This window comes from Stegostoma tigrinum, chromosome 35 (assembly GCF_030684315.1).
Source record: "Stegostoma tigrinum isolate sSteTig4 chromosome 35, sSteTig4.hap1, whole genome shotgun sequence".
In the NCBI taxonomy this organism is placed as follows: domain Eukaryota; kingdom Metazoa; phylum Chordata; class Chondrichthyes; order Orectolobiformes; family Stegostomatidae; genus Stegostoma; species Stegostoma tigrinum.
The window spans coordinates 21,151,693-22,291,646 of NC_081388.1; the positions used below are offsets into that span (position 1 = coordinate 21,151,693).

General features: G+C 42.6%; 12 protein-coding genes across 39 annotated transcripts in view; 9 read left to right on the top strand and 3 right to left on the bottom strand.

Annotated features, from left to right (window-relative positions):
• LOC125447541 (asialoglycoprotein receptor 1-like) overlaps positions 1-12,806 on the top strand; it is a 14,499-nt gene extending 1,693 nt beyond the window's left edge. For 2 of the 3 annotated variants that reach the window (XM_048522011.2, XM_048522013.2), the window contains 7 exons: positions 2,014-2,115; positions 2,425-2,499; positions 4,722-4,793; positions 7,625-7,702; positions 8,683-8,834; positions 10,781-10,893; positions 12,291-12,806. In XM_048522011.2, the coding sequence (XP_048377968.1) occupies positions 2,014-2,115; positions 2,425-2,499; positions 4,722-4,793; positions 7,625-7,702; positions 8,683-8,834; positions 10,781-10,893; positions 12,291-12,471 (773 nt within the window). In that variant the 3' untranslated portion in view covers positions 12,472-12,806. The remainder of the gene's footprint in view (positions 1-2,013; positions 2,116-2,424; positions 2,500-4,721; positions 4,794-7,624; positions 7,703-8,682; positions 8,835-10,780; positions 10,894-12,290) is intronic. The other variant, XM_048522012.2, reaches the window with a different exon arrangement.
• An 8,799-nt stretch (positions 12,807-21,605) lies between these two features.
• dnase2 (deoxyribonuclease II, lysosomal) lies at positions 21,606-41,970 on the top strand. 11 transcript variants are annotated; one of them, XM_048522112.2, is made up of 8 exons: positions 21,606-22,067; positions 24,004-24,092; positions 30,575-30,687; positions 34,115-34,280; positions 35,900-35,975; positions 37,648-37,809; positions 38,666-38,863; positions 40,039-41,970. In XM_048522112.2, the coding sequence occupies exons 3-8, from the start codon at positions 30,575-30,577 to the stop codon at positions 40,395-40,397; spliced, it is 1,074 nt and encodes a 357-aa protein (XP_048378069.1). In that variant the 5' UTR covers positions 21,606-22,067; positions 24,004-24,092; the 3' UTR covers positions 40,398-41,970. The 11 variants fall into 11 exon arrangements, with proteins under 11 accessions (XP_048378069.1, XP_048378074.1, XP_048378076.1 ...); XM_048522117.2 differs by having other exon boundaries at positions 24,004-24,067; XM_048522114.2 differs by lacking the exon at positions 21,606-22,067 and adding an exon at positions 23,711-23,900.
• Positions 41,971-44,091: 2,121 nt separating this feature from the next.
• On the top strand, positions 44,092-74,379 carry dcaf15 (DDB1 and CUL4 associated factor 15). Of its 2 annotated transcripts, XM_048522014.2 has the most exons (13): positions 44,092-44,194; positions 52,614-52,711; positions 54,342-54,486; positions 56,616-56,722; positions 57,513-57,649; positions 57,745-57,915; positions 59,306-60,139; positions 62,390-62,478; positions 64,960-65,088; positions 65,893-65,975; positions 72,482-72,586; positions 72,769-72,884; positions 73,616-74,379. In XM_048522014.2, the coding sequence occupies exons 1-13, from the start codon at positions 44,120-44,122 to the stop codon at positions 73,669-73,671; spliced, it is 2,145 nt and encodes a 714-aa protein (XP_048377971.2). In that variant the 5' UTR covers positions 44,092-44,119; the 3' UTR covers positions 73,672-74,379. The 2 variants fall into 2 exon arrangements, 1 of the variants encoding a protein (XP_048377971.2); XR_007246566.2 differs by lacking the exon at positions 73,616-74,379 and having other exon boundaries at positions 44,106-44,194; positions 72,510-72,586; positions 72,769-72,880.
• A 9,668-nt stretch (positions 74,380-84,047) lies between these two features.
• Positions 84,048-91,468, top strand: clpp (caseinolytic mitochondrial matrix peptidase proteolytic subunit). Its single transcript, XM_048521928.2, has 7 exons — positions 84,048-84,725; positions 86,138-86,239; positions 86,920-86,991; positions 87,093-87,189; positions 88,255-88,442; positions 89,609-89,714; positions 91,194-91,468. The coding sequence occupies exons 1-7, from the start codon at positions 84,705-84,707 to the stop codon at positions 91,352-91,354; spliced, it is 747 nt and encodes a 248-aa protein (XP_048377885.1). The 5' UTR covers positions 84,048-84,704; the 3' UTR covers positions 91,355-91,468.
• Positions 91,469-99,623: 8,155 nt separating this feature from the next.
• On the top strand, positions 99,624-118,974 carry LOC125447598 (afadin- and alpha-actinin-binding protein-like). Its single transcript, XM_059639980.1, has 14 exons — positions 99,624-99,692; positions 100,250-100,419; positions 101,648-101,860; positions 102,897-103,007; positions 103,810-103,945; positions 105,880-105,955; positions 110,497-110,668; positions 112,235-112,349; positions 112,901-113,037; positions 113,701-113,862; positions 113,992-114,109; positions 117,414-117,581; positions 118,120-118,135; positions 118,459-118,974. Exons 1-14 carry the CDS (start codon positions 99,644-99,646, stop codon positions 118,634-118,636), a joined length of 1,821 nt encoding a protein of 606 aa, XP_059495963.1. The 5' UTR covers positions 99,624-99,643; the 3' UTR covers positions 118,637-118,974.
• Positions 118,975-122,442: 3,468 nt separating this feature from the next.
• On the top strand, positions 122,443-152,168 carry man2b1 (mannosidase, alpha, class 2B, member 1). 3 transcript variants are annotated; one of them, XM_048521769.2, is made up of 24 exons: positions 122,443-122,565; positions 126,829-126,931; positions 128,766-128,939; positions 129,616-129,809; positions 130,405-130,537; positions 131,391-131,536; positions 133,238-133,354; positions 133,946-134,028; positions 135,740-135,860; positions 136,720-136,798; positions 137,364-137,473; positions 138,611-138,718; positions 138,933-139,049; positions 139,699-139,905; positions 140,715-140,812; positions 141,783-141,900; positions 142,407-142,525; positions 143,198-143,299; positions 144,912-144,999; positions 146,073-146,153; positions 148,097-148,333; positions 149,157-149,306; positions 150,479-150,581; positions 151,403-152,168. In XM_048521769.2, exons 1-24 carry the CDS (start codon positions 122,467-122,469, stop codon positions 151,510-151,512), a joined length of 2,997 nt encoding a protein of 998 aa, XP_048377726.1. In that variant the 5' UTR covers positions 122,443-122,466; the 3' UTR covers positions 151,513-152,168. The 3 variants fall into 3 exon arrangements, with proteins under 3 accessions (XP_048377726.1, XP_048377727.1, XP_048377729.1); XM_048521770.2 differs by having other exon boundaries at positions 130,447-130,537; XM_048521772.2 differs by lacking the exon at positions 126,829-126,931 and having other exon boundaries at positions 122,450-122,565.
• Positions 152,169-152,295: 127 nt separating this feature from the next.
• On the bottom strand, positions 152,296-180,006 carry trmt1 (tRNA methyltransferase 1). Of its 5 annotated transcripts, none has more exons than XM_048521774.2 (17): positions 179,890-180,006; positions 176,195-176,586; positions 175,178-175,233; positions 174,935-175,068; positions 170,673-170,860; positions 169,543-169,658; positions 168,954-169,066; positions 168,723-168,871; positions 167,930-168,013; positions 163,689-163,758; positions 158,544-158,678; positions 157,447-157,532; positions 156,463-156,571; positions 155,730-155,806; positions 153,671-153,790; positions 153,015-153,129; positions 152,296-152,493 (listed from the first exon to the last, which is right to left on the bottom strand). In XM_048521774.2, the coding sequence occupies exons 2-17, from the start codon at positions 176,554-176,556 to the stop codon at positions 152,431-152,433; spliced, it is 1,977 nt and encodes a 658-aa protein (XP_048377731.1). In that variant the 5' UTR covers positions 176,557-176,586; positions 179,890-180,006; the 3' UTR covers positions 152,296-152,430. The 5 variants fall into 5 exon arrangements, with proteins under 5 accessions (XP_048377731.1, XP_048377732.1, XP_048377730.1 ...); XM_048521775.2 differs by having other exon boundaries at positions 179,950-180,003; XM_048521773.2 differs by having other exon boundaries at positions 179,885-179,998.
• Positions 180,007-180,066: 60 nt separating this feature from the next.
• Positions 180,067-207,232, top strand: nacc1b (nucleus accumbens associated 1, BEN and BTB (POZ) domain containing b). 6 transcript variants are annotated; one of them, XM_048521995.2, is made up of 8 exons: positions 180,087-180,178; positions 185,380-185,454; positions 185,795-186,017; positions 188,751-189,614; positions 195,096-195,272; positions 195,959-196,064; positions 196,703-196,800; positions 199,966-207,232. In XM_048521995.2, exons 4-8 carry the CDS (start codon positions 188,780-188,782, stop codon positions 200,229-200,231), a joined length of 1,482 nt encoding a protein of 493 aa, XP_048377952.1. In that variant the 5' UTR covers positions 180,087-180,178; positions 185,380-185,454; positions 185,795-186,017; positions 188,751-188,779; the 3' UTR covers positions 200,232-207,232. The 6 variants fall into 6 exon arrangements, with proteins under 6 accessions (XP_048377957.1, XP_048377952.1, XP_048377953.1 ...); XM_048521996.2 differs by having other exon boundaries at positions 188,754-189,614; XM_048521998.2 differs by having other exon boundaries at positions 185,795-185,851.
• Positions 207,233-210,404: 3,172 nt separating this feature from the next.
• LOC125447416 (syntaxin-6-like) lies at positions 210,405-227,008 on the bottom strand. The gene is made up of 8 exons (XM_059640026.1): positions 226,849-227,008; positions 225,029-225,198; positions 222,975-223,069; positions 220,679-220,741; positions 219,350-219,466; positions 216,117-216,223; positions 212,675-212,769; positions 210,405-212,193 (listed from the first exon to the last, which is right to left on the bottom strand). Exons 1-8 carry the CDS (start codon positions 226,881-226,883, stop codon positions 212,117-212,119), a joined length of 759 nt encoding a protein of 252 aa, XP_059496009.1. The 5' UTR covers positions 226,884-227,008; the 3' UTR covers positions 210,405-212,116.
• An 8,155-nt stretch (positions 227,009-235,163) lies between these two features.
• Positions 235,164-236,511, top strand: LOC125447438 (immediate early response gene 2 protein-like). The gene has a single exon (XM_048521768.2). The coding sequence runs from the start codon at positions 235,391-235,393 to the stop codon at positions 236,069-236,071; it is 681 nt and encodes a 226-aa protein (XP_048377725.2). The 5' UTR covers positions 235,164-235,390; the 3' UTR covers positions 236,072-236,511.
• Positions 236,512-286,432: 49,921 nt separating this feature from the next.
• On the bottom strand, positions 286,433-892,898 carry LOC125447460 (voltage-dependent P/Q-type calcium channel subunit alpha-1A-like). 4 transcript variants are annotated; one of them, XM_048521818.2, is made up of 46 exons: positions 892,189-892,898; positions 828,240-828,345; positions 825,309-825,448; positions 666,254-666,345; positions 665,408-665,557; positions 656,521-656,708; positions 592,342-592,445; positions 580,704-580,819; positions 578,603-578,659; positions 570,209-570,298; positions 565,041-565,250; positions 563,668-563,780; positions 562,716-562,828; positions 559,503-559,634; positions 555,638-555,710; positions 555,030-555,147; positions 548,654-548,721; positions 547,948-548,054; positions 525,615-526,502; positions 522,674-523,149; positions 518,029-518,167; positions 514,395-514,524; positions 507,773-507,832; positions 502,614-502,720; positions 482,276-482,372; positions 481,811-481,971; positions 465,211-465,351; positions 459,259-459,460; positions 456,218-456,382; positions 448,818-448,928; positions 448,077-448,160; positions 433,538-433,654; positions 432,259-432,324; positions 421,080-421,177; positions 420,303-420,453; positions 412,008-412,135; positions 378,256-378,352; positions 370,224-370,329; positions 369,472-369,579; positions 368,028-368,128; positions 348,058-348,167; positions 344,087-344,222; positions 333,050-333,163; positions 312,893-313,085; positions 310,306-310,532; positions 286,433-287,695 (listed from the first exon to the last, which is right to left on the bottom strand). In XM_048521818.2, exons 1-46 carry the CDS (start codon positions 892,446-892,448, stop codon positions 287,075-287,077), a joined length of 7,371 nt encoding a protein of 2,456 aa, XP_048377775.2. In that variant the 5' UTR covers positions 892,449-892,898; the 3' UTR covers positions 286,433-287,074. The 4 variants fall into 4 exon arrangements, with proteins under 4 accessions (XP_048377775.2, XP_059495792.1, XP_059495791.1 ...); XM_059639809.1 differs by lacking the exons at positions 286,433-287,695; positions 378,256-378,352; positions 892,189-892,898 and adding exons at positions 377,720-377,816; positions 535,998-536,063 and having other exon boundaries at positions 306,902-310,532; positions 828,240-828,340; XM_059639808.1 differs by lacking the exons at positions 286,433-287,695; positions 378,256-378,352; positions 892,189-892,898 and adding exons at positions 377,720-377,816; positions 535,998-536,063 and having other exon boundaries at positions 306,902-310,547; positions 828,240-828,340.
• A 229,070-nt stretch (positions 892,899-1,121,968) lies between these two features.
• On the top strand, positions 1,121,969-1,138,203 carry LOC125447534 (surfeit locus protein 4-like). Its single transcript, XM_048522005.2, has 6 exons — positions 1,121,969-1,122,087; positions 1,125,475-1,125,661; positions 1,131,064-1,131,140; positions 1,132,171-1,132,214; positions 1,134,225-1,134,411; positions 1,136,200-1,138,203. The coding sequence occupies exons 1-6, from the start codon at positions 1,122,037-1,122,039 to the stop codon at positions 1,136,464-1,136,466; spliced, it is 813 nt and encodes a 270-aa protein (XP_048377962.1). The 5' UTR covers positions 1,121,969-1,122,036; the 3' UTR covers positions 1,136,467-1,138,203.
• The last annotated feature ends 1,751 nt before the right edge of the window (positions 1,138,204-1,139,954 follow it).

The following is a 1,139,954-nucleotide window of genomic DNA, read 5'->3' on the forward strand; positions in this document are numbered from 1 at the left end:
TTCGTTATCAGCTCAGTATTTGCTGCATCTCTTAGTATCTGCCTGTTTGCTTCCTTATCTCTGCTAACCACACTCTTATATAACCAGCACCTCCTTCATCGCGGTCAAATTCTCAAAAGCTTCTTGGCACTGAACTATGTAATGGAGAGGGTCAGTCAGCTGAGTGACAGCTTGGTTACAGATTCATTCTCAAGGCAACACATTAAATTAGGAGAGAGTGCTAAGGGAAGCAGAGACAGATTTACAAAGCAGAGTGCAGACCAAAGAGCTGAAGAAGGCATGGAATTCAATCATGGAGTGAACATGTACCAAGATACCCGCATGGGCCCAAGCTATGCCTGCCTCTCTGTAGGTTACGTGGAACAGTCCCTCTTCCACACCTACACAGGCCCCAAACCCCACCTCTTCCTCCGTTACATTGATGACTGTATCGGCGCTGCCTCTTGTTCCCCAGAGGAGCTTGAACAGTTCATCCACTTCACCAACAACTTCCACCCCAACCTTCACCTGGACCATCTTCAACACATCCCTCACCTTCCTGGACCTCTCAGTCTCCATCTCAGGCAACCAGCTAGAAACTGATGTCCATTTCAAGCTCACCGACTCCACAGCTACTGAGAACACACCTCCTGCCACCCACCCTCCTGCAAAAATTCCATCCCCTATTCCCAATTCCTCCGCCTCCGCCGCATCTGCTCCCACGATGAGGCATTCCACTCCCGCACATCCCAGATGTCCTCGGTCTTCAAGAGCCACAACATCCCCCCCGCAGTGGTCGAGAATGCCCTTGACCGCATCTCCCGTATTTCCCGCAACACATCCCTCACACCTCGCCCCCGCCACAACCGCCCTAAGAGAATCCCCCTCGTCCTCACACACCACCACACCAACATCCGGATACAACGCATCATCCTCCGACACTTCCACCATCTACAATCCGACCCTACCACTAAAGACATTCTTCCATCCCCACCCTTGTCTGCCTTCTGGAGAGACCACTATCTCCGGGACTCCCTTGTCTGCTCCACTCTACCCTCCAACCCCACCACACCCGGCACCTTCCCCTGCAACCGCAGGAAATGCTACACTTGCCCCCACACCTCCTCCCTCACCGCCATACCAGACCCCAAAATGATATTTCACATCGAGCAGATGTTCATCTGCACATCTGCCAATGTGGTATACTGCATTCGCTGTACACGGTGTGGCTTCCTCTACATTGGGGGAACCAAGCAGAGGCTTGGGGACCGCTTTGCAGAACACCTCCGTTCGGTTCGCAATAAACAACTGCACCTCCCAGTCGCAAACCATTTCAGCTCCCCCTCCCATTCCTCAGATAACATGTCCATCCTGGGCCTCCTGCAGTGCCATAAGGGTGCCACCCGAAGGTTGCAGGAACAGCAACTCATATTCCGCTTGGGAACCCTGCAGCCCAATAGTATCAATGTGGACTTCACTAACTTCAAAATCTCCCCCTCCCCCACTGTATCCCAAAACCAGCCCAGTTCGTCCCCTCCCCCCACTGCACCACACAACCAGCCCAGCTCTTCCCCTCCCCCCACTGCATCCCAAAACCAGTCCAACCTGTCTCTGCCTCCCTAACCTGTTCTTCCTCTCATCCATCCCTTCCTCCCACCCCAAGACGCACCCCCATCTACCTACTAACCTCATCCCACCTCCTTGACCTGTCTGTCCTCCCCGTACTGACCTATCCCCTCCCTACCTCCCCACCCCTACTGTCCTCTCCACCTATCTTCTCCTCTATCCATCTTCAGTCCGCCTCCCCCTCTCTCCTTATTTATTTCAGATCCCTCTCCCCATCCCCCTCTCTGATGAAGGGTCTAGGCCCGAAATGTCAGCTTTTGTGCTCCTGAGATGCTGCTTGGCCTGCTGTGTTCATCCAGCTTCACACTTTGTTAATTTGGCATCAGTCATGTCTATACTCTTTATTTTGAAGATTTTAATATGGTTCAATACAATATCCTAACCAGTTTCCTGATTGAATTATCTCAGGCAATGCATTCAAATCAATCTCCTCTGGAAAAGTACTCATGTTCCTCAACTTCATCGTTCTGGGCCTCATCCTTATGGTCCTGGTCACTGCAGTTATTAAATGTGAGTAATTTTACACTTTGGTGTCCATATTGAAATTATTTTAATTCATTCCTGGGATGTGTGCAGGCTAGTGTTTATTGTCTGTGACTCAGTGCCCTTGAGAGGGTAGCAATAGAGGGTTTTGTTTCTCAAATCTTGTGGTGACAGTGGGCTTCTGGCGGTTTCAGACTGTGACAGATCTAAACCTGTCGATCATTCTGACCTTTTTGAGGGTAACGTCGAAGGGTTTGTTGCTGTTAATTTGATTTAAGAGAATTTCATTTCCAATCTCCTAGCCCCAAATTCACTTTGCATCTAAATTCTTCTCAGGGTCACAGATGAATAGCAGAGTGAAGGAGCTTCCACCACAAGCCCAGACTCAAATTTCACAAGCACTGACAAACGGTAAGTTGAGCATCGGTGGAAAAATGTCATTGTGAGTTTGTCAGTGAAATTAGTGTCATTGTGAATCCATTAGTGAAATCAGTGTTATTGCAAATTCATCAGTGAAATCAGCTTCATTGTGAATTCAGCAATGCAATCAGTGTCATTGCTAATTCATCACTGCAATTTCATTGTGGATTCATCTGTGAAATCATTATTACTGCAAATTCATCAGAGAAATCAATTACATTGTGAATTCACCAGTGAAATCAATTTCATTGCAAATTCATGAGTGTCCTTACAAATTCATCAGTTGAATAAATGTCATTATGAATTCTTCAGTGAATTAAGTGCCATTATGAATTTATTATCAGTTGAATCAACATGATTGTAAATTCACCTGTGGAATCAGTAGATTGTGAATTCACCTGTCAGATCAGTATCACTAGAAGAATTCCATCCGTACCTGCCCTAGTGTCCCAATCTCCAGTAAAGGCAAATCATTGGAATCTCAGTCACATTGCAACTTATTATTTAGCTATTCTAACAATATTTGGAATTTTTTGCAGGAAACGCTGATATGGATGTATTTATTTGTCCTGAATTAGCCCAAACAGGATACCTATTTTCCTTGTTTATTTTCATCAGCTGGATTCAGTGGGCACTGTGAGTTAAAGGGAATTATACTCTCGGTCTCGATATGGAGCATGTGTGAAAGGAGCTCAGTAACATCAGATGTGGAGCCTGAGTGTATAGAGCTCCAGATCAGATGTCACCTCTCACCCACCTCTGTGTATAATCATGTTTGATGAAGCCTACTGCAGTTCAGTCAGTGGTATGTGGCTCTCACAAGGCTGCAGCTCCAGTAACCCCACAGGGTAGGATTAGAGGACAAATCAGGTTTCTGTTCCCCACTAGGCCAGGCAGGATCAGAGGAGCAGGAAAGCTGACATTTCGGGTTTGGTTGGGACCTAAAACATCAACGTTCCTGCCCCTCTGGTGCTGCCTGGCCTGCTGTGTTCCTCCAGATCCACACAGTGTGTTCCCTCTGACTCCAGCATCAGCAGTTCTTGCTGTCTCTGTTCCCCAGCAGCTGCGATGAAACAAGATGGAGTTTTACTCATTCTTAACTCCTTCACTAGTTCACAAACAAACCAAGTTTATTCCGCAGGTTGTTACAGTGGGATTTGAACTCAAACACTGACTCGACCTGATGCCAAGGCTCCCAAGTGGCTGTGACAGTAACATTTCTCAGTAATTGTGCAATACCTTTATGTCCGAGTGCTTCAGTGCACCGAAGGTGGATGGGAACCAAATACTGGAACCCAGGGGAACAAATTCAATGAAGATTTAAAGGTGCACAGCATACCTGTGGAAGGCAGACAGGGATTGGAGATTTGGGTATCGTAACAGAAGAGAGAGACACAAAGGGATTCTGGGTGGTCTACAAGCATTTGTCATCTCAATGCTCCTCCAGTTCTGGCCTCTTACACTCCACCATTGACAATATAGATCAAGGCGGTAAACCTCTAAGCTTTTCTCCTTGAAGCTCTCTCCCCCTCACTAACTTGCTCTCCCCCTTCAGGATACTGTTTCAAACCCGCCAGCTCTGAGCTGGCTGTCCTCATTTACTGGAAGTAGCTCAGTGTCACATGATGCTGAGTAAAAGTTAAAGCAGACGCTGGAAATCAGAAAGAGACACAGACAACGCCAGGGAAAGTCAGCAGGTCTGGCAGCATCTGTGGAGACAGAGAAAAATAGTAAATGTTCCGTGTCTGGTACAATTCCCCCTCAACACTTTGGCAGACTCGAAACATTAACCCTGTCTCTCTCTCCGCAGACAGTGGTAAAACACTCCTGTGAAGTGCCCTTGAGGTGTTTCACTGCGTGAAAGGTGCTAGCTCAGGGCAGTGGTTATTGCCTTATGTTCTTATATGCCTTTCCTGTATCGACCTCCTTCCCCTTTATTTCTGGGGATTTCTTCAACAACTGATGGCTGGGAGCTGCCTTAAACTCCTGCACTTCCTGTATAACCCCCTACAGAACCAATTACAAGCTACACAGTGAGTCCATTTGTCCGACTTCCTCCAAATCGCAACATCAATTCACATTCTTCTGGTCATGTAGCTTTTCCAGGGAGGTGCTGGGATTCATTCTCCCCACTCCTGCTACTGGAAACTCACAGCTACTGTGGGCTAAATTCTTGCCTCAGCTCGAATTTTAAATTGTTTCTTGCATTTCAGTTTCGGAAAACTCAGACCTGAAAGATTTCAAGCAGCAAGTCCAGGATCAAGTGACACAGATGAGTGAAGGAGGTAAGTGGGATAGTATTGAATCAATGGAAGGGCAGAGTTCCAGATACCCAGCAAGGATTCAGGCATGGATGTCTCTGTCCCCTCATCTTTACAGTTCCCCCTGACTGAGTGAATGGGAGCTACTCCAATTCAGTCATAGAACAGAGAAGTGCACAGTGCAGGAACAGGCCCTTCGGCCCACCATGTCTGTGTTGACCAAACCATCCGAGATGTTAATCCCTAAAGCTGAGCAACAACCAAGTTTTCAATTGCAAATCACCTTTCAGTTACACAACAGGGCTTCAGTGGAGTCTGAGGTGTGCTTGAGCCGGGCTCCAAGTGAATGTAATTCTTATTGGAGTGAGGGCCAGACCCCTGCAGGTGTCAGCAGCTCCCAACATTCCCCCTCGCCGGAGGTCTGAGAGAGTCAGCTCAACCCCAATGGAGGAGGAATATCATCAGAAAGAGAGGCAGATCAAGGGAAAGAGGGGGAAGAGAATAGAGGGTGAAGTAAAGAGAAAGAGAGATGGGAGAAACAAAGAGAGAGGGAAAGGGAGAGAGGGGGAGGAAAACTGAGAGAGAGGGAAAGGGAGAGAGGGGGAGGAAAACTGAGAGAGAGGGAAAGGGAGAGAGGGGGAGGAAAACTGAGAGAGAGGGAAAGGAACAGAGGAAAGGACCAGTCTGTTATATCTGACCTCAGCAAATCCCTTACTAAAGTCCATGTAGACAACATCCACTGTGCTACCCACATCCATCCTCTTTGTTATTCCTCAAAATATTCTTTCAAATTAGTAAATTACAACCTTCCCCAAACAATGGCATGCAGCCTCTCCCTGATTAATCCATGCCTTTTTAATGACAGTTTATTTTGTCCTGCACAGTTGATCTGGACACGTTTCTCCACCAGTGACAGTCAGACCCACCAGCCGATAGTCATTTGGCTTATTCCCCACCCTGTCTTTAACCAACGCCACATTCATATTTCCCCAGCCCACTGGGAGCTCAAGTGAAGATTGGAAAACGATCTTCAGAGCGTCTACTATTTCGTCCCTGTCCTCCTTTAACCGCCAGGATACAATTCTGCCAGTCTGGGAAATATATCTGCCTTACTGATGGTCATTTCCTCCCAGATTCCCCTTGCCGTTCTGCTTATTGTATTTAATGTGTCACACTCCTCCTGTTAAATGGGATGGTCTGCATTGTTTCCCCAACCCACACTCCGCTCCCACTTCATGACGACAGAGTCAAAATATTCATGAAGAACCTACTCCCCGTCTTTTGCATCTCGCACAAGTTCTCCTGGACATCCCTTAGCCATTGCTTTGCTTTTAATGCACTGAATAAACACCTTTGCATTTTCTTTGATTTTACCATCTGATATTTTCTGATATCCTCTTTTTTACTTTCCAAATTTCCTTTTAATCTACTCACCACTGCGCCGTATATACTCTTCTGGGACTTCTGAAGATTTAAGTTTTTTTTGAGATTGTTATAATCTCAATTTTTCTTCTTCACTTTGTGTGCTTCTGGAATCTCCTATTGCCAGGTCTGAGCTTGTCCTTCCCGAATCCACCATCACCTTCCCACCTCACCGCCGACCTCAGTTAAACCCTTCCCCGCAGCGTGAGCACATCTCCCTGTGAGAACACCCAATCCAGTCCTGCTCACATATAGGTTTCTGGCCACATTCCTGGATCCCTCTGGTCCCTCTCCATTCCTTGATTGCACATGGAGCTAGGAATTATCCAGAAATGAGTATTTTAAGTATTGTACTTTTCAACCTCCGACCTGGTTCCCTGAATCTTATTTCAGGGCCTCTTGCCCTTTTCTGCATAAGTCATTGAGACCAATGTTTGACATTGGCCCCTGGCTGTTCAGAATGTCCTACAGCTGCTCAGTGACATCCTTAATCCTGACAGGATGCACACCACCCTGGAGTCATGTCTTTTCCCACAGAAACACGCCTAAATCCGAAATCCCCTTTCAAAACTCCGCTTCATTCTTCTATCTTCTCTTGTCTACAGCAGAGCAGCTTGGCTCTGCTTGCACACCTCTGGGGAACCAAATCCCTCACCACTATCCCAAAGCCATTTAGTATGTTGGACCCCAGGGGACTTCTGAATGAACTGCCTCGTTCTCTTGGACTTGCTGAGTGGTCAGCCTGTTCCTCTCTGCAACCACAATCCTAGCCTACTAGGAGACCATCTGTCTGAATGTGCTTTCCACATGGCTCTCAGGCTGCTGGGGAAATCCACAGGGACTCCAGCTGCTGCTGGCAATCTGAAAGCCGGGTCTCAGGCTGCTGCATCTGCTGACACGTCCTGAAAGCATAGTTACCTGATACATTCTTAACTTGTACATTTGACAGAGCACAATTTCCACGAGACCAAACTGTCCTGTCATACCTTACCATCCTTCAGCAGTGCAAATTTATTTTACTCTGATTTACTTATATAAACTTTATTTTATTTTGTGTGTCTGTGAGTATGAGATTTATTATGTGTGTGTGTGTGTGAGTGAGATTAGTGTGCATCAGAGTGTGTGTTTGTGAATTTATGTGTGTCTATGTATTTGTGCATGAGTGTGTGTGTGTGCATATGTGTAATTGTGTGTGTATGAGTGTGTCTTTGTGTGTCTGTCTATGTGTGTGTATGTACCAGTGTGTGTGTCTGTGTGTATGTGTAATTGTGTGAGTGTGTGTGTGAGTGTGTGTGTGCGAGTGAGTGTGTGAGAGTGACAGTATGTGAGTGCGTGTGCATGAGTGCCTGTGTGTGCGTGTGTGAGAGAGTGTGTGTGTTACTGTGTATTTATCACACCTTTTTATTGATTCTGGATTTCCTTCTGCTGTTCAGTTTTGACAGAGTTTTTGCAGAAGATCGAAAACTTCATGAACACATTATCCATGAAAATCAAAATGTTACCTGAACCTGGTGAGTTTTGAAGTTGTGACTTTAATTAAAGTCAGTGTATGTTTCTATGAATCACAGAGATTAAATAATAAGCAAACAAATAGAAAATGCTGGAGAAACTCAGCAGGTCTGGGCAGCATCTATGGAGAGAGAAACAGAGGTAATTCAAGTCCAGTGACCCTTCATCAAAACACATCCATCCCAGAAGCTGTCAGGCCTGCTGAGTTTCTCCAGCAACTCCCATTTGTGTTGCAGATTTCCAGCATCCACAGTTCTTTGTTTTAATCTGAGTATGATGTGGAGATGCCAGTGTTGTGTTGTGTCAGTTTTGACCATTTCGAATAGTGAGCGATCTGGTCAAATGAACAGAGTGTGTGTGTGTGTGTGTGTGTGTGTGTGTGTGTGTGTGTGTGTGTGTGTGGGGGGGGGGGGGGAGAGAGAGAGCGAGAGAGAGTGTGTGTGTGGTGGGGTTGGGGTGGGTGGTAGGCTGTCCATTCTGATGAACACCTCTGCACCCTCTCTGATTTGTGACCCATGGTGCTGTGTGCTATCCTGACATCAGGAGGCCCTGTTTTCATACAGCCCTCCAGGACTGGAACCAGGCAGCAGATTGGTGGCCAAGGTATGAAACTGCACAAAGAGCAACTGATCTAAGCACTTAAAAGACAAGAATGAAGCCAAGCCAGTAACTCACTGTTGTAAGAATAGGAGCTAATGTTTTCATTGGTCTTGGCTCATGACCCAGGTTGCCCAAAGGGATGGCTGTTAATGCTTATAGAAACGGGGAATCCACAACTAAAAGGAAAGCATTAAAATGTCTTGAATCCCTCTTAAACTAAAAACTGTGGTTCAACAAACATCCTTTACTTACGTGTTCATTTCATACAATTCTCATTACTCTGTCAACTGGTTCTCTCAGTGTTGGTAATTCAGTGTGAAATTGGTCATGATCGATGGGCTGAATGTATAATTCTATGTCTTACCTCCTAAATCTCTTACAGCATGCCAGAAACCTCAGTGCCCACAGCATTGGATATATTTCAATGAGAGCTGTTACCTCTTTTCAACGAAAAGAAACACGTGGACCTCCAGCAAGATGTACTGCTCCCTGCAACAGTCCTACCTTGTGAGCATTAACACAGCTCACGAGCAGGTGAAATTACATTTACATGTCGAGCACTGGTTCGAGACTGGCTTGCAAAGATTTTCCCCATGTAAAGCGGGCCAAATTTTGTTCAGCAAACCTATCAGAAGAATCAGAGAATCCCTGCAGTGCAGATGGAGGCTGTTCAGCCCAGCAGGTCTGTTCTGACCCTCTGAAGAGCATCCCACCCAGATCCCCTCCCCCACACTATCAATAGCTAATGCACCTAGCCTCCACATCCCCGGACACTACAGGGCAATTTAGCATGGCCAATCCACCTAATTTGCACAGTCAGTCATAGAGTCAGACAGCACAGAAATAGATCTTCCAGTCTAATTCGTCCATGCTGACCGTGTTCCCAAACTAATCGAGTCCCATTTGTGAGTAGTTGGCCCATATCCCCCCAGACCTTTACTCCATACCTTTTCTATTCATTAACTTCTCTAAATGTATTTTAATCATTGTACTTGCACCTGCATCTACCACTTCTCTGGCTATTCATTCCACAATCTCTGGGTAAAAGAATTGCTCCTCCTGTCCTTTTTAAATCCTTCTCCTCTCACCTTAAAACTGTGGTCTGGAACTCCCCACCCTAGGGAAATGACCTTTGCTATCCACCTTACCTATGCCCCTCACCCTTTTATAAACCTCTATAAGGTCACCCCTCAACCTCCTATGGTCCAGTGAGAAAGGTTCCAGCTGATCCAGCCTAATTTTATAACGTCAACCCTCCATTCACAGCCACATCTGGGAAATCTTTTCTGAATCCTCTCCAGTTTAATAATATCCCTTCCTATAACAGGGTGACAAACACAGCACACAGTGCTCCAGAAGAGGCCTCACTAATATCTTGTACAACCTCAACATGATGTCCCAACTCCTAAACTCAAAGGTCTGGCGAAAGTGAAAGAAGGCAGGTGCGCTCGACACATTCTTAACCACCCTGCCTACACGAGATGCAAATTTTAAAGAACGATGTACCTGAACCCTGAGGTCTCTCTGTTGTACAACACTCCCCAGGGCCGTACCCTTAACTGTATAAATCCTGCCCTTGTTTGTATTGCCAAAATAAAATACCTCGTATTTATCCAAATAAAACTCCCTCAGCCAGTCCTCAGCCCATTGATCAAGATCTCTTCTGTAATCTTAGATAACCTTCTTCACTGTCCACTAACCACCAATTTTGCTGTCATCTTTGGGCTGTGGGAGGAAACCGGAGGAAACCCACACAGACATGGGGAGAATGTGCAAACTCCATAAGCACCCGTGGGTGGAATTGAACCCGGCTCCCTGGTGCTGTGAGGCTGCAGTGCTAACCACTGAGCCACCCTATTGAACATGGGAGGTGAATGGAGTCCTGGTGCAGGCCAGCTCTGGGCAGACAGAATGATGAAGCAGATTGAGGAGGTGAAGAGCGTTCTCCTGTTCCTGTGTGGCTCTGCCTGAGGTCGCTGTGTAGGTGCGATCAGGGCAATGTGAGATTGTAAAGGACGAGCAGACCTGGCTGTAGGATTGCGTGGGCCTATTTCAAAGCCAGATCCAGTTTCTTTTCTGAGGAATCTCAGAATTCCATCGTGTGGCACCCTTGAAGATCCTAGCCTTTCACAGACACAACACTGCTCAGAGCCAATCACAATGCATAGATTTTCATTATCTGATTGGATGATTTTTGACTTTCAGTCAAAACTCCTTATGTCCTGTAATTTTGCCACTCAGAAACAAATATATCCAAGGAGAATTGTTGTTGAAAATACTAGTTTGGTTAACCATCTCACAACCTACTATTGTTCACAGTGTCAGGGAGATTAATCTTCAATTCCGCTGGTCACCAGGGATATCCCGGAGTGCTGGTAATCTGAGAGTTAATCCTGCAGTGAGACCTCCACTGCAGAAATATAATGCAGCAAATATCTTCCGGCCTGTGAATATACTCTTTCTGTTTTCTTTACTTGCAGCATTTTGTCACAGTAGAAAGTGACTCCAAAGAATACTGGATTGGCCTGGCTGACCATAAAATCGAGAACAACTGGCAATGGGAAGATGGCACAGATTACGAGACAAATCAAAAGTAAATTCATGAAAGGTTTACAAAATGTTAATGTTGGAGGGTGGCTGCCTGATTAAGTTAGAAGGCCTCATTCATTCACCTAAGGACTTTAGAGGAAAATGCCTTCACCCCAAGAGTGGTGAGCCTGTGGAATTCTCTGTCACGGAAAGCCTTTGAGGTCAAAAACATTGCATCATTTCAAGGAGTTAGATGCCGTCTCAAGGCTAAAGGAACAAAAGGTTATGAAGGAGAAAGGAGGAACAGGGGACTAAGTTGGATGAACAGCCACAATCCTATTGAATAGTGGAACAGGATCGAAGGGCCTACTCCTGCACCTGTTCTTTCTGTTTCTCTGTCTATTTCATCAAAAGTAAATAGTTTAATATTCAAACGTGGTTCCAATATCATCAGTGTGAAGATTCCTGGAGCTGAATGTTGTTTGAAGTAATTAATATTTTGTCACAATGGAATGGAAGCTTGTGTAACAGCTGTCAGAAACTGCCTGATTATCATTTGGGATCATTTTGGGGATATGAGTCTCATCTTTTAATAACAAATTCTGGTGGAGCTCCTTCATCGAACTTCATTAAATGAAATCCAATTTTTTAAAAAATCCTCTCTAATATGGAGAGAAAGCCTGCTCAGGCCAGAACCCTTGTCCCTGATTTCTGTGTGGCCTCGCTCTGTGACTGGGACAACCTCTGTCTTTATTGTGAAGGTTTCCAATGTCTCCCTCGGGTCACCCCAGCCCCTGCCTCGGTTCAAACAGGACTTGGCACACTTCCCAGTCCGATGCCATAGCACAGATTTGTCACTGCCAATGGGCCCCATAGGAATAAAGGAGACTTCTGCAGTTGGTCATACGCATGTGCTTCCAGCTGGTCATTTAGAGAATTAGAGGCTCAGGACAGGGCTGGGGGGAGGTTTGTGGAACTGTGGTAAAAGACTGAAGGTCGCATATGTCCTATGGACCTGTCAGGTGCTAGCTGCAAATTACCCCTCCCACATGTCAAGTAGAAACTATTCAGGTGGTTCACTGTTTAGCGCACCAGGGACCCAGGTTCGATTCCAGCCTCGGTCGACTGTCTGTGCGGAGTTTGCACGTTCTCGCTGTGTCTGCGTGGGTTTCCTCCGGGTGCTCCAGTTTCCTCCCACAGTCTAAAGATGTGCAGGCTAGGTGTATTAGCTGTGGGAAATTGCCCATATAGTGTCCAGGGATGTATAAATTAGGTTAGTTAGCCACAGGAAATACAGGGATAGGGTAGCGGTCTGGATGGGATGCTCTTCAGAGGATTGGTGCAAACTTGCTGGGCTAAATGGCCTCTTTCTGCACTGTAGGGGCTCTAGGCTAATATTACTTCTTTTGTAATCCCCGTATACCAGTCTTGCGATCACTTTTTATGTTTTTATGTTTAAAGGTTTTGGTCTGAAGGAGAACCCAATGATGCTGGTAATCAAGAGGATTGTGCCCACATGAATGTATACGGGCTATGGAATGACAATGTGTGCTCTTCAAAATTCTTCTTCATCTGCGAGAAAAGAACCAAGCCAGACAATCTTCCTGACGGGCATCACAATAATACAGACAACACTCTCTGACCAGTTAGCGAGCCGTGCACAACTCTCCTCAATGTGCCAAGTCACCCACATTTGTCCAGCGTTACAACAGCAGTGACATTTCATAAGTAACAATCAGCTTGCGGGTGTGAAAAATGCTATGGAAATGGCAAGTCTTCCTAACCTCAATTCCATGTAAGCGCTGTCACACTGTGTATTAATGCAACAGTAGCCAGTGAGGTGCTTTCTATATCACAAACTGTTTGCAGGCTGTCTGCTTTCACAATATGTTTATCTCACAGTTGAATGGATAATTCATTTTGTTTTGCTTTCTCTACCGTAACTGATTTATTCTTGTTGTATTTCCACTCAGTTAAGTCAACTCATTAAATTTGTGAGATTATAATTAATTCTAAGGTATAATTCTTCTTTAAGACTGGGTTAGTTTGTGCTTGTGTGTGAGAGAGTGTATTTGTGTGAGTATGGCCACATCGAAGAGTGTGAGTAAGTGTGAGAATGATTATGAGACTGTGTGTGTGAGTGCAAGAGACCATTTATGAGTATGAGAGAGTGTGAGTATGAGAGGGTGTGTGAGTATGAGAATATGTGTGTGAGTGAGTATGAGCGAGCGTGAGAGTTTGTGTATGAGCGTGTGAGTGTGTTTGTATGAGCGTGTGAGTGTGTGTATGAGCGTGTGAGTGTGTTTGTATGAGCATGAGAGTGTGCGTGTATGAGCGTGAGAGTGTGTGAGTGTGAGAGTGTATGTGAGAGTGTGTGTATGATTGTGAGAGTGTGTGTGCCTGAGTGTGAGTGTGAGTGCGAGTGTGAGTTAATGGGTTCCGACTAATTTCCTTTCTGATTCCTTCAAACTCTAGTTAACTCTTTCACTTCAGTTTGAGTCAAGGTGATCAGATTGCACAGGTGGAGAATTAATTTAACATCCTAATAAGAGTGTCTGAGATACCGAACCGATGACACATCAAACCAAGGATGATGGAAATTACGTTTTTTGCCACTTTCCTGTTGTTTAATTTGGGCACCTGAGGACGGAGAAATTTAAACATCCTCTCCCTCCAACACTTGACTTCCACCAGTGCCTCGATCCACTCTGTCCCAGCCTGTGTCCTGGAAAAGCAGGAATAGGAAAGCTGGAGTATGTTTGGAACCTTGCACGGTCAGACTTGCAGACTGCAGAATCTGCAATAAAGCTGTAACAACTGCACATATTTTTTAAAGCCTGAATGAAGGAAAAATCAATGGGATTCAAGGGTAAACAGTTGTGGAGACTTGACTGGATTAGACTGAAATAAAATGTGTTTGAGTGAACGATCAGGAGTTTCTTTTGTAGGTGACCCCAAGTTTCCCCTGAGACAAATTTTCAATCAATACCTTCAATCTTCATCAGTAAATATCCTTGTTGTTACCTGTTCTATACAAAGCCTTCAGTCTCTCCATCAAGGTTTGGTTGAAATAGGTTTGGGTGTCACTGGCAAGATCAGAATTTATGGCCAATCCCTAATGCCCCAGAGGAGGTACTGGTGAGCTTCTTGAACTGCCGGAGGCCTCCGGGATAGAGGGACAACCACAGTGCCATCAGCAGAGCAATTCCGGGATGGAGCACTGAAGTAACACTAATATGGCCCCAAGCCAATGCAGGAGTTCTGCCCTCCTGCTGGATCTTACCTTGTGTCCCTGCCCTTTACAGACCTCCCTCCTCTCATTGATAGCCATCCAGTCAGATGTACTGGCCCCAACAGGAGCCCACAGACTAGCTTTTGTCCAGGACTTGGAACCCTGTACTGCTTCTTGCCCCTCGAGCTGTGTATCTGTGTCAGTGACGTACTTGTCAGTTTGAGACACTGAGCCTATTCATGATAAATGAGCCATCAAGGTGGAAGTCTCTGCATTGATTAGGCAGCAGTTGGGGCTTTTTATGCTATTCTGGTCACCACATCACAGGAAGGGCAAAATTTCTCGGGAGAGAGAGAGTACAGAGGAGATTAACAAGGATGTTGCCAAACCTGAAATTTGCAGGAAAGATTGTGTAGTCTCGGGTAGTTTTCCAAAATACACAGTTGGTTTATTCAGCTAGTACAGACTTGATGGTCCAAATGGCCTCCTTTGATGCTAGATGTTCTATTTCATTTCTGAAATGTTTGCATTAATTTTGTGCAGCTTAGGCAATTAGATCATTATTGACACTTTCTTTCTTCAGTCAAACTTATATCAAATCACAAACATCTGTGTCAGCTTTTCTAGCAAGTGTTTCAATTCTGCAAAAGTGGGCTTGGCTGGGTGAGTCACATTTGGATTTTAGGAACTGCTCTTAATCTTCAATAATGCAGACAATATAAAGTTACCCAACCCGTTATCTGCTCCCTGCAAAGCTGAGCACCACTTTCTACGTTGTCTTCCAGAATGATTGCAGATGAAAAGTATGATGATTTTGAGAACTTCGATCTAGATCACAATCAAAAACAGCAATGAGGCCAGCAAAATCCAGGTAGATTTTGATACAGGAATTGGAGGTGTAAGGTGTGATATTGGTGTTGTCAGAGAGGACATTATTCCAGAGTTATAGAGTCATACAGTGGTACTGTGGTTAGACTAATGTCTATGCCAACCATAATCCCAAACTAAACAAATTCCACATACCTGCTTTTGGCCCATGTCCCTCCAAACCATTCCTATTCATGAACTTATCCAAACATCTTTTACACATTGTAACTGTACCTGCATCCACCACTTCTGGTACGCTTGCCTTTATTGGTCAGCGTGTCGAGTACATGAGTTGGGAAGTCATGATGTGGCTGTACAGGACATTGGTTAAACCACTATCGGAAGACTGCGTGCAATTCTGGTCTCCTTGATACAGGAAGGGTGTTATGAAAATTGAAAGGCTGCAGAAAAGATTTACAAGGATATTGCCGGGGTTGGCGGGTTTGAGCTGTAGGGAGCAGCTGAATAGGCTGGGGTTATTTTCCTTGGAGCACCAGAGGCTGAGGGGTGACCTTAGAGAGGTTTATAAAATCATGAGGGGCATGGATAGGGTAAATAGAAAAGGTCTTTCACCAGGGTAGGAGAGTCCAGAACTAGAGGGGCATAGGTTTAAGGTCACAGTAGGAAGATATAAAAGGGACCTGAGGGGCAACTTCTTTTCACAGAGGGTGGTGCGTGTATGGAATGAGCTGCCAGAGGAAGTGGTGGAGGCTGGTACAATTACAACATTTAAAAGGGATCTGGATGGGTACATGAATAGAAAGGGTTTAGAGGGATAGGACAAAATGTTGGCAAATGGGACTAGATTTATTTAGGGTATCTGGTCAGCATGAGCGAGTTGGGCCGAAGGCTCTGTTTCGATGCGGTATGACTCTATGACAGTGGCAGTTCATTCCACACACGAGCCATTCTCTGTGTAAAATAAAAGTTACCCCTCATGCCTTTTTTTAAACCTTTCTCCTCCCACCTTAAAAATATGCCCCCCACTGATGAATTCTCCCAACCGAGGGAAAAAATCTTTGTCGTCCACCTTATCCATGCCCCTCATGATTTTATAAACCTCCATAAAGCCACTCCTCAACCTCCTATGCTCCGGTGAAAAAATTCCCAGATGTTCCAGTCTATTTTTATAACTCAAACCCTCTAGTCCTGGCAACATCCTGGTAAATCTTTTCTGACCCCTCCCCTGTTTAATAACATCGTTCATGTAACAGGGCGACCACACCTGGACGCAGTATTCCAGAAGAGGCCTCACTAATGTCCTCTACAACTTCAACATAACATCCCAACTGCTATCCTCAAAGATATGAGCAATGCAGGCGAGCGTGCTAAATGCCTTTTTAGCCATCCTGTCTACATGTGACACAAGCTTCAAAGAATTATGAACCTGAGTGCCTCCGTGTCTCTATTCTACAACATTATCTAGGGTCCTACCATTAATTGTATAAATCCTTCCCTTTTTTGTTTTACGAAAATGCAATACCCTCTATTTATCCAAATTAAACTCCTTTAGCCACTTGTCAGCCAATTGATCTTAGATAACCTTCTTCACTGTCCACTCTAGCACCAACTTTGGTGTCATCCACAACTTACTAACTCTGATCCTATATTGTCCTCCAAATCATTTATATCAATGACAAACAAAAGTGGACCCAGCACTGATCCTTGTGGCAGACCGCTGGTCACAGGCTTCCAGTCTGAGAAACAATGCTCTACCACCACCCTCTGCTCCCTAACATAAAGCCAATTTTGCATCCAGTTGGAAAACTCTCCCTGCCTTTGAATGCACAACTCATAAGTGTTACTAACAGGAACTTTCTGCTGGCTGGTTTGGAACGGGAGAGAATCACTGATCTTTGCAGACTGTGCTGTTATTTATGATACCAAGCAATGTTTGTTGAATCTCTTAACAACTCACTGTTTGCCCCCTTATGCCTTACGCTTTGTGCAACAACAACCTCTTTCTACCCGCCATCCCTAGTGCAGGAGACCATCACAAGGCCCTTCACAGGAGTATTATGAAACAACCGAGCCACACTGGGGCTTACCACTCGATACAGTATGGAGCTGGAGGAGCACAGCAGGTCAGGCAGCATCAGAGGAGCAGGAGAGTTGACGTTTTGGGCCTAGATCCTTCATCAACTCTGACTCCAGCATCTGCAGATCTTGTCATCTCCGAAGGAATTATCAAGAGAGGTGATTCAGAAACATAAACAGAAATTGTTGAAAAAGCTCAGCAGGTCTGGCACGCATCTGCTCAGAGTTAACGTTTCAGGTTGAGTACCCTTCCTCAGAACTGATGGCAAGTAGGAAAAAAGTTGGTTGCCATGCAGAAGATAGCGTGGGAGGAGGGGTAATGAGTAAAGGAGAGGTGGAGATGGAGCCCCAAAAGAGAGAGGAACAGTTGGACAGGCAAAGAAGATAACAATCAGCCTGGGAGAATAATGGGGGCTAGTAGTGGGGTAAAATGAGTAGTGAATAATAGTAGACTATGTGATAACGAGGCCTGGTGTGTGGGTGTCAGGGTAAGGGCATGGGAGAAGGTGCGTCAAGCACTAAAATTGTTAAACTTGATATTAAGGCTGTAGAGTTCTCAAGTGGAAAATGAGGTTCTGTTCTTCGAGCGGATAATGAGATGACCCAGAGCTTGGTCAGAGCGCGGGGTCTTAAGGATTCGCAAATCAGCAGAAAACAGGTGGAGGGCAGGGATTGCAGAGTTTAGGCCCAGGCAGCTGAACAACACAGGCACTGAGAATAAAGTCTATGTGCTGAGCACAGCAAAATCAGAAATGATCTCAGCAGATCTTAGTGTCGGAGGAAGCTGCAGAGCTAAGTATGTGCTAATCCATGAAAGCACTTGAAAACCAGGAAGGGAACATTCATTATAAAAAAGTGTGAAGCTGGGTGAACACAGCAGGCCAAGCAGCATCTCAGGAGCACAAAAGCTGACATTTTGGGCCAAGACCCTTCATCAGAGAACATTCATTTTCTAAACAAAGCAAACCTTGCAAGAACAAAGTATATTTGATTGTGGTTTTAGTGCTAAGCATCCCATTGTAACCCATCAGTAAGAGTAAGAGCTGCTGTGAGTTTGCAGATTCTGGTTACGCTGCTCGCCCAGGCTGTGAGAACTGGACCCAGTTAGCCGCTCACGGGCTGTGGTTTCAGGACTCAGCCCAGGGGCCTGAGCATTTCATTGAACCTAATCACCAGCTACAAATCTCAGGCTTCTCTTTAAACTGAGGGCCTCTTCCACCCTCCCAAGGAGATTAAAAGACCCCCAAAGTATTTTGAGAAAGGTATGAGCTTCCAGAGTGTCCTGCCCAATATTTAACACTTAAAACAGGTTACCTCCTTCTAATCTTGTGTTGTGTGCGTGTGTGTGATCTTCCTGCAATCAATTGGCTGCTGAGTTTCCTTCGTCAGTGCTGTGCCTATACTTCAGAGTTGTTCATTGGCTGTAAAGTGTTTTGGGATGAGGATGTGGAAGGCCCTATGGAAACCCATGCTTTCTTTTGTATGTATTGAGTCAGTGTGAGGGTGGAGGGTTTGGTATTAACTTTTGCAAGGGGTTGGTTTTGAAGAATCAATGAAAAGTGAGTTAATTTGACAACAATTATATTTACACATCATGCTAAAGGATTTTTCCCTGTCTAATCCACCATGCTAACCTAGTATCCTGTTTGAAATTTTTCAGCTTGTCGATTCAAATCAATCTTCTTTGGAAAGTGGTGTGTGTACCCAATCTTCATCAAGTTGGCTGGTTTCTTTGTTCTTCTGCTGACTGAAATTACTAAATGTGAGTAATTTTACATGTCACATCAACAAAGTTATTTTTAAAAATTCATTCTCAGAAGGTGCAAACCAGACACCCATACATTTCCTGGTAATAATTTCATCCAGTTTTTCAACTAGTCTCTGGGTGAGGGCCCCCAATAAGTTCCAGTTCCGGGCAGGTTACCTCAAATTGTTCAGCTCCTTTAGCAGGAAGGATGGATTGGGTCCCCTTCTTTATCTACCTAACCTCCCCCACCCCCCCACCCCCCCCCCCCCCCACCTTAGTTGGTCACAAAAAGGGTATTTTAGAAAGAGCGCCTCCATTTGGATACCCTTCTCCTAGACCAGTTTAAAAAGGAAGCAATTCAGCAGGTTGATTTAGGCTAACGAAAGAGTCAATTTATTAGTTACAAAACGTCAAAATAACACAAAACACATGCAAATAGTTCAGGAATAAGAAATAAGTTTAAATAAATTGTTAGTCAAAAAGCTGCAGGTCAGTTTCTGAGTCATTCAGTTGGACTAGCCAGTAGAATATTGAAGCCAGTATATTAGATGATACCAGTACAGCTGATGACGGGATCTAAGCAATCTCTAGCAAGATCATTGACTTTGTAGATTAGTTCAAATTATTTTGTCCTGTTTCCTTTCAATAATGGGTTGCTGGCAACATTCAAAACTTTCACCTTTCTTTACCTGTGGTGCAGGGGTGTTTAATAGTCCTTTTCAAGCTGTACCCTTCATGGCACAGGAGGCAACACACTGCATTGCTTTCAGGCTATGTTTGATGTGGCCAATCGTAACAAGTGATGCTTCACACTGTCTCTGGGACAGTTTTACTGCGAAACTGCAGAAGGCAGCAAATGTGACAGTATGTGGCAGGTTTAGAGATTTTAATGTGACTACATCCAAAAATTGCAAGTCCTGCTTACTGACAGCATGAAGGACCTTGTACAAACACAACCACACTCCAAGACAGATTACAGAGGTGTTTGTTGGAGTTATGTAGGGGTGGTGACCAGTCTAAGGGTATACACAATAGGATTTGTTTCCATGGCTCATTGCGCCCCCTATCTATGGGGATGTATAAAGGCGATGTATTGTTATCCTTATTTTATGCGTCTCTGGCTCTACACAGCTTAGATTTTCAGAATGTCATTCGATGTCAAATTATCTGCCCTAATGACACAGCCAGCAAATTGTCATCAGGAAACCTCTCTAGATTGGATAATATCAGAAATCTGAATACTTCACCTGGAAGACAACATGTTTAAAAAAAAATGAAACTGTCTGGTGTCTGCCAGAATAAAGTAAAACAAATCTCACATACTTAATGTTTATGTGATTTACTTACATAAATACATCTATCAGATTATACTTGTGCGTGAATCCACAAGTGTAGTTTAGTTGTAGTTATAAATAATTACATTTTCAGAGCCAAGGGTAGGGGAGTAGGACTGGGTGATTTTCTGTTCAAGACAGCTAGCATAAACATGATGAGCCAAATGCCCTCCGCCGCACTGTAACATTCTATAATTCCATGTCCACAGTTGTGCTAAATGATGGTTTTGCTCATTATCTCAAACCACCACTTTAATTGAGGAATTCCCGCTGCTTTTTGATAGGAAAAGAGACTTAAGTAACAAAGTAGAATATTTCCCACCAATATTTCCTGCTTTTGTAATGACTCAGTGTGATAAAGTCTTATCATATATGATTATTGTTTAGGAATTTGAATTTTAAAGTAGAGTTAATGGAGATTTTAGTTTGAATTCTGTGGAGGTAACTTATTTCTTTAAGAGATCAGAAAGTCATTTTTGAACAGAGAATTCAAACATTGTTTCCACGAATGCCAATGACTTAAGCTAAATTACTAGATAGACTGCCCGGGCAGTTAATGAGTGAAACATTTATGAAGTTGAAATTTAATAGCATACAGAAAGGTACGCAGGACCCACAATCAGATGTCAACCGGGCATAGCCTGGGGTTCTGAGTCCCTCGACCAGAGAGATTACTGCTGCACCACTGCCTCTCCCAGTAGCATACCTGCACTATGAGGTCTTTTCATCAATCTAATGTCCCAAAGGGTGGCATTATTTGTCACAATTTGAAAGGTTCATTGCTAAAACTGTGATTTTGGCAAACTTCACTCACAATCTCTCAATTGATAACTAACTTTGCACTTAAAATCTTGCTGATTTTGCAGGGTCAGAGACCAATAAGAGAATGGAGGAGTTTCCAGCACAAGTCCAGATGTAAGTTTCTCATGCGATGAGTAACGGTGAATGCAAGCATCAGTGGAGTGAATTCACCAGTGAAATTCATTGTGAGATCATCAGTGAAATCAGTGTTACTTTGAATTTAACAGTGAAATCAGTGTCATTGTGAATTTATCAGTGGAATCAGTGCCACTGTGAATTCATCAGTGAAGTCTGTACCCCATTGTGAATTTATCAGTGGAATCAGTATCACCATGAATTCATTAGTGGCAATCAGCAATACTATGAATTCATTAGTGAAATCAATGTCAATTTGAAATCATCAGTGGAATCAATGTTGCTGTGAATTCATCAGTGGAATCACTGTCATTGTGAATTAATCACTGAAGTCAACATCATTCTGAAATGATCAGTGGAACCAATGTAATTGAAGGGTTTCATCTGTACGTGCCCTAGTGTCACAGTCACCAGTAAAGTACAAATCATCAGAATCTTGATCACATTGCATCTAATTATTCAGTCTCTACCACAATTTTTAATGTATTTTTAGAAAACACTGATATTTATTGCTAATTCTGAAACACCCGAGTTGTTTGTGGGTTTCCTCATTTGTTTTTATACAGCTGAAGTTGCTACATCATTAGGCATTAACACCACAGTGTGGGTCAGGTTTCTGTTCCTCAGCAGCTTTGATGAAGCAAGCTGGAGATTTGCCTGTTTCTAACTTCTTCACTGGTTCACAAATAACCCGACTGAATCCTGTCATCCTGGTGGTGTGGCAGCATCAAACATTCACTCAACCTGAAGCCAAGGTTTCTGAGTGCTGCAGCTGTAACCCGGTTCAGTAATTGTGCAATATCTTTATGTCCGACGGTTTCAGTGTGCTGAACATGGATGGGAACCAGACACCGAAACCCAGGGGAACAGACACAATGAAGAATTAAAGACGGAGAGTACACACATGGAGGGCAACATGAAATCTTCCAACCTGACTCTTAAACTTGGAGACTTCACAAACTACAACACATGTGCTAGAGCGAAAACTAATCTCCTAAAGACTTCATTTTTCTGAACTGCATTTCTGACTAAATTAAGGTAGTGACCTTGGTGTGCTTCATGTGCGTCTTATAAAAGTCGACAGTGTAAGTTTTTAATCAATTCACCTAAAAAGTATTGTGTTTGTCACTTACATGCAAAGTTTTCTTGAAAATGTTGCGGTTAGCTTACCATTTCCGAATAACTTTCTGATTTTTTTATACCCAGCGGAAACCAAAATCCATTTGCCTTGCTCTTAAAAATCCAAATTCCCGAATGATAATAACATAATGTACATTTTTGTCATTCTGTATTCAGAAAAGTTTTGTAAAGCTTCACTCCTAACACCTGTAATTAGATTCCCTACAGTGTGGGACAGGCTCTTCGGCCCAACAAGTCCACACCACCCCTTGAAGCATCCCACCCAGACCCATGCCCCTATAACCCACACACCCCTGAACACTACAGGTAATTTCCCATGGCTGATCCACCTAGTCTGCACAGCTTTGGACTGTTGTAGGAAACCGGAGCACCCGGAGGAAACCCACGCAGACACGGGGAGAATGTGTAAACTCCACACAGTCGTGCGAGGCTGGAATTGAACCCGGGTCCCTGGCACTGTGAAGCTGCAGTGCTAACCACTGAATCACTGTGCCACTCTAATGTAAAATGTTTGAATGAAATAAAGTTTAGAACACCTTTGTGTATCTTTTGTTGCTTTTATTCATTAATGGAATTAGGACATTGCTGGCCAGGCAGCATTTATTGTCCATTCCTAATTGCCCAGAGGGCAGTTTAGAGTCACCTTTATTGCTGCAGGTCTGGAGTCACATGTAGGGCCAGACCAGGTAAGGATGGGAGTTTAATTCCCTAAAGGACATTAGTGAACCAGATGGTTTTTTTCCCTGACAATCAACAATGAACTCACAGTCATCATTAGATTCTTAATTCCAGGCATTTTCATTGAATTCAAATTCCACCATCTGCCATGGTAGGGTTTGAACCTCGGTTCCCAGAATGTGATCTGGGTCTCTGGATTAACAGTCCAGCAATAATACCACTAGGCCATTGCCTCTGTCATAGAGTTAGAATGTTTGAACAAATCACTGACTGTGCTGCTGTACCTGATATGTTGAATGGAATATTCTACTGTTGGCAATGATCTATCGTGGAATCGGAGAGTTTTCAGTTGGCTTTGCAGGTTCCTTGCAGTCTGGGCTGTCTCCTAAACATCTGCTGATTAAATGCACCATGTTCGTAACCTTTGCAGAGCCTGTCCCTCGGACTGAGCAAACGTTTGCGCTTTCAGAGCGAATCTGGATGCTTGAACGGTGTGAGTTCACCTCCAGTATCTGTCCTGTACCTGTCCAGTAGGTGGTGCTGTCGCCTAAGTCAGATGGTTACAGGTTTGAGCCTTATCCAGGGACAAAGCTGACACTGTAGTGCAGTGCTGGGGCAGTGCTGCTTTGTCAGAGGCGCTGTCTCTCAGATGAAATGGTACACCAAGGCAACTTCCTGTCCTCTTGCCTCAATGTTAAAGACACTATTTCAAAGAAGAACTGGGGCAGGAAAGTTCCCCACTGCTGTCACAGCCAACAATTATCCCCTGAACAACATCAGACAACCAGTGACCTGTACATTGGTGTGTGGGGGAGCTTGCTCTTCACAACTTGGCTGCAGTGTTTGTGGAATAATAAAATTCATGCAACTTGTGATGATGTAACTGATCACATGACTCTGATATCGGGAAGAGAGAACTGGTCCAGATTGAGAGGGAGGTTTTAGACACTGCAATGGAGAGTTATGTTTGAGAACTGGGACAGCACAGTCTGGAGCTGGAGGAACACAGCAGGCCAGGCAGCATCAGAGGAGCAGGAAAGCTGACGTTTCGGGTCTGGACTCCATTCATGCCTGTTTGGAGGAGTCCAAATCTTTCTGCTGTAATCAGTAACTTGCACATCATCACAATTGACAGAGGATAATTTTTTAATTATGGGAAGTGAAACTTTGTTTAGCCTCATACTGACATATCCTTTCTGCCAGCCCTTTCAGTTCAGAAGCTGAGCCGACCAGGAGGACGGTGTGTCAACGAAGCACTTTTACGGAAGTGAGTTTGCTCGCTGAGCTAGAAGGTTTGTTTTCAGACGTTTCGTCACCATTCTAGGACTTTTATTTTCTCAGAGTTAACCTTTCAGGCCTGGTGACCTTTCCTCAGAACTGGACCCAAAACATTAACTCTGAATTTTTTCTTCACAGATAATGCATTACCTGCTGAGCTTTTCCAGCAACTTCTGTTTTTGTTCCTGATTCCCAGTTTTTTGGGTTTGTTTTTAGTTTTGTTTTCTCATTGTGTGAATATCTGACACTTTGTGAAGCCACACCTTTCGAGACTCAGAGTGAAACAGGCTTCTGGTATTTCAACTTGTTTAAATTGCTCCCAATTCTATCTCAGTAACACGCAGTGCTCTGCAGAGATTCATCCGTTCCAAGCAGAGAAGTGAGTACGAAACATTGTTTCATGCATGGAGAAAGCTGGAGAAATCCCTCAAACAGGGATCTAACTTGTCTTGTTGATTTGATTTATGCTGCTATTTGGTTCAATTCCAACTTCCCCACTAGAGTATAAAATGGACTCTTCCAAACAGAAGTGAATGTAACCCCCCTGCCTTGTGACACACTGTGAAGTATTTAAGAGAAAGGGTTTGCACTGGGTGCTAACTTTCTGATGATGAATGCATTTTAACTTGTGCTGAAGGCTCAGGCTCAGGCTCAGGCTCAGCTGTGAAAACACAAGTCAGACGCTGAGTACATGAGGGCTGGAACTAAAGTTCAGAGACAACGACTGAGGGAGAGGGAGATCACAGGGACCTGGTAATCCAACTGCGACAGAGAAACTGTGTGTGTGTCTTTGTACTGTCAATTATATTCCAGGATTCAGTGTCCTGCTCCTGCCCCACCGAACTCATCTCCACCTATCTGGACTCCATTTTCTCCCCTTTGGTCCAGGAACTCCCCACCTATGACCGTGACACCACCCACGCCCTCCACCTCCTCCAGGACTTCCAATTCCCTGGCCCCCAACACCTCATATTCACCATGGACGTCCAGTCCCTGTACACCTGCATTCCGCATGGAGATGGCCTCAAGGCCCTCCGCTTCTTCCTGTCCCGCAGGCCCGACCAGGCCCCCTCCACCGACACTCTCATCCGCCTAGCGGAACTCGTCCTCACACTCAACAACTTCTCTTTTGACTCCTCCCACTTCCTACAGACTAAGGGGGTGGCCATGGGCACCCGCATGGGCCCCAGCTATGCCTGCCTCTTTGTAGGTTACGTGGAACAGTCCATCTTCCGCACCTACACAGGCCCCAAACCCCACCTCTTCCTCCGGTACATTGATGACTGTATCGGCGCCGCCTCTTGCTCCCCAGAGGAGCTCGAACAGTTCATCCACTTCACCAACACCTTCCACCCCAACCTTCAGTTCACCTGGGCCATCTCCAGCACATCCCTCACCTTCCTGGACCTCTCAGTCTCCATCTCAGGCAACCAGCTTGTAACTGATGTCCATTTCAAGCCCACCGACTCCCACAGCTACCTAGAATACACCTCCTCCCACCCACCCTCCTGCAAAAATTCCATCCCCTATTCCCAATTCCTCCGCCTCCGCCGCATCTGCTCCCACGATAAGACATTCCACTCCCGCACATCCCAAATGTCCAAGTTCTTTAAGGACCGCAACTTCCCCCCCACGATGATTGAGAACGCCCTTGACCGCGTCTCCCGCATTTCCCGCGACACATCCCTCACACCCCGCCCCCGCCACAACCGCCCCAAGAGGATCCCCCTCGTTCTCACACACCACCCTACCAACCTCCGGATACAACGCATTATCCTCCGACACTTCCGCCATTTACAATCCGACCCCACCACCCAAGACATTTTTCCATCCCCACCCCTGTCTGCTTTCCGGAGAGACCACTCTCTCCGTGACTCCCTTGTTCGCTCCACACTGCCCTCCAACCCCACCACACCCGGCACCTTTCCCTGCAACCGCAGGAAATGCTACACTTGTCCCCACACCTCCTCCCTCACCCCCATCCCAGGCCCCAAGATGACATTCCACATTAAGCAGAGGTTCACCTGCACATCTGCCAATGTGGTGTACTGCATCCACTGTACCCGGTGCGGCTTTCTCTACATTGGGAAAACCAAGCGGAGGCTTGGGGACCGCTTTGCAGAACACCTCCGCTCAGTTCGCAACAAACAACTGCACCTCCCATTCGCAAACCATTTCCACTCCCCCTCCCATTCTCTTGATGACATGTCCATCATGGGCCTCCTGCACTGCCACAATGATGCCACCCGAAGGTTGCAGGAACAGCAACTCATATTCCGCCTGGGAACCCTGCAGCCATATGGTATCAATGTGGACTTCACCAGTTTCAAAATCTCCCCTTCCCCCACTGCATCCCTAAACCAGCCCAGTTCATCCCCTCCCCCCACTGCACCACACAACCAGCCCAGCTCTTCCCCACCACCCACTGCATCCCAAAACCAGTCCAACCTGTCTCTGCCTCCCTAACCGGTTCTTCCTCTCACCCATCCCTTCCTCCCACCCCAAGCCGCACCCCCAGCTACCTACTAACCTCATCCCACCTCCTTGACCTGTCCGTCTTCCCTGGACTGACCTATCCCCTCCCTACCTCCCCACCTACACCCTCTCCACCTATCTTCTTTACTCTCCATCTTCGGTCCGCCTCCCCCTCTCTCCCTATTTATTCCAGTTCCCTCCCCCCATCCCCCTCTCTGATGAAGGGTCTAGGCCCGAAACGTCAGCTTTTGTGCTCCTGAGATGCTGCTTGGCCTGCTGTGTTCATCCAGCCTCACATTTTATTATCTTGGAATCTCCAGCATCTGCAGTTCCCATTATCTCTTCAGTTGTGGACTATTTGTTTCTCTCCCCGTGTGGAATGCAATCTGACCTCTTAGTGGAGACTGCCCCCTTAGTGTTCCTGCTGTCCAATTGTACAGTCTCCTATCACCCCATCCACCTTTCTATTTCCGTTTAAAATGAACTTGCACGCTTTGATTACAATTTTGACCTGACAGGACTGCCTTTTCTTTAACCTGCAGCATTTGTACCTGGTACTGAGCAAATATATCGTTCTTTATAGAGAGGAGGAGAAGTGTTTATTGAGGCATCAGAGTGGGAAGGAAAACTCTAGTTATGTACCTCATGTCTGTCCATAGCTTTAGTTCGGTAAGTCAGTGCTGGACATTTATCTAGTTTAGTCCATCAAACAGAGATAATGGGAACTGCAGATGTTGGAGAATCCAAGATAACAAAGTGTGAAGCTGGATGAACACAGCAGGCCCAGCAGCATCTCAGGAGCACAAAAGCTGACGTTTCGGGCCTAGACCCTTCATCAGAGAGGGGGATGGGGAGAGGGTTCTATCAAACAGTTGAGCTTCCTGTGTGCATCCAGTTTATCTACCTTAGATTCCAGCATCTGCAGGGTCTTTTGGTCTCTAGTCTAGAGATTGTCACAGCTACAGATGCTAATGAGTTGATAGGGCTTTGCTAGCACTTTTTCAAAAGTATACGAGGTTGGGTAAATCTGCTGACAATCTTGTGCCTGTCCTGCTGTACTTCCTAGATAACAAAGTGTGAAGCTGGATGAACACAGCAGGCCAAGCAGCATCTCAGGAGCACAAAAGCTGACGTTTCGGGCCTAGACCCTTCATCAGAGAGGGGGATGGGGAGAGGGTTCTGGAGTAAATAGGGAGAGAGGGGGAGGCGGACCGAAGATGGAGAGAAAAGAAGATAGGTGGAGAGGAGAGTAGGGGTGGGGAGGTAGGGAGGGGATAGGTCAGTCCAGGGAAGACGGACAGGTCAAGGAGGCGGGATGAGGTTAGTAGGTAGGAGATGGAGGTGCGGCTTGGGGTGGGAGGAAGGGATGGGTGAGAGGAAGAACAGGTTAGGGAGGCGGGGACAGGCTGGGCTGGTTTTGGGATGCAGTGGGTGGAGGGGATGAACTGGGCTGGTTTTGGGATGCAGTGGGGGAAGGGGAGATTTTGAAGTTAGTGAAGTCAACATTGATACCATTGGGCTTCAGGGTTCCCAAGCGGAATATGAGTTGCTGTTCCTGCAACCTTCAGGTGGCATCATTGTGGCACTGCAGGAGGCCCAAGCCACACCGCGTACAATGGATACAGTATACCACATTGGCAGATGTGCAGGTGAACCTCTGCTTAATATGGAAAGTGATCTTGGGGCCTGGGATGGGGATGAGGGAGGAGGTGTGGGGGCAAGTGTAGCACTTCCTGCGGTTGCAGGGGAAGGTGCCGGGTGTGGTGGGGTTGGAGGGCAGTGTGGAGCGGACAGGGGAGTCACGGAGAGAGTGATCTCTCCAGAAGGCAGACAAGGGTGGGATGGAAAAATGTCTTGGGTGGTGGGGTCGGATTGTAGATGGCGCAAGTGTCGGAGGATGATGCGTTGTATCCGGAGGTTGGTGGGGTGGTATGTGAGAATGAGGAGGATCCTCTTAGGGCGGTTGTGGCGGGGGCGGGGTGTGAGGGATGTGTTGCTGGAAATACGGGAGTCGCGGTCAAGGGCGTTCTCGATCACTGTGGGGGGAAAGTTGCGGTCCTTGAAGAACGTGGACATCTGGGATGTGCGGGAGTGGAATGCGTCATTGTGGGAGCAGATGCGGCGGAGGCGGAGGAATTGAGAATAGGGGATGGAATTTTTGCAGGAGGGTGGGTGGGAGGAGGTGTATTCTAGGTAGTTGTGGGAGTCGGTGGGCTTGAAATGGACATCAGTTTCTAGCTGGTTACCTGAGATGGAGACTGAGAGTTCCAGGAAGGTGAGGGATGTGTTGGAGATGGCCCAGGTGAACTTGAGGTTGGGGTGGAAGTTGTCGGTGAAGTGGATGAACTGTTCAAGCTCCTCTTGGGAGCAAGAGGCGGCGCCGATACAGTCATCAATGTAACGGAGGAAGAGGTGGGGTTTGGGGCCAGTGTAGGTGCGGAAGAGGGACTGTTCCACGTAACCTACAAAAAGGCAGGTATCGCTTGGGCCCATGCGGGTGCCCATGGCCACCCGCTTTGTCTGTAGGAAGTGGGAGGAATCGAAAGAGAAGTTGTTGAGGGTGAGGACGAGTTCGGCTAGGCAGATGAGAGTGTCGGTGGAGGGGAACTGGTCGAGCCTGCGGGACAGGAAGAAGTGGAGGGCCTTGAGGCCATCAGCATGAGGAATGCAGGTGTATGGGGACTGGACGTCCATGGTGAAAATGATGTGTTGGGGGCCAGGGAATTGGAAGTTTTGGAGGGCGTGGGTGGTGTCACGGATGTAGGTAGGGAGTTCCTGGACCAAAGGGGAGGAAATGGAGTCCAGATAGGTGGAAATGAGTTTGGTGGGGCAGGAACAGGCTGAGACAATGGGCCAACCAGGGCAGGCAGGTTTGTGGATTTTGGGAAGGAGATAGAACGGGCCGTGGTGGGTTGGGGAACAATAAGGTTGGAGGCTGTGGGTGGGAGGTCCCCTGAGGTGATGAGGTCATGGATGGCATTGGAGATGATGGTTTGGTGCTTGGGGGTGGGGTCATGATCAAGGGGGCGGTAGGAGGAGGTGTCGGAGAGTTGGCGTTTGGCCTCGGCGATGTAGAGGTCAGTACGCCATACTACCACTACGCCTCCCTTGTCTGCAGGTTTGCTGGTGAGGTGGGTTCTTCCTCTCACCCATCCCTTCCTCCCACCCCAAGCTGCACCTCCATTTCCTACCTACTAACCTCATCCCGCCTCCTTGACCTGTCCGTCTTCCCTGGACTGACCTATCCCCTCCCCACCTCCCCACCTATACGCTCCTCTCCACCTATCTTCTTTTCTCTCCATCTTCAGTCCGCCTCCCCCTCTCTCCCTATTTATTCCAGAACCCTCTCCCCATCCCCCTCTCTGATGAAGGGTCTAGGCCTGAAACGTCAGCTTTTGTGCTCCTGAGATGCTGCTTGGCCTGCTGTGTTCATCCAGCTCCACACTTTGTTGTCTTGGATTCTCCACCATCTGCAGTTCCCATTATCTCTGATCACAATTACCTCCTGTACTTCCTGTTGTCCCTATCCTGTTTTGAGCAGTGAGTAACCACCACGTTGTGGTGTGGGGCTGGAGTCACATATACACTGAGATCAGGCGAGAGCAGCAGTTTCTGTGCCTAAAGGACATTGCTAAATAGATTCAGCAATTTGTGATATGTACACTGTCACTTCCAGCTCCACCAGCTTTTTGTTTCCAGATTGATTATTTATCTTCAAATAACCAAAGAGGTTAGCATTCTTCCACACTTTTTTGGATGTTAACATAGTTAGTGCCTTGCTGCAGTAGAATAAGATTTTACTAACATTGAAAAGAGTGGGGAACCAGAAAGCGATTTAGATCATGCTAACCCCAGATATCAAGGAACCACAGCTAAGGGGGGAAAGGGAGCGTTGATGGAGTAGGATGAATTTATTGGAGGTTGCTGCAACGATTGTTGAGTTTTGCCACAGTGAGCACCATGAATATTGATTGGAGGAGGAAATTCCAGCATGTTATTCTTGGATATTCTTGTTTTTCAGATGGCCAACTCCATTTACTGGTCTGTACTTGCTTGTCTGGCTGTTACCTGCTCTGTATATTTTGCTGCCTCTGACATTTCCTGTTACGATGATGATGGGCAGCCAGTTGACTGGTAGGTTAAAGCATTTTGTTCTCCCCATCAATAACTTGTTCAAATAAGCGCCAGGAAAACAGGAGAAAGTGACCTTTCTGCTCAGCACAGCAGAGAGGAACAGGTTCTGGCCTTGAAACTTTAACTCTTTCTTTCTCTCCACAGATGCTGCCAAACCTCCTGCGTTTCTGTTTCTGTTTCAGGAGAATGCCATTTGATTGTGTAGATCAGATAGCTCTATGGGGTTCACGGAACCCTAGAATCCCTACATTGTGGGAGGAAGTAATTTGGCCCATTGAGTCTGCACTGCCCCTCTGAAGAGCATCCCGTCCTGAGCTAGCTCCCTACCGTATCCCGTAACCCCACATCTACCTTGCCTAACCCCCTGCTAGCTTACATATCCCTGAACAGTATGGACAATTTCCCATGGCCAATCCACCTAACTGTGCGTCTTTGGACTGTGGGAGGAAACCGGAGCACCCGGAGGAAACCCACGCAGACACAGGGAGAATGTGCAAACTCCACACAGTTGCCCGAGGCTGGAATTGAACCCAGGTCCAGGGCACTGTGAGGAAGCAGTGCTAACCACTGAGCCACTGTGCCATCCAAAGGGGGATCAGCAGTTTATGATAGCTCAGATAGAAACAGAATAAATAGAGACCACATACAACGTGGTGACTAGAGAGATGGGGGTGTAGTGTAATGTCACTGGACGAGTCATTGAGAATGCAGGCTAATGCTCTGGGGATATGGGTTCAGATGGTAGAAGACAAACTTTCCAGTCTTTGTGAATATCCCTGTGTGTAAACAGTGAGAATGCTAGCCATACCCATGGACTGTGGTGACCAGCGGCATTGCCAAGATGGTGAAAGGTGATTGGTGGGACAGAGGTTCCACGTCTGTCTGTCACCTTACCCTCCCTGTCTCTAGTTACAACCCGTGCCTTGGCATTGCTGATAGGCAAAGAGAAACAGTGTTTAACGATGCTGCCAATAGCCAGGTAGCACTGGGAAATGACGACAGGCGTGGATTGGGACACAGCTGTTAACACAAACTGTCACAGTAACAGTGGAATAAAAACTGAGCAAACTGTGGATGCTGTAAATCAGGATCAAAAACAAAGTGGCTGGAAATTTCCAGAACTGTTCTGAGAAAGGGTCACCGGACCTGAAACATTAACTCTGTTTTTTTTCCTTCACAGATGCTGCCAGACCCGCTGAGTTTGTCCAGCAACTTTGCTTTTGTTCCAGAGTAACAGCAGAACTTGGCGAAAGCAGAAGTTCCACACTGAAGCTACATTTTGTCTCCTCACTGAGTGGTAGCAGGTCATCTCCAAGCACAGAGATAACAAAGTGTGAAGCTGGATGAACACAGCAGGCCAAGCAGCACCCCAGAAGCACAAAAGCTGACGTTTCGGCCTAGACCCTGGTGCTTGGCCTGCTGTGTTCATCCAGCTCCACACTTTGTTATCTCGGATTCTCCAGCATCTGCAGTTCCCATTATCTCTGTTTCCAAGCACTGACCACTTCCTCCTCTTCTTCCACCTCATTGAGGTTTCTGACTTTCAGTGACGTCAGCTCCATGTTCACATGTGACCGTTTCACTCGGTAACCGATTTGACATAATCTTGTTTTGTTGTTCAGTGGAGAAATGTTTTCTGGCAGTGTAGCAAAGAAGAGGGCTAACCTCATCCAGGTTTACAAAGCCATGAAGTGCATGGGTAAAATGGATGGCAGGTGTCTCTTCCCCTGGGTGGGGGTTTCAACACCAAGCAGCACATTTTTAAGGAGAGAGGGTTAAGATTTAAAGAAGTCAGAGGGGCAACATTTTTTTTTCAACACAGAACAGTGTGTGTGTGGAATGAACTTCCAGAGGAACTGGTGGACATGGGTACGGTTACATCATTGAAAAGACATTTGGATAGATACATAAATAGGAAACATTTGGACGGACGTGGGCCAAACACAGGTAGGTGGGACTAGTTTAGTTTCGGATTATGGTCAGCATGGATTCATTGGACTGTTTCCATGCTGTATTTTTTTTTAAGCAAATCCCCTCGAATTTGAGACTTAAATTGTCAGCAATTGTGTTTTGTCCTGCTGACTGGTGTGTTGGCTCAGATCCACCAATCTTTTCATGAAACTCATCCGTCAATATGTGGGTTTATTAACATAGAAATGCCGTGATCTTGTCTTTGTGAACCTGCTAACCAATGATAGTGACTCAGTGACATTTTTCACATTGTTTGTAATTATTATTTCCATCAGGGACAATTGAAGAGATGCTAAACGCCCAGCCAACACACCCAATACTTGGTCTATACTAGTCAGAATTAACTCTACCACAATTGTGACTTTAATTTCTGGAGTCTCTGCATTGGTTGTGAGCACAGACACAGTAGTAACTGATCCCAAGTGGGACTTTGATACCCTCTGCCCCGAGGATATGACACAGAATTAGCCTTTGCAAAGCTGCTTTACTGTCTCTGTACAGTGTCTTTCTGTTCCCACTGTGAATGTAGTCATATTCTGCACAATAGAAACTATGGTAATAAATATTACTCCAATGAAGCTTCCCTTTCTCAGAAAGATTGTCAATTTTTTTACCTGTTTTTGTGAGGTGTGATCCTGTGTTAGGATTTTTAAAAACAGATGGGTGTCTCTGTCAAGACCAGTATTTATTGCCTGTCCCTTGATGCCCCTGGAGAAGGTGATGTTGAGCTGCCTACTTGAAACAGCTGCAGTCCATGTGCTACAGGTTGACCTGCAATGCCCTTAAAGGAGGGAGTTCCAGGCCTATGACCCAGCGACCAGTCAGGATGGTATGTGGCTTGGAGGTGAACTTGCAGGGGTCGGTGGTTTTCCCATTTACCTGCTGCCCCTTGTCCTTCTGGATGGAAGTGGTATCAGTGTGGAAGGTGCTGTTTGAGGATCTTCAGTGAAATTCTGCAGTGCACCTTGTAGATAGTAGCTGCAGTGTGTACTGAGTGTCGGTGGTGGAGGATGTTGACTGGTGAATGGGATGCTGATCAAGCAGACTGCTTTGTCCTGGATAATAAAATGTGAGGCTGGATGAACACAGCAGGCCAAGCAGCATCTCAGGAGCAAAAAGCTGATGTTTCGGGCCTAGACCCTTCATCAGAGAGGGGGATGGGGTGAGGGTTCTGGAATAAATAGGGAGAGAGGGAGAGGCGGACCGAAGATGGAGAGAAAAGAAGATAGGTGGAGAGGAGAGTATAGGTGGGGAGGTAGGGAGGGGATAGGTCAGTCCAGGGAAGACGGACAGGTCAAGGAGGTGGGATGAGGTGGGTTGTGAGCTCCTCCTTATTGGGAATGCTGGAGTGATGCAGAGTTCCTTCTCTTCAAGCACACGCCACCTTTGATGTTAACGTTTGTCTCCTTACTCTCCGACCCTCCCTCTCCCCACCCACCCACCCATCTGCTTTCAGGTTCATTGTTTACAAGTTACCCAAACATGTCGGTAAAACAGGTTTACAATACATGTACATGGACTCCTCAAGCAATGGCTGGAGAACTGGGAATCGATTGATTAATGACACAGACCGAGCTGTGGGAGGGACTCTACAGCAGCTCTATGAGAAATCTAAACAGCAGGTAATTCAAGCATTGTTTTGGTTGTTTGACTGTAAGGGTTGGGGCAGTGTAACACATTTGCACTCAAATGTTAACCAGCCCAGGGAACTGAATTCTGATATTTTTCACGGTGGATTTGAGAATCGTTTGCATTTACATAGCACATCACCTCCACTGTCTCCATAAGACCATTGGACATAGGAATGGAAGTAAGGCCATTCGGCCCATCCAGTCCACTCCACTATTTAATCATGGCTGATGGGCATTTCAACTCCACTTACCCGCACTCTCCCCCAGCCCTTAATTCCTTGCAAGATCAAGAATTTATCAATCTCTGCGCTCTGTGGCAGTGAATTCCACAGGCCCAGCACTCTCTGGCTGAAGAAATGTCTCCCCATTTCCGTTCTAAATTGACCCCCTCTAATTCTAAGGCTGTGCCCACGGGTCTTAGTCTCCCCGCCTAACGGAAACAACTTCCCAGCATCCACCCTTTCTAAGCCATAAGTGTCTCGAAGCACTTCACAGCCAGTGAGGTACGTTTTGGTGTGTAGCCACTGAAGTAATAAAAGGAACGTGACAGTTAATTTGTGCACAGCAAGCTCCCGCAAACATCAATCTGATAATGATCAGATAATCAGTTTTTATAGGATTAAAAGTGTTCAGATCTGAGCAAGATCGCCCCTCCTCTTCAATGAAATAATGGCCTTTTGATCTTTTATCAACTCCATGCAAGAGGAAGGAATGGTTTAATTAAAAATGGTACACATTTGAAGATTTGTCCATATCTCAGGCCGGTCTGGTGTAATGCTCCATAAGGTCAACCAATCACTGAAGTCTAATTTATTGGTCAGTGCATTGAGTATAGGAGGACGTGTTGCAGCTTTACAGGACATTGGTTAGGCCATTTTGGACAACTGCATTCAATTCTGGTCTCCCTGCGATAGGAAGGGCGTTATGAAACTTGAAAGGATTCAGAAAGGACATACAAGGATGTTGCCAGGGTTGGAGTGTTTGAGCTACAGGGAGAGGCTGAATAGGCTGGAGCTATTTTCCCTGGAGCACCAGAGGCTGAGGGGTGACCTTACAGAGGTTTATAAAATCGTGAGGGGCATGGATAGGGTAAATAGACAAGGTCTTTTCCCCAGGGTGGGGGAGTCCAAACCTGAGGGGCATAGGTTTAAGGTGAGAGAGGAACGATTTAAAAGGGACCTAAGGGGCAACTTTTTCACACAGAGGGTGGTAGGTATTTGGAAATGAGCTGCCAGAGGAAGTGGTGGAGGCCGGTACAGTTACAACATGTAAAAGGCATCTGGATGGGTACATGAATAGGAAGGGATTAGAGGGATATGGGCCAAACGCTGGCGAATGGGACTAGATTAATTTAAGATATCTGGTCGGCATGTACAAGTTGGACTGAAGGGTCTGTACTGTGCAACTCTATGGCTCTGGTCCCCCCAGACATTCTCCATTTGTGGTCAAACATCAGTGCTTAAATAATTATTCCATGGGACGTCGATGTCATTGGCAAGAAATATGCTTACACATAACATAAAATACAATCAAAATCCATTTCAGTGTTGAAATTTGGAATTGCTAAGGAGGGATTGCTATTTTCATTATCCTCTGCTTTGTTTTTCCAGAGGGACCAAGTGGCATATGTCCTCTACAACGACCAGGTCAATGCCACCCTGACCAGTTATGGTGGACATACAAAAGGTAATGAACAATGCGTGGATTGTGGAGCTTCCTCTCAAGCTCCAGGCCAGAAGCAATGCTCTGACAGCTATGGCAAGGGCTTGTTTTTTCCTGCCTCCACTCTGCATCATTATGTATCCGCATGGAATTTGTGACTAAATCAATGTTTTCTCGAGCCTGCTGTTTACCATCCCTTGTTTCCATCCCTGATTAAGGCTGAAAAATACATCCATGGTTTTGTTACCTCTGAGCTTGACTGCTAAAGGACTCCTTGGCCACCTCTGGAATTCCGCAGTCCAAACCCATGACCACTTCCATCTCGAAGGTCAAGGGGCAGCAGATACATGGGAACACCACCCCCTGCAAGTTCACCTCCAAGCCACACACTACCCTGAGTTAGAAACATAGAACATAGAACAGTACAGCACAGAACAGGCCCTTCAGCCCACAATGTTGTGCCGACCATTGATCCTCATGTATGCACCCTCAAATTTCTGTGACCATATACATGTCCAGCAGTCTCTTAAATGACCCCAATGACCTTGCTTCCACAACTGCTGCTGGCAACGCATTCCATGCTCTCACAACTCTCTGCGTAAAGAACCTGCCTCTGACATCCCCTCGATACTTTCCACCAACCAGCTTAAAACTATGACCCCTCGTGCTAGCCATTTCTGCCCTGGGAAATAGTCTCTGGCTATCAACTCTATCTATGCCTCTCATTATCTTGTATACCTCAATTAGGTCCCCTCTCCTCCTCCTTTTCTCCAATGAAAAGAGACCGAGCTCAGTCAACCTCTCTTCATAAGATAAGCCCTCCAGTCCAGGCAGCATCCTGGTAAACCTCCTCTGAACCCTCTCCAAAGCATCCACATCTTTCCTATAATAGGGCGCCCAGAACTGGACACATATCGCTGTTTCTTCAGTGTTGCTGGATCAAAATCTTGGAATTCTCCCCCAATGGGCATTGTTGGTCAGCCAACAGCAGGTGGACTGCAGCAGGTCAAAAAGGCAGCTCATCCCCACCTTCTCAAGAGTAACCAGGGACAGGCAATAAATGCTGGGCCCAGACAGTGGTGCCCACATCCCACAAACAAATTTTTAAAAAATGTACCCATTGTCTTCATCCATCTTTCAGTCTGTTCAGCCAATCTGATATTCAGTGTTCAGATTTCTACATGGTCCTCCTTCCTCTGTCGATCTCTCAATCTGCTCCTCCAGCTCTACAACCCTCTACAATCACAACATTCTTTCGGTTCTTGTGCAGCATGTTCATTTTTCTACCTTGATCCACGACCAGACAGAAACAGAAATTGCCGGAGACACTCAGTAAGTCTGGCCACAGCTGTGGAGGGAGAGTCCTGAATAAAGAAATAGATATATATGTTGACCTTCAGAACAGGTCATTGGACACAAAACATTAACTCTGTGTCTCTCTCTCGCCACAGATGCAGCCAGATCTACTGAGTTTCTCCAGCAATTTCTTCTGTTTTTGTTTGTTTCAGTGCCCAATACAGTTTGATGCTCCTCTGCCATGTCCAGGGGCATTTGACTCTCTCAAGGTTGCTGCTGTATTCTGTACTTTTTCAGTCTTCCCTTGCCTTTGAGCCAAGACTAGAGTAATTCATGCAGTGTCAGTTGGACTGTATGAGCACTAGAAGTGTGTACTGATTAGTGCACTCTTTATTCTCAGGAATTGTCCTTTTGGATGACGTACGAGGCTTCTGGTTGGTTCACAGCACTCCGTTCTTCCCACCCAGAACTGACCAATCCTACAAGTGGCCACACAACGGAAAGAAAAACGGGCAATCTTTCCTGTGTGTTACCTACCGATATGACCAGTTTAAGGACATTGGTGAGAGAATTACTCAGCAGACGTTGCTGCTTTCCCTTCAAGATAATGTAAAGCTCCCTTGTTTGTGACTGTTAGCGATGGCACAGACTGGCATGGCTCCTCAAAACTGTCAATTTGCTCGTTGACCTGGGTTGTGCTGTACTGGAAATAGGTCAGTCAAACTCCTGGGTTATCTCTTCCTTTTTTTAAGTGGTTGGTTTGCTCAGTTGGCTGGTGATGCCAACAGTGTGGGCTGAATTCGCACACAGGCTGAGGTTACCAGAAATGACACCCCATGTCGACCTAACCCCTCACCTGGGGCACAGTGACCTCCGGGTTAAACGCCCACCAGTCGCCTCTCCCCTGTTACTGAGCAGCCCTATTGTCTGACAGGACTATAGTAACTTCACTTTTTTAAATTATTTTTTATACAAAGTATTCAGTCTAGATTCTTAACCAATTTCATTGGGCGCAGTTTAGCCCAAGAGGCCTGGGAACAGGGGATCTCCTGACCCTGTAGTGACAGGATCCTGCTGATGCTCCTGAGGATAATTGGTGAATGCGTTTTCAGAGAGAAAGGTGAGAATGTGGAACCATTGGTCACAGAGTGCTCAAGGTATAGGGCTGTAGGCATGTTTAGGAGGAAGCTGGATAAACACATGAGGGAGAAAGGGTGAGAAGGATAAGCTGATGGGTGTTCGAAGTGGGGTGGGTGGTGCTCATGTGGAGTGTGGGCTGAACGGACTGTCCATGTGGATACAGACTCAGGAGCTGGCACCTAATTCCTGTGAAATATCAACCTTCCCAACCTGAGGGAAAAAGAAAATGTTCTGAATCTGAATTGGGCTTAAATTTCTTTTTTACAAAATCCTTGCAGGTACACAGTTATTGTACAACAACCCTCATGTCTACGATCATTCGATCCCGCCCTCTTTCGCCAAAGACCTGGTCAACCTCAACAAGGCAGCGACTGGCGAAAGGCTGGAGAGGCCCCCCTGGCAGAGTAAGGTCATTCTCTCGTCAGCAGCTGGGAAACTCTTCACCAGTTTTGCAAAGAGCAGAAAATTTGGAGATGGTATGGTACTCGTCACTGTCTCTCTCTCTTTCTCCTTGATTTTCCTATTCTGCCCTCTCTCTGAAATAATCTTGGGCATTGGCTGCATACCCAACTGTTCTAGGAACTTGCTGTTTAAACCTGTCCCGTTCCTTTAGAAGTCGATTCAATAGACATCTTCGTATGCTGGCTGGATGTAAATGAAATGTGTGGGGCGGTGGGAGCAGAGTAATGGTGTGGTCTGATAGGAGACAACGTAGGGGTGTTGGCTGTTCAAGTTCCAACTGAATCTATGGCCACCACCTCCCTCAGCCTGCATGTTCCATATCCCAATAACCCGCTCAGCCTACAGAAGGGAAAAAGACTCGCTTTCCTGCTCCTCTGATGCTGCCTGACCCTGCTGTGTTCATCCAGCTCTACGCCTTGTTATCTCAGATTCTCCAGCATCTGCAGTTCCTACTGCCCCTTTGTCTTTGCTCTGTTCTTTTGCGCACCACCTTTTGATTAGTGCTGCTCTCTGCACCTTCCTGTCAATGGAAACAATTTTCCTTCTATCTAATCTAGTAAACTTCTGTATAATTTTTGAACATTTCGATTTAAACGTCCTCTTTGACCATGTGCGCCTTATGGAGAGCTCTCAATGCTGATGCACATAACACAGCAGCGCCCTGCAAAGTGTCGCCAGATGAGCTGGTGGAAGCAGATACAACAGCAGCATTCGAGAAGCACTGTTCCTGTGCTGTATTGTTCTTTGTTCTTTGTATAATTGAATGTAACTGGGGAGTTTTCCAACAGTTCTAACACGAGCTATTTAATTCCAGTTTCCTCTTTGCATCCTTCAGGTCTAGACACTAAGTCTAACCCTGATTAGAGGCTGGCAGGAAATATTGTATGCAATTTTGTAGAATGTGCAGCATAGAAACAGTCCATTCAGCCCATTGGATCCATACAAGTGCATGTGTGAGCCCTGACCACCCTTACTCCATCTCACTCTATCAACATACCCATCCATTTCTTTATCCAGTATTCATCCAGCTCCCTTTCAATAGATTTGTTATTTATTTCAACCACATTCTCACCGTTCACTTTCTTTCTCCTGCTTCGATTAGTAAATGACTGTTGTATATCGAGGGCCTGATTGGAAGAGGTAGAGATCTCATTGTTGACTGCTTCATGAACATTTCCTTGTATTGCAGATTTATACTCTGGCTGGGTGGCAGGCTCCTTTCAGAGTGATCTGTTGGTTCAGACCTGGCCAAACTCCGCGCACACTCTCCCATCCAACTGCACCATGCCGTACTCAGTGTACAATGTGAAGGTCATTACATTCAGCACGTACACTAGCTTCGAAAGCAGCATGGATCATTCCAAATGGTGTGTGACAAGGCCAGGCTCAGGTGTGAAGTGGACCTGCATCGGCGATATCAACAGAGACCAGGCGCAGGAGCACAGGGGCGGTGGAACTGTCTGCACTGATGATCCAGTCGTCTGGGATTCTTTCTCGAGCCTGGTCACGTCCTGTGAGTTCTGTGCGTGCACTTGCAGTGAGAAGTAAAGCAGGGACATGTGGGCTGGGGCTCGGACTGTGGCTTGAGAGTAAATACACAATTGTTCATTTTTACTTTGCTTTTGCAAGTCTGAGTTTACGATACTGTTTGTAGATCAGTCCATAGAGAGAACTTGCTGCCTTCTCACCCAGCCAGCTTCAGATCCAGGCCTTGTCCAAGATCCCCCACAAGCAGGCAATCATCTCTCAATCTTTCTTTCAGTTCAAAGTCTCGAATATGATACAAATCAAGCTCTGTCCTACACTCTGCAGTGGCTGGAAGGATCGTGTGGCCACTATTTTAACGGAGAGTGGGAGATCACCCCCAGTGCTCCGGCCAATATTTATCCCTTGATCAAGCTGAACCAAATTATCCAATCATTGTTGGTTGTAAGAGCTTGCTGAGCACAAATCTGCTGCCAGGTTTCTCATGTTATAACATTATAACATTTTAAGGTCACGCGGCATGTTCTAGAAATGCAAGTCATCTCTCTCATTACCTGGTTCCGGTTAGTATTCTCCTGTTTCCTTTTTCCAACTTTTGAGCTTTGAAGTGAAACACACACATCTGGCTAAAGGATTGCACGGGCTCACATCTCCCAGCTGCAGGAGAGTGTCCAGAGGGGATACTGATCCAATCAAACTTGGTACGAATTCTGCTCTTACCAACTAGTATCTTCCTCCACTAAAAATGTGACACCACAAAGCCCCACAGCTCCATGTCTATTCCCTTGCAGACATAGAAACATAAAAGGAATTGCAGAGCAGAGCACCCAAGTCACTCAGCAGCAAGTTCTGGTGTGCCTCTCTCTTGTTTGTCCTTGCTTTGCTTTGAGATCGCTGGCTTTTCTGTTTGAGTGCAATACTGATGCTGGAAACTCTACAACAGTTAACATACTTTCATATTCCCAAAGCCTGTCTACCATCCACAAGGCACGTCAGGAATGTGATGGAATACTCCCCACTTTCTGCAGCTCTGACAACACTCGAGACGCTTGACACCATCCATGACAGAGCAGTATGTTTGATTGGCACCACAGCCATGAGCATCGACTCCCACCATCCTGATGCTCAGTAGCAGCAGTGTGTACTATCTATAAGATGCACTGCAGAAACTCACCAAAGATCCTCAGACAGCTCCTTCCAAACCTGCGACCTGTACAACCTGGAAGGGCAAGGGTAGCAGACATGTGGGAACACCACCCCCTGCAAGTTCCCCTCCAAGCCACTCACCATCCTGACTTGGAAACATATCACCTTTTCTTCAATGTTGCTGGGTCAAAATCCTGGATCTGCCTGACCAACAGCATTGTGGGCCAAGTTACAGCCCATGGACTGCAGCTGTTCAAGAAGGCAGCTCACCCCCATCTTCTCCATAGGAGTTAGCCATGTGCAATAAATGCTGGCCTAGCCAATGAGGCTCACATTCCATTAAATAATTTTTACAAGTAGATTTATTGGATGTTGTTGTCCACATGCAGGCTACAGTAAACTGTTTAAATTATAGCATTGGCTCTCCTGAATCATCAATAAATTAAACACTGACTTTGTTACATAACAGAATAAATCCTTTTTAACCTGATGTTTCTACCCTGGTTTTACCGTCTATTAACTAAGTTTCGAATGTACTGCAGTATTGATGCATATAGCACGTACAAGGCACATGCAGGAAATCCTACAATCACACAGTACATAAGGAGGCTATTCAGCCCATTGTGCCTTGTGCTGGCTCTTTGAAAGTCCTCTCCCTATAGACTGACTTCCCCTGCAATTTCCACTGTTCTTGCTGCCCTGGCAAGTGTTCCTGTTTCCAGTACCACTCAATTCCCTTTTCAAAAAGATATTCCTTAACTTCCTCCACTACGGTGGCATTTTGGTAATGTCACTGGGCTGGTGAGCCAGACCTCCCAAACTAATGTTCTGAAGACGTAGGTTCAAATCTCACTACGGCAGATGGTGATTCAATAAACTCTGGAATTTTAAAACAAAACATGTCATAATTGTCAATTCTGGTAAAATCTCATCTGGGTCACTAATGTCCTTCAGGGAAAGAAGTGTGCCAACCTGGCCAACTCTGGTCTACGTGTGAGCTTAGACCCACACAATGTAGTTGACTCCTAATGACCCTGGATGTGGCCCTGGCAAGCCATTCAGGTCAAGGGACAATTCGGGATGAGCCAGTGACACCATGAGCAAAATCCTTAAAAACTTATTTCGGGCCACACTTTCCTCATTGAGCGAGAAAAGACTTTCTCACCTCGTCACTCCATTCTAAGATTATAAAGAGATCTTGATCAATTGGGCCAATGGGCTGAGGAGTGATGGATGAAGGGTAACTCTTTGAAGTTTGTGTCATAAGAAGGCATTTGGCACGATTGCCTTCATTGTTCAGTCCTTTGAGCATAGGAGTTGGGACATCACATTGACGTTGTATAGGATGCTGATGAGGCCTCTTCTGGAATTTGGGGGCAGTCTGAGAGTGAAGTGGGAGGGGGTTAGGGGGTGTCTAAAGAGTGACGTGGGAGGGGGCTGGGAGGGTGTCTGAAGAGTGAAGTGGGAGGGTGTTGGGAGTGTCTGAAGAGTGAAGAGGGAGGGGGTTGGGGGTGTGTGAGGGTGAAGTGGGAGGGGGTCAGGGAGTGTCTGAAGTTGAAGTGGGAGGAGTTTGGGGGGAATGTGTGTGAGGGTGAAGTGTGAAGAGATTTGGGGGGAGTCTGAGAGTAAAGTGTGAGGGGATGGGGCAGTCTAAGCATGAAGTTGCATGGTTTGGGGGTGTCTGAGGGTGAAGTGGGAGGGTTTGGTGTTGTCTGAGGGTGAAGTGGGAGGGTTTGGCATTGTCTGAGGGTGAAGTGGGAGGGTGTTAGGGGCCGTCTGAGGGTGTTAGGGGGAGTCTGAGGGTAAAGTGGGAGGTGTTGGGGGGAGTCTGAGGGTAAAGTGGGATGGGTTTGGGAGGTATCTGAAGGGTGAAGTGGGAGGGGGTTGGGGTGAGTCTGAGAATAAAGTGTGAGGGGATGGGGCAGCCTGAGGGTGAAGTGGGAGGGTTTGGGAGTGTCTGAGGGTGAAGTGGGAGGGGTTAGGGATGCCTGAGGGTGAAGTGGGAGGGGGATGGGGGCTGTCTGAGGGTAAAGTGGGAGGGGTTTGGGAGGTATCTGAAGGGTGAAGTGGGAGGGGGTTAGGGGGTGTCTGAGGGTAAAGTGGGAGGGATTTGGGGGGAACGTGTGTGAGAGTGAAGTGTGAAGGGATTTGGGGGGAGTCTGAGAGTGAAGTGTGGGGGGGATGGGGCTGTCTGAGGGTGAAGTGGGTGGGGGTTGGGGGGAGTCTGAGGGTAAAGTGGGAGGGGTTTGGGAGGTATCGGAAGGGTGAAGTTGGAGGGGGTTAGGGGGTGTCTGAGGGTAAAGTGGGAGGAATTTGGGAGGTATCTGAAGGGTGAAGTGGGAGGGGGTTAGGCGGTGTCTGAAGGGTGAAGTGGGAGGGGTTTGGAGGGTGTCTAAGGGTGAAATGGGAGGCGCTGGGGGGGGGAAGGGAGAGAGAGGGTGCAGTGCGCCAACGGTCCTCCAGAGGGCGCTGTCCTAGCAACGGGGCTGCGCTGCCTCTCAACCGAACTCCCTGGCGACCGCTGTGATGGACATGAGGAATCAACCAATGAGCGGCCGGACCGTGGGCGACGTTGACCAATGAGAATCGGGATCTTGCCGAGCCCAGCAGGTTGGGTTGCGTGGGGGAGGGGAAAGAAAATGGCGCCGAGCTGGAACAAGCGCCCGACTGCGAGGAAGAAAAGCAATGTCCTGAGGAATTTATCCCGGCTGAAGGTACTGGAATGGGGCAGCAAGACAGGCTCAGTTAACAATAAATGTGCCTTTTTCTGGGTGAATCCCTCCCTCGGTAAGACGGGGGGGAGGTGGGGAAAGAGGTAGAAATAGCCCCAACCAGTCCCTCTCACCCACACAGCAACATCCTCAAATAAAAATCACCAAAATGGAATAATTAATCACTTTGTCTTGACCAGGGCTGATGATAATGCTTTTTTTTTATTGCAGTCGGGTGCAAATCTTGTAGAGCACCCGTAAACTGTGGTCACCCTCATCATGTTATATTAAATTGGCCCAATTCATTTCAACTGCAAATCAGTGCCCCTCATGCCCTTTAAATATTTCTCCTCTCACCTTAAAAATATGCCACCTCGTTTTGAACCCCCCCCCCCATCCTAAGGAAAAGATCCTTGTGATTCATCTTGCCTCTGCACCTCATGTTTTATCAACCTCCATAAGGTCACCCCTCAACCTCCTACGCTCCATTAAAAATAGTCACAGCCTTTCCAGTCTAACTTCATTTTTCAAATTCTCCTTTCCCAGCAAAGTCTTGGTAGATCATTTCTGAAGCAATGTCTTGGTAAATCATTTCTGAACCCTGTCTAGTTTACTAATATCCTTCCTATTAATGGAGTGAACAGAACGCCACATAATGTTTCAGAAGAGACCTCCAGCTCCTATAATCAAAGTTTTGTGCATTGAAGGCAATTGTGGTAAACATCTTCTTAACTACTGTGTCAACCTGTGATGCAAATTTCAAAGAATTATGCACCTAGCCTGGGACTTTCAGTTCTTCAACACTACCCAGAGCCCTACCATTAATCATTATAGGTCCTGTTGTTGTTTGTATTATTAAAATGCAATACCACACATTTATCCAAATTAAACTCTGTCTGCCACTCTTTAGCCCAATGACCCAATTGACCAAGATCTCTTTGTAATATTCGATAACCTTCTTCACTGTTCACTATACCAACAGTATTGGTGTCTACAAATTTACTAACCATGCTTCCTGTATTCTCATTCCAAATTGTTTATGTAAGTGACTAACGGAAGTGGACCCTGTACCGATCCTTGTAGAACACTGCTGGTTGCAACCTCTAGTCTGAAAAACAACCCTCCACCGTCATGTTGTCTCTTACCATAAAGCAAATTTTGTATCCAGTTGGCAAGCTCACCCTTAATCTCATATGATCTAACTTTACTAATTTGTCTTCCATGCAGAACCTTGTCAAAGGCTTTTCTAAAGTCCAAGTAAACAACGTCAAACGGCCTGCCTTTATCAATCTTTTCCGTTACTTCATTTAAAAACTCAATCAAGTTAGTGAGACGTGGGATCATTGAGTGGCAAAAATAGCCTCGTTATTGAGCATCTGCAGTGGCATAGTTCAACAATGAAAATCCAAAGTTCCATTTAGAGTAGCATCTTATATACACAGTTTTTACATACATTAAATTTTTAGCACTATGGTGTCACATAGTTGTATTGTTGTACCCAAGTTTGCGTGACATCCGACCTGGGGGAGCAGGTGATAGTTTAAGCACTTGCTAAAAGTGACTGTTACTCCTGATGGGATTAGAAGGTCCATTCAGTCTGAGTTTGCATAATTAAGAGGTGTTAGTCCTTTTGTCTTTAAAGTTAGTCTTGTCCTTTCTGTCATAGCTACAATGTTCCACCTCCACATTCCCATGCATGCCCTGTCCTTTCACAAACTTCAGTGTGTTTAATCATTCAGAATTTTTAAAAAATCATGGGATGTGTGTATTGCTGGATTTAGCATCTATCACTAATTTCCCTTTAGGACATTGGTAGTAAACTGCTACAGTTCATCTGTTGGTGTGTACAGAATGCTGTTATGAAGGAAGTTCCAGGATTTTGACCAATGTCAGTGAATATTTGTGATATATCTCTACGTTAGGAGGGTGTGTGGCCTGAAGGGGCTATTGCAGGTGGTGGTGTTCCCCTGTGTCCACTGCCCTTGTTCTCCTTTGAGATAGTAGAAGTGTGGGTTTGGAAGATACTCTTGAAGGTGCCTTCTTGAGTTGCTGCAGTGCATCTTGTAGATGGTGCACATTGCTGTCACTATGCATTGGTGGTGGTTGGTGCTTTGTCCTGGATGCTGTTGACCTCTTGAGTGTTGGAGCTGCAATCAGCCAGGAAGTGGAGAGAATATTTCATCATACTCCTGACTTGTGCTTTGTTGCAGATAGGCAGGAAGTGAATTACTCATTGCAGAATCCTTAGCCTGTGACCTGCAGTCGTAGTCACTGTATTTATATGGCTGCTGCAATTCTGGTCAGTGGAAATCTCAAAGATGCTTATGGTGGGGGATTTCATTGATTTACAATGCTATTGAATGTTGAGTGTCGATGTTTAAATTCTTTCTTGGGGACGGTCATTGTTTGGCACATTTGTGGCATGAATGTTACTTCCTACTTACCAGTTCATTCTGAGTGCTGTCCAAGACTTTGAGTTTGGCCGTGGACTGTTTTGGTATCTGAGGAGTTGCATCACATAGTACTGCTCACTGTCTGTCTGTGACAGTACTGTGCATTTAAGAGACATGATCTGATCCGTTTTGCATGCAGAGCTGGTTTGTCACAGTGGTGCCGAGATGTTTTCTCCCATCAGGCAGTTTGTAAACAGCTTTGGGTTTCTCCGAGTGTGTTTTTTTAGGCTCACATAAGAGGGCTTTGACATTGCTTTCACATGATTTGTTTTGTTAGCTGCTAGAGGGGATGTTAGAGTTCTCTCTGGTGCTTGATTGAAGATTTAGGCAGAGCTTTCCTCTTAGAAATCGAAAGAGGCAGATTGTTTTGTTCAGTGATAACAAGGTGTAGAGCTAGATGAACGCAGCAGGCCAAGCAGCATCTTAGGAGCAGGAACGCTGACGTTTCAGGCCTAGACCATTCATGATGAAGGGCCTAGGCTCGAAACGTCAGCTTTCCTGCTCCTAAGATGCTGCTTGGCCTGCTGTGTTCATCCAGCTCCACGCCTTGTTATCTTGGATTCTCCAGCATCTGCAGTTCCTATTATCTCTGATATTGTTCTGTTCAGTGTTTCCTTCTGCTGCACTGGAGAGAGATAGCATTTCAGAAAACTGTTTTACTGCATTGCACTTTGCCAAAGGGTGTGTTTGTGGGATGCTGCCTATGTTGGAACAATTGACGATTAGTAGTTGAATAATGCATTATCTTGTTCAGTATGTCAACAAAGTAAAATTGTACCTGTTCTTTGTTGCATTTTAATTGCGTTGTAAGAATAAAGTGTGAATTCATTAAAACTGGACCAATCGAATCAAATCTGGAACAGAGTGCCTTACACTTGCGTTTGAAATAAAATAAAAGTTAGGATGTAGGCTATCTCCAGAATATATTTTGGGGGAAGCCTGTCTGGCCTCTAACATATGTCTGTCCCTATTCCTGACTTCTTAATGGAAGGAAAGTCATAAGGCAACTGAAAATATTTGGCTTAGGATGCTACCCTTCAGAACTTGTGCAGGCATGCCCTGGGACTCTGAGGTCATTGACCTCCATCAACCACAGCCACCTTCCCTTGTTAGGTTTGATTCCAACAATTGGAGAATGCCCCCTCCAATTACAGATGTACCATAGAAAGCATTCTCTCTGGGTGCATTACAGCTTGGTATGGCAATTGCTCTGCCCAGGACTGTAAGAAACAATAGAAAGTTGTGTGCACAGCCCAGACCATCTTGAAAGCCAGCTTCCCATCTGTGGATTCCATTTACATTTCTTGTTGCTGCAGAAAGGCTGCTAGCATTATCAAAAGGCTTCTCCCACCTTGGTAATACTGTCCTGTGACGACTTCTGTCAAGCAGAAGATACAGGAGCTTGAGCACTCACCAACAGGTTCAAGAACAGCTTCTTCTGTCCTGTTGATAGACTGCTGAATGGGCCTGTCTAATTTCACATCTAATGTTGACCTTGCTTTTGTGCACCTCCTCTACAATTGTCAACTCATAAGCCTCGCTCTGTCTATGTCCTTGTTTTGTTATGATCTGTCTGTATTGTTCATAAAAGCAAAACTTTTCACTGCGCTTAGGTACATGTGGCTACAATAAACCATATCAAAATCAAGCCAGTTTCCATTGATGCCAAGCTTAAAGGCATGCTCTGTCAAATGTTGCCTGGATGACAAGCCAGTCACACATATCACCTCTTAAGTTCAGCTCGTTTATTCATGTTTAGGCCAAGGTGGTTATGAGGCCGGGAGCATGAACGTAAATGAGTAGGTTATTGCAGGATGAATGCTGCTTAATAGCACTGTTGATGACCACTGGTACCACTTTGTTGATTGACGGTAGATTGACAGGGTGACACTTGGCTGGATTGTATTCAGAATCTGAAGAACGATTTGGCTCATATCAGTCAGTGCAAGGCATTTCAACTCAACTCCACATGGAGTAACTGAAACATTAACGTATGTCTATAGAAATAGAAAATGGTAAACACCTGAGGAACAAAAGAATATGCTGATGAGCTGAGATGAGGTTTCTGTGAAGCATGGGCATTGATGTGGGCCAAACAGCCTGTTTCTGTGCTGTAGACTGTCATAAATAGAGTGTCTTTGAACTGCAGCAAAGAAAATTGATTCTGTATCATGACTAGAATATGCCTTAAGTATTTCCAGCGCACTGTACCTGTAAGCAGCAGTAAGAGGAGGTGCTATAAATAAGTTAATTAATAATCCTGTGATCATTGCCTCATCATATCCTCTTCAGCGTGTCTCCATTGGTCGGAGTCTGGACTGGAAAGTATTTTTTGGATCAGGTCATAACTACACAATTTAAATTGGCTAATAATACTTAGTGGTACAACTAAGAGAGTGACACACTGTCAAAGTGCCATCTTGACGGGACATGTTGAACCCAGGCCTTGCTTGCTGATTCGTGCTGATGCTACAGTACAAACAGGAGATGCTCTCATCATACAAATGTTTTTCCCTTGGCCTGTGCCACGTATATTTGAGTCACAGTTAATGGGATGTTGAATTTGTAGAATGTTTTCTGCATTTGCCTGTGCACATCAAAAATGAAATCACTGTGTAACCTGCTACAGCCACGCAAGTGTTCGGCACTAAATGGTGCAATGGATGAGATAATAGTGGTTCACTTCTGGAACCCGGGTTTTAAGTCCATTCTTTTTCAAAATGAGTTTGGGTAGTTTTTGAGTGAAAAGTCTTGGTGGTGTGTCCCCTCCCCACTCTGGATTTAAGTCCCATTTCAAGATAGACGATCAAGGAATGTGTACTCATAACGTGGCCAAACTGGTTGACTTTCGATCTGTAAATCCTTCTAACACATGGCATGTATTAGGGGTGGAGTTTCCTGGTCACCCAGGTGCTGCAAAGAAATTGGAGGCTCTACCATCACCAGCCGTAGCTGTTAAATGCTGTTTGCATGTAAAAGTGTTTGTAGAATCTGGCTGTGTGCCCATATTGGTTTCTGTTTCCTAATGCAGTGATTATATTTAAAAATAACTGCGTTGGTTGTGAAATGCTTTGGGTTATCCCAGTAGTTGTGAAATACAGTATAGAAATGCCCTGCAGAAATTCACCAAGGCTCCTTTAATGATATCTTTTAAACCCACAACGTCGAGGAGCCAGAAGGACTTGGGCAGCAGATGCACGGTGCTCTACCACCTGCAAGTATCTGCCACTGCAACCCCTCAAAAAAAACACTCACTATCTCTTGGAAATATCTTGCCCTTTCTTCTTCTTCGTTGAATCAAATGTCCCTCCAGCCAAGGACTGCAGCAGTTTGAGAAAGCAGCTTGCAACTTCTGAAAGGCACCTAGGGCTATGCAATAGAGGTTTTCCCAGCCAGTGACACCCTCATTTATTCTCTGAATAAATTGTAAAAAAGAGAAATGTGGACTAGGGTCTAGGCCCGAAACGTCAGCTTTTGTGCTCCTGAGATGCTGCTTGGCCTGCTGTGTTCATCCAGCCTCACATTTTATTATCTTATATGTGGACTTGCCTTATCTTTTTATTTTCCCATCCAGTCATCTTACTGATGGTTTTCTCTCGATTACCAGTTGGTTTAAATTTTAATAACTGCAGAACTTTAAACTGTCAAAAGCAAGTTTAGCTTAATAAAAATATTTTTAAAATTAGCAAACTTCTCCAGACCTATTTGAGCGTGAGGAGTTGCAATTTAGGTGCCATTCATGTCGGACATGATTTGCTCCAAGTCTTTTTCTATTCTGATAAATGCATCATTGGCTTCTGTTGATTCTGAATGCAGGTTTTAATGAACACATGTGCTATGAAGATACTTGTTTCGTAACCAGGAATTATATATTATAGTACTGACTTTGCAGCAGGGAATTACTCGTGACATTATCAGGATGCTGTAGAGGCTCGTACTTGCGCTGATTAAATTTATTAATTAAAAGCTGAGCTTAGGAGTTCCATCAAGTTAGTTTGGTCTGATAGAATCTTCTTGATCATTTCTGTTTTCTCCTGTTTGACCTAGAGTACATTGTGGGAGGCTAGGGAAGAAATTGCAGAGATTTTTGCTTCACCTTTAGCCACCGGTGAAGTTCTGGAGGATGGCTAATGTTGTTCCATTGTTTAAGAAATGTAGCAAAGACAAGCCAGGGAAGTACAGGCCAGTGAGCCTGACATCAGTGGCAGGCAAGTTTTTGGAGAGGATACTGAGGGACACATCAACCAACATTTGGATAGTCAAGGTCTGATTAGAGGTAGTCAGCATGGATTTGTGTGTGGGAAGTCATGTCTGACAAATCTTCGTTTTTCAAAGGGATAACCAAGAGGATAGATGAGGGTAGGGCAGTAGATGTTCTCTATATGGACTTTAGTAAGGCTTTTGACAAGGTTCCACACGGCAGGCTAGTCATGAAGGTTAGGTCACGTGGGATCCAGGGAGAGCTGGTTAATTGGATTCAAAATTAACTTGATGGTAGGAGGCAGAGGGTGATGGTTGAAGGTTGTATCTCGGCCTCAAGACCTGTGACTAATGGTGTGCCACAGGTGTTGGTGCTGGGACCTTTGTTCTTTGTGATTTACATAAATGATCTGGGTGTGAATGTATTAGGCATGATTAGTAAGTTTGTGGATGATACAAAATTAGGAGGTATCGTTGATCGTGAGGAAGGTCATAAAAAAATTACAGAAGGATGTTGATCACATGGAGAAGTGGGCTGAGGATTGACAAATGCAATTCCATACAGATAAGTGTGAGGTATTGCATTTTGGGAAGTCAAACCAAGGTAGGACTTGTACAGTAAATGCTAAGGTTCTGAGAAGTGTTGTGACCTAGGTGTACAAATACATAGTTCATTGGAAGCTGCCTCACAGGTAGACACGGTGGTGAAAAAGGTGTTTAGCATACTGGCCTTCGTCGGTCAGGGCGCTGAGTATAGGAGTTGAACATTATGTTACAGTTGTATAAGTCTTTGGTGAGGCTGCATTTGGAGTATTGTGTAAAGTTTTGGTCACCCTGTTATAGGAATGCCATAGTTAAATTGGGAAGTGTGCAAAGAAGATTTATGAGGACATTACCAGTAGGCATGAGCTATAGGGAGAGGTTGACCAGGATAGGACTTTAATCCTTAGAATGTAGGAGAATGATGGGTGACATTATTGAAGTGTATAAGCTCACGAAGGACTTCGATAGGACGAATGATGTAGTTGTTTTCCCAGAGATGGGGGATTGAGCATAAGTTTAAGGTTAGAGGGGATAGATTTAAGAAGAACCTGAGCAGCAACTGCTTCAAGCAGAGAGTGGTACTGATATGGAATGGGCTGCCAGAGAAAGTGGTTAAGGCAGATGCAATAGCAACATCTAAAAACATTTGGATAGGCACATGGATTTGAAGGGTTTAGAGGGATATAGACCAAATGCCTGCAATTGGAACTAGCTGAGTGGGCACCATGGTCAGCATGAGACAACAAGGTGTAGAGCTGGATGAACACAGCAGGCCAAGCAGCACCTTAGGAGCAGGAAAGCTGACATTTCGGGCCTAGACCCTTCATCAGAAATTCTAAGATGCTGCTTGGCCTGCTGTGTTCATCCAGCTCTACGCCTTGTTGTCTCAGATTCTCCAGCATCTGCAGTTCCTAATATCTCTGATACCATAGTCAGCATGGACCAGTTTGAGCTGAAGGCCCTGTTTCCATGCTGTGTTACTTTGACTCTTTGACTCGAATAGGGCAGTGACGTGATGAGGAATGAGTGGACATTGGGTTCCCAGTCCCAGTTTAACTTACGTTTTCTTTTACCCAGCAGCTTGTTATCCAGTTGGGTGAGGTGAAGGACTGTGTGAAATCACAGGTAGAATATCAAGCCATTTGAACCCAGTCCTTGTCCAAAGGCATACTGATTGTCATGTTCTAATGACAACAAATAGATGTACCATTTTCTTTCTTTGACAGATAACTGGCCAATTCTCGCACCGAATGTTCCAAAATTTGCCTCCCATTCTTTGTGTTCCCCTGAAGAATATTGTGGATGATGATTTTTTACTAGCTGGGTATGTAAGCTATTTGCTAAGATATTTTCATTTAAGCTATTCAAACCTTTCTTATGTGTGTAAGAAGAGTTTGTGTCATTCATTGACTTGATTTGACTTGAGGAGAATGCAAGGCCCCAGGCTCTTGTCATTATTCTGTGAGATACCAATGTATTCATCTGCAACATTGTACCGTTCTATGCAGGCACTAACCCTTAATTTTAAACAGGCTTCTGCCCACGGAGAAATGATTTTTCGGAACAAATGAATTTGTTTTGCTCTAGAATCTCATGGCATAGTGAATAGCCCCAGGCAACATATGGAGATTGAACAAACTCTCCAGTATTTGGATCTTAACATCAATTTCTTTAATTGTCTGTCTCTGTGGTACAAAGGTTTCTGAACTGAATAGCTTTCTCTTACTGGGTGCTCCATTAAAATTGCAGACTGTTTCATAATGGTAACACGTAATGTTCCAATTTCAGATTTCACCTCAAATCTGTACAAAACTGCACGTGCGGTGTCAGTGACAGACAACACTTCAGCATGTAGTTTCTCTCACTGTGTTTATGGCAGGGCTACAATCTCCTGGGAGCTTATTGCACATTCTCAGGACTGTTGGATTTGAACTTTGACCACCTAATTATGCAACTTAACTCAGTTACTTGTATGTAAGTAGATATGTTTGAATTTAGCTGGTGGGTAAGTGAGAAAACAGGGAGGCTATTCAGCCCCTCAAACCTATTCTGCTATTCCTTATATAATGGTTGACCTGATCAAGCGAGCCTCACATATCAGGAAGATGCCACTTTCAATTCCTGGTCTGTGCTGAGTGAGCTGATCTTGGGTGGGCAGAAGTACTTAAGCTGGAATAGAGTTCAGGTCCCTGATATTAGACAGAGAAAAATAATTATTTTTCCAAATGTACAATACAATGACTACTATAGGATGTAGCTGGACTTTACACTGAATGAAGATAAGGCCAATTTCAGTACGGTGGCACAGTGATTAGCACTGCTGCCTCAGCACCAGGACTCTAGGCTCGATTCCAGCCTTGGGCGACTTTGTGTGGCGTTTACATATTCTCCCCGTGGGTTCCCTCCAGGTTCTCCAGTTTCCTCCCATAGTTCAAAGATGTGCAGGCTAGGTGGATTGGCCATGCTAAATCGCCTGTAGTATTCAGGAAGGTGTAGATTAGTTGAGTTATAGGGGTGGGTGGGATGCTCTGAGGTTTGGTGTGGACTTGTTGGGCCGAAGGGCCTGTTTCACACTGTAGGGATTCTATTTATATATATATATATATATATGTATATTTATATATACGCACACACTCAAAATAATTCAATGAAACTTGTCAAGTAAAGGTGAATGGAGAAAGTGTGTTCCTCCCTGCAACTCATGAGAAAAGCAGTCAAAGGTCGACTGTGTGGAGCTGTACCTGAGCAAACAACCAATGCCTTCAGGTGAGGTAGAGGCACACCCAATAATTGGTGCTAGAATTTAACAAGCAGATTTCGTAAATGTCTGAATATTTTCTTGGACTTCACATGCCTGAAAATCTCTTCTCTATTAATCAGGAATTGTAACGTTCGTTTGTATTTTGTTTAGTTTAATCTATCTCCATGTCCCTTTTCTCCTTCCCATACCTCAGTCACATATTCCTTGGCTTTACAAAATGTGGTCGGTATGTGCTGTCCTACACTCGGGATGTACCAGAGCAGGATATTGACGAATTACCATACTATGTGTATTACTTGTACTGGTGGAAGTTCAACATTCATGACAAGTTGAAAAAGGTGTGTAACAAAGGTTTCCTTGTAAATAAAGTGCTCTAACCTCCAGTGCTGAACTGTATTGATATTGTCCATTTTCTATATCTCCTAGTCTTGTGTTAATCAATTTTAGCTTCTCAATAATGACTTAGCGTGTCATTAAAATATTAGAAGTTCGAGATGTTTCACAAGCAAATATCAAACAAGCTTGACACTAAATCACCTAAGAAGCTATTAATAGAAATGAAGAAGTTTGGCTAAAAGAGAATATCTTCAAAAACAGGAAGGAAAAAGAGAGAGAGATTTGAGGGTCAGATGGGGCGTAAAGAGAATAAAAGATTCCTGTTACTTTTTAAATAAATCAATATTTAACATTAACAAGACATGCAAAATGACAACCTACTATGTTTCTTTGTATCACCGCTTATCAAAGTTTCAGATGTTCTTTTTCTAGTATACATAACAGCACTTTATAAAGAAACGAACAAACCCTAATACAATTAGGTAGATGACTGCTGTTATCCACCCGTTTCAGTTTGGAAATGCTTTCTCTGGCGTTGCTTTAACTTGTCTTGTTGGTTGGCCGGAGGGCATCAAGACTTCCTGATCACATGGGCTTCTGTTCCTGGTGGTATTCCCGGTTTGTGCAATCAATTTTGTCCTTGTTAAACTATGCTCTCTGACTTGCATTCTGTCGCATTTTGGATTGCTACTATTTGATCATCCTTCTTATTAATAACATTTCTTTCTTATCTTCATAATCTCTTTGAAAGGGCATGTTCACTACTGCTCCCAGTGTTTGAGCTTACAATGCATTTCTTGCCTTCCAACTTTGTACTTCATGTTTGCAATCCACGGATGTAACCTCCTGCCCTCATCCAACTTGTATATTTTTCAGTGGCTATTTCTGCTCTTGTACTAGTCACATTTCCCCATTGACTACCTCCTTCTGATAAACATTTGACTTTAGTAGTTAATTTAGGCAGTTGTCCTTTGGGACCAATGGCCTCGTTAATGATCTGAACAGAACTGTCTGCCTTTGGACAGTCATTTGCAGCAGTTTGATCCATTTGGTGTGCAGTCATCAGCTGAGAGAGGTAGTTGTTGCCTCATTGTTTTCTAAAACTCCTTCAGATTCTGAAAATCTGCAACCCATACCAAGCAATACTGAAGAGTGTAACTGAATGGTCTGATTCGCAGGCTGTACAGTCTTTTTTTTGCCTTTACCAAAAACCTACAGAGCTCTCCATTCTTTAAGACCCTCTCCTGTATAATAAACCTTATCTCCCTGGTTGAAGCTGGTTTCTGATAGCCTTTCTTTCTGTCTTAGTGTGCCAAATTCTTTGAGACTTCAGCTTCAATGAAAGCCTTTCTATCTGCATACAGTGCATTCAAACACTCCATAAAAATCAATCTACTTTCAGAACCTTCCCAAGCTGGGGATTGATCACTTTTTGCTGAGGGAATTTCAGTATTCCTGCCAAAAAGTAACTGATATAGACTGTATCCTGGAACCATCTACAGCAAATTCTTAGCATTGATTGACAGCTGACACTAGTGCAGCTTATAGCTTATAGTTTGGCTGATCTGCCAAATTTTAACCATTTATTACTGTGTAGTTCCTTTCACATATCCCATTGCTGAAAGGGCTTTCTCCTGCTGTAGTCAGAACTATTATGTTCATATTTGCGCACACATTTCCTAGTTTGTGCATTAGCAATCTCCTGTCCCTCATTGTTGGTATGAAATTTTGTTGATGGTCCAAGCCAAATCGCCATTTGCTTTTTCAGTACCATAACCAAGTTATTTTCCCATCTTTACTCTGTATTATTGTTGGAAAAACAACACCTGGTTGCCAGATTTTCAAAATGTAAAATGAAATTTTTTTTTTCATCTCATGCCGCTAAATTCATAACAGCTACCTCTTTAAAATCATGTTACTAGGAGCAGACTTACTATTGGTCATGATATTTCTTGCATAAATCACACACATCGCATCTTGTCCATGAGCTTATCCTGCCCATGTCCCTGTGCGTATGTGCTTGCTATGTTTAACTGCATATTCAGTTTAGAAACATAGACACCATTCTGGAGTACTCAACTGTGCAAGAAACACAAATATTTTAAAAATAATTTTTGTTGTTGAACTTTAGGTGAGGCAAGTGCACCTTTTCAAAGATCAGGAAGTGTACAGCGATTTGTATCTCACAGTGTGTGAATGGCCAAGCGACCCCTCAAAGCTTATCGTATTTGGGTTCAAGTGAGTATTCATGGCAACATTTAGGAGGTCCTTCAGCCTGTCCAGCTTGACCTGTTATTCAGTTAGATCCTGGCTAATTTGTATTCACTCTGTCTACCTGTCTTGATTGAATGTTCCACGCCTACTAGAAAATTATCACTCTCTCTACTTTTAAAATTTCAATTGACCCTCCAGTTGTGACAGCTTTCTAGGTGGGAGCAAGTTCCAGATTCCCACGACTATCTGTGTGAATTGACCTTACGCAGAACAGCCTAGCTCAGATTTTAAGGTGGTGCCTCCTTGTTATGGGCTTAATTAACCTAGCCATGTTCTCATTCTGATGAATCTCAGCCCTCTGCATCACCTTCAAGGTCAATGTATCTTTCCTGAGGTATGGTACTTGGACCTGACTGCATTTTCAGTGGAAATGATATTTGTGCAGTTGATGTTCCTACTTTGACACTGATGCATTTAATGCTATTTAAAGGAGGGAGTTACTGCTGTGCCCTAGTCAATTTTCTTCCTAAAACAACGTATCCAAGACAGATTAACCCGTTGTTTCCTTTTTGTGGAATCCTGTTGATCTGGGATATTTTGTACAGTTTACCTTTTTCTCCTTTTCTGTTTTATCCTTTACCATAGAATTCCAGACAACTGTGGCTGACTGATTTGTTTGTTATGAGTGCTAGGTGTAGGGTCAGGAGGAGTATGGCTGGAGTCTTTGTCCTTCCTCCAGCAATTTTTTCTAATGTACCATATAATGTTTCCATCTCATTATATGAAAACAAAATTTGGTTTCCTTTTAATCTAGCATCCGTTCAGTGAATGATCTGCTGATAAACATGGTGATGAGTGATGAGAACGATCGAGATATTTATATTACAACAGTTGCTACACCGCCACTTGCATTCTGTCCTGACTGCAAGGACATGGCTTTGCTTAATGCAGGTATGCAGAAAGTCTTTTTCCTCCCAATAGGATACCTGTTAAAGCTATGTTACGTTACTTTGCCCAAACCTAACATGTTATTACGTGTTTTACAGATGAGCAGAATGCCTATTGTCTACAGCATGGCTTCATGCTTCACACAAAGTACCAAGTGGTGTATCCCTTCCCCACATTTCAGCCTGCCTTTCAGCTCAAGAAAGATGGAGTGGTGTTACTCAACACCAGCTACTCTCTGGTGGCTTGTGCTATATCTGTAAACACAACAGGTATGCCATAATTGTTCATTTAGGAAATAAACAGTATGTATGAATGAGCTAGTTACAGGTACAGAAGAGGTTCCAAGTTATTTCCATTCAGGCAGAAATATTCCTCTCCGTTCTTTGAAGCAGCCAGTTGGTTTCTATTTGCACTGCTGTTTCTGGGCATCTCCTTAAGGGTCGGCTGTGACTCATTGCCAATGCTCAATGATCATAGGATCAAATCCCATCCCTGAGACCTGAGTGTGTTTTGTCAGTTTTATCACGTTGCTGTTTGTGGGAGCTCACTCTGCGCAAACATCCTGCTATACTTCCTACAGTAGAATAGCAATGGCAACTGAAAAGGACTTCAGTGGCTCTAGGACATTTTGTGATGTCCTAAGCTTGTGATAAGTATGCTATAAATGCAAAGATTTTTGCTTTTTATCATGAGAGTGACAATCACATTTTTTAAATGTACAAATACATCTGTGCTATACTCCATCAGTACTTCGTAAAATTTCTTTATGGTCACTCTTAGAATCTGGGTGTAAATACCATCTGTGTCATTTTGGACATTGTAACTGTCCCCAGTCATGTTCTTACTCTGGTCCATCCACAGGGGATGGTATGGTGTCTCAGTGGTTAGCACTGTTGCCTCACAGTGCCAGGGCCCTGGGTACGATTCCAGCCTCAGGTGACTGTTTGTGTGGAGTTTGCACATTCTCCACGTGTTTGGGTAGGTTTTCACTGGGTGCTCCGGCTTCCTCCCACAGTCCAAAGGTATGCAGGTCAGGATGGATTGGCCATGCTAAATTGCCCATAGTGTCTAGGGATGCATAGGTTAGATAAATTTGCCATGGGACATGCAGAGTTACAGGGATACAGAAGGTGGATAGGGTTAGGGTTAGGTCTGGGTGGGATGCTCTTCTGAGGGTCAGTGTGAACCTTTTGGGCCAAATGGCCTCTTTCCACACTGTAGGGATTGTGTAATTGTAGGATTCTATGATTCATATGCATCAAATTCCATCAGAGTCATTGGCTTTCCCCTGTCTAACCTGTGGCCACTGTGATTGATTGTCATGCCTTAGTTGCCATATCCAGCTGAAGTCATGTAACTCAGCAATGTTGGTAAAATTTACCCGATTGATGAAAATAACAGGAAGCAAAAGACCCTTTGTCCCATCAAGTCTGCTTTATATTCTGGCTGAAATGCCACAACAAAATGCTTCTTATCCTTTTAGCCATTGGTAGAGGCAAAATAATCAGAGGGAAACACAGGATTACAGAGGTACCTGTTTGGTGATTGGTTCCAGTTCAAGAGATCACCTGTGTTTTTATAGCAAAGTTTATGCACCACTTTAACCGGATGTTCACTTCAGATTTATTTGACAACGGTTCTTGGTTTTCTGTGTTTCAGATGAGAAAAGGCAGATTCTGTACAGTAAGAGTAATGAAAACACTGCACCTCCACATCATTCTGAGCTAGATCCTAGTCTTATGTTGCCAATAATGGATGGTGTCATGTCAAATTATCATCAGTGTAAAGGTATAAATCATCCTTCATCCAGTGACGGAGGGCCAGACTGCATCCTTCGCAAAGCTGACCCTAATAGCTGTGTGCGCACTGAATACTGTCCTGAGGAAATGCTGAGCTGGGAATTGAAAAGCTCGAAGCATGGCGAACTGGCAGCATGTAATGCTTCCCACAGTGACCGATCCTCTGCCGCCGGTAAAGCGAAGGAGTTTGCAGCTGACATTTTTAGGCGAGCCAGAGCTGCCACGAGCACCGTGGAGGCACTGGATAGTTTAAGCCAAGCTGAGTCCAAACCAAGGGAAGGTGTTCTACAAGGGATAACCACAGATGACTGTCACAGGGTCCTTAATACGCAGAGAAATGAGATGTCCGATTTCACCCTCTCCTCTTGTTCTTCCAAAGCAAAGTCAGAGATTCAGTGTTCCGGTTGTGTTGCAGACACCTCTGACTCTGCTTTGAACTCTGAACATTCACATTCACAACTACTAGGCTGTGCTTCTATTACACAAGGGAATCCTGCACTGGGTAATGGTGTATTGTCTGCTGCTGAACTGAAGACTGAAATGGCAAGTGAGTTGATTCAGTGTGAGTCAGGTACAATGAACAATACTACCAGCCAACACCATGAAACTGCACAAACAGAGCCTGGGTACGTGAACTATATAAAGCTGCATTATGTTTTGGAGCCTTCTGGCATGGCTGCAGATGATGATGATGGTGAGTTAACTGGGAGTGCTAAGATATTATTTATGTCTCACTATTTTTGTTTGTCAGGAAACGGTTTGCCTTATTAATTTGCAATAACCGTCAGTCTTCCCTGCTTTCCTTGTCAGAACACCTATGTGAGAATTTTCCCTAGTGGTGTGCTCGGTGTCTCAAAATGATGAGTCAACAGAGAACCTGCTCCCAGTTCTTTGCCCATGACACTCTGGCATTGGTATTGGGTGGTGCTTGAAATCAACAAGGTTGCCTTTTTGGTAATTGTGAGCTCTAATACAAACAACTCCCAATTCTTTCATTTGAATATGGCCATGGTTTAGTGAGTGCCACTCCTTCCTGAATCAGAATGCAGTGTGTCGAAGTCTCACTCCAGAATCTTGAGCACACACTTCACAGCATGGTACTGCAGTCATCCCTTATTGTCAGACGTGCTGCCCTTCAAATGAGACAGTTAACCAAGATCAGTTCTGCATGTTTAGGGGATCCTACAGCACTCCCACTCAGTAAAGCTGAGGACTGCCCTGTCACTTCATGATGGAACTTCTTGAGTCTGATCTAAACAGAATCTGGCCAATCAGCTCCTGGAGTTTGAGATCTTACGATGTGTAGGTCAATGACCATGTTTGCCTACAGCAGTAATTGCCAGTAAAGTTCTTCATTCACAAAGAATCCGAATGGAATAAGAAAAGTTTCTTTTTTACAGGGGTTGGGTAAACCACACTTTTGCAGATCCGGTTGCTGGTTAAATCCTTCAGCTGAATTCCCACTCTGCAAAGTCTAGCATCCTCTGTCATTAAATGCCAACATTCCAGACCCCAGAGATAGTAAGAACTACAAATGCTGGAGTCAGAGATAACAGAGTGGAGCTGGAGGAACACAGCAGGCTAGGCAGCATTAGAGGAGCAGGAAAGTTGAGCTTTTCTGAATAAGGGTCCCTACCCAAAACGTCAACTTTCCTGCTCCTCTGATGCTGCCTGGCCTGCTGTGTTCCTCCAGCTCCGCATAACATTCCAAATCTGTTCTCTTTTACTGTTTTCGTTTGAAATCCTGTAGTTTTTGTGTTGATTGAGGTGCTGAAGATTGGGACATGTCAGTGACCAAAGGACAACTTCAAGTAATTGCAGAATCATTAAGCAATGCTTTCTCTAACTTCTGTCGTGAGCGGCCAGCTTTTTACACTGCATGGTCCCATACCCATGTGTGCCCTTTAAAGGGAATGTTACTTGTGTGCAGCCTGCATGTTGCCGACATAGCATGTTGTCAGTTACTGTATGCTTAAGCAGCTCAGAATGACTGTTGCTGAGCAACATGTTGGAAGCAGAACAAAAACACTCCTACTGCAGCAGTAGCTTGTTGAGTTAGGGACAGTTCTGTGCCTATCAAGAACTGTGGTGAGATACACTAAACCCACTTAACAATCACTGACCACTTTTCCTGAGCAGTGGTTGGAATTTAACTGCAGCCTGCACTTGAAAAGCTAGAATTTATACCCTCTCTTTCATTTGCAACAATCAATGCACAGACATCATTAGACTGTTACTTCCAGATTTTTATTGAATTCAAATTCCACCATCTGCCATAGTGGGATTCGAACCCAGGTCCCCAGAACGTTATCTGGGTCTCTGGATTAACTACCCAGGGATAATACCACTAGACTATTGTCTTCCCTAATAATTTGCTCAGCTACAGTTGGGTGGGAACACAGTGCGTTTCTGTTCAGTTTTAGTTTTAAGTAACTTCCCCCTCCCTTAAATATTAAACATATCCACACTGAGAGTAATGTGCATCAAAATTACCATTTAGTTCCACTTCCACTTTACTGAAGCAGTGAAAGGGTAAACTTTGCAAGCTTACCATCTGTTAATGACAGTGATTTTCACTTCCATCTTCAAGCTGCCTGAGCAGCACGTTCTTACTAGTGTCTGTTCTTTTATACCCATCACAGTATAGCACTGACAGTGCATTCGGCTAGCTTCTGCTGTTGGCTGATCTTCCATATTATGATACTGATGCAATAAGTAGGTGTAACTTAGCTCGTTTGCATTATTGTGTCATTAATATGCACACAGCTTTAAATCAATGGATTAAATTGAGGAATTGTGGCCCCGTTTATGTGAAGAAAAGGTTCACCTAATTGTGTGATTTGAGGATCTCGAAGGATTTGTTTAATCTTGCAACTGTTAATAATATGTTTGCTATCAGAGGAACTTGTTGATGGGAGACTAAAACAGATTTTGTTTTTCACAGGATATGATGATAAGATTTCACTGCATTTTGTCGTGACTGACTTGAGGGGAAGGAATCTGAAACCTGTTAAAGAAAGTGCTTTGTGTCAGGTAACTTAATCAAAGTACAACATAATCCTTGCCTGAGTATAAAGGGTACAGGACCACTAGAGCAGTACCTTGCTAAGTGGTGAACAACCACAAGTTCTAATTGTAGGTACTGTCCAGCAACCTGATGTATTGTCACAATGATGATAACAATGGGATCTGTAATACTGAAATGTAAACGAGCCCAGCAGTGAAAGTTTTCAAGATTTCAGTCTTGCAAATCTGTTTGAAGATGGTCGTTTGCCTTATCAACAGTGAGATAGTGGTCCTTTGTTCATCTGTGGTCCTGATGGGAATAATTTGAATTGTTGTTGAGATGAGAAGTGTGTGATTAATGTAAGTAGATTTTGTTTAGTGTTTTTTTGGATTTTAAAATAATAGCGTACAGATGGGTTAAAATTTTGTGGACTTTCTTTAAAGTAATAACTACGTCAGATGGTCCTCAGGATCAGTGACTTAATCCAATATGAGGAGAGAATAGGAACCTCTTTGGAGTGTTAATGAAAAAATTGTTTCTGCTGTTGTCATTTACAACATTGACAGTGAAGACCAATAGCTTGTTTTTGCGTCAGAATAATCAAGGATTGGTTGCATTTCAAAAACCCAGAGATTGAAAGCTTTCTAGACAGCTCAGTGGAAACCAGACCGGAGACAGAAGCAAAAATAGTTTTCATTTACATTGAGAGATAATGGGAACTGCAGATGCTGGAGAATCCAAGATGACAAAGTGTGAAGCTGGATGAACACAGCCGTTCGTCCTCAGTCAAGGGGAGGTCTGGGGGGATGATGATGTTGTTGCAGGACTCGGTCTGGCTGTCTTCTCTGGGGTTGCTGGCTGTGGAGGCTGTGGGCGGGGTTCTGTTGGCGGCGGGTACATTGTGGGGAAGGTGCAGGGACAGGCTCGGGATTTGGGAGCTGGAGGAATCCTTTTTAAGGTGGCAGGAGCCAGTGAGTTTGTTGTACTTACGATTTTTGGTGTCCAGTAAAGCTGAGCAGAACTGGGTGTTCAGTCTGGATCCTGCGGAGGATGAAAAACAGGAGAGGTCCTTTGCAGGTCTAGGAGAGGGAGGCTCTGAGCTGGGGCAGGTTGGATTGCAGTGCCTGGAGATGCTGGCGCATGGCTGCGAGTGTCTGTTTCAGGACTTGCAGGGAGAAATGTTGCTGAAGGGTCCCAATGTTCTGGATGTGGAGGTGGTCATGGTTGGGGCAAAATTGGGAAGGCTTGAATGTAGACTGTAGTCTGTTGGGGATGAGCCGGTTCCGTAGGCAGGTGCTGAGGAAGTTGCCTAGGGCTGTGGTACCTGATTTGCTTCAGGACATGGTCGAGCAGTTTCAAGGCTGAAGAGATTACAAGAGAGGTGCAGTGGGCGAGAGATTCCCTGAGGTTGGACCGGAGGGAGGAGGGTAACTTCTTCAGGTTAGGCACAGTCCTAAGCAAGGGGCTCACCTTTGTCCCCCTCCACCCACACATCAATAATAGCAGTCACGTTTGGACATGTAGCAGTTTTTCCGTCGCCTTCGCCTCCACTCTCCTCTCCACCTATGTTCTCCTCATCCATCTTTGGTCCGCCTCCCCCTCTCTCCCTATTTATTTCAGAACCCTCTCCCTATCCCCCTCTCTGATGAAGGATCTAGGCCCGAAACATCAGCTTTTGTGCTCCTGAGATGCTGCTTGGCCTGCTGTGTTCATCCAGCTCTACACTTTGTTATCTTTGTTTACGTTGAACTAGAGTTTTGATATAGTGGGGTAATTTCTCCAGATTTGAGTCTCTGTAATGGATTATGTTGGTAAACAGCATAAATCTTTTCTTTGCTGGTTATTTTAGGACTTTTCTAACTGCGTACTGTAGCTAGATAGCTTAGTTTGTTTTCTTTTGTAAATTTCTGAAGTATCAGCATTCTGTACTTAATAACAATATTGCACTGTAACATGCACAGCTCTAAACTAGATTGTCTTTACTACTGGCAGTTTCTGGATGTCAGTATTATGGTCACAAGTTTTTATTCCCGTCTTGGTGAAAGATAGCTGAGGGCATTCTTGGCTGGGTTGAGTTTGTGCTTTAAAAAATGGTAAATATGCTGGGTCAGTGGACTCATTATTGTGAATAATTAAATTGTGTTTCATTGAACTTGTAAGTCTTTACAGATATGTCTATGGCTATTAGTGTAGGATTGGAATTATCAGCATGTATCTCTTGTGCTCAAGTCTTGGGAGTGGAACGTGAACCCATGGGCTGTCCAGTGAGGCGCAGCTATTGCAGTCTGGCATGAGTATGTTTTTGTGTGTGTTGCCCTCACTAACTGCATAATCACAGCTGCCCTCCTGTGAGGGGAGAGTGGGATGGATTCATATCTACCTCTTTACATTTCCATGAGAGCGATCTCTTTAATGAGACACGTGGCTAAGACCGATACATGACTATCTTGTGCTTGGCCTTTCTTTGTTCCCTAGCAACCCATCTCCTATATCTTGTGAATTTCCAGGGCAAGTACCTCACTGTGGAGCAGCTGACACTCGATTTTGAATATGTCATTAATGAGATTATAAGGAATGATGCATCCTGGTCAAAGCGATACTGTTCCTTTAGTGACTATGATATTGTCATTCTAGAGGTAAGTGAATTTAGACTGGTTGGGCAGTGTGTTTTGGGATAGCCTGGAATGGGATGGGGGTTAGGACATGGCGTCACGGTAATTCTTCATGTGCTGAGTTTATGGATTGACGGACAGACTTTGGGGGTAACTTGGTCTGTTACTGTAATATATCTAAATTTTGACGAAACTAGACCCTGGATGGATGTCTTCCAGTGCAATAAATTTGAAAAGATGTCAAGGCTCAATAAGTTTGCGTTTTGAGGACTGTAGTGTTACTGATCATTAGTTTGATTTTAGTACAGCAGATGTTGGAAACTCATAAGGTCAAATTTTTCTTCAAGACCTAGCATTTCCTTTGTCTTGTTTTTAAGCAGCAACCTTGCCCCCAACCACACAGATGCACACACCACACAGACGCGCGCACACATTCTAAGGGCTAGTCTGAGTGCACAGGAATGTCTCAGATTCCAGTTCATCCCTCATAGAGGAGGTGAGTGGCTGATTTCTGCTAACCTGTACTCAGGGACTTCAGGAGCTCAACTTAAGAACACAAACTTTTACAGGGATAGATGATACTTTTGCCTAATTACCTAGCTGCTTACCACAGATCCTCCTCCTTCACTTTGTCCCTTTTCTATTAAATGGACACCTTTTGGACACCTTTTATACTGACTTCGTAAAAGGTTGTCTGTGGCATATTGGACAGGTTTGCCCATAGATCCAACTGATTATAGACTAAGTGCAGTGCACTGAATTCTGGCTTCCTTGGATTTTCGGACTGTCATTAACATTAGTATGATAGTGATCTATTTCTGTTTCAAGGTGTGCCCTATAACCAACCATGTCATAATTAACATAGGACTGCTACTTTTGGCATACCCTTCCGATGAAGAAGGACAAATAAGGTAAGGGAAAGTAACTTTCAGTGTACGTGCTATTCAGTTATGAAACAATGTAGATTTGTTGGACTTGCATTATAGATTTCATTTCCATGGGAAATCTGAAATGTTGTTCCAGTCAGGGGTTCCAAGTGTAAGCTTGCACATTTACTTTCCAGCTGTGGGATTGATCCAGTCCAGGCTGATGCTTTGTTACTTCTAAAGGTGGAATTTGCAATGAGTTTTTACTTCTTGCCCATACTTATAGAGTTATAATCTCTATTAAGCATCAGTTGACATTAACTTGTCTGTCTGACATGTGGGTGACTGGGATCAGAAATAGAAGTGCTGAGAAACTGCTGTAGGAGCTTCTACTCTGATATTGGGCTTAAATACCTTATTCGGAGAGAGCTGAGCAACTCCACTCAAACACTGCTTGTGTTGTAAATGACCTAACAATTAATTTCCTTGTGTAACAGAATCTAATGCTATGAAGAGACAAAAAAACATCAAAAATTGTGTACCTAGTGCACTTCAGTTCACTGAGGGTAGTGTTATGGAGACTGCCAGACCCTGCCACGTTCCCTGCGGAAAACTCTGACAAATCAAAGTCTACAAGCCGCAGTCAGTGAGGATAGGTAACTGCAGCTCCTCCTTAATAACATGCAACACTGGAACCCCACCAAGGATGCATCCTCAGCCTCCTACTGTATTCCATTTACACCTACGACAGTGCTGCCATCTACAAGCTCACTGATGACACCACTGTTTTGGGACAGATATACAACAAGGACGAGCCAAACTACAGAAGGGAGATAGAGGGCCTGGTGACGTGCAGTGAAAACAATCTGTGTCTCAATGTTGGTAAAACGGTAGAACTGATCATTGACTTCAGAAAGAAAGGAGGAGAACATGCCCCCGACTACACCATAGGAACTAAGGTTGAGAGAGTGAAGAGCATCATGTTCCTCAGTGATGACAATAGACAACCTATCCTGGACTTACCATATAAATGTGACAGTCAAGAAGGCACAACAGCACCTCCTTCCTTAGGCAACTCAGGAAATTCGGCATGTCTGTAAGGTCCTTCACCAGCTCCAACAGATGCACCATTGAAAGCATACTGCCTGAGTGCACACGGCCTGGTATGGCAACTGCTCTGCCCAGGACTGTAAGAAACTACAGAAGGTGGTGTGCACAGCCCTGACCACCATGGAAGCCAACCTTCCATCCATGACTCTATTTACATGGCTCAAATGTCCTGAAATACTGCCAACGTTATCAAAGACCCATCACGCCCCAGTAATGATCTCCTACAGTGTCTTCGGTCAGGAAGAAGGTACAGAAGCCCGCCCAAGCAGGTTCAGGGGAGGTGATGGCCTAGTGGTATTCTCGCTGGACTGTTAATCCAGAGACCCAGATAATGTTCTGGGGTCCCGAGTTCAAACTGCTGTCAATCTCAGTCAATTCAATTCATAGAATCACGTAGTGCAGATGTAGCTTTCAGTCCATCGAATCTGCACCAACATGACAAACACCTTCAAAGTAATCCCATTTACCAGCAATTGGCCTGGAGCCTTGAATGTTATGACATGCAATGACATGAATCCGTCTGATTCACTAATGTCCTTAAGGGAAGGAAACTGCCATGACTGATGAATGGACTGTGTCGCCTCAAATAATGCTGATCTTGCTAACGTTGATCTCGCCTAGTGCACACCCTGTGCAGTGTTGTTCGTGTGCCTCTAAGTCTTTTTGATCTGTACATCCTTTGCTTACTATGATCTTCCTTTACTGCTCATAAATGAAGCTTTTCACTGTTTTTCAGTACATATGACAAATCAATCAATCAAAGTCTTACAGGAGGGATGTGATTGCACTGGAAAGGATACAGAGGAGATTTACCAGGATGCTGCCTGGGATGGAAAATTCTAAGTTATGATGAAAGGTTGGATCAGCTTGAGTTGATTTCATTGGAGCACAGCAAGTTCTGGGGCAATCTGGTTGATGTGTACAAAATTGAAGGGCATAGACAGAGCAGATAAGGAGCAGCTGTTCCCCTTAGTTGAAGGGTCAATCATGAGGGGAGACAGGTTCCAAGTGCGGGGCAGGATGATTAGGGCAGATGTGAGGAAGACCTTTTTTTACCCAGAGGGTGGTGACGGCCTGGAATGTGCTGCCTGGGAGGGTGGTAGAGGCAAATTACCTCACATCCTTTGAGGGTACCTGGATGAGCACTTGGCATGTCATAACATTCAAGGCTCCAGGCCAAGTGCTGGTAAATGGGATTATGTTGAAGGTGTTTATGTCGGTGCAGATTCGATGGACTGAAGGGCTACATCTGCACTGCATGATTCTCTGAATTGAATTGACTGAGATTGACAGCAGTTCCTGCTGCATCCCTATACCAATTGTAGTCTAATCAGTCAGTATCCTCTTCTCATGCAATATAGTGTTCCGTTTCAAAGTTTGGTTTTCTTGCAACCCAGTCTTAATGAGTGCAAGTTAAAAATCTTCAACTTTGCAAGCTAACATTTCTCAATGCAGTGCTTAGTGGTGAGAGATGTTCTGATCTTCAGCATAAACAGTCATAGAGTCATACAGGATGGAAGCAGACCTTTCAGTCTAACTTGTCCACCTAACTAGACATTCCAATCTCACCTAAAAATTTGCCAGCATGTGGCCCTTATCTCTCTTTAAACCTTTCCTGTTCATATACTTATCCAGAAACCTCTTAAATGTCAAAATTGTACCAGACTCCTCCATTTCCTGTGGCAGCTCATTCCATTCATGCACCAGCCTCTGCGTGAAAATGTAGATCCGTTTTAAATCTTTCCCCTCTCACCTTAAACCTGTGCCCTCTGGTTTTGGACATCCCCACCCTAGGAAAAAGACCATGGCTAATCACCCTCATGATTGTGTAAACCTCTACAAAATCAACTCGGCCTCTGAAACTCCAGGGAAAAAAGCCTCCACCTATTCAGCCTCTTTCTGTAGCTCAAACCACTCATCAGGACAATTTGTAATGAAGCAACATCTATACTTGTATGAAAGGGGAATGCTAATTGTTTGACAAGAGGACTGTCGAGGATTCTGACTGGTAGAGGTATTGATGTGAAGAATTTCACCACTTAACGATGACTGAGTGTTAACTGCCAAGTTTGGTTGAAATTTTGTACTAGGAATGTGGATTCCAGTTGTTCAAGACTTTGCTCTAAGAAATGGAACAGGAAATTACTGCCTGTTATTTTGTTGGAACATCTTAGCAGTGACAAACACTTAGGTTACTATTGCATTGTAGGGACATAACAGAGTTAGCTTCACCCATTGTTCAATACTTTGAGATGTCTTAACCTTCCAGTGAAATAGGAAGTAGAATTTCAGGACCAAAGCTGATGGCCCTTAGGCCCAATTCATTTATAAACTTGCATGATATACAGCAAGAATAAAGCAATCTCCATAGCCATTATCTTGCAAGATGGCTTTGATGAACCCTATTTTGATATCATGCTTGTACAGTGAACAAATGGCTTTAGCTCTGTTTACAAGGTTGCTGCTAAGGTCAGTCTTTATACCATATGGGACTGTAGGAATGCCAAGGTATATATTGTCTTGTAAATGTAGGTTTGCAGTGGATAGTAATAGAGAAGTCCTTGGCTGATTTCTGAACAAGGACATCCATGAAAAGGAGATCATTTGACTTCCATTTCATACGGCACATTTGTTCAGAAGTTGGAACGTATTAAGCCATGTAAGGTCTTACACACATCTGTGGATTCAAATATGGTGAACATATAATCGTATCAGAAGTATGTTGGGGGACGATGAGTGTCACACCATTGAAGATTCATTTCTGACCCATACCAAAGATCCCTACAAGAGCTCGGAAGGCAGAGATCATAATCCTATCTGTTTGGGCACGTGGTAGGGGTAACATTATCATTGACTGTTGCATGCTCCATGGCAACTCCTCTATCAGTCTACTCGCTAACAGATTAACTGCTCTGATTATAAATGTTATTTTCTGTTTACATTGATATTTCTTGCACTCGCTCTGATCAATGCAAGAGGAAAAGTTTGGGGGTTAAAAAAAGTGCCTTTTTTTTCGGTATTAGTCTAGCTGTGTGCTACAAAATGACTATTTGTTACAGATATAGTTAGGTATGCAAAGCCATGAAAGGACACAAAAACAGATGGAAAATTTTAATTTTAAGGCATTGCTTGACTGGGAGCCACCGTAGGTCAGTGAACACAGAGCTGATCAGTGAGCAGGACCAAACTAGGATATGGCAGCTGAGGGTTGGCTGAGCTTCAGTTTATGAAGATTGTAAGTGAGAGAGAGAGATAAAGACCAAGAGAGCATAGGTGGTCATGGGTGAAACTGGTTCCCGATGTTCTTCCTTTGGTCAATACTGAGATACTCAGATAGTTAAGTCAAACATCTGGGAAACGTTTCAGGTAAATTGAAATATATTGACCCTGTATGAAAGTTGCATTGGACACCACATGAATATCCAATTTGAACATGCAAATTATTCAAAAACAAACAGAGAAGACAATTTTGTATAATGAATGTCCAAACTGAATTAGTGCAAACACAGTTATGCCCTTACTCTTCAGAATAATTTGACCAGAATGCAAACACCCTCCATAGTCTGCAGTATGGAAACTTCGGGCGAAAGCCTCATGCGCTGTTAAGAACTACCTACATAAACAAACACGCAAAGGAATACGGATTAAATTAAGGCAAAACATGACTTGCAGATTTCCCCATTCTGGTTTCTTGTTTTAAAAAAATAAGTTTTGAGTGCATTTAGCATGTCCACGGTATAAAGCACATTTCAATGTTATGCTTTTGCCTCAAGTGTCTATCTGGGGATGTACATCAATGTAAATGTAAACCTGATGTGAGTGTTTGTGTGTGTATGTAGACGTATTCATGCAGGCCTGTGTGGGCACTGCTGCAGATCACTGTCAGTAATGCAGTGTGCCATCTGCACTTGTTAGCATGGCACATACTGTGTCTAGAAAAATTTGAAGTTTAAATTTTGAGAGCAGTGGAGTTAGGTATGATTCAAGTTTAGATTAGATTAGATTCCCTACAGTGTGGAAACAGGCCCTTCGGCCCAACAAGCCCACACCGCCCCTTGAAGCATCCCACCCAGACCCATTCCCCTATAGCCCACACACCCCTGAACGCTACGGGCAATTTAGCATGGCCGATCCACCTAGCCTATCGTAGGAAATCAGTACAGAAGATCCACTGTCTCCAGTATTGCAGACTACAGGAATTGAGATATTGCTGTGCTCTAAACACAAGCACAACAACTTGCAATTGGAATTCACCTTTAACTTAAAGTGTTCCAATGCAGTTTTCAGAAGCTTTACCAAACAAAATTTGACACCAAGCAGAAAGAGATTCATTATGAGAGCTTTGCAAAACTTTTTTTTGTCAAAGAACTGAGTTTTAATAAGTGTCTTTGGAGATGGACAAGCTGAGAACGAATTCATCCCCAGGGACTCTGAATCACAGCTTCCCCTGGTGTGGAGTGATATCAGTTGGGATGCACAGGAGCCAGGACTGCAGTGTAGAGATCTTAAAAGTTATATGGCTGGAGAGCCTACAGATCTGAGGTTGTGTATTAAGTACGCCTGAGAAAATTTCATCTTCTGCACAAAATTGCAGCTCTTCAGTCATATGAGAATGGATGGGTGTGTTGTGATTTATTTTAGCTACTAGATGATAGTAGAGTCACTGCATTCTGGAGCAATTGACAGCACGGTGGCTCAGTGGTTAGCACTGCTGCCTAACAGCACCAGGGATCTGGGTTCGATTCCACCCCTCGGCGACTGTCTGTGTGGAGTTTGCACATTCTCTCCGTGCCTTTGTGGGTTTCCTCTGGGTGCTTCCGTTTCCTCCCACAGTTCAAAGATGTGCAGGCTAGGTGGATTGGCCATGCTAAATTGCCCGTAGTATTCAGGGGTGTGTAGATTAGGTGGGCTATAGGGGTATGGGTCTGGATGGGGGCCTGTTTCACACTTGGGATTCTATGGAGAAAAAAAAACTCATTTGACCCATGAAACCTATTTCTTTCGTGGATCATGCTTCCATTTCAACAGCTGAAGGAAAGGAAATAATTCCCTAGGCCTCAAAAAATATTGAGCAGAATATTTTAACACAGACAGAGGCCATTTGGCTCATTGTGTCTGTGTCAGCTGTTTGAAAGCTACCCAATTAGTTCTACTCCTGTGTTCATTCCTACAGGCCCTTTAGTTGTCTCTCCTTTTATGTATATATCCTCTCCTCTTGGTTAAAATTTATTATTAGAATTCCAACACAAACACAAGGAGCGAGTTCCAGAACTCTAATCTGAAATCATTTATTCTGGCTAGCTACCTCTTTGCAGTTCTCTCAATATGTTCCCGTTCGCACTCCCACTGCTCCAGTTTTGAGTGTCTCCAAAACAATCCTGTGTTGGTAAACTGAATGTGTATCTGTGAAATATTATCAAACTCTGTCACTGATTTTTCAGACCTAAGACCTATCATACTTCTTTGAAGGGCACGTGGAATCTAAACACTGGTATATTTGCAACTATGGGAGTTGGTGACTTAACTGCAGTGCAGGGGCAAACAAGGTAAGTTACGTAGTGAATTTTATTCAATAACACTTCAGAGTGAAAATTTAGATTAATGTGTATCTCTCTCTCTCTCTCTCTCTCTCTCTCACACGCACACTCCTCCCTCCTCCCACTCCCACCCCGCTTCACCGCCCCCATTCCTCATCACCACCCTAAACCCCGGCAATCCTTTTATATAGTGGCAGTGTTTGGAGTACCTTCCGGAAAAGCTGTGTTGATATAGCAATGCGATGGCTGGTCCCTGAAAGCACCTTTCGCAATGTTAACAGAATGACAAATGAAGCCCTGCATAAAGGTTTGTTTTAGTGCCATGAGCATGTGTGCCCTAGTCTATGTGTAAACTTACTGCAGTGCAGCGATGCATGTGATCTAACCAGGGACCATTTGCAAACTGCTTTCTCCAGTTCACTAAGCAAGCACACAGTTGCGAGACTCCCATGGCCTCTATTGCTTGGTTGAAGGATGTTGCCTGAACTACCAGTTAAGACCATTCTCTTTTTGATTCTACAGACCGAAGAAGTTGAAAGAGTGTTGGTAGGGGTGAAAGAGTTAAAAACAGAATTGAATTCTGAGCATGTCACTTTCATTTTGCTCATCGTTTGAGAAGCACCTGGCCTACAATAAAACAGAGTCCTTTGTTGGGATTCTCTGGTATATATCTGAGCCTTGTCACTCTGCTGCAGTCAATTCTGATACACCAGAGCCAGCTGCTCCCAGTCAAGGATAATCCAGTTAGTGATCTTGGACAAAAAGCTAGTGAGCAACATAGCAGGGTTTGAGTAGGCCCACCCCAGCTGAGTTTCCTTCCCACGATTCTGCATTCAGGCTATGTGTTAAATCTTCAAATCCATTGTCACAAGGAGGGGTGAGAATGGATGGACAGACAATCATTCTACACTTCAAAATGTCAGAGGCCTGGTAAACCACTCCGAGTTAGTGACTCATCTCTTTATTTACGGATCTGCATTGAAATCCCAGCCTGTACAACACAGTAAACATTCAATGTCGATGTTGACTTCTCTCTAGGCCGCTCGCTGAAACGCTTGGCAGACAGTGGTCGCAGCATGTGGATTGTCCTGTAGTGGTGACAATTACAGCCATCCATTTCACCAACAATTATTTAGAAGGGAGCAAAGAAGAGCCCGGATTTTCAGAACAAAGTCAGCCACAAATTGGTGGTTTGAGAAGTTTCATATTTTTAAAGCAGCTACCTCTTATTCCATTTTTTTTTTTCTTCAGTCATTCCTTCTCAGGCCCAAAGATGAGGCCAGGCTCTTGGAGGTTATAAAACACATGAACTTTGTAAAAGTTAAAGTATCTTCCAAGTGTGTGCAAGATATTCAATATTTTGGGGTTTTTGAGGGTGATACATATCTCACAACTACTGCCATCCCACCCCCATACCAAAGTGTTGATGTCTGCATTACCTCAGCATGTAATTTCGAATTTTGTTAGTTTGTATTATGTCAAAGTCTTTGAGAGACTCCAGGCCGTTTAACTGAAGTGTTCATTTTTTAAAAAATGTAGTTTATCATATTTAACACTATTTAGGATCTAATTTGAAAATGCAAAGAGCTGGTTGTATTCCTTCCTTAAATCCTTCCAGTTCATTTTTTTTTCTGACCAGGATCAGTATCTGTCACTGGAGGGCATGTGAACTCTGCACAGTGAGGTGAACATTCCCTGAGTAAAATAACCCTATGGAATTCTTGATTTGGCAGGATCCCGGGTACTGAGTTGTATAACAATTTCATGTTAAGCTGTTGCAGAGTGTAATGTGTTCCTCCCCTGTGAACTTCAATAAAATATAATGAAGTTTAGTGTGAGTGGTGTATTTTTTTTTGAGATAGATCAGTCATGATCACTGTTGTAAGTAGTGGTCTGACTAAACATACCATGTGCTAATGATATGTGTTTCAATGTATCTGTAGCCTGGCCATTACCTGCTGGTCGGTTTGATGTTTGTGCTCTTGATGAGCCTTCCTTCACCCCTCTACAGTTCAGTCAGTAACATGTCCTTTTATTCCTTTTGCCGTTGTGCTTCTGGAGCTTTCTCTTATTCGCCTCAACTATTCTGTGTGCTATTGAAATCCACATTTTCACTTCTATCTGTGTAATAGTTTTAGTGACTAGTTTACATTTTATAGCCCACCTCTGGTCTCACCTAGTGGAAAACATCTCCATGTCAAACCTAATAATTCCCTTGATTTTAAAAAATGTAATTAGGTCACCTCTTGGTTTGTTTTGTACAGCAGCATTTCTCAAACTGGGATCTAATCCCATGGAGCCCCAGGAGAGGCTTTCTGGTTACTCTATGGAACAGTCAACAAGGACGTAATGAATGACAACACAGTGTGGTGCAGGAGGAACACAGCAGGCTTGGCAGCATCAGAAGAGCAGGAAAGTTGACATTTTGGGTTAGGACCCTTCTCCAGATGACAGCTGGAGGAGTGCCAAGTGCAAGGCAGAAGGTGGGGATAGAGTACTCCTGTTACAAACTGAGTGACAGGCCCTCTTGTCTTGGAGGTGCACTCGGAGAAGCAGGAAGATCACCTGAATGACGATAACAAAGTGTGAAGCTGGATGAACACAGCAGGCCAAGCAGCATCTCAGGAGCACAAAAGCTGACATTTCAGGCCTAGACCCTTCATCAGAGAGGGGGATGGGGAGAGGGTTCTGGAATAAATAGGGAGAGAGGGGGAGGCAGACCGAAGATGGAGAGAAAAGAAAATAGGTGGAGAGCAGAGTATAGGTAGGGAGGAAATAGGTCAGTCCAGGGAAGACTGACAGGTCAAGGAGGCAGGATGAGGTTAGTAGGTAGGAAATGGAGGTGCAGTTTGAGGTGGGAGGAAGGGATGGGTGAGAGGAAGAACAGGTTAGGGAGGCGGAGACAGGCTGGGCTAGTTTCAGGATGCAGTGGGGGAAGGGGAGATTTTGAAGCTTGTGAAGTCCACACTGATACCAATGGGCAGCAGGGTTCCCAAGCGGAATATGAGTTGCTGTTCCTGCAGCCTTCAGGTGGCATCATTGTGGCACTGCAGGAGGCCCATAATGAACGTCGTCTGAGGAATGGGAGGGTGAATTAAAATAGTTTGTGACTGGGAGGTGCAATTGTTTATTGCGAACCGAGCGGAGGTGTTCTGCAAAGTGGTCACCAAGCCTCCGCTTGGTTTCCCCAATGTAGAGGAAGTCACACGGGGTACAATGGATACAGTATACCACATTGGCGGATGTGCAGGTGAACATCTGCTTAACATGGAAAGTCATCTTGGGACCTGGGACGGGGATGAGGGAGGAGGTGTGGGGGCAAGTGTAACTCTTTCTGCAGTTGCAGGGGAAGGTGCCGGGTGTGGTGGGGTTGGAGGGTAGTGTGGAGCGGACAAGGGTGTCACGGAGAGAGTGGTCTCTCCGGAAGGCAGACAAGGGTGGGGATGGAAAAATGTCTTGGGTGGTGGGGTCAGATTGTAGATGGCGCAAGTGTCAGAGGATGATGCATTGTATCTGGAAGTTGGTGGGGTGGTATGTGAGAACGAGGGGGCTCCCTCTACATTGGGAAAACCAAGCAGAGGCTTGGGGACCGCTTTGCAGAACACCTCCGCTTGGTTCGCAATAAACAACTGCACCTCCCAGTTGCGACTCCCATTCCTCAGACGACATGTCCATCACGGGCCTCCTGCAGTGCCACCATGATGCCACCCGAAGGTTGCAGGAACAGCAACTCATATTCCGCTTGGGAACCCTGCAGCCCAATGGTATCAGTGTTGACTTCACAAGCTTCAAAATCTCCCCTTGCCCCACTGCATCCCGAAACCAGCCCAGTTCTTTCCCTCCCCCCACTGCATCCCAAAACCAGCCCAGCCTGTCTCCGCCTCCCTAACCTGTTCTTCCCCTCACCCATCCCTTCCTCCCACCTCAAGCCGCACCTCCGTTTCCTACCTACTACCTCATCCCGCCTCCTTGACCTGTCCGACTTCCCTGGACTGACCTATCTCCTCCCTACCTCCCCACCTATACTCTCCTTTCCACCTATCTTTTTTCTTCATCTTCGGACCGCCTCCCCCTCTCTCCCTATTTATTCCAGAACCCTCACCCCATCCCCCTCTCTGATGAAGGGTTTAGGCCCGAAACGTCAGCTTTTGTGCTCCTGAGATGCTGCTTGGCCTGCTGTGTTCATCCAGCTTCACACTTTGTTATCTTGGATTCTCCAGCATCAGCAGTTCCCATTATTTCAGATCACCTGAATGAGCAGACTCATTCTAGTATATCTGCTTTCATTAGCAGAACTTTGAGAACGTGCTGTGGTGTTGTCTGTGTTCAACTGTTAATCACTGACACTGAGCATAAAGAAACACAAAATAATGGTTGAAAAATAAAATTAATGTATTAGTCTTACAAGGGTTGTAAGATTAGGAGATGAGATTTTCTGTTCGCGAAGTTCCATATGACCAGGAGAGAACCACTGGTTAAAATCTGCTCACCAAATTAAATCACTACTAAGTGCTGGAGAAGCTCCATAGGTCTGTGGTGAGAAAACTAGTTAAGAGACTCTTGCAAGAGTTGTATTAGTCTGGAAATGTTAACTCTTGTTTCTCTTCCCACAGATGTAGTGAGACCTACTATTTCTCCAGTACTGTGTTTTATTTCAGCTTTCCAGAAACTTCACTAGAAGAGGAAAAAAAAACTATAAATTCATTGACCAAAAGATAAAAAGTAATTAAGTGTGTATAAGTGGCTTTACAATGCTTGTGACATGATCAAACTAAGTAAGTCGCTTTATATTGGAGGAAATCTCAATGTTGTAATGTCAGGAGCCATTTAATTCTGTTTCCGTTACCAGTTAAATAGTGGAAAGCTGGTGGGGAGAAACAATTAAGCACACACTTCTTTGGAATGCAAGTAAAAAGCTTTAAGATTATAGATTAGATCATTTTCTAGTGAACTGTCAGCTCTTTGACTAAAGTTTAAGAAGTCATACGCAGTATAAAGAACTTTATCCATGTCTTATGAAAGGATAAAGGGAATAAAATAAATAAACTCTAGGTGCAGATTTAAGGTAATTGGCAAAAGAACTGCAAGTAAGATGAAGAGAATTTATTTATTTAGTGAGTAATGTGATCTGGAAAGCATTGGGAAATAGACAGTAGTACCTTCCAAAGAGATTTGAAGAAGTACATTTTTAAAAAAGTTGCAGGGCTAGAGAGAAAGAGAAAGAGCAAGGGAGTGGGGCCAAGTAGACAAAACATAGATTAAGCAGGCAAAGGCTTGATGGACCAAATGGCATCCTGCTATCCTTAATGACAGGATGGTTAAAAAGGTGTTTGGCATGGTTGCCTTCATTGCTCAGTCCTTTAAGTATAGGAGTTTGATGTTATATTGAGGTTGTACGGGACATAGGTGAGACCTCTTCTGGAATACTGTGCCCAGTTCTGGTTGCCCACTTGTAGGAAGGATGTTATCAAGCTGGGAAGGCTTCAGAAGAAATTTACCTGGATGTTGCCGAGTTGATTGGATGATTTCCTACAGTGTGGAAACAGGCCCTACAGCCCAACAAGTCCACACCGCCCCTTGAAGCATCCCAGCCAGATCCATCCCCCTATAACCTACACACCCCTGAACACTATGGGCAATTTAGCATGGCCAATCCACCTAGCCTGCACATCTTTGGACTGCGGGAGGAAACTGGAGCACCCGGAGGAAACCCATGCAGACACGGAGAGAATGGGCAACTATCTGTGTGGAGTTTGCACGAGGATGGAATCAAACCTGGGTCCCTGGCGCTGGGAGGCTGCAGTGCTAACCACTGAGCCACCGTGCCACCCATATGGAGTATGGAAGATTTGACTTATAAAGGCTGGATAGGCTGGGACTTTTTTCACTGGATCATAGGAGGTTGAGAGGTGACTTGATAGAAGTTTAGAAAATAATGAGAGGTGTGGATAGAGTTGATGGTAGTTGTCTTTTTCCTAAGATGGGGAATTTCAAGACTGGGGGCACATTTTAAAATCTCTTCCCTCTCATCTTAAAAAAGACATGAAGCAACTTTTTTACACAGTGATTTGCGTTTGGAATGAACTTCCTGAGGAAGTGGTGATGCAAGTGTACCAAATCCATTGGTTCTCCCTCATCTGTTCTATGAATTTCATTATCAAAAACTCCAGTTTGTCTAACACAGTTTCCATTTAATAAATCCATGTTGACTTTGTGTAATCCCTTCGGCATTTATTAAGCATCCTGTAATCACAGTCTTTATAACAGACTCAGCATTTTTGCTTCTGTTTATGTTTATGAAACAGTTTGTAATTCCTGGTTTTCCCACGTCCTCTTCCTTGTCAAATTTCCCACTCTACTGTCTGCCGGGAATCACAGTGTTGCAGATTCTACAGAATTTTGCAAGATGACTACCAACACATCCACTGTGTGCACAGCCACCTCTTTTTAGCAGCTTGGAATTTAGGTTATAGGGCCTTGGGGATTTATCAGCTTTCAGTTCCATTCATTTCTTCAGCAATAATTTCTTTCAGTTCCTCCTTCCCAAAGGAACTTTGTTTTTCTACCATTCCTGAAGTTAGTTCAGACTTTACAGAAGACACAAATAAACTACTGCTATCAGTTCTGAAACATTTCTCCCTCCACATGCTGCCAGACCTGCTGAGCTCACTAGCAATTTCTGTTCTTATTTCAAATAGTTGTTTAATTGTTTTGCCATTACCTTGTTTTCCCATTATCAGTTCTCCTGTTTCAGATTTTAAGGGGCCTTTCATTTGTCTTCACCCTTTACAGAATTGAGGTATACAAGATAATGAGAGGCGTAGATAGAGTTGATAGCCAGAGACTATTTCCCAGGGCAGAAATGGCTAACACGAGGGGTCATAGTTTTAAGCTGGTTGGTGGAAAGTATAGAGGGGATGTCAGAGGCAGGTTCTTTACATAGAGAGTTGTGAGAGCATGGAATACATTGCCAGCAGCAGTTGTGGAAGCAAGGTCATTGGGGACATTTAAGAGACTGCTGGACATGCATATGGTCACAGAAATTTGAGGGTGCATACATGAGGATCAATGGTCGGCACAACATCGTGGGCTGAAGGGCCTGTTCTGTGCTGTACTGTTCTATGTTCTATGTTTACAGAATTGTGGCATCTCTTGCAGTCTGCTTATAAGTTCCTTGCAAGCCCACTTTCATTCTGGATTATTCCCCTTGTTAACTGCTTGGTCCTTCCTTGTTGAATTCTAAAATGCTCCCAATCCTCAGGCTTGCTACTTTTTCTGGTGATCTTATTTGACTCCTTTTTGATCTGACCAGCATTTAATATAATCCCAGCATCACCCTTCTGATCTTCTTTGGATCAGCTAATAAAGGTTAATAAAATCTCATATGCCTTGTTAACCATCTTACGCACACCAAGGTCCCTCTGAACCTCAGTACTTCCCAGGGTCCCACCATTCATCCTTGCTTTTTTAGTCTTCTCAAAATGTATCACCACCAATTTATCAGAATTAAACTCGATTTGCTATTTATCTGACCAGCCTGTCAATGTTGTCCTCTAGTCTAAGACATTCCTCCTTGCGATTTACCACACCACAAATTAGGTTTAACTTACTTGTTAAACCTCCTAACTTCATGGGTAGATCATTAACGTACACAACAAATAGAAAGGGATCCAGCACTGAACCCTGTGGCAAACCATTGGACAAAGTCACAAAAACAACCATTGCTATCTGCCCTATGCCACCTGCATTAAGCCAGTTTTGTACCCAATTTTGCCAAACTGCCGTGGTCTTAACTTCATGGTCAGTCTCCCATGCAACAACTTGTCAAACACCTAACTGAAGTCCAAGTTGACTATACTGCACTCTCCTTACCTACACACCGAATCACCTCCCTCAAAAAAATTCACATTTGTTAGACACAATCTCTCCATAACAAAGCCACACTGACTATTCTTGATTAATCCTTGCCTCTCCAAGTGAATATTAATTCTATCTCTCAGAATTGCTTCCAATGGTTACTCTATCACAGATGTTCGACTTGTTAGCCTGTAGTTTCCTACTTTCCTCCTTGCATAATGGTACCACATTAACTGTCCTCCAGTCCTCTGACACCCCTCCTGTGGCCAAAGGGAATTTGAAATTTAATGTCAGGCCATTTCAAATACCTCCCTCACCTTCACTGCAGCCTGGGATTCATCTCAGATTGTGTAGCATTTTCTAATTTTAAGTCTGCTGAAACCATGAATAACTCTTCCCTCTGAATGCTATTTGTTCAAGTTTATTACTGTTCCCCTCTCTGATGCCTAGACTTACATTTTCCTTCCCCACAGTGAATACAGATGAAGAGTACTCATTCAAAACCCCGTCCCTGTCTTCTGGCCCCACACACAGATTGCCACTTTGGTCCATAATGGATACTACTGTTTCCTTGGTTATCCACTTGTACTTAATACAATTACAAAATGTCTACAGATTTTGGTTAATTTACATACAAGTGTTTATTCGTGCCCCCTTTCACTCTTCTCACTATTTTTTCCTCATGTGGAGGCTTTGGAGAAGGTGCAAAAATGGTTTACTAGAATGTTGTCTGGATTGGAGTGTATCAGTTTTCAGGAAAGGATGGATAAACTTGGAGTGATTTCACTAGAGCTTCAGAAGCTGGGGGGGGTGATGATAGATATAGAGGATAGTCAAAGTCTTTCCCAGGATGGAAATTTCAAACATGGGTTCAAGATAAGGTGGGGGAGCAGGAACTTAAAATGAGATATGTGGGACAGGTTTGTCTTTAACAGAGAGGATATTAATTTCCTGGAACACACTGCTAAGGAAGATGGTAGAAGCAGATACAACCACAATGGTTTAAGAGGCATTTAGATACATGAACAGCACACAATAGAGGGGTAAAGACCATGTGCAGGCAGATGGGATTAGTTTAGAGTGTTGTTGTGTTGACCCAGATATGATGAGCTGAAGGGTCTGTTCCTGAGCCGTACTGTTCAATGTTATAATCCTGTGCAGTTTCTATGGTCCTTTAGGACTTCTGCTGTTTACAGCCCTCCATAACTACCAGAAGCTTCCCCTTCTATTCTTTATCTAATCTTTGATATCCAGGGTTCTGTGGACTTGTTAGTCGCACCCTTTATCTTTACAGGAACATGTTGGCCCTGCACTCTCACTATTGCCTTTTTCATTCACTGCCACTGATCCTATGTAGATTTTCTAACAAGTAGCTGCTCCCAGTCCACTTTGGCCGGATCATATCTTACTGTAATACACCATTATTGCTAATGATAGTGAGCACACAGTCAGACACTGGGCATCTTTGTTTCACAGAGTCAGCAGTAACCTGTAACCACAGTGTAGAAACAATCATAAAAATCACAAAATGGAGGCCATTCGGCTTGTTTTACTCCTACTTTACTCCCTTGTTTTACTGCTGTCCCTCCTTCCCTCCCCACCTCATCTATCCTGTCTCCTAATCCTTCCATCGGTTTATCCTTCCGTTTTACCTTTCTGCTATCCACTCTCTTTTTACCCCTCCCCCTCACTTTACCCCCTTTTCACCCCTTGCCCCTCCAGTGTCCCAGCATCCACTGCACTGTGGGAGTGAATTCCACCGACTCTCAAACATTTGACAGAAGTCACTTCTCCTCGTCTCTATTTTAAATCTGCTACCCCTTATCCGAAAACAATGACCTCTCTTTCCAGATTATGCCAGATGAGGACACATCCTCTCTACAACTACTTTGTCAATCTCTTTTGGCATCTTCTCAATTAGATCTCCACTCATTCTTCCAAACTCCAGTGAGTGTAGGCCTAAACTGCTTAATCTCTCTTCATAAAACAAACTCCTCATCTCTGGAGTCAATCCACTGAACCACCAGTGAACTGTAACTGAACGTTTTTTTATTATATAACAATTGGAAAAAAAGAGGTTTTGAAAAGTGCTGAATGAATGCAAGTGGTTTTGTTCTGTTCTGAGAAAATATATAGTTTTACTTTACAATGACACTAGAATGGTGTTGGGCCATTAGAAAAGCAGTGTTTATGTCTGCTTGCACCATCTGCTTAAGGGTTAAATGTCCAGCCTATGGAGAGACATGACATGTACAAGGGTATGAAATATGGTGGCTTTGATACTATATCAGGGGTGGCATGGTGGCTCAGACCTTAGCACTGCTGCCTCACAGTGCTAGGGGCCTGGATTCAATTCCACCCTTGGGCAAATGTCTGTGTGGAGTTTCAGATTCTTCCCCTGTCTGTATGGTTTCCTTCCACAATCCAAACATGTGCAGGTTAGGTGAATTGGCCATTCTAAATTGCCCATAGTGTCTAGGGATGTGTAGGTGAGGTGGGGTTAACCATGGGAAATGCAAGGTTACGGGATAGCGGGATGGGTCTGGGTGTATTGCTCTTTGGAGGGTTGGTGTGGACTTGCTGGGCCAAATGGCCTGTTTCCACAGTGTAGGGATTCTATGATTAGCAACCCAGAGGTTATAAACTGAAACCCCACTATGAAAATGAATTCAATGAACTTGTGATTTAAGGGTTGGCACTAGAAAATGACCATGTAAGCTGACGATTGGTGTAAAAACCCAGCTGGTTTACTGTCATTCTTCAGGGAGGGGAAACTTACCAGTACCCCAGTGGTGCTGGCCACATGACAAGATTGTTTTCTGGTACCTCTGGGACAATATTGGGCAATGAATGTTCCCTGATCAAACAAATTTGCTAAGACTTCATGGACAGGTAACAGAGCTTGTGATAAACTGTACACTTCACATCAACTCCCTGACTCAGAACAAGAGCAGTGTATTTATAACGGGAACAGCATCACCTTCAATGATCTTCTAGGTCACATGCCAATTAAACCTCAAGGTATCGGCCATTACTTCACCTTTGCTGGGTTAACATCCTGGACCTCCCTCCTATACAGCATTTTCTGAGTACATCCACCATCTTGGATAGCACAGTTCAAGGAGAACATGCATTGTCACATCCCCAGGGGCAACTATCCAAGACAGAAAATTAGTAAAACTTGTGAATGACAAATACTGGTCTGACTCACCTTGTATGCTTCAAAATTGAGCTGTAGTATGACCAGTATGTTAATTCCCAAGTATGACTGATTTTTTTTGTGGACTTGCCCTCCGGGTAGGATGGATCATATCTTCTGGCTATACTTAACACCCCATTCCCATACTGAATAACAAAAATTCTTGAATGAGGGCCCATCTTTATGCATTCATTAGAACTTTGCAGTGATTAGTAGCTTTTTATTATTCATTCATGGGATACGGAAGATATATTTCCAAAACATGATGGTGAATGGCTTAGATAATAAAATGTGAGGCTGGATGAACGCAGCAGGCCAAGCAGCATCTCAGGAGCACAAAAGCTGACGTTTGCTGCCATCATCTTACTTCAGCCATCCAGCTGGCAGCTCAGAGTACCGCCCTCGGCGAGAACAGAATTAAAGACCAGCTCCTTTCAGTTGTGAAGAAAAGTCATGTCGGACTCGAAACGTTAACTCTGTTTCTGTCTCTCTCTGGAGATGCTGCCAGACCTGCTGAGTTCCTCCAGCACTTTGTTTTTTTTTCCTTCACAGTGTTACCCTCGGTGGTCCATCAGAATAAAACATCCAGTTCATAGAGCTTTATTTCTCAAAGGATTAAGCTGTGGTCAAGGCAGCACACCTGTTCACCTGAAACTTTCTCTCTCTCTGATGTTAGCAGACCAGCTGACTGTTCCCATAAGGATCTGTTCCTGTTTCAGGTTCCCAACATCCATAATATTTCGATTTAGTACTGAGCCCCGGATTTGTTGTGCACTCTGCACCTGCAGTTTTCTGGTTTTATAAAGGCCCAGCTGCTGGTTCATGCTGATGTTTGAATGGTCTTCGGTACATTCTCTGAGCTTTCTGTGCTAATTTAATGTTGGCTAAACTCCTGCACTACCCGCCCACAAAAAAAAACCCCGGCTGGGGAACAGGGGGTTTAAGGGGCCGTTCCCGGACGCGGCGGAATTCCAGGCCGAGGCGGCGAGGAGCCAACTGGGCCGCGTTGCCGTGGCGAAGAAGCTTCCGGTTCAGGGAGGACATCCGGGTCGGAGGTCAGGGAAAGGCAAGATGTTGCTGCAGAGACTGAAGGTGCTGTGTGTGAGTGTGAGTGTGAGTGTGTGTAGAAAAAGGGGGGGTGGGGGGGGATGTGTGAACTGATGGAAGGTGTCACTATCACTTGTATCAGGTAGCACCTATTTGGTGATATCCAGTTTGGGTTCTGCCAGGGCCACTCAGCTCCTGACCTCATTACAGCCTCGGTTCAAACATGGACAGAAGAGCTGAATTCCAGAGGGGAGGTGAGAGTGACAGCCCTTGATATCAAGGCTGCATTCAACTGGGTGGGGCATCAAGGAGCCCTGACAAAACTGGAATCAATGGTATCAGGGAGCAAACTCTCCAGTGGTTGGAGTCATACCTGACGCATAGGAAGATGGTCGTGGTTGTTGGAGGTCAGTCATCCCACATCCAGGACATCTCTGCAGGAGTTCCTCAGGGTAGTGTCCTTGGCCCAACCATCTTCAGCTGCTTCATCAATGACCTTCCTTCTTTCAGCAGATTCTGAAATGGGGATGTTTACCGATGATTGCACAATGTTCAAACCGTTCTCAACTTTCCAGATATTGAAGCAGTCCATGCAACAAGATCTGGACAATAGATAATAAAGTGTGGAGCTGGATGAACACAGCAGGCCAAGCAGCATCTCGGGAGCACGAAAGCTGACATTTCGGGCCTAGAGCCTTTATCAGAGAGGGGGATGCGGAGAGGGTTCTGGAATAAATAGGGAGAGAGGGGGAGGCAGACCGAAGATGGAGAGAAAAGAAGATAGGTGGAGAGGAGAGTATAGGTGGGGAGGTAGGGAGGGGCTAGGTCAGTCCAGGGAAGACGGACAGCTCAAGGAGGTGGGATGAGGTTAGTAGGTAGGAAATGGAGGTGGGGCTTAAGGAGGGAGGAAGGGATAGGTGAGAGGAAGAACCGGTTAGGGAGGCAGAGACAGGCTGGGCTGGTTATGCAGGTTTGGGCTTACAAATAGTAAATAACGTTCACATCACACAAATGCCAGGTTATGACCATCTCCAATAAGAGACAGTCTAATCATCACCCTTGACATTCAATGGTGTTACCATCATTTAATCTACCACTATTAACATCCTGGGGATTACTATTGACCAGAAAGTTTTAGACCAGAGTGCATAGTCTCAGAAGAACTACTTTAAGAACTACTTTACACGGTCACTACTTTAAGACTGAGATGTGGAATTTCTTCTCTGAGTGTTGAGAGCCTTCAGAACTTCTTACCACAGAGAGCTGTAGGGGCAAAATTATTGTGTATGTTTCAGGCTGAGAGATTTTTGATGAGTTGGGGAATTAAAGGATGGGAAAACAGACATGAGAAATGTTGGATCAGCTATGATCCTGTTGAATGACAGAGCAGGGTCGGGGGCCAAGCAACCGACTCCTGTTCCTATTTCTTATCGCCTCTGTATCTATTTATTAATCAGGTGTTGGTGCGGCATTCTGGTCAGCTGGTGACAGAATGCAGGAAGGTTCATCGGACATCACGCTGTAGCCAGCCATTAATACCCATAGTCATCGAGCAGACAGTAAGTGCTTCAGTGGATTAGTGCTTTCTTATTGATCCTGTGGGTTCCAGTGTTGGAATCAGTGGTACCACATTCTGATCCTGTCTGTCCCCAGGGTTAGCTATCCTTTTTGTAGTCACAGAGTCATACAGCATGGAAACAGACCTTCAGTCCAACCAGTCCATGCTGACTGTAATTCCAAACTAAACTCGTCCACTTGCCTGCTCCTGGCCCACGTCCCTCCAAAGCTTTCCTATTATCAAAATGCCTTTTAACTGTTGTAACTGTACCTGTATCCCCACTTCCTCTGGAAATTCATTCCACTCAGGAACCACTGTTTGCTTAAAACAAAAAAAAATTGCCCCCATGTCTTTTTAAAATCTTTTTGTTTTTATGAATACTCTGTTTTCTTTGTCATGCTAGTAGTCTGGTGATCCAGTACATATGTCTCAGCCACTCAAACCACCCAATTGCTCATTTGAAATCTAGCCTCACAAAGCGTTCTGGCTAACTTGCGTGAACTGCCTGTTTTGCATCCTGCAAGATAAGGTTCACAATGATTTTTTCATTTTGTCTGTCTCTCTATTCCACCTGCCCCAAGCAGTCGTCTTGTTACCACTGTGTTTCCATCCAACCTTCTCTCAGATACACAGCCACTTTTCTACTCAAATGAGTTTTACATGATGCTTTTTCTTTTTCAGGGCCGTGGGGAGAGAGCTTACGATATCTACTCAAGACTCTTGAGGGAAAGAATTATTTGTGTCATGGGACCCGTGAGTCTATATCGCTTCTAATACCTCACCTTTTCACCCCCCACCCCGCGCTGTGACAGCCTTACTTATTTTAAATAATTCTGTCTGTCTCTCTCTCACAGATAGATGACAATGTTGCCAGCCTAGTGATTGCTCAGCTCTTGTTCCTTCAGTCAGAGAGTAACAAGAAGCCGATCCACATGTACATCAACAGTCCAGGTGAACTCTGGTTTCTTGGTCTCTCTCTCTCTGTGGTGCCTCTGAAATATAACAGTGTCAATGCTTTAAAGGTTTGCGTCCAGTTGAGGAGAGGAGTGTTGCTCAGGCCTTGCTCCTGTCACTTGTCCATGTTCATTTACATTCCAATCAAATGTCACCAGCAAGGGAGAAGTAGAGACTGGGATTCAAACCACATTTCACTGTGTCCTTGTATCCATGACTGTTGAATGAAGTTGCAGTTTTATAATTCTAGAGGTACTGCTACTGCCTTTGATTTCACATGTGAAATTGTCACTTACAGTTGACCCCTGGCATGTTTTTGGCTGTGACTGAATGAATAGTGCTTACCTGTTTGAGTCAGGTCATTCAGTTCACCCCAGGGTCCTGAGCACAAAGCCCAGGCTGAGCTGAAATGTCAGGGATGTCATCTGTTGGATGAGATATTAAACCCTTTTGATTTGGGGTGGATGTCAGGCATCCCAAGGTATCATACCAAGATGAGCAGGGGAGTTCTCCCTGGTTACTCGAGCAATGTTTGCTCCTCAAGCTACACCACCAGAACAAATATCCTGCTCATTATCACATCACTGTGTATGGGAGCTTGTTGTGTGCATATTTTCAACATTCACAACCATGATTCAAAAGTATCTCATTGTCTCCAAAGTGCTTTTGGAACACCCGAGGTGTGTAAAGGCGCTACAGAAATGCAAGGTTTCCCCTTTATTGGGAGTTGCAGCAGCCCTTGTTCCTGCATTTGGATTTACTTAAAAAGGTTTGGGGTTCTGGGAGTGAGGTGGCAAAGGATTATGTAACTGGGGAGTAACACCAGCAGCCTGTGTAGAAAAGTGGGAGGGGAAGGCTGAGGAAAGAGGACAGTCTGCAGAAAGCAAGAAGAGGAATTTGATTTCGATGCCTTAAGGATACAGCGCAAAGTGGGGTGCACCCAATAATCTGAGTCTAGTAGGCTGTAGCAATGCTTCCTCATGGGCTGTTGGCATCAGTGCTCTTCCCCATGATTCTTTGTGAGCTGTTCAGTGACTGCATTTCCTTTTCACCCCCATGTAGGTGGTGTGGTGACCGCTGGCCTGGCTATTTATGACACCATGCAGTACATCCTGAACCCCATCTCCACCTGGTGCGTAGGCCAGGCAGCCAGCATGGGTTCCTTGCTTCTAGCTGCAGGCTGCCCAGGCATGAGGCACTCCCTGCCTAATGCACGTGTCATGATTCACCAACCCTCGGGAGGGGCATCTGTAAGTACTGACTGTTCTCAGCTCTGCTTTGTGTCAGCTTCTGATCATACTCCCACATATCCCTGAAAGTACCAGTCTCACTGAAAGGAAGGGTGTTGCTTTGGTTTGATATTCTTAAACGACTGCCAAATTGCAAAATGGTGACAGTATGGAACGAGGCCATTCAGCCCATTGTGTCTGCACCAGCTCTTCAAACAAGCATCATGACATTGCACCATTCTCCTGCCTTTTCTCTGTAACCCTGAATGTCAGTTCCATTCAAATAGTCATCTGCTGCCTTGCTGATTGCCTCGCTTGTGCCTGCCTCCACCATATTTCCAGGCAGCATTCCCGGCTCAAACCACAATGTGTGAAAATGTTAGTTTGTTTTCTCACATTGCATCTGTTTCTTTTGTAAATCTCTTTTAAATCTGAGGCTCCTCATTGTCACTCCTTTCGAGAGCAGAAATAGTTCTTCCTGATCTACTTCGTCCAGATCCGTCATGATTTTGAAAACTTCTGTAAAATCCCTCTTTGCCCTGCCCCGTCCATGGAAAACAGTCCAAAACTCTCCAATCTCCCTTCGTTCCTGAACCATTCTCATGAACCTTGCCTGCGCTCTGTCCAAAGTGTTCACATCCTTCCTATACTTGGCCAGCTCCGTTAGCTGGATGATGGTCTACAATGCAGATGGATGCCAACAGTGTGGGTTCAATTACCACTCCAGCTGAGGCTACTGTGATGGACTCACCTTCTTAGCTTCTCCCCTTGCCTATGGTGTGGTGACCGTCAGGTTAAACCATCGTCAGTCACCTCTCTCTGATGAGAGAGCGGTCCTCTGGGACTGTGGCAGTTTTACCTTTTACCCCAAAATATACACAATACTCCAGTGTTTTGTACAAGTTCAGTGTAGTCTCCCTGCTCTCTGTTTCAATGTGGCAGCATCCTGGACAAATGCAAGTGTTTCTCTTTCCTTGCTTGCATGCTGTTTCTCAAAGTTTAGTATTTCTGGAGCAATGTTCATTTTACTGAGGCTGGTGATGAGCATGATGTTGGCTTGGAGTGGCGGAGGGATAGAGTGGCAAGGCCGTGCCAGAGGGTGGGGAGATGGGTTCTGAGGGAATAGTGAGGGAGCGTTGACTTTCAGTAAAAGATCTGACCTGTGTTTCTGATGTTTTCACCCACAGGGTCAGGCAACTGACATTGCTATACAGGCAGAGGAGATTCTCAAAATCAAAAGACAGATCAATCACATTTATGCCAAACACACTAAGCAGGGGCTGTCAGTCATTGGTAAGTGTTTGATGCAGCTGTGATTTCACCTCCCAGTCAGTGTTGCATTGTCAGTAACTGGTGGAATAAACTCATTCTGTTCCTAACCAGGTGGCTTTGTTCCAAGTTAGGGTGGTGTGTGATACAGATTGTACAGAAATTGCCAGAGAAACTCAGCAGGTCTGGCAGCGTCTGTGGAGAGAAAGCAGAGTTAATGTTTGGGTCAAATGACCCTTCTTTGGGTGGGTGCTTTTGGTGCCCAGGCAATTTGCTTGTTGCCACCAAATGGATTTCATAGAATCCCTCCAGTGCAGAAAAAGGCCATTCAGCCCATTAAATCTGCACCAGTCCTCCGCCCAAATCCACTCCAGCTGTAACTCCATGTGCAATTTTTACTGTTGCCTAACCCACCCAGCCTGCACATCCGTGGGCACTACGCAGCAATTTAACATGACCAGTCCACCCTAGCCTGCACATCTCTGGACTGTGGACAGAAATCAGAGCACCCAGAGGAAACCCACGCAGACATAGGGAGAATGTGCAGACTCTGTACAGACTGTTGCCTGATGCTGGAATCGAAGCCGGATCCCTTGCGCTGGGAGGCTGCAATGCTGCCCGTTTCAAAGAGCAATGGGCTTGCAGCAGTCTAGAAAATCACTTCCCGAATGTTTTTCCCACTTTGGCCCCCATTGTGAAGCTTCAAAATTGCTGTGGCCCCAAAGTGAGAGTTGGGTCGAGGGTTCGACCTGTGAGGATAAGGAGGGAGCTTAGGGTAAAGAGTTGAAACTGCAGGGTGTTTTTATGAGCAGACATCTTTTCACAGCCTGTATTGTAGCAGAAATCAGATCTCAAAGATCTGTCCATTAGGCCACACCTACCATTAGAAAAAAATGGAAGGATTTAAAGGGGCCATTCCTTCATTCACATTCAGTGTAAAGTCCATGCAAGCTTCATGCAGCCAATACTGTCTTTCTGACCCCATTGGGGTCATGACCTAAGTTTAGGAAGGCTTGCTGAAGAGGATTCGGGGTGAAACTCGGCAGTTCTGGCAGTATCTGTGGAGAGAGAAGCAGAGACTGAATGTTGTGGGTCCCGTGACTCTTCAGAGCTGCAGGACTCTGGGCATATGTGCTGGTGTGGCTTGTTGAGGAACTGGTGTGATTCTCACATCAATAACAGGCATTTGAGCTGCTTTCCCATCCACAAGTGGCTCATGAAGATTTGCAGCGGCTTAATTAGTCTCCTGTTGGGTTTAATATGAGACTAGGATCAAGTTGAATAAGCATTGACATGCCTGAAATCCTCGTCACTGTTAAAACAGTTTGGATGGTATCTTTGTAATTGCTGCCTTGCTGATGGTAAACAGGAAGCGTGGTTTGTCTGGGTGAGGGTGGGGTGGTAGGTTTGGGGATAGCGAGGGTGGAATGTGAGCTGGTTGCTGGACGTGTTGGAGGTCGCCCGACTGCTGTTCGATTCTGTGGTGATTGTGGTGTTTTGCAGAAGCAGCCATGGAGCGGGACCGGTACATGAGCCCAGTGGAAGCTCAGGAGTTCGGGATTATTGACAAGGTCCTGGTTCACCCTCCGCAGGACGGGGAAGATGAGCCACAACTTGTGCATAAGGACAACACGAGGGCGTCATCAGGCTCGCCCGAGCCCTGAACTGTGTGGCCCACCAGCCCGATCATTAATCTGATCTCTCTGCACCACTGGACTGCTGTGTCAACCTCATCCATTCACTCAGTCAAATATTTGTATTAAAGATTTGTAGCTAAACTTGTCGAACCTTGTGCTGCTTTCCTTTGACTGCGGCCCCATCAGGCCAGTGTGATAGCCATGGAAGATGCTGCAGTCGCTGTCTGCTATCCTGGTCCCCAGACAACGACGCTAACACAGATCATAATCACATTACTGCTTGTGGGAGCTTGCTGTGTTAAAATTGGCTGCTGCATTAGCTACATGTTCAAAGTGCAATTACTGTTGTAAAATACTTCATTTGCTGCATTGTGTTATAATGAAACAGACTGTACAAATTTGAGGCTTTATTTGGTTAGATTTTATATCCTGTCTCAATGCCTCCTGAACAATAGGGTTACACTGATCTTTTGAGACCAGGTTGGATGTCTACAGAATACTGCCATCACTGTAGGAAAACTGTAATGGTACTTACTGCCCTTAAACACTGGAGGGTGGAATAAACACCAATGTGTGTTTATAATTGCATCTTTTATACAGTTACAGAAGAGGAGACAGTGCAGTAGTGGTGGTAATGTTACTGCTCAGAGACCATAATGTGGCGATTTGTGAAGTTTTCATTGTATTCGCTTGAGTACGGGTGACAGTAAAGCCAATTCAGAAAGGCCCAGGCTAATACTCTGGGAACGCACAACACCTGGTGGAATTTGAACTCTTACTAAAATGTGGGATGTAAAGTCAGTCATCGATGATGGGGATTTTGATCAATCATTGATCGTTGTGAAAATCCAGTGTTCACTAATCCTGTTGAAGAAAGGAAATCTGACATCCTTGCCTAGTCTGATCGATATGTGACAACAGACCCACAGCAAGATGGTTAATTTTTAAGTGCCTTCTGAAATCAGTCCGAGAGCAATTCAGGATGGATAACAAATGTGGGCCTTTGCCAGTAATCCCCACACCTCATGAAAGAACAGAGATGACAGAGAAACACACCAAACAGGGTTTGACATTGAGCCACATGAAGAGATTCTGTCATGGATGGGGTGCTCACATCGTTTGGAGAATCAAAAACCAAGCCAAACCCTGAAAACTGTTATAAGAAAGTGTAGAGCTGGATGAACACAGCAGGCTAAGCAGCATCACAGGAGCAGGAACGTTGACATTTCAAGCCTAGACCCTCCCTGAAAACTGTTGCTCTCTCTTTATTGATCCTGGCTGTTTTCAGATTTTTGTTTCCATTTCAGTTGTTTCAACATCTGTGGGTTTTTAAAAGTTGGTCTTAGAGGGAGGTAGACTAGCAGAGGAGATGTTTACTGAGGCAGTCCAGAGCTTTGTACTGAGGCAGCTGAAGGCACACCTGCTGATGGTGTAACGATTAAAGTCAGGGATGCACATGATGTGAGAATCAGTGGTGTGTGGAGATTTCAGAGTTTTTATCCACTCCCACCCACTTTCTCACGTCTCAGTCTCCAGCCCTGATGGATGTGAATGCACAGGACTTACATCAGGGAAGGTGGTAAAAGACAGGGAGGTGTGGCTTTGTTAGTCAAGGACAGTATAACAGTAGCTGAAAGAACTTTTGATGAGGATTCGTCTACTGAGGTGGTATGGGCTGAGGTCAGAAACTGGAGAGGAGACGTAACATTGCTGGGAGTTTTTTTATAGGCCTCCACAAAGTGGAGGAGAGGATTGGCAAAACTATTCTGGGCCGGAGTGAAAGGAACAGGGTGGTCAGAATGGGAGACTGTAACTTACCTAACGTTGACTGGAAATGCTATAACTCTAGTACATCGGATGGATCAGTTTTTGTCCAATATGTGCAGGAGGGTTTCCTGACTCAATATGCCGAAGGGCCGACAAGAGGGGAGGCCACACTGGATCTAGTACTTGGTAATGAACCAGGCCAGGTGTTTGATTTAGTGGTAGGTGAGCACTTTGGAGAGAGTGACCATAATTTGGTTATGTTTAGTCTAGCGATGGAAAGGGATAGGAAGATAACAGGGCAAGAGTTATAGATGGGGGAAGGGCAATTATAATGCGATTAGGCAAGACTTAGGTGGCGTAGAATGGGTTAGCAAAATGCAGGGGATGGGGACAATTGGAATGTGGAGCTGGTTTAAGGAACAGATATTGCGTGTCCTCAATAGGTATGTCCCTGTCAGGCAGGGAGGAAGTGATAAGGTAAGGGAACTGTTGTTTACTAAAGAAATTGTATCTCTTATTAAGAGGAAGAGGGAGGCTTATGTGACGATGAGACAAGATGGTTCAGATGAGGCGATGGACAGTTACAGATTAACTAGGAAGGATTTAAAGAGAGAGTTAAGAAGAGCAAGGAGGGGACATGTGCAGACATTAGCAGGTAGAATAAAGGAGAACCCTAAAGCTTGCTATAGGTATGTGAGGAATAAGAGGATAACTAGGTTAGGAATAGGGCCAGTCAAAGACAGAAATGGGAAGTTGTGTGTGGACACTGTGGAGATTGGAGAGGTGCTAAATGATTATTTCTCATCTGTTTTCACTGAGGAACAGGAGAATATTGTAGAGGAGACGACTGAGTTACAGGCTGCTAGAATTGAAAGGATTAAGGTTAGTAAGGAGGAGGTGTTATCAATTCTAGAAGGTGTGAAGGGAGATAAATCCCCTGGGCTGGATGGGATTTTTCAGAGGATTCTCTGGGAAGCTAGGAAGAGGTGATGGAGCCTTTGGCCTTGATCTTTGAGTCCTCGTTGTCTACAGGTTTAGTACCAGAGGACTGGAGGATTGGAAATGTTGTGCTCTGGTTCAAGAAGGGCAGTAGAGATAACCCAGGTAATTATAGACCAGTGAGCCTTACGTCTGTTGTAGGAACAGTTCTGGAAAGGATTATAAGAGATAGGATTTATAATCATCCAGCAAGCAACAATTTTATTGGAGATAGTCAGCATGGATTTGTCAAGGGCAGGTCGTGTCTCACAAACCTCACTGAGTTTTTTGAGAAGGTGACCAAGCATGTGGATGAGGGTAGGGCAGTTGACGTGGTGTACATGGACTTCAGTAAAGCCTTTGATAAGGTTCCACATGGTAGGCGGTGCAGCTAGAGGTGGGAGGAAGGGATAGGTGAGAGCAAGAACAGGTTAGGGAGGTGGGGACAAGCCAGGCTGGTTTTGTGATGCATTGGGGGGAGGGGACGAGCTGGGCTGGTTTTGGGATGCAGTGGGGGAAGGGGATATTTTGAAGCTTGTGAAGTCCACATTGATACCATTGGGCTGCAGGGTTCCCAAGCGGAATATGAGTTGCTGTTCCTGCAACCTTCGGGTGGCATCATTGTGGCACTGCAGGAGGCCCATAATAGACATGTCGTCTAAGGAGTGGGAGGGGGAGTTAAAATGGTTCGCGTCTGGGAGTGCAGTTGTTTATTGCGAACTGAGCGGAGGTGTTCTGCAAAGTGGTCCCCAAGCCTCCGCTTGGTTTCCCCAATGTAGAGGAAGCCACACCGGGTACAGTGGATACAGTATACTACATTGGCAGATGTGCAGGTGAACCTCTGCTTAATATGGAAAGTCATCTTGGGGCCTGGGATGGCGGTGAGGGAGGAGGTGTGGGGGCAAGTGTAGCACTTCCTGTGGTTGCAGGGGAAGGTGCCGGGTGTGGTGGGGTTGGAGGGCAGTGTGGAGCGAACAAGGGAGTCACGGAGAGAGTGGTCTCTCTGGAAGGCAGACAAGGGTGGGGATGGAAAAATGTCTTGGGTGGTGGGGTTGGATTGTAGATGGCGGAAGTGTCGGAAGATGATGCATTGTATCCGGAGGTTGGTGGGGTGGTATGTGAGAACGAGGGGGATCCTCTTGGGGCTGTTGTGGCGGGGGCGGGGTGTGAGGGATGTGTTGCGGGAAATGCAGGAGACGCGATCAAGGGTGTTCTCGTCCACTGCGGGGGGAAAGTTGCGGCCCTTGAAGAACATGGACGTCTGGGATGTGCGGGAGTGGAATGCCTCATCCTGGGAGCAGATGCGGCAGAGGCGGAGGAATTGGGAATAGGGGATGGAATTTTTGCTGGAGGGTGGGTGGGAGGAGGTGTATTCTAGGTAGCTGTGGGAGTCGGTGGGCTTGAAATGGACATCGGTTTCTAGCTGGTTACCTGAGATGGAGACTGAGAGGTCCAGGAAGGTGAGGGATGTGTTGGAGATGGCCCAGGTGAACTTGAGGTTGGGGTGGAAGGTGTTGGTGAAGTGGATGAACTGTTCAAGCTCCTCTGGGGAGCAAGAGGCGGCGCTGATACAGTCATCAATGTAACGGAGGAAGAGGTGGGTTTGGGGCCTGTGTAGGTGCAGAAGAGGGACTGTTCCACATAATGTACAAAGAGGCAGACATAGCTTGGGCCCATGTGGGTACCCATGGCCACCCCCTATGTCTGTAGGAAGTGGGAGGAATCGAAAGAGAAGTTGTTGAGGGTGAGGACGAGTTCGGCTAGGCGGATGAGGGTGTCGGTGGAGGGTGGCTGGTCGAGCCTGCGGGACAGGAAGATGCAGAGGGCCTTGAGGCCATCTGCATGAGGAATACAAGTGTATAGGGACTGGACATCCATGGTGAAAATGAGGTGTTGGGGGCCAGGGAATTGGAAGTTCTGGAGGAGGTGGAGGGCGTGGGTGGTGTCACGGACATCGGTGGGGAGTTCCTGGACCAAAGAGGAGAAAATGGAGTCCAGATAGGTGGAGATGAGTTCGGTGGGGCAGGAACAGGCTGAGACAGTTACAGTATGTTGGGTTTTATTGGTAGAGGGATTGAGTTCCGGAGCCGTGATGTCATGTTGCAACTGTACAAAACGCTAGTGCGGCCTCACCTGGAATATTGTGTACAGTTCTGGTCGCCCCATTACAGGGAGGATGTGGAAGCATTGGAAAAGGTGCAGAGGAGACTTACCAGGATGTTGCCTGGTCTGGAGCACAGACCCTATGAAGAAAGGCTGAGGGACTTGGGTTTGTTCTCATTGGAGAGAAGGAGGCTAAGAGGGGATTTAATAGAGACAGACAAGATGATCAGAGGATTAGATAGGGTGGACAGTGAGAGTCTTTTTCCGAGGATGATGACTTCAGCTTGTACGAGGGGCATAGCTACAAATTGAGGGGTGATAGATTTAAGACAGATATCTTAGTCAGGTTCTTTACTCAGAGAGGGTACGGGCGTGGAACACCCTGCCTGCCAATGTAGTTAACTCAGCCACATTAGGGGTATTTAAACAGTCCTTGGATTACCACATGGATGATGACGGGATAGTGTAGGGGGCGGGGTTTAGATTATTTCACAGGTCGGTGCAACATCGAGGGCCGAAGGGCCTGTTCTGCGCTGTATTGTTCTATGTAATACAACTGTTTAACTCTGATTGCAAAGCCTGCTGAAATATTGAGTTATATTAAAGGAAAACAGTGGATTACTGGTAACATTGCTGTGCAGGGGTCCAGGCTATTGCTGAAGACATAGATTCAAGTTCCACCTCAGCAACTGGAATGTGAAATTTAAAGCTAGTCTCAGTTAATGGTACTGCCCCTCAATGGTATTGTACTGAGCAGATGCCAGAGTGGAAAGGGTTACATTACAAGGCCAGGCTGCACCAGTTCAACTTATGTTACCTTGAGTGGGGAGCTGGTGGCCAAGTGGTGGTATCACTGGGATGTTAATCTAGAGACCCAGGAGACTTTCTGGGGACCTGAGTTTGAATCCTGCCATGGCAGAGCGTGGGATTTGAATTCAATAAAAATCTGGAATTGAGTCTAATGATGACCATGAATCCATTGTTGATTGTCTGGAAAACTCTGATTCATAACGTCCTTTAAGGAAGGAAACTGCCATCCTTACCTTGTCTGGACTGTGTGTAACTCTTAACTGCCTCATGGGCAATAAATGCTAGCCTAGATAGTGATGCCCTCATCCCTTGAATGAATATATAAAAAGAGTATAGAGGATATAATTACTTGGTTAAGATTCATAAAGGAGTTGATAGGTAGGCAGAAATGAACAATTAATTCTGCCGTCTTCTGCTCTGGTGAGACCAAATAGGTGACCAGTTTGTGGAACATCTTGCTTTCTCTGTAAGGATGACCCGACCTTCCAGTTGCTTGATATTTCAATACACCATCATGCTGTCATGCTAATGTTTCTGTTCTTAGCCTGTTGCAGTGTTTCAGTGAAGCCTAATGTAGCCTTCCTTTTAAATTCACTTGTGGGGCGTGGATGTCACTGGCTGTGCCAGCATTTATTGCCTGTAATTGCCCCTTGAGAAGATGGTGGTGAGCTGTTTTTTTGAACTGCTGCGGCCCATGTGCTGTAGGTTGAGACACAATGCCCTCAAGGAGGGAATTCCAGGATTTTGACCCAGTGACAGTGAAGGAGCAGCAATATATTTCCAAGTCAGGATGGTGTGTAGCTCGGAGGTGAACTAGCAGGCGGTGGTGTTCCCATGTATCTGATGTCCTTGTCCTTCTAGATGGAAATGGTCGTGGATTTGGAAGTTGTTGTCTAAGGATCTTTCTGCGGTATATCTTGTAGATGGTACACACTGCTGCTACTGAGCATCAGGGGTGAAGGGTGTTTAATCTGCTTAGTTACAGTTGCAGGATTCAGCAAGTGAAGGGCAAGTTCACTATCCTCCATCCAGTTTGATGTCTTCAAGCTGACCTATTTTCTGCTGTCTACTCCTGCCACTAACATCTATTTGTCATCCTGCTATTCATCCTCGAGTACCATTAGCTCAGTGCACCCTCACTATCTGTTCCATTTGCTCCTCCTCCCATTATGTTAACAGAATAAAAAACATTATTTGCAGCTCCCTTTAGTTCTGAAAGAATTAAATGTTAACTATTTCTCTCTCCACAGATGCTGCCAGGCCTGCTGAGATTCTCCAGCACTTTGTGGGTATTTATTCTGGCAGGAAAGTTCCGAACAAAGGGAAATTAAAGTCGGACAGACTACAAAAAGAGAAAGAAAGCAAAACTGCACTGGAAGACAGAGGAAACAGACAGGAAAAATAATTTTCAAAAATGTTTCTCCTCATTTTTCCTCAATGAGTTATTAGCTTCAGATAGCTCTATATTGCCTTGAAAGGTATGAGATAAATACAAGTCTTATTTCTTTGCTAACAGTAAGAAGTTTGTCTGGAATCAGTGATATGGTCCAGCCTGTTGCTGACTTAGTGCATGCCTAGGCTCTCTATGGTCAATGGCTCTCCATGGTCTGTGTTTCCTGCGTAGTCAGTGTTATTACACAGTCAATGTTACTCCAAGGTCAATAACACTCCATGGTAAATGACCTTCCGTTGTCAGTGTTACTCTATCATAGGTCACACCACACCAGGTTAAAATCCAACAAGTTCATTTGAAATCACAAGCTTTTGGAGTGCTGCTTCACCTGACGATTTCAAATCAGCCTGTTGGATTATAACCTGGTGTGGTGTGATTTATGACTTTGCCCACCTCAGTGCAACGCCAGCACCTTCATTTCAAGAGTTACTGTGTGGCAAATGACACTCCGTGGTCAGTGTTTATTCATAATGTGCAGATGCACTGGGGTGGACAGCAAGGTCACGTGACACCAGGTTATAGTCCAATAGGTTTATTTGAAATCACAAACTTTGGGGGCGCTGCCCCTTTGTCAGGTGTCGTGTGGCCTCTAACAGTGTTGCTGCATGCTCAAGGCCCCTGTAGCTACAGGAGCCAAAGTGACTGCAGGGATGGTGTTCGGGAAAACTCCAACTCCCAGAATGCACGTGGCTATCTGCGCACGCCCAGTACGATCTGACTGTCCGGTTGGCTAGAGTCTCTCCACGTGCGGCCGCTGATTGGACGGCGGTCAAATGGGGTGTGGCTGTTGTGGAGGGAGATTTAAAAGCCGGGACTGGCGCTGGTTCCGGGAGCGGTCCCGGTGCGGAGGTAAGAACTGGGGAGGGAGGCTCGGCTCGGGTTAAACGGTCAGGGGACCGCATGAAATGTTGGAAGTGAATGAATGCAACACTAACACAGTTGGTCAATGGTCTATTTTTGCTGAATGCTGAGCCTCCTCCTTGCACCTCAGCAACAGCCACTTGCTGGAGGTACCAGGGAGAAATGGTGAACTGCAGCCCTCTGTTTCAGAAGCGTGTTATTTTTATTAATATAAACGTCCTAGGTAACTTTTGCATGCCTCTACCTTTTATAATGACCTTCTAGCTATCCTATCCCAATGTTGCCACAATAATCATTCAATAAGTATTACTCTTTCTCAGGGAAGATTCGTACCAATTGGAAAGATGGGTGACTGGAAGGTCTCGTCTATAGTTGAAGTAGGAAATTCCCCAGGTGAGTTTTTGTCCAATCCATGGTGTTTAAAAAGACTTACATTTGTAGAACTACTTTCATAATCTCCTCAGGGTTTTCCAAAGTGTTTCACAGCTAATGGAAGACTTCTAGATCAGTGTTTCTTTTTGTTATAATGTGGGGAACACTGCAGCTAACTAATGTACTGCAACCTCCCACAATTAGTCACTGATTGTTCTGTTGCGAGTGAGTTTCTACTTCTACTCTTTAGAGCAGTGTTCATGCTGTGAAGATACTAGTATCCCTGGTTGGTAGAGGTGACAGACTGGAAAAAGATCAGTCAGGATTTGAGCATCAGTTGGCAAAACTTGCCCAAAAATAAACAACCGGGGCCTCAATGAGACAATGCATATTGCACTCCTCGGTTTAGAATACTTCCCTCTCTTGGTTAACTCTTGTGTCACCAAATCTGCAGACCTGCCTCCTTTTATTTTGTCTCAGTCTGACTGTAAAGTCAGTCAAGACTTTAATTGGGGCTGTTTTGACTAAGTGGAGCTATTGGCCCTCCTAACCTCTTTCAACAACAAATCTGTCCACAGATGCAAAGAGTTTCATCCTGAGACCTGCTTCTCTATCTGCTTCACCGTTCTCCCCTGCCAGCACCATAACTCTGCACTGTTCTCCAGTGCTGCCACTTCCAAACCTGTTCAATCAAAATGCATTCTGCTGGGGGGATAATGTTGAGGAATGCATCTCGTACCTAAGCAAGGTAGGCTAAAGTATGACTGATTTTTGTGGAAATACAGATGCTGTGGTCTTTAGAATTGTGAAATACTACCACCTACTATTATAACTATACCAAGAAGTCACTGCTGTGATCCTGGCTACCACAGACTTAAACAAAAACAAGGATATTAAAAATTTTACCCGCAATAAAATGCATCCCAGGACTTGATCTTTATTCCCTTTTGCTGCTAATCTTGCCTCCGGATTGGTTGGTTGTCACTCAGCGTAAATAATGTGTATTCCTTTTGGAGATCCAGTTGGTATCCATTGGTAAGTGGGCTCTAATCGGAGTGCTTTCATGTGACTGGAAGCTGTTTGATAACAGTCACAAAATGACCACATTATGACCCATTGTCCTCCGTTTCTCTCCTTCTCTCTTTCTCCCCCCCCCCCCCCCCCCCCCCCCCCCCCCCCCGCCAACCCCGAAATGGCTATTTCATTGTCTTCCTCATCAGACTGTAATTACACAGAAAGGTCTAGGCCCGAAACATCAGCTTTCCATCTCCTCTGCTGCTTGGCCTGCTGTGTTCATCCGGCTCTACACATTGTTATCTCAGACTGTAATTACCCCTGCTAAAGGACGAGAGCCCAAGACTCTGGCTTACAATTGGCTGTGCACCATCACCGTTTCAGAGACCATCTTCCCAATTCCCATTCAGACACGTGGATCTTGGCGATTATCCGATGTGACGTTTTATATTCGTGCTCCAAAAGGCATGAGTGTTGTTTCTGCCTCCTGTGTGTTCTGCTGAAAAGGCTACTGGGGAAGCCACCTCCATGATAGATCAGTATTTTCTGCCTTGATATTAAATGTGTGCTACTTTGATCAGTGGATTGACCAGCCTGTTTAAATGCCTGTTACTGTAGGCATGATGAGCCAAATGGCCTCTTCCGTCCCTTTTTGTTTAATTTTCTGTTTCTAAATGTCCTTGTTTTATTTATTTGTAACCTGAAATGTCATGCTTTTGTTTTCTGTATTCTGGGTATCTTGTATTCTAACGGTCCACTTTCATATTTGGAGTCAAGGCAGCTCCCACAGCACTTCCCTTTTAATACTTGTAAAGTTACCTGGTTAATGCTTGTGTTGATTATTTGTTCACAGTATCTTTTCAGTATATCTGGATCTGCATATTGTTTTAGCCATTCCCCAATCTCTTTGGGTTTAAGGAGTTGGTTTTGACCAAGTGTTGACTATCTCCTAAATATTTCAGGAACTGAATAAACTGGGTCTTCCTGCTTTGTTCGACGATAGTTTTGAGGAGAATCCATCTTCAAGCTTTAGCCTTGTCTCTCTAATAAATGGTGTGTATGGCCTGCTGCATCTCTACCGGAAAAATGCAACAAAAGTAGATGGGCTAGAAATGGAACGTTTAAAGTCTTTCAGTGAGCAGGATTGTCTGAAAAACAGCCAGTTTAAACTGCAGGTGAGTTGCACTGGAAGGAACTGGTAATAAAATTAAATTAAATGTCTGAGCAGTTTTATTGTTGCGTAATAAATGGAGTGGCTAATGGTTAACTGTAAACTAAAATGTGAGCATTTATGCCCTGTCCTCAAAGCAACTGCAAGGGATCTGCCGTTCATCAGCCAAGTGCCTCTGCTGTGCTCCTCTATCTAAAGGAGAGATGTGAGCACAAAAAAAGACTAAGAGCAGGATGAGGAATTTCAGCCTCTTGAGCCTCTCTGCCACTTAATACAATCGTGGCTGATCTTATCTTGGCCTCAACTTCTGCTCACTCTCCATAGCCCTCTAAACCCATTACTAACTTAAAATCTGTCAAATTTCCCACTTATTTATAACTCTGGGGTGGTGAATTCTTCTGCAGATTCTCACGACAGTTTGGTTTAACTGGTATGAAGGGGAATCTTGGTAAATTGTCCTTCTCGATTCTGGCATAGGCATCCATTGTTTTCACCCAAGTAATGCAAATATTCTCCTAGAATGAGGATTCAGCCCATCCAGCCTGTTGAATTTTTATTAAAGGAAATAGCAGTGAAGTGAATTTCTGGCTGTTGATCAGCAGCTTTGCGTTCTTTTGAGAGGTCCTTGTTCTCCATGCCTTATACCAGCAGGAGGATTAGTAAGTCAACACTTGATGGACATAACTGGAGAAATGAGGAAATTTGATGCATAACAAAGAAAGAGACAACAACACTTTAGTAATATCACTTAAAGTGGATGATAGATGGTTAGTTGTTGCTTGGAGGGGACTAGGTGAGGAAATGGCTGATTTTGATTATAATTGGATGCTGTTGATCTAAGGACAGATGGGAGATGGCTAACTGCCAAACTTCTGAGAAGACACTGAACGAAGGAGTTGTTTTGTTTTCATTTCTACCAGCACTGGCTTTGTAATTGGGGGAAAACGGCTTGTTTGAAGGGATAGTGGGTGAAGTAACTCTCTGAAATTCTGTCCTTCAAACTCCTTACTGATGGTTTGGTTGCTTGTACTTTCCAACAGGAGCAGGTGGCAGCATTGGAGCAGGAAATTGCTACTTTGGCAACAAAGGAGCAGCAAAGACAGAAGAGCATCAGGAGTTTGAATAACCAGCTGAAGAGCCAGAAGGAGGAGGTGAGATTGACTGACTGTCAGTGTAACTTCAGACCTGTGATCTAACCAGCCTCTAATTCCTAATTCCTGCTCTGTGTGACCAGAGATGAGTAAAGGTGGCATTTGGTGTTTTGTCTTGTTGGGCAGAGTAATTCACTTCTAAAGGACTAGACCCAGTAAGTGAGGTTAGGAGAGGTGACTGGTGTTTAGCCACAGTGGTAGGATGAATGGCATGACTTCGTCATCAGGAATGTTCTCTCTTCTCTCTTTCTCCCCCCCACCCCCCCCCCCCCCCAAACCTTTGTTATTAGCAATTGCTTAGTGAATACAGTCATAATTGCAAGATCTGTGTTGTTAGCTGGGCTCAGCTCTGATGAAAAAGCTGCATAGTTGCTGTCTGTGCCTGAGACCAAAGATGCATTGGGTGAGTGTCTGTTCTTGACTGTGTTGTTTGGTGATTTTTATTGGGTAAGTACAGGGCCTCTCTGCTCCTGGCTAGCCCCAGCCACGTTCAATCTCCAGAAACCTGGCTGACGTGCAACAAGTTGATCTGCAACCTGGAAACTTTTTTTTGAGGAAACAACAGTAAACTGTATTGATGCAGTAAATCATCCCAAGGTGCTCCTCACCACATCATTGAATAAAATTTAATACCACCTTTCTTCCCACCCTGGCCCTCCCCTGCCCAAAAAAAATTCAGACTGTTGACCAAGGAGCTCCTTTCTTTTTTAAGGAAGGGAATTCTGGAATTTGGGGGTCTTTTGCACCTCTAGACATTGACCTAGTAAATTGTGGGTTAGTCACACTGCCATCTCTCTTTCAGATAGCGAAGTTACAGAGTGTTATTACAAGTCGGGCAGCACAGTACCTTCATGACTTGAAGAGGAAGGAGCAGGAACTGAACAAACTGAAGGAGAAGATGAATCACCATCTGACAGACAAAAAGGATAAGAGAATTGGTAACTTTTTTGTTCTATGATTTTTGGGGTGGGTGTGGTTAGTGAAGTGCAAAACACTAATTCGAGGCACTGTGAACAGCTTCCCATTTGAGAGTCCGCAATGTGTCTTGCTAGTCAGATTCAGTAATGGAACTGTGCAAAAGTAATTTTGTTGCCCAAGTGCTCTTAGAGGGTAAATGTTTCCCACCAGTTGCACAACCAAAGTTCCTGGTTGTGGAAGGCAACGTGCTGTGTGTACTATTTTTGGGTGTCAGTTGTAGTGGCAGTTCTGAAACCTGTCCATTACTTTATTCGTGTACTTGAATGAATTGCCCAATAGGGTGCATGCTGGGAATGAGTTAAAATCAATCTGGGGAACTCTATTCCAATTGTGTGGCAAGGAAGTGAGTCAGGTTGATTCTGCTTTATCCTTTTTGTTAAAATAATTAGTTACCCTGTTCTGTTTTTTTTTAGATAGGCTCTGATTTCAGTTTGTAGCTTCAGTTGACTGTCTGTCTTTTTTTAAAACCTTAAACAAAAAAAATCAGACTTGAATCTTTAAGTATTGGCAATTGTGTTGTTTCTGCTTTATTGTAGGGGAGCTACAAAATGGCACTGGCTCAGTGGCTAGCACTGCTGCCTCGCAGTGCCAGGCTTGATTTCACCCCCCTGGCATCTGTCTGGCATTTCCTTGCACAGTCCAAAGATGTGTGGGTTAGGTGGATGGGAAAAGGTAGAGGAATGGATCTGGGTGGGATGCCCTTCAGAAGGTCAATGTGGACTTGTCGGGCTGAATGGCCTGTTTCCTGCACGGCAGGGATGCTATGATGCACGAACCTAACCTAACTGCTCTAGGTAGTGGAATTATTGTTTTTCGCCTGGTGAGACAACATGAATAGCAGCATGACAGACAGGGAATCCTATGAAATACAGTTTTATAGTCTATTTTATTTAAATCATTTGTAGGACATTGAGTTGGCCCAGCTAGTGATGTTATTGCTGATGCCTAGTTGCCCTTGAGGGTGGTAGTGAGCTGCCTTTTTTGAACTGTTAGTCTGTCTGCTGTGGGTCAACGCATAATGCCCTTAGGGAGGGAATCAAGGATTCCAACAGTGACTGTCTAAGAATGGTGATGTATTTCCAAGCCTGGTTGTAAGAGTGCAGAGGGCGGTGTTCCCATCTATCTGCTGCCCTTGACCGACTCGATGGAAATGGTTGTACGTTTGGAATGTGCTGTCTGAGGGTCTTTGGTGGATTCCTGCAGTGCATCTTGTTAATAGTAGCAGCAGTGTATACTGCGTGTTGCTGGTGGAGGGAGTGGCTGTTTTACCGATTGCGGTGCCAGTCCAGCAGCTGCCTTGTCCTGGATGGTGTCAAGCTTCTGGTGGTGTTGGAGCTGTACCAGATGAGGCCAGTTCAGAATATTCCATCACACTCCTGACTTGTAGGTGGCACACTGGCTTTGGGGAGTCAGGAGGTGACTTAGTCATTGCCTGCACTTGTAGCTTCTGTGTTTGAGTTCAGTGTTTGGTCGCCCCAAGGATGTTGATAGTGGGGATTCAGTGATGGTAACACCATTGGAATGTCAAGGGGCAGTGATTAGTTTTCCTGTATTGGAAATGGTTATTGCCTGGTATTTCTGTGGCACAAATGTTATTTGTACATCCTATTGTCCTGTATGATGCCCTAACAAAAAATGTTTTTAAAAGCCTAGGGCAGTTAGACTGGAGTGGGAGAGACTTGGCAAATTCTACTGCCACTTCCACACTTTGGGTTTGTTTTCAATTAGAAGCTGAACACTTGTATCTTCAGGGAGCTGGGTTGTAATATTTTGGTTTTATGGGGCCTTGGAGTTTAGACTGTACATCCCACTTTGTTTGAAACAGCCTGCCAGTTGGCAGCACCGCAATTCTAAATGCCACTAATTATACCCCTTGTTCTCCAATGTTGTGAAGCTATAGATATCCTGAATCACATTGGACGAGCTGATGGAAAACGTCCCTTGTGGAGAACAGGGAAGACTGAATCAAGGTGGGATTATGTCTCTGCACGGTCAAACCAAAAACCTGGATTAGACCCTGTCTTCCTGACTAAACCTCTCCAATAACTGACTCCTATGCCTAGGGGTGAGGCACGGTGAACGGCTTCCCATTGTGAGTCTGCAGTGTGTCTTGCCAGTTAGATTTGGTAATGGAACTGTGCAAAAGTAATTTTGTGTTGTCCAAGTGAAGATCGATCTTGATCACTCAGCTGAGGTGTGACAGATGAAGTTTAACTTGGATAAACACGAGATGTTGCATTTTGGTAAGATGAACAGGGGCAGGACTTTTGCACAGGTAATGTTAGGGCCATGAGCAGTATTGCCAAATAAACCTATGGGTTCAGGTATATGGTTCCTTTGAAAGCTGTATCGCAGGTAGACAGGATAGTTGAAGGTGTCTTGCATGCTTGCCAGTACAGGACATTGGTGAGGCCTGTTCTGGACCCCCTGCTCTAGGAATGATGATATTAAATTGGAGGGGTTTCAGAAAAGATGTACTGGGATGTTGCAAGGAATGGAGCATTTGAGTTGTAAGTAAAAGCTGGAAAGGATGGGACTCTTCACTGGAATGTAGCAGATTGAGAGGTGACCTTTGTAGAGATTTATAAAATCCTGACCAGTATAGATGGGATGAATGGCCAATGTGGTTTTTTTCCCTAAAGTAGGAGTTCAGAACTACAGGGCATATTATTTTTAAGGTGAGAGGAGGAAGATTTAAAAGGGACTCGAGGGGAAACTATTTCAGAGGACAGTTTGTATGTGGGGTGAACAACCAGAGGAAGTGGTAGATGCAAATACAGTTACAACAGAGGATGTGGGCTGAATGCAAGCAAGTGGGATAGGTTAGTTTTAGAAACTTGGTCAGTATGGATAAGTTGGACGGTTTGGGGTTTTGGTTTGGGCTTTTGGTTACATAGAACATAGAACATAGAAAAGTACAGCACAGTACAGGCCCTTCAGCCCATGATGTTGTGCTGTGGATTAATCCTAATCCAAAAATGAAATAACCTAACCTACATTCCCCTCAATTCACTGCTGTCCACGTGCATGTCCAGCAGTCGCTTAAACGTCACTAATGACTCTGCTTCCACGACTACCCCGGCAAACTATTCCATGTGCTTACAACGCTCTGGGTGAAGAACCTCCCTCTGACGTCTCCTCTATACCTTCCTCCTAACACCTTAAAACTATGACCCCTCGTGGCAGTCAATCCTGCCCTGGGGAAAACTCTCTGGCTATCGACTTTATCCATGCCTCTCATTACCTTTGTACACCTCGATCCGGTCACCTCTCTTCCTCCTTCTCTCCAGAGAAAAGTCTGAACTCAGTCAACCTCTCCTTGTAAGACAAGCCCTGCCCTCTAGTCCAGGCAGCATCCTGGTAAACCTCCTTTGCACCCTCTCCAAACCCTCCACATCTTTCCTATAATAGGGGGACCAGAACTGGACACAATATTCCAAGTGTGGTCTCACCAGGGTTTTGTAGAGCTGCATCATAACCTCGCCTCTCTCAAACTCTATCCCCGTGTTAATGAAAGCCAAAACACTATATGCTTTAACAACCTTTATCCACTTGGGTGGCAACTTTGAGGGAGCTATGCACTTGAACACCAAGATCCTGCTGTTTGTCCACACTGCCGAGAATCCTGCCTTTAATCCTATATTCAGCATTTAAGTTTGACCTTCCAAAATGCATGACTTTGCATTTATCCAGGCTGAACGCCATCTGCCATTTCTCAGCCCAGCTCTGCATACTGTCAACAGGTCAGTGAGTAACTTAACATCTTGCTGGCTATGTTGCCTCAACTCAGATTTTAAATGAATTCTTGCTTGGGCCAAAGGGCCTGTCTCCACGCTGTAGGACTCCATGACTCCTGACCGCAAATCAGGTATATGATAAAATACTGAAATGTGAGGCTGGATGAACACAGCAGGCCCAGCAGCATCTCAGGAGCACAAAAGCTGACGTTTCGGGCCTAGACCCTTCATCAGAGAGGGGGATGGGGAGAGGGAACTGGAATAAATAGGGAGAGAGGGGGAGGTGGACTGAAGATGGAGAGAAAAGAAGATAGGTGGAGAGGAGAGTATAGGTAGGGAGGGGATAGGTCAGTCCCTCACCCCACCCCCCGTCTCTGATGAAGGGTCTAGGCCCGAAACGTCAGCTTTTGTGCTCCTGAGATGCTGCTGGGCCTGCTGTGTTCATCCAGCCTCACATTTCATTATCTTGGATTCTCCAGCATCTGCCGTTCCCATTATCACCAATCATATGAGAAAATACTCCCCATTTGCATGAATGTTGTTCAAGCTGCATTCATTCAAGAAACCTGGCGCACTCCAGGACACAGCCACTTGATTATTTCACATTGCATCCTTTCCCAACACTGACGCTCAGTCGTAGCAGACTATGCCATCTACAAGATGTATTCTAAAAGTTCACTTCGGCTCCTTGGACTTCACTACCCAAACCCACAACCAATGCCGTCTAGAAAGAAAAAGCAGCCTGGTTGATTGATGTTGCATCCATAAGCATTCACTCCCTCCTCAACACTGAGGCACCAAGGCTGCTTAATCAGTACCTTCCAAACCCATTACCACTACTATCCAGAAGTACATAGCAGCAGGTGCTTGAGAATACTACCACTTGCAGGTTTCTTTCTAATTTATTCACCTCCTGGAGAAGGAAATTTTGTTTTTTGTTAATTCATGGGCTATACATATGGCTGGGCCAGTGTTTATTGCCCTTTCAACGAGCTCAAAATTGTCAAACATGTTTACATAATTCGTTCAACAAATCCCTGATTAATTTGTGTCTCTCTTCAATTTCAGATATATTCTGTCCCTTTAAAATTATTTCTAATAACTTTCCCACAACTGAAATTGACTGGCCTGTCACTTCCTGGTATATCCCTTTCTCCCTTTTTTAATAATTGGACAACGTTTAACTGCCCTCCAATCTGCTGGCACCTTACCTGTTGGCAGATGATTAAAATACTGCCCTGAAACCTGATTCAGGAACCCTAAACCTTTCCTCCCTCAGCAAACCTGAAACAAATCTCAACTGGGCCTGTCAATTTATCTACTTCTAAGGCCACCCAACTCAATAACACCACCTCTCTTTGAAATATTGAAAGAAATTAGCACACAGTCCTCCACATGCAGCATCTTCCATTGCGAATATCGGCATAAAATACTAATTGGCAACTGTGTCATGTTCTGTGTCCATGTACAATTGACCTCTACGGCCCCAGTTGAAGAGGGAGATATCAAAGAGGCCAGGACAAAGCTGGAAAAGCTCAGGTACTGCTTGCAGATACAAACACTTACCAACAGGTGGCAATAGACCAATACTGCAGCTAGATAATAGGATCACCCAGACGCTGACGAGACTAATGAATTCAGGACAGATAACCAAGATTGGGTACGTGAGAATGAAACCACAACTTCTGCAGATGCCTACTTAATAGACAGCACCAAGAGGACACAGTGTGCCCTGCTACACTGCCCTGCCTTAAGAACATATTGGAACTGAGGCACTAGGAATGAGCCACGAGCCACTAGCCCACAACCACTCTATGACAAAAATTCACCAAGGATTAAAAGACCCCATTCCCACAACATGCAGAATGAATGTGGTTTACAAAATACCGTGCAATGACTGCCATAAACACTACATTAGACAGGAAGGAAACTAGCCATTAGAATACATGAACATCAGCTAGCTGCAAAATGGTACTACAAACTCTCCTTAATATCCGTCCACTCAGACAATGAAGACCATTGGTTTAACTGGGACAAGGTAACCATAGTAGCCCAGGCCAAACATAGCCACACTCTGGGATTCCTAGAGGCACGGATCTTGACCCCGTAATGCAATCAACAAAGGCAGAATTGGGCACAATCTATAAACCCGTACAGATCACCGTTACTCACCGTAATGGACTAGACAGTATAAATTCCATGCGGAATAGAATAGCATCGCTTTGTCAGAGGCCTCCCTGATGTTACCAGCACGGTGACGAAGTGCCTGAACGAAAACAAGCCAGCTCGGCAAGTAAGTCAACAACGTCACAGTTTAATCACTTTATACAAGTTAATGATTGCAGAGGGAACAACTGAGATGCTGGGACAACAGTGTGGAGCTGGAGGAACACAGCAATTCAGGCAGCATTAGAGGAGCAGGAAGGTTGGTGTTTTTGGTGGGGACTATCCCCGAGGACTTGATGCTATTAGCTTTTAATGGAGCTGAATGTTCGTAATTCCGAGCGGCCAGAATCAGCTTGTCATTGATCAATCTTTAGTCATGAGCTATTTGAAAATTAGTGAGATTTCATCAAGTGAAGGGGCTGTGCTCCCAAAGCTTGTGTTTTCAAATAAACCTATTGGACTATTGTGTGTGATTTCTGACCTTATCCACCCCAGTCCAACACTGGCACTTCCACATCATGGATCTTGGTAATAGATGAAAAGGAGTTGGTTTTCTGGATATCATCTGAATGCATGGTTTTCAACTCCATGTTTGCTCTCTGCTGCAGGAGAGAAGAGGAAATGTACAAAGTGCTTGCAACAAACTATGATGCTCAGATCCAGGAGTTGGTGTTTGACAATGCAGAGCTGATGAGAGTTCTGAACCAAATGAAGAGAGAGATTAGTGGGTTTCTTAGTCTGGACAAACTCTGTCAAGCCAATTCTTCTCCATCGCTTGTGGTGAGTATGTGGCTTTCTGTTGAAAGTAAGTGGTTCTCCTGATTTTTCATTAATTGGTTTTAATTGGGTCCTGCTTTGCTGAGCTGGATTGGAGGCATTTCAGATTGAGGTGATGGAATCTTCCTAGTTCATGTACATGGTGAAATACTTGATCCATAACCTAACAATGGCATTTGATTTGACTGTTTGTTTATAATTGAGAGTTTGAAATGGAGATCATATTCCTGCATCTCACTGCCTTTTGATCTTTTTGCCCTCTGCTGAAGAGGAAAGTCTTCTTCTAATTGTTGGCATTAAATCCAAATTCGAAGACCCTCCTGTGATACTGTTATTTTAAAATAAGAAAAAAGGACTGACACTTCTGTGCAGCACTGAGGAACTATTGTACTGTTTCTGTAAGTCTTAATATCTTGATATTAAACTGCTATCCTGACTGAGGTGAATGTAATGGATTATAGGACAAGATGTCTTAAACTGGGGAGCTTGTTTTGTGACCAATCCTTTTAACTAGTGACACAAGCAGAATGTGGCACCTCATTGATAGGACCTTGCAGTGAGGACACTAGCTGCTGTATAATCAAAGTGATGAGGCTTCAAAACTAGGTCACACCTGTGAAGCTCATCTGAAGGCCTGAAAATGGATTTAAAAGCAAAATGCCGCTGATCGTAGAGATTTTAGAAACAGAAAATGCCAGAAATAGTTGGCATGTCAGGCAGCATCTGAAAGGTGAATCATTTTAACGTCTCATGTTTGTGACTTTTTTTCACCTTTTTATCCTTAGAGCTGTTTTGAAAGATCATCAAACAAGAAACTTGCTTTCTCATGAGTATTGCTAGACTGAATGAATTCATGTTCTTTTGTATTCACATTGTTAATGCTATTGTATTTGTTAAACAATTCTTTTAGTTCTTTTATCATGCAATTATCAGCAACATTGCAAGTGACCTTCAACAGTTTGATGTTCTTGGACTGTTGATTCTGCACTCTACTGCTGTCAGCAGTGTTCACACAAATCAAACTAAGTGAGACAAAACTAAATGTGCGGGTGCCAGAGATCTGAAAATTACAAACAAATAAAATTGTTGGAGAAACTCAGCAGTTCTGGTGGCATCTCTAGTGAGAAAGAGACATGGGTTTAAGGTGAGAGGGGAAAGACTTAAAAGGGATGTAAGGGGCAACTTTTTCATGCAGGGAATGGTGCATGTATGGAATGAGCTGCCAGAGGAAGTGGTGGAGGCCGGTACAATTACAACATTTAAAAGGCATCTGGGTGGGTACATGAATAAGTAGGGTTTGGGGGCTATGGGCCAAACGCTGAAAAATGGGACTGCACGAATTTAGGATATCTGCTCAATATGGATGAGTTGGTCTGAAGAGTCTGTTTCCATGTTGCACAGTTCTGACTCCATGACTGTGTTTAGCATTTTAGGTCAGATCTGACTTTTCTAAACATTTCGTTCAAAAGAAGTTGCAGCCCAAGTCTAAATTACTGTTATTTATGCCTTGCTTTTTCTTGATTTTCTTTTAAAAGGTACTTAGTTTGTGTTGACTTCTTTTGAAAATAGGAGGAAGAAACTAGTGTCAATGAGTCCCAGGAAGCAACAAGAGGGCACCTTACGGACTGTGTTCAAAAGCAGTGGAAAACCTTAAAGGATCACATGGCAAAACTCGGAGTTGTGGGTAAAGTAAATGGCACCTTGTGTCTCTGTGGCAGCTGCACTGGGTGGGTGGGACGGTGAGGAGAGTAATTGTGGCCAGTTCTGGGCACTGCACCAGATTGGTGAGGTTATGACTGTTGCCTCCTTTTGAGGGGTCTGGAAAGAGTAAGTGGGGGAGATATCCAAAGATTTACTGACCCTGGGGAGAAATTTCTCCCACCTATCTTGATGGGAGGCCTGCTGCTTTTGAACCCTTTCTGTTGTGTGCCCCCAGTAACAAGAAAAAGACGTTACTGGAGAAACTCCAGTAGGTCTGGCAGCACGTGTGGAATGATAAACTGCGTTCACGTTTTGAGCCCAGTGACCCTTCTTCAGAATTAGTCACTGGACTCCAATGTTAACTCCGCTTCCTCTCTACAGATGCTGCCAAACTTGAGTTTCTCCAGTATTTTTGTTTCTGTTTTTGATCTTCAGCATCCACAGTCCCTTGCTTTACTTTAGTGACCTGTTTGTGTGGTGTTGACTCATTTGAGTGTATTAAACGAGGCCAATAAATCTGTTTTTCCCCATCAGCTATGCAGACTACTCCAGTGGTTGGGAAGAATGACCATGTTGTCAGCATAACTGACCATGATAAGGAAATAGCCAAACTGAAGCTGGAGCTTGAACAGAGTAAGGAAATTATCTATGCACAGCAGTGTCTTCTCGAGGTAAGAAATCCTTGGGAAAGCAGCTTTTTTTTAAATTAAACGTGGTCTTTAATACTTTCAGCTACAATGTTCTCTAAGGAGCACCACTTCAAATGTGCATAAATTTTATATGTTGCTATTCACTCTTGCTGTTTTCCTCTATCTTCCTTTTTTAGTTCTTGCTATACACCCAGCAAATGTTCAATAGGATTACTTGGTAGTAAGCCATCCTTTTTATTTAACCACAGTTTTTTTCAATCACTTTATAGCTGAAAGAGTTTGAGCTTCAAGCTTTCAGGTTGATTCAAAAGGCTGTTGCTGAGATGTTCCTGCTCACGTACCATGTGAAGGAGTGTTTGTTTTCTCGAGGGGGAACAGGCACTGCTGGTATGGCTCAAGTATTTGAGCTGTTCTTGTTGGGTCTGGCACTAGAGTAAGACTAGTCTGGCTTAAGCCTTTTTTTCCCCTCTCTGGCCAAAATGAAGTGAAATTGGAGTGAAATTGACATTGCAAGTTCTGCTCCTGTTGCTATATCTTTATAAAGAGGAATATCTGTTCTAGCTTGTCAGATATGAAACCCTTTATTAAGGGATCTCCCAGAGGTTTCTTATACTTAGATGAAAATAGCAGAGTTTTGCATCTTCCTTTTTAAGCAAAAACTCCTTCTGTGCTCTTGTATTCCAGGACCAGTTGGCCATTCAGAAAGAAGATCTGGCCCGAGGATCTGATTTACTGGAGGAAGAGGAATGGTTCCACAAAGAACGGCAATTGTTTGAGGAGCAGAGAAAGAACTTCGAGATGGAGAGGCAGAGGTTCACTGAAGCAGCAATTCGACTGGGTCAGGAGGTGGGCAGAGAACCTACTGGTGGATTGGGATGTAAAGAGCTTGGTTGTTATTTAAATGGAAAAGCCAGAAATCACTCCAACAACCTCTGCCATAAATCGCCTCTCTGTTTTTAAATTTTATCGGTTTAGAGGAAACAGTTTGAGGAGGAACGAGCACTATACTTGAAGGAACAGTTCTTGAAGCTGACTCCGTTTCGGGATCCAAGGACAAAACCCAAGAGGAAACCGCGGACTTCCTTTGTGGCCAGTAAGGGCTACCTTTTTCTTAAAGTTTGCCAAATGATGATTGCTGAGAAACCGCTAGTTACACTCAGTTCTGTTTCAGTACGTGTGTTTTAACTGTGTGCTTAGGAGTTCTAAGATTCTGAATGTATGTTTGCTTTCTACGAAAAACCAGTGAACTTGGACAGGGTGTTTTAATTCAAAGTAAGGGCTGTGCAGAGCAGCTTGGAGAATTCTTAACATTTTTCTTGCTAACTTCTTTTAAGAATTGCGGTGTCTAAAATTAAACTAGACTTTTTAGGAATTTTAAGAGCAGTTGGCCATCTAGCCCATTTTGGATCAGTGATAATGGGAACTGCAGATGCTGGAGAATCCAAGATAATAAAATGTGAGGCTGGATGAACACAGCAGGCCAAGCAGCATCTCAGGAGCACAAAAGCTGACGTTTCGGGCCTCGACCCTTCATCAGAGAGGGGGATGGGGTGAGGGTTCTGGAATAAATAGGGAGAGAGGGGGAGGCGGACCGAAGATGGAGAGAAAAGAAGATAGCTAGGGAGGGGATAGGTCAGTCCAGGGAAGACGGACAGGTCAAGGAGGTGGGATGAGGTTAGTAGGTAGGAGATGGAGGTGCAGCTTGGGGTGGGAGGAAGAGATGGGTGAGAGGAAGAACAGGTTAGGGAGGCAGAGACAGGTTGGACTGGTTTTGGGATGCAGTGGGTGGAGGGGAAGAGCTGGGCTGGTTGTGTGGTGCAGTGTGGGGAGGGGACGAACTGGGCTGGTTTTGGGATGCAGTGGGGGAAGGGGAGATTTTGAAACTGGTGAAGTCCACATTGATACCATTAGGCTGCAGGGTTCCCAAGCGGAATATGAGTTGCTGTTCCTGCAACCTTCGGGTGGCATCATTGTGGCACTGCAGGAGGCCCATGATGGACGTGTCATCTAAAGAACGGGAGGGAGGAATGAAAATGGTTTGCGACTGGGAGGTGCAGTTGCTTATTGCAAACCGAGCGGAGATGTTCTGCAAAGCAGTCCCCAAGCCTCCGCTTGGTTTCCCCAATGTAGAGGAAGCCACACCGGGTACAGTGGATGCAGTATACCACATTGGCAGATGTGCTTAAAGTGGAAAGTCATCTTGGGGCCTGGGATAGGGGTGAGGGACGAGGTGTGGGGGCAAGTGTAGCATTTCCTACGGTTGCAGGGGAAGGTGCCGGGTGTGGTGGGGTTGGAGGGGAGTGTGGAGCGAACAAGGGAGTCACGGAGAGAGTGGTCTCTCCGGAAAGCAGACAGGGGTGGGGATGGTAAAATATCTTGGGTGGTGGGGTCCGATGGCAGATCCGACCCTACAGATCTGCCAATGTGGTATACTGCATCCACTGTACCTGCTGTGGCTTCCTCTAGATTGGGGAAACCAAGCGGAGGCTTGGGGACCGCTTTGCAGAACACCTCCGCTCGGTTCGCAATAAACAACTGCACCTCCCAGTCGCAAACTATTTTCATTCCTCCCTCCCATTCTTTAGATGACATGTCCATCATGGGCCTCCTGCAGTGCCACAATGATGCCACCCGAAGGTTGCAGGAACAGCAACTCATATTCCGCTTGGGAACCCTGCAGCCTAATGGTATCAATGTGGACTTCACCAGTTTCAAAATCTCCCCTTCCCCTACCGCATCCCAAAACTAGCCCAGTTCGTCCCCTCCCCCCACTGCACCACACAACCAGCCCAGCTCTTCCCCTCCACCCACTGCATCCCAAAACCAGTCCAACCTGTCTCTGCCTCCCTAACCGGTTCTTCCTCTCACCCATCCCTTCCTCCCACCCCAAGCCGCACCTCCATCTCCTACCTACTAACCTCATCCCACCTCCTTGACCTGTCCGTCTTCCCTGGACTGGCCTATCCCCTCCCTACCTCCCCACCTATACTCTCCTCTCCACCTATCTTCTTTACTCTCCATCTTCGGTCCGCCTCCCCCTCTCTCCCTATTTATTCCAGAACCCTCACCCCATCCCCCTCTCTGATGAAGGGTCTAGGCCCGAAACGTCAGCTTTTGTGCTCCTGAGATGCTGCTGGGCCTGCTGTGTTCATCCAGCCTCACGTTTTATTATCTTAGCCCATTTTGGACAATGGCTGAGCTGTATCTCTACTTTTTTGTTTATTTCCATAACGTTTTTGATTTTTCTGCACCTACAAAAATCTGTGCCTGTTTTGAGGTCTTCAACTGAGCACGCTCTCCCCCCCCCCACCCCACCCTGGCCGTCTCAACTTTTTTACGGATAGAGTACAGGTTTTGCTGCTTGAAAGAAGTGTTTTATAGTCCTGCCATCTTTCTACTACAAACCATAACAGTTTCAACTCTTTACTTAAAAGCAAGTCAATGCTAGGCGTCTTTCAGCTTTAAATCTCTCTCATCTTGCCCTGATCGGGAAAAGTCTGCTCCTGTTCCAGATGGAATTGAAAGGAAGTTTTTTAAAGGGGCTATAGCCTTGACACCATTTTGTCTGCCAATACTTTTAGCCTCTCCCTTCAATGGGGTGATCAATCATAGAACAGAACAGGCCCTTCAGCCCACAACGTTGTGCCGACCATTGATCTTCATGTATGCACCCTCAAATTTCTGTGACCATATGCGTGTCCAGCAGTCTCTTAAATGTCCCCGATGACCTTGCTTCCACAACTGCTGCTGGCAACGCATTCCATGCTCTCACAACTCTGTGTAAAGAACCCCCCTCTGACATCCCCTCTATACTTTCCACCAACCAGCTTAAAACTATGACCCCTCGTGTTAGCCATTTCTGCCCTGGGAAATAGTCTCTGGCTATCAACTCTATCTATGCCTCTCATTATCTTGTATACCTCAATTAGGTCCCCTCTTCTCCTCCTTTTCTCTTAAGATCAGGAGATGAGGTGCCCATTGGATCAAATCCTCCTGATGTGATAGAGAAGGGAATTCCCTCTGATCTGAGTACTATAAAGGAGTGACTTTTGGAATGAATGGGATTGCATTTTACTGTTCTGAAACCTTTAAACTTGGATTATTTGTAAACTTAGTTTTGGCTCATTCCCTTTTTTCTTTTTAAGAAACACATCTGCAGCAGGCTTGCGCTTCTGTGAAAAGCTATTTTTTAAAAGAAAAATTCTATATCTAGCCAGATTTCAGCCTGAGTTCTGACTTGTCCAATGATAACATCAGTTGGGATCAGAACAGCAGGAAAGTGAGTAGGTAATGTGAATCCTAGTTTGCAGTGACATGGGATCAGACGAGGTTATGCAAGACCCTCCTGCCTAGATGTGGGTTTACTAATTAACCTTTTTTTAACTTCATTTCTCTAGGCCCAGACCAAGAAAATCTGTCTCCGCACTTACCCACTCAAAAGATAAGCATGGCCAGGCGAAGTCAGCGTGCTTCAATGCACATTCCAAGCCCATCGTTCAAATGTACAAAGCTCCGGCGACACTCTCTGCCTGCAGCCCATGAGATGTACGAGGCTCTCCATAGAGGCTTACAAAATTCTAACAGGACTGACAGGGTAGATGCAGGGAGAGTGTTCCCAACGGCAGATGTGCACTGAACTAGGAGGGATCACAGGATGAAGATTTGGGGTGGATGATTTATGTCACAGATTGGGTGAAGAAATGTCTCCCCAAGAGTGGTGAGCCTGTGGGATTCATTCCCACAGGAAGTAGTTGGTGGCAAACAATTGAATGTATTCAAGAAGCGCTAGATATAGCACTTGGGGCAAATGGGATCAAAGGTTATGGGGAGAAAGTGGGATTAAGCTATTGAGTTGGACGATCAGCCGTGGTCATGAAGAATGGAGAACAGGCTCTAAGGGCTGAATGGCCTCCTGCTATGTTCCTGTGTTTCCAGAACAGCGAGGAATGCTGGAGGTGACAATTATCTGAAACTGTTCAGAGGGGTACTTTTTTTTTTAAAAAAAAATTCTTTCAACAAAGTTGATGGAACATCAGTGGCTTTAGGTGAGAGGATGTGGTGGGATTTGGGGTGAGAAATGCAGTGCGAAGTATATGTTCCCAGTTCCTCAGCAGAGATCGTGTTACTTACAAACCCTGACCTTTTTGGGAGTGCGCTGTATTCATCTTCCCTTGTGCATTTGGATTCAGAACCTCTGTTCTGTGTTAATCCAGAATTGGACTGTCTCTATGATGGCCAGTTCATTATGGCTGACTGCACACACCAGCATTCCTTTTTTTTTTTAAGAAACATACCACATGTATTTTTGTCATCACAGCCTACCCCGAATTCCATTCTTAATCTGCAAAGCTTTTTTTCTTCATCTGAGGGGAAGCAAGGGTGGGTAAGTTTTTAGCTGAATCTTGATGTATAAGGAGAGTTTTGTTTTTATCTTTCCCACAGCTTCAGACCTGCCCCAACTGAGCAGCTTAAAGGACCTAGCAGCATGAGAGAGAGCCCATCCAACCAGCGAGACTCAGCAACCCAAACCAGGACTGGCCTCAGGTGGATCGGCACTGGTTTCTTTCTGAATGAACACGATGATTCTTTGTGTTGTGGACACTTGTGCTCACCAATCTAATGCCACATCCCCACTGTAGCTCAAGGGTTGACTTGGGTCCTTTCTTTTAACGTGAGTAGTGATCATACTGGTCAGCATTCACTCAAATCATGTTTCCACAGCCATAGTTCTTCCAAACTTAAGGAAAGATGAAACCAGTTTGCTTCCATATGACTCCTCTTTGACTCGATGCTGAAACTGAGTGGGACTTAAATGCCACAAATTACACATTGCTGCTGGACTCTGGAGCAAACTCCTGAATTTGAATGTCACCTATTTCGGTCCCAGTAGAGAATAATTGAAAGGCAGGTGGTGTTGGTAACACTCATGTATCCATTCCACTGCTCTGTACAAAGCCAAGTGAGTTTTAAATTAAACTAAGTCAGTGTAATTTTTAGTAAACTATTTTTTTGAGATGTCTTTTTGGAGGATTTGCAAATAGTTCATAGTCTTAGTGTTTGTTGACTTGTGTATATTTAATAAATTTTCTGGAGTTCACTTGCACAAAGCGGTCATTTTTTTTTAAAGAAAGTGCTTTTCATGCAGGTTATGGGGATGCAAGATGCAAATCCTAAACACCTCAACCTAAACCACAGAGAGGCGGCTTGTTCCCTAATCTCTTCTGGCAGACAACACCACTGACTTCACCTTCTATTTGGATACTTGAGTAATTTAGGCTTGGCCCAGATCTACTTCGTCATAGAGCCATTCAGCATGGAAACAGACCTTCAGTCCACCCAGTCCCTGCTGACCACGTTCCCCGACTGAACTAGTCCCACCGGCCTACGCTTAACCCATATCCCTCCTAAGCCTTTCCTATTCATGTACTTAGCTAAATATCTTTTCAAACATTGTAACCATACCTGCATGTAAAGTGAGAACATGCCTGAGTTTGGGGAGGTAGTTGGAAGTGGAGTTCTGAGTATGTAGATTCTGATCCTGGACATTTTACAACTGAATCACAGTGCAGAAAGAGGCCATGGATTCAATGGGCCAAATGGCCAACCTTCTGAAGATTATCCCACCCAGATCCACCAATCTCAGCCTCATGTTATTAGTGTTGAATAGACAGCACATTGCAGTACTTGAGCAGTGATGTGAGGTGCTATATTTTGGAAAGGTAAATCAGGCCAGGTCTTGTACAGTTAATGAAACCATAAGACATAGGAATGGAAGTAAGGCCATTTGGCTCATCGTGTCCACTCTGCCATTTAATCATGGCTGATGGGCATTTCAACTCCACTTCCCTGCACTCTTCCCGTAGCCTTTAATTCCTTGTGAGATCAAGAATTTATCAATCTCTGTCTTGAAGACATTTAACATCCCGGTCTCTAATTCTAAGGCTGTGCCCATGGGTCCTAGTCTCCCTGCCTAATGGACACAACTTCCCAGCGTCCACCCTTTCTAAGCCGTGCATTATCTTGTAAGTTTCTATCAGATCTCCCCTCAACCTTCTAAACTCTAATGAATACAATCCCAGGATCCTCAGCCGTTTGTCATATGTTAGGCCTACCATTCCAGGGATCATCCATGTGAATCTCCGCTGGACACGCTCCAGGGCTAGTATGTCCTTCCTGAGGTGTGGGGCCCAAAGTTGGACACAGTATTCTAAATGGGGCCGAACTAGAGCTTTATAAAGTCTCAGATGCACATCGCTGCTTTTATATTCCAACCCTCTTGAGATTAACGACAACATTACATTTGCTTTCTTAATCACAGACTCTACCTGCAAGTTAACTTTTAGAGAATCCTGAACTAGCACTCCCAGATCCCTTTGTACTTCGGCTTTATGCATGGTGAGGTCCTGAGGAGTGTTGCTGAATGAAGAGACCTGGAGTGTGGGTTCATAGTTCCTTGAAAACGGAGTTGCAGGTAGACAGAGTAGTGAAGGTGGCTTTTGGGATGCCTGCATTTTATTGGTCAATGCATGGAGTGTAGAAGTTGGGAGGTCATGCTGTGACTGTACAGGACATCGGTTAGGCCACTTTTGGAATACAGCGTGCAGTTCTGGTCTCCCTCCTATAGGAAGAATGTTGTAAAACCAGAAAGGATTCAGAAACGATTTACAAGGATGCTGCCAGGGTGAGAGTTGGAGCTATTGGGAGAGACTGAATAGGCTGGGGCTATTTTCCCTGCAGCATCAAATGTTTGTGAGAGCGTTGTGTGAAAACTGACTGCTTTCTATATCACAACAGTGACTGTGTTTTGGATAACAGCGTGAAGCTGGAAGAACACAACAAGCCAGGCAGCAGAGGAGCAGGAAAGTCCCTTCTGACCTGAAATATCAACTTTCCTGCTCCTCTGCTGCCTGGCCTGCTGTGTTCTTCCAGCTCCACCCACTGTTGTCTCTGACTCCAGCATCTGCTGTTCTTGCTATCTCTGAGTTTGGAATGTGCTAAACTTGTGAAGGAGAACACCTTCCTTTTGATATGCATCAGGGCAAATGTTTACATCTAGATTGTCATTCTGTCTAAAACACGTGTTCCCAGTACAGGCCTGCCTTTTTGCTAAACTGCTGCAGTCGAAATTCCTGGCTGCAATCACTCGTAACCTCATGCCCACTTTTGCAGAAGTTTAGGGTAGCTCGGGAGAACTGTTCTTAATTTTTAAGGTTGTGTAGAACACTTCCTAACACAGTAGTCAAGCACAGTAGCATGGATGCATTGCAGGGGAAGCTGGGTGTAAAGGACTGAATTGATTTTAGATGTTAGAGATGAATGCAAATGGGTCTTTACTCTTAGCATTATGATGTAGAGTGAACCCATTCAGTCCATTGTGTATGTGTGCCAGATCTCTAAATGAACACTGACTTGGTGCTATTTTTCCTCTGGGGACCGTGCCCATTTGTCTATTTTGAATAATCATCACCTACTGTCACAGATCCAGCCAGCACATGCCTGACCTGAATGATGTCCTACGTGAAAACGTTTCCCACCGTTTGTTTATCACTTTAGCAAATTACTTTAAATTTGTGCCTCCTCATTCTTCACCCCTTCTACCAGCAGGAATAGTTTCTCCCTGTCTGTTCTATCCAGTCCACTCAACATAGAAAGGAGGAAGCACAGCATTTGCTGAAGTTTTCAAAGGCAAATAGCCCCAGCTTCTTCAACACACCAAGTTTCGAGGAAGTGTGTGCGGACCTGAAATGCAAACTCTGCTTTCACTCCACGGATACCGCCGGACCTGCTGAGCTTGTCTGGCAACTTCTATTTTCGTTCCTAACATAGAACATTACAGCACGGTACAGGCCCTTCGGCCCTCGATGTTGTGCCGACCTGTCATACCGATCTGAAGCCTATCTAACCTACATTATTCCATGTACGTCCATATGCTTATCCAATGATGACTTAAATGTACCTAAAGTTGGCGACTCTACTACCGTTGCAGGCAAAGCGTTCCATTCCCTTACTACTCTCTGAGTAAAGAAACTACCTCTGACATCTGTCCTATATCATTCACCCCTCAATTTAAAGCTATGCCCCCTCGTGCTCGCCATCACCATCCTTTAATCTACGTTCAGAACTGAAACTGGTCACTCCCGCAAAACTCTTCTGCACACTCTCTCGCCAAGGCATTCACATCCTCCTTGCGGTGTGGGCCCTAGAAGCCTGTGCACAATCCTGCGGCCAGCTCTAACAGAGCGCTGTCCAGGCTCAGCATGAATCCGATGGGCCGAACGGCCGCATACTGGGTAACGCGTGCCTTCAGCGGAACAGTATTGTGACGCGTGCTGCCCGTTGTGACGTGGCTGGAGCTGGCTTTGGGGCGGGGCTTCTAGCTGGGCGCCGGTCAGCTGACCCGCATGTAGCCAGTTCGAATCACGTGGGCCGCTGATCACATGATCTGCCCTGATGGCTAAGCAGCTGGCGCTGAGCTTGCTGCTCTCTGTTTGCCCCTTCATTCTCAGACCCGGGGCAAATGGGGGGCCGGCGGGGAAGTGCGGATACCAGGTGAGTTAGACACTAACTGGAGCAAAGGTTCAGTCTTGTCCCTGTGCTCACCGTTAATGAGATCGGAGTAAAAACATAGCGCCAAAGAGAGTAACAGAAAAGCAGTCATATTCTGACTAAGTGTTTTTTGCACCAGTGATCGATTCCGAGAACAGTGTTTGTGAGCTGGGCCAACTACTTTCAAGTTACTTAACTGAGCAAAAGCCTTACTGGGATTGAAACCTTGACTCCGTCTCTCTGCCCAGATGTGCTGCCGGAGGTCTCCTGCAGTTAATGGTAGAGTCCTGGGGAGCGTTGCTGAACAAAGATCGCGGTGTGCAGGTTCATAGTTGCTGGAAAGTGGAATCGCAGGCAAACAGGGCGATGAAGGTGGCGTTTGGTCAGTGCATTGAGTATAGGAGTTGGGAGGTCATGTTGTGGCTGTACAGGACATTGGTGACGCTGCTTTTGGAATACTGTGTATGGTTCTGGTCACTCTGCTATAGGAAAGATGTTTTTAAACTTGAGAAAGTGCAGAAAAGATTCACAAGAACATTGCCAGGGTAGGAGGGTTCGAGCTATGGTGAGAGGCTAAATAGGCTGAGGCTGTTTTCCCTGAAGCGTTGGAGGCTGAAGGGTTATCTTGTAGAGGTTTATAAAATCACGAGGGCCTCGGATAGGGTAAATAGGCAAGGTCTTTTTTCTGGGATTGTGTGTGTGTTGGGGGGTTGGTGGGGGAGGTAAAGAAGGATTTAACACGGATCCATGGGACAGCTGGAGGGTAGTGCGTGTAATGAGCTGTCAGAGGAAGTGTTGGAAGCTGGTACAATTATGACATTTTAATGGAACCTGGATGGGTTTATGAATAGGAAGAGTTTAGAGGGATATGGGCCAAATGGAACCAGATCAGACTGGGGTATCTGGATGATGTGGAGGGGTTGACCTAAGGATCTGTTTCTGTGCTGTAAATCTCTCACAGTGGCTCTCTGACCTGCTGAGTTTCTCCAACGTTCTGTATGTTTTGTATCCTAGTCTGTGGGCTGTTGATGGTTAACCAGTATCTGTTTTAATAAAATCCCTGTAAAACCCCTCCTTTCAGGCCCAGCTGTGTGTGTGTCTTTGCATCACCCTCCCGCTCATTTCATTCTAATAGCAACAGCATTTCTCTTTTTTTTTCTAAAGACCTGTACAATATTAGTACCCTGTACAGTGACATTTTTCTTAAAGAATGAAGACCAGAAAGTGCTAGAGAAATTCAGTAGCTGTGGAGAGAGAGAGAGTTAATGTTAACAGGACTCTTCAAAAGTAGCCAGTTTTTGTTTTTGGATTCCTGGCATCACAGTGCTTTGTTTTCATGTTGGGTCATGCTTGAATTTGCTTTTGGAGACAGAAGGACCGCGTATGAATCCTCTCCTGGCAATCCCCCTCCTCAAAAAAAAAAACTGTTATAGTGCTTGAGCTTGATACACATATAGCTCCCAGCCCTGATCTGTAATTTACTTTGGGTCTCAAAAAAGTTAAACTTGCTTGATGTTAGGAGAGAACTTTTTTGCTAAATAATTAAGAGTGACGTACCCTCCCCCCCCCCCCCCCCCTCAACCACATGCTCTCTTCCTTCCCCGACCCCATTCTGCCTTTCTCTCTCAGGTCTAATGGCACTATTTGAGAAGGAACAGGTTCTGTTTATTATTTACTCGTTGATCAATGTGACTGTAAATTGATCATCTGATCTGTATCACTGAGCTGTTGTGTTGACTACACTGAGCTGCGGGCATTTGGTGGCTCTAAAGAATTTTGGAAGACCTGAATTTATAAATAATGTAAGATTCTGTGGTAAAGCAGGAATGTAGAGTTAAAGTTTAAGACAGATGAGCCGTGATCTTACTGAATGGCAGAGCGGGCTCAGCAGGCTGAGTGGTCTCTGCTTGTTCCTCATTTTATATGTTTGCATGAAAGATACAAAACAAATACAAGTTCTCCCGAATGAAAGCAAATTTTGATTTAAAGAAATTGCTGACTGCTTTTGCTTATAAATATTTTAATGTTGCTTTTTGATCCTTTTCCCTCCGTCCCAGCTCCCCGGTCAGCTCATTTTGAAATACAGCAGGTCAGCTCTGTTCGGTAGATTAGCACATGCCCAGTAATAGGAGCCATGTGGCCTTCAGGGTGTTGTGAGGGCCGAATGACTTTGCTGTTGAGACCTTCAGTCTCAGGCACTTCTCCCACGTGTCTGACTCAGGTAGCTAGTTAAAGATTTCCTGAGATGCTACTTGGCCTGCTGTGTTCACCCAGCTCCACACTTTGTTATCTAAAGTTTTATCTTGTTGTCTCAGTGGATGGGTGCTGTGACTGACATGTACAGACCAGAGCATCTCCAGCTATCTGCTGACTATGGTATTGTTGGGAACTCTGTAATGCCCGTGGTCCATACTGTTCTTTGGTTTTAATACATAACAAAGTGCAGTTCTTGCAAATAACTGACTCCACTTTCACAAACACAGGCAGTGTATTGTCTAGATTCTTGTGCTGCAAGGTCACATCATACTCACTACCTTTCCTGTGTTATATCCGGTGACAAATGTTCAGAAACGGTTGTGTGGAATCTAGAGTACTTTAGAATACTGGGAAGTTGTGGAAGGCAGTTTGCAATTTCAAGCCTCTTCATTTCTCAATTTGACACAGTCTGGCCGTGAAACAATAGATAAATTAAATGTGCTGGAGATCTGTAGCCATCGCTCACAGATTGAGAGATTATTGTTTGTGATATTTCACAAGATAGCTCATTCTTGCCCTGTGTGCTTAACACAGTCTAACTAATTTCTTCCTTGCTGTTGTTGAATCTGTCACTTGTTTAATTTGTCTTTGTATGCTCACCCCACAGCGAGTTGAATTGTATTTGGTGCCTTTCTCTTCTTTGTAATCGCCAGACTAAGATTTGAATTTCAGCAACAACATTTAAAATCAATAAATAAATGGAAAAAGCCTTGACTTTTTAAATTTGTTTTCATGTTTGCGTTACATTAAGGGATAAGAGCGAAGGGGACCTATTGGTTAGGATAGTGGAACATTTCTGAGCCTAACCAGTTATTTAATAGTTCAGCATGACCCCTGCTCCAGTTTGTTGTTCTGGTTTTGCCCTTAAACCTATCCTCCTGTTTTGCAACAGGAAATTGCAGGATCACAGGGTATACTGAAATTTTTTTTTGATCTCTCTACTTCCCTATCCCAGGGCATGAAGAAAGAAAGGGTCATGTTTCTAAAGCCAATCAAAAAGCTGCAGATGCTAGAGATCTGAGACAAAAACAGAAATTGCTGGGGAGACTCAGCAGGTCTGTCAGCGTCTGTGCTAAGAAAGAAGGGTTAATGTTTTGTGTCTCGCGACTAGAACTCCTGGACTCTTCCCAGAACCACTGCCAGACCTGCTGAGTTTCCCCAGCAATTTGAGTTTGTTTCAGGTTTCTAAAGTGCTGAGTTGCAGACTTGCTCACCGAGCCGGTGTTTGATTACAGACGTTTTGTCACACTTCAAACACACCAGCTCAGCGAGCAGGTCTACAACCTCATCCACAACCTGAGCTATAAATCTTCTCAAAAACTTTTTCCAAAGTGCTTTCTGTTCTCTCAACCTCTCACAAGGCATTTTGAGCTTGACACTGTTATAAAAAAGGACAACATTAAAACACATAGTCAAAGCAAGGGCTTTCAACAGCAAGATGAAGGAGGAAAGAGGCGGGGTGGGAGAGGGTTAGTGAGACAACTCCAGAACTTAGGACCCAGGCGGCTAATGACACACAACCTTAGTTTGTGGTAACGAATTAAATGAGGGTGCACAGGAGGCAAATTTGGAAGGCTGTAGAACAGGAGGAAATCACAGAGATTGCAAAGTGAGAGTAATGAAGGAGCTTGGAAATACACAGAAGTATTTTAAAACGGAGGTGTTATTGGAATTGGAGGTGCGGTGAGCACAGTGTACGCTTTAGCAACAAGTTAATCAGCGAATGGCACTTGGTGTGAGTTAAGATACAGACAGCAGCTCAAGTGGTTTCCCCCAGGTTTTGGACATGGATTGAACGATTGGGGAGGCGAGGTAAACAGACCCAGCTTTGCCTTCACAGGGCTGATGCTGCGCTATTATGTTCTATTGGTTTCCCAGTGAGGGCCCATGAGCACAGTCTGTGGGATCCAGGGTACAGCGGCTGAGAGAACCTGCCCAGGATTCTCAATCAGTGGAAATTGTTTGATTTTTAAAAAAATATTAACCTGATTTCACTTTCTTCTTCACAAGGCCTGCCCTGCTGTCAAGCCCGGGATGCTGAATGTTCACCTGGTCCCTCACACTCATGATGATGTGGGGTGGCTTAAGACAGTGGATCAGTATTATTATGGAGGTGAATATCCTTCTCGTGTTTGTTTGACTATGGGGTAGCAGCTGTGCTCATGCCTTCAGTGCAGTACGGAGTCAGCCTTGCATTGTTAGAAATGGTGACTTTCAAGTTTAATGATGATATTGAAAGAAAAAGTAGGATTCTCTCAGCAATGCTGATGGGACGAATACATTGACCATTGAGCGCAACTGCTCACCAGTCGTAATATCATATAAATATTTTCATTCAATCACCAAACTAGTCAAACAGTCCCATCTTTTAAACACTATCCAGAATAAAAGACAGTAGCCATAATGTAGAGGTGCCGGTATGGGACTGGGATGGATAAAGTTAGGGGTCAAACGACACCAGGTTATAGCCTGACAGGTTTATTTGAAATCGCAGGTTTTCAAAGCCCTGGTGAAGGTGCAGCGTTTCAAAAGCTTGTGATTACAAATAAATCTTTTGGACTATTACCTGGTGTTGTTTGACTTCTGACAGAATAAAAGAGACCTCCCCTGTCCTGTCTGCTCATAAACCTCAAATAACTAATGACTTCTATTCCTACAGGATAACATTTTAGCACAGTCCAGAATTCGAACTCCCAAACACAGACAAACCCACACACAATCCAAAAGACAATTGACTCTTCAGAGATGATGCTTTAGAAAGAAAGGGCAAAAAGGAAAAACACCCTTATTGGGCAAGGATATGAAAACAAAGGACAGCATTTATTGTCCAGCGAGTTTTATTTTGTTGGTGAAGTCCACTTGCCAACAGCCACAGACTGCTGAAAGATCATCAGTTCAGAATGAAATCAAGCTGTAAGCAAGTCTTGGAAAGTGGCCACGGTCCAGCTTGTCAGCGTCTATAATATAGTCAGAAATGCTGAACTTTGAAAATCTCAACAGGCTCACAAACACTTCCTTTAAGAGATGGAGACTTGCAGTTCCTGACATTTCCATTAGTACTGACCCTCTAGATCTATGAACGCTGAAAATCAGCCCAGAAAGGGTTGCAGGGAAACCATTAGCACACAGCCTTCCTCCACCCCCCCCCCCATTGTCTTTTCAAAGCCAAGATTTCCAGCAACTAAGGGCCATAAACCCATTGTTTATCCTGTCTCCCTAACAGCTTTGGATGTCTTTTCACCACAGTTACCTGGTGTTCTGTAAGCAACATAGAAACCACCGCACACATGAAACTGTTAACCTCATTTTCCAAGAAAACATGGCTCAAAACCCTTTTTAATCCAGAAAATGCCCAAACACTACTTTATCTCCAGTTTTTGCATACTCCATAACTATGATTCCCAACACTTGGCTGATATTTCTCCCTCATGCAATAGTTTAGTAGATTAGCGATCAGTTACTAACCTGTGGTTAGTGTTACACCCTGAGATCATTAGACCCTGGTGGAGTGCAGTGAGGAAGAAGTTTGTTCTTAAAGAGTGGGGGGGAATTGCTCCCTTACAAAATGTGACAAAGGGAGCTCTCGAGACCGCAATCCTCCTTGTGTGAGGGGATCGAGGAATGTGGAAGATGATCAGGTTAATTTATTGTAAATTCAAATTAACTATGATTTAATGAACAGGTTAAAGGGGCTGACTGGCCTCCAACCTCGACATAGTCTGTGTGTGTGTGAGTGAGCGCACGTGTGTGCGTGCTCCTTTCTGCCTGACGTGTGGAGTTTGCCAAGATGCTTCATGAAGTAACAAGTTGTAGAGCTGGATGAATACGGCAGGCCAAGCAGCATCAGAGGATCAGGAAGGCTTACGTTTCGGGTCTAGACCCTTCTTCAGAAATTCAGAATCCTACGATCTCTGCTTCATGAGGTCCTTGCTGTTTTCTCCATTCAGGGAGGACTGACACACAGCGTGCTGGAGTACAGTACATCCTGGACTCTGTGATCCCACAGCTGCAGGCCGACCCGAGTAAGAGATTTATTTACGTGGAGGTTGCTTTTTTCTATCGCTGGTGGAGACAGCAGACTGACCGGATGAAGGCGGTGGTGAAACAGCTGGTGGATGAAGGTAATGTGGAACGTTTGAGCCATCCACACTCTGAGAAGCGGTGCTGGGGCAGGTCAAGGGGACTGGGGCATTGATGGGTTCACTTGGCCTCTCCAAGTTAACCTGTAGACAGATTGCACGTGCTCAGTATTTCTGATGAGCGGCTCCACCTGACGTGCCGAAGGGACTCTGACTTGACTGAAACAAACAAATTCTCACGTTTGAGAGGGATAGTAGATTCTCCAGCATCTGCAGTTCCTGAGATAACAAGGTGTGGAGGTGGATGAACACAGCAGGCCAAGCAGCACCTTAGGATCAGGAAGGCTGATGCCACAGCCCCTCCCAGTCAACTTCCTGTGTTCTGTAAAATGAAAAGGGCTGCAGTGTCAGGACACGAGGGTATGGCTGTGATCCTACAATAGGTCATGGTGCGGTCATTTAGTACTGGGATTGTGAGACCTCTCTCTTGTATGGCTAGACCCCCTCCTGCCCCAATTGTTCTGAGTGTGAGTCCCCCTGATAAAGGCTACCATCTAGTTACCAGTCCAACAAAATAACTAAGTACGTACGGGCTGGAAGTTGGACCTGGGGCTCTCTGAATAATTGAATGTGAGGTGCCCTGCGGTGACTGGACTGAAGGAAAAGGAAGCTGTGGGACGTTTCCCAGTTCTAAGCTGAGGCAGTCTTGTTCCTGCAGGTAGGCTGGAGTTTGTTAATGGAGGCTGGTGTATGAATGACGAGGCCACCACTCACTACAGCTCCGTCATTGATCAAATGACCCTGGGCTTCCAGTTTCTGAACGACACATTTGGAGAGTGCGGCCGACCCCGTGTGGCTTGGCACATCGACCCGTTCGGGCACTCCCGAGAGCAGGCATCCCTCTTCGCCCAGGTAAGAGAGATAGTCGTTTCATCTCCGTGTCTGCAAACTGTGGGCCCTCTCCCTATGTTCGATCTGCCTGTTACCACTGTCAATGGCTGTGTCAACGTTTTCTCTTTTAATTATTTGAACCATCACGATGTATGTGCAACTTCTGACCACGAGCTGGTTGTGTAGAATGCCCAGTGCGGCCCCCGTGTTCTGTCAGCGGGTAGGGGGTGGGTTGTTGCTAGCTCAGGCAGTCTGTCGCTAACCTCAACATTGCTACTGGGTTTGGTAATTCACTCATTGGGGAGCTGGAGACGCCGGTGAGAGACAAATGTCAAAACAGAGGGAAGAGGGATGGGTGTCCCTAATGTACCTGGCAAGTGATTATCCACTTCACAGCACCAGGTCTGAGGGCAACTGTTGATCAATCTCTACAAGACATGCTTGGAAAGTGCAGTTAATGACCTGGAGTATTGTTAACAGCATTAGCCACACACTCACTGACATCTCCCCCCCTCCCCCAGGGCAAGCCTCACACTCACTGACATCCCCCGCCCCAGGGTGAGCCACACACTCGCTGAAGTACCCCCCAGGGTGAGTTTTGTTGTTCTGTTTGCAGATGGGCTTTGATGGCTTTTTCTTTGGCCGCCTTGATTATCAGGACAAGCAAAACCGAGAAAGTGAGAGGGAAATGGAGCAAGTGTGGAGAGCCAGTGCGAACCTGCCAGAACCCAGCGCCAATCTGTTCACAGGTCAGTCACAGTGTTTACTGATTGTTTCATTCTTACCTTCAGCTTCAGAATCCCTCGTTTGTACAAAGTGCTGAATTAAAAGTGGTTTCTTACAACAATTTGTGCAGGAATGTCCTTGCACAGGACAAACCTGGTTCTGGGAACGACCATAAATGCAGCTCATTGTGAGTGGGCAAGTGATGGAGAAGTACAGGTCTTTGGAATGTAAATGAAAGCTGTGGGTTTGCCAGGTCACATCAGGGAATAGAAAGTAAAGGAAAGTGGTGGTTGGATAGCAGGGATTATCATGGTTATGTTGTTGGGTGACCAATCCAGAGAATTGAGATAATGACGTCAACTCAAGTTGAATCAGTCTGAAATATAAGGGCTAGAATCATACACTGACATAATAGTCATTAAAATCCTCTCTGCGTCACTTAAAACGGAAGGGAATCTGCTGTCCTCACCTGGTCCTGGTCTACGTGTGACTCCAGGCCCACGGCAATGACTCTGAACTGCCCTGTAAAATGGCCAAGCTCACCCTGAGGGCATTTGGGGACAAGTAATAAATGCTGGCCTTGCCTGTGTCACTCACGTCCTGTGAGGGGGGGGGCGGGGGAAACAAAATGGGTGTTGGAATGTGGGGACGGAAGCAGATTAAGTCCAGGAGGAAGATGATAGAGGAAGGTTACAGTAAAATCCGTTGCCTGTTCTGATTGAGGTTCCCAATAAAGAATGAGCTCTGCCTGATGTGGGGAGAAAGGATAGAACTGAGCATTGTCTTTGTTAACATCAGCCCCTGCTCCGCACTGATCCCTCGGCTTTTCTCTGGGGTCACGCTGTCCTATGCTAATGCTTCCCACGTCTTTCCCAGGTGTTCTTCCCAATGGATATAACCCTCCCAGAATGCTCTGCTGGGATGTGCTTTGCTCCGATGAGCCCATCAAAGACGACACAAATTTGGATGAGTACAACGTGGATCTAATTGTTAATTATTTCAACCAGACTGCCCACAAGCAGGTGAGTGTTGCTGCTGCTACCACGCTGACCCGGGGCTTTGGAGCCTCCAACTACAGCACCCATCCAGAAACACACCGATTCTTTCCCCACGTAGCTGGGATACCTCGGGCAGGGCCGCTGCTCCACGTGGCTCAGTCGCCCATTGGGATGTGGTGGCCATGTCAATGGGGATGTCATTCTGACATGAGCTGGTGGAGGAGTTACACTGTACCGGGTAACGGCACTCAGTGAGATATGCCAGAGGGTGAAGAGCAAGTTTACAGCATTACGGAGAGTGAGAGACTTACTCCATGCAGAGGACAGGCTAGGACGCTCAGGCCTCAGAATGGTAGCAGCCTGATAGTGCAGTGCAGCCTTTTGAGTGGGAGTGTAGAGACGCAAACCCCAAAGAGAACTAAGAGAGGACAGAATCCATGGACGGCCAAGCAGGGAGTGAGAGTCTGTGGGAGAAACACAGTCTATGCACCTTGCTACAACAGCACCAGGTGTCGTCACCATGGAGCTCTCTCTGAAGTGGACGCCAGCTGAAAAGACCAGCTGTATGTTCAGGAGGGGATGGGCTCCTGCTGTAGCCAGTTGGCCCGGAGTGTGAGCACAAAGCCAGCTCCTCACCTGGAGATTTCCTGGGAGAGTGTTTGCCACCACTTCCCTGATGGACAACAGTGCCATAGACTTCACTCGCCCATTCCGTACAGTTCACCCCCAGGAGACCGGCACAGTTAGCCCACCTTCCTGGACATCAGCTCCGCAACTGAATCACCCTTGCCTGTGTCTGTAAAGTCTTCGCCCACATTCCCTAAGGTTGGGGGGAGGGGCCGAGATGGATTTTGAATGAATGACCTCTCTCTAGGTAATGTTGCTCTGGGTACAGAAGCTGAGGAAGGTTAACTGTCCAGCAGTGGGGAAACTCTGGCTCCTGTTAGAGGGCGATAGAGCAGGATTTAAATAACAACATATCACAATTCATTTCACTGACACTGCGTCTTGACCAAGGACACAGAGCTCCCAGTTGACCAGCCTGTGATCCCACATTGTACACATATTGCTGCATGGTCTCTCCAGCATCTCTCTTAGCAATGGTAGCTGCGTTACACCAGATGCAGGGACCATTCTGCCCACTGAGCTGTTTGGGAGAACTATCTGATGGGATCCTCTTCCTTTTTCCACCTCTCTCCAAAGCCCAGCATTTTAAAAAAAAATTGGGAATTTATCCAATTCCTTTTTGAAAGTGATTATTGAATCTGCTCCTTTTTAGGCAGCGTATTCCAGCTGACAGCAGTTCCCTGTGCTAAACAAACTCTTTAATCTGTCTCGTCGGTCCTGACCCCTCTGCTACTGTGAACATTTCTGCTCATTTCATCTTGCCATAACATAAAATACTTTTGTGTGATTAATGAATCTCTTGTCAACCCTCTCTGTTCTAAGGAGGACAGTGCCAGCTGGTCCATTATGTTTGTACAAATGATAGTCCCTTACTCCTGGTACCAGTGCAGTAATTCTCCTATGAATCTTTCCCCAATGTCTACCCAACACTGGACGCAAGGCCAAGCCAGTGATCTGTAAAGATTTATTGTGCTTGTTGTTGTTAAATGCTGCATTATAAATTCTGGAGTGTTTGGGGCACTTCTAATTTAGTTAGAGGCTGTGTCAGCACCATTGTGAGTGAGTGTTTAACGAAGCCTGCATCTCCTTTTCTTTGAGGCAAAGCATTACAGAACCGAACACATCATCATGACCATGGGATCGGACTTCCACTTTCAAGATGCAAACATGTGGTACAAGAATCTGGACAAGCTCATCAAATATGTGAATGCTGCGGTAATGTCGCCCAAACTCGTGTCTGCTCGCTGTGTAGCGGTGGTGAATGATATTGCGGGTGTTGTGTACACACACACACACACACACACACACACACACACACACACACACACACACACACACACACACACACACACACACACACACACACCATGTGACGGCCCCCGGGTAGTATCTCCTGGCTGTGGATACGCACCAGCGGTTAGCATGCATCATTTGTCAGCTGTTGGATGGCAGTATGGCAGCTCCCTCAATTCCCTTGTCCCGTCAGCATTATCCCTGACCAGGTGCCTGAAGCAGGTCACTCACTCATGGTCACAGTGCTGCCTGTGGGATCTTGCTGTGCATACATCAGTGCTGTCTCTCCCACAATGCAGCAGGGATGTGACAGACACTGTGTATGAATGTCAGTTTTGCCAGACCAGAGGTGGTTACTCTGGTAATACCCTCCTTCAGCTAATGAACCCCCTGGTGGTTTTGAAAAACCCGGGTCCACAAAATGCTAACCAGTGGGCAAAACCCGATTTTTTTTTTTTTTTTTTTTTGGAAGCTGACAACATTAACCAAAAGCTCTTGTTTGTTTCTGAACAGCAAAAAACTGGGAATAACGTCAATGTGCTGTACTCCACACCGTCCTGCTACCTGTATCAGTTAAACAGGGCTAACCTGACCTGGTGAGTCTCAAACTTTGTGCCTGCAGCCTCCCCTCTGTTGCCTGAGAGCACTGATTCTAACTAACGCACTGTCTCTCGGGTAACAGCATTAATAGGAATACAGGCTCTGTTAAACAAGATCAGGGTCTGTCTTCAGGTAGTGTTGGAGAAACTCAGCAGGTCTGACAGCATCTGTGGGGAGAGAGACAAGCGTTAATGCTTCTGAAGAAGACTTAAAACATTAACTCTGTATCTGCCTGACCCGCTGTGTTTCTCGAAATATTCACAAACTAATTTCCAATTTGAATCAGCCTAGACGGTCAGCAAAATCTCGTAGTATTCCATAACTAAAACTGATATCACACTGAATATGGTTAGTGAGTTTGTGAATGACAGCAAGATTGGTCGTATTATGGACAATGAGGAAGGTTATCTAATATTACAAAGAGATCTTGATCACTTGGGTTAATGAGCTGAAAAGTTTTAAATGGGTAAATTTGGATAAATGTGAGGTATTGCGTTTTTGTAGAACAAACAAGAGCAGGACTTGTACATTTAATATAGAGCCTTAGATAGTGTTGTACAACAGAGAGACCTAGGGTTCAGGTACATAATTCTTTGAAGAGATGCAGACAGGGGGGTTAAGAAGGTGTTTAGCGCGCTTGCCTTCATTGCTCAGACTTTTGAGTACTGCAGTTGGGAGAATATGTTGAGGTTGTTCTAGTCTCCCTGCTATAGGAAGGATGTTATTAAGCTGGAGAGGGTTCAGAAGAGTTTTACCAAGATGTTGCCAGGAACAGAGGGTGTGAGTTATAAGGACAGGCTGGGACTTTTCTCACTGGAGTGTAGGAGGCTGAGGGGTGACCTTATAGAAGTTTATAAAACCATGAGGGGTACAGATAAGGTGAATGGCAGGAATCTTTTCCCTAGGGTGGGGGCGGGGGGATTTAAAGACTAGAGGGCATATCTGTAAGGTGAGAGGAGAAAGATTTAAAAAAAAAAACAAGAGGCAATTTTTTAAACACCGTGTGGTTTGAGAGTGGAATGGCCTTCCAGAGGGAGTGGTGGATGTGGGGACAGTGTTTAAAAGACATTTGGACAAATTCATGAAATAGGAAAGGTTTGGAGGAACGTGGGCCAGGAGCAGGCAGGTGGGACTGGTTTAGTTTGGGACTATGGTCGGTGTGGACTGGTTAGACTGAAGGGCCTGTTTCTGTGCTGTATGACCCTATGACTTTGTGAGTATATCTGTTGTAAGTGTAAAAGTAAGCTTGCCACAGCCCAGGGGCCAATAGGCGAGTTCTCTTGTTTGAGAAATGACTGGTGGGGGTTTAAACTGAGGGTCACTGTACCTTGGACGAGGGGGGACATTGAGAAGGAATGTCCTTCATGGTAACTTTAGCTGGTATGGGAATCAATCCCTCGCTGTTGGCATCGTGCTGCATTCCAAACCAGGTGTCCAGCCAACTGAGCAAACTGAACCCTAACTGCAAATAACTGCTTTTCCAATAATAACACGTTCTTCCTGTCAGAGCCTCATTATGGTTACCAAACTGAATATTCCTCACTCACTGTAAGCTCTGCCATTGGGAATTCAGCTACTTCTACACAAAATTATTTTAAGAATCAGTTCAAATATTATTAAATGCAAGCCCTGAGCTAAGGCCACCGTTTTGCGTGTGTCAGCAATGTGGAAGCAGTTGTGTAACTGTATGCTTTTCCCATTTGATAGGTCGGTGAAATCCGATGATTTTTTCCCATATGCGGACGGACCCCATCAGTTCTGGACGGGTTACTTCACCAGTCGGCCAGCTTTAAAACGGTACGAGAGGCTGAGTAACAACTTCCTACAGGTGAGGCCCGCTTTGCAAAGAGAGACAGAACGGGAGGGGCATCGGTGTTGGTGGGGGTGGGGGGTGGGGGGAGCACAGTGCTCTTAATATAACCTCTCAAATCCTGACAAAGCAGGCCAGCTTGTTGTCAGCAGGATAGTCCCTGGGGACGGGGTGGGGACCTGGAGTCACTTTCTGATGTTGGGAGGGCGGGGTAAGACTGTTTCGGACCTGGGGAGGAGCTCAGGCAGCAATGACCCTGTGGAACTCGACGTCACAGAAAGGAGTGGCGGACAAATCGCTGAATATGAAAGGGATCAGTTTCCAGAAGTGAAAGGTGGGGAGGTGATGGCCTAGTGGTATTATCACTGGGCTGTTCATCAAGAGACATAATTAAATGTTTTGGGAACCTGGGTTCGAGTTCTGCCATGGCAAATGATGGAATATGAATTCAATTTTTTTTAAAAGTCAAAATTGAGAGTCTAATGATGTCCATGAATCCATTGTCGATTGTTGGAAAAACCCATCTCGTTCACTCATGTCCTTTAGGGACGGAAACTGCCATCCTTACCTGGTCTGGCCTACACGTGACTCCAGACCCACAGCAATGTGGCTGACTGTTAACTGCCCTCTGGGTAATTAGGGATGGGCAATAAATGCTGCCCCAGCCAGTGACGCCCTTATCCCGTGAATGAATAAATAAAAAAGATGTGGAGGGATATGGGGAGAAAGCAGGAATGTGACTTGGAGATTGAGGAACGGCCCTGACTCTCTCATGACCTGGAATTGATGAAGGAGAGCTTGTGGATCGTGAGCGAGTCGTGAGGCTTTGTGTAGTCATTGCCACGTTCCTGTTTCTCGACATCTGCTTCCTTTCTAGGTCTGCAACCAGCTGGAGGTTCTGGCAGCTTCTGAGTCTCGCAGTGGTCCTTTTGGTGTTGGAGACAGCTCAGTGCTGAGTGAGTCCTCTCCTCGCGCCCCCACCCCGGCAGCAAAACGCGAGATTACAGCAGTAGGCACAGGCGATGTGTTCCTCAGCTGTCTCCTCCTGCACAGAGTACACTCTTGGGTGTTATTACAAACAGTGCCTCCATTCCACTTCAATCTCCACATCCAATTCCTGGTCACGGCAAAGAGTTCCCTCTGTGGGTGAGGACTGTGCTGTGGTTAATACCCAACGTGTGGATTTTCAAATGAGTGCAAGTGTCTGTGGAGCTGTGATTTTGCACTGGAGGCGATTTGCACCAGAGCTTCTATAATCGGTTTTGATTTTTTTTTGGGCAAATTACACCAAAAGCATCAATGTGATTAAGAAGCAGCTCCTGATTTTAGTCATGTCTTTATAATGTTTCCTATAAGAAAGAGAGTGCTCAGTCTCAGTGAGATCCTGAGCCAGAGGTGGCTGTGATCTCTAGGACAGTTTATTAACCGTTACTCTGTGTAGCGTTCTTTGCTGCCTCTGTCTCGGGTTTAAGAATGTCTGTTTTGAGAGTGTGGCAGTAATGAGGCGTGTTTTATACTTAGGGAAGGCTATGGCAGTGGCCCAGCATCACGATGCTGTTTCTGGGACAGAGAAGCAACACGTGGCAAATGATTACGCCAAGAGGTTGGCCAAAGGCTGGGATCAGTGTGAGGTAAGAGCAGATCTGACCATCCACAGCTTCGATGGGGAAGCCGAGGGCCATGAGGCGAGGCTGATGGGGGAAGGCCGCTGGCTGCATTTCAGTCAGCTGACGCCCAGGTTGGTTTTCGGATGCCTACAGCCAGGCAAGGAGCATTAGAGGCACGAGTCCTACAGCCCACAGAGCTTGCTCTGCTGTTTCCTAGAATAGGAGCTGGTTTCGGACAATACACTGGCTCAGTGGTTTGCACTGCTGCCCACAGCGCCCTGGACATGGGTTCGATTCCAGCCTCAGGTGACTGGCTGTGTGGGGTTTGCACATTCTCCCTGTGTCTGCATGGGATTTCTCCGGATGCTCCAGTTTCCTCCCACAGTCCAGAGATGTGCAGTTTAGGTGGATTGGCCATGGGAAATTGCCCGTAGTGTTTGGGGATGTGTAGATTGGGATGGTTCTGCGTGGAATGCTCTGAGTATCAGTGTGGAATTGGGGGCTGAAGAGCCTGTTTCCACACTGTAGGGATTTTATGATATTCTACTTCATTTTCATTCCCGCAGTTCGAGGTGCCCCACAGCCTGTCGATCTCAGTCTTGCATGTGCTCGCTGACTGTTCAACATACTCCAGAGCCGAGAATTCCAACAAAATTTTGAATAGTGGGCTGTCATTCCAAGACAATAAGGAAGGACCTGAGAGAAGGCAACTCGATAGTTCCGAGGATGTGGAGTCGGGCGCTGGGGGGGAGATGTATAGACTTGAGTTTGACACAATAAAGACATAGAGAGCCAAAAGCCGAAGGTGCTGGAAAGGTTCAGCAGGTCTGGCAGCATCTGTGCAGAAAAGTCGGAGTTAACGTCTCAGATCCAGTGACATTTACACCATGTAATGGGCACATTCCACACCAGGCCACACTGAACAGCTATGATCAGGAACGTTGCCTTCAAGGTGAAGGGCTTTGCTGTTGAAGGTTAGTCCAGTGTTTGTTTTAGGAAGGGTCACCAGACCCGAAACGTTAACTCTATTTATTCCTTCACAGATGCTGCCAGACCTGCTGAGCTTTTCCAGCAAACTTCTGTTTTTTTTTCCTGATTTACAGCATCCTCAGTTCTTTTGGAATTTTGCTTGTTTTAGTCTTTGCTTTCTTGCGTTTGCAGGTATTGGTCAGCAACGCTCTAGCGAGTCTCAGCGGAATGAAACAGCATTTCATTTTCTGTGACAAACTCAACATCAGTGTCTGCCCTGGCATTGAAGAACTGAATGAAGTGAGTAATCGAAGGTCAATGTTCACTCCCTCCCTTCCCAAACCGTCCAGTCTCCCTACCAGCCCTCGTCCATCATACCTTCGGACCTCAGTAAATGTCATTTATATTTCAGTAACAGTTCCGGCCTTGCTGTGCTTTTTATTTACTGGCTGTTGTTGCTGGTGGTTTGGCAGGATGGAAAATTGCTGATCCCCTGCTATGTCTCTATCTGCAGTTTACAGTTACTGTGTACAACCCCTTGGCCAGAGCAGTGAGTGTGTACGTGAGAATCCCAGTCAATGGCACTGACTATACAGTTTATGACTCCAAAGCAAGTTTGGTACCAAGCCAGGTAACCAAAATCTTCAAACAAACTTTTTTTTAGTAACTACGTGGATATGTCTGAAGACTTATAAGTGTAATGCATGCTGTTGTCAGTCATTTACTCTGAAGCTGCAGGCTTCGATTTGCAACATGTAACAATGTTTGTTATAAAGTAAATAGAATGTACAAGCCTGGAATGAATTGATAACCTCTCTCTTTCTGCATCTCCGTCTCTCTGATGCTGTCTTTCCCTGTCCCCTTTCCTGTGTCTCTAAACCTCTCTAACTTTAACACACCTTTTTTCTCCTGTGTCGCTCTCTCTGTCTCTTTTTCTCTGTCTCTTTTTCTCTGTCTCTTTTTCTCTGTCTCGTCTCCCTCCGTCTCGTCTCCCTCCGTCTCGTCTCCCTCCGTCTCGTCTCCCTCCGTCTCGTCTCCCTCCGTCTCGTCTCCCTCCGTCTCGTCTCCCTCCGTCTCGTCTCCCTCCGTCTCGTCTCCCTCCGTCTCGTCTCCCTCCGTCTCGTCTCCCTCCGTCTCGTCTCCCTCCGTCTCGTCTCCCTCCGTCTCGTCTCCCTCCGTCTCGTCTCCCTCCGTCTCGTCTCCCTCCGTCTCGTCTCCCTCCGTCTCGTCTCCCTCCGTCTCGTCTCCCTCCGTCTCGTCTCCCTGTCTCTGTGTCTCAGGTGGTTGCTGTATCGAACTTTACGAAGGTTCTGAGGAAAGACCATGGCTACGCAGTTAATGAGCTGGTGTTCCAGGTCAGGTCACCAGCACTGGGCTTTAGCAGGTACAGTGTGTCCAGGAAGCTGGGTAGCCCCGTGCTCAGCACACTGACCAGTTCAGCAAGCAAACAGCAGCATCAGAGAACAGGCCTCACCATTGAAAACGAGGTAAGCACTCGTAATGCTGCTGTTACCTGCCTAGAGTTTGATACGGGGGTGCAGTTACCCGGGAAGGGGTATGTGCCCCTACGCTTTACCAGTGAGAGCGCACAGGATATTTCCCGTCAGACCCAAATGGCCCAAGAAGAGGCCATTCAGCACACTGTGCCCATTGCTAACTGTTTGGGAGAGCTCTCTGACAGAGTCCCACATTTCATGCTTGTAATGTTCCCTTTATAATGTGCTCAATCTGCACATTTCAGATTAACATCACTTGCTTCTCAGAAATGATCCATAGCAACTGCTTCCCCCCCGCCAAGGATATTACAGTGAATATTTTGTGCTTCATTGGACAGCTGCGCATGTACATTTGACAGTGCGGGTAAGGCTTGAGCTCAGGCTAAGGACTCCACCCCTACCCCACTTGGCAAACCCCAAACCAGGCAGCAAACAGCCAGCCCCATGGTCTGTGGCTGAGTCTCAAACCACCAGTTTGCATCTTTTTGGAAAGCTGGGGAAAATTTTCCCATTCCAGCCCACTGGAGAGTCTGCCTGTTTGTGTGAGAGGTGGTGTAGGGAGGAGAGAGCGCCTGCCTGTCCATGATTCCTGTGTAGTTGAATAGCCTCACTCCCCAAGCAGGTGAACTCCTTCCCTGCTGCTGTTGCTGGGCACTTCCAACCTGGGAGACCCTGCCCCTCCACCTGGTTTCTCGATAGGAGTCAACCATTAAAATTCCATCGCCAACCCTGAAGGGTTTAATAATGTAATCCAGGCACCAATACTGCTCTGCTGATTCGCTGTCATGTCTTACACACAGCACATCCGAGTGCTGTTTGATGCAGACACTGGTCTCATCAGTGGGATTGAGAATCTGCTCAAGAACTTGTCTCTACCGGTTTCTCAGAGTTTCCACTGGTGAGTAACTTCCTACCGTGTCTCTCTGTGTATCAGTTAATGTGATATCGCTAATCCGCCTTCGGATCCTCCACTCTGCTGTGATTGTGCCTTTGGGAAGCACAGAAAGGTCCTTCGGCCCATTCAGTTCCTGTTGATCACTGTGGGGTTTGTAACACAGCTAGATTATCTCTACATTTATTCACTTAATTCACTGCTCGCACTCCCTGTGAGTGTTTAGTTGGACAGCAGGTGTATATGGTTATGGCTCAGTGGTCAGACACACCTCATGGTGTGGTACTGAGTCACACAGGAGACAGGCCCCATTTCTCAACTGGCATGGCGCAAAGGTCCCTGTGACCTCCCGAATAGCAGTGACTTTATAGAGGTTTATAAAATCATGAGGCGCATGGACAGGGTGAATAGACAAGGTCCTTTGCCTGGGCATTGACTACAAAACTAGAGGGGCATATGTTTAAGGTGAGAGGGGAAAGATTTAAAAGGGACCCAAGGGGCAACTTTTTCACACAGAGGGTGGTGCGTGTGGGGAATGAGCTGCCAGAGGAAGTGGTGGAGGCTGGTACAATTACAGCATTTAAAAAGTGTCTGGATGGGTACGTGAATAGGAAGGGTTTAGAGGGATATGGGCCAAATGCTGGCAGATGGGAATGGGTCAGACTGGGATGTCTGATCAGCATGGACTGGTTGGACCGAAGGGTCTGTTTCTACGCTGTATGACTCTATGAAAGTCTCTGGGGCTGTGGAGGCGATAATTCCAATACAGTTCCACTTTCTGATTGTCTGCTGAACGTGCTGGTGTCAGCTGAGGGCAGAATCGGTCTGAGCTGTGAGCACTCCATAGCCAAACAGCCTGTCACTACTCACTGTCCAGACTGTGGCAGGACCCAGTGGCATTGCCTTCGGGCAAGCTGTTACTTTCTGAAGTGTTTGTAACTGTCCCTGAATCTGTGTTGTGAATGGGATTGAGCAGGTACAGCGCCAGCACGGGGGACAAGGAGAGCAGCCAAGCGTCTGGAGCTTATATATTCAGACCGAAACAAGATCATCCTTTCCCAATGGCCAAGAACGTGAAGACTTACACAGTCCAGGTGAGGAGTGTAAGACCATTCGTTCAGTTTTTATTGCAAAATACAAGTGCCATATTTTGAGCATTGTGGCTACCTGATAGCCAATTGGCTAAGCCCAAAAGGTTTCTCATACGAGGAAACACCCATACAGGGATGTTAGTGTTGAGGACATGTTTATCCAGCAGCCCAGAGCAGCTGATGGAATTAAGTAAAATTACTGTCTGTAATGTTGACTGCAAAACTCATCGATTGTCATACAAACCCATCTGGGTCACTATTGTCCTTTAGGGAAGGAAATGTGCCATCCTCATCCTAGTCCGGCCTCCAGACCCACAGCAATGTGGCTGACTTTTAACTCTGCTCTCAAATGGTCTCATCAACGATTTAGGAGCAATTAGGGGCATGTCAGAGCGTAAAGCATGTGTGGTAGTCCTGCTCACTGATTTGGGAAATGGGTTAGTGTGAGAGATTACTCAGGATGGGATGTCGCTGCTTTATTAACTTGTTCTCTTTTATCTGTTCTGCAGACGGATTTGTTTCAAGAGGTTTATCAAAACTTTTCAAAGTGGTGCTCCCAAGTTGTTCGGCTATACAAAGACCAGCAGTTTGTTGAACTTGAGTGGACTGTGGGGCCAATTCCAGTCAGGTAAATATCTGACACACTGATATCCTGCTAGTAACAGCCTGGGCTTGGGGCAGGGAGAGGGACGGATCTGGGAAACAGAGCGTAGGGACCTGTCTGTTGCCGATCTGTCAGTGTGTGCGCCGTTCAGGATTCACAGCACAGTCCATCTTTAAACGCAGCGCTCCTGGGGAAAGTGTTGGAGGACCTCAGCAGAAATTCACAGCTCTATTCCTTACTCTGTGGGTTCAGTGTGGGCTTAATTTCAACAAGGAGAACTCTCACTGGAAAATATAAGATTCTTAGGCAGCTTGAGAGGGTAAATGTGAAGAGTTTGTTTCCCTTTCTGGAAGAGTTTAGGACCAAACAGCAGAACCTCGAAGTAAGGGATTGCACATTTTAAGACTGAGATAAGGAGGAATTTCTTCTCTGAGGGCAGTGAATCTGTGGAATTCTTTATCACAGGAGGGTTGTTGAGACTGGGTCATTAAATATATCAAGACTGAGAGAGACAGATATTTAATCAGTTAGGGGGATCGAGGGTAATGGAGAAAAGGTGGGAAAGTGGAGTTGAGGATTATCAGATTAGCTCTGACCTCATTGAATGGTGGAGCAGACTCGATGGGCTGAATGGCCTCCTGCTGCTCGTACATGTTGTGGTCTAATTCTGTTTCCCTTCTTTCTCTGAAACGTTAGTGACAGAATCGGCAAGGAAGTTATCACCCGCTTTGACACACCATTAAAAACTGAGGGGATTTTCTACACTGATTCCAATGGCAGGGAGATCCTCAAGAGAAGGTGAGATTGGAAATCACAGATGGAATCAGTTGCCTGTAAAACTGTAGTCACTGGGTCCAGCCACCAGCTGATGCTGTTGTAGAGAGACCATAGCCAGTTCACCTAAAGAGCTGCATTTATATACAACCGTTGCTGACTTTACAACATCCCAAACTGCTTTACAAAGCCGTGAGTACTTGTGAAATGATATTGCAATGCATGTGAAACATGGCCACCAGTTTGTGCACAGCAAGCTCCCACAAACAGGGATGAGAAAAGGAGGTGATGGCATACTGGTATTGTCACTGGACTTAATCCAGAGACCCAGGGAATGAGCAGGGAAGCCTGGTTCGAATCCCACCATGGCAGATAAATTCAATAAAAGTCTGGAATTAAAAATCTTGTTGTTGGGAAAAGCCCATCTGGTTCACTAATCCCCTTTTAGGGAAGGAAACTGCTGTCCTTACCTGGTTTACACGTGACTCCAGACCCACAGCGATTTGGTTGAGTTTGAGCAATTAGAGATAGGTAGTAAATGCTGACCCAGCCAGCAATGTCCACATCCTGTGAATGATTTTTTTTTAGAAAAGAGGAAATGTTGGTTCTGCAGTGAATTCTGGCCCCCGGAGAGAGCAGTAATGCTACAGGATCTTTTACACTTTGGACAGAGAGAGCAGCACGGCTGTCAGTTTACAATCTTCTTTACAGCCCAGTGCTCGGATGGCCAGCCTGGGTTCAGAGGACAGAGGCTATCGCTGAGTCACAGCTGATCACGTGTGAGAAGTGAAATCTCACGTCCTACCGTATTCAGCCATCAGTATCACATTCCACATGGGATCTGCTACAGAGCTACCCGAGATAGGACAATTCGAGTTACTCAATGGCAGCCAAAGAATAGGGATAACTAACTATCTTCTGTTTGGGGCCAGTATATTACTAATCATCCAAAACACTCTGTACTACAATCGTGCTGTCCCTACCTCTGGACCAGGAAACCCAGGTTCAAGTCCCATCTGTTCCAGGCAAGTCATAACATTACTGCAGCGTAGGGGGCTGAGGGGTGACCTTTGTAGAGGTTTAGAAGATCTTGAGGGGTTTGGATAGGGTGCATGACAATGGTCTTTTCTTCAGGCGGCAGAGTTCAAAACTAAGGGCTGCTTTTTAGGGTGAGGAGAAAGTTTAAAAAAGACACGAGCGTCAGTTTTGCTTTGCAGAGAGTGTTTCTTGTGTGGAATGAACTCAGAGGACATGGTGGATGGGGGTATGGGTGCAATGTTTAAACAACATTTAGACAGGTTTATGAAAAGGAAAGATTTGGAGGGACGTGGGCCAGGAGCGAGCAGACGGGACTAGTTTAGATTGGGACTAATTTTGGCACGGACTGGTTTCACCAAAGGGTCTCTGTGTGTTGAATGATTCTGAACAGAATGATTAGAAATTAGTATTTCTGATTATCTAAAAGGCTTTGTGGTGCAGTGGTAGTGTATGTACCTCTGGACTAGAGGGACCTAGGTTCAAGTCCCACCTGCTCCAGGCATGTGTACTGACACCTGTGAACAGATTGACTGGAAGGGGAGAGAGCTTGTTTAATCTATGTACTGTTCCGCATTCTAACATGTCCTTGTGCTCCAAGGAGAGATTACCGGCCGACGTGGCAACTCAATCAAACCGAGCCTGTTGCTGGAAACTACTACCCCGTGAACAGCCGTATCTACATGAAGGTGAAAACTGTGTGGTATTTAACTGTGTTTAATCCCAAAGTCTCTCTCTCTCGATCCTCTGCTCCCTTTCCCCACCCCAACCCCGATCGTCTCTTCATCACCCTCCCCAACCCCCAAAAAACACACCATTTATAGTGATAATGAGGTGTAGAGCCGGATGAACGCAGCAGGAAAGCTGGCATTTTGGGTCTGGACCTTCTTCAGAAATGGCGGGGGCGAAGGGGAATGGGGCTCTGAAATAAATAGGGAGATTGGGGGAGGTGGATAGAGAAGCAGATAAGTGGAGAGAAGATGGACAGCTCAAGGAGCTGGGGATGGAGCCAGTAAAGGGGAGTGTAGAAAGTGAGTTGGGATGGGGGCTGGTCAGTGAGGAGGGAAGGGCAGGTAGTTGGGAGAAAAGGTGGGAACGAACTGGGCTGGCCTTGGGATGAGGTCGGGGAAGGGGAGATTTTGACGCTTGTGAAGTCCACGTTGATACCATTGGGCTGCAGGGTTCCCAAGTGGAATTCTGAGGTGCAGTTTCTGTGTCGCATCGTTTTGACACTGGACGCGGCCAAGGATGGACATGTCGTCCAGGGAGTGGCAGGGGGAGTTGAAGTGGTTCGTGACTGTGAGGTGTTGTCATTTGTCACGAACCGAGCGTAGGTGTTTCGCAAAGCAGTCTCCAAACCCGCTGTATTCATCCAACTGTACACCTTGTTATTTCAGACTTCAGACATCGGCTGTTCCTGCTATCTTTGAGTGACCATTTATAGTGAAGCAGAGTTTTTAACTCACTCCCTTTGTTGGGATAGAGTTCATGAGCACTGGAGATAAACTGTGCAGTGGGACTGTTTCTATATCCATAAGGCATCAACCAACTATTCCACCACTGGGTGCATCACTTCCAGCAGTGGATCTGCCTTCGCTGCAGCTGTACACACACATTGCTGCAGTAAGAGAGACTGGAGGAGGCACATTTTGACCTAAATAGTCTCACTCCTGCCCTCGCAGCACCTGGGACATGCTGGTTTCAACGGCCAACGGCATCAGAGACACTCAGCTTTGAAATACTGGAACCCTTTCTGTTTCAGGACAGCAAGATACAGTTGACCTTGCTGACCGATCGATCACACGGAGGAAGCAGCAGCAACGATGGTTCTTTGGAGCTCATGGTACATCTCTCCAGTTATTCTCCTTGTGGGATGGGCTGTGGGAGGGAGAGAGTATGTGAAATTGACAAAGAAAGCAAAGATGGAATTGTGAGCAATGGCTATAGTCACAGGCGCCAGAGGATTAGATAGGGTGGATAGGGAGAGCCTTTTTCCTAGGATGGTGACGGCGAGCTCAAGGGGGCATAGCTTTAAATTGAGGGGTGAAAGATACAGGACAGACGTCAGAGGTAGTTTCTTTACTCAGAGAGTAGTAAGGGAATGGAATGCCCTGCCTGCAACAGCAGTAGACTTGCCAACTTTAAGGGCATTTAAATGGTCATTGGATAAACGTATGGATGATAATGGAATAGTTTCACAGGTCGGTGCAACATTGAGGACCAAAGGGCCTGTACTGTGCTGTAATGTTCTATGATCTATGATCCATTCTGTGGTGAATTCAGTAATGTAATTTATCCCTGTGACAGAAGCTGTGTTATTTATATATATTTAATATATTTAATTTAGGGACTATATATTTTATATATATATTTAATTTAGGGACTGGAATTTGAACTAGTGGGTTTTGAAACATGAGGGTTGGTCTGTCTATGAAGGGATTTAATAATTAGTGTGTAAATATTTCTGTAGTTGTGATTTATTTTAACAAACTGTATGAGAGACACACTGACTTCCTGGTGAGTAATGGGTTTGGTTTTCATTGGGTGAGTTTTCTGAACAAACATTAGGTTTCTATTAGAAGACTGTGATTGTGGAAGTGTATGTTGGCTTGTGGGAAAACCTTAGAGGTTGAAGGACGCCATTTTGGATTGAGCAGTTTTGCAGAAGTCTTGGCTGTAGCTGGATATATAAAATATTTGCTCCTGAAGAAAGGAAATAGTTTTAGAAATTATTACGTCAGTGTAAGGAGTTGAATCTAAACCTTCCAGCCTAAGAATGTTCGTTAAAACACCAAAGAGATTATTTGAAGCTGAGAAAGTCTAAGTTCCATTGTATGATGGTTTAAAGATGAGGTTACTAGATTAGTCATTTAAGTAGTTGAGCATCTTTAATACAGAGGTTCCTGTTTACTAAGGGGATCAAAGGTTATGGGGAGAAGGCAGGAGCTTGATGTTGAGAAACACGTGAGCCATAACAGAATGGCAGAACAGGTACAATGAGCCAAATGGCCTGATTTTGCTCCTATATCTTGTGGTTTTCGTATGAGAAATTGAAGTCACTGTTCAGCTAAGTCCTATTGATGTTTTAGAGAAGGGAATTCTCTCTAGTTTTGAAACTTTTAAGTTTGTATTATGTGTATATAGTTTGGTTTGTTCCATTTTATCTTTCTTTGTGTAACAAACTTCTGTTTTATTGTTAAGTCCAAATATGTAGCACAGCACGTTTGTGTTTCAGTGAAAGACCGACTAATTAAAACTTATACATTTTCTCAAGCCAGATTTTAGTTTGGGATCTGATTTGTGCATGAATAGCATCAGCTAGGATTAGGACAATCCCTGCAGGGAGGTGCAGTGGATCACTGAACTGTCTTTTTAAGCGAGAGGTGCTGGGTTTCAGTCCCACTCCAGGATCTGAAGACGAACGAAGGTATGCTCAAAGCAGATGAACTGGTTGGGTACCAATTTGCAAATTCTTCCAGCACGTTACTGATGACAGATGCTAAGATCTAGGAGAGATTCCCAGTCAATTGTGATTGGGGGAAAAAAGGTTGAAGTTTCTTCCAGAGCTGCATGTAAATGTGTGTAGGCAGCTGCCTGGACTCCTTGTGAGGTCTGGTTGTGGATTAGATTAGGTCCTGACAATACTGGGGGAAGAGGGGGATTTGATCTAGCTCCAGCTGTGCTGGGTTTGGTAAGAGTCAGCCTGGCCTGAATGGAGCGAACGACGGCCCAGCAATCAGCCCCAGACTCCCACATTGCTGACGCTCTGTGCATTCGTTGCAACAGGTTCATCGGAGACTGCTCCATGACGATAACCGAGGGGTCGGGGAAGCTCTGTCTGAGCCGGGTTATGACGGCACTGGGCTGGTCGTGCGAGGGAAGCACCTTGTCTTTCTTGACACAGTCAGTGCCTCTGCTGAACTCCACAGGCTGCAGGCACAGGCAGAGTACATGGCTCCGTGGACGGTGATAGGCCAGGGCCAAGGGACAGCCTACACCTCCCGTCCGAAACACGTCGCAGAGGTAATCCAGCTCCAGGTTTGTTCTGGGGTAATGGGAACTGCAGATGCTGGAGAATCCAAGATAACAAAGTGTGAAGCTGGATGAACACAGCAGGCCAAGCAGCATCTCAGGAGCACAAAAGCTGACGTTTCGGGCCTAGGCCTAGGCCCGAAACGTCAGCTTTTGTGCTCCTGAGATGCTGCTTGGCCTGCTGTGTTCATCCAGCTTCACACTTTGTTATCCAGGTTTGTTCTGGGTGGCTGGGAAAGGGAAGCTCAGGCAGTAGGGAGTTAGAGCAGTGTCCCTTTCGACATCACGGTCTGCGTCCGGACTACTCGTGAGGAACACCACAGGAGAGATGCTAGTTCCTCTGCCATGTTGATCGTAATCTTCCTGTTAATACCAGGCTGCCTCAGCTGGACCCAAGGTCGACATTAATACATACGAGCAATTCGAAAGAACGCTGTGGAAGAGAGAGATGAGAGAGCCATGACCTGACTCTTTCATTATCCCAACCCAATGAGACCCTTTCAGGAAACTTTTTTAACATGGAGCAGCTGGTTCTACTCGAGAAACCAGGTGTAGGATTTAAATACAAAGAGTCATTAATAAACTCAATGGGTAATTCAGGAAAAACCATCTTCAGCCAGACAGTTTGAAATTGAATATCTCATGGCACGACAGAGGAAAATGGCATTAAATATGTCTCCATGTTTAAAATATCAGGGAGAAAAGTAGTATTGTTGGAGAAGAGGCCTCATGTTGCAATGTTGTACTTTTGACACAATTTCATTATTTTCTCTGCCCTTTGTGTGACTTTTGCTTGTTTTCCGAACATTTCCAGTTCTCAGCCCTGAAGAAGGAGCTACCCCCTAACCTCCATCTCCTAACCCTGGCTCAGTGGGATTCCCAGTCCTTCCTCATCCGGCTGGAACACCAGTTTGAAATGGGGGAGAGCAGTGTCTACTCAAAACCGGTCACTGTGGATCTAGCCGTAAGTTCTCTCTTTCTGGTTTCGGTAGTGAGTAGGGGACAAGACGATGGAGAACCATTGCCATGAACTAACTTGTAGTTCAAATAGTCTCTCTCTGCCAGGAATGAAAGGGAGAGTCTGATAGGATCATAAACTGGGTTTTCCACTACGCCTATTCTGTACAATGGTATACAGGGTTAGAGATGGGACGTGTAAAAGGAACTGAAGCGTTCAATCAGCAATGATCATGTTGAATGAATGAGCTTTGTTGTCACATTGCACTTGAATGCATGTGAAAAGCTTGCAATGTTGCTGCTTATAACACCGTCTTAGATACAAGGTTGAAAGAGTCAAATCCAACGCAAGAACAAAAAAGGAGAAAGTACTTCACGTGCAGTCCTTTCACCCTAGTCCATGCCAGCATCTAGCCTCCAGACCTGCACTGCGTTTCAAAACCCAAGGCCCTGCCTCTTGTCCAGAAGGGCCTTCCTCCCTGCTACAGCCTCCAGTCTGGGACGCTCTTCCCCATTCCCTTCTGAGTAAGCTTAAAAAGAGAAGCAAGAGAACGGACAGTGCAGAGGTGGTCCAGCTGGAGCATCTTACACTGCTGCAATCTTGGAAGATAATGAAGGCAGGGCAGGTTTGAAAGGCTGGCCCAAACCCCAGCCTGAGCAGATGAGTGATGGAGCAAGGACTGAGGACATGAATCTACATGCTGGGAGGTTTTTGAGCTGTGCACTGCAGGTTGGGAAGCTGAGAGTTATGGAACATATTTCTCTTGAGTCTGTGACTCATTCATTGTTTGAATGGTCTGTAAACCCCTGGCTAGTGAGATACCAAGCCTGATGGATATGTGTACACACACACCTCCTAGATGTCAACACTATAAGATTTCATTCTCAGCTAGAAGGAGGTAGGTATTGAGTAGTCAGGATCCCTGACCTGTCACTTGATAACCACATGTAACTCCTCAGAGCAAAGGCATCGTCTAAATTTTTGCTGATGCCAAGGGTAATCAAATATCCCAGTGCATTTACTTAACAGCCTGAGACTAACTGCTTGGGAGAAGGGTCAGGGGCTGTCGAACATCTCATAGCTGGAGCCCAGCAAGCGAGGAGGATTGACAAACTGGGGAAAGTTCCTGTTGTGTACCAGTAGCCTTACCCTGGATTTCTGTCTGCTTCTCCCTTCAGAATTTATTTTCAGCTTTTAAGATCACTTCTGTCGAGGAAATGTCTCTGGGTTTCAACCAGCGCAAACAGGATGTGTCCAGACTCCGCTGGAAGACCAGACCAGGTCGGTCATGCAGCTTAAGGGTCATGTGTTGGCCCTACTTTCTCAGTCTGAAATGTGTTCTCCCTGTGGTTGGGGAATTAAATATCAGAGCCTAAACATTAAAAATTAAATTAGCAAACACTTCTACATAAAAGGATGGAAGTAGTTTAGAACTGTTCACAGATAGAAAGTGATGTTTACTAATCTAATTTCTAATTAACTATTAACTTCTGTTGACCAAGGGTGTGAAAGAATAGGGTAGAGAGCTAGGTAGATGGAGTTAGGTCACATGCTCTCTCTGTCAAACAGGCTGAAGAGTTCACTGTTTCAGAAATAGTAGGAACTGCAGACACTGGAGAATCTGAGACAACAAAGTGCAGAGCTGGATGAACACAGCAGGCCAAGCAGCATCAGAGGAGCAGAAAGGCTGACGTTTCAGGTCTAGAGATTTTCCGAAGAAGGGTCTAGACCCAAAAAAGTCAGCCTTCCTGCTCATCTGATGCTGCTTGGCCTGCTGTGTTCATCCAGCTCTACACCTTGTTATCTGAAGACTTCACTGCGTGACTTCTGGTGTGGAATATAAAAGTGTTAGAGTAGTTGGGTTGAATAGCCTGAGTACTACAGGCAGAAATAGCTTAAGGATCTCAGCAGGTGCAAATGGAGTTAACACTGAGTTCACGTATGAGTTCAATATGATTCTTCACAACGAATGTTTTCTGTTTCTCACTCTACAGATGTTGCCAGACCTGCTGAGTTTCTCCAGCATTTTCCTTTGCTTTGACTTGTTTCCTTGCTGTATGTTCTAGCTGATATTTCTGATGGTCTCTTACTATCATTTTCAGAAGGGGGACATTTCAAGTCAGTTTCCAGCCAGAAGGATAGCTCGGAGTACGCAGTGGTCCTCAATCCGATGGAGATCCGCACGTTCCGTGTTCACGTCAAGTACCTGTAACTACCCTAGACTGGGAGGAGCGAGGACTGCTGGAACACTGTGAATGAGCCAGTCAAGCACATGGACATTCCAAGCTTGTCCACACTGGTTTTATCAGGGACAATGTTGTTGTCAGTTTTGAGTCTGCTGTTTTTACACTTCACTGGATGATGCCTTAACGTGACAACACTTTTCATTTTTATGCTGACTTCACTTAAGTGCCTGGTCACACGTAGAAGTTTATCCACATTTATACTTTATGGAACAGTGTTCTGTCAGATTGACTGCAGGTCACTGTTCCATGAAAGTGAAGGAAACTTTCTCCCACCCCCTCCTACTTGGCCATGTCTCTGATGCCTGTACCCAGGTCCCATGCATACCAACAGCCAGAAATCAATCCTGTAACTGAGAACATCCCCCCACTTAAATTGGCAACTTTTAGAAGTATCTGTTAAAGCCATAAGCATCCCTCCCTGAATAAAAAGCCCTGATTCAGCACTAGGTGAAGGACTACAGTAAGTTTCTATATTAATGCTTTTGTGAAATGACACATGAATGGAAGCTTTTTAAAAAAATCTTTAACAATATTATTTTAAAAACTTATTGTATTGTCAATTTCAATCTGAAATTGTCTCTGGTGAAACACCTTCTGGGGCAAATGAAACATTACCACTGCATCACAAGAGCACATTGAACATCAGTTTAATGATATATCTGAATGGAGTTCAGGTAAGAGCAGACCACTGCTTAAATGAAACAAACTGCAATCCAACACATTAGAGAAAGGACATTGGACAAGTGAGCTTCTTTAAAAAATTCAGTTTAATTATGGAACATGCATGTCAAATGCTACACTTTATATTGGGATCCTGCCATCATGCTCCAGTGGGTTGTTATTTGCAATCTGACAGGTGACACAGAAAATTGCACCTCTGACGCTTATTGGTCACTTCTCTTTGTGGTTGCTTCCTGGTGACACTCCTCTCCAGAGGTACAGTCTCCCTAAAAGAGAGATCAGCGAAACAGATCAACCCCTCAGCAATTCATAATGCAGCACTGAGAAACCTTCAATCTGAAGCAGTAGACTTAACTGTCACTCAAAATCAGGTGTTGTAAGTCATTTGTGGAGCAAGTCTTACAACCTCTTGGTGGTCCTTCTCCACTGCCCTAGGCTACTTCCAGCAAGATTTCACCAGCGGCTGTTGTCTGGCTCAATGCTCTCATCGATTTAGGAATGTCATTTTAAAATGGATTCAGTCTCAAAATCTACATGAATTAGTGTCCCTCCCAGAACACAGCAATGAACTAGCCACTCCCTACAGGATTGTAGGATGAACCCCAGGTACACAATACAAACACACAGTGGAACGTTCACTTTGTGCGATCAATGCCAAAGCAGGCAACTGATCCACTAAACACTGCATGCCTGTTGTAAACCTTTCAGCAGACACCTGCTCTTGTATTAGCTCCAATCACCTGTGTTCATATCTAACCAAATCACATCACCACCAGCTGCTGCTCACCTCTCGGAATATTTTACAGGGGATAGTCTTCCCAGAATCTGGATCGCACAGTTTCAGCTTCCGTTTATTCTGCAGCCGTTTTCTTTTCTCTTCCAAAGTTTGGGAAATTCCTCCACTAGGAGACACAAAGCAGCAACTCTTCAACATATCCATTCCCCTCCTTCAGAACCTCAAGCTACTTTATTAGACCCTCAAAAAGCCTGCTGAGAAACACTGCACCTACCAACAGAAAGCAGAAGGACTGTTCACTTTGCAATTTGTTCAGTCAACCTGTGAACCATTGTTGCAAAAATCAGAAAGAGACAGGAATAACACTGGCTCAGGAGGTGTACCAGAGTCAGTGCATAGTCTGTGCCTGCAGCAGGACTGACAGGTGTTGAGGAAGTGGACTATGCTAATAGGACATGGGTGGAGAAAGCAAGACCCTGTTCACCTTACACATGCGTTTGATTGTGTAAAGCAGCTCCTAGCCTCTCTTTCCCTCCTCCTTCCCCCCCCCATCCCCCCACCACCTGCACCCTGACAGCAAGCTCTCACATGTGGCATCAGGCTGACTGGCAGCAAAATAGGCCACTTGCTCCAGGTTTTAAACTGACTGACCGACCCTAAACACAGCCCCTTCCAGCCATGGTGCCTGTTACCAGCTAGAAGCTTACCCAATTTTAGCCCTTGCCTTTGGTCCCCAGTTGGCTTCCGGGTTTTCCTGGAATCTTTTTAGGCCTTGCTTTCTAGATTTGGGATTTGCATCTTCCCGGATATCAAAGCAAGCCTGCAGACTGAGAAACACAAGGCTTGGGTAAGCTCGATTGCAGTGGAGAGAAGAGAAAAAAAAATGTAAGTCAATGTTACAACAACACAAACATATTCTGAAGGAATTGTGCACAACTGACAAGGCTATACATTGAAAAAAAGTTTTTTTTTTAAAAAGCCAGATTAAAAAATAAAGTTAGAGAATGAAACATACATACATAATTCTACCTCGAGAGTAACTAGGACACTCCTTGGCTAGAGAACACAAGGGAGAATCAACTTTGGAACTGAAAAACTAAACCAACCACCCACCCCCCCCCATCCTAGTAACCAGATGGCATGATGTTAACATCATTGGACTGGAAATCTAGAGGCTCAGGCTAATATTCTGGGTTCTGACACAGGTTCAAATCCAACAATAAAAAGCCTCAGTAATTATGATGAAACTACTTGATTAACACACAAACCCATCATTTACAGAAGGAAATCTGCTGTCCTTGCCCAATATGGGACGACAGGGGACTCTAGATCGACAGTAATGTGGTTGACTCCTAACTACCCTTTGAAATGGCTACGTGTGCCTCAGTTCAAGAGCAGTTAGGGATGGGCAACAAATGCTAGTCTTCACAGCAAGCCCATGAATGAATAATGAAATAATAAGAGTTACTGATTACATTCACCTCAAGGAGTTGACAAGGAGGCTTGTATGTGAGTTGTGGGGTAGTCACCCATTTCCCAAATTGCTGATATCTCAATGCTGTCTTCTGGAAGAAATTTTACATAATGAAAGGAATCAAAAAACCCGTTCCACAGACTCCTAGCTTGTAGGAACTGCTTCAGCAGTGGGACAGTGTTCCCAGAGAACACACTGAAAAACTTTGGCATAAAATTTTCTAATCAACCTGTTCAGAGATGCTATTATATGTGGAGTAGGTGGGACTTTAAAATCCAGTCCTCCTGACACAGAGGTAGGAATACTACCATTGCACAAGAAGCCCTCCCTAAAATGGTTTTAAACAGTGATCTCCCAGGACAGGAGCAGGAGGCAATGGAAGGTAGAACGTAGAGGAAGTGGTTCTCAGAAGTCACACTCCACAAGGTGTTCAGATTTAATTGCAGTTGGATCCACACATCAGGAGGTTGATTGTGTTGACAAGGGCAGGAGGGAATAGAACTAATATTGGATCATAGAATATAAAAAAAAGGGCCAAAGATCAGTCTGCAGTCATTTCTTGTAGCCCACTTGAAAAACCTAGAAAAAAAAGCTAAGGCCCAAACGTGGCCATTCAGTCCATGATATCTTGCTCTTTCCTATTTCTCCACACTTCTCCCACCTTTAAAGAATTTATCCAATTCCTTTTTGAAACGATTATTGAATGTTTCCACTGTCCTATCAGATAGCAGTGCATTCCAGACCACAACTCACTAATAAAATCAGTGTCCCCATTCTGATTTTACAAGAGGGACAGGCTCAGCATTTCAATAACCTGCACATATTAAAATAAAACGAGCAGTGACTACAGGGAAAACCATACCAATGCAGCCCACTCAGAGGTAAGTGATGAGCAAGAGAAAAGCTACACCTTGAGAGAGCTCACCGAACATGTGTCACTGAAACTCGGGCAAAGCTTCGTTTATCTGTGAACAGAAACACAGGTAGGGCACCGATAACTGCCTCTGCCATGCTTCATGTCAGAGCTAGACATCAAACACAGGGAGCATCTGCAAATGGGGCTAATGTCATGTCTGTGTTTGATCCAATAGTCACACATTCTCTTAATGAACCACAACAGATACAGGAAGAAATTTATTGTGCCCTCACACAGGCCAGCCCAGGCAATTTCCAACAACCCTATCCTCACCCAAATACAGCATCAACTAATTCTGTCCAAAGCAAGCCTAGGAGTTTTGTGATCTGTAAAAATCCAGGCCCACACAGGTGCAACTACACATTCACCAACTTACACAGGCTCTTTGCTGAGGATTCGAAAGGCAGGGCAGCTTTCAGACAGTTTCTCTCGCTTCACTGGGTGGATTTTCTCCTGCAGCAGAAACACAGCTCGCTTTAGACAGGGTTACAGGAATGATAAGCCAGACCTCAGGGTTAAGTTATGAAAGATTCTGCAAATCAACTCAGTTTTCTCTAGAATTTAAAATGGTTAAAGGGTGATCTGAGTGAAGCTTTCAAGATATTAGCAGGAAGTGACTGGGTAGACAAACTATTTCCACTGACTGGAGATTCTAGAAGTAAGGGCACTCTGAGAATGAGGGTCAGTGTGTAGGAGAGATGTTAGGAAGCACTTCAATACAAAAGGGTGGGGTGGGGGTTTCGAACTCTCTTCCACAAACGGTAGTGGATGCTAGATCAATTGTTAAAATTTTAAATCAGAGGGTTTTTTTTTCCCCTAACTCCACATACCTAGCTTTGCCTAGCAAGGTATTCTGGAATATGGGCCAGAGGCAGGAATATGGAGTTAGGCCACAGCTCAGCCATGATCTCATTGTACGATTGAAGAGGCTCAAGGGGCTGAATGGCCTACTCTGTCCTTACGTACCTCCAACCACAGGTAACACTGCCACCTTCAGAATGAGTGCACAAAGCTTTGTGCTCTCATATTTTCAGGCCTTGGCAGAGCATTAATTTTCATTTAACCATGGATAATAATGTTACTCAAACATCCACAGAATCAAAACGTACCCAGCACCTCATGATATCCCAGATCGCTGAAGGTGGTGCATCAGTTTTAACAGCCTTTTGGGAAGCATGTGAGAGAGACACTCGATAACCAGCGTGCAGCAAGGCAGACCTAATAGGAGGTGGAGGAGGAAAAAGATTAGAATCATTTCTGTATGCAATTCCATTCAGCACAGCCTTTAGTTTTTAATGGGGAAAGAAGTTTGGAGATCAGTTCATTCTCAGCTAAAAATGAAAAACTCATTCCAATCAAAACCAGACTGTCTCAGGACATGGACAGCACAGGGTTAGGATACAGAGTAAAGCTCCTTCTACACACTGTCCCAATAAGCTGTAGCCTCAAGCAGCACTCCTTACATGCCTACCCTTGTTGTCCTTTCCAAAACACCAACCCATGCTTGTATGTGTCACATTAAGCAAATACCAACATGCATTCCGAGGCAGGTTAGTACTCTGCTCCTGGCAAAGTAGGGAAAAAAAAAGTCTTTTCTACATTGGTCAGCCAGACAGCTCTGGATTGGAACCCAGGAGCTATAATACACAACCGGGTAAATCCCTTTCAGCTGCGAGCACCTACCCTCCTAAATCACACGCTTCTGTTAAAATATCAAATCATCCCATACAATCCTTTCTCCAATAATATTCCTGCTGGAGAGTTACAACCAGCTCAATAACCCATCTAACCCCGTGGCAGAATACTTTCTATAGGAAGTACAATCATGGATATAGGAAGAACATCATGGATTGCTCAGCCCACTGGGACTGGGAGTTTGCCATTCCCCACCAAGAGCTGCTCATCTCTAAGCATTATAAAATTACCACAACCGTAATGCAGGAATTACCAACTTTCATGAGTTTTTTGCCTTTTAATTAAAAAAAGGCAAGGTTTACCTCTTCAACAGGGAGAGGGTGTGTTAGGGGTTAATTTATAAATCTCCAACATCCTGGTCCATGATTCATGCCAGAGGAGAGGGCTAATGATCCTACCTCATCTGTAGGAGCGATGGGGTGTTACAGCGGATGATACTGCTCAGGTGGTCCATGGTGTAGTATAAAGGGCAGTCTGGCAACTCCTGGTAAAGAGAAACCAAATTTCAAGAGACGTTTAAAATGCACCGATGGCTTACGAGCAAATAATATTCCCTCCACATTTGGGGAAAGGTAAACATAAGAGCACTTCAGTCAACATAATAACCTCGAGAGAAACTCCAGGCAGACAGGAGAGGCCAAAGGCTTTAAGATTAGGGCTTAACAGAGGAGGCAGAGATACAAAAAGGGTTTAAGAAAACTCAAAGCATAGGGTCTAAGTGACTGAAGACAACTGCCAGTGCAGGGTCAAAAGGGTAGAGACGGGGTGTGTTCAAGAGGTCACAGAATCCAAGGAAGGTTGCTGGGGCGGGGATGTGTGTACAGAGATATGGGGCATGTGGGAATTTAAACACCAGAAGAATGGCACTTGGAGGTGTGGAGGGACCAGAATCCAAATGTAGTTCAGCAAGGGTAAGGATGAAGTGTACACAGCGTGAGGAAGCAGTGGCAGTAGATAACATCTTGGGAGGTGGAAGTACATGATCTTTGTGAAGAAGGTATCAAGATGTGTGATCAGGGATATATAGGACACTGAGGTTGCAGCCTAAGAGAGGGAGAAGGAAATGGGAGGGTTGGGAGTTTAATGGAGACTCAAACCAAGTGTTATTACCCAATCTCTTTTTTTTTGCTCCCTTTTGTCCCAGTGTTCAAGAAATGTCTGTGTTTCTCTAACCTGTGCTCCCCATTCCCAGGGCCCCAGGTGTTGTTGAAACAGAGTTGACAGTTTGTTCTGAATTACTGATTGGAATGGGCTATGTGGAACAAAGAGAAGTTGGACAAGGGGCAGGTCAGAGGGAATTCACTTCATAAAAATGGCTGCCTTACTTGCCTCGTCCAACAGTGGAACGGTCAGTGACCTTCCAGAGTAATTCAACTTAATCCCAAAGTCTTCATTCCTCCAGCATGGAATCATCTACCCATACAGTGCACTCAGATTTCTCTCCCCGCCACGATCCTTTCCCCTCAGCAAGGAAGGAAACTTTCCAGGAGCTCACCTCCTTGGCCATGCTGAGGATACCCAGGATCCTATCAGACGTCTTGAACCGCTTCGGGTTGTGTTCAACTGATTTGAGAACTCTCTCTACAAAGTCTTGGTCGTGGATTTGCTCAGCCCAGATTGGGCCACCAAGCTGAAACCAGAACAGGAACATCATTGTGTACTCTCTCTCACACCAGGCACCACCCCAGCCCCTCCCATTGGGAGCACACACCTTTACACACTGCTGTCTCATTCAGTGCCACACCCTCCCACCCCCAGCAGCTCATTTAGGGTTTGATTCGAAAGGTGTCAGTGCCATGCTTCAGAAAAGTCAGAGTCAGTGACTATTCAGCAGTACAGTGCACTTCATTGCCAAAAGGCAGAGAGGGAGGTGACAATGCAGAACTCACTTCCACAGGAAGTGACTACATTTAAGCAGAAACTTGACTTACAGACAAGGAGAAAGAAGGACACAAATTCGGGAGGACACTCAAATGGAGCTAAAACACCAGCACGAACTGGTAGGGCCGAGTGGTCTGTTTGTGTTGTATGGCCGTTGTAATCTTGTATCACCTTAATTTACTGCTATCGAGAATATGCCATATTCTCTCCTAGCTGTTTTATCCTCAAACTAATTAGTTTTAAACTGAAAGGCATTAGTGAACCAGATGAGATAACACGGTGTACAGCTGGATGAACACAGCAGGTCAAGCAACAGAGGAACAGAAAAGCTGACGTTTCAGGTCTGGCTCCTTCTTCAGAAATGGGAGAGGGGAAGGGGATTCTGAGCGACAATGAGGCAGATGGAAGGTGGATAAAAAAGCAGATAGATGGAGAGGAGACACAGGTCAAGTAGGCAGAGATGAGACTGGTAGGTAGGAGGTGAGAGGAGCAGACAGGTGGGAGATAAAAGACAGACAGGTCAAAGAGGTGGGGACAAGCTGGACTGGTTTTGGGATGAGGTCAGGGGAGGGGGAGATTTTGAAGCTGGTGAAGTCCACGTTGAGGCCATTGGGCGACAGGGTTCCCTAAGTGGAATATGAGGTGCTGTTCCTGCAACCTTCGGGTGGCATCATTGTGGTACTGGAGAAGGCCCAGGATGAACACGTTGTCCAAGGAGTGGGAGGGGGAAGCAGAAGTGGTTTGCGACTGGGAGGTGCAGTCGTTTGTCACAAACCGAACGTAGGTGTTCCGCAAAAGCGGTCTGCAAGCCACCATTTGGTCTCACCAATGTAGAGGAGGCCATGTCGGGAATAGCAGGTACAATATACTACATTTTAGCAGATGTGCAGGTGAATATCTGTTTATGAGGAAGGTTCTCTTGGGGCCTGGGACGGGGGTTGGGGGGGGTGGGAGGAAGAGAGCTGTAGGGGGAGGTGTAGCAGCTCCTGCGGTTGCAGTGAAAATTGCCGCGGATGGTGGGGAGCGTGGAGCGAACAAGGGAGTCATGGAGAGAACAATTGCTCCGGAAGGCACATGAGCGTGGGGAGCGAAAAATGTCCTTGTTAGTGGGGTCAGATTGCAAGGTGACAGAGGATGATGGGTTGGAATCTGGAGGTTGGTGGAGTGGTATGAGAGGACAAGGTGGATTCTGTCTTTGTTGTTATTGCGGGGTGGGGGTGTGAGGACAGAGGAGTGTGAGAGAGAGATGCAGTCAAGGGAGGGGAAGTTGCAGTCCTTGAAAAAACGAGGACGAGGACATCTGGAATGTCCAGGAGTGGGATGCCTCATCTCTGGAGCAGATGCAGAGGAAGTGAAGGAATGGGGGATGGCCTTTTTGCAGGAAGGTGGGTAAGAGGAGGTGTATTCTAGGTAGCTGTGGGAAATCAGTAGGCTTGAAATGGATAACAAAGCGTGGAGCTGGATGAACACAGCAGGCCAAGCAGCATCTTAGGAGCACAAAAGCTGACGTTTCAGACCTAGACCCTTCATCAAAAAAGGGGGGGGATGGGGAGAGGGTTCTGGAATAAATAGGGAGGTGGACCGAAGATGGATAGAGAAGAAGATAGGTGGAGAGGAGAGGTGGGGAGGTAGGGAGGAGATAGGTCAGTCCGGGGAGGACGGACGGACAGGCCAGGCCAAGGGGTTGGGATGAGGTTAGTAGGTGGGAAATGGAGGTGCAGCTTGAGGTGTGAGGAGGGGATAGGTGAGAGGAAGAACAGGTTAGGGAGGCGAGGACGAGTTGGCTTGGTTTTGGGATGCAGTGGTGTGGGGGGTGGGGGGGGGGGGGGAGAGAGAGAGTAGATTTTGAAGCTTCAGAAATCCACATTGATACTATTGGGCTACAGGGTTCACAAGTGGAATATGAGTTGCTGTTCCTGCAACCTTCAGGTGGCATCATTATGGCACTGCAGGAGGCCCAGTTTGGACATGTCGTCTAAGGAATGGGAGGGGGAGTTGAAATGGTTCACGAATGGGAGGTGCAGTTGTTTAGTGCAAACCGAGCGGAGGTGTTCTGCAAAGCAGTCCCCAAGCCTCCGCTTGGTTTCCCCAACGTACAGGAAGCCACACCGTGTACAGTGGATGCAGTATACCACATTGGCAGATGTGCAGGTGAACATCTGCTTGATGTGGAAAGTCATCTTGCGGCCTGGGATGGGGGTGAGGAAGGTGGTGTGGGGGCGAGTGTAGCACTTCCTGTGGTTACAGAGGAAGGTGCCGGGTGTGGTGGGGTTGGAGGGGAGTGTGGAGCGGACAAGGGTGTCACGGAGAGAGTGGTCTCTCCGGAAGGCAGACAAGGGTGGGGATGGAAAAATGTCTTGGGTGGTGGGGTCGGATTGTAGATGGCGGAAGTGTTGGAGAATGATGCGCTGTATCCAGAGGTTGGTGGGGTGGTGTGAGGACGAGGGGGATTCTCTTAGGGTGGTTATTGTGGGGGCGGGGTGTGAGGGATGAGTTGCAGGAAATGCAGTAGACTCTGTTGAGGGCGTTCTCAACCACTGCGCGGGGGGAGGGGGGTGGGGGAGGCGGTTACAGTCCTTGAACAATGCCACCTGAAGGCTGCAGGAACAGCAACTCATATTCCGCTTGGGAACCCTGCAGCCCAATGGTATCAATGTGGACTTCACCAGCTTCAAAATCTCCCCTTCCCCCACTGCATCCCAAAACCAGCCCAGCTCATCCTCGCCTCCCTAACCTGTTCTTCCTCTCACCCATCCCCTCCTCCCACCTCAAGCCGCACCTCCATTTCCTACCTACTAACCTCATCCCAATCCCTTGGCCTGTCCGTCCGCCCCGGACTGACCTGTCCCCTCCCTACCTATACTCTCCTTTCCACGTATCTTCTCCTCTATCTTCAGTCCACCTCCCCCTCTCTCCCTATTTATTTCAGAATCCTCTCCCCATCCCCCTTTTCTGATGAAGGGTCTCGGCCCGAAACGTCAGCTTTTGTGCTCCTGAGATGCTGCTTGGCCTGCTGTGTTCATCCAGCCTCACACTTTGTTATCTTGGAATCTCCAGCATCTGCAGTTCCCATTGTCTCTAGGCTTGAAATGAATAATTGGTTTCCAGGTAGATGCCAGAGATGGAGACAGAGGGGTCCAGGAAGGAGAGAGAGGTAGAGATGGTCCAGGGGAGCTCAAGGTTGGGATGGAAGGTGTTAGTAAAGTGGATGAACTGTTCAAGCTCCTCATGGGAGCACAAGGCAGTGCACGGGCCCAAGCTATGCTTGCCTCTTGGTAGGATATGTGGAACAGTCCCTTTTTCTGCAGCTACACTGGCCCCATCCCTCTCCTCCTCCTCCTCTGTTGTATCGGGGACTGTATTGGTGCCGCCTCGTGCTCACCACTGTTACTCCCTTCACCGCTCCACACTCTCCTACGCCTCCCCCATCAGCCCTATTCCAGGCCAAGAAAACCTTCCTCAAAACCTGCACATCTGCTAATGTGGTAAACTGTATCCGCTGTTCACGACATGGCCTCCTCTACATTGGTGAGACCAAATGGAGGCTTGGAGACCACTTTGCAGAACACCTATGCTCAGTTCATGACAAACGACAACACATCCCAGGATGACACATCCATCCTGGGCCTCCTGCAGTGCCACAACGATGCCACCCAAAGGGTGCAGGAACAGCACCTCATATTCCAGTTGAGAACTCTGTGGCCCAAATGGTATCAATGTGGACTTCACAAGCTTCAAAATAACCCTTCTCCCAACCGCATCCCAAAACCAGCCCAGCTCATTCCTGCATCCTTGACCTGTCCATCTTCCCTCCACCTTCTATCATCACCTCCCCCTCTCCCGCTCTTATTTCAGAGTCCCCTTCCCCTCCATTCTGAAGAAGGGTCCAGACCCGAAACGTCATCTTCCCTGCTTCTCTGATGCTGCCTGGCCTGCTGTGTTCATCCAGCTCTACACCTCGTTATCTCAGACTCCAGCATCAGCAGTTCCTACTATCTCTAAGTCTGTGAACCAGATGAGTTTTGACATTTAATACTTTGATCCATTGTCTCCACTAATAACACTATTTTTCAATTCAAGTATTATTTTAGCAAACCAAGTTTAAATCCCACCAGAGATTTGAACACAGGTCCCTAAAACATTACCCAGGCCTCTGAATGACCGGCTCATAGGCACTACTCCCCCTTTCTGACGCTTGAAATGTTTTGACATGTCAAAAGACACTATATAAATGCAAATTGTGATCCAAACCTTCCGGTCTTTGCATAAAAGCAGAACGTCAGAAAACTAACAATAATCAGACATTGCTAGAAAAACTCAGGTCTGGCAGTGAGCAGAGGAAAAATTGGAGTATACATTTGGGGTCCAGTGACCCTTCTTCAGAACTGAAAAAAATTAACATCAGTTTTACTCTGTTTTGAAATGAGCGATTCTCCTTTAAATGAATGAAGGCCTTCATGTGACTACAGTGCGCTTGTACCATGAGATAACAAGGTGTAGAGCTGGATGAACACAGCAGGCCAAGCAGCATCGGAGAAGCAGGAAGGCTGATGTTTCGGGCCTGGACCCTTCTTCAGAAAAGGACATTTCTGAAGAGTCTAGGCCAGTGTTCCTGCTTGGCCTGTGTTCATCCAGCTCTACACCTTGTTATCTCAGATTCTCCAGCATCTGCAGTTCCTACTATCTCTGAAGCGCTTGGACCATGACAGTATTAAGGAAAAATAAAAAGCAAATGCCATATATAAGGGCGCTGTCTTACCAGATGCCTCTGGTAGCAATGCTCACACTCTGCTCCCACGGGTGGTCCTGAGCTCGCTGTGTATTTGTAGCTGGATAAGAACAATATTATCCCAGGTTACTACTAGAAAAGAAAGATTTTTGGAATTATAGAGGGCTTTCACAACTTCAGGACGTCCCAAAGCATTGTGCAGCCACTGCAGTACTTTTGAAAATAAGTCACTGTTGTGATGTCGGAAATTCAATAACAAATTTGTACACACCATACTCCTGTAAATAAAAACAGAAGCCGCTGGAAAAGTTCAGCAGGTCTGGCAGCATTACCAAAGAGAAAGGCAGCGGAATTGACAATCCTTCCTCAGAATGGATGGTAACGGAAGACATCGGTTTATATGCAGAAACTAGGGAGGGAGATGGGCTAGGGAGTAAACAATAGAACAGAGCCTTAAGAGCAGTTGGATAGACAAAAGGAATTGATAACGATCTGGTTAGAAGGGTGTAAAATTGTATCAGAGATAGTAGGAACTGCAGATGTTGGAGAATCCAAGATAACAAAAGTGTGAAGTTGGATGAACACAGCAGGCCAAGCAGCATCTCAGGAGCACAAAAGCTGACGTTTCGGGCCTAGGCCCTTCATCAGAGAGCTCTGATGAAGGGTCTAGGCCTGAAACGTCAGCTTTTGTGTTCCTGAGATGCTGCTTGGCCTGCTGTGTTCATCCAGCTCCACACTTTGTTATCTTGGTTCGAAGGGTGAATAGCTGTTAATGGGGACTATTAGTGACTGACAATAGCTAGTGTGTAATGGCAGGCTATGGTGATAACAAGACCTGGTGGGTGGGGTAGGGGGCTGGGACATGGGAGCGTTTAGGTCCTAAAATTTATTGAAATTGATATTGAGTCCAGAGGGCTGCAGGGTCCCCAAGCAGAAAGTGAAGTGTTGTTCTTCCAGCTTGCGTTGAGCTTTGCTAGTACACTGCAGCAAGCCAGAGACGGATACTGGCAAGGGAGCAGGACGGTGTGTTCAAGTAATTTCAGAGATAGTAAGAACTGCAGATGCTGGAGAATGAGATAACAAGGTGTGGAGCTGGATGAACAGAGCAGGCCAAGCAGCAGAGGAGCAGGAAGGCTGATGTTTCAGGCTTCAACCCTGGCCCAAGACGTCAGCCTTCCTGCTCCTCTGATGCTGCTTGGCCTGCTGTGTTCACCTAGCTCCACAACTTGTCATCTCTGGTGTGTTAAAGTGGCAGGCAACTGGAAGCTCAGGATCTTCTTCTGCAAGCAGAATGTAGATGTTCGGAAAAGCAGTGACCCAGCCTATGCTTCATTTCCCTAATGTAGAGGGCACCACATTGTGAGGAGTGAATGCAGTAGGCTAGATTGTGGGAAGTGCAAGTAAATTGTTGCTTCACTTGGAGTCCAGTTGCCTGCCACTTTAACACACCACCCTGTTCCCTGGCCAACATCTTTGTCTCTGGCTTGCTGCAGTGTTCCAGTGAAGTCAATACAAGCTGGAAGAACAACACTTCATTTTCTGCTTGGGGACCCTGCAGCCCTTTGGACTCGATATCGAGTCCAATAATTTTAGGGCATAAACTCTCCCATGTCCCAGCCCTGCACCCAGGCCTTGATATCACATAGCCTGCCATTACACACTACCTGTTGTTAGTCACTAACAGTCCCCATTAACAGCTATTCACATTTCTAGCCAAAGCTAGAGATAGTTATCAACTCCTTTGTCTATCCAACTGCTCTTCTCTGTCTCTTCAGGCTCAATCCTTACATTTACTCCCTAACCCATCCCTCTCAGTTTTCTGCATATGAACTGACATTTTCCCAGCTACCATCAGACACTGCCAGACCTGCTGAGCTTTCCTAGCAAATTCTGTTTTTGTTCCTGATTTATAGCTTCCACAGTTCTTCCCATGTTTATGGGAACCAAATCAAAAAATCTTTTCACAAACGTACAAACTGCCTCAGTGATGCTGAAATAAATATTACACAAGAGACGCTGGAGAACTGTGCTGCTGTTTAAAATAATACCACAGGATGATAGTTTAATGGTTCGTGTGACATTTCACCTCCATCAGTTCAACACGAGGAACATCAGGATCATTTTGTGCTTCTTCTCTGGGAGCTGGACACGTACACGTAATGTTCTAACTCAGAGGCAAGTGTCACCCACTGGGCCACATGTGAACTGAACATCAGCACTATAGCAAGGCACGAAGGGTTCGTTTGATTGGGCAACTTTTCCCTCTTTCAGGAATAATTCCTTTATGGGAAAGTGGTCAAGGACAGCACCTTTCTACTTATTCAGCATCCCTTCTACTTTCCCTCAGTACCAGACTTGGAATATTGTGTCCAGTTCCAGTCGCCCTATTATAGGAAAGATGTGGAGGCTTTGGAGAGGGTGCAAAGGAGGTTTACCAGGATGCTGCCTGGACTGGAGGGCTTGTCTTACGAGGAGAGGTTGACTGAGCTCGGACTTTTCTCTCTGGAGAGGAGGAGGAAGAGAGGTGGCCTGATCGAGGTGTACAAGGTAATGAGAGGCATGGATAGAGTTGATAGCCAGAGACCTTTCCCCAGGGCAGGATTGACTGCCAGGTGGGGTTGTAGTTTTAAGGTATTAGGAGGAAGGTATAGTGGAGACGTCAGAGGGAGGTTCTTCACTCAGAGAGTTGTGAGCGCATGGAATAGTTTACCAGTGGCAGTCGTGGAAGCAGAGTCATTAGTGACGTTTAAGCGACTGCTGGACGTGCACATGGACAGCAGTGAATTGAGGGGAACGTAGGTTAGGTTATTTTAATTTTGGATTAGGATTATTCCGCGGCACAACATCATGGGCTGAAGGGCCTGTACTGTGCTGTACTGTTCTATGTTCTATCCGCAACAGATGGACTAATTCAGTATGAGAATGAATGATGCACTCACTCAAATTTCTCCATTATTTTTCAGAATCTCACAGAGGGTCTTAAACTAAACCAGAGAAAGGACTGATATGGGCGACGCTGGGATCTTGGGAGACCTGATGGGTCATCCACTCAGCATTTCTGGCTGAAGGTGGATAATTATATATAAAAAAACAACAACACATTATAACAAAGTGTGAAGCTGGATGAACACAGCAGGCCAAGCAGCATCTCAGGAGCACAAAAGCTCACGTTTCAGGCCCAGACCCTTCATCAGAGAGGGGGATGGGGAGAGGGAGGGAGGCGGACCGAAGATGGAGAGAAAAGAAGATAGGTGGAGAGGAGAGTACAGGTAGGGAGGTAGGGAGGGGATAGGTCAGTCCAGGGAAGACGGACAGGTCACGGAGGTGAGGGGGGGTAGGGGGTGGAGGTTAGTAGGTAGGAAATGGAGGTGCGGCTTGAGGTGGGAGGAAGGGATGGGTGAGAGGAAGAACAGGTTAGGGAGGCGGGGACGAACTGGGCTGGTTTTGGGATGCAGTGGGGGAAGGGGAGATTTTGAAACTTGTGAAGTCCACATTGATACCAATGGGCTGCAGAGTTCCCAAGCGGAATATGAGTTGCTGTTCCTGCAACCTTCGGGTGGCATTATTGTGGCACTGCAGGAGGCCAGGATGGACATGTTGTCTGAGGAATGGGACGGGGAGTTAAAATGGTTCGCGACTGGGAGGTGCAGTTGTTTATTGTGAACCAAGCGGAGGTGTTCTGCAAAGCGGTCCCCAAGCCTCCATTTGGTTTTTCCAATGTACAGGAAGCCACACCGGGTGCAGTGGATATAGTATACCACATTGGCAGATGCGCAGGTGAACATCTGCTTGATGTGGAAAGTCATCTTGGGGCCTGGGATGAGGGTGAGGGAGGAGGTGTGGGGGCAAGTGTAGCACTTCCTGTGGTTGCAGGGGAAGGTGTCGGGTGTGGTGGGGTTGGAGGGCAGTGTGGAGCGAACAAGGGAGACATGGAGAGAGTGGTCTCTCTGGAAGGCAGACAAGGGTGGGGATGGAAAAATGTCTTGGGTGGTGGGGTTGGATTGTAGATGGTCTGGACCAACAACACATTGAGTGGCTGAGGGACAAATATCGGTCAGGACTCTGAAGGAGAACTCACTTCTGATTCTTTAGATAATGCCTTGGGATTTTTTTGTTTTTAAGAGCCTCCAAGCGGTCTCTCTTAGCTAGGCTGAATAAGCCGCAAGGGTGCAGCTCAGAGTATCCTGGGACACAGCTATAGTCAAGAGGTCAGCGAGAGAGAAAGAAATGGGCAATGCTGTATACTTACAAGAGGAGAAACAGTCACCTACTTGTTACCGTGGCTGATCATTTTGCCCATCCTCTGAATGTGGAAGGTACCGCAGCCCACACAGTGATATATCAGAGCCTGTTTACTGAAACAGAAAAACAACTGTCAGGCACACAGCAGCTGAGAGACCCCCCCCCCCCCGCTGCTCAAAACTAATCAACATCAATAATCTCCCCCAGAAAGCACCAACTGGAGAAGAGCTAGGTTAGGAAATGCTGATCATAAAAAAGTCAATAGCAATAATACAGCTAACAGACAATTATAACGGCTTTATTGTTCTGGGGCAGTGAAGAGATCAGGACGAAGCCACCGTTATCACCAGCCTCAGTCCAGATGTTTTTGTAGTAGCTTTGGGTGAAGAAAGCCATTTCTCCAATGTGTCCCTCATTTCCTGAAGGACAGATTTGTACTGACCAAGCTCCTGCCTCCTGGTTTGGGCGTGGCAGTAGCTGTGTGTAAATCTGACACTGACCTACTAGCATGAACACAGGGCAGAGGGCAGGGGCAGGAGTCAGTGTTGACAGTCCCAACCCTCACACTTGCGTGTGAGAGGAGACCCCAGCACTCAGAGCTGGAACCGCTGCTTGGACAGCATACAAAGAGAAGCCTGTGACTGTAAGACAAACCCAGGACAGTCTGCTTCATGTGGATGACAGCGCATTTAAAAGCAAACAAACAGTTTAACTGGCTCCAAGTGAGCAGTAGAGGTTAGAAACTCAATTCAATTGACCAGTCTTTCCCGGTTGTGTAGTCCCTGTAAACAGACCGACTAGGCCTCACCCAGGCGACTGTACCTGGCAGATGCTTTCACCTTAGCTTGTCCTGTGAAGACCTGGACAAACACTCTAATGTAAAAGTCCACACTGACAGAGAGGAGAGGAACAATGTATCGCTGGTAGCAGTTTGCACGAAGATCCAAATTGTGTAGGATGATGCGCAAAGCCTGTGGGGAGTAGAAGAACAGGAGGTGACAGAGAAGAAACAACACATCAACCAGGAGAGCTTCGGAATCAACAGCAACTCACCATTTCATGACAGAACTTTGACTTCAGTGACATGGCTCCATACTTGCTGTAACAGGTCTCCCCACTGTTCCCAGCCATTACTGCCATATCAGTACATGTCACACAGAGAAGCCCTTAAAAAGAAACAAACAAACAACAGATGAATGATTTTTTTTTTGACTCCACTGTAATCAGGTGCATCCCCTGAACTCCAGTGAGAATAGCAAACATCTATAGTTCTATCCTTAGACAGTGAGTTGGCAGAACATGAAATGCTCCCAGTGCCAGACAGAGATTCTTTCCAAAGGGGAGCAATGCTGCCTGAAAATTCTTTGATGCATCAGGCTCTCCAACCAGCGACAGTATCCAGGTGATAGCAATCCCTCCTGCAGGTCAGCACAGACTGGAACAAGCACCCGCTCACGCTCCTAGGACAATGACAACCTTCTACAGGATGTTATCCACGAGCTGCAGAACCAGCCCAGGACATATTTCACCCACAATGCCCCACATCCACACTACCCTGGAAGGGTGGCCCCAGAAAGCCAAGGACCAGCTCTGGATGGTCACAGGAATCTCGAGAGGCAAACAACCTGTGCTCAGCCCTCACCTCCTTCACTCACTGCTTGAACAGCTGCATCGATGAACTGCGACGGGCTTCCATATGGATCCAGGTCAATCACATCAAACCGGTCCTGCCTCCTCCTGGACCCGTACATGAGCATGCTGCAGAGAGACAGAGAGTCAGAGACAAAAACCTCCCCCATCTCTTTGGGGAGTATTGCCTACAGTCAGGCAAACAATTGTTACCTTAAAGACTGAAATAGAAATAAAAACAGCAGATGGATAAAGTACAAGAGTCAACCAGCACAGAATCCAAACATAAATTTGCAAAAAAGGTGAAGCAATAATCCTCAGGACCATTTTCAAATTAAATTGTTGAAAACCTGTCACCAGTTGGATATCCCCATTCTGTACTAACGATTAAAATATCCTCTCCCTGGCCCTCGAGAGGCTGAGGCAAGTCACCCAAGTCTAGAGGGGACAGGTTCAGAATGAACTTGAGCACCTGGTCCAGAATAATAGCCCAGTGGCAGAAGGGATGGCTTGCAGTGAAGAGTGGCATATTTAGACTGAGCAGTTGAACAAAAACATTGCTGCCCTGGGCAGAGGTAAAAGACAATTCTGAAAAGGAGCAGGAGAGCTCTGCCCAGCATTCAGGGTCAACACACATCCGTCAAAAATCAATAGCATTAAGACATCATTGCGCCAGTCTGTGGGATTTTGCAGTGTGTAAATGGACCACTGCCTTTCCTAGGAGGCCCTTGTGACAAAGTGGCAGTGTCCCTACCTCTGAGCCAGGAGATGTGGGTCACGTCCCACCTGCTCCAAAAGTGTGTAATAAATAACTCTGAACAGGTTGATTTGGGGGAAAAGAGAGACCCCCTTTCACAACTACTTCATCAATTGTAAAGTGCTTTAGAATGTCACATCATCATGATAGAGGCCGCAGAAATCCAAATGCTTTCCTTAACCCGTGTCTGACTTTAGCCAGGAACGGGGTGGAAACGGAAGACAGAGTTACAGAGTCAAAAAGTCGACAGAGTAAAAGGCCCTTCGGCCCATTGAGTCTGTGCCAGTCAAATAACCTGTTCTAAACTCATTTTCCTGCACCCTGTCTGGTATGCCTTTTACTTTATTCCTTAACAAGTCTGTCTTTAAGAAAAAACACACCAATACCTTGCATCTGCCAAGCTGGCCGTTACTAAGTGCTGCACTCCATTCAGCTCAATATTTCTCTTCATTAGCGTCACCGCTTTCTCGGAAAAGTCATTTGCCACAATACTGTGAATTCCAGGAACTTCCTTGGCGAATCGGATTGAGCGAAGTCCAGATGCTGCTAATCCCTCTAGAACTCGAATCCCATCCTGCACACAGTAATCAGACTCAATAAACAGAGGTTCCATCAGGGAGTACACGCCGGAGACACTTCAAAACAGACTCACACAGCAAGGTTCTCAAGGGCACCAGCTCGTAATCTAAACAGACATCGCCCCCTGTCTCACTTCAGTGAGCACACTCTAAATTCCATGCAGTCAAAAGCTCTTCCTGCCTCCCATTCACACTTGCCCTTATTCAGGAGACCAATGATTACGCAACTGCTCTACTCTGCAAAGCTGCAATTTGGTCTCTCCTGCAGTCCTGCTGCTCCACCCCACCCCGAGCAGATCCTCAGGGCCACTTCACTCCTACGTCGTCTACTTGTTGCCATAGCCCTCGCAATGAAAAACATAAAATGAAGTGTTCAGCTCAGCAGAGGTGTTGCTCTGACCCAAGGACAGGAGGTGACCGTCCCTGCTGTCCCAAACTGACAGCAATCACCAACCAGAATCCGTTTTCAGCAGCAAGCATTGTGAATACTGAGAAACAATACTCTCCCCACCTATCTTCTTTACTCTCCATCTTCGGTCCGCCTCCCCCTCTCTCCCTATTTATTCCAGTTCCCTCACCCCATCCCCCTCTCTGATGAAGGGTCTAGGCCCGAAACGTCAGCTTTTGTGCTCCTGAGATGCTGCTTGGCCTGCTGTGTTCATCCAGCCTCACATTTTATTATCTTGGAATTCTCCAGCATCTGCAGTTCCCATTACCCCTGGGTTACTTACTGCTTCCCTCCTATCCAAGCACAAAGGCCGCTGAAGCAAATTACAGCCTCTTCCAAACCCACAACAAAGTTAAATTAAACTAATATGTAAATGTACACAGATAGAAATCAGTTAATTGGTTGTGTTGGAAGTTAGAACTGAGCAGGGAAGTATCTTAAGCTACGTTTAGCCACAGAGACTAAAGATCAAATCACAGACCTCCTGCTCTGGGCCAGGTAGGTTTTGATTCCACTCCCCACCATCTCCCCCCCCCCCCCCCCCCCCCCCCCCCCCCAAACCTACAGCAATGAGCAGGATACCTATTAACTTCATGTTGAATTACTTGTTCCACTCTCTATGAGCTCCAATACGTCTAGTATCCAACCAGAATGAATTATTTCATTTTATATCTGACACACATCACTTCCCCTTCCCACAGCATTGCAAAGAAAGTCCCAGGGTCCTGCAGTATTTACAGCAACTCCATTTTAGAATGCTTTCCTGTAACTGGGACTGAAACAAAGAACTGCCTAATAAGGAGGTAGGTCCAAGATTCAAGACGATCTTAAAAAAAATCAGGAAGTTCTAAATTGGAGCAAGGCCAATTTTGATGGGATTAGGCAAGAACCTTCAGAGGTTAATTGGGGACAGGCATTTGCAGGTAAGAGGACGGGTGGAAAGTGGGAAGCCTTCAAAAATCAAATAACAAGAGTCCAGAGATAGTATGTTCCTGTAAGTGTGAAGGGTAAGGCTGGTAGGTGTAGTAATGCTGGATGACTGGCGAATGAGGTTTTGGTCAAGAGTAAGAAGGACGCATATGTCAGGTAAAGCCAACAGAGATCGCATGAATCCCTAGAAGAGTAGAAAGGCAGTAGGAGTATACTTTAGAGGGAAATCGAGAGGGCAAAGCAAAAAAAGGAACGAGATAGTTTTGGCGATTGGGGTTAAGGTGAATTTGCTCAGAGATGAGTAAGGGTGTGGAATGCCCTGCCTGCAACAGTAGTAGACTCACCAACTTTAAGGGCATTTTAATGGTCATTAGATAAACATATGGATGATAATGGAATAGTGTAGGTTAGATGGGCTTCAGATTTGTTTCACAGGTCGGCGCAACATTGAGGGCCAAAGGGCCTGTACTGCACTGTAACGTTCTATGTTCTATGTATAAATACATGAGACACAAGAGAGTACTAGGGAGAGAATCAGGCCCCTTAAAAGATCAACCACGGGAAGTGGGTAAGATATTAAAATGCATATTTTACATTAATGTTTACTGTGGAGAAGGATATAGAAGATATAGAATGTGGGGAAATAAATAGCCACATCTTGAAAAGTATCCATATTAGAGGTAGCGCTGCTGGACACCTTAAAATGTATAAAGGTGGATAAGTCTCTGGACCAGATCAGGTGTACCACAGAACGTAGCTTTACCCTGGGAAGTGAGAAGAGATTGCTGGGATCCTTGCTGAGATATTTGTATCGATAGCCACAGGTGTGGTGGCAGAAGACTGGAGAGTGACCAATGTGGTACCATTATTTAAGAAAGGTGGGAAGAAAAAACCAGGGAACTACAGATCAGTCAGCCTGACATTGGTGATGGGCAAGTTGTTGGAGGGAATGGATTTACATGAATTTGGAAAGGCAAGGACTGAATAGGGATAATCAACATGGTTTCCCACACACACAAAGCCATGTCTCACTAACTTGATAGTGTGTTTTTTTTAAAAAGTGACAAAGAGGATTGATGAAAGCAGAGTGGTAGATGTTGCTTATATGGACTTCAGCAAGGCATTCAACAAGGTTCTGCATGGTATTCTAGTTAGCAAGATTAGTTCACATGGAGTATAGGGAGAACTAGCCAAATGGATACAAAACTGGCTCAAAGCAGACGTGGGGGAGGGGTGGGAATTGCTTTACAGACTGGAGACTTGTGCGCTGTTGGTTTTGGTAATGGGTCCACTGCTTTTTGGTCATCTATACAAATGATTTGGATGCAAACAAAGTAGTAATTAGTAAATTTGCAGATGACACCAAAATTAGATTTAGTGGACAGTGAAGGAGGTTACCTCAGATGGGCCAAGGAGTGGCAGATGGAGTTTAATTTAGATAAATGGGAGGTGCTGCATTTTGGAAAGGCTATTCAGGCCAGGACTAGTGCACTTAATGGTAAGTTCCTGGGGAGTGTTGCTGAACAAAGAGACCTTGCAGCAGAGGTTCATTGTTCCTTGAAAGCAGAGTCAAAAGTGTACAGGATATCGATTAGGCCACTTTTAGGATAGTGCATTCAGTTCTGGTCTCCCTGCTTTAGGGAAGAATGTTGTGAAACTTGAAAGAGCTCAGAAAAGATTTACAAGGATGTTGCCAGCGTTGGAAGATCTGAGCTGTAGGGAGAAGCTGAATAGACTGTTTTCCCTGGAGTGTTGGAGGCTGAGAGGCGACCCTATGGAGGTTTATAAAATCATGAGGGGCATGGATAGGGTAAATACTCAAGGTCTTTTTCCCCACGGTGGCACGAGTCCAAAACTAGAGGGTATAGGTTTATCGTGAGGAGGGGAAAGATATACAAGGGGATTTAAGGGGCAACTTTTTCATGCAGAGGGTGGTGCGTGAATGAACAAGCTGCCAGAAGAGGTTGTAAATTGTACCAGCTTCCATCACATTTAAAAGGCGTCTGGATGGGTATATGAATAAGGGTTGAGGGATATGGGCCAAAAATGCTGGAAAATGGGACTAGATTAATTTAGGATGTCTGGTTGGCATGGACGAGTTGGATCGAAAGGTCTGTTTCTGTGCTGTACATCTCTATGGCTAAGCTTTTGGATAGAAGCATGGGTGTGTGTAGCACAGTGGTCACATCATTGGATAAATAATCCAGAACCCAGGGACATGGGTTGAAATTGCTCCAGGAGAACTTGGAACAAAAATCCAGTCACAGTTATGGTGATTGTGGAACTGACGGATTTTTGTAAAAAGCACAGATTCAGGCACCAAACATAGAATCCCTGCAGGGCAGAGAAAGGCCATTCAGCCTATCAAGTCTGCACCCACCCTCCACCCTAGCCTCACATTTCCCCACAGATCACCCACTGAGCCTGCACATCCCTGGACACTATGGGCAATTTACAATGGCCAATCCACCTTAACCTGCACATCTTTGGGCTCCAGGAGAGATTTCAGACAAACCCATCTTATGTGACCGACAGCCCTCTGAAATGCCCAATCAAATCACTCGGCTGTAGTCAGGGTGATAACTCACCACCACCTTCTCAGGGGCAGTTGGAGATGGACAGTAAACACTGGGCCTCAGCCGTATGGCTCACCCAGAATGGAACGAGCCAGGCGAATCGACAATTGCCTCACCTCACATTTCTCCCCGACAGTGGCAGTTCTCTTTAACACCGAAGCATCTCCTGATCCTGATGCAATTCCAGCAGTTGCGTTCTCCATCAAGTTGACAACGATTTTCTGCCTTTCCTCCTCTCCAGGGATTCGCACTGTGCGAAATATTCCAAGGATGGTTAGTTCTGTACTGTCATGTGCACCACCGCGGCCCCCCCCCCCCACCCCAACCCACCGTTAAAGACAGGCCAAACACCCACTGACCTTTAATCCCCTTGGACAGCAGCTGCTGTTGGGCAAACTCTGTCATGACAGCACACCTGAGGGAGAGAGGGACAGACAGACAGACAAAGACAGAAGCAGTTACTGCCTGGTGGCCTTAATACCCTCCCATATCCAATCCCACAAACCACTAAAAGATTTCCTTCCCAACTCAAGGCTATGAATCCTGTTGGGGGAAACAAGTGAGCTAATGTAGTTTGCCACTGTAAAACATCACCCAACCCTTTAACTGCCAAAGCACATGCACTCTGGGGATCCTGAGCTCACCTTGCCTCACTGTCCCTCACTCAACTTCAATGCTTTCAATCAAATTCCTGAGTAGTCTCATTTCAAACTCACAGGTGATTCAGTTCACAGCCTATTGCTACCTAAAATCCCATTACACATTAAATCAAACTTGTTGCGGTACTCCGCAATAACGAGACAGCCATGAGGGCAAAACGTCAGTGTGCCTCTGGCTCCCGACACACTGGCTCTAAGATAAGGTTGGGGCATCATCCTTGAATGACTTTCACAGGCAGCAGTGTACAGCTTTCCTCCTGAACCATAACACCACACCCACCCCCCTCACTCCCAGGATTAGGGAAGCTCACAAAATCCCATAAAAAGGCATTCGATGTAAACTTGTGAGCCGACAGTCTGAATGTTGTTTCATTCATACAAACAGGCAACTTTTTGAAATACCTTTGGCTAAACTGGTTTGAGAGTTTGATGAAGGGGCAATATCAAGTTACAACTGGGATCAGAAATTATACTGGCCAGAACACACACCAGCTGTTTGCAATACGACAGCAATTATGATGCACTCCTGAATCTTTCAAAACTGTCAGTCGCTCTAATATTTGTTTCTAGTGTTATTAGAGCTTGATATTGTTTTTCCAAAAGCACAAAACATGAACTACAGCAAACAAATATCTAACTACATTCCATCAGAATCATTTAAAGGTCTGAGATCAAGACATGCTCCATGTTAACATGCCCACAACAGCAGGTGCTTACGTGAGGTCACGGTTAAACTCTTGCACAGGGTTATAAAACACTTCATTCACACTGGGGAAGATAATTTTCGCCTTCCCCTCATTTATAACAGTCTCTGTGTGCGTCGCTCCTGGAGGAGTTGTGCTATTTGGTAAACAGTCTTCAGCAGCCTCCAAAAGGCTGATGTTTTGACACTGCCCACTGCCATTGCTGGTACACATCGGGTTCAGCTCCGCGTGCCGTTCCTCTCCCGTTTCCATCATGGAGCTGCTCCCTTCAGTTACATGTAACAGAGACTCTGTCTGCACTGCTCTCCTTATCACCATCCAAGTGACATTCAAAGTGCGGGGAACAAAGTATCTGAGCGCTCTGTTTACCAGCATTCAGCAACTAGCTAAGCTGTGGTTTTAACTCTGTGGGGGGAGAAAAAAAGCAAAAGATAATGAGAGGATAACATACTGTAGAAGATAACATTGTGTATTCCAATTAAAAGGCTAGAATGCAGGTACAAGCAATTAGGAAAGCTAATATTGTTTATGGTGGAGGAGAATTAAGTACAAAATAGGATGGTTAAGCTTCAGTTAACTAGGACATGGCAACACCACTGCAGGAGTACTGCGCGCAGTAATAGTCTCTATTTAACATATAACGCAGGAGCAAGAGTAGATCATTCGGCCCTTCGAACCTGCTGCACCATTCATTATGATATTGGCTGATCATCCATCTCAATAGCCCGCTCCTGCTCTGCTCTCCCCACCCCCACCCCCACAAAATGCTATATCCAACTCCTTGAAATCATACAATATTTGACTGCTTTCTGTGGTAGCAACTTCCAAAGGCGATCAGTCTCTGGGTGAAGAAATCTATCCTCTTCTCAATCCTAAATGGTTTAACACATATTGTTATATTGAGGAGCTCTGGTTCTGGACTCACTTGCCATTAGGAACATCCTCCCCGCATCCGACCCCGTTAGAATTTAATCAGCTTCTATCAAATATACATCCTTCTTCCTAACTCCAGCAAATATAATTTTAACTGATTCAACCTCTCCTCACATCAGTCCCAACATCCCAGGAGTCAGTCTGGTAAACTTTTGTTGCACTGCCTCTATGGCAAGAGCATCCTTTCTCAGAAAAGGGGATGAAAATATCATAATACTCTAGGTGGTGGTCTCACCAAGGTTCTGTAAAATTGCAGTTAGACATCCCTGCTCCTGTTTCTGAATCCTGTGTTGAGCACATACCATTTGCTTTTTTTACCACCTGCTGTACTAGCATGCTTCCTTTCAATGGCTAGTATATAGGGCACTCAGGTGTTGTTGCATAGTTCCCTCTCTCAATTTATGGTCAGATAATAAACTGCCTTCCTGTTGTGCTAGCAAACTGGATAGCCTATTTATCCAGATTATTATCCATCTGCCCACTCACTAAGTATTGAAGCTTCTCTATATCCTCCTTACAGCTCACCGTCCGACCCATGATTTATATCATTTGCAAATTTGGAGATATTGCATTTAGTCCTCTTATCTTGAGGTGGCACGGTGGTTCAGTGGTTAGCACTGCAGCCTCACAGCACCAGGGACCCGGGTTTGATTCCTGCCTCAGGTGACCGTGTGGAGCTTGCACGTTCTCCGTGTCTGCGTGGGTTTCCTCCGGGTGCTGTGGTTTCCTCCCACAGTCCAAAGATGTGCAGGCTAGGTGGATTGGCCATGCTAAATTGCCCATAGTGTTCAGGGGTGTGTGGGTTTTAGTGGGGTGGGTCTGGGTGGGATGCTTCAAGGGGCAGTGTGGACTTGTTGGGCCGAAGGGCCTGTTTCCACACTGTAGGGAATCTAATCTAAACCATTAATTAGTCGTGAATAGCTGGGTTCCAAGCACCAATCCCTCCAGTACCCCATTGGTCACTATACTAATGGCAGGCAAAGGAATAATGTAAATGTGTGGAAGCAGTTCAGAGAAGGTTCACTTGACCTAGAAGGATCAGTGGTCTTATGGAGGAAAGGTAAGACAGACTAGGCTTGTATCTGCTAAGAGTAAGAAGTGACATGATTAAAACAAGATCATGAGGAGTCTTGAAATGTTAGTTGTGGAGAGAAATGTTCATTCTGCACAGAAAGAGTTATTGTTTAAAAACATAATGCATCACCCATTCAAGACAAAGGATTTTTTTAATGTGAAAAGAGAGAGAGGGTTGCGTACCTTTCCAACTCTTCCTCAAAGGCTTTGGAGATGGATAGATTCTTGATAAGCCGGGGTGAAAGGTTATCAGATCAGACATTACCTTATTGATGGGCAGAACAGACTCAAGGAGCTGAGTGGCCTACTACTGCTCCTAACTCACAATCACGTGATAAATATTAGCTAGGACAGCTGAGAACTTCCCTGCTTCAGACAGTGGCCATCAGATATTTTGCATCTCTCCAACAGTAATAGGCACTGTTTAACATCTGATCCAATTGCAGAGGTTTAACATTTCAGAGGCATGTGAAAAATTAACACTAACCCAAACAGTGGTTATATGTTGCTATGTCATCAGAACACAAGAATTGTTTCTGTCACAACACACTCCTGCAATTTGCCTTGATTAGGAGCATCAATTAAAGGTTACTTGAATATGGAGTATGATAGGAAAGTTATTGCAGATAGGCAGAAGGCTGGCTGCATGTTTATATGTGATGTCATTCAGTGGGAGCAGCTTGATGTTAAATAGCCTAAGGAGGGTGGCTACTAAAAATATAGGATAGCAATTCAGGATAGAAATAGAGAGCACGTGGAGAAGATAACATCTGAAAAGGAGACCGATAGGCCAGGTGCAACATAGAAGCTGTAGCAGAATGGCACAATGACAGAAAGAAAGAATGGAGATTTAAGCAGAGAAGTTCAGGAAACAAGGGGTGTTGGGAAGCAAAGAAATTTGTCACTGTTGCACAATTTTAAAAGAAATAATAAAAGCTTTTGCAATGGAATGTTAGAAGCAACATTTATTGTCAAGGACTTAGATACATTTAAAGTCAGTCACAACTGAACACACAACTTCCTTTGCGAAGACTAGGAACTTTCAAGAGATGATCCTCCCCGTAACTTTGATTCGCCAGTAGAATCAATGAGATCTAGAAGATGGCTGAGGGGCTGAACACAATCCCACCTCCCCTACAAAGACTCAGTCAGTTTGAGTAGCACATGTGGAGAGAGCGAGCCAGGGCGAAGGGAGAGAAAACACGGAATTAGTATTTGGAGCTCAATATGACTTTTCCTCCAAATGAGAATGGTAGGATAAACTGAATGGAATAGAGGAGACAAAAAAACAGAAACTGCTGGAAAAGCTCAGCAGGTCTGGCAGGAACTGTGAAGAGAAGTCAGAGTTGACGTTTTGGGTCAAGTGACCTTCCACTGAAGGACAGCAGTTTGAAGATGCTTCTCTGGGCCTGAAATGTGAACTCTGATTTCTCTCCACACAGGCTATTGCCAGGCCTGCTGAACTCTTCCAGCAAATTCTGTTTTTGTTTCTGATTTTGCAGCATCCACCGTTCTTCCGGTTTTTAAATACAGAACGAGACCATTCGGCCCATTATGCCTTGGTAGGACCACCCAATTCATCTGATTCACCCGGTCCCCTACTCCCTCCCCTTGGGTAAGGGGCGAAGGAGGTGAATGCAAAGGAAGAAAAAAAATGCGAACAAAATACGAAAACACAAGCAGGAAAAGTATGTACTTCACCGACACGGAGAATCCAACACGAACGAAAGTTATTAAGAAAGTAGGTGCTTTGAGAATTACTCTCAGCATAAGAAGCAGCGTCAGGGCCTCGTGAGCGGCGCCATGTTGATAAGGGCAGCAGGGGCATGATGGGAAGGGGTCAGGTGGCGGTGGATCGGTGCGCGGCTAAGGGGGCCTGGAGGACTTCTGGAGGAGGGGGTGAACTCCGATCGGTGCGCTCAGTGCTCGGTTGCTAGGCGCTGGCTGTCCTGACAATGAATGGCTGCTGCAAGCATTGAGAGACACTGGGGTGAGTTTGTGAGCTTCCAGCACAGGCTTTGGCCTCCAGGCTGCACCAGTCATTCCTTAAAGCCTCCCCGCTTGTTATCAGCTTTGACAGACCCTGGAGGGGGTTGTGTAATCTTTTATTTTGTGCTCTCTCTTCCCCATTCCCCCTGATTTAATGCCCCTTTTGTGTGTATGTGTATGAGAGAGAGAGATTTGGGGAGAGGATTGTAGACCGTGGGGGGATGGGATGGGATGGGATGGGATGGGATGGGGGCGGTGGGAAAAACTGCAAAACTTTGTTTTAAAAATAAAAACCTGCTGCAAACTGCCCGAGCTGCACTTCCCAAATACTTCCAGAACTTAGATAGCAACCCCTCAACAACACTACCCCCTCCTCCTCACCCCTCCCCTCTCACCCACCTCACCCCTCCCCTCTTGTGCCTCCTCTCCATCAGTGATTTTCAATCAGTGAAAAAGTGACGGTGAGCAAACTTGTTTTTGTTTTTTTTTCACCTGTTGGGATATGAACCCCCTTTCTTTGAGAATTGAGTGATTTGTGGAGTAACTGGAAAGAATCAAAACACTAATGGACACTGAGTGTTTTGAGGGGGTTGTCCATTATGTGTATTCTGCAAGCTTAGTCAAAATAAGACAGGACCAAGTTGTTTATGATACGTCTGCTGAGCGAGTTCAATTGCATGCTGAGTTTTACATTACAGTTCTGCAATCTTGAAAACATCTTGATAAAGTTTTTTTTATAGTTTTACAATTATGAGTCAGTCAAAATCAGATTGTTTTAACTCCGAAGGGAAGGATTTTTGAAATTAAGTTTTGTTTAAAAATGGAAACCCATGTTTCAATTTCTGGGATTGTTGTAACTGTTCTGAGAGAAAGGAAAATAAGTTTGTGTGTTACAGTGCATCTCCAAAAAGTCCTTTTTAAACCTAGCCCAGTACAACAGGTTCAAAGTCTGTGTTGCAGTCTGTAATCGGCCTGGGAAGTCTCCATTCAGCTATTTATGGCCATGGGCACACTTTAGTAGCCTGCTGCTAAGTTGGAAGCATGGTTCGATGAAACCATTGGCTGGAGATGCTGAAGAGATCCATCATGCTGTTGGGACGTAAGACACCTACCTTTCCCCTGCAGCAGGCTGACCTGAGTGAGCATAGTACTGCCACTGGATACCAGATCTGCTTACCCAGCATGAAAACCAATGACTTTATATGCTTAAGTTCAGAAAAATAGAAAACTTCAGTCTACTGCTTGTGAGTGACATGATAGTTATTTTACCTTGGTACAGTTGCATTTAGTAATTATGTTGCGCTTTACAATGCTGCTTTCAATTTCCTTCTGAATTGGTCTCTATAACAGAGCAGGCAGACTATCTAATGCATCTGTGTTCAATTTTCTTGTCATTCTGAAATTGTTTTTGAACTGTAGAATGTCTATAATCTTTGGTTTGTCTTTATCCGTTTCTACTGACATTTCTCCAAATTCCTCACCCTTCCCCACTCGACACTTTTAAAGGCCACAACTCATGCAATAGGGTTCAACTGCACTGTCGTTGATCTTTCACTGGCTGTGAGGATGGTGAATGTCATCAGGCTATTCAGGGAATGAGGGAAACTGAGCCAAGTCTGATTTGTGTTGTACCAAAGCTCCAAATGTAGTGGGTAGTGAGCAGGAACTTCTGTCTAGACCAATGTCCACGCCACTGTGTTTAGACAAGCTCACAGTACTACTGCCAGCAAAACCTGAGATCTTCCTGCTCTGTGCAGCTCAGTTACAAGCTGAGCTGTTGCTTTGTCCAACTCGAGCATTGAGGCGCCACGTTGACATTTAGAAACTGGTCAAAATGACTTTTGACCTGGTTTGATCTGGACCAGTGACCTGGGGCTTGCACTTCACAATGAATCAGATTCATGAAAACCCTTCACTGGTTCTAGCTGCACTTGTGTTATGCCTACAAACTCTGCAGTTTGTGTGAATAAATTAATAGAGCACTATAACTCCATGTTACTGGGCACTAACACTTCGGATTAGATTCTGAAGCAAGTTTGTGATTATTGTTCTGTAACTGCAAATTTAGGGTACGACTTTGATCAGGAATTTAGTTTCATGTTTCTGATCTGATAGGTTGAACTTTTCTCACCTGTAGCCTCCCCTCTCTCTCTCGCTAAATTGTGACTTTCCAATCTTTGTTCATAGTGCACAGATTTTATTCTTTTGAACACAAGAATGACCTTGCCTTTACACCCCTGCAGCTTCCCCTCTGAAGAGTTATCCAGACTCCGAACGTTAACGTGCTGTCTCTCCGTGGATGCTGCCTGACCCACTGCAATTTCCAGCACTTGTTGTTTCCAGTACAGATTCCAGCATCTGCACCAATTTCCTCCTATTCCGTGTACAACCTCCTATTTTAAATGCTTCTTTCTCAAGACTCTGAAATAAAGACATCCTCCAGCTGCAATTCTTCACTTCCTCCTTTAAACACCAAGCTGATTTAACTCTTATTACCACCTAATTGGTCTTTTCTTCTGCTCCTTTGAACCCAGTGAAACATTTGCATTTTTTTGTTAACCACAAGACATGCCGAAGTATTTTTATGAAGCGTAGCCACTTGTTGTAATGTGGGAAACACGGCAGCCTTATTAGCTCATTGCAAGATCCCACAAACAATGGTGTGTTGCCTATTGAGCAATTAACATTGGTTGGGGTATTGAGGATAACTCATTCGCCATTCTTTGAATTTTGCCATTTGATCTTTTGCATCCTGAGAAGAAAGTTGGGGCCTCAGTACAACTTCTCATCTGAAATTCTACCTCTGACTGTGTAGTGCCCCCACAGTACTTCACAAGTGTGAATCTGGAGTAGGGCTCTGCAGTCGTCTTAATGGAAACAGGTTTTGAACCCAGAAATGTGCCTTCTGTGAGGAGAGCCACGGTGGGGTAGAGAGCTTAGATTATGCTGCTGATGTTATAGTGCCACTCCTTGCTTGCTCCATCCCTTGTCCATTGTTTGGGGGTGGAGTTGCTGAGTGAGACCACATACTCCCCCACTGACAGAAGATTGGGTAAATCAAACAGAAAGAGAGAGACCAGGATTTAATTTTTGCAGGTTCCCAAGAGGCAAAAGGTGGGGTTTGTTAATGCCCTTCCCATTCTCGGGTGATGAAGAAAGAGTCAAATTGTTGATCACCTGATGGAGAGGCGAGATGAGAGACCTGATCACAAAGAGACTTCAGCAGACTTCATTAATTAGACCTTCAGTCACGTGTCCTAACCTGTCCCTTTGGCATCACGTCCATTCTCTGTACCACTTCCACAGAGCCTCTTGGGTTGAAGTTACTGCATCTACATGTTGTTCTTCCAATCCTTGCCCATGATGGACAGTGTTAAAGCGATGTCCCTGGATCGACTGAGATGGCGAAGATTATATTCTGTCTGAGATTTTGGTGTCCTAAGTTGCATCTGAAGAACTTTTATAATATTTCCACTCTATCTGTGAGAAAACACTGCAATAAAATTATGAAGTTTTTACATCCAGCTGAATGAGACAGTAGTTTATGCTGATCATCGCTTTACTAGACTGTTACCTACAAAGACAGGTTGTTTGATGAGGAAAGTTTGGACAGGCTGGGCTTGTACCCATTGGAGTTGCCTTGAAGTGCCTTAGTTGAAACATCTGAGATCCTAAGAGGTCTTGAATGGGTGGATCCACCCATGTTGACGCATCAGTCAAGAAAGCACAACAATGTCTCGACTTCGTCAGGAAGCTAAGGAAATTCGGCTATGTCCATAAGGGCTCCTACTAATTTTATAGATGCACCAAAGAAAGTATCCTGTCTGGATGCAGCACAATATGGTGTGGCAACTGGTTTTCTCAACACCACAAGAAACTATAGACACAGCCCAGTTCATCACACAAACCAGCCTCCCATCATTGACTCCATCTATACTTCCCACTGTCTCGGGAAAGTACCCAACTTAATCAAAGACCCCTCCCACCCTGGTTATACTCTCTTCCACCCTCTTCCATTAGGGAGAAGATATAAACGTTTGAATACACGGACGAACAGATTCAAGAACAGCTTCTTCCCCGCTGTTATCAGACTTTTGAATGGACCTCTCCAATGTTAATTCTGATCTCCCCTCTCCCCTCTCCCTCCGGCAGTAACACTGTTATCTGCACTCTTATTCTGTTACCCTGATGCACTCGATCTGTTGTATAGCATGCAAAACAACACTTTTCACTGTATGTGTGACAGCAATAAAATCAATCAATCTTATGAGTGAATCCAGAACTAAGAGTCACTACTTAAGAAAAGGTCATTGCCTGTTTAAAACAGATGAGTGAGAGTCTCTTGAACTTTCTTCCTGAAAAGTTGATGAAAGCTGAGTCCTTGAATATTTTTGAAGGCAGAGGTGAAGAGATTCTTGTTAAACAAAAGGGGTGAAAGGTTATTGGGAGTAAGTGGCCTTGTGGATTTGAGGTTACAGTCGTGATCTTGGGGAATGGTGAAGCAGCCTGAGTGGCTGAATGAACTACTTCTCTCCTGATTATTATATTCGTATATAACACCAACAATGAAGTCTGTTGTCAGTGGTGAGAAAAAATTGAAATAATCCTTCATTATGCTTATCAGCACTGCGTTAAAGGTTATGGGCTTCATTCTGATTTCTGTAGCACTTGGTATATTAATATGCAGGTGGCAGGCACTGCATTGGATGTGAACAATTAAATAGCTTTGTGATTAACAGTGTTTCTTTTTAACTGCCATGTTTTAATTCCCTCATGAGTTTTGAATCAAAATAAACTCCAACCTTACGGGGTCCTGTGGCACAGTAATAGTGTCTCTATCTCTGGGTCAAAGTTTCAAGTCCCAGCTGTGCCAGCAGTGTGTTCTCCCATTTCCAAACGGGTTGATTCAAACAAAATGAAAATCTCCAAACATCGCGTGAATCTTTTAATATCAGATTTCAAATCCTATTTCAAAATCTTTCATGGAAACACACCTGAGAGTGAGGACTTTGAATCTACTGTGAGCTACCTCACTGCTTTGGAGGAACAGGCAGTCAGTTTGATTTTGTAGCCACAAGGTTACATTTGGATCAAAGCAAAGGAAGGACCATCAAATGTTGAGATCATTTTAAAAAAAAGTCAATAACTTGATATACCTGAAAAAGACACATTTAGTTGACCTTGTCTTCTTGCACTCATCAGGACAATTTGCAAGAAAACCAATTCAAGGGAGAAACCGCCATTTACACTACATAAAGGGCGAGTGCTATTTGGTTGGTAAGTGAACTCTTATTAGTTGAAGCCTTGCACCCATTAATGATGATCGACAGTTAACAGCCAGACTTTGTTGATATATTAACACAGGCAGGTTGACTGTAACTGCGCGAGGCATTGCCCTGAGAAGTGAACCTAGTGAATGGCTATCGCCTTTTTGTTGAGTCGACTAGAACGCCATGTGTGTACATGTTCTTCCTGCCTGCAGAATACAGAGTCCTGCGTGTTTATATATCCATTGAAAATAGAGGGCAGCTATTCAATTTCCCCTTGAGCTTGTATTCTTGTGAACTGCCCTGATGAGTGCGTGACAAAAAGCTTTGACAAAATTTGTCTTTTTCAGCAATATACAAGTTCTATGCTACGAAACGACCAGTTCAAAACTTACTTTCTCTGCAAGGTGAGACTGCTTTTTCCCAAACATTTACCTGACCTGAGGGCAAAGACTAGATTCATGCTAACCTCAATATCCAAATATTAAAAGAAATTAAATCTGTTACTGGACCAGCAATCTTAAAACCTGGACTAATATTCTGAGACCGTGAGCTGCAATCCCATCACGGCAGGTGAGAATTTGAGTTCATTTTCTTAAGTGAAAGTAACCTGTTATATAAAGGTGGCATGCAGGCGTGGGATTGTTGTAATAACCCAGTTGGTTCACTAATGTCTTCTTACCCACCCTGGTGTATATGTGACTCCAGTCCCATGTCAACATCCTTTGCTAACCAGGTAAGCTGGAAATTCAGAGATTGGAGTTGATTGATAAATGTCAATCTTACCAACAATGCCCTACAAATCATTTAAACATTCCAAAGACAGGATATCTTTTCTTTTAAACAAGTTGACAGGATAATTGAACAGGAGGCTTCATCGTTGTTACAAGCTGTGCTTCAGTTCTGGAACAAGATGGAAATGAAACTGCAACCGCACATGGTGTGCCATTACTCTGTAATGCTGCCAGCAGTGCCACCCAATTTCAGTGTTCTCACAGGCAGAGGCTGGTACTGAAGTCTGCAAGACTTCGCAGTGAATGTCTAACCTTCATGAAGTGACCACCACTGATACCACCACCTCAAAAAAATGTCTGTCTGGAAGTGCAAAATCGGTCACTTTGAGACAAGCTGAATGATCAGGCTGGAGTGATCTGTGAATAAGGCTTGAAGTCTGAAAATAGTTATTGGAAAGAAATGTAAGGAGAAAATTACTGCAGGTGCTGGAATCTGTACTGAAAACAACAATACTGGAAATACAGCCTTGACTCAATGTTAGCTTGCTCTCTCTCCATGGATGCTGCCTGACCTGCTGTGATTTCCAGCATTTTTTTGTTTCCAGTATTAGAAAGAGATGTTTGTTTCCTGCATCAGGTTAGATGTGAGCTCTGAGGAAGAAACCTCCCAGAGATGGGGAAATTGGTTCCTGCCGCTGAGCAATGCGTAGCAATCCTGTTGCAGAAAATGAGTACGAGGTCAGACCTGCTCCTGAAACCAACAGAGTCCCTCCATAAAGAACATGCAGATTTGCATTCACGTGGTGCCTTGTTCTCAGGCCATCAGAATTTACAACCAATGTGGTTACCTGTTTTTTGCAATACAGTGTTGCGACATAGGAAAGCAAAGCCGGCAACTTCCTCTCGAGATTCCGCAAATAGCAGTGAGTTAAATCTCCAGTTTCAGTGGTTTGTGATGTTGACTTGTGAAGGAATATTGGCGAGGGCACTGGGAGAACTTGAGTTTAAAAGATATGGGGGACTGTACATCCGGAGGAAAGAACAGGGTTTTTGTTCATCTTTTTTTCCAGGATGTGGCTGGTGATTGTAAAGCCTTTATTTAAAACAGAGCCACGTGTTCCGGCACAGTGAGACCACCCAAACAGTAATATGATATTAACCAGTTCATATGTTTTTCAGTGATAGTGATTGTGGGTAGACAGGGCTCTCACCTGTCACCTCTGACAGTGTGGCACCCCATACAGAAAGATTGGCTATTGATAAGTTGAGTGATCGGCAAGAATCTGTCAGATCGTGTATAACGTGGGAAAATGTGAGGTTGTTCACTTTGGCAAGAAGAATAAAAATGCAGAGTGAGAGTTAATTGGAGAATGAAACTCAGGCGCAGAGGGATTTGTTCTTGTGCACAAGTCACACAACGTTAGTATGCAGTTACAACATGTGATTTAGAGGCGAATGAAATGCTATCATTTATTCTGAAAGGAATTAAATATGAAAGTAAGGATGTTATTCTTCAGTTATACAGGGCATTGGTCAGACCAGATCCCTCACTTCGGGCAGTTTTAGTCTCTTTATTTAAGAGAGAATATAAATAACTTGGAGGTGGTGCAAAGGAGCTTTACTAGATTGATACTCCAGATGATCGGTTGGACAGACTGGGTTTGCTTCCACTGGAGTTTCAAAGAGTAAGGCATGACTTGGTTGAAATGTGTAAGATCATGACAAGGTGGACTTGGAAAGGATGTTTCTTGTTGCGAGTCAGTCCTGAATTAGGGTGCACTGTATAAAACTAGGAGTCACCCTTTGAGATATTCAGAGAATTTCTTTTCTCTCAAGTATTGTCTGACTTTGGAACTCTCTGCCTCATAAGGTGGTGGAGATGGGGTCATTGAATATTTTTAAGACAGAGATGGATAAATTCTTGTTGAGCATGAGAAACCAGGGCTAAATGGGGTTGATGAGAATACAAACAGACTGGTCATGATCTTATTGACTGGCAGAACAGGTTCGAGGGGCCAAATTATCTATCTGTGCTCCTATTTCGTACATTTTGTTTTCTTTATTCATTCCCGGGATGAGGGCTTCGCTGGCTAGGCAGCATTTATTGCCTATCTCTAGTTTAAAGTCAACCACATTGCTGTGATCTGGAGTTACATGTAGGCCAAACCAGGTAAGGATGGCAGATTTCCATCCCTAAAGGGCAACAGTGAACCAGATGGGCTTTTCCAACAAATTACAATGGATTCATATTCATCATTAGATTCTTAATTCCAGATATTAATTGAATTTAAATTCCACCATCTGCCATGGCGGGATTTGAACTCGAGTTCCCAGAACATTACCTGGGTCTCTGGATTAACAGTCCAGTGATAATAGCACTAGGCCATTGCCTCCCCAATACGTACTGCAAAAAGTGGGTCAGCCTAGCTTCAGTGCTCAAGCCTCCTCTTTTCAAGGTAAACCCCACAACCATTTAGCCCTGAGGTGAGAGTGCATCTATTGAGTTTTGCAGGTGAAATGCTACATGTTAAATGTATTAATGCTAATGCTGCCGTCTCCTCGTCTATCCTAGCAGATACTGCAGTGTGCTGAGTGGACACCATGGCTCAGACCCTGCAAATGGAGATTCCGAACTTTGGGAATAATATCCTGGAATCTCTGAATGACCAGCGACTCCAGGGCTTGTACTGTGATGTTTCCATCGTCGTCAAAGGACAGGCTTTCAAGGCACATCGTGCAGTCCTGGCAGCAAGCAGTAGCTACTTCCGTGACCTGTTCAGCTCCAACAACTGCACGAGCTTCGAGCTTCCCACAGCTGTCCAACCACAGTCTTTCCAGCAGATCCTGGCATTCTGTTACACCGGCAGACTCAGCATGAACATGGGTGACCAGTTCCTCCTGATGTATACAGCCGGCTTCCTCCAGATCCAGCAGATAATGGACCAGGAGACCGAGTTCTGCCTGAAGGTCAGCTCACCGCGGTGTGACTCGCAGGGCCTCCACACAGAGGAGACACCCTCGGAGCCCCCAAGTCCTGCCCAGGCCTCGCGCTCACTGGCAGCCACCCCTCTCTCGCTGGTGTCGCGTGTCAAAACGGAGCAAGCTGACTTGGACACTGTGCAGTTCACCCCCATCGGCAAGCGTCTGTGGGAGAGTGGCCAGCGGGAAGGGAATGGGGGGGCAGCCTCCAAACTGGCTCGGGTTTCCCACGGTGCCCCTGCGAGCCGGCACCAGGTATGTGCAGCGGGAGCACAGGGCAGCTCAGACCGCACCAGTCCTGGCATGTCCAGTGCGTATACCAGTGACAGTCCCAACTCCTACCAGAATGAAGAGGATGAGGAAGAAGAAGCTTGTGGTGAGGATATGACAGAGGAGCACTACAGGCAGATCTGTAACATGTACACTATGTACAGCATGATGAATTTTGGGCCACCAGGTAAGCCAGCTCCATATCAGTACAACATCCAAATGGGTAATTTACAGTGGCAGCATTTATCAGGAGCATTGTTTTCCATGTCATTTCCCAGAATTTGAATCTCTTGCATTGTCTGCCACCGGACAGGCCAAACGCAAAGACTCAGGATTTCCTATGTCGTCAGAAAGGTGTTTGTTCCTATTGCCCAGTGCTGAACTAGGTCACGGTATGCTCTGAGGAAGGGTCACCGGACCCGAAACGTTAACTCTGTTTTCTTCTTCACGGATGCTGCCAGACCTGCTGAGCTTTTCCAGCAACTTTGTTTTTGCGCGGTATGTTACTGCCTAACGTGAGCAGTTTGACATGGTGGGGGAGCATTTGGGTGAACATGTGCAGGGTGTCGATCTAACTAGAGCCATCAGTGAGACAGAAAACTAAGACAACTTCCTCTATGAATAACATTTATTGATTATTCAGTCTTACAGCTCCTTCCACCCTACTGTATTTTTACGGGAGCTCCCTGTATTCATAGATTTCGTTTGAATCGACATGTTTAGAGATGGAAGACACGGCTCTGGAGCAGGTGGGGCTTGAACTCAAGCCTCCCAATTCAGGGTAGGGACATTACCACTGTGCCACCAGAGGTCCCTACCATCCATATATTGTACTCAAAACAATTAATGGCTAGCACCTGTTTCTCCTAGCCGTAAACAAAGGCATCAACAAACTCAACAATTTTATTAACCAGACATTAACAATTTCCTTCACAGATGCTTCCAGACCTGCTGAGCATTTCCAGCAACTTTGTTTTTGTTCCTGATTTACAGCATCCGCAGTTCCTTTGGGTTTTTATCAAAAATGAGAGTTTTGGTACACATGCAACGGGGAGGATTCTTATGGTGGCGTCCTTACCTCTGGATCAGGAGGCCTGGAATCCAGTCCCATCTGCTCCAGCAATATTTGTAACACATCTGGACAGGTTGATTAGAAAATATGAGATGGGGCCTGTTTGGAGACATTGCAGATAGATGCCTCGAGTAATATATTCACATCGGTTAATTCAGAACTGTTACCTGTTCCATGACTCGGTACACTGCGGTATGAAGACATTCTCTATGTCAGAGATGTCAGTAGAGGAAAAAAAAATCAGCTTCTTAGGTGCCTGCACTCCTTCAAAAATACCTTTTTAAAAAGAAGTTGCATTTATGTAGTGTCTCTCACATTCTCAATTCCTGCAATTTGTGCTCAGATTTCTAGGATGGGGAGGATTTTAAATTAGTGCATTATTATTGAAGTAGAGAGAGATTGCAGAACTCTGAGGTACTGAGGAATCTGGCTGTTCCGGCACATGAATTACAACAGATAGATGCAGCAAGTTGGGAAGAAGGAACATGAAACATTGTAGGAGAATGGAATATAAAAGCAGAGATGTTTGACAGCTCAAAAGGGTATTGGTGAGACCACATCTGGGGTACTGTGTACAGTTTTGGACATCTTATTTAATAAAGGACATAAACGTGTTCGAAGCAGCTCAGAGAAAGCTCACATGACTGATTCCTGGGATTAACTATTACCTTGTGAGAAATGGTTGGACATGCTGGGCCTGTTTCTGTTGGAGTTTAGAGAAATGAAATCCTAATGAGGCAAACAACATCCTGTAGAGACTGGCAGGCTGGATGATGAAAGGTTGTTTCAGGACAGACTTGAACTGGGGTGGTGGGGGGGGCATCAATTTTTTTTTAAAGAAAGTGCATCTTTCATTTGGATCTATGGAACTTTTCTCCCCAGAAAGCAGTGGAGACAGTCACTGAATATTGTGCCTTAAATATATACTTGACTAACAAAGAACTCCGAGCTTATTAGGGTGGGTGAGTTGTGAAGTTGAGGTGGCAGTGAAACCTGTGGTATAGCACTGATATTTTACTGACCATAGACAACCCATTTTTGCCTTTTGCTGGACAGTCTTCCATCGAAGTCAATATGTTACCCTGACATTACGAGCTTTTATTTTCCTTAACAATAATTGTGGCACCTTGTCCATGTGTACTGGAAGTCTTAAGTGCAGTACGTCTAGCAGTTCCCCTTTATCCACAGTTATTATTTCTTCAAAAAACTGCAATAACTTGATTAAACATGATCTCCCCTTCCGAAAACCATGTTGACCCTAACTGATTATCTTGCCTTTTTTCGAAATGACCTGCTATAATGTCTTTCGGTAATAGCTTCCAATATTTTCCCTATGACAGATGTTAATCTAACTGGCCTGTCATTTCTAGCTTTCCATCTCCCACTCTTTACAAATAAAGGAGTTTACATTCACTGTTTTCCAATATAATGGAAACTTTCCTGAATCTAGGGAATCTTGGAGAGTCAAAACCAACACATCAGCTAACTCACTAGCCAGTTCTTTTCAGACACTATAACAGTCCATTGGGATCAAGGAACTGGTCAGTCTCTGGCTCAGTACCACTTCCCTGGTTATTGTAATTTTCTTCAATATTTCCCTCCCTTCCATTTCCTGATTTATCTATTTCTGGGATGCTACTTGTATCCATTATAGTGCAGACTGATGCAAAATACCTGTTCGATTCATCTACCATCTCCATCTGCCATTTTCCATTATTAATTCCTGCAACTCACTTTCTCTCAGACCGACAGTCACTTTTGTTTCTCTTTTAAAGATCTATAGAAACTTTTACTTCTATCTACTTTTCTCTTGTACTTTCATTTCTTCCCTATTAATCTTTTAACCATTTTTGGGGTTTTTAACGTTCTCTTCAGTCTTCTGACCTGCCACCTATTTTTGCACGGTTATGTGCTTTTACCTTAAGTTTGATATTAACTTTATCTTTTTTTGGTTTACCATTATGGTCGGTCTTCCCCTCTTTCTCATTGTAATGTATCTATTCTGTATATTTTGAAATACCCCTTAAATGTCTACATCTCCACTAACCTGTTGCCAGTTCACTTGGGTAGCTCTGCTTTCATGATCTGCTAATTGCTTTATTTAAGTTTAAAATATTAGTCTTGGACCCAAACTCCTCTCCCATAAACTGAATGTGAAACTCCATCATATTATGATCACTGCTACCTAGGGGCATATTCACAATGAGATCATTAATTCATTCTCTTTTGTTACTCAATAACCAGGTCTAGAATAGCCTGTTCTCTGGTTGGCTCCAGAATGTTCTATTTGAAGAAATTATTGTAAAAACATTCTCTGAACTCATCTTGTTATCTTCGCTCGCCTGATTTTGCCGGTCTGTTTATAGAATCCCCCTTGATTATTGTTGTACATTTCTGATGAGCTTCCATCGTTCCTTCCTTTAGCTGAGTCGCGCCATGGGGGTGCTTTGAGGGGCACTGTAAGATTTGCATGAGTCATTTCTTTCCTTTATCGCTTCTCATCTGTTCCCAAGCCCCTCCTTACGTTCTGGTTGCCTGAACTTGGGTCATTGTTCTCGATTGTGGTAATAACGTCATTAACTAACAGAGCCTCACCTGTACTTTTTCCTAGTTTCCTGTTCTTCCTCATTGTCAGTTTATCATTCAATTTCAGGGTCCCAATCCATGTCATCCTGCAGCCATGTCTCTCTGACTGCTATCAGGTTGTATTTACTAAATTTTGTTTTGTGCCATCAGTTCACATGTTTCACTTTAAATGTGTTGTGCATTCAGGCACAGGATCTTTAGTTTTATTGTTTTATTATTTTTGTAGCCTATAGCCTTATCTGTAGATTTACCCTTAAATTTGTACTATCTGTCAGTATCTTAATTTTTCATATTAATGCTTTCTCCATTAGCCGTATATATACTCTTTGATTTATCTATTTTTCCAAATTTGATCCCTCAAACTCACTATTTAGTTAAAAGCTTCCCTAGTTAGGCAGCTCACCAGAACGCTGTCCCAGCATGTTTCAGGTATAGACTGTCCCACTGTACAGCTCCCTCTCTCCCCAGTGCTTAATGCCAGAACCCCCAAAACTACACCTCCCTTTGTGCCACACATTCATCTATCTTATCTCATTTATCAAATGCCAATTTGTGCATGGCTCAAATAATAATGCAGAGATTCATATCTTTGAGGTTTTGCTTCTTAATTTGGTACTTGGCTCCTCATACTAACTATGCAGAACCTGTTTCTCTGTCCAGATTATGTTATTGGTATCTACATAGTCAACACTGACTGAATCCTACCCTTCCCACTGAAAGATCTACACAGGTTTGGTGAAGAAGTCCCAAACCCTGGCACCAAGCAGGCAATACGACCATCTGGAGTTTCATGCCTTGCTGCAGAGAGTAATGTCAATCCATGCAATGCACCATGCCCTACAGCCATTGCATTCATTTTTTTCTCCCTTCACACAAACGATATCCTCTACCACAGTAACAAGGTGTGGAGCTGGATGAACACAGCAGGCCAAGCAGCATCTCGGGAGCACAAAAGCTGATGTTTCAGGCCTAGACCCTTCTGCAGTTCCCATTATCTCTAATCCTCTACCACAGTGCCATGTCTATTTAGTTCAAATGGCCTGCAGCCCCAACTCTCATCCAAACTTGCTGAAAGAGTCTCGAACTGTTGGACAATTCCAAAGGCTCAGCCTCCTGCCTCATGGTCCCTATTGCTGCCTGAGTCTCTTTCACTCCCTTTCATTACCACTAATCAAATCAGAAGACCGAATCCTAAGAAATGTGGCTGCTCTTGGTGCAACATACCCACTCCCTGATATGCCATAGCATCTAAATGCGGGTCTCCAGCTCAATGCTGAGTTAGACTGCAAACACTTATGTTTTACATTGGATCACGCTGGCATTAAGGAATTCTCAAATGTTACAAGCATGACATGTTACCTGTCCTGATACCTTTAATGTGTTTTAATTAGATCCTTAATTGTTTCATTCAATGATTTAATTTCCTTTTTAAAACCATTAATAACCTTACCATCAGTTCCTAAACTATTTATAAACAATAAATATAAAATAGACCTTAACCATTTACCAGCTACTCACCAAACAGCTAACTTCTCCCCCTGTAGCAGAGTAAGATGCAATTCCCACCAGGTGAGAAAGTTAGAAAGAACAAAGGCTCAGCACCTTCCCCTTCTCACTTATTCACCCAACTCTCAGCGATTTGTTTAAAGTTTCACTGAGATGCTTTATGTGATCTGAGTAACCTTGGTTCCAAAGGTAGAAAACATAATTTAAGCTAATTGCCTAACTTCAGCTGCTGTCTGCATTTTCCTGCTTAAGCCTAGATTAAATTAAGCAGTAAATTTCAGTGAAATACAAACAAACCTGGATGTTTAGAAAGATTCTCCTTACTCTTTCAGTTCCCAGCACACTGTTCAGTGTCACTCTCGATGTGACATTGACAGTGTGAGTTGAAGATGGGGGTGAAGGAAAGACGCTGAGTTGGACTAGTTGTGGAAATCTGCCTGGTTCCATGCAATATGTCCTTTATAATGTCATCACCAGACTCATTTGTTTGTTTCTTTTTGCCAGCAACTGAGCGGGTTGATGCCCTGCCTGATCACTTGACCACAGATGCCCGTTCCAGGGTGCGGATGAGGAGAGACCTGGCGGCCTTGCCAGCTGAGCTGATCACCCAGATTGGTAACCGATGTCACCCCAAGCTTTACGCAGAGGGGGATCCCACTGAAAAGCTGGAACTTGTTACAGGTACTGCCCACATTTCAGAGTTTCTATTTTGTTTTCATTCATTGATAGAATATTGCCGCTTGCTGGTTAAATCAATGTGTATTGCATATCCGTAATTGCTTTGAGAATGTGGTGGTGAGCTGCCGCCTTGATCACAGCAGTTCTTCAGTCTGACAATGCCTTGGGGAAGGGCATTCTAAGATTTGACCCAGTGATGATGAAGGAACAGCGATATAATTCTGGCACAGGATGGTGTATGACTTGGAGGGGAACTTGTAGGAGGGGCTGTTTCCGTACGTCTTCTGCCTTTGTCCGTCCAGGCTGTAGAGATTGCAGGTTTGGAGGTTAGTGCATGCATCTTGTAGATGGTACACATTGCAGCTACTGTGTGTGCACTCATCAGGGAAGCGCATGTTGAAGATGGTGGTTGTGGTGACAATCAAGTGGCTGCTTTGTCCTCATTGGCATCAAGCTTCTCGAGTGTTGTTGGGGCTGCACACATCCAGGCAAGTGGGGAGTATTCCATTACACCCCTGACTTATGTATTGTGGATGATGGACAGGCTTTGGGGAGGTAGGGGTCAGATGTCTATTTCATGTTTTGTCAGGCCACCCCCCTCCTTAGCTGCTCCACCACTGACCAGCACTCCTGTTTGCATCTGTTCATGAAGAATGGCCTCTTGAGTTTGATTTGTTATATTTTTACAGGAACTAGTGTCTTTATCACTCGAGCCCAATTAATGAACTGCCACGTCTGTGCAGGAACACGTCACAAAGTCCTCCTTCGAAGGCTGCTGGCATCCTTCTTTGACCGGTAAGAAGCAAAGTGAAATTTCCAGCAGAAAATTGTTGGAGAGGCTTAGTAAGTCCGGCAGGCTGCACTGATAGAGGGACAGAGTGAGCGAGTTTATGTTTCAGAGCTTTCAGCAAAACTGGGAAGATGTTAAAGCTTTTAAGCCAGCGAAAATGGGAGTCAGGGAAAAGCAACAGACCAGGGTCTGTGATCAGCTGGAGGACAAGAATGATCAAATGAGAAAAGAGGCTAAATAAATACAGAGGGAAGTGTTGCGATATTTGTTGAGAGAGAAAGAGGCCAAGGATGAGATGAGATGGTTCCCGATGACACTGAAAGTGCTGTTCTGCACAGTATTACTCTGCTTATTCTTCTCCATTAAGTTCTGTACTTTGCACTTAGTGGTCAGGGGCTAGGAGAAGATGCCCTAATGGTTGAACAGCCTGATGATACTGGTGAGAGAAGGCAAAGGAGGACAGAGTGGGAAATAAAGTTGTAACTTCAATTTCATTCTTTGAAAGCTTTGTAAAATCAGGCATCAGATAGAAGGAAGTCTATTCTAAAGAATCAGCTTTGAGTAGGAGATGTTTGCAGGATGATATTCTGTGGGATTATTTTGAATGGGATACATTTTGTGCTTATGCCCTCTCCTGCCTCAGGAACACACTGGCAAATAGCTGTGGCACTGGGATTCGCTCGTCCACAAATGACCCAAGCAGGAAACCTTTGGATAGTCGGGTCCTTAATGCCGTGAAAAGTGAGTATAGTGGACCTGCACTCTCAGGTCAGCCCTTGAGTCTTTTTATAAGTATTCTGTAGACACTGTAAAACTCTGCCCCTCTACCTGACCAATGTATGAACAAACATATGAACAGATTCAAGAACAGCTTCCACCGTTATCTGGCTTTTGAACGAATCTCTTAAATATTAATTCTGATTGCTCTCTCTGCAGCTGTAACTCTGTATTCTGCACCCTATTCTGCTACCCTGATGCATTTTATATGTGCCATCTGCCTGTATAGCACACGAAGCAACACTTTTCACTACAACTTGATACATGTGACAACAATCAATCAAATCAATATCTGAGGCTAAAGCAGTCCACTCACAACCTTTGTGTCTTATTTGACGTTCCTTCCTGATTTTTGACCACTCTTCACCAAAACCACTTAATTTCCACCTTCGTAATGTTGCCCAACTGTCTCTGCATCAGCTGGTCTACTGCTGACTCCTTCATCCATTCCTTTGTTACATCCATGCTGAACTATTCCTGCTCCGGCAATATCTCAACTTTAAGATTTTCAACACTGTTAACATTTCCCTCCTTGGTCTCACCCTTCTCTATCTCTACGTCCTCCTCCAGCTCAACAACCCTCCGGAAATTCTGCACTCTGGCCTCTTTCCGCCTTCACCTCAGCCCTCTGCCTCCACCTAGGGTATTTTTGCAATGATCATTCCCAGTACCTTGTTGTAATTCCCACCTCTGTCATTATGTAGTACTGACAGTGGGTTGTTTTGGGTAGCTTGCTGCTACTAATTCCCCCTTGATCTTTGCCTTGCTTTGAGCTATTCGTGATTAATGATGGAGGATGCACAACAGTAAAGGAACAACCGAAGATGTTCTGTGCCATATTTTGTAAGAAGTCCAGGAATCAATCTGCAGAACTCATAATGTTATCAACAGACTGTTTACAGCTACATCAGTGTAGCTCCGCACCCCGCCAATCCCTGCCCTCACTTTCTCCCTAGACCCAAGATACTTGCCTTCAATGCTGCCCCATCCTACCCCTGACCATCCCTCACCTTCTCCCAGTCTGGCTCCATAGTCCCAGCCTTCCCCACCTTGGGAGCTATGCTTCAGCTGTTGACTAAGGTTTTTGTCATCAGGACTAAAGTTTCCATCTTGGCTTGTCATAAGCTTCTGTCTGTTTATGTGAACTGTGTTGGAATGTTTTCTATTGTAATAAGTCTGATATTAATGGAATTTAGTGTAGTTAAAAATCACCAGATGTTCTGAAAGGACATTCATTCTTTGCCCTCAGTCCTGTGGTACCTGAGAATTCTGTAGACTGTTGTTGACGATGTTTCCCTCTGGAAGATTTCCTGTTTCTCCCAACAAGGGAAATGCCTGATCACAACTGTGCTGCCTCCCATGGCATCTTTGCTGAGGAGAGGAGCTCACGCTGTGCTGGGAGAACATCATAATCTCCATGGGGTAGTGCAATATCAAGCACCCCATCTGCCAGTAAATCAGAGGCTGTTCGTAAAGGGTCACTGGCCCATTACATATAGTGTTTATAAAATGCAGCTGTCTGCTGAAGTAGCCCAACATAGCCGAGCTGTGGAGGGGCTGCTAGAATTGAGCTTTGCAGTGATACTTACTGTTGTCAAATAGGCTGCCAACACTCACTGCTTTGTCTCACACAAAAGAAATGACCATTAGAGTGAAGTGCCAGGGTTTTACAGTTGACCACAGCAAGGTATCAGCATGTTGTGCTTGAGGAGAGGGGAGAGAAAGTGCATGTTTAATTTCTTTTAGAAAATTAAAACAACAAAATTTGATTTGGAATTGCCATTCAAATCCACAACAACGTGCCTTACCATGTTCAGAGCTGCCAGTCATTTGTACAGACGTGGCCAGGACTAATTAGTTTTGTGTGTGTTTTTATTCAGAAATTGCTTAATTGTGCCCCATTTGTCTTGTAGTTCCCACTCTCATCTGTTACTGCAGCAGGTTAAGTGGAGCTACCCAGCCGAATGTCACACCAGCTGTCCTCTTTTTTTTATTTTACTTGCTGATCTGGTATATTCTGGAAAATGAACTTGCTGTATCAACCATGAAATTAAATGATCAACAAGGCATTTATTCAAATTAATTCTTTCTCACAAATTTGGGACTGTTTCCTTCTATTATCAGCAGTGCTTTCTGGCTGCCCAGTGTACTGCAATATGAACACAAATTTCTAATTGAGTACGTTCCCTTTCACTTATGTAAATTGAAGTAGATTCTGGGTGAGTGTTACTTGACAAATCCACAGCTGTGTTTATATAGTGAGTTTCACATGAATTGTCCCTCGGGATCAGAGAAAACTGGACATTGAGCTGAAGAAGTTTATTAGGATGGGTTGCTAAAGATTTGATTAGGGAGAAAGACTTTAATGGAGACAGTGAAGGAGGAGGGGTAGAATTGAACAATCCATCAGAATAATAAGACAAAAATTTAGTCCAATCCTGTAATCAGCATGGCATGGTAAATATTTGCAGGTGATGTTTACTAAGTCCACTCAGGATCCTATGGGTAGTGACAACCAGTGAATATTAATTGCTATATTAATAGACCACCCTGGGGTGGAATTGAACTTAAAAAATCTACGGGACCAGTCCCTCATGGTTACTACAAATCCGTAACCTGGTAATTAGCTGGCATTTCAGTTTCTGATCTGTGTAGAGAGATCACTAATAAGGTAGCTAAAGATTAGACTGAATCTGTTTGGGATTACCTTTACAAACACACTTGCCTGGCCTCTCACTAGGAAGTAAAGTCACCATAGTCCTACCAGACCATAGGTCTGCTCTCTCATTATAGAGGGACAGCTGGGGGTGGTTTAACCTGAGGGTCACCACACCTCGGGTGAGGAGAAAGAGAGTCTTTCCCGGCAATCAGCTGCTGTGGGAATTGAACCCACACTGTTGGCATCAGTTTACATCACAAACCAACTGTCCAGCCAACCGAGCTCACACTGAATACTAGAGGAGAGCCCAGGAGTTTATTGCATACCCCAATTTGCCTCAGTCTTTTGAAGAAGAGAACACTGGGAATAGATGAAACGAAACTGTAGTATTGAATTGTTCACCTGAGTGAATGAGACAGCTGTAACTCTGGTATTATTCTCTCCAACTCAACCCAACCCAACCTCTGCAGTCTACTGCCAGAATTTCGCCCCCAACTTTAAAGAGAGTGAGATGAATGCCATTGCGGCAGACATGTGCACCAACGCTCGCCGGGTGGTCCGTAAGAGCTGGATTCCCAAACCGAAGCTGCTGATGGTAGATGGAGATGCTTACCACTCCTTTATCTCGGACACTACAGGCGTCAACCTCGATTCAGACGTACTGAGTGCAGAACAAGCCTTCGACACTGCTAGTCATGATGGAGAGGCAGGGTCTTCCCTGGAATCTGCTCCATAATGGAAGGAAGGGTCAAAATCCAGGGTTCAGTCTAGAATGACCCACAAGTTCCAGAACACACACAAACTTGACCATCTTGTGCACACAAATACTGTTTAGAGGTACAGATACAAAAAAACTATTTATTCTGCATTGGTGAGCACTACGATATGAAAGAATCTGTCTGTGCAGCAGTGGGCTTGTTGGGGGGTGCAGTTAGGGGTTGGGGATGATTGTAAAGAGTTAGGGATTGCATAGGCCATAGGCTGTGGGTAACTAGGGCAGATATTAAATTAATGTGCCAACTGTCCGAGGACTCGGCCTAGATTGAACCCTGAACACTTGCAGCCTAGATTAATCAGTTAGGTTTGACCAGCCTATCTGAAATGGAGACTGTTACATTTCTAACTCCCAAAATGATTTCCTTCATTCCTGACCATCCTTCCCTCTGTGTCTAAAATCTTGAAAATGATACCATTCTGTTTTCGCTGGGGAGTGTGTGGGAGGGACGTGAAACCTGGAGTTGACACAAGGTTTGTATCTCTCTCTGAGCATCTGGCTTTTTGTTTCACTATATCAACACTACAATATTATTTAATAATTGTCATATAAGCTACAGTTTGAAGGTTTTTATTACCTGCTCTTTTTAACCGCAATAATGTTAAACCTTTTGAGGACTGTTGGTAGTGCTGCTTACTAGAAACAGTCTGTGCTGATGTATAAGGGCAGATTTCACTCAGAGATTGTTCCCAGTTTACTGAAATTGCTGCAGCTGGGAGTTTGGGTTGCAATAATTATTTCATTGATTTTTCTCTGCTAAATTGTGTGGTTTGACTTTACTACTGTATCTCTGTAGCTTTTTAACCTTGGGTTCCAAGTGACTGAACTTAACCAGAAACCAAATTTTAAAACAAACCTAAAATAAAACAAAGAACTTAAAATGCTGGAGATCTGAAACGAATAAAAAAAAGAAGGAATTGCTGGAGAAACTCAGCAGGTCTGGCAGTATCTATGGAAAGAGAAAGCAGAATTTAATGTTTTGATTCCAGTGTTAAACTTTCTTCAAAACTCTTCTTCAAACAAAACCTACATACTTATCTCATCTTGTCATAACAAATCCACTGAATCCAGTCTAAATCCTCTCGCTGCTGTGTTTGTCCCTCATACAGCCCATTAGACATAAAATGAATGTAATGAAAAAACAATGAAATTTTCTGGAAGACAAAAAAAAACTGAAGACAAAATCCAGAGCCTTGAAAGCACACCTTTCAGTCATGGAAACCTGTCCAGTGAATCTCAGACCTCATGTACGTTACCTGCCTTACCTTCTCTGTGATACAATTCATAGATAGGAGCAGGAATAGGCCATTCAATACGATCATCACTGAGCTCACTACACTAACACCAGCCTCAACCACCGACTCATTATCCCTTGATCCCTTTAGCCACAATTTCTGATGCTCAGACTTGCTTTTTTTCAGAAGAGTGTAGTATCACCCAAATACACACACCCTCAGAGGCACTCTCACATACTGGCGCACTCTCTCTTACACACACCCCACACCCCATACCCCACAGAGCACAAGTACAGACATGCACACATATGCATGCTCACACTTAGTATATGTGCAGTAAACACAATGGAAATTTTACATTCATGACAACAAAGCTCTCCCTGAAAATGATGGATGGTTTTCCATCTCCTTGAAAGATGTGCTTGATTATTGCCACATCCCGCTGTTTTCCTGTAGGCCTGCAGCTCTCTCATTTTCAAATGTAACATTTCCAATTGAAAGTTGCTATTGAATTCGCTTCTGCAACTCTCTCAAGAGTATTCCAGATCATGGTAACTGTGTAAAACCTATTCTCCTTCTCGCAGCTTCTTTTGCTAATGAAATCTGTGTCTTGCAGTTACTGACCTACCTGCCAGTAGATACTGACTTTTCCTATTTACTCTTTCGGAACCACTCATTGCTCTGCCTCTTTCTTGAAACAGCCTTCTCTTCTGTAACTAATTGGAAGTTGATAATGTGTGGCTTTGTTGTATAATTTGTAGGGGATGGGTGAGTCTGGGGATTTAGTGATTTGGTTAGTTAGGTACTAGCCTTTATGGGGATCTATGTTGAGACCAGTGGGATGGTTTGAAATAAAGTCATTCTAGCCTCAATGACCCACAGCTAAAAAACTGTTCCTAGTTTAGCACTAGAGAGGGAAATTAATACACACCACACTGGTACAGTGAAGGTGATATGTTACTGTGTGGGAGGGGTCTACACTGCATCAGATAGTACTGTACCTGACCAGAGGATCTTGATGCTAAAGGCACATGATTCACCCTTCACCTAGATCAATACAAAATTAACAAAATGAATTAAGTGTTATTGACTCAAATGGGTTATCAAAACCACCAGTGTGAAGTACTGTACAGGACAGGCTCAAAGTTGTCTTAACAGTGTGAAATACCATACAGGACTAACTTCTTGAGATTGTCCAGAGCTTAACATAGTGCAGCTCATCAGTGTGTCTCAACTCTAAATAAGGCATCATATATATTTTAAAAAGTATTAAAGTAGCAATCACTTTATTTAATTCATTGGATGTGCTGAGGTGTCAGCTGTGGTCATATCCAGTTTTGCAAGAGGAAGGGATGGTGGAAAATGCACATTTAGGTAGGGAAAGTTCTCGAAAATATCATACCTTTTGTTTTTAAAGTAGTGTTAGGTAATTGGTTTGCTACTGAAACCAGATAGCCTTTTTAGCCCTTAAAGGCAGCTCTCTGCTTTTCTTTTGCCATTAATAGGTTTGCATAAACAGAAGGCAGTTGTCAGTGTAGTTACCCTGGCTACCTGTGCCCTCAGACTTCCTTCTCTTAATGAGATAATACCAATGCTAGTGGGCACAGTGTAGGGTCCATAGTGGAGACCAGCTTCAGTGTATATCATCTGGTTTCTACTTGATCTTTTCAATGTTGGGGTCTGTGTTTAATCAGAATATGAATTATATAGTTGCCAACTACAGGTCAGTGTCACCAATTCCTGTATTAGATGTTGCTCATCTGAACAGTGTGGATAAAAAGAAATTGGCGTTTAAAGTGATCACACATGATAAGGTGTAGTCAGAAGTACTAGGGATGGGGAGGAAAAATTGGTACAGTTGAAAATTACTCTCCAGTGAATACCTCCCAGCCCAATATTCAGTATTGAGGGTTTGATTGTAATGATTCAAGTTACCATTGGACGGTTTAGGCTGAAGTCAAGCGCTGTAACAACATTATTATGGAGATAAGACTGTCCACATCCTGCTAATATCATTTTATCATTAGTGCCAGCAATGCCTTGGGTATTCCATTGTCAAATATACTCTGTCTCAATAGCATGTTCCTTGATGGATTCCTGTTTTAATTCTGGTTTCTAAAAGAATGAATGGTCCCATTAAGAAAATTCTCCAGTCAGTAAATCCTGCCTCGTCTCTCCACCACTCCTGATTTTTTTTAAAGACCCTTCCTCAAACTGTTCTGGAGTGTTTTGAAAATCCAATTAAAAGCCAAGGAATTTGAGATTGTTGTCCTAGTCAGCAGTCGGATCATTTTAGTTTTATGATTTTAAAGGAAAATTTACAGTTGGGACACTTTAAAACTGAGAAAAGGACCAAAATAACACAGCCTTGTACCATTGATAAGACTTCACTCAATTCATTCAAGCTTGCAAAAGGCTGTCCTCTCCCAGCCTTCACCAGGTACCTTGTGGCTCCCTTGACAGGATCAGCTGTTCAGTACCTCAGCTCAGTAGTGATTCTTACACATGAATGTAAAGAGGAACATACAAATTAGGAGGAAGAGTAGGCCATTCAGCCCCTCGATCCATCGTTTGATAAGATCACGACCGATCTGACTGTGTCCTCAATTCTGTTTTCCTGCTGACCTGAATATGCTTAGATTCCCTTATTAATCAAGAATCTATCTACCTCTGCCTTAGACAATATCCACCGACCCTGCCTCCACTGATTTCTGGGATAGAGAGTTCCACAGACTCTCAAATTTCTGCGAGAAATTTAAGACATCTCAGTCTTAAATAGGAGATTCCTTATTTTTAAAACATGGCCTTTTTTTGTGGTCTGTCACACAATGAGAAACATCCTTTCAGAATGTACTCTGTAAAGTGGCCTCACAATTTTCTATGTTTCGGTAAGATCGTCTCTCATTTGTCCAAACTCGGGCCTATCCCATCCAACCTTTCATTATAAGATCGCCCAGTGTATCTTCATGTGTCAGCTTAGATAATGTGCAGTTCTGTCTGTTTAACTATGGGGTGCATCACTGCCAAATTAAATGCTGGCCTTAGCTGACCCTGCCATCGAGTAGTTCCCTGTTAGCGATGAGGGACAGGCACATGGCTTTCCCGTTAGACTGAAAGAACATAAGAAATACAAGTTGACTATTCGGCCCCCAAGCCTGTACTACCATTCATTAAGATCGTGGCTCATCTTAAATTGCGCTGCCACTTTCCTGTCTGATCTCCATATCCCCTAGAGCCCAAAAGACCTGTTGATATCATTCCTGCCTTCTGGGATAGAAAATTCCAAAGATTCACAATCTGAGTGAAGAAATTTCTCTTTATCCCAGTTTAATGATCAACATCTCATCCTGTGACATTGCCCTGATTTCTAGATCCTCCAGCCAGTGGAAAGCATCTCTCCTATCTCCCTGACAAACCCCTGCATTCCTCCTAATGCCAGTCGATATCCTAACCCTAACCCATTCTGCTCAACCTCTTTGCATAAGACAACCCTGTCATTCTAGGACTTCATCTAATGAAACTTGGATGTTCTAAGGCGCATTTATCTGTCCTTGGATTGGGTGAGCAAAACTACACCCAGTACTCCAACAATGACAGCAAGAAACAAAATCATAAGTTGCTGGCAAAGTTCAGCAGGTCTGCCAGCATCTGTGGAGAGAAATCAGAGTTAATGTTTCGGGTCGAGTGACCCTCCCTCAGAATTACAGCAAGACTCCTTCACCGTTTATTCCAGCCTCTGTCGCTGAAGGCCAACATCTCACCTCTTGCCTTGCAGTTGCTGGCTGTACCTGCATGCTAGCTTTCTATGTTACTCCTACAAGAACGCCCAGTCCAATCCTATTTCATGGAGTTGCTGTGGCCAGCTGTTGTATGGAACGTAAAGCCACATCTTCCCAAACAAAAGGGAATAAGAATGTGTCTGATTTATTTGGTCACTATTAACCATTGGCTGATTGTGGGAAACGGAAGTCCCTTTATATGTTTTAGATAAGACCCATTGGGTTTGCAAGTTTTTCAGAAAAGTGATAGAACTATGGAACTGAACAAAAGAAATTCTAGAATTGCGACAGAAATGGAACCTGGCATAATTTGGTCACCACTGGGGAGTTTTACAATTAACGTTTAATACCCCTTGTATTAAGAAAGTGGGGTGGGGCAGGCACAAGGATTCCATGTCTTTCAGCTGTTCACTGTAAGCCCATGTGCATATGTGTGTAGACACGTGCATGTGTTTATCCACATGTGTTGGGGAGGAAAGGATGGCAGCCATTCCCTGACGTCAGGTCACCTGCTGGTACTCATTGTCCACACTCAGTCCTGAGGAGAACCCACTTGGGTACCATGTCAATCACCTGGAAAACCAAGCAGGAACATGTTGGGGAGAGGAGTGGGCTGGTGGAAGGGAAGGAAGAGCAGGATTGATGTGGAGTGGAGGCTATCAGACCTTCCTTGTATGTATCAGACACTTGGTATTTCAGCTATAGATCTGAAAAGCACATTTAGAGGGAGCGTGCGATCTAAAAATTAAATCAGCCTGTAAGTGATTTCTAATGTCTATTAGAATAGCTACTGTGTTTAGATTCTGTCAGCAGGCTGTATAACCTTTATTGACTTTCTGAAGCTTCTATTTGGTAAATGTCCAAAACGTGGCTCGGTTGTTAGCACTGCTGCCTCACGGCGCCAGGGACTCTATTTGATTCCACCCTCGGGTGAATGTCTGTGTGGAGTTTGCACATTCTCCGCCTGTCTGCATGGGTTTCCTCCCACAGTCCGAAGATGTGTAGGATAGGTGGACTGGCCGTGCTAAATTGCCCATTGTGCCCCGGGATATGCAGGCTGGGTGGGCTAGCCATGGGAAATGCAGGGTTACAAGGATAGGGTAGGGTAGGGAGGTGCATCTGGGTGAGATGCTCTTCAGGGGGTCGGTGTGGACTTGTTGAACCTCTTTTGGTAACGTAGGAATTCTGTGATTGTTAGAGGAGGGTTCACGTTCAAGACAGGGGACTATATGAGGCCAGCTACAATCGCTGAGACTTGGACCCTGTTCCTTACCTTCTGCTGGTCTGTGTAAGACATGGATTCCCTGGTGTGGGGATTCAGACCCAGTCTGTGCAACCCCCTTCCCTTACCCACAGTACTGCCTCACTGAAACGACATGGAGAGGTATCTGTTCAAATCCCACTTGGACAAGTGGAACAGAAGTTTCTTCCATCCGCCTATTAGCATTTGCAGACCAAAAGTGCACTTAGTTTGATGACGAGAGCATACACTCTGGTTGAGGAAATATAATCGGGACTGAATATGAGGAGCTTCATGTAGTCTGTAGCCAGTGTATCGCAACCTGGGAGTGCTTGGTGCTAACATCATAAGAAGAAAGGGGATTAAAAATTGGCTAAACATCCCTCACCTGAATAAAATAGCATTTCTTGTAAAGAATAGCAGTTGATGGTTGGAGAGAGAACTGTCATACAATCAGAGTTAACTAGCTTGGTTACTGTGTTCAGTTGACTCCCGGTGATCTGGTTCTCTGGGATTTTACACAGGTAACAAAGTGAAAGATTAAAGTTAGACATATCACTGATGAAGGATGTCTTTACAGAAAAAGACCACATCAATTGATTTATGATGAATACTTGAAAAGATTAACTAAATATCAATGATGGACAAAAACAGAAATTGCTGGATGAGCTCAGCAGGTCTGGCAGCATCTGTGGAGAGAAATCAGAATTTGGGTCACGCTACCCAAAACATTAACTCTGATTTCTCGCCACAGATGCTGCCAGACCTACTGAGCTTATCCAGCAATTTCAGATTTACAGCATCTGCGGTTCTTTTTGGTTTTTATAATGACATTGTGTTTAAAATGATTTATACTGTTACAGCCCAAATTCCAGAGGCCTTTTATAGAAAATAATCTAAAAAGAAGTATTACTGTGCAAATGATTACTGACTGCTGCACTGACAGTAAAATGTGAGAACCCATAACTGGGGAGTACTGTGGGTTTGGGTAAGGAATTATGTAGAATGGGAGGTGAATTAATAAACCCACATTTCTAATGAACTGAATAGGAATTGGTTTGCTCCAATGGAGTTCTGTACAGTGGAAGCTGAAGACAAATTGACTTCACTGTATTACTGAGGGCAGGGCTAAATGTGTACCTATTTGGAAAACTGTCGCCTTACAATATGCCACAGCCCCATTGAACATGAGTTCTTTAGGAGCACAACTTAGCTTGTTCCATCACCACCACAGACGATTGTGTTTTAGAATATGTATCGACACTCAGGATGTTATGATCCAGTCACTGACAGAATGACTTGTTAGAGGCATTGGAGAGAACATAATACAGGAGAAATAGGCTCAAAAATTGCATATTTTAACTACTTCTCAAAGTAGAAAGGATAGCTTTAATACAACGTTTCCAAGTGTCTAATTTCAAAAGTTGCTCCATTTACAAATGATAGTTTGAACCCCAGGATTCCGGGTAAAGAGTAAGGTGACAAGCTGTGTCCCCTACCTTACTGAGGATGGGCTCCAGGGTTGAAGGGGAATGTGTTAAATGGATTTGCCAATGTTCATTTTGGTCTCTCAATAAGATCCATGTCCCTTCTAGTCATCTAGAGCTTCTCACACCTGCCAAGGGTGTCCTAAAGTGATGACTGCACTTTTACCTGTAATCTGTGAGGAAAGGATTTTTTTTTAGCTTAAGAAAAGTAATTTAAGAAAAAACATTTTTAGGGTAATGTGTATATATAGTTCTTATTTTGGCTTAACTATTGTCGATTTAAATTTAGTTTAAAGTGGGGGTAGGATGGAGAAGATCAAGTCCAGAGTCATTGCTGATGGCTGCTTGTTGCTGTTGCCTTACATGTATATCAGTGTCATCTGTATGTAGTTTATGTGATCATCATTTTTAATATCATAGCAGTTTTGTACAAAATACTTGAGCATAAATGTTTTTCCAGCTACTGCTTATATTGACCAATACTTGTAAAGTTTATGTATCACATAGCCTGTGACTATTAAAAAGACAAGTTTTTTTTTCCTATCTGGTTTAGTTATTTACCATTTCAACTATACGTGACAGTTGGTGACAAGTGAATGACTGAACACTGGAATTACACATTACAATCACTGTTGGTACTATCTCCATAATGGGTAATACCACTACTCAAATTGCAGAGTGAAAGATCTCACTAGATCCCTTAAAAACTTTTGAATTTTCCATGAATGTAAAGTTTTTTTTTTGGGTGTATAAAGTCACCACAGTCCTACTGGAGAATACAGCTCATTAGAGAATAAGGACTGTTGGTGGTTTAACCCAAAAGGTCACCAAGTTTTCAGGTAAGGGGAAAGGTTAAGAAGCAGAGTCCTTCACGGTGACCTCAGCTGGTGCAGGAATTGGACCCACGCAGTTAGCGTTACACTACTTTGCAAACCAGCCAACTCAGCTAACCAATCGCGAATAGACTGGCGAATCACAAAACAGCAGGACATCCTCTGAATATATGAATTAGATGCAAGGGGCAAGTTATATGGAGCCTTGAACCTGCTCCACCACTCAGTCAGATCGTAGCTGATCAGATTGTGACCTCAACTCCATAAAGCCACTGGTCCTGGTCTCCCTCACCTCACCAACTCAGTTTAAGATTGGTCGTTCCCAAGTTGGGGACAAGGCACTGTCACAAAGTCAAATAGTGTGCTGTCCTGGGTAGAGAACCAATTTTAAAAGGCCTCAATCAGATCCTAAAACACTGGCTTCTGGCATATGGCGATAAAGGGACAGTATGAATAAAAAAATCTGCTATTTATTGCAATTGTTTTGATACCCACAAATCTCAAAAAACAATTACACCTTTTGTAGTAACTTCATGTTTAAACCCATGAGCATCAAACTACGGAAAATATTGTGAAGGCAAATTAAATAAAAAATTTTTACACATGCTACAGTGCATTCCAAATGGTACAAAAATAAACATACTAAATTATTTGCCATTTCTGCACAGTGACAGAATGTCCCAAGTTTGGGCCATTTGCTCTGATTTGATGGTTTATGGAAAGAGTTGAACAAAGCTCACTACCAAACTGGGGCATGAAGATTGGATACTAGACGATGGTTGCTGCTTGTGGATTCAATGTCTTTAGGACTCAGCAGAGAGAGAACTGACAAACATAGAAAATAGGAGAAGGCCATTCAGCCCATCAATACTGCTCCGCGATTTGATGTGACCATAACTGATCCTCTATCATAATGCCATACCACCACTCCCAACACCTTTAACCCATAGAAATTTATTTCTTTCTCAGACTTAAGTCAGTGACTCGGCCTCCTGTGACCCACCCTCCCTCCCTCTCACCCCCGCCTCCTTGACCTGACAGCCTGTCCATCTTCTCTCCCACCTATCCACTCCTCCCACCTCACTGACCAATCCCCACCAGCCCACCTACCTTGCACAGCCCCACCCCTCCTCAATTTATTTCAGAGCTCCCTTCCTCCTCCCCCATTTCTGAACATCTACTTTCCTGCTCCTCTAATGCTGCCTGGCTCGCTGTGTTCCTCCAGCTCCACACCGTTATCTTGGACTCCAGCATCGGCAGTTCTTGCTATCTCCGCTGTGACACTGCTCTTGCTCCAGGAAAGTAACACAATTAATAGAAATGGAGCTGTCACACAGAAAAGCTACATCTGCTGTCAAACAAACTGGCAAGATTTAGAAACAATGTGTCAGGAGGAAACGAGATGGTGGTATGGATACATTGAAGAGGAAGCTAGTGAATGCAGGAAGGAGAAAGAGCAATGTGTTGATAGGATGAGCAGGTACTTGTGTGAAGCAGAAACATTAGCACAGACCTCTCCGGCTTAAAAAATACCACAACAGAACAAGTGGGAGGCAGTGATCTTTTTAAATGTCTATTTTATTACAAATACTTTTCTACACAGTTTCAACTCTCTTCATTGTCACATTTTAATATGAAAGTGTTATACTGTAATTATCAAACAATAGCAGAGATATCCCTGCTGGAGCTACACATTCCTCCTCACCATTACTTCCTGATATTTAAACATCACCCCTCTTCCCAGTGAAAAATCAGTACCTTAAGTGTAAACACAGAAATGCAAGTTCATGTACTATTTTTTTGAACTATTGGTTTCTGCACTCTGTACCTCAAATAAGATAACTGTCAGCAGCTAGAAAAGAACAGAATTCATTGCGTAAAGCACGTTTGAGATTTGTCCACACTCTGCAAAAGTTCTTCTTCCACTACCTTACCAAAATTTATTTCTGGAGTATGGCAATCCTCAAATTGTGATGGCCCAGTGCATGAACGAGAAAGGCAATCAGCCTGGGAACATGCCAATCTCTGGTTGTTAAGTCAAATCCAATCACTCATGAACTGGCACGGGCAGCTGGTGCTGGAATACTCACAGGATTAGGCATAAACCCAACATCCTCCACCCAATACCATCTAGGACAGGAGGAATTTGTATCAATGCACTCCCTCCACCACAGGCACTTGAGACTGTGACATGTACTGTCTATGGGGGTGCACTGAAGTAACTTGCTAAGATTACATCGTATGCATTTCACCTCCTCCCCAGTGACAACTGACAATAAAAGTAGCAATGTATTGGGGAAACCAGCCTGTCAAATCTTGCTCAAAAACACACTCCCATCTTGATCGGGACATACATTTCATTGCTGGAAATGATCAAAATTTAAAATAACTAAGAAAAAGCTCTGAAATAAAAGTTTTGGAAAGGGATGAGAGTGCTGCCTGAGCCTCAGTGAAACTTGCAATGATGATGCAACCTTTATTTCTGGTCCATTCTATAACAGAAGATTGCTCCTTTAGAATTGGTGCGAAGGGAATGTTAATGTCCACCTGAGAATTTGGAGAGTCACCCTGGATTGTGTGTTTGGGTTTCTGGGGTGAGACTTGAATCCATGGTCTCCTGATTAAGAATGGTGATGCACAGTGCCCGCAAGGACAAAAGGGTTCTGGTACATTTCCTCCAAGAGGAGTCAGACTGCAGTATTTCTTTCACAGGAGTTGCTGAGAGTTACCGAAACTCCAACCTGTTTGGAATACCTGCTCAAAGCCCAGAAAATCCCTCATCACCTCCATTCTTCAGCTGAAAGATTACCTTCCCTATTAATGACACAATGCTTTAGCAGTCATACATCTGAACTGACAGTCGATATGTGTCCGTCAGTGGAGGGAAGCTGAGTTTGTGGTTAACTCTTATTCATAAGCCATGAAGCTGCAGGTTATGTTTTGTTCCTAATCTAAAGTAACTACTTAGTATCCACTATTAACATCCTAATAAGTTCAAGCTAACCCATTCCAAACATTAAAAAAAACAGTATTTTACATTCTTCCTGCACCACATATGTGCGGCAGGTTCAGCCATATTGGATACAGCCCAGAGGTCCAATAAAAAAGCTCAGAAAAAGTAAGTTTGGCCATTTGGAGAACTCTGCCCCAGATCTAAATGGAGTTCCACGGAACTCGCTGCTGCTGCTGATGTCTCCAATGGCGATAACTCCCGTTGCTGATTACCCCCGGCAACCCGAGTGGTTCACAGTTCAACGTCTCAGGGTCAAAGGTCACAGGGTGAATAATAATATGAGCACCACGACCAGGATGATGAGGAGAACAACAATCATACACCACTGATGCCGAGCTACCGAACAAACACAGTCACCGTTAAGAGTCAGGACAGAGGCAAAATTCAAAATTATTTCACGATTCAGAGGGTGAGCCTAATGCACTTATACAACGCCTCAGACACAGCTAAATGGGCCAAAGTCTGAACCATGCAAAGGGAGGTATTTGCACAGGGGAGCAAAAGCTCAGACATGCAGGTAGGTTTTAAGGATCATCTTAAAAGTAGAGCGAGGGGTTTACGGAGGGAATGCCAGTGTTTAGGGACCAGGCACCGGGCTGCCAGGTGTGGAACAGTGATAATTAAGGAGAAGTGAAATAGGTGTGAGAACAGTAAGGAAATGGGGTGAGCTGCCAGTTTAAACAAGAAGAAAACACCGCAACAGGCATAAACAGCCGAATGCTCACTTGACGGGGTGGGGGGTGTTCAGATGTTGAAGGGGTGAGGCCCTGGTGGGGGTGGGGCATCAAGGAGTGGGTGGTACTGCTGGGAAACTTACCACTGGTCATGTGAGAAACTTTGGCCAATTTTTTCATTGTGCTGTCGAGCCGGGAGTGGCTGCCATCAAGCTCATGGGAAAATTCATCGAGCATCCTGCAAAAGGCAAATCAACCAGGTGAGAGAGCAGCAAGATGGCCTTTCCCTTCAGCAGAGTGAACCTGTGGCACAGACTACTGTCTCATACAATATTATTCAAAATTGACCACGACGTTGCCGGGAATGCAGGGTTTGGCTTAAAAAGAGAGGCTGGTTAGTTTGGTGTTTATTTTTCCCCCACTGGAGGTTGAAGGGTGGCCTTATACAGGTTTATAAAATCACGAGGGCAATAAACAGCGCACACGACAAGGGTCTTTTCCACATCAAAACTAGGGGTCCTGTGTTTAAGGTGAGAGCTGAAAGATTTAAAAAAGAAACAAGGGGCAGCTTTTGTTTCTTTCTTGACACACAGACTGGTTTGTGTGTGCAATGAACTGCCAGAGGAAGTGGTGGATGCAGATACGGTTACAATAATTAAAAGACATTTGGATAAGTGCATCAATACGAAAGGTTTGGAGGGATATAGGCCAGGAGCAGGCAGGAATAATTTAGCTTGGGATTATGTTAGGCATGGGCTGGTTGGACCAAAGCGTCTATTTCCATGCTGATAAAATGTGAGGCTGGATGAACACAGCAGGCCAAGCAGCATCTCAGGAGCACAAAAGCTGACGTTTCGGGCCTAGACCCTTCATCAGAGAGGGGGATGGGGTGAGGGAACTGGAATAAATAGGGAGACAGGGGGAGGCGGACCCTCCCCCTCTCTCCCTATTTATTCCAGTTCCCTCTCCCCATCCCCCTCTCTGATGAAGGGTCTAGGCCCGAAACGTCAGCTTTTGTGCTCCTGAGATGCTGCTTGGCCTGCTGTGTTCATCCAGCCTCACATTTTATCATCTTGGAATTCTCCAGCATCTGCAGTTCCCATTATCTCTGATACTATTTCCATGCTGTATGACTCTATGACATCAATTCAGGAAGTCCCTTCGAGCGGCACAGGGCTGGGTTGAAATTCAGCAGGTACGCACTTGGACATGGTGAATCCTGGGCTTGCGCTGATCAGCCAGCAAGGATGGGAAAAGTTAGTTTGTCTGTTTCCTCCACCCCCTGCCCCGGTTTTTGGTTTGATATTTTGATCTGTATTTTCAGCTCTCCCAGAACGTGGTTTGGAGTGGGATGAGAAGTATATTTTTTGGAAGGAGCTGTCCCCTCTCGTGGGAAGAGTGTAGAACCAGGGGGTCACTATTTAAAATCAAGGGTTGGCCATTCAAATCAAAGATGAGGCAACAATTTTTCCATCCCCTGAGGGTTTTGAGTCTTTGTAAATCTCTTCTCAAGAAGCTGGTGGGAGCAGGGTGCTTGAATATTTTGATGGCAAAGAGTTTCTTGTTAAGTAAGGGGGAACGGTGCAAAGTTACCTGGGGTCGGCAGGTTTGAAGTTACAAACGGATCAGCCGTGATCTTTTGGAATAGTCAAGCAGCCTTGAGGGGCTGAATGGCCTCCTCTGGCACCCTATTTGTATGATTACCAGGAGGATGCTTTTTCTGATTAAGTACAAAATGATCCCTCAATATTGATTGCAGGGTAGCAGGTTGCTGGAGGTGGTAACAGGATAATAAACATCTCGGAGCTAATAGAGAGCAGCTGTTTCATTGCAGCTCAATCGCTGGGTAAATATTTTGGATTGTGGCACGGTTCCCATTAAACTCAACACAGGGGGGGGTGCAGTGACTTCAAGAAGTGGGGGTGGAAATGGCCAGTCACTCTGCGCAGTTTAATTGTCCCCACTTGGACACACTGTGACACACATCTGGCATGGGTAAGACTTGGAACCTGGATCTTCTAGCTCAGAGGTAGGGACACTGTCAGCCCACCACATGAATGAGCGTAAACTGGGAACAAAATCAAAAATTGCTGGAAAAGCTCAGCAGGTCTGGCAGTGTCTGTGGAGCGAAATCAGAGTTTGGGTTGAGTGACCCTTCCCTCAGAACTGGGATGTGAGATCACTTCCCTGCCCACATGACCCCTCCCGCCCCACCTGCAGCACGGCCAGATTCAAACCCAAATTATTCATTTCTCTCTCAGTTTCCAGAGATTCTCAAGGTTTTCAATATCATCCCACACCAAAATCCGCCAGGAGTACCTCCAACCACGGGTACACATACAAGCTTATCCCCGTGAGAGTCAAATGGTGAAATACCTTCTCCCTGATCTACTCATATCTCACACCAATTTCGACAACACTGTTCACAACCTCAATACAAATGTTTTACAGCCCAGAAACAAAAAAAATCACTTTGGAAATGCAGTCACTGTTTCTGTGTGAATCACAGTGACAGGTATCCATCAATGGTCAGCGACAATGAGCAAATGATCAATTTCAGGGCACCAGGCACAGGTTAGGACACTGTAAGATCATGTGTCAATTATTAAGGTCCACTGTCAGGGGAGGGTGTCATCTGGTCTGCTTGAAACTGGTTGGTGTTCCAGAGCAAGGAACTGACCCTGGCCAAGTGTCGCTGCCTGGCACGTCCCAAGGTCCATGACTGTGTGCTGGGGAACACACTAAAGCTTGAGACACGTTGCCCCCAAGGTGCAGTGGGGAAAGACCGCTGTCTGAGATCTTTCTACCAAAGTACAATGTGGGTCCGTTCAGTTAGCAGACCCTGCCAGTACCTCTAACGCTTATAAATACAGTCTTGTATGCGTAAGAAATGCCTTGGATTTGTTTGTGCTCTAAATGCAAAGACAATACAGAATCAAAACACTCTCGTGATTATCTAGGTATATAAAGGTTTTTTTATGAATAAAGTATATTCTTGAAATAAAACAAGTAGGACCTCAGTTTAACTTTGCATCAAAAGTATAGAATCTCCTTGCAGCATCACAAAGTCATACAGCATTGAAGTGGCCATTCTGCCCATCGAGTCCGCACCAACATGTCTAAGTTAGTCAGTCCCACTTTCTAGCACTTGGCCCATTGCCTTGAATGCTATGACACTTCAAACGCTCATGCAGGTACTTTTTAAAAGGTTGTGATGTTTCCCACCTCCATTACCCTCCCTGGCAGTACATTCCAGATTCCCCACCACCCTCTGGGTGAACAATCTTTTCCTTAACTCCCCTCAAAACCCCTTGTTATTGACGGCTTGACTCAGGGAAACAGCTGCTTTGCATCCACTCTGTCCATGCCCCTCCTGATCTTATACGCCTCGATCAGGTTCCCTCCCCTCTCCTCAAAAAGTACCGCACCCTCTCGTACATCCTTCAGAGCTCCATCTGCTCAGATATCCTCCCTCCCCACTCTCAGGGGGTGCAGAGCTCCCTCTGTACATTACTGGAAGGGTGCTGGTAAGTGATCAGCTGTTCTGGTCTGACTTTGATTTATTAAGGAATGGAATCGACTTACACCGCCTGTTCCTCCAACTCATCGCCAATCCGTGTTGACATGCTCTTTAGGACCGCACTGCTCCCCAGGACCAGCTCCAGTTGGTCATCTTGCTGTTCCATTATCAGCTGCACAGATACCAGGGGGAAGAGTTACCTCAGTGCACACCCTGCCCTTCAGAAACAGAAAGATCTCCTCCTGTATGTGCTTCACACCAGAGCAAGTTAAAATACTAAATAGTTGAAATTTAGGTAAACGAGAATGTATTTCCCATCCCTAATTACCCCTCAGAACATGGCGGAGGGAGCTGAACCACTGCTTTCCCTGGGGTGCAGGGGGCACACAATGCTGTCAGCAATGGGGCTCAGGGATTGGAAGGGATGACAATATACTCCCAAGTCAGAATGGGTGTAGGGTTTGGAGGGAACTGCAGGGATTGGTGTTCCCATGTATCTGCTGCCCTTGTCCTTCAGGACGGAAGTGGCCATGGGTTTAGAAGGTGCTATCAGAGCAGCTTTGCTGAATTTCTGCTGTGTATGTTGTACATGGTCCACATTGCCGATACAGTAGTGGCGGAGATGGCCACTGAGGGGTAGGGCTGTGATGTAGTGAGTCGCTGCCAGTCACAGTCTGGGTCCTGGATTTAATACATGCACTGGGTACTTCACAGTAACACAGTACCATGCTCGAGATCCAGCCCCTCGACAGAAACCGTGAATCTCTACAAAACAATAGTGGTCTCATGCAGCTCTCACATGAGTGCAGATAACCCAGTTTCAGCCTCAATTATATACAAAACCCTCAACCTTGTCTTCAATTCCACTTCATCTGCTACCTCTCCCGGCCCCTGCTACACCTCCCCACTTCCTCCAGCCCCGAGGTCCCTTCCCCAACTCTGTCACCTCCTCCGGCACCTACACCCCCTCCCCAACCTCCCCCCGTCCCCTACACCCCTTCGCCACCTCTGTCTCCTCCTCCGGCACCTATGCCGCTTCCCCACCTCTGCTACCTCCTCCAACCTGTACGCTCCTCCCTACCCCTGTCACCTCCTCCAACCTGTACACTCCCCCAATTCCTTTCGCCTCCTCCAACCTGTACATTCCTCCCTATTCCTGTCGCCTCCTCCAACCTGTACACTCCTCCAACCTGTACACTCCTCCCTGTCCCTGTCGCCTCCTCCAACCTGTACACTCCTCCCTGTCCCTGTCGCCTCCTCCAACCTGTACACTCCACCCTGTCCCTGTCGCCTCTTCCAACCTGTCCACTCCTCCCTATTGCCGTCACCTCCTCCAACCTGTACACTCCTCCCTATCCCTGTCACCTCCTCCAACCTGTACACTCCTCCCTGTCCCTGTCACCTCCTCCAACCTGTACACTCCTCCCTATCCCTGTCACCTCCTCCAACCTGTACACTCCTCCCTGTCCCTGTCGCCTCCTCCAACCTGTACACTCCTCCCTATCCCTGTCATTTCCTCCAACCTGTACACTCCTCCCTATCCCTGTCACCTCCTCCAACCTGTACACTCCTCCCTATTGCCGTCACCTCCTCCAACCTGTACACTCCTCCCTATCCCTGTCACCTCCTCCAACCTGTACACTCCTCCCTGTCCCTGTCACCTCCTCCAACCTGTACACTCCTCCCTATCCCTGTCACCTCCTCCAACCTGTACACTCCTCCCTGTCCCTGTCGCCTCCTCCAACCTGTACACTCCTCCCTATCCCTGTCATTTCCTCCAACCTGTACACTCCTCCCTATCCCTGTCACCTCCTCCAACCTGTACACTCCTCCCTATTGCCGTCACCTCCTCCAACCTGTACACTCCTCCCTATCCCTGTCACCTCCTCCAACCTGTACACTCCTCCCTGTCCCTGTCGCCTCCTCCAACCTCTACACTCCTCCCTGTCCCTGTCGCCTCCTCCAACCTGTACACTCCTCCCTGTCCCTGTCGCCTCCTCCAACCTGTACACTCCTCCCTGTCCCTGTCGCCTCCTCCAACCTGTACACTCCTCCCTGTCCCTGTCACCTCCTCCAACCTGTACACTCCTCCCTATCCCTGTCACCTCCTCCAACCTGTACACTCCCCCCATTCCTTTCGCCTCCTCCAACCTGTACACTCCTCCCTATTCCTGTCGCCTCCTCCAACCTGTACACTCCTCCCTGTCCCTGTCACCTCCTCCAACCTGTACACTCCTCCCTATCCCTGTCACCTCCTCCAACCTGTACACTCCTCCCTATCCCTGTCGCCTCCTCCAACCTGTACACTCCTCCCTATCCCTGTCGCCTCCTCCAACCTGTACACTCCTCCCTATCCCTGTCACCTCCTCCAACCTTTACACTCCCCCCATTCCTTTCGCCTCCTCCAGCCTGTACACTCCTCCCTATCCCTGTCACCTCCTCCAACCTTTACACTCCCCCCATTCCTTTCGCCTTCTCCAACCTGTACACTCCTCCCTATCCCTGTCACCTCCTCCAACCTGTACACTCCTCCCTATCCCTGTCACCTCCTCCAACCTGTACACTCCTCCCTATCCCTGTCACCTCCTCCAACCTGTACACTCCTCCCTATCCCTGTCACCTCCTCCAACCCGTACACTCCCCCCATTCCTTTCGCCTCCTCCAACCTCTACACTCCTTCCTATTTTTGTTGCCTCCTCTAACCTGTACACTCCTCTCTATCCCTGTCACCTCCTCCAACCCGTACACTCCTCTCTATCCCTGTCACCTCCTCCAACCCGTACACTCCCCCCATTCCTTTCGCCTCCTCCAACCTCTACACTCCTTCCTATTTTTGTTGCCTCCTCCAACCTGTACACTCCTCTCTATCCCTGTCACCTCCTCCAACCCGTACACTCCTCTCTATCCCTGTCACCTCCTCCAACCTGTACTCTCCTCCCTATCCCTGTCACCTCCTCCAACCTGTACACTCCTCCCTATTCCTGTCAGCTCCTCCAGTGCCTATCTGTCTGCTTGGAGATGCTGCCTGGGAATTTAGTTCCTTTTAGTCATTAGCTTCATATTTCCTCATGTGGCTGTCCCTGTTGGATATGCCCCCAGCAAATCACTTTGGTATGTTTTGCTATGTTTGAGCTGACTTGTATCAAAGGTGTTGCCATCTCCCTTATATCAGTTAATTCTAAACTGTGAAGCTTCCCTTGCCATCACACACAGGCTTTTAATTCAATCCTCTCTCGAGGTGTTGGGGTTATCCTGCACTGAATAACCGAGGGTGTGTGACTCCTGTCTGAGGACGTACCCGCTGCTGGGCCATACGCTCCTCGATGTACTGGTAGTTGGTATTCTCCAGCTCCTGGTCTAGGTGCCTATATCTGTCCATGGGCTTGTGCTGACCTTCCGTGCCTCCAAGCAGACCCTACAATAACACCAAGAATTGGTCAGTTCCTTGCCTTGCCCTGCTGCAGTGTCACACGTAAAGTGATGCTCGTTACAGTCCGAGAGCTCAGCGATTCATTCTAAAATAAATACCACAGGGTGTGCATTACCCGTCTCATTAGCAATTCTTCACACCAAACCAAGGTCAATGTCCAAGGAAAACCAGAGCTTTCCCTCATGGTTTTGATATTCTTAAAAAGCACATCCTCCTTATTCAAATAATCAGATTGAAAATCAGGGAGGAAGCCACTCTACCCACTGTGCTTGTGCCAGCTCATTGAAGGATTTATCCCACCCTCATATCGATTTCCCCAGTTCCCTTTTGAAAGTAACAGGGTGGCGGGAACTTCACAGTGACTCGCTGCACAAAAAAACATTTCTCTTCTCCCTCTGGAGCTTTTGCTAATTGTTTTAAATTGGTCTCCTCTGGTTAAAGCTGCCCTCCCAGCAGAAACAGCTTCTTTTCGTTCGCTCCATGAAATCCTTCACGGTTTTGGGCACCTCCATTAAATCTCAGAGCAGAATAATCCCAGTCTCATCCTCCGCCAAACAGTTTAACACAACATTCCCTCCCTGTGCTGTCACTGACACAGTTTCCAGTTATTTGCTGGTTGAATATTTTTAGTCAAAAGAAAAGGTTTTGTATTCCAGAGCTGGCCATGGTTCAGAGGGTGATTACTCAGTAGAATATCTGTGCTCACTAACTCTGTCAAACCCCAGGCTGTGTGGCAGACACTGGACTGGAAACTCCACTAGAATTCCCATTAGTCTCCGCTATCTAGATCCAGGACAAAATAACCAAGGCCGAGGCTAGGTCCAGGAGCCTGCGTCAGTGGTTCGAAACACCTTTATGGAGGTAAGGCTTAGACTTTAAAATCTGGATGTTTTTCTTAACTTTTGGTTTTCTTTTGTTTTTGCTTATTTCTTTTCAAAACTCTGATTCTGTAACCAAGGTGGTGCTGGAAAATGGTACCTTTGTACACTTTTCGCTGTACTCATCTATATTGCTACAGAATTAGATTTTATTTGTCATGCATTCCCCATGTCAATAAAATCTAATTGTAATTCTCCATGACGCACAAAGACAGTGAAAGGTTTGAGTGCACGCGGTATCTCAGTTCGCACAGTGACAGCAGAGTGTGCTGCCGAGCACGGACTGGGCAGAGAAAGTAAAATTCAAATAACCACTCACCTGTTGGTTTCTCCTTTCTCCAAATGCCACAGCAGAAGGACTTGTAATGTGATCTTTCATTTCCTGGTAATGTGAAGCAAAAGTGTGATACAAACTAACAAACTTCTATAGGTATGTGAGGAATAAGAGGATGACAGGGTAGCAATGGGACCAGTCAAAGACAGAAGTGGGAAGTTGTGTGTGGACCCTGTGGAGATTGGAGAGGTGCTAAATGATTACTTCTCATCTGTTTTCACTGAGGAACAGGAGAATATTGTAGAGGAGATGACTGAGTCACGGGCTGCTAGAATTGAAAGGATTGAGGTTAGTAAGGAGGAGGTGTTATCAATTCTAGAAGGCAAGAAGGTAGATAAATCCCCTGGGCTGGATGGGATTTTTCCGAGGATTGTCTGGGAAGCTAGGGAAGAGGTGGCAGAGCCTTTGGCCTTGATCTTTGAGTCATCATTGTCTACAGGTTTAGTACCAGAGGACTGGAGGATTGGCAATGTTGTGCTCTTGTTCAAGAAGGGCAGTAGAGATGACCCAGGTAATTATAGACCAGTGAGCCTTACGTCTGTTGTAGGAACAGTTCTGGAAAGGATTACAAGAGATAGGATATATAATCATCCAGCAAGCAACAATTTTATTGGAGATAGTCAGCATGGATTTGTCAAGGGCAGGTCATGTCTCACAAACCTCACTGAGTTTTTTGAGAAGGTGACCAAGCATGTGGATGAGGGTAGGGCAGTTGACGTGGTGTACATGGACTTCAGTAAAGCCTTCGATAAGGTTCCACATGGTAGGCTATTGGAGAAAATACAGAGGCACGGGATTGAGAGAGATTTAACAGTTTGGATTAGAAACTGGCTTTCTGTAAGAAGGCAACGAGTGGTGGTTGATGGAAAATATTCAGCCTGGAGTCCGGTTACTAGTGGTGTGCCTCAAGGATCTGTTTTAGGACCAGTGCTGTTTGTCATTTTTATAAATGACTTAGATGCAGGCATAGGTGGATGGGTTAGTAAGTTTACAGATGACACTAAAGACAGTGGAATAGTGGACAGTGTGGAAGAATGTTGCAGGTTGCAGGGAGACTTGGATAAACTGCAGAATTGGGCTGAAAGGTGGCAAATGGAGGTTAATGCGGATAAATGTGAGGTGGTTCACTTTGGGAAGAATAATAGGAAGGCAGAATATCGGGTCAATGGTAAGATTCTTGGTAGTGTGGATGTGCAGAGGGATCTTGGTGTCCATGTACATAGATCCCTGAAAGTTGCCACCCAGGTTGATAGTGCTGTTAAGAAGGCATACGATGTGTTAGGTTTTTTTGGTAGAGGGATTGAGTTCCAGAACCGTGATGTCATGCTGCAACTGTACAAAACGCTAGTGCAGCCTCACTTGGAATATTGTGTACAGTTCTGGTCGCCCCATTACCGGGAGGATGTGGAAGCATTGGAAAAGGTTCAGAGGAGATTTACCCGGATGTTGCCTGGTCTGGAGCACAGGCCCTATGAAGAAAGGCTGAGGGACTTGGGTCTGTTGTCATTGGAGAGAAGGAGGCTAAGAGGGGATTTAATAGAGACATACAAGATGATCAGAGGATTAGATAGGGTGGACAGTGACAGTCTTTTTCCGAGGATGATGACTTCAGCTTGTACAAGGGGGCATAGCTACAAATTGAGGGGCGATAGATTTAAGACAGATGTCAGAGGCAGGTTCTTTACTCAGAGAGTGGTAAGAGCGTGGAACGCCCTGCCTGCCAATGTAGTTAACTCAGCCACATTAGGGGCATTTAAACAGTCCTTGGATAAGCATATGGATAATGATGGGATAGTGAAGGGGGAGGGGCTTAGATTAGTTCACAGGCCGGCGCAACATCGAGGGCCGAAGGGCCTGTTCTGCGCTGTACTGTTCTATGTTCTATGTAAACACTGAGCAGCCCCAGCAGTAATTCTAATTCAAGGGTCTTGCAGTTTACAGAGCTGGCAATGAAGGTTAAAACCGTGGGTTCAATTCCTAATGGTTCATACATTGTAGAATGTATCCTGCTCCCAAATGTAATTCCTATTGGTTTTGACTGTGATCTTCAGCCACATTGGGCCTGATTTAGCCTGACAATATTCATCACCGAGAGCTGAAAGGGTGAGGAGAGGGGAGCTTGAGACAACAGGACTGTTCCCACATCAAGCTCCTGACTCACAGTAATGTTATTAACTCACTGCCTGAAAGGGCATTGGCAGCAGATTCAATGACAATGATCAAAGTCTAAGCAGATAAATACTGTGATGTGGGGTGTGTTCAGCTGTGCACATGTCGCTACCTTCACAGTTTGTCTCATTCTGACAACAAACGCTTTCCTCTCTTGCAGTTCTGTGGTCTCAATCTTGAACTTCCGAGGATTTGATTCCACAATGCGTTTGCAATAGTTAAGGAACAAGGAGGCAAAAGCTTGTTTCTCTTATCTTTAACTGCAATCAGGAAACCACGAGAAGGACAATTTGCTCTAAGACACAGAGTAAACTTTAAGAACCTATTGAAAAATGTAAATCCAACTAAATTACAACAAAATAGAAAGGGACAAGCTAAAACAAAGAATCTAAAATGGGATTGAAACTATTTTAATCACAATTTAATATAAATAAAACTTCACAGCAGTTACTGAAATCCTGAAGTCTGATCTTGCAGAATTCATTACACACCAGGTTTTAAAATCATTGGCAAAAAAACTCAAAGATGAGACACGGAGAATTTTGTTTTGCAATCTGAGATTTACCACGATCTGGAACACGCGGCCTGTAAAAGTGGTAGAAGCTGGTTCCATCAGTAACTTTGAAAAGGACTTGCACAGATTCTCAAGGACGGAGAATTTACAAAGTTCCAGGCAAAACAAAGAATGATTTTTCAAAAAGCCAGCACAGCACGATGGGTTGAAGAGCCTCCTGTACTCGTTCCATAAACCAACTCAGCAGAAAACGGGCCAAAACTTACATATGTTTCTGAGGAATGGGACACATCAGAGCAACATTGCAGAATGCTGCACTATGTGAAACAGGACCTCATTTTACGTTAGATACTTTTGGCTCTTCAGTGACACTTTAATCTCATAGCCGAACACACTATATAAAGTGTATTTGATATATACACACATATGAATAATTATAGATACATGCATACAAACCGTTCAGCATCTATTTAGCCTGGTGTGTTTGTTTTTTGACTGCTTCCCTGATGTTAATTTTTAGAGACTTGCTGCCTTTCTCCTGATCACCTCACAGCTTGCTGAGCCAGCTCCTGCTCCCAGTTTATTTATGTCACAAAATATTGACCCACATTGAGTATGGGAGTTAGGAAGTCATGTTACACCTGCACAGGACGTTGGTTTGGCTACTTTTGGAGTATTGTCTGCAATTCTGATCTCCCTCCTATAGGGAGGATGTTGTGAAACGTGAAAGGGTTCAGAAAAGATTTATAAGGGTGTTACCAGGTTGGAGGGAGTCCACAGCTGGAGGGCATAGGTTTAAGGTGAGAGAAGGAAGATATAAAAGGGACCTAAGGGGCAACATTTTCACACAGAAGGTGATGTGTGTATGGAACGAGCTGCCAGAGGAAGTGGTGGAGGCTGGTACAGTTACAACTTTTAAAAGGCATCTGGATGGGCACATGAATAGGAAGGGTTTAGAGGGATATGGGCCAAATGCTGGCAAACGGGATTAGATTTATATAGGATATCTGGTCAGTGTGGGGGCTGAGTTGGACTGAAGGGTCTGTACCATGCTGTATATCTCTATGACTCTGGATATCTCCATATATCTCCTCAAACTCAAGGGGCAACCGCTGCCTTACTGCGTGTGGTGAACATGGCATTGAGGGGGGTGGTGGTGGGGGTTAGGTTTCCCGCTAAGCTTGCCCAGATTAAAAAAAAAGCAAGGTGGCCCTGATAAACTAGATCCTTGGCCCATCAGCATTACTTCCAGTTTTAGCCAGGGGTCAGGCTCAACTGTGATGCCTACAGTTGTTGAGTTGCATGCTGAGCTCCCTGCACACCTGACAGGTAAGCGGCACCCAGGGAACTGTTACCCAGTTAGGGATAGCATGATCTGGAAAAGAGGGCAAAAGACTGCTTTAATCAATATTTTTCTAATCAACCTGCTTAAGATGTTGATACTCCCCACAAGTGGAGCAGGTGGGACTTGAGCCCAGACCTCCAAGCTCAAAGGTAGGGATGCTACCACTGTGCCTGAATTGCCCTTAAGACAGACAGTTTTAAAATGCATGGCACCATAAGAGGGGTTGGGGAGTGAGAGGGAAAGAGGGGCAAAGGGGGGCAGGGAGGTGTTGTGGGAGGGTTGCAGGGCTCCTGCTACTGGAGGATATCGATCGTCTCGTCCAGGTCCTCCAGATCCCACTCGATACTGCGCAGACTGTTACGGAGCTCATTAGTCGTCCAGTCATATTCTTCCTTGCTGACAGCCTGTTTATCCTGCAGTAATTCCCACCATCGCTGGTACAGTCCCCGTGCTGTGTTCACTGCCTTCTGAACCTCTCTGTAATCAAAGGAAGACATCTCAGGATCAGCTCATCTTGGGGGTTGGGGTGGGGGGGGGGGAACGGGGGCTTTCACCAGCACCTTATGGTTCCCGTTGAAAGCGTATTCACCGTTGTACTGCTGGTTTGCACACAGCAAGGTCCCCCAAGCTGCAGTGTGACCATCTCCCAGTTTCCTGCTCCTCAGTTGCCATTTGAGGGTTGAATGAGCAATACACCTGCTTTCCTTCAAAAGCGCCAGGGATCTTTTACATCTGCCTGCGCAGCCAGGCAGGGTCTCAGTTTAAAAACAGAACCCTAACTGCTCACCCCAGCAACGGGGAATCCCTTCAGGCCTGACACTGGAATCAGATACACAGACAGCCCAGGCTCAGGACAGAGCTCTCGAGCCCACACCACAAGGACCCAGGGAGCAACAGTACAGTGGGGAGCTCATTCCACACTCTTTACCCACCAACACCCTGAGCTGCCACCACAAGACCCCCTCCAGCCTAACCCCACCTTCTGCTTCATTACACCCAGACACCAGCTCCACTACCTGCTTCTCCCATCACCCCCCTTTCCCCATCCACTACCTGATTCTCCCTCTCCCTCTGTCCCTGCACACACAGCACCCAGAGCGGGCAGGGGCATGGGGTTCCGGGTAAGTGAACCAGGAGCAGCCCAAGCCTGGTAACGCTGCACATTGTGAAACATCTGCTAAAACCAGCCATAAATCCTTTCCCACTATTCATTCCCCACCCCGGCCCCCAAGGGGTTAAGTGGCCTCGGTCAGTGACCCTCTCACAGCTCCCCCACCAACCCCCACATGTGGCTGGGAGGCAGGAGAATACGTGGTTTCTGTGAAGTTTTGTCCCATTTCGAATGGTTCAAAGAACGATCCTTCCCGATATACCATCAAATCATAATATTGCACAGATAAAGCCACACTCCACCCAGGGCACTGGGCAACGGGAGCACTCGACTGAGATATTTAACATCCGGAAGGCATTGTTTATTTACTCTATCAATCTGTCTCCAACTCTCACTAAACAAATTAAAACGATTGGCAAAAGAACCAGCGGTGATGTAAGGACGACAGAGCAGTCAGAATTTACAACACTGCCTGATAGGATATAGGCTGCTCAACAGAAGCAGGATCAGGATTGTCTTTTCCAAGGAGCCTGTGCAGACTCCAATGGGCCGAACGGCCTCCCTCTGTGCTATAATATCCTATGGCTGTATAACAGAACACATTCTGTAGCCTGGAAAGCGTTTTGGGACCAAGGGGACGTGGATAGCAATAGAAACAGAAACACAACTCTATTCTGCTCCACCTCTTGGGGCTTTCCCGAGACCGACCCATAGGCAAATTCTTGTCCCCTCACAAGCCGAGGCTTGTCTCGGATGTGGGGAGTTTTTGTTTCAAGTCTGTACGTGATCCCCACCCAGGGCGGGGGTCTTCTTCGCTCCCATCTGAACCTGGCAAAAAGCCCTGAGCCCAGTGAGGGAGAGAGGGGAGAGAGGGGAGGGGGCGCCAGCTCCCGGGGAATGGGAGTCAATAGGGTCAGAAAGTTTCTGCAAAACTCAGTAGGAAAGAGAGCGCTGGTCACTGCCCCCCACCCCGGGCCCTGAGAAACACGAGCTCCCAATGAGACAGGGCTACTCACCCTCTCACCAATACAAACGGATCCTCCAGTGTCATCCCTGTCCCTGCTCAGCGCCAGCTCCCAAACGGAGAGAGAGGACCAGCCCCAACAGCACCCGGGCTACTCTCCCTCATCACATGATGAGGAACTCGACTTCAGCACAAAACAAGATCAGCTGCTCCAAAGAAAAGCAACTCCTCGGTAAGGAACAGCTCCTGCGTGCGGTGCTGGTGGGTCGCTGCTGAGTTTTGTGACTGCTTTGAGGCAGTAACAGAGTTACATTGCAGCTGTAGCGACTGATGAAGGAGGTAAACTGTCCCAGGAATAGAAACATAGGTACAAACTGCAACAAAGAATCAGAAACAAACACACTGCAGCCGAAACATTAACTCTGCCTTCTCTCTACACAGATGCTGTCAGACCTGCTGAGCTTCTCCAGCAATTTCTGACTTCCAGAGTTCTTCGGTATTTTGTTGAATGCTGGAGCGACTCAGCAGGTCTATGAAGAGAGACACAATTAACGTTTCGAAGCTCCTTCTTCAGAACTGATAGCAGCTAGGAACGGTAATATTTAATCTGATGTTGGGGAGGAGAGAAGAAACAGGAATATTTTGCTGCCCTCTATACAGGACCCTGGTGAGACCACATCTGGAGTACTGTGCACAAATGTGTTCTACTCATTTAAGAATGTAAAACGATTAGAAGTAGTTTAGAGAGAGAGCCACTGTGTTCGAAACAGTAACTCTGCTTTCTCACGACAGATGTTGCCGGACCTGCTGAGTTTCTCCAACAATTTGTGTTTATTTCAGAATAGGTTGATGGGATTGTTTCCAGGGAAATTCCTCTTCTGAAGGAAGGTTTGTTTGAGTATCAGATTGAAATATTTCAGTCCTTGAGGCTAGCCACCGAAAGGATGTCACCTCCCAGGAAGAAAGGGGATTTGGTTTAAAAATAAGAAACTATTCCATTCAAGAAGGAGATTAGGAGAATTATTTTCAGAGGATCATGACTCTTTGCAACTTATTCCACAGGAAGTGGTGGAGACAGAGCTAATGAATATTTTTAGTGGCAGGAGTAGATGACTAGGAGGAGTGGGTAGTCAAAAGTTAAGGATTTATTGAGGGTAGATAGGGCAGTGGAGTTCCGGCCAAGGTCAGAGAAGCTATGATCTTATTGAATGCCCTGCTCCAATTCCTAACACATACGTTCATATATAATGTTCTGGCCAATATTTATCTCTGAACCAACTGGGTACCTGATCATTATCTCATGTTTGTGGGAGATCTCCTACACCACAACAGTAACTACTGTTAAAGAATCTCATTGGTTGGAAAGCACTTGGAGATGATCTGAGCTTAGGAAAGATACTATAGAAGTACAAGCTGTTTCATCCAAATGAGAAGTGGAGATGAACTTTAAAGGATTTGTATTGAATTGGAGAGCTTGGCCCAACTGAGCAGCTCCTCCTCTTATACTATAAGCTGTTTCCTCAGTGATTGCAGGGATTTTTCTCTTCAGTATTTGACCATCAAATCCACATATCATGATATCTAAAGGGTTTCCTGCCATCAATCCTAAGGATACCAGCAGTCTTACTTTCTCCATTTATTTGGTCAGACCACTTTGAGAATACTGCATTCTGTTCTGATCTCCCTGTTAAACAAAGGATGATGTTAAACTTCCAAAGGCTGCATAAAAGATTTACAAGGATGTTGCTGGGCCTGGAGGGTTTGAGCTATAGGGAGAGGCTGAATAGACTGGGGCTATTTTCCCTGGAGCATTGGAGGCTGAGGGGAGTGACCTTACAGATGTTTATAAAATCATGAGGGGCGTAGATAGGGTGAATAGTCAAGGTCTTTTCCCCAGGGTAGGGGAGTCCAAAACTAGAGGGGCATAGGTTTAAGGTGAGAGAGGAAAGATTTAAAAGGGACCTAAAGAGCAACTTTTTCATGGAGAGGGTGGTGCGTGAATGGAAAGAGATGCAGGAGGTAGTGGCATTTTAAAGGCATCTGGATGGGTACATGTGTGGGAAAGGTTTAGAGGGAATTGGGCCAAATGCTGGAAAATGGGACTAGATTAATTTAGGATATCTGGTCGGCATGGAAGAGTTGGACTGCAGGGTCTGTTTCCATCCTGTGTGTCTTAAGTAATAATATCAGAGATAATGGGAACCACAGATGCTGGAAAATCCAAGATATCAAAGTGCGAAGCTGGATGAACACAGCAGGCCAAGCAGCATCTCAGAAGCACAAAAGCTGACGTTTCAGGCCTAAACCCTTCATCATCCTCTCTGATGAAGGGTCTAGGCCCGAACCATCAGCTTTTGTGCTCCTGAGATGCTGCTTGGCCTGCTGTGTTCATCCAGCTTCACACTTTGTTATCTTAAGTAATAATATAACCGTTCACTATCTCCGACATTAACAATTTGGCCAACTTGCTGATCTTAATATATGGAACCACAGGAGATGAGTGAGATACTGAATGAGTATAATGCGTCAGAATTTACTATGGAGAAGGATAGAAAATCCAGAGAACTTGGGTAAATAGTGATATCTTAAAAAGTGTCCATATTACAGAGGAGGAGGTGTGGACATCTTAAAATGCACAAACGTGGATAAATCCCCAAGACCTTGAGCTTTGTGGGAAGCTAGGGAAATGATTGCTGGGCCCCCTTGCTGAGATATTTGTATCAGCGATAGCCACAGCTGAGTTGCCAGAAGAGTAGCAGGTGACCAATGTGGTGCCATTATTTAAGGAAGGTGGTAAGAATAAACCAGGGAACTACAGACTGGTGAGCCTGACGTCAGTGGTGGGCAAGTTGTTGGAAGAGATTTTGTGGGACAGGATTTACATATTTTTGGAAAGGCAAGGACTGATCAGGGATAGTCAACGTGGCTTTGTGCGTGAGAAATCGTGTCTCACTGACTTGGGTTTTTTCAAGAAGTGGTGAAGAGGATTGATGAAGGCATGGTGGCGGACTGGTCCATATGGACTTCAGTAAGGTGTTTGACAAGGTTCCGCATGGTTGAGTGGATAACAAGGTTAGATCACATGGAATACAGACAGGACCAGCCATTTGGATACAAAATTGGCTCGAAGGTTGGAGACAGAGGGTGGTGGTGGAGGGTTGCTTTTCAGACTGGGGGCCTGTGACTAGCAAGTGCCATAAGGATATGTGCTGGGTCCACTGCTTTTCATCATCTATGCAAATGATTTGGACGTGGAGGTATGGTTAGTAAGTTTGCAGAAATTGGACGTGTAGCGGACGGAGAAGGAGGTTTCCTCAGAGTACAATGGGACCTCAATCAGATGGGCCAATGGCCAAGGAGTGGTAGATGGAGTTCAATTAGATAAATGCAAGGTGCTGCATTTTGGAAAGGCAAATCAGGACTTCGACACTTCATGGTCAGTTCCTGGGGAGTGTTGCTGAACAAGGAGACCTCTGCAGGTTCAGAGTTTCTTGACAGTGGAGTCACAGGTAGACAGGGTGGTGAAGAGGGGTTTGATATGCTTGCATTTATTGTTCCGTGCATCAGGTATAGGAGCTAGGACGTCATTATGCGGCTGTTCAGGACATTGGTAAGACCATTTTTGGAATACTGTGTTCAGTTCTGGTCTCCTTGCCATAGGAAGGATGTTGAAACTAGAAAGGGTTCAGAAAAGATTTACAAGGATGTTGCCAGCGCTGGGGGCTTTGAGGTATAGGGAGAGGCTGGATAGACTGGAGCTATTTTCCCTGGAGCATTGAAGGCTGAGGGGTGCCCTTTAGAAATTGATAAAATCACGAGAGGCATGGATAAGAAGAATAGTCAAGGTCTTTTCCCTGGGGTGGGGGAGTCCAAAAACTAGAGAGCATAGGTTTAAGGTGAGGGGGGGGAAGAAAAGATATAAAAGGGACCTAAGGGGCAATTCTTTCACAGATGGTGGTGCGTGTACGGAATGAGTCTTCAGAGGAAGTGGTGGTGGCTGGTATTTTATAAATTTTAAAAGGGCATCTGGATGGGTGTGTGAGCAGGAAGAGTTTGGAGGGATACGAGTTAAATACTGGCAAATGGGACTTGATTAACTTAGGATATCTGGTCAGCATGAATGAGTTGGACTGAACAGTCTGTTTCCATGCTGTACATCTTTATGACCGTAATTAATAACATGATTGTTTACTATCTCAGACATTAACACTTTTCCATTGATGACCATGCCTTCAGCTTCCTATTCCTTAAGCTCTCTTGTTCCCAAACTGCTGCTTCCTCTCAGAACAAGTTCAGAAGAGGCAGTAGTCATATCGTATCATTGGACTAATAATCTGCTGGCACAGGCTAATGCTCTGGGGATTTTTTCCTTATCAACCTGTTCAGAGATGGTGAGACAGCCCTACAGCAAGTGGGACCTGAATCCAGGCATCCTTGCTCAAAGGTAATGCTCTGGCACAAGGGTTCAAACTGAATCCAACAGCTGGAGGAATTTAAATTTAATTAACACATCTGGAATTGAAAATGAGTCCAACTGAAATGATCACCAATTGTCATTTAAATAAAAACATCTGGTTCACCAACTTCCTTTGGGAGGGAAGTCTGCCAATCCTATCTAGTCTGACCTAAATGTGACTCCAAACGGCAATGTGGTTAATTTTTAACTGCTCCAAAAGTGGCTGAGCAAGTCATTCAAGGGCAATTAGGGATGGGCAACAAATGCTGACCTTGCTGGTGATTCCCACATCGCGTGAAATAACAAAAAAATGCTTTTGGTCATCTATGCGGTTTCGATGGATTTTTGATAGCATTACTGTGAAAAGTCTTGGATAATTTCCTGTCTAAACACACATCATTACCTTTACTTAGAACCTCCTTTTGTGTTAAATAGAATTCTGGAATTTTTATGATGTTTTGGGATGGAATGCAGCAATACTGTCCGTTTGCAAATGGCCAAATGACTTAGGATAAACTGCCTTTTTTATAATTTAGGTTGAAGGATTTTTCCAGAACTTCCCAGTCCTGTCCACTTCTCTATGAAAACTGAATGATTAGGTTTTATCCTGGAATCACTATATTTATTCAAAGTTTTGGCAAAGATCTGTAGCTGGGGTTGTGGGTGGGGTTGTTGACTTGCTCACTGAGCTGGCTTGTTCTCGTTAAGACGTTTAGTCACCATGCTAGCTGACATTATCAGTAGATGTCCGATGAAGCGATGTTATTCTTCTCGGCTTGGAATTTATACTGTCCGGTCCATTAGGGTGAGTACTGTCATTTCTGGTTTTTATCTGTATGGGTTAGTATATGGTGTCCAATTCTATATGTTTGATGATTACAACAGGAGGACACAGCACACCCTAACACACTGGCCACACTGCCCTACATCAAGAACGTATCGGAACTGACAGCAAGACTCCTAGGAATCATGAAGACCCACAAACCCATAGCCATTCTATGACAAGGATTAAAGACCCCATTCCCACAATGTGGTTCACAAAATACCATGCAACAACTTCCATAAACATTACATCGGACAGACAGGAAGGAAACTAGCCATCAGAATACATGAACCTCAGTTAGCAGCAAAACAGCACGACAAACTCTCCTTTAATATCCGTACACTCAGACAATGAAGGCTATCTGCTTAATTGGGACAAGGTAACCATAGTAGCCCAAGCCAAACATAGGCATGCATGAGAATTCCTAGGGCAAACCCGTACAGATCAAAGATGAAAATTACACTATTTATCATAACGGACTGGACAGTATCAATTCCAAGCAGAGTAGAATAACATCACTTTGTCGCAGGCTCCATTGATGGTGTCCATAAGACATAGGAGTGGAAGTAAGGCCATTCGGCCCATTGAGTCCACTCCACTTAGTCATGGCTGATGGGCATTTCAACTCCACTTCCCTGCACTCTCCCCGTAGCCCTTAATTCCTTGTGAGATCAAGAATTTATCAATCTCTGTCTTGAAGACATTTAACATCCCAGCCTCCACTGCACTCCGTGGCAATGAATTCCACAGGCCCACCACTCTCTGGCTGAAGAAATGTCTCCTCGTTTCCGTTTTAAATTTATCCCCTCTAATTCTAAGGCTGTGCCCACGGGCCCTCGTCTCCCCACCTAACAGAGACAACTTCCCAGCGTCCACCCTTTCTAAGCTATGCATTATCTTGTAAGTTTCTATTAGATCTCCCCTCAACCTTCTATACGCTAATGAATACAATCCCAGGATCCTCAGCCGTTCATCATACATTAAACCTACCATTCCAGGGATCATCCGTGTGAATCTCCACTGGACACACCCCAGCGCCAGTATGTCCTTCCTGAGGTGTGGGGCCCAAAATTGGATACAGTATTCTACATGGGGCCTAACTAGAGCTTTATAAAGCCTCAGAAGCACATCGCTGCTTTTACCTGGCATGGTGATGAAACGTCTGAATAAGAACAAGCCACCTCAGTGAGCAAGTCAATAATCACACTTTTTTTTAAACTTGAAATATAGATTGGAAAATAAAATTTTGGAATGCTTTGTTTTAGCGAGTAAAACAACTTTGTTTTACAGCTCAGTAAAAATGGGACTTTGTGGTGTTCTCTCATTGACTTTTGGAAGGAGCTGGAGCTGTTATTTTTGAGTGACTAGCTGGCTCCTGGTGCCTTTGGCTTGGGGGGGAAAAAGGAACTGGCCAGCAACAGCTTTTGGATGGATTATGAGTGGCAAGTTTTGCCCCAGAACTGAGAGTAAAGGACGACTGGCACTCTGAGTCATACAGCACAGAAACAGACCCTTGGTCCATCTAGTCCATGCCAATCTAATCTATTCCCACCTACCTGCACTCAGCTCATACCCCTCCAAACATTTCTTCTTCATGTACTTATCTAAATGTCTTATAAACATTGTAACTGTACCCACATCCAGCACCTCCTCTGGCAGTTCATTTCACACATGAACTACTCAGACCTCCAAAATCCTATAAGCCAAGCCAGATCTCCTGCTGTATTCCTAAATGAGGGAAAGAAAACCAAAAGACTAAAGAAGGGGAAATAAAAACCTGAACTCTCTCAAGACCTGGGTCCGACCAACCATCCACCAAACTGAGAATTGCTGGGTCAATAACATAACAGTATTGCCAAAAATAAACTGAGAATTAAGGTCCTCATAAAGATCTGTAGCTTGGGTTATCGGTGAGGCTGTTGACTTGCTTGTTGAGCTGGCTGGTTATAGTTCAGACGTTTCATCACCACACTAGGTAACATCATTAGACCGGCCTCTTCGCAAATAGGACAGATAAGACAAATGAGTCAAGAAGGCAGAGAACTCTCTGAAGGGTCTAGACCCGAAATGTCAGCTTTTGTGCTCCTGAGATGTTGCTTGGCCTACTGTGTTCATCCAGCTCCACACTGGTCGATGTGTTCTTTTATTTAAAACTGTGGATTTAATTCTCATTTTCAATGGAATTTTCAGCAGACTTATCCTGATTTTCAATTGTATTTTCTCAGACAATAACTGAAATCCTGTGCTGTTAAATTTTAGACCCTGGGAGGTTTTAGCTGTCAGTTGACCTAACCCTTCCTTCTTCAGGCACAGCTCAAAGGTCTCTTCATGGACAGACAATCCACACAGACACATCCTGAGGTAAAATACAGCTGTGGCCATTGAGGAAGGGTTTGTGACACCACCTTCACTCTTAAAGATCAGTTAACAGTTTGGAAGGACATCTATTTTACTGCCAATTCACAGCATCCCACCGATTGTCAAATCCGAGGGCATCCCAAGTTAAATTCTGTTACGGTCCTATTCTGTATTCCTGTTCCTGGCAAGTCAGCCCAGTGGCATGTTTGACTCCTGCCTGGTCACTCAAACCTTGCTTTGCCACTGAGGAAAAAGTGTTTTAAACCTTTATCTGAAGCAGTGCGTTTAAAAATTACAGGAGGTGGTGGTGATATTGCGTGTGTTTTAACGCCGCCCCTCTCAATCCTTCCATCGGTGGGAATCTTTTTTCAAACATCCTCAGTGTTGGGTGTCATAGCTGGCCCGGGATTCCCCACTTAAATCCCAACATCCTGATAATGCGGAAGACAGTTTCAGTTCAGTTAACTGGGCGTGACTTTCTCTCTCGATACGACGGTGAGGACAGAGAAGCCGGGAGTTTCCAACAAGTTGCCAAATATGGACCCGGAAACTGACAATTTCTCATTTCACGCCTCTTCGGCCCCCCCCCAAACCCCCTGAAAATGACGAGGCACCATCCGGCGGGACCATATATGGACCGAGGGCGGATTTAAAAGGGGGGGGGGGCGAGGGAGAGGGGTGTAAAGTGATGTGGGGGAGTTGGTTGGCGCTCTGCCCGGTGTGTGGGGTGGGGGAAGAGGAAGAGGAAGGAGTAGGACTGATGTTAGAGGCGGAGCGGTGTCTGAGTGATGCTTTATAAAACTCCCCAGGAGCAGAGAGCGCGGACTGTAGCAGCTGCACCGAGCCGAGACGGAGCCTTACAGCTCGGATTTGGAAGCAGCTTTCTCTGCCTCCACGCCACCCCCCAACCCCCCCAAACCACACATCACCCACCGCCCCTCCCCCCCAAGCACCACGATGGACCTGAAGGTGGAAGCCCAGCGGGTGATGGCCGTGGCCCTGGGTAAGATGTACAACTCCCGGCTCCAGAGGGGAGGCGTCCGGCTGCACAGGAGCCTCCTACTGTCGCTGGTGCTGCGCAGCGCCCGGGACATCTACCTCAACGTGCGGGCCGAGCAGCAGCAGCAGGCCGGGGTCATGGAGGTGGAACTCCGGCCTGAAGAGGGGCAGAGAGGAGCCCGCCCGGGAGCGAGTCCCGCAGTAGCGGCGCCGGAGGAGAGCGCCCGGGGCCGGCCTCGGGAATGTATCCATTGCGGCGGAGACAGTGTATCGGGTCCCGGAAGCGGCGGGCTCTCGGTGGGCCCGCCTCCGTGCCCCGGGCAGCGGCCTTTGGGGATAGTAAGGAGCGCGGGGCAGGAGGCGGACAGGAGCCGAAAGCGGAGGAAAGCCTGGGAGGAGGAGGAGGACAGGGATTCCGGGTGCCTGCCTGTGAAGAGAGCCCGTCTGGAGAACGGCGAGTGCCGGAGGCCGGCGGAAACCTCCAGCGTCCCCGGCCTGGTGGTCGGCGCGCTCGGCTCCGGCTTCAGCAACATCCTCGGTAACTGCCCCGGGGAGCAGCCGGTGTCCCCGGGCCATATCCGCAGGAACAGAGCGCTGAGTGAGTTAAACAGCTGGCCCCGGGCCATCGTGGCGTATTGAAGCGGCGAGGATCTCCATATTGCAGGAGACACGCTTTGGAAACGGACCGAGAAATGGATTTTCGGGGGTGGGGTGGGGGGTTTGGATCGCTCCCTTCCCACCCGTTGGATCCGGCATGGAGAGGCTGGTTTGCTGAGAGAGAGAGAGCGGGACCCTGGGCCGAAGCCAGAGAGGCACCCCCAGGCTGCCGAGCTTCCTGAAGCCGGAGCCAAGCCCCGGGCAGTGACGAGGCGATTAACATCATTAGTTTCACAACAGGATCTCAAGTTTCCTGCTTCAGCTTACAGATTGGAACTGAAACTCAGCCAGGAACTGAGCGCAATCCCCCCGGCAGTTTTCACCCACACCGGGAGGAATTGCACACCAACAGACTGTGTGCACTTTTTATTTCGGTAAATCAAAGCTATTGTCTTGTTTCAGAAATAAGTTTTATATGGAACCTAATGTATTTATAATTTTTTTGAACTTTTTAAATAAAACAATAAAAAGAAACTAATTCTGATTGGTTCTCCTTGTGATGGATCTGAGTAAAGTTTATAATTAATGTACATTTACAATCTTTCTGGGCTAAGCGCCTTATTTGTGTGTGAGTCGTTCACTGGGTTGGAGATTGGGAAAGGCTTCAATCACTGAATTGCTGCGTTTAGGTTAGGGCAACATGCCTGAATATCCGCTTTGCCCAAACCATATTTTCGAAACCGGAATCTCTCCCATTTTCTCCAGCTGGCTTTTATGAAGGGGTTATAATGGCATTACAACTCTGCAGGTTAGTATTCGACCTGACCATGAATATTGCTCCCTTGATCTTCAGAACCTGACTGGGACTCGAACACGTAACTCCCTGCTCAGGAGCAGGGTAGCTCCCTCTGCACCACATGACCTCACCCGTAGCACCTTAAGGCCTCTGAAGGGGTGATTTTTTTTTTCCCCCTGAAGTGTGCTGTTCTAGAATGTGGCACTCGATGTGCATGCAAAAACCTCCCACGATCAGCCATAACCGGATAGTCTGTGTTAAATGATTTTTGAGGGATAACTATGGGTCAGGGCCCTGCTTTATAACTAGTATTCAGGAATGTGTGTGGGTGGGGCGAAATGGTGTATCTGCATGTTATTTGCAAGGCTGTACCTCTGACAGTGCAGCACTCCCACAGTACTTGTATAATGTAGCATCCTTCCAGAGAGCAGAACACTGGACTCTGATGTGAGGAGGTGGTTGAGAGGCTTGAAGGATATTCCTGTGAAAACCACTTCAGGATTGGAAGGAAAACCTCCATGGGTCAGTGAAGCTGATGGATTCTTCATGAGTCATTATTCTCTGTGGTTGGTGATTCTATTGTAAGTCAGCTGCTATTAAACATCTCTGTCACCTACTCCAATATGAAGAAGGAAAGGCAGATATTGATGTGGGCGCAAAGACCATAGATAGCATTGCCTGACACCAGAACTAATCTCATTATCACAGATAACAAAGTGTAGAGCTGGATGAACACCGCAGGCCAGGCAGCATCAGCGGAGCTGGAAGGCTGACGTTCCTCCCTCCCTGCTCCTCAGATGCTGCTTGGCCTGCTGTGTTCATCCGGTTCTACACCTCGTAACCTCATTATCTGATCTAATGAGGTTACGAGGTGTAGAACCGGATGAACACAGCAGGCCAAGCAGCATCTGAGCCATAACATCCAGTGAGGATTCAGAAGTTCACTGATCTTTATAAATCTCAATTCAGATAAATTGTACAAGACAGTAATTTGTCTAATTTTAGCAAACTTCAATTTTTTTTAGCAATGACTTTTCAAAGAAAATTCACTGGTAGTTTAGTTCATTTAAAAGCCAAATGTTTTTGGGAATATTGGAAAATCTGAAGTTAAAAGCAGAAAATGCCGGAGAAACTCAGCAGGTCTGGCAGCATCTGTAGATAGAGAGAAAGAAAATGTTAACATTTCAATTCTGGTTATGGTTCCTCTTTAGAATAATGTTTGTATTTCAATTTTCTTTTTCCAAAGCCTGATACAGTCAGTGACAGGTAGCCTGGGATAATAGTCTGTCTCTTTGTTTAAACTGTAATCTCTGAACAGTTCTTTGCCTGATGAGAGACCTAGCCACTTAGATTTTGTCTCTAGCCCCAGCACAGGAATACTGGAGCGGTGTGAATTATGAAGTCAACATTCAATGTTATTTCACATGCCCTCCACCTTCTGCTCCTATTCTTTTTGGGTTTTGAAAGCACTAACCAAATATTTTATGATTTCTCATTCACTCCTGTTTAATGTCTACGATTTTAACAGCTGGAAACAGGCGAGGAGCCCTGATGCCTCTCGGGTGTATAAGTAGGTTAGACAGTAGTTTTGAAAAGAGAATTGGATATCTACAGGAAAATGAGTTAACGTTTGAGTTGTGAGGGAAAGGGGACCAATTGGGCCTTTCAAAGGGCTATTTAAAAAGAGAGGATGTCGCTGAATAAGACTGTTGAGTTAAGTTAATTATCCCTGCTTTCTGGTGCCTGTTCAGTTTCTCTGCGTTGACTTTGGGCCAATATTGAATCCAGAAGCAGAATCCATCAGCTGACAAGAAGCTGGTGTGTAAGAAATGGAGTTGGTACGTTGGGGTAAATGGGTCTTGCATGTTAAACCTGACTCTCAAATTGTCAATGTCAAAATACTTACATTTGCTTCAGACTGGCCTCATCAACAATATTGTAGTTATTTTAACTTGAGGTTTTTAAGTTAAAATAACATTGATATTGTTTATATGAGACATGTTGATATGGGTATGAGAGGAAGTAGAGCTCTGAACATTTTCTACTGACCCCATTTCCAGGATTGAAAATCATTGCAGCTTCTTGGTGAGAACCAAGATTGGGGATTGGAGAGGCTGGAGAAGTGAAACAGCCAGGAGAATTGGTCATGTGGCAGCCATTGCTCCCTCAGATTCCCAACCCCAACATTTCATCTCATAAGCTCAGACAGGATCCCAACTCCCTCTTTTCTCCCTGCTCCTCATTCCCAAGCCCCAGCCCTTTGGGATCACCTGGGAGAAATAGGCTTCTCATTGGGAACTGAAGCTGTATCCACCTGCTGAATGGGAGAAGATGGAATGACATCAGGGTGTATTTTGCTGATGTGTGAATGTTGATGATGGTGTAGGGAGTTTCTGAGAGAGGAGACAGAGTATGAGTCTCAGACTATTTGTTATTTTGCTTAATTGTTGCAGTTTCCAGCATTTTGGAGTTGCTCCAGCACGCAACAGTTTGGCTGGGGTGGTGTGACAATAATTTGTACATGATCCCATCACTGCACAGGCAATTTGGCCCAACAGATCCCCGCTGGTGTTTGTGTTGCAAATCTGCCTTAACTCTCACTCTAACTATGTATTCTTCCATTCCTGTTATTCATTCATCAACACTAAACCTCTCCATCTCAATGATGACAATTGTGGGCTCAGCTTGCCCATGTCAAATTTCAACCTGATAACAACCAGTGGATTTCACTGGCATATTTAATGTGGGTGAAATGCTTTGTGTCAGCTGTGGGCATTCAAGCAGAGAGAATGAGAATAAAAACTGTTGTGTCCTTGATACTGATGAGGAGGGCAGCAAACAGTTAAACATTGAAAATTGGTAAGTTGCAGGAAATGAGGAAATCAGCTGAAACAATGTGGCCTCAGTCACTTGTGCTTAATAGGATCTGGTAAAAATAACCTCTGGAGGGCAAAGGTCAGGCTCAGATATTCACCCATTTGAGGTAGCTTCCAGTGTATAGTGAGGCAGGTGAGACTGCGTTGGTGCTGGCTGGGCTGTATTGGTGAGGGTTAGAGCATAATTGTGAAGGGTGGGGGTGGTCACGGGGGTTATGCTGTAATGTTGATACTTTGACTGTCAATAGGTTAATGGTGAGGATTAGCATGTAATGTATTACAATCCCAACCAGGCTGCCAAATGAATGTTAGGTTGCGGTTATGGGCCAGGAACACTTATTTTTAAGTTGACAAGTGCAAAATCCTGGGAACTTACTGAGACGACAAAAGACACAAGAATCCACTGGTTTAAAAAAATACCAATAAATGTTACTATACAGTGTTAGAACAATAATACAAGCTACAACACATGGACAGCTAATTTCTGACACCCTGAAGGCATGTAACTCATACTGGAATAGACTAATTGAACAGTCCACAGTGTACATCAAACTGCAGTGTAATCAGGGCTGAGGCTGCATATTTCTCAGCATTTCCCCAAAATGTCAACACCATGGTAGTTCATCAAATCTTTTTAAACATCACAAGGAATTATGGTTCTTCAATTTTGTTAATCCAGCTTTGAAACTCCCTAATGAAGGTCGCATGGTCCAAGTACTGCCTGAATAGCTGGTCCTGTTTGGTCACTTTCCTTTCCTGACCCTGTGCTCCTAAGGCCTCTGAAACCCTACTCCAATACTCATTCACAAACATAACACCAGCTCTTCACCTGACAGCTCACTTCACCTAGTCAGTCCTGTCCGTGGGATTTTCAGCTGTTTGGGAGCTTAAATATAGCTTGTGGACTTTACAACTGCCACTGTTCATGGTCGTTGTGTAATGGGTTCATCGCTAAGAGTTACTCAGTGGAGAAATGCCATGTTGTTTCACTGTTGACTGTTAAATTTCCGGTATTGCTCTAACAGAGTTCACAGAGGTCAGTCATTGGCTGGTGGACTTTCAGCACATCAGTCTGGGCACTGTGCCAAGCAGGTCTCAAGGAGAGGGTAAAAATCAAGCCTGACCTTTATTCACTCGCTGGGTACACAGCGCTGAAACCTCTTGTACAGAACTCTTTGCATTTGATTGTCCACTTGCTAATCCTTCTATTGTTCTTAACAATTCTGTGTCGCTGCAGTAGAGAGGGAGTTGTGTATGGATGGGGCACGTTTTGCAGGGAGCCTTAGTCAGTGATACCAGTTCGCATAAATCTCTGGAGAAGTGGGGAGGCTCTCAAAGTAGAATAGCCAAAGACATTCACTTCCCTGATGCTCACATACACCACCTGCTTATCAGAAGGTCCCCTGTGTCTGTGAAAACAGAACCAAAATAACTTGGTGGGTTTGACAGAGGATGGGAACAGTACTGGTGTCACATTGAACAATGAAGGAGGACTGGTCCTATAGAACAAGAAACATTGTGCGTGACATGCTATAATGTAACATTTTTGATGCAATCTACAGTTAATGTAGGCTTTGACTTTAAGGCCACTGTTCCTGATAAGTTGACCTGTTAAAACTAGTTTGGACCTAAATGCATTTCTTCCCTAATCTTTGGGAATAGTTATTATAAACATCGTAAAATCAAGAAGAATTATGCATGTGCAATGTTACTAAAGTTTTATTCTCCAAAACAATGCTCGCAATATATGCATGCAGCTATTTAATTAAAGATTTCTATTTATATAGCTCATCTCATGACCCAGGATGTAATGTAGTGTGTCATGGTCAGTTACATACTTTAGAAGTGCAGTCACTGTTGCAAAATAAGAAATAAAAGTGTTAGTCATGAAGCAGGATTTTCAAAAAAAGTTCTTTTGTGAGATGTGGGTGTTGCTGATTAGGCAAACATTTATTCCCTGTCCATAGCTGTGTTTGAGATGATTGTAGTGAGCTACTGAAGTTGTGGGGCTGTGGTTACATCTACACTGGCATTAGAGATGGGGTTTCAGGATTCTGACCCAGTGACAGTGAGGGAACACTGACATATTTCCAAGTCAGGGTGGTGAATGGCTCAGAAGTTTTGTGCAGGGGTGTTCCATGTGTCTGCTGCCCTTGTCCTTCTAAATGGAAGTGGTCATGGGTTTGGAAGGTGCTGTGTAAGGAGCTTCGGTGAATCTCTGCAGTGCATCTTGTAGATAGTACACACTGCTGTTACTGAGCAATGGAGGTGGTGCCATTCAAGCGGCTGCTTTGTCCTGGATGGAGTCAAGCTTCTTGAGTGTTGTTGGGGGCTGCACCCATCTAGGCAAGTGGGGAGTATCCCATCACACTCCTGACTTGTGCATCAAGGTCCATGGGGAGGCCTGAGGGAACGTTGACCATGTCCAGTACCTCGGGAGGGTCCTGTCGGTGTAAGCAGTTATTGATGAAGAGATCCCGCACTACCCCCAGTGTGCTAGCACAGCCTTAGGCCGCCAGAGGAAAAGGCTGTTCAACAACAACACCATCAGATCCAACACCGAGCTCATGGTTTACAGAGCTGTGGGGGGGTCCCTGCCCTCCTACATGGCTCTGAGCCTGTCTACAGCAGACACCCCAAGGACCTGGAGCGATACCACCAGCACTGCCTGTGCAAGCTCCTGCAAATCCAACACCAGCGTCTTCCACCAGGGCCAACACCCCCAGCATCGAGGCACTGACCCCCACCCCAGCCCTTCATCGGCCACGGTGGGCCGGGTACGTACTGACACGAGGCTCCCTGAGCAGCTGCCCTACCCCCAGCTCTGAAACAACAGGCAAGCCCCAGGTGGATAGAGGAAGCACTACAGGGATACCCACAAGGCCTCACTGGTGCAGTGCAGCATTCCCAAAGACACCTGGGAATCACTGGCCCAAGACCATCCAAAGTCGAGGAGAAGCATTTGGGAAGGCGTCGAGCACCTCAAGACTTGATGTTGGATAGAAGTGGAAACCAGGCAAAAACAGAAAAAGGAACGCAGTGCCACATGAACACCCCACCCACCCCCTTCCCACAACCACCTTCTGCCCCAGGGGTAACAGAGCCTGTGGTAGCCACGTCATTCTGTACAGCCACTTGCAGACTCACCCTGAGAGTGGAAGAGAGCCATCCTCAGGGACTGCTGCTGACGATGATGATGCAAGCTGGAATGTGGATGAACAAGTTAGGACTTCACCCTGAATCAGACAATGCCTTCAACTGAGAGTGAGGAGCCCACCCCTACACTCACCAATGACTAAGCACTGAAGTTATTCACTGGGATGGTATAGAACTGCAGTGTCACAAAGGGCACTCGCTACAGGGATTAGAAAATAAAAAGACCAACACACAAGGGAGGTGAATCTCCCACTGAAACCAAGCCGTGGGACCCCAGTCTCTTGCAGCGTTTCTTAATTCGTGTTGGATTGTGTTTAAGATGTGGTCCTTGCCATCACACACTCTCTCACCACTGTTCCAGGTCCTTGGGGTGTCTGCTGTAGACAGGCTCAGAGCCATGTAGGAGGGCAGGGACCCCCCCCACAGCTCTGTAAACCATGAGCTCGGTGTTGGATCTGATGGTGTTGTTGTTGAACAGCCTTTTCCTCTGGCGGCCTAAGGCTGTGCTAGCACACTGAGGGTAGTGCAGGATCTCTTCATCAATAACTGCTTACACCGACAGGACAACACCAACACCAAAAACTAAACACTGACATTTTGACAGTATCCTTCCAACGTCTCAGAGCAGCCCAATGAAGTTTAGAAAATAAAATAGATTTGAAATGTAGCCACGTGCTGTGGATCAGTTGTGGCACATTAACAACAACTTTACTTTTCAGACCGTGAGTTCAAATCCCACTCCAGGTCCCAAGCATCACAATCGAGCTGACCCAAATGTATTAATAAGGCCTGAGAGGCATCCCGAGGAAACATTAAACTGGGCTCCATCGGCTCTGATGGATGTGTTAAAAAAAAACTGGAGGTACAGTGGGGAATTAGTCTTGAAATCCTGGCCAATTTCCCTCGGTCAACAGCACAAAAACAAATTACCTAGTCATTAACTGCATCATCTCACTGCTGGTGGGATCTTGCTATGCACAGAATTGGCTGCCAGGTTCCCTAAATAGACACTGCACTTCAAAAGTACATAGTTAGCTGTATTGTGCCCAGTGGAGTTGCGAACAGAGCTATAGTCCATGCATGTATTTATTTCGTTTGTTATAAGAGATGCAGACATTTGTGTTTTGTAAAAGTTTAAGACAGAAACCATGTTGTAAAGTGAGTTAAAATGAATTTCCTTGGAAGCAGGAAATCTGTCAGGACCTGTCCAGACTCTTCAAGACTCCCATCCACACCCAGCAATCTGTCAGAGCCACCAGGACAATCTATTATCTGCAGCTCGGTTTCTGTGAGGGACTGCGCGCGCGTGTGTGTGTGTGTGTGTATGTGTGTGTGTGTGTGTGTGTGTGTGTGTGTGTGTGTGTGTGTGCACATCTGGTGCCAGAAGACTGGAGGGTGGCTAAATGTGGTGCCACTGTTTAAGAAATGTGGGAAGGAAAAGCCCAGGGAACTATAGACCGGTGAGCCTGACATCAGTGGTGGGCAAGGTGGATGGAATCCTGAGGGGCAGGATTTATGTGCATTTGGAAAGGCAAGGATTGATTAACGATAGTCAACATCGCTTTGTGCGTGGGAATTCATGTCCCACTAACTTGATTGAGTATTTTTGAAGAGGTGACAAAGATATTGATGAAGGCAGAGCAATACAAGTTGCCCATGTTAACTTCAGTAAAGCGTTCAACAAGGTTCTGCATGATAGACTGGCTAGTAAGGTAAAACAGGGAGGAGCTAGCCAATTGGATGCAAAATCGGCTTAAAGGTAGGAGACAGACCACGGTAGTGAAGGGATGTTGTTTTGGACTGGAGGCCTGTGACCCATTGTGTGCTGCAAGAATCAGTGCTGGGTCCGCTCCTTTCATCATTTATATGAATGATAACGATGTGAATAAAGGAGGTCTGGTTTGCAGATGACACCAAAGTTGGAGATGTAGTGGACAGTGAAGAAGGTTACATCAGGGTACAATGGGATCTTGATCAGATGGGCCAAGGGGCTGAGAAGTGGCAGATGGAGTTTAATTTAGATAAATTTGAGGTGCTGCCTTTTTATAAGGCAGGACTTGCCCAGTAAATGGCAGGCTCCTGGGAAGTATTACTGAACAAAGAGGGCTAGGGAGTGCAGGCCCATAGTTCTATGAAAGTGGAGTCACCTATAGAAGGGGTGGTGAAGAAGGTGTTTGGTATACTGGCCTTCATTGGTTGTAATATGTTCAAAGATGTGCAGGTTAGGGTAGATTGGCCACACTAAATTGCCCCTAATTTTCAGGGATGTACGGGTTAGGTGGGTTAGCCATGGGAAATGCAGGGTTACAGGATTTGTGTATGTCTGAGTGGGATGCCGTTCAGAGGGTCAGTATGGATCAAATGGGACAAATGACCTGATTCCACACTGTAGGGTTTCTACGATTGAGTGTAGGAGTTGGGACGTCATGTTGCTGCTGCACAGCACATTGGTTCGGCCTCTTTTGGAATACTGCGTGTCGTTCTGCTACACGAAAGATGTTGTTAAACTTGAAAAGGTTCAGAAAAGATTTAAAAATAGACCCAGCCTATCAGGCCTCTCAGGGCCTAGAGGGTCCTCCAGGGAGAGGGTGAATATGCTGGGGATATTTTCCCTGGAGCAGAAGCGGAGGGGTGACCTTATCGAGGTTTATAGAACTATGAGGGGCTTGGATAGGGTGAATGGCCAAGGTCTTTTCCCTAGGGTGGGGGGGATCCAAAACTAGAGGGGCATAGGTTTAAGGTGAGAGGGGAAAGATTTAAAAGGGACCTGAGGGGTAATCTTTTCATGCAGAGGGTGGTGCGTGTATGGAATGAGCTGCCAGAGGAAGTGGTGGAGGCTGGTACAGTTACAGCATTGAAAAGGCATCTGGATGGTTATGTGAATAGGAAGGGTTTAGAGGGATATGGGCCAGATGCTGGCAAACGGGACTAGGTCAGATTGGAATGTTTGCTCGGTGCAGAGGAGTTGGAATGAAGGGCCTGTTCCACGCTTTCTGACTGTGCAGGGCACGGTTTGTTGTGTGTACCTGTGTCTGTGTGTGGCTGTTTGTGTGTTGTTCCAGGCTCCTGGGTAAATCCAGCTGAGGACCGATTGGCAGCTGAGAGGGAATGTTACTTGGTTGTTATGGTAACACCCTGGTTCTTGATTCCCTGGCATGTCTGTGCCGTCAACTGAGTGCTGACACCGTGCCAGATCCACAGAGACTCCTTAGACTGAGTGCTGTCACAGGACTCACCCTGCCGGCCCCCTTTTTGAATTGTTAGCACTGTGTTCTGATGAGAAATCAGCCCCAGAACAGATGGGCACTGTACTGCAGATGCTGGTATTTAACAAAGCTGGAGTACAGCACAGCAGCAGCATGTCCAAGCCACCCTCCGTGGCACACAATCCATCTTCAACATGGAGTGACTGCCCCTTATTCCATCTGGGTCAAAATGTTGGAACTCTCCCACCATGTGGACTATAGCACTTCGATAGGATATCTCACAGACAGGACACTTTCAGGGACAAACAGGCTAGGTGGTTAAATAAAACCTGGCTTTGATATGGAGAATGAAGTCAAATTTAAACAGGTCATTGAAAGATCGTACAGGAGCAAATTAGTGCAGATGCTGGAATCTGAACTATAGCCAACAAATGCTGGAGACCACAGCTGGTCAGGCAGCATTGATGGAAGGAAATCAAGCTAACGTTTCGAGTTTAGATGACTCTTCACTTCAGCCCTAATGGAGATTTGAAATGTGAACTTGCTTTCTGTCCATGGACAGTGCCTGTCCCGCTGTAATTACCAGTATTTTTTTGTTTTCAGTTCATTTAAAGATCTCCTCGCTGAAATACTGGCCTCCCATCCTGATGATGCTGAAATGCTGTTTAGAGTGCTAAGGGTGGCTGAGTGGAATACAGAACAAACTAACTTTATTTCTCCCTTCCTTGGAGAAGGCATCCTGTTGCCAGGGCAATTTCAGAGCTCAGATATATTCCTCAAGGTTCTGCTTGCATGGGACAGTGGCAGTGTCCCTGCCTCCAGGCCAGGATGTGCAGGTTCAAGTCCCATCTTCTCCAAAGGGGTGTAATAACATCTCTGAATGGGTTGATTAGAAGATATTGTCTTCGAGATTTGAGGATCCAGTGTTGATTTCTCCTGGGGTGGGAAGCCCAGGTTTTTTTAAGATTAGATTCCCTACAGTGTGGAAACAGGCCCTCGGCCCAACATTTTTTATAAATGACCTGGATGAGGGCGTAGAAGGATGGGTTAGTAAATTTGCAGACGACACTAAGGTCGGTGGAGTTGTGGATAGTGACGAAGGATGCTGTAGGTTACAGAGAGACATAGATAAGCTGCAGAGCTGGGCTGAGAGGTGGCAAATGGAGTTTAATGCAGACAAGTGTGAGGTGATGCACTTTGGGAGGAGTAACCGGAAGGCAAAGTACAGGGCTAATGGTAAGATTCTTAGTAGTGTAGATGAGCAGAGAGATCTCGGTGTCCATGTACACAGATCCTTGAAAGTTGCCACCCAGGTTGACAGGGCTGTTAAGAAGGCATACAGTGTTTTAGCTTTTATTAATAGAGGGATCGAGTTCCGGAACCAAGAGGTTATGGTGAAGCTGTACAAAAGTCTGGTGCGGCCGCACTTGGAGTATTGTGTACAGTTCTGGTCACCGCATTATAAGAAGGATGTGGAAGCTTTGGAAAGGGTGCAGAGGAGATTTACTAGGATGTTGCCTGGTATGGAAGGAAGGTCTTATGAGGAAAGGCTGAGGGACTTGAGGCTGTTTTCATTAGAGAGAAGAAGGTTGAGAGGTGACTTAATTAAAACATATAAAATAATCAGAGGGTTAGATAGGGTGGATAGGGAGAGCCTTTTTCCTAGGATGGTGACGGCGAGCACGAGGGGGCATAGCTTTAAATTGAGGGGTGAAAGATATAGGACAGATGTCAGAGGTAGTTTCTTTGCTCAGAGAGTAGTAAGGGAATGGAATGCTTTGCCTGCAACGGTAGTAGATTCGCCAACTTTAGGTACATTTAAGTCATCATTGGTAAGCGTATGGACGTACATGGAATAGTGTAGGTTAGATGGGCTTGAGATCGGTATGACAGGTCGGCACAACATCGAGGGCCGAAGGGCCTGTACTGTGCTGTAATGTTCTATGTTCTAAGTCCACACCATCCCTTGCAGCATCCCACCCAGACCAATCCCCTATAACCCTCACACCCCTGAACACTACGGCCAATTTAGCATGGCCAATCCACCTAGCCTGCACACCTTTGGACTGTGGGAGGAAATCGGAGCACCTGGAGGAAACCCACGCAGACACAGGGAGAATGTGCAAACTCCACACAGACAGTCGCCCGAGGTTGGAATTGAACCTGGGTCCCTGGCACTGTGAGGCTGCAGTCCTAATCACTGCACCACCGTGTCACCCCAAGTCCCTCTCTGAATCACGTTGATTCAAAAGATATTCCCAAAGATTCCAGCTGACTTTCTGCCTGCAGGCAGTGCACTGTGTCAAACAGCTCGGACTCCACGCTGCCCCTATCTGATCTTTAATAAATCAAAGGCAAAATTGTCGTGTCATTGGAGACACTGCTGAGATTTCCTAGAATTACACATGGAGCAGCTGGGACTGGCGTCTTTTGGATGCAGATATACTCAAACTAACTCAGAGGTAGGGACATTACCACTGCACCATGTGGATCCTTGTTTAGGCCAGCAGCGAGGAAGAGGAAATCAGTAAAACAGTGCAAATCAGGCTGTGTGTAACCATTTTATTCTTCACTTGCCATTTTTAACAGAAAGATACCTTTGTAGGTAAAGGGGAGCACCTGGAGCAAGTTTGCAGCTGAAGCAGACCAACCAGGAAAACACATGGGCCATAAAGTGTGGAGCTGGATGAACACAGCAGGCCAAACAGCATCTTGCCGCTTGCCTGCTGCATTCATCCAGCTCCACACTTTATTATCTCGGATTCTCCAGCATCTGCAGTTCCCATTATCTCTCAAACACATGGGTAACCTGGTTTAAAATGACTTTGAGACAAATTCCACCAAACTGTGTCAGTGGTGTTCATTGGTCAGTCACTTCATTCATTTATCAGCATTTGGATGTTTAAATAATTGTTAAAATATCTCCGTAAGACCTGTGTCCATTTCAGAGGCTTCCTGCTGAATCAACCTAATCTGAGTGGGCTGTGACTCCTTTTGTGGGTGGGGACTGATCCCAGCAAATTGAATCCTAGATCAGTGTGAAAGATTGAGTGGGTGTGAAGGAGCTGGAGCAAAAACGAAGAAAAATTTGCATTTATACAGTGCCTTCCATGACCATCAGAAATCTTAAAAGTATTTTACAGCCAATGGCGTATTTTTGAAGATGACTATTGTAATGTAGGAAACATGGCAGCCAACTTCTACACAGCAAGCCCCCACAAACAGGAATGGGAAAACGGGCAGGGAATCTTAATTCTTTTTTCGTTCACTGAAGCGTAAGTGTTAGTGGGGACACGGAATAATCCTTTTGTTTTTCTTTCAAAATGGTGCCACCCGGGGTTTTGGTTCACCCACTCCCCAGAAAGACATTGCAGCATTCCCTCAGCGTTGGACTGGGATAGTCAGCATGGAGCATTGTGTCTGAAGAGGGACTTGAACCTGTAACTTTGAGAGTCAGGGGCGAGTGCTACCAGCGGAGGTCACTAATGTCATCGGTTCACCCTGTAGCATTGAACACAAAAAGCAAACAAAACCCCTCTCACTGATGTTGTATTTAACGTTCCCTTAACCAACAAGGGTTGTATATTCATGTATTAAATTTGAACCTTGGGCTGTTTTTTATTCTCTTTTGCTATCTTTCCTCCCCCACTCCCCAACCCTGGTCCAATCCACCTCATTCCCCATGTCCCTGTTATTGTTAATTATTTCGTTAAAAAAAGACTTGAACTGGACGAAGACAAAGAGACCTGAGCATGCAGGTTCATAGTTCCTTGAAAGTGGACAGTGAAGGCGTATAGGATAGTGAAAAAGGCATTTGATATGCTTGCCTTTATTGATCAGGAATTGGGAGGCCATGTTGCAGCTGTATATCAGTTAGGCCACTTTTCGAATACTGCATGCAATTCTGATCTCCCTGCTATTGGAGGGATGTTTTGAAACTTTAAAGGGTTCAGAAGAGATTTGTAAGGATGTTGCCAGGGTTGGAGGGTTTGAGCTTTAGGGGAGTTTGACTAGGCCTTGGCTTTTTTCCCTGGAGCATTGGAGGCTGAGGGGTGATCTTATAGCGGTTTATAAAATCATGAGGAGCGCAGATAGAGTGCATAGCCAAGGTCTGGATGGGTATGTGAATAGGAAGGGTTTAGAGGGAAATGGGGTAAATGCTGGCAAATGGGGCAAGATTAATTTAGGATATCTGGTCAGCATGGATGAGTTGGACTGAAAGGTTTTTTCCATGCTGTATGACTCGATGACTCTGAGAGTCGGCACCATATTAGTTGAAGCTTCTGTCACTTGGGTTCATGCAGCCAGCAGTATGTGCGTGGATAGCCATCATTGTCCCTGTAGGTGCTGTCTCCACAATCCAATGAAAGTGATAAGAGTTTCCTCTTCAGCTTGTCAGTAAATGGAAGGAGATTGTGTAGTTTATGAGCAAGTAAGCTCAAGTTGATCCACCCCCACCCTTCCTCTGAGAGCTGGGTGTTACCTCAAACTTCCTGTTCAGTTAATGTCTCCCTTATACTGCATGAGACAGGGCAGGATCCGAAAGCAGACTGGTGGGCAGCTGTGCTTTCACTGCTATGGGTCTTCAATGAGGCAAACCAGTGCCTAGGTTATGGGAAAGACAGACGTCTGTCTCTGCAGCATCTCTCCTGACCTGGGGTGTCCCAGAGCAAGTTAGATCTGATTAAGCACTTTTCTGCTTTAATGTGGAGTCACTGCTGTGCTGTAGGAGCTGTAGCAGTGAGCTAGTGCATAGCAGCTCCCTAAGAGGACAGATTGTCCTTCAGGCTGAAAAATAACATCACTGGCCAGTACAGCTCTCGCTCACTGCTTCATTAAGGATAGATTTCTGGGCTCAAATTGCTGGAGTGGAATTTTAGCTGACAACCTGACTCAGAGCAAGCCTGCCCCTACCTGAGTCACTGCTGTTTACTTACTCATTTGCAGGATGTGGGTGTTGCTGGCTGGGCCCAGCATTTCTTACCAGTCCCTGGCCACCCTGGAGAAGGTGGTGATGAGCTGCCTCCGTGAAACACTATCTGCCACGTGCAGTCCACAGTCTGCTAGAGGCAGACCTCCAGGATTTCAGGCAACGTTATGAGCAGGTTATTCAATTCTTTTTGAATTGGAAGGAAAGGCTTACTTGCTGAAATTTGTTTCTTTATCTGTTTGATTTTTCATTCCTGATGGTGTGCAGTGAATGAACTGCACGCAATCTGAAACAATCTTTATTCCCATTGCAAGAAACCTAGGAAATGCTGCATCTCAGTCTTTATGTACGACATGCTGTTGCTCCATATTTATTAAGGTAAACCAACTTTCCAGAGAATTGGCACCACGTTTTCCTGTGAATATCTGCGTCCCTGGAGCTCATATCAATGGGAGTCCTCAGTCTTGCTTAGCTCCTTTTGGGGCTATCTAGTACTATTGACATCAGACATGGGCTGACGTTATCTCTCCAAATAGGATTTCAATGTATTGGCGAGAAAACCCAGGCTACTGGGCTCTGTGGATGGGAAAATGCGCAATCTGTTGCAGAGAGATGTAAAGCACAAGGAGTGGGACTTCTGACACCCTCCGTGTTGTGTTTGTTCTTTCAAATGTCTGTTCATTGGTGCCATAAGCATGTTATCTCCCAGCCCGCCAGCCTTCTGCTAATGGAAGAGAGCTCATAGATATAGAATCCCTACAGTGTGGAAACAGGCCCTTCGGCCCAACAAGTCCACACCACACCTCAGAGCATCCCACCTAGACCCATCCCCCTCTAACCCACCTAATCAACACCTCCCTGAACACTATGGGCAGTTTTGCATGGCCAATCCACCTACCCTGCACACCTTTGGACTGTGGGAGAAAACCGGAGCACCCGGAGGAAACCCATGCAGACACGGGGAGAATGAGCAATCTCCACACAGACAGTCATCCCAGGCTGGAATCGAACTCTCATGGTGTGTGTTAGGCCATTACCCGTGGACCATGTGTGTTAACGAGCAAAGGTGTATTGATGTAGAGCTTTCAGGTGTTCCCACCTGTTTGACAGACAATAAAGTGTGGTCACTATCACATTATCACATATCCAACAACAGCTAAAAGGTCCCCAATAGCTTATGCAATGAATTCTGTTCCTGTGCACAGAACACAACACTGCGTATAGCTGGGATTTTGGGAAAAAATCCTTTGCAAAATTTAAATCAAGGAGTAATGCCCTTTCTTTAACAACTGCTTGGCAATCTGCTTTGTGTTGCAATTTGAAAACAGCATCTCTTGACAGCGCTCCCTCGGCACTGACCCTCCAACTGTGAGGCACTCCCTCAGCACTGACCCTCCGACAGCGCCCGCTCCCTCAGCACTGACCCTCTGACAGTGCGGAACTCCCTCAGCACTGACCCTCCGACAGTGCGGCGCTCCCTCAGCACTGACTGTCCGACAGCGCGGCACTCCCTCAGCGCTGACGCTCTGACAGTGCCCACTCCCTCAGCACTGACCCTCTGACAGTGCCCACTCCCTCAGAACTGACCCTCCAACAGTGCGGCACTCCCTCAGCACTGACCCTCCGACAGTGCGGCACTCCCTCAGCACTGACCCTCCGACAGTGCGGAACTCCCTCAGCACTGACCCTCCGACAGTGCGGAACTCCCTCAGCACTGACCCTCCAACAGTGCGGCACTCCCTCAGCACTGACCCTCCGACAGTGTGGCACTCCGTCAGCACTGACCCTCCGACAGCGCGGCGCTCCCTCAACACTGACCCTCGGACAGTGCGGCACTCCCTCAACACTGACCCTCCGACAGTGCGGCGCTCCCTCAACACTGACCCTCGGACAGTGCGGCGCTCCCTCAACACTGACCCTACAGTGTGGCGCTCCCTCAGCACTGACCCTCCAACCGCACGGTGCTCCCTCAGCACTTACCCTCCGACAGTGCCCACTCCCTTAGCACTGACCCTCCGACATTGCCCACTCCCTCAGCACTGACCCTCCGACAGTGCCCACTCCCTCAGCACTGACCCTCCAACTGTGCAGCACTCCCTCAGCACTGACCCTCCGACAGCTTGGCACTCCCTCAGCACTGACCCTCTGACAGTGCGGCGCTCCCTCAGCACTGACCCTCCGACAATGCGGCGCTCCCTCAGCACTGACCCTCCGACAGTGCCCGATCCCTCAGCACCGACCCTCCGACAGTGCCCACTCCCCCAGCACTGACCCTCCGACAGCGCCCACTCCCTCAGCACTGACCCTCCAACTGTGCAGCACTCCCTCAGCACTGACCCTCTGACAGTGCCCGCTCCCTCTGCACTGACCCTCCGACATTGCCCACTCCCCCAGCACTGACCCTCCGACAGTGCCCACTCCCTCAGCACTGACCCTCCAACTGTGCAGCACTCCCTCAGCACTGACCCTCCATCTGTGCCCACTCCCTCAGCACATACTCCGACAGTATCCACTCCACTCCCTCAGCACTGGCCCTCTGACTGTGCCCGCTCCCTCTGCACTGACCCTCCGACATTGCCCACTCCCCCAGCACTGACCCTCCAACAGTGCCCACTCCCCCAGCACTGACCCTCCGACAGTGCCCACTCCCTCAGCACTGACACTCGGTCAGTGCCCACTCCCTCAGCACTGACCCTCCGACAGCGTGCACTCCCTCAGCACTGACCCTCCGACAGTGCCCACTCCCTCAGCACTGACCCTCTGACAGTGCCCACTCCCTCAGCACTGACCCTCCGACAGTGCCCACTCCCTTAGCACTGACCCTCCGACAGTGTCCGCTCCCTCAGCACTGACCCGCCGACAGTGCCCACTCCCTCAGCACTGACCCTCTGACAGTGCCCACTCCCTCAGCACTGACCCTCCGACAGTGCCCACTCCCTCAGTATTGACCCTCCGACAGTGCCCGCTCCCTCAGCACTGACCCTCCATCTGTGCCCACTCCCTCAGCACATACTCCTGACAGTACCCACTCCACTCCCTCAGCACTGACCCTCTGACAGTGCCCGCTCCCTCTGCACTGACCCTCCGACATTGCCAACTCCCCCAGCACTGACTCTCCGACAGTGCGGCGCTCCCTCAGCATTGACCCTCCGACAGTGCCCGCTCCCTCAGCACTGACCCTCCGACAGCTCCCACTCCCTCAGCACTGACCCTCCAACTGTGCAGCACTCCCTCAGCACTGACCCTCCGACAGTGCCCGCTCCCTCAGCACTGACCCTCCGACAGTGCCCACTCCCCCAGCACTGACCCTCGGACAGTGCCCACTCCCTCAGCACTTACCCTCGGACAGTGCCCACTCCCCCAGCACTGACCCGCCGACAGCGCCGACTCCCTCCGCACTGACCCTCCGACAGTGCTCACTCCCCCAGCACTGACCCTCCGACAGTGCACACTCTCTCGGCACTGACCCTCCGACAGTGCCCACTCGCTCTGCACTGACCCTCGGACAGTGCCCACTCCACCCAGCACTGACCCTCCGACAGTGCCCACTCTCTCGGCACTGACCCTCCGACAGTGCCCGGACCCTCAGCACTGACCCTCCGACAGTGCCGGCTCCCTCAGCACTGACCCTCCGACAGTGCCTGCTCCCTCAGCACTGACCCTCCGACAGTGCCCGCTCCCTCAGCACTGACCCTCAGACAGTTTCCACTCCCTCAGCACTGACCGTCTGACAGTGCCCGCTCCCTCAGCACTGACCATCCGACAGTGCCCGCTCCCTCTGACTAGCCCATCAGAGGGTTACAGTTGTAGCAGGGCTATGTGACTGAACTAATGTTTGAATTATTGAGAGCAGTTGCAGAAAGACACCATTCGGCCCATTGTGTCCATGTTGGTTCTAATCTATAAGAAAGACTCAGGATAACCCAGTGGCTACCTTTTCCAGGAGTATTCAAGAGTCCCAGACCAGTGATCATGGTGCCCAAAAAGAAATTAAATTCAAATAATTTAATGACATAGATTTGAACGCTAGTCTGACTGTTGGCGCCATAACTGTGGTAAATCCTTGACATAAAATCTCATTCGGTTCGCTCATGTCCTTTTGGGAAGTAAACTGCCAGCCTTACCTGGTCTGGCCTATACATGACTCCAGACCCACACAGCAATGGGGTTGTCTCCGACCCACCCTCTGAAATGGCCCAGTGAACCTCTCAGTTGCCATCAGCAAATGGCTCACTGCAGCGTGTTTCAGTGAAATGAGGGATGAACAGTAAGTGGTAGGTCTGGCCAGAGACCCCCACATCCTGCGAATTCATAATGAAGAAGAATGTACTGTAGGCTAACGATGAGGACAGGTCTCCATTCTGTCACTGTACCTGTGCCTTCCCTGTGTCCCACAAGCTTTCCCGTTGTGGTGGAAGTTTTGGTTCGGTTTCCCTGATGTCTCCTGAGGTTTGAAATTGGGATCCATCAAAGTGTGCTCCAGTGCCCTGGGGGGAGGAGAGAGCAGGAAATCCTGGCGGGCAGTCAGTAGATTACATCTTCTCTTCCTTTAGCACTTGACATGAAACACAAGCCCACACGTGGACTGGTTTCCACTCATTGTCTTCAAAAAATGCACAAACTGATGAGATCACTCAGGCTCTCCTGGGTTTGTGTTCCTGAGTCAGGCCCACAGACTTCCCTTGCTGGATGCTAGGAGTAATTTTGGATCGAACTGGAGGGAGGGGAGAGGAAGTGAGCAGGCTGTGTGGATTGTTGCTGAGGCCCCGTTTATAAGACAGGAATTCTGGAAGGACTGAGCAAGGAATGCTGCCAGCGCATCAGGAGCCTTGTTTATTCCACCTTTGGAACTGGGTGGAGGTTATTTTTGTCAAAGTGATGAAGTCTGTGCCTAAAGACTGGCTAAGATAAAGTTCTGGAACGGAGAAAGTCTATGAGAATCAGCAAGGACACAGTCCCTTGGCTGTTTCCAGTAGGCTGTCAGGATCAGTGACTTGCTTTCGTACCTGAGCAGGATATCTTCATAGCTTCACTGTAACAATGGAAGGGAAAGCTGGGGGGAATAAAATTATCTCACCCTCAGTGACCCTCTCTATTAAACCTGTACATACTGCCTATGAGTCTGCTTGTGTCTGAACACTGCACATTGACAGGTTATGATTCACTTACATCTGGTTTGTATGACTCATGGGTCTATCCATCAGTATGGCACATACTGGCCGAAATCCTGCTCGTTCTCCCATGCTCAGTTTGTGCGTCTCTCACTGTGTACACTGTGGAAAAGCCGAGTCATGTTCAGCCACTGCTGTGTATTTCATGATAGTTCCCAAACACCCACCCAGTGAGTCATGTGAGTGTCACATTCAGTTGGAACACACAGCACTGACAGGTGGCACTGTATTGGAGAGAAGGGCCCGCTGGGGCCCAATGTGTGATTCTGACAGTTTCAGAGGGCATTACGGTGTCGTCTCCCACCGGGAACTGGGATGAGCTACCACACGCTGTCCCCTGCAGAAGGCTCATCTTATCCAGTAGCAGTTCACACAACAGAGCTTTCAGAAGATATCCTTCTGTAAATGATTGAAGTAACAGAAACTGAACTGAAATCCCTTTTGCTTTGAGACTTTTGAGGCCGATAAAGAATTTGGAAATAATTAATTTAGAAATTAGCTCAGTGTTGTCCTGGGCTTGGGCAAAATCATACGGAGGGCAGAATTTGCTAGAGTTTGATTCCAGGAGGAGGTGGTGTTGAGGTTCCCTTCCCCCTCGGACTTATTTTACTGTTTGTAAATGTAGATTAAAAATGAAGGACCTTAAATGCTTTTGTTCCTGAATATTTCAGTGTGAGTGGCTGTCTGCCTGCTCACTGTGTGCAAAATGTATCCCTTTGACTTTTTGCCTGAGTAGGCAGCAGAGGGGATACCATTCCTGAGAAATCACGAGGCAGCTTTCCTCCTGTTCCTTCACACACAGCGTGAAATCCAGGCCACAGTATTCGAACAAGCATCAACTTCATTCCTGAGTAAGTCATAGAGTAACAGATGTGAGAAATTGCTGCCATGATTCTGTGCTTCTTTGGAGCTCTTTGCAAACACAGACAGACACAAATGCACACACAGGGCATAAATACACACAGCAACAGGGACACACACACACACACACACACACACACACACACGGACACAAATGTGCAGAAATGAGTCAGCTGTGACTGTTGCATACGGATGGTTAATACTGCTCTGGGTTTGCACAATCTTGCTACGCAGAGTAAGAACAGAAACAGAAAATGTTAAGATAGCTTGACTCTCACCAGACTGGGAAGTTTCACTTGGGTTGGGGTGTGGGCAGTGGCTGGCTACTGTGGAATGGTGCAGCAAAAGCCCCTGGTAATGGGGGAAAGCAGCGGTGAGTCGGATTAGAATTGGCTCAGTAACGGGAGACAAAGGATGATGAAGAAGGGTCTAGGCCCCGAAACGTCAGCTTTCCTGCTCCTCTGACGCTGCTTGGCGTGCTGTGTGCATCCAGTTCCACACTTTGTTATCTCATGATGGTAGATGGATGTTTTTGGAAACGGAGAGTGGTTTGTAATGGTGTCCTGTGGCTCGATGTTGGGGCGTTTGCTGCCTGTGGTATCAGTTAATGACTTACACTGGTAGGAATGATCGGAAACTTTACAGATAACACAAAAACCTGGCCGGGTCATTGATGATCAAGGGAATAGTTGTCAATTTCAGGAACATTTCAGTGATTTGGTTAAGTGAGAGAGAAAAAGAGAAACGCAATTGCAGCTGGGGAGGGCGAACAAAGCAAAGGATTCGCCAATAAACAGGAAGGTATTGAGGAGAGGAGATGGCGAGAGACCTTGGACTAGAGGTCCTGGAAAGAGGCAGGACATGGAGAGAGGGTGTTTAAAAAGGCATATGAATGCTTTCCATCATTAGGGGAGGTGTTGAATATAAAAGCAGGGTGTACAGGAACTATATAAGACATTGGTTAGGCCACAGCTGGAGTTATGCGCACAGTTCTGGGCACTACATTATCAGAAGGGCATGACGACAGCACTGTGAAATTCACAAGGATGTTTCCAGCTCTTGGAATTTGCAGCTATGAAGAAAGATTGGATAGGCTAAGGTTGTTTTCATTAGAGCAGAGGATGCTGAGGGGTGATCTAATGAAGGTGTACAAAACAATGAGGGATTTTGGGGGGGGAGTGGACGGGATCATAGAATGCTTAGTGTGGAAACAGGCCATTAGGCTCAAGGGCTCCGCACTGACCCTCCAAAGAGCATGCCACTCAGATCCACCATCCCTGAACCTTATTCCTGTAACCATGCATTTCCCAAGGCCAGTCCACCTAACCTGCACATCTTTGGACTATGGGAGGAAACCGGAGCACCCGGAGGAAACCCATGCAGACATGGGGAGAATGTGCAAACTCCACACAGACAGTCGTCCGAGGGTGGAATCGAACCCGGGTCCCTGGCGCTGGGAGGCTGCAGTGTTAACCACTGAGCCACCGTACTGAAATATCAATTTTGCCAAGTGGGGAAGTCAGTTATCAGGGGCACAGATTGAAAGAGATCAGTGAATGGATTAGAGGGGACACGAGGAAAATCCTTCCGTCCCCTCAGAGGGTGGTGAGTGTGTGGAATTCTCTGCCCAATTTGAGCAGGGGGAGGCGGTGAATTAGAAACTCATGAAAAAGAACCTGGTTTTACACCTGGAGTGCTGTAATGTGCAAGGCCACGGACGAGAGGCTAGGAGCTGTGAGTGTATTGGCTCGGAAACACCTGGGCTGAATGGTCTCTTAATGTGCTGTGATTTCTCTCTGGTTCTGTGGGAAGTGGCCTGTTGCCTTTAAACTTTCGTGGGTTAAAGATTGTTTTTTATGCCACTCCCCCTGAAGGTGCTGGCCAACGTTTGACATCGTATAACTAAGAATTATTATTACTGTCCCATGAACTGCCTTTTCCCCATCTTTGTTCATCAGAGTTAGTTTACAGTTCTCTCACACGAGCGCGTAATGTGCACACATTCACTGTTGGGGCAGAACCAAGGACAGTCACTCACTGATACTCCTCTATACCTCCTCTATGTATTAGTTCATGGGGCATGGTGTCTCTGGCTGGCCAGCTTTTACTAATTGCCCTGGAGAAGGTGTGATAAGCTGCTTTCTTTCATCACTGCAGTTGTTCAGTTTAGGTACATTCACAGTGCTGTCAGAGAGGGATTTTAACCAGAGGCAGTGAAGGAATGCTGATATATTTTCAAGTCAGGATGGTGTGTGGCTTGGAGGAAAAGTTGCAGGTGATAGTGCGAATCCCATGTGTCTGCTGCCCTTGTTGTTTTATGTGGCAGAAATTCTGTGTTCAGAAGCCGTCTAAGGAGCCTTGGTAGGTGTATCTACCTGTAGATGGTACAGACTGCTGCTGCTGAGTGTCAGCGGTGGAGGAGGTGAATGATTGTGGATGAGGGCGGTTTGTGTGTGGAATGAACTGTCAGGGGAAGTGGTAGATACAGGTACAGTTACAGCATTTAAAGGACATTCAGACAGAAACATGAATAGGAAAGATTTAGAGGGATATGGGCCAAATGCTTTGTCCTGGATGGTGTCAAGCTTCTTGAGTGTTGTTGGGGCTGCCCCCATCCAGGCAAGTGGGGAGTATCCCATCACACTCCTGACTTGTGCCTTGGTGGACAGGCTCTGGGGAGTTGGGAGTTGAGTTCTTTATCAGTCTCAGGATTTGGGGTTCAATCCAAAAAAACAACACCTTGCTTCCCTCTCGTAGCCAGGTGAAGTTACAGCAATATGATGAGCAAGTAAAGCCCTGCTCTCTCATTGCATAGAGCTTCATCCTGAGGGTCACCATGTCTTATGTGAGGGGAGAGGTTGAGAAAGAGGGTCCCTCACGGTAACCTCAGCTGGTGATAGGAATTGAACCTAAACTGTTTGCATCACTCTGCATCACAATCCAGCCGTGCAGCCAACTGCACTGTAATTCAGTGGCAGCTGGGGATCTTGAAGAAAACTTGTTCTAAGGCAGCAGAGAGGCACAGTATACATTCTGAACCCTGCCCCTCCATCCCAGTCTGTGTTCACAAATGCTGCCCACACTCACTTTGGGATGAACCTTATTCTTTAGTTCAGTGCGAATTGCATTGAGGTATTTTTGGGGGATATTTCTGCTGCAAGGCTGAGTGAGTGTTCTCGCCTGATTCCCTGCCCACTCTGCCTCAGCCTGTGAAAGATCAGCATCCCTTGTGCTCGCACCATTGTTGGAGAGGCTGCTGTGTACCTGAACAAGGGTTGTCCCCTCAGCAGCAACAATAATAAGATGGTGTTGGGGTAGTACATCGGCAATGGGTGGAGGGTTAGTTGGTTAATAGAAGACAGAGTTGGGATAAAGGGACATTTTTAATATGGTAACCTGTAACTAGTGAAGTGCATTAGGGATCAGTGCTGGGGCCACAGTTGTTGACAATAGATGTCAGTGACCTGAGGGAAGTGAATGACCCAGTGCCAAGTTTGCAAATGGCACAAAAATCGATAGAAAGACAAGTGGTGAGGCTGACTCAAGGAGTCTGCGGAGAGATAGAGACAAGTTAAAGCGAATGAGTGAAAACTTGGCAGATGGAATAAAATGTAAGAAAATAGAGTCATAGAGTCATACAGCACAGAAACAGACCCTTCAGTTCAACGCTATGCTAACAAAGTTACCCAAACTAAACGAGTCCCACTTGCCTGCATTTGGCACATATCCCTCTAAACCTTTCCTATTCATGTTTCTGTCTGAATGTCCTTTAAATGTTGTAGCTGTACCTGTATCTACCACTTCCCCTGACAGTTCATTCCACAAACGAACCACCCTCTGTGTGAAAAAAGTTGCCCCTCAGGTCCCTTTTAACTCTTTCCTCGAGCACCTTAAACCTATGCCCTCTAGTTTTGAACTCCCGACCTGAAGAAAAGATCTTTTCTATTTAACTTATTTATACCTCTCATGATTTTATAAACCTCTAAAATGTCACCCACTCAACCCCCTGTGCTTCAGTGCAAGAAGTCCCAGGTAATCCTTATGACTCAAACCCTCCAGTCCCAGCAACATCCTGGTAAATCTTTCCTGAACCCTCTCCAATTTAATAAGATATTTCCTAAAACAGGGCAACCAGAACTGGACACAGTATCCATAAGGATCTCACCAATGTCCTGAACAACCTCAACATGACTTTGCATCTTCTATACTCAATGGTCTCAGCATATTAAATGCCCCTTTAACCACACTGTCTACCTGTGACACAAATTTCAAAGAACAATGTACCTGAACTCCAAGATCTCTCTGTTCAACAACACTATTCAGGGCCCAACACTCTCAGGGCAGGGACAGCACAGGGTTAGACACAGAGTAAAGCTTCCTCTACACTGTCCCCGATCAAACACTCCCAGTACAGGGACAGCATGGGGTTAGATACAGGGTAAAGCTCTCTCTACATTGTCCCCCATCAAACACTCTCCAGGGACAGCATGGGGTTAGATACAAGTAAAGCTCTCTCTAGCCCTGAATAGTGTTGAATTGTATAAGTCCATTGCTCATTTTACCAGAATGGAATACATTACATTTATCCAAATTTATCTCCATCTGCCATTCCTTTTCCCATTGACTCAATTGATCAATATCCCTTTGTACTCTGAGACAACTTCTTTCACTATCTATCAAGGCACTAATTTTGGTGTCATCTGCAAACTTACTAACCGTGCCTCCTACATCCTTATTTAGAGTGCTCCAATGTGGCTGAGCGATGACAGCTGCCAGGGTAGTGGGCACTTATCTCCAAGAAGTGGTGACGGTGATGGGAGATCACCGGACAATTGCTTGAAGCAATGTTTGCTGACAGCTATAACTGCACACGTTAATCCGGAAACACAACACGCTACACCTTTAGGAAAACTTCCTCTACACTATCCCCCATCAAACTCTCCCAGGGCAGGGACAGCACAGGGTTAGACGCAGAGTAAAGCTTCCTCTACACTGTCCCCCATCAAACACTCCCAGTACAGGGACAGCATGGGGTTAGATACAGGGTAAAGCTCTATCTACATTGTCCCCCATCAAACATTCTCCAGGGACAGCATGGGGTTAGATACAAGTAAAGCTCTCTCTATACTCTCCCCCCTCCAACAAACACTCCCAGGACAGGGGCAGCATGGGGTTAGATACAGAGTAAAGCCCTCTCTACACTGTCCCATCAAACACGCATAAGACAGGGACAACACAGGGCTAGACGCAGAGTAAAGCTCCCTCTACACTGTCCCCCATCTAACACTCACAGGGACAGCACAGGATTAGATACAGGGTAAAGCTCTCTACATTGTCCCCCATCAAACACTCCCCAGGGACAGCACGGGGTTAGATACAAAGCTCTCTCTACACTGTCCCCCCTCCAACAAACACTCCCAGGGCAGGGGCAGTATGGGGTTAGATGCAGAGTAATGCTCACACTACACTGTCCTCCATCAGACACTCCCAGGACAGGGGCAGCATGGGTTTAGATGCAGAGTAAAGCTCCCTCTACACTGTCCCCATCAAACACTCCCATGATAGGGACAGCACACACCATTCAAGACCCATGGCATCATCATGTAGAATTTACATGTGGCTTCATACACACTGTGCACACAGAGGAACATACACACTTCTGAAACAGAGGTCAGTAATGGGGAGTGAGGAAGGTGGGGGCCAACTCCCCCCTCCTCACCAAATACATCCTGGGTCCCAGACCATTCTGCCCCTACCCCTTCTTCTATCCCAGGACCCAGGCTGTGTCCCCTCAGTGCTGTTTAAATGCAGATTTACTGCTGTCAGCAAAGTTAGAAATCACACGACACCATGTTATAGTCCAAAAGGTTTATTTGAAAACACAAGCTTTTTGAGCCTTGCTCCTTCTTCAGATGTCAGTGAGGTGGTATCAGACACAGAATTCATAAGTAAATGATCGAAGGTTCACATCACCGATGAGGATGTATTAAGTAAACCCAAGATGCTGTTAAATTTTTAATCAGTTAGGTTTTAATTGATTAATATGTATATGTAAATCCTGAATTCCTCTCAAGTTATGGTCCTGAGAGAATGACGGGATTTATCAGTGTAAAGAAGGGGTGACATTTTAGGTCAGGCAATGCATGTGAGCTATGAGGCCTTGCTTACAACCTGTTTGTGTTTTGGTTTGGAGTCAGACTGGTTTTATTTCTAAAGTAGGAATTTATAAAATGCTACGTTGACTCACTCAGTGGAAGCCCTTATGTTGGTTAATTCTACAAAGTGTCTTACAGCTCTGTCAGTGCCACCTGTGGACACCCCCCACTACTGAGGGTGGTGGGGTGGGGAGAAACACGGAGTTCTTCCTGAATCCTACTGCCAAGGCTGCAGTAGTGACATGTCATCAGGACATGTCAAAGAACCGGTGTGACCTGGCACAGATCGCTCATCAGTCTCCTCCTGATGTGCTTGCAGGGGCATGACTGAGAGATCCCACACAGGTGCCCCATCCTGCTCTGGCACAGAGGTTCAAAGCTGCAGCCACCTTCTCGGGTGGTTTCCCACACACCTGCAGCCCTCACGCCCCCCTCTGATGTTACTTTGCCACAATATCGCAGGACAGACCGAGCCTGCTTTTGGCATGGCACCTCACTCATCCCCATGAAGCACAGGTGCAAAAACCTCAGCTTCCTGTGGATTCCACACATCCTGTAGCTGTAACCTGTCCCCAGACTGTGGGCTGCTCACCCTCTGCAGGAGTACATTGCTGCCCCTGGGGTTGTCACTGACCCTGAGATCACCTTCACCTCTGACAGAGCCCAGCCAAAGTGATCCATATGTCACCAGCAGCCGAGAGCAAGGCTCTTGCTGGAAACAAAAACCTTCACAAAAAGTGAGCAGCAAGAGGTTCTTTGATCTCAGACAGTGAGGTGTACTGTGCCCTCATAACAAGGGTTATTGACTCCTTCACTCACCTACCTTTGATTGAGGCTTTGCAGTAACTTGGTGAAGAACCCACACCAATGTTATGACAAGCACATCGCAGTGAGAAGGAACACTTTGCAACTCCCCAAGACCCCTACTCCAGACCCACATCAAACATACAACGTCTCATTGCATTTCATACAGACCGATGTGACAGATGTATGTTACAGGGTCTCCCACCGCATTCGCAGATATCCTTCAGCCTTCTGCGATGTCATTCTCTAACGTCAGAATCACTTGAGATTCCCAAGTTCAATTTGCAAGCACCATTGGCATGTATCAAATCGCCTGAGACCAGCCTCTGACCCCTAACCACGTTCACTCACTCTGAATGCTTTGCACATGAGCAGAGAAATGTTTACAAATGAAATGTCGGATTCGATGGGCCGAATGGCCTCATTTCCACTCCTATGTCTTATGGTCTTACATCTTATGGTCTTAAGTTGTGCGCATTTGTCCCTGCAATGTCATACCGTGCTTTCACCCATCAAACTGACAGAGTCTACCCACTCTGCGCATTGTCCCAGCCATTTTCCAATGCGTTTCACACCTAGAGAACAGCAAGCGGTAGCAGGGAATGCAGCTTGAAGAGCACCTCATCAGTCCCGGCCCTGCCTGGTCACAGGTAACCCCACCACCATCAACACCTCACATCTATGTCTCCTTTTACAGGTGTGGTGATGGTCCAGTGGTATTGTCACTGGACAATTAATCTGGGCCTATTAAGGCTGTAGACACCTGGGTTCAAATCTCACCACAGCAGATGGTGGAATTTGAATTGAACTTAAAAAGTCTGGAATTAAGAGTCTAATGATGACCATGAATCCATCGTTGGGGGAGAAACCCATCTGGTTCACTAATGACCCTTGGGGAAGGAAACTGCCATCCTTACCTGGTCTGGTCTACATGTGACTCCAGACTCACAGCAATGTAGTTGGCTCTTAACTGGCCTTGGCGCAATTAGGACTGGGCAATAAACACTGGCCCAATAAGTGATGCCCTCATATCTTGAACAAATAAAAAATATTACTTTGCATTACCCCAAAAGCCCGTTTCCATCCAACCACACTCCCCCACACACAATTTGGAGACCCATCACATTGAACTGTATGAACAGCTGTCCTCCCTGCCCCCACCCTCCAACTTTGCACCTTAATAATGCCCACCCTGGTCAGTTATGCTTCCTCCATGGAGACCATTGCCAATAACTCCCACAGCCTACCATATGAATGATACCATTCCATTCTAAGCTTGAGAACTTAATCATCATCCTTGTCCTTTCCCTGATACCAGGGAAGATGGCACAACTATTTCTGTTGGTGCAGTTGGGAGAGGTGTTCTGGGTGAATGAGTAAGCAGTGCAGAGGGCATGCCAGGGTTAGTGGTATCTCAGGTTGGCGCAAGGGAGTGGAGAAGATGTTACAGCAATAATGGGAGTGGTAGAGTGTGATGTGGCAGGGATGCCATTCTTGAGGCATGAATTTAAACAGCTATGTGGAATGTATTCCAAGTTTGTTCTCATACCTAGATTTCAGCAAGGGCAAATGGAGAGTTAGCAGGGGCAGATACCATTCTGTCATTTCCCTTTTCTGAGGAGAAACATAGCAGTGATGAGAGTTTGGACCAGTTTCCCCTGTGTAGTCAGTATATTGTCCAGCAAGGCAGGATAGCCTCTTGGCTGTATGTTCTTTTAAAATTATCCAGTTCCATGAAATGGTGATCCTGTCTGGTGCCCTGTGTATTCCTATGTTTCTGTGCAGCCTTTGTGCATTTGTAAAATGATTTTTAGATTTTGGAGTAGCCCAAACCACAGTTTGTGTACTGTAACCATGACCCCAGCTGAAACATTCCAGCTTGGCAATTGTTTAATCTGAGTCTAATTCTACCCCTGCCTTGACTGAAACTCCAATGTACCACATGATGTTCAGGATGTATCTCCAAATTCTCACATAAACATTGCCACATCATTATCACTAATTGGATTATCGTACTCAAGCAGTTATATGAAAATGAAAGACGGAAAATGGAAGTAGGAACAAAGATGACTACATTTTTACACCTTCTCAGAATGTCAACAGTCCTTCACACAGGACTGCGGTTACAAGCAGTGTATTTAGGAAAATCTATTTTGTTTCCCCAACAGTTGCAAATGGCCAGCTGATATGTTATGGTTGATGAAAGTCTAGGAAACTAAAACTGCACAATCTTCCTCACGTGAAAGATAGGTGGTTACAATTTTCGCTCACCACCTCATGAGAAAGCCAGTACCTGCACCCCTCAAACCCTCGTAATAATATCTCAGCAGAAATTCCCAAACCAGGCCCAGTCCTACAGTGATTTTGCACTCAGGTGAACTGAATTGAATCTAGTTGCTGAGGAGTATCCATGCAGGGTGTCATTTGGTGGAAGCAAAGCTGTTTTTGATGGCAACTTTTCCAAAGCTGGGTGAATCATAGAAAGATATTTGGTTTCTGCCTCCAGCGTATGTTTTCAATACTTGCTTTTTTTTGCATGATGAATTAAGTTCAGATCTGAGCGATTTGGCTAAATTTTATAGGCGATGTAAGTGAGTCTGAAAAGCAGATACCGGAGACACAATTTCCTAAACCATACTGTGGTGTGTCTATGGTTGTAGTGATATACTTTCAGTACCCCACCCTATGATCTGGAGGATTCACCTAGTACAACCAACAGATCTGAAGTAGCGGAATGCTGTCGCTGACACTTTTAGAGAGATAAAATTAAGAGAGAGAGAAAGGAAGCTGAATGAAATAATTACACCCATTGCAGACAGTTCACATGTGCATACTCTCTGATTTATTCAGGTTTGGTAAGGAAGGTTCTGTTTGGGATTACAAAATGCACTGGTAGAAACAGCACTGATAGTCCAAAGCCAAAGTATTACATTATCAGGCAGCTTTATCCTGTCACTGTTTGTTAGACTTTGTTACTCAGGTATATCTGGTGAAGGATTCGACCATCTTGATAACAGCATGTATATAAATATCTCAAACAAACTTCCATTAATTACCAAATTTGTTAAAAATAGAGGAAAGAACACACTGCCCTAAAAACATCTATAATCCTGAAGATGACATTTACCCATATATTGGCATGCACATTGCACATGCAGATTTTTTAAAACTTTTAGTACTCTTGTTAATCCACGGCTCCTACTGTATGTATGTCTGCATGTTCTGCAATCAATTGAAGATGCACTGAGTGCGATAGTGGAGTGGAGCACGAGAGGCCCCTGATTAAAGTGAGTTCAGCCCTGAAGCCTTTAGAGATGCACTTCAGATGTTGAGTGGAGAAAATGAAACAAGCTTAAAATGCATTTTAAAAATCTCATGCATTTTTCAAAATGTTCTTAAATAATTTTAAAACTTAGTCTATTATAGTCTTCTGAATGAAACAGAATATTTGAAAAAAAAGTAAATTAAATATTTGGTATATTTCATATATTTGAGCCCTACTTTTTCATTACTAAACCCAAGATGGAATAAAAACCAAATTTCTGGTCAGTGGTGTGTGAACAAGGGCACACTATATATTTTTAAAATCCTTTTCCTTGGTGGGGATGGGGGGATATGCACACATATTCAAATTTAAGCATTTCACTATGAAGATAAAATTTCATCCCCTAAAGATAAAATAATCAAATGCTTTGTATGACACATATTGGCAAATGCAAAGATTGTGAGTAAATTACATATTTTATGTTTCGTTCCTCTTCCCCTCATTCCAATCTCCTGTTCTGTGCAGCAAGGAAAGTGCTAACAAGAAACTATGATGGTTATTCTTTGTTACAAATTAACTGATTTGAATGAAAATGTCTCAAAGTCAGCATCTATTTGGGCAATTATTATTCTTTCAGTGACAATGCCTTCCTAATTCTGGTAAATCAGCCAGAGTTCCAGTTGGAACCTCCCTTTTAGGGGTCCACCATGACAATTGACAAGGCTGTTACAGAATGAAACAAGCACTTAGCCCAACATGTCTGATCTTCCTGTAACCCTGCATTTCCTTTTTTCACAGATAACAGTTTCATTCTATTTCAAATGTCCTGACTGGACCTGTCTCGCTTCACCACACCCCCGGGTACAGCATTCCAGATCTTGACTACTTGCTGTGTGAAAATGATTTTCCTCAGGTCTTTTACTTGTTTTGACAATTAACATAAATATACACCCTCTTGCTCTTGCTCCCTTCAGGAGAGGGAACAGGTTCTTATGATACACATCAGCCAGTATTTGGATTTGTTAAAGATAGCTGCATTTGAGGATATCTGGTTGCCTCACAGCTCCATATTTAAGAGGGTTTTAGATATGGACAGAACTGAAACCCAAAACATCTGAGGCAGAAATGATGTTTTTAAACAACGGCATCTCAGGTTCCTCCTTATTTCAGAACATCCTTCATTGTGCATTGTCATATAAACATGTATTTATATTACTTTACTTTCAAAACCAGATTTCTACTGATGTCCATAATTTTGGAACAAGTAGGTGCTTTAGCGAAGATACATTAACAATGTGAAAACAATTGGAATAAGCAACAATCTGCTGTTATACAGTATTCATGTATATCATGATGTATCAGATACATTTTTCTGCAGTTAGGAGGGAAGGAAGGCAATGGGCATTGAATGTGGTAAAAGGTACATGGGGAGTGACTGAGTGCTGAAATTCAACCTTCTAATTTCAGCCTCAAGAAATGGGTTTAATAAATACCAAACTTTGAGGGAAAAGGGTTAAGAAAATACCCTTTCTCCCGTGTTTAGTGGAAATCAAGTGGTTTCAGATATTCTGAATTTAGATTGTGGTGGACTGAACCTGCAGAAGCTGCATTTAATAGGATAATTCCTAAAAAAATTATTCTGCTGTTACAGAACAGCCTTTGCACAAATTTAAGTCATAAATATTCAAAAATCTATCATTAGGAAATTTTAATTTGAAAACCTTCAGCAAAGCCAAGTTTTCTAATTCTGTCTTATTAATGATACTTTTAGAAACTTGCAGGGTATTTAGTTTTGAGGATATTATCTACAAAGAAAATAAAACATTTTGAGAAGAACACGTCTGATCTATCAAATCCTTTTAAACGCTTCTATCAACTATTTACCAGTGGGTATCTGAGTCCTACAAATGAATAATAAATAAAAGACCAAAAGATACGTGGATGCTGTAAATCAGAAACAAAAACAGAAATTGCTGGAAAAGCTCAGTGGGTCTGGCAGCGTCTGAGGAGAGAGAAAGCAGATGCTGCCAGACCTGCAGAGCTTCTCTAGCAGTTTCTGTTTTTGTTTCAAATGAATAATGAAACTATCGAGACAATTGAGTGAAAGTAAATAGTGGAAGGAAGTAGTGCTTGCATTTGTAGTATTGAGTGTAATTCAGAGTCTTTTCCAGAAAGGAAGCAGGGATATGAGAAGGCCATTACATTGAGCTTTCCCAAGTGCCCAGTTGCAGAGCTGCAAACAGCCTTAATCAGGACTGACCTGATTTATATAATATTTTGTAACAAGGGCAGGCTGAGAAACAGTAGACAATGAAGTGGAATGCATAGGAAGAACCCATTACATTTCTAATAACAGTTAGACAGCATCTGATCAAAGAACCTCTTTTATTCTTCTGATTTCATGGATTAACCATTTTTTCCCAAAACATCACTGACATTATTATGATATTTGAGGTAGACTGCCCCATTACCTTGAATCTGGTTTTAACTTATACTGTAAGGTAATTTCTATCTTAAATTGGCTGACGTGTGGGAATGAATTATACAAACTCTGGCAAATGGTAGCTCATCTGAAAGCCATTTTTGTTGCTATAAATTTTGTGCTTATCAAAATGAAGAAAATTTACCTTTTTGGAACTGAACACATGTCATCATGGTCAGTCAGGCAAAATCAGGCCATTACGAATGGATTCAAGTTTGACTCTGGACATTGAGTATCAACATCATGACCGATGAACATAATCTTCCCCAATCGCTATTCCGCTATCTGGTTCTGCATGCTTCAGAGCTTAAATCAATAGTCATGCTCAGAACCCCTCTGGTTTTGCCTCTTGATAGTCCAAGTCCAGGTCTGTTGTCCATGCTACATTCAGTTGACTGAGCACAAGTCAGGATGGATGATGAAATCTGGGACCTTATGCCTTCCTTGGCTCTTTACATTAGGTAGGGTATGAACCAACTGTGTGTGTGTAACATTCCAAGGTTAAATGGTTCAAAGTGATTATATAAATATACAGTTAAGACTTTTGCTCTAAGTGGATTCTGGATTGCCAGTGACAATTATACTACATTATTTCATAACTTGGAAAAATGGTGGGGATGGGAATATGAGTGCAGGCTCATTGCTGCAAGGAATGTTTGACAAGTCATACTGACATTTTGGGTGGTCTTTTCTAAAGAGTTGTGTCAAAGGGAATCATGTCACATTCCTTTACTACACAGTTTCTTTTGCTGGTTTCCTGGACATTTCCTGTCAGCTTTTGGGACCTTTCCAGTATAGCCTAATAAGCAATTGATTAAGAAGTCCAGAGACAGCGAAAAGGTTTTTCATGATCCTTTTGACAAGAGCAAAGCAATGCAAAAGAGGAGCAGCCTTTTCTTTTGGTTTTGCATTCCATCTCCTTCCCTGTAAGCCCTGGCCCCCCTCTCTCACTGAATATACCTGTTACAGCTGTGTTCCATGGGGGCAGGGTGGGTGAAGTCGGTCTTTGGAAACACACGTAAGCATTGCCAGCTGGTTTTATGCTTGGTTAATTGAAAACAAGATGGTGGAAAATACACACCCAATACTAACTTCAACATCAAAACATTCCAAAACATGAGGTTCTCAGTCTATGACTCTGCACTATACTAATATCATAAACTTTCATTTTATTCACAATTATCACACAAAGTGAGTATGCATTCAAGACAAAGCTGAAGCTATTTGAACAGGAAATGTTACGGTGCTCTGATCAACAAGCTATGCATTTCCTGTTTCAGTATTAAAGGATAAGTTTTTTTTAAGTGGACAAGACATTGAGTTCTAAATGTGGTATTAACTTTAAACTGCTGCATAAATACATATCTCTAAGTATGCTGTGGACCATAATTTGAATAATTAATTGTTGAAAAATATTTAAAGTGCAAATAAAACATATTTAAAATTAAGTTATAATTTAGAATCAGTATGTTAGCTAAAAGGTAAATTTTCCAAAACAGCCATTACCCACTTACATGACCCTAACTTCCTATGATAAACCTGGGATTTGGATTCCCCTCCGACTATCCAGCTTTACTGAACATGCTTGTTCTTTTCTGGGATCCCACCCAGCATCCAGTATATCACCCAAATGATCCCAGTTATAAAGTTCAGCATTCTGTTGTCCCATGAAGAGTATTACTGTGATGCCACATCTCAGTCCCTGTCCAGAGCAGTGGTATTTCACTAAGAGCATGCACATGGCTTTTCTAACTTTACCTCCCTCAGTGTTTATTGACTGACACTGGCGCATGCAGTCTAAATGTGAGCAATCTGAGGATCTCTTTATCCTTGAGATTTCTGAATGTAATAGTGTGTTGGAAGAGTGAGATTATGGACTGGAACATGTTTACACTATAACTTTAGTGTTACTGTTTATAGGGAGCTAGGACTAAACATGATTTCAGAGACAAAAAAACACCCTGAAGGAGGAGAATCAGGAATTGTGGATATTGATATCACATAGAGAAAAATAGAGGCGTTGGAAATGTCCAAATGTCATTTTAAAACTAACAGGAGTTAATTTAGACACTTAGTGTGCAGATGCGAGGAATAAGTTTGATTTTGTCACCTGGCATACATATGTACAAATTAGGATAAATTTATTTTAACAGAAATCTAGCAGCAAATATCTTGCAATGCTACAAATTAATTCAATTTTCTTGTTCAATTTCATCCAATCAGCTGTCATTTTAAAAATGTGCTTAATTTCTTAGTGGCAGGCAGACAGCATACCATTTATTCAATCACCACTGACCAGTATCCCTATTGACAGAGCAGAGAGAAAGCTTTACTGGCTTCAGGATGTACCCAGTTGCAGACTGTAAGCAACATAAAAAGTGGGGTTGAGGAAATAGCAAAGAGGGAGGGCAGTGCCAGAAGCCATGCTACTTCACACCATGCAGAATACAGTCACCACTATCCCAAAATTGCCTCTTTCATTTGCAGAGTTGTACACCTTGTAATCTCTGCTTCAAAACAAGCAAATACTGTTGGATAAATACCAAGGGGAGGAATGGCAGTTTATGGAATTGCATAGTCCACTGGAATGTGTTCCCAGTTATTTTTTTGTGGGTTGTTTATCACTGAAGTAATACTGATCTGTTAGAAACAAAACATGCACATAACAAGCAACTGGAAACGACTCCAAACTTCCAGCAAACATCAGGTACAACAAGTTTCATTCAACAGCACTGGAAACCTGACAACGAGTCTCCAATTGACACATACATTTGTTAATTGGACTGGTATCCATTAGAGCAGGTTCATGATTGTGCCACCTGGGGTGTCTTGTGGGGAATGGTTCATCAATTTATCACTAATCCAGCTTTATTTCAGTGGGGTAACACACTGATCTTGCCATAAAACTTAGTCATAAGTAACACTCCCCTTTTTAAATAAAATTATATTTTGGCTACAAAAAGTTGCTCCTTGTATACTTAAGGACATCACAAATGTGCATAACATTGTCACTTATAGATGGAATGATAGGGTAAAAATTTGGATCTCTGCTTATATTGGAGGCAAGAGGAAAAAGCAAATAATTATTTCAAATTACAAATTTAAAATTAACATTGACGAATGAATAAAGGCAAAAGATAATGTTGAACCATGTTGACAGTTGCCCTGGACTTTTTTGGAAAATGTGACTTGTAAAATGTGAGTTCTTTGCTGACACTGCGGCCACAATTTACTGATTCATGATGATTCTTGGATAGCCTCTAGCTGTAAACTAGAGATAAGATATCATCAGTCTGCAAGATCCAGGCAGCAACATCACTCTCTTGCTCTTGAAATCAACGTACAGTACTTTAGATACCGAAACAACAGTTGGTCGCCAGATGAAACTAAGAGCTACTGGTTTCTACAATTTCACATCAACAGGCTGTGCCTGGATAGAGCCTGTAATGTTGGAGTTCAATTTGACAGAAGTTACCGTTATATAAATTTTACAAGACAATATTCTCTTTCCCAGCTTCCATGAATACATAAGCACTATTAAAAGTCAAGGATATTTCCATTAATACACCATCCTTTCCTGGTGTTTGCTTTTACACTATACATAACTTTAGTGCTCGTGGAAACTTGATACTAGGAGCTACAAATGACTGAAAATAACTCCTCTCAAATTCTGCACTTACAAGAAAATAGGAGAATGAAGTTGACGGGATAAGGATCACTTGCAATTATTGAGTGTCCACCTTTTTCAGCTCTCGCCACAAAATAACAACAAACGTAACCCATCCTACTGCTAGATTCCTTGAGAATATTAGTCCATTATCAGTCTAAGTAAATTGCAAAGGACTCAAATCCATAGATCCAGATCCAGGAACCAAATCACAGAGCCAGTTGGTCACTGAATTCTGCCAGCTTAACAAGTAAATTGCATTTCATTAACCAAAATTTGTTTCCATCAGTTGTAGTGACACAGTAACCATGCCAATTTAAAAACTGCCTGAGTATCTGTACGCAAAGTTAAGAAAAATCATTACAAAGTGAGGAATATATCAACCATGGTATTGCTCACAGGGTGGAATCTGGAGCAGGGACTCAACACTTCGGCGTAAAGCTGGAATCACATGTTCAACCTGATCTTTCTCTAAAAGGCCACAGCTCAGCTATCTGCTACATGAGAGCAGTCTAAGAGAGGGCACAGGCAAATTGCTAAAAGAAAACTTTTGCCAAATTGGTAATTATTCATAAGCTCTCCTTTGCTTAGTTTGGGGAGAGGCCAGATTAACAAAATTAGAAAAACCAGCATTAAAAAAACAGTATTTCTTTTTATTTCACACCGCTTTGACTTTTTGAATTAGTTTACAATGGGTACAGGGTGCACTTCTGCAAGAAGAATTTTCATGAGATTGAATGTATGTCAGAATTTAATTTCAACATCATGACTGAAGACATTCACATTACAGTAAGACAAATAACCCTGGCTAGGAAAGACAATACCATCTCCCATGTAAATAATGCCATTTCCTGAGAAGCCTGTCTGTATTGCAGAGGGTGGAGTGGAGACATGGAGCATTGAGATAAATAGGAAGGAGAGGTAGGCAGAGCTTCTTTTTAATAAAAACTTAGGGCTAAAAAACACTTTGATACATTTAGATTTTACTTTATCCTAGAAACTAGAGATTTAGACTGACCTTCAGTAAAAGTTCAGGAGAGAATTTCATGCACAGGCTTTTTCTGTTGAATTGTACAGTGTACTCATCCAGTAGCTAACAGCTCTAACTACTGAGAAGCTTACAGCCTTTTGCACTAAATTATATTCCATTCAATTTGTTCTCTCCCTGTGCCGAAGGTGCCAATTCATACTGTTATTTAGTTTCATAGGCACTGGCAGTTTAATAGTATCTTCACCAAGTGATTAGTTTTCATTGAATTGAGTCTACAGTGAGTGGGCATAGACTGGGCTTTAGAGAGGTTTGCACAGCTGGTCTTAAACAATGTTTTTCACTATACTTCTATACACACATACACAAACTACAACGGGATAGCTATCAAGAATGGAACCACAGCCAATTTCTTTTTGCTGATTTTCAGCCAGGGGTCCAATGGTTTCAGAACTACCATATTATCCACTGTTTGGGTCAGCTAACTACGGGAAGATTGGGGAAAGAAATTAGTTTTATTTTGGTCTGCACCAGTGCTACACTGGACATAATACTTCCTCACCATATCTACCTTGACCCCCAGCAAATCTGTTTTTGTCACTATTTAAGTTAGAGTACAAGGTCACTGACTTACTCACTATTCTACACAGAGGGAGGTGACTGATAAAATAATTAGTGTTAACTATCTCTGTCTGCACGTAGTCTATTGATGTATGCGTAGTGTTGCAGATACCTATCACCTCATGATACACATAATTTACAGCAAGAAGAAATCCATGAATTACTCCAGGCGTTTGGCCTTGTTGCCTGAGTAAGACCATGCAGTTCGGGAATTGTATATTGGTGCTGCAATGCACAGAGTCACAGGGCACAGGATAAGGGAGTTCCATTGGTCTTGGGGGAAGATAAAAAACATGTATCCAAGCACTCCCCAGATAACTGGAGAGGCCACCTTGCAGCAACCTATTTATGCTAAATTTCACTCCGTTCTCAACTACTCAATTTACTGCCGAAGAGAATGTCTGAGATAAAATAAATATTCTTCCCCTTCAGTTAACAAAATTAATATATTAGAACAGGCATTTATTAATGTATTATCACCACAATAACAACTGGTTATTGAAGTGGGACCTATCAGTGAGGGCAAACAGTAAACACATTCACTTCAGCAAAGAGCATTCACAGTTTAGGGGTATGTAGCCTCAGAAACAGTTGCTTTTCAGTGGGTGAATTAAAAGCTGCATGCATGAAAACTTATGGATTCAAGGTCATCTCACTCCGACAGGCTGTTGCAAACCAAAGTCTGTGACAGAAACACAAAGCACAAGGCCTTGTATTATTCCTAAATCTGCAAAGACATCTGTCATTGAGAATCTTACAGCTTTGTTTATATATATGTAGCAAAATTTACATAATATAATCAAATTTCAGCTGCAACAGAATGAAATTGATGTTGTTAACAGTTTGATTTTTCTTCTCCAGTAATTTGCCTTCTAACAGAAGAAATTTAAGCATGGGGAAACATTTATTTAAAATAAAACAAAAAATCTTATTGGTGAAGGATGAAACCTCTTATTGTGCCAATTCTCATATCTCTGCTCCTCTACTGAAGGAACTGACTGCTGGTTTAAAACTCAGTGGATGTCAGTCACCTTGAGGAATCCAAATGGTGCTGCAGGCTATCTGGTTGTGGGAGGTATCGCACTCGAGCACAATCCTCTCATCTTCAGGAGTCAGTTTCTGGCGCAGTGATGTAATCTGGGCTAGATTACCCTTTCTTCAACCATAGACAATAAGGCCAATTATAACATCTCAGCTGTCAGCCTGACTAATCATATATCTCAGTATGCACTGGTGTATGGAACCTGGCACTGTTCCAAATTGTAAGGCTCAGCTCCTCACCGAGTCTCCAGAGAACCATCACTAAATGGTCACACGTACTGAATGAATGAACTCAGTCATTCAGACTGCGGGAAGTGATAACTGTACATGTCAAATCTGGGCTCAGTGTCACATTCTGGAGTCACAAAATTGCATAATTATTCTAAATTGTCTAAACTCAGTGCAATATCTGACCTACTTGTATTTATGATTTAGTGATATCATGTTAAGATAGTAAAAATAAAAGATAATCTTGGAATATCACACTTGAAATTAAGTAATGATGGGTTGAAAAAAGGTCACTTCATTGGTGAACTGGGGTTAATACAAGAGATGAGACCACAACTTACATCTATTAGGCAAGAATTATCTCCTTTAATGTTGTTTTAACATTTTTGTGCTGTTTGAGGTAATGGATATTAGCACTGAAGACAGATAGGGACACTGCTGAACTTTTCAATCAGTGTCAATATCAAGAAAATCCAGTTTAATGCACAATAGATGCAGAATACAACTAAGGGAGTTTGGTTCTTTATAGTATTGTATACTAGTAATGAATACAATCTTTGAATAAGATTATAATGATTATATAATAGTAGAAGTTTAGGTCTGCAGTAATGAGAAATTGATTTCAGACATTCTGCAAACCTCAATTCACTGAGCAGATCAAGAAGACTTTTAACCACTTAGACTGGGCTACGTTTAGATTTTGGTCCCAAAGATTAAAGGGCACTGTTCTGAATTCCTGTTGGCTGTGCCACTCAGTCTAGCAAAGTGAAAGGGGAACTAGTATATTTTGACTCTCACAGCATAGTTTAGTGTATAAGGCAGCCACTCAGCAGTGTAACAGTTAGTGAAGCATCACTGAGAATACATAGAGCAGGGAGCCTGTACTTAAACCACGGTTCAATCCTGAACCTTTTTGACTTATTGAACCATTTACACAGTCAGTGTTCAGATTTTCTGTAACAACAACATTCTACAGTGACAAATAATTAGACGCTATCTTCATTAACATAAATAATATTTAAAACGAGAGACTGTGAAAAGAGCATCACACACAAACGCTCAGTACAATCACAGTTCTTTATAGCAGCAGAATCTGTTGTCCTTGTTGAGTTGATTCTCCAGCTGAAATTAATTTTCACTAGGAATACTGCTGATGTGATGATGTGTTTGCATTGTAGGGTTGGCGTTGAACCTTATTAACACCTCTTCATTGACTTACAGAAAACATTGGAGGAAAACATGAACGAAAAGCCTTTACAGTTAATGGAGGTGCAGCAGTGGACGCATGCAGGGAAGTAATAGCAAAATGCAACAAACTTGGACTGGCCTAATCACCTGTTGGTGAAGCAGGTAATTTAAAATCTTCCATTTCAGCAAAACACATGTTCATCCACTGGTACTCAAAGGCAGAATATGTGAATTCTATTTCATCACGATACACTTACATGACGCATGTAACCGTTCCACATTTGCATATTAGGCTTGCAACAATCCCTTCCCTAGCCACTGCATCATGTATTCCAGCAGCATCTGTCAGCATTCAGTAGATGTCACATTACTGAAAATGCAATTAGATATTTTGACATAAATGTATCAGTATTTCCAATCAATTAAGAGTGTTAAAAATGTATCTTTGTTCCACGCCACCGAGATACTCGCACGAAACACTATTGCTTATTTTTCATTTAGGGCGCAGTCCATCTAGAACAATGCCTGAGGTATGATGTATTGACATAGAATCAAATAATTTCTATCTATAAATCTAGAATTGACTTGCTGTTTCAGCAAACATTTAACACACTCACATAACATCATTTTAAAAGTGTTAACATGACCATCAAAATAGTTGGCAAGGCAAGATCACATAAAAGCATTAAGTGCTTCGATAGCAATATTGTCATTAGTCATTTCCAGGCTTGTTTTTGAAAGAATCCCTCAGTGCATCAGACATAGTGTTATAAAAAATGCCCACTTATCTTAGTAGTACATACTTTCCATTCTTTCTTCAACAGTACATTGGTTGAGCAGAGAGGTGACAGAGATCAATGAAAATGTTATCAGATAACAAAAGGCATATTTTTGAAATTCTCCCTTCTTTATCCTAACTCCAATGATGTGTTCCAGCCTTTTGAACGGTTCTACTGATAATTCCCTTCACAGATGCAGCTACCTATAAATTTACTGACGGTTACTGTCACATATTAATCCACAAAAAACCTGTCTTTCAGTAAGCAAAGTTTGGTCAATTATGAAATCAAATAGTAATTTAAATACTTCACAATATGCATGACCAGGGCAGAAAGTCATCCTGCCTTTAATTCTTTGACTTAGAAAAGTGCCTAATTTTAATTTGTCCTTGCATTGGTATTGGCTCAGTTTGTGTGTCATCGGTTTGCTACTTTTTGATCGTGGTTAAGTGTTTGCCGGTGATGAGGTTGGTAAAGTGATTTTAAATTTTGTAAAATTGTATCACCAGTTATTGAAATATATATTCATTAAATATAGTTCATTTTCACAGCTACTGTAAACTACTGTATTAATTCCCCTAGTAAATCATGATACTTTTCAGTATGAAGATAGGAGTTGACACAAATCCAACGTGTTTCCTTTGTCCCAAGATACAACTGATTTTGGGACATTTGTTTTAACTACATCATCCGTATTTCTATATGTTTGGAGGGTTCCAAAAGAATAGTTTTAACTTCCTTGTATGTAGGGAAACCCATGATTGATATTTATGTGTTGGGGAGGGACATGCTGGAGAGCAATGGGTCAAATAATCAATATTGTGTCAAGTGCTCAGCAGAGATAAATTCTGATTGTTCTTGTACTGTTAGTACAAGATTTGTTACTAGGAAAAAAACTAAAATACTCCAGATGCTGCAAATCTGAAATAAACACAGAAAATGCTGGGCAAACTCAGCAGGTCAGGCAGCATTTGTGGAGAGAGAGAAACAGAGTTAAGGTTTCAAGTCCAAAGGCTCTTCTTTGGAACTTGCATTAATTCTGTTTCTCTCTGCATGTGGCAGATTTGTTGAATTTTCCCAGCACTTTCTGTACTTTTGTTTTTAATACCAGCTCTAAGAAACTTGACTGCAACTGGACAAATTCATTCAACATCTGGGCCATGCCAGTTTTCATATAGATGAGACATCCATCACATCAATCTGAGAAAGAGCCTACAGGAGAAAAAGCCAGAGTTATCTTTCTAACCCATATCGGCTAGTGTGTACAGTGTTGGCTGAAACATACTTTGGGCTTTTTGTCAAGTATGTAGTTTCAACGCTCATTTGTGCAGTTTTAAGTCTGAATTTCACTCAGGTATTTACTAAGCACACCTGACACATTTATGTTTGCAAGAAAAAAATAACACCTTGAAGCACATATCTACAGGATGAGCAGGTAAACACCAGAGGAGCTTATTGGATTCAACACATAAGTACAAGGCATAGGACTTTCTCCAGAATCCTCCTACATGTATGTTTATGACCAACTAGCCTACTCCACAGTGCCTGACTCTCCCGGCTCATTACTGGCAGAAACTATAAAATCAAAAGCAACGCTAGCCATGATCTCGACTGCGTTTACTTATGGGTGCAATTTGACAGCTAAAACATGTTGGAAGACAAAAGATAATCCCCAAAGGAGAAGAGGATGAACAGAGCTTTGCAAGACAATTTGGTTAGTCTCCCTTAGCCTCTTAATCACCTCATGTTGATTAATATAAAACTACATTACGATAAGTCAGCTGATAATTAGGAGGATTAGTAGATGGTGTGAAGAGCAGAGTGTTTAAAAAATCTGAGGTCCAGGAACATATTTGTGACTGAAACTATTCGGGGAAATTGATGGTTCTATTTATAACTTTCACATTGTGCAACCAGAATGTTTGATTTCTCAGTTTAAAACAAAACCTTTGTGTAATAAGTTCAATTCACCTGGACTTGATAACAAACTCAAGATCCTTTGTACTATTTCCTTTGATCATGCTTATTAATGACAACACGACAGACAGATACAAAATATTTGTTAAATGTGTGTTCACAATGGAAGCTACCAGGCTATGACTAGTTAAATGCTACAAAGATCAGTGTGTTTATTAATTAGACAAAGAGACAGAATAATAAATCTAAGTTCATTGACAATTCCAAGTTAGATGGGATGCTACAAAGAGTCCACACTGAGACACAGACTGGACAAGTGAGCCGGGCACAAAATGACAGATGAAGTATAACGCAGGGAAATGCAAGGCTATTTAATGTGGTTATTAGAATAGAAAAGCACATTTTTGACCAGTGTAAATTTGTAAATGTTAATGTTCAGACAAACTTAGGTATATTCATACAAGGAACATGTAAAGTTAGAATGCAGGCACAGCAGGGGATTAGGAAAGCAAGTGGTATGGTGGCCTTTATTGCAAGGGGATTGGCCGAATAAAAAGAGTCTTACTACAGTTATACACGCAGTGTGTCTTTTTGGAAAGACATACCTACATGGACGCAGTGTAGCGAAGATTCATTAGGTTGATGAAGGGTGAAAGGGTGGTCCTACAGTGATAGGTGGCATAAATTCTGTTTATACTCTCTGGAGTTTAGAAGAATGAGGGGTGACATCATTAAAACATTCAAGATTAGGAAGGGGGCTTGACAGGATGAATACTGAGAGCTGTTCCCCCCATTGGGGAATCTGGAATAAGTGGGCACAGTTGAGGGTAGCAAATCGAGCATTCAGGACTGAGGAGAAATTTCTTCACTCAAATGGTTGTAAATCTTTGGAGCTTTCTATCTAGGAGTGTTGTGGAGGTGCCAAAGTAAACAGATGTTTGGTTTTTCAGGAATCATGAAATATGGGGAGGAGGCATGAAGTGGAGCTGAAACCTTGTAATGACCAGTCATGACTGTATGGTTCAATGGACTGAATGGTCTATATATTCATCAATGTAGTAATCCCAGTACACCATTATTGAAACAGTGCTAAAATAGCACATTTCAATAGGTTTATAAAGGCCTTTGAGGAATTACTTCTCCACTAGTATTCGATATATAAATTATTTATTCATAACATTGAAGAATGCCATCAAAACATTATTTGTCTCTCTCTCCTTTCCCCCAGAAAGCTGGGATCCCCATTTACTGAACAGTGGGTGAAAAGTTTCTGGTCAGTAGTTCATTTAGTTGCAGCAAAGTCTGTTGTGATGGACAATTTGTGTAACAAGCTCACACCTCAATTTATAATGTGGGTGTATCCCGAATCACCCACACCCGCTAAGAATTTCCATATGACACCTCAGCATTCTTCAAATGAAAAACTACAACCAATGTTTATCTATTACTGATCTGAAACTTGTGTTTAGACCTTAACTAAATGATAATTACTTCAAAATCTCAGCCAGGTTTTCTGAGTTATGATCGACATTAATGCCCCTTTGCTATTTAAAAAAAATCCACATTTTCAGTGTACCTCAGGCTTTGAGTTGCTGTGTATGTATGTTATTTTCAGTGGAGGTGGCTGACCAGATATTCAAAGAAAGGATTTTGAACCACTGACAACAGTAATATGCCCCAGGTAGTTTCACATCTACGGCAATCTGGTCATTACATTTGTCTTAGTCAATGGTAATATGTTTGACCATTATTACAGGAGATATGGTGGTGTGTAACAGTGTTTGTTTGCAAGCAGGAGATGCATTTGAGATTGGAAGTATTCATGAGGGAATGAAGTTTGGGTTGTGCTGGTATTTACATTTTCAGACAATCCCATCATGAGAGGATGCTAAGCAGAAGATGGGTTCCTCCTCATTTATGGGGACAGGAGAGTTTAAGTCAAAGTCTTTACTGCTTTATTACAACTCCAGGATTATCACAAAACAGCAATACCAGAATCTGTAAATAGGTTCCACCTTTTTCCTTCCTTTGCCTGAGAAATACAAGTGATACAAGGATACTTTACAGAAGTAGGAAGAGGGGAAATATAAAATAACTTGCCCAGAGAAAACAAAAATTAAATCAGGACTGAATCTTTCTGTCAGCGAAACAGTCACTGAGATACATTTAATTCACAGGAGATATATAAATTGTTTTACTATATATGTTTCTGCAGTATGAGTGCTACTGAGAGAAATTCAGTAGACTAAAGCATTTTCTGCCTGGCAACATCCTGTTCAACAAAATATCTCCCCCCCACCCCGCATAGTGAAAGCCCATTACAATAAATATTGCCAAACAACCTAGACACTGGGTAGGAATTTGTTGCAAGGCTAATTGCATCCACATAGTAACATTCATTAAATATTGGCAAAATAATACAAGAAATGTATTTCAAAACAAAAACAGAAGACAATATTCATCAATCTCTTACAAACTAACCCATTGTCCAAAAATACATATAACATCGGAAATATAAGCACAAGCCCATTAAGCTGACAGTTTCCTTGAAAACAGTAAAATATAAAGCTTTTTTTGTGTAAAGTTTCTTTTTGTTGCCCTTGTGCTGGTGTCTAGATGGATAATTGATTTGATTTTTGGAATAAGTTTTAAGATGGCAGCAATAATATTTGTCCTCCATAAGGGACTAAACTACAGAACCAGTTTTACAGCACACCTTTCAAGATCATTCTCTGAAATGATAGAAAAGTATATTTACTAGCATGCTGTACCCACCTCATCATGTAAACTCATCTCATTTGAAAGAATGAAGACAAAACTGAACCAAAACTGAAAAATGGACAGCCTGATAATGAAACAAGTCTCAGTTCAACACTCGCTTTGAACTCTGCCGTTCTGTCAGACAGTTGAAAAACAATGACAATTAATTTTTAACTGCTTGACTTGGAAATACTTCCCTCTTTTATTTGTATTGGATTTTGAAAAGTAATTTGTGATTGGTTAGTCTTTTGCATCATTCACACGACTGAGATTTTTCTGACGGCTTAATATTTTTAGCAAAAGAATAGTGATAAAGGTATAAAAATAAGATTGCTTGTTGTAGTTGTCACACAGTCTTCACTAAATCTGTTACTGGCCAAAGGTAGCTTTCCTTTTGCTTTTCTCACATTGTAATAAGGATATTCCTAGTAGCTCCCACAGCACTGGAATATTTCATGGACAACATTCTCAGCTGCAATTCCTGCTGAAGGCACTAGAAGGTGTCTCCTTGTGTATGTGTCCTTCTGAGGCAGTCTCAACAATGTGAAACCAGAAGCTGGGAGCCGAGAGGTACATGTCTGGTTGGTACATCTTTGGAGTGCACCGTCCTTCAGAAAATTGCACCATATGAGACAGGATAATGGGATAACCAGCCGAATCTAAACTCCACCATGTTTAGCTTCAACAAGAGCATTTACATTCACTCTTGCACTCGAGTATATAAACAACAAAACTTTACACAAAAAGGTCAGGACACGATCTGGCAGCCAAGTGGATCAGGATGACAACAATGTCACAGCCGAAGCTGGAGAACAGAATGCAGTCAAAACTATACGAGATCACCTCCATTACAATTTGACATTTGGATGTTTTGTAATTCTCTTTTTCCTGTTCTACCCCTTTTACATCTCGGGTGTCAGTAAAATTACTGTTTGCCCCTGTAGTGTCTTACAAGGTGTTTTATATTAATAAATATTCTTCATACATAAATATATGTATCTATATATTTATATATTTCCCAGAAATTTATAAGCTCTATCCTTTGGAACTATATTAACTATAAATTCACATAATTATCTTATTCTAAGAGATCCATTAAAGTATTTACAATAAGGAGGATGCATAGCCTTAGCAAACTTTTTACACAAAAATGTGTTCATTATTAAGTATCCTGTTGCTGTTTAAATGATCCTGCATTCCCATATTAGAAGTTTTCCCAGTATTTTTATGCCCTTTCAGACATGCTGAGAACATGCTGATATTTTACCAAGATGCTGGGGAGCCTAGGAGGTATGATACTCCCTCACTGTATATGGACTCTGTGAACAACATACCTACGCATAGCATCACAGAAATCAAAATGGACTTAAGACCACAGCTTTAATCCCCCTTTGACAGACACATTTGGCTAGTGCACATTTCTGCTGTAAGCACAGTTAGTGCTTTGTATATTTTAAGGCTTGCGCATTTTGCAAATGCTCACCTGAGGGCAGTATTGCACTGGGGTTGAGTGCTGAAGGAGCTCTGCGGGTTCTACACCTTAGGCCATCATCTGCGATATTCTGCAGCCACACTTTCAGAAATATGAACCAGTAAAAGTATTTAGACATGCATCATAAGCCTAATTCTCCTTGTTTCTTTGCCTTCTACCTCTGGACCTTCTACATGTTTGCCATATCTTGGAAACTTAGCCGGAATGAATCAGGCTCAGTAGCAAAGTGAAACCAAACCTGATTTTTCTAGGCTTAATGGGGAAAGGAAAATGGAAAGTAAGCTGAAGCCCACACTCCAGAAAAGTCAGCCTGTGCACATGGGATGTAGGCAGCAATGGATACCATCTCGGTACTACCAGCAATTCCGTACACTAGCAAAATGGCTGCATACCTACTAATTCAGATAGGGAAAAGTGAGATTCTCATTATACTTGTGATAATGGGAACTGCAGATGCTGGAGAATCCAAGATAATAAAGTGTGAAGCTGGATGAACACAGCAGGCCAAGCAGCATCTCAGGAGCACAAAAGCTGACGTTTCGGGCCTAGACCCTTCATCACCCTTCGTCTAGGCCCGAAACGTCAGCTTTTGTGCTCCTGAGATGCTGCTTGGCCTGCTGTGTTCATCCAGCTTCACACTTTGTTCTCATCATACTTGTTCTGTTTTGTCTTACATCTTTTGCATGTTTATTGCATTTTGCATCACACTCCTCCTTAGAATATTTGCCAGAGCCAACAACATGCTGTGTGATTACAGGAGAATATCTCTCACAAAATTCACTGACAGATCCAGCATCTGGGGTGAAATAGAGGAGAATGGCTTTTCTCTTCAGAAACAGGTTTTCTGAAAAGAAACTGCAGTTGGAACTTACTTTTCTAAGTTTCATGCATATTATCCAATGCTTTTTTTCTCCTTTTGGTAACTCTGACTGTTGTGAAACAACAATAAACTTTGTTATGTTAAAGCATCAAGGCTCTCAAACATCAAACTTCTCATCTTCTTTGTTGTGATATTTTACAAGTTCTTAAAATGTAACCCCAATAAATCTCATCTTGATTCTAATGCTACCAACGTATGCAGCATCTGGGACAGACCATTTCTGTCTGCAGTTGAGGGCAACTCAATTAATCTGTTGCTATCTGGTGAAAATAAACAGCAACTTCAAAAACAAGGTCAACATGTCCTGGGCAGATGGGCATTGAGTGAAAGCAAGTTAAGGAAATAAAAGGATTATACAATCTGGTTGGTTGTTGGATGTTGCTACATATTCAATAGTGGCCAGTATTTGAGAGAATTTGAGCTTATTGAAAATTGGACACCAATGTAGGATTTAAACTAATTCAAAACCCGAGACTTGCTTATTGTTAAAATTGGTTAAATAGAACTTAACCTTTTAAATAGAAGCATTTTCTTACCCAGTGTTGCTTAAAAGAGGCATTAGCAATTACACAGCTTTTAATGAACTTGCAGCAAACTAAAATCAGAATTTGCATAATCATTTCCCCACCTTCCCATCGCACTATGTTTGCTAAGGATTTAGCAATATTTGGAGATGCTGGACACTGAGTAAAGCAAGCAGAATCTGCACAATGTTGAATTAAAAAGGAAATTCAGGGAAAGAAAGTGAGTTTGAAAAGTTTACAAACAATCCTAATAGATTGAACCACAAATACACAGGAGGTAGAGTTACACACAAAGCATGCACTCCGTTTTGTGTTGGGCTGGTATATTTTGCTTGCTCCCATGTTCATTGTAATTGCTTTACACAAAATGATTCACCTTCCTCTGATCCTCTCATCAACCCACAGCCCCTGGTGAGGACCAAATGTATGTCCAAACTTATTCAATTCACAGGCTTGAAAAAGCAGAATTACAAATTAAATGGAAATGATCTCACAATAGTTTAAAAAATTAATGATTATCTGGCAACTTTCTCCCCAACCATCCCCATCTTACATGCCTCTCCTCCCCTCCCTCACACCTCCCCCCCGACCCCTCCATTCCCTCCCCTGTACGTACGCAAAATCAAAGTGCTCTTGAATGGGACATGCTCTTTCCATAGTGTGAGAGCTTCATGAGGATTCCATGCTGTGACAGTCTGTTCTGATGAGGCAAGAAGGCACACAACAGAACTTCCAAGCTGGTAGATGGAATTCTTATTTTTCTCTTCTTATTTGTCATTGCTTAGAGCCCACTCCTCAGAAATGACATTAGTTTCGCAGGCATTCAGATGAATTTATGTGATTGAATATGTTGTGCACTGGATAACCTTCATTCCCCCATACAATATCAATATATATTAACAGGTAACAGATGATAAAACTCATCAATGAAACCCAACAGTCTCCAAAAGTCCTCTTAGGATTTTGTTTCCTTCTTTTTTCCTCTCCTTATTTATGTTAGAGACAGCTAAACCTGTTATAGGGACCCACGTGAGTCCTAGTTTCTTGCTATGTCCCCATTTTGATTTATTTTTACACATGCTCCAAACTCCCACCCAATAAAGATTAGTTTAAAACTTTTTTTTTCATTTTTTTTCCTTTCTCCCATTTTTTATGTTTTTTTTTTCAAACTTTTTTTTAGAAGGCTACAGCTCCTCAGGTCTTAAGAGGCCCAGAGAGTCCCCCTGACGTGCTTGGCAATGTAAGATGAGTGTTGGGGCTAGCACCAGTCATCCTCATCAGTTTCACTGTAGGGTTCATGCATTCCTTTTCTTCTGCCAGGTCCTTTTGTTTTCGTCCCCCCGAGATTGTGATAGTACCCATTTGGTACTCGTCGCCCATGCCGTGAAGGGGACCCAGAGGATGATGTCACCCGAGAAGTCCTGGGCGACCTTCCGGAACTTGTTGCAATGGCAGCCTCGAAGGTCAGAGTTTCCTCGCTTGGCACATCATAGTCAGGGCTGCAGTAATAGTTATCATTGTGAGATCCCAGGTAAGGCTCAGATACATGGGAGCTGGGAGTGGACCAGCGGCTGCTGCTTTGGCGATTCAGTCGAGAGGATTCGTTACGGGGGATGGTGCTTCGCTCCATTGCGGGAGACCTGCTGCTGCTCTGCCGCTCCCCTCTCTGATGCTCTGGGGGCGGTGGTGAGTACCTGCGTGGCACGGGGGTTGGTATTCTGCCCTGCTGTGATGTATTCGTGGCTTTTCGGACCACAGGGGAGTAGGTGACATGCGGCCTAGGTGTGGAGGGAGTCTGGGGAAGTTGCCTGCGTCCGCGCCTTGGTGTGCTGGTGCCAGAAGTGGAAGGTACTGGACTCCCACTCACAGAACTACTGCCCTACATGAAAATTGAAACAAAGCAAATCAAAAAATAAAAAACCAGGAGAAAAAACACAGACAGAAAAACATTGAAGAAAGCAAAGAGATAACAAAAGGAAAAAAGGGAAGCAACGACCACAGAACAAAAAGCCAAAAGAAAGTAAAAAGAGAAAGTGACGTCTGTAAGTCAAGGGGTTTAAGAGAGCAGCTATGTCCTTTAGTTTAAAAGGGTTTAAAACCATATCGTTAGGCCATACACATTAAACTGTTTGGAATCTATCCAGAGAAAATGGGAAATACTATGAATGCTGGAAATCCTAAATCTAAGCAGGAGAAGGTTATGCTATGGATATGATTGTAGCTGAAAGAAAAGATGGATTAATTTTTTTTGGGAGGTTGGAAGTCTGACCCAAGTTGAAACTGGAAAAATCGGATGTTCTTCTTTTTACCTCTGAATTAGTGTATGTCAGACCTTTAAAAATGGGTAAACTAACCCCAACTAGGAAGCTCCCATTCCTTCTGGAAAAGCTAACTTAGCGAACTCTTCAGGTACTGACTGAGCCGGTGTGCATTTCTAGCGTTTTCATTCTTATTTCAACCAGATTTGTCAGGGAAAATCTTGCTAGGTATGTTTCCTGGTGTTGAGAATATCAGAGTGTAAAAGAAGTCAATTCTAACAATGGAAGACATTGTATGGGTTACATGCTGTAACCTGCCTGAATTTCTGACATTGAACATAACAAGCTATCTAGCGTACCCGACCAAGCCCAACAAAGTCTCCCTATTCAATCAAAATCCACTTTAGACCAATCCGAGGCACTTCCTCTCACTGTACGATATAAGTTTGTTCCTGAACCAGGCAAACTTCATTTGGTGTCAATCCTATAAGAAAATAACAAATTTTAATGAGAGCCATAGTGCAGTTGTTTTTTTGGTTAATTAAATATATTTTCACCAATGTGACCGACCTATAAGCATACTTGTGAGAATTACTGTCAATTTTACCCCAAATACAATGGATAGAATAAATGAAAATCTCAAAATAAAAAATATAAAATTTAGGATATGATTAAAATAAGGCTCAAATATAAAAAGACCTGGTGATGTAGGTCTGATACATGTGCTTTAGCTATTGGACTGTTGTGTTTTTTTTTATCAATCTTTTCTTTCTCATTCATGATGGTACTTCCTAGGGTACAGTTTCCTTGAGGCTGTCAGCACATCAAATGCTCATTCTTCATATCTGAGAGTGAACAGTAAGCTTAGACAGGCTATGTGATGTCATAAGACCATAAAATATAGGAGCAAGGTAAGGTCATTTGGCCGATCATGTCTGCATGGCCATTCGATCATGGCTGATATGTTTCTCAACCCCATTCTCCTGCTTTCTCCCTGTAACCCTTGATCTCATTTCTAATCAAGAACTTATATATCTCTGTCATAAATACACTCAATAACTTGTTTTCCACATACTTCTGTGGTGTGGAGTTCCACAGATTCACCATTCTCCAGCTGGAGAAATTCCTTGGGTCCTAGACTCTTATACTGGTGGAAATATCTTCTCCACCTCCACTCTACCCAGGCCTCTCAGTATTCTGCAAATTTCACTGAGAGCATTCTCATTATTGTAAACTCCATTGAGTACAGACCCAGAGTTGTCAACCAATCCTTATATGACAAGCCTTTTATCCCTGGGATCATTCTAGTAAACCTCCTCTGGAATCTATCCAAGGCCAGCACATCCTTCCTTAGATATGGGCCCAAAACTGCTCACAATATTCAAAATGCCATCTGACCAGAGCCTTATACAGCCTCAGTAGTACAAACTTGCTCTTGTATTCTAACCCTTTCAACATGAGTGCTAATATTACATTTACCTTCGTAACTGCCAACTGAGGCTGTACATTAACCTTAACAGAATCCTGAACTAGGATTCCCATATTCCTTTGTGGTTCAGATTTCTGAAGTCTTGCCCATTTAGAAAATAGTCTATGCCTCTATTCTTCCTATCAAAGTGCATAAATTAGCACTTTCCTACATTGTATTGTATCTGCCAATTCTTTGCCCAATTTCCTAGTCTAAATCCTTCTGCCTCCCCATGTCTTCAACACTACCTTTTCCTCCAATATCTTTGTGTAATTTGCAAATTTAGCAACAACGCTGACTGGTCCTTCATCCAGAACATTAATATACAATGTGAATAGTTGTGGTCCCAGCACTAGCCCCTGCGGAACTCTACTCGTCACCAGTTGTCATCCTGAAAAAGGCACCTCTATCTCTATTCTCTGTCTTCTGCCAGTCAGTCAATCCTCTATCCATGGCAGTACCTTGCCCCTAACATCATGGGCCATTGTCATATTTAGCAGTCTAACTAGGCCGTCATGAGGCATTTCAGCTGAAGAAAATCCTATCCTCATGCAGTATTTACTTACACATAAACAGTTTACAATGGGAAGTTTTTGGATAATTATTACCTGTGATAAACCTGAGATATGGAAGGCGATGACCTAGTGGTATTATCGCTGGACTGTTAATCCAGAGACCCAGATAATCTTCTGAAGACCTGGGTTCAAATCCTGCCATGGCAGATGGTGGAATTTGAATCTAACAATGATCACGAACCCATTGATGATTGGCAGGAAAAACCCATCGGGTTCGCTAATGTCTTATAGGGAAGGAAACTGCCATCCTTACCTGGTCTGGCCTACATGTGACTGCAGACCCACAGCAATGTGAATGACTTTTAACTGCCCTCTGGGCAATTAGAGATGGGCAATAAATGCTGCCCAGCCAGCAACGCCTTCATCTCAAGAATGAATAAAGAAAAAAAATCCTCCACTCCCTAGCACAGGAGAGCTGAAATGGATTGTAACTCTCTCCTGCCACCTGATCTTTGATCTGTTGTTTTGCATAGATGAGGAACATATACAAAATAAATTATTTTAATGAATTGTCCCTGGATATTATGATATAGCTTCAGATAGAGCACCAAGCTTACAGCTCTGGTAGTACAGCACAGAGGTGTTCTGTTTGCCTGCAGAGTTTTGGAAGTTGTAGATCAATAGTTTTGATTTTCTATGTACGGTGACTCTGTTGGATTGCCTCAGCTGTCAGATGATGGGAAGCTAAAGACAACTTGCTTTCTCAAATGGAACTGAAGAATGTAAAATAATAAATAATACAGAAAACATAAACCTCAAACTTCAAGTTAAACTTATTAGAAGAGGGGAGGTGGGCAGAGTTTGAAAAGAAGAATAAAACTGTTATCTCAAAGTTCTTCACATAAAAGTGAAATGGACGTCTAGGCACTGTAATGGAGATGATTATTGTTTAAGAATATGCAGACAGTATGAAGGTGAACAATAGATTTGTTTTGAGTGATGCAGTAAGACGATCCAAAATGGCTTCAACATCTGTACCTTACATTAGGTCCCAGGTGAGGAACAGTCATAAGAGGGAGGAAAAAGGCAAAAATTAAGGGAGGGAAGGAACAATGAAGTTTTACTGTTCTACAATTTTCCTATCTCAGGTGTGATGTTCCGAAGGTACCAAATGAACACCACACTATTATCTGAGAGACCTTACAAAGCAGGAAGCATCTCCTACGTACCGGTTAATGGGATACCTTGACTCAGGAATGTGTGTTCAGGTTGTTTGGTTATAGAATTGAAAGAAGATAAAACACATTATGGGATTTCTTTAATTGTGAGTCAGTGCTGGGGAGCAAAATATATAACTTTTTTGTTCTAATGTGTTAGCTTCAAACACTAACAAACCAAGTTCCAAAGGGGTAGGAGACCTGGGGTAAGGCAGTGTAATCAGAAGCATGGATTGTACTTGTTTACATCTAATTGGTCCCATAATGTATGCAACTTCCAGAATTAGCATAGTGGATGAAAAGCCTTTTAGATCAAGAACGTGAAACAACACACAGTACCACATCATGTAGAGAGGATTAAACCCGACCAGAATTACTGCGTATTAAACCATGACTCAACCAATTCAGATTCATCCATGTTGTCTACAGATTATTTCAATTTCTGTCCATTATTGAAGATTTTTAATGTCTTAACAATGATAACCCCTACAAGGATCTTGGCAAATAACTAATGTGGTTGACTCTTAACTGCCCTCTGGGCAATTAGTGATGGACAATAAAAGCTGCCCAGCCAGCAATGCCCTCATCCCCTTAATGGATCAAGAAAAAAAAATCAAGCTTGTTGTGTACAAGAGCCCTTTGTAAAAGGCATCAGCCTGTCAAACTGGACCTCATTACCTGAGTTCTTTACAAAGCAGAACCAGGGATGAGGTCTCATGTCACTGTGGTAGTGTCCCTGCCTCTGAGCGAGTAGACCCCCAATTTAAGTCCCACTTGCATCAGAGGGGCACAGTAATATCTTTGAACAGGTTGCTTAAAAAAAGCAGACCCAGGGAGGGTCTCTTGTGGTGCAGTGATAGTGTCCCTTTGTCTGAACCTGGAACACAGAGTTCAAGTCCCATCTGGTCCAGAGGTGTGTCATAATTGCTGTGGGTCAGGTTCATTAGAAACTAAAAGAAAGCAGACTTAGGAATAGATCTGCAGAACTGATTGTTGTAGGCTGGGACCAGCCCATATATGCCACGAGTAGTGGCTATAATCTAGTGTTCAACAATAAACAATGTTTCTTACCCGTTGGGCGTCACGAGTTATTACTTTGTTATAGCTGATTTTGGAGGTGCACAGCACAATAATGTTTGTGGAGCGTCAACACTGTAACTCCTCTCAATCGTATAGTGTCCTACATGATATTCTTCCCAATACAATTCAAGTTTTGAACAAATTTACTTGATTTACACAGCATTGTTAAACTGAAGAACCAACAAATTTAAGTTTCAGATTGGTAAAACATTGCCCATTACCTGGTGCTTTCCAAAGATCTGGACCAACCTACTATATACCTCCAGCATTTTGTGTTTATCTTTCAGAGTTTCCACATCTCTGTACAGTAAATTTTGTTTGGATTTTTCTTAGTTTAAACCCCATACCAGATAATAATTAAGAAGTGATGAGTGTGCAACATGCGGCCATTGTCAAAAAGACAAACTCATCTCTTAGTTCTCCAAGCTATCTGATCTCAGCCCAGGTGTTGCTAAGAAAATTTACCTCAGTGTCTCCAGGGCTAAGACAGGAATAAATTAATCCCATCTGTTGTTCCTGATCACCACTTTGGAATGTATTTTGTATGAAAAGATAGCTAGTGAAAGATGAACCATGCTTGGTCATTGCATAGCCTCCACATTTCTTCAGGGGAAACTAAAGAAACGTTAGCATTAAAAGGGGAGAGGGTGAGGAATTGATGGAAGCAAATTTATGTTTTTCTGGCAAGTGACCTGGTCCTCATCAGGGAATGAAAGCACCAACCAACAGGCTGCCTTGTTATTAGGTACTGTGAATGCCACGGGGTGTCAGTAATTGACAGCTGCTTAAGAATGGCAGCTAAGAGGATACGGCCATTTCACCCTCCAATCCTGATCCCAGTCCTTCCGTTTAGCTCCCATTAGGGCATAGATTGATTGGGTGAAGGGGAGATTTATGTATATATCTCTTCATGGTTCCATACTTTGGTGCCTGTATTCAATGTGTGTGTGAGCTCCTTCAAAGCTGAAGTGGTCTAGTGGGGAGGAAGATAGTCACCTTTCTGGCCTAACTGGAAGAGTATTGTTGAGTAAACAATATGAAGATTATTGCATTACTGTAACTAATTATGATTACATGATGTGACCCTGATACTCCAAAGATTGTTATGATTATCCCCAACCTGGTCTCCTACCAGCTCCTTCTTGACTCTGACCAAGACCCTGTGACGTTACCACAGTGGATGATGCTTACAGCACAAATATTAATCTTTTCTGATTCAAATACAATAGCTTCCTCCAGTTCTTTTTTCTTTGCACTATTATTATACTTTTTTCTATATACTTACATTAATTACTACCACTCTCTCCAATGTGCAGGTTTTACTGTTCTCCCTGAAAGAGTTCATTTTAAATGTGCAAAAATGGTAGTGCATTGAACAGAAGGTAGTTGACTCCGGCTGTCTTCTTAATGGTCTGAAGTCTGTCGTTCTCTCTTGAACTGGAAGGTCGATAATCTCTTGTATGTGTTTCAAGGAGGACCTTAGTAATGTATGCATTTTTTTACAGTTGCTGGTGTGGCCCTGCTATAGGTGGGTTTTTTTCCCTTTGTTCTTGGATGTTTGCTTGTTCTTGTCTCTTCTCAATGGTGCCCTCCTGTAGTTTATGCACCAAATCTTCAATTTGCATTAGAATTTGGTCCTCATTCCATCTGTAGATTTGTATTAAAGTGCGTGGATTTACTACAACGTCTTGAGCTTTCTCATTCCCTGACAGTGATTCAATTATTGGCGAAACAAGCTTGTTCATCTCCTCAGTTCTTTACTTGGAAATGCATTCTTGATGCTGTTGTATTCTTATTATTGTTGGGATTTTTTGTTTGCATGGTGAGGGGGGACATTTTGCTTGACCTGATTTTTTTCTTAATCAACTCAAAGCTAGACTTGAATTTAGAATTCATAGTTGATCATTGTTGTATGTGGCAATTTGACTCAATTAAATTGCAGATGCTTCTGTGCCTGTGTTTAACAGCACATCTCTGAAGTGATGTAGATATTACCTCTTTGTATGAACTTTGTTTTGAATTCACTTCAATTTTGATAGCAGTGGAAAAAATCTCACCAACCACTATAGTTACAACTTTCCATTCTCAGTTACAATTTGAAACTTTTCTTTTATTGTGACTGACCTCTGGAGATTTTGTTGTTTTTAAAGGCTTTTCTAAAGGTTTTTATGCGAGCTTATAAAGCCTACCAAAATTTTCCACTGCTTTTCCTTGGCTTTTTTTGGTTAAATTCTTCCTTTTAAATGAGATTGATGTCAATATCTGCCCGACTACACAGGAATGAGAATTCTTAGCTGTGAATTACATGTTTTTTAGCATTTGGTGTCCCCTATGTTGGAGAGGTGCTTGTAGCAGACCTTTAACACTAAATGCAGTGCCTCTTGGCCCATGTGAGACCATGCTGTTGAGCACCTGATGGCTGTAGGCAGGGTTTTGTCAGTCAAAGTTCATTATCTAGTAATATCACGATACTTGCTCAAGTGTCTAAGTTGAAATTTGTGAACTGCCTATGGATATAAATGTTTGCATGCCAAAATGTTTCACTTTAGTCATTGATATCCCTGAGGAACACTTTATTTTTATCTTCCATTGTCCTACTTAACTTTCTGTGCAAGTAGTTCTTCAGCCTTTTGCTTTTCTTGGTTGTGTTAGGCTTCACTGTATTTGTTGAAAGGGATCTACCTTCTCACAGTATAAGCATTCAGTTTTACAAGCTAGGCTCTGTTTGCATTTATAAAGTTTCTTTGCCTGACAGCATTGTGTCATGGTCAGGGGGCATAAAGAAAAGCCCCAAAGGCAACAGTGGTTCTTACTACATTTTCATTATTTTTGAAATTTTCATTTCAAATTTGTTCCTTTAAAAAACACTGACAAAATAGCTCGACTCATAAGTGGCCAAAACTAATGACATGATCGTAATTTCTGAACCCCTTCATTGTATAGACATCCCAGTTAAAGCCGACAGAATGTCTTGATGAAGGGTCTAGGCCCGAAATGTCGACTCTTCTGCTCCCCAGTGCTGGCTGGCCTGCTGTGTTCCTCCAGCTCCACAGTGAATTGACTCTGGCTCTGGCATCTGCACTTCTTGTAATCTCCAAGCTGACAGAAAGACTTGGTGTCATGGATCAGACTAAACCCCTTCAAAATATATTAGCTAGCCTAGATCCTAACTTTTCTTACTTTAAAGGTAAGTGTAAGGTGTTGCATTCCAGATGCAATTCGTTTGGTCAAACTACTCAACTTTAAGCAAAATACACTTTATTTTTAGACTACTGTTAAAATACAGATAAAATTAAATAAAAGGAAACAATTGGCTTAACTGTAACTCTATTAAAACGCTTAACAAAAATATATATTAACTACTACTAATTAACTGTTCCAACTCTGTCTCAACCTTTCTTCATTAAAAAAAAGGACAAAATGCACCTCTTAGAGCCACAGTATTGTCACATTGGAGAAAAGCCATCTGCTTCCAGCCAGCTTCTGATAAAAGAAACATCAAGATGCATTCCACAAAAATTGGTAAAATTACCTCATTATCTGTCAATGGAAATTTTGATGTGAGGTGAAGCTACAAAGTTTACATAATGACCTTCCACTAGGATGTGCCATTAGCATCTGAAATGTTTATCCTTGAGAGATGACTGAAACATCAGCTTATTGAATTGCTTAAATATGCCATTCTGGGATTCAAAATCAATTGCTGCTTGGCCTTGACAAGGAGAGGACTCCTGGCTGAGTTGACAGCCTACCTCAGAGCCTGAATCTCTGGCTCCAAGTTGCTGGCTGGACAGAAGCCAACTTTGCCTCCGACTGGGAAAACTACTGGGCGTAGCTAACCGAGGCAGCTATTATTGGACATTGACCTCGTGAAAGTTGTAACTCACATGAATTGATTATTTAATTCCTGTGGATTTAGCAAACCTTGTTGTTTGTAACCTATCCCCTATGGTCTTCTGATCACCTGTGATTGTGCGCGTGTGTGTGTATGTGTGTGTAAGGAATAGCGATGCCATTCCGCTGTCTTTTAAAAGTTTTATTACTAAATCTTTCTTCTGATTTTGTCTTAAAGGAGTTTGTTGTGAGAATTTATTTCAAAGATTGGGAAATGAAAGCCATGGTTTAGGGAACATCCTCAACCTACATCAGTAAGGGATTGGAATGAACAGGGAAAGGAACAAATCAAAAAATACTTTCCTGATTCAGGCTTAAGATAGGAAAATCATTATGGAATTTCCACAATTTCCATTGTCTGTGACAGTTGGCAAGGGCCTATATTGTCTGGAATCTGTCCGACCAACCACATTGGCTTATTAAGTGTGTCTTTTTTTGGTTTAGCCTCAAGAAATGAATAGATTCCACAGATTATATTGTATCAGAGATAATAGGAACTGCAGATGCTGGAGAATCCGAGATAACAAAGTGTGAAGCTGGATGAACACAGCAGGCCAAGCAGCATCTCAGGAGCACAAAAGTTGACATTTCAGGCCGAAGCCCTTCATCAGAAAAGGGGGATGGGGAGAGGGGTCTGAAATAAATAGGGAGAGAGGGGGAGGCGGGTCGAAGATGGATAGAGGAGAAGATAGGTGGAGAGGAGGCAGACAAGTTAAAGAGGCAGGGATGGAGCCAGTAAAGGTGAGAGTAGGCGGGGAGGTAGGGAGAGGATAGGTCAGTCCGGGGAGGACAGACAGGTCAAGGGGGTGGGATGAGGTTAGTAGGTAGGAAATAGAGGTGCGGCTTGAGGTGGGAGGAGGGGATAGGTGAGAGGAAGAACAGATTAGGGAGGCCGGGACAAGCTGGGCTGGTTTTGGGATGCAGTGGGGGAAGGGGAAATTTTGAAGCTTGTGAAGTCCACATTGATACCATTGGGCTGCAGGGTTCCCAAGCGGAATATTAGTTGCTCTTCCTGCAACATTCGGGTGGCATCGTTGTGGCACTGCAGGAGGCCCAGGATGGACAGGTCGTCTAAGGAATGCGAGGAGGAGTTGAAATGGTTTGCGACTGGGAGGTGCAGTTGTTTATTGCGAACCGAGCGTAGGTGTTCTGCAAAGCGGACTCCAAGCCTCTGCTTGGAATGTAGAGGTAGCCACAACGGGTACAGCGGATGCAGTATACCACATATCCCCCTATCTGGACTCCATTTTCTCCCCCTTGGTCCAAGAACTCCCTCCCTACGTCTGTGACACCACCCACGCCCTCCATCTCCTCCAGAACTTCCAATTCCCCAGTCCCTAACACCTCATTTTCACCATGGACATCCAGTCCTTATACATCTGCATTCTCCATGGGCCTTCTTCAAAGGCCCTCAGCTTCTTCCTGTCCCGCAGACCCGACCAGTCCCCCTCCACCAACACCCTCATCCGACTAGCTGAAGTCATTCTCACCCTCAACAAATTCTCTTTCGATTCCTCCCACTTCCTACAGACAAAGGGGGTGGCCATGGGTACCCGCATGGGCCCAAGCTATGCCTGCCTCTTTGTAGGTTACATGGAACAGTCCCTCTTCTGTACCTACACTGGCCCTAAACCCCACCTCTTCCTCCGTTACATTGATGACTGTATTGGCGCTGCCTCGTGCTCCCAAGAGAAGCTCGAACAGTTCATCCACTTCACCAACACCTTCCATCCCAACCTTAAGTTCACCTGGGCCATCTCCAACACGTCCCTCACCTTCCTGGGCCTCTCTGTCTCCATCTCAGGCAACCACCTAGAAACCAATACCCATTTCAAGACCACCGACTCCCACAGCTACCTAGAATACACCTCCTCCCACCCACCTTCCTGCAAAAATTCCATCCCCTATTACCAATTCCTTCACCTCCGCCACATCTGCTCCCAGGATGAGGCATTCTACTCCTGTACATCCCAGATGTCCTTGTTCTTCAAGGACCGCAACGTCCCCCCCGCAGTGGTCGAGAATGCCCTTGACCGTGTCTCCAGCATTTCCCGCAACACATCCCTCACACCCTATCCCCACAATAACCGCCAAAAGAGAATCCCCCTTGTTCTCACATACCGCCCCACCAACCTCTGGATACAACGCATCATCCTCTGACAGTTCCGCCATCTGCAATCCGACTCCACCACCCAAGACATTTTTCCATCCCCACCCTTGTCTGCCTTCCAGAGAGACCAACCTCTCCAGGACTCCCTTGTCTGGTCCACACTCCCCTCCAACCCCACTACACCCGGCACCATCCCCTGCAACCGCAGGAAGTACTACACCTGCCCCCATACCTCTTCCCTCACCCCCATCCCAGGCCTCAAGATGACTTTCCACATCGAGCAGATGTTCACCTACACATCTGCCAATGTGGTATACTGCATCCACTGTACACAGTGTGGTTTCCTCTACACTGGGGAAACCAAGCAGAGGTTTGGGAACCGCTTTGCAGAACACCTCCGCTCGGTTCGCAATAAACAACTGCACCTCCCAGTCGTGAACCATTTCAACTCCCCATTGCATTTCTTAGATGACATGTCCATCCTGGGCCTCCTGAAGTACCATAACTATGCCACATGAAGGTTGTAGGAACAGTAACTCATATTCCGCTTGGGAACCCTGCAGCCCAATGGTATCAATATGGATTTCACAAGCTTCAAAATCTACCCCACCCAATGCATCCCAAAACTAGCCCAGCTCGTCCCCACCTCCCTAACCTGTTCTTCCTCTCACCTATCCCCTCCTCCCACCTCAAGCCGCACCCCCATTTCCTACCTACTAACCTCATCCCGCCCCCTTGACCTGTCTGTCCTCCCTGGACTGACCTATCCCCTCCCTACCTCCCCACCTGTACTCTCCTCTACAGGCTCCATCCCCACCCCTTTAACTTGTCTGCCTCCTCTCCACCTATCTTCTCCTCTATCCATCTTCGATCTGCCTCCCGTGCTCTCCCTATTTATTTCAGAACCCTCTCCCCATCCCCTTTTTCTGTTGGAGGGTCTAGGCCCAAAACGTCAGCCTTTGTGCTCCTAAGATGCTGCTTGGCCTGCTGTGTTCATCCAGCTCTACGCTTTGTAATCTTAGATTCCACAGATCTCTTGTGCGAAGTTAGAAAATTTTCCTCTTAGGATTCATCTGGTTTGCTTCTGCATTTTTGCTTTAAGTGGCTTGGCTAGCAATTTCCACATCTCTTTGCTTCTGGAATATATGGGATTTCTATCGTTTCCTTGTTATTTTTGTTTTTTCCAGCACTGTCTCACAGCATCCACGCTACGGGGGCGTCCATGCTTTGGTGATGATACAAAATTAGAGTTGCATTTTGATTTTAAATGGCTACCCTTTTAGCATGAGTGATGTTATTGTTTGAAGTTTTATGTTTTGTAACAGGGTGCTTTGGCTTTAATCTTCAATTTCCATTTGGCTCAGTAGCTCAACTTGGAATTCAAGACTGCTCCAGCACATAAAAACCAAAAGAACTGCAGTTGCTGTAAATCAGGAACAAAAAGTGAAGTTGCTGGGAAAGCTCAGCAGATCTGGCAGCATCCGTGAAGAAAAAAATCAGAGTTAACGTTTCAGGTCCGATGACATTCCTCAGAATAGATGGTGACTGGGAAAATGTGAGTTAACAAGGTGTAGAGCTGGATGAACACAGCAGGCCAAGCAGCATCAGAGGAGCAGGGAAGATGACGTTTCAGGCCTAGACCCAAGCGGCTGTTTGGCCTGCTGTGTTCATCCAGCTTTACACCTGCTTATCTCGGATTCTCCAGCATCTGCAGTTCCTACCATCTCTGTAATTGGGAAAATGTCAGTTTATATGCAGAAAATACGGAGGGGGATGAGGTAGGGAGTAAACAATAGAATAAAGGATAGAGCTCGAAGAGAGAAGAGCAGTTGGATAGTCAAAGGAATTGATAACGATCTGGCTAGAAGGGTGAATAGCTGTTAATGGGGACTGTTAGTGACAGACAACAGGTAGTGTGTAATTGAAGGCTATGTGGTGACAAAGCCTGGCGTGTGGAGTGGGGAGCTGGGACATGGGAGAGTTTAGGCCCTAAAATTATTGAACTCTATATTGATTCCAAAGCGCTGCAGGGTCCCCAAGCGGAAAGTGACGTGTTGTTCCTCCAGCTTGTGTTGAGCATCACTGGAACACTGCAGCAAGCCAGAGACAGAGATGTTGGTCAGGGAACAGGATGGTGTGTTAAAGTGGCAGGCAACTGGAAGCTCCGGGTCTTTTCTGCGAGCAGAATGTAGGCATTCTGTGAAGCGGTCACCCAGACTTCACTTAGATTCCTCAGTGAAGAGGAGACCACACTGTGAGCAGCGAATGGAGTGGACTAGATTTTGGGAAGTGCAGGTAAAGTGCTGCTTCACCTGGAAGGTATGTTTGAGCCCTTGGATACTGGGGAGGGACGTGGTAAATGGGCAGGTGTGGTACCTTTGCCAGTTGCAGGGGAACGTGCCGTGGGGCTGTGGGGAGGTGTTGGTACTGAAGGAAGAGTGGACCAAGGTGTCCCGGAAGGAATGGTCCCTGAGGGAGGCGGACGAGGGAGTCAGTGGGTTTATAATGATATCGGTAGCCAGACTATCCACAAAAATGGAAACAGAAATGTTGAGGAAGGGAAGGGAAGGGATAGACCTGATGAAAGTGAGGGCAGGGTGAGAACTGGAAGCAAAATCAATGAATTTTTCCGATTACAGATTACAGAGGCAAGCAGGTCCGATTATATCATTGATATCTTGGAAAAAGAGTTGTGGGTGACGGCTGTAATAAGGAATGTACCACTTATTCCACAAAGAGACAGGAATTACTAGGGCCCATGTGGATACCCATGGCCACCCCTCTGACCTGAAGAAAATGAGAGGAGTTAAAACAGAAGTTGTTGAGGGTGAGGACAAGCGGAGGAGGGTAGTGGTGGGTGGGGGTGGTTCAGGTCTTTGCTCCAGGAAGAAGTGGAGACCCCTAAGTTCATCCTGGTGGGGAATGGATGTGTAAAGGGATTGTTCATCCATGGTAAAGAGGAGGTGGCTGGAGCCTGCCAACTAAAAATTTTGATATCCAAGTTGGAGCTGGATGAACACAGCAGGCCAAGCAACATCTTAGGAGCACAAAAGCTGACATTTTGAGCCTAGACCCTTTTCTGATGAATGGTCTAGGCCCGAAATGTCAGCTTTTGTGCTCCTAAGATGCTGCTTGGCCTGCTGTGTTCATCCAGCTCCACACTTTGTTATCTCAGATTCTCCAGCGCCTGCAGTTCCCACTATCTCTGATAAAAATTTTGATCGGTTGGATTTGGTGAGGGGAGCAGTGCCATACAGTGTCACATGCACACTCTTAACCTTTCTCTCCAACAGCATCAAAACACACTGGCTCTGGACTGTACCACTCCGCAGTACCTCTTCATCCTTCAGCTCATTTGCTGTCTAACAAGAAACATTTTCTTTTCCTTTCAGTCATCAAGGTCCACAAGATGCAACAATTCAAAAATACCCATGGCCCACTGGAACCTTCCTCTCCTTCCCTTCCCTCTGAGTCCATCTCCTGTCGGGTATTCACCGTCCCTTCTAACTGAATGTTTAGTATTTGGTAAAGGTCTCAGTCCATGCCCATTCCTTTCAACAAGAGTCCTCTCTCTGTCCCACAGACCCCTTTCCCCAGTTCCAACACTCTTCCGCTACCCAGACCTCTCCCTCCGGCCTTTTACCTGCACTCGATCTGTTCATTGAGAACTGTTGACATGATATTGGTCGCCTCAATTTCTCTGCCTCCCCACCTCACCATATCCAACCTGTCTCCCTCCAAACTGACTGCTCTCCATGCACCTGATGTGGTTATTAAGCCTGCCGATAAGGGAGGTGCTGTTTTAGTCTGGCATACTGAACCACACGTTGCAGAGGCTGAGCACCAGCTCTCATACCTCCTCCTACCTTCCCCTACACCATGACCCCACCATGATGCATCAGGCCATTGTATCACTAACTTTATTTCGTCTGGTGACTTTCAATAATTTTAGGGTCTAAACTCTCCCATGTCCCAGCCTCCCACTCCACACACCAGGCTTTGTCGCCACACAGCCTGCCATTACACGCTACCTGTTGTCAGTCACTAACAGTCTCCATTAACATCTATTCACCCTTTTAGCCAGATCGTTACCAATTCCTTTGTCTTCCAACTGCTCTTCTCTCTCTTTGAACTGGAAACCACTGTTTCCAAGCTGGCAGTCCCAGAACACCGCACAGCTCACTTCTACCTCCTCCCAAAAACCCACAAAGAGGACTGTCTGGGCAGACCCATTGTTTCAGCCTGCTCCTGTCCCACAGAACTCATCTCTTCCTACCTTGAGTCAGTCCTTTCTCCCCGGTCCAGTCCCTGCTCACGAACATCTGTGACTCCTCTGATGCTTTATGCCAGTTTCACAACATCCAGTTTGCAGGCTCCAGCCACCTCCTCTTTACCATGGACATGCAATCCCTTTATACATCCACCTCCCATCAGGATGGTCTTAGGGCTCTCTGCTTCTTCCTGGGGCAAAGACCTGAATCATCCCCACCTACCACCATGACCTGCCTCCGCTTAGCCAAACTCATCCTCACCCTCAAGAATTTCTCTTTTAACTCCTCTCATCTTTTTCAGGTATGGTCCCAGTAATGCCTGTCTCTTTGTGGAATAAGTGGAATATTCCTTGTTCCAGTCCCATTCCAGGCCCCACCCACAACTCTTTCTCTAGTATATCAATGATATCATTGGTGTTGAATGCCTCTCTTATGCAGAATTGAAAAAAATCATCAGTTTTGCATCCAATTTCTACTCTGCCTTCACTTTCACCTGGTCTGTCTCTGACTTCTCTCTTCCCTTCCTCGACAACTCTGTTTCCATTTCTGGGGATAGCCTGGCCACTAATATCCACGATAACACTATACACCACTGACTCCCACAGCTATCTCACACCTTGCTTACTGTTAAGACTCCATCCCATTCTCTCTGTTCCTCCATTTCCGTCGCAAATGTTCAGATGAGGCCAATTTTGACAAAGGAGCCTCCAAAAGGTCCACCTTCTTCCTGAACTGAGGATTCCCCAGCACCGTTGTTGACAGGGCCTTCAACCAGGCTCAACCCATCTCATGCACTTCTGCCCTCAGCCCTTCTCTTCCCTCCCCTAACAGCAACAGGGTTCCTCTTGACCTTACTTACCATCCCACCACCATCCACATCCAAAAGATCATCAGACGCCATTTACGCCACCTCCAGTGAGATGCCACCTCCAGGCACAAGTACTGGATAGGTTTGTCCCACTGAGACAAGGAAGGGGTGGTCAGGTGAAGGAAACTTGGATGACAAGTTATGTGGGACATCGAGTCAAGAGGAAAAAGGAAGCTTACTTAAGGTTGAGGAAGCAAAGATCTGACAGGGCTGTAGAGAGCTACAAGGTAGCCAGGAAGGAACTGAAGAATGGACTCAGGAGAGTGAAAAGGGGGTATGAAAAAGCCGTGGCAGGTAGGATCAATGAAAACCCCAAGGTGTTCTATGCTTATGTGAGGAACAACAGGATGGCCAGAGAGGGGGTACGTGCTGATCAGGGATAGGAGAAGGAACTTGTGCGCAGAGTCGAAGGAAGTAGGGGAGGTCGTTACTGAATTCTTTGCTTCAGTATTCACCAGTGAGAGGGACCTTAATGTGTGTGAGGATAGCATGAAACAGACTGATATGTTCGACTGGTTTGATGTTAGGAAGGAGGATGTGCTAGAAATTTTGAAAAACATGAGGATAGATAAGTCCCCTGGGCCAGATAGGATATGCCCAAGGTTTCTATGGGAAGTGAGGGAAGGGATTGCTGCCTCTTTGGTGATGATCTTTGCATTCTCACTGTCTACTGAAGTAGTACCAGATGATTGGAGAGTGGCAGATGTTATTCCCTTGTTCAAGGAAGAAAATAGGGATAATCCTGGAAATTACAGACCAGTCAGTCTTACTTCTCTGGTGGGCAAATTATTGGAGAGGATTCCGAGAGTTAGTATTTATGATTATTTGGAAAAGCACAGTTTGATTAGATATAGTCAGCATGGCTTTGTGAGGGGCAGGTCATGCCTCAGAAGCCTTAGTGAATGCTTTGAGGATGTGATAAAATACATCGATGAAGGTAGAGCAGTGGATGTGGTGTATATGGATTTTAGCAAGGCACTTGATAAGGTTCCACATGGTTGGCTCACTCAGAAAGTAAGGAGGCATGCGATTCAGGGAAATTTGGCTGTCTGGACACAGAATTAGCTATCCAATGGAAGACAGAGGGTGGTAGAAGATGGGAAGTATTCAGCCTGGAGCTCGGTGACCAGTGGTGTTCCGCACTGGTGGGATCTGTTCCGGGACCTCTGCTCTTTGTGATCTTTATAAATGACTTAGATGAGGAAGTGGAAGGGTTGGTTAGTAAGTTTGCTGATGACACCAAGGTTGGTGGAGTTGTGGACAGCGTGGAGGGCTGTTGTAAGTTGTAACAGGACAATGACAGGCTGCAGAGGTCAGCAATGAAGTGGCAGATAGAATTCAACCCAGAAAAGTGTGAAGTGATTCATTTTGGAAGGTTGAATTTGAATGCAGAATACAGAATTAATGGCAGGATTCTCGGCAGCATGGAGAGACAGAGGGATCTTGGCGTCCACGTCCATAGATCCCTCAAAGTTGCCACCCAAGTTGAAAGGGTGTTAAGAAGGCTTATGGTATGTTGGTTTTCATTGGCAGGGGAATTGAGTTTAAGAGCCATGAGGTTATTGCTGAAGCTCTATAAAACTTGCAATATTGTGTTCAGTTCTGCTCGCCTTGTTATAGGAAAGATGTGGGAGCTATACAGAGGGTGCAGAGGAGATTTACCAGGATGCTGCCTGGACTGGAGGGCAGGTCTTTTCAGGGAGCTAGGGCTTTGCTCTTTGGAGTGAAGAAGGATGAGAGGTGACTTGATAGAGGTGTAGAAGATGATGAGAGGCATAGATAGACTGGATAGTCAGAGACCTTTGCCCAGGGTGAAAATGACTATTACGAGCGGGCATAATTTTAAGGTGATTAGAGGAAGGTACAGGGAGATGCCAGAGGTCGGTTCTTCACACAGAGAGTGGGTGGGTGTGTGGAATGCGCTGCCGGCAGTGGTAGTGGAGTCAGATACTTTAAGGACCCTTGGATAGGCACATGAATGATAGTGGAATGTAAGGTATGCAGGGTATTTGATTTTAGAGTAGGATAATAGGTCGGCATGACATCATGGGCTGAAGGGTTCTATTGTGCTATACTGTTCTATGTTCTATTTTCCTGTCCCCTCCTTTGTCCACCTCTTCCAGGAACCATTCCTTCTGGGACAACCTGGTCCACTCTTTTTCACTCCCATCAGCAGCACACCCCACCCCCCACTGCTCCGCAGCACCTCCCCTGCAACTGGTGAAGGTACAACATTTGCCCATTTACCTCCTCCCTCCCTTTGCTGCTCACAACGTGGTCTCCTCTACATTGGGGAAATGAAGTGTAGTCTGAGCGACCACTTTGCAGAAATCTACATTCTGCTCACAAAAAAGACCCTGAGCTTCCAGTTGCCTGCCACTTTAACACAACACCCTGTTCCCTGGCCACCATCTCTGTCTCTGGCTTGCTGCAGTGTCCCAGTGATGCTCAACACAGGCTGGAAGAACAACACCTCATTTTTTGCTTGGGGACCCTGCAGCCCTTTGGACTCAATATAAAGATCAATAATTTTAGGGCCTAAGCTCTCCCATGTCCCAGCCCCCTACCCCACACATCAGGCCTTGTTATCACACAGCCTGCCATTACACACTAGCTTTTTTCAGTCACTAACAGTCCCCATTAACAGCTATTCACCCCTTAAGCCAGATGGTTATCAATTCCTTTGTCTATCCAACTGCTGTTCTCTCCGGGCTCAATCCTTTATCCTATTGTTTACTCCCTACCCCATCTCCCTCCTTATTTTCTGCATATAAACGGACATTTTCCCAGCTATTGCCAGGTCTGAGGAAAGAACTCAGAAAGTTCTGAGACCCCAAACATTAACTCTGATTTTTTCTCCATAGATGCTGCCAGACCTGCTGAGCTTTTCCAGCAACTTCTGTCTTTGTTCTTTCTCCAGAACATGACAGCCTTGTGAAGTAATCTGTACCCAAACCTTGGAGTTAGAGGTTTCTTCTGTTCCTGTATGTTGTTCATCAGATTTGAAATCTGTGTGCTTCTCTGAAATAGTCTTTTGTGTCTACAGTTTCCATGAAGTTGCTGTCATTACCAATCAGCACCATCTGCTTGTCTTGAAATCTTCGGAGCCACCTGTGTGTTTTCTCTTATGATTTTTTTGTTGAAGGCCTGAAGTCTAATTTCTCTAATTTGATACCATTGAGAAATAGTGCTTGTCATTACTGCCCACTCAGTTGTGGAAGTGAACCAACGCTGTCACCATATCGCAATGCACCTTGTTGTATGTAGTTTCCTTCGCTTTACTGTGGATAAGGATAGCCACCTTTCTGTTCTAACTAAAAGAGTCTTGTTGAGTAATCAAGAGGAAGTTTATTGCATTACTGCAACTATTTATAAAGTACATGAACCAGATCTACATTACTACAGAGACTGTTAGAATAGCCTCAATTTTGTTTCCGACAAGCTCCCTCTTTCCTCTTACCAAGTCCCCATGATTGTTTCACAGTGGGTGGTGCTTACTGTGCTCTTCCATGCATTAGCTCTTCCAGACCCATACATAACTCAATATAATACAACACCTGAACCTTTTCACTTCCTTGAATACTGTAACCATTAACTTCTTTTCAGAGCAAGTTATCAAACAGTGTTAAGGCAATTAACTAAAAATATTCAATGGTATGATTCGTTGGATTTGTTATTGTACATCCATTTAATTCAGTCAAATTTAGTTCCCATATTCTTTTCACAGTGGTGTTAACCTGTTTGACACCCTCACTAAAATGTTGGGGAGAATAGTTGGACATGACCATGCTTAGCACCCATCCGGAAACATTGTGCCAGCCATTTTTATCCTTAGCTGATATTAATTGCGTATAGCGTACCTTGATAGATGCATCAAGAAGTAACAATAAACTCTTGGATTGCTATTATAATTGGGGATATCTCTATCTCCTTAGAAAGCCAAATTTGTTCGTCCTTTGTCAACTTATTGTGAAAAGTGTAGCCTTAATTCATATCGTGGTTCATCACAACTGTTAGGAAAACAAAGTGTTGATGTATGATGATTAACTAGAAAATGCAATGGCAGTTTGTAAGGCCCAAAGAAAGACTATTATTAGTTATAAATCTACATGAACATCAGAAGTAGCAGTCATCTTCTACATTTGAGTCTGTTACATTCCAAAGAACAAGTGAAAAGCAATCTTACAGAATAAATACTCAAATAATTCACATTCTCCTACTGTTTATTTTTCTCCTAATCTCTTCTTCTCAATTTTCTGTCCTTTCAGGGTGAAGTGAATTCAAACTTTTAGAATCATTAATGTTTTCTATCATTTTAAGCATTTTGGTGTCTACTGTTCAAAGTTGTCGTCTTTGTCTTGTTTATTTTGGAAGTGAATATAAAGTACAAAAACTGCCCCGACTATCTAAACAGCAATTCTAAAAGATTAATTATCAGACAAGCATTTGGGCAACACCTGAAGATTTACAGATTTGGGTCACAGATTCCACCCTATAAACATCTGAAATGTTTTGATCCGAAGCAAGGGAGAGGACAGCATATGAATGCAATTGTGCAGGTATCATTCAGAAGAAGAGCATCCAAATCCACAAAAACCTCTAAAGTTTGTTGTGTTTAAAAGTTTTGGGGAAGAACTCCAGGTAATTATGGTTTAGGTAAAATCCTTCTCCTTACAGAGTATTTCAATGGAGTGTGGGAAGGGAGGGAATTGTAAATAAACAAAACATATCCTCCAAAGTGCAAATGTTTTGTGAAACATCTATTGCCCAAAACATTTAACTTGTATGGCCTAACAGCCTTTCAGAAAAGCAGAAGGCAGAAGGGAGACAGCATTCTTGGTATAACTTATTGGATTTCAATAAAAAAGGAAATGAATAATCATACATTCCAGCCACATCACTGCAAACTTTGGAGTTCAGTAAATTCAAAAGAGGCATAATGTGTTAGAATTTCCTGAATCATGTCCATGAAATCCAACAAATTCTTTTTTAGGTGACCAGCTCTTACTTAAAGTGGCTTGCTTCTTCCCAATGATTCCTAGAGAGGACTCCTCATCAGTACACATGCCTCCTGTGTCCATCCACCAAACAATTGGCTAGCAAGAGTAATGTTGCAAATTGGGGAAGTAGAAAGGAGGAAGGTTACGCAGGTAAAAGTTTTTGATTGGACCTGATCAGTGTTTGCCTTCCCAGCATAAAATCACTGTTTTGTGCAAGTTTTTCTTAGCCCAGATGATGAGTGTTAGTAGGTACTTAACCATGAGCACATTAGAATTGAGCCTCACCATGTTCTCACTGAGTGATGATGCTGCAGTGATTAGATTCCAACGGACAGTGATCAGGAGTAGGAACCTAGGATAATCATTTTGTCTAAGTCGTCTGCAGCTAAATATAAATCCATGGTATCAAGCTGGCTGAGTCAGCTAACCCATCACAAACTGATCCAATGTGGAACCAGCGTATAGAATCTTGAAATGATAGGCATTTACATGCAATGGATGGATAGTTATTGAAATATCTTACCCTGAAATCTTTTCTCCGTTGGGAATTTTATTGTATAAGTTGCTGCCCACTGTTTCTTGTTCAATTCCACTCGCTAATGACAGGTGCATTTTATTTGTTTATTACCTCAAAATTGTCTTAAGTTATTCACAAGATTCACTGCTCATTTAGTCTTGGAATTGGCTTGGATAGTAACTGTATAATGACAGTCCCTCTAACTGATAAGTGAGATAAGATCCAATACTCATATCAAGAATAAATCAGTAATTTAGAATCTTCCTGTTTCGCTAATCGATTATCTCTGATTTACAGATGCTTTCTCCAACAGATGTACTTAACATTGTATAGGAAACATTCAGGATAGAAGTATATTCTAAATTTATTGAAGAGTCCTGAGTGCATTCTTAAACATCATGTTGCAAATAATGAACACACTAAGCTGTAGTTTGACAGCGATTGAAATCCTTGGACTAAAGAAATTCTCCTCTCAGTGTCTCATTAAAAGAAAATCTGCAATTAGTAAGTACGTGGGACTAGGGTTAATTGTTAATTGCAAAAAATAAGTTGTGTTCCTTAACTAATGCAGATGGGACAAAACGTGATTCATTGAAGTAGCTGGAGGCGGAGAATTGAAATGGGTGGAAATAGGGTTGTGATTACTGTAGATTGGGGCTGGGTTTTGTGATTGCGATTAAATTGGGGCTAGATTTGTGAAACCAGGAAATTGGGTTCTGGGACTGTAATTTCAATTGATTGGGTTGGTCTTATGAATACAGTAGATTAGTGTTGACATTGTGATTATACAGGGTTGACATAGCAATTACAGGAGATTGAGGTTGGGATGTTGAGTGCAAGAGATTGGGTTTAAGGTAAATGTGATTACAGGAGATTGGGAGATATGATTACAGATGGTTTGTACTGGCATTGTGAATATAGGACTTGGGTTTGGGTTTTGATTACAGGAGATTGAGATCGGAGTTTTGAATTCAGTAGGCTGGGGTTTGGGCTGTGGTCACGGGAGGCTGGGGTTTGGGCAGTGAATATAGTCAAGGTGGGTTTCTGATTGGAGTTGCTATTGTGGTGGCCAGAAGTCCCAGTTGTGCTTACACTAGATTGCAGTTGGGGTGAAATTTGCAGTCCATTGTGACTGGAATCATTAACAACACTCTAGACTTTCACTAATGATATCATTTTGCAAAGGTTTTTCAATTAAATTGTTAAGTAGCTTTTTCATATTGCCAGAGTTGCATGCAGGATATATGAAGGTTCATTCTGTTTGCAAGGTCTGTGAACCCTGCAGACCCACCTGTCTATGAGGGACACACTCGCGACCCGCACTGGGCGATCGGGACCATCGCCTGTCCCTCGATCGAGGTCTGCTGTACTCATGCCGCTCCTGGGAGTAGCGTTCCTTGTCTGATGATGTGTGGTGATGGTGATGCTTCCTATCTTTGGGTCTTCCTCGCTCACGATCTTTCTCCTTTGGAGGAAGGTCGCCTGATTGTGTTGTGGTACTGAGGTCTGTTCCAAGCCCTATATCAATAAAAGCTGATCATTTAGGCAAAGAAAAAGAAATCGAAAAATGTTTAGAAAGACGAGCTTGCATTTTTACAGTACCTATAATTTCTCTCAGAATTGTTTGTACATATTTCACAAAAAAGAAGTCATTATGAAGACTGTTGGCATATTTGAAAAAAGCCATCATTTTTTATACCAATTTCCTAAGATATGCTTCTCTCTGTTTAATTTTCAGGTACTGTGGAAATCCTGGCATGTTGCATAAATTAAAACAAAGTCACAGGATAATCGCTATTGCCATGTATAATTTGTTTTTGTGATAGAGAACACAGAACGCTGATTGAATACAAACTCGTGAAATAAACAATAGGGTTGATATGAAAATAACTGATAATGTTGCCACCTGCAATACCTGATTTTTCAATGTAACACTGTGAACATTGTACATCCAGAATAGATTGATGTCCAAAGGGAAGGTGATTGAAGTGCTGCTTTTTGCAAAATTAAACGTTTGTCATTTGTTTGATATTTAAGTGCACTTCAAACTGCCTAATGATTAAAGCGTCTCACCTGGTCTGGGTAGATCCATCAGTATGGAAGCTTAATGTTGCAACATTCATAACTTTGAATGCAAGACATTCAAATTGCAGATAGATAGAATTCTCCGACAACATCATTTGCAAAACTGAATTGGCAAAGATGGTTCGCTTTGAATTTGATCCTTGTACTTATGCAGGAATCTATACAGTATTGACAAAACATCTTAGATTTGCTCCTTTTGCAAACCTGTCTTTCTCAGCTGCATCATCCCCCCTTATGTGAACCCTTAAAAAGATTCTCATTCTTACAACTTTGTGACATCTCTTTGCTCTTGGCATTTCTTTGTGAAAACTGTTCTTACTGGTTGCAGGTCACTGATAACTGATCAGGCCTATCTGTAAACCAACTTCTCCCACAGTGGGTGCAAGTTAAGGTCACTGCTGGGGACAATTAGATCTATTCCTTTCCTCATTTTCTTTATCATGATGGCTTGTCACTCAATCTTAAAGGTGGCTGTTGCATTCAGTTTGGTGGTCTATATTCTTCTGATGATGTAGGGCATCAGTTTTCTCCTAAACTGATTTTTAGCTTACTCTGGGGATTAGCATTTAAATGAACATATCAAGAAAGAATAATGAAAGAAAGCACAGTTAACAACCCTTCCCCCAACACCACAAAATGCAGACTACCAAACAAAAGTTGGCTAAAACAATGAAAGTAATGCTACAAGTTTTATAACAGAGATGGAGTATACTGGTATCTGTGAGGAATGGATAAGGAATTTCAAGATTTTAAGAGAAGCAGAAGACTACTTAAATCAATTATGGTCAACTACTTTAAGTTATCAGTCCCACTTTTCCCTAAACCCTTATTTTCTTGAGGAGCATATTAAACTCTCTTGATCTTATACAATTTTGTTTCAAAGCTTTTTCTTGAGTAGTAAGTCTCTGTATTATCCACTGATCTGTTAGCATTTTTCATTTTTAAACAATATTCCTTGAATTCTGACCCTTTTGTCTTTATGTTTAACTTGTTTAAGTCAACTGCATCACCCTCACTTTGATTTACTTATCATTAGGCTTTTGAAAATCTAATTTCCAACATAAAATTTTTCATGTGCATTTAGGTGTACAGAAAGAGACATTGGTGAAGGTGTGACAAATAAGCAAATATTATGGAGTTTTATGGAATACAGCAAGTGGTTCTTCAGAATTTGGGATCACTGAATTTCTCATATGAATTAAGGTAGGCAAAATATACTCTGTTGCAGGTTATATTCCAAAACCTTCTGTATCTGTTCTCCACTGTTTTAATTTGCCCACTTCTTTTTTCCCAAGCAACATTGGGATAGGATTCTATGGCTTTCAGGTATCATTTAGGTCCTCACCTAAATGAGAATCCTTCACAATGAATGTCAAAAAGCTATTAAATCCCAGTGGCAATGATATCCAAACCCAACCTTGTCATAAACCAACACACACACAACTTTGTCAACACGTAATGGTCAGAAGCTAAATTTCTGACTGTATTTTTACCCTTTCCAGCTGGTGGCCTTGATTCTGCGCTTGTTAACTACAGTTAACTCAACACAGACCAAGAATGGCCTTGAATCATGCTGGGTCTGTACGGCTTAGCACTTCACTAGTTGATAGTGTCATCACCATATACTCCTATAAATTTTAATGTGGCTGAGGCATGAAATTAATTGCAATGGAACTATTACATAATCCCTGATGTATCGATAAGTCAAGTGTATAGGCTATTTCTCTCCAAGAATATTTTTCTACACTGTGGAAATTTTGCTGTTGCTTTCCAATTGAATGATAAATGCTTACCTGTGTCAGCATCTGTATATCGGCTCTGTGACCTTTCAGTAGTCCTATGACCCCTTTCTCTCCGACGATGGGATCTTTGTGTCTCCTCTGGGATGACCCGCTCTAGAGAATAGTCATCCAGACGCATGCCTTTGGAGCGCTGATGACCCAATGTTGATGCTGATCTCTTAATTGGGCTTGTATCTTCAATAGTCTGTGACACCAAAGAAAATCCAGATTACTTAAAATAACCATACTGACATCATTAAAAGAGTCATGAAGTGAGAGTGAAGAACTCAGCATGTGAAAAAAACAATAGGATTGTATGGAAATGCACAGCACTGTGTGTGGGGGTGGGGGGGGGGGTGGTGCTGCCTTATTATTTATATACCTGCTGAACCTACCTTTCCAATATCTTTGCACTATCCTGCATACAAAATCTTACTTTCTTTCACCATGTTTTTAAAACACTTGTGTCAGCTTTTTTACATTATAATTCCTATTCCACATTTTTAAGGAGATCTGCCTATGTAAACCTGTCGCACTAGAATTGCATATAAAGGCAAAATATTGTGGATGCTAGAAATCTGAAACAAATAGAGCTGCTGAAAAAACTCAGCAGATCTGGCAGCATCTGTAGGGACAGGTACAAAGTTAATGTTGTGCATCTTGTATGGCTGTTCTTTAGACCTGCTGAGTTTCTATAGCATTCTCTGTGTTTGTAACACTAGAATTAAAAACTCCTTCCAGTGTGATAGTACTGTGCCTCTACACAGGCAGTCTTCATTATAAATTTGGACACAGTCATTTACTATGGCAGAATTGACAGTAAGTATGATAAATAGATTATATTGTTAATTATATTGAAGATACATTAATATATACACACATCATTCCAATACGGTCCATGCAACTTTGTGTATATGTAGATATATATACAGATACATTGTACATACACCATCTGTACAATTACAGTCTTAATATATGTATAAGTACGTGTAATATGTATACAACCTAGAAACAGCTGACAGAATGCATACTCTACCTATAAATACAGCTGCTTTGCACACAGGATACAAGATATCTGTATGTACAGTACATAAACAAACTATAAACTGGTAAAATAAAAAAGCAATGATTTTAACCTAACTCAGCAAGCAGAAATTCTGCAGGAAGGCTGTTCTACAGCACATCTGACATTGACTTCAGCAGAGTTTAAAATTAGGTGCAGTATAAAATTAATGTTGCATATTGTCCTACCAATTCCCTAGGTTAGAATATAATTGTCATCAAAGTCTATAGCAGAATTATATTTTGCTCAGATTTTCTGTCAATATTAGAATTAACTTAACAGAAAACTTAGATGTCACATTTCAGTTTACTGTTTGTCATGAGCAGTATGTGGTTAGTTTTTTCTACATATACTTTATGCATATTGGTTATAGATCTATTCATGCATTAGATATATGGTGACCAAAAAAAACTATAGATATATACCTACATATATAGTATGTCATACATACGTAAAGAATTCTGTCTACAAATATTTAGAAGCTATCTGTACATATTTTCATATACTATGTACAGACACACAGCCTTTAAGTATAGTATACACGTTCTCACTGCTCAATAGCATCAGTGTCTTGTGTTCCTGCTACCCAAAAGCAATGGGGGAGAAAATGGCCTGGTGGTATTATCGCTGGAGTCTTAACCAGAGACTAGACAACATTCTGGGGACCCAGGTTCGAATCCCACCACGGCAGATGGTGGAATTTAAATTCAATAAAATATCTGGAATTAAAAATCTAATGTTGACCCTGAGACCATTGTCAATTGTCAGGGGAAAAACTCATCTGGTTTACTAATGTGCTTTAGGGAAGGAAACTGCTATCCTTACTAAAATAATAAAGTGTGAAGCTGGATGAACACAGCAGGCCAAGCAGCATCTCAGGAGCACCAAAGCTGACATTTCGGGCCTAGACCCTTCATCAGAGAGGGGGATGGGGAGAGGGTTCTGGAATAAATAGGGACACAGGGGGAGGCGGACCAAAGATGGAGAGAAAAGAAGATAGGTGGAGAGGAGAGTATAGTTGGGGAGGTAGGGAGGGGATAGGTCAGTCCAGGGAAGACGGACAGGTCAAGGAGGTGGGGTGAGGTTAGTAGGTAGGAGATGGAGGTGCGGCTTGGGGTGGGAGGAAGGGATGGGTGAGAGGAAGAACAGGTTAGGGAGGCAGAGACAGGCTGGGCTGGTTTTGGGATGCACTGGGGGGAGGGGATGAGCTGGGCTGGTTGTGCGATGCAGTGGGGCAAGGGGACGAACTGGGCTGGTCTGGTCTACATGTAACTCCAGATCCACAGCAATGTGATTGCCTCTTAACTGGCCTCTGGGCAATTAGGGATGGGCAATAAATGCTGCCTTGCCAGCGATGCCCTCATCCCATGAATGAATAAATAAAAAACAGTAGTGTTTTTGTGTTTCCGCTCCTTAATTGTAGAAATGTTAATGTATTTGTATTGCCCAAGGGCAGAAGTGCTAGTGTGTTCCCACAGCTCAGTAGCAGGAGCATTTCTGTGTTCCCACAGCTCATTAACAGGAGTGCTAGTGTATTCTCACTGCTTAATAGCAGGAATATTTGTGTGTTCCCATTGCTGAATGGAAAGGCCATTGCAGGACTGCTTTCCTCTCCCATTCTTACCTTTTCCTTTTGAGGTGCAGTAACAAGTCATGATCATTGCATTTGTGAAAAGAACATTCTGACATTGTTAGCTGTTTCAAAATCAACAGGGTCCCAAATCAACAATCCCTTTTGAATTTCGTGATAGACTGGTATAAAGAGTGCAATATATTTGCACGGATTCTTAAACATAGAAAAATGGGACAGGTTCCTTACACCATGACAATAACAAAGGAGCCGATACAATTAATGCGGGATTTGTATTTGATGTTTCTGGACATGTAACAGTTCTGGACATGTAACAGGAATACAGATACTGAGCAATTGAGCTCTCAATACATTTGTTATTTTGGCTATTACCATTAGATTACAGATCAGTATATTTTGCATTGTGTTTACTTTGATGCCGGGAACATTGTTCTGAGACTGAACACACAGGGCTGGAAGATGTGAGGTGTGATTGAATGCTCATCCAATCTTGCCTTTCGATTGTCAGGCCACATGTGCATCAGCTGCTAGCATTTTCTAAGTACTGATGGACAGCTTGCTGCCTTGGGTGGATGAGAAACTCAATGGAACATTTGTTAAGGGCAGGCCCGTACCAAGGGTTTATGTAGAGGGTTGGGCCAATCGAGGGGAGGAAATTTAATGGTAAGGCACATAGAGATATACCTAAAAAGTACTAAATGATTATTTTTTGTTCTCAGATCTGTTTCTAATGATATCTTTAAGGCACATCCTTTGTGACTATTTCTAGCTGTACATGCAGAATCCTGGTACTAGGAGGATCCACATTCAATAACTGGTCCAGAAGTCAAAGCACTGGATTGAATGACACTAAAATGGCATTGGAGTACTAATGACTTCATAAAACCTCAAGTTAGATTAAATACTGTGATTTTTGTCAGATCTTGATATCAGTCTATCATGATCATACAAATTAAACTTTGTTTCCTCGGTAAAACTGCTTTTTCTTACACCAAAGCTATTTGTCAAACAGTTAAAGACTGTGCCACATGCTGGCACAGTGTTTTAAGAGATACGTCATGCGTAAACATTCTAGCAAGTCCTCAGGAACATGCAATCCATCAGTTGATTTTTCAGCTGTCCACAATCTCCTGAAACAAAATTAAATCAAGCTTTAAAACGCCTAATAGAATACAATGTCCTTGACATGCATGCTACTGAAAGGGCCGTTCAGTTGTCAGTGTGTTTATAAAGGGATTAAACAACAGAACTCTGATGGTTCATTGATAACTTTGTCTGGTGTGGTACTGAATCTTGACACCAGGAAGGATCAAGACAAAGTAATTGGTCATTAGTTATTTTAGCCAGTGAAGCTGAACAATTAACCTCAGGCACATGGAACTGCCATAGGGTAGATGCAATTCCCGAGGCAAAGGTGAGAGGCTAACAGAGTCTGTGTCTGCAACGTGATTTGGTTGTGGGCATTTTGTGGAAACCAGAGGGGAGAAGGATGGGTTGCCAAGTCCTAGTGCTATATTTTATATGAAGCACCGTTTGCTGCTTTTGTGGCTGCAGAATGTCAATCCAGATGGACAAAAGTCGGGCGGGGGGGAGGAGTAATTAAAAGCACACAATCTCCTGCCTGAATACAACACCTGCCGTTGTGAATAAAATGACATCTTGTGCTTCAAAAGTCACACAAATGTTAAACATATCAGTTGGTAAAAGCATCCTGGAGAATAATTTCTAGAAATCAAATTGGTTACATAATATTATGTGTGAGGTGATGCACTTTGGTAGGAATAACCAGAAGGCAAAGTACAGGGCTAATGGTAAGATTCTTAGTAGTGTAGATGAGCAGAGAGATCTCGGTGTCCATGTACACGGATCCTTGAAAGTTGCCACCCAGGTTGACAGGGCTGTTAAGAAGGCATACAGTGTTTTAGCTTTTATTAGTAGAGGGATCGAATTCCGGAACCAAGAGGTTATGGTGAAGCTGTACAAAACTCTGGTGCAGCCGCACTTGGAGTATTGTGTACAGTTCTGGTCACCGCATTATAAGAAGGATGTGGAAGCTTTGGAAAGGGTGCAGAGGAGATTTACTAGGATGTTGCCTGGTATGGAGGGAAGGTCTTACGAGGAAAGGCTGAGGGACTTGAGGCTGTTTTCATTAGAGAGAAGAAGGTTGAGAGGTGACTTAATTGAAACATATAAAATAATCAGAGGGTTAGATAGGGTGGATAGGGAGAGCCTTTTTCCTAGGATGGTGACGGCGAGCACGAGGGGGCATAGCTTTAAATTGAGGGGTGAAAGATATAGGACAGATGTCAGAGGTAGTTTCTTCACTCAGAGAGTACTAAGGTAATGGAATGCTTTGCCTGAAACGGTAGTAGATTCGCCAACTTTAGGTACATTTAAGTTGTCATTGGTAAGCGTATGGATGTACATGGAATAGTGTAGGTTAGATGGGCTTCAGATCGGTATGACGGGTTGGCATAACATCGAGGGCCGAAGGGCCTGTACTGTGCTGTAATGTTCTATGTTCTATAATATTACAGATTTAAGGGCCATCTTTTCATGAAGAAAATGCTTGACAAATTTCATTTTTTCATGAACAGCTATGTGATTCATTTGTCAGATTTTCTGTCATAAGTGTTCCACAGGGCTCTGTCCTTGGGCCTCTACTGTTTGTAATTTTTATTAATGACTTGGATGAGGGGATTGAAGGATGGGTCAGCAAGTTTGCAGACGACACAAAGGTCGGAGGTGTCGTTGACACTGTAGAGGGCTGTTGTAGGCTGCAGCGGGACATTGACAGGATGCAGAGATGGGCTGAGAGGTGGCAGATGGAGTTCAACCTGGATAAATGCGAGGTGATGCATTTTGGAAGGTCGAATTTGAAAGCTGAGTACAGGATTAAGGATAGGATTCTTGGCAGCGTGGAGGAACAGAGGGATCTTGGTGTGCAGATACATAGATCCCTTAAAATGGCCACCCAAGTGGACAGGGTTGTTGGTGTTTTGGCTTTCATTAACAGGGGGATTGAGTTTAAGAGTCGTGAGATCTTGTTGCAGCTCTATAAAACTTTGGTTAGACCGCACTTGGAATACTGCGTCCAGTTCTGGGCGCCCTATTATAGGAAAGATGTGGATGCTTTGGAGAGGGTTCAGAGGAGGTTTACCAGGATGCTGCCTGGACTGGAGGGCTTATCTTATGAAGAGAGGTTGACTGAGCTCGGTCTCTTTTCATTGGAGAAAAGGAGGAGGAGAGGGGACCTAATTGAGGTATACAAGATAATGAGAGGCATAGATAGAGTTGATAGCCAGAGACTATTTCCCAGGGCAGAAATGGCTAGCACGAGGGGTCATAGTTTTAAGCTGGTTGGTGGAAAGTATAGAGGGGATGTCAGAGGCAGGTTCTTTACGCAGAGAGTTGTGAGAGCATGGAATGCGTTGCCAGCAGCAGTTGTGGAAGCAAGGTCATTGGGGTCATTTAAGAGACTGCTGGACATGTATATGGTCACAGAAATTTGAGGGTGCATACATGAGGATCAATGGTCGGCACAACATTGTGGGCTGAAGGGCCTGTTCTGTGCTGTACTGTTCTATGTTCTATGTTCTATGTTCTAATTATACATTTCAAAGTAACATATAATTTTTTGAATTTTGCAATCAATTGTTTGAGGAAAAATATTGATAACCTTCCCCCCAATTTAGATATTGTCCCTTGAACAACTGAACAGTCCCTTTAAGGGAGACAATAGCAAGTTCCACATTTGGCAAAATGAAACTTAGAGACAGATAAGAGTAATCAAAACATAAGAGAAGAGAGACTAAGACAGGGTACATACACTGAGATTATTTCCGCGGTTCCGCACTTTTCTCCTCTGTTAACAGTCATAAGACAGGGTGCATACCGAGAAGAGTGGAAAGAAAACATGACAAATAGGGGACAAAGAGGGGAGGAGACAGAGACAAGACAGAGGTGACAGGAAATGGTAGCAAGAATACCCCACATCCAAAACAAAAGGGAGACAAAAAACACAAACAAGGCACCACAGGGTATGGAATGACACAAACAAAGACAATGGAGTTTTGTAAAAATAATATAGTTATATTTTGAAAAACAAAACAAATGAAAGAAGAGAAGAAAGGGAAAGAAGGAAAGAAGCACAAAATGTAACAGTTATACAATTAGCAGGCAGAAAGAGCAGAATAGAAAACACTTGGCTGTTTAATATTCATTAAAGAAAGGTGGTTAGGCCAGACCAACAGGATTTCTTCAAGATGAAAGAGTGATTGGTTTTGGGGAGGGGTCAGAATTAATAAATATTTCAGAATTTGTATTCCACAGTAACACACGTCCTGCAGTTTAAGGAACAGAAAAATCTTTACTGTTCACTTTGCTGGATAATTTCCAATTATTTCATACATAATTTCCTCTCCCTAATCTTTTCCACTGTCAAATTGCTTTAGTTACCTCTTTTCACAGCACTGGCTTCTAACTCTGCCTCAGCAGGCAGTCTGTTCCATTTAGGAAGGAACTGTAGGTTGTTAGAGCTCGCACATGTCAAATGCACACAGCAGGCTCAAAGGGCTAATTACACCTTTCGGTGCCTAGGATAGGATAACCTGCCCAATGGAAACAAAGGTCTTTTCAGGTTGACACCTGTTTCATACATTTTATTATTCTCTTTATTGACATAATTGCCTTAATTCTCACTGATTGGGCTAAGTTAAAATTGAGACAGTATGTCAGAACTGGATATAGGACAGATATGGGGATGCAGCATGACATTCTTTGCGTTAATGTAAAACTTTGCTTTCCACAATATAGATTTTCTGGGTAAGAATGACAAAGTACCAACTATTGTTGAATTCCGGATACTGATGTGGAGTCATTTAAAAATAGCTTTGAAATTTCAGCAAGCTAACTTCAGGTGCTACAGAAGACTCCTCTCCTGTCATTAGAGGTGTACTTAACCAGGTTTCAGAGGTGAGATAAACTTTTCGCAGGAATACTGAATAATGAGATAATCCTGACTGATGTCTTCCTCATAACCTAGGGATTCTGAGGGTAATTACACTGTTTCCGCCACTAGAATGAAATCACTAATGGTACAGAATAGAGATTGACTCAGGTCTTCTTGGTCAACGTAGATTGGTGACAGACTAAACAGTTTATTTATGAACAAATCCAAAGCTCTAATGTAATTTATTTAACTTATTGTCAATGTATTTGCAGTCCATCTTCTGGTAAAGTAGAAGGGAAACAAATGTGTTCCTAGCCTCTGCCAACTTGTTCTTGAACAGGTGATGGGCAGTAGTTATAGAACTGTCACACAGTTACAGATCCTTTGCTCACCACAATACATAGCAACGGGTAGGATTTTCATTGTGTCTGCTATTGTGCAGATTGTCCATGTCCATGTACCTACACATATACTAGTTACTAATTAGCTAACTGATCTGAGATTGGAACCCCAGATCCCTTCATCGTTAGATACTAAAAATACCTTCTTTGTGCATATATATAGGGGTAGGATCAGTATTTGTTGTAATCTTGTATGATTAAGATATGTTTCAGAGATAGTAGGAACTGCAGATGCTGGAGAACCTGAGACATGTGCTTCCTTTTGAATTTGTTTATGGCTTTTGGGTTTATATGTGGCTAGAAACAGTTAAATTGTTCGTTCACAGGATGTTGTTGGGTTTGATGCATCAGTGCACCAATTCACTGACTGTTGTTGAGATGTAGAATATGTGGCTAATGCCTGTCAACTGAAGCTTTTTCCATACAATTTGCAAAAATAAGCCCTGATGGTTGGCATCAAATGTTTTGATAAGCATCTCATTTCTGACGCGGGTGGAGAGGTTCAGTTTATGGCATATAATAAATCATCAATATGAGAATGTGTGGCTAGAGACCCTACAAAAATCTTAAACTTTCCTTCAGAATTGGTGAAGAACTCCCTTCATAAAAGCACGGTGAGTGTCCCTACACCTCAAGCACTGCAGCAGGGCAGTCCAGGATGGCCGATAAGTGCTGGCATAGCAAGTGACATCAACATTCCATAAACAAAAAGAATAAAATTAAGAACAAGAGATAGTAGGAACTGCCGATGCTGGAGAATCTGAGATAACACGGTGTGAAGCTGGATGAACACAGCAGGCCAAGCAGCATCAGAGGAGCAGGAAAGCTTGACTTTTTGGGTCAGGTCCCTTCTTCAGAAAATATTAAGAACAATCCTGACTTAGTAGAAAATCTGGATAACAGTTTTTATCTTTCTACTGGACTACTGATTAAAGACATTGAGCATGACAAAGACAATAAAAAAATCAAGTTTCAATCTAAAAATGGTGCCTGATTCATACAGCACCTACTTCCAGCTCTATGAAATTATCTGTTTTTGTCTCTATCCATTCAACGTACAGCTGAATCTCATCCATCTCCAGACTACTATTCCAATATTCCCACAGTCAATCTCTGTTCCAGACTGTCACACTAGGTCATTTTGCTAAATTTATTCAAACAGCATTACACAATATTGACAAAGCAGCTTTCAATATTAAGCAATGCTATTTATGCAAGTCATCATTGTGAAAGTCATAAATAAAAATCTTTCTGGTCACTGCAAGCAGATCCATTAATCCAAGTTATCTATTTAATTGTATTTTCATATTGTATCTTCATAAAGCTTGATACTCATTCAAGGAGTTTCAAAATATGTAAGCAGCATTATTTTGCAGTGGTTAACTCTTTGACCACATGAATTATGAGTGTAAAATAGAATCTAATTTCATCTGAAATTAAAATATGGATTGAAATGTACATTTCTTCAGGCTTTTTTTAAGAAACAGGTGGCACTCTCTGCTCATAAGGCTAGCAGCTTGATCTCAGTTTCTCAGATTTTACAAAAATTCATATATTGATAGAATCCTTAGTATTGGCATTATAGTGTCCCCAGTGTTACAACAGAGACCGATTCGTTCACAGGATGTCTGTCAACTGAAGCTTTTTCCATACAATTTGCAAAAATAAGCCCTGATGGTTGGCATCAAATGTTTTGATAAGCATCTCATTTCTGACGCGGGTGAGGTATACAAGATAATGAGAGGCATAGATAGAGTCGATAGCCAGAGACTATTTCCCAGGGCAGAAATGGCTAGCACGAGGGGTCATAGTTTTAAGCTGGTTGGTGGAAAGTATAGAGGGGATGTCAGAGGCAGGTTCTTTACGCAGAGAGTTGTGAGAGCATGGAATGCGTTGCCAGCAGCAGTTGTGGAAGCAAGGTCATTGGGGTCATTTAAGAGACTGCTGGACATGCATATGGTCACAGAAATTTGAGGGTGCATCCATGAGGATCAATGGTCGGCACAACATTGTGGGCTGAAGGGCCTGTTCTGTGCTGTACTGTTCAAAAAAAAAGAGACTGGTGGAGTATACTGTTGCTCTAGTCTCACTACTCCATGGGTCACAGCACATAATATAAATATTTATTCCAGTTACTAAGATGACTAATTATATTCTTATCCATATTAGATTGCAAACAAGAAGATTGATCAACCAGGGGTTTCTTAATATACAACTATTTGTTTGTTATCAAACTAAACATATTCAAAGGAGATGCAACAATTGGTTAACATATTCAATCAATAATGTGGAAGACTAATTGCTTTTCTCTCCAGATATTCTCAAAATGCACCTGCAAACGTTCACACAGTTCTGGAAAAAAGCAGAAGAAAAATTCCCTGCAGATATTGGCTTTCTGAAGAAAACATATTGTGAAGGAACTATTTTCGAAAGCAAAAGTGTAAAATGTAGAATGCTCTGGAATTTGTTGCGCTGAGGTTCTGACATCTGTGGTCATCACTAATCATGCATGTTAGTATCTGGAGTCCTGCAGATACAGCTTGAATAGTTATACAGGAGAGTGGTTAACAGAGAATCTGGAATCAGGGAGTCACTATTTAAATATCAGAGCTCATCCATTAATATAAATAGAGAATAGTTGATTTTTTTTCCTTTCAAAGAGTCATGAGTCTTTGGAACTCTCTACCTGAAAAGGGAGTAAGAGCAGAGTCCCTGAATACCTTTAAGGTAGTTAGTCTTGTTTTGCAAGGGTGAAAGGTTTGGGGTGGGTAGAAATGCAGATTTGAGTTTATAATCAGATCCCCTATGATCCTATTGAATGATGGGACAAACACAAGGGGCTGAACGGCCAAGCCTTGGTCTTAATTAACATATTCATAAAATATACAATGTCAAGGTGTTTCTTTCATCACTCTTTCAGAAGAACAAATAGGTTTCATATTGAACTCAACAAATGGGTCTTCTTTTCGGAAATAGGAGTGATCAGCTGAGCAGCTTGTTCTCAGCAGGCATTTCTCCAACTGAACAAGAAAAAAACAAGCACATCTCCAAGCCAGTCACTATTCTAAACAGCCCCAGCAGGGGCATCAAAGCAAGCAGGTATTACCAGTCATGTAATTTCTAAGAAACTTTGTTTAAAAAAAGTTCAATGTCCAATGTAACCTTTTAATTACCTCTTCTAAATAAAAACCTTCCATGTGTTTCCACAAAACCTAAAATAAATCAGCTTTTTCCAGTATCCTTCGAAAATTGAGTGGTCCAAGCATCTTTGAAACATCAACAAGACTCCACGGTTTGCCATGAAACAACCTCAAACCCAGGGTCATGAAAAGTAGTAGGGGAAACCAAAGGTAGCACTGACTGCCATAGCAGAATGATAAAACATCTTCCTGAAACACAGGAACTCCTTATTGTTGGAACAATGAGATCCACGAAGAACTTGGGTCATTAAGTCACTGCTTCATTGAGTCAAACAATAAACAATACAATTAAGAATTTCTTCAAAAACTGATTTAGAAAAATATGTGGGGATCTTGGAATGTTGTGGGTTTAGAAAGAATCGGACTATAACTATTTATCCAGGGTACGGCTCCATGACATTTTCTATTAGTAAAGTCAAGGGGCGATGATTAGATTCTCTCTTTTTGGAGATAGTCATTGCTTGGCACTTGTGTAGCACAAATATGACTTGGCAGTTATCACCTTAAGCCTGAATATTGTCCAGTGCTTGCTGCATATGTACATAGACTACTTCAGTATATGAGGAATCACAAATGGTGCTGAATACTGACCTGAGGAAATCCTGCACTAATGTCCTGCGGCTGTGACAATTGATTTCCCACAGCCATCTTCCTTCATACTAGATTTGACTCCAACTGGCAGAGAAGTTCCCCCCAATTCCCACTGACTCTGGTTTTACTTGTGTTTCTGGATGCAATATTGGGTCAAATGCTGCCTTGACGTCAAAGTCAGTCACTCACACTGACCTCTCCTGTAAGGCTCTTTTGACCATGTTCAGACCCATGCTATAATGAGGTTAGTTGATGATAACTAAATTGACTGGTAGTGCAGTAATTGACTGCGTTGGATTTGTCCTACTTTTTTGCACAAATCAACATTGTCAGGTAGGTGCCAGTATCGTCAATATAATAAAATAGCTTGGCAGTGGTAGTGAGTAATACTGGAGCACAACTCTTCATTATTATTACTGGATGCTATCAGGGTCCTTGCAGTCTTTGTAGTGTCCAGTGTCTTCAGGTGTTTCTTATTATCATGTAGAATGAATCACATTGGTTGAAGCTTGGATGTTGAGGATCTCAGGAGGAGATCAAGATGAACCATCCACCTGCTATCTCTGGCTTAAGATGAATGCAAATGCATTCCTCTTGCACTGATATGTGGAGTTCTTCCATTGTTAAGGATGGTGATATTTGCAGAGCCTTCACCTCCGGTTAAGTGTTTAATTGTTCACCAATTGCCCCTGATTTCAGTGGCTTGCTATGTCATTTCAGAGGGCACTTAAGAGCCAAGGAGTTAAATGTAGCCATACCAGATAAGGTAGGCAGAATTTTTCCTGAAGGATAGTGGTGAACCAGCTTTTATGACAATTGTTACATGGTTGCCATCGGGCTAACTTTTAATTTCAAATTTTTAATTAATTCAAATGTTATAATTTACTATGGTGGAATTCAAACCTATGTCCCCAGAACATTAGCTTGATGTTCTAGATTCCTAGACTGCTGACATTGCGTTTAGGCCACTGCCTCCCCTTGAGGGTAGTAACTTAAGTATGTCTCCTGGCTCCAGTACAGATGAAAAATCACAAACGGAGTAGGCACAAATATTGCCAGAAATTATGAACATTTTGGGCATTTTCTGTTTTCAGGCTACATTGTACATTCCACTATACAATTTAAATGAGGAGTTAATACAAGTATTAAACTTCTCATTCAAGCCCAGAGCATATTTTGGACAGTGGCTGGGGGTATTCGAAAATCAATCTGAATGAAATTACCAATATAACAAGGTGTAGAGCTGGATGAACACAGCAGGCCAAGCAGCATCAGAGGAGCTGGAAGGCTGACGTTTCGGGCCTAGTACCTTCTTCAGAAATGGACGTCATCCATGGTTGCTCCAACAGTGGCTACATGGCCAATGGCGGTGGCACATTGTGGGGAAGGTCCTAGGTAGGGTTGGGGTTTTGGGGGGGGGTGGAGGAAGCCCGCTTTGGGTGGCAGGCACCAGTAATTTTACTGTACTTACAGTTTTTAGTATCCAATAAAACTGAGTAGAATTGTGAGCTCAGGTTGTGGATCCTACAAAGAATAAAAAAACAGAAGCGGTCCTCTCCAGTTCTGGGAGAGGGAGGCTCTGAGCTGGGGTAGGCTTGATTGTAGTGCCTGGAGATGCCGGCGCATTGCTGAGAGTGTGTTTTTCAGGAGTCACAGGGAGAAACACTTCTGAAGAATCTCAATGTTCTGAATGTAAACATTGTCACGGTTGGGGCCAAATTGGGAAGGCCTAAATGTGGACTGTAGTCCTTTGGGGATGATCCGGTTCCATAGGCAGGTACTAAGAAAGGTAATGTGGCTATAGTACCTGGTTTGCTTCAGGACGTGGTCGAGCAGTTTCAAGGCCGAAGAGATTACGAGAGGGTTGCAGCGGGAGAGAGATCCACTCAAGTCTTTCCAGAGGGTTGAGGATAACTTCTTCAAGGTCGGCATCCTTCGAAGAGGCTTCGCAGTGAGGTTAAAATTGTTTCAGAGATAGTAGGAACCGCAGATCCTGGAGAATCTGAGATAACATGGTGTAGAGCTGGATGAACACAGCAGGCCAAGCAGCATCAGAGGAGCAGGAAAGCTGTTGTCACTTTCTGAAGAAGAGTCTAGGCCTGTTCAGTTTTACTAGGCACAGCATGCTCTAATTGGTTGAATGAATGTGGGCTGGACTAGGGAGTGTCACCATGCTACTTTAGCCAGGGCTTTTTAAAACAGTGTCTGTCCCCTTAAATTTTGTAAATACGGATGTAAAATATTCATTAGTGAGTAAAATATAGAGCAGGATATGGAGAGAATTAATTAGAATGGACGAATGAGAGAGAAAGATGAAGAGAATTTTTGTGAATAGAAAGCAGGAAAAGAAGACCAAGAGAAAGGGCGAACCTATAGAGATGGTGAAAATAAATGTAAGGTTAGGCACCTGAAGGAAAAAAGGGGTGAGAGGAAAACTTCAAAGCTAGAGAAGAGTTCATTTTGTTCTTTTCAGCCTAGCTAAAATCCACATTTAATATACTTCACAGCTTTCTTTTAATCTGAAGGATATTTTCAATTCTCAAATCTATCAGTCATCTTTACTGCTCAGATCATAATATCTGCATCTGATCAGGCACAGTTAGAAAGTTAGTTTGAATTAAGAATCATAACTATTATGACAGAATGCGTCTGTCTCCTCTTCTGGAGTGTATTTGATGGGTCAATGATTGAACTGACTGATTTACCAAATTTCAATTTTTATCATACTTATTTTCAAGTTTTTTTTCTTCATAAGGGCAAGCATCAATATACTTAGCAATTATTTCCTGTCAGAAGCACTGGTATTACTGCATCAATACATGGTTGAATGACTATTTGGAAGCATTATTTTAAGAAATGAAGAGTGCCCAAGTTAGCAGTTGAGCAATATATTTTAAGAATAAATTTCACAATCTATAAGTTGTACCACCAAATGTCTACAATTAAACAAGAAAAGCCCTTGCCAGAAGCTACTTGCAGGATATCATGGAACTTAGAGCCTGATTCTAACCCACTCACAGCCCATTCACTGACAGATTTAAAATTAGGCCATAAATTTTATTTTCAACTGGCAAATAACAAAACAGAATAATCTTAATTTCGTACAAACCTCATGGTTAAAAAAAATGCACTAATGCAAACCACATATGCAGAAAGTTTGTGTTTAGCTGCAGTCATCAGGCAACATAAATAATAGCTTGAATCAAAATAATGAGAATACAAAACCTTGAATGATAAGGCCCAGTCATTTCCAAAATGGATGTGAAAGAATTTCAAAGCAACAAAGATTTTTGTTCAGAGTTAGTAGGAACTGCCGATGCTGGAGAATCTGAGACAACAAGGTGTAGAGCTGGATGAACACAGCAGGCCAAGCAGCATCGAGGAGCAGGAAAGCTGACGTTTCGGGCCTAGACCCTTCTTCAGAAATTGCCGTCAGCCTTCCTGCTCCTCTGATGCTGCTTGGCCTGCTGTGTTCATCCAGCTCTACACCTTGTTATCTCAGATTCTCCGGCATCTGCAGTTCCTACTATCTCTGAAACAATTCCATGATTTTGGAATTGAGAGTTCATTGTGGCTTGTAACAACAAAGATAGTGTCTTCAAGTTATTATCACCACACATAATAGTGTATTTTAGATTGGAATATTTGCAGAAGAGGCAATCATGCTACATATATATTTTCATATACTTTTAAGAATTAGAAGAATATCTCAGTTTAATATTTGGTCTTTACTCATACAACTGGTTTTAATCAAGAAGATGCAGGGGATCAAAAAACTGGTTTTAGTGTCTTTGAGGATAGGAAGTCAAAAATTAATTTAGCCAGTTTCTACACACAATCACAGCCTAGTAGTCAACTGACAGTCGGTCTGCATTCTTGGGACTTCCAAAGGTGGAACAGGTAGAATCATCTGACTCAGTGACACTTGTAGAAATCTACAAAGAATAAGGAACAGTACATCACAGGAGTAGGCCCTTAGGCCCAACACTAGATGCCTTTCTAAACTAAAAACATTTTGCATCTATGTGGTCTGTTTCCCTCCATTCCTTGTTATTGATATATCTGTCAAGATCCCTCTTAAATTTTGCTAATCTATCCACCTGCACCATCTCCTTTGGCAGCACATTCAAGGTACTTACCACCCTCTGAGTTTAATAAAAAACTGCCTTTTTTTCTGATGAAGGGTCTAGGCCCGAAACGTCAGCTTTTGTGCTCCTGAGATGCTGCTTGGCCTGCTGTGTTCATCCAGCCTCACACTTTATTATCCTGAATTCTCCAGCACCTGCAGTTCCCATTATGTCTCCTCTCCATCTCCTTTAAACTTACCTCTTTTTATCTTAAACTTATGTCCCCAAGCAACTGACATTTCTACCCTGCGATAAAGACTCCACCTATCCATTCTAATCATGCCTCTCATAATTTTCTAAACTCCCATAGGTCACACCTCATCCTTTGACATTCAAGTGAAAACAAGCTAAATTTATGCACTCTTTCCTCATAGCTAATGCCCTGCAAGCCAGGCAACATCTACGGAAACCATTTCTGTACCCTCTCCAAAGCCTCCACATCCTTCTGTTAATGTGGCAACCAGAACAATACACACTATTCCAAATGTGGCCTAACTGAAGTTATATACAGCTGCAAACTGACTTGCCAATTTTTAAACTCCATGCCCTGACCAATGAAGGCAAGCATGCTATATGCATTCTTAACCACCTTATCCACTTGTGTTGCCACTTTCAGGGAACGGTGGAACTATAAATCGAGATGCCTCTGTATGCTGATGCTACTAAAAGTTCTACTATTTACTATTTACTTTCATCTTGCATTAGTTCTTCCATAATGGATCAATTCACATTTGCTTAGATTAAACTTCATCTGCCATTTCTCCACCCGTCTCCAGCCTATCTATATTCTGCTGTATTCTCTAGCAAATCTCCTCACTGTCTGCAGCTCCCCAATCTTTGTGTCATCCATAAACTTACTAATCAGTCCACCTACATCTTCCTCCAAACCAATTATAGATATTACAAACAACAGAAGTCCCTGCACTGAAGTGTGCAGAACAGAACTGGTCACAGATTTCCAGTCAGAAAAATACCCTTCCACTGCTATACTCTGTCTTCTATAGAATCATACAGCATGGAAACAGACATTTTCGTCCAACCAGTCCATGGTGAACATAATCCAAAATTAAATTAGTCCTTCCTTCCTGCTCCTCGCCCATATCCATCCAAACGTCTGTTAAATGTTGTAATTGTACCCATATCCACCACTTCCTCATTCCACATGTGAACCACCCTGTGTAAAAATCTGCCTTATGGCTTTTTAAAAACTCTCTCCACTTACTTTAAAAATGTGCCCCCTAGTCTTGAAATTCCCCATCTTAGACCATAAGACATAGGAGTGGAAGTAAGGCCATTCGGCCCACCAAGTCCACTCCGCCATTTAAATCATGGCTGATGGGCATTTCAACACCACTTCCCTGCACTCTCCCCGTAGCCCTTGATTCCTTTTGAGATCAAGAATTTGTTGATCTCTGCCTTGAAGGCATCCAACGTCCCGGCCTCCACTGCACTCCGTGGCAATGAATTCCACAAGCCCACCACTCTCTGGCTGAAGAAATGTCATCTCATTTCAGTTTTAAATTTACGCCCTCTAATTTTAAGGGGGTAAATCTCATCTTAGAGAATTTCATCCTATAACAAGGTGACCAGAACTGGGCACAATATTCCAGAACAGACCTCACCAATGTCCTGTATAACGTCAACATAATGTACCAACTCCTATACTCAAAGCAACGAAGGCAAGTGTGCCTTCATTTAACCATCCTGTCTGTATGTGACGCAAACTTTTGTACCTGAACTACCTCCCTCTGTTCTATAACACTACCCAAGGGCTTATCATTAATTGTATAAGCCCTACCCTTGCTTGTTGCACCAAAATGCAATATCTTGTATTTATCCAGACTAAACTCTATCTGCCATTTTTCAGTCCTTTGATCCATTTGATCAAGCTCTCTTTGTAATCTTAGAAAACCTTCTTCACTGTGTACAATGCCACCAATTTTGATGTAATCTGCAAACTTACTAACCACACCTCCATATTCTCATCCAAACCATTTATATAAATGATAAACAAAAGAGGGCCCAGAAACGATCCCTTTGGAACACTGCTGGTCACAGGCCTCCAGACTGAAAAGCAACCCTCCGCCACCACTCTCTGTCCCCTGCCATTAAGCCAATTATGTATCCAATTGGCAAGCTCACTCTGAATGCCATGTGACCTAGCTTCACTAATTAGTCTACCATGTGGAACCTTGTCAAAGGCTTTACTAAAATCCAAATAAATGACGCCCACTGCCCTGCCCTCATCAACCATTTTGGTAACTTTCTCAAAAAAACTCTGTCAAGCTTGTGGGACATGATTTTCCTCATACAAAACCAGGCTGACTTTCTCGAATCAAATGTTGCCTCTGTAAATGTTAATAGATCCTATCTTTTATAAACACTTTCAACAATTTACCCATAACCGAGTTCAGACTCAGAGGTCTATAGTACCCCGGTTTTCCCTTACAACCTTTCTTAAACAAAGGTACAATCTTGGCCACCCTCCAGTCATCAGGCACCTCACCTGTAGTTATAGATGACGCAAATATTTCTGCAAGGGGTCTTGCAATTTCCTCTCTTACTTCCCATAACATTCTGGGATACATTAGATCAGGTCCCCAAGATTTATCCACCTTTATAGTCTCTAAGATCTCCTGAATTTCCTCTTCTGTAATGTGAACTGTTTGTAAAACATTCAGTTCTGTACCCATCTTAACAACTCACTGTGGATCCCATGTGACTTCACCTTTTGTATCAGCCTGCCAATGAGAAACCTTGTCAAAGGTCTTGCTAAAGTCCAAATAGAAGACACGTACCACCCAGCCCTCATCAATCATTTTTTCCACTTCTTCAGTAAACTCAGTAAAGGTCATAAGACATAACCTTCTCCACATAAAACCATGCTGGATGTTGCTAATAAATCCATATTTTTCCAAATTGACTAAACTGGATAAATTTTTAAATATTTTCTCTCCCACACCAAATCAACTAGAAACAAGCTCAATTCTGACGATTTTTACAACCCTAGCATCAGAGAGAAATTTAATGTAAAGTCTTGAAATAATAAGTAATTCTATGTAAGTGGTGTGTTCTCTGTTGGTTAATTTAACAGAGGCATGCATAGGCATTTTCTTGAAAACAGAAAAGTACAAACTCATTCCTTCATTAATATCACAAACTGATTTTTCTGAGTTCAATTAATTTTCAGCGTTTTCAGGAGTGGGGTAAGAGATAAGTAACTGTTAAATCATTGCTTCAATAATTTCTCAGTCGAATATCTTTGTTTTCACAATGCTTTCAACAATTTTCTGTTTGTAGTATTGTGTCAATGTAATTTCGTCAGCAAAACTTGATTTGAAGATCCATGGTGAACATCATGATAACAGCCTTCATTGTGTTAATTATGTTCAAGATCTTAGAGATCCACTATCATCCACTAAGAGGAAAGTGTATGGCATCGATAATCAAAAGCATTGCTGCAGCATTACTAAATGAGATGCTATCCCTTTCAAGGGATGCTTGAATTATGGTGGAGAACTTTAAAAAAAGAAAATTGAAAACATGCAGATGAAAAAGCCCATAATTCCTGTTATAAAAACAATGATCTCAATTTAACTCTTTCAGTGCTGCATCACAAAGAATTAACATTTTCTTCGTTCAGGATTATTTTTATGTTTGTTAGGAATCATGTTTGAAACCTCACCTTGTCTTTCCTTAAATCTAGCTTAATGGCTTAGGTTTTATAAAGGCTGAAAGATATAGGTTCTCTGATTGATAAAAATAGCACTTCAACACAGATTCAGGCAAAAAATATTCATTCCTCTTACAGACAGGACCTACTTAATAACATCCTACTAACAGCACACAAATGTGGTGCACAATGTGAGAGCTGCACAACATTTTAAATAATCTTCAAGAACAAAATACTCACATCAGACTTTGAATGAAAGCCATGTCTTTGAAAGTTGTACATTAGATGTCTCTTCATTAAACAGATTGCTAATTAACACAGGGATTTCTAGCTTGAAACATAGAAGTTTCTAATGTTAATTCCCATTTAAACATTTTATTTGTTACTAGTTTACCTTTCTTTAAACTAATTTAAATATGTAATTCATTTGGGTGTGTTTATAATTTAATGATTTCCACTGTGATGCTTTTAGATGAGAACTCATTGAATACATTGGCACTGGTTGCATTGAAAGAGTTAAAAAGAATGGAACATGACACAGGATGCAGCAGAGTACATCTCACTGAGCTCACTTGGTTTTCTGCAGGTAGCCGTGGCATGGAGGCTGCTCGACTGTGGCCTTCCATCGGGAGGTAATGGTCGCTGTCCGAGTAGCCGTCCCTCCCCATTTCTTGCATCTCCACAGCCTGCAATACAAAGCCAAATTTGGGGGGGTATTAAAGGGGGAGGAAACGTCAGCCTTAGCTGGAATTGAGTGAGCTGGAAGGCTCCTCATACTAGTACTACTCCTCGTACTATTCCTGAGCAAAATTCTGTAAGGTGTAAACCCTGCTACATGCTCAATGAGTTGACATAAACAAATATCAAACAAAAGGGGACTTATTAGAACTTGGAAGTTGCATACACTAGAGAATTAATCTATACACTAAATGATTTGTCTTTGCATTTTCAGGATGTAGGCAACACTGGCAATGGTAAATTTATTGCCAATTCACAGCTGACCTGAGAAGGTGAGCGTTGATGGTTTTTTTGAACTGCTGCACTCTATAAGGTGGCGATGCTTTTAGGTAGTGAGTTACAGGATTAACCACTTGGTCTCATAACTCAGATCTAGGTCTTTACATTTTCATTAGCTTTGTGAATATTTTCCTCATTTCTGTCCTTGGGACCATCAAACAGTTTCAGATCAGGAAAAGTGCAGCCTAAATACAGATGCAATCAATGAAGATTCATAGTACAGTACTATGGTTTGAAAAATTAAGTTCTAAAATGGAAGAGAATTGATTTTAATCATCATTTCAGTAAAGATCCTAATTTTTCTAAAGAGGTCAGAAAATCATTTTTGAATAATTAATAAAACAGCATTTCAAATAAATCATGTGACTCTAGATAAATGAACAGCAAGCCACCTAGGCAGATCATTGCTAGGGTATTTGATGTGAGCTTTACAAAAAGAAGGAGCAGAAGGTTGAGACACAGGCTCATTCAGACTGAATGAAAACCAAAGAACTGCGGATGCTGTAAATCAGGAACAAAAACAAAGTTGCTGGAAAAGCTCAGCAGATCTGGCAGCATCTGTGAAGGGAAAAAACAGAGTTAATCTTTTGGGTCCGGTAATCCTTCCTTAGAACACATTCAGTCTGAAACTGGTTCATTCGGAGACAAGAGGTTTTTAGAAGCAGAGGGGCTCTTTTTAGCAGTCCAAGCATCAGTACTGGGGAGAAGTACTAAGTTGCCCAGCAAAAAGGTGTCCAATGACACAAGGAAACAGAGATAGAAACATCCAGAAGGTCGGTGAGTTAGTCTATCTCTAACCGTGTGGGTACAAGAGAGTGGAAGCTGAAATGCTAAGCCAGTCAGAAGGCCAGCCAGAAAACTGTTTGAAGCTCAGTACAGGGAAAATTCAGGGTATGTACTCCCAAGGTGCTTTGAAGTCAGTAAGAAGAAAGTGAAAGCTCCAGAAACAAATAACAGCCATGCCAGCTAAACAAGAAGCTTTATGTGGTGGGAGGGGTGCCTGTCCTCTGAGGTCTGAGTATATGTAAGTCTGCCAGAGTGATATTCATAATAAGACGTCTTCAAATAGATCTTGTATATAGTGTAACACAGTTCATGTTTTACTTTTGTGTAATAAATTTTTATGCTCATTTATAAAAAGTAGATTGGAAGATTCTTGTGAATAGTTTCAATGCTGATCTCACAGCAAACAAAAACAAAAACAAAACTTATGGTCCAACAAACCTGGTCTCACCCAGGAATCCAAACTGGTCACTATTATCATCAGCCAGGATCATAACACAAAGTAATGTTGTCAGAACATTGGATTATAACCCCAAATTACTCATGGATACATCAAATTTTAAACACAACATTTTTAAAAACAGGATATATTGTCAAATGATGACTGTAATTTCAGTGGCCGTCTGGCAAAGCTCTGTCTGAGCCCATGGCATGAGCCACCTTTAGAGTGTGAGGGAAATTTTAAACTGAGAGGTCAAAAAAGAAGTGGTAAGGAGGAATTGACTACCCCAATCCCTCTGCAGAAAGCCATCTCCTGCAGATTATGATCCAAACTGCAGACATATTTAAATTTTATTCTTCTAGGAGTATACAAAAAAGGGTGAAGAACCAACTGCAATCCATGGTATGCATGTTTTAGACTGACAATGTACCGGTGTGGTTTACTGTGCTGTGAATTCACAGTTTGAAGACGCCATTAGACCAATACTGTGTGGAAGATAAAGAAAGATGTTCTCTTCCTATAAATCCTGGAAGCCAGGCAAGCCATTGAAGTAACCATCAGGGAAGAAATAGCCTAAAACCTGCCAGCAAACTGCACAGCCAGGAGTCTTGAAATCAACCGCTTCACTACTGACTTCATCATTATTAGAATCATCCAAATTATCAGCCACAACATTCCCCCATCTTTTTCTACACAGAACCCAAAGGATAACTTGCATATCTTTTGAATTGTTATCTTGATACACAATTCCCATTTATAATCTGCAAGTATGTATGTCAAGTTTAAATATCTTTTCACACATTTAATAGATAATATACCTGCACATTTTTTAACTCAAGAAAGGTTAACGGGACTCCTTTTAAAGTAGACTGGATTGGGAAAAGGTATCAATAAGGGAAGGGATCCTTTTAAAATTAACCTGTTGAGATCACCTGAGGAGTGGGTGAATTCAGAAATGGAGTTAGTTATTCCCTTCTTACGCAGAAGCACACACATTAGGGGGAACCCCATCTGGAATTGTAAAGATTGCTCGGTGGCCGGTCATATTCATGTTCCATCTGCTGTATGAGAAAAATGTTTTCTAATCTCTACTGGTGCCAAATAGACATTTCCTTCTTCACTATGCTTCACAAAAATGCCATTTTGGTGCCAATTTTAATATTTAGGAATTATGAGTAGAACTGTGGCCACTTAACTAGGTGGCTAACGTGTGGATCTGTTTAATGATAACAGAAAAGGGTTCAACCCATTCTGGTTAAGGAAGATTCAGGGCTTTCTTCCTCCAACCAGCCACAGTGAAAAAAAAGGCATCTTTTCATTTTTAATAAATAATTGCTAAGGGCCCACGAGGGGAATCAAATCCTGGAGCAGAGGCCGGTGCGAGGTAACAGTCCCAGAGAAAACTTACCTTGGAGCAGCTGAGAACCAGTGCGGAGTGAACTGGAGGCTTAGAGCTGCATGGTTATTGGACTGGGGCCTGGCTTGGGTGGTCAGACCACGAGTAGAAGCCCCTGCGCTTAGCTACTGAAATGTAATGTTTATGTGTAATTTGTTTATTTGACTGTAATGACTATCCTTTCCACCATGTCTCATTTCTGCAAAGTAATGCAACTACATTTCATTTTCATGATAACAAAGTGTGGAGCTGGATGAACACAGCAGGCCAAGCAGCATCTCAGGAGCACAAAAGCTGACGTTCGGGCCTAGCCCCTTCATCAGAGACGGGGATGGGGAGAGGGTTCTGGAATAAATAGGGAGAGAGGGGGAGGCGGACCGAAGATGGAGAGAAAAGAAGATAGGTGGAGAGGAGAGTATAGGTGGGGAGGTAGGGAGGGGATAGGTCAGTCCAGGGAAGACGGACAGGTCCAGGAGGTGGGATGAAGTTACTAGGTAGGAAATGGAGGTGCGGTTTGAGGTGGGAGGAAGGGATCGGTGAGAGGAAGAACCGGTTAGGGAGGCAGAGACAGGCAGGGCTGGTTTTGGAATGCAGTGGTGGGAGGGGACGAACTGGGCTGGTTTTGGGATGTGGTGGGGGAAGGGGAGATTTTGAAGCTGGTGAAGTCCACACTGATACCATTGGGCTGCAGGGTTCCCAAGCGGAATATGAGTTGCTGTTCCTGCAACCTTCGGGTGGCATCCTTGTGGCACTGCAGGAGGCCCGTGATGGACATGTCGTCTGAAGAATGGGAGGGGGAGTTAAAATGGTTCCCCGCGCAGTGGTCGAGCACACCCTTGACTGTGTCTCCTGCATTTCCCGCAACACATCCCTCACACCCCGCCACAACCGCCCTAAGAGAATCCCCCTCATTCTCACACACCACCCCACCAACCTCCGGATACAACGCATCATCCTCCGACACTTCCGCCATCTACAATCCGACCCCACCACCCAAGACATTTTTCCATCCCCACCCTTGTCTGCCTTCCAGAGAGACCACTCTCTCCGTGACTCCCATGTCAGCTCCACACTCCCCTCCAACCCCACCACACCCGGCACCTTCCCCTGCAACCGCAGGAAGTGCTACACTTGCCCCCACACCTCCTCCCTCACCCCCATCCCTGGCCCCAAGATGACTTTCTACATTAAGCAGAGGTTCACCTGCACATCTGCCAATGTGGTATACTGCATCCACTGTACACGGTGTGGCTTCCTGTACGTTGGGGAAACCAAGCGGAGGCTTGGGGACCGCTTTGCAGAACACCTCCGCTCGGTTCGCAATAAACAACTGCACCTCCCAGTCGTGAACCATTTTAACTCCCCCTCCTATTCTTCAGACAACATGTCCATCATGGACCTCCTGCAGTGTCACAATGATGCCACCCGAAGGTTGCAGGAACAGCAACTCATATTCCGCTTGGGAACCCTGCAGCCCAATGGTATCAATGTGGACTTCACCAGCTTCAAAATCTCCCCTTCCCCCACCGCATCCCTAAACCAGCCCAGTTCGTCCCCTCCCCCCACTGCACCACACAACTAGCCCAGCTCTTCCCCTCCACCCACTGCATCCCAAAACCAGCCCAGCCTGTCTCTGCCTCCCTAACCTGTTCTTCCTCTCACCCATCCCTTCCTCCCATCTCAAGCCACACCTCCATTTGCTACCTACTAACCTCATCCCATCTCCTTGACCTGTCTGTCTTCCCTGGACTGACCTATCCCCTCCCTACCTCCACACCTATACTCTCCTCTCCACCTATCTTCTTTTCTCTCCATCTTCAGTCCGCCTCCCCCTCTCTCCCTATTTATTCCAGAGCCCTCTCCCCATCCCCCTCTCTGATGAAGGGTCTAGGCCTGAAATGTCAGCTTTTGTGCTCCTGAGATGCTGCTTGGCCTGCTGTGTTCAACCAGCTCCACACTTTGTTATCTTGGATTCTCCAGCATCTGCAGTTCCCATTATCTCTGATACCTTTTATTTTCATTCCTCTTTTTATAGCCAAAATTTGTACCAAGGTACTTGTACGTACGATGGTGCCATAACAGGTAACATTGTAAAGCTTTTCACTGTATTTCTGTACATCTGTACTTGAGTACACATGAAATTCAAGGATATTCTAATTCTACGAGGCGTCTGGTCAGATAGATGAATAGACAGGGAATAGAGAGAAGTGGACCCCGTAGATGCAGGGAGTTTTTGGTTTGGAAAGGCATCATGTGTCAGTGCAGGCATGGTGGGTTGAAGGGCCTGTTCCTTGGCTGGAATGTACTTTGGTCTTTGTGATAATTTGCTTTTAAGGTTAAATGTTTAGCTTCTAAGTACCAATGTGAAGTGTGACAGTATTGTCAAAGTAGTCAGTTAATTGGTTTTGTGAGAAGAATTTATAAACAAGTATACACAGATGAATACTTTTGGTTTTGTACTGGTGAGCAGAACCTATCTCCTACTAAGCACCAAGACAGATGTCAATCTCTCTTGTGGCAATGTAGCTATTCAATCATAGGACTTCGGGTAGTATAAGTACTGCCCTTGGACTGTAACTGAAGTCACATTAACATTGACATACAACAAGCAGATTAGATTTCTAGAGTACCTCACCTCATTGTTGTAATCTGAAAGCACTTCACAGAACAAATTGCTTTGAGACTTGTTAAAAAATATTCATTCAAGGGATGAGGGTGTTATTGGGTAATCCAACATTTATTGCCCATCCCTGCGAGGAGTTAAGGATCAACCACATTGCCGTGAGTCTGGAGTTACATGTAAGCAGACCAGGTAAGGATGTCAGTTTCCTTCCCTGAACCAGAAGGGTTTTTCTGACAATTAGCAATGGATTCATGGTCATCATTAGACTCTTAATTCTGATTTTTATTGAATTCAAATTCCACCATCTGCCATAGTGAAATTTGAACCCAGGTCCCCAGAACATTATACCTAGGTCCCTGGATTAACAGCTCAGCAATAATACCACAATGCCATTGCCTCCCTTTATTATGTAATTTTGTATTCTTATATGAGCTTTGTAACATAGGTGACACAGAGAACAACGGTAACCTAGGAATAAGTACAAGTTAGAATTGAACTGGATGGTGTAAGTGGCACAGTTACCACTGAAGATTGTGAGAACAATACCCATGTGGTGAGATTAAAGGTCTTGAAATCACAACACGGCATGACTTATTCTTGTGATGTAGTCTCATTTAGTAATTTTTGGGGTGAATTTCATTGAGTTCTAGGTCTACTTTTGAATGGCAGCACTTACATGGACATTTGTTGAGAAACAATTTGTTGACCGTTCCTGTCGCTAGCGTATAGCATTCTGTCTGCGGTATGAGGTGGTAGGTGTAGGAATTCTTTGGTGGCGTTCCGGATTATTTGGTCCAGCTTTATAAGAGTAGTCTGTGATGCTTCTGTCAGGATCAGATGGAAGTACAATCTGGGGATGACATGTACCTTTAGGATCTCCAACCGTTGTCATGGTTGGAGAGGTGCTGCCTGTATTCCTTTAACCCAGGACTTAAGCTTCTCCTCCCACTCCCCTTCTGCCACACCTGCCCATGGATCGATGCGGGCACCCAGGTATTTACTGTGTCGCCTGGGGGTATGTAGGCTATGGATTCGTCCCGTAGCTTCCAGTTTGCGAAGTGATTGTACAAGAAGGTTTTCCTTTTAAAAGTGAAGTGGAATCCCTTCGTCTTCGCTGTGTTAATACTGAGGCCTGTATGGTCACAGTATGCCTGGAGCAGCTTCAGGTTCCTAGCCATACCAGTGTGTGAGTCGCTTAGAAGGGCGATGTCATCCACGAAGGCCAAAGTCGAGCAGTTGACTCTTCTGCCGCCCAGGGGCATGGAGACCCCTGACTTGGCCCTCTCCAGAGAGCACACCAACGGATCCAAAGCAATGTTAAATAGTATTGGTGAGAGTGGGTCGCCCTACTTTACGCCCCTCTCAATGGTTATTGGGGTGGTAGAGTTACCGTTCCCTTCCACCACTGTTGTGTTGCCAGTGTATAGGTCTTCATTGAGACTTACAAAGGCTTTGGGTAGTTGCATTCTTTGCAGAGATTTGATCAATAGTTTGTGCCCAACCGAGTCGAACGCTTTCGCTAGATCAACAAAGACAACTGCGAGGTCCTTACGATTGTATTTTGCTCTCTTGATGATATTTTCGAGGATAACAATGTTTTCATTGCATCTGGGAGTGGCTGCTAGAAACCCTTTTTGCCTGGGGCCTATTTTGACTGTTTCACTCAGGCGTTTTGCCATTATTTTCGTGAACAGCCGGAGTAGCATTGGACCGATGGTTATTGGTTGCCAGTTATCAATGCTTTTCAAGCGTTCCTTATCCTCGCACTTAGGAATCAGGACTGTTCGACTCTTTTTTAGTGAATCGGGGATCGTGCTTGACTTTAGCCATAAGGAGAAGAGGTGGGGTAGACGAGTTTCCTCCTCCTCATGGAGTGTTCTTATGTCCTGCAGTTTCAGGCCATCTGGTCCAGCGGCACTATTCTCGTCTATCCCCTTGATGGCCGCCTCGACCTCCTCTACCTCGTTGGGTTTCATCAAGGACCCGTCATCGACTTTGCCTGTGTATGGGGCATACTTATTGATGTTCGATTTCTTGTTTGGTGCAGACAGTTTCTCACGGAAGCATGTCTCCAATTCCTCTTTTGAGAGAGGACAAGCGGATGAGGTCGGCGCCCCCATGATCTCGTGAGCTAGCTGACTCCGGTTGGTTTTGTAAAGCCGCTGTGTTGCTCTAAACAGCGCCTTACCTGCTGCCCACTGTTTTTTGGCTCCGGTATTGCTACCGGGTTTTTTGTCTTTCTTGGCCCGATCTTTTTGAGGCCTCTTGTTTTTGTCCTGTCTTTTCCTACTATTCATTAGTAGGTCGGTAATGCTTTCCACTAGTCCGATTCCGAGGGCAAGTGTGTCCGAGTCATTCCTCACGCTCAAGAGCTCCTCAGCTTGTGTAAGCTGGTCATCTACGTCCCGATGTTTAGGGATCGAAGCCGGTGTTTTTCGACTGGCTCTTTGGCATTGGGCTTGATCATCGGAATTCTCCTGGACACTCTCTGCCTCAGAATCGTGTGAGTCAATTGTTGGCTCGCAAGTGGTCTGGACCTCCGTCGGGGTGTTTGCCAGGAGCCTGAGATTGTCTGAGATTTGCTTTGGTGTTTTAGTTTTAAGGATGCTTGCGATGGATTTGTTTATAAATTTGCATCCTGCAAATCTCGCCTCCAGTTCCCTCAGGAGTGCCACCTCCTCCTGTGACCATACGCAGTAGCTTCTCCCAGGTTTGCCCTTGACTTTGGGTGCCGGTTTGAGGCGTTTGTCATTCCGTAGAACCGGGTGCCTGCCTCTCGTGTTGACCAAGGCCTGACTGTGTTGAAAACCGTTGATCACACGCGCTGCATGCAAAGTCCCCGGTTGGGGGTTGTTTTGTTCCTTTGTATTTGGGATAATGGCAGGCTATTGAATGGTATTCCCCTGCCTTATCGCAGCGTGAACATTTTGTTCGGCTGTTCTTTATTCCGTGCACTTCAGTCATATGGATCTTGAACAGGCTCACCGTGGGGAAGAGGGTGTTGCAGTCCTTGCAGAACAGCCCATCGACGGGATAGTGGATGATTACCTCCGAGATGGACATTCCGTCACATACTGGCTCGATTACGACTCCTTCCAAGAAGGCAGTTGCATCAGCTGTTTCATCGCCAGTCTCATTTATGGTATTTTCGTCTGCGCCCTGCTTCGTGTCTCGATAACTTTTATTGTAGAAGGTTTGGGTGATTATGCTTATCTCAACCGCAGGGTGGGCAGCCCTTGTGGTGCCTTCTACAACATTATCTATGTCATCCGTTACAGGGTGAGCCAGCCCCCTGGGAGGGGTGACCAGTCTCAGCTCCGTGTAAGGCAGGAGGTAATGTCTCAAGGTCGCTGTCTCGGTCTGGACCGAGATGGACCTTATTGCGGGTTTTAAACATGTACAACCTAATGACTTATCACAGTTCGTGGTTGTAGACGAGGCTACGGGGGGGGGGGTTGTTTATCCGGGACGCTCCCCAGCTGGACTGCTCCAGAGACACTGGAAAAATCATACTGGTTTTTTGAGGATTGGTCTGCGCAGACCACGGCCGTCTCGTACTTTTTCTGGTCGTTTGGTCACCCAGCAGCCAGGACTGATGGGCTTACCGGCAGGGCCAATGGGGAGGCACGACATGCACTATGCGCCAAAAATACGTCAAAACGTCATAGTGGGCAACTATGCGATCTCATAAGAGAGTTATAGTTACTCCCTGTGTTCATCCAGCCTCACATTTTATTATCTTGTTGCTATCAGGGATTCCTTCACCAGTATATGAGATTGATATTGTAGTGATTGTAACAAGATCAGTCAGCTCGACATCATAGGATAGCAGTTCCCTGATTCAGGGCTGTTAATCTGATCCAATCAGGGAGACATGGTTGACATAACGGGATGAAAGTCAAGGATACTGATCTCCTGCAATGCCTGACTCAGTGAGAGGCAGTACTATTGTCAAAGGCTGCCGTTAGAGGCGCTATTTCAGATATATCATATGATGTTATTTATTTCCTAGAATATAGTACAACACCACAACCGGAAGTTAAACAGTTTATAATTATGCAATTTCCATTATAAAGCGCACTTAGGAGTTTATAATGAACAAAGGACATGTAGATTTTTAACTTCTCATAGAAGTATATTTTTGTACACCATTCATTTTCTGTAAGAATCACATTTGCTGTAATACATTATTTGCAATGCTCCATATAAAACAGTATCATGTGACTAACTATGAGCAACACCATGGGTAATCTGTCTGTGGTATATTAACATAAAATATATCGCGTTTATGACACACTGCTGAAAAGTCTGAAAGACTAATCTGTGGCATAGTGCTTTAATTTGCACAGAATGATGTATCGCTGTGCTCCTTTATGCCAGACATGCTGATTGTCACTCGTGTACCTTAGTCATCTGCTCTCCTGCGTTCTAGCTGATGGTGGCAATGAACCAAATAAACTTATAGATTGTCAACTATATGAGTGTTATCCTGATCAGCACTTTTGCCTCAAATAAAACCAGCATAAAAGAGGCATCCTGTTGCTTGTATAAAGCAGTGTTCATACTTGTCTACACAATAACAATCACTATATTTCAAAGTAAACCACTTTAAATGATACATTCTAATTAGATGTTATGAGGCATTAAATAAATGCCCTTCCTTTTATGAAGTACAAATACTCTGCAGAGTTTTAGAGGGAATTTCTTCATTTCTTATCATCAAATGAGAATGTCTAATTACACAAACTAACAGTGTTTTAACGATGATGATGACTAATGATATTTCAAGTCTCAAATTGATAAAATCTCCCTATTTGCATGACAGTCATAGAAAGAGCCCAGAGTGATATAAGTCATACAAAAAGTACAGAAACCACAGTCTCGCTGTTGAATGACAGTGCAGGGAGTGGACAGCACATAATTACTGTGTATCTCAGCTGAGCAATGGTTTTATTTGTTACAGTTAAATAAGGCGTGAAAAATAATAAAGAAACAAATAGTTGAGAAAGATATAAATATTTGTTGGGCATTCAAAAGTCCTTGAACAGAGTTCTGTATATTAGAAGGCTCCAGACTGTTGAACCTGATGTAAGGTTATAAATGGTCTGCAGGGAAAGAGGAACATGATATAATAGGTATATACAGCTGTAGAAGCCAGTGTTTTCTGATTCTGCCAATAAAATGCATTGAAACTATTGTGAATGTACCAGTCTCAAACTAGTAGATTTCAGTAAAGGTGTGACCAGCAAATTTAGCCAGGATTGAAATACATAATTACAAAAATGAAATCATTCGAATGTTTTGATACCAAGCAATAACACTGTGAGATGTGTTTTGCTGATTTATACCTGGGAGCTTGGTCGAGTGTCTTCCATTTCTTCTGACCGACCTCTTTCAGGACTCCAAGCCCCTGTCTTCTGAAACATTTTTTGGGCTCGGTCTGTGACCCAAGATTGACTCTCCTTCATAATCCCATCTTGTGCACTTTGGGAAGAGAAATTGTGTTTTAAAAAGAACATTAATAAAGAAAAAACACAGAATTCAATACTTGGAAGAATATAAGAGATATCATCTGTCCAGTCACATACGAAAGACCTTCAAGCAACAGGTTTTTGCCCCTCCAGTAATGCTAAAACTAATTGGGGATGAGATTCTTATTGAAACAGTAATTGAAAGAGGAATTTCACTTGTGCGTGAGGTTTTGCAGTGAAACTACTAGTGCATTGAGAGTGTCCGGAAAGAGGAACATTTCAGGGAAATTCCTAATTCATCTTGCATCAGGTGTTTTTAATATATGAAGCTTTCCTGCTTCACTGACTTTGCTTCAGGGCAATGATTTATTTCCTGTGGATTCATTAAGGTATGGGATATCAATATTGAGCAGAGTAACATTCAGGTTAACTTTGCAACTAAGATGAATGTAACAAAGTACTTTTTTTAAAATGGTGAAAATCTGGAAAAAAACAGGAACAGTAGGAAGTCCTCGAAACTAGAAAATCATAAATCATTAGAAAGTCATGACAAGACAAAGAGATAATCAAAAGGCTAATTAATGTAATATTGGTGATTGAATGAGACTCACAGGCTTCTTGTTTTCTTGTTTCTTGCTTTCTTATTTTCTTAGGAAAAGTGTGGATGTACTTATCTCCCATTCCCTTTTGGTCTCTCTTAAAAGTTTTACCTATTCTTATTTGAAACCAGTCATTGCAAATGGCTTAGGGCATTGTGGAAGAACAGCAAACCTCACTTTTGTTGCCTTCTCATAAAGGCATTATTCAAAAGGTGAAACCAGGCACAAAGTGGATCACAGTTAGAAACTGTATCATTTCATTTTGGTAAGTCTTCATTATTTCAAAATACTATACTCTCTATGGAAACTTCTTTCTTCCACCCTTCTGCCTCCAAAACTGTCTTGCCTGATTACTTGTGCAGGTTTTGTTGGCTCAGGACCTCAGGGCAATGACAATTTTTTGCCATATTGCCCAAATGACTGATCTCTGTGCATGAGAATGGACAGTGTCAAAAGACTTGCTGCCTGTTGCACGTTTAAGATGCACTATGTCTTCACCTGACATTCACACTCAAATATTCACCTTCAACACTGGTGCACCATGGTTGCAGCACAAACATCTGCATGATACACTTTATAAACTTAACAAGGCTTCAGCAGCACCATCCAATTCCACAATCAAACTACAGTAGTTCAAGACAGCAGCTCATCCCCATCTTATCAAGGGCAATTAGGGATGGGAATAAATGCTGGCCTTGCCAGCAAGTCTCCACTCCATGAGTCAGTGAGGGCTCCATTCCATGAGTGTATTAAAAAGTGAAGTTTTCAGTAGGGTGTTGTTGAACAGCAATCTGAAACAAAAACCTCGTCTGGTATAAGCTCTGCCCACCTGGGAGCACCACAGTCCAACAACAGAAATCTGCAAACCAAAATGTAAAGTGGGCAATAGCCAATGTCATTTTGATTGCGATTCATAGATCAGTGTGATCCAAACTCCTTTTTTGAAATCTCTGTTGAGTAAAAATGGTACTTAAGAAGCTGTTTACAGCATGTCACCATAATGCATGAATGTCATTAAACACTGCAACAGGTGGAATTACTTCTACAATGCTACAACCACAGTGCAAGTTTATTACTTGGCATGTGCAACATTGAATTTAATGTCAATGTTAAGCAATTATGTTGACAACACCTTAATGTTCATTCTGTTAACAGCATTTTGAGTAGCAGTTATTTTTAATAAGCCTTATAAGGGAAGCTATCACCTTAATTTCTCACACAAGAATTACTGTGAATCACAACCTTGTTCATTCAATAAAGTAGTTCACTGCATCCTGTTATTACAGTTTATTATTAGATGAATTTCATTACATTATGTGTTAATAATCAAACCATTGTTTTAAATATGCAAGTATTTGGAGAAAAAAACAGGAAGATAGTGGAACTGTCTACTTCATGGAGTGGTTGAGGTGAATAATGTAAATTAACTTGAGGGAAACTCACACATTCATATGACAGAGAAAGAAACAGAAGCATATGCTCATGGAAAGAGCCCAGCATACAGCGTAGAAACCAGCATAGAACAGATGAGTTGTCTCTAAGCTATACATTTTCTGCTACTATTTAGGAGTATCCACTCCTGTTATTTCAACCAGAAATACAGGATTTGTTTTATTTGTTAATGGGCTGTGGGTGTCACTGACTAGGCTAGCATTTATTGTCCATCCCTATTGCCAAGAGGTCAGCTTACAGTCAATCACATTGCTGTAGCCTGGAGTCACATGTCAGTCAGAGCAGGTGATGATGGCAGATTTTCTTTCCTAAGGGTTATCAATGAACTAGATGAGTTCTTATGATCGCTGACTGTCATTGCATGAGGCCAGCTTTTTATTCCAGATTTTTATTAAATTCAAATTTCAGCACCTGCCATGATGGGATTTGAACCCGTGCCCCCATAAAATTAGTCTTGTGTTTTTGATTACTAGTTCAGTGATGTCATCACTATGCCATTGCCTCCCCTGAATTTGAATACAGTTGCTGCATTATCAACAGATAAAATTTGTCTCTCAAGTTCAACCAGGAAGTAGTAATCACAGAACCAACTAGCAAAATTGTGTATAAAATGATTGAGAGAAGAATTACATGGAGTTGCAGAGAAATTTGTTTCATTTTGAGTGAATGCTGGTCTGGAACTCACTGCCAAAGAGCATGGAGAGACAGAAACTCTCATCACATTTGAAAATGACACTTGGGTATGCATTTGAAGTGCTGTAGCTTGCAGTCTGTGGAATAGGATCTGGAAAGTAGGATTAGGTGGGAAAGCACTTTCCCATTATCACAGGCACAATGATCAGAGTGGCCTTCTTCTGTACCATAAATTGCCATGATGCTAACCAGGCCCTTGAGTATATATTACAACACTAACTAGGGACTGAATTTAAATCCCAGTTCAGAGATTCAGTTATAAATACAATCCTTACTAAGTAGGGTCTACCAATACCAACGAGGAAATGAAAATTCAAATCACAGCTCCAACTATCAGAGCCAGATACAATTCACAGTTTTGACTAATTCTGAAATATACACAAGTGTAGGATGACGGGTAGGATTTCCTTTCATGTACGGACCAATTTGTTTCTTAGAAGTTCAGGTAAATGATAATATCAATCAAATCAAAGGTGATTGAACGGAGTCAGGCCATCCCATTCTCTTAACTCTGAGAATAGTTTTTAATCCAGTAGGATGAGGTGGAAAAAGAAAAATGAACAGGAGTAAATTACAGACCTAAAAAGTGAAGAATTAAACATGTACTTCTGTGCATCATCCTGATCAATATTAAGTCAGTAATAAAAACAGACAGTGCTGGAGAAACTCAGCAGGTCTGGCAACATTAATGGAGAGAGAAACAGAATTAGTGGAAATTCTGAAGAAGTCATTTTCAGACTCGAAACATTAAGTATGTTTCTCTCTCTACAGATGCTGCCAGAATTGTTGAGTTTCTCCAGCAAAGTTTTTTTATTCCAGATCTCCAGTGTCACAGTTCTTTATTTTAGTAAGGCAGGAGATTGTACAAAGTTAAAATACAATTACAAATTGTACAATTGGCCAAATGGCCTTGTTTTGTGATTCTGTGATTAGCACTAAACCAGTTTTGTTATGCATAACTGTTCTGAAGGGTCTTGGTTAAAAGTTTGCATTCCATCCACTGTACCATTGTTAGTTTTATTTCATACCAATGTGATCATTGGAACATGTTAGATAAAGTGAATTAACTGCTTTATGTGAACATTCATCAGCATTGGAACTTACAGGCCATTTCCAGATATGTGCTGGGGATCTGGTAAGGTATTCTGCCCTGGGTCCATTTCCTGCGTAGGCGAAGGTGGCTCCATACGCTGAAACAGTAATGGCGTTCGGTTCTGTGTGAGATATAACATGGCCTAGGGCTGGCATCAGACAGACTTATGGGAATGAAGATACAAGATTCAGAATGTTATGATGCCAAGCGAAGATTCATTTACCTCCCAGGTCACTCTTGATTCTGGAAAAGGGGGGTCATTTAACACTGTAGCTCAAACAACTAATCTGCATTGCAGATACCACAAAGAAAAACATAAGAAATAGGAACAGGAATAGGCCATTTGGCCCCTCAAGCCTGCCCTGCCATTCAGCAAGATCATGCCTGATCTGCCCCAGACCTCAACTCCTCTTTTGTGCCAGCTCAGCATAGCTGTCAACTCCTTGATATTTCAAAAATCTATCTACCTGCTCTTTAAATACTTAGAGTGATTTAGACTTCACAACTCTCTGGATATAGAATTTTAAACATCTACTACCCTCCAGAAGAAGAAATTCCTTTGAATCTCAGTTTAAGATGAGTATTTTCTTATTCTGTCACTATGTCCCCTAGTTTGAGATTTCCCCACTAATGGAAACCACATTCCCAACGTCTAGCCTGTTGAGCCCGCTCAGGATCTTGTACTTTCAATCGATCACCTCTCACTCTTCTACATTCTAAGGAATAAAAGTCTAGCCTGTTTAACCATTCTTCATAAAGTCAATGCTTTTGTCCCAGGAATTTGCCCATTGAATCTCTTTTGAACAGCCTCTATTACCAGAATATTCTTTTTAAATACGAGGCCCAGAACTATAGCAGTAAAAATTATTGTTGGTGCTGCATAAACAATCAGGAAATAGATAATGTACAGTTACAATATTTTCAAAATGGAGTATAAAATTAGTGTTTTTATTTCAGGTATTGACCCGAAGATTGTTGCAAGTTTCAGGTGAGGAGGTATGGGTGCTACAGTAGATCTTTGTATGTCCTAGAGTAGGGAAGGAAAGTACAATCGGACAGGGTTTACCAATGGCAGTTCAGTGATTCTACATGCAAAGCGTGCCTATGTGATGGGTGACCAGTTCAGTCTCAAAAATGATACAGTTGAACAGCTTTCTGGTACGTATCTCTTAAGTTTTCACATTAAAAGGGTCATGTGGACAAGATTATCAGATGCTGTTCATTGAATCATGTCTTGAGTGTGATTTGCTGCTTTTAAGAAATTCAGAGAAAAAAATTCCTCATCACATGCACAAGTTGTGAACTTACTAAATACATATTACAGGTTATGGAAATGAAATTGTAACCAGACAAGATCACATAAGTTTCAACAGACTTTAGAAAAATGCTCAGGTGCTATGGTGAAGCATCAGCCAACAGCCCAACAAAGGTTTCGGACTTTTATGTCTCTGGTCTTCTATACAGTCATGGGGAGGAACTGAAGAGGTCAGACCTTTCTTTTCAAAGTGATGGAAAGGCGTTTACAGTCACTGTTGTAAATTCCCAATAATCTGCTTCAGAAAGCAGATATCAAACAATACTCCCAATCACTGATGCCACATGGCAGAGATGGACAAAGGAGTTCTAGGGAAAATATATCCAAAAAAAGAACATCTGTATCTCCTTCTCAAAATTTCAGCCACTGCAAAACAAAACTGACATCCCAAAGAGAGAAAAACTACATTTTCATTCGATTGAAAATATAGTTAAGTATTAGACTATACTTCCATCTAGATTACAGCTTGTATTTATATACCTTTAACATAATAAAAACACCCTGTGGTGATTCAAAGGAACATTATAAAACAAAATATGGCATAACATGACACCATGCTAAATAAGGAGACAAGGTTAAGTTATCAAGAACTTGGTCTAAGAGGTTGGTTTTAAGGACTGTCTTAAAGGATATAATGAAAAGTGACATAGTGAAAAGTGAAAAGTTGAAGAGGCGTAGAGAGGGAATTCCCTTGGGAACTAATGGTACAGCCACAATGGAAATAGTCAGGTGGTTAGAATTAGGAGGGCTATGGAGCTGGAGGAGATGAAAAAGATAGGGAAGTTGGAGGTTATGGAAAGATCTAAGTTCAAGGATGAGAAGTTTGAAACTAAAACATTGCTTGATTAGTGCAATTATAGATCATAGAACAACAGACATGACAGGTACATGGGACTTGATTTGAGTTAATTGGGGAACAGAGTTTTGGGAGAACAAAACATGGGAGACCAGTCAGGAATGCAATGGAACAGTTGAGCCAAGAAATAACCCAGATAGGAATAAGGATTTCAGGAGATGATCTCAAAAGGGGCAAAGTCAGTAAATTTTACAGAGGTGGAAATAAGTGTATTAGTGATATTGTGAATATCTTTCTGTCATTCTCAGGGTCAAATCTGACACTACTTTTGTGAGTAGCCTGCTTTACTCTGAGACTATTGCCAAGGAAATCAATGGAGTTATTAGTTACTGAATGGATTTTGGAGTGGGGACCAAAAACACTAACTTGTCTTCCTAATATTAAATTGGAGGAAATTTCTACTCTTCCAGTATTGAAGATTGTTGGTCATTAGCAGTTCCGATAATTTAATAGCAATAAAGGTGTCAAGAGAGATGAGAGGTGAGGTAGAGCTGGGTTTCGTCAATATATATGTGAAAATTAACACTTTGCTTTCGGATGATGCCCCCAAGGAACACCATGTCAATAAGAAATATGAAAGTTAGATTCTTGGGATAAATCAGAAGTAATGGTACAGGATCAAAAACAGAAGCCATTGTAATTGATATTCTGGCCACGAGGAGATAGCTAACAGTTGAAACAGGTGATAGCTTCCCACCCTGTGGGATAACATTGACAGGCGTTGCAGGTCAATTATGTTAAAGGCTGCAGGTAGTTTGAGAAGGAAGAAGAAGGATATTTACTTCTGTCACAGTCAGATAGTAAATCATTTTTGCCAGTAGTGAAAACCTGATTGGAAGGAATCAAACATAAGATTTTTGAATTGATGCATACTACTTATTTGATGCATACACGAACACATGAATTAGGAGCAGGGGTTCACCCAGCCTTGAGAGCCTGCTCTGCCACTTGATAAGATCATACCCAATCATGGCCTCAACTCTACTTTTCTGTTTATCCTCTATTACTTCTGACTTCGTTGTCTAACTCTGACTTTAAAATATTCTATAAAACTGCATCTACTGCTTGCAGGAGAAGAGGATTCTACAGACTAACATTCCCCGAGATAAAAAATAGTCTTCATGTCTATCTAAAATGGGAGACTGTCATTTTTAAACTGTATCCCCCAGTGCTGTTTTCTCCCACAAGAGAAAACATCCTTGCAAATCCACCCTGTAAAAACTCCTCAGGATGTTATATTTCAATAAGATCACCTCTTGTTCTTTTAAAGTCCAATGGACATAGGCCCAACTTGTACAATCTTTCCTCATAAGATAAAACTTTCATCCCAAGAATTAGTGAAGTGATTTTCTTTTCTGAACTGTTTTTAATGCAATTATATGCTTCCTTAAGTAAGGAGGCACATTGTACGTCGTGTTCCAGATGAGGCAAACCAGAACCCTGTACAATTTAATAAAGCTTCCCTAGTTTTCTATTCTATTACCCTTGCAATAAATGCCAACAAACCACTTGCCTTCCTAATCAGTTGCTGTATCTGTTATTTTGTGATTCTCAGAAGATGAGACCCAGATCCATCTGTTACAGAATTCTGCAATATCTCTCTATTTGAGTAATATATTGGTTTTCCATTCTTCCCCATAAAGTAGATAAATTCACATTATATGGCATCTGCTAAAGTTTTACTTTGGGATGCGATTATGTATAAGAGTGATAAAAATGTTTAACAATGATCAACAGAAGGTATATTGTCATGGTTTAATTTCCTTGGTAAACTACACTGTGGTTGGAACATGTGGTAATAAGTACCGGCCACATTGACCGTCTCACTCTCCTGTAGAGGGACAGTCCCTCTTTCCAACACCTCAGTTTCACTCTTCCTATTAGGTGAATGCAGTGTAGCATTTGCAGAACAGGGTCCATTAGCAGGCCAAAACTCACTGGTGAAGGATTTATAATGGTCAAGCAAAGATAAAATGGGGAAAAATAATCTGACACTCAGAAATCTTGCATATACTCTTGAGACTTATTATTCATCTTAGACTATCAGAGACTCCACACAAAGTTAACTGAACTTAAGATTAAAACAAAATGCATCTGTGCATAACTGCACATCTCGGTTCAAGGATTCAATGTTGAATGACCCTCCTAAGTAAATGAATGTTATCTGAACCAAAAGCATTGATTAGAAAAATGCAAAAAGAAATCATGCAGATAATTAGCATCCTTTTGGTGATTTCAAGGCAAGATGCAGAAATGAAATCCGGGGTAAACCTTTCTCCAGCATTTTGGAAGACATTTAGTTTCAGGATCTCATTTTATTGACCTGTGCAGATTGGGAAAAGCAGAGCAAATCTACAAATTTTTCCAGTCTTGTCAATGTGGCAGGAAACGACTTGCCATCAAAGGGACCTCTCTCCTCCAAAGTCCTCTCAGCAATCTGCAATTGGTACTTGGTGACAGCATTAATACCCTGTACAAAGACATCTCCAACAGATGGACAGCTTAGATCAAAAATTCACATTTACTTTATTCTTTTGAACAGTCCACTCCAAAAACTAGCTTATTTTGAAGAAGATTGTTTTGCAAGTTCTAGAAATTTCAATCCTTGACAAACAATTTCTTCCTTACTTTTTCAGGTCAGAAAGTGCTCCAAATGTTGTCAAGATTGGGTTATAATTAACCAAACATAGTACAAGCCATTCTAGCCTTGTAATATCTTAAGCACAGGATACCTCTTTTAATGGGATTTGTTAAAGCAAATGGTACATGGCAAAGGCTTGAAACAGTATCAGTTAAACTTATCCATCCTATTACTCCATTTTTCTCACCAAGGTACTAACTCATGCTAGGTGTTCTGGCATACCACAAGCATCTTAGCTCTTCTTAACTGTGTAAGACTGGGAAGTAGATCAGCAGGCTATACATGTGTATAAGCATTCCACAATGCTTAAACCTTTTCGTATTGAATTCTGACACAAAGCCTCTGAAAAGTAAGAACTGGAGTTTGGGATGAGAATGGCAGCAGGCTGACAGAACTTTTCCATCTGTAACCAAGGTATGCTGGAAATAACAAGTCCATCAAAACCTCCAATTGAACTCACTCGGCTAAGATCAAATGTAGATTATCCGAGCACCAGTAATCCACAAGTTATCACAAATGTGAACTATGATCAATTCAATCAGTGGGATTTCAGATAGTTACCACATCAACATCAAAAAAAAATCCACGCTAGGTTTTATCAATAAACATGAAACAATGTATTTATTGTAACAAACCTATTGATAACAAGTGGGAAAAATGGATGAATTACTGATATGCAAACTTAAACCTGTTCCTCTTTAAATCCAAACATATACACATTTAATCATGAATAGAATCAGAATTGGCTTTATTGTCGCATGTATTCACAAGTACACTGAAAAGCTTCCAAGTCACCATTTACAGTGCCATCCTAGGTGCCAAGGTACCTCGGTACAGGTAGTTAAGTACTAACATTTAGGGAAAAGAATTGGAAAAATAAAAAAAAGGCCAGCAATAAATTAGAAAAACAGAGAAATAATAGTTCATCATAATAGCCTTTCCAACCCAGACTGCACTGGACTTTACCTCATAGCTGGAGTCAAACCCATGCTAAGAATAGGTTCATTCTGAGGCCGGCAGTTTGAGTCCGCGCTGAGGCCGGGTGTTCGAGTCCGCGCTGAGGCCCGGAGTTTGATTCCGCGCCGAGGCCGGGAGTTTGAGTCCGTGCCGAGGCCCGGAGTTTGATTCCGCGCTGAGGCCGGGAGTTCGAGTCGTGGCTGAGGCTGGGAGTTTGATTCTGCGCTGAGGCCGGGAGTTTGAGTCGTGGCTGAGGCCGGGAGGCCGGGTCCGCACCGAGGCCGGGAGTTTGTGTCCATGCCGAGGCCGGGAGTTCGAGTCCACGCTGAGGCCGGGAGTTTGATTCTGCGCTGAGGCCGGGAGTTCAAGTTGTGGCTGAGGCCGGGAGGCCGGGTCCGCGCCGAGGCCGGGAGTTTGTGTCCACGCCGAGGCCGGGAGTTTGATTCCGCGCTGAGGCCGGGAGTTCGAGTCGTGGCTGAGGCTGGAAGTTTGATTCTGCGCTGAGGCCGGGGATTTGAGTCGTGGCTGAGGCTGGGAGGCCGAAGCCGTGCCGAGGCCGGGAGTTTGATTCCGTGCTGAGGCCGGGAGTTTGTGTCCATGCTGACGCTAAGATCTACACTGGCTTTCACCCACAATGCAGATACCGTCCGAGGTTGGGAGGTAAAATGAAAAGGAAAAAATGTTGTGAAAAGAAAGAGGAGAAAAAAGTATCAGATGGAGCAAACGTGCTCTGGCTCAGGAGTCCTATTGCACCACCATCATGGAAGCACCAGGTTGAACAGATAGACAAGACAGACAAGATCATTTTACAGGAATATTGTGGGTAGAAAATAGAGGCAAAATGAACAAAGTCTGTGATCAATAGTCCAAACAATAAATGGAAACGAGTTGACTTTCTCTCAGTTATTTCAGGTTTTACAGGTGATGATATTGCATTTTTCTTGACTATGGTGAGCCTCAATTTGGTAGCCAGTTCATAGAACAATAGAATCCCCACAGTGTAGAAACAGGCCATTTGGCCTAACAATTCCACACAGCCCCTCCAAAAAGCCTTCCTCCCAGACCCATCCTCCTACCCTACTTCTCCCAATCTAATCCACCTCATCTGGCATGGCCTATCCACCTAATCTACACATCTTTGGACTGTGCGAGGAAACTGGTGCACGCGGAGGAAACCCAGGCAGACATGGGGAGAACGTGCAAACTCCACACAGACAGCCCAAGGCTGGATTCAAACCCAGGTCCCCGGTGCTGTGAGGCAGCAGTGCTAAACACTGAGCCACCATGCTGCCCAACAAGTAGGACCTAGTTCCTGGGTTAAGTTAGAAGTTATTCTTTGCAGGGCCTTCAAGTATTGTTTTATTTCTGATCTCTCCAGGATGAGAAAGAGTGCGACAGAGAGAGAGAGAGAGAGAGAGAGAGAGAGAGAGAGAGAGAGAATCAGAGAGATGCAGGGCCCACTGTTGGTTTCGCTCAGTTCTGTGGTAAAGCTGCTACTTAAAACCAATCTCTGAGATGTTGCTGAGCAGTTTTTTTTAAACCAAAAGGCATCAGATGCTAGTTTGTCTCACACAAATAACAAAAACAGCTTTGAAAATTGTGTAACCAATAAATGAAGAGCACAGTCCACTTTTGCTAAAATAATTGGTTCTTTCTCTGCAACACACAGTCCAAATTTCCATTTTCTAATTTATATTTCAAATAAAATACATGTGGTCCTTACATGATGCTTTCTACTGTACATTATTCAATAACACAGCAATTAATGCATTTAACTGTGTGATATACTATAAGACAGTGTCTAGCATCATCATAAGAAGAATCAATGATCCTGCTCTTTCTTGCAGATTCATGGCAAGAGGAAGCTACCATAAGACACTGCTTAAATAATGATACCTCAACGTATTCTGTAGCAATATAACAAGATCAAGATTTATACATGGAGGCAGTGAGTGAAAGATCAAAACAGAAAAATCTCCAATACTACTTAAAAGTTTTGAGCAGTTTGCAGATCACAATAAAGCAGAAATGTGAAGAATTAACACCAAGAGTTTTATGAACTATTATACTAGATGTGACTTTGTTGCAAAACTAAACAATGAGCAAGACAGTACAATACAATATGCAATGGGTGGTTGTGAAAATGATATTGTAGTCAAGCGAGGGATTGATGAAAAGAGAGCTACTTCCCAGGAAGTAAGAAAAACACTCAATGGCTATTTCAGTCTGTGAAAGAATACCACTGTTGACCAGGTTGAATGTAACAAGAGTATCCAATGGCAATGGGCAAGTATTGAGGCTTCAAATAACAATTTGTACAACAGAAAATTATAGTATGGCAGCTTAAAAAAATGTAATCATGGCAGAATAGTTGTCAGAGTCTGAGATGAAGCATTGACCATTTGTAGTCAAGGATAATCTAACCTTAACAAAGACAATTCAACTGAGGAGACGAGCTATGGTCAGAAAACTAAATTGTTTTTGAAACAGTTCAGAAGAAAAGTCATGGGATTCAAAAGGCCAACTCTGTTTCTTTTGCCATACGTGCTGCCACACCTGCTGAGTTTCACGAGAATTTTCTGTTTTATTTCAGATCTCCAGCGTTTATAGCTTTTGCTTTCATTTCTGTCTTCCCAAAGGTACAAATCAGGAGTGTGATGGAATACTCCCTTCTTGCCTGAAAGGGTGTGGTTCCAACAACACACAAGAAGCTTGTCACCATTCAGGACAAAGCAGCCCACTGATAGGCACCCCTGCCACTACCTTCAATATTCACCACCTTCACCACTAATGCACAGGGGTATCAGTGTGTACAATTTACAAGATGCACTACAGTAACTCTCCACGGCTCTTTAGAAAGCACTTTCTAAATTGGTGACCCCTACTACCTAGAAGGACAAGGGCAGCAGATGCTTGGGAACACCATCAACTGCAAGGTCCCAGCCAAGCCACTCACCAGCCCAAGTTGGGATTGTATCACCATCCCTCCACAATGGCTGCGCCAAAATCCCAGAACTCCTTTCTTAACACCACTGTGGATTCTCAAGGACTGGGTGGATTGGCCATGCTAAATTTCCCATAGTGTCCAGGGATGTGCAGGCTAAGTAGATTAGCCATGGGAAACGCAGGGTTACTGGGAAGGGGTTGCGGTGGTCTGGGTGAGATGCTCTTTGGAAGGTGGTATGGACTCAATGACCTGCTTGTACACTGTAGGGATTCTATGACTTGCACCAGTTCAGGAAAACAGTTTGCCACCACCTTCCCGAGAGCACTCAGCAATGGGAAATAAATGTGATGTCCATTTTCCATAATTGGATTAAAAAAACAGTTTGCCATGCATCCTGTTCAGCGATAGAGGTATGCAGTGATTAAGAGAAAAGTATTATTTTTGGAGATAGTAGGAGCTGCAGATACTGGAGGATCTGAGATAACAAGGTGTACAGCTGGTTGAACACAGCAGGCCAAGCAGCATCAGAGGAGCAGGAAGGCAGACATTTTGGGCCTAGACCCTTCTTCAGAAATCATTTCTAGGCCTGAAATGTCAGCCTTCCTGCTCTAGGATTACTTTCGGTATGCCTTGTGAGGACTTTGCAGCTTATGTTCTTTTAATTGCTTCAAAATAGATTCAAACTACAAATCCTTAGAGACACCCTTAAATTCTGGAAGATAGCAAAAATGCCACAATAAATACAATGATTCGAACAGGAGAAAGTATCTGCTGTGTTCTATATTCTTCTGGCAAGACCTGAACAACAGATGTAGTTTAGTTGAAGTGGTGGAAAATGGCACATCAATAACAACCATAATTCCACCAGCAATAGCTGAGCAACAGAATGAAATCAGAAATGCTCAGAATCTGATGAAAAATGTGATTATGCCAGAGGTTTCTGCCTCAAAGCATGGCAATTTGCATATCACGCAATCCCATTCTGAGACAGTACTGTGAACAGAGAGGATACTCCGGTAAGGTGAATGATTTATACATTTACTGGTCATTCAAAGAATCCTCAGACTTTAGACTGCAACAATTGTACATTTGGACATCAAAGAATGTTGAAGCAGGGTAAGATATTGTTTGATGGCTGGGTCTCTCATAACCATTGGAAAAGAGGATACAAAAATGACATGCTATTCATCATCAGGAGAGAAGGTAACTGTTGATTTCATATTATTTTCCATCAGAACCATGAAAATGTCTAGGGACAGGCCTCTTCAGATGGTAAAATGTTCTTATTTGTAGTAGGCTACTACTCCAGATGGATAGAAGTCAAGTATTTGCAGGATCGCACTTCTGAAACAGTCATTATATCACTGATGGAGATATTGCAACTCATGGAATCCCAGATCTTGTAATCTGAATGGACGACAGCTTGTCTATTGAGTACTTTGAAGAGTTCACAATGTCATGGAGTGTACCATACTTACTGATCACCAAGATCACCAAGCCAATGGTGAAGCTGAAAGGGGACAGTGACAGTATTGCTGAGAAATGATGACATTCAACTTCTACTTTTTGACCTGTTGTTCACCTGCAGACCAAAATAGCTAACCTCTGTGTGATCTCTTCATGGAAAAAAAATCGGGAACTCACTTCCCTACTCTCGCACATACATTCTTGAAACATGTACAACATGATGACTTGTAAAAAGTAAGCAAGAAAGAGGATGAGTGCAATTTCAATCAGATTTAGAACTATGACAAATGTCACAAGGCCTGCAACATGGCAGATCTCCAACGAGGAGTGCCAGTTTGGATTCGAGACTAAGCTCATTGAGGACAAATGGTGGAAGAGACACCACATATTCAGATTTCAAAATAAAAATAGCACAGTAAGACAGCACAGATGTCCACTAGCTTCTACGCAGATGTAACCTTCCACACGGTTGAAGCAACATCAGAAGTCAACAGACTGGGGATGCTGAGTTAATTGACTGCCCCAGATGACAGTCTATTGCTGAACCAGAGACATCTGTCAATTCTCCTGCCCAGCAGAGAAGAAACTGAGAACACACTTAGGTAATAAAATGTGAGGCTGGATGAACACAACAGGCCAAGCAGCATCTCAGGAGCACAAAAGCTGACGTTGCGGGCCTAGACCCTTCATCAGAGAGGGGGATGGGGTGAGGGTTCTGGAATAAATAGGGAGAGAGGGGGAGGCGGACTGAAGATGGAGAGAAAAGAAGATAGGTGGAGAGGAGAGTATAGGTGGGGAGGTAGGGAGGGGATAGGTCAGTCCATGGAAGACGGACAGGTCAAGGAGGTGGGATGAGGTTAGTAGGTAGGAGATGGAGATGTGGCTTGGGGTGGGAGGAAGGGATGGGTGAGAGGAAGAACAGGTTAGGGAGGCAGAGACAGGTTGGACTGGTTTTGGGATGCAGTGGGTGGAGGGGAAGAGCTGGGCTGGTTGTGTGGTGCGGTGGGGGGAGGGGACGAACTGGGCTGGTTTTGGGATGCAGTGGGGGAAGGGGAGATTTTGAAGCTGGTGAAGTCCACATTGATACCATTGGGCTGCAGGGTTCCCAAGCGGAATATGAGTTGCTGTTCCTGCAACCTTCGGGTGGCATCATTGTGGCACTGCAGGAGGCCCATGATGGACATGTCATCTAGAGAATGGGAGGGGGAGTGGAAATGGTTTGCGACTGGGAGGTGCAGTTGTTTATTGCGAACCGAGCGTAGGTGTTCTGCAAAGCGGTCCCCAAGCCTCCGCTTGGTTTCTCCAATGTAGAGGAAGCCACACCGGGTACAGTGGATGCAGTATACCACATTGGCAGATGTGCAGGTGAACCTCTGTGCGTAATATGGAAAGTCATCTTGGGGCCTGGGATAGGGGTGAGGGAGGAGGTGTGGGGGCAACACACTTAGGTAGACCAGAGAAACAATCACAAATGGAAGTAAGAGATTTGGAGGGAGATATAATATAATGGATAGATTCAAGACTTAAGGAAAAATGTATAACGGATTATGTCTGCCTATAATACACCAATGAGGCAATATACATCATTATAGGAAGTGATGAAATGTCACTTGATCTTACTCCCTGTTACAGTTTGGTCTGGCCCTGTTGTATGTTGTCTTATAAACAACTACACAAAGGACAAGGCTGCTTCTTTTAAAGTACTTTAATATGGAACTATTTTCTCCAGATTCACTTCTAAATCTTCTTAAGTTGCTTTCTAGATTTGGCAAAAATTGACAACCCTCGAATTATGACAGGCCCGGAATCACTATTTGTGGATGAACTGCTCCACGATACTTACCAAGGGTGATAATCTGAACGTGGTTGCCTAATGACAGGGGATTGATAATGAAAGCAAATTTTGAAAAATAAAATGTGTTATGTGGAGAACAGAGAAACAGCTCAGGAGAGTTTGAATGGAATGATTTATTTCTATATCTAAGAAAATAGACTTTATATACAAATCTCATTATCAGAATAGGCAATGACTATCACAAGGAGTGTCCATTCTTTATTAACAAGGTTGATCTACCTTTTTCAACACAATATATTAACTAAAACAGACAAATCTAAAAAAGCTGCATCACTGCTGTTAGGTGAAACTTTCCTGTCCTTCTGCAGGTAATGGGACGACCCCAAGACTGGCAATCAGTGTCCCCTACAGGAGCAAGCCAGTTGAGGATTACTATGGAGGCAGTCAGCATCGCTGAGAGAAGTAGACGAGAAAAGGACCCTGTCGGAACTAGTCAGAGACAGATGTAGATTCATTATAGCTGATTGGAATCGGTTGTTGCACTATTATATAGAAAGAAGCTAGCTGTTTCACGGTTAGTCTTTTTTATTCTTAAATTTTAACACAGTATACAACTTGGCAGCAATGTTAATAAAATATATAAAAGGCAAAGTAAGTACTGTTTATTTCCAAAATTCTCTCGAGTCAGGAGCATTTCCATTGGACTGGAAAAGAACAAATATACTCTGTTCAAAAAAGGCTGTTGGACGTAAACAGGAAGCTATAGGCCAATTAACTTGATCTCTGTCATGAGGAAGGGACCAGAATTTTATATAAAATAATTATATTTGGGCACTTAGAAAAAAATCTTAGTTGGGAAGAATCAGATTGACTTCATCAAAGAGAAAACATGTTTGAACAATTTATTGTTGCTCTTTGAAGGAGTAATATGATTGTTGATAAAGGGGAGTCTGGAAATGTACTATACTTGAATTTTCAGACGGCATTTGATAAGATGGTACATGGATGGTTATTGCGGAAATTTAAAGCTTATGATGTATGGAGTAACAAAGATATAAAACTGCCTGGCTGGCACAAACCGGAGAGAATGTATGTCTTCAGCAGCGTTCCCTCTAATTTTCCTGCTGGCTGCATGGGCCTCGGAGGACTGTCTGTGACAGTGACTTTGAGACCTGGCAATCAATGCTATAATTGGCATGCTGATCTTGATAATTGTGTGTGGAGACTTGCAGCTGAGAGAGAATGTTGGGGTCTTCAGTATTATTGCTGGAATGTTGTCTGGGTCCAACAGCCATTGCAGTACCCAGTGCTGTCAGCCATTTCTTGAAATACATGTGGTGTGAATCAAGTTGGCTGAAGACCAGCATCTGTGATGCTGGGGACCTCTGGTGAAGACTGAGTCAAATCATCTGTTTGGCATTATTGGCTGAAAGTTGTTGCAAATGCTTCAGCTTTATCTTTTGCACTTATATGCTGGGATTCTCAATTACTGGTATAATAACAATCCTACTACCAATACCATCATATGGCCCTCATCAGTCCTCTTTGTCACTTCCTCAGAAAACTCAAGTTCATTGTTTTCAATAAAGAACTACCACAGGATAATTAGAAATGAGTATGTGACTAGACTACATATGCTTTATTCAAATCTCAGCTATTCTGGTAATGTGTAACAATTCATTTGATAGTTTCATTTTTAATTTAATGTTTCACTGTTAATGTTAATAAAAACTTACATTCTCTGATTTCGCTCCTGTATTCCTGAAGGTTCCCAGTTACTCTTTTATATCTTGTTAATTGCATTGTTCCTTTGCTCTTAAATGGTTATTTTTCAACGTGAACCTCAGCAGCCAGTGATGGCAAGATATTTGATTGGGCAGTGTATGATAATCATGGCCCATTATCCTTATTCAAGTACCTAAAATCATGTATTTCCAGGAGAATTCTATGGACAGTTACAAGAGAGAACTCTAACAGACTTGCTCCACCCCTCTCAAAACAATTAATTTTGAGCAGAATGGGACTTTGCTTCACTACACAATGTATTCTGTTTTCATGTGATTTATTATGGAACTTGCCCCTGCTCTCACCTATTCTTTGGAGATGGCTTTCCATCTTGTATGACCGTGGTTTGTTCTGTAGTAGTCAATACCCTGTTAAGCATTGATTGGTGTGGCACAGGAGCTCTTACATTACAGTGTCTGCTACAGAAAACAACAAGAAGATGCATGATTTGCTCGCCTCTGTTTTCTCTGAGCTCTCTTTGTCAGCTGAGTTTTCATTTTGGCTTGCCAATTCCAATGCTTCTCCAAACAGTTATCTTCCAAAGGTCAAGATCATCTGACTGTCTCCTAGTTGTCATTATCAATGTCACTCAACTTCATACCTCATTTACGAGTATCCTTGTAGTGAAGGTATGAATGACTAGGAGGTTGTCACCACAAGGCCAATAGACAATACAGAGGATCTTGGGGTATATAGCCATCATCTATCTGATATGCATTATAATTTGTGATTCTTGTCAATAGCATTGAACACATCACATCAAGGGCGGACAGTACAAAATTATTGTCTATTTTGGAATGGATATCTATTTTTTTCTCCTATTTCCATCAGGATCCTGAGATGTATTCCATTGATTTGTTGCATTTTGTCATCTGTCATCTTAGTTACCTCTCCTATAACTTTATCTTATTAGCTAGTAAGCAATTCAAGAATGATATTCTTCCTAATATTCTCCTCAGCAAACACTACTTGCCAAATTTTGTGTATCCTCTAGAGCCTCACCATCCTGTCAAGGATAGCAACTCACATTCAATAAAGAAATAACAAGGTGTGGAGCTGGATGAACACAGCAGGTCAAGCAGCATCAGAGGAGCAGGATGACTGACGTTTCGGGCTTAGACCCTTCTTCAGAAGAGTTAATCCAGCTCTACACCTTGTTATCTCAGATTCTCTAGCATCTGCAGTTCCTACTATCTCACATTCAATAAAGACATTTTTCCTGGTATGTTTGCAGACAACTTTACAGAATTTTAAAATTCTTAATAATTATCTTCTTATATTCACTCTTTGCTTTTCTTATCCTTCCTTCTCTCCTTACTTTCTGGTATTCTGCATTATTTTATGATTTTATTTATTTAGGGAGTGTACACTTCACTGGTCAGACCAACATTTACAGCCCATCTGTAGCTATTCTTGAGAAGATGGTGGTAAGCCGCCTTCTTGAACCTTGCATTCCATGTGGTATCAATAGTCCTACAATTCCTGCAGGGAGGGAGTTCCAGGATTTTGCCCCAGCAACACTTAAGGAACAGCACTATATTTCCTTGTGAGGATGGTGAGTGGCTTGCCATAGGGAGTTGGAGATGGCGGTGTTCCCATGTAATTACTGACCTTGTCCTTCTAGATAGTAGAAGATGTGGGTTTGGAAGGAAACTTGGTGAATTTCTACAGTGCATCTTATAAATGGTACACACTGCTGACTGTGCTTCAGCAATGGATGGTTTGGTGCCAATCAAGAGGGTTGCTTTGTCCTGTTTGCTGTCGAGCTTCTTGAGGATTGTTGGAACTGTACTCATTCAGACAAGTGGAAAATATTCTGCCACATTCTTGACTTGTGCCTTGTAGATGGTGGACAGACTCTGGTGAGTCAGGACGTAAATTGCTTGTAGCAGAATTTGTAGGCTCTAAATTGCTCTTGCATTTATTTGGTGCTTACATGGCTAGTCCAGGTCAGTTTCTGGGTCAACAGTAAGCGTCCAGATGTTGAGAGTGGGGAATTCAGTGATGCTAATGACATTGTGTGTGAAGGGATGATAGCTAGATTTTCTCTTGTTAGAGACGGTCATTGCCTGGCACTTGTTTAGCATGACTGTTGCTTGCAATTTTTCAGCCCAAGCCTGGATATCATCCAGATTTTGTCGCATTTAGACATGGCTGCTTCTGTATCTGAGGAGGTGCAAATGAATTTGAATTTTGTTCAATTAGCAGCAAGTATCCCTACTTCTGACCTTATGGCAAGATCATTGATGAACGATTGAAAATGGCTGGGCTTAGGCCATGTCCCTGAGGAACGACCAGGTACAGTGAAAGAGTCTTTACCCCTGGACCAGGAGGCCCAGCTTCCAGTCCCAACTGCTTCAGAAGTGTGTAATAGCATCTCTGAATAGGTTGACTGGAAAAATAGTTAAATTTTAAAATAACATAACCCTGAGGAACTACTGGGCTGTTGAGTTGCAGTGGTAATATCACTGCATCTGAGCTAGGAGACGTGATTCAAGTCCCAATTGCTTCAGGGGTGTGTAATAATGTCTCTGAACAGGTTGATCAGAAAAAATCTACCCAAGGAACTCCTGCAGAAATGTCGTGGGTCTAAGATAACTGACCGCCAACAATCAGAATCATTTTCCCATGGGCTACACTGACTCCATGAGTGGAGTGTTTTTTTCCCTTGATTCCCATTGACTCTAATTATGCTAGGGTCTATCACGCTACAGCCATTCAAATGTGGCCTTAATATTAAGGGAATAAATAGTTATATTTCACTGTCAGTTTAAAAACTTATTTATTTACCTACAATACTCTGAATTGCAGATTCTTTAACGGTGTAAATTTATACTGAAGTTGGATCCCACATTTTTCTCATTTGCTTGATTTATCTTGTTGCTCATTAATCACAATGTTTTTACCCCTGCAGGCATGCAAATAAACTGCCTGAGGAAGGAATCTATTTACTCCTATATATATTTTTAGTTTTGTCTTTTTGATCCTACTTGCTCCTTCTTAAAAATGTGTAATGCACGAACTATAAACTGACTGAAACTTGCTGAGAATAAATGGATTTGGATAGATCTCAAGAAGAAGAGATGGCGTGTGGATGTTATTCAGCTCGATGTTGTATGTAGGAACCAGTATTTGGAACAGATCATGCAATTAAAATAGTTCAGTGTTTAGTTCAGGGCAGCCACCATGAGAATGACACATCTCCTACTCAATTCTAAGAAACAACTTCCTTCTCATCATACCCTTTTTCATCTCTTTATCATTTCTATTATGAGGAACATTGCTCCTTTGAACTTCCTTCTGTTACAAAATAAAAGTATATAAAGAAATAAATATCTGTATCATAAATAATATTGCTTAACTGACTGTTCATGAACAAAGATAGTGTTCTGATCTACAGCCTAATTTGTAACTGCTGCAAGGTGGCCCTACCGTTGATCCAGGAGATAATGGTTCAAGTCCTACCTTCTCCAGAGATATGTATTACATCTCTGAACAGGTTGGTTAGAAAAATCTGTAACTGCCACAACTATACTTTTCCAAAATGTAGATCCCTAAAGGTTCAAATCTCTACCTATGTTTTAGCTGCAGAATGCCCATACTTAGAGAATAGCAATATCTTGACTTACTGACAGTTTGTAAGTTCATTACTATACGAACCATAATTAAGCATGTATCCTTGACATAACAAACATCATTTGATAAGGTTCCCCATGCTAGGCTCATTCAGAAGGTCAGGAGGAATGGGATACAGGGGAACTTAGCTGTCTGGATACGGAATTGGCTGGCCAACAGAAGGCAGCGAGTGGTAGTAGAAGGAAAATATTCTGCCTGGAAGTCAGTGGTGAGTGGTGTTCCACGGGGCTCTGTCCTTGCGCCTCTACTGTTTGTAATTTTTATTAATGACTTGGATGAGGGGATTGAAGGATGGGTCAGCAGGTTTCCAGACGACACAAAGGTTGGAGGTGTCATTGACAGTATAGAGGGCTGTTGTAGGCTGCAGCAGGACATTGACAGGATGCAGAGATGGGCTGAGAGGTGGCAGATGGAGTTCAACCTGGATAAATGCGAGGTGATGCATTTTGGAAGGTCGAATTTGAAAGCTGAGTACAGGATTAAGGATAGGATTCTTGGCAGTGTGGAGGAACAGAGGGATCTTGGTGTGCAGATACATAGATCCCTTAAAATGGCCACCCAAGTGGACAGGGTTGTTAAGAAAGCATATGGTGTTTTGGCTTTCATTAGCAGGGGGATTGAGTTTAAGAGTCGTGAGCTCTTGTTGCAGCTCTATAAAACTTTGGTTAGACCGCACTTGGAATACTGCGTCCAGTTCTGGTCGCCCTATTATAGGAAAGATGTGGATGCTTTGGAGAGGGTTCAGAGGAAGTTTACCAGGATGCTGCCTGGACTGGAGGGCTTATCTTATGAAGAGAGGTTGACTGAGCTCGGACTTTTATCATTGGAGAAAAGGAGGAGGAGAGGGGACCTAATTGAGGTATACAAGATAATGAGAGGCATAGATAGAGTTGATAGCCAGAGACTATTTCCCAGGGCAGAAATGGCTAACACGAGGGATCATAGTTTTAAGCTGGTTGGAGGAAAGTATAGAGGGGATGTCAGAGGGGGGTTCTTTACACAGAGAGTTGTGAGAGCATGGAATGCGTTGCTAGCAGCAGTTGTGGAAGCAAGGTCATTGGGGACATTTAAGAGACTGCTGGACATGCATATGGTCACAGAAATTTGAGGGTGCATACATGAGGATCAATGGTCGGCACAACATTGTGGGCTGAAGGGCCTGTTCTGTGCTGTACTGTTCTCTGTTCTATGTTCTATCATGTCTCAAAGTGTCAAAATTTTGCAAAAAAATGTTCTTCTACCCTGAACTCTCAAGGGAAAACTGGCAGTATCTAATGTACTTTCATCAACAATTAGCCTCTAACTAACCACAGGATGTGTCTAATAATACCACCACTTCCAAAGGAATTACCTAAGTAATGATCAAGTGCAGCTTCACCTGAGCAGCTAAACATTGCAACTGGGTTCTGCCTCCTGACATCATTGCAGATGAACTACTTTACATAAATGCTAGTATATTTATGATTTGCATGGTCATTTGTTTTAATGTACTTTTGAATACAATTAACATTTTCTGGATTGAACACATTTCTGAAACCTAATATATCTGGTTATAGCATTGGCCATGGATGCCAATATAAACATCATACACCAGTTACTGAATACTGTTCAGTGTCATGCATATGGACAATTTGAGGATATAATGTATTCAAAACAAAATAAAAGGGACCAGATGCACTTTAAAGCAAGAGAGAAATCGATGAGAAGCACATAGGAAAACCAAACAAAAAATTGATATTCCTGAACAAATAGATTGAGTGAACAACAAAGATTAATAAATTTTAGATATCCAACAGGTTCAACCAAACTAAACAGTAAACTTCTCCCATCAAAAGGGGCATCACTTTGCATAAAAAGACTTGGTAAACTTTTTCTAATTTTGTTGGTAGAACAGATCATCATATTCTTCAGCTCCTCCAGAAAGCAATTATATAGTACAAGTGCTTTATCGTTAACATTTTGGGTACTTTTTTCTATATATATGAATAATAAAATTTTAACAAGTTTTTAATGAAGAAGTGAAAACAGGTATCCATAATTTTAGGGAACTCCTGTAAGAGTATTTGAAGGGGCATTCAAGCTTTGATTCTCTTACTCTCAATAAATCTCAAGTTGTTGATGCTAACTGATCTTGTGTTTTGCTTTAGTATTTATCAAAGAGGAAATAGTGCAACAGTGCTAGGAATGGCCCTTTCCAAACTTCCAGGCCCAAAAAATTCCAACAGGACAAACCGGCAAGAAAGAAGTATATGCACATTGAAACATCGTTCATGAGGCTGTACTGCTCAGACTTACCAGCCATTAGCCAAGGCTTGTATACCCCAGATTCGCTGAGATCAAAAATAAGTAACCAAGTTGTGAGATCAGTCCTGTTAAAAATATTCCAAACCCTATCAGTAACATCTAAAGTAGAACAGCATGGATGGGAATGTGTAAAAAGCATACAACAAGCAAAATTGGAAGCACAGCAAATTAAGGAAAGCTATTTGTCTTTCTCTGCATGATTCTTTCTCAGTTTCTTTTTTTTTTGGATAGCATGAGATTATCTGCGATTCAATGACTTCTCTCCACGATGCTAGTACCTGCTCCTCACGGAGTAGCTGGAGCTTTTTGGCTTTGCTTTGTCGATAGTATTCCATGATCATCATAGCTGCGTAGATCTTGCCCACGGTAAGGTCAGTTGCTGCAGGCAGGAGGTTAGAAGTCAAAAGAAGAGGATTTAGAAAACTGAAACAGAGAGCTGCACTTACATGGTTCAATTTCCAATCTCCCCCTGCATTCCTCTCCTAAACATCCAGTAAATTTTCATCACACTACTTGCAAATATTCAAAAATCTGTTAACTTTCACATATTCTCATTGAGGAAGATGAAAACATTTGATGACTGACTTCACCATCTTTTTACTGAGGGGATTCCACAGGAAGATTCATAACCATCTGTTTCTGTAGCACTTCATTTATAAAGAGAAGAAAAGAATTTAAAAATACAAGAGGGCAATATTATTTTTGTAGCTAATGAGTTATGAACAGAAGCTAAAGTTGATAGTTAGCGAGTCATCTGATGACTAATGGTCAGTTAGGATTAAAAGATGGTGTCTGAACCCTGAATGATAATAAATAATATTATAAGGAATCTGGAATGATGATGGCGTTGATGACAAATGGAGCGCAGGAATCTTAAATAAACTTGTTCCTGGATTCCTAGCTTTGGTGTCATGTTCCAACTGTCAGAAAGCAGCTGATTCTGCTCTACACAAGAATTTCACAAATGAAAAATACTGGTTTTACAGTATGAACTGTTTGGCCACTAAGAAATAAGAAAGTCCATACATCAAGAATGACCAACAATACCAAAAACCACATTTAGCTGTGCTGTTAGTGTTAACAGGGTGGTGGTCAGCTCTGCAGAGCTGAATGTCTGTCTGCAGGTGGGGGAGGGAGATATGAAATTAGGAAATTCAGATTATCATAGCTCCTTCCCAATAATGTCACTCACACATGTAGTATTGACAGTGACTCGATAGGAACCTGTCCTTCAGGTGGTATGCCATGAAGAAATACAAAATAGGCTAGGGATTTTTCCTTGGAGCAGTGATGCTGAGGGCGAACCTGACTGAAATTACAAAATTATGACAGGCATAGATAGGGTAGATAGGAAGGGGCTTTTCCTTTTAATGGAAACATAGTTAATGAGGAAGCACGGAATGAAGGTCAGGGGCAGGAAGTTCAGAGAGGATTTAAGAACTTTTTTCACTCAGAGTGTGGTAAGTAACTGGAAACCGCTGCCTAAAAAGATGGTAAAGGCAGGAATATCATAACCTTTATGTAGTATTAGATGAATACATGAAAAATCATAGAATACAAGGTAATGTGCCAAGTGCTATGAAATGGGATTAGATAGTAGGCTTGATGCCCAGTGTAGACCTGATGGGCTGAAAGGCCTCTTCCTGTTATTATAATCTACGACTCAATGTGTAAAGAACTGATGACGAAGAAAAGGAAAGTTATAATGAGATCTGCACTTACATTTGTGGGGCGTGACCAGTAGATCTATTGTCTTCTGTGAGAGGTTAGGCCAGATAGACATCATCTCTTTCCTCAACTCTCGGTCCATTTGGTGTTTATCAGCCCCTCCTAAGAAATAGAATTGGTATAACATTTGGGATAGATTTTAAATAGGCTGCAATTATTGCAAAAATGTCTTTATGGGCATCCACAATGGAATAAGGCTCACTGTACCACATGCACAAACCTCTTTGTCACATTCAAATAGTACAGGTTGGAAGGTTTTCCTGTGTTATCCGGTTGTCTACAACTCAGCAAAGTAGTCATGGTATATAACTGAAACTTTTTTTTATTGCGTGGATGTATGATGGAATCAGGTTCAATAAAAGTAGTCAAGAAGGAATTATACAATTATTTAAAAAGAAACAATAAAGCAGGGCTACAGGGAAAAGGCAGGAGAATGCTTGGAGGTATTGCGCAGCCTTCTGCTCTACAACAATTTTGTGATTCTGAGGTGAGAATGAGGCAGTTGATACAATAAAATTATGCAGTGCTGAAACCTCCAAATAAATGTCGGGATACATCCATCTTTCACGTTTTAAGTATTGTGGAATAATTACACAATACAGATAGAGCAGTCGGTAGATTTTTGGGTGCCTATGCACAAAACTTATAACATGTAAAAATCATCACAAACATTTTTTTTCATGTACAGTGGTAGTCATTAGCCCAGCCAATATGGGTACGGCAGTTAAATAAAACTCACACAATACCTTTTGCTATTTTGATATCCAAGGCTGTCCTAATAAGTGCCATAAGTGTTGAGTTGAAGTGCACACTGTTGTCTTCAGCAACTGGTAAATCCATTCGCAGAAGCCTCTGTAGGGAACCAATCACAACAAACCTAGCCCAAAGCACTGTTGCTGTTTGGCTGAGTTACCACAAATCACTTGGAGGTTCCTTTCATTTTAGTCTAAACATCGTCAAATAATTCATTCCATTTGTGTACAATTGTAAATACATAGATCATCATCGCAATTTAACATGGTGCACACAAATATTCCGTGGAACAACACACAATGCAATGGTCATTCCCAGTTCCACTTGAGGTACTGACATCCAGTTAACAAACACAAGTGATGCAGATGCATGCAGCATGCAAAGGTACCCCACAGGACAAGCAGTGCAGTCAAGTTGACACAGAAGCTTCCAAGGAAAAGACACTGGATTTCATTCACAGCTACGCTTTAATAGGCTACTGCTTAAAATCTGCTCTCTCAATGCAATGGAGCATTATTCAAGGATAAGTAACAGCAGCATTCAGAGGTTTTTGAGTGAATGAGAAATGGACAGGTGTAGTACATTTAATGCGATTAAAGCTGGAGACTATGAAATGAATCAACATTATTTTTCAGGGAAGTGCAATGAGAGTAATAGGGCCGAAAGAAAGCGAAAGATAACTGAGAGAGGAAGATAGGCAAAGATAGCATGAGATGCTTGGGTGAGGGTGGGGAGAGGGAATCATACAGTGGGATAGTTGAAACATGAGCAAGTTATTAGGGGAACTGTCCAGAAAACAAGTTGTGCTTAATTTAAGGAAGAATGGAACTCATTTAAGCAAAACATGTTCTCACTCCAGATGTTGTAAAGTCATTAGACTTCTACTTTGTTGAGTTAGTGACATACTTCTATTGCTACACACTGATAAATGGCATTGTGGGCCTTTGAACATGAAGTCTGGACAGGGAATTATTGCTTCTCAGATGGTCTCCAGGTGTCTGTCAGTAGTTGCACTGGGTCCTCAGGATTGTGCCATTATTTCATTATTTGTAAAGGGTCTCATCCAAGCTGATCTGTCTATTTGTAGACAAGTGAAACACTCTGCAGGAACTCAAGCCCTGAACATGGTAGTGTTAACTTTTAATTCAGGACTACGATCCCAAACAACATTTTGACTGAGAAGACTACTCCGTGAAATGACTGGACTGAGAAGATCATTCTCAGGAATGACTGGACTCGGTACAAATCAGAGTGACAGAAAGGACACAAGGTTACATCAACAGGCAGCTCCTTCAGTTTATCAAGGATAGATCATTAGATTCTTTCTTGATGAAGATAATAATTGCCTGGTATTTGCAAGTTATGAATGTTACTAGTCGTTTATTAGTCCAAACCTGAATGGTTTCCAAGTTTTGCTGCACGTGGATATGGATGGCTTCAGTATCTTAGGAGTCGTGAATGGTACTGAACATTATGCAATCATCAGTAAATATCCTCACTTCGTAACCTTATGATGGAGGGATGGTGATTCAGCAGGCAGCTGAGGGTTCTTGGGCCTATGACTTTATACTGAGGAATTCATCATTAGTTATAAATAAATGGGTGAACTTTAGAGTTTAACAGGCCAAACAAAAGATGCATATGTTTCACTAAATGGAACCTGAAAGAATGGCTTTGAAGATTAGGCAGCATCAAGACACATCCTTCCCATCAGCACAGAAACTTCTAGACAAATAGCAGTGCTTGGCAGGACAGGAAATGTCAGAAAAGAGGACATCAAAAAAAGCCCACGGATATAATAAGATAATCACAAAGGAAAATGTAAACATGGGGAGGTAAGAGGTTAAAGTTCATGTCTTTTTAATTCCTTCTGTTTTTAAAAAGATTTCCAGAGTCTGGTGGTGGTAGAGCAAGGTTGAAATTTGATTTGTATTTTATGGTGTTTTTTGTGCAAACAGAATGACAAGGCCAGTTCCTTTCAATGGAGATTTTGCAAGCTAGTCGATTTATGAATGTCTCATTCTGGGTAATTTATTTTTTGTTATCCTTAGTTTTATCTCTCACTCTAGATCTGCTTTAGTTTTACAAAAAAAGGTCTACTTCCATATGTGCTATCAAAGCCAAGGCATCTGTGGTCTAAATGGCGGAGATATATAAAGGAATAACATATAATCAATTAACCAATGGAGGGGAACTCTGCTTTTTGGCAGGGAACACAACAAGTTTTGGAAAGGGATGATCGTAACATTACTATAAATATAACATATCTATACTGTGTTTTATGTTTATTTGAGACTGCTAGAGTAAGGTGTGGAATCACCAGAGACTGATTCATGAAATATTTATTAATTAATTTATATTATTCAACTATGGAAACTTTTAACGTACTGTATTAACTGAACTGCTTATTTTTGAGGTCATGTACAAAATCTACACATAAGGTATGGTACATAGGGCAGTGGAAAGCTTAACAGTAAATGGGGAGGGAAAAGATTTAAACTTGCACCACCCAGGGAAGATCAGGAAGGAAAGGACAGTTCTAATGGGGAAAGAAACAAGATCAGCCGCTACTGCTTATCAACAAACTTTTGATTTGAACACTGGCCTTGAGAGGACAAACGGTAGGAATGACTCTTGAGGGAGGGAGAGTGAAACAGGGAATGCTGTGAGCCCAAGCCCACTCACACTTCCTCAGGCTGCAGAATCCCAGGTGCAATAAACCAGATAAGAGGCATGAGGAAACAGGGAGGCCATGTAGGGAAGGGAACAAATTATCCAATTAGCGAAAATAATTTTTAAAAAAAGCCTATTTAATTATTTACAGTATTCAGTTGGAACCATTGACCCCTCCCTTCAAATTCCTTTTTAATTTATTCCTCAAAAAAACCTCTCAATGTGGTAGGTCCAAACAGTCCAAAGTACAGATGTCAACATCCTGACAGCCTGTGTCTGATGTCCACTTAGTAAGTCCCATTTCTGATATCCCAAAGAATGTAAATCCACCTCGCAGCCTTTCAAAGGACAATCAACATAGCACAGATGATACGTCAGCAACAGTAAGGCCACGTGACTTATTCCTAGGATTGCCCAGCTGTAATACATGTGTTGACTGACATCCCTTAGGTAATGTCCAGTATATCTGGGAGGGAAACAGTAAAGCAAGAATTCAGTCAGAAAATTTTTACTGTTTCACATGATGAGGGACATTATGTGAGCAGCAATCAGACCTTATTTCCTGTTCAGCCAGATAATATAAAATGGACTGGAACATTACTACAAACAAATAGTTGTTAATTAGTGTCAAACTTCATGTCTCCTTGGAACGTTCAAATGGTTTGGCAAAGTGTTGCAGTGGATATCTGTAATAGCAAGAGACTCTCAACCCCAATCAGTAAATAAGCTTGTCAGGATCAAAATTTTCGGATTTATCTTGAGTGATCAACTGACGGTGGAGTGAGTGGGTGGGGTTGAGTTTGGAACAGTGGCCAGTTGCTTATGGAGCAGATTTGATATTACTGTTATTAATCTAAATAAAGTTGTGGAACCTGCTCAAGTTTCTTCCTGAAACAGCTTAGCTTGATTAGATTACCTACAGTGTGGAAACAGGCCCTTCGGCCCAACAAGTCTACACCGCCCCTTGGAGCACCCCACCAAGACCCATCCCCCTATAACCCACACACCCCTGAACACTACAGGCAATTTAGCATGGCCAATCCACCTAGCCTGCACATCTTTGGGCTGTGGGAGGAAACCGGAGCACCCGGAGAAAACCCACAAAGACATGGGGAGAATGTGCAAACTCCGCACAGACAGTTACCCGAGCCTGGAATCGAACCCGGGACCATGGCACTGTGAGGGTGCAGTGCTAACCACTGAGCCACCGTCAGTTGATCACTCAGGATAAATCCGAAAATGCTCATTCTCAAGGTCTCAAATGAGCCCAAACTGAGCTCTGTATTCCACTTGGTTTTATTGTTATTTGTTATCTCCTCTGCTATCAGTCATGTCCCTATCTACTTCATCTTTCCTACTTAGGAAACTCTTCGTTCTGCACTTCTCCAAAGTAAGACATAATTTATTCTGGATTCTTTCTGGCCAATTAAGAAAGGTTATTTTTACTCAAAATATGCAACAACGGTCTGTAAAAATACATTTGGCCTGGGTTTTTTTATGATCCTCTTATTCAAAACACTTGTTTATAAATAAGTAGGATGCAATTCATATTGTAATTAATTCAATCATATTAGAAAATCAGCAAATATATCCTCTTTGAGAAATCTATTCTGCTAAGATTCATGCATATTAAATTTAACTTTGCTTAGGTTCTCCTTTTAGAAAGCTGAACTGTATTAGCTCAAAATCTCTGACCCTATACTCCTGGGTCACGATTGGCTCAGGGTAAAATGTTGTGAGCCACAGGATTAATTGGTTCAAGAAAAGTGCACGGTATTCACCATTGTCACCTCATTACCAAATGCAATGCTGAATTAGTTCACTGACACAAGTTGTAGAAATATGCTCAGCCCTTGAACTTGTGACAAAATCAATGCCCAACATTCTTGGCATTGAGTGCTGAAAATACGAGTGACATTGGTTAGCGGGCAAATGAAGGATCCACAGCAATGGAAGATAAAGCTATAGGATAGTATTTTCCTTTGAAAACACTCTTTCCATTGACCTATGAATCCAAGTGGAAAACATTCCCTGGTTTTCACATCTTCAAAGCGATAAAAAATAAAGAAGTAGCTCTGGATTCCAACTCTGGGGGTATCCCAAGGCACAGCAGGCCATAGGCTCAGAAAACATGGAGCAATAGGGAGCCATGTGCAACAGAACCTGGGGCTTCAAGTGGCCATAATGAGTATCAATGCCGCAAACGAAGTATCTGTATTTTATTTAGTTGGTTAGTTGGAAAGTATATAATTTTAAATAGCAATATTGATTTTCACATCCATTCTTTGTTGTCTGATAACTGAGTACATATGTCACTTTGAGGTGAGGATTGAGCAAAAAATGTTGAAGTGGGGAAAGAATAGGAAGCAGAAAAGAGAGATTATCCATGGGCTGGAAAGAAAGGTTCTGCATGGGCTGGAAAAGAGAGGTGGCATGTAAACTGGATAATGTGGGTTTCAGTGGGGGGACCATGCCTCAGATAGGTGCACTGATATGCCAACATTTCAAGTTTTAGGATTTCTGTTCTTCTCCATTGGAAACACCCCACCACAACCAAGCACGGGACAGAATAGGTCCCATCATCACAACAAAGGTAATTGATTATTTTGCAAGCAAGAATATAAATCAAATCAGTCTTAGCATTAAATATGGTGCAACATAGATATTTTTCTGGGAAGCCTCATTTAAAACCACTAAACAAATTTGGTGAAGAGAGTACAGTTCAGTATTGGAACATCTCAAGGGCACTCCACTTTGCTCACTTTCTAATGATTTTCCATTAATGTTGGCACATCTTTACAATGCAGCATGCAGAATAGTGAGGGAAGAAAAAGAGGAAGAGAGAAAAACACAAATGATTAACCATGTGTATTATGTAGGAATAAGGGACCAATACAGGTTAGAACTGCATTGACAGGAAGAAAATAGGTAAAAGGTGGAAAAGTTAGTAACAGTTAAACGGTCAGAGTTGAACTTAAAAATTAGAACTATTTAACGCTTTAAAAATTCTATTCTTTAACCTGAAAACCTGAAGATAAATTGAATTTGCCCTTTCTGAAACACAGAATAATCATGCAACCCACAGGAAGGGGAGTGTGCTTATTGTAAAACAACTTTTCTACATTGAAGTTCTTTTAAAAATTGATTGATGTCAATAAAAGTTATATTTTTGCATTTGATTTCATTTGGTTTCACCATGCTAAGGAAGGATGAATACAAACTCTGGTTTGCATTCAAATTACAAAATTATCAGTGATAGAGTGGGTGATAGTTTGATGAGGCAATTCTGTCCAATACTCAGATCTCACAGCTTCTCAGGATCTCACTTCTCCTAACTGTCTACGGGAGGGTTGTTCTGGACATTGTATGTGGAAACTCTCTAAATGCATGTAAGGTTTCTCTCATTCCTAGTGAGATTTGTGCACATGCTAAATGAAGATTCACTGTTGGGGAAATTTGCCATGCAGACTAATGGGAAGAATTTGAGGACCTCTGCCTTTTATTGTGATTCTATATGTAGCAAAACAGAATAATCTGTTTCAGGGCATTTTGATTTGTAATTTGAATATCATAACTAGCCTAAAAGGATACTGCTGATATACTTAAAAGACCCAATGAATAAATGCACAAACTATTGTAATAATGAATCGCAAAGACCAGCAAGGTCTCAAGTTCCATCCATGGTTTGTGTTGCGTCAGTTAATCTCAGACAAGATGGTGGACAGATTTAATATCCTTGGAAAAAGCCAAGATTGTCATATTTGATCTCTACTCAATGACTAAGGTGTAAATGGCAACTGCGACAGGGTCAGGTGGCTAATAGAACCTCTCACCACCTCATGGTTCAAATAACATGTCAACATTTCTTATCGAGGTTTACCTACAAAGATGATGAACCATGTGGAGTGACAGAGTGGTTGTATTTGTAAAACCCATATGTAGGTGTTGGAGCCACCAATACAGATGAGAAAATTGAACTAAGGAAATAAAGGACCTACATTCATCGTAGTTAACTGCTGTGAAAGTAGGATAAGTTGATTTTGGATAAAGCCAACTTGAGTGGTTACAGAATAGACTATCTTGTTGGGGGTGGGAGGTGGAGATTACACATCTTAGTTTCTTCCCTAGAAGTGAATTCACTTCAGGACCTTTTTATGGAATAGATGCATATAAATTGAGATCCTATTATGGACCATCAAATCTCAAGTAGAATGATACCTCCTTCTTTTCTCTTCCATGCAAACACACTCACTAGCTCATCATAAAGGAGACCAGCAGATTAGCAAGGGGTCTATACGTTGCTGAATTATCAGGAGAACTAACATGCAGTGAACATCTGAAGCTGATGTAAAGAGAATAAAAAATGCAAACTACGAATAAAATCAGGAGAAAGAATTCAAGAGGGTCTGGCCCTGTGAAGTGTAGTGAATCCTTTTTTGATAGCAATATTTGTACATTCTAAAGGTAGGTGAAGGGATTTGATGTAGCTTAATATCACAACTAAAATCAAGTTGTTTGCTCAATTTTGAAAAATCGTTTGTTGGCTCAAATACTGCAAGTAGGCAGAAACACAAATTTGCCACTATGTTTTCAATTAAGAGAAAGTAATTGATTTAAGGAAATAAATTAAATCCTCCTCAATGAAAGTGATGTCTGCTTTTCAGATAAATATTTCATCAACTAACAGTTAGATCATATTTATTGTCAACCCTTTCAGACTCCTCCCACTTCTTTTGGACTGCACGATCCCTAAACCTAACAGTTCAAAGGTCACAGATTTTCTCCAACACACTGAACACTAAGGACACATTTCTACCTTATAAGCAACTCGCGCAGGGCATTTCTTCCCCAGGCCTAAGGGCGGAGACATGTGTCTCAACATCTCATACATATCAGTGTAACTGATGCGGCCACTTTGTAGCAGAAATGAGGCAAAAAGATGTATCCAAGACGAACGAAAACAAAAATGGAAGGAGACAAACAAAACAAAAAAATTACAAGGTTATTCTTTATGGGTCTGTCAATTGCAGAAAATCATCCAATATCTATGCAATGTTGAAATATTGCATAGAAGTACAGAGAACATTTTCTTTCCTCTGCCTGTTTTGAGATGCCAGTCTTTGTCAATGCAGTTTCTGTCCCTACAGTAATGAACACTAGTATACCCAAGATGCCGAGTGGTATTGATTACGACAAGCAGCAATGGCTGAGGTTGAGATTGGTCAGTGCATTTCCATGCTATTTTCTCTAGGTGACTGCATTTTCCTGCACATTCTACTTCAAGAAATGCAAAAAAAGAGAAAGCACACTCATTCATTGATGCTTAGGTTGGTAGGTTAGTTGAAGTCAAACCTTGCAGGCCACCCTATGAGGACATTTCTTGCCTAAGCCCAGAGGGGGTGAGATAACACGCAATAAACTGTACATATCCTTATAATGAATTCGACCGCTGGAAAAAGAATACAATAAGTTAGTGAAAACAAAGCTCTAAGGTCAAAACAGAGCAGAACTTAACAAACTAACACATAGGAACTTAATTTAAAACAGTACAAAGCACAGCATGTCAAAAGCATTCAGAATCTAATCAGCTGGTTTATGTTGTTTAAAGATCGTGTCAACACACATGTAAAGTCCGTCTTATAAAGAGTTCTATTCTTTCAGTTCATAACTAGAATATAGAACACTTATACAATCCAGGTTTTCTCTAATGTCGAGGTATTTGTTAAGAGGTTTTACAATGAATTTTTGTTAGCAGTAAAGTAACCATTAGCATGAAAGGGCAGGATCTTCATGTTTTCACAGTAAGCCCATGAAAATGCGAGTTTCCAGGATGGAAACTTTGCTAAAGTGAGAAAGCCTATGGTTCTTTCAGCAATTGGGCAGCGTATTGGCTGTCGAAAGGACTTCTGATGGAGTTAGGAACATTGGACCAAGAAGTCCTGACCACCTAGAGCTCCTGGCACATTTAATTTGTGCAAATTAAGGTCCTCAATTGGCAGTAGGATGATAAGGTCAAACTTGGGGTCTTCCCACCCAAAACCTAATTAGGACAAATTTGGGAAAGTGACTGGGTGCTAGTCTGCAATCACCCTGTCTAATGAAGTTCACTAGCTGTCTCCAGGCCTACCAGTTCCAGGCTGGGAAGATTGCTCCCAAAGTCTTGACTCCATTTCTCACTGCCATTGTCCAGTTTTGTATTACGGATTAGATAGCAAAGCAAAATAAATGTAAGTAGAGATAACCCTGAATATGTACAACATACAGTTTCTACAAAGGAAAACTATATAGATTCACACAGCACAGAAACAGACTCTCCACTCCAACTCACCTATGTTGACTAAGTATCCCGAACTAAACTAGTTCCATTTGCCTGTATTTGGCCCACATCCCATCATGTACCTATCCAAATGCCTTTTAAATGTTGTGAAAAGAGATAGGTTTTAAGCAAGATCTAAGAAGAAGAGAGGAGGGGAGAGGACGAAGTGTGTTGGAGGGAATTCCAGAGATTAGTGGATAAGCAGTGTGAGGCACAACTACAAATGAAGATCAATGAAAATCAAGACAGAGTAAAAGACTAGAATCAAAGGGTGCAAAGACTGCAAACTGCACAGCTGGAAAGGCATATAGAGACAGTCAGACAGCAAGACCAAATATGAATTCTAAGGAAAGGAGGAGCTAATGGTAATGCATGAACAAAGGGGAATGTGAGAACATGGGTTTATGTGAGTTAGAACACAGAAAGCAGAAGCATGAATAAATTCAAGCTTAAAACATGCAAGTTGCAAGGCTGGCAAAGGTAATACTGGAATCAGAGATGTTGGTATTACCAGGTGAGCTGAGGTGTGGTGAAGAAAAGTGACATTATGGAGTAGAAGGTAAATAGTTACATCATTGAGATGGATATGGAGTTGACGGCTCAGCTCGATCTAGCATAGGCCACTAAGGCTATGAACAGTCTCATTCGGTCTCAAACAGTGGTCAGGAAAAGTAGTGGAAATTGAGGTTTAGAGTCAGGACTTGAGATGGAGGGTGAAAACTGTGTCTTGTTTCTCTCAATAAGACAACAAGACCATAAAATTTAGCAGCGGAATTAGGCCATTTAGCCCATCAAGTCTGCTCTGCCATTTGATCATGACTGATATGTTTCACAACCCCATTCTCCCCACAACCCTTGATCTCCATACAAGGCAAGAATTTATCTCTGCCTTAAATACACTTCATGATGCAATAATACCACAATAATTGATAACTGTAAAGACCTCAGTGATTAGAATTTCTTTTAGGGGATTAAAGTTTGTGGTTAATCTGACAGTAATTTTGCTTTAAGAATCTGTGTCATCCCACAAAGTGAAGCCACCTCAAAAGTGCCTGATGTACATGAAAATAGAATTTTTATTTTAACAACATGGAAAAGACATGAGTTCCAACAAGTCAGATTCCTTTTCATGGCTGACTTATTATATATTATGGAAATTTAGACATTTTACAACATTTGTAGAAGTTGACAGTTTCAAATCAACATGTTCACACGTGTCACTGATTCAACTGAACCAAAAACACTTTTGAAAGTTTACAATCCAAAGTACAGACTAAATAAAACTCTCTCCTGTAAAGTGCTCAAGAAAACTGCAAATCTAATTTCAGGTCTCCTGCTAAGTAAATCCTGATTGCTGACTTTGCATTGCTGTACTGTCATCATTAGACAATGGAACTATGTATCTCCAATAAAAATAAATACATCCTGCAAATCCTGTAAATCTAGAGAATTCAGGAAGTTCTTTCTATTTCATGTTGGATCAAGACTCAACCCTGTGGTGCTGCTGGAATCAGACAGCATCAGTCAGACCCAGCACTAGCCCAGCAAAGCCTTCAGTGTGAGCCTTAATGATGTTTGGGGGTATGTCTTTCTTTACTGTCTGTTATCAGTTATTATTAGTTTGTAAGGTCTTCTTACAAGTTAAGTTGAAGCCCAGGGTAGGGGCCAAGGGCAAAAGAGTGACTTCACAGGTAAATAGTAGTTTCATTTTTTAAATTTATTCATTTTATGGGCATCACTGGCTAAGCCAGTATTTATTGCCCATCCTTAATTGCCCTTGAGAAGGTGGTGGGGAGCTGCCTTCTTAAGCCGCTGCAGTCTACCTGCTGTGGGCTGACCCACAATGCCATGAGGGAGGGAATTTCAGGATTTTGAGCTAACTACCTGCAGGAATGGTGATATATTTCTGAGTCAGCATGGTCAGTGGCTTGAAGGGGAATTGAAGGTGGTGGTGTTCCCATATATCTGCTGCCCTTGTCCTTCTGGATGGAAGCAGTTGTGGGTTTGGAAGGTGCTGTCGAAGGATCTTTGGTGAATTTCTGAAGTGCATATTGTAGATAGTACACACTGCTGCTACTGAGCATTGGTGGTGGAGGGAGTGGATGCTTGTGGATGTGGTGCCAATCGAACAGGTTGCTTTGTCCTGGATGGTGTTAAGCTTCTTGAGTGTTATTGGGGCTGCACTCATCCGGGCAAGTGGGGAGTATTTCATCACACTCCTGACTTGTGCCTTGTGGATGGTGGACAGGCTTTGAGGAGTCAGGAAGGTGAGTTACTCGCCACAGTATTCCCAGCCTTTGATCTGCTTTTGTAGCTACTGCATTTATGTGGTGAGTCCAGTTGAGCTACTGGTCAATGATAACTTCCAGGATCTTGATAATGGGGGAATTCAGTGATAGTAACAATATTGAATGGCAAGGGGTGGTAGGCAGATTGTCTCTTGCTGGTGATGGTCATAGCCTGGCATTTGTGTGGCATGAATGTTACTTGCCACTTGTCAGCCCAAGCCTGGATATTGTCCAGATCTAGTTGCATTTGAACACAGACTGCTTCAGTATCTGAGGAGTCATGAATGATGCTGAACATTGTAAACATCCCCACTCCTGACCTTACAATGGAGGGAAGGTGATCGATGAAGCAGCTGAAGATAGTTCTCCTGCAAAGATGTCCTGGAGCTGAGGAAGACCTCCAACAACCTTGACAATCTTCTTGTGTGTCAGGTATGACTCTAAATAATCGAGAGTTTTCCCCCAATGTCAATTGATTACAGTTTTGCTAGGGCTCCATGATGCCACACTCAGTTGAACGCAGCCTTGATGTCAAGGGCTGTCACTCTTGCCTCACCTCTGGAATTCAGCTCTTTGGTCCATGTTTGAGCCAAGGCTATAATGAGGTCAGGAACTCAGTGACCCTGGTGGAACCCAAACTGGGCATCACTGAGCAGGTGTGGCTTGATAGCTCTGTAAAGGATACCTTCCATAACTTTATTGATGACCGATAGTAGACTAATGGGGCAGTAACTGACCTGGTTGGATTTGTCCTTTTTTTATGTGAAGGACATAACTTGTGCAATTTTCCACATTGTCAGGCAGATGCCAGTGTTGTAACTGTACTAGAACAGCTTGGCTAAAGGAGCGGCAGGTTTTGGAGCTCAAATCTTCGATACTACTGCTGAAATGTTGTCACGGCCCGCAGCCTTTTCAGTATCCAACGTCCCCAACCATTTCTTGATATCACATGGAATGAATCAAATTGACTGAAGACTGGTATCTGTAATGCTGGGGACCACTGAAGACCCAAAAGATCATTCACACGGCTCTTCTGGCTGAAGATTGCACTAATGTGCGAGGCTCTTCCATCATTTAGGATGGAGATATTTATGGAGCCTCCTACTCTAATGAGCTGTTTAATCATCCACCACTATTTGCAACTGGATGTGGCAGGTCTGCAGAGCTTAGATCTTCTCTGCTGGTTGTGGGATTGCTTAGCTCTGTCTATCCTTTGCTGCTTATGTTCTTTGGCAAGCAAGTAGTCCTGTTTGGTGGTTACTCTAGGTTGATGCCTCATCTTCAGGTAAGTCTGGTGCTGCTCCTGGCATGCCCTCTGCGCTCTTGATTGAATCAGGGTTGGGCAGCACAGTGGCTTAGTGGTTAGCACTGCTGTCTCACAGCGCAAGGGACCCGGGTTCGATTCCACCATCGCTGACTATCTGTGTGGAATTTGTATATTCTCCCCGTGTTTGCGTGGGTTTCCTCCAGATGCTGAGGTTTCCTTCCACAGAACAGGTTAAATGGATTGGCTGTGCTAAATTGCCTGTAATGTCCAGGGGTGTGATCAGAGATAATGGGAACTGCAGATGCTGGAGAATCCAAGATAACAAAGTGTGAAGCTGGATGAACACAGCAGGCCGAGCAGCATCTCAGCAGCACAAAAGCTGATGTTTCGAGCCTACCAAAATGAATATTTCCAGATATGTAGAGGAAAGGATAGCAAAGATGAGAATAGTTCCAGATATGTAGAGGAAAGAGTAGCAAAGATGAGAATAGTTCCAGATATGTGGAGGAAAGGATAGCAAAGATGATTCTCGATAGCAGTGAGAGAGACAGGGTAGTTGTCATGGGGGACTTCAACTTTCCAAATATTGACTGGGAACACTATAGTTCGAGTACTATAGATGGGTCAGTTTTTGTCCAGTGTGTGCAGGAGGGCTTCCTGACACAGTATGTAGATAGGCCAACAAGAGGCAAAGCCACATTCGATTTGATACTGGCTAATGAGCCTGGCCAGGTGTTAGATTTGAAAGTAGGTGAGCACTTTGGTAATAGCGATCACAATTCTGTTATGTTTACTTTAGTGACGGAAAGGGATAGGTGTATACCACTGGGCAAGAGTTATAGCTGGGGGAAAGGCAATTACAATGAGATCAGGTAAGATTTCAGGAGCATAGGATGGGGAAGGAAACTACAGGGGATGGGCACATTAGAAATGTGGAGCTTATTCAAGGAAAAGCTCCTGTGTGTCCTAGATATGTATGTACCTGTCAAGCAGGGAGGAAGCTATAGAGCGCGGGAGCTGTGGTTTACGAAGGAAGTGGAATCTCTGGTCAACAGGAAGAAGAAGGCTTATGTTAGGATGAGATGAGAAGGCTCCATTAGGGCGCTTGAGGGCTACGAGGTAGCCAGGAAAGACCTAAAGACAGAGCTTAGAAGAGCCAGGAGGAGACATGAGTTGTTGGTGGATAGGATCAGGGTAAACCCTAAGGCTTTCTATAGGTATTTAAGGAATAAAAGAATGACGAAAATAAGATTAGGGCCAATCAAGGAGAGTAGTGGGAAGTTGTGGGTGGAGTCAGAGGAGGTAGGGGAAGCACTAAATGAATATTTTTCGACAGTATTCACTCTAGAAAACGACAATGTTGTCGAGGAGAATACTGAGATACAGGCTACTAGACTAGGTGGGATTGAGGTTCACAAGGAAGAGGTATTAGAAATCCTCCAGAGTGTGAAGATAGATAAGTCCTCTGGGCCGGATGGGATTTATCCTAGGATCCTCCAGGAAGCCAGGGAGGAGATTGCCGAGTCTTTGGCATTGATCTTTAACTCGTCATTATCTACAGGAATAGTGCCAGACGACTGGAGGATAGCAAATGTGATTCCCCTGTTCAAGAAGGGGAGTAGAGACAACCCTGGTAATTATAGACCAGTGAGCCTTACCTCAGTTGTTGGTAAAGTGTTGGAAAAGGTTATAAGGGATAGGATTTATAATCATCTAGAAAAGAATAAATTGATTAGGGATAGTCAGCACGGTTTTGTGAAGGGAAGGTCGTGCCTCACAAACCTTATTGAGTTCTTTGAGAAGGTGACCAAACAGGTAGATGAGAGTAAACTGGTTGATGTGGTGTATATGGATTTCAGCAAGGTGGTCGATAAGGTTCCCCACAGTAGGCTATTGTACAAAATGCGGTGGAATGGGATTATGGGAGATATAGCAGTTTGGATCGGAAACTGGCTTGCTGAAAGAAGACAGAGGGTGGTAGTTGATGGGAAATGTTCATCCTGGAGACCAGTGACTAGTGGTGTACCGCAAGGGTCGGTGTTGGGTCCACTGCTGTTTGTCATTTTTATAAATGACCTGGATGAGGGCCTAGAAGGATGGGTTAGTAAATTTGCAGACGACACTAAGGTCGGTGGAGTTGTGGTTAGTGACGAAGGATGCTGTAGGTTACAGAGAGACATAGATAAGCTGCAGAGCTGGGCTGAGAGGTGGCAAATGGAGTTTAATGCAGACAAGTGTGAGGTGATGCACTTTGGGAGGAGTAACCGGAAGGCAAAGTACAGGGCTAATGATAAGATTCTTAGTAGTGTAGATGAGCAGAGAGATCTCGGTGTCCATGTACACAGATCCTTGAAAGTTGCCACCCAGGTTGACAGGCATGTTAAGAAGGCATACAGTGTTTTAGCTTTTATTAATAGAGGGATCGAATTCCGGAACCAAGAGGTTATGCTGCAGCTGTACAAAATCCTGGTGCGGCCGCACTTGAACTGCGTACAGTTCTGGTCACCGGATTATAAGAAGGATGTGGAAGCTTTGGAAAGGGTGCAGAGGAGATTTACTAGGATGTTGCCTGGTATGGAGGGAAGGTCTTACGAGGAAAGGCTGAGGGACTTGAGGCTGTTTTCATTAGAGAGAAGAAGGTTGAGAGGTGACTTAATTGAGACATATAAAATAATCAGAGGGTTAGATAGAGTGGATAGGGAGAGGCTTTTTTCTAGGATGGTGATGGCGAGCACGAGGGGGCATAGCTTTAAATTGTGGGGTGAAAGATATAGGACAGATGTCAGAGGTAGTTTCTTTACTCAGAGAGTAGTAAGGGAATGGAATGCTTTGCCTGCAACGGTAGTAGATTCGCCAACTTTAGGTACATTTAAGTCATCATTGGATAAGCATATGGACGTACATGGAATAGTGTAGATGGGCTTCAGATCGGTATGACAGGTCGGCACAACATCGAGGGCTGAAGGGCCTGTACTGTGCTGTAATGTTCTATGTTCACACTTTGTTATCTTGGTGCGGGGGGTGGTTCAATTGCTTGGAAAATTATGGAAATTGTCAATTGGAGGGTCAGTGTGGGGGTTGCGTGAGAGTTTAACCTCTGCTTAAGCTTCCAGAACAAATAATAGGACAGCAAGTACAGAAAGGGTCAAAAAATCTAACTTCAGGCACAGGAAATAACGGCACAACTATGAGAAAGGGGGCAGTCAATGCAAAGCTGAGGGTTTTGTACTTAAAATGGACATAGTATATTAAACAAGGTAAATGAGCTTGTCGCTCAAATTGAAATTGGCATGTACCATTGCAGGTAAAGCATTCCATTCCCTTACTACTCTCTGAGTAAAGAAACTACCTCTGACATCTGTCCTATATCTTTCACCCCACAATTTAAAGCTATGCCCCCTCGTGCTCGCCATCACCATCCTAGGAAAAAGGCTCTCCCTATCCACCCTATCTAACCCTCTGATTATTTTATATGTCTCAATTAAGTCACCTCTCAACCTTCTTCTCTCTAATGAAAACAGCCTCAAGTCCCTCAGCCTTTCCTCGTAAGACCTTCCCTCCATACCAGGCAACATCCTAGTAAATCTCCTCTGCACCCTTTCCAAAGCTTCCACATCCTTCTTATAATCCGGTGACCAGAACTGTACGCAGTTCAAGTGCGGCCGCACCAGGATTTTGTACAGCTGCAGCATAACCTCTTGGTTCCGGAATTCGATCCCTCTATTAATAAAAGCTAAAACACTGTATGCCTTCTTAACAGCCCTGTCAACCTGGGTGGCAACTTTCAAGGATCTGTGTACATGGACACCGAGATCTCTCTGCTCATCTACACTACTAAGAATCTTACCATTAGCCCTGTACTTTGCCTTCCGGTTACTCCTCCCAAAGTGCATCACCTCACACTTGTCTGCATTAAACTCCATTTGCCACCTCTCAGCCCAGCTCTGCAGCTTATCTATGTCTCTCTGCAACCTACAGCATCTTTTGTCACCATCCACAACTCCACTGACCTTAGTGTCATCTGCAAATTTACTAATCCATCCTTCTAGGTCCTCATCCAGGTCATTTATAAAAATGACAAACAGCAGTGGACCCAACATCGACCCTTGCGGTACACCACTAGTCACTGGTCTCCAGGATGAACATTTCCCATCAACTACCACCATTCTGTCTTCTTTCAGCAAGCCAACTTCCGATCCAAACTGCTATATCTCCCATAATCCCATTCCACCGCATTTTGTACAATAGCCTACTGTGGGGAACCTTATCGACCACCTTGCTGAAATCCATATACACCACATCAACCAGTTTACTCTCATTTACCTGTTTGGTCACCTTCTCAAAGAACTCAATAAGGTTTGTGAGGCATGACCTTCCCTTCACAAAACCGTGCTGACTATCCCTAATCAATTTATTCTTTTCTAGATGATTATAAATTCTATCTCTTCTAGCCTTTTCCAACACTTTACCAGCAACTGAGGTAAGGCTCACTGGTCTATAATTACCAGGGTCTTAGGTTGGAGTCAGACTGGTTTTATTTCTAAAGTAGAAATTTATAAAACATCATATTGACTGACTGTCCATAAATCGACTGCATTTTGAACAAATTAAGATGTATCTGCAAATACAAATTCACCCCACAGATTCACATATGTGTGTATAGGTGTGTGTGTGCATGTGTGAGTGAGGGCAGGGAGAGGGAGGGAGAGCGAGGGGGAGAGAGAGTGCTTGTGTGTGTGCGTGCGTGTGTGTGAGAGAGGGGTGGGGAAGAGAGAACGTGTATGTACGTGTGAGGTGGGGAATGCAGGGTGTGCGTGTGGAAGGGGGGGACAGTGTGTGTGGGAGAGGGGAGAGTGTGTGTATGTTTGGTGGGGGAGAAGCAGGGGAGAGAGAAAGTGTGAGAGAGAGACAGTGGGTAAGTGTATGAGTGAGCGTGCATGGGTGCATGTGTGGGAGAGAGAGAGAGAGAGAGAGAGAGAGAGAAAGAGAGTGTCTGTTCATGTATCCATGTGTGTGTGCGTTTGTGTAAGTGAGTGTATGTATGTATGAGTGTGTGAGAGTGTACAGTGTGGTGGGGTCACCTCTAGTGTGACATGAACCTAAGATCTTGATTGAGGCTGTCCTCATGGGTACCGAACTTGGTTATTAGCCTCTGTTTGGCGACTCTGCATTATTGAGTATCCCAAAGTCTGCCTTGGAGGAAGTTTACTGAAAGATCTGAGGCCGAATGTCCTTGAGATGACTGAAGTGATCCCCCACGTGGAGGGAACATTTCTGTTGGCTGATTGTTGTGCAGTGTCCATTCATCTGTTGTCATAGCGTCTGCATGGTCTCACCAATATACCATGCCTCAGGGCATCCTTGCCTGCAGCGTATCAGATAGACGATGTTGCCTGAGTCACATGAGTATTTGCTGTGCACACGGTGGGTGGCATTCCCACGTATGATGGTAGTGTCCGTGCTGATGATCAGACACATCTTGCAGAGGCTACCATAACAGGGTTGTGTGGTGTTGTGGTCAATGTTGTCCTGAAGGCTGGGTAGTTTGCTGCGAACAATGGTCTGGTTAAGGTTTGGCAGTTGTTTGAAGTTGAGAAGTGGAGGTGTGGGGAAGATCTTGGCGAGGAGCTGATCGTCATGTTGAAGGCTGCAAAGACCATGGCATAGTTTGTCCACTCAGGGGAAGTACTGGACTACGAAGGGTACCCTATCGGACATATCTTTTGTCTGTCTTCTGAGGAAGCCATTACAGTTTTTCACTATAGCACATTGGAACTGGTGATCAATGAGTTTGGCATTGTATCCTGTTCCTATGAGGGTGTTCTTCAACACCTTCAGGTGTCTGTCTCACTCCTCCTCATTCAAACACATTCTGTGTATGCGTAGGACTTGTTTGTAGGGGATGGCTGTTTTAATATAATTTGGGGGGAAGCTTGATAAGTGCAGCATCGTGAAGTTATCCGTAGGCTTGCAGTAGAATGATGTACTGAGGTGTCTGTCCCTGAAGGAGATGCCTGTTCCCAAGAATGAGACAGATTCTAAAGAGTAGTCTGCAGTTCTTTCAGAGATTTCTTGCCATGAGTCCAAAGCAAGAAAATGTCCTCAGTGTGACAGGTGTAGAGTATTGGTCGGAGGTTCTGTACAGCAAAGAAGTGTTGTTCGAATCTGGGCATGAAAATGTTGACATATTGAGGAACAAATCTGGTCCCCATACCCGAGATAACAAGGTGTAGAGTTAGATGAACACAGCAGCCAAGCAGCATCATAGGAACAGGAAAACTAATGTTTCTGGCCTCGACCCTTCTTCAGAAATGGTCTCCATACCTGTTTTGTGTCTGGATGAAGAACTGGTTGTTGAAGGTGAAGATGTTGTGGTTGAGGAAGAAGCGGATGAGGTATAGGATGGTGTCTGGAAATTGTCAGTTGGTGGTATTCAGTACTGACGGTGTTGCGGCAACGCTGTCATCATGTAGATGATATTGGTGTAGAGTGTCAAAACGTCTGTTGTAATGCAGCAAACTACCCAGCCTTCAGGACAACATCGATCACAACACTATACAACCCTGTCATGGTAAGTTCTGCAAAACATGTCACATCTTCGACACGACCAACACACGAGGAAACATCACCCACTATGTGCACAGCAAATTGTCATGTGATTTGGCCAATACCACTGATCTGATACGCTGCAGGAAAGGATGCACCAAGGCATGGTACATCGGCAAAACCATGCAGATGTTACAACAATGTTTGAATGGACACAACACAACAACCGCCAGACAGGATTGTTCCCTCCGAGTGGGGGACCACTACAGCGGTCGAGGGCATTTGGCCTCAGATCTTCGAGTAAATGTCCAAGGCGGACTCCGGGATACACAACAACGTTGAATCGCCGAGCAGAGGCTAATAACCAAGTTCGGTCCCCATGAGGAAATCCTCAACTGGGATCTTGGGTTCATGTCGCACTGCATGCGAACCCACCACACGAATACACAGGCGCACACGCACACACACTCTCTCTCTCCCTACCCCCCCACACACACAAATAACCTCTCAGTCTCTTCCCCCTCTCACACACACACTCTCTGCCACACACACACACACACACACACACACACACACTCTCTGCCACACACACACACACACACACACACTCTCTGCCACACACACACACACACACACACACACACTCTCTGCCACACACACACACACACACACACTCTCTGCCACACACACACACACACATATACACACACACACACACACACACTCTCTGCCACACACACACACACACACACACACTCTCTGCCACACACACACACTCTCCCCCTCTAACACACACACTCTCTTCCCCCCTCCACACACACACTCTTTCCCCCATTCTCTCTCACACCTACACACACACACACACTCTCCCCCGTCTAACACACATACTCTCTCTCTCCTCCCTCCAAAAACACACTCTTTCTACCCCTTTCAAACACACACAGTCACAACCCCTTCACACATACACATACACACTCCTTCATCCCAACTTCCACACATACTCTCTTCTCACCCCTACACACAGACACACATACACACCCACATTCTCTACCCCCAACACACACATACTCTCCCCTCTCACATACACGCACACACACACATATATACATGGTGTCCCCCCTCACCCATTCTCTCCATTCTCTCTCTCTCTCACTCACTCACTCTCACACACTCACACACACACACACACACACACAGAGACTGCTCTCCTCCCCACACACACACTCTCCATTCTCTCTCTCTCACACACACACACACACACACACACACACACACACACACACACACACAATCTCTCCCTCCCTCACATATACAACCACTCTTTCCCCCCACCCTCTCACACACTCTCTCTCTGCCCTCACAGACGCACATTCCATTTCCTCTTTGCACACACACACACTCTCTCCCCCCAATACACACTCTCACACTCCTCACACACACTCTCTCCCCTCTCACGCACACGCACGCACACACACACATATCTACATGGTGTCTCCCCTCACCCACACACTCTCTCTATACCCACACCCGAACACACACTCACATGCTGTCTCCTCTCCCCTCACACAAACGCAGACACACAAACACACTCACTCCCAACCCCCCTCACACACTCTCTCTCTACACCCTCCACACACACTCCCTCTCCCCACCCCCTACACACACACTCCCTCGCTCTACACCCTCCACACACACACACACACACACACACACACACACACACACACACACACACACACACACACACTCCCTCTCTCCATCTCCTCTACACATACTCCCTCTCCCCAAACCCCCAACACACACACACAGACACTCTCCCCTCCACACACACAAACACACACACACACACACACACACATATCTACATGGTGTCTCCCCTCACCCACACACTCTCTCTATACCCACACCCGAACACACACTCACATGCTGTCTCCTATCCCCTCACACAAACGCAGACACACAAACACACTCACTCCCAACCCCCCTCACACACTCTCTCTCTACACCCTCCACACACACTCCCTCTCCCCACCCCCTACACACACACTCCCTCGCTCTACACCCTCCACACACACACACACACACACACACACTCCCTCTCTCCATCTCCTCTACACATACTCCCTCTCCCCAAACCCCCAACACACACACACAGACACTCTCCCCTCCACACACACATACTCTTCCACACTCTCCCCTCCACACACACACACTCCCCTCCACACACACTCTCTCTTCCACACACACTCTCTCTCTCTCCCCTCCACACACACACACTCTCCCCGCTAAACACGCACACTCTCTTCCACACTCTCCCCTCCACACACACACTCTCTCTCTCTCCTCCACACACACACACACACACACACACACACACACTCTCTCCCCTCCACACACACACACACACTCTCTCTCTCTCCCCTCCACAGACACACACACTCATCGCTACACACACACTCTCCCCCCTACACACACACTCTCTTCCACACTCCCCCCGACACACAGACACTCCCCCCTACACACACACACTCCCCCCTACACACACTCTCCCCCCCTACACACACATACTCTCCCCCCTACACACACACACACCCTACCCCCTACACACACACACCCTACCCCCTACACACACACACACTGCCCCCTACACACACACTGCCCCCTACACACACACTCTCCCTCCTACACACACACACCCTACCCCCTACACACACACTCCCCCCACACACACACACACACACCCTACCCCCTACACACACACACACTCCACCCTACACACACACTCCCCCCTACACACACACACACCCTACCCCCTACACACACATACACACACACACACACACACACACACTCCACCCTACACACACACTCTCCCCCCTACACACACACACACCCTACCCCCTACACACACACACACTCCACCCTACACACACACTCCCCCCTACACACACACACACCCTACCCCCTACACACACACACCCTACCCCCTACACACACACACACACACTCCCCCCTACACACACACACACTCCCCCCTACACACACACACTCCCCCTACACACACACACTCTCCCCCCTACACACACACACACACCCTACCCCCTACACACACACACCCTACCCCCTACACACACACACACTGCCCCCTACACACACACACACTGCCCCCTACACACACACTGCCCCCTACACACACACTCTCCCTCCTACACACACACACCCTACCCCCTACACACACACTCCCCCCACACACACACACACACACCCTACCCCCTACACACACACACACTCCACCCTACACACACACTCCCCCCTACACACACACACACCCTACCCCCTACACACACATACACACACACACACACACACACACACTCCACCCTACACACACACTCTCCCCCTACACACACACACACCCTACCCCCTACACACACACACACTCCACCCTACACACACACTCCCCCCTACACACACACACACCCTACCCCCTACACACACACACCCTAACCCCTACACACACACACACACTCCCCCCTACACACACACACACTCCCCCCTACACACACACACTCCCCCTACACACACACACCCTACCCCCTACACACACACACACTCCCCCCTACACATAGACACCCTTCCCCCTACACACAGAAACACACACACACACACACTCCCCCCTATACACACACACACCCTCCCCCCTATACACACACACACACACACCCTACACGCACACACACACTCCCCCTACACACACACACAGTCCCCCTACACACACACACACTCCCCCCTACACACACACACACTCCCCCCTACACACAAACACTCCCCCTATACACACACACACACCCTCCCCCCTATACACACACACACCCCCTCCCCACTACACACACACACACACTGCCGCCTACACACACACTACCCCCTACACACACACTCCCCCTACACACACACACACACTCCCCCTACACACACACACACTCCCCCCTACACACACACACTCCCCCTACACACACACACCCTACACCTACACACACACTCACTCCCCCCTACACACACACACACACTCCCCCCTACACACAGACACACGCACACACACACACACACACACACACGCACACTCCCCCCTACACACAGACACCCTTCCCCCTACGCACAGACACACACACACACACACACTCCCCCCTGTACACACAGACACCCTCCCCCCTATACACACACACACACCCTCCCCACTACACACACACACACACACACACACACACACACACACACACTGCCGCCTACACACACACTCCACCCTACACACACACTCCCCCCTACACACACACTCTCTCCCTCCTACACACACACTCTCCCCCTACACACACAGACCCTACCCCCTACACACACACACACTCCCCCTACACACACACACACACACACACTCCCCCTACACACACACACTCCCCCTACACACACACCCTACACCCTACACACACACACACACTCCTCCCCACACACAGACACCCTTCCCCCTACACACAGACACACACACACAGACACACACTCTCCCCTATACACACACACACACACCCCCCATACACACACACACACATACACACCCTCCCCCCTACACACACACACACTGCCCCCTACACACACACCCCCCCTACACACACACTCTCTCCCTCCTACACACACACTCTCCCCCCTACACACACACACACTCTGCCCCCTACAAACACACACACACACACACACACACACACTCCCCCCTACACACACACCCTACCCCCTACACACACACACACTCTCCCCTACACACACACTCACTCCTCCCTACACACACACACACTCTCCCCTACACACACACACACTCCCCCCTACACACACACTCTCCCCCCTACACACACACACACACACACACTCCCCCCTACACACACACTCCTCCCTACACACACACTCCCTCCCCCCTACACACACACACACTCCCCCCTACACACACACTCCCCCCTACACACACACACCCTACACCCTACACACACTCCCCCTACACACACACACCCTACACCCTACACACACTCCCCCCTACACACACACTCTCCCCCCTACACACACACTCCCCCCCTACACACATACTCTCCCCCCTACACACACACACACTCCCCCCTACACACACACACACTCCCCCCTACACACACACACACTCCCCCCTACACACATACACACACACACACACTCTCCCCTACACACACACTCACTCCCCCCTACACACACACACCCCGTACACACACACACACCCTACACCCTACACACACTCCCCCCTACACACACACACCCTACACCCTACACACACTCCCCCCTACACACACACTCTCCCCCCTACACACACACTCCCCCCCTACACACACACTCTCCCCCCTACACACACACTCCCCCCCTACACACATACTCTCCCCCCTACACACACACACACTCCCCCCTACACAAACACACACTCCCCCATACACACACACACACACACTCCCCCCTACACACATACACACACACACACACTCTCCCCTACACACACACTCACTCCCCCCTACACACACACACCCCGTACACACACACACACCCTACCCCCTACACACACTCCCCCCTACACACACACTCTCCCCCCTACACACACACACACCCTACCCCCTACACGCACACACACCCCACCGCCTACACACACACAAACACACACACACACTCCCTGTACACACACACACACCCTCCCCCCTACACACACACACACACACTCTACACCCCTACATACACACACACATACACATTCTACACCCGTACACACACACACACACACTCTGCCCCCTACACACACACACACACTCCACCCTACACACACACACTCCCCCCTACACACACACACACTCTCCCCCCTACACACACACACACACACACACACACACTCCCCCTACACACACACACCCACACACTCCCCCCTACACACCCACACACTCCCCCCTACACACACACTCCCCCCTACACACACACACCCTACCCCCTACACACACTCCCCCCTACACACACTCCCCCCTACACACACACTCTCCCCCCTACACACACACTCTCCCCCCTACACACAACCTCTCCCCCCTACACACACACTCCCCTCCACACACACTCTCTCTTCCACACACACTCTCTCTCTCTCCCCTCCACACACACACACTCTCCCCGCTAAACACGCACACTCTCTTCCACACTCTCCCCTCCACACACACACACTCCCCTCCACACACACTCTCTCTTCCACACACACTCTCTCTCTCTCCCCTCCACACACACACACTCTCCCCGCTAAACACGCACACTCTCTTCCACACTCTCCCCTCCACACACACACTCTCTCTCTCTCCTCCACACACACACACACACACACACACACACACTCTCTCCCCTCCACACACACACACACACTCTCTCTCTCTCCCCTCCACAGACACACACACTCATCGCTACACACACACTCTCCCCCCTACACACACACACACACACTCTCTTCCACACTCCCCCCGACACACAGACACTCCCCCCTACACACACACACTCCCCCCTACACACACTCTCCCCCCCTACACACACATACTCTCCCCCCTACACACACACACACCCTACCCCCTACACACACACACCCTACCCCCTACACACACACACACTGCCCCCTACACACACACACACACTGCCCCCTACACACACACTGCCCCCTACACACACACTCTCCCTCCTACACACACACACCCTACCCCCTACACACACACTCCCCCCACACACACACACACACACCCTACCCCCTACACACACACACACTCCACCCTACACACACACTCCCCCCTACACACACACACACCCTACCCCCTACACACACATACACACACACACACACACACACACACTCCACCCTACACACACACTCTCCCCCCTACACACACACACACCCTACCCCCTACACACACACACACTCCACCCTACACACACACTCCCCCCTACACACACACACACCCTACCCCCTACACACACACACCCTACCCCCTACACACACACACACACACTCCCCCCTACACACACACACACTCCCCCCTACACACACACACTCCCCCTACACACACACACTCTCCCCCCTACACACACACACACACCCTACCCCCTACACACACACACCCTACCCCCTACACAAACACACACTGCCCCCTACACACACACACACACTGCCCCCTACACACACACTGCCCCCTACACACACACTCTCCCTCCTACACACACACACCCTACCCCCTACACACACACTCCCCCCACACACACACACACACACCCTACCCCCTACACACACACACACTCCACCCTACACACACACTCCCCCCTACACACACACACACCCTACCCCCTACACACACATACACACACACACACACACACACACACACACACACACACTCCACCCTACACACACACTCTCCCCCCTACACACACACACACCCTACCCCCTACACACACACACACTCCACCCTACACACACACTCCCCCCTACACACACACACACCCTACCCCCTACACACACACACCCTAACCCCTACACACACACACACACACTCCCCCCTACACACACACACACTCCCCCCTACACACACACATTCCCCCTACACACACACACCCTACCCCCTACACACACACACACTCCCCCCTACACATAGACACCCTTCCCCCTACACACAGAAACACACACACACACACACTCCCCCCTATACACACACACACCCTCCCCCCATACACACACACACACACACCCTACACGCACACACACACTCCCCCTACACACACACACAGTCCCCCTACACACACACACACTCCCCCCTACACACACACACACTCCCCCCTACACACAAACACTCCCCCTATACACACACACACACCCTCCCCCCTATACACACACACACCCCCTCCCCACTACACACACACACACACTGCCGCCTACACACACACTACCCCCTACACACACACTCCCCCTACACACACACACACACTCCCCCTACACACACACACACTCCCCCCTACACACACACACACTCCCCCTACACACACACACCCTACACCTACACACACACTCACTCCCCCCAACACACACACACACACTCCCCCCTACACACAGACACACGCACACACACACACACACACACACACACGCACACTCCCCCCTACACACAGACACCCTTCCCCCTACGCACAGACACACACACACACACACACTCCCCCCTGTACACACAGACACCCTCCCCCCTATACACACACACACACCCTCCCCACTACACACACACACACACACACACACACACACACACACACACTGCCGCCTACACACACACTCCACCCTACACACACACTCCCCCCTACACACACACTCTCTCCCTCCTACACACACACTCTCCCCCTACACACACAGACCCTACCCCCTACACACACACACACTCCCCCTACACACACACACACACACACACACTCCCCCTACACACACACACTCCCCCTACACACACACCCTACACCCTACACACACACACACACTCCTCCCCACACACAGACACCCTTCCCCCTACACACAGACACACACACACAGACACACACTCTCCCCTATACACACACACACACACCCCCCATACACACACACACACATACACACCCTCCCCCCTACACACACACACACTGCCCCCTACACACACACCCCCCCTACACACACACTCTCTCCCTCCTACACACACACTCTCCCCCCTACACACACACACACTCTGCCCCCTACAAACACACACACACACACACACACACACTCCCCCCTACACACACACCCTACCCCCTACACACACACACACTCTCCCCTACACACACACTCACTCCTCCCTACACACACACACACTCTCCCCTACACACACACACACTCCCCCCTACACACACACTCTCCCCCCTACACACACACACACACACACACTCCCCCCTACACACACACTCCTCCCTACACACACACTCCCTCCCCCCTACACACACACACACTCCCCCCTACACACACACTCCCCCCTACACACACACACCCTACACCCTACACACACTCCCCCCTACACACACACACCCTACACCCTACACACACTCCCCCCTACACACACACTCTCCCCCCTACACACACACTCCCCCCCTACACACATACTCTCCCCCCTACACACACACACACTCCCCCCTACACAAACACACACTCCCCCATACACACACACACACACACTCCCCCCTACACACATACACACACACACACACACTCTCCCCTACACACACACTCACTCCCCCCTACACACACACACCCCGTACACACACACACACCCTACACCCTACACACACTCCCCCCTACACACACACACCCTACACCCTACACACACTCCCCCCTACACACACACTCTCCCCCCTACACACACACTCCCCCCCTACACACACACTCTCCCCCCTACACACACACTCCCCCCCTACACACATACTCTCCCCCCTACACACACACACACTCCCCCCTACACAAACACACACTCCCCCATACACACACACACACACACTCCCCCCTACACACATACACACACACACACACTCTCCCCTACACACACACTCACTCCCCCCTACACACACACACCCCGTACACACACACACACCCTACCCCCTACACACACTCCCCCCTACACACACACTCTCCCCCCTACACACACACACACCCTACCCCCTACACGCACACACACCCCACCGCCTACACACACACAAACACACACACACACTCCCTGTACACACACACACACCCTCCCCCCTACACACACACACACACACTCTACACCCCTACATACACACACACATACACATTCTACACCCGTACACACACACACACACACTCTGCCCCCTACACACACACACACACTCCACCCTACACACACACACTCCCCCCTACACACACACACACTCTCCCCCCTACACACACACACACACACACACACACACACACACTCCCCCTACACACACACACCCACACACTCCCCCCTACACACCCACACACTCCCCCCTACACACACACTCCCCCCTACACACACACACCCTACCCCCTACACACACTCCCCCCTACACACACTCCCCCCTACACACACACTCTCCCCCCTACACACACACTCTCCCCCCTACACACAACCTCTCCCCCCTACACACACACTCCCCCTACACACACACACACAATCCCCCCTACACACACACACACCCTACCCCCTACACACACACACACCCTACCCCCTACACACACACACACCCTACCCCCTACACACACTCACCCTACCCCCTACACACACACACTCCCACCTACACACACACACACTCCCCCCTACACACACACACTCCCCCCTACACACACACACTCCCCCTACACGCACACACCCCACCGCCTACACACACACACACTCCCCCTACACACACACACACCCTCCCCCCTACACACACACACAGACACACCCTCCCCCCTACACACACACACACACACACACACCCTCCCCCCTACACACACACACACACACACACACACAATCCCCCCTACACACACACCCTACCCCCTACACACACACTCCTCCCTACACACACACTCCTCCCTACACACACACACACACTCCCCCCTACACACACACACACTCCCCCCTACACACACTCCCCCCTACACACACACACACCCTAGCCCCTACACACACTCCCCCCTACACACACACTCTCCCCCCTACACACACACACCCTACTCCCTACACGCACACACACCCCCACTCCCTGTACACAAACACACACCCTCCCCCCTACACCCCTACATACACACACACATACACATTCTACACCCCTACACACACACACACACACACTCTGCCCCCTACACACACACACACACTTCCCCCTACACACACACACACACACTCTCCCCCTTACACACACACACACACACACACTCCCCCCTACACACACACCCTACCCCCTACACACACACACACACACTCTCCCCTACACACACACACTCCTCCCTACACACACACTCCTCCCTACACACACACTCCTCCCTACACACACACACACCCTACCCCCTACACACACACTCTCCCCTACACACACACTCCTCCCTACACACACACACACCCTACCCCCTACACACACTCCCCCCTACAGACACACTCTCCCCCCTACACACACACACCCTACCCCCTACACACACACTCTCCCCCCTACACACACACTCTCCCCTACACACACACTCCTCCCTACACACACACACACACACACTCCCCCCTACACACAACACACACACACACACACACTCCCCCCTACAGACACACTCTCCCCCCTACACACACACACCCTACCCCCTACACACACACACACTCCCCCCTACACATACACACACACACACTCCCCCCTACACACAACACACACACACACACACACTCCCCCCTACACACACACACCCTACCCCCTACACACTCTCACCCTCCCACCTACACACACACACACTCCCACCTACACACACACACCCTACCCCCTACACACACACACACCCTACCCCCTACACACACTCACCCTACCCCCTACACACACACACTCCCACCTACACACACACACACTCCCCCCTACACACACACACTCCCCCTACACGCACACACCCCACCGCCTACACACACACACACTCCCCCTACACACACACACACCCTCCCCCCTACACACACACACACACACACACACACACACACACACACCATCCCCCCTACACACACACACACACACACACACACACACCCTCCCCCCTACACAGACACACCCTCCCCCCTACACACACACACACACACACCCTCCCCCCTACACACACACACACACACACACAATCCCCCTACACACACACCCTACCCCCTACACACACACTCCTCCCTACACACACACTCCTCCCTACACACACACACACACTCCCCCCTACACACACACACACACTCCCCCCTACACACACACACACCCTACACCCTACACACACTCCCCCCTACACACACACTCTCCCCCCTACACACACACACCCTACTCCCTACACGCACACACACCCCCACTCCCTGTACACAAACACACACCCTCCCCCTACACCCCTACATACACACACACATACACATTCTACACCCCTACACACACACACACACACACTCTGCCCCCTACACACACACACACACTTCCCCCTACACACACACACACACACTCTCCCCCTTACACACACACACACACACACACACACACTCCCCCCTACACACACACCCTACCCCCTACACACACACACACACACTCTCCCCTACACACACACACTCCTCCCTACACACACACTCCTCCCTACACACACACTCCTCCCTACACACACACACACCCTACCCCCTACACACACTCCCCCCTACACACACACTCTCCCCCCTACACACACACACACTCTCCCCCCTACACACACACACACTCTCCCCCCTACACACACACTCTCCCCCCTACACACACACTCTCCCCCCTACACACACACTCTCCCCTACACACACACTCCTCCCTACACACACACACACCCTACCCCCTACACACACTCCCCCCTACAGACACACTCTCCCCCCTACACACACACACCCTACCCCCTACACACACACACACTCCCCCCTACACACACACACACACACACACTCCCCCCTACACACAACACACACACACACACACACACTCCCCCCTACACACAACACACACACACACACACACTCCCCCCTACACACACACACCCTACCCCCTACACACTCTCACCCTCCCACCTACACACACACACACTCCCACCTACACACACACACCCTACCCCCTACACACTCTCACCCTCCCACCTACACACACACACACTCCCACCTACACACACACACACTCCCACCTACACACACACACAAACCCTACCCCCTACACGCACACACACCCCACCGCCTACACACACACACTCCCCCTACACACACACACACACTCTACACCCCTACATACACGCACACACACTCTGCCCCCTACACACACACACACTCCACCCTACACACACATACTCCCCCCTACACACACACACACACACTCCCCCCTACACACACACACACACACTCCCCCCTACACACCCACACACTCCCCCCTACACACACACACTCCCCCCTACACACACACACACACACACACTCCCCCCTACACACACACACACACACACTCCCCCCTACACACACACACACACACACACACTCCCCCCTACACACACACACACTCCCCCCTACACACACACACACACACCCGACCCTACACACACACACACACTCCCCCCTACACACACACACACACTCCCCCCTACACACACACACACACACACACACACACTCTCTCTCTCTCTCCCCGCCTACACACATACACACTCACTCTCTCTCCCCCCACACACACTCACACTCTCCCACCAACACACACTCACAGTCTCCTCCCCAACGCACACTTACATTCTCTCCCTACACCCACACACACACTCTCCACCCAGTGCTGAGGATGGGTCAGTGGACCCGAAACATTACCTCGTTTTTCCTTCACAGATGCTGCCCGACCTGCCGAGCTTTTCCAGCAATTTTGTTTTATTCCCTGATTTACAGCATCTGCAGTTCTTTTGGATTTTACTGTGTGTAAAGAAGTTGCCCCTCATGTCCTTTTTAAATCTTTCTCCTCTCGCCTTAAAAATATACTCCGCAGTTTTGAAATCTCCCACCTGAGGGAAAAGATACTTGCCATTCACTTTACCTATGCCCCTCATCATTTTATAAACTTCAGTAAGGTGTCCCCTCAATGTCAGGTAAGAATGGCAGCTTCCTTCCCTAAAGGACTTCAGTGAACCAGATGAGCTTTTATGGCAATCAACAATGGTTTTATGTTCATTATTAGACAAACAATAGTCCAAATATAAACTCTGCAGTCCTGCCACATCTAGGTATGAATGTGGATGACAATTAAATAATTCATTAGTGAATGAGGCTCCACAAGCAGCCCCATCCCTAATGACGAAACAGCCCAAAACATTAGAGCAAAAGTTAAGGCTGAAGTATTCGCAGCAATCTTCAGCCATAATTGTGGATAAGATGATCCTCTTGGTCTCCTCCAATGGTCCCTCGCATTGTAGACAGCAGTCTGCAGCCAATTTGACTTACTCCATATCAAGAAACACTTGGGGGCACTGGATACCACAAAGACCTCTGGGCCTCAACAACATTCCGGCAATAGTACCGAAGACTTCGGTTCCAGAATGTCCACTCCTTAAGCCAAGCTGTTCCAGTACAGTTACAACACAGGCCTTTACCCAACACTGTGGAAAATTGCCCAGGTATCTCCTCTACACTTGAAGCAAGACAAATCCAGCCTGGCCAGTTACCTACTTTTGATCATCAATAAAGTGAAGGAAGGCATCAACAATAGTGCTATCAAGCACCTACTCAGCAATAATCTGCACAGTGATGTGCAGTTTGGGTTCTGCCAGGATTACTCAGCTCCAGATCTCATTACAGTCTTGGTTCAAACATGGACAAAAGAGCTGAATTCCAGAGAAGAGGTGAGAGTGACAGTCCTTGACATCAAGGTCATGTTCAAATGAGTGTCGCATTAAGAAGTCCTAGCAAAAGTGGACTCAATGGGAATCGGGGCAAAGTCTCCACTGGTTGGAGTCAGACCTGACACAGATAAATTGTTGTGATTGCTGGAGGTTGGTCATCTCAGCTCCAGGACTGCAGGAATTCATCATGGTGGTGTCATTGGCCCTATCATCTTCAGTTGCTTCACCAATGCCCTTCCCTCCATTGTAAGGTCTGAAGTGGGGACGTTCGCTGATGATTGCACAATGTTCCGCATCATTAAGGACTCCTCAGATACTGAAACAGTCCATGTTCAAATGTAAAAAGTCCGGGAAAATATTCAGGCTCGGCCTGAAAAATCACATTTGCACCACACAAATGCCAGGCAATGATCATCTCTAATAGCAGACAATCTAACCACCACCGCTTGATATTCAACGGTATTGCCATCACTGAATCCCCCATTATCAGCATCCTTGGTGGTTAGCATTGACCAGAAATGGAACTGGACTCATGACATAAACATAGTGGCTACAAGAGAAGGTCACAGGTCTGGTGAATAACTCATTTCCTGACTTCCCAAGGCCTGTCCACCATCTACGAGTTAAGAGTGTGATGGAAGACTCACCACTTACCCAAATGGGTACAGCTTCAACAATATTCAAGAAGCTTAATACCATTCAGGACAATGCAGCTCACTTGATTGGCACCACATCCACAATGGGGAGGCGATGACGTGGTGGTATTATCGCTGGCCTGTTAATCTAGAGACCCAGATGATGTTCTGGGACCTGGATGTGAATATAAATATCTGGAATTAAGAGTCTAATGATGACTGTAATTCCATTGTCGATTGTTGGGAAAACCCATCTGGTTCACTAATGGCCTCTAGGGAAGGAAACTGCCATCCTCACCTGGTTTGACCTTCATGTGACTCCAGGCCCACAGCAAAGTGGTTGACTCTTAACTACCTTCTGAGCAATTAGGGATGGGCAATAAATGCTGCCCAGTCAGTAACACCCTCATCCTGTTAATGAATGGAAAAAATCCATCGTTTTCACCACTGATACTCAGTAGCAGCAGTGCGCACCATTTACAGTATGCATTACAGATATTCATCAAAAATCCTTAGACAGAACCTTTCAAATGTATGACCACCTCCATCTATGTCGATAAGACCAGCAGATACATGGGAACACTACCACTTGCAAGTTCCCCTCTGACTCACTTACTATCCAACTGGGAAATATATCACCAATCCTTCACTGTTAGTGGGTCAAAATCCTGGAATTCCCTACCTAAGGACACTGTGGGTCAACACAGAGTACATGGGCTGCAGGGGTTCAATATAGCAGCTCACCATCACCTTCTCAAGAGACAATTACGGATGGTCAATAAATGCTGGTTGACCTGTAATGTATTCCACAAGTGAATATAAAAAAAATGTTGTTGAATTCAAATTCCACAAACTGCTGTGGTAGGATTTGAATCTAGGTCCCCAGAACATCACCTGGGTCTATGGATTACTAGTCCTATGGGCAATACCACTTGACCATTGACTACTCCAGTTATTACAAATAGAAAAGGAAACTGAGAATAAACAAAGAACTACATACAATATGCTCATGGAATGTTGCACAGATATCAAAAAGGCACTAAGACTGCTTGATGGCATCACAATATGCAATGCTCCAGTATAAAATATCTCCAACTTACTCTGTGTGGTCAATAAGTCAATATGTGACAGCCAGTCAACAATGTAATATAAGTAAGGATATAACTCACGCTGTATGCAACTGTGAAATATCATATCAGTGTACACAGTTTACTGTTAATTAACTTCCATCTCAATTTCAAAGCCTAGTCTCTGGATGCATGGGCTCACACATATAAAGTGTTGTCTTAATAGTACAGAAATGCAAGACTAAGCAAGCAGGGAAGCAGTGCTGGTAACCTTTCTCAGCCTGCTTTCAACGTTAAATGGAAAACAAGATAACAGAAAGTCATTGATTCTTAGAGATATACAGCACAGAAACAGACTCTTTAATCCAACTTGTCCATGCTGACTGGATAGCCTAGATAAATCTAGTCCCATTTGCCAGCATTTGGCCCATATCCCTCTAAACCCTTCCTATTCATGTACCTATTTAAATATTGTAATTGTACCAGCCTGCACCACTTTGGCAGCTCATTCCAAACATAGAACAGAGAATAGTACAGCCCTTCAGCCCACAATGTTGTGCCAACCTATTATCCTACAAAGATCAATCTACCCTGCATATGCTACATTTTACTATCCACCATGTGCCTATCTGAGTCACTTATCTGTTTCTAAAGTATCTGACTCCACCACCACTGCCGGCAGCACATTCCACATGCCCACCAATCTCTGTGTGAAGAACCTACCTCTGACATCTCCCCTATACCTTCCTCCAATCACCTTAAAATTATGCCCCCTCGTAATAGTCATTTCTGCCCTGGGAAGAAGTCTCTGACTATCCATTCTCTCTATGCCGTCACCCTTTGTGTAAAATAGTTGCCCCCTTAGTCCCCTTTTAAATCTTCCCCCTCATCTTAAACCTATGCCCCCTAGTTTTGGATTCACCCAAAATGGGAAAAGACCTTGTCTACTCATCCTATCCATGCCCCTCATTATTATGTAAACCTCTATAAGGTCACCCCCTTAACCTCCAACACTCCAGGGAAAATAGCCCCAGCCTATTCAGCCTCTCCATTTAGCTCAAACCCTCCAGCACTGGCAACAGCCTTGTAAATCTTTTCTGAAGCCTCTCTAGTTTAACAACGTCCTTCTTATTGCAGGGAGACCAGAACTGCATGCAGTATTCCAAAAGGGGCCTAACCAATGTCCTGTACAGCCTCAACATGACAACCCAACTCCTATTTGCGCAGCCATCAGGTACCAGAATTACCGAACTCACTTCAGAGGAAACAACAATGTGATTCAAACTTTTGTTCTATAAATTCACAATGCTTTGGACTTGAGGATCAGAGTTTAGGCTGCAGACTCAGCTGTTCCTTCCTCTTTTATTGTCCAAATCAGTGGGTATAGATAGCTGCCAGGAGCATTCCCAAATAGGGAAGCTTTATTCTGACAGATGGACATAGAGTGGTAAACAGAAACTGATGAATAAGCATCTGAGCTCCTGAGGAGCCCACAGATGTATTCATAACAGTCACTCATGATCCAGGAAGTGTGGCCGTCAAAGCGCTCAACATATCATTTGAGGCAGGGAACTAAAGAGAGGTAACAAAATCCATATACTTTCCGATTAACTTTGAGAGACTTTTAATTGTAGCCCTGAAACTTGTGTGCCCTCTTAGGAGCCCCATAATTTCCAACAGTTCAGTGATCAAAAGGGGAAAGAGATTAATTCTACAGCCATATTATTATCCTTAAAATGTTATTTTATTATGTTATGTGTCATTTCGCAAATGATGCTCTTTTAGTCATTCAAAATGCTGTTCTTTTAGGTGAGACCTATTTCCCTTAGGAAAATACTTCTGCCTCTTGCAAATAATGGTGCAGCCTCTCATCTAAATGACGACTAACAGAGTATTGTTTCATCATGTCAAAATAAGTGTGTATTTCAGAAAATAGGTAGTCAGAGACTTTGGAAAGAGTCTAATTTTTAAGGTTTATATTGACCAGTGAAACTGTCTAATCTGTAATAACATCATCAGTTGCCACTTCTTTGGAGACTCAAAATGGCAACATTATGATACGACCGACTGAACAGTCAAGGTTCATCTTGCTTCAAAAGCTGTACATGTCACAACAAAGGTAGAAAATAGATGAACTGAATTCCATTTTAGGTTCAGCAATGGATGGATATTGCCTCTAAAGGATTGTAGATAGTTTATTTTTTCAGACAGAAGCAAAGAAACCAGCCAATCAGATATTTAAAGTTGCAGGGTATGGTAAAGCCAAGAGTCAACTTGCAGAACTGACTGAAAGCGTTACTAATGCTGAACTTCCTTGACACATGTGTCTGGCAATATGCCAATAAAAAGGAAATCTGCTTTATAGCTCACTTCACATTGCTATTCTTAAACTGTTAAGGAGCTTGTAGGTGGGGTTTTTCAGGTTAATGATTTCTGCAGATACGTATAAACTATGGGGTAATGTACTTGAAGGGCTTATCAGACTTACTCATTTCAATTTTCACTTGTTCCTATGAATGTTCTTTCTACTTAGTTTAAATTTCTTTATTCATAGGTGACTTCCCTTGCTGATGCAACATTTGCAAATGACTCTTTCAAAGAATCTAAGTAAAGTGTTACTGGTAGACCTGTGTAAATTAATGGGGATTAATGAAACCCATCAAAATCATGGATGTATAAATGGACCTGGTCAAATTCATCTGCTAATTAATTTTAAATTGAAACCGGTCAACTTAGCCAACGCACAGGCACAACCTTGGAGAGTGTCATAGAGAAGGTACAGTGCATGGTACTGCACCACAGATAGTTAGGGATTTTGTGGAGGACAGTCAACACAGCCATGTGCTTAAAAGTTGAATGTAATCCTAATTTGACCATGTTTAGAGCCCTGATTTGGATTTTATGCCAACAGATATTTAAATATCTGGTGTGAGGGTTTCAGTTCCTTAAAATTTAAGGTCCCCACCCGCAAGAGCTACCAGGCAGTGGGAGGATCTTAGGTTCCAGTAGCACTATCAGAAGTGACAGTCTTGGCTGGCAACACACCTGGCCTTGGGCAGCATCATGAACCCTGCTGAGAATCCAAGGTTAGTGGAGTTGGTGTTGCTAAGGCCCGTTGTACAGACGCTAGTGTGTGAGAAGGATGGTTGTTTCTGAAGGTGGGATTGTACTGCTTTAGGGATTGCCCTTGACATGGAGGGGTTTGGGTGGGCAGGAGAACATTGAGTCAAAGGGTGCATGATTAGAAGGGCACACAAGTCACAAGGACACTGGTGCACGGCTGATGGTCTCTTACATAGTGGAAGGCTCACCTTGTTGCAAAAATACTAACAATGGCAGTAACAGCCTTTAAATTAGACCTTAATTGGCCACTTAAGGATCTCTATTAGCCCCTGGGCAGTACACCATCCACCCACCATTTTCTGCACTGCTGGTAAATGTTTAGTGACAGTCGGAAGGCAAGAACCACTTCAGACTCCAATCTGACATTCTAGCTCTACCTTTCCCTCCAAGTATGCTGTCTGAGGTCCCATGAAATCCTTGAAATCCTGACAGCTCCATTCCTTGCATTACCAAAGATAGAATGGAGAGAAACAAAGGAAAGATTGGTTTTGGGGTGAAATCCAGAAATGCTGAATGTCCCTATTACACTTTACTGAAGAAGGATCTGACCCAAAACATAAACTTTCCCGCTTCTCTGATGCTGCCTGGCCTGCTGTGTTCCTACAGCTCCACACTGTGTTACCTTTTACATGGTTTGGCTTGGTCCTTCCTAATGTGTATTGAGGTAGTGGGTACAAACAGAGGAAAGTGAGATCTATTACAGCTGAACCTATTGCTTTATAAATTTTCTAGTCCAGGCTCCCAATGCCAACTTGATGAAAGCTCAGGACAGAACTATAATTGAGGTCAGCCTCTTTCTTAAAAACAAATGAATTACATAATTTTATAATATCTTGGAACCAGGTCAGGCCTTAACAATACAATGCAACTTTAAATTTTGCAGAATGATATTGAGATCAGGCATGAATTTTCACTACAAAATTTGCTCTAAATATTTTTTTAAATGCCACAATTTTATACAGCAACCACTTTACTGAACAAAAACTGCATCACGGCTGACAACATAATAGGATTCACACATAACATCAGATACTGGTGGGACAAGGCTATGATATTTACAAGGACATCATACTTTAAGCAGCATAAAAAAAGTTGAGGATGTTGGAAATTATTTTTATACAGTTTAGTGATTGGTGGCAAAGATGGTGGGGACAGAGATCATATTGGAGGCAGTGTGAAAAAAAGACATTTCATAATATTCAGTAAAATGATTCACCCAGTATTCAATGCCTTTTCCCATCAACACATATAGTATTAATTCAAAGTATTTCAATTTATTCAAAAGTCAACTCTCTCCTATTCCCTTAGTGTTAAATTGACAGCTAAAGAGAGACTCTTTCACAAGAAGGGGATTAATTAAATGACATTTTCTAAGAGGAGTTACTGTGAAAAGCTGACTCGAATCCAATCCAAGTCAGAATAAGATATAAGTAGCCATGGTGACCTAGATTTCACTTTATAAACCTGGAACAAATGAGATAAATAACGACAAGGATCTAAATGGTTCCAAAATGTGTGCATGAGAAGACATTGCTGTAGAGCTACTGCCAAAAAACTAACCTCCTGCTCCAGAAATTGGAGGATTGCTAATCAGCCTATTTTTGTGCATGGGTTTTATGAATGCTGTATTTTGTAAAATGACCAGCTTTACAGTATTCCCTAAAATTTTCACATTTTCTAGACGTGTGGAGACTAACATAGGCCTTTCTTTCAATCAGGAAGACAATGAGGTAACGTCCTGCACAGCACCATGGGTAATGTCACAACAGATGCTTCTATAGGGCCAGCACTGATGGTAATCAGTTACACTGAACTTTTTTCAGGACTTCAGCAACAGGCTCTAGGCATTCACCCAAAGAAAACAAACAGGTGATGACTGGTCTAAGATGGTCTGGGATTCTGCTTCTCTCATTTATCCTGTTGCAAGTGAATGCTGACAGGTGAGACATCTTTAGAAAATTTATAAAATCTTAGCTAAGTAGCTTGCTGCTTTCGAGAAGATTTGTAGCTCGGGTTATGGATGAGGTTATCATCTGTCTCAGCACATAGCTGAGGCATATAAATAACAAGTGGGACAGAACACCGACACTTCACTGGAGGTGCACTGATGATGTTACTAAGCAGGGTGACGAAACATTTGCTATCAAACCCACCGTCTCCAACCCAGTAAGTAACTTGCAGTTCATTCCTTTGAACTTGTTATAGAATACTCCCTACTCACATCATAAATGGGACTAATAAGAGTTCCAAAAGTCGCAGTTAAAGGATTGTTAAATTTTATTGAATAACCATACCAAATATACCTTATAGCCTTGTCCATACCCTGTGGCTTTTGGCTTCTGGGTATTTTTATTCTTGCTATAAAGCTGTGACTACATTGAATTGCGCTGCTGTGAGCTGTGTGCACTTACTAGGAACATACAACTCACTTAGAGGCAAAAGAAATTGCACCAATCATACTCATTTTTCGTACACACTGAAAACTTAATAAAATACACATTACCTACATTAAAGCCATGAAGGTGGATGAACTGGAATTGCAAAGAATGATTGAAACAGAAGGAAAACTTTAGCAACATTATTGTTGTCCATTCATCATGATGCAGAGGCATTCAGACGTGTGCCTGAAAATTGGGGTTCACAGTGTTGTCAGTTTAAAATTTTAATAAAACACTTTAAACTTTTTGAAACCAATCTGGTAGCCTCCCTGTAGTTGAGTAAATAAGGAATGATTATTTTAAATAGAATTTAAAAACGATCAGAGGTTCCTTAAACCAGAGAAGCATATGATTGCGCCCTGCTGCATGGTGCACATAGACACCTGTATGGGGAATTTGGGTTTGGAAGTCAGAAATTGTCATTCAGATTGAGTGGTCATTGTAACATTTCTAGACAAGTGATGAAGATGTCTCTACAAATTAAATGAATCACCTCCAGATGGGACTATACTAATGTAGGACCATTTGTTGGCATCTCACTGAAACCACTCATCCAGTTCTTCTCCATTGGATCTGAACTTGCTTACATGGCTAACTCATACAAGTCTGTCATTAACCACCAGAGCAAATGTAAAGAATTGAAAATGAACACTAACTCTAATTTTAATGTCAGCACTGAGCTCATAGTTAAGATGTCATTTCTAATCCCTTAGGTTCATACAGAACTCGAACAACGAAAGCTTGGTAGGGATAGATGCTTACCGGGCAGCTGGATCATACTCAGCCCAGACCCTGACGTACTCATCCAGGTGATGGGGTCCAAGGATTGAAGAGTCCCGTGTCAGATACTCAAAATTGTCCATGATGACAGCAACAAAGAGATTCAGCATCTGATATATAAAAAGGAAAGAAACATAAACCCAAGGTGCTGTATTAAGTAACTCATCAATAACAGTCAACTTTAAGAGTAGAGACTCAATGTACTGAAGCACAAAAACAGAATACAGAATTCACCAATGCAGAATGTGCCATCTTAACTGTCACATCAAAACATGTTAATATAATCATAATGTAAGGCAGCAGGAATTGGAAATGCAAAAGTGAATCACTGAATCCTACTTCTTGTTTCGATCATCTACAATTTACTCTACTATAATTTACCATGGGTACCGCACCCACTAAATCTCTTGACAGAATGGGAATATTCTGTAATTCCTGGTGACATCAAGCAACTTCAGAATATTCATCCATCCTCATTTCATAGAATTACAGTAAGAGAATGGCCACAAGGCAGAAAGTGACCATTTGGGCTGTCTTATCTGTGCTAGCTCTCTAAAAGAACAATTTGCGTAGCGTCACTCTCCTGTGCCTTCTTATAGCTCTATACATTCTTTCTTCTCAGATAGTTATCTTCATCACTCAACTAAACAATGACTAAGCAAGAATTGTGTCAGCAGGGGAAGAAAGAGAAAAAATGTACATGGGAAATAATAGTAATGCATGTTAGGATCAGAGGTATCAAAAAAGAACAACCATAAAAATCTATTACATGCTTCTTTCCTGGATTAAAAGATTCTAAATTGATTTCAAGTGCAATACTTGAAGCCTGCAGAGAAAAAAATCAGACTTTCATGCGACAACTAACAGCCAGCTTATAACATGGGTCCAAGGAATAAAAGGGCTGCATGCATGCCTCAAGCTACATCAGAACATAGAACATAGAACAGTACAGCACAGAACAGGCCCTTCAGCCCACAATGTTGTGCCGACCATTGATCCTCATGTATGCACCCTCAAATTTCTGTGACCATATGCATGTCCAGCAGTCTCTTAAATGTCCCCAGTGCTTCCACAACTGCTGCTGGCAATGCATTCCATGCTCTCACAACTCTCTGTGTAAAGAACCCGCCTCTGACAACCCCTCTATACTTTCCTCCAACCAGCTTAAAACTATGACCCCTCGTGTTAGCCATTTCTGCCCTGGGAAATAGTCTCTGGCTATCAACTCTATCTATGCCTCTCATTATCTTGTATACCTCAATTAGGTCCCCTCTCCTCCTCCTTTTCTCCAATGAAAAAAGTCCGAGCTCAGTCAACCTCTCTTCATAAGGTAAGCCCTCCAGTCCAGGCAACATCCTGGTAAACCTCCTCTGAACCCTCTCCAAAGCATCCACATCTTTCCTATTATAGGGCGACCAGAATTGGACGCAGTATTCCAAGTGCGGTCTAACCAAAGTTTTATAGAGCTGCAACAAGATCTCACGACTCTTAAACTCAATCCCCCTGTTAATGAAAGCCAAAACACCATATGCTTTCTTAACAACCCTGTCCACTTGGGTGGCCATTTTAAGGGATCTATGTATCTGCACACCAAGATCCGTCTGTTCCTCCACACTGCCAAGAATCCTATCCTTAATCCTGTACTCAGCTTTCAAATTCGACCTTCCAAAATGCATCACCTCGCATTTATCCGGGTTGAACTCCATCTGCCTCCTCTCAGCTCATCTCTGCATCCTGTCAATGTCCTGCAAACTTGCTGACCCATCCTTCAATCCCCTCATCCAAGTCATTAATAAAAATTACAAACAGTAGAGGCCCAAGGACAGAGCCCCGTGGAACACCACTCACCACTGACTTCCAGGCAGAATATTTTCCTTCTACTACCACTCGCTGCCTTCTGTTGGCCAGCCAATTCTGTATCCAGACAGCTAAGTTCCCCTGTATCCCATTCCTCCTGACCTTCTGAATGAGCCTAGCATGGGGAACCTTATCAGATGCCTTACTGAAGTCCACATACACCACATCCACAGCTCGACCCTCATCAACTTTTCTAGTCACATCCTCAAAAAACTCGGTAAGGTTTGTGAGGCATGACCTGCCCCTCACAAAGCTCCAGCCTCTCTCCAGTCCTCAGATACGACTCCAGTGGAGATCGAGGATGCAAAGATCCTCGCAAGTGGCGAAGCAATTGCATTTCTCGCTTCCCAAAGCAGCCGAGTACAAATCTGGTCCGGGCCTGGCGACTTGTCAATCTTAATGTTTGACAAAATTTTCAGCACATCCGCTTCCTCTATCTCTATCCATTCCAGCATGCACACCTGCTCTTCAAAGGTTTCATTCACTACAAAGTTCTTTTCTTTCGTAAAGACAGAAGCAAAAAACTCATTTAGAGCTTTCCCTACCTCCTCAGACTCCACACACAAGTTACCTATGCTATCCCTGATCGGCCCTACTCTTTCTTTGATCATTCTCTTATTCCTCACATAAGTATAAAATGCCTTTGTGTTCTCCCTAATTCATTCTGCCAAGCCTTTCTCGTGCCCCCTCCTGGCTCTCCTCAGACCATTTTTGAGCTCCTTCCTTGCCTGCGTGTAATCCTCTCTAGCTGAACTTGACCCTAACTTCCTCCACCTTATGTAAGCTACCTTCTTCCTTTTCACAAGTAGCTCCACTGCTCTCGTCATCCAAGGTTCCTTTATCTTACCCCTTCTTGCCTGTCTCAGAGGGACATATTTACTCATCACTCGCAACAACTGTTCCTTAAACAGTCTCCACATGTCTATAGTGCCCTTACCATGGAACAATTGCTCCCAGTTCATGCTTCCTAACTCATGTCTAATTGCGTCATAGTATCCTCTTCCCCAATTAAATATCCTTCCATTTTGCCTAATCCTCTCCTTCTCCATAGCTATGTAGAATGTGAGGCAGTTATGGTCACTATCACCAAAATGCTCTCCCACCACAAGATCTGATACCTGCCCCGGCTCGTTTCCGAGCACCAAGTCTAGAATGACCTCTCCCCTCATCGGCCTGTCAACATACTGCGTTAGGAAACCCTCCTGAACACACCTTACAAAAACAGCTCCATTCAAATCTTCTGCTCGAAGGAGGTTCCAATCAATATTGGGAAAGTTAAAGTCACCCTTTACAACAACCCTACTACGTCCACACTTTTCCAAAATCTGTTGACCTATGCTTTCTTCAATCTCCCTGCTGCTATTGGGGGGCCTGTAGTAAACCCCTAACGAGGTGACTACTCCCTTGCTGTTCCTAATTTCCACCCATACTGACTCAGTAGGCAGATCTTCCTCGACAATGGAAGCTTCTGTAGCTGTGATACCCTCTCTGATTAGTAGTGCTACACCCCCTCCTCTTTCTCCCCCCCTCCCTATTCTTTTTAAATGTTCTAAACCCTGGAACATCCAGCAACCATTCCTGCCCCTGAGAAACCCATGTCTCTGTTATGGCCACAACATCATAGCACCAGGTACTGATCAGCGTGAAACTTTTCAGGGATGATGGAAAAAACTTTGGAAAATGAGTACTGACATAAATATTAATTATAAAGAGCAAACTTTGGCAAAAAGCGATTAATAATAAAACTGCTAGAAAGAGGCAACATCATGGTAAAGATATTAATCGGTTTCTTATGCTTAATGCTTCTCATTCAAAACACAGAGGCCCAAATCATCGAACTAGCATTGGAAACCCTGTGTTCAACACTGATCAGGCAATTGCACATTTACCTCATTATGTTTAAAAGATCACTTCCAATGCAGCATTCCGATGAACTCGCTCAGTACAGAAATCCACCCATAGAGCATAAACTGCTATTTAGTAAGTTTAAATGTCCAGTGTGAATGTAGTTACATGTTAATGATGGATATTAGTGAATGGGTAGGTGTATGAACTAATGGGTAGAGTGAGGGCGGTCAGTGGGTAGAGTGAGGGCGGTCAGTGGGTAGAGTGAGGGCGGTCAGTGGGTAGAGTGAGGGCGGTCAGTGGGTAGAGTGAGGGCGGTCAGTGGGTAGAGTGAGGGCGGTAAGTGGGTAGAGTGAGGGAGGTCAGTGGGTAGAGTGAGGGCGGTCAGTGGGTAGAGTGAGGGCGGTCAGTGGGTAGAGTGGAAGGTGATTAGGATGACAGTTGGTGAGGTGGTAGGTGGGTGAGTTGGGTTGGGCATTAGTCTGGTCAGTTCAGGAAGATGGGGGTGCAGTTAACATGAGTCTGCCCCTGATCATGTGGCAGGCTTGTTGCCCCTGTCCTCCAAAGACATCTACAGGGCATATTTGGTCTAGCATGGTCGGGGAATAGGCACTTATTGGTCTCACTTGAAGATGTTCTTGTATAGAATAAGTTGGAGTTTATTTCATGTTAGCAACTATTTGAAGTTACAATGACGTGATAGACACTATTACAGAGCTTATCTGGACATGGGCATAAATCTTAATCACCCAGACATACCGTCCACAAATCCATATGATATCATCACTGTGAATAATGCACATCGCAATATTTAATTCAGAGAATCACTACAGTGTGGAAACAGGGCATTACGCCCAACAAGTCCACACCGACTCTCCAAACAGCATCCCATTCAGACACACCCCCTACCCTATCCCCGTAGCCCTGTATTTCCCATGGCTAATCCACCTAACGTACACATCTCTGGACACTATGGGCAATCTAGCTTGGTCAATCCACCTAACTCGCACATCTTTCGACTGTGGGAGGAAACCCACGTAGATACAGGTAGAATGTACAAACTCCACACAGTTGTCCAAGGGTGGAATTGAACCCAGATCCCTGGTGCTGTGACAAAGCAGTGCTAAATTTTGAGCCACCATGCTGCCACAAATAATATTAACTCTTTCAGACCCAAATATCTTTCACCAAAGCTTTCTTTCCATTATTACTATAATTTTGTGCTTATAATTAGATTTACCATTCCCTATCTTCCCTAAGTCGCTGACTTTACAAATTCAGGCAACGTTGTAGTTCCACTAATCTCCTGGAATGTGTTCTCTCTTTGGACTTGGAAGACTTGTAGTTTGTGAGGTAGAAGACTGGTGTCTTTGATACTTTTCCTGGCAGTCTGAGGTCTGTCAGACATTTTATACTGCATGACCTTTAAACTCCCGGGATTTTCTTCACAGATGACCTTGTCCCTGCTAAAATAGGCAATTGCTTCTTTACAGAAGCTGAATTTGTGAAACAGATCATTTCTTCTTTACTGTATCTTGAAACATTGGACATTGATAATCCCTTCTTAGTGATGGCTTCTATGAAGCTACATGCATCATGTTTTCAATCTCTGTCACAAATTTTTATGCTCAATCTGCCTGTGGATCTATGATGAAATGTGTGGCCTCATTACTTCAATCTGTTGATTCATGTGGATATTCTCATTTGTTGCGTTATTGGTGAAACCAATATGTTCCTTTCTCAGTTCTGCTGTTTGAAGATTAGTTCTTGATTGGCAATGACCTCTGTCACAGTGACTGAAGAATCCTCCCAGAAAGATAAGGTAGTCAACTGTTCTGCTTGAACTTGCCACTTTTGAGGAACACAGGCATCTAACATCAGACATGTATCTTTTGTGACTATTTGTTCACCAAATGTGTTGCACACTGAGTAACATCAGTTCAGATTTGTCAATTGTCATCGGTGGACTATACTACTCATTGACTATCTTATTGCTTGTGCTTCCTCACTAATTCTTGTCTGTTTTCATTAGTGTTGACAGCAGTGGAAAACATTTAAGTAAAAGCAATATAGTCCCATCTCATTTCAGGCTAACAAAGCTACTCTCAATAGTTTCTTTTTGGGTTCTGCCACGAGTACAGGGAGTCCTATGAAGTATTCTACTGATCGCTTCTTAACCAGTTGTTCTTTGGCTTTAACTTGGTAAACTTCTTCCTGCATCTGAAGACCACTGAGGTCAAGATTTGCCTTAATTCTCAAGAGTGAAAATTCTTTTATGTGAAGTAAATGTAGGCTTTCTACTATTTGGCATCTTCTATGTTGAAGAACTGCTTGTAGCATATTAAACAAGTGTATTAACTTATTTAGCTTCTGGTGTGGTATCCAGTTTGGAAGCTATTCTCTTAAGAATTGTTTACTTCAAGATATCCAATTCTAAATTTTCAGTTACACCCATCTCTGAAATTTAATCTTTCTAGAGATAGGAAGACATGTCTTCTTAAAATGATTATTTATTTTCCTTGCTTAAAAGGTGTTTATTTTGTAGTAACAGCAAAGCTGCTCCCCTGTGCTGCTAATCTAAAAGGTTTTGCTGTGCATTGTGGCTAAAATGGAAGATTCCCACCTTCTAAAAAAAAATGGACTCCTGCTTTCTTGTGGCCTCACTGGATGAACACCATTAACATAGCCTTAATAAATTAATTCCTGATTTCTTAATGGCTTTGCTGAATGAATTCTGCTTCCTATGGCCTTCATAGGTGATGCTCACTTTGGCTCTTGCTAGTTGCAGCTTTAAGTAATGACTTTGTTTCTTTACCAGATTTTTTTCTAGACGATTCCCCCTGTTTGCATGTCTAATACTGATTCCCATTCTTTATGTGATTTTTTTTCCTGGCTGGTTTCTTTTCCAACAGTTTAAATAAATGCTTCTTGCTTTTAAAATGTTTTAAATGAAGTATCCTCTACCTTTTCTACAATCTTAATAAAGTCTCTTAACTTTATTCTTTCAATAGACCAAGGTTGCATAGGCTTAGGCTTCTAACCTGTCCCTTTGGCACTTTCGTTTTGGCTTTGTGATGTTGCCAGTTTTGTAACTTTGCTTTTGTGGTCCTTGACTTCCCTCACTACAGCCTTGCAGCACACATTCGCCATGGCAGTGGGACCCGATCAATGTAATATTTCCTTACATTTGGCCTTCCTAGACTGCAAAACTCACAGTTTTTAAAAGCTTACTCTTGTCCACTAGAGATTTTATTTTACTCATGGAGTCTCTGATGTCCATTCACTCTTCAGCTGAACCCGGATTCAAGACTGCTCCGGCAGCTAATCCAAGCCTCCACATCACTATCTACAGGGTCTGCTTGGCTCAGTGCACTAGAGGAAAGCCACTTACTACTCTAAAAAGAAGAGGCTCTTATATTGAACAAGTAGCTATTTACTGAGAGATAGCAAGAACTGCAGTTGCTGAAGTCAGAGATAACACAGTGCGGAGCTGGAGGAACACAGCAGGCCAAGCAGCATCTGAGAAGCAGGAAAGTTGATGTTTCGAGTTGGACTGTTCTTCATAAAGTTTTGTACAGCTGTAACACAAACTGCCAACCCCTACACTCAACTCAGAGTCCACCATATGTGGACGACAACATCCAGGAAAACCAGATCTTTAGGAGGCCTGAAAGATGTTCTTTAATGGGATTGCTGCAAACTGTAACCAACATATGATATACAATTATGATATACTTGCTTGAATGTGGAGTCAGGAGAAACAGGACTGCCCCTCACAATCTCATACCCACTAGTTATTGACCATGCACAGTATCTATCACCTTGTTTAACTCACATTCATGGGTATATCAAGATATGCCTTAATCGTTGTCAACATGCCTGCTTCCACCACCTCCACTGTCAGTATGTTCCAGGCATCCACAACCCTCTCTGCTATTTGCTGCACATTAGCAAACAGTTACATGTTACACTGATACGATAGACTAATTCCAGATATAACGAGAAGGCCCCTGCTGATAGGATCTTAGAACAGCAAGCCCTACGTTGTCGTTCTTAAAGTCTACAACAACATCATCATAGTGGACGATGCTAGTGCCACTTCTCAGCATTAACTGTTTCAGAGTGATATACAACAGAGGGGAAGTCAGGTTGAGTTGGGCGGGTACTCAAGAGATTGGGATTAATGTGGTCAGAAAGAGTATTTGGGACAGTTCGGGAAAGTAGTTGTGGATTCTGAATGGGGAGACAGGGGTCAGTGCTGAAAAGGAGTTAAACTAGCATTTTCCTGACTAACATTTTGTGGGTAACTATTCAGGTGGGTACCGCACAGCAAAGTTTCTGACTCAGAGTTGGAGACTATTGTGGAGGGTCCCAGGAAGTGGGAGAATTGCCTGTTGGATGTTCAAACCTCCTGGATATCCCACATAGTTAAGCAAAACAGGACTAGTCCAGGTTGTTGAGTTGTGTTTTCAGTCTCTGATGGTCCAATGACTGGATTCTGTACATATCCAACATTTACATTTTTCCGTTATTAAACAATGGGCTGTCAAGAAACATGATGCATTCAAGACTTACCAGGAAGGAACAGAGGAAAATAAAGGAGACAAAGTAGAAATAGGCAATCTCATTGCCACACTCATTCCCACTGATGCCAGATCGTTCATCACAAGGTTTGCCACCCAAGCATGATAACATGATACTATGCCACGCTTCCCCTGTTGCACTCCTGAAAAACACACAGTCTTATTACAGGACTGATTGCAGTCAAGAAAGATGGATGAAATTTAATTGGGAACTCATAATCTTCCATTAGAAACACATCTGAAAGACTTTAATTTTATAAAAGCACCAGCACAGATAATTCCCAATTCTACAACAAAACCCACAGTGTAAAATTCAAAGACTGTTCCAGAACTCATTGCATCAGAGAATCATTGAAATGTTTGCTGGGAATGACCAATAGATTTACTAACCCATGCTGAGTCCATCTTTGTGGTGGTTCAGTGGGTCAATGCAATGTAACCTCAATACTGTTAAGCAGGGCAGCACCAAGGGCTAGGGGAGAGAATGGAAGTTGCATTGTCTATGAGCATGGGCAAGAAGAAACTGGTTTTGCCAATGTTCCACCTCTTACTCACTATTAATTGATACTTAGCAAAAGGTATGTGTCCACATGGTAGGTGAAACTAAAATTGGAATTGGCTGTGGTTCCTTCTATACTATGATAGGCTCCTGTCAATCACTGGCTAGTTTGGGTAAAGAGAGTATTGGAGAATTGCTCGTGTTTTTGGAAACTGTACTCCAGCAAACATCAGGAGCAAGTAAGAGACAAATAAAGTTGACATTATTTACCGGAAGAGGAGCATCAGAGCTTGGAAGAATGTTCTGAAGTTGTTGTGATGATTAATTTCGCTGTCTTCATCATCATCAACTGCAATATTTCCAAACACCTGGAAAATCAAACAAGGCTGAGATAGGCACTTTGGAAATCCAAGTACATCACATCCATAGGTTCCCCACTTACCTTTCAAAAAACCATGGCAATCCTACCTGAGTGCATCACAATATTCTAAGGATGTTATTAAACTGGAAAGGGTGCAAAAAAGATCTACACGGATGTCATGGAGACTGGAGGGTTTGAGTTACAAGAAAAGACTGAGACTTTTTCACCAAGGTGTGTTGGAGGCTGAGGGGTGACTTTATAAAGGTTTATAAGGTCATGATGGGCATAGATAAGGTGAATATCCAAAATCTTTTCCCCAGGGTGAGGGATCGAAAACTAGATGACATAGGTTTAAAGTGAGAGGGGAAAGATTTAAAAGGGACCTAAGGGGCAACACTTTCACACAGAGGGTGGTGCGTATATGGGATGGAGCTTCCAGAGGAAGTAGTAGAGCTGACAGTAACTATAACATTTAAAAGCCATTTGGACAGCTACATGGATAGGAAAGGTTTAGAGGGAAATAGGCCAAATGCAGGCAATGAGACTAGTTCAATTTAGGAAACCTAGTTGATATGGATCAGTTCAGCTGAAGGGTCTGTTTCTGTGCTGACTCTATGACTTTATATTCTCTTTACAAGCAGGTTATAGCATTTTCTCTATCGTAGATGATTGACTAACTGGACATTAGTTTCCTGCTGTCTGTTTTCCTCATGAACACAGAAGTTATGTTTGTTATTTTTCAATCTATTGGGGTTTCTCTAGAATCCGGGAAATGCTGGAAAATTACATCAATGCATTTGATATCTCTGCAGCCACATGTTTTAAGATCAAAGGAAAAATGTCCAAAAGGTCCTAAGAATTTATCAGCCTTTAGTTTGAATATCTTTTTCAGTACCCTTTCTCTGGTGACTAAAATTGTTTTCAATTCATCCTGCTCTTTTCGCTCATGATTGCAAGTACTTTTGAGATGTTATTCAGGGTTTCTGCAGTGAAGAGGGACATAAGGTATTTGTTCAATGCCTCTGCTATTTGCTTATGGTCCATTATTCAGTCCCCAGACTTAAGCTGTAGGGAACTACAAATCAAAGTGTGGAGCTGGATGAACACAGCAGGCCAAGCAGCATCTCAGGAGCACAAAAGCTGACGTTTCGGGCCTAGACCCCAAAACGTCAGCTTTTGTGCTCCTGAGATGCTGCTTGGCCTGCTGTGTTCATCCAGCTCCACACGTTGTTATTTTGGATTCTCCAGCGTCTGCAGTTCCCATTATCTCGAGAACTACAAATCACTTTAGTTACCTTTTTCCTTCTTAAATACTTATATGAACTTTACTTTCTGTTTTTGTGTTTCTAGCTAGCTCCCCATAGTCAAATTTCACCTTATGTATGAAATATCTCCTTAGATACCTGCCACTGCATCCTTACTACTTTAGCCAACACTTTGCTCATCATCTTGTAATTATTATTTAAGTACAAACACCAGTCTTAGACCCACTTTTCTCTTCCATATACTGAAAGTGAAATTTAATCATGTTATGCTGACTGTTACCCGAAGGCTCCTTTGCTCCAAGGTTATTCATTAATCCTGTCTCACTGCACATTATTGGACCCAGAATAACTCACTCTTTGGTTGGCTTGAAGATGCGATGCTCGAATGAACTGTCTCAAAAGCTGTCTGTGAACTCAACTCAATCTGATTCACCCAAACAATATGTAGATTGAAATCACGCATAATTATCTGTATACATTTGTTATTTCTTCCTGGTATCCCATCGTCCAGTGTAGCTACTATTAAGCTATAAGTTATTCCTGCGTATGCCTTTTCATCTTTGCTATTTGTTACCTCTACCCAAACTGATTCTGATCTTGATCTTTAGAACTAAGGTCATCTCTCATTACTGCACAGGTATCATCCTTAATGAACAGATTTACCCAACCACTTTTTCTATCTTACTGTCCTTCTAAGTTGTCAGGTACCTTTCAATATTAAGGTTCCAGCTTTGGGCATTTTGTAAGCTAATCTTTGTAATGGCTATCAGCTCATTTATATTTCAACTTGAATTGTAAATACATTCAAATGTAGAGTCTTGAGGTCTGCATTTTTACTATTTTGAAAACTCTGGTTTTATTTACTGGTGCACTCTTAAGTTTGTATGCTTTGTCCTTTCCCACCATGGTCTGATTATTATTACCCTTAATGTTAACTTGCTGTCTTGCTTTATCCTTTCTCTTCATTTCCAATGCCTTCTCTTACGTGATCCACTATTCAGTTTAAAGTCTTCTCTAATAGCCTAACATATCATTCATCAGACCACTGGTCCCAGCACAGTTCACGCGAAGAACAGCCCAATAGTACAGTGCCCACTCACCCCGTACTAGTACCTGTGCTTTTTTAACCCACACTAATTTCTCCCACATCAGTCTTTAAGCCATACATCTAACTCCCTAATCTTATTTACTTTATGTGAATTTGTTCATGATTCAGAGGTTGTTACCTTTGAGGTTCTGCTTTATAAGTTAGCTTCCAGCTGCACACACAGCTTCTATGAATCGAAGCAAGGCTGTAAAACCTTGAAGCTCTTGTACAATTGTAAAGGTTGAGGCTCAGCCACTCCTAACTTTCAATCCCCATATCTGCCTTACATCTGCCTTGCAGTGTCCTGTACCTAAGCATGGATCAAATTAGAAGACTGTAGCGTAAATGTGTGCCTTACTCATGGGACAAAGTGTCCTGGTGACTCTCCTCCTCTCTGATACATTGCAATGGTCGAAGCTCATAATCCAGCTCATTAACTCGAAGCCAAAATTCTTAAGTTGTAATCACACTGCATACATGCTTTCAATCATACTGGCATTCACAACAACACCCAAAAGCTGAGCCTTCTCTAATATGCTTTAAATAACTAATTATTTCCTAGCTTATTCCATTAGTCTAGGCTATATCTGTGTTCCAACTCATCGCTATAAACTAGCTCATCACTGTTGGCTTGCCCATTGCTCTTGAGCAGCCATCTTGGTAGACAAGCCCATCCTGATGGCCTAGCCCATCCCTGTATCTAACCAATCTGTATTGGTTAGACCATCCATTATACAGGCTTTAATGACTGTCATTATCATTGAAAGAAGAGTAGAGATTAAGCACAAAGTTTCATGTCTGCTGCAATAGTTGTGCGATGCCTATACCATGTAGTCACTAGATGGAAGCAGTGCAATGTATGTCAGACCATGATCTTTTATAATATTAGACAGACCTGTTCAATATCACTTTTCAGTCACTCAGAATCACCGAAAGTAGCTGCTCAACACGGTTTGGGTATTGACACAATTTCTTTTACCCCATTTTTATTTATTCTGAGTTGTTTGCTTGCAGTTTATCCTAATGATACAAGGAGATATAACATCTCAGAGAGAGCGACTGAAAACCTGAAAATTCTTAATAAGTTATCCTAATTCAATCATCATTCTTATCTAACTGATTATTTTTATATCATTTAGGGCATACTAGATAGACAATTGAATTAATGCTACAAAATTGATGAAGCAGGCACCCCACCCTTCCACTCAAGTCATCCTAAGGTAAATGCATTTTGCTCTGTCAAACTGAATTCAGCTCTGCAAACATACAAATTAGGAACAGGGGTAGGCTAGTAAGCTCCTGAAATCTGGTCTGCCACCCAATAAGATCATGGCTGATATGATTACGTCCTCAACTTTATATTCCTGCCTACTCTTGAGATTTTCCTGCATCTAACTCTCCATTTTCTTCAGCTAACTGACATAAACCTCATTCCTAGAAATTGCTGTGTAACTATACATAACCCTCAAAAGTGATTGAATAAATAAATTCATGTTTTGGTCAGAATTCTATGGAATATTTTCTTAGAAACATTCTGAGGCCATTCATCTAGTTAAGGAATACGAGTGCTACAAAACTGTCAAGCACTCATTCAGACTATCATGATAATGAGATGTAGGAGCAGAGGGAGGTCATTTGGCCCTTTGAGATGGCCACACCATGAAATGAGATCATGGTTGATATGATAATTATCAACTCAATTTTTCTGCTTTTTCTTCATAACTCTCCATTTGCTTACTGATTATAAATACGTCCATCTCAGCCCTGAATATTCCTAACAACCAAGCCTCAACAGCCTCTTTGGTAAAAATTTCACAGATTGGCTAACCAGCTGACAGAAGAAATTCCTCCTCATCACAGATTGAAATTAGCGACCACTTACTCTGAGATCATGCCCTCTGGTTCTAGATATTTTCATAAAGGGAAACAACCTCTCCACATCCACCTGTTAAGCTCTTTCCCAAAAATCTTAAATATTTCAGGATGGTCTCCACTCATTCCACTAAACACCAGTGAGTACAGCCCCATTCTATTCAATCTTTCCTTGTAAGAGAATTCCTCCATACCCAGAATCAACCAAGTGAATCTTCTCTGGATGTCTTCAATGCCATTATATGTTTCCTTGGGTAAGGCAACCGAAACTATTCATTAGATTCAAGGTGTGGTATAATTAATACTTCGTATAGATTTTAGAAATACTTGCCCACTTTTATACTCCATTTCCTTTGAATTAAAGTCCAACAGTCAATTTGCATCATTTATTATCCACTGAACTTGTGAGCTATCTTTTTGTCATTGATGCACAGGACTCCCAAACCCCTTTATGCTGCAGTTTTCTGCTGTTTTCCTCCTTTTAAATTATATTCAGCTCTTCTATCCTTCCTGCCAAATGCATTACCTCACATTTTCACATACTATATTCCGTCTGCCAATTTGTTGCCGACTGCTTAACCTGCCTATATCCCTCTGTAAACTGTGTCATTCTCACTGCTTGCTTTCCTACTTGTTTTTGTGTCACTCGCAAACTTGTCTACAATACATTCACTTCCCTCACCTAAGTCATTAATACATATTACAAATAATTGTGGCCCTAAAACTGATCCCTGTGGCACGCTGCTAGCTACACACTGACTTCCTTGGCGCGTCTCCTTATCTCAACTCTCTGTCCCCTATTAAACAACCAATCCCCCCTCTATAACTCCTTAACCTCAGAAGGGTGTCCTCTACTACACTGGTGTGACATTTTCTATTTCCCCATTCCAATCATCTCAAGGCTTATATGAATGGAATTGCAAAAGTATGATCAATCTTGGAACTCTTGGTCCCACTTACTAGAGCTGATTAGAGATTCCCCTGACTGATTTCATGAACAAGTTTCGCAGAGAATAAATGTATGAGCTGCAGAATGTCAGTTGTAATGTAAGCAATGATTTGGTAAATAGGTATTTTGAAGCTTCCCATTTAATTAGAGGGGGTAAATTTAAAACTGAAATGAAACAACATTTCTTCAGCCAGAGATTGGAGGGCTTATGGAATTCATTGCTACGGAGTGCAGTGGAGGCCGGGACGTTGGTTGCCTTCAAGGCAGAGATGGAGAAATTCTTGATCTCAGAAGGAATCAAGGGCTACTGGGAAAGTGCAGGGAAGTGGAGTTGAAATGCCCATCAGCCATGATTTAAATGGCGGAGTGGACTTGATGAGACGAATGGCCTTACTTCCACTCCTATGTCTTATGGTCTTATTATTGCAATTTCATTATGTTTCACCTCTTGTTGGTTCCCTCATCCCTGATTGGATGACTGGAGTAGTCCAATAACCTACAATATTGCTAACAACATGACTGCTTGTTTGACTTTCCAGGAGGCAAGAGTTGATGGCTAAACTAGAATCAGTTTCTTCCCTTGAGCACAGACAATACACTGACAATGGAGATTTTCAGTCCTATGGCTAAAGCTGAATGTGAATGTCAGTTAGCTTCAATTTGTACTCTGCTTTAATTGGGAGAGCCTGAACATCCTCAACATGACCTGCCATAAACCAATTACATTAGAGGATCATTATCATACAAGTTATGCATTTTTTAGCATTAGCCAAACAATTTTTTCTATTTCAAAATGACATTTCATGCATTTATGAATATCTTAACACATAATCTGAATATGAAACCTCATATTCAAAATTGTTTTTAAAAATTGGTTTTGTTACAAATGATGTTATATTAAACAGGAAAGAATGTTCGGGGCAATACTTTTGGTTCAAAGTGCCAGTTTGGTTTAATTGGTGCTACTCCTGCCATGAAGTGAGAAATCCCTGGTTCAAGTTCTGACTTCAGGGCCTAAGCAAATTATATCAGCTGGCACAGCTGAAGGAGCGACTCTTCAGTTAAAATATTAAATCAAGGCCATATCTGCCTGCCATCCATTAATCAGAGAAGAACAAAGAGTTACCTTCATGTCCTCTCCACACTATCCACTTAACTATCATCACCAAGAAATAAGTAATTTGACCATTTATCTCAGTGCTGTTATGAGGCTTGTTGAATGTAAAATATCAATCATTGGAATCCAAAGTAATTATTTTAATCTCCTACTTTGGCACTTGCTCAAGGTCAAGAACGACATGCTTCCACTCTGGAGGTTTGAATTCTACCCTGGCTGATTAGTCCAATCCTGAAAGTCCAGACTCTGCCACCAGTCAGGCAGCTGGTGTTTGATGAAGTGGGTGGGTGGGACACTCTGCATTCTGCAAGCTCTTTGCACTGCTTGCACTTCACTTCCACATGCTCAAAGTAATTGGCACCTTTGCAGATGTTTTTTCTCCAGTTTGTATATTCTGTGGCAAATGATTAACGTGTCAAAGGTGATGTTGCATTTTTTTTGGGAGACTATCAGGGTGTTCTTGTAGCAATCTCTGATCGTTGAGGAACTCAGAGTACAGCACTTGTTTAGGGAGTCTTGTGTTGGGCACGTGGACAATGTGACCTGGCAGTCACAGCTGGTTATGCGTGACCAGCGCCTCCTAACTGGGATATTGGCCTGGGGGAGGATACTCACATTGCTCCACCTATCCTGCCAGTGGATTTGCAGGAATTCACAAAAGCAGTGTTGGGGATAACTCGCCAAGGATTTAAGTGTCTGCTGCACGTGGCCCATGTTTCTGGAAGGTAGACCGCACAGCTGCTAAATAGACCATGAGCTCGGAGCTAGATTTGAGGTTTTGGACTTCAAACACTTTGTTTCTCAGGTATCCAAATGCTGCACTCACACATTGGAGTCAATATTGCATTTCATTGTCAACATCTGCTGACAGTGAAAGGAGGTTCCTGAGGTTTGGGAAATGATGTACATTGTACAGAGGGTCACCGTGGATATTTATAGTCTGGGGGCAGTGTTGTGTGGTTGAATCAGGTTAGGAGTGGACCTTTGTCTTCTGGATATTTAGTCTGAGGTCCATTTTTTCATATATCTCAGTAAAAATATCAACAATGGCTTGTAGTTCGGCCTCTGAGTGTGTGTACATGCAGGAATCATCTGTGTACTATAGCTCAAAGGCAGAAATTGGGTTCTGGCCTGTATGACATGAAAGGTTTAACAGTTTTACATTCTCTCTGTGGGTTAGCTCCAGTCTGACAGGGAGCTTCATGAAGGTGTGGTGCAGTGCTGCACTACTAAGGAAGATGGAGAAAAGCGTTGGTGTGATGACAGAGCGACTGCTTGACCCCAGTTTGTACTTATACTTGGTCTGTGCTCGATCTGTTAGTGAGGATCACAGCTTGCATGTCATTGTGAAGCAGGTGGAGAATGATGAAAAATTTCTGAAGGGAGCTGAATTTAAGGAGGATATTCCACAATGTCTCACGGTTGGTAGAGTTGATGGGTTTTGCGAGATGGAAGAAGGCCAAGTAGAAAAGTTGGTCTTATTCCCTGAACTTGTCTTGGTTTTGTCACAGACTGAAAATCCTGTCCATTGTGCCTCTTCACAGGCAGAAGCCTTGTTGAGACTCAGTAAGGAGTTCTTCAGCCATTGGGATGAGGTGACTGAGGAGAATTCTCACAATGACTTTTTCCATGGTGGACAAAGTCAGAAGTCACATGACACCAGTCTTCATCTAACAATGGAACAGTGCTTTGAAAGCTTGTGATTTCAGATAAACCTGTTTCAATTAAACGTAGAACCTGACTTTGTCCACCCTAGTCCAACACCGGCATTCCACATGATGGACATTAGGAAAATACCTCTGTAATTTTCAGTCAGGCCTATCTCCTTTCTTGAAGAAGGTCACAATTACACTATTGTCTTCTTTCCAGATAAGGGCAATGAAGTTGTGGATCCATGTCAAGAATGCCTCTCTGCCATATTTCAGTACTTCAGCAAGGACCCATCTGTGCCAGAGGCTTCATTGTTTCTCAGTTGTTGCTCAGTTTCTGTGAACTCACAGTGGGTTGGAGGTGCACTGATATGGTGAGGTGCTGTTGAGAACACTTGTACATAAGGCTCCTTTAGCTTGAGGAGGTCCTCAAAGTGCTGTCTCTACCAGGCATTGATGAACTACTCTGTTTTTGGACAGCTGGAGTAGGTCATTGGTTAGCCAGAGAATAGATGGCTTTGATTGTGTTGAAGAAACCATATACATCATCGTTGTCGTTGAGTTGCTGGGTCTCCTGTGTTCTTTCCACCCACCACTTCTTTGTTGCACCTCTGCCTTCAGTCACCTGCAGACTTGTTTCCTCTTGCTCTAGTTTTGCTGGAGATACCATTCCAGCAAAGTCTGGCATGTGTGATCCAGAGATTCTACATCACTTGATTCTTCTTGTGGAATCAATCTGGTGTTTCCTAGTCAGGAAGCCAAGCATCTCTAATCAGGTGTTGACTATGGCAGCTTTTAGGGTGGACCAGCGCTCTGAGGCTCTGGCATGTTGGTCATTGCTAAATTGGATGTGCAGTACCGCCCACATAGGTCTTTTTTCTCAGGGTCTTTTAATCCAATATTGAGTCTCCTGCAGCACAGTTTTGTCTTCCACTGCCAGTTTGGGGCTAGGTTGATGGAAATGGTGGAGTGGATTAGTTGCTGATTAGTCCACCAGTCATCTGTTCTGGTTGTGGCACTGGTGATGTGGACCATTGCAGTTCCTTGCTTGAATAATGATGTGGTCTATTTAGTGTCAGTGTTTGGAACAGGGATGTTACCATGAGGTCTTGTGCTTCTTCCTCTTGGCAAAACAGGATGTTTGTTATGATGCTGTCAGGTTTTAGGCACTTGGTCAGGTCAAGAACTCCACTGGAGTTTGTTTTCCCTTAACCTTCCTTGCCAAACATACTTTTCCAAAAGTGACTTTTGCATTGAAGATGCTGAGGAGAATCTACCTGTCTCCCTTCATCATCTGGGACAGTAACTGGTCAAAGATTATGCAGAATGCCTCTTTTGTCTCATCCGTTGTGTCTAGGGTCAGAACAAGGCACTGATGACTGTGATGCTCTGCTTTTGGGACAGCGTGAGCCATAGAGTCATGAGGCACTCATGTATCTCACAGGGAAATTCGTTGAAACATGTGACCATTTCATTTCTTATGTGGAAGAGGGTGTTCTTCTTTTGGTTTGCTGTTCTAGAAGGTGTACCTGTCTCCTTGTTCCTTAAGCTTGTCTTCTCCCCAGCGATGCAGTGCCAGAGTTCCTGGGCGATGATAGCAGTGCGATGTTCGGGTCTGTCATTGTTGAGCATGTCCATAAGAGTCCTGACATTCCAGGCTCCAAAATTAATTTGGGTGGAGTGGCAAAAAGAGATGATTGAGGTGGAAGATGCCTGTGCATGAATTCTTTTAATATGGGGTGGTTTTTCCTGATCAACAGCCATAGTCCCAGCAGAGAGAGAGTGAGTGAGTCAGAGTATGAGTGTGAGACAGTGTGTGCGTGTGTGTGTGCACACCGATTACCACCATGGAGGAGGAGGAGGAGACAAAGGCCATGGTGATAGCGACAAAGCAATGGCTGGGTGTCAGACAGGTATCTGAGCCAGAGGCCAGGACACAGACCCGGGCTGCTCGCCAGCCCAGACTCCTGCGGCATCATATTAAGGATCAAGGCAAAATGAGCTGGGGAAGCCTGGCATGGTGGTGTTCAGAGATGTGTTGCTGGGGATTTGCCTTGGTTGACCAGACTGGATTTTAAAGTAATTGTTTGACTGTGTTTAAGAGTGATAGATTCTTTAAACCAGATGCATGAAGGTTACAAATCAGGCATTATCTCATTGAATGGCAGAACAGGCTAAAGAGGCTCTACGAGTTACAGGATGTTGTTTAAAATATTCTGTTAATAAGCACAGCGTGAAATTGCTGTCAAGATGTGGCAGAGTAGGATGCTCTAGCTAAAGGTCCTCTGCTGCACCCATTCTCTTCTTTTTTCTGTTTTCTTGAGTGTTTTTTTAAAATAAACTTTTTTTAAACTTACTTGAACTTACTCGGAAGGGAATGGAGGAGGTGACTCCTGGGCTGGAGGCCAATGCGGGAGGTGAATCCCGGCTAGAAGGCCAGCGTGGGGAGGCGAGTTTTGGACTGGAGGCCGTTGCAGGGAGACAAGGCCTTTGTGGACTGGAGACCCTCACGGGGAGGCAAGGCCCTTGCGGACTGGAAGTGATGTCTTGAGTTTCGAAGGCTGGTGTGGTCTGGAGATTTGGCCCGGTGCGGTCTAGAAGCTAGGTAGTGGCACAGACTAGGGCAAAGGACTGTAAATTGAGTACATTTTATCCTCTTTATTCTTATGCTGGACCTTTATTTATTATTCTTTCAATTGTATCAAATACTTAAGCATCTGTATCTAGGTATCTTTTACCTAAGACGGCGCCATAAGCACCAACGCTGCAAACTTTTCACTGGACTCACTCGAGTGCACATGACAATAAAGCTAATTCAATTCATTTTAATTCAATTGATTTTGTTCTAAATTTTATAATTGTTGACCTGAAAAGAAACATGACTTGTTGGAATTTCTAGTTGCTATATACCATTGCTGTAAGCTCACGAACAGGCAGCAATTTAAACTGGCGTGACTGCTTGCAGTAACACTGAACCTTTGGTATTCCTGCTCAATTTCATAAAATATTTTTTAGTTGAACTGCAGAGGCAGAGGAGGGGACTTATTTTAGATTACTTAATCTGGTGACCTAATTAGAAGATTTTAAAAAGATTTCTGAAGGTTTTGGACATCTTTCTTCTGAATTATAATGAGAAAATAAATTCTCACCTGCATGCCAATTATGGCGTAAATGAAGAACAGCATTGCGATCAGGAGACAGACATAAGGTAATGCCTGAAAAATAGATTCAATTACCCATTCTATTCAATTATCTAAATGTCTTAACAATCAAACATTATCCATCACACTGACAAAATATTTGAAGTTTCACAAACATGCTGACAAATTTGTTTTCATCCTGGTGCTGAAAACTATCAGGTGAAATCATATGCTAATATTCTGGTGTTGGGAACAGAACACCTTTAACACTGGCCACATTTTTACTGAGTCGTGCCTTTTGAGCGGACTTCTTGACATTTCCAAGGTGACAGCTGGCTTGATAAGCTGATTGACAAACAGTTAGCCTGATAAATGAGAAAGCCTGTTGTAAAAGGTAGCTAGAGGATCACAAGGAGAAGAGATCCGGGAGGGATGTGGATGTAGTTAGGAGATTGTGTTGGAAATTGTGGGCACAGACTTTTGGAATGTGGTTGGTTTGACAGATCACAAAGAGGATTGAAGAGCGTGGAAGTGGGAATTACAGGAGGAAGTTCACAAGGTGCCCTGTTAGGCCTGGATGAAATATGCTTTCAGGGCTGTAAGTGGACTTACTTAATGGATTCAGCCCTTCGCACCCCATCTTTTATCTGTTGCGTTTTCAGGAGCTGGGCAATCTGACAGACAGTATTTAAGAATAAGCAGAACTTTTACTAAAGTGGATATAACTTGCCTCCTGGATGCAAGTTGGTCACTTACCACCTTTGCCTCCTTTAAAACTCGGAGTGGCTGATTTCAGCTGGGTTGGGTTTGGATTCAGATTTCTTGAGAAAAACCTTTGTACCATTTATCTTCCCAACCAATTCATACTCGCTCATTTTAAAATTTAAAATTACCCCATGATGTTAGGGCCAAGTGCTTTCAAATAAGATGCAATGTTTTAGCTACAGCAGTAAGGTCGTTCAACTCCACGCAAGCTCCAAATATGCCTCCCATCAAGAACTCTTGTGTGACATCTCTCCCCAGTGGCCATCCAAGGAGTTATCGAGGAATGTGACCATCTGGATGTACTTTTTTGAGGCATACTTGTACCCAGTTGGAATAAAACCATTCAACTATTGAGTTCTACATCCAAAGCAAACTTTCATTCTTTCAGCCTGTAGTGGACTTGAACCTAGTTCCTGAAAAGGGAAAGAAACATGTCTAATCTACTATGATGCCTAGTCCCTTTACCAACATACGTTTGATATCTGAGGGACTGATATGAAAACAAAACTGTTACGTGTCTCACCTTAAAAGATTGGACAAATGTCCACAGCAAGATACGGATGGTGTAACCCTGTCTCAGAAGCTTGATAAGTCGAGCAGCGCGGAAGAGCCTTAGAAAGCTCAGGTTGATAATATTTTTCTACAAAAGTGAGGTCAACGAACAAATAGGATAGTTAAAGATAAATGTCTGCTCCTTTCTTGGTTGCATTTGACAAGAATGGCACTAAAAAAGACTCCCAAATACAAGTCTGGCCATCATCCAATCATGGAAGAGAATGGGTTTCTTTGTCAAAATATATATAAACAATACGTATATATATTTATAACACAACCAAATGCACTGTTCTTGGACACTAGCAAGCCATAATATGAAGTCTACTTGCACATAAAATGCATTACATATTCAGAGTTTGCCAACACTCTGCAGAAATGAAATAATTCCTCTTAAAGTTATGATTTACATGTGTAGACTCCAGTAAGCATGCATGGGCACCAACTGCAAAAAGCCAAAAAATTAGTTGCAGTCCTTGATAACAACTGTGGGCAAATAATTGGAGCTCCTGAAACATGCAGCAAATGGACATTTCACTAATGCAACAGCTTGACTTCATCAGTGGTATGACCCAGCTATCAAATATCCACAGAATGACAAAGTCAAACAAAAGGTTTTATACAGGTTTAAAATATACATGATCAAAATAAAGCCTTCAATCTAACTGCTGGCTCTTTGTTTACCTTGTCTTTCTTCTTGTTTTTTTTAATTTTGCTCTTACCTAAGATCATGACCGTGTTATTACCTGGGCCACTATACTGTTTCTTCATGGTGTTTCTCTAAGTCAAACCCTTTAGCAAACAGTAAAGAAAGGAAAATACTATGACAATTGTTGGGCCGAAATACTCTTGTGGCCTGGTCAACAGGATATATGGTGTTAATGGATGATGCAATACATTATTGGCTAGGACCTACTTCACTGCAGTGACAAATTTTGTAACCAAGGAAAGAAAATTCACATTCGGCATATGATAAATTTATTTTAGTGTGGGTTGCTTATGAAAGAGATATGCAACATCATCATGGATCAGATTCAACTCAAGTCTTAAAAGAAGGAAACAGTAATTCATTGCTCAAGTTGCGCATTCCTAATATATTTAATAATCTTATTCAAATAATATATTCATTATTTATTTTTTGTTGTTAAGTTGCCAATAGACAATACATAATGTATGTCTTTTTCAGTATATTGCTGTTCGTCCGAAGCATTCTTCATAAATCACATATGGGTATCTCAGAATTTCCATCACCCTTATTAGGATATGAAAAATTAGTCATACACATGCACAATTTTAGATGCATCACTGACTAAACACAAGGAAAGGGCTGAAAGCAGGGAGCAAGTTCCACAGGATTGAACAGCAGACACAAGCCAAAACATTTTGTTTGGACTGTAAAGATCTGAAAATTCATCTATTTGAAACTAAAATGTATCTGTGAAACTTTGTGCTGCATTTTCAGTGCCTATGGTCAAATCCTTTCGGCTATAACGTAAGTCTATTGCTTTTGGGGATCTGATTATTGAAAGAAGGACTTGGTGGTAAAGGAGATGGCATTAACATTGAAAGGTAAGTTTGAGAGCTGACAAGTGGATTTTAGAAAGGAGGAGCTGACATTTGAGAATCAATAAAGAGATTGAGAATCATCCAACTGAGTATGATGGCCCCTGAAAGACTACAACCTCATTACTGAGTTAAATATTTTAAAAAGCTATCTAATGTAGGATATAAAAACATATATTCTGGAGTTTTATTGTTTTTTTTGGAGGACAAAGTGAACTGTTGCTGAACTTACTGTGCAAATTTAATAAGCTTTAATGAGTCTTCACTATGCAACAGATAAAACAATATAAGCCCCCACCTGTTGCACCAAGCAGACTTTTCATCATTACTAATTAAACAATTAAGGGAACCAATTTTGAAGTATTGTAAGGGGAGCATTGAAGTGAATGAAGAGGAGGGTGGGGGACACAACAAAATCCGAAGCCATGCCAAAAAACACAATGCGAGAAAGCAGCAGCAATTCACAATTCAGTGCTACATGGCATGCAAAGGGTACTAAGGTTGTGTATGCATTAGGCTCAAAAAAATTACAAACCAACCGTGGTCTATATGTAGATGTTGTTGATGGATGATTGTAATTGGATTGCATTGGGATTGATTTGCAACCAGTTTTAAAATTAGTTGGCATGGACACACAGACGGATACATGGATGGACACATGAATTTCATAGTGCATTTTGATTGGATGAATTATTTCAGAAGGCGTTGTGCCAATAAAGCACAGATTAAAGACAGCATGTGAAAAGACAAAACAAGAAATACATCAATCATTAATCAGTAGTTTGTTCTCTTTTAACAGCAATGATCTATGTCAAAATACAATAGTGATAGACTGGTTCAGACAGGAATGGTGCATTCTGGCTGTATATTTCAATCAGGAAAGTGCAATGAACTATACGTGCATATATGCAATTTATGGTTTGCACCTTACTTCTTTGATTTTGCATTTTTCATCACTATTTTTACCAGGTGCTTGCAATGTAATTATACAAAAAGTGGTATTTTGCAGTGATTTTTGTGATTTTGTTTGTTCTCTTTCTAACTTGAATAAGAATAACAGGCTGGATTTTCCAAGGAGTAGCAATCTCACACAGATTGCCACAATGCCCCTTCTTTTTTAATGAACAAAAGATTCCAAACAGGACTCCTTTAGAAACCTGGAGCCGTAATTCCATTCTCACAGTTCTCTTACAGCTCAGAAATATTGGGAAAGGCAAACTATGTCTCCTTTTCATAGCAGTCAGCTACCATACTCTGAAATTTATTGGTCCAGAATCACAAGCAGTCACTTTGACAGCTGCTATCAAATGATAAGTACATGATGCAAATGTTAGATTCAGGTCCTTGGAGGGTGGAGTGCCGAATGGGTCAAGCTTCTAGTGTTTCAGGTAGGCAGGTCACCAGGTCAGTACAAGGTAGGGTACTGGGGGTTGGAATGCCAGGTGTGATACTAATCAGGTGGGTAGGGGGTAGATTGTCAAGAGGGTAGTGTACTGAATTGGTGGAGTCCCAGGATGCAAAAAATGGTGTTCGGTGGCCAGCCAGGTGATGCAATGTTCAGGATAGGTTGATGTGGGTTGGACAGGGAGGGTGGATATCAGTCTGGCAGCAGGAGACCTTGTCTTGAATGGGAAGAGGGTGGCGGCAGATTGGGTCTGGAGCAGGTCCAGAATGGAGGAAGAGGCCATTGGGTCCATGCGGTGTAGGGTGTTGGGTTGTGAAGATATGGGAGAGAGGGTGGTGTCAGGTTAGAGTCTGGGATTGTAGGTGCCTGGAGTAGGGTACTTTCTTTTATTATTCATTCATAGGTTGACAACGTTGCTGGTTAAACCATAATCCAACCCCAGTTGCTCAGAGGACAAGTTAAGAGTTGGTGATGTGTGTGGTAAGTATGGGGTCAGTTGAACAGTTACTCAGAAATTAGACTATGTATTTAATACTCTACGTTTTTCTGAATAACTGTCACACTTAATTTCATTGGAATCCTTTGAATTCCCAGATTTAAATGGAAACTTTAGGAGCGTTTCAAGTATAGGGATATTGCGTGGCAGAGCTTTAAATTTCCTGGGCAACTCTTCAGAGTCTGATACAACGGGAACTCTGCACAGTCCTCATGTTCAACTCCCATATATGGTGAAATAATGACTGTCTGGCCATCAGAAAATCCAGGACAATGGGAAAAAAATCCAATTTATAGGATTGAAAAGAATGGGCTCAAAATGAACATCAGATTCCGAGAAGGCACTGGCAACATTCCAGAGAGGTGTTAAAACAGTTGGATTGTTTTGAAAGTCCTACATACTATTGTGTATAACAATACAGAGATCACTAATAAACATCTGGTTTAGGCCCTAACACCCAGTATTATAGCAAAACCAATTCCCGTTGGAGTTTTTGGTTTCTGCACAACATCCAAGTGACTGGAGCAATCTTTCACTATATAACAACAATCAGGCATCTAGCAAAATATCCATACTGGATGTTTTCCATCCTCCACTGTAGTGTGCAAAGCAGTAATAATTGAACAGAAGTTTCACTAATGGCCCCTTTGAATCAACAAACTCAAGATACAAACATACAGTAGGGTTATTTAAATAATGTATCGTTTTTGTACAATTATTGTATGGTTCTTCACTCTCCCAAATACTTTCCATTAAGGCACCAACTCTTTATGTTTAAGGCTTTCACCTGTTATGAGTACTTACGATGGAAAGAAAATGAAAATATCCAATGTGTTTTGATCAATAACAGTACATAACAGCGCTATTCTCTGTTTCTGCCATTCTCCTATGTTAAACAGGACGAGGCAAGTTTACTTCTTCCTGTTATATCCTATTTTACAAAATTTCATATATTAAATCCTATTTTTAATGTCAGAATTTATACATCATGACCACTTTGATCCATAGATGCAGAAAATTTGTAATTTCTTTTAAATGGCTGTGGAATCAGTAATTGGCTTTAAGAATGCTTGGAAAAGAGCAAGCATCAATTGAAAGGGTTTAATTGTATTTTTCATCAATAATAAAAATATTTGTCCATTTGATTTAGTGACATTTGATCTTGAAAATAGTACCAATAAAAAGCTAAGCAAATGACATTAAGTTGCTTTAAAGTTTTGGTAAAGATCTATAGCTTGGGTTGTGGGTGACATATATAATTCTATATATTTGTTGAATGCGTTGCAGGTGGACAACCATATATACTATGGTATATAGCCATGTACAAACCCATACATTGTCTATATACAAACCCACATAGATCAAAACCAGAAATGACACTACTCGCCACAACAGTATAAATTCCAAGCAAAGTAGAAAAACATCACTTCATTGGAGGCTCCACTGATGATGTCACTTAGCATGGTGATGAAACATCTGAACAAGAACAAGCCAATTCGGCCAGCAAGTCAATAACCTCATTAAGTTGCTAGACATAAAGGAGAGCTGCAGATATAAGGGAAAACTAGAAATAGACCTGAGGGTGAAGATGATCAGCACACAGATGCTAGCACAAAAAGAACACAGAGACACAAGAAAAGAAGCACAGAGATTTCTTCTGAGGAGAAGAAGTAAATCACTCACAGGAAAAGGTTTGGATTGGCAGAAGAGGAAACAGAAGCTCTTCTGCAAGGGAACTAAAGAGCTCTAGCCTGGTTACACTTTATTTTCTCACAAGTAGGCAAACTATGAACGAGATGATCAACTATAAAGGAACTCTGAAAAGCCACACCACCAGGACTGTCACCTCAGGGTGCCAGGCTTCATAGAAGCAAGCCTTGCTGATGGTAATTGCACCCATGGAAGTCAGAGCTTAAAACTGTTGTTAAATAGGATTCATGGCTTAAGATGCAAAAATAAAGAACAGTACACTGCAGAACTGTGTAGCTACATTATGCCAACCATGCTGAAGGAAAATGCTTGTGGTTGTGCAATATGAATCTTACTTGTATTGATTACTTAAAATGAAATTTAGCTTTGTACTTTAAAGTATTGTTGCAAAATGTACAAAATATGGAAAATTGTTGCTCATTTCTTCATTCAACGATCATTCAATAAATTTGAGTATTCTGGCTTTCAGGTCACCCATGGAGGTCCAAGCAACATTCACGGATTTTATTCTTATTTTCTTTATACATATCAGAGAAGGTTGCTGAAGAGAATAGGTTTTACTTACAGTTGGAGATCAGTAGGTATCAAAAGGAAAATAGTTATGAATTGAGTAATATGTATCTGAAAAGCATATTCTTTATGGGCTAAATGGCTTTTTTGTTTTGATTTTTGTTAGGTTCTTATACCTTTTAATAATAATTGAACATAACTTAAACCATGTTTCTTGGTGGTTCAGAATTAGCATGGCTACGAGACTTTGGAGAGTGAATATTACTCAATACTTCTTTGTAATTTGGGGTTGTGAAAATCACAAAATTAAGATCAGTAAAGCAAGAGCCTGGTTCTGTGCCCTACTTAAGTGAATGCTTTTGGCTGATGTTGATTCATCACGGTCAATTTCAGATGAAGAATCACAGCAGGAAGCAGATCTTGTTTCTCAAATGAAAGTGTAGCACTTTTGAACTGATACTGACAGATGTCAATCAGCGCAGTTCACAACTCATATACATGCTGAAAACGTATAAAATGTTGGGTAGGCCACAGCTGGAGTACTGAGAGTACTTCTGGAATTCACATTCAGGAATGATATGATTGCACTGGAGAGGGTGTTGAGGAGATTTACCAGCCTTAGCTGGACAGTTTCCGCTATGAAGAGAGATTGAATAGACTAGGGTTGATTTCCTTGGAGACTCAGAAGACTGAGCTAGGGACATGATTCAGATGCATAAGATTATGAGACGGATAGGCAGGGTAGATGGGAAGAAACTTTTCATCTTGATGAAGGGATCAATGACCAGAGGGCACAGATTTAAAGCAAGGGGCAAGAGATTTAGAGGGGACATGAAGAAAAAATATTTCACCAAGGTGGTTGGAATCTGAAACTCACTGTTTGTAAGGGTAATAAAGTCCGAAAGCTATTGGCCAAGCACTGGAAAATGGGAATAATATAATTATGTGATTGTTTTTGAACAGCGCAGACTTAATGGGTCAAAGGGCCTTTTTCTGTGCATTAGACTTTGATGACTGTGGCTCTTTCACACAGTTCCATTCCATATTGGCAATCTGCCCTACTGATCATAAGAACATAGGAAGGGGAGTAGGCTATAAGCTAGGAGTAAGCCCATCGAGCCTGTCTTTTCATGTAAAATGATCATGGTTAATCAAACACTTCAGTGCCTTTTACCTATCCCATTCCTATAATCCTGTGTGATATTTAAAAATAGAAAGTTGTCAATCTCTACCTTAAACATGCTTAAAGAATGAGCTTCTAAAGCCCTCTGTGATAGAGAATTCCAAAAGTTAATAATCCTTGCAATTAAGAAACAAGTTCTGCTGATCTTGGATTTCTGGAGTTAATTTGGGAGAGTCAGCAGAAATTCATCCCAAGGAACAAGAAATACATTAAGGGGAGAATGAAGCAACCATGGCTGACAAGAGAAGTCAGGACAACATAAAAGCAAAAGAAAAAGCATATAATGTGGTGAAGATTGGTGGGAAACTAGAGGACAAGGAAATGTTTAAAAACCAGCAGAGGATGGCCAAAAAAGCAATAAGTGGGGAGAAGATGAAAAATGAGAGTTCGCTAGCCAGTAATATAAAAGAATATTACAAGAACTTTTTTTCAGACATCTAAAAGGTAAGAGAGGATAAGAGTTGACATTGGGATGATGTAAAATGAGGCTGGAGAAGTAGTGGTGAGAAACAGTAGCAGAGGGAACGGAATAGTACTTGACATCAGTTTCATAGTGGAAGACACCAGCAACATACCAGAAATTCAAGAGCGTCTGTTGGATCGGTAGAGCTGGGTGGGGGGGGGGGGGGGGGGGGGGGGGGGGTGGGGTGGGCGTGCAGAGGTAAACATACTGACCATCACCAAGAAGGTAATGCTGGGGAAGCTGAACCGTCAGAAGGCAGGTAATTCACCTTGATCGGACAGACGCATCCCAGAATTCTGAAGGAGATAGTTGAGGAGATTGTAGAGGCATTGGTGATGTTTCAGGAATTTCTGGAGTTAGTTTGGATCCCAGAGAGCTAGAAAATGGTTAATGCAACACCTCTTTATAAAAAAAGGTGGGAGGCAGAAGAAAGTAAACCACAGGCAGTTAGCCTGACCTCAGTTAATGCATACATTTCCTTACTTCACATATTCTACACTATTCTATAATTACTGTCATGTTTAACTTTTAACCTTGCTCTTTCTTTCTGCCTTGTTCTGTACCAAGACACTTGTACCTAAGATGGTGCCCTGCGTGGTGATGTTATACACTTTTCACTGCACTCCTGCACTGTTGCACTTGAATACGTGACAATAAAATCCAAATCTAAATCAAATCAAAAATGAGATTTGAAAGTCCATTATGAAGGATGAGATTGCAGAGTAGTTGGAAGTGCATGGTAAAATAGGGCAAATCAACATGGCTTCATGCAACACGGAGGTCATGCCTGACTAATCTGTTAGCGTTTCTTGAGAAGATAATGAGCAGGGTAGACAAACCCAGCGGACATGACCACGCAGGAGACTGTTAAATAAGAGCTCATGGTGTAATGGGCAAGTCACTGGCATTGACAGAAGATTGGCTGACTGGCAGAAGGCAGACAGTAGGTATAAAGCAGTCTTGTTCAGGATCGCAGCCAATATCTAGTGGAGTTCCACAGGGGGCAGTGTTGGGATCACAACTTTTTGTGTTATACATTAATGATCTTGATGAAAGAACTGAGGGAATTGTTACTAAATTTGCAGAAGACACAAAGACAGGTGGAGGGACAAGTAGTGTTGGGGAAGCTAGGAGGCTACAGAAGGAACTTGGACATGCTAGGTTTACAGGAAATGATGTGGCAGATGGAATACATTGTGGAAAAATGTGAGATTATACATTTCAGTTGGAAGAACAAAGTTGTAGACTATTTTCTAAATGGGAAAAGGCTTCAGAAATCTGAAGCGCAAAGGGACTGGGAGTCCTATTTCAGGATTCTCTTAAGGTTTACATGCAGGTTCAGTTGGTGGTGAGAAATGCAAATGACACTGCCAGTATTCATGTTGAGAGGGCTAGAATACAACAGCAGAGATATATTGCTGAGGCTGTAAAAGACTCTGATCAGACTCCATTTGGAATACTGTGAGCAGTTTTGGGCCCTGTATCTAATGAAGGATGTATTGGTGTTGGAGTATCCAGAGGATGTTAACAAGAATGGTCCTGGGGTTAAGGAGCTTGTCATATGAGAAGCAACTTGGGACTCTGAATTCTGTACCCAGTGGAGTTTAGAAGGATGAGGGGAAGCAGGTTGAAATTTACACAATACTGACATGCTTGAATACAGTAAACGTGGGAAAGATGTTTCCACCAGTAGGAGAGACTAGGATCTGGGAGCACAGCCTGAGGGTGAAGTGATGACTCTTCAAAACTGAGATGAGGAGGAATTTCTTCAGCCAGAGGGTAGGGAATCTGTGGAACTCATTGTCACAGAGTGCTGTGGAGGCCAAATCATTGAGTGTGGTTAAGACAGAGATGGATAGGTTTTTGATTAGTGAGGACTTCAAGGGTTACGGGAGAAGACAGGAGAATGGGGTTGAGAAACATATCAGCCATGACTGAATTGTGAAATAGACTTGATAGACTGTTGCCAGGGTTGGAGGGTTTGAACTATAGGGAGAAGCTTGATAGGCTGGGGCTATTTTCCCTAGAGCTTCGGAGGCTGAGGGGTGACTTTTAGAGGCTTATAAAATCACGATGGGCATGGATAGGGTGAATAGCCAAGGTCTTTTTCCCAGGGTTGGGGAGTCAAAAACTAGATGGCATAGGTTTAAGGTCTGAGGGGAAAGATTTAAAAGGGACCTAAGGGACAACTTTTTCACACAGAAACTGGTGCATGTATGGAATGAGCAGCTAGAGGAAGTGGTGGAGGCCGGTACAATTACAACTTTTAAAAAGGTATTTAGATGGGTACATCAATAGAAAGGGTTTAGAAGGATACAGGCAAAATGGGACTGGATGAATTTAAGATATCCGGTCAGCATGGATGCACTGGACTGAAAGGTCTGTTTCAGTGCTGTACATCTCTATGAGTCTATAAGGAGACTAAAACCATATACAGTACTCTACGTTGATTATTACCTTGTGAAGATTGGACCACTGAAGGTACAGGAAGCCCTCACTTAACATCATTTATTGCTCCCCAGAAAAGGTGATATTATGCAAAACATGTCTGAGACTTGAAAATTTCTCCAAAGATTCCCTGTTCCAAGACCCAGCTCTTGTAGGTTCAATTTGGGATTATGTAGGAATATCCATGCCTATAGAACATAGAGCATAGAATTCCTATGATGGAATTAATCCAAAACAGTAGTAATGCAATGAGAATACAGGATTTTAATTGAAGTATGATGTTAACTTGAAAGGACATTGTTTGGGATGACACTCTGTGGTGTGAAATAACTTTTTAAGATTCCCTAAAGAAGAGGAGCATCTCCTTAGCTATGGAGGTGCAAATTTCTTTGTGGGAATTGAAGGAACACTCTTGGCCCCTCAAAGGCAAATCCTTTATATTCCTGGAAAGCCCCTTTTAATCTTCTCACTAGGTAAAGAATCACTTCAGTCTGACCTGGCATCTGTGGCAGATTAGCTGCTCAAGCTACTCCACTGGGACCTTTTGACCTTATAAAATTCTGTTTAGCATTCCAGCAGAAAGCCCCATTTCTCTGTTGCCCCTCTTGCAGTATTTCAGTGGGCAGCAAATGCTGACAAATAAAGCAAGCATTCTAGACACTAAACAACCTGTTTATTAGCACTAATAAATTATAAGCATAAAAAATTAAGTATATTAGAAATAACTGCTGCAGCATCCCAAATTAAGGTGTTCCACAGACTGAAGAATCATATTAATGATCAAAACCAGCCATTATCTGTTCCACAAACAGAAGTTGCTGGAAAAGCTCAGCAGGTCTGGCAGCATTAGTGAAGAAAAAAATCAGAGTTAACGTTTATTACTACCTAGTGAAGATTGGACCACTGAAGGTACAGTCACTGGGTCTAGTGACTTTTTCAACTAGTTTTTATAGTTAACATCACAATGTGAAAAACAAGCCATAGTATTTGGAAATATAATGTTTTAATGAAGTAGTACTGCATGTTTTAAGAGACAGTTTATTTTTAGGATCCATAAAATACAAGGTACTATGCTGAAAGTGTGTCGGAGTAGACGGACTTGTGGTTATGTATGCAAAAATAATTGGTAATGACAGAACGCATTGAGAGGGCAATTAATAAGGCATGTAGGATCCTGGAATTCATAGAGGCATTGAGTGCAGGAGATTATCGTGAACATACAGGTTCAACCACTACTGGACATTGTCCAATTCTAGGCAGCACAATTGAGGATAGATGTGAATGCATCAGAGAAGGTGCAGGTAAGATTTAAGGGTGCATGACATTTCAAGAAGGATTACATTTCAAAAAAACCCAAGCGATAAGCAAGAGAAGGAGCTTTATTATACAATATGTTTATTCTCAGGCAGTAAGGTTGTCCTGAGTTGTTTCTTTCCAAACTGGCTAATGATGTCATCATGACGAAACATGATCAGACTGTTAAAGCGACAGTCACTAATGTAAACATACAACAGAGCAGTCTCAGCTATTAGGAACTTCTGATTTGAATCAAGATTGGAAAACAAAAAAATTTGCAGGAAGTGATGATTGCAATTGTCTGCTATTCTTGTTCTTCCAGCTGCTAGGGGTCATCTGTTGGAAGGTATTGTTAAAGGAGCCTTAGTCTAGGGACATGGGTTCAAATCAATGGCAGCTGGCTGGAATTTTAATTCAATTAATAAATATGGAATTAAACTTAATCATTGTCAGTAATAGTGACTTCCCTAATGCTCCTCAAAAGGCTGCCATAGTGTCTATATGATAATGATGTCAATAATGGAGAATTCAGTGATGGTAATGCTATTGTATGTCAAGTGGAGATGGTTGGATTCTTTCTTGTGGAAGATGGTTGTTGCCTGGCACTTGTCTAGGATAAACATTACTTATCATTTATTAGCTCAAGCTTTAGTATGTTCAGGTTTTACCATTGAGTTAGAATGATACAGTATCTGAGGAATGACAAATGTTGCTGAATATTAATCTCCCCATTTATGACCTTATGATGGAAGGAAGGTCATTGATCAAGCAGCTAAAGCCAAACCGGGCCTACGACACTACCCTGAAGAACTCCTGCAAGTAAATCACAGGACTGAGATGATGAACTCCAACAACCTCAACCACCTTCCTCTGTGCTGGATAGTACACTAATCAATGGGGATGTTCCCTCCTGATTCACATTTACTTCACTTTTGCTGGGGTTCCTTAATGCCACACTAAGTCAAACTTTACCTGGATGTCCAGGGCAGTCACTTTCATCTCATGCATTCAGTTCTCTTGTCCATAAAAGCTTGAGAAGAATAGTAGCTCGGGTTGTGCAGGAGGTTGCAGATTTGCTCACTGAGTCAGTGTGTTTGATTGCAGGTGTTTTGGCCCCTTGCTAGGCCACATTGTCAGTGTGCTTCCAGTGAAGCATGGGTGTTCTGTCCTGCTTGTTACTTATATACTGCAGTTTGCCGAGGCGGTTGACTTCACTTCATGTCCTGTTTTTCAGTGGTCTGCATATCGGATCCAGTTCAATTTGTTCGGTTGGAATGCCAGACCTCCAGGAATTCCTTGGTATGTCTCTGTTTGGCTTGTACTATTATAGATGTGTTATCCCAGTCAAATTTGCATCCTTCTTTGTCTGTATGTATTGAGACCAGTAAGAATTGGTCGTGTCTCTTGGTGGCTAGTTGGTATTCAGGTATCCTAAATGTCAATTTTCTTCTAGTTTGGCCAAAGTAATATTTCTCACAATCCTTGCATGGTATTTTGCAGTTAACTTTTCAGATCCGGTCACCCTTCCTCAGAAATGAGGAAGACCCCTCAATTGCCTTGCAGATAACCAAGAATAGACTAATGTGACAGTAATTGACTGGGTTGGACATTTTGTCAACAAGATATATTTGGGCAAGTTCTAAGGAAGAGTCACTGGACCCAAAATGTTAATTCTGATTTTTTCTTCACAGATGCCGCCAGACCTGCTGAGCTTTTCGAGCAACTTCTGTTTTTGTTTCTGATTTACAGTATCTGCAGTTCTTTCAGTTTTTACATGGTATTTTGTATATTACACTAGTTTTATTGGTTGTGCGTATGGGATCCTTTAAGTTCGTCAGTAGCTGTTGCAGGGTGTTGTTGGTTTGTGGGCTACCCTGATACCTAAGGGTCTGCAAAGTCTTGCAGTCATCTCTGATATATGGTAGGGTGACTAGTGTGTCTGGCCATGTTGTATCTTCTTGTTGTGATCTTCACAGAAGTAACGTTGTCCATGTTTGGATCAAGGCTGTAATGAGGTTACTTGCTTTGTGGTCCTGGTGGCACCCAAACTGAGCTACAGTAAGCAGGTTATTGCTGAGTACATGCCACTTGATAACACTGTCATTGACTCCTTCAATAACTTTGCAGATAATCAGAAATAGACTGATGTGGCAGAAATTGACTGGGTTGGACTTTTTGTCAACAAAACATATTTGGGCAATTTTCCATATTGCCACACACATGCCATTGGAGTATCTTGGTTGGTGACATGCCTAATTCTGGAGCATATGTCTTTAGTAAATATGACAGTATGTTTTCATAACCTATAGCTTTGGGGTATATAATAGCTTCAGCTGTTACTTGACATCACTTGAAGTGAACTAAATTGGCTTAAAATTGGCATCTTTGATGCAAGAGAAGATCGACAGGTATCATCCACTGCGGACATCTGGCTGAAGATGCTCGCAAATGCTTCAGCTTTGTCTTTTGCACTGATGTGTTGGGCTCCCTCATCATTAAGGATGGGGATATTTTGAACCGTCCTCCATTGATAGTAGTTTAAATTTAAAGGACCGAATGTGACAGGGTTGCAGAACTTAGATTGGATTCTGCTGGGTGTGGCATTCCTTAGCTTTGTCTATTGCAGCTGCTTCTACAGTTTGGCATGCAAGTGGTCCTGTGATGCAGATTCACCATGTTGACTTCTCATTTTTATGTATGCTTGGTGCTACTCCTGGCATATCTTATTGCACTTTTCATTGCACCAGGATTAATCCCCTGGCTTGATTGTAATGCTAAACCCTCCAGTTGTCATTTTTGTTACTAAATTCAGTGCCTCAGTCGAAAACAGAAATAGAGATATGTGGGAAATGGGGCTATAAAGATTGATGGTATGAGCTTGGAACACAGATACATGAAATGTAGAGAAAGAGCATCTGACTGCACTGTACCTGATTACGGTATAATTGATACTGACACAGAATGTACTTGAGTTACATTTTCTCTTCCTCAGAACTAGTATACCTCATTTCATCGACCTTAGGATATAACCAAAAAAATCATTTCACTCTGCTTTACACATTTGGTTCCTTTAAAGGAGTTTTTACTGCAAATATTTAGTTTTTAAAATGTTAAATAAGATGTAATAACAGTTAAAATAAAATAGAAACAATTATAAAATTCCAATATGGAATTTAACCCTTTCTTGCCAGAATGATCAAGCCACGGAACCCTCTCCTGACAGGTTGACCTCTGAAATATTTTTAAAGTGCGATTATGTGACCAGAACTACACAACAGGAACAGATGGAGTTGCTTCAGGATAACCTCAGGAATTGCAACAACATTAGTGTGTCAGGAACAATCTGTCTCTTTCTTTTCATGGCAGAAACTAAACTATTGTTTATTAACTTCTACATTTAAGATGTTTAACGTGAACATTTTTAATGTGTACTTACCCAAAATTCCGTCACTAATATATCAGTGACACTGCCCAGGACCGTGACAAAATCAAATACATTCCAGGCATCCTGAAAATAGTTCTGTGAAGCAAAAAGCAACACCATCAGAAATCTCAAATTTTGAAGAGATTTTCTCCCTCTTCCTGCCGCCTCACATTGAGTTATTGGTCGTGCTGGTCTACTTGTGTCTTCCATACTATGTATTCTTTATGTATTAGGTCAGCATCAATTGCTGCAAATTTATTGGGGCTATACATCATCATAGCAAAGCCTGGTTCTGTCTTCAAGCAGATATCCACAAGCACACTCTCCAGCATAACGACTGATCAGGAATAATAGTCTTGGATGACTTTTCTCTCCACTTTGTTGGCCACTGTCACTGCAGCCAAATGCAGTACATCAAGTGTTACCTTAAGTCAAGTCACAGGATCACAAGAGGAATACTACATTGGCTGTAATTTTCTTTAGCTGGTAAGGAATAGAAGAAATTAATTGCTTTTCCATTCACAGTCACTATTCATATATAACAGCTGAAAAGTGCATGCATTTAGATACTGGTGAGGACAAGTTCCTCCAACACTTACGTCTACTCACATATTAAGAATAGCCACTTAGTTAAGCAGTGAAAGGTTTCTTGCACGTGTGGAACTGCAAGAGTCGAAGCTTTCAGAAACAGAGGGAGGGGGAGACAGTTTAGGAGCAAAAATGAATAATATAAAGTCCATGCCATATACTCACCAGAATTCCAAAGGCAATAATTTTCAGGATACATTCGCATGAGAACAAAATGGTGAACACCATGTTGAGATACTTTAGGACATCATCATAAGATTGTGGCTGATCGGAAAACTATATCAAGAAAAAGAAAGTTTACTTATTAACAAAAGCAAAATACTGTGGATGCTGGAAATTTGAAATTAAAAAAGAAAGCACTGGAGAAATTTAGCTGGTCTGGCAGCATCTATAGACAGAGAAACTGTGTTAAAGTGTCAAGTCTAATATGACTTTTCTTCAGAACTGAAGCTTGTATCAGATTTGAAACATCAGCTCTGTTTCTGCTAGTTGCTGCTCAACCTGCTGAGATTCCCTTGCATTTTCTCTTTTAATTTAGTTACTAATGTTGTACCTCTACAATATTGGCAATGGAGGTAAGAGGGAAAGATCATTAAAGCATGTTAATTGGAAGACCCTGGTATAAGTGAACTTATTTCATTTTTCAGGATATCACTATTGAGTCAAATGGTTATCAAAGCATACACGATAAACATTTACAGCACAAAGCAAGCCATTAAACTCAATGTATCATTCTTCACTTGGACAATCTAAAATGAATCCAAGTGACCTGTATTTTTGAGTGTTGTATTTTTTTCCAGTTCAAATATTTATCCAGATTGCCTTAAAAAATGTTTTGTTCTGTAGTTAAACAGCTGCTTTATGATAAAACATTTCATGCTTGGACAATTCTGTACAAATCAAAATTCTTCTGACCTTGTTCCTCACATAGGTTAGATTATATTCCCTACAGTGTGGAAACAGGCACTTTGGCACAACAAGTCCATACTGCCCCTGAAGCATCCCACCCAGACCCATCCCCCTATAACCCACACACCCCTGAACACTACGGGCAGTTTAGCATGGCCAGTCCACCTAACCTGCACATCTTTGGACTGTGGGAGTAAACCGGAGCACCCGGAGGAAACCCACGCAGACACGGGGAGAATGTGCAAACTCCACACAGACAGTCACCCGAGGCTGGAATCGACCCTGCGTCCCTGGCACTGTGAGGCTGCAGTCCTAACCAATGAGCCACAGTGCCGCACATAGTTTTGAACTTTTAACTCCTGACTCCTAAGCTACAAAAATTATCTTTCCTTACTCAACCATTCAAAATTCCTTATGGTTTTAAACTCACTGTTAAATATTCTTTGAGCTATTTCTTCTATAGTGCAAACAGGGAATTGATTAGAGATCGAGAGAATTCTCTATATAAAGACATCACTATTGAACACAGTCCTAGTAAATATTTGGCAACTATAATCGGTAACATTATTGGTAATCTTGTGCAGGTCCACTGAGAGGGACAGACAGAGAGAGAGACAAAGACAGATAGACAGAGAAACAGAAAGAGAGAGAAAGAGAGACTACGTGTGTGTGCGCGCACATGTCTTGTTGAATGGGTAGTCAGATCTGGAGAACTGGCAGCCACGTGAGCATTGGGATTAGAGGCCTTGGGGTGCAGAAAAGGAACAGGGAAATTGATAGGTTTGAAAGAAGGAAATATTGGAGACTTCCTAGGGACAGTCAAAAGTGCAGAGCATGCTCAATCATAGGCAGACGTGATGGTTTCAGCACGTATGTAAGACTAGCACCTTTTAGCACTGCCAGCTTTTGCTTGAGCTTATCTGCCGGGCTCCCCAAGGTTTAGGGAAAAACTGTTACAGTAGTAGAAATAGTAGGAACTGCCGATGCTGGAGAATCTGAGATAACACGGTGTGAAGCTGGATGAACACAGCAGGCCAAACAGCATCAGAGGAGCAGGAAAGTTTGACGTTTTGGGTCGGGACCCTTCTTCAGAAAATTTTCTGAAACTTTCCTGCTCCTCTGATGCTGCTTGGCCTGCGGTGTTCATTCAGCTTCACACCGTGTTATTTTAGCGAAAAACTATTTTACCCAGTTAAAGAGAAAGAGACAGTCAGGCAAAGTGACAGAGTCATAGAGTTGCACGGAAAAGACCCTACGGCCCAACTCAACCATATCCTAAATTAGTTTAGTCCCACCTGCCAGCATTTGACCCATATCTCTCTCTAAACCCTTCCTACTCATATACCCATCCAAATGCCTTTTAAATATTGTAACTGCACCAGCCTTCACCACTTCCTCCTGGCAACTTGCTCCATACATGCGCAACCCTCTGTGTGAAAAATTTGCCCCTTAGGTTCCTTTTAAATCTTTCCACTCTTGCCTTAATCCTCTGCCTTATAGTTTTGGGCTCCCCTACACTGGGAAAAAGACCTTGGCTATCTGCCTTATCCATGCCCCTCATGATTTAATAAACTCATAATATTGATATGATTAGTTAGAGAATATTCAGCCAGCAAATAATATCAGAGGTTGTAACGCAACCAAGCTCAGTGACTCCATCACAATGGCTATTGATGGAAGAAGTTGCACATATGGAATTGTCCAGTAGTCTAGAGGTTACAGCACAGAAAGGCCTTTCAGCCTATCAAGTCTGTGCTGAACAATCTCTACTAATTTCAGTCACCGTTACACTGTGGAAGGAGCACTGTATTTTTTCCAATATCAATTCCTGTACAAAGTGTAGAGCAATGCAAACATGTAATCTGTATCTCCATGCTCGCTCACCTTACTTCATGTAAATTGAATTGTAAGTATAGAATTCTTATTCATACCAATGCATAGCATGTACAGAGGTGGAGTTTTTTAAAAACAATGATACATGCATTAAAACTGAGCTAGAGCAGGAGACTGAATAATGAATACTTATCTCTAACTGAATCAATGGATTTCCATCTACAAAACTTTCTAAGATCGTTTTTGGTAGAAGTAGAAATCACAGAAATTGTCAAAGACTGAGCCTACACATGCTGCTACTCTTCAACATCATTGCAGAGTAGATAAAATACAGTAAATAATGAAATATATAAAGAAAAATATGAACTGGTATCATCATAAAGTGGGCTGGAATTATGTTAAATTATAGTTTTCTTTTAAATGCATTCACAGGTTGTCAACATTTTTGGTGTTTTTTTACCCATCCCAGTCCAACTGAGTGGCTTACTAGGTCACTCCAGAGAACAGTTAAAAGTCAATGAAACTGGCCCCATATTAGAACACAAAACATCGAACAGTACAGCACAGTACAGGCCCTTCAGCCCACAATGTTGAGCCGCGCTTTTACCCTAAAACTAAGGTCTATCTAATCTCCACCTCTACCTTATACTATCATCTAATAGCCTATCTAATAGCCGCTTAAATGCCCCTAATGAGGCCGACTCCACTACCCTCTCCAGCAATGCATTCCACGCCCCGACCACTCTGAGTAAAGAACCTACCTCTGACATCTCCCCTATATCTACCTCTACTCACTTTAAAACTATGCCCGCTCATTATAGCTATCTCCACCACAGGAAAAAGTCACTGACTATCCACTCTATCTATACCTCTGATCATTTTGTACACCTCTGTCAAGTCACCTCTCATCCTTCATCGTTCTAAAGATAAAAGCCCTAGCTCTCTCAACCTTTCCTCATAAGGCCTTCCTTCCATTCCACGCAATATCCTGGTAAATCTCCTCTGCAGCTTTTCCAATGCTTCCACACCTTTCCTGTAATGGAGGCGACCAGAACTGGACACAATACTCCAGATGTGGCCGAACCAGGCTTTTGTATAGTTGGAGCATAACTTCACGGTTCTTGAACTCAATCCTTCTATTAATGAAAGCTAACACACCATACTTCTTAACAACTCTATCCACCTGGGTGGCTGCTTTCAGGGAACTGTGACATGAACTCCAAGATCCCTCTGCTCCTCCACATTTTCAAGAATCTTTCCATAAGCCACGTATTCTGCTTTCAAGTTTGTCCTCCCAAAATAAGTCACCTCACACTTTTCAGGGCTAAAAACTATCTACCACTTCTCATCCCAGCTCTGCATCCTATCAATGTCCCTTTGTAACCTAGAACAGCTCTCCGCACTGTCCACAACTCGACCCACCTTTGTATCGTGCGTGAACTTGCTAATCCACCCTTCCACTTGTATGTTCAAATCATTTACAATAATCACAAATAGAAGAGGATCCAGAACAGATCCTTGTGGTACACCACTCGTAACTGAGCACCACGTTGAATATTTTCCAACCGCTACCAACCTTTGTCTTCGAACGGTCAGCCAATCCTGAATCCAATCCCATGCCTCCTTGCTTTCTGCATGAGCCTACCATGGGGAGCCTTATTAAATGCCTTACTTAAATCCATGTATACCACATCCAATGTTCTACCTTCATCCACATGTTTGGTCACCTCTTCAAAGAATTCAGCAAGGTTTGTGAGGCATGGTCTACCCCTCACAAATCCATGCTGAATATCACGAATCAAACTGTGCCTATCCAAGTGATCATAAATCCTATATCTCAGAGCCCTTTCCAATAATTTGCCGACCACAGAAGTAAAACTAACTGGCCTGTAATTTCTGGAGTTATTCCTATTCCCTTTATTGAACAAGGGAATGACGTTTGCCACTCTCCAATCTTCTGGCAGTATACCTGCGGACAGTGAGGATAAAAAGATCATCGCCAAAGGCCCTGCGATCTCTGCTGTTGCTTCCCATAGAATCCTTGGATAAATCCCATCAGGCCTGGGGGACTTATCTATCTTCAAGTTCTTCAAAATTTCTAGTATATATTCCTTACTAACACCCACCTCCTCTAGCCTGCCAGCCTGTTTCACGCTGTCCTCCCCTACAACTAGGTCCCTCTCAGTTGTGAATACCGAAGAAACATATTTATTGAGGACTTCTCCTGTCTCTTTAGGCTTCATGCATGAATTCCCTTTACAATCCTTGATTGGCCAAAAGCCTTGGAGTTTTCCTTGATCCTATCTGCCAAGGTTTTCTCATGCCCCCTTATAGCTCTCCTAAGCCCTTTCTTCAGCTCCTTACTGGTTAACCTGTATCCCTCTAGAACTTTTTCCGATCCTTGTCTCCTAAACCTTATAGGAGCATCCTTCTTCCTCTTAACTAGTCGTTCGACTTCTCTCAAGAACCAAGGCTCTTTGACTCAACCGCATCTTCCCTGCCTGCTAGGGACAGACATATTGATCACATGTAGTATGCATTCCTTAAACAATCTCCACATTTCTATAGTGCTCTTCCCTGACAGCATCTGTTCCCATTTTATGTAGTGTAGGAATAGGGCCAGTCAAAGACAGAGGTGGGAAGTTGTGTGTGGACCCTGTGGAGATCGGAGAGGTGCTAAATGAATATTTCTCATCTATTTTCACTCAGGAAAAGGAGAATATTGTAGAGAGATGACTGACATACAGGCTAATAGACTTGTAAGGTTTGAGTTAGTAAGGAGGAGGTGTTATCAATTCTAGAAGGTGTGAAGGTAGATAAATCCCCTGGCCCGGATGGGATTTTTCCGAGGATTCTCTGGGAAGCTAGGGAGGAGATGGCGCAGCCTTTGGCCTTGATCTTTGAGTCATCATTGTCTACAGGTTTAGTACCAGAAGACTGGAGGATTGGAAATGTTATGCTCTTGTTCAAGAAGGGCAGGAGAGCAGACCTAGGTAATTATAGACCAGTGAGCCTTACGTTTGTAGTAGGAACAGCTCTGGAAAGGATTACAAGAGATAGGATTTATAATCATCCAGCAAGCAACAATTTGATTGGAGATAGTCAACATGGATTCGTCAAGGGCAGGTAGTGTCTCACAAACTTCATTGAGTTTTTTGAGAAGGTGACCAAGCATGTGGATGAGGGTAGGGCAGTTGATGTGATGTACATGGACTTCAGTAAAGCCTTTGATAAGGTTTCACATGGTAGGCTATTGGAGAAAATACAGAGGCACGGGATTGAGGGAGATTTAACAGTTTGGATTAGAAACTGGCTTTCTGTAAGAAGGCAACGAGTGGTATTTGATGGAAAATATTCAGCCTGGAGTCCGGTTACTAGTGGTGTGCCTCAAGGATCTGTTTTGGGACCACTGCTGTTTGTCATTTTTATAAATGACTTGGATGCAGGCATTGGTGGATGGGTTAGTAAGTTTGCAGATGACACTAAAGTCGGTGGAGTGGTGGACAGTGTGGAAGAATGTTGCAGGTTACAGGGAGACTTGGATAAACTGCAGAATTGTGCTGAAAGGTGGCAAATGGAGTTCAATGCAGATAAATGTGAGGTGATTCACTTTGGGAAGAATAATAGGAAGACAGAATACTGGGTCAATGGAAAGATTCTTGGTAGCGTGGATGAGCAGAGGGATCTTGGTGTCCGTGTACACAGATCCCTGAAAGTTGCCACCCAGGGTGATAGTGCTGTTAAGAAGGCATACGGTGTGTTAGGTTTTATTGGTAGAGGGATTGAGTTCCGGGGCCGTGATGTCATGCTGCAACTGTACAAAACGCTAGTGCGGCCTCACTTGGTATATTGTGTACAGCTCTGGTCGCCCCATTACAGGAAGGATGTGGAAGCATTGGAAAAGGTGCAGAGGAGATTTACCAGGATGTTGCCTGGTCTGGAGTGAAGGTCTTATGAGGAAAGGCTGAGGGACTTGGGTCTGTTCTCATTGGAAGAAGGCTAAGAGGGGATTTAATAGAGACATACAAGATGATCAGAGGATTAGACAGGGTGGACAGTGACAGTCTTTTTCCTCGGATGATAACATTGGCTTGTACAAGGGGGCATAGCTACAAATTGAGGGGCGATAGATTTAAGACAGATGTCAGAGGCAGGTTCTTTACTCAGAGAGTGGTAAAGGCGTGGAATGCCCTGCCTGCCAATGTAGTTAACTCAGCCACATTAGGGGCATTTAAACAGTCCTTGGATAAGCACATGGATGATGATGGGATAGTGTAGGGGGATGGGCATGGATTGGTTCACAGGTCGGCGCAACATCGAGGGCCGAAGAGCCTGTTCTGCGCTGTATTGTTCTATGTTACCCAGTTCTTGCTTAACAGAATTATAATTACCAAACCCCCAATTATAAATGTTACCAATATTATGTTGCACTAATTACTTCATAGGTCAGGGGCATCACTGACAAGGTTATCCCTAATTCCTCAGAGGGCCATCAAGACTCGACAACATTGATGGGGGTCTGGAGTCACATCTAGGCCAGATGAAATTCATCATCTGCGAGGGTGGGATTTGATCCCACATCCTCAGAACATTATCCTGAAGTTTTGGATTACTAGCCCAGTGACATTACCACTATGCCACTGCCTCCCCATAGCTGGGACGGCATGGGGAAAAATGGACTGAACTAATGACATTCCCTTAGATGACATTCTTTAGTATTGGTAGTTGGTTGGAGAAGTATGACAGTAAGACAGTAAGAAGCAATAACAAAAGAACAGAAATGGACAAACAGAAATTCAAAGTTTGGAAATCTGCTTACTGACCTTCATCATTAGCACCACAGTATTGAGTGCAATCATAGCCATAATGGTGTACTCAAATGGGGGTGACACCACAAATTGCCACATTTTGTACTGAAAGGTTTGTTTGTTCTGTGGCATATGACGTGTCAAGGGCTTGGCACTGATAGCAAAGTCAATGCATGCTCTCTGCAAGAGACAAGTTAATAAAGGTTAATTCAACAAAACAAACTCAAAACTAAATACATAAAAACAAAATACTTATTTTCTCTCTGTTAGTGAAAGCTATTCCCACTTCCATATCTCCTAGGCTCTCTATGAACAATTTTGTTCATTTTATCTGCTTACAAGGATCTGGTTGAGATTGTCCCAGATTTATCATAGTAGGAATTTTACACGAGCAATTTACATACAAACATACAAATTAGGAGCAGAAATACTTCATTCAGCCTCTTTAAGCTAGCTTTGCCATTCAATAAAGTCATGGCTGACTTGCTTATGTTTTGAATTCCATATTCCCAGCTACCATCACCCCCATCTCCAACTTTAATTCACTGTTTAACAATGATCTACCTACCTCTCCTGCAAAAATGATCAACAACTCCTCCTCAAACGCCTTCTGAGGGAAGGATTTCCAAAGTCACACAATTCTCTGAGAGAAACAGATTCTCTTCATCTCTGTCTTAAAAGAATGACTCCTACTTTTTAAAGTGCTCCCAAATTCTTGCCTCACCACAAAGAGGAAGCATCATTTTTACAACCATCTGACAAGATTGTTCAGGATCTTATACTCTTAAATCAAGTAGCTCCTCACTCTTCTAAGCTCTGGTGAAAACAATTCCAATCGAACTTTTCCTCTAAAAATAACTCACATATTCCAGGCATCAATCTAGTAAACCTCCTCTGAACCACCTTTAATGCATTTACATCTTTCCAAAACTGCACAAGTTACTTGTGTGCATGCATATTAACTTTTAGTGATTCATACAGTTGGATACTTAGACCTCTTTGCATCTTGGAATTTTGTAGTTGTTCTTCATTCAAGAAATACTGTTTTGTTTATTCTTCCTTCCTAAGTTAACAACTTCACATTTTCCTGTATTATCCCCCATCTGCCACATTTTTGTCCATTCATTCAATCTACTTATATGTTTTGCAAATTCCTTATCTACTCTTAATATTCTATCTATCTTCCTATCATCTGAAAATTTAGTCAAAATGTCTAGGCTCCCCCTTACATAAGTTATTGATATAAGTTGTATAAAAAGGAGGCTCCAGACTTCTGCAGCACTCTTCTCGTCACAACCAGTCAATTAGAGAAGAACTCATTTATGCATAACCTCTATTTTCTAAGGATCAACTATATTTTATTTATGTTAATATGTCACCTACCTTCTACACCATAAGCTCCGACATTATGCAATAAACTTTTATGTGGCACATTCTAAAATGCCTTTTGGAAATCCAAGTATAGTATGTACACAAGCATGCCATTATGCACATCATATTACTTCAAGAACGCCAATAAATTTGTCAGGTGTGACGTCCCTTTCACAAAACCATGCTGACTCTTCCTAATTATCTTTGCACAAGGAGAGACCAAATATATGCAATGAATCAGCTACGTGGATTGATTGGATTCAAAAATCAAGTAAGACTACATTTAACAACGTGTAGAGCTGGATGAACACAGCAAGCCAAGCAGCACCAGAGGAGCAGGAAAGCTGACATTTCAGGTCTGGACCCTTCTTCAGAAAATGCAATTTGATATTTATTACCAAGTCTCACTTATCTGTGTTACCCATCATCCATGTCATTGACATTTTAAAGAATATGAATGGATCTGACAAGCTTGGTGTGGAGCGAATTGTTAATTGTGGCAGGGAGTTCAAACATCAGAAGACATTTAATGATCAGGAAATTGACATTAACATTCCTCCATTTGATAAACCAAAACAATTGGTCTCACACAAAAGATTTTTAAAATAGAATCCCTACAGTCTGGAAAAGGGTCATTTGGCCCAACAAGTCCACACTGCCCTTCGGAAGTGCACTGCACCCAACTCATTACCCAATCACTGCATTTCCCATGTCTAATGTACCTAACCTAAATATCCCTGGACACTACGGGCAATTTAGCATGGCCAATCCACCTAACCTGCACATCTTTGGACTGTGGGGGGAAACCAGAGCACCCGGAGGAAACCCACTCAGTCACGAGGTGAATGTGCAAACACCATACAGATAGTTTCCCAAGGCTGGAATCAAATCCGGGTCCTTGGCGCTGTGAGGTAGCAGTGCTAGCCACTGAGCCACCATTCATTGTTTCAACACAAGGACATAAGGACTTGGAATAAACAATTAACTAAAGTAGTGAAACTGAAGTAAATTGGAAATTAAGAAATGGTTTCCGAGAAAAATGGTAAAGTCGCGATTTATTGAGTGAAGCAGGCTGGCTGAACCCAATGACTAACCCCTAATTCAAAAGTATCTTGCGTGCATTGTACACAAACTTAACACCAAGAGGCATAAGAAAAGTATGACATAAAACAGCAGCAATAACAACCCAGCTTCAGTAATTAATATTACCTTGTGTCTACCATTAAGTGTTGTCTGAGATGCTGCAGAGAAATTCATCTCAGGCTTCAGCTGGCATTGAATCCTTCAATATAGTCTGTATTTCATACATAATCTTGGATCGTATTCTGATATTTTAGCATATATTTCCTCGCGGGGGGCATGGGGGAGGGAAAGAGTAAATCTACATTGAGCAAAATGTTGGATTTTGGTGCAGCATCCCAATGTCTGCAGCAAGGATTTCCAAATTAGGAACAGAATATGTTCGATGCAAATTAAAATCCTTTCACCATACCCCAATAATGACAGCAGAAGCTGTCCTACCATAGATTTCCATTTTGGGATTTCTCTCCTGCTCAATCTATCATAATGTCCACCATATGTGTTGTAACATTTTTATAGAAAATTAGTTATTTTTTGTTTTACATCATTAATTTCTGACCATATATTAATTGGCTCAGTTTGCCATGATGACCTACAATACAAACCTCATTCTTTTCCAGACTATAGTCCTCCATCATTTTATCTCCCTGTTCTTGGAAAGTGATGATGATCAAGGCCACAAAGATGTTAACAAAGAAGAAAGGGAAGACAACAAAGTAGACAACATAAAAAATAGACATCTCCATCCTATAGCCAGGGCTGGGTCCTTGATTCTCATAGGTAGCATCTACTGAATGTTTCAGTACACTGTGAAAGAGAAAACAAAAACTCATTATCAGAAGTAGAACTATTTAGGTTCTGGTGATATCCATGTATGTAATCATGCGCTGTCCTGAGATTAATTGAGGAATTGTAATATTTTGTTTTAAAATGGAACATTCCATTGATCTGCAGAAAGCAATTTGAATTGGAATTTCTTAGGGCTGGATACAGTAGATAGGGAGAAACTATTCCCATTCATAAAAGTAGCAAGAACAAGAGGGCATAGATTTAAAGTGATCTGCAAAAGAAGCAAGGGTGAAATGAGGAAAAAGCCAGAATGCACTGCTTGGAAATGTGGTAGAGGCAGGTTCAACTGAGACATTTAAGAGGGCATTAGATGGTTAATTGGATAAAATAAAGTACAAGGGTATGGGGAGAAAGCAGGAGATTGTCACTAGCTAGTGATGCTCTTTTAATGAGCTAATGCAGGCACAATGGGCCAAATGGCCTTCTTCCGTGATGTAACAATTCTGCAATATCCTTTTTTAGTGAGGAATAATAAACCAAAGCGAAGGACGTCAATGGTGGGGATTTTAGGCATAATGCTTGTGTCCAGATAGCTTAAATTCACACAGATTAGTTGCAAAGTAATATTCTCTTTATAGATATTCATGCATTTACCAATCACACTTTTGGCAAGTACAACAGAGCAAGCTACAAGTAAATTCAACCTATTGTATCTCAACAAGATAATTAAATCATAAATTTAAAACAGTGCACTTACATATCTATCGTTAAATTTTCATTATAAGTTATATCATTGGCACCACTGAGTGGATTGCCAAATTCAATTATTGATCACCTGAAACTGACATCTGTCTGAAGCCGCATCCTGCCATCACATGATGAGCAGCTTCTTTAAAAAAAGCACTCTGATATGTAGTTCTAGGGCCAACAAAATTAACATGGAAGGTAAGTAAGATGAATATTGCATTTAAAAGTTGCTGTATACTCTCATTAACAAAATAGTTCTGAAGATACCATTTTTGGCGCGTTTTTCAGGCCACCGATTTGAATTTTACCAGCTTTATACAAACACAACGACGTGTAAATAATCAGAATTACCAGCAAGTCGAGTTGAACAATTAGAAGATCCAAAATAGATATTCTAGCAGGGGCTGGTTGCCTGGGTCATTTTGGGCTACCTGAATTGAAGGACATTATCACATACACTTGTACATTTCTCTTTTAAGATCTAATGCTAGATTTGAAAATCCAACCTTGTGGCTAATTAAGCACTAATGAACCTTTCATTGAAGTCTCAAGCTGAAATCACATTGCTGCCACTGTGGCACATCAGAGTGGTGTTGTAAGGTAATGATAAATTAATTGTATTTAATTCTATTCATGTGCAAACATTCTCTGAAGACTCACTTATTTTCCTACAGATCCTAATAAGATCACCTCTCCTTCTCCTAAACTCCAATGAATACAGGACTTCCTGTCTGACCTTCACTCATCAGATAAGCCCCACCCCTATCCCAGATATCACTTGAATAAACCCTCGCTGAACTGCTTTGAAGGCATTCACATCCTTTTAAATAAGGAGATCAAAATGCACTCCAGACATGTTCTCACTAACAACCTGTACATTTGTAGCAAAAAATCCTTACTTTCACATTCCATTCTCCTGGCTAAAAATGACAACATTCAATTTGCTTTCCTCATCATTTGTTGTACCCGCAAACTAACTTTACATCATTTATGTACTAGCCCACCCAAATCCCCTGGAACTAAGAGTTCTGCAATCTCTCTCCATTCAAATAATATGGTACTTCTCTAATTATCTTGCTAAAGTCAACAAATTACGTTTTACTATATTATAATCCACCTGCCAAATTTTTCATATTCATTTGACTGAAATTTATCTCTTTGCAGACTCATAACGTTCTCTCACAATTTACTTCCTTACCTACTTTATGTCACCTATATATTTAAAGCCATATATTTTATTTCTTCATCCAAGTCATTAACATAAATTGTAATTAGTTGAGGACCAGCACTGATTTCTGTGACACTCCATTAATTGTATCTTGCTAACCGAAAAATGATCCATTAATGGCTATTCTCTAATTTCCTGTTAGCTAACCAATCATTCGTCCATGCTATTAGGTTATTCAGTACACCATGAGCTCTTATTTTATGAGGTAACCTTTGATGTGGTTTCTTGTCAAATCTATTTTGGAAATCTAAGCACAGTATATCTACAGATTTCCACTTTATCTATGTTGTTTGTTAGTTCCTCATAGAACTCCAATAAGTTTGCCAAATGTCATTTCCCAATCGTAATGCAGTCAGGCAGAGTCAACATGGTTTTAAGACCTTCCAAGTGTCCCATCACATCCCCCTTAAAAGTAGATTCAAGCATCTTTCATATGACAGATATTGAAGTCAATTGGTCTATAGTTTTCTGCTTTATTGACAACATTTACAATTTATCCCACTGTACAGCTATGAAATTTTGAAGACCTGAATTTCCCATTCATGTTTCTTTATTTCATAAATCAATTTTATAGGTATTATCAATCTTAAATGCAACAACCCATCAATCTATACATTGAACTGATAAAGATAATGCCAGAAATATGACTCAGTTCAATTCTACAGACATCGGTTGCTTTCGAATATGCTTTTGTGAACCTAAACCAACAGAAATTGCTGAGTAGCCACAAATGTAGCTACGATGAGCTCATATAGTCATGAATTAATTTTGGTATATAACACCTCATAAACAGTTGTGAAGACTATATCATTTTATTTTTAATATTTTGATTGTGACCAAATGGAAAAAGACCTGTTTTAAAACAAAGGACCATGGAAGGAATTACTGCACTTTAAAAACAAACTAGTGAAATTCATTGTTTATGGGTATTTACCCTGCTGTCTTGGTCAAGCAGTAAGTGTTTATAGTCAGCACAGCACTAGGTGTGTGTGCAGAGTGAAATCTGGCCAGCAAAACTAGCTAATTATGAATAGTCACCAATGCCAAGGGTCATCAACCTGACGACTACTCTGTGACTGAGTCCTGGGCAGATGAATACTATGTGGGTGTCAATGATATGGGGAGAAGCTTTTGTACTGCTGAAAAGGAAGTTTGTGAGCATGTGTCTCTCTCTGCAGTAAAAACATCTGAATCTGTAGAAAGCAGAAAGTTGGCTATTTTCTTCTACCAGATCCTGGAAGCTGTTGTCTTTTTAACAGTAACAAAGAGACTTTGTAGTTGCTGTGCCAATTGAACCTTGTCTCCTGCAAACAAGTGAAAGAACCTGGATGTTGGGAATTGAACAGCAGAATTGTATCCCAGTTATTTTCCTTCCACCCATGAAACCAATGTTAATTTGTTTGTGTATGTAGAGGTTTAACAGTCAGGGAAGTAGTGGAGTTTGTGTGTTTTGATTAAATCATTAGTTTTTGTAGCAACTCCAGAAGTAGTGGGGTGTAACACAATTTGGATAAATGTTCTTACGTGCATTTCTGCAGTTATGGACTTGCTCGTCAAGCCAGTGTATTTATAGAACACAGAACATAGAACAGTACAACATAGTACAGGCCCTTCAACCCACGATATTGTGCTGACATATTATTTTACCAAGATCAATCCACCCTGCAAACCCTACATTTTACTATTGTACCCATGTGCCTATTCAAGAGTTGCTTAAACATCTCTAAAGTATCTGACTCCACTAACATTGCCAGCAGCACATTCCACACGCCCACCCACTCTCTGTGTGAAGAACCTACCTCTGACATCTCCCCTATACCTTTCTCCAATCACCTTAAAATTATACCCCTCGTAATCATCATTTCCAGCCTGGGAAAAAGACTCTGACTATCCACTCTATTTATGCCTCATAATCTTGTGCACCTCTATCAAGTAACCTTTCATTCTTCTTTGCTCCAATGAAAAAAGCCCTAGATCCCTCATAAGATCTGCCCTCCTGCAGCATCCTGGAAAATCTCCCCTGCACCCTCTCAAAAGCTTTCATATCTTTCCCGTAATAAGATGACCAGAACTGAACACAATATTCTAAGTGTGGTCTAACCAGGGTTTAATAGAGCTGTAAGATAACCTTGCAGCTCTTAAACTCAATTCCCTGCCCATGAAAGCCAACACACCATACGCCTTCTTAACAACTGTCAACTTGGGTGGCAACTTTGAGGGATATATAGTCGTGGACCCCAAGGCCATTCTGTCCCTCCACACTGCCAAGAATCCTGCCATTACCCCTGTATTATGCATTCAAATTCGACCTTCCAAAATGAATCCCTTCACGCTTTTCTGGATTGAATTCCATCTGCTACTCTTTTGTCCAGCTCTGCATGATGTCAATGTCCTGTTGCAACCTACAACAGCCCTTCATACTGTTCACAACTCCACCGATCTTCGTGTCATCAGTAAACTTACTAACCCACCCTTCCATTGCCTCATTCAAGTCATTTATAAAGATCACAAAAAGCAGCGGCCCCAGAACAGATCCCTGCGGAACACCACTGATCACCAAGCTTCAGGCTGAATACTTTCCATCTATTATCACCCTCTGTCTTCTATTAGACAGCCAGTTTTGTATCCAGATAGCCAAATTTCCCCGAATCCCATGCCTACTTGCTTTCTGAATGAGCCTACCAAAAAGCCTTACTAAAATCCATACATGCCACATCCATTGCTCTAACTTCATCCATGTATTTTGTCAGATCCTCAAAGAATTCAATAAGGCTTGTGAGCATGACCTGCCTCTCACAAAGCCATGCTGACTATCTCTAATCAAACCATGCTTTTCCAAATACTCATAAATACTATCTCTCAGAATCTTCTCCAATAATTTGCCCACCATGGAAGTAAGACTGATTGGTCTGTAATTCCCAGAATTATCCTTACTCCCTTCCTTGAACAAGGCAATGAAATATGTCACCCTCCAATCATCTGGGACTACTCCAGTCAACAGTGAGGATGCAAAGATCATCGCGAAAGGGGCAGCAATCTCTCCCCTCGCTTCCCGTAGAACCCGTGGATATATCCTGAATGGCTCAAGGGACTTATCTATCCTCACGTTTTTTCAAAATTTCCAGCACATCCTCCTTTCTAACATCAACCTGTTCAACCATATCTGCCTGTTTAATGCTGTCCTCACAAACGTCAAGGTCCCGCTCACTGGTGAATGCTGAAGCAAAGATTTGATTGCAGAAGCTTCGTCACCCTGCTAGGTAACATTGTCAGTGCACCTCTATGATAATGTTACCTAACAGGGTGACAAAACATCTGAAATCAAATATACTGGCTCGGTGAACAAGTCTACATCCTCATTCACAACCTGAGCTACAAATCTTCTCCAAAAACTTTAAACCCATTTCTGCATTACAAATATCTACTGCTATTCACTAACCAAGGCAGTAGTAAAATACTTAGTGAGTAAATAACTCTGCTTTGTATTTCATCGTTTCACCAAAAATGCACAGTACGGTCACAAGCATAAGCTGCTCAAATGTGTCTTACCTGTTCAATGATGGCCCACATTCAGATTGATAAATAATGCATAGTGTACTAAGACATTTTTGATGTGATAATGTGTGGGTTGGTTGTTTATGTGGAACATCATATTTGATCCCAATACATCTTTTTCTATCTCACAATCATATAATAGAAACACTAAATTTCAGCAAAGTTTCATAAAATATTAAATTGATGGATAAAATAAACAAAAAAAATGACTGTAATTGCATTTATTAATAAAACATACTCTGGCCAGCCCTCTCCAGTTGACACAGTGAAGAGAGTCAGTAAAGCCCATAGCACATTGTCATAATGGAACTCATATCGCTTCCACTCCCGCTTCTGTGCTTTAATATCACTTTCCCTCATGTAGACCAAGTACTGTCCTCTGAAACAGACAAGGGAAAAGAAAATTAAAATATAGACTCATATTTACATATCTCCTTAAAACATCTCAAAACAAATCAGAGCATTTCAAAATTAGGAATTGAAATGCAGTTACTGATGTCACACAGGTTAATGCCACACAGTGCCAGTTACCTGGGTTCAATTCTACCCTTAAACCACTATCTATATGGGGATTGCACATTCTCCCTGTGTCTGCATGGGTTTCCACCAGGTGTTCTGAATTCCTCCCACAATCCCAAGGCATGCTGCTTAGGTCGATTGGCCATGCTAAATTGTGCATAGTGTCCAAGGATGTGAAGGTCAGGTAGCTTAGCCATGGGAAATGCAGAGTTACAGGGATAGAAATGGGGGTGGGTTTGAGTGGGACGTTCTTTGGAGAGTTGGTATGGACTTGATGGGCTGAATGACCTGCCTCCACACTGTAATCGTTCTTTGATTCTATGAATGGGGAATTATTTTCAGTCAGCAACTTCCCACAAACAGTAATGCATAAATAAACAGTTAATCTACTTCTGGCTGTATTGGTTGAGGGAGGAAAATTGATCAGGATACTGAAAGAACATTCCACTTTTCTTTTAAGACCCTATGGCACAATTGGAAATCTGCCTGCAATCGCAAGCTGACAGGTGTGATGTTGGCTTTAATGCTTTCTCTGAACTAAGTCAGAAGTCACACGAGACCTGGTTATAGTCCAACAGGTTTATTTGAAATCTCAAGCTTTCAGTGTGTAGTCCCTTTGTCAGGTGAACAACGTGTGAAATAATGTAAAATGCTGGAAAGGTTCAGCATGTAATGACAGCATCCAAAGACAGAGATAGCATTACATGGTGAAATTTTTTCACATTTTGAGTGGCGTGGCCAATGGTGAGAAATTTGAGAAATTATTTCTAATTTTCCCCTTAAGGTGTTCTGAATCTCACTAATGAGGTGCAAAATCTTATTTTTATTAATTTGCATTTCCCCATTTGCCTTCCTTCATCAAGAAACTAGAAGATGCTAATTGCTAATATGAAAGTTAGAGCAATTACCTGATGCAATAGCTCACTATCTTGGTTCTCTTGGCCATCAGCTAGCTCCACTATCACCACTACTTTGCTGCATGGTCTATGGACACTGTGCTCTTTTACCCTTCCTCCATCCAAGGGGCATTGCCAAACCGCCAGCTTCACCACATCATCACGGTCAATCTCACAATAACTCACACACCTCTTTAGCCTTTCAGGACTTCACTTTGGAGCTCAGCGACAATTATGCTTTGCATGCTACTGCCAGATTGCTTTGTGCACATGGACACACATGCCTTATCGATCAACATAGGATGCATCTAATGATTGTTAATTTACTTTCTGAGCACTCACTAACTTTCCACTGACTTGAAGCCTTCCAGACTCTGGCCTGCATTGATTTTTTTTATACAGAGGCTTAAACAGCATTGCTGTTTACAGGTACTGTAGCTTTTCATGTTTCAAAACACTGATCAATCAACAGAGTACAGGACCAGGCTACATTCGATATCATGCCTACAGCATGGGCCACCAGCTTTAACAGCAACACACTGAACATGATTCCACCAAATAGCCATATCTGAGAGTCAATGAGGGCCAGTATTTAGTGGAATGAAGAGGGACTATGGCCTGTCAGGGGTACTGCCACAGTCAGTCAAGGGGCTCATCCAATCTCAATCCAAAGCTTGGTCATGGTCAGTCATGGTCTGACCAGAGTCCAGAGATCAGTGTCTCTGTAGACCAGGGATTGGGCTAAGATCAGTTGTTTAATCTTGTCTAACCAATTCAGGAAATATAGATATGTTAGTTGGTGAGTTGTGGTGACTTATATCCGAGGGTTGGGGTCTGTGCACAAACCTGAGCCAGCCTGGAGACTGGGTCATTTTCAGTTCTGGGAGGTTTGGATTTTAACAGTTATGGGACTCATCAGGGGGCAGTCCATGAAATCCTGGTGAAAGTCAGAAAGATCATGTCTGGGTCACTGGGTCACTTAGGAATGACAATGGTGAAATAAAACAAAGGGTGGGATCTCAAAGAGTACAAGAAAGAACAGGAAGCTGCAGAAGGGATGATTTGCATAGTCCACAATCATGCTAGTCTCAATTTGAGCACAGCGCATGGCCAACAAGGACATGGCAACTTGCAAACGAAGGGTCCTGAAAGTACATGGGATTCAATAACAGTAAGATAAGGGGGTAAATAGAAATTGGGAGAGAATAATAAGTCAGTGGGGATGCAGATACAGTCACACTAAAGGGAACATGACGATGGATGGGAATGGGGTCGGGGGGTGGTCAGGAGGGGCAGGGGTAGTTTGGGGAGGTGAAGTATCAACATTCGTCTCAGGCAAAGCCTGCAACTCCTGAGGCCAGAAATTCAAAATCTTACTGTGTTTGTACACAATTTACCTGTGCAATTACAAGACAAAAACACATTCTCATATCAAACCGTATGCATGCACTTACATCATCGATGATGTTCAAGGGTGGCTTTTGTTTTGCCGTAGGTGCTATTAAAATTTAAGTTTGATAACACTTAACTCCCCCAGTGTAGCATTAGCACTTTGGTTCTTCAACACACATCCAATGTGGAGGCAAAGCTTCCAAGCCAAATTTTGTTCTGTTATTTCACTGCCATTGATATGAGTGATCAGGAGTACTGTATTCTCCTCTACATTGGGGAAATGAAGCACAGATTGGGTGACTGCTTTGCAGAACACCTACCTTCTGTCCAGAAAAAAAGGTCCTGAGTTTCTAGTTCCTTGCTACATCAACACACTGCTATGTTCTCTGGCCAACATCCCTATCTCAGGCTTGCTGCAGTCCTCGAGTGCAAGCTGGAAGAACATCACTTCATTTTCTGCTTGGGAACTCTGCAGCCTTCTGGACATAATGCTGTGTTCAACAATTTTAAGGCTTGCCTACCTTTCCCCATGCTTTCCCCCATAACCCACATACCAGGCGTAGGCATCACATGGGTTACTACCACACATTGTCAATGACTAAATATCCCCATTAGCAACTATTCACTCACCCAGACTGATCTTTAGGCTCTCCCTTGTCTGCCCAGCTGCTTTGGTCTCTCTTTTGGCTCTATCTCCACCAATCATTCACTCTCCACCCTCCTCCCTTCTTCTATAAAAGCCATCCTTTTGTCGAGCTACCATCAGTTCTAAAGGAGAGTCATTGGACCCAAACCACTGATTCTGATTTCTGTTCACAGATGCCGCCTAACCTGCTGAGATTTTCCAGCAATTTCAGTTTTTGTATGAGGAGGACTAATATTGATATCCTTTTCTATTTCTGACATTCCCCATAGATTATCTGCTTGTTCACAGAAACACTAAAAATAGGACCCAGAGCAATACATTCAACATACAGAACTCACTCCACCATTCACATGACCATTGCTGATTCTCTACTTCAACACCATACTTTCACATTCTCTCCAAACCGCTTGATACACTTAAACTCTAGAAATCATTCTCTGTGTTAAGTACATTCAGTGAATTGGCCTTCATAGCCTTCTATAAATTTCACAGCTTCACTACCCTCTGAATGAAGAACTTTCTCTTCATCTAAGTGCACAATAGTCTACCTGTATCCACAGGCCGTGAATGATCCCTTGTTCTGGATCACTCCCTCCCCCCCACCCCCCAGCCAGTGGAAACATCATTTTTGCACAGTCTGTCCAGCCTGCCGAATCTTTGACATTTCAACATGATCCCTCTCTTCCTTCTAAACTCCAGAGAATATAGGCACAGTCAACCCAATCTCTCCTCAAATGATCAAGCTTCTCAAGAGCAACTAGGAACAGGCAATGAATGTTGGCAAGCCAGTAATGCCCACATCCCACTAACTAATAATTTAAAAAAAAAACTGCCATCTTGGGATTCAATTTGGCCAGTCTTCTCTGCACTTCCTCTGAGGAAAATATATCTTTTCTTTAGTAAGGAGTTCAAAACTGCACATTGTAACAATGTCTGCAAAGTGGATCTCATTGAATATTGGGGCTGAAAATCTGGTCCAAACAGGGAGCCCTGGCTGACAGATAATTACAGGACAGTCAGACATCCTATTCACTTTGAGAGCTGGCTCTGAGGGAGCTGGATCGGTGTCATGGACTCTGCACATGTAAATAAAGGGTGACTTGGTGATAGGATACCGGCCTCTGTGCAATTATTTCAGTGGCTATGAAAGAAAACAGTGTAGGGTGGAAGAAATTTCACTTGCAACAGGTATCTTTGAGTTGGGGTAAGCATTTCTGGCATCATGTCATTAGTTGGGAAGCTTGACTTGTTTGATCCTGCCGTTGAAGACTGGGTCCTGTGGAAAGAATATTTTTCAGGCAAATGACACTGCAGCTGATGAAAAGCACAAGTAATTCTCCTGAAAGCTTGTTGTCCCACAGGTTTTTCCATTATTAGGAGCCTAACTTTCCCTGAGTCACCAGATACTAAAATGTTTTGAGAGCTGATGGATTTATTTCAGGAATTTTACGACTCCAAGCCTCCCCTAATTCTGAGACGACATCAGTTTTACTCAGCAATTCAAAAACCAGGTGAATCTGTATCAGGATTTTTGACAAGGTTAAGATGACTGGCAGAGGCATGTGACTTTGGTTTAACCCTTAATGAGAGGTCAGAAGACTGTTTTGTAGTGGGTTTAATGATGTAACCATGCAAAAGTGCCTACTAGCTGTAGCCCAACTTGACCTCAAATAGGCACTACAATCAGCTTTATCATAGTAAAATGCGGCAGGTGGAGCATATGGGTTGCCGGGTATTCGATGGAAATGGGCACCCTGAACAGTCTGACTGAGCTTGGGGGACACCATTTAAGTGAAAGCAATTGCATAGCCTCAGTCAGGACATATCCTGAACTGAGGGACTCTAGGTCACTTGACAACAAAACAAAGCCAAGCCTTGGTCAAATGGTTAAAATTTTCTCAAGCCATTGTAGTTGCTATCAGTATGTGGACTCGAGGTATCAAGAGACCCACTGGACCTAAATTGTGTAAGCGAAATCATAGGCCGGTATCTAGCACAGTGCACCCTCTGGAAACTCCACATACATCTGGGGTGGAGCAGGTAAATTGCTTAGCAATATCCAAATCAGAATAACCAAATACCCAAAAATCAATCAAAATAAATGCGTGCTTAAATGGTCACCCGGTTCTAATAGAAGTTGATACCAGCATGGCTGTTTCAGTGATTACAAAACCACTCTTTAACAATATTCGCTTTGGACTCCAACCCTTAAGTTTGTGCAAGACCTTGGCTAGACTGAGAACCTATACTGGGAACTTTTACAGATTAATGATATAACTTTGGTTCTGGTCTCTGATGAGATGCAGCTGATTCAGTTACCACTGATTGTTGTAAAGGGCTCAGGCTCAAGCTTGATGGGGTGAAATTGCCTGAAAAAGACTAACCTAGGCTGGCTTGATTGGAAAATGGCTGCCTGGATGAGGACCTAATTAAATACCCAAAAGTTTTTTTAGGAAGATCGAGGAACTATCAAATCAGGCAAGGCCACCTTGCATGTTGACCAGGAAGCAATTCCACAATTCTGCAAGCCCCACCCAGTGCCATTTGCCTTACGAACAAAAGTAGAGACAGAAATCAGAAGACTGGAAAGCAAAGAGATCATCAAATCGGTCCAGTTTGTACAATGTGCAGAACCGATTGTATCGATTGTGAAGCCTGACAGGTCAGTTTGCCTTTGTGGGGATTTTAATTGAATGGTAAACTGTTGCTTGCAGCTGGATAAATACCCAATCCCTTGCAGACAGGATTTACACACAAGGCGGGCAGGGGAGCTGTCCTTCACGGAACTGACATGAGACATATATTCATGCAATAGCGGTTAGATGAGGACTCCTAGAAGTATGCTACAATTAACAGCCATAGGGTAATGCATCAATATATGAAACTTCTATTTGGAGTATCATCAGCCTGTGCAATTTTTCAGCGGATGATGGAGAACATTTTACAAGGTCTACCCCAGGTTGCCATTTACCTAGATGTCACGCTAATAACAGAGAAGATCAATAATGAGCACTTAGAGAGCTTGAACATAGTCATTTGATGTTTCTCCAAGGTCAGTGCACACCTGAGAAGGAAGAAGAATAACATTTCCAGGCAAGGCCAATTGATACTTGTTGGAAGATAGAGTGAGGGCGATCAAGGGTGCCCTGGTTCCCATGCTTGTACCAGAGCTTACATCCTTCCTAGGGCTGGTGAATTATTATGTAAAGTTCATACATAACCTAGCTTCCACACTGGCACCTTTGCATCAACTCTTAAAGAAAGGGTCAGCCGTGGAAACGGTCACGTATCCAAGCTACAGATTTCTAGTAAGTGAAGAAACAGCTATCAAGGTGTTGCAAACTATGGTCTCAGGCGAGATCTGGTATCGACATGAAATGCCTCCCTGTACAGCATCAGGGTAGTATTAGCTCATTGACAGCCCAATGGAGAGGAATACCCAATAGTGTTGCATCCAGGACTTTGGCTGATGCAGAATACCCAGTTAGAGAAGGAAGGTTTGGTGGTCATATTTGTAGGTAGGAAGTTCCAACAATATTTTTATGGACATAAGTTTGTAAAAATTAAGGACCAAAAACCCCTGTTAGGTCTACTTAAAGAGGAGAAGGCAGTGTCTTTTGGGTATTTAATTAGGTCTTTAGGCCGAATTCATCAGCAGGCTCTAATTCTAAGTGTGTATAGTTATAAGTTGGAACACAGTCCAGACAGCTAATGTGGATGCACTGAGCCACCTTCCATTGGCAGATGCACCACCAGTAGTACAGCCACTGGACATGGTTTTAAATTTTCTGGACATAGTTCCAGTCACAGCTGACAATATCAGACTTTGGATGCAGAAAGATCCAGTCCTGGAAAAACTGAAACAACTGGCGATGACTAGGGAAACCTAAGTGCAATCACAACAAGAACTGAAACCTTTCTGGACCCAGGAACGACTGGATCACAGTCCAGGACAGCATATTATTATGGGAAGCAAAAGTGAATGTCCCAAGCAAAGTATGCTGCCATATACTGGCTGAACTCCAAAAGGTTCATCCAGGGGTTTTCAAAATGAAGATGTTGGTGATTGGTTCTCTCTGGTGGCTAGATCTGGATGCAGACCTTGCTGCATTGAGGGGCAATGCCAATAGTACCAACAAGACAAAAATTACTAACAGCTGTCCCACATTCAAGGGAAAGGCCAGATATACCATGGACTTGGTTACACATTGACTATGTAGGTCCTTTCATGGACTCAAAGTTCTTATTAATTGTAGAAGTCCACTCAAAGTGGCTGAATGTGCATAGAGTTCATTTTTCAAACACGAGGATGACAATAGAGTCAGAGTCATACAGCACGAAACATACACTTCAGTCCAGCCAGTCCGTGCCAACCATGTTCCCAAACTAAACTAGTTCCACTTGTCTGCACTTGGCCCATATCTCTCCGACCCTTTCCTATTCGCGAGCCTACCCAAATGTTTTTTAAACATTGTACCTGCACCTGCATCCATCACTTTCTCAGGCAGTTCATTCCACACGAGCCACTGTGTAAAAAAAAAATTGGCCCTCATGCCCATTTTAAATCTTTCTCCTCTCACCTCAAAAACAAGCTCCCTTGTTTTGAATTCCCCCCCCTTGAGGGAAAAGACACTTGCCGTTCACCTTATCTATGCCCCTCATCATTTTAAAATCCTCAATAAGGTCACCCCTCAACCTCCCATGGTCCAGAGAAAAAATAATCCCAGTCTTTCCAGTCCATTCTTATATCTTAAATTCTCCATTCCTGGAAATATCTCGGTAAATCTTTTCTGAACCCTCTCCAGTTTAATAATATCCTTCTCGTAACAGGGCAACCAGAATGGGACACAGTACTCCAGAAAAGGCCTCACCAATGTCCAGTATAACCTCAACATGATATCCCAACTCCTATACTAAAACGGCTGAGCAATGAAGGCCAGAATGCTAAATGCCTTCTGAACTACCCTGTCTACCTCGACAGCCCTTCCAACTGTTTCAGAGGTGGTGGGTTCTTCCTCTCTATCGTACATGGAAGAAACCTCAGAATGCAAGCTGGACACAGCAGATGCAGCCACCTCAATGCTTTTGCTGCTTAAAGAGGCGAATGAATTGCTTCTAGATGCTCTGGGGGCAAGGTTAAACATGGGCAAGGAAACCTCCCGCTGATTACCACATACCGGCCTCCCTCAGCTGATGAATCTCCTCAAAGTTGAGCAACACTTGGAGGAAGCACTGAGGATGGCAATGGCACAAAATGTACTCTGGGTGGGGGATTTCAATGTTCACCAACAAGAGTGGCTTGGCTGCAGTACTACTGATTGATCTGGTCAGGTTCTACAGGACAAAGCTGCTAGATTCGGTCTGTGGCAGGTGGTGAGGGAACCAACAAGAGGGAAAAACTTACTTGATCTCATCCTTACAAATCTGACAGCTGTAGTTGCATCTGTCCATGACAGTATCGGTAAGATTGACCATTGCACAGTCCTTGTGGAGATGAAGTCCCACCTTCACAGTGAGAACCACCTCCATTGTGTTGTGTGGCACTATCACTGTGCTAAATGGGACAGACTTCGCACAGATCTAGCAACTCAAAATTGGGCATCCACGAGGCACTGTGGACCATCAAAAGCAGCATTGTACTCCGGTACAATCTGTAACCTCATGGCCTGGCATATCCCCCACTTAACCATTTTCATCAAGTCAGGGGATCAACCCTGGTTCAATGGAGAGTGCAGGAGGTCATGCCAGGAGCAGCACCAGGCTATACCCGAAAATGAGGTGTCAATCTAGTGAAGCCACCAAACAGGATTACCCGCACACCAAACAGCGAAAGCAGCAAGTGATTGACAGAGCTAAGCGATCCCACAACCAACAGATCAGATCTAAGCTCTGCAACCTGCCACATCTAGTTGTGAATGGTGGTGGACAATTAAACAAATCACTGGAGAAGGAGGTTCCACAAATATCCCCATCCTCGATGATGGAAGAGCCCAGCACATCAGTGCTAAAGACAAGGCTGAAGCATTTGCACCAATCTTCAGCCAGAAGTGCTGCGTGGATGATCCATCTTGGCGTCCTCCAGTGGTCCCCAGCATTACAGATACCGGTCTTTAGTCAATTTGATTCACTCCATGTGATATCAAGAAATGGATGGAGACACTGGATACTGCAAAGGCTACGGGCCCTGACAACACTGCGGCAATAGTACCGAAGACGTGTAATCCAGAACTTGCTGCTCCCTTAGCCAAGCTGTTCCAGTACAGTTACAGCACTGGTATCTATCCAACAATCTGGAAAATTGCCTAAGCATATCCTGTACACAAAAACGCAGGACAGTCCAACCCAGCCAATTACCACCCCGTCCGTCTACTCTTGATCATTGGTAACGTGATGGCTGGTGTCATCAACAGTGCTATCAAGCAGCACCTACTCAGCAATAACCTGCTCAGTGACACCCAGTTTGGGTTCTGCCCGGGCCACTCAGCTCCTGACCTCATTACAGCCTTGATTCAAACATGGACAAAACAGCTGAATTCCAGAGGTGAGTTGAGAGTGACAGCCCTTGATATCAAGGCTGCATTTGGCTGAGTGTGGCATCAGGATCCCTCGCAAAACTGGAATCGATGGATATCAGGGGCAAACTCTCAAGTGGTTGGAGTCATACCTGACACATAGGAAGATGGTCGTGGTTGTTGGAGCTCCAGGACATTTCTGCAGGAGTTCCTCAGGGTAGTGTCCTAGGCCTAACTATTTTCAGCTGCTTCATCAATGAACATTTACATGTGAAGAGCCCTTGACACCGATCTAACTCCCTCAGAGCCAATTCACAGAGTGAACAGTGAACTGAGACTGCTGTTGTTATCTTTTTGCCTGGACTCCCTGATTAGACAAGGGTAAGAGCCCCAGTCAAGAAACTCGTATTCTATGAGGTCTATGAGCTCTCCATCGTAAGGTCAGAAGTGGGAATGTTCACCAATGATTGCACAATGCTCAGCACCATTCATGACTCCTCAGACACTGAAGCAGTCCATGTTCAAATGCAGTAAGATCTGGATAAAATCCAGGCTTCGGCTGACAAGTGGCAAATGACATTTGTGCCACACAAATGCCAGGATATGACCATCACCAATAAGAGATAATTGTTCCTTGGCATTCAATGGTGTTACCATAACTGAATCCTCCACTATCAACATCCTGGGGATTACCTTTGACCAAAGACTCAACTGGACTCACCATATTAACACCAGTAGCTACAAGAGCAGGCCAGAAGCCAGGAATACTGAGGCGAGTAACTCACCTCCTGAATCTTCAAAGCCTGCCCACCATCTACAAGGTATAAGTCAGGAGCGTGACGAAATACTCCCCACTTGCCTGGATAAATGCAGCCCCAATAACACTCAAGCAGCTTGACACCATCCAGTAAAAAGCAACCTGCTCGATTGGCATTGCATCAACAAGCATCCACTCCCTCCATCATCGACGATCAGTAACAGCAGTGTGTACCATCTACAAGATGCACTGCAGAAAGTCACCAAAGATCCTCAGACAGCACCCTCCAAACACATGACCACTTCCATCTAAAAGGCCAAGCGCATCAGATATATGGGAACACCACCAACTCCAAGTCACTAACCATCCTACCTTGGAAATATGTCACTGTTCCTTCACCGTTGCTGGGTCAAAATCCTGGAATTCTCTCCCTAATAGCATTGTGGGTTAACCCACAGCAGGGGGACTACAACTGTTCAAGAAGACAGCTCAACACCACCTTCTAAAAGGCAACTAGAGGTGGGCAAGAAATGCTGGCCAGCAAGCGACGCCCACATCCCACAAATAAATAGAGAAATAAAAGAGGCAAGCTACTGTGTTACATGCCACCCATATTGAGGCAGAGCTGGAAGAACCTGACCCAGTGCTAAAACGCCCCAGGAGGAGACACAAAGAAAAAGAACCAGCCTATGTCCTTGTACTCAGAGGGGGAGAGATGTAGTGATTGTAACGAGATCAGCCACATAGACCTCATAGAATACGAGTTTCCTGACTGGGGCTCTTACCCTTGTCTAATCAGGGAGTCCAGGCAAAAAGATAACAACAGCAGTCTCAGTTCACTGTTCACACTGTGAATTGGCTCTGAGGGAATTAGATCGGTGTCAACGGCTCTTCACATGTAAATAAAGGCTGACTTGGTGACAGGATACCGGAATCTGTGGAATTATTTCACACACAAAACTCCAGGTGTGGTCTTATCAAGGTCTTATATATTTTCAGTAAAACTTCCTTGCTCCTGTACTCAAATTAACTTGCAATGAAGGCCAATGTACGGTTACCTTCCTGACTGCTTGCTGCATCTGTATGCTTCTTCTCAGTGACCTGTGTATGGAGCCATCAAGATCCCTCTGTACATCAAAATTTCACAATCATTTAAATAATACTCTGCCATTCTGTTTTGCCTAACAAACTTCACAGTTATCCATGTTATACTGCATCTGTTATGCATTTAAGCACTCACTCAACTTGCCCTGAAGGCCTATACATTCTCCTCATCACATACTATACCACCTAATGTTGTATCATCAATATACTTACAGAGATAATAAAGTGTGAGGCTGGATGAACACAGCAGGCCAAGCAGCAACTCAGGAGCACAAAAGCTGACGTTTCGGGCCTAGACCCTTCATCAGAGAGGGGGATGGGGAGAGGGAACTGGAATAAATAGGGAGAGAGGGGGAGGCGGACCGAAGATGGAGAGTAAAGAAGATAGGTGGAGAGGAGAGTATAGTTGGGGAGGTAGGGAGGGGATAGGTCAGTCCAGGGAAGATGGACAGGTCAAGGAGGTGGGATGAGGTTAGTAGGTAGATGGGGGTGCGGCTTGGGGTGGGAGGAAGGGATGGGTGAGAGGAAGAACCGGTTAGGGAGGCAGAGACAGGTTGAACTGGTTTTGGGATGCAGTGGGTGGGGGGGAAGAGCTGGGCTGGTTGTGTGGTGCAGTGGGGGGAGGGGACGAACTGGGCTGGTTTAGGGATGCAGTAGGGGAAGGGGAGATTTTGAAACTGGTGAAGTCCACATTGATACCATTGGGCTGCAGGGTTCCCAGGCGGAATATGAGTTGCTGTTCCTGCAACCTTCGGGTGGCATCATTGTGGCAGTGCAGGAGGCCCATGATGGACATGTCATCTAGAGAATGGGAGGGGGAGTGGAAATGGTTTGCGACTGGGAGGTGCAGTTGTTTGTTGTGAACTGAGCGGAGGTGTTCTGCAAAGCGGTCTCCAAGCCTCCGCTTGGTTTCCCCAATGTAGAGGAAGCCGCACCGGGTACAGTGGATGCAGTATACCACATTGGCAGATGTGCAGGTGAACCTCTGCTTAATGTGGAATGTCATCTTGGGGCCTGGGATAGGGGTGAGGGAGGAGGTGTGGGGGCAAGTGTAGCATCTCCTGCGGTTGCTGGGGAAGGTGCTGGGTGTGGTGGGGTTGGAGGGCAGTGTGGAGCGAACAAGAGAGTCACGGAGAGAGTGGTCTCTCCGGAAAGCAGACAGGGGAGGGGATGGAAAAATGTCTTGGGTGGTGGGGTCGGATTGTAAATGGCGGAAGTGTCGGAGGATGATGCGTTGTATCTGGAGGCTGGTAGGGTGGTGTGTGAGAACGAGGGGGATCCTCTTAGGGCAGTTGTGGCGGGGGCGGGGTGTGAGGGATGTGTTGCGGGAAATACGGGAGACGCAGTCAAGGGCGTTCTCGATCACTGTGGGGGGAAAGTTGCGGTCCTTAAAGAACTTGGACATCTGGGACGTGCGGGAGTGGAATGTCTTATCGTGGGAGCAGATGCGGCGGAGGCGGAGGAATTGGGAATAGGGAATGGAATTTTTGCAGGAGGGTGGGTGGGAGGAGGTGTATTCTAGGTAGCTGTGGGAGTTGGTGGGCTTGAAATGGACATCAGTTACAAGCTGGTTGCCTGAGATGGAGACTGAGAGGTCCAGGAAGGTGAGGGATGTGCTGGACATGGCCCAGGTGAACTGGAGGTTGGGGTGGAAGGTGTTGGTGAAGTGCAGAGACATTACATTTGATTCTTTCATCAAAATTGTTGGTATAAGTTATAAGTTGCTCGGGCCCAAGTCTCAAATCCTGTGGTACCTGCTTGTCACTGCATTTCTCTCTGAAAAAGATTCATTTATTCCTATCAGAGATAATGGGAACTGCAGATGCTGGAGAATCCGAGATAACAAAGTGTGAAGCTGGATGAACACAGCAGGCCAAGCAGCATCTTAGGAGCACAAAAGCTGACGTTTCGGGCCTAGACCCTTCGTCAGAGAGCTCTCTGGGGTCTAGGCCCGAACCGTCAGCTTTTGTGCTCCTAAGATGCTGCGTGGCCTGCTGTGTTCATCTAGCTTCACGCTTTGTTATCTCATTCATTCCTATTCTCTCTTTCCTGTCTATTAACAAAATCTCAATCCATACTAATATATTAATCCCATGTGCTTTTATTTTGGACATTAATCTGTTAGGTGGCATTTTATTAGACACTTTCTGAAAATCCAAATACACAATATTCACTGGCTGTTGATGATTTATTCTACTAGTTACATCCTCAAAAGATTCCAATAGGCTTTTCATACATGATTTCCATTTCAAAAATCAATGTTAACTTTGAGTAGTATTTTTGCTACTTCTTAAATGTTCTATTAAAACAAATTTTATAACAGACTCCACCATTTTCCATGCTGCTACTATTGTTAACTGATCTGTAAGCCCTGGTTTTCTCCCTCCCTCATCTTTTCAACAGTGAAGTTACATTTACTAGCCACCAATCTGCCAAGACTATTACAGAATCTACAGATTTTGAAAGATGGCAAGCTTTGCATGGCCACCTGAGGAAGGGTCACCGGACCCGAAACATTAACAATGTTTTCTCCTCCACAGATGCTGCCAGACTTGCTGAGCTTTTCCAGCAACATCGTTTTGCTCATGATTAGACCCCAAACCCACCAATTCACGGTTATTATCGAGTCAGAGGGTTGTACAGCACGGAAACAGACCTTTTGGTCTAACTCATCCATGCCAGCCAGATATTCTAATAAATCTAGTCCCATTTGCCAGTATTTGGCCCATATCCCTCTAAGCCCTTCCTATTCATGTACCCACCCAGATGCCTTTTAAATGTTGTAATTGTGGCAGCCTTCATCACTTCTTCTAGCACCTCATTCCAAACATGCACCATCCTCTGCACGAAAAAGCTGCTCCTTAGGTCACTTTCACATTTTTTCCCTCTCCCCTTAAACCTATGGCCTCTAGTTTTGAACTCACCTACCCTAGGAAAAAGACTTTGGCAATTCACTCTATCCATGCCCCTCATGATTTTATAAACTTCTATAAAGTCATCCCTCAGCCTCTGACGGTCCAGGGAAATCTCTGGTAAAAACCATACATGTCACAGAACCTCTGCAAACAGAGTCTAAAAATGTCCCAGACTACATTGTTACTAGGTTGTGTCATCTGCTGAAGCAGGACCTGTGCTCGGAAGGAATCAGTGGCTATTCCATCCCTGTACTTGGTGAAGTCACAGCCACCCTTGAGTTTTACGCCATCAGTTTGTTACAAGGAGTAATTGGGGACCTGTGTGGCATCTCTCAATCACTGGCTCCCAAATGCATCTGGGAAGTACAGATGCCATTTTATCCAGATTACATCAGTTTATTACCTTCCCTTTTGGTAAGGGCAGTCAAGCATCTTGGACAGTACGTTTCTCTAATATTGCTGCCTTCCCACAGGTGCAGAGTGCTTTAGACTGCATTCACATTGCTTTGACAGTGCCCTATCAACAGCGGCAGATTTCATCAAAGTCCAGCTCAGTTGTGGCCATCAATGACAGATTTTGGAGTTGTGTGCCAGGTATCCTGGGAGCTGCTATGATGCATACATTCTAGAGAACTTTCAGATTTCTGTGTCCTTCCACGGTCCTCAGGATGGCTGCTGGGAGACAAAGGGTACCCCCTCCATACATGGTTAATGATACATTTACAAAATCCTCAGACTGTCAAAGATGCAATGCTGCCTATGCTTCTACCAGGGACACAGGGGAAGAGATCACAGGCCCCCTTAATATGAAGTTTCTATGCCTGGGCCACTGTGGCAGGGCCTTACAGCCTAACCCATGATGCATATGCGACATCATTGGGATATGTAGTATTCTTCACTGCTGGAGCAACAAGGAGAGGTGGTGAGCAAGGTGCCAGATGTAGACAAAATGGGGGATCAATAGAAATCTCTGAGATTGAGGAGCAGGACACTGACCTTGAGGAACCTCTAAAACACTATGATAGAACAAGGCATCAGTGAGTACAAGAAGCCAGAATTAGGCGGAGACCTAACTGAAACCTACTTCCAGGAGGAACAAACTAGGTTTGGACATGCTTAAATTGTATTTCTTTCTGTTGGTTATAATGACAAGCTTGACATGATGGTCACCATGCCTCAGGTGACAGGCAAGGTCAAGAAGGCGGGCACTTCATGGTAACCATAGCCGGTGTGAGAATTGAACCCACACTTTTGGTATTATTCTGTATCACAAACCATCTAGTCAATTGGACTAACACAGCCCACAGTCAGTCAAGGATTAATGTCAAAATAGATATTTAACAAGCAGTTATCATTCACAAAGCAAAAAGATCATGAAAAGCCGACAAAGTATACATTAATTTATATACATTTCAAAATATCAAGATGTTCCAAAACAATTAATAGTGAACAAAGTACTTCTAAAATGTAATGATTATTGTAATGCAGGAAGATGTGATAGCTAGAGATAGTAGGAACTGCAGATGCTGGAGAATCTGAGATAACAAGGCGTAGAGCTGGATGAACACAGCAGGTCAAGCAGCATCAGAGGAGCAGAAAGGAGTAGCAAGTAGCCAATGTGGACACAGCAAAGTTTTAATCCATCTTTCAGTATTATCCAAGTCCAGGGAGCAAAAGTAATTCTTCCCCTGACAAACCATTAAAAATGTAATTGCTTAAACAATTAAATCATTGGAAATTCTAATGCTTGCTATATGCTGCACTCTATTACTTCTCTTATCTCCCCGCAATACACATCAGCCTCTACTCAAGACTTGCAATGGTAGATGACCTAATCTGGAGGCTTCTCCAGTTTCCTGAAATGTACAAAACAGCAGCTCAGAGGATGTTTTTATTCATTTACAGGGTGCAGGTATTGCTAGCTAGGTCAGCATTTATTGCCCATCACTTGTTGCCCTTGAAAAATAAATCTTCTTCACATATTTAATAGTTGTTGTTCCTTCAATATGTTCCTATTCAGGGTCTAAGACACTGCATTCTGCTACTTTATAGCATGATATGTTGGTGTTCTTATGAATTATACTAGCAGTCAAGTACCTGCAGTCCCGCTCAAACTCTTTGGATTCATCAGTGCAGTAGAAAAATCTGCCCTTAAATAGCTGCACAGCAACCACAGCAAAAATAAACATGAAGAGCATGTAAACAATCAGGATGTTGAGCACATTCTTCAAGGAGTTTACCACACAATCGAAAACAGCCTAGATAGAAAGAGCAATCAAATGAGAAAAAGTTACCACATTTGTCAAAACTGACAAAAACTAATCATTATGTGTAACTGCATCTCGTACATGTTTAGCAAGATTTCCTAGTAGCCTTTAACTTATTGACTTTTGTGATGTCACTAGAAATATAAGTTTTCTCAACGTCTTTGTAACAAAACTTTACATGGCCATAAAGTGGTCCTTTCACATTCCTAATTTCCTGGAACACTGTGTTAGTGTCCAAATAATGGAGTGAAGAAATCAGGCACTAAAGACAGTCCACCAATTGAACCAGTATTACCTTGAGTTTAGGCAGCCGTTTGATTGTTTTAAGGGGTCGTAGCACTCGAAGCACTCTCAGAGATTTGATGGTGTTCAGATCTTTCCCTTTGCTCCCACTAGCAATAAAATTAAAAAAAACTCATAAAATAACACAATACTAGATTAGAACTTTGGACAAAGATGTTTGTTTATGTACAATCGTTCCTTCTTTATACATCTAAAAAGTCACCTTTTGTTTGGTACACAAAACATTGTATGCACCTCAAATGAAGACCTGGGCAAACACACTCATTATGCAGAGACAGTAGGAACTGCCGACGCTGGAGTCTGAGATTACAAGGTGTAGAGCTGGATGAACACAGCAGGCCTGCTGTGTTCATCCAGCTCTACACCTTGTATACTCGTAATGCAATCATTTCTCCCAATTTTTGGTCAACTTTAATTTCTTTTAAAAATCTCTCTTATTTTAGTTGTATTTCAATGCAAAAGGAAAGCAGGTAGCTTTTAATGTCAAGTTTCTTGAAAGACAGGCTCCATCAGAAGTAAGCCATTTGGCAGGCATGCTGCAATCTTTCAATTAATTAAAGCATCGCTAAACAAATTTCTCAAACTACTCAGCACAAACCCTGACCTAGATAATCAAATACCCTAAATATGTGAAAAAATGTTATAACTTAACTAAATCAGAATGGAAACATCTCATACAATAACACTAGTTTGTTTCATAATGCTCCTGGGAAGCACATTGGAGCACTATATATGAATTGTTTTTGTTGTTAAGCATCGTATTTCAGCTAAGCGTACCGAATCCATTTTGCAGTTATTTTCCACAGGACTGTAAATCATTATTTGCCGTACAATATGTAACACTGAAAATTATGTTTGAATGTTTGTACCTGGAGGTTAAAGCCTTTATGTTCCAATTGTATTTCACACCATAAAGCTAATAGTAAACATCTGAGAAACTGATTAGTCAGTGATACACACATCAATTACTGTGATTACAATTGGGTATCTTGAATTTAAAGGGTAGAGAACTCATGTCCCCCAAAGGCTTTCTTTGTTAGTTATGTTAATTAATCCACACAGAGAGAAAGTGAACAATGTTTAAATACAAACACTAAAACATGAAAAAATTGAAGACTAAGCCCTTTTCTTTTGCATTTTGTTGATTTAAGTGAGGCATGTCAAAGCTTTGAAATGAAACAACAGTATCGGCCTTAATTAGTTTTACATTCATTAATATATCTCATCCCCAAGCTGAAATAAGTCAGCTACTTTCTAGAAGTGAGACATTTTTAAATTTCTAAAACCAAATATCCATTGGTCTTTTTAAATGAACTTGTCAACGTAGTTCTTAATCATTATTAGCACCTCTGTGGTGAGGGCCCATACTCAATAAGGACCTGTTTTGAAACTGTCTAATCTCATTTTCTACAGGATCCTTACCACCAACAGACAGAAGAGATCTTTGTTCCATCAATCTAGACTGAACCTGTCCTCATTGAGCAGAAAATTAACTTACAGTCCAAACTCCTAGCTTCCAGGAAATGATATAATTTATACATCATTTTTGATGAATTAACAAGACGCAACTTTGGCTTAAAATGTCAATGATATTGTTAAAGCATTTGATAAACTTGAGATTGATTCTTTGATCTACAAGTGATTTTATAATGATTTTAGCGTAGTAACCTCCCATTCTTGCAGTTTAAAGCTGATCCATTTTGTTTTTGTTACTGCCTTTCTACTCAGGGAGTAATGTCAGCAATCTTAACTCTCACTCTTCTAGTGGCAGAAACTCAGGACTGCTGAATTATTTCCAGTCCCAGCTTACTCTCAAAAAAATTAAATATTTGTGCTCACTCAATCAAATTCAGGGCACCATATTTTTCAGGTTCGATAGATGAATCATTGTATGAATTTTGATGTTTCATTTTAAGGTAAAAATGAATGCAAAATGCTATAATACTTTGCGTCAATGAACTTTTTCTTTTATCCTTTAGTGGGTTTCAGTGGAAAGGTTAGCATTTGCTTTCCACCATAATTGTCTTTGAACTGAGTGTCTTGTTAAGGTGATTTCAAAGGACAGTTAAGTGTTAGCCAACTTGCTGTAGTACTGGAATCAAATGCAGGCCAGATCAAGTAAGGACAGCAGATTTCCTTCCCAAAAGGATTTTTTTTGAACTACATGGGTTTTTACAATTTATATACTCATCATTACCATTACTAAGACTAGCATTCAATTCCAGATTTTGACTTTAATGCTGAATTTCAAAAATAAAATTGAATTGAAATTCAATTGCATTAACCCAGGCCTCTGATACTAGTCCAGTGACACTACCACCATACCATCATCTTCCTTAGTCACACACCCTCTAAAATGAGTAGGGTCACCAGTGTGAATTTATAGCAATTTTATACAAACAACATGCCAGGGTACAGGGAAAAGGCAGAAGAACGACACTGAGTTGTAATGCTTATTAGATAGTTGGTGCAGACACAATGGGCTGAACAACCTCCTTCTGCACATAACACTGGTGATTTTTCTGTATGCATTCGATAGCTATTTCTCATGGAAAATTTCTCTGGGCTTCAGACATTCAGCTTTCATGATTACAGATACCAGATTACAGATACTTCTTGACCAATATAAACCATTACACTTTCCTTCATTCATATTTCATTGGTCTAATTTGTTAAACTTAGAGTCTCTGCCAAATCACAAATTATGAGGTTCTTTTTAGTATACATTTCATGTATTACTACATAAACACAAATAATGCATAACCCATAGCTGTCTACTGCTGAACTACTTGCAGCACATTGCTGCTTATGAATATCTGAATAAATCGAACCATCAGCAAGGAATAGTATTTCACAAACATAATTTCTCAAATTCAATTTCAGTGCTGAGGCATTGAATCTCACCGACCAAACTTAACAGACAAGTGATGCTGTTCAACCCTAATGTCTGAATTCACATTTGTACTGTATTAAGACTCACTATATGCCTAAATGAAGATGTGGCTGGAGCCAGATTCTGCAATAAGTTCCAATAGTGTGACATGCTTTTTTAAAAAAGGCTCATACATTAATGGAAAAAGGTTTTATGGTTGTGCTACTGCAAGACAGATCAGCTCATCATTGAAAGTAAAATAAACAGGTCTATTTGTGCATAAAGTCTTTTTTAGGCCAGTCAATTCAAAACTGGATAGGCGGTCACATTACTGTTATTATTTAAAAATTCAGCCTCAGTACTATTTGTTACAATGGCGTATCTTGCACCAAGCAGAACTGCGACATAATCACTTACCAAAACGCACAGACGTACATATATAAATAGATATAAAATTGAGAGTGAGAGAAACATGGAGAGATATACAGAGAAGAATAGAACACAATGCAAATTTGCTGACTATTATAAAGAGAAAGAGCAGAAATATTACCCCATTAGGCTCCTGATCCAGCAAGTCAAGAAAGACGAGAAAAGGGTCAGTGTAGAAAAAAAACCAAAAAAGCTTTTACATATACTGCAAGTACAGAGACGACTAAGAAAACAGAAATCACAGTTATAAAAACCTGAAGGACCAATATAGACAATGCAGTAAATCGGGAAACAGGACACAGGAGACACAAAGCACAGGCCCCAGCAATCATGTCAGCCACGCTACATTAAGTAACTTGGTTGGGAAACAACCTCCCTCATAATGTAGTTTTTTACAATTTTGGATAGGAAACCATTGCACCAGTCTGTGTTCACATCAAATCTGTGACCAATTAGAAGCTGCAAAATAATTTAAATTATTCATTAATGCATATAATACTTGGTTTCACTCCAACAACACAAGTTCCTATTAGGTGTTGCTTAATGTCATGACAGTATAGATTAAAGGAAATAGTGTGACTTTGCAATTCAAAGCCTAGCAAATGAATTTCTCTGATCTTTTAAGGCTTAATGCTTAAGTAAGAAATTGCTTTAATGCAACTTTCAGTGCCTAACATAGGTACAACACAACAACACAATGAACACACATTCGTGCTGCTGCAGTGGAGAGCAAAACCATTTTTATAATACTCATAAGACACTGTGAAGTCAGATTTCCAAGTGGTGTCATAGTTGACTAGGGATCTAATCTAGTTATTAAATTTCAAAAACTTATAAATTAATTTCTTCAAATGAAACACAAAACAGCAATGTTATAAACAACAAATAAATAGAAACATTTTAATGTCCAGTTGGCAATTTAATTAAAACTTCTTATAGAGGCAACAGATTTCTTATGATGAATATATAAAATATATATTCAGCATTCTATTTCCTGTCTCCCCCATTATTCCCCCACATATTTCCTGAGAACATGCAATCCTCCCAAAAATTTTCAACTAGGTGCCTGACTAACATGGTTTCAGGTAGAGTCTGATTATGGATAAATCATAATTTCAAAATCATAAATCAATAAGTTTCAGCTTAGATGGAATCTAAACCACTGAGAAGTGGTCTTAATGGTTTTATCCCATTCCTCTCTATTCTTTGGTCTTCTCTGCTGTTTTGCCTTCTTCCATACTGAGCAGACTGTCCTTATTTATTTATCCATCCATGCACTGTCACATTCTTAACTGGGAGAAGACACAAGTTGGCAAGAAAAATATTTTCTACTGGAAACAAAGATTGATTGAAGCTTTGGTAAAAATTACCTCATTGCAAGATAAATACATCATGATAACCCACACAGTGAGTGCAGAGGAATAAGAAACAGGAAAAACACACTGACAGTTATTAAATGGAAAATTAGAAGTGCTGGAGGAAATAATTCACTTCATAAGTGAAACTAAACTTGATTTAATTTGCCATGAAATTATCAATTTTAAGTTAACCTCTGCCTGCCCCTGCAATGAGAACCAAGAAAAATATCATGTTAGTTCACACCTTAGCCAGAGACCAGCCTTTAAGTGGACACCTCTAATAATGTTTGGATATCATATTCACTAGTTGGGCAGGGCTGAAGAGATTGCTACAATTATTGGTTACTGGGTTATAATATATACTGTGTATGGAATGACTTAATATATATTGCAATAATTTTTAATGAACTTGCAAAAATTATGCATCAGACTAATATCTTGCATTCCCAAGATTGCAAATGAAAAGTATATCATGTCAGTCTGAAAATATTACAATAAAAATTTATGTTTTGGAAGTTTTTTTCACTTCCTCTCCTATCCAACATTGAGATAAAGTTCCAGAACCACTGACAGTTCTTTGCATTGCAACCAAATGGTCATTCTGCAGGGAGGACGGTCAGCATTGACTGTGAAGGGAAATCACCACTGACTGACCCTCCTGACATCAAGGCATAGATTGTAGTTGAAGCTAGTGAAGAGTGAGCAGCTAAGACTTTTTGGGTTAAGAATACATTGACTAACTGTTGTGGCCTTACTGCCACACTCTGTGTTCGCCAAGGATGAAATCTCGCAACCTCCAACCACATAGTGAAAATTAGATGTGGAGAACCAAAGATACATAAAATATTATTCAGCAATGAGTCTGTAACCTAGTCTCAGGGATTATTATGTTAATTTACATCACAAAAGCCCTAGGATTAAGTTACAGTTTGCTGTGACACGTGTCAGAGCCCTTAAACAGAAAGGGCTGCATCGCCACAGAGCTATTCAAGAAATCATTCAGTTGTGGGATTGTTGATTTTTTGATTCATTAAATTCTCTAATCTCAGACACGAGAGACTAAAGAAATGCAGTCAACATATTAAAAAAAACTGACATTTTTGCTGACAATTCCATGCCTGACAGAACAAACAACTACTGTTCTCTGATATGACAGAACTTAAATATTAATTCCTGATGTAAATACCGTGATGAATGCACACCAGGAAAGAGCCTTTGCAATTGAGGATGATGGCCTTCATTTCTCCCCTTTTTAATTTCTCTTTCCTTGTCAAAGCACTAACTAATTGCTGGGCAATAGTGTCATAGGCTAGTTGTCTTCTGCTACCTAACCCAGTGACTCCCAAGGTCTAGTTCCACCTGCTTCTGAAGTATGTCATAATATAACTATTCTTCTTGTGTAAACCCAGATGATAAGTGTTGACTAGATAGTTACATCACAATTAAATCCAATCTTGCTTTCCTCAATACCTTAAATGCGTTTTTTAAATGAAGTCACTGGGTATAAAATGTACAAATGGGAGTACTTGCTGAGATTTACCTTGTTATAATGCCTTCTTGCTCTCAAATACATACTAAAATTTATAGGGATAAATAAATTCCCAGATGAACATGGACAGTCATAAGAGAGGCTCACTGTATGTAGTCGACACTCACTCTCTTTTCTCACATACAAAGAACAGTCTCTTCACCCCAGTGCTAATCAGATGAGCCTTCGAAAAAGAGCAGTTAGCATACTAAAAGAAAATTGAGTGAAAATATGGTTTACATAGACTTGTACATAAGAACATATTGCATAATGTAGGTACATGATAGGGAGTGATGGGTGGATACTGAAAAGGAGGCAGTTTAAAATCATTACTTAGCAAGAATATTCGCTTTGACAATCTGAACTTTGTACAAAAACATGCTACGGAAGTCACTGAATGCATTTCTTGAGAGAAAAACTGGCAGTTGGACTGATAGGCTTGCAAGAGGATACGGCCGGATGGAGGTTGTTGTTGAAGTTTGGCTTGATGGGTTTCAATCTCTTGAAAGATCCTTAAACAAAAGAACCAAACATTGTATTCTGGTTTTATCTAATTTTGTTGCATTGTACTGTTGTGTGTGATTGTGTGGAAGATGAACAGTGAGTAATTGCTTAAGAGAATGTTAAGCAATTACTCACTGTTCATCTTCCACACAATCACACACAACAGTACAATGCAACAAAATTAGATAAAACCAGAATACAATCAATCTTCTGTAAATAGCCAAAAATTGATCTTTTAAATTCCTTGGAAAAAGGAGGGTTAGCACACCAACTAGGCTATTAGTATATACCATGCTTGAATCTAAGAAAGCAATTCATGATAGAGAATGCTCATCATATGAATATTACTCGTATTTTATCATTGGATCGCTTGAATGATCTCTACATTGCCTGTCACTATTATATTCTGCAGTCAAATACTATTGATAACAGGCCAAATCTGGTTTGATATCACATCTTCTACACCGATCAGCCTCAATTCTGTACATTCTAGTGAGGCAGAAAAGATGACATTCAGCAGTTCAACGTACAGATAGTTGATGCCTGAGACAATTCAGTAAAATAATGAGGATAAAGAGAATTATGCTGTGCACACAACTTACAACATCCATAATTATATTCATCAATTGAGAATACAAGTAGAAAAATGAATCTGATGAAGCCACAGAGGCAGAACCTTCTGTGAACAGTACTGTAATACACAGTAATTGGACAAAGAAGGTTGGGCTTGGTGCCATTTACATACATATACCTTACTTTTCCTTTACATTCACCTCTGCTGAAAGCTCTGTTTTCTCGGGTAACATTCTACTGGTGCTTATGACTCTCTGGTATTTCAACAAGGTGGGTAATGAGAATCAGCAGGAGCTTTGACCATGAAACAACATTACAGTTGAATCAATCCTTGTAGCGTATCTCCAACCACAGGCTTTCCAAAAGGGACTACAGGATAAAAAGAAAACCAGTCTGACTCACTTTTGGTGAAAAGCTAACTCGAAAATGGGGCAATGAACTGTACCCACAGCTTTGCTGGTTTGTCCAGTAGAACCTCATTAGACTAAGGAAAGTCATAGGTCAACATTTATTAAGAAACCCAGCAAATGCATGCAGTAGCACTTAGCAGATTAGGCAGCAGACTTTCCACTTTCTTATTGAGTTGGGATGACTAGGTCCAAACATTAGAACAGGAACTAAGTTCTTCCCCACCTTCAAAATCAGGGAGAACAGCGTTCTGCCATGCTCTCATGGTTCCAGAAGTTCGTTATATACTTGAACAATGAAATCTTGGGATTAGGCCAAGACCTCAACCCATTTCAATTACAAGTCAGCAGGAATAACATGTAACATGAAGATACACAGAATAGGAAGTAAATGAAAAATATAAACATGGAGGGAGAAATTGTAAAATTGAAATATATAAGGTCCTCTGAATATCAGTTAAGTATTAATGAGCAATCTGGCTCACAATAAACATCTTCAATAAATCCCAGCACCAGCTGCATTGGGAGATTTACACTTCAGAGGGCTCCTGATCTAACCCCAACTCCAGCAATGGTTGCTTCCTGTTGAGAAAGGTAAAAGTGATTTAAAAAAAACATGAGCCACATAATGCTACCACCATGCTCATAAATGCAGAGTTGTTACACTCCTTGCTCTGACCCGGCTGACCCCCCCTACCAATATTTCTTCAAAAGGCTGCATAGGAAAATTAATGCACCCAATGTCATCTGTGGGTTGGGGGTCGAAGCCAGTCACAACTCCAAAAATAGCACTACCTTCGGGAGCATCTGGATCACAGGATTCACACTATCCATACTAGAAATAAATTACTGTGCTAAAACAATGCTACATCTGAACACAAATGGTAAACAATGATTTAAAAACTTCATTGAGCTATCAATGGTGCCCAGATTGAATTTACAATGGTAACCATGTGTCAGTGATATACGTCTTCAGCTTCTAACATGCACTGCCTTCTAATGCCAGAGAACGCATGCTGGTGAGAGTTGGCAAGAACTGCAAATGGACAATGTTGGCTATTTCTCTATTAGCATCCACTTATTTAGCTTTGTCATTTGTTATTATGTTTGTTCTCCCCTGCACTTCTCCAGAGGGTGGTGGGTGCCTGGAACACGTTGCCAGCGGAGGTGGTAGACGCAGACACGTTAGCGTCTTTTAAGATATATTTGGACAGGTACATGGATGGGCAGGGAGCAAGTGGACATAGGCTGTTAGGAAATAGATGACAGGTTAGACAGAGGATCTTGATCGGTGCAGGCTTGGAGGCCCGAAGGACCTGTTCCTGTGCTGTAATTTTCTTTGTTCTTTGTTCTTTGATGATGTTGACTCATGCATGAGTATCATTTTATGAATGGTGCCGTTTCGCTGCCATTTTACTCGTGATCACGTGTGGGATTGGACAATTCATAGGAGGAGAGGTTAGCCTTGAGAAAGATTCTGTTGTAACTAACGCCAACTCACCTTTTAACAAATATCGACCAGGGAAAAGAATTCTGGCTGATTTATCTATCTCATGGGTACTAAGTTTAGTTATATCTGTATAGCCATCAGTAAGCTCTAGGGCAATGTTAGAATATCCTCTTTCACTAATACTCTATTAAATTCAGTTCAGGGATCATGTGTTGGTGGTAATATAATGATGAGACACTAAAAATAACAGAAGTGGGATTTCCTACCATATGTGACTGGTGATTAACATACTATTTATTTTGTGGCTCACAAATGAAAATAATACAGAGATGATATGGGCCCATAATGTTTCAATATTATCTCCACTTTCAGGACTTCTTAAAATAGTATCAAAAACAAATGAAGAGGAGCAATTTCTATGAAATGAATAATATTAAAATTCAACCATGTAATAATCAAAATGATTTTACAAAAGCTAAAATTAACAAAGTTTAAATAATTATGACAAGGTTCAACTCTCATCGCATTAGAAACCCAGAGGCACTTAGACACTTCTTCTCCTTGATCAATTTGCACGTGAACCTAATTGGTGAATATGCCATCACATTCTGTTGCATTTAGTCTGTACTAACATAGACCTTTTATCCATTGAGTCTTAGACTGATACATGAATTGTTTAAACGCAAAAGTACACTTCAACCTACATGTGATTTATATGTAAATTTTATAATGGTAAGACCCCACTATCTGACAACCGAAAGGAATCGCAATTTGCACCAGCTATTTCAGAAGTCCCTAGTCTATAATTTCTTCTCACCAGAGAAATTTAGCTAGTTACATTTCAGACAGCAAGGGAAACATTCTGCCAGCAAGAAAAATCTGGTTGTTCTACATATTTATGCTTTACCATGCTTCACATTCAATGCCAGCAGCAGGGAGCCAGTTGTGAGCATTGTATGTGTTGTCAGGCAGCCACCCACCACTAGAAAATCTACAATAGTGTACATGACCAGATAAAGTAAGAATCTTAAAGTTAACTAACATACTTACATAATAAGTATGTTAATTCTTAATGCAGTGGACTCTGTAGTGTAAGGTACGTTCACAAATGATTAAACTGTTTATCGAGGATTGGGCTTTATCACTGGACACCACACAAAATAATAACAATTCAAAGAAAGACATACAAGGATGACAGTAGAACTGGGATAGTATAGCAATAGGAAATGTTAGATAGACTGAGCCTCATTTCTCTGAAAAAGTGAAGGCTGCGGAGTTAATCAACAGAGGTTGTGGTAGAATGACAGGGCTTGATAGGCGAAATGTAGAAGATGCTTCCACTTGCAGAGGAGATTAAAACATGAAGCCATAAATAGTCATCAATAAATCGAACAGGGAATTTGGGAGAAATGTCTTAATTCAGAGAGTGGGGACAATGTTCAACTTGCTACTGCAGCAGTTGAGAAAAACAATATTTCAGGGGAAATTGTATGTCATAATGCAGAAAAGAAGGATATGTCAATAGGGTGAAATGAAAGGAAGAAGAAGAGGCTTGTAATAAGTGTAAATGCTCAACATTGGGCCAAATGTTTGCAGACTGTAGATTCTAAGTAATTTTATTGAAACTGCTCCAGGCTTTTGTGTCCCCCATTCCTTGAAGGCAAACAACTCTATATTGAAAAGAAAATTTTTTTCAGAATCATAAAAGTCATCCTTTTATTGAGCATAGAATAAATGTGAGGTCCACCAAGTTAAAGGGTGACAGTTAAGGAATGCTAGCCTCTTTGTGACAGCTTACAACTCAACTTTAGCAACAATCGCCACAATCATTCCATCTTAACATTGCTTTTGGGCTGCCGTAATGTAGAGTTGGCAAATTTTTCAGAAGGTGTGGGCAGAAGTTTCCCAGCCCCCTAATCAAGTGGGCAATGGTGAGTCAGTTGGAAAATTATGGCAAGATCAGAAGTAAGTACATTCTCAACATTGAGAAAACTCTGATTCTGTATTCATATTTTGAATGATGAGACAAGAATCTTGCATGGTGAACAGCAAGAGGTCTATTTAATCAGTGATGGATCAAGCTCCTCAGCATAAAAGCTGGATTTTGTATGTTTGTGTGATGGATGTCTCTGCTTTCATGTAAAGCAATCTAGCAGAAGCATGAATGTCACAATTGTCCCTGAGCTCCAAGTGTTGAAGGGCCAATGTAGTATTTAAGTTTGTTGAGAACAACCATGATGATGTTGTAAGGCTCATAGTTTGCTGATGCCTGCTTGCGTGTTTGAAGAGTTGAGGAGGGCGGTGTCCATACAGTCTGCAGGACCACCCGAAGTATCAGTTGCATATGATTGGGACAAGCATTCATCGAGCTGCAGCTGCCAGGTACCTGCTTTGATTTACTGGTCAGGAATTTGCAAGTCTAGTTTCTTGGAGCCAAATGAGAAGAATCAAAACTGATCTGAAAATAGGGAACTTTGGGGTTTTAATGAGATGTAAATGTATGAAAATAATATGGTTTACTACACAATAGCTGAGATTCTGAAGCTGCCATTTAAACCTTGAGGAGAAATTTGGGAAAATGTTATTCTGAGTCACAATCTGATACTTTTTATTCTTATCGCAATTTTCCACCTTTCTTACCATTACTCACACCAAACCCTGATAGGGGAAATGTCCATCCTATGAGTTCATCAAAAATCTCAGCCAGTTGAGTATTTTAAAAAAGAAACAGCATTTCAGGAGAACTGTAACCTGATCAGGATCAAACATTTTAGTCTCACTAACCATTATTGTCATACGTCTAAGTAAGAATATTCCGTTAGAACCCAATTATACGTAGCTTAACTGTAAATTTACAACTTGTGCATTGTGAATTTGTACTAATTAAGATTCAACTGAATTCAGTGTAAAGTTATGTTGCTTGTAGCTCTCAGCTGTTTTCCTTCCTCTAAGCATAAGCAAGGTATCAAAATTCAGAAAAATTGTTGTTTTGGGTCTTCTCTGTGCAGTGTTAGGTGATGTGTAGCTGTACTCACATGAAGCTGGCATCTAAAGCTCAAGATAATCATTACAGTGAATTTTACAGGTGGAAAATAAACCTGAATAAATATTTATTCAGAATTGAAACTTTGTAGCACATTCCAATGTCCATTTAAACTTGTGTACCATTTGAGGTAGCTCTGGACTGCTGCCTACAAACTCTTATTCTTACCTGGATGTACATTGTTGTTGTTCAGCTGAGATGGTGGGAAGATTCACATGGCTCTCTTATTGGCATTGTTGGTTACGCTTCTCAGTTATCCGAGTGTATTTAAGTATTAAAGAATCCCCTCTTTTAAAAGACCCTTCTTTCCCCAACACAGGCCTTGATGGCTGGTGAAAAGGTCTCATAGTAATCTGATTGTGTATATAGAAGGAAGATAAGGAAGAGAAATGCAAAAGAAAGAGAAGCGCCCTCCGGTGGTTCTACCATTAGATGCACCATACCTTTGATATGGAGTTGCACAGAACAAGAAAAATTTAATGTATTGCTCTGTATTGAAATAGCTGATCTCAGCTAGCCTGCTGATAACTGTACTTAGTCTCCATAAAATAGTGAAAACAAAGAAAAATAAGAGCTTGGCTGCTTTTTTCTGGCCACTGTCTATGCCCACAGTCCAAGTTCACACATGAAGGCCAGAGACTTGGGTGAGATACTCAAGCAAACAGTCAGCTGCTTCATGTGAGGAAGGGAGAAAATTTGGAAAAAAATACAGACAAGAAATGACAATTAAAATATTTCAGTAATGGTGGTTTGAATACTGAATGTGTCCAGATGTTCCACTCTGCGCATTTGTCCACAAATAGTTTTTTTTGGTATTGATAAGTTACCATTTTTGGTATCTCCATTTCATCATTTTAATGACTTTAAATAAAGTGTAGACATGTTTAGTGGCAATTTAATATATTTTGGATCTCTTGTTATGGACATGAAATAAGACACAAAAGTGTCATAGTTTAGTGACACTGTTTTGAAATCTCATGAAGACAGCTTCAAGCAGCAAAACCCAATAAATTGTGCATTGACATGCAACATGCATCTACATCCTTTGACAGGCAGACCTTATGTGCTATTTTCTCAGCCATCGATTTACAAAATATTCAAAACAGATCTATCTCAATTATCCAATAAACGTGCATCACGGAATCACCTTCTTCCATAGCAACAGGGAGGGAAGATGATTCCATCCTAGTCTTTGGACATAATCAGGGCAAGTGATTTGATATGGACCAATGAATCACATGGATTCTACACACGTACTGTTTTTTGTTGTACAAGGGCTATATTGTGCATTAAAAGATCTCAAGAACAGTGAAAGCAGATGTTTCCACGTGTATTTCAACAATAGCAAAGCACTTGTCCCAGACATGAACATAAATGTAGAAGTCCTACCATATCAGCATGCAACACATCAGCTCTGATGTAAGGTAACAGGGGCTATAAAATTTCTAATGTGCATAATTTTTTAAAGTCTTAATTTTCCAGAAGAGTTTTGAAATATTCACATATCTAGTTTAAATATGTCTGAATAATTATTGCTTGGAATGAATCACATTTACATTCATGCACACTATTTCATTAGTTAATACATTTTGAATTTTATCTTATTTCTTCAGTTTTCTTTTCCTAATCTGATCACACCCTAAATTATACACAAATGAGAGAATGGCTGAACAACACATTCTCAGAATCCAAGTTCTGTTCTTTTCCAGTCCACAAATGGATTGTCTGACGTCGATTTGCTTTCCCTCAAACCAAAGGAATCCATTACATTTGAATGACTTCTGCTCTGGATCATTTCAATAGATCAACTCAGACTTGAAATTTGCTATGGGATAGATGGCTCTCTGTCTCACTCAAAGTGTTGTCATGTATGAATAGAAAACACACTTTATACGGTACTAAAACCTAAACTCTTTGATTAAGTTTGCTTATATCTTATACTCTTCACTTTGGTGATGTTCTCCACAATGGGCCTTGATCTTTCCTCCGGGTTCAGCAAATAAAATTTGGGAATCGAAACAAGAGGCTTAATACTAGATCTTCCCTTTAAGTGATCTGTAACATTTGCAACCTAAATTCCAGTTTCACCACTCTGCACTAAGATTGGATTGAAATGTCAGCTATGTAACAAATATTCCAGGGTGGCTATTAGTCTCAAATCTAATCAAGAATACAAGTATCAAAATGAACAACAGTCTAGAATCTAATTAAGGGTTTGGATAATTTATCTACACAACAATGGATAAGCCAGGAAGGGAGCATTGTAGACTAAAAGTAATTGAGGGGTTCAGATAGTTTTTATATTATAAAGGATATTCAGCAATGAGTTGGCAGTCAAACCAAATTACAGCACTTGGATCATATTGCAAGTGTTTATAATGTGCAAGTATCAATAGTAACTTTCAAGGGTAAGCTGCACTTAAAAAGGGGAAATTTAAATGTGGAGAAACAATGGACAATGGAATTAATTAGATAGTATTTCAAAGAACTGGCACAGAAATTATGGGTTGAATGGACTCTTTTTATGCTATCTCATTCAATATAAACTCAAAATGTAAACTATTGCCTTGAAATTATTATATTATAGACTCATTATTTTTCAATGGTCAACAACTAACTGATAAAAGGTCACTTTTCACTGGTAGGTCATACCTTTCACACTGAGGAATCAATAACTATGATATCATCACATAGCTAGTAAGCAATTTTAGTCAGGAATTTCTGCTTCTCTGGGTTGCCAGTCGGTGACTTTGAACTCCATTTAATCGAGGAAAAAACAGAAGCTGTCACATGCATAAATGGAAACTCAATCACTTCCTGGTATTTTATTTTTAGATTCTTACATCCCTTAGCATATACTCAATAGGCAGGTTATGGGGCCAGATTTAGTCAATCATTGTAAATTGACCCATGAAGAGTTACCAAGTAATTTCCAATGAGATATTCATAAAAATCCCCTATTTTTCAGATGAACTTCTGACAAGTCCACAGTTAGTACCTCTGCCCACATTATAAATGTCAAAATGCTGATTACTCAAAATATTTCATGCAAAGACTTGTGAACAAAGTCTTGAGACCAAAACTGTGGAGGAACAACACTATTCACAGCACATAGGACAGGACAACTACAAGACTTCAAAACCAGGTTTTAAATTCTTAGTCATCCAGCCCCAGTAAAAACAAAGGGAAGAGAAGTGATATGAAACCACAAACACTGAAAATAGAAAATAAAAGTACAAACATTGAAAGTACACCAAGGAAGGAGCACAGGCCAATTAATACTTCAGACTGACCTCTAGGTCAGAAGTGGCACATTCCAGCTACAGAATCCTATTTTCCACCAACCCACCGAATTCTTTCTTTTTCCTTTTTCAGAGGTGCTGCCTCATTTTTGTTAGTTTGTTAAAAGAGTTTCTGATTTTGCTAGATCAGGTGATTAATCCAAACCAAACCATTAAATTATCCTTTGTCTCTCATGTGCTGATTGCATTACATTTATAAAAGGCAGCAGTCGAAGTTTATTTTTCTCTTTCAAACATTGGTGCAGAAGTCAAAATAAAAGATATTGCTTTGATGAGTCAGTATAATTGCCCAGTTATATTTTATAATGCGCAGCATTACACACAGATAACATAATGCAAAATGGTACAACTTACATGAAGCATGTATATGACAGGGCATGCACTGGTGCAGGAATTTGTCTCAGCCATCACTCACATTAGACATTAGTGAAGGAGAATGCAGTGAGGAATTAGTGAGGAAAATGCAGCAGACAATGACCTCATTAGTAAGCAATCCATCACTAACTGCAACTTCTGTCAGAACAGATTCAGATGTACAATTTTAGGAAAATAGGCAGTAACCACATTTTTGAGTGATAATGGGAACTGCAGATGCTGGAGAATCCAAGATAATAAAATGTGAGGCTGGATGAACACAGCAGGCCCAGCAGCATCTCAGGAGCATAAAAGCTGATGTTTCGGGCCTAGACACTTCATCAGAGAGGGGGATGGGGTGAGGGTTCTGGAATAAATAGGAAGAGAGGGGGAGGCGGACTGAAGATGGAGAGAAAAGAAGACTTTCCACATTAAGCAGAGGTTTACCTGCACATCTGCCAATGTGGTATTCTGCATCCACTGTACCCAGTGTGGCTTCCTCTACATTGGAGAAACCAAGCGGAGGCTTGGGGACCGCTTTGCAGAACACCTCCGTTCGGTTCGCAATAAACAACTGCACCTCCCAGTCGCAAACCATTTCCACTCCCCCTCCCATTCTTAGGATGATATCTCCATCATGGGCCTCCTGCAGTGCCACAATGATGCCACCCGAACGCTGCAGGAACAGCAACTCATATTCCGCTTGGGAACCCTGCAGCCCAATGGTATCAATGTGGACTTCACCAGCTTCAAAATCTCCCCTTCCCCCACCGCATCCCTAAACCAGCTCAGTTCGTCCCCTCCCCCCACTGCACCACACAACCAGCCTAGCTCTTCCCCTCCACCCACTGCATCCCAAAACCAGTCCAACCTGTCTCTGCCTCCCTAACCTGTTCTTCCTCTCACCCATCCCTTCCTCCCACCCCAAGCCACACCTCCATCTCCTACCTACCAACCTCATCCCACCTCCTTGACCTGTCCGTCTTTCCTGGACTGACCTATCCCCTCCCCACCTATACTCTCCTCTCCACCTATCTTCTTTTCTCATCTTCGGTCCGCCTCCCCTCTCTCCCTATTTATTCCAGAACCCTTACCCAATCCCCCTCTCTGATGAAGGGTCTAGGCCCGAAACGTCAGCTTTTATGCTCCTGAGATGCTGCTGGGCCTGCTGTGTTCATCCAGCCTCACATTTTAGTAACCACATTTTTGCTTTCTTGGATTTCCTTTGGATGCTAATGCCAATCAGATAATTTCATCCACCTTCTGTGCAAAGCAATATCATAGTTTTCTTCCACTAACAATACAAATGCCAAGTGTTTCGCAGATATCTGACTGGTTCAATCTGGATGGTTTATGAGAGGGAAGGAAGACTACAAATAAAGAATTATTTTGAAATTCTGAATCTGAAACTATGTAGTCCCACTTATGCTTAAGGTGTCAAAAAAGACATGCATTCCTTAGGAATCCTTTGATCCCTCCTTAAGCTGTTGTACACTACTTCACTATGATGAAACGCAATTGTTATGCCAGGAAAAATAAGCTTATTAGAGTATAACATTCATGGATGAGAAAAGGGCATTCAGCTAAGAGAGTTTAACAATCTAATTCACATTTAACTGTGAGCAGAACTTCCTCAGTGCCTCTGTTATTACTGCCCTCTCACTCAGATTATTCTAAATATTAATTTATAAATATTAACCCCTCACTATAGGTATATTTTCAAAGAATGGTTCTAAATTTATTTTCATTAAATATTGATCCTTTAAATATTGGCTTCTTTAACATAATCAGTGTTCACCTTACCTACTTAACTTAATGTCTACTATAAACAGACACAGGGAATACCTAATCTATGTTTTCTCTGAATTATAGAGCTTAAACTGTTCTAGATTCTCCTCAAAGATCATCCTCTTTACAATGAGGATACCACCTTTACTTCTTATTTCCTCCCATGTCAGCGCATTACTTTTGAAGTGTAAAAATGAGAGGTACAAACAGTATTCCATAAGCCTTGACTAGCACTATAATAAGCTTCACAATACCCTTGTACATGTGTTTTCCACTGACTTAACTACACTAAGTCATAAGAGCAGAAGTGGACCATTCCACCCATCAAGTCTGGTCTGCTATTCAATGACATGATGGTTGATTTGATAATCCTTAACTCCCACTTTCCTGCCTTTTCTCTATAACTTTTGATTCCCTTACTGATTGAAAATATATCTATGGCATGTGTACATTTAATGACCCAGCCTTGACAGGGATTGACTACCATCTGACAGAAGAGACTCCCTCCATCTCAGTCTAAAAATGTGATCTCTTATTCCGAGATTATGTCCTCTGGCCTGAGATTCTCCCACAGAGGGAAACAACCTCTCCACATCTACCCTACCAAATCTCCTAAGAATCTTGTATATTTCAATGAGATCACATTTTATTCTTCTAAATTCCAATGAATACAAGCCAAAACTTCTCAATGTCTCTTCATAAAATAATCCCACCATTCCTCGTATCAGCCTAGTGAACTTTTCCTAGACTGGAAAGTCCATCTTTCCCTGGATAAGGGGGAAAAAACTGTTCACGGTATTCTATCTGTGGTCTGACTCATATCTTGTATAGTTTTAGCAAAGCCTCCCTACTTTTATACTGCATTCTCTTTGAACTAAAGGCCAACATTCCATGTGTTTCCCCTATAATCCAATGAATTTGAATGATAGCTTTTTGCGGTGCATGAAAGAGGTCTCCCAATCTCTCTGTTCTGTAGTTTTCCACTGTCTTTTCTATTTAAACAATATTCAGCTCCTCTAATCTTCCTGACAAAGAGCATAATCTTACATTATGTTCCATTTGCCAAGTTCCACCAAAATTATATTTTCTAACAATCTATGCTCGCTAATTCCTTTAGCAAATATAGTCAAAAACTAAGTGAAGGTACCAATATAACATAAGATTATGTACTGAGTTATATACATGTCAGTCATGCATAGAAATCATATTTTTGCCCTGTTTGTTCTGTCCCTAATCAGTCAGAATGGGACCATCACAGAATGGTATATTTGAGCTTTTATTTCTGTTGCTGGAGGTGAGAAATGGTTAAATAGCTGTAATAGGTAGGGAATGATTGGAACAAAAAGTATGGAACGAGTATTAAATTATTCAAAAATTGCAAAACTGAGCATGGAATTAACAAAGGATGGTGGGAAAGCTGACTGCACCAAAGGAAATATTGAGAGAAATTTTAAACAGATATTTTGAAAGAATGCATTTTGATTGGTTCAAATAGACAGATTATATAAAGCTCCAAACAATATTGAAATATTTCTGAGTTGTTCTCAGAAAGTATTTCAGAGAAAAGTTTTAAATTGTATTTGCTACTTAATGATTTTCACAATTTTTAACGCTTTGACAAGTGTATGTTTTTTTTTCTTTTTTTAATCTGCCTTTTTCAACATGCAACAATCTATGAACATTGGCAATAAGAATAAAATGACAGGAGGGGTACCTGGAATGTTAAATACACAAAGTCATATGTATTGTCGAAGTCAAGACAAGAAGACAGTGGTTTAAGTTCTTGTTCCAAGACTTAAATGAAGCGTTTGAAACTCCTACTCCATTTCTAAACATATTTGATTAATGTTAATTCAATTGTTTACCTCTATGTTTTGTTTCCCTTTCAACTTTATATTATCTCCACCCAGGGTGTTGTCACAAAGTGGGTTACAGTTTTGTGGGCAATAGATGGCCTTTGGTATTTCACACACAAGTGCTTAGTTTTCCTCCTTTTCTGTACAGTGACTGACAGCAGGATAGCTACAACTGGGCAAAACAGCTGAGCCTAGCAACCAAACAAAGGTTACTTGAACAAGCATTTTGAACTGAGATACAAGCCTCCCTATCCAAGAAATGTCAAAGTAAACAATAGTATATGTACCATAGCCCTGAACAAGATCAACCAACTTAGCATGGATTAGTGACAGAACCTGAGGATTTTCCTGGTCTGAATAGATCAATGCACCTGCAGACTGAGATATCAGGTTTGGAGCAGTGCTATTAGGTCAGAAATTATTTTGACAAAAGAAGGTCCAGCGTATTTATACAACAACCTTCTGCTTAATATTTTAATGAAAGTATTAATCTCTCCTGTTTTCGAAGGGCTAACACTCCTGTCAAATTATGGTAATTTGATGCACTTTTATCCACTAATGTCATTAACAGTATTTCTACTGTCTTGGTTCTGTTTACACTGTGCTAGCTGCCTTAGCTCTTTCAGAGCCATATTGTCCCTCACACCTGTCCAAACACCCCATTCCTAATATAATTCTGAACACTTATGAAAATTTAAAATTTGCTATGTATAGACAATATGCATTCCACATCCTCTCTCTGCAAGCAGAGTGTACGTACCATTACTCTCTTCAAAAAACTGAGAAAATAAAAAGAGTGGGTTGCATACAAAGATCTTAGGCAGCAGGACCTTCCAAGCAGCCAATGAAATCAGGATGAAACTTACGTGAAAGCAAAAGCCACGAGTGCACCACTGACTACGATGAAATCCAGAATATTCCATAGATCCCTGAAATATGCCCCTTGATGCAGGACCAACCCAAGGTCAATCATCTGTAAACAGAAAAAGCATAATAAATAAATACACTCCAGCAAATTCATACTTTACTCTGCATCACTTCACTCTCAAAGGTACTGAGACACGTTAGGACGGTGATTACCGCCCTCCATTACCTGACTCATTCTCCTAGCTTATGCTGTGACAGTGAGTGACAACAAACTGCTCTATTTTGAAATTCACTGCAACTAAAACCAAACTTCTCATCAACCAACATTCATGTATAGATATGTAAACTTTTCACACCTTTCATGGTGCATAGGGAAGTAGACACTGTTGCTGATTTTCTTAGCCCTGCTTTCTGAAGCCAATTGTAGCCTGTTACTGCTGTTCCAGCTAAGGTGACCAATGGTCACTTGATCAACCTTTACACAGAATTGCACAGAAGCTACAACACGGGAACAGTCATATGGCTGCCAAGCAATTTAAGTTGGTGTTTGTGGTCCACGTGAGCAATAATTTTAAATGTTAACAAGGCCTTTGCCTTAATAATTAATAATGATAATAAACTCCATTGCCTCATGACCTCAAATTTAAATATAATATTAAATTTTAAGAGATTTATTTTATGTGCTGCTGTCCATATTCCTTTAAACCCAATAGCCAGCTTGTTTCAACCCAGTCTATGACACATCTTCATAACAGGTAGACATAAATTCTAAAATTTAACTTAATAAATCTGTTAGAGTGTGGTCTAGCACCAGAAAGTGGCCAATATAAATATGATTTTGTTGTTTAAATCTAATTGATTTACTAATATATTGTTAAGTAATTTGTTCCCTGTTGTGGGGGGGGATGAGATACTCACATTTCCTGATTGAATCAATTTTGGTTCACATTTCAAACATTTGACTTATCGTAATTTGAACAATGAAAAGCAGCCAATTAGATAGCAGGGGGTAAGATTAATTCACCTGCCTCTTTATTTTGTTCAAGAATAGAAAAAATACGTTTTAGGAAGTTGTAGATAACATTTAGCTCTTTGAGTAGATATGGATGTTTTGGAGTGGCATGGTTGCTCAGTGGTCAGCACTGCCGCCTCACAGCATCAGATTCCAGGTTCTATTCTTCCCTGTTGGCTTTATGTGGTTCTGATATGCCTCAAAGTCCACCACTCCTATCGCTGCTGAGAATATTTCCCCACATAGGCTTCAGATTCCGTGGCTGGTATTTTCTTTTTCCTGGGACAATATGCAGTGGCAGTTACCATAGGCCCTAGTCATCTGCCTCTCTTTCCATGTATCTGGTCAACGTTGTCACCTTGTATAAATATGAGGTCCATAGTCTAATGGGTGAACGGCATTACACTTGATTAACATAACTAATATTTGAGGGATGGTAAGGAGAACCAAAAGGGTTGAGTTATCAGGAGAAGCTGGATAGAGTGGTGGGTGCGTGGAATGTGATGCCAGCAGTGGTAGTGGACTTGTATACTTTAGAGACTTTTAAGCAACTCTTGGATAGGCGCATGGAGGATACTAAAATGTAGGGTATGCAGGGTAGGGTAATACGTCAGCACAACATCGTGCGCCGAAGGACCTAGACTGTGCTCTACTGTTCTATGTTCTACGTTCTATGCTTTATGTTCTACGGTCTATGTTCTACAGGCTGGGACTTTTTTCCCTGGAGTGTAGGAGACTGAAGAGTGACCTGGTTGAGTTCTATAAAATCACGAGAAGCACAGATAAGTTAAATAGCCAGTAGCTTTTCCCCAGCGTAGGGGAGTCTAAAATTAAGGGGCACAGGTTTAAGGTGAGAGGGGAGGGGGAGAGATACAAAAATGACAGGGGCATTTTTCACACAGAGGGTGGTGAGTGCCTGGAAATGAGCTGCCAGAGGTAATGGTGGAGATGAGTACAAATTTGTCATTTAAGAAATGTTTAGACAGGTACATGGATGGGATAGATATGGAGGCATATGGACCAAACATGGGAAAATGGGTCTAGTTTAATTGTGAAAACTGGATGGCATGGGCGAGTTGGGCTGAAGGGCCTGTTTCCATGCTGTAAACATCTATGACTCTATTCCAGCCTCCGGTGACTGTCTGTGTAAAGTTTCCACATTCTCCCTGTGTCTGTGTGGGTTTCGTCTGGGTGCTCCAGTTTCCTCCCACAGTCCAAAGATGTGCAGGTTAGGTGGGATTGATTATGCTAAATTGCCCACAGTGTCTAGGGTGGAAATGCAGGGATAGGGTAGCAGGTAGGTCTGTGTGGGATGCACTTTGGAGGGTTGGTGTGGACTCAGTGAGCCGAATGGCCTGCTTCCACACTGTAGGGATTCTATGGACTCTTGGGAAGACTTTCTTTGGGTTTTTTTTATTCATTCATGGGAGGTGGTGCTGCTGGCCAGGCCTGCGCTTAATTGCCCTGGAGAATGTAGTGATTGTAACGAGTTTAGCCAGGTTGACAGTGTAGAATGTGAATTCCTTGATTGGGGCTGTTAATCTGGTCCAATTAAGGAGCCCTGGCTGACTGATATAGACAGGAGTGTCAAAGATTCTGTTCACTCTGAGGGAGCTGTGTCAATGTTATGTACTATGCATGTGTAAATAAAGGGTGACTTGGTGATGGGATATCAGCTCTGTGTTATTATTTCAGAGAAGGGGATGGGAAGCTGCTTTCTTGAACTAACTGTTATTCATGGGGTGAAGGGACACCATGGTGCTGCTAGGGAGTTCCAGGATTTTGATGCAATAGCAGTGAAAGAATGTGATACAGTTCCAAATCAGGAAGCTGTGTGGCCTGGGGGGAAACTTGCAGGTGGCGGTATTCCCATGTATTTGCTGTCCTTGACCTACATAATACGGCTCATGTGTCTGGGAGGTCCTGTTGAAGGAGCTTTGGTGAATCCTTGCAGTGCATCTGTAGATGGCACACACTATGGCCATTGTCTGCAGGTGGTAATAGGACTGAATGCTGAAGATACTGGATGGAATACCAATCAAGAGAGTTCAACAATGCTGAGCCGCGAGTTTTATTAAAGCTGTACTTATCCAAGCAACTGGAGAGAATCCATCACATCTCTAGCTTGTGCTTTGCGTGATGTTTGGACTCTCTTTTTGGAGATGGTCACTGCATAACACCTGTGTGGTGAAAATATTACTTGCCAATTATCAACCCAAGACTGGATGGTTTCCTGGTCTTGTTGCATGTGAATGTGGACTGCATTTCAATATCTAAGGAGTTGCAAATGATGCTGAACAGTGCACAATCATCAGCGAACATATGAATATCCTGATGGAAGAAAAGTCTGAACAGCTGAAGATGGTTGGGTCTAGGTCACCCTGTTAAAAATGCCTGTTGGAATAATCTTGGACTGTGACGACTGACCTCCAATGACCAGACCCAACTTCCTAAGATGAGTACAAATCCAACCTGTGGATTCTGATTTCTAATTCCCATTGACATCAGTACATAAAACGCTGGAGAAACTCAGCAGATCTGGCAGCATCTGAAAATGGGGATATTTATAGAGTGTCTTCTTTCTGTTAGTAATTTAAAAGTTTGGCATCATTAATGGCTGTATGTGAAAGAATTGCAGAATTTAGGTCTGATTCGATGGATTGCTTAACTCTTTTGCATGCTGCAGCTGCTGTTCGGCATGCACATCGGGCCGTATTGTAGTTCCACCAGAGCAACACTTTTTAAGTAAGCTTGGTGCTACTCATGGCTTGCCCTCTTCATTGAACTAAGTTTGATTTCCCGATCTGGTGGTAATGGTAGTGTAGTGGATACACTGAACCATGAGGTTATAGATTGTGTTGACTGTAATTTGCTCCTTCTGATGGCCCATATGTCATTATGGACAATTAGTTTTGAGTTTTCGATCTGTTTGAAGCCTCTCCCCTTTGGCACCCTAGCCACACATCAGCGCTTCTCCCAATCAGTGTTCAATACAGACAGTATTAGCTTTGGGTGGTGCAACAGGAAATCAGCAGGAGGTTCCCTACATGTATGTCTGACCGAATGTCAGGAGACTTCACAAATCTAAAATCAACGTTGAGGAATCCCATGACAATCACCTTCAAATGTATAACACTGTGCTGCCACAATTGGTGGGTCGCCCCTGTCAGAGAATTTCTTAAAAAACTTTAGCAAAACATAACAATGAAGAGTAAGATCAAGCTTATTATTACACATTAAGATGTAGCAGAGGTGCAATTCAGTTTTTGAAGGCCGCTTTTTACCACTGAAATTTTATTTCTTATCCCTCTTAGAGAAACTAAATTCTCATTGGAGTACACTTCCAAGTGCTGGCTGTGCTTCTATAACCAGCCAAGTGATTTTTTTCATCTGAAATAGATTGCTGGCAGTTGCATCAGAAGCAATCCCAATACTATCCTTCTGGCATTAGCACACTTAGCAGACTCAATCTCTAAAAAATTATATAGAATCTACAGCATAAACATAAGCCACCTTCTATGGAATCATCTCATCTTATCAACATGCACGTGTGTTTGCGTTCCCCTCTCTTGCCTAGATTCCATTTAAATGCATCTATGCCATCTGTCTCAACAAGTCCATATGGCAACAAGTAACAAGTATGACTAATCCTGAATTCCCTATTGGATTTATTAGTGATTGTCTTATACAGAATGATTCCAATATTAAAGGAGAGAATTCAAACCATCATGTTGCTCTTGCTCTCCAATCGAGCCAATCTCTTCTACCTTTGCACATTCTTCTTTTTCAGATAATAGTCTAGTTCACTCTTAAATGTCTTTTTTGAACATGCCTCGACTTGTGTCAGTTTGTGCCTTCCAGATTCCAAACACATGCCAAAAACGTGCTCCTCATGTCTCCACGGATGATCTTTAGTCTTGGATTTCGCATAAGTGAAAAATATTTTCTAAGCTTATGTTATTGAGAACCTTTTATAAGCTTAAAGACCTCTCACCAGGAATTGGTGGTTGTATCCTTGGCAGTTTTAACCCACTCCTATTCAGACGATGAAGCCAATTGATGTATTTTAACTGTCAGGCTAGCTAAGGTCAGCTAACTGCAAAGAACCTTGGGCTGTCCCACTCTGCATGGGTAGTTCATACATACCTTAATAACCATTTCAAAGGTAAAGACTCCGGTAAATACATAGTCAAAGTATCTTAAAACCTGTGGAAATAAGGAATGAAAGAAATCAAAACTTCACAGTTTACTCATTTTACTGAATCCCTACAGTGTGGAAATAGGCCCTTCAACCCAACAAGTCCACACCAAACCTCACCTGCACGTCTTTGGACTGTGGGAGGAAACCGGAGCACCCAGAGGAAACCCTTGCAGACACGGGTAGGACATGCAAACTCCACACAAAGAGTCACCTGAGGCTGGAATTGAACCTACATCCCTAGCGCTCTGAGGCAGCAGTGCTAACCACTGAGCCACCACACCATCCCTTACATTCCACTCTGTTGCTTTCAACTTAAAAATTGCACATCCCTACCTAGCTTCAGCAAAACTGCCAGCCAACACAACTGGCTGTCAGCACAAGTGGTAGCGGTGGGATTCATTGATGATAACGTACCATAATTATCATTAAGATCATAAGAAATAGAAGGAGCAATAGACAATTCATCCTGTCCAGCCAGCTCTACCTTTCAACAAAATCATGGCTGATCAAACTGTCACCTTAAATCCACCTTCCTGCATGCCCCACATAGCTCTTGATTTGATGAAATATTTGTTAAACTTAGCCTTGAACTTTTTCAATGATCCAGCTTCCAACGCACTTTGCAAGAAGAGCATTCTAAAGTTGAACAACAACCTAACAGAAAGACAATTCCTCCTCATCTGTGTCTTACAATGGGAGACCCCTTATTTTTAAAATGTGCTCCCTAGCTCTAGATTCCCCATAGGGATTATATCTCTGAGCACAACTCAGTCTTTTTTGCAATCACAAAATTGTGAAATTCATCACCTTTTTCAGCCTTCCTTTTCATGTACAATTCAAAGGTTTTTGAAACCCAAACTTGTATCACCTAACTACTAACTACTTCTAGAACTGACATCTTCCATTACACATTTTCACCGAAGTACTGTCCCAACTCCTCCCATCAGGAAGCTGCAGTTGCAGGAGCACAGTTTGAAGAACTGGAATAACAAGGAATTGTTGCAGTGTTGAAGAAGGTCACTCAGCCCATTGTACCTGCATTGGTTCTCTGAATAAGCAATGAGGTTGTAATTCTGAGTCCATATGAGTGCTGCATCCACATGCACATTAAGGAATTAACCCTAATGGACTCAAATCATTCAAGGAGGTTTCTCAGTTACATAAAACTAAAGGTTACTGAGGATAATAATGTAATTATGCTAGTCTGCTGAAGATATGCACTATGAAGTGACAGAGTAAAAGCTCATTTACATGCCAAGTTTTTGATGCCAGCGAAACTGACTGCTAAACTGTCTGGGTCTACAAAGAGATGCTGCATGTGATAGGCCATTACAATGTGCTTGATAATGAAAACTGATAAGAACCTCAGCAGACTACTGATGAAAGAGTTGTTAACGGTACAATTGCAACATTTAAAAGGCATCTGGGTGGGTATATGAATAGGAAGGGTTTAGAGGGATATGGGCCAAATGCTGGCAAATGGAACTGGATTAATTTAGGAGATAGTAAGAACTGCAGATGCTGGAGTCAGAGATAACACAGTGTGGAGCTGAAAGAACATAGCAGGCCAGGCAGCATCAGAGGAGCAGGAAAGTTAATGTTTCAGGTCGGGACTCTTCTTCAGAATTTAGGATATCTGGTTGGCATGGACATGTTGGAGCAAAGGGTTTGTTTCCTTGCTGTACAGCCCTCTCTCTCTGACTAAATAGATCACAGTCTGAAAAGTGACTTGGGATAGTTCTACAGAATAGAAAAAAGCTTTTTGGCCCAACATGTACGTTCCAGTCATCAATCACCTATCTACTTTAGTACCGTTTTACCAGCCTTTGGCCCATAGCCCTGTTTACTATGGCACTTAAGTCAACACTAAAAACTCTTAAATGTTGTGATGGTTGCTGCCTTTACCAACCTTTCAGGCAATGGGTACCAGATAACCATCATGTTCTAGGTGAAAAGAAATTTCCGTAAGTCCCCTCTAAACCTCCCGCCTTTTTACCTTAATTTATGTCCCTGTCCATATAAATGACGATGACCTTATTGTGCAGGAATCTGTTGTCCTTCCTCTAAGATTGACAGCTCTCAACTTCCCACTATTGTCACTCTACTTGCTGCTGTTGCCTGTCAGATGCTACCCATGCTCAGATAGCGCAGTTCAAAGCCAACCTTGCTGGCTCAAACTGTTCCAGGGCATCCTTCAAGGTGATCTGCTGTCTCCTCCACTTAAGCTCTGCAACCCACTAACAGTCCTGTGGTAGCACTGTGCAAGACCGAGGAATGAGATTTCCTGAAGCAAATGTCTCTGTAAATTTCTGTGACAAGTTATCATAATAATTATAACATTTTTTATAATCTCAAATGAATGCAGTTAATTTCCAGGCCAATTCAATTTGGATAGTCATCTTCCATTTTAGGCCAAGATGTATCTTTTTGTTTCCTGGACTACAGACAGAAACTGTGAAAAAGGACATAATTTTAAAAGGAAAGTACACACATTGGTGGTCATTTTCCAATATTTTTTAAACTCTGAAACAATTCCTACAGATTGGAGGGTAGCTAATATAACCTCACTGTTTAAAATGGTTGGTAGAAAGGAAGCAGGGCATTATAGACCGGTCAGTTTGGTGTCAGTAGTGGGAAGATGCTAGGGTCCAATTTCAAGGATTTTATTGCAGAACTTTCAGAAACAGTAGTAGAATCAGGACAACGCACAATTATCCAATCAGTTGCAGCTGAAACTGACATGGTCACTTGGTTGATTGGTTGTGTCAAATCAGCTGGTTCAATTCAATCTGAAACAGGAGCTGTTGTAGCAGAGTAGTCAGTGCACATGGAGAGGGACTGGGCTGGAAAAAGACCAAGATGTAACTGGTTCAGCCCAGCCTTTTGGAGCATAGTGGTTGGGAAGGGTGAGTGGTGAGCCTGTGGAATTCACTACCCCAAAAAGTTGCGGTGGCTCCAAGAATGGTGGGGCTCAATTTCTAGTGCACTACCCCAGTGAAAAGCCAATGGGGTGTCCCTAAAAGGCTCCACTATGTAGAGTTGTTTCTAAATTCAAAGACTTTCCCCTTCTGCTAAATCCAGCCCTTCTTCCACACTATATCCCAAAGGGCTGGGCTAAACCAGTTGCATCTTGGTCTTTCTCCATATGCACTGACTACTCTGCTACAACAGCTCCTGTTTCAAAGTGAATTGAACCAGCTGATTAGACACAACCACTCAACCAAGTGACCATGTCAATTTTAGCTGCAATTGATTGGATAATTGTATGTTGTTCTTGACAGGTCTGCAAACCTAAACAGAGGTCTTGAATGACTAAGGCTCTGCCTCATCTTCTCATTTCTTAAGCCCAGACTCACATTTTGTTCTTCTTAAAGGTTTAACATTTAATATATTTCAATACATCTCTGTAGCACTGGAGATTGGGAAATAATTTAGTGGCAGAATTCCCTGATTCCTAATTGGCATTCTGCCAAATGGTAGCAATTTCTCATCCCTGGTAGGATCACTTAGCCAGTTAAAGGTACATGGAAGACTTACTATAAAGGGCAGCATATGGTTTAATTAACTTAGGGATACCCTCAAAGCATTCTTGAAGTAGCCAAGTATACCTGCCAACACAGGGGAAACTCTGGCTTGTTACTGACCAAACTGAAGAACACCCATTCAGGAAGACAATGAGCACATTAAGACTCTTTGTCATGAAGGGGCAGAGCCAAAGCTGATGCAGATAGAGCAGAAAACCACCAAATCAACTCCCCAACCGACTGTCAATCATCACCTTCTGCACATTTCGATGTTCCAGCAATCTCAGAATTCTTTGGGCCAAAGTGGAAGAAAGTCATCCTTGATCTGTCTAAAAAGTTGACTTTTCTAAGGAACACTGGGTAGATGATTTATAAACAAAAACAGACATTTCTGGAAAAACTCAGCAGGTCTGGCACCATCTTTGGAGAGAAACCAGACCTGCTGAATTTACGAGCTATTTCTGTCTTTCTCTCTGATTTTCAAAATCCACAGTCCTTTTGATTTTTATTTCAGTAATAAAGTTAGCTTGGAATTTTTTTTGCAGTGACGTGTTTTTCAATATTCTGGACAAGAAGACACTGTTATGGCCACTAACACTGGGACAGTAAGGTGGGACTATTCCAAAGGAGAACTGGGCTGTGTTCACTGGTGGCCCAATCAGATGAATCAAAGATAACCCAGTCAGAAACAAAGCGGCATGGTGGCTCAGTGGTTAGCACTGCAGCCTCACAGTGCCAGGGACCTGGGTTCAATTCCAGCCTCGGGCGACTGTGTGGAGTTTGCACATTCTACCCGTGTCTATGCGGGTTTCCTCCAGGTCCTCTGGTTTCCTCCCACAGTCCAAAGATGCGCAGGCTAGGTGGATTGGCCATGCTAAATTGCCCATAGTGTTCAGGAATGAGTGGGCTATATGGGGACGGGTCTGGGTGGGATTCTTTAAGGGGCGGTGTGGACTTGTTGGGCCGAAAGGGCTGTTTGCACACTGTAGGGAATCTAATCTAACCTAATCTAAAGCACTGATTGTTTCTCTCTATTCCTACTCAGCTGCTCACCTTCTAATGTCAAGCGCTATGCTCTCATGACCATGTACTCCAGGAGAACTGGACTGGTCCAGAGCAGCTGAAGCACTGAAGGCTTTGTGAAGCACCCAACAGTCTACTTGAGTCAGCTTCTCCTGCAACATAGTTCTTATACACTACCACTATGTGCATAGATTGTGTACTGGAATCAGAAACCAATGGTCAGTGGTGGCCTTTTTAACCTAGCAGTCTTCCTCTTCAGGACTCAAATAGTGAAAGGACAGAAAACTGAGACAAAATAAAATCATTATGACAATTGACAGGTATTATGATACCAAACGAGACTACCAAATTTGTGTTACAATAGAGCTAGGAACCAATTATATTTATTTTTCAAGTATACAAGTGTAAGGTCCAGGAAGCTTACCAAGAGATGAAGTCACAAAATTTAACAGGTTTTAAACAAACAAGAATATACTTTACTACGGAATGTTAGAACAGTAATACAATCAACAATATACACAGAAATCATCTCTGATAACCTCAATTAATATGTAGTAAAAACGGGCTACAGATTGTGATTGAATAACCCATAGTCTACATCAAGTAGCAAGTGCAATCAGGACAGATCCTGCAAATTTCTCAACAATTCCTCCCAAACATTAATGTCATGGTAGATTACCAAAGCTCGTTAACTTTCATGAAGTATTACAATTTTTCACCTTGTCACTCTTAAACATCCCTCTCAAGAGCTGCTCCATCAGTGACTGCTTCAGCAACTGTTCCTGTTCAAGTCAATCACCTTTCAGTCCTGGTCTTTGCTCCACTGGATCATGAAACTGCACACATGTACTCACTCACAAGCATAAATCCAGCTTTTTACCAATACCTAACATCACCAAGTCAAAGCTGTCCATGAGTTTTTCCTGCATTCTAACTTTCTATGTATTCACTTGTGAGGTATAGGTGTCACTGGCTGGGCCAACATTAATTGCACATGAGATAATGGAAACTGCAAATGCTGGAGAATCTGAGATAACAAGGCATAGAGCTGGATGAACACATCAGGGCCAAGCGGCATCAGAGGAGCAGGAAAGCTGACGTTTCGGGTCAGGACCCTTCTTTCTGACTCTACACCTTGTTATCACTAATTGCCCATCCCTAGTTGTCCTTAAGAAGGTGGTGGTGAGCTACATTCTTGAGCCACTGCAGTCCATGTGCTGCAGGTAACCCTTCAATGCTGATATGGAGAGAATTGCATAATGATACTGCCCCTCTGAAGAATCCCCTTCTCCCTTTCAACCTCCATCTGATGAGCAACTTCTTTTCAGCTGAAACTCCTCTGCTCCTTCTTCCTGTGAGACTATAGGACAAGGGGAATGGAAACTGCATGAGTCATAATTTGAAGATGTGTTCTAAACAGATCGTTTGATTTTTGAATCAAAACCTCAATGAGTCATACACCTCCTTGTAGATTTAATGAACTTTAAATAGCACTGCAAAACTCTGAATGGTTCGACTAACTCAACAATGTATGGTCAGCTGGATAAGATAATCAATTACAGTGTTAAAGTTGAAAATGAAATGGTTAACATTAAATCAGACTTACAGTTAACTGGCATTATGATCTGCATTCATTTCACTGGCACATGCTGACCACACACACACACAACCTGGTTACCACTACCATGCTAACTACCAGGCTGGAGACTGGCACAACCCACATAAAAGGTTCAGTACAATATAAATGCCATTTTGAATCCAAAAAGGAATCCATAACACCAAAAGTATGTGCACTACACAAGTGCATGTGGCAACGTAGAAAAAATGTCAGCAATTTTGTCTGTTCTGTCATGTTTTTGACTATTGCTGTTTAACTTCTCTATTTTTAACCTTATTTCCCTTCCCCTCTTTTATACACACAATTATTCTCATTGTTTGACTCAATCATTTCTGTTGCAGTAGTGACCTTTTTAAAGACAGTGATCAAAGGTTTACTATACATTAATTGGCATCAGCTTACATTATTTCTTGTAGCATTTGGTTGGACAGGATCTTCTGCAGCCAGTGCAATACTGCTCATTGCGATGACCATGAGGATACACATTTCAAAGTAGCGTAAATTTACAACATAATGGCAAGCTCGGCGCAGTCTGTCAAGAAAGTTTTAAAATAATTTGGTTTATTGTACTCGTTATTGCTGAAGCTTTGTAAAACTAGAACAATTTAATCAGTAGAGCAATACAAACTCCTGTTTACAGAAGGATCAATGTGTTGATAAGAATGATAACTTGTCAGTTAACAGGATTCGGATTTTAGTCCAGGATGAGAAGTAATTGGGAACTGAAATTGGCATGGCTGGCCTGCTTATCAGGTCTCAGGTCTCATCCCAACTCTGAGCCATTTTTGTTGGGGTAAAGGAAGAAGGTTGGGGCACTGGAGGCAGGAGGAAAGGGTAATTGGTCAGAGCAAGGCTACCCAGCCTCACGTGATAGATAACCCATTAAGCTCAATAAGAGCGACCTCAGGCCAATCACAGGAGGCAGACTTGTACGTTTCAATTGAATGATTTTCTCGCAGGCAGTGGAGCCTAGTTTTTGCACCTGAAAATGTTTTCCCAGTGACATACTGCAGGGGTCAGCGCACAAGAAGAATTAGGTATGTTCCCTCCATAACTGGTTGCCTGGCTGCCAAAAACATTGCTTACTTTAAGATCTTGAAAAGTTGGAGGGAGGATGCCTTCATGTTGAGGCACCCTCTCACTTATTTATACCAAACTACTTCTTTCAAGTGGAAGACTGCTGATTAGCCCCTAGTTTTAAGAGCTGATCCAGTGTAATTAATTGGATGGCAGAGCTATCTCCATCACAACTAAGGGTGCACCCAGGTGAAAATCATGAATGATTGTTCCAAACCAGGAGATGGGTTTGGCTTCTGCAAACAGTCCTGACTTCTGTTTCCTGTCCTCTAACAGGAGTAAATATTAAAGCAATACTCCAGCTGAGTGCTCAGCAAGCAACAGAAAAAGACTAAAACTCAATATGAGACTTGGTAAGCAAACAGCAAGGAGGTTGAACGATAAGACGCAATGGAGATACTGAAATGGTAGTTTTAGTAACAGAAATTTGGTGCTAGGTATTGTATTAGTAACTTACTGCTGTTTTTTTCTAATTGATGGGTGCCTGTGGTACCAAGCTGAATTGTTAAGGTGCCATTCAGAACATGAGAATTCCACTCTCAGTTAATTACTATGGAAAAGTACGCCACTTTACTGCATCACTGCTCTTTAATGATTTCTAAGAATGATTTCATTTTGATTTTTTTAAAAATTAAGAGTCACTGGTGCTTTTCTGCTAAAGTCAGGCAAGACATTGACACAAAAGGGAACCATAACAGAAAAGCGAAGGCTATTGCTGCTATCAAACACATCTTCTCCTTACTTCTCTGTTCAGAATTCTAGAGGGATGATTCCTGCCCAGATACCCTGGTTAATTCTTCAGCGATCCTAACTCATGATCCTCTTCCCAACACATGTTTCCAAACAAAACACTGGAAATGTCACGTCCTTTTTAAATTCTCTTTTCTCAGCATCTAAAACCCTAACTACTACTCCTGTGATTTACATGTATTTCTTTCAATTTGTTCCACTGCTTACAATGTTGTCTACTTGTGTTTCTGCGCATATCACAGTTTGGGCGACTAGCTCAAAGGTAGGAGACAGAGGGTGGTAGTGGAGGGTTGCTTTTCTGACTGGAAACCTCTGCCCAGTGGTGTGCCACAAGGATCACTGTGGGTTCACTGCTTTTCATCGCTTATAAATGATTTGGATGTAAACATAAGAGGTATGGTTAGTAAGTTTGCAGCTGATATCAAAACTGGAGATGTAGTGGACAGCAAAGAAGGTTACATCAGAGTCCAATGGGACTATGATCAGATAGGTCAATGGGTCAAAGGGCCAAGGAGTGGCAGATGGAGTTTAATTTGAATAAATGTGAGGTGATGTATTTTGGAAAGGCAAATCAGGACAGGACTTATACACTTAATGATCAGGTCCTGGGGAGTGTTGCTTAATAAAGAGGCCTTAGAGTGCAGGTTATAGTTCCTTGAAAGTAACGTTGCAGGTAGACTCGATAGTGAAGAAGGCATTTGGTATGCTTGTCTTTATGGGTCAATGCACTGAGTATAGGATTTGGGAGGTCATGTTGCAGCTGTACAGGACACTGGGTAGGCCAATTTTGGAATACAGCATTCATTTCTGGTCTCCCTGCTATACAAAGGAAGTTGTGAAACTTGAAGGCGTTCAGAAAAGACTTACAAGGATGTTGCCAGGCTTGGAGGGTTTGAGCTATAGAGTGGGGCTGAATAGGCTGAGGCTATTTTCTCTGGAGCATCAGAGGTTAGGGGTGCTCTTCTAGGAGAGGTTTATAAAATCATGAGGGGCACAGATAGGTGAATAGACACGATCTTCTCCCTGGGGTGGGTGGAGTCAAAAACTAGAGTGTGTATGTTTACGATTTAAAAGGGTTCTAAGGGGCAACATTTTTATGCAGAGGATGGAACATGCATAGAACGAGCTGCCAGAGGAATTGGTGGAGGTTGGTACAATGACAACTCTGGATGGGTACATGAATAGGAAGGATTTAGAGGGATATAGATCAAATGCAAGCAAATGGGACTGGATTAATTTAGGGTGTTTGGTCACCATGGATGAGTTGGATTGAAGGATCTGTTTCTGTGCTGTACAGCTTTATGACTTTGACTACTCTGCAGAATGTCTCTATTTAGTCTGTAACCCTGCCCCTGAGCTTCAATAGCCTGCAATTTTAATTCTCCACCCTCCTTTCATACTGACATTTCTGTTCTCAGCTTATTGCACTGCCCCAGTGCAACTCATTGCAAATTTGAGGAATCGTACTTTAACTCTGAGACTTAAATGCATTTCTCTTTCTCTCACTACAGATACTACCATAATCTGAATATTTTCAGCATGTTCTACTGGTACTCTGTGCTGAACTGTATTTTCCTCAAACTGTCCTTGCTGCAACTCCTCTCCTAACTTTCACATACCAAAGCTCACAACTTGGATTTGCAGAGTTCCCAACATAATTCCATTCCATCCACACCTGTTTCTGTTATTCCACAGGATGACCCGATAGACACAACAACCTCTTTAATTATGTCCTCTTGCTTTGATTCATCTGTTGACAATTGGTATTTTTCTGCTGCTTCGGTATCATTTTAAGAAAATAGTAGATACTTGCTGGGCCCATAGGCACTTTCTAGATGGAAGGCTAAGATACCAAAATGTTCTTCCCCTAGATTCATTTTATTTAGTTTTCTTTGTCTCTGTTATCAACTTACTCAAGAGTCACTGCTAGAGCCACAATGGTCTGGTATTCAATCCCAATTTTCCAGTTAGCTGACTGGGATGCCTCCTGCTGCCTGCAGTATGCCAACTATCATTACCAAATCCTCAGCCCAACATATGATTTTGGGTCTAACTAAATAGAAGCAAAGCCTGAAGCATGACTCTCCATCACTGTTTCTTAGTAAGATTTATAATTAAGTGTGAAATAAAAGGGTTCTGATATACAACTGGAAATATAGCTTAGAACTCTATCAGCCAAAATTCCAATAAATATTTGAAAGTGACCCACGGATTTGTAGTGCTGAATATAAACATGGAGCTATAGGGTGGCATTGGTTTCGGTCCGTCTTCATCACCACCTTTCTGTTCCTCTTCTTTCTTTTCTTCTTCCTTTTTCGGCAAAGCATCGGTGTTTGCATTTTTGTTTACTGAAAGAAGGAAATACATTTCTTGGTTTTTCATTTTACATGTTTATCCTAGTTTTGCATGTCATTACATAAGAATTATAGTTTTCAAAGTGTTTTGTAAGACAGTTGAGCATTCAATTTAGAGTACATTTTGTTCCCTCCTTAGAAGTTACTGACCATGTCTTTCATGACTTAATTATGAATAAAACAATACAAATACGTAGCTGAAAACAAATGGACAGAAATAATTGCCTTTCAGAAAACTCTCAGCACCATAATGCTGCAATCTCAGCTCAAAGGGTTAATGTTAAGTATTTAAGTCAGTGGGTCAATCAAACCTTCCCACGTCAAATTTTCCTTCGCCTGTTCTCAATCCATATGCCATAATACCTTTTATCCCATCTTCCAACCCCAATCTTGAAAATTTGAATCAGTTGATTAGCTCCTCCCAGGAGATTTCTCCAACCTGATATCTATCACTTTCCAATAGCCAAACTCAAATTTTAAAATTGTCACCCCTTGTTCAAGATTTCTCAGTGAAAGAAATAAATTGATTAGACAAAGTAGATGCAAAGAAATTATCATTACAACTCCTAATTAGATCACCCTCACAGGCAATTACATATGAACTGAGATAGGGAGATTTGGCACGTGATTTTATGATGTAAGAGGGAAGCAGGTGACAGTCATACTCAATTCACTGACACTTCTCAGCAGGATGCTTGGCTCATCTCTTAACATATTAGTGTCCTTACCCTCAATCTTATAAGGACAAAGTCCAAACTGGAGATTTTATTGGTTTGTATGACAAAATCTCAGCCTGGGCAGAAATTTCACTAATCAGTCAATTGAACCAAAAACTCAGATACTGGTATCTCTAAAGTTTTGGCAAAGTTCTGTAGCTGGGGTTGTGGGTGGGGTTGTTGACTTGCTCGCCAAGCTGGCTTGTTCTTGTTCAGACGTTTTGTCACCATTCTAGGTGACATTATCAGTGGAGCATCTAATGAAGTGATGTTATTCTTCTCTGCTTGGAATTTATACTGTTTGATCCGTTATGGTGAGTACTGTCATTTCTGGTTTCGATCCATATGGGTTGGTATATGGGATCCAATTTTATATGTTTGTTGATTGAAGTATGGATGGAGAACCGTGCCTCTGGGAAGTCCTGTGCGTGTCTACGTTTGGCTTGGGCTACTATGGTTACCCTGTCCCAGTTAAATTGATGTGGGAATGGGATCTTTCATCCTTGTAAGTATTTGTTGTAGTGTGGCTGTGAGCTTGTGGGCCACCATGATTCCTCGTGATCTTAGGAATGTTGTTGTCAGTTCCGATATGTTCTTGATGTAGGACAGTGTAGCCAATGCATTAGATCGTACTGTATCCTCCTGTTGTCTGTTTTTTTTAGGCAGCTGTAGATGAAGTTGTAGGGTTATCTGTTTAAAGCGAGGATCTTGTATAAGTGTTCTTCCTCTTTCCTGGAGTGTTGCAGTGAGTCGTGGCCCATTTAAACAGTGTCCTAATGTAGCTTTGTTTCTGGACGTTGGGGTGGTTGCTGTTGAAGTTAAGGAATTGATCTGTATGGGTTGCTTTTCTGTATACTGAGGTTTAGAACTCCCCGTTTTGTCAATTTGCTCTACTTTAACATCCAGAAACGGAAGTTGAATTTTGTTTTCTTCTTCCCTTGTGAATTTGATCCCTGTGAATACATTGATGAGCTGGTGGATCTCTTCTAATTTTGTTGCAATTAATATTAACAAATGTGTCATCTACGCACTGGATCCACAGTTTAGGTTGAATGCGAGGGAGGGTGGCGTGTTCTAGTCTTTGCATAACTGCTTCTGTGATGACCCCTGAGATGGCTGACCCCACTGGTGCACCGTTGATCTGTTTGTACATCTAGCCATTAAAGACTATGTGTGTTGAGGCAGAGGTCTGGTAATTTAAGTATGTTGTCCTTGCTGATGGAGCTGCTAGTCTGCATTGCCACTTCCTCTAGTCGTATGGTCACTGTTTCTTTGGCTAGTGGGATGTCAATTGGTGTGCTTTTTTCACATAGACAAACATTCACTTCATTGGAGACTTCACTGATGATGTCACCTAACATAGTGACGTCTGAACAAAAGCAAGCCAGCTTGGCGAGAAATCAACAAATGTACTGGTATTCTCTACAATAATGAGTAGTTGTTACTGTATTTAATTGCTTTGTGACATTCATATTGAATATGTTACACTCAAGCTTATTTCCTAAATTGACTGGAAATGGATGGTTTCTAACTTATAAACACATGCTTGATGGTACGGAACTTAAAACATTTCTAACCTAACATTGCTGGAAAATGCATTTTGTCAAAACTGTTTTGCACCCTCAGGACAAAAATAGGAAGAGAGGACAAGCAGCATGTACACTTTATAAGAGTGTTAATTCATTGGCAATTGGACTCTGATTGGTAGAGGTATTTCCATAGAAAATGCACCAGCTAACAACAATTATCTGTTAACTGCTGGTCTCAAAAATCTAGGCGACAGATTTGCTGGTTCATTTCTCAGGGCAATACCTTGACCAATCAGAGTCAATCTGTCTGGTTTGAACACCTGGTAGTTGTCCTGGTGAGTGCAAGATGAAAACTTTGACAAAATATGTCTTTTTTTTTTCAGCAATTCTCAAGTTCAATTTCTAGCTTATAAACAGTCAAAGCCAAAGATTAGAATTTCAACACAAAACAGACATTTTAAAAATGAGGTTAAAAATGTCTCTAATTCATGAATAATTCTGACATTTAGTCTAGACAGACCACCTCAAAAGCTTTTCTCATTAACTTTTAGGTCTACCTCTTCAATCAGATGTCCTAGTTAATGCACTATCATGTGACCTGAATGCATTCTCAAATACCTGTTAGCCTCCAGTTTTGCTTCAGGAATATCAGTGTGTGAATCACAACATCTTTCACATGATACAAGATGTTTAAAGCCAACTTCTATTCCACCTGTCAGCACTGGATTTAGATCTAGACCTCTTAGGGTGAGGCTCATGTTGACTGGTATACTATGCAGTCACAGGAACGTTTTATCATCTCAAGACTGCTTTACTTTCTACTTTCTGAAGTAGAAACCACTACATTCTACTTCAAACTCTTGTTTTCATTCTATTTTTAATGTTAGTACATTAATAGAAAGTACCCGCTAATCATTTGCAGGACATCAAGGTCCTAATTCTGATGGGAAATCCATTTCCTCATTTTTAGCTGTATTAAACTTTAAGTAACTCTTGGAAACAATAAGTGTACAAAATGATCCTGCTAGAAATACTAAGGCAAATAATAAATTATTCAAGAATATCATTGAGAAATTTCTATTTAAAAATAGCTTCTGACATTTTCAATTACTAAAAGGGAGCTCAGGATATGCATAACTAAGTCTGGATTCAATGTTGATTATACACAATGGACTGCATACCCACTTCTGGAGAAGTGCCTGAAAAGAATCATTTTTCACAGTTATGGGAGAAGGATGGCGCTAACAAAAGTCAGACCTACAGTGCCCAGAAAGGACTCCGAGGCAGCAACAGGAAGCTGCAGGGTGCCAAGGCAGACTACTTGTAAGGCCTTCAGTGCTTTGGGACCTCCTCCCTCCTGGTTTTAATAAAAATATTAATGCCCTCTTGCCCTCACCTGTTGGATGTCTAGGCTCTCAGCCAAGAAATTGTTGAGCCCCAGGGAAAACAGATTGACTCTGTGGTTTATTTTGTCAAATTCACAATACTTATTTACATAAGAGAAAGGCATTTTTAATTAAAGGGTCTTGATGACTGGCAATTTTAATGGGCTGTACCCTCTTTATGAACGCATAACCTTTTCAAAAACATTTTAAACAGTCACTATAGGGACGGTGATTTTACAGAGAATGTTTAGAATTGGCATTGAAGAGTCTTAGCTCGGCATGGAGAGTATGTTTGGCCACGGGGGTGGGTAAGGGCATGGGTAAGAGCTTTAAAACCTAGCTTTCAAAAGGTTCCCTCATTCTGATTATGGTTTGTGACACCTCTAAGGTGAACCAAAAGTCCTTTTAAAAGCTGACTCTGTTCCATACAGAGCCAAGGGATACCTGCCCCCATAATGGAGGCAGCCAGCTCTAGACTGTAGGGTGCAAGCTTGCAATCCGAACTAACCCTTAAACAACACTGGTGAAAATCAGGAATTCTGAGAATGGGGTCATAAATCCAGAAATTGGAAACTGACAACCATTTTTAGACCTCTCTGGAGTTTCACCTTGAAAATGCAGTCCAATAGCTGAAATATATGCAACATTCATTCTCATGACAGAAAAAGAATCATTCAGATGTTACAATTGTGGATATGGTTGGAATATATTTTTGTGCCAAATTTAACATTTTCATAACTATATTAATAAAGAACAATTCTTATTTTGTGACATATGGTGTACCAACAAAATCTGTCTCCTGACTGGTACCAATCTAACAGGAAAATGTCAAATACTTACATAAAATGACCTTTCAACTTACAGTCTTACCTTGCAAAGATGGATCTGCAAATGGGATATTAATTGTTGTATGTTCAGGCTTCTTAGTATTTTTTGCTGGATTGTTAGGATTGGTTGGATTAGTTGGATTGGTGAGTATCAGGCTGTTTTCTGGGTTTTTGGGGTTCCCAGGATTGGTAGGATTTCCAGGTGCAGTAGTTGGGGCCTTACGATTGGTTACATTGTGGGGATTAGATGGGTTGCCCAGATTATGAGGGTTAGTATGGTTTCCAATTATTCCAGGATTATGAAGATTGACGGGATTGGAAAAGTTAGCTGGATTTGTGCCATCCTTGGTATTATTGGTATTCCTGGGATTGGAGGGTTGGGTTGCCAGCTTGCTGTTTCTGAGATTGTCTATATCTTCTGTCTGTTGTCCATTCTGCCTGCTCACATCCTGTTGCACTGGTCGTGTGGTAGAAAGTGCTGGACCACCTGGAGCAGGAGGCCCACTTCCATGGCTTTCTCTTAAACAACAAATTGGAATTACAGGTGAGAAAAAGTAGAAGCAAACTGTAATAATTATTGTTTTTTGGAGCTCAATGTGCACAATTTGGCTATCACATTTTCTATATCACAACAATGGCTATAGTTCAAGATTACTTCATTGCATAAAGTGTTTTTGGACATTCTGAAATCACAGTGGACACTACAAGAATGCTAGTTTTTTTTCTTCATTTGTTTAAATCAAAATTAGCAAAATCATAAAACTGTTTCCAAGGACCATATTTTGTTTTTGTAAATGGCGCACAAAACTTTTCTTGTGACAAAGACCAATCTCACATTTACAAACAGTGAGCAATCATAAAAGATAATTTATAGGAGCACTGACAGCAGGAGTTGGCCATTACCAAGAAACCAGAAACAGCATGAATCATTTAAAAAATTGTTTAAGTGCTGCCAAATATTAACATTAATCACTGACATAAAACTATGTATTAGTCAGAATCATGATGATCCTAAAGCTGTACATGGGTAAATCTTGTGCCAGAAATATTTCCCTGGAGGACTGCTTCCATCAGTAAATCATAAAGCTCACAGAATTCCATAGCTTTTAAAAAAACTTTAGGCTTGGAAGAGATGTGGATGTACGGTGATGAATATTGCAATGTAAATGAGGACAATTTGAAGGGTGTGCACTACTGACACCTAAGCCACAGTAAAAATAAGCTTAGTTCAGTTCAATTCTGCATTAAGTACCACAAACAACCAATCCTAAATATTATGTAGTGGTATTATTTCAATGAGATGGTTCAGGCTATCTGAGATTTGTCAGGAAGTTCCAGTTTGCACTTTTGCTTCCTAACTTATGACTTACCATTATCAACATTACTGGGAATATATTAGTATTATATGACGTCACAGTCATTGTACATTATGTAATAACCCACATATTTAATAACATACTTCATAATAATAGTCTCTGTTAGGAATCCAGAGTTTTTATGTATGTATTGAATGCTTAATTATTACATTATTATTGTTAGTATATGTTAAATGTAATTTTAAAGTTTTTATAGAATATTTTACAACTATTTTATAACCATCAGTACAAATTATGTCAATATATATTCTTTACCAGTGAGATTTTTAAAATAAATGTATACTATTAGACAATACAGATGTGTATAATCTGTATACAGATGTACAGATATAAAAAAGATAAAATCTTGCATTTATGTAGTGCCCTTTCACAACCTCAGCATGTCCCAACGTGGTTTACAGCCAATAAAGCACTTTTGAAGTGGAGTCATACTTACAATGTAGGAAATATGACAGTTAATATTTACACAGCAAATTTCCCAAAACAATAATATGATATTTGCCTATTAGGCATTTGCTCAAAGAGGAATATTGCCTCAGGCAATGAATAAGTCCCTCCCTTTACAAAATCAGAATATTTTTATGTTTACATGCAAGAATAGATGGGGCCTTTGTTTTATGTCTTATCTGAAAGATAGTACCTCTAAAGAAAAGTGTTCCTTCAGTACAGCCCTGGATGTGACAGTCTGCATTTTCTGCTCAAGTCTCTGGAGTGGGGCTTGCACCCACAATCTCTAACTCAAAGGAAAGCATGCTATCATTGAGCAAAACTTGACATACTGATTGTAGAAGTCAATGAATATTCTGCTAATCCATCATTATGCATTGTAATAATTCATCAGTATAAATTCAACAGCCTATATTGTATAATTCACTTTTGTCATAAGAATGGCCAGAAAAATTTATTATATCACTCAAAGGTTGGTACTTATAAAATTAAACACTTATTTGGTACAGTACTGGAGCACCAACCCAAATTATATATTCAAGAACTGGACTGCCACTTGAACTCATGGCCTTGTGATTCAGAGTTTTACTAACTGAGTCAGGTTGCCATAGCTCTTCATCTGTGATACTTGACTGTTTTATTTTGGAATGCATCAACAATTGCTATATTGCCTAGAGAGATGGCTCTTTTAACATTAGAAAATAAATGGGAACAGGAGTTGGCAATTTAGCCCCTTGTGCCTGCTCCACCATTCTTACGATTATGGCTGATTTCATTTTGACCCATCCATAATCCTATAATCCACTGCTAATTAAAAATCTGCCTATCTCCTCCATAAATTTATTCCGTGTTCTAGTGTCTACCACACACTAGAGTAGTGAATTCCAGATTTACAACCCGTTGATAAAAGTTAATCCTCCTCATCTCTGTTTTAAATTGGCCATTCATTCTCTTACTCTAGATTGCCCCACAAGGGAAAACATTTACTCTGTCTACTTTGTCAATCCCCTTTAGTATCTCCTGTCTCAATTGGACTGCGGTATATAATATGCAATAATATGCCAACACAAAGGGAGCTGACAATGAATTTTGCAATGCACGCCATGAACATCCCTAAACTAAATTAATTGCTTTGTTAAATCACTTTGAAACAATACATACTTCTTCCGTTTGTGTCTCCTTTCCTTTGCTGTTGGATCTTTATCATCCCTCTCTTTTTTTGTGTCATTATCATAAGTGGATTGAGCATGACGGCTCCTACGGCGTTTCTCTGGTCCATCTGGGTTTTCACTTTCCGCACCTCCTTTCCCTTCCTTGTTGCCCCGAGGACCCTCCCTGTGCTTTGAGCGCCTCTCACTTTTTTCACTTTTGACACCCTCCTCTACTCCACTGACATCATGACTTTCTGCATTACGCCGGTGTGGCCTGTGTCTGCGCTCTCTGTCTCCTTCAGTCCTGGGTGAAGCAGTTCTCCCTTCTTTGCTTACTCCTGGTCTGTGGTGACGCCTGTGGGGTTCATTGGTTCTATTTCTTTCACCATCACCATCCCGTGTGTTCCTTTCATTGTTTCCCTCACGGTCTTTTCCACGGTATTCCACATCTTTAGGAATACCATCTCGATTTGTTTCTCCTTCTTTGCTATTACTGCGATACCTCCTGGGCCTGTCTCCCTGCTCCAATCCCCCCATTTCTCTATCACTTATCCTCTCTTTGTTTGGATCATTAGCTCGATCATGGTAACGACTCTGCTTTCTCAGAAACTCCTCTGCCCTTTGTTGACTGCTTCGTTGATCATGTGAGGGTTCTGAAGGCCTCATTTTGTTAGTGTTGTTGTTCCTGTTTTCCTGAGGGTCAACAACCAAAGGCCGATCCAAGTGTGTTTTCATGTCACGTCGAATATTCATAGAGTAAGCCATTTTCCACCTCTCATCAGGGTCTAATTCATTGTAAATAGCCTCCCGACTGGTCAGCAGATTTTGCTTTCTCATCTCATTCATTCGTTGCTCCCACACTGTCTTTCCATGTTTCTGGTTCTTCTGTTGCTCTTTCCTGTGAAGATAATAGAAATTACCATATTGACCAGCCAGTGCAATATCCATAGTCAGTTAGTTCACAGTACCTACAATATGTATCTAAATGAAATTTAAGCATCAATCTTTCTCCTAACATTGACTTCACCTACCTGTTTTCTCATTACATCTCAAAGCTTACTCTTTTCAAAGGGTTGCCTAATTTTCTCAGCACCGTTCTGTTCTGTCCACTTAAATTGATTTTTCTCATAGCTCATTACCCTTTGAGTGAAGAATTGATATTAACTCATTTTCAGTTTGCTCATCTGTCTGTGGTTTCTATAGTAAGCAATTTGCATCTATTAATTAGCTTCACATTCTTAAACTTTTATTGGGTCACCTCAATGGTTAATAACAGAAATTAACTCAACCCCTTTGCCCCTCTTAATCAATGGCTTTTCTTAAAAATGGCATCATCTCTTGCTCTGTACAGTCATCATAAAATTGTGGCAATAGAGTTTGTTTATTTATGAAATATTCCATTGGGTAAGCATAATTAAGGAGGAGATATTAAGATTAAGCATCTTTGAAAATAGCCAAGTTGTCAGGTCTAGATTAAAAGCATCCCAGACAGCACATTTCTTTCCTTGAAGGACATAAGTCAACTCACTTCTTTAAAACATTTCACATTTCATCCCTGTCAACTCCCTTTCTTCAATCACGTGCCGTAAGTGGATTGAACATGATAACTACTCCTTCCCTGCTCCAACAAGTGGATTCCTACTGTCAAGGCCCGAAACGTCAGCTTTTGTGCTCCTGAGATGCTGCTTGGCCTGCTGTGTTCACCCAGCTCCACACTTTGTTATCTCGGATTCCTACTGTATCTGTCTACTCTTTCTTTTCGATCTAAACATTAATCTTTGGAGGGTGATTTTTTTTCTCAAATTTGTGTTAATTAGAAGGAAATATTGAGCATTTTACATTCTTGTCCAATAGGAAATTGATCAAGTATCAATTTTTATTAATCATTTCTGGGAGGTTGTACCTGGCAAGAATTGGTTGGGGCTCTTCTCTCTGGTAATGATAATGACCTGAGGTGTGATCTGATACAAATCTTTATAATAATGACACAGTTTGATGGAATTAATGTAGAAGATGTATCCATTTACTGATTAAGGACTAGAACAAAGATCCATAGTATAAAATTATTGCTAATAAACACAATAAGGAATTCCAAAGAAGCTACTTCATTCAGAGAGGTACAAATTCACTATAACAATGTTAATTATTTAAATTAAATTAAAGAGAAGTTAGAGAAACATGAGGGAGAAATAAATCTATAGTTGTGGTTAACTGATTGGATGGGAGAAAATCATGTGGAGTGTAATGACCATGAAGGCTGAATGGTCTATTCCTGTCCATTTGGAAATGACATAATACTAACAGATTAAGGATTTTCTACATTAACTTTCACATAGTAATATACAGCCACCAGAGACAATAAGCTATTTTTTCTATATTGGTTTAGCCTGAAATTGAACCCAATTTCCAGAAATGTAAGAAAGTTTTTCTATTTAACTGCGCACCTGAGGTGAGATTGGGGTTAGAAGACCTGGAATTGCAAAAATAGCCTGTACTAATGGCTACACCAAATTTAAAGCCTTCCTGCCTTCGGAGGAAATTTATCAATACTTTTCAATATTGTTTTGTTAGGAAATGTCATGTCTGATGAGGATTATGAGGCTAGTGCAGTTGAAGTTGTCTATGTGAATTTTAGTCAGGCACTTGACAAGATTCCATAAAACAGACTGGTCACAAATAATAAAGCCCATGGGATACATAGGAAGAATGTTGCCTGCAAATTTCACAATCACAAAATTATTCGTGTCATTAGTGAGTGGGATTGCTGTGGACAGCACGGTGACTTTCAAGTATGACTGATTTGGCAGAGAAATAGCACATGGTTTTCAACCCAGAGAAATGGAAATTTATGCACTTGGGGAACACAAACAAAGCAAGGGAATATGCAATAAATAGCAGGGTAGAGATGGGTAGAAGAACTGAGAAATCTTGGAGCGCATGCCTACAGATCCTTGAAGGAGGCAGATCAGTTAGGTAAGGTGTTAAAGTATATGAGTTGCTTTCTATCATTGGGCAATGTACTGAATCCAAAAGCAGGGTTTACTGGAATGATACAAGTCTCTGGTTAGGCCACAGATGAAGTTTTGTATACAGTTCTGGTCACCACATTACAGAAAAGGACATAATACAAAGATGAAACAAGAAGCTGATGATGAAACAGATAATAGAAAATGACAGCAATCTAGCAGAAAACAAAAACAGACTGTCAAAACTTCTGTAGACACGCAAAAGGACAAATTTGGCTAAAATGAATGTGTCCATTACAGGCAATTAAGAGAATTTGAAATGGGAAATGGAGAAATGGCACAGAAGCTAAATGATTACTTTGTGTCTTCGTTTACTGAGGAACATAAAGAAATATGTCTGAACTAGAGACACTAATAGCTCAGAAGAATGAGGAATTTGAGAAATTTAGCATCAGTAGGGAGATTGTACTGGTGAAATTAATTGGGGCTGAAAGTTAATAAATCCCCAGGACCTAACAGTCTACATCCAGAGTGTTCAAAGAGGTTGTTATAGAGATGGTCAATGAATTGGTGATGATCTTCCAAAATTCTATAGATTCTAGAATGATTACTGTGGATTGGAAGGCAGCACAATATTCCTATGTCACCCCACTAGGTAAGAGAGTAGCAGGGAACTGCAGACCTAAAAACCTTACATCAGTAGCAGGGGAAATGTTGGAATCTATTATAGAAGGTGGGATGAACAGACAGCCGGTTGATAATGACTTGATTGGGCACAGGCAGCAAGGACTTGCAAATGGGAAATCATCTTTGATGGGCTTGTTGAAGCTTTTTGAAGATAGTATTTTCACAACTGATAAAGGACAGCTGATGAACACAGTGGATATGTTCTAATCAAACTGTTCAGAGATGCTATTACATACATCTGGAGCAGATGGAGCATGAACCCTGACCTTGTGATCTGTAGGCTGGGACTCCTCCACTGTACCATAAGAAATTATTAGTTTCAGGGGGAAATAATGCACCCCACCCACTGTGGTGAAGTTTCTTTTTATATCAACCTGTTCAGATGTGTTATGACACATCTCTGGGGCAGATGAGACTTGAACCCAGGCCATCTAGCTCAGAGGCAGGGACACCGTCACTGCACCATTGGGTCTGCATTCTCTGGAGTTCTGAAAAATGAACGCTAGACTGGGATCGTTAGGATGCATAGGGGTAAGTTGTTTCGTATGGCTGGGGAGTTTACAATCGGGGGCACAGTTTAAAAATAAGGAGAGTGCCACTTGAGTCTGAAATGAGGAGAAGTGTGGAGCCTCAGTTTAAGGTAGAAATTGATAGATTTCTGATTACCAGTGGTGTAGAATTTTGCTGGGATGGGACTAGGAAAAACACATTGAAGTAAAACATTCAATCAGCCATGATCATACTGAATGGTGTGATAGGCTCGATGAGCTAATAGCCTACTCTATTCCTGTGTTCCTACTGCTCTAACAAACTACACAGGAGTTATATAAGAATGTTGCCACAGTTTAAAACTTGTAGCTGCAAGGAAAGATGGATAGATTAGGCTGTTTTCCTAAGAATACAGGAGGTTGTGTACAAAATAATAAGTGCCTTGGATAGAGGAGATAGGGAAGGCCTGTTTTCCCCCAGTGGAAAGGTCCCAGGTGGAACAGAATTGAGGTGGCCAGTAGAAGGCTTACAGGGGACATGAAAGACATTTCCATCCAAAGGGTATTTATTGTAGTTCACTAGTCAGGCAGAAACCCTCAACTCGTTTAGGAGGAATCTGGACCTGCACCTGGACCACTGTAACCTGTAAGTCTATGGATCAGATGTTGGAAAGTGGGATTAGAATACGTGGTTGATTGTTCAGCTCGTGTGGACATGATGCACTAAATGGCTTTTTCTGTGTTGTAATGTTTCTGGTTCTACTCTTATTTAGATTTTTTTAAGCTTAAAACTGAATCATAAGAGTGAAAAGCATAAAACTGATGAACAAAAAACAGAAAAGTGAAGATGCAACTGAGATTGTTAACTACTCAGTGCCATACTTACTTACCAGAGTGCAAATGAAATCCAGCACATTCCATGCAGCATGCAATCAGTTAAATGTACAAAGTTCAACATGAGCTGCTTTGCAAGGCAGGGAACTGGAAGAGCAAATTTATTTTTTTTAAACTCTGACCCTCCCTCTTTTCCATTTTCCTACATTGATTTTTTTTTCATTAATATGAGAGCAACTGATCTAACACAGCATATGGATCAACCAAAGGCTGCACAATACATCAAAACTAGATTATACAGCTGCATCCAAAGGCCTTGGTTATCAATTCATGGCGAGCTTAGTTGACTGTGCTTACTACGTTATGGAATTGAAATAGAACATTTTTACAGTGTCAACGCCATTTACCTAAATGTGAGATAATGCATGATTAAGTTCTGAAAAAAGGCTTTTGCACTCAATCAATAATGATGTCTCAACTTAGAGGGAAGACGCTAGCCTACTGGATTGGCACAGGACTGAAAAATATAGGCAAATAGTATGATGAGGGGCTGGGAATATATAACACAATAAGAAGCTTCCCTCCCTCATGATCACACTGGAGGTAAAATATTCCTTCACTAAGGGCAAGTTATCTAATGGTGCCACAAACGTTAATGCTCACGCAAGTGTTAACCGCCAAGCAGAACGTCAGTAAGCACAGTTCAATTTGTGCTCACTTGTTTGTACATACTGGGAAGAATTTACAGGGATCAGATCTGGAGGAGGAAATTGGGTTGATCTGAAGAGCTGCTTCAAAACCTGACTGACATCCTTCATTAACCTTAAACATTACTCCATTTCCACCTGCAAAGTCAACCAGTGAGAAATTAAAATGCAAGTAATAAAACTGAACTGATGAGCATTAATGAGAAAACTAAACAAAAGGTGAGATCAAAAAGAAATAATTTCATGCATCATATACCAGCTTGCTGTAATTTTACATGAAGAAGAACAAAATTATACAATATTGGAGATTGAAAATCTCTAGCAGTTTGCATGGAGTGATTTATGTGGAATTCATAAAATTGCAAGAGCAAAGTTTGAGATGTCATTTACAGGTTCCTTTCTATCTGTTACTTCACAGAGGGAATGCTGGCATACTTAGGTATTGTTTTGTATAATTAGTTCATAGCTTTTTCTTTTTGTCTTTTCCTATCCCAGAGATACAAAGGCCACCCTAGGTGAGACCAGCTAACATGGCAGACACCAGATTTTATATGCTTTGTGATACTCTGCATTTTACATTTTAAATAAGTTTAAAAGAAGAAATCAATTGAAATCTAGATAAAATCTATCATAAATGTACAAAAATTGTACACAGTTTTACCACTGCCTATCTACAACTAATTTATGGATAAGAATTTTAAAACAAGTTGAATTGTAAACCATTTTGATTTCCTCAATGGGTACCATCACCTAGTGTAATCGGTAAACCATCAATGCACTGTATATTTGTAAAAGAGAATAAACTAACATGAAAATTTGTAAAATCAAATGTCATATTGTAAGAGCCAAAAATGCTCCACACCTACACTGCATTTTCAACAGCTTGATGTGTAGATTCTATATAAATACGCACAATGGGTTTTACAACATAAGTTTTAATGATATAGTTATACTTTGAAATGTGTCTCTCTCTGACTTCTTTAAACCCATGAGCTTATTGATTGTTATTGAACTAAAGCCCAAAGCACACAACTAAAGCTTTACAAGGCCTTCAACATCTATCATCAATATTAGCTCAGAGGCACCACTGTTGACCAAGCTGATGGAGTTCTGCAGGACATATCCGCCAAATTGGAACCAAATCAGGTGGTGAGAACATCAATATGAGGCAAGAACCTGCTTGACCTTGTCCTCACTAACCTACCTGTTGCAGATGCATTTGTCCACTTCATTTTGCAGCAGTGATCACTGATCAGTCCTTGTGGAGATAAAGTTCCAGTCCAACAGTGAAGAAACCTGCCAATTGTTTGGCAATTGTATGGGAGCACATATTTTCTTTTTGAAACATAAACTGGAGTGTAATATTCAATGCTATACAGATAAAATACCAGCTGAGTTTTTCAGCTTGAAAGCCAAGTTGGATTGTGTGATATACAGTTCTAGCTGTACAAGACATTGTTGCTTTTGGAGATGTGAGGTTGTTACATTATGAGATACTGTGGCACCAAGGTCTTTCAGTTAAGGTAAAACTGCCAGATGACTGCTCTCAATTGGTCCAACAATATTGTTACAGGCCTGCAAGTAGAGTACAGCAAAAGACATCTCGCTTCTTTCTGCACGTGTGAAAAGACAGAAAACCTAAGGACTCTAAAAATAAGGAATTCTAAGACAAGAAAAGACCTAAGTCCACATGAACAGTCATCAAATCGAAGAATGATCATGACTCTGCATTGTGTCATCTTTTTTAAAACTAAAAGAACTGTGAGAAGGAACTCACTACATTGGTCAGGACTTTGATCTACAGAATTCATTTGTTTACCTGTCCATATTTTTACACTCATAACATTTATGTCAAACTGTATGTCTATTGTCTGTCTTATGATTATATGTGTGAGAGACTGCAGTTCTAAAGAGGTATTGCTAAAGTTACATAATTCTGGATGTGTTCTTTTAGTTTCTGCCATTTGTTAAAGAGTAATTCAGTTTGCTTACAAGAAAAGAAATCTCCCTCTTCATGATACAGCCTGGTGTGTTTTGATTTTGTTGTCAATAGCAGTCAGGTAATTGATCATGTTCATGACTTAATTGGGTACTTCTACATTTGTCAGGGCTTGTTGAGTAGTGGAGCTGAATTTTGGCACACACTGTTGAATTATGATATAATACAATAATACCAAGACAATGCAAAATCGAATAGAGTCAGAATAGATTTAGCAGTTTAAATTAGCCTATAGCACCTCATGGATGCCTTTCATCAACAGCATTCTTGATTAGTATCATGTCCACAATTAAACTGTCAGTCACTCCACCACTGATGATCACTATTCACAAGATGAGCTGCAGAAATTCACTAGAGATCCTTCAACAGCATTCTAACCCCATGCCCATTTCCAACTAGAAGGATAACAGTAGCAGTACGTGGGAAGACCACCACCTGCAGCATCCCTGCTAAGCCATCCACCATTCTGGCTTGAAAATATATCACTGTTCCTTCACTGTCGCTGGGTCAGAATCCTGGAACTCCCTCCCTAACAACACTGTGGATCACCAAAGTTTTGTGATGACTCCAGGAATAGCAGAACTTGAGTTCAGTGCACTAGCCAATGAGCATGATGATCCCTCTGTGGACTCTGTGTTATCCTCACTACTTACCTTCCTACCTTTTTTTAGTGTCATCTGCTCATGTCCACTCCTGATTGAATTAGGGTTTTTCATTTAATAGTGATAAACTAAAGTGTATATGTCAGAATCACAAGGTGGCAGAGGGAACTATCATAGTTTTTTTGATTATTCACTCATGATCCATCCTACCTCTATACCTGACAAAATTACTGGGTCGACTTCAAGGAACTGGGTGAACATGAGCCTTTTAACAAGTTTCCCCTAATCTACTCCTGCTCTCAACAGGGCTTGTAAAATTTTGTCCACACTGTCATGCAGCTTTTGTGGAAACCAAACTCTCAAAATAATAGTTAAATAATAACTAATGTTTAAGAAATATGATAATATCTGAAGCAATTTCACCATAGGGAACTCAGCTGTTAGCTCCATATAAATTAAGTCCATTACTTTTAGTAGCTGTGGTCCATAGTAAGAAAAGTACATCGTGAAAACACATTAATTCAAATGAACACAAAATAAATTCAAATTAAAATAAAGAAACACCAACTCAATTCTTTTTAAAAATGCCACTTGAGTTCATTCCCAGGGCTACTACATCAGGGATATGGTATGTGATATCTGTTCTGCAGCTTCACAAGTAAATTTGAACAATAGCTAGAGGTTTCACAATGGGAAAAGGAAGTGATTGAATTCAACTTTACTCGCAGAGTTGTAAGTTTAAAAAATGGGTGCTGCAAACCAAATAATGAACCATGCTAATTGTTACAGAACCACAGAGAACATTATCAGATTAATTGGAACTACAAACATTATTGTATAATGGCCATCACTATGTATATCCAGGTCTACTGCATGACACTGGACGTTGCAAGAGAATCACAATTTTCCTCTATATATCCATTCCCCCAGTGATGATTCCTGTATTAATCCTCAGATGTGGCCAGAATAAACATCTTCAATCATACACACAGTAATCACTTCCAAGATTTCAACCATATATCTAAATATGTTGACTCGTTCATAGAATAAGGATTAAATCTTCCCTGCAGACCACAGGAATGAACTTTGAACCTCTCAGAAATGGAGTTATGGACTTGTTTAAGAAAAGAGACAAATCTACACACTTTCTTCATCTCTTCTGGAGACCAAATCAACTTCTTGTTATTGTTGTTTCCATATCTTTACATTCTTCTATTAGAGAAGTTTATGAAGTAATGGATGGATTTGAAGCTGGTTAACAGTCAAACAGACCATAATGCAAATATTCCTTTCATGGCTGCAATTATTGTCACACCAGAAGTTTGTTCCGATATGAAACAAGATTTGGAATTTCAGGCATAGAAAGCAAGCCTTCCAATTTATGGGCAAGTAGGTTTAGTCAGGGCACTGCTTTGAACAATGTGGAAGAAAAAATATTGGGGTAATAACACAAAATTATATATATTCTCCATTTACTTTTCATTATTTGAGTGATGAAGAATCTGTTCATTTTTCACAAAGATAACATAGGAAGGAGATTGTGGTGGTTGAGGGCCAATGGAGGGAGAGTGGGGTGGAATGATTGGAGACCGGTTATCACGAGATCAAAGTTCTTACAACTAAAGAGTTAGTGACCCTATTGAAAATGACCTGAATTCATTTCAGTCAGTAGGCAAAACTATTTGTTTTGGATACAAACACAGAGCTCAGAAATTAAACATCAATGAACTAATAATCTAAATTATTGTACATTTAACATACAAACATAGCTTTCAAAATGATTTGTGATTTTGCAATCCAAATACATTTACATCAAAATAACTAAAAAATAAATACAAATACACTTATGTACAAGACATTGTTTTATTTTATAAACCTATACTGCAAATATTTTGCTTAGAATTATTTTCAAAGCTTCAAGAAACACAAAGGTGGGGCTTACACTTAGGCAATACTGAGGTGTACTGTGATCTGTCAAATCTGGACTGTATGTTATATTAAATAAATGTTTTGAAAAATTACAAAAGTGATCATGAAGAGAGTTATCTGGATTTTTGGGGGAAACTAGATTTTCTGTTTCATTTGTAATCTGCACTGCATGAATACTTACATTTGAATGCAGGCATCATTGTAGTACATTGAGGTCCTAGGGGAAGGGGGTCTTACCCTCTCTGTACTGTTCAGACATGTGGAAAAAGTGTCAAAATTCAGAAGCATACTCTTTGTTACTAAACACCAGATCAAGTGTACACATTCTGGGATTCTGCATTCATGACTGTCCTGGTTAATTTTTGTTTTCAAACTTGCTGAAAATTTGACTTAAAATCAATATTGCCTCTCGGGAGAAAATTCAGGTAACTTTATCAATTAATATTCAAGACTACTAAATTATCTTCAAGGTTTGAGTATTGGATTCTGGAGTGTGGTAGAACTACCTTTTCTTCGAACCAATGTTTGATGAACCTTAGGTGGAGCCACTCGTGTAATCTCTATTTGATATTACCATCACCTTGTTAATTAATATCAACTAACTGCCATCTTCAAATGTTTATTTTTCCACTGCTTCTGTAACATACATTGTTACTGATTGCTGAGGGCTGTTGAGCAAGATTCACTCTGCCCATCTCCAGCTGTCCAAACTTAATCATATTTCAGTGCAGAGGGGTTCCTCAGCACAGGCTGGAGAAATGCGAAGGAGAATTGCTCCCATCCCAGTACGTTTTCTGACATCCTCACAGCAGGTTTTAGTGCAACACAGGCAGATACTAAGGTCTGTTGGGAACTCACACATTAGTACTCTCAGCGGCAGATGGCACTTGTCACACAGAAACCCAAGAACAGAGAAGTGTGACAAATGTCTTGGAGAAAGAACTTAAAACTCTTAAAGATCTAACTTTAAACAAAATATTAAAAAGCATGTTCATTGTTTTTCAATTCAGCAAAGTTATCCTCTACCAATATTGTGCAATTTAGAAAATTTATAAGAATTATTTCATCCAGGCTACCATATCAGAAAGTGATAGAGGGAAAAACAAAGGGTTAGCCAGCCCAATCTAGCATGTGTCCACGTAGACACAATGGAGTGTTACTGGAGAGGCCCATTACATGTGGAGGTTGAGGTGGGGCATAAAGATAGAAATTACCATAAAATGACCAAAATAAATTATAATTTAAAAGTGTAATAATTAAACAAAAATAAGAGATTATGCTAATTGTGGCTAATATTTTATGTTCTTTAATTTCAAATGGGCTAAAAAAATTGAAAAGCAAAACAACTGATTTTTTTTCCCAAATCGAGCAACAAAATATTTTTTAAAATCAAAATGTTCAAGAAATCCAATACTCTAACCATTCAACATAATGTCAAAATTATAACATTAGCCTAGTATTTCCAAAATATGGAACTAATTTGAGACTTAGGCTATTTGGGCCCAGGTTGCCAGATCAGGAAAGTCAGGTGTATCATCAGATATCTTATCATATAAAAATACACAATTTATAAACCTTAGAAATATCATTCAGCAAATTGCTACACAACTTTATGTTCTGAAGGAATGGCAGAGTTATGATTACTGAAACAAACATAAGCATGTATACAAAGATGTAACTCAGTTGTTCAGAGCTGGCCCGGCTCAAAGTGCAGCACCATCTATGACAAGATACCTTGTATCAAGTTAACTTTGTTTTATAACTTCCCCATGCCTTATCCCCTTTGTTTCCTTAAGATGGCAAAACCTAGATTAGGTATGTCTCCAAAGGCATCAGCAGCTCTCCAGTACTATTTGACAATCTCATAATGATGAGAATTTTAAAAATGCAATTTTATAGACTTGTAAGATGTCACTTACAACAACAGACAAGGATTATGCATCTGTATGGTATTATTCAGTCCATCACTTTAGCAAAGATGTTAACTTGATAATGACGCACAAGCACATTAGGGATTTTATGTACAATTATCAATTCATGAATTACTATTCAGCTGTTGATGCCTTGAATTTACTCAATATTCAGTTTTGGAAGTTTGCAAGAAAGCCGGGCAAAATGGTCATTTGACTTCAGGATAACAAGCTGCCAAACGTTCCAATTAATTTCTCCATTGCTGCCCTGAGGTAATGGCTATTTAATTTCAACTTGGGTTCCTTACTTTCACAATGTGAGCCTATGATGTAGATCTCCAAAATAAAAGACATTTTAGACATCTCAGTTGAGCTTGATTCTGCCTTACCCTAATGTTCATACATTGCACCATAGAATACTGATGATCAATAGCAGGAAATCCAGTTGATTTCTTTTAATATACACCCATTGTTCTTCTTGCTGACACAGCGATAGCAAACAAAGACTGCTTTAACATTTTCTAAGACAACAAGATGTAGAGCTCGATGAACACAGCAGGCCAACCAGCATCAGAGGAGCAGGAAAGCTGATGTTTTGGGTCTAGACCCTTCTTCAGAAATGGGGGAGGGGAAGGGGATTCTAAAATAAATAGGGAGAAACGAAGAGGCAGATTGAAGTTGGATAAGGGATAAGATAGGTGGAGAGGATACAGACAGGTCAAGGGGGTGGGATGCAGCTAGTAGGTAGGAGATGGGGGTGGGGCTTGAGGTGGGAGGATTGGATAATTTGGGAGGACAGGTTAGGGAGGCGGGTACAAGCTGGGCTGGTTTTGGAACACCCCCCTCGGTTCGCACCAAACAACTGCACCTCCCAGTTGTGAACCATTTCAACTCCCCCTCCCACTCCTTGGATGACATGTCCATCCTGGATTTCCTACAGTTCCACAACAATGCCACCCAAAGGTTGCAGGAACAGCACCTCGTATTTTGCTTGGGAACCCTGCAGCTCAATGGTATCAATGTGGACTTCACAAGCTTCAAAAATTTCCCCTACCCCAACTGCATCTCAAAACCAGACCAGCTCGTGCCCGCCTTCCTAACCTGTCCTCCCACCTATCCACTCCTTCCACCTCAAGCCACACCTCTATCTCCTACCTTCTAGCCTCGTCCCGCCTCCTTGACCTGTCTGTCCTCCATGGGCCGACCTATCCCCTCCCTAATTCCCCACCTACACTCACCTTCACTGGCTCCAACCCCGCCTCCTTGACCTGTCTGCCTCCTCTCTGCCTATCTTCTCCTTTATCCATCTTCTATCCACTTTCCCCTTTCTCTCTATTTATTTCAGAATCCCCTTCTCCTCCCCATTTCTGAAGAAGGGTCTAGACCTGAAATGTCAGCTTTCCTGCTCCTCTGATGCTGCTTGGCCTGCTGTGTTTTCATCCAGCTCTATATCTTGTTGTCTCAGATTCTACAGCATCGGCAGTTCCTACTGTCTCTTTAACATTTCCTACCTCTGTTTTCCTCACTTCCCCTCAAGGCAGCTACTCTTGGAGGATTATGGTTTCACAAAGGCCACCTGCCCACTCGTAGCTCACTGAAGTATCTGCACATGGCAGAATGGCTTTTTAGGTCAAACACCGAAAGTAAACACTCTGTTAGCAATCAAGAAAAAATTAAATGCTTCTTTGGGGGATGACATTTCTCAAGCTTAAGGATAAGCAGCACAGAGGAAATGGTCCAAATGGCTTTCTTCTGTGCTATAATCCTTTACTGTTCTATCATGTAGAAGTGCCAAACAATCCTCCTACAGCAAAAGGCAGAGAGGAGGGAAGGGAATACCTGAGTTTCTAGAGGGGAGAATTCCATGAACTTTAATAAGGTGAATAATACACACCAGGCTATTATGATGTATAATCAATAAGACCTAATGTGTGGTAATATATCAAAATATCTTCTTATTTAAAATATTTAATTGTAACTTTTAGCGAAAACTTTGACTTAGCAACAAAATTGTCTTTTAATAGTGTGAATGTGTTCATTAAAATCTTTACTTGCAATGTTATTATAATTTTATCTGTAGAAAATTTATTAACTTCGTATTCACTTTAGCCTAATGGGTCTTCCAAGGAATTGCTCAGAGATAATCTGGAACATGTGTTAATGTTGAGCTTCTAAAATGAAACTGCACTTGGCTGTTCATTTAAGATTACTGCTCTGGTACTTCCGAGGATGAGGCAGTCTAAATACGCAAGTCCAGAAGTCTGAGAGAGTCTAATTGCTACAGGAACATCATGAATGTTGGCAGCTACCCTCATCTTATTTCCCCTCTTTTCCTTTTTGGTTGCCTAATCCTGCCCCATATGGGGAACCTGTGGATGTGGTGTATCTAGGTTTCCAGAAGGCATTTGACAAGGTGCCACACCAAAGGCTGCTACATAAGATAAAGTTGCATGGTATTACAGGTAATGCATTGGCACGAATAGAGAATTGGTTGACCAGCAGAAAGCAAAGAGTAAGACCGTAAGACATAGGTGTCGAAGTAAGGCCATTTGGCCCATCAAGTCATCTCCGCCATTTAAATCATGGCTGATGGGCATTTCAACTCCACTTCTCCCTGTTGCCCTTGATTCTTGTGAGATCAAGAATTTGTCGATCTCTGCCTTGAAAGCATCCAACGTCCCGGCCTCCACTGCACTCCGTGGCAATGAATTCCACAAGCCCACCACTCTCTGGCTGAAGAAATGTCGTCTCATTTCAGTTTTAAATTTACCCCCTCTAATTTTAAGGCTGCGCCCATGGGTCCTAGTCTCTAGAGTAGGGGTAAATGGGTGTTTTTCTGGTTGGCGGTCAGTAGTTAGTGGTGTGTCTCAGGGATCAGTGTTGGGACCTCAATTGTTTACAATTTACATCGACGATTTGGAGTTTGGGACTAAGTGTGGTGTGTCAAAATTGGCAGATGACACTAAGGTGAGTGGTAGAGCAATGTGCACAGAAGACATTGAAAGTCTGCAGAGGGATATAGATAGTCTAAGTGAGTGGGCAAAGGTCTGGCAGATGGAGTACAATGTTGATAAGTGTGAGGTCATCCACTTTGGTAGGAATAACAGCAAAATGGACTATGTTTTAAATGGTTTAAAAATGGCAGCATGCTGCTGTGCAGAGGGACTAGGGTGTCCTTGTGCATGAATTGCTGAAAGTAGGATTGCAGGTGCAGCAGGTAATTAACAAGATAAATGGAATTTTTCTGCCATTGCTAAAGGGATGGAGTTTAAAAACAGGGAGGCTATGCTGCAGCTGTATAGGGTCCCGGTGAGGCCACACCTGGAGTACTGTGTGCAGTTTTGGTCTCCTTACTTGAGAAGAGATATACTAGCACTGGAGGGGTGCAGAGGAGTTTCACTCAGTTGATTCCAGAGTTGTGAGGGTTGGATTATAAGGACAGACTGAGTAGACTGGGATTATACTCATTGGGAGTCAGAAGAATGAGGGAAGATCTTACAGAAACAGAAGATTAGGAAGGGAATAGATAAGGTGGAGGCAGGAAAGTCGTTTCTGCTAGCAGGTGAAACTCGGACAAGAGAACATCGCCTCAAAATAAAGGGAAGCAGGTTAGGACTGAGGTCAGGAGGAACTTCTTCACCCAAAGGGTTGTGAATCTGTGGAATCAATGAAGCAGTTGAAGCTGCCTTGCTGAATGTTTTTAAGGCAAGGCCAGATAAATTTTTGAACAGTAAAGGGATTAAGGGTTATGGTGTGCGGGCAGGTAAGTGGAGCTGAGTCTCAAAAATATCAGCCATGATCTTATTAAATGGCGGGGCAGGCTTGAGGGGCCAGATGGCTTACTCCTGCTCCTAGTTCTTGTGTTCTTATGTTCTAACCTGCATATACAATTTCAGCGGCTGTTCCAGGAGAGAGGTTTGGTTATCGAAGTGAAAATAGAAGGAAATCTCTATTCTGTTTTGTTTATACTTTCACATTCTGAAGAATGATTTAGGCTGTATAATAAAAATGTAAAACACAAGACCTTTTATATAACTATTATAACACGTTCATTATTTTTTCCTTTCATTTATTTAGTGAACTTTGTATTTTTAAAGATAAATATCATTAGCAATGTTGAATGGAACATTTTCCAAGTTCCTGCCATCAGTTTTAGTGTTTGGTAAGTATAAAGTAAAACACTCTCAACTCTGCCCTAACAATATGCCTCAGTCCCATCTTCCGAGCATAACTGTTTCTGCACCAATGTCACTTTTCTAATTCTTAGTTTTTTCCACCATTTTGTAAAAGAATTATAGAGATGTTTGAGAGGTAGCAGAGCAGATTTACAAGGATGATATGAAAAATGTAAGGGAAGGATTACTATGCTGTTTCTTTCCTTGCGGAGAATAAAGGAAAAGGAGTAGCCAATTACAGGTCTTTAAAATTATAAAAGATTTCGATAGGGTGCAAAAGGGACATATTTCTTCCTGTGGGGAAAGCACAACTAGAAGCTTTTAACATAAGTGATTAAGAAATCCAACAGGGGAATTCAGAAAACTTCCATATCAAATGACCGCAACTACATATAAGATACAAACAGAAATGAGAATGTGAAACTCTTTAGAACAGAGAGTGGTTGAAGTGAACAGTAAAGACATACTTAATAAGAGGTTAGATAACCAGTTGAGTGAAAAATGAAATACAAGGTTTTGCTGATAGTTTTGATGAGCAAAGACTTGGGGAGGCTCAATTGAGTAATAACATTGACATGGACTGATTGAGTCAAATGACTTGCCTCTTATTACTTTGTGCCTAGAATAAATTTTATTAAGATTGCCAAAACTAAATTCATGGAAGACTCTGAAGTAACAGATGGGAAATTTTCATTATAAGTATGAACTGGATTTGAACCAAGATTTTAGAAGTGAAAGAACAGCATCCATTTCCATCTCCACCCGTATGCTAGATGTTTTATGCTTCAATTTAAAAAATTCTTTGTGCTCTATACAAAGGTCTTATGCCTAGGTTTCTCCAAGCTCATTTTCCTCCCCTCCTCTTCTTGGTTACTCCATTGTGCCCAGTGGCTTTCAGCAAGTGTACAACTGTGGTCTGGTGATGATTCTCTTTATATAAGCAATTATTTTCAGTTGACGTTTTGTTTTTCTTTTTTTTAACATGTGAGGATTGACTTTTGCATCAACAGCCTGTGGCATTTTACTCAATAACCATTCCCATCATGTAAACTCAAACAGTTTGGGTATCAGGAGACATTAAATTATACAGACTAATCATGCCTCACAATTAATGTCCCAAGATGTTCTAGTAGAAATTACAGATAACACTAAACAGGAATAATCCATTTGATCTTTCAAATCTCTTTGTCCAGCTCGAAAGCATGTATCTGGTTGCAGCAGCCTTGTTATACCCTGATGCAGAAGATTTGAACCACCAGAAATTAGGAATAAAATCTGAAATCTTTCTGCATATACGACTGTATTATATGCCATGGTGCACATTCCAACTAAGACATCGGGAAAGCTCTGACCAATTACTTACCAAAAAGTAACTAATTTTTATTTGGGAAAGAAATGTATCCCCAGTAAACAACTACATTGTAACCTGTCTAGCCTGGAACTTTTGACATCTACAATAATAGTTGTCTTGAAATTTTTTTCAGCAGGTCCCACAATTCTCTTACTCACTGTTAGCGCTACTAAAACAGCCTTGGAACCCATTGGGTTACTGCTGCTGAAGCAGACAATGCACCCAACAGCTCTTCAACCTTTGGTAACATGTTTCATTGCAAATTTCCTCTGGGTGCTCTGGGTTCCTCCCACAGTCCAAAGATGGACAGGTCCGATGGATTGGCCAAGCTAAATTGCTCATAGTGTCCAGTGATGTTTAGGGTAGGCGGATTAGCCATGTGAAATGCAGGCTTACAGGGATCAGGTAGGGGGTTGAGTCAGCATGTCATGGTCTTTGGCGAGTTGGTGCTTCAATGGGCCGAATAGCCTTCTTCTGTGCTATAGGGATTCTATGATTCTAAGTGTCAAATGAGTCCAGGATGTTTGTATGCAGAATGAGTTGGGCAAATCTAATTCAGTTGCTGACTGACCAATGCGTCCAGAGTGGAGGAAAAACAGCAACAACTGAGTTCGGAAACTGAGGGCACCTTCAAACTTAGCATTTTTTTCTCCAGTCTGCCTTTTGAACAAACATCTTTCCCTAGCAGGTGACTTTGAATTTCAGGCTAGCATCCAAAAGGCTTGCATGACTGTGTGTGTGTGTGTGTGTGTGTGTGTGTGTGTGTGTGTGTGTGTGTGTGTGTGGAAGAGAGAGAGATAGAGAGAGACGGAAAGAGAAAGACAAAGAGAGAGAGAGCGAGACAGAGACAGAGAGACAGAGGGAGAGGGACAGAGAGACACTGCTTATTATATCTGTATTTGTTAAATCAGGATATTATTTAATCTTTTGACAGTTCTCTTTTTTTTAAATCAAGGCACATTTTCAATTAAATAGTTTTGAAAAGGTGCACTTTTATGTCTTAACACTTGTTTTGGCATGTTTTAATACCACAGGTATAATCTCTTTACAGGTCATAAACTTGTGGTTTGGCATTCTAACATTAAATGCTAAAATCTAGAAATGCTTTGGTTGCAAAGATTCCAGGCTAGAGCGTTTACATTGCACAAATATGAGGAATGTCCATCATAAAATAAGAAAAGGAAAAATGTTTTTTGTTAAACAAAGTTTTGGTGGTATTTAGATTTCAGAAAATAAAACAAACAAACAATGAACAGTTTGGCCTGATTTGGGCAACAAATACAAAAAATGGACACATTGGGCATGTTAAAATATATCTGACACAGTTGATACATGCTGGAAACTGCTACAGGTGATTTCAACAAAAAGTTGCTTATTTTACTCATACCCCCAAATTCTATTCCTTCTGTTTTACACTATCCTGCTTTGAGGAACGAATTTTCCAAGTTGCAACATTAGTTTAGAGTGAAATCTCTACCTGATGACTTACTCTTCTGATTGATACTATGTATTTTTTTTTATCTGTCCTGTAGCCCCTCCTCTCTTTAGCCTTAATTTTGTCTGGTTAAAGTCAACTGTCATTTTACAAGACAGAAAGATGAAAGAAACTCTCAAGAGTTACTTTCTGTGCAATATACACAGTCCATCTCTTATGGAGAAGTATAGAATCCTTATTTACAACAGAAGAATGCTAATTGTTTGTCTTAACTCTTAGATTCCCTACAGTGTGGAAACAGGCCCTTCGGCCCAACAAGTCCACACCGCCCCTTGAAGCATCCCACCCAGACCCATCCCCCTATAACCCACACACCCCTGAACATTATGGCCAATTTAGCATGGCCAATCCACCTACCCTGCACATCTTTGGACTGTAGGAGGAAACCGGAGCACCTGGAGGAAACCCACACAGACACGGGGAGAATGTGCAAACGCCACACAGACAGTGGCCCAAGGCAGGAATTGAACCCAGGTCCCTGGCGCTGTGAGGCTGCAGTGCTAACCTCAGCCACCGTGCTGCCCACCTGTATTTCCAATAACTCGCTCTACCAAATCTCTACCATTCCTACCCAGCATTTTAGTGAATGTGGAAGGGTTGCATTATTTTGGAGGATCTCCATTTGTTTCTGTGGTGAGAAGAACATTAAAACAATCTGGGAAGTGATTTATTCGCATTTTACCAATGGCTACTACATTTCTGACTGTATCCAGCCCGACTAAAATTAATGGCTCATTCAATTCCACTGAAAGACATTTCAAGTTAACTCTAAGATAATAAAGTGTGAAGCTGGATGAACACAGCAGGCCAAGCAGCATCAGGAGCACAAAAGCTGACGTTTCGGGCCTAGACCCTCCATCAGAGAGGGGGATGGGGTGAGGGTTCTGGAATAAATAGGGAGAGAGGGGGAGGCGGACCGAAGATGGAGAGAAAAGAAGATAGGTGGAGAGGAGAGTAAAGGTGGGGAGGTAGGGAGGGGAGAGGTCAGTCCAGGGAAGACGGACAGGTCAAGGAGGTGGGATGAGGTTAGTAGGTAGGAAATGGAGGTGCAGCTTGGGGTGGGAGGAAGGGAAAGTTGAGAGGAAGAACAGTTTAGGGAGGCAGAGACAGGCTGGGCTGGTTTTGGGATGCAGTGGGGGGAGGGGAAGAGCTGGGCTGGTTGTGTGGTGCAGTGGGGGGAGGGGACGAACTGGGCTGGTTTAGGGATGCAGTGGGGGAAGGGGAGATTTTGAAGCTGGTGGAGTCCACATTGATACCATTGGGCTGCAGGGTTCCCAAGCGGAATATGGGTTGCTGTTCCTGCAACCTTCGGGTGGCATCATTATGGCACTGCAGGAGGCCCATGATGGACATGTCATCTAAAGAATGGGAGGGGGAGTTGAAATGGTTCGCGACTGGGAGGTGCAGTTGTTTATTGCGAACCGAGCGGAGGTGTTCTGCAAAGCGGTCCCCAAGCCTCCACTTGGTTTCCCCAATGTAGAGGAAGCCACATCGGGTACAATGGATACAGTATACCACATTGGCAGATGTGCAGGTGAACCTCTGCTTAATATGGAAAGTCATCTTGGGGCCTGGGATAGGGGTGAGGGAGGAGGTGTGGGGGCAATTGTAACATTTCCTGCGGTTGCAGGGGAAGGTGCCGGGTGCGGTGGGGTTGGAGGGCAGTGTGGAGCGAACAAGGGAGTCACAGAGAGAGTGGTCTCTCCGGAAAGCAGACAAGGGTGGGGATGGAAAAATGTCTTGGGTGGTGGGGTCAGATTGTAGATGGCGGATGTGTCGGAGGATGATGCGTTGGTGGGGTGGTGTGTGAGAACGAGGGGGATCCTCTTGGGGCGGTTGTGGCGCGGGCGGGGTGTGAGGGGTGTGTTGCGGGAAATACGGGAGATGCGGTCAAGGGCGTTCTCGACCACTGTGTGGGAATGTTGCGGTCCTTGAAGAACTTGGACATCTGGGATGTGCGGGAGTGGAATGCCTCATCGTGGGAGCAGATGCGGCGGAGGTGGAGGAATTGGGAATAGGGGATGGAATTTTTGCAGGAGGGTGGGTGGGAGGAGGTGTATTCTAGGTAGCTGTGGGAGTCAGTGGGCTTGAAATGGACATCAGTTACAAGCTGGTTGCCTGAGATGGAGACTGAGAGGTCCAGGAAGGTGAGGGATGTGCTGGAGATGGCCCAGGTGAACTGAAGGTTGGGGTGGAAAGGTGTTGGTGAACTGGATGAACTGTTCGAGCTCCTCTGGGGAGCAAGAGGCGGCACCGATACAGTCATCAATGTAACGGAGGAAGAGGTGTTTCTATTTCTCTCTCCACAGATGCTATCTGGCCAGCTGTTACTTTTTCTGTTCTTATTTCAAATTTCCAGCACCTGCAGTATTTGGCTTGTAGTGAAACGAATGGAGCTGTGCTTGGATACAAGCTTTCAGTGATGTTGTCCTGGAGGACTGCCTGAATTGAAGGCTCCCCAACAAATAAGAAATTTCATGTTACTTCAATACTAGTCAAATATATCATTATCACTATATTTCCCAAATAGAGATGGAAGTGATATTTAAAGCAAGTACTCTCCTCTCGATTCTTTTTTCTCTCTTTGATTTGGTTATAATCAGAACCAATTGCCATGTAATTGACAGTTCCTTGTTAGAATTCTGCTTCATATTTACATCAGCTAGAAACTGGTCTTTAAAGAATAGCTGAATTCATGACACATAGGGTACTGTTGTCAGAACAAGAAATGGACTTGAAAGCAAATTCCAATAAAGCAAGTAATATATAATTTTGGTCTCTTGTTTGGATTGAATTCCCTCACTTGAGTTTCGCTCTTCTATTCTCTGGCAAAGGTGACAGTCATTTGACCTGTTTCCATCTAATGTCAATATCAATTATGTGCATACACCAAGAAGTAAGAGGGCATCTGGGTTGCTGGCTCCCGATGTCACCCCTTACCTGATCTACAGGATTAAAGCTGTGCCATGAAGTGAACCACAAATGAAATGGTCAGGTAGATCATGAAATAGCAAGCAGAACATATCAGAACGTCATGCCACCTTACAAAACAGTAACTTGCCCGTAATGTTACCAAAATGCCTTGTGAAATTAAAAGTTTCAAGCCAATGACACAGAAACTTGTATTCTGACAAACTGTAACTTCATTACTTTAATTAAACTTCAGCCCAGCTAAGATAATATTACCAGACTCTACTTACGCAGCTATTGACAAGTTGGCAGCTGACAATGGACTCACTTCTGCTACCTCCTTGGCTTTCTGCAGTGCAAGTTTCTGATTGGCAGCTTCCTCCTCTTCTTGTTCATCCTGTTATGACACATTGAAAGCTCTATGAGAAACTTAAATAGGTAGATTTGAAACAGGGTACACATTGCACCAATACTATACATGAGTTGTTCCTAGCTATGCAGTTGCATTATATTAACTGTTACAAGCTGTGATAATGCGTGTACTAGTTGCTCTACCTTATAGCTATTTCAGTGGGATGTACTCAATGCCACAACTATGGGTTAGAAGCTTATCTCTGAATTCTGGGTTTGAGTCCAACTAAAAGATTGGTTAGAAGGCCTTAGCTCAAGCCACTGATGTGAAATAAGTCTGGTGCGGTTTCAGTTTAGGACTCAGTGGAAATTGTACCTCAACTTAAATCTGCCATAAGGCTAGCTGGCTTGTCAAGGCAATAAAATGTATCAGACTGCTGCATAAGAGCTTTATTCCAGGGTGGCAGCTGAACTGCACTGGTTGGCATAAGGCAGAAGAAACATTATACAACATCAGGCCTGGGGTCTCCCTGGTCTAGGAATACATGATGTTCACACTGGCTATATAAATTGGAAAGTGTTCCTCCTCAGCATTACTTTTGCTTTCACAAACAAGACTTCCTAAATAAAACACTTTTATTTTACCTTTGTGAGTTCTTGTGCATTGGCAAGGTTGTCCACAGCAATGGCCAAGAATACATTCAGCAGAGTGTCTGGTTATCAAAATGAAGGTAATAAAAGACAGAGAATGTGCAGAAAAACTGTAAAGTGATCATATATTGGCAGACTGGAACAAACAATTCCCATTAATGGAAGGATCTGATCCAGTGGACACAGATTTAAGGTAAGTGACAAAAGGTGCAAGGGTGACATGAGCGAAATCCTTTTTCACGCATCAAGTATTTGGGATTTGGAATGCACTGCCTGATAGTACAGTGGAGGAAACGTTAAACACGAATTTCAACAAGGAATTGCATCATTATCTGAAAAGGAAACAAATTAGGGCTAGAAAAGAAGATAAATGAAATTTGGAGTGGTTCTCCATCAAAAAGATGTGCTGAATGGATTCCCTCTGTGCTATAGCCATTCTAGGATTCTTTCATTTAATGGGGAAAACACAAGAATTTGGCACCAAGTTAAAATGCTCAAACAGCCAGAGCAGACATAACGTCATAGTCATATAGCACAGAAACAGAACCTTTGGTCCAACTCATCTGCTGCAACCAGATGTTCCAATCTGACCTAGTCCCAGTGCCAGCATTTGGCCCATCTCCCTCTAAACTGTTTCTATTCATATATCCATTCAGACCCTTTTACATGTTGTAATTGTACCTGTCTTCACCACTTCCTCTAGCAGCTCATTCCATACACACACCATCCTCTGAGTGAAAAAGTTACCCCTTAGGTCATTTTTAAATTGTTCCCCTTTCACCTTCAACCTATGCCTTCTAATTTTTGACTCCCTACCCTAGGAAAAAGACCTTGCCCCTCATGACTTTATAAACCTCTATAACTTCAACTTTATAAACAGCCTTTGGGGAGTTGGGACGTGAGTTAGTCACTGCAGAATTCACAATCTCTGATATGCATCTTACATAGCTTGTCTTGTGATTATTCTGATCAATAACAGTCACCTAGCTATTGTTGCTGGGGATTTGAAAAGGAAAGGCAATTATCTCTTGCAGACAATAACATTTCTGCATTACAAATGTTAAGTTACAGGGTCAAAAATAAGACAGCTGAAGATAATTGGGCCAAGGACTAAGGATGTCCTGCGGTAATGTGCAGGAACTGAGATGAAGGTACTTCACTAATCACAACCATTCTCCTTTGTTTGAGGGATTGCTCCAACCAGTGGAGAATATTCCCTTTGACCTTAATTTAGTTGGGGCTATACAGACCCACATTTGTTAAAATGCTGGCTTATGATTACAGATAGTTACTGTCACCTCATTTCAGGAATTCAACCCTCATGTTCATGTTTGGAACGAGGCTCTAATGAGGTCTAGTGCTTCTGCCATGTTCAGGTCAAAATATAATTGTCATTTTTTTAGTAATTTAGGAGAATATCAGTTTGACATCAAGCATGTAATGCATGTGGCTTATCTAACTTAATAACTAATATGATTTTGAATTTCAAAATTCAACTTTAGCAACAGGTAGAATGTATACAATCTCTCCAGGTCTGGCAAATAATCATGACATGATGGGCTGAATGGCCTCATTCTGAACCTTAAATATTCAGTGATTAATGTGTAAATTTAAACAACCCATCAATCCCTCCAAATCATTTCAAGGTGCTCCTCTTACAGAACTTGTCAGGAGCCTTTTAAAAGAGCTATGAAGAACTCATACTTACAGCTAAAAGTACAGAGGAGTCATATTTGCAGAATCATACAGCAGGGAAAAGACTGTTTGGTCTAACTTGTCCATGCTGACCAGGCATTCCAATCTGATCTAGTCCCATTTTTCTCTATTTGGCCCATATCCCTCTGCATCCTTCCTATTCATTTACCCAATCAGTTACCTTTAAAATGTTGTAATTGTACCCATCTCTACCAATTCCTCCGGCAGCTTGTTCCAAACACACATCAACTTCTGCATTAAAAAAATCCCCCAGCTCCCTTCTAAATCTTTCCACTCTCATTTTTAAACATAGTTCTCTAGTTTTGGACTCCTCCATCCTAGGAAAAAAAACCTTAGCGATTCACCCTATTTATGCCCCTCATGATTTTATAAACCTCTATAAGGTCACTCCTCAGCCCCAAATGGTTCAGGGGAAAAAAAGCCCCAGCCTATTCAGCTTCTCTCTATAACTCAAACCTTCCAGTCCTGGCAACATCCTTGTAAATCTTTCCTGCTCCCTCTTAACTTCAACAACATCCTTCCTATAGAAGGGCAACTAGAATTGAATGTAGTATTCTAAAAGTGGCCTCACCAATGCCCTGTACGGCTGTAACATGACTTCCCAACTTCTGTGTTTGATGTTCTGACCAGTGAAGGCAAGTGTACCAAATGTCTTCTTCAGCAACGTCTTTGACTATGGCTTCACTTTCAAGAAATATGCACCTACAGCCCTAGGTCTTTTCATTCGGCAACACTCCCCAGGACACTATGATTAATTGTCACGTTCTGCCCAGGTTTGCCTTACAAATGTAACATGTCACATATATCTAAATTAAACTCCATTTTCCACTCCATGGCCCATTTGTCCATCTCATCAAGATTCCATTGTACTCTGAGATAACCTTCTTCACTGTCTACAAAACCACCTATTTTGGTGTCATCTGCAGACTTACTAACTATTCCTACAACATTCACGAAAAGCAGTGGACACAGCACCCATCCCTGTAGCATACGCTGGTCACAAGTCTCCAGTCCGAAAAGCAACCCTCTACCACCATCCTCTGTCTCTTATCTTCAAGCTAATTTTGTATCCAATTGGCCAGCTCTCCCATGTGATCTAACCTCACTAACCAGTCTACCATGCAGAAACTTGTTAAATGCTTTGCTGAAGTCCACATAGACAATGTCTACTGCTCTGCCTTTGTCATCTTCTTTGTCTCCTCTTCAAAACACTCAATTAAGTTAGTGAAACAAGATTTCCCATGCACGAAACCATGTTGACTATCCTTACTCAGTCCTTAAGTTTCCAAATCCCGTCCCTCATAATAGGGGGCAACAACTTATCCACCATTGATGTAAGGCTCACCAGTCTATAGTTTCCTGGCTTTTCCTTATAGGCTTCTTAAAATAATGGCACCACATTACCTAAACTCCAGACTTCCAGCACCTCACCTGTGGCTGTTGATGATACAAATATCTCAGCAAGGGGCCCAGCAATTTCTTCCCAGCTTCCTAGAAAGTTCTGGGATATATCTGATCAGGTCCTGGGTATTTACCTATTTTTATGCATTTTTGAGACTTCCAGCACCTCTTCTTCTGTAATATGCTCTTTTCAAATCATCACTATCTATTTCCCCAAGTTCCTTAGTTTCCTTGTCCTTCTCCACAGTAAATATTAATGCCAAATTTTAGTTTAGTATCTCACCCATCTCTTGTGATTCCACACATAGACAGCCATGTTGATCTTTACAGGGCCATATTCTCTTCCTTTTGCCCTTAATGTACCTTTAGAATCTCTTTGGATTTCCTTAACTCTTTGTCAAAGCTATCTCAAAGCTATCCCCTTTCTGCCCTCCTAATTTCTCTCTTAAGTATACTCCTACTGCCCTTACTCTCCTCTAGGGATTCACTCGACCCAGCTGTCTATTCCTACTATTTGCCTCTTTCTTTTTCTTCTCAAGAGCCTCAATTTCTCTCGTCATCCAGCATTCCCTATACCTGCCTGCCTTGCCCTTCATGCTAAAAGGAACCTACTGTCTCTGAACTCTCATCTCATTTTTAAAGGCCTCCCTCTTCCCAACTATCCCTTTACTTGCAAGTAGCCTGCCCCAATCAAGTTCTGAAAGTTCCTGCCTGATACCATCAAAACTGGCCTTATTCCAATTTAAAACTTTAACTTTTTGACCAATTCTATCATTGTCCATGTGTATTTTAAAACTAATAGAATTATGATCACTTGCCCAGTAGTGCTTCCCCACTGACATCACAGTCACTTGTCCTGCCTTATTTCCCATCAAAATGTCAGGGTATTTTTTGCCCCTTCTCTAGTAGGTAATCCACATATTGAATAAGGAACTTTTCTTGTACATTTAACAAATTCCTCCCTAACCAAGCCCTTAACACTATGACAGCCCTAGTCTATGTTTGGAAAGTTAAAATCCCCTACCTTTACAACCCTATTATTCTTATAGATATCTGAGATCTTCTTACATATTTGCTTCTTCAATTTCCTGCTGATTATTGGGCGGCCTATAATACAATCCCAACAAGGTGATCATCCCATCCTTATTTCTCAGTTCCTGCCATATAACCTCACTGGACAACCTCCCAGGAATTTCCTCCTTAAGTACAGTCACATTGTTATCCCAATTTGACTCAAACTACAACTCTCTTTCTCTCTATCTACAGAGATACTGCCAGATTTGCTGTGCTTTTTGCACACTTACTTTCTTTTTATTTCAGACTTCCAACATCTGCAGTATTTTAATTTTAATTTAATAAATCAGATAATTTGTCACTTCATCAGCTCACACTATTGAAGACCTTTTTTTGTTATGAAAAGGGATAAATTAGAACCCAAGCAAATTCCCATAAGAGATAGGGTCCATTCTGAGCCACTCGAATCACTTCCCAGCAGCTGATTTCAGAATGCCCTGGATGCAAATGTCAGTACAATAATCAACCTAATGCCATTTAGCCTGGATATAGGATATCTGAAATTAAAACAAGAAATGCCAGAAATATTCACCATGATGGGCAGCATCAGAACATATGTAATTGTCTCGGATCAGTGATCTTTCATTGAAGATTTGATAAGAAGTTTATGACATCTGATTCTGCCATCGTGCAATGGATTAAATAACACAGGGACAACCATTATACACATAGGAGAGTACAACTTCAATAAACAGGTCATTTCATTCTTATTGTTTTCTAGGTAAAATGGACAAGATATCATTTTTGGTCCACACTCTATTCATCACATAGAATAGACATGGTAAAGATCATAGTGTAGAGTAGAAGGGATATTTTTTGATTTCTCAAAAGGTCTGTTATAAGGCACAAATATGGAAATCTATCTCAGACAGCTTCGAATATCTGAAACAAAACCAAGGAGACCAGTTACTAGTGGTGTCCTGCAAGGATCAGTGTTGGATCCAATGCTGTTTGTCATTTTTATAAATGACCTGGATGAGGGTGTAGAAGGATGGATTAGTAAATTTGCAGACGACACTAAGGTCGGTGAAGTTATGGATAGTGACGAAGGATGCTGTAGTTTGCAGAGAGACATAGATAAGCTGCAGAGCTGGGCTGAGAGGTGGCAAATGGAGTTTAATGCAGACAAGTGTGAGGTGTTGCACTTTGGTAGGAGTAACCGGAAGACAAAGTATTGGGGTAATGGTAAGATTCTTAGTAGTGTAGATGAGCAGAGAGATATCGGTGTCCATGTACACAGATCATTGAAAGTTGCCACCCAGGTTGACAGGGCTGTTAAGAAGGCATACAGTGTTTTAGCTTTTATTAATAGAGGGATCGAGTTCCGGAACCAAGAGGTTATGCTGCAGCCGTACAAAACTCTGGTGCGGCTGCACTTGGAGTATCGCGTACAGTTCTGGTCACCGTATTATAAGAAGGATGTGGAAGTTTTGGAAAGGTTGCAGAGGAGATTTACTAGGATGTTGCCTGGTATGGAGGGAAGGTCTTACGAGGAAAGGCTGAGGGACTTGAGGCTGTTTTCATTAGAGAGAAGAAGGTTGAGAGGTGACTTAATTGAGACATATAAAATAATCAGAGGGTTAGATAGGGTGGATAGGGAGAGCCTTTTTCCCAGGATGGTGATGGCGAGCATGAGTGGGCATAGCTTTAAATTGAGGGGTGAAAGATATAGGACAGATGTCAGAAGAGGTTTCTTTACTCAGAGAGTAGTAAGGGAATGGAACGCTTTGCCTGCAACGTTGTAGATTTGCCAACTTTAGGTACATTTAAGTTGTCAATGGATGATCATATGGACGTACATGGAATAGTGTAGGTTAGATGGGCTTCAGATCGGTATGACAGGTCGGCACAACATCGAGGGCCGAAGGGCCTGTACTGTGCTGTAATGTTCTAAGTTCTATGAATAAGTCGTCAGAATAACATCTGAGATAGATAGTTATAGGTTGATCTACTCAGGCCGTTACAATGATGACAAGCTGATAAAGATTCAGAACAAGAAGATCAAAGTAAAATATAGTATTTCCACTGGAATATTAACAGTTCTACAAAATATGCAGGATTCACGAAAGCTCGTGGGATCCTACACCTTGTTCTAGCCATCAAAGCATGTCCATGTTCTTGTTGGAACTATGCCAAAAAACAGATATTCCATGGTTCATATTTGAAATGAAGAGGATACAGTTTCCAAAGAGAGTCAGAATAATGAAATAGACTGAAGAAATCATCCCTCTGTTAACACCGCCCTGGGATTCTATCCCATCATACATCACGACATTCCAATCTTCACCAGTCAGAATCTAAAGAGAAAAAAAAATTCATCTACTTTATCTATATTTTTGTTTCCCATTATCCATTCCATTCACAGAACAGTAAGATCTTGGTGGTACACAGTTTATACATCAGAAACAGCAGCATGCAAGAGGTCCATTTCAAATGCTCAATTGCAAATTCTTGTAACATTCTGGACAAATCCAGTTACACAATACAGTATTCATTTTGTTTAAAAGATACATCTTAGAAGGTCACAAGCTGATCAGCTAAATCTGTATAACTTAGCTTGAACACCAGAACATTTTGATTGCCACCATAACAATAATTAATTGTGTGAAGTGTTTTGAGACAGAATGACAAAAAAGGCTTAATAGCAATAGTGCAGTACTTTACACTGATTTTTCAAAAATTAAACCACGTTCTTTTTTAAACTAAAGATGTGTATTAGTTGAATTTTTACTGTCCTTTTTACTTATTTCAACTGACTGAGCAAAACATTTCAACATCATGTCTTACCTGAAATACAGTCATTATTGCTGCAGGGAAAGTATCAAAGTTGGTAGAGGGTGTGCCAGACTCAAAATTAAATCTGTAAGATTTAACCAGAGAAAACTTGGAATCAAAACTATGTTTTCCTTTAGATTTCATTTGAAACCAAATTATGGTTTCTTTTCAAATACTTCACTTGCCCGCAATTGAAAGCACTAATCCCTCCTGTCAGTTCCGATTACACCAAAAATCCTTCTGTGCTTTTCCTAAATAGTTATTCTTTATATGTGAAAAAGGACAGTGGAAAACAACTTAATTGCAAGGCAAGGAAGATAACATTAAGGAAAGCTGACTTTGTTCTTCCTGCATCCAGGCTTTCTAGCTATGGATGCTGGATAGAGATGGGCTTTGTTCCTCATTGATGTAACTACTGATCCCACTTATTGTCTCTGCTAAAACTCACAAACTTTGACCAAGAATTGGCCTATGGTATCTGACTGAAAGAAGTAAATGTTGCATTCATTAAATGAGTAATCAGACCATATAGTCCCTTATTTTTAAATCCTCTCCTTCATTGTAATGTCTTAAAAACGTTACAGACATGATAGTCTCCAGGTATCTTGCACTTTTATGAAAAAAATGTGAGAGTCGGAGTATGCCTTTGTTTTGCAACAGCTTTGCTGGAATGTTAATTTTCCTAATTTTGAAGCAGATCCAAATTAGTACTATATTCCATGTCTGTTTATTTTTACTATGACAGATATGTAACACTCCTAGCTAGGAGTCAACGCTGTCAGAAGGATAGCAGGGGAAAAAAGTTATATAGAGTAAGAACCATGCATATGATTATACTGTAAAGGTATTGAACAATCATTCCAAAAAGATTGACATTTTAGGCCATAAGGCCATAAGGCATAGGAGCAGAAATTAGGTCATTCAGCCCAGCAAGTCTGCTCTGCCATTCAATCATGTTCGATAAGTTCCTCAACCCCATTCTCCTGCTTTCTCCCCATAACCCTTGATCCCCTTGATAATTAAGAACCTGTCTATCTCAGTCTTAAATGTACTCAATGATCTGGCCTCCACAGCCTTCTATGGCAGTGAATTCCATAGATTCACCACTCTCTGGCTGAAGAAGTTTCTCCTTATCTCCGTTCTAAAAGATCTTCCTTTTACTCTAAGGCTGTGCCCTCATGCCCTCGGGTCCTAGACTGTCCTACCATGGAAGCATCTTCACAACATCCAATCTGTCCAGGCCATTCAGTATTCTGTAAGTTTCAACTAGATCCCAACCCCCACCCCCATCCTTCTACACTCCAATGAGTATAGTCCCAGAATCCCCAAAAGTTCCTCATATGTTAAGCTTTCCATTCCTGCAGCTACTCTTGTGAACGTCCTCTGAACCCGCTGCAGGGCCAATACATCATTCCTGAAATATGGGGCCCAAAACTGCACACAATACTCCAAATGTGGCCTGACCAGAATCCTATAAAGCCTCAGTAGTACATTCCTGCTTTTATATTCAAATTCTCTCAAAATAAATGCCAACATTGCATTTGCCTTCCTGACGACTGACTCAACCTGCAAGTTTATCTTGAGAACTAGAACTCCCGAGTCTCTTTGCACTTCAGACTTCTAAATTTTCTCCCTATTTAGAAAATAGTCCATGTTTTTATTCTTCTTACCAAAGTGCATGATCTCACACATGATCTCAATTGTACCCCACCTGCCACTTCTTTGCCCACTATCCTAACCTATCCAAATCCTTCTGCAGCCTCGCCACCTTCTCTACACTACCTGTCCCTCCACCTATCTTTGTATTGTCTACAAACTTAGCCAGAATTCCCACAGTTCCTTCATCTAGATTGTTAATGTATAAAGTGAAATGATACCAGCACTGACCCTTGCAGAACACCACTTGTCACCGGCTGCCATCCTGAGAAAGACCCCTTTATCCTTACTCTCTGCTTTCTGCCAGACAGCCAATCTCCTATCCATGCTATCACCTTACCTCTAATACCGTGGGCCCTTATCTTACTCATCAGCCTCCTGTGTGGCACCTTATCAAAGGCCTTCTTGAAGTCCAGGTAGATAACATCCATTGACTCTCCTTAGTCTACCCTGCTTGTTACTTCCTCAACAAATTCTAGCAGACTTGTCAGGCATGACCTCCCCTTGATGAAACCTTGCTAACTTTGCCCTATTTAACTATACACTTCCAAATATTCAGAAATCTCATCCTTTACAATGGACTCCAAAATCTTAACCCATGACCAAGATTAGGCTAATCGGTTTGTGATTTTTTTTTTGTCTTTTGCCTTACTCCCTTTTTAAATGGGGAGTCATGTTAGTGATTTTCCAGTCCTCTGGGAAACTCCCGGACTCTAGTGATTCCTGAAAGATCATCACTAATGCTTCCACTATCTCTTCAGCTATCCCTTTTAGAACTCTGGGGTGTAATCCATCTGATCCAGGTAATGTGTCCACCTTCCCGCCGATCAGTTTTACTAGCACCTTTTCCTTTGTGATGGCCACCATACTCAGCTCTGCACCCGGACTCTCTTGAATTATTGGGATGTTACTCATGTCTTTCACCGTAAAGACTAATGCAAAGTAATTATTCAGTTCCTAAGCCATTTCCTTGTTCCCCACTACTATCTCTACAGCACTGTTTAAAGAAAAGAGAAAGCAACTTAAACCAGTCCCAATTTAGAAAAGATTTTTTTCAAAGCCAGACCTTAAAATTTTATGTTTAGCTGTCTTTGGACCACATTTTAATTATGTGATTGTTAAGATTGTTAAGTTTTAGGACTGTGGCTTTATTTCGTTGAAAAATAAAGGGGATCATGTAAACTGGTCCGAAGTCTACTAACTGTAAGCTGGGTTATTTTGATTGTTGTAGCTCAAAGAGGGCCCACATTCATTACTTAAGAAGAAGATGCAAGGTGCTTATATTTGAAGACACTGGTTGTAGCCTACGTGCTAATAGTAGATAGACTGGAAGTCTCCAAAGTCTGAGAAAAGTGTTGAGAATGTCAGATTACAAACGGTTATGCTGTAAACTTAATTTACTCCCAAGACAAGTGAGGGGTGAGGTGTTAAGGAAAATTAATCAGCATTTCTACCTGGGTACAAGGTCCATTGCCATGGAGATGTCTTTAAGAGGGAAGGATTTCTAAAGGTATCCCTGATGTCCCAAGGAGATAGAGCAACAAGATACTTTGGTTCACCATGCAAGATTGTGGATGAGAGCTAGTACATGGATTGAAAAACCAAATGCTTGAATTGTTACATTGAAGCTAGAAGTTTTTCCTACCCAGTTGTACAGCAAGAATCTCTAAGTAAAAGTACTCACTGAAAGTCAGTTATCAGATTAAAAGTTTCAAGGCTCAGAAAGAAAAAGGACAGAGGTTAACCCTCAGCAGTTAAGACTCACCTTGGACTGCTTACAAGAGAATCGATTCGTCTACTTAAAGGTCAACATAAAGTATATTGCAAAGTGTGTTTTTGGTTGTGTTAATGAAAACAGGGGAAATTGATTTTTGTAGTTTGAAGTATAAGTTTCCTTCAAATATATTGTTTATTCATCCTCTCAGCTATTGAGTGGAAGTTCAAAATTCTTTTTAAAAGTTAACTGTTTGGTGGAGATCATAACACAGGTCCTAGCAAAATTTAAAATAATGAATCTTCAAGTATAATTTTAACAATATTTCCCACTATAATCGATGCTGTTTGAAATCATTTCCTGGTTATTACCTTATTACGTCATGTATCATTAGTAGTAATCAAACCATTTCTTTCACCTGATTGAGTATCACAATTAATGCAAGATTTAATTAGATCATAATGTTACATGCATACAAAACAAAATATCTAGAAACCCAGTACTTACTGGCCACCAAAGAGCTGCATCCCTAAAAGGGCAAATACAACGATAAAGAGGAACAATAGGAACAATAAGCTAATAATAGACTTCATGGAACTCAGTAAGGAGACAACCAAGTTTCGAAGAGAAGCCCAGTACCTGGGGTAAAAAGAAATATCTATCAGCTTTTACTGTCCTGGAGGAAGCCAAAATTCAAATCAGCATTAAATCCTGCATCTGTGTCAACACTGTATGAACATTTTAAAGATGTTCACTGAGTGATTTTATACCGAAAGCCCTATCCCAACAGAATAATCACAAGTGTTCTTCTCAAATGAAAGCATTAATTAAATAAAAATCAGTTTGTTTAAAACAAAATTAATGATGATCACTAGTCAGGATAGATGGTGCATTCAATTATCTGATGTAGAATTTGTCAAACAAGCAGCTCAAATCTTAATATATCTTTAAACAGTCAATACAACCAAATATCCTCAAAAGACCGTTTTTTTCAAGTTTACTTAAATGTATAATTTTCTTTTTAAATTCCTGGAAGATTATTGGTGGCAGAGTAAGATGTTCTTATGTCATGATGACCGAAGGATTTTTGCACTATTGCCAGAGAAGCACAATGAGGTATTCTGTGTGGAAACATGGCTACATCATTAGATTTCCTGAGTTAATTTCACATATTTATGGAAAACAATAGAGATATCTTCAATCCAAAAGGGAAATTGTGACATTCACTGTCCACGTATTAAAAAGGAATAACAGACCTGTTCCAAGTTAAGCATCCTTCAGGTGGATTAACATTTAAGGGGTTAACATTCGCCGAGGTTTGAGTGTCTGTAATACTGGTGTTGAGGGTGAAAGTATTGAAATTTTCTGATATTTGTAAGAAGGCAGTTTTAATTAGTTCTTGTATAGCGTAACATGCCACTTTTTTCTGGTGTGTATAATAAAATTTTATATTCTTTTATTGAAAGCACTTTGATAGCCTCTTGTGAATAGGTTAGTGACTGGCCACCATTGTTTAAAAAATGGAAAATGTTTATGGTGTATCAAGTTATATTTCATTCTGGTATCTGACTGTCCAATATTACAATCAGCTGGGATTATAATACTGGGGAATGAAATACATTTTTCTTTTCAAGTACCCAAGTGTCAATATACATTCTTCTGAGGTAAAGTACAAGATAGTTAGGTAAAAGGTAAAATTCCCTCTAAACCGCTTCCATATTATGACCACACTGTCACTATAATACATTTTCATTTCTACGTCTGCATCACCATGGCTTATTAGTGGGATTTCCTATTTGAGGAAGTTCTGTGCTTCAGATCCTCAATCACAAGAATTGAATTGACTTTCTGAGCAGGTTCCTTGTTTCGCAGACGTTTCATTACCCTGCTGGGTAACATCACTAGTGCAGTCTCTGATGAACGACCAGTGTGTTTTCCCACCTGTTATTTAAACTCTGGATTTCGTTGAGCTAGACTACCTCATTTCCGGTTTTCCTGTGCAGTGGAGTGTACATGGGGTCAAGCTGTATGTGTTTGTTGATGGCTTTCTTCGTGGAGTACCACATTTCAAGGAATTCCTGTGCTTGTCTATGCTTGCTTGGCCCTGGACCTTGGAGTTGTCCCAGTCGAGTTGGTGGTTCTCCTTATCTATATGTGGATAGAGATGAGTAAGTATTGGTCGTGTCTTTTTGTAGCCAATTGATGTTCAAGTACCCTTGTTGTTAATTTCTTTCCTGTTTGTCCAACGTAGTGTTTGTCACAGTCTCTGCAGGGAATCTTGTATATGACAGTGAGCCTGTCCACAGTGAATACTGGGTCATTGGTTCGGGTGAGCAGTTGTCGTAGGGTTGGTGTGGGTTTGTGTGCTACTCTGATGCCCAGTGGTCGTAGGAGTCTTGTGGTCAGTTCAGATGGTGTTCTTAATGGAAGGTAGCGTGATGAGTGTGTTGGGCTGTATAGTATCTTCCTAAAACAGGCAACAACACACTGCAACAGCACAGAGCTACGCCTAAAAGAAGAGTACCTTTTCCAGATATTCAGGGACAATGGATACCCGAAAAACTCTGTCAGAAGATGCCGATTACACGAATGACACCAGGAAGACACGACACGCCCCAAAACACTCATCACACTACCTTACATCGGGGACACATCTGAACTGACTGCAAGACTTCTACAACCACTGAGCATCAGAGTAGTGCACAAACCCACATCAACCCGATGATAACTGCTCTTCCGAACCAAAGCCCCACTACCCACGATGGACAGGACCAGTGTCATACACAAGATTCCCTGCAGAGACTGTGACAAACACTACATTGGACAAACAGGAAGGAAATTAACAAGGGTACATGAACATCAGCTGGCTACAAAAAGACACGACCAATACTCACTCATCTCTATTCACATGGGGATCCACATTTCTCACCTGGACTCTGAATCCAGCCTCTTGAGAAACATGCAGTGTACCTGATCTGGGAGTCTTCCAGTGAAACACAGGATCAATATAGAAGGGTAAGCCTTACCTCCTTTTGAAAGCAGCAATTGTCATATTCTTGGGGGTAAAATCCAAAAAAGCATTTTACAAAGCTAGGGAGAGACATTAAGTGAGCACTATTAGCTAGGGAAAGTGTAGGGTGTGGTTGACTGAGAAAGGTAAGGTGGCAGGAAGGTGGATGAGGGATTAAGGTGGCAGGTAGATGGGTGAGTAAGTAGGGAGGCAAGTAGATGAGAGAGTGAGAGTGGCAGGTGGGTGGGTAGCTTGGCAGTTATGTGCAGGTAAATTGAGTGCTGAATCGTGAACACAGTTTCAAATTGAGGGTGTCTGGCATTTCGGTTATTTGGAAGCAGGGTGAAATTCAGTTCTTTTGTTATCCAGGAATTAGAGGAGATTTTATTTGTCCTGGTTTTTCCTGGGTAACTTTTCAGGTAAATGAGTGGGAAACTTCTGTATCACTCAGGGGTTTAGACTTTTCCAGAGGGTGCCAGATACAGGATAATTGTCTGGCAAATTTCCCAGGTAATTCGTATATAGTCAATGTGTTGGGATCTCCAAGGGGTCCTGGTACATTTTTCAGGACACATTGCTGTAAAAACAATTTTCCAACCAGAAAATCTGGATCAGTGAACAGCAACAAACTCTGTACACTCTGGTATATGTGACCATCAATATTACCTGCCAAATATAAAACAGATAGGATGGCAAACTGGAAAACTTACTTTGTAACTTTGAATATTCGAAGTAACCTGAGTGCCCGTAAAACACTGATGCCAAAAGAGGTACCTGGCTTAACAGCAGCCCAGAACACTTCAAAAATACTCCCTATAATAACCTGAAATAAGAGAGTACAGATTCACACATTACTGGAGAGCAAAAATGAAACAAAAGTATTGTGAATGAACAGCAAATCAGTCAGTATTGGAATGATAAAAGGCTGGTGTTTCCAGCGTGACCCTTTGATGGGGTGATCTGATTCAGAGTACACATCAATGGTCATACCCAAAGCAATGACCTAACATTATTTAAATCTTTACTCACAGAGATAGAATAGAGGGGAGGAACAGTGAGACCTTCACTGTCCAATGCATGCTACTGGAAAATACATATCTGAATATTAGCCTAAGAAAGAATAATACTTTCCTGTCATATCTCCACAATAAGTGATGTCTGCCAAAATTGTGAAAATGTTTGTGAAGGTTTATTCACTGGTCTTTTGTTTTGAACACTTACATTTTAACTGAAATTATCACCCAGAAAAAAAATAAACAGCACGTTAAAAATATTGTTATCAATTCTTCTTTTGATCATCACATTCAAAGCCTAATGCAGAGTGAATCTCCATGACTCAGCTTCTGCACTCTCCAACAAACTAACGGGTCAGTTCAGGAACTAACTTTGCTTCAAAGATTAATCAATCCTACATTCCCATCTTTTGCCCTGAATGTGCTGCCATAGCCTTAAGTGAAACTTCCAGGCCCCAATATGTCCACTAACTCACTCTCCGTGCGTGCATGCGGCAAGGTCAGCAAAATGAGCACACCAAGACATTGGAATTCAGGTCTTCCCTAGTCTATACCTCAGATCCACAATGTGCAGTGTATTTACCAACTGAGACATTATAGGGAGTTCTAAGAATAAAATCTTACCGAGAAATTGTTACTTGCTACTTACCGCACAATCAAAACAGTTGAAAGAAGAATGAAAGTAAGGCCTAATCCCAAGCCCATACATTTTTATAAACATTTCTGACATAAAGAGTGCTAAGAAAATGAATTCTGCATAGTCTGAAAATGAAGGAGAAAAGACAATCAGTTAATAATTTAACTAAAGATAAGGGAGCATGATTTTAGACATGTTTACTTAGGTTAAGCAAAAAAAGAAACAACTGCAGATGCTGGAAATCAGGAACAGAAAACAAAAATTGGTGGAGAAACTCAGCAGGTCTGGCAGCATCTGTGAAGAGAAACATTTTGGGTCCAGTCCTGAAGAAGGGTCACTGGACCTAAACATTGACTCTGCTTTTTCTCCACAGCTATGCTGAGTTTCAACAGCAATTTCTCTTCTTGTTTAATTTTACATAGGCTGCTTCCATTAAAAACGGGTATGGAGGAATTTGTCCATGAAGATGGCAACGTTCTTTAATACAAAGAAGCTGTGCTGCTATACAATATCTAAAAGGTCTTCTTTTAAATAACATGTAGGACACACTGTTCTACTATAAATTATAAAATTTAAATCCACGATAGTTACAAAATTCTACAATTATAATAGATCTTTTTCTGCTATGATACATGCAGGATATGCTGTTCCTGCATGGTTTTCTTAGGCATTCTGTACATTCTGTAGTTGAGATATCCAGGTGTCAGGCAACAGTCTGCCTCATTAAAATAACCTCAGTCTGAATGGACTACACCTTTCCAAGTGGCCGAAGGCAAAGAGGCCTAAAAACTCAATAGTATTTCACATCTTACCCTCACTCATCGAATTTTTGGCATTGCTGGCTGTGCGAGCATTTATTGCCTATTCCTAGTTGCCCTTGGATACAACTGAGTGATTTCCTAGGCCAATTCAGAGTCAACTACATTTCACTGACTCTGCCGAGTCAGGTGAAGTAAGGATAGACATTTCTTCTCCTAGAGAACCAGGTGAATTTTTATGACAATTAACAATGGTTCCAACCATTAAACGATAGACTTTTAATTCCAGATTTTTATTCAATTCAAATTCTATCATTTATTGTGGATTTAAACCCAGGACTGCAGAACATCACCTGAGTCTCTAGATTACTGGTCAAGTAACAATATCGCGAGACCACTGCCTCCCCTTTATTAATGGCAAAACATCAGCTTCTGTTTAATTATAGAGTGCACAGTAAATAGCAATTAAAATAAAACTGTGCTTTAAGGATTTAATGCTGAAATAGACATAGACAATATTGCAGATGAAATCCTACCACTTTCTTAATCTACCTAGACATTGTACAATTCAGCCTATGTACAATCATTGCTGATATACTGTACATATAAATATTCTGAAGCACTTACAGAGGAAGTCGGAGAGCCAATCTGGCTGCTTGTAGTGTACAATTGCAACACACAACGTGTTGAGTGCTACCAGACTAAGGACAGTCCAGTAAAAGGCCTGAGTTTTCACTACCCGTCGGACGAAGAAGCGAAACCGTCTTTCCTTCTTACGGAAAAATGAAGATCCCTCAAGTTTGGCACTTTTAATACTTGCTCTTGTAAAAGGAGATCCTGTTCCAGGAGAAAATAACAGACAGACAATTATTAAAAAGATCATATTAGAATGTTGATCAAAATTTCTGATGTTACTTTCCTTTCTCCCCTCCTCTCCTGAAGCTATGCACTAATGTACAGTTTGATGAGGACTGGCTGCTATTCAATATCCAATGTAAATGTGCTGAATCTTCAACCATGGAACAATCACAATCAAGTTGAATTCTACCCTCAAGTTAAATCCACAAACTGTGTAGATTCCTGTAGCAATCAAGAGCAATAATTCTGGATGATTTTCCATTCTTCCTTAGCACAGCTGCACAGAAGCCAATTGCAACACTGAGATCAGTGCATCAACAAAGAACAATTGTGGAACTACTGCTCTTCAAGTAAATAAGACTCAGTAACATGCCAGATGACATATTCAACCCACCAAATCATTCAGGAAGTCCAACCCATGATGAAAAGAAAAGAAGAAGCAAGAAAAATTCTTGACTTAAATGAATTTTGTACACTGCAAGAACATTAGTTACTGTTTCATTGTGTCACTTTATATATCAGCGGAGATGAGATTGGCAGTTTAGTATATCCTTCTTTGGAAAACTTAAAACTGTTCAGAAAGGTTTTATGATGGTGAGAAAATACAAAGAAACAAAGAAAGCTACAGCACAGGAACAGGCCTTCGGCCCTCCAAGCCTGCGCCGATCAAGATCCTCTGTCTAAACATGTCATCTATTTTCTAACGGTCTGTGTCCGTTTGCTCCCTGCCCATCCATGTACCTGTCCAAATATATCTTAAAAGACACTAACGTGTCTGCGTCTACCACCTCCGCTGGCAGAGTGGTAATTTTCTACTTCCATCATCAGTTTTTAACATCTAGGACTTTCAAGGGTTGATTTCAAAAAGGGAAACATGCTGATTTTAAAATGACTGCAGGATGAGCGATGTTTCATGAAACTGCAAATAAACAAGAGCCAGACTGAAATGAAATTACTATTTTTATCAAGTGAGACTGAAACCAGTCAGGCATTAAGAAAAGTACACCTTCTGTTTGGTTTAGACTTTCGTGAGAAGTTCACACATAGGAGATGAAAATCATCACCTATAATTATGTAGCTCAGAGACAATAAGTAGACTCAGAAATACACGAATGATCTATGTTTAAAGTAACTAATTTGGCAGAGACGTATTATTGACTGGAACTGGAGAAGGTTCTCTCTCTGCTTTCTATGTAAAGTCAAAGGAACAAATGACAAAAAATAACTGGAGGAAAATCTGAACACCCATGAGTTCAAGATACCTATAATTTTCATGGGCCACTGATCCAGAAAATTTCTAATCAACTGGTGTATTTTGTTAAAACCTAATAACTCAAGAACACCCTAAGGACGTCAAAACTGCATGTTTTTTCATCTTATTTTTGTGCTGTCACAATCACCTTTCAACGTGGTATTTGTGTTTGAATACAAGTTTGTTGTACCTTTATTATTTTCTCAGGGCCAATAAGAAACAAAATTGACCTTCATTTCACTCAAGAAAGCCTTGTAACTGTTAGTTTTTTGTTTTCTACTGAACTAGGTAATAACATTTTAATGGGAGTGAGGTATAAATGCATGCTAAAAAGAATTTAGAATAAATCCTCAGTATCCATGCGTTTGCGAATTCACCTATTTGTATCAAAAAGTAAGTAGCAACAAAATTCAACACCTGCAGCAAAACTCGCGCGTCCACAAGGCCATATTTTTAACCTTTTAAAAGGGCTCCGCACTCGTGAATTTCATCATTCGTGTGGCTGCTGTGTACCCTCGTCGTAAATTACTGTAAAACATTTTATTGTAGCCAACCAAGGAGATCGAAAAGAGAGAAGCTGATTCACACCTCCTCACCTGGTTCTAACCAAAGGGTCAGATAATTAGAAAATGAAATGTTTATAATTTAATCAATCACACTCCATCTGTTCTCCATGTGCAAATCTAAACTGCAGTGATGAGAGTAGGAAGGTAGCTTAGACTCCTTTATTACTTCTATGAGTGTCATCAACCCAACTGGATACAAACCTAGAATTTAATCTGTTGACTGGCCATTATCTTTTACTTGTTTGTTGGATGTGGGTGTTACTCGCTGAGCCAGCATTACTTCCCCATTATTAGTTGCCCTTGAGAAGGCAAGGGTGAGTCATCTTCTTGAACCGTTGCAACCCATTTGATGTAGGAAGGTCCACAATGCCATTGGAGAGGAAGCTGCAGGAATTTGACCCAGCTGTATTGAAAGAACAGCAATATTTTTCCAAATTAGGATGCTGCCTGGACTGGAGGGGAACTTGCAGATGGTGGAGTTACCATGTATCTGCTGCCCTTATCCTTCTAAATGGTAGAAGCAGTGTGTTTAGAACGTGCTGCCTAAGGATCCATCGTGATAGTACATAATGCTGCTTCTGAGCGTCAGCAGTGGAGAGACTGAATGCTTGTAGATGTGGTGCCAAGCAAGCAGACTACTTTGTCCTGGATAGTGTCAAGCTTTTTGACTGTTGTGGAGCTGTACTCACCTCAGCATGTGGGAAGTATTATCACATTCATGACTTGGGCCTTCTAGATGTGAACAGACTTTGTTGAGTCAGGGGTGTGTTTCTCACCACAGGGTTCCTAGCCATTGGCCTGCTGTTGCAGCCATAGTATTTATTTGGCTAGTTCTGTTCAGTTTCTGGTCTGCAGGATGGTGACAGTGAGGATTTTAGTGAACGTCCTGCCATTGAATGTTATGAAATGATGGTTAGATTCTCTGTTGTTGGAGATGGTGATTGCCTCCAACCTGTGTGGCATGAATATTACATGTCACTAGTCTGCCCAAGCCTGTATATTGGCCAAGTATTGCTGCATTTGGACACAGTCTGATTCAGTATCTCAGGAATCATGAATGGTGAACATTGAACAGACATCAATGAACATCCCCACTTCTGACCTTACAACGGAGGGAAGTCATTGATGATACAGCTGAAAATGTTTAGATCTTGGATACTGCACTGAGGAACTCCTGCAGTGACGCCCCGGATTGGAGATAACTGACCTCCAGCCACCACACCCATCTTCCTTTGTGCTATGTATGATTCCAATCAGCAGAGTTCTCCCCCAGTTCCTAATAGCTCTAGTTTTGCTAGTGCATCTTGATGCAGACTAGGTTAAATATCAACTTGATGTTAAGGTCAATCACTTTCACCTAGCCTTTGGAATTCTCGAGAATACGTCATCAGTGCTATTGCCAGAATGTTGTTGGGGCAATAGCCTTTGCAATATTCATTGCCTTCAGCCATTTATTGACATCGTGTGGAATAAACAGAATTGCCTGAAGACTACATCTGTGGTGCTGGGAATCTCTGGCGAAGGCCAAGATAGATCATCCATTCTTAAATTCTGGGTGAAGACTATTGCAAATGCTTGAGCTCTATATCTTGAACTGATGTGTTGGTATCCACTATTTTTGAAGTTGGGGATGCTGTGTTTCCCCAACGAGTTCTTTAGTTGTCCACCTTCATTCACAACTGCATGTGGGCAGGACTGCAGTGCCTAAATCTGATCTGTTCACTGTGGAATTACTTAGCCTTTAGCTTCAACAGCTTGATACTTCATCATTAGATATGCTTGGCTTCTCCTGGCACACACTGTTACACTTTTCTTTGAACAGGGTCAATCTCCTGAATTAGTGGTAACGGTAAAGTGGGCAAAATGCCTGGCCATGAGGCTACAAGTTGTGTGGAAGTAGAATTCTGGTGCTGTTATTGGCGCACAGCATGTCATCGATTGGTACCTCCCCCGTCTTGAGGTACTAGATTGTTTGAAACCTATCCCATTTAGCAGTGGTAGTGCCACCCAATATATTTGAGGGTATCCTTAACACAAAGATGGAACTTCACTTTCACAAGGATTGCACAGTTGTCACTCTTATAGACACTGTCATGGACAGATGCATTTGTAGCAGAAAGACTAGTGAGGATGATGTGAACTATATTTTTCTCTCACCACCTACTGCAGGCCCAACTAAGTTCTTAAGGATTCAACCAGTTCAGTCAGTACCAAGCCACTGATGGTGACGGACATTGAAGTTTCACACCTTGAGTACATTCTGTTTCCTTTATACCATTAGTGCTTCCTTCAAGTGGTGTTCAATGTGGAGGAGCACTGATTCATCAGCTGAAAGGATGTTTTGGTTGGAGATGGTGTAGCGGGGTAGTAGGTGGTGTTGAAAGATTGTAATCAGCAGGATTGGTTTACCTAATACCACGAAATTTCATGGTGTCCAGAATCAAAGTAGAGGATTCTAACTGTATATCAGTTTGGTGCCTCCTATGCTGGTTTGTCCTGCCAGTGGGACAGCCATTTTTAAGGAAAAGTGGTGCTATCTAGGACACAGCATGTGGAGTAAGATTCTATGTGTATGTTGATTAACTAGTCTGTGAAATAGCTCTCCTAATTCACATGGTTGAAAGAGCTGATTTTTGATAACATTGTTGCTGCTGCCTTTTATGATGGCAAATGGTCCATCCAGTTTCATTCCTTTTTTGAGGCTTTTTAGTGGTTGATAAACAGCTTGCTAAAACAGTTCAGAAGGCAGCTCAAAGTTGCTGAGAGTCTGGAGTTACATATAGGCCAGACACGGTTATGGATGGCTGTTTTCCTTCCCTAAAGGACATTATTGGACTAGATGGAATTTTACAATAATCGGCAATACTGTCATGGTCATGTCGTGACTTTTAATTCTCCATTTTTATCAAATTCAATTTTCAACCATTAGCCATGATAGGTTTTGAACCAGAACATTTCCTGGGTCTCTGGATTACTATTCTAGCAAAAATACCACAATGCCAGTGCACCCCCAGTGCACTCAATTCCATACCACATTTGGGAAATTCCAGTTTTCGACACAGTGTCTCTCAATTTCTATTTTAATTTAGCACTGATAGCAGTACTACGTAAACACTCACCAACAGAGGAAATGTCCGCCAGGTGATCTTCACCCTCTTCAGGATTCAATAAATCAGTTTTGCTCCTTTTTATTGTTCCCCTCCTCATAGCTGGAAAGAACAGATGGGAAAAGACAGATGAAGAGAAATAAAATGAATGAGATAGAATAGAGTGGCTTTGTTCTTCCTAACAGAAACCCAATCTTAGAAGGAAATAAGCTGTTTGAGATACTGAATATCACATTTTCACTGTGGGATCTTTTCGTAAAGATTTGTATGATGCCAGTAACTCCTATGAACACTGACAGTATGTACTGAAGAGTGTTCATTAGCACGCTCCCAGTAAAAGCTGCCACATTCTCAGAACTCATTGTCAGAACATTCCCGAAATTACTGGTGCAATCCTAGATGCTCACTGCAAATAGTGACACTCCCAAGGTTCTCTGCAAATTATGAGCACACTCCCAGGAAGCAACTGGGTATTATCGCACAATATTGGGAATCAGTAAATATTAACACAATCCTAAAGACACTCAGTTCTAAGCTTCCTGACTAAATTTGTATTGTGTATGGATTCTGTGCTCACATAGTCATTGAGCACAGAAAAAGACCCTTCAGTCCAATTCATCCATGCTGATCATGTTTCCCAAGGTAAACAAGTCCCACTTGCCTGCATTTCGTCCCGCCTCTAAACCTTTCCTGTTCATGTACATCCAAATATCTTTTAAATGTTGTAATTGTGCCTGCATCTACTATTCCCTCTGGCAGTTCATTGCACATGTCAACGATCCTCTGTGTGAAAAAAGATGCCCCTCAGTTCCCTTTTAAATCTTTCTCCTCTCAGCCTAAAAATATGCTCCACAGTTTTGAACTCACACAGCTGAGGGAAAAGATCTTTGCTATTCACCCTATTCATGCCCCTCATGATTTTATAAATCTCAATAAGATTACCTGTCAACCTCCTACGCCTCAGTGAAATTCATCCAGTCTCTACAGTCTATTCTTATAACTCAAACCCTCCAGTTCTAGCAACATCGTGGTAAATCTTTTCTGAGCCGTCCCCAATTTAATAATATCCTTTCTACAGCTCGGCGATCAGAACTGTGCACAGTACTCCAAAGTTGACTTCACTGGCATCTCGACCAACATTAACACAACGTCCCAACTCCTATACACAATGCTCTGAGCAACAAAGGCAAGTATGTTCAATGTCTTCATAACAACTTTTGAATTTACCTTTGATGCAACCTTCAAAGAACTATGTACCTGAAGGCCTAGGTCTCTGTTTAACATCAATACCCAGGGCACTACCATTAACTGTACAAGTCCTGCTTTTGTCTGTTCTTTCAAAATGCAATATCTCACATTTATCCAAATTAAACTCCATCTACCACTCCTTAGCCCATTATCCTAATTGATCAAGATGCCTTTCTAATCTTAGATAACCTTCTTCACTATTGACAAAATCACAAATTCTGGCGTCATCTGCAAACTTACTAAACAAGCCTCCTAAATTTTCAACCAAATCGTATACATAAATGACAAACAGTGGACCCTGCACCAAATCCTATGGATCACCGCTGGTGACAGGCTTCCAGCATGAAAAACAACCCTCCTCCACAACCTTCTATTCCCAACCATCAAGCCAATTTTGTATCTAATTGGTAAGCTCTCCCTGAATCCCACGTGATCGAGATTTACTAGTTAGTCTACCATGCAGAACCTTGGCAAAGGCTTTACTAAAGTCCATATGAGATAATAAAAACTGAAACAACTGTGGATGCTGTAAATCAGAGATAAAAATAGAAATTACAAAGTGTGGAGTTGAATGAACACAGCAGGCCAAGCAGCATCTTAGAGCACAAAAGCTGCTGCTTGGCCTGCTGTGTTCATCCAGCTCCACACTTTGTTATCTCAGATTCTCCAGCATCTGCAGTTCCCATTGTCTCCAAAAACAGCAACTGTTAGAAAAGCTCAGCAGATTTGGCAGCATCTGTGGACAGAAATCAGAGTTAACATATCAGGCTGACACTTCTGAGGAATGGTCACTTGACCTGAAATGTTAACAATGATTTATTTCCACAGGTACTGACAGATCTGCTAAGCTTTTCCAGCAATTTCAAAAAGTTGTAGAATCCCTACAGTGTGGAAACAGGCCTTTCAGCCAACAAGTCCAGACTGACCCTCAGAGCAACCCACCCAGACCCATGCCCCTGTAGCCCACCAAATCCAAACATCCCTGAATACTATGGGCAATTTAGCATGGCCAATCCACCTAACCTGCACATCTTTAGACTGTGGGAGGAAACCGGAGCACCTGGAGGAAACCCAGGCAAACAAAGGGAGAATGTGCAAACTCCACACTGACAGTCATCGGAGGGTGGAATTGAATCCAAGTCGCTGGTGCTGTGAGGCAGCAGTGCTAATCACTGAACCATCATGCCACCCCAAACAGGAGACCTATTTTTGTTTCCATTTGGAATAAGTCTACCAATTGTGCCCTCATCAACCTTTTTTGTTACAACCTCAAAAAACTCAATTAAATTTGTGAGATGTGATTTTAATGGGAATGGACAGGCTAGATGCAGGAAGAAATGTTTCCGATGTTGGGGATTCTGGAACTGGGGGGTCACAGTCTAATAATAAGGGGTAAGCCAATCAGGAATGAGAAAAGGAAAAATTTCTTCACAGAGAGTTGTGAACCTGTGGAATTATCTCCCACAGAAAGCTGTAGGGGCCAGTACATTATATATATTCAAGAGGGAGCTGGACATGGCCCTTGCGGCTAAAGGAATCAAGAAGTATGGAGAAAAAGCGGGAGTGAGATACTGAAAATGCATGATCAGCCATGACCATATTGAACAGTGGTGCAGACTTGAATGGCCAACTCCTGCAGCTATTTTCTATGTTTCTATGCATCTATGTCTATAGTTCCCTAGCTTTTTAAATAAAGGCTTAATATCAGCCACCCTCCAATCCTCCAGCACGTCACCTGTGGCTGTAGATGATATAAATATCTCGGCTAGTGGCCCCATAACTTTTTTTCTTAACTTCCCACAACATCCTGAACAGATCCCGGAGATTTTTATACCTTTGTTTTGTTAAGACCTCCAGCACTTCTTCTTCTGTAATTTGGAGTGTTTTCAAGACATCAATATTTATTTCACTGGGTTCCTCAACCTCCTTTTCTTTCTCCACAGTACAAACTGATGCAAAATATTTGTTTAGTATCTTTCCTATTTTCTGTGTTTCCACACATAAATATCAATGAGGTTGCCTAAGAGGCCCTATTCTCTCCCTAATTGCTCTTTAGCTCTTAATGTACTTATACAATGTCTTTGGATCATTCTTAACCTTATCTGCCAAGGCTATTTCATATCCCTCTTTTGCCCTCCTAATTTACTTCTCAAGAGTGCCACTACATCACTTATACTCTTTGAGAGATTCACTTGATCCCAGTTGTTTATACCTAACTAAAGGTGTCTCCTTCTTAATCTTGACCAGAAGTGCAAATATCTTCATTCATCCATTGTTCCCTGTTCTTAGGAGCCTTACCCTTCATTCTAACAGGAACATAATGCCTATGAATTCTCGTTATCTCACTTTTGAAAGCCTCCTATTTGCCATTTGTCCCTTTATCCACGAACAACCTACTCCAATCAACTCTTGGAAGTTACTGTCTCATACTGTCAAAATTTGCCTTACTCCACTTAAGAACTTAACTTTTAATCAAGGCCTATCCTTTCCCGTAACTATTTTAAAACTAATTGAATTATGATCACTGGCCCTGTGCTGCTCCTCTAACATGTCGGTCATTTGTCCTGCCTTGTTTCTAAAGAGTCAAGTTTTGCTTCTTCTCTATCAGGTACATCTATATATTCATAAAGAAAGTCTTCTTGAACACAGTTAACAAATTCCCCACCATCCAAGCCTGTAATACTCTGGTAGACTCTGTTTGGCAAGTTAAAATCCCTTGCAATTAAAACGTGATTACTCGTACATATATCTGAGATCTCTCTACGTATTTGTTCCTCAATTTCACTCTGACTATTGGGGCCTATAGCACAATCCCAACAAGGTGATCATCTCCTTCTTATTTCTGAGTTCCATCCATGTAGTTTCACTAGATTGGGTCTACATAATGGCTGATTTTTTTTATTCATTTGTGGGATGTGGGCATCACTGGCTGGCCACCATTTATTGAACGTCCCTAGTTGCCCTTGAGGTGATGGTGATAAGCTGCCTTCTTGAACTGTTGCATCCCACCTGTTGTGGGCTGACCCATAATGCCATAAAGGAGTGAATTCCAGGATTTTGACCCAGCGACAGTGAAGGATCAGCGATATATTTCCAATTCAGGATGGTGTGTAGCTTGGAGGGGACTTGAAGGTGGTGGCATTCCCAGATACCTGCTGCCCGTGTAATTCTGGAAGTGGTTGCGGGTTTGGAAGGTGCTGTTTGACAATCTTTGGTGTCTTTCTGCAGCGGATCTTGTAGACAGTACACACTGCTGTTACTGAGCGTCGATGGTAGAAAGAGTGAATGCTCATGGATTCAGTGCCAATCAAGCGAACTGCTTTGTCCTGGATGGTGACGAGCTTCTTCAGTGTTGTTGGGGCTGCACTTATCCAGAAAAATGGAGAGTATTCCAACACACTCTTGATTTGTACCTTGTAGATGGTGGACAGGCTTTGGGGATTCAGGAGTTGAGTTACTCCTGTTCCTAGCCTCTGACATGCTCTTTTAGCTGCTGTGTTTATGTAGTGAGTCCAGTTAAGTCAATTGTAACACCGAGGATGTTGATTCAGTGATGGTAACAAGGGGCTGTGGTTAGATTGTCTTTTATTGGTAATGGCAATAGCCTGGCATTTGTGTGACATGAATGTTTCTTGTCACTTGTCACCCCAAGCCCAGATATTGTCTGGATCTTGTTGCATTTGAACATGGTCTGCTTCAGTATCTGATGAGTCACCAATTGTGTTGAACACTGTGCAACCATTGGCGTACATCCCCATTTCTGACCTTATGATAGAGGGAAGGTCATTGCTGAAGCGGCTGAAAATGGGTGGGCCTAGGACACTACCCTGAGGAATTCCTGCACAGATATTCTGAAGCTAAGATGATTGATCTCCAACAACCATGACAATTTTCCTACGTGTCAGGTATGAATCCAATCATCAGAAAGTTTGCCCCTGATTATCCATTGATTCCAGTTTTGCTAGGGTTCCTTGATGCCGCACTCGGTTGAATGCAGCCTTGATGTCAAGGGCTGTCACTCTCACCTCACTTCTGGAATTCAGCTCTTTTGTCCAAGTTTGAACCAAGGCTATAATGAGGTCAGGAGCTGAGTGGCCCTGACAGAACCCAAACTGGGCATCACTGAGCAGGTTAATGCTGAGCAGGTGCTGCTTGATCGCACTGTTGACGGCACCTTCCATCACTTGCTGATGATTGAGAGGAGGCTGTTGGGGCAATAACTTGCCAGGTTGGATTTGTCATGCTTTTTATGTTCTGTATGGGCAATTTTCCACAATGTTGAGTGGATACCAGTGTTGTAACTGTACTGGAACAGCTGGGCTAGGGGTGCCGCAAGTTCTGGAGCACAAGTCTTCAGTACTATTGCTGGAATGTTATCAGGGCATGTAGTCTTTGCAGAATCAAGTGTCTTCAACTATTTCTTGATATCACATGGAGTGAACCAAATTGGCTGAAGACTGGTATCTATATTGCTGGGGACCACTGGAGGAGGCTGAGCTGAATCATCCACTCGACAATCTGGGTGAAGATTGTTGCAAAAGCTTCAGCCTTATCTTTTGCACTGATGTGCTGGACTTTCCCATCGTTGAGGATGGGGATATTTATGGAGCTTCCTCCTCTAATGAGTTACTCCATTGTCCACTACCATTCATGGCTGGCTGTGGCAGGTCTGCAGAGATTAGATCTGATCTGTTGTTTGTGGGTTTGATTAGCTTTGCCGATTACTTGCTACTTATGTGGTTTGGCATGCAGGTAATCCTGTTTGGTGGCTTCACCAGGTTGACACCTCATCTTCAGGTGTGCCTGGTGCTGCTCCTGGCATGCCCTCCTGCATTCTCCGTTGAACCAGGGTTGATCCCCTAGCTTGCTGGTGATGGCTGGGTGGGGGATATGCTGGGCCATGAATTTACATGTGTGCTAGTGTACAATTCTGCTGCTGTGATGACCCACAGTTTCTCATGAATGCCAAGTCTTGAGTTGCTAGATTTATTCGAAGCCAGTCTCATTTAGTTCAGTGATAGTGCCACACAACACAAAGGAGGCTATTCTCAACATGAAGGTGGGACCTCATCTCCATGAAGACTGTGTGATGGTCGTTCTCACCAATAAAGACACAACAGATGCATCTGTAGCCAGCATAGTGGTAAAGATGAGAGCAAATATGTTTTCCCTCTTATTGGTTCCTGACCAAATGCTGCAGACCCAGTGTAACAAATATGTCTTTCAGGACCTGACCAGCTCACTCTGTACTGCTGCCAAGCCATGCCTGGTGGTGGACATTGAAATGCCCCACCCAGAGTACATTTTGTGCCCTTGCCATCCTCAGTGCTTCCTCCAAGTGTCATACAACATGGCGGAGTACTGATTCATCAGCTAAGGGAGGACAGTACGTAGTAATCAGCAGGAGGTTTCCTTGCCCATGTCTAACCTAAAGCCACGAGACTTCATGGGGTCCAAGGTCAATGCTGAGGACTGCCAGGGCAACTCCCTCCCAACTGTGTACCACTGTGCTGCCACCTCTTCTGGGTCTGCCCTGCTGGTGGGACAGGACATATCCAGGGATGATGGCAGTGGTGTCTGGGATATTGTCTGTAAGATATTTTGTGAGTATGACTACGTGAGGCAACAGCTTGACAAATCTGTGAAACGGCTCTCCCAACCAACGTCCCCTGTGAGACGGGTCCCAGATGTTAGTAAGGAGGACTGTGCAGGCTCGACGGGGCTGTTTCCATTGTTGCTATTTCTGGTGTCTAGTTCGATGTCAGATGATCTATCCGGTTTCTTTTCTTTGAGACTTGTAGTGATTGGTACAACTGAATAGCTAGCGAGGCCATTTCAGAGAACAATTGAGAGTCAACATTTAGTAACATTGCTGTGGGTGTGGAATCACATGCAGGTGAGGATAGCAGATTTCCTTTCCCTGAAGGACATTAGCAAACCCTGGGTTGGAGCTACATTTTGGGGCACTGTGCAAGTGATTATAGCTAACAATGTAATTTCTGAAGAAAGATCACTGGATCGGAACATTAACTCTGTTTTCTCTCTACAAATGCTGCCAGATCTGCTGGGGTATTCCAGCAATTTCTGTTTTTGTTTGTTTCAGATCTTTAGGATCTGCAATTCTTTCATTTAAATCTAACTATGCTTTATTTGATCTGGGATTGTTTCATGCTAGCAATGAGAGCTGACAATAACAATTTAAAAGTTTAATTATTATACAAATATCTCTGAGGTTTGCTAACTGAGGAGGATATATTGGGAATACGTATATTTAATGATTAGCTGGAGAAAACTGAGAGATTTTGAATATATTAGATAATCCTTGATTAGAGAAAGGCATTTCCATGTGATTTCTTGGAAATTAATTTAGTAGTTTAATCTGTGCTGTGGTTTACTTGTTTACTGGAAATCAAGTGAGCTTGGAGAAAAGGCGAGAAAGGCTTTTAAGGAGATAAGAGATGGGTTATTTGCTTTAATTATTAGAAAAGTTGACTTTGATAGGAATAGGGAGCTTTGATGCTAATGGGCGCACTGCAAAATTTCTGGATTTGAATTCTGTTTTACAGACCCAGGAGTCAGAAAAGAAGATATCCAGAAGCTGTGAGACACTGTTCTGAAATCCATTTCTCAGTACAAGTTCTTCAGTACCTGACAGAGTTTCCAAATACTAGTGTTTCTGCCTATGTGGCAGAAAGCGACAGAAGACTATGACCAATCTCAAATACTCAAAACTAAATTGGGTGGATTCAGAAGTGGACATTTACTATTAATTTCAGCAATCCAGCTTCGTCAACAAGAAATCCAGTGGACATGAGAAGTCATCACTTTGATTATCCCTTGTTTCTAGTCCTTGGCACACAGGAATTATTTACACCTTTTCTCTATTTCAAAAAACAGGATCTTGCGTAGACTTGTCTTTGTGTTGTGGGAATGTACCTTTGTGAGGGATTTGGGGATATAATTTTCACCCTGAATTATAATTTAGGTGCTATCCTGTATTTGCCACCTGCTTTAAGAACAAATTTGGATAACGGTATAAAAGAAAAGCAATTGGCAGTTTTGATAATCAAATCAACAATTTTGGTATGATAGGTAGCCCCGTGGGGCTTGATTACCAGCACATTTCTCCCATTATTGTTACAATACTGAAAATCTTACCATCAAAGGGCGATTTTTCCTCAGTGTCAGTCTCCTCCTCTGCAAGTATCACCTCTTCTATATCAAATGAACAGTCAAATAACAAGAAAAAATGATAGAAATATGATAAAAGGCTATGCAATAATTAGCACTGCAAAATAATTGTCTTATATACACATAAAACAGAATTCCTGCAAAAGTTATTAAAATATGAGAAAGCTTAACATGAAGAATTGCTATTAATTACACATTGTGTTCAGTTTTCTTCTCCCCTGGGCTAATTGCTATATATGTCAAGCCATAAAGTCATCAGGCTTAGTAATTCCCATCAGCTACTGCTGAGGTGGAACCACCAAAATAAAAATGAGGTACTCCCCTCCCACACACATATTGGCTCTAATTGCATAAGCTAACTGCTACATCTGATCCAATGGTGTGAACTGGACTTTTCTCAGACTCTGCCCAACCAAAATGCACTCAGCTAGTAAATGTTGACAACCTGATTGTTACTAAATGTTGATCCGGACCATCCCAACTGTCCTGGGTAGATGTTAGATCAGTGGCCAGCATTCTGTGTGAATTACTGTACTCTTTCTTGTAACTTACTTAACGAACAAAAGAACATAAGCACTAAGACCAGGAATGATAATTTCAGTCGCTCAAGTCTGCTCTCAACCTCTAAATCTAATCTTTCCCTTTCCATAGATCCTACCTGATTTTCTAAGCATTTCAAGTATCTTCTATTGTTGGTGCTACAAATGTCCTATATTCTCCTGGAAGCTGTCAGACTTCCTTCTTACCACCTTGTCTATTTTAACAGCAGGCTGATATTTCAACTCTTGATCACGGTGAAGACTTCACTTCCATCAACTTTGTTAATTCTCTTTATAATCTCTAAAACTATGTATTAGCAGAAGTTTCTGCTTTTGAAATAAATTAATCCTAACTTTCGTTCATCATGTCTTGGATTTTTGTGGCATAGGGTGCATATTCATGATGTCAGAATCATAATGTGATGTATAAAATGATTTATCTATTTTTCTCTCACACAAAGCTCTATAACTCCTGTAAATACTGTAAGCTAACTTGTAACTTTATATGCTTAATAAAACAAGATACATTGTCTATCTATCTATATCTATGTTTACTACTACTACTACAGCACAGAAGAAGGCCATACAGCCATCATTTCTTTGCTGGCTCTTTGAAAGGTTTTTCAGTTAGTTCTACACCGCTTTTCTTCCTCCATTCTCTTGCAATTTTATTTATTTCCATATCTATCCAAATTGCTTTTGAAAATCAATACTGAAATTGTACCTTACACTTTTTCAAATCGTAAATTCCAGATCATAACATTCTGCTGCAAAATAAAATCTCATCTTCCCTCTGGCTCGTTTGTTAATTGTTTCATCTGTTGCTCCTCCAGCCAATGGAAACAATTTTTTTCCCTTATCAGCAAATCCAAAATGCTTCATTGTACTGAGCACATGTTAAATTTCCCTCAACTTTCTCCACTCTAAGAAGCACAATCTTGGTTGCTCTAGTCTTTCACCCCATTTCCATTTTTGTAAATTTTTTTCTGCATCCGATCCCAATGCTTTTGATTTCTTTCCTGAAATATGGTGCCAGAATTGGCCCAATTTTAACTAGGGCCTAACAAGTAATTGATAACTGTTTTGCAAAATAGCCTTTGAATTTTCTGTGATAACAAAATGTGAGGCTGGATGAACACAGCAGGCCAAGCAGCATCTCAGGAGCACAAAAGCTGACGTTTCGGGCCTAGACCCTTCAGCAGATGAAGGGTCTAGGCCCGAAACGTCAGCTTTTGTGCTCCTGAGATGCTGCTTGGCCTGCTGTGTTCATCCAGCCTCACATTTTGTTATCTTGGAATCTCCAGCATCTGCAGTTCCCATTATCTTTGAATTTTCTGTCTCTGTTTACAAAACCAAGGTTCCAGTTATCTTAAATAGCCTTAATTTTCTAATCGACTGAATACCTTGTTTGTTTATCTCTATATCTTGTCAAAGATACCAATATGCCCTGCATGATTAGGTTACATGAAGATTTATCTTCTGGTTAACTCCAGGTCAATATTGTTGGCTTGTTCAAGTCCCACACTTACCTGCTTTACAAATCCACTCTAGATAACCATTCAGTTCTCTCTCAATTTGCTGTTGTCTCCTCAGTTTTAAGAATGCACGTCTATTTTCCACCCTCTCTCTCTCTTTGGCGAACTCTCTGCAAAAAAGATTTCCCAGTATTTGTTACCGCAACGACACTAGATTTTTGTTAAGGGTAACGACAGAATCAAAGCCATGTTCAGAAATTCACAACATTGCACTGTTGATGTAATCTGGAGATTACTGATACCAATTGTGCCAACGTAATCACTTCCCAAGTAAAGAGAAAAAATTGTTGGACTAATAATTCTACAGCACAGTTGAGATAATCTGCCTTCTAACACTACTGCTTTGCATAAAACCTTCCCATGTATGTGGATTAGTTGATAACACTCTCATTTCTGTATCAGCATGTTATGGGTTCAATTCACACTCCAGGGGATAGATTTTATGGTCTTATTTAAAGCAGGGGCAGGTGGAGGGAGGTGGTGGTGTGGTGGTGGTGGTGGAGGAAGACAAGTATGAACAAGAAGCAGGAGTAAATCATTTGTTCCTGTTGAACCTGCTCTGCCGTTCAATAAGGTTATAGCTGATCTGACTGGAATCTCAAATCTGCATTCCCACCTATCCAACAATCTTTCCATGCCCTTGCTCGCCAAGAATATATTCACTTCTACTTTAAAAATATTCATGGATTTTGCTTTTACTACCTTTTCAAGAAGAGAGTTCTAGAGACCCATGACTGAAAATGAAAAATTCACATCATGTGTTTAAATGGGCTGCTCCTGATTTGTAAACACTGACCCTCAGCTCTAGATTCTCTCATAACAGGAACCATCCTCTCCACATCTATTCTGTCAAGGCTCCTCAGGATTTTATACATTTCAATCACGTTGCCTTGTAGTTTTCTACACACCAGCAGATATAAACCTGGCTTCTTCCAACTTTTTCTTATAGGCCAAACCGGCCCCTAACCCCGCAATCAAGGTACTAATCCGGTGCGCCTTCTCTTAACTGTTTCCAAGTCATTACTTCCTTTCTGAAATAAGGTGAGCAATACTGTGCACAGTTGTCTAAATAAAGGTCTCATCAGTCCCCCATACAACTGAAGCAAAACCTTCCTACTTTTGTTTTCAATTTCCACTTATTAAATAATAATATTTTATTAGTTTCTCTGCAGCTTATGACCTACGTACTGACCTTTTGCAATTTAAAAATATCAGAGGTGACTGGTGCACTCTCCCTCCACCCAACCTCAATCAGGTTCTCCAAGTACCATGGGTGACAGTTGGTGGGTGAGTGGTGGGTCATGATGTAGTGGGCAAGGCATCCTTAGGTTCATTTCGATCAGAAAGTGGCATATCATTGCCAGCTTAAGGCCTTCAATTTGCTTCCACTTCTATAATATACTGGGCAGTGGCAAGAAGAAAAAAGTGGAAAGGATGTTTTTCCATCCAAGTTGGCTGCTGCCGTTACTGAATTCTAGCATTGCTGGGTTACCAAGAGCTGCTGGCCAATCAGATTGGCTGGTAGCTCTCAAGGTTAGGGCATTTCTTTATCACAAGGGCTGTATTTTAAAAGCATTCAATTGGCTTCTAAGCCCTTTGGCATCTCCTACGATTGACTAAGACATTGTATAAAGACGACTCTTCAGTATTTTTTGCCTTACTTACAAAGCTTGATAGGAACATAGGAGCAGCTCATCCTCCTCCATATGTCTCCAGCATCACAGATGCCAGTCTTCAGTTTAGGTCACTCCACTTATAAGAAGAAATGGTTGCAGGCATTGGATACAGCAAAGGCTATGAGTCCTGAAAAAATTCCAGCAATAGTACTGAAGATGTGTGCTCCAGAACTTGCTGTGACCTTAATTAAGCTAGTACAACTCCAACACTACCATAAAATGTGAAAAATTGCCTGTGTATGCACTGTATGCAAAAGCAGGACAAATCCACCCCAGCCAAATACAGCCCTATCAGTTTACTCTTAATCATCGTTAAAATGATGGAAGGTATCATCAACAGTGCTATCAAGAGCACTGCTTTCCAAGAATCTATTCACTGATGCTCAGTTTAGGCTTTGTTATAGGCGCAGCTTCTAACTTCATTACAGTCTTCGTTCAAACATGGCCACATTTGACTGAGTGAGACATCAAGGAACCCTTGCAAAACTACAGTCAATAGGATTCAGGGAAAAAACACTCCTGGTTGGAGTCATACCTGCCACAAAGGAATATTTTGTGGTTGTTGAAGGTTGGTCATCTCAGCTCCAGGACATTTCTGCAGACTTTCCTCAGGTTACTTCATCAAAAATTCAAATAGATTAGTTAAGTATAATTTCTCCTTCAGAATGTGATGTTGGCTCTGCCTGATTATATTGCGATTCCAAAGTACCGTCCTTATTATTAGATTCTAGCATCTTTCTTCTTTTAAGCTAACTGGCAAACAGCTTCCTGTTTTCTGCCTCCTGCTTTTCACCAATAAAAGCGCTAGATTAGCTTATTAAAACATGCTAGGACCCTCCCAGAATCGAAGGATATTTTGGAATGTTATAAAATTGATAAAAGAAGGCAATTAATTTTATTCCAGCCAGGGGCTATAAATAAAGGGTCAGAAATACATAGAGTAAAAGTATTACTGATACTAATCTCGAAGAAAAGGTAAGCTGCATTAAGTTTAATTATTCTAAGTCTCCAAAGATAAACTGATTAATTTCTTATATAACTGTAAAGTAAATTGATTTCTTTTGTGGATCAAAATTTACATGTTATACACAAAACAACTGCCATTTTAAAATACATCTATTTATTAAGTTAATTCAATTTTTTAGAGGACTCATACACTTGCAAACTCTCAAGTTTTAAAATTAGATTTTATCATTTTCCTGGCTGGAAGTCACCTACACAAAGTATCTTCAAGCAAGCATATTTTTAATGGAAATGGAACATGTAATCAGTAAAATTGCAAATAAGCATTCAACGAAACATCATGAATGATTCTGAAACTAATTTTTATTATCCAACATTGATAAGTTTCATTGTAGCACTGCTCCTGGTTAGTTGAAGCATGCACGGGCTTATAAAGGTAGCAAAACTTTGCATGTTACAGCACCTTTCATATCTGCACACCATTACAACATATAAAAATGGAATCTACTGGGGAGAATATTCCTGGCCCTGTAGAGATGGGTTAGGAGGCAGAACTGGGAGGAAACTAGGAAATAGCACAAGGGACAGCTACTTATGTTTTTGCCCCTAAGCAATTTTCAGCATAAAGTGCAGTAGTTACCTGAAGGTGGCATTTCAGCAGTAGACTGGGGGAGGGTGGGGTGGTCAAACAATGTCTCCTCTCAACCTACTACAGGGAAACACAGGGATATATGAAGGCTATAGCTGTGATCATTGGCAGTCCTGTGGAAGAGATACCCCTCAATGATGCTGGCCTGACAGCTATAGTTGAGAGGGCCTCCATCTTGAGGTGCCCTTGCTTTCGCCTACTTACATCAGCAATGCTTACCTCTCCTGACGGACTGCAACCTTTCTATAGTTTTGGATCCTCTGATTCGGTCTCCTGTCTTATGAACTGTTACTGATAGCAAATCCAAAGGCAGCTTCCTAACTGGCTGCCTTTCAGAAAATTGTAACACCACGTGGCCATTCAACACCACTTGGTGGGAAGCAGGAAGATCAGTGGTGATTAAGTTTTATTCAATGTTGCACTACAATGCCTGATCATTAGGAATTAACTGGTTTTAGCAACAGAGAGCCAAGTCCATTAGCAGTTGAAATGGTCCAGCCAATAGGTTTCTGAGGACATGTGCACGTATGTAAGGTATGAAATCTGTTGCTTGATGGAAAAATGTCATTCTTCCTTCATGAGCATCTATACAACAGATCACCTCTTACAAATCCCACAACAAATTGCACAGAGGAAAGGGTGGATTAATGCCACTAAGAGCAGAGACAACTAGCAAGTTTTGCGAAGATTTGTAGCTCAGGTTGAGGTTCTGGATGTAAGTTTGCTCGCTGAGCTGCAAGGTTCGTTTTCAGACGTTTCGTCACCATTCTAGGTAACATCATCAGTGAGCCTCCGGTGAAGCGCTGGTGTTATGTCCCGCTTTCTATTTATGTGTCTAGGTTTCCTTGGGTTGGTGATGTCATTTCCTATTCTTTTTCTCAGAGGGTGGTAGATGGGCTCCAAATCAATATGTTTGTTGATGGAGTTCTGGTTGGAATGCCATGCTTCTAGGAATTCTCATGCATGTCTCTGTTTGGCTTGGCCTAGGATGGATGTGTTGTCCCAATCAAAGTGGTGTCCTTCCTCATCTGTATGTAAGGATACTAGTGATAGTGGGTCATGCCTTTTTGTGGCTAGTTGGTGTTCATGTATCCTGGTGGCTAGCTTTCTGCCTGTTTGTCCAATGTAGTGTTTGTCACAGTTCTTGCAAGGTATTTTGTAAATGACGTTCGTTTTGCTTGTTGGCTGTAAAGGGTCTTTAGAGTTCATTAGCTGCTGGTTTAGTGTGTTGGTGGGTTTGTGGGCTACCATGATGCCAAGAGGTCCGAGTGGTCTGGCAGTCATTTCCGAAATGTCTTTGATGTAGGGGAGAGTGGTTATGGTTTCTGGGCCTGTTTTGTCTGTTTGTTTGGGTTTGTTGCTGAGAAATCGGCGGACTGTGTTCATTGGGTACCCGTTCTTTTTGAATATGCTGCATAGGTGATTTTCTTCTGCTCTGCGTAGTTCCTCCGTGCTGCATAATGCAGCTTCGTTTGTGGGTGTTGGGATGGTTGCTTCTGTAGTTCAGTATTTGGTCCGTATGTGTTGTTTTCCTGGAGACACTGGTTTGAAGTTCCCCACTGACTGTTCGCTCTACTGTGACATCTAGGAATGGCAGCTCCTCCTCTTTTGTGAATGTTATGCCAGTAAGGGTATTATTGATGGTCTTGAAGGTTTCCTCTAATTTGTTTTGTTTAGTGATGACAAAGGTGTCATCCACATAGCGGACCCAAAGTTTGGGTTGGATGATTGGCAGAGCTGTTTGTTCGAGTCTCTGCATTACTGCCTCTGCTAAGAACCCTGATATCGGAGATCCCATGGGTGTTCCGTTGGTTTGTCTGTAGGTTTTGTTATTGAAAGTGAAGTGGGTGGTGAGGCAGAGGTCCACTAGCTTGATGATGTTGTCCTTGCTGATGAGGTTGGTGGTGTCTGGTGTATGTGTCTTCTGTTCTTCTAATAGTGTCATCAGTGTTTCTTTGGCCAGGTTGATGTTGATGGATGTGAACAGGGCTGTTACGTCAAAGGAGACCATTATTTCATCCTCTTCTATCTTGGTGTCTTTGATGGTGTTCAGGAATTCTTGGGTGAGAGACATACAGATGAGGAAGCACACCACTTTGATTGGGACGACACATCCATCCTAGGACAAGCCAAACAGAGACACGCACAAGAATTCCTAGAAGCATGGCATTCCAACAGGAACTCCATCAACAAACACATTGATTTGGAGCCCATCTACCACCTGCTGAGAAAAAGAACAGGAAATGACATCACCAACACAGGAAATGGCATCACCAACCCAAGGAAACCTAAACACATAAATATTAAGTGGGACATAACACCAGCACTCCACCAGAGGCTCACTGATGATGTTACCTAGAATGGTGACGAAACATCTGAAAACGAACCTTTCAGCTCAGCGAGCAAACTTACATCCAGCAGAGACAACTATTGGTTCTTGGCTATAAAAACCTCACTCAAAATCAAATACTGGTAGAAAAGGTATGTCCACTTATGGAAAACTGCCATTACTCATCAACCATCACAAACCATTTATTTTTAGTGTCTATAGTTAATCAAGTCAGTTAAGCTGCCTGGGACAACATTTGAATGCTTCCTCAGCACAATAAATTGTAGTACAAAACATTTTAGAGGACAAACTCTTCCAACAGGACTAAGTCGAATGGGCAAAGTCCTGGTAGTGTTGTTATGTATCAGAAGAGGCAGCTAAGGACTTGAGAAAATAAGAAATGCACTGAATAAGGTGCAAATGCTCCCAATGAAGGCGAAAACTGAGACCGAAGCCTCTGCTAAACATGTTAGGCCTGACAGATGGGAAGGACATGCTAAACAGCTGTTCCAAACTCTGGTGCTGCTTTACTCATCAAAGCCAGAGAGGCTGGATGAATGCGAATGATATCCAAGGAGACCCAGGCAACATACAAAGCAATCAGTTGGGATCCTGAAGATAGCAGTGGAAGGGAGCTCCGAACAGAAAAGATAGCACAAACTTACCCTCATTATTTCGCTACTATTACATCTTCTAATATAATGAAATAGAATTCTTCCTTTAGTGAAACATCCTATGGTGTCTTTACAAGGGATTTGAACATGTTGGAAGTTTGAAGATGGGGACCAGAGGTTGAATATATTGGTTTTTGAAACTTTTGAAAGTGGTTAAAAACATAGCAAAATAAAGGTTTGAAGGAGAGCTCAGAGTACAACAGCAAGAAGGATTTGTACAACAAGAAAGAGATGAGCCAAATACTGGTTTATAATTTGATGTAAATTAAGTTAGCAATTTAAGATTATACAGTTGTGAAATCCTCAATTCTCCCTCTCGTCTCCTGCAGCGACTGATTCGCTCCATGTTGCAGATCACAGGGTGCTGTCACTTGCAACTGCTCCCAGTTGTGCAAAGCTGATTTTAAACTTTGGGCATGTTGAGATGTTAGTTCATCTCAATTGATAGAAAGCAGAGTCTTCACTTACTCCAACTTGAATACTAAATTTGCATCAGTAATTATTTGATGTGATCAGAGTTAAAACCCGAAATAATTTCTCCCCATTCTAACTGCAAAGGTTGGCAGTTATTTGTAGCACCTTTCCAACTAAGTCAGATGATACAACCAAAACTAAGAACTGGAGTGGATGCTAGCTCTTCATTCCACTAACTGTAGCAGTCAGAAGAGCCATTGGCAAAGAAATTGCCAGTGTTATCTCTGCAATAATCTAAGTTGCTTGGGTTGAATATATTATTCAGCATTAATCAGATCAAATGTTCAATTAGTTATTGATCAGATTAATTTAATAAAACAATTCTTGGCTGCCAACCTCAACTGATCAAATTGATTAAACATTGTTATTCTTCTGCTCCTACTCACGCTGATGTATATCACTTTTCTTAACAGGCAGTCAATAAAATTTTACACATATACGGTGTTTAAATTTACAAAATACCATGAAAATGTAAGGCATTAGTCTCTTTACTGCCTTCAACAGATGCAAAAGATCTTGTGAATAAGCATATTTTAGCACAATTATAAATCTTGACTGGAGTAGATTTTACTTCTGTGCAGATAACTGGTGGGTATTGGAAGGGCTGCTTGCGCCACCTGTCCAAATTCCCTGTGAGAGGCCCAAGCCATATTTCAACATTGCCACTGAGATGCGAGGACTGCTCTTGGCAGCTGAACAGCTATAAATTATGGCCGCTCCACCCCCTACCAAAAAAGAAACAGTATCTTGTGGACAGGGGTGGGGAATTGTGAATTGTTATGGACAGACTGGAAGATATTTTGAAACAGTGGTTCTCCTGATTCCACAGACATCCTAAAGCAAGGTACGCCTCTCCGTCCACCTGTTATAACCTCTACGTCAACCTGTGACTTTGTCCCACTTTCCACGGCGCCTAATACTCATTTGCCAAGTTATGCAACTCCACACCCACCCCAAAGTCCCTCATTACCCCCATGACAACCTATACCACTCTTTCCACCTCCTATGATCCCTCATATCCTGCATGTCAACATACATTGCTGCACTAAACCTCTCTGACCCCTTACATCTCTTCTGCCAACTCATGTCAATCATGAGCCCTCAATCAAAAGAACTGAGGCAGTGATGCTATTCAGCATGACCCTAAATTCCCATCACAGACAACGGTAACTGAATGATTCAGTTCACCCTACATGACATAATGTGGCATTTCACTACAAAGACTAAACGCTCTAGCAACACCCTATTATCCTATTGTAGTGATGAACACCTGAAAATTAGCGCTCCCGCAGTCAAGTTATTCTAGTGTAAGTTATGACAACTCCCTGACAAAGTGGAATATTATGCATAAACCAGCCAACCAGCCTTCCCCTAATCATCAGCACTATCAAACAATACCAAAGTGCAGTAATCCATTCGCAGGTACGCAGCTTACATTCCACCAGAACAAGGGCTGCAGGCTTCATCATATCTCAGTACTAAGACAGATGAAAGAGTTTAATGCCAAAGGAGAAGTTACAGAGGTTGTGATTCTTTACTCCATTCGGTCATTTTCTTGGAATCTTCCATTTAAGGGAAAATGACAAGTGCTACAGTAGATCCAAGATCCACTCTCTTTTCAGAGAAATACATTTTCTAATTTTTCCCACATTCGAAGAAAAAAGGAACAAAAAAAAGCCTCATTGGTCAGTTGTTCCACTATTTTCTTGTCCTTCCTTGTAAGATTTTTGAAAACTCTAGAAGGGGAAAATTCATGGGAGAAGACATCAGCCAAAGTTCCCATCCTTGCTCACTTTTTGTTGACTCCTGCTAACAATTCTCTTTGTGTGAACACTGGTGAAGTTTGAAGTGATGCAGTTCAGTTGTACACGAAGAATGTAATTTATGACTTATTTTATTAAAGGAACTGTCCCCAATAAAGAGTTAATGCTTTCATGAGTGGAAAGGGAAAATAGGAGTGAGGAATTTCTGAAGACCTTATGTATGGTAGGGTGTCACTTTCCCCTTCTGCTACATTTCTGACCTTTACATAGATTGACTGCTGTCAACACCAAATGCACAGTGACCCCCACTCTGACAAGAGAAAAGAACTGGTAAGGCTTGTCAAATAATGAAGTCAGAAAACAAATCAGGGAAGTCAGAAGCTCAGCAAGTAACCAGTTATTTTGTGTTGATTTTCCAACCAGTCCTAAAATCGTGAGTTGAAACTAAAAGGGAGGGAGAGTATTCAAAGGATGCTCACCTCCATTGAGCCTTGCGTCCCTTGAAGATTCAGCATCAACATAGAAATATATTCTAATGTCAATTGAAGTTGTTACAATGGCTATGGGTTCCATTTAATCTATCATCTTCCACTCCTCATTGCTCTTAAAATAATTTAAAACTTTTTCAAGAGAACCACAGGAGGAAATAGCTGCCTTGCTTGATAAATCAGGTAAGTGCTGGGTTTTATGAAATGATAGAGCACAACATGAATAAAACAAAAATGCAGTGAAATTTCCTCCTTCCAACAAATCCCAAAATGTTTTGCAGCTATCTTAAAACTTGTGATCATTATCTTCTTGTAAGCCATAGTCTGCCTGTTGTCCACAGTTACAATCACTAACTTTTCTCCATTTGTTCTTCTCTGTTTTTATGCTGAAGACATTGATTCTGGCTCAGTTTCTCCCCATTAAAACCAGTGTGGCACTTACAATTTTGACACCAGCAACCTAACAAATTCTTTCCTCAACATCCTGATTTGGAAATCCATTAAAGTGTTCTCTGCTGCAGTCAAATAAGACCATAAGACATAGGAGTGGATGTAAGGCCATTCAGCCTATCAAGCCCACTCCACCATTTAAATCATGGCTGATGGGCATTTCAACACCACTTCCCTGCACTCTCCCTGTAGCCCTTGATTCCTTTTGAGATCAAGAATTTGTCGATTTCTGCCTTGCAGGCATCCAACGTCCCGGCCTCCACTGCACTCTGCGGCAATGAATTCCACAAGCCCACCACTCTCTGGCTGAAGAAATGTCGTCTCATTTCAGTTTTAAATTTACCCCCTCTAATTTTAAGGCTGTGCCCATGGGTCCTAGTCTCCCCGCCTAACGGAAACAACTTCCCAGCGTCCACCCTTTCTAAACCATACATTATCTTGTAAGTTTCTATTAGATCTCCCCTCAACCTTCAAAACTCTAATGAGTACAATCCCAGGATCCTTAGCCGTTCATCAGATGCTAAACCTACCATTCCAGGGATCATCCATGTGAATCTCCGCTGGACATGCTCCAGCGCCAGAATGTCCTTCCTGAGGTGTGGGGCCCAAAATTGGACACAGTATTCTAAATGGGGCCTAACTAGAGCTTTATAAAGCCTCAGAAGCACATCGCTGCTTTTATATTCCAACCCTCTTGAGATAAACGACAACATTACATTCGCCTTCTTAATCACGGACTCTACCTGCAAGTTAACCTTTAGAGAATCCTGGACCAACACTCCCAGATCCCTTTGCACTTCTGATTTGCAAATATTCTCATCGTTTAGAAAATAGTCCATGCCTGTATTCTTTTTTCCAAAGTGCAAAACCTGACATTTGCTCACATTGAATTTCATCAGCCATTTCCTGGACCACCCTCCTAAACTGTCTAAATCTTTCTGCAGCTTCCCCACCTCCTCAGTACTACCTGCCTGTCCACCTATCTTCGTATCATCGGCAAACTTCGCCAGAATGCCCCCAGTCCCTTCATCCAGATCATAAATGCAAGCCAAACTTTACTGGTCAACGTTTCTGTTGAAATTTCTACAGGTCTATGTGCTATAAGATTGGCCGCACTTGTAACCTTGTAAATAGGGTATGAACCATTTACTCACCATGCAAGCTTGATGCCGAAACAAGGCACATTAAAACTCTTCTGTAGGATAACAGCTACAGATAACGGTTAATTCTTGATTATTTCAAACTGATGAATCAGCCCATGGCTGCCATGTGTTCCTGAAAAGCATCCAATCTTCCTCCAACTATCTTGGAAGGTAAGATGCATTAAAAATTTGAGTAACAGGAAAAGCTAGCCTTTGCGTGCCACTAATATGCAATAGTAACACAACTGGTATTGTCCATTAACAGGCTGTCTGGCCAAACAGACATCCTGCCTACCACACAAGTGAGTTAAGCAGTATATAAATTTCAGCGTTGGTACAATGCCAAATGCATAGGCTGTATGTCCAATAATCTGGCAGATCATATCAAACAGAACATTCCTTTGCTACTCACAACAGGCAGAGTACTGACTGCACTCAACTCTCCATGCTGCCAAAATTCAGAACATAGTGTCCAACACCAGATGTGAATCAGCAATTGGGTCGGACTTACTCAACAATCTTAAGTATACCAAGGATCATACCAACAACCAATTTAAAACAGTCCGTCAGGCTCACAATGTGGCTCACCTATGCTTACTATGTGTAGGGTCTAGTCCTCTGCAGGCAAAAGGAGTTTGCCCAGGCATTGTGTTTTTTCCATTAAACAAAAGCACGGAAGTTTGGGGGTAATTGTTCCCTGATGCATTCGCAATGGCACATCTTGGCTTGTCAAGGTCAACTTCTTTGAAAATGTTTAAACGAAAAATAAAGCAGTAACTATTCCCTGGTACATTCTTCACTCAAAGCTTTGACCAATCAGAGCCCACTGGCCAAACAATCAGCACCTTGCTTCTCAAACAATATACATTGCTATTATCTTTGAAATTTGGCTATCTTCTGTCTATCTGTTGTATGTAAACTGAAAAACTTCAACAATCTCTTTTTTTAGCATTACGCAAATGATCCAGAAGTTCAGGGTTGAAATCTTCTAAAGCAAAATATAGATACATCAAGAGCAACTTACCCTGACAGGACGCCAAGGACAAGATTCAGCATAAAAAAAGAGCCAATAATGATGAGGGGGATAAAATACAACCAGTTCCAGGTGTTTCCTAAGGCATCATTGCTCTGAAAGGTAAAAACAAAACAATGAAGTTAGTTGCCAGCTTGTATTAGCACAGGAACTGCATTCTTTTCTCCCTTTTGTCCCTTTGCTGTCAGTATTCAACAATTTTCTCTCCCAGATCCACAGAAGTTGTTTTCATAAATATGCCCTTTTTTTTCTCAAAGTGAAAGAAAACGAGGAGAGAGAAAGTGGAGAGAGGTGAGTTTTTAAAACCTTAGTCTCTGCCACATTCACCCTCAGTGTTTCTATTACCTACACAGCCATGATTTGATCCACCTTTTTAAAAACCAGAATTGATCTCACTTTAAAATTATGTAGAGGTCTCCAATATTATGAAGACTTTTGACCGATAACATAAAGACAGAAGATTTCTGCTTGTAGGGGAGGCCAAAACCAGGAGTCATAAATGTAATAGATATCAGGTAATCACTAATGAATCCATAAGGAATTCAGGAGAAATTTACTTTCCCAAAATGTGGTTAAAATGTGGACAACTGGAGCATAAGAAATGGTTGTGGCAAGTGGTATAACAGCATAGATGCACTTAAAAGAAACCCAAGAGTCCCCTGGGGTCTCACTCACAAATTGATATTACATTTTGGACATTGCTGACAGTACTGGTTCCTTCAGGAAATGCAACCAGAGCCAAGCTTCTGGTACCACCACAGCCTGTCTGTACATGAGGAGACAAAGAGAGGAAGGGCAATAATAATATGGTATTCAACAGTCAGAAAAACAACTGGATGCCATCAATGTGACTTCAGGGTGATGTGTTGCCTTCCTGATGAAAGGGTCCAGGATGTCACTGAATGGCTGCAAGGAATCCTGAAGAGGGAGGATGACAAGGCAAAGGATCTGGTTCATGTTGGTATTATGGCATAGGCAGAAAGAGGGACAAGGTCTTGATTTCAGGGAGCTAGGCAGTAAGTAATCTAAAAAGCAGGGCCTCTCGGGTTGTAACCTCTGAATTACTCCTGGTGCCATGAGCTAGTGAGCACAGAAAGAGGAAAACAGCGCAGAAGAATGTGTGACTTAACATGTGATGCAGGAGGGAGGGTTTTGGATTCTTGGATCACTGGGATCATTTCTGGGAAAGGTGGGACCTGTACAAGCAGGACAGTCTGCATCTGATACAAAGCAGAACTAACATTTTTGCAAGATCACAGAAATTATCATAGAATCCTGATAGTGCAGAAAGAATTGAGTCTGCACCAACCCACCGAAGAGCTTCCCACCCTAGATCTATTCCCTTACGCTATCCCCATAACCCCATTCTTGCCATTGCTAATCCACCTAGCCAGCACATCTCTGGACACTATAGGGCAATTTCCCATGGCCAATCAACCTAATTTGCACATCTTTGGACTGACTGAGAGAGGAAACCAGAACACCTGGCGGAATCACACTTGGATGGGAAGAATGTGCAAACTCCATGCAGACCCTAGTCACCCAAGGCTGGAACTGAACCCATATCCCCAGCACTGTGAGGCAGCTCAGCTAACTACTGAGCCACCATGTTGCCCCACAGGATGATTTGCCAGTACTGCTGGAAGAAGTTTAACTTGGGAGTAAAAGAAGAGAAGATACTGCATTATTAGTTAAGGAGTCTGTAACTGCAGTAAGGAAGATGGGACCTTGGATGACACATTGAATTAAGGCTTGTGGGTGGAGCTTAGGATAAAAAAGGACAGCCACATTGCTAGGTGTTTATATATAGATTTCGAGAGAGTTAGCGAGAAATTGGAGATCAAATTTGTGAACAATTCATGAAGATATGTAAATGTAATAACAATTGGATCATTATAGCAGGTGGTTTCAACTTTCCCAATATTAATTGGGAGAGACAGAGTGCTAAGGCTTGGATGGAGTGAATTGCTTGAAGTGTGTATCGGAGAACCTTTTAGGCCAATATGTAGAAGGTCCAACAAGGGATGGAGCTGTTCTGGATCTAATTCTGGGGAATGAAGCCAGACAGGTGGTTGACATGGTGGTGGGAGAGCATTTTACTGATAGCGATCACAACTTGGTATTATTTAACGTTATTAAGGATAAAGAAAGAGGCAAATTGTGAAAAAGGGTTTGAACTGAAGAGAACAGATTTTAGTAAAATAAGGCAGGATCTGGCCAAGATAGACTATGAACAGCAACTAATGGGAAATCTACAGAACAGCATTGGGAGGAGGGGTTCAAAAAGGAAATGGACAGAGTAGAAGCCCAACATTTTCCCTCCAGGGAGACAGGAAGGAGTTACAAGCCCAGAGAACCATTGATGACCAGAGGCATTCAGGATTTGATGAAAAGGAAAAGAGAGGCTTTTATTAGGTACAAGGGGAACAAATCAGCAGAGGCATTAGTGGAGTACAGAAAGTGCAGGGTTTTTTTTTCTTTATTAATTCATGGGATGAGGGTGCCACTGGCTAGGCAGCATTTATTGCCCATCCCTAACTGCCTAGACAGCACTTAAGAGTCAACCACATTGTTGTGGGTCTGGAGTCACATGTAGGTCAGACCACATAAGGATGACAGTTTCCTTCTCTAAAGGACATTAGTGAACCAGATGGATTTTCCAACAATGGACAATGGATTCACGGTCATCATTAGACTCTTGATTCCAGATATCTATTGAATTCTGCCATGGCAGGATTCAAACCTGAGTCTCCTGAACATTATCTGGGTCTCTGGATTAACAGTCCAGAGACAATACCACTAGGGCATCTCCTCCCAGGTGGAGCTTAAGAAAGCAATTAGAAAAGAAGAGAGGGAATATGAGAAAGCTCTGGCTAGTAAAAGTAAGGAAAGCTCCAAATTATTCTATATCAATTGGAAGAGGATAACCATGGAAAGAGTAGGGTCCATTGAGGACCATGGGGACAATGTGTAGATGAAGCCAGAGGACACTGGGGCCAACAAGGGGCAAAGCCACATTAGATTTGGTGCTGGGTAATGAGCCTGGCCAGGTGTTAGATTTAAAAGTAGGTGAGCACTTTGGTGATAGCGATCACAATTCTGTTATGTTTACTTTAGTGACGGAAAGGGATAGGTGTATACCACTGGGCAAGAGTTATAGCTGGGGGAAAGGCAATTACAATGAGATCAGGTAAGATTTCAGGAGCATAGGATGGGGAAGGAAACTACAGGGGATGGGCACATTAGAAATGTGGAGCTTATTCAAGGAAAAGCTCCTGTGTGTCCTAGATATGTATGTACCTGTCAAGCAGGGAGGAAGCTATAGAGCGCGGGAGCTGTGGTTTACGAAGGAAGTGGAATCTCTGGTCAACAGGAAGAAGAAGGCTTATGTTAGGATGAGATGAGAAGGCTCCGTTAGGGCGCTTGAGGGCTACGAGGTAGCCAGGAAAGACCTAAAGACAGAGCTTAGAAGAGCCAGGAGGAGACATGAGTTGTTGGTGGATAGGATCAGGGTAAACCCTAAGGCTTTCTATAGGTATTTAAGGAATAAAAGAATGACGAAAGTAAGATTAGGGCCAATCAAGGATAGTAGTGGGAAGTTGTCTGTGGAGGCAGAGGAGATGGGGGAAGCACTAAATGAATATTTTTCAACAGTATTCACTCTAGAAAACGACAATGTTGTTGAGGAGAATACTGAGATACAGGCTATTAGACGAGGTGGGATTGAGGTTCACAAGGAAGAGGTATTAGAAATCCTACAGAGGGTGAAGATAGATAAGTCCCCTGGGCTGGATGGGATTTATCCTAGGATCCTCTGGGAAGCCAGGGAGGAGATTGCCGAGCCTTTGGCATTGATCTTCAACTCGTCATTATCTACAGGGATAGTGCCAGACGACTGGAGGATAGCAAATGTGGTTCCCCTGTTCAAGAAGGGGAGTAGAGACAACCCTGGTAATTATAGACCAGTGAGCCTTACCTCAGTTCTTTGAGAAGGTGACCATGAGAGTAAATGAGAGTAAACCGGTTGATGTGGTGTATATGGAATTCAGCAAGGCGTTCGATAAGGCTCCTCACAGTAGGCTATTGTACAAAATGCGGAGGAATGGAATTGTGGAAGATATAGCAGTTTGGATAGGAAATTGGCTTGCTGAAAGAAGACAGAGGGTGGTAGTTGATGGGAAATGTTCATCCTGGAGACCAGTTACTAGTGGTGTTCAGCAAGGGTCGGTGTTGGGTCCACTGCTGTTTGTCATTTTTTTATAAATGGCCTGGACGAGGGCGTAGAAGGATGGGTTAGTAAAATTGCAGACAACACTAAGGTCGGTGGAGTTGTGGATAGTGACGAAGGATGCTGTAGGTTACAGAGAGACATAGATAAGCTGCAGAGCTGGGCTGAGAGGTGGCAAATGGAGTTTAATGCAGACAAGTGTGAGGTGTTGCACTTTGGTAGGAGTAACCGGAAGGCAAAGTACTGGGCTAATGGTAAGATTCTTAGTAGTGTAGATGAGCAGAGAGATATCGGTGTCCATGTACACAGATCATTCAAAGTCACCACCCAGGTTGACAGGGCTGTTAAGAAGGCATACAGTGTTTTAGCTTTTATTAATAGAAGGATCGAGTTCCGGAACCAAGAGGTTATGGTGAAGCTGCACAAAACTCTGGTGCAGCCGCACTTGGAGTATTGCGTACAGTTCTGGTCACCGGATTATAAGAAGGATGTGGAAGCTTTGGAAAGGGTGCAGAGGAGATTTACTAGGATGTTGCCTGGTATGGAGGGAAAGTCTTACGAGGAAAGGCTGAGGGACTTGAAGCAGTTTTCGTTAGACAGAAGAAGGTTGAGAGGTGACTTAATTGAAACATATAAAATAATCAGAGGGTTAGATAGGGTGGATAGGGAGAGCCTTTTTCCTAGGATGGGGACGGCGAGCATGAGGGGGCATAGCTTTAAATTGAGGGGTGAAAGATATAGGACAGATGTCAGAGGTAGTTTCTTTACTCAGAAAGTAGTAAGGGAATGGAACGCTTTGCCTGCGACGGTAGTAGATTTGCCAACTTTAGGTACATTTAAGTCGTCATTGGATAAGCATATGGACGTACATGGAATAGTGTAGGTTAGATGGGCTTGAGATTGGTATGACAGTTCGGCACAACATCGAGGGCCGAAGGGCCTGTACTGTGCTGTAATGTTCTATGTTCTATGACACTGGTAGAGTATTGAACCAATACTCGACATCTGTCTTTACCAAAGAGAACAATAATGGTACGGAACCAGAGGAGAGAGACTGCAAGTGCTTGAACAAATTGACATAGGGAAGGACAAGGTATTTGAGATGTTGGCATTTAAAGGCCGACAAATCTCCAGGTCAGTATACTTGTGACACAGGCTGCTGTAGGAGGCAAGGGAGGCAACTGCCGGGGCACTAACCCAAACTTTTAATTCCTCTATGGCCACACGGGTGGTGCAGGAGTACTGCTAATGTGGTTCCAATGTTTAAGAAGGGTTGCAGAGATAAGCCAGAGAACTACAGACCAGTGAGTTTCATGTCATTGGTAGGGAAACTATTGGAGAAAATTCTGAAGGAGAGCATCTATCTCCACTTGAAGATTCAAGGCTTAATCAGGGGATAGTCAGCATGGTTTTGTCAGAGGGATGTCATGTCTAACAAATTTGATTGAATGGTTTGAGAAGATGGAACAGATGTATAGATGAGAGTAATGCATTTGATGCTGTTTGCATGGATTTCAGCAAAGCCCTTGACAAGGTCATACATAGGAGACTTATATAGACGACAAATACACGAGGGATGCAGGGTAATTTGATGAAGTGAATTTTTACCCAAAGAGTGGTGATGGTTTGAAATGTCCTGCCTAGGAAGGTGGCAGAGGTGAATTACCTCGCGTCCATTGAAAGATATCAGGATGAGCACTTAGCTTGTTATAACACTGAAGGCTATGGGCCAAGTGTTGGTAAATGGAAATGGGTTCAAGTGTTTCTCACATGTTGGTCCAGACTTGTTGGGCTGAAGGGCCTCTTCTGCTTTGTATGATTCTATGACAGATAAATACACTAAGGAGAAGGGATTCAAATACTTTGCTCATAGGGATGTGGGAAGGCTCACATGGAGAATAAGCATTAGCACGAATCAGTTACAGTTCATTTTACAATTTATACAATTCCATGTAAGACATAATGGGAAATGGATCCAACTGAAAACCACAATGAAAAATATTTCCTGTTACTTAGGTGCCAACTAATGTTGAAACTGTTTAAAACCTAGAACCACCATCCTAGCAACTTGAAAAACATTTTGTTCCCTTTCCTTGAACTTTCTGTGTCCATCTTCTTCAGGTGGTGACTCTTACTGGAACACAATAATACAAGCTCTGTACTTCTAGCATTCTGTCCAGCTGGCTAATTTTCTAATTCTAAGTCAAAACTAGAAGTAATTCCAAATAATGATTGCAATTAAAGTACATCACCATGGCAACATCACAACTAAACTTGCACTAACTTCAGTGAACGCCATCACACCTGCACATTTCATCATTTCATGTCTAAACTGCAGCCTGAGCCAAAATCAGGAGAGGAAGAGAGCTGCCCAGATCTGTATTCCTCAGTATTAGAGTAAGTGGGTCATCTGATGAGCTGTACTGTCTATTCTATTTACTTATTTAAATGTTTTTGTTTTAAAAGTCACTATGAACAGTAGCATTTCAAATTTATGAATGCAAAAAATGAGGAAGGGAGACCCAAGAATGTGATAAATTGATCTGTATGATTTAGTTCACCTGCCTTACAAAAAACAAGAGCCACCCCATGCCAATTATCAATTTTTCTAACTGTTGCGAAGTTTATAATGATGCATAGCCGAAAGGCACTAATCAAGTAGAGAAGAAAAAATAACAGAAGGCCACAGAAAGAGTGATTTGATCTACATATTATGGGACAACTTCACTCAGACACTGACAACAAATTCCTTTTAGAATCATATTTTGAAGCAGATTACAATTGATCCTTTGCTGTTTTCCAACACAAACGTTCTATTTTGTTGTGTTGATGATGTCACGGAAATGTGACTGGACTAGTCATCCAGATGCTCAGAATAATGACCTGGCTCAAACATCACTGCAACAGCTGGTGGAAATTAAGTTCAATTAATACATATGAAATTATTTTTAAAAAGCTATCAAGTTTACTAATGTCCTTTAGGGAAGAAAATATGCTGTCTTTACCTGATCTGGTCTACGTGCAACTAAAGATATACGGCAATGTGGTTGCCTCCTAAATACTCTCTGAAATGACACTGTAAACCAATCAGTTCAAGGGCAATTTGGGGTGGACAATAAATGTTGGCCTTACGAATGATTTTCACATCCCATGGAAGATTAACTATACTATTGAAATCCAATCTGTCTGATTCTCTGGAACATAAAGAGCTAAAAAAAAACTGTATCGGAAGGAACAAAGAATGTCAGCAAATAATAATGCATTGCAATTCATCAACCTCAAAAAAAATCCTTCTATTAAGACTATCTTTTAGGTTCCACAGGTCCACTGCATCCAGAACAGCTCATCACTACACCACACTTCAAATGATTTCATAGTGGAGCTTCATGAGCAACAAATAAATAAAATATCCCTTTTCATCAGGCAGAGTTAGGTTATATTTGCCACAGGTGCTCTTCCTCAAAATAGTCCTGGGGACTCCCTATATCTATCCTCAGAAGCAAATGTGGCCTCGATTTAATTTTGAATCTGAAAGATTACACAGCCTACAGTGCAGCACAGTGCCTGATGCACTGCACTAGAAATGTCAGACAAGTAGAACTTGAACCTATGACTTTCTGACTTGGAGGTGAGAGTGCCACCAACACAGCAAAAGCTGAAGGACAAGAGATAGAATGAGAGCAGTGATTGACTATGTTTAGACTTATAAAGAAGTCAAGGAAGATGACAAAGGGTATTGCACTGTGATCACAGTCATAAGGAATATCATTTGTAATACTGACAAAATGAGTCCCAATACTGAGGACAGGATGGAAACCAGACTGATGGGATGGAAAGAGACAATGCTGGGAGAACATGGAGCAGATCTATGACTTGATGATCTGTTATTACTGCTTTATTACTAGGTAATCCTTTTTAAAATTGTCACTTGAGATCTTTGCAACAGTATAACTAAGACCAAGAAACCTCTCAAGAAAGAATGCTGGACTAAAACCTGAAGTTGGCATTACATGTCAGAATTTCAGCCACCATCCTTTGTGTTAAAAAGTTTTTCCTCAAACTTTCCCTAAACCCCCATGTCATCTCCATAAAGCTGCGCCCCCTGGTATGTGGCCTCTCAGAAAACAGATTTTTCCTGTCTACTCTATCCAAGGTCCTCATTATTCCTGGGTTGGCTGCATTCTGCCATGATGTGAGACTAAGGTGACTGGGCCTGCATTTTCCAGAATCTAGAAGAACAAGAGGCGATCTCGTTGAATCTTACAAAATTCTTGAAGGTTAGATAAAGGTCATGCTGAAGGCATATTTCCCTTGACTGTGGAGCCCCCAGAACTAATGGCCACAATCTTAAACAAGTAGTTAAGAGCTGAGATGTGAAGGAACCTTGTTACTTAGGAGGTTGTGAGAATAATTTACTTAACACGTCTTATTGAAATGCGTGACGAAGCAGTATATAAAAACAACAATTTCTTCACTTTCGATTCATGATTGAGCTTATTTCAATACTGCATCAAAAAGGAATACTTGAATTTGGAATCTTGAGACTGTTATTGTATTCTTGAGTCATTAACCTCATGACTAAGTCAAAAAGAACTGCAATAATGGGACTGGACACTGTGTCTCCCTCAGTGAAATTCAGTAATAAACCACTGGAATCAGACAGAATATTCTGCTGCTTTGGGTCCATGGTGACAAGCATTGTCCCTCAATGAAGTGTTCAGCACCACATGACTTCTCATTCAGAAAGTATGAATAGTTGCCAGCTGCCACATCCCCAATTCAGACCATTACAACTTCCACATTGGCTACACCTACCAATCCATCAGTTACCACTATCTCCCAACTAAATCACCCTAATCTTTCAACCTAACCGTACTCCTTCACAATTTTCTTCACATGTTTTCTTAAGCTCTGTAGGAAAATTTTCAAGGAATTCTGAAGCCTCAGTAGTACCACAGGAGAAGTCATGGTTACTGCACAGACATGCAGGATACATCAGTGGCTGGGGTAATTTTTAAAAAGATTAAAATAATCAGAGCAGGAAGAAAACTCTTTCCATATAGATAAATGGGGCCATAAGGGCCCATGGCTGCCTCTTTGGACCATCAAGCCTCTGATTCCAATGGTCACCAGCGTTGCTTTAGTGTGACAGCCCCCAATTAGCTTACAATCACCCCAACAACAGTCTGTCCTGTTAAATTGCCCTGAATTGTGCTATCAGTTATGCAAATCAGCTCCCCAGCTTTTGAAATGGCCAGCCAAACTATATTTAATCCCAGTGCTAGTAAAATGCCTCAGTGGTGGAACCTGGTTGATTTGACAATTCCTTACCAGTTTACTGCCATCATTGTCCCTCTGCCTGCTGGGGAGGATGGTGAAAACCCTGACATGTTTTCACAACTTATAACTGAACTGAGTGGTCCTATGAGTCAATTATTTTCAGGAGAACGTCCATATGAATGTGTCAACACCTGGGTGAAATAACGCCATAGACACTGGTATCCAATCATCAAGTCACCTTTTATTTACATACGAGCAGTCCTTAACTCTAGTATTGCCCTTCAGAGTCAGCTACCATCGTGGTAGAATCTCTGACTCTCCTCTTTTTATCTGTCAGCCAGGGTTGTCTGATTAGACCAGATTAACAGACCCAATCAGGGAACTCATATCCTATGATGTCCGGCTGGCTGACATCATTTTAATCACTACATCCATCTCCCTCCAAGTCTCTTTTCTTGGAGAGCCTCCCGGGGCTTTTTAGCAGTGAGTCAGGTTCCTCTGACCCGGCGTATGATACGGGCAGCATGTAAAGCACAGGAGCTCACTTCTTGCACCTGGAGTGCTTTGGTAGAATTTCACTTTCTTCTTCAGGCAGCAAAGACATCAAGGCAGCTACATCTGTCATGTCCACCTCTGATTCAGGGGACTCATCAACGCTTGACGCACAGGGTGATCTAAAGGGTTCTGGCAGCTTTTCCAACTGTTCCAGGGAGCAGAGCACATTTTGTTCCTGCACCGTTTGCGAAGTTGTGGCTTTCATAAGGTCCAGGTGCTTGTTCAGGACCATTGCACCTACATCACTGGTCTTGACCTTGCCTCTTACCCATGCAGGGGCCATTTCATGGTTCTTACTCCAAACTTTGTCCTCTGCATCAAACAGTCTCTTTCGCTTGGTAGAGCCTTGTGTCGCCATTGGCATTCCTGATGCCATCTCACCCTCCCACTTCAGGTCCTGGAAGATCAGAGTTAACCCGGTGCAGAGTCTTCTATCCATTAGTAACCATACCAGGGCTATCCCTGTAGTTGCATGTGGAGTGGAGCTATAACCAAACAAGAACCATGACAGCTTGGTATGCAGCAAGACTGTAGGCTATTTCTTCAAACCTGCCTTCAAAGTTTAGACAGCTCTTTTTGCCAGGCCATTGAATGATGGGTGGTATGGAGCTGTCCATGTTGAATCCTATTTGACTTTGAGAAATGCCTAAATTCCCGAGTGGTAAACGATGGCCCATTATGTGTGACCAACACTTCCAGGGCTCCAAATATTGAAAAAGAAGCACACAGTTTTTCTATATCGTCATTCCCATGTTAGACCAATGGACTCTATGCACATCCAATGCATGCCTATGAGTAGGCATTTTCAATGACTAAAAGCATGAAGCCCATGGAAGGACCTCAAAATTGATGTGCAACTGAGCCCAAGATTTACCCGGCATTCCCACCGAGGTGGAGGAGTTGTTGGCAGTAGTTTTGGTCCTTGTTGGCACTCCTGGCACTGCTCCACCAATGTGGCTATGTGTACATCCAAGCCTGGCCACCAAAATATAATTTTCCGTCAACATCTTCATTTCGGAGATTCCCTGCTGGCCCTAGTGGAATTCAACCAATATCAGGTGGCAATATTTGCTTGGGACAATCACTCCTGCTTCCCCTAACAATATGGTGTCCTTTACTGTGAGCTGGTCTCTTCAGGTTCAAAAAGGTTTCAATTCTCATCGTGACAGCCCTTTGGTTTCCCCCATCACTGCCAGCTGTTTCAGTTTTGACAGGACTGAATCTTTCAGTGTCCAAAATCTGATATTGGGATTGGGAGTGTGTCCAGAAAATTTAATACCATTAAATTTTCAATTGGAGTTTCAACCAGTAGTTGTTTCAATACTTCTACATTCACTACTTGGTCTCCCACACGGTGTTCACACTATTAATTATAAACACTTAGTATTAGACCCCATTGCTGAATGCAACCCTATGCTATGGGCAGCACCTCCTTGTCCTCTTTATGCAGACTCATTAGGTGTTTATGGTCTGTTATCACCGATGTCCATCCACAAACATATCAGTGGAACTTCCTGACTCCAAATATGACTGCCAATTCTTCATTCTCTATCTGGGTGTAATTATGTTCCACATTGGCCAAAATCCTGGATGCATCCATTGGGTCATCTATGAGGCAATACAAGCCCATGGGGAGGCATCACAGGTCCGCACCAGATCTTTCTTAAGATCATAGCGTGCCAACACCTTACAGAATGATAGCTTAGATAACACGGTGTGAAGCTGGATGAGCAGGAAAGTTTGACATTTTGGTTTGAGACCCTTCTTCAGAAATAGGAGAGGAGAAGGGGATTCTGAAATAAATAGGGAGAGGGGGGAGGCGGATAGAAGATGGATAAAAGAGAAGATAGGGTGAGAGGAGACGGACAGTTCAAAGAGGCAGGGTTAGAGCCAGTGAAGGTGAATGGAGTTGGGGGGCGCGGGGTGGTGTAGGGCAGTCAAGGGAGGACGGACAGGCCAAGGAGGCAGGATGAGGTTTCTGGGTTGGAGTTGGGGGTGGGGCTTGAGGTGGGAGGAATGGTTAGGGAGGCGGGGACTAACTGGGCTGGTTTTGGGAAGTGGTCAGCAGAAGGGAGATTTTGAAGCTTGCGAAGTCCACAAGCGAAATATCAGATGCTGTTCCTGCATCTTTCGGGTAGCATCATTGTGGCAATGCAGGAGGCCCAGGATGGACATGTCGTCCAAGGAGTTGGGGGGTGGGGGCACAGTTGAAATGGTTCGCAACTGGGCGGTGTAGTTATTTGTTGCAAACTGAGCACGGGTGTTCCGCAAAGCGGTCCCCAAGCCTCCGCTTGGTTTCCCTGAAGCGGAGGAGGCCACAACTGGAACAGCGGATACAGTATATCACACTGACAGATGTGCAAGTGAACCATCTGTTTGATGTAAAAAGTCTTCTTAGGGCCTGGGTTGGGGGTGAGGGGGGAGATATGGGGCAAGTGTAGCACTTGCTTCGGTTGCAGGGAAAAGTGCCAGGGTTAGTTGGGCAGGAGGGGAGTGTGGAGCGGACAAGGGGGCTTGAGAACCCTGCAGCCCAAGGGTATCAATGTGGACTTCTCAAGCTTCAAAATCTCCCCTCCCCCGGCCACATCCCAAAACCAGCTAGTCCCCACCTCTCTAACCATTCCTCCCACCTCAAGCCCAACCCCCATCTCCTACCCACTAACCTCAACCCGCCTCCTCGACCTGTCCGTCCTCCCTGGACCGACCTATCCCCTCCCTAACTCCCCACCTACATTCACCTTCACTGGCTCTAACCCTGCCTCTTTGAACTGTCTGTCTCCTCTCACCCTATCTTCTCCTCTGTCCATCTTCTATCCGTCTCCCCCTCTCTCCCTATTTATTTCAGAATCCCCTTCCCCTCCCCCATTTCTGAAGAAGGGTCTCGACCCGAAACGTCAAACCTTCCTGCTCATCTGATGCTGCTTGGCCTGCTGTGTTCATCCAGCTTCACACCTTGTTATCTCAGATTCTCCAGCATCGGCAGTTCCTACTATCTCAGAGAATGATAGCTGTTTCTTTACTTCACTAAAAGCTAGGGGTTGTCTATGAGACCACTTCCAAGGATGACTCTTTTTTAGGAATTTATGTAAAGGTGTCCGGATGGAGATCAGGCTTTGTATGAACTTTCTGAAATAATTTCCACCCCAATAAGTGATCACTAATATAATTATACTGACCTCCATAAGAACTGGATGACTATTTAGCCAAACATTTATTTTATTGAAGCTGATTTTGGATATTGCTAAGCAATCTAACAGTCCAAACCAGATGGAGGTAGACTTACCTGGGTATGAACTCTCCTGGATACCGGCCTATGAGTTATCTTACTCAATTTATGTCTAGTAAGACGTTTTAGCTGCCTTGAGTCCACATACCAGCAGAAACTAAATGGCTTGTCAGCTGGGAGCCTGAAGAAAATTTCAACTGTTTAGCCAAGGCTTGGCTTTATTTTGGATTTTACTGTGGGCTGACCTAGAGTTCCTCTATTCAGCGTACGGCCTGAGTGAGTTTATGCAATTGACTGCACTCAAGTGGTATCCCCAAAGCTCAGTCAGACTGGTGAGGGTGCCGAGTTCCACTGGAATACCCTGCAACTCAAACTCCACTTGCTGCATTTTCCAATGATAAAGCCAGTTTTTAAGTCTATTTGAAGCTGAGTTAGGCTTCAACTAACCGGTGCTTTTGCATGATTACATCATTAATCTCACATACCAAATGGTCTCTAGCATCTCATTACGGGTTAAATCAGAGTCACATACTTCTGCCTGTCAACTTGCCCAAGTCAAATATCCCAATACAGATTCCCCTGGTTCCTGAATTGCTGAGTCAAAACAATAGTGTTTCAGGATTAGAAGTGGCTTGGGGTCATAATATTCCTTAACTACATCTGTCAATTCTTGAATGGTTTTAATATCTGGTGCCTCAGGGAAAGTCAGGGTTCTAAGAACCAAAAAAACTGTGGCTCCACAGGTTGTCAGGAGAATTACACACTGCATTTCATCTGCCACAACGTCATCTCCTCAGAAAAAAAAGCACTCTTTCCACATATTGGGCCCAGTCCTTGATGGCACGGTTGCAAGAGTCACATCTTCCAAACAGAGGTATGATATAAAAAATGCTTACCTCAACTCAAAGAAAACTATTGTGAGTAAGCTCCTTCATGAACATGCTTTACTGTCACTGTCACTGAAATAACTCCACAGGGGCTGGTATCCCATCATCAAGTCATTCTTCATTTACACGTGAACAGTCCTTAACAGACCAGATTAATAGCCCCAAATCATATTTTATGATGTTCAGCTGGCTGACCACATGACAATCACTACAAAGGGAATTTTGAAGAATGTGCCAATATTTTCAGGACTCCCTGGAAATGAGTGAATATTTCTAGAGGTTCCCATGAAGCTGCCAGTATTTTCAAGGGCTTCCAAGACAGCATCACAATTTTCATGGGATCGCAGAAAACCAATATTTTCAAGCAGGTTTAAACAATGCTGAATTATAAGGTAACCCTCTTAATTTGTTTTTTTTTGCAGTGTAGGATGTGTACAAGTAAATCACAAGTGCACTGTACATTGGATACACTAGCCACGTTTTCACATTAAAGGCCACAATACCAGGATCCTTAATGAAAACGAAAAGAACTGTGAATGCTGTAAGTCAGGATGAAAAACAGAAGTTGCTGATAAAGCTCAGCAGGTCTAGCAGTGTCAGTGAAGAAAAAAATCAGAGTTAACATTAGTCACTGGACCTGAAAATTTAACTCTGATTTTTTCTTCATAGATGCTGCCAGGCCTGCTGGGTTTTCCAGCAACTTTTGTTTTGTACCAGACTCCTTAGTTTGTTTCCAGCCTGGGTAAATGTATTGGTCCAGGTTGCCAACCTTTTGCCTCTTAGCAGTTAGTGACAGCAAGCCCGTGGAAGAATCATGGTGGCCTGCCAACTGATATTTCCAAGGAATGACATATCACACTTGTTGCCCAAGAGAGGAAGCAAAAGACCAGAAAATTTTATCAAGAAACCCTTAAAGGGGAGAAACAAGTCAAAGGACATTTTAGATAGCAAGGTATGATCATCATGCAACAATGTCGCGTCACAACATAAACTCTGGTTATGGGAGGTGAGAAATCAACTTGTAATGCAATCATTTTCTCTGGTTTGACTTTCCAAAAACAAATGATGCATCATCTCCTAGGCCACAACACTGCATCAGGTTCCAGCACTAACAGAAGTAGGAACATGCCATTAGAGAGTATCTCAGTGAATTACTTACAAACATCTTAAGAGTTCACGCAAAATGAATATGATGAGTTTTGCCTCCTTATGTCATCTCTCATAACATAAATTAGGCATGGATAACACGGTATAGGAAGATCCACAGAATATTTATTACAGCTGGCTATTGTATCCAATGATTACATTCACAGACACACAGGCATCTGGGCTAGTTGTAGGCTATTCAGTTACAGCAGAAGAGCTTGCTTCTAGCAGCATGGGATGGTTCAGATGATTTTAAGACAGAGGGCATCTGAGACCTTTATGACCTCATTTCATGTGCTATGATACAGTGATAATATAATGAGAATTTTTAAAGGTGTACTGACGTACTAATTGTGAGAAATAATACAATGGAATGAACTATTTGTTTGATAAACAACAGTTACAATATTACACTAAAGACAGAATATCAACACAACATCGCTGCAAGCTTTTCATGAACATGATGAAGCAAGTGACACGCAAGGTGATTTTAAGGCAAATGACCAAAAGCTTGGTTAACTAATAAAGTTTTAAATGAGAGTTTTAAAAGAGGACAGGGAAGTAGAGTCAGGAAGATTTAGGAAGAAACTTCAGGAGCTTTGCATCCAACTAAAGGCATACCATCAATGATGTAATAACTAAAATTGAAAATGCTCAAAGGGCCAGTGCTGGATGAAATTATATTAAATGAAAGTTGAAGCATAGCTTGATAAGTGGGTGCACAGAGGCAATTTAAACAAAGACCATCATTCTCACCGAGACCTTCTAGGCAGAGACCTACCACTTGCTGTTCATGCAACCAAGACAAAAGAAGAAGGATGTATTTAAAAAATAATAATTAATATTAATGTGGCAGTACGTGGAAGTGATCTTGGAACAAGCAGTTTGGAGTTAATTTTAACATCTTAATGATAGAACATCCAATTACACAGCACTCCAGGATGGAGTTTCACATTGCACTTTGGCCAAGATTAAAACTCAAATCCTAGAGTAAGATATGAAACCACAACATTCTCACTCAGGTAGACACCACTAAATCAGCCATCCTGAGAATTTGCCCTATATTCTGGAACTAGCGTACCTATATGAAGGAGATTATTCCAGACAGATGGCAGCTTGGAGGCTTTCATCAACTGTCCTTCATTTGATAGTTAATTCAAATATATATGAGTGCTTCACCCAATAAGTCTATCCTTGTTAACTTTAGTCATTTGTTTTGTCTGCCTCACATGCCATTAGGCGTGGGAACAGATAATAAATATTTTTATATTTTTCCTCTCTCTTCACTCTGTCACCTCACTGTCCTTTGCAACTCTTACAAGTAATAAGAACAGATTGTAAATTATTCTTTAGGCCTGTTACAGGCCCTTCAATGCTTGTTCAGAACTTTGTTCTGAAAGCACAGGCAGGAAATTGGGTAAACATGCACAGGTGAGATGCCATGCAAATCAAGTCAGACTCTCAACAGAACTGTACACTAACCATATAAATCATTGCACTTTATATTTCTCTCCATGACACCCCAAATGCTATCATTTTATGATAGTCATCTAAGCAATGGGACAGAACGAGATAGAGGAGGAGAATATTAAAGAATATTGTGTGCAGTATTTTCTCACTGATTCCAAATTAGCATGCAAATTCCTGGATTTAGGTCACTTTCTGAGCCACTAAAATACAGGGATGCACGGAGAAATAAGAAAAAGGTTCCTAACTTCTTGAAAGATGTTGTTTATTATACAAGCTGCAGATTCAAATCTTTGGTCTGTCAATATTATCTCATGTCTGATTACCGAGAAGTGACAAATGGGAATAACTGAGCTTCAGATCTTACACTTGATCTCTGAAATTAAAGAAGATTTTACATTCATAGAATTGAAAAACAACATCCTGCACTCACATATTTTGGTACACAGACCTCCAGGTCAGCACCATGTTGTCTTGTTCCTAATAACCTGCTTGAGAAACGATTACACTGTTCTATGCATAGACTGTCAGGCCAATAGCATTCAATCAATAAGCTGAACAAAAGATCTAATTTGGACGCTCTATCTAGGTGATAAATCAGCAAACAGATGTGCTCATTGCTCAGCATTTATAATACTTTTTATGCTGGAGAACAGCTATATATGGAAAGAAATTCTTGTTGAAATTTTCTCACAAGTACAACTGACCGATTCAGGTTATGGATGCTGTATCGCCAATCCTAAAACTGGCAATTTGGTTTGCATAGCCTGAATTCTAAAATTAATGTCCCTAGCTGCCTCTAGGCTGGGGAGAGGCAAATCCCATTGGTGTACAGTTCTTGTTTATGAATCAATGGTCATTCTTTGTGAAATTACTCCACAAAAGCTGGTTCTTATCAGCAATGAGATAGCAGGAACTGCCAATGCTGGAGAATCTGAGATAACATGGTGTGAAGCTGGATGAACACAGCGGGCCAAACAGCATCAGAGGAGCAGGAAAGCTTGACGTTTCGGGTCGGGACCCTTCTTCAGAAAACTTATCACTAATCACCTTATTTACACATGGAGAGTCCTTGACACCGATCCAGCTCGCTCAGAGTCAGCTCTTAAAGTAAACAGAACCTCTAACACAAGATAATAAAATGTGAGGCTGGATGAACACAGCAGGCCAAGCAGCATCTCAGGAGCTGCTTGGCCTGCTGTGTTCATCCAGCCTCACATTTTATTATCTTGGATTCTCCAGCATCTGCAGTTCACATTATCTCAGAACCTCTAACACTCCTGATTATATCTGTTAGCAAGGGCTCTCTAACTGGGGCTGCTAATCTAGTCCAATCAAGAAGTGAAATTCTATGCGATCCCCTTGGCTGACATGATTACAATTACTACATCATGAGAATTGGACTTTGCTATTGCTTAAATGATAACATTCATCACGAGGAATACCATAGATCAAGATACAAGACCACGCAGCTGTAGCCCAGCACGGATCAGAAGAATCAGGACAGGAAAAAAAGAAAACTGATTTGACTTTTGATTTGATTTGATTTTTCATTGTCACATGTACTGAGATGCAGTGAAACATACTGTTTTGCATGCTATCCAGGCCAATCTGACCTTACTTAAAATTGAGAAAACAAACTGAAGGTAGCTAAAACGTATCAGGTGTACAACAGGTCTCAACAGCCATATAACAGTCTTTTTGGAGTATTTCAAAATATTCTGAAACAGACTCTCATTTCTGAGTGGCAATTTCTGTGTCTATATATTAAGTACTATGCCTCAGTCAGTTCAGAAAAGTATGTGTTGCAAACTGTGTAATTAGGACAGAAATTGTCATCTTGACATTGTGGCGCATTCTGTTTGCAAAATATCTCACCTCTTTGATCCTTTTGGGAGTCATCATGTTTAGTGGCAAGACGGCAGCATCTCAAAAATTTCTAATGTAAGGGCAGTGACATCAATTTTAGTGCTTAGACTGAAACTATCCTTGGTAAAGACGACATAGATCATAGATCATAGATCATAGAACCCCTACAGTGTAGAAACAGGCCATTTGGCCCAAGACATCTTTATATTTTTCTTTTTTTTTATAAATTGTAGACCAAAATGGGATAAGGATACTGCTTTAAACTAAGGACTATGGAAGAATTTGCTGTATTTATAAAAACAAGTTACTGGAATTCATTCCAAGTTGAATTTACACCGTTACTTCGTTCAAGTAGTGGGGAAAGACCAGTGACAGCATCATCAGCAGGTGGGTAGATTCTGTGTGAAAAATACAAAGGCAGAATCCTCCAGAGATAGTCATTCTCTATCTTTGCAGTGAAGTAATCAAAAACTTGAAGACAGCTGGCTATTTATCTCACCATTTGCTAATCTAGAACCCTACCCTCCCAGCATCTTAACATCATACTTACCTCATGTACTTAATGTTTGACAGCAGCTGTCAGGACTTTTAAATTTCAGCAGCTGGGTGTTGTGAAAATGGAAAATAGTTTGCTTTCCTCTGATAGTTCAATGCAATGAAAGAATGGAAGTACGGATCTGCATTTCTGAGGGAACCCTGGGCAAAATTTTCTGTCAAAAGCAGAGTTTTTTTTTTGAAAAAGTGTGAATGGCAATCTGCATGAAATTGCCATTCCTGAAAATCCAGTCGATGTTTCAATGAGTTAGACCTTCTTTCGCCTGAACTCAAGAGTGCAGGCTTGTCTTACTCAAAATGTTGTTATCACAGAACAGATCTCTCACTCCAAGAATCAATCCTGTGAAATAGCCACTGCAAGTACATCTTTCCTCAATAAAACACTGAAAATGCTGGAAGTAACTCAGCAGATCTGACAGTATGTAACTGTATGTAAAGAGAAATAGGATGATCTGATGAAAGGTCTCAGATCTGAAACTATAACAATGTTTCTACAACTATAAATGTTGCCAGACTTTGAGTATTTCCAGAATCTTTTGTTTTCTATATTTCAGATTTGCAGTTTCTGCAGTATTTTACTTTTGTATCATTCCTTTGATGGGAGTCAATACTTTCAAGCATATGCAGATCTGTGTGGATGACTGTCAACCTTTACTTACTCTAACTAGCCCAAATGTCAAACCATAGGGTGAATTTTTCAGTCCTATCAGGAGTGGTTGGGATACGGCAAAGATGAAAATATTAGCACCAAGCATGACATCAGAAAAACCCATCTGGTTCACTGATGTCCTTCAAGGAAGGAAACAGCCATCCTTACCTGGTCTGGCCTGCATGTGACTTCAGACCCACAGTAATGTGGCTGACTCCTAACTGCCCTCTAGGCAATTAAGGATGGGAATAAATGCTGCCTAGCCAGAGACACCCTCAACCTATGAATGAATAAAGAAAACAAAATACTTTGCCTTTAGCAATTCATGCACTAAAACACCTAGAACTTTCTGTACCTCAGAACTTTGCAAACTCTACTACCTAGAATAGGTGGGTTTTCTAAAGAGGGGTCTAGGCCCAAAACGTGGGCTTTCCTGCTCCTCTGATGCTGCTATGCCTGCTGTGTTCATCTAGCTCCACACCTTGTTATCTCAGGATACCTCAAGAGGCAAGATTGGACAGGCTTAGCTTGTACCTGCTGGAGTTTAAGACCTGAAGACCATAAGATATTCGGAAAAGAATAGGAATATTAGGAAAAGGCATTTCAAACTTGATGGTCTGCTCCATCTTTCAATCATGGTTGATTTGTTTCTCAAACCCATTCACCTGGCTTCTTCCCATAACCTTTGATCCCTCTTATTAATCAATAACCTATATAGCTCTGTCTTAAATATATACTCAATGACTTGGCCTCCACAGCCCTCTGCAGCAGTGAGTTTCACAGGCTCACCTTCTTCTGGCTGAAGAAACTCTTCCTCATCTCAGTTTTAAATAGACATCCCTTCACTCTGAGGCTGTCACCTTAGGTCCCAGTCTTTCCCACTAGAGGGAACATCTTCTCCACGCCCACCCTATCCAGGACTCTCAGTATTCCATAAGTTGCAATGAGATCCCTACTCATCCTTCCAAACTCCATCAAGCACTGAAATGGAGTTCTCAACTGTTTCTCATATGACAAGCCCTTCATTCCTGGGATTATTCTTATGAATCTTCCATGGAATCCCTCCAAGGCCACTAAGCCTATCCTTACATATGGGGCCCAAAACTGTTTACAATATTCTAAATGTGGTCTAACCAGAGCCTCATACACCTCAGCAGTAAATCCTTACTCTTGCATTCTAGCCTTCTCAAAATGAATGCTAACATTGCAAATTGAACCTGCATGTTAACGTTAAGACAATTCTGAGCTAGGACTCTAAGTTCCTTTGTGCTTCAGATTTCCAAAGTCTTTCTCATTTAGAAAATACACCTTTATTCTTCTGACCAAAGACTCAACCACACACTTTCCCATATTGTATTCCATCTGCCATTTCTGTGTCCACTTTCGGAGCCTGTCCAAGCTCTTCTGCAGCCTCCTCACTTCTCCAACACCACCTGTCCCTGGATGTAAGTTTGCTCACTGAGCTGGAAGGTTCATTTTCAGACATTTCATCACCATTCTAGGTAACATCATCAGTGAGCCTCCAGTGAAACGCTGGTATTATGTCCCGCTTTCTATTTATCTGTTTAGGTTTCCCTGGGTTGGTGATGTCATTTCCTGTGTTGATGTCATTTCATGCATTGGTGATGTCATTTCCTGTTCTTTTTCTCAGAGGGTGGTAGATGGGCTCCAAATCAATGTGTTTGTTGATGGAGTTCCGGTTGGAGTGCCATGCTTCTAGGAATTCTCGTGCAGGTCTCTGTTTGGCTTGTCCTAGGATGGATGTGTTGTCCCAATCAAAGTGGTGTCCTTCCTCATCTGTATGTAAGGATACTAGTGATAGTGGGTCATGTTGTTTTGTGGCTAGTTGATGTTCATGTATCCTGGTGGCTAGCTTTCTGCCTGTTTGTCCAAGTTCTTGCAAGGTATTTTGTAAATGACATTCGTTTTGCTTGTTGGCTGTAAAGGGTCTCTAGAGTTCATTAGCTGCTGTTTTAGTGTGTTGGTGGGTTTGTGGGCTACCCTGATGACAAGGGGTCCGAGTAGTCTGGCAGTCATTTCCGAAATGTCTTTGATGTAGGGGAGATTGGTTATGGTTTCTGGGCCCGTTTTGTCTGTTTGTTTGGGTTTGTTGCTGAGAAATCGGCGGACTGTGTTCATAGGGTACCCATTCTTTTTGAATACGCTGTATAGGTGATTTTCTTCTGCTCTTCATAGTTCCTTTGTGCTGCAGTGTGTGGTGGCTCGTTGGAATAATGTTCTAATGACTGGCAGAGCTGTTTGTTCGAGTCTCTGCATTACTGCCTCTGCTAAGAACCCTGATATCGGAGATCCCATGGGTGTTCCATTGGTTTGTCTGTAGGTTTTGTTATTAAAAGTGAAGTGGCTGCCAATCATCCAACCCAAACTTCGGGTCTGCTATGTGGATGACACCTTTGTCATCACTAAACAAAACAAATTAGAGGAAACATTCAAGACCATCAATAATACCCTTTACTGGCATAACATTCACAAAAGAGGAGGAAAACAACAACAAACTGCCATTCCTAGATGTCACAGTAGAGCGAACAGCCAATGGGGAACTTCAAACCAGCGTCTACAGGAAAACAACACATACGGACCAAATACTGAACTACAGGAGCAACCATCCCAACACCCACAAACGCAGCTGCATTAGAACATTATTCCAATGAGCCACCACACACTGCAGCACAGAGGAACTACGCAGAACAGAGGAAAATCACCGATACAACGTATTCAAAAAGAACGGGTACCCAATGAACACAGTCCGTCGATTTCTCAGCAACAAACCCAAACAAACAGACAAAACGGGCTCAGAAACCATAACCACTCTCCCCTACATCAAAGACATTTCCAAAATGACTGCCAGACTACTCGGACCCCTTGTCATCAGGGTAGCCCACAAACCCACCAACACACTAAAACAGCAGCTAATGAACTTAAAAGACCCTGTACAGACAACAAATAAAACAAACGTCATCTACAAAATACCTTGCAAGAACTGTGACAAACACTACATTGGACAAACTGCCAGGAAGCTAGCCACCAGGATATATGAACATCAACTAGCCACGAAACGACATTACCCACTATCACTAGTATCCTTACATACAGATGAGGAACGGCACCACTTTGATTGGGACAACACATCCATCCTAGGACAAGCCAAACAGAGACACGCATGAGAATTCCTAGAAGCATGGCATTTTAACCAGAACTCCATCAACAAACACATTGATTTGGAGCCCATCTACCACCCTCTGAGAAAAAGAACAGGAAATGACATCACAAACACAGGAAATGGCATCACCAACCCAAGGAAACCTAAACACATAAATAGAAAGCGAGACATAACACCAGCACTTCACCGGAGGCTCACTGATGATGTTACCTAGAATGGTGACGAAACGTCTGAAAACGAACCTTCCAGCTCAGCGAGCAAATTTACATCCAGAACCTCAACCTGAGCTACAAATCTGCTCAAAACACATTACTACCTGTCCCTTCATATATCTTTGTGTCACCTGAAAACTTGGCAACAATGCCTTCAGATCATTAATACATAACGTGAATAGCTGAGGTCCCAGCAAGGACCCCTGTGGAACTCCAATAATCATCAGCTGCCATCTTGGAGAAAACCCCTTCATCCCGTCTGCCAGTCAGCCAATGCTCTATTGATGCCAGTACCTTGCCTGTAGCACTATGAGCTCTTACCTCAGTTAGCAGCCTTCTGTACGGCACCCTGTCAAAGGCCTTCTGGAAATCCAAATAGAGCACATCCATTGGCTCAGTTGAAAGCTATTTCCTGCAAATTACATCCCAAACTGCAGACATGTTTATGTTTGACGTATGTATAGGGGTTTAAAAAAAACAACTGCAAACACTGAACTGTGTGAGTTACTGAGCCGATGTGCCAGTGTGCAGAGAGAGCGATAGCATGAGGAAAGCAACCCCGTTTCACTACCTATGTCATAGTTATCTATATCATCCAGCTTAAGTGCAGTAAAGTTCCACCATCTCCTCATGGAAACTAGAGACTGATTTGTACATTTTGTTAACTGTTATCTATTTACACAATTCATGTTTCTAATATGTCTGTATTTGTGTTTTATTTTCTAATCTTTTCTCACATTTAGTAGCTAATTAATTCACCCTTTCTTTAATGCAAGAAAGACTTCTTAACTTGGGTCTTTTTAAAATACAAACACATTTGGATTGAGAAAAGGTATGCCGAGGCAAGGGATCCTTTTTACATTAACCTTATTGTAACTATTTGAGAGAGGAGGTGTTTTAAGAAGTGGAAACAATTCATCAGTCAGGACTACAACCAGTTGGGGCAGCCATGAAAAATTAAAATGAATTAGGAACAATCTTCCAGGGACAATCATTGAACAGTTTGTCAGGCTTCTAGACATGTGATTTCAGTATGTGAACAGGTCAGATGGCATACTGCAGTACACTCCTGCAAAGGACTTGTCTATAGTGGTATCCTACTGGACTCTTCATAAATCAGCTCTCCAGGAATGTGAGAACCTGGAAGAGGGTAAAGTGCTTAAAGGACCAAGATCATTGGAAAAAGAGGTGGCGCAGTATGTGGAAAAGAATCTAAAACAAGTGAAGGAAAATGATGTGAAATGTTTTTACCAGGCCGAGTATGGTTTTCAAGAGTTTTGACAGGATGCTATCAACTTCAGGAAACATCTGTTTCAGGCTTGATTCAACTAATTTCCTCCAACCAAGAGGAATGACATGGTATGGGCCTCAGTTAGCTGCACCTAAGAATACATTCACTAACAACACACTCTAGAACAACTCAACTCTTACTACTAATGAAGGATGTTTATCATTCACAGACCGCCCCCCTCCCCAAACCTTTCATCACTTTATCCCTAAATTCCTGTCCTTCCTTTAATAAGGCCCACACCATTATTTACCTAATGGTCAAAAAGACAAAATATGCACAGACATGCCATTCTGCAACACAGAGCTCTGTTCAATGTGGTGCCATCTGCTCTTAGCAATTTCTACAGGGTGCTCCTCCTGTGGCAACAGATGAGATGGAGACACTCACTTGTCTCACGTGTTTCCTCCAATGACTGAAATATATTCAGCAGACATTCATTCATAGGAGGTGACCGGGGAGGCGGGGGAGGGGAGCGGGGACTCTTCCAAGGTCGGTTGCAACAATGACACTGAAGCAAGCTACCTCCATCACTGGACCCTGTTGCACAATTTCTCCCTCAGTCATAAAGAGGCTAAAGGTGTAGCACCCTCATCTTCCTTAGTAATTGTGTAAGCCCTTATCTGAAAATCCAGATCGCTGCAGGGAGGGAACCATTAGCTGGGACTGGCATTGTCCTAACATCTCTACATTATCAGTGGCACTGACCAGTCAAGCTACACCTGGCAAACAGTGTGGGAATGTTACTGCATAGTTCATGCATGCATTTGACTCTCTATGAGGTTGGCTCCTCTCTCAGTAGAGGAGCTCATATGCTCAAAGCCACTAACCATTGTTGTGTACTTGGACTGATAAGCTCATTTGCACCCTCCAACCTGTGCTGCCGCAGAGAATTCTCTGATATGCGGGAGCACTTCTGTGTCTGATGATCTAATCAGAGCCCCCTTTCTTGTGATTCCTGAGGCCTTGTATTTGCACCCATGTGAAAGGGGCTTTAACTGTTCTTTTCACAGCTGCCAAAGCTTTTTTCACCTCCTCCTGCAGAATCATCACCCAGTTCCATCCTACCTAATGATACACAAGAACCCACCAATGCGTCTGTATCTGTGCTGGTGTCAGATATGCTTGCAGGATGTGACGATGGTTGGTCTGAGCTCTGCTCTAGCAGTGCTGGACATAACTGGTCTTTGCACAGTACCTGTGGGAGAAATAAAATGCAAATCATGGGGAGAATTTTACTGCCAAAATAAGGTAGTATCAACTTGGCAGGGCTGTTAAAATCACAGTTTCCTGATCATGTCCCACTGTTGAATAATTTTAGTGATGGTGGGAACCGGTGTGGGCAGGTTTTCTGCCACTTTAGAGACAATTGACTGCATGTACTAAACATTGCCTGTTGTAGTTGTTGAGCCAATCTGTGAGTGGCAATCTCTTCTGTAGCTGGCACAGATAAATATTTGTCAGCCTGAAGTCAACTGATGTTTCTCCTTACAGCATACTCTCTTTTCTGCCATCAGGTAACTTGTTTTGTCCTCTGCTTTTTCCTATGTTCATCTTGACTGCTTGTCTCCAGGCAATCCTGTAAGCAGCACTAACATTACTCCAGCAATGCATGTACTAAAATGGCAGCCACGGTAATAGCTGCTACTGCGCATTTAAATTGGGTCTGCTCTTTTTCTGTTTGATCTGTTCTCACCCTCAAGACCACTAATTTGCCATTCAGACTTAACCTCCAGCCAAATAATATTCAGACGTATAAAAATCAAAAGCTGTAATTGCTTCACTTAGGGCAGAATAGGTCTCAGAAACAGCCTGAAGCCTGTTTTGCCCCAGGAAGGAAAATCTTGCCTCATCCTTTCACCAAATAAAAGGAAGTATCGCTGTATTTCTGTCTTACTGGCATTCAAGCACAATCTTTATCTGGTTCAGTTAAGGTTTCCTCAGACAGCAGTTTTCTCATTCCTTACTTGATAGAAGTGTACAAAATGATCAGAGGTAGAGATAGAGTGGACAGCCAGAGACCTTTTCCTAGAGTGGAGGTAGCTATTATGAGGGGGCATAGTTTTAAAGCAAGTGGATGGAGATAGATATACGGGAGATGTCAGAGATAGGTTTTTTACTCAGAGAGTGATTGGGACAAGGAACACATTGCCGGAGAGGGTAGTTGAGTCGGCCTCGTTAGGGGCATTTAAGTGGCTATTAGATAGATTAGATTAGATTCCCTACAGTGTGGAAACAGGCCCTTCAACCCAACAAGTCCATACCGCCCCTTGGAGTGTCCCAGCCAGACTCATCCCCCTATAACCCACACGCCCTTGAACACTGTGGGCAATTTAGCATGGCCGATCCACCTAGCCTGCACATCTCGACTGTGGGAGGAAACTGGAGCACCCAGAGGAAACCCACACAGACACGGGGAGAATGTGCAAACTCCGCACAGACAGTTGCCCAAAGGTAGAATCGAACCCGGGTCCCTGCTGCTGTGAGGTTTCAGTGCTAACCACTGAGCCACCGTGCCGCCCAAATAGATACACCCAAGGAAACTAACAGTAACTGAAGTGCTCATTGATTTTGTGTCATGTGTGGTCGCGATTAACACTATCATCTCCTCACTATATGTTCTGAAAGGTCTAACTGATTACTCAGGTACCAGAGAATGAAACAAATAGTGTAAAGCAGCTTTGTGGAGGTCAGTCATTAAAAAGTCACACTTTCGTCTTACAGATGGACATTGATAATTGTCATCTTTTCAAAACCAGGACAAAAATATTTACAGGAGCAAAATATGGTGGATGCTGGAATTCTGAAACAAGAACAAAAATAGCTGTAAATATTCAGGTCTCACCACGAGTGGTCAGCCCGACAAACCAGACAGAGGGAACACATGCAATGCTATGCATCCAAACCATCTCACATATCCAAAGAGATGTCACATCTTAATTATCACTCTAACTGCAACAAAATCATGGAACTCCCTCCACAACAGCACTTTGTGTATTCAAAACGACTAAGCAGTTTAAGAAAGCAGCTCATCACTACCTCCTCCACAGCAGTTTGGAATTGGAATTAAATACTGGCCAGGCAGTGATGCCCATGTTCCCTTGATACTAGACTGTAATTGGCACTTGTAGGACAAAGAATCATCATTAGTTGATTTCCTAGGGGAACTCTATCTAGGCTTCCAAAAGGCCTTTGATACGGTGCCTCACGGGAGGCTGCTGAGCAAGGTGAGGGCCCACAGTGTTCGAGGTGAGCTACTGGCTTGGATTGACAATTGGCTGTCTAACAGAAGGCAGAGAGTTGGGATAAAAGGCTCTTTTTCGGAATGGCAACCGGTGACGAGTGGTGTCCAGCAGGGTTCAGTGTTGGGGCCACGAAAGGACTGGGGGCATTCTGGCGAAGTTTGCTGATGATACGAAGATAGGTGGACAGGCAGGTAGTACTGAGGAGGTGGGGAAGCTGCAGAAAGATTTAGACAGTTTAGGAGAGTGGTCCAGGAAATGGCTGATGAAATTCAATGTGAACAAATGTGAGGTTTTGCACTTTGGGAAAAAGAATACAGGCATGGGCTATTTTCTAAATGGTGAGAAAATTCATAAAGCAGAAGTACAAAGGGATCTGGGAGTGTTGGTCCAGGATTCTCTCAAAGTTAACTTGCAGGTAGAGTCCGTGATTAAGAAGGCGAATGTAATGTTGTTATTTATCTCAAGAGGGTTGGAATATAAAAGCAGCGATGTGCTTCTGAGGCTTTATAAAGCTCTAGTTAGGCCCCATTTAGAATACTGTGTCCAATTTTGGGCCCCACACCTCAGGAAGGACATTCTGGCGCTGCAGCGTGTCCAGCGGAGATTCACGGATGATGCCTGGAATGGTAGGTTTAACGTATGATGAACGATCCCGACCACTGGGATTATACTCATTAGAGTTTTGAAGGTTGAGGGGAGATCTAATAGAAACTTACAAGATAATGTATGGCTTAAAAGGGATGGATGCTGGGAAGTTGTTTCCGTTAGGCGGGGAGACTAGGACCCATGGGCACAGCCTTAGAATTAGAGGGGGTAAATTTAAAACGGAAATGAGACGACATTTCTTCAGCCAGAGAGTGCTGGGCTTGTGAAATTCATTTCCACGGAGTGCAGTGGAGGCCGGGACGTTAGATGCCTTTAAGGCAGAGATTGATAAATTCTTGATCTCACAAGGAATCAAGGGCTACAGGGAGAGTGCAGGGAAGTGGAGTTGAAATGCCCATCAGCCATGATTTAAATGGCGGAGTGGACTCAATGGGCCGATTGGCCTTACTTCCACTCCTATGTCTTACAGTCTTATGGTCTTATAGTTGAGCAGAATTACACTAAGGTGATACAAGAAGATGATTATGCAGCTGTAGTCTGGAACGTATTCTAAATAAACATAGTAAGAATCTTCAATATGTACCAGCCACAAAGAATGCATGTGGGATATATGCAAATTGGACTGTCTGCTCAGCATAATTTCACACAAACAAAACTACCCATTACAAAGAACAAACTGATGCAAAATTAGTTAACTTATCAACAAAGATTGCTAGAGGAGGCATAATTTCATTATTTCAGGAAAGGGATGTTTTGCTAAATAGAATCAGTGAGTGTTTGATGGAAAAGCACAGAGGAAGCTTGTTTTGCATCTAACCTTTGTGTACCTGATCCGAGAGCGCTTGATGGTGCATTGTAGAAAAAGCATTTTGAAGAGGGGGGTGAACAACCTGAAATGTGGGGGAATGGTAAGATTCTTAGTAGTATAGATGAGCAGACAGATATTGGTGTCCATGTACACAGATCATTGAAAGTTGCCACCCAGGTTGACAGGGCTGTTAAGAAGGCATACAGTGTTTTAGCTTTTATTAATAGAGGGATCGAGTTCCGGAACCAAGAGGTTATGGTGAAGCTGTACAAAACTCTGGTGCGGCCGCACTTGGAGTATTGTGTACAGTTCTGGTCACCGCATTATAAGAAGGATGTGGAAGCTTTGGAGAGGGTGCAGAGGAGATTTACTAGGATGTTGCCTGGTGTGGAGGGAAGGTCTTACAAGGAAAGGCTGAGGGACTTGAGGCTGTTTTCGTTAGAGAGAAGAAGGTTGAGAGATGACTCTCAAACATATAAAACATATAACATATAAAATAATCAGAGGGTTAGAGAGGGTGGATAGGGAGAGCCTTTTTCCTAGGATAGTGACAGCAAGCACGAGGGGGCATAGCTTTAAATTGAGGGGTGAATGATATAGGACAGATGTCAGAGGTAGTTTCTTTACTCAGACAGTAGTAAGGGAATGGAACGCTTTGCCTGCAACGGTAGTAGATTCGCCAACTTCAGGTACATTTAAGTCGTCATTGGATAAGCATATGAACGTACATGGAATAATGTAGGTTAGATAGGCTTCAGATCGGTATGACAGGTCGGCACAACATCGAGGGCCGAAGGGCCTGTACTGTGCTGTAATGTTCTATGTTCTATCTTCCATGTTCTCATAGAATATGCAAGAAAGGAGTAATTAAAAGCCACTAACATCTTTATGAACTGAAATAAAGTAGTCATAAAGATAAAACTTTTTTGTCATGATGGATGCTATCCTCTAAGTCTCCTGTTGATCAATGTGAGCAGTTAACAATGAAATGAAATCTTTGTCCATATGGTGATGTGAAGCTGAGCTCTGAGTCCCAGAATGTGAATTCATGCCACAAAAGCCTATTGATAACAACACAGTGTGGCATTCATCCAGACTTTTTAGACCTACCAAATAGATATGAACTACCACAGCCTGCTCATTTCACACTCTCCAGAGTATCTAAATCAGAAGAGGATGAATGCACTTAGAGGATCTGACAATTATGTCTTCAGTGGTATGAAAGCGCGCAAGGGAGAAACATAGATAGTCGGGCTGTAGCAGATCCCACAGAGTCAGTCTGTTTATTATACTATACTTGTTAAAGCAAAAAGAAATCACCACCTTATGTATCCTCAACTGTTTGTTCACAGAGTCTAGAACTAAATTATCCAACATTACTACAGTGGTATCCACATTTTTACTATTATACAGAAAAGTAATGTTGCTTTAAGAACTTAGAATATGGGAGCAGTTGGTCATCAGTTCTTTGAGGCAGTTCCACCAACCAAAAGATAATGCTTTATCTTAACTCAGCTGCATTTTCCTGATAGTTCCTCACCTCTCTTAATTCCCTTAGTGCTAAGAAAAAAAATCGATAATCAGCCTTGACCATCCAGTGGCTGATTTGGGGATTAGCACTGGACTGATAATCCAGGAACCCAGATAATGTTCTGTGGAACTGAGTTCAAATCCCACCACAGCAGATGGTGGAATTTGAATTCAATTAAAAAAGATCTGGAATTAAGAATCTAATGATGACCATGAATCCATTGTCGATAGTTAGAAAAAAACTCATCTGGTTCACTAATGTCCTGTAGGGAAGGAAACTGCCATCCTTATCTGATGTGGCCTACTTGTGATTCCAGAATCACAGCAATGCGGTTGACTTTTAACTGCCCTCTGGGCAACTGGGGATGGGCAATAAATGCTGCCCCAGCCAGCGATGCCCTTATCCATGAATGAATAAATTTTTAAAAAATCAATAGGTCTGCATGGCAGAAAATGCCAAAGTTCCACAATTTTCTGAGTGAAAAAATATTTCCTCATCTCAGGTCAAAATATTTGAGCCCTTATCCTGACACCATAATCTCCAACCATCCTTTCATTATCCACCCTGTCAAGCCTTCCATAAGCTTTCTTTGATACATTATGATCAATTCTCATTTTCCTAAACTACTTCCTATTTTCTCTTCAATCTCCCCTCATTGGACAACCTTCTCATCCCAGGAATTACTTAAAGGAACCTCTGCTGTGTACCGCTTATCCTTCCCTCAATTAAGAGCTCTTGTGGTACAGTGGGAGTGTCCTTACATCTGGGCCAAATGGTTTAGATTCAAGTCCCACCTACTTCAGATATGCGTTGTAATGTGTTGTAACAGGTTGATTATAAACATCTACCTTCCTTTGATAATAAGGCAACACATTTTAAATTATTCAATGGAATACAAATGTCACTGGCGAGGTCAAAATTTGTTGTCCATTGTAATTGCCGGAGAACATAGGCTATGTTCTTGAGCCACTGTAAACTATGTGCTATAAATACAACAGTGCTAGTAGGGAAGGAGTTCAAGGATTCTGAACAAGTGACACGGAAGAAACAGTGAAATGTTTCCAAGTCAAGATAATATATGGCCTGATGCGAACTATACAGGTGGTGGTGTTCCCAAGCCTCCACTGCCGTAGACCCTTTAAGAGGTAGAGGTTGCGCTGTGGGTGCTGTTGAAGGAGGCTGTCTTGTATATGGTATACACTGTTGCTATTTATGTGTCAACCAGATCATTGATAGCCCAGTCTTTAAATGCATTGTCCAAGACAGTACTGATCCAAGCAGAACTGAAATGTGTTGATAAGGTGTAGGTAAACATCAGATGAGGACAAGATAAATTTGACTGTGAAGGCTACCATAATAAGCTGCTGGTATTCAACTTGTTCCACCACAAACATGAAGGCTCATTTAGGTTACTACAGGATTGCCTGCACCCACTGAAGAATTTTGGAGGAAGAGAATGGAAGAAAATTGTAGGGGAAAAGCATAACTTATTTAGCCTTTAACACATAGCAGCCATTGTCTATGGCTGTAAATTATTTATTTATACTCTAAACTCTCAACACAAATCATATACTGAGACAACCCACAATTTATGCTTAATAATATGAGTGAGAAAATGCATTTCCCACACTTAACACAAGGGAGACCAGACATCAGCAGAGTTGGAGAGAATTGCATCACTGCGGCCTACACACTGCTTAGAAAAATAATCTTCATCCTAAGCAGTTGTGTTGACTGTGATCTTACACACTGTGATTATGTGTTACTATATTTAATTTTTGCATGAAGTAGCATAGCGGATTGAGTGTTACCCTCAAGGCTGAATACAATAATGCACATCACACACTGAAGGTGCATCGCTGTTCCCAAGTGGACTAATAAGGAAATGTACTGGTCAATGCAGTATTAAAATCATAAAAATCATAAGGATCCAGTGATGGTCTAGACTATACTAAATAGCAGTGTCATAAATGGCAATATAACAAGTGGTTTACACATCCCCTAGGCTAAGGCTCAGGAAATGAAAAAACTAGAAATTTTGCTCCGATTTGATATCCAGCGATCTCTGCTATGAAATGCCGATGATGAATGTCAAATAATTGACAGGTCATAATCGAACAGCATTCCTGTCCAGGTTCATTGTAATCACACTGAAAAATTGCAGACAAAATTTGAAAGATGAATAAAGTTAATTTCTGAATTATTTGCGGGAGTTGGTTAGCCCAGTTGGCTGGATAGTCAGTTTGCATTGCAGACTTACGCCAACAGTGTGGGTTCAGTTCTCACACTGGCTGAGGTTACTCTAAAGGACTCTCTTTCTCACCTTCTACCCTTGCCTGAGGTGTGGTGACCCTTAGGCTGAACCACCACCAGTCATCTCTCTCTAATGAGAAAGCAGCCCTATGGTCTTGTAAGACTGTGGTGACTTTTACCACAGAAATATGGCAACATGAGGGAGAAGCTGAAGCATATTGATAAAGGAGAATGTTGAGAGTTTTACCGCCATCTAATTTTGATGGATTTGACCTGAAAATACTTGATAATGACATCAAACAACTAAATTGAGAAATCTCCATTTACCATCCCTATCTCTTTATTTGATAAGCATAAAAATTTGCAAAAAAAGTGGAATTAAATGTTTTGCCACTATTTCTTGAAAAAATGGAAAAAGCACATGAGCAGAACATTGTACATGATCTTTGCTATGGTTGGTTTAGAGATGATCAAGGTGCCTTTGAGCTAATGGTCATATGATTCCAGCCCTGTGTGGTTTCCACAAACTTTTGGATTTTCATTGGTCCAAAGTTTTTGAGGCCATTTGTAGCATCACTACCTCTTACTGGAAAGTACACAAGTAGACATTGAGTGAAAAGGGAATAAGGTTGACTGTGAGCTCTTCCTCCAATACGCAGTTGATGCTTAGTCTAAGATCATAGAGGTAAGTGGCTGTTTGAGTCTTCAGTATCTGTGATATCACATTCCTGTACAAATCAGCACCCCCAATATGACAGGAGATATCATCTATAATATTTCAAATATATCAACAGTACTGGGGAGAAAACAAAAAATATATACTATTCTAATTTGAATTTAATTAAGACTCAGTCACCTGTATTTAGCTTTCAAACTAAAATCAAGGCAAACAGGGTGAGTGAAAACAGTGGCAGTGTTTCAATCAAAGAAATGATAAATGGGATTTGGCAACTGTATACTCTGAAGAAGTGCTGACATAAGAAACCCTTTTAGATAATGCCACCATTGACATCGCTTCCTGGGTTTCCTAATCTCACTAATTTGGCATCTTCCTATTGGAAGAAATATCAACAACTATCAAGCCAAAGAATTATTCCTTTCAATTAACAATCTCTAAATGACTTCAGGATAGCAATTCAGATGACCCCCTAATCAAAATAACAGATCAGGTTAAATGCAACTTCTGGACAGAAGACCATAACGAGACTCCCACACCAAGATTATTCAGGTTCTGTACCATCAGCAGCGCTAAAAAATGTTGGTTTTTTGTCGGAAATCACATCAATTATCGTATAAAATCTAAGCAGGTCCTTGCATAAAAGTATCAGGTTTGCAAATTCAATGAATCATGTGCAACTGATTGTGGTTCAAGAAATAAACATAAAACATCAGACTATAAAATGAACACAAGAATCATAGCAGCAGCATCTTATTTTACCATATTTTCCTGTTCTTTGTTTCTCAGTTTATTTCTTTTGTTTTGGTTTATGACTTCTGGTATCTTTATAAGTATTTATCAGGTTGCGAATTTAATTTGACCACTTGAATCCAGAAGATTAGGATCACATGATTGCTAAATCATAACAGTCACAACACCTCTACTTCTCTATGCTCTTTGTTCATGGCTATAATCCTAAACAAATTCTTTCATGAGATCTTCAAGCATGTTCCAACACTACTCAATATGCAGTTAAAAAAATCAAAGAAACACCTGTAAATTTCCTAGCCTGATCTTCTGGTTTTCAATATGCAAATAGCAGCCAAGTGGAGGCTTCAAAGATGGGGAGAGAACAGCTATTCTTGTCTACATTGTCTCATCTCAATACAAAATAAAAAGAATTGTGAAATTAGCACTGAAACTCAGTTCCAGTAACATCCTGTAACTAAAGAAATAATAATGAAAGCCAAAGACACAGAAACCAGCAGATATTTGATTAGATTAGATTCCCTACAGTGTGGAAACAGGCCCTTTGGCCCAATAAGTCCATACCGCCCCTTGAAGCATCCCACCCTGACCCATCCCCCTTTAGCCCACACACGCCTGAATGGATATGCTAAAGGCCCATCTGTAAAACACCAGCCAAAAGCAGCAATTTGACTATTTTGTAAATAACATGTATTTAATTCATTAGAAATTGTTAATATTCACCAAATATGTTGCCATGCATTTCCAAAGCTAGTTAATGTACAAGACATGAAAACAAAAATTGGCTCAGATTGGCCAAGATGGTGCCACAGAGAAAGCCGCCCTGGCTTCGCGTAATTCAAAAATGTCACAAAGCTTGAACAATTTTTTCCTGATTGCAGAAATCCAATCTAATTTTGTGAATATAAAATTGCTTTTAGGAAACATAAACAAACCACTTTACAAGCCACATGAGAAACCATTTTAAGATAATGAGCTATTAGTGCATTCAGAATTATTAAGCAGGTATGGACCAACTGAAAACCATGTCTGACAGTAGACAGGTTGTTTGGGTTTTGCAAGAAGAGCTGCGAGTGTATGGTCTGTTCTCCTACTTTGGCACTTGCTCAAGGTCAAGAACGACATGCTTCCACTCTGGGGGTCTGAATTCTACCCTGGCTGATTAGTCCAATCCTGAAACTCCAGACTCTGCCACCAGTCAGGCAGCTGGTGTTTGATGAAGTGGGTGGGTGGGACACTCTGCATTCTGCAAGCTCTTTGCACTGCTTGCACTTCACTTCCACATGCTCAAAGTAATTGGCACCTTTGCAGATGTTTTTTCTCCAGTTTTTACATAATATAGCAAGTGATTCCCATGTGTCAGTGCACAGGTAGCATTTGTTTATAGAGGCTTTTAAGGTGCCCTTGTAGCATTTCTTCTGCCATCTTAGTACTGCTTACCCTTATGGAGCTTAAAGTAGAGCACTTCTTCAGAGAGTCTTGCATCAGGAATGCAGACAATGTGGCCTGCCCAACACAGCTTACTGTGACAGACCAGAGCCTCTATACAGGGGTTAGAGTTAGAGTTAAAGTTAAGCTTGGGAGGGAATTTGGTATGCCTATCCAGTGAGTGTTTTTCAGGAGTTTACAAAGGCAGTGTTGTTGACAACTGTTCAGGGATGTGAGGTGTCTGCTGTACATGATCCATGCTTCTGATGCATACGGGAGGGTTAGGAGCACACAGCTGCTCTGTAGACTATGAGTTTGGTGCTTGGTTTGAGGTCTCAGGCTTGAAACACTCTACTTATCAGGTGTCTAAAGGTTGCACTGATGCATTCGAGTTGATTTTGAATTTCATCGTCACTATCTGCTTGTACTAAGAGCTCCCAAAGTATGGGAAATGATCCACACTGAACGGGGGCTTGACATAGATTTTGATGTTTTGGGGGCAGGGTTGAATGGCAGAAGCAGGCTGCAGGTGGACATTTGTCTTTTGGCTGTTTAGCCTGAGACCCATTCTCTCATATAATGCATCAATAATGGTTTCTGGTTTGGCCTCTGAGTGTGTGCACATGCAGGTGTCACCTGTGTACTGTAGCTCAATGACAGAATTTGGGGTTCCAGCTTGGAGGCGTTGATGTTGAACAGTTCCTCACTCATCCTGTAGTTTAGCTCCAGCATGCAGCTTCATGAGATTATGGTGGAGTGCTGCCACGAGGATGGTAGAGAAAAGCATTGGTGTGATGACACAGCACTGGTTGATCCCAATTGGCACTAATATTGGGTATGAGGTGGATTAATTGGTGAGGATCATGGCTTGCATGTCATTGTGATGGAGGTGGAGAATGGTGAAGAATTTTTGTACCAGTCGAATTTAAGAAGGATCTTCCACAATCCATCAGGGTTGACAGAGTTGAGGGCTTTCGTGAGATTGAAGAAAGCCGCTAAAGAGGTTGCTGCAGTTTTTTTTGATTTGTCACATACCGAAAATCATGTCCGCTGTCCCTCTTGATGTCCAGAAGTTGTGTTGAAGCTTGGGGAAGAGCTTACTGGGAGGAAGTGTCTGAGGAGGATAATTGCAATGACCTTTCCTGTGATGAAGGGCAAAGATATCCCTCGGTAATTTTCACAGTCAGACCTATCTCCTTCGTGAAGACGATTACATCGTCACAATTACACAACTGCCTTCCTTCCAGACAAGGGTGAAGGGAGTTGTGGATTCATGTCTAGAGTGCCTCTCTGCCATATTTTAGTACTTCAGCAGGGATTCCATCTGTGACAGAGGCCTCATTGGTTGTCAGTTATTGGGTGGTTTCTTCAACCTCACAACGGGTTGGTGGTGCACTGAAATGACGATGGGTAGTGTATTGTGGGATGTGGCTCAGAATACTTGGATTGAAGGTTCTTTTGAGTTGAAGAGGTCTTCAAAGTGCTGTCTCTAACAGGCATTGATGAACAATTCTCCAATTTTTGGCTCTTACTGGGTTAGGTCCCTGGGTACTCAGACTGTAGACGAATTTGATTGCACTGAAGAAGCTACACACACTGTGAATGTCTCTGAGTTGCTGAGTTTCCTGCGTGCTTTCCACTCACCAACTATTCTGTAGGTCACCTTTCTTTGTTGCGCCTCTGCCTTCAGTTGCCTGTAGACTTGTTTCCTCTTGCTCTAGTTTTGGTGGAGCTACCATTGCAGGAATGCTTTGAATGAGTGATCTTGAAGATCCTGGATTGCCTGATTGTTCTTATGGAACCAGTCTTGGTGTTTCCTGATCAAGATGCCAAGCATAGCCATTCAGGTTTTGACTGTGACAGCTTTTAGGTTGGACCAGGTGCTGTGAGTACTTGGCAGCTCTGGTACATTGATCATTACTGGACTGGCTGTGAGGCACCACCTGTGTAAGTCTTTCTTCTCAGGGATTTTTTTTTCCTCCACTTCAGTTTGGGGCCAGGTTGATGGAAATGGTAAAATAGATTAGTGGTTGCTCCAGCAGTTGTCAGTTCTGATCATGGCGCTGGTGACGAGGGCCATTCCAGTTCCTTGCTTGAATGATGATGTAGTTTATTAGATGTCAATGTTGGGAACAGGGATGTAACTATGATATCTTGTGCTTGTCCGTCTGGCAAAACAGGGTGTCTGTTATGATGAGATTTAGGCACTTGGTCAGGACAAGGACTCTGTTGGAGTCTGTTTTCCCTAGGTCTTTCTTGCCTAACGCACCTTTCCAAAAGTTTCTGTCCCTTCTGATTCTTGCATTGAAGGTGCTGAGGAGAATCACCTTGTCTCCCTTCACCATATACAACAGTGATTGCTTGAAGCTGGTACAGAATGACTCTTTTGTCTCGTCCATCGCATCTAGGGTCAGGATGAGGCACTGACGACTATGATGTACTGCTTCCAGGCTAGGGTGAGTCATAGGATAATGAGGCATTCACGCACCCCACAGGGAAATTCATTGAAACATCCAACCATTTCATTTCTTATGGTGAAACTGACTGCATGGAGGCAGGTGTTCTACTTCTGGTTTGCAATTCTAGAAGAAGGTATAATCACCTCTTGTTCCTTAAGCTAGTATTCTCCTGTTTGTCATGTCTGGGTCAGGGCAGCAATGTCGATATTGCAGTGCTGTATGATCTGTATTATCTTTTACAAACAACCAAAAGAAAATGCTGTTTGATTTGGTCAGCCAACCAGTGGGAAATATGGCCTATATGCTTGCCAGCACACAAGCAGTGAAATTCATACATGTGTTGCTCAAATGGACGGTTAGCAAAGCATTCTTTGGACTGACCAGTACAGCATCTGCTACATAGACCATACGCATTAGCAACCGGCTGATCAAATCAAAGGGGATCCTCCTTAAATTGTTCATAATGAGGCAGAGCACAGACAATACTCAACCAGCCTGCACTTGAGAAACCCAAAACAAACTCTTCACTGTTAGGTGCCATTCCATGTTTGGATGACACTTGGAGAACTACCTTGAGTATATGTTCGTAGGTACACCAACACCAAATTTAAGATAGTCAAAGTTTGTAAAGAGTCTCATTTATACTTGCCTGAAGCAACATACATTCATAATCTTGCAAATTATAGGAATATACCTATATTCTTTGGAAACTATATAATTCCCTGTTTCTTTCTCCATGGTAACATCAGGGCCAGTCAGAGTCGACATGTCAATCAATCAGAACTTCTCTCTCATGTAATATAAATTGTTGTGCTCATTTAACTTTTGACATCCTTAATTTTATCATTCTGAATTGAGTATAGAACAAAATACTTCAGCATCATACCTATTTTTAGCAATATTCAAACTATAGTACAAGTTAATGATATTTCAGTATACTGACAGTTGAGAAAACCAAGCCTCCAGCTCTCCAAGCCCCATTTGCTCTTTAATAAAGAGACATTTTTAGGACAGTTATGTTTAATGTAAAGCATTCATCTCAAATATAAACTGTTGAGCCATTTTTAAATACCAGAATTGAACTAGCTTCCTTCTTGAGAACAACTTAAATGGTTTCTATATTCCACTTGGATGGGAATATATCAGTGTCAGTAAAAATACTGTAGGCCAACTTTAGAACATGTTCCTTTGAAAGTTCTTTAAGAACATAAGCATTCATGTCATCAGGACTTCGAAGGCATCCTGGAATTGAGAAGAATGTTCAAGAATCTTGCACTAATCTTGGTCTACCTGGCCAGGTCACTGATGTTCAATCAGGCCTTGAATTTCAAACTCTAATTCAGCAAGTACGACATTTAGAACTGTTCCACATGTAATAAGTTTGGGACATCCCCATAGCAGTTAGGAAGACTGGACCCAGTGTTAGCTTGTATGATTTGCCCTTCGAGTTGAGGGTCGTGTTTTCACGTCTTTTCCATTATAGTACTTTACTTATCTTAGGCTGACATTGAAGCAATGTTTTCTTTTTAATGAGACATTAAATTTACATCCTAATAGGCATAAACTCACAACACAAAAATCCCTAGACTTGGCTGGAATTAACAGTTTCACTTGCAAAAGGCAAAAGGATAACTTACTATGACATGGAAAAGTTAACAGCAATGCTGCAGGATGCATTATACGGAGGTTTGAACTAAGATTCAGCATTGTGCCGCAGCAAAGGGGACTTTGATATAAATCAACCCTTTGCCATATAGCTTTGATGCTGACTGCGGATGCAAAGATTTACTGAAGCACTTTATTTCTCCTGAAATTGACATTGCTCACATCAATGAATCCAAAAATTGCTTAAGTTCAGAAAATACTCAAAGCCCTGAGTCCTTAATTACAGTTGAGCGTTGTAATCCATTATTGTTGTTCTCTTGCATTCCCATTATACTCAATGCTCTTAGAAAAATATGCTCATGCATAATAACACAATTTTTTCTAAATATATAGAAACATTAAAGAACACAAACTACCTCAAGGCAAAAATAGAGAATTGTTCCAATACTTTGCAAACTTCTGCCTGAAGCACAAGAACTCTCAACAGCCTCTCAGTCTTTGGCCCTGCATTCAGTTAACCCTTACCCCAAATTAATAAACTGGAACTCATGTTTGCTGCAAAATAAACAGTATTAACACCTTTTTTTTTCTCAGCCCTAGTTTACTAACAGGGATTAATATGATCTCTATTATGCGGATTAATTATACATAGGAGGGAAAGATTAGGTGCTTTAAAAGAGAAGAGAAATCCAGGGAGTAATTCAAGAGAATTAAGTCCAGAATATTGCTTTAACATGGTGTTGGTGCTGTTTTGCTGAAGCCAGAATGTCATTATTAAGGCGACAATTGGCCTCAGCCCCTCTGAGCCAATGATGGAATAAACAAGCCTAGACTCCCAATGATCTGTATGAATCGACATTGATGTTTGCTGAAAAATGTGTCCATATGAAATTTGTTCAAGAGTATCATCTGGCTTTGATTTCCTCCTTACCATTAACCATGTACTGATTTTGTCCACACATGATTAATCTTTTAAACATGGTGCAAAACAGCTGTATAATCAGCTCATCACGAATTTGTAACTAATCTCACTACAGCTCATTGATAACAGTGGCTAAAAACTGCATTTCTGCAGTTTCTTCTCAGTAACTTCCAGGTTTCCACCAGAGTTAAAGTGGGAGAAAAGTAAGCAAACTTTCAGGACCAAAAGACTTGAGTACTTCTGTCACTACCACTACTTTCTTGAACATAATATTGCCTGTAGCACTGTTTTACTTGAATTGTTCTACCTTCCTGTCTGACCCCCATAACTCTCAACTTCCTTGTTGATCAAAAATCTATCTCACTCTGCCTTGTATAAACGTCACAGCCTCCACTACTTTCTGGGGAAGCAAATTCTAGACTCTAACACTCAGAGAAAACAACTTTTCTACATCAGCCCTAAAAAGGAAATGTATTAATCTTAGACTGTGTCCAGTCACATCTTTTCCCCAACCCCACCCGATCTTGCACAACTATTTTAAACTTCCTTCCTTGCTTTTATATTCCATTCCCTCTCAAACAAGTGGATATTTCCATGTGGCTTCCTGATCACTCACTGCAGCTACATTCTAATTTTATTTGATTCATGCACCAGTGCACCAAGGCACTACTGCACCTCTAAGCTCCACAACCTTCCTCCATTTAAACTGTATACTCCTTTCTATTCTTCCTGGTTCTTTCAGAGGAATACCGTTTCTGATCAAAAAAACCAACATAAGCTGCTGATTCATCCTCCCTTTTATTCAAACTGAAAGATCAGGGTCTAGCCATTTAAAGTCTGCCATTAATGAACGTCATGTCACTTCAGTCCTGTGCTTAGGCACAGACATGGATACACGAGTCTTCATCTCACTTGTTGTCTGCCAGGGTCAAGCATGAGTTCCATTTCAAAAGTATAATGCTAGCTCAAGAGGACCATCCACAACACAAAATTGGCAATAAGTTCTAAATTAGCATACAATAATGATGTTTAAAATGATGAACGAATAATATGAGAAACTAAACGGAAGCATACTGCTTCAATTCAACAGCATAACTTATAATAATGTAGCATCTTTATTGTATGAAATAAGGTGAGGAGCAATACAAACAAAGCATTCAAAATTAATTTGGATCACTGGATGAAAAGAACAGCAATGAAAATGCTTTGGAACAGTTTACCTACCAACAAAACAGGTCCACAGAGGATGCCATATCCCTAACCCTCCACTCATTCCTGGAACATCTGGACAACAAAGACACCTACGTCAGACTGCTGCTCATTGACTACAGCTCCAACTTCAACACCATTATCCCCTCCACACTGATCTCAAAACTGTGTGACCTTGGTCTCAGCTTTGCCCGAGCAATTGGATCCTCAGCTTCCTGACCCACAGACCGCAATCAGTGAGGATAGGTAACTGCAGCTCCACCACAACAGCACTCAAACTGAAGATCCACAGGTCAACCCCCTACTGTACTCCCTGTACACTTACAACTGTGTTGCTAATCTTCAAATGAATGCCATCTACAAGTTCACTGATGACACCACTGTAGTGGGACGAATATCTAACAATGACAAGTTAAAATGCAGATGGGAAATAGAGGGCATGGTGCAATGAAAACAATCTGCCTCTCAACATAACTAAAGTAATGATCATTGACTTCCGAAAGAAAGGAGAACACGCCCCCATCTACATCAATGGAACTGAGGTTGAGACAATGAACAGCATTAAGTTTCTCGGAGTGACAATAACCGATGATTTTACATGTAACTGCGTCAGTCAAGAAGGCACAATGACACCCCTTCTTCCTCAGGTGACTCAGTAATTTGGCATGTCCATAACGTCCCCCACTAACTTCTACAGATGCACCATTGCAGCAATCTGTCCGGATGCATAATGGCCTTGTACGGTAACTGCTCTGCCCAGGACTGTAAGAAACTACAGAAGGTGGTGTGCACAGCCCAGGCCATCAGGGAAGTTAACCTTCCATCCATGGACTCTATCTACATGGCTCACTGCCACGGAAAGGTGGCCAACATCATCAAAGACCCAAAACCATGGGTTATTTACACAAAAGTGGGCGGCACGGTGGCTCAGTGGTCAGCACTGCAGCCTCACACAACGCCAGGGACCCGGGTTCGATTCCAGCCTCAGGTGACTGTCTGTGTGGAGTTTGCACATTCTCCCCATGTCTGTGTGGGTTTCCTGCGGGTGCTCCGGTTTCCTCCCACAGTCCAAAGATGTGCAGGCTAGGTGGATTGGCCATGCTAAATTGCCCGTAGTGTTCAGGGGTGTGTGGGTTATAGGGGGATGGGTCTGGGTGGGATGCTTCAGGGGGCAGTGTGGACTTGTTGGGCCGAAGGGCCTGTTTCCACACTGTAGGGAATCTAATCAAAATCTAATCACACCCTGGCAGTGATCTCCTACCTCTTCCATCAGGCAGAACGTACGGAAGCCTGAACACACGCACCAGCAGGTTCTGCAGCAGCTTCTTTCCAGCTGTTATTAGACTGTTCATCAGACTCTAACCTCAAATAATGTAACATGCAATGTAACCTGTATGTCTCTAAGTCTTTTTGATCTGTACGTCCTTCGCTTGCTGTGATCTGCCCGTACCGCTCATAAACAAAGTTTTTCTCTGTATTTTGGTACAAGTGACAAAAAAAATCAATCAAAATATGTAAATGTGACCAGGAATATATACTAAAGCAAAGACTGAACTCAAACATAGACTGATTAGTCTGAATTATCTGTTCTCATGTTACAACTTTTATGTATTTTGTTTTCATTCATTTACTTCTATGTCCACAGTAGCATTGTATGCGAAACGAAGAACGGTCACAAATATGAAGTGGTATTGTAGACCCAGTTCCTGATCTACGTAAAGAACAACAGGAAAAAAATGCTAATATATCACATTGATTTTTCTAGTGAAAAAATGATTGCTTATTACATGAGTTTCATAGTGTTGGAATCGAGTTGTAAACTCTCGATTTTGCTACAAATGTGTTTGCTCAAGAATAGACATTGCGAGGTAAATTATAAAGAAAGGAACAGTTTAGGACATGTTACTGTAATCTGAATGTAAAGAAATACCGTACTGATATAACATCCCTCTCTAACCTGCAGTGAAAAAGGACATTAAGGTTTTACCTCTTCCTGTGACTGGAACATTATCCGTCTTACTCTGCACAATGAACGCCATTCTGGCCTGTGGCCAAAGACTGTCATACTATATATAACACAGTCATGTAGTCAATCAATAATAAAGTGAATCAAGCAATCTCAACAGAGAAACAGTTGAATAAGCTCATATGCATCACCTGTCTGGGAATTATGGGGACTGTGTGCTCTGAAGAAGTGATCCAGAAATAATTAAAGAATATTCAAAACTTTTAAAAACAAAACTGCATGATTTTTAAGGGATAATAATTCCCATATTCTAGTTTTGCAAAAGCTGTACTAATCTACCTCTATCTTTCTAGCTCCCTATGTCCTCTTCTGTACTATGCTGTGATGCAGTTCCATGATCAACATTTTGCAACTTATCCAAACGTTCATTTGTCACTACAGCCTAAGTAGTTGAGTGTCCATTCGGCTTTCACCATTGGGTAATATCATGATCAATCACATATCCTTGATTGACAATCGTTTTAATTGAGTGGGAGGGGCTGCAAAATCAAATGTATTCCCCATTCTAGAAACCCAAATAAGATCAGCTACATGAGCATAGCCTAAGGCCAGAATCATCCATTATAGATTCTAATTATGACTTCAAATGAAGAAGAGGGAGTCACTATTACACAGGGGCAGATCGGGTTTTCTTCCACAATGATATAGCTCATTACATATGCATGCAGTTTTAGTGCAAGTACAATTTTAGAGGGCGGTCCTAACCAGGATCTCCTAGGGTCAAAGACTTGGCACCATATTTAAATGCCACCTAGACATCCCTTCACTTTTATCATAGATAATAGGAACTGCAGATGCTGCAGAATCTGAGACAACAAGGTGTAGAGCTGGATGAAGACAGCAGACCAAGTGGCATCATAGGAACAGGAAGGCTGACGTTTTGGGCCTAGACCCTTCATCAGATGATTTCTGATGAAGGGTCTAGGCCCGAAACATCAGTCTTCCTGCTCCTATGATTCTGCTTGGCCTGCTGTCTTCATCCAGCTCTACACCATGTTATCCCTTCACTTATTACAGGTCAAGAACATCCTTCAGTTTCAATTCAAAGGATGAACTGAAATAACATTCATGAGCAATCTGCAATAGCACAGAGACATTCACCTTGAAAGATGCACATTCTGGAACAAGTTCAGGGTTACAATTTGAAAGAAGCAGCTGAAGATCACTGACATTTGGGAGGACTGCTGGAGATTAGGCCTTTAATCAACTCCATGTAGCTGACAAGCTTCTGTTTTCCACCATAACAGCCATGTTGGAGATTCAAAGACAAACAAGGGAACATCAGGCAGAAGAAATCTGTACATGAGGTATAAGCTGTCTCAATTGTGACTTTGGTTTGAAAGGGCTTACCACGTTTACAAGGAAAGGTTGGCAACTGCCTTGGACATGCATGTTCAGCACAACACACTATGGCTTTTAGACTTGCACTGAAACCTGCAGTCCAGCAATACAGCCATGTATACAATGGCTACAAAGTGATCTGCCACCAGATGCCTGTTCATCTCAAGAAGTCAGTGAAATTCTACCAGAACTCACAGAGGGGAATTCCAGTCAGATACCCTAGAGGTTTTATCAGAGGATACTCAGGGCTGCCCTGCCACTCACCTCAACTTTGTCTTGGACCTCATTCTTCCTGCAGGTCAGGCAAAGGAGGATGTGCTTGTACTATGCAGCAGACAGTCAGCTTGTTGGGGCCGTTTAAACCTCAAGGTTTCAAAGGTTTACTGGCAAACTTATCACAATCAACAGGGGGTACTACGCAAGAAGCTATCTCTAGAAACCAACTCCAGATGTCAAGACTGCAGTTAGACATAGTGATTACAAAGAAAGAACAACAAATGATCGGTGATGAGTCTGCCTCACGTTATTCTCACTACATAGGAAAGTGTAGTTTGCCCCAAACTGACAAGATTGCTATTTTGCCAAGCTAAGACAATGTCAGATGAGGTGAGAATGAAGAGAAAGTTCATTAGATTGTAGACAGTAGAGAGAGAATCTATTTGAAGAAAAAAATGCGACCAGACTCTACAAACTGGAAGAATCAAAAATCTTTCCCCTAGCTGAGGGTTCCATAGTCAGAAAAACAATTTCTCATAATGAGTGGTAGACAATAAAAGACTTAGTTCTTTCAAGAGGATAGGATGTGAAGGTTTGAAATTGTCCCATTGTAACAGTCCTGGAGGCACAGCCACTAGAGACTCAACTCTTGCAACTTTAGAATTGTGGAAGAAAAATAGTACCAGGACTATAGGGACAGTGAGGCAGTATGGTGATGAGCTCTACTCCAGGGTCACACTGGCCTAATAAAGTCCCTCTTTCTGCTCTCAATATGTCCTACTGGCTGCCTTACAAAGTTCTCAGCATGTGTCCATTTAGAGCATTAGTCATGGTGACATGGGGTTTCAAGCCAGGGTTTGATGGCATGGGAAATTCAAGGGCCTATGGCCAGCTCAATGATGGCCCTCATGAAGGCATGTGCCGTATTGTACTTCTCCTTAGCATCAATCTGAGGATCCCTCAATGATGTCATCAGTCAGGTCTTCTGGGGGAACCCTTGTTTCCCAGCTGCCAACTCTGTAATCAATGAGAGAAACTGAAAACTTTAGCCACTTGTGAGTGCACCAGAATATAGGAATCATGAGAGCCCCTGAATGTCATGCACAAACTTGAAGTGGTCACAAGACAGCTGCAGATTAAGGGACCCTTTCCTGCTGACAAAGAATTCCAGCTGATGTGTGATGGATGTTTTAGTGAATTGGAAACGGTTTCTACTGATGTTCCACAGGGCTCAGTCATAGAGGTTTTACCGCATGGAAAAATGCCCTTCAAGTCCATTGTGTCAACCCCAGTCATGAAGCATCCAAGTAGTCTAATCCCATTTTCCAGCACTTGGCCCACAGCCTTGTACGCTGTGGCAATTCAAGTGCTCATCTAAATACTTCTTGAATGTCTTGAGTGCTCCTAACAGGGTGGTAGAAGCAGGAGTGTAATCCAGACATCAAACACCCTCCAGGTGAACCTCTAAGTGTCTTGCTTCTTACCTTTAAGCTGTGCTCCTTGGTTACTGATCCCTCTACTAAAGGAAAAAGTTTCTCCCTATATACAGCCTTCATAACTTTGTATAGATTACAGACAAATTATGACTAATACAAACCAGGCGAGCTCTTAGGTGAATAATCCATGGCTCTCCAAGTGAGGGTTAATTCTGTCGCTCAGAACTTTTTTCCAACAGTTTCCCTATCACTAATGTTAGACCCAACGGTTGTGGATTCGTGGTTGATCTATATCAGCCTTCATGGATATTGATACCATGTTAGCTGGCCTTTGGCACATTTCCTGTGGTTAGAATTTGAAAATTAATGTCACAACCCTGCAATCTACTCATATGCCTTTCACAGCAGCCTGGGATACATCTAATCTGAGGCTGGTGATTTATTCATTTTCAAGCCCACTAAAACCACAAATACTTCCTCCCTCTCAATGCTAATTTGCTGATTTCTATACCTACGTTGTCTTGCTCTATAATGGGTACATTTTCATTTAAAACTGCAGCAATGTCTTATAGCTCCACAATTTAAAACCCTTTTGGATTTTTCTTAATATTACCCAGCACTGTTTCCTCATGTTCCCTCTTCAGTCTCCTAACTTCTATTTTAAGTAATGCAATGCACTTTCTATACTCAAGGCATCCATTTTTTTTATTACAGATACTAAGGGCACAATCAGTGGGCAATTCAGAGTCAGCCACACTGCTGTGGGTTTGGAGTCACTTATGGACCAGACCAGATAAGAACAGCAGTTTCCTTCCTTTGAAGGATATTATCGAACCACATGAGTTGTTTTGACAAATGACAATGGTTTCATGGTCATCATTAGACTCTTACAGATTTTTACTAAATTCAATTTCTACTAGCTGCCATGGTGGGATTTGAGCTAGGGTCCCCAGAACATTACACAGCTCTCTGGATTAGTAGTCTGGCGATAATGCGATGAAGACATCACCTCCCCAGCTTCCTTTTTACCCTTAGCCAATCTTGTCTGTCCCTTGACATCCAAGATTCTCAGGACTTGTTGATCTCACTCTTCATTTTACAGGAATATGTTGGGCCTGCGGTGTCACTCTTGCTCCTCTGAACATATCCAACTGCTCAGATATGTATTTTCCTGCAAGATGCTGCTCCCAGTCCAGTTTGACCAGATCCTCCCTTATCATATTAGAATCAGCCTTCCTCCAATTCTGAACCTTTATTTCAGATTCCCCTTTGTCCCTATCCATAATTATCTTAAATCTTGTTAATAATGGTTACTATCACTGAAATTCTTCCCATTGAACACATCTACCACCTATCCAGCTTTGTTCTCTAAAATTAAATCCAGCACTTTTGGAAGACTTTATACATAGACTTAAAAGGCTTTTAAGATACATTTTAAGAATTCTAAGAATCTTAAGAATTCCTTCAGCTCTAAGAGTTTTACACTTTGACAATTCCAGTTAATCCTGGTGAAGTTAAAATCCCACAGTGTTATTACTGTAACATTTTTACACTTCTCTGAGATTACCTACATATCTGTCTTCCTATCTTGCCCTGGCTGTTTGGTGGTCTATTGTACACGTCCACCAAAGTGATCACCCTTTTCTGTTTTGAAGTTTTACACATATGTCTTGACTCCTTGATCAATATTGCAATACCACATCCTCTTCCTCAGTGTTGGGTCTCTTGCTGTTTGTGGCATATATTAATGACTTGGACTTAAATGTGGAGGCATGTTTGGGAAATCTGCATCTAACACCAAAAATTGGCTGGGTAGTTGATAGTGAAGATGATGACTATGGATTACAGAATTACATCAATAGTTTGGTTATTGGTGAAAAAGTGACAAATGATATTTAATCTAGAGAACTGTGAGATTATGCATTTGAGGACAGAAAACAAAACAGAGGAATACATAATAAATGGGGGGGGGGGGGTGGTATTGAGAGAGGTAGAGGAAGTGAGAGACCTTGGAATGCAGGTCCACAAGTCCTTCAATGAACAGGACAGGGAGAAAAGGTGGTTAAAAAGGGATATGGGTGTTTTCCTCATTGGGTGAATTCTGAGTACAAAAGCAGGGATGTGAATATTCTAAAGAATGCTGAAATTATATAAAACACTGGTTAGGCCACAGCTGGATTTTATGTATAGTTCTAGTAACCATTATAAAAGGACATAATTGCTCTGGAGGGTACACAGAAGAGATCTAAAGATGTTGCCAGGTCTTGAAAATTGCCACTCTGAAGAAAGACTGGATAGGCTGATGAAGGGTCTAGGCCCGAAACGTCAGCTTTTGTGCTCCTGAGATGCTGCTTGGCCTGCTGTGTTCATCCAGCCTCACATTTTATTATCTTGGATAGGCTAGAGTTGTTTTGTTTAGAACAGAGGAAGCTGACAGACAACTGAATGGAGGTGCACAAGATAATGAGGAGCTTGGATAGTGTGGACAGAGAACACCATTACGCCCTAGAGCAAGAGGACAGTTACCAGGAAAAGCGGATTTAAAGGTGATCAGTAGGTGACTTACAGGGAACTTTTTCACCAAGGTTGGTGGGCCTCTGCCCAGTTTGGTGGCTGAATAAACTGTGAACTCAATTAAAAGGAATTTATATCTGCACCTGAAATGTTGAAACTGTAAAGTTATAGGCTAAGTGGTGTAAAGTGTAATTAGAACAGGCTAGTTTATTCAGCAGGCATTAATAATATCGAGTTGAAGAGCCTTCCTTTGTCTGTAGTTTTTCAATATGTCAAAACTATCACTCATTGCACCTACAGGGGACCTGCAAATGCAGAGCACTTCAGTGTTCTGGATGCTTAGATCTCTGCATCCAAGAGGAAACTTTCAAATTCCAAGGCTTTTCAGAATAACACACCTGCAATCACCCGAGTACACTTGTGAGTCACTGACTGGAAAGTGCTGCAGGACTACCAAGTGGAACGTTGGAACAAGCCTTTTGCAAAGAAGTGTAGTGTCACAGCAATCTTCAAGGCAATTTGCATGGGGCTGCTTCCCTGCCCTTGCAGTCACAGGTACTCATTCAACAGCTGCAATATGTAGGACTCAACTTTTTGGGACATCCTGAGGGATCTTCTGCATTGCACTTCAGTCACTGAAAGTAGCTGTACTGTCTCCCATAGATTTTGTTTCTATCCAATATTCATTCTCGCCACAGTCTTGGCCGCCTGTACATTGTATCCCTGTAAACTGATCTACTACCCATGTCTACACCTGCGTCAGTTACTGCTTTGTTGTATGAGAGCCAGGGCAAGGGCAGAGCTGTTCTGAATCATGGCAGTTTCGATTTCAGGAAATCTGAATAACTGCATTGATCCATGTAGTCAGTTTTCTTTGATATTACACTCCAAACCTGCTCCATTTCACACCTGTTAAGCCTTCCCTTCACATATAAACCCTTCTGGCCTCCTTCCCATCCAGCATGCCCAAAATAATGACTGTCACATTGTGTGGCTTCACAGGAAAGCCCCTGTGGCAAAACATTCATATCCAAGAAGATATTACACATTGGTGGAGTCCCAGGTAGACAGCATAGTGAAGAAGGCCTTTGGTAGACATGCCTTTATTGATCAGTGCATTGAGTATTGGAATTGGGAGAGCATGTTGGTTAGAAACAGGAAAGGAGAGGTCACCCTGTTGGGAGTTTTCTATAGGCCTCCGAATAGTTCCAGAGATGCAGAGGAAAGTATGTCAAAGATGATTCTCGATAGGAGTGAGAGAGACAGGGTAGTTGTCATGGGGGAATTCAACTTACCAAATATTGACTGGGAACACTATAGTTCGAGTACTATAGATGGGTCAGTTTTTGTCCAGTGTGTGCAGGAGGGCTTCCTGACGCAGTATGTAGATAGGCCAACAAGGGGTGAAGCCACATTAGATTTGGTACTGGGTAATGAGCCTGGCCAGGTGTTAGGTTTGGAAGTAGGTGAGCACTTTGGTGATAGCGATCACAATTCTGTTATGTTTACTTTAGTGACAGAAAGGGATAGGTGTATACCACTGGGCAAGAGCTATAGCTGGGGGAAAGGCAATTACAATGAGATCAGGCAAGATTTCGGGAGCATAGAATGGGGAAGGAAACTGCAGGGGATGGGCACATTAGAAATGTGGAGCTTATTCAAGGAAAAGGTCCTGTGTGTCCTAGATAGGTATGTACCTGTCAGGCAGGGAGGAAGCTGTAGAGCGCGGGAGCCGAGGTTTACAAAGGAGGTGGAATCTCTGGTCAAGAGGAAGAAGGCGGCTTATGTTAGGATGAGATGTGAAGGCTCATTTAGGGCGCTTGAGGGCTACGAGATAGCCAGGAAAGACCTAAAGAGAGAGCTCAGAAGAGCCAGGAGGAGGCATGAGAAGTTGTTGGCGGATAGGATCAGGGTAAACCCTAAGGCTTTCTATAGGTATTTAAGGAATAAAAGAATGACGAAAGTAAGATTAGGCCCAATCAAGGATAGTAGTGATAAGTTGTGTGTGGAGTCAGATGAGATAGCGGAAGTGCTAAATGAATATTTTTCAACAGTATTCACTCTAGAAAACGACAATGTTGTCAAGGTGAATACTGAGATACAGGCTACTAGACTAGGTGGGATTGAGGTTCACAAGGAAGAGCTATTAGAAATCCTACAGAGGGTGAAGATAGATAAGTCCCCTGGGCCGGATGGGATATATCCTAGGATCCTCTGGGAAGCCAGGGAGGAGATTGCCGAGCCTTTGGCATTGATCCTTAACTCGTCATTATCTACAGGAATAGTGCCAGATGACTGGAGGATAGCAAATGTGGCTCCCCTGTTCAAGAAGGGGAGTAGAGGCAGTCCTGGTAATTATAGACCAGTGAACCTTACCTCAGTTGTTGATAAAGTGTTGGAAAAGGTTATAAGAGGTAGGATTTATAATAATCTAGAAAAGAATAAATTGATTAAGGATAGTCAGCACAGTTTTGAGAAGGGAAGGTCGTGCCTCACAAACCTGATTGAGTTCTTTGAGAAGATGACCAAACAGGTAGATGAGAGTAAACCGGTTGATGTGGTATATATGGATTTCAGCAAGGCGTTCGATAAGGTTCCCCACAGTAGGCTATTGTACAAAATGCGGAGGAATGGAATTGTGGAAGATATAGCAGTTTGGATCAGAAATTGGCTTGCTGAAAGAAGACAGAGGGTGGTAGTTGATGGGAAATGTTCATCCTGGAGACCAGTTACTAGTGGTGTACCGCAAAGGTCGGTGTTGGGTCCACTGCAGTTTGTCATTTTTATAAATGACCTGGATGAGGGTGTTGAAGGATGGGTTAGTAAATTTGCAGGCGACACTAAGGTCGGTGGAGTTGTGGATAGTGACGAAGGATGCTGTAGGTTGCAGAGAGACATAGATAAGCTGCAGAGCTGGGCTGAGAGGTGGCAAATGGAGTTTAATGCAGACAAGTGTGAGGCGATGCACTTTGGTAGGAGTAACCGGAAGACAAAGTACAGGGCTAATGGTAAGATTCTTAGTAGTGTAGACGAGCAGAGAGATCTCAGTGTCCAAGTACACAGATCCTTGAAAGTTGCCACCGAGGTTGACAGGGCTGTTAAGAAGGCATACAGTGTTTTAGCTTTCATTAATAGAGGGATCGAGTTCCGGAACCAAGAGGTTATGGTGAAGCTGTACAAAAGTCTGGTGCGGCCGCACTTGGAGTATTGCGTACAGTTCCGGTCACCGCATTATAAGAAGGATGTGGAAGTTTTGGAAAGGGTGCAGAGGAGATTTACTAGGATGTTGCCTGGTACGGAGGGAAGGTCTTACGAGGAAAGGCTGAGGGACTTGAGGCTGTTTCCTCGGATGGTGACAGCAAGCACGAGGGGGCATAGCGTTAAATTGAGGGGTGAAAGATATAGGACAGATCTCAGAGTTAGTTTCTTTACTCAGAGAGTAGTAAGGGAATGGAATGCTTTGCCTGTGACGGTAGTAGGTTCGCCAACTTCAGGTACATTTAAGTCATTATTGGATAAACTTATGGACGTACTTGGAATAGTGTAGGTTAGATGGGCTTCAGATCGGTATGACAGGTCGGCACAACATCGAGGGCTGAAGGGCCTGTACTGTGCTGTAATGTTCTATGTTCTATGTTGCTGCTGTACAGGACATTGGTTACGCCACTTTTGGAATATTGCGTGCAATTCTGGTTTCCCTGCTTTCAGAAGGACGCTGTGAAACTAGAAAGCGTTCAGAAAAGAGTTACAAGGATGTTGCCAGGGTTGAAGGGTTTGAGCTATAGGGGGAGGCTGAATAGGCTCGGACTATTTTCCCTGGAGCGTTGGAGGCTGAGGGTCGACCTTGCAAAGGTTTAAAAAATCATGAGGGGCATGGATAGAGTGAATAGACAAAGTCTTTTCCCTGGGGTGGGGCAGTCCAAAACTAGAGGGTATAGGTTTAAGGTGAGAGAGGAAAGATTTAAAAGGGACCTGAGGTGCAACATTTTCACACAGAGGGTGGTGTGAGTATGCAAAGAGATGTCAGCAGAAGTGGTGAAGGCTGGTACAATTTCGACATTCAAAAAGTATCTGGAAGGGGATACGAACATGCAAGGTTTCAAGAGTTATGGGCCAAATGCTGGCAAATGGGACTAGATTTATTTACAGTACCTCATCAGAATGGACAAATTAGACCAAAGGGTCTGTTTCCATGATGTACAGGTCTATGACTTTATGACAGAGATGCTTAAAGAATGTCCTTGTACTTCCCTAGACACCTTAGTAAACTTCCCTTCAGTGAGGGTAAACCCATCGTGTTGAACTCTTGCCCTGGTATAATAGACATGCTACCCACCTACCTTGGCTGTCATGAGCAACTAGATGAAGAAAATGGAGACTCCAATCCTAGAGAATTTTGCCTTTCACCATTTATTTGCATCTCTCCCTATTCCTCTATATCTTGGATAGCATGAGAGGCCAATTAGTCCACAATGTGCTGGGACCCCACATGTTTATGCGATCTTATCGGAACACGATGCTAAGAGTTTGGAAATAATGCTGGTTCATTGGGACTGTAACTCAGCTGACCATTGTTCTCTGTCCTGTTGGCTCACAACTCATAGGATGCTTGTTTAATCAGCCAAAAATTCAGGCATTAATTCCATCCACCCAAATGAAGCCTCCTCCGACTTTGGATGTTGCCTTTTTGCAGTGACCTACACAGTAGATTTGTTTCCAAAAGGTGATTTGTTTTACTTTTATCATGAGCAACATAAGTTCAATCCTCTGACTGTACCCCATCAACTTATTCCCTTCATCCATCAGCACACCACTTTCTCATTCCTCTTCCTTATTATCCTTGAAGCCCCTGGCGTTGTCATCGATTCCATCACTGTCTAGGACCCATCCCATTTTCTAACAACTGGCATTTTCACTTTCATGTTTCCATTTCCACCACTCTATGAGACCATACAATATCTGCTCATGAGCCTAGAATCAGAGTAGTCCATTCAGGACAAAGATGAGGAGACATTTCTCTACCAAAGGGTGGTGAGCCTGTAGAATTCATTACCACAGGAAGTAGTTGATGCTAAAACATTGAATGTATTCAAGAGGCAGCTAGATATAGCACTTAGGGCGAATGGGATCAAAAGGTATGGGGAGAAAGCGGGATTACGTTATTGAGTTAGACGATCAGCTATGATCATGATGAATCGCAGAGCAGGCTCACAGGGCCGACTGGCCTCCTCCTACTCACATCTTCTACATTTCCCACCCTACCACATTCACATTCAACTTCTCCTTCTCCCTCATGCTGCCATTCAGAGAAGCTACATCACAACTCATTCATTCATTCCTACTGAGTTATAATAAGCTGCATTACTTGAAGAGCAAGCAGCAAGTATCTACTCCAAAGTCCTCAAAAAAAATCCAACTTCACTTAATGCTTGCCACTTGTACAGAGTTGCGTGTCTCAATGTATGCATTTCGGGATTGAACAGAACTTAGTTGGGAGCAAGAACTTAATTATGATTAACGAGCCTTTTAATGCGATGCATACACATGCAAATAGCTTTCCTTACGACTACTGCATTAGGGCGGATCGTTTCACCTTTAAAGGTTGCAGAAGTCACTTACATATGTTTATCCCACAATTGGGATTTTGAGTTTGGACTCTTACCCAAATGTGTTCTCTCACCTGCACATCCACCCTGCCTTCTACAGAACTGAAATATTCGACCCCAAGATTGAATGTGCAGTTGTGTTTATTTATATGGCTCCATACTGCCTGGGTCTAGGCCCGAAACATCAGCTTTCCTGCTCCTCTGATATTGCTAGGCCTGCTGTGTTCATCCAGCTCTACACCTTGTTATCAGTGCATCAGGCAGTTTTCTACTTAATCATGGTACCGGAACTCAGCACTGATTTCATCATGTAGTCTATTGGCCAAATTCTAAGAACATGTGGTTAACTAGCTATATAATCAATAGTAGAAAATTGTCCAGGGTGTTCTGTTCAACAAGATTAAAATTTGAAATAAGAGATTAGATTAAAATATAAATTCATTCTAGCCAGAACACAATACAGCAATTCACAATTCATAAAAAAATTGGAAATTTCTGGTATTGTGAGAAAAACAGTAATGGGATGTTTTGCAAAACAGTTGTGGAAATGTGATAATGGGAACTGCAGATGCTGGAGAATCCACGATGACAAAGTGTGGAGCTGGATGAACACAGCAGGCCAAGCAGCATCTCAGGAGCACAAAAGCTGAAATTTCGGGCCGAGACCCTTCATCAGAGAGGGGGATGGGTTGAGGGTTCTGGAATAAATAGGGAGAGAGGGGGAGGCGGACCGAAGATGGAGAGTAAAGAAGATAGGTGGAGAGGAAAGTATAGGTGGGGAGGTAGGGAGGGGATAGGTCAATCCAGGGAAGACAGACAGGTCAAGGAGGTGGGATGAGGTTAGTAGGTAGAAAATGGAGGTACGGCTTGGGGTGGGAGGAAGGGATGGGTGAGAGGAAGAACAGGTTAGGGAGGCAGAGACAGGCTGGGCTGGTTTTGGGATGCAGTGGGGGGAGTGGATGAGCTGGGCTGGTTGTGTGATGCAGTGGGGGGAGGGGCCGAAATGGGCTGGTTTTGGAATGCAGTGGGGGAAGGGGAGATTTTGAAGCTGGTGAAGTCCACGTTGATACCATTGGGCTGCAGGGTTCCCAAGCGGAATATAAGTTGCTGTTGCTGCAACCTTCGGGTGGCATCATTGTGGCACTGCAGGAGGCCCATGATGGACTTTCCCCCCACAGTAGTCGAGAACGCACTTGACCAAGTCTCCCGCATTTCCCGCAACACATCCCTCACACCCCACCCCCGCCACAACCGCCTTTAGAAGATCCCCCTCGTTCTCACACACCACCCCACCAACCTCCAGATACAACGCATCATCCTCCGACACTTCCCCAATCTACAATCCGACCCCATCACCCAAGACATTTTTCCATCCCCACCCTTGTCTGCTTTCCGGAGAGGCCACTCTCTCCGTGACTCCCTTGTTCGCTCCACACTCCCCTCCAACCCCACCACACCCGGCACCTTCGCTGCAACCGCAGGAAGTGCTAAACTTGCCCCCACACCTCCTCCCTCACCCCCATACCAGGCCCCAAGATGACTTTCCATATTAATCAGAGGTTCACCTGCGCATCTGCCAATGTGGTATACTGTATCCATTGTACCCCGGGTGACTTCCTCTACATTGGGGAAACCAAGTGGAGGCTTGGGGACCGCTTTGCAGAACACCTCCGCTCGGTTCGCAATAAACAACTGCACCTCCCAGTCGCGAACCATTTCAACTCCCCCTCCCATTCTTTAGATGACATGTCCATCATGGGCCTTCTGCAGTGCCACAATGATGCCACCCGAAGGTTGCAGGAACAGCAACTCATATTCCGCTTGGGAACCCTGCAGCCCAATGGTATCAACGTGGACTTCACCAGCTTCAACATCTCCCCTTCCCCCACCGCATCCCAAAACCAGCCCAGTTCGTCCCCTCCCCCCACCGCATCACACAACCAGCCCATCTCATCCACTCCCCCCACTGCATCCCAAAACCAGCCCAGCCTGTCTCTGCCTCCCTAACCTGTTCTTCCTCTTACCCATCCCTTCCTCCCACCCCAAGCCGCACCTCCATTTCTTACCTACTAACCTCATCCCACCTCCTTGACCTGTCCGTCTTCCCTGGACTGACCTATCCTCTCCCTACCTCCCCACCTATACTTTCCTCTCCACCTATCTTCTTTTCTCTCCATCTTCGGTCCGCCTTCCCCTCTCTCCCTATTTATTCCAGAACCCTCACCCCATCCCCCTCTCTGATGAAGGGTCTCGGCCCGAAATTTCAGCTTTTGTGCTCCTGAGATGCTGCTTGGCCTGCTGTGTTCATCCAGCTTCACACTTTATTATCTGGGCTGGTTTTGTGTTGCAGTGGGGGGTGGGGATGAGCTGGGCTGGTTGTGTGATGCAGTGGGTGGAGGGGGTGAACTGGGCTGGTTTTGGGATGCAGTGGGGGAAGGGGAGATTTTGAAGCTCGTGAAGTCTACGTTGATACCATTGGGCTGCAGGGTTTCCAAGCGGAATATGAGTTGCTGTTCCTGCAGCCTTCAGGTGGCATCATTGTGGCACTGCAGGAGGCCCATGAGGACATGTCGACTGAGGAATGGGAGGGGGAGTTGAAATGGTTCGCGACTGGGAGGTGCAGTTGTTGGCTGTGAACCGAGCGGAGGTGTTCTGCAAAGCGGTCCCCAAGCCTCCACTTGGTTTCCCCAATGTAGAGGATGCCACACCGGGAGCAATGGATACAATGTACCACACTGGCAGATGTGCAGGTGAACATCTGCTTGATATGGAAGGTCATCTTGGGGCCTGGGATCGGGGTAAGGGAGGAGGTGTGGGGGCAAATGTGGCACTTCCTGTGGTTGCTGGGGAAGGTGCTGGGTGTGGTGGGGTTGGAGGGAGTGTGGAGCGGACAAGGGAGTCGCGGAGAGAGTGGTCTCTCCGGAAGGCAGACAAGGGTGGGGATGGAAAAATAGCTTGGGTGGTGGGGTCGGATTGTAGATGGCAGAAGTATCTGATTCTATGATTGGCTATGTTCAATATAAATCTGACAATATACCATGTTAGAAAGACAAATGTTTCCTATCACGTGAAAAACAATACAATTTTGGGCTATCAAGCTGAAGTTCATCACTTTAAGTTCACACAATTGAATTATTAAGGGAGCACAGATCAAAGATAAACTGAATTTAATTATTATTTGCTTTAGGAGAAATTAAGATTGAGGATTGTTGCAAATTCTGGCTCGCAGTCAGGAAACTCCATTATAAAATGTTTTTGCCCTTTTTCAAAATGACAATTTTGCATATACAACAAGGTTGTGCTGGATACACAATTAAACTGGCTGACTTCCTGAGGCATTGCTCAATGATCTGACAGCAAGGAGAGGGCAATGTTGAAAGGACTTTAGGGTTAACAGGAGATGCACCTTCACAATGAAAGAATATGAAAAAGACTTCCCACCAAATGTAGAAAATTCTTTTCTCCTACTTTTAATTTGGTTGCCACAGAGTAAGCAATCAGCAATTTCCTCACTCACTATAGATAAATGCAATGGAGATGCATAAATACGTTTGTATATCAACATTCTTTTCAAAGTCTCAATATAAATTGAATAAAATAGACTCCGTCTCAGTCTCGAGAAGACAGATTAATTCATAAGAAAGAAGTTATGAAGCTATCCTGTTAAGTCTCACTCCAAAAAAAATTCTAAATTAATCCTCTAGCTTGCTTTGAAATCATTTTGAAAAGCATACTCACATAATATGATAATCTCAGGAAAGATACATATTCAAAGTTACAAAGAGAATCAAGTGATGCTTGTTATAATTTCCCATGTTGGAAGCAGAAATTGAGCCATAAGGTCATGCCTGCACATTTAATGGATGAAATTAACACAGCAACTTGGACAGATCTAAAATCAGATATAATATTTTAGAAATAATTAACTCTAACGTTGTTTTATGATGAAGGGTAAGAGCATAGAGAAACAAATCATTAATAAAGCTATTCAAAGATACAAGAGGCAACTTCACCATGTTATTATTTTCACCATGTTATTATGAAATACTTATATTTCTAACGTTTTTCCATTCGGTGATCTTGGGCTCATTCTGTTCTGTGTTTGTAAAATCTTCCTTACTCTTCTGATTTGACACCGTCAACTTGATAACTTGTGATTTCTCTACCTTATGTAGTTTGTATAGTTTTGGACAACTTGTTACTTTGGTTTGACCCTGGTCAGAAGTCATACAACACCAGGTTGTCGTCCAACAGGTTTATTTGAAATCACAAACTTTCAGGTGACAAAGGAGCAGTGCTACAAAAGCTTGTGATTTCAAATAAACCTGTTGGACTATAACCTGGTGTGGAGTGACTTCTGACCTTATCAACCCCAGTCTAACACCGGCATCTCCACAATCCTTGTCATGTGACTCTTATACCTATTGTGTTTTCCAGACATTTGGTTCATCTCTAGCACCAACATTTTTTTGATATTTTGTAATTATCTCTCTACCTCAATTAATTGGCTCATAGGCAATCTCTTCACTTTCCGTTCACCTGTTGAACTTTACTCACACGGTTTGACCCTTTGGATCACCTGCAAAGACTTGTTATTCAGCCTGTCAACACTCCATTCACACCATTTATACTATCGTTTCACTCTTAATTACCTGGTATTATCTTACAATAATCTCTCTGTCTATAATTTCTGTGCCTGTGTGCTTCCCTCCACTTTACCTGACAAAGGAGCAGCGCTCCAAAAGCTTGAGATTTCAAATAAACCTGTTGGGTTATATCCTGGTGTCTTGTGACTTCTGACTTTGTCCACCAGTCAAACACCGGCACCTCCACTTAAGACCTTCCCTTGTTCAATCTAAAATGTTAACTCTGTTTTCCCCTGTTCAGTTCTTTCCTGACTTGTGGAGAATTTCAAGTATTTCCTGTTTTTATTTAAGATTTACAGCATCACCAGCATTTTATTTTGGCATCTGTAAAAGTAAACCAATTAAATTCATTATGCCTGCTCTTTCCCCACATTCTTCAAAATATCCAATATTCCAATACTCATCCACTTTCTTTTTTAAGAGTTAGATATAGCATTGAGAGCTAAAGAGATCAGCTGATTATGAGTAGGAAGTGGGAACAGGATTCTGAGTTGAATGATGAGCCATGATTAAATTGAATGATGAAGGAGGTTAAAGGACTGAGTGGTCAACTCCTCCCCCTATTTTCTATTTTTTGATATTAAAAACCACAATGGATTTTTCTTTCATCACTCTTTCTGCTCAGACTTGTTATGCTTCTATTATCAACAAAAATTTGTTTGCAAAATCTTCTAAGTGAGTTTTTAAAAAATTAAAAACAATTGAATAATTCCACATTACACGTTAGCATGGGAAGGATTAAACTTGAACCACTTCTACCAATGGAGTCTGGGAAAGTCCCAGATGATTGGAAAATTGCTGCTGTAACCCCCTTGTTTAAGAAAGGATCAAGGCAAAAGATGGAAAATTGTAGGCCGATTAGCCTAACCTTGGTTGTTGGTAAAATTCTAGAATCCATTGTTAAGGATGAGATTTCTAAATTCTTGGAAGTGCAGAGTCAGATTAGAACAAGTCAGCATGCATTTAATAATGGGAGGTCATGCCTGACAAACTGTGAGAATTCTTTGAAGAGGTAACAAGTACGTTAGACCAGGGAAACCCAGTAGATGTTATTCATCTGGACTTCCAAAAGGCTTTTGATAAGGTGCCTCACAGGAGGCTGCTGAGCAAGGTCAGGGCCCATGGTGTTCGAGGTGAGCTACTGACTTGGATTAAGGATTGGCTGTCTGACAGAAGGCAGAGAGTTGGGATAAAAGGCTCTTTTTCGGAAAGGCAACCGGTGATGAATGGTGTCCCACAGGATTCAGTGTTAGGGCCGCAGCTGTTCACTTTATATATTAATGATCTGGGTGAAGGGACTGGGGGCATTCTGGTGAAGTTTGCCGATGATACGAAGATAGGTGGACAGGCAGGTAGTACTGAGGAGGTGGGGAAGCTGCAGAAAGATTGAGACAGTTTAGGAGAGTGGTCCAGGAAATGGCTGATGAAATTCAACGCGAGCAAATACGAGGTTTTGCACTTTGGAAAAAAGAATACAGGCATGGACTATTTTGTAAATGGTGAGAAAATTTGTAAAGCAGAAGTACAAAGCGATCTGAGAGTGTTGGTCCAGGATTCTCTAAAGGTTAACTTGCAGGTAGAGTCTGTGATTAAGAAAGCGAATGTAATGTTGTCGTTTATCTCAAGAGGGTTGGAATATAAAAGCAGCGATGTGCTTCAGAGACTTTATAAAGGTCTAGTTAGCCCCCATTTAGAATACTGTGTCCAATTTTGGGACCCCACCTCAGGAAAGACATACTGGTGCTGGAGCCTGTCCAGCAGAGATTCACACGGCTCATCCCTGGAATGGTAGGTTTAACGTATGATGAATGGCTGAGGATCTGGGATTGCATTCATTAGAGTTTAGAAGGTTGAAGGGAGATCTAATAGAAACTTACAAGATAATGCATGGCTTAGAAAGGGTGGACACTGGGAAGTTGTTTCCGTTAGGCGGGGAGACTAGGACCTGTGGGTACAGCCTTAGAATTAGAGGGGGTAAATTTAAAACGGAACTGAGACGACATTTCTTCAGCCAGAGAGTGCTGGGCTTGTGGAATTCATTGCCACAGAGCGCAGTGGAGGCCGGGACGTTAGATACCTTCAAGGCAGAGATCGATAAATTCTTGATCTCACAAGGAATCAAGGGTTACGGGGAGAGTGCAGGGAAGTGGAGTTGAAATGCCCATCAGCCATGATTTAAATGGTGGAGAGGACTTGATGGGCTGAATGGCCTTACTGCCTTATGGTCTTATGGTCTTATGTCTTAAAATAACCATCTTTCAATTAAGATTGTTGTTGTACGTTCTACCTGATTCACTCAGCTCATAGCGGTGCAAAATAATCTTAAACTACCGACACTTTCCAGAACATTATTCCATATTGCCTTCAACTTGTACATGGACCTCACAGCCAAGCAAAGCCTGGGTTCTCAACTGTAATTGGCCCATGCATTTATTCACAGAATACTTCACTGTTTATGTCTAAAAGGGCAGAAATCTGTATTCTATTTTACATTGTAAAGTGATCTTGCTCTCTTAAAATCATACACACTCTGACTCAAGTTATCCACAAAAAGTATACAAAAATAGAAAAGCTCTGCATTTAGAGCTCGTACGAACAGCAGATGCTAGAGGCAGAGGTAACACAGTATGGAGCTGAAGGAACACAGGCAGCATCAGAGAAGCAGGAAAGTTCACATTTCGGGTTGGAACCCTTCTTCAGAAATAGGGGAGGGGAAAGGGAGCTCAGAAGTAAATGGAGAGAGGAGGGGTAGGGCTGGGGAAGGTAAGTGGGATGGTAAGAGGTGAGTGCAGGTAGAGAGTGGTGGGGATTGGTCAGTGAGGTGGGGGGTGGGAGAGAAGATGGAAAGGTTGTGTCAGGTCAAGGAGGCCAGGAAGAGGGGGAGGATTGGTCATAGGAAGAGGGCACGGGTGGGGAGATTTTGAAACTGGTAAAATCCACATTTAGGCCATAGGGCCGTAGGCTCCCAAGGCGGAATATGAGATAGCAACAGTGATAGGGTCCCTCTTATCCTCACCTGCCATTTCCTCACCAGCATCCACATCCAGAAGATCGTCAGACGTCATTTCTGCCGCCTCCAGCAAGATGCCACCACCACATATTCCCCTCCCCTCCCTTGTCTGCCTTCTGCAGGGACCGTTCCCTCCAGGACAACTTGGTCCATACCTCCTTCAACCCCAGCACCTCCCCACAGCCCCATGGCACCATCCCCTGTAACTGGCAAAGGTGCAACACCTGCCCATTTACCTCCTCCCTCCCCAGTATCCAAGGTGAAGCAACACTTCACCTGCACTTCCAAGAATTTAATCTACTGCATTCACTACTTACAATGTGGTCTCCTCTACATTGGGGAAACGAAGCGTAGACTTGGTGGCCACTTCGCAGAACATCTATGTTCTGTTCGCAAAAAAAGATCCTGAACTACATGTTGCCTGCCACTTCAATGCACCACCTTGCTCCCCGGCCAATATCTCTGTCTCTGGCCTGCTAGAGTGTTCCAGTGAAGCCCAGCGCAAGCTGGAGGAACAACACCTCATTTTCTGCTTGGGGACCCTACAACCCTCCAGACTCAATATTGGGTTCAATTATTTTAGGGCCTAAACTCCATGTCCAAGCCCCCCACCCCACACATTAGGCCTTGTTACCACATAGCCTGCCATTACATACCTGTTGTTAGTCACTAATAGTCCCCATTAACAACTATTCACCCTCCCAGCCTGATCGTTAGCAACTCCTTTGTCTGTCCAACTGTCTTTCTTCTCTTTGGGCTCTATCCTATCATTTATTCCCCACCCCACCTATCTCCCTATTTTCTGCATACAAACTGATGTTTTCCCAGCCGCCATCAGTTCTGAGGAAGGGTCACCGGACCCGAAACTGATGCTGCCAGACCTGCCAAGCTTTTCCAGCAACTTTGTTTTTGTTTCAGAACATAAGATGCTGCTGTTCCAGTTTGCAGGCAGCATCATTGTGACACTGGAGGAGGCCCAGGATCGAAATGTCACCCAGGAAGTAGGAGCGGGAGTTGAAACGCATTTGTTGCACCACAGATAAATTAAAAACTTTATAAAATATAAATCTTGGAAAACTAAAATTTGGAGTAAGTATAGGAGGCAAAAATTACCATTGGAAATGTTTCTCAAAAACTACAATCTCAGGAAAAATCATTCATTTAAAATTAGGGTTAAATTTCTTTCCACGATCACAAACAAAATGACTAAAAATTGAGGTTCAGAGCGAAGACTAAAACTCAGATTCAAATTCAAATTAATTGAAAGATTTAAATTAATTGAAAGATTCAAATAACATTGTCAGAAATACTGGTTGAATTTAAGTCTCCTAGTTACTCACATTATACAAGAGATCAGTCCAGCCCTCCATGGTGATGCACTGGAATACAGTCAGCACAGCAAACAGGATGTTATCAAATTGGGTAATTCCATAATTTGGCCCTTCCCAGTATTCAGTGCAGTTCATTCCAACTGGACAGGTTCGAGCGGGTGAGTCTGTCCCACAAGGAGACTCTCCCACTATTTCATCTGAGAAGTGAAAAAGACAATTTAATATTAGCATTCAGATACTGTAGTATTATACTCAAAACAGAATGATTCATTTCATTCAATTAAAGACTCATTAAAGAGTCATAAATAGAATTGTTGTTTCTAATGGTATTTCAAAACTCTATGTTTCATTCATTTTTCAATATTATTTAAAATCCTTAATCAGATTCTAGCCTGTGACTAACTTCACAACATTGTCATTCCCAGATAGAATTGCAGGAGAGATCTTACACTGGATTTCTTTAAAACAATACTATTTTGTTTGGACATGCTTTACATGGATACTTTGCTGGACTGACAATCTGCTATTGATCACATGGTGCTAGTTGACTATAATTTCCAAAAAACCTCTGATGAGCAGTAACCAAGGACAAAGATTTACATTATTGTCTTGGAGTGTCACACTTACTGTATTATACAGATCTTCCATTCAAGAAACTGAAGACAAGATGTTTATACTCAGATAGCAAGAACTGTATATGCTAGAGTTAGAGATGACAAAGTGTGGAGCTGGAGGAACACAGCAGGCCAGGGTGCATCAGAGGAGCAGGAAAGCTGAAGTTTGAAGAAGGGTCCCAACTCGAAACATCAACTTTCCTGCTCCTCTGATGCTGCCTGGCCTGCTGTATTCCTCCAATTCCACACCATTATCTATATGGGGCAAAGGAAACCATTGAAATGTATTACAGTGGCATACAAGGCATACAGTGTTTTAGCTTTTATTAATACAGGGATCGAGTTCCAGAACCAAGAAGTTATGGTGAAGCTCTACAAAACTCTGGTGCGGCCGCACTTGGAGTATTGCGTACAGTTCTGGTCACCGCATTATAAGAAGGATGTGGAAGCTTTGGAAAGGGTGCAAAGGAGATTTACTAGGATGTTGCCTGGTATGGAAGGAAGGTCTTACGAGGAAAGGCTGAGGGACTTGAGGCTGTTTTCATTAGAGAGAAGAAGGTTGAGAGGTGACTTAATTGAAACATATAAAATAATCAGAGGGTTAGATAGGGTGAATAGGGAGAGCCTTTTTCCTAGGATGGTGATGGCGGGCACGAGGGGGCATAGCTTTAAATTGAGGGGTGAAAGATATAGGACAGATGTCAGAGGTAGTTTCTTTACTCAGAGAGTAGTAAGAGAATGGAACGCTTTGCCTGCAACGGTAGTAGATTCGCCAACTTCAGGTACATTTAAGTCGTCATTGGATAAGCATATGAACGTACATGGAATAGTGTAGGTTAGATGGGCTTCAGATCGGTATGACAGGTCAGCACAACATCGAGGGCTGAAGGGCCTGTACTGTGCTGTAATGTTCTATGTTCTATGTACTCATGAGTTGCTGCTAATGATCTGTGCTGTCATCTCCAATATCACTCAATATCTTTTAAGGCCTGATATCAAAACCACCTCATTAGCTGACATCCTCAACTGGGAGCCCTATTCACATGACTGAAACACCTGTTTTTGAACAGCTTTAACATTGTTTTGTCCCCTAGTCTTCTTTTAACACCAGAAGAGAAAGCAACCACACAACTTAGTTTAACAAACAAGATGTGGAGCTGGATGTTACCTTTTTCTGAACCTCTTTCCTGAAGAAGGGTCCAGAAAGGTCAGCTTTCTCGCTCCTCTGATGCTGCCTGGCCTGCGGAGTTCATCCAACTCCATAACTTGTTATTTCAGACTCCAGCATCGGCAGTTTCTACTATTTCCAAACTTAGTTTAGCTAATGCCTCCTCGAGTCTCAATCTTTCTCAGAAGTCTGACTTCTGGAAAGACTCCTGCATTTTGCTTGAAAACTGAACTAATTTCCCAGTCAGCGAAAACTATATTGCTATTCTTTCAAATGCTAACAACCTGCATCCAAGAAGTTGCAAGAAGGAATTCTGCCTAACAAACAAACTACAAGCCTTTACTGGGTGTTGACTTAAAAATCAAAGATACTGACACTAATTTACATGATTTTTAAGTAATCTGAAATTTTACGTTATTTTCCTTTTCTCTTTTCTCCCTTGTATGCTTGTGTGTGTCCATGTCTGTGTATATATGTGTTTTGATTTATCCCTCAGGTTGAATGTTTGAATAAATGTTTTTTTGATTTACCCTGAAAGAGAGTTTGCAAGACATTCAAACATTTGACTTCACAAGCAGAGCATCTGGTGGGGTGACACAGTAGAAATGCCTGGTTTGAAAGGGAATATATAAGAAAAAAATACATTTCAAACCTCCTCAATTATAACTATAAGTCTTTTTTAAAATAAAAAAAATCACAACTTCTATATGCGACACTGTATTTTGGAAGACAGTCCATAGTGGTATTATCATTGGGCTAGTAATTTTAACCCAAAACCACTGTGCTGTCCATTCTTCAACCAGAACCATTGTGGAGCAGATGATAAACCTGGCAAGAATAAGATTCTGATGACTGGATTAGTCTGATGAAAGCCTTGCAGTATAGTCCAAAAAGACTGTGCTGCATAATCCTAATTTGCTGTGCTCTGCATAAAGTAACAGGTGAAGATGGAATCTGATGAACCAAGAAGAACTGGGAGACTGGTGGCAGTGTTCTGAGTAGAAAGCTGATGGGAAGGTGTTGGCAAAGTTGTAATATCACTGGGCCTACAATCCAGAACCCTAGGCTAATGAGTTAAAATCACACTATGGCAGATAGTTAAATTTGAATTCAATTAAAAAAAAAACTGAAGAGAGAGCTGGCCTAATGGCAACCATGAAACTATTGTCAGCACTGTAAAAAGCCATCTGATTCATTAATGCCATTTAGTGGCCTGATCTGGCCTATATGCAACTCCAGACCCAGTAGTATGGTTAATGTTCCTCTGAGCATTAGGGAAGTGCAATAAATGCACACATAGCCAGGGACACCCACATCCCATGAATTAATAATAAAAACTATTTTCTTCTGTATTGTTTCAGTCTGGCAATGTGACTTCACTCTCTATTGTTTTGTACATTAACCAGCATAACTCTCAAAGATAAAATACTTACACTGATTAATTGCATTCATTACTCACGCTGATTACTGAAAAGGAATACACTATGTAATGGCTTTCTGGTCCACCTGACTATCTGTACATCACAAAATTACAGGAAAAGCTTGAACTACAATATAAAGCTGATTTTCTTGCAACAACTAATTTCTAACCTACAGCAATACAGATTCCCCTGGGGTGACACTGTAGTTAGCACTGCTGCCCCAAAGCATCAAACGACCCAGTTTTAATTCCACCCTCATGCAACTGTCTGTGTGGGCTTTGCACATTCTCCCTGTGTCTGTGTAGGTTTCTTCCCACAGTCCACAGATGCGCAGGTTAGGTAGATTGGCTGTGCTAATTTTTTTTTCCGTTCATTTTGTGGGATGTGGGCGTTGCTGGCTGGCCAGCATTTCTTGCCCATCCCTAGTTGTCATTGAGATGGTGGTGGTGAGGTGTCTTCTTGAACTGCTGCAGTCCACCTGCTGTGGGTTGACCCATACAATGCCCTTAGGGAGGGAATTCCAGGATTTTAAGCCAGCAACAGTGAAGAAACAGCAATATATTTCCAAGTCAGGATGGTGAGTGGCTGGGAGGGGAACTTGGAGGTGGTGGTGTTCCCATATATCTGCTGCCCTTGTCTCTCTAGATGGAAGTGGTCATTGGTTTGGAAAGTGCTGTCTGAGGACCTTTGGTGAATTTCTGCAGTACATCTTATAGATAGTACACACTGCTGCTACTGAGTGTTGGTTGGTGGAGGGAGTGGATGTTTGTGGATGTGGTGCCAATCAAGCAGTTGCTGTGTACTGGATGGTGTCAAGTTTCTTGAGTGTTGTTGGGGCTGCACTCATCCAGGCAAGTGGGGAGTATTCCATCACACTCCTGACTTATGCCTTGTAGATGGTGGACAGGCTTTGAGGAGTCAGGAGATGAGTTACTTGCCACAGTATTCCCAGCTTCTGACCTGCTCTTGTAGCCACTGTGTTAATGTCGTGAGTCCAGTTGAGTTTCCGGTCAACAGTAACCCCCCAGGATGTTGATAGTGGGGAATTCAGTGATGGTAACACCATTGCATGTCAAATGACGGTGGTGAGATTGTCTTTTACTGGTGATGCTCACAGCCTGGCATTTGTGTGGCGTGAATGTCACTTGCCAAAGCCGGGATATTGTCCAGATCTTGTTGCATTTGAACATGGGCTGCCTCAGTATCTGAGGAGTCACGAATGGTGCTGAACATTGTGCAATAAATTGGAGAACATCCCCACTTCTGACATTATAGTGGAGGGAAGGTCATTGATGAAGCAGCTGAAGATGATTGGGCCTAGGACACTACCCTAACACTATCCTGCAGAGATGTCCGCAGCTGAGATGGCTGACCTCCCACAGCCACGACCATCTTCCTATGTATCAGGTAAGACTCCAACCATTGATGAGTTTGCCCCAGATACCCACTGATTCCAGTTTTGCTAAGGTTCCTTGATGCCACACTCAGTTGAATGCAGCCTTGATATCAAGGGTTGTCACTCTCACCTCACCTCTGGAATTCTTATGTCCATGTTTGAATCAAGGCTGTAATGAGGTCAGGAGCTGAGTGGCCCGGGCAGAACCCAAACTGGGCATCATTGAGCAGGTGCTGCTTCATAACCCTGGTGATGACATCTTCCATCATTTTATTGATGGCTGACAGGGTGGTAATGAGCCGGGTTGGATTTGTCCTGCTTTGCGTGTACAGGACATACTTGGCAATTTTCCACATTGTCGGGTAGATTCAAGTGCTGTAACTGTACTGGAACAGCTCGGCTAAGGGAGCAGCAAGTTCTGGATTACACGTCTTCAGTACTATTGCCGCAGTGTTGTCAGGGCCCGTAGCCTTTGCAGTATCCAGTGTCTCCATCCATTTCTTGATATCACATGGAGTGAATCAAATTGACTAAAGACCGGTATCTGTAATGCTGGGGACCACTGGAGGACGCCGAGATGGATCATCCACTCAGCACTTCCGGTTGAAGATTGCTGCAAATGCTTCAGCCTTATCTTTTGCACTGATGTGCTGAGCTCTTCCATCATCGAAGATGGGGATATTTGTGGAGCTTCCGCCTCTAGTGAGTCATTTAATTGTCCACCACCATTCACGACTGGATGTGGCAGGACTGCAGAGCTTAGATTTGATCCATTGGTTGTGGGATTGCTTAGCTCTGTCAATCACTTGCTGCTTTGGCTGTTTGGTGTGCAAGCAGTCCTGTTTGGTGGCTTCACCAGGTTGATGCCTCATCTTCAGGTATGCCTGGTGCTGCTCCTGGCATGCCCTCCTGCACTCTTCATTGAACCAGGGTTGATCCCCTGGCTTGATGGTAATGGTCGAGTGGGGGATATGACAGGCCATGAGGTTACACATTGTGTTGGGAGTACAATTCTGCTGCTGTTGATGGCCCACAGTGCCTCATCGATGCCCAGTGCAAAGTCTGTCCCATTTAGCACAGTGTCAGTGCCACACAACACAATGGAGGTGGTTCTCAATGTGAAGGTGGGACTTCGTCTCCACAAGGACTGTGCAGTTGGTCACTCTTACCGATAGTGTCATGGACAGATGCAACTACAGATTGGCAGATTGGTAAGGATGAGGTCAAGTATGTTTTTCCCTCTTGTTGGTTCCCTCACCAGCAGTCGCAGACCCAGTCTAGCAGCTTTGTCCTGTAGGACCTGACCAGCTCAATCTGTACTACTGCTGCCGAGCCACTCTTGGCGGTGAACACTGATGTCCCCCACCCAGAGTACACTTAGTGCCCTTGCCATTCTCTGTGCCTGCTCTAAGTATTTTTCAAGATTTAGGAATACTGATTCATCAGCTGAGGGATGTCGGTATGTGGTAATCAGCAGGAGGTTTCCTTGCCCATGTTTAACTTGAAGCCATGAGACTTCATGGGGTCTGGAGTCAATGTTGAGGACTTCTGGAGAAACACCCTCCTGTCTGTATATCACTGTGCTGTCCCCTCTGCTGGGTCTGTCCTGTCGGTGAGATGGGACATGTCCAGGGATGGTGATGGTAGTATCTAGGATATTGTCGGTAAGGTATGACTCTGTGAGTATGACTATGTCAGGCTGTTGCTTGACTATTCTGTGAAACAGCTCTCCCAATTTCAGCACCAACCCCTAGATGTTAGTGAAGAGGACTCTGCACGGTTGACTGGGCTGTTTCTGCCGTTGTCTTTCCAGTGCTTAGGTCGATGCTAGGTGATCCGTCCAGTTTCATTTCTTTGAGTCTTTGTAGTGAATGGTACAACTGAGTGGCTTGCTAGGGCATATCAGAGGGCAGTTGAGTCAAACATGTTGCTGTGGGTCTGGATCACATGTAAGTCAGACAAGGTGAGGGTGGCAGATTTCCTCCCCTAAAGGACATTAGAGAACCAGATGGGTTTTTCAGACAATTAGCAGATTCTTAATTCCAGAATTTTTAAAAAAATTCCAATTCCACCATCTGCCATGGTGGGATTCGAAGCTGGGTCCTTAGGCCATCAGTTGGGTTTCTAGATTAATAATCTGGTGATAATACCACTAGGCCATCACCTACCACAGTGTCCAAGGATGTGCAACTAGGTGGATTTGACATGGGAAATGTAGGGTTATAGGGGTAGGGCAGGGGGATGGATCTGTGTGGATGCTCTTTGGAGGGTTAGTGTGAACCCAAGGGGCCAAATGGCCTGCTTCCATACTGTACGGGCTTCCTGATTTTAAAGGTTGATTATAAAAGAGCACTTAAGAGGCCTCTCCAGTTATTAAGAGAGGCAAGAATGGTCCTCAGGTCCATGGGGCAAAAGATTAATTCTTCCAGTGCAGTAAATACACTTATGTTTGAGTACACTTCACTTCAGCTCTGAGTTCAGAATGCTGAAACTATTAAAAGTTGACCAAACTAGTACTAACAAATTCATTAATTATTTTCTCTCATCTTTTTCTGATCTTCACTTTCAGATGTGCTGTTTATTTGCTGAATACAGGTTCTTGAACAGTACTTTGGCACCTAACACAGACACGAGTCATGCATGAGTTCAGACAGCGAATACAGATTAAAATATTCAAATATGGGTGACTATCAAATCTAATCTAAAAAATGTCCACATATATGCATGCATATATGAAAGCATCAGCATTGAGTTACAAATTCCAGTTTCATTGGGAGGTTCAAACTTATAATGAACACACTGCACCGAATTGCAGACCAAAGTTTAGATGGAATCTGCATTGAATTTCAGAAACCTGACAGTAAATGTTGAATGGAATCTGAGTAAAAGGTTTCAGATGATATATATATGGAATAAAGAACATCCAGGAGCAAGCTGTGGGAGAAAGTCCAAGTGTGCCTTCTCATTTATTTATAAAATATTGGATTACTTAGAAGGTGCTACACATGGAATCTGATCAACAAATTCAATAACTATCAATTGAACAAAAGGTCCAGCGTAAAGAGGAAAGGCAGTGATGTACAAACAAGTTGAAAAACACATTAAAGGCTAATTAATTAAGGGGATCTAATCTTCAGTACAAGATACTGTTTGAACAAGAAAGGCTTTAGACTAAGCTGCATTTCTATGGATTGTTAAAACAGATCACTAGAGACAGTGGTGCAATTATCTTTGTATAGTTTTCCCAAGGAGGTAGCTGACCTTACTTGCTTTCTTCTTATTCTGCATAATCTGCATTAGTTATAGTGCAAGCTTCGTGCAAGATGCTTGGCATGGATTGAAGAATTATTTATCTACTTATTTATATCTATACTTGTCAAAGATGTATAAAATGCAATATAGCAGGGCTTCCAATAAAGAAAAGAATTAAAGAACTGGATTAATCCACCTCTAAAATAGCTGTATTCCTCTTACCTACCACTACATTTAAGTTATTTCACTTCCTTTCCTGAAAGTATGGAGTCTTGTGGGAATACAAGCTACATACGCTGGCAAGCCTCTATGATTCTATAAAGGTAGCCTATTTCTCATTTATGAGTCTAGATAGGATTAATGTGGTCAGTTATCTATAAGGTGTCTTGCAGCCAAGCTAGTTCCTGTTCTATTCTAAACAGGCCCGTTTTCCAGTCGGGATCACCACCTACTGCTTGACGAAAAATGGAGCTGATTTTATTCGCTTCTGTGACAAATGAGTACTTTGTAGCATGTGTACGTGTGCTTACCTTGCCTGGGATCAGTAAACCAAGAAACAAAACTGATGCATTTCTACTATTTATAGTTCAGTATCACATTAGCTGTTCATTTAACTCTCGTTAGCACTCAAGTAAACACATTAGAAAATGCAGAGACAATGGGAACTGCAGATGCTGGAGAATCCAAGATAACAAAGTGTAGAGCTGGATGAACACAGCTGGCCAATCAGCATCTTAGGAGCACAAAAGCTGACGTTTCGGGCCTAGATCCTTCATCAGAAAAAAAAGCAGGTTTTTCTGATGAAGGGTCTAGGCCCGAAACGTCAGCTTTTGTGCTCCTAAGATGCTGCTTGGCCTGCTGTGTTCATCCAGCCCCACAATTTGTTATCTTACATTAGAGAATGCAAATAACAGAACAGGAGAGTATGGCTATAATTTAACCCTAGGATTCGCAAGTTAGCCTGATGACAATCTGTGTTTTATTCTAATAACAAAACACTAGAACAAATTGCAGCTCATCCAAACTTTCACTCGCAAGAACGTACTGTTGCTATCAAAGCACGCTTTATGAAATTTTCCCATGTAAAATTCTAATCCAATGATTGCAAACATGAGAATGGCGAAGAAAAGTAGCAATCCAATCTGAAGCAGGGGGATCATTGCCTTCATGATGGACTTAAGCACAACTTGTAAACCTGAAACATAAAATAAGACCAATTAGCTCAGATTTGTTTTGTTAATCATCCCTAATATATAGCTTACAATTTTAAACATTTTACGTGATAGTTCTACTCACTGAGATATGGCACACCACTTCTGGAAAATGAAATACTTTCTGCAGGTGAGCAGGTAAAAGCATCTAGTTTAAGTGCTGGAAAGCCACCGTTAACAATTTGAAGATGGTGGTCACCCAAAACTGACAAGGTCCACCTTTATACACTTTATGTCAAATTCCCATAACATCACTGGGATGCAACTTAAATTTAAGAGGTGAAAAATCTATGCTTTCATTTTGAAACCTATATTTGCTCCTCTGAACTCTAAACTATGGTGTTGGCTTCTCTTGTCATGGATTCTCCCCCAAAACCCTGTTTCCTAAATATCAGATACAAAATGGGTGAAACATAAGCTGGCATGAAACTTGAATGAAGTTGGCATTGAAAAGTAAATTTCCAGATCACTTTCCGCTTGTCTGGATATAAAATTTGGAACTTCTGTCAGCTTTAAGAACCAGAGATTTGACACAAGATATTTACTAACTTAAGGCTCAAAGCCACATTCTACCACTTTGTAATTCATCACTTTAGAATTGAAGTATAAAATGTACCACAAATATTTCAAGAATTATTCTATCTTTAAAAGAATTATTCTAAAGCAGTTGTAATACCTACTTGGAATTCCAGAAACCAATTTCAAGGGTCGAAGGACTCGAACTGCACGCAGTGTCCGAAGATCAAATTCTGCCCCTGTTGTAGTAACAATACTGGAAAAAAAGATCAAATATTTTATTTATACGCAACTACATATGAGAGTTGTGACTGCACACTGCATTGTACATATACAGTTCTTCGAGATCCATGTAGGCCACAGGACACAAGAATGAAATTTGTTCCTGCATGATCTATATGTTGGATTGAAGCGCATCTCAGCAAAAAGATTCTCCTCTATTTTCTTATCTCATTTAAAAGCACAAACTCATGCTAGTTTACAGTTCCTCATGTAAGCAAGTACACTTCTCATACGCCAGTATTCTTCTTTTTCCCCTGGTGCAATGGGATAAGTGGAAAGACATTACTTTCAAATTAGTGAAATCATAGAATGATCAAGCACAGGCAGAAACCATTCAGCCCATGGTGTTTGCATCAGCTCTCTGCAAGATTAATCCAACTTATCCCTTTCCCACATCCTTTTCCCACAGCCTAGCAAATTACTTCTCGCAGGGTGCTTACCTTATCCCCTTATCAAAACCAAAATCTTATTTGCCTTCACCACCCTGTCAAGTATTATATTCTTGATCCAAACCATTTGCTGTGGACAAAGATTGTCCTTCCATCATTGTTGCTTCATTGCCAATGAACTTCAATTTAAACTTCCTGATCGTCTGGTTCCTTCCAATGGAGGGAACAATTTTCTCTTCATCCACTCTGTTTAGATCACTATTTTGAAAGCTTTCACCAAATCTCCACTCAATCTTCGCTTTTCAGGAAGGACAATCCCAGGTTCACCAGTAACTGAATCTGAATACTTAATTGCTGGAACCATTCTTCAAAATCTTTTCCAAACTCACACTACATCATTCTTAAACTGCAGTGTCCAGAATTAGACAGAATGAGCTAAATCTTACATTTTTCTGGCTAAGTGATAGCTGAATTAAGTTTCATGGAAGGATTGTTTGCTACAAAGTCTAGCACTTGTCATATCTTAACAAACTCACCTCAATAACTACCTGCCATGCCTTTATTTTGTCACGTTCAATTAGAACACTATTCCCATATCAACTCACTATCTGCTGGTTATCTGCTGAAAGCCTGACATTTCAAGTCCACGCCATCTTTAAGAGGTTGCTTTGCACCTGAACAAGCACGGACATTCTGGAAGTTGCCCTGCTTGGTTCAGGATGTTTCCAAAAGGTGCTGGAATAAGCAAAGAATGGCATTGCAACTTGCTGAGAGGAACCTGGAGGTCGTGACTAAGGGGGATGATGCAAAGAAAAAGATACCCCTTCCCAGAGGACGAGAAGAGGAGGCCACATCACGAAGCCCTGGCAGCCTAGTCTAAGGTCACCACTCAGGTCAACGCCATTTTCACAGGTGCTAACGAATGACCAGTAGTGCCATAAAAGATCAATGACCTCCACTGCATCAGAGTGAGTGCCACAGTGTTCTCTGTGTTACCTAACACACACGTTATCTCTGCAACTCTGCCTCTTCCTCCAAGATTCATTCTCACTGTTGCCTGCAACATTTTCCTTCATTTGCTCAAACTCCTGTTCAAACACCCACACCATCAATCCTACATGGCTTTGACATAGCTTACTGAATCACTTGGGACACCTCACCACCTTTTCCCCCATGTGCACAAGGACAAACTGCCATGTCACCTACTTTGATCTCACTCAAAACTTCCCTTTTTCTCAATACAAGAGAAGGCAGCCCAAAAAATGGAAACAGAGAAACATAAAAAATAGAAGCTGGACTAAGCCATCCAGACATTCAGGCCTGCTCCACCATTCAATATGATCATGACCAATCATTTAACTCAGTATTTGTCAACTTCAGTCACATTAATTTCTCCAATATTACTTTTTTAAAAAACTAAGACTGATTTCTTTCAGTTCCTCATTCTCACTATCCGTTGGATCTATTATTTCTGGGAGATTGTTTATTTCTTCACCTATTGTGAAATAGACACAAAGTAACACGGTTTAAGACCCTAGCTTTGGATTGAACTACATAGTTTTCAAACACAATTGATTATTTTAATCACATTCATGGTCACTCTTCCCTAAAAGATTTTTTTGCATCAAGGTTATTTATTGGCCAGGGTCAATCAGTGCAGTTGGCTGATTCACATTGCAGAGTGGTGCCAACAGCTTGAGTTCAATTCCCACACTTTCCTTCTCAATCTCTCATTTCACCTGAGGTGCGGGTGACCCTCAGGTTAAAACTGCTCTCGAATTAGAATCCTCAAGGACCAAGGCGGCTTTACCTCACTTCACCATTTATTTACTGACCCCCTTTTCATTGCATAATACTAAATATAAAATACCCTCCTCCCAGATGGTTTCCAGAGCAGATTGTTAAGGAACTATCTTGTACACATTCTGGAAATTCCCTCTTCATAACACTGATGCACATGTGCATTGAAGGACCCAAGATTACTGCATTATCCTTTTACATGCATTTCTAATTCCCCGATTTTTGTTGTGCCATACATTATTAGTATTCTTTGGTGGCCTGTAAACAACTCCTATCAATCCTTAATACAATCAAACAGATTTAACATGATTTTGTGAAATGGAAATCATATTTGACAAATTTGCTAGAATTCTTTTGAGAATATATCAGGCAGCGTTGGAAAAGGGAAACAGGCAGTGTATTGGGAGTTCCAGAAGGCATTTGATAATATACCATGTAAAAAGCTTTTGCACAAGATCAGAGCTGATGGTATTGGGGGTAATGTATTAGTGTGGATGGGGATTGGTTCACACACAGCAGACAGAGTTGGAATCAATGGCTCTTTTTCAAGTTGGAAATACATAGCTACTGGAATGCTGCAAAAATCAGTCTGAGGCCCTCAACTATTTACTATTCATATTAATGACCAGGAGTTGAGAGCAGAGTGTAATGTACCCAAATTTGCGATGGCACAAAAATTCTTGTAAAGCCATTTTGCAATGAGGACAGAGGAAGCTGCAAGGGGAGGTAGCTAGGTTGAGTCAGTCGGCAAAAATTTGGCAAATGGAGTTTAACGTAAGAATTGTTGGGCATTGGTAGGAAGAATCAAAGGGGAATGAGTTATTTAAATTAAGTGAGACTCCACAACATAACAGCACAGAGAGATGTGAGTGTTTTTATGCATTAAACACAAAATGTTAGCATCAGGTACAGCAACTAATCAAAAGACAAATCAAATTTTTCAAAGGGGCTAGAGTTTGAAAATAGGGAAGTCCTGTAACAACTGTACATGGTGTTGACTGAGGCTGCACATTGAGTATGGTGTGCAGTTTTGACCCCCATATGTAAAATGAGGATGTACTGCCATGGATGCAGCCCAAAAAAGAATCATCAGGCTGATTACTGGGATGAAGAAATTGATTTCTCAAAAATGGCTAAATAGGTTAGGCATTTATTCACTAGAGCATAGAGGAATGAGAAATGATACTATGGAAACATGCAAGAGTTTGAGGATAGCTTGATAGGATAAATGCTAAGTTATTTCCATTATTGGGGAGATTTTGAATGTGTGGGCATAATTACAGAATAATTGGGCATTCTGAGATGGAAAGGAATTTCATCTTCCAGGGGATAGTCTGAAATTCTTTTCCCCAGAGAGTTGTGGAGGCGATTTCAAGTTTTTAAACAGACGGTAGATAGATTTTTGAAATATTAAGGAGTTGGGGGCTATGATGAACTGGCACAAAAGAGGTGTTGAGACTTGAGGCAGATCAGCCACAATCAGATTGAATGGCAGCGTAAGCTTGAGAGATCGAATAGTGCTACTCCGGCTCCTTTTTTTAAAAAAATGTCTTCCTTTACATGAGAGATAATGGGAACAGCAGATGCTGGAGAATCCAAGATAACAAAGTGTGGAGCTGGATGAACACAGCAGGCCAAGCAGCATCTCAGGAGCACAAAAGCTGATGTTTCAGGCCTAGACTCTTCATCAGAGAGGGGGATGGGGCGAGGGTTCTGGAATAAATAGGGACACAGGGGGAGGTGGACCGAAGATGGAGAGAAAAGAAGATAGGTGGACAGGAGAGTATAGGTGGGGGGGTAGGGAGGGGATAGGTCAGTCCAGGGAAGACGGACAGCTCAAGGAGGTGGGATGAGGTTAGTAGGTAGGAAATGGAGGTGCGGCTTGGGGTGGGAGGAAGGGATGGGTGAGAGGAAGAACAGGTTAGGGAGGCAGAGACAGGCTGGGCTGGTTTTGGGATGCAGTGGGGGGAGGGGACGAACTGGGCTGGTTTTGGGAAGCGGTGGGCGAAGGGGAGATTTTGAAGCTGGTGAAGTCCACATTGATACCATTGGGCTGCAGGGTTCCCAAGCAGAATATGAGTTGCTGTTCCTGCAACCTTCGGGTGGCATCATCGTGGCACTGCAGGAGGCCCATGAAGGACACGTCGTCTAAAGAATGGGAGGGGGAGTTGAAATGGTTCACGACTGGGAGGTGCAGTTGTTTATTGTGAACCGAGTGGAGGTGTTCTGCAAAGCGGTCCCGAAGCCTCCGCTTGGTTTCCCCAATGTAGAGGAAGCCAAAACCAGCCCAGCTCATCCCCTCCCCCCACTGCATCCCAAAACCAGCCCAGCCTGTCTCTGCCTCCCTAACCTCTTCTTCCTCTTACCCATCCCTTCCTCCCACCCCAAGCCACACCTCCATTTCCTACCTACTAACCTCATCCCACCTCCTTGAGCTGTCCGTCTTCCCTGGACTGACCTATCCCCTCCCTACCTCCCCACCTATACTCTTCTCTCCACCTATCTTCTTTTCTCTCCATCTTCGGTCCGCCTCCCCCTTTCTCCCTATTTATTCCAGAACCCTCGCCCCATCCCCCTCTCTGATGAAGGGACTAGGCCCGAAACGTCAGCTTTTGTGCTCCTGAGATGCTGCTTGGCCTACTGTGTTCATCCAGCTTCACATTTTATTATCTTCCTTTACATGTCCTTTGCAGATTCTGCCTGGTTCAGAAACAGTCCCAATGCCCCATAAATCTAAACCCCTTTAACCTACACAATTTCTCCAGCCTTGTGTTCACTCAAACTTATTTCTATACTCACCAGCACATGGTACTAGGAACAATTCAGAAATTATTCTCCGCACTAGAGATCCTGTATTCAATCTCTTTTCAAGATCCCTAAACTTTGCTTCCGGGGCCTGATTCTGCATTTTACCTATGTTGTCATTGGTACCAATGCAGATCATAACCTCTGGTTCTTCATCTTTATCCATAAGTGACTTTCACCGGCATGGTGACATCCTTGACCCTGGAATCAGGGAGGCAACATGCCATCCTGGAATCATCTCAACAGCTACAGAAATGCTTGTGTGTTCCAATAGATGTTGAATGCCCTATCTTTATGAACAACACAGTCACCCATTCCCTTTCTGTCTGCATGCTTCTGTGGTCTGACCACCTCATTAACTGAGCTATTCAAGTAGCTCTCACCAATCCTAAACCCAGATCTCAACTTCCTGCAAAAGTTACATTTCCCACACTGCTCATCAAGGCCCCAAGAAGCATCCAGAATTCTCCATGTGACAGGATGGGCAGTCCATGTGACTGAGTTTCCGCTGCTTACTTTTGAATTATTCATTATAAATACTAGAATGCAGAATTATTCACACTTATTAATTAGTTCTTTGTCCTGTGCCTATAAAGATAGGCACTTCACAGGGTTATGCAAAACTTATTTGTTATCAGTTTAAAGTGAAAATTACTTCTCTGTTTGAAGTCATTTACCTGTTAATTAATATGTGAATTTTATTGATATTGTTTTATTTATTACAGAACATTTTTAGAAATTGTTTATTTTTTCTATTGGATTCTTTGGGGACAATTTTTTAAAGTTATGTATTTTTGAAGTTTGTACAGTTGATCAGGTTGGCTTCCTCTTTGGCTGTTACAAGACAGAGGAATGAACGCAGAAGTTTGGGAATTGGTTCAGAGTAGGAACCAACATCAATGGCTTCAGTCTTTTAATACTTAAGCAACATGATAGTCTGAGCAATATTTTAGACTCATACAACGATATCAGTTTAAAGAGAAAGCATTGAGCATTTTTGTTGTTTGGAAAAGAGCTGTATATCAATTTAAATACTGCAGGTGAGTTGGCTAGATAGTATTTGAAAGTAGCACAGCATGTGATGGAACAGGAAGTAGAAAAGAAACCAAAAATTTGCGATTTTGCTAGTGGAAACAGTGTTACTCCCAGTGGTAGGTGAGCCTTCAAAAGCAAGGTTTCGTGGACCTTATCAAATCAAAAGGATATTGAATGAGGTGAATTATTTGATATGAACGCCAGGTAGGAAGAAATCTCACAGAGTATATTACGTAAAAATGCTCAAAAAGCATTTTGATAGAGAAGGAAAGCAAAAGCAGGATATGTTACTGGTTACAATACACAGTGAAGAAACAAGTTCAGAGGATTCTGAGTTAGACATTGCTCAAATTAAACTGGACAATGAAGAAGTTCTCAAAAATTGGGATATGTTATTGAGTAAACTTTCAGAGTAAAATTGAAATAACCTGAAAGAGTTATGCTAATTACTTGGGGAGACTTGTGGATACATGCTGGGAAGAACTAATCTAATTAGACATTATGAAGATGTAGAAAATGCCGTTCCAAATAAAAATATCCTTCTAGACTTAACCCTCTGAAGTTGGCACAGGTTCAAAAAGTGATAGAACGCATGCTCAAAGACAACAAATCAAAGTGAATTGCAGTGACTGGAGCTCATCCTTGGTAACTGCACCAAAACCAGATGGTGTCCAATGATTATGTGCAGGCTAGCACAAAGTCAATGTAGTTACAAAGTCTGACTCATATCCTACTCTGCATTGGGAAGACTGCTTTGAGAAGGTGGGATATGCAACTTATATTTCTAAGTTGGACTTACTCAGAAGACACTGACAGGAATCTTTATCCAAAACAGGGAAGACAACTTCTGTTTTTGTGACACCAAATGGGCTATGCCAATTTAAAGTCATGCCATTTGGTATGAAAAATGCGCCAGCCACATTTCAAAGTCTAACTAATAAAGTCATTTTGGGATTATCCAATTGTGTGGCAGATATGGATATCTGGGTGATTTTTAGTCACACATGGAAGGAACATTTCCACCATCTATTGGAATTAGGCAGGCTTGGTGATAAAACCGGCAAAGAGTGAGTTTGCAAAATCCCAACAGTACATTCCTTGACAATGTTATTGGACATGGACAGATAGCCCATGGGATGTGAAAACAAAGGTTATTGGGGGAGTCTCCCATACTATTGGAAAAGACAACAGTACTACAAATTGAGGGGTTTTTTTAAATCAGAAGATCGCATCAAATTTTAGCAATACGATTGCTCCTTTGACTGACTTATTGATGAAGTGCGCAAATTTCTCTGTACACAAGAGGCTAAAAGCTGTTTAATCACTGCCCCAGTATTAGCCACACTTAATTACACAAAGCCATTCAAGGTGGCCATTGATGCGAGTGACGTGGGTGTTGATGCAGTACTCTTAAATACCTTTTGGGTATTGTCCCAGAAAATTGTATGATCATCAGCAGAAATATTCTCCTATTGAGAAGGAAACCTTGAGCTTGTGTTGGCTTTGCAACATTTCAACATTTATTTTGCCAGTAATGTGCCTGAGACAATTGCATATACTGATGACAACCTGTTAAAGTTTTTGGAGAAATTTAAGGAACAATTCCAGACTGTTTAGAAGGATCTCATCATTGCAACCATTCAATTTGAAAATTATACACGCAGCAGGACGAGAGAATGTAATCGCTAACACATCATTGTGATCTTGAAGCAAGACCAAGGCATTCAGTTACAGGAATAAACAGACTGAAATAGACTGTAGGAGTAAATGCTTGCATGCTTAGAGTCAATATAATGCAAATGTATTGTAATATACAAAAAGAGTAAGACTAAGGCTTTTTAAAAATGAAGCCAAGTTTGTATATTGATGGTTCAATTTTTTAAGCGGGGGAAGGTCTGACGATGCTATGGCTTTTACAGGTTATTTTGTCCTCATTTTTTTAAAAAAAGAGGGGCTGCAAGGCAGAGGTGCCAAGCAGTCCACAAAACCACTAGAGTAAACAGTTTATAAAACTTTAGGTTCTTTTTATATAGTTGGAACAATGGAAGTAGGCTAAATGGGGTGTGGCTAACTCTCACAGACCAAGATTTCTAGGCTTTTTTTAGTTTTTAGGGTTTGGCATTAAGCGGGTGCTGATGCAGGCCTGAAAGAGGACAAAGTATCTCTTCCCTCTATCAGTTACAACTAGAAGCTGAGATTTCTCTCTGCTGTGATGTTACCTGTGAGACAAATCTATTTTTCTGAATTTTCCTTTTTTCCAAAGAGTGTGTTTATGGGATGTTACTATATTGAAATTTAATTAGTAATAGTTACTGTATCTATTATTCAGTTATGTTTTCCAATAAAATTCAGTTAATCTAGATTCCATCATTTAAATGTAATTTCTTTTCATGTTTGTTTGCAATGACCTGATGCTATTGGACAAACAACCACTACTTAATGATAGTTAAGTCATCCATGTGTTCATATTTCATGTTACATTTCTGGTGTAGTCAGCAGGATTCCAAAACACAGGCAGCAAGTCATGGCACACAAGATTGAAAGGCACCTGGCTAAGATGAAGAGAATGATGGAGGAGCTGAAACTGGAACGTCCATGAAGGAAGCTAAAGCTGCTTGGGATTATTAGAGGCTTAAGTATTGGCAGACGAAATCAGCTGTTCACACTGCACAGAGAAAGCATATCCAATCCTCGCTGTCCTATCTCTATGGTAAGCTTCCCATCGAGTGACAGTCAAGGGTGGGAAGTGAGATTTCTTCAAAATGAAGCTCAGTCTTCTGTAGTGCTAAACAGGCCTGCCCTATAGTGAGTGTGAAATTTGACAAGAAAAAAATGACATGTCTAATTGATATGGTTTGAGAAGTCAACCACTATCCATCAAATTTTCTGCAAAATTGTATTGAGGAGTGTAAACTGATTGATATCTCTTCCTTTACCAGGTCCCTGGTTCATTAGGGTTGGACATCCTCTACTATGGCTGCACTGAAAACAACAAATGCTGGAGATCACAGTGGGTCAGATAGCAGCCATGGAGATAGTGCAAGTTAAAGTTTTGAGTCTAGATGACTGTTCATCACAGGTGGCTACATTGAGCTCTCCTAAGAGATGGTAGAAACTGCCAATACTGGAGAATCTGAGATAACAAGTTGTAGAGCTGGATGAACACAGCAGGCCAAGCAACATCAGAGGAGCAGGAAAGCTGATGTTTTGGGTTTTGATCCTTCTTCAGAAATGGGGGAGGGGAAGGGGACTCTGAAATAAGTAGAGAGATGGGGGGAGGCGTTGATGGAAGGTGGATAAAGGAGCAGGTAAGTGGAGAGGAGACAGGCAGGTCAAGGAGGCAGGGATGGAACCAGTAAAGGTGAGTGTAGGTGGGGAGTTGGGAAGGGGGTTGGTCAGTTGAGGAAGATGGACAGGTCAAGGAGGCGGGCCAAGCTGGACTGGTTTTGGCATGAGGTCGGGGCGGGGAGATTTTGAAGCTCGTGAAGTTCACATTGAGACCACTGAGCTGCAGGGTTACCAAGCGAAAAATGAGGTGCTGTTCCTGCAGCCTTCGGATGGCATCATTGTGGCACTGGAGGTAGCCTAGGCACTCTCCTTATTATTCTCAGTCATATTTTTCATAGTCTGAGGTTTCTGGAAGTTTGTGACTTGATCAAACTTCTAGAATGGAAGTAAGGAAGTTGAGAATACCTGTGGTGTTGAGGTCAAACATATGTATCCAGCTTCCTTGGAAAGTATGGTGACTGCCATGAGCAGCACGTTACAACACCAGTAGTTGGGGGTACAAGGGTCTTTGATTTTGCAGCAAATGCTTAAGGACTATCAGTCTAAGGACACATTCTAAAGTCACGGTCGAACAATGTAGGGCAAGCCGTTTAGGACTGAGATGAGGAGAGATTTCTTCACCCATAGTGTGATGAGCCTGTCGAATTCTCTGCCACAGAAAGTGTTTGAGGCTTTAACTGAATTCATTGAATGTTTTCAAGAAGTTGTTATATATACTCCTTAGGGTTAGAGTAATTATAGGGTATGGGAGAAAGTGGGAACAGGGTACTGCTTTGGATGATCAGTCATGATGATATTGAACAACAGAGCAGTCTTGAAGGGCCACATAGTCTATTCCTGCCCTATATTCTGTGTCTATGCAGGATTCTAGAACAGTTCAAGTGGCAGGGAATTGGGCTGTTATTTTACCTGCTCACATCATTATCCTTAAAGGCTCATGCCAGCCATCTCCAATTGGTTGATGTCAAGCTTTCGTAGACCATTAGTGTCACATTTAGTAGAGCTCCCACTTGGTGTAACTCTGAAAGCCTCATCATTGCTGGAGAAAAAAGTTGATGTATCCACAGAGATTGCCCATTTCAGCAACAAGTATGTTTACTCCAACTTAGAATGCCCACAAGAATCCTCAAAACAAGCCAATGTCATGGTTAGTGAACCGACTACAGGAGATGTCTTGAACTTCTTTTCAAAGCTATATGTTGAGTTGGAACAGGCTTAAAGGAAGCTGTGTGCTTCTACTCTCATCAAGTACAACACAACTTTCAGTAAAAATAACAATAAAATTGGGCACTGTTAGCTGGTGAACCACAAGATTGTGACTAAAGGTGACCATCCAGCAAAGATTCTTAACTACCAGATTCCAATTCAATGGAAGGGAATCCAGGACTATCTGCAGGCATCAGAAGAGATTCCATTGGTTGTGAGTTTTCATATGCCTCTCCCATAATCCTTGTCAGGGAGAAAGGTAAAAAATTAAGGATCCATCAATAATCAGGAACTCACGCAAAGACTTATAAGGATGCTTAATACCTTCCTAAGATTGAGCAAACACTGCTAGTTCTCAAAGCTGCGAACTATTTCTGTAAGAGATAACAAAGTGTGAAGCTGGACGAACACAGCAGGCCAAGCAGCATCTCAGGAGCACAAAAGCTGACGTTTCGGGCCTAGACCCTTCATCAGAGAGGGGGATAGGGAGAGGGTTCTGGAATAAATAGGGAGAGAGGGAGAGGTGGACCGAAGATGGATAGAGGAGAAGATAGGTGGAGAGGAGAGTATAGGTGGGGAGGGGATAGGTCAGTCCAGGGAGGACGGACAGGTCAAGGAGGCGGGATGAGGTTGGTAGGTGAGAAATAGAGGTGTGGCTAGAGGTGGGAGGAGGGGGTAGGTGAGAGGAAGAACAGGTTAGGGAAGCGGGGACGAGCTGGGCTAGTTTTGTGATGCAGTGGGGGGAGGGAACGAGCTGGGCTGGTTTGGGGATGCAGTGGGGGAGGGGGAGATTTTGAAGCTTGTGAAGTCCACATTGATACCATTGGGCTGCAGGGTTCCCAAGCGGAATATGAGTTGCTGTTCCTGCAACCTTCGGGTGGCATCATTGTGGCACTGCAGGAGGCCCAGGATGGACATGTCATCTGAGGAATGGGAGGGGGAGTTAAAATGGTTCGTGACTGGGAGGTGCAGTTGTTTATTGTGAACCGAGCGGAGGTGTTCTGCAAAGCGGTCCCCAAGCCTCCACTTGGTTTCCCCAATGTAGAGGAAGCCACACCGGCTACAGTGGATACAGTATACCACATTGGCAGATGTGCAGGTGAACATCTGCTTAATATGGAAAGTCATCTTGGGGCCTGGGATGGGGGTGAGGGAGGAGGTGTGGAGGCAAGTGTAACACTTCCTGCGGTTGCAGGGGAAGGTGCTGGGTGTGGTGGGGTTGGAGGGGAGTGTGGAGCAGACAAGGGAGTCACGGAGAGAGTGGTCTCTCCGGAAGGCAGACAAAGGTGGGGATGCAAAAATGTCTTGGGTGGTGGGGTCAGATTGCAAATGGCAGAAGCGTCGGAGGATGATGCGTTGTATCCCAAGGTTGGTGGGGAAGTATGTGAGGACTAGGGGGATTCTCTCAGGGTGGTTATTGAGGGGGCGGGGTGTAAGGGATGTGTTGCGGGAAATGCGGGAGACACGGTCAAGGGCATTCTCGATCACTGCGGGGGGGAGGTTGCGGTCCTTGAAGAACGCGAACATCTGGGATGTGCCGGAGTGGAATGCCTCATCCTGAGAGCAGATGCAGCAGAGGCGAAGGAATTGTGAATATGGGATGGAATTGTTGCAGGGGGTGGGTGGGAGGATGTGTATTCTAGGTAGCTGTAGGAGTCGGTGGGCTTGAAGTGGACATTAGTTTCTAGCTGGTTGCCCGAGATGGAGACAGAGAGGTCCGGGGGGTAAGGGATGTGCTGGAGATGGTCCAGGTGAACTGAAGGTTGGGGTGGAAGGTGTTGGTAAAGTGGACAAACTGTTCGAGCTCCTCTTGGGAGCAAGGGGCAGCGCCGATACAGTCATCAATGTAACGGAGGAAGAGGTGGGGTTTGGGGCCAGTGTAGGTGCGGAAGAAGGACTGTTCCACGTAACCTACAAAGAGGCAGGCATAGCTTGGGTCCATGCGGGTACCCGTGGCCACCGCCTTCATGTGTAGGAAGTGGGAGGAATTGAAAGAGAAGTTGTTGAGGGTGAGGGCGAGTTCGGCTAGGCGGATGAGGGTGTCGATGGAGGGGGACTGGTCGGGCCTGCAGGACAGGAAGAAGCAGAGGGCCTTGAGGCCATCTGCATGCGGAATACAGGTGTATAGGGACTGGACGTCCATGGTGAAAATGAGGTGTTGGGGGCCAGGGAAGTGGAAGTTCTGGAGGAGGTGGAGGGTGTGGGTGTTGTCACGGACGTAGGTGGCGACGTCCTGGACCAAGGGGGAGAAAATGGAGTCCAGATAGGTGGAGATGAGTTCAGTGGGGCAGGTGCAGGCAGAGACAATAGGTCGGCCAGGGCAGGCATGTTTGTGGATTTTGGGAAGGAGATAGAAATGGGCCGTGCGGGGTTGGGAAACAATGAGGTTGGAGGCTGTGGATGAGAGGTCACCTGAGGTGATGAGGTCATGAATGGTGTTGGAGATGATGGTTTGGTGCTCGGGGGTGGGGTCACGATTGAGGGGGCGGTACATGGAAGTGTCAGAGAGTTGGTGTTTGGCCTCGGCGATGTAGAGGTCAGCGCGCCATACTACCACTGCGCCTCCCTTGTCCGCGGGTTTGATGGTGAGGTTGGGTTTGGAGCTGAGGGAGCGGAGGGCTGCCCGTTCCGCGGGGGAGAGGTTGGTGTGGGTGAGAGGGGTGGAGAGGTTGAGGCGGTTGATCTCTCGACGGCAGTTGGAGATGAAGAGGTCGAGGCAGGGTAGGAGGCCTGGGGTTGGTGTCCAGGAGGAGGACTTGTGTTGGAGGTGGGTGAAGGGGTCAGTGGAGGGAGGGTTAGGCTCCCGGTTAACAAAGTAAGCGTGGAGGCGAAGGCGGCGCAAAAACTGCTCGATGTCCAAACGTGACTGGTATTTCCATATTAAGCAGATGTTCACCTGCACATCTGCCAATGTAGTATACTGTATCCATTGTACCCAATGTGGCTTCCTCTACACTGGGGAGACCAAGCAGAGGCTTGGGGACCACTTTGCAGAACACCTCCGCTCGATTCGCAATAAACAACTGCACCTTCCAGTCGCGAACCATTTTAACTCCCCCTCCCATTCCTCAGACGACATGTCGATCATGGGCCTCCTGCAGTGCCACAATGATGCCACCCAAAGGTTGCAGGAACAGCAACTCACATTCCACTTGGGAACCCTGCAGCCCAATGGTATCAATGTGGACTTCACAAGCTTCAAAATCTCCCCCCCGACCCCACTGCATCCCCAAACCAGCCCAGCTCGTCCCCTCCCCCCACTGCATCCCAAAACCAGCCCAGCTCGTCCCCGCCTCCCTAACCTGTTCTTCCTCTCACCTATCCCCTCCTCCCACCTCTAGCCACACCTCTATTTCCCACCTACCAACCTCATCCCGCCTCTTTGACCTGTCCGTCCTCCCTGGACTGACCTATCCCTTCCCCACGTCCCCACCTATACTCTCCTCTCCACCTATCTTCTCTATCCATCTTCGGTCCACCTCCCCCCTCTCCCTACTTCAGAGCCCTCTCCCCATTCCCCTCTCTGATGAAGGGTCTAGGCCCGAAACATCAGCTTTTGTGCTCCTGTGATGCTGCTTGGCCTGCTGTGTTCATCCAGCTTCACACTTTATTATCTTGGATTCTCCAGCATCTGCAGTTCACATTATCTCTGGAAACTATTTCTGTAATCTCAGTTTCTCCCAGAATTATAAACAGCTAGCCATCACTCAACAAAACATTGAAAACATAATATTCTGAACAGGCACTGAAGGGCTTTACAAATACACAAAAATGCCTCTGGTCTCTGTAATGTTCCTGGCACCTTCATGTGTGAGATAGATAAAGTTTTTGGCAACTTAATTTCTAGTCCCTCCTAGTGTACCTGGATGACATGCTCATCAGTTCGACATTCAAGGAGACGCTTGCAAGCCCATCTCATCCTGCTTGTCAGGGTTTACCTTAAGTTTGACTTAACTAAGTGTGCACAGTTGGCTAACCACTTCACAATTTGCTAAAGATACCACAGAACGTGGAAGGAGTGACTGGGAAAGGATGTATGAGAGAGATACTTGACCGATCATTTTTGAGTACTGGATTATCCCCATTGAAAATGCCTTTCTCACCTTCAAGCAGAAGCTTGTCTCATCTGTCTTTGGCATCTAGATTTTCAACTCCTTTTCATACTGATGCTGTCAAAGGTTTAAGGGCAAAAAAAGAGTCCTTATCATTTATTTTAGTCAGAGTCTCAAGCTGAATGAGAGCAACAGGGAGAATTACTCCAGTATGAAACTCAAACTGTTAGCTTTGAGGTGGGCTGTCCAAGAAGTTCAGAGACTTGATCAGTGCAAAGTTTGACATGTTTAAAGTTAAATGTCTTGGAGTAAGAAAGGCCTAGTAGACACTGAACATGCACAGCTCCAATTCTCAATCTGGTACAGGTCAAGCAAAAGTAATGTAAATGCTGACACCCTTTGCCAATTATTTCAAAAGAGGATCTCAGGTAGCTTCAGCTAATTAATGTGGGTATCATTATTGGACAGTCAACATCCACCAACTCGGTGCTAGTGTTTCAGAAGAGTCAGTGCATGATGTGTCAAGTACAGATTTTTGAATGGCCTGCGTGTTGTGAATCCATGGGGTGTATCCAGTGTGAGGAACACCCACCCTGAAAAATAGTGCAGTTGTCCTGCCAGAAAGCAGAAACTGAAGCAATAAGCATTATCGATAAAACAACTTGTGAAGATCTGACAGACCCAGAGCTCAATATGTTTGATCTGCCCCATAAACTGGAGCCCAGTTCTCAGAAGTACCAGAACTGTTCAGCAGCTGAAAAGGTATTCTCCAGCAAATGCTGGATCCTACCACAATGCTTACTATTTTCCCATATCAGTGATGCTGAAAAGATTGGTGCCACTAATGTGGGACACCAACATACCATTCTGGTATCACATTTGCAACCTCAAACGTCTAAAACATGTGGTTTGATAGAATCAACATTGATCATTGACTTGAAACATTTATTCTGTGTCTCTTCTCAAAGGCTGCCTGACCAATTATGCATTTCTATGTTTTTGTTCCTTTTTCAAATGTACAGCATCCATCCTGTTTTACAAACTGTTGAAAAGAGTTCATTTCAATGCGTTGCCGATGACAGGATATAAAATGTCAATAATTTTAACAAACACAAAACTTTTTCCCTTATGATCCAATCTCATCCCACCTCCTCCCACCCCGGCTCTCACTTTTTTTTAAATGGTGTCAGGCTGTTGCTTGACTAGTCTGTGGAACAGCTCCCTCAATTTTGACGCAAGCCCCATGATGACACTTTTCAGGGTCATCAGCAGTGTGTGTCACTGTTGCTTTGTACAGGTTTCATCCAATTGCGTGACTTCCTATGTCATTCTAGAGGGCAGTTAAGAGTCAACCACTCTGCTGTGGATTAAAGTCACATGCAGGGAAGACTAGATAAGGAAGGCAGATTTTCCTTCTCTCAAGGACATTTGTAAAATCAGTTGGGTTTTTACATCAATTGATGATGGTTTCATAGTTGCCATTAGACAAGTTTTAATTCCTGATTTATTAACTGAACCTCATGATCTACCATGGTTTAATTCAAGGCATGCTCCCAGAGCATTAATCTGGGTAAAAACCAAAAAAAGAACTGCAGATGCTGTAAATCAGGAACAAAAACAGAAGTTGCTGGAAAAGCCCAGCAAGTCGGGCAGCATCTGTGAAGACACAAATCAGACTTAACATTTCAGGTTGACCAAATGCCAAATAATCAAATAGTCCAACTCAGCATCAGACATTGGCTAATGTTTCTGTTCTGATTGCATCAGCATCACAGATCAGCCACTGTATTCTGCCAACATTTATGAATGAAGAAGCAATGTGAAATGACCAATCTGGTTTTTGTGACCATAACTGAAGAATAAGCATTGGCCAGGAAACAGGCAATGACTTCCTGCTCTTCTTCAAAACAGTGCCAAGAGATCTTTAACATGGACACAAACTGGCCAATGGAATCTTGGTTTAAATTCTCTGAAAGACAGTAGCTCAAACCATCCAATGCTCCCTCCGTAGAAAATTATAGAGTCAGCCTTAATTTCTGTATTCAAATCCTGGACTGGAGTTGAAACGAGCATGAGTTAGAAGCGAATGTGCTACCATCTAAGCCACACGGTGTCACTCGGAAACAGATTTCAAAGCATGTTGTAAATCAGCCATTTGAAGCAGATACAACAGGGAGAATAACTTGCCATTGCATCATTTGGCAAGTGTAGCCAAGAGCAAGAACAGAACCACTCACATACTGAAGTAAAATGGTATTTTGCTGACAACACAGCACAGTTACTGCATAATGTTAATTTTATTAAGAAGCAATCACCATGGCAATTGTATTTCCTGCTGCATCATGTTAATTTTAATAAGAGCTCACATTCATTTTGCCTCAGTTAAATAAAATATCCTTTTTACCCAATCAATAAACAGTTACCTCACCACAACAGAGACTGAAGCCAGCCTGTATTGGTGCAATAATAAGAACAAATAAAGTGGAAAAATTCAGCAGGTGTGAATTCATCAGAATCAATATTTAATGAAGGAAGATCATTGACTTGAAACACTTATCCTGTGTCTCCTCACAAAGGCTGCCTGACCAGCTGAGTATTTCAATATTTTTGTTATTATTTCAGATTTCCAGCATCCGTGGTGCTTTGTGTATTACTGCAAACTGGTTGCTGAGAAGAGTCCGTTTCAAAGTGTGTGAACAACAGCATGGAAAAAGTTAATGGTTTTAACCAACACATGCAAAATAATGATATAGCACAGGAACAAATTATGGGCAGTTTTGACAGTATTGTAGAAATTTCATGTTTATCAAGGGGAAAAATATATGATTATATGAGAAGCAATGCTTTTGATCGTCAGGCATCAGCACCAAGCATCCCAGATGAAGTATGTTGTGGTTTAAATGCAGGGTAGAGCATCTTTAATTCAACATATTCTTCCACTTCATAAGACCATAAGATATAGAGGCAGAATTAGACCACTCAGCCCCTCAAGAATGTTTCATCATTCAATCGTTGCTAATATGTTTCTCAAGCCCATGCTCCCATCTTCTCTCCCCATCCCTTGATTCCAAAATCTAGAACCTGTCAGTCTCTAACTAAAATACACTTAATGACTAGGCTCCCACAGCCTCTGTGGCAATGAGTACCACAGTTTCATCACCCTCTGGCTGAAGAAATTCCTCCACACCTCAGTCTTAAAAGGGTTGTCCCTTCACTCTGAGGCTATGTCTTCGGGTCCTAGTCTCTCCTATTAGTGGAAGCATCTTCTCCATGTCCACTCTATCCACGCCTCTCAATATTCTGTAAGTATTAATGAGATCTTCCACGAATGTCTAATCTCCATCAAGTACAGACCAGGAGTCTTCAACTACTCATGTGACAAGGCCTTTATCCCTGGGACCATTCTTGTAAACATCCTCTGGATACCTTCCAACATCAGGACCCAATTCCTTAGGCCCCGCATCTAAATTTGCTCACATTATTCCAAATGTCGTTTGACGAGAGGCTTATACAGCCTGCGAAGCACATCTTTGCTCTTGTATTCTAGCCCTCTTAAAATGAATACTTATAACTGCATTCAGCTGCCAACTGAACCTGCAAGTTAACCTGACAGAATCCTGAACCAGGACTCCCAAGTTACTTTGTGCTGCAAATTTCTGAAGCATTTACCACTTAGAAAATACTCTGCACCTCTATTCTTCCCATCAAAGTGCATAACCTCATACTTTCCCATATTGTATTTCACAATGCAGAGAAATAAACTTTGATGATTTAAAAACAGTTCACATTACAGAAGATGAAGTTCAGGAGGTCTAAGGGAATATAAAATTGGATAAATCACTAGGACTTGATATATTGTATCCCTGAACATTGTGGGAACTAAGGGAGGAAATTATGAGAGCCCTTGCAGAAATATTGCATCATCTATTACTACAAGTGAGGTGAGGAAATACGTCCAATGAGGCTGGTATCCATCATCCATTGTTTACACAGAGATTCCTTGACACTGATCCAGATCCCTCAGAGCCAGCATTAAGAGTGAACAGAACTTCTGACACTCCAGTTTATATCTGTCAGGTGATGAAGCCTGTTTGGAGCAGATTAACAGTCCCAATCAAGGAAATCAAAATTTATAAGGTTCATCTCGGTGACCTCATTACAATCACTACATTCCTCTCCCTCTGAGTCCAAGGACATAGGCTAGCTCATTTTTTGTAGCTCCGCCTGGGACATTTTAGCACCAGGTCAGGTTCCTCTAACTCCACCTCTGATATAGGCAACGCATGGTAGCTCGTCTCTTGTGCTCAGAGCATCTTGGGAGAAATTAATTCTCTTCTTCAAGTAGAAAAGGCATCAAGGTGGCGACATGCGCCGTGTCTATCTCAGATTCCAAGGTATCTTCAATGTTTGATGCAGAGGGAGAACCGAAAGGCTCCGGAACAGTCAGAAAATGTAGTTGTGGAGCCCGGAACATTTTCTTCCACATAGTTTGAGAGTTTGCAGCTTTCATATAGTCCATGTGCTTGCTCAAAACCTTCACACCTATTTGAACTTTATACGTCACTAGACCTGACCTCATGCTGAACATCCCGCTTACCCAAACAGGGCCATTCTGTGGTTCCTTCGCCAAACTTCATCCCCTTAAGTTAACTGTCTCTCTCTTGCTTAGCAGAATTTTCTCTCCAGCAACAGCCTTCCAGATGCCATTTCACACTCCTACCCAAGGTCCAGGGAGTTTTGATTTAACGTAGTGCAGAGTCTTCTCCCCGTTAGCAACTCTACTGGACATATCCCTGTAGTTTCATGAGGGGTGGTCTTATAGTCAAATAGGAACCAGGACAAGTTGGAATCTAGTGAACTTGCAGACTGTTTCATTTGGACTGCTCTTTCTGCCAGACCATTGGGTGATGGATGGTATCAAACTGTCCTTATATGACAAACACCATTGGACTTCAGGAAATAATTCAAATTTCCTGCTGAATAAATGATATGTGACCAACACTTCCAGAAGTCCATGTATTTCGAAAGATGCGTGCAGTTTTTCTATCACTATCCACATGCTTGATGAATGGAATCTGTGCACATCCAGCCATTTTTGGGTAGTCAAGCATAATGATTAGGACTGGCACAATTGACCTGTAATCGAGTCTAGGGTTTACCTGCCAATCCCAAAAGGCTGTTGGGGGGGCAGGGGTTGCTGGCAGTAATTTTTGCCCTTGCGGGCACTTTGCGAACTGTCTCATCCGTGCAGCTATGTCTGCATCCACTCCTGCCACCAAACATAATTTCTCACCAACATCTTCGATTTGGAAACTCCTGGATGGCCCTAGTGGAGTTCAGCCAGTGTCTGTGCTCAAAACAATCACTCTTGCTTTCCGTAACAATATACCATCCTCTACTGTGATCTGGTCTTTCTGGGTCAAAACACGTTTCAAACGGGCAGCCCTCCACTCCGATCCCAATCTCACCATCAAACCCGCAGACAAAGGAAACACAGTTGTAGTATGGCGCACTGATCTTTACTTTGCTGAGGCCAGACGCCCACTCTCCGACACCTCCTCCTACGGCCCCCTTGATCATGACCCCATCCCCGAGCACCAAACCATCATCTCCCAAACCATCCATGACCTCATCACCTCAGGTGACCTCCCACCCACAGCCTCCAACCTCATTGTTCCCCAACCCTGCACTGCCCACTTCTATCTCCTTCCCAAAATCCACAAACCCGTCTGCCCAGGTCGACCTATTGTCTCCGCCTGCTCCTGCCCCACCGAACACATCTCCACCTATCTGGACTCCATTTTCTCCCCCTTGGTCCAGGAACTCCCTACCTACGTCCGTGATACCACCCACGCCCTCCACCTCCTCCAGAACTTCCAATTCCCTAGTCCCCAACACCTCATTTTCACCATGGACATCCAGTCCCTATACACCTGCATTCCCCTTGCAGATGGCCTTAAGGCCCTCCACTTCTTCCTGTCCTGCAGGCCCGACCAGTCCCCCTCCACCGACACCCTCATCCGCTTAGCCGAACTTGCCCTCACCCTCAACAACTTCTCTTTCGATTCCTCCCACTTCCTCCAGACTATGCCTGCCTCTTTGCAGGCTATGTGGAACAATCCCTCTTTCGCACCTATACTGGCCCAAAATACCATCTCTTCCTCAGTTACATTGATGACTGTATCGGTGCTGCCTCATGCTCCCAAGAGGAGCTTGGACGGTTCATCCATTTCAACATCATCTTCCACCCCAACCTTAAGTTCACCTGGACCATCTCCAAACACATCCCTTACCTTCCTGGACCTTCCTGTCTCCATCTCAGGTAAACCGATGTCCATTTCAAACCCACCGACTGCTACAGCTACCTAGAATACACATGCTCCCACCCACCCCACTGCAAAAATTCCATCCCCTATTTCCAATTCCTTCGCCTCTGCCGCATCCGTTCTCAGGATGAGGCATTCCACTCCCGCACATCCCAGATGTTCGCGTTCTTCAAGGACCGCAACATCCCCCCCTGCAGTGGTCAAGAACGCCCTCAGCCGTGTCTCCCGCATTTCCTGCAACACATCCCTCACACCCCACTCTTGCAACAACCACCCTAAGAGAATCCCCCTAGTCCTCACATACCACCCCACCAACCTCTGGATACAACGCATCATCTTCCAACGCTTCCACCATCTACAATCCTACTCCACCACTAAGACATATTTCCATCCCCACCCTTGTCTGCCTTCCGGAGAGACCACTCTCTCCATGACTCCCTTGTCCACTCCACACTCCCCTCCAACCCCACCACACCCGGCACTTTCCCCTGCAACCGCAGGAAGTGCTACATTTGCCCCCACACCTCCTCCCTCACCCACTTCCCAGGCCCTAAGATGACTTTCCACATCAAGCAGATGTTCACCTGCACATCTGCCAATGTGGTATACTGCATCTGCTGTACAGGGTGTGGCTTCCTCTACATTGGGGAAACCAAGCGGAGGCTTGGGGACCACTTTGCAGAACACCTCCGCTCGGTTCGTAATAAACAACTGCACCTCCCAGTTGCGAACCATTTCCACTCCCCCTCCCATTCCTCAGACAACATGTCCATCCTGGGCCTCCTGCAATGCCACAATGCTGCCACCCGAAGGTTGCAGGAACAGCAACTCATATTCTGCTTGGGAACCCTGTAGCCCAATGGTATTAATGTGGATTTCACCAGCTTCAAAGTCTCCCCTTCCCCCGCTGCATCCCAAAGCCAGCCCAGCTCGTCCCCACCTGCATAACCTGTTCTTCCTCTCACCCATTCTCTCCTCCCACCTCAAACCGCACCTCTATTTCCTACCTACTAATCTCATCCCGCCCCCTTGACCTGTCCATCCTCCCTGGACTACCTATCCCCTCCCTACCTCTCCACCCTTACTGTCCTCTCCACCTATCTTCTCCTCTATCCATCTTCAGTCTGCCTCCCCCCTCTCCCCATCCCCCTTTTCTCATGAAGGGTCTAGGCCCAACACATCAGCTTTTGTGCTCCTGAGATGCTGCTTGCCCTGCTGTGTTCATCCAGCCCCACACTTTGTTATCTTGAATTCTCCAGCATCTGCAGTCCCAATATCTCAGATGTGGTTGTGATGTCCCTTTAGTTCCCCATCACAACCAGCTGTTTCAGTTTTGCATCCAATGTCTGATACTGTCAGCTGTGACTGGAAGTGTGTCCAGAACACTGAAAACCATTACGGATCCTTTCAGTGGTGGGACCACCAGTGGCATATCTGCCAGCGGAAGGTGGCTGAATGCATCCGCATTTGTTTCTTGGCATCCTAGATGGTGTTCCAATTTGCAATTATATGCACTCAATATTAGAGCCCACTGATTAATTCAGCCTGAAGCTGTGGGTAGAACTGTTTTGACCTCTAAGTAGACCTAGTAGGGGTTTGTGGTCTGTCATTATTACAAATTTACATCTATAAAGATAGTGGTGGAACTTCCCAACTCTAAATACGGCTGCCAAATCTTCCTTCTCTATCAGGGTGTCTTTACACTCTGCATTAGCCAAAGACCTCAATAAATTGACTATCAGGCATTCCTCGCCATTGGACAACCTATGAACTAATACTACCCCGTGCTGTACAGGAGGCACTGCATGTCAATGCCAGATCTTGCTTGGGATCATGGTATGCCAACATTCACAAGATGATGGCTGTTTATTCAACAGGAAAAGTGGTTTACCATTTGTTTAATATCCTCACAAAGGTGAACGAACCTGTCAGGCTTTGCCATCAGTACATCTGGTGCTGCCTGTTCCACAAACTGGACAGGTTTAATGATTCCTTCACTTGCTAGCCTTCTGCTATCTGCCTCTACGGCAACTTACACTGGGTGGGCCTTGCAGAATCATGGAATTTTTTCCTGATCATTATGCAAGGTGCCCTTGGCTCTTTTGATAGTCCCTAGATCTTCCTGAAAATCCTCCATGTATATAATTAGGACTTCACTCAGACAGCCATTTTCTAATCAAGAAATGTTGAGCCAATCTAGGTTCAACTTCCTGAAACAATTTCACCCCATCAAGTTTGGGCCCAAGTCTTATTCTACAATCAACAGTAACTGAACCAACTGGTTCTCATAAAAGGCCAGAACTGAAGCTGTACCATTAATCTGTAAAGGTTCCCCAGTATAGGTTCTCAGTCTAGCTGACGTCTTGTGCAAACGTAAGGGGTGGAGTCCAGAGTAAATATTGTTAAGCACAGACTCCATGCCATTTTCAACCTCTGGGCAACCATTTAACAAGACAGTTATTTTGATTGGCTCAGATTTGGGATTTACTAAGCAATTTAACTATTCCAAACCAGCTGCAGGTGGACTTTCCAAAGTGTGCACTCTCCTGGATACCGGCCCAGGAGTTCTCTTACTCAGTTTAGGTCGAGTGGGACTCTTTTGCTGTCTTGTGTCCGCATTCTGGTAGCAGCGATAATGGCTTGCCAGACGAATCCTGAAGAAAATTTCAACAGTTTGGCCAAGGCTTGGCTTTGTTTTGAGGTTTTACTGTTGACTGACCTAGAGTCCCTCTGTTAAGGAAATGTCCTGAGTGAGGCTGCACTCGAGTTAGTGTTCTCCAAGCTCAGTCAGACTGGTGAGATGCAGCAACTCAAATGCTCCACTTGTTGAATTTCCCAATGACAAAGCCAGCTGTAGAGACTGTTTGAAATTCAATTGAGCTTTAGCTAGCAGGCACTTGTGCAATGGCTCCATTATTAATCCCATCTACAAACAGTTTTTCAGCATCTCATTAAAGGTTAAATGAAGTTACATGCCTCTGCCAATCATTTTAACTTAGTTAAAAATCCAGCTACGGGTTCTCAATAGCATCTCAGAATTAGAGGAGGCTTGGGGTTGTAATATTCCTTAACGAAATCCATCAACTCTTGAAATATTTTAGTATCTTGTGCCTCAGGGAAAGTTAGGTTCCTAATAACGGAAAACGCTGAGGGTCCAGAAGCTGTCAAGAGGATTACTTGTTGTTTTTCATCTGTCCCAATGTCATTTGCCCAAAAAAAAATTCTTTCCACATACTGGGCCCAGTCTTCGACAGCAGGATTGAACAAGTCAAGCTTCCCAAATAATGGCATGATGCCAGAAATGCTTAGCTAAACTCAAAGACAACTTTTGTAAGCAAGTTTCTTCAGGAGCGTGCTTTTCTCTTGTTGCCATTGAAATAACATCACATAGAACACAGAACAGAACCTAGAACAATACAGCGCAGAACAGGCCCTTCGGCCCTCGGTGTTGCACGGACCTGTGAACTAATCTAAGCCCATCCCCCTACACTATCCCATCATCATCCATATGCTTATCCAAGGACTGTTTAAATGCCCCTAATGCGGCTGAGTTAACTACACTGGCTGCCAGGGCATTCCACGCTCTTACCGTTCTGAGTAAAGAACCTGCCTCTGACATCTATCACCCCTCAATTTGCAGTGATGACCCCCTTGTACAAGCCAACGTCATCATCCTAGGAAAAAGACTGTCACTGTCCACCTATCTAATCCTTTGATCATGTTGTACGTCTCTATTAAATCCACTCTTAGCCTTCTACTCTCCAATGAGAACAGACCCAAGTCCCTCAGCCTTTCTTCATAAGACCTTTGCTCCAGACCAGGCAACATCCTGGTAAATCTCTTCTGCACTTTTTCCAATGCTTCCACATCCTTCCCGTAATGGGGCGACCAGAACTGTACGCAATATTCCAAGTGAGGCCACACTAGCATTTTGTACAGTTGCAGCATGACATCACAGCTCAGGAATTCAATCCCTCTACCAATAAAACCTAACATACCGTATGCCTTCTTAACAGCACTATCAACCTGGGTGGCAACTTTCAGGGATCTGTGTACATGGATACCAAGATCCCTCTGCTCATCCACACTACCAAGAATCTTTCCATTGACCCGGTATTCTGCCTTCCTATTATTCTTCCCAAAGTGAATCACCTCACATTTATCCGCATTGAACTCCATTTGCCACCTTTCAGCCCAATTCTGCAGTTTATCCAAGTCTCCCTGCAACCTGCAACATTCTTCCACACTGTCCACCACTCCACTGACTTTAGTGTCACCTGCAAACTTACTAACCCATCCACCTATGCCTGCATCCAAGTCATTTATAAAAATGACAAACAGCAGTGGTCTCAAAACAGATCCTTGAGGCACACCACTAGTAACCGGTCTCCAGGCTGAATATTTTCCATCAACCACCACTCGTTGCCATCTTACAGAAAGCCAGTTTCTAATCCAAACTGCTAAATCTCCCTCAATCCCGTGCCTCTGTATTTTCTCCAAATAGCCTACCATGTGGAACCTTATCAAAGGCTTTACTGAAGTCCATGTACACCACGTCAATGTCCCTACCCTCATCCTTATGCTTGGTCACGTTCTCAAAAAACTCAATGAGGTTTGAGAGACATGACCTGCCTTTGACGAATCCATGTTGACTATCTCCAATCAAATTGTTGCTTGCTAGATGATTATAAATCCTATCTCTTGTAATCCTTTCCAGAATTGTTCCTACAACAGACGTAAGGCTCACTGGTCTATAATTACCTGGGTTATCTCTACTGCCCTTCTTGAACAAGGGCACAACATTTGCAATCCTCCAGTCCTCTGGTACTAAACCTGTACACAATGATGACTCAAAGATCAAGGCCAAAGGCTCTGCCATCACCTCCCTAGCTTCCTAGAGAATCCTCAGAAAAATCCCATCCACACCAGAGGATTTATCTACCTTCACACCTTCTAGAATTGATTACACCTCCTCCTTACTAAAAGCAATCCTTTTAAGCCTAATAGCCCGTATGTCAGTCTTCTCCTCTAATATTGTCCTTTTCCTGAGTGAAAACAGATGAGAAATATTCGTTTAGCAGGTCTCTGATCTACACCGGTTCCACACACAGCTTCCCACTTCTGTCTTTGATTGGCCCCATTCCTACCCCAGTCATCCTTTTATTCCACATATCTATAAGAAGCTTTAGGGTTCTCCTTTATTCTACCTGCCAATGACTGCTCATGTCCCCTCCTTGCTCTTCTTAACTTTCTCTTTAAATCCTTCCTAGTTAATCTGTTACTCTCCATCGCCTCATCTGAACCATCTCATCTCAATGTCACGTATGCCTCCCTTTTCCTCTTAACAAGAGATACAATTTCTTTAGTAAACAACAGTTCCCTTACCTTATCACTTCCTCCCTGCCTGACAGGGACATACCTATCAGGGACACGCAATATCTGTTCCTTAAACCAGCTCCACATTGCGATTGTCCCCATCCCCTGCATTTTTTTACCCAATTCTATGTCGCCTAAGACTTGCTTACATCACAGGTTCCCACCCCGCTGCTGACCCAGTTTAAATCCACCCAAACAGCACTGGCAAATTTCCCCTCTGGTTCGAGGGATGACCGTCCTGATTGTAGAGGTCCCACCTTCCCCAGAATGAGCCACAATTATAATTGCCCTTCCCCATCTATAACTCTTGCCCTGTTATCTTCCTGTCCCTTTCCATCGCTAGACTAAACATAACCAAATTATGGTCACTCTCTCTAAAGTGCTCACCTACTATTAAATCAAACACCCATTACCAAGTACCAGATCCAGTGTGGCCTCCCCTCTTGTCTGCCCTTTGACATACTGTGTCAGGAAACCCTCCTGCACATATTGGACAAAAACTGATCCATCCGACGTAGTGTTATAACATTTCCAGTTAATGTTGGGGGAAGTTAAAGTCTCCCATAATGACCACCCTGTTCCTTTCACTCCTGCCCAGAATCCTTTTGCCAATCCTCTTCTCCACATCCCTGGAACTTTGCGGAGGCCTATAAAAAACTCCCAGTGTGACCTCTCCTCTCCTGTTTCCAACCTCAGCCCATACCACCTCAGTAGACAAGTCCTCGTCAAAAGTTCTTTCAGCAAGCATTATGCTGTCCTTGACTAACAAAGCCACAACTCCCCCTCTTTTACCACCTTCCCTAATCTTTACAAAAGCTCTAAACCATGGAACCTGCAACATCCATTCCTGACCTTGCTCTACCCATGTCTCTGAAATGGCCACAACATCAAAGTCCCAGATACCTACCCATGCAGCAAGCTCACCTACCTTATTCCGGATACTCCAGGCATTGAAATAGACACTTCAAACCCGCTTGCTGTCAGCCAGCACACTCCTGTGACAGTGAAATCCTGTCCATGTACTCCCCACTCTCATCCTCCTGCATACTGGAACTACATCACAGGTTCCCATCCCCCTGCTGACCCAGTTTAAATCCACCCAAACAGCACTGGCAAATTTCCCCTCTGGTTCAAGGGACGACCGTCCTGTTTGTAGAGGTCCCACCTTCCCCAGAATGAGCCACAATTATCCATATACCTGAAACCTTCCCTCCTGCAACATCCCTGCAGCCATGTGTTCAGCTGCTATCTCTCCCTATTCTTCGCCTCACTATCACGTGGCACGGGTAACAAACCAGAGGTAACAACTCTGTTTGTTCTAGCTGTCAGCTTCTACCCTAGCTCCCTGAAATCCTGCCTTACATCCCTATCCCTCTTTCTACCTATGTCATTGGTACCTATGTGGGCCACAACGTGGGGCTCATCACCCTCTCCCTTCAGGACCCTAAAGACACGATCCAAGACATCACAGACCCTGGCCCCTGGGAGGCAACACACCAACTGTGAGTCTTTTTCATTCCCAACAAACCTTCTATCTGTCCCTCTAAACTATTCAGTCCCCAATGACTAACACTCTCCTCCTTTCCTCCATTCCCTTCCCTTCCCTTCTGTGCAAGAGGAACAGACTCTGTGCCAGACACCTGCAACCCAGTGCATGCCCTGGTATCAGAGAGGCTGATAACCCATCACCAAGTCATCCTTTATATACACATGAAGAGTCCTTGACACCAATACAGCTAGCTCAGAGCTAGTTCTCTCACAACAAACGGAACCTTTGATACTCCTGTTTATATCTGTCAACCAGGACTCACTGACTGGACCAGATTACCAGCTTCAATCTAGGTACTCATATTCTATGAGGTTCACCTGGCTGACCTCGTTATAATTACTTGCACAGAACAGAGACAGTTTCAGAGGAGCTATTTCTCTAATCAAAGGGTGTTTCTCCCCCAATATTTGCTGTTCACAGACTCGCTGTGAGCTGAGCAGCAGCAAGTGCAGGAGTGATCAGAGGAACAGTGGGCAGGGGAGTGTGCTGTTAACTTCAGGAAGATATTTTTGCTGATGCTGCAACACTGACGTTACCTCCCTTTACAGGGTAATAGGGTATGGCATGGGGATCAGTCACTCTGCAGGCAAGGCTGGGGGTGCAGGAGTCTGCAAACAAGGCTTGGGGTGCACAAAAAGTAGCCACATGAACAAAAATCTTGAAAAAAAAATCTATTTTGGCTTCTGCTGTACAAGTGCTATATCAGGTTAAAATAAAGCAAAATCGTGGCCCAGTGGTTAGCGCTGCTGTCTCACAGCGCCAGGGACCCGGGTTCAATTCCACCCTCAGGTGTTTGTGTTTGCATGTTCTCCCCTCGTTTGTGTGGGTTTCCTCCCACAGTCCAAAGATGTGCAGGTTAGATGGATTGGCCATGCTCAATTGATTGTTGTATTTAGGTGGTTTATAAGGGGATGGTCCAAGGGTCGGTATGGACTTGTTGGGCTGAAAGGCCTGTTTCCACACTGTAGGGATTCTATGAAAGTCTTACTCTTTCCATGGTTTTTAAATTATGTTCAATTAACCTATCTAGACACACTATGACACACGTTCATGACAGATGGGACTTAAAAAAGATCTTGGTTTATTAATATGAATATTTTCACAGTGCCACAATAGCGCCTAGCCATACGCTTGTCTGGAAACAGAATATTAAGTTTTCTTTGAACGAATCTGTTCAGACATGTTTTGTCACGTCTCTATAGCAGGCAGGACTTGAATCTAGACTTTCTGGGCCAGAGAAGGGACACTATCGTGTGCCAAAGGTTTAAGTATATTGCTATGGCTTAAGTCAACAACATAATTATAGGACTTCCAAAGTTAGCTTGCCTTCTTTCACAACATTAATCCATGATTTTACCTCCATGTAAATTCAGTGCCAATTACAGTTAAATTAGGCACAATGCTGCAGTCACTAAGAACTGGAATTTGGCAAGCAAGAAGTCAATATTTTCATGCCATAATTTTGTGTTAGAATTAACCTTGAGCCGGAAAGAAGTATCGAACCCATCACATCATCAATTCCCTGGTAACTGCTTTAAAAATAGGAAAATATAATGATAACTCTGATAAGAACAACACATTCTTCTCAAGTCCATACACACAGCTCAAGTTCCTTGTCCCTAGATACACAATGAGAATACTTCTGAGGATGTGAAAATTCAGGTATGCAGATAGGCCGGCGAAGTTGGAACTGTTTGTCCTGGAGAAAAGAAGCCTGAAAAAAGATTCAAAATCATGAAGGAACTGAACAAAGTAGACAGGGTAAAACTGTACAAATCAATGGGAAGGTCAAACAGAAGGGTACAGTCTTACTGCCACTGGTGACATTAGGGAAAACATTTTCATGCAGCATGCAATTAGGATCTAGACTGCACATCCATAAGTGTGGTGGAGGTAGGGTTCATCAAGGCATTCTACTCAAAATTGCATTGCTATCCTGAAAAGGAAAAATGTGCAGGAGGTGTGGCATAAAGCTAATTGCTCCTTCAGCAAGTTATCTCTGGCATAACATGCAGAATGACTCCTTCAGTATTGTAACCATTCTCTGATCCATTATGTAGCTTTGCCAAGGTCTTGGCAACTTTTGTTCCGGAAGCGTTGTGTCTAGAGTTGCACACAATACTCCAGCTGAGGCTTACCAGTGATTTACAAACGCTGGTCATAATTTCATTGCTTTTGTACTATATGCCTCTTTTTTATAAAGCAATGGATTCTGTACTATTTTTTAATAATCTTAAAACAAGTTGATCTGCAAAAACATTATCCATGTGAACGCCCAGGTGTCTCTGTTCCCGCACTGTCTTTAAATGGCTAACATCTATTCTATATCAAAAGCATGGAATGCATTTCAGGAGACAAAAATTAATTTTTTGAATAAGACCAGTTATTTCCTGTTGAAATTCCTGGCCAGAAAGTTACCATCTGCTAGTTTGTTTATCAGCAGCAATTAACCGCCAAATAGAACAAAGAACAAAGAAAATTACAGCACAGGAACAGGCCCTTCGGCCCTCCAAGCCTGCGCCGATTGAGATCCTCTGTCTAAACATGTCATCTATTTTCTAAGGGTCTGTATCCCTCTGCTCCCTGCCCATCCATGTACCTGTCCAGATACATCTTAAAAGACACTATCATGTCCGCGTCTACTACCTCCGCTGGCAACACGTTCCAGGCGCCCTATGCATAAATAACTTTCCACGCATATCTCCCATAAACTTTCCTCCCCTCACTTTGAACTCATGATCCCTAGTAATTGAGTCCCCTACTCAGGGAAAAAGCTTCTTGCTATCCACCTAGTCTATACCCCTCATGATTTTGTAGACCTCAATCAGGTCCCCCCTCAATCTCCGTCTTTCTAATGACAATAATCCTAATCTACTCAACCTTTCTTCATAGCTAGCATCCTCCATACCAGGCAACATCCTGGTGAACCTCCTCTGCGCCCTCTCCAAAGCATCCACATCCTTCTGGTAATGTGGCGACCAGAACTATACGCAGTACTCTAAATGTGGCCGAACCAAAGTCTTATACAACTGTAACATGGCCTGCCAACTCTTGTACTCAATACTCCGTCCGATGAAGGAAAGCACGCCGTATGCCTTCTTGATCACTCTATTGACCTGCGTTGCCACCTTCAGGGAACAATGGACCTGAACACCCAGATCTCTCTATACATCAATTTTCCCCAGGACTTTTCCATTTACTGTATAGTTTGCTCTTGAATTAGACCTTCCAAAATGCATCACCTCGCATTTGCCCAGATTGAAGTCCATCAGCCATTTATCTGCCCAACTCTCCAACTATCTATATTCTGCTGTAATCTTTGACAGTCCCCTTCACTATCTGCTACTCCACCAATCTTCGTGTCATCTGCAAACTTGCTTAGCAGACCACCTATACCTTCCTCCAAATCATTTACGTATATCACAAACAACAGTTTTTCATCCACCTGACACTGTATAACATTTTAATGCAAGACAATGATTTGATTTGATTTATTTTAGTTTCTTTATTCATTCATGGGATGAGGGCATCACTGGCTAGACAGCATTTATTGTCCATCCCTAATTACCTAGTGGACAGTTCAGAGTCAACCACATTGCTGTGGGTCTGCAGGCACATGTAGGCCAGCCCAGGTAAGGATGGCAGTTTCCTTCCCTAAAGGACATTAGTGAATCATATGGATTTTTCCGACAATTGACAATGGATTCACATTAGATTCTTAATTCCAGATATTTATTGAATTCAAATTCCACTATCTGCCATTCCAGGATTCAAACCCAGGTCCCCAGAACATTATCCGGGTCTCTGGACTAACAGTCCAGCACCAATACCATTAGGCCATCACCTCCCAACATTAGACCATTGCCTCCCTTCCTGTCAGGAGAGAGATCAATGTAAGCATTAAAGAGGTCCATTCAAAAGTCTGATAACAGTTGGTAAGAAGCTGCTCTTGAATCTATTCATACATATATACAAGCTTTTATACTTTCTCCCTGTTGGAAGGAGGTGGAAGAGAGAAAAATTGGGGTGGAAGGGGTCTTTGATTATATTGGTTGTTTTCCCAATGCAGTGGGAAGTACAGATGAAGACAATGAATGGGAGTTCTGAGGAAGGGTCACTAGGCCCGAAACGTTAACTCTGATCTTTTTCTTCACAGATGCTGCCAAACCTGTTGAACTTCCAGCAACTTCTGTTTTTGCTCAATGAATAGGAGGCTGCTTTGCGTACTGGACTGGGCTGTGTTCACAACTCTCTATATTTCTTTCAGTCTTGGGAAGAGCAGTTGCCATACCATGCTGTGATGCATTCAAGTAGAATGCTTTCTATGGTGCATCAATAAAAATTTGTAAGTGTCTTTATGGGTATGCTGAATTTTCTTAGCCTCTTGAAGTAGTAGTGGCATTGCCAAGCTTTCTTGGCCATTGTGTCAACATGGGTGGACCAGGATAGATTGTTGGTGATTGTCACTCCAGGAACTTGATGTTCTTGACCATCTCCACTTCAGCACCATTGATGCAGATAGGGGTGTGTCCTCATGCTGCTTCCTGAAGTCAATGATCAGCTCCATCACTTTGCTGATGTTATTGGAGAAATTGTTGTTTTTATACCATGCTGCTAAGCACTCAATCTCTTTCCTATATTCTGTTTCATTAATGGTTGAGATCCAACCTGCAATGGTGGTGTCATCAGCAAACTTGTAAATGCTGTTGGAGCAGAATTTTTCCAACAGCTGTGTGTGTATAAGGGATTTGGTACATGGCTGAGCACACAACCTTGTGGGGCACCAGCGTTAAGGATTATTGTGGAGGAGGTGGTGTCGCCTATCCTTACTGACTGTGGTCTGTTGGTCAGGAAGTTGAGAATCCAGTTACAGAGAGTGTGTGGAGGCCTAGGTCTAAAGTTTAGAGATGAGTTTGTGTGAAATTTTAGTGCTGAAAGCAGAGCTGTAGACAATAAGTAGGAACCTGATGTGAGCATTCTTGTTACGTAGAAGTTACAGGGATGAGTGTAGGACCGGTGGGTTGGCATCTGCCATGGACCAATTGCACAGGGTGGCGAATTTCAAGGGATTAAGGCAATCCAGGTGGGTTGAGTTGATGTGAGCCATGACCAACCTTTCAAAGCAATTCATAATTATGGATATCAGAGCAACCAGGTGGTAGTCAGTGAGGCATGCTGCATGGTTTTGATTTGACACTGGGATGATGGTGGTGGTCTTTTTGAAACAGGTGAGGACTTTGGATTATAGTAAGGAGAGGTTGAGGAAGTCTGCAAATACTCCTGTCGGCTGGTCCCCACAGGATCAGAATGCATTGCTGGGCACTCCAACTGGGTCGATCCCTTTCCAGGGGTTCACCCTTAAGAAGGTTGATCTAACATCTGTAGCAGTGGCCAAGGGTACAGTTGCTTCCGAGACTGATGGGACAGGTAGTATTGTTGCAACAACCTTCTGTTTGAAGTGAGCATAGAGTGCATTGAACTGATTCGGTAGGAGCGTACTGTCATCCACAATTCTGTTCAACTTCGTTTTGTAGTGAACGACGTCACAAATGTAGTGTAAAATTCATGTGTATTTTAGTATCTATTTACAGAATACATCAACAAGTTTCAATGCTTGTGACAAGCTATAAAAAGTAACAGTACAAAAATTTATATTCTGTTGGCTTCAACACAAGATCTGTCAACTCCTCAGATTGTATATGCACTGCAGTACACCTACAATGAAGTCAATACAATAGCAAAACAATTCTAATCCTCTCCCTTAGGCGGTTCAGTGTGTAATTTTTTGAACAGCACACAATTGGTTTGCACTCACAGAGTGTTCCATATTCCACTATCACTGTCACATCTGCATCTGTCTGTAAACTTTCCCAGCTTGCTCTAATAGTCCCACTCAAATCATGGTACATATCCTCGAGTGCTAGCTTTCCACCATTGTCTAGTTCCAGCTCTATGTATTTGAGGTTGTTTAGTTGTTAATAGAACACAATCCTATTGACACGCACATGTTTCTATCAGGAGTTTTGACTTCCCACTACCTTGAGGCAATTTATCTAATTAATTCCAACTTACCTGTCTTTGCTATTCGTTGACCTTGGGCCATTCATGTTCTTGAGACACCAGGCTTTAATATATTACACATACTTATTACCAAGGTCATAAATAACCTAAAAATGCTGCTTGTTTGTCTCCTCTCTCCTCCCCTGCCCAAAGTAATATGAATACATAAATAAATAGAGATAAAACTTCAGTTCTAGCTGAAATTGAAATGGTTCTTTCTCACTGTGAGAATAACACTTTATATTGCTCATTAATTTTTTCAAGTTATAAAACTCTGCATCTTGGGTCAGACTTCTAAAATAAATTTTACATATGATTAATGATTTCAAAGCTTTCCATTGCATGAATTCTTGAAACCAATGGAATCATGCCACTGGATGTTTTCTTATTCACACCATCTTGACAGCAATGGACCATATCCTTGGCAACGAGCCACTGCTCATTCATAACTGTTACCACGGCAATAGGCCATAACTCATTCATAAGGGTTACTATGGCAATGGCCATATGCTCATTCGTACAATCTTCATAGTAACAAAGTGATGCTCAACAATCATGTCACTATGATAATATGCTCACAATCAGTGTAAATGCATAATGGGTTCAGTTGGGAGAAAGAGAAGGAAGAAGTCACTTTGATTATTACTGCCATATAGAAGGAATGATCTCTGGATAATTGTGAAACAGACATGCATCTGCTGACTGTTTGTATATCAACGAGCATTGTAGTACTGGTAAATCCATGCTAGATTGTGAAAGGTACGTCTTCTCTTTTCTCTGCAGGTTTGTACATTTATTCTAGATTTCTATATTGAGATTATTCCTTTTTCAATTTAGGATGTCAGCATATCAAACTCAAAAATTACTGTTTTGAATGACACAGCTTAAGGTTATTGGCACTCTTAGAATTTGATTATTTAGTAATTGAAGTGATGCTCCGACCTAAATCTGGAGCAAAGTTGAACATTACTTTTTCTTCCAGCCGGTCCAGCTCTGCTTCACTGATGTCAGGTCACACTCAGATCGCAGATTTAGGTTGCATCTAGCCAATAAATGGGTGACAAGTGAAATTGATTTATACCAATATAATAATTCTACTGTAAATGCAATACTCCATTCAGACTACTGTCCACAAAGTTGGAGAATAGTTGTCAGGTTTAGGTTCATAATGGGATTGATCCTTTCTTCCTGCCTTTAGACATTCTGATTACTTGAAAGCTCCCATTTCGAGCTTTCTAATTTTAAATTTATTGTGCAACCTAAAATATAGTCCACATGTTCCTCATAATGCTGAATCTTCACAGAAAACCAGATCTGAAGAGCAGTCTCTCAGCTTCACAGGTCTCACCTTACCTAAACAAACACTAGTCCAGGTATGCTCACTGTTAATGTATACAACAAGACGAATCACACAGTGCGAGTAAGCATGAGCATCTGGAAGAGAAACACATCCTTTCCCATTAAGAACAGTAATAACTTTCCAGGCTGACAAGCAGGAACAGAGTCTTTAGGAAACATAGGTCTCATACTCAAGCAGTGGAAACAATCTCTTCTTGTGCATTTTAGATGGTGCATAGGGTGAAAGGTTTCACAAATTATGTTCTTCATAGTATGCAAATATAATGATGAGCATTGGCAGTTTTCTAGGAGATAACAACCAGTACTACCAATCCAGAGCATAATTTCTTGACACTTTTAAACTGCTAGAGATAGCTGCACCTTAAAAGTGTCAAGAAATTATGTTCTGGATTGGTAGCACTGATTGTTGTAAAGAAAACCAGGTTATAAATGCTATAAATTGAGACAATCTTCATGCACTTTATAAGCATTTGTTTACAGTCATAAAATTTGCAAACTTGCAACTACTCCCACTACCATGGTTAAAGTATTTTCTATCCAGAAAAATACATTTAAATCCCCAGTTAATGCCCACAATCTACATACAGTTGAACAAAACTAGTATAAAACTAACAATGGCAGCTTCCAGAAATGACCCTAAAAACATACTAGAAAAGGCTTTAGGAAATAATAGCCTGTTTTCATGCATGAGCTAATGCTGAATGCTTTGGGTCTTTAATGAATGACTGTGGATAATAATATCACTGCTCATAGTCTTAAAATGACTTTAAATGTTGGCACAGGATGGAGCACGTGGCCCAGCCCTCCTGGTAGGCATTCTACCTTCAAGTAACGAAACACCAAAGCAGTTCCTTACAAGGATACCACTGAACAAAAAGTCCACTAGAGCTTCATTAGTATATTTTTACCACTGTCTTGGCAGTGAGAAATGAAAAGTTAGACTCAAGCACTGCAAGAAAAGTAGTAGTTGTAGTAGCAATAATGGTTCAATACAGCAAAAAGAAGGGACATGAAGAAATAAATATATAAATACTTGATAATTCAGTGCATTTGGTGCATCATCAGAATTAAAGGCTCATATTATCTTTCCTACACAGAGATTCATGTTTTGGAAATTTCCTCTTCCTGAGACATGTCAGTGGCAGCACAGAACTGGTCATAGTCATCTGAAAAAAAGACAAGCATTATTTGGGACACTTTTGATTTCTGTTGATGGGGGTTTATTACTTCTAGTAGAAAGATTTGCTGACCATTCCTCACCTAGCAGTGCGTGCACCAGTTTCTCTCTCCTGAGCATCTAGTCTCCAGCCCTTTCTTCCTGTTTTCTTTCTGTGCTTGGAAGGCTCAATCCCTTTGTAATATGGACAAATTATGAAGGACGCAGCAATTCCTAAACCCTAATGAATGATACTACAGAGTGCCTTAACTGATCCAGACAATGAAACGGGCTCTCAAAAATGCAAAGCATCTTTCTTTCACAGGTGGCATGTGGGTTTACTAGATAGGCCTGCCTTTATTGCCAATCCTATTACCTTAAAGGAGGTAGTGCTAAGCTGCCTTCTTGAACTACTGCAGTCCCTAGGGTGCTCAAGTACTATTCAGGCAATGCTCTTTTGGCCTTTGTAAAAATGACAAACATCAGTTCTTGCCTGAAGTGAATATGCTGTCCACTGTCTATTTGCCCTGGCTGAACAATACAGCAGCTTCAGTTTACTCAAGAACAAAATAATCATGATTGCTTAAGTTGGTAAAGTACACTAACACTTAGAATATGATCACTTCCAGCACATTTGGTAAATTAAACTGCAAATGTAATTATTAGCCTTTTCAGGTATAGTCTTAATAGCCACACCAGTGATATGAATATCACATTAAACTTGTGAAAAATTGAGCCATTCAAAAGAAATCGCTTGAGGCAAGAATGCTGAAATTTGTAAGCAGCAATGTTTCAAAATGTCCCTTTAACTGAATTTTAACATTTTGAAAAAGGGGGCGGTGAAGTCATGGTAAATAACCCCAGTGTGGACACTGTCCAGTAATCAGGTTGCCATGGGGAGAAAGAATCAAACAGAAAACTATTGACATGTCCAGCTTCAATTTTAACACCTTTTCACAATCACACTCAGAAAAAGGTCAGCTGCTGTTTGAGGTACAGAACCAAAGGGTTTGGGGAAGCCAGTGAACTGTTATGTACAAACAAACTGAGGAGTTTGATTTCCATGAAAATTGAAGGGAATAAGCCAGGCGAACTCTTGAAGATATAGGAAATGGCAAGTTACTGTGGTGCACCCTGTTGTTAACATTCAGATCCGAAAAACTAAAGCAGCAGAATGATTGTTGAAGGACTCTGGAAGTTTTGACCTGTCCTGGTGGGGAGAAATGATCCTGCTCGGTTGGTGGGAGTGGTCATGGCAATGGTTCTTATTATGTTATTGATGTCTACAGGGATTGTAAGACTTGGCAGCCCTCCTTTTTGTTTTGCTAAGTCACAAAGATGTCTGAACACAACATTCTTCTCCTGTGTAATGCATCATTAGAATGTTTATTGGTCAACTATGATTAATGACACTAGAAACTATGTTAAAACATATGGATGTATGATAATTTAGTGTTGCTTCACATGCACTGACAAGCCTATTACTCTGGTGGAAAATTACTACAGGTCTGGTTCTTAGACAACATATCTCAGTTGGCCAGAGACTTTCAGTATTGTCAGGCACCGTTTATAAGAAAAACTCAGGCAGATCCCTCCGTCGGTAGACTTTATGGAATGGCCAACTATAAATTGCAAGTTTATGATTACAAGGTGTTGCAATCTCCTGGCTTCCATCCCTTTTTCCACATCCCTGTTGTAAGCAACAACTTTATGAAAAGACAGTACTATAATTTACTGAAACATCAATATTTTGATTTATTTCAATGAAATCCAAACAATTTTTTGTGAAACTTGGGTTCAGAAAAGATTTACAAGGATGTTGCCAGGGTTGGAGGGTCTGAGCTACAGGGAGAGGCTGAATAGGCTGGAGCTATTTTCTCTATAGTGTCAGAGCCTGAGGGGTGACCTAATAGAGGTTTATAAAGCCATGAGGGACATGGATAGGATGAATAGACAAGGTCTTTTCCCTGGAGTGAGGGAGTCAAAAACAAGCGGACATAGGTTTAAGGTGAGAAGCAAAATATTTAAAAGGGAAATAAGAGGCAACATTTTCACACAAAGGCTGGCCCGTGTATGGAATGAGCTGCCAGAGGAAATGGCGGAAGCTGGTACAATTACAACATTCAAAAGGGATCTGGATGGGTACATGAATTGAAAGGGTTTAAAGAGATATGGGCCAAATGCTGGCAAATGGGACTAGATTTATCTAGGATTCCTGGTCGGAATGGATGAGCTGGACTGGAAGATCTATCTCCTTGTTGTATATCTCTATGCCTCTATAGCTGTCACTAAATCTGGGTTCACATAGATGACGAGGAGGTGGTTGAGATTTATGATGGCAGACTTTTCCCCTCCTGAGAATTGGCAGGAAACATGGGAGGAAAAGACAGATAATGGGGAAGGTTGACACTAAGGAGATACCCACCTTCTTCACACAACATCACAAATTAAGTTCTGGATGAGAAGGTTAATGGCAGACCTTGCTGCTGTACCACTACTAATTAAGTCCCTTAATTGGTCAATTTACTCAACCACCAGGACAAGAAACAGTTTCCCTACCCAACCATAATCTATGTGTGGGTTGTCTATCAGTTTGTGAGGTTGGGTAGGTGGAGTGTCTCTTGATCTGTGCTCAATAGTGCGAGAGCAAGAGAATGGATGTGGGGCAGAGTTAACATTCAGATCCGAAAAACTAAAGCAGCAGAATGATTGTTGAAGGACTCTGGAAGTTTTGACCTGTCCTGGTGGGGAGAAATGATCCTGCTCGGTTGTTAAGTTAGATCAAGGTCATGGGAGGGAAGTTACTCTATTTCATTTTTGGAGTGAAGGGCAGGATTTGCTTGACGTGTCAAAGGTCTCATAACTTGGCTAGACAGCAGTGAAATAAATACTCACCCAAATCACAATTCAATGGTATGGCTACCAGTGTACCTTCCCCTGGACTCAAGTGTGCAAGGCAGAGGTCCCACCTAGTGAGACCTGGTGGCCAGAGGTCATGATTTTTTTTTAAAAATTCATTCACAGGGTTGTTGGCTTCACTGGCTAGGCTGGTATTCATTGCCCATTCCTAGCTTAGAGTCAACAACATTGCTGTGGGTCAGGAGTTACATATAGACCAGACCAGGTAAAGACTCTTTTCCTAAAGGGCATTAATGAAGTAGATTAATTTTTTCCTGACAATCAACAATGGTTTAATAGTCATCATCAGACTCTCAATTCCAGATTTTTTTTCTTTTGATTGCAAATTCCATTGTCTGCCATGGTGGGATTCAAACCTGGGTTCCCAGAATAGTATCCAGGTCTTTGCATTAATATTCCAGTGGTAATACCACTACGCCACTGTATCCCCAACAAGTACACCATTTTCCTTCCTGTTCCAGAGTCCCAGAATTTCAGAAGGTCTACAGGCTTCTCCAGTTGTGGTTGGAAGGAGAGGAGGGCAGTGGCATGGCTCCGAGTTCACAAATTTCTGCCAGATATCCAGGCCTTTGATCAGGCTACCCACAGAGAAGCAGCTGTCATCCATGGTAATGGGTGAAAAGGTCAACCATAGGCCTTCCTGGCCAGGATTTAATTCTGACAGAGGTGGGAAGGTGGTGCAATGTAAATGTAATAAAACTCCCCTTCATCTCCAAATAAATTCCATTCTCACATTCTAGCTTGCTGCGGAAAGCCAATTTACTTTTAATTTAACCAAATGGCCTTTCGACTGCCCAAATATAGTGGCTCCAGCAAAGGAAATACAGGCCTCATTGTCAGTAGCTTGCAATGCTGAAATAATCAGATCCACTTAAGCACATTAGGGGAACAGGAGATAATTAGGGGTTCTGCTCACTCTGAGAGCTGACTGTGAAGAAGCCAGACTAATAGATTAAAGCCAGACTTTTGGGGGTGGCACGGTGGCTCAGTGGTTAGCAGTGCAGCCTCACAGCACCAGGCACCCAGGTTCGATTCCAGCCTCGGGTAACTGTCTGTGCGGAGTTTGCACATTCTCCCCGTGTCTGCGTGGGTTTTCTCCGGGTGCTCCGGTTTCCTCCAACAGTCCAAAGATGTGCAGGTTAGGTGGATTGGCCATGCTAAATTGCCCATAGTGTTCAGGGATGCGTGGGTTACAAGGAGATGGGTCTGGGTGGGATGCTCCAAGAGGCGGTGTGGACTTGTTGGGCCGAAGGGCCTGTTTCCACACTGTAGGGAATCTAATCTAATCTAATCTAATTAAACATAGGTTAGCAGGTAAATATGGTACCCTTGTATTCAAAATGAAACTAAATGTAACCAACGGCACACAGCCTTTCTGGTGTTGGCAATTTTTATCAACATGCTATTTAATTTGTTTTCTTTTCCTATAGACTTGGGTCTATAGGAAAAGAAAACAAACATGCATTCTTATTAATTATTTATTGAAACCTGCTTATCTGAGTTTGTGCCAATTGTGAGAGAAAACCACAACCAACTGGAAGTACTGGTTTCTGATGGTAATTGTAACAAAATTTCTTTGAATTTTTTTTATTTTTCAACCTGACATTTCGTTTGGATTCCACAAGGGCCATTCAGTTCCTGACCTCATTAAACTCTTAATTAAAACACAGGCAAAAGAGTTGAGCTCCAAAGGTGACATGCAAATGACTGCCTCATTAATGCCTCATTTGACTGTGGCATCAAGGAGCTCAAGCAAAATTGTTCTGCCAAAGGGTTACTGCACCAGAAACATTAATCCTGATTTTTTTCTTCACAGATGCTGCCAGGCCTGCTGAGCTTTTCCAGCAACTTCTGTTTTTGTTCCAGTTTTACAGCATCCACAATTCTTTCGGTTTTTATTTTGTCCTAGTACAATGACTGTCAGCGGAAATTGAGGGGGAAATTGAGGGAAAACTCTCTGCTAGTTGGAGTCATTCCAAATATAAAGAAATGTGTTATGGTTGTTAGAAATTAATCACCTCAGCTCAAATGCATCATTGCAGCACTAACTTGTCACAGGCATTGTATAATACATTGGGACCATGCATTCTAGCATGAACATGGCGGCCAACACCATGCCAAGACTTCTGAAATCATCCATGATGCAGCATTGTATGGTTAATGATGCAGTTTCCATTTCATTCAAGCAGCAGCCACCCAGTACCAGGGTGTTTAAAAAGACTTGACAGATCTCCCAGCAGTCCAGCAATTTGTCCTCCATGAGAATTGCTGAACAGAAAACATAGTGGATATTATCATCTAGTATGGTCTGGCCAGGAAGCATGGGACCTTATGAAACTAGAAAACAGATTAGCCTGATACATTAATTAAGGGTTAGTTGGGTGAGATCTGGGTATATAAATATGAGGTAACAAAGTGTGAGGCTGGATGAACACAGCAGGCCAAGCAGCATCTTAGAAGCACAAAAGCTGACGTTTCGGGTCTAGACCCTTCATCAGAGAAGTCGAGGCCTGAAACGTCAGTTTTTATGCTCCTGAGATGCTGCTTGGCCTGCTGTGTTCATCCAGCTCCACGCTTTGTTATCTTGAATTCTCCAGCATCTGCAGTTCCCATTATCTCTGATATAAATATGAGGAGTAATTAGTCAATCTATGGTGTATAAACTAGAAATAAAGCCCTGACTAGAAACATACACAACTAGACTCTGTCTAAGCAGCATTTTAATCTCTGGTATTTAACGATGGTGTTACCATGGCTCCAAAATTCATGCAACAACTGTCCTCTCTCCATAACATAACATTTATTCCTCTTACACCTGCCAAAGTACATGCAATGACCATCCTCTTACCCCTGCCATGACACTAGTGGCCCTGTTCTTGTCTTATCCTGGCCCAAGCCAGCCTAGACTACCTCCATTCATGCAAACATGACACAGTATGAAGCCAGGCCTATTTGGCCCAGAGTGGTTTATAGTTATTTTTAAAAGGAAATTTATAAGCAAAAGGTCTGGTTTTATTGTCACAGATAGTAGGAACTGCCGATGCTGGAGAATCTGAAATAGCACGGTGTGAAGCTGGATGAACACAGCGGGCCAGGCAGATCAGAGGAGCAGGAAAGCTTGATGTTTCAGTTCGGGACCCTCCTTCAGAAAGGTCTGGTTTTATTTATAGGTTTATAATGGCATGCTTATTTTGTGGTGACTTTTATTTTTGCATTGTTACCAAGAGTTCAACAACAAAAGAAAGGTATGGCAAGGGTTCTGTTGAATGACCATTCTTTCAAAGTATTTGTTCTACTTTTCATTTGATCTTTAAACTTTTTTTTGCTTTTATATCAGATTTAGACCATCTGCAGTACTTTGCTTTAAAGAAGAGTTGGATTACTGGTGACTGAGGAATTAAGAGTTGGGATTGAGATTACTCCTATTGCGCTCAGATGAGTTCACCATAGTCATCCCAAGAAAAGTCAAAATTTCATTTCCTTTTCTTCTTTCTCCCTAAAAGCTACTAGGCCTCCTAATCATCTTTCTGTTCCAAAATTCTCAGCTGGTCACCATATAGCTGGTGGTAAGGGATATCTATTCATGGTAACAAAATTGTGCGGCACAGAGCAGAACATTACAAATCCAAGCCCAATCTACTGATTTCTAAAGGGCTCCTCTATAGAGTAAAAACATTATTACAGCACACCAATGATGGTTCTATTATGGTACTTGAGGTAGGACTGTTTTTATCCTCTGCACATTTCATATATGTGTGTGCTAAGCAGCGGGTATTAGTCCTGCTGTCAGCATGCAGCTTTCTCACCCTTGTGCCAACTTTTGGTTTGCTCTGGTGGCTTGAATGTTTTTGGCATAATGGATCGCTGCAGAATGAAGGAATCATGACTGTGGCCAGAATATCACACATTATCTTGTATAATTAGCTGGCTTTAGTCAGATTCCACTGCTTTAAGGGAGTGGAATTTCCTTCAATTCTGCTACATGAAAAGCTTGAAACTCACACGAAACTGACAGTTCACTCTACCTGCTTGTCTTCAGTTAAAGCAATTAAGTTAGCTTTCATTGAAAGGTGAGCTCTAAATATCTTCATCATGCAAAGATAGATTGCAAATTGTGAGACATTAAAAATACCCCTACAAATAGCAGTGGTGGGGAGAGCAAGTGGGTGGAAAGTGTTGCTGTCCTTGCTGTGCTTCATGCGTATTTACTTATGGTTAAAAAAAGATGTTAGCCAAAGTATTAAGCTTCAAAATAGTACTGCAAATTTGCTGAAGTGTTGATATGACTACTTTGCATATTCCTGGTGTATGTCACATGCAAACACCATCAACATGGCATCTGATATAATTCACTTACAATATGCACATTCTTTGGATTTCATTTTAAGCAATAGGGTCCCTAATAATACCCAAAACTGGATGTAAAATGCCCAATTTCTCACCCTTGAAATTTTGTAGACCTAAATTCTGACATAATTTTATTGAAACCAGCACAGCAACATCTATTTGCTGCCTCAGTGTACTATATCCTTTACAGCCATAGCATCCAAATCACTGAGCACGCTATTTCATAGGCTGCCTCAATTTCCTTTGCAACAAGAGCACAATGGCTTTTTTCAAAATAAATTCTGCAGTGACTCTGATAAAATGAATCGCCATCAAGGAGCTTTGTCTGCACTGTGCTAAGCCAGCATGAAGTAATTCAGCTGCTGTAGAAAGACACCATCATTGTCAGACCCAGAAGGGATGTAACATGATGCGCCAAGCTCTGCCATGCCACCACTACTGCCCTGGTAAGCTTTTTACCAATAGTCTCATTAGCTCAAGCAAATTAATGATGGGTGAATGCAGACATTTTTCCCTCAGCCCTCATAACTTCAAAGTATTTTCACAAACTAGGCATTTTATAAAAACGCAACAGACTAGCCTACTCAAATGTAGGCTTCAATAGAATTTTTACAGCTTCTAATAGCTAATCCTACAAATACTGTGGGCTAAAATGAAAACCTAAAAAAAATTTGCTTTTTCTATTCATTTTATGGTTCTTTTTCAAGTGGACTGGGGCGGACACACTTCCAGTGCTGTTCTGCATTAGAAGAAATAAACTATTAAAAATCCAGCATTGATATCCAAACCACCCTGGATAAGTCCTGTCCCACCGGCAGGACATCCATCACAGGGGTATACAGTTGGGAGGGAGTTGCCTGAGAATCCTCAAATTTGGCACTGGATCCCTTGAACTCTCAAGGCATGAGATCAAACATGGACAGGGAAACCTCCTTAATTACCATGTACACCTAATTACTCTCACACATGCACCTTCAGCAGAAGAATCAGTGTTCTTCCACATTAAGCCCCTCTTGGAGGAAGCACCAAGTGCAGAGAAATCTCCCAACTAGACAATGTCTGTCACCAAGAATGGCTGAGCAGCACCACTGCTGACCGAGCTGGTCTGCAACGGGTGGCGGAGAAACCCAAAAAAAGGGAAAAAAATTATTTTGCCTCAGCCTCAGTTTCGTCAATCTGCCCATACAGATGCATCTGCCCATGGCTATCGGTAAGACTGACCACTGTCAGTCCTTGTGGAGATGAAGTCCCATGTTCACATTGTGGATATGCTCCACCATATTCTGTGGCATTACGTGCTAAATGGATTGATTTCAATTAGACTAAGCATCCTGCTAGTTGAAGTTACACTTAACAGAAAGGAAGACAGCCATGCTTGTTGGAGGTCAGTCACCTTAGCTCCTACAGGAGCTCCTCAAATCATGTTGAAGGCCAAACAATCGTCAGATGCTTATCAATGACATAATCGCCATCATAAGGTCAGAATTGGGGGTGTTCACTGATGACTGCACAGTGTTCAGCACAACTTGTGACTCCTCAGATACCAAAGCAGTCCACTTCCAAATGCAGCAAAACCTGGGCTATATCCAGGCTTAAGCTGACAGGTGGCAAGTAACATTCACACCACACAAGTGCCAAGCAATCAGCTCGGGTGAGAGAGAATCTAAACATAGCCCCTTGACATTCACTAGTATTACAATCACAACTCCATATTATCAACATCTTGGGAGGTCACCAGTGATCAGAAACTGAACTCGAAAAGTCATAAAAATGTTATGGCTATAATTGTAGGTTAGAGGCTAGGAATTCTACAGTGAGTAAACCACCTCCTGTATCCCTGAAGCCAGTCCATCACTCTATAAAGCACAAGGCAGGCATAGGATGAAATACTTGATACTCACCCAATCTCCAGAGGGAAGGAGAGAGGTGGTGGAAGGGGGACATAGAAATAGCAAGGAAATGCATGACAGTCAAAGAAACAAAAAGACAGGCCACTTTGTAATGTAAAAGGAAGTGTTACTCTAGATTATAGCTGAGTAGATGTAAAAGCAGTAATGCATCTTGATGTCAGATCACATGGCACTGGACTCTGGGTCTGTGGGACTCAAAGTAAGATTAAGTAACACAAGTCACACAAAGAGCAAATACTCATTACATATGCAAGACAACATGTTCTATTGGTCCTTTATTTTCTTGGAAAAGATCTAAACCTATTATCTTATTTCTGCTCATTGTTTGTATGTAATCTTGGGAGTTTTCTGATTGTTATAAATTCATACACGGGATGTTAGCTTCACTGGCTGTGCAAAGCATCTACTGCCCATACTAACTGTCTTCAGGAGGTAGTGGTGAGGTACCTTCTTGAACTACGACAGTCCATTGTTGTAGATATACCCACAATGCTGGGAGGGAAGGAGTTGCAGGATTTGACCTGGTGACACTGTAAGAACAGTGACATATTTGCAAGTGTAGGTGCTGTTTAAGGATCCTTGGTGAATTACCATGCAACTCAGTATTCAATACCAGGCAAAGCTACCAGGTCAAATTTTAAAAAATAGAAAATCTCAGCAGTTTTTATTGGATGTGTAGTGACTGTAACAAAGTCAGTCAGGTAGACCTCAGAATATGACTTCCCTGATTGGGGCTGTTAGTCTGGTCCAAAGGAGTGCTGGCTGACAGATATAAAAGAGCCGGATCATTGTCAAGGACTCTCCACATGTAAATAAAAGATGACTAGGTAACTGGCCTCTTTGGAATAATTTCAGTAGTGATGAGAATAACACACTCCTGAAGAAATTCGCTCAGAACAGTTGTCTTTGAATTGGGGTAAGCATTTCTGGCATCATGTCATTATTTGGGAAGGTTGACTCGTTCGACCTTGCCATATGTGGACTCCATATGTGGAAAGAATGCATTACTTTTGCCGGCCAAATTACATTGGGACAAATGAAATGCAACAAGTAATCCACCTGATTGCAGTTCTTAGGAACCTAACTTTCCCCGAGGCCCCAGATACCAAACCATTTAAGAGCTGACAGATTTAGATAAGGAATATTATGACCCTAGCCACCTCTAATTCTGAGACACTACTAGTTTTACTTGGCAATCCAGGAACCAGGAGATTCTGTATCAGGATTTTTGACTAGGTTAAGATGACTGGCAGAAGAATGTGGTTTCGTTTAACCCTTATTGAGGTACTGAAAGACTGTACGGTATGTGGGATTAATAATGTAACCAGCCTAAGAGCTGAAAATGCAGCAAGTGCAGCCTATGAGTTGCAGGGTATTCCGTTGGAAGTGGGCACCCTCACTAACCCAATGAAACTCGGGGAACGCCACTTGAGTGAAAGCAATTGCAATAGCCTCACTCATGAAATATCCTGAACTGAGAAACTCTAGGTCAGCCCACAGCAAAACTCCAAAATGAAGCTATGCATCAAACTGTTAAAATTTTCTTCAGGAGCTAGGCCAGCAAGCCATTGCAGTTGCTCCTGTATGCAGACTCAAGGCAACAAAAAGAGTCCCACTAGACCTAAATTGAGTAAGAGAACTCACAGAATGGAAAGTCCACCTACTTCTGATGTGGAACAGTTAAATTGCTTAGCAAATTCCCAAGTAGAACAGCACAGCTTTTTCAGTGATCACAGAACCAGTCTTCAACACAATTCACTGTGGACTCCAACCCTTACATTTGCACAAGATATCAGCTAGACTGAGAATCTATACTGGGAACCTTTACAGATTAAGGGTACAACTTCGTTTCCAATCTCTTATGAGAAGCAGATGGTTCAGGTAATAAAAGACTCAGGCCTAAACTTAATTGGGCAAAATTGGTTGAGAGAAATTTACCGAGATTGGCTCAATATTTTTCAATTGGAAAATGGCTGCCTGAGTGAAGCTCTAATTAAATACCCAGAATTATTTCAGGAATGCTTAGAGACTATCAAAGGAGGCAAGGCCACTTTACATGTTGACCAGGAAGCAATTCCATAATTCTGCAATGGCTGCTCTGTGTCATTAGCCTTATGGATGAACGTAGAGGCAGATATCAGTCAGATAGAAAGCGAAGGAACAATTAAAACATTGCAGAATGGGCAGCACCAATTGTATTGATAATGAAGCCTGATAGGTCAGTTTGTCCTTGTGGAGATTTTAAACAAATGGTGAACTGCTTCTCGCAGCTGGATACCCAACCCGTTGCATAGAGGACTTATACACAAAGCGGCAAGAGGGGCATGTTCTTCACAAACTGGACATGAGCCAAGCATTCCTCCAATTTGCAGTTAGATAATGATTTCCAGAAGTATGCTACAACTACTACACATAGGGCTTGTACCAATATATGACACTGCCATTTGGGGCATCATCAGCCTGTGCAATTTTTCAGTGGACGATGGAGAACATTTTACAAGGTTTACTTCAGGTCACCATTTACTTGATGACATGCTAATACAGGGAAGACCAATAAAGAGCACTTAGAGAGCTTGGACACAGTCCTTAGACATTTCTCCCAGGCAGGCACATGCCTTACAAGGGAAATACATTTGTTCTAGGCACCCCACATGACCTATTTTGCCTATAGAGGTGACAAGACCAGGTTACACCCATTGGAAGATGAAGTGAGAGCAATCAAAGTTGCCCTAGCTTCCAATCAGTGCTGGACCATAGGTCTTTCTTTGAACTGGTGAATTATTACAGTAAGTTCATACATAATCTGTCCTCCAACTTGGTACTTTTGCATGAAGTCTTTAAAAAGGGTCAGCCTTAGACATGGTCACATAACCAAGTCATGGTTTCAGAGTAGTGAAGAACCTATCATCCTCTAAGGTTGTTGGTACACTACGATCCCAAGCGAGATCTGGCATAGACATGCAATGCCTCCCCTTACAGCTCTGGGGTGGTATTAGCTCATAGGTGGCTCAATGGAGAGGAATGCCCAATAGTGTATGCATCCAGGACTTTGGATAATGCAGAGCATAAATATGCTCAGATAAAGAAGGCAGGTTTGGTGGTCATATTTGGAGTTAGGAAGTTCCACCAATACATATATGGACATTTATTTGTAGTAATAATGGACCATAAACCACTCCTAGGTCTACTTAAAGAGACAAGCCACCCATTGGCTGAATTCAGTGGTGGACTCTAATATTAAGTGTGTATAATTACAAGTTGGAACACCGTTCAGGAGTACAAGTAGCAAAATGCGGATGCAATCAGCCACTGGGGGTACCGCCACTGGAAAAGTTCATCATGGTTTTAAATTTTCTGGACACTTCCAGTCACATTTGATGAGATCAGACTTTGGGCCCAGAAAGCTCTGATCCTGGCAAAACTGAAACAGCTAAGTCATGATGGGAAAAATGAAAGGGCCATTGCAACCACAATTGAAACATTTTTGGACCTGGAGAGACTAGGTCACAGGACAGCATGGCATATTATTATGGGAAGCAAGATTGATTATCCCAAGCAAAGGTCACCGGCAGACAGTGGCTGAACTCTACCAGGGTCATCCAGGTGTTTTCAAAATGTTAGCATTAAGTTATGTCTGGCAGCCAGAATTGGATACAGACATAGCTGCGTAGGTGGGCCAGTGCCTGGAATACCAGCAACTCCCCACATTCATGAGAATGGCCAGATAAACCTTGGACCTAGTTACACGTTGACCATGCAGGTTCTTTCATGGGGTCAATGTTCTTAGTCATTGTGGACACGCATTCAAAATGGCTTGATGTGCATACAGTCCACTCGTCAAACACAGGGACAATAATAGAAAAACTTCAGGCATCTTTTGCAACACATGGACTTCTGGAAGTGTTGGACACAGATAACAGGCCATCATTTACCAGCAGGGAATTTGAGTTATTTCCTAAAGTCGAATTAGTACTTGTCATGTAAGGACAGCTCCAAACCATTCATCATCCAATGGTCTGGCAGAAAAAGCAGTCCAAACTTTGAAGGCAGGCTTAAAGAAACAGCCCACAGCTTCTTCAGTAGATACTAACCTGTCCCCGTTCCTATTTGATTATAGGACCAACCATCATGCAACTATAAGGATAGCTCCAACAGTTGTTAAGGGGGAGAAAAAAAAACACACCAGATTAGATCTGATCTTCCTGGGCCAGGTTGTAGCGGGGGAACTGTCCTGAACAGGCATGTGGACCATATGAAAGCTGCAAACTCGCAACCGGTTTCAGAGCAAACAGTACCCAGCTCCTTGACTCCCTTTCCAACTGTTCTGCAACCTGTGGGCTCTCCTTCTCCATCAAGTGTTGAAGATGCTTCAGAATCTGAGAGAGACACAGTGGCTGTAGTCACCTCAATGCCTTTGCTGCCTGAAGAGAAGAATGAATTTCTTCTGGGATGTTCTAGGTGCAACAGACAAGCTACTTTGCATTACGTGCTGCCTATATCAGAGGAAGAGATGCAGGAACCTGACCCAGTGCTAAAATTCCCCTTGACGTGTGGAGCTACAAAATAAAGAACCAGCCTATGTCCTCATATGTGAAGGAGGATGGATGTAGTGATTGTAATGATGTCAGACAGGTGGACCTCATGGAATAGGAGTTCTCCGACTGGGGCAGTTAATCCTAGTCCAATCAGGAAGCCCTGGCTGACAGACATAAATAGGACTGTCAGAGGTTCTGTTCAGTATTAGAGCTGGCTCTGAGGGAGCTGGATCAGTGTCAAGGAATCTCCAGGTGTAAATCAAGTATGACTTGGGAATGTCAAGATAATAAAATGTGAGGCTGGATGAACACAGCAGGCCAAGCAGCATCTCAGGAGCACAAAAGCTGATGTTTCGGGCCTAGACCCTTCATCAGAGAGGGGGATGGGGAGAGGGAGCTGGAATAAATAGGGAGAGAGGGGGAGGCGGACCGAAGATGGAGAGAAAAGAAGATAGGTGGAGAGAAGAGTATAGGTGGGGAGGTAGGGAGGGGATAGGTCAGTCCAGGGAAGACGGACAGGTCAAGGAGGTGGGATGAGGTTAGTAGGTAGATGGGGGTGCGGCTTGGGGTGGGAGGAAGGGATGGGTGAGAGGAAGAACAGGTTAGGGAGGCAGACACAGGTTGGACTGGTTTTGGGATGCAGTGGGTGGGGGGGGAAGAGCTGGGCTGGTTGTGTGGTGCAGTGGGGGGAGGCGATGAACTGGGCTGGTTTAGGGATGCAGTAGGGGAAGGGGAGATTTTGAAACTGGTGAAGTCCACATTGATACCATTAGGCTGCAGGGTTCCCAGGCGGAATATGAGTTGCTGTTCCTGCAACCTTCGGGTGGCATCCTTGTGGCACTGCAGGAGGCCCATGATGGACATGTCATCTAAAGAATGGGAGGGGGAGTGGAAATGGTTTGCGACTGGGAGGTGCAGTTGTTTGTTGCGAACTGAGCGGAGGTGTTCTGCAAAGCGGTCTCCATGCCTCCGCTTGGTTTCCCCAATGTAGAGGAAGCCACACCGGGTACAGTGGATGCAGTATACCACATTGGCAGATGTGCAGGTGAACCTCTGCTTAATGTGGAATGTCATCTTGGAGCCTGGGATAGGGGTGAGGGAGGAGGTGTGGGGGCAAGTGTAGCATTTCCTGCGGTTGCAGGGGAAGGTGCCGGGTGTGGTGGGGTTGGAGGGCAGTGTGGAGCGAACAAGGGAGTCAAGGAGAGAGTGGACTCTCCAGAAGGCAGACAGGGGTGAGGATGGAAAAATGTCTTGGGTGGTGGGGTCGGATTGTAAATGGCGGAAGTGTCGGAGGATGATGCGTTGTATCCGGAGGTTGGTAGGGTGGTGTGTGAGAACGAGGGGGATCCTCTTTGGGCGGTTGTGGCGGGGGCAGGGTGTGAGGGATGTGTTGCGGGAAATACGGGAGACGCGGTCAAGGGCGTTCTCGATCACTGTGGGGGGAAAGTTGCGGTCCTTAAAGAACTTGGACATCTGGGATGTGCGGGAGTGGAATGTCTTATTGTGGGAGCAGATGCGGCGGAGGCGGAGGAATTGGGAATAGGGGATGGAATTTTTGCAGGACGGTGGGTGGGAGGAGGTGTATTCTAGGTAGCTGTGGGAGTCGGTGGGCTTGAAATGGACATCAGTTACAAGCTGGTTGCCTGAGATGGAGACTGAGAGGTCCAGGAAGGTGAGGGATGTGCTGGAGATGGCCCAGGTGAACTGAAGGTTGGGGTGGAAGGTGTTGGTGAAGTGGATGAACTGTTCGAGCTCCTCTGGGGAGCAAGAGGCGGCGCCGATACAGTCATCAATGTACCGGAGGAAGAGGTGGGGTTTGGGGCCTGTGTAGGTGCGAAAGAGGGACTGTTCCACGTAACCTACAAAGAGGCAGGCATAGCTGGGGCCCATGCGGGTGCCCATGGCCACCCCCTTCGTCTGTAGGAAGTGGGAGGAGTCAAAAGAGACGTTGTTAAGGGTGAGGACGAGTTCAGTTAGGCGGATGAGGGTGTCGGTGGAGGGGGACTGGCCGGGCCTGCGGGACAGGAAGAAGCAAAGGGCCTTGAGGCCATCTGCATGCGGAATGCAGGTGTATAGGGACTGGACATCCATGGTGAATATGAGGTGTTGGGGGCCAGGGAATTGGAAGTCCCGGAGGAGGTGGAGGGCGTAGGTGGTGTCACGGATGTAGGTGGGGAGTTCCTGGACCAAAGGGGAGAAAATGGAGTCCAGATAGGTGGAGAAGAGTTCGGCGGGGCAGGAGCAGGCTGAGACAATGGGTCGACCAGGGCAGGCAGGTTTGTGGATTTTGGGAAGGAGATAGAAACGCGCTGTGCGGGTTTGGGGAACAATGAGGTTGGAGGCTGTGGGTGGGAGGTCCCCTGAGGTGATGAGGTCGTGAATGGTGTTGGAGATGATGGTTTGGTGCTTGGGTGTGGGGTCATGATCGAGGGGGCGGTAGGAGGTGGTGTCGGAGAGTTGGCGTCTGGCCTCGGCGATGTAGAGGTCAGTGCGCCATACTACCACTGCGCCACCCTTGACTGCGGGTTTGATGGTGAGGTTGGGGTTGGAGCAGAGGGAGCAGAGCGCTGCCCGTTCTGCGGGGGAGAGGCTGGAGTGGGTGAGAGGGGTGGAGAGGTTGAGGCGGTTAATGTCTCGACAGCAGTTGGAGATGAAGAGATCGAGGGAGGGTAGGAGGCCTGGGGGTGGTGTCCAGGAGGAGGACTTGTGTTGGAAGCGGGTGAAGGGGTCAGTGGAGGGAGGGTTAGGCTCCCGGTTGAAGAAGTAGGCATGGAGGCGAAGACGGCGGAAAAACTGTTCTATGTCCAATCATGACTGGTATTCGTTGATGTGTGGTTGTAGGGGGACGAAGGTGAGCCCCTTACTGAGGACTGACCGTTCGTCCTCAGTCAGTGGGAGGTCTGGGTATCTATGACTTGGGAATGTACCATGTAATTATATTCACTGTCTGCAGTGATCAGGTCTATTCTTCAGGATGAAATCACCATTTAATAGTTTTTGGCCCTTCAGCAAAGTTTACAATTGACCTTTAATCTGAAAAAGGTGCTAAATACTGATGGTACCATGTTACGGGAACTCAAAGATAACAAGTGAACAAAAATAATTTAATAAATGCACTCACAATCAAATTGAATCGCAGCATTCAAACTCTATATTAGTAGATCAATGGTTATATCAGCGGGGTGGGCACGGATTGATGCACTGTACACTGCGATATACTTATAATTGCTGTCTTTGCTAATGCAAAAGAAGCCTCTTTGAAGAAGACGGATGGAAACTTGAGAAGCTTTTGCCCTTTGGCACAAAGGGAAAGCAGGTATTTAAACGTGTGGTAGAATTTCATTTTACTTCTATGGCATAATAACAATCTGCGCCACTAAAGGGTAGATAAAAAGGTTGCAAAGGATGAAATAAAGGAGAAATAAGCAACATTTTCCAAGATTCTAAAGTCTAATCCAGTACATAAACAGTTACAGCTCAAAGAAACAACTCATGTGTTAAGCATGCACTGTGGTAGTGAACAAGGAAGGTACGTTGTACCTCAATAAAAATGACAGTAAAATATTCACAGTTTCTGGGCAGCTATATGGAGATTCAACTGATCACAAGCATTTTCTGCATACTAACTTAAATTCTTAACCGTGAGTCATCAAAAATTGTTCAGTGGTCTCTTAAGAGAATGAAAAAGGAAACAACCTCCTAACCTCCATTCCTACACACTCTCACATGACACAGAGGCAGTACTCTTTTAAAAGGAAGCACACCAATGCCAAAGAGCAATATGAACTCTGATCTCCTATTCTATCAAGTCTTGGCTGTGTTGTTTTCTGGTAATTCCATGTATGTTCCATCCCTCCAACAGAGAAGAAAGATTGTCACAAGATCCCTCACCTTAGACTATTCCCACTATTTTTGGCAGAAAGTATTTTTATAAGATAACACTCAGTCATGGATCAAACATTAAAACCCAAACGTTTGTACCTAACCTATGTCAATCTCCAGCCAGGCTGAAATCCACACTTATGATTTTGGCCATTGTTTCATGAACAGCAGCAAATGCATTAGAATAGGAGTTGGCTGCTTTAATAGTGAAAAGCCATTTTTTAAAAATGTAGTCAGAGTGCAGCACTTAAAAGATGCAATGGAACATGAGCTGACTATTTGGTCCATCAAGCTTTCTTCACCATTCAATGAGATCATGACTGATCTGGCTGTGGTATCAGCTCCAGTCTGACCCTGACCTATAACCCTCAGCTCTTGATGATCAAAAATCTGTTTAACAACCTTGAATAAATTCAATGACTCAGCTTGCATTACCTTCTGGAGAAGATAATTCCATACACCCTAATGACCCTTTGAGGAAATAAAAATTCTCCTTGTATCTGTCTTAAAAGGGAGCTATCATATGCTTAAACTAAGTTTCTCAGATGTTGTCTCACCTACAAGAGGAAATATACTTGTGGTACACACCCTAACTAGTCTTCTTAATACCTTTACGTATCAATAAGGTGACCTGGCATTCTTCTAAACGCCAAAGAACATATATCAAATCTCTTCAAGGAAAAACAGAGTTAACATTTCGGGTCCAATGACCCTTCCTCAGAACTTATTTTCTCAAAGGGTCATTAGGGTGTGTGGAATTATCTTCTCCAGTTCTGAGGAACAGTCACCGGACCCGAAATGTTAACTGTTTATTCCTTCACAGATGCTGCCAGACTTGCAAGCTTTTCCAGTACCTTTGTTTTTGTTCCTGATTTACAGCATCCGCAGTTCTTTCAGTTTTTATCAAATCTTTTCAATCTTTTGTCATAAAACAAGCCCTGCATCCTAGGAAAAAGAGTTGAATGAACCATCTCTGAACTGTTTCTTAAGGAATTGTGCATTTTGTTTTTCAAATACGGAGACCAAAACTGTACATAGTACCCCGAACATGATCTCATCAACTTCTAGTACAGCTGCAACAAAACTTCCCTATTTTATTCTCCAGTCCTCTTGCAATAAATGAAATTATATTTCCCTTCCTAATCACATTCTGAACCTGCATATTGTACTAACTTTCTGTGATTCATATACAAGGGACCCTGGTTCCTTTGGACCACTGAATCTGTCAAACTCTTGCCATTTATACTACTTTCAAAATTTACATTTACTTGCTTTATACTCTTGTTAGAACTTGCTGATTTTTCACAGACACAGCAAGCCCCAGGACACAGTGTTTAAGAGAAGTTGGCTATTAATGAGGTGAGTTCAGAGAAAATAGTTCTGGCAAGTCTGGAAGAGACTTTACCTTCAAGCAGGTGGCCACTGCTGAATGGTAACTGGGGCTTCGAAAAGAGACGGTCAGTCTATCATGGCAGGCCCATAGCTAAAGTTGGTTTTTTGAGTATGTTTTCTGGAGAGATGAGATTGGCTGCTGGTGACACAGCATGAAGATTTGAAAGCTCCCTGCTTAATCTCTCACAGCAGCTTCCAGATGCCCAAAGAGTAGAAAGCTGAGTTAGATAAAAATTGTAGTAATTCTACGTGAATTGACAAGGTGACCCTGATCAATGTTTCCAGAAAAGCAACCAAGATTTCCACATCAATGTCCATAAGCATCATGAAAACCATTTAAGTTGTCTGGCCAGTTCTATTATTTTCTTTTACTTATCCGATAACTGTATTTATCTTTTGTGCGAATGGAGGCTGAAAACAATGTTTCACATTTAAAGCATAAACATTTATCAGGTTACTTTGTTGTTGAATTTTTTGCTGAAGTTATTGTGCATTTAATAAATTGTTAAGTCGTTGTTTAAGATACACAACCAGTGTCCGGAATTAATTATTCACAAAGTCAGAGATTGGTTATTTAAAAGTCTGGTTATTTAAAAGTCTGGTTAGGAACTATAGAGGTTTTCCAATACAGCGCTGCAAAAACAAAGGCTGAAAAGCTGATTAGCTTCATCTGTCTCTGTATCATAACACCATCAGCTTAACCTGTCTATATCCTCTTCGATACGCCCTGCCTCATCTTGACAACTTACTTTCCTACATAAACTTAGCACCAGTAGAAAACCTAGCTACCATACATTCAATCTCCTCATCCAATGTTGTTACTTGTTTGCCAATTATATTGAAAACAAGACAGAGACACAGTTATCTGAAAAGGAAAAATGTGTGGGCTGTAGAGAGAAGGTGGCCAAGTGACACTAGGTGAATTACTCTTTTGGATAGCCAGATCTGACATGAGGCTAAATGGTCTCTTCCTGTGTCATAACATTTCTGTGACTGATGCCTGCTTGTTTTCGTTTTTCAACTTATAGGGATAACTGTTTACTTAAAAGAAACAACAAAAAGGGTTTGGTCACTGTCAAGAGTCATAAGTCTCTAAAAAGCAATGCGGTTTCAGGGCTGAAGACTGCAAACCCCTGAATTAGAACTTTTAGAATAACTAAGCACAAGCATGGTAGCAACACCAACGTACCAAGAATGCAATTTAATTGTACAGAAAGAGCTCTCAGTACAATCAACAAAAATATGAATTCATTAATGCATGAATGTCCTTACGTATAAGCAAGGTTCATTTATTCAAAATTCACCTCAAACACCTATTCAAGTATGATGCAGTTTTCTAATCAACAGGGATTGCTATGGTCCCACCAAATGTAACATCAATATCTAAAAACTCTTAATGTCCACATAATGCAGCAGAGCAATAACTTCGCTAATAACAGAGAAACTAGATGTGCTCAATCCGATACCTAAATGTTACTTGCACTTGCTGTGTAAGTTCTACCTACAATTTACCAAATTAGTTGCTACAATTAGCTATATACTCAGAAAAAGTGTCATAACATTAAAAGCTAAATCCCTCGTGTGGGAAAGTGGGACTAGTGCAGGTAGTAGTGTATTTTTGGAAGTACAACTCGATGGTTCCAAGGGCCACTTCTGTACCATATGATTCTATGAAAGTGAAAATAAAAGAGCTCTTTCACAAAACATTAAGTCCCAATGCACTGCAAATTCCACTCAAATGAGTCTCTGATAAGCATATGGAAAGGGGAAAAGATGTGACATTTTTACTTGTTTTCATTTATTGTACTTGTTCTCACTGAATACTTTCAATTCCAAGTTGTTGCGTGGCTAAACATCTTTCAAGTCTTTGTTAAATTAACAAAGTGAGCAATGAAAATAAGATCCTGCATAGGCTCAAATCTGCGCAAAGCAGAAACTAGCTGATGCAGTGCAGCATAGTAACCCTTAACTAGGAAACACAAACTTCTTGCAGACTGATTATCATTATAATTAGGATATGATGTCCATGCTAAATATGTTCCTGATTAGCTGCATGCTTAGCATGGAAATCAGATTTATACGAAGATGAAAGCCCATGAAACTAAGTGACAATATAGTTGGGAAATTGGCCCATTGACAGGAAGCAAAGCGTGATACAGGATGGGTGTTTTTCAGACTAAGAGGTGTATATCAGTACAGTATGCTGGGTACTTCCCATCTGAATGGAGGAAGCAGCATTACAAAGTTTACAGCTGACAAAAAAATTGGCAAAATAGTAAACAGTGCTAGATATTTATGAGCTACAAAGCAATGACAAGATTACTAAATTGCAAATGGAGTTAAAGTGGAGATGTGTGAGATGATTATGCATTTGGGAAGTTTTATGTGGAATCTGTCAAGCTAGCTGCTGCTACAGGATGCAGAGTCATAGAGTTGTACAGCACAGAAGCAGACTCTTTGGTCCAACTCGTCCATGCTGACCAGACATCCTAAATTAATCTAGACGCATGTGTCAGCATTTGGACCATATCCCTCTAAATGTTCCTACTCATATAGCCATCCAAATGTCTTTTAAATGTTGTAATTCTACCAGCCTCCACCAATTCCTTTGGCAGCTCATTCCATACACACACCACCCTGACTGAAAAAGTTTCCCTTGGGTACCTTTTAAATCTTTCCCCTCTCACCTCTCTCAAGATCCCATTATACTCTGAGGTAACTTTCTTCACGGCCCACCAAACCTTTTTACATAGATGACAAAAAGCAGTGGACCCAGTACAGATTCTTGTGACACACCACTGGTCACAGGCCTCCAGTCTGAAAATCAACCCTCCATCACAACGCTCTGTCTTCTACCTTCAAGCCAGTTCTGTATCCAAATGGCTAGTTCTCCCTGTATTCCATGTGATCTAATCTTACTAGCCAGTCTATCATGAGGAACCTTGTCGAATGCTTATAGAAATCCATATAGATCATGTCCAGCACCCTGCCTTCAACAATCCTCCTCATTACTTCGTCAAAAAACTCAAATTAATGAGGCATGATTTCCCACACACAAAGCCATGTTGACCATCCCTAATCAGTCTTTGCCTTTCCAAATATATGTAAATCATGTCCAGTAGGGTTCTCTCCAGCGACTTACCAACCACTGATATCAGACTCCCCAGTCCATTGTTCCCTAGCTTTTCCATACCACTTTTCTGAAATAGTGGCACCATGTAGGCCAACATCCAGTCTGCCAGCACCTCATCTGTGGCTATCAATGATACAAACATCTCTGCAAGGGGCACAGCAATTACTTTCCCAACTTCCCACAGAGTTCTAGGTTACAGCCGATCAGGTCCTGGAGATTTATCCACCTTTATGTGTTTTAAAACATCCAGCACCTCCTCCTCTGCAATATAGACAGTTTTCAAAATGTTGCTATTTATTACCCCAAGTTTTACATCTTCCAGATCCTTCTCCACAATAAACATTCATGCAAAATACTAATTTAGTATCTCCCCCATCTCCTGTGGTTCCACACACTAGTGGCCTTGCTGATCTTTCAGAGGTTCTATTCTCTCCCTAGTTACCCTTTTGTCCTTAACGTATTTGTAGAAGCCCTTTGGATTCTCCTTAACCTTATTTGCCAAAACTATCTGATATCCCCTTTTTGCCCTCCTGACTTTAGTCTTAAATATACTCTTACTGCCATTCTACTCTTCTAGAGATTCAGTTGATCTCTGCCGTCTATATCTGACATATGCTTCCTTCTTTCTCTTGGTTCAAACCTCAATTTCTTCAGTCATTCAGCATTCCCTACATCTACCAGCCTTGCCCTTCATCCTAACAGGAGCATACTGTCTCTGGACTCCTGTATCTCAGTTCTGAAAGTTTCACATTTTCCAGGTGGCCCTTTCTCTGCTAACATTCGCTCCCCCAACCCCGCAACTCCCCCCCAACGAACTTTTGAAAGTTCTTGCCTACTATCTTCAAATTGGCCTTCCTCCAATTTAGGACTTTAACTTTTAGATCCAGTCTATCCTTCTCTAGAGGTGACAATTTTCTGGAGTGTAATTTTCTGCCTCAATTCCATTTGCCTGCATCATTTCACCTGAGAGAGAAAACCCCCGAAGCTTTGTTGAATGTTGCATTCAAAAGTTGGCAATGTGGATCAAGTAGCATCAACATAATACTGGGGAAGAGTGTATTAATTTGTATTTGTATTAATTTATTTGTATTTGTTATAATGAAATTTCTGGCCAACAGGTACAAATTCTAACACTGATCACTCGGGAAACGCTATTGTAAATTCGCACCTAAAGTTGTCGTGAATTCCTGAAAATCATGACTTTAAGTGAATTTACATTTACCATAGCCATGGAAAGGGAAAGGAGCAGTTACCAGGGGAAGATATTTAACTGGGGTAAAGGAAACTATGATGCTATCAGACAGGACTTGGGAAGTACAGCTTGGGAGCAGTTGTTCCACAGAAAGGGCACAGCAGACATGTGGAGGCTGGTTAAAGAGCAGTTGTTGCGAGTGATGTATAAATTTGTTCCTCTGAGACAGGTAAGAAGGGGTAAGATTAAAGAGCCTTGGATGATGGGTACAGAGGTGCTTCTTGTCAAAAAGAAAAAGGCAGCATACGTAAGGTGGAGGAAGCAAGGGTCTAGCACAGCTTTAGAGGATTACAGGCTTGCTCAGAAGGAGCTCAAAAGTGGACTGAGGAGGGCCAGGAGGGGGCATGAAAAAGGCTTGGCAGGAAGCATTAAGGAGAACCCGAAGGCATTTTACTCATATGTGAGGAATAAGAGAATGATCAGGGAGAAGGTAGGGCCGATCAGGGATAGCGTAGGGAACTTGTGCGTGGAGTTTGAGCAGATAGGGGAAGCCCTAAATGAGTTTTTTGCATCGGTTTTCACTAAGGAAAGGGACCTTGTTGTGAATGAGACCTTTGAGGAGCAGGAAAACAGGCTTGAACAGATCAAGATTGAGGAAGTTGATGTGCTGGAAATTTTGGCAAATATTAAGATTGATAAATCCCCAGGGCCAGACCAGATTTATCCTAGGTTGCTCTGGGAAGCAAGAAAGGAGGTTGCTAAGCCGCTGGCAAAGATCTTTGCTTCCTCACTCTCCACGGGAGTCGTACCGGAAGATTGGAGGGAGGCAAATGTTGTTCCTCTTTTCAAGAAAGGGAATAGGGAAATCCCTGGAAATTACAGACCAGTCAGTCTTACGCTTGTGGTCAACAAGGTTTTGGAAAGAATTCTGAGGGATAGGATTTATGACTATTTGGAAAAGCATAGCATGATTAAAGGGAGTCAGCATGGCTTTGTGAGGGGCAGGTCATGCCTCAGAAACCTGATTGAGTTCTTTCAAGAAGTCACGAGACAGGTTGACGAGGGTTGAGCAGTGGATGTGGTGTACATGGACTTCAGCAAGGCATTTGATAAGGTCCCCACGGCAGGCTCATTCATAAAGTCAGGAGGTATGGGATACAGGGTGATTTGGCTGTCTGAATTCAGAATTGGTTGGCTGACAGGAGGCAGAGAGTGGTTGTAGATGGTAAGTATTCTGCCTGGAGGTCAGTGCTGAGTGGTGTCCTGCAAGGCTCTGTTCTTGGACCTCTGCTCTTTGTAGTTTTTATAAATGACTTGGATGAGGAGGTTGAGGGGTGGGTTAGTATGTTTGCTGATGACACAAAGGTTGGAGGTGCCGATGATCGTATCAAGGGCTATTGCAGGCTTCAGCGAGACATTGGCAGAATGCAGAGCTGGGCTGAGAAATGGCAGATGGCGTTCAACATGGATAAATGCGAAGTGATGCATTTTAGAAGGATGAACTTAAATGCTGAACATAGGATTAAAGGCAGGATTCTCAGCAGTGTGGAGGAACAGCGGGATCTTGGTGTTCAAGTGCATGGCTCCCTCAAAGTTGCCACCCAGGCGGATAAGGTTGTTAAGAAAGCATATAGTGTTTTGGCCTTCATTAACAGGGGGATCAAGTTTCAGAGTTGTGAGGTTATGCTGCAGCTCTACAAAACCCTGGTGAGACCACACTTGGAATATTGTGTCCAGTTCTGGTCGCCCTATTATAGGAAAGATGCGGAGGCTTTGGAGGGGGTGCGAAGGAGGTTTACCAGGGTGCTGCCTGGACTGGAGGGCTTGTCTTACGAGGAGAGGTTGACTGAGCTTGGACTTTTCTCTCTGGAGAGAAGGAGGAAGAGAGGTGACCTGATCGAGGTGTACAGGGTAATGAGAGGCATGGATAGAGTCGATAGCCAGAGACTTTTCCCCAGGGCAGGATTGACTGCCACAAGGGGTCATAGTTTTAAGGTGTTAGGAGGAAGGTAGAGAGGAGACATCAGAGGGAGGTTCTTCACCCAGAGAGTTGTGAGTGCATGGAATAGTTTACCAGTGGTACTCGTGGAAGCAGAGTCATTAGTGACATTTAAGCGACTGCTGGACATGCGCATGGACAGCAGTGAATTGAGGGAAATGTAGGTTAGGTTACTTTATTTTTTGGATTAGGATTATCCCACGGCACAACATCGTGGGCCGAAGGGCCTGTACTGTGCTGTACTTTTCTACGTTCTATGTTCTAACTTTAAGCAAATCACAGTCTTCCCACATAAACCAATGTAAAAACAGTAGTTCGGTTTTGTAAGGCATTCCACATCAGAAAAAAAATTAAAGCATGATACCTTGGAATTGAAATACTTTGCTAAATTCACAGATTGGTAAGTGAAATAACTTCTAAATTTTTTTTCGAAAAGTACATTTTCCTGCTTATAGCACCTCCACTTGTTGATGAGCCTCCATGCAACCAATGCTACTTCACGAACTTCCTGTTTGTTCTGCTTCCTGCTATTTGGCCCTTCTAGACACTGTGGACCCTTCTTTCCACCACCCTCCATCCTCGCTATCACCAACCATCTAGTTCAGGACCTCTCCTGCTTGCTAAATGACTCTCATGTTGCCAGTCCTTAGACTTGTGGCCTCTTCTGTTGCCTCATTTACCCATTGTTGCTGAACATGCAACCAGTGGCCACACCCATCCTATTGTTGATATTTTCTTTCATCAAACCTCCCTGTCCCTAGCTCTCCTACTTGTTGGTTCTCCTTCCTGATTTCTCACTGTGACAGCTAACTGTCAAAGCTTTTTCTCCTGTATCCCGCCACTCATCTTCAGAGGCCTCACTGTCAGCAAGAGCAAAGGATAGAAAGCATTTGCTAAAAGTTGGTAACAGCTCCAGCTTGACACTTGTACACCATCAGAACCCAATGCTCCATCTTAAACTTGGAGCTCTGTTTTTAGATTGGATCTGCATCTGAACCTTGAATGGGAGTAGAGGTTTAGGTGAGGGAACAGGTTAATGAGAGAGTCAGACAGCGACGTGATGAGTGGGAGATTTTACGAGAGGAAGGTTGCTAACTCCAGCTGGACATATTCTAGCAGAATTGCTGTCACACAATCATGGCAGCATAAAACAAGCAGGTAAACTTATCCATGGCAAAGTCAAAACCAGCCTACAATGTTCATGGTACAATATGTATGCTTGACCTATATCAATGTCAGTTAATGTCATGTCATCATGCTATTAAGTAGCGTTATACCAAGTATTATACTAAACATATAATCAAGTCATTGTTTTACAATGAATTATGAGATTCTGTGTAAGACTGTTATGCAGATCAATTTATTTGCTTAAAATAACACTTTAAAAATTTCCTGGATTGCTTTTGATAGCAGAGATGAATGCCAAGTCCACAACAGGATGGGGAAGATGGAAATGCTAGCTAGTATCAAGAGTATCATGCCGCTAGTAGGAACAGTACAGGAGAATAAATCCAAATTGTGGTAAGTATGAAACTACTGCCTAGGATGGTTGATGCCTGACCGTGACCACTAACTAAGATAAAAAGATATCACACCAGCTTTCACGAATGGACACGAAACAAAAATGTACTTATCATAACAGACTAATTCTCTAACCTATTTCAAAAACAGGTGATTAATCACTAATGCAAACTGAAACTATAACTGCATTAAACCCAGATACACATTCATTCATACATGAATGGATGGTCAAGATAGACTGTCTTTTCAGGAATATGGTGGGTAGAAAACATAGACACAAAAAGGCACAAGTCTGAGGATCAAAGCTGAAGCCAAAGGGATTGGAATGTGGTGATTTTTCTCAAAATTCCTTTTCTTGGTTTTGATAACACATTGTTGTAGCAATCCTCAATTTGGTAGCCAGTCATTTGGAGCTAGGTCTTTGCTTGAATTAAAAGTTTTTCTTGTAAAGTCAGGAGTGTTATTTCTTTATCAATTTTTTTTCAAAAGTGCAAAAGACAGAAAGAACAATTTCGCTTACTACAAGCTTTTTCAGGCTTGTGTTCCAATTGATCTCTCCCTCTTCTCAGTCCAATCTGCCATGCACAGCTAATCTAAATCCTGTGGCTGAGCGATTTTGATCAAAGACACCTGGCGCCATTGTAAAAGTACCAAAATCCAGCAGTTACATAACAACTGATACATAACAGGCCCATGACTAGTGGTAGTAGGAACTGCAGATACTGGGAAATCTGAGATAACAAGGTGTAGAGCTGGATGAACACAGCAGGATAAGCAGCATCAGAGGAGCAGGAAGTTGATGTTTCAAGTCCTGCTCCTCAGACGTGCTTAGCCTGCTGTGTTCATCCAGCTTTGTCACTTATATAAATGATTTAGATGAGATTACAGAAAGGCATGGTTAGTAAGATTGTGAATGATACCAAAATTGTTGGAATAGCAGACAGTGGAGAACATTATCCAATATTACATAGAGATCAGTTCAATTTGGATACATGCGAGGTATTGTGTTTTCATAAAACAAACAAGGGCAGGACTTACACAATTAAAAGAAGAGCCTTGGATAGTGTTGAACAGAGAGACCTAGGAATTCAGGTACATAATTTTTTGAAGTTTCTATCACATATAGATAGGGTGGTTAAGAAGGAGTTCAGCATACTTATTTCATTGCTCAGATATTTGAGTATAGGAGTCAGGACAATACGTTGAGTTTCTAAGAGACACTAGTGAGGCCTGTTCTGGAGTACTGTGTCCAGTTCTGGTCGCTTTGTTAAAGGAAGGATATTATTCAGCTGGAGAAGGTTCAGAAGAGATTTACTAGGATGTTGTCAGGAATGGAGGGTTTGAGTTATAAGGAGGGGTTGGGTAGGCTGGGACCTTTTTCACCAGGGTGTAGGAGCTTGAGGGGTGACCTTATAGAGGTTTATGAAATCATCAGCAGTATTGATAAGGTGAATGCGGCTGTCTTTTCCTTAGGGTGGAAGATTTCAAGACTAGGGAGTGAATACTTTTAAGGTGAGGGGAGAAAAATGTATAAAAGATAGGAGGCGCAATTTTTTAAACATAGAGTGGCTCATGTGTGAAATGAATTTCCGGAGGAATTGTTGGATGTGAGTACAGTTACAATGTTTAAAAGACAATTAGATCAGTACGTCAGTAAGAAATATTTGGAGGGATATGGGCCAAACACAGGCAAGAGGGACTAGTTTAGCTTGATATTATGGTTGGCATGTACTGGCTGGACTGCGGTCTAGTTCTGTGCTTGTATGACGATGACTCTGAGAATTATCTGTACAATTTCTCCTATCCTATAAGTTGTGAAAAAACATACTAAGGGACCAACTTTTCATTTCCCAGTTTATATTTCCAAGAAAATATGTTTATTCCATTTGAGTCAAGAAATAAAGTTAAGTAGCAGCACAGGCTTCAAGTTGGAGAGTCAGCAGTGAGAGACAGAGTCAGGGTGTGGGAGAAGATGCCCCAAAATGGCACCAGTCTGTTCTGTTGTCCTATGTCAGACTAGTAGAAAACAACTTTAAAACTGTTAATGTAACTCTGAACAAGAGTAAAAGCTCTATTTACAGATCAGATTTAAAACAAAACTATGTTAAGCAGGGCAATGTAATATGGGGACTTAATGAACATTAAAATCAAAAACTACACCCTGGACAAAATTCCAAAAAATTCAGTAATTCAAACCTTCCCACATTCCAAAGCAAAAGTGAGTAACTATGCAAATACTCTTATCTGTTGGATCTTAAATAGTCCCTCTGTGATAGGTGATTTGCTATTATTCCTAAAACCACAACTGTACAAAGGGTTTTCTCTTAGTTGAATCTCTATGTTGTATATCTCCCTTCCCGAGGTCAAGACCACAACTAATTGATGAGTGCAAGATCGAGATATTTAATTCCTGTTTAATCTCTGTCAAATGCAGTGCTCTTAAGTAAAAAGGCTATTCCCAGCTGTGACCACAGGAAGCCTAATCTGGAGAAGGCAGTAACAGCTGAGTTGAACATTATCCTTCAGAACTTGAAATATACGGGTAAAATTCATTTCATAATATTTACACTCTCTCAATTACTGGGGAGGCAAGAAGATTCTGCTACTATAGTTAGTTAGCTCACATACCCAAGTGGAAAATATAATAGGGGAAAGTGTCTATCGGGCCATACTTTCAATCTCAAGATTGCCAATCCATTCCTCCTTTTATTGAGAGAAAGGAGCTCAGTGAAAAATGGTTCACAGAGGGGAGTTGCTTGAGACCAGGAGTTTGTGGACGATGTGGTGGCAAACAACCCACTCAACCCAGCAGAACGGGAAGTATGGCGCATGATGATTCAAGGGGAGTGAAGTCAGATATTGATGTGGAATCCTGGACTGACTGGTGTGTTGTCATACTTCCAACCTTGAAAATATCACGGGGATGAGCTGGTGAGAGGCAACGACTGAAGCAGCAAGTGCCACCTATCATATGCTTCCTAGAGCCCGGACAGACCTGGACTCCAATATATGGGTAATCCACCATACAGCATGCATGCCGTGGAAGGTACCATTACAGAAAAGGGGCCAAGAAGATCTTCCAAGCCAAATGTTGGATATCATCCCAAATCTTGCTAAGATCAGTGACTTCCCCTGACAAAGGGGCTACGCTCCAACAGCTTGAGATTTCAAATAAACCTGTTGGACTATAGCCTGGGGTCATATGACTTTGTCCACCCCAGTCCAGCACCAGCACGTCCACATCATGAACATTCTAGCTTTCATGGTCCAACTGAAGTTCTTAATCACACCACTGATCAACAGTCACTGTGTGCAATGTGTACTTGCTTGCACAGCATGTTTCAAGCAGTGAAATTTGTAATGAGACCTCCAGGAGCAGGTGGCAATAGTGAGCGGGGGGGGCAGCTGGAGCAATTGATTTGACTGTTGTTGGGAAATAAAAATGTTTTTCATGGAAAGAGGGAAGGTGAGAAAGAAAAAAAAGGCTGTCTCAATCAATCTATAATATTTATTCCATGTACAAGCTGTAAGCTATTCTTCATTTCTCATATATTTCCCTTCTTGTTTAAAATGACCTGATGCCGGTAGAATAAAAATTGCTGCTTCATGATCTTTGAGCTGTGTTTTCAAATCTCATGTCACAACAATGTTAATTGAGCGATAAATATTGGTTAGTGACACACTGGAAAACTTCCCCTGCTCCTCTATAAAATAGTCTCATGGGATCTTTTAATTCTACCTGAGAGGGCAGACAGTCACAGTTTGAATTCTCATCTGAATTCTCATCTTTTCATTGGAGAAAAGGAGGAGGAGAGGGGAACTAATTGAGGTATACAAGATAATGAGAGGCATAGATACAGTTGATAGCCAGAGACTATTTCCCAGGGCAGAAATGGCTAACATGAGGGGTCATAGTTTTAAGCTGGTTGGAGGAAAGTATAGAGGGGATGTCAGAGGCGGGTTCTTTACACAGAGAGTTGTGAGAGCATGGAATACATTGCCAGCAGCAGTTGTGGAAGCAAGGTCATTGGGGACATTTAAGAGACTGCTGGGCATGCATATGGTCACAGAAATTTGAGGGTGCATACATGAGGATCAATGGTCGGCACAACATCGTGGGCTGAAGGGCCTGTTCTGTGCTGTACTGTTCTATGTTCTATGAAAGTCACCTCCAAAGTTGCAGTACTTCATCAGTACTCTCAGGCTTAATTTTTGTCTAAAATCTGTTGATTCAGAAGCGATAAAGTTACCCACTAAGTCACAGATGATTGTCATACACATTTGGCATTTGCAGGCTCAGTTGTGGAGAAGTATCATCCACGTGATGGCTTCTCAAATCCACACTATTAAATCAGACACACTTCTTGTGAACGGCAAACCCAAACAGTTAAGAAAATGTGGATCTATGATTCTACAGTTCAGCTACAGGAGGTAACATTTTACTAAATTTTGGACGCTACACGGTCAACTCTTTCCCATAGTTCTACTTCAGAAGCAATAAACTAGCCTTAAAAGAAATCCAAAGGATGCAATATTAAGGTTTTAGTTTATATAAAGTGTATCAGTGTCTTGGAGTGATCTGTTTGATCTGTGGCTATCACAATAAAAGGGACATAAAAGAGATCCTGGCTCATGCCTTGGTATGACGTTTCTTGATTTCACAGTATATCATTCCAAGAATACTAAATCATCAAATGGCCCAGAGGTGGACGGAGGAAATAAACACAATAACTATTAGTAGAGAAAATGCATTAAGGCTTAGAAGTCGATAAGCTCCCTGGGCCAGATGAGTCACATCCTAGGATTTTAAAAGAAGTTACAACAGAGATGGTGGATGCACTGGTAGTAATCCTTCAAGAATCCTTAGATTCAGAAAAGTCCCAGAGGATTAGAAAATTGCAATGTAACATGCTTATTCAAAAAGGGAGGGAGGCAAAAAGATTGTAACAGCAGTGCATTTAAAAATGTAAACTGGCTTCTTGAAGGGGAGATCAGGCCTGGCAAATTTATTACAGTTTTTTAAAGAGGTAACAAACAAGACCTGATAAAAGGGAACCAGTAATATATTTGGAATTTCAAAAGGCATTTGACAAAGTTCCCTACTTAGGGCTGCTTAATAGGAGACAAACACTGCTGATGGTAGTTTATTAGCATGGATAGAGGTTTGGCTAACTGATAAAAAAAAATAAAATTGTGAAAAAAGGGAGTATATTCAGGATGACAACTTGTAAGTAGTGGAATGCTCCTGGGATCAATACTGGAGATTCAATTATTTATAATACATATTAATGACTTGGATAATGGAAATGGACGTACTATCACCAAGATTGTGGATGACACAAAAGTAGGTGGGAAGCAAGTGGTAAGAATGACATAGAGCCTGCCGAGGGGCATTAACAGGTTAAATGAGTGGGCAAAAACTCTGCAGATAAAACACAATGTTGGAAAATGTGAGGTTATGCACTTTGACAGGAAGTTCAGAGGATCTAATATTATTTTAACAGGGAAAGATTAAAGAAAGCTACAGAATAGAGGCATTACAGGATCCTTGTGCATCAATGACAAAAAACTTTACACACAAGTTCAGCGGATAATAGGGAGGGCAAATGGAATGGAGTACAAAAATAGGAAGGTCTTGCTAAAATTATACAAGGCACTTGTCAGGCCACAACTGAAATACTGTGAGCAGTTTTGGTCCCCTTATCTAGGGAAAGATATACTGACATTGGAGCCAGTCCAGAGAAAATTCCCAAGAATGATCCTGGAAGGATGTTCTTATGAGGAGAAGTTGAGTAGGTTAGGCCTGTGCTCACTGAAGTTCAGGAGAATGACAGAAGACAAGGTAGATTCCGAAACACTACTCCTCTTGTAGGAAAGTCAGTTGGGGATGCTTACAAAGGCATGTGGATAGGCTGGGTGGGTGGGCAATGGTCTGGCAGAAAGATCTGGCAATATGGGAAGTTGTGAAGTTGTCTACCTTTGCTGAAATTATGCCACCTGCCTATTCTATCTAAATGGTGAGAGGCTGCACAACTCTGAGGTGCAAAGATCTTGACATCCTAGTCCCTGAATTGCAGTAGATTAGTATACAAATGCAACGAGTAATCAGGAAAGCTAATACAATGTTATATTTTCCAGAGAGGGGAAATGAATGCAAAGTGGAGAGGTTTGCTCCAGTTATACAGGGTATCTGGAGTACTGTGTACGGTACTGGTCATCATACTCACAGAATGATATTAAAGCAGAAGCAGTTCAGAGGAGGTTTATTAGACCAATGCCTGAATTGAGCAGTTTGCCTTACAAGGAAAGGCTAGACAGGCTAGGCCTGCATCCTCTGGCATTTAGAGCAGACAGATAGAGATGACTTATTGAAACATAAAATCCTGAAGGACCTGACAGGTAGACATTGAAAGGATGTTTTTTCTTGTGAGAGAAGGATCGTGGTTTAAAAATAAAGGGGTTCACCATTTAGGAGAGCAACAATAAACCTATTTCCTCAGAAGATTGAGAGTCTTCGGAATTCCAGAATCTTAAAAATATTTTTAAGGCAGAGGTAAATTGGCTCTTGATTATCAAGGAGATGAAAGGTTATTTGGGATATGCAGGAATTGAGGTTAAAATCAGATCAGCCATGATCAGAATAAGTGGAGGAGCAGGTTTGCAGGGTCAAATGGGCTATTCTTGTTCTTTGTATGTTCATCTGAGAGTCAAGGACCAGCGGGCATAATCTCGGAATAAGAGGTTTTAAGACAAAGATGGGGAGATTTTTTTTCTCTCAGCGGGTTGTAAATCTATTGAATTCTTTACTGCAGGGGCCTGTTAAGTGTATTCAAGATTTTTAATCAGCAATGGAGTCAAAGATAACGGGGAAATGGTAGGAAGGTGCAGTTAAGGATTATTGAATCAGCCATGATCTTGATGAATGACAGGCCTTGATAATCCAAATGGCCTATTTCTGCTTATATCTTACGGTCATTCTTAGAATCTGACACAACAAATTTCCACCATCTGCCTTGTGCTCCTGGGCAAAATACAATAAAGTGCACTTTGTCTAGGATGTGATCCTGCTCTTACAGCAGTCTCTCTTTGAAACTGATGGGACCTTGCAGCTTTAATTACAATCAGAAGTTAAACTTTGAAACAGCGGCCAGCAAAAGGGTGGATTCATCTGTCAATGTAGTAAATGAATGATTCATAGCAAAGTGGTTATTAACTTAACAGGAACTGGCTGTGCGATGCCAATTTAGTGTTTCTACACAGTTAGGCATTTCCTGAAAGCTGCCTGGACCGTACATGTGGCCCTGAAAAATGTCATTCCATGTAACTACTAATGTAATTGAATTTGACGAGGATCAGTGTGGGGTTACACAAGTACAATGCTTTTCAGGATAATAAGCCCTGCCAATAATGGCCAGCACAGCAGCTCTCCATCCGATTATCAGATAGAAGATTTCCAAAACACAACTAGCTAAGTCATAGAAAAGAAAAGCAATTTTTTCACATTGTCCAAATTGACAGTGAACAGGGTGCTGACCTTATAATTTCTACTGCCTATGTTATTTAAGTCCGTAAGACATAAAGCAAGATTTTGCTGTTCAGTCCATCATTCAAAAGGTTCACTGCTCATCTGATCACAACCGTCACTTTCCTCCGCCACCTGTCCCTCATCATAATCCTCAATTCCCTCGTTGATCAAACATTATCGAATATAGCCATGAAAATATTAAATAACTCAGTCTCCACTGATGTCTGCAGAGGAGAATTCCAAAGATCAATGACTTAAGGGAAAAAAATTCTCTTCATCTGTCTTAAATGACTGACCCCTTATTTTTAAACTTAGACAATAGTTCTAGAATTCCCCACAACAGCAGACATTCTCGCTGCATCTACCCTGCCAGGTACACTCTTTTCAGTTTTTGTATATTCTGCTGGACAGAACAGGTTGGAAGAGATCATAACCAGGGTGAGAGGGGGTCTTTCATTATGTTTTCTGCCTTTCTGAGGCAGCAGGAAGTACAGATGAAGTCAGTGGATGGGAGGTTGGCTTGTGTGATGGACTGAATTGTGTTCACAATTCTGTAGCTTCTTACAGTCCTTGGCAGAGCAGTTGCCATACCAAGCTGTGATGCATCCGGATAGAATGCTTTCTACAATGCACTTATAAAAATTGGCAATAATCTTTACAGACATGCCAAAAAAGAATGTTGAAAAGAAATGAAACAGTTTTTGTGTCATGCACAAAACAAACCCCTGGTACAGTACTCAAAACACCATTCGTATAATACCACAGAGTCACTTGTGACTTCAACTGGAACAGCAGATAGCTTCTTGCGGGAGCTAATACATACCTGAGCTTCACTCAGCTTTGTGTAATCTTTCAGGGTTTTTATTGAAATACCTCTGATCTGGAACTAACACTGACTCTTCAATCCAAGGTACTTTAATTCATTCTATCAATCCCATTAGAAGCACTGTTGTATACAGCCATCCTGTTGCAAGATCTTCCTAAGACTATTCAAAAAAAAAGTTTGCACCATCTGCGCTATGACATCTGTTAGATCAACCATAGCCCAATTAAGTCTTAATATCTCCATTAGTTTTGTTTAAAAACAGCAGCAGCAGGATCCCTGCCATGGGAAATTTCAAGTTGATGTATTTAAGGACCTGACAAAGAATGTCCTACCATCATTATTGCGTCACAACCAGCCTGGCAATGCTCAACAAACAGGAATCACTGAGTTTTCAAGGCCATGACCGTTCCTTAAATTTATCATATATAGCACTTGAGGAATTTTTAGATTTCTCCACAAGGAAGCAGGAATGACCAGGAGTTCTAACATCTACTTTATCCCAAGCGCAAGATGTTACTAAACTAGAAAATGAATAATACTCAAGGGAAAGAAAGCAGCTTTATAAACAAATGAAGGCGAGTGTTCAAGAACCTGTGACCTATTGAACAAATGGGAGAAGAAAGAGAACAGAAAGTACAGCGATTCACTGACAACCATGACATAGATTTTTCGCAGTTAAGATCATCTATGATCTATCCCACTGAGAACTAAGAATGAAGTGATACTCATCAAGAACAGACAAGCAGTTAGCACTCATTGGAAGGAGTACTTTCAGAATCTCTACCAGAGACTCAATCCTCAATGTGAATGCCCTTAACTATGTCCTCAGTATACTATGGGTCACCATCTCAACACAACCCAAGGCCGTTGGGCTGAGAACCACCAAGCCTGCCGGCACAGACAGCATCACTGCTGAAGCAGTAACATATGGCAGAGAAATACTCTGGGCCCATCCACACAGACTAATATTCCTCAAATGGAAGGAGAGCAGTATGCTAGATGATCTCTGCGGCACCATACTTGTGATCATCTTCAAAAAGGGAGTGAAGATAAATCAAGGTAACGATAGAAGGTTATCTCTACTATCCGCCACTGGAAACATCATTGCAAAAATCCTCCTCAATTGTCTCTTCCAGTGACTGAAGAGTTCCTCCTTGAGTTATGAACATGTCTTTCCATCAAGAGGCATATCAGACATGAGCTTCACAGCAACGCAAATTCAAGACAGAAGTGCAGAGAGAAGTAGCAACCTCTGTATATGGCCTGTTTTAACCTTACCAAAGCCTTCAAACGCTATCTATTGGGAAGAAGTCTGGGTGGGATGCTCTTCAGAGGGTCGGTGTGGACTTGTTGGGCTGAATGGTCTGTTTCCACACTACAAGGATTCTCTGATTCTACGATTCTAAGTGGAGCGCCTTCCTCAAATGTGACTGCCTGCAGAAATCCATGATCATCCTCCGCCTGCTGCACAATGGCATTTAAGCAGTGAACTTCACTAACAGATTCACCACAGACTCTTTGTGCAAACTGCAGTCAGGCAAGGCTGTGTCATGCACACGTTTTTCTATACCTTCCTCTTTGCAAGACTCCACCCCATGTCCATGAATACTGCTGCTAATTCATAGGACAAGAAGCAAATTGATCAACCTACATCGTTTCCAGTCCAGAACCAATATCACTCCAACATCTACTATCAAGTTGCTGCGTACAGACAATGCTTGCATGTGCACACACTCAGTGGCTCCAAACCACTATCAATGTATTCACAAAGAAACATGAGAGAATGGACCTTAGGCTAAACATCTGGAAGACAAAGGTGCTTTACAAGCCTGATTCTGCTGCATTACATTGCCCATCCTCCACATTCCCACTGTCAAGATCCATGGTAAGCCACTAGACAATGTGAATCAATTTCAATATCTTAGGACCTTCTGTCAGTGAGGGTAGGCATCAATAAAGAAAATCAACATCATCTCCAGTGTGCCTGCAGAGCTTCTGGCCATCTCGAAAAGGTCAGGTGCTCCATTGTCAGTAATGTCTCTCTCACCAAAATTCCTTCTATCAAGGCATTAGTTAGTTATTCAGCTGTGTTGGGAAGGCCACAGCATCCTCATGTCTGACAAAATACTTCCAAAACACTCCACTCTAAGTTCCATCAAAGCAAGCACTATCAGGCAATGTTCCCTCTAATTTTCTTTCCATCTATGCTGGCCTCTGAGGTCCTTGCGTGGCAGTGGCTTCCAGAACTGGCAGGGCTGATTGCCATGTGCGGAACCTTCCTTAGGGGAAGCATGGCAACCAGGCCAGCAAAGCAAACGTCTCCGTCAAGGATATCACTAAACCTTCTGCAACAAAGTTCAATAACACCAGTGACTTGTGGGAAACTCCTGTCCAAGACCAGATGGAGGTCAAGCACAAACATCAGAAAAACAAGCATCCAATCAATCGACATTTCCAAACATTACCTGTACCAACTGTAACAGCATGTGCGGACCCAACGTTGTGTGATTTAGCCACCTCAGAATCCACAATCCCAGAGTGGAAGAAAGCCATCCTCAATCCTGAAGAACTGCCCCAGAAGAAGATGAGAATTATTTTCTGAATGTCCTGCCACTACTTCCCTAATAACGGAATCCTGCATTTGTCCAAGGATAGATATTAGGCTAACCAGCATAAAGTTTAGGAGTTGACAATAAATGTTTGTCAGCAACACCTGCATCCCATGAATGAAAGAAGAAATTGTCTTCAGTTAACTTCATACGTTATATGTAAATACAGCCTATGAGATGGGATAGGGAGGAAATGAGATAGTACATCTGCACTCCAATCAAAGGGTGCAATATGAGCATATAAAGACAAGCCTTGCATGTCTAGCACATGGGAACAAATCCAATTTCCCCTCTCTGCAGATTCTCAACATATTCTCTATTTCAGCACGAAACCATCATCTAATACTATTCTGCTCTGTTTATACCTACATTTAATGCTACAGTATATCAGTTATTACGGGCACAGCTCGGCATGGTCAATCTGGTAGCAGGATTCCTATAACCCATGAGAATAAGGTTTCCACTTAACATTGGATGAAGTCAAATTTGCAAGTTTAGATTCTTGACAAGGAGCCAGTGAGGAAAGAATCACATGCTTGTAGTTTTAGTTTTTAAATGTAAAATGCAATTAAGATACCTGTTTTACAAGAGAGATAATGGGAACTGCAGGTGCTGGAGAATCCAAGATAACAAAGTGTGAAGCTGGATGAACACAGCAGGCCAAGCAGCATCTCAGGAGCACAAAAGCTGACGTTTTGGGCCTAGACCCTTCATCAGAGAGGGGGATGGGGAGAGGGTTCTGGAATAAATAGGGAGAGAGGGGGAGGCGGACCGAAGGTGGAGAGAAAAGAAGATAGGTGGAGAGGAGAGTATAGGTGGGGAGGTAGGGAGGGGATAGGTCAGTCCAGGGAAGATGGACAGCTCAAGGAGGAGGGATGAGGTTAGTAGGTAGGAAATGGAGGTGCGGCTTGAGGTGGGAGGAAGGGATGGGTGAGAGGAAGAACAGGTTAGGGAGGCAGAGACAGGTTGGGCTGGTTTTGGGATGCAGTGGGGGGAGGGGACAAACTGGGCTGGTTTTGGGATGCAGTGGGGGAAGGGGAGATTTTGAAGCTTGTCAAGTCCACATTGATACCGTTGGGCTGCAGGGTTCCCAAGCGGAATATGAGTTGCTGTTCCTGCAACCTTCGGGTGGCATCATTGTGGCACTGCAGGAGGCCCATGAAGGACATGTTGTCTAAAGAATGGGAGGGGGAGTTAAAATGGTTCGCGACTGGGAGGTGCAATTGTTTATTGCGAACCGATTGGAGGTGTTCTGCAAAGCGGTCCCCAAGCTTCCGCCTGGTTGCCCCAATGTAGAGGAAGCCACACCGGGTACAATGGATACAGTATACCACATTGGCGGATGTGCAAGTGAACACTTCATTTCAAGCCCACCGACTCCCGCAGCTACCTAGAAAAAACCTCCTCCCACCCACCCTCCTGCGCAAATTCCATCCCCTATTCCCAATTCCTCCGCCTCCGCCGCATCTGCTCCCAGGATGAGGCATTCCACACCCACACATCCCAGATGTCCAAGTTCTTCAAGGACCACAACTTTCCCCCCGCAGTGGTCGAGAATGCCCTTGACGGCATCTTCCGCATTTCCCACAACACATCCCTCACACCCTGCCCCCGCCACAACCGCCCAAAGAGGATCCCCCTTGTTCTCACACACTACCCTATCAACCTCCGGATACAACGCATCATCCACCGACACTTCCGCCATCTACAATCCGACCCCACCACCCAAGACATTTTTCCATCCCCACCCTTGTCTGCCTTCCGGAGAGACCACACTCTCTGTGACTCGCTTGTTCCCTCCAACCCCACCACACCCGGCACCTTCCCCTGCAACCGCAGGAAGGGCTACACTTGTCCCCACACCTCCTCCCTCACCCCTATCCCAGGCCCCAAGATGACATTCCACATTAAGCAGAGGTTCACCTGCACATCTGCCAATGTGGTATACTGCATCCACTGTACCCGGTGTGGCTTCCTCTACATTGGGGAAACCAAGCAGAGGCTTGGGGACCGCTTTGCAGAATACCTCCGCTCGGTTCGCAATAAACAACTGCACCTCCCAGTCGCGAACCTTTTTAACTCACCCTCCCATTCTTTAGACGACATGTCCTTCATGGGCCTCCTGCAGTGCCACAATGATGTCACCCGAAGGTTGCAGGAACAGCAACTCATATTCCGCTTGGGAACCCTGCAGCCCAATGGTATCAGTGTGGACTTGACAAGCTTCAAAATCTCCCCTTCCCCCACTGCATCCCAAAACCAGCCCAGTTTGTCCCCTCCCCCCACTGCACCACACAACCAGCCCAGCTCATCCCCTCCCCCCACTGCATCCCAAAACCAGCCCAGCCTGTCTCTGCCTCCCTAACCTGTTCTTCCTCTCACCCATCCCTTCTTCCCACCTCAAGCCGCACCTCCATTTCCTACCTACTAACCTCATCCCACCTCCTTGAGCTGTCCGTCTTCCCTGGACTGATCTATCCCCTCCCTACCTCCCCACCTATACTCTCCTCTCCACCTATCTTCTTTTCTCTCCACCTTCGGTCCGCCTCCCCCTCTCTCCCTATTTATTCCAGAACCCTCTCCCCATCCCCCTCTCTGATGAAGGGTCTAGGCCCGAAACGTCAGCTTTTGTGCTCCTGAGATGCTGCTTGGCCTGCTGTGTTCATCCAGCTTCACACTTTGTTACCTGTTTTACAAGTGTGGGTAATTCTTAAGCCAAAATCCTGCTGGATGTTGGCTTACAGCGCAACACAGAGCAAAATACCAATACCTTCAGAGACCAGAAATATGGCTGTTTTTGAAAATGAACATATCATACCAGAGAAGATTACTATTATTATACACTAGCTTCACTCAGCATCCAGCATTTAACCAAGACCAAAACTCCAACACTGTACTGCTCAATAATGCTGTACAAATGCTGCACAATTGCATGCGTGGTTTTTTTGGATGACAGGATTAATAGGAGAGAGAGATAATGGGAACTGCAGATGCTGGAGATTCCAAGATAATAAAATGTGAGGCTGGATGAACACAGCAGGCCAAGCAGCATCTCAGGAGCACAAAAGCTGACGTTTCGGGCCTAGACCCTTCATCAGAGAGGGGGATGGGGGGAGGGAACTGGAATAAATAGGGAGAGAGGGGGAGGCGGACCGAAGATGGAGAGTAAAGAAGATAGGTGGAGAGGGTGTAGGTGGGGAGGTAGGGAGGGGATAGGTCAGTCCAGGGAAGACGGACAGGTCAAGGAGGTGGGATGAGGTTAGTAGGTAGCTGGGGGTGCGGCTTGGGGTGGGAGGAAGGGATGGGTGAGAGGAAGAACCGGTTAGGGAGGCAGAGACAGGTTGGACTGGTTTTGGGATGCAGTGGGTGGGGGGGAAGAGCTGGGCTGGTTGTGTGGTGCAGTGGGGGGAGGGGATGAACTGGGCTGGTTGAGGGATGCAGTGGGGGAAAAAACTCATATTCCGCCTGGGAACCCTGCAGCCATATGGTATCAATGTGGACTTCACCAGTTTCAAAATCTCCCCTTCCCCCACTGCATCCCTCAACCAGCCCAGTTCATCCCCTCCCCCCACTGCACCACACAACCAGCCCAGCTCTTCCCCCCCACCCACTGCATCCCAAAACCAGTCCAACCTGTCTCTGCCTCCCTAACCGGTTCTTCCTCTCACCCATCCCTTCCTCCCACCCCAAGCCGCACCCCCAGCTACCTACTAACCTCATCCCACCTCCTTGACCTGTCCGTCTTCCCTGGACTGACCTATCCCCTCCCTACCTCCCCACCTACACCCTCTCCACCTATCTTCTTTACTCTCCATCTTCGGTCCGCCTCCCCCTCTCTCCCTATTTATTCCAGTTCCCTCCCCCCATCCCCCTCTCTGATGAAGGGTCTAGGCCCGAAACGTCAGCTTTTGTGCTCCTGAGATGCTGCTTGGCCTGCTGTGTTCAGGATTAATAGGAGCTCTGACTGCCCTCTCAGCTGTATATAAAAGATTCCACCCTACTATGAAAAAATATCAGAGTTCTACTGGTATCCTACCTATGTACGTCATTAAAAACAAATAATTCCATAATTTGAGGTTGCTGGTTTGTTTTTGTTCAGACGTTTCATCACCACACTGCATGACATCATCAATAGAGCCTCCGACGAAGTGATGTTATTCTACTCTGCTTGGAATTTATACTGTCTGGTCTGTGATAGTGAGTCGCGTAATTTCCAGTTTTTACCTCTATGTGTTTGTATATGGGATCCAATTCTATATGTTTGTTGATTGAAGTATGGGTGGAGAACCATGCCTCCACAAATGAGAAATTGTGAACCAAAAATCACAGTATCTAAACACTACAGACCAGTAATGGACGACAACCCTAGAGTAGGCCATCATCATCAATCAAAACAAAGTCAAAATTAAGAAGAGATACAAACTACAGGAGAAACTCACCAAACTGTTCCACCATAAAAGCAAGGACAACAACAAACCGGAAATATAGGATTCTTATTAATCTAACAGACAACTCACAGAAACTGAGAAAAATGACCTATTACGCGGACTGAACTATAACCACAAAGATGCAAACAGAAAATTCCCAGAGGCACGGTTCTCCATCCATACTTCAATTCACAAACTTACAGAATTGGGCCCCATATAAAAAACCATACTGATCAAAACCAGAAATGACAGTACTCACCATAACAATTGGACAGTATAAATTCCAAGTGGAGTAGAATAATATCGCTTCATCGGAGGCTCCACTGATGATGTCACCTAGCATGGTGACGAAACATCTGAGCAAAAACAAGCCAACTCGGCAAGCAAGTCAACAAGCTCATCCACAACCCAAGCTACAGATCTTTACCAAAACTTAAATACCATCATTTATCTGATTCCTGTTTGTGGAGCTTGGTTGTGTAGAAAGGTGCTGCACATTTGCTTTCACTGTAAGACAAACTAGACTTTAAAAAGTTGGCTGTGAAGTGTCCTGGAAAGTCAAAAACGGTATTTAATTGCCTGCACTTCTTTGTTCCTTTCCTGTGGATCTCCTGTGGTAATAGCATTTTACAAAGATAGGATTGTTATATCATCTAGTAGAAAATGTCATATTCTACCTAAACTGAAGTAATTGCTTAAGGAAACCACTTTCAGCAAGATGACAAGGCAGAAACACTAAGGAGGATTATTCTGAACTTCGATTTATGTCGTAACAGGAACTTGTGAATCCCAGTCTCCTGATCAGAAGACGTCGAGCAGGAAATTTTAACCCCTCTTCAAAAATAAAATGTTCCTTTTTTGGCACATTTTTGACTTGCTTAACTGTAAGTATTTCACTAACATGATATCTAAACAAAATGCAAGTGTATTGAGGTATGGTATTGTCAACTAAGGTTACAACTTTAAAATTCTATCACCACCTGTAATTGGAGGTAATTTTAGCCTAATTCTCTGGGCCGCAATCTCAAGGCTTATTTTACACCCTGATGAATATTAACTTAAATGGAAAGTAGATTCAGGCATGGCGTAAAACTGTTCGAGTTGATCTCCAGTTTCTTGAAGGGCGGCTCCCACATTTAAGTGTTGGTTTCCCTAGACATAGCCTTTTGCCACTAACATTAATATCTCTGAGATAAGACAGCAGGAGACGGTTAAGTGGTAAACTATAAGAGATGTGAACCCAGCTTCCTGCATATAAATTCCCACCTACTTTACGGCAGTGAGTATTTAACTGCCCTCCTGCGGAAAAGTGGGTCACTTAATTATATTTAAATCGGGTTTTCACAGTACAACTGGGAGATGATTTGAAATTTTTGTTGCTGCATGTAGTTTCCAGGTGTTGGGAAATTAGACAGTTAAGGAGAAACTGGGAGCTGCACTCTTTGCGGATGAGCTCTTCTCAAGCTCTTCAAGGATGCCTTTGATTTCCTCCAGGCCCGATAATCATTCTGTCCCAGCTTCTCGTAACCCAAATGCAGACTCCTATAATCATGGCCTTCTCCCAAACACCTGTTTGCTAGGGAACATTCCTAGGACTGTGCATTTTGCCATTCTCAAAGTTTAACAATTTTATCCAGAGGCTGATTGCTTAATCCTGTTCTTGCATTTCTATCTAGTCAATCACCAACACTGCAATATCATCACATCTGTAACATGGCCCATCAGTCCCACTAGCAATTCTTTACTAATACCAAGAATATACAGCATGCTTTTACAACTGCAGGCCTTTTGTTGCCTTCTATTTCCTACCTCCAAAAAGTACACTACATGGAGACGCAATGGCCTTGTGGTATTAAAGCTGGACTGTTAATCCAGAGACCCAGAAAAAATTCTGGGGACACGGGTTCGAATCTTGCCACAGCAGATGGCGGAATTTGAATTCAATAAAATACCTGGAATAAAGAATCTAATGATGACCATGAATTAATTGTTGACTGTCAGAAAAACTCATCTGGTTCACTAACATCCTTTAGGGAAGGAAACTGCCAACCTTACCTGGTCTGGCCTACGTGTGACTCCAGACCCACAGCAACATGGTTGACTCTTAACTGCCCTCTGGGTAATAAATGCTGCCTAGCCAGCAACGTCGTCATCTAATGAATGAATTTTTAAAAAAAGAACACTGTGTCCTACTCGTCAAACAGAAGATCAACACTCTCACCATTTCATCTAGCCAAGCTTCAAAAGCTTTATCTACTTAATCCTTGAAAGTCACCACCCAGGTTGACAGGGTTGTTAAGAAGGCATACAGTGTTTTAGCTTTTATTAATAGAGGGATCAAGTTCCAGAACTATGAGGTTATGCTGCAGCTGTACAAAACTCTGGTGCTGCCGCACTTGGAGTATTGCGTACAGTTCTGGTCACCACATTATAAGAAGGATGTGGAAGCTTTGGAAAGGGTGCAGGGGAGATTTACTAGGATGTTGCCTGGTATGGAGGGAAGGTCTTACGAGGAAAGGATGAGGGACTTGGGGCTGTTTTCGTTAGAGAGAAGAAAGTTGAGAGGTGACTTAATTGAGGCATATAAGATAATCAGAGTTAGATAGGATGGATAGGGAGAGCCTTTTTCCTAGGATGGTGACAGCAAGCACGAGAGGGCATAGCTTTAAATTGAGGGGTGAAAGATATAGGACAGATGTCAGAGTTAGTTTCTTTACTCAGAGAGTAATAAGGGTATGGAACGCTTTGCCTGCAACGGTAGTAGATTCGCCAACTTTAAGTACATTTAAGTAGACATTGGACAAGCATATGGACGTACATGGAATGGTGTAGGTTAGATGGGCTTCAGATTGGTATGACAGGTCGGCAGAACATTGAGGGCCGAAAGGCCTGTACTGTGCTGTCATGTCCTATGTTCTATGTTCTATGTACTACAATGATATGATGATTAGATTTTTATTCATTTGTTCAAATTTTTCTATGGAGTTAAACAAACAGCATTATGGTACTCAGCCAATCTGACGGGTCAAGTGCCATGGGCACACATTCCTCCCATGATCAAGAGCGGCATGCTTCCTAAAGGTTCTCAGCAGTGTGTCTGCTGGATGGCTAAAACACAGAGACCTGCCTTGAAGGTTGGTGACTGCACAATATTTCTCATTCTGGGTTATTTCAATTTTAAAAATCAATAAACTTTAAAACAAGTGGACAGCATAATGTAAGCCACTTCAGAAGTTTATTAAAATAGCACACTCCTAAATTACAGACTGGTCAATAATGCATAAATAAATGGGAAAAATTAGAAAATGAACATATTAAATGCCATAACCTTTACGTCTTTCTGTGGGGCAGCAATAACCAAAGCAATTGGTTACAATGACTAAGTAAATAAGGCACTGTTGTCTTTGCTAAACTTAACAATCTCAACACACTCGTGGCCAGCCTTATTTATTGTACCGTCAATAAACAAGAGGACATTCAAAAATCTGATGCCGGATCCTAACTTGTACCAAGTCCTGATCGTTTATCAACTCACTCTCGCTAATTGTACAGAGTTTTAGATAAGCAATGCCCGACGATTTTAAAATTATTCTTCAAGTTTTCAGGTCACTCCATCCTTTCCACCTTTCATAATCCTCTTCCAACTACCAACCTCAAAGATATCTGCGCTCAACTCTCGCATTTCAAGCACCCCAGATTTTAATCATTCCTGTTATTGCAGAAATCACGCCTTCAGTTGCAAGACCCCTTGAACTCTGGGATTTCCTCCTAACTTATCTCTACATCTCTTCTTCTCGTTTCTTATTTTAAATCTATCTCTTTGACAAACCTTTGATTGCATGTCCTAATATCTCATTGTACGGCTCCATGGATTGCCTAAAGATGTTTTACTATGTTAAAGGTGCTATTTGAAAATACAAATGTCATTTATGCTCCTTCATTCAATTGTCTTCTCAATTCTACAACTTTGCCAGAGTTAAAAACAAAACTGGTATTTATAACTAATACCTACTATATCCTTGGTTTTGTGTGTCATTACAGAGGAATTCACTGAAGTATTCAGCGAGGAAAAAAAGTGTTCAGTCGCTTGGCAAGAACAGCATTTCAAAACCAATCTCATTACCACACAGCCCAGTTACCCAGATACTATATTTTAACATAATTAACCTTGGATATTAACTCTTATTAAATTTTGCTGGGTACAATATCCTTCCTATATTACTGAATTCTACATTCCTATAAATTAATTATCTCTGCCATTACCTACCTCTGATTCCAAGCAGTCACTGGGCCAATGATGTTATTCACTATTTTTCTTGATTACCAAGACATTCTCACCCATGTAGCCAACTCATGGTTAAAGCATGGCAGCCAAATTTTAACAGAATACAGTGGGCTAAACAAATTACACTGCATACATTACAGCATACAAAGGATAGCAGGTTGGGAGGATGATTACAGAGCAGTATGAGTCCCTGGTACATTTGGTGTTTCCATCAATGCCATGTCACTAAATCCTTAAATGTACTATCGTACAAAATTGGGACTGATGCAAAGTTGTTATTTATTATTTCCTATGCAGTCTAACCAATAAGGACTTGCAATTTAAAAATATCTTCAATATAAGAATATACCAAAGAACTCTAAGATGATTTCAGAGATGGAGCACAGACACATAAAAGTGGGGACTTGAATTGTCATGTTCTGGGACAGCAGAGATCCACCGTAGTACAGTCAGACAATGGGATGCTGAACACACATTGGTATGGCATAGAATGCATGATAAACAGTAGATGTTTGCACAATTCGACACTTTCTTTTGGTCAGGATTTGTGTATTACTGAAAACAGACCACTTTGTCAAAACATAACATATCGCACTCATTAGGCCAATTCACGAAATACCAATTTAAGGAGAAAGCCAATATTTATACTGTATGAGAGGAGAATGTTGTTTGATTGACAAGTGGACACTGGTGAGGTTTGACAATGGAAATTGCACCAGTTAATGATGATTGACAGTGTATTCCCAGATAGCCTTGCAAATGTTTTTTTAGCAAGTGTCAAATTGAAATTCATGAAAAAAGGTCTATCAGTCGTAGAGAAGGGCAATGTTACAATTGAAGATTTTTTGGTAAAATATACATTGGAGTTACCAGAGACTTGAAGACTATAACAAAATTCCCAGTGACATATTGTCTGCCATTTCCTTAATTTTGGCATAAGCTCAAAATGATTTTTGTCCTTCTCTCTCAATTTGCACACCAAACCCCCACCCCCACTTTCTCTCCTCTCCTAAATAAACTACCTTTTGCCAGCAATCATCTGGCATTTTACTCAATTTCCATTTTCTTATGTGCATATCAGTTGATAAATTAACTATGAAACAAAATACAACCAAATTAATTCTTTTCTCAGCTGCTAGCTGCTCACTTGCATTTCTCAGTAAAATGTATGGGAATCAGATGGAGGATAAAGAACTCCTAAGACGCTGCTTGACCTGCTGTGTTCATCCAGCTCTACATTTTGTTATCTCGGATTCTCCAGCATCTGCAGTTCCTATTATTTCTAAAGAATTATGACTATGTGTTCTTCACTGGGCAAGACATTCGGTGTAATATGATTTACAATAAAGGTAAGAAAAATGCCTTAAAAAAAGCAGGTCTGGCAGCATCTGTAGAAAAGAGAAACAAACAGAGTTACTTTTCATTCCAATGACTCTTCAGTCTCCCCCAAAGTTCTCAGTCCCAGTCTGTTTAATCTTTCCTGATAGGTATAACCATGTCTTAGCTGATAGCAAACATTTTTAAGTTCAAGCTATGATCAACACTTCTGGAAAAATATTTGTACAGCTATTAATCTCAAGGAGACAGTCTATTATCACTTCTCCCTAACAGTAAAAATCACACCTGAAAAGAGGTAAGCAATGGAGAGACATGGTGAGTACATGGTCAGTTGATAGACAGGAATAAAAAGGATATGTTGAGAAAGCATATAGTTGAGGGAAGGATTGAGGAAGCTGTTGTGAAGTTGGACAGCAGCTAGAGATCAAAGAAATGTAACACTGTACATAAAAAATTCAATGGATCTCCCAACTGGTTTGGTTTGTACATTTGGAAATTTTGATAAACAAAATGAGGATGAACCGCAAATGTTGAGCGCGTACTTAGTGCTTAGAATATAAATCATTGCACGAGCACCATCAGACCCAGTTTATGGCGCCCGATTGGACCCCATTTCACAGGTCCGTTCTGAACAAATCCAATCTACATTTCACACAGTTTTTAAATATCCAACACAGTCTATCTTTTTGATTGTCACATGGTTACAGCCTGCTAAACAGGGCACACAGCCACACCACATACCAGTGCAGACAGTCTTTAGGAGAAATCCTGACCCTGTGAGGAATACAAATAGTGAACTGTTTTATGAGAAAATCAAGCATGTCAGAAAATTAGAAGCAAATTATTATTCAGTTACTGTAAATTGGGAATCTCACCAAATCATAAGTGGATTTTAATCCGGGGTCGTACTAAGCAATGTGGTAAAAACTATATTAACATATCTAGAGTAAATTCAGTGATAATTACAATTGCACAGTCTATGTATTTACAGACATTCTCTTGCTGTACTGACAACGTTTCATATTTGTTTGAGTGCAATTTTAAGATGTTTCTGTAGGAATATAAAAAATCCTGCAATGAATATTTACGTGTAACAATCTAAACACGTTGACTTCTAATTTGTAGTTAGCAACAAAGCAACACCAATTCACCAGTGACCTCCAAAAAATTGTGGAGATCTAGTTATCTCTGTGGAAAGAACTTTAGTTCTCGCAAAATTCAACTGGTTGTACAGTACTTTGTAGGATTTCCCAGTATTCAGTTGCAATAATATCATTAGGCTTCCAAATTATAGAAAAACTTCAGACTCCAAACCAAGATATTGAAAACACTAATACTTCAAAATCGCTTTACAGAAAATAAAATTAATGTTGTAGCATGCACATGGGTAAAGATAAAAACAAAAATATGAAGAAACATTAAGAAAACAAGTTTTAAAAATTTGTTTAAAAAGAATAATAAATTAGTCAAAATAGTGAGTCAATAAGAGTCAACTATTGCTCAGGGTCAGAATAATTGTTCACAGTTGTGGTTTTGTTTCACAGATGTACAATATACTTTTAAAGGGACATGCTCAAGAAGTCATCACGATATCATGGCATGTGACCTAATATTATAAGGCTCTGAGACTCCACCTTACTGAGCTCTGTAAGTTGACAATTCATCATCAAAAACATCGCAAATTTCTGAACAACATAAATCATACGCTCCCTATTCATCAATACTAACATGCAGTCTGACATGGGGCAGAAGCAGCCCAGCATTTCCTAGAGGTAACAATGGAATAAGGTCAGAGTTGTGTCATCCTTTCATCTTAGAGGAAATGCACATATATGATTGCATTGTCTAGTTTTACAGCCAAACAGTACTTCAAACTTTCTCAAACATTAGCAACAGTTTTTCATCACCGTAAATTTACCTCCAACCTATCATGTACATAACAACCTTAAGTAACTAATTCTGGTGTCCGGTAATGATTTTATTTTCAATAATTTCTCTACTGTGTGATCTGCATTATATTTTCTTTGATCTCTTATATTTTAATGGTAACAACGTTAAAATGAAAATAAAAAACTACAACAATTTTACTTTCAGAGATAATGAGAACTGCAGATGCTGGAGACTTCCAAGATAATAAAATGTGAGGCTGGGTGAACACAGCAGGCCAAGCAGCATCTCAGGAGCACAAAAGCTGACGTTTCGGGCCTAGACCCTTCATCAGAGAGGGGGATGGGGAGAGGGAACTGGAATAAATAGGGAGAGAGGGGGAGGCAGACCGAAGATGGAGAGTAAAGAAGATAGGTGGAGAGAAGAGTATAGGTGGGGAGGTAGGGAGGGGATAGGTCAGTCCAGGGAAGACAGACAGGTCAAGGACGAGGGATGAGGCTAGTAGGTAGATGGGGGTGCGGCTTGGGGTGGGAGGAAGGGATGGGTGAGAGGAAGAACAGGTTAGGGAGGCAGACACAGGTTGGACTGGTTTTGGGATGCAGTGGGTGGGGGGGAAGAGCTGGGCTGGTTGTGTGGTGCATTGGGGGGAGGGGACGAACTGGGCTGGTTTAGGGATGCAGTAGGGAAGGGGAGATTTTGAAACTGGTGAAGTCCACATTGATACCATTAGGCTGCAGGGTTCCCAGGCGGAATATGAGTTGCTATTCCTGCAACCTTCGGGTGGCATCCTTGTGGCACTGCAGGAGGCCCATGATGGACATGTCATCTAGAGAATGGGAGGGGGAGTGGAAATGGTTTGCGACTGGGAGGTGCAGTTGTTTGTTGCGAACTGAGCGGAGGTGTTCTGCAAAGCGGTCCCCAAGCCTCCGCTTGGTTTCCCCAACGTAGAGGAAGCCGCACCGGGTACAGTGGATGCAGTATACCACATTGGCAGATGTGCAGGTGAACCTCTGCTTAATGTGGAATGTCATCTTGGGGCCTGGGATAGGGGTGAGGGAGGAGGTGTGGGGACAAGTGTAGCATTTCCTGCGGTTGCAGGGGAAGGTGCCTGGTGTGGTGGGGTTGGAGGGCAGTGTGGAGCGAACAAGGGAGTCACGGAGAGAGTGGTCTCTCCGGAAAGCAGACAGGGGTGGGGATGGAAAAATGTCTTGGGTGGTGGGATCGGATTGTAAATGGCGGAAGTGTCGGAGGATGATGCTTTGTATCTGAAGGTTGGTAGGGTGGTGTGTGAGAACGAGGGGGATCCTCTTAGGGCGGTTGTGGCGGGGGCGGGGTGTGAGGGATGTGTTGCGGGAAATACGGGAGACGCGGTCAAGGGCGTTCTCGATCACTGTGGGGGGAAGGCTGCGGTCCTTAAAGAACTTGGACATCTGGGATGTGCGGGAGTGGAATGTCTTATTGTGGGAGCAGATGCGGCGGAGGAATTGGGAATAGGGGATGGAATTTTTGCAGGAGGGTGGGTGGGAGGAGGTGTATTCTAGGTAGCTGTGGGAGTCGGTGGGCTTGAAATGGACATCAGTTACAAGCTGGTTGCCTGAGATGGAGACTGAGAGGTCCAGGAAGGTGAGGGATGTGCTGGAGATGGCCCAGGTGAACTGAAGGTTGGGGTGGACAGTGTTGGTGAAGTGGATGAACAATTTTACTTTGCTTTACTTACTGTACTTGGTATGCAGGAATGATGGTTTAGTGGCTTTAACATAATTTTCATAACGTTAATAAAAAAGAAATGAAAATTAGATACATGATAAATTTTCTATGTGCACTTCAGGATCTGCTTACTTTATACCCATTTATATGTTTAGGTGGTAAGCTGCCAACAGGAAAAGCAATGCAGAACAGGTATGAGTTTCACTGCATCAGAGATAATCGGAACTGCAGATGCTGGAGAATCCGAGATCACAAGGTGTAGAGATGGATGAAAAATCATTTTCTGACGAAGGGTCTAGGCCCGAAACGTTAGCTTTCCTGCTCCTAAGATGCTGCTTGGCCTGCTGTGTTCATCCAGCTCTACGCTTTGTTATCTACATTTCACTGCAAGTCACATTGTGAAAGTTCTGGCTCACAGTGTGAGAATGAGAAAAAGATGCAAACCTGATGACAAAAATACAAATTAGGGAAGGTTTATTAGAAGGGTATGGAGTACAAGGTATCATGTAAGCCATGAAAGAAGCATATGATAAAAACTCCAAATGAAGATGAGACCTGCAGAAACTAAGAGTAGAGGAAAGTGACAGAGAGCTTGTGATGGAGACTCAAACAAACTCCATGGACTGAATTTTCTCATTCTTGGGTTAAGTATTATTTTCAGGGAGTTTCAAGATGGTTCTCCCATCATGGCTCTTGGCAACATTTCCCGTGCTATCTTCAAGTGCTAATCTCATTGATTATGCATCTGTACATAAGCACTACTGCAAGCACATTGACTCTACTGGCCACATATTTAAACTGCAGCTGCACAGCACTTTAAAGGTAACAAGTCAGGAACTCTCCTTGCTACTATGGTGCTTGATCATTAACAGAAACGACACGTCCCAGAAAGGGAGGTCAATAACCCAGTAACCCCAGTCTGTCCATCAGGGATGTGGAGCTGCTGGTGAATGATGTGATGTAGAGAAGGGTCATCCTCTTTCCTTCAAACTTTACAGCAAAGGAAGCCACACTATCAGATCCCAGCCAACATGAAGTGAGACAGCAGCCTGGGTCAATTCCATTTCTTGGACTCAAAGAAAAGCCTAGAAATGCAAGACAAAGGTGCCACAATCTTCTCTTGGCTACCTCACACCCACTAACTCTTCAACTGCACAACAGCACCATCAAGGCTAATGGTCTACAACTTTTACCATTGCGTGTCACATCTCCACTCATGATTCTCATCCATGTCATTCTCCTAAACTACCACCTCTACCTGTCCTCTGTACTTTCTGCTCGTTCACTAGGGACAACAACTTACCACCTCGCCTGTTCCTGCACTACCATTAACAGCTCTTCCATCAACTTTAATCTCACTCAATCTTTCCTCCTATTTCATTGCAGAAGGAAACGTCAGAGGGCCAAGACGGGCAGTGGAGTAGCCAACATTTGATTCCTTGTCGCTGATGAGAAAATCCTTGAAATAGCTGGAGAGGATGTATCCATGTAGGGATACAAAGACAGCATTTATACAGACAGAGTCATACAGCATGGAAACAGACACATCGGTCCAACTCATCCTTGCCAGCCAAGTTTCCCAAAATAAACTAGTCCCAGTAACCTATGTTTGGCCATATCCCTGTAAACCTTTGCTATTCATGTACCTATGCAAATGTGCTTTAAATATTATAATTGTACCTGCATCCACCACTTCCTGTGGCAGTTCATTCCACATACCTACCACCCTAGTCCCTGGACCTTCCTGAAATAATTCCAGGTATTTAGTTAGGACTTCACTCAGGCAGCCACTTTCTAATCAAAAAATGTTGAGCCAATCTTGCTCCACCAATTCTGCTCCATCAAGCTTTGGCCCAGGCCTTTTACTACCATCAGTGGTAACTACACTAACTGCTTCTCATATGAGACCAGAACTAAAGTCATGCCCTTAATCTGTAACGTTTCCCGTGTATAGGTTCTCAGTCTGGCTGAGGTCTTGTGCAAACTTGAAGGTTGGAGTCCAGACTGACATAGCTGAGCCAGTATCAACATCCATTAGAACTGGGAGAGAATTTAACCAGGCATTTATTTTGAATGGTTCTATGTTACTAATCAATTTAATCTTCCAAGCCACATGTAAGTGGACTTTCCAAGTTTTTTTTATTCATTCATGAGATGTGGGCGTTGCTGGCTAGGCCAGCATTTATTGCCCAGAGGACAGTACAGAGTCAACCACACTGCTGTAGGTCTGGAGTCACTTATAGGCCTGGCCACATAAGGACAGTAGTTTCCTTCTCTAAGGGACATTAGTGAATCCAGATGGGTTTTACCAACAATCAGCAATGGATTCATGGTCATCAGCAGACTCTTAATTCCAGATTTTTTTAAAATTCAAATTCCACTATCTGCCATGGTAGGATTTGAACCCGGGTCCCCAGGACATTACCTGGGTCTCCTGGATTAACAGTCCAGCAAGAATATCACTAGGCCATTGCCAGATAGCTCTATTACTTTAATCAGGCCTCCTAGATCTCCTTTGCAGTCTGGTGTCCGCATACCAGCAGTGGCTTGCAGCCCAAATGCTTAAAAATTTACACATTTGGCTGACGCTCAGCTTAGTTTTGGGGTTTTCTCTGGGCTGACCTAGGGTCCCTCTTTCAGGATATGTCCTGCGTGAGGGTGTGTGATTGCTTACATTCAACTGGTGTTCCCCAAACTCATTTGGAGAGGTGAGGTTGTCTATTTCTATTGGGGTACCCTGTAGCTCACATATTCCACTTGCTGCATTTTCTAATGACAAGGCCAGTAGTAGTTAGAGATAGTAGGAACTGCCGATGCTGGAGAATCTGAGATAACACGGTGTGAGGCTAGATGGACACAGCAGGCCAAGCAGCCTCAGAGAAGCAGGAAAGCTGACATTTCAGGTTGAGACCCTTCTTCAGAAAAAAAAGGGTCTCATCCCAAAACATCAACTTTCCTGCTCCTCTGATCTGCTTGGCCTGCTGCGTTCATCCAGGTTCACATCATGTTATCTTAAGCCAGTATTAGTCCCTGTTTGAAGTTCAGTTAGGCTTCAGCTAGTAGGCGCTTTTGCATGGTTACATTATTAATCACACATAGTAAACGGTCTCTCTGCACCTCATTCAGGGTTAACCCGAAATCACATGGTTCCCTGGTTCTTGAACTGCCGGATAAAACCGATAGTGTTTCAGAATAGAGGAGGCTTGGTGTCATAAGAACATAAGGAACAGGAGCAGGAGTAGGCCATGTGGCCCATCAAGCCTACTCCACCATTTAATAAGATCATGGCTGATCTTTTTGTGGACTCATCTCTACTTACCAGCCTGCTTATCATAACCCTTAATTCCTTACTGCTCAAACATTTACTTGTTTTTAAAGCAAAGATATTCAATAAGGTAGCCTCGACTGCTTCACTGGGCAGGGAATTTCACAGATTAACAACCCTTTGGGTAAAGAAATTTCTCCTCAACTCAGTCCTAAATCTGCTCCTCCTTATTTTGAGGCTATGCCCGTTAGTTCTAGTCTCAGCTACCAGTGGAAACAACTTCCTTGCCTCTATCTTATCTATTCCCTCCACAATTTAATATTTTTGCATAAGATTCCCCTCATTCTTCTAACTTCCAGTCTACTCAATCTCTCCTCATATGCCAATGCTTTCAACTCCAGAATCAACCTAGTGAACCTCCTCTGCACCCTCACTAATGCCAGTACATCCTTTCTCATGCAAGGAGACCAAAACTGTACACAGTACTCCAAATGTGGCCTGACAATTCCCCACAGAGCTGCAGCATAACCTCCCTGTATTTAAATTCTATCCCTCTAGCAATGCAGGACAATATTCCATCTGCCTTCTTAATTACCTGCTGCACCTCCAAACCAACATTTTCATAATATTCCTTCATTAAATCTGTCAACTCTTGGAAGGTTTCAGTACCTGGCACCTCAGCGAAAGTTGGCTCCTAAAAATTGCTAATGCTGCAGGTCTACAAGCAGTCAGAAGAATTACTCATGCATTTCATGTGCCCCAAAGTCTCTTGCTTGGAAAAATAACACATTCTTTCCATATACTGAGCCCAGCCTTCAACAGCAGGATTGAATGAGTCAAGCTTCCCAAATAAAGGCATGATGCCAGAAATGCCTACCCCAATTAGAGACGACTGTTGCAAGTGAATTTTCTTCAAGCGTGTACTGTTTTCTCCTGTTGCCACTAAAATAACTCCAAGCAGCAGGTATATCACCAAGTCATGGTATATCCCATCACCAAGTCACCTTTGATTTATACATGCATAGTGCTTGGACTCTGACTAGCTTGCTCAGAGCCAGGCCTCGGAATGAACGTGTCTCTTGCATTTCCCGCAGCTCATCCCTCACACCCCCTCCCTGCAGTAATAACCAAAACAGAACCCCCTTGTCCTCATGTACCACCCCATCAACCTCCGGATCCAATGCATCATCCTCCGCCATGTGCAATCCTACTCCACTACCAAAGACATTCCCCACCCCCCACCCTTATCTGCTTTCCGGAGAGACCACTTTTTCCACGACTCCTTTGTCCGCTCCACACTCCCCTCCAGCCCCAACACCCCCAGCACTTTTCCCTGCAACCGCAGGAAGTGCTACACCTGCCACTACACTTCCCCCCCTCACCCCCATCCCAGGCCCTAAGAAGACCTTTCACATCAAACAGGTGTTCACCTGCACATCTGCTGATGTGATATACTGTATCCACTGCAGCAGGTTTGGCCTTCTCTATACTGGGGAAACCAAGCAGGAAACCGTACGCTTGGTTCACACCAAACAACTGCACCTCCCAGTCGCGAACTTTTTCAACTCCTTCTCCCACTCCTTGGACGACATGTCCATCCTGGGCCTCCTGCAGTGCCACAATGATGCCACCCGAAGGTTGCAGGAACAGCATCTCGTATTTTGCTTGGGATCCCTGCAGCCCAATGGTATCAATGTGGACTTCACCAGCTTCAAAATCTCCCCTCGCCCGACCACATCCCAAAACCAGCTCGAACCCGCTTTCCTAACCTGTCCTCCCACCTATCCACTCCTCACTCCTCAAGCCCCAGCCCCATATCCTACCTACTAGCCTCATCCTGCCTCCTTGACCTGTCCGTCCTCCCTGGGCCAACCTATCCCCTCCCCAATGCCCCATTAAATCACCTTTACTGGCTCCAACCCGGCCTCCTTGAACTGTCTGTCTCCTCTCCACCTATGTTCTCCTTCATCCATCTTCTACCTGCCTCCTGCTTTCTCCCTATTTATTTCAGATTCCCCTTCCCCTCCCCCATTTCTGAAGAAGGGTCTAGACCCGAAACGTCAGCCTTCCTGTTCCTCTGACGCTGCTTGGCCTGCTGTGTTCATCCAGCTCTACACCTTGTTGTCTCAGATTCTTCAGCATCGGCAGTTCCTACTATCTCAAAATCACTGAGACTCCTGCTTACATCTGTCACCAAGGGCTCCCTGATTGGCCCAGGTTAGCAACCCCAATCGAGGATCTCACACTCAATGAGATCCATGTTACCCTCAATCCAATCACTCACACAATTAATGGTAAAGCCTTGGGGTGTGTTGTCAAACAGACAGATTTAGGGATGCAGGTACACAGCTCCTTGAAGGTGGCATCACAGGTAGACAGGGTGGGGAAGGAGGCATTTGGCATGCTTGTCTTCATCAGTCAAATCACTGAGTACAGCAGTCATGTTATGGCTGTACAAGACACTGGTAGGCCACATTTGGACTACTGCATGCAATTCTGGTCACCCTGCTATCGGAAGGATGTTTTAAACTGGAAAGGTTGCAAAAAAGATTTGCAAGAATGTTACCGATGTTGGAGTCCTTGAGTTATAAGGAGAGGCGGTATGTAACTGAGACGTTTACAGATAGAGTGACACTACATATCAGACAAGCAGAAATACTTTCTGATTTCTCAGTTGACTGATTAGAAGATTTTCAAGTGTAATGACAGCTTCCAAATGTATCTGACAGTTATCTTATGTAAATATTTAGCAGAGTAGATGCACTTATTCCCTTGGCTTTTGCTTGTTTCAGATATGGCAGCAACTGGAGTAATGCAACAAGTAAGCTTCAGTGTTCCTGGACTATGGAAACACAAAATTAATTGTGTTTCCTGCTCCTCATCACATGCCAGCACTTATGCAAATACTGAAATAGTGCAGGGTTAGGATTATCTGAGATATTATCCACAAATGAAGTTTGCTGATGCTAACAGCTTATGCTGTCAAATCAACATCTATATGAATGAAGTACTGAGTGGTAGTCAGCATTTATAAAGATATACACTAGTTAGCAACTTCAGGAGAGAGATGAAAAGGAGGTCAATTACTGCGTTTGCAACAACAGCAAGCATTTATAGCGAGTCATTAAGATAAGACATATCGTGTTCCAATGAGGAAAACCTTTTTCACATAGCAAGTGGTTAAGGTCTGGAATGCATTGCCTAAGAGTGTAGTGGAGGCAAGTTTAATGGAAGCATACAAAACAAGAATTTATCTGAGAAGGAAGAACGTGAATGATTGTGGGCAGGAAAATGGTGCAAAGTGAATTGCTCACGTTGACAGCAAATTCTCCAACTCAAGGAACAGTTACTGGGGTAAGATCAATACCTGGATCTTGTAGGTGGGCCTTGAGGAGGAAACAGACAGATTGAGAGCTACACGGAATAGGACTGAGGTGGTTGAAATCTCCTTCATTAATGCTGGGGGGAAGCGAGCAGAGATGTACACGTGGCAGCAGTCAAAGTAATAAAATGTGACAAAGAAGATTCCAAGTCACTTTCAAAAAGAAAACTGCAATCCATACAGAAATTTATATAGACTCAAAGATTGTTACAAAAATAAAGATATACTTTAGTTTTATGTGGCTCTGCCATGCATATAAGAATGTAAATCTACAAATATTATTCTTGACCTTCTGAACTTGTGACTCCAAAGAATGTTGCCAGGTGGAGGCTGGTCAGTTCTTCACATCTAATGTAAGTGCAAAAAAGTGCAAGAGAACTTTGCCACAAAGCAACAAATTGCAGCTAAATCATCTCTTGTTGGAAAAACATATGCAATGTAGAGTGCAGAATAAGGAATCAATACAAAAACGACAAGAAAGAAATAAAACTATTTGAAAGATTATACATTAATATATTTCAGTTTCTCTTATTATCGACTTCATTTTTTAAAAAAGTCTGGAATTTCTCGTTAATCTATAAGGTATAGAAATATGACAGCCTTTATTCCAATAATGCTAATTCCTACAATCAGCTCTGACCAGAAATTGACTGCTTGCAGTCAACCAAATATCATATATTCTGAACTAAATTTGATTAGAATAGAATAGAAAGTTATTGTCACATGTACTTTGACACGAAAAATATAGTGAAAAGTTTTACAAGTCGCCCAAATATGACACTTCTGGAACTTCTTAAAGGAATTTACAGATCTTCAGACTAAAAGTTTCATAGAATCAAAGAATCCCTACAATGCAGAAAGAACCCATTTGGCCCATCAATTTTGCAAGAATCCTCTGAAGAGCACCCACCTAGACCCAACCTCTACCGTGTCCCCACAGCCCTATATTTATCATGGCTAATCCACCTAGCCTGCACACCTATGGACGCTACTGGGGGAGTTTAGCATGGCCATCCATCTAACCTGTAAATCTTTGGACTTATTTATAAATTCTTATCAGTCAGGTTCAGATTAGTGATACCTCATGTACTGATGAAGAATGCAGATCTTAACCACTGCAAGAGCAGATTTCAGAAGTTAACAAATGCACACACAAATTAACCACAACAGAATGAAAGCATGGATGCAAAATCAACAACAGAAGAAACAGTTTTCACATAGCAAATGGTTTAGGTTTGAAATGCACAGACTGAGAATATGGCAAAGGTGTGTTCAATTGAAGCACTGAAAAGGAAATTAGATTTATAAAGAAAGGAAGAATGCACAGATTATGGGGAGAAAGTGAGGGAATAGCTCTATGCGCATTGCTGATTTGGAACACTGGCATTTACACAATAGATTGAATACCTCAGAGATAATGGGAACTGCAGATGCTGGAGAATTCCAAGATAATAAAATGTGAGGCTGGATGAACACAGCAGGCCAAGCAGCATCTCAGGAGCACAAAAGCTGACGTTTCAGGCCTAGACCCTTTCGGGCCTAGACTCTGATGAAGGGTCTAGGCCCGAAACGTCAGCTTTTGTGCTCCTGAGATGCTGCTTGGCCTGCTGTGTTCATCCAGCCTCACATTTTATTAGATTGAATACCTCCTCTGCTTTGTAAAAATTTTAACGCACTGAAAAGGAAATTAGATTTATAAAGAAAGGAAGAATGCACAGATTATGGGGAGAAAGTGAGGGAATAGCTCTATGCGCATTGCTGATTTGGAACACTGGCATTTACACAATAGATTGAATAGCCTCCTCTGCTTTGTAAAAATTTTAACATTCTGAGAAACGTCAAACCTTATTTTATTCTCTTTCCTTAAGATACAAGAAGGAATTCACTAGTTCATTGGAGCATATCTGGGAGTAACCCATTAGTTAATTTCAGCGCTGATCTCGATGCCAGGCTACAAGGTAAGTAAGATAGAACAATTGTCTTCAGAGGCTCCAAGTGGCTCCAAAGCCACTATTTAAAGACTCTTGTTGTGCCATGGTAGTGTCCTACCTCTGAGACAAGAGGCCTGGGTTCAAGCTCAGCCTGCTCCAGTGGTGTGTAATAACATTGCTGAATAGGTTAATTCAAAAGCAGAGTCAGAGTCAAAAAGTCATACAGCACAGAATCCATGCTAAACAAATCCTAAATTAAACCGATCCCACCTGCCTGCTCTTGGCCCATATCCGTCCAAGCCTTTCCTATTCATGTATTTATCTAAACATTGTTGAAATGTTGAGGTTTTCCATACACCCACTACTACTTCAAGAAGTTCATTCCACACACAAACTACCCTGTGTAAAAAAAATTGTCCCTTGTCTTTTATAAATCTCTCTCCTCTCACCTTAAAAATGTGTCCCCTAGTCTTAAAATCCTCCAACCCTAGGGTAAAGACAACTACCATTAACCTTATCTATAGCCCTCAAGATTTTATAAACTTCCTTTAGGTCACTTCTCAACTCCTACAGTGAAAAAAGTCCCAGCCTATCTAGCCTTTCTTTATAATTCAAACCTTCCTCATTCAGGAACATCCAGGCAAATCTGTACTGCATCTATAATATTTCCTCTGACAGCAAATATAAATGTAGCAACAAGAAGAAAGCTAGGAGCAGACTGATCTGAACTCGACCACATAAAATCTGTATTAAAATTCAACCACGGTTTTCAAAAAGGAAATTGGATAAGCACCCAAAGAGGAAATAAAATTGCAGGATTATACAAGAAAGGATATGACAGTGGAACTAGCCGAACTGCCATTATAGAGAACCAGCACAACACATTGAGTGGCATCTTCCTGCGCTGTGGCCATTCTATGGTTCCACATAGAACAGACTGCAGTATCATACTGTTGAATGCCAGCTGCAAACTCATCATGCTGTTAACAGAATACAAGGTTACTAATGTTGGCTGTGATGTAAATCTTTTCATGCTACTAGTAATCCTTAAATTGCATTTCCTCTCAAAATTCTCTTATCCTTTTCTTTTGGATCGATCAGTAAATAAATTCAAAAGAAACAGATAACAAAGTGTGGGGCTGGATGAACACAGCAGGCCAAGCAGCATCTTAGCAGCATAAAAGCTGACATTTCGGGCCTAGATCCTTCATCAGAAAACCTTTTCTGATGAAGGGTCTAGGCCAGAAACGTCAGGTTTTATGCTCCTAAGATGCTGCTTGGCCTGCTGTGTTCATCCAGCCCCACGCTTTGTTATCTTGGATTCTCCAGCATCTGCAGTTCCCACTATCTCTAATCAAAAGAACCAGATATTGGCTTTAAGCATTCTCAGGAAACTGTGAATATGGCTGTCCATTGTGGTGTTTTTACTTTCTTCATAGAATTTGGACATCACTAGCAAGGCCAGCATTTGTTGCCCATCCCTGACTGCTCCTGCACTGAGTAGGAAGGCTGACAGTTCCGGCCTAGACCCATCTAGGCCCAAAATGTCAGCCTTCCTGCTCCTCTGAACCCGCTTGGCCTGCTGTGTTCATCCAGCTCTACACCTTGTTATCTCAGATTCTCCAGCATCTGCAGTTCCTAGTATTCTTGAACTGAGTAGCTTGCTAGATCATTTCAGAGGGCAGATAAGAGTCACTCACACTGATGCGGGTTTGAAGACACATTAGACCAGGTAAGAATGGTTGATTTCCTTCCATTTACATTTACAACAGATTTCCATGTGTGGTCACCACTCCAGATTTTGATTAGTTTAAATTTCTGCAGCTTCCATGGTGGAATGTGATACTATATAACAAGATGATTAGCATGGGCCTCTGGATTACTTGTCCAGTGATGTTACCACAATACCACCATCACAGTTGAGATTTGCTGCCAATTTCTGCAATGTGCTAGAAATACAAACTAGGAAAAGGATTTTTATGCTATTTAAAGACCTAAACTAAGAAACAGATAACTTTACCTCAGCAGAAAGGGGATGAATAAATGAGTATTATTGAATTTGTTGCTACTGTCTTGAAATAAATTAGCTCTTGGGCACCCATTTCTCCACAGCTCTAGAGATGCCAAATCATCTGCTGCAATTTACCAGCCATCTATAATACTGTCATAAAGTAAAAACACTGTTCTGTGGGCACACATAACTGACGAGTGCCATCCAAGCAGTGAAGCATGTTCAGTATTACATTCATATTATTGTTAACATGTTGTGAGACCAGCTGGAGAAACGAAAGCACAGCACAAATATCAAGAGATTGCAAAACCAGGAAAAATGCAAGCTCAGTGCAAGTAAAAGGAATGGCAGAGGTAGCAGGAGAGTCACTATCAGACCGGCATGTGGTCTCCACAGAAAACAACATGTGATGTCAAAGAACATCAGCTGAGCTTTTTTTAATTCATTCACAGGATGAGGGTGTCGCCAGCTAGGCAGCATTTATTGCCCGTCCCTAATTGCCTACAGGGCAGTTAAGAGTCAACCACATTGCTGTGGGTCTGGAGTCACATGCAGGCCAGACCAGGTACGGATGGCAGTTCCCTGTCCTAAAGGGTATGAACCAGACAGGTTTTTCCCAACAATCAACAATGCATTCCAGATATTTACTGAATTCAAATTCCACCATCTGCTCAGGTCCCCAGAACGTTATCTGGGTCTCTGGATTAACAGGCAAGGGATGATACCACTAGACCACTGCCTCCTCTTTGCTGATAACTATTTTTCTTTTTTCTATCAAAACTTGGGGATTCTTTTCAAATTAGGATCTGGGAAATTAAGAATTTAAATTGGGTTGCTATAGTGATAAGGGAATTAAAGAGGTTATAAGCTTAGAGTAGGTCTAGAGGTATTAAATGAAAATATTAGTTCAAACAGGACAGCAGCCAAATTGTTAAAGAGGGTATAGAGGGTTTCCTTTACATCATGGGTAGTATCTGTGGCACCTACAATTCTTACATCATCTGGGAATTTAAGGGCACATTATGTATCTTGGGTGACCACACACAGGAAGTGCCCTTAGCTGCTTCAGCAGTGTCAGTAGGAGAACATTTAGGGATCAGTGATCATTGCATCATAGGGTTTTGGTTTGTTGAAAGAAAAGGACAGAGAACAATCCAGGGTAAAATAAAGGAAGTCAATTTTAACAGGGTATGAAAGGATCTGGCTCAGAACAATTGCAATCAAAGGTTGGGAGGCCAAAACAGTACCTGAACCACAGGATGCCTTTATAAAAGAGGTGGTTTGAGCAGAGACAAAAGTACAACCCCACATTCTGTCAAGAGAAAACAAAGCTAATGGGTCACAAAGGCTGCCAAATCTGCTGTATTTCTGCAGCAATTTCTGGTTTCCTTTATTACAATTAACTAATTTATTGGAGGTGTGACTACAGGATCTGTGTCAGCATAACGGTTTAGTGAATGTACTTTCATAAATTCTCACCTGACTCATGCTTATGCTTACAATTTTGGATGTTACGACACTTAAACGTGATATTGATTTTCAGCCATTATGTGGAGTTCTCCCAAGTGGTACTACAATCTTTATTTCTGACAATTAGCTGGGGCAAGGAAATATCAAAGTCCAAAATATAGTAATAAATAAATTGTCTCCAAAGGGGGTTTATATATTCCAACCTACTATTTCATTTTCATTTGTTTTCCCTTAGAAACTATAAAAGAATTTATCTGGCCTAATTATTTTCTATTATAAGAGTTATAAGTCCCAATCAAAATCTGTAGGTTTGACTTCATCGCTTCTTTTCAGCTCTGGTTCTGCAACTACAAAGCCTTTTCTTGGCAGCTATATTAAACCGATGCTATACATCCTCAGATAATAAGGTGTAGAGCTGGATGAACACAGCAGGCCAAGCAGCATCGGAGGAGCAAGAAAGCTGACATTTCGGGTCTCGACCCTTCTTCAGGCAAGTCCAGACCCAAAATGTCAGCATCCCTGCTCCTCTGATGCTGCTTGGCCTGCTGTGTTCATCCAGCTCTACACCTTGTTATCTCAGATTCACCTGCATCGACAGTTCCTACTATCTCTTATATATTCTCAATCTTTTAAAAATTTGCAAGGTCTCACCAAATACTGTCACCAAAAAAGCTTCACAAGTTATGTTCTTTCATTGATCTAGTTTATTTCCTTAAGTGCTCTGAACAATCTTCTTTTCTAGGACAGATTATATGTTCACCCAAATTCAATCAGGTTTCGTTCGAACTGAACCAAAAGCTATTGTGCTAAATTTTTTTAAAAATTTCATCCTCTGCAAAGCTAATGGCTCAATGTTGTCGCTCTCCAGTCATAAACCTTCACAATACAAAAAAACCTCCATTAACACTTCAGGACGTGCATATGGGTTTACAATCCCATGAATCTGAAAAGACTGACCAAGTAAAATTTTAAACACCTTCACAAAAGTAAATGAACACTGATATACCACAAGTTTGAAGTCCAAACTCCAAAATCAAACACAGCTTTCATCCCACTCTGTCCTGCTATGGTGCAAAGAGCATACTACCTCATCTGTGTCTGAAAAACCAAACAGTTTGTGCAAAATCCTTGAATCATAGAATGCTTATAGCGCAGTAAGAGACCATTCAGCCTATAAGGGTGACACAACCTTCCAAACAGTATCCAACATTATCCCCATAACATCATATTTACCATGCCTAATCCACCGAGACTGCACATCCCATGGACAATTTACCATGGCCAATCCACTTAACTCCACATCTTTGGATTGTGGAAGGAAACTGGAGTACCCAGAGGAAACCCACATAGGCAGAGGGTAAACTCCACATAGTCACCCAAGGCTGCAATCGAACTCAGGTCCCTGGTGCTGTGAGGCAGCTGTGCTAACCACTGAGCCACCATGCCATACAGGCCAAAGTTCTTCAGCATGTGCCATAGCACCACTTCTAGACCAGAACTTCAACTCTAAAACCTAACAAGTACTTCTATAATCACAGTGGAAATGCAACTGTAGTTAACCGGAAAATTGTTGATAATCCTAACTCTGGTGGGAGTATGAAGCATTTGCCTGCTGCTGAACACATCTCAGCTGTGCTAAGTTAGAAGAAGGAGCTGGAGTGATTAAGTGACATCCTTCCCAAGAGGAAGCCAAATGCTCCCAATAAAATGATATCCACTGTGCCTTGTACCAGAAGTGCATGTGGTCATTATGGACAGCATTTTGGAAACTTCCAAAACATCAATAAGCAAGAGGCATTAAGGCACCATATTTCAGCCCAACCTGACATGAAGATTTGAACACTGCAGGTGACAGGTGAAGTGTCAATCAAGCAAACTGCTTTGAACTCAACGGTGTCAAGCTTTAAACGTAGTTGGAGCAGCATGCATCCAGGCAAGTGGAGAATATTCCATCACACTCCTAACTTGTGTCTTGTAAATAGTGGACAGGCACAGCATGGGCAGGTGGGTGTTATTCACAACAGAAATCATCGCCTCACTTGTTCTTATAGCATAGCATTTACATGGCTGAAACAGTTTGGTTCTTGTCAAAGGTAACCACTAAGATATTAATAGTGAATGACTCAACAATAGATAAGCCACTGAATGTCAAGGGTGATAGTTAGATTTTCTCTCATTGCAGATGATTATTGCCTGGGCCTGTGTGGCACAAATATTACTTGCAACTTATCTGCCCAAGTCTGGATGCTTTACAGATCTTGGTGCATTTGTGCACAAAGCTGAGGTGACACAAAAGTCACGTTGAACATTGTGAAATCATCAGCTTTCTCACTTTTGACCTTACAATAGAGGGTATGACATTGGTGAAGCAGCCGAATATGGTTGGGCCTAAGACACTACCCTGGTTATGGATTTGCTTTGTCCTCTGCCTTGCAATCTGCTTTTGTTGTAGTATAGCTTTATCAGTTGGCACCTCATTTGAGGTGTACTTAGTGCTGCTCCAGGAATAACCCCCTGCACTTATAGTGTAGTGTTGTTCTCCTGGATTAGTGGTAGTCATGGAGGGGAGAATATGTTGGGCCATGAGGTTACAGGTTGTAGGTGAATATGATTCTGTTGCTGATGGCCCGTAGCATCTCATGGATGCCTAGTTTTGAGTTATTAGATCTCATCAAAGTCAGTTCTATTTAAGTCAGTGGTAGTGACACACAATACAATGGATCAAGATGGAGCCTCATCTTCACGAGGACTGTGCAGTGGTACTCCTACTGGTATTCTCATGGACAAAGGCATCTGCATTAGGTAGATTGGCGAGGATGAAGTCAAGTAGACTTTTCCCTCTTGTTGCTTCTTTCATTACTCGACACAGCCAAGCTAGCAGCTACATCTTTTAGAACCGGGACAACTCCATTACAACTGTTTAGCCCTGTCCTACCACCTCTAGAAAGTCTGCCCTGCCACTGGGATGAGATATATACCACAATGGTCATTATGGCGTTTAGGTCATCGTGTGATTCTGTGAGTATGACTATGTCAGGCTGTTATTTAACTAGTCTGTGGAACAGCTCTCCTAATTTTAACATATGCTCCCAGTTGTTGATTAAAAACATTGCTGTGTTTGACATTGTCATTTCTGGCCTAGGTCAACAGCAGGCGGTACATCCAATTTCATTCCTTTGGTTATACTTTGTAGCAGCATGATACACTGGAGTGGCTTATTAAGCCATAGCAGAGGACATTTAAGAATAAACAACATTGCTATCATTCCTCGGGCACACGTGGATCAGACTGGATAAGGACAATTAAAGGTCATTAATGAGTAGAATGGGTTTTTAACTACAAATGACAATGTTGCAATTAGTTTACTTTTTAATTTCAGATTGTTATTGAATTTAAATTGCACCATCTGGGATGGTGGTTTCAGACAATTAGGCCATAAGAAATAGGAACAGGAGCAGGTCGTTTGGCTCCAGGTTGATTCGATAGGATTACGGCTGATCCAATATTCCTTACATCTACTTTCTTGCAATTTCTGCAAAGCCCTTGATATCTCAACTGATCAAGAATTTTTCTATCTCTAGCTTAAATATACCCAAGCAATCTGCCCCCATATCTCTCTGTGACAAGGAGTTCAAAAGACTCAACACTCAGAGAGGAGATTCCTGCTCAATCAAACACATGTCCCCTAAACAATAGCTTGTGGCTCTAGATTACTGGTCTGGTGGCATTACCACAAGGCCACCACCTCACCTTAGTATGAAGGTGGTCATAAATTGATTAAATGAGCTACAGAAATCATGTAATCTCGTCACGTGAACCCTTGCAAACAACAAAAAGAAAGCAACTTCATTTTCCCCAAAATGACTGCAGGAAACCAGCATCTTACAGCATATAGCTGCTCTGTGTTTTTTTTAACCCCAATCAACAGCTGCTTGCAGCCAGGAAAATGTTTGGAGAAATAACGGATACAAACTCATTCATATTTGACTTGCATCTTACATGTTCAAACCTTCTAGAGAGCAAAATTATGTGAGCTGTCCAACTCTTTGTTTGCAGTAAACTTATCTAAACCGTCAAAGAAAAAAAAGTAATACGACTTGTGAATGACATATGCTGATCCAACTTGTTTTGTATGCTTAAAAACAGATTTCTAGAATAAGTTCCAATACATTCATTACAAAGTACTGCCAATTTTTTAAGAACTAGGATGATGACAGCCCGCACGAGGGGGGCATAGCTGCAAATTGAGGGGTGTAGAGTTAAGACAAATGTCAGAGGCAGGTTCTTTACTCAGAGAGTGGTAAGGGCATGGAACGCCCTGCCTGCCAATGTAGTTAACTCAGCCACATTAGGGGCATATAAACAGTCCTTGGATAAGCATATGGATGATAATGGGATAGTGTAGGGGGATGGGCTTAGATTAGTTCACAGGTCGGTGCAACATCGAGGGCCAAAGGACCTGTTCTGTGCTGTATTGTTCTACATTTAACTGTTATTCCCTCATCTGTCCACGATCTGGCCTTTAATGTTACTGTACACCTACAAACAGATGGCTAGCATACAAGTATACACACATTTACACATTCAACGTTTATGTCCTCACCTCTGCTGAATTTTATTCAGTCAACTCACCTAGAAGGCAGTACCTCAACCAAATGTCATAACTGAGTTCAGACAGTAATGCCCACTTTCTAAGGAAGTAATGAGTATGGCAGTGAAGGTGAGGTCCTAAAACATAGACAGAATTCTGTCCTTGATGACTAAAATCTCATTACACAAACATTTTCTCTATGAGGTACCTGAAGCATTATCAGAATCACTGATTATCTGGAAATTAGATGGCAGGAAAACATAACTTGGGGCCTGAAAAGTGGTACAGTGGAGATGTACCCCAGATGTAACTGAAAGGTAGCGAGAGAGAAGCCAGAGAAAAAGATAATTCCGTAACATCCTTCTGCAATTGAGAATAGTACTCCTATTCCTGATGGCTTAGAAAGGAACTTTAACTAAAATATTTAGACTTTATAGGCCTCTTCTGGTGAAGATTGACTTCTTGGCAAGTATCTTTTAATACTCAGGTCTTCACCTGAAAAACAACCGTATGTTCAATGGGTTAATCAGGACCCAAGAAATGAGGCACAGTTTGGCCCACCTGTTCCTTAAAAGCCCAGATTCTGTGATTTGGACCCAATCTACATAAGGTCTTCACCTTTTCCTAGGGGTGTCCCATTCATTTTCTCAAAAGATAAGGTTAATGCAGCAGGAAGATTCTGGAATCATGGAATGGCTATTATCAGCTAAGTACACGCCACTCCCTGACCATTGGTAGGTCACCACCACAACTTTCTCAAGCACATTTGAGGATGGGCAACAAATGCTGTCCAACCAGCACAGCCCACATCCCATGAATGGATTTTTAAAAAGCTTCTACCATTGTATACAGGGCCATCATATCATGGGGATATCCCCTAATCAACCTAAAGGGATATTATTACACACCCCTGGAGCGAGTTGGACTCGAACCTGGGTCACCAGATTCAGAAGTGGGGATTCTACAACTGCACCACAACAGACATGATCTCTCAGTCATCAACAATGGTGGTAACATATTCAGCTGTTTCCAAATGAGGTCAGTACAGTCGTGTCTGGACAGAAGGTCTTTTGTAGCACAGTGGTAGTGTCCCTACTTCTACGCCCGGAGGCCTAGGTTCAAGTCCCACCTGCTCCATAGTTGTGTAATAACATGACTGAACAGGTTGATTAGAGCGTAGAGGTAACAAGGTGTGGAGCTGGACGAACACAGCAGGCCAAGCAGCATCAGAGGAGCAGGAAAGCTGATATTTCAGGTCTAGACCATTCTTCAGAAAAATGAGTAGAGCATACCTAGTCAATGGACAGTTAATGAAGTAGGGATCCTAGCTAATGCTCCTTTGCTAAGCCCAGGGAGCTCAAAACAATAGGTTTTTTCTAACTCCAGCTAAAAGCAGCCAACTCAATATACATGCCAGAAAACAATTTAGTCCTTATAGTTCCATAACCTCATCTATTGGCCCCTAACCCTCTAGACCACACAGTCCTTTGTTCCCATAACTCATTACCACACCCCACTGTATATTTATGCACAGGACATCAGGCAAGGGTAAAAAAAAACCTACATTTTTTCTTCACTATATTTACTGCTATTTAAAGTCAGCATTTCAATTGTTTTATTGTCAATCGACTTCTAGCCTGCTCCCAAGATTTCAATAGAATTAATTGAGAAATTATGGGCTGTTCACAAAGGACTAAATATTTTAGTAATCCACTTAGTTGATTTAAATTCTGGTTGCCTGATCCAACAGTATTGTAAATATTATCAGAACATAATTCATTTTCATTGCTTCTGGCATTAAACTATACTTATTTGATGCAAACTAGTCACAGGAGTAGAGACTTAAATTAGACCCCACATCAATTTTTTGAAGTGTAGCTATTCCTGGGGGCGGAAGAGTGTCACAGCCCTCCCACGGACTACATGCTAGTGATGTTGTGAAGCAGATCTGTGCTGATGATGTTAAACATCACAACAAACGCCTGAACTTGGCACTGTTGTGTTTGTAGCAGATTTCTGTAGTTCAGTGGGAAATGCACCACCAGCTGTGGCACTGAGCAGAAATCAGGAAACCAGATCATCAATTTGTATTGATTTGGTAGATTTCAGACAGGCTGGTGTTGCATTAGGTACCAACAATTCTGTGCTGGGGTAAAAAGAGAGGGGAGTAAATTAGCGAGTGTCACTTCACTGCTAGCCACAAAATCAAAGGCTATAACTTAATTTCAGGGAGCTATTTGATGAAGGGTCCAGGCCCGAAACGTCAGCTTTTGTGCTCCTGAGATGCTGCTTGGCCTGCTGTGTTCATCCAGCCTCACATTTTATTATCTTGGAATCTCCAGCATCTGCAGTTCCCATTATCTCAGGGAGCTATTTAGTTGGCCAAATTGGTCAAAATCTGATGTTAAATGAGATGGAAACATTTCAGCAAATGGTACTCTGGTGATGATCAGCCAAGGCCTAGAATGGCCAAGCAGGGTCAGTAGCTGAATGGGCTACTCCTGTTCCAGTGTTCATGTCAGGGTAACGTGTAATTTGGGAAGAAATTTAGGTAGAGGTGTTCCTATGCATTTGCTGCCCTAGTTCTGCAGGATGGTAGAATCCGCATGTTTGACAGTTTTCATCAAAGTAATTGTAATGAATCATTGCAGTGTATCATCCAGATGGAACACACGACTGCCATTATGTGTCAGCGAAGGAAGTAATTGTTTAAAGTGGTGATGGATGCCATTTAAATAGGCTGCTTTGTACTGGATGGTGCTGACCTTCTTTAACATCATTAGAGCTTAAGTTGTCCAGGCCAGTGGGGAGTATTGCATCACACTCCTGACTTCTACCTTGTAGATGGTTGAAACTTTGGAGAATCAGGAGAAGGATTACCTTCTACATAATTCCCAGCCTTTCTTACCACAGTATTTATATAGCTGTTCCAGTTAAGGCTCTCCTTAATTGTGACACAGAATGTTTTCAGGAATGGTAATGTCATTGAATATCAAGGGCAGATAGTTAGACTTTCTTTTGTTAGTATCACTGCCTGCTTCTTGAATGACGTGAATATTTATTTTTTTTATTCATTCACAGAATGTGGGCTGCACTGGCTGGGCCAGTATTTATTTCCCATCCCTACCAGCTTCTCAAGGGCAATTAGTGAGCTACCTTCTTGAACTGCAGCAATAGCAATCTATTTGGTGTAAGTACACCCACAATGCTGTGAGAGATGGAGTTTCTGGACTTTGGCCCAGCAACACTGAAAGGCTCACAATATGTTTCCAAGTCAGGATAGTGAGTGGCTTGGAGACAAAATTGCAGGTGGTGGTGTTTCCATGTATCTACTACACTTGTACTTCTAGATGGTAATGGTCATGGTTTTGCAAGGTTACAGCCCAAATATGAATTTTGTCTAGGTTCTTCTGCAGGTGGACACAGGCTATTGCTCCAGTATTTGACGAATTGCAACTGGTGATGCACACAATGCAATCTTGAATGAACTCAGCCCACCTCCTAACTTTAATGGAGGGAAAGTCATTGATGAAATATCTGAATATGATCAGGCCTAGAATACAACTCTGAGGAATTCCTGGACTGATACCCTGGGACAGAGATGACTGACCTCCAGCAAAGCTACCATCTTCTTGGTAGATAGGTGCGGTGTCAATTACGTGAGAGTTTACCCTGATTCCTAATGAGTTCAATTTTGCTTAGACTTTTTGGTGCTGCCCTTGAGCAAATGCCAAGTGGCCAAAGCTGAACACAAACCAAGCATAGATAATCAGCTTATTGTTGAGCAGGTACTGCTTGACAATACTGTCAGCAACAACATTTAGCAATTTGTCGATCATCAGGAATAAACAGATCTGATGGATTTGATCAGTTCTCATTTTGGTAAATTGGATGTACCAGAGCAACTTTTAACATTGTTCGCTGGATGCTAGCATTAAAGCTGTAATAGAATAGCTTGGCTTTGAACCTGGTTAGTTCTGAAGTTAAATGTTACAGTCAGAATATTGTCAGAGCCCAGTGCTTTTACTGCTGCTAGTGCCTTCAGTCCTTTCTTGATATGATATTAAGTGAATCGAAATGACATCTGTAATGTTGAGAACTTCAAGAAGATGCAAAGTTGAATCATCCATTCGACACTTCTTACTGAAGACAGCAACAATCTTTTCAGGCTTCTCTTTTTATGACATTTTCGGTAGAGAACGTAGCAAAGTAGGGTTGCCATCTCTCCAAGAATCGAAAGCCAATCTTCAAGAAACAAGTAACTCAGTAGAATTATCAGAACAGTTTTAAAAAAATAGTTTAAAAAAATTTCTTTGAACAGTCACAAAAATATTGCATTCGGACAAAATATTCTTGACAGAAAACGAAGAATCATCCACTTCAGTAACAAAAAGTCTGTTCACTTTCCTTCGGCCTTGGGAACAGGGTAAATATTCAGTCTTTGTCTTCAATATTGACTACACAAAAAACATCTCAGTAAATCAGGAGGTTGAAGGAAGAGAGGTACTTATCATCACCAGCGAAGTGCTCCTGAGCAAAGTGACAGAGGTGCAAGTTGGTAAGTCTCTGGGTCCTTTTGGACTTCATTTAATGGTTACAAGGTGGTGACTGATGAGGTACCAGATGCAGTGGTGTTAATTTTTCAAAATTCATTATATTTTGGAAAGGTTCCATTAGACTGAAAACTAGCAATTATAATCCCTCTATTCAAGTAGGGAAGCAGGCAGAAAACGTGAACCAATCAGCCAGTTACCTTGACTGGCCATAGGGACAGAATCAGAATTGGTCTTTAAAGGGGTTATAACTGGGCACTTGGAAAATCTACAGGTTATTTGGAAGAGTCAGCATGCTTTTGTGAAGTGAAAAATCATGTTTAACAATTTAGTGGAATTCTTTAAAAAGGAGTCTGTGCTGGTTCCTCAAAGTTTTACAATTCCTTTCAAGGCGTAGTTAATAGCACCCTCCTCTACTTTTAAAAACATTCATTTATGTTGTCCTAAAATTCCACAAATACTCAGATACTTCCATTATCTCACCCAAATGGGCATTATTCTTTGTATAGGAAACCAGACAGAGGATATCTAGGCCTGAAATGTCAGCTTTCCTGCTCCTCTGATGCTGCTTGGCCTGCTGTGTTCATCCAGCTCTACACCTTGTTATCTTACAGGATGTCAACAGACTATCTAGCTCCGAGAGTAGGGGGAATCCAAATTCTATATGTATACAGTTTCCAACAAAGTGAATGGAAGAGAAAGTAGTTAAAATGTGGGAAAATGTAGATCGCCTAGCACATTCAAGCAATATGAAACAGTCCAAATTGCTTCCCTTTGAGCCATATGACCATAAGACCATAAGACATAGGAGTGGAAGTAAGACCATTTGGCCCATTGAGTCCACTCCGCCAAATAATCATGGCTGATGGGCATTTCAACTCCACTTACCCGCACTTTCCCCGTAGCCCTTAATTCCTTGCGAGATCAAGAATTTATCAATCTCTGCCTTGAAGACATTTAACACTCTGGCCTCCACTGCACTCCATGGCAATGAACTCCACAGGCCCACCACTCTCTGGCTGAAGAAATGTCTCCTCATTTCCGTTTTAAGTTTACCCCCTCTAATTCTAAGGCTGTGCCCACGGTTTCTAGTCTTCCCGCCTAACGGAAACAACTTCCCAGCATCCACCCTTTCTAAGCCATACATTATCTTGTAAGTTTCTATTAGATCTCCCCTCAACCTTCTAAACTCTAATGAATACAATCCCAGGATCCTCAGCTGTTCATCGTATGTTAGGCCTACCATTCCAGGTATCATCTGTGTGAATCTCCGCTGGACACACTCCAGGGCTAGTATGTCCTTCCTGAGGTGTGGGGCCCAAAACTGGACACAGTATTCTAAATGGGGCCTAACTAGAGCTTTATAAAGTCTCTGAAGCACATCGCTGCTTTTGTATTCCAATCCTCTTGAGATAAATGACAACATTACATTCGCTTTCTTAATCACGGACTCAGCCTGCGAGTTAACCTTTAGAGAATCCTGGACCAACACTCCCAGATCCCTTATGAACTTCAGCTTTATGAATTTTCTCACTGTTTACAAACATTTTCCATGCCTGTATTCTTTTTTCAAAGTGCAAGGCCTCGCATTTGCTCACGTTGAATTTCATCAGCCATTTCGTGGACCACTCTCCTGAACTGTCTCAATCTTTCTGCAGCTTCCCCACCTCCTCAGTACTACCTGCCTGTCCACCTATCTTCATATCTTCAACAAACTTCACCAGAATGCCCCCAGTCCCTTCATCCAGATCATTAATATATATAAAGTGAACAGCTGCGGCCCCAACACTGAATCCTGTGGGACACCACTCGTCACTGGTTGCCATTCCGAAAAAGAGCCTTTTATCCCAACTCTCTGCCTTCTGTCAGACATCCAATCTTCAATCCATGCCAGTAGCTCATCTCAAACACCATGGGCCCTCACTTTACTCAGCAGCCTCCCATGAGGTACCTTATCAAAGGCCTTTTGGAAGTCTAGATAGATAACATCTACTGGGTTTCCCTGGTCTAACCTACTTGTTACCTCTTCAAAGAATTCTAACAGGTTTGTCAGGCATGACCTCCCATTACTAAATCCATGCTGACTTGTTCTAATCCGACTCTGCACTTCCAAGAATTTAGAAATCTCATCCTTAACGATGGATTCTGGAATTTTACCAACTACCGAGGTTAGGCTAATCGGCCTATAATTTTCCATCTTTTGTGTTGATCCTTTCTTAAAGGAGTGATTTTCCAATCATGTGGGACTTTCCCTGCCTCCTGTGACTTTTGAAAGATCGCAACCAATGCCTCCACTATTTCCTCAGCCACCTCCCTCAGAACTCTAGGATGTAACCCATCGGGGCCAGGAGATTTATCAATTTTTAGACCTTTCAGCTTTTCCAGCACTTTCTCTTTTGTAATGTCTACCATACTCAACTCTGCCCCCGACTCTCCTTAATTGTCGGGATATTACTCATGTCTTCCACTGTGAAGACTGACGCAAAGTACTTATTAAAGTCTTCAGCCATTTCCTTATCTCCCATCACTAGCCATCCAACATCAATTTGGAGCAGCCCAATATCTACTTTTGCCTCTCATTTGTTTCTTATGTATTGAAAGAAACTTTTACTGTCATTTCTAATATTACTGGATAGCTTACCTTCATATTTGATTCTCTCCTTCCTTATTTTTCTCTTTGTTATCCTCGGATTATTTTTGTAGTCTTCCCAATCTTCAGATTTCCAGTGCTCTTGGCCACTTTATAGTCTGTGTCTTTTTCTTTGACACATTTCCTGACTTCCTTTGTCAGCCATGGCTGTCTAATCCACCCCCCCCCCCCCACCCCAGATAATCTTTCTTTTCTTTGGGATGAACCTCTGTACTGTGTCCTCAATTACACCCAGAAACTCCTGCCATTGTTGCTCTACTGTCTTCCCCGCTAGGCTCTGCTTCCAGTCGATTTTTCGTCAGTTCCTCTCTCATGCCCCTGTAATTACCTTTATTTAACTATAACACCATTATATCTGATTTTGCCTTCTCTCTTTCAAACTGCAGACTGAACTCTACCATATTAAGATCGCTGCCTCCCAAGTGTTCCCTAACTTTAAAATCTTTTATAAAGTCTGGCTCATTACATAACCGACAATACTGTGGTCACTCCAATGCAATCCTTTTGGTGTTACAGAGTCATACAGCAAGGAAACCAACCCTTTGGTCCAACTCTTCCATGTCAACCAGATTTCCTAATCCGAACTCGTCTCATTTGCCTGCATTTGGTCCATAACTTTCTAAATCTTGCCTATTCATGTGCCTGTGCAAATGTCGTTCAAGTGCTGTAACTGTACCTGCATCTACCACTTTCTCTGGCAATTCATTCCATATATGTATCACGCTCTGTGTAAAAACATTGCCCCTCAGGCCTGTTTTAAATATTTCCCCTATCATCTTATGCCTTCAGTTTTGAATTCCCTACCCTAGGGAAAAGACCTTTGCTATTCACCTTATCTACTTGCCTCATGATTTTATAAAGCTCTATAAACGTCACGTCTCAGCCTCCTATTCTCCAGGGAAAAGAGGTCCCAGCTCCTTGATCACCTTGTCCTTTAATAAGATAATTTAGAAACTGTTATTCATGTTGAAAATGAATTGGCACAGTGACAATCTGGTTGAATTCAGGCTTTGTTAATAAAAATGGCATGCTGACTAGCTGACATGAGTTACTCTGAATGCAATTTGAACAAAAGCATTAACTGAGGTTAGATAAGTGTAATCCAGCTATCAACAAGTAGAGAAAACTTATATGAATGAATAATATTGCACAGTGCAGTTTCCAAGCCTTTATGCCTGTATTTAATATCTAATTCAATTACATTAAAGTTAATGACATTCTAATTAACTAAAGTTTCTGAAAAGAAAGGTCTAAGAACATAAGAACTAGGAGCAGGAGTGGGCCATCTGGCTCCTCAAACCTGCCCGCCATTTAATAAGGTCATGGCTGATCTTTTTGAGACTCAGCTCCACTTACCCACCCGCATACCATAACCCTTAATCCCTTTACTGTTCAAAAATTTATCTGGCCTTGCCTTAAAAACATTCAGCGAGGTAGCTTCAACTGCTTCACTGAGCAGGGAATTCCACAGATTCACAACCCTTTGGGTGAAGAAGTTCCTCCTGACCTCAATCCTACATCTGCTTCCCTTTATTTTGAGGTGATGCTCTCTAGCCCTAGTTTCACCCGCTAACAGAAACAACCTTCCTGCCTCCACCTTATCTATTCCCTTCATAATCTTATATGTTTCTCTAAGATCTCCTCCCATCATTCTTCTGAATTCCAATGAGTATAATGCCAGTCTACTCAGTCTCTCCTCATGATCCAATCCTCTCAACTCTGGAATCAACTGAGTGAATCTCCTCTGCACCCCTCCAGTGCTAGTATACCTCTTCTCAAGTAAGGAAACCAAAACTGCACACAGAACTCCAAGTGTGGCCTCCACAGGACCCTATACAACTGCAGTATAGCCTACCTGTTTTTAAACTCCATCCCTCTAGCAATGGCAGACAAAATTCCATTTGCCTTTTTAATTACCTGCTGCACCCACAATCCAACTTTTAGCAATTCATGCACAAGGACACCCGAATCCCTCTGCACAGCAGCATGCTGCCATTTTTTAACCATTTAAAACATAGTCCATTTTGCTGTTATTCCTAGCAAAGTGGATGACCTCACACTTATCAACATTGTACTCCATCTGCCAGACCTTTGCCCACTCACTTAGACTATCTATATCCTTCTGCAGACTTTCAATGTCTTCTGCACACTTTGCTCTACCACTCACCTTAGTGTCATCTGCAAATTTTGACACACCACACTTAGTCCCAAACTCCAAATCGTCGATGTAAATTGTAAACAATTGCGGTCCCAACACTGATCCCTGAGGCACACCACTAGCCATTGACCGCCAACCAGAAAAACACCCATTTACCCGTACTCTTTGCTTTCGACTGGTCAACCAATCCTCTATCCATGCCAATACATTACCTGTAATACCATGCAACTTTATCTTATGTAGCAGCTTTTGGTGTGGCACCTTGTCAAATGCCTTCTGGAAATCCAGATACATTACATCTGCAGATTCCCCACTGTCTACCGTGCAAGTAATATCTTCGAAGAATTTTACTAGATTAGTTAAATATGACCTACCCTTCATGAGCCCATGCTGGGTGTTCCCAATGGGACAATTTATATCCAGATGTTTTGCTATTTCTTCCTTAATGATAGATTCAAGTGTTTTCCCCACTACCGAAGTTAAGCTAACTGGCCAAAAGTTACTTGCTTTTTGTCTACTTCCTTTTTTAAACAGTGGCATCACATTGGCTATTTTCCAATCTGCAGGAACCACCCCTGAGTCCAGTGAATTTTGGTAAATAATTACTAGTGCATTTGCTATTCCCCCCTCACCTCTTTTAGTACCCTAGGATGCAATTCATCAGGGCCAAGTGACTTGACTACCTTTAGCCCCATTAGCTTGCCCAGTACTCTGGATTGGTAGAGGATTGGTTGACCAGTAGAAAGCAAAGAGTAGGGGTAAATGGGTGTTTTTCTGGTTGGCGGTCAGTGGCTAGTGGCGTGCCTCAGGGATCAGTGTTGGGACTGCAATTGTTTACAATTTACATAGACGATTTGGAGTTGTGGACTAAGTGTGGTGTGTCAAAATTTGCAGATGACACTAAGGTGAGTGGTAGAGCGAAGTGTGCACTCCTTAGTGATAATGATAGTTTCTAGATCCTCACCTGCTATAACCTTTTTGCCATTAGTTTTCTCTTGTCTCTTTCGCTGTAAAGATCAACATGAAATAACTGTTTAATGTCTTGGCTTTTTCCTCATTCCTAGTTATTAAATGGGCCTCTCATCCTCTAAACAATCAATGTTTACCTTTGCCACTCTTTTACAATTTACATATTTATAGAAACTTTTGCTGTCTGTTTTTATATTCTGAGCTAGTTTACTCTCATAATCTACCTTACTTTTCTTTATAACTTTTTTGTGGCTTTCTGTTGGCCTTTATAGATTTCCCAGACTACTAGTTTCCCACTACTCTTTGCTTTTTTGTATGTGTTTTTTTTCCCCAATCTGATGCTTTCCTTTATTTCCTTAGACACCCATGGCTGGGTCTCTCTTTTCCTACAGTTCTTCCTTATCACTGGAATATACTTTTGCTGTGCGCTGTGAAAAATCATTTTGAAAGCCCTCCACTGTTCCTCAATTGACCCACCATAAAGTTTTTGCTTCCATTCTACCTTAGCTAATTCCTCCCCAATTCCTTCATAGTCTCCTTTGTTTAAGCAAGGACATAAGTACTGGATTTATCCTTCTCATGCTCCATTTGTATCTTAAATTCGACCATACTGTAATCGCTCCTTCCGAGAGGATCCCTAACTGTGAGATCATTAATTATTCCTGTCTCATTACACAGGACTAGATCTAGGATAGCTTGCTCCCTCATAGGTTCCATTTTGTTGCTAAAGATATTTTTTCTGACATTCTTCAGGACTAATGTGTGAACATCAAATTTCAAATGTGCACAACAATTTATTCAGCAGGAGAAAACACTGCTGAATGATTGACAAGTTAGAACTGATTCGACATTACACTGCCCTGGATAAAGCATGGAGAACTAGAGATTCCCCATGCTCCTTAATAATTCAAGGCTTGAACTTTTCATTCATTTGTGAAGTACAGGTCCTTGCATGTGACTGCATACTGCTTCTACAATTCTAATCAAACTATGCTACAAGCTTTACTGAAACCTGAAATTGTTCTTAGGTAGCTAGTACTACGCTTTCATTTAACCTACTTCATAATTTGGATTCAAGGTATAAACAAAATAGCAATACCTTCTCCCCTGCTCCAAGTTTCTGCTTTTCACACCCTCCACAATTCAAAGATCAAGCAACCAATTTATTGGTTACTACACACGTTTATAAAGTGTCTGCTGGGAATTAGGTGCTATTGACCTGTGTTTACTGCACTTTTGAACAGAAAAGCACCTGGCATCCAATTAGCATTTTACCAGATCAGCAGATGAGAGCTGAAACTGGACAAGTGATGATATGTTTATTTAGGTCAATGATATACCCTTAACCCTCTATGTGGCGCTTAAAACAATTTCAACATTGTGCTTCAAGCTACTTTTAATCTGTTAACATCAACAACTATGATAAAAATTGACAATCTATGAGGAAGAAATTCCAGATTGCACAGCACAAACATATCACAACAAGAGGTACAGTCCTCCACTGAAGCAGAAAAGCTTCAGAGAAGATTTGATGGAGTTATTCCAAATCATAAATAATTTTGCATTTGCTGGGAAAGTTGGTAATTAGGAGGTCCCCAATTATAGTGATTGGCAAAAGAACCAGAAGCCACATTAAGAATTTATTTTTAACCACAATGAATTGTTGTGATTGAAAATTCACTGCAGTAAAGAGTGGAGTAGAAGCAGATCCAATATAATTTGAAAGATGATTAGATAAAATACTTGAATGGCAAAACATTTCCATGATTATGTGGAAAGGCAGGGTTGAGGAGTGGGATTAATTGTATGTCTTTATCAAACAGCCGTGAGCTTAATCATGGAGTACGGTGTATGAAATTCTGTGGCATGGAAATTACTTTTTCTCCTTCAAATCCTCAAAAATTCTTTTTCTTGGTCGGTCTAAGACTGTGATGAAAATGTAGCGGGTATAAATAATTTCATAATTTATGTCTGCCTTCATCATGAGGAGGCTTTCAAAATCCAGAAAATTTGGTTGCCCTTGGACATTTGTTACCATCCTGAGCCTACCCCAAAATGACATGTAAGCCTGTGATCCTCACCAAAAAAACTACTACACATACTACATTACTGAACACTGGAGTCAAACAAGGTTGTGTGAGTAAATCAATTTTTGTTTTCCATTTTTTTCCCCATAACAATATGGAACCTCATCTCCGGCCAATTACTCACAGGAACGGAGATAACATACAGATGCAAACACTGTTTTTCTGTATATTTGATGTAGACTGAAATGGGGACAAGACTGTTTTAAAGACAGGACTTTTTCAAAGTGGTATTTATCGTGTTGTCTGTTCAATTTCCTCTCATCTCCATCTTCAGTGTTCAATGTCTCATTTTGTGGTTACGCATTCTGTTCCTAGACTCTCCCACAAAGGGCACCAATCTTTCCACATTTACCCTGTCAAGTCCCCCAAGAATCTTCTTGTCCCTGCAACTAAAAACATCTGAAGCCTTAAGAAAGCCAATTTATTCTCCCTCCACAATCACTGTAAACTGTTGCTTTTAACCAATAAAGAAACTGTAGAAGTTACAAATCCTGTCATTTTGTGCCTCCTGCAAGCAAGTGAAAGTATCAGAGAGGAAACAGATCATTGAATGGTAAGTCTTGACAACACGAAAGAATTATCTCAGTGAAACCTGTGGACATGGACCATTGAATTATCTTCCCAGCTTTTCCCCAATTCAATACACTAATGTTTTTGTTTCTCTGACAGTCTGCACATAAGGGAGCATTTATAAGGGAATTAAGAGGTTTTAACTGGTGGATTTAGATGTCAACAGTTCATATGGTTTACTCCAGCTAAAATCTATTTATTTGTATTAAATAGTAATTCTTGTTAAGTACAGAAACCTGGTATGTGCTTTCTGTCAACACAAGTCTAAAAGACAAGTAAATTGGGAACTTTGTGTACTTCTGTAAAATCTTTAACTTTTGTTATGAATCCAGGATTTAAGGGGCTTGACTTCCAGCATGCTACTCCAGTGAGGCATCAACAGAACAGATGAAAGCCTGTTTGACCCTTGCAGCTTTCAATCCAAAATCAAAGTCATTGCAAATATTCCTGAATCATGGAGCTCCTTGCTGCAGATGAAATTTGTGTGCATAAATGTGACTCTTACTTCAAAGTAGATGAGAAAAATACTCTTTCATTAACCACTGAGAATCAAGGTTCTCTTCTAATCAGATCACACATCACCTCCTTCCATTGATAAAGATCATGGCAAGAGCCAGGATCCATTTCTTGACACATATTGTAGCAGTAGTGGAATTCAAGATTCTCCAGCTCATCCTATTCATGAAATTTAATGGGGAGACTGCAGATGATACAAAGCAAAATGAAATAGAAAATCAAACATACTTATACTGTTAGTATGATCCTAAGTCAAGCCTAGGTATCAGTATAAAGGGTAATGACATTAACCCATTGCTTAACTCAGTCATACTATAGGGTTTCCAAGTATACATCGTACAGAAACGTTTATTCTTCTAGTAAATAAAAGATCAGCGGTTCAACAGAGTACAGTATTCTAGAAGTTTTCCTCAAGTTTAAAATTGCTTCTTTGATTGCAACTGGCAGTGCCTGTGAGTTTTGGCAAGAAATGCTGAGACATTTTTGCCTTTATTCATTCTCAGGATAAGCGTGTCACTGGCTAGGCAGCATTTAATACCCATCCCTAATTGCCCAGACAGCAGTTATGAGTCAGCCACATTGCTGTGGGTCTGGAGTCACACGTGGGCCAGATGAGGTAAGCATGGCAGTTTCCCTCCCTTAAGGACGTTAGCGAGCCAGATGGGTTTTTCCCAACAATTGACAATGGATTTGTGGTCATCTTTAGATTGTTAATTCTAGATATTTTTGAATTCAAATTCCATGATCTGCTATGGTGGGATTTGAACCTGGGTCCCCAGAACACTATCTGGGTCTCTGGATTAACAGTCCAGTGATAATTCCACCGGGCCATTGCCATCCCTGGTATAAGGCCACTTAGTTGCGTATGTAAAGAACAAACTTTTTTTAGACAACAAAAAACTGAAAGAACTGCAGATGCTAAAAATCTGAAACAAAAACAGAAATTCTTGTAAAATCTCAGTAAGTCTGGCAGCATCTGTGGAGAGAAATCAGAGTTAATATCTTAGGTCCAATGACCCTTCTTCAGAACTGATGGTAGCTAGGAAAAAATGACTTTTATACAGAAGATGGGGAGGAGTATGGTGAGAGAATAAACGGTCTGGGGACCATTAGTAGCTGACAATAGGTAGTGGGTGGTAGCAGCCCATGTGGTGAGAAGGCCTGGTATGAGAGTGGGGGAAGCACAAGAAAAGATGCTCAACCCCTAAAATTGTTGAACTCGATATTAGGTGGAAAATGACATGCTGTTCTTTCAGCTTGTGCTCAACTTTTTCTCCCCTTATCCAGTCCCTTCCCAATTACATCCACAATTCCTCTGACACTTTATATCAGAGTTTCCAGTTCACAAGCTCCAGCTGCCTCTTTACCATGGTTATGCCATCCCTTTAACATGTCCATCCCCCATCAAGACGGTCTCAGGGCTCTGTAGTTTTTTCTGAGACAAAGGCCTGACTGGTCCCCATCAACCACCTGGCCAAATTCGTCTTCATCCTGAACAACTTCACTTTTATCTCCTCTCATTTTCTTCAGCTCAAAGGGTCCTAGTTATGCCTGTTTCTTTGTGCAGTCACTGGAACATTCCATGTTCCAGTCCTATTCCAGGCCCCATCTACAACTCTTTCTCCGGTGTATCAGCGTCATCGATGCTGCTTCCCTCTCTCATACAGAAATGGAAATATTGATCTATTTATCTTCCAATTTCCACCCTGGTCTCAAATTCACCTGGTCTATTTCTGCCTCGTTCCTTCCCTTCCTCGACATCTCTTTTTCCACTTGCTGGCCATCAGTATCTACTACTAATGTACTGACTCCCACAGTTACCTTGACTACACATCCTTATACCCTGCTTCCTGTAAAGGCTCTATTTTATTCTCCCAGTTCCTCCATCTTCATTACATCTGTGCTGATGATGCCAACTTTGACAAGGGAGTCTCCAAAATGTCCACCTTCTTCCTCAACCAAGGATTTCCCAACACCACCGTTGACAGGGCCTTCGGCCAGGTCTGATCCATCTCCCACATTTCAGCCCTCGCCCCCTCTCTTCCATACCACAACAGCAACAAGGTCCCCCTTGTCCTCACCTACCATCCTATAGCATCTATATCCAGAGGATCATTAGCTGCCTTTTCTGCCATTTCCAGAGTGATGCCATCACCACAGATCCTCCTCCCCTCTCTTGTCAGACCTCTGGAAGGACCATTCCCTCCAGGACATCCCAATTCACACCTCCTTCACTCCCAACATGTCCCTACAGCCTCATGGCAGAATCCCCTGCAATCACAGGAGGTGTAATACCAGCCTATCTTCCCTTCTCACCATCCACGGCCACGACACACCTTCCAGGTGAAGTAGTGCTTTGCCTGCACTTCACTCAATCTAGTCTAATGTATTTGCTGCTCACAATTTGGTTGCCTCTACATTGGGAAAACAAAGTGCAGACTGGGTAAGTGCTTCACAGAACACCTATGTTCTTTCTGCAAAAAAGACCCTGCACATCCAGTTGCTTGCCACTTCAACACACCACACTGCTCCCTGGCCAACATCTCGCCTCAGTCTTGCAGCAGAGCTCCAGCGAAGCTCAGTGCAAACTGGAAGAACAGCACCTCATTTTCTGCTTGGGAACCCTGCAGCCTTCTGGACTCACATCGAGTTCAACAATTTTAGGGCTCAATCAACTTTCCCTTTGCTTTCCCCCACACCCACACACCAGGCCTTGTCATCACATGGGTTGCTATCACACACAACCCACTGTCAGCTATTGAAGATTCCGTTAGCAGTTTCTCATTCCCCCAGACTGACCTTCAATCACTCCTTTGTTCAAACATTTCTCTCTCTCTCTCTCTTTAGGCTCTATCTCCACCTTTCGTTTACTACAACGCAACCTGCTCCCACCCACCACCCTATCTTCTGTACAAAATACATCCATTTCCTAGCTACAATCATTTCTGAAGAAGGGCAATTAGACACAAAACATTAACTCTGATTTTTCTCCACAGAAGCTGCCAGACCTAAGTGTTTCCAGCAATTTGTGCTTTTGTCAAACATTTCTTTAATCAAGCTTTTGGCCATCTGCTATAATGTCTCCTTCTCACATGTCCTGTGAAGCACTAGGATATTTTAGTGTTAAAAGGAAAAATATATACAAGTTATTGTTTCAGCTTGAAAAAGAACATATTGTTTTTGATCTTACCAAATATGGCAGACACACACTTCTGGGCAAAAATATTTGCATTCTTCTGTTCGGGATAATTAGTTAACTAATTAACTGCCACAAGCAATGTCGTAGAGATCAATTTCTAGATTCATGTCATTAATAAGGGCTTGGGAAAATCAATCCTATGCAATATGTACAATTCAATACGGAGAACACTGGAGAATATTACGGCACCAATTTCCACAGTGAGCACTAGGATAGCTGGTGTAGAAAACACCACGGAAGCTATGAAGGTGCTCTTGAAGTCTGGGTTATTGCATTATTGTGGCAGGGTTGTGGGCGCTTCACCCAACATCTGTCAATGTTATTTATCTTAGAACATTTGATTGGACTCTGGATGCAGACAATCTTTCAATTTCTAGTACTGACCTTGACGAATACAAAACTTCATCAGTTGGGAAAAAAAACTGATGCTATATTGAATGTATGTTAGTCAACTAGGTCAGTTATTCACAGAGGAAAGCAGCATATTTGGATTTTAAGAACAATAGTTGAAACTAAAGATTCATGAAACCTCTTACCCTGCTAATTCAGTACAAGCAAGCACTGCAGACTTCACCAACATTTTCTATCCTTCTCATGTGGCTGGCTCTGGCCAAGGTACATTTTATCTTACACCAGCAATCAATCATGAGATATCTCATCCAAACAATTAAACTTCTGGCAAAACTAAAGCAAAATGTTGCAGATATTGGAAATCTGAAACAAACAGTTCTGAAGAGTCATACTAAACTGAAACATTAACTCTGTTTCTCCACAGGTGTTGTCATACCTGCTGAGCTTCTCCAGCATTCTCTGTGTTTGTTACACTTCACCGGGCAGTCCAAATAATAAGTATCAAAAAACAATTTCACTTGGGAAAGTCACATTAAAATGAACCTGTCCTCACACACGAACACGATTTTAGTGATTCTGCTTTCTCCATTCTTTTGCCCAACCCAACTTAACTTCCAATCCAATACACCTCCGTAATAGACAATGATTTCAAGATATTTTTTCTTTCTGAATCTCATCAGAAAATTTCCTATCCATTTAAACTGTATCATAGAGTCTATTACCTGACTTAACATAGCTTGGACATTAAAGCTTTCACCTTAATTTTACTCAGATGACTCAATTCTACATTGCAGGCGTATTTACGCAGTCAACTATTAAAAGAGAGTTATATACAACAGGACAATAGGCAAGTGAGGTCTGCCAGGCCAGCACTGGTGGAAAAAGTGTTTCTGAGTGTGACAGACAGTAAAACTGTAACACAGAACAGGTTAGAGAGGATAGAACTGGCATTTGTTCAAAGTGTACTCAACGTTCCTCTGTTGGAACTTGATGGCCCAGCTCTCCTCACATGGAACATGGAACAATACAGCGCAGAACAGGCCCTTCGACCTGTGAACTAATCTAAGCCCCCTACACTATCCCATCATTATCCATGTGCTTATCCAAGGGCTGTTTAAATGCCCCTAATGTGGCTGAGTTAACTACATTGGCAGGCAGGGCGTTCCACGCCCTTACCACTCTCTGAGTAAAGAACCTGCCTCTGACATCTGTCTTAAATATATCACCCCTCAACTTGTAGCTATGCCCCCTTGTACAAGCTGAAGTCATCATCCTCAGAAAAAGACTCTCACTGTCCACCCTATCTAATCCTCTGATCATCTTGTATGTCTCTATTAAATCCCCTCTTAGCCTCCTTCTCTCCAATGAGAACAGACCCAAGTCCCTCAGCCTTTCCTCATAGGGCCTGCGCTCCAGACCAGGCAACATCCTGGTATATCTCCTCTACACCTTTTCCAATGCTTCCACACTCTTCCTGTAATGGGGCGACCAGAACTGCACGCAATATTCCAAGTGAGGCTGCACTAGCATTTTGTACAGTTGCAGCATGATATCATGGCTCTGGAACTCAATCCCTCTACCAATTAAACCTAACACACCGTAAGCCTTCTGAACAGCACTATCAACCTGGGTGGCAACTTTCAGGGATCTATGTACATGGACACCAAGATCCCTCTGCACATTCACACTACCAAGAATCTTTCCATTGACCCAGTATTCTGTCTTCCTATTATTCTTCCCAAAGTGAATCACCTCACATTTATCCGCATTAAACTCCATTTGCCACCTTTCAGCCCAATTCTGCAGTTTATCCAAGTCTCCCTGCAACCTGCAACATTCTTCCACACTGTCCACTATTCCATTGTCTTTAGTGTCATCTGCAAACTTATTAACCCAGCTTGTGTCCAAGTCATTTGTAAAAATGACAAACAGCAGTGGTCCCAAAACAGATCCTTGAGGCACACCACTAGTAACCAGACTCCAGGCTGAATATTTTCCATCAACCACCACTCGTTGCCTTTTTACAGAAAGCCAGTTTCTAAACCAAACTGCTAAATCTCCCTCAATCCCATGCCTCTGTATTTTCTCCAATAGCCTACCATGTGGAACCTTATCAAAGGCTTTACTGAAGTCCATGTACACCATGTCAACTGCCCCTGCCTCATCCACATGCTTGGTCACCTTCTCAAAAAACTCAATGAGATTTGTGAGACACGACCTGCCACTGAGAATCCATGTTGACCATCTCCGATCAAATTGTTGCTTGCTAGATGATTATAAATCCTATCTCTTATAATCCTTTCCAAAACTTTTCCTACAACATATGACAATGGACTCGTGTTGCACCATGGAACAAAACTTGCCACCCATATACTACACAGTAGATATTTCATCCCAAATAAAATCAGTGATGACTAAATAGCCCAATGAAATTAGTAGAATACCATTTAACTGGAACATTAATATGAAAATTCAAAGCCACATGCCTTCATTTATCTTTCATCCTAACCAGAGTAGTCATTCCTTTTCACAATGGTGCACTTCATCTTTCGGTGAAACCAAGGACATGCAATTTTGTACCAGAGCTCTAGCAGGCCTCAAAGTGCCGCTGCTCAGCTAACAAACTTTAATCAAATCCATCACACCTCCAAGAACACAGCCATCAGCAACATTCACAATAAAAGCTGCTAGCTTACACACTCAAGGCTTAACATTTTGCATACTTCTTTCAGAGATCTCTGGAACAATGTTTCATAGATTATAGTGTCTGAAATTCTCCTGTTCAGCATGTAACTCAATTAATCAAAATTGATTGAGTTCACCAGAAAAAAAAAGCAAAACCTAAGAGTCACAGATACAAGAGCAATCTGAAATAAGATGGCTTTATTCTTCTGAATAAAGGCTTGTTGTCTCAAAAAAGAATCAAGAGAATCTGTACACATTGTAGTATAATCACTAGGCTAGGGCTATTAATGCTAATATGCTCTAGGAGAGGTGGGTGGGAAATTAGTTTTTGGTTTATGTCTCACTGGATGTAGACATAACTGAATCAAACTCTTGAGAAGGTGGTACTGATCTTCATTCATTAACCACAGCAGTCCATCTAATGTAGGTACGACTACAGTGGTATTAAGAAGGGAATCGCAGGATTCTGACTTCATGATATTAAGGACAGAGTGACATAGTTTCGAATCGGGGTACTGTATGTTTGGATTAGAACTTGCAGGTAGCAGTGTTCTCTGTTGCCTTTGTCCTTCCAGGTGGCAGAAGTCATGGGTTTGGAAAGTAATGTTGCAAGAGTCTTGGCGAGTTGCTGAAATGCATCTTGTAAATGGTATACACTGCTGTCATTGATGGGGATGAAAATTGAAGGTATGCCTATTAAGCATGAATAAATGATTCACTGAAATATTGATCAATAAAAATCCCACAATCATGTAGTAACATGAAACAGTGCAGTTCAGCAAAGGGCGGCAGCAATGCTGATTGACAATTGGGGCAAAGATTTGTATCAGCATTGTCATCACTACCAATCAGGGGTTCATGGAGGAAGTGTTGTCAAGAGACAGTTAGGCCCCAAATACTGTTTCCATGTTGATCCTCCTCCTCCTCCAACCAACAGAATAAGCCACTGTGAAAACCACAAGTAGCAGCAACAGACTGATTATAAACCCACAAGAGCTCGGAGTGCATTGCAGCTGCGCGAGAAAGCTGGAGTGATGTCACAGGGAGGCTGTGACCTGATTCACTTGGAGGAAATCTACATTAAATTTGAAAAAGAAGAATCAATAAATTTAAGTAACTCAAAAAAGTAATTAACCAAGTAGAAGTGGCTGGACAGGTGTTGTGTTGTAACTTATGAAGTGGCACATCCGGAAGGGGGAGAGTGTACCTGGATGCTCTGTTTCAGGAGGCAATCAGACCTAGTAGATAAGTACTTCAAATTTGATCAGTGGCCAGGGACAGCACTGGGTGACTGCAAGTGAGGCAGGTAAAGAGATCCTGCATTCAGGAACAGAGGAGCCTCAGCTCTTGACCTTGTCCAACAGGTATGGGGTGCAAAGTGGCATACAGACACGAGAATAAGGGAAGTAAACATGTAGCTAAAGGAGTAGTGTGGGAAAGCGGGGTTCATTTTCATGGGGCACCAGCATCTGTATTGAAACAGATGGGATCTGTACCGCTGGGATGGTCTCAGCTGAACCAAGCTGGGACCAGTGTTCTCGTGAAAAGGGTAAATAGGCTGGTCAACAGGACTTTAAACTAGAAAGTGGGAGGGAAGAGAAGTGTAAAACACCCCCCAGTGGGGAACAAAGCAACAGGTTAACATCTGGATGGGGTAGGTTCCACTGCATGGAAAAATATTTTTTAAAATGGGAAAGGAGAACTCAGGAGAGGTTATTAAGGTCTCCAGCACAGACACAAATAGGAAAAGTCTTTCGAAAAGATTAGGAATCAAAATTTAAGCATACTGGATCACATTGAGAAGTGGGACGGTCAATATAGGACGGAAGGTATTATGTCTGAGTGCAGGCAGTATTGGAAAGAAGGTAACTGAGCTTGTGGCGAAGACCGAAATTGACGGATACGACATGGTAGGCATCAGAGAGACATGGCGGGCATCACAGAGACATAGCTGCAAGGGGATCAGGATTGGGAGCTGAATATCCAAGGATATACATCTTATTGAAAAAATAGACGGTGGGCAGAGGGGGTGGGGTTGCTCTATTAATAAGAAATGAAATGAAGTCAATAGTAAGAAACAAAGTAGAGTCGGATGGTGTAGAATCTGTGTGGGTAGAGTTGAGGAATCATAGAGATAAAAAAAATATAGTTGTAATTATGTACACACTTCCAAACAGTAGCCAGGAGCTGGTGCACAAGATAAACCGGGAGACAGAAAAGGTATGTAAGAAAGGCAAAGTTATAGTGATCATGGGGTATTCAGTATGTAAGTGGACTTAGAAAATCAAATTAGTAGTGGATTGCAAGAGAAAGGAATTTGTGAAATATCTATGAGATGGCTTTTTGGAGCAGTTTATGGTGGAGCCCATTAGAGAACAGGCAATATTGGATTAAGTGTTGTGTAATGAGGCAGACTCGATAAGGGAGCTTAAGATGAAGGAATGCTTAGGAATCACTGATCATAGTATGATTGAATTTACTCTGCAATTTGAAAAGGAGAAGATAGAATCAGAGGTAAGACATTACAGCTGAACAAAAGGCAACTATAGAGGCATGAGGGAGGAGTTGGGCACAATTGACTGTGAGAGGAGCCTAACAGGAAAGACAGTGGAACAGCAATGGCAGGAGTTTCTAGGAGTCATTTAGGAGATGGGGAAAAAATTCATACCTAGGAAAAGGAAACATGGTACAGGGATGCTGAGGCAACCATGGCTGACTAAGGAAGTCAGTAATAGCATAAAAGCAGAAGGGAACACATATAATGTGGCAAAGGGTAGTGGGAAATCAGAAGATTGGGAAGCTTACAAAGACCAGCTGGGGGCAACAAATAAAGAAATAAAGGAGAGAGAATATTAAATATGAGGGTAAGCTAGCCAGTAATATAAAGGAGGACTGTAAGAGCTTCTTTAGATATCTAAAGGGCAAAAGAGAGGCAAAAGTAGACACTGGACCACTGGAGAATGACCCTAGAGAGATCGTAGTGTGGAACAAGAAAATGGCTGAGGAACTGGATAATTACTGTGCATCAGTCATCACAGTGGAAGACATGACTAATATCCCAAAAATTTAAATGTGTCAGGGGGCAGAGCTGACTATGGTGGCCATCATCACGGAGAACATGCTAGAAAAACTGAATGTCCGGAAGGTGGATAAATCACCAAGATCTGATGGACTACACCCCAGAGTTCTGAAGGATTTAGCTGAACATATAGTGGAGAGATAATGGTGATATTTCAGGAATTACAACAGCCAGGGAGGGTCCCAGAGGACTGGAAAATTGCTAACATGACACCCCTGTTTAAAAAGGAAGTCAGGCAAAAGATTGAAAATTACTGGCCAATTAGCCGAACCTCGGTCGTGGTTAAGATTTTAGAATCCCTTGTGAAGGATAAGTTTTCTGAATACTTGGAAGTACATGGTAAAATAGGGCAAAGTCAGCCTGGCTTCATTAATGGGAGGTCATGCCTGACAAATCTGTTAGAATTCTTTGAAGAAGTCACAAGCAAGTTAAACCAATGAGACCCAATAGGTGTTATCGACCTGGACTTCAAGAAGGCCTTTGACAAAGTGCCGCACAGGAGGCTGCCGAGTAAACTAAGGGCCAATAGTGTTAGAGGCAAGGTACTAGCATGGATAAGACATTGGCTCTCTGGCAGAAAGCAGAGAGAAGGGTTAAAAGAGAGGATAGCAACTGTTGATGAGTGGTGTTCCAATGGGTCAGTGTTGGGGCCACAACTTTGCACTTCATAAATTAATGACCTAGATGAAGGAACGAAGGGCATTCTGATCAAGTTTGCAGATGATACAAATATAGGTAGACGGAGTGGGACAGATAGTATTGAGGAGGCGGGGAGGCTGCAGAAGGATTTTGACAGGTCAGGAGAATGGACAAAGAAGTGGCAGATGGAGTACAACGTGGGTAAGTGTGAGGTCATGCACTTCAGTCAGAAGAATAGAGCATGGGCTATTTTCTAAATAGGGAATAAATTCAGAAGTCTGAAGTGCAAAGAAACTTGGGAGTTCAAGTCCAAGATTCTCTCAAGTAAACTTGCAGGTTGAGTCAGTAGTCAGGAAGGCAAATGCAACGTTGGCATTTATTTTGAGAGGACTTGAATATAAATGCAGGGAGGTTTTGAGGCTCTAAAAGGCTCTGGTCAGGCCACATTTGGAGTGTTGTGCGCAGTTTTGGGCCCCATTTCTCTGGAAAGATGTACTGGCCCTGGAGTGGGTTCAGAGGGGGTTCACGAAAATGATCCCAGGAATCAAAAGCTTAACATACGGGGAATGTATGGGGACTCTGGGTCTATACTAGATGGCATTTAGAAGGATATGGCGTGATCTAATTCAAGCTTACAGAATACTGAATGGCCTGGACAGAGTGGATGTTGGGAAGATGTTTCCATTGGTAGCAGAGACTAGGACCCGAGGGCACAGCCTTAGGAGGAAAGGGAAGACCTTTTAGAACAGAGATAAAGAGAAACTTCTTCAGCCAGAGAATTGGGAATCTGTGGAATTCACTGCCACCGAAGGCTGTGAAGGCCAGGTCATTGAGTAGATTTAAGATGGAGATAGAGAGGTTTTTGATTGTTTCAGGGATCAAGGGTACAGGTAGAATGGGGTTGAGAAATAGCGCAGCAGATCCAATGGGCTGAATAGCCTAATTTCTGGTCCAATGTCTTATGGTTTTACAGTTGTACCAAGCAAATCTATCACATTATTGAAATTGTTTGTATAATGCATATATAATCATTTCTTTCCGATCCAGCTGGAAATTCAGCAATGAGTAATATTTTGTTGTTGGAATTTCTACTGAGATCATTCAATTTAGGTAGTTTATGCTTCTCAATAATGTCGCTTCTGCCTCAAGATGCCATATGATCCCTATGCAAATGCCTGCACGATACTTGAAAGATTTTTATTCATTCACAGGGTGAGGGCATCATTTACTGGGCCAGCATTTATTGCCCATCCCTAATTGCGCTGAGGGCAATTAAGAGTCAAACACATCACTGTGGGTTTGGAGCCACATTTAGGCCAGACCAGGTAATGATGGCAATTTCCTTCCCTTAGGGTATTAATGAGCCAGATGGGTTTTTCCAACGATCAACAATGGTTTCAAGGTCATCATTAGACTCTTAATTCCAGATTTCTATTAAATTCAAATTCCAGAATCTGTCAGGGTGGGATTTGAACCCAGGTACCCATAACATTACCTAGATCTCTAGATTAAGAGTCCAGTGATAATACCACTGGGCCATTGCCTAGAGAAGCAAAGGCAACTTCCAGAATATAAGCAAGGTCCCAAAAATGAACAACTGTGTCACCCCTTAACTTGCCCTGAATTAATCAGCCCGTACTTACTTATTGATAAGACTTTGAAGTCTTAAAGGGACACACACTGACAACTAAGCAGCATAACTGTATTATGTAACTCCGTAAAGATTTGCTATTAATGTTTGTTGTAACAATTAAGGTGCATTGTTTGCCTGGCGTGAACACCTGGCCAAGGTTAGGACAAAATATTTTCAGCAGCACTTTTTCCACCATCTCTCCCACATGATTTTATGACATTTTGCTTCAGTAATACCACAAACAACAACATGTTCACGCCTCATGTTTAAGAAGAGGCACAGTTCTGCTTTAAATCATCTAATCACAAAATTGTGGTCTAGCATATAATTTATGGTGACTATTCCAGTATTGCCATGCTAATTGGGACAGACATGGAACAGATCTTTCAACTCAAAACTGGGTATCCATGACCATCAGCTGCAGAAGAATTTTACTAAACCACAATCTAGAACCTCATAGCCAAGTATATTCTCCACTCTACCATTACCATGCCAAGAGAGCATCAGACATACTTAAAAAGGAGGTGTCAACCCGGTAAAGCTACAAGAGGTTTGCTTGCATTCCAAGCTGTATAAAAGGCTATAACATAGTTTTAAGCAATCCCACAGCCAACAGATCAAATCTAAGCTCTACAATTCTGCATTACTGAGGCATAAGTGGTGGTGAACAATTAAACAGCCAACAAAAGGCTGAGACCAACAATGGGCAAGCACAGCATATCACTGCAAAAAGACAAGGCTGTGATATTTAAATTCATTTTCAGACAGAAGGGCTGGGGGTCTGGGCCCTCTTGGTATCCTCCAGAGGTCACCAGCATCCCCAGAGAAAGACATTGTTGCCAAGGAATTCAGATGGGATGATTAGGTTCTAGAACATGTTAAGATTAATAAAGGAGGTATTAGATATCTTAGCAAGCCAAAAGGTTCATAAATTGCCAGGGCTTCATGAGATATATTCCAGGCTGCTATGGGAAGCAAGGGAGGAAATATTTAATACTTCACTGACCGCAGATGAAATTCCAGATGACTGGAGGATAGCTAATGTAGTTCATTTGTTAAAGAAAGGCAGGAGCAGGCCAGGTAATTACAGAATATTGAGTGTAATATCAGTGGCAGGGAAATTATTGGAAAACATTTCTGAGGGACAGAATTAATCAACACTTGGAAAGGTACGGATTGATCAGGGACAGTCAGTGTGAATTTGTTTGAGGGAGATCCTATCTGACTAATTTTATTGAGATTTTTACATGACTAAATATATGATGAGGGTATACAGTTGATGTGTTTTACATGAACTTCCTACATGAAAGGATGGTCCTAAAGATAAAAGCCTATGGGATCCAAGGCAAGTTGAGAAACTTGATCCAAGATAATGCATCACTTGCCTGCATTTGGTCCATAACTCTATACATGAATAGGCAAGGTTATGTCCAAATAGCTCTTAAATGTTGCAACTGTACTTATACATCTACCACTTCTTCTGGAAATTCATTCCATATATGCGCTGCCCTCTGTGTGAAAACATTGCCCCTCAGGTCCCTTTTAAATTTTACCCCTCTCAGCTTAAACCTATGCCCTCCGATTTGAATTGTCCTCCCCCAGGGAAAAGACCTTTGCTATTCACCTTACCAATTCCCTCATGATTTTATAAACCGCTATAAGGTCACTCCTCAGCCTTCTATGCTCCAGGGAAAATTGTCCCAGTTCCTTAATCCGAGGTAATGGGAACTGCAGAAACTGGAGAATCCGTGATAACAAAGTGTGGAGCTGGATGAACACAGCAGGCCAAGCAGCATCTTAGGAGCACAAAAGCTGACGTTTCAGGCCTAGGCCTTGGATGAAGGGTCTAGGCCCGAAAAGTCAGCTTTTGTCCTCCTAAGATGCTGCTTGTACTGCTGTGTTCAACCAGCTCCACATTTTGTTATCCCAGTTCCTTAATACCTTTGTTCTTTAACAAAATAATTCACAAACTGTTATTATTGTTGAAAATGATCAAGCTTTGTTAATAAAAATAGCAGGCTGACTAGCTAACAAGACTTCCTCTGAACACAATTTGAACAAAAGAATTAACTGATTGAGTTAAATAAGTGTAATCCAGCTATCAACAAGTAGAGAAAACTTACATGAATGACCAGTATTGGACAGTGCAGTTTCCAAGCCTTTACGCCTGTACTTAATAGATAGTTCAATTATCTTAAAGTTATTGACAATATAATTAATTTAAAAGTTTCTGAAAAGAGATCTGTTGCCAAAGATTTTTCTCTGACACTCCTCAGGACAAATGTATGAATGTCAAATTTCAAATGATCAAACAATTTATTCAGCAGGAGAAAACACTGCTGAATGGTTGACGAGTTAGCCCTGATTCGACATTACACTGCCCTGGATAAAGCATGAAGGACTAGAGATTCACCATTCTCCTTAATAATTCAAGGCTTGAACTTTTCATTCATTTAGGAAGAACAAGTCCTTGCATGTGAATGCATACTGCTTCTACAATTCTAATCGAGCTATGTTACAAGCTTGACTAATACCTGAAATTGTTTTTGGGGTTCTTGAATTTGAAGGTGTTCTCCCAGCGCCCAGACCTTATATTCTGCCTTCATTTAAGGACATCAAAATTTCTAAATTACCATTTGCCTTTGTTGCTTCTGGGTTCTTATTAAGAATAAAAGGCAGCAGTTTGACTTCAAATCTTATTGCAATCAAATGTTCTTCACTTGATCTGAGACATTTAGGAAATGAACTAAGATATTTGATAAATTAAAAATCCTGTGAATGCATACATTAAACATGTCCATTCAGGCATTTTCCAGATTCCTGATCATTTCTCCATCTGTCATCAAAGACAAGGAGCCTGTAAAAGTGACCAAAGATGACAAATCAGCCTGTTAAAATATAATTTTATGAACCTGTACCTCAGATGTTTAATGCAGACAGACAGGTTGGGACCTTGTTTGGTGATTTCTTATACTGGCCCTGTTGTGATGGAGCAAACAGTTTTCACTGCGGGTCATAGAACACTACAAAGAACTATCCTAAGAAGGTCTTCCTTTCAGTTTTCCATAACTAACATATTTTAAATTACAAAACAAGCTCATGAAAGGTGAATGAGGACAGAGGCAATGTAGAAATATTTCATTATGTCATAATAAATACAAAGATACATTAAATGCTAGAAACCTTAATTTTATGATCATTCAAAATATGCCATGAGCCATGTTTCAAAATCAGCAATTTCACAGCATTCCCAACAATCATAATTTCAGTCTCTTTAGCTTTCACTTACAACAGAAAAGCAAGAAAGGAGGTGTGGTTTGCCTTGTCCTTTTTGCTATTTTGCTGAATGAATTGCAAAGTCCTTGCCACACTTCAACTTCCAAGAGATGTCAGACTAATCATCAAGTGAGCTGGGCATTTAGCACAATGTTGAAAAGGTGTCTGTATGTGCATGTATAGCGGTTGCAGGATAGAAATAGATAAAATCGGTTAAATCTTTTTTTCTTTTGTCGTTTTATTTTTATTTAAAATGCAAACATTTGAATGGCAAAGTGGACATGTATGTACATTAAACAAGAACAGAAATAAATGCAATTCCCTACTCCAACTTCTCCTGTTCAACACTAATAATTAAAGTCATGGGCATACATGTTTTTAGTATGAAGAAAGACTTCAATCCATCATGCCATGCTGGTCATCAAGCATCTATCTATCCTAATCCATTTTCCAGCACCTGACCACTGTATTGCATGCTATGGCATTTCAAATGCTAGTCGAACTACTTGTCAGATGTCTTGAGAGTTCCTGTTTCAACCAGCCATTTCGGAATGTGTTCCAGGCACCCATCATCCTCTCAGTGAAAAAATATGTTTCCTCAAATGCCCTTTAAACCTCCTGCACCTTACATAAAAAACTGTGGTCCCTGGGTGAGATGTCATTGGTAACCAAAACTGTGGTACTATACACCAATCAAGAAGATGGGTCAGAATTGGTTGAAAAAAAAGGAAAGAAGGGAAGGGAATACAGAAAACCAAGATATATTTTTGCTTTTGCATAAATCTGAGCCTAAGCTGTTGACCACAGCAAAACTTTCCACTACTGAATAGATTAGTGTACAAACTCATGAAGATCACTTATTAATGCAAGCATGTTAATGGTTTAGTCAGCAGGTCACCAGAAATGAAATAATTTTCAGTGATTCCTGACAATAACAAAGGCAAAACAGATGGCTGTTTAATCAAGGTGACTGCAAGGACAATGTTCTATGTGATTGCTGTTCTCTTCTTTTCCTTGCCCCTAATTTTAAGTTCACAACCACCTTTCTTTGCATTGAAATACTAAGAAGCTGCAGCCAATGATTAAAAAATGTCAACTGTTTCTCTCATTAGGACGCTGTTAGATAGGCCACTGATGAATTCCCTGTGTCCTGTGTCTTTCAGCCTGGCAAGATCAATGATAAAGCTGTTCACAGGGAGAAGGAGTGACATCTTCATATTTCATTCACACTGCCTTCATCTCGACTGGGCAGCAAGAATAGAAAAAGGTACTCGACAGGAGTGAAGCGAAATTATTTTCTCGCTACCTCTCCTTTGTCCTTCATGCTACAATCAGTAATTTTAGTGAAATTTCTGAAAATGAAAGATCAAATATTGCACACCATTCCTTGCCATTATTATGAATCTGAGGACAGTATGTTACACATCAATCTACCAGAGTCATTAGCACAGGCTTATAGTAGCTGCTGTCTTAAGGGACAGAAAGCAGCAAGCTCGATATTACTATTAGGACAAGGAGCTAGCAGGTAAGATCTGAAGATATACAGCTCTGTACTGCGGGAAAATTCCATCTGCACAGTGTGAATGTTCTGATTCCCAAACAGCAGGTTAGCAAACACTGATAAATGATGATTTGTGGCAGGAGATTTATTTTCAAGTGTCTTTGCTCAGCTTCTACGCTTTTGGTTCTCTTCTTTCTTACAATTTTTCGTTCTGTTGAAGGTGTTTATTTTTGTTGTATTTTCATGGCCTTCAGCAGTGTTAGCCATGCATGCAAGAAGTGTTACCAACTCTAACACTATTGGACATATTCCTGAGATGTCACCACATGACCTCTTGTCTGCAATAGATCTGCCCAGACATTCATGCTAATGATCATCTAACATGACATTTCACATAATGCCTTCTTTTTCAATGGTCAATTGCAAAACTATCAGACATTTCCGTTTCTGATTGGATAATTCTTGAATCTTGCTCCAAAAGCCATTTCTCTTATATAAATGGGCTGATCCTTAATAATCCTCAACCCAATTAAACTTGCAATAGAGTTTGAAAGCATTCATTTCCTAGATAGCATAATATTTGAATTTACACAAGAGAACAGCATAAATTAGCACAGTTTTGTTTACAAAATAAATGACATATACTTCTACACATTGCTTTTAGCCTCAGTGTTATATACATTAAAGTGGAACACCTTTGTTAAAGTCACCATCATCAAGATTCAAGAATTCATGAAGCTTCTGATTTCTGAATTCAAGGCGTTGGTTGCTTGTGAGAATATAACAATGCCATCATCCTAAATATATCTTCCAGAAACCAGTGCGGCCAGAGCTAAAATGCTACCATCACTTGCGCACAAAGCTAAGAGATTTTGAACAAACAGTTAGTACAAGTTTTAACAGCATCTCAGATTTGCATCTAACTATTGACACAATGTCTATTTGAACATTTTCATATAGTGTTCAAAATGCTAAAGTATTCAAAAAAATTTAAAAAGACTATTTTTACACTATTTCTTCTCCTAGGTTGCACACATCACTGCCCCGAAGATTAGTCAGTAATTCCTCAATATTCCATTAATCCCTCATTAATCTGGAGGTTTGGCAACCCGAGATACTAGAGGACATATCAAATTTTCAGGTTGCGGAGGCGATGGTGTAATAGCAGTGTCACTGGGCTAGCAATCTGGAGACCCAAGTAATGTTTTGCTGAGCAAGGTGAGGGCCCATGGTGTTCGAGGTGTGCTACTGGCTTGGATTGAGGATTGGCTGTCTGACAGAAGGCAGAGAGTTGGGATAAAAGGCTCTTTTTCGGAATGGCAACCGGTGACGAGCGGTGTCCCGCAGGGTTCAGTGTTGGGGCCTCAGCTGTTCACCTTATACATTAGTGATCTGGATGAAGGGACTGGGGGCATTCTGGCGAAGTTTGCCGATGATACGAAGATAGGTGGACAGGCAGGTAGTACTGAGGAGGTGGGGAAACTGCAGAAAGATTGAGACAGTTTAGGAGGGTGGTCCAGGAAATGGCTGATGAAATTCAATGTGAGTAAATGTGAAGTTTTGCACTTTGGAAAAAAGAATACAGGCATAGACTATTTTCTAAACAGTGAGAAAATTTGCAAATCAGAAGTGCAAAGGGATCTGGGAATGTTGGTCCAGGATTCTCTAAAGGTTAACTTGCAGGTAGAGTCCGTAATTAAGAAAGCAAATGTAATGTTGTCATTTATCTCAAGAAGGTTGGAATATAAAAGCAGCAATGTGCTTTTGAGGCTTTATAAGGCCCCATTTAGAATACTGTGTCCAATTTTGGGCCCCACACCTCAGGAAGGACATACCAGCCCTGGAGCGCGTCCAGCGGGGATTCACATGGATGATCCCTGGAATGGTAGGTTTAACGTATGATGAACGGCTAAGGACCCTGGGACTGTACTCATTAGAGTTTAAAAGGTTGAGGGGAGATCTATTAGAAATTTACAAGATAATGTATGGTTTAGAAGGGGTGGACGCTAGGAAGTTGTTTCCGTTAGGCGGGGAGACTAGGACCCGTGGGCACAGCCTTAAAATTAGGGGGGGTAAATTTAAAACTGAAATGAGACGACATTTCTTCAGCCAGAGAGCGGTGGGCTTGTGGAATTCATTGCCGCAGAGTGCAGTGGAGGCCGGGACGTTGGATGCCTTCAAGGCAGAGATCGACAAATTCTTGATCTCAAAAGGAATCAAGAGCTACAGGGAGAGTGCAGGGAAGTGGTGTTGAAATGCCCATCAGCCATGATTTAAATGGCGGAGTGGACTTGATGGGCCGAATGGCCTTACTTCCACTCCTATGTCTTATGGTCTAATGTTTGGAGAGCCAAATTTGAATATTAGCAGAGCTGATGATTGAAACTGAAAGAACTGCGGATGTTGTGAATCACAAATGAAAACAAAGTTGCTGGAAAAGCTCAGCAGGCCTGGCATCATCAGAACCAAAATATTAATTGTTTTTCCCTTCACAGTTGCTATCAGACCTGCTGAGCTTTTTCAGCAACTTCTGTTTTCATGCAGATGATTGAATTTGAATTCAAAAAAATCTGGAATAACAAGTCTACTGATAACCATGATATCACTGCTGATTGTTGTTGAAGATAAATATGGTTCACTCATGTCCTTTAGGGAAGGAAAACTTCTGTCCTTACTTGATCAGGCCTACGTATGACTCTAGACCCACAGCAATGTGATTCACTCTTAACTGCACTCTGAAATGACCCGAGCAAGTCATTTAGTTGCAACAAACTACTGTAAGTCTCAAAAAAAGGTATGAAATTGCTTGCACCACCTGGCATTTACTTAGGCACTGGAAATGACCAGAGCAAACGGTTGGTCCTGCAAAATGTTCCCTATATGAACATCTGGAGAATAGTTTCAAAATTGAGACAACTGGCTCACAGGCTAGTTAAGCAACAGCCATACACAGTCATATTCACAGAACCATAACTCTCAGATATCCCAGACACCAACATCACATCCCTGGATATGTCTTATCCCACTAGGAGAAAAAAACCCAGCAAGAGGTGGCACAGTGGTAAACAGTCAGCAGGGAGTTTCCCTGGGTGATCTTAACATTAGGGTCAGGAATCAATGAAATCTCATGGTTTCTGATTAAACACGTATAAGGAAATCTCCTGCTAACTACCACATACTGTCCTCCCACGGCTGATGAATCAGTACTCCTCCATGGTGAACAACACTCGGAGGAAGAACTGAGGGTGACAAGGGCGCAAAATGTACTCTGAGTGGGGGATTTCAATGTCTATCATCAACAGGAGTTCAACACAGCTCAAACTGGTCAGGTGACAAGAGAGCCAATAAAAGGAAAAAACAGACTTGGCCTCATCATTATCAATCCATCAGCTTTACATGCATCTGACAATGATGGGATCAGTAATAGCGACCATCACACACAGTCCTTGTGGAGTAAAAGTCCCGCCTTCACATTGGCAATACCTTCCACCATGATGTATATTCTAACTGTGCTAAATGGGATAATTGTGGGCAGTCCAGCAACTCAAGACTGGGCATACATGAGGTGCTGTGGGCCAATAGCAGCAGCAGAATTATATTCCAATACAATCTGCAACCTCATGGTACGCCATATCCCTGACTCAACCATTACCATCAAGCTAGGGGATCAAACTGGTTCAATGAACAGTGCAGGAAAGCATTCCAGGAACAACATTAGGCATACTTGGAAAAATGAGATGTCAACCTGGTGAAGTTACAAATTAGGACTACTTGCGCGGCAACAAAATTAGCAGCAAGTGATGGGCACAGCAAAGAAGTGATTCCAAACAACAGATCAGATGTGAGTTCTGCAATCATGCCACATCCACTCATGGATGATGCTGGGCATTTAAACAACTCACTGGAGGAGGCAGCTCCACAAATATCCCCATCATCAAATGATAGAAGAGCCCAAAATTTCAGTACAAAGGGTAAAGCTGAAGCATTTGCATCAATCTTCAGACAGAAGTACCAAGAGATGATCCATCTCAGCCTCTTCCATTGGTATCCAGAAATAGAGGCCAGACTTCAGCCAACTCAATTCACTCTACATGATATCAAGAAATGATTGGAGGTACAGAGTACTGCAAAAGCTCTGGGTCCTGACAGCATTCCTGCAATAGTACTGAAGACTTGTGCTCCAGAACTTGCTGCACCCCTGGTCTAGCTGCTCCATTACAGCTGCAACACTAGCATTCATGCAACAATGGCAGATGCAACCAAAGCACAAATCTTTGTGAAATCAAAATCCCATCTTTACACTGAGGATACTCTATACCATATTGTGTGGCACTATCACTGTGCTGAATAGGATAGCCTTTGAACAGATCTAGAAGCTCAAGACTAGCATCCATGTGGCACTATGGATCATCAGCAACAGAACTACAGTCAAACACAACTTGCAACTTCATGGCCTGGCATATTCCCCCACTCTATCATTATCATCAACCAGGGGATCAATCTTGTTCAATGAAAAGTGTGCAGATACATGAGCTAGGAACACCACACAATTACAAAAATGAAGTATCAGATTAGCGGTGTTATATCACAGGACTACTTCATGCTAAACATGCATGCCAGGGCAATGTGGTGACTCAGTGTTTAGCACTGCTGCCTCACACTGCCTGGGACCCAGATTTGATTCTAGCCTTTGGGGACTCTCTATGTGGAATCTGCACATTCTACACATGTCTGCATGGGTTTCCACCAGGGGCTCCAGTTTCCTCCTACAGTTCAAAGATGCACAGGTTAGGTAGATTGACCATGCTAAATCTTCCGTAGCATCCAAGGTGTGCAGGCTACATGCATTAGCATGGTAAACACATAGTAACAGGATAGGGCAGGAGGTCTGGGTGGGATGCTCTTTGGGAGGGTCATGGAGGAATACAGCATGGAAACAGCATGGAAACAGGCAGTTCAGCCCAAAGTGGTCCATGCTGACCATGATGCCCATTCAGCTAGTTCCAAATGCGCTCATTTGGTCTACATCCCCCTAAACCGTTCTCATCCGAATGTTTTTAATTAGTTGCTATCGTACCTGCCTCAATCACTTTCTCTGGCAGCCCATTCCATACACACAACACTGTCTGCATGAAGAAATCGCCCCTCAGGTCCTACTTAAATCTATCTCTTCTAACCTTAAACCTATACCCAGTTTTCAACTCCCCATCCCTGAGGAAACGACTATATGCACTCATCCTATCTATGTCCCTCATGATTTTATACGCCTCAATAAAGGTCACCCCTCATTCTCCTACATTCCAAAAAAGTCTTATCCAGGCCAACATCTCCTTATAACTCAGGCCTACTAGCCCCGGCAATATCCTCGTAAATCTTCTTTGCCCACTTTCTAGTTTAACTGTGACTTTCCCGTAAAAGGATGACCAAAAAAGGTACATAATACTCCAAATACTATCTCATATATGCACTCATCCTATCTATGTCCCTCATGATTTTATACGCCTCAATGAAGGTCACCCCTCATTCTCCTACATTCCAAAAAAGTCTTATCCAGGCCAACATCTCCTTATAACTCAGGCCTACTAGCCCCGGCAATATCCTCGTAAATCTTCTTTGCCCACTTTCTAGTTTAACTGTGACTTTCCCGTAAAAGGATGACCAAAAAAGGTACATAATACTCCAAATACTATCTCACCAAAGACTTACACAACTGTAACATAACATCCCAATTCCTATGCTCAGTACCTTGACCTATAAGGCCAGCATGCTAAACACCTTCTTTACCACCCCACTTGCAATGAACTATGTACTTGTACTCCTAGGTCCCTCTGTTCCACAACACTCCTCAGGACCTTACCATTTACTGTGATTACTGTGCACGTCCTACCTTGGCTTGGCTTTCCAAAATGCAACACCTCATGCTTATCTGTATTGAACTGCAATTGCCATTCCTCAATCCACTTCCACATCTGATCAAGATCCTGCTGTAATTTTTTTATAACATTTCTCACCATCAATGACACCTCCTAATTTCTGATCATCCACAAACTTACTTATAATGCCTTGAACATTCACATCCAAATCATTTATGTAAGTCGCAAATAACAAAAGGTCCTAGCACTGACCCATGGCACACCATTTGTCACAGGCCTCCAGTCTGAGAAACAATCTTCAACCACCATCCTCTGCTTCCTACCATCAAGCCAATTTTAAATCCAATAGGCTAGATCTCCCTCGATTCCATGCCACCTAACCTTCATGACTAGCCTGCTCCTCAGGACTTTGTCAAAGGCCTTACTAAAGTCCATACAGACAACCGCCACTGTTGTGCCCTCATCTATTCTGCTGGTTACTTCTTCAAAAAAACTCAAAGATTCTTCAGACATGACTACCCGCACACAAATCCATGCTGACTATCCCGAATCGGACCTTTGCTATCCAAACGTTGGTTGATCCTATCCCTCGGTATCCTCTCCAATAACTTGCCTGCCACTGATTTCAGGCTCACAGGCCTGTAGTTCCCTGGCATGTCTTTGCTACCTTTCTCAAACAATGCAGCAACATTAGCCACCCTCTAGTCTTCCAGAACTTCATCAGTGGCTAAAGACGAAGCAACAATCTCTGCGAAGACCTCTGCAATTTCTCCCCTAGCCTCCCACAATGTCCGAGGATGGGCTTGATCAGGCCCGGGGTTTTATCCACGTTGATGCGATCTAAGGCTGCAAACACTTCCTCTCTGGCAATATGTATGTGGTCCAAAACATTCCCACTTGTTTCACTTACTTCCTTAGCATCCATGATTCTCTCCTCAGTCAACCCTCAAGAGAAATATTCATTAAAAATCTCCATCTCTTGTGGCTCCACACATAGTCAGCCATGCTGATCTTTAATAGGACCTATTCTCTCCCTAGTCACTATTTCACTCTTAATATAGCTATACAACCTCTTGGAATTATATTTAACCTTATCTGCCAGATCCATCTCATACTCACTTTTTGCTCCTCTGATTTCCCTCTTAAGAGTGCTCCTACACTAGTTATAATCATCCAGGGGTTCACTTGAGCCTAACAGCTTAAACCCAATGTCGGTGCAGTCTCTGAGATGACAAGGTGTAGAGCTGGATGAACACAGCAGGCCAAGCAGCATCAGAGGAGCAGGAACACTGATGTTTCGGGCCTAGAGCTCAAAACGTCAGCCTTCGTGCTCCTCTGGTGCTGCTTGGCCTGCTGTGTTCATCCAGCTCTACACCTTGTTATCTCAGATTCTCCAGCATCTGCAGTTCCTACTATCGGTGTAGACTCAATGGCTGAATGGCCACTTTCCATGCTGCAGTATTCTATGATGGATTGAACTTGATGGGCCGAAGGACCTCTTTTCTGTTCTGTACATCGCTAAGACCAACTCAGTGGAGCAATAGCCTGCACATATTACTATCGTCAGTGAGACAGGAGCCCAACACGTCAGTGCAAAAGATAACACTGAAGCCTTTGCAGCAATCGTCAGCTAGAAGTGCCGAATGGACGAACAAATATCAGTCTCCCAGCATCACAGATGGCAATCTTCAACCAACTGAATGCATCCAACATGATATTAATAATAAACTAAAGGTACTGTATACCGCAAAGACTATGGTCCCTGACAACATTCCAGTAATACTATTGAACAAAATCAAACTCGCCGTATCAGTCTACTCTTGATTATCATCAAATATCACATTCAAAGGATGAAACTGCTCACTAACATTCAGTTTTGGTTACATCAGAGCCACTCCATTCCTGACCTCATTACAGCCTTGACTGAAACATGGTCAAAAGAGCTGAATTCCAGATATGAGGTAACATCAAGGCCACATCTGACAGTTCGCAGCATCTAGGAGCCCTCAAAAAACTACAATCAACGAGAGTCAGGAGTAAAGCTCTTGCTTTTTGGAGTTGTATCCAGCCCAAAGAAAGATGGTCATGGTTTCTGGAGGTCACTTCAGCCCAGGATACCTTCAGGAGTTACTCAGAATAGTGAACTATCATCTTCAACTGTTTCATCAATTAACTTTCCTCCATTACAAGTTCAAAACTGGAGAAGACTGCACATTACAGAAAATGGGAACTGCAGACGCTGGAGAAACGAAGATAATAAAGTGTAGAGGTGGATGAACACAGCAGGCCAAGCAGCATCTTAGGAGCACAAAAGCTGACGTTTCGGGCCTAGATCCTGATGGGTCTAGGCCTGAAACGTCAGCTTTTCTGCTCCTAAAATGCTCCTTGGCCTGCTGTGTTTATCCAGCTCCACACTTTGTTCAGTACCATCCATCGCTCCCCAGAAGCAGTCCCTTTCCAGTTTGGGGGTTGCATAAAATGTCATAACTATAATGGCCCTTCTCAGTCCTAGTCTGCTGCTGTAAGTTTAACTCACTTTAACAGATCAAAGTGAAAAAAATTTTTGAAACTTATGAGAATACTGATTGCGATTCATTCAATGCTTACAGTGACACAACACAAATCATCCAGTAACCAAAGGCATAGGTGATCTGCAACTGCCAGGGTGACTGTATTTTACTTTGTTAAAAATTTCTAGATTACTTCACACATGTAACAGTATGCAAGATAAATGATTTTTATACTCCCAACAAATTATGATTCCCTTCTTTATCATGTGACACGCCCATATTCAAAACAGGGCCTACTATAAACAAAAGCAAGAGAATTTTTTTAAAATCCTGTTTAGCACAAATTAGTAACATTTCAAAAATTTGTGACAAAGGCAAAACAACCTCTCTTTTTAAAAAAATCTGCTACAATTAGCTGTCAGAGTTTACACAGTTGGTTTGTTACTTATTTCTCCAGTTCCTGGGAAGTAAAGGTATGAAACGTTATGCTTATTTTATCATTGCTTCATTTCTCTGCATTCCTGTCTGTGAGGTATTGCTGTATCGAACACAACGCAATATACATCACTGCCACTGATCCTCTCATTTTTCACTCAACTTTGAGACAAGGAGAATCCCTTCAGCATGAAATATTTGAATAGAGATTCCATCAGCAAGACCTTCAGATACTACAATATTTAATTGCCATTGAGAGGTGCTGGTGAGGCATCTTTAACCACTGTAGTCTATGGAGTTCAGGTGCTTCCACAGTATTGGGAAAACGGAAAGTTCCAAGGCTTTAACTCAGCAGCTAAGAAATTTTCATGAGATATACAGATTTGTGCACGTCCCACTAACCGTCAATAGATAGTCATATGGAAATCTGGTGAGGACCCCTTGCTAACTCAGGAATATTCAGGATATACAATTCATATGACTGATAATAAAATTCCTTTGGCAATCATGTATGCTCAAATTGAACAAGAACACCAAATGTGAGGTAGATCAAGGTTCAAGGATGATTTGAAGGCAAACCTCGGGAAATTTGGAATAACCAGGACAAACTGAAAGAAAAGTTAACAACAACAAATTACCTAAGGAGCAATTGGCAGTAGTTGTGATTTACAGTTAAGAACAAAAAGCAAGTGTTAATGAACCCAGCTGAAAATATTACTGGACAAGTCAGATCACAGACTAAAATCTGACTTGACAGATCAATTTTTCTTTTAAACAGGTGGTCTTTCATTGAAGCTCAGAGTAATTGTTGGAGCATAAGTTTTAAAATAAAACAGAAGTTTATTACATAAAAGAAAAGATAAAATAAAATAGAATAAACCAAGCCATGTGCACATAATATAACTTGAAAGATTTCAAAAGAGAAAAAGTAGAATCTGATCTACATCAATACAATCACTTAGCAATACTCAAAGACGAGAAAGAATCCCTTCTCCACCAAATCTTTAATTAACCGCTTCTTTTTTTAATTCCCAGTTTTAAGAGTTTGGTAGCTTCTTCATTGATTAGTCACGCAACTGATCTTAGACTTTCCTATCTTCAAATAACCTCTTCTGGTCTGGAATACTTTGGAAAACTTTAAAATTGATTATATTAAAATACATTATATATAATTAAACACCTTAAATCACTCAAGTCAGAAAGATCAGATGGTGCCAAAATAAAAACTATCCTTGGACAGCGGTAAAGTCTGCAGCTGAGCTCCACAATCAAGATAGAACATACAATAGATACAATTGTTACAACACAAGGAATGGCCAATGTCAATCACAAAGGGAAACAGACAACTAACTTCTCAAGAATAGTTCAAAGCCAATCATAGAATTGGATTGTTAGTTAGATGAGATTAACTAATTTGCCATGAATCATGGATCAATCTGAAACATTCCTAATCTATATGGCTCAATATCACACTAAACTGCATTTCATCATTGAGAAATTGAAAGATTTAGCAGCACTCAAAATAAGGAGTTAAAACTGAACACAGTCTTTGGGTGAAGTTGGGTCGAAAGTCAGGAAACAACCTACACTTAATTAAGCTCCAATTTCAGTTTAATTTTCTTTGTTCTTTGTTAAAGTCTTCATTCATTGTTCTGTCTTTCGGTTTAAACGTGTTTACAGACTACTGGGGCACTAAAATGGTTGACAGATACAAAATGGAGACTGCCACTACTAGTGAGAGGATAAATATATATTGGAACAAGTTTACAGAGGTAGTTTCCATTGTAAACAGGCATATTGGTTTCATTTAAAAAGAAGTGAGCTGCACATTTTTAATGTATTATGTTGTGATAATCGTATTATTTCTGGAAATTAATTGTTCACTATTGTATGATAAATTTGCTCCAATTCTGAAATGATCATTAATTCTTCAATGGCACCAGCATCAGCCACACAGGGCACATCAATTGTCAATATCTGTTATTTGTTATTAAAATTGAACAACATGATTTTTCTGAAAGCAATTCTATCACCCCAAGAATCCATCATACAGATTAGCAGAAAATAATGGATTTCAAAATCACACATACTTGTGAAACAGCTAGAACTTTGTATTTGCCATTGTGGGTCATAATATGAACACCACGATTCGACTCCATTCTGTAATTCACTCCTGGGTGCCCATTATTCCTTTTTATTCCTTTTATAGACTAACCAAACCACTCAATCAAATTTCATCCTATAATTTACTCATAGGCATCCATTCATCTATATATAATCCATCGATAGCTCTTCATTAAACTGTCACTTTGCTCAGTTGGCACTAACCTTCAGACTCAGAAATTGGTTCAAGTGGGTTCAACTACTGTTGATGTTATTAGTCGCAGGAATAATATTGTCAAGATCCTACAAAACTTTCCACGTTTCCTCAAATTGTGCCATGGGATCCTAAACATGCACTTGAGCCATCAGAAAAGATATGAGCTTATTTTTAAGAAAGCACACAATACTCTTACATAGTATTCAGCAAATGCCACCCTAAAGAAGACGAAATTTTTAAAGTAGAGGGATCTCATGGTATCCATATAACATTTTCTTGAGACCAATAACTGCAAATGCATCAACTTATGCTCCATCTCAGCAATTTTCTGTGGGATCTTACTGCATGAAAATGACTATGCTTATGCTTCAGAGTTAATTGTTCTACGTGAAGTGTTTTGCAGACTAAAGTCTTATCATTTATTGCTGAAGACTACTCATCTGAAAAAAGGAAGCAGCACAAACAGGAATTGACCTCTTTCGCACAGCAGTAAATATTGCTAAATATTTTAGTTCCTGAAATTTAAATTAAAATTATCAAACTTATGGTTTTTTATCTGTACTCTTTGTATCAATTCTTACTCATTAGGTACTGAAGGTACTAAACAGTGACCAAAACATAATCTGAATTCGAAGGGTCCTGCCTGTTTTTTCTACAGAAGGTAGAGTTGGGTCCAGCACACTCACCTGCTTTCTACGAGTAGAATAAAACAAAAAGCAATGTGGAGTAAGTCAGGACAGCTGCTGTGATAAGCTGTATTGCAATGTAAAAGATGAAATGCTGTCTGACCTTGTGTTGTTGGAAAAACAGGTAGAACAGTACAGCACAGGATCAGGCCCTTCGGCCAATGATGTTGTGCCGAACGTGATATCAAGTTAAACTAATTACCTCTGCCCGCCGATAGTCTATATCCCTCCATTCCTTGCTAAATCATGTGCTTATGTAAAAGCCCCTTTAACCCCTATCGTATCTGCCTCCACCAGTACCCCTGGTAGCATGTTCCAGGCAACTACTGTGCTCTATGCAAAAAACTTGACCCTCACATCTCCTCTGAACTTTCCCCCTGTTATCTAAGATGCATGCCCGCTTGTACTAGATATTTCAACTCTGGGAAAAAGGTTCTGACTGTCAACCCCGTCTGTATCTTTCATTACCTTATAAACTTCAATCAGGTTGACCTTCAGCCTCTGTCGCTCCAGAGAAAACAACCCTAGTCTGTCCAGCCTCTCCTTAAAGCTCATACCGTCTAATCCTGACAAACCTCTTCTGCACCCTCTCTGAAGTCTCCACATCTTTCCTGAAGTGTGGTGGCCAGAACTGAATGCAATACTCTAAGTGCAGCCTAACCAAACTTGTTACAAAGCTGCAACGTCATTTCCTGACTTTTGTACTCAGGCCCCAACCAATAAAGGCAAACATGTCATACACGCCCTTTACCCCCTTATCTACCTGTGTGGCCACTTTCAGAGAACTATGATCCCTCTGTACATCAATGCTGTTAAGGGTCTGGCCATTAACTATATTCTTTCTCTTATCATTTGATCTCGTAAAGTATATCACCTCACACTTGCCCAGATTAAACCCATACCTACAACTGATTTATATCCTGCTGTATCTTTTGAATAGTGTGCAAAAATCCAGGTAAACATAATTTGCGTCAGAGAATGATGAATGACACTAATATGTAAGCATAACTGGTAATTGTAAAAATTTTTGATCCATCAAGTTTTGCAACCAAGGAAAAGGTCCTCTTTTTCTAACCATAACGCATCTCTCCTTGCTTAAGGAGGATATACTGGGTACAAAGGGAGTCCAACAAAGGTTTACTGGACTGATATCTGGGATGCCAAGATTGTCCAGTGGAGTAATCAAGAAGTTTAGCCCTGTATTCTATAGAGTGTAGAAGTAAGAGAGGTGACCCCTTTGATACCTGTAAAGTCTTCCCAGGTCTCAAGAGTGTACATTCTGGAAGGATGCTTCCTTTGGCTCAGGTTTCTACAGCAAGGGAACACGGACTCAGAATAAGGTATAAGCATTTAGGGCAAAAGTTGAGGAGGGATTTCTTCACTCAGGGATTGGTGAATCTTTGGACTTCTCTACCCCAGAGAGCTGTGGTAGGTTATTCATTGAATTTAAGACAGAGGTTGCTAGATTTCTAGTTCTTGACTATATTAACAAATATAGGGAAGACTGCTTCATCTCTCCTCTTTCTAACCACTGCTCAAACTGGTCATAACAAATATTTTATTTCTTTTTAGCATGCAGCCACACCAAATGTAGTTTACTAGATCAATGTCTCTTCATTGGAGTCAGTCCAGAGACAGTTCACAAAGTTGATCCCAGGTATGGAGGGATTTTCTTTCAGGAAGAAGTGGAGTAGGTAGGGTCTGTGCTCATTGGAGTTTATGAAAACTAAGAGTTTTGGAAGCCTTTAAAAGGTAGAGATGCTGTAGGTTGTTTCGCATTGAGTCTAACACCAGGGGGCATAATCTCAAAGCAAAATATCACCTATTTAGAAGAGGTGAGGAGGAATTTCTGCAATCAAAGGATAGTGAGTCTGTGGAGTTTTTTTAACTGCAGAAAACTGTCAAGGCTGGGTCATTAAGCATATTCAAAGTTGTGGTAGAGAGAAAGTGGAGTTGAGGACTATCAGATCAGCCATGATTTCACTGAATGCTGGAACAGTTTCAACAGACTGAATGGCCTACTTCTGCTCTTACATTTTATGGCCTTAGGAACCTAGGGATGGGAGCAGGCTCAATGGGTGGAATGGCCTGCCATTTAATACACTCATGGCTGATCAAACACTTCAAAGCCTTCAACGCACTCAGAGGGAGAGAACTCCAAAGTTTAACAACCCTGAGTATAATAAATTCTCCACATCTCGGTCTTAAATGGCATCCTTCATATTTTTAAATTGTGTCCCTTGGTTCTAGTCTCCCCATCTAGGAGGAATGTCTTACCTGCATCCATCCTGTCTATTCCTTTCAGTATCTTTTTATTTGTAAACTATTCAAAGTAGCCCCAGACTGTGGCAACAGTTGAAGCTTTTAATTGTATTTTACTGCATTATTGACTGTAAAACGCTAGTAATAATAAATCATTCAATTCTGCAAGACTTCATGAGATCAACTCTCATTCTTCAAAACTCAATGTCATACAAGCCAAAGATTACCCAATCTCTCTTCACACAACGGGCCTGCCAACTCACCAGTAAATTATGTTAATGTGATGTAAACTATGTGACTTATACTTTGAATATTATTTACTGTAAATTTAGAATGATGTTCTTTGAGTTATTAACATAAGAGTTCGGTATCTCTGATGTTAATTAAAGTGTGTCATGGCAATTTATTGTTAAAAGCATTTTTTGAGGCCTAGCTTTAGAATTAATGGGTTTTGTGCAACTCTAATAGGCTTTTGTTTATTTCAGATTTTTTTGACGCAGTTTGGTAAATAATAGAACCCTAAGGTTTGTTAGAGATATCCGAAACTTCTTTTAAGCCTAAGGGAAATACCTATATATTAGAGGGATTGATTTTTGGTTTCAGTTTTACTCTGAGTTTTGGACAGTCCTGTGAAGTCCTTGGATGAGGATGGCTGTGTGGACTAGAGATCTTGAGAAGGGATGGATAGTGAACTAGGTTATGTTGGAGTAAAAAATTAGTGTTAGTTCCAGACCACTCATGTTGGCATAAAAACTTGAAGAGGTTACTTAAAGCTGAGTACATTCAAACTTAGGTATATAATGCTGAGGTCTATAAGTCAAAGTCACAAGTGACTTAAACGTATCAGGGTATTAGATACAGGGACTCTGGTGTGAGCATTGTGCATGCAGTGTTTTGGTAACTGTATCGGGGTGTGTTTTGGGTATTATACAAAAGCTGTCATTCTTCTTTTAATTCATAAAGGACTATTTTGAAATTAGAGATTATACCTTTATAGTATGTTTAAAAATGTTTGAATTTACGCTATAAGTAGATAATTTGGTTTATTCTCATTTATGTCTTTTGTGAATAAATTTATGTTTTATTGTTGATATAAAGTCTGCAATGTGTGCTTATGTTTCCGTGAAAGTCCATTTTGTTATTACCAAAACAAATCAAATTAGATCTCTCAAGGCCAAGTTCAGTCTGGGATCTGACTTGGCCAGCAATAAGATTAGCTGGGATTGTAACACTAGATCAACATAAAGAAGCCAATTAAATGGTTTCTTGAGTGAAGACACCGACCGCACCCACACCCACACACCCACCCACCCACACACACACACCCACACACAGAAAACCTGACGAAGGGTGTGTATGTTTAAAAAGGACAATATCTGTTCAGGAGATCACATTAGACATTTTCAGTCAGTATTTTCAATTTTAAAACCCTTTCAGTTCACGATAGATCTCTGGAATACGATGATGGGCACTAAGATCTGATGGTCTATATTTACCATTATTGTAACTTATTATTGATCAAGATCTAATGAGAGAATCTAATCATCGCACCATGACATACAATGGCTTTGCCGTAACTGAATACATGGGATGTTTTCTACTTGCCTGGAGGAGTTCAGACAAAACAACCTATTGATGGGCACCATATCCAACATCTTCAACGTTCACACCTCCACCACTAATGCACAGTAGCAGCATGTGTGCCATTTACAAGACACTCCAACAACTCACCAAGGCACTTTAGACCACACCTTCCAAACACATGACTTCTATCGCCTATAAAGCTCAGGACAACGGATAAAACTTCCCCTCCAAGCCACAAAACAACTGCGAGCATTTTGTCATTCTTTCCTCGCTCCCCTAACAGCCTTGCGAGTGTACCTTAAACAAAAAGGAGCAACATTTTGAAAAGGCACCTCATCACTGCCTTCTCAAGGGCATGTGGGATAGGCATTAGATGCTGGCCCAGCCAGTGGTGACCACATCCTGTGAAACATTTTTTCAAAACCCATCCTTTGCTCTTTTAGAAATAATGGGAACTGCAGATGCTGGCGAATCCAAGATAACAAAGTGTGAAGGTGGATGAACACAGCAGGCCAAGCAGCATCTCAGGAGCACAAAAGCTGACGTTTCGGGCCTAGTCCCTTCATCAGAGAGGGCGCTGCAGGAGGCCCATGATGGGCATGTCGTCTGAGGAATGGGAGGGGGAGTTAAAGTGGTTCGCAACTGGGAGGTGCAATTGTTTATTGCGAACCGAGCGGAGGTGTTCTGCAAAGCGGTCCCCAAGCCTCCGCTTGGTTTCCCCAATGTAGAGGTAGCCACACCGGGTACAATGGATACAGTATACCACATTGGCAGATGTGCAGGTGAACATCTGCTTAATATGGAAAGTCATCTTGGGGCCTGGGATGGGGGTGAGGGAGGAGGTGTGGGGGCAAGTGTCGCACTTCCTGTGGTTGCAGGGGAAGGTGCCGGGTGTGGTGGGGTTGGAGGGGAGTGTGGAGTGGACAAGGGAGTCACAGAGAAAGTGGTCTCTCTGGAAGGCAGACAAGGGTGGGGATGGAAAAATGTCTTGGGTGGTGGGGTCGGGTGGTTCCCAGTCACGAACCATTTTAATTCCCCCTCCCATTCCTTAGACGACATGTCCGTCATGGGCCTCCTGCAGTGCCACAATGATGCCACCCGAAGGTTGCAGGAACAGCAGCTCATATTCCGCTTAGGAGCCCTGCAGCCCAATGGTATCATAGAACATAGAACATAGAACATAGAACAGTACAGCACAGAACAGGCCCTTCAGCCCACAATGTTGTGCCGACCATTGATCCTCATGTATGCACCCTCAAATTTCTGTGACCATATACATGTCCAGCAGTCTCTTAAATGACCCCAATGACCTTGCTTCCACAACTGCTGCTGGCAACGCATTCCATGCTCTCACAACTCTCTGCGTAAAGAACCTGCCTCTGACATCCCCTCGATACTTTCCACCAACCAGCTTAAAACTATGACCCCTCGTGCTAGCCATTTCTGCCCTGGGAAATAGTCTCTGGCTATCAACTCTATCTATGCCTCTCATTATCTTGTATACCTCAATTAGGTCCCCTCTCCTCCTCCTTTTCTCCAATGAAAAGAGACCGAGCTCAGTCAACCTCTCTTCATAAGATAAGCCCTCCAGTCCAGGCAGCATCCTGGTAAACCTCCTCTGAACCCTCTCCAAAGCATCCACATCTTTCCTATAATAGGGCACCCAGAACTGGACGCAGTATTCCAAGTGCGGTCTAACCAAAGTTTTATAGAGCTGCAACAAGATCTCACGACTCTTAAACTCAATCCCCCTGTTAATGAAAGCCAAAACACCATATGCTTTCTTAACAACCCTGTCCACTTGGGTGGCCATTTTAAGGGATCTATGTATCTGCACACCAAGATCCCTCTGTTCCTCCACGCTGCCAAGAATCCTATCCTTAATCCTGTACTCAGCTTTCAAATTCGACCTTCCAAAATGCATCACCTCGCATTTATCCAGGTTGAACTCCATCTGCCACCTCTCAGCCCATCTCTGCATCCTGTCAATGTCCCGCTGCAGCCTACAACAGCCCTCTACACTCAACGACACCTCCGACCTTTGTGTCGTCTGCAAACTTGCTGACCCATCCTTCAATCCCCTCGTCCAAGTCATTAATAAAAATTACAAACAGTAGAGGCCCAAGGACAGAGCCCTGTGGAACTCCACTCACCACTGACTTCCAGGCAGAATATTTTCCTTCTACTACCACTCGCTGTCTTCTGTTGGCCAGCCAATTCTGTATCCAAGCAGCTAAGTTCCCCTGTATCCCATTCCTCCTGACCTTCTGAATGAGCCTACCATGGGGAACCTTATCAAATGCCTTACTGAAGTCCATATACACCACATCCACAGCTCGACCCTCATCAACTTTTCTAGTCACATCCTCAAAAAACTCGATAAGGTTTGTAAGGCATGACCTACCCCTCACAAAGCCGTGTTGACTGTATTTGATCAAGCCATGCTCTTCCAGATGGTCATAAATCTTATCCCTCAGAATCCTTTCTAACACCTTGCAGACGACCGACGTGAGACTTACCGGTCTATAATTGCCGGGGATTTCCCTATTTCCTTTCTTGAAGAGAGGAATTACATTTGCCTCTCTCCAGTCCTCAGGTACGACTCCAGTGGAGAGCGAGGATGCAAAGATCTTCGCAAGTGGCAAAGCAATTGCATTTCTCGCTTCCCAAAGCAGCCGAGGACAAATCTGGTCCGGGCCTGGCGACTTGTCAATCTTAATGTTTGACAAAATTTTCAGCACATCAGCTTCCTCTATCTCTATCCATTCCAGCATGCACACCTGCTCTTCAAAGGTTCCATTCGCTACAAAGTTCGTTTCTTTCGTAAAGACAGAAGCAAAAAACTCATTTAGGGCTTCCCTACCTCCTCAGGCTCCACACACAAGTTCCCTATGCTATCCCTGATCGGCCCTACTCTTTCTTTGATCATTCTCTTATTCCTCACCTAAGAGTAAAATGCCTTTGTGTTTTCCCGGATTCCTTCTGCCAAGCCTTTCTCGTGCCCCCTCCTGGCTCTCCTCAGACCATTTTTGAGCTCCTTCCTTGCCTGCATGTAATCCTCTCTAGCTGAACTTGACCCTAGCTTCCTCCACCTTATGTAAGCTACCTTCTTCCTTTTCACAAGAAGCTCCACCGCTCTCATCATCCAAGGTTCCTTTATCTTACCCCTTCTTGCCTGTCTCAGAGGGACATATTTACTCATCACTCCCAACAACTGTTCCTTAAACAGTCTCCACATGTCTATAGTTCCCTTACCATGGAACAACTGCTCCCAGTCCATGCTTTCTAACTCATGTCTAATCGCATCATAGTTTCCTCCTCCCCAATTAAATATCCTCCCATTTTGCCTCATCCACTCCTTCTCCATAGCTATGTAGAATGTGAGGCAGTTATGGTCACTATCACCAAAATGCTCTCCCACCACAAGATCTGATACCTGCCCCAGCTCGTTTCCGAGCACCAAGTCTAGAATGGCCTCTCCCCTCGTCGGCCTGTCAACGTACTGCGTTAGGAAACCCTCCTGAACACACCTTACAAAAACAGCTCCGTTCAAATCTTCTGCTCGAAGGAGGTTCCAAGAACTACCAACCTTTGCTTAACTCTTCTAGACACAATCTGTAAATACCTGTTCCAGGTCATTTCCGGTAGCTGTCAGGGTGGTAATAGTCAGGAATTCAAGATGGTAATGTAATTGAATGTCTTGAAAAGTTGAAAATGGTTAGATTCTACCTTGTTGGAGATAGTTGTTAACCTGACACTTGTGTGCATGTTAGATAACAAGGTGTAGAGCTGGATGAACACAGCAGGCCAAGCAACATCAGAGGACTAGGAAAGCTGATGTTTTGGGCCTGGCCCTTCAGAAGAAATGTGCATGTTACTTGCCACTTACCAGCCCAAACCATAATGTTCACCAAGTTTTGCTGCATATGGATACAGATCTTTTTAGTGTCTGAGGAGTGGCGAATAGTGAGGATCATTGAGGAATCATCACAGAACATCCCCAACTCTGACCTTATGATGGAGACATTGAAGTAGCTAAAGATGTTTCGGCATAGGGCACTACCCTGCAGACCTTCTGCACTGGATAGACAATAAATGTGGCCGCCTTCACGTTGCCCAATTCCAAGAAAGAAAATAAACTCTTGCCCAAGTGTTCCCACAGGTATTGACACGGGCACTTGTGCCCAATTCATTTACCAGCACCAGATCCAACACAACCTTCCTTATAATTGGGCCAGGAAAACTGATCCTCATCTGTTAATTACATAAGAATTGACTGGGAAGTGTCAAAGTACATGATATCACCACTGTAGAATTTTTTTATAACATACAAACAGACTCTTTGGTCCAACCGGTCGTGCTGACCAAAATCCCAAACCTCTCCTTGTAACTGAAACCCTCCATTTCCAGCAACATCCTATGAATCTCTCCTGATCCCTCTCCAGCTTAATAATATCCTTCCTAACAGGGACAGAAGAGGCCTTACCAATGACCTGTACGACCTCAATATAATGTCCGAACACCTATACTCAAAGGACTGAGCAATGAAGACAAGCATACTAAACACCTTCTTAATCACTGTATCCATTTGTGATGCAAACTTCAAAGAATTAAGTTTCTGAACTGCTAGGGCTCTCTTTTCCATAACACTGCCCAAAGTCCAACTTATGATTGTTTGAGTTTATCCTTATTCGTTTCACCAAAATGCCATATCTTGCAATTATCTGAGCTGAACTCTATTTGCCACTCTTCAGTCGATTGACCCAATTGATCAAGATCTTCTTCACTGTCCACTATGCCACCAATCTTAGTGTTATCTGTAAATTTACTAACCATGCTTTCTACATTCTCATATTTAATATGTTTATATCATCTATTTATATTTATATTCTAAACACTTTCTATATTCTGCAGATTTTTTTTATCTCTTTATCTCTCACTGGAAACCCAGTGGGATACCCAAGTAGTAACGTCACCCTGTTTTTGCTTTTCAACTCTAAAAGATGGATTCTGTCCCCACCCTTTCAAAGAAACTGTTCTTTCTTATTCGTTCCTAATCTGTACTGCCATTATATCTTCCTTTCTTTCTTCTCTCTTTTCTGAACATTTTATATTCTTCTGTGCATAATACTTTTAAGCCACACTTCCATTACTGGCATTGCTTCATATTCCTAACTGGCTATTTGTGTGTGTAGTTCACCAATCGTGTTCACTGCACTTTGTGCATTTAGCGCATTGCAACTGTATATTGCTTTTCCTACCATCTTTCTTTGTCTGCCTCTAAACAGAACTACTTACTATCTAGAGCTGTGTAACATATCCACTGGTGATGCATGTTTCTAAACTTGGAGCTTTACAAACGTTGAAATGTACATGATTATGGTGATAGTATGACATTTTGTGCTGAAGTCAGCTGGAAGTAACCAGTCTTGCAGGACATGTCAGCTGGAGCATGATTTCTTTAGGCCTGTACCAGTATACTGCTAAGTTTGCCGCTTCCAATGTTGAGCAAATCAAATATGTTGCCAATAGGGAGGAAAGAAAGGACAACTAAACCAAGATATCTCTGCATGACGAAATAAAGTGACATTAATATTAAACAAAAAAGCGAGCATATGATAAATATCAAATTTATATGTTGAAGAATTATGCAGAAATGCAAATAGAAAAGGAAACAAATGAGCAAATGGAAAGCATGAGAAAAGTTTAGCGGGTAATGGAACACGGAAGTCTTTACGAACCTATAAATAGCAAACTGAAGTCAACAGAAAGGACCTATCAATTAAGGACAGAAATGAGAGCTTCTTGCAGAGGAAAAGGATATGGTTAAATAATTACTGAGCCTGTCATTACTAAAGAAGAGAATATTACCAATGTTATAGTAAATAAGCAGGTAGTGAAATTACATTGGTTAAAAATAAAGAAGTATTTAAAATGATGGCAGTGCTCAAAGCACAGAATGTCAAATGTGGACTTCACAAGCTTCAAAATCTCCCCTTCTCCCAATGCATCCCAAAACCAGCCCAGCTCGTCCCCTCCCCCACTGCATCCCAAACCAGTCCATCCTGTCCCCGCCTCCCTAACCTGTTCTTCCTCTCACCTATCTCTTCCTCCCACCTCAAGCCGCGCCTCCATTTCCTACCTACTAACCTCTTCCCACCTCCTTGACCTGTCCTTCTTCCCTGGAGTGACCTTTCCCCTCCCTACCTCCCCACCTATACTCTCCTCTCCACCTATCTTCTTTTCTCTCCATCTTTGGTCCGCCTCCCCTTCTCTCCCTATTTATTCCAGAATCCTCTCCCCATCCCCCTCTCTGATGAAGGGTCTAGGCCCGAAACGTCAGCTTTTGTGCTCCTGAGATGCTGCTTGGCTTGCTGTGTTCATCCAGCCTCACACTTTGTTATCTTTGCTCTTTTAGTACTGTTCTTGTTTTTTCTAAGCTCGAAGTTATGAGTTCAAAAGCTACTAAAATATTCTTCAGTATTCCAAATTGGTTACAATTTTCTTTCAAGATCACTTAATTACTCAACAGGACCTGATCTCCATATCGATGGACCAAACAAAGTTCTGTAGGAATGTAAAGCAAAGGATATTCCCCTCAAAGTATATCCTTCTCTTATTGTTAAAATGAAATAATCTATTTCCTAGCATATCTTGGTTTTCTCTACCTGTCGTGGTTTTGGATAAGCTTCAGGGATGAAGGTAGAAGAAACATTGCCTGTGATGAACCTTAAAAGTACAGGTCATAAAAATGCCAGTAGTACTAGCAGACACACACGAAGGAATGGTTCCATTGCTCCTGTTCCACTGCTCTATTGACCAAATAAATGGAACACCAAAAGAAAACATAAATCTACAAACTATATTAGATAAAAGTCTGTCAAGAACTCAATATTCTGTTGGCTATTGCAGAGTTGTCATCAGTTTTCAAATAAAACTCAGATAATACACTAAATGAAAACCCGAGATCAATAATAAAATATACAGAAAAATGAGGATTAAAAGGACGAAAAGAAAACTCAATATTTCGATAACAATGCAGGTGGCTATTTGTAATCCTTTACACCTGCTATTTTAGTGTTTTTTTTTCTCCCATATATTATTTTACTTCAATACGTTTTTTGTCAATTTTTCAGTTTCTTTAGCTCTCATTGATCTTTTTTCTCATTCTATTTCTTTATCATTCTGGTTTTTTAAAACGAAGTACCACAGTAGCGGCTCTCTCAGCGAAAGAAAGAGAGAGAGAGAGAAAGAGAGGGAAAGAAAGAGTGAGAAAGAAAGAAAGGAAGAAAGAGAGCGAGAGAAAAGGAGAGAAAGAAAAAGAGAGGGAAAAAGAAAGACAGAAACAAAGACAGAAAGAGAGAAAGACAGAGAGAAAGAAAGAAAGACATTTATTTTTCATGAACTTCTTCAAATATCTTTTAAACATTGTAACTGTATCCGCATCCACCACTTTCTTTGCAAGTTCATTCCACACACAAATCACTGTGTAAAAAAAATTGCCCGCACGTCTTTTTTAAAAACATTTTCCTCTAAACTTAAAAGTGTGCCCCCTAGTCTTGAAATCCCCAACCCTAGGGAAAAGACACCTGCCATTCACTTTATCTATACCCCTCATGATGTTATAAACTTCAATAAAGGTTACCCCACAACCTGCTAGGCTCCAGTGAAAACCATTCCAGCCTATCCAGCCTCTCCTTATAAATCAATCCCTCCATCCCCAGCAACACCATGGTAATTCTTTTTCTGAACCCTCTCCAGTGTAGTAATATCCTTCCTATAACAGGTAGTTTGAGAATTGAACCCACACCGTTGGCATCACTCTGCATCACAAATTAGCCAGATTTAATCAATATTATTTCAGATAAATTGAAAATTAACAAGATTTCATCACATATTTTATTTAAAACTCAATTAAAAGTACACTATTCTAATTGAGGGTAAGTTTAGGTTTTAGCAAAATTAAAATCACAGAATTGTTGTTTCAGAAAGGAGACTGACAGAGCATTATTCTAAAATATTTACATTTAGTATATAATTCTAATTTGTAACAATGACTCCCTCATTGAAAAACTGCTCAAGAAACCACCCTTTCTTTCAGTTGCTATCTCCTCCAAATATCGGTATCAAGTCTGGCGAGTAGACAGAGAAACAAAATTTTAAATGTTAACATGCCCCTCCGTTCCATCTCCATGTCAGTTTTTCCTAATTGGGACAAATAAGTCTCATGTCAGAGCAAGAAAATAAATTCTGCGTCAAACAGAATTTAGGAAAAGCAAGATAGCAAATATGTTTGGGAACAATTCCTACCCCAGCATCTAGTCTCCCAGGTACAGTAGCTCAACTCTACATTAAAAAGATAAAGTAAACATTTTCCAGTTGGAGTAAATTGATATGACTTACGTTTGAGATACAAGCAGTTGAATACTTCACACTGAAAGTAATTAATTTATCCTCTTTTCAGAATTTCATTGATCAAAAAGGAGAAAAGCACTTTACTAAATCACACCTGATCATTAAAATGGTTGCAGTGAACATCCTGGATCCATGTCCTTAACTGAACCTGTTTCACTTTTTTATTTCTGTTTCTGAGGTGTCTCAAAGACACAATCACCAAAGTTCGCAATGGCATTATCTCTGACCAACAAAAAAAGTATAAGAACAAAGAAAGGGCTGAGAAAGACTAGGAAATCTCTAGTTATCTATGTTTGTAACATATGGATTACTTAACCATCAAGCGAAGTATTCGTCACTCAAATACAATTCGATCTTCATGTGCAGTTGACTTCACATAGTCTCTTTATTAATAAGCTGCACATATTTACTGTATAAAACCAAATATTGCAAATGTTTATCCAGCTGCAAAATAATCCCAGTCTAACAAGAACAATATAAGACAACATTTCTGTGACTTACCCAGTCAGGACCACAACAAAATCCATGATATTCCAGCCATTCCGTAAGTAAGAACCTTTGTGGAAAGCAAACCCTAAAGCAATTATTTTAATTCCTGCCTCAAAGCAAAAGATTCCAATGAAATATGGTTCAGTGTCATCCTGAAACAAAGCAGAAAGAGAGAGAAGAGTTACCAATCTTTTCTCTCAACAAATTCTTGGCTAATACATTTGAGAGCTCATAAAGAATGCTAACTTGCCTTAGTTAGCAAGACTCTTCTGACTTTAAGGCAGAAGTTTAGGGTTCAAGATCCATTCTATTTCAACATAAAATCTAAGATCATATCCCAATGTAGTACTTCATAAGCATTTGTGTGTTCTGCCCTTTGAAATTGGCTTCAATTTTTACCCTTATACTACTTGTTTAAGCAAATATCCAAGGAACCATGGCAGGATTCAGAAATGAACAGCAAGTTTCTCTCCTGTCCTATAGAAACTCCTCTCCCATATACAAAACCAAAAAAAATCATCTATCTCACTGTCATCTGGTTATATGTAAAATTATTCTTATTTGTTAATGTAACAGTAGTTGGCGTACATCAAAATAATTAACTTCCAGAGAGATGATGTGATAAAGCTATAAATGTAAGTGGTACCTTTCTTCATTTTCACAAAAATCAGTGATTTCCATTGACAACAATAAGCAATTATAAATCAAGTATTGCAAATATCAAATAGTTTGAATGAAACAGTTGCATATTATCTTAAACAGCACTACAACTTTATCCACTATGAACAGTTAGAAATCAGGCCTTTCTGACCAAACAAGCTGCTTCATCTATTTGATCAAGACACAGAGGAAGCCATATGTGACAATAAATTTTATTCACCTGCAGGATGGATTGAATATTGGTCAGGCAGATGTTGATGGAAAAGGGACTTTAGGAAGTTAGGTGTTCCAATACTGCGCTTATAGTTTTGTGACCCTAGACCTGGATATTAACTGAGATTTCATATTAATACTGTAACCCAGAAATCTCCAACACACAGTCAATCAACCTGCAAAGGAATAGCAAATTCTGATGGTTAAAGAATCCAAGAAACTTTCAAAACTTAAATAACTTCACTTTCTCCACACTGACCTACAGTGACAGCAATATGCATCACGCTCAAAATACATGCAGCAGCCGCCCAAGGCTTCTTTACAAGCACCTTCCAAACCCGTGGCATCTGCCAGCTAGAAAGACACGTGCGGCAGATACTTGGGAACACCAAGTTCCCTTCCAAGCCACAAGCCATTGTTAAAGTTGTTGTTTCACTGTCACTAGATCAAAATTCTGCTGTTCTCTCCCAAATAACACTGGAGACATACTTACTCCAGACGGTTTTCAGTAGCAGTTCACCACAAACTTCTTAAAGACACTTAGGCATAAGATCATTACTGGCCTTAATAATAGTGCTCAGACCCCATGAAAGTTTTTTTTACGAAATTGCTGTATTCAAATTTCTCTTCTCTCCTGAAAGTACTATCTTTTCTGGGAGAAAAGTTCCAAATACACTGGACACCATCCAGTATCTTGCCCATATGCGCATAAAATTGCAGAGGTGTTATGATGCCAAAGAAAGCCATTTGGCTCATCATGTCTGCACATTTTTAATTTGGCACCAATCTCCTGCCTTTTCCCTATAATCCTGCACATTGTTTCAATTTAAACGATGCCTTTTAAACGATGCCTCCACCACACTTTCACTCAGCACATTCCAGACCCTAACTATTCTCTGTGTAAAAGATTTTTGACATTTTGCATTGGTACTTCAAATCTGTGTCCTCTTGCTCCCAATCCTCTTACTAGCAGTAACAGTTTCTCCCCATCTACTATGTCTACTATAAAAGACTGTATCTTTATTTTATGTATGTTTGATAATGGGCTGAAATGGGAAAGGACCTTGTTTCTAAACCAAAGTTTATGGAAGGACTGATCTATTTTGTAAAAGCAAGCTACCAGCATTTACTCTAAGAGTCTTTACATGGTTGTTTATTCACTCAGTGGGACCAATTTAGTTACAGCTGGAATCAGCACACGTACGAAGAGAAATCTGGCCCCTAACAAGTAGCTAATTGGTCTGTGGAGTAGTAAACAGTTGTCAATGATAAAGGCCTTCTGACTATCGACAATTACGTGATAAGCTATTCAGCAACCTAGGAGTCTAAGGGCATGAAAAGGGATGGTCAGAAATCCTCAAACTTTTGACAGGCCAAATGATGTCTTTTATTCTGTGTCAAAAAAACTGATTAGTTGGCAAAAGGACTCTGACTGAGAGGGCACTGCCATGAAGAATGAACCCATTCATGCTGAACGACAGTTAACAGCTTTGTTTTAATTTCAAATCAGGCAGGTTGGCTCTGAATAGTCAGGGCCGACCCTGAGAAATGAACCTGCAAATAGATGTCTATTTTGTTGAGTTGGAACCGATGCACAGCACGTACATATTTGTTGTCCTGCAAAGAACAAGAACTGTGTAATATGTAGCTTCCAGTACAAGCAAATGTACCACACTGCAAGCCTGACATGAACAACCTCCACCTCTATCTCATTTTATCTCATAATCCAGGAAATCAGCACTCTCAGGAAGGTGAGCTATGAAAGAAGCAAAATAATACTTACAAATAATTTTCAGGAATTTCCTCTTGTCCTGAATACCAAATTGTGCAGGTGGCAGGTCCTTGGATTCTAGTTACCTCGGAGTCTGACCTTTATACATTAGCTGGTTATTTTATAATGGGAGGAATATAGTCAAACGTGTTCCTACCCTCACACAACACCCTCATCCATGAACTTTCCAATTATAGAACATTGCAGGTACCTAGAGTTAACCTTCACTTCAACATCCACTAACAGTCATTATGATAAACACACATTATAAAAACATACAAGGAAAAAGTATCACTCACCAGTCGTTCAGACATGGGAGTCTTGTCATCATCAGGCAAATGCTGCTCCAGTGCTAAAACTATGCAGTTGGCGATGATTGTTGCTAAAATCATGTACTCAAATGGAGTGAGGTGCGGTTAAGGCAAAATTTCATGAAAAGAGGTAATTCTCAAATATCATGCATAAATCTGAGCTCACTTCCAAACAGAAACTTTGTTACCTCAACAGTGTTTCAACCCTTCAATAGAAACTTTGGGTAATGGAATGGTACTGTAAAATGTTCATTTGAACATATTTATATCATCACACGTTGCAAGAGGATATCAGTAAACTTGCAGAAAGAGTATTTGTTTTCCACATTTTTCACAAGGTGTGTGTCTTCAGCAGCCCATTCCTAACTTCCTCTGAAATGAGAGGCTCGCTCACTCCAACAATGATTCATGGTTACCATTGCTGCAACTAATTTCAATTCCATTATTTAAAATTGAATTTAAAATCTATTGTGGGAACTGAACCCATGTACCCAGAACACAAACCTGGGGTTCTGGATTGTTAGTCCAGTGACATTACCAAAACATCCAAATGATTCTTCATTGTAGATAACTGAGATGGTACACTTTTGTAGAAACAAGAATTAAACCTCAAGCGGCAAAGTGCTGTTGCATTTTCCACAGGTGCAAGTGCAGGGTGGCATCCATATAAGGGAGCAGCAATGGTTCAAAGACAAACTCAATATTTGTAAAGACCCTAGCTACTCCAAGATACTATGGACCATCCGTGGCAGATTACATATGCTAAGTGTTGTTAAAGGTGAGTTCACGACAGGCAATAACAGTATGTAATTAAGCATTCACTAATCCCACCCTGTTTAGCTATTTTCAGAAGTTTTGACCTATATCTCAGCATTCACAGATATTATTTTTCTTTTCTCACCATTTGCAGCTCACTTTGGCCAGAAACCTACGTCAAGGAGATGACTAACAAAGGGGCTTACAAGGAATAAACTCGGATCCACACAGAATTATGTTACAGAAATGATAATGGACTTGAAAAGACCTACAAAAGACAAACCGACGAGTCATGCACAGTTGTGGGATGTTTTTATACATAAAAGCACTTCAATTTACTCTTTCAAATTGTTGAATGAGTGTCACAATTCACATTGCTCTATGTACCTTCAGTCAGCTGCTCAAACACCAACCCATGCAGACTTTTAATCTATGTTCCCTCTGTTAGAACCTCAGAAATCATGGAGAATTCATCCAGGCAGCAGCTGCATCTAGCATCACAGACAGTAAAATCTCTCAACATGGAGACCGATGACATTATGCACATTTCTAACATGCTGCATCCTGACAGGTAAATTAACTAGTATGAGCAGTTTTATTGGCCCTGTACTAATGGCAGGAGCTGTATTACTGGAAATACGAACAATTTACTGGTGTCAAGATCAGCTTTCTCTACTGGTCCCAAATCCTGTTGTACTTTTCAGTGCTCCAATACTACCATTTCTTTAACCCTTTGGGGATAGCTTTAAAAAGGACTAAATCAAGTTAACATAACTATATAAATGCAAACAAAGCATAGGTTAATTTCCAGATGAATAAAAGTCTAAAACTGAGGTTTTACATTTAACTCAGATGGATCCTTGGTTACATCATTACTGTACTGTGCATAGATCTGATCTCAACACTACAAAGGAGCATACTGGAGAAAGTACAAAAAAGCTTTACAGGAATAATACCAGAGCTGAGAATTTGTAATGATCAGGAAAGGTGGAACAGCTATGCAGATCTCATCTCTAAATGAGAAGACTTGTCAGTGAACAAAGAGGTCTTTTTAAACTACGCAAGAGTTTAAGAATAGATGGTGAGAGGGTATTTTTACTTGCAGAGGTGTACAAACCTGGAGTTAATAATGATAAGGCACTGCTAAATCCAATAAGAAATTAAGGAAAACCTTCCATATTCGAAAAAAGCAATGATAATGTAGTTCTCACTATTGCAGAGATTGGTTACAGCTAATGCATGAAAAGGGTAAACAGACAAACTCAAAAGAGAAAGGAATTAGGTGCTGTGTTGATGGCAGTGACCTACTGGTTTGCTTGGACTACAAAAAGAAGTCATGTTCTCTCTCTCCTACAACTTCACAGACTGCAGTGGAATACCACCATCCTGGTAACTTCAGCTCACAGCTGTATGCAGGTAAGATCTGAACCCAAAAATATTTCAGGCTTTCCTTCACAGGTTTTGATGGTACAGCACAACCAATTAGCTAAGTTCATGCTAGATAACAAAGTGTGAAGCTAAATGAACACAGCAGGCCAAGCATGAGCTTTTGGCCTGCTGTGTTCATCCAACTTCACACTTTGTTATCTTGGATTCTCCAGCATCTGCAGTTCCCATTATCTCTGATCACAGCTAAGTTCATGCTGCTTTGTACTGAAAATGAAAATAATCTAAAAACTAAACATGAGAATCAGCATTCACATATTTCACAGCATAGTTATGTATAGATTGGAACAAAGATGGATCTCATAGAATATTAGTTCCCCGATTCGGGCTGTTAACCTGGTTCAATCAGGGGGACCTGTCTCACAGACATAAACAGAAGTGTCAGTGGTTCTGTCATTCTAAGAACCGCCTCTGAGCTAGATGAGTCATAGAGACATACAGTCGTACCACACAGAAACAGATCCTTTTGTCCAACCTGTCTGTGCCATGCATAATCCCAAACTAAACTAGTCCCACATGCCTGTTCTTGGCCCTTTCCTCTCCAAATATTTCTATTTCATGCACTTATCTAAATGTCTTTGAAATGCCGTAAGTGTACCCACATCCACCATTTCCACTGGAAGGTCTTGCATACATGAACCACTTTTGCGTAAAAAAAAAATTGCCCCTCACATATTCTTGAAAATCATTCTCCTCTAACCTTAAGAATGTGCACCCTAGTCTATAAATCCTCCACCCCAGGAAAAACTCACTAGTCATTCACCTTAATAAGGTCACCCCTTAACCTTGCATGCTCCGGTGAAAAAAGTCCCAGCCTGTCCAGCCTCTCCTTATAACTCAAACCCTCCATTCCCAGTGACGTCCTGGTAAATCTCTTCTGAACCCTCTCCAACAGCAGGCCGAACAGAATTGGACACAGTACCCCAGAACAGGCCTCACCAACATCCTGTACAACCTCAACATGACCTCCCATCTCCTATACTCAAAAAGGTCTGAGCAATGAAGACAAGCGTATTAAACGCCTTCTTAACCACCCTATCATTGTGTGATGTGAACTTGAAAGAATTATATACCTGAACCCCTACACTCTCTGTTCTACAATATAGCCCGAGGCCCCACTTTTAATTGCGTAATGCTTGCTTCTGTTTGCTTTAGAAAAATGTAACACCTCACATTTATCAAAATTAAACTTCATTTGCCACTCATCAGCCCATTGACCCAAATGATCAAGATCTCTTTGTAATCTTGGATGATCTTCTCCACTCTCTGCTATGCCGCCAATCTTGGTGTTACCCACAAACCTACTAACTATACTTTCCATGTTCTCAATTAAATCATTAATATAAATGACAAACAGAAGCAGACCCAGTAAAAAATCCCTGTGGAATACCACAATCCTCCACCAACACTCTGTCTCTTGTTGTTAAGCCAATTTTATAGCCAATTGGCAAGCTAACCCAGAATCCCAGGTGATCTAAGTTTACTAAACAGTCTACCATGTGGAACCTTGTCAAAGGCTTTACTAAAGTCCAAGCAAACAATGTCTTCTGCTCTGCCCTCGTCAATCTTCTTGGTTGCTTCCTCAAAAAACTCAGTCAAGTTTACGAGACACGATTTCTCTCACACCAAAACATGCTATCGCTAATCAGTCCTCGCCTCTCAAATGTACATTAATCCTATCTTTCAGAATACTTCCAACAACTTACCCACCACCAAAGTCAAACATACAGGTCTACAGTTCCCAAGCTTCTACTTGCATTCCTTCTCATGCAAAGGCACAACATTAGCCACTCTCCAGTCATTTGGCACCTCACCCGTATTTGTAGATGATACGGGTGTATCATATCAGTGTCATGTACTACACACTTATAAATGAAGGATGACATAGTGACAGGATGCCTGCCTCTGTAGAGTTACTTCAGTATCAATGAGAGAAATACACGCCCCTGAATAGATTCACTCGCAACAGTGTCTGAGTTGTGGTAAACATTTCTGGCATTATGATTCCATTTGGGAAATATGACTTGTTCAAACCTGCTGTCGAACACTGGGCCCAGTATGTGAAAAGTATGCATTATTTTTTACAGAAAGATGACATTGGGGCAGACAAAAACCAATGAGTAGTTCTCCTGACAGCTTGAGGGTCTGCAGCTTTTTTGGTACATAGGAGCCTAACTTTCTCTGAGGCACCAGATTATAAAACCATTCCAGAGTTGACAGATTACTGAAGGAAATATTATGACCCAAGCCTTCTCTAATTCCTCGACACTATTCGGTTTTACTCAGCAGTTTGAAAACCAGGGGAATCCCTATCAGGATTTTTAATGAGGCAAAGGCATGTGATTTTAGCTTAACCCAAAGTCAGAAGCTGAGAGACCATGTGGTAGGTGGGATGAATGATGTGACCATGCAAAAATTAATGCTAGCTGAAACCCAACTGTACTTCAAACAGGAGGCCAAGCAGCATCTCAGGAGCACAAAAGCTGACGTTTCGGGCCTAGACCCTTCATCAGAGGAGTCTAGGCCCGAAACGTCAGCTTTTGTGCTCCTGAGATGCTGCTTGGCCTGCTGTGTTCATTCAGCTCCACACTTTGTTATCTTGGATTCTCCAACATCTGCAGTTCCCATTATCACTGTACTTCAAACAGGCAGCACAACTGACTTTGCCATTTAAAAACACGGCAAGCGGAGCTGAGTTGCAGGATATACCAAGGAAATGAACACCATTACTAGGCCGACTGAGCTTGGGGAACACCACTTGAGTGAAGGCAATTGCACAGCCTCACTCAGGACACATCCTGAACTGAGGGACTCCAGGTCAGCCCACAGCAAAACCCCAAAACAAAGCCAAACTTCGTCCAAACAGTTAACATTTTTGAGAATCAGGGCCAACAGACCATTGTAGTTGCTGCTAGTAGGCGACACATGACAGCTAAGGAATCCCACTAGGCCTGAACTGAGTAAGAGAACTCATAGGCCAGTATCCAAGAAAGTGCGCACTCTGGAAAGTCCACCCGCAGCTGGTTTGGAACAGTTAAATTGCTTAGCAACATCCAAATCAGGACTGATCAAAAGAAAACATCTGGTTAAATTGTCACCCAATTCTAATGGAGGTCAATACTGGTACAGCTCTATCAGTGATCGTAGAACCAGGCTTTACCAGAATTTGCTCTGGACTCCAACCATGAAGTTTGCAACAGATTTTGGCCAGGCTGAGAAACTATACTAGGGAACCCCTACACATGAAGGGTGCAACTTTGGTTTCAGTCTCTTATGAGAAACAGATGGTGCAGTGACCACTGATTGTAGTGAATAGCCTGGGTCTAAACTTGACAGGGCAAAACTGGTCGAGAAATATTCAACTTGATTGGCTCAACATTTTCAAATAGAAACAGGCTGCCTCAGTGAAGTCCTAATTAAATACCCAGAAGTTTTTTTCATGAAGGCCTAGGGACTATCGTAGGAACCAAGGCCACCATACATGTTAACCAAGAAGCAATTCCACAATTCTACAAGGCCCGCCCAGTGCCATGTGCATTACCTGCAAAAGTATAGGCAGAAATCAGGAAGCTAGAAAGCAAAGGAAACATCAAACCTCTGGAGTCTGCAGAAAGGGCAGCATTGGTATAACCGATTGTGAAGCCTGACAGGTCAGTTTGACTTTGTGAGGATTTCAAATAACAGTAAACCACTTTTCGCAGCCAGACAGATACCCAAGCCGTCACAGAGGACTTGTGTACAAAACTGACGGGGGGAGGGCACTATCCTTCAAGACGCTGGACATGAGCCATGTGTTCATACAACTGCAATTAGATGAGGATTCTCAGAGATTTGGAACATAAAACCTAGAATATGATAGCACATGAATAGGCCCTTTGGCTCACGACACTGTGCTGAATATGACATCAAATGAAACTTATCCCTTCTGCCAGCCATTGCCCATATCCCACCATTCCTCGCTTATTCATGTGCTTAACTAAAAGTATCTTAACTGCCCCAACTGTATCTGCCTCCACCGCCACCCCTCGCAGTGTGTTCCAGGCTCCTACCATTCTGTGTAAAAACCTTGCCTCTCTCGTCTCCTTTGAACTTTCTGCCCCAACCTTAAATGAATGCCCCCTAGTATTAGACATTTCAACTATTAGACATTTCAACAGTGGGAAAAAGGTTCTGACTGTCAATCCTATCTATAGGCTTCTACCAAGTCTCCTTCAACCTCCAACGCTCAAGAGTAAACGACTCAAGTTTTTCAAGCCTCTCTTTATAGCTCAAACCCTCTAATCCAGACAGCATTCTGGTAAACCTCTTCTGCAGTCTTTCCAAAGCCACCACATCCTTCCTGTAATGTGGTGGCCAAAATTAAATACTGTACGCTTATGTGCGGCCTAACCAAAGTCTAATAAAACTGCAACATGACATATAAGTATCAATTGTAACATACAATTGTAAGGGTTTATAACAATATACGAGGCTGCCTTTTGGGGTATCATCAGCCTGTGCCATTTTCCAGCTGACAATAGGACAACACTTTACAAGGTCTACCCCAGGTCGTCATTTGTCTGGATGACATGTTAATACCCAGGACACCAATAAAAGGCATTTAGAGAACTTGGACATAGCGCTTAATCATTTCTCCAAGGTGAGTGTATGTCTTAGGAGGGAAACTGTGTGTTCCATTCACCTCAAGTGACATACTTGGGCTAAGGGTAAACAAGACTAGGTTACACTAATTGGAAGATAAAATGAGGGCAATCAGCATCTGTAGAGGAGTTTAGGTCCTTCCTTGAGTTGGTGATTATTACGGAAAATTCATATGTAACCTAGCCTCCATCCTGGCACCCATACATCTGCTATTGAAAAAGTTAGTCTTGAACATAACCAAGACATAGCTTTTAGGGATGTGAAGAAACAGCTATCAAAAATGTTGGCACACTACAAATCACAAACAAGATGTGATGCTGACAATGTGATGACTCACCATACAGTATTAGGGTAGTATTAGCTCACCAGTGGCCTAAGGGAGAAGAACACCCTATAGCACATTCTTCCAGGACTTCAGCTAGTGCCGAACACCCAAGTAGAGAAGGAAAGTTTGACGGTCATCTTTGGTGTGAGCAAGTTCCACCAATGCCTTAATGGACATAAATTTATAATAGTATCAGGCAAAACACCCTCAAAGAGGACAAGGCCATGACATCCATAGCTTCAGACCAAATTCAGCAATGGAGTCTTATTCCGAGTGCAAAGAAATTACAAGGCGCTATGCCATCCAAGAGGCCAAGTGGTAAATGCTGGTGCCTTGAGCCACCTCCTACTGGCAGATACATCACTGGTGGTGCTGCCGCTGGAAAAATCTATTCTACTTTTAAGCTTTCTAGACATCCTTGCAATGCTGAAGATGATGAAGAATTTCTTCTGAGATGCTCGCTGACAATATCAAACTATGGGCACAAAAAGATCCTGTCCTGGAAAAACTCAACAGCTGGTGGTGATGAGGGAAAGAAAAAGGACCATCACAAATCAGAACTGATACCTTTCTGCACGAATCAAGACCAAAATTACCATTGAGGACGGCACCTTATTATGTGGAACAAGGATGATAGTCCCAAACAAAGGTCACCACCAAATACTGGCTGACCACCACCAGGAGCATCCAAAGGTTTCCTAAAGGAAGATATTAGCAAGAAGTTCAGTATGACGGCCAGGACTGGATGCTGACTAAGCCACTTTGGTGAGGCAGTGCCCCATGCACCAACAAGGACAAAAATTAATGCCAGCAGCTCCCTCATATTTGTGGGAATGGCTAGACAAACCTTGGACTCGGTTATATGTTGACCAAGCCAGTCCTTCCACAGGGTCTACATTCTTGGTCATTGTTGACACCCATTCAAAGTGGTTGGATGAGCACAGAGTTCATTCGTCAAACACAGGGCTGATGATTGAAAAGCTGCAAGTACTTTTTGCAATACAAGGACTTTGGGAGGTGTTGGTCACAGACAATGGGCCATCGTTTACTAGCAGGGAATTTCAATATTTCCTAAAGATGATCAGCACTCAGCATGTAAGGACAGCTCCATACTATCCATCATCCAAATGGTCTGGCAGAAAGAGTAGTCAAAATTTGAAGCCAGGTTTAAAGAAAGAGCCTATAGCTTTGCTTTGATTATAGGAACACCCCTCAGGCAAATACAGCGGCCGCTCCAACAGAGCTGTTAATGACGAGATAATTCTGTACAAGGTTAAACCCAATCTTCCCAGACCTAGAGGGGAGGGTGAAACAGGATCAAAAATGCCAATGTTGAACACAAGACTGCTCGAAGCAAGACATGCAGTTTACTTCAGGGGATAAAATGTTTGGTGTCAAAACCACAAAAAATGGCCCTACAAAGGTAACAGGCATGGTTAATGTGAGATCAGGTCCTTTGACATACAAAATTCAGGTAGGAGAGGTAGTCCTGAACAATCACATGGACCACATCAAAGCTGTAAACAGAGCAGGAGCAAAACATACCTCGCCCTTCAAAACATCAAACAAGGCTGTCAGAATCCATGGGTTCTCCCCATATGCCTAGTGCCAAAGAAACTTCCGAGGATGAGATGAATTCAGTGGACGTTGCAGCCTCAATGCAGTTACTGCCTAAAGACGATGACGAATTTCTTCCGAGTGGCTCCGAGCACAAGAGGTGGGCTACAATCCAGTACAAGCCACCAGTATCTGGGGCAGTGTTGGAGGAACCTCACTTGCAGTGAAAATGCCCCAAGAGAAGTGGCAGGAAAGAGATCAGGCCTAGGTCCCAGTACTTAGACAAGGAGGGATGTAATGACTGAAACAAAAGTCAGCCTAATGGACCTCATAGAATAGGAGTTCTCTGATTGGTCCTGTCAATCTGGTACAGTCAGGGTGTCCTGACTGACATATATAAACAGGAGTGTCAGGGGCTCTGTTCGCTCCAGTAGCCAGCTCTGAACGAGCGGGGTTATTGTCATGTACCATGCATGTGTAAATAAACAGTGATTTGGTGGTGAGATACTGGCCTTTGTGGAGTTATTTCAGGTTACAGCACAGGAGGTCATTGGCTGGTCATGCCTATGTTGACTCTCTGAAAGGGCAATTTATTTATAAATCTATTCTTCTACCTTCTCCTTGTAATCCTTCACATTCTTCCTTTTCTGATAATAAGCCAATTATTTTCTGAATGCCTCCTCCGTACCCTGGGATAGAGAATTCCAGACCTTAATCAAATGTTGCATGAAAACAATGTCCTCATGTCACCCTTGCTTCTTTTGCCAGTTACCTTAAATGTGACTGTAGTTGTAGAATCCTACAGTCATACAATACGGAAACATACACGTCAGTCTAACTCATCCATGTCGAGCAGATATCCCAATCGGACCTTGAGCCTTATGCCAATATTAACTGTTTCTTTCTATTTTCCTGGAGTATTCAATGTCCAAATGCAGCAATACCTGGACAATATCTAGGTGTGGACTGACAACTGGAAAATAATATTTGCCAGGCAATTACTGTGTCTGATAAAAGAGGATCTAACCTTTGACCCTTAAATTTAATGTCTTTACCATCACTGAAACCCCACTATCAATATCCTTGCCATTGACCAGAAACGGAAGTGGACCAGCCATATAAATACCATGGCAACAAAAGCAGGTCAGAGGCAAGGAATCCTACAGCAAGGAACTCACCCGCTGACTCCACAGAGCCTGTCTACCATCGACAAGGTGTCAGTCAGAAGAGTAATGAAATACTTCCCACTCATCAGCATCGGTGAAACAACACTCAAGAAGCTTGACACCATCCAAGACAAAGCAGCCCACTTAGTTGGCATTATTTCATAAAAATTTGTTCCCTCCACCACCAGCACTCAGGAATAATACTTTATGCTGGAAGGCCTATGCATAAAGCCTAGGATGCTGAGCACTTTATTAAACTGTCACCAATGAAATGGTATCTTTCCTTAACTAATGGGACCAAAACTGCTCACAGTGTTCAGATGTGGTGGGAAGATGGTGACATAATGGTAAAAGTCACTTGACTAATACTCCAGTGGGCCAGCTTAACACCCAGGCAAAACAGGTTCAAATCCCACTATGGAAGTTGGTGGAAATTGAATCTATTGAAAATATGTGGGAAATATAACACACAACAAAGTGTGGAGCTGGATGAACACAGCAGGCCAAGCAGCATCTCAGGAGCACAAAAGCTGATGTTTCGGCCCTAGACCCTTCATCAGAGAGGGGGATGGGGAGAGGGTTCTGGAATAAATAGGGAGAGAGGGGGAGGCGGACCGAAGATGGAGACAAAAGAGGATAGGTGGAGAGGAGAGCATAGGTGGGGAGGTAGGGAGGGGATAGGTCAGTCCAGGGAAGACGGACAGCTCAAGGAGGTGGGAATAGGTTAGTAGGTAGGAAATGGAGGTGCGGCTTGAGGTGGGCGGAAGGGATGGGTGAGAGGAAGAACAGGTTAGGGAGGCAGAGACAGGCTGGGCTGGTTGCGTGATGCTAGGCGGATGAGGGTGTCGGTGGAGGGGGACTGGTCGGGCCTGCGGGACAGGAAGAAGCGGAGGGCCTTGAGGCCATCTGCATGAGGAATACAGGTGTATAGGGACTGGACGTCCATGGTGAAAATGTACGTCCAGGAACTCTCTACCTACGTCTGTGACATCACCCACGCCCTCCACCTCCTCCTGAACTTCCAATTCCCTGGCCCCCAACACCTCATTTTCACCATGGATGTCCAGTCCCTATACACTTGTATTCCTCATGCAGATGGCCTCAAGGCCCTCCGCTTCTTCCTGTCCCGCAGGCCCGACCAGTCCCCCTCCACCGACACCCTCATCCGCCTAGCTGAACTCGTCCGCACCCGCAACAACTTCTGTTTCGATTCCTCACACTTCCTACAGACAAAGGGGGTGGCCATGGGCACCCGCATGGGCCCCAGCTATGCCTGCCTCTTTGCAGGCTACGTGGAACAGTCCCTCTTCCGCACCTACACAGGCCCCAAACCCCACCTCTTCCTCCGTTACATTGATGATCGTATTGGTGCCGCCTCTTGCTCCCCAGAGGAGCTCAAACAGTTCATCCACTTCACCAACACCTTCCACCCCAACCTCAAGTTCACCTGGGCCATCTCCAACACATCCCTCACCTTCCTGGACTTCTCAGTCTCCATCTCAGGCAACCAGCTAGAAACTGATGTCCATTTCAAGCCCACCGACTCCCACAGCTACCTAGAATACACCGCCTCCCACCCACCCCACTGCAAAAATTCCATCCCCTATTCCCAATTCCTCTGCCTCTGCCGCATCTGCTCCCACGATGAGGCATTCCACTCCCGCACATCCCAGATGTCCAAGTTCTTCAAGGACCGCAACTTTCCCCCCCGCAGTGGTCGAGAACGCCCTTGACCACGTTTCCTGCAACACATCCCTCACACCCCGCCCCCACCACAACCGCCCAAAGAGGATCCCCCTCGTTCTCACACACCACCCCACCAACCTCCGGATACAACGCATCATCCTCCGACACTTCCACCATCTACAATCCAACCCCACCACCCAAGCCATTTTTCCATCCCCACCCTTGTCTGCCTTCCGGAGAGACCACTCTCTCTGTGATTCCCTTGTTCGCTCCACACTGCCCTCCAACCCCACCACACCTGGCACCTTCCCCTGCAACCACAGCAAGTGCTACACTTGCCCCCACACCTCCTCCCTCACCCCCATCCCAGGCCCCAAGATGACTTTTCATATCAAGCAGAGGTTCACCTGCACATCTGCCAATATGGTATACTGTATCCATTGTACCCGGTGTGGCTTCCTCTACATTGGGGAAACCAAGCGGCGGTTTGGGGACTGCTTTGCAGAACACCTCCGCTCGGTTCGCAATAAACAACTGCTCCTCCCAGTCACGAACCATTTTAACTCCCCCTCCCATTCTTCAGATGACATGTCCATCATGGGCCTCCTGCAGTGCCACAAGGATGCCACCCGAAGGTTGCAGGAACAGCAACTCATATTCCGCTTGGGATCCCTGCAGCCCAATGGTATCAATGTGGACTTCACAAGCTTCAAAATCTCCCCTCCCCCCACTGCATCACACAACCAGCCCAGCCTGTCTCTGCCTCCCTGACCTGTTCTTCCTCTCAACTTTCCCTTCCTCCCACCTCAAGCCGCACCTCCATTTCCTACCTACTAACCTCATCCCACCTCCTTGAGCTGTCCGTCTTCCCTATCCCCTCCCTACCTCCCCACCTATACTCTCCTCTCCTTTGTTATCTTCTTTTCTCTCCATCTTCGGTCCGCCTCCCCCTCTCTCCCTATTTATTCCAGTTCCCTCTCCCCATCCCCCTCTCTGATGAAGGGTCTAGGGCCGAAACGTCAGCTTTTGTGCTCCTGAGATGCTGCTTGGCCTGCTGTGTTCATCCAGCTCCACACTTTGTTATCTTGGATTCTCCAGCATCTGCAGTACCCATTATCTCTGGGAAATATAACACTTGAGTTAGTAATGCTGACATGTTTTTGGGGCAGCTCAGTGGTTAGCACTGCTGCATCACAGCACCAGGGACCCTGGGTTCAATGCCTGCCTCAGGTGACTGTCTGTGTGGAGGCTGCACATCCTCCATGTCTGCACAGGTTTCCTCCAGGTGTCTGGCTTCCTCCCACAGTCCAAACATGCCAAATGGCCCGTAGTGTCCTGGTATGTGTAGGTTAGGTGGATTAGCCAGGGGAAATGGAGGGTTACAGCGATAGGGTAAGGAGGTATGTCTGGGTGGGATGCTCTTCGGAATGATGGTACAGACTCGATGGGCCGAATTGCCTGCTCCCACATTGTAGGTATTCTATTTTGTTACACCAGTAGAGTGACAGTTGAAGTTAAAGACCTCCCTACTCCTACACTCCAAAACCCTTGAAGTAAGGGCCGACATTCCTAATTACCTGCTGCATCGATGTACTGGCTTTGTGTATTTCAGGTACGAGTACTTCCAAATCCCTTTGTGTTGTAGCCTTAGACAGATTTTCTCTTTTTAAATAATACTGTTATTTTGCTCTCACAAAAATGAATAACTTGACATTTCCCCATATAATACTGCATTTGCTAACTTTTTGCCCACTTATTTAATCTATCTATATCTCTCTGTAAACTGTGTGTATGCCTCTTGCAACTTGCCTTTTCACCTACTTTTGTGTCATCTGCAAATTTGGCTATTAGACATTCCCTTCCACCCTCCAAGTCCTTATTATATTGTAAACAGTTGCTGTCTCAGCACTGTTCCCTGTGGAACCCCACTGGTTACAGGTTTCCAACCTGAAAAAGAATTCATCATCCTACCTCTTGCTTTCTGCCCATTCACCAAATTAAGTGTTATTTAATGACTGTTAAGCTGCACTTTTTCAGTCCCATCAATAGATAATCACGCCAGCCTGAATATGCTGCATGTTTAATGTTCTTTTAGGGAATGAAATCTGCTGTCATTCCCCAGTCAAGCTTGTATGCGATTTCAAACCTGGAGCAATGTGGCTGATTCTTAACTGCGTTCTAAAATGGCTTAGCAAGCCTCTCAGTACAGGGACACTTAGGGAGGTGCAACAAATGCAAATATTGGCCTTGCCTGCGATGCCCGCATCACAGAAGAATAATTGAAAAACCTCACAATTTGGGAAAGGACAGTGATGAAGTGAGGATTAGAAATTAAAAAATGCTTTTTGCGCCCTCCTATTTATTGCCCCAGCATCCCTCATCATTGCTGTTTGCAGATTAATAATTTGTGGAGCAATCTACGCAAATACTGTAGTTTTGCACTTAAATGAACATAACAAAAGTAAATCTTTAGATGAACAGCATTTTGTTTGTGATCCTAATTGGCAAGGCACACTTCTAACGCTGTGCACCATAACACGACAGTGCACATTTCTCACCCACGATCTCAGCTGGGCCATATGGGTGAGGCGGAGCATTCCCATGAGCTACGGATGGAAGTTTAGATGGTTAGTCAACATAAAGTAAAAGAAAACAGGGACCATTTATCATCCATTTTTATTTTGTAATCTGATAATGCGGAGAAAGACCATCATAACTGATTTCAAAAGGTTTAAATCCCCTTGCAACATTGCACATCACAAGCATTCATGTGGATGGCACTGTGCCACACCCCAGCTTAACAGCCATTGATTTTCAAATACTATCAGAATCTTTGACAATATTTCCGGCAGCAGTATACTACTCCAGCAAATATAAAAATGATTATTTTTCTACCTTTGAATTTTTAAAAAACCATTTATCAAAGATAAAAGACAAGAGTTCAGAGACAGATGGGATAGAAATCACCTCCAAAGGCTGTCAAGGATCCTTTGTGAAATGAGAACGGGCAGCTTCAACCATGCTCTCAGTTGGCGTTCTGTTTGGAAAGCTGCCCCCACAATTCATAGCAATAAAAAGTGCACAGGTCTGAAAAGGGTGAGATTCTATGAGCTCTTGTGACCCTTTTGTTCATAATAAATCCCAATGCAGCATCTTCAGGCTGGCATGATCATCTACTGATGGCACTGAAGTACAGCCTTTCAATCATCAAATAATACTTAATTTGGTGAATGGGCAGAAAGCAGGAGATGGGATAACGTATTCTTTTTCAGGTTGGCAACCTGTAACCAGTGGGGTTCCACAGGGATCAGTACTGGGACAGCAACTGTTTACAATATATTAAAGACTTGGAGGGAGGAAGGGAATGTCTAATAACCAAATTTGCAGATGACACAAAAATAGGTGAAAAGGCAAGTTGCAAGAGGCATACACACACAGTTTACAGAGAGATATAGTTAGGTTAAATAAGTGGGCAAAAAGTTAGCAAATACAGTATTTTATGGGGAAATGTCAAGTTATTTATTTTGGTGAGACCAAAAGAATACATGAACCAGATGGGTTTTTACAACTATTGATGATAGTTTCATATCACGTTGTAAGATGTGAACCCAAGTCTCTAATGCAATTATCAAAAGGCAGCCCCTAGTCCAGTATACGGTCCTTAAGGGACCCTAACCAGCCCACGACTGTTGTTCCATATACAGATTAGTGCATATGTAAGATTCCATAAGGAGATACTCTTGCAATCATAGGGTTTTTCTCTCCTACCTTTGCTGCTGATAGGCAGGAGATTTCAAGGGTCAGGCTGCTTACTAGGTGGATGAGGGGGATGAGTGTTCAGGTCGGAAAGCAGGTCAAGGGAAAAGGCTTCAAGCTGGTGAGCAAGACTTGGGAGAATAAGAATCATTCCTTCACTTGAGGTATTAACTGCATGAATGACCGTATTCAAGATGGCTGTGTGTCTATGTGTGTGTGTGCGCGTGCGCGCACATGTGCATGTGTGAGAAAAGGTTACCACTGAACAGAAACTAATCTGGACTAGCTTTATGGGTACTGTCAATACAAAAGCAGGTCAAAGGCAGTAACTCACCTCCCAATTCTCCAAAACATGTCCACCCACTGTAAGACACAATCAGGACTGTGATGGAATATTCCCAACAATATTCAAGTTGTTTGATACCCTGCAGGACTGAGCAGCCCTCTTGACTGGCACGACATCCACAAAAATCTACTCATTCCACCACCAATGCTCTTACTACATATTGTTGCTATCTACAAGATGCACTGCAGAAGTTCACCAAGGGTCCCTAGACAGCACCAGTCAAACCAATGACTACTACTATCTAGGAGGACAAGGTTGGGAGGTAAATGGGAAACTCCCAACCTGAAAATTTCTGTCCAAGCCACTCATCATCCAGATCTGGATGTATTTTGACATTCATCATTGTCACTGGGTCAAAATCCTAGAATCCCTCCCTAACAGCATTGTGGATTTACCAGAATTGAGAACTGCAATAGTTCAAGAAGGCAGTTCACCACCATGTTCTGAAGGCCAAATAAGGATGGGCATTAAACTCTGCCCCACTGAACAGCACTCCATTCTATGAATGAATGAAGTAAATGTGCATGTGGGCCATGAAAGTGAGTGTGTGAATGTGTGGGTGCGAAGCAGAAGAAATCAGTCTGCTTGCTGTGTGTGAGAGAAACCAAGTGTGTGTACATGTGCTCGTATGTAAGGGAGTGTATGTATACATGTACATGTAAGGGAGAGGAAATATGGATACATAAAAGTGACAGGCAGCATGTATGAGAGAAAGGGAGATGTGCACACGTGTGTATATGAGAGTTTTTGAGCATGAATGTGAGAACGAGTGTCTGTCTGTGTGTGTGTGTGTGTGTGTGTGTGTGTGTGTGTGTGTGTGTGAGAGAGAGAGAGAGAGAGAGAGAGAGAGAGAGAGAGATTGTTTACATGGTAGAATAGCGAAGGTGTGTGAGTGATAAGGGAAAGAGTGTGATGGATTGGGACAGACAAAGGCAAAGTTTGTGGCAACTTCATGATGGAGAGAGTCAGATTTACACACAGCCTTCCACTCATTCTCATCTCTAAGAACTAACCATAAAAGAAGCCTGGGAAAAGAGGAAGAGCCAGACTGAATTCTCACGTTCATGCACAAAAACTCTCATATACATACATGTGGACGTGGTGCCAATCAAGAGGGAAGTTCAGTACTGTATGGTGTCAAACTACTTGAATACTGGTGGACCTACACTCACTCAGGTCAGTGGAAATATTCCTCACAATCCTGATTGTGCATACATCAAATGCATGGTATGTCATGCACTGGACAGAAAAGCAGTTAAACCCAATTTAGCCCTGCTTCAATCCCCATCCCTGGAATTGTTTCAGTAGCTAGCTCTGTTTGTCTTTGTTTTAATTACTCATTTAGTTAAATTATCAACTTATAGCTTTGAATTTTTTTTCCCACTAAAAACATGGTTACTTTGTTCCAAATTTAGTCTTTTTTGAAATTTGCTCACCAGGCCCCAAGTGAGAGAAAAAAAATTGAAATATGACTTCCCCTCGCTTGCCTGTATCCCTTCCCACCCAACCACCCATCAAAAGTTTGGACAACCCTGCTGTGTATGACACTCTTCCAACAACATTACCACTGTACCCCCAACTCCCCCAGCATGGGTGATGTGAATTTCCTTATAAGCCTAATTCCAGGAGTTTTCTGTCCATTCTCTGAATATTCTCAACTGCATTTCTCATTTTTGGAATTGCTCCCATACCCAGGCACCCTATCAACCACAGACTTTGCATGAAAACTGAATTAAAATATGGATATTACTTGTGCCAATATCAGCAGACAAACATTTGATGTATTCCTGCACTACTCTACTGTCTGCTATCTTAACAGCAGCATTAACAAATTTTAAATATATTGGTTAACAGTTTGTTAAGACAACATTAACGTTTTGCACATTGCATTTGTGAATTTTGATTTTTATTACAATAGCTTTTCTAGGCTTTAGTCTTATTTTGTGCTTGAATTGTTATCCAAAGCAAAACGTGCCCCTCTCTAGTGTAGGGAATACAGAGACTAATAGTCAGTATAGCTAGTGTTACTAAGTTCACTTATACAGACAAGTAAACTAGAATCTTCCTGCCGTGTTCAGTTGAGTACTATGCTAGGTGGTATACATGCCCATCCAGGCACAAGGAAACTGGATAACTGAAGTATAAGGCATTGCACTGTAGGACAATTATAATCCTGGCAAATATTCCCCAGTTGAGAAAAATAAATCGCCAGTCATAATGGGAGAGTTGATGATGACGACCTTTATTTTTGTGTACACTCCACTAGACAAAGCCAGTTCCTTGACTTAATCATCATCTTTAATACCCTCACAGTGCCATTTTCTTCTGGCATTTTTCTTTTGATAAATCTGACCACACATTTTAAACAAGCTAATATGGTGCCAGCCCAAGACACAGCCTGAAAGATTACTAAGCCTCTTACATATAGTTGGAGTCACAACTGCTTAATTCTGCATTATTATGCAATCAGTGACAGGACAGAACCTCTGTACCAGGATAAATATGGTTCATTTTAATGAAGATTTTGTGTTTCGCAAGGAAAAACCCAGCTGAAGGGCTGAAGTCCACAGCACAGAGCAGCATCATTTTGTAAAAATAGATGAGATTAATCAATCAAGTCAGGAGATTATGGCGAATCTGGGTTTCAAAATCAATAGACAATAGGTGCTGGAGTAGGCCATTCGGCCCTTCGAGCCAGCACCACCATTCATTATGATCATGGCTGATCATCCACAATCAGTATCCTGTTCCTGCCTTATCCCCATAACCCTTGATTCCACTATCTTTAAGAGCTCTATCCATCTCTTTCCTGAAAGTATCCAGAGAGTTGGCCTCCACTGCCCTCTGGGGTAGAGCATTCCATATATCCACCACTCTCTGGGTGAAGAAGTTTTTCCTCAACTCTGTTCTAAATGGCCTACCCTTTTTTTTAAACTGTGTCCTCTGGTTCTGGACTCACCTATCAGCGGAAACATGCTTCCTGCCTCCAGAGTATCCAATCCCTTAATAATCTTATACGCCTCAATCAGATCCCCTTTCATCCTTCTAAACTGAAGAGTATACAAGCCCAGTCGCTCCAATCTTTCAACATATGTTAGTCCCACCATTCCGGGAATCAACCTCGTGAACCTATGCTGCACTCCCTCAATAGCAAGAATGTCCTTCCTCAAATTTGGAAACCAAAACTGCACACAATGCTCCAGGTGCAGTCTCACCAGGGCCCTGTACAGCTGCAGAAGGATCTCTTTGCTCCTATACTCAATTCCTCTTGTTATGAATTCTATATATTCCAGGAGGAGCTCTTGCAGTGCAACGGCAGTGTTCCTGCCCCTGAACCAGAAGGACAGGTTCAAAGTCCTACCTGCTCCAGAGGTGTGTCTTATAGGCTGATTAAAAATATTTATATGTTTAGGAGGAAAGAAATGTAGAGAAAGGCAGAGTTTCATAGCTCAGGTCGTCATCGGATAAGACACAGACCATATTATCAGCCTCAGTGCCATGCGTAGCTTAATGTGCCAACTTTGTTTCCCCACATAATAACAGGAACCCCTCAAATAGTTTGAGGCAACATTTCCATTTTTAGCTTTTGAGATTACCCAATGCAGAACAAACCAAATATCAAACCTCAACCTCTAGCTGAAGTGGTTCAGAACAACAATAGCATATTGCCCTTATCTCTAAAATCATTGGTGAGCATACCCAATTGTGAATGGTTTTGTCAGAGTAAAAATGGGAGTATACACAAAATAGTTTACAATTACGTTGATAAATGCTGTTACTTTAAAATAAGAACAGTCAGTGCAACAAAGGTGTTATCAATATAACCAGGTAAACTTAACTGTGGAGTGGACTCATGAAGAAATGTCAAAGAAACAATGTACAATAAACGTCTGGCATACTATGCCACACCAGGCGGTTGAGGTATACACCAAGATGATTCAAAATACCATTTTCTAATAGGCTTTAAAGCTCTAGATATTAATTGAAGGGCATTCAATTGGCTCAACAGGTTTCCCTAGTCTTGAAATCTTCACGTTATGTAATCTAGACTCTGATGAAAGGTCTAGGCCCGAAACGTCAGCTTTTGTGCTCTTGCGATGCTGCCTGGCCTGCTGTGTTCATCCAGCTCCACACTTTGTTATCTTGGATGCTCCAACATCTGCAGTTCCCATTATGTCTAATCTGAAATCCTGTTTTTAGCAGATCTTCTGGTCAGCCAATATTTGACATTGGTTGGTGCCAACTAACACATGAAGTACTCAGAAAACACTGGGGTGGTCCTGTATAATATTACAGCTCCTTCTGCATGTACCCCTAACAGTTCTCACAATTTCACAGATGCAGTTAAAATGTTAGGAGCTGTCAGTTCTTACAAAACACAGTCACCAATATTACCATTAATATATTGCTCAAGGTAAAGTCACAAGATTCCACAACAAAAGGCTGGCTAAGAGAAATGATGAGAGAATATAGCTAACTAAATCAAATAAGCACAAACTTGATGGGTTATTTCTTCTCCATAAAAATTCTGCTCATCTCTTCTCACCTTTGTGAAAACCAAGAAGAGATTCTCTGATTCTATGCCATGTAAACTTATTTAGTGATCTACTATTTGGGTGAAGATTAGGAAGTAAATCTTTACATGGCTAGTCTGCCATTCAAAGACAGTTCCATTTCACAACCCAGCAGTGCAGTTCCATAGCCAGCAAACAGAAGGTACCCAACAACAATGGGGGTAAATTTTCCTTCTTCTTCATGGAATATCCTTAATATTTAGAAGGGAGTGATTATTTAAAACTGGGCTGTTGCAACATAGCAGTCAATTAAAAACTAGTGAAATTGAATTTAGCTGCATTTATGCTCAGTTACAGAAATGGGTACTGCTTCATTAAAAGGAAAGGGATTATGGAACTCAAAAACTCACCTTTGGCCAAAGAATACGCTGTACATTGAGTACGTAGCACACAACTGAAATGTGGCAGTGAGATTATGCCTGAAGTGGACCTGCAGGCAAGCATTTACAAAAACCACACAATTACAGATGTTCTTTAAGCTTTATAAAATAAGACCATAAGAAACAAAAACATGAGTCTGGCCCTTTGAGCCTGCTCTGCTATTCAACTGGATCGTGAACGATCAGACATTCCTCACGTCCAATTTCTTGACCTTTGTCCCTAACCTTTGATTTCTTACTGATCAAAAATTCAATCGCAACCTTAAATATACACAAGAACTGCGGCCTCTCAGTTCTCTGTGGTAAGGAGTTCCTAAGGCGTACAACCTTCCAAGAGAAGATATTCCTCCATATCTCAGTCTTAAATTGGCAACCCGTTGTTCTGAGAATATGCCCTCTGGTCCCAGACTCTCCCATGGCGGAAACATCGTCTCAGCACTTATCCTGTCGAGTCGTTTAAAAGTCCTACTTGTTTTAATTAGATCACCTTTCATTTTTCTAAACTCCAGTGAGTAGAGTTCCAAACGGTTTAATCACTGCTCATAAGACCATACCAAGAATCATCCAAGTGAACCTTTTAAATAAAGGACCTTTTATGATTTCAGATCATCCCAAAACAAGCTGCAGTATGTATGTTTAAAGTGTAGCCACAATTGTAATGTAAAGAACTATAGTAGCTTGAGAACAGCAAAGCTTTGCTAGTATAGAATCGTAGAATCTGACGAGTGTGGAAACAGGCCCTTCGGCCCAATAAGTCCACACAAACAGTCAGAGCAGGGGGAGGCGACATGTCCATCCTGGGCCTCCTGCAGTGCCATAATGATGCCACCCATAGGTTGCAGGAACAGCAACTCATATTCCGCTTGGGAACACTGCAGCCCAATGATATCAATGTGGATTTCACCAGCTTCAAAATCTCCCCTTCCCGCACTGCATCCCAAAACCAGCCCAGCTCGTCCCTGCCTGCCTAACCTGTTCTTCCTCTCACCTATCCCCTCCTCCCACCTCAAGCCACACCTCCATTTCCTACCTAGAAACTTCATCCCGCCCCCTTGACCTTTCCGTCCTCCTTGGACTGACCTATCCCCTCCCTACCTCCCCACCCATACTCTCCTCTCCAACTATCTTCTCCTCTATCCATCTTCAGTCCGCCTCCCCCCCCCCTCCATATTTATTTCAGAATCCTTTTCCCATCCCCCTTTTCTGATGAAGGTTCTAGGCCCAAAACATCAGCTTTTGTGTTCCTAAGATGCTGCTTGGCCTGCTATGTTCATCCAGCTCCACACTTTGTTACCCATGACGAGTTTGTTGATTCTAAACTGCTCTACCAAGCCAACCATTCAGGTGCTTCACCAGAGAAGCCATAATCCACATGGACTGCCGTGGTTCAAGAAAACTCACCACCAGCTCCTAAAAGGTACGTTAAGAATGGGGTGACATCTACATTCGATAAATGAATTTTCAAAATCCTTCAGTACAAGAATTTATCCAATGAAGTGGAAAATTGCCCCGGTTTCACCTATCCACAAAACGTAGGACAAATTCAATCCACCCAATTAATGTCCCATCATTTACACTAAATTGTCAATAAGTGATGGAAAGTAGTATCAACAAGTGCCTACTCCCAAATAACATGCAACTGATGTTAACAAGGTGTAGAGCTGGATGAACACAGTAGGCCAGACAGCAGAGGAGCAGGAAAGCTGACGTTTCAGGTCTGCATCCTTCTTCAGTTTTCTGAAGAAGGGTCCAGATCCGAAACAGCAGCCTTCTGGCTCCTTGGATGCTGCCTGTCCTGCTGTGTTCATCCAGCTCTACACCTTGTTATCTCAGACTCCAGCATTGGCAGTCCCTACTATCTCCGTGTTACTGATGTTGCTTGGCATCTGACAGGGTGATCAAGTCCAGACCTCATTACAGCTTTGTTTTAAAATCATTAAGAAAAGACCTGAATTTTAGAGGTGAAATAATGAATACCTGTGAGATCAAAAACAGCACTGGACCATATGTAACATCAAGCCTGGATTTTCGTAGAGTTGGAAAGACTCTGGACCAATTTGAAAATGGTAGATGGGACCAAGGTCACTGTCCCCATTCCCAGCACTCCAAATTTTCACAGGAGCAGGATACAGTATAAGTAGTAAAGCTGCACCATGCACTTTCACACTGGTCAACTCTATTGCAGCATCTCCTAGCCTTCCTCACAATTATCATCAATACAGTCCAGCTTCTTCAGTGAACCACGAGTCATGAAGTCAGTCGAGTCTTGAACTATTGTCTTTAATCAGGAAACATTTGAAAGATAAACTCAAAACAGTCTTAGCCATGCAAACGGAATACCAAATCATGTGCCCAACCATTTTCATTGCCTCATATAGCCCCATACCCCATGTCAAGCCTTCCACTCCCCATGGTTCCCTATGGCATTCACGATCTCTTCCAACCCCAATGCCTCTCATGCCCTCCAATGTTAACTCATGGTCCTTTCATACCTGTTTAATCAGTAGACACAATACACAAAACCATTGAACCCTACACTAACAATGGTATGTTTGAAATTACTTAGAGAAAAAAATCCATTCATAATTCTTTGGTAACAAAACTGGTCTTCCTACAATGTTATAAAAGTGTCAATGAAATATACCATTAAAGTATCAGTAATAGCAGCTTAAGCATTTCACAGCACTTAAACTTGCACAAATAAACACTGGAATGTTGACAGAGGTCACCGAAACAAAGTAAACAGTTCTTTCAAGCTATCCAAATAGCCTTCCGCTCACGTGATCATTTCACAAGTCTTGGCACTCAGCCAGTGGGTTGGTGCTGAGATAGAATGAGAGTTACAAGATGCCACGGGAATTTGTGGGGAGGGTATGAGTTGGCTTGAGGGGTAGGGGGGAAATGATAAGAGAGGTGGGGGCTGGGGTAACTAAAAACTTGCATTAAATCACAAACAGCTGAGACACAGCTATTAAGCAGTCCTCTCTGGCCCTCAGCAACCCCATGGCCACCAACATCTCATTTCTGAGGCCAGCATGGGTCTGATTCTATCCATAATCTGCTTCCTCTGCCCTTGAAGACAAAAAGCAACCATTTGGAAGCTTTTCTACTCAGGCTGGTATGACACGCCTCGAAATTTCCTTTGCTAGATCCACCCACCACAGTAGCAAAAATCTGCCTCAAGTAGCCCTATAAAATTAACATAGACATAGGTCCTTAACATAGGACATTACAGCACAGTACAGGCCCTTTGGCCCTCGATGTTGTGCCAACCTTAAAGGTAATGCAAATTGGTAGGCAAAAAAAATGGTCTCCTACTGGCTGGAGTCTTGGCTGCCATAAAAAAAACTAGCTGTAGTCGGTGGAGGCCAATTATCTCAACTGACATCCGAACCGCAAACATATGCGGCTTCAATCAAGATACTGCTGTTTCCTTTGCCCATGTTGTTACTTGGTAGTCCATCTGATTTCACACCTTTATAATTTTATATAGTATAATGCCACACTGACGAGGCAAATCTCAGGTTTGATTCCTAGATTATGCTGAGCAGTTTGTTCTTCTTTATTCATTCACAGGACAAGGGTGTCGCTGGCTAGGCAGCATTTATTGCCCATCCCTAATTGCCCAGAAGGTCGTTGAGAGTCAACCACATTGCTGTGGGCCAGATGTAGGCCAGACCAGGTAAAGATGGCAGTGTCCTTCCCTAAGGAACATTAGTGAACCAGATGGGTTTTTCAAACAATCAACAATGGATTCAAGCTCATTAGATTTTTAATTTCAGACATTTATTGAATTCAAATTTCACCATCTGCTGAGGCAGGATTTGAATCTGGGTCTCCAGAATGTTATCTGGGTCTTTGGATTAACAGCTCAGCGATACCACTAGGCCATCGCCTTCCCCATCCAGAACGCATTGGAGCTTGATTTGAGCACTTCACATGACAATTACTTATGAGTACCCTACCCTGAGGAGAGTCTTTGCTATTTGTTAAATTGCCTTGCGTCAATCAATGAGCGGAAAAAGTCCGCCTTTTGATGTTAGTGATTTGAGTAAACCAGACTTTGTCATAAAAATCTCTGGCTAGTGATCAGGTATGGAAACACATGGAGTTCTCTACTCCTAATGCAGGAATGCAGAATTATTTAAAATCCTTTACAGTCTGTGGGCATCCCTAGCAAGGCAAACAAATATTGCCCATCACTAATTACACTGGAGAAGATGGTGATGAACAGCCTTTTTGAAGTACTACAGTCTTTAAGAATAGTACAGCAAGCAATGTTAGGCACTTTGATGGTGAAGGAACGATATCATAGTTCCAAGTCAGTATGGTGTCTGGTTTGGATCTCACACGTGGTCACGTCCCATTCATCTCCTGCACTTGGTTCATCTAGGTGGTAGAAACCACTGGTTTGAAAGGTGCTGCCTGAAGAGCCCGAGTGAGTTTCTGCAATGTAATCTTATACATGTCACTGTGGCGGTGGCGGAGGAATGAATGTTGAAGCTGTTACATGGGATGCCAATCAAGCAAGTTACTTTGCCCTGGATGATGTTAGAGTGCTGTTGGAATTGCAGTCCGCAAAGTATTAAGTATTCTATCTCACACACAACTTTCGCCTTGTAAATGGTTTACAGGATTTGAGAAGTTACTCCCTGCAGAATTGCTGGCGTCTCAATACAAACCCATTTATAATAGCCTAAATGCTGATGGCAACTCAGACAGATACTCCTTTTGGCTATTTCATTCAACTGCTACTGCCTTAACCAGCAGAAGCATCATATTTATACTTCTGCGCAGATTTCCTGTTCTTTGAGACAGCAAGTCACAGAGCTGGCTGGATGGCATTTATTCACTAACAAGGAAGCCCCAAAACCTTGCTAAACAAAAGAATCATAGTCAAAATTAAGAACCAAAGTGTGGAGGCTCTTGACAAAATTAATTCACACAACTATTTTTTGTGGCTGTTCATTTCACAAATACATGAAATCACATTGCAATCTGATCAAATCTTGTAACTTAAGGAGTCCCGAGCTAAACCTGGCCTGCCTCATTCAAGCACTGCAGATATAATGTCTATGTCTTGGTGATCGTAGGTCTCAATGACCTGCTTTCATTTTAATAAAATGCACTGGAAGCATCACTTACTGATGAATGCACCCTGCTGCGGACTTTTTCCGCTCATTGATTGGCGCAAGGCAAAAAGTGACTGAATCAGCATGTTGCACTACAGGATTTCTATCTTTGGCATCCACTTAGGCATTGTTTGCAGATAACTAATTACAGGGTGCAGATTCAAGTAACTGGATGTTAGTTTCACGGATTGATTTCAACCACTTCTTAAACTCAAGAAGCTAGCAACACAGCTCGAAACCCATCTGAAAAATCTGCACATTAACTTTTTCTAAATGATATAACCCCAGCTTTCCACACTGTTTTAGTTGGTAAAGGTTATATTCAATGTGAAATTTAGCAAAAAAGACCAGTTTGCTCCAGGCTTTGTCTCTGCTCTTAGCAGGAGTTGGAATTAAGACACTAAAACTTGTCTCAATTCTCTAGGAATAAAAGACATCCAGCACTTCCATTTGCTAGAAAGTGTAAATGTTGAATAAGAACGTGGAATTCACAAATAAAATGACAATGAAACAACAAGTATGTATCATTACAAAGGAAATCTGGCAACAACTTTCAGAACATGCATTCAATAAGTTGCACACAGAGATCCAGAGCTGCTGTCCGAGAAATTGTCCCTCACAATGTGCAGTTGCAAGTCTTGCTGACAGATTGGGCACTGAAGAAACGTGTAATGAGACATGCTTGAAAAATTCCATCTACAGTTCAAAAAAATAAACAAGGAAGTAGTTTTGTGTTTCTCATAATGAAGGGTGACATTTTTAAAATCTCCTCACAATACACTTAAACTATAACTCAAGCAATAAGGACAGAAATATCATGCAAAGCAAATGGACCAGCAACGACATTGATATATTTGCTTGGAATTACTCTCATTCCACAAAACATTCTTGTGATGTGTGCCCCAATTTTCTTTTTTGCTACACTTCCAGCAACATTATGGAATGAGAAAATATCAAGCTAAAGAAGAACAATATCCTGCTGAAGAGCATTTGCTTATAACTTGATGATAGGTTCCTTTAGGGAAGGTGCAATTACTGGACTCTCCGAGATGACCAACAGCTTGGTTGGTATTCAGGTCCTCAAAACAATTAGTCGGACAGTATCTCTTTCATGCTAATGCTTTTTTCAAAAGCAACACAGAAGCGAACTTTCATAATGCATGAAAAATAACAGACATTCTTTTCCTACTTGATTTTTTTGACCAGAGAAGAGAATCATTTGCAGAAGTCAACAATAATTAATGGTGAACAACAAAAATGTTGAAAAAGGTGGTGGTGAGCCACCTCTTGAACCACTGCATGTGGTATAGGTACACCCACAATGCTGCCAGAAATATTCAGGATTTTGATCCAGTAACAGCAAAGGAACAGCAATATAGCTCCCAAGATAGGATGGTATTTGACTTGGAGACCTTGGAAGTGATGATGTTTCCATGCACCTGCTGTTTGTTTGTCCTTCTAAGTAATAGGTGCCACAGGTTTTGAAGATGTTGGCAAAGGATGTTTGGTGAATTGAACTAGTTCACAATTTATCCCAGACAAATATTTATAGAAATTTCACTGCAGAAGGAGCATTTGTTTTATTTCATAGCTATCTTGCACTAATTCATTTTTTCTGCTCCTTCTCATTATAATGTTGCTTAACAAAATTTAGAATCTTATCATTTTCACATCAGTCCTGTTGACAACAATGTGGATTCCTCTTCCATCTGAGAGAGAGGTTGGCTTCAGGCTTCATTTATATAGAATCTAGTCTATAAGTCGAGATTGGACAAAATGGATGATGGTAGGCAGGGGATCACTAAGAGATTAAATTGCAGCTGAGTTCTTATTATCTACTGATTAATTGCAATCTGTGCATGAAACAAATCTCCATTTTAGCAGTCTCATAATCTGTTCCTTAAAATAAAAATTGATCTGCTGTTATGTTGGTTTGGGTCCAAGGCACTTAGAGATTTTTTACCTGATGAAATGCCTTTAATTATGTTCAGAAGCAAAAAAAAGTTCACGCACCTATATGCTGAATGAGACAAAAATATTTTCATCCTTGAATGGGTCACCACAAGCATTATTTTCAATGGTGTGAATATTAAAATTTTATATTAATAAATGTCTATGGTCTAACATTTAGAATGCAGGTAAATATGAGAAACTGGAGGAGGCAAGCAATTCAAGTTATAAACAAAGGCATTAAATGGAACGTTAGCTAGAAAAAGGCGAACAAGATGCCCTGACAAATGTTGGATGTGTACCTTGCCCTTAAGAATGCTCACCTTTAAAAGAACTCCATGTACTGTGTGTATTGTGACTTTGCCCAGTAGTTTGTCATCATGGTGTATGTGCTGCTGGCAGACTAAGTGTGAAGCTGGATGAACACAGCAGGCCAAGCAGCATCTTAGGAGCACAAAAGCTGACGTTTTGGGCCTAGACCCTGGCGTAGGGTCTAGACCTGAAACGTCAGCTTTTGTGCTCCTAAGATGCTGCTTGGCCTGCTGTGTTCATCCAGCTCCACACTTTGTCATTGCAGATTCTCCAGCATCTGCAGTTCCCATTATCTCTGAGCACATACACCAGTTGGTTTATTGCACAACTGTCGGACAATAGACAATAGACAACAGGTGCTGGAGTAGGCCATTCGGCCCTTCGAGCCAGCACCACCATTCATTATGATCATGGCTGATCATCCACAATCAGTATCCTGTTCCGGCCTTATCCCCATAACCCTTGATTCCACTATCTTTAAGAGCTCTATCCATCTCTTTCTTGAAAGTATCCAGAGAGTTGTCCTCCATTGCCTTCTGGGGCAGAGCATTCCATATATCCACCACTCTCTGGGTGAAGACGTTTCTCCTCAACTCTGTTCTAAATGGCCTACCCTTTATTTTTAAACTGTGTCCTCTGGTTCTGGACTCACCCATCAACGGAAACATGCTTCCTGCCTCCAGAGTGTCCAATCCCTTAATAATCTTATACGCCTCAATCAGATCCCCTCTCATCCTTCTAAACTCAAGTGTATACAAGCCCAGTCGCTCCAATCTTTCAACATATGATAGTCCCCCCATTCCGGGAATTGACCTCATGAACCTATGCTGCACTCCCTCAATAGCAAGAGTGTCCTTCCTCAAATTTGGAGACCAAAACTGCACACAATGCTCCAGGTGCAGTCTCACCAGGGCCCTGTACAGCTGCAGAAGGACCTCTTTGCTCCGATACTCAATTCCTCTTGTTATGAAGGCCAGCATGCCATTAGCTTTCTTCACTATATATATATATCATGGCATTGTTAAAGAAAACTTCTGTTTCAAAGTGTTTGAAAATATAGCCTAGAAATAACAACAAACATGGAAAAGACTGCAAAGAACTTTTAGAAAATGAAAATAAGATTCAAAAGGGTCCAAATTCACCTGGAAGGCTCCACAAACCAGAAACTTCCGAAGATCTCAGTTTATTTTCCAGTTCAGCTACACGATTTCCCACTGTTTCATGTAAACCAACCCATGGAGTTAGTTAATTCCTGTCAAACAATTTGATCACTACACAATTATCATTACCATAACAAATACCTTCAGTATTCAATCACCTTTACAAAGTTTACTTTAAGAGTGAGGTAGCAGCAAAGTTTCTTTAGATAATCCAAGTGCCAACTGCTGAACAGATAATGAACTAACTTTCAATCACTTTTATTCTTTTTAGTTGTCTCATGTCTAGAAAACACATCCCAAGGACTGCTGAAGGAGAGTTTGGCATTCCAAAATTTAATCAAGTAGCAGGTTTTACGGCCATCAGATTTCCTGCCCTGTTTTTTAGAGTGGGAGAGAATGGTGACACAGTGATGTAATGTATGTCCAGTGGCAGCACACTGCAATGCAGAGTATTGCAAGTTCAGGATGCTCAATTGCAGTGAGTTGCAAGTCTCATTCGTGTTTTCATTAATAGCATATTGACAGGATCAAGTACGTACTTACAGGGATAGAAGTAAAAAATCTGAAGGTGTTGAAGGTTATGGATCCACCAAGATAGCTGAAAACCTCTTTCCAATACATAAACTGTTAGTGTTCATTTGGTTTAGCTTAATTGGTAGCATTCTTCCTCAAGATGCATTTTCAAGTCTGACTCGAGGGTTTAAGCAAGCGACCTTTATAAACACTCAAATGTAATACAAGAAACACTGTCAAATTGTTACTGATTCAGGATTGATGCTAAAGATCCCAGTGCACAACTGAAAAAATGATGAGATTTCATTTTTTGGCCAATGCTTTCTCTCAAATCAACATAAAGAGGAAACAGATTAACTGCTTCTTCGAAACACAGTTTTTAGGATGATGCTGCAAGCATAATTGCTGGTGAGTTTGCCTATAAAACATTACTTACATTTAAGTATTATGATTTATGTAATCTTGGAAACAACTGATAAGCTGTTATGTAAATATAGGCCCACATTTTCTTTATGTTGCTTTAAACAAAAATAGGTTACCTTCACAGTGAATGACCTAGATGCATTGCTAAGTATATGCTGAATCAACAATAATACACAACTCATTTGTCAAGATCATGATCTGATCTTAGGAGGTGTGTATTCTTTTGTAAAACAGGCTGAAGTAACTCCACAAAGGCCAACATCCCATCACCAAGTCACCCTTTAAATACATTTGCATAGTACATGACACTGGCCCAGATAGCTCAGAGACAGGTCCTAGAGTGAACAAAACCCCTGACACTTCTGTCAGCCAGAGCTGCCTGATTTGACCAGATTAACAGCCCCAATCAGGGAACTCTTATTTTATGGCTCTTAGACTCATTAAGAAGCAAACTGCAGATGGTGTAAATCAGGAACAAAAACATAAGTTGCTGGAAGAGCTCAGCAGATCTGGCAGCATCTGTGAAGAAAAAAAAATCACAGGTAACATTTCGCATCTGGGTCCAGTTCTGAGGAAGGGTCACTGGATCTGAAACATTAACGGTGATTTTTTTTTCTTCACTGATGCTGCCAGGCCTACTAAACCTTTCCAGCAACTTCTGTTTTTGTTCCTGACATAGGCTTATTCTTTTTCCTTTACCTTCTCCTACAGTGTTCACAAGGTTACACCTTTCATGTGGTCCACATGCTTGTTCAGATCCACTTCTCCCATGTGAATTTAGTATGTCAGAGGACCTGACCTTGCATCGACGATTCCTCCTTCTCCCATCTGAATTTAGTATGTCAGAGGACCTGACCTTGCATCGACGATTCCTCTAACTCATGCAGGGCCATTCCTGTGGTTTTGATACCAAACTTCATCCCCTGAAATAAACTCCCCCTCACCCTTAAAAGGAGTTTTGTGTCCAGTGGCATTCCTGATGCCATTCACCCTCCCCACTAGGTCTGGGAATATCAGCTTTAATCTGGTGCAGAGTCTTCTCACCATCAGCAACGCTGCTGGAGCTGCTCCTGTAGTTGTGCCACAGGTGGTCCTACAATCAAACAGGAACCAGGACAGTTTGGTATTGAGTGAAGCTGCAGGCTGTTTCTTTAAGTCTGCTTCAAAGTTTGAGATGCTCTTCCCACCAGACCATTGGACAATGGACAGTATGGAGCTGTCCTTACATGCTGAATTCCATTTCAACTTTCAGAAATACTCTAATTTCTTGCTGGTAAATGGTGGACTGGGGTCCATGACCAACACCTCCATGAGTCTGTGTATTGCGAAAAATGCTCACAGCTTTCCTATCATTTTCATGCTTGAGAAATGAACCCTCTGCGTGTCCAAAGACTGTGAATGAGCATCCTCAATGACTAAGAACTTGGCGTCCATAAAAGGATCGGCATAGTTACATGTGACCAAGTCCAGTGCTTACCCAGACACTCTCAAGAATGTGGGGTGAGGCTGGGATGATTTTTGTCCATGATGGCACTCTGGGCACTGTCCCACCAGCGTTATGTTGGCATCTAGACATAACTTCTATCATCTTCCTTCTGGAACTCTGTGGATGACCTGGGAGGAGTTCAGCCAGTTTTTAGCAGTGGCTTTTGGTCGAGACAATCACTCCTGCTTTCCGTAATAATATACCATCCTCTATGCTGATCTGGTCTCGCTGGGTCTAGGAAGGTTTCAATTCTGGTTGTGATGGTCCTTTTCTTACCACCACCATCACAAGCTGTTTTAGTTTTGCCAGGATGGGATTTTTTTGTTTCCACAGTCCGATTCTGGACACCCTTCCGGTCACGGCTGACAGTAAGTTTAAAAGCAGAATGAACTCTTCTAGTGGCAGCTTCACCAATGGTGTATTTACCAGTGGGAGGTGGCTCAAGGCATCCACATTTGCCACATGGCCTCCCAGAGAGTATTCCAACAAGTAAATATATGCACTCAGAATAAAAGTGCACTGTTGAATTTGACCTGAAGTTATGGGCAGCTTGGCCCTGACTGCTTTAACTAGCCCTAGCAGGGTTTGTAGTCCATTCCTATTACAAAAATATGTCCATAAAAAGGTATTGGTGGAACTTTCTGACTCCACAGATGACTGCCAAACCTTCCCTCTCTGTCTGGGCATATTTTCATTCAGCATTAGCCAAAGTCCTGGAAATATACACTATCAGGTGTTACTTGCAAAAGTTACTCTCCGCCAGGCCACCAGTGAGCCACCACTACCCCAATATCATATGCAGAGGCATTGCATGTCAGCATCACATCTTGCTTGGGATTGTAGTGTGCCAACACTTTAGATAATGATAGCTGTTTCTTCTCTTCCGTAAAGGCCACCATTTTCATGGCTTACCCTTTTTCAGTAGCAGATGTGAGGGTACCAGGATGGAGACCAGGTTACGTATGAATTTTCCATAATAATTCACCAACCAAAGAAAAGACCTAAACTCTGGTACTGACATGGGAGCCAGGGTACCTTTGATCACCCTCACTTTACCTTCCTTGTCAACTCTGCAACCCGAGGATTTCACTTGGGTGCCTGGAACACACATTTGTCCCTCCTAAGGCATGCATCCACCTTGGAGAAATGTTCAAGAACCATGTCCAAGTTTTCTTAATTCATCTTCCAGGTTATTAGCACATCAACCACATAAATGACGACTTGGGGTAGACTTGTAAAATGTTCTCCATCATCTGCTGGAAAATAGCACAGGGTAATGATACCCCAAAAGGCAGTCTCATATATTGGTACAAACCCTTATGGATATTAACTGTAGCATGAAATTAGATTAATCCTCATTTTATGGTAATTGCAGGTACGGATGACTCGTCCAGCTTTGTGAAGGCCAGCCACCCGCTGGTTTTGCATCTAAGTCATCTATGCGAGGGATTGGATATTTATCAAGCTGCGAAAAGCAGTTTAACATTTGTTTGAAGTTCCCCACAAAGGCAAACTGACCCGTTGGGCTTCACAACCAGTGCTGCTCATTCTGCAAACTGTACTGGTTTGATCATTCTTGCACTTTCCAGTTTCCTGATTTCTGGCTCTACTTTTGCATGTAAGACAAATAGGACCCAAGCGGGCCTTACAGAACCATAGAATTGCTTCTTGGTTAACATTAAGAGCGTTGATTGTGGCTAGACCTTCCTGAAAAACATCCAGGTATTTACTTAGGGGCTTCACTCAAGTAGCTATTTTCCAATCAAAAGAAATTCAGCCAATCAAGTTGAATCTTTCTCAACCAATTTTGTTCGAACTTGTTTGGGCCCAAGCCTTTTACTACAATTAGTGGTAACTGAGCCAGCTGCTTCTCATAAGACACTGGAACCAAAGTTGTACCCATAATCTGTAGGGGTTCCTGGTATAAGCTCTTAGTCTAGCCAAGGTATTATGTAAATTATGGGGTCTATAGCAAATTTTGGTAAAGACTGGTCCCGCAATCACTGATACAACTGGCACCAGTATCAACTTCCATTAGAACTGGGTGACCATTTAACCAGATACTTATTTTAATTGGTTCTGATTTGGACGTTGTTAAGTAATTTGACTGTCCAAACCCCTTGTAGGCAGACTTCTAAGGTGTGCATGCTCCTGGACACTGGCTTATGAGTTCTCCTACTCAATTCAGGTCTAGTGACACTCTTTTGCTGTCTCGATTTTGCATACAAGCAGCAACTACTATGGTCTGCTGGCCTGGATCCTAAAGAGAGTTTTAGACATTTGGTCAAGGCTCGGCTTTGTTTTGGAGTTTTGCTGTGAGCTGATTTGCAGTCCCTCTGTTCAGATGTGTTGAGTATGGTTACGCAACTACCTTCACTCTCAAGTGGTATTCCCCAAGCTCAATCAGACTGGTGCCAGTGTTCACTTCCATTGGAGTAGTCTGTAACTCGTGTTCCACTTGCTGCATTTTCTAGTAACAAAGCCAGTTATGATCCCTGTTTGAAGTCCAGTTAGGCTTCAGCTAGTAGGTGCTTTTGCATGATCACACCATTAAACCCACACATCATATGGTCTCTCATCATCTCACTTAGGGTTATACCAAAATCACATGCCTCTGCTAGCCATCTTAACCTCATCAAAAATCCCAAAACATATTTCCCTGGTTCTCAAACTGCTGAATAAAACAGATGGGATCTCAGTAAATAAAAACCCAAAAGAATTGCGGATGCTGTAAATCAGGAACTAAAACAAAGTTGCTGGAAAAGCTCAGCAGGCCTGGCAGCATCTGTGAAGGAGAAAACAGTTAACACTTCAGGTTCGGTGACCCTTACTCAGAAATGGTTCACAGATGCTGCCAGACCTGCTGAGCTTTTTCAGCAACTTTGCTTGCTAGCATCTCAGAATCAGAGGAGACTTGAGGTCATAATATTCCTTAGCTAAATCCATTAACTCTTGAAATGGTTTAGTATCTGGTGCCTCAGGAAATGTCAGGCTCCTAATATCCAAAAAAAAAGCTGCAAGTCCACAAGCTGTTAGGCGAATTACTTATGCTCGATACAGAGTGATACTATTTGTTATCACATAGCCTGCCATTACACACTATCTATCGGTAATCACTAAGAGGCCGCATTAACAACTATTCACCCTCCTACCCAGATTGTTATCAACTCCTTTGTCTATTCAACTGCTCTTCTCTCTCTTTGGGCTCTGTCCTATCATTCACTCCTTACCCCATGCCCCTCTCTATTTTGTGCATATAAACCAACAGCTGTTTTCCCAGCTACCATTGGACCCAAAACACGAAGTCTGATTTTTTTCCTTCACAGAAGCTGCCAGACTGCCTGAATTTTTCCAGCAACTTCTGTTTATGTAGAAGAATTAATTGTTGGTTTCTGCCTGTCCCAATGTTATTTGCATGGAAAAATTAGCAGGTTTTTTCCACATACTGGACCCGGATTCTGAGTTAAGCTTCCCAAATAGTAGCATGATGCCAGAAATGCTTACCCTAACTCAAAGGCAACTGTTGAGAGAATCTCTTCAAATGCGCCATTTTCTCTTGTCATCTCTGAAATAACTCCATGAAGGTCAGAATCTGTCACTAAGTCACCCTTTATTTCCACATACATAGTACATGACACTTACCCAGGTAGCTTACAGCTAGCTCCTACAGTGAACAGAATTCCTGACATTCCTGTTTATATCTGTCAGACAGAACTCCATAACTGGACGAGGTTAACAGTCCCAGCAAACTCTATGAAGTCCACTAGGCTGACTTTGTTCCAATTACCATACAGCCTTTCTGTAACCTCCCTTAACCCTGTCCCCAGGCCTCTACCATTAAAAGTCATGAACTGGTGGTAAGGTGAGGAGTGTTGTTTCGGCATTTTTCATGCCAACCATGCCTCTAAACAATGCTTTCTAATATTAGATTGGTATCGGCTCAAATGAGGGAATCACAAGCACGTGGATTCCTTGGAATCATTAGACTCACACACTAAAGAATCCTGATTTTCCAAATGGTTTCTAATTTTTCCCAAATATTCAGACATCGCTCTTGTCCACTGTTAAAGAGAGTGGTTTTAGACAAAAACCTCAAATATTAACCACTTTAAGTAGAACATGTTAAATGCTGTGCTATCACTTCAGTAATACTATAGTGATAGATTTGCTTTATACATTCCTATTCCACAGTTGGTGGTGTCTTGAACTATTAAGGCCATATGCTGTGGAATTTTCATCCTAAACTTCTCAAAAATAATCTACTGTCCTTAAAACACACTTCTTTGACCAAATCCAGACATTTCCATTGGTGATATTTGTCCATTTCTATTCCTATTGAAGCTCATGATCAAATCGCTTCAGGACCGTGTATAAACATGGGTTCTAAATGTTAAAAAGAGTGGAAATGTTCCCAAACCAAAAATGACCTATGCCGGGTTACTGTCCTATTTTGGCTGACTGGTACCTTAACCAAGCAGCATTCTTCTTGATGCATGGCTAAGGTAATGATGACTATGGATTACCATGTCATATTATTAGGGATAGCGAAAACAAAGAGAGAATGATGAGGACGTCACTGCAGGTTGTGTTTCTGTTGTCATAACCACAAGTCCTAAGCACTATGGACATTTCTGATTGCAAGACACATTTTGGAATTACAAGAGTGCTGATGCAGCAAAAATGGCTGTAGATGTAACAAATGACATCTGGAGGGGGAAGAGATCCCTGAAACATCACATTCAAAATGTGCAAAAGAAACTCCAAATAACCTTTCAAAGGAGGAAAAAGGAAAGTCAATAAAGACTGGACTGTGATCTTATGGCCACACAGACATAACCTGCTAAGCAGAAAGCCACACCATGCAGATTATGTCCCAAACCGCAGATACATTTTGAAGAATGCACAAGGACAGATGTCAAAAACAGCTTCATCTCTACTGGATGGGTTATTGGGACTAAAAAGTGTGAACTAGCCTGGATTAGCACGCTGTGAAGGTCATACTTGAACCATCACACAGTAATCCATGGGTTGCAGATAAAGGGGACTCTCACTCTGAGCCAGCCAATTAGCAAGACAGACAAAATAGACTACAAAAAGGCTCTCTCACCCTACTTAATGGAATTCAGTCACAGTCGTAAGGAATCAGAAACACTCTCATACAACCTGTGAAAATAAGAATTTTGAAATTCATTGTTGAACTACCTATATCACATGACCAGTAACCAGTTTTGCAATAGCTGCAACATTCAACTAGTAGCCCTTTGGGAACAATCCAGAGACTGGTCTGCATATCTGCTTTCTTTCACAAAGTGCTTTGATCATTTTGGACTCATCTCTTTCTAATCTGTTTGTTCCATTATGAATTATTTTCAAATTCAGTCATTAATAAGCTCTCTTTGTTCACTCAAGAAAGCCTGGTTAAATTAGCTCATTTTAAAACATAAGAGTCTACGGTTCTAGTCACCAAGCTACAGGAAGAATTTGAGAGGGCTCAGAAAAGATTTACCAGGATGTTGCTAGCACTGGAGAGTTTGAGTTGTAGGGAAATGATAGATAAGCTGGGACTTTTTCATTGTAATGTATGAAGTTGAGATATGACCTTATAGAGGTTTATAAGATCATGAGGGGCATCGATAACGTGAATAGCAAAGATCTTTTCCCTAGGGTGGGAGAGTTCAAAACTAGTGGGCTAATTTTTAAGGTGAGAGAAGAAAGATTTAAAAGGGTCTGGAGGGGCAACGTTTTCTCCCAGAGGGCGGTTCATATGTGGAATGAACTGCCAGAGGAAGTAGAAGATGTAGGTACAATTACAACATTTAAAAGATATTTGGACAGTACATGAATAAGAAAGGTTTAGAAGGATATGGGTCAATGCAAGCAAGTGGGACTAGGTTAGTTTAGGAAACTTGGTCAGCATGGGTGAGTTGGACCAAAGGGTTTGTTTCTGTGCTGTATGGCTATGTGGATCCGGGAGAAAGGTATTGCCATCGAATCCATTTTTAAATGATGCTTGTTGCAATCGATCAAGGTGGTCAGTGAACAAAAGAAAGGGGGGTTAATTCAATCCACCCCTCACCCAAGTATCCCATCTGGAAACATTCCAAGTTATGTAACCTCGCCTGGGAACTGGGTATAATATTGTTCTTGTTGATATAAACTCCAGCTGAATGTCATCATATTCAGTAGCAAAGGAGAAAAATAATAGGTCGCTGATCAGGAATGGTTGTTCAGGAATGCATACTATTACGACAGGGGTTGGATACAACAATGTTGAAGCTGTAACAAATTAAAAGAGCCACCACAGGAGTGCTGCTGAACTGATAAGCTTCAAACGTATCCTGTTGTCTCAGTCACCCCTCGCAGAGACCAAAGCCAAGCAGATATAATTTCCAGAACAGCCACTGCAATTAAAACAGTTCCACTGCACAAGTGAACAGTTTGATGTTTAAGCAGACTAAAAATATAATTTTCAGTCACAAGGAGGATCCCTCAAATTTCAGATTTTCTTCTGTTCATCAAGACAGGCTATTTTTTTTCTACTCAATACCTGCCCGAAGAATCTGCATTCTTACACGAGTTAGATCATCTTATCTGTAAAAACATGTGTAGCTTTGACTGGGTACAAATACCGTCTTGGTGCTTAGTGTTATACATTACGTTTTGAAAATGAACAAAGAATCATGCAATACTCAGCTTATTATTTTTACAGCTAGACATAAAAGACCTGCTGTTAAGCTGTTTCTCTTATATGCATAGTTACACGCTGGGAAAAAAAATTCCCCTTGCCTTCCAAGTATACTTCAGTTTTCTGAGTCTTCATTCAGCATCCCAGAAAGAGGACACATTGAAACTATCAACAAAAAAGTTAAAACCTTACTTTCTAGTGGGAAATAAGAAGTTTCATCAAGAGGCGCTTAGATATCTGGAATGAACAAGGTGTTTTATGAGGATTGTTTGTACAGGCTGGGATTGTTTCCGCTTAAGTTTAGAAGAGCAAGGTATGACTTGATTGAAGTTTAAAAGATCCTGAACCGTCTTGACAAGGTGGATGTCGAAATGACGTTTCCTTTTGTGGTATCAGTCCAGAACAAGGGGACGATGTGTAAAAATTAGGGGAGCTCTTTTAGGAAAGACATGAGAATTTTTTTCTCCCAGAGGGGTGTGTAACTTTGAAACTCTAATTCAGAAGGTACTGGAGACAGATCATTGGCTATTTAAGCTAGATATGGATAGATTATTGTCAGGTAAGGAATCAAAGGTTATCAGATATAGATGGGAATGTGGAATCTGAAACACAATCAGATCAGTTGTGATATTATTGAATGGTGGAGTAGGGTCAAGCGGCTGAATGTCTATTTCTGCTCCTATTTAGTATGCTCAGATGGAAGGTTTAAAATGATAAAAGGGAACTGATAGAACTGACCAAGATGAATTGCTCATTGTAGTCAAGAGTCCAAACACCAAGGGAAACTATTTAAAAATAATTAATAGGAGCAAGGAGAGATTGTTTCCATGAAAGTAACTAAATTTTAGCTTTATTGTATGATCACACCATTAAACCCATGTATTGTAATTTGGTCTCCTTAAAAAGTTAAAAAGATCGCATTACATATTTTGCAAAACAAAATTCTTTTAGTGCTCTATTATTCATGTTTTTCATTTGATTATTTACTATTCATATTTTATTACATCATCCTATGACCCGTAGGATGCCAGCATATACTGCCCTTCACCAAATGCCCTTGAGAAGGTGACATTAAGCAGCTTTTTTGAACACAATTAGGTGGCCTGCATGGCCTTTTCAGAGATTAATGAAGAGTCAAGCTCATTACCTTCACCCACATGCAAGACTGAACGAGGTCAGCAGATTTTCTTCCACAAACAACCTCTGAATATTTTCTGGTGGCACAAAAATGTCATTACATTCATCAATAAAGCACCTCAAAACAATTCACTGCCTGTGAAGTGCTATGTAATGTTTAACAAGATTTTTTTTGTTTTTGAATCCATCTTTGTGTATTCTTGTTATTTTATACTGAATTACAGAGCATTTTGATGATAGTGACCATAACTGCCTCACATTCTACATAGCTATGGAGAAGGAGAGGATTAGGCAGAATGGGAGGATATTTAATTGGGGAAGAGGAAACTATGATGCGATTAGACATGAGTTAGGAAGCATGGACTGGGAGCAGTTGTTCCATGGTAAGGGAACTATAGACATGTGGAGACGGTTTAAGGAACAGTTGTTGGGAGTGATGAGTAAATATGTCCCTCTGAGACAGGCAAGAAGGGGTAAGATAAAGGAACCTTGGATGACGAGAGCGGTGGAGCTTCTTGTGAAAAGGAAGAAGGTAGCTTACATAAGGTGGAGGAAGCTAGGGTCAAGTTCAGCTAGAGAGGATTACATGCAGGCAAGGAAGGAGCTCAAAAATGGTCTGAGGAGAGCCAGGAGGGGCCACGAGAAAGGCTTGGCAGAAGGAATCCGGGAAAACACAAAGGCATTTTACACTTACGTGAGGAATAAGAGAATGGTCAAAGAAAGAGTAGGGCCGATCAGGGATAGCATAGGGAACTTGTGTGTGGAGCCTGAGGAGGTAGGGAAGCCCTAAATGAGTTTTTTGCTTCTGTCTTTACGAAAGAAACCAACTTTGTAGTGAATGAAACCTTTGAAGAGCAGGTGTGCATGCTGGAATGGATAGAGATAGAGGAAGCTGATGTGCTGAAAATTTTGTCAAACATTAAGATTGACAAGTCGCCAGGCCCGGATCAGATTTGTCCTCGGCTGCTTTGGGAAGCGAGAAATGCAATTGCTTCGCCACTTGCGAAGATCTTTGCATCCTCGCTCTCCACTGGAGTCGTACCTGAGGACTGGAGAGAGGCAAATGTAATTCCTCTCTTCAAGAAAGGAAATAGAGAAATCCCCGGCAATTATAGACCGGTAAGTCTCACGTCGGTCGTCTGCAAGGTGTTAGAAAGGATTCTGAGGGATAAGATTTATGACCATCTGGAAGAGCATGGCTTGATCAAATACAGTCAACACGGCTTTGTGAGGGGTAGGTCATGTCTTACAAACCTTATCGAGTTTTTTGAGGATGTGACTAGAAAGGTTGATGAGGGTCGAGCTGTGGATGTGGTGTATATGGACTTCAGTAAGGCATTTGATAAGGTTCCCCATGGTAGGCTCATTCAGAAGGTCAGGAGGAATGGGATACAGGGGAACTTAGCTGCTTGGATACAGAATTGGCTGGCCAACAGAAGACAGCGAGTGGTAGTACAAGGAAAATATTCTGCCTGGAAGTCAGTGGTGAGTGGAGTTCCACAGGGCTCTGTCCTTGGGCCTCTACTGTTTGTAATTTTTATTAATGACTTGGACGAGGGAATTGAAGGATGGGTCAGCAAGTTTGCAGACGACACAAAGGTTGGAGGTGTCGTTGACAGTGTAGAGGGCTGTTGTAGGCTGCAGCGGGACATTGACAGGATGCAGAGATGGGCTGAGAGGTGGCAGATGGAGTTCAACCTGGATAAATGCGAGGTGATGCATTTTGGAAGGTCGAATTTGAAAGCTGAGTACAGGATTAAGGATAGGATTCTTGGCAGCGTGGAGGAACAGAGGGATCTTGGTGTGCAGATACATAGATCCCTTAAAATGGCCACCCAAGTGGACAGGGTTGTTAAGAAAGCATATGGTGTTTTGGCTTTCATTAACAGGGGGATTGAGTTTAAGAGTCGTGAGATCTTGTTGCAGCTCTATAAAACTTTGGTTAGACCGCACTTGGAATACTGCGTCCAGTTCTGGGTGCCCTATTATAGGAAAGATGTGGATGCTTTGGAGAGGGTTCAGAGGAGGTTTACCAGGATGCTGCCTGGACTGGAGGGCTTATCTTATGAAGAGAGGTTGACTGAGCTCGGTCTCTTTTCATTGGAGAAAAGGAGGAGGAGAGGGGATCTAATTGAGGTATACAAGATAATGAGAGGCATAGATAGAGTTGATAGCCAGAGACTATTTCCCAGGGCAGAAATGGCTAGCACGAGGGGTCATAGTTTTAAGCTGGTTGGTGGAAAGTATCGAGGGGATGTCAGAGGCAGGTTCTTTACGCAGAGAGTTGTGAGAGCATGGAATGCGTTGCCAGCAGCAGTTGTGGAAGCAAGGTCATTGGGGTCATTTAAGAGACTGCTGGACATGTATATGGTCACTGAAATTTGAGGGTGCATACATGAGGATCAATGGTCGGCACAACATTGTGGGCTGAAGGGCCTGTTCTGTGTTGTACTGTTCTATGTTCTATGTTCTAAAACTGACATTTGACCAGCTCATTCACACTCAAAGCTAGCAAGCCAGACACTGGGCAAACCCATCTTCTAAATTTGCCATGCATCCTTGAAAGAAGAGTCTGCTCTTAATATTTAGTTAGATTAGAGGTTTAACATGTAGGGAATCATGATTAGAGGTTTACGGACTGCCTTCATGATTCAATTGATCAAGATTTTTCACAACCAGTTCATCTTGTAATACATTTTAATTCACCTTCCCAGATTCATTGCATCTCCCTCAGCAATATATCATCCTGAATGCTGCAATAGGGCAACTTGTTTCTGGACATTTATCAATTATGAAACCATGTGTTATTACAAGTGCAGAGACACATATCACTCTCACTTTGTGGAATACACAATTCCCTTCCATTCTCTGTTCTAACATTGGGAAGCACAACCTGCATCTTATTCCTCGCAAATCTAATATTTTAGTTCAGAGTTCTATGAACATTAATATAATCAAATGCAGATACTTAATTGGTCTTAAAGGACATAAAATTAAAAATTAAATTAAAGTGTCTTAATTGTGTGAAGTAGATGCTTGTTACAATGAAATGCTTGCAATGGGAAAATGCATCTTCTATATACATTCAGCTCTGCATGTTGTACTTTTACACAACAGATCCAAGCTTGGAGAAAAACAAATTGATTAAAACTCAAGTGGTAAGATTATGCTTTGAAATATCTGAATTAACGTTTGACTCCTTTTTGTGTTAGGAATTGCAAGTCTTGTAGTGTCTTGGCTAATTCAGTAATAGCGAGAAACTAACAGCCCACTTTCTTCATAGATTACTTCAATACAGAAATGTTTTTAAACAACCACAGTTCTTAGAGTAGTGATTATATCTTCATATTCATTTTTGGGAGATCAAGATCTCTTTCAAAATGTCTGCTTTCTAGTTTGATTGATTTGCAATCATTTATACTATTTCTGAAAGAAACAAAAAAATCATTTCTTTTCAAATTTGAGACAAGAATAATAATGAACTCGTTTATCTTTTACAGAACTCAAACCTACATTACTAATATGCCTTTAAGTTGTAAAAATTACCACAACAGACTACCCAGTCAATCTTGTCTGGACAACATGTTTTGGAAATAATCTAATAATGAGCGAAGCTGTAAGCTTGAATTTACCAAATTAGAGTATGGTGATTTGGAACACTTACCATATTTTGAATATCTCAGCTGTACATCATGAGGGGATCAAGAGAGAATGACTCTCACTCTTGGCCACTCTCGGGCAACTTATTAACAATGATTATTGACGTATGTCTAGATCTGGCGGATGCTTGGCTACAGATGATGCTTCAACTGAATGGAATAAATTGATCAATAACTCATGTTTGAGAGATAAGTTTGACTAACAATGAGAGATTCAACAATAAATTCTTAGAACAGAGTTCCAAGTTTAGTTATTAATATCGTCAACAATACTCCAAGAGAGTAAGTTTTCCCTGTTCTCTACTTCATGGGAAAAGAGGAAAGTTAAGTCTTGGAAGAAGGTAGCTTTTAAATTTTAAATAAAAGAAACATACTGGAAATAAGAAATAAAAACTGAAAATGCTGCAGAGGCTCAGTAAGTCTGGCAGCATCAGTGAAGGGAGAAACAGCGTTAATGTTCTTTTTTGGAATTCTATTTATATATAGATTAGTTGTAACATTTGTATCAAGGGAGCCATGATTTTCAAATAAGAGACAGAAAGATCGTAGGAAAGCAACAATTGAATACATAAAAGCTTTAAAACCATAAAATACATAACAAATACAAATTTTGCCTTGGATATTTCAGAATTACTGCTATAATAGTTTCAAATTAACAACAACCAAATTCCTTGTCACGGACCATTCATTACAAGAGAAATTGAGATCTAATTTTATATTGCCACATTTTTAGAACGAGGGTGCAGCTGTCTTCTAATATTCCACACAATACAGAAGATTTGTAAATAGTTGTACATTAAAAAGGTTTTAATGCTCAGATTAGTTTTGATTTCAGTTTAATTTATTTTGAAATCAGAACAACTATTGAGTTCTTAGTTGTTGTAAGCCAAGGACTATTCTGAAATGCAATGCTCAAAATACACAGGGGTTTCAGGCAAAAGTCTCCAAAACACCTGAGAAAATTCACTCATAGGTGTGACCAAAAAAAGAGAAATGTTTCCCCTCTGGTTAAATGTTTAAGAGCTGCTCCTGGAAGTACAGACTGGATCCCTCCCATATTTGCATCTGACAGGCTGGCAGGAGAGCCTATCAGCGACAAACGTGGCAGAAAACTAGTCACTGATTGGAGGAGCAGCAAAAGCAAATGCTGACTTTTGTTTTATTTGTAAAAGTTTGTACAAGTTATTTTGAGATAAAACTTTGCTAACTTGTTGTCTTCTACCAAATTTAAATGCTAAGAAGTTGAGGAAATGAGTGCTTTCCTTCAGTGTTGTGACTTTATATTTAGTAGAATTAATAATTATTGCGAATATTGATAAATTCTGCTTCTGTGAAAGTCCAAATACCCCATATAGCGAATCAAATTACAACATCACCTCATAAATGAGGTGGTGAGAATGAAAAAGTAGTCAGTGAAAAGATCAAAAGAAACCCTCGATAAAGGAATATTATTTTGACAAAGTGTGAAGCTGGATGAACACAGCAGCCAAGCAGCGTCTCAGGAGCACAAAAGCTGACGTTTCGGGACTAGACCCTTCATCAGAGAGGAGGATGGGGAGAAGGTTCTGAAATAAATAGGGAGAGAGGGGGAGGCAGACTGAAGATGGAGAGAAGATAGATGGAGAGGAGAGTATAGGTGGGGAAGTAGGGAGGGGATAGGTCAGTCCAGGGAGGACGGACAGGACAACGAGGCGGGATGAGGTTAGTAGGTAGGAAATGGAGGTACAGCTTGAGGTGGGAGGAAGAGATAGGTGAGAGGAAGAACAGGTTAGGGAGGCGGGGACAGGCTGGGCTGGTTTTGGGATGCAGTGGGGGGGGAGGGGACGAGCTGGGCTGGTTTCGGGATGCAGTGGGGGGAGGGGAGATTTTGAAGCTTGTGAAGTACACATGGGAACCCTGCAGCCCAATGGTATCAAAGCGGAATATGAGTTGCTGTTCCTGCAACCTTCGGGTGGCATCATTGTGGCACTGTAGAAGGCCCATGATGGACATGTCGTCTGAGGAATGGGAGGGGGAGTGGAAATGGTTCATGACTGAGAGGTGCAGTTGTTTATTGCGAACCGAGCGGAGGTGTTCTGCAAAGCGGTCCCCAAGCCTTCGCCTGGTTTCCCCAATGTAGAGGAAGCCACACTGGGTACACCACTGCACAATAAACAACTGCACCTCCCAGTCGCGAACCATTTTAACTCCCGTTCCCATTCCTTAGACGACATGTCCATCATGGGCCTCCTGCAGTGCCACAATGATGCCACCCGAAGGTTGCAGGAACAGCAACTCATTTTCCGCTTGGGAACCCTGCAGCCCAATGGTATCAATGTGGACTTCACAAGCTTCAAAATCTCCCCTTCCCCCACCGCATCCCAAAACCAGCCCAGCTCGTCCCCTCCCCCCACTGCTTCACAAAACCAGCCCAGCTCGTCCCCTCCCCCCACTGCTTCACAAAACCAGCCCAGCTTGTCCCCACCTCCCTAACCTGTTCTTCCTCTCAACTATCCCCTCCTCCCACCTCAAGCCGCACCTCCACTTCCTACTTACTAACCTCATCCCGCCTCCTTGACCTGTCCGTCCTCCCTGGACAGACCTATCCCCTCCCCACCTAAACTCTCCTCTCCACCTATCTTCTTTTCTCTCCATCTTCAGTCTGCCTCCCCCTCTCTCCCTATTTATTTCAGAACCCTCTCCCCATCCCCATCTCTGATGAAGGTTCTAGGCCCAAAACGTCAGCTTTTGTGCTCCAGAGATGCTGCTTGGCCTGCTGTGTTCATCCAGCTTCACACTTTATTATCTTGGATTCTCCAGCATCTGCAGTCCCCATTATCTCTGATATTATTTTGACACCTACACCATTGCCAAAACTGAAGTTACATGCAGTAAATCTTAATCTAACTCAAGACCATCATATCTGCTAGTTATAGCACTGTAAATCCTGAAACTTCTGGTAACATTGCTTTACAATTTATTTGGTGTCTTTGACATTTACCTAAAATAATTGACAGCATATGTTTGCAAAATTTTTAGTATAGTCACATATGTGACACTAACCACGTAACTAGTAAGTGGTTCCAATATTTCCTGGTTTCAACTTAAATCTCCAGCATCATTAGTATTTATTTTCATATGATTACCTGGCAGTAAAGAACTTGTCTTTTTTTTCCAGGAATATCCATGTTTCCGATGCTTTCTGTCTTGCATCAATAAGACAGACACGAGAATACAAACGTTTAAATGGGCAACAGCACCATCAGACAAGTTGAATGAGTGAGCAAATGCACAGCACATGAAATATAATGTGGATAAATGTGAGATTATCATAGCAAGAGGATTTGAGTACAGGAACAGGGTTGTCTTGCTGCACTTGTAGAGGAGGACTTGGTAAGACCACCTGGGCAGCTCTGTACAGTTTTGCTCTCTGCCTGAAAAAGGATGTTCTGGCTATTAAGGGAGTGCAACAAAGGTTGGAATGGCAGAACTGATGTATGAAGCTCTGTTAGGAAAGGCAAGTCAAGGCAGGGCTTACACACTTAATAGTAAGGTCCTGGGGAGCGTTGCTTAAAAAAAAAGAGACTTTGGTGAGCAGGTTCATAGTTCCTTAAAAGTGGAGTCCCAGGTAGACAGAATAGGAGGAAGGTGTTTGGTATGCTTTCCTTTTTTGGTCAATGCACTGAGTATAGGAGTCGGGAGGTCATGTTGCAGATGTACAGAACATTGCTTAGGGCACTTTTGGAATAGTGCATGCAGTTCTGGTCTCCCTGCTATAGGAAGGATATTGTGAAACCTGAAAGGTTTCAGAAAAGACTTACAACGATGCCGTTGGGGTTTTGGAGATTTTGAGCTATACGGAGAGGCTGAATAGGCTGGGGCTATCTTTCCCAAGGCATTGGAGGCTGAGCGGTGGCCTCATATAGGTTTATAAAATCATGAGGGGCATCGATAGGGTGAATAGACAAGGTCTTTTCCCTGGGGTGGAGGGGTTTCAAAACTAGAGAGCATAGGTTTAAGGTGAGAGGGAAAAGATTTAAAAGGGATCTGAGGGGCAATCTTGTCATGCACAGGATGGTGTGTGTACGGAATGAGCTGCCAAAGAAAGTTGTGGAGGCTGGTACAATTGCAACATTTCAAAGGCATCAGAATGGGTATATGAGCCAAATACTGACAAATGGAAATAGATTAATTTAGGATATCTGGTCTGCATAAACAAGTTGGACCAAATGGTCTGTTTCCTTGCTGTACTACCCTATGACTCTGAGTACATTCACTTGAGTTTAAAAGAACAAGGGAGATCTTATAGAAACCTATAAAATTCTAACAGAACTAAACCGGGTAAACACAGAAAGCATGTTCCCAATGACTAGTGAGTCCAGAGCCAGGGATCACAGTCAGTGGTTATGGATTAGGAGAATCTTTTTAAAGCAGAGTGTAGCGAGCTTGTGGAATTTCTGCCACAGAAAGCAGTTGAGAGCAAAGCATTGAATGTTATCAAGAAAGAGACAGATAAAATTCCTAGCGCCAAAGGGTGTGTGGCAAAAGCAGGAACAGGTACTGAGTATGATGATCAGCCATAATCCAAGTGAATGGTGGAGCAGGCTCCAAGGGCTGAATGGCCTATTTTCTATGTTTGAACAGAGAGGCTGAATAGGCCAGGACTATCTTCATACTGCATGAAAGGCAACATGTTGATCAGCTGGGCAAGTGAACTGGTTTGTCAAGACATTACCATATGGAATACACCAAAATAAGGTTACCCCATAGCTTTTGAATGAGTTAGAGTTAAAAAAAAGAGGCAAATCAGCTCTCACTATTTTAGACGAGTCCTAAGAATGTCACCAAGCTTTTGTTTGATTGAAAAGTTGATAATGCCTCGATAGACTCCTTTTGCCTGCAGAGGATCAGGTTCTGCATGTGAATAGCAGCTTTTGACAAGTGTGAATTAGCCATAATATTTTGGTTCAAGTTTCAGTGCTTAAATGAACCAGTTAATTTCTTACTGGGAGCAAATTCTGGATCTGAAAGGTGTACAGTCCACATTTTGAAAGAATGTGCATCATTCAGATCCATAGTCATTTGCCTGATCGATCACTAATCCTATTTAAGAAATTCTCTAACAGGGTAAAATGGTATCACAACAGACTGCTGCGTGCAGTCAACCGATTTCAGCACCACCAACAGCTCCCACGGGTTCAGCAAATTTCAGAACAATGGACAGAAAATTCTTATGTACAGTTTTTAGTACTATGGACAAAGTAAAGTTGACTGTATGCTACCTACCAAGCAGACAGCTAGTATCTCCAGAAAGAGCAAGTGCTTAGACATTTGGTGAGTGAGGGAATTTTAAGGATCATCACTTTCTAAAATCTAGTATAATCTGTATTTAGCATTTAACTACAAATTACTATAAAATTTAAGTTCCTTCCAGTCTTTGAAACAAAAAAGCTGGAGAGTCAGCTACAGTCAGTTTAAAAGCTAGTCAGAACTAGTTTCTTCAGCCAGCAGTGCCTGACTCATTTCTAGTATTTCAGATGGTATAAATATACATGGTTTTGCTAAGCACACAAAGTAAGCGAGCATCAAGATAGCAGCTTGAGATACTGTACAGTGTACGGTGTAAACTGGGAATTTGATACAATGCTGCCTAACCTTTAACGAAAATAAAGTGCTTTAAGAGAGGATGCCAGAATGTAGACATTGAATCTGAAAACTAAAGCCTATTTAGGTCAGCAGACATGGTGTTGTTAGTTGGCGAGTTTTAACTTTTATTTTCTGATTTGTCTAAAAGGGGGCAGTCATTTAAACTGGTACTGAGGTGACATAGGTGTTGTATTAAATTTATAGATAAGCCAGTTAATAGCACTTGATAAAATACAGATTATAATCAAGTGATATTTTTAACTTAAATCAGTTAAATAAAACAATTTTTTAAAAAATCAGGGCAGCTGATATGTTGTAGCTGTAGCACAGGGGAGTTGGTGTACATCTGAGCAATGCACTGCAACCACATCTACAATAATTACCTGTAATGTGAAGAACTTTGGATCACTGTTGACATTCTGCAATTCAAGCTTCTGAAGGAATGATGAGGGGAGGGGAATGTTATCTCAACAGTTTGTTTCAAGAGGCTGTCATACTCTTTTGATCAGATTTGATATATGTAGCCTGTGGTCAGCTTCATGGGAATTTGGCTGCAAGTGAGGCAGGTATAGGGATCCAAAAGGTTGCACTGGAGGAGCCTAAGCCCTAAGAGAGTTGAATGTGCAGCCCACAGATTACTGTGAAACAAATGGATTCTGATTCATTTGGATGGGGAAAAAAAAGTGAGGCTATACTATGGGAGTGCCTGGCTGAGTTAGGACTACTGTCCTGGCACATTGAGGCTGTAGAGAGGAAAACAAATTATATAGTTGGGGGGAGATGTGGATTTTTTTTTGTAAAGAGAAAGAAAAGGCATTAGCATAAAGAAATAACAAAGTGCGATGGGAAGGAGCAGAGATTACAAGCATAAATGTGTACCAGAAAGTAAGGTCAGAGTAGCCAAAACAGTTTTTTTTAAGAAAAGGCAGAATCAAAGGAATTAAACATATGTATCACTCAGTTAAATGCACTGAAAGTAAAAGAGAAAAATTCTTACAATAGCTATATCAGAAGCATGGTTACGGGAGGTCAAAGCTGGTACATAAAATTTCAGAAAAACAAGAAAAAAGAAAGGTGGTGAGTCTGTGTTTTCATAAAATTTATTCATGGGATATGGGCATTGCTGATTAGGCCAGCACTTATTACTTGACCTCATTGCCCAAATGATAGTGGAGAGTCTTCCACATCGGTGGGTCCGGAGTCAGGCCTCCTTAGAAGTACTTTAGTTAACCAGATGGGTTTTTAATGGCTATCAATGGTGATTAAATGGTCACCATTTGGCCAGCTTTTTAATGATAGTGAAATTTTGAATTCAACAAGGAAAAAAATCTACCTGTCATTGTGGGACTCAAACCCGTAACCTCAGAATATTAGATTGAGGATCTGAATTACTAGGCCAGTGACACCACCTCCCCCATAGTGATAATGTCACTGGACTAGAAATCCAGAACCTCAGAGCGATGTTCTGGGCATGGGTTCAAATTCTGCAATGGTAACAGGTGAAAATTCAATTCTATAACAAACTGGAATGTAAAAACTAGCCTAATAGGAAGCATGTAATAACTGTCAACTAACATAAATTCTCATCTAGTTCACTAATGTTCTACGGGGAAGCAAATACTTTATCCTTAACTGGTCTGGCCTACATGGGACTTCAAGCACACAGTTATGTGTTTGGCTCTTAACTATCCCCTGAAATGGTCTAGTAAGCCACTCGCGTTAGGGCAATTAGGCATGAGCAATAAATACTGAGCTAGCCACTGACACCAATATCCCATGACCAATAAAACAAAAAGTACCATTAATAAAGAGAATAAAACCAGTAAAATTTTGAGAAATCTTGGTTTCAAAGATCAAGATGGGGAATCAATTTAGGTAAACTAGATACAGCAAAGGAAAGAAGTCACCAGTAAAGGTTTTTTAAATTTAAAAAAACATGGGATATAGGTGTCGCTAGCTGGGCTGGTATTTATTGCCCATTGTAAGTGCCCTGCTGGTCAGCTGCTACTTGAACAACTGCAGTGCCTGAGGTGTAAGTACACCCATAGTGTTGATAGGTCAGGAGTTCTAGGATTCTGGCCTAGCACAGGGACAACAGCTTTAGCAAGCTGAGCAATAACCACTCGAAGTTAAGAGGAATGAGAAGTGATTTATTAAAACAGGAGAGATTCTGACAAAGGGGCTTGACGGAATTGTAGGAATGTTCCTTCTCCTAGAGCAGTCTAGGACTCAGGGCCACAGTTAAAAATAAAATGATTCTCTCATTGAAGAAAGTAAGCAAGAATTTATTCCACACCTTTGGAATTATTCTTCCCACACAGCAGTGGAGGCTGGGTCATTAAAGACACAAGGCTACATTACACAGATTTCTGACCAACAAGGAAGACAAGATTGGGGAGTCAGGAGCTGGGTACAGGCAGGAAAGTGAAACTGGAGGCCACAATTCAATCTCTCTTCACAGATGCTCCTCACCTCCCGAGTGTTTGCCGCATTTTGCATTTTTGTTTTAGATTTTCAGTGTATGCACAAGTTTTTATTTTGTTTTCATATCAATTGGCTAAAATCATATAGTTTTACTATAAAGACAAAATACTGCTTAAAATTAGATTTCACAATATTATTACTGTCATTTTCATTCTCTGCTTCATGTTAATGGTATGGAAATGCTGTCAGATTTCTCAATGTCTTGTTAACTCTGGCAACAAATATTGTTCTATTTTGAAAGACATCTACCACAGGTATCCAAGCAGCCTGCCATCTTCAGATTGTTACTAACTTTTAATATGGAAATTGGGGGGCCTATTGGGAGTCTTAGTCAGAGACTGTGCTGTGCATACACTAATCAGTTCAAAGGATGACAGAACCAAATATGTTAGTAAAATCAAGTGTCAAATTAACTTTGTTTGTCCATGTACGCCTCCTCCAGGATTCAGAAAAGTAACTTGGTTCTCCCGCTAGAAACCCTCCATAAAACTTACCATTTAGAAGACATTTATTTGATTTTGTCCTTAAAACCACAAAGATCTCTTTGCCTCCAGAAGACATTCTTACACAAAGACCAAACAAAAGTCAAATTCAGCTATATGAACTTTATAAATATATTTCAACTGTTTCTGTCTTTCTTTACTTCCCTGTCCAAAGTCTTCATTAGTATGCTCCAGGGACAACTGAAAGAAAACTTGTAACTGTAGAATGGAAACGAATGAGCCTTTTCGGTTAATATGAACATCGGTAATTAGAATGAAAATATGAAAAGCATTTAATTGCCACAGGCTGTTCAAGGTCATCAACGTCAAGTTTGTATGGATCAGGTTCACAGTAAAACTTCCTTAACTTTAGAATAAACTTGGTCTTAATATTTAAATATATCAATCCTAAATTATGAACAGGTTTGTGTTTAGTTACCCTTTTAGCAATGGATTTAAATATTCTCCAATCTCATACAACATCGAGTCTATCATCAGTGCAGTTTGGAGACTTTGGAAGCTACAAATTCATTCACTTAAGAGTTTGTCATCCCAGGGATAGTTAGTTTAAAAGCTTTTAAACTATTTGTCTGCACTGAATTTAGCAAAAATGGTCCCAAACATGAAGAGTCAGTGTGGGACCTTCTGTTTCTTTTTGGGTCTCATGCTCAATAAATAGGTGCCTAGAAACCCGACCTGATGTTTTTGCAAGGTGTGCTGCATCTTTCTCCAAACAGACAGCTGAGAAAGCAGCAGACAGCCTTCCTCCAGAATACAGTCCCTGGAAATGGAAATCCTGCCTAGAAACAGTTACCAGCAAGTCAGTCAGTCAGAGGAGTAGGGGAATACTGAAAGATAGTGTTCAGCAACCATCCCTCCTGCCTGATGTCCAGTTCCTCAATCAAGCACAAGTCAATGCAAATCAACAGATACCACACCTTCTCAAAACTAATAGCCTATCCACAATGGTTTACCAGTCAGATGGACTGACTCTCTGTCATACCTGAAGATGAGATACTTTGGCCCAGGTGGGAATAGACCCTCAAGTGGTTGTTAAGTGACTAATTGACAATTTAATGGCCCAACTGGCAGTGAAGCAGGAAGGTCTGGTTTGGGCTTTCCCAGTCATAACTTAATTCAAGTAAAGGTGGGAAAGCACAGGAGATCTGGGATATTACCGTCCTGCCTAACTAAATTGTCTTCCTATTTCCAGGCCCACTACATCTGGGATTGGAAGATTCAGCTCAACGTTCTGGAGATCTTCATTTCCACACCTCCAGCACATTTCATGTTTCTAGAGGTGGACTTGTATTTCTGGAGATAGTTATTTCTTGGGGCTAATGTTGCATCTCAACTTCAGTTAAGAAATGAGCACTATAATTACTCAAGATGGTGGGTGAGATTTAATGCGAGTAAAGATGAACATATCTAGGCTTGAAGACTAACAACCACATGTGACAACTACCAGTCTGTCATTGTGACAGTAATGAAACAGTGGGCAAGGAGATTACTGGGACTGACATTCATGATTGAGACACAGCTAATTAAAACATATTTATTGAAAAGAATTTTTAAGCTGTAGAACCACTATGATTCAGCAATGTAGTAACTTAAAACTTAAAAAGCATTTAGTAACTTAAAACACCTCAATGTCATTTTAAGGCAGAAATAATCCCTCTCGAATTTACGTTTTTCTGCATTGAGTGCACATCATGCTTCAAATGGTCCACATTTTAAAAATCATCTTGCATAGTTCTGATTATTTTCTGTAAAATCTAAACAATTTTGGACTATTTAATGCACTTTTCTACCGTACCCACTGATATACCATGAGTAAAACCTATAGGAGATAACTTGTAAATTACTTCTGGACTATTTGGCTATACAGTACTTGAGAACAATTTCAAAAAAGATTAAACGTCATACTATGTATTTGTAGGTACATAAAGATTTTTTTTAAATGTAATGGATTACATCAGTTTAAAAGTATCATTCTTTTAACATATCCTGGGACCACAAACTCTTAAGTGAACTTGTAACTTCCAGAAATGAGATTCACATATCAAAGAAACACATTCAACTGTTAATCTAGCAACACTGTTGCACTTGTTAAACTGAATTATTTAACTCCGAATGAGATCTGCCCTCATTATGTCATTGGTTACACTAGGTTTGAGTTACGGATTTTGGTGAAGAAACATAACAGCTGTGAGAATCTCAGCATGTGTAATTTAGGTATGTTACTGTATGCAGAGATAATGGGAACTGCAGATGCTGGAGAATCCGAGATAAGGTGTAGTGCTGGATGAACACAGTAGGCCAAGCAGGAAAGCTGACGTTTCGAGCCTCAACACTGTATGCACACTGGAGTAACAGTGTGATAGTGATGGATGAGATCAGCAGTTGCCCTACTAATCTTGAAACTTGACATTAAGTTTGAATTTGCTCATGGAACTGGAGACCTCCATACTCAATTTCACTAAATCAGTATTTCCTACAGCTTGGACTTCAACAGGAAAATGGGAAAAACCATAGCCAACATTCTGCCCTCGATCCTCATCAAAATTTCCCCCGACTTTTTTGAAAAATGCTACAGTTCCACAGCTATCTAACAACTTTTCACATTCTACATTTAGGGGTTTTAAATCATAAGAGTTGAAGAATGAAACCCAAGGTGGCTTTGTTTACTGTACTATGAATGCCTTGAAATAAGAGTCTACAACCATCAGACATTTGGAGGTTGAATGAACACCTTACTGAGTACAAGTAAAAGTCACAAGAAATCTTGACCCTTAACTTCAAAGCAGTACCCAGATTCAATAGCGGCAAATCTTCCAATTTCTGATAAGTTTTTGACTTGATTTTTTTTCCAAATGGTCTAATTGAAATTGACAGACATTTTTGAGTTAGGAAATTTACTTGAGTAGAATTGTCTGTTCATTGTATCTTAAAATTTTTTTTAAAAATAGCTTTGTGACACAGCATAGTTATTAGTATTCATGTCCTTTTACTCTTGTGTAATAAAAATTGTTCCATTTCAAGCAGTGAAATTGGTGGCGTTATTCTTTTAGTAAATAGCTGGGATTTCAGATTTCCCTTCCAAAAATTTAAATATTACTGGTTTCTGGCTGATTCTAACAAACTCCACAAATACCAAATGGCCTGCTGAATAATACCAGAATTTCGTCTGTGTCTTGCTTTTGCAGATGCCTCCTTTTCAGCATCCCCATTAAGTGAACTGAGGAAGGGGCAAGAAAGTGAATATGCAACAATTTCATGGAGACAAAATGTCAGTTTGTATCAGCTACGCCATCGAGTGGAGAAAGAAATGTCTGACATGAACTTATTCCTGTGGACCCCTCACACTAGCTTGGGGCTATACAAGAGAGGAGTGGTGACCTGCATGTCATCTTGATTTAGAAACACTGCATGAGAGGAAGAGGTGCACTTTTCCTTAAATGGATGTTAAGAGAATTGATAAGGCGTATAATAAACTAGCTTACTATGGTTCGTTAAGGATTTACAGTACACAGACATATTTTGAATTTGTCATATTGTGCTAAAGATGCAAAACAATCTTTGAAGAAAGTCAAGTTTTTCCTGTTTTTACAGCCTTGAGGCAGGGATAACCAACCTCTTTTGTGATGAGCACTCGGCGGGAAATAAGCTTAATCCTGGTTTTGTCAGCAACACTCAAATCTCATGAATTAAAATAATTTAGGAAAGGTGACCAAAAGTAGAAGTTCAACAGATAGTTCTTGATGGCAGAGTTGGAGAGAATGAATAGGCAAAAGAAAATGACAGCATACAGAAGACTGAGATAAACAATAAGCCAGAATCAGTAGGAAGATCAGTGCTGTGAATAAGTGGTTAATAAAGAATTAAACACAGTCCTTTGGAGATTGGAAAAAAATGAAAATTTTTAAAAAGTATAAATCTGGAGATTTTGAGCCAGTGGAGGACAGGTAGCATGATTAAATGAGCCTTTTTACAAGTTAGGGAGAGCACCACACCTGGAAAAACCAACATCAACTCGGTATCACCAAGCAAAAGGAGTACATACTTTGTCGTCATTCCACTTTTATCTTCAAATAAAAAAGGTCAGGTTGCAAGTGAACAGGAATGCATTGACAATATGCTGCCCACCTGCAGGGAAGCAGGAGAACTTCCAATCTGACTGTTGTGATACGATTTTAATGATTAGGATAAGTTGATACTATGCTTTTAAAAAAAACTATTTTTTAAAAAAGCATGCTAGATTGTAGGCGTTTATAAATAAAGGCATTGAATATAAAAGCAAAGGTATGCATATTTATAAGTTACTGGTTAAGCCTCAGCTGGAGAATTGTAACTTATTGGGTGCATCAAACAATTTATTAGGAAAAGGAGTAGATGAGATTTACTGGAACGGTAGCAAAGATAAGGTTCACAAAGATTGGAGTATCTAGGGTTCATTTTACAGAAGAGGTTAGGGGATCCAGTAGGTGTTCAAAATTATAAAGGGTTTTGATCAGCATAGATGGTAGCAACTGTTGCAACTAATCCGAAGATTGATAACCAGGATGCACACATTTAAGATGATTGGCAAAAGCACAATGAGATTTTTTAAGTTTTATTTTATGTAGTAATTTATGCAGTGCCCAAAATAATTATGTAAACAAATACAACAATAACTATCAAACAGGATAAGGTTTGGGAATTAAATAGCTCTGTCAAAGGGCCTTCATGGGAAGGGTAGATTGCATAGTTTCTTCTGTGTCATTAGACTCTGCAGCTACAAAATCTCAAATATATATGCCTGTTGTTGCAAAATATAAGAATATATAAATAATTGATAGCTATTGTAACACTATTAGCTTAGTGATACATTGGAGAGGTGTGGTGGACAACGAAGAAGGTTACTTCAGAGTACAACAGGACCATGATCAGATGGGCCGACGAGTTGCAGATGAGTTTAATTTAGATAAATGTGAGATGCTATATTTTGGTAGGGCAAATCAGGGCAGGACTTGTACACTTAATGCTAAGGTCCTAGGGAGTGTTGCAGAACAAAATGACCCTGAAGTGTAGGTTCATAGTTCCTTGAAGGTGGAGTTGCACTCAAGGTAATGAAGGTGGTGTTTGGTATGCTTGCCTTTATTGGTCAGTGCATGGAGTGCTGGACTTGGGAAGCGATGTTGCAGCTGTACAGCGCATGAGTTAGGACACTTTTGGAATACTGCATCTAATTCTGGCCTCCCTGCTGAACATACTGTGAAACGTGAAAGGGTTCAGAAAAGATTTACAAGGATGGTGCTGGGAATGAAGGGATTGAGCTATAGGGAGAGGCCGAATAGGCTGGGGCTACTTTCCTTGCAGCATCGGACTCCAAGGGATAACCTTATAGAACTTTATAAAATCATGAGGTGCGTTGGATAGGAAGAACAGGGGAGGTCTTTTCCCTAGGGTAGGGGAGTCCAAAACTAGAGGGCATAGGTTGAAGGTGAGAGAGGAACGATTTTTCATGTAGAGGGTGGGGTGTGTGAGAAGTGAGCTGCCAGAGGAAGTGGAGGAGGCTGGTGCAATTACTACAGTTAAAAGGCATCTGGATGGATATGTGAATAAGTAAAGGTTTAGAGGGATATGGGCTAAATACTGGCAAATGGGAATTTACTATTTCCATGGTTGGAACACCGTATTGAGAAATTAGGACAAGCAACCTATTTTTCAAAGCTGGACTTACACAAAGGATACCGGCAGATACCTTCATCCACGGGAGCAAAGAAAATTTCAGCTTTTGTAACACCAAATGGAGTGGACAAATTTAAAGTCATACCATTCGGTATGTAAAATGCACCAGCAACATTTTGAAGACTAACCAATAAGGTCAGTGGGATTACCCAATTGTATGGTATAAATCGCTGATCTGGTGATTTTTAGTCACACATGGAAGGAACATTTGCAGCATTCATCTCAATTGGTCGAACATCTTCAGAAGGTGAGCTTGGTGATAAAGCTGGCCAAGAATGAGTTCATAAAAGCCCAAGTCACGTTCCTTGGGAATGTCATTGGACATGAACAAATGGCTCCACCGGATATGAAAACAAATGTTATCCAGGAGTTTCCCATCCATCGATGAAAAGGGAAGTATTACAATTCCTGGACGGAGCAGTTTTTTAATTGAAATTTAGTACCAAACTTTAGGAGCATGGTTGCTCCACTGACTGCCTTCCTAAGAAGTGCAGGAAATTCCAGTGGACAAGAGGATTATCACAAGGCAGTTGGCAGCCTGAAAGCTGTGCCAACCACCACCCGAGTATTAGCCATACCTAATTATGCAAAGCTATTCAAAGTGGCTATTAACACTAGTGATTTGGGTGATGGTGGTGTACTCTTCCAAGATGACAAAGAGAAGATAGCAAGACCTATTGGATATTTTTCCAGTAAGTTAAATATTCATCAAAAGGAATACTTCACAATTGAGAGAGACCATCAGTTTGGTGTTGGCATTGCAACATTTATAAAAACCAAAAGAAATGCAGATGCTGTAAATCAAGAACAAAAACAAAGTTCCTGGAAAAGGTCAGCAGGTCTGGCAGCATCTGTGGAGGAGAAAACAGAAGTTCTGAGGAAGGGTCACACCTGACGCGAAACATTATCTCTGTTTTCTCCTCCACAGATGCCACCAGACCTGCTGAGCTTTTCCAGCAACTTTGTTTTTATTTCAACGTTTATGTTGCCAATACTAATATACTCATCAATATATACTAATCATAACCCTTTTACACTTTTGGAAAAATGTAAAAGGTAAAAATAGCATACTCTTTATAATGGAGTTTATTGTTACAGATATTTAAATGTGAAAATTATACATGCTGCAGGATGAGAGAATGCAATTGCCGAAGCATTGTCACTATTTTGAAGGAAATTAAGGTGTCCGGTGGAGGAAGAAAGGGATTGAGATGAGCTGTATTATTGAATGTTTGTGTGCTTAGAATCAATGGTTATGTACAGTGGTGTACCAAACAGTGTAAGACTAAAGATTTTTTATAAGAAGAAAACCATCTTTGTATATTGGCTGTTCATTTTTAAGGGGGTGGAGCTATGTTGATACTACAGCTTTTAGAGATATATTTTGTCCTTTTATTTGAAGAGAGGTTTTCAACAATAGGCATTGAGCTGTTTCCTCCAAGTCAATAAAGTAAACAGCTTGAGGAGCCTTGGGGCTTTTTATTTAATTTCAAACAATAGAAGTGGCATGAATGAGTGGAGTCAGGCTCCCACAGAACCGGGGTTATAGTTCAGCTTTCAGCAATTATTGAGTTTTGAAGTTGGCTATGGAAGCTCTGTCTCACATGTAGTTCTGGCAGCAGAGAGAGAATCTGTTTTACTGAATTTTCTTTGCCAAGGGTGTGTTTACAGGGTGTTACTAATATTGGAGCAGCTGCTGCTTAGTAGTTAAATAATCTATTATTCTTTTCGGTTTTCCAATAGAGTTAAAGTTACACAAATTCTTCTTTGTACTGTTTGTATTTTAACTGTGCAGTAAGAATAAACTATGTTTTGCTTAAAATTGAGTAGCGTACCAACCAAATTACACCTAGAACACGGCACCTTAAAGAAGGTAAAAGTTAGGATGTAGGCTATCTCTTTGATATGTCTGAAAGGGGTTTGGTCTGGTCCAGTCCACAACCATGTCCAAACTTAGGGTCACCAATAAATCCAAGGAATTCAAGGTAAACCTTTTGACAGTGATGGGATATAGAAAATGATATGGCATGGAATGCTGATGCAAGTATTAGAGATACATTGCAGGGGAAAATAAATTAAGGGAGGAAAAAGGAATAGAGGAATACAAAATGAAGGCTAAAGGAAGAAGTGTGGCAAGAAGGGCATAAAACATCACATAAACCAATTACGCTTTTTTCTATGATGTTAATTGTATCCAACTATGAATTTTAGCTTCTCTGTGGACAGAAACTTTAAGATATTCCAAGGGAATTTCTAAAACAAAAATTAATGAAATTAAAAAAGTTAATCTTGGAAAATTATTCACTACAAAAAAAATTCTAGGGAGTACAAAAATACAGTTAGGAAATGAAAGAGGCAGAGAATGTAAAAAAGCTGTGGGAATAGAAAAGAAAAATCAAGAAAGCCCATCAACATGAATATATAAATGACGCAATTAGATATCTTTAGGTTTGATAAATACAATAAGAGAACGTACAGCAGGCAGTGAAGAAAGCTAATGGCATGCTGGCCTTCATAACAAGAGGAATTGAGTATAGGTGCAAAGAGGTCCTTCTGCAGCTGTACAGGGCCCTGGTGAGACTGCACCTGGAGTATTGTGTGCAGTTTTGGTCTCCAAATTTGAGGAAGGACACTCTTGCTATTGAGGGAGTGCAGCATAGGTTCACAAGGTCAATTCCCGGAATGGCGGGACTATCATATGTTGAAAGATTGGAGCGACTGGGCTTGTATACACTTGAGTTTAGAAGGATGAGAGGGGATCTGATTGAGGCGTATAAGATTATTAAGGGATTGGACACTCTGGAGGCAGGAAGTATGTTCCCGTTGATTGGGGGGGTGGGGAAAGAGTCCAGAACTAGAGGACACAGTTTAAAAATAAGGGGTAGGCCATTTAGAACAGAGTTGAGAAGAAACTTCTTCATCCAGAGAGTGGTGGATATATGGAATGCTCTGCCCCAGAAGGCAGTGGAGGCCAACTCTCTGGATTCTTTCAAGAAAGAGGTGGATAGAGCTCTTAAAGATAGTGGAATCAAGGGTTATGGGGATAAGGCAGGAACAGGATACTGATTGTGGATGATCAGCCATGATCATAAATGAATGGTGGTGCTGGCTCGAAAGGCCGAACGGCCTACCCCTGCACCTATTGTCTATTGTAATTTAGAATTAATGTATCAAGAGGGACAATATTGTTGTGCATTATGTTTGTACAAAGCTTTTGCAAAACAAATGACATGTATTTTCTAATTTATATATTTCTTATCTGTATAATGCTGAATATAATTTACACCATAATTTTAATATGTGTGCAAAGCAAACTTTTCTGACTGGTTTCCATTTTTCAGCAAATCTGTACAAGTGAGCACACGTGGTGACATGCTGTTTTCCATTATCCACTTACTTTACTGTGTCTCACAAAAGTCCACCATATAATTAACTTTAACTTGAGCAATGCCATTGTACTCCATAAGTGTTGCTTCTCAAACTAAATATTTAATTAATAATACCTTTAAGGTTAGACTGAAATTTTGCCTAATGAAAAAGTTATCCATGCTCTTCTATATCATCAATTAATTCCAGCAACGTGAGCATTACAACTTCTGATATACTTTAAAATCGTGACAGACCATACAAACAACTATCATGCTGTGGCACAAAAGGAGAAACTCTTAATACTAGAGTGGTAAATCAAATAGTACAGGTATATTTAAGGACAAGTTAGGCAAGGATTATATGGTGAAGGAAACAGATGATGACAATGGTATATTTAGGTGAGGTAAGATAGGAAGAGGCTCATGTGAAGCAATGAACAGCATGGACTAGTTGGGCCAAAAAGCCTGTTTCAGTTCCTCACGATGTACAAAAAGCCTGTTTCAGTTCCTCACTATGTAATCCAATGGAATTAAAAAAAACTCTTAGTTACCTACCTAATAACAGAAACAGAGGTATGTCTGATTGAGTATAATTTGATACTGTTAGCTTCACGCCAATGCACAAAAAATTGAACAATTTAAATTTACAGCACTTGGCATTTACAAGTGATAACAGTTGCAACAGGTCAGTGATTAGGAACTGGACATCTAATGGGAGAGATGATGGTGGTGGTTAGTGGGGTATGCTGGGCGGCGGGGGGAATCTCAAAAGACAAGAAAGGTCTGGAAATATGTGAAACATGAGGCTGATGGGGGTACATTTACTAAGAAAGATGTGGGCAATGAGGCCCAGAGAGTGAACACACTGCAACCAAAACAAAACTGGTAACAACAGGACCTCACACAAGAAGCAGACTGCTCAGCGTACTGGAGGGTGTATAAGGAATGGAGTAGGACTCAGAAAATAAGGTTCTACAGGTATTTATAGGGGAATGGGGAATATCAAATCTGAAAATTAATCCTCTGCGGTGCAGAAATACAAACAACTACAGAGGAGGATCTTAATGTCGACAAAAACATGGAACTGCAAGGATAACACTTGAGAAATTCAGCCACTGAAACATTAAGAATAATTAAGCCTTCATTAGGAAGGGAGTGGAAGAGATTAAAGTTTCCTCTATTTTTGATTGTAAATATCCTACGTGAAATCAGTTTAATGGTCTAAATCTACTTCCTTAAGAACCAAAATCTTGAAGATGTGCAAGGGGTTACTCTTCTGAGATAGGGCAAATTAAAGTCTCTACGTAATACCGCAACTGAAATGCTTGGTTCTAGTATTCCACAGCACCAACACCAGCAGTCACAGAAGAGGTCAGGTAAGCGTTGGATATAAATCAGTATACATAGGATATGGTATTAATTCTCCTAATAAATGTGCTTGTTATTTTTTCCTAAAAAAAAGTCAGTCTATTTTCTTTCACAGTGCTCAAATGACTGGCAAAAGAAAGCAACCATGCAGGTACAGCAGGCAGTGAAGAAAGCTAATAGCATGTTGGCCTTCATAACAAGAGGAATTGAGTATAGGAGCAAAGAGGTCCTTCTGCAGCTGTACAGGGCCCTGGTGAGACTGCACCTGGAGTATTGTGTGCAGTTTTGGTCTCCAAATTTGAGGAAGGACACTCTTGCTATTGAGGGAGTGCAGCGTAGGTTCACAAGGTCAATTCCCAGAATGGCGGGACTATCATATGTTGAAAGATTGGAGCGACTGGGCTTGTATACTCTTCAGTTTAGAAGGATGAGAGGAGATCTGATTGAGACGTATAAGATTATTAAGGGATTGGATACTCTGGAGGCAGGAAGCATGTTTCCGCTGATGGGTGAGTCCAGAACCAGAGGACACAGTTTAAAAATAAAGGGTAGGCCATTTAGAACAGAGTTGAGGAAAAACTTCTTCACCCAGAGAGTGGTGGATATATGGAATGCTCTGCCCCAGAAGGCAATGGAGGCCAACTCTCTGGATACTTTCAAGAAAGAGATGGATAGAGCTCTTAAAGATAGTGGAATCAAGAGTTATGGGGATAAGGCAGGAACAGGATACTGATTGTGGATGATCAGCCATGATCATAATGAATGGTGGTGCTGGCTCGAAGGGCTGAATGGCCTACTCCAGCACCTATTGTCTATTGTCTAAAAGCTGGATAAAAATCTTACACAAGTGGAGTTTGAGCTGGTATTACATAAACAAAATCATTAGCACCTAGGCTGCACCAAAAAAAAATGCAGAACACACACTTTTCAGAACATGAGTAAAGAATATGGATTAAAATCAAAAAAGATGAATTAACCTAAACAATTCCTAGAATTCCCAGTGCCAGAAATTCTAAGACACATGTACCCATTGTCATTTCTTTTCAATTCTTCTGCTAAGTGTGTGTGGATATAAAGACATGAAAAAGGAACAGATTAGGACTTGGTACCAGTATAGACTTTCAACAATCTGTGCATCTTATCCCGATGATCATGTGTTCATTGGTGTGCATGTGACCAAGTGAGCACAGGCATGAAAAAAAATCCTATTCATCACCACAACCTCTCTGAATGGTTCCTTAAAATAGGTACAGCCCCACGTCAGCAACACCAGTTAATGCATCCTTCTCCCATCAGGCATTTAACTAGCTCAGATTCACTACAAATATAAAAGTATGCAATTATGCACCAAATAAAAGGTTTCTTAAATTTATTCTAAAGCTATGATCAGATGGGGTGTACCAATAACATTTTTTTTCAACTGCAAATAGCTGTTTATATATCCTTAAAGTGAAATTGGCTGCATCACAGTGTGGAGGAATTTTTAAGCATAGCAACATTTTTGGTAGTGATTGGTTTTATTTTGTTTTTTTTTTGCAAATAGTCCTCTCACTGCAATGGCAAAGCAATCGCCATCCAATTTACATGAAGGGCCAGTCACAGAAAATGCTACCATTATACGAGTGGAACTGACATTGTACTATCATTTATGCCCGCGAGACTGACATATGTACTTTCTACTGTGAAATTCACATCATTTTGATTTTTTTAATCAATCGATTTACACTATTTGCTTGCATGTAAGGTATTAAAAGATAATCAATAAATTAGACAAAATAAAAAAAGGATATGGCCATTCAGTGATCTTTTTGGCATATTTTCTTACAAAGTTGTCTTCACTGAAGAGAAAGAGAGATCTGTTAACTGTGAAGCAGTTTTGTCGGACTGGGATAGGATTGTAGAGAGCCATGGTCCGGGCTCTTTGGGCCATCGACTGCTTGTACATCCTTTGAGGTGCTCCTGGCGGTCCGCCCTGACGGCTGCCGCCGCGTCCTCCGCCTCCTTGGCCGGCTCCATACCTGGCCGGCACCTCGTCTCCAAATCTCGCCATTCTATAAACAGATGCCAAAGATCACCATTCAGTAGATAAATACGGCAACTCCACATTACATCCCATCTGCTCCAACACTGGTGCACATGCAATTAGTTTAGATTTTTGCCCTGTTTTTCTTAGGTTTTCATTGTCCAGTGGCTAATTCTTCATAAGACTGGGTCATTTGTAGATTTAAGAAATATTTTCCCCTCGTGTCAAAAATCAAATATATGATCTCGTCGTTTTTGCATCTGCAGTTTTTTTTACTCCCTCGATCGCCTTTGCATCATCTGCATCTCAAAGCTGTAGAATCCCAGAGTAAAATCCACACAGCCTCCCAGGCAAACATCCACCATCTACTCATGCCTTTCATCGGTTTCCATCAGATACTGCATCGCCGAACATTTTTCGTCCTCTCTCGTGTATTTATATTAATCAGGATCTGGACTGCGAGTACCCGATCGACTGGTGAAGCGTAAGCAATGGGAAGCATCTGATCAGATTTATGCAGCCAACCAACAGCCCACAGCATCAAAGCTAGCCACATGATTCCTACTGCCCAATGAGGGAACGAAATCTGATTTTATTCAAAAAAGCTCAGGGAGAGGAAAATCAAAAAAAAATTTCTTTTTTTGTAAAGTCCACCCTGTTTTCGGAGAATGCGGCAGCAAAATTTGCTTAAGATATCAACCGGCAACATTACCTGATGGACTAAACGCCAGATCGAGTTATTGGTCTTTAAGTATAAATCTTCCACTGGTTCAAATTTCATAATGCCAAGAAAAGCAGTACGAGGAATTTAGTGGAAATAGGGTGCTTTTCTATTTCGATCCGTACTCTCTGAAATTCTTATCAGTTCTAAAGCTTGCAAGGTAACACTCTAACATTGTGTCTAATAGTCCTTTGGTGGGATATAACTGGAGTAAAGTCGAAGCTTTTAATCGTGCATTCAAATACTAAACTAAAAGCAAAACAACATTCGATGTCTCATACAGAAGAAATGTTGTTTTCCTTTTACTTTGGTATTCCTTGTGAACTGTTCTGATGAGTACAAGATAAAAAGCTTTGATGAAATGTGTTTTTCAGCAATAAACAAAACTGTTTAATTGCATCTGCACCTTAATTTCAATCAGTACCTTGACACAATATTTCTCGTTCTTAGTCATTCAGAAATATGTTTTATATGGTATTCTATCATCCCTTTCTTCCTTTGACTTTCAGCCCTCGGCCCCATCCCCTTAATGTGGTATGTATCTAAACCAAAACAAAATGCTGGAGAAACTCAGCAGGTCTGGCAGCATTTGAAGAGTGAGAAATAGAGTTAACATTTTGAGTCCAGTGTGACTTTTCAGTGTGAAATGAAAGAGGAACAGCCAGGGGAGGGTAGGGAATGTGAAAAAAATGACTATTCTCTGAAGTTGTGGAACTCAGTATTGAATTCTACAGGCTTTAAAGAGCCTAAGCAGAGGTTGTTCCTCCAGCTTGTGTTAAATCTCATTGGAATACTGTAGAGGGCCAAGGGTGGAAAAGTTAGCATGGTAGCAAGATGGTTGAAAGAAACGACATGCAACTGGAAGGTTGTCTCCAATGCAGCAGAAAAGTTCCACAAAGTGTTCACACAGACTATATTTGGTCTCATAAATGCAAAGGAGGCCACATTGTGAATAGTGAATATGGTAGATTAGACTGAACTCGCAGAATGCTACCTTACCTGAAAGATTTGGTTGTAGGATGAAGAGAGAGATGAAGGGACAAGTGTTACATCTGCTGCAATTGCATGGTAAGGCGCCATGCAGGAGTGAGGAAGTGTTAGGAGTGATGGACGTGTGGACCAAATGTCATAGAAGAAATTATCCCTGCAGAATACTGGTAGTAGATGAGAGGGGAAGATATCTTTGGTGGTGGTATCCTGCTGTGGCAGAAATGGCAGAAGATGAACATGGAAACTGGTGGTTTACAAAGTGAGGACAAGAGGAACCCTATTGTTATTTCAACAGGTACAGGAAGGGGTAAAGGTTGAATTGTGAGAGATGGATCATATATGATTGAGAGGCCTGTTAATCACGGTGAGGGGTACTCACCCAACTTCTTAAGAATTTTAATTGCACACTAAGTACTTTATCTGACAGCCCGTTCTATGTACAATCATTTATTCAATGTTAAATGTATGTCTTTGATTTTGACATACCTCTTCCAAATTTAATATTCTGCTTTTTTATACATTACAAATTGTTTTGGAATTTTAAAGCCTTGTTTAATATGTCCACTCTTTCGTAATATTTTTTATGTGCTGAAATATCTTCAATTCATAAAATCTTTCCATTTAAATAAGTACAACAATTCCTTCAGTTCCCCTTCAGTCATGAACTTTTAAAGTGCCTTCATATTGATTAAACAAAACTGTCAATAATGAGCTTAAATAAATTACCAGGAAAAGCCATCAAAGCAAGCAGAATAAACTAGTATAAAAGGCATCAAGATAAATTCCAGGAGCAAAACAGAAACTGAACATCACCTTATAACATGAAACAGGATCTATCATGGATTCCATCTCTCAGAGTTACAGTGCACAAATCTTTTGATGACTGTAAATGTCATAGCTTTAGTTTGCTATATTTTTGATTGTGAAATAAAACAGGAAAAGGTCTGTTTTGAAAATGAAGAATTGTGGAAAGGATTATTGCACTTCTTAAAATGTTACGAAAACTCATTGTAAGTGCTGTTTACACTGCTGTTTGTTCAGTCAGTAGGTTTAGACACAGATGAGCTGGATCTAGGGATTGCTTTTTTAAAAATTCACTCGTGAGATGTGCGCATCACAAGCATTTAATGCCCAACACTAGTTGCCTTTGAGAAGGTGACACTGACATGCCTTCTTGAGCTGCTGTCGTCCACATGCTGTGGACAGACCCACAATGCCAATAGGGAGGAAATTCCAGGACTTTGACTCAGTGACAGTGAGGGAACAGTGATTTATTTCCAAGGATGGTGAGTGCTTGGAAGGGAACTTACAGGTAATGATGAGCACAAAATGAGATTCAACCAGCAGTAAGTAGTTGATTGATCAATGGACTGATGACCAGTTGGCAATGACAAAGTGCTTCTGCCGGCCAATAATTATGTGATTGGCACAAGCTGTTCAGCTACTTGGGAGCCAGTGAAGATATGGTCAGAAGCCATTGGATCTCTGGAAAGGAAGGTGCTGTTCTTTACTCTGTAGTAAAAATAACCTTAAACCTGAAGAAAGCCTGTTTATTTCTGGTCATAAGATGCTGCAAGTTGTAGATCTTAACTAAAATGTCTGAGACTTTATATGTATGAACTATTTGCTCTGTGCCTTCAGCAATCGAGTAAAGGTACCTGCAGAAGGACTATCAAGGGCTAACAAATCCTGACAAGTCAAAAGAATCATCTCGGCAAACCCTGTGAACACAGACTATTGAACTGCCTTCCTAGCCTTTACCTTTACCCACAACATTCATGTTTATTTTAGAACTACAGATGCTGGAAATGAAAAGCAAAAACAGAAATTGCTGGAAGAACTCCACATGTCTGGCACTGTAACAGAGTTAATATTTTAGGTTTAGTGAACCCTCTGGCCAGACCTTGGAGGAGCTCCACAAGGAGGTCCTGTAAAATGCATCTAAAATGGGTGAGTCATCTCCACAAAGTATGTACAATTTACCCTATCAAGCGTTCACAACTCCTATACAATGTTCTAGGTAAAAATTTTGCATGAATATTTTCCAATCAGTGAATCTTCCTTTGAGTGAAAACTTATCCATGATTCAGTTCCAGCCTGAAAGCAAACAATGAACAGAGAACTGAAAGTTGTATTAAGCTTAATTCCTTCAACTGTTTGCTAATAAATGGACAACTCCTTCACTTCAACTGTCAAAAGATTACTGAACTGTGTCTTCTATTGCTTCTATCAGTATGTCGACCAGAACAAAATTGGCTAGTATCTTGCTAATGCACAGGTGAGTGTTCAGTTTGTGTCTTGTACACTAACTCTCCAATTAAGGAATTCACTTAAAGCCATTCTCCTGCCTTAACGCTACACTTATTCATTTTCAGATAACACTCTGAATGCTAGAGTTGAACCTACCTCTACCACACTTTTAAGCACCGCATTTCAAATCTTAACCCACGCACTGTGTGGGGTGGGGGGGGGAAATCTTGTATTGCTTTTTTTTGTCAATTACTTCATCTGTGCCATTTTATTGTTGATCTTTTCAAGAGTGGAAATAGTTTCCCGTACCTGTTTAGATATGTAGGTCATCTAGATAAAATTACAATATATAGTGTGTGTGTGTATGTATATATATACACACACACACACACACACACATATATAGTATCTTAGTATATACGTAAAACTACATGACCTGAACACTTATTTCACAAAGTTAACCTCAATGTTTTTAATACGTGAAGGTACATTGGGCAGTGTTTTTTTTATGGAACTTAGATTCAATTTCAGTCTTAGCTGAAAGGATGAAAGCCTCTTCTCTACTAGGCATCTTTTAAGTAAAAAGGGAAGTCTGCATTCGGTTCCTAATAAATGTGAACACATATCACGAATGTCCATAGGTTGCAATTGATGCCTACTTTACAGAGATGGTTATTATAGACAGAGGAAAAAAATGACAGTATCAATAAATTGTTGTCAGATGTTATCAAGCACATAATCTTATGGCCCAATAGTTGAATACCAGCAAAGTATTTATGTCATAGGAATCGGGAAAATCTCCCCACTTTTTGAAGTCAAAATAACATGATTATGCTTGTTGGAAGCCAATTATCCCAGCACAATTTCAGGAAATCCTCAGGTTAAATATTTTCTAATCAACCTGTTCAGACATGTCATTTTACACATCTGGTGCAGTTGGAACTTGAATCTGTGCCTCCTGACTCAGTGGCAATGGCCTAGTGGTATTATCACTGGACTGTTAATCCAGAGACCCTGATAATGTTCTGGGGAGCCAGATTCAAATCCTGGAATGGCACATAGTGGAATTTGAATTCAATACATATCTGGAATTAAGAGTCTAATGATGACCATGAATCTATTGTTGGAAAAACCCATATGATTCACTATTGCCCTTTAGGGAAGAAAACTGCCATTCTTACCTGGTCTGGAAACTTAGCTGCATGTGCCTCCTGATCCACAGCAATGTGGTTGACTCTAAACTACCCTCTGGGCAATTACAGATGGGCAATAAATGCTGCCTGGCTAGCAATGCCTTCACCCTGTGAATGAATTATTTTAAAAAACTACCGTACCACAAATGGTTCTTCAGGGTAGTATCCTTAGTTCAAAAATCTTCAGCTACTTCAGCAATGACTTTCCTTCTGTAATAAAGGTTAAAAATGTTTTTGACTATTTAAGATTGCAGCATTCACTACCATTTATAGTTTCTCAGACACTGAAGCAGTCTGTAGCCATACACAGCAAGATCTGTACAATATTCAGCCTTGGGCTGATAAGTGGCAACTAATATTGGGAAAAAAAACAGAAAATGTCAGTGACCACCTCCCACAACACAAAAGCCTATCATTGCCAGTGACATTTAATGGTATTACCATTGCTGAATCTTCCTAGCATTAGCCATTGTTCAGTGATTTAACTGTACCAGCCTATAACAGCAGATCAGAATCTGGGAATTCTTAAACAAGCAACTCATCACCTGACTACCCAAAACTAGTATGCCATCTGTGAGGCACAAGTTAAAGAGTGATAGAGTACTCCCTACCTACCTGGATAAATGCTGTTCCAACCACACAAGCAACTCAAAAGCCTGCTTAATTTGTTCCCCACCTTAAGCATTCAATCTCTTCATCCTGATACACAGAGGCAGCATTATAAAGAAGCATTGCTGTAGTTTGCTAAGCCTCCAAGAGTTAACAACAAATGCTGCCCTTACAAGTGTTGCACATATTCCATGAAAGGGAAATAAAATCAGTTGATATAACTTACACTGTTTGCCTTAAAATCTTTGCATAATTTTGAACAATCCTTTTAGACCTGTCCATAACATAAATAACTGAATATACCGCAAGAATTTGAGTGTTTCAACATAAGTGTATCCTCCCATCACTCTGCAATCTTGATAAATCAATGCTGCAGCTTACATACGACTCCAATATTCCATCTATATTGGCTTGTTCAAAGATGTATATGCTAAAAAGAAAATCTTGCAAAGTAATTCAGTTATGAACTAATCACTATATACTCATTACCACTCATTATTGTATTCAGTCCTCCTGCATGGAACTCAGCATTCAATTCATCTTAAATAAAAACTGAAAGAACTGCAGATGCTATAAATCAGGAACGATCAATTCGTCTTGTTACAATCCCAGACCGGATCCCAAGTTGATCCAATTAGGAATCACATCTTATTAAAAATAGGTGGAGTATCAGCAGACTATCTGGACATGAAGGAACATTTTAGCAATTTCAATTCAACTGCTGTTCTTCCCACATTTTATTGTAGAAGGTGTCCAAGAACACTGATCAGGACACTTCTTCTCCCAAAAACAAAGACTAAATTGTATACCTAATAATATCACCCCATCTATTATTTTTTTAAATTCAGTACATATTGGAATCAAATCTGAAACTTTGCTGGTCTTTACGCCCGAATATCATGCCAAGAAATACATATTCAACAGAAGAAAATGATGAGTTCATACAAATGTTTAAATATGAATGAAAAGTCTTGTGTTACGTATTTTAGTCCTAAAGAACAACTTTAGATGCTCAAAACATTCTGCTATGATCAGCACTTTTACAAATGACCAGTATATATTAGATTAACCGAGTCAAAAATTTTATCACTTAACATGCAACACAATCAAGGAAACACTCTTTATTGTACAATGAATGATCCTTTATAAGAAGCTATTACTACATCATAGGAGACAGAAAAGGGCCTCTATTCTGAAACATCAATTTTGAACAAGGAGGAGGTGCTCAGCCCAGGATTAAGACACAGGAGTGGAAGTAAGGCCATTCAGCCCATCAAGCCCACTCCACCATTTAAATCATGGCTGATGGGCATTTCAACTCCACTTCCCTGCACTCTCCCCGTAGGCCTTGATTCCTTGAGATCAATGATTTGTCAATCTCTGCTTTGAAGGCATCTAACGACCCGGCCTCCACCGCACTCCGTGGCAACGAATTCCACAAGCCCACCACTCTCTGGCTGAAGAAATGTTGTCTCATTTCCGTTTTAAATTTACCCCCTCTAATTTTAAGGCTGTGCCCACGGGTCCTAGTCTCCCCACCTAACGGAAACATTTTCCCAAGAGTCCACCCTATCTAAGCCATACATTATCTTGTAAGTTTCTATTAGACTTCTAAACTCTAATGAGTACAATCGAGGATCCTTAGCCGTTCATCACACGTTAAACTTACCATTCCAAGGTTCTTCCATGTGAATCTCTGCTGGACACTCTCCAGGGCTAGTATGTCCTTCCTGAGGTGTGGGGCCCAAAGTTGAACACAGTATTCTATATGGGGCCTAACTAGAGCTTTATAAAGTCTCAGAAGCACATCACTGCTTTTATATTCCAACCCTCTTGAGATAAATGACAACATTACATTCACTTTCTTAATCACGGACTCTACCTGCAAGTTAACTTTTAGAGAACCCTGGACCAACACTCCCAGATCCCTTTGTACTTCTGCTTTATGAATTTTCTCACCATTTAGAAAATAGTCCATGCCTGTATTCTTTTTTCCAAAGTGCAAAACCTCACATTTGCTCACATTGAATTTCATCAGCCATTTCCTGGACCACTCTCCTAAACTGTCTAAATCTTTCTGCAGCTTCCCCACCTCCTCAGTACTACCTGCCTGTCCACCTATCTTCGTATCATCGGCAAACTTCGCCAGAATGCCCCCAGTCCCTTCATCCAGATCATTAATATATAAGGTGAACAGCTGCGGCCCCAACACTGAATCCCGCGGGACACCACTCGTCACTGGTTGCCATTCTGAAAAAGAGCCTTTTACCCCAACTCTCTGCCTTCTGTCAGACAGCCAATCCTCAATCCAAGCCAGTAGCTCACCTCGAACACCATGGGCCTTCACCTTGCTCAGCAGCCTCCTGTGAGGCACCATATCATAGGCCTTTTGGAAGTCTAGATAGATAACATCTACTGGGTTTCCCTGGTCTAACATACTTGTTACCTCTTCAAAGATTGAAATAGCACTAAGAATTCCACGAGTCAGCTCACAAGGGGAGGGGAGCTTCATAATAATATTAGATTGTAATCGCCAGCTTCCTAGCAAAATTAGTCAACTATTCGTTTCCTTCCTTCCATTGTTCTCCACTTCTTATTTCCACATCCAGCACATTTTTTAGTTTGTCATATCCTGTCTGGTTCTCATTCACTTAGCCTCACCACATGCGTCAGGATCATTATTTCCTTTTACGTCATATTCTAAACTATATTTATCTTTAGGATTCCTCACATTGTTCAGGTCCTGATACAGTGGCAAGCAATGGTTGACCGTGATCTTTTTGCACCTTTCCTCATAATTGATCTTGTGATCTGTTTTGATGACAGTCATATTCTAAATGGAGGCTTGTGCACAAAGTTTTGTAGCTGTACGGTGGTTTTGATTTGATTTGATTTATTACTGTCACATACCTAGGTATAGTGAAAAATTTTGTTTTGCATGAAGAACAGGCAGATCATACCATGCAAAGCGCATTAGGTAAATGGAACAGAGCAAAGAATACAATGTTGTAGCTGCAGAAAAGATACCCAAAGAGCGAGATCAACATTAAATTTAAAATTTGGCAGGAAAGAAGCATGTCATAACAATAATGTTACATCAGCGTAAGCCATGTTTGTCCTGTTAGCACCCTACAGAATTGACAGCTTCATATATTACCACCAATACAATACAAATCAAAACAACAGTTCAAAATAAGTATCTCTGTTCATTTATAGTCAGAAGGGATGTAGAGTTTGATGGAAATTGTAAAAATATGAAACTTACATCATCAGGATCAGTGTAAAGTCCTTTATTAACAAAGGTAAGGATGGCAAGGGCATTCAGATCTTCCATCAAAAATGTTCAAGGATAAGATATAACTAGTAATACTGTGACTTCTCTTAACTTTCCTTTGTAGTTCAGAAATACTAAATATTATCAAACATACAGTTTAGATTCCTGACAGTGTGGAAACAGGCCCTTCAGCCCCACAAGTCCACACCACCCCTTGGAGCATCCCACCCAGACCCATCCCCCTATAACCCACACACCCCTGAACACTACGGGCAATTTAGCATGGCCAATCCACCTAGCCTGCACATCTTTGGACTGTGGGAGGAAACTGGAGCACCTGGAGGAAATCCACACAGACACGGGGAGAATATGCAAACTCCACGCAGACAGTTAGCTGAGGCTAGAATCGAACCTGGGTCCCTGGCGCTGTGAGGCTGCAGTGCTAACCACTGAGCCACCGTGCCACCAATTACCTCCCTATATTCTCAGTGTTTAAGTAATTCTAACATATTCTCACTCGTACACAAGATTTTAAAACCATTGAAAGGGTGAGTTTAATAAAAGTTAAATCTTTTCTTTCTTCTTATACCAAATGCAACTTAGACTTCTTTCTTTTGATGTTTATTGATCTATATATGGAAAATGTGCATATCCAAAAATGGCATACAGCTCAAATCTTTATTGCGAAAACAAAAGTTTTAGATTATTTTGCAGATAAAAACTTCCAATCAAAAGGTAATACATTTACTCACTCATATCTCTTTCCAATTGTGTTCACGTGGTTTGTATTCCAAGTTTGTTCGCACGGATATATTACTTAATCATGTTCAAATTAATTTACAACTATATTATCCAATCATATTCAAACTAATACATGTGATTATATTATTCAATCACATTTACAAATTCTAGCAGTTATATATCTTCTAACTGAGGGCATGTATTCTCTGATTACAGAAAATTTATGCAGTCTATTTTCAACCCTATTAGTCCCTACTATTGCCAACACCTAGGCAGGGTTAAGTTTTGTTCAGGATCATTTGCATTTCTCTCAATCTTACATTCACTCTGCAAAATTGTAGAAAGAAGTGTGTCATGATGATACAACATATGAACTACTGATTTTCAAAATCCATCAGCTGATTTAATATCTTGAACTTTCATTGACTGACATTTTAAAAAGGGATTGAAACACTGATGTAAAATTAACACAGGCGTCACCCAACCCATCCAGGTTGGCCAGATTTCATGAAATCACTGAATTAAACTAAGATCAATGAAACCAATCAGCCAGGCTCTCCAGTAGTTGCAAAAGGGTCCTCATCTCCAACTTAATTTATAGCACTATGAGAATTTTCATATATTGAAGATGAAACATCACCTACAGTCACCAAGCCTGGAAACAAACTTCAGCAAACAAGCTATTATTTCAAGGGACTATTTTGCCTACAGCAGAACTGAACATAGGCTCAAGAAAGCTGTCTCGCCTCTCAAGAAGAAAAGCACCTGGTAGCAGAACTGACTGAAAAGGACATCAAACAGAAAAGAACAGAAAGTATAACTGCAATATTCACTGCTGCTGATAGTCCAAGAAACCAAATAATCCTGGCCTTGGGTTAAAATTGTATCGCTCAAGGATGTCAAAAGGACATTAAACTAAACATAATTATCTTGTACTGAAGATTATTCCATTTTAAGAGAGTGTGTGTGGATGAGTGAGTAAGAGAAATGAGTGTGTTTCTGTGTTTGTCTGTGTGTCAGGGAGAGACAGAGAGAGAGAGGGGAAGATGAGTGAGTAAGAGTGTGAATGAGAATGACTAAGTGAGTGAGAGAGTATGAGTGCGCGTGTTTGGAGGGAGTGGTGGGGGAGAGCAACAGAATGAAAGATGCATGCTTGGCAGTGCATTTTTATTAATTTTCTCAGGGTTAGCAAATAATAAACCTACTCCTTTTAATTCAAGAAATTTTGTGATTGACTCCTTAATACTACACTAAAAATCATTTAATTACATTTTTAATTAAAGGCAGGCATAGCTTTGAGATAAGAAGAATTGTCAAGACCAAGCAAAAAAGTTGAAAAGTGAGGAGCCAGTTAACTGTCTCTCACCTGATTGTAGTCAATAAATGTGTGAGTTTGTGAGGAAGTGTCAACCCTAGTGCATTAATCTTGCATTAATGATTGGAATTCACCTAATATTGTCAGATTCTGAGAGTTTTGACTTGCTATTAGAAAATAAATTACAAAATTTACCAATTTTCAACACCTATCATAAACTAAGACATCAACTTTGTCTTCTGGTCAAGGTGATACAGCTACTGCATGCAACAATGCCACTTAATTATCCACTGGGGCTCACTCAATGTTGTTACAGATATCAGACCTATTCTCTTTAGTCAGTGTTAACCACCTCTTCCATAACCAGATTATCACCTGTCACAGTCAGATGTTAATCTGACTCAATGTCTGTGCTTACAATGGAATGATTCTTGAGGTGTAATATTAAGATTGATAGATTCAGTGGTCGTGGCCACATTGGTAACAAAAACATCGGTAGAATTTTGATAAATCATCAACCACTGAACCAGCAACCCCGAATATTTTTACATTGAAGATACATCAATGGTTTTATCATTGTCATGTACTGAATTAGTGCACTGTCTTTTATCCTCAGTACTTAGGACGCAGCTATGCCCAAAACACATGAAAACAACCTGGATGAGGGCAATGATGCAACAGTTTACTAATGGCTCAAAAACAGGCAGGATTGAGAGTTATGAGATGGCAAGGAAGCTTCAAGATGATTCAGACAAGTTGTATGAGTGGATAAAAACATGGCAGATGCAGTACAGCATGGCTAAATATGAACATGTCTCCTTCACCACTAAAAACAGAAAGGGAAAGTGTCATTTTAATGGTGACATATTGGGAAATGTGGATGTATGAAGGGATTCAGATGTCCATCTACACTAGACTGGCAGATGCAGCAAGCAAGGAAAGCGACTAGTATATTGGCCATCATGACATGACGATTTGAGGTCTGGTGTAGCCTCAGCCATTGGTAAGATTTTAAAAGTCCAACATTAGAATCCTAGAGTCATACAAGCACAGAAACAGGCCCTTCAGCCCAACTCATCCATGAACTCATCCATGGGCCCCAGCTATGCCTGCCTCTTTGTAGGTTACGTGGAACAGTCCCTCTTCCGCACCCACACAGGCCCCAAACCCCACCTCTTCCTCCGGTACATTGATGACTGTATCGGCGCCGCCTCTTGCTCCCCAGAGGAGCTCGAACAGTTCATCCACTTCATCAACACCTTCCACCCCAACCTTCAGTTCACCTGGGCCATCTCCAGCACATCCCTCACCTTCCTGGACCTCTCAGTCTCCATCTCAGGCAACCAGCTTGTAACTGATGTCCATTTCAAGCCCACCGACTCCCACAGCTACCTAGAATACACCTCCTCCCACCCACCCTCCTGCAAAAATTCCATCCCCTATTCCCAATTCCTCCACCTCCGCCGCATCTGCTCCCACGATAAGACATTCCACTCCCGCACATCCCAGATGTCCAAGTTCTTTAAGGACCGCAACTTTCCCCCCACAGTGATCGAGAACGCCCTTGACCGCGTCTCCCGTATTTCCCGCAACACATCCCTCACACCCTGCCCCCGCCACAACCGCCCCAAGAGGATCCCCCTCGTTCTCACACACCACCCTACCAACCTCCGGATACAACGCATTATCCTCCGACACTTCCGCCATTTACAATCCGACCCCACCACCCAAGACATTTTTCCATCCCCTCCCCTGTCTGCTTTCCGGAGAGACCACTCCGTGACTCCCTTGTTCGCTCCACACTGCCCTCCAACCCCACCACACCCGGCACCTTCCCCTGCAACCGCAGGAAATGCTACACTTGTCCCCACACCTCCTCCCTCACCCCCATCCCAGGCCCCAAGATGACATTCCACATTAAGCAGAGGTTCACCTGCACATCTGCCAATGTGGTATACTGCATCCACTGTACCCAGTGCAGCTTCCTCTACATTGGGGAAACCAAGCGGAGGCTTGGGGACCGCTTTGCAGAACACCTCCGCTCAGTTCGCAACAAACAACTGCACCTCCCAGTCGCAAACCATTTCCACTCTCGCTCCCATTCTCTAGATGACATGTCCATCATGGGCCTCCTGCAGTGCCACAATGATGCCACCCGAAGGTTGCAGGAACAGCAACTCATATTCCGCTTGGGAACCCTGCAGCCATATGGTATCAATGTGGACTTCACCAGTTTCAAAATCTCCCCTTCCCCTACTGCATCCCTAAACCAGCCCAGTTCTTCCCCTCCCCCCACTGCACCACACAACCAGCCCAGCTCTTCCCCCCCACCCACTGCATCCCAAAACCAGTCCAACCTGTCTCTGCCTCCCTAACCGGTTCTTCCTCTCACCCATCCCTTCCTCCCACCCCAAGCCGCACCCCCAGCTACCTACTAACCTCATCCCACCTCCTTGACCTGTCCGTCTTCCCTGGACTGACCTATCCCCTCCCTACCTCCCCACCTACACTCTCTCCACCTATCTTCTTTACTCTCCATCTTCGGTCCGCCTCCTCCTCTCTCCCTATTTATTCCAGTTCCCTCTCCCCATCCCCCTCTCTGATGAAGGGTCTAGGCCCGAAACGTCAGCTTTTGTGCTCCTGAGATGCTGCTTGGCCTGCTGTGTTCATCCAGCCTCACATTTTACTATCATCCATGATGACCTGGTTTTCTAAACTAAAATAGTCCCATTTGCCTGTGTTTGGCCCATAACTTTCCTATCCATGTACCTGTCCAAATTTCTTTTAAATACTGTAATTGTACCTGCCTCTACAACTTTGTCTGGGAGCTCATTCCATATACACACTCCTGTGAAAGAGTTGCCGCTCAGTTCGTTTATAAACCTACGCTCCAGGGAAAAGGTGTCCCAGCCTCTCCTTGGAACTCAAACTTTCCAGTCTCATTAACATCCTTGCAAATCATTGTTTGCACCTTTTTCAGTTTAATAGCCATCCTTCCTATAGCAGGGCAATGTAGTACTTCAAATGTGGCTTTAGCAATGTCTCGTAGAGCTGTAACGTGACACTCCAACTCCTGTACTCAATGCTCTGACCGATGTCGGCAAACATGTCTAACGCCTTCTTTACTACTGTGTTACCTGTGAGACCACTTACAAGGAACTGTGTACCTGCACCCCCTAAGTATCGCTGTTTGACAACACTCCGCACTGGCCCAGCTCATCAAGATCCCATTGTACTACTAGATAACCTTCACTGTCCACCAAGCCAATATTTTTGGTGTCATTGGCAAACTTACTACCATGCCTCCCGGATTTCCATCCAATTCGTTTTTATAAAAGATGAACAACAGTGGCCCCAACACCAATCACTAAGACACACCACTGGTCATAGGCCTCCAGTCTGAGCAACAACCTTCTGTGTCCGATGATCAAGTCAATTTTGTATCCAACTGGCTAGCTCTCCCTGGATCCCACATGATCTAACCTTGCTAATCAGTCTACCACATGGAATCTTGTTGACAGCTTTACTAATCCCTGTGGACAATGTCTACTGCACAGTGTTTACCTATATGCTTCATCACCTGTTCAAATACTCAATCAAATTCATGAGACATGATCTCCCACATACAAAGCCATGTTGACTATTAGTCAGTCAGTCCTTGCCTTTCCAATTGCATGTGGATCCTGTCTCAGAATCCCTTCCAACAACTTATCTACCACTGACATTATGCTCATTGGTCTATACTTCTCTGGCTTTTCCTTACAGCCTTTCTTATATAATGGCACAACATTAGCACCCTCCAGTCTTCTGGCACCTCACCTATGCTGTTGATTATACAAATAGCTCAGCTAGGGGCACCACAATTTCTTCCCAAGCTTCCCACAATGTCCAGGGATACATTTGATCAGGTCTGCAGAGTTTATCTACCATTATGCAATTTAAGACCTCCAGCACTTCCTCTTCTGTAATGTGTACCCTTTCCAAGGCATCACTACTTATTTCCCCAGAGTTCCCTAGCTTCCACGTCTTTGTCCACAGCCAACACTGGTGAGAAATATTTGTTTCAGATCTCACCATCTCCAGTGGCACCAAACATAGATGACCTCATTGATATTCTCTCCCTAGTAACTCTTTTGCCCTCAAATGTACCTAGGATCTCTGGATTCTTATCTGCTAAAGCGATCTCATCTTCTACCAGCCTTGTCCTTCATACTAACAGGAACATGTTGGCTCTGAATTCTTGTTATCTTGCTTTTCAAAGTTTCCAATTTGCCAGATATCCCTTTACCTTTGTGATCAGAGATAATGGGAATTGCAGATGCTGGAGAATCCAAGATAACAAAGTGTGAGGCTGGATGAACACAGCTGGTCAAGCAGCATCTTAGGAGCACAAAAGCTGATGTTTCAGGCCTGGACCCTTCATCAGAGAGGGGGATGGGGAGAGGGTTCTGAAATGAATAGGGAGAGCGTGGGAGACGGACCGAAGATGGATAGAGGAGAAGATACGTGGAGAGGACAGTATAGGTGGGGAGGTAGGGAACGGATAGGTCAGTCCGAGGAGGACAGACGGGTCAAGGAGGCGGGACGAGGTTAGTAGGTAGGAAATGGAGGTGCAGCTAGAGGTGGGAAGAGAGGATAGGTGAGAGGAAGAACAGGTTAGAGAGGCGGGGACGAGCTAGGCTGGTTTTGGGATGCAGTGGGGGAAGGGGAGATTTTGAAGCTGGTGAAGTCCACATTGATACCATTGGGCTGCAGGGTTCCCAAACAGAATATGAGTTGCTGTTCCTGCCAACTTCGAATGGCATCATTGTGGCACTGCAGGAGGCCCAGGATGGACATGTCGTCTAAAGAATAGGAGGGGGAGTTAAAATGGTTCACAACTGGGAGGCGCAGTTGTTTATTGTGAACCGAGCGGAGGTGTTCTGCAAAGTGGTCCCCAAGCCTCCGTTTGGCTTCCCCACTGTAGAGGTAGCCACACCAGGTACAGTGGATACAGTATACGACATTGGCAGATGTGCAGGTGAACATCTGCTTGATATGTAAAGTCATCTTGGGGCCTGGGATGGGGGTGAGGGAGGAGGTGTGGGGGCAAGTGTAGCAGGGGAAGGTGCCGGGTGTGGTGGCGTTGGAGGGCAGTGTGGAGCGGACAAGGGAGTCACGGAGAGAGTGGTCTCTCCGGAAGACAGACAAGGGTGGGGATGGAAAAATGTCTTGGGTGGTGGGATCGGATTGTAGGTGGCGGAAGTGTCGGGGGATGATGCGTTGTATCCGGAGGTTGATGGGGTGGTATGTGAGGACTAGGGAGATTCTCTTTGGGCGGTTATTGCGGGGGCAAGGTGTGAGGGATGTGTTGCAGGAAATGCGGGAGACACGGTCAAGGGCGTTCTCGACCACTGCAGAGGGGAAGTTGCGGTCCTTGAAGAAAGCAGACATCTGGGATGTGCGGGAGTGGACTGCCTCATCCTGGGAGCAGATGGGGCGGAGGCGAAGGAATTGGGAATAGGGGATGGAATTTTTGCAGGAGGGTGGGTGGGAGGAGGTGTATTCTAGGTAGCTGTGGGAGTCGGTCGGCTTGAAATGGACATCAGTTTCTAGCTGGTGGCCTGAGATGGAGACTGAGAGGTCCAGAAAGGTGAGGGATGTGTTGGAGATGGCCCAGGTGAACTTGGTTGGGGTGGAAGGTGTTAGTGAAGTGGATGAACTGTTCGAGCTCCACTTGGGAGCAAGAGGCAGTGCCAATACAGTCATCAATGTAACGGAGGAAGAGGTGGGGTTTGGGGCCAGTGTAGGTACGGAAGAGGGACTGTTCCACGTAACCTACAAAGAGGCAGGCAAAACTTGGGAGCCTCTTGCTCCCAAGAGGAGCTTGAACAGTTCATCCACTTCACCAACACCTTCCACCCCAACCTCAAGTTCACCATCTCCAACACATCCCTCACTTTCCTGGACTTCTCTGTCTCCATCTCAGGCCACCAGATAGAAACTGATGTCCATTTCATGCCCACCGACTCCCACAGCTATCTGGAATACACCTCCTCCCACCCAACCTCCTGCAAAAATCACATCCCCTATTCCCAATTCTTTCACCTCCACTGCATCTGCTCCCAGGACGAGGCATTCCACTCCCGCACATCGCAGATGTTTGCGTTCTTCAAGGACCACAACTTCCCCCCTGCAGTGGTCAAGAACGACCTTGACTGATGTTCACCTGCACATCTGCCCATGTGGTATACTGTATCCACTGTACCCGGTGTGGCTTCCTCTACTTTGGGGAAACCAAACGGAGGCTTGGGGACCACTTTGCAGAACACCTCCACTCGGTTCGCAATAAACAACTGCACCTCCCAGTTGCGAACCATTTTAACTCCGCCGCCCATTCCTTAGACGACATGTCCATCCTAGGCCTCCTGCAGTGCCACAATGATGCCACCCGAAGGTTGCAGGAACAGCAACTCATATTCCGCTTGGGAACCCTGCAGCTCAATGGTATCGATGTGGACTTCACAAGCTTCAAAATCTCTCCCTTCCCCACTGCATCCCAAAACCAGCCTAGCTCGTCCCCGCCTCCCTTACCTGTTCTTCCTCTCACCTATCCCCTCCTCTCACCTCAAGCCGCACCTCCATTTCCCACCTACTAACCTCATCCCGCCTCCTTGACCTGTCTGTTCTCCCCGGACTGACCTATCCCCTTCCTACCTCCCCACCTGTACTGTCTTCGCCACCTATCTTCTCCTCTATCCATCTTCGGTCCGCCTCCCGCTCTCTCCCTATTTATTTCAGAACCCTCTCCCCATCCCCCTCTCTGATGAAAGGTCTAGGCCCGAAACATCAGCTTTTCTGCTCCTAAGATGCTGCTTGGCCTGCGGTGTTCATCCAGCTTCACACTTTGTTATCCCTTTACCTTTGAACAGCCTCCCACAATCACCTTTTGAATGTTTCTGTCTAATACTATCAAAACTGGTCTTGCCCAAATTAGAATTTAACTTGTGGACCGGTCCTATCCTTTTCCATAACTATTTTAAAACTAACAGAATTATGGTCACTAGTCCAAAACCGCTCCCTCACTAGCACTTCAGTCACTTGCTCTGACTTATTTCCCAACAGGAGGTCGAGTTTTGCCCCTTCTCTTGGGGGACATCTATGTGTGAATTAAGTTTTCTGGAACACAAATTCTTCCTGTCCAAGCCCTTAACACTATGGCAGTTCTGGTTTATGTTTGGAAAGTTAAAAATCCCCCACTAATACAACCCTACTTTCTTACAGCTATCCGCAATCTCCCATCACTTTTGCTCCTCAATTTCCCTCTGACTGTTGGGGAGGCATACAGTGCAATTTAATCAAAATGATCACTCCTTATTTCTTGGTTCCACCCATATAGCTTCACTGAACGATCACTCAGGAATATCCTAAATACTGCCATGATGTTTCCCCTAATCAAAAATGCCACTCCCCACCCTTCCTCTATTATCTGCCCTTCAATCCTTCCTATAGCATCTGTAACTTGGAGCATAAAGCTGTCAGTCCTGTCCCTCCCTCAGCTGTATTTCTGTAATAGCTGCAATATCCCAGTCCCTGTGACAGCCCAATCCTGTGTTCCCATCCATCCTTGAGATCATCTGCCTAACTTATTCGGCCTCTTGCATTGAAATAAATAGTTTAATTCATCTAACAGTTTCAAATCTCTGCAGTTTGCACTCTATGTTGTGAGCACTTTAGGCTTTGCTTTTAGACAAGATTATGAAGTACTTGAAAGTAGTAAAATAGGGCAGAGTCAGCGTGGCTTCATCAAGGAGAGGTCATGCCTGACAAATCTGTTCGAATTCTTTGAGGAGGTAATGAGCAAGATAGGAAAGGGAGAGTTAGCGGACATGATCTCATTGGATCTCCAAAAGGGTTTTGACAACGTGTGGCAGAGGAAGCTGCTAAATAATAGAAGAGCTCAAGGTGTTACAGACAGGAATTGGCATGGATAGAGGATTAGCTAACTGGCAAAAGGCAGAGATTAGGGATGAAGGGATCTTTTTCAGAATGGCAGCAAGTGACCCGTGGAGTTCTGGAGGTGTCAATGCTGGGGCCGCAACTATTCATGTTATACATTCATGATTTGGATGAAGGAACTGACAGTATTATTGCTAAGCTTGCAAATGACACAAAGTTAAGTGAAGGGATAAGTTGTCTCGACGGAGCAGAACGACTTAGACACGCTAGGCGAATGGGCAAAAAAGTGACAGATTGAACAGGATGTGGGAAATTGTGAGGTTTTGCAGTTTGATAGGAAGAATAGAGTTATGGACTATTTTCTAAACAGAGAAAGGTTTGGAATCTGAACCACAAAGGGGCCGGGGAATTCTAGTTCAGGATTCTCTTACAGGTAACATGCTGGTTCAGTCGGTGGTTAGGAAGGCAAATACATTGTTAGCATTCATTTCAAGAGGGCTAGAATACAAGAGCAGAGATGTGCTGCTGAGGCTGTATAAGGCTCTGGTCAGACTGCATTTAGAATATTCTGGAGCAGTTTTGGGCCCTGTAGCTAAAGAATAATGTGCTTGTGCTGGAGGCAGTCCAGAAGAGGTTAACAAGAATGATCCCAGGTATTATGTTTATGTCAATTTGCAAATTATAAAAAGACCACATGGTAAGCCTTGAACTTGAACTGATATTATTACAGGTCAATAGCTAGAAAATCAAACCTGGATGACCCAAGTTCCTGCTCTGGGTCACCTGACCCACTCTCTTAAAAGGGGCAGCATGCACACCCAGCTACAGACATAATACCCCTACTTTATTTCAAAAACTCCCATTAATGTCCATATTTTCAACAATTATAAATAATATACAGGCATCGTAGCCAGGGTACATCGGGAATATTTACAAAAACATAGAAACACATGCAAACAACTACTCCCCTCCTTCCCCCCACCCCCCCCATGCAAGCCAAATACTATCATAATCTATCAGAGATCAATGGAACTGCAAATGCTGGAGAATCCGAGACAACGAAGTGTGAAGTTGAATGAACACAGCCGGCCAAGCAGCATCTTGTTCTCCTAAGATGCTGCTTGGCCTGGTGTGTTCATCCAGCTCCAAACTTTGTTATTTACTGTCACAGTCTATAACAGGACTACTGTCTCAAGGAGATGGTGGTTTCTAGAAGACCAACACCTAATCTCAGGAGCCTTTTCTCATGTAGTGTTCCACATCTGACTTGCTGACACCTTGTCTTCCTGAGACAACTATAACATTTCCTGATCCCAGTCAGTTATATCAGTATTCCCTAGTAGTGGCAGCCTTGAGAAGGCATCTGCATTGCTGCTGCCATTGATGGTATTCTAGTAAACGGGCCAAAAATGGAGGTTAGGGGCCTATGCTTAGGCAGCAGCATAAAATGCCTGCCATAAAGGAAATGGGAGAACTTCTTAACACCAAAAACTATGCCCAATTCTTCTTTTTCAACTTAGGCAAAATTCTCTTCTCTCTTTGTTCAGTAATCTAGATGCAAACACAATGGGCCCATGTAAGATGTGCAACAGTACAGTACCAATCCCACAAAGCATGTCAACTGTAATGATAACTTTGGGTCAAAATGAGTTTACATTTCTGACCTTGAGAAGCTTACCGAAAGGTGAAGCAAGCCTTCACACCCTGGGGCCATTTCCATGGCCACCCTTTCCCCAGTATCTGATGCAAGGGTTCAGCATGGTTGTCAGATCAGAGATGAACTTGCCATAATAATTTACAAGTCCCAAGAACAATCTCAGTTGAGATACATTCTCTATTTGAAGGGCCTTCATGATGTGATTCCACCTTCTTCAGTACCTTGTGTAGTCCCTTGACATCGATTACAAGGCCCAAGTACTTGATGGATTCCCTAAAAAAAAGCTCACCTTGGAAGTCTTGCTCCTGCAACCTATTTAAAGGTTTCATCAAGGTTTCTTAAATATTCCTCAAAGGAGCTAGTGATCAAAATATTGTCCAGATAACTGGACTCCAGGCAACCCACTTAAAATTTTGTCCAAAGCCTCTGGAATAGAGATGGTGCTGACTTGATGCCAAAAGGAAGGTGCTTGTTGCAGAACAGTCCCCTTCTGTCACTATCTTCAGTGGTGGCTAAGGCTCACGACCCCCATTTGTAAGTAGACATGCAACAGATCCGTTTTAGAGAATTTATTTTCCCCCTGGCTGTCCAGTGAATAAATCTGTGTGTAGTATTGATCCACATTCAGGACTGGTTTGACTGTGATCTTGAAGTCACCACAAATCCTTACTGCACCATCAGCTTTTAAGACCAGAACAATTGGAGTGACCTATTCACTGGTGATTACTAGTTCCAAGGCTCCAATACTCACCAGCCATCCCAGTTACGCCTCCATTTTAGACTGCATGCAGTACAATACTGGACGCGCCTTCAGACTACGCTGCCACATATCTGGCTTCAACTGTATTTTAATTTCAACACCTTTCATTTCCCAGGGTTCCCTTGAAAACAGGATTTCTTGCAAACTCATATTTGAATCTGCCAGCCTATTAACTATGCCCCAATTAAACTTTTATTTTTGGAAGCAGGAGCATCTGAAAAAAGCAAGGTATTCATCTTTCACCACGTATAGTGGCAATTCTGAACATTGGTCCCTAAATTGCACTTTCACCAGTACTTATTCCATTTATGTCCATTGCGTCATTTTGGCAGGCTTCAATACGAGTGCCTTAACTTCACTTTGGGAATCAAGGATACTGCTGCACCCAGTCCACTTCCATCTTTATTGTCTTCCTGTCTAGTCTGGGAAGAACCCAGAAATGATCAGCATCACCCCATACCAATAGGATGTTTAACTGAAATTCTGCTGACTCTTGCATCTTCCACTGATTTTCAGTCAACTTCCTGACTGGTGACATGTACCTTATGCCTTGTGCTCAGGATTGTTTCTTTTTGACTGCCCTTCTCTTGTTTGGGTTGCAATGGGCCATTCCAGGCAAGGTAGCACACTTTCTTACATTTTTAACACTGGGTTTCTCCAGTCCAACACATTGACTTGTTATGGCCAAATTTGTTACATCTGCAGAATGATGTCAATGATACCACACTCTGCTGAACATCTGCTACTTTATGCACCCAAGCACCTACACCCAACTATGTTGCTTCACTGGCTGCCACCCCATCGAGGTAGCGATTTCAAGAGCTGCCTTAAAATCCAAGTCTCTCTTTGTGAGTAGCTTCCATTGAATGGCTTCATGTCAGAGGCCACAAACTACTGGTCCCACATGGCATCCACAAGGAACCCTCAAAATTTGCAATGTTCCACTGAACTCTTTAAGGCAGCCATGAATTGTGTGATGAATTCACTTTCCTATTGTATTGCTTTATAAAAATGATTGTTCCACAGTCAGTGCCTTAGGTGCAAAGTGACTTTCTGCTAATTCACATTGTTCTTTATTCGGACTTCTCCGTTGGTTTCACTGGTTGCACCAGACTCCTGAGAATCATTAAGGACTTGTTCCCAAAGGTGCTGAAGAAAACCAGTATCCTTAAGTCTTCAGTCACTCTGTTTGCTTTCAAATAAGAATTGAAACATTCACTGGACAGAATCCAACTTGCTACACTTTCATTGAATGGTTCCATCGTTCCAAATTGGCCTGCCATTTTGTTTTCCTGCCACTCAATTCCCGGTGGCCAGTAGCCACTCGGCACACAAGACACCTTGGTGAACGCTCTCCTCAACAATTTCAGTAAGGTCTCAGGTATTTCCCTTTTCAGTCACTGGCTGCAGTCCAATTCCTTCATTACCACTGCATTTGGCTCTCTCCCCAGTGAGTACTCTTCTTACCCACTTCCCTTGACATTTTGGTCTGTTTCCCAGCAAGTCTACTAGGCTACCTTCTCAATCCCATACCATTTCCAAAGTCCAGGCAACAATCAATCTCTCCCTTCCTTCCAAAAATGATGTAGCACACAGTTAGTGGGCCTTGACTCAACCTCATCACCAGTTAATATGTTTAGATCAATTTAAAAAGACCACGAAATAGGCCTGTGGATCTTGAACCAGGAGCATTTATTACATAAGTACACACTAAGAACTAGATTGACCCAAAGCTCTGGCCCTGGGTCACCTGATCCACTCTCTTAAAAGGGCAGCATGCACCCCCAACTACATATATTATACAGGGACAAAGAGCTTGTCATACAAGGGGCATTTGAAGATTCTCATCTGTACACAATGGAGTTTGGAAGGATTTGGAAGAAGAGGAGGAATCTTATTGGAACTTACACAATATTGAGGGGCCTGGATAGAGTGAACATGGAAAAGACATTTTCACTAGTAGGAGAAACTAAGACCCAATGGCACAGCCTCAGAGTGAAGGGATGATTCTTTAGAACCAAATAAGAAGGAATTTCTTCAGCCAAAGGGTGGTTACTCTGTGGAACTTATTGCCAGAGGGCCGTGGAGACCATGTCATTGAATGTATTTAAAACAGAGATAGATAGGTTCTTAATTGATAACGGTATCAAGGGTTCAGCAGAGGGTGGCAATGATGCTGATTCGCAGTTGAGGCAAAGCTTTGCATCGGCGCAGTCACCAGCAGCAAAAGGAGGACCTCAGCAGGGCACCATTCCGACTTTGTGTAAGGACAAGCATTCAGCAGAGGGCAGTGATGACAGTGTTAGGCATCAATGCAGCCACCATACCAAACAGAATTTTGTGTTGGAACTGAATAGGTGTTGTGTTGTAGCTGTATAATGTGGAAGCTGGCTGATCCCATTGCGAATGTCAGTGACCACTTGTGCAGTTGGAATCTGAGCTTCAAACACTGCGGCACATCTGGGAGGTGGAAAGTGCCTGGACACTGTTTAGGAGGCAGTCGCACCTGGTACATTAAGTACTTCAAATGTGGTCAGTGGCCAGGGACAGCAGAGGTGACTGCAAGTGAGGGAGGTAGAGGGATCTTGCATTCAGGAACAGAGGAGCCTCAGGTCTTGCTTTTGTGCACCAAGTATGGGGTACTTCTTTCCTTTGTGGATAAGGAAAAGGATAGCAGGGAGGATCAGCCAAATGACCACTGCACTGTGGCACGAGAGGCCATTCATTAGGTAGAGCAAAAAGACAAGCAGTAGTTTCAGGAGAGTAGAAAGTATCTTTGGTAAGCAGGATCGAAAGTCTTGCATGGAGTATTGCCTGCCCGCTGCCAAAGTGAGGGATATCTGACTGGCTTGAAAAAATATTGAATAGGGAGAGGTAGGGGGTGGATCCAGTTGCTGTGGTCCACGTCAGAACAAACAACGTATGCAATACTAGGAAAGGGGACCTGTCAGGGGTTATCAGGACCTAGTAACTAAATTAAACAGCAGATCCTCAAGGGTTATAATCTCCAGATTACTGCCCGAGCCACATGCAAACTGGTATAGAGACATGAGAAAAAGGGAAGTAAACACGTAACTAAAGGAGTGGTGCAGGAAAGAGGGGTTCCTTTACATGGGACACCAGCATCTGTATTGAAACATGAGGGATCTGTACTGCTGAGGCAGTCTCCAGCGGAACCAAGCCAGGACCAATGTTCTTACGAAAAGGGTAAATAGGCTGGTCAACACAACTTTAAACTAGGAAGTGGGAGGGAAGGAAAACATAAACCTTCCCCCAGTGGGGAACAAAGCAGCAGGCTGACATCTGTAGGGGTAGATTCCACTGTGTGGAAAAAAATGAAAAATAAATGATGGGAAAGGAGAGACTATTAAAGTCTCCTGCACAGATACAAATAGAACAAAATGTTTCAAAAGGGTTAGGAATCAAAGCTCAAGCACACTGGATAACTGAGTCACAATGGCAAGTGGGGCAGTTAATATGGGACTTAATACAGAAGGTGTTATGCATGCAGTATTAGAAAAAAGGTAAATGAGCTTGTAGCATAGATTGAAATTATGATCAGGACTGGGAGCTGAATGTCCAAAGATATACATCCTATCAAAAAGATAGGCAGGCGGGCAGAGGGGGTGGGGTTGCCTTATTAGTGAGAAATGAAATTAAATCAATACTAAGAAACAAAGTAGGGTCAGATGGTGTAGAATCTGTGTGGGTAGAGTTGAGGAATCACAGAGTTTAAAAAGACCATAGTTGGAGTTATGTAGAGGCCTCCAAACACTAGTCAGGAGTTTGGAGCGCAAGATAAACCAGGAGACAGAAAAGGTGCATAAGGAAAATGTGCGGCATGGTGGCTCAGTGGTTAGCGCTGCTACCTCACAGCGCCAGGGACCCAGGTTCAATTCCACCCTTGGGTGACTGCCTGTGTGGAGTTTGCACATTCTCCCCATGTTTGCATGGGTTTCCTCTGGGTGCTCCAATTTCTTCCCAAAGTCCAAAGATTTGCAGGCTAGGTGGATTGGCTATGCTAAATTACCAGTAGTGTCCACAGATGTTTGGGCTAGACATGAGAAAATGCAGGGGTAGGGAAATGAATCAGGGTGGGATGCTCTTTGGAAGGGCAGTGTGAACCTGTTGGGCTGAATGGTCTACTTCCACACTGTAGGGATTCCATAACTTCTATGAAAGGGAAAGGCATAGTGATCATGAGGGGGTTTCAATATGCAGTGGACTTGGAAAATCAAGTTGGTGGTGGATTGCAAGAAAAGGAATTTGTGGAATGTCTATGAGATGGCTTTTTGGAGCAGCTTGTGGTGGAGCCCACTCGAGAACAGGCAATACTGGATTTAGTGTTGTGCAATGAGGCAGATAAGGAACCCTTCAGAGACAATGATCATAATATGATTGAATTTACTCTGCAAATTGAGGAGAATCGGAGGTAAGGTATTATAGCTAAATAAAGGTAACTACAGAGGCATGAGGGAGGAGCTGGGCAGAATTGACTGGGAGCGGAGCCTAGTAGAAAAAACAGTGGAATAGCAACAGCAGGTGTTTCCAGGAGTAATTCAGGAGACACAGCAGAAGTTCATCTCTAGGAGAAAGAAGCATGGTACAGGGACAATGAGGCACCCATGGCTGACTAGGGAAGTCAGGAATAGCATAAAAGCAGAAGAGAAAGCATATAATGTGGCAAAAGACAGTGGAAAACCAGAGGTTTGGGAAGCTTAAAGACCAGCAGAGACTAACAAAAAAAGGGAGAAGATTAATTATGACAGTAAGCTCATCAGTAATATAAAGGAGGATTTTAAGAGCTTCTTTAGATATCTGAACAGCAAAATGGAGCAAAAGTGGACATTGGACTGCTGGAAAATGACACTTGAGAGATAATAGTGGGGGACAAAAAAACGGCTGAGGAACTAAATAATTACTTTGCGTCAGTCTTCACAGAGGAAGACATGAGTAATATCCCAAAAATTCGAGAGTGTCAGGGGGCAGAGCTGAGCATGGTAGTCATTACCAAGGAGAACGTTCTTAAAAAACTGAATGAATGGCCTGAAGTTGGATAAATGACCAGGACCAGATGGATTGCACCCCAGAGTTCTTAAGGAGATCAGCCATGATCATGTTGAAATGCTGCAGCAGGTTTAAAGGGCTGAATGACCTACTGTTCCTAGTTTCCAATTATCCTCCAGAATTGAAATCCAACCCAGACTGAAGACATAACAATCTCCTCACTTTGCTACTTACATGGATATTTTCTAAACAACTTGTTCAGACAACTCAGTACACACTTCTGGAGCAAGTGGGACCTAAACCTATGATAACAAAGTGTGAAGCTAGATGAACACAGCAGGCCAAGCAGCATCTTAACGCATGTCTGCTTTCTCAGACATAGGAACACTACTACTGTGCTGCAGAAACTTGATGACCCTACTTACAAGGTCCCAACATGAAATGAGTTCAGGTGTTCTCAATTCAACTTCTGGTGATAACAGTCACACAATAAACTGGTGTTAACTTGCAATCTAATATATAGGTCATGGTGACCTCTTATGCTGAGGATTGCTCTTCTAGCATTTGGGTGAAGCACAGTTTTAGTGATAAACTAAAGGGAGTTTTAGTCTTTATCTAATGTCCCTTTATGCTATAGGATCATCCCAGATAGTGCAAGCCATTACAACACAGTAATATAAAAGGATCAAGCAGTAGTGGTTTTGAAGGCACAAGCCTTCCCAGAAATAATGCTTCATGGGTGTCTCCGATGTAAACTGCTATTATTGAAGGTAGAGTCTGAGATAACACAGTGTGGAGCTGGAGGAACACAGTAGGCCTCGCTGCTTCAGAGGAGCAGGAAAGCTGACATTTTGGTTCGGGACCCTTCTTCAGAAGCTAATTTGGTCATCCAACCTGGACTTAACTGTGAACAAGCAAGGTATCGAATTGAAACATGACTTAAGAACATACCTAATCAACCCTACAAAGCTTTTCTAACAAACTGGTTTACAAACTTAGAACTTGCACCAAGATCAAGAGAGCTTCCCCAAAGAATAGTCAAAGAGCAGGCTGATATCATGAGACAGTGTCCCAAATTCCAACATTACAAATCCTGTGTATATCCTGTACCACCAGCAGGACAGATCTATCATAGGCAACATGTTACACCATCATGAGGGTGAGGTTGTTGACTTGATCGCCAAGCTGGCTTCTCTTTGTTCAGACGTTTCGTCACCATGCTAGGTGACATCATCAATGCAGCCTCCGATGAAGCGATGTTATTCTACTCCACTTGGAATTTATACTGTCCGGGCCATTATGGTATCAATTTAACTGGAAAAAAGTAGCCATAATAGCCCAAGCCAAACTAGACATACACAGGAATTCCTAGGGGCTTGGTTCTGCACTCATACTTCAATCAACAAACATATAGAATTGGACCCCATGTACAAACCCATACAGATCAAAATTGGAAATGGCAGTACTCACCGTGATGGACCAGACAGTATAAATTCCAAGGAGAGTAGAATAACATTGCTTCATTGGAGGCTTCGCTGATGATGTCACCTCGCATGGCGACGAAACATCTGAAGAAAAATAAGCCAGCTCGGCAACCTCATCCACATCCCAAGCTACAAACCTTTGCCAAAACTTTAAATCATAAGGGAGTGGTCCAAGGAGTCTTCAATGATTCCCATAAAGTCACATAGCATTGTGTCAAAAATGGACACAGGAACCTTATTTGCTGCAGATTGCCTCATACTGCTCTGCCTCAGCCTCTGAATCTATAGTCTGCCATATTCATCATTACTTGAAAGGAATACTGAAGGTACCAAAGGCAAAAATTGTCCAATGGTGGAGGCTTTAAAATGCATCATTTAGCATGAGTCAACAGCACCACTACTGACTGAGCTAAAGAGCCCAAAAGAACCTATCTGCAAGACTGGACCTTTGGCAGGTGGTGACAGAACTGACGTGAAAAAAAATCTATTTGAGTTCATCCACATCAACTTATTTGCAGCAATGCCAGACATAACCAAAGGCCTTGTGGAGACAAAAGAACAGGCTTTACTAGCTCTCTGCAGAAAGGCTCGGAGCTTGTTTTCCCTCAACTTCCCACTGCTATGCAACCTTGTCAGCAAGGAGTGGCACAGTGGTTCAAGGGGTGGCACATTGGCTCAGGAAGCAGTTCAGAGGTTAGGACTACTGCCCCACAACGCCAGGGACCCAGGTTCGATTCGAGCCTTAGGCATTTGTGCAAACTCTACACAGACATTCTCCCTGTGTCTGTGGGTTTCCTTTAGGTGCTCCGGTTTCCTCCCACAGTCCAAAAAATGTGCAGGATAGGTCGATTGGCCATGCTAAATTGTCTTGTAGTGTCCAGGGATGTGCGGGCTAGGTGGTTAGCCATGATTACAGAAAAAGGCTAGTGTAGACTCGTTAGGCTGAATGGCCTTTTTTCTACACAGTAGGGATTCTATGATTCTAAGTTAGCAATCACCTGTCTAACCCAGAAACCAATTGTCTTATTTTACTGTCTGAATTCTCTTAGTTCAGTCCTAAGTAGCATCCCTTGATTATTAAACTGCGTCCTCAGGCTCTAGACTTCCCAACCAGGAGGAATATCCTATCTGTACATTCTCGTGTACTCAAATCCTCTTGCTGTAAAGGCTAACATTCCAAAAGCCTTCCTAAAATCATGCTGCACCTGCAGGTTCGTCTTCAGTAACTTATTGAGTCAGACAACCAAGTCCCTTTGCACATCCAAAATTTCCTCTATCTAGGAAATACGCTGCACGTCTGTTTTTCTGACCAAAATAATTAACCTCACATTTTCCTAGATTATATCACATCTGCCATGTTCTTGCCAAAACATTAAGCCTATCCAAAACCTCATAAAAATGTTTTACATTTTCAACACGACGCACATTCCTGATTAGATTTGTACCATCTATAAATTTGGAAGTACTAATTAATCTCCACATCCAAATCATTAATGTAAATGGTGAACAGCTGGGGCCCAAGCATTGGTCCTTGCGGTACTCAATAGTTATACTCTACCAGTGCAAGAATAACCAGTTATTCTTGTTCTGTGTCTGTTAGCCAATACTTAATCCATGCCAGTACATTATGTCCTGTACCACGTGCTTCAATTTTGCTAATCTATCTCCTCTGGGGAAACTTATCAAAAGCTGACTGAAAATCAAAAATAATATTACATCCAAAGAAGAATTCTGAAATTTAAAAATGCTGGAAATATTCAGGCTGTTAAGCAGCATCTGAAGAGGGAAATTGTTTCGAGTTGGTGGCCTTTCATTACCTCTTCTGAATTTCCAGCAATTTTTGTTTTATTTCAGATTTTCAGCATCCGGTGTATTTTGCTTTAATGTCATAATATCATAATTATTCCAGTCACATAGACTGAGTGCCAGCAGAAGCACCAAAATGCTTTGTGTTGTCAGGCTTTCCTGACACAAACAAATGAGTATTTTTGAATAATTAGTCAGTTGCTAAAATTATAGGCGTAATTTATAAATGAATATCTAAGGATGAATGCAAGGAGATTTTTTTAAAGAAGACCCACACAGCACATATTAGCTGCCTGCAGCACTTCAAGTATACTGTACAGGAGATTCAGAGATTTGCTGCAAGGATGAAGCATCTGAAGCAGAGCAGCAGCTCCATATGATTAAAAAACATCCGCGTTGTCCCGCTTTTAGGTGAAGCTTGAAAAACTCAGTATTGAAATATTGCTTCCTGCTTGTTTTCTATGCGTCACTGCCTATAATTAGAGAATAGTGGAGGAATATGAATGAGTGGTATTACAAGAGGATGTCATATTGTAAGAGATGGTTCACTTTTGGTTGCTGGGGAAAACAAAACACAATTGTAGAATTTACCCTACAAAGCTGCAAAAATGTATTAAATTTAATACATTTTCAGCAATTAAAAACAGAGGAAGAAAAGACAGTAAACAGAACTGAGAGAGGCAAAAAGAAAAACAAAAAGAGATAAAACATGATTCGAGAGCAAATTCAGGAAGTAGTTTGTGTGAAATGGACAGATAGAGGTTTGAAGTGAGAAGCTGATTAATGAAAGAAATCCAGGGGTAAAAAAGAAATCAGAGTTAAAAAGAAAACAAAGAATGACAAACGCAGAGGAAAACTGAAAAATGGCCAGAGAAAAATCATCACAATGACAGTAGGATGAAATACAAAATGGGTGAACTTAGGCCTTTTGGTGTATTAAAATGAAAATGACTTCAAACCGTAACACAGCAAACTGTGAACCTGACCACTTCCAATTTTCAGGTGGTGGGACCCTGGGATAAGTAAGTCGGCACGTAACCCATTAATTTAAATATAATTCATGCCTCATATTGTATCTGCTAGTACTAACGCTAGTTGGCCAGGTTCCTAAGATTTGGTAAACGCAACAGCTGTTTTATTCCAGTGATAATGGGAACTGCAGATGGTGGAGAATCCAAGATAATAAAGTGTGAAGCTGGATGAACACAGCAGGCCAAGCAGCATCTCAGGAGCACAAAAGCTGACGTTTCGGGCCTAGACCCTTCATCAGAGAGGGGGATGGGGTGAGGGTTCTGGAATAAACAGGGAGAGAGGGGGAGGTGGACCGAAGATGGAGACAAAAGAAGATAGGTGGAGAGGAGAGTATAGGTGGGGAGGTAGGGAGGGGATAGATCAGTCCCGGGAAGACGGACAGGTCAAGGAGGTGGGATGAGGTTAGTAGGTAGGAAATGGCGGTGCGACTTGGGGTGGGAGGAAGGGATGGGTGAGAGGAAGAAGAGGTTAGGGAGGCAGAGACAGGCTGGGCTGGTTTTGGGATGCAGTGGGGGGAGGGTAAGAGCTGGGCTGGTTGTGTGGTGCAGTGCGGGTAGGGGACGAACTGGGCTGGTTTTGGGATGCGGTGGGGGAAGGGGAGATTTTGAAGCTGGTGAAGTCCACATTGATACCATTGGGCTGCAGGGTTCCCAAGCGGAATATGAGTTGCTGTTCCTGCAACCTTCGGGTGGCATCATTATGGCACTGCAGGAGGCCCATGATGGACATGTCATCTGAGGAATGGGAGGGGGAGTTAAAATGGTTTGCGACTGGGAGGTGCAGTTGTTTATTGCGAATCGAGCAGAGATGTTCTGCAAAGCGGTCCCCAAGCCTCCGCTTGGTTTCCCCAATGTAGAGGAAGCCACACCGGGCACAATGGATACAGAATACCACATTGGCAGATGTGTAGGTGAACCTCTGCTTAATATGGAAAGTTATCTTGGGGCCTGGGATAGGGGTGAGGGAGGAGGTGTGGGGGCAAGTGTAGCATTTCCTCCGGTTGCAGGTGAAGGTGCCGGGTGTGGTGGGGTTGGAGGGCAGTGTGGAGCAAACAAGGGAGTCACAGAGAGAGTGGTCTCTCCGGAAAGCACACAAGGGTGGGGATGGAAAAATGTCTTGGGTGGTGGGGTCAGATTGTAGATGGTGGAAGTGTCGGAGGACGATGCGTTGTATCCAGAGGTTGGTGGGGTGGTGTGTGAGAACGAGGGGGATCCTCTTGGGGTGGTTGTGGCGGGTGCGGGGTGTGAGGGATGTGTTGCGGGAAATGCGGGTGACGCGGTCAAGAGCGTTCTCGACCACTGTGGGGAGAAAGTTGCGGTCCTTGAAGAACTTGGACATCTGGGATGTGCAGGAGTGGAATGCCTCATCGTGGGAGCAGATGCGGCGGAGGCAGAGGAATTGGGAATAGGGGATGGAATTTGTGCAGGAGGGTGGGTGGGAGGAGGTGTATTCTAGGTAGCTGTGGGAGTCGGTGAGCTTGAAATGGACATCAGTTACAAGCTGGTTGCCTGAGATGGAGACTGAGAGGTCCAGGAAGGAGAGGGATGTGCTGGAGATGGCCCAGGTGAATTGAAGGTTGGGGTGGAAGGTGTTGGTGAAGTGGGTGAACGGTTCGAGCTCCTCTGGGGAGCAAGAGGCAGCGCCGATACAGTCATCAATGTAACAGAGGAATAAGTGGGGTTTGGGGCCTGTGTAGGTGCGGAAGAGGGACTGTTCCACGTAACCTACAAAGAGGCAGGCATAGCTGGGGCCCATGCAGGTGCCCATGGCCACCCCTTTGTCTATAGGAAGTGGGAGGAATCGAAAGAGAAGTTGTTGAGGGTGAGGACAAGTTCGGCTAGGCGGATGAGGGTGTCGGTGGAGGGGGACTGGTCGGGCTTGCGGGACAGGAAGAAGCAGAGGGCCTTGAGGCCATCTGCATGTGGAATACAGGTGTATAGGGACTGGACGTCCATGGTGAAAATGAGGTGTTGGAGGCCAGGGAATTGGAAGTTCTGGAGGAGGTGGAGGGCGTGGGTGGTGTCACGGACATAGGTAGGGAGTTCCTGGACCAAAGGGGAGAAAATGGAGTCCAGATAGGTGGAGTTGAGTTTGGTAGGGCAGGAACAGGCTGAGACAATGGGTCGACCAGGGCAGGCATGTTTGTGGATTTTGGGAAGGAGATAGAATCGGGCCGTGCGGGGTTGGGGAACAATGAGGTTGGAGGCAGTGGGTGGGAGGTCCCCTGAGGTGATGAGGTCGTGAATGGTGTTGGAGATGATGGTTTGGTGCTCAGGGGTGGGGTCATGATCAAGGGGGCGGTAGGAGGAGGTGTCGGAGAGTTGGCGTTTGGCTCCGGCAATGTAGAGGCCAGTGCGCCTTACTACCACTGCGCCACCCTTGTCTGCGGGTTTGATGGTGAGGTTGGGGTTGGAGCGGAGGGAGCGGAGGGCTGCCCGTTCTGCGGGGGAGAGGTTGGAGTGGGTGAGAGGGGTGGAGAGGTTGAGGCGGTTAATGTCTCGATGGCAGTTGGAGATGAAGAAGTCGAGGGAGGGTAGGAGGCCTGGGGGTGGTGTCCAGGAGGAGGACTTGTGTTGGAAGCAGGTGAAGTGGTCAGTGGAGGGAGGTTTAGGTTCCCGGTTGAAGAAGTAAGCGTGGAGGCGAAGGCGGCAGAAAAACTGCTCTATGTCCAAACGTGACTAGTACTCGTTGATGTGTGGTTGTAGGGGGACAAAGGTGAGCCCCTTGCTTAGGACTGACTGTTTTATTCCCCCTAATTTAACCTATTTCTCCCTAATCAACCTGCTCAGAAATGTTATTACACACCTCTGGAGCAGGTGGGACTTGAATCCAGGTCTCAGTCTAGGTGTAGGGCTACTACCACTGTACTACATGAAGACCTACCCAACAGCTAAATGAAGGTGAGGAGTAGTAAGTAAATCTGTGTCTCATTCACTGAGATTGAACCTCACTCACAGTCAGAATATCAACCAATCTCAAACCCCCATAATCACCAACGCCTTTACAAATTATTATCATACCCCTCTAAATCCCATCACCAAGCCCCTAACCAAATATCTCTCCAACCTCCTAATCTTGCCCAGATCTCTCTCCAAACCCCAAGATCAATCTTCACTCCTCACCCGTGAAATCTGGTCCAGAGTAGCAAGCCTGAAAACAATGGAATTATTCGGGTTGTAGTAACAGCAGGGCGTAGAAAATCTGGCTGGTTATTGATCTATGATCTTCATATAAATCAATTTAAAGGAAAGAAATCCCTACATATGCAATAGAAAGGAAACTGATGAATAATATTTCACTTTGTAAACCTTTTATCTATAACAAGCCATCTGATATTGATTAACAGGTGAAGCATATTCAAATGAAATAAAATTTCACTTTGGATAGCTGATACAACAAAGATATGCCTTTGCACAGTTACAAGCACATGCATCACTTCCTGCAGAAATCCCATTGTAATCACTGAATTTGCAACTAAGCCAACAATATATTGGACCCCTCACTTCCCACTCAACCGTTCTGACCCTTCGTCACATTTCCTTCCGAAATCACCAAACACAGTTAGTACCAACAAGGTACACATATTTGAACAGTCTTACTCAGGTCACAACAATTCTGACGGCGCAGACTCCCAGAAACTTGTTTCTCTGACCCCATCAAATAGTCCAGTTGACTGGCAACACTCAGATTGTACTTATCAATCTTGTACATTCACAATCCCTTACCCTTAGCCTTTCCAACTATTTAACATATATAGTAACACAGTTGCCACTCAATTCTGAGACCACTCCATCATCAAGATGAGTTTTGAACTGCCAAACTGAAAATTATCCATTCAAAACGAATTTGCTTGCTTCCTTGCATACAAATTCTCAATGTGTTCCAAACTTCCCATCAGAGAGACAGACTGAACCCTCAAACAACTGCAATTAATTTCCTAGTTATCCTTGTGTTTTTGAATGTATCATTCTCATGATACTTCAGGTCACAAAAGCATTCTTGAATTCTAAAAAGGTCACAATCAGGAAACCAATTAAACCTTTTTTTTGGACTGTGTACTTAAGTTTAGTCTTAAAAGAGGTCATAGCACAAAGAAAATGCAGGCTTATCTTCATGCACATGGATCAACAACTGTCAAATTTGCAGTTTAGTTAAATCAGAGGCTGTGAGCCTCAGTAAAATATTTAATTGGCAAATTATTTTCTAGAAGCAGGTTTGTTGACCTTCCATGACAAAACCAGAGGTGGGTGGGTTTGGATAGTTTTGAGATTTTGATTTCAGACCTTACCATATCTATTCCACTTCTGGGTAGTTAAAGTTTACCACATTGATTCTTACAAGACCGAATGAGCCAACAGCTGATCATGCTTATTCTTCGATAAAGTAATGAAAGTTATTCCAACATCGTACAAACACTTTCTAATCATAACCTTTCAAGTTAGTCTTCTTCATTTACATGTTCACTTGTCTTTTGAAAACTTACAGAATCTGCTTTCACCACCGTTGCAGCTAATGCATTCCAGATCATATGTCTAATTTTTTTCCCCAGTAAGTCTAGTCACTCACCCGTGTGCCTGAGGGAGGAGTTTTATCCTGGCGTGTCACAGGGAAAGAGGAAGAGACATAACACAAGTTCATGTACCAGTCGTAATATTTCACAGGGAGGGAAAGATTGTCAGAATCACAACACAATGATATCTGACAGACAGAAAGATAATTTAGAATTATTTGTGACAGGAGAGAGATGGAACAGCAAGTAATATAAAATAGCAAAAGAATACATTAGAGATATACACAAAAAGACGAAGTGATGTGTAACAGTCATAATTTAGCATGAACCTAATTGACAAAGAGAGGAAAACAAACAGGATGCAGAATAAATGTGAAAGACAGAAAAAGAAAAATAAACACAAAATGGAGACAAAATAACAATTTACATTTATATAGCACCTTTTAAGCACTTAACAAGAGTTCTATAAAGCAAAATTAAATATAAAATAACATTAAGGTAGTTGGTAAAATATTTGGTCAAGTAGTAGTTTTAAAGGGGAAAAAAATAGGTAGATAGAAATAGAGAAGAATTCCTGGGTTTGGAACTTAGGCAGCTAAAAGCATAAAAGGCAAAGTCGCCACTGGTGGAGAATTAAAATCAACAATACTTAAGATCATAATTAGTTAAGGATAGAAAGTTGTCAGATTGGAGAAGTTTACAGAGATGGAGAGAGGCAAGACAATAAAGGGCTTATAAAACAATGACCTGAATTTTAAAATCTATGCATTACTTAATTTGGAGCTTGTGATCAACAAACACAACAGTGATGACTGAACCAACTTGAAAAAAGTAAGAACATGTGCAGCAGAGCTTTAGATAACCTAAAATTTAGACAGAGTAAAATGCTGGAAGCCAGTAAGGAGTGTAATAGATTACATCTGGAAAGTATCATTTTGCATTCCTTTGCAGAATAAAAGCATTCACGTGTACAGCATGGAGTCCGGTACGAAAGCAAAACAAGTTAATCTGCATCAGTTTACAGACACATATGTGAATTGCCACAAGAATAACAGTAACAAAGGCAAAAGTGAAGTTTCCAGCAGAAGTTCAACTAAGATGGGACAAGCTAAGTTATAGGAAACAGGAAGTTTTAATGATGACACAGATATGTAATTGGAAGCTCACTGTAGTATGAAATAAAATCAAGGTCAAAAACAGTTTTATTTAGTCTCAGACAGTTGCGACGGACTGAAATGGCATTCGTAGCTAGGGGAAAGAGCTTAGATCCGAGGATCAATGACAACTGCTTCGGAATTACCAATCACTTAAATTAGAAAAAAAATTCTGCTTATTCAGCTAACAAGTTTAGTGATGTATTGACACTACAGAAGCTGAATGAAGTGGTGGTGAAATAGTTTGTATGTGCACAATGACAATGCCCAGCTCAAATCCTGTGTTTTTGAACACTGCTCTCAGCCTGTGGAAAAGAAATAGGAGAAGGCCAAGCATTGATCTTTGGGTGTCACAAGGGAACATATGGGAGCAGGAAGAGAACCAATTTCAGGTGATACTCAGAATAAACAAATAGAATATGTTACAACAGTGCCATCCAGCTGGATGATAATGGAGAGGTATTGGAGAAGGATTGTATAGTCAACACTGTTAAAGGGTGCAAACAAGTTGAGAAAGGTGAGAATTGCTTGATTACTTTCATGAACATGTGTGCCAGTGTATAAATGCATGCATTTTTGTCATGCTTCTCAGAAAGATGGATATAGATTGTGTATATTACGAAAAGATATGCACATATATCCAAACCCACACACAAAACCAGAAAGGTAGAAACAGAGAAAGGCAGGATGCATGTGTGTATCCAGATTATTAGACCAAACAGTGAAGAAGAACAACAGTGGCCAGAAAAGGTCTAAAATGTAGGCTTTACATTCTTTAAAGAGCCATGAAGACCAGAAATGTACCTCCAAGATCACAAGGGGGGCTTGGGACTTTCTGCTGCTGAGTTTAATTGAATTCTATGAGTTAAATTACAGCGCACCTCATTCCTCATACAGCAAATGAAATTCTATTACCACTTCCTACTTGACCTAAACTAACCCAGGTCAAAAGCAGAGCCACAGAGTAGCACGTGGGAGATTCAGTCACAGCAGGAGAAAGCCTTCGATTGTCTGTCTCATCTCTGGTGGAAAACACAGAATAGTGAACTCAAATTTAATCATTTACCGTCATTTCTTTCTATGCACACAATAAGCAAACAGGACTTCTGTCATAAATAGACAAATTTCATTATTATATACAAATTGGAATTCTACAACCTAGCATACAATGCATTTTTTTAAAAAGAACATATCCTGCATAAGCCTCACCCAATGCAATAGTGTGAAATATTGACAAACAAGTGCTTTATAAAAAGTGTGTGCTGGAGACTGATTAGAAAACAATAATAGATTTGGTGGATGACCTTTAAAAGACAAGGAAGGGTATGGTGCTTCCACTAAAATCCTCATATCTTCTTTCTTATCTTACACTAATTCCATCCACCTTAAAATGAACTGTGATGTTCCTACAATTGAGCTACCAAGTTCAGACCTGCCCCTTCCACAGACATGTAATTATTGTAAACCAACTTGTTCAGTCATCTCATGAGACTTTTTGACACAAGTGAGATTTGAACCCAGACCTTCTGGCCAGGGACATTACCGCTGTGCCACAAGAGCCATGCCATGTACAGGAATTACACCTTTGAACACCTGTTTGGCACTAGCATTACGTGAAAATTGATTCGAGAAAGACTAATCACAAAAATAGTTTGGCCTCCGGCAAGTTTCATTGGCAAGTAATGGGAGCTATTGTACATTTTCTGCATCACAATAGATAATGAGTGTGTTTAACAGACAAACATGCAAAGTATGTAAAATGTATGCACATTAACAGATATGCACAAAGTCTTTATGTCTTTCTCTCTCTGACATTCATTCTGTATCATTGTATATGTAAGAGGGAGACGGCAGCAACCAGCATTTATATAATATCTTTAACTTGGAAAATATCCCAACGCACTTGACAAGACCAAACAAAATGTGACACCAAATCACAAAGAGCTAATAGGACAAGTAATCAAAACTATAGTCAAGGTGCAACTTAGAAGTTATTTTGTCAGCTATTATTTTATAGGAACTGAGGTAGCACTCATATCAATACTTATTGATTATAGAAAGCAAAGAAAAGAAATTTTCAGTTATTCAGTCTAGTGTAGATTTCAGCATAAATTATTAGTATGTGTGTCTAATAGTGGGTGGAATCATCCTGGTCCCACACAGGCAAAGTTTGAAGGTGGGTCTGAGAATAAAATCAGAGGTACAAGATGTCAATTTGGCACCATAACAATGATGGCGCCCTCAACTATGTTGGTTGAGCAGAATGAATATCAGGTTATCCAACCAACAACTATACAGATGATCGGAACACTAACAGGACCTTGCCTGTAGTCTCAGGAATCTGCCTGCCATCCTTAACTGGACAGTGGGTGTCGAGGCAGCCAATTAATCACCTGACTGCAGCAGAGTATTCATTGCCAATGTGTGCAGGGCTGAGATATGGAAATTGTCCCCTCCTGAATATATTCAATCAGCACAACATTCCATGCAGCATGTCAACCAAATCTCATAACATGCTAATTTTGATGAAATTTTTAAATGCTGATATTCATTAAGAAATTAATTACAATATCTATTGGCTGTTTTACTTTCAATCTCTGTCCTTTCAGAATATGACATGATGGATGTATATTAAATGTTTCCCTATCTATTATAGCTTGGACAAGGGGACACAGTCTTATTGTAAATAGTAGGCTATTAAAGACTAAGATGAGGAAGAATTTCTTTACTTAATGTGTTGAATCTTTGGAACTGTCTACCCAAACTAGAAACTCAATCATTCAGCATGTTCAGATCAATTTCTGGATACATCATGGAATATAAGGATTGTGCTGTTGAGATAAATGAACAGCTAAGATCTAACTGAATGGCAGAGCAGGCTTGACAGAATAATCTATGCTTGCTCATATGTCTTCATGTTCCAAACATGGATATTCACTTATGCAGAGTATTCAGTATATTTGAATTCATCATGGACAAAATCTCCAAACTGGGTTGAATGCAGTAGAGAAGGAAATTCTGGCATAGGTACCTGATGGTATTTTGGATGAAAATGTTGAGGAATCAAGTAAAAAACATACTCTCCTAGACTAGATATAGGTTAATGAGAAATAAATAATTGCCAATTTAGCTGTCAGAGACCCCTTGGGAAAAAGTGGCCATAATATGATAGAATTCTTCATTAAGCTCGAGAGTGACAGAGTTGATTCTGAGACTTGGTTCTGAATCTACATAAAGGAAACTACAACAGAATGAGGTGCAAGCTGGCTATGATAAATTGAGGAATGTTACTTAAAGGGATGGTGGTGGATAGGCAATGACAAACATGTTAAGAGTGCAGGGCAGAACTGTGGCAATTGTTTATTTCTAAACAAAAACTGAAATTACTGGAAAGGCTCAGCCCATCAGGCAGCATCTGTGGAGAGAAATCGGAGTTAACATTTCACTTTCAATGAGCTTCTTCAGAAGGAGAGGGTAAGGAGTAAACGATAAGTGGAGATATAGCTCAAAGAGAGAAGAGCAGATGGACTGACAAAGGAGTGGATAATGATCAGCCTGGGAGGATGAATAGCTATTAATGGGCAATTAGTGGCTAACAATGGGTAGTGTGTAATAGCAGACTATGTGATAACACACCTCGTGTGTGGGAGTGAGATAAGCACTTGTGAGGGTGCCTCGAGTAACACTGTTGAACTCAATATTGAGTCCAGATGGCTATAGAGTTCCCAAGTGGTAAATGACGTACTGTTCTACCAGCTTGTGCTTGTTCGTTCCTGTCTGGCACAGAAGTAAAATGGCAAAAGTAGCTCAACTATTGGTAATAAGGGAAATTACAGATGGTATTGGAACCAAGGAAGCCCTAAATGAGTTTTTTGCTTTGGTTTTCACTAAGGAAAGGGACCTTGTTGTGAATGAGAACTTTGAGGAGCAGGGAAACAGGCTTGAACAGATCAAGATCGAGGAAGTTGATGTGCTGGAAATTTTGGCAAATATTAAGATTGATAAATCCCCAGAGTCAGACCAGATTTATCCTAGGTTGCTCCGGGAAGCAAGAAAGGAGGTTGCTAAGCCGCTGGCGAAGATCTTTGCTTCCTCACTCTCCACGGGAGTCGTACCGGAAGATTGGAGGGAGGCAAATGTTGTTCCTCTTTTCAAGAAAGGGAATAGGGAAATCCCTGGAAATTACAGACCAGTCAGTCTTACGTCTGTGGTCAGCAAGGTTTTTGGAAAGAATTCTGAAGGATAGGATTTATGACTATTTGGAAAAGCATAGCGTGATTAAAGGGAGTCAGCATGGCTTTGTGAGGGGCAGGTCATGCCTCAGAAATCTTATTGAGGTCTATGAGGAGGTCACGAGACAGGGTTGACAAGGGTTGCACAGTGGATGTGGTGTACCTGGACTTCAGCAAGGCATTTGATAAGGTTCCCCACGGCAGGATCATTCATAAAGTCAGGAGATATGGGATACAGGGTGATTTGGCTGTCTGGATTCAGAATTGGTTGGCTGACAGGAGGCAGAGAATGGTTGTAGATGGTAAGTATTCTGCCTGGAGGTCAGTGCTGAGTTGTGTCCCGCAGGGCTCTGTTCTTGGACCTCTACTCTTTGTAGTTTTTATAAATGACTTGGATGAGGAGGTTGAGGGGTGGGTTAGTATGTTTACTGATGACACAAAGGTTGAAGGTGCCATTGATAGTATCGAGGGCTATTGCAGGCTTCAGCGAGACATTGACAATATGCAGAGCTGGGCTGAGAAATGGCAGATGGAGTTCAACCTGGATAAATGCAAAGTGATGCATTTTGGAAGGTCAAACTTAAATGCTAAATATAGGATTAAAGGCAGGATTCTCGGCAGTGTGGAGGAACAGCGGGATCTTGGTGTTCAAGTGCTCCCTCAAAGTTGCCACCCAAGTGGATGAGGTTGTTAAGAAAGCACATGGTGTTTTGGCTTTCAATAACAGGAGGATCGAGTTTAAGAGTCGCGAGGTTTTGCTGCAGCTCTACAAACCCCTGGTGAGACCACACTTGGAATATGTGTCCAGTTCTGGTCGCCCTATTATAGGAAAGATGTGGAGGCTTTGGAGAGGGTGCAAAGGAGTTTTACCAGGATACTGCCTGGACTGGAGGGCTTGTCTTACGAGGAGAGGTTGACTGAGCTCGAACTTTTCTCTCTGAAGAGAAGGAGGAAGAGAGGTGACCTGATTGAGGTGTACAAGGTAATGAGAGGCATGGATAGAGTCGATAGCCAGAGACTTTTCCGCAGGGCAGGATTGAGGGGTCATAGTTTTAAGGTGTTAGGAAGAAGGTATAGAGGAGACGTCAGAGGGAGGTTCTTCACCCAGAGAATTGTGAGCGCGTGGAATACTTTGCCAGTGGTAGTCGCGGAAGCAGAGTCATTAGTGACATTTAAGCGACTACTGGACATGCACATGGACAGCAGTGAATTGAGGGGAATGTAGGTTAAGTTATTTTATTTTTGGATTAAGATTAATCCACAGCACAACATTGTGGGCCGAAGGGCCTGTACTGTGCTGTACTTTTCTATGAAGGGACATTCAAATTGGAAGCAGCATAGATTTCAGCAAAGGAGGACAGAGGGATTAATTAAAAGGTGCAAAGTAACTTACAAGAGGAAGCACACAGAGAACATGCAAACTAATTGCAAAAGTTTGTACAGATATGTTTCTAAAGCATTCTATCTGGATGCATGTCTGGATGCATCATGGCTTGGTACGGCAAGTGCACTGGTCAGGACTGTAAGAAACCAGTTAGAAACCCAGACCTTCACCTTCATTCTACTGACACCATCTACACTTCTCATTGCTGCAGAAAGGCAGCCAATATTACCAAAGACTCCTCCCACCCCAGTTATAATCTCTTCCTTTGGGCATAAGATACAAAAACTTAATCACACGTACCAACATGTTCAAGAACAGCTTCTTTCCTGCTGATAGTAGATTTCTGAATGGACCTGACAAATTTCAAATAAAAATTTTGACCTTGCTTTTTGTACACTTTCTTTGCAGCTGTAACTTTGTATTCCTCACTTTGTTCAATCACCCTTTGTATTTTATGATCTGCTGTACTGCACACAAAACAAAAAACTTTTTTTTGTAATTCATTCACAGGATGAGGGCATTGCTGGCTAGGCCGTATTTATTGCCTGGAGGGCAGTTCAGAGTCAACCACATTACTATGGGTCTGGAGCCACATGTAGGCCGGGCCAGGTAAGGATGGCAGTTTCCTTCCCTAAAGAACATTAGTGAACCAGATGGGTTTTCCTGACAATCGACAACGGATTCACAGTCATCATTAGACTCTTAATTCCAGATATTTGTTGAATTCTAATTCCATCTGCCATGGCGGAATTCAAACCCAGGTCCCTTGAACATTATCTGGGTCTCTGGATTGACAGTTCAGCCATTGCCTCCTTGTCATTATAATTAGGTACATGTAACAATAATGAATCAAATCAAATCAAAAGACAAAACGATGAATGAAGGCAAATGTAGGTCCTTTGCAGTCACAAACAAGTGAAGTTATAACAGGAATCTAAGAGATGGCAGACAAATTCAATTCTGTCTTCTCAAAAAACAACAAAAATAATATCCCAAAAATGGTGGGAAACACAGGGTCTTGTGAGAAGGACGAACTGAAGGAAAATAATAAGGAAACTGACAGAATCAAAGTCTGATAAATCCCTGGGCCCACATCTCAAAGTATTTAAGGCCTAGAAATAGTGAATTAATTGGTGGACATCTTTCAAGATTCCATAGATTCTGGAACTGTTCCTGTGGATTGGAGGGCAACTAAGGTAACCTCAGTATTTCAAAAAAGAGATTGAGAAAAAACGGGAATTATAGTCTGATTGGTCTGACGTCCTGAAGTGGGGAAAATGCTGGAATCCCATTGTAAATAATTTTATATCAGAGTGCTTGGAAAACAGTGAACAAGATCGGACAGACTTGGTATAGATTTATGAAAGAGAAATCATGCTTGACAAATCTACTGGGATTTTGAGGAAGTAACTAGTAAAGTGAATGGCAGCGTCAGTGGATGCGGTTGGCTTGGACCTTCAAAAGGCTGCCAAATAAGGGCCCACATAAGTGATTAGAATGTAAAATTAAAGCACATGCGATTGGGAGTAGTGTACTGACACAATAGAGAACTGATTGGCAGACAGGAAACATAGTAAAAATAAACAGGTCTTTTTTTTTCAAATGGAAGGCAGTGACTAGCTGGATATGGCAGGGGTCAGTTGTTGGACACCACCTATTCACAATATATATCAATGATTTAAATGAGGGAATTAAATTGTAATAACTGCACATTTCTAGATAACACAAAAATGGGTGGGAGACTGAAACATGAGTACACAATGATGGTTCACTGTGATTTGGACAAGTTGAGTGAATGGGAAAATACATGATGGCTGAAGCATAATCTAGATAAATGTGAGGTTTTCCACTTTCGTAGAAAAAACAGGAAGACAGATCATGTGAATGGTGATATATTGGGAAAAGGGGGGGGAGGTGCAATGAGACCTGGGTGTGCCTGTTCACCAGTCACTTAAGGTAAGCATGTAAATGTCGAAGGCAATGAAGAAGGCAAATGATATGTTGGTCTCCATAATGAGAGGACTTGAGGGGTGTCTTGCTGTAGTTATATAGGGTGTTGGTGAGACTGCACCTAGAGTTTTGCATACAGTTTTGGTCTCCTTATCTGAGTAAGGATGTCCTGGCTGTGGAAGGAGTGCAACAAAGATTTACCAGACTGAAGATAACAAGGTGTAGAGCTGGATGAACACAGCAGGCCAAGCAGCATCTGGAATGGCAGAAGTGACATATGAAGAGAAACTGGATTAGTTCGGACTACATTCATTGGAGTTTAGAAGAATAAGCATGTTTTCACAGAAATCTAATAAAATTCTAACAGAACTAGACAAGCTAAATATGGGAAGGATGGTCCTGATGACTAGGGAGACTAGAGACTGGATTTACAGTCTAAGGATATGGAGCAGGCTATTTAGCACGGAGATGAAGAAAAATTTCTTCACCTAGAGATTGGTCAGCCTGTGGAATTCTTTGCCGCAGAAAGCAGTTGAGGCCAAAAACTTGAATGTTTTGGGGAGTTAGAGATAGTTCCTGGGTTAACGTGATCAAAGGGTTTGGGGTGAAAGCAAGAACAGGGTCCTGATTTGGATAATCAACCATGATCATATTGAATGGTAGCACTGACTCAGAGGGCCAAATTGCCTACACCTGCTCTTATTTTCTATGTTTCCATGAATCCTTATTTCTGATCTGGAACAGACAAAAGATTACCCATTTTCCTTTAGCGATCTCTAATTGAAGCTCCAAGGCAAGAGCCTTCTCAGTTGAAGTAATCCAGTCCTGCAATCCACACAGACAGAAACAGACTGGATTAATTCTGAAGTCAAGCCCGACATTTACACCGATGGCTGCCATACTCCATAGTTTAAAGGTGCAAAAGTCCACTGACAGCTACTAAATGAAAGTAGGTAAGGGGGTAGGGTGGCAGTTGGTGAAGGCCCATTTGGGTGATGAGAAGTAAGTGCGGGATAATTGCTCAGGGTAGGGCTGGGGAGGGAGGACAGTAAGATGAAAAAGATTTTTTTGGAGGAATGGCACAGGGAGATGGATTTGTGTATGAGATGTCTGACTCTACCTCCAAGTTTTGATAACTTCTTAAGAGAGTTCCAGACACCAGGTTTTTTTTTATTATTAATGGGATGAGGGCATCGCTGGGTAGGCAGCATTTATTGTCCATCCCTGATTGCCCAGACGGCAGTTCAGATTCAACTACATTGCTGTGGTGCTCTGGAATCACGTATAGGGCAGACCAGATAAGGTTGGCAGTTTCCTTCTATAAAGGACATTAGTGAACCAAATGGGTTTTTCTGACAATCAGCAATGGTTTCGTGGTTATCATTAGATTCTTAATTCCAGATATTTTTATTGAATTCAAATTCCACCATCTGACATGGCTGGATTTAAACCTGGATCCCCAGAACATTATCTGGGTCCCTATGACATTATCTGGGTAACTGGATTAAAAGTCCACCAATAACATAACTAGGCCATCACCTCCTAACACCATGTAGTTATCCAGCGAACGCTTAAACTTTCTGGACAATTCCTACAAAGGCGGCTGAGCTATGACTTCAGCATAGTGCCAAATGCAACTCCAGCCTAGGTTTGTGCAATGATTATCTTCGTATTGGAAAATCTGGCCCTGAAGTCTTTAAATGGGGATATTTTGACAGAATTAAATTTGCCCTGAAGTGTGCTGTATCTGTAAGATAGGATAGCAATACCATGTAAAAGCAATTTTAAGGCCTAGATTGTATTACACCAAAATATGGCTATTGAAGAGCCATGACAAGACATTTTGTTTCTAAGCTACAGCCAGTTATATCTCAGTCTTCGCTATATATTATAAACTGCAGGCACTAAAGCTATTTTAAACCATCCTTCTTCTGAGCTAATTTAAGTAAATTTTCAAAGCTGTTATTCCAAGAGCATCCCTCTGTGGTAATCAGAAGCAACAGCACCAGAATGACAGCAAGGATTTGATCTCAAGAATAATTCAAACAGATTGCAATCCTTAAATTGATCCTTCACTTGGTTTTTAACTTGATAGTCCAAATATTAGCACCAATAAAGCCTGGTGATGTTTTCCCTCCTCTCCTTTATTTTCACACTTTCAGGAATAGTATGCCCAAAAATTTAAAATGTTTGTGCGAAGAATAAATTGCTTGGACAATAGCCATGGTATATGCTCAACCCAAAAGATTATCGTTGGCAGGCCCCAATCAATCAATGTAAATTTTTACCTTCCTATGCTACTGCACACCACCATTGCCAGCTCACCAACAGGTACCTTCCCTCTGTTGAAGATGCCAGAGGTATTAATTTCAGCTTTTAAAATCAAAGCTTGCCTGCCAGAATATCCAAAATATATTAGAGTGTGAAAGAATCCACTATTGTTAAGAGACTAAAATTGTGGCATTAAGAAGCTTTGACAAAACTGAAGTCAATAGGAGTTGGGAGAAAACTCTTATTGGTTGGAGTTGTATTTAACACAAAGGAAAATGGTTGTTGAAGACTAATCATCTCCATCAAAGGACAAGTTCCAGCAGTTCCCCAGGGTAATGTTCTGTTCTCAACAATCTTCAACTGCTTCATTAATGACCTTCCTGCTGTCACAAGGTGAGAAATAGAGAGATTCACTAATAATTTCACAAATTTCAGCACAATTCCAAATTCCTCAGATACTGAAGTAGCTGTGTCAGCAAGACCTGGACAACATCCAGATTTCAGCTGATTAAGTGACAAATAACGTTTAGAGCACACAATTACAAGGTATTGACCAATTCTAATTAGTGAGAATCTAACCATCAACCCTTTTCATTCAATAGCATCACCATAACTGAATGCCCATGATCAATAAATTCTATGTTTAAGTTAAAGGTTGAGAATAAGATCTGATGCAAGTAATGTAACTCCCGACAGCCCAAAACCCATTCATCATCTACAAGTGTAGCAGGTTCCAGGCCCACAGCACCCAGGTTGAAAGCTGTACCGGAAAGAAAGACAGAGAGGTGGCACAGGAGTAGTGAAAGGAGATTTATTAGTCCGGGAAACAGACATGTGTTTCTGCAGCTACAGATGTGACTCCAATATGGTATCAAGAATGTCACAGGGCAGTTGCAGGACATCCTTCAGAGAGGGGTCTATGTTAGTACCTATGATATTGGTGAGAAGGGGTGTGTAACCTGTAGTCAGAATTTAGGGAGATAGGTAGAAAGTTATTAAGCAGGATCTCAAAAGTAGTAATCCCTGGATTACTCCCAGTACCGTATACAAATGAGCACAGAAATGAGATGATAAGACATATAAATATATGGCTGAAAAGATGATGCAGGAGGAAGGGGTTGGCTCCGGTGGAGATAGCACCTGTATAAGCCAGATAGATTGCTCAGGAACAGAGCCAGGATTGAGCTCCTTACAGGACACTTTGCCGGTGATTTGGAGGAGGCTTTAAATGAACTCCACAGGTTATGGGAACCAGGAGAGAACAATGAATAATACCAGGATGCACAAAATATTGATGGACAGACATATAGCACTAGAAAACCATGTGTATGTGAATGCACAGAGTACAGCATAAAAGACGAGTGAGTTGCTGGTGCAGATGCCCATGTGGAATTTTGATATTGTGGAAATATGAGACTAGGCTGGAGGACAGCAAGATGAGGGTATTAAATATTCCTGGTTACAGGATGGTAAGCAAAGATAGGCAAAAGTAGGAGAGGGTAGTGGTATTGGTAAGGGTAGCATTATAATACTGGATAAAGAAGACATCTCAGAGGGTTCAAGAACAGAATCAATTTGGCATGAACGAAAGAACAAAAAGGGTGCAATTAAATTGCTGGATGTAGACTACTGAACACTAACTAGTAGGATGTTGTAAAGGAACAATCTTTAAGGTAACCACAGAGAAGTGCAGGCATTATAGAGGATTAACAATGGGGGATTTTAATTATCCAAATACAGTGTTAGTTTTGAGGGAACAGTGGGGCAAGCATTCTTATATTGTGTTCAGGAAAATCTCCTACAACAGTATATGTCCAGTGCAACAAGAAAGGAGACACTGTGTCATCTGCCAATGTGGTATACTGCATCCATTGTACCCGGTGCGGCTTCCTCTACATTGGGGAAACCAAGCGGAGGCTTGGAGACCGCTTTGCAGAACACCTCCGCTCAGTTCACAACAAACAACTGCACCTCCCAGTCGCAAACCATTTCCACTCCCCCTCCCATTCTCTAGATGACATGTCCATCATGGGCCTCCTGCACTGCCACAATGATGCCACCCGAAGGTTGCAGGAACAGCAACTCATATTCCGCCTGGGAACCCTGCAGCCTAATGGTATCAATGTGGACTTCACCAGTTTCAAAATCTCCCCTTCCCCTACTGCATCCCTCAACCAGCCCAGTTCGTCCCCTCCCCCCACTGCACCACACAACCAGCCCAGCTCTTCCCCCCCACCCACTGCATCCCAAAACCAGTCCAACCTGTCTCTGCCTCCCTAACCGGTTCTTCCTCTCACCCATCCCTTCCTCCCACCCCAAGCCGCACCCCCATCTAACTACTAACCTCATCCCACCTCCTTGACCTGTCCATCTTCCCTGGACTGACCTATCCCCTCCCTATCTCCCCACCTATACTCTCTCCACCTATCTTCTTTACTCTCCATATTCGGTCCGCCTCCCCCTCTCTCCCTATTTATTCCAGTTCCCTCTCCCCATCCCCCTCTCTGATGAAGGGTCTAGGCCCGAAACGTCAGCTTTTGTGCTCCTGAGATGCTGCTTGGCCTGCTGTGTTCATCCAGCCTCACATTTTATTATCTAGGAGACACTGTGTGACTTGTTTCCTGGGAACAATGTGGGTCAAGTAGATCGAAAGTCAGCAAGGAAATGTTTAGGGTATGGTCATCATTGTATTATCAGGTTTAGTATGATGGTGAAAAAGGACAATGTACTAAACAGTAAGAATAATTAACTGAAGGACACACAAGTTCAATGGGTTCAACGGTAAGAATTAAGTTGGGCCAGATAAACTGGAGGCAAAGGCTGGGAAGAAAACCTATGTCAAAATACACAAATTCCTTTCATAATAGCACTGTTATTGTCTCCACCTCCAAGGGCTTTAACGGTGCAAGACAACTTTTCACCACTACCTTCTCTGGAGCAATTAGATATGGGACAATAAATGCTGGCCTAGCCAGTGACATCCACATCCAAGGAACACATATTTTAAAAAGGCAACCTATGGTAACCTTGGTTGTGTGGCTTGTTTTATGTAATGACATATGCCTATGATAGCCTCCTTAGAAAGGCATACAGGGCTGTGCTGACTGAAGGTGACATAGAAATGGCTGCCTGTGAGTTTTAGTTGACATAAATTGGAGGAGAAAAATTTTAGCTGAAGCAATAGGTTGTTTAATGTAGTATTAAAGTAAACCATAAGTTAGGACAGTTGTAGATCTGTAGACAGAATATATCCGAGGTAACAAGATTAAGATAGCACACAGAGTCTTACAATGAGTAGCAAAGAAGATTCTCGGTAGGAGTGAGAGAGACAGGGTAGTTGTCATGGGGGACTTCAACTTTCCAAATATTGACTGGGAACACTATAGTTTGAGTACTATAGATGGGTCAGTTTTTGTCCAGTGTGTACAGGAGGGCTTCCTGACACAGTATGTAGATAGGCCAACAAGTGGCGAAACCACATTAGATTTGGTACTGGGTAATGAGCCTGGCCAGGTGTTAGGTTTGGAAGTAGGTGAGCACTTTGGTGATAGCGATCATAATTCTGTTATGTTTACTTTAGTGATGGAAAGGGATAGGTGTATACCACTGGGCAAGAGTTATAGTGGGGGAAAGGCAATTACGATGAGATTAGGCAAGATTTAGGGACCATAGGATGGGGAAGGAAACTGCAGGGGATGGGCACATTAGAAATGTGGAGCTTATTCAAGGAAAAGGTCCTGTGTGTCCTAGATAAGTATGTACCTGTCAGGCAGGGAGGAAGCTGTAGAGTGCGGGAACCGTGGTTTACGAAGGAGGTGGAATCTCTGGTCAAGAGGAAGAAGAAGGCATATGTTAGGATGAGATGTGAAGGCTCAGTTAGGGCACTTGAGGGCTACAAGGTAGCCAGGAAAGACCTAAAGAGAGAGCTCAGAAGAGCAAGGAGGAGACATGAGAAGTTGTTGGTGGATAGGATCAGGGTAAACCCTAAGGCTTTCTATAGGTATTTAAGGAATAAAAGAACAACGAAAGTAAGATTAGGCCCAATCAAGGATAGTAGTGGTAAGTTGTGTGTGGAGTCAGATGAGATAGGGGAAGCGCTAAATGAATATTTTTCAACAGTATTCACTCTAGAAAACGACAATGTTGTCAAGGTAAATACTGAGATACAGGCTACTAGACTAGGTGGGATTGAGGTTCACAAGGAAGAGGTATTAGAAATCCTTCAGAGGGTAAAGATAAGTCCAAGGGCGGATGGGATTTATCCTTGGATCCTCTGGGAAGCCAGGGAGGAGATTGCCGAGCCTTTGGCATTGATCTTTAACTCGTCATTGTCTACAGGAATAGTGCCAGATGACTGGAGGATAGCAAATGTGGTTCCCCTGTTCAAGAAGGGGAGTAGAGACAACCCTGGTAATTATCGACCAGTGAGCCTTACCTCAGTTGTTGGTAAAGTGTTGGAAAAGGTTATAAGGGATAGGATTTGTAATCATCTAGAAAAGAATAAATTGATTAGGGATAGTCAGCACGGTTTTGTGAAGGGAAGGTCGTGCCTCACAAACCTTATTGAGCTCTTTGAGAAGGTGACCAAACAGGTAGATGAGAGTAAACCAGTTGATGTGGTGTAAATGGATTTCAGCAAGGTGTTCGATAAGGTTCCCCACAATAGGCTATTGTACAAAATGCGGAGGAATGGAATTGTGGGAGATATAGCAGTTTGGATCAGAAATTGGCTTGCTGAAAGAAGACAGAGGGTGGTAGTTGATGGGAAATGTTCATCCTGGAGAGCAGTTACTAGTGGTGTACCGCAAGGGTCGGTGTTGGGTCCACTGCTGTTTGTCATTTTTATAAATGACCTGGATGAGGGCGTAGAAGGATGGGTTAGTAAATTTGCAGACGATACTAAGGTCGGTGGAGTTGTGAATAGTGACGAAGGACGCTATAGGTTGCACAGAGACATAGATAAGCTGCAGAGCTGGGCTGAGAGGCGGCAAATGGAGTTTAATGCAGACAAGTGTGAGGTGATGCACTTTCACAGGAGTAACCAGAAGGCAAAGTACAGGGCTAATGTTAAGATTCTTAGTAGTGTAGATGAGCAGAGAGATCTTGGTGTCCATGTACACAGATCCTTGAAAGTTGCCACCCAGGTTGACAGGGCTGTTAAGAAGGCATACAGTGTTTTAGCTTTTATTAATAGAGGGATCGAATTCCGGAACCAAGAGGTTAAGCTGCAGCTGTACAAAACTCTGGTGCGGACGCACTTGGAGTCTTGTGTACAGTTCTGGTCACCGCATTATAAGAAGGATGTGGAAGCTTTGGAAAGGGTGCAGAGGAGATTTACTAGGATGTTGCCTGGTATGGTGGGAAGGTCTTACGAGGAAAGGCTGAAGGACTTGAGGCTGTTTTCATTAGAGAGAAGAAGGTTGAGAGGTGACTTAATTGAAACATTTAAAATAATCAGAGGGTTAGATAGGGTGGATAGGGAGAACCTTTTTCCTAGGATGGTGACGGCGAGCACGAGGGGGCATAGCTTTAAATTGAGGGGTGAAAGATATAGGACAGATGTCAGAGGTAGTTTCTTTACTCAGAGAGTAGTAAGGGAATGGAACGCTTTGCCTGCAACAGTAGTAGAGTCGCCAACTTTAGGTACATTTAAGGCGTCATTGGATAAGCATATGGACGTACATGGAATAGTGTAGGTTAGATGGGCTTGAGATCGGTATGACCGGTCGGCACAACATCGAGGGCCGAAGGGTCTGTACTGTGCTGTAATGTCCTATGTTCTATGAGTACACAAAGGGTCCTGTTGCATTAATGCAGCTGCAGTTGTTTATACACAGACAGCTGGATAAGGACACCCTTGAGTATGCTGATAGAAGAATTCTATATCTAGCTGATTTTAAGTCTGAGATCCATCATAAACAGATTTATTTTAATTTAAATTCCCTGATAATCATAGTTATAGATTTTAAATTCATACACATATACATTTTAAAAGGAACAAAACAAGCATTAAAGCAATTCCATTAAATTCCTGTGGACAGTCAGACTTAGTAAAGAAAGGACCCCACACTGCTTACAGAGAGCATTGAACTACAGATGCAGAAATCAGCAGACACTGGAATGTGGATTGAGCATGATGCATTATAAAGGCCCAAGGATAAAGATAGGGATGTCTAATAAGCACTAAGATCATGGGGATATTTGGGGTTGTCCATAAGGCTACCCATCACTGACCATGCAGTCACTTGATTAACCTGATTGGATGTGCATATATCAATTAGTAATACGATTGGTTTGTAATAGGCAAAGGTGGGCTGAAAACAGATGTATAAAGTTTACGTCTTTGCTTTGTCCAGATAAGAAGCTTCTGGTCCCCTGGTGGTTTCTTCCCACTGGTATAACTTCAATAAACTATTGATGCTGGAAGTGGAGTAATTTATTCAGTCATTCCACCCCAACAAACACATGCTGTTTTCATGCTGCATAATGTGTTCTGAAGAAGAGTCATATCAGGCTCAAAATGTTAACACTGTTTCTCTCTCAGCAGATGTTACCGGACCTGAGTTTCTCCAGTGCTTCCTGTTTAAATTGATGATGCGTAAACATTTTTGCAATACAGCTCCTTCTATTTGCTCTTGGATTTCACAACTTCTCACATTGTCTTGCCAGAATGGAATTGCCTGAAGATCCCCACAGAAGTAAGAAGAAACAAAATTGCCCGAATCCCTTCAAAATTTTAGACACTACAAGCACTTTTATATTGTATGACATTTTCACTTTTGACTATGTAGACAAACAAATGGTTTCTTGGTACTTCAGCTCAAAATCCCTTTATATATCACTGGAAGTCAATGCCTTTTGAATGGTACCCCCAAGATGATTAAATGTCAGTGAAGATGCAGACAGAAATGAAAATACAAACAAACATAATAAGCATACGAAATAGGGGCAAGTGTAGACATTAAGACCCTTGCACCTGTTCCACTGTTTGATAACATCATGGCCAGTCCAATTGTGGCCTCAATTCTACTGCCCTGCCTACCTTATCCTTTGACTCCCTTGCCAGTCAAGAATATAACTACATCTGCATCTGCATTGAAAATATTTAACGACCTTGCTTCTTCCACCACTCTCTGTGGAAGGGAATGCCAGAGATAACAACCCCAAGAGTAAAAAAAATTCTCATCATCACAATCTAAAACACCAAACTCTTTGTTTGTAAACTGCGTTTCTGAGTTCAAATCTCTTCTACAAGGGGAAACATCCTTTCCTCATTTGGTCTGTCAAGTCCCCTTTTCCTCTAACATAATCCCTTCATCTCAGGAATCTGTCAATTGAACTTTCACTACACTGCTTTTAATACAATTATGTCCTCTCCATGAAGGACAACCAAAGTGTACACTGTGCTATAAATCAGTATCAGCAATGCCCTCTATAGTAGTAGCAAATTTTTCTTTCTTTTATATCCTATTTGTCGTGCAATAGGCAACAACAATAATCAATTTGCATTTTAATCACTTTCTGAGCCTGCATAACAACTTCAACAACAACACAAAAACAAAAGCTCAGCAGGTCTGGCAGCAACTGTGGAGTAAAAAACTGAGTTAACATTTCGGGTCCAGTGACCGTTCCTCAGAGCTGAACTGCATATCAACTTTTTGTGATTGACAGACAGAACACACATATTCCTCTGTACCTCAGAGTTGTGTAATTACTTTATATTCATATAACATATTGCTTTCCTGCGTTTTTCATCAAAGTGATTCACGCTTGTCCACATTATGCTCTGTTGAGTTTTTGCCCACTCGCTTAACCTATTCATGCCTCTTTACAGGATCCTGATGTCATAAAGTCTTAGAGTCATAAAGCTCTACAGCATGGAAATAGACCCTTCAGTCCAACTCATCCACGCTGACCAGATTTCCTAAATATTTCTAGTCCCAGTTGCCAGCATTTGGCCCATATCTTCTAATCCCTTCCCATTCATATACCCATCCAAGGTAACAAGGTGTAGAGCTCGACAAACACAGAAGGCTAAGCAGCATCAGAGGAGGAGGAAGGCTGACATTTCAGGCCTAGACCCTTCTTCAGAGAGGGGGAAGGTGAAGGGGGATCTGAAATAAATAGGGAGAGAGGGGGAGGCAGATTGAAGATGGATAGAGGAGAAGATAAGTGGAGAGGAGACACACAGGTCAAAAAGGTGGGCATGGAGCCAGTAAAGATGAATGTAGGTGGGCAGTTAGGGGGAGGATAGGTCAGTCCAGGGAGAACGGACAGGTCAAGGAGGCGGAATGAGGTTAGTAGGTAAGAGCTGGGGGTGGGGCTTGAGGTGGGAGGAGGGGATAGGTGGGAGGAAGGACAGGTTAGGGAGACGGAGACAAGCTGCGCTGGTTTTGGGATGCAGTAGGGGAGGGGAGATTTTAAAGCTTGTGAAGTCCACATTGATACCATTGGGCTGCAGGGTTCCCAAGCAGCATGAGAGGTGCTGTTCCAGCAACCTTTGGGTGGCATCGTTGTGGCACTGCAGGAGGCCCAAGATGGACATGTTGTCTGAGGAATGGGAGGCAGCGTTGAAATGGTTAATGACTCGGAGGTGTAGTTGTTTAGTGCGAACCGAACGTAGGTGTTCTCCAAAGTGGTTCCCAAGCCCCTGCTTGTTTCCCCGATGTACAGGAGGCCACAACAGAGACAGCGGATACAGTATAACACAGTTGCAGATGTGTAGGTGAACATCTGCTTGATGTGGAAAGTATTGGGGCCTGGGACGGGGGTGAGGGAGGTGGTGTGGGGACAGGTGTAGCGCTTCCTGTGGTTGCAGGGAAAAGTGCCGGGCATGGTGGGGCTTCCCATTCATGACAAAGGAGTCCCAGATAGAGTAATCCCTCCGGAAAGCAGGTAAGGGTAGGGAGGGACAAAATGTCTTTGGTGGTGGGGTTGGATTGCCGATGGTGGCAGTGTCAGAGGATGATGCGTTGGATCCGGAGGTTGTTGGGGTGGTATGTGAGGACGAGGGTGATTCTATTTTGGTTGTTATTGTAGGGAGGGGGTGTGAGGGGTGAGTTACGGGAAATGTAGGAGACACATCGAGGGCGTTCTCGACCACTGCGGGGGTCGGGGGGGTTAGTTGCGGTCCTTCAAAAACGAGGACATCTGAGATGTACGGGAGTGGAATGTCTCATCCTGGGAGCAGACGCAGTGGAGGCAAAGGAATTGGGTATAGGGGATGGCATGTTTGCAGAAAGGTCGGTGGGAGCAGGTGTATTCTAGATAGCTGTGGGAGTTGGTGGGCTGGAAATGGATATCAGTTTTCAGGTGGTTGCCAGAGAGGAAAACAGAGAGGTCCAAGAAGGAGAGAGAGGTATCAGAGATGGTCCAGGTGAACTTGAGGTTGGGGTGGAAGGTGTTGGTGAAGTGGATGAACTGTTTGAGCTCTTCATGGGTGCATGAGGCGGCGCCCATACAGGTTTAGGACCAGTGTAGCTACAGAAGAGGGTTTGTTCCATGTAACCTACAAAGAAGCAGGTATAGCTTGGGCCCATGAAGGTATCCATGGCCACCCCCTTTGTCTGTAGGAAGTGGGAGGAATTGAAAGAGAAGTTGTTGAGGGTGAGGGCGAGTTCGGCTAGGCAGATGAGGGTGTCGATGGGGGGGTACTGGTCGGGTCTGCAGGATAGAAAGAAGCGGAGGGCCTTAAGGCCATCTACGTGGGGAATGCAGGTGTATAGGGACTGGATGTCCATGGTGAAAATGAGGTGTTGGGGGCCGGGGAATTGGAAGTTCTGGAGGAGATGGAGGGTGTGGTGGTGTCACAGACGTAGGTGGGGGTTTCTGGACCAAGGGGGAGAAAATGGAGTCGAGATGGGTGGAGATAAGTTCAGTGGGGCAGGAGCAGGCGGAGACAATGGGTTGACCAGGGCAGTCTGGTTTGTGGATTTTGGGAAGGAGATAGAAGCGGGCAGTGTGGGGTTGGAGAATGATGAGGTTGGAGGCTGTGGGTGGGAGGTCACCTGGGGTGATGAGGTTGTGGATGGTTTGGTGCTCGGGGGTGATGATCAAGGGGGCGGTAGGAAGAGGTGTCAGAGAGTTGGCGCCTGGCCTCAGCAATGTAGAGGTCAGTGCACCATACTAGAACTGCACTTCCCTTGTCCACGGGTTTTATGGTGAGGTTGGGATTGGAATGGAAGGAACGGAGGGCTGCACGTTCTGTGGGGGAGAGGTTGGAGTGGGTGAGAGGGGTGGAGAGGTTGAGGCAATTGATGCCACAACAGCAGCTGGTGATGAAGAGGTCAAGGGAGGGGAGGAGGCCTTGGGGTGGTGTCCAGGAGGCGGAGGTGTGTTGGAGGCAGGAGAAGGGGTCAGTCGAGGGAGGCTCACAGTTAAAGAAGTGAGCACGGAGGCAGAGACAGCAGAAAAACATCCAAGTGTGAGCGGTATTAATTGATGTGTGGGTGGAGGGGGACAAAGGTGAGCCCTTTACTGAGGACTGACCATTCAGGGGATGGTGAAGACTTGGCAGGGCTGGATGCTGCTGTCTCTTCTGGAGCTGCTGGCTGTGGAGGCGATGGGTGGAGTGACGGTGGTGGGCGGAGTGATGTCGGTGTGGGCGGGTTGACGGAGTTGGTTGGCATCGGTAGTAGGCAGAGTTGCGTCAACGTTGGTGGTGGGTGGAGTTGCATTGGCGTCGGCAGAGTGGGGTAGGTGGTGGCAGTAGCAGTGTCGACAGGCGCATCCTCAATGTTTGTGGTGTTGGCCTTGGAAATGGAGGCGGTAGCATGAGCAACGATGTTGATGGTGTTCACTGTCCCGGAAGTGGTGCACCCGGCGGCAGCAGATTTGACGTTATCTGTGTGTGCTCCAAAAGTGGTCACATGACCGATGGCGCAGGCACAATGTGGGGAAGGTCCTGGGTAGGGTTGGGGTTTTGGGGTGCGGAGGAAGCCCATTTTGGGTGGCAGGCACCAGTAATTTTACTGTACTTACAGTTTTTGGTATCCAATAAAACTGAGTAGAATTGTGAGCTCAGGCTGTGGATCCTACAAAGAATAAAAAACGGGAGAGGTCCTCTGCAGGTCTGGGAGAGGGAGGCTCTGAGCTGGGGTAGGCTTGATTGTAGTGACTGGAGATGCTGGCGCATTGCTGCGAGTGTGTGTTTCAGGAGTCACAAGGAGAAACGCTTCTGAAGAATCTCAATGTTCTGAATGTAGACATTGTCACAGTTGGGGAAAAATTGGGAAGGCCTAAATGTAGGCTGTAGTCCATTAGGGATGATCTGGTTCTGTAGGCAGGTACTAAGAAAGGTAATGTGGCTGTAGTACCTGGTTTCCTTCAGGACGTGGTCAAGCAGTTTCAAGGCCGAAGAGATTACGAGAGAGTTGCAGTGGAAGAGAGATCCACTGAGGTTTTTCCAGATGGAGGAGGGTAACTTCTTCAAGGTAGGCATTCTTAGAAGAGACTTCACAGTGGGGTTAAAATTGTTTCAGAGATAGTAGGAACTGCAGATGCTGGAGAATCTGAGATAACAAGGTATAGATGCCACCCGAAGGTTGCAGGAACAGCACCTCTCATTCCACTTGGGAACCCTGCAGCCCAATGGTATCAATGCGGACTTCACAAGCTTCAAAATCTCCCCTCCCTCTACCGCATCCCAAAACCAGCCCGGCTTGTCCCCACCCCGCTAACCTGTCCTTCCTCCCACCTATCTCCCCCTCCCACCTTGAGCCCCACCCCCATTTCCGACCTACTAACCTCATCACACCCCTTTGACCTGTCTGTCCTCCCTAGACTGACCTATGTCCTCCCTAATTCCCCATCAACACTCACCTTTACTGGCTCCATTCCTGCCTCTTTGACCTGTCTGTCTCCTCTATCCATCTTCTATCCACCTCCCCCTCTCTCCCTATTTATTTCAGAACCCCCTTCCCCTCCCCCATTTCTGAAGCAGGGTCTAGGCCTGAAACATCAGCCTTCCTGCTCCTCTGATGCTGCTTGGTCTGCTGTGTTCATCCAGCTCTAAACCTTGTTATCTCAGATTCTCCAGCATCTGCAGTTCCTACTATCTCTCATATACCCATCCATGTGCCTTTTAAATGTTGTAACTGTACCAGCCTCCACCACTTCCTCTAGCAGTTCATTCCATAGACGTACCACCCACTGCATGAAGAAGACACCCCTCTGACCCCTTTTAAATCTTTCCTCTCTCTTCATAAATCTATTCTCACTAGTTTAGGAGTCCCTTACCTCAGGGAAAAGACTTGTATATGGCACTCTATCCATGCCCCTCGTGATTTTATAAACCTCGATAAGGTAACCTCAGCCTCCAAAGCTCCAGGGATAATAACCCCAGCTTATTCAGCCTCTCCCTATAGCTCAAATCCTCTGACACTGGCAACATCCTTGTAAATCTTTTCTGAATCTTTTCAAGTTTCACAATATCCTTCTTGTACCAGGGAGACCAAAATTGCACACAGTATTCCAAATGTGGCCTAAGTGATGTCCTGTACAGCCCCAACTTGACCTCCCAACTCCAACACTCAATGCACTAACCAATAAAGGTAAGCATTCAAATGCCCTCTTCACTGTACTGTCTACCTGTGACTCCATTTTCAAGGAACTATAAGGCTGCACTCAAGGGTCTCTTTGTTCAGCAACACTCCCAGTTAAATGTATAAGTCCCGTACTGATTTACCTTTCCAAAATGCAGCACCTCACATTTATTTAAAGAAAACTCCATCCCCCACTCCTTGGCCCATCAGCCCATCTGATGAAGACCCCTTTGTACTCTGAGATAACCTTCTTCACGGTCCATTGCACCTCAAATTTTGGTGTCATCTGTAAACTTACTAACCATATCTTCTATGTTCACATCCACATCATTTATATAAATGACAAAAAACAGTGGACCCAGCACTGATTCTTGTGGTACACCACTGGTCACCGGCCTCTATTCTGAAAAGCAACCCTCCACCGCCACCCTCTCTTTCTAGCTCCAAGCCAGTTCTGTATTTAGAAAAGCCAAATAGTCTATAAGACGATAAGACAAAGAAACAGATGAAGGTCATTCAACCCATCAAGTCTGTTTTGCCATTCAATAAAATCATTGCTGATTTGACAATCCTCAACTCCATTTACTTGCCTTATCCCGAAAACCCCAAATCCATTACTATTAATAATCTATCTCAGCCTTGAATATTCTTGATGACCAAATCTCAACAGCTATCTATATTAAAGAATCCACAGATTTACTGCCCTACAAGAAGAAATTCCTTACCACTTACTTTGACATTAAGCTCTCTGGTCTAGATTCTCCAACAAGGAGTTGAAAGAGGAACAGGAATGGCAGCCGAATGTCCTAGGGTTTACACGTTTCAGTTGTGATAGAAAGGGATGTAAAAGAGGTGAGAGAGTTACATTACTGGTAAAGGAATATCTCACAGCTGTACTGAGGGATGAAACATCAGTGGACTCATGCAGTGAAGCAGTATGGGTAGAACTCGGGAACAGGAAAGGTGAAATCACAAAGCTAAGGGAAAACTACAGGCCTCCCAACTGCCAGCAGGAAATAGAGGAGAGAATATATAGACAGAGTTTAGAAAGATGTAAAAACAGGGTTGTTGTGGTAGATGATTTTAACTTCCCCTGTATTGACTGGCAATCAATTTGTGCTGGGGGTTTGGATGGAGCAGAATTTGTATGGACCATTCAGGAGGGTTTCTTGACACAGTATGTAATCAGATGAACCAGGGAATGGGTTATACTGTGATCAGAGATAATGTGAACTGCAGATGCTGGAGAATCCAAGATAACAAAGTGTGAAGCTGGATGAACACAGCAGGCCAAGCTTCACCAGCTTCAAAATCTCCCCCTCCCCCACTGCATCCCAAAACCAGCCCACCTCCCCCCACTGCATCACAAAACCAGCCCAGCTAATCCCCACCTCCCTAACCTGTTCCTCCTCTCACCTATGTCCTCCTCCCACCTCAAGCTGCACCGCAATTTCCTACCTACCAACCTCATCCCGCCTCCTTGACCTGTCCATCCTCCCCTGACTGACCTATCCCCTCCCCACCTATACTCTCCTCTCCATCTATCTTCTCCTCTATCCATCTTTAGTCCACCTCCCCCTCTCTCCCTATTCCCCTCTCTGATGAAGGGTCTAGGCCCGAAATGTAAGCTTTTGTGCTCCTGAGAAACTGCTTGGACTGCTGTGTTCATCCAGCTTCACACTTCGTTATAATGGGTTATACTGGACACAGTTTTGGGAAATGAGCCTGGCCAGGTGAGTGAAGTTTCAATGGGGGAGCATTTCAGGAGTAGTGACCATAATACCGTGAATTTTAGAGTTACTTATGGATAGGGATAACTGCAGTCCTTGGGTGTTAAACTGGGGGAAGGCAAACTACAACAATATTAGGCAGGAACTGGATGTTGATTAGAGGCAACTGCTTGAGTGTAAATCCAAACCGGACATATGAGAGTATTTCAATTGGCAGCTGATTCGAGTTTAGGAGCAGCATGTTCCTGCAAGAATGAAGGATAGGAATGGCAAGTTACATGAACTTTGGATGACCACGGATATTATGTCCTTGGTCAAAAAGAAAAAGGATGCATATGTAAGGTCTAGGAGGATGGGAACTGTCAAAATTCTTAAAGTATATAAGGAACGTTGGAAAGTACTTAAGCAAGAAATTAGAAGAGTTAAAAGTGGTCATGAAAAGTCATTAGCAAACAGGATTAAGAAGGATCCCAAGGTTCTTCATACATATATGAAAAGCAAGAGGGTAGCCAGACAAAAGGTTGGTCCACTCAAGGACAAAGGAGGGAATATACGTGTGGACCCAGAGGAGATACGTGAGGTCTTAAATACTTTGTATTGGTATTCACCAAAGACTAGGAATTGATGGAGGATGATCTCAGGGAAGGGCATGTCGAATTTCTAAGCCAGGTTGCTATTAAAAAGGAAGAGGTGGTGTGTATCTTAAGAAGTATTCAGATAAGTCCCTGGGTCCTGGTGGGATGCATCCCAAAATATTGAGGGAAGCAAGGGAACAAATTGCTGGAGCATTGACAGTCATTGTCTTTGGACATAGGTGAGGTCCCAGAGGATTGTAAAATAGTTAACGTTGTTCCCATTGTTTAAAAAGGGTAATGGGGATAATCCAAGAAATTACATGCCTGTGAGCATCACATCAGGGATAGGGAAATTATTGGAAAAGATTCTCAGGGACAAGATCTATAAGCATTTAGAAGGAAATGGGCGGGGGAGGTCGTACTTCACTAACTTAATCAAGTTTTTTGAGGCGGTGACATAGATGATTGATGCCAGAAAAGGAGTTGATGTTGTCTACATGGACTTCAGTAAAGCCTTTGACAAGATCCCTCGTGGCAGACTGGTATACAAAACGTGAAGTCACATGGTATCAGTGGTGAGCTGGTAAGATGGATACAGAACTGGCTTAGACATAGGAGACAGAGGGTAGTGGCAGAAGGATGCTTTTGAGAATGGAGGGCTGTAACTAATGGTGTTCCACAAGGATTAGTGCTGGGATCTCTGCTGTTCATGATCTACATAAATGATTTGGAGGAAAATGTAACTGGTCTAATTACTAAGTTCTCAGATGATACTTAGATCAGCAGAATTGTAGATAGTGAGGAGGATTCTCAGAGGATACAACAGGATATAGATCAGTTGGAGGCATGGGCAGAGAAAAAGCAGATGGTGTTTAATCAGAAAAATGTGAGGTGATGCATTTTGGAAGGTCGAAGGAGGCTAGGCAGCATTTATTGCCCATCCTTAATTGCCAGCGGGCAGTTAACAGTCAACCACATTGCTGTGGGTCTGGAGTCATATGTAGGCCTGACCAGGTAATGATGGCAAGTTCCCTTCCTAAAGGACATTAGTGAACCAGATGCGATTTTTCAAAAATCAACAATGGATTCACAGTCATCACTAGACTCTTAATTCCAGATATTTATTGAATTCAAATTCCACCCTCTGCCATGTTGGGATTCAAACCCAGGTCCCCAGAACATTAACAATCCAGCAATAATGCCACGAGGCCATCACCTCCCTGTGAGTTCATCTTGTTGACGGTACATACTGAGGGTTGGTGGTGAAGGGAATAGACGTCGTACCAATCATGTGGGCTGATTTGTCCTGAGTGGCATCGAGCTTCTTGAATGTTGTTGAGCTCCATTCATCGGCAAATGAGATATATTCCATCGCATTTCTGAAATGTGCTGTATAGATGATGAACAGGCTATGGGGAGATAGAAGGCAAATTACTCGTGAAAGTGTTCCTAAACGCTGACCTGCTTCGTAGCCACTGCGTTTATGTGGCAAGTCAGGTTGAGTTTTTGGTCAATGATGACTCCCTAGATGTTGATAGTGACAGCCATTAAATGTCAAGGGGCAATGGATAGATTGTCTCTTACTAGAGATGGTCATTGTTTAATGTAAGTGTCACTTGTCAGACCGAGCCTGGATATTGTCTAGGGTTTGCTGCATTTGGGCATGGGCTGCTTCAGGATCTGAGGAGTCAGGAATGGTTCTGAACATTGTGCAACCATCACTGAACATCCACTTTTGATCTTATGATGGAGGGAAGGTTGATAGTGAAGCAGCTTAAGATGGCTTAGCCTAGTACACTATTGTGAGGAATTCCTACAGAGCTGTCCTTAAACTAAGACGACTGTCCACCACCAACTACAACAATCTTCCTTTGTGCCGGGTACGACTCCAACCGTGGAGAAGTTACTCCCTGATTCCCTCTGACTCCAATTTTGTGGCTCCTTGATGCCACACTCTGTCAAATGCATCATTGATGTCAAGGGTAGTTATTCTCACTTCACCTCTGGACTTCAACTCTTCTGTCTATGTTAGAAGCAAGACTTGAATAAGATCAGGAGCTGAGTGCCTCCTGGGGATCCCAAAATGAACATCAGTGAGCAGGGTGTTGCTAAGCAACTGCTGCTTGATAGCACTGTTTATAACTTCTATCATTTTACTGATAACCTAGAGCGAACGAACGAGGGTGTAAATGGCCAAGTTGGATTTGTCCTGCTTTTTACCCAAACCTGGGCAATTTTCCACATTGTCAGTTGATGCCAGAGTTGTAGTTGTATGGCAACAGATTGGGTCAGGATACAGCAAATTCTGAAGCACAAATCCTGAGTACAATTGCCAGGATATGGTCAGGACCTAGAGGCTTTGAAGTATCCATTGATCTTGACATCACGTGGAGTGAATCAAATTGACTAAATACTGGCATCTGTGATGCCAGGGACCTCGGAAGGAAGCCAAGGTAGATGATCTGCTTGGCACTTCTGGCTGAAGATTGTTGCAAATTCTTCAGCCTTATCTATTGCACTCTTGGGGAGTGCAATAGATGGCACTTAGATGAACTCACGGAGAGATTTTGGCCAAGTGATATTACTGCTGGACTGTTAATCCAGAGACCCAGATAATGTTCTGAGGACCTGAGTTCAAATCCTGCCATGGCAGCTGGTGGAATTTAAATTCAATAAATATCTGGAATTAAGTATCTAGTAGCGGGTTTTGAGAAGATTTGTAGCTCAGGTTGAGGTTTTGGATGTGAGTTTGCTCGCTGAGCTGGAAGGTTAGTTTTCAGACGTTTCGTCACCATTCTAAGTAACATCATCAGTGAGCCTCCGACGAAGCGCTGGTGTTATGTCTCGCTTTCTATTTATTTGGTTAGGTTTCCTTGGGTTGGTGATGTCATTTCCTGTTCTTTTTCTCAGGGGATGGTAGATTGGCTCCAAATCAATGTGTTTGTTGATGGAGTTCCGGTTGGAGTGCCATGCTTCTAGGAATTCTCGTGCATGTCTCTATTTGGCTTGTCCTAGGATGGATGTGTTGTCCCAATCAAAGTGGTGTCCTTCCTTATCTGTATGTAACGATACGAGTGATAGTGGGTCATGTCGTTTTGTGGCTAGTTGATGTTCATATATCCTGGTGGCTAGCTTCCTGCCAGTTTGTCCAATGTAGTGTTTGTCACAGTTCTTGCAAGGTATTTTGTAGATGACGTTTGTTTTATTTGTTGTCTGTACAGGGTCTTTTAAGTTCATTAGCTGCTGTTTTAGTGTGTTGGTGGGTTTGTGGGCTACCCTGATGACAAGGGGTCCGAGTAGTCTGGCAGTCATTTTGGAAATGTCTTTGATGTAGGGGAGAGTGGTTATGGTTTCTGAGCCCGTTTTGTCTGTTTGTTTGGGTTTGTTGCTGAGAAATTGGCGGACTGTGTTCATAGGGTACCCATTCTTTTTGAATACGCTGTATAGGTGATTTTCCTCTGTTCTGCGTAGTTCCTTTGTGCTGCAGTGTGTGGTGGCTCGTTGGAATAATGTTCTAATGCAGCTGCATTTGTGGGTGTTGGGATGGTTGCTCCTGTAGTTCAGTATTTGGTCCATATGTGTTATTTTCCTGTAGACGCTGGTTTGAAGTTCCCCATTGGCTGTTCGCTCTACTGTGACATCTAGGAATGGCTGTTTGTTGTTGTTTTCCTCCTCTTTTGTGAATGTTATGCCAGTAAGGGTATTATTGATGGTCTTGAATGTTTCCTCTAATTTGTTTTGTTTAGTGATGACAAAGGTGTCATCCACATAGCGGACCCAAAGTTTGGGTTGGATGATTGGCAGAGCTGTTTGTTCGAGTCTCTGCATTACTGCCTCTGCTAAGAACCCTGATATCGGAGATCCCATGGGTGTACCGTTGGTTTGTCTGTAGGTTTTGTTATTGAAAGTGAAGTGGATGGTGAGGCATAGGTCCACTAGCTTGATGATGTTGTCCTTGCTGATGAGGTTGGTGGTGTCTGGTGATTGTGTCTTCTGTTCTTCTAATAGTGTCATCAGTGTTTCTTTGGCCAGGTTGATGTTGATGGATGTGAACAGGGCTGTTACGTCAAAGGAGACCATTATTTCATCCTCTTCTATCTTGGTGTCTTTGATGGTGTTCAGGAATTCTTGGGTGGAGCGAATGGAGTGGTGGGAGTCTTCTACTAGGTGTTTTAGTCTTTGGTGTAGTTCCTTGGCTAATCTGTAGGTTGGTGTTCCAGGAAGCGACACTATGGGTCTGAGGGGGGCTCCTGGTTTGTGAATTTTTGGTAGTCCGTAGAAGCATGGTGTGTTGGATCCATCTGGTTTCATTTTTTGGAAGTCTCTCTTGTTTAATTCTCCAGATTTTTGAAGTTTTTTGAGTAAGGCTGTGATTCGGTTCTCTCGTTGTGGGGTTGGGTCTATCGCCACCTGTTGGTAAGTGTCGGTATCTGCAAGCAGTGCGTTCGCTTTCTCAATGTAGTCTGTTCGGTTTAAGACAACTGTCAAGCGTCCTTGAACCAGAAGCCCCCCTCAGACCCATAGTGTCGCTACCTGAAACACCAACCTACAGATTAGCCAAGGAACTACACCAAAGACTAAAACATCTAGTAGAAGACTCCCACCACTCCATTCGCTCCACCCAAGAATTCCTGAACACCATCAAAGACACCAAGATAGAAGAGGATGAAATAATGGTCTCCTTTGACGTAACAGCCCTGTTCATATCCATCAACATCAACCTGGCCAAAGAAACACTGATGACACTATTAGAAGAACAGAAGACACATACACCAGACACCACCAATCTCATCAGCAAGGACAACATCATCAAGCTAGTGGACCTATGCCTCACCACCAACTTCACTTTCAATAACAAAACCTACAGACAAACCAACGGTACACCCATGGGATCTCCGATATCAGGGTTCTTAGCAGAGGCAGTAATGCAGAGACTCGAACAAACAGCTCTGCCAATCATCCAACCCAAACTTTGGGTCCGCTATGTGGATGACACCCTTGTCATCACTAAACAAAACAAATTAGAGGAAACATTCAAGACCATCAATAATACCCTTACTGGCATAACATTCACAAAAGAGGAGGAAAACAACAACAAACTGCCATTCCTAGATGTCACAGTAGAGCGAACAGCCAATGGGGAACTTCAAACCAGCGTCTACAGGAAAACAACACATACGGACCAAATACTGAACTACAGGAGCAACCATCCCAACACCCACAAACGCAGCTGCATTAGAACATTATTCCAACGAGCCACCACACACTGCAGCACAAAGGAACTACGCAGAACAGAGGAAAATCACCTATACAGCGTATTCAAAAAGAATGGGTACCCTATGAACACAGTCCGCCAATTTCTCAGCAACAAACCCAAACAAACAGACAAAACGGGCTCAGAAACCATAACCACTCTCCCCTACATCAAAGACATTTCCAAAATGACTGCCAGACTACTCGGACCCCTTGTCATCAGGGTAGCCCACAAACCCACCAACACACTAAAACAGCAGCTAATGAACTTAAAAGACCCTGTACAGACAACAAATAAAACAAACGTCATCTACAAAATACCTTGCAAGAACTGTGACAAACACTACATTGGATAAACTGGCAGGAAGCTAGCCACCAGGATACATGAACATCAACTAGCCACAAAACGACATGACCCACTATCACTCGTATCGTTACATACAGATAAGGAAGGACACCACTTTGATTGGGACAACACATCCATCCTAGAACAAGCCAAACAGAGACCTGCACGAGAATTCCTAGAAGCATGGCACTCCAATCGGAACTCCATCAACAAACACATTGATTTGGAGCCAATCTACCATCCCCTGAGAAAAAGAACAGGAAATGACATCACCAACCCGAGGAAACCTAACCAGATAAATAGAAAGCGAGACATAACACCAGCGCTTCGTCGGAGGCTCACTGATGATGTTACCTAGAATGGTGACGAAACGTCTGAAAACTCACCTTCCAGCACAGCGAGCAAACTCACATCCATAAGTATCTAGTGATGGCCATGAATCGATTGTCCAGAAGAATACATCTGGTTCACTAATGTCCTTTAGAAAAGGAAACTGCCATCCTTAATCTGGTCTGGCGTACACGTGACTCCAGACCAACAGCAATGTGATTGACTCTTAACTGCCCTCTGGGCAATTACGGACGGGCAATAAATTCTGCCTAGTCAGTGATGCCCTCATCCTGTGAGTGAATTTTAAAAATACTCATGTGCCAGGTTTCCCTATTATTGAGGATGGGAATATTGCAAAGAGTGCTCCTCCAGTGAGCCATTTAATTTGTGATGATATTATGGCTTTAACAGTCATTATTTTGGATTTTGAGTATATATTGTGTATGTATTTATTTATTTGTGTATTTTATTGTCTGTTTCGTCCTGATCTTTTTTATGAAGAAAGATTGAGTGTCTTCAAAGCCCAGCTTGTGAGGCCTTGGGGTCTTTTCTTTTCTAAGGTTGGAACGATAGAAGCAGCCTGCATGGGTGAGGTCAAGGTCCTACAGAGCCAGAATTTTTAGTTTTAGCTTTTCAGTAGCAGTTGTTGCTGAGGTCTTGATGGTACATTTGGATGCTGCAGTATATCTCTCCCTGCTTTTTTCTCTCTCTCTCTTTCACCCTCTCATCCTATTTCTTCTTGATGTTTTTCCTCCTGAACTGGAGAATTGCCTGTGAAAAAATCTATTTTGCTGAATTTACCTTTTCCAAGGGTGTGTTTTTGGTATGTTACTATATCGGAACAATTACTGTTTAGTAGTTATATAATCTATTATTTGGTTAAGTTTTCCAAAAGAGTTAATTATTCCAATTTATTCTTTCTTTTGTTGTATTTTAATTATCGTGTATGTATCAAGTTTATTCTGCATCAAATTTTGTAGTTTGGCCAATCAGATTGCATCTGGAATACAATACCTTACACTTACCTTTAAAATAAAAAAAATGTTTGCGGCTAGACTACCTTTAGAATATATTTTGAGAAGAATTGATCTGGTCCATAACAAACTATGGGCTCTTGCTGGGATCAAAATCTCTAATTTCAGGTTGGGTTTAGGATTGTTGGACTCAAAGGCAGCGAGTGGTGAGTATTAGTGTCTTTTATTTCGGATGCTATATTTGGTTGGTTTAAATAGGATGTGCCTTGTGAAATAATGGCTCCTTCAGTCACTAAGAGATTCCTGGGGATGGAATAGGTCACTTCAGAAGTTTTACAGAAAGTGACCAAGGCAGAGCTTTTGGAAATTGCAAACAAGCTAGAGTTACAGTTGCCTGAGTGTGTAAGGAAAGGAGAGATAATTGTGGCAATCATGGAGCAATGCCATTGGAATCTTTGGAAATATCTAAAATTCAATTGCAAATGAAGCAGCTTGAGTAAGCAAAAAGAGAAAAATAACCTTGACAAAAGAAAAAGAAAGAGAAAAGGAAATGAAACAGATTGAATTATGATTAGCAGAACAAAGGAGATAGAGACAGAAGAAAGGGGGAAAGAGAAACAGAGAGAAGAAAAGGAAAAATAAAAAGTTTTTTGAACTTCAGAGATTGGAACTGAAAACTCAGTCAACTTAAAATGGCGGAAGTAGAGGCAAAAAGCAGGGGTACTGATGAGGACAGCAATGGAGAGCAATCCCATCATAGACAAAGACCTGGTGGGGATTTGTTTAAATATGTCCAAGCATTACCTAAGTTCAATGAGAAGGATTTAGAAGCCGTTTTTTTCCCCACTTGAGGAAGTGGCTAAACAGATGAATGGCCAGTGACCATGTGGGTATTGTTGATCTAAACACAGTTCGTCTGTAAAGCTAACGAGGTATTTGCATCACTATCAGAGGAGGCATCTGGGGAGTATAATACGGTGAAAATGCCATCTTGTGTGCATATGAGCAAGTTTCATAAGCCTATAGACAATGTTTTTGGAATCTAAAGAGGGAAGTTGGTCAAACATACATTGAGTTTGAAAGGATCAAACTAAGCAACTTTGATAGGTGGATAAGGCCATTGAAAATAGATCAAGCATCTGACACTCCTAGAGAGACGATTATTTTGGAGGAGTTCAAAATTTCACATCCAGTAGTAGTGAGAACTCATGTGGAACAGCAGACAGTTAAGACTGCAAGATTAGCAGTGGCAGATGATTATGAGTTGGTTCATAAATTAGAGTTTGACTTCTAACATCAATTTCAATCTGTGAGGAAAGAAATTGGGAAAATGAGATATCCACAGGTGGTAAGGTAAAAGGAGATCTCATTGAAGATAGCAAAGATAGTTTACCACAGGACAAAATGGAAACCCATGAGAGGGAAAGAGAAGTCAAAAAGTTCAGGTGTTTCACTGTAATAAATTAGGCCATGTGAAGTCATAGGGTTGTTGGTTTAGAAAAAGCACTGGGAAGATGGATGTAGGAAAACAAGATAAGCCAATGGGTTTTGTTGAAGTGGTAAAGGAAAGCACAGTGGAAGCTAAGAATCTGCAACAGGATATACAACTTGATCAGGACTGTATGAGAAGTGCCAGATCTCCGTAAAGAATTTACTTGCATGAGTAACGTTCACTCATGTATGCCAGACAGAAGAAATTAAGATTTTAAGAGATACAGGACCAAGTCAAACTTTAATAATGAAATATGAGAAATTATGTAATTCAAAAGGAGTATTGCCAGAAAAGGTGGTAATTTGTGGAATTCATGGTGAGAAGAACAATGTTCCCTTATATAAAAGTGAAGCTGGAGAGTTTGGTGAAAAGTGGAGAAATTGTGGTAGGAATAGTAGAGAAATTCTCCATTCCAGACATACAGTTTACCTTGGCAATGATAAAGCTGGATCACAGATGGGAGTAATACCTCCTGTAGTTGAAAAGCCAGTGGAAAATCAGGCAACTGAGGTAGTACAGCAAGTATACTCCGGGATTTTTTCCTGACTGTGTAACAAGATTACAAAGCCACAGGTCGAAGCAGCAGGAGAAATCAAAGAATAAAGATAAAGAAGTTGAAATTCAATTATCAGAGACTATGTTTGATCAAATGGTTGAGGAAAAAAAGCAAGAACAGGTGGAGGACAAAGTGGATATTTTTAGTTCAGAGAAATTAACCAAATTATAACAAAAAGATGAAAAACTAAAGCGGTAGTATCAAATATCATACACAGAAGAAGAATTTGAATGTATCCCAGAATGTTACTCCATTAAAAATTATCTCTTAATGAGTAAATGGATACTATCATATATTCAGGTGAATGAGAGATGGGCAAAGGTTCATCAAGTTGTATTACTGATGGATTATAGAAAGGTGTTGCAGGTAACTCATGAATTACCAGTAGGAGATCATTTGGAAGTAAGGAAAACTCAAGCCAAAATACAGAAACATTTTTATTGGCCTGGATTGCATAAGGATGTGGATGAATTTTGCCAGACATGTCATATATTCGGGCAATTGGAAACTCTCAAGTAGTGGAAAAACTAGTACCCTTAAGACCCATTCCTGCATCTGAGGAATCTTTTACAAGAGTCTTAATTGATTGCATAGGACCACTACCGAAAACAATATCTTGGAATCAGTATTTGTTGACCATAACAGACGTGTCTATTAGATTTCCAGAGGCCAGTCAGCAGGATCACGGCTAAAAGAATTGTTGAAGAGTTACTCAAAATGCTTTCTAGATCCAGACTACCCACAGAGGTACAATCACATCAAAGGTCAAATTTTATTTGGAAGTAATTCAAGGAAGTTATGTATAGTTTAGGAATAAAACAAGTTGAATCCAATGTGTATCATCTAGAACTGCAGGGAACATTGAAAAATTAGCATCAAACTTTAAAGACCATGTTGAGGGCTTACAGTCAGGACTATCCAGAGGACTGGGATAAAAGAATTTCATTGGGACTTTTTTCAATTATGGACACACCAAATGAATCAAGTAAATTCAGTCCATTTGAATTAAGTTTAGAGCATGAGTTGAGAGAACCACTGAAACTAATTAAGAAGAAACTAGTGAGTCGGAGTTCAGAGACTACACATTTGGACTACGTGTCACATTTTAGGGAAAGATTAAAAAGCAGGTGAGTTTACAAGATAGCATTTGAAAGTAGCGCAGCATGTGATATAACAGGAAAGAGACAAGAAATTAAAAATTCACAATTTTGTTAGTGGCGATAAGTGTCAGTGTTACTTCTGGTAGGAGGTGAGTCTTTAAAAGCTAAGTTTTTGTGGGTGCTATCAAATCAAAAGGAAATTGAGTGAGGTAAATTATTTAATGAGAACACCAGACAGAAACAAAATCTGAGTGTATCACAGGATTATGCTAAAAAATATTTTGATAGGGAAGGAAAACAAAAGGACAATGTGTTACTAATTACAACGCAGAGTGAAGAACCAAGTTCAGATGATTCTGAATTGGACATTCTTCAAATTAAAATGGACAATGAGGACGTTCAAGAATTGAGATAAACTATTGAGTAACCTTCCAGAAGAAAATCAAAACAACCTGAAAGAGTTATTACAATCATATGGAGAGAAATGTGGGACTAAGCTGGGAACTTCTGATCTAATTACACATGATAGGAAATGCTGTTCCAATTAAACAATATCTTTATAAACTTAACCCTCTAAAAACCCACTTTGGCACAGATTGAAAGCATGCTCAAAGACAATATAGTCAAAGTGAGTTGCACTGAATGGAGCTCACCCATAGAAATACTGCCAAAACCAGATGGTACCCAATGATTGTATGTGGACTTTTGCAAAGTCAATGCAGTCACAAAGCCTGCTTTATATCCTGTTCTTTCCACTTTCTACATCAAACAGATGTTCACCTGCACATCTGTCAATGAGATAGACTGTATCCACTGTTCCCATTGTGGCCTGCTGTACATCGGGGAAACCAAGTGGAGGCCTGGAAACCACTTTGCGGAACACCTATGCTCAGTTCACAACAAACAACTACAGTTCCCAGTCGCGAACCATTTCAACTCCCCCACACCTCCTCGGACGACATATCCATCCTGGGCCTCCTGCATTGCCACGTTGACGCCACCTGAAAGAAGAAACAGCATCTCATATTTCGCTTGGGAACCCTGCAGCCCAAGGGTATCAATGTGGACTTCACAAGCTTCAAAATCTCCCCTTCCCCAACCATATCCCAAAACCAGCCCAGCTAGTCCCCACCTCCCTAACCATTCCTCCCACCTCAAGCCCCATCTCCCTCTCCTACCCACTAACCTCATCCCGCCTCCTTGACCTGTCCGTCCTCCCTGGACCAACCTATCCCCTCCCTAACTTCCCACCTACATTCACCTTCACTGGCTCCAACCCTGCCTCTTTGAAATGTCAGTCTCCTCTCACCTTATCTTCTCCTTTATCCATCTTCTCCTTTATCCATCTTCTATCCGCCTCCCCCGTCTCCCTATTTATTTCAGAATCCCCTTCCGCTCCCCCGTGCTGAAGAAGGGCCTCAACCCGAAACGTCAAACTTTCTTGCTCCTCTGATGCTGCTTGGCCGGCTGTGTTCATCCAGCTTCGCACCGTGTTATTTCATATCCTGTTTCACAGTTGGAAGAATGTGTTGAGAAGGTGGGACAAGTAGCTTATATTTCAAATTTAGACTTACTCAGAGGATACTAGCTGGTACCTTTATATGAAAGAGAGAAGGAAATTTCGGCTTTCGTGACACCAAATAGACTGTGCCAGTTTAAAGTCATGCCATCTGGTATGAAAAAAGCACCAGCCACATCTTATAGATGAACCAATGAAGTCATTTCAGGATTACCCAACTGTGTGGTAAACATCAATGATATGATGAATTTTAATCACACATTGGAGGATCGTCTATCAGATTTGTTCGATTGACTTCGGAAGGCGGCTTGACGATAAACCTGATCAAGAGTGAGATGGTAAAAGCCCAAGCTACAACATGATGTAAGGTATTCTCAACATGACGGTAGGTCTTTGTTTCCATAAGGAGGTCAGTCTTATGAATATCGTCATCAGCAGATGCATCTGCGCCAGCAGATTGGAAAAGATGAGGTCAAATGTGTTTTTCCTTCTTGCTGGTTCCCTCGCAACCTGTAGAAGATCCAGTCTAGCAGCAAAGTCCTTTAGGATTAGACTTGCTCATTCAGTAGTGCTGCTGCCAAGTAATGCTTGGTGGGGATGTTTGTACTCAGCTGAGTACAGGCCCATGTTACTCAAATTCTATGAAGAAGATCCATCTGTTTCTGGGAAGAACCAAATAAACTTTCTCTTGTATATCTTTCCTGAGATAAGGGGACCAAACGCTTTCACAAAACTATTTTAGGTGTGATCTAAATAGTGTTTTGTATAGTTTTTCATACTCCATTCCACTTGAAACAAAAGCCAACATTCCATTTGCATTCCCTATTACCCAATGAACTTGGATGCTGGATTTTTGTGATTCTTGCACAAGGGCCCCTCAAGTCTCTCTGTGCTGCAGATTTCAGCAGTTTTTCTCAATTCAAATAATATCCAGTTTTTCTATGTTCTTATCAAAGTGCATAACATCACATTTTTCTGCCTTACATTCCATCTGACAACTTTTTGCCAACTCAATTTGTCTACAGCCTAATGTAGACTTTTGATGTCACCCTCACCAGTTGCCTCCCACCTATTTTTGTGACTATCACAAATTGGGCAATGGAACAATCAGTTCTTCATCCAAGTCATTATTACATATTGTAAATAATTGTGGCCACAGCACCAACGCCTGTGCTACTCCACCAGTTACAGGTTGCTATTCTCAAAATGTTCACTGAAATTGTCCCAACTCTCTACCTTCTATTAGTCAGCCAATCCTCTATCATAATATATTACCTGCAACACTATGTGATCTTATTTAGTAGCTTATGTCCGGTACCTTATCAAACACGTTTTGGAAATCAAATATATTACATGTGCTGGCTCCTCTTTAACTATGCAGCTTTTTGCCCCCTGAAAGAATTTTAATAATTTTATCAGGCATAATTTCTCCTTCATGAAGCCATGCTGACTCTAATTGATCATACTGGGGATTTTAAAATGCTTTACTTTTATTATCCTTTATAATAAAATCTAACATTTTCCCAATAACATATGATAAGGTAAAAGGCCTCTAGTTCTCTACTTTTGTCTCCCTTCCTTTATGAATAAGGGTGATACATTAGCAATTTTCTAATCCTCTGGGACTTTCCCAGAATCTAAGTAGTCTTCCAAGAATCCTATCAGCCCATCAGATCCAGGAGATTGATCAGCCTTTAGACCTATTAGTTTCCCTGATACATTTAACTATCACAAGGGGGATAAAGTATTTGTGTCCTCTTCACCTTTTTCCCTAGATATCTGGCATTTTTGGAATGCTATTAGTGTCTTCTAATAGGAAGACTGATGCAAAATCCTCAATTCCTTTCCATTTCCTGATTCTCCATTATTACTTCCCCATTTTCATTCTAAAGGACCTACATTGTCCCTCAACAGTTTTTTTTCTACTGAACACCTTTTCTAGTCCACTCCAGCTAACTCTGCCCTCATTCAGGGCTAGTTACTTTTATTTAAATTCAGCACTGTTGTTTCTGACCCAAGTTGCTCACTGTGAAACTGATTACCAAATTCTATAATGTTATGGCCACTGTTTCCTACAGAAACTTTTACTCTGACATTATTTATCGAACCTGCCTCATTACACATTATCAGATCCAAAATAGACTGATCCTCAATAATGAATACTCAATACAATATTCTAGGAAACTGTCCTGACCAGTGAATTCTTCCTAGTCAACCATGATTTATGTACTGCCTTGTTTACATACCCTCTTTATCTCCTGATTTTTTTCTGTGTCCTATAGAATAGCTACAATTATTGGGCATATAGATTACTCACTTCAGTCTTCTTCCCTTTGTTATTTCTTATCTCTACCCGTATGGATCCTATATCTTCCAATCCAAAATAATTTCTTGTTACTGTACTTATTCCATCTTGTACTAAAAAAGCCATACCACCACCTTTTCCTTATAGCCTGTACTTCTGAAAAGTTATGTATCCTTGAGTAGCTCACACCCAGCTTTGCTCCTTGTTACTTTGTTTCCAAAATAGGTATAAAATTAAATCTATTAACCTCTATTTGTATCAAGAATTAATACAGCTTGTTCTGAATGCCATGTGCATTTAAATAAAGAGATATTAATTTTGCCTTTTTACAATTTTCTCCATAGTGACCCTGTTTGCCATTTTCTTAAAATCATGTTTCTATACTGTCTCTTCCTGTCCTATTCTAGGCATCATTACCTAAATAGCTTCCCTGCAATGGTGCCTAACCCTATATGTCCCCACTTCAAGCCCTCACTTCCTCTATTTAGCTTAAAGCTCTCTCCACAGCCCTATTCAATTCACCAGAACACTGGTTCCAGTATGAATCAAGTAAAGCTCATCCCACTGAACCAGCTCCCTCTACCTTGTTCTGTAGCAGCTAAGAATTCTTTCACAATAATTAAATATCTTTTGTTCTGTTTTGGTCAAAGAATGAGAAACACAGAACACCATACTATATTTAATTTTCCTCTGAATCTGAAAAGTCCACTTCTCATCCAATTGATGATACATCTCTGACAACAGTGGTTGGCTCATTATAATTCAGAACTGCCAATGTGTTCAGTGATATTAACATTTCCTTAATCCTTTTAAATAACATTTGGCTTCTTCCCAGCACAGAAACCTGGTCTTGCCTAAGCAACTGGCATAATGGTTAAATTGGCTAAAATCTTCCCCACTAGATTTACCATCTCTATGGATCATTAGAGCTTGGTGACATTTCAAGGAGGCTGAAATTCTTAATCATCTGTTTTTTTGAGGATCTGTTGAGACCCCTGATTCATGTACAAATACACCCTAGGAATTTAATAGTCAATTGCTTGATTCTTGTAGATGTTATAGCACAGATGTCTTTCTGGCATCGTGCTCCCAAATCCATGGATTAGGGAGTCAACCATGTGGAAAATTACTCCCTCCAATCAATCCAGGATACTCGGCATTATTCGTCTGTTTCCTTTTCTGTTCTAGACTTGGTACTGTTTCATCTTCCAAAAGTGTGCTTCTCAGGACAATGGTTCCTTTGTGGAAGAACTATTTACAGCTAGATATTTACATGCAATATCTTCACTCGAGGTTAGAGCTTCTCCTTCCTTCCAGATCCCTCTACCCACTCATGTGACTTTGATAACTTTACATAATAATCACCATCTGCCCCTCTGCCCTTCAAAGTCTTATTCCCAGCATGTTTACATTCTATATATCGCTTTCAAAAATCTCAAACTTCACAGGATTAATCAATGCTGCACTGACTAATCTCTGATCTAGTTCTAATTTCCTTTAGAGGTGAAGGATGTTCTGTACTCTTACTTCTGGCAGTATGAGTATTCTTTTTATGGGTGATTGTAGAACGTTTTTCTTCTGAATACAGCATTGAGTCCAAGTTTCCACTGATTTCTTGTTTAACAATATTAACATGAGTATACCAAGCCTATGCCCTCAGTGCACTCCTCCACTGAAAAGCAGATACTAGGCAGGAGAGAAAGGCTGAACAGTTTCCACCTTCGTTATCTCAAACACGTCCTGCAAAGACATGTCAAGCATAAGATCACCAGTTTAGAGGGCCTGGTGCACATAAATTCTGTCAAATACCATTTATGACGGAGCTGGGGGAATGCGCTGTTGTTCTAATCCCACAACTGCATAGATCACACCATAAAAACACTCTTCTCAGTAGCAAAATAACTAATTAAATCATCACTTTTCTTAAACAGATTTTTTGATTTATTAACAAAACTTATTCAATGAAGATGCAGTTATTGGTTCAATTATATAGCAAATAATTTGCAAGTAAAATGCTTATGCCTAATATACAGACACATTCTCTCCCTCTCCCCACCAAACCAGCACCCCACCCCCCCACCACCAACTATCCCAACATCTCTCCTTCTATCTCTTCAGAAAAAGATGGAAAATGGATTGTCTACAGAGACTGGCTTTCTGAAAAGAAATCTTTGGCCAATGGATTATTATTCAAGGTTAAAGGATAAATGTAGAAACTCCTGGAGTCTGTCGTTGATGTTCTAGCATGTGTGTTAAATCACTAATCATATGTGGCTGTCTGAGGTCTTGCAGACAAATCTTGCTCAGGAAATACAATCTTAACATTTTTTTTCAATGAATCTTCCAAAAAATGTCTGCAATCAATAAGAAAGATTTTTCTTCTCAAGAATGGGAGAGATCAAGCGGGCAGTTTGTTCTCAGCAAGCTTTCTTTCAACTCAGCCTGATCTTTATTGATTTTCATCCAAATACACTGGAAAATATAAGAATCTTTCCAGCCAGTCACTGTTCAAAACAACCCCAAAGTAAACAGGTATCACCTTTACATGAAGCCTTGTTTAAAAAAAACTCCAATGTCCACACTGAGCTGACAATGATCTCTTAAAGACTCAATTCCAAGTATCTTCACAAAACCCAAAATAAATCCATTTTCCACAGCCCCTTAAAACAAATGTCCCCCAAGAAATGTTGAATATAAAGTATCTTTGTAATGACACGCACATTGCTAAGCCACCGAATTCCGAGTTCACTCAGCCACACTAATTGGCTGTAAGACATCTAAAGACCTTCTGAATGGTGAATTTGCCACTAATTCACAATCTTCTGGGTGCCATACAACTGCTACAAAGACACCTGCAAGCAAGGTATGACACGACAACTAGGAGACAATAACTGACAGCCATGGCCTCTAAAGGATGACTGTTTGGAACAATGTTGGCAAAAAGGAACAAAAACAAAAAGATCAGCTGGCCATGTAGAGAGCCCAAAGAAAACAAAGGCTCACAAATCATGCACCCTTCAACCCACTGTCTTCTGTTCTCTCCTACAGCAAATGCGTGACATGCAAAGAATGAGACTCCTGAGCCATGACATGTGATGTTTAACACAGAGTCGACTTCAACAGCACAAAACATCAGAGACAAAAGATTCCACAGACCATCACAGATTTGTAAGGGTTAATAGTGTGTTATTTCTATTGCTGAATATTAATAACATACAATCATAGCACTACGCAAGCTCTATTGCCCTTGTTTGATTTACCTTTAATCTGCTGATTGTCTATGCTGTACTTACAAAAAGGAACTATCCTGTTGACTCTTGATTATATGGCAGTAATTCAGTGAACTTGTGCTATTCAGGATGTACATCTACCCTCCCTCCCCACTGATATCATATACTTCCCATTGTGTCAACCATTAGATCAAAGGCTAGGCAGTAACTCACCTCCTGACTCCCCAAAGTCAGTCCACCATCTACAAAGGCACAAGTCAGGAATGGAATACTCCTCGGTTGCCTGAGTGAATGCAGCTCTAACAACACCCAACAAGTTTAATACAACTCAGGACAAAGCAGCCCATTTGATTGGCACGACATACACAAATATTGCTTCCCTCCACCACTAACACTTAGTAGCAGCCATGTGTAACATCTACAAAATGCACTGCAGTAATTAAAGCTCCGCAGACTTACCAAATCCATGATTTCTACCATCTAGAAGGATAAAAGTCACAAATATATGGTAAAACCACCACCTGCAAGTTCGCCTCCAAACCACTAGCCATCCAGACTATATCACAGTTCCTACAGAACTGCTGGGCCAAAATCCTAGAACTACTTCCCCAGTGACTTGTAGATTGACCTATAGCAAATGGACTGCAGCAGATCAAGAAGGCAGCTCACCACCTCCTTCTCAAAGACAACTAGAGATGGGTAATACATGTTGGCCTAGAAAGGAACCCATACTCCATAAATGAATTTTTTAAAAAGCTACCTTCACTTTTCCAATCTGCTGAACTGTCTGCAAAGACTTTCCTGTTATACATTATTTGCCTGCACCAATGTGTTGGCTGGGCTCATTTGCTATCACCCTTATTAAATAATAACGTTTCGGGCCTAGACCCCTCATCAGAGAGGGAGATGGGGAGAGGGTTCTGAAATAAATAGGGAGAGAGGGGGCGGCAGACCGAAGATGGATAGAGGAGAAGATAGGTGGAGAGGAGAGTATAGGTGGGGAGGCGGGGAGGGGATAGGTCAGTCCAGGGAGGACGGACAGGTCAAGGGGGCGGGATGAGGTTGGGAGGTGGGAAATGGAGGTGCGGCTTGAGATGGGAGGTGGGGATAGGTGAGAGGAAGAACAGGTTAGGGAGGCGGGGATGAGCTGGGCTGGTGTTGTGATGCAGTGGGGGGAGGGGATGAGCTGGGCTGGTTTTGGGATGCAGTGAGGGGAGGGGACGAGCTGGGCTGGTTTTGGGATGCAGTTGGGCGGGGGGCGCAGATTTTGAGCTTGTGAAGTCCACATTGATGTCATTGATCTTCAGGGGTCCCAAGCGAAATATGAGTTGCAACTCGTATTCTACTTGGGAACCCTGCAGCCAAATGGCATCAATGTGGACTTCACGAGCTTCAAAATCTCCCCCTCCCCCTCTGCATCCCAAAACCAGCCCAGCTCGTCCCCTCCCCCCACTGCATCACAAAACCAGCCCAGCTCATCCCTGCCTCCCTAACCTGTTCTTCCTCTCACCTATCCTCTCCTCCCATCTCAAGCCGCACCTCCATTTCCCACCTCCCAACCTCATCCCGCCTCCTTGACCTGTCCGTCCTCCCTGGACTGACCTATCCCCTCCCCGCCTCCCCACCTATACACTCCTCTCCACCTATCTTCTCCTCTATTCATCTTCGGTCCGCCGGCCCCTCTCTCCCTATTTATTTCAGAGCCCTCTCCCCATCCCCCTCTCTGATGAAGAGTCTAGGCCCGAAATGTCAGCTTTTGTGCTCCTGAGATGCTGCTTGGCCTGCTGTGCTCATCCAGCTTCACACTTTGTTATCTATAGTTTCTACTTGTTATGTTGAATGTTAAAGACCATTTAAAGAAAGCAAAGAATTCTGGCCAATGTGCTTTTGGCAGATATCAAAATAATTGATTGTTTGTCTCATATGTTTGTCAGATCTCACTGTAATGGGAACTGTGGCTGTGTTTGCCGACAAAAGCATTGTATACTTAGTGGTATTAAAAACATGTTAAGGTGTTTCAGAAATAAAGTCTATCTTTCTTCAATGATATTTGCTTTGATGCTAATAAATTAATTAAAGATTAGATTACAAAGGCATGGAAAAGTTTCAAATTCAGCTTTAAAATATGTCCAAGTTTAGAAATTTCTGAACAACTGAGTCAGAAATTGCACTGTCCAGAACACAAGGCCAGTTCCTAGTTCCAGTATATGCGACAGAATATTGAAACGAATGCTACACTGCAGATAGCTGGAAGCGTTTAAGCACCTATTGGGTTAATACATAAACTCTTGAGTGGTGGAATTTGGACCTGAGGAGATACTGCTGAATAGCACAACTGAGGTAATTGGGAAAGCTAATTAGTTGAAATGGAACAGCATTTAATGTAATTCAGATAATTGCCAACAAACCCATACTGTTTGAACTAATTAGCTTGCATTCTATAGAATTGAGAGTGTGCTACTTGTCATGTGGTGGAGGATTTTTGAAGGTATCCAGATTTCAAGTTTAGAGGTTTGACTTTCCTAAGATTTTAAAACAACACTTCAAGTAACTTTGAATCATATCAATGTCACTCTTGCCAATCTAGCATATGATGCCTTTTTAAAAAATTAACTCCTTTACAATGTTGACCCATTGGGTACTTTCCAGAATTTAGACTGCACACTGTCAATATCAATTCACCAACAGGACCTTCAAGTCTGGCTCAGACTAATGGGTTGAAATTTTGCAATTTGTGCTGGCCGTATGATGAGATGGGTTTTGGGTCATTTCTAAAAAGTTCACAGGGCTCCTACAAGACTAAACTACACTGAATTGAGCAATAAATTGCCAATGTCACTCAGACAAGTCCAATGATAGCTGATGTGTGAAATGAGAAATTGTTGAAGAGGATACTAAACAGAGGTTGCTAGATTACTGGGGCAGGTAGATGAAGCTTTATTGTGCTGTGTTACACCTTACCCAAAAATGCCCATCCTTGACTCATGGTGCATATATTAGAAAGAAAAGATCTACTCTTAAGTATTGATGCCCCAATTTAAGTAGCTCAAAAATTAATAAATAAACAAACCTAACAGAGCACATCTCATTACAAGGCATATATTAGACAAGGTACATCACCAAAACATCTCCCAAATACAGGGAGGCTTCAAAATTTTTATGGAGCATGTTTATGAGCAAGCATCAGAAGAGAATTTATAGAATTCTGTTCAATGGATGAGTCTACAATTGATAACATCAATCATATGGCATCAATGTAGGACACTCCCTGCATCAGGCATCTGTTAATACCATCACAGCATTCCCACAGCCAGATGCAGGTTTCATGCACAGTAGTTGCTCTTTCCCAGCAAGTACTGTAGGTTAGAAACCTGTTGGGAAAGTGATGGCCTAGTGCTAACATCGCTTGACTATTAATCCAGAAACTCAGATAATGTTCTGGTTTGAATCCCACCGCAGGACATGTGCTCCAGAACTAGCCATGCCTCTGTCCAAGCTGTTCCAGTACACTTCTAACATTGGCATCTACCCAAAATGGAAAACTGCCCTAGTGTGTCTTGTGAGCAAAACAAAGCAGGATAGATCCAACCAATACCACTGTATCAGATGACTCTCAATCATCTGCAAAGTGCTCAAAACATTCATCAATATTTCTAGCAAAGGAATAACATGCTCACTGACAATCAATCTGAGCTCTGCCAGATCCATTCTACTCCAATTATAGACAAAACAGCTGGACTCCTCAGGTGAGGAGGAAGTGACTACTCTGGGCATCAAGACAGCATTGACAGAGGACGGCATCAAAGAGACAGAGCAAAAGTAAAACTAATGGCAATTAGATTTTGGCATCAGACCTGGTGCAAAGGAAGATGACTGTGGTTTGTAGGTCAATCATCTCAGCCCCAAGATATCATTACAGTGGTTTCTCAGCTACTCGATCACCTTCCCACCATTATAAGGTCAAGAGTGGCGATATTCATCTCCATTCATGATCCTCTGCTGCCAAAGCAGCCCATGTTCACAGGCAGCAAATCTGGACAACCACCAAGCTTTGATTAATAGGGGCAAGTAATATTTATGCCACACAAGTGGCAGGCAATGACCATTTCCAACAAGAGACAATATCTGCCATCTGTCCTGAATGTTCAATGGTAATATCATTGCTGAATCCCCCACCATCAACATCCTGAGTGTTTTTTTTTAATTCGCTCATGGAACATGGGCATCGCTAGCTGGCTAGCATTTATTGAATGTTAGTAATTACCCATGAGAAGGTGATAAATTTCATCTTGAACCACTGCAGTCCACATACATAAGTAGATTTAAAATGCCATTACGGAAGGAATTCCTGAATTTTCACCCAACAAAGTAAAGGTATGGCAACGTATTTCCAAGTCAGGATGGTGAGTGGCTTGGAGGGGAATTTGCTGGTGTTGGTGCTGCCATATATCTGCTGTCCTTGTCCTTCGAGATGGAAGCGATTGTGGGTTTGGAAGATGCTACCTAAGATTTTTGGTGAATTTCTGCAGTACATCTTATAAACTGTGCGCAATGCTACTACTGAGTATCAGTGATCAAAAGAATGAATGTTTATGGATGCGGTGCTAATCAAGTGGCTGCTTTGTCCTGGATTGTATAGAGCTTTTTCAGTATTGTTGAAGCTGCACCCATCCAGAAAAATGAAGGATACTCCATCAGACTCCTGACTGGTGCCTTGTAGATAGTTGTTAGGCTGTGAGGTGTCAGAAGGTGAATCATTTGCTGCAGTATTCCTACTCTCTTACCTGCTCTTACAGTCACTCTATTTATATGGGGAGTCTAGCTGAGCTTGGGTCAATAGTAATCCCAAGGATGTTGATCGTGGTAGATTCAATGGCATTGTTAGACTGTCTCTTATTGGTGATGGTCATTGCCTGGCAATTTGTGTGAAATGAATGTTACTTGCCACTAGTCAGACCAAGTCTGTTAGATGTCCAGACCTTGTTTCATTTTGCTTCAGTATCTGAGAAATCTCAAACAGCGCTGAAAACTGTGAAATCATCAGCAAACTTCCCTACTTCTGACTTTATGATGGAGGGCAGATCTTTGATGAAGCAGCTGAAGATGGGTGGGCCTAGGATGATATCCTGAGGAACTACTGCAGAGTTGTTCTGCAGCTGAGATGACTGGCCTCCCACATCATAAACATCTTCTTATGTGCCAGGTATGACTCCAACCAGCAGAGAGCTTGCCCCTAATTCCCACACCCAATAGCAAAATACTGAACAATACTTATGGCTACAAGAGCAACTCAAAGGCTAGGAATTCTGAGGAAAAGTAACTCACTTCCTATCTTCCCATATCTGTCCACCATTTACAAGCCATAGGTGAGGAGTGAGATAGAATACTTTCTAGTTGCCTGGGTGAGTGGAGCTCCAACTCCTGTAGGAATCCAGACAAAGCATCACCTTTGAGTGGTGTCCTATCCACCAGTTCAACATTCATTCCACTCACCACTGCTGCAACAGTGTGCACCATTTATAAGTTATACTGCATTAACTCACCATGGCTTTTTTGAGATAATCTTCCAAAATTTCAACCTTTACCACCTAGAAGGTAAAGGGCAGCAGGTGCTTGGAAACACCACTATTTTGCAAATTCTCTGCCAAGTCCATAAGGATAGGCAATGGCCTAGTGGTATTATTGCTAGATGATTAATCCAGGAAACTCAGCTTATGTTCTGGGAACTCAGGTTTGAATCCCACTATGGCAGAACATGAATTCAATTTTTTAAAAAAACTGGAATTAAGAATCATTGTGTATTGTTGGAAAAAAATCCATCTGGTTCACTAATGTCCTACAGGGTAGGAAATCTGCTATCCACACCTTGTCTGGCCTACATATGACTCCATACCCACACTCACAGCAATGTGGTTGATTCTCAATTGGCCTCCGAAATGGCCTAGCAAGACTTTCAAATTGCTACAACGTTTCAAAGAAATAAAACCAGATGGATCACCTGGCATTGATGTAAGCACCAGAAAAGACACTGACAGAAACGGCCCTGTCGAACCTGCAAAATCCTCCTCATTAACATCTGGGGACTATTAGCAAAATTGGGAGAGCAGTCTCACAGCCTGGTCAAGCAACAGCCTGACATAATCATACTCATACTCACAGAATCATACCTGATAGACAATGTCCCAGACATCACAATCGCCATCCTGGATATATCCTGGTTCCCTGGCATCTCAGACACAGCAGAGGTGGCAGCACAGTGGTATGCAGTCAGGCGGGAGTTGCCCTGGGAGTCCTAAACATTGACTATGGATCCTATGAAGTCTTGAAGCTTCAGGTTAAACATGGGCAAGGGAACCTCCTGCTGATCACCACATACCAAACTCTCTCAGCAGATGAATCAGTACTTCTCCATGTTGAATAACACTTAGATGAAACACTGAGGATGGCAAGGCCACAAAATGTACTCTGGGTGGGGGATTTCAATGTCCACCAACACGAGTGGCTCGGCAGCAGTACTACTGATCGAACTGGTTGGGTCCGAAAAGACTGGGTCTGTGGTAGGTGGTGAAGGAACCAACAAGAGGGAAAAACGTACTTGACCTCATCCTTATCAATCTGCCAGTTGCAGGTGCATCTGTCCATGACAGTATTGGTAAGAGTGACCATGACACAGCCCTTGTGGAGACAAAGTCCTGCCCTCACATTGAGAATAACCTCCATCATGCTGTGTGGCACAATCATCATGTTAAATGACTTCAAACAAAGCTAACAACTCAAAACTAGGCATCTATGAGGCATTGTGGGCCATCAACAGCAGCAGAATTATACTCCAGCACAATCTGTACATTCACCAGAGCGTGGCATCAAGGAGCCCTAGCAAAACTGGAATCAATTGGTGTTGGGGGCAAACTCTCAAAGTGGTTGGAGTCATACCTGACACATCAGAAGATGGTTGTGGTTGTTGGAGGTCAGTCATCTCAGCTCCAGGACATCTCTGCAGGAGTTCCTCCGGGTAATGTCCAGAGCCAACCATCTTCAGCTGCTTCTTCAATGGCCTTGTCTCCTTCAAAATGTCAGAAGTGGAGGTTTTTTTTTGATGATTGCACAATGCTCAGCACCATTTGCAACTCCCAGATACTGAAACACCCCATGTTCAAATGCGACAAGATCTGGACAATATCCAGGCTTGGGCTGACAATTGACAATTAACATTTGCACCACATAAATGCCAGGCTATGATCATCATGAATAAGAGACAATCTAACAACCGCCTCTTGACATTCAACAGTATTGCCATTGCTGAATCTCCCACTATCAACATCACGGGTGTTAACATTGACAAGGAACTCAACTGGATTCACCACATAAACACAGTGCATACAAGACCAGGTCAGAAGCTAGGATTACTGCAGCAGGTAGCTCACCCTCTGACTCCTCAAAGCCTGTCCACCATCTACAAGGCACAAGTCAGTGTGTGATAGTGTGATAGAATATTCCCCACTTGCCTGGAGGCTGCAGCCCTAACAACACTCAAGAAGCTTGACACTATCCAGGACAAAGCAGCTTGTTTGATTGGCACTACATTCATGAGCATCTACTCCCTCTACCACCAGCATTCAGTAGCAGCAATGTGTACTATCTACAAGATGCAATGCAGAAATTCACCAAAGATCCTCAGACAGCATCTTCCAAACCCACTACCACTTCCATTTAGAAGGACAACGGTAACAGATATCTGGGAAATTGCCTCCCAGCTACTCACCATCCTGACTTGGAAATATATCGCTGTTCCTTCGCTGTCACTGGCTCAAATTCCTGGAGCTCCTTCCTTTATGGCATTGGGGGTTAACCCACAGCAAGTGGTCTTCAGTGGTTGAAGAAGGCAGCTCACCACCACCTTCTCAAGTGCAGCTGTGGACGGGCAATAAATGCTTGTCAGCCAGCTATATCCACATCCCAAAATGAATTTAAAAATGTTTCACACCACTCTGACTTGGAACTTATCATAATTCCCTCACTGCTGCTATATCAAAATCCTGGAACTCCCTTCAAAACAGTACTGTGGAGATACTAACACCCCAAAGATTGCACAGGTCAAGAAGATAAATAGTCAGCACTTTTTCAACAGTAATTAGGAATAGGCAATACATGCCGATTCAGCAGACAATGCCCATATTCCATGAACAAAGAAAAATTACATTTAACAGAGACATCAGTTATGAATTGGAGAAAAAGTCTCAGAAGAAAGTCAAGGGATACTTGTTGATTACTTTATAAGCTTTTTTCCTTAACACGGTGGTCTTCTGGGCACACAACCCACTGGTGTATGAAAAGGCAAACATGCTGCTTCCATGTTTCTCTCAGGACTTTGGGTCATGTAGCACATGTAATTCAATAACAGCCACCCATGCTGGGAGACTTCTGGCATCAACACTGTCTCCCAATAGAGATCTGCAATGCTATAATAAGCTCAGCGAAGGTAAGGGAGGCTAGTTTCCATAAATCTGTTGAGCACCTTCAAAAATCTTCTTTGCACACTTTAGAATAGAAGCCTCAAATTTTGAAGAAAAGGTTTTTAATCAATCCAGTCTGCTTCTGCTAGCTCTTTGAAAAAGATCATTCCAATTAATCCAATGCCCCAACTCTTCTCTCAATAGTCATACAAAATTAGTCCTCATCAGCATTTACCCATTTAAAATTTCTTATGGCATCTAATGCCATTATCCTTTCAGGTAGTGCAACCTAGATCCTAACAATTTTCTGTGTAAGGAATATTCATAGAATGTCATCATTATGGGTTTCTAACAGGTGAATTGTAGCTCCATTGACGGGTTCAGCCAAATACGCCAGAAAGATTACCGTTTATTATAATCCGGAATTTCAGTCAAATGGAGTTAGCAAGCTACTATTCAATTTTGGGGAGGCTCTAACAAAGTAAAGGCCTATTTGCTGTATTTTTGAGAATTGAAGAAAATGTATCAAGATTCAACAGCTAGTCAGAGCAGTAATGGGAAACAGAAGACACCAACATTAAGGAAAAGGGATAAAAATGATAAAAGACAACAAAAAAAATTTGTACTAATAATCACTGTTAATCATCATTAATCATAAATAATAAGTTTCAAAATGGTTAATGTAAATGGAGGGCTGTTCTAGGTTACAAAGGGACATTGATAGGATACAGAGCTTGGCTGAGAACTGGCAGGTGGAGTTTAACCCTGAAAAGTGTGAGGTGATTCATTTTGGAAGAACAAATTTGAAAGCAGAATACAGGATTAATGGAAAGATTCTTGGCAGTGTAGAGGAGCAGCGGGATCTTGGGGTTCATGTCCACAGTTCCCTGAAAGCTACCACCCAAGTGGATAGAGTTGTTAAGAAGGCGTAAGGTGTGTTAGCTTTCATTAATAGAGGAATTGAGGTCAAGAGCCGCGAAGCTATGCTCCAGCTATACAAAACCCTGGTTCGGCCACATCTGGAGTATTGTGTCCAGTTCTGGTCGCCTCATTACAGGAAAGATGTGGAAGCATTGGGAAAGATCAGAGGTCAATGAGGATCAATGGTCGGCACAACATCGTGGGCTGAAGGGCCTGTTCTGTGCTGTACTGTTCTATGTTCTATGTTCTAGGTGATTTACCAGGATGTTGCCTGGAATGGAGGGAAGGTTTTACAAGGGAAGTTAGACAGCACACCGGCTTTTCTCCTTAGAATGATGAAGGATGAGAGGTGACTTGATAAAGGTGTACAAAATTATCAGAGGTAGAGATAGAGCGGACAGCCAGAGACCTTTTCCTAGGGTGGAGGTAGCTATTACGAGGGGGCATAGTTTTAACGTAACTGGAGGTAGATACAGGGTAGAAGTCAGAGGTAGGTTCTTTACTCAGAGAGTGGTCACGGCATGGAATGCATTGCATTCCACCAGGAGAGGCTAGTGGAGTCAGCCTCATTAGGGGCATTTAGGCAGCTATTAGATAGGCTTAGGGATGATAGTATAAGGTAGGGGTGGAGGTTAGATAGACCTTAGGTTTAGGGTAGAAGTGTGGCACAGCATCGTGGGCTGAAGGGCCTGTACTGTGCTGGTCTACGTTCTACGTTCTAAATTTAGTTCATTGCTGAATAAGCTATGGCAAAAGATATGTGAGCACCATCTTGTGGCAGCAATGTACTTAAACATGAGAAAAATATTTTGAACTTTCCTATGGGCTCAAGTAAGATATATTGAAAATACTCTAACAGAGTCACAGAAATGGCCCTTTGGTCCAACTCACCCATGCTGACCAGATATCCTATATAAATTTCATCCCACTTGTCACCACTTGGCCCATATCCCACTAAACCCTTCCTATTCTATGTCCATCCAGACCCTTTTTAAATGTTGTATTTGTACTTGCTTCCCCACTTCCTCTGGCAGCTTATTCCATACACACACAACTCTCTGCATGAAAATGTTGCCCCAGAGATTCCTTTTATATCTTTCCCCTCTCACCTTAAACCTATGCCATCTAGTTTTGGAATCCCCCACCCCATGGAAAAGATCCCGCCTATTTACCCCATTCATTCCCCTCATGATTTTATAAACCCCTATTAGGTCAACCTTCAGCTTTCAATGCTCCAGGGAAAACAGCCCCAACCTTTTCACCCTCTGTCTACAGTTCAAACCCCCAAAACCCTGGCAACATCCACGTAAATCTTTGCTGAGCCCTTTCAAGTTTCACAATATCCTTCCTTTCGGAGGGAGAGCAGAATTGCATGCAGTGCTCCAAAAGTGGCCAAACCGAAGTCCTGTACAGCCACAATATAACTTTATAGTTATCTTTTTAAAAAGACCGTGTGGTATATTAAAGCTTTGGTTCCAATGGTTAGCATCAAACTTGTAGGAAATGTAAAGTTTTGCAAGGGGTTTTAGTGCCTTTGACACTGAAAATATTGATGTTCTTCAAGGATACCTTTTCAAATGATGTCAAATTTACAGGAATTTCTTGCCAATACTGACACAGTTATCGACATGCAAACCAAGACTTTATATCTTAGCTATCAAATAATAGTATTTACTTTCTAAAAAGAAAGAAAGTCTCATTAAAAAGGTGACCACAAATCCCAACAGTCAAGGTTTAGTGACAGTCATCAGCCCTTACAGGTTAGGCAACATGGGCAATTGCACCAGCACAAAAAGTGAGCAGCAGATAGCAGCAAAATTTTCAGGCTATTTGTAAAGATAACTGAGGAGTCATGTCGAGTGAGCGTGAAGTCCAGGCAAAGAATAAATTGATGGATTACTGCCAATTGTGGCATTGGGTTGTATCCAGAATATCAATTAATTTCATTTTCTAGTGATTACAAATAAATATAATGCATTGTCTTGATCTATGAAAGTCTAGAGAAATCATAACTGATAAGACCATGAAAAGTCTCTGGGAAGCCATTAATAGCAAAACCATTCCTTTGATTCACAATGTAAGACAATTTGGCCCAGAATCAGTACACAATCCAGACACAAGGGGGCACAACTTTCCTTCATGTCAATCAGTGAAAGCTGCTCAGTTTCACCTCAGTTTCCATGTTTTCATAGGTATTCAATTCATTCTGAAGTAACACCCCACAGACATCAACAGACAGATCTCATCAATATCCCAATTTTAAATCAATGTGTCACATTTGTGAAAGTCAAGTTTAATCTAACTCTGAAGTGACTTTGATGCATTTTAAAATGTTACTGGGTCTTTTTGATTACATGCCCTTGGGGAACGTAAGTTTCACTGGCTGGGCCAGCATTTATTACCTATCTCTCGTTGCCATTGAGAAGGAAGTGACGAGTATCATTCTTGAACTGCTGTGGGCAATTCGTGTAAGTACCTCCACTGTCAGGCGGGGAATTCTAGGTAAAAGCAAGGAACTGCGGATGCTGGAAATCAGAAACAAAAATAGAAATTGCTGGATAAACTCAGCAGATCTAGCAGCATCTGTGGACAGAAGCAGAGTTGGTGTTTCAGGTTCAGGTGACCCTTCTTCAGAACAGTTCAGGACAGTTCTGAAGAAGGGTCACCGGACCCAAAAAGTTAGCTCAGCTTTCTGTCCACAGATGCTGCCAGGCCTGCTGAGTTTATCCAGAAATTTCTATTTTTGTTCAGGAATTCTAATCTTTGACCCAATGATAGTGAAAGAATGTTGTTATATTTCCAGCAAGGAGTAGCTTGAAGGGGAACTTGTAGTGGTGGCGCTCTCATGAGTCTGCTGCTGCTCTGCTTCTAGATGGTAGAGGTCGTGGGTTTGGAAAAGGTGCTGTCTAAAGAACTTTGGTGAAATTCCGTAATGCATCTGTAGTTGATACACACAGGTCCAATGTATGTTGGTGAAAGGAGTGAATAACAAAAATGGTGGACGGAGTGCCAATCAAATGATCTGCTTTGCCCTTGATGGTGTTGAGCTTCTGGTGTGTTGATAGACCTGCACTCATTTGACAAACAGGGAGTTTTCCATCACAGTCCGAACTTGTGTTTTCAAAAGAACAAAAGAGAATTACAGCACAGGAACAGGCCCTTTGGACCTCCAAGCCTCTGCTGATCATTATGCCATAACTAAAAAACAAACCTTCGGTCCTTATTCGGACCATATCCCTCTATTCCCTCCCTATTCATGTAACCATCCAGATGCCTCTTAAATGTCGTCAACCTGCCTGCTTCCACTTCTTCTGGTAGTGCATTCCAGCTCCTACCACTTTCTGCACGAAATATTCCCCTCTAACATTTCCTTTCAACTTTCTCCCTCTCATCTTCAAACCTGGGAAAAAGCCTCTGACCATCCATCCTATCGATGCCTCTCATAATTTTGTAGCTCTCTGTCAGGTCTCCTCTCAGTTGCCATCTTTCCAGTGAAAACATTTCTAGTTTTTTTTTAAACTTTTCCTCATAGCCAATGCCCTCGAGACTGGGCAACATCCTGTTGAATCTTCTCTGCACTCTCTCCAAAGTTTGATATCCTTCTGGTAGTGTGGCAACAAAAACTGCACACAATGCTTCAAATACAGTCTAATAAGCATCTTATATAGCTCCAACATGGTCGTCTTGTATTCTGTGCCCCAGCCATTGAAGGCAAGCATGCCATATGCCTACTTAATTACTGTGACTGCCTGTGTTGCCACTCTTAAGGAACTATGGACCTGCACGCCCAGATCCATCTGTATGTTAATATTCCTAAGGTTTCTGCCATTTATAGTATAATTCACACCTAAATTTGATCCTCCAAAATGTACCACATCGCATTTGCCTGGATTAAACTCCATCTGCCAGTTCTATGCCCAAGTCACCAAACTATCTATATCCTGTTATATCCTTTCACAATCATCAGTACTATCAGCAACTCCCCCAATCCTCGTGTCATCTGCAAACTTACTAATCAGACCACCCACATTTTCCTCCAAATCATTTATATTTACTACAAACAGGACCTAAGACTAATCCCTGTGGAATACCGCTAGTTATCAGTCTCCATTCTGAAAAACATCCTTCCACCGCTACCCTGCCATGTGGGACTTTATCAAATGCCTTACTAAAGTCAACATAAACTATATCCACGGCCCTTCCCTCATCAATTATCTTTGTCACCTCTTCAAAAAATTCAATTAGGTTGGTGAGACATGACTGTCCCCATACAAAACTATGCTGCCTATCACTAACTAGTCCATTTTCTTCTAAATGTGCACGTATCTTGTCCCTCAGTATCTTCTCCCTGGGCTTCCTCACCACAGCCATCAGGTTCACTAATCTATAATTTCCAGGATTATCCTTGCTTCCTTTCTTAAACAAGAGAGCAACACTGGCTAATCTCCAGTCCTCTGGAATGTCACCTGTGGTCAAAGAGGATGTGAAAATATCTGCTAATGCCCCAGCTATTTCTTCCCTTGCCTCTCACAGTAACCTGGGTTCGATCCCATCTAGTTCTGGGGGCTTGTATACCTTAATGCAATTTAGGATATCCAAAACTTCCTCCTTCAATATATTGACATTCTGTAGAATATTCACACACTCATTCCTGACCTCAACATCAGTCATGTCCTTCTCCTTGGTGAATATCAATACAAAGTACTCATACAAAGTGGGTCTACTCTTTCCCTTGCTACTCTCTTTCTTCTAACATTTGCATAAAAAGCCTTGGGATTCTCCTTGACCCTGTTAGCTAAAAACATTTTGTGGCCCCTTTTAGCCTTCCAAATTCTGGGTTTAAGTTCCTTCCTAATTTCTCTATACTCCTCAAGGGCATCGTCAGTTTGTAGCTATCTCGGCCTATCATATGCTTCCTTTTTCCTTTTGAGTAAGGTTACAATTTCCCTCGTCACCCATGATTCCTGAATCTTGCCATTCCCATCCTTCAGTTTTGCAGGGACATGCACGTCCTGCACTTTAATCAATTGGTCTTTAAAAGCTTCATTTGCCAGACATAGGTTTGCCCTCAAATAAGTGCTCCCAATCCACATTCCCCAGTTCCTGTCTAATTTGGATGTCAATCGGCCCTTGCCCAGTTAAGCACCCTCACCCAAGGGCCACTCTTGTCCATGATTACTCAAATCTTATGGAGTAATGGTCATTAAGCCCAAAATGTTCTCCTACTGAAACATCAATCTCCTACCCTGGCTCATTCCCTAATACTAAGTCTAGTATGACATCCTGTTTGGTTAGATTGTCAATATATTGTCTCAAAAAGCCCTCCTGGACACATCTAACAAATTGCTCTCTATCTAAGCCCTTGGTTCTAAGGGAATTCCAGTCAATAAGAGGAAAGTTGAAATCATCCACCACAACTACCTTGCTTTTTTCACACCTCTCCAGTCTGTCTCCCGTGGGCTGTTGAGAGATCCATAGGAAATTCCCAACATTGTGATTTCAGCCTTCCTGTTCCTGAGCTCTATCTGTAATGCCTGACCGCAAGATTCGTCTGATATATCCTCCGTCAACACAGCTGTGATGTGATCAGCCACTGCAACCAGCACCACCACCACCCCACCCCCCACACCACCCTTTTGTTTCCCTTTCAGTTCCATCTAAAACAATGATATCCTGGAATGTTAAGCTGCCAGTCCTATCCTTCCTTTAACTATGTCTCCGTAATGGCAAAACAAAAATCAAAATTCCATGCAGTAATCCATGCTCTTAGTTCATCTGTTATACTTCTTACACTTCAGTAAATGGACTCCAGACCTCCAGTCCCTCTGAGCCCCATGACTTCCCTCTGCCTGCTCTCTCACCCTGCACTATGTATATTTCAGTGTCTCTTTTGTCCCTGGTGCCTGCACTTACTGACCTGTTGTTCTGCTTCTCACACTCCTAGCAAACTAGTTTAAATCCTCCTGAAGAACTCTTAACAAACCTCCTGCCCAGGATATTGATGACCCTCCAGCTCAGGTGCAACCCGTCCTTCTTGTACAGGTCCTACCTTCCCCAGAAGACACCCCAAAGATCCATGTGTCTAAAGCCCTCCATCCTACACCAGCTCTGTAGCCTCATGTTCAACTTACCCTCTCTCTGTTCCTTACCTCACTGGCATGTGGCCCAGGAAGTAATCCTGAGATTACTACCCTGGTAATCCTGCTTTTTAGCTCTCTACCTAACTCCCTGAATTGTCCTTGCAGGACCTCTTCCTTCTTCCTACCTACGTCATTTGAGCCAAAGTGGACAATGACTTCTGGAAGAACACTGCAAGCCAGGCAGCATCTGGAGGAAAGGAGAAATCAAAGTATCCAGGATTACTTCTTCCTTCTTCAAGATGCTGTCTGGCTTGCTATGATCTTCCAGCTTCCTGTTTGTCTACCATGAATTCCAGCATCTGCATTTTTTTGTCTCTGGACAATGACTTCTGTCTGTTTTATTGATGACGGACAGGTTGGGGGGAGTCAGGGGATGAGTTACTTGCCATTTCCTAGTGCCTGATCTGCACTTGTGGTCAGAATATTAATATGGCTAATTCTATTCAGTTACTGGTCAATTTTAATCTACATTGTCTATAATTTTTTTTTGCGATGTGGACCTCTGAGGTCTATGCGCAACAGCAGCTTCTGGAATTGGAAGTCAATGTGTTCAGAGTCCAATCAGCTTGTGTGTGGTCCCTTTGAGAGGCTGTGCAGCCACACAACTTAGAGAGAAGATTAAATATAAGCCCAGGATATTAACAATGGGGGATTCTACAATGGTAAAAGCATTGAATGTCAAAAAGACAACAAGTCGGTTGGAGATTATCATTGCCTGGCACTTGTGTGGCATGAATGCTATGTGGCATAAATATTATATGCTACTTGACAACCTAAGCCTGAATATTGACCAAGTCTTGCTTTATTTGCTTGTTATAAATTTAGACTTTTCTTGTGTTAGCAGGCCAAATGGAGAACAGAATGCATTTAATTTGTTTTATCCTCTCAGAGGGATTGATATATGCATATAGAGAGTGCAAGTTCAAGTTACACAAATAGCATGGGAGGAAAACACTAAGAAATTTAGCATACTTTCTATATCCTGCTTACTGTAAAATATCCATATTGTCTTCAACTAGTCATTTTAAAGAATAAAGCAGAAAGAATAAAGAAAATGGCAACACTCATGTTACGTAACAGTTCAAAAAGACCACAATTTCCTAACAGAGATTCAATAACTGAAATCTAATTCAACAAACAATGCATAGCCAGAAATTCAGGTAGATTCACTGCAACACCATTCTAATATGTGTGAAATTTCCACAGCTATGCTTATAGCTTACACCTATGATATCTGTGAGCTTTCTAACCAACATTCAAGTTAAGATCCTTTTCAGGGTCATCTTACACTGTTGTTTTCACAATAGAGGCTTAATTGAAAAGAGAACAAATTGACATTGGTGTATGTGAGGAATTTGCCTCAAACCATGCCATGTGGCAATGCTTCATCCAATAAGTTGCAACACACAGTCGGCAACTGATGACATAAACTTTCTTGTGGTCAAGGAACAAAAGCGGAAGAATGAGTATGAAAGAGAACACAAAGAGCAAAAGTATACAAGAGCACACAAGAACTTTTGTTCATGTACCCCACTCAGACCATATCAGGCCTCTCTGCCAAAGATCTATAGCTTGAAGAGTGGCCTGCTAAGTCACCTGAAAACATGTAACTCATGTGACCCATCAGACATCATCATTTCAAGGTACCAACCATGATAAATGTGAAGAAAAATGAAAAGTGAGAACTACTACATGATGCTGTTTGAACCAATTTTAACAAGAGCATCAGTAAAACCCTAGGGAGGAGCAAATTACTGCAGATGCTGGAACCTGTCCTGAAAACAAAAAATGCTAGAGATACAGCAAAGTAATGTTTCACATATAGATGACTCTTCATCAGAATAGAACTCTTACTCTTATTTGAGTAGTGCATGAACACCTTTTATAGGTACACAGGATTTCTGTGTAATGTCTCACTATACATATCTGATGTTTCAGAATAGATTGGGTGCTCATGTCTAGAGTGGAATTTAAACCTCTCTCTTTACACTTAGGACATGTGCGTTATATGCTGAACATGTGACCAGAGACTGCCATCATTTTCATAGATAATGGGAACTGCAGATGCTGGAGAATCCAGGATAACAAAGTGTGGAGCTGGATGAACACAGCAGGCCAAGCAGCATCTCAGGAGCGCAAAAGCTGACGTTTCGGGCCTAGACCCTTCATCAGAGAGAGCTCCGGAGGGAGGAGGGTAACTTCTTCAGGTTAGGCATCCCTGAAGAGGCTTCGCAGTGAAGTTAAAATTGTATCAGAGATAATGGGAATTGCAGATGCTGGAGAATCCAGGATAAAAAAGTGTGAAGCTGGATGAACACAGCAGGCCAAGCAGCATCTCAGGAGCACAAAAGCTGACGTTTTGGGCCTAGACCCTTCATCAGAGTGGGGGATGGAGTGAGGGTTCTGGAATAAATAGGGAGAGAGGGGGAGGCGGACCGAAGATGGAGACAAAAGAAGATAGGTGGAGAGGAGAGTATAGGTGGGGAGGTAGGGAGGGGATAGGTCAGTCCAGGGAAGACGGACAGCTCAAGGAGGTGGGATGAGGTTAGTAGATAGGAAATGGAGGTGCGGCTTGGGGTGGGAAGAAGGGATGGGTGAGAGGAAGAACAGGTTAGGGAGGCAGAGACAGGCTGGGCTGGTTTTGGGATGCAGTGAGGAGAGGGGATGAACTGGGCTGGTTGTGTGATGCAGTGGGCGGAGGGGATGAACTGGGCTGGTTTTGGGATGCGGTGGGGGAAGGGGAGATTTTGAAGCTGGTGAAGTCCACATTGATACCATTGGGCTGCAGGGTTCCCACGCGGAATATGAGTTGCTGTTCCTGCAACCTTCGGGTGGCATCATTGTGGCACTGCAGGAGGCCCATGATGGGCATGTCATCTAAAGAATGGGAGGGGGGTTGAAATGGTTCACGACTGGGAGGTGCAGTTGTTTATTGCGAACTGAGCAGAGGTGTTCTGCAAAGTGGTCCCCAAGTCTCCGCTTGGTTTCCCCAATGTAGAGGAAGCCACACCGGGTACAATGGATACAGTATACCACATTGGCAGATGTGCAGGTGAACCTCTGCTTAATATGGAAAGTCATCTTGGGGCCTGGGATGGGGGTGAGGGAGGAGGTGTGAGGGCAAGTGTAGCACTTCCTGCAGTTGCAGGGGAAGGTGCCGGGTGTGGTGGGGTTGGACGGCAGTGTGAAGCGAACAAGGGAGTCAATAATTTCACATACAGATATTCACATGGTAGTGTTTTCACACTGCAAACTAGGAATCCAAAGCTCTAAAAATCCTTAATTTTCATCGAAAATTTCCTGATAGCAACACGTTATTTTGTTTGGATTGTGATGGAAGCTAAAATAAAATTAATGTTTGTTTGTTTTGCAAATTAGCAATCAGAACAAAATTTTCTGCCAATATGTAAAAGAGAAACCATTACTTACTCCCATTCCTTTCTCTTTGCCTGAGGGGTACTGTGCATTTTATGAGCTTCATGAGCTTTGATGACATCTCTGTGATCTACCAGGCCTCCTCGCCTTCTGTAAGGAGCAGCCAGCCCACTCTCCATCATCTGGTAATACTGAGCTTCATGTGAAGCACTAGGACTACAGTGGATGGTGGAATCTATGCCCACTTCTCCTTTCACTTCATAGACCGCTTCATAATAGCTCGGAGGGGATGATGAGCTGAAGTCCAGGACAAATGTTTGAAGATGTTCAGGAGAGTCCGTCCATGAATTTGTGTTTGCATTCATCAAACTGTTCGCCCAGAGTGAGGTAAGCAAACAACTGCAAAATAAAACCCCAAGAATAATTGGCATTTCAACACCATCAAATCACAAAGTATCAAAAACAATAGTGCATGGTCTGTCACACAGTCAAACAACATTACGCACTGCTGAGCAATGCACCTTTCTTTCACAGTATGACTACAAACAAAATAGACTTAATGGCCCAATAAGTTACACATTAACCCCCTGTTACCTCAGCCCAATTTGTTTAAAGTCTACACCAATCTGTTGCTGGTAAGAATCCAGCACTACTCCTACCTCAACTTCTGGGTGGAATAAACCAACAACGTAAAACTGGTACTGAACAGGTATACAAACATATGAATTAGGAGCCGAAGTTGAAGCAGAAGGAACAGGTCCTTCAAGAAGATCATAGCTAGTTTGGCCTGATTCTGAAACAACACCACACATTTACATTGTTTCTTATATAAGGAGACCAAAACTGCACGCCATTTCAAAATGTGGTCTGATGAATTCGCTGTATAATAAAGAATCACATCCTTTCTTTTATGTTCATTTTCTCTTATAATAAAAGATTGCATTTCATTAGCTTTCTTAATCATTTGTTTTATCCGCATACTAACTTTTTGTCACTTACATACTAAGACAAACCTAGAACACTCTGCACTTTAGAATTCTGCAGTCATTACTGTTTATAAATGATACTAAGGGCTTTTTTTAATTCTTCCTCTAAAAGTGAGCAACCTTATTTTCCCACATTATACTCTATCTGCTGAACTTTTGTCTCCTCACATGAGTTATGTATATCATTCTGGATTCTTATAATGTTATTTTCACAGCATACTTTCCTACCTATGTTTGTGTAGTCTGCAAATTTAACTACCATACCTATGGTCCCCTCATTCAAGTCATTGTAAAATGTTGAGTTTAAGAGAATAGTTCATGACTCATATCAAGATTATGAAGAAGGATTCTAGGAAATGGAAAATCTGACCATGACTAACAAAGGGTGTTAAGGGGAGTATCAAATTCTAAGAAAAAATATACAATGTGGCAATGACTTAACAAGAGGATTGAGAAAGTTTTAAAAGCCAAGAAAAGATGACCAAAAATATAATAAAATGGGAGAAACTAAACCTTGAGGGCAAACTAGCAAGTAATACATAAATAGATAGTAAAAGTTTCTTTAAATCAATATAAAAAGGAAAAGAGAAGCCAAATTGAACATAGGCCCCTTAAAGGACAAAGATGTAGAAATAATAATAGGTGAAGCAAAAAATGACAGATGTAGTGATTGTAACAAAGTTGGCCAGGTGAACCTCATAGAAAATGAACTCCCTGATTGGAACAGGTTAATAGCCCCAGTCAAGGAGCCCTGGCTGATAGATATATAACAGAGTGACTCAGGTTTTGTTCACTCTGAAAGCTAGCTCTGAGGAAGTCAGACCAGTTGCAAGTAGTATACATGTAAATAAAGGGTAGCTAGGTAACTACATACCAGCCTCTGTGGAGTTAATTCAGCAAAGAAGTTAAATAAATGCTTTGCATGTGTCCTCATGATTCTCCTAACAGCATTCCAAATGGAGGGCTGCTGGAAGGGGGTGGGGAGCAGTGCTGGTGGTACTTAAAACAATGAATATCACTGTAGAATGAGTACTAGAGGAACTAATGGGACTAAAGCCTGATAAATTCCCTGGACCTGACCTATTATGTCCTAGAATTTTAAAGGAAGTATTTGCAGCGGTAATGGATGCACAGAACGTAATCTGCCAAAAATCCTTAGGTTCAGAAAAAGTCTCAAAGGAAAACAGCCAATGTAACACACGTATTCAAAAAGGGAGGAGACAAAATACAGGTAGGCCATAGGACAGTTAGCTTAATGTGCTGTTGGGAAAATGTTAAAGTCTACTATAAAGGGTATAATAGCAGAAAATTTACAAATAGTTACATAATACAGACAAGCATAGTCAGCGTGGCTTCATAAAGGGAAATAATAAAAGGTAAGGCACTACTGATAAAACTGATTGAGTCCTAAAAGACATTGCTACAAGAATGGGTCTGCAGCAGGTAGTGAGGGATCCAACAAAAGGGAAAACATACTTGGCCTCATCCTTACCAGTCTGCCAGCTGCTGATACATCTGTCCATTATAATATCGTAAGAGTGGCTACCATGCAGTCTTTGTGGAGGCAAAGGCCTCCCTTCATTTTGAGAATAACCTCCATCATGTTGCACTGCTCCCCACCCCTTTCCAACAGCCCTCCATTTGGAATGCTGTTAGGAGAATCACGAGGACCCATGCAAAGTATTTATTTAACTTCTCTGCTGAATTAACTCCACAGATTCCATCACCAAGCTACCCTTTATTTACATGTTGTGTCATACTATGATCATGCTAAATGGGACAAGACTTTGAACAGGTCTAGCAACTCAACACTGGGCATCAGTGAAGCACTATTAGCCATTAGCAGCAGCAGAATTGAACTCCAACACAATTTTGCAGCCTTATGGCCCAGCATATCCCCCACTCAACCATTACTATCAAGCCAGAGATCAATCCTCGTTCAATAGAGAGGGCTGGAGGACCTGCCAGGAATAACACCAAACATACCCAAAAATGAGGTGTCAATCTGGTGAAGCTACCTTGTTGAAACATATAAAATTCTTAGGGGGCTTGACAGAGTAGATACTGAGAAATTGTTTCCCCTTGCCTGAGAGTCTGGAACCAGCAAGCATATCTCAGAGTAAGGGGTCATCCATTTAAGACAGATGAGGAAGATGTTTTTTGAAGTGTTTACTGACACCAATGATACAATAATAAATTTTGACTGTGCATTTTCACCGTTTTTTCCTCGAGCATATTTTGACACCAAAATCCTGGGACAAGCAAAGCAGAGGCAGGCACAGGAGTTCGTAGATGCCTGGTACTCCACGAAGAAAGCCATCAATAAATATGTAGAACCCAACCCCAAATACACTCCACTATGAAGGAAAATCGGAAGTGAGGCAATCCAGCTCAAGACTCCAGAGTTTAAAAACCAGGCGGGAAAACACACCAGCGCTTCACCGGAGGCTGCACTGATGATGTTACCCAGCAGGGTAATGAAACATCTGCAGAACAACAAGCCAGCTTGGTGAGCCAACCAACCACAACACCCACAACCCAAGCTACAAATCTACTCCAAAACCTTTAAGGTGATTGGTAGTTGTGTACAAACAAGCATTTACAAGCAGTTACATTGATGCTGTGGTTAGGGAATTTTCCTTTTATTGATGCAAAATATTGGAGAATACAGTTATGGTCTGCAGCTTGCCTGGACTCCACCTGACTTGGAGACAGAGTTAATCTGAGGCACAAATGTGCACTAAGAACAGCATATTCATAGGCAGTTTTACAGGCTTTTGTCTTTGTTCAACTGATTCCTACCAACCTTGCAAGTCATAGAAAAAGCCTCTTGCAAAGATTTGCAGCTTGGGTTGTGGGTGAGATTGTTGGCTGGTTACGGTTCAGACATTTCATCACCATGCTCACTAACAGTATCAGAGAAGCCTCCGATGAAGCGATGTTGTTCTACTCCACTTAGCATGTATATGAACCGGTCTGTTGAGGTGTTTTGTCTCATTTCTGTTTTTTGTGCAAGGGTTTGTACATGGGATCTAATTCCACTCATTTATTGACAGCATTATGGGTGGAGAACCATGCCTCTAGGAATTCCCATGTGTATCTATGGTTGGGTCGAGCTACGATTGTCACGTTTGTCCAGTTAAATTGATGGCTTTCGTTGTCCAAGTGTACTGAAATGGCGGGAAGTTCGTCATGTCGTTTTGCTGCTAGCTGGTATTCTCATATCCACTAGCCATTAGGATACACAAACCTTTGCAAAAAAGAACCAGGAATGACACAAAACGCCTCAACTGACTGCATCATATAAACAGTGGAATAGAACAACATTGCCTCATCGGAGGCTGCACTGATTATGCTACCTAGCATGGTGGCCAAACACCTGAACTATAACCAGCCAGTTCTGTGAGCAAGTCAACAACCTCAAAGATAAAGCCATTTTTTCATAGACCTAACGTTGATGATACCAACAGCTCTTGGTGTTGACTTGGGATTTGCCCACCAATGAAGCAATTCAGGCAAGAACAATGTCCATAGCTAAACAGCACAAAATCTTAAAAAACAAAAATTATGGTAAATATAGTAAGACAAAAGTGGCTTGGGCTTCAAAAACTGGACTTATTTGGAGACTGCAAATTCAATACTCCTGACTTAACACACACACACACGTTTACCACTGCTACTGGAGAACAGACTTTGAAAAAAAAATGCTTTTTAAAAATCGGAGTCACTTCGCCACCAACAACTGTGGATTGAGATTTTAGGGAATTTCACAAGTGTCCAGGGAAAATGTCGACAGGCGCAAACGAGAGGATTGTCTCCAAGATTTAAAGAGTGGCCTGGTAACACGGAGTAGCTCCCACCGCTGCACCGGCAGTTGACCCTGACGAAGCAGAAAAACCGTTGGCAGTAACCGCGCGCGCACTGTCCGTTGGGAACGAGAACAGCGCGTGCCGGAGGAGTTGGCTCACAGTTGGTGACGGGAGGAACGCGCGCGCTGGATACAAAGACGAAGAGGCCAGAAGAAGCTGAGACAGAGGAACTGAAAAGGTATCAGAGATAATGGGAACTGCAGATGCTGGAGAATCCAAGATAACAAAGCGTGGAGCTGGATGGACACAGCAGGCCAAGCAGCATCTCAGGAGCACAAAAGCTGACGTTTCGGGCCTGGACCCGTTATCAGAGAGGGGTCCAGGCCCGAAACGTCAGCTTTTGTGCTCCTGGGGTGCTGCTTGGCCTGCTGTGTTCATCCAGCTTCACACTTTGTTGTCTTGAACTAAAAAGGTAGCCTGATTAGTTGACGAAAGTCCTACTCGCAGCGTTTTTAATTTTCAGCGAAGTGCACAGGTATAATCTATATTAAAAAGCAAAATATATTATTGTGGTTGTGTAGCAGACTGCCAAAAAGAGTAGAAATTGAGATTTGTACGCAAATTTGGAGCGATTAAGAAATTTGCGGTCAAATTCGAAAACGATTTCCAAAAATCCTTTCAGGACTGTTCTGAATCAGTGTGCCACTTCTTCAAACTAGAAAGATTCAAGTCCTATGTGGTAAGTGATACCACGTCGATCAAACCAACAAAGATGGAAGAAAAGCACGTTTAAAGTTTTAGTCTTTCAAAACCTATTTGTATACTTGGATATTAGATGTCACGGCAAAATAGGTGATGTCATGTTCTTAGACAACAACGTGTAGAGCTGGATGAACACAGCAGACCAAGCAGCATCAGGGGTGTATGCAAGTTGTTGTTCCCACACAAATGGTCCCATCACTGAGGCAAAAGCCCCAGCACGTGATCGCAGCCAAGCGGCCTCAGCCAAAAGGCGAAGAGCGACAATGGCTCTGAGCCAAAAAGCTGACTAGCGAAAGCTGACGTTGCAGGCCTAGCTAGACCCTTCTTCAGAAATGGGGGGAGGGGAAGGGGGTTCTGAAATAAATAGGAAGGGAGGGGGAGGCGGATAGAAGATGAACAGAGGAGCAGACAGAGAGGTCAAGGAGGCGGGGATGGAGCCAGTAAAGGTGGGGAGGTAGGGAGGGTATAGGTCAGTCCAGGGAGGACGGACAGGCCAAAGGGGGCTGGATGAGGTTAGTAGGTACATGGGGGTGGGGTTTGAGGTGGGAGGAGGGGATAGGTGGGAGGAAGGACAGGTTAGAGAGGCAGGGACAAGCTGGGCTGGTTTTGGGATGCGGTAGGGGGAGGGGAGATTTTAAAACTTGTGAAGTCCACGTTGATACCATTGGGCTGCAGGGTTCCCAAGCAGAATGAGAGGCGCTGTTCCTGCAACGTTTGGGTAGCATCGTTGTGGCATTGCAGGAGGCCCATGATGGATATGTCGTCCAAGGAGTGGGAGGGGGATATGAAGTGGTTCATGACTGGGAGGTGCAGTTGTTTGGTGCAAACTGAGCGTAGGTGTTCCGCAAAGTGTTCCCCAAGCCTCCGTTTGGTTTTCCCCTTGTAAAGGAGGCCACATCTGGTACAGCGAATACAGTATTACCACATTAGCAGACATGGCCTCCTCTACAAGGGGGAGACCAGACGGAGGCTTGGGGAACACGTTGCGGAACACCTACACTCAGTTTGCACCCAACAAGTGCACCTCTCAGTCACGAACCAGTTCATATCCCCCTCCCACTCCTTGGACGACATGTCCATCCTGGCCCTCTTGCAGTGCCACAACAATGCCACCGAAGGCTGCAGGAACAGCAATTTATATTTCACTTGGGAACCTTGCAGCCCAATGGTATCAATGTGGACTTCACAAGCTTCAAAATCTCCCCTTCCCCAACCACATCCCAAAACCAGCCCTGCTTGTACCTGCCTCCCTAACTTGTCCTCCCACCTCAAGCCCCATGCCCATCTCCTACCTACTAGCCTCATCCCGACTCCTTGACCTGTCCATCCTCACTGGAGTGACCTATCTACTCCCTAACTCCCCACCTACACTCACCTCTACTGGCTCTAACTCTGCCTCCTTGATCTGTCTGTCCTCTCCACCTGTCTTCTCCTTTATACATCTTCTATCCGCCTCTTCCTTTCTCCCATTTCATATCCCCTTCCCCTCTCCCATTTCTGAAGAAGGATCTAGACTCGAAACATCAGCTTTCCTGCTCCTCTGCTGCTTGGCCTGCTGTGTTCATCCAGCTCTTGTTGTCTCAGATTCTCCAGCATCGGCAGTTCCTACTATCTAATGTCACAGTCTTGCTGGACAGACTGATTTGCATATAGAAAGGAAATTAAAGCTATGAAAAAGACATAAGATTCACTAGCATAATGTGGAATGAGACACAGAACTAGCATAATTATAAAGAGACTGAATAAATAGTTTTAAAAGGAAAGGTTTAAAGGATTAGATAAAGAAGCCATTTGCTTGGACCAGCTACATTTCTACAAACGTATGAGGCTAAATGAACATCCAGTTCTGAGACTAAAGAAAATGCATGTTTCTAATGTATCCAGATGCTTTGGTTACATCACTGTCTGCTCTTAAGATAAGAAACACGACAAATCAGAAGCAACATTTACAAAGCCCTCAGGCAAAATACTTAATTTTAGATTTGTAAGCAAGCTGAGCTTCTCTGCAGCAAATCTAAGTTGATATTTAATTTCAGCATCAGTTGATCTATTTACGAATAACATAGCTTATTGGTGAGGTTAAGATACTTTTAGTGCTACTACCTGCTATTGCAGAATCACATTTTCCTTATTTTACAATTACATAATTACATCTATTGGACATTAAATAGCTGCCTGGCATCAAATTGAGAATGCCGTAGAATACTGTAGAATGTCTGCAGTGCAGTTAGAGGCCATTTGGCCCATTGAGTCTGCACCACCCCTCCTAACAGCATCCCACCAAAACTCACACCCCCCCCCCAACCTATCCCTGTAACCCCATATGGGCTTTTTTACCCTATGACCAATCCACCTTCCGCACATCCTGGACATCATGGGAAAAATTTAGTAAAGCCCGTCCACCCAATCTGCACATCTTTTCAGATCTCTTCATAAATCTGCATTTTAGAGCCCCTCCTGAATGGCCAAAAATATTCAGTGTGAAAAATGAGTCACACAGACTGCAGAATTTAAATAACCCCAATGTATGCTGAATTAACACAAAGAAATAGATTTTTTTTCAAATCAGCTTCTTCAGAGATGTCATTACATATCTCTGGAGCAGGGTGTAATTGAACCTAGGCACCATAAGCGGCTTTGCAACTAGTTCCAGTTCCTAATTACTCAATTATGAAGGGGCAGCTGCAACCAGTAGCCTTCAACTCCTGTGCGACATGGGAACCTTGAAGCACTGCATGGTAAATCTGATGAGAAAGGATAGATAAGGAAGAAAATGAATTATACAGAAAGACAGGGAGCAATCTAGAATAAAAATACAGAACTGAAGGATTTTTTAGCAAACTGAGATGGAATCTTGCAGGCCAAGCAACATCAGAGGAGCAAGAAAGCTGACGTTTCAGGCCTAGACCCTTCTTCTGAACCCTAGACCCTTATTTTTCTGAAGGAGGGTCCAGGCCCAAAACATCAGCTTTCTTGCTCCTCTGATGCTGCTTGGCCTGCTGTGTTCATCCAGCTCTACACTGTATTATCTTAGATTCTCCAGCATCTGCAGTTCCTACCGCCTGAGATGGAATCTTGCCTGGATAACTGGAGTCAAAAACAGATGGGTAGAAATGTGATGGATTTTAGAGAGGGAATCGCAGAGTAGGAGGACAAATGATAAAGATCAGCCTGACAGTGCAGGAGAATCGGGAGATGCAGAGAAGTGAAAAGAAAAAATGTGCAAAGAGATGGTTCAGGTGTAGAATAGTGTCTAGCTTAAAACAGAATTTAGTCATCTTCTATAACTGGAAAAAGGTTGTCAGCAGACAATGAAAGTCACCTTGGGACAGAAATAGATTTCAGTAAGTACAAACAAGTGGTAAAGTTAAGGAAATATTTTCAGTTGACATTTCATATAATCCCGACAGTGTGGAAATAGGCCGTTCAGCCCAACAAGTCCACATTGACCCTCTGAAGAGCAATCCACCCAGAACAGTCCCCCTACACTTGCCCTGTAACCCTGCACTTCCCTTGGCTAACACCAAACCTACATATCCCTGACACTATGGGCAATTTAGTATGACCAAGTCATCTAGCCTGCACATCTTTGGACTGTAGGAGGAAATTGGAGCACCTGGTGAAAACCCACGGCAGACACGGGGAAAATGTGCAACCTCTGCACAGACAGTTGCCTGAGGGTGTAATCAAACCCAGGTCCCTGGCGCTGTGAGACAGAAGTGCTAACCAGTGAGCCATCATATCGTCCCAAAGACAGTTTACTAGGGAAGAAACATTGCCAAAGCTGTACTATCATGGAGGTTGCTTGAATATGGAGAAAATCATATAGGAACTACTAGACTATCAGACAGTCTTTAAAGTGAGTAAGTCAGCCTTTCCAAATGGGCTGCATCCCACTTAGTGGAGAGAAAAGTTAGGGCATGAACTACAGAGAAGCTGACCACAATCTTTCAATCCTCTTTAAAAACATGGGTGGTTCCAGAGGACTGGAATATTACAGATGTATACTAAGAAGAAAGGGCAATTACATCCGGTCAGTTTAACAGCAGTGATAGCAATACCTTTATAAAGTGTAATCGAAGAGAAAGTTAACAGTCACTTGGACAAACAAATAAAAGGTCAGCATAGATTTGTCATGGGCAAATCATTTTGACTGTCTTGATGATGAGGTAATCAACAAAAGTAGAACAGGATAGCACAATATTGTATATATGAATATTCAAATGGTGTTTAATAAAAGTAACGTATATTTGGCTTGTTAACAAAATTGAAGCTCATAGGAAAAGAAAAGCAATAATAGCATGGGTAGAAAAACCCCGCATTGCCACCTAAAAAGCAGGAAAGGCAGGTGCAACATTAACAACAGTCTAAGCTTAATCCAAATGTCATTTTGGATTGGTGCTCCCACAATTTGCTCTTGACATTACTTACACAGGAGATTAAAACAAAGCATTGCTGAAAGGGGACTGAAATTGAAGCTTTCCATCTTGCACTCATCAAAACCAGGGCAGAAGGAACAAACTTGAAAGAAAAATGAATTTTATTCAGCATGAGAAGAGGTTGCTTGTTGAGTGGGCCATCATTGACGTGGAGATGCAACAAAGGCAGTTAACTGTCAATCCTAATTCTCAGAGGAAGCAAGTATTTTCTGGTTGGCTAGGGTACTTCCATTAGGATACAGCAGAGATTGGCTGTTTCAATGACTCCTTGTCATATGTTTTGTACCAAGTATGGTTGCAGCTTTTTGCACAGGCAAATGTATTGTATTATGAAAGAACTGATCTTGAATTGGTTTCCAGTATAACTCTTAGCACTATCCAGGTTGTCTAATAAATGATTTCCAAGAGCAGAATCATTTCTAATGGACTTAGTTTACTGAAGTTTGCAAGCGTGTGCTAGGTAAGCATGCTGCCAGCTGTGAATGGTCAACAAGATGTGTTGTTTGATACGGTATCAGTCATTAGGAGATACGTATCTGACATCACACTGCTACTGGAACTGATATCACGTTAGGCATTTGTAAGGTAGGAAGAGCATCTTTTTAGCATGATGGAAGCATCCTATTAGTGGAGAAAACCACTCGTGGAATTACTGCCCAGTAGTATTGCGAGACAGAGATAATGGGAACTGCAGATGCTGGAGATTCCAAGATAATAAAATGTGAGGCTGGATGAACACAGCAGGCCAAGCAGCATCTCAGGAGCACAAAAGCTGACGTTTCGGGCCTAGACCCTTCATCAGAGGAAGGGTCTGATGAAGGGTCTAGGCCCGAAACGTCAGCTTTTGTGCTCCTGAGATGCTGCTTGGCCTGCTGTGTTCATCCAGCCTCACATTTTATTATCTTAGTATTGCGAGACAGCTACCTTCACCTATTGTTCAAATTTTTTGTGATGCCTTTCCCTACCACTGTAATCAGAGTTAGATTGGATGCTGCTCAAGGCCAAAAGTAGCCTTTTCATCAGTTCATGCAATGTACAATGAATGATGATTGAATTAGAGTTTCCGTATTCAGGCAGGATAGTTCTGATATGGCCTAGTTCAGCATCAAGCTTACATGGTGGGTGGGTGGCTAAGGCCCTACACAAAGTTACCAATAAGATTGATCTTTTCGCACATGACATGATAGGAATTGCAATTGTATATTGACTAGTGATTGTAGGCTTTCAGTAGATAGAAGTTAAGGTACCATCTTATGACATCTCAGCAAATAATCAAGAGAAGGCATCCATTTGATTATTCTGTTTCATTGTCAAATTTGATTGCAGGATGGAGTTTATCAAGCTGTGTAAAGAAATTCTAAGACAGCTGCAGACTGAAATGTTATATGAACTATATATTCAAATGATGCAAAAAGTAGAAGACTAGTGTTCTTTCCACCAAAAGTGCATTTTCATGGTAACAAACAAGATGTTAGCAAGACCTGGGCCTAAAGGAGATGCCACGGCACTACCATCTATTTGGGTGTACTGAGTGTCGTTCAAGCTGAACCCAACTACATAAACTGCGAAGTTCATCAGCTTGATGAGCAGAGATTCAGACCACAGATGGTACATTAAGATTGCCTCAATATAATGGCATAGTGCAAATGTCAAGGGCTGGACTAAATGGTATGTTGGTAAAGAAACTGGAAAAGTTGAAACAAACACATGGGGATGCTATTGGTCTCCATACTTATGGTCTTAGTAAATGTGAAAGAATTTACAGTGTTTAGGAGGCAATAGCCAAGTGGTATTATTGCTGGATTATTAATTCAAAAACTCAGTTAATGTTCTGGGGACCTATTTTGAATCCCATTGTGGCAAATTTAATCCAATTCAAATAAATCAGGTATTAAGAATCCTGGTTTAATGGAGAATACAAGAGGTAATGCCAGAAGCGGCACCAGACTTCACAAAATATGACGTGTCAACCTGGTGAAGCTACCAAACAGGAATACTTGCATACCAAACAGCAGAAGCAGCAAGTGATAGACTCTGCAGTTCTGTCACATGAATGGTGGCAGACAAGTAAACAACACACTGGAGGACAGGCTCCACAAAATATCCCCATCCTCAATGATGGAAGAGCCCAGCACATCAGTGTAAAAGATAAAACAGAAACATTTGCAACAGGTCTTCAGCCAGACCTGCCAAGTAGATGATCTATCTCGACCTCACCCAGAGGACCTCACCATCGCAGATGCTAGTCTTTAGCCAATTTGATTTACTCCATATGAAGGCACTGGACACTGAAAAGCCTGTAGGCCTTGACAACATTCTGGCAATAGTATTGACGACTTTGTGCTCCAGGACTTGTTACAGTCCAATAATAACACTGCCATCTACCTGATGGTGTGGAAAACTGGCCATGTATACCCTGCACACAAAAACCAGAACAAATCCACCCCAGTCTACTCTCAGTCATCAGTAAAGTGATGGAAGGTGTCATCAACAGTATTATAAAGCAGTACCTACTGTAACAAACTGTTCAGTAATGCCCAGTTTGGGTTCCGCCAGTACCACTCAGCTCCCTAGCCTATTACAACTTAATTCAAACATGGACAAAATAGCTAAATGCCAGACTGGAATCGATGGGAATTATGGGGGAAATTATCTACTGGTTAGAGTCATACCTGGCACATAGGAAAATAATTATGGTTGTTGGAAGTCAGTCAGCTCAGCTCCAAGGCATCGCAATAGGAGTTCCTCAGATAGTGTCCATTCAGCTGCTTCATCAATGAGCTTCCTTCCACCATAAGGTCAGAAATGGAGATGTTCACTGATGGTTGCACACTATCCTCAGATACTGAGGCCATCCATGTTCAAATTCAACAAGAACTGAACAATATCCATGCTTGATCTGGCAAGTGGCAGATTTGGAAGTAGGTGAGCACTTTGGTGATAGCGATCACAATTCTGTTATGTTTACTTTAGTGATGGAAACGGATAGGTGTACACCACTGGGCAAGAGTTATAGCTGGGGGAAAGGCAATTACGATGAGATTAGGCAAGATTTAGGGACCATAGGATGGGGAAGGAAACTGCAGGGGATGGACACATTAGAAATGTGGAGCTTATTCAAGAAAAAGCTCCTGTGTATCCTAGATAAGTATATACCTGTCAGGCAGGGAGGAAGCTGTAGAGTGCGGGAGCCATGGTTTACGAAGGAAGTGGAATCTCTGGTCAAGAGGAAGAAGGCGGCTTATGTTAGGATGAGATGTGAAGGCTCAGTTAGGGCGCTTGAGGGTTACGAGGTAGACAGGAAAGACCTAAAGAGAGAGCTCAGAAGAGCCAGGAGGAGACATGAGAAGTTGTTGGCGGATAGGATCAGGGTAAACCCTAAGGCTTTCTATAGGTATATAAGGAATAAAAGAATGACGAGAGTAAGATTAGGGCCAATCAAGGATAGGAGTGGGAAGTTGTGTGTGGAGTCAGAGGAGATAGAGGAAGTGCTAAATGAATATTTTTCAACAGTATTCACTCTAGAAAACGACAATGTTGTCGAGGAGAATACTGAGATACAGGCTACTAGACTAGGTGGGATTGAGGTTCACAAGGAAGAGCTATTAGAAATCCTACAGAGTGTGAAAATAGATAAGTCCCCTGGGCCGGATGGGATTTATCCTAGGATCCTCCAGGAAGCCAGGGAGGAGATTGCCGAGGCTTTGGCATTGATCTTTAACTCGTCATTGTCTACAGGGATAGTGCCAGATGACTGGAGGATAGCAAATGTGGTTCCCCTGTTCAAGAAGGGGAGTAGAGGCAACGCTGGTAATTACAGACCAGTGAGCCTAACTTCAGTTGTTGTTAAAGTGTTCCAAAAGGTTATAAGAGATAGGATTTAGAATCATCTAGAAAAGAATAAATTGATTTGGGATAGTCAGCACAGTTTTGTGAAGGGTAGGCCGTGCCTCTCAAACCTTATTGAGTTCTTTGTGAAGGTGACCAAACAGGTAGATGAGAGTAAACCGGTTGATGTGGTGTATATGGATTTCAGCAAGGCGTTCGATAAGGTTCCCCACAGTAGGCTATTGTACAAAATGCGGAGGAATGGGGTTGTGGGAGATATCGCAGTTTGGATCAGAAATTGGCTTGCTGAAAGAAGACAGAGGGTGGTGGTTGATGGGAAATGTTCATCCTGTAGACAAGTTACTAGTGGTGTACCGCAAGGGTTGGTGTTGGGTCCACTGCTGTTCGTCATTTTTATAAATGACCTAGATGAGGGCACAGAAAGATGGGTTAGTAAATTTGCAGATGACACTAAGGTCGGTGGAGTTGTGGATAGTGACAAAGGACGCTATAGGTTGCACAGAGACATAGATAAGCTGCAGAGCTGGGCTGAGAGGCGGCAAATGGAGTTTAATGCGGACAAGTGTGAGGTGATGCACTTCGGTAGGAGTAACCGGAATGCAAAATACTGGGCTAATGGTAAGATTCTTAGTAGTGTAGATGAGCAGAGAGACCTCGGTGTCCATGTACACAGATCCTTGAAATTTGCCACCCAGGTTGACAGGCATGTTAAGAAGGCATACAGTGTTTTAGCTTTTATTAATAGAGGGATCGAGTTCTGGAACGAAGAGGTTATGCTGCAGCTGTACAAAACTCTGGTGCGGCTGCACTTGGAGTATTGCGTACAGTTCTGGTCACCGCATTATAAGAAGGATGTGGAAGCTTTGGAAAGGGTGCAGAGGAGATTTACTAGGATGTTGCCTGGTATGGAGGGAATGTCTTACGAGGAAAGGCTGAGGGACTTGAGGCTGTTTTCGTTAGAGAGAAGAGGTTGAGAGGTGACTTAATTGAGGCATATAAGATAATCAGAGGGTTAGATAGGATGGATAGGGAGAGCATTTTTCCTCGGATGGTGACGACGAGCACAAGGGGGCATAGCTTTAAATTGAGGGGTGAAAGATATAGGACAGATGTCAGTGGTAGTTTCTTTACTCAGAGCGTAGTAAGGGTATGGAATGCTTTGCCTGCAATGGTAGTAGATTTGCCAACTTTAAGTACATTTAAGTCGTCATTGAACAAGCATATGGACGTACATGGAATAGTGTAGGTTAGATGGGCTTCAGATTGGTATGACAGGTCAGCACAACATCGAGGGCCGAAGGGCCTGCACTGTGCTGTGATGTTCTATGTTCTATATAACACTTATACCACACAAGTGCCAGACAATGACCATCTCCCAAATGAGACAATCTAACCATTGCCCACTTGACATTCAGTGGTGTTATCATCACTAAATCCACCACTATCAACACCCTGCAGGGTTACCATTGACCCGAAACCCAACTGAACTCACCATATCAATACAGTGGTTTCAAGAGCAGATCAGAGTCTAGGTATACTATAACAAGTGATTCACTTTCTGACACCCCAAAGTCTGACAGCCATCAACAAGGCACAAATCAGGGTAAGATGGAATGCTGCTCACTTGGCTGGATATTTGCAGCTCCCAGCATTCAAGAATCTTGACACCATCCAGGACAAAGCAACCCATTTGATTTGCACCACATCCACAAGCATTTGCACCCTCCACTGCTGATGCACGGTTGCAGCATTGTGTACTGAATAAAAGATGTACTGCAGAAATTTCCAAACATCCTAAGACAACACCTTCCAAGTCCATGACCACTTCTTACCAGAAGGACAAGTACAGCAGATATATAGGAATGCCACCACCTGCAACTTCCAGTCCACCCCGACTCAAATATATCACCATCTCTTCACTGTTAGTAGGTTGAAATCCCAGAATTCCCTCCCTAAGGCTCTCCTGACACCATGTGGACTGTAGTGGTTCAAGAAGGCAGCTCACCACCAAAATAACTCCACTGAACTATCCCACCATCAAGTCACCATTTATTTACACATGGAGCATTTTTGACACTGATCTGGCTTCCTCAGAGTCAGCTTTTAGAGAGAACAGAAAATCTAACAGCCCTGTTTACGTCTGTCAGCCAGAGCTCCCTGATTGGACAAGGTTAACAGCCCCAATCAGGCCCCCTGTTTTGGACTTCCCATACCCTATGTATTTTAATATGGTCCCTGGATTTCTGGGTAATCATTTCGGTCTTTGTGTTTGAAGTTAATGTTAGCTTTTTAAAAACTGCAATACCTACAATTCCAAGTGAGCATATTTACTCAGGGGTCCCAAAGGAATTACCCAGAAGGTTTAGAGATAAATTTTTTTGAATTAATGCGGTGTGGCTGAGGAAGCCAAATCAGAGCAATGCATGTACCAAGCTTTGAAGTACTGAGAAGTCTTTTGATAAAGTAATATGTACTAGGCTGCATTCCTAAGAAAAGGAGCTTAAAATCATGAAATTATCTTAGAATAAGAAGTTATGATTAATCCCAGACTGGAATGTAGAGGATATAGTCAGTGGAAAAGCAGTTAAGTTAAATTTTTGAGGGTTAAAAGAGCTGTGCCAGGGATTGTATAGACTGGTAGAAAGCTAAGTCAAATGCGTAAAGAAAAACCTATCGACAGATCAGTTGGAGCTTCAACCTTATCAAAGTCTTAATTAAAAAGTCTCTTTCTTTCTCCTTTGGAAATTAGTTGTAATGGGTCTTGCTCGAGATTCATAGAACATAGAACATTAGAGCACAGTACAGGCCCTTCGGCCCTCGATGTTGTGCTGACCTGTCATACCGATCTCAAGCCCATCTAACCTACACTATTCCATGTACGTCCATATGCTTGTCCAATGACGCCTTAAATGTACCTAAAGTTGGCGAATCTACTATCGTTGCAGGCAAAGCGTTCCATTTCAGTATTAGATGTTCTCAGACTGGCAACAATCTTTGCAAACTATAGTATGCTTGGATCATTTCTACTGTTCAAAATTCTTTGAAAATGTGTCAAAGGAAATAGAGTGGTTTTCTCCATTGTTTATCTTTATTTCTGTGGTAATAAACTTTTGTTCATTGCATTATTAAAATGAGCACTGCAATATTGTGTTCTTGTATTTTAGTGAAAGATCACTTTGATAAAAGAAATGTATAATCTATCCAGCCAGTAACTGTTGAGGATCTGACTTATCTGGCACCATCATCAACTAGGCAATTCCCCTCAAAGGGTGCAGCCATTAGATCGCAACAAGAGCCAGTTACAAATGGAATAGGATGTAAGGATATATTGCTTTTTGTGGTTTTGGGTAAGCCATATGCACGTGCACTTAGGGGAATGAATCCTATCATTTAGATAACCATGCAGGGTACCACTCTTGAACAAATCCTGCAAGTGCGCCTGCAGCTTGTTCTTTAATATGGCTGTTCACTCACAGGAAGTGGCAGGTCCTAAAGCTATGAATTTGGAATTATCATTGAGCACAGCATGCATTTTGGTGATGTAATCACATTTGTTCAGTATGACCACCCCAGTCCTTTGTCAGATTTACATACATGTAATTGAGATTTGCCCTGAGTTTATGTAAGACTTCTAGACATTTGTGCTTTAGATAAAAATCTGTCAAGTGTACCACAGTATGCATGTGCCAGGTCCGCAAGGTGAGCTTTCACGAGTTTGCCATCATTTTTAGACACTTGTTTATGGTCATTCGTTATGAAGGAATTCAAACACAGCAAAAGCCTGTTCTGGATAATGTGAGATGAGCGCACATCAAAGTTGAACTCATAGGTAAGAAAAAAATCCTTGTTGACAGAGAGAACATAAAATCATAGAGATGCACAGAAACAGACCCTTCCCTCCAACTCGTCCGTACTGACCAGATATCTGGAATTAATTTAGGCCCATTGCTAGCGTTTGCCCATATCACTTTAAACCCTTTCTTTTCATATACCCATCCAGGTGCCTTTTAAATGTTGTAATTGCACCAGCCTCCACCATTTCCTCTGGCAGCTCATTCCATACACGGGCCAGCCTCTGCATGAAAAAGTTGCACCTCAGGTCCCTTTTAAATCTTTACTTTCTCACCTTAAACCTATGCCGTCTAGTTTTGGACTCTCCCACCCCAGGGAAAAGACCTTGTCTATTTACCCTACACATGCCCCTCATGATTTTAAAAACTTCTGTAAGGTCCACCCTCAGCCTCTGATGCACCAGGGAAAATAGCCCCAGTCTAGTTAGCTGCTCCCTACAGCTCAGACCTTTCAACCCTGGCAATATCCTTGTAAGTCTTTCTGAACCCTTTCAAGCTTCACAACATCCCTCTTACAGCAGGGAGAACAAAATTGCATGCAGTATTCCAATAGTGGCTTAACCAATGTCCTGTATAGCCACAACATGACCTCCCAACTCCTATACTTAATGCACTGACCAATAAAGGCAAGCATACCAAAGGCCTTCTTCACTATGCTACCTAACGGCAACTCTGCTTTCAAGGGATTATGAACCTCCATTCCAAGGTCTCTTCGTTCAACAACACTCTCCAGGATTTACCATTAAGTATATAAGTCCTGCCCTGATTTGCCTTTCCAAAATGCAGCACTTCACATTTACCTAAATTAAACTCCATCTGCCTTTCCTCGGCCCTTTGGCCCATCTGATCAAGATCCAATTGTACTCTGAGGTAATTGTACTCTTTGCTGTCCTCTACACCTCCAATTTTGGTGCCATCTGCAAACTCATTAACCATACTGCCTATGTTGATATCCAAATCATTTGTATAAACGATGAAGAGCAATGGAGCCAGCAACAATGGTTGTGGCACACCACTGGTCACAGACCTCTATTCTGAAAATCAGTCTCCCACTCGGACCCTCTGCCTTCTACCTTTGAGCCAGTTCTGATTCCAAATGGCTAGTTCTCCCTGTATTCCGTTAGATCTAACCTTGCTAACCAGTCTATCATGTGGAACCTTGTCAAACACCTTACTGAAGTCCATACAGATCATGACCACCGCTCTGCCCTCATCAATCTCTTCATTAGTTCTTCAAAAAACACAACTAAATTAGTGAGACACGATTTCCCATGCACAAAGCCATGTTGACTGTCCCTAATCAGTCCTTGCCTTTCTAAATACATGTAAATCCTGTCCCTCAGGATTCCCTCCAACAACCACTGATGTCAGGCTCATCGGTCTATAGTTCCCTAGCTTTTCCTTGACAACCTTTTTAAATAGTGGCACTAAATTATCCAATCTCATATCTTCCGACTCCTCACCTGTGGCTATCGATGATACAAGTATCTTAGTAAGCGACCCTCTCTACCTTCCCACAGAGTTCTAGTGTACACTTGTTAAATTCCTGGGGATTTATCCATCTTTATTGTTTTAAGCCATCCAGCACGTCCTCTTCTGTAATATGGCCATTCTTCAAGAGGTGACTATTTCTCCACATAATATATCTTCCATATCCTTCTCCACAATAGACACTGATGCAAAATACAGGGGGTTCTGCAAAAATGTAAGAGTTGTGTACCAGTGCAACATTGTGTTATAGAAAATTGCATTATATAAATAATGGTGCCTATGGGATAAGCGGGGTTAAGGTCAGAAAGGACACATAGCAATTATATTTTCCAAAATTCCTCCTCACCTGTGTAGCTTTATTCTTATAGCTGCAGTTATAATGACAGATTATCAGACAGTTGAGGCTGCAAAGAGGTAATACACTTTTGAATCTGACCTTGTATTTGCAAGAAGTGACAGCTGGGCTTTAAATAAAGTTCTGCCACTGGAAATCCCAGCAATGGTCAGTACTAATAGTTAACACCTGCCTGAAATAAGTGGAAAGTCGTTGGAGTGGCTATGATCGAAAAGAGGTGAGCAGTGCAAAGTGGTGTGAGATAGAGCTCACAGCCAGCAACCCTCCATGAAACTCCCCAAAATGACACGAATGGCAATTTTTAGTAAAATTCTATCTTCCATTTAAATGCTGATCTGACCTGACATTCCATTGGCACAGTCTTCTGGATAGATTTTGAGATAAGTGAAGCAGTGGAATCTGACCTTTCTTTCCTATGTAGCCCATTGGCATTGAAGTTAATTGTAGGATAAAAATGCATCGTAAACGTGAGTAATATTGTATTCAAAATAGTGCTGAAAAATTGCAGGTTGTAACACAGACAACTTTTGGTATAAATGATTTACATGAGCAAGTTCAAATATTCTTACATATTAAATATGTATCAAAATCTAAGCAAAAATACTACATACAAAGGTGCATGTTTTAACAGCACTCATTATTTTAAACTATACTTCATTTTTTTTACTTATACCGACAATTTAGGATTGGAGTCCATTCTTCTATTTAAATCAACTGCATTTTAAAATAATGCTGATGCATTTAATGTGCTCAGCATAAACTCTTCAAACTAAGACGTCACATATTTTCCTAATAAGACGGTTGTTCTCTGTATGTATTTGAGGTTTATGACATACAATCTATACTCGATGGAATCGTGCCATAGCGAACCCAAGTTCATGTTTTACGAATACCATTCACCTGTTCGTTTTTCGTGTTATAACCAATTCACATTGCCATAACACATGTTATAGGAGAACCCCCTATACTCGTTTAGTAACATCCCCATCTCCTGCAGTTCCACACATAGGCAGCCTTGTTGACCTTTAAGGGATGCTATTCTCTCCCTAGTTACCCTTTTGTCCATAATGTATCTTTAGAATCCCTTTGGATTCTCCTTAACCCTATTTGCCAAAGCTATCTGATATCCTCTTCTTGCCCTCCTTATTTCCCCCTCAAGTATACTCCTAATGTCTTTATACTCTCCTGGGGATTCACTTGATCTCTGCTGTCTATACCTGACATATACCTTTAGCAGGCGGCATGGTGGCTCAGTGGTTAGCACTGCAGCCTCGCAGCACCCAGGACCCGGGTTTGATTCCAACCTCGGACATCTGTCTGTGTGGAGTTTGCACATTCTCCCTATGTCTGCATGGATTTCCTCCAGGTGTTCCAGTTTCCTCCCACAGTCCAGGCTAGGCTAGGTGGATTGGCCATGCTAAATTGCCCATAGTGTTCAGGGGTGTGTGGGTTATAGGGGGATGGGCCTGGGTGGGATGCGTCAAGGGGCAGTGTGGACTTGTTGGGCCTGTTTCCACACTGTAGGGAGTCTAACCTAATATGCTTCATTATTTTTCTTGACCAAAATCTCAATTTCTTTAGTCATCCAGCATTCCCTACATCTACCAGCCTTGCTCTTCACCCTAATAGGAACATACAGTCTCTGGACTCTCGTTATCTCATTTTTGAAGGCTTCCCATTTTCTAGCCATCCCCTTATCTGCAAACATCCACCCCCATCAACTTTCGAAAGTTCTTGCCCAATACTGTCAAAATTGGCCTTCCTCCAATTTAGAACTTCAGCTTTCAGATCCAGTCTATCCTTTTCTATCACTATTTTAAAACTAATAGAATTATAGTCACTGGCCCCAAAGTGCTGCCTCACTGACACCTCAATCATCTGCACTGTCTTATTTCCCAAGAGTAGGTCAAGTTTTGCTCCTTCTCTAGTGGTACTTCTACATACTGAATTGCTTAACAAATTCCTCTGCATCCAAGAGCTTAACACTATGGCAGTCCCAGTCTATGTTTGGAAACTTAAAATCCCCTACTATAATCACCCTATTATTCTTGCAGATAACTGAGATCTCCTCACAAATTTGTTTCTAAATTTCCTGCTGACTGTTGGGGGGCTCTGTAGTAGAATCCAATAAGGTGATCATCCCTTTCTTACTTCTCAGTTCCATCCAAATAATGTTCCTAGACATATTCCCAGGAACATCCTCCCTAAGTACAGCCATGATGTCCCTAATCAAAAATGGCATTCGCCTTCCTTCTTCTCTTGCCTCCCTTTCTCTCCTTCCTGTAGCAACTATACTCTGGAACAATTAAGCTTCCAGTCCTGTGCATCTCTGCACCACATCTCTGTAAATGCTATGATATCCCTGTCCCATGTTCTCAACCATGCTCGGAGTTCATCTGCCTTACCTGTTAGGCCTGGTGCATTGAAATAAATGCAGTTTAATTTATCAGTCCTACCTCGCCCTCTTCTACGTTCCTGCCTGCCCTGACTGTTTGACTTGCTCCTTTTCCCATCTGTACCAGTCTCAGACTGATCTCTTTCCTCGCTATCTTTCTGTGTCCCAACATTACATCAAACCCAGTCTCAGTACCGGAAACCTGGCTGTCAGTGCTACATTCCTCTGAGAGTCCATTACCCCCGACATGTTCAGAGATTTATCACATTTAAGTAGCACATTTAACTACCAACCAGTTGCTGTTTAAGTTAGTTTATAGTGCAGATATGTTTCAAGAGGGTATAGTTTAATGTGTATTGTCGTTAGATGCAATATAGTGACACAAGTGAATTCAATCAAATGATGAAAGAAGGTTGTGCACTTCAGACCAAGCATCGCAAAACAATTTATTATTATTAACCCTGCTACCAATCTCGTCTTGTGTAAAAGTCTGTTCATTTGAGAGACTATGTCTTACTTTAGCTCTATCAATATGCTTGAAAATGAACACTGGAAGAACCTTGCATCCAATGCACTTTTGGAGAAATTCAATAGACAGGTTGTTCACTCTTAAAGTTGAAACGAGCTTTCTAAGTGTACGAAGTTCTATTGAATCATATGCATTCAAAAGAACTTGCACAAGTAGCAAGATGCAAAAGTTAATTCAGAGACCTGGCAATGCATCACAGGACACCTATGTCAGAATGTAATGGATGTCAGACTCCTAGTTCTCTTGCCATTGACAACATTGCCACCTATCAAATGATCCAACTACTGGAAAACAAATGGCTTTTCAGAAGATTTTTCATTTCATTAGATTTGCCTCTTTTTCTGGAGCGAGAGTCAGCTGTAACTTATTTCATTGGCTAGATGATTAGAATGTATGCAGATACAATGGTACAGGTTTAATCACTGTACATTGTTTATAGAGGGCTGTCCCCTTGTCTTGGCCCATGCTTGATGCAGAGATATGCTCTTCAAGCTCAATAGCCACTAGCATACAACCTAAAAGAGGGGGAGATGTCTGTGGTTCCTTGGAGGACAAAGGTTAATTACCTTTCTTTTTCTGCACTGTTAAATTATGCTGGGTTGATTCTTTGCAATTGCATTTTTATAAATCATGTTGTAATGATCCAACCCCATTTCTGCCAGAGGTCATCACAAGATATAATACACATGTTGGAGAAGAGATTTCTGTTTTCAAATCATATACGAAGATGGCAGTGTTAATCAACTACAATAGAACATTCTTGGGAAAATAATAAATGAGATGAAAAGACCTTAATATATCATCATAACTCCACAGCTACATCTATAATATTGGATCTCATTACGTAAAACTAAGGTTTTCCTAACCTTTTCCCTCCAGGAACCCATGACTTTAACAAATCAAAGTGATTATTCATATTTTCAAAATGATCATTGTGCATATCCCAACCCAGGTCATGACATTGCCACAACAGAACAGATCCAGTGAGCATCTACGCATTTTTTACAATTCATTCACAAGAGAAGGGTGTCGCTGGTTATGCATGCGTTTGTTGCCCATCCTCAATCGCCCAGTAGGCAGTTAAGAGTCAACCACATTGCTGTGGGTCCGGAGTCACATGTAGGTCAGACCAGGTTAGGGCAGCAGTTTCCTTCCCTAAAGGACATTAGTGATCCAGATGGTTTTTCTGATAATCAACAATGGATTCATGGTCACCATTAGACTCTTAATTCCAGATATTTATTGAATTCAAATTCCACCATCTGCTATGGTACAATTCAAACCTGGGTCCCCAGAACATTGTGCTCCTGAGATGCTGCTTAGCCTGCTGTGTTCATCCAGCCTCACATTTTATTATCTTGGATTCTCCAGCATCTGCAGTTCCCATTATCTCTATCCCCAGAACATTACCTGGGTCTCTGGATTAAGAGTCCAAGGACCATACCGCTAGGCTATTGCCTCCCCTATGCCAACAATTTCCCTGCATTCCATGCAGTGAAGACATCATCAGCACACATCAACTGACAAGGGATCCAGGAGGCCAACCAGAGGCTTGAGATCCAGTGGGTGTGGGATACAGGCCAGCACTGAGTGACAGCCAACAAAGGCCTGCCTTAAGAGCAAGCCTCCCTTTTGCCTGCAAGTGACAGGAAGTCTGGGAAAGATTGGGAAGCCATGGGGGAGTGTGAGAGTAAGGCTACTGGTAGGAAAAATAAGATGGATGCTGCAAAGAAGAATGATCAACTTCAAAGTAGAAGAAATTTCTTATTTTGTTGAACATGGTACTTTATCTTACATCCTGTAATGCTTCTTTAGACAGGCAGCTGCTGCCTGTCATTTTAGAATGATGTCAACTTTCTTTCTAAGATAATAAAATGTGAGGCTGGATGAACACAGCAGGCCCAGCAGCATCTCAGGAGCACAAAAGCTGACGTTTCGGGCCTAGACCGTTCATCAGAGAGCCTCTAGGCCTGAAACATCAGCTTTTGTGCTCCCGAGATGCTGCTGGGTCTGCTGTGTTCATCCAGCCTCACATTTTATTATTTTGGATTCTGCAGCATCTGCAGTTCCCATTATCACTGATCAACTTTCTTTCTGCTCTTTGCACCACTACAGGTGATGTTCATAAGATACTCTGTCTTAACAAATATCACTAAGTAATTCGCTGAACTACAATTAACAGTACTGCCTGGTGGAGTATTTATTCACATGAATTTGTGATGAAAATAAATTAATTGAACAGCTAATTACCTCTCAGTCTTAAGAATAAATGTATAGAGCTCTTTGTAACTCCCCTGCAAGATTTCACCCAGCATGGCACAGACCACTTCATCCATATCTGGAATGAGTTAACTGAACTCTACAAGAATGAACAGGGATAGATAGATGACACTGTACTTAGCTATAGTGTCCTAGAGATTGGGATCAGCCAGGAATCTTTGCTGGAAATTATTCAAGAGTGAGATCAATATTAGGCCAAGTTAAGATGCCCTTCAACAAAACAACTTCTATTCACACACCATTCTTAACATGGTACAATGTACCGAGGTGCTTCACAGAAGCATTGTCAAAAAAAATAGTACCACAAACTGAAGGTGGGACTGCCAGTGAATGGAACAACTAAAATCAGAAATACACAAGAAGCCACAATTAAAGGGCTGCAGTGATCTTGGAGAGCTGTGTGGCTGGGAGGAAGGAACAGAAATGAATGGTTACTAAAAGTTCTGATCTGCATAATATGGGTTTTCAATTATTTGATTGCATCTTAACTATATTAATAGTGCAAGATTATTTGGAGCATTAAGAATTCCTGTAAAGATTCAGAACCCCTTTTTCGTAAGTGAAAGTCCATGTGAAGCTTGCTTCAAGATGTGGCTTCTTAAAATGCCTCAGCAGAGTGGATTGGCTCAAAATGCACAAGTTATGGATTATCCTGGTTAACTTACATGATACAGTATTGTAGTAGCAGTTTTTCAGGATACTGTACATGCTTTCCTTCCTGTTGACAAGCAGCTTATTCATATTGAAGTTGAAGCTCTTTCCTACTCTGGATGAAGTTTCCTGAGGCAGCATTGATATGCTTACGTTTAACAACTGAGAGTAGATAGGGAGAGACTGCTCCTCAGAAAATAGGGAATGCTGATTTGATGTGAAGCAATTAAACCAAAGGCAACATGAAGAAAATACTTTTTAATTGCAGCATGAGTGTGTGGTAAAAGCAGATTCAATCATGACCTTCAAAACGGTTAATTATCTGAAGGGAAAAATATTGCAGGGCAACAAGAAGGACCTGGGCAATGGGATTAGCTGAGTTGATCTTTCAAAGAGTGGGAACTGCAGATGCTGGAGAATCCAAGATAATAAAAATGTGAGGCTGGATGAACACAGCAGGCCAAGCAGCATCTCAGGAGCACAAAAGCTGACGTTTTGGGCCTTGACCCTTCATCAGAGAGACCCTGCCGCATCTTCACCATCCCCCCCAGAACTCCCACTGACTGAGGACGAACGGTCAGTCCTTAGTAAGGGGCTCACCTTTGTCTCCCTACAACCACACACCAACGAATACCAGTCACAATTGGACATAGAGCAGTTTTTCCGCTGCCTTCGCCTCCATGCCTACTTCTTCAACTGGGAGCCTAACCCTCCCTCCACTGACCCCTTCACCCGCTTCCAACACAAGTCCTCCTCCTGGACACCACCCCCAGGCCTCTCTGATGAAGGGTCTAGGCCCGAAACGTCAACTTTTGTGCTCCTGAGATGCTGCTTTGCCTGTGTTCATCCAGCCTCACATTTTTATGATCTTTCAAAGAACTTGTATGAACACAACCTTCTGAGGTGTAACTATTTATCTTTATAATCATAAATAAGAGGAAGTCAGTGCAGTCCATGCTGGCTCATCCTTCCAGAACAATCTATTATTCCTATCACAACACCCAATTTAACCTCCTCCCTTCAGTCCTTCATTTGCATGGAAGATAATGTTTTAATATTTGATTAATATTTTAATAATGATACTGGAATGCATTTCTCAATCTTCACCCCCTTTAGAGCTTACTGTGAATGGGTAACAATAAACAACTTTGATCTCCATATCTCAAGAAAGATAATACTGGCATTGGAGGCAGTCCAGAGAAGGTTCACTAGTTTGATCCAAGGAATGGAGGTATTTCCTTATGGGAACTTGAGTAATTTGGACCTGTAGTCATTAGGATTTAGAAAAATGACAGCAGCCTTATTTAAACATAGAAGAGACTTTGTGGGCTTGACAGGGGAGATATAGAGAGTTTGCTTCCCCTTGTGGGACTCTAGGCCAGAGACCATAATCTCAGAGTGAGGGATTGTCCATTTAAAACAGAGATGAGGAGGAATTTCTTTTCTCAGAGGGTAGTGAATCTTCACTGCAGAAGACTAAAGAGTCTGGGTTTTTAAGTATATTCAAGCCTGAGATAGATTTTTAATCAACAAGAAACTCAGGGGTTATGGGGAAAAGTGGAGTTGAAGATTTTCATATCGACTATGATCAGCAGACTCCTTGGGCCAAATGGTCGATTTTTACTCCTACATCTGTGCTGGGAGAATGCCGTTGGCAAACCATGATATCAATCAGCATGTGATGTTACTGTCACCAGCGCTGCCATTTTGGAACGTAATACTTCAATTTAATACCCTCTTTTAAAACACACGCATCGAAGAACCTCTTGACAACACTATTACGTGGATCATCGACTATTTTGAGGGTTAGTTGCTGATTTAATTTCTGCTACCTCTTGTTAACTTGCCTTTAAGCAACAATGTGTTGGTAGTGTCAAACTTCCGTGCCTGTTTCCAGGGGTCATCAAATTTGTCTCGAAATGAGTTGAGCCTTATTATTTACCTACACTGGCCACTGTTTAGTACAGAACGTCCGTACATCTGAATTTCTTGCACTGAGTTGCCCATGTTCCTCATAAGGTTACGCAACAGTCTCAAGCACTTTCGAAGAAACTCAACACGATTGAAAATTCTGTGGCAAAAGATCAATAGACCAAGCCACAATGTTCCATTGCAAATTTTAAAAGTAACACCTCCTAACGTTTTTGTTTATTTATATGCCAAGCCAACAATTATATTTATCATCATAATATCAACCGGGAAAAGGAAAATTTGACGAACTCAAAATTTCACCTGATGTTCAAATATTCAGTGATAATAAATCAGTCAAAGATTGTAGCAAAGCAGAGAAACAACAACAATATCATCGGTCATTTTCTATGTTTTCCAATCGGTCCCGACCCGAGAGATTTACCAGCATCTGTCAATCCACAGAACTTCCTTTAGCCATCAGCCTCTGGATACACGCATCTAAACCACTTACCTACAGGAAATTCCTCTAAGTCAGCACACCAGGTTGACGTTCTGAAGAAGAGTCATATCGGACTCGAAACGGAAAGGTTTCTCCCTCCACAGATATTGCCAGACCTGCTGCGTTTCGCCAGCATTTTCTGTGTGCATCAATTTAATTACAGCTTTATTCCAGCAGCCGCGTCAATCTGATAAACCCTACCTAGGAACAACATCGATATCTATTCTTAAACGCAAATAAAATATTAATGAACAATACTTGAAGCACTCCAGGTCTCTAACCTCGTCACTGTAAACTTAGCAGCACTCCTGACTGAAAGTTCCGTCATAAATCGGACCGGAAAACATAAAACTGAGTAGGTACCACGCACAGCCTAACCATGCAGCTGAGTGAAATCACCACAAATTGTGGGTTAAATGCTTCAGGGCTCTTATATCTCCATCACGCATTTGTTGAATTTGTGAAGCTAGACTCGTTCTTGATTTTCATTTTGATTCTAAAAAGAAATCCTCCGTACCACATCTTCAAATCAATTACATTCGGAGGATTTAAAGTTTTAACCCCAGGAGTATTTAGATAATAACGTTAATTAAAATCTGAATTTACACTTTTATTTAAAATAGCTAGTATTAAAATGCAATAAAAAGCTCACCTGGAATCCATGCAATCGGACGAGGGGATAGAAAATGAGTCACTGTACTTTGAGATTTGATACGAAATGAACGCAAAAATCAGGTTAAAGGCATCGGCTTGCAATCTTTACGAAGCCTGGTTCTCTTCACCCCGCCCCCGCCACCGTCTGTCTCGGGGAATACACAGTCCACAAGCATTCTCAGAAAGAATCAGAAGATTTCGGTAACCCCAACACCCCATTCGTCCATCTCCAAAAATAATCAATCACCCCGCTGCACTCCACAAGCAAATGACTTAAAACTGAACAGCCCCTGGCGCACATCTATGCATTTCGAATGGGATGTATGATTCTCTATTCCAAGCTTAGCGTGTCAGACCCACTCTGGTCTCCCTGTACTGCCTGGTAACGTCATATTAAAAATCGAGTATTATTTCTCATCTTTATAACCGAAATACGTGTTCTTGTCACTAAAGTAAATGAAAACCCGTTAACTTTTCTGCTATTTAAAAAGATATTGGTTCAAAACTCTAACAAAGAAAAACGTGGATACATTGCGATATCCTGGAGGAACGTTGTATTTGGGGTCAACTTGATAAAGTCGGCTTTACGGGACGATTGATTATATGTGATCCCGATAGTGTCAGCATTTGTATTTTAAAATATCACTGTTTATGGTTTTTACTTAAGTTTTTACTTGTATTTTATTCGTATTTACTTTGTATTTTTACATGGTTACTTATATTTCTGTTTTTGACCTTGAAATCTTCGTAAACCTCAGAAGGCAGGTAAAAGCGTTTTCTACCCGAAATCCACACAATATTTAGTTTAAACTCTTGTAACAGTAGATTGTTAGTTCAGACCGTAACACAGGATTTTTAAAAATGGAGTCGTGTTAGTACACAGTAGGCTATTCTGCCCATTTTGCTTGTGCTGGCTCGTTGAAGAATAAATCAAGTGGTCCCATGGTCCTACTTTTGTAAATGTTTCCTCCTCGACATTTGTTCAATATCCTTTTGAAAGTTACCTTTACTTTTGAGTTTGCTCCTGGCAGCCGTTCACGTACTATATGTTTGATAACGCACGCAAAATCATCTCTTCAGCCCCTTCTGTTCCTCTTACCAATTACCCTCCTGACAGTTTGACCCTGTTTACTCTATCAAAACTTTTCATTTTGAACACCTATGATATTTTTCCTTAAACTTTTATCCTCGAAAGATACTAAAACCAATTTCTCCAGCCTCCCCTTGTAATTGAAGTTTCTCTCATCCACTTGGCATTCTAGTGAATTTCCTTTGCATTGTCTCCAAACGGTCTAACATTCTTCATAATTTATTGAATTTTGGGAGTCCCCAAGCAACTAACAAAATCTTGGTGACAGCCAACATGTCAGTTTTTATAATTCTTTCTTAACCCCATAAAAATGTACTATTGGACAAGCGTATGGACGTACGTGGAATAGTGTAGGTTAGATGGGCTTGAGATCGGTATGACAGGTCGGCACAACATCGAGGGCTGAAGGCCCTGTACTGTGCTGTAATGTTCTGTGTTCTATGCTCTATTTCATTTGCATTGTGATAAAGACTGGACATTGAAATTATTCAAGACCAAATTAGATATATTTTGACAGGTTGGTGACTCAAAGGTTATGGGGGATAAACAGGAGAACGGAGACCAGACTTTACTCCAGTCAACCATGAACCTATCAAAGAGCAGAGCAGACTCATAAGGCCAAATGGCTTATTCATTTTATATGCATTCATGGGACATGGATGCCACTGGCTGGCCAACATTTATTGCCTGTTCTTGTCGCCCTTGAGAAGATGGTGGTGAGCTGTCTTTTTGAACCACTGCAGTCTACCTGCTGTGGCTCGACCCACATTGTCATTTTGGAGGGAATTCCAAGATTTCACCTAGTGACAGTGAAGAAATGGCAATATATTTCCAAATCAGAATGGTGAATGGCTTGGAGGGGAACTTACAAGTTGGTGTTGTTCCCATGCATTGGCAGTCCTTGTCCTTCTAGATGGAACTGGTTGTGGGTTTGGGACATGCTGCTTGAGGATCTTTGTTCTGTGCTTCTTGTAGACAGTATGCACTGCTGCTGCTGCTACTGAGTGTCAGTGTGTAGGGAATGGGAATATTTGTGGATGCAGTGCCAATCAAGCAGGCTACTTTGTCATGAGTGATGTCAAGCTTCTTGAATGTCGGATGTAGCTGCACTCATCCAGCTAAGTGGATAATATTCCATCTCACTCCTGACTTGCACCTTGTAGATGATGGACAGGCTTTGGGGAATCAGGAGATGATTTACTTGCTGTAGTATTCCTAGCCTTTGATCTGCACTTGTAGCCGCTGTGTTTATGTGGTGAGTACAGTGGAGTGTCTGGTTAAGACTAACCCCAAGGGTGTTGATAGTAGGGGATTCAGTAGTAGTAACACCATGGAAGGTCAAGGGGCAGTGGTTAGACTTCTTCTTATTGGTGATGGTCATAACCTCATTTGTGTGGCACGAATGCTACTTGTCACTTGTTATCCGAGGCTGGATTTGTCCTGATTTTGTTGCATTTGAACATTGACTGCTTCAGTATCTGAGGAGTCATGAATGCACTGTGTTATCATCAGAGAACATCCCAGCCCAGATCTTATCATGGAGGGAGGCTGTTGATGAAACAGCTGAAGATGTTTGGTCTAGGCCACTAGCCTGAAGAACTACTGCAGGGATAGCCTAAAGCTGAGCTGACTGACCTCCAGTAACCACAACCATCTTCTTATGTGCCAGATATGACTCCAACCGGTGAAGAGTTTGCCCCCAATACACATTGATTCTAGTTTTGCTAGGATTTCTTGATGCCATAACTAGTTGAATGCAGCCTTGATTTCAAGGGCTGTCACTCTTATCTCACTTCTGAAATTCAGCTGTTTTGTCCATGCTTGAACCAAGGCTGTAACAAGGTCTGGAGTTGAACCCAAACTGAGCATCAGTGGTTCAGTTATTGCTGATCACCCCTTCCATAACATTACTGATGATCAAAGATAGACTGATGATGCAGTAGTTGGCCAGATTGGATTTGTCCTGCTTTGTGTCTAGGACATACTTAGGCAATTTTCCAACTTGTCAGGTAGGTGCCAGTGTAGTAGCTGTACTGGAACATTTTGGCTTGGGGCACAACATGCTCTGGAGCAGGGGTCTTCAGTCTATTGTCAGAATATTTTAGGGCCTATAGCCTTTGCAGTATCCAGTACATTCAGCCATTTCTTACTATCAAGTGGAATAAAGTAAATTGGTTGAAGACTGCATCTGTGAATTTGAGAACACCCGGAGAAGCTAAGATGGATTATCCACTCAGCATTTCTGGCAGAAGGTTGTTGCATGCTTCTGCCTTATCTTTTTGATTGATAATAAGACCATAAAAAATAGGAAAAATAAGAAAAATAAGAACAGGAGAGGGTCATTCAGTTCTTGAGCCTGCCCTGTCATTCAATAGGATCATGGCTGATCCGACATTGTGCACCCCCACTTTCCTGCATTTTCCCAGTAATCGTTGATTTTCCTAATAGTCAAGAATCCATCTATCTCAGCCTTAAATGTGTATTTTTGTTGGGGATGGGGTTAGCTGTGGAGCCTCCTCATCTGGTGAGTTGCTGAATTGTACATTTTCACTGCCATTCACAACTGGATGTGGTAGAACTGTGAAGCTTAGATCTGATCTATTAGTTGTGGAATCATTTAGCTCTATCACTTGCTGCTTATGCTGTTTTGCATGCAAGTAGTCTTGTTTTGATGGTGGGTGGGACTGTGGTGGGGATGAGAGTTCATGGGGAGTATTAGAAGCGAAGTGATGGGTGGAGACCTGTTGGTGATGTATGTTGGCTGCTCGTGGTGGTGGGTCCATAGCGCTGGTGGTGTGGCTTGGGAGAAAGCTGAGGGTATGTTTGGTTTGGTATGTGGGAGGTTTGCAGGTGAAGACGGTGTTGGAGGATTGAGTGGCTGTTTTATAGTATTCAGTAGAAGATTTCCATGTTATGGTGCCTAGGCTGATGTTTTATTTCATTTTCATTCGATGTTTTGTTTCTTTTTTTTTAGAGATATTTTAGTCATTTATTACAACTGGGAAGCTTGCTATGGCCATTTCACCGGGCAGTGAAGCACCAATCATACTGCTGTGGGGCTGGAGTCACATGTAGACTAGACCAGGTAAGCTTAGCAGATTTCCTTTTTTAAGCGATATTAGTGAACCGGAGGGGGTTTTACAACTTTGAACGGTGATTTCATGGTCATCTGTAGACTTCTAATTCCAGATTTCATGGAATTCCAATTCCACTATCTGCCAAGGGATTTAATCCTGGCTTATCAGAACATTTCTGGGCCAGTAAAGCAACTTAACTGTTCCAAGTCAGATGTAGGTGGGCTTGTCAGGGTGTGCGCTTTCCTGGATACTGGCCTATGAATTTCTTATTCAATTTAGTCTAGTGGGACTGTTTTGTGTCTCATATCCACAGAACATCAGAAACTACAATGGCTTGCTGCTCTGGACCCTGACGAAAATGTTAACTATTTGACTGAGATTTGGCTTTATTTTGGAGTTTTGCAGCGGGTGGACCCAGAATCCCTCTGTTCAGGAAAAATTCTGAGCGAGGCAATGCAATTGCCTTCACTAAAGTGATGTCCCCAAACTCAGTTGACTCGGCAGGGGTGTCCACTTCCATCAGCATACCTTATAACTCATCTGCTCTACTTGCTGCATTTTCTAACAACAAAGCCAGTTGTAGTGCCCACTTGAAGTCCAGATGATCTTCAGCTAGTAGGCATTTTTGCATGGTCACATCATTATTCCCATATACCAATTGGTCTGTTAGCATCTCATTATGGGTTATACCAAATTCACTTGCCTCCACTAGTCATCTTAACGAGATCAAAAATCCTGACACAGATTCCTCTTATTCTCAAACTGCTGAGTAAAACTGATGGTGTTTCAGAAGTAGAGAAGGCTTGGGATCATAATATTCCTTGACTAAATCTGTCAATTCTTGAAAGGCTTTAGTATCTGGTGCCTCAGGAAACATCAGGCTCCTAATACCCAAAAAAGCTGCAGGTCCACAAGCTATCTAGACAATTACTCATTGCTTTTCATCATCCTCGATGTCATTTGCTTTGAAAAAAATAATGCATTCTTTCTGCATATTGGGCCTAGCCTTTGATGGCAAGAATGAACAGGTCAAGCTTCCCAAATAACGGCGTAATGCTGGAAATGTTTACCCCAACTCAAAGTCAACTATTGATGACTTTCTTGAGGAGTTTTTTTTCACTGTTCTCCACTGCAATGACTCCGCAGAGGCTGCCATCTCATTACCAACTCACCCTTTATTTAAATGAATATAGTATTTGATACTGGTCCAACATCCTCAGAGCCATTTCTCAGTGAGCAGATCCTCTGACACGCCTGTCTATATCTGTCAGCCAGGGCTCCCTGATTGGACCAGGTTAACAGCCCCAATCAGAGAGCTCAACACAGTGTGGAGCTGGAGGAACACGGTGGGTCAGGCAGCATCAAAGGAGCAGGAACATTGACATTTTGGATCTTTGGTTGGCACAAAGCAAAGCTACACAAAGCCAACACACCTGGATGTCCCATTCTACCAGGCAATGGGACCCTGTGTGAGAACGTCTTTGGCTATGTCAAGGGCATCTTGAAACCCATTGTACAGGGAATCCCCAGCTTCTGCCACAACACTGAAGATTTCTTACAGAAACTCAGCACCCATGGACCAGTTGAACCAGGAACATTCCTTGTCACAATGGACATCTTGGCACTCTACACAAACATTCTCCACAACAACAGCATTGCCAACACAGCCTCAAAACCACCAACTGCCAATTTCCAAATGCCATTCTACAACACATCCACTTTATCCTCGACCACAATGTCTTCACCTTCAACAATCAGTTCTTCATCCAAACAAACAGAACAGCCATGTGAATCAGTCTTGCTCCCCAGTATGCCAACGTTTTCATGCACAGGTTCAAACAAGACTTCTTTACTGCACAGAACCTACAACCGATGCTATACACCAGATACGTTGATGACATTTTCTTCCTTTGGACTCATGGTGAGGAATCACTGAAACAACTACATAGCGATATCAATTAGTTTCATCCCACAATTAGACTTACCATGGACTACCCTTTAAAATCAGCCTCATTCTTGGACACACGCATCTCCATCAGGGATAGACAACTCAATACCTCACTCCACCGCAAACCTATGAATAACTTCACGATGCTGCACTTCTCTCGCTTCCACCCTAAACATCTTAAAACAACCATCCCCTATGGACAAGCCCTCTGCATACACAGGATCTATTTGGACGAGGAAGAACAGACAGACACCTGAAGGAGTTGAGGGACCCTCTCATAGGAACAGGATACGATGCTCAATCCATCAATCACCAATTCCAATGTGCCACCACAAAAAACAGTAATGACCTCCTCAGAAGACAGACACTGGATATGTCTGATAGAGTACCCTTCATCGTCCAGTACTTACCAGGAGCGGAGAAACTATGCCATGTTCTTCACAGCCTTCAACATGTCATCAATGATGATGAACACTTCGCCAAGATCTTCCCCACACCTCCACTTCTTGCCTTCAAACAACCGCCAAATCTTAACCAGACCATTGTTCACATCAAACTACACAGCCTTCAGGACAACATCGACCACAACGCTAAGGCACCCTGTCATGGCAACCTCTGCAAGACGTGTCAGATCTTTGACATGGACACTACCATCACACGTGGGAATACCACCCACCATGTGCACAGCAAATTCTCATGTGACTCGGCCAACATTGTCTATCTGATACGCTGTAGGCAAGGATGCCCTGAGGCATGGTATATTAGCAAAACCACGCAGACAATATGATAAGGGCTGAATGGACACCATGTAACAATCGCCAGATAGGATTGTTCCCTCTGAGTTGGGGAACACATCAGCAGACAAGGACATTCAGTCTTGGATGTTCAGGTAGACATCTTCAAAGGTGGACTTTGGGATGCATAACAATGCAGAGTCACTGAACAGAGGGCGATAACCAGGTTTAGAAGCCATGAGGATGGCCTCAACCAGCATCTTGGGCTCATTTCGCACTACAGGTGAAGCCACCAGACTACACACACAGACACAGAATTTGACTTCAATAAATATCTGGAATTAAGAATCTAATGATGACCATGAATCCCATTGTTGATTGTCAGAAAAGTCCATCTGGTTCACTAATGTCCTTTAGGGAAGGAAACTGCCATCCTTATCTAGTCCAGCCTACATGTGACTCCAGGCCCACAGCAATGTTGTTGACTCTTAACTGTCATCTAAGCAATTCAGGATGGGCAGTAAATGCTGCCTAGCCAATGAAGCCCTCACCCTGTGAAAAACTAAAGAAAAAAAACACTCTTACACACATACACTGTCCCTCAAGCACACACAGAAATGCTGTCTCCCACACCTGCACACACAGTCTTTCTGTCTCTCTATTCACTCCTATGCGTACACACACTGACTTTCCCCACCCCCCCCCCCACACACACACACACACACGTGAATCTATGGGGTGAACTTGTATTTGCAGAAACAGTCTATTGTGTTCAAAAAGCACAGAATTTATAGACAGTCAATGTGGCATTTGACAAATTCCCACTTTAGAAATAAAACCAACCTGACCCCAAACCAAAACACAAATAGATTCTAAATAAGGCCTCACACTTAACATGCATTATCTGACTTAAAATATCACCTCTTCTTTATACTTTAGTTCTCTCAGGACAGTTACTCAAAAGGAATTTGGGGATGTACGTATACATATTAATCAATTAAAACCTTCCAACTGATTAAAGATTTAACAGCATCTTAGGTTTATTTAATACATCCTCATTTGTGGTGTGACACTTTGATCTTTTACTTATAAATTCTGTGTGTGATACTACCTCTCTCACAAACACATGAGGAAGTAGTGAGGCTCCAAAAGCTTGTGTTTTTACATAAACCTGTTGGACTATAACCTGGTGTCATGTGTTTTCTGACCCTGTCCACTCCAGTCCAACACTGGCACCTCCACACTCAAAACCTGGGCATTGTCTCTGCATAAATTAGAATATTCATGAAGTTTTTCCACTCTCTTCAACTCTTTCAGCAGCTTGTTGTGCATAGGTTGACTGAAAAGTTTACATACAGTTCAGTAGTTATACTCACTCAGATGCTAGGTGCAGGGCAATAGTTAGACCCGTTGAAGAGGCTGAGTGCAAGGCCATAGTTAAAACAATAGAAGAGCTAAGACATAAAGTGAAAAGCTGAAGAGCCAAGATATATAGTTTTCCAGACCCTTTCACAAATCCAGAGAATCCCAAGGTATTTTACAATCAATTAACATCCTGAAGTTCATTTTATAAAATTTATTCATGGGATAAGGGTGTTGCAGACTAAGCAGCATTTATTGACCAAGCATAATTGCCAAGAGGCCAGAGTCAACCATATTGTTGTGCGTCTGGAGTAACATGTAAGCTAGACCAGGTAAGGGTGCAGTTTCCTTCCCTAAAGGGCATGTAACCAGATGGGTTTTCCTGACAATCGACAACAGATTCATGGTCATCATTAGATTCTTAATTCCAGATATTTATTGAATTCAAATTCTTGGGGGCAGCTTGGTCTACTCCTCCTCCACTCCCAATACCTCCCCACACCCCCATGGCACCTTCCCACACAATCGCAGAAGGACACAGCTCAAGTAAAGCCTTTGACAAGGTTCTGCATGCGAGACTAATTAGTAAAGTTACATCAGAGAACTTGCTAATTGGATACACAATTAGCTTGGTGGTAGGAGACCAAGAGTGGTAGTGGAGGGTTGTTTTTTGGACTGGAGGCTTGTGACCAGTGGTGTTCTGCAAGGATCCCTATTGGGTCCACTGCTTGTCATTTATATAAAAGATTTGGATGAGAATTTAGGAGGCCTGGTTAGTAAGTTTGCAGAAAACACCAAAATTGGTGCGAGAGAAGCAGAAAACACCAAAATTGGTACTATAATGGATAGTGAAGAAGATTATCTAAGATTACAAAGGGATCTTGATCAGCTGGGAAATTGACTGAGGAGTGGCATATGGAGTTAAATTTGGGTAACTTCAAGGCAATGCACTTTGGTATATCAAACAAGGACATGACTTATACAATTAATGGTAGGGTCCTGGAAAGTGTTGTCAAACAGAAAGATCTTGGGCTTCAGGTACATAGTTCTTTGAAAGTTTCATCAGAGGTAGACAGGGTGGTTAAGAAGATATTTACATTGCTTGTCTTCATTGCTCAGATCATTGAGTATAGGAGTTAGGACATCATGTTGAGATTGTAAAGACGTTGGTGAGCTGGAGTACTTTTGGAGTACTTTGTACATTTCTGGTCATCCTGCTGTAGGAAAGATATTATTAAATTGGACAGGATTCAGAAAAGATTTATAAGAATGTTGTTAGGCTGAAGGTTTTGAATTATAAGGAGAGGCTGGTTAGGCGGGGACTCTTCATTAGAGCATAGGAAGTTGAGGGTGACCTTATAGAGGTTTATAAAATCATGAAGACCGTAAATAAGGTGACTAGTATAGGTCTAAAGGTGTAAAGAAGTTCAAAACTAGAGGGCATATTTTTTAGGTGACAGGAGAAAGATTTAAAAGGGACCTGAGGGGCAATGTTTCCACACGGAGAGCGGTTTGTGTGTGGAATGAACTGCCGGAGAAAGTGGTAGATGCCGGTACAGTTACAACATTTAAAAGACATTTGGACTGATACATCATTAAGAGAGATTTAGAGGGATATGTGCCAAATGTAGACAGGTGGTACTTATTTAGTTTATATACTTGAATGGCATGGACGAGTTGGACCTAATGGTCTGTTCCCGTGCTGTATGACTCTGTGACTCTATTTGAATAAAAACTGGTTGTGTCGAACCTAACTTTGACAGGTTGACTAAATCAGTTAATTGATACATAGAAATATAGAAGATAGGAGCATGAGGAGGCCATTTGGCCGTTTGAGCTTTCTCCATCATTCTTCATGATCATCACTGATCATCCAACTCAATAGTTTTATCTTGCTTTCCACCCATAACCTTTGATCCCATTCATCCCAAGTGCTACATGTAGTCACCTCTTGAATACATTCAATGTTTTGGTGTCAACTACTTACTGTAGAAATGAATTCCACAGGCTCGCCACTCTTTGGGTGAAAAAATGTCTCCTCAACTACGTCCTTAATCATCTGCTCTGAATCCTCAGACTGTGGCCCCTGGTTCTGGATGCACCCACCTCTCCTCATACATCGGGCCCACCAGCCCCAGAATCAGCCCAGTAAACCTTTGCTGCACTCCTTCGAGAGCAAGAGCATCCTTCCTCCAAAAAGGATACCAAAATTGCACACAATATTCTAGGTGTGGTCTCACCAAGGCCCTGTACAATTGTAACAGCACATCCCTGCTCCTGTACTTGAAACTTCTTGCAATGAAGGCCAACGTACCATTTGCCTTCTTTACTGCCTGCTGCACCTGCATGCTCACCTTCAGCGACTGGTGCACAAGGACACCTAGGACCCGCTTCACACTCCCCACTCTCAATTAATAGCCATTCAGGTAGTAATCTGCTTTATTATTTTTGCTTCCTAAGTGAATAGCCTCACATTTATCCAAATTAGACTGCCTTTGCCATTGATGGTATGTTCATAAGGAATGGATAAATGGCATTTTCCATTGGTTTATCCAGTACAACAGCGTAGTACAAAGCAGCTCTGAATTCCTAATTATTCACATAATAATTTCCTAGTTCAATTATTACAATCACAAAGGTTTGGTACTCGTCTATCAGATGGCAGGTTACCGTAGGGTTTCAGAATTGAAGTGTGTAGCTGAAACACATCCTGTCAGATTTCTTAAATATTGGCATACTGGAGGTGTGGACCAAATGCTAGAGCCTTCAAAGAAATTAGAATTATATGTAAAGTTTCCAAAACAAAGAATGTCAAAATAACTGTGAACGTCAAGTGATACTAACTGTGTTAAATGCTGGCATTTTCATCTCTGATCAGGATTGATATCTAGCTTATTTCGAAGACATAAAAATCTTCTCCATTTATGGCTACAAGGATCCAATAGGAAATTCATTTGACTGCTTCATCCAAATTTCAAACAGTCATAGAATAAAACTAAATTAAATGCAGTGTTCAAAAGACTCAGAAACACCAATGGAATGGAAAGTGTAGAAGATAGAATGATTACATTGGTGCAGTAGACTTCCTGCTGGGATGTATTGTTGGGACATAGCAAAGAGAAATTTTCTCTGGATTAAACCATTCTACCAGACATCAGACTGCTTAAAACTCTCAGTAACTTCAAAAAAATGTAAAGGCTTTTCATTTCCCCAGAACAAACAAGTAATTAAATATAAAGCTCACAAAAATAACTGTTGTAATCTATCAGTGTTAACATTAATCTTCCTGTCCTTTTATTGAATGAGGCTGTACAAAGCAGTTATCGGATTGCAAATCTTAGAATTTTAGTGAAACGGGTCAAATGGAAGCAAGCACCTATGATTTATACTTGATAGTAATATTTTTATTTAACAGCAATGCCTTCAACATGCCAAGATTTTATTCACATTCATCTGTTTCTCCTCTAATTTATTGCTCTCTTACTTCCACCATCCATCATCAATGTCACAGTTTTCCAGAAGAAACAGTATTTTGCAAAAATAAAACATATTTTCTGAAATAGAGACGTGGATTTTCCGCACTGGTTAACAGTAGGTTAAAGAATACATTGCTTTATATTGTCAGAAGCGTGACACCATATAATCCAAAAAGTAATGCTGTGTTTTAATATTAATTTTAGGTCAATGATCTTTTCTCAGAAAGTCATTTTTTTTTCAGCTTCTCTCTTTTTAGATGTTTCCTGACCTGCTGAGTATTTCCAGCATTGTCTTTATTTTTTGTTACGGTTTTTGATTATCTGCTGTATTTTACTTTGTGTTTAATTTTGCATGTTCATTTAAGATTTAAAAGTTGAATTACTAACCTTTAAGATTCTGAGTTCATTTGGAGATTAACTGCTGCTATTGAGAAGCATTTGCAGATTAGAATAATTATTGTAAATTCCTCCTCCAAATCATTCTTAACTAGTATAAACAAGAGGAAATTCAATAGAGTACATATGTCTAACATTCATGTTAACTCAATGTTATTACAATTATGCAACTCTTCTTGCTTAGTTGAGTTTCTGTAATAACACAGCAGAAAATAAAATAGTTTTATTAAGTACTTCCAAGCCATGGAGGAGATTTTAGGCCAATCAACATCCAACAACCTGCTCTGAAAACTCTGTAAATGCACCAACAGCCGTGATGGGTTTCATTGTAGAAATTGAGATAATCCATAATATTCTGAAACAGTCCAACAATTATGAATGAAATAATCCACAACATCCTTTGAGTAAGTCAATTCTACCTTTTCCCGAAGTTAACAGATTCTTTATAAATGTTACAAGACCCGAATCTGAATCCACATGTTTACCAAAAGTCGATCAGTTCTTCCTTTGGCTATACTCTATCTGCGTAGCAGTGTTTGTTGAAATTTTTTGAAATTCATCCATTAAACTTTGAAACTATTGACTCTAAACAAACAAACAACAGACTGGGGTGAGAAACAGAGTCAGAGAATTATTATGGTGCCAAAACAGATCTTTTGGCCCATTGTCTCTGAATATGGCCAGAAATCACACAACAGCAGGTTACAGTCCATAGGTTTATTTGAAAACACAAACTTTTGGAGCCTTGGTCCTTCATCAGATGAATAATATGATATGGTACGATTTTCTCGCACCTTCCCCATAACCCTACATACAATTTCTATTTCAATAATCATCTCCATCTTATATCCTGTTGAATTTTCCAACTGAACTGGCCACCATCACACGACAGGTGTCACAGACCCAAATGCAATGTGTGAAAAAGATTTTACTATATGGTGCATTTCTTTCTTTAGTAAATCATTTTAGATGTGTACTGTCTCATTCCTGATCCCTTCATGAGCAAGAACAGTTTCTCCCTGCCCACTCTGTCCAGAATTTTTAAAATTACAATCAAATCTCCTTTTAGCTTTCTCCTCTCATGAAAAAATTATGGTAAGAAGTGGATTCTAGTCTTTTTGAAAAAAAAAACACTGATTTTAACAGGTTCATTTTTCTTTTGTTTGGTAATGCATTTCATGCAGCCAAAGTAGAGAATTAAGCCATCAAAAGATCAGTTAGCATGATCGGTAACCAGTAGCACATTTTGTCAAACATCAGAGCCATTGACCACTATAGTCAACAATTATTACGTAGCCTGCAGGTAATGGTTACTCAATGGATTAAAATGTGTACGTTGGTATTAAATACCAAATAATTGGGAGATATTCCAAATTAATCAGCATTTTACATTTCTCCAATGACACAAGTGAGTGGAAGAAATGTAGATGTGTTTGGCCAAGACAAGGACTTTGATACATGGCCAAGGACATGAAGAAAATCATAGAATCCCTATAGCATGAAAGCAGACCATTCAGCCCATCCAGTCCACTCTGACTCTCCAAAGAGCATCTTACCCACACCCACCCTATCCCTGCACTTCCCACGGCTAATCCACCTAACATGCTCATCCCTAAATGCTCTGGGCAATTTAGCATGGCCACACCACCTAACCTACACGTCTTTGGATTGTCATGGCGGGATTTGAATCCGTATCCCGAGAACATTAGCCTGGAATCTGGATTATTGGTCCAGTGACATTACCCCTACAATACTAACCACTGCTTCCCCATTTATGCCCACTTAAGGTTCAAGTGAATTTAAATGAAATTGAAAGGATATTTGGGTGCAACTTACGGTTGTCAAAATGGGTGCAACTTTAGGTACATTGTAAGTTCAAATTCTGAATTGCTCCCATGGAGAAAACTCCAGGGCATTAAATGAGGAATAGTTTGATTTTTGTGTTATCATGCTGAACCTTAAGCTGCCTCATGGCCACATACCAACTGAAGCCAAGAAGTTAGATGATAAACTCATTCCAGCTTAACCAATATTGATATCACTGAATCATAGAAATTACATTGCCAATTTTAAAAAAAGCCATTCAACCCATCATGTCACCACAAGGTTCTAAATGAGCAATTCACTGAATTCTGCTCTTCCAGCCTCTCCCCATAAACCTGTGCATCCCTCCTTATTAGATTGTTATCTAATTCCATTTTCAATGTTGCAGTTGAATCTGTTTCCATCATACTCGAGCATTGCATTCCAGACCTTAACCGTGCACTATGTATAAAAGGTTTTCCTGGTGTCGCTTTTCCTTCTTTTATCAAGTACTCTAAATCTGTGCCCTATTGTCCTTCATCCTTTCATGACTGGGGAATAGTTCCTCCCTTTCTAATCTGTCTACACCCTTAATGATGTTGAATACCCTTGTCAAATGTCCTCCGGGACTTCAGTTCTCCAAGGAAAGCAGTCCCAATTTCTTTAATCTCTCTTCATAACTGAAGTTCCTTATCCCTGGAAGAATTTTTTGTGATTTTTTTTCTATACTGCCTCCAATGGCTTCACATCCTTCCTAAAATGCAGCACTGGGAACTGGAGCAAAACTCTAGTTGAAGCTGCATCAGTATTTTATACAAACATGACCTCTCTGCTCTTGTTCTGTGCGCCCCCATTAGTATATCCAGGATCATGTACATTTTATTAACTATGTTCTCAATCAATCCTGCCTGCCTCAATGACTTTGTGCATATAAACACTCAGGTCCCTCTGCTTTAGAGTTTTTAGCCCCTTTAGAATTTTGACCTTTATTTGTATTATGTTTCCATATTCTTCCTACCAAAATGAATCACCTCATACTTATACATATTGAATTTTATCTGCCACTATTCTGCCCTTCCCATCAATTTACTTATGTCCTTTTTGGAAAATTCTGCACTATCCTCCTCACGGTTTACAATGCTTCCAAGTTTATAATCATTTGCAAGCTTTAAAATTGTGCCCATTCTACCAAGGCCTTGATCATTGATCTACATTGGGAAATACAAAGGTCATAATAGTGACCCCTAGAGAAGTCTACTATATATCTTTAGCCTGAAAAACATTCATTAACCACTACTCTGTTTCCAATCACTTGGCCAATTTTATCCATGTTACTATCTTTACTTATATTCCGCAAGCTATAATCAGCTTACAAGTCTGTTTTGGAAACTGTGCCACATGTTTTTTGGAGGTCCATGTACACCACTTTGGCTGCAATGTCCTGAAACGTGAACTCTGATTTTGCTCCACAAATGCTGCCAGACCTGCTGAGCTTCTCTAGCAATTGCTATTTTTGTCTCCAATTGTTAATTTTGTCCTGAGTGAGTGTTTCTTGAAGTTTTTCCAACTCATTGAGATTAAACTGACAGACCTATAATTGCATGCTTATTTTCACACCCTTTTCTGAACAAGAGTGTTAGATTTGCAATTCTCCAGTTCTCTGGTACCATCCCTAAGTTTGAAGAAGACTGAAAAATTATGGTCAGTGCCCCCACAATTTCCACTCTCACTTCTCTCTGTACCCTGGGATGCATCTCATTCAGTTCTGGTGCCTTATCCACGTTAAGTACAGACAGCCTACATATTACTTCTTGCTTTTCAATTTTAAACTTGATAGTGTCCAAATTACCTCTATAGCCTGTGTAACGTCTCCTTCCTTGGTAAAGACTGATGCAAAGAATTAATTTACTACCTCAGCTATACTCTCTGATTCCACTTGTAAATTTCCTTTTTTGATCCCCAATCTTTTTTTTTGACCATCCTTCTACTATTTAACTTTCTTACTAGCAGTTCACAATAAAATAAATGTTAGTACAGCAGGAGTCCTTTCAGCTCAAAGGGGATATGCCAAAATGGGCTCTACATCAAACGTCTCTACTCTAATCCCATTTCTCTTCTCTTTACCTTTTAATATTTTTTCCAATATAGCTTATTTTACAACATGTTGTGGAAAATTGCCCCTTTTTCCAGATTACAATATTTTAAAAGTACACCGTTAGTTACAAAATGTTTGGGGCATCCTAAGATTATGAAAGATTTGTTATGAATATATTTAAATACTGTAAATGCTGTAATTTGGCTTCAGTGGTTCCTATGGTATTATATTTTACATTTTAATAAATGCAAGAAAAAACTACTAATTTTTCCTTTTATGATTTACTGTTGTGATTTAGTCTGATATACTAATGCATTGCTTAACAGAAATAACCATGAATGTCACAAGTCTTTTCATAACATTGAAAGTTCCTTTAGCTTCTTCTTTAGTCATCTCCGCTCAGTGCATATATACCCAGTGTATTGAATCTCTCATTCCTCTAATTACAGATCACTTCAACATCTTTTATTTTGTGGTATGCCAAAATCTTTACAAATTGCTGACCTTGTAGTTTAACTAAAATTTTCTGCATTTGCAATATTAATCCTTGCTGCCTCTGTATCAAACTCATAATCTCATTTAAAAACCAAAAGAATTGTGGATGCTGTAAATCAGGAACAAAAACAGAAGCTGCTGGAAAATATCAGCAGTCTTCAGTATCTGTAAAGAAAAATTAGAGTGAATGTTTGGGTCTGTTGACCCTTCCTCAGAACTGATGGTAGCTAGGAAAGTGTTGGTTTATATGCAGAAGATAGGGTGGGGGGAGGGGTGAAAGTGAATGATAGGTGGGGATAGAGCCCAGTGAGAGAGAAGAATGGTTGGACAGACAAAAGAGTTGATAATGATCTAGTTGGGAGGGTGAATAGCTGTTAATAGGGACTGTTGGTGACGAACAATAGGTAATGTGATAACATAGTCCTGAAGAAGGGTAATTCCTAAAACGGTGATTGCTCCTTTCTTCCAGATGTTGCCTGGCCTGCTGTGTTCTTCCAGCCTCCTGTTTGTCTGCCTATGTGATAAAAAGGCCTGGTGTGTGGTGTAGGGGACTAGGACATGGGAGAGTCCCATTTGCAAATTTTATTATCTTTTTCCACCTTCATCCTTTTCTCAATGATCTACGGACCTGCGTCTGATTTGACCTTATTCTCCATTTTATTCAAAATGTTATCATTGTATTATTTCTGTTTTTCCCCAGAATCTAGTTCATATTTTCATGTAGAATACATAGCAGTGACCAGAAAATTACTATGTCTTAGCAAGTTGAGAAGATTTGTAGCTCAGGTTAAGGTTCTGGGTGTGAGTTTGCTCGCTGAGCTGGAAGGTTAGTTTTCAGACATTTCATCACCTTTTTTTATTGGTAAAAATGTACTTTATTCATAAGATGTACAAAAAATAAAACATATTTATACACCTACCCCGTCATACAAGCCGCTCCGGGTTACCCAGGCGGTACGTACACCAACTAAAGGAAAAGAAAACCAAGAAGATAAAAAAACAAAGCAAAGAAAATACCCCGGCAGTCGTCTCCCCGCACAGTCCTCTTTGGCCCCTGACCAGTTGGGGAAGGCGCCAGCTGGGCCCAGTTACCAGATAGGGCCCTTTTTTCTATTCTGGACGAGGGGTTTCATAAGGTGGTCTTTCCCCACTGCGCCTTGGCAGCGGCTGCCCCAAGCTTTAGCACGTCCCTCAGCACCAAGTCCTGGACCTTGGAGTGCGCCAGTCTGCAACACTCGTTCGGGGTCAGTTCTTTCAGCTGGCAGACCAGCAAGTTGTGGGCAGACCAAAGAGCGTCTTTCACCGCATCGATGGTCCTCCAGGCGCAGTTGTGCATCTCGGTGTGCGTCCCAGGAAACAGCCCGTAGAGCACGGAGTCCCGCGTCACGGAGCTGCTCAGGACAAGCCTCGACAAATACCACTGCATCCCTCTCCAGACCTCCTGCGCATAGGCACACTCCAGAAGGAGGTGATCGACAGTCTCCTCCCCGCCGCAGCCGCCTCGAGGGCAGCGTGCAGTGGTGCAGAGATTCTGGGCATGCATAAAGGATCTCACTGGCAGAGCGCCTCTCACCGCCAGCCAAGCAATGTCCTTGTGTTTGTTTGAAAGTTCATGCAATGAGGCTTTCTGCCAGACGACTTTGGCAGTCTGCGTGGGGAACCACATGACGGGATCCACCCTCTCTTTTTCCTGAAGGGTCTCGAGGATACTACGTGCTGACCACTGCCTGACGGCCTTGTGGTCAAAGGTGTTGCCCTTCAAAAATTTCTCCATGAAGGACAGGTGGTACGGGACGGTCCAACTACTCGGAGCGTTCCGCGGCAACGAGGCCAGGCCCATCCTTTGCAACACCGGGGACAGGTAGAACCTCAGTAAGTAGTGACACTTGGTGTTTGCGTACTGAGGATCTATGCACAGCTTGATGCAGCCGCACACAAAAGTAGCCATCAGAGCGAGGGTGGCGTTCGGTACGCCCTTTCCCCCATTTTCCAGGTCTTTGTACATGGTGTCCCTGAGGACCTGGTCCATCCTCGACCCCCAGATAAAGTGGAAGATGGCCCGGGTAACCGCAGCGGTGCAGGTCCAGGGAATAGGCCTGCGCCACATACAACAGTACCGAAAGCCCCTCGCACCTGACAACCAGGTTCTTACCCGCGATGGAGAGGGACCGGACCGTCCAACTGCCCAGCTTCTCCTTCAGTTTGGTGATACGCACCTCCCAAGTCTTAGTGCATGCCCCAGCTCCACCGAACCAAACACCCAGCACCTTCAGGTGGTCTGTCCTGACGGTGAAGGGGATGAAGGAGCAGTCATCCCAGTTCCCGAAGAACATGACCTCGCTCTTACCCCTATTGACTTTGGCACCCGAGGCCAGTTCAAACTGGCCGCAGATGTCCAACAGCCTACTCACCGACCGACGATTGGTGCAGAAGATGGCGACATCGTCCATGTACAGGGAGGTCTTGACCTGAAGGCCTCCGCTGCCTGGGATACTCGCGCCCTTCAGGCTCACGTCCTTCCTGATGGATGCGGCGAAGGGTTCCACACAGCACACGAACAAGGTAGGAGAGAGCGGGCAGCCCTGCCTGACTCCAGATCTGACGGGAAAACTGTCCGATTCCCACGTGTTGATCGAGACTGCGCTAATGATGTTGGTGTGGAGCAGCTGGATCCAATTGCGGATGCCCACTGCGAACCCCAATTTGGAGAGGATGTCCCTCATGTAAGCATGAGAGACCCTGTCAAAGGCCTTCTCCTGGTCCAGGCTGATGTGGCAGGCGTCTACCCGCCTGTCCTGCACGTAGGCGATTGTATCCCTGATGAGCCCGAGGCTCTCAGTGATTTTCCTGCCCGGCACAGCACAGGTTTGGTCAGGGTGAATCACCGACTCCAGGACAGAACTGACCCGGTTGGCTATGACCTTGGCCAGGATTTTGTAGTCCACGTTCAATAGTGAAATGGGACGCCAATTCTTAATTTCTTCCCTCTCCCCCTTCCTCTTGTAAATGAGGGTGATGATGCCCTTCCTCATGGACTTGCACATTTCCCCTGCCCGAAGCGCACTATCGTACACCTCCAGCAGGTCCTGGCCGACCAGGTCCCGCAGAGCGGAATACAGCTCAACCGGTAAGCCGTCGCTCCCAGGTGTCTTATTCCTCTCCAAGGACTTGAGGCCTCTGGTCAGCTCATCCAGGGATATCGGCCGGTCCAGCCACTCCCTCGTGCCGTCATCTAAGACCTCCGTGATAGACGACAGGAACGACTCGGAGGCTGTGCTGTCCGTGGGCTTCGCGTCGTACAGTCCGGCATAGAATGATCTGCTGATCCTCAAAATGTTGGGCCGAGGTAACGTCACCGAGCCGTCGTCCTCCTTCAGCCGGCTAAGCACAGAGCTCACTTTGTGCACCTTCTGAAAGAAGAAACGTGAGCACGTCTCATCCTGCTCCACGGAGCGGACCCTGGACCGGAAGATTATCCTGGAGGCCTCCGTGGCGAAGAGCGAGGCTTGCTGGCCCCTCACCTCGCGGAGGTCCTCCGTGACATCAAACCCCATCAACTGCAGAAGGAGCATGTTCTGCACTCTTTTCTGGAGTCGCAACAGCTTTTCCCACCTCTCTCTCGCCTTCCGAACACCCTTGAGGACAAAGAACCTCTTGATGTTCTCCTTCACCGTCCCCCACCAGTCGCACGGAGACTCAAAGAGGGCTTTCATGATTCTCCAACCAGCGTACTCCCTCTTAAGCTCCTCGATATTCTCTGGGGTCAACAGTCATGTTGAGCTTCCATGTCCCCTTGCCAGTCTGCTGGTCGTCCTGTAAGTGAGAGTCGGCCAGCAGGAGGCAGTGGTCAGAGAAGAACACAGGCTCGACACTGGTGGACCTGACCGAGAACGCCTGTGACACAAACAGGAAGTCTATCCTTGAGTGGATAGACCCGTCTGGCTGCGACCAGGTGTATCTCCGCTGCGCTCCATCTGCAGGGGTGCTGAAGACGTCGAGCAGCTTGGCGTCCTTCACCGTGCCCATCAGGAATCTGGATGTGATGATCAGTTGAATCCCCCTATCCGCTGGTCAGGACGAAGGTCAGGACATACAGACAACAAGCAAAACGAACGTCATCTACAAAATACCTTGCAAGAACTGTGACAAACACTACATTGGACAAACAGGCAGAAAGCTAGCCACCAGGATACATGAACATCAACTAGCCACAAAAAGACATGACCCACTATCACTAGTATCCTTACATACAGATGAGGAAGGACACCACTTTGATTGGGACAACACATCCATCCTAGGACAAGCCAAACAGAGACACGCACAAGAATTCCTAGAAGCATGGCATTTCAACCAGAACTCCATCAACAAACACATTGATTTGGAGCCCATCTACCACCCTCTGAGAAAAAGAACAGGAAATGACATCACCAACACAGGAAATGACATCAACAGCCGAAGGAAACCTAAACAGATAAATAGAAAGCGGGAGGCTCACTGTTGATGTTACCTAGAATGGTGACTGATTGTCTGGGAATGAACCTTCCAGCTCAGTGAACCAGCTTACATCCGGAACAAAATAAAGACCCACTCTTTTGTGGACTGAGAAGAGGAGAGCGCGACTGTGCTGGAGGTGGAAGGAAGACGTCGGGTTGGCCATACACCCTTGCAACTGGTGGATCTTAATGCTGGCTTCGGCCTAACGCTGGCTCAGGGGAGCAGCCCACCTGCAATGATGGCTGCGGCGAGTGCTCGTTCCCCGAGTCAGGGGGTCCGGAACACCATCTTCCTGGAGGTTTTCAAGGATAAAGGAGGTGAGAGCCCCCTCTTTGTACTGACCGCTGTCCCGCTGTTTGTGATGCCAGTGCAGAGGAGCCATATGGTGACTGTACACATGTACAACCTGCATGTGCCAGCAGTTGATGTCCTGACCTTCCTCGGAAGGTACGTGAAGGTGGAAGGGGACCTAACCAACATCATGGACCCCTTTGGGATCCGGACCAGTAACAGGCAGGTCAGGGTGACGCTGAGGATGGGCGTGGACAGGAACAACATACACCCACCATCCGGCTTCGCGATCGGCGGGAGCAAGGGCTACCTGGCCTACGCAGGGCAACCTAAAGTCTGCCATGTCTGTGGTAGGTCAGGACACGTGGCGGCCGACTGCAAAGCCACCATCTGCAGGAACTGCAGGGAGGAGGGACACCTTGCAAAGGATTACCCAAAAGAAAAAAGCCGCAACCTTTGCAGGGAAGCGGGCCACCTCTATAGGGCATGCCTGCAGCGGGGGACCACCTACGCCCAGGTCGCCGGCAGGGGCAATGCGGGGCAAGCCCCCCCCAGAGGAGAGGAAGGCACCAGGCCCCTGCAAGGTCCCCCCTAATGTGCAGGAGGGTCCAGCCCCGCAGGACGGACCCGAGGCCAGCAAAGCCCCCTGCAGGCTCCGCTCCCCCCCAACAACCCGGAGTGGATGGAGGAGGCGACAGGTGACCCAGGGGAGTGGGCGACGGTCCGCAAAGCGAGGAGGAAGGTGCGCCGGTGGGCCCCGGCACTGCAACCATCAGGCAGGAAGAGGCAGCTACAGAGGTGCTGTAAGACCTCCTCTGACGAGGGAGATTCGGAGGAGGCTCGCCCAAAGCAGAATCTAAAGATCTCAAGGGAGAAGGAAAGCAGCACCCCGATTCCAGGTGACGGGAGGCATCCTGAGGCTCCGTCTGTCACCCAGCCACGCGCCGCTGGGGCCCTGGAGGCCCCCCTGGAACCTTCAGGCGGGAAGCACGAAACAGCGTGTCCCCACCCTGACCCAGAGCCGGACTCTCCGCCTCCGTACCCCCGACGGGGGGATGCCACACGGAAGGCAGCACGGATGGTTTCCTGAGCCCGGAGAGCTTCCAGCAGTTAGCCCGGGCAATGGGCATGAAGGGACAGATGGAGGGGCTGGACCTTGGGCTCAGGGAGGGTACTACGGTCACTGCCCAAAATGGAGGTACGAGTTGCAAGCATTAATATGCGCAGCATCAAGTCCACCGCAAGATGTGTGTCCACGTTGGCCCACCTGACCACCGTCAAGGCAGACCTCCTGTTTCTGCAGGAGTGCGGGATACCGCACCTCAGCAGGTACGGGAAATGGTCCGGCGCCTGGACCTGTGGGCCTTCGATCTGGTCGGGGCGGGGCGGGGGGGGGGGGGGGGGGGTGGAGGTGGTAACGACTGTCGCTCCTCTAGCCTGGCTATTCTGCTGCGGAAGTGCAACTTCACCATCTCTCAAGTTCAGGAGGTGGTGGGGGGGCGCCTCCTAGTGGCTGCTGTCACCTACAGGAATGCTCCCCTGAGGCTGATCAACGTGTACGCCCCAGCGGTACGGAGTGAATGGTTGGCCGTCCTGCAGCGGCTTCCACCCCTGCTGGCTACGTCCAGGCCGGTCATCCTAGGCAGAGACTTCAACTGCATTGTTGATGCAGATGGAAGATCCGGCGTGGGGACAGCGGGTGGGGGGAGTCAACTTGACATCATGTCCAGATTCCTGATGGGCACGGTGAAGGACGCCAAGCTGCTCGACGTCTTCAGCACCCCTGCAGACGGAGCGCAGCGGAGATACACCTGGTCGCGGCCAGACGGGTCTATCCGCTCAAGGATAGACTTCCTGTTTGTGTCACGGGCGTTCTCGGTCAGCTCCACTGACGTCGAGCCGGTGTTCTTCTCTGACCACTGACTGCTGCTGGCCGACTCTCACTTACAGGACGACCAGCCGGCCGGCAAGGGGATGTGGAAGCTCAACATGACTCTGTTGACCCCAGAGAACATCGAGGAGCTTAAGAGGGAGTACGCTGGTTGGAGAATCATGAAAGCCCTCTTTGAGTCTCCGTGCGACTGGTGGGAGACGGTGAAGGAGAACATCAAGAGGTTCTTTGTCCTCAAGGGTGTTCGGAAGGCGAGAGAAAGGTGGGAAAAGCTGTCGCGACTCCAGAAAAGAGTGCAGAACATGCTCCTTCTGCAGTTGATGGGGTTCGATGTCACAGAGGACCTCCGCGAGGTGAGGGGCCAGCAAGCCTCGCTCTTCACCACGGAGGCCTCCAGGATAACCTTCCGGTCCAGGGTCTGCTCCGTGGAGCAGGACGAGACGTTCTCGTGTTTCTTCTTTCAGAAAGTGCATAAATAGAGCTCTGTGCTTAGCCGGCTGAAGGAGGACGACGGCTCGGTGACGTTACCTCGGCCCAACATTTTGAGGATCAGCAGATCATTCGATGCCGGACTGTACGACGCGAAGCCCACGGACAGCACAGCCTCCGAGTCGTTCCTGTCGTCTGTCACGGAGGTCTTAGACGACGGCACGAGGGAGTGGCTGGACCGGCCGATATCCCTGGATGAGCTGACCAGAGGCCTCAAGTCCTTGGAGAGGAATAAGACACCTGGGAGCGACGGCTTACCGGTTGAGCTGTATTCCGCTCTGCGGGACCTGGTCGGCCAGGATCTGCTGGAGGTGTACGATAGTGCGCTTCGGGCAGGGGAAATGTGCAAGTCCATGAGGAAGGGCATCATCACCCTCATTTACAAGAGGAAGGGGGAGAGGGAAGAAATTAAGATTTGGCGTCCCATTTCACTATTGAACGTGGACTACAAAATCCTGGCCAAGGTCATAGCCAACCGGGTCAGTTCTGTCCTGGAGTCAGTGATTCACCCTGACCAAACCTGCTGTGCCGAGCAGGAAGATCGCTGAGAGCCTCGCGCTCATCAGGGATACAATCGCCTACATGCAGGACAGGTGGGTGGACACCTGCCTCGTCAGCCTGGACCAGGAGAAGGCCTTTGACAGGGTCTCTCATGCTTACATGAGGGACATCCTCTCCAAATTGGGGTTCGCAGTGGGCATCCGCAATTGGATCCAGCTGCTCTACACCAACATCGTTAGCGCGGTCTCGATCAACACGTGGGAATCGGACAGTATTCCCGTCAGATCTGGAATCAGGCAGGGCTGCCCGCTCTCTCCTACCTTGTTCGTGTGCTGTGTGGAGCCCTTCGCCGCATCCATCAGGAAGGACGTGAGCCTGAAGGGCGTGAGTATCCCAGGCAGCGGAGGCCTTCAGGTCAAGACCTCCCTGTACATGGACGATGTCACCATCTTCTGCACCAATCGTCAGTCGGTGAGTAGGCTGTTGGACATCTGTGGCCAGTTTGAACTGACCTTGGATGCCAAAGTCAATAGGGGTAAGAGCGAGGCCATGTTCTTCGGGAACTGGGACGACCGCTCCTTCATCCCCTTCACCGTCAGGACAGACCACCTGAAGGTGCTGGGTGTTTGGTTCGGGGGAGCTGGGGCATGCAGTAAAACTTGGGAGGAGTGTATCACCAAACTGAAGCAGAAGCTGGACAGGTGGACGCTCCGGTCCCTCTCCATCGCGGGTAAGAACCTGGTTGTCAGGTGCGAGGGGCTTTCGGTACTGTTGTATGTGGCACAGGCCTGGTCTATTCCCTGGACCTGCGCCGCTGCGGTCACCCAGGCCATCTTCCACTTCATTTGGGCGTCGAGGATGGACCGGGTCCTCAGGGACACCATGTACAAAGACCTGGAAAATGGGGGAAAGGGCGTACCAAACGCCACCCTTGCCCTGACGTCTACCTTTGTGTGCGGCTGCATCAAGCTGTGCGTAGATCCTCAGTAAGCAAACACCAAGTGTCACTACTTACTGAGGTTCTACCTGTCCCCGGTGTTGCAAAGGATGGGCCTGGCCTCGTTGCCACGGAACGCTCCGAGTAGTTGGACCGTCCCATACCACCTGTCCTTCATGGAGAAATTTTTGAAGGGAAACACCTTTGACCACAAGGCCGTCAGGCAGTGGTCAGCACGTAGTATCCTCGAGACCCTTTGGGAAAAAGAGAGGGTGGATCCCATCGTGTGGTTCCCCACGCAGACTACCAAAGTCGTCTGGCAGAAAGACTCATCGCATGAACTTTCAAACAAGCACAAGGACATTGCTTGGCTGGCGGTGAGAGGCGCTCTGCCAGTGAGATCCTTTATGCATGCCCAGAATCTCTGCACCACTGCACACTGCCCTCGAGGCGGCCGCGGCAGGGAGGAGACTGTCGATCACCTTTTTCTGGAGTGTGCCAATGCGCAGGAGGTCTGGAGGGGGATGCAGTGGTATTTGTCGAGGCTTGTCCTGAACAGCTCCGTGACGCGGGACTCCGTGCTCTACGGGCTGTTTCCTGGGACGCACACCAAGACCAACATCAACTGCGCCTGGAGGACCATCAATGCGGTGAAAGACGCTCTTTGGTCTGCCCGCAACTTGCTGGTCTGCCAGCTGAAAGAACTGACCCCGAACGAGTGTTGCAGACTGGCGCACTCCAAGGTCCAGGACTATGTGCTGAGGAACGTGCTAAAGCTTGGGGCAGCCGCTGCCAAGGCGCAGTGGAGAAAGACCACCGTATGAAACCCCTCGTCCAGAATAGAAAAAAGGGCCCTGTCTGGTAACTGGGCCCAGCTGGCGCCTTCCCCAACTGGACAGGGGGCCAACGGAGACTGTGTGGGGAGACGACTGCCGGGGTATTTTCTTTGCTTTTTTTTAATCTTCTTTGTTTTCTTTTCCTTTAGTTGGTGTACGTACCCCCGGGTAACCTGGAGCAGCTTGCATTACTGGGTAGGTGTATAAATATGTTTTATTTTTGTACATCTTATGAATAAAGTATATTTTTTCAAATAAAAAAAGGTGACGAAACGTCTGAAAACTAACCTTCCAGCTCAGCGAGCAAACTCACATCCAAATTACTATGTCTGTTAAATTTTCTGCTTTATTCTTTCTTTGGAAAGTGATGGTAGGTGCAGCATCCTAATTGCACTTTGTATCAAAGCAACTGAATTTAGAATTTAACAGAGGTTGGAAAAGAAATTAAACCTTCAGCATCCCCTCATGAAGTAGCCATCCCTTTTTGATAGTGTCTTTAAAAAATCCACACTATACCATCCATGCATCAGGCGAAAAGCATTGAACTATACATCTGCTACTTTATCATTTCATTTATTTTAGCAGACAAAGATTTATTTTGTCTGGAGTTTGTTCATATTTAGAGTCTGTACAGATACAAAGAATTCATTTACTGTACAGATCATGCCCCTTGGCTGTTTTCTGAACTGAACCAGATCTAAGACCTTAAAAAGGGATAGTAGGAACTGCAGATGCTGGAGAATTTGAGATAACAAGGTGTAGAGCTGGATGAACACAGCAGGCTAAGCAGCATCAGAGGAGAAGGAAGGCTGACATTTCTGTCAGCTTTCCTGCTCCTCTGATGCTGCTTGGCCTGCTGTGTTCACTCAGCTCTAAACATTGTTATCTCAGATTAAAAAGGGATTTGTTTTATTAAGTTGCTGTCAGGCCAATGCATGACTTTGAGAGCTCTGGCTTATCAGTGCTGTGTTCACACTGTGAAATATATTGCTGAGATTCAAATTTTTATCAAAGGTATAATGCAGGAACTGCATTTACTAACATCTTTGTCATAAATTCAAATGTTATTTTCAGGACCAGTCCAGTTATACCTATCTAACAAAGTATACAACCTGTTTATTTACATGATATTCCTGTGCAATGTCAGCCCCAGAATAACTGCAATATACTGTACAGACTGAATAACTTGGTGTTAATTGCAAAATATGCAATGCGCGATTCACTGTGAGTTCCTGAATATTTAAAGTACACATGAAGCAAATCACTTTCAGTTCCTCTGTAACTATGTCTATTGGATAATTTAACATTAACTTCTGTTTATGCACAGTATACATTGAGGAAGGAAGAGTCTTTTGGCATCGTGGTGGTGTCTGAATGTCAGGGCAAGAAGGTTTGGGTGCAAGTCCTACCAATATAAGAGATGTGCCTTAATATGTCTGAATAGGTTGACTAAAATTTATTGTATTGGGTAAGGACAGTTCATTCACAACCAACTGCTACTGTACAGCTCATGTATCAACTCCTATTGTATATGTAATGTGGCACAAATTATCTCTATTCCTAGTCTAGTAATAATACTGCTGGGCCATCACCTTGTCCAATTCTAATTGGGTTAGTCGTATTATTGTTGGACTATTAGTGGAGAAACCCTGGTAATGTTCTGGGAACTAGGTTCAAATCCTGCCATGACAGAAGGTAGAATTTGAATTCAATAAATATCTGGAATTAGATGTCAAATGATGACTGTGAAATCATTGTTGATTTTTGGGGAAAACACTATCTGATTTGCTAATGTCCTTTAGGGAAGGATTCTGCCATACTTACCAGGTATGTCCTAGCTTAACTCCAGACCCACAACAATATTGTTGACATTTAACAGCCTTCTGGGCAATTACGGATGGCCATTAACGCTCACAACCATGAATGAATTTTTTAAAAATGTACTGTGCATATTATATGTATGTCTCAAGGTCAGCTTTAAAAAGAACCACCAGAATCTTACAGATACAGAAAAGTTGCAGGTTTGATTTGCTTCTCAGCCTGTTGGTTTATCGGCATCACAATCTAATGTCCTTACAACATAACTTATTCCACCAACATTTATATGGGCAGCCCTAGCTAAACTAGGTATCACCAGAGGAGCTGGTAGTCCTGATAGTGAACATTTTTGAATGGAGATCATCTAAAGATGGTCCTTGAAGATTTTAAGCGATGGGGCTGTGATATTTCTTTTGACAGCCTTTTCCATCGTGGATTATCCTTGGGAGGAAATATTGTTCATTCAGTGCCTTGGAAAAAAATAATCTTTGTGGTGTTTATTGATGGCAATCTAATGTTTTTGCCATTACCAGAAGGCACTGGATATTTGTTTCTATCAATTCCCACCAGTCCATTCCATAATTTATAGAACACGATCTGTTGATTTCTTTCTTTGCGGCAGTGATTCCCATTTCAAATCTACAATCAAGGATATAACTCTGGTATTATTTCCTGGGCTGATTCATACAAAATTAAGCAGCACATCTTTAGATCACCTCAATTTTGTATATATTTCAAAGCCTATAAGAATCCAGATGGAACTTGCTTACTCCAGGAGTAGGTGAACAAGCCTTCAGTAAGATGTAACTCTCATCTTTTTGTTTCAATGCGTCATGAACACAAATTAGAAACCCTAAGAAGTATGGATATTTTAAGCTTGTAATTCCAAAATATCCTTTTCTTTTAGAGGACTGACATAGCCAAAACAAAATTGCAGAGATACATTAAGTGGCTTTCTCGAGCGTGTGAGAGAGAGAGAGACCTATAGAATGTGACACCTAAAGATGTGAAAGGAACTTCAATGACCCTTCAAAAGTTAAGCGGCAAGTTAAGCAGCAATTTGAAATATTAGAGCACAGAAGGTTGGTTGGGGATGGGTAAAGGTGTGGAGTTTGGCTACTCAGAAGTTTTTTCTCAGCCCATAAGATTAAAAATATGAATTATTTATAACATCTCTGATAGGCAGAGCATAAAGGTTGGTTGCATCAATTTACATAGCCACTCCTTCCACCCTTATTCCCTCCAAACTCCGCACAGACCTGGGGTTCATTCATTGCCAGATGAATCAGAGTCATAGAGATATACAGCACAAGAACAGACCCTTCAGCCCAACACGTCCATGCCGACCAAATATCCTAAGTTAATTTAGTTCCATTTGCCAGCATTTGGCCCTTATCCCTCTCAACCCTTCCTATTCATGTACCCATCCAGATGCCTTTAAATGTTGTAATTGTACCAGCCTCCACCACTTCCTCTGCCTGCTCATTCCATACATACACCAAACTCTATGAGAAAAATTTGCCCCTTAAATCCGTTTTAAATATTTCCCTTCTCACCTTAACATTAAACCCTCCATTTTTGGACTTCCCCACCCTAGGAAAAAGACCTTAGCTATTCACCCTATCCATGCTCCTCATGATTTTATAAATCCATTTAGGTCACCGCTCAGCCTCTGATGCTCCATGGAAAATAGGCCCCAGTCTATTCATCCTTTCCCTATAGCTCAAGCCCGCCAACCATGGAAACATCCTTGTAATTCTTTTCTGAACCCTTTCAAGTTAACAATATCCTTCCTATAGCATGGAGACCAGAGTTGCCCATGGTATTCAATTGTGGCCTAACCAATGTCCTGTACAGCTGCAACATGACCTCTCAACTTTTATACTCAATGCACTGACTAATAAAGGCAAGCATACTGAATGCCTTCTTTGCTATCCTGTCTAACTAGGACTCCATTTTCAAGGAACTATGAACCTGCATTCCAAGGTCTCTTTGTTCAGCAACACTATCAATATTATCATTGTCCTTCATTTTTCTCACCACCAACTCCTATCAGGCTGCTGTAGGGTCTTCAGCTGCATTTCCCAGTCTGCATTAAACAAGTCATCATCAATATGTTGGTCATGGCTCAGAAGTTAAATCTCTGAATCAAAAGATCATGGGTTCAATGTTCCACTCCTGCGAATTATGCATAACATTCGTTGCTAACATTTCAGTGCTGCATTGAGGGAGCCCTGCATTACTGGAGATGCTGCATTTTGGATGAGACTTCACACAGAAGCCCCAATTGTTCTCTCCTGCAGCACTACTTAGAACAGAAGTTGAGTTATCCTCAATGGCTCAATCAAAATCAAAAGGCTGTTAACATGGGTCATTACCCATTGCTGTTTGTGAGTGCTCACTGTGTGCAAATTGACTGCTGTACTTCCTAACTTACAACTGTAGTACATGTCAGAAATCAACTTAAACTGTTAAAAGAAAGGCTGGATAGGCTGGGATTTTTTTCACTGGCGCAGAGGAGGTTGAGAGGTAACCTTATAGAAGTTCATAAAATAAAAAGGGGTAATGATAGGGTGAGTGGTAGTTGTCTTTTCCCTAGCATGGGGCATTTCAAGTCTAGGGGGCACATTTTAAGGTGAGAGGAGAGAGATTTAAAAAATACATGAGGGGCAATTTTTTTACGCAGTGGGTGGTTCAAATGTGGAATAAACTTCCTGAAGAAATGGTGGATATGGATACGATTGCAACATTTAAAAGACATTTGGATAAGTACGTGAATAGGATAGGTTTGGAGGGATATGGGCCAGAGCAGACAGGTGGGAATAGTTTAGTTTGGGATTATGTCTGGCATGGACCAGTTGAACCAAAGGATCTGTTTCCATTCAGCATGACTCTGACTCTGTAACTGTTTTGTGATATCCTGCAGTTATAATGGCACTGTATAAATGTATGTCTTCTTTTTTTGTTTTCAGTTCAACCTTGTGACAGCAAATTAATAACAGATGGCAAGAGGCAGAACTGAACAATCCTGGCTTTTACAGCAGTGTCCAGCTGTCCTTATTTACAGCCGTGAAGCAGGACACCAGAACTCATGCTAGGGTATGTTCCCTGTGCATGTATAATGCAATAATGGACTGGTTTCCCTGGTAGATACTTTGAATTCATAGTTTTGATGTATTCCCATGCAGAGGATGGCTGCTGGGTGACATTGCATATGCATGGGTGTAATCTGCTATCAACCATTGCACATCCCCATCCAAGTTAAACATCTGTATATTGTCAAGTCACCATAGCTTTATCAGACCATAGGGCTGCTCTGCCATCAGAGAGAGTTGACTGATGATGATTTTACCTGAGAGCTGCCGTACCTCAAGCAAGGGGAGAGGTTGAGAAGGAAGTCATTCAATGATAACCTCAGTTGGTGATGGGAATTGAACCCTCACTGTTGGCGTTACACTGCTTTGTAAACCAACCATCCAGCCAAGTGAGCTAAACCAACCAATGTAAAGATAAAGTTCCATAATAGATATTATAACTTTAAAGAGATGGTGCTGAAGGTCACAAGATATCAGTCATGTTTCCAAGTTGTTAGATGGTTGATGGCAAATAATCTGTTGAATTCATGAGCATAACAAAACCAGAAATTCACGATTCAGTTACTCAAAGGGGAAACCCAAGTCCATATTCCTATAATTCAAAGCTTACTGAGGGATAAATCTAATCTTCAGGAGTATTCCTTGAGAAAATGAATGATGAAATGTTTTAATTCTTTTGTTTTTTAGAATATTGAGCAACCTCTACTGTAAAATTAATCTCAATATAAAATGAACAAAATATTAATACAAAATTAATCAGGATAAAATTCTGAGGAGCTTGTATTGTGTAATTAAATCTCTAAGTGCTTCATGAACGGAGTTATTTCCACTGTATAGTATTGACTCAATATTGGTGTCACTCTTGCAAGTGCTCTTAAGATGACGAGATCATTGCAGCAAATAAAAATTAATTGAAAATAGTAGGAGTTAAATACTGTACCATGAGACACAGAGCAAACAAAGGTTGGGGTGTGCAGGATTTTGATTTTAAAGGCTAGACTCTTGCTGGAGGTGTTAACCAGACAAGACAGGCAAGAAATCTATGTGAACAATGTAAATTTTTAAAACCAGGCAACCCTACAGCTGAGGAGAGCTACAACTGTTGGATCTAGCAGTTAAGTTCTCATCTGCCACTAATTGTAAACCCAGAAGAGTGAGATTGCTTCCCTCCAGTCCATCAAAAAAACTTGCTTTGGCCTGAACTCCTGCAGCCCCATTTTATAAAGTAATGATTCTGAAAAAGTTAATGTTAAAGCTGCATTAAGCTCCAATTATCTGATGCTGTCAAACAGTCTTCTAAGTGGAGAAGGACAGACTAGGATGAGGAGATAGTGGGGAGAACAGGAGGTGAAGGAGACAGACATGTCATCTTGGGTTCCGTGTAATCTTTAACTAGTTAGGGATAACTACAATATAATTTGTACCAATTGATATCATGCAATAAACTACATACTGTTAAGACAAGTACCACTTCTCCTTAAGGCTCAACAGTACTTTATCATCTACTTATGACGGCTGATTAGATTAGTCTCAGCGTAGAAAGGAAAAATTCCTACCTCTGAGCCAGAAGGCCCGTCTTCAAGTCCCACCTTCTCCAGAGGTGTGTCACAGTACATCTGAATAGGTTGATTAAACATACCTAGAAAGGACAATTGGTGACAGCAGTCTACACCAATTACAAACTTGGGGCCATTTGTGCTGTAACAGTGTAACCAATAATCTCCAGGCTGTTTTCTTCTCTGCAACCAACAGACGCCACTCTACACATGCCCCATTATTGCCAGACTCACTGCCGACAATCTGATCCTCCTTCTCCAGGTGTCATAGTCATAGTGTCATACAGCATAGAAACAGGCCATTCAGCCCACCATGTTTAAGTTGAGCAACAAACACCAAATTACACTAATCCCATTTACCAGAACTTGGCCTATAGCCTACTATGCCCTGGCATCTTAAGTGATCATCCAGAAGTTTTGTAAATGTTGCAAGAGAAACTGCCTTCACCACCCTCTCAGACAGCAGGTTCCATATTTCTCCCAAAAAAAGTGAAAAAAAAGTTTCCTCAGATCTCCCTTTAAAACCATTTGCTCCTTACCTTAAACTTATGCCTTCATCCCACCCTCCTGTCCAATTTCTCAATGCAGCCTACAGCAGTTCTTCCAGATTGTTGTCTGGGAAAATATGTAAAGAAATCCAAACAAAGACTTACCTTTAATTAATTAAATTCTCAGTCTTGTCATTATTTTTGGATTCTTAAACATCTAACATTTGCCACGCTCCATTCATCCACTCATGTCAAAGTCTGATGTACCTGTGCGTATCTCAGAGGCAGCAATAGCAGCCAGTCTTTTGGAAAGATCACCAGGAATTTCTGGAAATGGTTCTTCTATGGGGAAAGATAAACATGGCCTCTGTTTTAGTGGACTATAGCTTGTTTTTAACTAATTCTTTTCTTTGTCTCCATTGGAAACAGTGCTTGTAAAATTCAATGAAATGAGTAGGGATGTATTTAATGTGCAAAATTCTTGCTGCAATGTGTGTTTAGTTAAGGTTTTAAGTCAGTGAAATTCAATAACTATACATGCCATTTGGACAATTAAAGTCACAATTGTATCAGTGTACTTCCTACAGACTAAGGGGGTGGCCATGGACACCCGCATGGGCCCCAGCTATGCCTGCCTCTTTGTAGGTTACGTGGAACAGTCCCTCTTCCGCACCTACACAGGCCCCAAACCCCACCTCTTCCTCCGTTACATTGATGACTGTATCGGTGCCGCCTCTTGCTCCCCAGAGGAGCTCGAACAGTTCATCCACTTCACCAACACCTTCCACCCCAACCTTCAGTTCACCTGGGCCATCTCCAGCACATCCCTCACCTTCCTGGATCTCTCAGTCTCCATCTCAGGCAACCAGCTTGTAACTGATGTCCATTTCAAGCCCACCGACTCCCACAGCTACCTAGAATACACCTCCTCCCACCCACCCTCCTGCAAAAATTCCATCCCCTATTCCCAATTCCTCCGCCTCTGCCGCACCTGCTCCCAGGCTGAGGCATTCCACTCCCGCACATCCCAGATGTCCAAGTTCTTCAAGGACCACAACTTGCCCCCCACAGTGGTTGAGAACGCCCTTGACTGCGTCTCCCGCATTTCCCACAACACATCCCTCACACCCCGCCCCCGCCACAACTGCCCAAAGAGGATCCCCCTCGTTCTCACACACCAACCCACCAACCTCCGGATACAACGCATCATCCTCCGACACTTCCGCCATCTACAATCCGACCCCACCACCCAAGACATTTTTCCATCCCCACCCCTGTCTGCTTTCCAGAGAGACCACTCTCTCCATGACTCCCTTGTTCGCTCCACACTGCCCTCCAACCCCACCACACCCGGCACCTTCCCCTGCAACCGCAGGAAATGCTACACTTGTCCCCACACCTCCTCCCTCACCCCCATCCCAGGCCCCAAGATGACTTTCCACATTAAGCAGAGGTTCACCTGCACATCTGCCAATGTGGTATACTGCATCCACTGTACCCGGTGTGGCTCCCTCTACATTGGGGAAACCAAGCGGAGGCTTGGGGACCGCTTTGCAGAACACCTCCGCTCGGTTCGCAATAAACAACTGCACCTCCCAGTCATGAACCATTTCCACTCCCCCTCCCATTCTCTAGATGACATGTCCATCATGGGCCTCCTGCAGTGCCACAATGATGCCACCCGAAGGTTGCAGGAACAGCAACTCATATTCCGCGTGGGAACCCTGCAGCCCAATGGTATCAATGTGGACTTCACCAGCTTCAAAATCTCCCCTTCCCCCACCGCATCCCAAAACCAGCCCAGTTCATCCCCTCCCCCCACCACACCACACAACCAGCCCAGCTCTTCCCCTCCACCCACTACATCCCAATTCCAATCCAACCTGTCTCTGCCTCCCTAACCTGTTCTTCCTCTCACCCATCCCTTCCTCCCACCCCAAGCCGCACCTCCATCTCCTACCTACTAACCTCATCCCACCTCCTTGACCTGTCCGTCTTCCCTGGACTGACCTATCCCCTCCCCACTCCCCACCTATACTCTCTCCACCTATCTTCTTTTCTCTCCATCTTCGGTCCGCATCCCCCTCTCTCCCTATTTATTCCAGAACCCTCACCCCATCCCCCTCTCTGATGAAGGGTCTAGGCCTGAAACGTCAGCTTTTGTGCTCCTGAGATGCTGCTGGGCCTGCTGTGTTCATCAAGCCTCACATTTTATTATCTTAAAGTCACAATTGTATTATTCTCCCTGCCAAATAAAAACAATAGTTTTGAATAAATTTATATTTGCATCTTTTACAATTTCAAGATTTCCAAATTGTTTTACAAATAGTTTCATTTTTTCCCCAACAATAGATACTGTGGTAAATTGTGCAAACAAGGCTGTCACCCTCCACACCAAGGTACCATAAACAGCAAATGAATGAAAGATCAAATCATTTGCTTTGATAATATTGGTCGAGAGAAGAGAATTGATCAGAACATTCTCCTCTCTTTTGTAATTGTTCCAGGGGATCTTTTTACATCCATTCGCTCAAAATAAATAAGTGGGGCCTCGACTTAATTTTTCTTCCAAATTATGGCAAAGAATTAATGTGAATTATATGTTTGATTACATTGTGTGATTTGTAGCACCATGGTCTGTCAGTTAATTGTGTCTTGTAATTGATAGGTGATTCATGCTAGGCAAGTTATTCTAAAAGGTGCAAGGCAGGAATGGGTAAGACCATTTTCCCTTTGTAATCTGTTCTTTTCTACATTACATTCTCAGTGAGGCAACTGCATGGCAATTAGTTAGGAATCGTTAACACTAAAATGTCGGACACAAAAGTATCTTTTTTTCCATTGGTGTGAGAGAGCAGCACAGGGGTAATAGCCCTAAAATCAGAGCCAGGCTATTCAAGAGAGAAGTTAGAAAATGCTTCATCACACAATAAGTAGTTTCACAATTATGAATATCATTCCCAGAAAAACCAATGGATTTAGCTCAAATAATTTGAAATTGATGGATCTTTGCTAGCTAGGGTGTTAAGTGATATGGAGCCAAAGCAAGTCAGGATCCAGACTAGCCATGATCTTACATTGGGAATATAGGCTGGAGGTCCAAATGACCACCTTTCATTGCTGATGTTCACATCTCTATTATTCACCTGGGAAACTAGCCTGTTTAAAACAAATGGGGTAATACAGCTGCTAAAAGAAGGAAAAGTAATTTCAAACAGATACTTTGTAATTCCAGGATCCAAATTGAATTTCACCAAACTTGACATTTTTGCTTAACTTTCCATAATGATCATATAGTTCCAAAGCAAACTTTTCCCATCTATCAAAAGTATTGCTGTAGACAATATTTCTAATAAGAGAAACAATCGATTGAAAAATGTGATGCATTTGATAAGTTGTATTAAATAGAGCATATTGTACTTTGCAATATCTTCCTTCATTTCCTCCAAATTCATGAGCTCTTGAATAATCGTGAGCTTCCTTGTGTTTTTTATCTGGAAGGAACAGTCACTCAAAACAGTCAAATGTCCAATATCCAGTCATGCTGAAGTGTGGAGGCAATTTCCTATCACACAATAATAGAAGCTATGACTGACCCTCTGTAGCTATCAGTATGATTAATAGATCCTAGTCAGGATCTGCCAAGTCCTCCTCCTTCAGGATCTGAAAGATTGTTTCAAGCTCAATGGGTTTAATGATGGGTCAGTCGTTGCGGCTATTAATTCTGCTGTCTGTGATCATAAGCTGCTGCTTATGTAACTCTAATGCATTCTTAAAGATGCAGATAAAGTAACCACACTATATTACTGCAAAACCAGACAGAACAAGATGATATAATTAAAATTGTTTAAAAATACATTTAAAAAACTAATATATTAGAAAAAACTGGGCTGTAAACAATTCAAATAACCTGCACAGGGATAGGATGTTATTTGTTTTATTCACTAATTGGTTGGGCCAATATTAATGCCCATCCCTAGTTGCTCTTGAGAAAGGCTGAAATAAGTGCAGAGTTAAAATGTAGCTTTCATGGGAGGGTACAGTAGGAATAATGAAATTGAATGAACTGTTTAGCCTTCGTTTTTACCCTCATTTCTTGTATATTCTAATGCTCTTGTGCTGAAGTAAACTATTTTTTCTAAAACAGTCTTTTGTACAAAACACAGGTTACATTTGGGAGCCTAATGGTATCAATGTGGACTTCATCAGTTGACATGTCCATCATGGGCCTCCTGCAGTGCCACAATGATGCCACCCGAAGGTTGCAGGAACAGCAACTCATATTCCGCCTGGGAACCCTGCAGCCTAATGGTATCAATGTGGACTTCACCAGTTTCAAAATCTCCCCTTCCCCTACTGCATCCCTAAACCAGCCCAGTTCGTCCCTCCCCCCACCGCACCACACAACCAGCCCAGCTCTTCCCCTCCACCCACTGCATCCCAAAACCAGTCCAACCTGTCTCTGCCTCCCTAACCTGTTCTTCCTCTCACCCATCCCTTCCTCCCACCCCAAGCTGCACCTCCATCTACCTACTAACCTCATCCCACCTCCTTGACCTGTCCGTCTTCCCTGGACTGACCTATCCCCTCCCTACCTCCCCACCTACACTCTCTCCACCTATCTTCTTTTCTCTCCATCTTCGGTCCGCCTCCCCCTCCCTCCCTATTTATTCCAGAACCCTCACCCCATCCCCCTCTCTCCCTATTTATTCCAGTTCCCTCCCCCCATCCCCCTCTCTCCCTATTTATTCCAGTTCCCTCCCCCCATCCCCCTCCCTGATGAAGGGTCTAGGCCCGAAACGTCAGCTTTTGTCCTCCTGAGATGCTGCTTGGCCTGCTGTGTTCATCCAGCCTCACATTTTATTATACTGATCTTTATCTGTAAAATCTTCTTTACTGCCCTATTTTAATACCATCATCTTGATAACTTGTTATGACTGCTCTACCTTAGTTGGTTTGTACGGTTTTGGATTACTTGTTACTTTGGTTAGACCCTTGGCAGGCAATTCTTGTACCTATCGTGTTAATTCAGCCATTTGGTTTGTCTCCAGCACCACCTTATTTTTAATTCTTTGCAATTATCTCTGTGCCTCTGGCCCAAGGTTTCCATCGTGATTAAAGCTGACTCAGTTCTCTGGAGGTTCAGTTAATTTTCACCTCCATTCTGTCAGCATAAGTGCAACTATCTTATTTCTGATATATTTATTTGATCTTTGCTCTAGTACCCACCAAGGCTAATGCTCTACTATTCTCGCTGTTGCCTGCAACAACTTCCCCAGTTGCCCTCATCCGACCCAACCCACAACACCACTAACCCTGAATGCCCTTTGCACTGCCCCTGTACTCCACCTGCACTAACAGTGACAACTGTGCCCTCCACTTTCATCTTCCATAACATCTGCTTCTCTCTCATTCCAGAGGGAGAACAGACTATAAAGGGCAGGAAGAATTAAGACAGGTGGTATGCTGCTCATCAATCAGTTCCTTACCCCTTACGATGAGAGAATCCCAATTCAGACCACTCCCAGCAGGTCCTGGACTGGTATTCGAGGCTGCCCTTGACTTTACTCTGCCAGGGTTCCATGAGTGAAGGTTATTCTCCTTGACTTGACTGAGGCTTGCTGACAACTATGACAGAGCTTCCTGGCTTTGTGTCTCTGCTAAATGACATGACAAGACAGTAACAAAATTTATGGCTAAGGGAAAAAGCACACAAAGATAAGACAGGATGTGCATCCAGGTAGGCTTAGAGTGAGTGAGCACAATGATAGTGGGTGATGGGTCTGGAGATGCAGCCTGTTCCTGTCCATGAGCTGGGTGCATATCACTCAGTGGACACTGTCCTTGCAGTAGCATCAAAGTAACAGTTGCTGGAGCAGTATTGAAGTGCTGAAACATCCTGTGGGTGGATTGAAAATGTGCCATAAGGGTTCTCAAAAGCTGATAAACATCAGATACCAAGATAATAAAATGTGAGGCTGGATGAACACAGCAGGCCAAGCAGCATCTCAGGAGCACAAAAGCTGACGTTTCGGGCCTAGACCCTTGCTCCTGAGATGCTGCTTGGCCTGCTGTGTTCATCCAGCCTCACATTTTATTATCTTGGTATCTGATGTTTATCAGCTTTTGAGAACCCTTATGGCACATTTTCAATCCACCCACAGGATGTTTCAGCACTTCAATACTGCTCCAGCAACTGTTACTTTGATGCTACTGCAAGGACAGTGTCCACTGAGTGATATGCACCCAGCTCATGGACAGGAACAGGCTGCATCTCCAGACCCATCACCCACTATCATTGTCCTCACTCACTCTAAGCCTACCTGGATGCACATCCTGTCTTATCTTTGTGTGCTTTTTCCCTTAGCCATAAATTTTGTTACTGTCTCGTCATGTCATTTAGCAGAGACACAAAGCCAGGAAGCTCTGGAAGGGTCTAGGCCCGAAACGTCAGCTTTTGTGCTCCTGAGATGCTGCTTGGCCTGCTGTGTTCATCCAGCCTCACATTTTATTATCTTGGAATCTCCAGCATCTGCAGTTCCCATTATCTCTCTCTCTCTCAAACATCAGATACCGATGTCCATGGACATGGGGTGAGTGTGATCAGTGCCCATTGAATGTGCTCTGAGACGTTGGTGCCAAAGGAGGTCATCTGGAGCAAGCGGCAAGCTCAATCCACTCAGCACCCATTCTGGTTTCCTGACTTCTAGTGTGTGGAGCCGTTTGGTAAGGTCGCGACAAAAGTATTAATGGGGCGAGTTAGGCCATCAATAAATGTCAATCACTGACAATTGGTAACTTGCCACTGCCTGGTGAGTATGTTACTCCAATGCTTGTGACAAGCGTAAAACATAGAGTGAGGTGATCTTAACATCAAGATGAGCTTTGCCATATTTCTCACCTAATTCTGCCACACATCTCGCTATAGCCCTCATCACTCAATCCCTTTAAGATTCCACACTCTACATTGTGTAAATCATAATCTGTGTAGGTTTAGAGAATTGCAGGTTTTTATTAATATCTTCAACTACATCCTCCCAAACATAATTTACTATGTCCAAGTACATTCAAAATATAAATGTAAAAAATAATTTTAATATCATATGTGCTTTTTCTTTCTTGCCTGTGTGTAATGGATACCTTTGGCTGGCTGTAATTTGTAGTTCCGCTTTACATACCTGCTAGATTTGAGCTAATCTTTTGATTGATGGCCTCAAGTCATTCATCTGCCAGGTGGGCTTGTGATTGGATTTGTGACTTTTGGAATCTGATTGTTTGTTATGCCACTGTGAATTTGAATCCTGAATCTGTTTAAATTAGTGTTTACATCTTTGGTAACTGCAATTAAATTTAAAACTGTTGTCTTTGATGAAAATGATTGCCACGTTCTGTTCCTGTAACATCTCCAAGCTATTTCTTGTCCTGCATTCCCCACCCATGATCTCTAACATATCTTCTCCTCTGTAGTAATTGTAAAGAGATCAGCTAAATGGACCTCATATAATATGACTTCCCTGATTTGGGTTCTTAATCTGGTCCAATTTTAGAATCAGCATAAAATCCTTCCAGCATGGAAGCAGCCCATTCGTCCCAGTGAATCCATACTGAAACACTGAAGAGCACCCCACCCCCTTACCCTATCCCTGTAACCCCACATTTTCCATGGCTAATCCACCTAGCCTGCACATCCCTTGATATTGTGGGCAACTTAGCATGGCCCATCCACCTAACTTGCACATCTTTGGACTCTGGGAAGAAACTGATGCACCTGGAGGAAACCCATGCAGACATGGGGAGAATGTGCAAACTCCACACAGATAGTCACCCCATGCTGCAATCAGGGAGCCCTGGCTGACAAATATAAACAGGAATGTCAGGGGTACTGTTCACTCTAAGACCTGGCTCTGTGGAAGCTTGAGTTGTCAAGGATTCTCCATGAGTAAATTAAAGGTTGACTTGGTGACAGGATACCAGCCTCTGTGGAGATTTTCACCCACTATTTTGCTCAATCTGAACCATCAGCTTTCTTCATCTCTGATTGCAATGTGTTGGGTTGTGCATCTTTTTGCTGGAAATTCCATGACTGGGTTAAATGTCAGTGACTACTTCAAATAGTAATCAGAGGTAATGGAACTGCAGATGCTGGAGAATCCAAGATAACAAACTGTGGGGCTGAATGAACACAGCAGGCCAAGCAGCATCTTAAGAGCACAAAAATTGATGCTTCAGGCCTTTTCTGATGAAGGGCCTAGGCCCGAAACGTCAACTTTTGTGCTCCTAAGATGCTGCTTGGCCTGCTGTGTTCATCCAGCCCACACTTCAAACAGTAAGCCTAGAATCATTCTTAAGTGCATGAACTGACACTTTAAGTAGGGAGGATTAGAAAAAAATTGAATGAATGAATGAATGAATGAATATATGAATAATGGTGAACGTATTTCTATGTCTCTTTCCATGGTCCACCCACACTATGGTTTGCCTGAAGGGAATTCATTTCTCTCCTCTTTGCGCTCTTGGGAAAAAAACGTTAGATTGTGTGTAGCTCAACGTTATTTTTAATCGATTGCAAGGAAATCATAAGAATTCCTTGTTCTTTGAATTGTGCAATATTGTACCATAGTCCTGTGCTCTCAGAACAAGGTGACTGGTGGTGAGTTTAACCTGAGGGCCACCACACATCAGGCAAGGGATGAGGTTGAGAAGGCAGGGTCTTTGTGATAGCTTCAGCTGTTCAATTCCTGCACTTTTGCCTTACTCTGCATCACAAATCAGCCATCCAACCAACTGAGCTAATTAATGCACATCTGTGTAATGGACCCCTTCATATCCAAAGGAACCACTGAATCAGGCTGATAGACCGTTGATTGATGTATCAGCAAAAAGAAAACCTCTGTCCCTCCATATTGCAGTGGAATGTCAGCCACATTAATATACTCATATCCTGAAATGGGACTGTAAAGGATTAACTGGAAAGACAGAGGTTATGCCATCATCCATAACAACTGAAACAGCAATTATATACATATACAAGAATTATATGGATACAGCTAAAATTAGGAGCTCACGACATGATGAGTAACAGACCTGCTTTTAAATCACAATTTCACAATCCAACCTGCTGAACTATCCCAATAAGTGTTCCATTAACAGAAAATTGATGGGTAGCACTGATTTGAGAAAACTGACTGAATAAAAATCTTCTATCCTGATTTCTGCCATTCTTGAATTAAACTTTGGAGAAGAGTTCATGTTGAGAATGTAATGCTCCAAATCACATTTTTCCATTTTTAAACTATCAACAGAAATTATATTGAGACAATACAATCATTACCATTTATTGTGCTGAAATATTGGATTGCAAGACAACAATCTCCACTGGGAAGTTTGACAAGTTAACCAATCTATTAAAAGACTAAATTCTGAAGGACCAAATAATTACATAATTAAGGCATACCTCACTGCTTGAAAAGGCCCACTTAAAAACTGTAGCGGTTGGGCCTCGGTTGAATGAGAGGGAGTTTGGGGGCAAATCAGATTTGTAATTTTGGTCATACAGTTACTCCATTATTGCTAAAAGACAGAATGGTATAGAGTCCAAAATTAGAGCTACTTAATGTTTGTAACTAAACTGAAAACAATTTCTTAAACTTCCCTACCTTAGTTAATATTATATTTTAATTTATAGAGTCATACTGCACAGAGACAGACCCTTTTGTCCAGCCAGCCCATGCCGATCGTAATCCCAAACTAAACTAGTTCCACCTGCCTGCACCTGGTCCATATCTCAAAAAACATTTCTTATTCATGTACTTATCTAAATGTATTTTAAAAGTTGTAAGTGTGCCCGCATCCACCACTTCCTCTGGAAGTTCATTCCACACACAGACAGCAAAAAAAAACTTGCCCACATGTTTTTTTTAAACATTTCCCCTCTCACCTTAAAATTTTGCCCCTTAGTCTTGAAATAACCCATCCTCGGGAAAAGATACCTGCCATTCACCTTATCTATACCACTCATGATATTATAAACCTCTATAAGGTCAACCCTCAATGTTCTATGCTCCAGTGAACAAAGTACCAGTCTATCCAGCTTCCCTTATAATTCAAACTCTCCATTCCTGTCAATATCCTGGTAAATCTCCTCTGAAACCCTCTCCAGTTTAATAATTTTCTTCCTATATCAAGGTGACAATAACTGGACACAGTACTCCAGATAAGGTCTCTCTAATGCCCTGCACAACCTCAGCATTAACATTGCAATTCCTATACTCACAGGTCTGAGCAATGAAGGCAAATGTGTTAAACTGCCTTCTTAACCACCCTATATTGTCTATCTGTGATGCAGACTTCAAAGAATTTTATTTAGGAATATTGTTGAAACTAATCCTGATTTTTGTGGAATACAGAAGATGAGAGAGAGTCTCAAATGAACTAAAACAGGTGGAACCTTGAATGTGCTAATCCTTGGGCCCGATTATTTCTTAAAGATATTAACACATACTTATTTAAAGTTCACTGAACAATGGCAGTTTACCAGCATCTTGCCCAAATGGTCATTTATAATTTTTATTTCTGAGATCATCACTGTTGAGGGGCTATTTAACTATAAATGGGGTTGGTGTGTGGAGAGTGGGAGGAAATAATATCAGAGCCGGACCTGAGTTTGTGCTAGGTTAGTCCCTAAATGTATACTTCTAACCTCAAGTTGCTGGTTGATGATTGGGATAAGACACTTGGCAACAAATTGTCAATTAAATAGAATAGAAAATCAGGAGAGTAAAATGGGATCTCATTTTGCACCTACTGGTTAAGATTCATGTAATACCTCATATTTACCTGAGATGAGATGATTTTATGTTCATATCTAAAATAGTATTAAGACAGAAAATAGTGTAAATGATCCAGCAATCGCAACAAAGTAAACCCAAAGAAACTTGATAAGTCATAGTGGGAGATACCTAAGTATCCCAGAACTTCAAAAGAGTCAGGGGACAGAGGTGAATGTGGTGGCCATCACCAAGAGAGGTGCTGGGGAAGCAGAAAGGTCTGAAATTAGATAAATTTTTGGACTATTTTCTGAGATCTTCCTGCCGAAGTTAGATGGGGGTCAGTTATCAGACCCTCCCAGTGCCTCAAACACATGTAAATATAGTGTTGTTCAAGTTAGAGATGCCTTTTATTTGTTGAGATAGTCACTCTACAAGGTTTGTTTACTTTCTTGATTTGCTACTGTACAGAACCAAACTATACACAAAGATATTTTTTATGAATTAAGGATACTTTTGAAATAAAAAGTAATAAAAGTGGATAAATCACCCAGACCAGAAGGACTACACCTCAGGTTCTCAAAGAGATAGTTGAGGAGATTGTGGAGGCACTGCTGGCAATCTTTCATGATCACAGGAGTCAGGGAAGATCCCAGAAGACTGGAAAATAGCTATTATAATGCGCCTGTTTAAGAAGGGAGGGTGGTAGAGGATAGAAAATTATGGGCCAGTTAGACTGACCTCTGTCGATGGAAGATTTTAGAATCCATTATTAAGGATGAGATTATTCATTATTTGAAAGTGCACAACTTCATAAAGGAGAGGTCATGCATGACAAATATTAACATATTTCTTTAAGGAGGCAACAAGCAAGTTAGACAAAGGAGAGCTAGTGGATGTGATCTATTTGGATTTCCAGAAGGTCTTTGACAAGGTGCTGCACAGGAGAATGCTAAACATAATAAGAGCCCAGAGGATTGGCTGACTGGCAAAAAGCGGGGAATAGGGATACAGCGTTTTATTTCAGGATGGCAACAAATGGTAATCAACAAAGTTCCACAGGACTGAGTGTTGGAACCATAACAATTCCATGCTATACATTGACAATCTGGAGAAAAGAATTGAGGGCATAATTACTAAGTTTGCAGATGACACAGAGATAGGTGGACAGACAGGTAGTGTTGAGGAAGCAGGGAGACTACAGAAGTACTTGGACAGGGTAGCAGAGTGGGCAAAGAAGTGGCAGATGGAGTGCAATGTGGAGAAGTGTGGTGTTAAGAACTTTGATGGGAAGTATAGCGGTACAGACTATTATCTAAATGATGAAAGGCTTCAGAAATCTGAAGTACAAAGGGACTTGGGAATCATAGACCAGAGTTCTCTTGAGGTTAATACAGTTTCAGTTGGCAGTTCATAAGGCAAATGTCCTATTAGCATTCATTTCAAGAGGGCTAGAATACAAGAGCAGGGATGAACTCCTGAGACTGTAAAAGGCTCTGGTTAGACCACATTTGGAACAATGGAACAAAAACAAAATTGCTGGAAAAGCTCAGCAGGTCCGACGCCATCTGTGAAGGAGAAAACAGAGTTAACGTTTTGGGTCCGGTGACCCTTCCTCAGAACTCACCGGTCCTGAAACGTTAACTCTGTTTTCTCCTTCACAGATACCGCCAGACCTGCTGAAATTTTCCAGCAACTTTGTTTTTGTTCCTGATTTACAGCATCCGCAGTTCTTTTGGTTTTTATTTGGAACACTGGAAGCAATGTTAGGCTCTGTATCTAAGAAAGGATGTGCTGGTCTTGGAGGGTGTCCAGAGGATGTTTACAAGAATGATCCCAGGAATGAAGGGTTTGTTATATGAGAAGTGCTTGAGTACTCTTGGTCTGTACTTGATAGAATTTGGCAGGATGAGGGGGGGATCTGATTTGAACTTAGAGAGTACTGAGAGGCTTGAGTAGAGTGGATGTAGAGACAATGTTTCCCCCAGTAGGAGAGTCTAGAGTCTCAGAGTGAAGGGACAACCCTCTAGAACTGAGAAGAGGAATTTCTTCAGCCAGAGGGTGGTGAATCTGTGGACCTTATTGCCACAGAAAGCTGTGAAGGCCAAGTCTTTGTGTGTATTTAAAACAAATAGATGGATTCTTGATTAGTAAGCAGATGATGGACTATTGGGAGAAGGAAAGAAAATGAGTTTGAGAAACATATCAGGCATGATTTTTTGGCAGAGTTGTCACAATGGGCTGAATGGCCTATTTCTCCTCTTATATCATATGGTCTTTTGATCTAAGTCACCATTAACACCGTTCGCACAGTGAATCAGATGGAAATGTTTGAATCAACAATTTGTGAAATGTCAGTTTGATTTTGTAACATTTCAAAATAAATCAATATGTACATTCAAGCTGCTTCTGTACTTGTTCTTGATGTAAGTAATTAGAGAAAATTCCATTTCCCACAGACACCCATAACTGCTGTATTGAATAGATTAGATGAATGAATCAGGCTTCTGTTTCTACATTGAGAGCCAGTTTTGATCAAGAGACACCACTCTAAAATTATTCCTCAGGACAGAGTATCAGCATCGTTGGTCAGATTTGAATTTGGACTCAAAGAAATACTGATGTTGCTGTGAAATCATTCTAAAAACAGCTTCCAAACCTTCACAAAATCCTGTAACTTATTTGCCTCGCTTTCAGAAAAATATTTACTAATTTTTAATTAATTTTGTGAGAAATACTCTAGAATCATATCATTCACTTCCAGAATGAACATATTGTTGCCCTTAAAAGGGAAAAAAGAGAGATTTGCATTTATATGTGCCTTTCACAACCTCAAGATGTTACAAAGTGCTTTATAGTCACTGACTCAATTCTAGATTAGCCCTTGTTCTAGTATATGAAATGCAGCAGCCAATTTGTGCACTAAGGTTCCACAAACAGAATGTATGATAAAAGCCATATCATCCAATTTTGCTAGGTTAATTGAAGGATAAAAATTGACCGGGACCATAAATATTGGCTCTTATTCAATCAATACCTAGGAGATTTTTACAAGCACTTTGGAAAATACATGGACTCTGATTTAACATCTCATCTGAAAGTTGACAGCTCTAGGAGAGAAGCATTGTCAGTATTACTCTGCAGTGTCAGTGTAAATTTTGTTTTCCGGTCTATGGAGAGGTGGTGAAAATGGGAGTGGCACACCTATGTGCCCAGATCCTGCCTTATTTTGATGATATGCTCCTCTCAATTTTTAATGCACAGTCCAGCCCAACCTTCCCAGCCATTTGTCCAACACCACCAGGTAATCTGACCTGACTGTAATGTGCATGAAGGATCAGTCAGCCTAGTCTCCAATTAACATGGTTTCAATCTTGCCCCAATTTACTTTAGTTTCCGATACCAGTTTGAATTGATCACAGATGCTCATGATTCTGCACACCAACTGCTGACCTGAGCAGAAAATGGTAATGTTATCAATGTACGGGGAGACTTGACCTTCAGTCCACTATTGCTTGAGATAGTTATCACCAGCGATCATTGGCCAAAGCAGGGACTCCAGTGACCAGAGGCTGGAACAGAGACTCCAGTGACCAGAGGCCAGAGAAGGGACTCCAGCAACCAGAAGTCATATTGAGATTGTACAGGACATTGGTGAGGTCTGTTTTGGGAATACTGTGTCCAATTCTGGTCACCCAGTTATAGGTTATTATCAAGCTGGGAAGTTTCAGAAAACATTTACCTGGATGTTGCGGGGTATGGAAGGTTTGAGTTACAAACAAAGGCTGAATAGGTTGGCACCATTTTCCTAGAGCGTAGGAGGTTGAGAGGTGCCCTCATAGAAGTTTATAAAATAATGAGACGTATAGATGGAGTTAATGGTAGTTGTCTTTTCCCTAGGATAAGGGATTAAGGTGAGAGGAAAGAGATTTAAAAAAGACATGAAGGGCAATTTTTTTACACAGAGGGTGGTTCACATGTGGAATGAACTTCCTGAGGAAATGGTGGGTTTGGGTACAATTTCAACATTTAAAACATATTTGGATAGACACATGAATAGAATGGCTTGGAGGGATATGGGCCAGGAGCAGGCAGATGGGACTAGTTTAGCTTGGGATCATGTTCGGCATGGACTGGTTGGACTGAAGGGTCTGTTTCCATGCTGCATGATTCTGTACCTAAGATGGTGCTGTAGGTGGCAACTTGTAAACTTTTCACTGTACTCATTTGAGCACATGACAATGACGCTAATTCAAGAAAGTAAATTCACTCTCAATCCTGCATCCTCCCCGATGGACTTAGCAAAAGGATCTCTGCTACACACAAAAAAGGCAGGAGAAGGAAGGCAGCCATTCCCAGATTTGATTGGCAAGTTTTTTGATTTCCATCCCATTTAAGGCTGCAGTACTGGTGCCTGTGTAGAATAGTCAGATCCAACTACAAATTCCATCCCAAGAGCCGTCCCTAAAGATTGCTGCGAACACACCCATCATGGAGGTGAGCAATATTCTGTCAAAGGCATTCTCCTGGTCCAATCATATAAGGCACCCCTTCCTGCCTCACCCCCTTTCCCCTCCCGGTCTTGCCCATAGGCGATTGTATCCCTGAGTAGTATGTGGCTGTCCAAGGTCTTCCTCCCTGGTACAGCACAGGTTTGGACAGGGTGAAGCACTGACCCAAGAGCAGATCCAATCTGACTGGGACCTTGGACAGAATTTTGAGATCTACCTTTAGCAGTGAAATTGTCACCACTTCTCAATTTCCTCCTTCTTCTCCTTCCTGCTTCTGATGAGGTCCTTCCTCATGAATGCACTCACTCAACCAATGTGTAGGCCCCTGAGTACATCTCTTGCTTTTGTGTCGAACCATCTGTTGGAACCTTTTTTCATTCACCACAGTTAGTAACAATAACAAAGATAATGGGAACTGCAGATGCTGGAGAATTCCAAGATAATAAAATGTGAGGCTGGATGAACACAGCAGGCCAAGCAGCATCTCAGGAGCACAAAAGCTGACGTTTCGGGCCTAGACCCTTCATCAGAGACCTTCTCTGATGAAGGGTCTAGGCCTGAAACGTCAGCTTTTGTGCTCCTGAGATGCTGCTTGGCCTGCTGTGTTCATCCAGCCTCACATTTTATTGTCTAGTAACAATAACAACACTGTTTTCCCTCAGTTCTTATGTCACAATGGTTGAACAGTTAATTAAAGTTTATTGCCTTAAAAGATACTGAAGAAAAAGTAATCATTTGTTATTGCTGATTTCATTCAATACTAATTGGATGTAAATAGGTTAAAGCTTGTGTCCAACGGCCACATGGCCCTTTGTATTGTAACAGCAAACAGCAGCCTTAGAAACAGATGTATTATCATGTTAACCGTTGACAGTCTACTATCTGATGGTCTCTGTTTAATGAAAGAGTAAGCAATAAAACCAGGCAGAAAAGTGCTTCTCAAACAACCTGCAGGAGATTAAGCTTAAATGAAAGATTTTACAGATGATGAGATGTCCGTTGAGCTTCAGTTTAACCTCCTGTACACTCTTGGCTTCCTTTAATTTGACCGCAGATTTGTTTTGGATTGTTGCCCCGTGAGTGCAGTTGTACCTGTATGTGTTTTTTCTAATTCTTCTAGTGTTCTTAGTGTTCTTCCAGTTCCTCATCCTTTGAAATACTAACCATAAACATCTCTATGATTGACACTGTTTCACTCAACAGACTTATAGTACTAAGCTAATTCAAATATACTTTTTCATTTAATCTTGAGGAATGTGCTGCTCTCTTTTGACATTGTAGTGAACAATTGGCATTATGCAAACATTCAGAGCTGATTATAAAAATGTTTAGGGACTTCCATAAAATCAGGAAATAAGAAATGTAAAGAAAATGTCCTTTAGACCTGACATACCTGTTATCCACATCTGACTTCTTCTGCACAATGCACTCCCTACCCTCTGCCTTACCACACACACACACACACACACACATGCACACACGCACACCATCACGCACGTACGTGCACACACACACACACACACACACACACACACACACACCAGCAACAACATTTTTAAAAACTGTAAGAACTGCAAATGCTGCAAATCAGAAACAAAAACAGAAGTTGCTGGAAAAGTTCAACAAGTCTGGCAGCATTTGTGAAGAGAAATCAGAGTTAATGTTTCAGGCCTAGTGGCCCTTCTTCAGAACTGTTGGTAGCTAGTAAAATGTGGGTTGTTATGCAGAAGATAGCTTGTGGGGGGAGGGGTATAAGAAGTAAATGATAGGTGGGAATAGAGCCCAGAGAGAGAGAAAAACAATTGGACAGACAAAAGAGTGGTTAATGATCTGGCTAGGAGGGTGAATAGCTGTTAATGGAGACTGGTAGTGGCTAGCAATGAGATAATGGGAACTGCAGATGCTGGTGAATCCAAGACAACAAAATGTGAGGCTGGATGAACACAGCAGGCCAAGCAGCATCTCAGGAGCACAAAAGCTGACGTTTCGGGCCTAGACCCTTCGTCAGAGAGCTTACGAAGGGTCTAGGCCCGAAACATCAGCTTTTGTGCTCCTGAGATGCTGCTTGGCCTGCTGTGTTCATCCAGCCTCACATTTTGTTGTCGTGGCTAGCAATGAGTTGTGTGTAATAGTAGACTATATGATTAGAAGACGTAGTGTGTGAGGTTGGGGGAGAGCACAAGGTGGTAGGTAGGACATAGGAGAGTTCAAGCTCTAAAGTTATTGAAATTGATATTAAATCCAAAAGGCTACAGGGTCCCCAAGTGGAAAATGAGGTGTTGATCTTCCAGCTTATGCTGAGATTCACTGGAGCACTGCAGCAAGTCTGAGACAGAGATTTTGGCAAGGGAACAGGGCTGTGTGTTAAAGCGGCAGGCAACTGGAAGCTCTGATTCATTTTGGCCGACAGAAAGTAGCTGTTCTGCAAAGTGGTCGCCCAGTCTACACTTCACTTCCCCAACGTAGATGAGCCGCATTGTGAGCAGCAAATATTGTAGACTAGATTGTGAGAAATGCAGGTAAAGCACTGCTTCACCTGGAAGGTATGTTTGGGACTTTGGATACTGAGGAGGGAGGAAATAAACGGGCAAGTGTTACACCTTTAGTGATTGCAGGGGAAGGTGCTGTGAGGAGTGTTGGGAGTGAAGGAAGAGCAGACCAGGGTATCCCAGAGGGAATGATCCCTGCGATAGGCATACAAGGGAGGGGAGGGGAATATGTGCCTGGTGTGTTATTTAACATAGACGTAGAACATTACAGCACAGTACAGGCCCTTCGGCCCTCGATGTTGTGCCGACCTGTCATACCGATCTGAAGCCCATCTAACCTACTCTGTACATCCATATGCTCATCCAATGACGACTTAAATGTACCTAAAGTTGGCGAATCTACAACCGTTGCAGGCAAAGCGTTCCATTCCCTTACTACTCTCTGAGTAAAGAAACTACCTCTGACACCTGTCTGATATCTTTCACCCCTCAATTTAAAGCTATGCCCCCTCATGCTCGCCATCACCATCCTAGGGAAAAGGCTCTCCCTAGACACCCTATCTAAGCCTCTCATTATTTTATATGTCTCAATTAAGTCACCTCTCAACTTTCTTCTCTCTAATGAACATATAGCCTTTAACATAAAAATCTCAAGATGCTTTAGAGGAATGTTAGAACACAAAATATGAGAGGAACACATTATAATGTCTCTAGAATTCTTGATAGTTATTTCATATATTACTAATAAAATATTAATTATTGAAAATAATCTTTTTCTCCTGCAATATCCTTATATAAGCTACAGCTAAGTTACCCAGCTAGTGTCACCTCCATAATTTAAAGGTAAGGAGATGGTGAAATTATTTCATAAAGCAATATGAGACATGGATGGCACATAGCTAAAGGAAATAGGTAGACCAGAGTAGGAGGAATAGTGGGAGAGAACAGGTTGATTGATATTGATTATGTCACGTATAATTTTGCTCCTTTTCTTTGAGGAGGCATGTAGTTGCATTGGAGGCAGTACAGAGGAGGTACACAAGACTGATTCCAGAGATGAGGTGTTTATCTTATTGAGAGAGATTGAGCAGAGATTTAGTCCTATACTCATTGGAGTTAGAAGAATGAGCCGAGATAAAGAAAAATGCTAAAGGGAATTGACAGATTAGACATTTCCTCATGTGGGCAATCTAGAATGAGAGGTCATAGTTGAAGGATAAGGAGTAGCAAATTTAAAACTGGGATGAGGAGAAATGACTTCTCTCAAATGGTGGTAAGTCTGTGGACCCCAGAGTTTGGCTCATGTTGTGACATTGAGTAAATTTAAGGAGTAGATAGGTAGATTTTTAATTAGCAATGTGTTAAAGGGTTATGGAAAGTGGGCAGGAAAGTGGAGTTGAAGCTGAGATGAGATCAGCTATTAGGGTTAGTGTTAGGGTTAGCTCAAGGTGCTGACTGCCCAGTCCTGCTCTTCTTGTAATGCTCTTATTGTTCTCATGTTACACCTTGTACCAAAATATACAACTGACCTAAGGAAGGATATATTGCCTTTGTAGAGGGTTTAACTGATAGTTTTGTGAAATTTATAAAATACTCAAACTTCAGGGATTAAGTTACTTGACATTATCCAGCTAGGGATTAGTACATCTCCGTCTCAAAGTATTAGCTCTGTCACTGTGGTTGTTATTCATTTCTTCCAATTTTTTTATGTAAGAAGGTAAGTATTCTGGACAAGAGGAGATAGACTGTCTGTGTTAGATGACTGAACACTAAACTAGTGAATAAGATTTGTTCAACTATTGTCCTTACAAATTCTGTTCTGAGTGCATTTGATAGCTTGGAATCAATGCCATAAGCCTGAACATACAGTTTTAACTAATTCAAAATTTCTTATCTGATGAAAATGACTGTGACAGAAATTTTGTGGATCCTAATGTCATATGGGGTGAAGTATTGTGATCATATGTAAATATTTGTACGCCCAGTGTCCACCCAATCTTCCAATTAGACTCATGCATAAGTTTGTAATGATTGATCCAATTGTGTGAGGTATGGAACCACATGAACAAGGAAGAATTCAATTCTACCAGGGTTATTTAGATATTGTCTTGAAAATTGGCAATGGAGTAATGACAAGCCATAGTGGCTCTCAAAAAGAATAGATTAAAATGATCCACCATCAAACGAATAAAGTAAAATCACAGAAAATTCAGTCTGCCATCTGAATTGTTATTTGTGCACATCAGTAGGTGCTGGAGCAGCACAATGAAAATGATAAATGTATTATTGTATATAAATAAATTGCCATTTAAGTCTGTGTAATAGTCTGCAGTGGCTAAGTGTAATAGATTGCTGTAGACTGACTTGAAAATAACTGCATTTTACTTGGGGACAGGAAACTTGAAAAGTGCATTAGATTTAATAAATGTCAGCCAATATTATAATACAATGTAACAAAGCATGTATTTGCATAACTTATGCATAACATTCTTATTGTAAGACTCCTTCATCGAAGCTTTTCATTTCACTTTGAGCCATGTGAGAGCTGGCCACCTCCTGTTTAGCAGCATCATTCACTGACGAAAACTTTGATAGTGATAAATTTAAATTCACTGAAACTATTTTATTTCTTGTTGCATATTTCATCCTGTGCTAATTGCCAAACAGTAAATTGATTTCTGCTTCTGACCTTTGAATACACTCATCACAATGACAATTGTACTAATCATTTCATCCTAACCCTCCCACATATTTTCACCAAAATCTATCAGATTACCAGCCCCCTTCATATGTGCAGACAACAATGTGGTTGGAATACTAAGGAATAAAAGACCGTTGTTTTCCATTTAGTGAACACTTCTAATTTATTCAATAAACCATATAATTGCTTCTTCGATATGATTTAGACTTGTGATTTTTAGAAGTTCTTTTTTAAGGAGTAGTTATGGACTTAAATGTAGAACTGACCCATGCAGAGTAGAAAGATGTCATGCTTTGAGCTAACAAGTCTTAGATGTAGGGATAGCAGGGTCAATCCAATAGCTCACAATGATGTTTGTCCAGAGAGGGGAACTTGACCAATGTTCTGGCTTATGCTTACTATACCATGATTATTACTGGAAAGTAATTATGTATGAATATTGGTAATGATTATTCCAAAGATGAATAGGCAATTCGTAATCATGCCTAAAGCTCAGAAATGATGTCTGATCATTTGATGGGGAAGGAAAAAACTCCCATATTCATTCACCCATTCTCATTCTCCACCGAAATCTTTAGGACAGAAGAAATAACTATTTTTTCAAATAATTATCACAGTATGTCCTTATCACTTAAACATCAAAAACAATGGCCTTGTGTATTATCTGCTTAATGTGCTGTGGCACCTTGACAAAGCTCATTCAACGTCTAGAAGGACAAGGACAAAAGTTAGATGGGAACACACTCACCTGCAAGTTCCCCTTCAAGATTTACAGATTTCACTCTTCCTGGAATCACATCTAGAACTCCTTTTCTAACAACACCATAGATTTCCTTACACAACATGACCATCAGTTCAAAAACATGCCTCACCACCACTTTCTCAAGGTAGTTAGGGATGGACAATAAGCACTGGACTAACTTACAATGCTCATATCATGTAAATTTTTTAAGAAAAGATAATGCAATCCGAATTTCTATTCTTCCATTTTATTTTTGAAGTTGATTTGTAAAATGGCACATCTATAGTTTCTCAGGGAACCAAAGGAAAGGAGGCCAAAATCAGAAGAGGTGCTGAAAGGCTGAAAGCATGATTGATGAGTTAAGTTTTTAGGAGTCTCTTGATAGTGTGGTATTAGAGCACTTCACCTTGGTAATTTTAAATAATCTCCTGTCTTATGAAACATGTCCCACTGGACTTTGTGTTTGATGGTAATAGCATTCACAATAACTGCCAAAGCATTCCATCTCTATGATGTACGATGGCTGTTGTGCCATTGACACCTTTGCTATCATTGCTCTCAAGGTTATCAATAAATCATTTGCCAGTTAATTAGTGGAAAAGTCTAAGGAATACCCAAATCGAAGGGCAAATATTAATGTAGAAGGATCCCACACACTTGGTTAAGGAACCACAGATTGATACTAGTGATAAGTTGGCTTCATGTCCTCTTTGCAATATCTATTTTCCACCGAAATTAATTTTTACACATTTAGAGAAGTTAATTGCAATTAAATCCAACTGATGAACATTTTCAAACATTTGTTTCTCAGCCTCTGAGCAGGAACACACTAGAGGGTCAAGCACAAAATGAAATTGGGTGATGACTGAGCAGAAAATGATCTTCAATGCCACTTCTTACAAATTTCCCCAAGGATAGAGAAACTTTTAATATGCAAGTATGTCTAACACAAAATGTAAACCTTGCTTTTGGATCAATAAAGAGAACTTTAGTGATTAAGTGATTTCCTTAGTCTGATTTTTTCCAACTGAGTATTTGAAGTGGTAGCAGTGCCTGCTGGTTTGTTTCTTTTCTCCAGTTTAAAGGGGAGGCAATGGCTTAGTGGTATTATCACTGGGCTGTTAAACCAGGGACCCAGATAATGTTCTGGGGACCTGGGTTCAAATCCTGCCATGGCAGATGGTGGTATTTGAATTCAATAAAATATCTGGAAGTAAGAATCTAATGATGACCATGAACCCATTGTTGGGGAAAAACCCATCTGGTTCACTAATGTCCTTTAGGGAAGGAAACTAGCGAGTTTTGAGAAGATTTGTAGCTCAGGTTGAGGTTCTGGATGTGAGTTTGCTTGCTGAGCTGGAAGGTCAGTTTTCAGACGTTTCGTCACCATTCTAGGTAACATCATCAGTGAGCCTCCGATGAAGCGCTGGTGTTATGTCCCGCTTTCTATTTATCTGTTTAGGGTTCCTTGGGTTGGTGATGTCATTTCCTGCATTGGTGATGTCATTTCCTGTTCTTTTTCTCAGAGGATGGTAGATTGGCTCCAAATCAATGTGTTTGTTGATGGAGTTCAGGTTGGAATGCCATGCTTCTAGGAATTCTCGTGCGTGTCTCTGTTTGGCTTGTCCTAGGATGGATGTGTTGTCCCAAGCAAAGTGGCGTCCTTCCTCTGTATACAGACAACAAACAAAACAAACGTCATCTACAAAATACCTTGCAAGAACTATGACAAACACTACATTGGACAAACAGGCAGAAAGCTAGCCACCAGGATTCATGAACATCAACTAGCCACAAAACGACATGACCCACTATCACTCGTATCCTTACATACAGATGAGGAAGGACACCACTTTGATTGGGACAACACATCCATCCTAGGACAAGCCAAACAGAGACACGCACGAGAATTCCAAGGAGCATGGCACTCCAACCGGAACTCCATCAACAAACACATTGATTTGGAGCCAATCTACCATCCCCTGAGAAAAAGAACAGGAAATGGCATCACCAACCCAAGGAAACCTAAACAGATAAATAGAAAGTGGGACATAACACCAGCGCTTCATCAGAGGCTCACTGATGATGTTACCTAGAATGGTGACAAAACGTCTGAAAACTAACCTTCCAGCTCAGCGAGCAAACTCACATCCGGGAAGGAGACTGCCAACCTTACCTGGTCTGGCATACATGTGACTCCAGACCCACAGCAATGTGGTTGATTCTTAACTGCCCTCTGGGCAATTAGGGATGAGCAATAAATGCTACCTAGCCAGCAGTGCTGTTATCCCATGAATGAAGGAAAAAAAATTCATATCTTCATATTCCTATTACACTCGAATGTCTTTGAGAAATGAATTCTGTCTGGATTGTTCCTAAAGATAAATTGATTGTTCCTCTGATAGTTCACTTGTATTGACAGTGACAAGTGTGAAATTGAACATTGAGACCAGGTGAGAGACTTAGGCTAGATCTCTAGTTTATACTAAGTTAGGCAATTTCTCTGGTTTGACCACAGTCTGTGCTTGGATTAGTTCCAGTGCCCTTAGACAAATAAGGAAAATTTCACTAGGGCCCACTGATCACTCTCCATCAACACCACCCACCAGCGTTGGGGAAGCATACGTTTATTGTTAAGAGTAAGGTTTTATGCCTTCTGTTTTGGATGGAATATGCTGCTGATACCTGCTAATCGAAGTTATACACAACAAAATGATCCATTAACACTTGTGGAATTGTACTCCATAGGTTTCTGCCCTGAGAGGATGTGAGAAGAGATTTTAAAACTGAGTAATATTTATTATGAGCTAATTAAAGTGATAACTGTTGGTGTGACTGACACCGTACATGGCTCCTGATATCATCACAAATGAAACATCTGATGTGTGCATTTTCAGGATCTTATATTTATATTGAAACTATAAGTTTCTCTTCTAGTGTTGCCAACTCTATTGAATGTTTTTCTTTCTTTTGCTTTAGTTTTCTACCTCAGTAGTGGCATTATTCTCCATAAGTCAGATCGTAATGCTATTTTATAAAGGCAGCTATGTTTTACTTTGAAATATTACAGGAGGCCGAAAAAATCTGTCGCAGATCAGGTGCTTTTATTTTTCACAGGAGGGAAAAATTGGATGAAGTGTGTGATTGATGCCAGTTTTTTACTGCACAGTGCTAGAAAATTGCCACAATGTATTATTTGGCTATTGACATATCACGATGATGTTTATTCTATTTTCCCTCATTTTAAAATTGGAATTATTATTTGTTATTGACTCTATGTTATTCAATAAGTCCAAACTATGAACGATTTCGTTGTCCTCTGTTTGTCCTTTCATAACTGAAAATTCTGATGCAGGATTGATGTTAGTCCTTTCAGATCATAACTTAATTGTTGCTAATCCTGATGTCAATTATAATCGCTGATAAAAGGAGTTTGAAGGATGACAGATGCTTCTGTATTGCCAGCTCCTGGTCTAGTTACCAGCATAATCAAAGATCCCTCTGAACCCAGTTATATTCTCTTCCACCCTCTTCCATCGGACAAGAGGTACAAAAGTTGTGAAAATGCACCCCAATAGGTTTAGGAACAGCTTCTTCCCCCCTGTTATCAGACTTGGGAAAGGACGTCTCATATGTTAGAGTTTTCTTCCTCTGCACCTTTTCTGTAGCTGTAACATTATATTTTGCATTCTGTTTTATTACCCTAACGTACTTATGAAAGTATGATTTGTCTGGTTAGCACACAAAACAATGTTTTTCTCTGTATTTCAAGACATTTGATGATGATAAATCAAATCAAATCAAAAAATGTTACTCGATGAGTCCAAGCTATGATTGATTTCATCGCTTTCTGATCATCCTCTCATTACTGAAGATTCCAATGCAGAATTGGTATCAGCATCAACAGAATTGGTAGTTAATATTGTCATTTGTTTATGTTTGGGGAACTTCTGCACCACCTTTGGCCTTTCTCTGGATGCATTGATTATTAAGCCCTAACCTCTAAAACGCAGTGAACCAAATCTCAATGATTGCCTCCACAGTGACCAGTTGGCTATTATGTGTTTCCAAGGGAGGTGTTCTGCAGTGCAGAAAGTTATAAGGCCCTTTTTTAGGCTTGCCAGCTTCAGATCAGCGTATTGGAACATTTTAACTTTTGCTTTTTTTATGTTGATACCTGTGACACCTTGAAGTAGGATAAACAGGATGCAGACATTATGTAATAAATTCTTTAGTACATTTTGTGTGTAGCTTGTGATGGCAATATAATTTATCGGGGTAATATCTAAGGAATTCTTGGAAGACTATTGCTCCATAATGTATCAAACAGTTTGAAACATTTCTTACAAATAAGCCATATTGGAATTTTTATTCTTCCACCTCAATGTTATGTATTGTCTGTATTTTTAATTGAGCAAATCTACGTGAATACAAATCCTGCCTTCTCTGAGGTAGAAGAATATATTCTTCTCTTCAGTGACAGCTGGTTCTGTGCTGTATTTATTAAATAATGCGCTTATAGTGCTGAGCTTATAAAAGTAATTCTCCTTTTTTTAATATGCTCATGATCTGTATTGCAAGTTTTCATGCTCAAATTAATGAAAACAAGTTAAAAACACTTTGCCTTCAAGAGAAACTATTTGGAAAGCTCATCCAGTGAATCAGTAGGTAAATATATAAAGTGGTGTGACATATTTTCAGTACATTTTTAGTTTAATCTGCATCCTATGGTGGCATTGAAGTAGTGATGGAGTGTCAGTGAGATTCTACAGTTAGCTTTTACTCCTAGGCTAAAACAGAGAAAGCAGTGTCCAAATGAGTTTTCCAATTCCACACCCTTTGTGGATGCTTTAATTGTTAAAAAATGTCACAAGCTAAATTAAGCACTCTCGTTTTGCTCTGGAATATAGCCATGGGTGAGGAGCCAAAAGACTGGAGATTGGCTAATGTGGTGCCTTTATTGAAGAAATGTGGTCAGGATAAGTCAGGGAACTGTGTACTAGTGAGTCTGACATCATTGGTGGGCAAGTTGTTAGAGAGATTCTGAGGGACAGAATTTACATGTATTTGGAAAGGCAAGGCCTGATTAGGGATGGTCAACCTGGTTTTGTGCGAGGGAAACCGTATCGCAGTAACTTGATTGAGTTTTTTGAAGAAGTGATGAAGAGGATTGACGAAGGCAGAGTTGTGGACATTATCTAAATTGATTTCAGTAAGGAATTCAACAATGTTCTGCATGCTAGACTGGTTAAGAAGGTTGGATCACATGGAATACAGAGACAACTAGCCATTTGGATACAAAATTGGCTAGAAGGTAGGAGACAAAGGGTGTTGGTTGAGAATTGCTTTTCAGACTGGAGGCCTGTGAGCAGTGTGCTATAAGGATTGGTGCTGGGTCCATTGCTTTTTGTAATTTTTTATAGATGATTTGAATGTGAATATAGGATGTATGGTTAGTAAGTTTACAGATGTCACAAAAATGGGTGGTCTAATGGACAGTGAAAAAGGTTACCTCAGAGTACAACTAGATCTTGATTAGACAGGCCAAGGAGTGGCAGATGGAGTTTAAAAATAGATAAATGTGAGATGCTACATATTGGTAGGGAAAATAAGGGCACAACCTACACATTTAATAGTAAGGGAGTGTTGCAGAACAAAGTGACCTTGGAGTGCCGGAGCATAGTTCCTTGAAAGTGAAGCTGCAGGTAGACAGAATAGTGAAGAAGTCATTTAGTGCATTTGCCTTTATAGATCAGTACATTGCATATAAGAGTTGGGAGGTCATGTCACAGCTGTACAGTACATTGGTTAGGCTACTTTTGACATATTGCATTCAATTCTGGTCTGCCTGCTATCGGAAAGACGTTGTGAAACCTGAAAGTGTTCAGAAAAGATTTACAAGGACGTTGCCAGGGTTGGAGTGTATGAGCTACAGGGAGAGGCTGAATAAGTTGGGGCTATTTTCTCTGGAGCGTCAGAGGCTGAGGGGTAACATTATAGAGGTCTATAAAATCATGAGGGACATGAATAAGCTAAATAGTCAAGGTGTTTTCCTCAGGGTAGGGAAGTCCAAATCTAGAGGGCATAGGTTTAAGGTGAGAGAGAAAAGATTTCAAAGGTATCTAAGGGGCAACTTATTCATGCAGAGGGTGGTGCGTGAATGGAATGAACTGCCAGAGAATGTGGTGGAGGCTGGTACAGTTACAACATTTAAAGGCATCTGGATGGGTATATGAATAGGAAGGGTTTAGAGGGATATAGGCTAAATGTTGGCAAATGGGACTAGATTAATTTAAGATATCTGGGTGGCGTAGATGTGTTAGACCGAACGGTCTGTTTCCGTGCTGTACATCTCTATGACTGTATGGCTCTATATGTGAATTGAGTCAGGTAAAAGAGGTTGAAGAAGGTTTGTGTACAGCACAAAGATTGGTATCGATCTGTTGAGCTAAATTTTGTGTAATATGAATACAATGTAATGGTGCCAGGAACCCTCCCAAACTAAGTGAGAGCTCTGTTAGGTTCAGTTTTTGATGATCAAATCTCCTGCAAACCTTTAGCAGTCAATCTTACTTCCCAGGTGATAACATAGTCCACTGAGTGGCTGGACCAACTGGAAGTTGCTATGGGAAACTCCAGCCATTTTAAACACTTGAACTTCATTTGTGTCACATTAGCTAAATAAATGATACTTTGGCAAATCATGTTGTTGCTCTGAAATGTCGGCGTCAATGAGGCAGGACGCAATTTCTGATGGAAGGTTAGGTAAAGTGCCATGGATGAGATTATTTTATTTATAATAGGATTTTAATAATGGGTGACTCTTCATATAACTGGCATTAAACAGGCAACTAGGCTGTAAAGTGTACCTAATAACAGCAAGAAACATTCAAAAGAAAAGGATTCTGAGGAAGGGTCACTGGACCTGAAACATTCACTCTGCTTTCTCTCCACAGATGCTGCCAAACCTGCTGAGCTTTTCCAGCAATTGCTATTTTTGTTTTAAAAGCAAGTGTGCAATTTTGGGAATCCAGTAATTTAAGAACACTGCTAGCCACAGGCTTCCAGTCCGAAACACAATGCTCCACCATCATTCTCTGTCTCCTACCATATCAAGACAACGAGATCTGTAAAGAGCCGGCATGATGGCTTTTTGTGGCCTCCACCAATTCAGAACCAGGAAGTGTGAGACAACAAACCCCCACCTTCCTCACAGGTTCCCTTAAAATTACAAGTTAACAGGTTAGAATCTATGCAGATACACTGACAATGGTCCAGTACAAATTTACAAGTGTCTGCATTTAACCAAACTTGAAAGTTCCACTTTGCAATGGGAGGGTGACAAATTTATTGCACACTAAAATGGGTTGGAGCCTTTTGTATATATAGTTATATGTAAAGTGGTAAATAAGGCTGGTGAGCTGCAGGTACAGTTTGTCTCATGGTCTGATGATGTTGAGGCAGTCGCTGAGTTCTAGCTCAAAGAATGGAAGGATTGGAAACCCAGTATTTAGTGTTCAGGAAGGATAGAGTTGGAAAAGGATGTGCAGCCATATTAATAAAACAAAACTGCTATAGCATTGGAAAGGGATTATGTTCTTTAGGACAAAATATACGGCCAATTTGGTTTGAACTCAAAACAAGAGGAGCTATTATACTGAGAAAACACGGTGTGAAGCTGGATGAACACAGCAGGCCAAGCAGCATCAGAGGAACAGGAAAGCTTGGCATTTTGGGTCAAGAGGCTTTCCTACTCCTCTGATGCTGCTTGGCCTGCTGTGTTCATCCAGCTTCACACCATGTTTTCTCAGATTCTCCAGCATCAACAGTTCCTACTATCTCAGGAGCTATAACACTAATGGGTGCATAGTAGAGGTCACCAAATGGTTACTTGAGGAGGACTAATTTAAGTGAGTTGTAAAGGGATGTGAGCAGGCATAGCAAATTATAGGCAAAACAGTAACTGAGCAATGGGAGGCCATCAAAGAGGGTACAGGACACACAGTTTGTTACAAAGTGGAAAGGAAGAACATCCTTACATGACTCTCGACCTTAGCATTTATTCTTCAGAAGCTATGGATGCCTCAGAAGCTTAAAATGACCCCTGTCATACTTGTATAATATTTCTGATATGAATCACAGCAAATTTCATTTTGGTCAGGGCTAAAGTGTGCGTGCAAGGATTGCCAGATGGAAGAATGCAGAGTAGACAGGCCACGATGTCAATTAATTTGTAACACTGATTTGACACTACTGCTGCCATTTTGGAGCTCAATTCTCCAGCTAATTCTATTTCTTAACCTCAGCAAAGATTAGTGTATGAGTCATCTGCACTTTGCTAAAAAATCCTTATGGATCTTGAGCAGACCAAGAGTCACATTGCCAGAAGCTGTCAAAGTTACCATGCATATTAATTTATTTGGCTCCTTCCAGACTGGAGCAGAGGATATTTGCAATATCTTCCAGATTGCCTTCCACTGCTATACACGTAGTTACTGATGCTCTGTATTCAAAAAGAGCAGAATACATTTCAATGCCAATTGCCAGACAGCAACAGATGGAACAAACACACAGCTTTGCAAGGATTTCAGGCTTCTATTTGTTGGGTATGTCAATTCAGAGATGGAGCACAACTGAAAGGAATTCCCCTTCTCAACATCTAGTTAGTACATAGAAAGTTAATGTCAATGCCTGGTTTCCTAGCAGCAATCATAACACTTCTGTCGTGAGACAATCCATTGGGTTGTTTGCATTTCAGCCACAAAAACAAACCAAAGGATGGCTCCTGACCCACAAAAACAATCCTTGATGACATGGTGTGTGATTCCATTGCATAAATCATAGGACTGTAAGCAATATATGTCTAACAAAAGCTGTATATATTATGTAGCTCATAAAATATCATAAAGCACACCACCACCATGCTGTAACTCCATTTCACTGATTAGGCCTCTCGAAAGAATCTTGCAGTACAACAAAGCAGATAAATAGATTTATAACTTGAGGGCACATCCCTCGCTATCAGCTACACATTAACCAGCTTAGCAGGATAAGGATGAAGAGAAAGGGAGAAGGAGATGAACTATCCCTTTCTGGCCAAGCATCATGTTAAAGCTCGATGATATCTTTGTTCCACCATTGCTGGGAGTTCTTCACATTCAAATCATATTTAGAATGATATATGCCATATGATCATGCCATAGTGCACTTTCCCTTTGATAAGTGCAGTTCATCTTTAACAAGCGAATGCATCTCAAAACTTGGCGCCATCTTCTGAGGGATGCGGACTCTTAACAGCACACTAGCACTGGCTGCAGTCATTCAACTCAGCAGGCAACGTGTAAACTTTGTTGAAAGCAACAAATTTGTGATGAGCACAGATTACAATTTTTGTGTCTGTTTTTGGCTCCTGTCTAATTTTACCCCCATTCCTGTTAAAGTCAAAGAGAAACAGAAGGCTTATTGATAAATGTCACTTCATACATTGTGGTTCGTCCTAGGAGTCAGTACTGGATCTGGGCTTAATTGCTGATTTTTACCTGAACAGATCTCAGCTGGAGCAGGAGTTGGTAGCACTACTGAATATTTGCACTGAGCTACTGCAACGTAATGTTTATCTGTAATTTGTTTACCTGACTGTAACATTAATACTTTTAACTATGTCTTATTTCTAACTTATACTGTGAATCTCTGTCAGGTAATGGAACTTCCTTTTTATTCCTTCTTTTTGTATCTAATATTTGTGTCTCGATATTTTGTGCCTACAATGGCACCAAGAGTGGTGACACTGTAAACATTTCACTGTACTCCTGTGCAGGCTGGAGGCCTGGAGTGGAACAGGTTGTGGCGTTGGTGGTCAGCAGTTATCGAGGCCAGTCAGACATGATTGGAAGCCCTTGCACTGAGCTACTGCAACGTAATGTTTATCTGTAATTTGTTTACCTGACTGTAACATTAATACTTTTAACTATGTCTTATTTCTAACTTATACTGTGAATCTCTGTCAGGTAATGGAACTTCCTTTTTATTCCTTCTTTTTGTATCTAATATTTGTGTCTCGATATTTTGTGCCTACAATGGCACCAAGAGTGGTGACACTGTAAACATTTCACTGTACTCCTGTGCTTCTGTACTTGAGTACACATGACAATAAATGATAATCTATTCTATGCTATTCTAATCTATTCCATTCACCTTTACAAATCAAAGTCCACTTGTCAACCAATCATGCAGTATAAATATTGGTTTTCCTCTTTGAATGCTATTTCTTGCGAATTGTACTGATACAAAGCTTCATCAAAAACATTCTTCAAAAACTATTGAGATGAATGGGAAGACAATCATATGCTCCTTTGCAGCTGTACCTTTAAAAGTGTAGGGTTGAAAAATTGAGGAGAAAACAGAACAGAAGTTTTACGTCAATGTGACACATTCATCAGATTTTGTAGTAATCATGCAACAAGAGCAAAAACTATTGTGAGCATCTTGTCTCTGACTCATGACATTTTTTTCTTCTCTGATTGCTAAACCAGCTTTTGGCGTTTACTTAATCATATTATTCCTCTGGCCAAGTAAGACATGGAGATGGACTGGATTGGATTGCGTTAGATATAACAGTTCAAACTATTTGAGACATTCACCCAGAGCTGTAAGGTTAGAAGGCAGTCAATGGTTTGACAGGGAAAAGGTCCAAAGACTGAGGATTATGACTGATGATCGATCAAACGGAAAACAACACCAATGACAGCCACCAGGTACAATATGACTGTGGAGAACTGTTAAGAGGGAACACAAAGGACCACCTGAATAGTCAATTTTGAAAAAAAAAATCAGAATGCATTAGCTACGCTGAATTCAGAATTTCAGCACTGTGGAATTTGAGGGATGGTGATTTAAGACATATACAAATGTTTGGTTTGAGACGAAAGGCTAGACATATGAGCTGTTCAGATAACAATGCTGCTTGTAATAAATTTACTTAAGTAAAATACAAACTGTCTATTAGTATTGTCAGACATGAAACTGACGCATTTGGTCATAATAAAAAGTTACAAGGATAAAATAATTTTATAAGCATTACAATCCTTTTGCTGCCCTATGACTGTTGAAGAAAGGAGCTTACAAACATTTTGGACTGCTTACTTTGGGCATCTTTGTGCATAGCTAATTTTCCTTCTGTACATGATGTCATAAAAATATGTAATTTTCAATTAAAAATTCCATATTTGTATTCAGACATAGCCTGTTCTTGTTGTAGAGCAGACAGGAAATAGAAAAGTTGCAGACAGCTTTCTGTATTGTCTGAGAAAGACTGAAAAAATATACTTTTTTCGGATATAATACTGTCATTATATTGCATTATCATTCTTCTCACATTGCAGGAAAACCAAAAAAAAAACTGAAGGTAATAAAATTGGAATGAATCTGTGGAAGAAAAGCTTTCCAGCAATGACTAGTGATACAATTGGATAAAAACAGCACGCTGTAACACGTGCAGCATTTCAAAGGGCAGAAACCAAAAGAAATAACTGGATACAGAGGTGGACTTAATGAAAAGGAGAATCTAATTGAGATGGTACTGGTGAGTCAGCACAGCTGTGCCTGGCTGAAATAAACGAAGCACTTAAAATTGGCAATTTTGAAATTGATGTTGATGTGAATGGATAATGGTTATGAGTTTTTTTACCAATATAAGCAAACTGCCCATTTTAATGTGGGCGTTTTAAGCACTAAGGACTTTCACGACTTCAAAACATCACAAAGTACAGCCAATTAAGTATTTTGAAATGCAGTCACTATTGTAATGCCTAGACTCATCACAGTGCTCCCTTCCAGAGAGACTGGAATGGCGACGTATTCTAACTGCACATGACTGAGACTGGCGTGGATGAATTTCAATACATTCTGGAACAGGTTTTTTTTAATCTGTTAGTGTAGTAAAGTTATTGTGTGGCTATAATTTAATTACTTAAATGAATGTATGGTTTATTAATGTCAAAATATATTTCAACACTTGACACCACATGCTACCCCAGGACCTAATGGAATATAGAGGTTCTAATAACAAGCTGAATTTTTTAAAAAATTTATTCTTGGGATATACACGCCACGACCAAGGCCAGCATTTGTTGCCCTTCCCTAATTGAGAGGGAGGTGGTGAGCCACTTTCTCATATACTGCAGTCAATGGGATATAAGATTTTGAGCCAGCAATAGTGAATAAATGGCAATATTGTTCCAAGTCAGGATGGTGTATTGTTTGAAGGGGATCTTGCAAGTGGTGGTGCTCCCAAATATCCATTGTCCTTGTCCTCCCAGTGACAGAGGTCATGGATATGGAAGGTGCTGTTGTAGAAATCTTGGTGAATAAATGCACTGTGTCTTGTAAATGGTACACACTAATGCTACTGTGTGTCATCAGTGGAGGGAACGAATGTTTAAGGTTGTGGATGGGGTTGCTTTGTCCTAAAAGGCATTGAGATTTTTTAGCATTGAAGGAGCCACACTCATCATGGCAGGTATAGAATATTCCATCACCTTCCTGACTGGTGCCTTAAGTATGAATGACAGGCATTTGGGATTCAGGAGGGGAGGCAATGGCCTACTGCTACTACCTGCTGGTACACTAAACTATTAATCCAGAGACTCTGATAGTGCTCTGTGGACCTTGGTTCAAATGGGAGGTTGTGGGATTGGGATCCAATAAAGATCTGGAATGAAGTGTGCATTTATGACCGTGAAACCATTGCTGATTGTTGAAAATACTTTCTGGCTTACTAATGTCTTTTAGGGAAGGCAACTGCCTTCTTTACCTGGTCTGCCCTACACCTGACTTGGACCTACTGCAGTGTGGTTGATCCTTAATTTCTGTATGGACCATAAATGTTGGCTTGACAAATAATGCCTACATTCTGTGAATAAAAAAAAGGACCTAAATTATTCACCTTCGAATTTCTAATCACTGACCTGCTCTTGTAGCCGCAGTATTAATATGCTAGTCCAATTCAGTTTCTATTAATGGTAACCCACAGCATGTTAATAGTAGGGATTCTGTGATGATAACAACATTGAACATCAAGGAAGGATGGTTAAATTATCTCTTGTTGGAGAAGAACATTGCCTGGCATTAATGTGGTGTGACTGTTACTTTCCAGTTATCAGCCCCACTAAGGTGACTAGGACTAATTTATGGATAAAGTTTTACATAATGTTTAGTAATTCATAGACACATAGAATATAGGAACCTGAGTAGGTGATTTAGCCCTTCAGGCCTACTAAACCATTCAATATGATCATGGCTGATCATCCAAATCAGTATCCTGTCCCTGCTTTCTCCCCCTTACCCTTTGATTCCTTTAGCCCTGAGAACAATATCTATTTCCTTCTTTAAACAGTTCACTGCTTTGACATCAACTGGTTTCTGTGGTAAAGAATTCCACAGGCTCACTACTTTCTGGCTGAAGAAATTTCTCCTCATCTCAGTCCTAAATAGCCTATCCTGCCTCCTTAAAATGTGACCCCTGGTTCTGGACTACATGGTCACTGGAACATCCCTCCTGACTTTACCCGGTCTAGTCCTTTTGAATTTTATGGGTTTCTATGAGATCCTACTTCTTCTTCCAAACGCCTGTGAATATAATCCTAACCGATTCAGTCTCTCTTCATATGTCAGTTCTGCCACCCCAGGAATCAGTCTGATATACCTTTGTTGCACTCCCTTTATAGCCAGAACATCCTTCCTCAGATAAAGAGACCAAAACTGTACACAATACTCCAGGTGTGGTCTCACCAACACACAGTGTAATTGAACTAAGATAGCCTCACACTAAAAAAGCCAACATACCGTTTACTATCTTCACCACCTGCATATTTAATTTCATCAACAGGTGTACAAGGACACCCAGATCGCGTTGCATTTCCCCTTTTCCTACTCTGTTACCTTTCAGGTAATAATCTGCTCCCTTTTTTTGATACCAAAGTGGATAACCTCATATTTATCTAGATCATACTTAATTTACCATGAATTTGCCCACTCACTCAGCTTTTCCAAATCACACTGAAACATCTTTGCATATTCCTTATTGTTCACCCTCCTGGCTTTGTGTTATCTGAAAACTTGGAGATACTTTACACTTAGTCGTCTCACCCAACTCATTAATGTATATTGTCTTGGTCATAATACTCCAAGCACTGCACCCCCACTGGTCACTGGCTGCCACTCAGAAAATGCCCCATCTATTTACTACGCTTTGTTTGCCAAACAGTTCTCTATCCATATATGTACACAACTGCTAATCCCATTTGCTTCACTCTTACTTGCTGATCTCATATTTGGATCCTTATCAAACGCCTTCTGAAAGTCCAAGTAAACCACATTCGCTGGTTCCCCTTTGTAACTACTAATTACATCTTTAAAAATTTCCAGTGGATTTTTCAAGCTTGGTTTCCCTTTTGTAAATCCACACTGACTTTGTCCAGTTCATGCTCGTAAAATAGTAGAGAGGCAATGGTAAATATGATATGTGCAGGACATTTTCACTTTTTTTTAATCTAGTAAAATTCAAGCTCTCAATAATAATCCCAAAATTTAAAAACAAAAGAGATGTATGCCTATAGGACCTATAACTGAGTTATCCATGCATTACGTCAATTGATTAAAACAATCCGTATTTCAAACTGTATATATTAATCAGCTTTCCATCATCATGGAATAAGTTTGGTTTTATAATAAATCAACATTTTTACATTTACTAAGGAAGCCTGCTTGATGGATCTTTTTAGTGCATGTCTAATATAGAGAAAGCATACTATTGGCCATATTGGGAACTGAGTTAAACAATTACATTTCTTTTCTGGCCTGGGTGTAGTCAGACTAGAGACCAGTGGAAGACACAATCAGGAGGTAAATGGAAGGATGAGCTGTATTATTCACGACCCATATCCAGTCGATCAACTGTTGAAACTGTCTGGACATTAATGACATTATGATGCCTTATAAACAAAGGTTGCCAATGTGACTCCACTCCAATAGCAATCAACATGTTCAAGAGAGTTGGAGAGAAATTTGGGAAAAATAATTAAATTTGTAATCTGTCCGATTGTCACAATATATATTTGCCAACTGTGGCCTGGAATAGTGGCTATTATAGACAGGCTGTAGCATCAATAATGAAGAGGAATGAGTGCCAAGTCATATATTTGCTTCTTGCAGCTGAGCATTTGAATGAGTTCTTCGGTTCCTGGAACTATGGCAACATTACAATCTGGAAATCAGCAACAGGAAGCTCAATGCAGTCTTTTCCAATGAGCCTGCACCCCATCATTTTGATAAGTATTACCTCTGTTGACTCCTTTTTCTGAATGACTGGCTTCAGTGTCTCATTCCATCTGCCTGTCACCTCACTGATGTTTACATTGACTTTGTTTCAAATTGAGCCCCTTCAGATTATGCTCCAGTTCGCACCAATAGTTGTTTCTATTCAGGTTATTTCTCAATTCTTTGACGTTTTGAGTGTTTAAAAGCCTGTTTAATGTAAGTAATTTATGGTATCAGTGGCCTCAGTCCAAAAGATTCTCTGGAATAAGTAAAACAATGAAGTGATCTCTGAGTTCATCATATTTTAATATAAATCAGCAGATACATTAACACCATCAAAAGGAAAATAAATTCCTCCTTCTGTCCATTTTAGACAGGAGACCGCTTATTTTTAAACTGTGCCCCTTAGTAAAAGGCTCTCAACAAAGGGAAATATCCTCTCATAATCTATCCAGTCAAGGCCCCTCACAATCATGTACGTTTCAATAAGATCACCTCTGAAAGTGTTGTTATATGGAAAGAGATTGAGCAGGTTAGGCCTCTAGTTATTGGAATTTAGAAGAATGTGAAGTGATCTTATTGAAACGTACAAGATCCTGAGAGGACTTGACAGGATAGATCCTGAAATATACTTACTGGGGATTAACACTTGGGGACACTGTTTAAGAGTCTCACATTTTAGCTAACGATGAGGAAGAGTTTCTTGTCTAAGGGTATTCTTAACCTTTGAAATTAACTGCCATAGAGTGCAGAGGAGGCTGAGTTATTAAATATATCGAGGCTGACTTACACAGAATTTTGCTCTACAATGGAGTCAAAAGTTATAGCTCAGAGGTAGGTAGGAAAGTGGAATTGAAGTCAGATCTTATTGAATAGTAAAGCAGGTTGAGGGGGCAAATGGCCTTCTTCCACTCCTATTTCCCACATTCTTTTAGCACACTTTTTTCTGAGTCTGAAAGTTTTGAGTTCAAGTTCCTCTCCAGGACTAGACGCAAGTATCAAGGCTAACAATCCAGTACAGAATTGGAGGAGTGCTGTATTGGTACCCAGTTGGAGTTTAACGCAGATAGATGCAAGGTGTTGTGATTTGGTAAGACAAGCCAGTGTAGGACTTGCACAGTTAATGCTAGGGCCCTGGGGAGTATTGTCAAACAGAGGGATCTATGGGTGTAGATATACAGGTCCTTGTAAATGACACCACAGGTAGACAGGGTGGTGAAAAAGGTGTTTAGCGTGCTTGCCTTCATCAGTTAGAGCATTGAGCACAGGGATTGGGGCGTCATGTTACAGTTGTTCAGGACATTGATAAGCATATTTGGAGTACTGTGTACAATTCTGGTCACCCTGCTGTTAGAAAGAAGTTATTAAACTGAAAAGCGCGTAAAAAGATTTACAAGAATGTTACTGAGACTGGAAGGTTAGAGTTTAAGGAGAGGCTGGATAGGCTGATACTTTATTCCCTGGAGTGTAGGAGGCTGAGGTGTGACCTTGTAGAAGTTTATAAAATTATGAGGGGTATAGATAAGGTGAAGAGCCAAAATGTTTACCCCAGGGTTGAAGAGTTTGAAACTAGAGGGCATAGGTTTAAGGTGAGAGGGGGAAGATTTCAAAGGGACCTGAGTGACAATTTTTTCACGCAGAGCGTGGTATATATATGGAATGACCTGTCAGAGGAAGTGGTAGAGGTGGGTACAGTTACAACATTTAAAAGGCATTTGAACAGGTGCCTGGTTAGGAAAGCTTTAGAAGGAGATGGGCCAAATGCAGGCAAATGGGACTGATTCAGTTTAGGAAATCTGGTCAGCGCGGACAAACTGGGCTGAAGGGTCTGTTTCCGTGCTGTATGACTCAATGGCTGTATGGACGTGTCATCATACAGGTTCAATCTTAAACCATTGCCTTGTCTGCCCATTCAGGTGGGTGTAAAACATTCCAGAAATGCATAAGGTAATGCTCTTAGAGAGAACGAACAAGTCAAGGAACTGCACTATGAATTGTAGTTCCCTGGAAAGTAGTAAAGGTCAGGGGGACTTGGGTGTGTAAGATGGGTAAATAAGATGGTTAAGAAAGCATAAGGCAGACTTGCCTTTATTAGCTGAGGCATAGTATACAAGAACAAGGAGGTTAGCTGGAACTGCACAAAGCATCGTTAGTTAGGCCACATTTGGGGAGTTGCTCAAGTTCTAGGATATGTTTGCACAAGACGGAATGCAGAGGAGATTTACCAGGTTGCTGTCTGAGCTGGAGGTCTGAGCTATGACAAAGTGTTGGACAAACTGGAACTGTTTCCTTGGATGTGAAATGTTGAATGTGCCCTGACAGAAGTGTGTAAGATTGATAGGAATAGATAGCACTGACAGGAAGGCACTATTTCCATTAAGCGTCAATAAGGAGAGGGCATAGATTTAAGGTAAGAGTTAGAAGGCTAACAGGAGAGTTGAAGAAAAGATTTCACTCAGAGGTGGGAGTTTGGAACACACTGTCTGAAAGGGTAGTTGAGTTAAAAACTCCTATGACATTTAAGTAGTATTTAGATATTCATGCATTGTTATTAGCCTCCAGGGCAATGAGTCAAAAACTTGAAAATGGGATTAGTGTAGTCAACCATCTTTGTCAACCAGTGTTGACATGATGAGCTGAATGGCCTGTTTCTGTGCTATAAACATCTATGAGTCTATTCCATAGCATTATTCCAAAGGGGAGTTATCCCTAGTGTTCTGAGCTAATATGTATTCATCAAAGAACATAATTAAAAGCCTCTTTGTTATCATATTGTTGCTGTTGGGACCTTGCTATGCCATGTTTCCTACATTACAACAGTGGCTACGCTTTGTAAACCATCTTACTGGCTAGAAAGCACTTTGAGACATCCAACTGTAATGAAAGGTGGTGGACAGTGCAAATCTTTCTTTCTCATCTCTGGCACATTCTCCTCAAGCACCATAGCTTCTTATAGCCATCTGATCCTTTTAAAATTATTGTCATTCACAGCCCTCCCAAGACTAATTCTGATTTCCTCACCATTTTATGTTGTTTAACCCACACACCAAAGAATTTCTCATTGTTAGTGACCTTGGGATGTGTGTAAATTATCAAGGTCAATTTTCTTTCATGTGTCCTCCAATCCTCAATCACTCTCACTTTCCAAATGAACTCTCCCACCCAGGACAGCCTTCAATTCAGTACTCAGAATCTTATGGACATCTCAGTGATGTGGACTATGGCGAAATTTGTGTTAGAATCAGACAAGAAGTCCATTGAGGCCAATCTCAATGTCAAGAGCATCCCCCTCACTTTTTATGCCTTTATCTAATAAGGGTTAGGCATGTTTCCTGAAAGGGGCAGCAGTGAGATGTCAATTAAGGTGGCTTATTTCTGGCCAAACATTTTGTTAACACGCCAATATGCTTCATTAATACTCAGCTTCTGAACTTAGTAAACACTCCAAACAAGCTGAACACAAAGTGGGAGCTCAAGCAGGTAACTCCAGCACACCACTGGCTGTGAAAAGCCTCTAGCACCAAACAGCATCACAAGGCACAATGCCTGGGCAAAGCCGCATGTGCCCCTCATCCAAGGACATGGCATCTGACATTCACAATCCTCATGGCAATTCTGCTATCCATTTGTAAGCCTTTTAGGAAGCAGAGAATTGCACTGCAGTGCACACTAACAACTAGCTGTACACAGAGACAGCACTCACCGTCAGTCGACAGCTTGGGACACTCACCACCATATGACTTTCTGAAGAAGGGTCCAGACCCGAAACATCAGATTTCCTGCTCCTCTGATGCTGCTTGGCCTGCTGTGTTCATCCAGCTCTACAACTTGTTAGCTCACAGATTGAACCTGGCTCCCTCTTCTCTTTGCACTCACTCACTTAGTGTCCACCTCATACTCTCATCATCCTTGCCTTGCCTTGATATTCCTTGCCTTGCTGTGCCTGTTAGAATGTCGGCAAAAAGCCAAAGGCTATCAGTAATGTTCTATTGACAAGCTATTCTGCGCAGACGCACAGACAGGCTGCTTGTCACGCTTGTCAGGAGCAATCTATCCAGGGAGGATGGGACATCTCGCAGTACAGCACACCAAGCTGTAAATCTAACACCAGAACATGGGATAGCTTGCCTGCATGGCAAACACACTGCATGTGTATTTGACTAAATGGCCATGTTAGTAAGTGGGTGAGGGCTAACCCTCCATCCAATCAAGGGGTGGGGGACACGGTCAGGGGTCCCAGTACCATCAGTCAAGGTCATTGTCTGCCACAGTTCAGGGGCTTGGCTACAATCAGTCGACAGCTTAGGACACTCACCACCAGATAATGTTGTCTGACAGTAATCCAGGGAGTGGACGCCATCTGTAGGGTCAGCAACAGCAGCAGTCAGGAGAATTGTGTATCATCAGTTAGAGAATTAAACACAGTGCATGGGGTCTGCTTCATATGTCTAAAGGCTGCTTGTTGGAATCAGTCAGAGACCTGAGGGCGAATACAGTCCTGAGGCTCAGTCAATCTGTCTGCCTGTCCACCCCTCCCTCTGTCCATCCTTCTATCCCTTCATCCCTCCCTTCCTCCCTCTATCCCTCCCTTCATCCATCCATCCCTCCCTATTAAAGCAGTGGGGCGATCACAGCCAAATGAGGGTGGGGGGCAGTGAAAGTCAAGGCAGGTGGAGGAGAAAGTATTTGTGAGGGCGAGAGCAAGGATGGTGACTAGGGAGAGAGGAACAGGGTGGGTGTGGAATTTCAAGGAATTTGGGGTATATGGAATGATATGGGGGAGGGGGAGTTATTGACAGTGACCACCACAGTGACATCCATAGGACCAGGGTGGGCATTATTAAGGTGTAATGTTGGGGTCCAGGGTTAGGGAGGACGGCTGTTGGTGTAATTCAATGTGATGGGTCTCAACATTGGTGGGAAGGGGGGCTGTGGAATGGAAGGAAATGGGCTGCTGGGGTAGCGCAAGGTAAAAGGAGACATGGAGGCTCATTGGGGAAGTAGGGGGCAGGTCTACCTGTGACCAGGCAGGGCCCGGTATTGATGGGGTGCTCTACAAGCTGCATTCCCTGCTGCCGCTTGCTGTTCTCTAGCTGTGAAATACATTGGAAAATGGCTGAGACAGTGCACAGGATGGGTAGACTCAGTGTCAGTTTGATGGGTGAAAGCACAATGTCCATGTTGCTGGCATTAGGACATTGAAGGGGTTAATACATGAAGCATGTATTTATAAACTCTAGCTGCATTTCATTCCTAAACATTTCTTTGTACATGTGCAATGCATGCAGCGTGAATGTGCTGATGGTGAAATGTTGGTTAAAGCAGATTGCGTGGTGCCATCGGTGCTATGTAAACTCACGTTGTCTTCTCAGCGATGGGTTTGTTTATGGCAATAACTCAAAAGGAGACAGAGTTCCCCATGATTTGTGGAATTTAGCAGGTTGTTGTGGGACGGGGGAGCATTGCTGCATCATCAGCCAAGTATGACGCTGGTCTCTGATGGCTGTAGTGGAAAGTGGAATGGCTGAGGTGGGTGTGAGATGGGAAGGAGGTCACAGCGTTGCAAGCTCTCTCTCCCTTTTGGATGTAATGCATTGGTCACTCAGCAGGTGAGGAACCTTCACTGAGTTGGTGCCCAAGCTAGGACCAGCCCCGTGGTAGAGCAGACGATGGGGGCTGCTGAAGGTCTGGTTCCACAGCTCAGAGCAGTCTTTGAGGGAAGGGACCCTTCCGGTATAATCTGGACCCAGAGTGCCACTCCATCCTGGGTGCTGGGCTCTGTACAATTGGAGTAGCCAGTGAGATGATGGGATAGATGCTGTGAAGCCAGGGGAATGGGTGCAGCTGTCCCTGGAGGAGGATTAGGACATTCAGTTGTAGGACAGAGCTCAGGCACAGCTGACGTTACAAGGCAGACAGGATCTGATTAACACCTAGTTCCAGCAGGTGCTGGGTGAGCACACACAACCGTCATGGTCTATCACTGCTAAGCTGCCAGCATTGAGTTTGCATTGTGAGTGTGAACTGTAGCCTGTGTCTTCTGTTTTGCAGAATGGCAATTAACAATCATATTTGGATTTGTCCAAATGTTTACGTATGTGATATTTCACAGCTGGACAATGATGAGACGAAGGTGTCCACTCAGTTTTGACGACACAGTATCAGGGACTCAGAGGGAGTCTCTAGATGGGATGCATGAAGGGACAGGTAGGCTGTGTGGCCTGGTGGGTAAATGGTGATGAGGGTGAGAGAATGGGGTGCATGTGCGAAGGAGTGTTAGTTGCTATGTGCCATGCACAGCATGGCTTTATAGCTGATGTGCCATTGTAATGAGGAGCAATGCCAATTGCAACATTTGTCTGGATGCATAGTAGCTTCTTTGACAGTGAGAGTCTTTTTCCGAGGATGATGACGTCAGCTTGTACAAGGGGGCATAGCTACAAATTGAGGGGTGATATATTTAAGACAGATGTCAGAGGCAGGCTCTTTACACAGAGAGTGGTAAAGGCGTGGAACGCCCTGCCTGCCAATGTAGTTAACTCAGCCACATTAGGGGCATTTAAACAGTCCTTGGATAAGCATATGGATAATGATGGGATAGTGTAGGGGGAGGGGCTTAGATTAGTTCACAGGTTGGCGCAACATCGAGGGCCGAAGGGCCTGTTCTGTGCTGTATTGTTCTATGTTCTATGTTCTATAACATGGACACAAGGAATGCTGGTCTTTTGGCAGCTATCCAGTGAGTGGTGAGTTGTTCTGTGAACAGTGTGTGGTGAGATGGAGCTGAAATCAGACATGAGGGAAGGAGAAATATCACTGGGTCTCACAGCAAGAATCCCTCCAAAAAACTCAACACAACTCACAACCTTTTTCTTTATCTCCATCTGTACCCATTACATACCACATCTCTCACAAAGCTCATAACCCCCTTCATCCAATAAAACCTCTCCTAGTTCCGCCTGCTACAACCCTTAACTTCATCTTTTCTCAGCCCATTACCACACAATTACTTAATTGCTTCTGTCTTTCCCTTTTGACAGCTTGCTGCAACAGCTGAATCAGAAATAAGGTATTTTATAAGGATAATTTTAAAAGTGAGGAGGGAGTAGCATGGGAATGGAATTCCCAAAATTCGAATGGAAAGTGCTGAAAAACTCTAGCAGCAGTAAGTTTGTGAAGGAGCGCATGTTGCAAGATACAAAAACAACTCTGGTATCATATAAATTTATTGTCTCCCCAGTTTTAATTTCAAATTGAGTGAATCATTCCAGTTTCAACTGATTTTGCTGAGAGCAATTTGGCCAGGACTTGTTTGCAGTAGTCAGCATTTTCACTCTCAGGAATTCAATTTGCCGAGCCTTTCCTCTTCTTACAGTGACACCTACAGCCGTGATGATTGCTGTTAATGAAAAAGGTTGAATGTTTTTACTTCAAACATGGCCATTTGAAATCATCTGCTCTGCTTGTTAAAATTCAAGAGATCGCCTAAGTGTTGAGAAGCAGAGCATTCCATTTCGTAGATGATCTTGCAGATATGTAAATTTAGACAGTTTTTAGTTCCAAGCCTTGTTTCTTTGGGACTTCTGACAATTGCCTGTGAAAATTATTAAATTGTTATTTTGAAGAGTTCCTGTCATAGTTTTGCTGACCATGTCATGTTTGTGTTTCAATCTCCCTTGACTCAACATGTGTCAGTTTTGTGTTATTTGCTTATAAAGATGTTGTGTATTTTTTTGTTTTATAGATATGCTGCTCAGGATCTCATCTTTATTTTCTTGTTTGTACTAACGTCACAAATGAATTTCAATTGTAATTTTCATCTGCAGTATGACTTGTACAAGTTTCAGGCTCATAAGATTAGAGTAAAATGTTAACTTGGATTGAGGAGCAATTAAATGATAACACAGGTTTCACATGGTATAGTAGTTAGTCAGATTAGATCAGGGGAGCTAGCTAATTGGATACAAGATTAGCTTGAAGGCAGGAGTCTGACAGTAGAGGTGCAGGCCTTCAGACTGGAGGCCTGTGACCAGCGGTGTGCCACTAGCATCGGTGCTGGGTCCACTGGGTTTTGTCATTCATGTAAATGATTTGGATGTGAATGTAGAAGGTTTGGTTAGTAAGTTTGCTGATTACACCAATATAGTAGTGGACAGTGAAGAAGATGATTTCAGAGTACAACAGGACTTTGATCAGATGGGCCAATGGGCTGAGGAGTGGCAGGTGGAGTTTAATTTAGATAAATTTGAGGTGCCACATTTTGGTAAGGCAAACCAATGCAGCACTTATACAGGCCCTTGGGATGTTGCTGAACAAAGAGACCTGGGGGTACAGGTTCCTTGAAAGAGGAGTCACAGGTAAGCAGGGAGGTGAAGAAGGTATTTGACATGCTCACCTTCATTGGTCAGAACATTGAGGATAGAAGTTGGGATGTCATGTGGCAGCCGTACAGGACATTGGTTAGGCCACTTTTGGAATACTGCACGCAGTTCTGATCTCCCTGCTCTAGGAATGATGTTGATTTATAAGGATGTTGCCAGGCTTGCAGGTTTTGAGCCATTCGGAGAGGCTGAATAGTTTGGGCCTATTTTCCTTGGAGCATCAGAGGCTGAGGAGTCACTTATAGAGGTTGATAAAATCATGAGGCACATGGATAAGGTGAATAACCAAAGTCTTTTTCCAAGGATAAGGGGGTCCAAAACTGAAGGGCATAGGTTTAATGTGGGAGGGAAAACATTTAAAAGGGACCTGAGGGACAACATTTTCAAACAGAGGGTCGTTCATATGTGGAATGAACTGCCAGAGGAACTGGTAGTTGCAGATGCAGTTAGAACATTTAAAAGACATTTGGATGGTATATGAATAGGAAAGATTTAGAGGGATATGAGCCAAGCACAGCCAAGTAAGGCTAGTTTAGTTTGGGAAACATGGCTGGCACAGACGAGTTGATCCAAGGGATCTGTTTCAGTGCTGTATGACTCTACGACTATATGACAGCATTTCTGTCTGTAGCTCCCGGACATTGTACAAAATCGAAAAATAAGCTGAAAAATTTTCCCACTAAAACTATATCTAACTCAAATTCCCTCCATTTAATTCTGGAAAAAAATCTCTAGGCAGAATTTGTAACTGGTATTCGGGCCTCATCTCTCAATTGTCTTTCCTTTTCTCTTATAGTAGCAAAGATATTCTACCCTAGATGAATTTGACAAGCTTTTAAATCACACTGAAATTGGCTCTCATGTGATAGATGTACACATCCGCTTTCTTGCATAAGTAGGACAGGTATCAAGGTAAGAAAACCCACTGATACTCTTCTTCTGTGTTCATAGAACAGTGGGCACAGGAACAGGCCCTTTGGCACACCATGTCTATGCTGACCATGATGCCATTCTAAACTAATCCTAACTGCCTACACATGATCTGCATTCCTCTATTCCCTGCCTGTTCATGCATCTGTCTAAATGCCTCTTAAACATTGCTATTTTATCTGTTTCTACCACCTCCCGCCCAGCATGTTTCAGATCCCTACCACCCTCCGTGTAAAAGACTTACCTCACCCTTCTCCTTTAAACTCTCCCCCTCTCACCTTAGCCCTATGCCACCTAGTATTTGACATTTACCCTCTAAAAAACTCCCAGCTATCCATCATATCCATGGCTCTTGTAATTTTATATATTTCTATCAGGTCAACCATCAGTCTGTGACACTCTAGAAAAAACAATCCAAGTTTGCCAAAGATAGGAGGAACTTGCAGATGCTGGAGAATCTATGATACCAAGGTGTAGAGCTGGATGAACACAGCAGACCAAGCAGCATCAGAAGAGCAGGAAGGCTGATGTTTTGGGCCTAGACCATTCTTTAGAAATGAAGCCCTTTCTGAAGAAGGATCTAGGCCCAAAACATCAGCCTTCCTGCTCCTCTGATGCTGCTTGGTCTGCTGTGTTCATCCAGCTCTACACCTTGGTATCTCAAGTTGGTCCAAAGTCTCCTTATAATTAATACACTCCAATCCAGGCAACCCCCTTTGCTCCCTCTCCAAAGCCTCCATATCCTTCCTATATAGTGGCAACCTGAACTGCACACAATATTCCAAATGTTGCCTAACTAAAGTTTTATACTTCTCCAACATGACTTGCCAACTTTTATATTCAATGCCCCAACCAGTGAAGATATGCATGCAGTATGCCTCCTTTACCACCTCATCCACTTGTGTTGCCACTTGCAGGGAGCTATGGACTTGGACCTCAAGATTCCTTTGTACATCAAAGCTACAAATGGTTCTGCTGTTAACAGTATGCATTTCTTTTGCATTTGATCTTCCAAAATATATCACCTCCTGTTTGTCCGCATTAAACTCCATATGCCATTTCTCCACTCAACTTTCCAGCTAATTTATTTCCTGCTGTATCCTTTGACAACATTCCCTATTGTCCAACACTCTTCCAATTCCTATGTCGCCTGCAAACTTACTAATCAGACCACCTACATTTTCATCCAAATAATTTATATATATTTTACAAACGACACAGGACCCATCACTGATCCTTGTGGATCACCACTGATCAGAGATTTCCAGTCAGAAAAACACCCCACCACAACCACCCTCTATCTGACATGACCAAGTCAATTTTGTATCCAACTTACCCACTCACCGTGGATCCTATGTGGGTTCATCTTCTGGACTAGCTTACCATGAGGGACCTTGTGAAATGATTTAATAAAATCCATGTGGATGACATTCACTTCCTCAAAAAATTCAATCAAATTTGTGAGACAAGACCTCACCCACACAAAACTGACTAAGTTAATTCTTTCCCTAATATATAGACTGTAGAATCATCCAATTAAATAGCTCTACACAGACCAAAGATTAAACCTATGACTATCTGCCCTCCTTTGCTTCGCTCGGTATTGCATTTACACATGAATGTTTAGGGTGTTAATGACATTAGTTCTCAAAGTTCCTTTCATATGTTGGTTTTGTGGAGTTCAGTTTGAAGAAGTGTGAGGTAATTTACTTTAGCCCCAAGAAAAATAGTTTTGAGTATTTTCTAAGTGTTTAGAAATTAGGATCTCACAAGGGACAGGGAGATTTAAAGGTGCATGTACAGAAATCAATAAAAACAGGTTCAAAATTAATTAAAATGTCTCATAGAATATTAGCCTTTATGTCAAAGGGGCTGAATTTATGCTCCAGATGGAAAAGGTTCTGGTTAGGCTACATCAGAAGAACAGTTCCATTCTGGATATTGCACCTCAGGCAGAGTATTTTGATCTTGGAGGGGTGCCTCTTCATCCCCTGCAGACTCTCACCCACCATATTGATCTTCTAAAATACTAACTTGAGCTGCAAACTAAGTGTTAGTATTAATGTTGCAATTGATCTGTTGACTCAGCCTTGTCCATTTCTGACAGCATTTATAAATGTTATGTCATTTTGACCCAGTCTTTGTAAGTTTTTTTTTGCCGTAGGGTGAATTTCAACAGGAGACAATTACTTGCAAAGGACCCAGAGTATGAGCTTTGTAGATAATGCATTAGTTCCTGATCAGTCTTCAGCAAGTACAATTACAGCAGTGACAGGAAAACAGATAGGAGAAGTTAGACAGAGATAATGGGAACTACAGATGCTGGAGAAGCCGAGATAACAAAGTGTGGAGCTGGATGAACACAGCAGGCCAAGCAGCGTCTTAGGAGCACAAAAGCTGACGTTTCGGGCCTAGACCCTTCATCAGAAAAGGGGGATAGGGAGAGGATTCTGAAATAAATAGGGAGCGAGGGGGAGGAGGATCGAAGATGGATAGAGGAGAAGTCTGAAATAAATAGGTAGAGATAATGGGAACTGCAGATGCTGGAGAATCTGCGATAACAAAGTGTGGAGCTGGATGAACACAGCAGGCCAAGCAGCATCTTAGGAGCATAAAAGCTGATGTTTCAGGCCTCACTGATTTTAACCTCATTGCAAATCCTCTTCCAGGATACCTAACCTGAAGAAGTTACCCTCCTCCCTCCAGACCAACCTCAGGGGATCCCTCTCCCACTGCAACTCTCTGAAGGGTCTAGGCCTGAAACGTCAGCTTTTGTGCTCCTAAGATGCTGCTTGGCCTGCTGTGTTCATCCTGCTCCACACTTTGAAATAAATAGGTCTGCTGGTCACGGATTCACGGGCTCATTTCCTGGAGATTTTCTGAAATAATGTTAAGATGTTTTTCTGGTGTAAGAACATCTTGGATTTATTGAGAGTTAAACCATCCTCAATGTACTAAAAATCTAAAACAAGCAGCCAACCCCTCTTCTCTCAAGGGCCTAATGAATATTTATAATGTTGTTTGCTAATGTCTAAACAATGTATATGATACATCCTCTCACAAAAGGCTTTTCAACCAAAGCAGAAGAATGATCTAAGATTGAACAATGAAACAGACGATGCTGCATTCGTGTACTGCTATGTGTGAGACAAGTACAAATCGTTAAAATACTTGCTTTAGCCAAAAGTACTTCTAAATTACAGTTTCATTTTCTCCCAAAAGAAAAGCATGAATATATCTTTGATGCTAATAATCTACTTTTGTTTCCCCACCTTAAATATCATGATTTAAAAACCGATTGTGGTTTTAATTCAGTGACTATTGAACAGCAATGACCCCCTACTCAAGAGAAAGTACCACTGAACTAGAAATAGCAGCAGCCAAGCAGATTCTGTAATTACTCATTGGAATGGAAGCAGCTGCAATCCACCAATGAAATGCCATCTGAGAATATTCACCGGAGGACAGATCTCATATTGGACAGAATTAAAATAAAGCAAAGAACTGTGGATGCTGGAAATCTGAAACAAAAATCACTGGAAAAACTCAGCAGGTCTGGCAGCATCTGTGGAGAGACAGCAGAGTTAATATTTCAAGTCCAGTGATGTTTGTACTTTGACAGAACGAACATGGGCCTAAATTCCTCCTGGGCTTTATTTGCCCTCCAGTCTCCCACCCTACAATTCTAACACACAAACTAACTTTGCAGCACTGTTGAAGAGTTTAAAAGAGCATTCTGGTAACTCGCTAAAGATTCTTTTTGTTATGCATTAGTTTTAATGATTCAGTGATGGTAAGGGTACTTAGTCTGGATACAATCATAATAAAAATCGAAAGATGGAGTCTTACAGGGACCTGAACAACAAGCCTTAATGGCATAACTGTATGAGAAGTCTGACAAGTCCCATCCCAGTGTCAGAAGCAAATCGTTACATCTTTTATGCGTCTCGTGGATTTTGAAGCAAGTGTTTCACTCAACAGCAGCAAGTGGTCAATTAAAACAGGTTAGTGCTTCTTAAACACCCTATTAGCTACACATCTAGCCTATGCAGCTTACTATTTTACCATACGCACTGAGCAAATTAGACTTGAAAATTCTCAGTATGGAAGAGAAAGCAATTACCTGCCAACTTCAGTTCACCACTGGCCTTGAAAAGCCTCTGTTATGCTCAGCACAAAACAGCATCTCAGGGCATGATCCATGAGCACCAGCCATAGGCATTCCTGGTCCTCCTTGTCCATAGACATTGGCATGTGAGATTTTCCACACACTCATCGTCCACATAGCAGCTGTCTGATTTGCTTGCAGGACACTTGGGAAGCACAGACCTGCATTGCTTGGCACACCCACAATTCCTATTGAAAGGCTGTTGCAAGGACACTTTAATGGGGACAGGTGGCTCCTGGATTGGGCCAGATTGCATCTCAGGGCTGCTCACTTGCTCTCTCAGCAATCACTTGTGCCCTACCTGCAAGCTCATAGCATCACTGCCTTCCCTTACTTTGACACATTGTCACTTCAGTAGAACCTAAAGGCGATTAGTACTGCCATATAGGTGAGCTCTTTTGCACTGATGCACAGAATCGCAGCTTGATATATTTGTCAGCAGGAATCTGTTTGAGTTGTGGGGGGGTTTCGCAGGCAGTGAGGCAGGGGGTCTTGTTGTATGGCACACTGAGATGTTGGGAAGCAGAGGCATTTGTTGAGGTGGGGACAAGGTGATGGGGTAAATGGGGCATAAGTGGATCAGCATAAGAGGACATGGTAGACCATGGAGGGGGTGCAGTATTATTGTCAGTGACTACCAAAGTGGCCTCCCCAACAAGATCCTAGCGCAGCAGTTTGGACATCATAACAGTGTAATGTTGGAGCTCAGGGCAGAGAGGACACTTGAAGGCAAATTTCAATGTTGTTGGTCTCCACATTCGGGGAAGATATGGAAATGGAGTGATGGGGTAGAACAAGGGAAAAGAGGACTTGGAGGATCTGGGGTAGTCACCTACATGGCAAATAGGTCAAGTCTGGTGCTGACAGCGTCCACTGCAACATGCACTCCCTGCCATTCTCTAGGTGCAAAATACACTAGAAAATGGCTGGGACAATGCGTAGACTGTGTCAGTTTGATGGGTTAAAGCACAATGTCCACATCTGCTGGATATTAGGACATTGAAGGAGCAAATACAGGAACCATGCATTTCCAAACTCCAGCTATATTTCATTTGCACGTATTTCTTTACATATATGCGATGTATGCAGGCTGAGTGTGCAAAGGCGAATTGCACCATGCCATTGATCCTTAAAAATTGAACATTGGCATCTCAATGATGCTAAAGTTAGCGGCAAAGACTTACAAAGGAGTGAATGCTAGATAAAAGTATCCAATCATTTATGAAATATCCAAGGATGCTATGGGAGATAGGGAAATTACCTCATCATATGTTATTTAAGATTGAAAATGGATTCTGATGGATGCATTAGAAAGTGGAATGGCTGAGGTGAGTCTGGGTTGGGAAAGGGGTCAAAGCAGAGCAGGCACTCTCCCTTTTGAATGTAACACATTGGCCAACGCAGCACCTTCATGAGTCGGTGCCCAAGCTGTGACTAGCCCTATGATGGAGCAGATGATGGAGCTGCTGAAGTTCTGGTTTCACAGCTTGGACCAGAAACAGCCCTCCAGCATAATCCGGCGCAACATGCCGCACCATCTTGGTGTGCTGGCCTCGGTATAATTGAAGCAGCCAATGAGGCAATGTGCTGGACGGTGAACTAATTTGATCTGGTTTGATTTGATTTATTATTGTCACGGGCACTGAAATACAGTGAAAAGTATTGTTTTGTTTGCTATCCAGGCAAATCATATCTTACATAAGTATATTAGGTTAATAGAACAGAATGCAAAATATAGTGTAACAGGTACAGAGATGGTGCAGAGAAAGATCAAGTGTAATATGAGAGGTCCACTCACAAGTCTGATCATAGTGGAGAAGAAGCTGTTCTTGAATCTGTTTGTACGTGTTCAAACATTTGTATCTTCTGCCCGATGGAAAAGGATGGAAGAAAATATAATTGGGAGAATGGGAGCAATCTTCCGAGGAGGAGATGGAGGATATTGGGGAGGTAGAAGCTCCCCTTGTGCGAGATAGAGTTCAGCTTGTTTAGGCACTACAAACCAGACATGATAATAAAATGTGAGGCTGGATGAACACAGCAGGCCAAGCAGCATCTCAGGAGCACAAAAGCTGACGTTTCGGGCCTAGACCCTTCATCAGAGAGGCCTGCTGTGTTCATCCAGCCTCACATTTTATTATCTTGGAATCTCCAGCATCTGCAGTTCCCATTATCTCACAAACCAGACATGACCTGATTGACGCCCAGTTCCTGTCAGTGAGAGCTGGGAGTTGCAGACTATTCTAGAATGTTTAAAAATAAAGTCATAGGTTTTATTGCCAATATTTGGTTTTCATTGTGGGGGTGAACTGCAGCCTTCATCCGTATTATTTGTGTTCACGTTTGCTGTCCGTAAATAGAACTCTTATTCGGAATTCATTGATTTGTCCAAAATGTGACGTTCCCCTGCTGGACAATGACATGCTGCAGGTTTACAGTGGGCACTGGGGATGGAGTAGCACTGACTTAGACTAGGTGTTTCAGTGAAATGATGTGGAGGTGCCAGTGTTGAAATGTGATGGACAAAATCAGAAGTCACATGACACCAACTTATAGTCCAACAGGTTTATTTGAAATCACAAACTTTTGGAGTGCCATTCCTTCATCCGGTGAAGTCTGACAAAGGAGCAGCTGTCCGAAAATTTGTGATTTCAAATAAACCTGTTGAACTACACATAACCTAGTGTCATGTGACTTCTGACTAGGTGAAATGGAGCTAAGGACAGATAAACTAGAGAAACTCAGCAGGTCTGGCAGCATGTGTGAAGTGAAAGCAGTGTTAATGTTTTGGGTCCAGTGACTCTTCTTCAGAACAGGTCAGAAATTATGTGGCCTGTTGGCTAAACAGTGACTTGGGTGAGGGAACAGGGTTGTATGTGCAGGGGAATACCAACCATGAGCACACGGCATTGTGGCTATTTACGGACAGCAAACGTGAACACAAATAATACGGATGAAGGCTGCAGTTCATCCCCACAATGCAAACCAAATACTGGCAATAAAACCTATGACTTTTTTAAAATTGTGCCAATACACTGCTGGTGAGGGGCAAACCAGTTTACTAAGGCTTGTCCAATTGCACATGGCCTTTTAAAAGCTGGCACTGATGCTGCAGGTTCCAATCTTTCAGCAGACAGCCACCGATTGGCAAGTTGTTCTGGGAATGATGTGGTAAGATTGGGCTAGAATTGGATGAGAGAGATCCCATTGGGATAGGGGATGTAGTTAGTGAGATGAGTTTAGTTAGATATGGTGAGAAATCTCATTAAGTCTCATGGCGAGGGTCTCTCCAAAAATGTGATATAAAAATGTAAGATTCAGCCCAATGTGTCTTTTTTGAAGTCTGCGGAAGGTCGGCCAGCAATGTGCAGAAATAAAGTTAACGTTTCAGATTGGTGAGCTTTAATCAGCACTGTGAGGTTGGAAACTGAACAAGTTTTAAGGAAGGATAGAATTCTATAAGTATAATCACATCCTTGTTGGCTATTCACTCACATACATAGACTTCCCAATACATGCCACTCACTAACATTTGGAAGATAGGGCTTGCATAGAACATAGATCATAGAACACTACAGCGCAGTGCAGGCCCTTCGGCCCTCGATTTGCGCCGACCTGTGAAACCAACCTGAAGCCCATCTAACCTACATTATTCCATTATCATCCATATGTTTATCCAATGGCCACTTAAATGCCCTTAAAGTTGGCGAATCTACTACTGTTGCAGACAGGGCATTCCACTCCTTTACTACTCTCTGGGTAAAGAACCTACCTCTGATATCTGTCCTATATCTATCACCCCTCAATTTAAAGCGATGTTCCCTCGTGCTAGCCATCACCATCCGGGGAAAAAGGCTCTCCCTATCCACCCTATCTAATCCTCTGATCATCTTGTATGTCTCTATTAAGTCACCTCTCAACCTTCTTCTCTCTAATGAAACAGCCTCAAGTCCCTCAGCCTTTCCTCATAAGACCTTCCCTCCATACCATGCAACTTCCTGGTAAATCTCCTCTGCACCCTTTCCAATGCTCCCACATCCTTCCTATAATGCAGCGACCAGAACTGTACGCAATACTCCAAATGCAGCAGCACCACAGTTTTGTACAGCTGCAACATGACCTCATGGCTCCGAAATTCAATCCCTCTACCAATAAAACCTAACACACCGTACGCCTTCTTAACAACCCTATCAACCTGGGTGGCAACTTTCAGGGATCTATGTACATGGACACAAGATCTCTCTGCGCATCTACACTACTAAGAATCTTACCATTAGCTCAGTACTCTGTGTTCCTGTTACTCCTTCCAAAGTGAATCACCTCACACTTTTCCACATTAAACTCCATTTGCCACCTCTCAGCCCAGCTCTGCAGCTTATCTATATCCCTCTGAAACCTGCAACATCCTTCCGCACTATCCACAACTCCACCAACTTTGGTGTTATCCGCAAATTTACTAACCCATCCTTCTACGCCCTCATCCAGGTCATTTATAAAAATAACAAACAGCAGTGGCCCCAAAACAGATCCTTGCGGCACACCACTAGGAACTGAACTCCAGGATGAACATTTTCCATCAACCACCACCCTCTGCCTTCTTACGGCTAGCCAATTTCTGATCCAAACCGCTAAATCACCCTCAATCCCATGCCTCCATATTTTCTGCAAAAGCCTACCATGGGGAACCTTATCAAATTTGTATTTTGCAATTGTAAAATGTCTGTCATAATCTCAGGAAGTCCTAAGATGTTTCAGATCTCATCAACTCTTTGAGTTGTCACTGTTATAAAGTAGAAAAAGACTGCATACAGTTTGTACAATATGTATAAGTGTGTGAAAAGTGACAGGTAATGTGTTTTTGTGGTTGAGGGTGAAGCATTCACCAGGACGCCAGAGAGAACCTCCCCTATTTTCTTCAAATATGAATTGCTAATCGATCTTTTATATCCATCTGGAAGAGTAGGTAGGACCTCAATTTAATGTCTTATCCAAAAGATAGTATCTCTGACGGTGCAACACTTCATCAGTACTGCACAAAGGGTCAACTTAGATTATATTCTCAAATCTATAATTAGAACTAGAATCTTGTGATATACAGATAAGAATACCACTACTAAACTAAAGCTAATATGTAAACAGCAACCTCAATTGAATTAATTTTATTTCCTCTCTCCGACCCACAGATGTCGTAACTTACATTGCCACTGATTCACCTTTGGATCAGATCATTTCTGTTCCATCAAGCTAACTTGCTTGTTGTGCAGAATGAGTAAATCTAAGAATTATAGTTTGGAAGATACATTGATTAAGTATTTTAACTCTCTCGATATTAGAGTTTGTCATTCTTTGTCTTGCATCTTAGCATTGCATTTTAGTAATCTGTGTACACGGGCTGCTCAATTTCATTGGATCCCCACAGTGAACATGTGTGAAAGATCATACTCCCCAGTCGAACTGTTCAATTAGTTCCCTCTTCTGTCTCGCTCTCAAGAGATGGAAAGTATGGGACTACAATGAGGCATACCTATTCCAACATTCTTAACACATGTATAATGGCCCTATTGAAGTTATAGGGACATAAAATGTAACAAAAATAAGTGACCATTGTACTTTCTTTATTTCTCCACAAACCTGAATGGATTTTTTTTGGCAAATCATCAGGGACCCAAAGCGCTTAACACACAATAGAATCACAGACACATATTAATGCCAGCATTCCAAGGTGTAACAAGTAACTTACTGATGTCGAAGTATTCTTGAGAGTGGCTTGACAGCAGAATGAGCTTTGGGAACATAGACTTTGACCAAAAGGTTATTGAAATTAAAAGTCTCTATCAAGGATGACAGCCAGTCAGTAAATGTGACAATATCATAAATCATGAATGCACGTTTAGAATTGTTACTGAACCTCAATGTGAGATTATTACATGAAAATCACTCTCACAAATCCAAAGGTAGTTGTAGGAGGAATGGAAGATATTAATGTCTGCTTCTTCTTTTGAAAATGATGACTTTCTAATTAAGTTAGGATGCTCCTAGTGATTAGTGCACAAGGAAAGCAAAGGATTAAGGATTGTAATCTAATCACTGGAAGATTATTGATTGATAACTCAGTTTAGTATTGGGACATTATGATAGCTATTATATAACAAGTCAGTGTATTGTATAGAATTGTAGAGTTGATGACTCTTGGTGAATAAAATTATATACCATTTTGTAATAACAGGGATATGCTGAATAAGACATTGGTAATGCTACTTTTAGAATACTGCGTGCTATTCTGGTCACCCTGTGATAGGAATCAGGTTGTTAAGCCAGAAAGGGAACTGAAAAGACTTACAAGAATGTTACTAGGACTGTAGGGTTTGAATTGTAAGGAGAGTTTGGGTGGGACTTTTTTCCTTAGAGCTTTGAAGTTGAGGGGTGACCTTATACAGGTTTATAAAATCATGAGGGGCGTGGATAAGGTGAATAACCAAGGTCTTTTCCCCAGGGCAGGGGAGTCCAAAACCAGAGAGCATTATGTTTAAGATGAGGGGGGGAAAGAATTTAAAAGGGGCCTGAGGGGTAACTTTTTCACACAGAGGGTAGTTGGTGCATGCGTGGAACAAGCTGCCAGAAGAAGTGGTAGAGGCAGGTACAATGATGGCATTTAAAAGACGTTTGGACAAGTACATGAACTGGAAAGGTTTAGGGGGATATGGGCCAAACACAGGTAAATGGGACTCGTTCAGTTTAGGATACCTGGACATAGACAAGTTGGGCCAAAGGATTTGTTTCTGTCCTGTATGACTCTAGGACTACAATATTATGCTCATCAAAAAGAGTTAATCTGCTGTTACAATGCAACATTGTTTAATGTCTTATCCCTTTAAAGCACAGAATTTCTCTAGATTTTTGTTTCTGTTGCTCTGTACCGATTTTTTAAAAAAACAGTATTGAATAATAGAACTGTAGCTGGAATGTTGTTTGAGATTAAGGAAAAGTGTGAGTCATTACTTCAGACCTTTGATAAAATAAATAGACAAGTCTAGTCCAATGGGCCCACATGAGTAAATAGCTTTTGAATCAGATAAGTGTTTCATTTATGCTGGGTAATTCTGCGTGTATATAAATTATGTACAGTGACTCACTCAGGACCAGAGGGAGAGAAAGATCTGGAGACTTCACAAACACTAAATATTCATAATCTGCATCTTGAGGCTTTTACGGTAAAGTTATGCATTTGTACTGGACCCTGGATGATGATGGTGGTGAAGTGTGGACTATCAATTTTTGACTTCCATTATCAGAATTTAATACTTGGGATTTTCATGGTTTTTTTTAAAAGAGAAGACACTAACCTAAAAATGAGCGAGGTGATCAAGCTCAGTGGTTGTGTCAAGCTCCAGGAAACCAATTTGGAATAAATGATATCATCCAAACGGAATATAACTTCTCTAGAGTCATACAGTCATAGAAATATACAGCATAGAAACGGAACCTTTGGTTCAACTCATCCATGTTGACCAGATATCCTAAATAAATCTAGTCCCACTTGCCACCATTTGGCCCATATCCCTCTAAATCCTTCCTATTCATTCACACAGATGTTTTAAATGTTGAAATGGTACCAGTCTCCACCACCTCCTCTGACAGATCTCAACACAAGCACCACCCTCTGTGTGAAAAAATTGCTCCTTAGATCCCTGTTAAATCTTTCCCCTCTCACCTTCAATCTATGCCATCCAGTTTTGGACTCCCCATCCCTGGGAAAAATCCTTGTCTATTCACCCTATCCATGCCGCTCATGATTTTATAAACCTCTGTAAGGTCACCCCTCAGCTTCCAATGCTCCAGGGAAAATAGCCCCAGCCTATTCCGCCTCTCCCTATAACTCAAACCCTCAAACCCTCCAACCCTGGCAACATCCTTGTAAATCTTTTCTGAACTCTTTTAATTTTCATAACATCCTTCCTACAGCAGGGAGACCACAATTACATGAAACATTCCAAAAGTGGCCTAACCAATGTCCTGTACAGCTGCGACATGACCTCCCAACTCCTCTACTCAATGCACTGACTAATAAAGGCAAAACATTTAATGTATTCAAGAGGTGACTAGATAGAGCACTTGGGGTAAATGGGATCAAAGGTTATGGGGAGAAAGCAAGATTAGGCTATTGAGTTGGACAATCAGCCATGATCATGATCCCTCAAAGGGCCAAATGGCTTCCTCCTGCTCCTACCTTCTATGTATCTATACCAATAGCCTTCTTCACTATCTTATCTACCTGGGACTCCACTTTCAAGGAATTTTGAACCTGCACTCCTAGGTCTCTTTGTTCAGCAACACTTCCCAGGACCTTACCATTAAGTGTATAAGTCCTGCCCTGATTTGCCTTTGCAAAATGCAGACCTCACATTTATCCAAAGTAAAGTCCATCTGCCACTCCTCAGCCCATTGACCCATCTGATCAAGATCCTGTTGTACTCTGAAGTAACCTCCTTTGCTATCTACTACACTTCCAACTTCAGTATAACCATACGTCCTATGTTCACTTTCAAGTCATTTACATAAACAATGATAAACAGTGGACCCAGCACTGATCTTTGTGGCACACTGCTGGTCACAGGCCTCCAGGCTGAAAAGCAACCCTCCACCACCACCCTCTGCCTTCTACCTTGAGCCAGTTCTCCTTCTATTCTATGTGATCTAGCCCTGCTAACCAGTCTACTATGAGGAATCTTGTCAAACACCTTAGATCATAGATCATGTCCACTGTTCTGGCCTCATCAATCCTCTTTGTTACTTCTTCAAAAAACTCAATCAAGTTAGTGAGACACAATTTCCCACATACAAAGTCCTGTTGACTATTCCTAATCAGTCCTTGCTTTTCCAAATACATGTAAATCCTGTCCCTCAGGATTCCCTCCCTCAACTTGCCCACCACCAATGTCTGGTTCATTGATCTATATAGGTCTCTGGCTTTTCCTTACTCCCCCTTTCTTAAGTAGCGGCACCACGTCTTCTGGCAGCTCACCTGTGGCTATCGATGAAACAAATATCTCAGCAAGGGGCTCAGCAATTACTTCCCTGGCTTCCCACAGTGTTCTAGGCTACACCTATTCAGATCCTGGGGATTTATCCACTTTTTTGCATTTTAGGACAGTTAGCACCTCCTGCTCTGTAATATGGACATTTTTCAAGATATCGCTATTTAGTTCCTCACATTCTCTATCCTGCATATCCTTCTCCACAGTAAACACTGATGCAAAATACACATTTAGTATCTTGCCCCACCTTCTGCGTTTCCACATATAGGTGGCCTTGCTGATCTTTAAGGGGCCCTATTCTCTCCCTTGTTACCCTTTTGTCCTTAAGGCATTTGGAGAATCCCTCTGTATTCTCCTTAACACTATTCGCCAAAGCCATCTCATGTCCCCTTTTTCCTCTCCTGATTCCCCTCTTAAGTACTCTCTACTGCCTTTTGAGTCATTTGGAAGTGTTGCAGGAAGGATTAGCCAGGATTCAGAATGCGGTGAAGCCCAGGCATCACTTGTGAACAGTCAAAGACAAGAGAAAGTTGTTGCTGGTTGGTTGGACACTGGTGGTATGAAGTAACTGACTGGTTGTGTTAATGTGGAGGCTGAATGTAGAATGGACCAAAGTACAGTGAACAGAGAAACTCACATGGAGCACAGCATCATCATCAGTATCACCAGGAAGGTCACACAATGGGAAGTGTTTATTATTAACATTCTCTGTATCAGGTTTGAGTTTTCAGATTGTCATTCTAGCACCATGAGGAGAAATCCCAGTTTCACATCAGTTTCATTGAGAGAACAGTGAGACTAAATTCTAAGGGAAGACGTCAGAAGAAAAGAATTTGCACTTCTTTAACACCTTTCAAGTGCTCAGACCATCCCAAAGTGAATTACAGTCTGTTACAGTTCATGTGGGTAGTTGATGATGGAATGGTACTCTCACCGGTTTATTAATCCGGGGGACAAGAAATCTGAAATAAATAAACCATTTCAGTGATGGTGACCATGACAACTATCATTAATTGTCTTAAAAAAAACCTGCCTGGTTCACTGATGTCCACTAGGGAAGGAAATCTGCCGTCCTTATTGGGTCTAGCCTACATGTGACTCTCAACCCTTGGTAATGTGGCTGACTCTTGTCTACCCCCTGAAATGGTCTCTCAAGCCTCACTATTCAAGGGCATTTAGGGCTGGGCAACAAATTCGGGCCTTACCAGTTGCACCCACATCCCACAAAACAAATAAAGAGTAATATTTGTAGGTCCTTACGCAGAGTGGAGACAACATGGCAAGTTCATTAAATTCCCAGCAATACCACATCATCTGTTTATTGTGATGTTAACGGAGGATATGTATTGGCCAGGGGAAACTCCATGTCGTTCGGCAGAAAAAGTGCTACACCATTGTTTCGATCTCCTGGAGGAGATAGATTAATATTTCTTTCAGAAACACAGCACATTCAGGCAGGGCTGCTATCTCCCGGTGCTGCAATGGTGAGGCAGCCAGGATTCTCAGAGTCATTTAGGAATTATTCTCCTCTGACGCTGTCTGACCTGCTGTGTTCTGAGGCTTGTGCTCAATTTCAGTCTGGTCATGATGGACAGAATTGACATCCTGAAAAAAAAATCTATGGAAGGGCTAGATTTTTTTGTTTTAATTTTCTAATCAACATGCTCAGAGATGTTATTAAACACCTCTGGAGCAAGTGGGACTTGAACCTGGAACTCCTGGTCCAGAGACAGGAACACTACCACTGTGCCCATATGGAAGGACTACAGCCTTACCTTAAAGTGTCATCATTTATCAGAATTAGCTTTAAATACTGGCCTATTTTACTTCATATGTTTTCCAAATGATGGTTTATTTGGATTAGAGTAACAACCTAAGTTTCAGGAGCATCTGAACGAGTTACAGAAGTTTAGGGTTAGCTGGAATACCTGGCAATACTACTAATCGCACAGTTTCAGTGATCTCAGGAATATGTTGTGAATATTTAGTCTTTGTCATCTCCAGTCTTTTAGAATTCCACAGCAAACTACTTGCTGATATCTTGTCCCTCTGCTTTTATAGTGACTACATAATCCTCATTGACTTCAACATCCTGTTATATTTTCTTGAATCGCCTCCTTCAGCTATCCCATCTGTACTTCCCCCTCCTTCAAAACATAAGTAGTGCATGGTTTCTTTGAGTCATAAAGATTGTAAAGACTGAAATAACTGCTCCCACCAATCTGTTCACCCAGTGGATCTGCATCATTCTCTTTCAGAATAAATCCCCATCAAAAACAGAAGCCTTCTGCCCTTTACCAAATGTTTAAACCCCTCTTCAAAAGATATTCTGTCTTTCACCAAGCTTTGAGTTACTTATACTGAGATCTGTCAGTCCCTATTCATTACTTCTGGGGGAACAAAGTACAACATTGGAAATGAGCAATAAATTAATTTGAGATCATTATATACATACAAGCCATCACTGGTAATCCCAGATATTTTAATGATTGCATATAGACACATCCTGGAGTCAACGGGGGATTATTTGCTGTTTGTTGGTTGACATACGTATGTAAATTTCTCAAACCATAAGGTCATTAGATGTAGCAACAGAAGTAAACCATTTGGCCTATCAAGTCTTCTGACTCCTGGTCAGAAATACCCTGCATGAAGCCAATGGCTTTTCTTTTCTGCATTTGACAGTTTGATGTGAGCTTGACGCATGCTAGATATTCATTTCACCATGCATTGGTAAATGTGCTGTGTAGTATTTGGAACAGGTGGCAATCTGTCACATAGTGATAGTGAGCAGAATCATAGAATCCCTACAAACAGGAAGAGGTAATTCAGACCATCAGGTCTGCACTGACCCTCCAAACAGCACCTCACCCTCTGCCTGTAACCCCACACTTCCCATAGCTAATTCACCCAGCCTGCATATCCCTGGACATTATGGGGCAATTTGGCATGGCCACCCACCTAAGCTGCACTTCTCTGGATTGTGGGAGGAAACCGGAGCACCCAGAGAAAACTGACGCAGACAAGGGGAGAACATGTAAACGCTACACAGTCACCCAAGGCTAAATCAAACCTGGGTCCCCGGTGCTGTGAAGCAGAGTGCTTCACACTGAGCCACTGGACTGCCCCAGAATGAATGGAGATATCCTGAGAAAAGTAGAGGATGCACAACAGAGTAATTACAGAACTATAGCATGTGAGTCAAACACGAAGAATCTGGGCTGGCAACATCTGTGGAGAGATATCAGAGTTAAGGTTTTGGGTCCAGTGTCCCTTCCTCTAAACTTTTACAGCAGTTTTTGTCTTTGTTTCTGATTCATAGTATCTGCAGTTCTTTCCATTTTTATGAGTCATTACACGACTTCTCTGTAGTTGCAGAAGCCTGAAGGAATATTGCATTCAAAATGTGTTGTCCCCTAGTTGCTAAAAGGGGGTTATCTAGTGGGCACAAGGTGCAAAAATGATTGAAGGGAAATAAATTGACTTCGGTGACATTTTGCCTTATGCCATTTTTAAAAATTATGTTTCTCCCCCCAATTCGATCCTCTTGCTGGTTCATTGCTAGCAAGTAGCAGTGCATCAAATGGATCACATACTCCTCTGTACGCTGCTGTAAGTAGATGATGTGAGTTTCCATCCTACAGGTATTTCACCTGATGCAGCAATAGTTATATTATCTTCCATATAGGCATGGACTTCCTGTATTTGAAGAAGGAAACAGTGATGCACCACAGCTAATTATTATGTACAAACATTACATTCTTCGGGCACTTAAGTTTCTAAGCTAACATTAGCTATTAGCTTACAATAAAGGAGCATGCTTCTGGTAGAGTGTCATGTTTCAAGTGATCCAAGGGAAGGTGAAGTATGAGTACTTTATACTGTCAGGTCACATGCAATGATGCATTGATGATATCGTGAGCATGTCTCTTAACAGCATACTAACTGTGAGCCATAACACAACAGTAGACTGCCAACAGATTTCAGTCAAGTGATTATAAAAACATAATATTGGATTCTTTGTTTTCACGTCACCACCTCATCATCTCTATTTCTCCACAGATTGTCTCTCTGTTTTTGTTCTTAATGCCATCTTGTGCCACGATCACTGTTATTGATGGAAGTGGTGTCTTGCAGCTCTATTGGTTCCCAGTACAGTCTCTCAATATACCCGAAACCTGATAATCATCACATAACTGAAGTAAGCATTTGTGAAAGATCAGCAGCCATTAGTAACCACTTCATTCAGGATTAAAAACTAGTAATCATGAAAATGTAAACTGAAACTCCATCACAGCAGTGTGGAAATAGACAGCAACAATGCAGCTTTAAGACTGTCGTAAACTAACTAGTCACCTAAGGAAAGCTGTTATCCTTAACCTAGTGAGAACACTAAAAAATTCACTCTTAAACCTCCTCTGCATCAGACCTACCCCATTTCAGGGCAAGCAATAAATGATAATAAATGACAGCTTTACAAGGGGTGCCAGCATTTGGGGTATAAAAATAAACATCCTTGAACAAGTGAAACCACCGTTGTCTCTGAGACAACAAGATCATGTACACACTCTGGATTTAGCTACTGATTGCTATATTTACTAAAAGGTCATTTGATCTACAATCCTCATTGAAGTTTATCAATGCAACCGGTAAATAAATATTACACACAACAAATTGAAAGGAGCCTTCCTAGCTGCATCTTGAAAAAGCTGACTGTCCTGACAGCAGAGATGCTTCAGAGTGTTAAACGACATTCTGAAGAATTAATTACTCCTTAAACTCATCTACGTGAATCATTCCATTAAATGGGTGTAACTCTGTGTGGAATTTAGAAAATAAGAAAAGATCAGGTTTAAATCTCAATAAGCAAGCTTTCAGTTGTGGAAAAATACATGCAAGCCATCAAAACGAAAAGCTACAATATTTTCATCTAAATGGCCTACTAATTTATTACTAATTTAACTTTGAAGTAAGCCAGTTTACTTGTGAATCTTCCAGTTTTATAACCCAGAAATGTCATGCATTTACCGAATAAGTGATCAAGAATAATTAGATAACTTATCGTTTCATCAGTGCTGTTTGAATGAAGTTTAGCAGAGACAAATTAGTTTTATATTTTACCATTTTCCCAATGGAAAGATCCTTTATCATTTCTCTTGTAGTATGGTTGAGACTGCTAGCAATTTTCCTGTACCGCAGTCCTAGATTCCAACTTAGTTTGGAGCATAGTACTGCTATTAACTGGATTAAATCCCAAAGCTAAAAATAATGGTTTTGTTTATTGAGTGAATCAGTGCATGTTTCTAGTTCTATTTTATTCTGCCACTAAAGATAGACAGAATGCCAGGTTTACACATGTACATTTGAAAAAGATAAAACGGAAATTCAGTTCTGACAGTCAAATGAATGGCAGTGCTAAAAATTATTTTTATTGCACATATTCAGCAGGCACTTGAAAAATTCTAGACTGATGTGTCACATGTAACTAAATATGGGGAGAATAGATGTCTTGGCGGATTACTACTCTGTCCTTTCAATTCTGGTATCTCACTGAAACCTAGCCTCCATTGCCTGCACATATCCCGTGTAGAATAGCCTTTGTTTTTAAATGTCACATTTATGCTAAAATGACAATTGTTTATGCAGAAAATTGGCTAATTTGGCACAGTTCTTATAACATTTTCGGCCTATAAATCATTTTCCCTGTTCAATGTGCACTTGCATTGGTAAAGGCAAAAAGAAGCTGCCGTTAGGTTTGTCTTTCCTACTTTAAAGCATTTCATCAAATTGTTTAAATAGTCCAGGGAAAATTTGTTTTGATTGCTTTGAAAGGGCATCTAAAGATGATATATTGAATATACTGAAATCTACTGTCTACTCTTGTTTGTATCATCATAATCTGATTATGAGTTTATATCTTAATATGAACATAGAATATAGAACAGTACAGCACAGTACTGGTCTTTCAGCTCAAAATGTTGGTGCTGACCTATTATCCTACTTTAAGATCAAATTACCATGCATACCCTACATTTTACTATCCTGCATGTGCCTATCCAAGAGTCACTTAAAAGTCTCTAAAGTATCTGACTCCACTACCACGACTGCCAGTGCATTCCACACACCCACCACTCTGCGTGCTGAGAACCTATCTCTGACATCTCCTCTATCCCCTCCTCCAATCACCTTAAAATTACATCCCTTCATGACAGCCATTTCCTCCCTGGGAAAAAGTCTCTAGCTATCCATGTATCTATGCCTCATCATCTTGTACACCTTTATCAAGTCACCTCTCATCCTTCTTCGCTCCAATGAAAAAAGCCCTAGATCCCTCAACCTTTCCTCATAAGACCTACTCTCCAGTCCAGGCAGCATCCTGGTAAATCTCTCTGCACCCTCTCTAAAACTTTCACATCTTTCCTTTAATGAGGCAATCAGAACTGAACACAGTATTCCAAGTGTAGTCTAAAATCAGAGTTTTATAAAGGCATAGCCTCACAGCTCTTAAACTCAATTCCCCTGCTAATGAAAGCCAACACACCATACACCTTCTTAACAACCCTATCAACTTGGGTGGCAACTTTGTGGGATCTATGGATGTGGACCCCAAGATCCATCTGTTCCTCCACACTGCCAAAAATCCTGCCATTAACCCTGTATTCCACATTCAACTTCAACCTTCCAAAATGAATCACTTCACACTTTTCCAGGTTAAATTCCATCTGCCACTTCTTTGCCCAGATCTGCATCCTGTCAATGTCCTGTTGTAACCTACAACACCCCTCCACACTGTCCACAACTCCACCAACCTTCATCTAATCAGCAAACTTACTAACCTACCCTTCACTTCCTCACCAAGTCATCTATAAAGATCACAAACAGCAGAGGTCCCGGAACAGATCCCTGCGGAACACCACTGGTCACTGAGTTCCAGGCTGAATACTTTCCATCTACTACCACCGTCTGTCTTCTACTGGACATAACATATACAACCTGTTGGCAGTTGTTCATTAGAGATCAGGAGAGTGCAAGGTGTCTCATGCAGTTTTGAATGAAGTCATCAGTAGCAATGAGTTTATGGTTAAATTTCAAATTATTTCAGACATAATGACATTCCCGTTCAGATGTATTGTGGATTTTACCAAGGAAGCTGAGTTTTGTGCCAGACATGACGACAATCATACTGAGGAGTAACCAAATAATTTCAACCTGCCCACAGCAATCTTGTAAAGGGTGGTGACAAATGAAGCATTAACGTACAATTATCATGCACATACTGACTAACCTGATGAGTACTTCCTAGTAATTTTATTAAGTTCAGTCTCCAGATTTGGGATTGGCAGACAAGGCCAGAATTATAAGAATGCAAGAAAAAGGAGCATGTATAGGCTACCTAGCCCTTAATACACATTCTGCAATTCAAATAGAAAATAGCTGATCTGCTTCAACACCATTCAAGCACCATCCCTGTGCCCCTTGATATTTTTACCATTTAGAAATCTATTGATCTATGACTTGAGCATCCATAGCCCACTGTGATAGAGAATTCCAAAGATTTACTACTCGTTGAGTGAAGAAATTCCTCTTTATCTCAATCCCAACAGTCCCACTCCATATTTTGTGACTGCATCCACAGTCCCTGACACCTTAGCCGAGGGGACTTAGATTGAATTATCTGAAATTTTTTTTGCTTGAATGAGCATTCTTTTCACTCCAGATAATAAAGGTCCAAAAGGTTTAATTTTTCTCAGTTGGACAATCTCTCCATCCCTGGATAGTAAGAACTGCAGAAGCTGGAGAATCTGAGATGACAAGGTGTGGAGCTGGATGAACACAGCAGGCCAAGCAGCATCAGTGGAGCAGGAAGGCTGACGTTTCGGGCCTAGACCCTTCTTCAGAAATAAGCCTTCCTGGTCCTCCGATGCAGCTTGGCCTGCTGTGTTCATGCAGCTGTACACCTTGTTATCTCCATCCCAGGAATTAGCTTAGTGAGCCTGCGTTGCATTTCCTCTATGGCAAGTGTCTTTCCATTGGTAAGGAGACCAAAATTGACACAAACTTCAGGTGGTCCACCCCATGAGTCATGCCACTTCAAATGGCAGGTAAGAATTAACCAGGGTGGTACAGTACTGGTATCAACAGAAAAGCAACATTGCAGAGCTGTTGCATAGAGCATAGAGATATACAGCCCAGAAACAAAACCGTCGGTCCAACTCGTTCACGCCGACCAGATATCCTAAATTAATTTAGACTCCTGTGCCAGCATTTGGCCCATATCCCTCTAAATCTTTCCTATTCATATACCCATCCAAGCGCCTTTGAAATGTTGTAATAGTACCAGCCTCCACCACTTCCTCTGGCGATTCACACTATACACACCACCCCCTGAGTGAAAAAGATGCCCCTTAGGTCTCTTTTATATCTTTCCCCTCTCACCTTAAAACTATGCCCTCTAGTTTTGGACTCTTCCACATCAAGGAAAAAACCTTGACGAATCACCCTGTCCATGCCTCTCATGATTTTATAAACTTCTAGAAGGTCACCCCTTAGCCTACAACATTACAGGGAAATAGCTCCAGCCTATTCTGCCTCTCCCTGTAGCTCAAACCCTCCAAGCCTGGCAACATCCTTGTAAATCTTTTCTGAACTCTTTCAAGATTAACAACATCTTTCCGATAGCAGGGAGACCAGAATTGAGCACAGTATTCCAAAAGTGTCCTGTACAGCTGCAACATGACCTCCCAACTCTTACACTCAATGCACTGACCATTGAAGGCAAGCATACCAAATGCTTTCTTCACCACCCTGTCTACCTGCAACCCCACTTTCAAAGAACTATGAACCTGCACACCAAGGTCTTTTTGTTTGGCAACACTCCCCAGGCCTTACTATTAAGTGTATAAGCCCTGCCCTGATTTGCCCTACCAAAATGCAACATCTCATATTTACCTAATTAACTGTTCCTTTCCCTGTAGGACATGAGCGAACCAGATTTTTAACAACAATCCAATGACATTATGGTCACTTTACTAAATCTGACTTCTTATTTCCTGTTTGTTAGAGGCAAATTCAAATTCTATAGATACACGGTGGATTTGAACTTATATTTGCTGATTGAGTAGACCAAACCATTGTCTAATTTTGTGATCGCAGGTAGAAAGCTTTTTTTTAAATGTAACTACAGAAGTGCCAACCTAGAAAGCTAACCAACAGCTTCAAAAAGGTGATATCTCAAAAACCATCTCATCAAAAGTTTATAAAAACTAGAAGAACTGTGGATACTGTAAATCAGAAAATAAAATAGAAATTGCTGGATAAGCTCAGCAGATCTGTTAGCATTTGTGTAGGGAAATCAGAGTTAACATTTCCGGTTGAGTGGCTCTTCTAATCAGAAGTTTATAGTTTGTGGTTAAACATATGGTAGAGATGTGAATTTATCACAGCCTAAAGTGCACATACACCCAAATATACATGTACTGAAGAATGCAAGATCATGGTAAAGAGAAAAAGTTTGCTACTTGGAAAAATTCCGGCTTGTGGGATGCTCTTCCATTACTAAATCAGATATTATATGAGGTTTTCACTTGATGCATTTTGCCCACTTTTCAGTCAGTTTAGAGACTGTCTTGCCAAGATTAACAATTCCCCTCAGCTGAGTACAATCATTTCCCTCTTAATCACGGTGTGAGCGGTGTTTCATTTGGATAAACTCTCCTCTCTGGATCCCAAATTCTAGGTTTAACTTTCATTTCAGGTCTTGAATGCAAAGTTCCAAGCTAACATCCCAGTGCAGTATTGAGGGGTGCATTATTTCATTTGAAATGCAAAACTGAAGTGTCAACTGCCCTGAATAATAAAGATTACAATGAGCTATTTCAAGAAGAGCAAAGGATTTCTCCTTAGCGTCTTGACCAGTATTTATTCACAAACAACATTTAAAAGAACTGATAAGCATTCTTTCTTGTTTGTGGGAGCTTGCTGTGCACATTTTTTGCATATCCTACAGGACTACAGTGAAAATAAGGTGAATTTAGCACTTTCAAAGTTAAGTTAAGGGCTCTGGGATTTCCAGTGGCTTTGAAAGTCCTATGGAAAAGCAAATTCTGTTTAATTAATCGAATCACTTGTTTGCCTCCCAAATCACAAAGATATTTGTCTCCGCTCACTTGACTGGCTGTTTGTTTTCTACCTGCTGCAGTGCCTCAATACATTACAGAACACAGAAACTAAGAGCAGTCATAGCTCATCCGTCCCTTCAAGCTTGCTTCACCATTAGATATGATCATGACGAATTATGTATCTCGATACCAAACTCCTGCTTTCACCCCATACTTTTTGATGCTTTTAAAATCTAAAAAATTATCCATCTCTTTCTTGAAAAACTTCAATGACTTGGCCCCAACAGCCGTCTGTGATAGAAAATTCCATTGATTCACTACCCTTTGAGTGAGGAAATTTTCCCCTCATCACAGTTCAAAACGGTTACCCTGTATCCTAAGATTGTGTCCCCTGGTTCTAGACTCCGCAACTAGGAAAAACATTCTCCCCATATCCAGTCTGTTCAGCCCAGTTATTTTACGAATTTCTTATTTTTCAGTCAGATTCTCTCTCATCATTCCAAACTCCAGTGAGTACAGGTTCAGTGAAACCAATCTCCTTCATACAACATTGCTGCCATCCTGGTATCAGCCTAGTGAACCACTGCCACGCACCCTCAATGACAAGTATATCCTTTCTTAGGTAGAGAGACCAAAACTGCATGCAAGATTCCAGATGTGATCTCACCAATGACATGTATAACTGCAGTAAGACACCTACATCTGATCTCAAATCCTCTAGCAATCAGAGCCAATATATCATTTGCCTTCCTAACTGCTTGCTGCACTTGCTTGTCTACTTTCATTGACTTGTTTACAAGGGCACCCGACTCCAGATGTCTAGAGAATTTTGGAAGATGACCACCAATGCATCTAATATTTCAAGTGTGACTTCTTTTAGTTCACTGGGTTGTGAATTATCAGGTCCTGGTGGTTTGTCACCCCTTAACCACGTTAATTTCCTCAGTATCATTTTCTTACAAATACTGATTTCCTTCAATTCCACCCTTTCATTGGACTCTTGGTTCTCCAAAATTTCAAGATATTATTTGTGCCCTCTTTTGCAAAAACAGAACCAAAGTCCATGTCCAATTCTTCTGCCATTTCGTTGTTCCCCATTTTAAATTCCTCAATTTCTGACTGTTGTGACCTACATTTGTCTTTGTATTCTTTTTGTCTTCACATATTTACGAAGCTTTTAATGGCCAGTTTCTATGTTCACATTTTTACTCTCATTCTATCTCCCAACTCTTGATCTAACATTTTGTTCTCCTTCGCTGAATCTCTGAATTGTTCTCAGTCCTCAGGTTTGCTGATTTTTTTGGCAATTTTATTGTTTCCACTTTGGATCTGATACTATGCCTAATTTAGTTTTGCGAGCCACGGTTCAGCAATCTTTCTTCTTTTATTTTTGCGCCAGACGGGAATTAATAATTGCATTTCATGCACACGTTCTTTAAATACGAGTCATCGCCTATTCCCTACGAACCCGAGTAGTAAGACTGCCCATTGCATCCCTGCGAATTCGCATCACAACATTAATACAACACCCAATTCCCGACTGCTCCCTCACTGGCCAGCCCTTGCCCTGACTGAGTGTATCAACTTGCAGCTCCCACAGACGTGTTGCTTTCCCAATGGTCCCTGAGCCATTGCGCATTCCCGAGCCACGCTCTTCCTATCGCGTCCGCTTCTCCTCGACAACGCCCCCCCCAACCTCTTCACTTTCGCGTCCGCTTTCCCCGCCGTGAGGTGCAGCTGCTCCTTCCGCGTCCGCTTTCTCTTCCGTATTCATTGACCGTTTCCCTCACGGTCTTTCACGTCCTCTTCGGCACCTTCCCGCCCCCCGCCTCAAACACACGCCCTTCCGTCTCCTCCCGCCCCCGATTCTGCGCGCCGCCGACCGGGCTCGTACCCGCTGTCCGGCGCGCTGAGACGTGGCAATCGGGCACGCGGCGCAGTCCCGCCTTCGCCCCTCTCCTCCTACCTCCCCCCCCCCCGCCGGCCTCGGGAGCAAGAGACACCGAGATGTCGGTTCACAATGATGTGATGGGGACGGCCGAGGACCTCGCCGACCAGGTATTCGCCCGCTCGCGTACGCGCACCCACCCTGCGGCCCCAGCCAAGGTGACCGTGTGCCCCGAGCCGCCGCTCAGGTCCCGTCGGCCTGTGATGGTGTGAGAAACGCCGTTGTCACTTGGGGATCTCGGGCCTAGTGTTTTGGCGGGGACGGGGTGGACCCTCGACAGACACAATGCTGAGCTGGGATCCGTCACCTTGTGGCTGTGGGATAAAATGCCTCTATTGAGTAATTCTTAATGTTAAAAGAAAACAGTTAACCAATGGAAATCAGGAATAAATACCTTAATTCGATAAGTTAATGATCCTTTGTAATGTCTAACATCATACTTATGCTTTAAAAGAATGTAATTAACAAATGAATCAGTGTACTAAACTTTACCAAAAGCTTCCAAGTTCCTTTATATTTTTAAACATTATATTCAGCTAATTTCTTGTGTATGATTATTTAATAAATCCTCGTGCGGAGGGAAAGCATAGACAGTTGTTTAGTCACAAAAACAAGTGATTCAATGGTTTATGCCATTGATGTGGATTGAAACAGATTGTGTTCCGTCTTTCAGTGTTAGGCAAACTTTATTCAGTGTTTATTCAGAAGGTAGTAAAGGATGGTGAATGAGTTGGAGCGGAACTTGCACGTGGTGTGTTCCCATGTATCTGTTGCCCTTGTCCTTCTAGATGGAGATGATCATGGGTTTGAAAGGAGCTGTCAAATGATCTTTAGTGAATTTCTGTAGTGTATCTTGTAGATAGTGCTGTTACTGAGTGTAGATGGTGGAGGGAGTATGGAGAGACTTATGGATCTGGTGCAAGTTAATGTTACTTTGTCATGGATGGTGCCAAGTTTCTTGAGTGTTGTTGGAACTGATCTATCCAAGCAATGGGGGAGTATTTTCCCATCAACTCCTCTGACTTGCGCCTTGTAAATGATGGACTGACTTTAAGGAATCAGGTAGTGAGTTACTCTGGATGTGAGTTTGCTCGCTGAGCTGGAACGTTTGTTTTCAGACATTTTGTCACCATTCTAGGTAACATCATCATTGAGCCTCCGGTGAAGTGCTCGTGTTATGTCCTGCTTTCTATTTATCTGAAAACAAACCTTCCAGCTCAGCAAGCAAACTCACATCCAGAACCTCAACCTGAGCTACAAATCTTCTCAAAACTTGCTAGTGAGTTACTCACTGCAGTATTCCTAGCCTCTGGCTTGTTCTTGTAGTGGTGAATCCAGTTAAATTTCTGGTCAGTGGTAACCTCGAGGATGTTGATCTTGGGGGGAATTCAGAAGTAGAGCAGCACAGTGGCTCAGTGGGTGCCACTACAGACCTGGATTCGATTCCATCATCTGTGTGGAGTTTGCACGTTCTCCCCCTGTCTCTGTGAGTTTTCACCGAGTGCTGCCGTTTCCTCCCACAGTCCAAAGATGTGCAGGTTAGGTGGACGGGCTATGCTAAATTAACTGTAGTGTTCAAGAGTGTGTAAGTTAGGTTGATTAAACATGGGAAATACAGGGAAGGGATGGGGCGGGATGTGTCTGGGTGGGTACTCTTCAGAGCGGCTGTGTGGACTTGTTGGGCCGAATGGCCTGTTTCCGCACTGTAGGGATTCTGTGATGAGATTGAATAACATAATTAATCATCAAGGGGTGGTGGTCAGATTGACTAACTTTTATCGGAGTAGGTCATTGCCTGGCATTGGAGTGGCATGAATGTTACTTTCCACTTGTTAGCCCATTCCTGGAGTTTGTTGCATTTGACTGTGGCTGGCCTCAGTGTCTGGTGTTGAAAGTTGGGCAGTCATCATCGAATATCCCCACTTTTGGTCTTATGGTGAAGGGGACGTCATTTGATGAAGCAGCAAATTGTGAAATTTTCAGGTATGAATATTAGTGTTGATTGTTGTGTTGAGAAGCAAGGAAAAAATAAATTGCATTTACGTAACTACTATTGTAAAATGCATATGTGGATCCAAGTAAGCATAGGATTGAGTTTGGCTCAATTTCCCTGAATTAAATGACCTTTCAACACTCACTTCCCAATGTATGCAGCTAATTTCAAGTTGGAAGTGTGCAGAAAATTGGGTATAAGATTGCTTCATACTGAATGATTGGATTTCTGAGTGATTTCTTTGCTAAATAATGGGGCATGTTTATAATGGGAGCATTTTACATGTGCATGATATTCTGTGGCTAAAGTAAAATTGTTTGTGAAGTGAGCTGTCAAGTTTCAAAATTGATGGTAATAAAATGTGAGGCTGGATGAACACAGCAGGCCCAGCAGCATCTCAGGAGCACAAAAGCTCCTGAGATGCTGCTTGGCCTGCTGTGTTCATCCAGCCTCACATTTTATTATCTTGGATTCTCCAGCATCTGCAGTTCCCATTATCACTTCAAAATTGATGAGTAGTTTTCAGATTGATTGGTAATTTTACATTCCCTGCTCTTAACTGCAAAGAAATCATCGCCAAATGACACTGTTTATATGTAAGATCATCAGTGAAGCAGTTAGAGAACAGTTCTTACCAGAAATTTGATCCATAACTTGCTGAGTACAGAAGTAGATAAGTAGTTTGAAAATTCAGGTTAAATGGGTTGAAGAATGTTTAATAAATGGTCACCTGAGAATGAGTGCTGATTCAACAGCCTGAATGGTACATTTTGTATAATATGTTGAAGCAGTAATGCTGCCGATTGAAAATTAGTTAAAACATCAATTTTTGGTATTAATTTATAGTGAAAGTTCTGTTTTTATAATTTTAATTTATAACAATTTCCAGTGGATTAGCTGGTTCAATCGGTGTACTTTGAACTAAACACAAACATGAATTCCTTTTTAATTCTGCAAACTCTTGACAAGAGTTTAGAATTTTGATCAATTGGTGTGTAAAAATATTTTTTTAAAAATCCGAATTCCGTGCAACAATTGTATGCAAAACCTTTTGTGTAAGACAAAGCCCTGGGTGAGATGTAATCTTATTACTGCTTACAAAAGTAAATGATATATTTTGTTTCCTTACTTCAGAAAACCACAAAATGTTTCTGTCCTACATTCCTTTGTTATTATGTTTAAGACAGAAATGTGAAACTATAGTCTGTGAAGCTTCTCTGTGCCTTAAACTCTGGTGGTTTTGGCCATGAAACCTAAATAACTCCTCTCTAACACTAATGTTTGATAACCCCCTGTTAGCTCTGAACTTTAGAGTCACTTCATCAAAGACTGTGTGCAACATTTTCTATTTCTCAACCGGGGTTAAATCACGAAAGCAGCCATTCGTATGATGGAAATGAAATAATCCAGAAAAGCAGGCAACTGCCAGTCACAACATATTGACATTTGTGATTTATGTGCTTATTTTGACTTTAGAACGGCATAATTTCTGTTTATTTTTCAGTTTTTACGTGTGACCAAACGTTTTCTGCCTCATGTTGCACACTTATGTCTGATCAGCACATTCTTGGAAGATGGCATTCGCATGTGGTTCCAATGGAATGAACAGTGTGACTATATCAACATGGTCTGGCATTGTGGGAACTTCCTTGCCACCATGTTTGTTTTGCTTAATATGGTCGGGCAGCTAGGTGAGTGATTGGATGGTATATTGAGGTTCTTAAGATGTATGCGGTATGATTCAAGGAAAAAAAAGGCGGTGACAGTAGAGTCCCAACACTGCCTCTGAAATCTTCAGGCCCTTTAGCATTTCTCAAGAGACTTTGTGTGACAAAGTAATACTTTGCAGTACTGGGCTTTGCAGGATTGGAGTAGGTCTTTGAGTTTTTCAACCCATTTAGCCATTATAATAAATAATGGTGGACCTGTAACTCAATTCCATTTCCCTGCCTTTAATAAACATCCCTGGATGCCCCAGTTAACAAAGTTATGGATATGAGTGACAATTTTCCATTCAATTAATATTGACTGCTTTAGAGGGTGCAAGTTCAGAATTTTATTGTGTGAAAAGGCGTTTCTCTGATTACGCAAATAAGCAGCCGAACTCTGTTTTTATGATTTTGCTGCCTAGATATGGATTTACCCACTGGATAAAATAGATTTTCTCTAAGTATATATTGTATCCTAGTGTCATTCATCTACTACAATTAGTTCCCCTTCAGCCACTCACCTTCCTGACTTGGAATTATATCGCTGTTCCTTCAGCGTTACTAGGCACTCCCTCCCTAACAACATTGTGGGTCTGTTTATATCAAATAGATAGTTCAAGAAGGCAGCTCACCAACTTGTGAAGGGCAATTGGGAATGGGCAATAAATACTGGCCTGGCTAATGACAGCCCCATAAGAATGTTGGAATATGAACCAAGGAACAAGAGTAGGCCACTCAGTTCTTTGACCCTGTTGCACACTTCAATGAGATTATGTCTGATCAATGGCCTAACTCCATATAAATGCTTCTGGCTGTATCCCTTAATACCTTTGCCTAACAAAAACTGTATCTACCTGGGAATTAAAATTAACAACTGATCCAGCATTGAGAACCAACCATCTACCACCCTTTTTGGAACTGCTTCCTAACATCTCTTCTGAATGGTCCAGCCTTAATTATGCCCTGGTTCTAGAAACCCCAGTCAGTGGAAATAGTTTATCTTTATCTACCTTGTCTTTTCCTGTTAAATCTTAAAAACCTCAAATTCTAGGGAAAACTGATGTAATTTGTGTACTCTGTCCTCATAAGTTTACCCCTGAAGTCCAAGTATCATTCCATAAATGAGTAAGAAAAGAATCTTTCAAGGTGAACAACAATTTTTTTTTTTGTTTTGTATTTGACTAGTCTTGGGAAGCTGTGCTGCAGTTGTTTTCTGATTTACATATTTCTCTGGAACAAAGGTCTTTGGTTTTAATTTGTTTTGTGGGTAGGAGGTCAACTCTTGTTCATCTTCAACTCAAGCAGTTTCTAACAAAGCCCAATCGTAGTTCACTGTAGTGTCTGAATGAGGTGAACAAACACAGATCAGGAATTGAACCACAGATATTTATGGTCTGCATGACTCAAAGTACTTCAAATGGTGAATTTACCTAAGAAATATCTTCATTTGGTATGGAAATGTTGACTGTTAGTGTTTTTAGCCTGATAGGGAAATGTCTAGAAAATGATGAGCTGTTAGTTAGAAGTGTGTTCTAGGGAAAGAAATATCATGTAATAAGAGAGCAGAGAATGAAATGTATGGATGAATGACATCATAAGATTCAAATGTCTTCTTAATGTGAAATGTCTGAAAATTTGGCAAATAGGATAATGACAAGCTAAATTTTTAAAAAACATCAGAAGGAAGTTACTCTGGAAAAGAGAATTCAGACATGGGGCAAGGTAAATTCCAGAAGGAAAAAATGCCAAATGATAGAAACAAAAACCTTTTGTCAAAGGAGCATCAATCAGTGATTATAGAGAAGTGACTTGGAGGGCATGATATTTCTTTATTTCAAGGATTCCCCTTTTTTACTTCAGGGACAACCTTTTCATTCCCCCAAACTCCTTTTATTAGTGGATGCATCTGCAAAGCAACAAACTTCTGTGATTGTGCATTGTTTAAGAAAAGAAAGACAGTTGGAGCTGCAGGCTGAAAAGTCCCTGACTTCTGATGGACTTCATCCTAGGGCCTAAAAGAAGTGACTTTTGAGATTGTGACAGTATTGGTTCTTATTTTCCAAAATTCCAGAGATTTGGATTTGGAACAACAGACCAGTTAGCTTAATGTTTGTCATTGGGAAAGTTTTAGAAACATTACAAAAGCCAGTACGGTGAGGCATTTAGAAAAAATCAGGCAGAGTTGACCTGATTTAAACATGATTTCCCTTTTTACAAATCCAACTTACTAGAGTTCTTTGAAGACATAAATAAAAAAGAACCAGTGGCTGTGCATTGATTTCCAGAATGCATTGATAAACTGGCGCATAAAATGTTAACACAAAAAAATCTCAAGGTGTAGGGACTACAGGCAGGAGTGCACAGAGGATTGGCCATGTAACAGGAAATAGTGTTCATAAATAGGTTATTTTCTGGTTAGCAAGATGTAACAAGTGGTGTGCCACAGGCATTACTGCAGGGGCCTCATCTTTTTGCAAATTATCTGAATGATTGGATGAAGATACCAACCGTACAGTTGCTAAATTTGCCGACAAAACAAAGATAGGTAGGTAAGCAAATTGTGAAAAGGGCTTAAAGAGGCTACAAAGATAAGAGTAGGTAAAGATCTGGGAAATGGAACATAATGTAGGAAAATGTGCAGTTATCAATTTGACAGGAAGAATGAAAATGAAGCACATTCACCAAATGGTGAGATATTCCATGTATCTGAGGTGCAGAGGAACCAGAGTGTCCTTGTGGATGAATAGCAAAACAGTTTGCACATATAGCCAGTAAATAGGAAAGCTAATACAATGTATAATTTATCACAATTGAATTCAGAAGTGTGGACGTTAGGCTTCGTTTATTAAGGGCATTGTTGAGACTGTATCTGGAATACTGCATCCAGTATTGATCATTTTTAAGAAATGAGGTCAATGCATTGAAAGTGGTCCGTAGAAGGTTTCAGACTAATGCCTGAACTAGATGAGTTTTCTTTCATAGAAAAGTTGGACAGGTCAGGTTTATATCTACTCAACTTTAAACTAAGTAAGGGGTGTCTTGATTAAGACAAGAACTTAGGGTCTTGACAAGGCAGATGTGGAAAAGATATTATTCCCCTCATGGGAGAAGCCAGAACTAGGGGGTCGCTTTCAAAATGTAGCATCACCCACCTAAGGGAGGTGTGGCATTTTCTTTTTGTTTCACTTTCTTGAGTGGTCTTTGGAATTCTGTTCTTCAAAAGATGGTGGAAGCAAAATCTTTGAATATTTTTAAGGCAGTGGTGGATAGCTTTTTGGTGACTAAGGTTGTTGGGAGGAGGCTGGAGTTGAAATTATGATGGCAATTGGATTAGGCATAACCTTATTAAATGGCAGAACAGACTTGAGGTGCCAAATGGCAAATTGCTACTCCCAACTCATAAAATATGTAAGTTCTGTGTTAACAAACTATTCTATATTTGTGTTGACATAAAAGGCTATTGGACTCTCAGAAGAAGAATTAGAAATCATCAAATTTCTCAATAATTGTCAAACCTGTTAAACTTAAAGCCACAACACACAAGGAAAGCATTGATTTCTTAGAAACCGAAGTATTTAAATTGACATAAGTTAGCAACAAAAGATTTTTTTCATGATAATGTTTAATCTTTTGAGCATGTGACCAGAAAAGGGTAGAGTCTCAAAGGTGCCTTTTGCTAGAACTTGCAGTTGTTGGTTGTTTTCATCGAGTCGTGAATGTTAGGCAGAAGGTGAAGTATTTATCATAATGAGAAATAGTGATCAGCATCTAGAACCCTCTCAACATATCTTTCCTAATATTTTTGATGGTTGAGAAATCTGCAGATCATGAGAGAGAACTTGAGGGGTGAAGAATCTTTAGTTTGCTATATTATGTACATTTTTAACAAACCACCTCATTCAAATGTTCATCTTATCGTATTGTGATGTTCCAGTTCATCTTGCAGGTGTCAGTGAAGGTTTTCCCAAATGTGCAACAAAAATATCCATCTTCTACACAAATTTAAGGTTTTGTTTAGTCAGCCAAGTTATTCACCTGTAGAATATGTCACATTTAAACAAGTCTATTTAAGAAGACTTCCTGTTGGCTCAGAATGATGCACATCTTCCCCAATAAACCACACTTCACTAACATTAGAAAGCTGGGGACAAGTTGGCAACACCCAAAGTAAAATGCCCCCTGTAATCTTGCACTAACTAAAGCACTTTATAAGCATTGTCGAATAGTAAGTTTCCTGCTGTTTGTCCAATTGGGATCACAATTCCCTATAGAAGCTGGGGTGACAGGGATGTTTGGAGCTGAATATCAAGAATGCTCGCTCCAACATCAGGTCCAGCACTCCATTTTTCCTAATGAACCAGGCAGCTTGGTCAATCATTTACAGTTATCTGAAACACTCGACTAGCTCAGATATTACTAAATCTGCCACAGATTGATCTCCTATTACCAGGCAGATTAAAGCTAGTGAGCCTGAAGAGATTGTGATAATTACCATAAAGGAGACTTCTGATATACTTTCCTGCCTGTCTGTTTGTTTTCAGGGCCTGTGGCTGTGAGAGTGGTTGGTCTAGTCCACAGTCATGCCCAGGCTTTTGAATTTTCAATCAGTTTGTTGTAGCTCCAGTCAATTGACCAGATGCTGAAAAATTTGACATATCGGTAGTGCTGTCTGAAGAGTCCTTTGTGTTGAACAGGCTTGTAAGGAAATTCAAGGTAACTTGGGTTTTACCTTTTGGCTGTATGAATGCAATCAGTAGGTGTATCAGTTTGATCTTCAGAGAGAAGATACATCTGTGAAAGGCACATGGCACAATCCTGTGTTTCTGTGAGCATACCACTCTGCTGATGTCTCCAGTTTATTTAGCACTAGTATTTGGCAACCAGTTACTCTTTGCTGTTCTTTGGTTGCTGTGCTGGAGAGAACCTGCAAGTCATGCTCTTGTCTATGCTCTGCCCTCAAGAAATCTAGTCAAGCTGCACAGATGTAAGTGTGAAATTAGTGCTACAATGTAAGCAAGCAAGTGACAGTGCAGAGGATGGAGTTTACCGTTGGACTGATTGCAAACTAGATATGTCAAATTCAAAACAGAAGCTGAGCGTTGGGTTGTTTAAGATTGAAGATAATTCATGATGTATTTTTTGGTGTGCATTCTGCATTTCGTCTTTGCAGAAATGAGTGGCCCAAAAAGCTGTGTGGCTTACCATTACAGAAAGACCATATGGCTTAAGAAAAAGGAGCTTCTCCCTCAAGTATTGTCCAGTTCTTAACATTTGCTCTATCTTTTCAGTGTGAGTTGATCCTGAAAGTGTCTCCTTTTATTGCAAATGCAGCTTTTGGGTAATTTTAATACTACTTTTTAAACATCAGTCTTTCTTGTTTACAGGTGGTTGCATCCTAGTGCTGAGTCGGAAATTTGTGCCTTATGCTTGCTGTGGTTTATTTGTACTCATTGCTATGCAGGTAAATTCCAGGCCTACCCACAAACTTTTTTTCTTTTACTTCTGAATTGTATAAACAACAATTTACAATTTTCCATCATCACTGTTTTTTCTTCGCTGCTGAAAAAAGATGTGAATATGCTGGAACGTGAATAGTCTGCTATTAATAACTGGATACTTGGGTGCTGTGGTATTAACTCAGGATCCATTACTATAGACAAGATGGTTATTCTACTCGGAGGCCTTTATTAATTGTCTGTTATAGCTCTGTCATGTCCACCTTGAGTTAACTCATCCCCAAATTTAATCTGCTTGCAATGAATTGCTTTGTGTGTTCTGTCTGTAAACTGCATTGCTGCCTTCTGAGGAGGAAGCAGTGACATCCCGTTTTGGTCAGTTGCTCTCTATTCCATCTCACAATAGTGTATGCCTTTTCCATTAACCAGACAGGCTGTGGCACTGTTACTTGTGCACTATTTCTAATTTTTATCTCCCTGCTGAGTGACCTCTAGCTTGGTCTATACTTTACGTTGCTTTCCCTCTCCAAAGCTATGGCAAGAGATTGACAAATATCCAAAAGCTAAATAAAGGCTGAAACGATGGTTACTTTCATATCAAGATACTTGGCTGAAAATACATTTCCTCCAAAGCAACATAACTTTCACACTCTCTGAAGTCAGGATAAATCAGCAACGGAATTTTATTTCTGTTTGGTTAACCACTAACTGGAGTATATAAATTTAAGATAATTGAAAGAACGATGTGTGAGTAAGGCAGAACAGTTTTTTAAATTTGACTAATTATTAAAACATGAAGTTAGAACCCTGCCAGAAATGGTGATGGAAGCAGAATCTCCAATCTATTAAAAGAGAATTGGATATTTATTGATGAAAAAAGTATATGCTTTTTAGAAAAAGAAAGGAAAATAGGATGAAGGCACTCACACATCCTCATGAGTCAAAGGGCTACTTGCTGTGCTGTAATAATCTGATTCAGTCACCTATATGGTTTTGGGGAAATAATGACTTATTTGCTATGCTTTTTCTTTTCAGACTATTGCTTATAGTATTCTCTGGGACCTGAAATTCCTTATGAGGTAGGTGACCAGAATTATTGCTGTCATGAAAATTAACCTACAGGTGTGAAAAGAATTTTTGATAATTCCTCGGGTTGGTAAAGCTAAAAATTTAGCTTGAAGGCTTTAGCATAGCTCATCCACCCTTCACTCAAAACTTTGAATCAATTCTAAGCATGGGATGGAGCAAATATGAATAGACATTTTAAAAAAAAACTTCTGAATCTCTCCATTCGTCCACCATGGCTGAACTTGCTACCAAATTAGCCAAATTTTCTGCTTCTGATTGCTCTTTAATGATTTTCTCAGAAGTGCAAGTATGTTGTTGATGAATGGAGCAATTTTTGACTGTGATTGCTGTAGCGCATAGACAATTGATGTTTGTTGTTCAGGCTGACAAATTGGTCTCCTGGATGATGGAAACCGAGCTATTGGTATCAAGAAATCCGAAGTTATTGACATTAGAAGTGGAGAGATTTTGTGAAAAATAAATTTTGATTAGATATCTTTGAATTATATTTTATTTTGTACTGTATACAGTACTTAGTCAGAAAGTCCTCACTTAAAGTTGTGATTGCATAATTGAAAATTGTAACCTTAACTGAAACTACTTTAAGTAAATCAAAAGTTCACACAGGAATTGGTGTTAAAGTCAAAGTAGGGTTCCTTTGGACATTTTGTGCCCAGGGAGAAAACATAAATTGAAATACTGTACCACGTAGAATTTTTTATAGAATCCCTCCGTGTGGGGACAGGCCATTCAGCCCAACAAGTCCGTCCTGACTCTTCAAAGAGCATCCCACCCAGACTCACCCCTCTTCCTTAAATGTGTAACCTTGCATTTCCTGTGTTTATTCTCCTAACCTACACATCCCTGGACACCATAGAGAATTTAGCACAACCAATCCACCTAACCTACACATCTTTGGACTGTGGGAAAGAACCAGAGCACCCGGAGGAAACCCACGTAGACACAGGGAAATTGTGCAAATTCTGCACGGACAGTTGCCTGCGGCCAGTATCGAACCCAGGTCCGTGGCACTGGGACGAAAGTGCTAACCACTGTGGCACTGTGCATCACTGCATTTCTAGCTGAAATAAAAAGAAGCCTCTCCACCATAAGAGAAATATATTATTTTAAACTATATGTTTAAGAAGTGACTGTTCTGTGCTGTTTGACTGTGGCTGTAAAAATACTTGCCTGCATTTTTAGATTGGGCTCCACCTAGTGACACATGTGAGTCAACATAAAGAAATGGAGCATCTCTGCATCAACTAACCTCTGCTACTTGGTGGAGCCTGTCAGTGCAAGTTCAGAATGACAGTAAGAAAAAGAAATGCTTAAAGTAAGAAAAGAGGCAAGCAAGGTCAGCCAGGAGGCTACGGAGGAAAAACCAGAGGAGTGGGGGAACGAGGGAGGAAATAAAGTCGGGGGAGGTAATGCCATGAAATATTAAGTGAGTGTCAGTGCAGATTCCTGGCCTTGAGAGCCTTGAAGTAAAGCCCAACATGATTGGAGCTAAGGGCCAAAATGAACTAAAGGCAAAGCCCAGCAAGGCCTGGAGTCTAGGTGCTGGTGTGGACTGTGTTGGAAGGACCGTTACTCTGAACGACTTATTTCTTTATTTTTCTAATTTATTCCTGCAATTTTGTATATTTGAAACTAAGATGACACCAAAGTCTGTAATGCTGGACTTTTAATTTCTTTATTTTTTTTTCTAAAAATTTTTACTTAAGAATCTGTACATTTGTACTTAAGATGGTGCTGTAAGTGATGATGTGTAAGCTTTTCATTGTATTCATGTGAGTACATGTGACAGTAAAGCAAATTCTAAGTAAGGTGAGAGCTTACTTTTTTGTATATGTTAGCTCAATCTTTTTTTAACCTAAAGGGTAATTAATTCTATGCTGTGTTAAATTGTGTTGTAGATAGTAGGTGTTCAATATTTGAAGAGTAGTGTATTTTGATTTCCAGATTTCATCCATGATCTTAAATGACCTGGATTCCCTTTTGATCTCTTCCTTGTTTAGGAACCTTGCACTGGGAGGTGGCTTACTGCTGCTGCTGGCTGAGTCCCGATCTGAAGGGAAAACCATGTTCGCAGGTGTCCCTAGCATGGGCACTAACTCCCCACGGCAGTACATGCAGTTGGGAGGCCGTGTTCTGCTTGTCTTAATGTTTATGACTTTGTTGCATTTCTCCATGAATGCGCTTATGGTGAGTGATAAGAAGAAAATCCTCTATTTCAAATGCTGTCTGATATGTTAGTTCAGTACGTGACCTTGCAGTCTGAAGATAATTTAGATCCTGAATATTTGCTCTGTGTTGTGGTCAGGCCCCCCTCACTGTACAATCATGCAACAATGTTGGTTCAGTTAACATGTAACCTTCAGTGTCTTTCATGCCTTTCATTTCAACTGGATTTAAACTCTGGCCCAATGCCCGAAAAGGAACGTCTTCTAATTGTGCTATCTTGTCTCTGCCTGCCCCTTTCCTTGTCCTTTCTATCTCCCACCAACAGTTTATAAATGTACTCTGCTGTGTACTGCTTTTGGCTTAGGGTTTTGATTAGAGTACACCATCATTAGTGAAGCCAGAGTGTGGAGGTACCAGTATTGGACTGGGGTGGACAAGGGCAGAAATCCCACGACACCAGGATATAGTCCAACAGGTTTATTTGAAAACAAGCTTTCAGAGCCTCAGTTCTTCTTCCGGCGTTTCATAAATTCTTCCCCCATTTCAAGGCTCGAAAGTTGTGGCACATCCTCAGTGAGACATGAGAGAGCCAAGTTGGGTAGAGTCTGAGAGCATGGTGGTAAGAGGGGTCCTATGAGAAGCGTGAAAAGATCTGTTAGGGTGGAAGCATGGCTGCTGTCACTTGGTTGGTGCTCCAGGGTACCCCATACTGCCTCAGAGCTCATGACCTAAAATGTTAGGTTGTGATGCTTGTCTGTGTGCTCTGATTTATTCATGAAAGTTAGCAACCACGTAGATGGTGATACAGGTCAAGGACAGGATCCGGCTTGGCTATAGATCTTTCACAGGGAAATGATCCATTGGAACCTAAAGGCCAGTAGTCATGTTAGTTATATGAAAGCTGCAGTTAGATCTTATTCTGAATACTGTGATGAGCAGTGCTCAGAATTAAACATTGCTCCTATTATTTAAGCATCAGGAGTAGACCATTTTGATCCCTTAAGCCTTCTCTACCATTCAGTAACGCCATGGCTGGTCTGATTGCCTGAATTCACTTTGTGACAGAATTGAAGATGAATTTTTAAAAATTATTGCAATTGTATGTGCTTTTCCTTCTGGGGATCCAAACGAAGAGCAATGTAGGGGCTTCCCAATTTACCAACATCCAATTTGCAAATGCAATCTGGTGTAAGGGATAATTTTAAAGATCCAGTGTATAAACATTTCCTGCACATTCAAGTAGCTCCTTTTATGTTGTCCTGCAATGTGTTCATACTTTCATACAAATCAACTTGTGAACAGACTCGAACAGAACCCATTCACAACTGGGGACCGCCTAGGATCTTAAAATTGTAGCTAGGCTATTCAAGGAAATGGCAGAACACACTTCTTCATAGAAAGAATAATAGAAATCTTGATCTCCTCTTAGCCAGGAGACTTTTTTGTAGCTGAGGATTAATTAAAACTGTTAAAAATGAGATTGATGGTCTTTAGTAGACAAGAAAATTAGTTCAGGAACCAAGTTGCAGATAATTAAGCTATGAATCAGCCATGATCCATTTGAATGGTGAAATAGAGTTGAGGGGCTGAATGATCACCTGGTGCACTGTTCCTAACGCCTTTCTTTTTTCGTGCGTGCATGTGTGTGTGTGTGTGTGTATTAATTTAAAGTTTAGAAGGGATGCTGGTATCCATGGATGTCTGTTGTAGTGTGATTGATACCTTTTGAGTGCTGAGTGGGAAGTAGAGGACTTGTTTAAAAGTCAAATACTGTAAGCCCTAAATATATATTAAACTTTTGTTTTCTAGATTCTTCAAGATATTGTTGGCACTACTTTGATAATCCTTGTGGCGATTGGCTTCAAGACTAAGTTAGCTGCTCTCACACTGGTCATTTGGCTCTTTGCATTGAATCTGATTCAGAATCCATTTTGGAGAATCCCGGTTTATAAGCCCATGCATGACTTCTTAAAGTATGACTTTTTCCAAACCATGTCTGTGATTGGTGGCCTTCTGTTAGTTGTAGCACTGGGACCTGGTGGAGTCTCGATGGATGAACATAAGAAGAAGTGGTAAAGAGGTTCTTCGGAAGAGAAATAAATATATATATATTTGTGTAATTTTTTAATTATTTTTACTACAGTATCAGTTCTTTCTGTCTGAATCTGAATTGTTATTTTCCTATAGGATTTCCTTCATGTGATACATAAATTAAAAAAACACACACATCAGTCTTAGTGTTTTGCTTTTCCTCCCAGTATTTAAATATTAGGTGATGTTAAAATTAGTGCCAGAATTTACCAGGCAGTCATTTCAGGTACAATATTTCTTTACAGCACCTTTTGGTACTTGTTCAAAGATGGGGAGTATTTCTTCTCTTTACTGGGCTTTGATGTTTCAGACAATCTATTTAATCAATTTCTGTGTGCAGGCTTACTTAAGAAGTTGGATTATTCTGAGGTTTGATGGTGAAATGAATGGTGAGAGTGCCATACCTTGATTCAAATGTAAAATAGTATGTAGCTATTAAACATTCCTTTAACCTTGGACCATTCCAACTTGTATCATGAATAAAACAAAATACCTTTGAAAAATTGGACCAGCTCATTTTGATATCCTCTTAAATGGTGTAATGAGTGGAATTTTCAAATTTTGTAAACCTACAGGTATCATACTACAACTGCCTTGCTACAAACTGAAGTGCCTTGCACAGCAATATTTTAATGTGTTACATTTCAAGTTTAATTGTTCTTGTACAGGCAGCAACTTTGAAACTATACCAGTGTACCATTCCTCACCTAACCTGAAACAATAACTTGAAAAAAGTGAGTTTTTAATCATTATTTTTCAAAATTACTTCTCTGCTTGACCAAAACAAAGGTGCACCCAATACTTGTACACTGTCTGGCTCAATGAGCAGTCAAGAACTCTATTAAAGTTAGTACAGTTCGTAGTATAATATTTTGACATATAATCCTGGACATTCAAATGCCAGAGTTGTTGACAATGTCTTGCTTGTTGTTATTAGATCATTAACAATTGTGGGCCTCAGTTGTCCATGTGTTTGGTGTCACTGAATTGTTTTACTAGTTAAATTTTTGAAGCTGAAAGTTTGGATTGATTTTTTTCTGCCAAGTATTACCCTGAACTTTAAATGGCAACTGCTATTGTATTGCCTGGTTCGAATTCTAAGGTTAATTCCCCCCTATTTGGACCCCCTCCCCAGAAGAAACAGTGAATAGTTTACCTCTTCCTTAAGTTGGTCTGAAAGTGCCCATGTTCTGCATCAGTATAAATGGAATTATTCATTTTGGAGAGAAATTAACCTTTTTGCCCACTTTTTTTTAGAAGAGGCTATGTGCTATTGACTGTCAGGCAATTTATTTTTGAGTGAGGATGGTTAAGAAAAAGAAATTGACAGCCAGATCTTCTCCAGTAACCATTGGGGTTGTCATTATTGGCCTTCTCGTTGGAGTTAAATTGTTTCAAGATCCTGAACGGAATGAGAGAAAGCTCCAGATAACACGTGTAAAATCAAAGTTGCAATCCTTCCAAAAACTTGACAGTTTTCTTTTTAAAGCTGCTTTCAACCCTGCAGTAACTTTTTCCACTGATACCTCGGGTACGTAAATTGCCAAAAAAAACTGTTACAAACATAACAACCATTTTATAAATAAATTTTGTGTTTCCTACAAAAATGTCTTAAATTTACGGCAGTAAATGCAGGCAATGCTGATTTTTTTTTTGAATGTCTTGACATTGTGGTTGTATTTGCAGTTCTGCTGAAGACTCATTAAATGCATTGAAAAATTATACTTTTTGTTGTATTGTTTTCAGACTAACTGAAGCCACAGTCCTTTTATTAATACACAATGAGCTACAAAGGGAGTTGACATTGCATCTATGTGAAAGGCATTTAATGAAAGTTAACTAAAAACAATGCTTTGTGACCTAATGTGTTTGCGGAAAAGGGAAGCAGTCAAGAAAATAAGGTGCTCTCTTGGCTGCCTCACAATTCAAATTAAATTGACATATGAAAAGAAATTCAGGATCTTTAAAGTTCTGCATCAGCTTTGCTCCCAAGCAACATAAGAAATAGGAGCAGCAGTATGCTGTCTGGCCTGTCAAGCCTGCTCACCATAACTCTAATTCCTTTACTGTGCGAAAATCTGTCTATCATTGCCCTAAAAACATTCACCAAGATAGCCTCAACTGCTTCACTGGGCAGGAAATTCCACAGAATCACAGGGAAAGGTTTGAAATGCAGTTATTGCTGAGGCCAATTATTAGTATTCCAGGAGTTCACCAAAGAACAGCCACGACCAGACTTAATAGTGCAGGCAGCCCTGTTTGAATGATACAAAATAACTATACATGGGACATTGACAGGATGCAGAGATGGGCTGAGAGGTGGCAGATGGAGTTCAACCTGGATAAATGCGAGGTGATGCATTTTGGAAGGTCGAATTTGAAAGCTGAGTACAGGATTAAGGATAAGATTCTTGGCAGCGTGGAGGAACAGAGGGATCTTGGTGTGCAGATACATAGATCCCTTAAAATGGCCACCCAAGTGGACAGGGTTGTTAAGAAAGCATATGGTGTTTTGGCTTTCATTAACAGGGGGATTGAGTTTAAGAGTCGTGAGATCTTGTTGCAGCTCTATAAAACTTTGGTTAGACCGCACTTGGAATACTGCGTCCAGTTCTGGGCGCCCTATTATAGGAAAGATGTGGATGCTTTGGAGAGGGTTCAGAGGAGGTTTACCAGGATGCTGCCTGGACTGGAGGGCTTATCTTATGAAGAGAGGTTGACTGAGCTCGGTCTCTTTTCATTGGAGAAAAGGAGGAGGAGAGGGGACCTAATTGAGGTATACAAGATAATGAGAGGCAGAGATAGAGTTGATAGCCAGAGACTATTTCCCAGGGCAGAAATGGCTAGCACGAGGGGTCATAGTTTTAAGCTGGTTGGTGGAAAGTATCGAGGGGATGTCAGAGGCAGGTTCTTTACGCAGAGAGTTGTGAGAGCATGGAATGCGTTGCCAGCAGCAGTTGTGGAAGCAAGGTCATTGGGGTCATTTAAGAGACTGCTGGACATGTATATGGTCACAGAAATTTGAGGGTGCATACATGAGGATCAATGGTCGGCACAACATTGTGGGCTGAAGGGCCTGTTCTGTGCTGTACTGTTCTATGTTCTATGTACATATGTATATTTTTGCCATAAAAACTGAAGTGTCACCTCTGTTACTAGATACTTGACCGTAGGTCAAGATTGTGGATTCAATCAGGCTTGTATTTGGAGGGCTGGAGTTGGTACTCTTTGGCAATGTAGAGGATCAATGATCAGATTTTTTCATTTCTGATCAGTCCTTATTAGAAGAGGCACACTTGCATGTAGTAGGACAAGGAACAACAGCTGTATTGCTCTTTGCAATCATGTAGACTTATTGATTAATTACTATTTTGGATGTCATGAAGAATAACCACTTATACGGCTCCTGCAATCTGAGGTGAACGAAATAGCCTCAGGACAGAAGAAAATTTTGGTAGGGTCCACTTGGAAAT

Excerpts from the sequence above, each read along its gene's own strand:
- LOC125447460 (XM_048521818.2), bottom strand. The coding sequence starts at position 892,448 with ATGGCGAGATTTGGAGACGAGGTGCCGGCCAGGTATGGAGCCGGCCAA. Across the intron at positions 559,635-562,715 it reads CGAATATTCAAAGTTACAAA|GTACTGGGCTTCTCTTCGAA; the intron begins GTAAGTTTTCCA and ends TTTTTACCCCAG. Across the intron at positions 523,150-525,614 it reads AGGAGACACAAACGGAAGAA|AGAAAGCCATGGAAGTGGGC; the intron begins GTATGTATTGTT and ends TTGTTGTTTAAG.
- LOC125447534 (XM_048522005.2), top strand. The coding sequence starts at position 1,122,037 with ATGTCGGTTCACAATGATGTGATGGGGACGGCCGAGGACCTCGCCGAC. Across the intron at positions 1,122,088-1,125,474 it reads CCGAGGACCTCGCCGACCAG|TTTTTACGTGTGACCAAACG; the intron begins GTATTCGCCCGC and ends TTTATTTTTCAG. Across the intron at positions 1,132,215-1,134,224 it reads GACCTGAAATTCCTTATGAG|GAACCTTGCACTGGGAGGTG; the intron begins GTAGGTGACCAG and ends TTCCTTGTTTAG.
- man2b1 (XM_048521769.2), top strand. The coding sequence starts at position 122,467 with ATGGCTAAGCAGCTGGCGCTGAGCTTGCTGCTCTCTGTTTGCCCCTTC. Across the intron at positions 143,300-144,911 it reads AGGGAGATCCTCAAGAGAAG|GAGAGATTACCGGCCGACGT; the intron begins GTGAGATTGGAA and ends TTGTGCTCCAAG. Across the intron at positions 148,334-149,156 it reads GTCCGAAACACGTCGCAGAG|TTCTCAGCCCTGAAGAAGGA; the intron begins GTAATCCAGCTC and ends GAACATTTCCAG.
- clpp (XM_048521928.2), top strand. The coding sequence starts at position 84,705 with ATGTTGCTGCAGAGACTGAAG. Across the intron at positions 86,992-87,092 it reads TTATTTGTGTCATGGGACCC|ATAGATGACAATGTTGCCAG; the intron begins GTGAGTCTATAT and ends TCTCTCTCACAG. Across the intron at positions 87,190-88,254 it reads CATGTACATCAACAGTCCAG|GTGGTGTGGTGACCGCTGGC; the intron begins GTGAACTCTGGT and ends ACCCCCATGTAG.
- LOC125447598 (XM_059639980.1), top strand. The coding sequence starts at position 99,644 with ATGGGTGACTGGAAGGTCTCGTCTATAGTTGAAGTAGGAAATTCCCCA. Across the intron at positions 100,420-101,647 it reads GCATCTCGTACCTAAGCAAG|GAACTGAATAAACTGGGTCT; the intron begins GTAGGCTAAAGT and ends TAAATATTTCAG. Across the intron at positions 105,956-110,496 it reads ACAGGGAAGACTGAATCAAG|GAGAGAAGAGGAAATGTACA; the intron begins GTGGGATTATGT and ends TCTCTGCTGCAG.
- dnase2 (XM_048522112.2), top strand. The coding sequence starts at position 30,575 with ATGGCCAACTCCATTTACTGGTCTGTACTTGCTTGTCTGGCTGTTACC. Across the intron at positions 30,688-34,114 it reads GATGGGCAGCCAGTTGACTG|GTTCATTGTTTACAAGTTAC; the intron begins GTAGGTTAAAGC and ends ATCTGCTTTCAG. Across the intron at positions 34,281-35,899 it reads ATGAGAAATCTAAACAGCAG|AGGGACCAAGTGGCATATGT; the intron begins GTAATTCAAGCA and ends TTGTTTTTCCAG.
- dcaf15 (XM_048522014.2), top strand. The coding sequence starts at position 44,120 with ATGGCGCCGAGCTGGAACAAGCGCCCGACTGCGAGGAAGAAAAGCAAT. Across the intron at positions 44,195-52,613 it reads GGAATTTATCCCGGCTGAAG|ATAACTGGCCAATTCTCGCA; the intron begins GTACTGGAATGG and ends TTTCTTTGACAG. Across the intron at positions 72,885-73,615 it reads AAATGAAGCCCTGCATAAAG|GCCGCTCGCTGAAACGCTTG; the intron begins GTTTGTTTTAGT and ends ACTTCTCTCTAG.
- LOC125447416 (XM_059640026.1), bottom strand. The coding sequence starts at position 226,883 with ATGACACTGGAGGATCCGTTTGTATTGGTGAGAGG. Across the intron at positions 225,199-226,848 it reads CCGTTTGTATTGGTGAGAGG|AGAGGTTCAGAAGGCAGTGA; the intron begins GTGAGTAGCCCT and ends CTTTGATTACAG. Across the intron at positions 220,742-222,974 it reads GAATGAGACAAACTGTGAAG|GAAATGAAAGATCACATTAC; the intron begins GTAGCGACATGT and ends TCACATTACCAG.
- nacc1b (XM_048522000.2), top strand. The coding sequence starts at position 188,780 with ATGGCTCAGACCCTGCAAATGGAGATTCCGAACTTTGGGAATAATATC. Across the intron at positions 195,273-195,958 it reads AAAGCTGGAACTTGTTACAG|GAACTAGTGTCTTTATCACT; the intron begins GTACTGCCCACA and ends ATATTTTTACAG. Across the intron at positions 196,801-199,965 it reads GGTCCTTAATGCCGTGAAAA|TCTACTGCCAGAATTTCGCC; the intron begins GTGAGTATAGTG and ends CAACCTCTGCAG.
- LOC125447438 (XM_048521768.2), top strand. The coding sequence starts at position 235,391 with ATGGACCTGAAGGTGGAAGCCCAGCGGGTGATGGCCGTGGCCCTGGGT.
- trmt1 (XM_048521774.2), bottom strand. The coding sequence starts at position 176,556 with ATGCTGGTAAACAGAGCGCTCAGATACTTTGTTCCCCGCACTTTGAAT. Across the intron at positions 157,533-158,543 it reads TCCTCAGCATGGCCAAGGAG|GAGTTGCCAGACTGCCCTTT; the intron begins GTGAGCTCCTGG and ends TCTCTTTACCAG. Across the intron at positions 153,791-155,729 it reads ATCCTCAGCAAAGAGCCTGT|TCTGCAGGCTTGCTTTGATA; the intron begins GTAAGTTGGTGA and ends TGTGTTTCTCAG.